Below are 1153433 nucleotides of genomic sequence, written 5' to 3' on the forward strand. Positions count from 1 at the left end.
TGTACCAAATTTTAAGTTATTGTGAATGCTTGCACTTTCATACAAATAGTAATTTAAAAGTGATGTCATTTTTAATAAAAATTGTGATTATATATTTATTACATAATTGTTCCATTTTTAACAAATATGGAATTCAGGAAACTAAAAAAGGATACTGCTATAGATGGAGTCACAAACTATGGCTGTCAAGTTTAGACTTGTTCTGTGCACCTACGTCAAGCACTCTCCGACAGTCAATGAACTTTCAGAAGAGTTCTTAGTCTCCAGCTGTGGATGTCATAGCCAGTGCGTGCATTAAATGTCATCATACAGAATTATTTAGTGGCTTATCATTCCATTTGTTGAGAGCTATTATGGCTGATGGTGGTGGGAAACGAAGAAGTGTAGACAAGCAAGTGAGAGACATAATTTGCAGGATACATGCTTTCATGAATCCCAAATAACGTTTATGAGCATACCGCAATTCTCGCTTGGAATTGGCAACAATGTACTCCCCACTTGCGTCTTGACCTGCACAAGCCACCATCGTTCATGGAATGGACTATAGTGAGAGTGACTTCAGAATCACAATCCATATAGGATAGGTGCTGAGCTACTGACGAATTTGTAACTAAACTGCACATATTTTTGTGTCTAAAAGTACACGGAAATCTTCTAATCTTCAAAGCCTTTTCCTTGAGTAATTTTTTTAATTGTGTTGTACTACTTTGGGAAACTGATGTCTACTTACTTTCATTTCCTAAAAGTGTGAAGAAAATTGGAGAGGGCAACTCTGTAAGATCTTCTTACAAATAAAGCTTTAATATGTAGCGCACAAGAGTCTGTGAGAAGAAAATAACATTTGAAAATAATCAAAAAAACGCAAGTTCGTTTTACTTTCCAAGAGGTAGTTAACACTGAAAATAGAGCAGGGAGATTCGCTTATATTAATAACAGTGTCTAAAAAAATAAGTCGAGGGGAAAGGCAATGGTGAGTCTCCATAAAATCTCAGCCACTCCTACTTCATGTACTGAGGTACAGATTTCAACAACCAATGAAGAAAGGTATAGACCGCAAAACTACTAAGTGGGTATGTTCGACACAGTAGGACACAAATTAATGAGTAAACAATATTGTCTACACAAAAAATCAACAACATCCCACATACTACATGCATTTGTATAAATTAGCAAAAAAGATTAAGTAATATTGAACAAAAAATATTAAAAAGGCATAGCTGAAAAAACTAATTACTCAAAAAATAATGAACCAGGCAGCGGCAAAGCACCAGTGACTAAGAGCTCTAATCTAAAAAGATTAATAATCTAAGGTAAATTTTGAATTTAAAAATTAAACTAGAAATTCTATATCATGAAATTCATTATTATTATTTTTAAGTTTCCATTAGAAGATATAGAACTCTTATTTTAATTTTTATTTTGTAAGTTTTCTTAAACAATAAATCAATTTAATTTCAATATCCATAAGGCACTGTAACATAAGTTTCTAGAACTAGTCTTTTATCACACTGAAACAAAATTTTTTCTTAACTTCCTTCTTGATTAAATTTCTAGTATCAGCATCTCTGGTTATCTGATTGTACTCTAATTGTAATTTTTCTTTCAATTCACTCTCAGTTAATCTCATCATAGATTCACCATTCAATTTTTGAATGTTCTTATAATTTAAACTGAATCCCTTTACCTTCATCACTGTGCTTTTATCATTTTTCTTGAAATAATAACATTTTGGTCGAGCCGAAGCCCAATTTGTAATCCATTAATTATCTCCTAATTCCTCTGTCCATTCACCTAACATGCAGTTAATGTCTACATTGATTTCACCAGCATCGATATATACTACACTATCTGTATCAAAATATAACATTTTTCCTAGCTTATGTAACCTATCATACAACAAAACATTTACAACTGATGTGGTGAATGCTGTTCTAAAAATATTTGTAGGTGTATTATTTTCCACATAATAGTCCATGAAACTGTACTTCATCTCAGCCATTTTCTCAGTAATAATAACTTTTGGGTCCAGGTACATCCATTTATTACCTCCTATTTCATCTATACATTCGCCCAACATACAGCCATTTTCTACAGTGACTTCACCATCACTGATGTATACAACCCTATCTGTATCAAAATATTTAACATTTTTCCTAGTATACATAACCTATCAGACAACAAACACCTTGTATTTGATTTGGTGAATGCTGCTATAAAAATATTTGTAACTGTATTACTTTCTAGATAACAATCCTCGAAACTGTAGCCCATGTGAACCATTCTCTAAGTAATAAAATTTATATCTGTATTATCAACTTAGTCATCCAGTAGTATCACATAAAATAGTTTTAAAACTGTAGCCTACTCAGTTTTACTCATATTTTGCCCATGCTCAAATTTTCCCGTAATGAATTCAAATAAATCTTAGGAACAGCTTAATTTCCTGGCCTTTTCTTTGTATTATTAGGATCTAAGTCAATATCCAATTTTTTCTTTAACTGTTTTAGTATACATCTCATCATTTTCAAAATTAGTTTACTGGTTTGAGATTTTATTTTCATAAAATCCTTCACATATTTTTAAGCACTGTGTTTCTTTTATTTCTACAGTCCCATACCTCATAGACACCTAAAATATTATATCCCATTTCTACTGTTAACTTTACTTCAGCAGTTACCCAAGTTCCAATAAAACTTCTTTCATCATCATTCCGTTTGCAATTATATATTTTTTCTTCTGGACATTGGACACAAAAAAGAAAAAAGCAGTTTTTAATTTTTATCGGATTTCATTCGTACTGCCAAAACTGAATGACACAATCCTCATTGTGCTAATATTTTACATTTTATCGGTCTATACTATTTTTAGTATAATGTAGTGGTCTACAAATTTTTGTTGGTTGTCGCTCAGGATAATAATCACAATAATGCACAGCTGGATAAAGACCACACACATCATCAAATCTTATTTTTGCTTAACACCACCTGCTTTAGCTCCTGATTTTGTCATATTTGTTTGACCACCATCGAAAGCACCTCTTGGACTTCATGGTCGACAGCTTTAGGTAACTGTTTCAATTTCCTAAGTTTTTTTTACACTCTGCTGAGTTAAGCCAATCACATTCTCACATGTCCACTAAATTATATCCATAATTTCGTATTTCTACACTTCTTGTTAATGTCCTTTGACATCCATTCAACCTATTTTTTTATTGTTAATCGTCTCACTTTTAAAACATTAAAAACGACCATGGCAATGACAAGCAGTGTTGGTTTCTTCATCAAATAATCTACTTGTATTCATGCTATATTTACTTCAACACCATTAAGTGTATGTTGAGTATTATTATTGTTTAAACTGTTTAAAGAAGCAATTGATCCTTTACTATAATTTTCCTTTTGTTATTTATCTGATACACATGTCTTCCTTCAGGCTTACATTTACACTGTTGAAGTGAATATTACACATTCCTTTCCTTTTATCTACTTTATGTACCCAAAAATATATAGTAAGCATATGATATATTTTTTATAATCATTACATTCATATTTTCTGACTTGAAATATTTTATCTTCTTTCGGTCTTCCACTATTATAACCAGATAATCTTCCTAAAGATGATGTTTAGACTATAAACCACCAAATTTAAAATAGTTTTTTTGGCACAGTGCTTCGATGTAGAAATTTAAATAATTTGTTTTTCCTTCATATGTACCACATGATCCACAACTTCTTTTAAATGTGACATTCCTTTCCCTTTTCTTGTAGTTGTTGTTGTAATGGTGATTTTCTTTATCTTTTAATTTTATAGTTTCTTGTAGTATTTTATTCACTATATTTTCTGATGGTTGGTAAATTCTATTTCGTTACCCATCTGTGAGAGGCATATTTGATTTAAAAATCAACTTGTACAGTCCAGATTCAATGAGAATAATATTTAAATGAGACAGTTGTGAATCAGGGCATTTGCTGGGATCATCGAAAAATGTTTTATCTTCATTAGCTACATGTATTTGTACATCATTTTGTGGTTTCTCATATTCTAAAATTTTGGCTCCATCTTTAGCTTTAAACCAGGATTATTCTCTTTATCAATTAACAGATACAATTTATCAATTAACAGAAAAGCTTGTTGTTGACAAGATCTACAATTTAAAACATTTATCTAGAATGATAATACATTTGATAAAATATTTCAGGCAAATTCTAGGGCAGGCTTAGTCAAAATTCCATCAAGGCAGCTTCATTGATAAATATGATTTTCACATCAGTTTTCTGGACATCTCTCCTAGATACCTCAGACAATAATCTAAATTTTAGCATGTCATTATCATCAACTTTTTTTATAATAGCTTGTTTTGTATTTTCATACTCTAAAAACTTAATCCAAGTTTATTGATAAATATAGTGTTTTTTCATTTTGTGTCACAAAAGTCTCTGAAATGCCCTATAAATATTATAATGTTTTAGTATCATCTACATCTAGACCATTAGTATCATCTACATCTATATTATTTCTAATTGCATCATCTATATATCTGTATAGTTTAAAAATGTAGTGAATAAATTTGTTTATGTAAAAGTACCCATAATTATAGATGCAAAATTATTACAAAAAGACGTGAAACTTTATAAAACTTAATGGTTTAAAAAGTAGCTAAAACTGGGTAGCTGAAAGAAAAGTGAAGTGACAGCAATAAAATTAAGAGTGCAAACAGTTTATATGAACACTTTTTCTAGGTCACAATAACAACAAATGACTTCATTTATTTATATAAATTTCTATTTATGAATTCGAATTTTGCCTGATTTATTTAAATCTAATTAAAATTGTCTCTGTAAATGGAAGCATGCAAAAAGTGTGAGAAATGTTGAGCACTAAAGTCGACCAATAACTTTCATTCACACAAATATACTAATGATAAATGTAAGAACTCATGTATGGACTGCGTTAGTGAATATCATAAAAACTGTATGAAGGTAAACAAATTATGTGTGTATGCGGAAAATATGTTTCAATACGTTATTAAAAGAACATTTGATAATAATTCCAAGTGATGAACATCCTAAACTACTGAAAAATGATGAAGAGAAAACAGGATGTAAAAATGTATTGGTTGTGAAGAAATTAAACATTTTAGTTGCTTTTACATAAATATTACATCTAGCAACAAGCTTTCAAGCATATGGAAGGTGTGTCTTCAGTATTACCATAAACAAAAATGGAAATTAAATAAAACTAATGGAAATTAATTAATCACAGCGTTTGAAATTTCATCAACATTAGTTTTACAAAAACTTCTTAAAATTTTATTGACATAAATAGAGGATAAAATGGCTCAGACTTTGAGGGATTTTACAGTTGCTCAGCATTGTGATTATTCTAGAAGGAGTAATTTAAGGGTATATAGCAGATTTTAAAAACATGATTTAATTAACCTAATTACTTCACATAATTTACCACCCTGTGAAAACTCTCAATAACATGAAAGCAATTGAACTCAAAAATTTAGTTAAAAGTAATAGCTTCAGAGGCTACTGCAAATTAAGGAAATCAGCGTTAATTAGTTCCCATTTCATCCTAAATTGTTCCAAAAGACTAGATCAAGCCCAAAACGTGTACCTAATATAAAGTATTTTTCCAATTTTGACGATGATGTGTTTGAAAACACAGAGCCACCAAGACGAGAAAAAAATACTGACATTAGATCAAACAGTAAACTATTTGAGCAAGAAAAAGAAGGCAATCCACCAAAAATTAAATTATTTGTTGTTTTAGCAACAAGAGCTAAACTTGGTGAAAAATTTAAATTAATTAGATTAAAACTGTGTGCCGGACCGAGACTCAAACTCGGGACCTTTGCCTTTCACGGGCAAGTGCTCTACCAACTGAGCTACCCAAGCACAACTCACACCCTGTTCACAGCTTTACTTCTGGCAGTATCTCGTCTCCTACCTTTCAAACTTTGCAGAAGCTCTCCTGCGAACCCTGCAGAACTAGCACTCCTGAAAGGAGTCTTCAACAATGCTAATACTAGTAAACAAACAGATTACACAGGGTAAAGAAAATTTTGCACACTAAGACTACGTAGTGCTATTCCTCACATACTAGCTACACAAAAATGACTGTCACAAAATTTCGTCCTGTGTATATTTTCAACAATAAATGGATATTAAAGATTGAAAATTTGGCAACATTGTAATCACATGTCCGGTAACTATCTCCACCAGCATATAGGAGTAGTGCTGTGTGTTAGGTGCAGGGGATACCGTTTTGGGTTAGTATGCAGTGCATGAGGGTGAGAGGTGGCATGAGCCCCCTCTCATATTTCTATCTTACGATTTTCGTCTCTAATTGCATGCGGTGAAAAGTTGCTATTCCTTCACACGCGGACTTCCCACGCAGCGTCTCTCGTCACCCGGGTGGTCCGGTGACAGGCGGGCACTCCTGATCTGGAAAGGGTTAAGCCAACGAGTGTGAGGAAGTCGAGTGAATGCTTTGCAGACGCCGACATTGTCAAAAGACACGCCCGGAGGGGTCTGAAGTAGCGGCTGGGCTAGAGGTTCCATTACTTCGCAGAATCTTAGCGAAAACACTTTCTGGCGGGCTACCAGCGAGGTGTGGGAATGACTTGTGTACCCAGGCAGTTGTGGCGGGAAAATTCCCGCGCTTTCTGCAAAATAGTAACTGTGATTGGCTGGCTCAGGGCAAAGCTCCGTGACGTAGCAAAATCAGCGCAGAAATTGGCGCCAAGAATCTCCATTGGTGGAATGGTAATGCTCCGGCAATGGAGTGGAATTTTCCGCCGGTTTTCGAGTTGCTGATTGGAACGTTTAACCACGGCCACTGTCGTGGGGGCGGGAATGTTGTGTGTTCGGCCTGTACGGGTGCTCTAGGTAGTCGGCTCTCGCCTTTCGGTCGAGGACGTCGAAGCAACCAGCCATCGCTTCCAGTACGCCAGATCGTGTTCTGGCAGTTAAGAAGACAGTTTGGTAATGTATGTCCGCAGCACCGGCAGATAGGGATTTTCCTAGGTGATAATCAGAGCTCAGCAGAGTGCGCCTGTTCATCTTTTTCTAACTTTGTTCTGTCTTGAGTAACAGCAATTAATGTTGGGTTAGCTGTGTGTCTCTCTTAAGATTTGAGTGGCAGGGAATTGGCTCCACATGCCACTTCGTCATAAACCTCACTATCTAGTTTAGGGACAACTTCACCTTCACAGCGTTTGTTTGTGTATCCAATTTGAGCCAGTTTGATGCATTATAAATGTTTCATGTGTTTTTGTTTATTATTTTGTGTTTAGTCTTAATAAATCATATTGTTATTTTGGACAGAACTTTCATTCTGTTAATCGGTAGAGCAACCCATCATTTCTCACTATGTTAATGAAACCTTCCTTTATTTAACTTATTTATCAAATTAAATTATTGCAGGTGCCAAACTCTTTTCTACTCCACTTGCAGGGTTGATTACAGTCAGTTCGCGTATATTTTTTAATCCTTGTGCAACAGCAAAAGTCGGAGTTAGAATGGGGGGGGGGGCTTAGAGCATCATTTACATGTGTAGATTCTAGAATTTAGTGTTAAATACACTGCTAGCCCCGGCACCTCGCAAGGGTTAAGTTCTGGGTCAAGACATATTTGTTTTTAGAATGAGATTTTCACTCTGCAGCGGAATGTGTGCTGATATGAAACTTCCTGGCAGATTAAAGCTGTGTGACGGACTGAGACTCGAACTCGGGACCTTTGCCTTTCGGAGGCAAGTGATCTACCAACTGAGCTGCCCAAGCACGACTCAAGCCCCGTCCTCACAACTTTACTTCTGCCAGTATCTCGTCTCCTACCTTCCAAACTTTACAGAAGCTCACCTGCGAACCCTGCAGAACTAGCACTCCTGAAAGAAAGGATATTGCGAAGACATGGCTTAGCCACAGCCTGGGGGATGTTTCCAGAATGAGATTTTTACTCTGCAGCGGAGTGTGCGCTGATATGAAACTTCCTGGCAGATTAAAACTGTGTGCCGGACCGAGACTTGCCCGCAAAAGGCAAAGGTCCCGAGTTCGAGTCTCGGTCCGGTACACAGTTTTAATCTGCCAGGAAGTTTAATATCAGTGCACACTCTGCCGTAGAGTGAAAATCTCATTCTGGAAACACCCCCCAGGCTGTGGCTAAGCCATATCTTCGCAATATCCTTCCTTTCAGGAGTGCTAGTTCTGCAGGGTTCGCAGGAGAGCTTCTGCAAAGTTTGGAAGGTAGGAGACGAGATACTGGCAGAAGTAAAGCTGTGAACAGGGCGTGAGTTGTGCTTGGGTAGCTCAGTTGGTAGAGCACTTGCCCGCGAAAGGCAAAGGTCCCGAGTTTGAGTCTCGGTCCGGCACACAGTTTTAATCTGCCAGGAAGTTTCAAATCAGCGCACACTCTGCTGTGGAGTAACAATTTCCTTCTGGAAACATCACCCAGGCTGTGGTTAAGCCATGTTTCCGCAGTATCCTTTCTTTCAGGAGTGCTAGTTCTGCAGGGTTCACAAGAGAGCTTCTGTAGAGTTTGGAAGGTAGGAGACGAGATACTGGCAGAAGTAAAGCTGTGAGGACGGGGTGTGAGTCGTGCTTGGGTGGCTCAGTTGGTTGAGCACTTGCCCGCGAAAGGCAAAGGTCCCAAGTTCGAATCTCGGTCCGGCACACAGTTTTAAACTGTCAGGAAGTTTCATACTTGTTTTTGTTTGATAATATACAGTATCTGGCTTCATAATCGTCATACATCGATTGCAGTGTATCTTCTGCAAATCATTCGCACTTACATATTACGAACTAAAACTGGATGTACAATCGTTATCATTGGTCAGCTTTTAAAGAAGACATTTGCATACCGTGGACAGGGAATTGTTTCACAGCACTGCAGCACTAGATTCCAAATCTGTTTTCTGCATACCCTCCCCGAGTAGTCGCATCAACCAGTGCCAAGTATTATTCTTGACACATTTTGTTAGCAGATTACATCACTGGTATGACTATCAATGTGCTTTGCAAATAATTACCAAACTTAGCTACCATTTGCATGTAGTATCACCCTGGAATCACTAATTAAGCCTCTCAACATTGAGTCTGATAATCACATACTGTTTAGTATCTCCATGCATTAATATTAAAATTAATATAATCGCTGGAAATGTGGAAACATCACATCCACTAGCGCTAGGCAAACAGTGTAATTATAAACGGAAGTTTCACAAGAAGCATATCGAGGGAAACGGCTTGGCAAGGGAGGTCCAGTTGTTTGGCCTCCATGTTCACCTGACCTAAATTCCCTGAATATCTTCCTGTAGGAATGCCTGAAGGAGCATGTGTATTATATTTCGCCAGCACGAGTGGATGAATTGACAGTGTGTGTTCATGCTGCTTTTGTATCTTTGGATGCAGCCATATTGTGAAGAGTCTGGTACTGTATGGTCCAGCATGTCACGCAGTGTTTGCACGTGCAGGGAAATGACTTCTCTGAACATGTTTTTGTTACGTTGAGAGATTGCAGGGCACGCTCACTTCTGATTCGGTGTAGGGAATACGATCTACGGCGATTTGACTTCATACATTATGATGAAGTGGTGGTCAGGAGTTTATGGTCTTGTTTGTGTGCTCTAGGGAAAGAAATACCGTAAGCTTTATCTGCGCTCAAAGGACCAGGGTGCTGACTTAAATGACTGCAATGAAAGCACGGCGTTGGTTGGGCGACAAAGCGCGTTTTTTCTGGAGAACGGTGAAGAGACATTTCCAGACGGCCACGTGCCACGGTCGTATTGTGAAGAAACACATTAGCTTTGGCGCCAGACGTCCAGGTATACGGCCTAGCGCCGAAAAGTCGCCGACAGCGCATTGTAGGCCTTGTCAGCGAGCGAGCCGCCAAAAGAAATGTTAACGTTCTGCAAATGTCCGTGGGACAGGAAAACTGGTGCCCAGATGTGCAGACTCTATTTCAAAACATCTTTTGTCAATACAAGTTTATGGCCATTCCCTGCAAACTTTGAAATGGACGCAACACTGGAGATAACAAACTGTTTATGGAGGTCTGTGCTTCCACCCTGCATTGTGTTAGCAAAAGACATGGCAAACGTGCGGGAAAAGAGGCCGCGAAGCTGAATTTTTTTCCATTTTCTGCCAATTAACTTTAAGTCTCTGATTGGTCAAATCGGTTTGCATTGCAAAGACCATTCACCGAGCTTAGAATGCCGGGCTCCAGCACGTGATTGGCTTGGGCGAAATTGGGGGAAGTCAAAAAAGAGAAATGTGCTTTTGGAACCGAGCTAAGGAGGCAACACAGGAGAAAGGGAGATGGTCACTCTTGTACAAGTCTCTTGTACTGGCGCTTCGCTAGTAAAGAACTGCAGGTCTCTACCTAAATGGTGAGACTTGTGTCCTTCGCTAGGGCGCGACTTAGAGCCTGTGCCAGTCACCTTCTGAACTGTCAGAGGTACTGCTTATATCATCACAATCACAACGAGTGACATGTGGGTGTACTTAATTGTCTTGAGTCGGCCGTCTAAACATTTGACGTATTCCAACACTCACAGTCGTGGCACGGAGTCAGATTGGTTTGACAGACCAGCAAACGGGTCCACACCGGAATTCGGCAGGGTTTCAGAGGCTCTTAGGGAAGTACCTGCGTTCTGAATTAACCGAACGCGAGACCGCGTACTTGCATTTTTCGAGAACGCGCGTTTAATAACAGATTGCTGCCGTACATGACTTCAGTTGCCAAACGCATCGTAGTGTGGCGCCTTGACCAGTAGGATGGTAAAGTATTCGCTGCTGCGAAGTAGGGCTATAATATCTATTTCTCAGCACCCTGTCCTTTCAAACCATATTTTTCCTTTTTTTGTGTGGTAGAATATAGATGCTTGATGGTGGCGTAGTTTGAAGCCATAACCTGGATTCACATGTATGTAGTGAGATAGAGCAAGTAGTGTTCTGGTTAGTGTTGTGTGTCGATCCCCAGCAGATCACTTTGTCCACCATAGATCCCATTTTAGTAAGGCTTTGGTTAAATAAATATTTTTGTATGATGTTTCTTTAATAATTTTGTTGTCTTGTCTTGTTTAAGAACAATAAATCGATTGTGAACTAGACTACAACTTCTCCATGAGTTCTGATTAACAGTTCCTTCGCATTTTTATGGCAGTCTAGATCAAAAACATAAGGATTAGCTTTTTCATTTGGTGTCCACTGTGTGGATCTTTACTTCATTAACCATAATCATCTTTCATTTGGCGAACCGCTGCCAGGTTCTCGGTCCTTGTCACTTCTGTGATGCTGTCGGTTTGCGTACTTTCCGATTAGGTACGCATTATTAAGAAAAATATGGTTCATTAGTATGCTGTAGCTATTTAATGCTTTGATTGCGTTGTTTATGTGTTTACTTGTTTTATTATAGTGCATTTGTGTCAGCGACTTCAATCTCATTTTTTTCGACCGACTTTCCGTCGTTGCTAACGGCGTTGTCGTATTATTTTTGTGGTGTTTACTATTGCATTTGCTTTGTATTTGGTTGTTTTCGTTTCTGAATCTCATGTACTACTGTCATGGTATATCTGCGTATATCTTGTGAGTTAGCTAATAGGTTGTCCACATGTTGCACAGATAAGTAAAGTTGTTGTTAAGGGAGAATCTGAATGATTAATAGAAGCAGTGCTAGACAAGTAGACTGGGAGCGGGAAAATTAAGCATACGTCATGGAGGAAGAGCGCAATGAAACGGTTGAGGCACAGTTTGAACGTAGGGAGGCGTTGCTGTTGAAAAGAATTAGCAACAACGAGGGCGCAAAACAAGGATATCAAGGAGACGAAAGCGATATGTTTTTTCTTGAGGGGACAGACAATATTAGATCGCGTGTGGTAAAAGATGTGAGCGTACCAAAACAGATCGAGGCAGATATTGATTGTCAGAAATCCGGACAGTGAAGACATGGAGTTATCAGAACGCAATGATGCGGACACAACACGAGAGAATTCCTGTATGAGTTCGAATGATCACGATACGGTGGGAAACGAAGAGGGCTTCAACCTAGTGGCATTTTTAATGGGACTGGAGAAGAAACTTGATAGTCTAAAAGGAATGGAGGAGAAAATTAACGAGACGAAGACGGACATAAAAAATATCGGTGCTCAGGAGAGGAACACAAGTCATGGGCAAATAAACTCCAGGAAGACCTACAGAAAGTAAACACCAAGGCAATTAAAGGTTTAAAGATTGCACATCATGCTAAGAAGACGACAGAGAGTGCGAAGATAGTTGCAAGTTTTGCAAGACGAGTAGCAACTGAAACATCGAAGGCGATTAAACAGATAGGATTGCAAGGACGAGAGGCAGTGATCAATTTGAACAAGAAGGTCGAATGCGTAGAGAAGCGACAAAATGACGCGGAGCAGCGAATCGACACAAAAATACGTGAAGCCACGGATTTTCGTGCGATAGCGGCCATGGACAAATTAGAATCTGAGCTGTGCAAATTAGGGACAGGCTCGGAGGTAACAACTGCAACTCCAGTGAGCGAGATTGATGAGGTCCGTACTCTCCTTTCGTTCAAAGCGCAAGAGGAAGCGATCAACACGCTCGTAGAGAAGAAATTGGGGGAGGCGCTAAGGGAACAAATCCAAATGCGGCCAAGAGCGAACGCAATAGCACCTGAAATAAATTCAGTCGGGACGGATAACTGTATACCGTTAGCGGCAAGCAGAGGATATGATGAGATGAACGTTGCATTTTCTCGAAGCCGAGGAGAGAGCACAAATGAGGGGACATCGAACGAGGACAACCAAAGGTCAGATATTTTCCGAAGGCCGGAAGTTGTCGATGAAACGCCATTTGATTTTCAACGCTTCCTACGAGTCCGAAAATTCGAAATTTTCCGAGATGAGGGGACGTCGAACGAGGACAACCAAAGGTCTGATATTTTCCGAAGGACGGAAGTTGCCGATGAAACGCCATTTGATTTTCAACGCTTCCTACAAGTCCGAAAATTCGAAATTTTCCGATACGAGGGTAATTTTACTCACCCACGGAGTTGGATATCACAATTTGACATTTCTTTACCACCAAATTGCCATTAAAATACAAGCTGGACTTTATTTGCGGACACTTGCAAGGGTCAGTTGCGGAGAAAATGCGCGGAATATCGGCAACGTGTAGAAGTTACCAGGAGTTCAAGGACAGCTTCCTAAATATCTAATGGTCCAAGGAGACGCAAGAGCGCATAAAATACGAGATGATTGTTGGGAAAGATTTCGAGAGTTCAAGCTACAAAAGCCCTGTCAAGTTCCTTGACGCAATGATTGACAAGAACCAATATCTTGAGGTACCATGCTCTACCGGTGAAATCATTCGTCATTGCTACACCAAACGTCCGTCAGCATATCAACAAGTACTAGCTGGCAGGTGTAATGTGGAGCTCAGTACTTTCCGTAACACACTTTACGAATTAGAGCACGCAATCCGAGCAGAGAGCATCAGAGAACACAGAAGAAAGTCTGACAGATACGTCGCAGGCCCTATGTCGCGTCCACAATATAACCATTTCAATTATAGGAACGGAAATGCGCGGAATGGAGGGCCTTACGGAAACCATTCACGGCCGGGAAATTTCGAAGTTGAACAACGAAGAGACTGGAATGGGAACCGCAACAACTATGTACTGCGCAACAGAGGCTGGAATGGAAGAAGGAATGAAGGCTACGGACCACAAAGCAATGGATGGCGAAGCCATGGCTCCAGTTTCAATTACAACAGAAGTTGGGCGCAATTGAACAACGGAGGAGACGGAAACGGAGATCAGATCGACGAAATTGAAATTCGGGGGCCGAACCCACCTCGAAGTGCGCAAGGAAATGATAACCAACGTCAATGACTAGTTAAGAATGCAGAAGAGGCACAAAACGCATCTGCAACTAAATTCGGACCCAGCCTCATCAATGTTATGAGATACGACGATATTGAAGAAACGTTGCTGGAAGAAAGAGCAGAGTTCACTCAAAATGACGTGCATCCAATTGTTATGGTAACCATAGGAGGGAAGGAAGTGGATTGTGGTAGTGAGATTTCGGCCATTGCGGAAGAGACTTATAGACAAAGTAACGGACTGCAAGACTGGGTGGAACTATCGGTAAGGAAACTAAAAATAAGAGGAGCAATAGTGGGGAAGGTAACTGAAGTAAACATGCAGACAAGGCTAGAGCTTCTTTGTCAAGGTCACCTGCTGGTGGGAAACTTCCTGATTGTCCCAAAACTGACAACTGAGTTGATTATTGGAACCGCATTTTCTACGCGAGTGTAATGCAATACTGGATCTAGGACGTGGTACAGCGACATTACGTAAGGATAAAAACATCATGCTTCGTTTCATTGATCGGGCAATACGAGCGCAAGTCCCGGTGAGGTGCCTTAAGATATGCACAGGTTCAGACGACTGGCATTTAGTGAAGGAGAAAACAGTGCTGAGAGATGACAGAAATTATCACTATGACTGAGACGACACCGAGGACGACGTCCGTCATGCGATACAAGAGAGGGTTTGTAGTATTGACAATATTACCAAAGACGAGAGGGCAGAATTACAAATCGTGCTACTGAACAACATGGAAGTGTTCTGATCTAAGACAGGAGCGATCAATAATTTCCAGTATGCATTCCGTGTCAAAGAACATCAGAAGTTCTTCCTCTCACTTTATCCCATTCCAGTTGCATACAGAGAGAGATTCCGAGCAGAAGTACGGAGGATGCTGCAAGAAGGGATCATTCAAACTGGTGTGTCCACATACAATAACCCATTGCGAGTAGTTGAAAAGAAAGATGGGTCGATGAGTCTGGTGCTTGATTCGAGGCGGATCAACACGATAATCTTGCCAGAAACAGATCGTCTGGAGAAGGTGGAAGATCTCTTGCAAAGATTTCATGGTGTCAAAGTGTTTTCGTCCATTGACCTCCGTTCAAGTTTCTGGCAAATTGAGTTACACTCTTCGTGTCGTCAGTACACGGCTTTCCTAGTTGAAGGACACTGCTACCAGTTCCGGCGGTTGCCCTTTAGCCTCAATATATCGTCCTCAGCATTTATCAGAGGGTTGAACGGGATTTTGTCGGAGAGTCTGAAGAGCGACATTACGTCCTACTTTGATGATATCCTCTTTGCAAAGCCCTTCTGGGATGAACACAACAAGGTCCTTGGCGAACTACTAGGAACACTAAGGCAACATGGTGTCACAATTAATTTAGAAAAATCATGTTTCGGAACTAGGAAGATGGATTTTCTTGGGCACGTAAGTTCAGCAGAAGGAATTGCACCTAATCCAGCAAAACTCGCAGCTATAGCGCAGTTCCAGAGACCATGGATCTGGAAGGACCTCGGAGTGTTCCTGGGCGTCATAAATTTTTATAAGAAATTCATTAGAACGGAAGAGATGGTGCACCAAGGTTTTGTGCCTTAACAGGAAAGAAGACACCGTGGCTATGGGACGAGGCAGCAGATCATGCATTCAATTTGCTAAAAAAGGCTCTTGTAGAGGCACCCATCCTATCTCACCCTGACCTAACAGCGGATTTTTGCATGTGGACTGATGCAGTGAAAACAGGTCTTGGCGTAGTAATATTCCAGCAAATCATGGAAGAGACCATACAAAATGCGAAAGGAATTATTCAGTAAATGAGTTGGAGGCACTGGCTATTGTGTGGGGTTTCAAAAAATTCAAATACTTCCTGCTTGGACACAAGACCCATGTCTTTACAGACCACAGAGCGTTGGAATTTTTGATGTTAGCAAAATTGGGACACGACAGGCTGACACTGTGGGTTTTATTCCTACAGCAATTTGACTTCAGGCTCACACATGTCCCGGGAGACACAAATGTGATTGATGACGCACTTTCACTTTCACCAATTGGGAGACCAGATGCAAAGGGAGAAGATGTGGAGGATAGTCACTTTAGTCTATTCTATCTGCGGGGAGTCGCTTTCGAGAACTTCATGGCTGCATCATTACGTGATATAAGAAGAGAGCAGGATAAAGATCCGGAACTGAAGCTACTGAAAGAACGTTGGAAGGACCGCCAGGAAGTCGAATTACGAATGTTCTACCTGGTGAGGAAGGGGATTTTATTCCACCGACGCAACGCAACCAGCATGATATGGAGCCTTTGTATACCGGACAAGCTATTCAATAAGTTAATCTGGTACACACACTTAAGTTATTGTCACTTTGGACCACGGAAATGCTTCCTTAAATTGAAGGACCTATGTCATTTTAAACATATGGAAAGACTCATAAGGCAGGTTCTATCAGTATGCAAGACCTGTCAGAAAGCAAAACCTGACAACCAGACAATGAAGGCACCCCTCCATTCAATTGTTCCAAACAAATTGCGACACATGGCGGCCGCAGACTTAATTAGACCGCTCCCGGTCACTCGGCGTGGTTTCCCATACATTTTTGTAGTCGTTCACTTAACATCGAAGTTTGCTACATTTACTCCTTTACGACGAGCCACGGCAGTCACTGTTTGCAAAGCATCAATGAAAGGCGTCCTAGCGCAGGTAGGCAGGGTGGACAAAATTATTATAAATAATTGACTTGATACATTGTGATGAAATGGTGGGCAGCAGTTTATGGTCTTGTTTGCGTGCTCTAGGGAAAGAAATACCGTAAGCTTTATCTGCGCTCAAAGGACCAGGGTGCTGACTTAAGCGACTGCAATGAAAGCACGGCGTTGGTTGGGCGACAAAGCGCGTTTTTTTCTGGAGAACGATGAAGAGACATTTCCATACGGCCACGTGCCGCGGTCGTATTGTGAAGAAACACATTAGCTTTGGCGCCAGACGTCCAGGTATACGGCCTAGCGCCGAAAAGTCGCCGACAGTGCATTGTAGGCTTTGTCAGCGAGCGAGCCGCCAAAAGAAATGTTAACGTTCTGCAAATGTCCGTGGGGCAGGAAAACTGGTGCCCAGATGTGCAAACTCTATTTCAAAACATCTTTTGTCAATACAAGTTTATGGCCATTCCCTGCAAACTTTGAAATGGACGCAACACTGGAGATAACAAACTGTTTATGGAGGTCTGTGCTTCCACCCTGCATTGTGTTAGCAAAAGACATGGCAAACGTGCGGGAAAAGAGGCCGCGAAGCTGAATTTTTTTCCATTTTCTGCCAATTAACTTTAAGTCTCTGATTGGTCAAATCGGTTTGCATTGCAAAGACCATTCACCGAGCTTAGAATGCCGGGCTCCAGCACGTGATTGGCTTGGGCGAAATTGGGGGAAGTCAAAAAAGAGAAATGTGCTTTTGGAACCGAGCTGAGGAGGCAACACAGGAGAAAGGGAGATGGTCACTCTTGTACAAGTCTCTTGTACTGGCGCTTCGCTAGTAAAGAACTGCAGGTCTCTACCTAAACGGTGAGACTTGTGTCCTTTGCTAGGGTGTGACTTAGAGCCTGTGCCAGTCACCTTTCGAACCGTCAAAGGTACTGCTTATATCATCACGATCACAACGAGTGACACGTGGGTGTACTTATTTGTCTTGAGTCGACCGTCTAAACATTTGGTATATTCCGACAATCACAGTCGTGGCACGGTGTCAGATTGGTTTGGCAGACCAGCAAACGGGTCCACCTGCACTGGAATTCGTCAGGTTTTCAGAGGCTCTTAGGGAAGTACCTGCGTTCTGAATTAACCGAACGCGAGACCGCGTACTTGCATTTTTCGGGAACGCGCATTTAATAACAGATTGCTGCTGTCCATGACTTCAGTCGTCAAACGCATCATAGTGTGGCGCCTTGACCAGTAGGATGGTAAAGTATTCGCTGCTGCGAAGTAGGGCTATAATATCTATTTCTCAGCACCCTGTCCTTTCGAACCATAAGGAGTAGCTTATTGATTTGGTTCCCACTACTTGGAACTTTACTTCATTAGCCGTAATCAGCTTTCAACGTTAGAACACACTGTACTCTGTAAATATCAGATAGGTGTGGCTTAAGAAACAGTATATATTACAGTATTATATAACAGAAAGAAATTGTCAAATAAAAGAAAATACATCTCTACGCAGACTTGAAAACCCCCGACCTCTTATATGCTAACCTAAAACGCTATCCACTGCACCAATTGCACAGCACTACTGCTACATGCTGACAGAGGGAACTACCATACATGTGATTACAGTGTTGCCAGATTGCCAATCTTTAACGTTCATTTTCTGCTAGAAATGTGGTCAGAACGAAATTTTGTGAGAGACATTTTTATAGTGGTAGTATGTGAGGAGTCGCTCTGTGAAGTCCGAGTACACGAATTTTTCTGCACGTTGTACCTCAAAGGCACTCAATTTTATGGTACAAGCAGCTAAAAAAGAACTAACTTCCAAAAAGGAAATAAGTTGAATATAACAACTGTAAAGCCAGATATGTAAATCCAAGGACAACACACACATCCATGCCTGAGGGAGGAGTCGAACCTCCGATAGGTGGGGGGGGGGGGGGGTGGGGGGAGCTGTGCAAGCCATGTCAAGTCGCCTCAGACCTCGCATCTGTCCCATTCCATGGCAATGTGGAAATTTCTTCCACTGATTTTTCTTCTACCACAGATGTCTGAAAGCGAAAAGGGATTACATTTTACAATAACTGGAAAGAGAAAAAGTCTGTAATGTGTATAAATCAGAATGTAAAGCGATGAAGCTATTTTCATTAAGCTATTTTCATTTAACAGTGGAAAAGTCAGGTCTATTAGAAGAGAAAACATAATTGCATTTGACATTGTTTGCAACTCAGAGAAGAAAATACTATTCTTGCAAACTAAGTTGACATTTGACATGTTGACAGATAGGAGTGATCATAAAGGCATTTCCCATTTACGTTCATTCCAGTAGTCACTCCACAAAATCTTAACTTGGTGTTGATGAATAGTGCAATGGTTAAGGTAAATATGCTCTGTGTATTGACCGAGCGAGGTGGCGCAGTGGTTAGCACACTGGACTCGCATTCGGGAGGACGACGGTTCAATCCCGTCTCCAGCCATCCTGATTTAGGTTTTCCATGATTTCCCTAAATCGTTTCAGGCAAATGCTGGGATGGTTCCTTTGAAAGGGCACGGCCGATTTCCTTCCCCATCCTTCTCTAACCCGAGCTTGCACTCCATCTCTAATGACCTCATTGTCGATGGGACGTTAAACACTAACATCCTCCTCCTCCTCCTCTGTGTATTACCATACAAAAAATGGTTTTTTGTATGTAACTATATATTTTCGGTATTTTACAGGAGATTGCAAAAGATGGCTGGGATAATATTTATAAGGAAAGCAACACTGACATAAAATTTAATTTATTCAACGATAAATTTATATCATTATTGAAAAAATAGCTCTCTTCATAAACATATCAGGTGTGATATTAAACAGCCATGTAAAAAGCCATTGATCACAAGAGTGATTAAAGTATCTTGTTGAAGTAAAAGGGCGATTAATCTGTTGGCAAGAACAAGTAGAGATCCTGGTAAGATAAATAACTAAGAAATAAAGAAACATGCACATTATGCCAAATGATTTCAGTTTATATTGAAGTGAAACGAGAGACAGTACAACAAGATACAGAACAAGATAATATCATTAATGATTTAGATAGATGGCCTATAAACGATAAATCATTGGTAGCAGATATGTTTAATAATAATTTTTGTAATTTAGATGATAATATAGGTCCAAAATTTCAAGAGAAATATCAGAGCAATATGCTGGAAAAACAACTAACATAAAGTCAGTCTTATGGATTTCTTGTCACTTCTTCTTCTTCTGAAAATGAAGAAAATTATGTATCCTCAAAATGGTTCAAATGGCTCTGAGCACTATGGGACTCAACATCTTAGGTCATAAGTCCCCTAGAACTTAGAACTACTTAAACCTAACTAACCTAAGGACATCACACACACCGATGCCCGAGGCAGGATTCGAACCTGCGACCGTAGCAGTCCCGCAGTTCTGGACTGCAGTGCCAGAACCGCACGGCCACCACGGCCGGCTATGTATCCTCTCAAAAATATAAGGTCATCTGGATTTGATGGTTTTTCATGAGAATACAAAAGACTTGTTCCCTTATAATAAGTGCAGTCTTTCCTAAAATATGTTATGCATATAACTCTGTGCATTTTTTAAAAGAAATTGAAATATGCCAGTGTTAAACCCTTCTTTACAAGAGATGATAGAAGTTACGTTGCATTCTACATTAATATCCGACCTGGTAACATTAATATAGTTAATAAATCACAGTTTAGACTTCAGAAGAGTGTCTCAATTGACAGTATCATTAAGTTAGTATTTTCTGTGACCTATTTAAGGCATTTAACTATGCAAATCACAATATTCTCCTAGATAAATTAGGGTTTTATAGAACTGATGGAATAGTCAACCAATGGATAATGTCATCTCAAACCAAAAGAATGTGGAAAGTTGTTTCTGACAATTCAGCCAATGTAAGCTGGGGAAATTCATCCAACTGCCATGAACTAACTAAGAACTAAGGTCCTGTGTTTTTTCTCATATATGTATATGAACTTTCATCTGATATCCAACAAGTACAGCAACAAAATAAATAATAAAACAATTTCCTTAACAGTATTACTGAGTGGTCTTCTGCAAATAATCTCAAATAAGCAAAGATACATATTTATATAGAGGTACTATACCAATAACAAATGTAACACATGGTGAGGAAATACAAACTAGGATGGAAATTTCAAAATTATTAAGTGTCCATGTTGATGAGAGTTTAAACGAAAAAACACATTTTGGAATTTCTAAAACAGTCGCATTTGCATTTCTAATCGTTGCAGACCTTGGGGAGGAACATATCAGTAACATAATATATTTTGCATACTTTCATTCCATCATATTATATAGGACAATATTCCATAGTAACTAACCTCTAAGAAAGAAAGCCTTCATTGCTCAAAAATCTGTTGTAAGAATAATATGCTGTGGTCATCCATGATCATCTTGTAGACATATGTTTAATGAGTTAGAGATCTTCACTACTGCTTCACAGTATATAATCAACTACAACTCAGTAATACATAATAACAATACCAAGGGAAAGAATGAGGTTCATTATTCCACCTTAAGATTGTCTTTGGCACAATAAAGGAGACACAATGCTGCCACCAAATTGTTAATCTTTTGCACAGTTATTTAAAATGTCTGAAACATAGCAAAATTATATTTGAAAACAAAGTGAAAAATATCTCTTTTTCAGCTTCCTCTATTCTGTAAAATGTAGTGGGTAGGAATTAGTAATTGACATCTGTACTAAGAAACGTAAGAAAAAAACTGCATGTAAATGGTCAGCATGTAGGCATATTTACACACCAATATGCAATGGGCATGTAAAGTGATCCGCAGGACATGAAACTAACTAATTAACTTCAAAAAAGCCTACAATATGTGCTAACAAACTTTATTGGTCATAATATTGAGCCATAACATCCATTTAACAGCGATGAAATTATCACACTTCTTAGTGGAAGCCAGGTATATGCTACCTGGCATTAGAAACGAATTTCCAAAAGAGCCTCAATTGGCACACATCAGCTTCTTGAAATCTACATGAACCTTTAGACAGAAATGAGTAGTTTTATGACAGTAAAAGCAGGCCGCAGCTAGTGCAAAGCTTATTCAGACTGAGGTTTACATTTACTTTGGCAGTGAATGGTTGATCATTAGCAATGGTCAGTAGGACATAGGAAGTCTCTGTTTTTCAGCCTAATAAATTTAACTGACAAGAATATTAGCCTACTCAATGCCTCACTTGGACAACATGACTTTATACATTACATAGCAGCCAACTGCCCTAAGTACACACAGTTCTCTACAGTTGAATCCGAAACAGTAGAAATAGTCAGTCAGGTATATTACTGTCCTATGTTTGCAGTTTACCAAACACTTTCCTTAGAAGAGCCGACTATAGTTGCAGTATTAGCAGTTAAAAATGCAGTTACCCTGAGTGCACACTATTGTAATAAAATATAACTGTCTCAAATCGGGAACATCATAAGTGGAATTTGTATACTATCAGGTACATTAATAAAAGTTAAACAGTTCACTTAATATTTATAAATGATCATTCTATAATAAGTCACCACGAAACAATGGATGAACTAGCAAAAGAGAACATTCTAAAAAGTAGAACACTGCTTATACAGCTTTAACACACAGGTTTCGAACATAAAGTAAGAGGAGGCACTAACTGTCACGGTCTAAAAAGCTAAGGCATTACACTTCCAATCAATATAGCAAACCTGGACAATTCTGATACATTCAGACTGATATCATGAGAAGATATTCACTACCATTATTAGAATGAATCTGTGTCGTTCATGGTCCCTAAGTCATCCATACAGAATCATAAATATGGACTTAATGATCTGATAACAGTGTATATGTAACCCAAATAATGTTGGAATTCACAAAATTCGCCGGAGAGCAATCAGAACTGTACATCACTTCGAGAAAACAGGGTATCTTTACATATGAGTACCGCCAGCTTGCTGGACACAGCCGATGCAGTAATGTATCACACAATAGCTGTACTCCCGCAACATGCATATATTCATGTGTGAAATTAAATAATTAAGATTGTATACATGGGTACAAATTTAAAATTTTAGTTTAATGTAAGGTGTTCTTGCTCAGGCACGGTTTCCAGTTGCAGAATTAATCATCCTTCCTTCCTTTTGATTTCATATTAATATATACAGAAATTTGTGTGTATGTGTTGTTTGTGTACATGAAGTTTGTGACTGCAAAGACAGACCATGCAAATGTCTCCTGCATGTGTTAATATATGGAGGTTCGCTTTTCGCTAAGTTTTTGTGGACAGAATGATGAGTTTTCATAAATAGACAAATGATTTATATCTTCTATAGGTACTGAATTATACTGACAGCCTTTCCTTTTAAATTAAACTACATTGTTTTTCTGTATCATTGGAAAGAGCTTCCAGAGAAGACTTCAGTCGCATAATATTTGTGGAATGTGATTAGGTAAAAAGTAACAAAACTAAAGCCCCATCAGGAGAAGACATCACACAAAAGTCAACCATATTACACCAAGTGTAACCAATATTTCAAGAAACTGGAAGTGTGAAGATAAAAATACGCTGTTACACAGCAGCTGAAGTAGGTAAGTTTGAACATATTACATTCTAACCCATTTCATCCATCCACCCTTTCCACGTCTCCAACAACTTCATAGTAATGAGTGACTATCACAATCAGTTACAGTTCTATGAATGGTGTCTATGAAAAGTGTGAAGTGAGATGGTGTTCCCATACAAGTTTTATCGTATAGATGAAGCATCGTTTACAAACGCCTGGTAAATCAGTTTTTGCAATATGCATCGCTGGTCAGTTGAGAACTGACACTGGCTGATAGAAGTGGATAAACAATTAACTTGGTCTATCAGTGTGTGGCATGGGCTTTTCAAGAATGGTGTCATTCGTCCCCATTTTATTAATGGGATTATAGAGAGCCAAAGGACCTACAGTTCTTAACGGAGGTGCAACAAAAGTCAACTGAAGACATTGTACCAGACAAAAGATAGTCCATTTAGTATCAATATGGTCGATACCCATTCCTATATTTAAAAGCTTTTATAGACCTTCTAGACAGAACATTAGGAGATTGTTAGACCAGTTGTTTGGGGAAGATAAAATGGCCTACATTCACCCCAGACATTACCAGTCTGAACTATTATCTGTGGCGAATATTAGAAAGTGACATGTACAAGAAAACACAAGCATCTTCTGAAGACATTAAATGTTGTGTAACACGGAACCATGCTGCAGGAAGTCCAGATGATATTCATTGTTCAGTTACAGCTGACCAGAATAATTTTATAACCTGTCTCAATGACCAAGGTCAATATTTTTAGCATTTAATATTACAGTCCTAATAATAAACAGACTAACTGTACCTGAGTTTGCTATTTGCTCACGTTTGGATCAGCAGGACAGGCGATTGAGGGACCTCTTCTTCTGACAGCATAGCAATGTTTCGCAGCGCTGTTACTTTTTTACTATTTGATCAAATTTGAATCTTGTTTTTAGGGTTATTCTAAAAGAAACAAGCTGGAGTCTGTCAAATGGAAATAGCTGAATGGATCATAATGACATTTCCTACAGAAGGAGATGGGTTCACTATAAGAGCACAGAGGCTGCAAACTTGCTGCTTGAGGGACATGGGCGCACACCCACATGACGACAGAGTGGGTACGATTAGGCGTCGAGGGTCGCACTCAGTGGTGCTGAAACCAGAGAACTTGAGGCTTCAAAAGAAGAATAAGGATGTAGAGACAGCTAAGTTGGCAAACCGGTACTCAAAGCTGTTACATTGAACTTATTCACCTTCAGTAATGAGGCAGAAGTCAATGAAAACAGTTCGTCGTTGTAACAGTTCATTATGTACTTTGTGAAATATTTTTACAAATGCATTCTGTGTTAGGCAGTGAAAGTAATCAAATGCCAGCACTAAAAAAAGCAAAAATTGAAGTTTAAAACCAAGTTCAGTAATGACAAAGGAAAAGATGGCATAGTGTTAACTGCATTGTGTGCTTCTTATATTATAGTGTGTCTTTTTAAAGCGAAAATGATATTGAAATACACTTGTTAAAGTATTCACCACTTCGTTTAGGTTCGAAGTATTATGTTCATTAAATTTTCTGTCTCTCATTAGAGAAAGCATGGTAACCAAAATAGCTAGGAAGAAAGCTCATTCACCTTTTTTCTGATCACTTGAAAGGCCTGTGCAGTCGTTATCAGTTGCAACACATACACATTTTACACCATTGTACTACTTTCTCTGAGATAAATTAAAACATGAAGCCTATATACAGGTTAAAATGATCCAAATATTGCATTGTTGAAACATGCGCAAACAATACATAAGGGGTGATCCTTGAGTTTCTCCCTGCGTATTTGTTGCACGAACAGTCCAAGGGTATACTGCCGGTTCATAGTGTCTACCAGCACAATACTACAACGATCAGACATGCCGCCATCGTCGGGTGCGCTGACGAACTGAGCTCCTCGCACTCGAGCATCTTCAACAGGGACTGCCCTCTTCCCCTGGATGTGCTGAGTTCTTGCAGGATCCCCCCTGCATCACCTCCAAGTCTTCATTTTTGATGTGATGGTTGATTATTCTTTTTTCTTTCGTGTCAGCTCGTTGCCCTTCTCAGGTATTTGAAGTCTTCTCTGTTGCCCGCGTGAGCGGGCAACTGTGCTGGCCCAGGGCGGGCCGACTGTACATCTCCCGGCGCGGATGGCGCAGGGAGCGCCTCACTGCGGCGGCTGTTTGGCGGCCGCTGGTGTGGCCGTCATCATTGGCTCTGCAACACGCTGCAGCGTGTCGGCAAGGTGTGCGACCTTGTCGATCGCCGCAGACAGTGAAGAGACGGCTGCCACCAGGGTTTCTTCTTGTGCTGCAGTTACAGCGCCTTGCCTTGGTGCAGTGGCATGTTGCCACTCCTGCCTCCTCCCGTTGTTGTGACGTCTTCTTTGCGCATTTTCCCCTTGAGAGGGTCCACGCGCTCGTCCTCGGGTGTGCCCTCACGAGCACGTTTGCCGGCGCGGATGCGCCTTCTTTTGTTCCCCACCGCGGTGGGGGCGTCGTTGGCGCCTGCAGCTGCCATCGTCGACCTGCCGCCTCGCCGGTTTTGCGCCTTGGCGCGGACGGCTGAGGGAGCGGCTGGCAGTCTTCTGCGCTTTCTGCCCGCGCTGGCGAGCAACCGCGGCTTTGAATACTTCACAGCCGCTATAGCTCGCCACATGCGGGCCGGGGCCGCCGCAGTTCGCACACTTCGGTGTGTGCGTCCTCGGAAGTGGGCAGAGCCTACTTGCGTGGGCGCCAGCGCCCTTCACACATGCTTCGGGAAAAGATCAGTGGCGAGCCACGTGTCCCATCTCCAGAGGCTGCAGATCCGCGCCCTCAGGAGGGCATTGCATTTGCCCCTTGGATTCCCCATAGATGATCTGCACGCCGCAGCTGAAATCCCACTCCGGAGAGAACGCTTCCAAGATCTGGCAAGGGCTTTCTATGAAGGTTCTTCCAGATCAGGAAACGCCCTCATCCACTCCCTAGGCCGGTATGACATGTCCTGCGATAAGCACAAGCGCCCTATGACGATCTTCGACGATTAAGTCGAAGAGAAAATCCCAACACCCAATCCCTAATCCTGTTCCTTCCTCAATAACACCAATCATTCGCCTACCTCAGGCAAGTACCAGACACACACAGAACAATCATCACATATCACAGACACCAAAAAACTATAGAAAAATCACATACACGCGTTCACAGGGGAGTATAAGCCGAAAGGCTACAAACTCCCCACTCACACTTCCCCAAAGAGGGGAAAGTAAGAGATGAGAGCAGCAACGTGTCCCATCCCCTGGCAGCTGAAGCACTGGACCAGTCCTCTCTTCTGCTTGAGGCTCTTCGCAGTGACCGGTGTGTTGGCAACCTTCTTCAGCTCGTAGAGCCGCCTGTACTCTGGTGTATCGGTGGAATTCACCAGCGGGGAAGGCGACTCTTTGTGACTGACGTGGGACTTGACCCACGTCACGTTTCTGACGTCAGTGAAGCAAAGTTTTCAGATTTGAGGAACCTGTTTCATTCTGAGAAAAATAAACTGTTGAAACTTGCCCCAAAGCTAGTGAGAAAGGCAGTATATCCAACTTCTATTGAGAGACAGAATGTTACCTTGCCCTCAGTGTTTTTGATTCTAAAAATGTGGCAACACTAGAAATTTTGAAAAGTCAGGGGATTGAGATTTCTGATGGCACTATTCAGTTTTTGAAATTAATCATTAAATGGTGGACAGTTTCTAATGTACAGCGTCCCATGAAAGGCAAATACACATCAGATGATATTTCTAACCCAATCACTGGACCTACTGACTCCAAACTTGTGTTTCTTGAAAATTTGAAAAAAATTCTTGATATCTGGCATGCATTGCCTACTCATGGAAAATTAACCGATGAAACATATACTGCTTTCTCTCACACACTTGCAGCAACAGTTCAGTTATGCAGATACATTTTTAACACTTACAACTGGTCCTATATTCTTACAGCAAAATTACAAACTGATGCTTTGGAAGCAAGATTTGGAGATTCTAGAAGGCTAAGTGGCTGCACATATAATGTTTCAGTTGAGCAAATCTTGGAATCTGAGAGGCAACTGAAAGTAATAAGTCTACTGAAGCTCAGATCTACTAAACGTGGTGAATTTACATTAAATGATTTTGCAGCAAAAGTAAATTACAGCATAAAAAACCAAAAGTATGAAAATTTAGATAAATTAGAACCTGCTCTCGAGGAACTAGCAAACATTCCCATGATGGATGAAGACTTGAAAGTCTTGGTTTGTATTGCTAGCTACACCAGCAAAACAGTGCTTGAGAAGCTGCAAGAAGGTGGAAAATGTTCAGGCTGTGAAGAAATGTTGCAGACACAGGATGAAATTTTGTTGCAGTGTGAAACCAAAGAACTCCTTTCCTATTTCAACCAAATGAATCGTGGAGGATTGAAGTGTCCTTCTTCTATAATGATTTCCTTGTGTTGTAATATATATACCTTTTTTCAAGTTCTGATTAGCAGCACATATGAACCAGAATTCCTAAAACTTGAAAATCAGAGAGATGCAGTACTTGCCTTAGGAACTGAATTGTGTGAAAATGCCGTTAGTAGCCACAGTGATGTGTGCAAATATGGCATTCCTTTAAAGACAATAATCAAGAAAAGTATTAAAGTGCTTTCAAATATTTTTATTAATAATTACACAAAACTGTTGAATGAATAGTGTGTTTCAAAGGAAATTGCTCGAACACTAGTCAAACAAAAAAGAGGAACTCATGAAGACATTGCAGCAAAAATAACAAAACGCAAAGTGGCCAAGCTGAGCAGCAAATTAATCCAACAGGTACTCAAAATGAAACACTTCTAATATATTATGTAATGACAGTGACTAGAATTAACTGCATATTGTTTAATACAATTTTGTGCTTTAGTTACACGCTTCATTTATTATTGCTATGTAGCTTCTATTGTGCAAATTATTATTAGTGTCCAAATATGCCATTTACATGTGTTTTGTAGTAATTTTTTGGATTTGATTTTGAGTTGCATCTCATAATTTTACTTCGTCATAGTTCTTATTATGTAATTTGTGGCTTTAGTGACAACTTTTTGTTTAAGTCTGAAGATAGAAATATACATAATAATACATTTGTTACACAATTTAGAATCTACTTTCCATTTATGAAGTTTGTAAATTATTCGTATTAGGGTAGCGCTGAAATACTTGGTCTAAGACGGCCGCCATCTTGGTTTCTGTGTTGTGGTCTGATGTATTGTAGCTGGTCTTGAGTCGGTGTGGAAGGGGCGGCCGATTTAAATCCCCTCCCGCCGCGGGCCGCTCTCTTCGCAGTCCGTGCCTGCGCGCCGGCGGTCGCGAAGATGTGGGCGTCGGAATCCGTCGTAGCGTCGATGCGCTTGCTACGTTTGCCCTGGTCGCCAGTTCGTACTTCTTCCTGAGAATGTTCTTAATTACAATCAATGCCGGGTCCCAAGCCTTGCTGAGATTGTAGCCACAACCTTGGTTTATAAGATCTTCCCCGGTGCGAATTTCGATAGCCTCCCTTATAACGCTGTCCCAATATTGAATGTAATTGGTGGATCCACATCCTACATTTTTTCCACAGAATATTTATTTCTACCATTCTTCATTCAAATATTCTGTAATTTTCAGTAATCAGATTCGTATGTATATTTTCTCTGATTACTCTTCTGGTTTGCTTAAAAATAACTAAAATAAAGTATGCCAAATCAGATTCCAACGATTTGTAACAATTTCTGGCATCTAATTCACATTTTATTCATTGAACCTATTGATACTTCTACTTGTACTCACAAAACGCTGCTGATATTCATAGTTTTTGAAATCTAAATTGAATTTGTTGTATTTTCCGTAATCAGGAATGGGTTTAATATTTGGACAATGCATTTTCATACATTTAACAACTACTTTGCTTTACTTTGGAAGAATGAATCCATCATTTTCTTCTTGCATTGTGCTTAATGTGTCACTAGATATTTCCTCCAAGTAAACGAAACTGTTAATTCACCTTCCCACGTTTAATACACTGGAGCCCCTGTCTAACATCATGTAGGGCACCCACAAGCACGCAGAAGTGCCACAACACGATGCAGCAGGGACTCGACTAATGTCTGAAGTAGTGCTGGAGGGAATGGACACTACGAACCCTGGAGGGCTGTCCATAAATCCGTAAGAGTACGAAGGGGTGGACATCTCTTCTGAACAGCACATTGCAAGGCATCCCAGATATGCTCACTAACGTTCACGTCTGGAGAGTTTGGTGGCCAGCGGAGGTGTTTAAACTAAGAAGAGCGTTTTTGGAGCCACTCTGTAGCAATTCTTGACGTTTGGGGTGTCGCATTGTCCCGCTGGAATTGCCCAAGTCTGTAGGGAAACACAATGGACATGAATGGATGAAGGTGATCAGACAGGATGCTTATATACATGTCACCTGTTCAGAGTCGTATCTGTAAGTATCAGAGGTCCATGTCACTCCAGCTGCACACGCCCTACATCACTACAGAGCGTCCACTACTTGAAGAGTCCCTTGCTGAAATGCAGGATCCATGTATTCATGAGGTTGTCTCCATACACCTACACATACAACCACTCGATACAATTTGAAACGAGACTCATCCAATCAGGCAACATGTTTCCAGTCACCAAAGTCCGATGTCAGTGTTGACAGCCATATCAAGCCTGTATTAATGATGTTTCGTTGAATGGTCAGCACTGACACTTGTTGATGGCCCAGCATTGAAATCTGCAGCAAGTTGAGGAAAGGCTGCACTTCTGGCACATTGAATGATTCTCTTCAGTTGTCCCCGGTCCCATTCTTCCAACATCTTTTCCAGCTGCAGGAATTTGGGAGATGTGATGTTTTACTGGATTCCATATATTCATGGTGCACTCGTGAAATGGTCATATGTAATATCTCCACTTCATTGCTACCTCTGAGATGCTGTGTCCCATCACTGATGCGCTGACTATAACAGCAGGTTCAAACTTGATAACCCGGCACTGTAGCAGCAGTAATCGATCTAACAACTGCCTCAGAAACTTGTTGTCTTATATAGGCGTTGCCGACCACAGCACCATATTCTGCCTGTATACATATCTCTGTACACATGCCTATACTAGTTCCTTTGGCGCTTCAGTGATAATCGTTAAATAATCACACAAAACGCGATAATGGATATGAATCTTCATTAGATTGTTTTGTATTATCCAGAATTTGTTATTTTAGTTTCTCTCTGTGTTTTGTGTACAATATGAGACGCCACATAAAGCAAAGGTGGAACAGAAATTGCTGGCTATTCGATCCCTTAAAAAATGTTATTGCTTTTCCTGATTCTTTCAGTGTCAGTGTTGGCGAACCTCCTTTTGTGCCTCGATTCCAGTCTGCCACCACTAACAGATGGTAAACCTTATACAATGCTAGTCACTAATGGTGGCGAAATGTCAAAATAAAACCTTAAACGAACATAGTCTGAAGACCCTATTATAACTGCTAACAGCATACCATCAAAAAGTGGCTGTGAAAGCTTCAACAATTTATATTAACTTCACTAATTCAACAAAATAATTAACAAAATAACTCACTCTACATTTTTATTTTTCAATTTTACTGTCACAATGAGAAAATATGAAGATTGTTACAGATTCATAACAAAGATGTAGGACTGCTAAGGCGATTCTGGCGTAGTCTACATTACTACCAGATTTCTGTTGATATCGTTAATGATACCAACTTACACTGTTGCCAGATTTCTACCCACACTCCTCGCCCTAACCCTCCGATATCACTGCAGATGTAAGCCAGTTGCCCTATCAATAAAATGGTGAGAAATTAAATAGTGATGGGAGATTCAAAATAGTGCAATTGCAGTGCAGCCCTCTGCCATCACTTGTTTGGAAAGTGGGAAATTTAAAAATTGAAGGTGGCATACTCGTCGTTACTGGCACGGCTTGTATAATCCAGGTCACTTAAATCCAATGGTGATCCAAGATGGTGGACCTAAAGATGCTGGAGCAGCCAGTATGGTTGCCAGATTTCCTGTATTTTCCTCAGCTCTATGAAGTCACAATCTAAGATGGTGGACATGAAGATACAGGCACAGCCTGCTGGACTTCTTATGATTTAATGCAAGATGGCGATAGAAGATAGTGCATACTGCCGAAGCCTGCATGGTTTCCAGATTTCCCACCTCACTGATGCAGTCCGCATGGTTTCCAGGTCGCTTGTCCTACACTTCAAATACTTTCCTAAGTTTAAAAGATCGGGAAATTCAAAAACCCTACAGGATGTGCCACAATCCAGGCTGCCCCAACTTTAAAACTATGTAGCTCAGTTGTGCTGTGTGTGTGTGTGTGTGTGTGTGTGTGTGTGTGTGTGTGGGTGTGTGTGTGTGTGTGTGTGATAGGATAGGATAGTGTAAGGAGCGTGAATCAAAGGTCACTATGTGTAAGAGGCGTGAAGACAACTTTGAATATATCCTGATGGCTAAAAGAGCCATGCACACTTTGAATAAGAAAATGCTATCTGACACTGAAATCAACGTAAAAGATTATGTCGCCACCAACTCTAGCCACACACAAATAAGAGGTTGCACTGAGTCAGAAAATTACTTAATTTATTCATAAGAAAACTCACAAAAGAACATTCATTGTAATGTCGCTGATAAAGAATGGGATGTAATTATTAATATGATCCAGGCATTGATCCTGTGAATCAAATATTGAATAAAGTAAGGAGTGCACGAACACTGTGCATAAGTTCAGTTTGCAGCAACGTTCCTATAAACAAGGTCTATTGCACAGTGTTTGTTTTAAATAAAAAAAGGACATTAATTATTGGACCTGTGCACATGGAAACGATATGGGTGGATTAACATGGAAAACTACAAGGTAAATGGTGTAGGTAACGGAGATGTAACATCGGTACACTGGATAGGATTGGAGGCAAAATTATTTATGCCTTAAAACATTGATGTAATGCATCTATAGAATGCTGTTGCCTGGTAACTAAGCACAATTGCTTGTGAAACGCTATATGTTTCACAACGGACTCTTGGTACATGGAGACACAATTTCTACATAGCATGGCCAAATTTTAGTAACATCAAACCACGAAGTTGTGAACAATTAACATCTTACAGAGCACACATTTGAATAGACGAAGGATAATGGGAGAGGGGCAACAAACTCTAATATTAACCCATGTGGGTGGTTTCCACAAGACATAAAGTAATGAGAGAAAGAAAATTCACAAAGAAGCAAAAATTACCAAGATTTGGGAAAGATTAGAATGCATACACACGCAGTTGCAGGCACACAAACATTCAAACTGAACCGAGGGCGCTTCAACATATGCAACACCTTTGTGCTATGTTCTTCTTACGGATCAAAGTCAAGTCTGCATTAGGAATCAAACTGAAAGTCTGCAAAAGCCTTGCATTCCTTGCTGCGACCCAGCAAATCAATCTATACAACATGAAAGCTAAAAGCTTCCCTCTTACTATGAAACAATGCGCCACGCAGTTACGTCAACTCACCCTTCTTCAAAGAGACTTCGGCTGCAGACCCTCGGCGAGCTGGAAGAAGATTGATCCTCTCACACACTCCAATGTCTCCCACGCGATCCTGTGACCAGGAACTGCACCAACCTAACACCAGTAACTTACACACAAGGGGAGCAAACCTGTTTGCCTGAAAACTACAAGGATTGGCCATTCTGTATGACTACCGCTGATTATCTGCAGCAGACTAAACCACCGTATAGCATAATGAGACACACCCACATTCATTCACTCATGCATGCCAGAGAGATCTGTATCACTGGAAAGCAAGTAAAATGATAATGAAAGGGGACCGCGGGACCCTTTCATCACGCCAAACGTCCCGGAGAAGATTGTGCCATGAATTTTCTAGCCATATTAGGAGGTTCGCCAACAGCCTTCGAAACAAACATAGCTTACAAACAATTATCCCAACAGGCAAACAGCAGCTCAAAAGAAACGACTAATCTACAATATTTAAATGAATTTTGGATGACTTTAGTCAGTAGTTGTGACCTCATGTGGTCCGCAAAGCAAACAGATTAAGATAAATGAAATGTATAACATTGGAAATTAACATCATATCACCCAACGTATTGCAATAACAGACATGAGACATCATCTTAAAAATTGCTTTAAACAGTTACTGAAAGTGATTATTATAAGGTGATCAGTACTTGTGTCCTGATCATCATGCTCAATACAAGAGCCAAATTACAAGTATGAAATGTATGTGACAAAACAGACCTCTGTTGGTCATCAAAGTAACATTGGAAATTAAATATTTTAACTATATTCAGTACAAAATCATAATTAACACAGAAACATTCATAAAAGGTACACAAAATATATAAGTTTTAGAAAAAATGCGATATTACAAGATTAAAGTCATGAGTGCACAGTTATAACGATATTCAACAAAAAATCATAATTAATACAGAAACATACATAATAAGTACACAAATATACAGCTTTACAAACAAAAAAGAAATAGAATACTACAACGTTAAACTCGTGAGTGCAAGGCTCGACAATAGAATACTACTTCGGTGGTTTGTAAGCATGATATCGCAACTTCCGTTTATACTTTGATTATCATCATAGCTAGTTTCACGCTGTAACACACCAAAGACATACGCGCCTCGATAGATTATCTCAAGACGATCACACAGCCATATTACAGGCGAACAATACAAAAAAAACACTGGCCCTCCATGATCGTGCAGTGACATAACCCCCGAATCCATTAGATCGCACACCGTCGCCCCACAGAGTGGAGGACCCTATTGGTAGAATGTCTCCTGCCTGCATAGCTGTCAGCACACATGACTGTCTATTCACCACTCCTAATCGGCAGTTCGAAACCTCGCGGAAGTACTTCGTCTTGGCCGGTGTCAATTCTTCCGTTAGGACATCTTAGCGCACTGTGGTCGTTTGACATTCCTGCCCAAGGGAAGCAAAAAATGGTTCTTCTGTTAGCACTGCCCTCGCCAAGCAAGGAACGTCAACCACGATTGCATTTCTTCTTAACGTCAGGGTACGTCGCTTCAGTCTTCATACCATCGTCATCATTGTGCGCAAGTTAGTTGGTAGAGTCATGCAATGTTTGTCAGGACATTCCCATGTGAGGAGGGCACTAATAAGCTCTTCTTCATGACTTCCCTCAGCAAGCAGGGAACGTCCACTTCAGGTGCTGTTAGGTAGTGGTCAGCTGCACAGATCTGTACTTGTCACGTGGCCATGCCCACGTACTCAGCAAAACCATCTTCCCGAGATGGTAACGTCTCAATAGACCAGGAGCCATGCTGTCTGGCTGTATTTTTGTTTCTTGGCTATACCTCGGGCACTGCCCACATCTTGCTTGTGTGTGCGCGAGCAATGCTCTTCTGCATCACGCTAACCCAACACCGTGCGCCGGTGCGTGGCCCTGATCAGCGACCAGGGGCATGGCCTACGACGCCATGCTCTCTGCACTGGGTGGCAGTCTGGGGTTGGGGGAAAACCAGAATCCGCCGCCCTCTGGCGTGGAAACAGCTGTGACCACTGGCTTGCTGTTGATAGCAAGGCTCCAGAACACCTGCCGTTGCAGCAGGTCCCATAGCTTCTGATGTGCAAGCTCACTAGGCGGCCTGGTGATGTTGGACCCACTTAATAGTTGCACTCACAGATAGTTACACATAATATGATCTATATATTACAAAAAAAATCTGCGGAAATTCCTACTACTGACTAATACATGAAAAATTGCCTGAAATTGGTTTTACAAAGAGGGTCTTCTTAATAATCTAAAAAGAGAAAACTTATATGACGAATTACTAAGCATTAGGATTAGCTTTAACGATAAAGAGAAATGAATTTAACTCTTAGGAAACTATCTGAGTTTCCTTCACAAGAGCGACATGAAACTCAAAATTTAAACAATGAAGATACTTCTTATATAACATAGACACAGCATTACATACATTGAGACAACGGTTCAGGACAGGTCTTTTACAAGACTTGGTAAGTAACGAGTAGATTTGGTAACACTCCTAACTACAAACACAAAACTTTATCTACTACTAGTTACATCACCACACACAATCTACAGAATTTCTGCCAGTCACCACAAACATATAGGACGACTACGATACCCACACATAAAAAATGTATTTTTTCGATACCCATATTGCTAGTTTTTTTGTTACTGCTTCTCCATAGTTTGCATTAACGTTTGCTGATCTGTGGAAAATTGCTGTAACATCTTTTCTATGTACATTTCACAGTAGAAGTTATGGTTAATGAGACACAGAAGGTTCATACAAGTCATACCTGGAATTATAACGTGTTAATATTTAGGCATCAGATTGATCTAAACGGAATTAGTGGGCATAAAACAGAAGTCAGAATCACTTTACCCATACATAAACACATAAAGGATTGTCAAACAATCAAATCATTTGCCCATGGTCATTATTTCTCATCTTACTAGTTGTCATACAATACCAACAGCCATTGCACCATTACCCAGCACGTGTCGCCAGGGATCCTCACATATCTTCACGTTATTTCACACTTATAGGTTGTTACCTTGATTACTTACCAAATACAAAATTGCATGATGTTAAAATGTGTTTCAGTATTCATCTTCCAGGGCTTCCATATTCTGATATCCTTAAACTACCTAGTAGTAGCTGGTGGCAAATTACGGTTTCCAATCATCTGACATCACTGAAAATCATACACCATTAGTCCTCACTTCATACACAAATCCATCAACTTACAAGTCATCAAATCGTCTCATAAACATCGCAGTACAGTTGCAAATCTCACAAAATCATCCTCACCTAGAGGGAATATTACACTACAATTGGAATCAATCATAAACAGCCACTTTGCGACCATTTACTCGCCGCACCACTGTACTCTATACCTTTTCACTCATGAGGAAAAAAATTATTTTACTGTGAGAGAAAGCACCTCATCTGGCCCTCATAACCATTCCTACTCTGATGTTATAAAATCACACAACACGACCCTTTTCTGCTGAAAAGAACATTCAACAGTAAACATATTGTGGAACCCTTCACAATTCAGAGGAAATAACACATTGTAATTTTACCCACATAAGAAATGAATCAAAAACACAGGGGAAACATGTCGTTCTGATCTCAGAGGTGCATGATCATCTGTTTCTTACCCATTCAAATGTACTCCAATATCGACAATAGCATTGGTCCTCAGTAAGTTGACGCCTTCTGCGTCAGTCAACTGTCATTGTTCCATTTGAGTAGGGGCATTAAGTGGATTGTGTCAGGGGTTTGCCAGGCGAATTTCTACACCCACTAGCAGACCACCCGCACTGTTTATAGCACCCCTGCCATTGCTTGGTCGGTAATCATTCTGGAGCGGTTAGGACTACCATTCCCTTGTCTGTCGTAGTTACGCCTAAATCGCTGCTCATTTCCATATCTCTGTACCTCTCTGGGGTGTGTCCGATTCCCTCTTGGCGATCGGTGACCATTGACATCATTCACTCTACCCGAGTTCCGCGAAGAGTCGCGACACTGCCAACGATCGCTCGCTCTGTGACGCCCAGGTGACCCGTTGCGCTGCGAGTGCCATCTGCCCTGATGGCTGCGGCTCCGCTCGCACAGCCGCTGCTCGTAGACGCTCCGGCGCTGCCGTTCGCATCGCACTCAAGTTTTAGGAGCAGATTACGAAAACCCTCTATGTCATCCTTACACCATCCTGCAAGGATAACATGCCGCAATTGCATGGGAAATTTCCCAGACAATTGCGAATAATTTCCGCAGGCCCATAGAGATCGTCTAAATACTCATTCACCTGCAGCATGTGCTGCTACTGACCAATAAATTGGAAGAAAATGCTGTCGAAATTCCCTGACTGAGTAGCAATTGCATGCAATTCCCCTCATACCCTCCGCTGGCTCATGTTCGAGGTAACCGCACATGTATTCAATTTTGTGTGTACTTGGCCACGTTGGAGTAAGGGAGAATTCGAATTGTTGCAACCAGGCCTGCTGGTGAATTCCCGCGGCCAAATTACGGAAAGCTTCAAATTTCCATACTGTCAGAAAGTGTTTGAAATCAAATTCATGATTTCGACTCCTTGATGAACGTTCCTGAGGGTATTCGCGCCATTCGCTTGTGGTACGAGAACCGTGATCATAATGACAATCAAACTCGCCATCATTCCTGGAATCACTGTTGGAGTAATTTCCGTTGCGCTCATTTATTGTAGTTTCATGGACTGTTACACCTTTCATGAGTAATTCTAAACAGGCCATGCGCTCACATAGCACTTTAGTAGCCCCTTCTTGTTGCCTATTTATCTCATACTGTCCGTGTTGAAATTTCATTAGTGACCGTATTTTGTCTGTGGTTACTAATGATGATGTGTTTGTTCAATAGGAACAATTACCTCTTTGCTTATAGAAACGCCATGCCGCTCTTATGCTGCTCCTATGCCCATCTGCACTGATCTCCATGACACTTGGCCTCTGCTGTGGCAGGGATAGCAGCTGACAGCCACCACACTTCAAGGGTGTTGTGTCATCAAGCAAGCAGGAAACACACACCGACTGGGCTGGGCAACATCCTCTGCCCCTGCAACCAACCACATGCCACCTCCAATGGGAATGTGTGCATCGAATACCACATCAAGTCTGACCACTCAATTGCTGCTGCTGCACCACGCAGTGCCAGGTTCAATGGACTGTGTCAGGAGAAGCAGAGAAAGTGCTTAGCAATCTCTTACATCATCACAGAGCCCACTCACTCTGAGGAAGACTTGCAGAAAATTCAAAAATACAAGATAGGAACACCGATTTCCACAACTAGTATGTTGTATGTGGTGGCACTGAAGGTGCCTCCACCACTCCTCTGACATCACAGCCCACACGTTCTACGCTAATATGTCTTAGAAATTTAAAACTGCAGATAACATACTAATGATTTACCATACATTTAAAATTAATGGGAACTTCAAAACTGTCCTAAATTTGAAAAGACCAGAGTTCCACACTTGCAACCACACCACACTGTTTGTTTTTATTATCCTGGAAGGTAATCCATAAATCAAGCACATGTGTCATCTGGGAGAATTTTTGTAATGGAGTGGTCACATATTATGTCACATATTATAAATATCACCACCAAAAAATTTGTGTGCAGAAAATGTGGCAGCTGTTAAACAAGGCAGCATTGTACATTGCCAAGCCCCAGTTTCGCGGAAAAAGCACTTATCTCATATCCACCTAACACGTATCACAATGTTTCAGAACAAAACACCTTTACGCTAATTTGCAAGTCGAATCATGACCGCCAATAAACGTGGCAAATACATGTGAGGAAATTAACTATTTGTTTCAAGTGCAGTTGTCTGTCGCCTACCTACTTGTATGTGGCATTTCACCATGAAAAACAGTTGACAACTCTATGCGCAAGAAGCTCATTGCCTCTTGCCAGGTGATATGCTGAACGCCGAAGGCAGGAGAACTACCAGTCTGGCAAAGGTCAATGTATGTGTTATCTGTGCAGTTCCATAGGTGTAGACCACACACCCAGTCAGGTGATTAAGAAGTGGTACCTCCACAGCCCAAACAGGTTGACAGAATATGGCGTGTCATGTAATTGCGTATGTTTTGTGTTGTACAATTTCAGTGTGATTACAAAAAGACTAGTTACTTATTATGAATGTAACACAAGGTTTTATTTAATCACTGCTTTTCCCACCTAATGATCATTATTTTAGAAATCTCCATCTCTGAATGTTCTGTCAAGCAGTGTAAATGTCACTAAGTTCATTCACAGAAGTAATCATTTGTAACCACCAAACAAGGTAAATGTATGATAAGTAATCTGAACTAAACAAGAGTAATGATTTTTTAGTAATTTCAGGGCTGTTGTTTAAAAGACTCTTTGCTAGTTGCAGATCGTTTATCAAATTTAACACTACTGTTATTCGAGGTGGCAACACTTTTCTTTAAGCAAAATGGGCAGTTTTGTCACACAATACCACATGTCCACAACACTAATGTATTTTCCTATCAAAATATATCACAAAAGTTGTTATGAAATAACCAGGCTTCATACATCACCAAATAAGAATTTATATGTAAGATGCTGTTTGCATTCATAGATGTTCAATGTATTCACAGTCTAACAGGAATTTATTATCACAAAGTGGGTCCTCAGCCACCAATAACAATTATTATCTCAATTATGACCAACAACATTTATGTCTGTATAGAAAATCAATTTAAAAGCTGCTACTTCAATATTTAAATATTTTCAACATTTTGTGCCCCTGTCACCAACTGTATACATATTAATTTTTATATTAACAATCAACAGCTTCAGTTGCACAGATTACCTATATTTACCTAGGTTTCAGTTGGGATAACCCAACCTTCTTCAGAATAAAAGTAACTACCGCTTGTCCATAGTGGACATCGTCAAGCTAAAACTACAAATCTATTAGTTATCGTCAGTCTGTAAAACTAATCTGAAACTTTACAGTCTGATGATAATTTATGGATTTGTAGTTTTAGCTTGACAATGTCCACTATAGACAAACAGTAGTTACTTTTATTCTGAAGAAGGTTGGTTTTTCTTGACTGAAACCTAGGTAAAGCTAGGTAATCTGTGCAACTGAGGCTGTTGATTTTTAAAATTAAAATTAACTTCAATATTTCACTAAGATGGCGCTTAATATAAGACAATCACTTATTGATTCTGGTTCAGACTGTTTCACTCCTAATGAATAATATATATATTTTTTCTTTTTGTATCTTCACTATATGCATTAACATTTGAAAATTTTTTCTCAATTTTACAAGATGTAATATTCATCATTTACTAATAAACTGCGCTGTAGATCGATAGCACTAATGGCTGCACTCTTTTGTAGCTGAGCTGAAAACTTAACACTTATACAGGACGAAAATTACAATGAAATAAAACTCCAAACATAGAAGATGCATGTCAATATCAGATAAACTCTATTTTCAAATATCGGTTAGCAACACAATACAATTTTTTACAGATCTCTGTGTTATGAGGCATCAATCACATCCTATGAGCACAACAGTTCGAACAAGAACAAGGAGTTTTCTACAAAAATCATAGGTAACAAAAGATTGAGATTTTCATTATCTTTTTACAAGGGTATTGCCATTGACAATAATCATTTATTATTTTATCATGATGAAGTCCTTTTTATTAATGTTACAAGGGCAGGATCAAATTTCAGTCACATTCCACGTACAACGCTGTCATGAGTTTTATTTTGAATAAAATAAAGGTGTGGGAATTACAAGCACCACGCCATGTGGTCGCTGTGCTGTGCCCCAGTTCACCACATTGAGGCATGTCACCCATCCTTGTCAGTTTAGGAAGACATTGAAGCAATTCAGAGGTTCGCAGAAATTATTTTCGTGAAACATTATCGAGGAAGTTTAGAGAATCGATATTTGCGACAGATTGCAGGACGATTTACTGCACTGAAAGTAAATCTCACATAAGGACCACAAAGACCAGAGAAATCGTGACCAGTACGAAAGAATACGGCCGTTTTCATCTGCTCGATTTGCGAGGGAAACAGTTCCAAAATTAAAATAATATTGAACCAAAAGCAATGAATTTTGTACCTAAATTAGTGATTTTTGGATCAAACCTGCTCCCCTACCGTTGAACGTATACATTGAAAGACCAAATGCAGCTATTCATTCATTTTTAAACTCAGCAGACGACACCTGACAACCTATAGTTGCGTGCATCAGCTCCATGACAGTTCTCGAAAATGGAAATGGCTTTTTAATACTGTGTGGATCCACCTACATCTCACAATACAGCATCGTTTCTTTGTGATATCGATTAGAAAGTTTTAAGGGGTCTGAAATGTATAATTGTTGAACTGGTGCGCCATTCTTCACTTTGCACACTTAGTTCAACATAAAGTGGAGAAAGACAGTGTCACTGTGACAAAACATTGTGCATTAAGAGTCGTGTTTTGAGGGAAAGGCTTCTCCTCATAGGCAGAAGAGAGGAAAACGAGGGGTAGAATAACTTAAGAACTTCGTAATGGAATACTTGGCATTGGTGGTGATTAAAGAAATCAACTGATTTCCACAATACCCTAACCTGGAAACCAATTTCTGCTAATCCAAAAGCAACGAATTTTCATACAGTCAATTTGTAATGATAACAAACCAAATTACAGCAAAATACATTTCATTCGGTCAAAATTATATTTGAAATTCCCTAAAAATTACTCATGATCATTCTCTTAAAAACAACAACAACCAACATTTATCACAAACTACTCAATAACTTCTTGCATTCTGGTATATGTCTTTCTTCTGCAGCTACTAGTTCATTTGGGAGATTGATGGAAATATATAAGAGGTTTGTTTACTTATAATAATCTGTTGGTCATGAACTGCCAAAATCGGTAATTATTAACTCCTTGTTATCAATATTGCAAAAACATTTATTTGTTTAAAAATAGATGTCTGAAAAAATTAAAACAATGTGATAAACTTTTACCATTATACCAAGTGACACTAGTATTGTTCAATGCTGATTATCACAGAAAAGGAAAAGTTGCCATAATGTCATTATCAACAATCATTTTCATTTGTGTACTTTTGTCAGTAGTTTTGAAGTCAGTATTCAATGTTCAAAAGTTAAATTTAGTTCCAGTGTACTTCCTGCATAAAACATAGCCACATCTGGACTCAAATCATGATGGAAAACGTAGCAGATTACACTCCATCACATGTCTTCCATACAAGTTTCATCCAACAACGTCCCACTTCTTCTTCACTCTTTTGGTAGTCCAATTTCCCTATCAACTTCTCAAATGTCACAAGCCAATCGTTTTTAGTTCATCATTTGGTGCTGCCTTCCAGTGAGAAAAACTGGACTCATCTGCATGAGACAAAAATCTCTTTTTTCACTCTAATATCTCCCAGTTAATTCTGAAAGTGTCTTTCTTTCCTTTTTTATCAGTTCCTGTGTCTCTTATGGGCTTGCACACTTGGCAGGAAGTAATCTCGCCACCCTCTTGGTATGGCTGAGTCTGTATTCAATTCGATAAATAAAGCAGTGCACTTATATCTACAGAGATATGAATAGGACTATTTTGCCGAGTTTCCTGCAGTACCAATTCTAATTTATATAAGAAAGTTGTGGTGCAAGCAGTGAGATGACTTTGATGGGTCATAGAATATACTACTAGCCTGTAATTTAATGAGTAGTAATGTGTAGTAGTACATTCTCACAGTTCGCCAAAATATTTGAAGCCATTACAAATATGAACTGTGACTTCATATTATATTTGCAATGTATGGCTCTCAGACCTGCTGCCAGATCACATTGTGTAAATCAACAGTATTTCTTTCAATCGCCTTCTCCTACATCTTCAGGTGGCTGCAGCTCTTAGTAGCAACTCTCAATGTTCACACTGCAACTATATTCTTATGGAGGCCTCATGTGAAAGTCGCAAATGCATGACGTAGTTGCTTCCAGATGGATGACATTAGCAAGTCCAGAGTCCCCTAGCAGGAAGTGAGCTGTGACCTCTTATGCATGAACTGGATTGGTGGCACTGCTGCAAATCATCACTGTGGCTGTAAGCCAAACTAAAACTGGTGCTCAGTGATTCCTATACTACCTTGTAGCAGAGCAAAAGTTGGAAATTCTTATTTTTCTCTCTATCAAATAGTTTGGAGTACAATCTGCTCTTAGGTGGAATTCTGAGGTTATCCCTATAAGGTTACCTGCCACGTGAACATCTATTTTCTTGTTTATCTCACAGTTCTAGAAGAAGAAAACAGGAGATAAAATATTAGTCTTTTTGTTGTCCTGTGCTAACACAATGCTCCACTAATGCAAATTTACCTGGGTGTATGACAACAGTGTTTATCATATCTAATTTGCATTGTACAACATTTCGACCAGTATGTGACATTTCGCAGTATCTCATATATGCCTTTTTTCCTAAAATCTAAATCTTCATTGAACAGGGCCCAACAAATTCTCCATTTTTGCAGGGCTCCAAGGACTCAGATAATGTTGTGTCTTACATTCACAGATGTGAATATGGTCAACCATCAGCTGTATAATGGAACGACGACAATGAAACTTTGAGTCAAATTGGGACTCGAGCCCAGATTTCCCACTTCACACAAGCGATTGCTTTAATCGTTTTGGCTGTCTATGCACGACTCAAGGCCAGAACCTAACTTCCATATGTCATCATTCCTGAGCCACAACGTGTACTTGTACACACATTGTGCAATTCCCTACAGGGGAGGACATTTTAATTGTAAGTCACTGCCTGAAATCAGTGGATAAATACAACATTGCAGTGCCTCTGTTACTGAGAAGAATGGTGCGCTGTTCATTCGGACATGCATGTCTAAAGGAACATTTCCTAACAAATGACACACACACTATAGTATGTATATATCGTAATGTTGTGTCTGCTGAGGACTCTTAACGATTCTTGGGGAAATACCCTCAAAGCATGTCAAGAATGCCTTAATAGTGGGTGCCTGTGTCTCTTCATTTTTTCACTTGGTACGCTCTTTTTCGCTGTCTGCAATGAATTTTTTTTTTAGGACAGCAAAGTGATCACTGGGACTCTACCAGGATCAGACACGATGCACGCTCTGTTAGCGTAATACACAATCACATTGTGTATTGTACTTGATGGTGACAACTTGTAGCTTGCATATACAAATCACTTTGAGATGGCTTGCAGTACACGCTGTGCCCCAGTGTACTCTCAGCTCCCTTTTATAATAAAACGTCTACAGTGTGTAATGTACCATCTGTTTTCAACTCCATCGTGAACTGAATGTTCAGGTCGTGTGAAAATCGCATGCAGTTTCTGTTCCATGATCCTATACCGCAAATGTATCAGTGACATGCTGTAAAAAGCAGGACACTTATAACATGGCCAGCTGTATTGCTTTCAGTTCATTATACATATGCACTGATTTACGAGGGGATGTCAACAAGTAAATGGACTTTTGAGAAAAGGAATATTTAATTTTAATGATAGCAAACTGAAACATGCATTATTTTTCTGCCTAACCTCTCTCCTCTTCAATTCAGTTTGTCCACCATTCCACAAGTTTTTTGATTCCATCGGAAAAAAGTTTTTTGGTTGTTGCAAATCGTCTTCCCCTGAGCGCTTCCTTTAATACATGGAAATCGCTTGGAGCCAGGTGTGGACTTTATGGCGGGTGTTCCAGCAATTCAAATCATAACTCCTTTACTGTTTCGGCCGTCCGTTTGGCAGAAATTGGCCGAGCGTCATCTTGCTCCAGGATTACACCTTCTCGCAGTTTTTTGCGACATTTGGTTCTGATTGCAGGTTTCAGATTATTTTACAACACATCACAATAGTTCTCACTGTTCACATTTTCGCCTCTTGTGGTGAAATGAAGGGTTACCACGCCTTTCACGTGTTCAGAATAGTGTTAGCATAATCTTACCAGCTGATGGTTGATGTTTCAATTTCTTCACTTCTGGTGATCATGGAGGTTTCCAGACTTTGCTCACAACCTTATTTTCTGATTCTTGATGATGCACCCACGTTTTGTTCACAGTAATGAATTGCTGTAAAAATTCATCTCCCTTGTGATGATAATGGGCCAAATGTTTACGACAGATGTCCATATTTTGCACCTTACGCTGCACTCATAATTCTTTCGGTATCCACCTTGCACACACCTGCCGAAAATTTATCCTCTTATGTAAGATGGAATACGCTGAACCATGACTGATATGTAAAGTATTGGCGATTTCGTCCAATTTGACCCATCTGTTTCCCATTGTCATATGCTCAACAAATTCCACTTGTTGACGTCGATCACTTTGCTGATCTTTCCTCAACACATAGAGAAGTTCTTCCCTGTTAGAAGCTCTCTATCCATTCGTAGATATTGCTTCACAATAAACAGCTGTCACCAAACAGCGCATGCGTGCGACGAATATTTTCCGCAGGTTCAACACCTTCTGCAAACAAAAAGCGAATCACTACCCTCATTTCCTCCTTGGTGTAGATCGACAATGTAGGTGACATGTCTCACAGTCTCCCACAATACAGCGACTAATGTGGGAATAAGAGTGACATGTTGAATAGAACTGTTGTAGATGACGATACTTCAGCCCTCAATACTAGCAGAGTCATCAAGTCGTATGACGAGAAATCGCAAAAGTCCCTTTGGTTTTCGACTTCTCCTCATACAAGAAATGTGGAAAAGAGTACAATTTGTCTGTGATATCACAACCATTCAAACAAAAGGTTTTGCTGTACCATACTTTTATTTGTAGTCCTTTTAATTAAGTTTTGTTCAGAAAATGTCTCTGGACCCTATCTTCAAATATTGGCGAAGAGATATTTCCTCCTAGTCAATTTAATTGAATATTAGTACAATTTTTGTCACACACTAGATACTGCTTACATGAGGACTCCTGTTCAAACCCAAATAAGAAACTACATTCACCCATGCAACTCAAACATAAGCAGAAAGGAAATCTTTTTGGAGCATTAGTACCATAATTTCAAGAAATAAGGTACATGTAACTTCTGTTCCTGATTGATGGCTAGATTATTCTCGTTATCTTATCTTCAGAAATGTAGTTGTGGCTGAGAACTTTGACATTCTAAATATTATAAGTTGTAGACCAGTATAGATATAAATTGGAAACCTGCTATCCGAATGTCATTTGGCAGAACAACTGGAGAAAAAGAGGAACTGCACTCTGACGATGTGCAGTACCCGAAGGGGAAGTGCAGATTTTAAGTGGATCGACACAGGAATGTAGCAGCGATCCACAGAACAGATAAAAACTCCCAGCTCCCTCCAAAATGCTTCCCCTCTTCCTCAGCACGTTATGTTTCAATGAAATGCAATTCGTCTTGTGTCCAGTTATTATTATCGATTAGTGTGGTTGGTTGATTTGTTATTTGTGCCACTGTCTCTCTTCGGAAACAATGAATTCGTAAGATTATAAAACGCTTGAGACAAGTGCCATTGCAGGATATGTGATTTCTCCGCAGTCAAGCAAGTCATTGTTACTCCACAGTGTTGCTGAGCTCATCTTATATTGTCACTTGAAGAGATTTTTTGTCTTGTGGTAATAACAGGGTGAGTGGTATAAACTGGGAATGATGTTATTGACTTTATTAACGCATTCTGTTTGCAAAAATCATTACAGATTGATTACCACTGGTCGTCAGCCCAATACGAAATGAAATGAGGATCATAACCTCTAAAGCTGAAATTTAGTTTTTACGTAACAAATAATGATTAAAAGTTGCCTGAAATATAGAGTCAAAATGATGCTAGCTTTATGGCCTCATTCGTTCCCTGTATACATATGAAACATTTTGATGCCTTCAATAATCAAAGAACTAGAAAGTACATTGACTCGATAGTCATACGGTAATAAGAGGATTAAGTTTTAAAAGTAGAAATTTTAAGTTCAATCTTGTAGGCAAATTAGGATTTATTTGATCTTGTAGAACAGCCAGTGATGATTAAATAATATTTCTTGTATATGTTCCCAAAACTTCCAATGTAATGGCCACAACAATATGCAGAGATTTCAATAATGTGAACAATATGTTAACTGTAAATTTGCCGATCAGCTCTAGTCTTGAATCGGAAGAAAGGTCGATTCACACAACATATCCACAGACTGGAACAGACTCTCGTCATGTCATCATCAATTGGTGGAGGATTCACACTAGATGGGCATCAAAATTATGTCAATTTACTTAGCCAAGTACTGAATGGTGAAAGTGCGGTTATGAGATATAACCTATAAAACAAAAAGTCGGAGTGTAGTATCAGAATTGAGGAACTAACAAGATAAAGTTTATTATGACCAAAGCAAATTTAATAGCAGATATTCTTCATCAGTTTTATGTGGTAAATTGCTGAGAAGTGAAAGATTTCAAAATCGACATTTAATTGCCAATAAAAATATGTAAGTACAATGTATATAAGGAAGTACACAGAGCCTGTTTACCCTGTTATAATGTTTTTTTCCTACATAGAAAATCCCTTTGGGATAGAGCTGATTTTTTTTCGTTTTATAAAAGGTTATGTAAAAAAATGCTTCATCAATTTATGTTCTCATTTATGCAAAATGTAGAAGCTCTGTTCTGGCCTCTCTTAAAGAAGAATGGGAAAAATATTCAAGTCATCACGGAACATTTCCAATTTTTCACGAAAACAAAGCAAATAATTAATAAATATTAATAAGAAAAAAAGCGCGAAACCCACTACTGTAAAGTGAGTGATCGCGACGATAAAAGGTTAACTCCCGCCGTTAGCAGAGGACAAAACGATTCCCCTCACCAACGTCAACGCCAAAACTTTCTTCCTGAGAACCTTATCGGATAATCTGTTTTTGCTTAGAGCCAACGTTGGTTATCCAACAGTACTGCGTGAGTTTGCTATTGTTACGAAAAACAATGATTTTTACCTCCGTGCGTAATGCAAGAGGTGCGGGTTAAGGTGCCTCCACAGCGAGAGGCAGGCATGGCTTGTTACCCCCTCCCACTGCAGCTCCTCAGCCCATGTCGATAGCTTTGTTGAGCTTGCTTACTCCGCTCTCTACAAACCCAAAGGTGATCGGGCAATTACAGTTAACATACTGTAACAGCTAGCCGTGCTAATTAAGCCCTCTTAAAATTTCCAGCGAGGAAAAAGTTTCCACTGTATATCAATGAGGCGTTTGATCTCAAACATAAAGTTTTACGCACTTTTTTCCATTATCTTGGCTCTTGTTATCGAACGGAGGTAGGCATAGGTTATTTCTTCAGTTTGCTTGCCATCAGCGATCGATACAGACGAATCTGTTGTAAGAGGTATTGACGGCGAATAGTTCTTAAGTTTTCTTTAATTCCGATACGGATCTGTGGTAACAATGCAAGTGAGGTGGAGTAGTTGTAGCAGTTTCGGTATTAAAATCTCTTTCTGACTACCATATGTACTTAAAAAAGTTCTCTGTGGCTTGTTTGAGTTCTTTCGGACGAAATCTGGAATGGATCCTTCAACAATTTCAAGGGAAATCTCAGTCTCTTTCGTTCCAATGACTGCGCTAATGACATCGATGTCAGCACACTCATTAACATTTAAATGCTAGTTTGGACTGAGACAAAAATTTTCAGGTTTATTAGCGTTTTTTATTAGCTTTAATACCTACGTACCGGTATTCAAAATGTTGTCACTGGTCTGAATTACTGTTTCGTCAATAGTTTTTCCAGAGACGTGTACCTTGAACTTCTGCGGATATTTGCTTGCCGGAGCATGTTTATGACTCCATCCTAATGTAAGCGGACTTGATCCGACTCACACCCCAAACTGCAATTACGTTTACAGCCGAAAAGAATTGAAATATTACAAGCGTTATCATTTCGCCGGTGATTTACACAGTCTTTCCTCGAGGGCTATAGTACGCTTTGAGTTAATGAATAAGAGATTATTAAAAGCCGTTTTTGGTATTTGATTTGATATATTCGTGTATGAGCTGCTGGACACATTCCTTAATTGTGAATACCTAGTAATTAGAGCGCCTGTATAGAGTCTACTACTAATCTACAATTAGCGGCATCTGTTGAGTAACACTGCTACTAAAACGGTGAACAGACGAAATACCTAGCGCGCATGTGTCAAGGGAAAGAAAGCAACGAAGGAAGGGTGTTGAGGTTTTGGTACGTGGTTTCTGCAAATTTTATGCTATTTCAGTATTTTCTGTGAGCATTTGGGATTGTTTTGAAACAAAAGTCAAAAATATTTCATAGAAACGCAGGCGAAATGCTGGAAAGTGTTAAAAATGTGTAGTTACGAGTTTTGCAGTTTACGTGTCAAGTGCATCGTTAATATGTTCCCCGATTGTTTTAATATAACAGTGCATTCTTGAATTCATGTTCATGTTGAATAAGTATTTGCACTTGGGGGTATTCTCTTCATTTGTCTGATAGTGCTCGCCATCTATGACACCTGTTTTCATTTCTGTATCAACATCATACCTCATGTGACGCACTGTTTATTAGGAATGGCAGTTACAAATTAGCACCGCAAAGCTCTCCAGCCGACTCCGATTTTGTGAAAATATGAATAGTCACAGCTTTACATTAGCTGAACGGCTAATTCCGGCGACTTACTTACAACAAGCGGCAGCAGCAAAGAAAACGAGAGAGAGCCTCGTCAGACAACTCATTGAACAGGTAGGCCCGAGAAAGTTTTACCTTCATATATTGAAATACGAATAGCCCATAAATATACCCGCTGCCATCCGCAGTATGTTGAAACTTGATAAGCATTATTAATATCTACGTGTATCAGGTGTGTGACTTTCTGTTTGTTTAACATGTTGATAAAATTTGGCGTTAATGTGAGAACTCTGTAGTTTTCATATCGCCATAGCATAATACTACTTACTACCTGTATTTTAAGAATCGTTTGTTGTAAATGTAAATTGTTGTTGTACATTTGTGTGCGGGATTTGCCAACATTCTTTACATCCCACTGACAACCAGTATGTACAATTTCTTGGGAACTGTCGATTCATTTTTTGCACATTTAGCAGAGTTCAAAACTGGAACATGCAGTTCTCTGCCTAACGTAAGCTTTGTAAGGCTTATGTAAGCCATCTCATTGTAAAACAAATAGAGTGCATTGATCACTAAGTAAGTGTACCCTCTGTAGGGATGGTGTTCCTCCTTGTTAGTGGGAAGTTTTTCCATTGAAGAAGTTCAACATAATCGGTTGCCAGAAGTGTCAGTAGCTTTACTTTATTAGGCCATGTGGGATGACACAAAGATCCAATGCCACTTAGCAAAACATTATCATCACACTTTTTGTTTTATTTGTTTTAGTTTTTGCACTTTTAAATTATCGTAGTTTTAATGTTTTGTAAATTTGTATGATTAAATTAGAGAGAAGCTAGAAGTACGTCCACATAATAGTAAGTTGACACTATTTTGTTCAATTACAATGTATTTCTCGTGGGTGGATCTTTCAGCTTAGCTGTGTTACAGGAAAGTGAATAATTAAAATAGCCACTAAGTATGGCTTTGTATGCTGTGTAGTACTTGTGAATGTGTAGCCTTAAGCCAATGGTTTAGTATTTTGCTTACAACGTGCTATCATTGTTAACATCTAGCCATAACATTAACAATATACCTCCTATTAGTAAATGCAAATTGCTACATAGAAATGAGTATATTCACAGAACATGATCATGTATTTGAAGAATTACATGTTCACCATTTGCTATACAGATTTATTAATTATTTTCTTCTAGTTTGTCATAGCAACTATTATCACTGAAAGACTATACATGGATTAGAATAACAAAATGATTGCCAGTTAAGCATGAAAGATGGGCATGTTGTCAGTTCACTTTTATGCGCAAGCACAACATGGCTCCGGTAGCACCAGCTGTGCAGTTCCGTACTGAGTATGTTCACATGTTCGCTATTAACATGCAGTCTTCAGTTCACTTTGCAGGATCCTACTTATCTTATCACTTTCGTAAGCAATCTCACAGCTTGCGTCACTCATTCTGTTAAAGAAACATACCACACAGAGAACCAAAACAAAGAACAGATCACAACAATTAAGTGATACAGCACAATTTTCTGCTGCTGAGGTAGTAGAGCGGTATGGCAGCAGTGCACCTAGCAGAGAGTGTAATCCAACTCATGCTATGATTGATTGTTGCTATAGTAGTGTAAATAACTAACTCTCAGTCACTTTGTTCACTTATTTTTGTTAGATAAGAATAAAAATTCACACACAGGATAAAAAGTATAAGTTGTCAACTTTATCAAGGAAAATATATAGAAGTACTAAAAAAATCTGTACATTTGATGGCTACGCAATTCAATTTTCTTCGTAATGCACAGCTTTTTGATAAGTATCTTAAGTACTTCCACATGATAACAGTGATCAGCCTGACAACTTACTTGCTTTATCTTGTGTGTACATTGTCCAGTTGCTTTTGTTGATGTACTGTTCCTGTGAAGATGGTTGCTGTGACTGATACTGGTAGAAAATAATAATAAATTTGTTCAGCTGATTGTAAACGTCCAATTCTTTAAATTCCTGACAGACATATTGAATCAGTCTGTTAACCTTTAATAAACATATACAAAACTATACAATAACACTACCAAATTATTATAGGGTGAAGTGGGGTAAGTGTAACCACGTTTTGGCATAGTTCAACTTTGACACCAAAATGTCAACTAATTATTGAAGTTATGATTTTGAAATTTCTCATGCTTAAAGTTTGACTTATTGACTTTTAAACAATATACATTTTGTTTCTGAAAGAAAAAATTATATGGTCAAATAATTGTTTTCAAAATTTTGTGTTGTGAGGTTACACTTGCCCCATGGTTCGGGGCAAGTGTAACCCCGCATTCTTGTACCCACACAGAGCATTGTAAGAGAGACTTGGGGTAAGTGACCTGATTACCCAATTTTTACTGAATTTGAGGATTTTCAAATTATTAAAATACCTTAAATTTTACTCAAGATATGAACTTTTTTGCACTCACCTCTTTGTATATTATGAAATACACAGAAACTGTTAGCTAAACTAAAAAAATAAGTGTTAGCCTAAACCATAAAACATTGAAGCAGAATGCATCATAGATGATTTATTTTTGTTTTAGGCCAGTTATTTATTAGTTTAAATTCTACAAAAGTAATATTTTTTTCTTTAGTAGGCAATTTGACAAAAATAATAAAATATCTAGTCTAGAGAGAAAAGAAAAAAAAATCACTTTGTAAGTTCACTTTCTATTATTTTTCATGGTAATTGAAGTAAAGCTGTTGGCAATTTGTGTTAATGCTAAACTGCCCTAATTCAACTTATTATATTCACACTTAGGTCCTAACTATTATTTAGTCACTGAATGCTGTATGAATCAAATGTAACACCAAATGTCAGGTCTCCCTTGTTACCCAAAGTAGGCTCAGGCAGCACTGAAATGACATCAGAGGAGGGAACTTGTGTCTCATCTCTTCTATCAGGCCAATATAATGTGGTGCCATGCTTTGTCTTATTTTTGGATCTGAGGAAAATCACTTCTGGATCTCCTAAATCAATAATTTTGGTAACTTGGCCAATAAAATGAACTTATTACATTTTGTTGCAAAAGCTACCAGAACATACTTTTCCAACTGTAATTTTATCTTTAGCTTCAAAAAAGTTTGCCTCTTTTTCTTCTTCTTCTTCACAGCTTATCATTTCTTTCCTGAGATCATCCAGTGTTATCATCTTCATCACTACTTGTTAAAGATGGGCCTCCTTCAGTTTCACTTTCTTCACTTGTTGATTCAACTTCCAGTCTTTTTTCTTGTTACCCACGTGAGCAATCTGTGATTTTTTTTTTTTTGCACAACATTCTGAGATGCCATTTTGGATAAAGTAACAGCACTTTGTTTGGAAGATTTACTTTTCATTACCAAGCCCTTTTTTATGCCGATAATGCTTTTTTGTTTTGCTTTCCACTTATTATTCTTGTTTCCTTTAAAATCTTTTTCTTTATAGATGGCACCTTGAAAAGTGATAACTTCAGCTCCTGGTGCAATCCTATTCTTCTTTGTTTTACCAGTGGGACTACACTGTTGGACTGTTTCCAATAATAACCTTTCAAATGACAAATCAGAAGTTCCAGAACATAATGAAACATTGGTTAGCTTAGGAATGCTTGAGAAAGAACTGTGATACTGAGAGAACTACAGGGCTCAGTAGATGTAGGCCTATAAAATTCTGGAGGTTGTTCAGCTGGAAGGTTCCCAAAAATCTGAGTACTTTCTGTTAGAGACATAGTTTCCACACAGTCTATGGCTGCATTATCGAGAGCTGGCAATGGATTAGTTTCTGCCAAAGATTTGGTATGAGCTACATATCTTTTATATGCCTCGGGATCATATTTAGTTTTATCAATTACTTCTCTACTGTAAGGGAATATTCCTGCTTTTTGAAAACCACTTTTCACAAATTCAGGTGGTGTTTCATTCCATACAGCAGTGAGGAGATTGGAACAGTCACGTTTGCTCATTTTCACCCCTTGATGATGTCTCTGGTGATGAGTTAACTTTTGGTCCCAATTAGATTTCACACACAGGAAGGTCAGTTTAGTTGATCTAGTCTGATGGCAAAAACAGGGTTATGGCTTAAATAAATCTGTTCCGGTAAGTTTGTTTGGGGCAAGTGTAACCCCCCCTGGTTACACTTGCCCCAGCCGATTTGTTACACTTGCCCCACATGGGAAAAAGTTGGGGTAAGTGTAACCATGCCTGGCATATCAAGAGCTTTATCAGTAGAGTAAAATGAACCTCATATTTGAAATTATCATGCAAAAGTTAGTTTGTAACCAAAAAATTGTGCAGTTGTCTTTAAAGCTGCGAAAATGACAGACCACCAAATTCAGAGCATGTCACTCTCTCGCAGAGTGAAAATGTAGACGTCAATTCAAGTCCAAAAATTAATTACCAATTTATGTCAGATTTGACAACTTATGGTTAAATATAACAAAGAAAGGAGTAAATTAACATGTGTGATAGGTCAGAGGTAAAAATACAGCTTCTTTAAGGCACCATAAGCCGTGGTTACACTAACCCCATGGTTACACTTACCCCACTTCACCCTAAATAAATTGGCAAAATAGAGAAAGGAGGATGAAAGGAAAGATAAATAAATTAAAAATAAGAGGAGCAGCAAATATTCATTGATTTACAATAATGAAATCACTTTATGGTATAAGGAAGTTCTTTAGTAGAATGATTTCCGTTCTGCAGTACGAACTGAAGGAGTGACAACTTTTGTGAATGCGTAAGTGAATGGTTTTTAGTCCCCAACATAATTTCAATAATCTCCTGTAGTTTATTATCAAATTAAAAATAAGATGAGATGACACAGCAATTATATGCTATCTTTATTTTCAAGAAAACTACATTTGTGATGACAAATATTTTCTTGCAGGTCATTAGCAATTCAGATAACATTTCTCCACAAAAACCAGTTGTCAACTTTCTCGCACCCTGCGTAGCATAAATATTTCGGTGATGTCGTCGCTGTTGCATCAAATAATAATAGAACTGTAGTATTCATTAAAACAAGTGTTCGTATGAAAATTTACTTGAATCTAACTCAGCATGTGACTAGCAGAGAATTCATCTTCCTTGATTAATGTCTAATCCGTATTTCTCTTTTACTGGCAGGACTATACTTTTGTAAGTTATATTCTGAAGTTCTGCCTGCACAGTCTCGTGCTATTTCCACAGTAAACTGATATGCTTACTATCTTTCAGTAAATATGAAAAATAATTTTGTAAACTAATGTTTTTTTCTTTGTATTAATGTACTGAGTATTTATATACTATATAAATAATATTTTTAATTAGCGGTATAATGCTGTGGACGCATTATCTCTAATTTTTTTAGTCCTGCTATTTAAATTCATAAAAATCTGCATGATTGGTAGATGCTGTGGTGGTGCTGAGAACAAATTCCACCATGTTTATGGCTTGAATAAAATAACTATTTGATTGACATATTACAGTGGTTGAGCTGGTGGAGGGGCGAGGGTGGGAAGGCAAAGTTTCGGACATGCTGCCAGCCATGCTTGATGAGGCTTCACTTGTGGCAACTAAACGAGCAACACATTGAGCATGTGGCTCTTTAAAAAAAAAACACACACACACACACTAAAGTTGGCTAGTGACTGGCCAAATGACAATCACAAAATAATTTTAATCTAAATTAGACATAGGTGGCTCTCACCGGGTGTTCGGAAGCAAGATGGTGTGTTGACATCTAGTTTTATATTGCCAGTGACAGAATAACAAAAGGCCTGTTTTGGGTTGATGAAATTAAGCTAAACTTGTAGGTCCTAACCTAACCGCAACCACAGGTTTTGCTTTATGTTCAGCATTGATAATATTGATTGATCTGTGACCTCCCATTGATACCTAAAATTGCCCTCCGATTGCTTATGTGAAATGCATTACCAACATACTAGCAGTAGTGGAAAAATGTTTTGGTCTTCTGTCTCTACTGCTGAAAATTGATTTTTGTGTTCTGCTTACAGAGAAAATGGCCAGAAGAGGGATGGGATGACACCACTATAGAGATGTTTCTCACTGATTTGTCACAGATGGACAGTAATAATTTCCCTGGTAACTGTGGCATTGGTGAGAGAGAAGCGAGAATTGCCTCAGGTGACTGCACAGATTTAGATATCAAATACACAGAATAAGATTTTTTCCTGTCTTTGGTACAGAGAGTGTTAACTTTTTTGCATTCACTTTGTATTTTAAAACAGCATTTAACTGATTTTTAATATACTGTTAAGGATACAGGCTACTTTTCCGGCTCAGTATTATGTAAATATCAACACCTATTTCTTTCAGGCAATGTTTATAATGTATAGGTTTTACAGATTTTTTGTTGATATCAGATAATACAGCACTCTTTCTAAACAAATTAGAAGTATTTTGAATATTTTCGAACCTGATTAGGGTTATTAAAAAAAATTACAAAGAAATTGATGCAATTTTTTTTTCCCTAAATGCTTCCTCAAATTTGAGGTACCATTTAATCCAATGTTAACACATTTGAAAGAGACCAAATTCTTACCAGATGTGCACGACATAATGGCTGAGGTACTAGACTTATTTAATTCCACTTATTACGTATATTACAAAGACAAAAAAAATCACATCTTACATTTTAATATTCATAATTTTTTTCTTAATAAAAATGTTATTTTTTCTATAATTTAGTTGATTTTGCAGTAAAGCTTAGGGCTACTACATGAGTATGGACTATTGCAAGTTACAGAAAAAAATTAGAGCAATGCTTTATAAACTTTAGGAAATATTTGTACCTGAATTCTGAAAAATACAACTTGTGGGAAATTGTGAATGAAGATATGAGTCCAATTAAACTGTGCCTCAGAACATTCCTGAAGAATAATCTTCATCCTGCAGCATTTTTTCATCTCCAAGCTTCCTCTTGGCATTCCTTTTAGCACTTCTTGCTTCTTTGCTAACTGGAAGAGCGAAGCAAGAGCGAAGCTTTCAGCTTCATGCACCCGTTGTCTGTCACACGCAAGCAATTGATCTTCCACATTAGAGTGACATTTTATGCCTAAATTTCTCAGGACTTCCAACCTTCCTATCACTCCATCATTGAAACATATCACTGCATCTAGTAAACCAACTTTAATTGTATTTAGTCCTACAAAAACATTTTTGGGTGATATTTTGCATATGCAATGGTTGAAACTTTCATTTGTATTCTGAGTGTCCCCATGAAGACATTTACTAAGCAAAACACTGTTACTCAGGTCTCTAAAATTTGGTTTTATTTCATTCGTAACACGCTCAGGAAGAGAATGCTTATGACAGCATCTTTGACCACTTTCCTGTGTTATTTGGTAACTGCATCAAGAATCTGCTCCTTTAGGGCAAAGTCTGTGAGCAGGGTGGTCATCTGTGGACAACTTACGAAAGTAGGTGGCCCATACAGCTTTTATCATTGCTGTAACATCATTCAGAGGTGCAGTTTGTCTAATGGCCAGTCCATAATAACTCAGAAGGGTGTCTATTTCGGTTTCTGTAAATCTGCCTCGGCCAGTCAGAGCTTTTCCATTAGATAGCAACTTTCCTTTTGTTTCTCTTTGTGGCTTCCTCAATCTAGCACCCATCCTCTTTTGCACATGTCCTCAACACTCCAATTCTGTTACCAAGGTATCACCATAAACATTGAACTTGTTAATTTTATTGAAAGATTTGGAGTCCCCATCACGTAGGTACTTCGTATATCTAACGTTATAAATGGGCACCGACCTCTGAAGTATATTTAGAGCTCCATCACACTCCATACCTCTTCTTAACCATCATAATTCTTAGAACACTGATGTTCAATATGTCCTTCAGTGCTACCATAGCAGGTGTGGCAGTACTTACATAAGCACTCAACAACAACAAATTTTCCATTCTCCAGAGAAGTAGCACTCACAACACCATTAAAGGAATGATCTCCTTGATGTTTCCATATCCCATCTCCATATCCCGCCAAGTGCAACAGCAGTGTCCCTGGTTTCACTAATATTTTTAGTTTCTTCTACTGCATGTTTCATAGATGCTTTAGACACAACTGTCAAGGCACCTAAAAGTATTTTTATGTACTTGCTGAAGCTACTAGGAGGAGATGGAGGAGGAGGGAAGTCCATCAAACCTCAAAACGTTTGAGCAGCCTTTTTTCCTTGTCCTATTGCAGATATTGCATACACTAACTTCAAATTCACATCATATGAATTATGCACAATGTTTGAAGTCATTTTCGAGGTAGATTTATTGCAGGATCTACACATAACAACTAATTGTGACGCTAAACCCCTCCTGATACTTTGTTGTTCAGTTATTTCCAGACAACCTACACAATCACACTGTGTACATTTGGCCACTTTTCTTTATCAAAGAAGATAAGATGTCCACATCAACAACAACAAATCCACTACAAACAGCATCGTTGTTAGCACAAAAATTTGAATTACCAGGAGATGTGCCATGTGGGAGTTTCTTCTTTGAAGAACTGATACATAGGTTACTTTCAACAGTGTGGCTTGCTTTGTGTGTGAGCTGGTTACCATGGAATTTTCTTTAATGAATTCCTTGATGCTTGGAATAATTTTTATTTTTTGCACACTAAAGGATCTGTACTTCCACAAATATTTGTAGCACTTGGGCAACATACATTCAGTAACACCTGAACAAACTGCTTCAACTAAACAAAAGTAAATACTGGCAAAGGTAATTATTTACAGGCACAAGAAACCTGCACTGTTACCAACATATACCATGTATCATATGTATAAATGCTGGAAACAGAAGGTTCACAGTTCTTTTCGAAATAATACTGGTTTCTGTAACAGAAATAAAGGGGGCGTGGCAGCATACATGACCATAACTTTAAAACTTGGTATATATAGGTCATTTTTCATTTGAAAGCCTATAATGCATGTATCAATGTAATCAGGAAAGACTGTAGAATTTAATAAAGCCATAAAAAATTTCTATTTTTCCACCATTTATAAGTACCCTGTATCCTTAAATGATAAGGCATTTTATTTAATTAGTCCTTTAAGAATTGGCCTGTGGAATGATCAGTGTAAAAGACTCTGTTAGGGTACATTAGTTTTGCAAAAACTAGTAAGTGAAATCACAGAGGTAAAGAAGAACAAAAGCACCAGTAAGTATCAACTTGGTTGTGATGTTTGATTGTATCTTGTGGAAGGATGCTACCGTCATTTGTAATCATCGAATTAAACAGCAGTATCAATTGTATCTTGATGTTGATGTCTGTTGAATATTCTGCTTTTAAAACAAAGCACTAATGCTATGTTCTGCCAAAATTGGTCACTCTGGGATGTTTTATTTTGTGAAGTGTGTGATCATTATATCCTGCAATTATTGGCTCTTTTGGAATCAGGTTGTGGTGTTAATTATGTTGTTAATTATTGACATGCCTTACTGGCTATGAAATAATAGCCCCAAGGACAATAAAGAAAAAAAAAGGCTTTCAGAGAAAAGGAGATAGGTCTTTCACAATACAGTATGATTGAATTTGGCAGTGGGGCAGAAGGTGAGACCTTAGAGAAGGACTTACACTTCTGTGGGTATAAGTGTTTTGGAGAAAAGGTTTATGACTTTTGTTCGGTCTGCTTAGGTTCTCGATTCTGTGGGGTGTTGGGAGGGAGTTTTTGAGGATAGGGTAAATGTAGTAGGTCTGCGAGGCGGGGTTTGTCAGCTGTGGAGGAAGTGGGGGAGGTTTGGAGGTTGTTGTAGAGATGGTTGATAATGTAGACCAAGACGGGAGTAGGAAGTGAACAGGTTGGAGAGTTTTTTTAGGGTGATGATGTACATGCTGCTCTCGTTCCTGGAGGGCAGTAGTTTCATTGTGTGATATGGAATCCAGGAATTTGGGATTGCATAGCAGGAGAATTTTATGGATGGAGAGGAGGTATTGCAAGATGGTTTGGGCCTGATTGACATGGTTTTGCAAGTCTATGTTGGTGAAGGTTGAGGGCTGGCAGAATATGAACAGGTGGCAATTATCATGAAGGGAGGAGTTGTAACTGATGATGGGTAATTAGGTGGTAAGGCCATTTGGGGGGCATTCCATGAGCCTAGCAACAACACAGGAAAAATATTTTGGAGTTCGTTCTGGCGAGAAATACGGAATCTTTTCTGTATTGATGCAGATGGAAGGGGCAAGGGTCCATGGTGGAGGATAAAAATTCATTAAAATATGTAAAAAAATGTAGAAATACCTGCAAAAAATACCAAAATACATTGGACAAATCACGGAGTCGGGGTGGGGGGAAGAAACAGATGAATGATGAGGAAACAAGATGAAACCACAGGGAGAAGGCCTATAGTAAAAGGTAAAAACAACTGAAATTAATGTGAAAACACAGTGAAATCAAAGAAAAAAACAAATAAAGAGGATGTAATGTGGATTGCAGGTCCTTGGTCAGATAAGTGCAAAGAAGAGGGTCAACAGATGTGGCTAGATTACATGAAGCTAATATGTGCAAACTGGAATAAGAGAGGAGCAGGCATGGGGGGTTGGGGAGGAGTTGGTGGGATGAAGTAGAAGTTCACGTGGCACAGGAAGGTATGAAGAATAACATGTGAAAATACGTTGAGAGTGAGGCAGGGAGTGTGACCAGTTTGAAGGTCTAGGATTACTGATATCAGCGGGAGTAATGTGGGACAAGAGATGCTACATCAACAGTCAGAGCAGTGTTGTAGCCATCTGTTGTGCACGGACAAGATTTGTTACAGTGTGGCTCATAGGTAGAGCATGCATTGCGATTTTGGAGGTGACAAGTGAAACACAGGCAAGAAGAGAATGGAAGATGGGCACAGAGTATAGTACTGCATTAGACAATAAAAACAAAGCAAAACAAAACAATGGAAAATTCAGGATGGGCTAATGACAATATTGTGAACCGTAGGATGGATTGTGACTCACCATATAGCAGAAACATTGAGTCACAGATAGGTACAGTAAAAAGACTGTCAAACACTATGCTTTTGGCCAAATAGGTCTTCATCAGAATTAAACAACACACACACACACACATACATATGAATGCAACTCTCACACAAATGGCCACAGTCTCTGGCTGCCAAGGTCAGACTGCGAGCAGCAACACATGATGGGAGTAGCAGTGTGGGTGGTGGGGGTAGTGGGGTGCTGGGGGGAAGGGTGGGGAGGGTAAGTATTAGCAGTGTAGGAGTGGGAGACAGTAAAGTGCTGGTTGTGTGAGCATACTGGTGCAAGGTGGAGAGAGGGTAGGGCAGCTAGGTGCAGTCGGGAGGTTAGACGGAGGGCAGGGTTGGGAATGGCGTGGGGGGGGGGGGGGGGGGTCAGCAGGAAAGGAGAGATGTAAAGTGTGTGTGGGTGTGTTGGTGGAACAGAGGGCTTTTTAGTGCAGGAGTGGGAAAAGGGAAGGGGACAGGTGGATACAGGACAATGACAAATGAAGGTTGAAGCCAGAAAGCTTACGGGAACGTAGGATATATTGCAAGGAGAATTACCACCTGTGCATTTCAGAAAAATCTGGTTTTGGTGGGAAGGATCCAGACGGTACAGGTTGTGAAGCAACCATTAAAATGATGAACATTGTGGAAGCATTCTTAGTAATCATTAAAATGAACATTGAGAGGTATTCTCAGCAACTGGGTAGTCCAGATGTTTCTTGGCTTCAATCTGTTGGTGGCCATTCATGCAGACAGACAGCTTGCTAGTTGTCATGCCCACATAGAATGCAGCACAGTGGTTGCAACTTATCTTGTGAATCACATGACTGGTTTCACAGACAGCCCTGCCTCTGATGGGATAGGTGATGCTTGTGACGGGACTGGTGTAGGTGGTGGTGGAAGGATGTATGGGATAAGTCTTGCATCTAGGTCTGTTACGGGGATATGAGCCATGAGGCAAGGGTTTGGGAGCATGGGTTGTGTAGGGATGGATGAGGATATTGTGTCGGTTTGGTGGGCGATGGAATACCACTGTGGGAAGGTTGGGAAGGATAGTCGGTTGGACTCTCCTCATTTCATTACAGAACAAGAGGTGGTTTTAACCGTGTTGGGAAATATGATTCAGTTGTTCCAGTTTGTGTGGTACTGAGTCACAAGTTCCCGCATGGCACTAACCTAAGCCACACTATTTGTGGGCTATCTAAAGGAATCCTTTCTAATCACCCAGACATCCAAATCCCTCACCTGGTTCAGATTCATTGATGATGTCTTTGTGATCTGGATCCAGGATAAGGACACTCTATTCACATTCCTTGAAAACCTGAACACCTCCTTTCCTATTCACTTCACCTGGTCCTCAAACCAACAAGCCACCTTCCTGAACGTTGTTCCCATCTTAGAGATGGGTACATCAGTACCTTTGTCCATACTAGCCTACCAACTTACAGCAATATCTTCACTTTGACAGCTGCCACCCATTCCATACCAAGAAGTCCCTTCCATAAAGCCTAAACACTTGTGGCTTTTGCATGTGTAGTGACAAGCAGTATGTCTCAAAATATAACAAGGGTCTCACTGAGGCCTTCACAGACTATAATTACCAACCCTGAACAGAAACAGTCTCCCATGCCTTCTTTCTCATCACCCTCACCTCCAAAAGTTCCACCATCCAGCTACAGAGGAGCATTCGCCCCATGACTCAGTACCACCCAGGACTGGAGCAACTGAATCATATTCGCCACTAGGGTTTCATATAACTCTCATTATGCACCGAAGTGAGAAATGTCCTACCCACTATTCTTCCCACACCTCCCACAGTGGTGTTCTACCACTCACCAAACCTACACAATAACCTCGTCCATCCCTACACAACCCCCGCCCCCAACCTATTGCCTCATGGCTCGTATTCATGCAATAGACCTAGATGCAAGGCTCGTCTCTCATATCCTACCATCACCACCTACTCCAGTCTGGTCACAAGTGTCATTTATCCTGTAAGGCAGGGCTACCTGTAAAACCAGTCATGTGAGCTACAAGCTAAACTGCAACCACTGTGCTTCATTCTATGTTGACATGACAACCACCAAGCTGTCCGTCTGCACGAATGGCCACTGACAAACTGATGCCAAGAAACAGCTGAACCACCCAGTTGCTGAGCACACTGCCCACCACAATGTTATTCATTTCAGTGACTGCTTCAAAACCTGTGTCATGTGGATCCCTCGCATCAACTCCAGCTTTTCTGAAATGCACAGGTGGGAATTCTTCCTGTATTATATGCTAAGTTACTGTAACCCTCCTGTCCTCAACCTTCGTTAGTTATTGTCCTACATCAACTTATCCTCTTCCCTGTTCCCACTCCAACACTACACACCCCTGTGTTCTACCAACACATCCACAATCTTTTTACCTCTCTCCTTTTCTGCTGCCGTCACCCCCAACCCTGCCCTCCATCTAACCTCCTGGCTGCACCTGGCTGCCCTATTCTCTCTGCGTCTTGTCCCTGTATGCAGCACTTTTCCATCTCCCATCCCTACACAGCTATTCCTCTTGCTTCCCACCCCAGCCCCCTTCTTAGTCCCACCATCTAGAGTGCTTCTCCCGTCACACGCTGCTGCTCACAATCTGACATAGGCAGCCAGACACTGTGGTGATGTGTGTATGACTTGTGTTACCTGCGTGTGTGTGTGTGTGTGTGTGTGTGTGTGTGTGTGTGTGTGTGTGTGTTTTGTCTAATTCTGATGAAGGCCTTTTTGGCTGTAAAACTTACATGTTTGACAGTCTGTTTGTTGTGCCTATCTAAAATTCAGCATCTCTGCCATGTGGTGAGTAGCAATTTATCCTTTTCACAATACTGTCATTTCTAAAACTGTACTGCACTTTATTCTGTTTTTATAATGAATGTAATAGGGGGCTTTCTGATCAATTTTTATACAAAGTAAGCAATCTCTGATGCTAGCAAAACACCTTTTTTACAGTTGACTACAAACTAAATATCTGATATGACTAACACTGTACAGATAATTTTCTGACACATTTACCTACACAACAAATTGGAAACCATAACACACTAAACTACAAAATTCTCATTATATTTTCGAATACACTTTGTTAGTATAAACCTCTTTTTATTACAGCTACTCAAAGTGAACTCGTATGGATATCACTATTTTACAGCAACACAATCTTTGTTGTCTCATTTAGATTTTGCACATCTTGTTGAAAGTTACAGGTGGCTAAATGGAAAGTTGGCCCAAATGCAGGGTGATTCAGCTAAACTGTTCATCTAAATATTTCATAATTTTGTGTTCACCCATAACAATTGTGAGACTGTCTCACGAAATGACTTATACTTCCTTTCCATAACTATATTAACTACAGGTTTATTAGTATCAACCTCACATTTTCAAATGAAATTACTATAATTTTTGCTGCTAGTATCGTAGCTCTAAAAGACATTTCACTGTTCAAAATCTGATTGGTAGTTTTGAAGAAATGATAATATTTAGAACTTAAGATTTATCTGTTTGGAACATGAAACTAATTGCTGTCTTATGTAGAAGTTCATTATTTCGTATCCAAATAATGAAACTTGTCACATGAGATAAGGAACAAACAGTGAGTTGGACCACTGCATTACTGATATAAAATGGGCACAGAGGAAATGTAGCATACATTCTGCATTGTTAAAGTGCTGATTAGTTTTAAAAATTAAATTTGTTTCAAGAACCAAGACAAACTAGATACTTTACTTGTTTGTGGAGAATGCAGAAGGCATGTGAAGAGAACAGCTGAGCTGTAAACACAAAGATATCCTGACAGATGATGTGCAGAAAGTGTGACAGGTCAGTGAATGTGCAAACATTATTATTGGAAAGGCCTGGAAAATAGGCAATCCTGCCAAGAGTAGAGCAGTTGAAATAATTTTTTCTGTGGCTGTTGCTCATAATTTGTTTGCCTTGTTGTAAAATAGAAAGGAATAGAATAACAATTGCACTGATGTACTGAAATGAAATGAGATCCTCTACTTCAGGCAGAAATATTGCACAATAGAGACAAATTAAATGGAATTAGGGAACCAACTACTTGTCATATTATGGGGCCATAAGAGGTATTTTCTGATTTGTTTTCAGAGTATGTAAGTTTCCAAATGTGATGAATTAAGGTGACAAACAGAATCCAATTGGCAGTAGTGTTTTTTTAATAGCATTAATTACTTACTAAGTTGTTTTTGAATTAACTTAAAAATGTATCTTTTTCTTTTTGTAAAGAAATACGTGAAATGCGGACTGTATTCCTCCTTTCAGATGACTGTGGAATCAGAACTTCCTCATTTGATGTTACTTACATATGTAGCTTCTATAACAGGCCATTGTTGCGAAGTTGTAATTAAAGGATATGTTCTTTCCCATGTGCCTCTTCGTTTAAACATATTAATACTTTTGGTAGAGATGCTGGAAAATTGGGTGGCCAGTGGATGCATAGATTAGATTAGATTAGATTGTGGATTCCATTTGCTCACAGAGATGTAAACTACATGATTGTGAAGATGAGGAATGGCTTAATAAAGATTCTCCTTCATAATAGTGCTCATTAGCTTTAACAAACAAGTGAATGGTGCTGTATGTGCATCATGGAAAGGTTGTTTGTCAGGACTGAGCACTTGGCACAGTGGTGATAAGGTTGACCCGCATTCAAATTCACACTTTGAAAAGTGTATAGCTGATGTCCTTTCCCATTCCTCTCTTATTTTGTGTAGGTTGATAAAATTATACTCCACTACACAGCATCAGAAGCTGTATTTCAGTATAAATGTCATTAAGAAATGTTTGTTGTAACTGTGAAAGAAATGAAAGTGGGATGTGAAGAAGACACATACATTAATGAATTGAAGAGCAAAACAGAAGTTGGGACTAACGAGATTATTCTACTGTTTCAAGTCAATGTCTTTCAGCAAATACAGTAAGAGTTACGTACAAACTATATGTAAATATATTAGACCAGTTAGTACTATTAGCTTTTTGTACGTGTTTATCTTGTATTTGTAAATTATATGTAACTTGTGGTGTATGGAAAATAGGAACAACTAAAAATGCACATAGTGGTTACAGGTGCTATCCTTCTGCACAATTTTCTAATTGTGTGAAATGTGTTTCTGTCTTCTATGCAATACATGTTATCTAATGTAATGTTGTGATGTAAGGAACCACAGAATTACTGCATCTGTATTCCTATGTTTTTTCTTCTGCTTGTGGCAATGTTATGTTCTTCACTAATTTTTGATACACTCATGGAATTTCTCACATTTTCATGTGTGTTAAATGTGTGTCAGTGCTGTTTCTCTCCGTACTCATCAAATTACATTCCACAGACTTTTAGGAAAGTACTTGCAATCATAGTGGAAATTAATTTCACTAGGGACAGAAAGTTGGCTGAAACTAGATGTAAACAGTAATGAAATCCTAAACTCAGATTGGAATGTATACCGCAGAGACAGGCTGGACAGTGAAGGGAGAGGAGTGTTTATAGCGATAAGAAGTACAATAGTATCGAAGGAAATTGACGGAGATCCGAAATGTGAAATAATTTGGGTGAAGGTCACGGTTAAAGCAGGCTCAGACATGGTAATTGGATGTCTCTATAGGCCCCCTGGCTGAGCAGCTGTTGTGGCTGAGCACCTGAAGGATAATTTGGAAAATATTTAGAGTAGATTTCCCCACCATGTTATAGTTCTGGGTGGAGATTTTAATTTGCCAGATGTTTTAATTTGCCAGATGTAGACTGGGAGACTCAAACGTTCACAACGGGCGGCAGGGACAAAGAATCCAGTGAAATATTTTTAATTGCTTTATCTGAAAACTACCTTGAGCAGTTAAACAGAGAACCAACTCGTGGCGATAACATATTAGACCTTCTGGTGACAAACAGACCCGAACTATTTGAAACAGTTAACGCAGAACAGGGAATCAGCGATCATAAAGTGGTTACGGCATCGATGATTTCAGCCGTAAATAGAAATATTAAAAAAGGTAGGAAGATTTTTCTGTTTAGCAAAAGTGACAAAAAGCAGATTACCGAGTACCTGATGGCTCAACACAAAAGTTTTGTCTCAAGTACAGATAGTGTTGAGGATCAGTGGACAAAGTTCAAAACCATCGTACAATATGCGTTAGATGAGTATGTGCCAAGCAAGATCGTAAGAGATGTAAAAGAGCCACCGTGGTACAACAACCGAGTTAGAAAACTGCTGCGGAAGCAAAGGGAACTTCACAGCAAACATAAATGTAGCCAAAGCCTTGCAGTCAAACAAAAATTACGCGAAGCGAAATGTAGTGTGAGGAGGGCTATGCGAGAGGCGTTCAATGAATTCGAAAGTAAAGTTCTATGTACTGACTTGGCAGAAAATCCTAAGAAATTTTGGTCTTATGTCAAAGCGGTAGGTGCATCAAAACAAAATGTCCAGACACTCTGTGACCAAAATGGTACTGAAACAGAGGATGACGGACTAAAGGCCGAAATACTAAATGTCTTTTTCCAAAGCTGTTCCACAGAGGAAGACTGCACTGTAGTTCCTTCTCTAGATTGTCGTACAGATGACAAAATGGTAGATATCGAAATAGATGACAGTGGGATAGAGAAACAATTAAAATCGCTCAAAAGAGGAAAGGCCACTGGACCTGATGGGATACCAGTTCGATTTTACACAGAGTACGCGAAGGAACTTGCGCCCCTTCTTGCAGCGGTGTATCGTAGGTCTCTAGAAGAGCGTAGTGTTCCAAAGGATTGGAAAAGGGCACAGGTCATCCCCGTTTTCAAGAAGGGACATCGAACAGATATGCATAACTATAGACCTATATCTCTAATGTCTATCAGTTATAGAATTTTGGATCACGTATTATGTTAGAGTATAATGGCTTTTCTGGAGACTATAAATCTACTCTGTAGGAATCAGCATGGGTTTCGAAAAAGACGGTCGTGTGAAACCCAGCTCGCGCTATTAGTCCACGAGACTCAGAGGGCTATAGACACGGGTTCACAGGTAGATGCCGTATTTCTCTACTTCCGCAAGGCATTCGATACAGTTCCCCACAGTCGTTTAATGAACAAAGTAAGAGCATATGGACTATCAGACCAATTGTATGATCGGATTGAAGAGTTCCTAGATAACAGAACGCAGCATGTCATTCTCAAAGGAGAGAAGTCTTCCGAAATAAGAGTGATTTCAGGTGTGCCGCAGGGGAGTGTCGTAGAACCGTTGCTATTCACAATATACATAAATGACCTTGTGGATGACATCGGAAGTTCACTGAGGCTTTTTGGGATGATGCTGTGGTATATCGAGAGGTTGTAACAATGGAAAATTGTACTGAAATGCAGGAGGATCTGCAGCGAATTGACGCATGGTGCAGGGAAAGGCAATTGAATCTCAATGTAGACAAGTGTAATGTGCTGCGAATACATAGAAAGAAAGATCCCTTATCATTTAGCTACAAAATAGCAGGTCAGCAACTGGAAGCAGTTAATTCCATAAATTATCTGGGAGTAGGCATTAGGAGTGATTTAAAATGGAATGATCATATAAAGTTGATCGTCGGTAAAGCAGATGCCAGACTGAGATTCATTGGAAGAATCCTAAGGAGATGCAATCCGATAACAAAGGAAGTAGGTTACAGTATGCTTGTTCGCCCACTGCTTGAATACTGCTCAGCAGTGTGGGATCCGTACCAGATAGGGTTGATAGAAGAGATAGAGAAGATCCAACGGAGAGCAGCGCGCTTCGTTACAGGATCATTTAGTAATCATGAAAGCGTTACGGAGATGATAGATAAACTCCAGTGGAAGACTCTGCAGGAGAGACGCTCAGTAGCTCGGTACGGGCTTTTGTTGAAGTTTCGAGAACATACCTTCACCGAGGGGTCAAGCAGTATATTGCTCCCTCCTACGTATATCTCGCGAAGAGACCATGAGGATAAAATCAGAGAGATTAGAGCTCACACAGAGGCATACCGACAATCCTTTCCACGAACAATAAGAGACTGGAATAGAAGGGAGAACCGGTAGAGGTACTCAAGGTACCCTCTGCCACACACCGTCAGGTGGCTTGCACAGTATGGATGTAGATGTAGAAGTCACTTAAATTTGACAGTAGGAAGAGAAGAACAAACTTCATAGGGTAAAGAAGTGTATTGGAACCTGATGTTTACAAACATGAAGTAGCTATTTGGATGAATTTTCTTCATCTAACATATTTCTTTAGATGAATGTTTTTTTTTTTTTGTTGGGTGTGGTACCATCATTTCCTGTTGTTTTTCGTGACTTTTGGATGGGAATATGCAGGTAATAATATAGATGATATGGACACTTATTGGTGAGAGTTTCAGATTTCAAGTATAATGAGCTTTTGATTTAGACAGTCTCAATTTCAAAACATTGTTCCCCTCTGCTCATTCATTTTCATCATTCATTTGTGTTACATCAAATTAGCAAACTGAATGAAACTGATGAATGAATGTATGTAACAGGGAAACCTCATTTATGGTTTATGCTGTTGCTATATGTCATATTATTGTTGAAGTGTAGTATGCTAAGTTTACACACTGCAGATGTTCATATTCAGTACTTGATTTCTTTCAGCACTTGTGGCAAGAAGACATTATCGACTGGGTCATGGCATTGGGCGTTCTGGGGACCTGGGGGAAGTACAGCCAAAAGCTGCTGGTTCCAGTCTCATGAACAAGCTCACAAATTCTCTTGTCCTGGATGTGATCCGTTATATGGGTAATATTATCTGCTGAAGAATGAAGTTTTCCTTTTAAACATCTGCATAATGTTTCTTTTAAGTGACAGCTCTTATTTTATTTTATTTGTTAAAGCTTAATTATTTGCTGTTACATGATTTTGTATTGTGATTGTCATAATGTACAAGAAGTAATCACTCGTGTTTGTTTTGAGTGTATGACAGATTTTTGAAAGTTCCCTTTTATGTTTAAACATGTTGGTCTCTAAGATTGCAATTTTTGTTTAATATAAGAAATACAAACTGAAAAATTTCAGTCTTAATCTTTTATCTGTGATAACGGTTTCTCTGCTTGTTAACGATGATGTTATGTCCAACCTCTTTTGCACAGTGCAAATAATTTTTTTGTACCTGTTATTTCAGATCAGTCTTGTGCAATATAAACTAAGAGAACCTTTAATAAATGGCTACTATTCTCCTTTATGTCAGTATAATGTCTGTCAACAGAACTGATTAAGGTGGAAATGGTTAAGGTACTGTACTCATATTAGGAAGTTGTCACCACCATCACCATCCATTTGATATTCACTGCTGGATAAAAACATTTCCTGGATTTTTGCATGCATTATATGCTTCAGTTATAAAAAAGCATATCAGGTGACTGCCAGGATTGGTTCTTTCTTTTTTAGAAAATGACCAATTTCCATTCTCATCCTTGTTGAATCTTAGCTTTATTTCTTTCTGTGATGATGTTGACAATCAGGATAAACTCAGTTATGCAGAACTCACGAGCTGTGAATAAACAGTATTCACAAACGTTTATATACATACTCTGTAAATCACTGTGAAGTGCAAGGTAAAGGGTACCACTTTGGGGTTTCTTGTACTCCATTCACACATGGAGTGTAGGAAGAATGACTGTTTAAATGTCTCTGTGCACATTGTAATTAGCTTAGTCTTGTATTGACAATTGCTACAGAGTGCTATGTTGAGGGCTGAAATATATTTCTACATTCTTCAGTTAGTATTCATTTTTGAAACTTTGTCAGAAGGTTTTTGGAGGATAATTTACTTCTGTTATAAATTGTCTGCCAGTTTAGATTTTTCGCCATTCTTATGATGCTCCCCATGAGCGAGACAAACCTGTTACTATTTGTGGTGCCCTTCTTTGTATATGTTAAATATCCCCTTTGTAGTCCTATTTCATATGGGTTCCACACACCTGAGCAGTATTGTAAGGTAGGATCCACAGGTGTTTTGCAAGAAGCATCCTTTGTACAGTGACCGTCTTTTCCCAGCAACATGTCACTGAACCAAATTCTGCCTCCAGCTTTACCTGCAACTGAGCCTGTCATATTCTTACAAATTTCTATACTCATGTATTTGTTTAGGCTGACTGGTCCCAGTTGTGACTCACTGATATTATAATCATTGGGTACTACTTTTCTGGATTTTGTGAAGTGTGCAATTTACGTTTCTGAAAATTTAAAGCAAATACCATCTCTACACCACATCGAACTTTTACCTGGGTTGTCAAGATAATTGTGGAGCTTTTTTTCAGACACTATTTAATTATAAATGACTACACCATCTGCAAAAAGTCTGAGATTAATGGTCATTAATGTACAACTTGAATAGCAAATGTTCCTATATACTTCTTTTCACCCAGGATAACTTGCTGCATCCTCCCCACCAATCCGGTCAAAAATTTTGTTTGATACCACATATGATTGTACTTTTGTTAATAAACATAGCATGGTACTGAGTCAAAGGATTATTGAAAGCCAAAAGTACTGCACCCATCTTATTACCCTGACCCATGGCCTGCCGTATGTTGTGTGACAAAAGTGCAAGTTGGGTTTTGCATAACTGATATTTTCAGAATCTGTGTTGGTTGGCATATAGGTCACTCTGTTTGAGGTATCTCATTGTCTTTGTACTCAGAATATGTTCTAAGATTCAACAGCCGATGGTTGTGAGTGAGATTGGACAGTAATTTTGTGGATCACTTCTGTTAGCCTTCTTGTAGCTTTGTGTGACCTGTGCTTTATTCTAACCCTTGGTCCCAAGTCTTTTGTTTGAGGGATCTGCATTATATTAAGAATAAAATAGGAGCTAACTCCACTGAAAAACTTTGTATAGAATCAGGGGAAGATTTCATCAGGCCCTAGAGCCTCATTTAATTTTGATGGGATCAGCTGTTTCTCCATGCAACTGACACTAATACCTGTCTCATTTATCACTACAGCAGTGCGAAAATTAAACTGCATCATTATTTCTGTATCTTCCTTTGCAAATGCATTTGGAAATTGAGTTAAACAAATAACACACCTATAGGAATGTGCTTATGGTGTCATTGTGTACAGCAAAACTGATGTACGTGTCATACACTATACATACATCACTACATTCTTAAAGGAAATAAGGAATGAAATACATAGATTTTGAGAACATAGTTACTTAAAAACACCATTACACAAAAAATTTAGACTAGAAAAATACAAAGAAACCATAAAATAAAACACCATTCAGCAAACAAATCAAACATCGAAAAAGTAGAAACAGTATAATAAAAAAATTACCATACACGTTTTCTTCCAAACAACCTGTCCACCACAACCACCAATAGCCATGTTCATACAATAAACTCTAAACAAATTAAATTTAAGTAAAACATATAGAAACATCTTTTTTGGAATAAACCAAAAGAAACAGACATAAAACTTCCCATCCAGGGTTTTGTATTCCTCCAATACCTGTCCCCTTTGTATCAGCAATACAAAGAATTTGTACCACCATATCAGCACCCAAATCTCAAGCTGAAATTACAGACCCAAACCAATCCTTCCCGTTCCCACACCCCTCCCATAATTCAGCCAACTTCCTTTAGTTCGTGCATCATTTCCATAAGTTAAAAAAGAAAAACACTGAAAAGCTCAATAATTATCAAGCAAACTCTTCTGCCAGCAGTACCCATCTAAGTGATCCTAAAAGGTAGATCACCTTCTTCCCCTCCTCTCGAAAATGGGTTTAATGGATGCTCGCTACCCTCACTCCAAACCCTCTCCCCATCACATCCCTCCCCCCACAGCAACCCCCCCCCCCCCAGCCACTCTGTTGTATTAGTATGCGATGCAGTCTCATTTCCAAATTCCAGTCTATCATTTAAAGTTGATTATAACCCTTTTCCCCAAATCCCTGTAAAAAGCAAAAAAATTCAACTCTGCTGTTAACCCCACAAAGCACAGTCTTCATTCTCTCCTCAAATACTCTGAAAATATCATTGGAACCATAATCCTCTGATGCAACAGTTCTACACATCCCAGTACTCACAACTTTCTTCCCTTTTCCATACTTCACTTTTTCCAAAGTAGACTCATAAGTTTGTGAAAAGGAAAATTGCTACTCACCATATAGCGGAGATGCTGAGTCGCAGATAGGCACAAGAAGAAGACTGTCACAAATATGCTTTCAGCCAGTAAGGCCTTCATCAACACACACACACACACACACACACACACACACACACACACACACACACACACACACACATACACGCACAGATGCTACAAAAACTAAGAAACCAAGAAAAATATGTTTCTGATTGCCAGTCTAAATTTTTCAAACCAGGTTTCGCACTGAATAAATCTTGACAAGTTGTCTTCCCACAGCACCATATAAAAGTGTAGCATTTTCAGGAAGGGACAACCGTTACCAGTTTCATTTCCTTGCTACAATGATGACTCTCCACCAATACAACATACTTCTGGAGTAACTTATGGTGCTCAGCATATCAACCATGGTTCGCACCAAGATACAACTCATATATTTGACAGTTAGATCCATTACACCTCAACTCAATAAATGGCCTTCTACAAATAGCAGCATTCCTCACATTTTTTTCTGAAATTGAAATTTTTCATCAGAGAATGCTGCCTCAAGCATCGCACCTGTTATAGAAGCCCTCTTCTTCTACACCAACCTTAAAATACTACACCAAAAATACACACCACAATGTCATTACGTAATGCATCAAAGTCAGCAAGTATCAAACATTGGTTGTCCTGAATATTTAAATGACCAATGTCATGAATAATCCATCAAAGGAATTTCTTTGCTATTCAAATTGCAGTATTGCTCAGATAATCTGAGTTACTTTCCAGAATAATGAGACAAAACTGAAGCGTCAACATTTGGTTCAATTCATTATGCAGTGCTAGTTTTATTAATTAATTAGTTCATCTATCCATCACATTCCAAAGATCCCATTATAAAAGATAACCATGTGGGACAAATTGAGATACACATTAACAGAAATAGATTCAGCAGTTAAAAATTATTTCTGTATACTATATTAACAGAAAAAATAGCACTATGCTACATTATGTTAAACTGGTATGCGAAACTTAAGGATGAGAGGAACTTTCGCATGGTGTGGTGTTGCCAGGTAATGTAGCTCGATGAAACTTGGATCTTACATAAAAAGAACTGCTGCAGTATTGTACAGAAGGTAACTGAAAGAAATACGCAATTAGATGAACAGAAACGACACTTATATATAAGCACAATAATTACACTGAAGTCACTGCTATTTGCAATGATCCCCTGGATATTACAAAAGGTGGGACATGGTGCTTAATAGGGCAGTGCTTGCTCTGCAATGTGCTCCCATGCAGGGCACAAGGTTGGTAAGGAGTTCTTGTGGTGAGGTGTACCATTCATCCTCCAGTGCAGTTCACCATTGCTGGATGGTCGTTGATGCATTCGGAAATGTTGCCATACATGACTCCAATGCATCCCACTCATGCCTGATGAGATTTAAATTGGGGGAACAGGCAAGTCAGTCCAGCCACTGAATATCCTCTTGTTTTAAAAACTCCTCCACCTGTGCAGTTTGATGTGGCCGTGCATTGCCATTGATAAAAACGAACTAGGTCGAATGCAGCCCTGAAAAGATGAGGAAGGAGCACAGCGTCGCAATAACATTATCCAGTGAGTGTACCATGTTCAAAGGTTTGTAGGTCAGGGTGCCCATGCAACATTATGCCTCCTCACAGCATAACAGCTAGACCACCAAAATGATCATGTTCAACAATGTTCCTGGATGCCTTACTTACTGTTCTTAGTTGAGAGGTGAGAAAACACTGCATATTTCTTTCAGTTACCTTTTGTGCTATATTGTAGCAGTTCTTTCCATGCATGGTCCAAGTTTACTTGCCAGTGACGCATCATGCAAAGTATTGCACACTAGCGTGTGTGTGTGTGTGTGTGTGTGTGTGTGTTTGCACAGTCTAAATTTAAATACTTAGTAAACAATGGGAAGACGACTTAGAGGGAAAAAATGCTGCTATTCCTTTACACTTAATAGCTGCTTTTTGGACAGAAATATAGAGTGCATCCACAAATCAGAAGTATGTTATGGTACTAACCTACACTTTAAAAAACGTTGCACCAGATCACTTATGTAAAATGCAAAAATGTGTCAGTGACAGTTAGCCACAACATGTTCAGAAATGGACCCACAAAATCAACATGAATGCATCCCTAGGGCTGAGCTGCTGTAGACCATGGAGAAACGATGACCTGCAAGCTGTCTTTTTGACTAGCACACGGAGGATGCGCAACAACAAAGTGTTCCAGTTCTCTGTCAATGCTGATCAAGTAAACCCATCTGCAAGCCAAGGTTTTTAATACGGGAACCACCCCGGTGCCTCATACATAAAAGCTGTAAAACTTTCCACTGCAAACTCCCGGGAATGACTACCCGGGGAACTATGTTGTTCGTGGAGATGAGGAAGACCCCATCTGAGACCGAGAGACGATGGTGCAAGACCGAATAGTTGTGAAGCGGGTCTGATAAGTGCCATGGATGATGAATACCAACCTTGCTGGATGAGAGGGATTACCTGCCTGAGGAATGGGTCAGCCACTGTTGCCTTGGTGACTCCAGCACCAGTGATTGGAAAATCTTTTACTGCTTGGTGAGAGGAGACATGCAAAAGAAAACACAAGAGCTCCTCGCTATTGTTGGGGTCTGAGCCAACTGTGCAAGGATACGGCATCCATGTTGGCATGGCACCATGTAGGGTGAAAATGAATGTCACACTTGTACTAGGAGAGGAACAAGGCCCACCTCTTCAACCTGTGAGCTGCCTTCTTGGGGATATGAGCAGACAGACTAAATAATGAGATTAAGGGCTTGTGGTGCATAGCAAGTTGGAATTTGGTGCCATACAAAAAAATTGATGATTGTATACACAATGGCCAGAGCCTCCTTGTTGATTTGAGAGTACTGGACCCGTGTTGGACTGAGAGCTTTGGATGCAAACACCGGTGGCTGCTCCGTGGTGTCTGCATTCTGATGGATGAGGACCATCTCAATGCCATGCTGTGAGGCATTCACAAACCAATGGTTTGTTGGGATCAAAGATAGGTAGACACGTTGCTGAGCAGAGCCATTCCTTTAGTGTGGTGAAGGCCTGGCTGCACACTGAAGACCAGACAAAGGGAGCACCGTTTCAGAGAAGGAGATGCAGTGGGTGCACTTTGGTGGACATCCTGAGAATGAACTGGTGGTAATAGGCAGTTTTACCTAAAAAAGAAAAAGCCTGCAGTTCACATAACGATAAGGGATGTAGCAGTCCATAATGCCACTGACAAGACTATCCTTGAGTTAGATGCCCTGCCTCGAACTGATGGCCAGATACTCAAGAAAGCGTTGGAAAAGATTGGACTTTTGTAAATTGCAACACAGACCTATGTCAGGAGTTTTTGAAAGTGGGCTCGGAGGTTGTCACTTGTAGTTCACCTTTGATGTTGTCATCCAGGTAGTTGAAGTAGTGGGGAAAATTGGACGTGACCTGGTCCAAATAGCACTGAAAAATTGCGGGGGCACATGCCACCCTAAAGAGCAACAGATGGTATTGATAAAGGCTGAATGGCACATTAATGACCATGATATGCTTCAATTCATCATCAAGGGGTAACTAGAGATACACTTTGAAAAGATCAAGTTTGGAGAATCTAAGCGTGTGAACAGTTCATCAAGACATGGCAATGGGTATGTGTTGACCATCGACTGTGAATTCACTGTGGCCTTAAAATCACTGCAAAGGTGCAATTTGTCAGAGGGTTTCCTAACAATGGTAAGGGGTGTGGCCCATTCATTAGAGGAAATGATCACGACTCCAAGAGAGGTGAGCCTGTCCAGCTTCCGGTTGACTTGGAAGTGGAGAGCCAGGGGATCTGCTTAGCATGAAAAAATCTAGGGTGAGCCAACTGTTTCTAGGTTATGTGGCCTATAAGTCTGTAGTGCAGCCCAGGCCTTCCGCAAAGATATGCTGAAATTCGGAGCACTGTATAGTGTCCATGACTGAAAAGCCAAAGGCCTGAAAGGCGTCAAACAGAAAAAGGTTTGCTGAACTAGCATCGTGAACAACAATAAAAGTAATGGGTCGAGTCACTGGATTTACAGGTGAATTCCACCATGAATTGGCCAAGCAAGGGGATTTGCTGTTTACTGTATTCCCTGAGGCGTCTGACGATTACCGAGAGCTGAGGTCTGAATGAGTTTGGGCATTAATCATGGAAACTGGTACACCGATGTCTACCTGCAGTAACAGCTGTCAAGAGAGAAGTAACATCTCAATGAAAACCTTGTTTCAATCATGATCTGGAACTGTCGCCGACGATGACAGTTCCTGAAGATCCATATCCATGGTCTCTAATGCTGCATTCTGTGCAGTTGCATGGCAGACTACCACAATGTGGCCTTTTTGCCAACATTTATGGCAGGTGGTCCAACATTGGGGACACTGTAAAGTGTCTTGTTTGGAGTAACATGATGGCAACAGAGAACAGTGGCAGGAACTCAGTATGTGTTTTTTGGGGGAGCCACTGGATCAACCAGTTTGCATTGCCACAATGTCGTCCTTCCCAGACACCTCTGGACAACTCTGTACCACTGTGACATCGGACTGGGCTTCCAGTTGCTGACCAGCGGCCTGTGAGACCTTGTATGAGGGAAGGATTTTGTAGCTGGAGACTCCATTGCTGGACTTCTTCATCTAGGGTGGAGCGGATGATAACATTGCAAACCGTGACATCTGTTTATGACTATTTTGACTTGTCCGTGACAAAATGGCACTTGAGACTAAGGTTGTGGAGGGAAATTGCCCGGGCATGCTGAGACTGATGGTGCTGTTTCTTTCTCTGGTAAAATTCAACCCTAGTGGCCATGACACATGTGCGGTGCGATAATAGGAAAACAACAGTGAAGGTGTCAAATGACGACAAGGAAGGTTGCCACAATGGGGTCCACTGCCGCAACATCCGACACAAGATGGGAAGAATCTATCACAAAAACGGTGGATCACATACGCGTGCATCCGTAATGTGGAAGATGTGAAAATGCTGCTGTGAGTGGTTTCGTATGCCTCTCAATCTTCTGCCCCCTTGTTGAACAGTGGGAACTGAGGAGGAAACGGAACTGCAGATGAATTTTTGGAGAGCTATACTGGCAAACCTGTTGTATGAATGTGATGAGGTCCTTCTGTTGCTGCATCAACATTTGAATCAGAGACTTCATGCCAAGACAAAATGCTAAATTCAAGTGCACTACTGAAAAACACATGAAATTATGACCCTATTCATTGCCATTGTGTTTAATCTGAAAGAGACCAACTCGTGATGTCTGACAAAACAAACTTTATTCAGTGTAAAAAACAAATTATAATAGATACGTAGCCCAGAGTGGCTCAAAATAAGTCTGATAACCTCTGTGCAGTGGTAGACATGTAACTGAGTCAAAGCTGGCTAGCTCCGTATCTTAAAGCCGTCGGCCCGCACCTTGTGAATATGCGGCATGTCACTACAGGTCTGGTTCTCAAAGTTTAGAGGTATCAGATAGATACATTTTGTGATGTCGACCAGAATGAGTAAAATTTAAGCAGCAGTGAGTTATGGTCATGTAACAGTCAAGAGGAGAGCACTTATTGCTGACCAGTATTACACATGGCAGTCAGCCTGTAAGGAGACTAAATCTTGTTGGCTGCAGACAGTTAGTGGTTGAGGAAATGTGCAGAACATTCAAAATTAAGGCCACATTTCAGTGTGATGTATGCTGTAATACAGACCCTCTCATGACCTATGATGATAACTACAGTTGACTTGGACATTATAAATATCTTGCCATGCCACAGTTCCTAAATAATTAATAACTGTAGTGTGCATGAATGTGGGCAATATCAAATGATGCTGGAATGCTGTTTCTTGTATGTACATTAATACTGGTTGCACACCGCAATTAGTCCTTTAGCGTGCTGTACTTTTCGCATTTCATTGTAGTGCCGAAGTTGTTTGAAGGTCATCTGTACTTTCAGTTGTGCACATGTTTCTTTCAGAAGTGTAAAATTACTGATCTTTTACCTTCAACCATATGATACTTGAAACTCTACAAGCATTTTGAAAATTGTAGTTCTGTCACTATTCAACACTTCTTTGGAGCCAGAAGCTAAAAAAATGCAATAAATAATAATTAATTTACTTTAGCAGTGTTTTATAGTCAACACAATTCAGGAATGCAGTATATGCCTCGCTTGGAATCAGTTATTACATTTTTATAATTGATGGTCAAAATAATGTCTACTGCAAAACATGAACAGATTATGGCATAAATACTATGAGTCCTTTTGATGATGGTGCAGTTATAACTGTTTTCATATTCAGGTAATTAAGGAAGCTAGATATATTTGTAAAAAATATTTGCTGTATGTTATATTTTTGTGGAAACATGGGTGAGTTGAACTGTTGCAGCAACGTGAATATCCTCTTCATGGCCATGTTGTACTGACTGATCTATCTGATCACTTATCATGAGCCATCTCAGTATCTAATTTTGTCATCACTTCTATCTCTTACATTACAGGATCCACAAAGGTTCCACAAGACTAGCGAAAGACCAAATAGATAGAATACACAGTTAGAACTGTAACGTGGTTTGTGTGTTGTGGTTGTTGCTTATCCAGGAACAAAGAGTATGTGTGAAGTTAGGGAAGAGAGGAGGGTTAATGACTGCTTGCAGCATCAAATTAAGTCATTGAGGAATGCTACTTCATGCAGATAGCAGAATATTCCTTGCAAAAAGCAAAATGGATTTAAGTCCCTTCCCTGAACATGAATTATCGTGGTGTTATCAAATTGTAGGACCATGTGTACAGACAAAGTATACAGTGATGGTATCTTTTTAGAATAGTAGAGGATATCACTTTTTAAAGTAAAATTTAATTATCTAATGTTATTGAAATGACGCTATAAGTGCCTGCAACTGTGAACCTTTGTGAAGGGGGGAAAATCGACTCTATTGTTAGCTTTCCCTCAGTTGCTGCAATCTCTAGTTCAGTGGTAGTACGCTTGGAAACTAAATTCTTTCTCTTAATATAGCATATTTGTTTGTCTCGCGCTCTACTCAATCACATTTTATAAGAGAAATTATTATTTGAGCTATATATTAAATTGAAATATTTCACTTCATGTTGTGATACTACATAATAATGCTACATAATATAAAGCTTAAACTTGGTCTGCAAATTCTAATGTTTCAGGTGTTAAGACTACTGCTGGTTGTTTTGTTGTTCCTATGGCCACTGGAATGAGCTTGGTATTGTGCATGCTTACTCTGAAACAGGAAAGGCCAGATGCCAAATATGTTCTTTGGTCCAGAATTGACCAAAAAGCTTGCTTTAAATGTATAATAACGGCAGGTGAGATTTATAATATATGTTTAGTTTGTATCTAATCTGTATTTGTGAAAAATGTTGAACTTCCAGTGCAATCTGAACATTTCAGTGGTAGATATGATTTGCTTCTGTTATAAATGGCTTTAAGGCAGTGTATTTGATTATATCATTAAGAGCCACTTTATATCTAGTGCTGAATAAATACCACGTGCAAACTTACATGACGAGCTTAATCCGAAATTAACTCTTGTTTTATCTTATACCTCTTTATTTTACAGTTTGTCATTATTTCTGACATGTTTTGTGTTTATCTTTTTTACAAGTTCCAGTTAGTCCAAGGTGCTCTACCCCTTGTTTTTTCACACATTGCCTTCTCTTTCACAACCACCACAACCACAAGTATGACGCTATACTATATGTGTGCTCATAATAATCATCTGCATGTGACAGCTTCAGTTGAGACACCTAACAAGTGAGCTGTCTAAGTTGCATCAGCAGACAAAACTTGAACCGAGCCATGAGTGAAATCTCTCTCCCTGTAATCCTTTTTCTGTGCTGGGTAAAGACTACAGTGTTTTTTCTCAACAGTTAATGACATTCCTTTTAAAAAATTCTCTAGGTTTAATGGATTACTTCCAGCTTTTCAGTCATTTGTATTGCCATTTTTGCACAGTATTGTGATGACTGACCAAGTCATTGAAATATTGTACGAAAATGGTAATACAAACTCAGCTGAACACCCGAAAGTACATCATTAATCAGGCATGCCTAGAAAATACAGTATTTGCTGTTTAATTTTATTGAAACAAGGTCTGATAAGAAGGCAAAAACAGCTCTGTTTGCATTAATAAGGAACTATTTGTCTTGGTGTATTAGTTTACAGTTGTTTTTCTGGCTTGATATATCATGCTTTACATTTTTCAACAAAATTGACGTACTCGTTGACAGTGAATGATCAGTTAAGTGCAAATGAGTTTTTGAACTTCACCAGAAGGTAAAAATGGTGGAAGGCAACCACCAGTAACTGAAAATAGTTGATAAATTGATTAGTTTGTTACACCAGTCTTTTAAATTGTACACATTACTTTCAGATTTTTTTAAAGCCCTTGTGTATTAGAAAACTGTTCTTTTAATGTTTTTAGATCAGCATACCTCATTTGTGATAAGTTCTTGAAAAAACTTGGCTTTCTGATTTTTATTAGCACTGTAAATAACATTTAAATTTATTTATATTTATATTTTTGTGTTAATAGGTTTGCAGCCCATTATAATTGAAACCATAACATCAGGTGATGAATTACGAACAGATCTAACAGCAATGGAGCATCAGATAGCAACCTTAGGAGCAGAAAATATTTCTTGCATCATGACGACAACGAGCTGCTTTGCTCCAAGAGCTAGTGATTCTGTAGAACAAGTTGCAGTTTTATGCAGTAGATACAATATACCACATGTTATAAATAACGCTTATGGTTTACAAAGCTCACGATGTATGCATATAATTCAAGAAGCAGCAAGGTAAGTAATGAAGTAATATCTAACCCTATTTGTTTCATTGTGAATTCTGTGCTCATTGCTTTCACATATTGCTTACTTGGAATACACTGTCAAACAATTTACAGGAAAGGAAGAGTGGATGTGTTTGTACAGAGCACTGACAAAAATTTCCTTGTCCCTGTGGGTGGTGCAATAATAGCAGGATTTGATAAAGGGCTAGTTGAGCGAATATCTCGAATGTATCCTGGTATGTACTTGTTATATTTAAATATGCTCATTTGTGTCATTTTATATTTTTAAATTGGTCTTTAACTCCAAAAATTTTTATGAATGTAGAATTTATTCCATTCCATTCTGGTCGGCTGGTAAAGCATCTCTTTCGAATTACTTCAGATTGACAAACAGCCTGGGTTGCAAAGGTTATTTATTTCAATTACCCATTTCATCATTTTGGGGCATCATCAGATTCTCTTTCAAATGGGAAAACAATCCATTAAGAACATACTAGATGGAAGGACGTGTTCGCATCTTCTACATCTACATAAGTACATGAACTGAAATATATACTAGAACTTATGAAAAAGAACTGCATACAAAACCCATTCATCGTAAAGTCATACACAATGAGAGGCAGTCCTGATTTTTTTTAAAAAAAAGAGAAAATAAGCCACCCCATATATGAAGAAGACAGAAACACTTTTCAAAAAGTGACCATTTGTCATTGTAATCACACTAACAAACGTCACCTCAGCAGCACAGCATCGGACCATGCTTACACAAGTATAAATGCAGTATCAACTGTGCGTGGAACAACAGATCTGTTTGCCAGTCACTATACTTGGCTCAGAAGGGAAAAAGCTGAATTTGCTTGAGGAATTGGATATTGTTACGCATCTGCATGTTGATAAGGATAATTTGGTGAATGATCAACTGATCAGTAAAAATCAAATCTATTACAACTCATTGTTGAAGGTGTTTAGAATGTTGGTGCAATGATACACATTGTTTTCTGTTTTAGGTGGTTTCACATGACAGATTGAATTTTAACATTACTGTTTTGGGCTACCGAGGAGATGAGAGGAGGATTGCTATAGGTCTTTATTTTGTTATAGGTGACTTTTTTTATATTTGTGTGTTTATATTTCTTCATTTGATGACATTTTAAGGTCTAAGTATAGGTCATTGTTTGTGATCTGCAATTTTTGTCATGAGCCCTGTTTCTAGTGCTTTGATGTTTGTTGATTATTGAATGATTGTGTTGTACATGTACTCTAAACTGTAGCCAGTTTACTGCACATTGCGGAGCCTGTATGGCATAAACATTTTTGGAAGGTGACTCTCAACAGCTGTCAAATAATGTGCTTGTATGTGATGGAGACACTTCACATTTATAATGTCATCTCTCTTGGACGCCTATGTGCTACATATGACAATTTTGTAAAGCCTGCGTGTTATAGGCAACTATTAATATCGCCATTCTCTGCCTTGATGATGTAATCTGCATGTGTCCTAAGATCCGATGATGGCGGCTTTAGTTTTGCCGAAACCGGTAATCATGGAATAAAATTAATTCCTGCGATCTTGGGTACCAGTTTATTGTTTCACAACCATCTAGATCGCTCCCACATGAGCACAATGTGCTCCCTAAAAAAATAATTTGTTCCAATGCGTGTCACAGTCTGCAGTTGGTTTCACACTGTTCCCTCAGGGGGTGCTGGAATAGCCTCTTCACCATGTTGATTGCCCCCAGGGGGCTTGCCACTCTTTGGCAGGTTTGTGCTTGGCTACCATGGGGCCCCAGTCTTTGCAGCATTTTTTCCCATCTGTGCTGCATGTCTTTCCTTTTTGTTATCCTTTTCCCCTCACTTGGGGAACATGTCTGGGATGTTATTGGGAATGTTCTGCATTGTCTGTCGCTGACGTAAGAACAGTCTCACCTTTGTTTTTCGGTACCTTTTTCTTTCTTTGTTTCCCTTCTCCTCTCTTTTCCTCCACTTCAGTGTTCAAGATTCCTCTTCTTTATTCTTCCTCTTTGTACCCTCCTAAATGCCGGCAGACACGTCTGATGCATAACAAGTGACTTGGCAACAAGTAATTCCCAGTCCTGGTTCCACAGGTAGGGTTCGCACGTACACCCTGGGACAGGCCAGGACCAGGGAGGGGTGATTGCCTGAGCTGCAACCTTCCCAAATTGCCAATTGGTCCCTCTGTCAGATATTCGTGAGGTGTGAAGAATCACCTAAGGCGGATGCGCCCCTTGCGAAGGGGGCTACCAATTGGAAGGAGTGCTGGCAGTCGTGGGGGATTTACTCGCAATGAGTCAATCATCTTCCCAATCAACAGCTACGAAATGTAAACGTAAAGAGGCTAATGATTCAAAGACCCTTCCTGCTGCACCACAGTTCCTCGTGGTCTCACGTACTGAAGACAGTCAGTTCTTCGCCGTGGTAAATCTGTTTATTTTTCAGAAATGTGTTGATGCCATTGCTGGCCCTGAGAAATCCTGCTCTCGGTTACGGAATGGCATTTTGCTTTTGCAGACTACTTCTGATTCTCAAGCACAACAACTACTTGGTGCCTCGCTTCTCCATGAGTACCATGTTCGTGTCGAGGCCCAAAAAACTTTGAATTCTTCGCGTGGTGTAATTTACACAAGACTGCTCGACAGTCTAACTGAGGTTGAAATCCAATCTTACCTCTCTGATCTGGGTGTCACTGCCATCCATTGTGTAATGAAGAAGGTAGATTCCTCCTTAGTGCCCACCTGCACTCTTTTTCTTACCTTTGATAGAGTGGTGCTTCTGTCCAAGATCAAAGCAGGCTATGAAATTACCACAGTCTGGCCATATATTCCAAACCCGATGCGCTGCTACCAGTGTCACCGTTTCAATCACACTAGAATGTCTTGTCGACTCCCAGCCAAATGTGTGTCACCTGTGGTAACGATGCACACAAGGGCAGTTGTTCGCTTCCTTCTACCCGATGTATCAACTGCAATGGCGGCCATGCCACCTTCTCTCGGGATTGCCCTGTGAATCTTGATGAGCAGGCTGTCCAAGAGACCCAGGTAGAGGAAAACGCCCTTACCTAATGGCTCGCAAGTTACTGGCTAGTCGCAAACCCTGCATTCTCCCGCCTGGCACCTATAGTTCTGTTCTTATTACCCCTCGCTCCAAGAGGGACATGGCCACACAGATGTGTCACCTCCAATTCAGCTCTGAGGTTGTGAAATCGCCCAGTGTCAAGGTAGCATCACAATCCCCCTGTCCAGCTGTGCAACAAGCCATCAAACTCTCGCCTCAAGTGGCGAAGCCACTAGCTACACAACCGGTAGGCTGGAAAGGACAGTAGTAGTACTCCCGTGAAGACTTTCTCCGTCCTTCCAGCCAAACAACACCCAAGTCTTCCTCTATCCAGAAAGGCTCGAAGAAGTCCACCAAAGGCAAATGGCCTTCTCCTTCACCAACTCAAAGATCCTCATTGACGGTGTCGCCACGTGATGCCTTAGCCTGGTCGATCTCTGTGTCACTGTTATGCACTACCAACCGTTTTTCAGCATTGGAGTCCACAGGCTGACCGCACAAGCAAGCCAATGCTTCTGTGGACCCCATGGAACAGGATTCTCCTGCTTCTGTACCCTGTAGTAGCGACTCTTCACCAGCTGTCACTTGGCAGCCGCCGAGGTGACAACCCTACGTCTCTTCCTCATCACGACTCTCCTCCATTGGAACATTCGCGGTCTTCGGTCCCACAAAGAGTATTTAAAGCTGCTTTTAGCATTGCAGCTTCCCCTTGTACTCAGCCTTCTGGAAACGAAATTGCGCCCTCGCGACCGCTTTGTGCTTTCACATTTCATACCGATTCGTTTTGACCTTCCCCCTGAGGTCAGCATACTATCTCATGGGGGCGTCATGCTGCTCATACGGGATGACATTCATAGCAACCCATCTCACTGACCACCCATTTTCAAGATGTTGCCGTTTGCCTTTTCCTTCCGCACCTGACTTTCTCCCCCTGTACCATTTATGTCCCTGCGTCATTCAGTATCACCAGGGCAGACTTCCTTCAGCTTATTGGGCAGCTGTCTCGCCCATTTTTGCTGCTCAGTGACTTTAATGTGCATCATCCCCTTTTGGGTTCTCCGAGGAACGGTCAGAGAGGTGCCCTCTTGGCTGATCTTCTTAATCAACTTAACATCTTCTGCCTTAACACTGGAGCACTCATATTTCTTTCTGACTCCTTGCACACCTCTTTCCATTTGGACCTATCCTTCTGCACTGCCCAGCTTGCCCATCGTCTTAAGTGGTCCGTTCTGTCTCACACCTACTATGCACACCTCTTTCCATTTGGACCTATCCTTCTGCACTGCCCAGCTTGCCCATCGTCTTAAGTGGTCCGTTCTGTCTCACACCTACTACACGAGTGACCTTTCCCGTGTGCTGTCCGTTTGCTGACTCCTGCCCCGTCCATATGCAGACCCAAATGGCAGCTTACTAAGTCTCACTGGCAGCTTTACTCCTCCCTGGCAACCTTCAAAGAACAAGATTTTCCCAGTTGTGAAGATCAGGTGGATTTCGAGCACGGCGTTCTGCAGTTGACCATCTCGTTACTTTGTCCACCCATGTCATGAATGGTTTTCTGCAGAAATCCCGGACTGTGGTTTTTCGATTTGGAGAAGGCCCATGACACCTGCTGGAGAACTAGTATCCTCTGTACTCTTCACACGTGGGGCGTCCATGGCTGCCTGTCCTGTTTCCATCAGGCATTTTTAAAAGACCGAGTTTTCAAGGTGTGCTTTGGTTCTGCCTTGTGTCCCTCAGGGTTCTGTCTTGAGCGTTGTCCTCTTTGCTATCGTCATTAACCCTATAATGGCCTGTCTCCCACCAAGCATCCCTGGCTCTATTTTTGTTGACGATTTTACCATCTATTGCAGTTCTCCACGGACCTGTCTCACTGAGCGGCATCTTCAGCGATGTCTTGATTGCTTTTACTCCTGGAGCATTGACAGTGGCTTTCGCTTTTCCACTGAAAAAACCATCTGTATGAATTTCTGGCGACGCAGTTGGTTTCTCCCACCATCTTTACATCTTGGGCCTGTTGCCCTTCCATTCGTTGAAACTATGAATTTCCTGGGGCTCATGGTTGATGGGAAACACTCTTGGTCCTCCCATGTGTCTTACCTGGCAGCCGCTGTAGGTGGTTCCTCAATGTCCTACGTGTCCTCAATGGTACTTCTTGGGGTGCCGATCGAACCACCCTCCTCCATTTGTACAGATCTCTTGTCCATTAGAAACTAGACTATGGGCACTTTGTTTATACATCTGCACATCCATCCATCTTAAGCCATCTCAACACTATCCACCATTGTGATATCCATTTAGTGATGGGCACCTTTTACACTAGCCTGGTTGAGGGTCTGTATGCTGAAGCTGCTGAACTATCATTGTCCTACGACCATGACTTTCTTCTCAGCAGGTATGCATGTCGTTTGTCTGCCATGCGTGGATACACATCCTATGCCTCCTTCATGATTTGATGATTCCTTTGATCACCAGTTTCTGGCATCTCTCTCTTCTCTGTTACCTCCTGGAGTCTGCTTTCGGCACTTGCTACGGTGACTTAACTTCACACTACCTGCATCATTCCCAGTGGGTGTGAACCCTTCACCACCTTGGCTTCGTGAAGCAACCCATGTTAACCTTGGCCTTCATACGCTTCCTAAGGACACTATTCCAGCTTTGGTCTCTCACCTTCAGTTTCACGACCTATGCATGGAACTTCACGATAGTACCTTTGTATACACTGATGTCTCTTGGACTGACCATGGGGTCGGGTGTGCCTTGGTCATTGGCACCCGTGTCGTTCGATATCGGCTCCTGGCACACTGCTCAGTATTTACAGCTGAGCTCTTCACCCTGTTTTAGTTTTGGTTCACCCTGTTTTAGTTTTGGACCACCATTTCTGTATGGTGTCTTTTTTAACCCTTTTTCCTCACGCCTGTTTTTAGCTGTCTTCTATTATGTCCATTGGGACTGTCATATAGTCGTTTTTTAACTCCTCTCTGTCTTCATGTTCTTAGTTTTGGCGTGGGTGCGTATGGCCCCAGTTGTTTTTTGCTTCCTTTACTGTCCTTCGCTGCCGTTTCCGTCGGGGTACCATCGTTTGCCATATTTTTGAACTTCCTATTATTAATAGACCCTACCCTTCTGCGTTTACCTCTTCTTGAGGCTGGTTTCCCCAAGACAGGTAAAGTGAGTCCCACTGACTCAGTATATTTGTTTCAGTTTCAGTGAAAGGTAGCACCTCATATGTCTTGGTCAGGGGGATCAGTATGGCACATAGAGTCGTCCTCCCTGGTCCCTGTCCACCCTGTACAGGATGCCTACTTCTACCATTGATAATGCCACTTGCATTCAAGTGGATGAGTAATGACAGATGCTGCATATCCTTCAGAGAAGACAAGAACCAAAGGAAAGGATAGTACTTGAGGTACCTTTGGTACCGGTACCATAAGTGGATGACTCTCTGGAACTTCTCCGACACCCCGATTTGCAGGAACTGCAATCGTTTGATAGTAGTCTGGGCAATTTCAGTCTACTTACGAATGTCAACCAACTCATACTGTGTTTGAGAACAGCATTCACAGTGAGGCTGCGTTTTGGCTTGTCCACTGTATTCCAGGGCAGTAAACAAATAACTTTAAATTAAGCCCACTGATTATCTTGTAATCTGTTCAGCTAAAAAGTTGTTAGTTCCCCATAAGAATTGAAAGAAATACACAAAATGAGATTTCTATTAAGGCAACACATAAACCTTCGATAAAAATTACTAATTTCTGCAAACTCACCCTCCATCCCTCTGGTCTTTTATGGGCAAAAACATTATGTGAGTGATGAGGTGTGTAACAACAGCAACACAAAAAATGACCAAAAAGTGTCATTGCAGATTTTGACAATATGTCTATCATCATTTGAGGCATAGTTGTTGATCAAAGCAGCAAGTACCTTTGCAGTTATGAGAACAGCTAGATTCTTGAAAGGAGTCACACTATGTGATCAAAAGTATCCAGACACGTGGGTGAAAATGACTTAAAAGTTCATGGCATCCTCCATCGGTAATGCTAGAATTCAATATGGTGTTGGCCCACCCTTAGCCTTGATGACAGCTTCCACTCTCACAGGCACACGTTCAATCAGGTGCTGGAAGTTTCTGTGGGGAATGGCAGCCCATTCTGCACAGAGTGCTGTACTGAGGAGAGGTATCAATGTCAGTCGTTCAGGCCTGGTATGAAGTTGGCATTCCAAAACATCCCAAAGCTGTTCTATAGGATTCAGATCAGGACTCCGTGCAGGCCAGCCCATTACAGGGATGTTATTGTTGTGTAACCATTCTACCACAGGCTGTGTATTATGAACAGGTGCTCAATCATGTTGAAAGATGCAGTCGCAATCCTCGAATTGCTCTTCAACAGTGGGAAGCAAGAAGGTGCTTAAAACATCAATGTAGGCCTGTGCTGTGATAGTGCCAAGCAAAACAACAAGGGGTGCAAGTCCCGTCCATGAAAAACACAACCACACCATAACACCACAGCCTCCGAATTTTACTGTTGGCACTACACATGCTGTCAGATGACGTTCACCGGGCATTCACCATACCCACACTCTGCCATAGGATTGCCACATTGTGCACCATGATTTGTCACTCCTCACAACATTTTTCCACTGTTCATTTGTCCAATGTTTACTCTCCTTACACCAAGCGAGGCGTCGTTTGGCTTTTACTGGCATGGTGTTTGACTTATGAGCAGCCGATCGAGCATGAAATCCAAGTTTTCTCACCTCCCGCCTAACTGTCATAGTACTTACTGTGGATCCTGATGCAGTTTGGAATTCCTGTATGATGGTGTGGATAGATTTCTGCCTATTACACGTTATGACCCTCTTCAACTGCCGGCGTTATATGTCAGTCAACAGACGAGGTCAGCCTGTACACTTTTGTGCTGTACGTGTCCCATCACGTTTTCACTTCACTATCACATCGGATACAGTGGACCTAGGGATGTTTAAAAATGTGGAAATCTCTTGTACAGACGTATGACAAATGTTACACCCAATCACCTAACCACGTTCAAAGTCCCTTGTGCTGTACGTGTCCCATCACGTTTCCGCTTCACTATCACATTGGATATGGTGGACCTAGGGATGTTTAAAAATGTGGAAATCTCTTGTTCAGATGTATGACACATGTTACACCCAGTCACCTAACTACGTTCAAAGTCCATGAATTCCGTGGAGTGCCCCATCCTGCTCTCTTACGATGTCTAATTACTACTGAGGTGGCTGATACGGAGTACCTGGCAGTAGGTGGCAGCACAATGCACCTAAAATGAAAAACATATGTTTTTGGGGTGTCCGGATACTTTTGATCACAAAATGTATGTCAGGGCTCAGCTGACCCTCCCCCTCCCCCACTGTTCAACATATACATCATGAAATTGCCATCTAATTTGTTACTGCTCAAGTAAAAGTTGGAAGGTGTCTTTTGACCCTGTTCGATGTTCTAGTGTTAAATGTTCCTTTGTCAGTGGACAGTGTGTATCAGTTTGCAGCCAGTGGTGTCCCAACAGGATAGCCTGTGGCTAAAATGCTAAGAACAAGAGCATTATTGCAGGTGATGATGTGACAGTATTATTCAGGCATTTTTAGTGTATAGGACAACATGCAAAAACATTTTGTCCCAAATATATTGAAAACATTGTTGTACCACCATCTGCCTATTCTTTAGTTGTTAAAGACAGTGGAAAATACAGTTTTAGATTATTTTCTGTTGGAAAAATTGGAAGCATGAGTGGGTGAGCAAAAGCACAATAACATGCAAGCTGTCGTATTAAATTATAGTTTACTGATAGGAATGACAAGATCATTGTACACTGAGGTGTCAAAAGTCGTGGAATAGTGATATGGACATACACAAATGGCAGTAGTATCACATTTTGTTGTTGTTGTTGTTGTTGTCGTCGTCACTGTTGTCGTTGTCATTGTTGTGGTCTTCAGTCCAGAGACTGGTTTGATGCAGCTCTCCATGCTACTCTATCCTGTGCAAGCCTCTTCATCTCCAAATAACTACTGCAGCTTACATCCTTCTGAATCTGCTCAGTGTATTCATCTCTTGGTCTCCCTGTACATTTTTACTCTCCACACTTCTCTCCAATACTAAATTGGTAATCCCTTGATGCCTCAGAACGTGTCCTACCAATCGATCCCTTCCTTCTTCTAGTCAAGTTGTGCCACAAATTCCTCTTCTCCCCAATTCTACTCAGTACCTCCTCATTAGTTACGTGATCTACCCATCTAATCTTCTGCATTCTTCTGTAGAACCACATTTTGAAAGCTTCTATTCTCTTCTTGTCTGAACTATTCATCATCCATGTTTCACTTCCATACGTGGCTACACTCCAAACAAATACTTTGTGAAAAGACTTCCTGACTCTTAAATCTATACTTGATGTTAACAAATTTCTCTTCAGAAATGCTTTCCTTGATATAGCCAGTCTACGTTTTATATTTTATCTACTTTGACCATCATCAGTTATTTTGCTCCCCAGATAGCAAAACTCATTTACTACTTTAAGTGTCTCATTTACTAATCTGATTCCCAGAGCATCATTTGATTTAATTAGACTACATTCCATCATCCTAATTTTGCTTGCTTTGATGCTCATCTTATATCCTCCTCTAAAGATTGTCCATTAACGTTCAACTGTTCTTCCAAGTCCTTTGTTGTTCCTTACAGAATTTCAATGTCATCGGCAAACCTCAAAGTTTTTATTTCTTCTCCATGTATTTTAATTCCTACTCCAAATTTTTCTTTTGTTTGCTTTACTGGTTGCTCAATATATAGATTGAATAACATCTGGGATAAGCTACAACCCTGTCTCATTTCCTTCTCAACCACTGCTTCCCTTTCATGCCCTTCGACTCTTATAACTACCAACTTGTTTCTGTACAAATTGTGAATAGCCTTTTGCTCCCTGTATTTTACACCTGCCACCTTCAGAATTTGAAAAAGAGTATTCCAGCCAACATCGTCAAAAGCTTTTTCTAAGTCTACAAATGCTAGAAACGTAGGTTTGCTTTTCCTTAACTTATCTTCTAAAAGTCGTAGGGTCAATACTGCCTTGTGTGTTCCAACATTTCTGTGGAATACGAACTGATCTTCCCCAAGGTCGGCTTCTGCCAATTTTCCCATTCGTTTGTAAAAAACTCGTTTTAGTAGTTTACAACCCTATATCATATACAGTATCACATACACAAGGTATAAAAAGGCAATGCATTGGCGGAGCTACTTTTGTGCTCAGGTGAAAAGGTTTCTAATGTGATTGTGGCCAAATGAAGGGAATTAACAGACTTTGAATGCGGAACGGTAGTTGGAGCTAGAGACATGGGGAAATTCAGTATTCTGAGATCCACAGTGTCAAGATTATGCCAAGAGTACCAAATTTCAGGCATTACCTCTCACCTTGAACAATGCAGTGGCTGACGGCCTTCATTTAATGACTGAGAGCAACAGCGTTTGTGTAGAGTTGTCAGTGCTAACACATAAGCAACACTGCATGAAATAACTGCAGAAATCAATGTGGCCATGCGACAAACATATCCATTAGATCAGTGCAGCAAAATTGGCATTAATGGGCTATGGCAACAGACAGCCAGTGTGTCTGCCTTTGCTGATAACACTAGATTGCCTGCAGCACCTCTCTTGAGCTTGTGACGATGTTGGTGGGACACTAAATGACTGAAAACTGTGGCCTTGTCAGATGAGTCCCGATTGCATTAGCCAAGAGCTGATGGTAGTGTTAGAGTATGGCACAGATGCCATGGAACCATGGATCCAGGTTGTCATCCAGGCACTGTGCAAGGTGGCGGCGGCTCCATAATGTTGTGGCCTGTGTTTATGTGGAATGGACTGGGACCTCTGGTTCAACTGAGCTGATCATTGACTGGAAGTGTTTATGTTCGGCTACCTGGAGACCATTTGCAGCCATTCCTGAACTTCATGTTCCCAAACAATGATGGAATTTTCATGGATGACACTGTGCCAGGTCATCGACCCCCAGTTGTTTGCGATTGGTTTGAAGAACGCTTGGGACAATCTGAGCAAATAATTTGGCCACCCAGATGCCCAACATGAATGCTATCAAACGTTTATGGGACATTATTGAGAGCTCAGTTCATGCACAAAACCTGGCCCTGGCAACAGCTTTGCAATTGTGGGTGGCTATATAGGCAACATGGCTCAATATTTCTGCAGGGGACTTTTCAGCAACTTGTCGAGCCCATGCCTCATCGAGTTGCTGCTTGGTATTAGGAGGTATCTTATGATTTTTGTCACCTCAGTGTATATCGTGTGTTTCTTTTCATGGTAATATAGCCATATTGCATACTTTGGTAATGATACTTTTTTCATTAACTTTGATTTCTGAAAATAGAAATACGTGTAGCAGCTACTACTTTATTCAAAGAACCATTATTACAAAACTAGTAAAAGTCTGGCACTAAGTGGAGAAGTAACATAAAATTGCTCGTCTAGTGCACAATTCTGGATTTTTCAGTATGTTAGAACTACTAAGTCAACTGCTACGTCTTTGGAGCAAGTTCCTCCTCGTGATGTTCTTGGTTATCGGACATTCATGATAACTATGTCTCAAGTACGTGGTGTTGGAGAAACATCTACTAATTTTTTTATTGATAAGCCATTGTGTGTTAAAACTAGGAAGTCCTGTAAGCTTTTACATCATGATAATATTTGTATTTTTATTTGTGGTAGAGGTATTGATGTGAAATGTAAAATTGTTGGTGATACGACCTTGTATAATAGTATGTAATGAAGATTTTCTTATTAAATAAATATTATTATATCAGAACAGCAAATTGTCCTTATTGGGTCAGCAAGGAGACATTGAATCACAGTTGCTTGTAGATGCCACTAGTAAAAGTATGTGACATATTCCGAGATGAAGAGTGTTCAATCAGTTGCTAATTAAGACTATATGAATTATTTGAGAGCAGAATAGAGTTGCTTGGTTGCTGTGATATTTGGTTGGCTGCTGAAATTTAGTCTTTTATCCGTAGGAACACTTAAATAAAGATAAGACCCCTGTTCATTTATATATCATGCTAATTAAGTAACTGTAAATCTTGTACACAATATATACTGGTCATCAAAATGCCATTTGTAGTTTAGTATAATTTTTGATGAAATTGCTATTTTTAGAAAAAGAAGTGCATTTTCTGTGTTTATGTTATAGGAAGAGAGTTTGTTTGGTTTTACATGTATTTTATTTTTCAGGCCGTGCATCTTCCAGCCCTGCAATGGATGTCTTCATCACACTTCTCTCACTTGGTGTGTCAGGGTACAAAAACCTTGTTACACAGAGGAAAGAAATGTATAACTACCTCAAAGAAGAGCTCACCAAAGTAGCATTGAAACATGGTGAACGCCTGCTTGATACGAAAAATAATCCAATATCTATAGGTAATACTGTCTCAAATATGATGCAGCCTGTTCTTAAACTAAAAAATACAAGGAGAGACAGAATGACTGGCCAGTACCTACTTTAGGAGACCTAATTCCATCACTGCTGATGGACAGATTTAAAATTACACAGCACTATCCTAGCTTTTGCAACTACTAGTGCCTTTCTCATGTCCCACTTGTTGTGAGGATGATGGGAGACATAATCAAAAGTGGAGAGTTGCAACTTGTATACTTAAATGAAATGTGACAGAACAGTCACAGTTTGTGATAGGCATATGAAGGAGCTAGCAAGTAAGATTTATGACTTTCTAAGGCTGTTCAGAGATGATTGTTAGGTACAAGAGGCACATGTTATAAAATGGTTATGAAGTGCAGTGAGATCATCAACGATAAAGTACATGGGAAAAAGACTGGCAGGTGTCCTAACAAAAATAATAAATAAATGTATTGTACTTTAATAAACAGAAAGACCCAATATACTGGTATGGTACCATATTATATTGTAATATAATTATTATGGGATAAAACCAACATTTCAGACATGGTTACAGAAGTCCCATAAGGTGATTGACCCACTGGTAGCACAAATAACAGATTTCTAGACAGTGACTGGAGAAACAGAATATAGAGTTTGTATATTATGTTTTTGCATTCACTGCTTTCTACCTGTCACAGTTTTTATGGGTGTTCATATCCAGCAGCGATACTTTGTTCTTGGCAATATCAAAAACTTAAAAGCATTTTTCTCCAAAATAAAGCACCTGTTTCATTAACTCTCCATTACACGTGTCTGCTAAACATTTCCATGAAAAATGCCCATCTTGTAGCTGATCATCATGGTAAGTCCTCAGCCATTTTACATCCACTGCTGAATAAAGGCTTCCTCAAGATTTTAATGTGCATTTATACAGTCTTTGGAAATATGCATGCACGCTGTTACTGCATGTTCTCCAATGGCATCTATCCATCTTCCATTTGGTCATATTTTTGGTCTTTCTTGGCATGTGGTAGTCAAGCCTGATAGTGCTTAACTTCAGTGATATGGTGGAAACTTTTGTTACCATTGTGGCAAGACCATTAGCTAGTACTTGGCTGGCTGTCTGTCTGTTTGGATCAGTCGGACACTGTTGGCAAGTGGAGTTCACTCAGTCCTTGTGAAACAAATTGAGGGGCTACTTGACTGAGAAGTCTCATGAACTGACAACAGCCGGGAGTGCGGTGTGCTGGCCAAATGCCTCTCTGTATCCACATCTGCTGATGCCTACGGGTTAAGGGTGACATGGCAATCAGTCAGTACCGTTGGGCCTTCAAAGCCTGTTCGGATGGAGTTTAGTTCTTGTCTTGTGGAATCCAGCACAAAACTTTCTTGGTCCATCTATCATCAATTTATTTGGCCCACATCTGTTCCATTTTTATTACAGTCATAATTGTCTTCTACTACTGTTTGTTCACTGACCATTTCTTTATTTTACTGTCACTAGCAGTTTCTAACACTCATCTCGTCACCCTGCTCTGTGAACAATCGTTAAGTTTTTAATGGATTTTGCATTGTAAGTTCATGTCTCACTGCTGTAAGTATTATGTAACGTAGGTAACCAGATGCTTTGCGCAGGCCTTTAACTTGCTTCCCAGTGTGTTTATTCCTTAATGGTATTAGCTGCTGATGAAATCAGTTTCAGGTGAACTGTGTTATGCTCAGTCACAATTTAGGTCTCAAAAAATTATGTAGTCTTTTCTCCATCTAGAGTGTTCAGAGTGGAGTTACATACACTAATGAAAGGTATGCAGCAAACTCCCATGTAACAAAAGCCTTGATTCATTCAATGGGATCTTTGGAACATGATTAATGAATGGCTGTACATTGTATGTTAAGAAGAGCTGGCTATTTGTTCCAGTTTGGTGACCTCTATAATGTCAGTTTGTCATATTTATTATGAACTTCTGTCACTAGATGATGATAATGAATTTAGGTTATTGATATTTTGTCTAACAAAACTATATACATAAAAAAAACACGGGTAAGTCTTATTTTGTAATTAATTCATTTTATAGCAGTCATGAACACAAATAAAATGTGAGTTGAATTGAGAATTTCAGTATCAGAAATTTCTTTGTATGGAAAGGAAGTCAAACATATTGAAGGAAGCGAGTGAACTCTGGAATGGTAGTGAAAACAATAAGGATTCAAGGATTACTCTGATTAGTAGTGAAAACAGTAAGGATTCTACAGCAGCACTATTTTGACCTTATTGGGACTATGCTTGTTAAATCTGCTGAGTGAACTTAGTTTCTACATTGTAGTAAGGCAAAGATCAACCATGATTATAGTTATAACCATTCGATTGTCACGAAAATGCTTTGATGAACACAGTGCTTTGCTGCCAGTCCTGAAATGTATCACTTATTAATATGGCTGTACCTTAAGACTTTATTCTGCTGATGTACTCCACATAGATATTAAATTCCTGTTAGAGATGGTAGTTCATATTGTGATTTACATTCTTTATAATACAGGTCACAAGATAAACAGTGAGCTGCATGTTGGTATCTTAAGGGTGGTGACATGCATGTTCCATAGTAAACATGTTTATGGATATGTACACACACTTATTCATAGTTATGTGCACATAAAATGTTTTTTCTGTTACAGGTATGACATTGACTTCTCTGGTTGGTACTGATACCAAAACCATAACAATGCTTGGGTCTATGCTTTTCCTCCGTTGTGTATCTGGTACAAGAGTTGTTACAGGAACTGATATAAAGGAGGTAGCAGGTCACAAGTTTGAAGGTAAAAAAATTGATAAACATACCATCAGACCCTTCACAATACACTGAGATGAAAAAAGTCATGGGGTATCTCCTAATATCATGTCGGACCTCCTTTCGCCCTGCATAGTTCAGCAACTCAATGTGGCATGGACTAAACAAGTTGTTGGAAGTCGGCTGCAGATTTTGAGACATGCTGCCCCTTTAGCTGTCCACAATTGCAAAAGTGTTGCTGGTGTCAGATTTAGTGCACAAACTGACCCCTCCATTATGTCCCATAAATGTTCAATGGAATTCATGTTGACCAATTTGGGTGGCCAAATTACTCACTGCAATTATCCAAAATGTTCTTCAAACCAATCATGAACAATTGTTGCCCAGTGTCACGGCACTTTGTCGTTTATAAAAGTTCCATTGTTGTTTGGGAACATGAAGTTCATGAGTGACTGCAAATGGTCTCCAAGTAGCTGAACACAACCACTTCCAGTCAGTGGTTGGTTCAGTTGGACTAGAGGACCCAGTCCATTCCATGTAAACACAGCCCACACTAATATGGAACCACGACCGTCTTGTGTAGTGCTTTGTTGACAATTTGGGTCCATGGCTCTGTGGGGTCCGTGCCACACTCAAACCGTACCATCAGCTCTTCCCACCTGAAATTGGGACTCATCTAAGGTCCAACCGATATAGTCACGAGGCCAAGAGAGATGCTGCCGGTGGTGTAGTGCTGTTAGCAAAGGCACTCGAATCGGTCATCTGCTGCCATTGCCCATTACACCAAATTTCACCGCAGTATCCCAACAGAGAATGCATTGCATGTCCCACATAGATTTCTATGGTTATTTCATTCGTTGTTGCTTGTCTATTAACACTGACAACTCTATGCAAACACCACTCCCCTTAGTCATTAAGTGAATGCCATCGGCCACTGCATTGTCCGATGATACGAGTTCATGCCTGATAATTTGTATTCTTGGTATGCTCTTTACACTGTGGATTTTGGAATTTTGAATTCCCAAACAATTTTCAAAATTGAATGTCCCAAGTGTCCAGCTTCAAGTATCATACCCCATTCTGTGGCCATAGTCATGTCAGAAATCTTTTCACTTGAATCACCTGAGTACAAATAACAGTTCTACCTGTGCACTGGCCTTTTGTACCATGTATATGCAATGCTACTTCCATCTTTGTATGTGCGTGTCATTATCCAATGGCTTTCATCACCTCAGTGTAAGTGGCAGTATTTCACCTTTATTATTTTATGTAGTATTGTGCACCATGATATTGGTAGAAACTTTTACAATTTCTTAATTGGATAGTACTTGATGCTTTTGTTCAACTCCATTTACTACTTGACAAAGCGAACTGTAGACTTGGTTGTGGCGGCAACTAACTTGGTCACTTTACTGGTCACAACCACATTACAGTGCAAAACGGGTCGCATTGTTACTCTGCAGGCAAGTATGGGAAATGATTGCAAGAAATGCTTTTGTGGGTGACAGTGATGGCTTGCCATTGACACCATTGAATTTATGGGCAATAAGGAGGGAGAAGAAGGTGTAGTGTAGAAGGAAAAGATGATGGAACGTATGTGGATTGTGTTAAAGTGTTACAAACTGGCTGGATGGATACAATGTTGAGTGGAGTGGGAGTAAAGTATCGACCCAACAGAAAAAGAACATAATGCACACAGAAATTTCCCATAGGTGATACGATTAAATGTGTAATGGGGCAGAAATTTGTACAAGATGAACTATACAAGGAACAACCAGTTTTGCGAAACTTTCACAATTTTTGTCCCACAGAACTGGACTTCAAGCTAAGTGGGGCATTGACATAAAGGCTTGTTGTGTATGATAGCATTCGACCTATAAGAATACTTCAGTGAATACTATTACTTCTGCCTCTCCCAGTTTATTGAGCATAAACACAATGGTGCTGCCACCCGCATCATGTCTTCAGCTTCTTTTGTTGGGAAATACAATACCGTCTAACCATTTTTGAATTGTTTTCATTAAAAATAAATTGTTTTGGAATGTTATTTATAGGAATAGGACTGACAGTCAGTCACACAGAAAATATCCCCCCAGGAGGCTCGCCACTCTTTGGGAGGTTTGTGCTTGGCTACCAGCCGGCCCCAGCCTATGCAGCACTTTTTCCCTTCCGTGCTGTCTGTGTATCCTCTTGCTATTCTTTTTCCCCTTCCTTGGGGAAACATATGGGGTGTTATTGTGAATGTTCTGCATTCTGTTGCTGACCTACGAACAGTCTCATCTTTCTTTTTGGCTCCCTTTTCCACGCTTTATTTCCCTTCTCCTCTCGTTTCTCCGCTTCGGCATTCGAGGATTCTCTTTTTTCTTCTTTCTCACTGTGTGCTCCCGAAGGCCAGACCACACGTCTGACATGTAAAAAGTGACTGGATAACACGTAATTCCCAGCCCCAGGTCGACAGGTAGGGTTCGCACCTGCCCTCTGGTACAGGCCGTTCCAAACTGCCAATTGGGCCCTCTGTCAGGTGTTCGGGAGGTGTGACCTGAGGGGTGAACAATCATCTAAGGCGGGTGCGCCCCCTTGTGGAGGGGGCCCCCAGTTGGAAGGAGCGCACCATCAGAGATGCTGGCAATCATGGGCGATTTCCTCACGATGAGTCAATCATCCTCTCCATCGACGTTGACGAAACGTAAACGTAATGAGGCTACTGATTCGAAGACTCTTCCCGCTGCACTGCGGTTTCTTGTGGTATCATGTACTGAAAACGGTCAGTCCTTCGCCACAGTCAATCCGTTTATTATTCAGAAAGGTGTTGGTGCCATTGCTGGCCCTGTGAAATCCTGCACTCTTTTACGGAATGGCACTTTGCTTTTGGATACGGCTTCTGATTCTCAAGCACAACTACTTGCTGCCTCGCTTCTCCACGGCTACCCTGTTCATGTCGAGGCACATAGAACTATGAATTCTTCCCGTGGTGTAATTTACACAAGGCTGCTTGAAATACTCTCTTACGTCTCTGATCAGGGTGTCATTGCCATTCATTATGTAATGTAAAAGGTTGATTCCTCCTTGGTGCCCACCCGCACTCTTTTCCTCACCTTTGATAGGGTAGTGCTACCATCCAAGGTTAAAGCAGGCTATGAAATCATCACAGTCTGGCCGTAGATTCCGAATCCGATGCACTGCTACCAGTATCATCGGTTCAATCACACTAGAATATCTTGTCGACATCCAGCCAAATGTGTAACCTGTGGCAGGGATGTGCCCCGAGTGCGATTGTCTGCCTCCTTCTCCCCGCTGTATCAACTGCAATGGTGGCCGTGCCACCTCCTTCCTGGATTGTCCCCTGTATCTAGATGGGCAGGCCATTCATGAGATTCGGGTAAAGGAAAAAGTGCCTTACCCAGTAGCTTGCAAGTTACTGGCTGGTCACAAACCCTGCGTTCTTCCATCTGGCACCTATAGTTCAGTTCTTGTTACCCCTTGCTCCATGAAGGACATGGCCACACAGACATGCAACCTCAAATTCAGCCCTGAGGTTGTTAAGTCAGCCAGTGTCAAAGCAGCATTGCTGTCCTCCCATCCCGCTGTGCAACAGACTGTCAAACTCTCGCCTAAGGGGTGAAGCTACCCACTACACAACCGGCAGGCAGGAAACGACAGAAAGAGTATTCTCGAAGACTCCCTCCAGCCCTCCAGCCAAACAACGTCCAAGTCTTCCTCTAACCAGAAGGGCTCGAAGAAGTCCGCTAAAGACAAACGGTCTTCCCTTCACCAACTCGAAGGTGCTGCTCGACGGTGTTGCCATGTGGTCTCTTAGCCTGGCCAGCCTCTGTCTTGCCGGTGCACACCACCAACCGTTTTTCAGTGTTGGGCTCCACAGACAGACTGCACAAGCCTGCCGATGCTTCTGTCGACCCCATGGAGCAGGCTTCTCCTCCTTCTGTGCCCTGTAGTAGCAAATCTCCACTGGCTGTCCCTCGGCGGCTACTGAGTTGACATCCCTATGTCTCTTCCTCCTCATGACTGCCCTCCAATGGAACGTTGACGGCCTTCAGTCCTGCAAAGAGGATTTATGGCTGCTTCTAGAATCACAGAATCCCCTTGTGCTCTGCCTTCGGGAAACGAAATTGCGCCCTCAAGACCGCTTTGGGCTTTCACATTACTTACTGATTCATTTTAACCTTCCCCCTGGGGTCAGCATCCCATCTCGTGGGGGTGTCGTGCTGCTCATACGGGATGACCTTCATAGTCAACCCATCTCCCTTACGACCCATCTTCAAGCTGTTGCCGTTCGCCTTTTCCTTCCCCAACTGACTTTCTCCCTCTGTACCATTTATGTACCTCTGTCCTTCGATGTCACCAGGGCAGACTTCCTTCAGCTTATTGGGCAGTTACCTCCCCCATTTTTGCTACTTGGTGACTTTAACATGCATCATCCCCTTTAGGGTTCTCCCAGGACCTGCCAGAGAGGTGCCCTCTTGACTGACCTTAACCAACTCAACCTCTTCTGCCTTAACGCTGGAACACCCACTTTCCTTTCTGCCTCCTCGCACACCTATTCCATTTGGACCTATCCTTTTGCACTGCCCAGCTTGCCCATCGTCTTGAGTGGTCCGTTCTTTCTGACGCCTACTCGAGTGACCATTTCCCATGCGCTCTACGTCTGCTGACTCCTACTCCATCCACATGCATGTCCAGACGGCAGCTTACTAAGGTTGACTGGCAGCTTTACTCCTCTCTGGCGACCTTCACAGTACAGGATTTCCTCAGTTGTGATGACCAGGTGGAGTATCTCACCAACGTTATCCTCACTGCAACAGAACATTCCATTCCTCACACTTAGTCTTTACCAGGTCGTGTCCTGGTCCCTTGGTGGACTGAGGCATGCCGCAACACAAATCGCGCATGGAGACTTGCTCTCTTCGTTTTTAACCGCCTCCCTACGCTGGAAAACTGCATTCATTATAAACAGTTGCGTGCAAAGTCTCGTCGAGTTCTTCGGGATAACAAAAGAGCTAGTTGGATCTCATTCACTTGTTCTTTTAACAGTTCCACACCTTCCTCTGTCGTATAAGCCAACCTCCGACGGCTCTCTGGAACCAAGATCCATTTCCCCATTTCTGGCCTGACAGTAGGTGCCGATGTCATCGTGGATCCTGTTTCTATCTCCAACACCTTGGGCCGCAGTTTTGCGGAAGTTTTGAGCTCTTCCTAATACCACCCTGCCTTCATCCATGGGAAACGAGTGGAGTAGGCTCTTGTGACACCCGTCTCTTCTCCGAATCGTGAGTGCTACAATGCTGCCTTCACTAGGAGGGAGCTAGATCATGCTCTCAGTTCATCCCAATCCTCCACCACAGTGCCAGATGCTATTCACATTCGGATGTTGCAGCACCTCTCTCTTGTGGGCAAGCACTTTCTGCTTAACAAATACAACTGCATCTAGTCTCAGGGCTCATTTCCTGGATGCTGGCATGAAGCCACCGCCATACCCATACCTAAACCCGGTAAGGGTAAAATCTTCCTTCTAGCTACCACCCCATCTCTCTTACCAGCTGCGTCTGCAAGGTGATGGAACGTATGATTCATGCCCGGCTAGTATGGTGGCTTGAATCTCACCATTTACTCACAAATGCATAGTGTGGATTTCGAGTGCGGCCTTCTGCAGTTGACTGTCTCGTTACTTTGTCCATCCATGTCATGAATGGTTTTCTGCGTAAATCCCGGACTGTAGCCATGTTTATCGATTTGGAGAAGGCCTAAGACACCTGCTGGAGAACTGGTATCCTCCGTACTCTTTACATGTGGGACTTCTGTGGGCGCCTGCCCTATTTTCTTTGGGCATTTTTACAAGATCGAGTTTTAAAGGTGTGTGTGTGTGTGTGTGTGTGTGTGTGTGTGTGTGTGTGTGTGTTCTGCCTTGTCGGACACCTTTATTCAGGAAAATGGTGTGCCCCAGGGTTCCGTCCTGAGCGTCATCCTCTTTGCTATTACCATTAACCCTATAATGGCTTGTCTCCCTTTTTGTCGATGATTTTACCATCTATTGCACTTCTCCATGGACCTGTCTCACTGAGCTGCGTCTTCAGCGATGTCTTGATCACCTTCACTCCTGGAGCATTGCCAATGGCTTTCACTTTTCCGCTGACAAAACCGTTTGTATGAATTTCTGGCGGCACAAATAGTTTCTGGCACCATCTCTACATCTTGGGCCTGTTGCTCTTCCGTTCGTTGACACTATGAAATTCCTCGGGCTCATGCTCAATAGGAAACTCTCTTGGCCCTCGCATGTCTCTTACCTGGCAGCCCACTGTTCACAGTCCCTCAATGTCCTACGTGTCCTCAATGGTACTTCTTGGGGTGCCGATCAAACCACCCTCCTCCGTTTGTACCAGTCCCTTGTCCGTTAGAAATTAGAGTACATCTGCACATCCATCTCTTTTATGCTGTCTCAACACTACCGTTATCATGGCATCCATTTGGCCACGGGACTGATGACCTCAGTTGTTAAGACCCATAGTGCTCAGAGCCATTTGAACTGTACTGCAGCGGGTCCAGGAAAATCGTCACTTGCTTACTCTTGGTGGAGCCGGTGTCATGTTTCTATGGGTCCGTGGTCATGTCAGTCTGCAGTTAACGAGGCTGCTGACACTGCTGCCAAGGATGCAGTCCTTATACCTCAGCCCGCGAGTACCTCTATTCCCTCCAATGATCTGCATTGTTGTCTGTCAGGAGGTGGCATCCCTTTGGCATTGTCAATGGTTCTCCCTTCGCGGGAATAAGTTCCAGCTTATTAAGCGTCTCCCGGCGCCTTGGATGACCACCTCTCGACCCTCCTGCCAGGAGGAGATTATTTTAGCTCGTCTGCATATTGGGCACTGCCTTTTTAGCCATCGTCATTTGCTTAGTGCCGTTGCCCCACCATTTTGTATGCATTGTGCCCAGATTTTAACTGTCCGCCACTTCCTGCTGGAATGCCCTTTTTTTTTTACAGCTTGGGTTTGCCACCTGATTTGTCAGGCGTTTTAGTGAATGATGCGCGGGCTGTCGACCGCGTTTTACGTTTTATCTGACAAAGCAATATGGTGAAGGCCATTTAATGTTTGGTTTTGGACCTCCATGGTGTTTTTTTAGCTCTTTTTCCATGTGCCTTTTTTAGCTGTTCCCTATTCTGTCCATTGGGACTGTCATATAGTCATTTTTCATAATGCGGGGTCACAGTCATATTTGTTTAAAGTCAGTACCGCCATTAGACTGTTGTTTATTTACAGTGTTACATTTACACTTATATAATCATGATTTCAGCTTCAAAGTGCCATTATCAAGTGTTTTCTAAAAGCATATTAGACAATAACAGTGAAATACACAACAAGTGATATAACCATATAAGAATCCATATTTATAATGCTTACTTACAAGTGTTATACAGTGCCTAAGATGGCATACTGCCGTATTTAAAATACACTATTAGACACATTGTCTAAGAGTCGATATTTCTGGGAGAGCCTACTGCTTTGTTTCATCACTGAGTATACCATCTTGACTGAATGACAGTTGATTAAGTGTCAAATTGTCTTGGTCAAAGAAATTCCTGTTACAAGCAGGTGACTTTTTCTTTTAATCTTTGGACTCAGTGTCAGGTAGGATAGGAAAGGTTAGGAGCAATTTATTTTCTTTGGTAGTTGATACATCTTCGTTACATCTGTTTATCTTAGTGTACAATGAAGTTGCCTGCTCATAAACATAAACAGTAACAGACCTCTGGATAATATTCGCTGCATCCATAAATATAACAGTCCAGCTAATCATTGACGTTGTTAAAAGTACATTTTAGTAGGTAAATATACAGCTTTGTATGTGAAATTAACACATGGCCAACTCTAAGTTGTGTAATTTTGCCTCAATTCAGAATTAATACAATACAGTGCAATTACTTATTCTATTCACACATTAATTAACCAGTGAGGTTTGAGGCAATATTTATGAGATGCCTTAGATGTGCTGTTCGTGCAGTACTAACTGTTTACAAGATTCTGTGGCACAATGTTGTAGTAATTGTAAAATTTTTCTTTGAGGCAGTTGGTCATTATCAGTTGCAGCTTCGCCTGTATAGGGATGTGACAAAGTAATCTGGATGGTTTGGAGAGCATAGATGTGTAGAGGAAGAGGGCGGGGGGGGGGGGGGGGCTGTAAGGCTATTACAGGAAACATGTGCAGCTAGAGCTCACAGCCATAGAAATGAACTACAGACCTTATGCCGACCAAATCAATAGATCATTGTGTTTACACTCGAACATATAGTTCATACCCAGTCCAGTTGTCCATTAAGCACCCATTGGCACTTTAAATTTATTGATCTGTGACCTGTGATGATTTATTTCCCCACGCATCATTGTGACATACTTTTGAACTGTTATGAAGTATCCTTGTTCCTTAATTTGTTTTCCAAACACATTTCAACTGATTCTTTAAAGAGGAAATGCTAAAAGGCCAAGTTGGCTAAGAGGATCGTGGTTTCTTCGTACTTCATTTCACGTCCTTTATTACACCCTAGCTGATAATGTCAGATATTTCTGTCCTATCTAATCTAGAGTGACATTGATGTTCATTGCATCTTATCTTTAAAGGCTTGTGGAAGACAGAGGACAAAAGCACTTCAGTCAGCAGTTAATGAAACCTATTTGTTTATCAAGATACAGTGATGATTCCATTATGATGATGTCACATGGAGACACAATGCTAGATTTATTCATAGAATATCGAAAATCCCTCCATCCTATAATTAGTTTCACAATGGAAATGAATGAGAATGGGGAAGTACCTTCTTGTGGATGTTACGTTTTATGATAAAATCACTTCCTGTTATAGTGTTGAAAGATGGTCTCACATCTCTCCATCAGCTACATGAAGTCACAGTTGATTGTTTAAATTATTCTTTTATTAATGTACTTTTTAGATAAAAATTTAAACATATATCAAGATCACTACTCCATTCCACAGCATTAAGATTTAATGTACAAATGATTAATGGTACATGAAGCTAATTAACTAACTATAATTCATTTTGTGACTGTGGTTCAGTTGAAGATTTTGTTATCTTTTGAATGACATTGTGTACAGACAAGTACACCTTCTGATCAAATTATCCAGGCACCTATTGCTATTGGTGGACATTAATAGAGGGTGTGTCCACCTTTTGCTGTTAGTACCGTTTGAACTCAGCTGGAGACACTTTCAATGAGGTATCTGATTGTCTGTGGAGGAATGGCAGCCTGTTCTTCCTTAAGAGCCGAAACCAGAGAAAGTAGTGATGATGGATGCTGGGGTCTGGACTGAAGTCATCGTTTTAACTCATCCCAAAGTGTTCCATCAGGTTCAAGTTGGGGCTCTGAGCAGGCCAGCACATTCCAGGAGTGTTGTTGTCCACAAATCATTGCCCCACAGATGCTGCCTTATGACAGGGTGCATTGTCATGCTGATACAGTCAGTCTGTCTCCAAATTGTTCCTCTACTGTATGCAGTAAACAACGGTGTAAAATGTGTTTGTATCTTTCCTCTTTTATCATTTTGTCAAGTGCAATTGGTGATTGATACCCCACCCATTAAAAACACACCCACACTGTAACACCACCTCCTCCATACTTAACTGTTGACACTACACATGATAGCAGGTAAAGGTCTCCTGGCATTTACTAAACCCAAACCTTTTCATCAGTGATGACCCCATAGTTTGATACCTTTAACTGTATCAATCCAAACCTGTCCAGAATCTTCGATCAGATTGTCACAGCGTTTAGCATGAGTCATCACTCCAAATCAGTCATTTCTGGTCATCCGCTGTCAAGTGACATTGCTCTTTGCACCACCTCAAGTGTCACTTATCATTGACTACAGAAATGTGTGACTTAACAAGCAGCCGCTAAACCATTTTATCCCATTCTTTTTAACTGCCTACACACAGACAGTGATTCCATCCAGTGATTTCATGTGTTTTTTACTATCTTCCAGAATACTCGAAAGTGCCCGTCTGTAGTACCTGAGGTCTGCCTGGTCTTTGTTTAGCTCTGGATTTTCTGTAGTTTTTCCATTGCACAATCATATCACAAACAGTTGACATGGGCAACTTTAGAAGGATTGCAATATCTCTGATGGATTTGTTACTCAGGTGACAACCAACCCATTCTGCTTTTAGTGCTTTCTCTACTGACAACACAATGTTCCCCACCTCTATTTATACTGCTGGGCCCACTTCTTGTAGCATCTGGTTGTCAGTTCTGCATTCTTTAGGCGTGTCTGGATGCATCTGATTGGAGAGTGTAGATGTTGATCCTATAAATAAAGTCAAGAGGATAAGGATGATGATGATGATGATGATGATGATGATGATGATGATGATGATGATGACGACGATGATATGCTGAGTCAGGCTTGACATGCAATGTCATTAAGGGTCTTAGAACATAACCAGCTGTGCCACCACGACGAGGGGTGTTCAAAAAATTTCTTCAGTGTGCCATATAATTGTTAGCCACGTGTGCCGTATGATTGTTCGCCTACCTGGATTTATTCCCTTCAAGGGGACTCTCCCAACATTCCACTGTTTCGTTTATCTCAGCCAGCAGTAGTATCGTTGGTGTGTCACATTACGTGTTGACGTGAACATTTAAGTTTAGTTCCTTTGTTCGTTTGTTTAGTTTTTGTCACTGTTAAAAAGCTAACCATTGAAGAATGTGTGTTTTTAGTCGAACAAGTGTTCAGTTCATCAAACATTTAATTCAGTTTTCCCAGAGACAACACTCCCATATTGGGATACTGTTCAAGATTTGATTAACAAATTTCGAAGTACCGGTGCAGTGACAGGTGCACCGAGAAGTGTTCATCCTAGTGTTTTGTCTGATGATAAACTACTCGATATTTCTGATAAAATGTCCACGAGTCTGAACAAGTCAGTAAGAAAACTCACCCAGTAAATCGATGTTAGTGTCGGAACGGCCCTCATAGCTGTAAGGAAAAAATTAGAACTTCTCTCCCTTACAGAGTGACAGATGTGCAAGAACTGAAAAATACTGATCATGGCAAGAGACTGCATTATTGTTAATGGTTCAAAAATTTCGTTCAACAAAATGGAAGGGATATTCTTAATGAAACATTTTTCACTCATGAGGCATTGTTTCATTTATCCGGGTTCATGAACTTGCAAAATTCTTGTATGTGGACTACTGCAAATCCATTGTGTAGTCATGAGGAACCACTTCCCTCTGTGAAAATAGGAGTTTGGAATGTAATTTCTAGACGTCAGATTTTGGGTCCCATATTTTTCAACGAAACAATAAACGTCACAATGATACTACAGTGATATTTTGTACCCATACATAGGAGAACTTGTGTTAAGTGAAATACTGAACGGTTATTTTCAACAAGATGGTGCAACTGCACATACAGCTTGCGTTTCAATGTCACTGCTTGCTGACGTTTTTAGTGATGGCATAATTTCACAGGGACTTTCGACTCCACCGTCGCCTGACCTAACCCCACCTGACTTTTTCTTTTGGGGTGCAGCGAAAGCAACTGTCTATAAAAACCATCCAAAATCCATTGATGAATTGAAAACTGCAATATCCACTTTCACTGCTTCTGTTACAGAAGAAATGTTACAGCTTGTGTTTTGAAACACGATTAGACGAACTGAAGTGTGTATTCAGCAACAGGGGGACACTTTCGACTTTTAATGTAAAAATTTGTATGTAAAAATGAATATTCAATAAGTTAATAACTTGTATTTCACTGAGTTTCATTTCAGTATATTAACTGTGGCATACAGCATGCGCGGCTAACAATCATACGGCACTGCGGAAAGACTTTTTGAACACCCTGTGTATGGCCTCTTTGTGTTACACAAAGCAAGCATTCCTCTAACGTCCATAATTAGTAATATTAGTGCACCTGCATACCAGCTAGCTAAATACCTTAAACCATTCTCAGCGAGAATATGGGGAAGTCCAATCATCACATTTGCAACTCCGTTCACTTTGCACACCACCTCAGTGAATTGGGGCACTGGAAAATGGATGTCATGGTCAGTTTTGATGTAATGGGAGTCCCATTTTGTGAATCCTTGAAACTGATCATGTAAAAGTTTGACAATTGTTTCACTAAACTTTTTAAGCATATTCTGACTTTAGCTTATTTCATGTTTGATAAAAGGGTAGTTTATCATTTGTTGTGACAAACCTATACGCGGAACACTTTGGAGGTAAGGCACTAGAATTTGCCAAATTCAAACTAGTGTGTTACTATTTGCATGCTTATGGTGTGGCTACAGGGAACGAGAAAAGTTACATGTTCATGGAACATTTAAACTTGATCAGTTGTAATATAAAATTCACAGTGGAACTTGAAAAAGAGGGACAGCTTACTTTTCTCAACATGTTAATTAAGACAAGACTGGGCAGATTCTTGAGTCATAGTTAATATAGGAAACCCACACACACTGACCTCTGTCTCTGTGCCTCGAGCCACACCCATCTGTCACAAAGAAGTTCATTGCTAAAGACTCTTGTCTAAAGAGCTTGAACACTGAAAGACAAGGAGAGCTTCACCGAAGAATTAAAACACCTACTATTAGTACTCCTTAGGAATGTGTAACCAGATTGTCGAATTGAGTGGGTGTTGCAGTCAAAATCAAGAAAGCCTGAGAAAGAGATTGAGACTTAGACACAGAAAAAGAAGCCAAGAATAACTTAGACAAGTTATTCTTAAGTTGACCCAGTATTCGGAAAAGTCGGTAGACTCGTGTGGAAAGTAGACATCCTGTGTATTTCACTCCTGCAAGCAAATATAGAAAGTCTCCTTTGTAGTGTTAGTTAGTCTAGGTCTCAAAAAGCTGGACTTGTACAGCAGTCCATACAAATATGGCTTGTCTTACATGATGCAGATTATTAGAACAGTCAAGGAGAGATACAAGGAACATCAGTGACATGCCTGACTAAAAGAGCCAAATGTATCCGCTGTCACTGAGCACTTCCTCTACTATGATCTTGAAATGAAATATGATGAGACTAGTATTGCAGTGCATACACTAAGTTTCTGGGGGAGAGTAATTAAGGAGCCTGTTGAAATAAAGATGTCAGAAAACATAATAAACAGGACAGGGAAATGCTTAGAGAATGTTTAATGCAATATCAGTGCAGGCTCTGAAAAACAAGTGTGTGTCAAAGGGTGTAGTGGGTGTTGGGAATCAGACTTAAAATCAACTATAATTAGTGGCACGAGACCAAGAATAGTTCTGTGCCTGGTTGGAGTCCGGATAGTGAGAACACACAATGGCACAACTCACAGCACCTGAGGAAGACAACTGAGTCGATCATCGAAGTATTGTGCATAAAATGGAAACAACAGCTTGGCAGAACACTCAGAAGTACATCATTATTGAAGAAATTTCTTGAAGGAAAATGAACCAGTTGTGTTTTACCTGAATGGGTGTTTATTTTGTTACTACATAGTTTCCTAATCCATTGGCTCATCATTAGATGCCAATAAAGACTGGAAGTGTGTCATATCAGAGACGGATGTACACATTGCTGATTACTAACAAAATTAAAAACTGTTTTAATGGCAGGAAAAAATTACATAATTGTGTCACAGCTTTAAGTTTGTCATGAACAGATGATTCACCACTGATTTCACACTTTTGATGCAAATATGTGGCCAACTGATATCTCAAAACTAGTCAGTGAGAAAATAAACTACCAAATGTGCTAGAATACATCTTAGTGAAACTTCTTACACACTCAGTTTCAACATCACATTTGACTTACAGTGTGAGTTGAAACAGTTAAAAATAGCACAAGAGAATAATGGTTCTCACATGTACAGAAAAAATTTAAAACAATGTATCCAACATCTTCCAGTTTTTACCTGTGTTCAAAATTACTGAGTGGAAAATGTTAAGTATTAGTTTAGTGTTTATACAAGGTGCAGATTTAGTCATTAATTAAAGTAAAGGTACATACAGTTCCGCATTCTGGCCCTAGATGACCAATCAGGCCAGACTAACGGCCATGTTGTCTTCTGCTAGTGGTGTCATCGGTTACAATATAGAGGTGCTTGTGGTTAACACACCGCTCTCCTGGACGTTGTCTGGTTCCGTGACCTTTGAATTAGTCTAGCCATTGTCTGGTTTCCTGACCTTGGAACTGCTACTAATCAGTCAGATAGCACTTCAGTTGACCTCAAGAGGCTGAATGTGCTCCTACCAGTCGTCTCACCAAGGAAAAATCCTTGACAGTACCATAAATCGAACACAAGTCCTCCACATGGCAGTGAGCCATACCAACTGCTCAGCTATGAAGGTGGACTAGTAATTAATTGCTTCTTATATTCTGTTAGTGTGTATCTTGATTTGTTTCACGTTAATGAAATGTTTCCTTCTTGATAGTATCTGTGGAATATTATGAATAAATGAATGAAGTATGTGAAATAAGTGACAGAATAGTTACTTTAAAATACTGCACTTTTCAATGTGTGTTGTCCTATCACAGAATCCCTTGCGCACTCTACAATCTATTCTCCAATCAGTGCCAGTTGTAAATTTTGGTTTACTGTTTTTTGTTGCAGGCTGGGGTGCACATAACAGTAGTTACCCTGTGCCATATCTGACAGCTGCAGCAGCACTCGGTATGCGCAAAACAGATGTAGATCTGTTTGTACATCGCCTAGACAAGGTCCTAGGAAAACTGAAGGGACGTAGTGCTCCGCCAACCCCAACCTCTGCAGAAGAGCTGGCAGCCATGCGTCGTGTGATGCGTGGCGGATCGAGTGCACTTAATGGAGAAGCGAGTGGTGGCAGTGAAATGCAGAGCCAGAGCAGCAACAGCACGTCGCTCGCCAGCAGCAAGGACTCTTTGCGCAAGTGATGGTTGGTGTCCGTCGATGCCCGCTGTGATTGTCACCGCGGTGCATCCGACGATAGTGATAATGCCTCCAATGGGAGCCTGCCTTAATGGTATAAGCTCCTTGCTACCGTCTTAAGAAATTTTAATTCCAGCCATGAAGTCTCCATGGGTGTATCAGTTATTCCATATTTGCTTGGGGTGAAGACTTGCTGTTACATCTCTCTGATCTGAAATTTTAGGTACTTTATGTTTCTACAAAATGATTTACCCATTTTGTACAAAAGGACAACTATTTTTATGTTTGCCCTATCCAAAAGTGGCATGTGGCAAGAGTATCTGCAATGTAATCATTACAATGCCCTGACATTTTGCTACGTGTAAAATATATTGCAGTGACATTATTTGCATTTGTTACAAATTTGACATGTTAGTGGCATCATAGTAGAAGAGTACCTAAGCCTTCCAGTAATATTTTTAAACTAGTGTGTTTTACAAATTGTCAAAGGATGTGGCTGGCATTCATTAAGCTGAAGAGAAAATACATTAATCACCTTTACACAAAAGCAATGTTTTCCAGAGATCTTGGGGAGCAACAAGAATAATTGAAATAAGTGTTGATATTGTATGTCAGTGTATGTCAGTATGGGTCTCATAATAGAGTTTACTTAGAGGTGTCACTATACAGACACAAGTATAAAGCCAGTAGTAGACACAGAGCTTAAATGCAAATGATGAGAAATGTACAGTACTGTGTTACATGCTTGAAGATAGTTTTAAAGATATAAATATTTATGCTGCCTGGTTTTTGTTCTGCAGTTTGTTGAATTGTCCATAAAAATAGTTTTTGATACTTGTGTAGTATACATGCATGTACAGAAGTTAATGTTAACCATGTTTCCCAGGTAAAAACTTTGGATGTTACTGATCTGTTTTGTTAGTAAATTATTAAATGTAATAGTTGGGTAAAATCTGATTTGTATCAGCATAGCCACAGCTTTTAATGTATATGTATTATTTTTCCAGCCAGATTAAGGTTTACTGTGAAGATCTGATAGGCACAAATTTATTGTGGATGTTATGATCTTTTATTGGTGTTGAACTGTGAGGATGTGGTATGTCCTTGCAGGACTATCGTGCCTGTGAGTTAATGTGAATGTTATAATAGGCTGTATGTCATCAAAGTCTTCCATCTCTTTGATTTAGTGAGAAGTTTATATTTAATCCATTTGTTAAAAATAATTCATAGTTTATGTGGTGCCTTGAAAGACTTTTAGATTATCATTTAACTTTTGATTGGCTGTAGCAAAACAGTAATAATTTGGTTTCATTTAATTTTGATAATTCTTCCTGGAAATTGTGGTCTGGCAGGTTTTGCAAGGTCAGCATTTGATGTGAATGGTGGGCTTCTTACATTGTACATGAGTTAACATTCACAGCTGACAGACGCTTCATTGCAGAACACAGGATGGGAAAAAATGAGACAAGGTTTTGTAGAGAAGTGAGAATTCTTTTAGCTGAATCTTTCTTGCAGATTATTTCTAACTGCCAGAAAATTTATTTTCTCTGTCTCTTGAAAGTTATATTTAACATTGTTGAATATCTATTCTTTAGAATTTGTTGGCCAGGAAACGAGAGACCAGTTACACTTCACAGTGTTATTGGGTACTTGGTAAATACTATCTTTGAAAATAATAAGAGCATTGAGAATCTGTAACAGTCAGGATGCACTTCTGTTTTCAGGGACTTATTTTTTTAATTATCTGCTATGAACTCAATGGAAGATGAAACTGTTGCTTTAGAAATTATGGTACCTTTTGCTATTGTGATAGTGAGAAGAAAATAACTAATTGCTATGTACCTGGTATGTATTTTAAAATTTCAGTGTAACAATGTTTGACAAATGGGTTTATGGTTTTGATGGAATTTCCTTGATCATTTGTATGGTGTTTGTTTTGTTGTATGAGATGCTAAAATTACTGTTACTGTAGGAATGAGAATATTACATCGAAGTCATTGAAAGTGATGGGTTGAGGCTCAGAAAATTTGTAATATATAGCAATACTTATTTCAATTCTGATTAAGCTGGTTGATGCATTTTTGATGTTGGCAACCAAGAAAATTGGTTATAAGATGCTGTTAAAAACATATAATATGATAAGGGAGTGATATGTACAGAATAACATTTTGTTAAATGTAAATTTGTTAAGTATGTGATAATGTATAACCTGTTTATTGAGACTCCATTACACCAAATTAGTGGAGGTCGTTTTTTAGTTTTTTTGTGAGTGATTTGTATGCCAGTACTAGGCTACATGGAATGGTGATACATTAACTGAAGTTAATGTCTGAATAAATATTTACAGAATGGCATGATTAGTACAAACACATTTTGTATCATGCATGTAAGGAAACATGCAGAGGACATTTAAAAGAAAACAAATGTTTCGCTGTTGGAAACTGGAATAGTGCAGTGCATGAGTGTTAAAAATACATTTTGATGCACTGTAAAAGCTTTTGTTAATGTTCCTAATTTTATTTGTGATAGGTTTTATGGAATTAAAATAAGAGTCACCTTGTTTTACTTTAGTAACCATTTTACAGGATTCCAAGATTCAGATATTTTCTTGTACAGAGTTACAATCTGAAGTAAATAGTAATATTTTCCAGCCAATTATTTAATTGTTGAAATGTTCTTATGAAACCGTAATATTTAAATCTGTCGAAATTACCTGCCGAATTTGTGATTGATTTTTGTAACTTAGAGTGTCATTTATTTATAAAGGCTGTTAGTCTTAGCTACATTTGAAGGGAAAATGGGTGTTCTAGCATTAAACTATTTGCCAAAGAAGATTATGAAAGTAAAAGAAGCTACAGAAGTGAATTTTAAGTGTTGCAGTCATACTCCTGTTGATCAACATCGATAGGCTCAGGAGAACACTTCTTTTGCTGTGTATAGCCTAATCTCTCGTAAGAAACAATGTGTGCTTGCAAAGCATTTTCTTACCTGTTATTACATAAACAAATAAACATTGTCATGTAGTGTTACAATATTCCGTTGAAATGGGGAACTTCTGTATAACATGTGCCTGTAGTCTGTATGCATACACCCAACAGGTGCATGAAAAACAATAGCTAAAATTTGATTGCCCAGTGGGAAATATTTGTTTAAAAGTATTGCCATTGTTTTTACAACAAAAGCCGCTTTGGCTGGAAAAGAGAAGAAAATTGAAATACACTGTGATTGGTATAAATGTTCTACAGTCTTGCATCATCATCTGTTTGTCAGCAGTTATCAAAGCAGTACTTTAATTTTGCCCTGTAACCTGAAGTTTGGCATGTGGTCTGATTTTATTTGTTTTATTTTATCATTTTTTTGTCTTTCTACTACTAATATTATTAGTAATTTTGATGAAATGTTAATCTTCTCTGTGCCCCATTTATAAGTTTTTCGCAGCGTACAATTGGTTCTTTCTCATACTACAAAGCTCTGTGAGAGGCAGGTCTGCATGCCTCAGATGTCTTTTATGTTATTCATTTATGTCTTTAAAAAGATTCCTGTTCTGAAAATGTTTTCTGAGAATGGTTTAAGGACTGGAGGACATCGGTTTGAGCTAAAGTGTAATTTTAATTCTGTATTTAGTGGTATAAGTCTGGAATTAAACTCTTTATTTATTGTGGTGCAAGACATGCATACTGGCATGAAAACAAAGCATGTCACTGATTTGTGTGAAAGGAGAAACATGTTTTAATGATGTCTCAGGTGCAGCTTGATAAATCGAACTAGGGTTAACACTGAAGTGCCAATTTCAACATTTGTTGTAGGAGAAATAACTGAAAAATGCTGTATGTTGGTGTTAATTTTTTTATCAGAATTTGTCTTCCATTCCTTGTAGACCACTAATAAGTGACAGAAACCAAAGGAAATAGTTCACATTGAAAAACAGGTGTGCTCCGTACACTGACAAAGGAAGACTTGAAAGTTGGTTGTTGTATCCATGTTATATTTTGGCACTTGTCAGTCTGCCAAAACACTTTGTATAATTTGCCTTTGTTCCTTTTTACATTTTTTAACTGTGTTGGTTTTATAAAGGCATTAATGTAGAAATTTCATTTTTGCATAATTTTCTAGTAAAAGAATAAACCTCAACAGTTTATAAAACTTGCGTCTTTTTTTCCAGATATTGTTTTCTTGTATTTTGACTGAGCCTTTTTCTTTCTTCAACAACAACAACAACAATAATAATAATAATAATAATGTATTTTAAATATTGACTGATTTCATCATAACAAATTACCTTTTCAGAAATGCTCTACATTATCTATTTCCCTTGAGCAATTCCATATTTCTTTCTGTGAGATAACTTTATTTGGTTTGTTCTGTTTCCATTTTTAGACACTATTGGTTGCTTTGTGCTAGTATGTCATGTAGTCTGTTTGAGAGGTTTCAGGATTATTTTCTTCTCTGTGTTGTAATATGACCATTCTTAATTTGCTACGTTTGTAATATATTTTGATGTGTGATGTTAGAAGTTAAGTTACCGGTGTACATCTTGTTCTGATGTCACTTAATAGGCTTCCATCTAAATTTTCATTGATGTCACAGTTTATGAATTTGTTGCCTTATCTGTTCATTGGTTCTCTTAACAATATTTTATTTACTGATAGTGAATCTAATTGTGGTAGTTTCTTGGGTCAATAATAAAATGAATATTTGTATTCTTGATGTTATTACATCAGTTTCAGAAGGAAATGCTGTTGAAAAATGCTTTGCAAACATACAACATTGATGTTAGTTGCCTCTGTTGTCATGCAACTAACATTAATATATTACCAAAAAAAGTATGTATTAAGGATAAATGGTAGTGTTTTTTTAGAATTGTTATTGGACAGATAGAGAAAAGAAAGGTGTGTGTGTGTGTGTGTGTGTGTGTGTGTGTGTGTGTTTTAGAGAGAGGGAGAGAAGGGGGGGATGATTTCTTTTTAAGGGAATGGAGAGTGATGATGAATAAGTACTGAGCTACAGCATGTTGGGGTAAAATTGTTTCACAAACTTCTTGCTTTTGTGCAGTGTCTGTTGTAATCTATAAGTGTGTAATACATGAGAAATGCTCTCCATCCTTGTTCTTCACTTTTTGCTGTAGCTAGGTGTGCTATGGAGGAAGTTAATATGGGGCCCATTCTCGTCGTTGCAAGTTTTTTTTTATTTTTATTTATTTTTATTTTTTTTTATTTTTTTTTACCCCCCTGTGGTGGTATATGGCGAAACTTCAACGACAAGATAAGGGAAGACTGTTGCAATGAGTTCATTTGACATATCGTCTCTCAGTGTTTCCCAGCCAGAAGCCAGTTACAGTTGTAGCACAGCAAGGCATAAGTAATGAAATGATTATTGATGATGTACAATGTGTAGCATTGCATAGAAGTGCTGTAAGTTTATGGACATTGTGTTTCCCGTTATAAAATGAAATGGCATAATGATATGTAAAATTTGTCATTATTTATTGTTTATGTAAAGCTAAACTGGCATGCTTTTAAAAAGATAAGACACTGTTTACACCATATTTTAAGAGTATTTTAATTTTCCATAGTGGTGAGAATTAAAAGTGGGAAGAGGTAGCTGAAACTGTTAATGTTTATAACTGTTACTGTACAAATGTTCTAGGCTGCTCAAAATCATAGTGGCTTTCACTGTTAAGCAGGAAGGTATAGTGTGTCTATGTTATGGTTATTCCATAAATTTAATAAATGGAAGCTGCCAAATTATGCTAAAATATTTTTAGGACCAGCAGCTTCACATGTGTGGATATTTGGATGTTATGCAGGTAGTTACAGCCAAGGCTTAATGTTGCAAATAAACTTCATGGACTTATTACTTCTGAGCAAATGTGCTAAGACATTATCATCATTTTTTGTGATACCCTAAGTTAATTTTTATTGTCAGGTGCTATGCAAGCACTAACACATGCATTCCTGTGATAGTGATTTTAGACTTCTTTTCAGTTACAATTTCAAATTTAGAAAATCTAAAATTTAGTTGAGGATTTGTAACTTAATGATATGCTGTTAGATTGCTAATGTAAAAGGCACCATTTTAGCTATCATGGTATCAGATATTAGCTGTATTGTAGTTAGAAGATTTTATTGAGCTTAAAATACAGTTTCACATACTGTAAGATTTTTCTAGGTTTTGGAAGGAAGTAATGATCACACATCTAACACATTTATTGTTTGGTATCTCTTGCATATATTACAATTTCTTCAAAATGTGCAGCAGTCACTGATAGTTTTCTTAAAAGCTTTCAGTGTATTACTTTCTTCCTGTTGGTATCCAACAAAAAGAAAGTCCTAAGTTAGACATATTTAATGCCAGTTATGACATTTCAGCGACTAGATGCATAATGGATGAATGAATGATGCTATTATAACATTCTGTTATCCATACTGACAGATTACACTAGTCTAAAATTTGAATTACTGACAAATCATGATATGTGTCATGAGGTCCCAATATATTTTATGGCTAGTAGATTTGGCTGGTGTACTGAAGCTAATATATGCCAGTGCATACCAAGAGATATACTACAGGTAATGAAGCATAGCTGAATCTTTTAAGTTTCGTGTAAAGAAACTTAAAGGCTTATGAGAAGCAACGGAACAGTTAAATTAAAAATTTTGCGATATCATATGTGACATGCATTGACACTGCCCATGAAATTTTTGGTATGTCAACACTTTTATTTAAAATCATAAAACAAGTTCCATAAGGCATAATGTGTGTTTTTCAGCTGTCCTAAATCTTTAATAAGTGTTTAAATGCTTTTGAAACTATTTACGAGATAAAAAGACTCACTAGTGTTACGTATTTATTGTACTAAATAAACAGTGCCAGCCATTGCGGGTAATTTTAAAGTCAACGGACTATCCTTAAATGATTCCACAAATTGTGAATATATGATTAGCAATAATTTTAATGCTCTTATTTATATATTTTTGTGTAGTCATCACCAAGAACTTTTGTGATTTCATAATGTCACAAAAATGTTTTATTTTTATTAAATACAAAAGTATTTATTTGACCCTGATGATTACCTGACTTTTATATTTTTCTAAGTGAACATCAGTTGTATCACATAAAAAATGGACAGAATTTAGAAGAGCACATGGTACATTCATTTAATACTACCTCACTGTCTGTTAAGTCTTATCACTCCCACACTTTTCTCATAATACCACCATATATGTTCACCACAAGACAGGAAACAGCTTTTATTGAGAAGTACAGGTTTCTTCCCAAAAATTACAAACTGCAGAAGTGTACAGTGTTATACCGCGTGAACATTAATAAAACTGACAAACTGTGATGACTGCAAAGTCCACCACCTCCCAGCACATTCGTCCATCTGAAAGGACCCTTGACCACACATATGAACAAAAAAGGGTTTGAAATGTTGTTTGATGTGATTAGTGTCTGTTATTGCACTTGTTTTGGTATATCCTTGCTGCTCTTAACTGTTTCCATCTGCTTGGCATACACAAACACTATGTGGGCTTGTTCCCCTACATGAATACCAGACCATTCTGCTGCTTACAGTACACTGTGTCAGTAAGACAGCCTACAACACATGAGGAACACATGGCTCCTGGTCGGAGGAACTATCATTCGTCAATGCCATGTACTGTGGCAGTGATGCATTTCTGGACACATCTTCATAGGACCTTTTTCTTCTATTTCCAGTCAGAACCCCATCCTGCAGTTTGTTGGTTTTATTAATGTGGTGAATATTTCTTATCATGACAGGGGCACATTGCCAATATCAATGGATTTTGTATTTGTTACATCAGTGAATGGATTTCATAACATCAGTCAAGTGTCACTTTGATATGAGGAACTGATTTATGTGGATTTTATAAGCAATGGATGGAAACTGAAGAACTTGAATCAGTTAAAAGAAGCCAATCTCACTTATGAGTTCACCTTCTGGAACAGCTGTGGATAGTGGTTTCTGGGATGCAGGAAAGAAACCCCTGATTTATAATTTTGCAGAAGGTAAAACAATAATTTTTAAATACCGAGCAAGTCTTGTGGACCAATTCTATAAAAAATGTATGTGATGAGATGACTGTAGTACAAGGACTGTAGGGAGGAGGAAGGGGGGGGGGAGGTTACAAATTGATGAAACATACACCTTGGTCACCAAATTCAGCACCCGATTTTGGCATCTACGTATTTCTAAAGAAATTTGTGGGTAGAAAATGTTGTGGACTGGCAAGATAGCCAATCCACTAGGACGGGAGGCCGAAGGGCACGCGTTTAAGCTCACGCAGGAGGGCGTGAGGTCTGGAACAGGACAAGGTCTTTATAGTAGCAAAAATAGTACGTAGCTTCTGGAATACTTAACTTTAATCCATAATTGGTGAACATCGGTCTGACGGTACATGCATCACAAGATAAATAGCAATTGATTATGGCGCCTTGCTAGGTCGTAGCAAATGACGTAGCTGAAGGCTATGCTAACTATCGTCTCGGCAAATGAGAGCGTAATTTGTCAGTGAACCATCGCTAGCAAAGTCGGCTGTACAACTGGGGCGAGTGCTAGGAAGTCTCTCTAGACCTGCTGTGTGGCGGCGCTCGGTCTGCAATCACTGATAGTGGCGACACGCGGGTCCGACGTATACTAACGGACCGCGGCCGATTTAAATTCTACCACCTAGCAAGTGTTGTGTCTGGCGGTGACACCACAGAAAATGTAATAAATTATTAAAGTGCCTGTCATTCATATAAACTGCTCCTCTGGTAGGTTCATTGGATGCCTTTGTTTCTGCAAACTTGTCCTTTCTACTATCACAGAGTCTCTGAAGAATCACAGTAACATAATTAACCTGGTATACTGGAGGTGTGAAAAGTTTCCTTACTGCTCCTTGAAACAGTTCCTGTTATTTCTGGTCTGATGTGCTGACTGTTACCTTCCTAGAGTGCTGAACAGTGAGCATCGTTTGGATGTTCAGCAGTAGCCATCATCTTATTGTCAAGAATATTATTGTAAGCAGACTGATTCAAGGGATTCAGCAATAATCTGTAGTTTCAATTCCCACACCATCACAAGCCTTGACCACTTCTCACATTAGATCTGTCACATGGTGTTTGTTGTAGGGTCTTACTTCATCCGGCTCCATTATTTAAGTGGCATGGTGAAGACTTGTTAAAACCCAAAACATTTCCTGCTAACTACTTTCCAGAATTTGTGAAGCCATCTCTGCACTGGCATGCATGTTGATGTGCAGGTGTAAACAGGTCTTTTGTAGAATCCTTCTCAATTTTTCTGGCCATAGTGCTTGTATTTGCGCACATCAGTTACACTGCCTCTAGATAGACAATTTCAAACTGCAATACTTGTCTTATTGTGTTAAACATTTAATATGAGATTATACCTCTTAATAAGGAGAACATGACAGCATCCTAAATTTGGTCAATAATTGCACTAAATATGCAAAATCAATTCTTTTCACGTGGAAGCCCTAAGATCGGCAACCTGCAATTGGAACTTGGTTCTGGGCTAGTGATTTAATAATATAGGTTATCCTGTCACTTGGTTTGAGTGATATGTGGAAAACTGAAATGAGGATAATTGGACTGGGTAGACAAGCAGGCTTAATCTTCACATGAAGAGCTTTTGTACATCATTAAGAATTTTAGTGATTTATAGTTGTAGTAAGCTGATATATTGACAGTAAGGCCATCATGCCACTTAACTTCAAAGGTTTAGATCCACGTAACACAACAAAGTAGAGCTGACTTGTCTTTGCAGGGAATAAGATTTTGTCACAGGAAAAATTTTCTAATTTGGGTTCGAAAACTTATGGGTTGCCACAAATGGGCTTCAATTAATATGGAAGCCTATAGAAAATAAATGTTACAAAGTGCTGCACACTTAATAATGCTCTTGGGATGTGGAGATGTTCATTTATCACGTGTTCACCAAACGTATGATGAACATTTTGTCATGAGAAAGAAATGTGTGGTGCCTTCATCATACATATAGGAGAAACTTGTAGCTAGGAAAAATGTGCACAGATGTGCTGTGGTATTGTAAAAATTGTGGTTGCAAATAAATGAAGATACTACTACAAATTTAAAGAAAAGGACCCAATAACCTTAACTGAATCTGAAAGGCTGGTTGTAGACATTGCATCTTAAACACTAAGGTGGTGAAGTGTTCCTTGCATCTGTCAGAACACCATGTACGTGAACTGATTATGAGCAGAGTGGTCTGAGACAGTACATGAGAACTGAATGACTGAAAGGAATAGAATGGTTTGCTGTAGAATAGAGGATTTTCCAAGTTTTTAGTAATTAAAAAGAACATTTGGAAATCAGAATTTTCAGGTTTGTGAAATTTTTATTCTAATGAAATTCCGTAATGGTTCTTAGGTATTAGGACAGCATTTTCACTTAAAAATATATCTTCTAGATATTGTGGCACATGCTTCATTGTTGGACTCTACCCCTTTCTTGCCACCGTACATATGTAAAAAGATTTTTTTTTTTTTTTTTAAGGAAATGGCTTTCATAAAAAAATACGCTGTAAAATTGTAATTATTTATTTAATGAAAAACTGGTAAGATACTTAATTAATTTTTGCTTCACAAATAGAATTATATTTTTCAATCTTTACATTCTCCCTTATAACATCTGGAGTACTGTCTGTGTGTAATCCATCATAAAACCACTTACAATTTTTGATGACATATTTGCTGATTAGTTCCATTATGTATATGTATATTTATCCATCTTAAGTGGGAAGGAGTGAAAGTTTAATTGGTGACAGTTATTTATGTTAAGGAGGTATTGTTTTGAATGTTAACCATTTTTATTGTTGTGTTTTATTCTTTTCAATGTTTCCAAAGGCACAATCACAGGTCACATAACTGTGATCAAGTTCTAAGTACTTTTAAATAAATTATGCAGACACCTACATTTAACCAGAGAAAACTGGCATTGGATTAAAAGGTGATTTTTATTTTCGAAGATGAGAAGAAATAAAGCACATTTACATCTTCAATCAGCACTGAGTGTGTATAATGCTGTGGGAACTGATCTTTTGCCAAAAATAATCATCATATAAATGATTATTCTTAGGTATCTACATCTACATCCATACTCCACAAGCCACCTGACGGTGTGTGGCGGAGGGTACCCTGAGTACCTCTATTGGTTCTCCCTTCTATTCCAGTCTCATATTGTTCGTGGAAAGAAGGATTGTCGGTATGCTTCTGTGTGGGCTCTAATCTCTCTGATTTTATCCTCACGGTCTCTTCGCGAGATATACGTAGGAGGGAGCTATATACTGCTTGATTCTTCGGTGAAGGTATGTTCTCGAAACTTCAACAAAAGCCCGTACCGAGCTACTGAGCGTCTCTCCTGCAGAGTCTTCCACTGGAGTTTATCTATCATCTCCGTAATGCTTTCACGATTACTAAATGATCCTGTAACAAAGCGCGCTGCTCTCCGTTGGATCTTCTCTATCTCTTCTATCAACCTTATCTGGTACGGATCCCACACTGCTGAGCAGTATTCAAGCAGTGGGCGAACAAGCATACTGTAACCTACTTCCTTTGTTATCGGATTGCATCTCCTTAGGATTCTTCCAATGAATCTCAGTCTGGCATCTGCTTTACCGACGATCAACTTTATATGATCATTCCATTTTAAATCACTCCTAATGCGTACTCCCAGATAATTTATGGAATTAACTGTTTCCAGTTGCTGACCTGCTATTTTGTAGCTAAATGATATGGGATCTTTCTTTCTATGTATTCGCAGCACATTACACTTGTCTACATTGAGATTCAATTGCCATTCCCTGCACCATGCGTCAATTCGCTGCAGATCCTCCTGCATTTCAGTACAATTTTCCATTGTTACAACCTCTCGATACACCACTGCATCATCTGCAAAAAGCCTCAGTGAACTTCCAATGTCATCCACATGGTCATTTATGTATATTGTGAATAGCAATGGTCCTATGACACTCCCCTGCGGCACACCTGAATTCACTCTAATTCGGAAGACTTCTCTCCATTGAGAATGACATACTGCGTTCTGTTATCTAGGAACTCTTCAATCCAATCACACAATTGGTCTGATATTCCATATGCTCTTACTTTGTTCATTAAACGACTGTGGGGAACTGTATCGAACCCCTTGCGGAAGTCAAGAAACACGGCATCTACCTGTGAACCCGTGTCTATGGCCCTCTGTCTCTCGTGCATGAATAGCGCGAGCTGGGTTTCACACGACCGTCTTTTTCGAAACCCATGCTGATTCCTACAGAGTAGATTCCTAGTCTCCAGAAAAGTCATTATACTCGAACATAATACGTGTTCCAAAATTCTACAACTGATCGACATTAGAGATATAGGTCTATAGTTGTGCACATCTGTTCGACATCCATTCTTGAAAACGGGGATGACCTGTGCCCTTTTCCAATCCTTTGGAACGCTATGCTCTTCTAGAGACCTACGGTACACCGCTGCAAGAAGGGGGGCAAGTTCTTTCGCGTACTCTGTGTAAAATCGAACTGGTATCCGATCAGGTCCTGCGGCCTTTCCTCTTTTGAGCGATTTTAATTGTGTCTCTATCCCACTGTCATCTATTTCGATATCTACCATTTTGTCATCTGTACGACAATCTAGAGAAGGAACTACAGTGCAGTCTTCCTCTGTGGAACAGCTTTGGAAAAAGACATTTGGTATTTCGTCCTTTAGTCTGTCATCCTCTGTTTCAGTACCATTTTGGTCACAGTGTGTCTGGACATTTTGTTTTGATCCACCTACCGCTTTGACATAAGACCAAAATTTCTTAGGATTTTCTGCCAAGTCAGTACATAGAACTTTACTTTCGAATTCATTGAACGCCTCTCACATAGCCCTCCTCACACTACATTTCGCTTCGCGTAATTTTTGTTTGACTGCAAGGCTTTGGCTATGTTTATGTTTGCTGTGAAGTTCCCTTTGCTTGGCACATACTCATCTAACGCATATTGTACGATGGTTTTGAACTTTGTCCACTGATCCTCAACACTATCTGTACTTGAGACAAAACTTTTGTGTTGAGCCGTCAGGTACTCTGTAATCTGCTTTTTGTCACTTTTGCTAAACAGAAAAATCTTCCTACCTTTTTTAATATTTCTATTTACGGCTGAAATCATCAATGCCGTAACCGCTTTATGATCGCTGATTCCCTGTTCTGCGTTAACTGTTTCAAATAGTTCGGGTCTGTTTGTCACCAGAAGGTCTAATATGTTATCGCCACGAGTCGGTCCTCTGTTTAACTGCTCGAGGTAGTTTTCAGATAAAGCGCTTCAAAAAATTTCACTGGATTCTTTGTCCCTGCCACCCGTTATGAACGTTTGAGTCTCCCAGTCTATATCCGGCAAATTAAAATCTCCACCCAGAACTATAACATGTTGGGGAAATCTACTCGAAATATTTTCCAAATTATCCTTCAGGTGCTCAGCCACAACAGCTGCTGAGCCAGGGGGCCTATAGAGACATCCAATTACCATGTCTGAGCCTGCTTTAACCGTGACCTTCACCCAAATTGTTTCGGATCTCCGTCAATTTCCTTCGATACTATTGCACTTCTTATCGCTATAAACACGCCTCCCCCTTCACTGTCCAGCCTGTCTCTGCGGTATACCTTCCAATCTGAGTTTTGGATTTCATTACTGTTTACTTCTGGTTTCAGCCAACTTTCTGTCCCTAGTACTATATGGGCGTTGTGACCGTTTATTAATGAGAGCAGTTCTGGGACCTTTCTATAGACGTTCCTGCAGTTTACTATTAGCACATTAATATTTTTATTCCCTGTTGCATTTTGCCTACTCCTACCTTGCCCGGTCTCAGGAGGTGTCTTGTCGGGCCTAGGGAGGGAATTCTCTAACCTAAAAAACCCCCATGTGCACTCCACACATACGCCGCTACCCTTGTAGCCACTTCTGGCGTATAGTGCACGCCTGACCTATTCAGGGGGACCCTACATTTCGCCACCCGATAGCAGAGGTCGAGAAATTTGCACCCCAGATCTCCGCAGAATCGTCTGCGCCTCTGGTTTAAGCCTTCCACTCGGCTTCAAACCAGAGGACCGCGATCGGTTCTGGGAACGATAGTACAAATAGTTAGCTCTGATTCCACCCCGCGAACGAGGCTTTTCGCCTTCACCAATTCCACCAACCGCCTGTACGAACTGAGGATGACCTCTGAACCCAGACGGCAGGAGTCGTTGGTGCCGACATGAGCAACAATTTGCAGTCGGGTGCACCCAGTGCTCTCTACCGCCGCCGGCAGGGTCTCCTCCACATCTCGGATGAGACCCCTGGCAAGCAGACAGAGTGATCACTGGCCTTCTTCCCTGACCTTTCCGCTATTTCCCTAAGGGGCTCCATCACTCGCCTAACGTTGGAGCTCCCAATAACTAATAAACCACTCCCCCCGTGTGCCTGCTCGGACCTTGCTGAAGGAGCAGCCACATGTCCACTCACAGGCAGAGCGGGCGATGCCACACGGCCAGCCTCCACATTTACCCTCCACCTCGTGCGCCGCAAACGCCGCTGAACCCGCCACTCCCCTTGGGAAGAGGGTGGCCCAACCGCGCCTGGTACCCGCGAAGCTGTCTCGACAGCAGGGACAGTGGGTGAAGCATGTAACACCTGGGGTGTACCGTGCGACGCACCAGACTCCCCACTGCCGCTACACTCTGAGGCAGCAGCCTGAAGATGGCTGACCGCGGCCATCAAGACGCTCAGCTGTTCGCGAACAGTGGCCAGCTCCTCCTGCGTCCGTACACAGCAGTCACACATCCTATCCATCCTAAGGAATCAATTTTCTGTAGAGATTTAATCAACTTTTAACTAAAACCCTGGCAGAAGTAAAGCTGTGAGTACTGGGCGTGAGTCTTGCTTCGGTAGCTCAGTTGGTAGAGCACTTGCCTGCGAAAGGCAAAGGTCCCGAGTTCGAGTCTCGGTCGGGCACACAGTTTTAATCTGACAGGAAGTTTCATATCAGCGCACACTCCGCTGCAAAGTGAAAATCTCATTCTGGTCAATATCATCGTTACAAAAAATTATAGAATACTTGACCCTACCGCCATTGAATATACTATTGCATTACACAGTATCAGTACAATTATACTTTTAATTAGTCTATTAGTTTCATGATACATAATGAGATACAACAGCTATGTGATGATAATCTCGTATATACCGCACTTATATTAACACTTGTTTCTGACGATTGTTTATTTTTTTTATTTTATTTTATTTTTTTTTTGTTTTTGTTTTAGTTTGCTTTTGGCAACTTGCCAACATACTAGAAAAACTATTCCATCAAATGTTTACAGTTTTTTAGAGAAAAAAGTTCTGAAGGTTATGTCAAATCATGCCAACCTTTGTACAGCTCCTCAACACTCCCTCCCCAAACCAATCCTTTTCAGGCACATACATCAGCCTTTTCTGTTACATACCAGAATTTCTAAATAGTAATATTATACATAAGTCATAAAATTGTGATGTAATTGCTGGTTAGTTCAGGAGGTGAAGTATCAAGTACTACCAATGGACACACATGAAATTTTACTAGCTTTTGGAACTATCAGTTCCCTGCTCGGGAAAGAGAGAGGAAGGTTAAAAAGGAAGGGCAAGGGCAGGTAACTTGGCCCCCAGGATGAGAGGGATCCCTCACCTGTTGTGAGAACATGGGGAGATGAAGATGAAGGGACAGGCATTATGCTTAACGTTCCCATCCTGTGTATGGATCACCATTAACACATAATACATAGTAGCTTGGATTTTAGTCCAGGACATTAGTGCAAAGACTGTGCTATCTAAATACCAGTAGCGAAAATTTCATACACTTCAGAGCACCAACATGTAGATGTATGTTAGCGAATTTGGATACAGAAGAGGGTATATTGGTAATGAAACGTATCAAATAATAGCCAAATAGAGGTAGTGGCCATGAAATAGTAGAGAAAGAACTAAGCTGAATCCCTTTTGTGGTGGATGGGCATAAGAAACCAGATTTTGCCCACTTCTAAGTAAAAGAAGAAATGTGCAGTGATTGGTAGACACCATATAATAGAATATTGCTAGAAGACTTGAGCAAGGAAGTGGGAAGTGGTTTCTTATGGAAGTCTTGGTAAAAAACAAGATAACGCATGTGGCACTCAAGCTGTGAATGGGTGTCAGGCCGACTGCAGGTCATTCAAGATGGGACTAGGAAGGGGAGGGTGGTGAGCCCATTGCCCTGGCCACATTTTAACCCTGGGACAGTCCTCAGTGCTCAGTTTTATAACAAGCAGTGGACCTGGGGCCATCCAGCAAGCTTCGACGAGCGCCCTTGAGAGTGTGACGCCTGAGGCCTTCCAGAAGGGCTATGAATAGTGGAAGATGTGCTAGCAGTCTGTTGATGCTGAAGGATCATATTTTGAAGAATTTTAGTCCGCTGTACTTAAATATCCAATAAATTTCTAGTTCTGAGTTGGGTCTTGAAACTTTTGAATCACATCCTGTATTTAAAGAAAACTTGATTTGCATCCTCATAGTGGTATTACTAGTGCCACTCTTATGCAACTGGCACAAAATTTAAATAGACATCATCTGTTAGATTTAGGAAAATGTCTACCAACTTTCGCTTATGTCGCACAACTCCTACTGGGTGTTGCGATTTTTTCTCCATCAGAGTATATATGAAACCCTAGAGTGTAAGAAACTCATTAGCATGAGCGACAATAAATTGGTTGGATACTTTTTTGTTAAATAAGTATTGTTTATCATGTTACATAATTATTGTTATAATTCACAAGATGGTAGGGATTACCATACACAAAAATAAAGTACTTGTTTAAGTCAAAAATGAAAATACTTTAAGTGGGGTCAAAATGACCCCTTTCTGCCAATTTCAGAATGTTAGAACCTCTAGTGTTAATGCTCTTCACAATGACAATAGAAAATCAGAACTGCCAAGTTGTGGAATGTTTTGTTTAACTTAAACTCTTCGACGAAATCGTATTATGAAGGGAAATTATCAAAATCTCGCCATTATGGATACTGGCTTCATCAACTGCCAACTCCTGAAAATGTTGTGTCCACTGAGTGACTTGGCAAGCCCATAATATACTTCTTTTAAGTCGAATTGCTTCCCTTTTAGGCCTGTCTTGATTTGGGGGAAGAGGAAAAAGTCACTTGGAGCCAAGTTGGGGCTGTAGGGTGGCTGTGGCAGTGCTGTCATGTTGAACTTGACCAAAACTTCAGCGACGGTGCACGACGTGTGAGCTGGCACATTGTCGTAGTGGAGAATCCAATCTCCCACTTTTCAACTCAGGTCAATGACGCGCTCTCATGCTGCAAGCGATGCGCACTCTCCAGGGTTCCATAGGCAACTGCCCCAGTGTCAGTTCGTTCCCTGAGTGTCACCACTACTTACCCCACCCGGCAGAACCAGTCCGCGCGCACTCCCCTACTGAGTAATGAATCAGTCTTAAAACTTTTGTATCACACCTTGTCTATGTTGTAACAGCTGTGACCTTTAGTTACCTTTGAGATTGGATGTGGTGAGGTAATGTTATTAAGCAGGCCTTTAAGGTCACAAATATGCCATTAACAACACCTCACTGAGTTTGAATGAGGTCATGTAATAGGGCTACGAGAAGCTGGATGTTCCTTCTGCAATACTGCAGAAAGGCTTGACTGAAATGTTGCCATTGTACATGACTGCTGGCAGTGGTGGTCACCTGAATATAGGGTTGCAGTAAGACCAGGCTGCAGATGCCATGGGGCACTACTGAGGGGAGGGACCGTTGTGTTTGGCATATGGCTCTGGTGCATCGAACTGCATCTGCAGCAGCAATTTGAGCAGCAGTTGGCATCACAGTGGCACAACGAACTGTTACTTCAAGGACAGCTCTGAGCCAGGTGCCCTGTAATGTGCACCCCACTGTGCCCGAACCAACGTCATTTATTGCTTCAGTGAGGTCAAGCAAAAGCTAATTGGAGGGCAGGGTGGAGACCTGTCGTCTTTTCTCATGAAAGGTGATTGTGCCTTGGAGCCAGTGATGGCCATGTGTTGGTTAGGAGGAGGCCAGTTAAGGGCCTGCAACCACCCTGTCTGCGAGCTAAACACATTGGACCTACATCTTGAGTTCATGGTCTGGAGCATGATATCGTATAACAGGAGGAGCTCTCTCATGGTGGTCCCATGCACCCCAACTGCAAATTTGTATGTCAGTCTGGTAATTCAACCTGTTGTGCTGCCATACATGAACAGTTTCCAGGAGGTGTTTTCCAACAGGATAATTCTCACCCACATATTGCTGACTGACATCCAGCACTTGTGCAACATAATGCATGCTTGTTTGAACTTATGTTCAACATTCTGGCAGTCACAACAGTTAGTAATGTACCAAAATTTCACATTTGCAATGGCTTATCTTGCTCTTACATTAACCTGTCATACTGCAATGTTAATCCCTTAAATATGTTACCTAGACAAATGTATAACCAAAATTTCATTACTCTACGTTAATTATTTTTAGGTGTTGAGATTTTTTCCTTCAGTGTATTAACTATCTGTAAAATCTTCTAGACACATTTAGCATATATGCTACATATTATAGCTGCATGTGTTTACAAACAGCTTTGTTGCACTTTCTACTCGCATCATTCAAATTTGCTAGATGCACTTACTACAAGCGATTTGTGTTTTATGCAATGGAGAAAATATAGCCATAGACAAGCAGAAGGGAGCACTTTCCATGTGGTTGCTTGTCTCTGTGTCTATTCTGTTTCCCGAGGTGTGGGAAAGTGTTAGATATATGCCTCATGCCCACATCGGCAGAAATCCAGAATTTGAGACACTGTTTTTCAGGTTTATTGGGAAAAAACTGTGTGAACTTACATTTAGTTTTCTTTGTAAAAGTTGCTCATCTATGGTTACATTTTCTCTGGAGCAGTAAGAATAATATTGATTTCCACGAACTTTGAGGTACAAGAACAAATATGTTGGCTGGCAGGCATTCAACTCGTGTTGATTTTTCATGAAAATGGAAAAGTGTGAGAAGCTCCTGAAATCTGTCTGTTGGCATAATGTCCTTGATGAATGTAGGCCCCCCCAAAAATGTGACCAAAGATTATCTGCAGACATACCTCTTGCACAAATGACACCCCTTCCACTTCCCCCCTGGCCCTATGTGACACTTCAATATTGCACTTTCTGAGCATTTGATTCTGTGTATTTCTTCATGCTGCTTCAAAAATATGATGGAAGGCACTGATGGCAGTCGTCTAGTCTTTGGAAAGCTTAAGCAGTGGGAGCTCCTCTGGAAAGTTCACAGCTGACCTCTTTCCAGAAGATGAAAAATCGGCACTCTCATACTCAATTCCCAATTAGCAACCATCTTTGTAGAGGCATTCAGTTGGGAGTGCTGTGACAGATTATTTGAGAATTGATATAGATCAATATTTGAATCCTCGACTAGTCCTTCCTCATTCACAATATATTCACTTATCTGTGGTACAAAATCCTCTCCTTCACCAGTGAATTCAGTTTTTCATTCAGTGTCAGAATTCTCTAAGGGAAATAACATCTCTCTATCAGAAAGTCCTCACTGACAAGACATATTGAAAACTGTCTTTCATATACAAATAATATCATATGAATGACACGTCAAACTGTGGCACATTGGAATGTGCATATTCCAAGACATAAAAAAGGGCCAATTCATGACACTTCACTGTTGCATTATTTACATACATTCAGAAGAGAGATTGCAGTAGTGTCAAATTAGTTACATCATTCTAGGTATACTGAATGAAATGTAAATGAAATACATGTAAATAAATTTAATTAAATTAAAATATTTTGTAAAATGTAATACACTGTTGTAAAGAGGAGGGAAAAATTAGGAAATTTCATATAATTTCATGAACTAAGTAAAAAAAAAACTGGATAGACATTGAAGAAAAAAGTATGACACTTCATTTTTACCCATTCCGCCATCCTAATGTTAATATGAGAGATGTTAGTCAATTCCTACATGGTGTGATACAGTGAAATACATTAGTCAGTCAATAAATATTGAAGGCTAGTGTCCCTGGAAAATGTTCTAGACAGTGATGATCCATCTTTCAGAGCTAACGATGAATACACGATGTCTGTTCAAAAAATTCCATAACTTTGTCCATAAAATTTCTGTACGCTTACCTTTTTCTTATTTTGCATGGTCTCCTTCAAAATACTCTCCTCCACAATGTTACACAAGTTCCAATGCTGTTTCCATTTCTAGAAGCAGTCCTTATACTCCTCTTGCTGGATTGCGTGAAGAACCATCTGCGAATTTCTTTTACTTCATTTATTGTTGCAATTCTTCAATCTTTCAATGGGGTTTTCAACCTTGGAAATGAAAAAAGAGTGTGCAGGGCCTAGCTCTGAAGAGTATGGAGGATGAGGCAGCGCAGCGATTTCGTTTTTTGTGCACTAGTCCTGCGCCAACAGCGATGAATGTGTGGGTGTGTTGCCATGATGCAAGAGTCATGAATTGTCTCACCACAATTCAGGCCATTTCCTTCTCACATTTTCTCACAGGCATCGCAACACAGTGGCACAAATTCATGATGAACTAGACCTCCAAGTTAAAGAAAACTATCAGCATGGCTTTGACATTTGAACTGACCCTGCAATCTCTCAAGTCAGTCTGTCTTTGATTAACTTGCACAATTACGTTGTGTTCCTGACTTTAGTGTCGTCAGTAGACGTTGGAGGGCATCCTGAACAAGGGCCATCTTTAACTCCTATCCGGCCATATTTAAACTATGTCAACCATGCATAACACCAAGTACGGCTTAAGCACACATCATTGTAGGTTGCAGACGCATTGCTCCTCTAACTCTGCCATCTCGAAATCTGCAAACTGTGTGACCCGCCATTCTACTCAATATAGCACTGAATAATAACTAACAGACTTACAACAATGAAACTTATGGCAGTTACACCCCATTAGCGCAAAATTACGAATGTTCCAGAATGTTTTGAACAGACCTCATATTGTGAGAGTATATGGATGTTTAATGATTCTCTGCCTTCAGAAGAATAATAATTTTTGGCATCATAATGAAATAGCAGCAATTGTACTTAGAAAAAAAAGGGCAGTCCAGGTGTTTTTCTTTTTAATTTTTAATGTTGGTTATCAATTTTGGTCTACAAGACCATCCTCAGACCAAGGCTCCAGATGATGTGAGGAGGCAGTGTGCAGGGCTGCGGTTTAGTATTGACTGGTGCCTTGCCGTGACAGATATGAGTCAGTACTACACAGCAGCTTCATGCTCTGGCCTTTGTCTTACAGGGCAAAACTGATAATCAAATTTAAAAAAATTATTTCAAGCTGCACTGCCTTTTATTAAAATACGTCAGGAGAATGCTGTAATTGGAGTAAGGTGGGAATCTGCTAGCCCGTGCCATGTCTCTTGTCACATTTTTAGAGTAGTCAGAGGTCAGTTCCAAGACTGTAGAAACAAGCATTGAATAAAAAAATTTGTAAATGGCTAGTATTCATCTATAGTAGCACTTGGGAGATTTAGGTGTCATATTGATTTGGTCTACATTTTGCTGTGCATCTGATTTAAAAGAAGCTATTTTTTGAGTTGGGTTTTTCAAAAACAGGCATTCTTGTCACTATGATGGTGTTTCTACTAGAGTATTAAAATCTTATTCTGAGTTGATATGTTTATTATTAGTCAGTGAGTACAGATACATTTCCTGTTAAGGGTAAATCTGTAACACCCTTCTATAAAGTTAAGCAACTAACTTCTAATGCTGAGTTTCCATATGCATAGATAATACATATGCACACCCTCACCATTAGCTTTCTTTACTCAAGACTGCCAGCCTACATTTGGAAACAACATAGTGGCACTCCATGTGGCTCTTATGACACTCAGGAAAATTGAAAGTCATGTAACTTTCTGGCACGACTTCACCTCTACCTCCCTCCCTTCCTTTTTCCACCATCACATCCAACTAAGAGCTTCCACTGTCAACAGTAGGTGACACTAGATGATGGACATTTATTAATTCTGCTTCCTTTGCTTCACTAGCATAGCACTTGATTTGTTTATTTATTGACTTAAATACAAGTGCCAACAATGGATATATTAGTCTAGGGGTAGCATCTTTGACCAGTAATCAAAACGCCCTGGGTGCCAGGTTCTGTTCTAGCAACCATTAAATTCTGATTAAAATCATTAGCATTGGTGGCTGAAGACTTCCAGTTTAAGGAGGCACCCATGTCTTACCAGTGGCCTAGTCAAAGAGGGATGAGAATGAAACAGAGGTTCAGGGTGCTCTCTTGTACTTGGGGTGGGTAACGGCCTCAAAAAGTTGGAAGAATCAGCAGTGAACAATGGCACAAGGATGCAGAATGCAATGGAAACAACTGTGTTAAAGACACCTAATGTATATCTACAGGACATAGACTTATAATTGGAAAAGTGTCATGATGATTATGATGATCTCTCCATTGGCAAAAGATTCCAGGTTAATCAGCTATTCATATATCTGTGAGAGGACTGCAAAGAATGAGGTGACCATGAGGAAAAGACGGAATAACCAACAAAAGGGTGACTCCTACTAATGGCTGCATGGAATGTCAGAAATCTGAATGTTGTAGGGAAGTTAGAAAATCTGAAAAGAGAAATGTAAAGTTGGAGGTCAGAAAAATGATATTTAAGAAGATAAGGATTTCTGGTCAGACAAATATAGGGTAGCATCAAAAACAGCAGAAAGTGGTATAAGGAAAGTAGGATTTGTCATGAATAGAAAAGTGGACCAGAGAATGAGCTACTGTGAACAGTTCTGTAATATGATTTTTGTAATCAGAATTGACTGCAAACTGACACCAACAACAATAGTTCAGGTATACAGACCAACATCACAAACAAAATATGAAGACAGAAGGCATGTGAGCAAATTAAATGTGTAAATTCAGTGTGAAAGGGAAATGATAATCTAATAATCATTGGGGCTATTGAACTCTGTAGTGTGGAAGGGAATAGAATACAGAGTTACGTGAAAATATGTGTTTGGAAGTAGGAATTAGAGAAGTGGAAGGATAATGAGCGCTTCAATAAATTTCAGCTAGTAACTACAAATAAACTGTTCAAAAATCACAATAGGAGGGGCATATTTGGAAATGGCCTAGAGGCAATGTAAGATTCTAGTTACATTATACCATGATGAGACAAGAGATTCTGAATCAGATAGTGGATTGTAAGGCATATCCAGTAGCAGATATATACTCATATAACAATTTGGTAATGAGAAGTGGAATACGGAAATACTGAGGAATGATAGCATGAGGTGTTTTTTTTTTTTTTTTTTTTCCATTCCATCTGCTTGCTGCGGATGTTGCAAGACACTTGTTTCAGTTCGTCGCTGATCCATTAACTCAGTTTTTTTTATTCCAGAGGGCAGCTAATCCTCTGACCGAACACGCTGAGTTACTGTGTCGGCATTCATTTTGTTCACTTTTCTTTGTTGCATCTGCTCAGGGCGAACGTTGTAAGACATCTGTTTAAGTTTGTTGTTGATCGATTAACTCAGTTTTTTTATTACAGAGGGCAGCTAACCCTCTGACTGAACACGCTGAGCTACCGTGCTGGTGAGTTTGAAGTTCTCTAAGGCTCTAGATACTGAGGAAATCTATATCACAGTATGCAGTTCAGTAAAAGAGGAATAGGCATCTCTAAAATGGTAGGTTGCTCAAACAAATGTAGGTATGATGAAGTTAATTGTGAGGCAACCTTGGGTAATGAAAGAAATACTTCAATTAATTGGGAAAAGAAGAAAGTACAAAAGTGTTCAGGGAAAGATAGGAATACAGCTGTATAAGTCACATAGGAATGAAATTGACATTGTAATTCGGTCAGAAACAGCAACGAACCTGGAAGAGCAGTTGAACGGAATGCACAGTGTCATGAAAGGAGGATATAAGATGAGCATCAAAAGAAGCAAAACAAGGATAATGGAATGTAGTTGAATTAAATCAGGTGGTGCTGAGGGAATTAGATTAGAAAATGAGACATTTAAGGTACTAGATGAGTTTTGCTATTTGGGAAGCAAAATAACTGATGATGGTCAAAGTAGAGAGGATGTAAAATGCAGACTGGCTATGGCAGGAAAGCATTTCTGAAGAAGAGAAATTTGTTAACATCAAGTATAGATTTAAGTGTCGAGAAGTCTTTTCTGAAAGTATTTGTATGGTTTGAAGCCATATATGGAAGTGAAACATGGATGATGAATAGTTCAGACAAGAAGAGAATAGAAGCTTTTGAAATGTGATGCTACAGAAGAATGCTGAAGATTAGATGGGTAGATCATGTAACTAATGAGGAGGTTCTGAATATAATTGAGGAGACGAGGACTCTGTGGCACAGCTTGACTAGAAAAAGGAAGGGATCGGTTGGTAGGACATGTTTTGAGGCATCAAGGGATTACCAATTTAGTACTGCAGGGAAGTGTGGAGGGTAAAAATCATAGAGAGAGGGAGACCAAGAGATGAACACACTTAGCAAATTCAGAAGGATGTAGGTTGCAGTAGTTACTCGGAGATGAAGAAGCTTGCCTAGGATAGAGTAGCTTGGAGAGCTGCATCAAACCAGTCTCTGGACTGAAGACCACAACAACAACAGGGATGAAATAACTAGTAACTTCAGGAAAGCTAAAACAAAATCGTTGCAGGAAAAATGTAAAGAAATCGAAAAAGAAATGGTTGTTGGAAGGACAGATTCAGAATATAGAAAAGTCATAACAACCTCCAGTGAAATTAAAAGCAAAGCTGTCAACATAAAGAGTGCAAGAGGAATCCCAGTGTTAAATGTAGAAGTTAGAGGTGATAAGTGGAAATAGGACAGTGAAGGAATATGTGAGGGGATTAACTGTCTGCTGATGTGATAGAAGAAGAAATGGGAGTCAATATGGAAGCCATAAGGGATCCAGAAATAGAGTCAAAATTCAATAGAACTTTGAAAGATTTGAAAGCAAGAAATGTGGGAGGTATAGATAACATTCATTCCATTGGCATTTCTAAAACTATTGTGTAAAGTGGCAACTAAGTGACAATTCAAGGTGGTTTGTAGAATCTATGGGCCAGGAGATGTAACATAGACTTCGAGAAAAATATCATCCTCACAATTCCAAAGACAGTGAGGGCAGGTAAATTCAAAAACCATGTTGCATCAAAATTGTTAACAAGAGTAATATAAAGAAGAATAGAAAAATATCTGAGGATCTGTTAGATGGCAGGCACTTTGGCTTTTGGAAAGATATGGATACCAAAGAGGCAGTTCTGATGTTATGCTTAGTAATGGAAGCAAGATTTAAAAAAAATCAACACACGTTCATAGTATTTGTCAATCTAGATAATGCATTCATCAATGTAAAATGATGCAAGTTGTTAAGAAGTCTCTGAAAAGTAGGTAGAAGCTGTAGGTAAGCATACAATATGTACAAAAACCAAAAGGGAAGAATAAGAATACAAGACCAAGAATGAAGTGCTTGGATTAAAAATGGTGTGAAACAGGGAGGCAGTCTGTCATCCCTACAGTTTGATCTTCGTATTGAAGAAGCAATGATGGAAATAAAACAAATGTTCAGGAGTGTGATTAAAATTCAAACTGAAATGATGTCAGTGATAAGATTCACTAATACTTTGTTATCCTGATTGAAAATGAAGAAAATTAGAAATAATGTTGAATAGGATGAAGTCTAATGAGAATCAGTATATGGATTAAGTGTAAACCAGAGAAAGATGGAAGTAATGAGAGCAGCAGAAATGACATTAGTGATAAACTTAACATTGAAATTGGTGACCATCAAGCAGATGAAGTGAAGGAATCCTGCTATCCTGGAAGCAAAATAATGCTTGGCAGACATGTCAAGAATGATATAAAAAGCACACTAACACAGGCAAAGAGGGCTTTCTTGCCCAAAAGAAGTCTCCTAGTATCAAATATGCACCTTAATTTAAGAAAGAAATTCCTAAGAATGTATGTTGGAGCACAGCTTTATATGCAAATGAATCACGGACTATTGGAAAACCAGAAAATGGTAGGCACTAAGGATATGAGATGTAGTACTGTTGAAGGATGCTTAAAACTGATAAGATATGTGAAGTGGTCCTCTTCAGCATCTGTGAGGAGAGGAACATGTGGAAAACACTGACAAGGAGAAGGATTAAGATGATAGGATACCAAGGAATAACTTCCATGGTCCTTGAGGGTACTGTAGAAGGTAAAAACTATAGGAGAAGACAGAGATTGGAAAATTGGATACAAGTGCTACTCTGAAATAAAAGGGTTGGCACAAGAGAGGGATGTCTAAACTACAATACAAAGACAAGTTGTATTTGTTACCAAATATCTCAAAAAATTCTTGACTGACATTCAAACAGACATAGGCTGCATATTTTTAATATACACATATATAGAATATAGATATTCATACTATGTGAAGGAGAAATGAAGTTAGCAAAAAACTTAAAATGTTCCTGAATTTTTACGTGATACACTTATAAAAATTAGACAGATGTAGGCTGTATATTTTTAAATACATATAATACACTGATCAGCCAGAGCATTATGACCACCAACCTACTATTGATATAAACCCATCCAGGGAGTAGCAGTGTCACGTGGCGAGGAATGACTGCTAGTCAGACACATGCATCATGCATGTAGTATCAGTGACCGTGGTTTCCATGTGTAGAATGGGGAACACATGTGATCTATCTGAGTTTGGCCAAGGGCAGATTGTAGCATTTCAGAAATTGCATGATTTGTTGGGTGCTCAAGGAGTCCTATGGTGTGTCTCTTCAACACATGGCAAAACCAAGGTGAAACCATGTCCAGATGTTGTGGGGCTGGACAGCCACCCCTTATTACAATTGTCAGATGTTTTAAGCTAAGCATACTGCTAAAACAGGACAGGCAGTGAACTGCGTTAGATCTAACATCAGACCTTAATGCTGGGTGGAATACAAATGTGTCTGAACATGCAGTGCAACAGACACTCTTAACAATAGGCCTCTGCAGCTGAAGACCCATGCATGTGCCAAAGTTATTCCGACGACTTGGCAACTACAACTGAGATTGGCATGTGACCATCAGTACTGGACATTGGCAGAGTGTTAGAGTGTTGCATGATCTGACGAATCCTGATACCTTCTTTGTCATGCTGATGCGGAGACACGATCTGTCATCTTTCAGGGGAACAACACCTTGACATCTGCACTGCAGGATGGAGACAAGCTGGCAGTGGCTCCATTATGTTGTGGGGAACATTCTCGTGGGGATCCATGCGTCCAGTAGAGCTTGTGCAAAGCACCATGATGGCCAAGGGGTATCATACACTGGTTGCAAACTACGTACACTCCTTCATGATGATCCTGTTTCCTGACACCAGTCACATTTTCCAACAAGATAATGCGCCATGTCACAAGGCAAGGCATTTGATGGAGTGGTTTTGAACACAGTTGTGAGCTCCAATTGATATGCTGGCCCCCCAACTCACCAGATTTGAACCTGACCGTACACATCTGGGATATGATTGCACATGGTGCCAGAGCTCATTGCCCCGCTTCCTGGAATTTATAAGAATTAGATGACTTGTGTAAGCAAACTCTCTCTCTCTCTCTCTCTCTCTCTCTCTCTGTGTGTGTGTGTGTGTGTGTGTGTGTGTGTGTGTGTGTGTATAGTTAACATCATTAGGCAAAGATTCTTGACCAATTTACTGTGTTGGTTGTTGACCTGGCTTGTTCTGTTTATCTGCAGTGATTGTTTTTGCTAGTGCTGTTTTGTTCTTATTCCGTTTTTTTATGATGGAAAGTTTAACTGAACAATGTGAAGCTGTGAAATTTTGACTTTTACTCAATAAAAATGTTGCTGAAACTGTTTTAATGTTGAAAATAACTTACCAAGATGACACTATGGGAAAAACTCAAGTGTTCGAGTGGTTTGCATGACTTAAAAATGGCAACATGTCGATTGATGACAAACCTCATTCTGCATGTCCATCAACTGCCCAAATCAACAAAAATATTGAAAAAATTTGAGAACTTGTGCTCACAGATCATCGGCAGGCAATAGATCAACTGTCAAGAGATTAGTTTGTTATCTTGGAGCTAGGTTCAGTGAATTTTAACACAAGATTTGGGATTGAAAAGGGTTGCTGCCAAATTTGTTGTTTGGGTTCTGACTAACAATCAAAAGGAAAATTGGGTTGAAACATGTCATGCTTTGAAACAACAGCTTGAAACTGATTCGGATTTCCTCTCAACAGCCATTACTGCTGATGACACATGGTTTTACAGTTACAACCCAGAAACAAAGCAACAGTCAAGCCAATGGAAGATGTCATTATCACCCCATCCAAAAAAATGTCATCAAATCAAATCAAACATGCAAATAAGACTATTTTCTTTTTTGATACCAAGGCCGTAGTTCGTTCATAGTTTATTCTCACAGGTTGGACCGCCAATCAAACCTTTTACTTGAAAGTTTTAAGACAAGTGTGCAATAGTGTTAATTTAAAAAGACTTTATTCATGGCAGACAAGAGACTGGTTCTTCCAACATAACAACACACCTCCACTCACAGCCGTCTCTGTTCAACAGTTTTTGGCTAAAAATGATGTGGTCCTGCTGCCCCATGCACTTTACTCACCTGACCTGGCTCTGTGTGACATTTTTTATTTCTACACATGAAAAGGGCCGTGGAAGGACACTGATTTGACAACATTGAAATAGTTAAGAAAAAAATGAGAGGGGAGCTATCAGCCATTTCTAAAGATAACTACAAAAATGTTCGAGTAGTTGAAGCACTGATGGGACAAATGTATTAGTTGTAATGGAGAGTATTTTGAAGGGGATAAGGTTGTTTTGTAAGCAATTTGAAAATATATATCTTTTAAAAAAGTATTCCAGTTTTTTTGTGTATCCCTTTGTATGGTACATAAATATGTATGTAGCACATAATGACAATATTATGAAAATGATACTTGGTATTCACCATATAGTCAAGATGCTGAGTCACAGATAGGCACAACAAAAAGAAGACTGTCAAACAAATCTTTCCACACACACACACACACACACACACACACACACACACACACAGAAAACTCTTATACACATGACAACAGTCTCTGCCTGCCAAGGCCAGACTCCTTCATGTTATGTGTAAAGGGGAAATGTTGTTAGTAAAAATCTCAAAAAGTTCTTGATCCATTTATTTATTTCTTCATGATACTTTAATAAACTGCTGGATTTATATAGCTTACATATTTTTAAATGTATAGGACAAATAAATTTGTTTATGGTTTGCTGTTAACAAAAATCTGAAAAAGTACTTGAGCATTTTACTTCAAATTGTTACATGACACACTACTAATATTCACATGGACATAACCTATATATTTTTTAAACAACAATGTACAGATTTTCTGTTAAAAACAACTACAAGAAAGAATGTACCATGCTCTTAAAATGTGTGGTTCAGTTTTCTTCCTTGCAGTCAGTTTTAACTTGGATGTCAGGGCATTTAAACCATTACACAAATGGTTTCTTTCACATATATTCTGACACCTTATATATAATTTTGAACAAAAACAGTGCGCTGTCTTGTTTTCTTCATCACAATCAGTTTTAAGAGGTAAGAGGAATGTTCTATTTAAAGCTTACCCACTTAAGGTTAGAATACTACTATGGAAGCTGAATCATCTGAAACTTTGCTGTCCAAATTGTTCACAGATTAAAGCTATAAGAAATACTGTCATTGGAGCTACTATCTGCACTGATCCAGTAGCTGAAGAGGCATTCAAGACAAATCTATTTGTTCAAATGCAAACTCTTTACAGCAGTACACCACCATTCTCAACTCAACCTCCTCTGGACATAATTACCCCACCAGCCTAGTTCAAAAGCTGGTTTCCTGGGCCATCACATCCAATCCTGTTACTGTTGATCCTTCTAAAAAAACAACTTTGGAGTACACCACTTGCCACACCATATTATCCTGCTCTCGAATGTATTAATCAGCTACCTAGACAAGACTATGACTTCCCAAAATCATGCCCTGAAATCTGTGCAAGATTTTGAACACCACAGCAAGAATAGCTTTTCGTTGCCCTCCCAGTCTCTGCAATATCCTTGTCAGACCCTGTACTCCTTCTACATCCATCTCTCTACTCTACGGCTCCTATCCCTATGACCATCTGTGCTGCAAGAATTGCCCTATACACCCTTGTATCAGCCCTGCAACTGGCTAAGCATATACTATCAATGGGCGAGCCTCCTGTGAATGACACATCATGAACCAGCTATTACGTTAACACTTTTTGGCCTTTTACACTGGCATGACTACAACCAAGTTATCAGTTAGGGTGAATGGCATAGGCAGAGGATGTATACTGGCAACACACAATGTCCAGTTGCAGAGCATGCACTACAGCATAACAGTCATGACCTTGGTGCCTGTTTTGTCACATTTGCCATCTGGATTATTCCCCCAGACAACAGTTTCTCAGAACCCCGCAGGTTGGAATTGGCAATACAACATGTCCTTGCCTCTTGCCATCCACCTGGCCTTAATTTATGTTAATTTCTTCAGTCTCAGTATTTCTTCACAGTAATTATTCCTTTCTTCACTACCTTTCAGTTTTCTACATCTTTCATTTCCTGACCTGCCCATGTTTTGTTGTCCCCCTCCTACCTCTGTCACATACAATGCACGTAGCTTTCTGCTCTTATTAACTCATGTGTGATGTTTTAGCAGTATCTCTGTCTTGCATATTACACTATCTTCCACCTTTAAGCACTCAGGTTTTCAAATCTCATCCGGTGCAGTCCACAACAGTCAGTCTTTCCTTTTTTTTTGGGAGGATGGGCAGGAGGTGGGGGGGGGGGGGGGGGCAGATCATCAGTCCTTAACAGATGCCCTATCATCCTGTCTTCTCCTGATCAGTGTTTTCCACATACTCCTTTCCTCTACGATTCTGCACAGAACCTCCTCAGTCCTTACATTGTCAGTCCATCTAATTTTCAACATTTGCTTGTATCACCACATCTCAAATGCTTCGATTCTTTTCTGTTCTGGTTTTCCCACAGTCCATGTTTCACTAGCATACAATGCTGAGCTCCAGACATACATTCTCAAAAGTTTCTTCCTCAAATTTAGGCCTATGTTTGATACTAGTAGACTTCTCCTGACCAGGAATACCCTTTTTGCCAGTGCTAGTCTGCTTTTGATGTCCTCCTTGCTCTGTCTGTCATTGGTTATTTTCCTGCCTAGGTAGCAGAATTCCTTAACTTCATCTACTTCATGTCCATCAATCCTGGTGTTAAGTTTCTCACTGTTTGTCTTTCTTTGATTCACTCTCAATCCATATTCTGTACTCTTTCGACTCTTACTGCATTCAGAATATCATGTAATTCTTCTTCACTATCACTTGGGATAGAAATGTCATCAGGGAATCATATCATTGATATCTTTCCACCCTGAATTTTAATTTCACTCCTGAACCTTCTTTTATTTCCATCATTGCTTCTTTGATGTGCACATTGAACAGTAGGGGGAAAAGACCACATCCCTGTTGTACACCCTTTTTAATCCGATTGCTTTGTTCTCATATTGTGTAGTAAGTCTCTCCTGGCCTCTCCCAAACTCCACCCCTTTTCCAAAATCTCACCAGCCCTTTTTCGTCACCCCTCTTCCTTCCCTTTCTGCAAGAAGAAGGACCCACTGGCTGAGCGAGCTTGCAAACTTTAATACCTTTTTATGTGTGCTCTTCTGCTGCAGCCTGATGAACAGACTGTTTATATATCCAATTACTCATATGCCTAAGATCTTGTTCGCTCTCACTCACAAACACTATATCATCTGCCAAGCAATATCTGAAACGTGCCACTTTCCATTTATAGCCCATTACACTTTTCAAATTTGCTTTCTCCAACAACTTTCTCCAAGGTGAGATTAAACTGTATGAATGACATTAAATCTCCCTGTGTGTAACAGTTCTTTTCAGGAAAGGTTGTGAGTATGCTCCTTCTATTCTTACTATATTACTTATACTACTTACACTATAATGTATAGCTTAAGCTACAATGTATAGCTTCTGCTTGTTTTTTTTTTTCTTAATGTATACCATGACTTGTATCACACCCCAGAAGGCTCTTGATGGAATATACAAAACATGCCTGATGAATGAAGTAGATTTATTGCCACACGAAATATAACATCAGATATTAGTTTTGCCAAACCACAAAAATCATTAATACTGTAGTATTCTTATGAAAACTTTCATTTCTTTCCCAACATTGCTGTTTTAATGCATTAGTGGATTACTAGTTTCAGCAATATAAACTGCCATCTTCAGATTTATGAAAAAAAGAAAATGCTTGATTAGAGTGTTAAAAATTATGTACCCATAAAACTGGGCAGTGGCAGTTATGTTATACAATGATTTAAACCATTCTGTCAGAAGAAGAACATACAGTGTCCTGTAAGATAATAAATCTCATAAAACTCTGTTCATATGGATGGATACAATCCAAAGTCAGTATACAGTAATAGATAAATCTGTTAAGTAAAAGTAAATAAAAACATAATAAGAAAGTAGAGACATTACAATAACATGCCAGATGTACAACCATAATGTGTGTACTACTTAGAATTTGTATGACATGAACAAAACATGTGGCATATAATGTTGTTTCATGATTGAATTCCATGTTGACTTTGACAGACTAACTGACAACTAGACACAGAGTACAACAGAAGTGCTAAATGCTGAGAGGTACCACCAGTGGCAGCCTGCACTGTGTGACATCAATTACAAAAAATGTAATACAGTTCCATGTTTGTATAACATTAGAATTAAAGAAGTCAATTTAAATAAAAAATAATGTACATCAAGTAATCATGATGACAAAATTACATGAATTGTATCTAAAGAGAAACAATGTGCTGTAAAGTGTTGTACTTGGTGGCCCAGAACATAGGAAAAATTCAATGAAAAAATTTTTGATGTAAAAATGACATAATATAGTATATGCAATATTAACAGATTATATCAAATAAAATATATAACAGAACTGCCTTCAGAGGAAAACTACACCATCAATATCTACAGAGAAACCAAATAGGACTTGACCTTATTGGTCAGTTTTGCTGCAAATGAAGGATTATAAAAATCAATAATGTTAGGAAACTGGAAAACAAGCCACTACACAATATAGGATAACAATATAAAATACAGTTAATGTACAAAAGTTTTTTAAAAGAAATTGTGCACCAGCCTCAAAATATATGTATAACATAAAATTACCTTTAATTCTAATGTTATACAAATGAGGGATCCCAGTACATTATTTCTAATTGATATCACACATTGCAGACTGCCATCTGGTGGTACCTCTCAGCACTTAGCATTTCTGTTGTACTCTGAGTCTAGTCGTCAGTTAGTCTGTCATAACCAACACGGAATTAAATCATGAAATGACATTAAATGGTGTGTGTTTTGTTCATGCCATAGAAATTCTAAGTAGTACATACATTATGGTTGCACATCTGGCATGTTATTGTATTGGCTTATTGTATTTTGACTTTGGAATGCATTTGTCCATATGAACAGAGTTTTATCATCTTACAGCAGGCTGTATGTTCTTCTTTTGATAGAATGGTTTAATTATTGTATAACATAACTACCATTGCCCAGTTTCATGTGCATGTAATTTTTTGTCATTGAGTTTTTGTGAATGCCCTGCTGTGTGTGTGTGTGTGTGTGTGTGTGTGTGTGTGTGTTTTTTTTTTTTTATTTTATTTTTTTTTTTTTAAGGAAAGTCTGCAACCTCAGCATATTTTTTTTCATAAATCTGAAAATGGCAGTTTATATTGCCAAAACTAGTAATCCACTACTGTATTAAAAAATAATGTTGACAAATAAATAAAAGTTTTCATAAGAGGTCTACAGTCAAATTTACAGAACACCTCCTGCAACAACTGATCATGTCAGGTAACTACAAAAACCATTAGGTCAATGAAAAGCAGTAAATCTTATGGCTATCATAGCATTTCAGTCAAATTATTAAGAAGAAATGAAGATGATTAACGGGTATTCATTGGACAAATATATTATACTAGAACTGACATGTGATTACATTTTCATGCAATTTGGGTGCATATATCCTGCAAAATCAGTACCCAGAACAACCACCTCTGGCCATAATAATGGCCTTAATACGACTGGGCATTGAGTCAAACAGAGCTTGGATGGCATGTATAGGTACAGCTGCCCATGCAGCTTCAACACGATACCACAGTTCATCAAGAGTAGGGACTGGCGTATTGTGACAAGCCAGTTGTTTGGCCACCATTGATCAGATGTTTTCAATTGGTGAGAGATCTGGAGAATGTTCTGGCCAGGGCAGCAGTCGAACATTTTCTGTATCCAGAAAGCCCATACAGGACCTGCAACATGTGGTCGTGCATTATCCTGCTGAAATGTAGGATTTTCCAGGGATCGAATTTAGGGTAGAGCCACAGGTTGTAACACATCTGAAATGTAACGTCCACTGTTCAAAGTGCCATCAATGCGAACAAGAGATGACCGAGACGTGTAACCAATGGCACCCCATACCATCACGCTGGGTGATATGCCAGTATGACGATGATGAATACATGCTTCCAATGTGCTTTCACCGCGATTTTGCCAAACACGGATGCGACCATCATGATGCTGTAAACAGAACCTGGATTCATCCGATAAAATGATGTTTTGCCATTCGTGCACCCAGGTTCGTTGTTGAGTACACCATCGCAGGCGCTCCTGTCTGTGATGCAGCATCAAGGGTAACCGCAGCCATGGTCTCTGAGCTAGTAGTCCATGCTGCTGCAAATGTTGTCGAACTGTTCGTGCAGATGGTTGTTGTCTTGCAAACGTCCCGATCTGTTGAGTCAGGGATCGAGACATGGCTGCACGATCTGTTACAGCCATGCGGATAAGATGCCTGTCATCTCAACTGCTAGTGATACTAGGCTGTTGGGATTCAGCAAAGTGATGGTACACATTTCTCCTCCTTACACGAGGCATCACAACAACATTTCACCGGTCAACTGCTGTTTGTGTATGAGAAATCAGTTGTAAACTTTCCTCATGTAAGCATGTTGTAGGTGTCGCCAACAGCGCCAACCTTGTGTGAATGCTCTGAAAAGCTAATCATTTGCATATCACAGCATCTTCTTCCTGTCAGTTAAATTTCACGTCTGTAACACATCATCTTCATGGTGTAGCAATTTTAATGGCCAGTAGTGTAACACTCCTCTTGAGTATCTCTGTCAAAATGTGCTTCCTGAAAGACTAAAGTACACTGTGGTAACAGCCATAAAAATGGAGATAAGCAATTGACCCAACTCTGTCCTTCCCATGTTCTTAGTAGCTTAAAATACTAAATACTACAGTTCTGACAGAACTAAACAAGAAACATAATCTTGTTGACATTTTCTGTAATTCTGCAAAGGCCAGGTTATAAAATTTTACTACAGATATTACATACAAACATATCTTAATAACAGTTTGTGCAGGGCCACATCAACATACTGTTGGGAGAAAATAAATTGAGACTGAAGAAACATAAAATATGATGACCCTCAAGATTCCACAAGTTAGCTGACCCTTGTTCTTATCCAGCTACAGCTGTTGTCTGTGACACATCTCCAGGGCGGCGAGTTATGTACTTAGCTTTTCCTGTGATTTCTTAGTAGTATATATTGCTTAAATTTCATGCGTTTTTTTGTATGTAAAAGATTTAATGTTGTGTTATGAAAGCATAAATTCAGACAATATGCAGCTAAGTTGGCATTTCTTCTGAACAGCCAGCTAAACAGTTCATTAAGGTATCAGTGTCCATCGGTTACCCGTCAGGAGGATAAGTTGCATATCTAGCATGCCTGGATCTACCAGGGGAGGGGTGAGGGGGGAGAGGCAGATCAGGGTATCTTCTCCAGACGGCAATTTCAGGGGGTGCCAAATTTATATACTTGAAGAAAAAAACCTTGTTTCACAAAGCGCCTGGCATCCACCACTGTCAAGTTTTTGCCTCAGTTCGAAAATTTCGCAGATCCAGGCCTGATGCCTGAGGTGTCCAACCATACAATGCACCAGATTCTTCACCCCAGCTACGCCCTGAGGCGTCAGACTGTAGGCAGTTGTCATAGCCTAAACCACATTGAACAGTTCACAAACTGTGGTCAGCTCCTCCCGTGTCGGCGCACAGCATGCACGCATCCTGCCCGTGCTAAGAAGACTAAAAGGAGAAGTAAACTATAAAAGCTGACAGATACCTCAGCCACAGATCTACAATATTTTCAAACCAGGGCAAAAACTTGATAGTTGCACCCCCCACCTCACGAGCATTTGGGATAGGATGTCAAAAATTTAAAAAAAAATCAATTTTTAAAAATATGTTCATTTTGTAGTGCACATCTTTCTGAAGAATTTGATGTATAAAACATATATGATTGAGGAAATGTAAGACATATTATTTTGTTGTAAGTGTGCCAAAGTGCATTGCCATGCCTCTTCCGACAGCATTATTCTATTGCGTGTCACTGTACTTTGCTCTGTGGAATTCAAACATGTATATTTTGTAATGGCAGCCATTAAACCAATATTCAGGACAGTGGAAATTAATGTTCTGTGGTACCTCTCCTGCTCCGATCGACCAGTTTGACATCCTATCCCCCCCCCCTTTTTTAAAAAAAAAAAAAAAAAAAAAAAAAAAAAAAAAAAAAAAAAAAAAAAAAAAAAAAAAAAAATAGTAGAGACAAGAGACAAGCAAGGCAGTAAACATTTCTTCAGTCCTCAGGTCCCAGAATTTTTTCCATCTAATTTTGCTACAGCTTTACATGGCATGCTTTCCTCTTTACAGAAGGATCTATTATCTCATCAAAGTCTGTCAAATGTTTTATCACCTAAAAAACCAAAATGTCATTGTCTAACACTGAAAAAGCTGTTAATATGAGTAGTACCCAAGACTGGTGTGGTTTCTTAATTTGATTACGTCTATTTTGTGACTGTCTGCTAGATAAAATGAAATAAGCCTGTCTAATATTGCAGCAGTTGTAATATATGCCAAATAAACAAGACTGTTTTGGCACAAAAGATCATTTTTATCTATCTCATATATACAAATAACAGGACAGAATATAATTAATGAACTACCAATATCAAATGCCTATTAGGCCTTCTACACGCAAAAAGTCTTATGTTAGGAAATAGCTTCACATTTCATTCATACAATCTAGTTTCTCAAGTATGAGATCGAAAAGTAATAACATGAAATTTTTATGTAAATTTGGAATCATCACATTCTTCCATATAATATGTGTGATGTCCCCGTTTCTTCTCCTTCCTCGTTCTAACAAACAATCTTGTCATCATTAATTCTGTAACTATTTCTGCCACTGTCAAAACTTATTCTCTGGTTAACTTCACTAACCCTGCCAGAATCACCAGTTCAGGTATCCCACCTTTATTCTCCAGTTAGGCATTATTATGTGTTCGCACAACGCATTTTCCACACTATTCCAAGAATAGAACTTAAGGTGGCTGCTAACTGAGGACTATACAATTGGTCCTTAGTGTGTAGTGATTTGGCAAAAATTTTCTGTATGAATTTCATTTTCTTGGGTATGCCGAGGAGATAATATGAAATATTTCTTACCTGTTATTCTTGTTAATCATTTATTTCCACTCTGGTAGTCTGAATCTATGGATTTTGCTAAAAATTACAACAATGCTGATCATTCACACATCCAGTCATCCACATAAACAAAGAGCAGTTGGGATTCTCCTGTTCAGGTTTATTTGGTTCAGCTCATACAGCCGCATCCCCTTTTGTCCACAGGAAAGTTTTTTTTATTTCTAGATGCAATGGGGATTCCTATGGCAAAGACACCAAGTACACTATGCACCAGCAAAAATTAATCTATGATATATTAAAAAATCATCTTAGAATGGTTCAAAAATATTCAAAAACCAAAAGGGATGCCTTTCAAAATCATATAAATACTCAATGGGCCAATGTGCACCGGATGCTATGTGTTTTGTGAAACAAGTTTTTTTTCCTTCAAGTATACCAATTTGGCACCCATAAAATTGCCACTCAGGGCAGATGCCATGGTACTTTGATGAACAAACACCAGTCAATACGCAGATAGGGACATCAGACCATGCTCAGAGTAAAGACACTTCTATTGCCAAAATTTCATCAGAAAATTATCAAAGTATTTGTAATGAAGTTCCCAAATTTTCTGCCTTCCAGGAAAGTTCTTCTGCTCAAATTATTCTTGGGCTCAAGACATGGCTAAAATCCAAAGCAGAAAGCCCTAAGATACTTAACTAATCCTGGAACATTTATTGGAAAGACAGAGGAGGGGGAGTGTTCATTTCAGATTCCATCCAATTCTGCTGTGTCAGTTCTAGAGTCTACAGTCAACTTCAACCTACTGCTTATAGATTGGGATATCTATGGATTCATTTGCAGGGGGTGCAGAAAGACAATTTTGCGAAGTATTTTTGAACACATTTTCCGAAAACTGTCTTGAGCAGCTAATTTTGGTAGCCCACGTGCAATGAAAATATCTTAGACTTTGTAGCTACAAATAGGCCAGACCTTACTGATGACATCAATATAGAGATGGGGATTAATAATTATGATGTCATAATAATGACTATGGTTACAGAAGTTAATAAATTAGTCAATAGGGCAAGAGAATGTTCCTGCTGTAAATGGCAGAAAAACAATTGACATCATTTAGTTCCAGTATGATGGGCATAGAAGGAGTATGGACAAAGTTTAAACTGATTGTAAATCATACTCTGGACAAGTATGTGCCTAGTAAGTAGATTAAGGATGGAAAAGACATGCCGTGGTTTAGCAATAATATTTGGAAAATGGTGAGGAAGCAAAGGCTGTTACACTATCAGTTCAAAATAGAATGTGCAAATGAAACAGGCAAAAGTTAGTAGAGATTTGTGCATCTGTGGAAAGATCTATGCATGAATCTTTCAACAACTACCACTATTCATATCACAGCAAAATATTTAGCTGAGATATGGTTCTATGTGAAATCACTAAGCAGGTCAAGGCCTCCATCCAGTAACTCATTGACCAATTCGGTATGGCATCTGAAGATAGCAAAATGAAAGCCGAACTTTTAAATTCTGTGTCTAAGAGATAATTCATGCAGGAGAGTCATACAAACATACCATAGTTTTACCATTACACAGAGTTCCATAGCAATAAGCATCCCCGGCCTAGAGAAACAACTGAAAGAGTTAAAAACAAACAAGGCGAAGGTACAGATAGAATCCTAGTTCGGTTTTACAATGAATACTCTATGGTATTGGCCCCTTACTTAGCTTGCATTTGTGATGAATCTCTCGCCCAGCGTAAAGTCCCAGGTGACTAGAAAATAGTGCAAGTGGCTCCTGTAAAGAAGAAAACTAAAAGAATGGATGCACAAAATTACAAATCAATATCCTTAACATCAGTTTGCTGCAGAATTCTAGAATGTATTGAGAGTTTGAATATAATAAATTTTCTAGATACTGTAAAGTTTATGTCCGTCAATCAGCACAGTTTTAGAAAGCATCAGCTGTGTGAAACTCAGCTTGCCCTTTTCTCACAAGATTTACTGCAAAGTATGGATGAAGGGTAGCAAGCAGATTCCATATTTCAAGATTTCTGAAAAGCATTTGGCTTGGTACCTCATTGCAGACTGTTAATAAAGGTACAAGCATACTTAATAGGTTCCCAGGTATTTGAGTAGCCCAAAGACTTCCTAAGTAATAGAACCAAGTGTGTTGTCCTCGGCATTGAGTGTTCATCAGAGACCGGGATATTGTCAGGAGTGCCCAAGGGATGTGTCATAGGACTGCTATTATTCTGCTAGGATGGTTCCTTTGAAACGGTCTTCCTCATCCTTCCCTAACCCATTGGGACCGATGACCTTGCTGTTTGGTCCTCTCCCCCACATCAACCAACCAACAACTGCTGTTATCCTCTATACAGGGTGTTACAAAAAGGTATGGCCAAACTTTCAGGAAACATTCCTCACACACAAATAAAGAAAAGATGTTATGTGCACATGTGACCAGAAACACTTAATTTCCATGTTAGAGCTTATTTTAGTTTCATCAGTATGTTCTTCCACCTACACTCAATGGAGCACGTTATCATGATTTCATACGGGATACTCTACCTGTGCTGCTAGAACATGTGCCTTTACAAGTACGACACAACATGTGGTTCATGCACGATGGAGCTCCTGCACATTTCAGTCGAAGTGTTCGTACGCTTCTCAACAACAGATTCAGTGACCGATGGATTGGTAGAGGCAGACCAATTCCATGGCCTCCATGCTCTCCTGACCCCAACCCTCTTGACTTTCATTTATGGGGGCGTTTGAAAGCTCTTGTCTACGCAACCGCGGTACCAAATGTAGAGACTCTTCGTGCTCGTATTGTGGATGGCTGTGATACAATACGCCATTCTCCAGGGCTGCATCAGCGCATCAGCGATTCCATGCGACGGAGGGTGGATGCATGTATCCTCGCTAACGGAGGACATTTTGAACATTTCCTGTAACAAAGTGTTTGAAGTCACGCTGGTACACTCTGTTGCTGTGTGTTTTCATTCCATGATTAATGTGATTTGAAGAGAAGCAATAAAATGAGCTTTAACATGGAAAGTAAGCGTTTCCGGACACATGTCCACATAACATATTTTCTTTCTTTGTGTGTGAGGAATGTTTCCTGAAAGTTTGGCCGTACCTTTTTGTAACACCCTGTATACAAAAATGATTTATGGACTGGGTGGGCGGCAATCTGTGGTTTTTCCTCACGATTCTGTGGTGTACGGTAAGGTGTCAAAGTTGATTGAATTCAGGAGGACAGAAGATGACTGACAAAATTTCTAGTTGGTGTGATGAATGGTAGCTAACTCTAAATTTTGAAAAATTTAAGTTAATGCAGGCGAGTAGGAAAAACAAACCCATAATGTTCGGATACAGCATTAATAGTGTCCTGTTTGACACCATCAAATTCTTTAGATACCTGTGTATAATGTCGCAAAGTGATATGAAATGGGACAGGCACGTTAGGATTGTGATAGGGAAGGCTATTGGTCGACTTCAGTTTATTGGGAGAATTTTAGGAATGTGTGGTTCTTCTGTAAAGGAGATTGTTTGCAAGACACTAGTGTGACCTGTTCTTGAGTACTGATCAAGCATTTGGGATCTGCACCATGTCATATTGAAGGAAGACATCAAAGAAATTCAGAGGCAAGCTGGTAGATTTGTTATCTGAAGGTTCGAACAATGTGCAAGTGTTACAGAGATGCTTCGGGAACTCAAATTGGAATCCATGGAGGGATGACGATGTTTTTTTCAAGGAACACTTTTAAGGAAATTTAGAGAATCATCATTTAAAGCTCACTGCAGAATGATCCTACTACCACCAACATACATTTTGCATAAGGACAATGAAGATAAGATACGATAAAAAGAGCTTATATGGAAGCATGTAGACTGTTGTTTTTCCCTTGTTCTGTCTGTGAGTGGAACAGGAAAATAGACAACTAGCCATGTTACAGGGTACTGTCTGCCATGCACCTTATGGTGACTTGTGAAGTATGCATTTATATGTAGATGTGAAATATGTGTCCAGGACATTGGAAGATTCTTCAAAACTGTGATGTCTACTAATGAGACAAATATACTGATAAAAGACCCAAACATATCCATACCAGACACAACCACAAGAATAAAGGAACAGGTTTACAACTGGCTCAAAGCAAACAGCTTAATCTTTAATATCATACAGAAATGTAATAGGCAGTTACAAACAGGTACCAGCGATGAAGATCAGTTGATACACACTGTAGATAAGGCTTCATGACAAAGTCATAGTGATCCAGATGAATAATAATAAACTGAGCAGGCACCAGCATATGTGTAAGGCTGAGTTCTGCCTACTTTACACTTGTATTGGCCCACAATCTGGATTCTTAGCTACTTTCATTCAGCACTACCCATGGCATAATTTTCTGGGCCAAAGCAGCTAAGATAAAAATATTTACTTTAAGAACATTGTTCAGATTTCATAATGGAAAATCTTGCAAAAACCTCATCAGGGATCTAAGCATTTTAATGATATTTGTGCTTGTTATAAATTTGAATTTAGAATGAAGAGCGAAATTTGACCACAATACTGGAAGCAAAAATAATTTTCACGTAGATTAAGCATCTCTTTTAAAGGTTTCAGCATAGAGTTTTATATTCTGATACAAAAGTTTATAAGAGATTGCTGGTAGACATCAGGAGGGAAGTTGAAAACCCCAGATACTGAAAAATTCAGTAAAAATTTTGAAGCTATTCCTTTCTTTAAGCTACTCCTATACTGTATCAGAATATTTGGTCTAAGGGATACAAATTTCCCATAACTCAAATGTTTATACACTGATGTGATGGAAAGAAAAAAATTAATATAGAGTAATGAAATTTCGTGATACATTTGTCTAGGGACATATTTAAGTGACTGGCATCGCAAGATCACAGGTTAATGTAAGCACGAGATAATCCATTGTAAATGAGAAATGCTGGTACATAAATATCTGGTGTAACTGCCAGAATGTTGAAATCAAGCACGCAGATGTGCTCACATTGTGTTGTACAGATGCTGGATGTCAGTTTGAGGGTTGGAGTTCCATGTCTATTGCACTTCCTCGGTCAATAAGGGATGGTTTATGTCAGTTCTGGACGATGCAGGAGTTGTTGCCTGATGATGTGCCATTTGTGCTAAACTAGAGATAGATCTGGTGATCCAGCAGGCCAAGGCAATATACCAACACACTGTAGAGCATGTTGGGTTACAATAATGGTATATGGTATGTGGGCAAGTGTTATCCTATTGGAAAACACCCCATGGAATGTTGTTCATGAATGGCAGCACAACGGATCGAATCACCAGATCGACACACAAATCTGCAGTCAAGGAGTGTGGAATAACCATGAGTGTGCTCCTGCTGTCATTTGAAATCACATCCCTGACCATAACTGAAGGTATAGGTCCAGTGTGTCTAGCACACAGAAAGCTTGACTGCAGGCCGTCAACTGGCTTTCCTCTAACCAAGACATGGCCATTACTGGCATGAAGGCAGAACTGACTTTCATCAGGAAACACAACAGACATCCAACCTACCCTCCAGTGACCTTTTGCTTGACACCATTGAAGTTGCAGAGGGCAATGGTTTGCGGTCAGTGGAATGCATGCTACAATGCATCTAGTTCGGAGCTGTCCTTGAATCATTGAAGTAATCAATTTGTACTAGTTTGTTGTGTCACTGTGGTGCCTGCTGCTGCTCGGATTGCTGCTGCAGATGCAATACAATGCACCAGAGTCATTCTCAGTAGTGGCACGTGCACAGTCTTCTTGCGATCAAACATTCTCGTAACCATTCCTGCCTGCAATCATGTACAGTGGCCACATTCCTGCCAAGTCTTTCCAGTATTGTAGAAGGAACATCCAGCTTCTCATAGCTCTATTACACAAACTCATTGAGACTTAGAGAGGTACTAATAATGGTGTCTTTGTCACCTTGGGCTGATTACTAGTTGCTAACAATCTAGCAGTCTTCAGATGTAAGATATAAAACAGTTTTTCCTCATGTTAGCAACATACAACAGCTTACAGAACTGCAGAAAATATCATAGCTTGTTCAAGAGTATACACAAAAATTAATTACAGAATACATACCATAAATCATTCTTGATTAGTGTTGGTAATAATATAATGAAGAGACATTGAAAATAAAAGAATATTTGTATAATTCTCCACTAAAGTAACTAAGTGTAAAAGATACCAAAGGCATTAAGTTGTTACAACTTAGTAACTGACACAATCAGTATTTAAATCACTTCGTAACAGAAGTAGTCATATATATGGTGATCTGATGTAGTGTATGCGAATAGAATGGCAGTTTCTGTCCCTACAGCATGCAAGAAATGCACACTATGGTGGACTGGGAACTGATGTCCACTAGATTTTTATGATACGTTTACATTTAGTCATTAGATAGTTCCCTACACAAATACTGTTCTATTTTTACTGCTTCTTCTCTATATTAATGCATATTTTCAGTTTTATCACTGTGCTTCAATTACATTGGCCACAAATAACGAAAGGCTGTTTTTAATTATGTCATGTATGGATGCTGTAACTAAAAAAAGCTTTTAATGATATGTGAAGCCATAATGGCAGCCACACTAATCAAGAATGTTTTATGGTATGTGTTCTATGATTAATTCATGTATATACTCTTGAACCCTGCTACAATATTATCTGCAGTTCTGTAAGTTGTTGTATCTTGTTAACATGAGATCTTCTTTATATCTTAGATCTGACGATGACTAGATTGTTAGCCAAAACTATTACTGAATCCAAATAAAAAAGATCTCATGCGCGATCTTGACGTCATGGGTTTTAAATCCGTAACATAAATAATAATAATAATAATATTGTGATTAAAAATTAAGTTTTAAAGTTTTTAATACTTTTTTCATAAAACATGTTATATAACTAAAATAGTTTCAGAAAGAGTCAGTTTATACTACATAGTTGCACATTTTTGAAGATTTTGAGAAGTTTTTTACTTCCACAATATCCTATGGAGAACATTAATGAAGTTGTAGCTTTTTACAGAAACAATACAAACATCTGGACATGCATGCACTCTATTGAAGAACAATAAGATATTAAGTTAAATAAACAAAGATGACAGAGTACAGGTAAAGGATACGCTGAGACTTAATACATGTTGCGTGCATCATCACATCTGTCTCTCTCTCTCTCTCACACTCATGCACACTCTCTCTCATTCACACACAAACTGATGAAGACAGGAGCAACTAATGCATTATACTCACTATTCCTGCAACAAAAAAGCAGTACATTTATTCACAAATGAGAGTCACAAGGAAACTACATGGTGAAAGAAAGACAACATACTATCATTACTTTTGATATTAAATAGATTTATTTACATTATTTTTATAGTATGTACATAGCAAAATATGCAGCAACCATTTACATTTTACTAACAATGACAGCAATACATTAAAAAACTTCCTGAATGTGCGTAGAAAATGCTGGAAAAGTGATGGTTGTTTTCACATCAAGAATATTATAAGGCACTTTTATGATAACTTGTTAGGAACTCTTTACATTTTTTACAGCCACAGATGATGTGATTGGAATTCCATCAATGAATACTCTATGGTCATGTAGAAAAACTTTATTTTTTACCTCATACTGACCTTTTGTTTTAGAATATTTGCACACATTTGCATCAAATGGATATAACTTTTTGTAATATTATCCTAATGAGATGTGCTTAATTTCTGTAGATTTGTTACATTAAGAAGTAGTAGTTTAATAGTTAATAGCAATGAAGGATTGCAAATGAAGCTCTTATGATGAAAGTCTGTGGAGAAATGCAGGTCTTACGGATTTTTTCAGCACACATGTTAGGAATGGATGATATACTAAAACCTAGGAATATAAAAGTGAAGTAATTTCATTAAAATACAAGTAATAAATATGCAGATTACACACCAACAGACATGTACTGTACAGTAATTAAATTTTAACAAGCTCCACTGCAACTATGTTACAAATTTCTTACAAAAATCATGATACTCACAAACAGACATACAACAGTCACACATCATATACAAATGTAATCATTCATACATGTGGCATAACGATATTAAGGGAAGACGTTACACACATTCAGCTATTAAAAGCATTATAATTTTGTACAAATATTAAGTAAACAAAACAGTTAACTATCACAAAGCTTGGGTTCCTACAGTTTACATACATTTTCATTGAAATGTAGTGAACTAACAATGGCCTTACAGATTTACTACACAGAATAATAGTTGAATCTTTGATACACAGCTTGTCTCTTAAATTTTTGTGTTAAAAAAAACAAACTAACTAACTAACTATGTTCAGTTGATACAAAACAGATGTGTACCTTGATCTCTACAAAATGTAAAGCCTCGAGTTACAGACTTTAGACAGGAGGTAGCTTCCAAAAAATTGAAATATGAAAACAATAATGCATTTTCTGTGTGCTGAAAACCTTGTAAAATAAGTTAACTGCATTGTAATGAACCTTTCTAAAACTTATGCAAACAGAGGAAACAGTTTGTGTGAGGCAGAACAAAGCCATTCATAAAAAGTTTGTGAAAAATAAGGGAAATAGTTCATCCAGACCTGTAACTCTATATAAAGTGCTTTTTTGTAAAATGCATAACACTTAAATAATTTCAAGATTCAGCTCTTTCATGTATGATAGTCATTTCACAATTTGCAGTCTCTCTTCTGTACATGGTACTTATATGGTTCCCCATTCCATTAAGTCTGCCAATTTAAATACTGCATCTTGACTATCTATCTATGATGCTTACTCAAACGGTAATATTTAATTTACAAAAGATTTATTGACAGTGTTGCATTATTCATAATTTGCCATGAATAGTAAATGTCAGTTTGTGTTTTGAATAATGATTCCAACTTGATTATTAAGTGTGAATCATATCATATAAACAGGATATTTTGTAGTTACTGCATTATGCTTTTACACAAATAATATGAAATAACAGACCTTTATTATACAGATCATTTTATAGGTGTACAGGAACATTTTTATAACAAAAAAAAGTTTTTTAATCTTTGCTATTCATGCAACAGTGTATTGACCAGCTGAATGATTTATTTGTTCTGTGTTGCTTAGACAGAGAATGTGTGATAGAAGTGAAGCCAATAAAAACAAAAAACTTGGGCACTAAAACTGGACTGTTAAGCAAACTAAACAACCAAACAAATAAATCAGTCAACCAACCATCTGTATGGTATAGTAATGCACAAGAATAACTATTGGCGTTTTGTATCCTTTATGAAGGATTTTTGCAGTCACCCCTTCTTTAGCTACAGTTAAACAGAAACACACAGAAACAACTTATACCAGTCTCACTGCTATACTAAAGCTGCCATATTAGACTCTCAAGTGTATGACACAACCATAGGTAATTCTTTCATCTATACTGTCATGTGTGTGTCAACATCCATATTCTTTTATGCCTTTTTAGGTTGGAAGTTACTGTTAATTATTCGAGTATCTACTTGATGATCAACAAAATAAAAGTTCCACTAGGGACCGAACTCCATATTCTGTACATGCATTAGGGAGTGCATGCATTACAACCTGGCATAGAAGAATATGAAAATAATTATCCTTCCTTTTGACTTAGTATTTACATTAAACATAATCAAAACTGATTAGTTTAGTTGTCTCAATAACTTAAATACTGGAATTGGTGTGGAGCTTCAGTTCCAATTCAGAACATTTATCAGTCTTCTCAAGAAATGTTCTACATTTCCAGAGCCACAACTGGTACAGAAAACAGGTTACTTGTCTTCTGTTTCTATCCTTCACAGCGCTTCATCACCATTAGAGTAATGACCATTACGATTCAATGGTTCTTTCTCTGGTGTGTCACTTGGTCTGTTCCTCTTGAAGAAGCCACACTGAAATGGTTTAAATTGTTATTTTACACTTCTTTTGAAGTAATAAGACATTTCACTCACTTTACATCAAGAAAACTGTTAATATTTGTATAACTGTTATGTATTGTGAAATTAAATGATTGTAAGTTGACTACAGCTGAAAATCAAAACAATGTGGACAGCGGAACGAAGAAAAATGTGCATAAAAATGATACATTATTCAGCTAGATATATTTTAAAAAAACTCTTAATTCAATACTGCATTGACAAAACAAGATGAAAATGTTTTAGTATGGGATATGATATTTCAGCATACTGTTCTCAAATGGTGACTCTGAAAACTTCATATCATGGATGGAATAGGCTACTGCCTGTTACCTATTACAAACAAAGTAAAAAAAAAAAAATAATAATGTGTGGTGCCTTCAGTGTACATATGGGCCAAAACCGTACTGGCTAGAGGGCTGGAATCTCTTATGTAAAATCATCTTCACAATTAATTTACAGACAACAGCATATCCCACGATGCACAACACAGATTTTAAAAGGTTAGGTCCACTAGTATGACTGTGTGTATTCTGGTAAGAAAGATAATGAAAATGTATGGAGAGTTAGAACCTACAGAATTAACGTTTTGTGATGTTAATGAATCATTTGACTGCATATCACACAACACCTTGCTGGGCAAGATGAACTATGGTGTTACTGGTGTTGTTCTGAAAACCTCAGTCCTATATAGAAAACAGTTGACAGTATACATCAGATGAACAACATCATGGAACAAAAGCTAGAATATACAATGCCTTAGATATCCATACTTTTGTCTCTTCTATTTTAATATTTATAAATAACTTGGACTCTAATGAACAGATTTTCTAATTTGCAGAATGGTACGAGCTTATACCTAATTCAAAAATCCTAATAAAGAAATTCATGAAGACGAGGTATTATTCACTATGGACAAAGAACAACTCCTGCTAAACAGAATGAAAAGAATGATGATAAAAACATGAGTAGCTATTATATAGTCTTGGTGGCACAATGTTCTTGGATAACGCAGGTGCTGTGAAACACCTTGGTGTCATAACTGACAAGAAAATGCTGCACATGTGCATGAAAAACTTCCATGTGTTGTATACCTCTGGAGAAACTGAAGACGTATAATAACAACACAGTATCTTTTAACAGTGCACCATGCACTCCTTCACAATATCAGTTATGGATTACAGTTGTGGGGCCACTTAACAGATGATAAAAAGTCTTACTACTCCAGAAGAAAGCAAAGTTGGAACACCAATGGACCACTGGAGACCTATGTTCATAAAGCTATGAGTAATGACAGTACTCAATCTATTTGCTTTCAACAGCCTGAATTATGTAAAAGAAAGCCAGGAAACCATCTCAAATTGTCAATTATCCAAAATGTGTGACAGCTTATCAGTATCACCACTGAAAATATTTAATATTTTACCTCTTGAAGTATAACAACTGGCACAGGAAAAGTTCAGAACCTAAATTCATAATAGTCTATAACTGTGACCACTGTATTCCAATGAAGTTTTTGAGTCTGATGTGGAATGCATGTGTGAAACCGCATGAGCATGTAGCTAAATGAGATAGTGTTGATATGTTATGAATAATTTTATATTATTAATTTGCAGTGAGTCCTGTATTCCTACAACTTTCACTATCAAAGTATTTTGATGCCCAATTTTGGCAGCGGCCAGCCTTTCCCTCAAAATTTGATATTTTCGGTTCTTGTATCAAACAACAGTACACAAAGTATATCTGTAGGCATGGCTGCCTTGATAACATCAGTGCAGATACACAACAGGGTCCATGTCTCTTGCAGGACTACAGGACTCACTGCGAGCAAGTAGGTGAACAGGAAATGGACGCTACTAGTGTATGACATGTTGATAATTTGGGTCAGATAGAAAGGATGTTTCATGGTTGAGGTGGTTACGTCAACCACTTGGGTTAAGTGGGAGATCTGTGCTCAAGTCCTGGTCTGGAAAAACTTTTTAACTTTCACCAGTAGATTATTTCGATGCCTGACTGTGGCTGGAGTCAGTTTCTCCTTCAAAATTTGATATATAAGGCTGCTATGTCAAACAACTGTGGTGTGAAATGTTCAACAGAACAGACAACACCCACACCCACACACACACACACACACACACACACACACACACACAGATATGATACACAAACAAACAGAAACACACACACAAAATTCAAGCTTTCACAACCAACGGTTGCTTCATCAGGAAAGAGGGAAGGAGAGGGAAAGACAAAAGTATGTGGGTTTTAAGGGAGAGGGTAAGGAGTCATTCCAATCCCGGGAGCGGAAAGACTTACCTTAGGGGGAAAAAAGGACAGGTATACACTCGCACGCACACACACACACACACACACACACACATATCCATCCCCACATACACAGACACCGGATATGTGTGTGTGCGTGCGAGTGTATACCTGTCCTTTTTTCCCCCTAAGGTAAGTCTTTCCGCTCCCGGGATTGGAATGACTCCTTACCCTCTCCCTTAAAACTCACATCCTTCCCTCTTTCCTGACGAAGCAACCGTTGGTTGCGAAAGCTTGAATTTTGTGTGTATGTTTGTGTGTCTATCGACATGCCAGCACTTTTGTTTGGTAAGTCACATAAATATATATAATAGAGGGAAACATTCCATGTAGGAAATATATATCTAAAAACAAAGATGATGTGACTTACCAAATGAAAGTGCTGGCAGGTCGACAGACACACAAGCAAACACAAACATACACACAAAATTCAAGCTTTCGCAACAAACTCTTGCCTCATCAGGAAAGAGGGAAGGAGAGGGAAAGACGAAAGGATGTGGGTTTTAAGGGAGAGGGTAAGGAGTCATTCCAATCCCGGGAGCGGAAAGACTTACATTAGGGGGAAAAAAGGACGGGTATACACTCGCACACACACACATATCCATCCACACATATACATTCTCAGTGAGAATCAAACCTCAGCTGACAAACTGCCAGTTGGCATGCGCTTGAGCACTTAGCCACAGCATCGTTACGTCAGAGGATGCCCAAAAATCCTTCATACTCTACACGAAAATCTTTAGAGAGCATTTTACCTTTTCCTATGGCCTACTCAAAATATGCTATGAATTTGAAAGGCATATCTTCCTGTTTCTACTCAAATAGTCTGAACCAAATAAATGAGTTTCATCTCAAGCCCACTGCTTCTTAGATTTAAATGCACTTTCAAAGAGAAATATTGACCTGGTGGTGCGAGCAATGTAGCACCAATCAGCACTCGACACTGGTTTCTACTTATCTTGGAGAGGGCACTACAAAACTTGTTTTTGTCCATTTTATTTGCAAACTAACATGGCGCACTCTTAATGCAATTTTTGGCTCGCATTCAAACAGAAATGGCATAATTTAAGTTCAGTATTTAGTGTGCTGCAGCACATGATCACCAGCTGCTGTTGTTATCAATCCACTACATGTTTGTTTCTTTTATAAGCTGTAAGCTGGTTACTGTGGATAAAGAGGTGGGGCTTGTCTCAGCAACCAGTGTCATCCCCAGCATCCTCTGCTCAGGATCCAAGTTAAAGTGTGCAGTCTGCATGTCTTTGTACTTTCATTTCCAAGCATTGGTGTGATAATGAGTGAAACACTTTTCAGAAGTTAAGGAATACTACAGCTAACCAATTGCCTTACATTTTTGTAATCCGTACTGACTGGCGTGGAGAGGGTAATTTTGTTTGAAATAGCTCATTATGTCTGAGCTCAAAATATTTTCTAAAATCCTACAGCACATGGATGTTGATGTAATGGAGAGTACTTTTGTGAATAGCTTCTGCTACCTTTCCTGCAAATGATTGTTTTCTGTGCTTCCTTTCAACTACTGGGAACAGTTTTTCATTCCAGAGGCCTACAGCATATTATGGTTCCAATAAGGGCTAATACACCCCAATTTCTACGTAGGACCTGACAGGGATTCATTATTCAATTTTAGTGATTTCAGTTGTTTCTCACAGACACTAATATCAAAAAAACTAGTTCCAACAGATATCACCAAAATAAACAGGTGTACTGGGCAAACTCCAGGTGGATGAGTCTCAATAAAACCTACAATTGTTGTGCCAGGTTAGTAAAATATTACATTAAAGCTTTACCTTGTCTGACACTAGATAGTTTTGAACTCTTAGTACTTCACTCACAATGACGTGGCTCTTGTGTGTACAGATAATTTCCCACATGAAATATCTGTGGGTTTTTACAGACTTTGAATGTTATCACTGCATCAGTGTTCAACCTTCACAACATATCATTCAATTTTTGTGGAATCTTGACTCGAGCATTGCTGTGTGGATCTCTCAGTTAATGTGAGTAACAAATGATGTGTGTTAGTTTCTTGCGAGAGACTACAGTAGTGATGAGACCCGAATTCTACGTGCATTATTCTTTGTCCCAGTGCAGATTTTTGTAATAAAGATCAAAATATGAAAAAATGGGAAGCTACTACTACATAATAATTTTTGTAACACTTGTACAGGACCCTTGATTCTTGTAACAGCTGGAGAAATGCAAAAAATTAAAATTGAGAATATGATCCACACATGGACAAGATGTAAGGCAAAGAGTATAATGTAAAAAAGAAAAAAAAAGGTAAATTTTTAGTATAATTGTATTGAGATCTAGATTAAAGTAAACTCTGTATATGTGTTACTAAGGAAAGAAATGTATTTTGAGTGTGTTTGTAATGCATACCTTCCAAAGCAACAGTATTAACAGCAGCAATATAAGAACACCGGCACATGCAGACAAAACTACAACCCACAAAGGCACAATCTCTGGCTTTGTGGGTACGTCTGTTGATATAGCATCAGTAAATACTTCTTCACTTCGAATGATAGGACGATATGGCTTGCCAATGTAGGGCAGTTGAGTAACTTGCATTGCTAACAGTGAAGATACACGAAGTCGTTTGTTTGAAGCCACCTATAGAAGAGGAAAATGTAAAAATGAGAATACAGATTACAGTTTGATAGGTGTAACTTCTATTAAAGGTTAATTAATTGGGGTTTTGCTTACATTTAATTCTCAATAGACATTATTAGAAAAATAGTTACAAAAGAGGATCATTTACCTTCTTAAGTGTTTGTACCCATGCTCGAGAGCGTATCTGTATGTTCACTTCCTGATCTTTCGTAAATTTCTTGATTACACACTTTAGTCGTACACAGTTTGTGGAATTACACTGAAGCAGCTGATCGAAGTCAGTATCTGCTTGCAGGTCCCTTTTATGCCTACCATAAGGCACTGCTCTATCTTGCTGATAAGGAGTTCGATTTGCAGTGATGGTTTTCTTCTGAGAGCTGTATGTTTCTGTATATTCAGATTCGTCATCATAATAATCATCCTCATCATCATCATCATCTTCTTCTTCTTCTTCTTCAGCTTTCTCTTCATCATAATCTTGCTCTCCATCAGCTGTACTCTTGTGTTGTTCTTCCCAGTGAATGGTAGCTCCTGGATGCTTATTACTCCACTGGCGAGAAATATACTGTTTCACACCACTCCCATTATCTCCATTGCTAGTTGCACTGTATTCTATGCTGCTTTGAGTCATACCTCCTCTCACTTCTGGAGATGGATAATAATATGAGCTGCCTCCTTGTATCTCACGTTGTGAGCCACTTAAATCATTCAAATTGGTACGTTTTCCCTGCTGAAGAACTGTGTTTGAGCCGCTGTTAGCCCAATAGTGCCTCAGCTGACCATCAGAGGCTGTGGAACCATGAAGCAAAGTTCCCTCAAAATTATCAGGTGATGGAGTGGGCTTTCCTCCTGCAAGTTGCCATGCAGGGATAAACCGGATTCCACTCTCAGATTCATGTGCTCCTTCATCAATATGACTGTCACTCGCAAGAGCAGATCCATTGTTAAGGGAATGATATGAAGAGGATGACGTGAATTTGTGAAATGTGCTAGAAGAGTTATTTGCTCCATCCGAAAAATCGTAAGTATCATCGCCATCATCATGATCATCACTTGACCACTGTGCAGAGGAGGACCCAGTATCATCAGAAGTAGTGAAACTATAATTTTTATAGTGATGTACTGGTTTGTCATTCTCTCTCCAAGTGACTGAGTAGTTGTGAGAAGTATGTATCTTCTTTTTATGTTTCCCTATTTTGTCACCCAGTCCATAATGAGATGTTTTATTGTAACTTTCATGGTGACCAGCACTACCTTCCTGCAGTGTTTCACTGTGTGGTACAAGACCACCCCAACTCTTCGAATAAACAGCTCCAGATTCACCAGTACTAACATTTTTAGTATCACTTGTGTGTTGATTATGTTTCTCACTGCCCATGAAATCACTTTTTCTGGGTTCTAAAATATCACCAGTCTTCTGTATATGCTTCTCTTCTAGGCTTCCACTACTTCCTTGTATATGAGTTCTGCTTTGATGTGAACCATTACTGAAAGTCTCATAATGAGTACTGGTGCTCGATGTTTTGTGATATTTCTCTGTGTTCTTTTTTCCTGAAGCTGAGCTGCCTTCCACTTCCACCATTCCATATTGTGAATGATGAGAAGCTGCTGCTATACCTCTTTTCTTCTGCTCAATCTGCAATCAGAAATGGAAACATAAAGCATACATTTAGAATTTCAGTACTTAAAATTAATTTGAAATTATTCCCAAAGTGAAATCTTCTGCAACAGCGAGTAAAACCCAAAGTGTAGCAGGAATTATACTGGATGGCATCTACATTGATAAAAGCCAATATGTAAGTGTATACATGTATATGTGTGCATGTTCTAGCATAGCTCTGGAATTCCTAGAATAAATTCAGCCAAACTTGGTACACACAACTTAGTGTCAGTCGCAAAAATATCACAAAGATAAAATTAGAGAGATCAGAGCCCACACAGAGGCTTATCAGATATTGTTCTTCCCACAAACCAGTCGCACCTGTAACAGGGAAAAGGGGAACAGACACTGGTACTCAAAACACACTCTGCCACACACCATGAGGTGGCTTGCAGAGTACAAATATTGATAAACTGGGAGAGAAGTACTGTGGATGTAAGATGTCCTGGTATAGTGTAGTTGGCAAAAGAAGACTGCTGATAACTGGCAGCACTCTTGCCAGTTTTCAACTGCGAAATGCAAGTGGCAGCAGTTGAAAACAATAACTGTCTACAACACTGAGGTGTTGCCATAGAGATGCACACAAAATTGCGTAACGTGATTTCTTGATGTAGCATTTGGCGCAGCCAAGCTAAGCTCACATCAACTGTCAGGGATCTTCTTTTGCCAATTCTACTACAGCACCCGTATTAGTGGGGACACAGTAGGGAAGTGATGAAACTGAAGCATAACTCTGGGATGCCTGGGGAAATTTCAACCAAACTTTACACATATATGACTTTCTTTTTGGAAAAATATATTGTTGAATAGAACACCACAAGCAGCTGAATACTCATTCCATCATCATCATATGTATTTGTACACAATAAAAACACCAGAAAATGTTACCATTCTTGTACTTAACAGAAAGTTGTAATGTAAAAAATGTAATACAAGAATGAAATGAGAACACATAACTACCATGTATGTTATAGTTTTCAAAAAGTAAAAGTGTGAATGTAAAACCAAAGTTATGGTACAAAATCAATCTAACAGAAGCAGATCAATAATGTGACAAACAGACAATTAGATAAATAAGCTACTGGCGTAGTCAGAAAGTTAATTTTTGTATTTTTAATATTCATATTCCTAGTGTACAATGAGCAAAACTTCAGAAAATAAAACACTTATTTCCTTGGTATCAGGACAGATCTGGAATTGTGTTGATAAATAATGTTCAAAAAATCATCCCCAACAGGAAAAATATATACACTATGTGATAAAAAGTATCTGGACACCCCCAAAAAATATGTTTTTCATATTACGTGCAATGTGCCACCTAGTGCCAGATACTCCATATCAGCGACCTCCGTAGTCATTAGACATTGTGAGAGAGCAGAATGGGGCACGCCACGGAACTCACGGACTTCAAACGTGGTCAGATGATTGATTGTCACTTGTGTCATAAATCTGTATGTCCACACTCCTAAACATCCCTACGTCCACTGTATCCAATGTGATAGTGAAGTGGAAACATGAAGGGACATGTACAGCACAAAAGTGTACAGACTGACCTTGTCTGTTCGCTGACAGAGAATGCCGACAGTTGAAAACGGTCGTAATGTGCAATAGGCGGACATCTATCCAGACCAACACAGGAATTCCAAACTTAAGATCCACTGCAAGTACTATGACAGTTAGGTGGGAGGTGAGAAAACTTGGATTTCATGGTCGAGCGGCTGCTCAAAAGCCACACATCACGCTGGTAAATGCCAAACAATGCCTCGCTTGATGTAAGGAGCGTCAACATTGGACGAATGAACAGTGGAAAAATGTTGTGTGGAGTGACGAATCACGGTACACAATGTGGCGATCCGATGGCAGGACGTGGGTATAGCAAATGCCCGGTGAACGTCATCTGCCAGTGTGTGTAGTGCCAACAGTAAAATTTGGAGGTGGTGGTGTTATGGTGTGGTCATGTTTTTCATGGAGGGGGCTTGCACCCCTTGTTGTTTTGCCTGGCAATATCACAGCACATGCCTACATTCTTATTTTAACCCCAGCACCACTGGGAGGGAGGGGGGGGGGGGGGGGGGGGGGAAGCCAAAAATTTCCCACAGTATTTGTTTTATTAGTGTAATATATCTGTTTGTTGGAGTGAAAAAGCAAGAATTTAGGTAGTTCTAGAAAAATATCTAGAGTATGTACTATCATGGTTTTATAAATTTTATGAATTATTTAAATCTGCCTATTATATTTAAGTTCAGGCAGTTTTTGCTTAAAACTATAGAAGAAATCTACACCTTCCTTGATATTCTGATACTGATGGGCACAAATAATGACACTAGACTGCCTCTTGAGGACTTATGAGGGAAAGTACTGGGAAAGAATATCTACATAGCTACAATGAGTTGTATTCGATGAGGAGAACTTCTGTCCCTGACTCGATTTGATGATAAAGAAACAAGAACTGAAAGATGAAAGCAGGATAAGTTTTGCCCCTTTTGTGAAGTTTTTGACAAAATTGATGAAATGTTTGTGAAATACTACATCCAAGTGCAGATCTAACGATCGATGAAATGCTCTCCCTATTTCGAGGAATATGTCCCTTTAAGGTCTTTATGAAAGACAAGCCTGGGAAGCATGGCATATTGATTAGGATGTTATCAGATGCACACACCCAGTACATTCTAAAAATGGAGGTATATGCAGGAAAGGATGAACGACCTGGAATGGAGTGCAAAGGCAGTTGTTAGATGCCTAATGAACCTGCTGGCAGAAAGTGGAAGAAATATAACAATAGATTGTTGTTATACATCCACAGACCTATCTGAGGAGCTTTACAATGATGACAAGTTAACTTTGGTGGAAACATTGAAGAGTAACAGAAAACACATACCAGAACAGCTAAAGAAGATGCAGGGATGAGAGCTATTTTCCTCTAAGTTGTTATTCACAGATCTGAAAACAGCAATGCACCAGTTACCTTGGTTTCATACATCTCCAAACTGAAGCTGGTTTCATACATCTCCAGACTGAAGCCTACTAAGAACCCAAACTGGAATAAGAAGAAGCATAATGTAAGAAAGCTGTATCTGCCATAATTAGGTCAACATCTTGTTAGGCCAGCTGTGGAAGAGAGAGCAAAGAATACCATGGGTTTAGAAAAGCCTATCATCTCTGCAAAGGAAAGTGTTCTAGGGAAAATGCCACCAAGCATCACTACAACTGCTCAGTCTGTTGAATTTTCTTCAAGAGGAAGATGTTACATCTGTTTGAAGAGTAAAAACTCTAAAAAGGAAAGACAATATGACAAAAGTGTCTATAGTTTGTTGCAGGCATTCCAAGTATCTGTGTTCCATTCGTTCTGCAAAAAGTATCATATGCAAGGGTTGTGAAATTGAAAGTGAAAGTGAGTAGGAAGGAAAAATTCAATTGTAATTTCTGACTTTGATTTTCTGTTTTCTTATTTGTGGTTTGCTATTGTACGTTCTTTTATGATTTCTTAATACAAGTCTGATGTAAATGAAAGTGTTAGTCTCATGATAAAAATATAATAATATTTCTCATATTCATTACTTTATTTATTCTGTTTGTATATATTTGTATATGTGTTGCAACCTAGTAAAGAAATTCCTAGTTCATTAAATAATAAAATCAAACCAACCAACCAAACAAACAAAATGTTAAAAAGTGAAAAGATTGTGAGACAAATTTTTGCCCCCACCCCCTAGACATCCATGAGACAGATCCAAGCTTTGTGGTGCTAGGGTTAAGCACCTTCTTGCTTCCTACTGTTGAAGAGCAATTCGGGGATGGTGATTGCATCTTTCAACAAGATCGAGCACCTGTTCATAATGCACGGCCTGTGACAGAGGGGTCACAAGACAATAACATTTGTACACTCCTGGAAATGGAAAAAAGAACACATTGACACCGGTGTGTCAGACCCACCATACTTGCTCCGGACACTGCGAGAGGGCTGTACAAGCAATGATCACACGCACGGCACAGCGGACACACCAGGAACCGCGGTGTTGGCCGTCGAATGGCGCTAGCTGCGCAGCATTTGTGCACCGCCGCCGTCAGTGTCAGCCAGTTTGCCGTGGCATACGGAGCTACATCGCAGTCTTTAGCACTGGTAGCATGCCGCGACAGCGTGGACGTGAACCGTATGTACAGTTGACGGACTTTGAGCGAGGGCATATAGTGGGCATGCGGGAGGCCGGGTGGACGTACCGCCGAATTGCTCAACACGTGGGGCATGAGGTCTCCACAGTACATCGATGTTGTCGCCAGTGGTCGGCGGAAGGTGCACGTGCCCGTCGACCTGGGACCGGACCGCAGCGATGCACGGATGCACTCCAAGACCGTAGGATCCTACGCAGTGCCGTAGGGGACCGCACCGCCACTTCCCAGCAAATTAGGGACACTGTTGCTTCTGGGGTATCAGCGAGGACCATTCGCAACCGTCTCCATGAAGCTGGGCTACGGTCCCGCACACCGTTAGGCCGTCTTCCGCTCACGCCCCAACATCGTGCAGCCCGCCTCCAGTGGTGTCGCGACAGGCGTGAATGGAGGGACGAATGGAGACGTGTCGTCTTCAGCGACGAGAGTCGCTTCTGCCTTGGTGCCAATGATGGTCGTATGCGTGTTTGGCGCCGTGCAGGTGAGCGCCACAATCAGGACTGCATACGACCGAGGCACACAGGGCCAACACCAGGCATCATGGTGTAGGGAGCGATCTCCTACACTGGCCTTACACCACTGGTGATCGTCGAGGGGACACTGAATAGTGCATGGTACATCCAAACCGTCATCGAACCCATCGTTCTACCATTCCTAGACCGGCAAGGGAACTTGCTGTTCCAACAGGACAATGCACGTCCGCATGTATCCCGTGCCACCCAACGTGCTCTAGAAGGTGTAAGTCAACTACCCTGGCCAGCAAGATCTCCGGATCTGTCCCCCATTGAGCATGTTTGGGACTGGATGAAGCGTCGTCTCACGCGGTCTGCACGTCCAGCACGAACGCTGGTCCAACTGAGGCGCCAGGTGGAAATGGCATGGCAAGCCGTTCCACAGGACTAGATCCAGCATCTCTACGATCGTCTCCATGGGAGAATAGCAGCCTGCATTGCTGCGAAAGGTGGATATACACTGTACTAGTGCCGACATTGTGCATGCTCTGTTGCCTGTGTCTATGTGCCTGTGGTTCTGTCAGTGTGATCATGTGATGTATCTGACCCCAGGAATGTGTCAATAAAGTTTCCCCTTCCTGGGACAATGAATTCACGGTGTTCTTATTTCAATTTCCAGGAGTGTATAATGGACTGGCCTGCACAGAGTCCTGACCTGAATCCTATAGAACACCTTTGGGATGTTCTGGAGTGCCAACTTCATGCCAGGCCTCACCGACTGACATCGATACCTCTCCTCAGTGCAGCACTCCATGAAGAATGGGCTGCCATTCCCCAAGAAACCTTCCAGCACCTGATTGAACGTGTGCCTGCTAGAGTGAAAGATGTCATCAGGGCTAAGGGTGGGTCAACAACACCTTATTGGATTCCAGCATTACTGATGGAGGGTGCCACGAACTTGTAAGTCATTTTCAGCCAGGTGTCTGGACACTTTTGATCACATGGTATCAATCCCTGTGAGGGCAAAAGGACACAAGAAACGTCCCAAAACTTGAAATGTGTGTGTCCAATGAAAAGCAAGCATGGTATGTGTGTCCATAAAACCACAGTCAAGGCCATGTGTAGGGAAAAAACCCTGGTTAATATAGGTGCAAGCCAGGATTAAAGAAATGTAAAGTAAATGACAGCCAAATAGATCATATAAGAGGTTTGTTCAAAAAATTCTGGAACTTTGTCCACAAAATTTTTCTACGCTTACCTTTTGCTTATTGTGCATGGTCTCCTTTGAAATACTCTTCTCCACAACTGATACACTGCTCCCAAAACAGTTTACACTTCCAGAAGCAGTCTTGGTAGTAAAGCACTTCTGCAAATTTTCTTTTATCTCATTTATCATTGCAAATCTTCATCCTTTCAACAGGGTTTCAACTTTCGAAATAGAAAAAATGTCCACAGGGACCAGGTCTGGAGAGTATGGAGGATGAGGCAGCACATTCATTTCGTTTTTTGTGCAACAGTCATCCACCAACATGGATGAATGTGTGGGTGTGTTATTGTGATGAAAGAGGCGTGTACTGTCTCACCACATTTCAGGCTGTTTCCTTCTCACATTTTCTTGCAGGCATTGGAACATATTGCGATAGTATCATCAATTAACAGATAAAACTATCAGCATGCCTCTGATATTTGACCTGACCTAATGAGCCTTTTGTGGTCATGGAAAGCTTTCCTGATCCATTGTGAAGATTGAACCTTGGTCTCAACATCATAACCATAGACCCATGTCTCATCACCAGTTATGATTCTCTTAAGGAATATCTCACTCTCATTTGTGTGATTCAAAAGCTCTTCACAGATTGTGAAGTGAGGGACTTTCTGATCTTGACTCATGAGCCATGGGATGAACTTGACAGCAACTTGATGCATTCCAAGATTCTGTGTCATGATTTCATGACATGATCCAACTGAAATGCTACATTATTCTGCATCTCTCATGCAGTCAGTCTTCGATTGGCATGCACAATTTCGTTGATGTTCCTGACTTGAGCATCGTCAGTAGGCGTCAAATGGCGTCCTGAATGAGGGCCATCTTTAACTCCCGTCTAGCACTTTTTAAACTGCATGAACCACTTGTAACACCAAGTTTGGCTTAAGCACTTATCACCATAGGCTTCCTGCATCATTTGGTTTGTCCCTGTTCTTGAGTTTCACACAAAATTTAATGTAATTCTGCCATCTTGAAATTCGCAAGCTGTGTGACACAATGTTCTACTCAATACAGCACTGAACAATAACTAACAGACATACAGCAATGAAACTTCTGGCACTTACACATTAAACGGAGTCGTGTGCAGGGATGCCAACCACATTTTGCTCCAACACATCATTTGTGTGAAATTATGAATTTTCTGGAATTTTTTTATCAGACCTCGTATATTGTATGAGAATAATTAGTATCAATAAAGTGCAGTCTGACAAAGTCTGCAACTCTTAACATAATAAAATATGTTGCAGCTGCTTACCTCCCAGATGTCATCAACAATGGTGGAGTGATTAAAAGCACAACTTTCAGACTTTCAAAGACATTTTGCCCCTAGGAGAAGGTCGAGAGTTTGAAATGGGTGACATGTAAAAACGATAAAAAATGGCCAATATTACCATAAGATTCACTGGTTTTAGCATTGTTAGGTTGAATGATTGATGACAGTTTTAGACATGCTTGTTTTTGTTCCTTATGTGTTTTTTTTTGGGGGGGGGGGGGGCAGGATTGGAGAAATGATGAAAGGGGTAACATAAAAATAATCGGATATGCAAGAAATTAGTGTCAAATCAACAGCATTCAGAGTGGCTAGGCTGAATGGTGAATCCTGATGACAACTGATCCATAAGGGTGAGTGTGGGCTTTGGAAGGATGTGACACAAAGTGTAAGTGTTGAAAGAATGGAGTAAAACCAACAAAAATAATGTACAGATACTGTTTACTACCTGGAAAAACAATGGGGTTGAGACGTGCCTAGCAACCCCAAACCTGAGATGGGAAGCTGATGACATGAGAAACAATAAAAAAAATGTCTGATATTATTGTCATATCGAAAGACTTTTGGGGTTGCTGACTAATGGGTTGCAATCAGGAAGATATTTCACGATCTATTGGTGGGGTAAGGGTGAGAATTAAGTGACATAAAAACATTAGGTTGGTGGATAAGTTCATAGAGTTTTTGTTTTCCATGTTGGTATCCTGGTTGATATGGATTTATTTATTGGCTGTCATTTTTTATTTGTAGTTCTTGAGTTTACATATTGTCATTTTGTCATTAATAGATAGTGATTGGAGCTCTGGGCACTAGAAAATGAAGTGTCAAGTGGAGAAATCAGAACATTTCTGACATATTCTTCAGTTTGAGTTCAGTAGAGGGGTGACAACAGTGGAGGCAGCCAGAAAACTTTTCACTATGTATGAGGATAATGCCATTGGACAGACTACTGAAAAAAAAAAAAAAATGGTTTTCTCGTTTTAAGGAGGAATGTTTTGACATTAGTGAGTCTCTGCATTCAGGAAACCCTTCAGGGTTTGAAGAAGATCATTTAAATTCATTACTCCCCAATGGTTCACATCATTGTTCTTGAGAACTGTCAAATGTTATGGAACTTTGACTATTCCACTATCATGTGACATTTGCATGCAAAGGGAAGGTTAAAACATCGGGTGTATGGGTACTGCATGCTCTAAGCCAAAATCATAAAACTTATGAGGTGGTCATATGTGCGAATTCTACTTGCTCATCATCAATTGACTAAGGAACAACACCAGCCATTCCTATCCTGTATCATTACTGGAGACAAGAAATGGTGTCTTTATGCTAATACAAGGAAAAGAAAAGAATGGTTGAACGCAAACAAAGCAGTGACTTCCTGTACAAAGACATGTTACATCCACAAAAGATAATGTTATGCACCTGGTGGAACAGTGGTTACTACAACTTGCTTCCCCGAGGTGTAACCATCACTGCTGACAGTTATTGTCAACAACTGAGCCATCTTGCAGACACAATCCAAGAACAACAACCAGGAAGAGTGATGCTACTCCACAATAACACCTGCCCTGTATTCTGCTAGAGTGATAAAAAACCACTAAACAGGAGTTGGGTTGGGAATTCATTCCACACCCACCTTATCCACCTCATCTCGTACCCTCAGATTTTCAGACTTTTCTGCTCTCTATCAAACAAACTTGAAGGAACTTCCTTTCTGGATGAAAATGCACTCCGAACATGGATCAATGAGCTGGTCACCTAAAAGCCACATGATTTCTACAATCCTGGGATGAAAAAGTTACCCCAGCTTTAGCAGATGATTGTACATAGGGGAAGAGAATATATTATTGATCACATAAGTCTCTGATATTTGTATCTGTTGTGTAAAGTAAACTTACAGAAAAACACTACGAACTTATGGACCAACCCAATAACTAAATAGGCAGCTTCTGGATAACCAGTGATGTACACAAGAATAGAGACCAGAAAATTCTTCACAATTATTATCATGAGCAACCATTTGATACCCATTGCTGGATAAGCCCTTCTCTAGCCTTCTCTATAACGTTGGCAACACTGTCCCCATGAAATTATTGCAAACTGTCATCTTAAATAAGTAAATAAAGAGTTAGAAACTCTCCCCTACGAGGTGTTTTTATGTTATATCTTTTAAGGTCTGGGACTCCCCTCTGGCGCTGTTTCAAATCTCTGCACTTTCCAGGCAGATCCTTTCATCCATAGGCTGCACTCTTTTCAGTGCCATACTCCCAAGTTTTCATATCTGCCCCCACTCCGGTTGAAGGCGACATTTCTGCATTGTCAACTGATAACCCTGGCAGCCTGCAGTTTCTGTGTTAAGTGTTGTCACTATCCTCATTCACATAGTGATACTCCAGTTCTGGTACTTTTTGCTGCACCCCGTCTGTCTGCTGTTGGGGTGGCAGATCCTTTGAGTGTCAAACCAGTCCTCCGACCACAGCAACAGCACAAGACTGCATACTTTCTCTTGCTTTTTCCACTTACCAACCAACAGAGGGGACATGGACATTTGGTCTCCAAATTAACATTGGGTGTGGTCCTCCTTTCTACAGACATCCCTCTGCAGGCTCCAGGTCTGGCTTCTGCTGATGACTCTCTGCATGAGTGAGCTCTCTGGGCCAGTTACTGAATGCTGTTGTATCTCATCACTCACAGACTCATGAGGGCGCCACTGAGACCTCTGATTGCAAAAGCCAGCTGCTGACCACCACTCTGTGGCATCACTGGCATTATTACCAGGTTTTGCTGTGGCTTGGCCTCTCCACCAGGGTGTTGTGTGACCTTTGGTGTAGAACATCATTGCGTTTTCTTGCCATACCTTTTCCTTCCCACGTCACAGTCACTTATGGCACACACATCTTCTGTTGGACACAAACGCCTTTCTCTGACTTTTACTAGTCTCTTGCAATTCCACTTCATTCAGAAAGAAGATTCAGCAAGCTGCAGCCTGTCGGCCTGTGGTCCACATGAATTTGCTCCATACAACAAGGGTCCTCCGCTGCATTACAACTTGGTCATCTTCAGGGTTGTCTCTCCTCCCTCAGGTCAGCCATGGCACAAAATACTTGGGTAATCAGTCAGACTCCCCGGTTCCATGATTACTCTCTCTTGGAAGTCTACACAGAAAAAGTCCTTCCTGTAGAACTGCCTTAGCATCACCAATGCGTGGTTCTCCACGGTGTAGTCACTACATTCCTTCTCTTTCCAGATTCGCCCAGGGCAGTCCCCATGCTAACTGCAGATTCTGCAGCCAAATTGGGCCATCCACACCAATATCTAGATGCTTCTTCATGCCCTCAGGTCAGGGTCCTAGGGACTGGGACTTAAACTACATGGACACCCACACCCACGGATAATCTCTGTATGACATCAAGATGGCTCCACCATCTTTTTCCCTGATGGGGGAGTGCGGTGGAGAAGAGACGATGTATCCCTCACCTGAGACCATGTCTACCCACATCACAGACATGGCTGACAAGTCAGCTGCACTTCAGCTTCACAGGGGAAACTCCTGTGGCAGACCCTGATGTCAACAGTGCTACAGGTACAACATATAAATGACAAAAAGCTGGGTTGTGTTCAGAACACATAAGGCTATTTTCAAGAATTACTTGAGAGGATTCTGTCTCATCAACAGTAAAGAGATAGGCCTCTTCAAAAGAAAGTTACTGACCTTTAGCTGCAGTGAATTTACCTCCTCCAACTTCTCACAGACGACAGGGCCTGTAACTTCAGGCTGTTCCAGGATGTAGAAAAAAGGGTCACCTGAGGGCAGTCATGATATTGCATGTTAATATAGTGATTGGAATTATATTTAGGTAATACTAAGGTAATTGTATCTGAAAAATAAATGAAAAATGAAAATAAAGAGCAACAAACAGATGTAGGAGAAGTATATCAATAGATTTTCTGTTTAACTCAACATGCAACTAACCTGCCAGTGTGTACATGGGCCACAGAATGTACAGGTCAGCCTCTACAATGTCAGCTGGTCCATTGTTGATTACAGTATAAGTGTGTGTTAGCTGAGGTCCAATTTCTGATTCTCGTGTTACATTAACAACATTGTATCCTGTAGTATTGTAATACAACTCTTGTGGACTAGACACCCTAAAAACAAAAACAAATTGGCAATAAAGACTACAATAAAAATGTTTGGTTTGAGTTCAGCCACAAAAATAAAGAGGTTTGATACAAGTGTTTAGGTGAATGTTAAAAAAAGAAATATCCTGAAATTTTATTCACAAACAAAGACTATATATTACTACCAAACTGTAAATGATAACAATGATAAAGCAAACTATTACTTACAGTAGCTTCTTAACTTTTTATCTCTTGAACCAGTTAACTGTTTCTGAAAACCATTAAGTAGGTGATGATTTCGATAATAAATGTCAAATAGTAGCAAAATATTAAGACCTAACTGATTTATCAGCTTGCCAATGCTTTCCTATCAGTCATAAAAAATGTATTCTCATTCATAACAGCCATAAGAAGTTGATGACATTCAATGTGGATTCATTTTTTCTTTTCTTTTCTTCTTTCAGAATTAGGAGCTCATGTGAATTTTTCTGACTATACTTTAAGGAATTAAATTGAGATGGGAGATTTACATGAATATCATGTCACATATGACATATGTTATTTCATCCCACCCACTTTTTAATTCACAAATATTTTGTATTCCACAGATACCAAGAATTCTTCTTCAGAGACATGCTGTAGCTTCATGTCAGGAATTTGCAGTATATTTTGCATTTTGAATTAATTGTAATTCATCAACCATACTCCAATGCATTTGGAAAGTCTATAAATGAATATAATAAAGTCAGCAGAAATTCTGGTACCTTGAGGGAGGGGTGGGGGAGGATGTGGGTTTTTGTGTTGCCCTGGAAGGGTCCTATTTATATGAGGAATGGTTACTAAGATCTGTGATTAATATTCTTCTAATTGTGCACAGATAGACAATGTGTTATCCATGTATCTGCAAGAATCTTACTAGAGACTTTAAAATCATAATCTTCACTCTGAATCCCAGAGAAGACACAGAGTCTTCAAGAAAATAATTCAGAAATTGATTTCTGTATTGTCAGAAAAAAAGGTTGGTACATCTGGAAAGATGATGTCGATTTTGATCTGATGAAGCATATACCATCTGGGGGACAGTAGATGTACTGATAATGCTATCAACAACGTCCGCCAACAGATAGGATAGTGGAATAGCTACTAGAGCACCATCTGTGTGTCTACCGATTAATAGGGAAAGATCACAACCAGAGGGCTCAGCCCGATGCAAACGTATGAAGTAAGCAGGCAACCATGTTATGGAGATCTACTCGTGCTTCTTACAGCCAATAGAGCTAGCCTGAAAGGGGTCAAACTGTGGCATTCCGAGTGGTGGTGGTGTAGTCATTTTGAAGAACAACACAAGCTGGAGCTGCTGCAGCAGTTTTGCAACAATACTGGTGTCAATGGTCACATGAAAATTCTCACATCCAAAGATAAGGTGCAGAATGTCCACGCAGTGCAGATGCCCAACAGGACTGTTATATTGTAAGGGCAGCAGTGGCAAATCATACAGCTACCACAGCACAGACAAGAGGGCTTGTGAGCCCAGATGTGTCAACATGAACTGTTGTGAACTGGTTATTAGCAGTGGAGCTACAGGCATGCACAGCTCTAGTCTGTCTTCCACTCACATCACAGCATTGACATCCACGGCATGATTGGTCCAAATAGCATGCCGTGGTCTACAGTGAAGAAAGCAGATTCTGCCTGCATGCAACTGATGGTCGTTCATGTGTGTGATGTAGACCTGGTGACTGCTGTCTCGTTAAGTGTATTTGTCCAAAATACACTGGCTCCACCATAGGCTTTATAGTCTCAGCTTCCAAGAAGGTACAACTCTCGTTCATCTTTGGTGTTTCTGGAGGGGACACTAACCAGTACTCGGTATGTGCAGAAAGATGTTAGCCCATTCTTTTGCCATTCTTGCAACAGGAAGGTGATGTATTGTTCCAACAGGATAAAGATCACTTAACACACTGCCTGTGAAATTCAACATGCCCTCAAGACATGCAACAATTTCTCTGGCCAACATGATCTCCAGACTTGTCTCCAATCAAGCAGAATTACATGAACAGGTTTAGCAAGCATGGCATAATGTATCCCACGACAGTATTCACCATCTGTATGATCAACTGGATGCCAAAGTCAGTGATGGCATTACCACCTGTGAGGATTACACGATGTACTAATATGGGTGTTTCAGTATTGGTGATACCTGGTACCTCTGACCGCTTAAGCTATTGATCTGTAAATATTGTCATTTCATGTACTCCACATCAACTTTTGCAACAATAAATTTTTAGTGATTCAAAAACCTTTAAAAGGGCATACTAATTTTTTTCCGACAGTGTATACATAATACTTTTAGGACATGAATGTCCTAGGAACTGTAACAATTCCATGATCTTTGAAATTGTCCATAAGATGTGTGTTGTGTAGTTTAAACATTGCTCCTATTATTTATTTTCATGAGCAAATACTTAACTGGCTGTATACACTATGTGATCAAAAGCATCCGAACATCTGGCTGAAAATGATTTGCAAGTTCGTGGCGCCCTCCATAGGTAATGCTGGATTCAACATGGTGTCAGCCCATCCTTAGTCTTGATGACAGCTTCCACTCTCCCAGGCATATGTTCAATCAGGTGCTGGAAGGTTTCTTGGGGAATGGCAGCCCATTCTTTATGGAGTGCTGCACTGACGAGAGGTATCGATGTCAGTCAGTGAGGCCTGGCATGAAGTCGGCATTTTGAAACATCCCTAAGGCATTCTATAGGATTCAGGTCAGGATTCTGTGCAGGCCAGTCCATTACAAGGATGTTATTGTCATGTAACCACTCTGCCACAGACCGTGCATTGTAAACAGATTCTTTTCACTTTTTAACATTTGTTTGTTGGGTTTGATTTGATTATTTAATGAACTAGGAATTTCTTTATTATGTTGCAACACAGTTTCCACAGTTATCAGGAACATTATAACATATACAAATACAATAAATAAAGGTGCAAGCCCCCTCCATGAAAAACACGACCACACCATAACACCACCACCTCCGAATTTTACTGTTGGCACTATACACACTAGCAGGTGACGTTCACCAGCATTTTCCATACCCACACCCTGCCAGTGGATCACCACATTGTGTATAGTGATTCGTCACTCCACACAACATGTTCCCAGTGTTCAGTGTTGTGTGTAGACAAGACAGCCTAGACACAATGAGAGGAAGCCGAAAGGCACACGCTAAGCTAAAGCAGGATGGCGTGAGGTCTGAAACAGGATACGTAATGAATGCTATAAAGAAAAGTACGTAGCTTCTGGAATACTTAACTTAAATCCATCCTTTTGGTACATCTGGAGATTGTGGCGATACAAGTGAGACTCTTTAGATACATGCAATGTTACTAATGGCGCCTTGCTAGGTCGTAGCCATTGACTTAGCTGAAGGCTATTCTAACTATCGGCTCGGCAAAGGAGTGAGGCTTCGTCAGTATAGTCGCTAGCTACGTCGTCCGTACAACTGGGGCGAGTGCTAGTCCGTATCTCGAGACCTGCCTTGTGGTGGCACTCGGTCTGCGATCACACAGTGGCGACACGCGGGTCCGACATGTACTAATGGACCGCGGCCGATTAAAAACACCTAGCAAGTGTGGTGTCTGGCGGTAACACCACATTCAGTTATCCAATGTTTACACTCCTTACATCGGGCAAGGCATTGTTTGGCATTTACTGGCGTGATGTGTGGCTTATGAGCAGCTGCTTGACCATGAAATCCAAGTTTTATCACCTCCCACCTAACTGTCATAGTACTTGCAGTCGATCCCAATCCAGTTTGGAATTCCTGTGTGATGGTCTTGATAGATGTCTGGCTATCACATATTACAACCATCTTCAACTGTCGGCAGTCTCTGGCAGTCAACAGATGATGTCGGCCTGTACGCTTTTGTACTGTACTTATCCCTTCACATATCCACTTCACTATCATATCAGAAACAGTGGATCTAGGGATGTGTAGAAGTGTGGAAATCTGAGTTACAGATGTATGACACAAGTGACAACCAACCACCTGACCACTTTCGAAGTCTGTGAGTCCCACAGAGCGCCCCATTCTGCTCTGTCGCGATGTCTAATGACTACTGAGGTTGCTGACATGGAGTACCTGGCAGTAGTTGGCAGCGCAGTGCACCTAATATGAAAAATGTATGTTTTTTGGGGTGTCCGGATACTTTTGATGACATAGTGTGTGTTTCCATAAGGAAACCGGATCTGAAAGTATGCAAAATATACAAATTTTGTTTGTAGATTCACAATATTACTAAGTGAAACACACCTCAAACTAAGTTTTTCCATTTGCCTCAATGTAATCAATTCCTGTCAAGAACTTACCTGATGTGCTCAGTACAATTTGGGTCATATGACTGCATGGTTTAGTTAAGTAACTTCATTTCTATACACCATTGATAAAAATAGTTCTGGAGGGATCAAATGGTGCACTGTCTTAATGGTTTTATTGATTATCTGTAGGTCATAGCAGATGAACAAATGGATGTATGATTTAATTGTCAATCCCTGTTTCACAAGTGTAAATGGATGTAGAGGATTATTGCTAATATACTGGGCACACATTTTGGAGGAATAGGGGTTAAACACTATTTTAGCATCCTGATTTTGTGTTCTACAGTTTTCCTAAATTAGTTGAGGCAAATGCAGCAATGGGTCCTTCAAGAGGGCCACAATTGTTTCCACCTCCCACTCACATATATCTGACCTTTAAGTCAACTGGACGTTGAAAACATATCTTTCTCATTTACCTTTTGTGTAAGTCACATGTGAAATATGAAGCATGAAAGTGGATGTAAGTGTTTGAAGGCTCCATTTCATTACAATTAACATTACCCATTGGTTTGTATTGTTGCCTGCCAAACTAACAAGAGAGTTCTTTTTCTTCTTGTGGCTGACCAAAACACTTAGACCAACATACGCCACAATTCATTTTTTCAGAAACTGAGGGCACGTAGAGTTCAATACAAGAATAAGTGAAACAATTGCCCACTGCCTTGCTGAAATCCTGTCCTGACATTTGCCTGAAAAGGCTGAGGGGAAGCCTTAGAAACCTAAATCAGGATGTTCTGGTTCAGGTTTGAATACAGCTTCTCTTAAATATGGACCAAATGTCTAAACCATGGTGTCACTCTGCTTGATATCAGTTCAGGTGACATTTTTTTCAAAGCTCTTAGAAACCGTTTAATTTCTGTGCTTAATTATATATGTCTAGCTGAGGCATAAAAAATATTTAAGTGTCAAATGGAATGGTACATTCTTCAGTCACACTCTCAATGCTGGTCCTGAGAGGAATTGCTGCTCATGTGCTGCAAGTATTAAGTATTGAGTTCACATGAAGCCTATGTGCTGGAATGGGAACAGGAAGGGGAATTGTGCAGGTAGGAACTCTCCCTGCAATATATCCTACATTCCCATGACTCTCCTGGCTCAATCTTCATTAGCACTTCACATCCCTGTATTCCACCAACGCACCCTCAGTCTTTTATTTCTCTCCTTTTCTGCTACCCCCACCCTTCCCCCCTGCTTTCCATCTGACTGCACCTAGCTGCCCTAATCTCTCTCGACCTTGTCCCTGTATGCTCCCACAAACAGCACTTCATTATCCCCCATTCCTGCTATAAGGCGAGTAGCAACTATCCGTTTCATAATATTGTTACAAAATGTTTCACGTGCACTTTATATATGATGTAACACAACAGAAAAAGGTGTCTGTGACCACTGGAGACACATACATACCATATCAATTCACATAAACACACCTCATGATGGAGATTTAAATCTTTGCACACATAGTGGAAATAAAATACATTGTGACTGGTAATAGTAAACTTGTTGTTTCAGTTGAATAAATGTGGGTACTGACATTACAATCTTGCATCAAAGTGTAGAGTATGGTAAAAGGTAAACAGAATACAGAAGTACCTACAATTGCAGAGCTATCTAACATATTCATTCTCAAAGAACTTGAGTAACAGAAAGTGAAATAACTGCGCACAACAAAAAGGGTTTCCAAAAATCCTATCAATTTAGTCAGGGCCACTTCAAGAACATCTTTCATACAAGTGACTTATCTGCCGCCCCTCCTTTCCCCTGCCCCACACACCACTCTCGCCCATCTTCCCCCATACCTGTATCAGTTGCTACTAGCTGTGATATTCACTGTATGCAGATCTTGCACTTGGGCACTCCTCTAAACTTGGTGTTCCAAGCAGCCGCTTGTAACTGTGATACATCCTGTGTGAAATCTTACAGTTGTGGCACCTCTGGCACCCTTCCCAGCTTGGCACTCCAAGTAATGGCTTGTGCTTAAAACTGGCTCAACTTTTAATAGAATAATTCACAAAGGGATTGTGGTCACAAATTTGTTATACATGAGATAAGGGAAAATATTCCATAATTTCTTTAAATGGTAATACAGGAAGGCTAGATGGGATACCTTCAAGGCTTACTAAATATTGTGTGCAAGCTATAGTAAGACCATTTACTTTTTTGACAAATCTAACATTGAAAGAAGGTAAATCCCCTTACTGCTTGAAAAAGAGTACAGAAACGCCATTATACAGGATGAATTACCCAAAATATGCACAGCAAATTTTGTGGAAATGGAAAGTATTATTGAGTATGGTCTTCATAGAATAGATTGTCAGTTAGTGGCTTGTACTGTTAGCCAATGAACAGACTGTAATAATGTACAGAAAGAATATTTTTTGTGCAAACATATATTTCTTTAAATGGAACAATGTCTACTGACATTAACACACTGACAGGAGGGTAAATTAGAATGACAGCATTGTTTATTGTGGGATTCTAGTGCAAGTTGTTTATGAGAAGTTCCCACACTAACACTTATACAATACCTGTAAGCACACACTAAAGAGCAACAGAAGTGCATACAATAGTTATGAGGATTCTGAACAGTAATGAGACAATTGACCCTCAGAAGTTGTGTTCAAAATGATCAGTGGCAGCAACAATACATGGTTCCAGTCTGGTATGGAATGATGGCAGCACATGTGCTAGCATTCCGGTGGATATATCCAAGCAGGCTGTGGTAATATGTCATTGCATATCATTGGGTGTAATTGGTACGTCCTTGTAGACAGCATTTTTCAGCTATCCTCAGAGGAAAGAGTCTACAGATAGTCAATTCACGGGATTGAGCTAGCCAAGCTACACATCTTCTGCGCCTAATGGAAACAATTCGTGAAGACATGATGTACTATTTCGTGTCCTATTGGCTGTACAGCTATCATGTTGGTGCCACAGATTCCTCCTATGCTGCAGAGGAACATCTTCTAGCATCCGTGGAAGATGGTCTGTTAGGTAGTATGTGTTCAGTGTTCTGTCTATGAAAAAGACCAATAGTGCATGTTTTGGTTGCTTCATCACTAAACAAGATGCATGATACTTCTGTGTATCAACCTGTTTTAATGCCCATAAACAGAAGTTAACATGACTCTCATAAACATTTCCAAGGAGCTCCTGATGGAGAGAGATGTGATAGGGATGGAACATATGTCAATGGAGAATGCGTAGGAGACTTGCCTGACCCATGCAACTTCCTCATGTGATTGCATGTGAGTGAATGTGCAGATCAACTGCAACAGCAGCAAGAACGGTAATTTCCTTCTCTTCCATGGACACTTGTTGCCTTCTGTTATGTTGTCTAGGTGTTACACATAACTGGTTGATAAATAATTGCTGAGATGGCTGATATGTATTGGGACATATTGCTGCATACACCATACAAGAAAGAACTGCATTCTTTCTACTCTCCATACACCAAGAGCATGTTGGTTTTTTCTGCACTGGTAAATCCCATTGACCACTCATGACCTACTGTTCGGCTGCTTGGACTGCCACACTAGCAAGTCGCATTGCTCTCAAAGAACACACAAGCACACTGTAAGCAAACATAATAACATGATACCTAGCAACTAAGCAGGATGAACGGCACAAGCAAGTGTTAGTCTGGAAACTTTTCAAAATATGATCTCTCATAAATGACTCATGCTAGAATCCTGCTATAAACACTACTGACATTCTAATTTGCCCTACTTTCAGTTTATTAATGTCAATACGCATTGTTTCATTTAAAAAGTGTGTTTGCACAAAAAATACACTTTCTAAGTATTATTACAATCTGTGTATTGGCTAACAATATCTGCCCCAGACTAGCCATTCATTCTGTGAAAATTGCACATCAATAGCACTTTCCATTTCCGCAATATTTGGGGTGCAAGTTTTAGGTGATTCATCTTGTATGAAGGACTAAACAGAACACATGCATTATCATTACTTCTGTTTTGACAACAATACTGTAAACTGCTATAAAATATAGTTTAATGAAGATCAACAATATTAGAGAAGGAAAGTTGCTACTCACCATGTGGCAGAGCTGCTGAGTCGCGATAGACACAACAAAAAGCTCGGCTACATGGTGAGTATCAACTTTCCTTCTCTAATATTGTTACATTCCATCTTGGATTTTTCATTGTTTGATTTAACGAAGATCATATATAGGTACAACACAGTATGTAATGTACAGCATGGTTTCAGGAAAAATAGGTAAGCTAAGACATCACTGAAATCTTTCTATCTTTCACTTCAAAGATGTTAGATAAAAAATGCTTGTGGATTGTTTCTTGATCTCTCTAAAGGTTTTGACTATGTCTGTCACAATATTTTAGTAAAGAAACAACATCATTATAGTACAAGGGAAAAGTCAGATCCTGTTATAGGCTTCTTCAAGAAACAGAGAGAAAAGTACATTGAGATAAAATATGAAATTAACAGTAGTATTGTTAATGTCTGTTCTGGATGCCTAAAAGTGAAGTAGAAAATGCAATAAGGTTCAGTGCTAGATCCATTACTTTTCATTCTCTACATAAATGACTTAAAAGTTGAAGAAGATGTCAAGGTCATTTTGAAGAACTTCAAGAACCACTATTGAGTATCAAAAATTCAAAGTAATATTTCAGCAGCAACAACATGTTTGGGTGTAAATGGAAGTAAAACACACACACATGCAGGTACATACCAGTAGAACCAGTCCATGCTGACAGTGTTAGACTTGATCTAAGAAACTTAGCCCAGCTGGAAACAAACCACTACAACTTCCTAAGTATGGACATTGACAGTTATTTGACTTCAAAACACTACATAGATAAGATCTGCTCAAAAATAAGCTGTAACATATTTGTAATGAGGAAAATGTCAAGTATAGTGAATGAAGATGCTTTATTAAAATTTTACTCTTGTGTATGTTCCTCATGTAGTTACTGTATATTGATCTGCATTGCACTGCAGATGTACAAATACTGAGGCTGCAGAAGTTTCAAAATTAAACTACTAGATGCACTGCCCAAATATCTCCATCAAATGTTGCATAGATAAATTTAAAGATCTGAAGATTTAACTGTCCTATTGAAGCCATTCTTTTCTAACAACTTCATTAACACTTGAGTGGGTGTTCGTATGTATAAAGTGTGCCAACCGCAAATAACACTGTCTTGAACTGTTGTTTCATGACTATGTGACTATACCTATTCCTTCATTATTGTTTCATCTAACACAGTGATAAGTTGTGATGTTGTACTCCAAGTGAGCAGTTGTAATATACAACAAACAGTAAGTTAGGTGACAAAAAATGTACGATCTGTGCCAAAAAATGCCCCACATTCTGAGCTAGCAGCACAGTCCCACAATGAGGTAGTTAGTAACTGAATAAGTGTTTGGCTGGAATCTGCTGCAACTGTGCTGTTTAATGGTTTAGGTGGGTCATTACTGTGTGGTAACACTTGTATGTGGCAACATAATGGAAGTTTATTTTATTATTGTTTAATTAAACAGTAATTTAGCTCATGTAAGTTTATTTTATCATTTTTTAATTAAACTAAGATTAAACTGTTATCTTCCTCATACATATTTACATTAGTACAGCTATTCTTCATGTGTGTACAAAGTACGCCATGCACCTGCTCTTGTTACGTGCTAAGGTAAATATGTATGAACAAGATAACAATTTAATCTTAGTTTAGTTAAAAATGATAAAATAAACTTACATGAGCTAAATGACAGTTTAATTAAACAATAATAAAATAAACTTTCATTATATCACTATGTTGCCACATACAAGTGTTACCACACAGTAATGACCCACCTGAACCATTAAACAGCGCAGTTGCAGCAGATTCCAGTGAAACATTTATTCAGTTACTAACTACCTCGTAGACAACCACCTCTTTATGGAACTGCATTGCTAGCTCAGAATATGGGGCATTTATTTGCATGGATCGTAAATTTTTTCTCACCTAGCTAGGTCGTGAAGAGTGTAATGAGGTCCAGAAGTCATGCAACAACATACAGTTCTGTAGTAGTAGCAGTGAGCAGTAGACATGCTGCTGCAGAGGCACTTTTTCTTTTCCTTTTTTTTAAACAAAGAAAAAAAGGTGTGGAGCCCCTCTTATCTTATAAAAATCTGTGTGTGTGCTCAAGGGTTAATCAGCCATTTTCAACTAACATATACATGATTATAACAACATAATAGGAATTACTACCAATTAAAAAATAATCACCTTAAACTCATGGATAAATATCAAGTAGGTACAGGTAATATTTTCTACAAGCACACAACAAAAAGAATATCAAAGCATTATCAGTTTTTACAAATAAAAAAATAAAAAACTATCTGAGTTTGACTTGCTCATACAATTCAAATTGCCCATAAAGTTCAACAGAATACCTGAATTCCAATTTCTTGTAACCCCACCAGACATATCAATGGAAGTTGTAAAACTACTGAAAATTGCCATTATGACTAGATCCACTAAGATTGCTGTCAGTAACTCTGGCTGACCAATCACACGAGACCAGCTAAGTAGCCAATTTAAGCATGAGCAACCATGAGCTCCCTCTCACTCTCTGGTAGTTAGCTGATGCCGAGGTCTGATCAAACTGATGTTTCTCAGATGATTACACTATATTTATGGACTCTGCTGGATAGCAAAGCTGACTCCTCTCACTGTTGTGCAAATTGATTGTGTCCATGTGCAAGATTGCTAGCTTCAGGAGCTAAAAACTGCTGTACTTACACAGCCAAGCAAACTAACTAACTATTGCAGTGGTTTCCACTTCTGTCTGGCAATATTGCTCCACCTGTGTTACTATGTGGTCTCTGGCTTGTAATCAGTGTAACCTGTGGGCACAGTATTATTAGTTTGCAGCCCCCCCTCCCCCCACTCCTGTCCTTGCACCAGTAACAGTATTTAACCCTTATGTGAAATTAATTTCAAAAATTATAGCTCAAATGTAATATCCAGTACTGTATGCTGCAACTTATGATGAAGAAGCCTGATTAAGGAAACAGATAAATATTAGTGGCTGTAGGAGTGCTTCATTATAGTGATACCTGTATGAATGGAAACAACAAAAGAACAATGTTACAGTGTACCAAGTGAGGGCAATGCAGCAATATTTAGCTAGACTTGCATTTGTGAAATGAGAGGTTCTTATTTCTGCCAGCCATCCTGATTATTTATTTTGTAGTTTCCCTAATCATGTAAGGAAAATTCCAGATAGTTCTCTTGAATTCTTCAATGTTTCTGCCCCATTTTAATTGCAGTATAAACATTTTCTTGGTCTTCTTATGTTCATTTGTAAATTGCTGTGTAATGTATCTTACAGAGTCCAATAATATTGTAAAAATTGTATAAGAACAAACAGAAAAATGAAATTAAATCACAGTATGATCATCATCAGCATAACTGTGATGAGAGTTCAGCATCTTGTGAATCTAGTAGATAATTGTCATTCAGGAATCTTAAACAAATTTAACACCCCAAATGTTGTGAGCCTTGCTGAGCTATTCCATTTGCTGAGCTCACAGCAATACTATGTTTTCAACAAGAGGCTACATGTAATTCATTTGTGCAGTAGTATATGTAGTTACAAAGTACTCTCATAGTAGACCGTTAGGGATCCATATGCTTTTGTCTAATGTAACTAATTACATTCACTGCCAAAGGAGTAATACTCTACCTATTTCATCCAGATTTTCTCCAAATACTCAGATTTTTTATGCAAAATATTTCTGCAAAACATATATAAGATTCATGTCTGCTTACCCTATAATAGAGACTCCAGTCCTTATAGATATGGGAACTTCAAAACGTATCACATTATCAAGTGTAGAGCTCGACTCTTCTGGATTTGTGCTGTTCACCTCCATTACAAATTCATATTGTGACTTCAGGTCCTCCTTATAGAATGGTTGTAGATGGACTTTGAAATGTAGCTGCAAAATCCACAAATACTCTACCTCAACACTTTCTCATAATATTTACATTTAGTTTGTGCTTGCAAACAATCAAGAGATTTGCCATAATAATAAAATATGCCCGTTCTCTTAAACAATATATTCTCTGTAATTAGCTTAAGCACAACGAACTATATTCTACCATTTTCAAGCATTGACATTTCCTGGAACTTGAAGTATATTAAAAATATAATAAAAAAGTGCATGAAAAAGAGGATATTAATCTATGTGATTATTTCAATTTTAACAAGAATTACTTTGTAATGTAGTTACTATAATAGGGTAGAGTTTGAAGAAAGCTGAGTTGTGACTTTGAGAAATATAAACAATTTTACTGACAAGGAAACATTCCCAAGCATCAGTCAGAATGATCTTGATGAAACTTGGTGGGTGTTTATAGGAGGCAAAATAATGCAGTACATATATTTTTTATTTGCACCCAACTTCAGTTAGGTATACTACTGGCCATTAAAATTGCTACACCATGAAGATGACATGCTACAGATGCGATATTTAACTGACAGGAAGAAGATGCTGTGATATGCAAATGCATTTCAGAGCATTCACACAAGGTTGGCACTAGTGGCGACACCTACAACGTGCCACATGAGGAAAGTTTCCAACCGATTTCTCATACACAAACAGCAGCTGACCGGTGTTGCCTGGTGAAAGGTTGTTGTGATGCCTCATGTAAGGAGAAATGCATACCATCACATTTCCAACTTTGATAAAGGTCAGATTGTAGCCTATCGTGATTGCGGTTTATCGTATTACGACATTGCTGCTCGCGTTGATCGAGACTGTTAGCAGAATATGGAATCGGTGGCTTCAGGAGGGTAATACGGAATGCCGTGCTGGATCCCAATGGCCTTGTATCACTAAGTGTCGAGATGACAGGGATCTTATCTGCATAGCTGTAATGGATCGTGCAGCCATGTCTCGATCCCTGAGTCAACAGATGGGGACGTTTCCAAGACGACACCTATCTGCACGAACAGTTCGACAACGTTTGCAGCAGCATGGACTATCAGCTCGGAGACCATGGCTGCGGTTACCATTGACACTGCATCACAGACAGGAACGCCTGCGATGGTGTACTCAACGATGAACCTGGGTGCACGAATGGCAAAAAGTCATTTTTTCGGATGAATTCAGGTTCTGTTTACAGCATCATGATGGTCGCATCCATGTTTGGCAACATTGCGGTGAAAGCACGTTGGAAGCGTGTATTCATCATCGTCATACTGGCATATCACCCAGCGTGATGGTATGGGGTGCCACTGGTTACATGTCTCAGTCACCTCTTGTTCGCATTGACAGCACTTTGAACAGTGGACGTTACGTTTCAGATGTGTTACGACCTGTGGCTCTACCCTTCATTCTATCCCTGTGAAACCCTACATTTCAGCAGGATAATGCACGACCGCAAGTTGTAGGTCCTGTACGGGACTTTCTGGATACAGAAAATGTTCAACTGCTGCCCTGGCCAGCACATTCTCCGGATCTCTCACCAATTGAAAATGTCTGGTCAATGGTGGCCGAGCAACTGGCTCGTCACAGTACGCCAGTCACTACTCTTGATGAACTGTGGTATTGTGCTGAAGCTGCATGGGCAGCTGTACCTGTACACGCCATCCAAGCTCTGTCTGACTCAATGCCCAGGTGTATCAAGGCCGTTATTATGGCCAGAGGTGGTTATTCTGGATACTGATTTCTCAGGATCTATGCACCCAAATTGTGTGAAAATGTAATCACATGTCAGTTCTAGTATAATATATTTATCCAATGAATACCTGTTTATCATCTGCATTTCTTCTTGGTGTAGCAATTTTAATGGCCAGTGGTGTAATTTGGCATATTAGGGTTAGAGCCAATAGCTTCAAAATGATGAGATATTAAAAAATGTGTTTTCTATAAAAATTGCAATGTAACTAACATTCGTAAAAACTTAATAATATTTTTTGAAAAAACTCTGAAAATTTGCTGACTACCCCACCACAATTATTGAATTTTGCAAAATGGAAACTTCTGTTACAACATAAATTGAAGATGTTTCCACGCCACAAACATCCATGTGTAGTAAATCTGGTTTCTGTAATACCATTTTTGGAAAAAAGTTGTACACAATGTGCTGTCGGAGTATGTACAACACTCCTGATTAAAATATATAAACACTCATTATTATTCTAATTATTTGTTTTACTTATTTTGGTTTATGTTTTAAATTGTTATATTCCATTGTAAATTATTTTATTTTGCTTCCTTTTTTTTAGTTTACTGTTTCACATACGTATTTTGTTAGCTGTAAATAAAAAGTAACCCATTATTATGATACTAAATTGTCAACATAATGAAAATCAATATAGAAATGATTACAATGTAATGTTTTTTACACTATGCACACACAACAAATGAATTTTCTCCTGCAGTGGGAAAGACATCTGTCAAATATCATTTGACTTGTTCAGATGTTAGCTTACCAGATTTTGATGCTGTCACAAGAACATTTGAGGCTTCAAAAAGAGATTCTCTAGGTCTCAGTCCAAACTCTCCATTCATTTCTTTTAAATGAAATGGGGCAGCAGAGGGAGGGGATGGAGGCATGGGTAAGCAGTTTGCTAGTTGCAGAGACTGTAGGCTGAATCGCGTAACTGATGGCAATGAATGCATCATGGATTAAACTTTCTTTGCACCCTTTTGTAACAAAGTATGTCCAGATTGCAACTCCAGGTTGAATTCACTCTGATCAGAGATGTACACATTTTCAGGTGCCAAAATTCTGATGTGCTGCTTAAATTGCGTGACAAATCGTAAAATGACCTTGTTGAGATCATTTTTATTGTTCATATATTGTCTAGCTATAAAGTTAGTTATTTTCTGAGATACAATTCCATGTGCCTTTTCAAAGTTCAATAGCCATTTGCAGCTTGCCTTGAAATTATATAACTATATTTCCCAGCTCATTTGCAAGGCCCACTTTTGAAGGTCAGTATCAGGGATAACCATTCAATGATCCATAGCCTCTAGTACTTTTTGTTGAGTCCAGCAGTGTATTGCTTTCATCTTATCACATTTTGAGTCATCAAGAAGAACGTACTGGGTCAATCCAAATGAAGTGGACCAATAAAAATTAAGTTGGTTGCTTGACCATTTTTACATATTTTAATTTTTTTATGTGATTACCATATAATTGAGAAGTTCAAAACAGTTTTTAAAAAATTTTACCTTTCACTTTTACTGAATGGCGGCCATTTTCATTTGTAAGCGCGCAACGACGTTTCAGTTTAGAGAGTCGGTTAAGTTACAACATTGCAATTGACATGACTGTTTTTAGAAAAGTGTCCTCTCAAACATTTTCTATTACACAAAATACCCAAAATTCAAAAATAACCAGTCAAAAATGACCTCCAAAATTTGGTATCCAAATTTTCAAAAATCCACATTTTAGGCCCAAAAATAACAAACAGGGAGTGATTTATGAGTGTCTATTTTTTTCCTATAGTTAGATATCATACACTACTAGCCTCATATAGAGCAAGAACACTTACAAATGTTTCCTTAATTTTCTATGAATTTTTGAAATTTGAAAATTTTCATTTCGAGATGCAACTGTTCCTAAACCTGATGGTGAATGTTGAGAACTTCAGACAGCTTCTGTAATATAGAATAAGACTTCCCAGTTGCTGTGATAAGTTCAAGCACTGAAAGTTTCCTTAAACCATTTTTCATTGGTGTCCAAACTTTGTCACTAGTAGATTTCTTGAATGATGTTCTTGGGCCATTAAGGTGGTAAAAATGCACAAAAACATCATTGTTTTCCAAACTTATTCTTTCAACCTCTGCACGCCACCACTGTCCACCATACACACACACCACTATGTCATTCAACATTAAAGACAGAGATGTAATTTTACTGACACAATGATCCTCATAAATTTCAGTTTCTGATGCTACATAGCATCAAACTAAGTTTTCTGCAATTCCAAGGAATTTGTGGAAATGCCATGTTCCTTTTATTGCTGTACAATTTTCAAATCTGGTTTGAAGTGTTGTTTTCATATGCAGAACTACTTCTTCTTTCTTGATCAGAAAATAGGTAATGCCTTTAATATTATCCTTGCAAAAGACATACATGTCCTATACTGTGAGAATTTGGTCTGTGGTTGGTCTTTTGTTCTACCTCCTACTCCATCACATGCATTTTTACCATGGCAAGATGAAAAAAGTGCCGTTCAGCCTCCAACCCAAAGCCTACTTTGTGGTTGCACAGATTTGAAAAATCTTTTTGTTCTTATACTGACTACCACTTCCATCTGAAAAGCTTATCAGCTTCTCAACCTTGGGAAAATGTTCTTTTATGTAATTTGTTACATACTTTTGAAACACATGCACAGCCAAAGTGTTGTGCTCCAAGTAGTCACTTAGAATGCATATTGAAGAACTGCTAACTTCATCTTTCTCATTTTTAAAGTAGAGAATAAATTGATGCACTGTTGCCTGATCATTGACCCAGTGGTACCCTTGTATTGCATCCTGAATCACAAATGTAAAATTTTCTGCAAAATCAGCTAGCACTATGCGTTCAGGTTCATGAAATTGTACTTTTTTGTCCTTCAAAAACTTACTTTGGATTTTAGAAACATAGTGGTGACTTTTGAGTTTTTGTAAGTTATCAATTAAAGATTCCAAGTATTCTTCCTGATATTTAACCGCTGTTATCATTTCTGCCCTGTCAGTTGTGACCCACTGTTTGAAGGTAATACTGTCTAGCAATTCCTCATCATATTCGTGAAACAATTCAGTAATGGTTTCCTTACCAGGGCATTTATTACACTAACTCATCATGCAGTCATAGCCGTTAGTGTCACAGACCATTAAATCTAGTAACTCTTTGTAGTTAAGATCACCGAGTTTCGCAGCCTCATTTTGATGACATAAACAAACACATATGGAGTGTGTCCCTGAGGATCCAGCCAAAATACACCACTTAGGGTGGAGGTCACAAAATTTGGCCATCCAATTTTGCATTTGGGATGAGAATTTTTGAAAGCTACATAAAGTTCATTTAAATTTGACAGCACTAGTTATTTCTGCTTTGTTACTCTAACTCCATTTATAACAACTCCTTTACTATCTTTGCAACCTGGGCACATTCTACTGTTTTCATCATCTTCAAAAAAACTGCTGGATCTTTTTAATTTTTTCTTCACTTATACTTACTCCTTTCTTCTTTCCTAAAACTGGACGCCTTGCTCTTTCACTAATTTTCAGGTTAGTTTAACCAAATGATGAGAAATGTTGAATTCTTGAACTATTTCTTCTCTTGACCATGATTCAGGGAGCAAACTTAAAATTTTAACTTTTTCCTCATTAGATGTCACTGAACATTTAATTTTTAATTTCTCTATTAAGCTCAAATATTCAGTGTCAGATGATACTGGTGGTAGGTTTTCTTCTTCTTTAGAAATAATGTTGGTATCTGTATTATTAAAGCATGATTCCAAGTCTTTTCTAATTTTGTCTGAAATTTGTCGTACTTTACTTTCAATAGCTCCTTTTATTTTTCTGCTACTTAATTTTATTATTTTCGAGGCATTAGATACATCTAATTTAGAACAAGCAAAATCCAATATGCTAACAGCTTCCTCATCAGGAATGTAAATGGAATTAACAAGGTTACATGATTCTGGTTCTGGATTCACAACAAATATTTTTGAGTAACAATTTGGGCACAGGGAATTTCCAGGAATCACATTATGTTTCACTTGGGGAGCTGTTTCACTCTCACATAACAAGGACAAATGTTCAACTTTTATTTACCTCAAACCTTTAGTAATAGGCCTTTTATGAACTTTAAGTGGATCACTGCACTTTCTTCCAAAAATGTGGTTGTACTTCAGAATATATTTCTTCTCATGATACTCACACACTGATGTTACGGAAGAACTTACTCGAAATTTAAATAAAGTGTGTGTAACTTCATCAAAGTCATTGACATTTTTCAAGTTTTTTGAAACTGAACTGTAAACTGTTTTGTGACACACTTCACTTGCTATCTGTCCAACAGAGCACTGTTCATCCATGTTATTGCATTCCAGTTAATCTCTCAAAATTAATTACATATTACACACAGAAAAAAGCACATAACATATTCTACACTCTCTATGAAGTATGTAAGTTTACATCGACTCTAACAGAGGTTTCAGAACAGACTGACTACAGCAATGCCACACCCAGCAATAATGTACTTCTACAATGCCACACCCAGCAATAATGTACTTTTTTATTGACAATAAACCTAAACATAAATGAGCATTTTTATTACCATGGAACAAAAGCGAAAAAAAAATTGCATAACTAAAAATAAATAAACTAAATGAATATTGGGTGATAGTGTTGACTAAATATATGTCACAATTAAATTTTATTACAATGAAACAATAAACCATTTAAATAGGCAACAGCCATAAGATCAGTTGTAGAGTAATGTGAATTATTTCCTCATTTTCAAAAATTCATTTCTTTGTTCACAGTCAGATATCAATGTTGAAATTTTTACAGTACATTGCTATCATATAGGTGTACAAACTGTACAAAAATCATATTTTTTAATCAGTCCCACCTGAGATAACTAGCCTCAAACTTTACAAAAAATGAAAATTTTCAAATTTCAAAAATTCATAGAAAATTAAGGAAACATTTGTAAGTGTTCTTGCTCTATATGAGGCTAGTAGTGTATGATATCTAACTACAGGAAAAAATAGACTCTCATAAATCTGGAGGTCATTTTGACTGGTTATTTTTGAATTTAAGGTATTTGTGTAATGGACAGTGTTGTAGAGGACACTTTCCTAAAAACAATCATGTCAATTGCAATGTTGTAACTTAACCCAGTGCAGAGAGATTCAAATTTTTGCTAATGTCTCCAGACTGAAAAATTTTCATGCACCTACAAATAAAAATGGCTGTCATCCAGTAAAGGTGCAAGATAAATTATTTTAAAAAACTGTTTTGAACTTCTCAAATATATGGCAATCACATATAAATTAAAATATTTAAAAATGGTCAAGCAACCATCACTGGACTACTTCATATGGATTGACCTTACTCTACCCAGCAATAGAGCTGTTTCACTGCTGTAATTTTGCAAAATATATGCTGCCTGGATGTAAGTGATCTTTTTCCCTTCTTTGCATTTTTTTCAAAATTCAACCACAGATTTCTTATATTCGAAATTTAATTCCCTTTCTCAAGAAAGGACTCCTCTTATGTTCCACAATCAGATACGACACCGTCGTCAATCATAGCTATGTCACGGAGCTCTGATGCATCAAACCATAGCCCAGTATCTTGTTCCATAATATTCAAATGTCCATCAGTGTTGTCACAAATCAATGATGCAATGGTGTCTTTCAGTTCCATTTCCTGCAAACTGATAAAACCCTCAGGGAATTCCATACTGCTAAATGATCATTTAGAATTCAGCAAATATTTACTGGGTTAATGGTTGGCATCTTCCCTATTTGTAAACAGATGTACTTTATACACAAGACAAAGTCTCATGTCAGGTCAGCAACAAGTTTGTTCAGCACCACAGGTTCGGTATAAGTACAAGCAGTGCGAAGAAGAAACATCCGTGTTGATGGCCATGTCCAGAAATCCATGCAATGCATAGTAATCCAAAGAGCGTTCCATGAGAGAGAGGTCCTGAAGAGTGTAATGAGGCCCAGAAGTCATGCGACAATGTACAGTTCTGTAGTAGTAGCAGTGAGCAGCAGACATGCTGCTGCAGAGGCATTTTTTCCTTAAACAAGGAAGCGAAGCCCCTCTGCAAGTTCACAGGATGTGGGTCTGTGATGTTGTCTGTACATCTAGGTAGGACTACTCACTACTATGGGCCACTCAGGAGATAGTAGTTGACAGATACGCATGAAGAAATAATGGATTTAGGGCAGAGGGAAAGAAACACCACAGGACAGTCTGGATGGGTAGTAAGGGCAGTATCAGACTTGCTTACTATCTATGACAGAGAATACAAGGGTAGGTTACATTAGTAGTGAGTATCACGCAGCTCAATACCATTGTCACTGCCATCTGTCTGTCATAAGAGCTCAGTCCAAATCTGTGCGGCAGCACCATGTGCTGCTGCGGAGAAGGTCAGTCAGCCCAGGTTGGTGTTATTACTGTTCTTTGGGTGCAGGGGTGGTTGGCAGGCAGCCGATGCTTGGTGCATCTGTTGGGTCTCTGCTACCAGTGCAATGAGTGCATTGACAGTTTTCTCACTTTGCTCAGCTTGGCTCCATGACATTCGCTGTGCCATTTAGAGCAGCTGTTCCTCTGGAGCACTTTCCAGTCGATTGTCACACTCTTCAAGTCATCCCAGTTCACTTGCAATTTCCCTCTGGTTGTCTGTAGTGTCACCAGTCTCTTCACTTGAGACAGTGGCAGATGCAGGTGTCTTCATATTGAGGGTTCTCCTAGCAGTCTCTCACATTTATGTGGGTACTGAGAGAGTGGCTCTCAGCTCAGAGGCTCCTACCTCCACTATCTGCTCAGTGGTTGGGGTGGTGGCAGGCGAAAGCTCCTCTTCTTCTGCTGGTGGTCTACTCATGAGAGCCGAATGCAGTTGCCACAGTTGGTGGCATGCTTCCTCGGTCTCTGCTGCCAGGACAGCTGTAAAAGCATCTTTCTCTGCCTCTATGGCAGCCATGAAGACTGCAGTTGCCACCTCAGTTGCAGCAGCCACCAAGGAATGAACATCTGTGGCATGTAACGTCTGTTGCTCTTCGGTTGGTGGTCAGTCCACTGCTCCTCTGTACTTGGTGGGGTGCTCCGGATGACAAAACCAGTTTTATTACACATGGATGTATGTGGTGTGAAAGCTTCTTTAATTTATGTTGTAACAAAAGTATCCATTTTACAAAATTCATTAATGGTGGTGGGGTAATTTGCATATTTCAGTTTTTTTAAAAAATTGATTATACACTTTTCAAGAACCTTAGTTACACTTCCACTTTTATATGAAAACACGTGTTTTATATTTCATGGTTTTGAAACTATTCCCTCTAAACCTAATACATCAAATTATCTTTTGAGGTGCGTTTGACCCCTATATATTGCATTTTTTTGTCCCCTTCTACATACCCACAAAGTTTCATCAAGGTCACACATTGACACCTGGGTGGGACTGATTGGTTGACAGGTGTCTGCTTACTGAAAACAGTTGCATATTATGGCTTCTGCTTACTGCAAACAGTTGCATATTCTTTAAATATTTTGGGAATACCCTTTTATCAAAGATGTCTCATGATCTGTAAGATAATCTACAAAATAGACTTAATGGCAGATTTTTTTTTTATTTGTGCACATTTTTGTTCACAATAGAGAATTTACATACCGGCTTGTTGCTGGGTAAAGGGTTGCCAATATCACATTTTAGAGTGTAATTGTTTTGTAAAGATGGAGCAGAACACAGGACTGGAATTTCACGCTCATTTTTATCAATGCGCTCTATTTTACTGTAATTAAGACCAGGTGGAATCTTCAAGTTATAAGTGGCTTCAAATGCATCTTCTCCAGTATTGAGAATCTTGACTTCCAACTCTAACCTTTCATTTGATCCAAGAAGGTATTTGGTAACAGTTCTGTAAGAAAAGTATTTCAATTATCTTTCCTCACTCAGCCATTCCATATTACAAAAATTAGACTTACATTTTAGTTCATGTTTATAGTACATTAATATTTTGACTTTGTGCACAGCTTTCTTTTAATGAAAGAAGTGTACAAATCCTTGTCACTTAAATCATATAAGAAAAGAGATAACATAATATGTGAAAGTCTATTTGAAAATGAAACATCACAATAGCTTAGAAACACAACAGGATCAGATACTTTTTTCTTTTCTTTATACTGTTTCCATGACTTTTACAAAAACGCAACATCTTCATAGGAAGATGTCAAATTTGCCTTCAATCATCATTATCATACTAACTGTGTAGATTCTCCTCTTGTACTCTATTAGAGCCTTTTCATTATTTTTGGGATATATTTATTCTCTTGTATGTGCACAACATGAAAATGTCTTTAATACTGTAATATTAAAATCTAAAACCTTATGAACAAGAGATTAATGAAATACTATTATTCTGAAAAATGTCTAGAGGCTAGCATAACATTTAGACAGTGCGATATGCAAATGTGCATAGCCTGTTATGGTTTGGTATTAAGTTCTTGGGAGATGCAAGTTTCGTAAAACAAACATTAAAAATTAAAAAACACGGCAACAAAGAAAATGGACTACTAATAGGGAACCAAGCAGGAATATTTTTTAAAAACTTAACATTTTGATATATTTTTTATATTCATTGCGCATTTGACTTTATTTGCCATTATTTTCTCACGTAAATTAAATCAAAAGTAATGCAGCATTAAACCAATAAGTTCACAGTTATGAAACTAAAAGTAGGAAAATGATTTTCACAGAGTACTACATAGACAGGTCTTATATTATAAACATAAAATAATCTTCAGTATTTAGTTTAGTGTTGTTAGTGTGTGTGTGTGTGTGTGTGTGTGTGTGTGTGTGTGTGTGTGTGTGAATGAGTGAGAGAGAGAGAGAGAGAGAGAGAGAGAGAGAGAGAGAGAGATAACTAAGCCAAAAATTTGTTTCCATACTATATTTTCTACATTATGCATGCTGTGCTGTAAGCCTCTTTAGATGTGACTTGTTCCTATATTATACAACATTACCTAAGTGTCAATAAATGTAATAATATAATAATAATAAGTATAAGTAAAAATAACTGTGATATAATCATTATTATTTTTAGATAAACATAAAGGCTCAAATTAGGTTATACTAAGCTGTATCAAAATGGTCTGAGCAGAAAATGATATTGTGATCCCTGAGCTTAAACAAATTTATTGTATTATGAATGAGTTAGCAGAAGGATAAGAGACAGTGGAGTACATTAATCCAAGGCCCAACAATTAGATGGACTAACAATAAGATGGAATTATGAACCGAAGAAATCATGAGTTGAAGAGGCAATTGACATAAGTTGTTCCTCTACATGTTACAGTTTCCTCTTCTTATGTGCAATGTTAACTTTTCCTTGGTCATCCCATTTTCCTCTCTCTTATTGGCTGATCTAGACATGGTCTTTTTGGAAACAGGTGTGTATGCTTCACTCCATATAAATAATTTATACTTTATTTAAAAAGTTCAGAGTTTGTAAGCTTTGACTTCCTCACAATTATGTGATAAATTTATGAATATACAACAGATTCTTACAAACGTATCATTCCTGTAGGGACCATGAATCACCAATTAAACTAATTAAAATGCACATACAGGCAACTGAGGAGTTATTCTTCCTGTGCTACATACATAAATGGAATGAAAAGGAACATGTGAAAGTGAAACAGAATATTCCTGCAGATGCTTCGTCCCAGATTGGCAACATCATGAAAGGACTGGATTTTGAGACATTTGCATCAGTGGGTGGGCTTCTCACAACCCCATCAAGTTACCAGCTTTGACATCTAACATACCAAACAAAAATGTAACTGTATTGTGACATTTCCATGTCTGCCATCTCTTCACTTCAGTGTTTTACATCCTGGAGTCAGAGCTACTATACATTTAGTCAACATTTATCTGGTCTGGTACTGAGAGAGACTACAATGTATTTATTTGGCACTGCTCGATAAAATTACATAATTACTTGTCACACTGCAGGTCTGCTGAATACCTTCACCTCACCATAAATGCTTTTCAGTCACATTCATATTGACATTGTTATGCTATGACTGCCATAAAAAGAACTTTAAGTGAGAATGATCTGCACATTCTGGATTGCCCTATCATGTTATAAATGACCTGGTATGTAATTAGACTACTGCTTATTCAAACCAATTTTGCTGGATGTGAAACATTTGGGCAATTGCATATCAATCGGTTACAAACAGCATTGTAGACAGTCTGCATCATGGCTCAAGACTTCAGTCAGATGGCATATCATTATTGTTGAGCATTCGAATCACAACCTTCCAGTAGTTCTACACGGTCTATGAGTGGCACTCAAGAAGGAACTCAGTGGGGCGGTTCCTAAAGTGATGTGCAGTAAAAGTGCAGCTGCTGCAGCAGAAGCAGCTACATCACTTATTACTAGACTACCTTCATTAGGCATCATTGTTAAACAGTTGCTACCACAGATGACAAGCCTGGCTACTGTGTAAAGCAACTGGCTCCTCCAAAACTAAACCAACAGCAGCTGCTAAGACACACACCATGCAGAGCATCTGCTGAGCATACATCAACTGCAAAATAGATCTCTAGACTATGTCTGCAGCAGTCCCGACACATGAGCAATCATCCAGCACAACACCAGGATGATGATGCCTGCAACCCCCACTACTGATGCCATTCCCAACAGCCTAGTGAGTACTCCACAGAGTTACACCATAAAATGTAAGACTATTGTTTAAGTAGAAGGAAGATGTATGCCTAAATTTATTAATTCATTTTTTGCTGAATACTTCTGGGCTTGAATTTTGTTAGTCTGTTGTTTATATGAGGTCCATAACTGGTTGAAAGAAGTTTTCTATGACAGAATAGTTTTGAATGTGCATATAGAAGAATCCGTTGGAGATTACTCCCAGGACATGTAGATCTGATTACACTGAACAGAAATACACAAAATCATATTTAAGAAATATAATTGGCACTTCAGGCATCTTCTACAGGCTCAGAAAAAAGGAAGGAGTTGGATGAGATATCTGAATGGGAAAGGTCACATTTAAAGCAAATGTAATGACAGGCCAAGAAGTTACCTGAAAATAGATAGGTAAGTATTTCATCTTCTGTGGAAAGCAAGAATACATTTATCACACTATATTAGTTTTAGTACGATAAATTGTGAAATATGCAGTTACTTACGGAAAACCATCAAGAATGAGATTTGGTATGCAAATATTATCAGGGCCACAATTCTTTTGGATACTGACAAAATCATGCTCTGAGAGTGGTTTATGCTGGTCAAGAACTGGTGTCAAAGAACGCTGGACTCTTTGTTTACTATACTTTGTATTATATTTTACTTCCACTTCCAATGGTGAAAGTTTGTCTCTTATACCAGGCTACAACATGAAACATAATTTTCATTGAGAGAAACACCTAAGTTGCCATTGTTAATAGGTATAAAAGTTTTAAAATAGAAATTATCTCACCTTGATATAAACTACATGACTTTTACAGTATTTAGAATTATTGTTCAGAGTTGCAGTGAAGTTCTTCATATGTTTTCCTTCATTCCGATGAAAAAATAATCGAGGACTTTTCATTTTCTTTGCATCCAGTATAAGCTGAATTTCAAATTCTGTTGATAAGTAGTTAAGAAATAAAATAGCAGATTATTATTTGGCAGAAAAACTAGTAAAAAAAAGTTGTTATCAAAACTGAAGTTCTGAGTTTATTAGAAAGAAAAGAAATGACATCATGTGCTACTTTTAAATTTACCAGGTTCAAGAATAGGGCATAAAAATAAATTTTTATTGCAAAAAATCTTTATTAAAAATAAAAAAGTAAAAAATAAAAAAAAAACTTTATTAAAAAATAAAAAATCTTTATTAAAAAAATAAATCTCTATTAAAAATAAAGTAGGAATGTACAACAAGCTTTGTTCTCATGAAAGAAGATTCCGTTCTGCACAAAAAAGAGAATGCAAAGTTCCTGTTCCTTTTTCCCCTCTTTTTCTTAACTTGTGCTTAAGACTATCATCATAATCAGAAGACCTCTTTACTAGACAACGTAATAAGGTCACAGTACGTTAACACTGAGTTGCAATTTTAGTGACTGAAAAGTCAACCACTCATAATTAATTAAATGTTCCATAATTAGTAATCATTATCAAGCACAGTGTTCTCACCATGTTCTGGATTGACACCAATTCCACTGTACTCGAAACAGGCTGTGACTGTGGTACATGTGGTTAGTGTACCATCTCGAAGAGTGCAGTTTTTCTCATCAAGGCTTATGAGTTTTGATTCTGGACCAATTGTAACTTCAGCATCCATGAGTATTACTGGCCTTGATCTGAAATTAAATTTCATATGATTTATTGTTGAGAAGGGAAACCTTCCAAATACATTTTGTAATTAGAGAACAATGTTACTGTAGTTTTCAGTACTGACAACATAAAAATAGGCTAATAGCTACCTCCAACTAACAGCTTGGGCATGCACTTCAAGCTCCTGAAGAAAGGAAAATTCACAATTTTTGCCCAGAATACTCCAAGAATGAAGACCTTTTGGATGACGTAGACAGCATTTCTTCAACATCAGAGAAAATATGTGGGACGAAGAGAGGTGGTGCAGTGATTAGCACATTGGACCTGCATTCAAGTTCAAATCCTTGTCTGGCCATCCAGCTTTAGATTTTCTGTGATTTCCCTAAATTGCTCTAGGTCAATGCTAGGATGGTTTCTTTTAAAAAAGAGCACAGTCAATTTGCTTCCCAATACTTTTGTAATCCAAGTGTGTGCTCTGTCTCTAATGACCTCACTGTTGATGGGACATTAAACTCTAATCTTCCTTCCTCCTATTTGTGAGGAACAGGAAATTTATATGCTGAGACAGAATTACCTGGCAAAGCATCACGAAACCAGCAGCCAGGAGTTTTCATAGCTTGTGAAGCTTTTTAATAATATTACTATCTATATGATTTTTGCAATTTATGTAAATAATTTTTAGTTTTTAACTGTTTGCTGAGACAAATGGTCTACAGAAAAAAATGTATAGTTTATTTATCAATCAATACATACTACTAAGTTGTATGCAGCATTCATACCACACAGCACATACAAAGGAATAAACAGTGGTGATTAGAGATTAATTTTATTAAAATGTTATCTATGCTGCAAGTATTTGATGCCATTACCAGTAAAATAAGCTGAACACCTCTACAATGAGACTGCATATGTATTTGCTTCTAGATTCAGCCTTCAAAGAAAAATTAACTACAAATCTGGAGTAGTCACCTACATAAATAGGAAACAAGTGAAAGGTTTGATGTCAGGAGAACACTGGTTAAATTAATGTCCTATAGTAACAAGGCCATAGATGTGAGAGACTTTGATGAGCTGTTATGTAGAAGCCACATTACAAGCAAGAAGGCCTGTGGCAATCAGAGAGGAACTGTGGAAGGATGGTGGAAGAAGTGATTAATGTTTTGGATGTCAGAAGGAAGACATCCTTTGTGAAGGCTTTGACTACTTCTCAACATTTCTGGAGATGAGGCATATCTACCCAAAATCCTATCCCTATCAAAAAAAGGAGTGTTCTATTGCCCCCCACCCCAACCTACAAAATGTCCTAGTTCTTCCCTCTACCACTCCTCCTCCCTATTCTGCATCTCATTCCACTGTTGATGATTTACATGTAAGAACTCTGTACAGACACCTACCACCTCATATATAGTCTTGTCACAAGCTTTTCCTATAAAATCAAAGGTACACTCAAAAAACAGCTAGTGTTGTTACAGCTTTGAGTGTCTGCTTGGTTATATCTGTGAGAATATGTACTTAGTTATAATAGAGGGAAACATTCCACGTAGGAAATATATATCTAAAAACAAAGATGATGTGACTTACCAAATGAAAGTGCTGGCAGGTCGACAGACACACAAACAAACACAAACATACACACAAAATTCAAGCTTTTGCAACAAACTGTTGCCTCATCAGGAAAGAGGGAAGGAGAGGGAAAGACGAAAGGATGTGGGTTTTAAGGGAGAGGGTAAAGAGTCATTCCAATCCCGGGAGCGGAAAGACTTACCTTAGGGGGAAAAAAGGACGGGTATACACTCGCACACACACACATATCCATCCACACATATACAGACACAAGCAGACATGCTTGTGTCTGTATATGTGTGGATGGATATGTGTGTGTGTGCGCGAGTGTATACCCGTCCTTTTTTCCCCCTAAGGTAAGTCTTTCCGCTCCCGGGATTGGAATGACTCTTTACCCTCTCCCTTAAAACCCACATCCTTTCGTCTTTCCCTCTCCTTCCCTCTTTCCTGATGAGGCAAGAGTTTGTTGCGAAAGCTTGAATTTTGTGTTTATGTTTGTGTTTGTTTGTTTGTCTGTCAACCTGCCAGCACTTTCACTTGGTAAGTCACATCATCTTTGTTTTTAGAATATGTACTTAAATAGAAAAGGAGCAGAAAATTAAAAACTAGTATGTGCTTTCACATGCATCTATATGCCATGCATCTATCAGCCAGAGGTAAGTTTTATTCCCTCTTTTCTGTTTATTTTTTCCATATTGGTATGTCAATATAATGGAGTACTTCATTTGCATTACCTAAATTCCTTGAGAAGATAATTCATTAAGGCAACAGGAAGCCAGAGTATGTAAAATAATAGATATCTTTATGTGCTAAATATGCCATATTGGATTTCTTGATTAGTTTATCTATGTCTACATCCAAAATCTATTAAAAAAACTGTGAAGTGCATGGCAGCAGGTACTTCCCATTGTACCACATTGTAGTGTTTCTTAACATTCCATTCACATATCACACATGAGAAGAATGACTGCTTAAGTGTTTCTGTGCTCACTGTAATTAACTTAGTCTTATCTACACAGCCCTATGACAGTGATATGTTGAGACTGTAGTATATTCCTTGATTTCACACTTAACACTGGTTCTTTAAACTTCATAAGTAGGGTCATGTGGAACAGCTGATGTCTGTCTTCAGGTGTCTAACAGTTCAGGTTTTTCAGTATTTCTATGAGACTCTCCCATAGGTCAAATGAACCAGTGCCATTTTTTGTATGTGTTCAATATCCCCTATTAGTCCTATCTGGTATAGCTCCCACTCCCATGCACTTCAGAAATATTGTAAATGGGACGCATGAGTGTTCTGTAAGCAAATTCCTTTGTAGGATGGCTACCTTTTCTCAGTATCTTTCCAATGAACTGAAGTCTGTCACACACTTTGCCTAGAAAGTCTTATCTGACACTTTGTGTATTTCAAACATCAAGTGAAAATATGGTACATGTAAGAAACTGAATCTAAGTTTCAGTATTTTCAATAATGACTCCATTTTAACTTTCTATTACTGCACTTGAAAATCATAATATTGATTCTATTTGCTCACTGAGTAAGAATTCTGTGTGTAATTTTCATTTGTGTTTTCCTACTTTGTAAAACGGTTGAATGTGTTTGTAATTTCTTGATGTGCTAGATACCCTTAGATGGAGACCAATAAATTGTTTTTCTGGCATTTGTTAACATGAGTGGTAAGTTGTTATTATCAAAGATTCACTTACTGTTATGGATGGGATGGAATTGAGCCCATAGCTGGAGGTTAGTACCAACAGTAACACTCTCTAAGAGTATTTTGCTGGCTCTTGGTGATGTGGTTTCTAGGTGGTTCTCTGTAGGACAACATTTCTGTACGGAGGTAACAAAGATTATGTTTACTCTGAAGAAAGAATGAAAAACTCTAAAAATAACTAGAGGCTGGATTCCTTCCTTGCAGTAAACTTCGACCATATGTAGCAAGTCAGAAAAGGTGTTAGTAATTGCCAGAGAAATGTTTATAGGTAATACTGGTGTGGGTGCTTATAACTGCTGCCTGTGGGTTTTATTCCAGTACAAAGTATATGAATTTTCCATTATGTCATCTGTTTGTGTTGCTGGAATGTCTGAAAACAGCCACCAGCTAGAAGAATGCCAACTGTTTTGTATTTTATTTTGATAATTCTGTATACACAATTTGTGTACTTTTTTGATGGTAACTGGTGTAGATATTGGAAATAACAAAGTAGGATCTTAATTTTCACATTATGTTGCAAGACATCATGAAGAACTGTTTTGAGATTTCATTTCTTGCATTTGCTTATAATGAGGTTACACAGACAGCTCTTCAGCATACGGTGATTAGTTAAATTGGAAAATACCTTACTTGAAGAAAATAGCTGTATCAGCATCATATGCACCAACCACTATGTCAGGATACTGATTGCCATCCAGGTCAATTCCGCCAGAAAGTGAAAATCCAAATGTTGTTATCTGACTATAGATACTTTCTCCAAATATAACTTGTGATGCTTCTTTCATAATGCCAGTAGCTGATCCATGGTATATGTACACAGCACCACCACCTTTCAGGCCATCGTAAGGTGCTCCAACAGCAATGTCTAGAATTAAAAATGAAAAAAGATGATTATACATACAGGTCTCAATCAAGGATTCAGTATAAACTTTTTTCCTGCACTCACACCATCTTATTGTCTTTTAAGATCAACCCAGGTGATGAGTTAATTACACTACAGATTGGACAAAAATTTTAATCTTACATTAGTTTGCATACACTTATGAGGTAGAAACAATATAGTGCTATAGTAATACTACAGTAAGCTTCAAAACACATAACAATTGTAGAAAACTGTTGATTAAAACAACATATTATTATGCTCTCATTGTCTTCTTCAGCGAGTTGAACTAATATAGAATTCTCAGGTTTCCAGCCACACGAGTCCAATGAGGTAGCACAATATTTTATGAACTCACTCAATTGGAAACCTGAGAGCTTTATATTGATATACTAATAATTTTGAAAATTAAAAGTGGCGAGATTGTTTCAGGTCTACTAATAAGTATACATACCTGTCAACGTGAAAGACTTGGCTTTCAAGGTACTTAATACTTTCAACTACATTACAAATAAGTCATACGGTGTACAGTGAACTTGTCTGTTTCATTTTAACACATATATGTAGTGTTCCAGATTTATTATTTTTGTATGCATGACTTTACCAAGCAGTCTTAGCACAAAATTTTAAGTGTACTGCATCATTAGAAATATCTGCTGGCAACAGGTGCATTTAGCACAAGACCTACACCCAGTCTCTGCAATGGGACTGGATGCTGGACACATAACATAAGGCAGTACTTGCTTATGTTGCAGCAAATGAGCAATGAGATGTAGTGGTTATAAGGTAAATGAAGTCACATTGGAGAGGAGAAGCTCACAAATGGCCTTATATTTGAGAGTATGTAACAGTCTTACCAACATGAGGAACCGTCCTGGCATTTGCCTGAAGCAATTTACGGAAATCACGGTAAACCTAAATCAGGATGGCAGAATGTGGGTTTGAACCATTGTCCTCCTGAATCTCAGTCCACTGTGCTAACCACCGCAGCACCCAACTCAGTACCAATGTTTTTTTATATTCCACAAATCTACATTAATAATAAATCTGCAAAACTGTAGTGTGTGTTTGTGGGTTTGAACACAATTCTCCCAAACTACCAGACAAATTTTCATGTGGTTTTTGCAGGAAACTTGAGCATAGCTTGCCGGCCGGGATGGCCGCGCGGTTCTAGGCGCTACAGTCTGGAACCGCGCGACTGCTACAGTCGCAGGTTCGAATCCTGCCTCGGGCTTGGATGTATGTGACGTCCTTAGGTTAGTTAGGTTTAAGTAGTTTTTAAGTTCTAGGGGACTGATGACCTCAGAAGTTAAGTCCCATAGTGCTCAGAGCCATTTCATCAAAATTGGTTCACAGAAAAAGATATTGTAATTGAAATTTTTATCCACACTAATATCATAAATGTGAAATTCACTCTATCTGTTATGTTTTCACAATGAACCTGCTGAACTGATTTCAATGAAATTTGGTATGGAAATAGCTTGAATCCCGAGAAAGAACATAGTCTGTTTTAGAAAGTGTGTAGTACAAGTTACTTATTGATTTGAAGAATGTTATATGGTTTAGAGAAAAATGTTTACTCTTTGAAAATGCTATTTACTCTTTGACATTGGTCTTTATCACATTTGTGTAAATGTTTTTATTGGTTGCTAAGTGCTGTGTGATATGATTCGAAGTAATGAATACAATGCTTATACAATCTTCAATGTGTGTAATCCAACTTCCACGCTACTTGTTGCATAATGTACTGTCAATGAGGAAAACTTTCTACCAGTCAGGTTATCATTGTACCACTTTGTATTTCTGTTTCAAAAATGTGGTGTTCCACATACTGGCATTACTATACACTAAAAGTAACAGTTTTATTACGTCTATGATTTCTGCTTAGTATTTCAGTTACCTCTCCACTTTCCTACAGACCCTTAGGCTTGTGATAGCTCTTTAACTGCATTGGCTACAAAGACAGTTTCTGATAACAGTGATTAAAGTTGAGCAGTGCCATGCTAATATTAATACGATATTTCAAAGTAAACCTGCAATACTGTATTAACGTTGGTTACTTTTACTTCTTATTGACAACTGATCTCCTTTTGGCATTATCTGAATTTGTTTTTTTAAGACTGGTCTAAAGTTAACCTGAATGACAGTGTAACTTTGTACCAGTATTAAAACGGATTTTTACTCTAGTAAGGCATAAGTAGTATACATTTTCACTTTCCCAAGCACTCAATAACTGTAGATGTAAAATGTTACAATGACTGTTGTGATGTGTAATTTATTTTGTGCCCAATATTTTAAAAAATGTTAAAAAAGTGGTACAAAATCACCCCAGTTGACTGTGCATGTTGTATAACGTGTAGCTACTTCAATGGCATGATGCACAGATGCACACTCCTACCCATGCCCCTCTGTATGCACTGCTCAGCAGTGATACTGTGCATGCCAATGCAATATGCATTGAGACAGCTTTGGAGGGGGAGAGCAGGGTGCACATCATGAGCTACTCTTACCCAAACAGGCAGGAATGTGAGGCACCTGATGTTACTGCATGTACCCACCATCTCTCCCCATAACAAAACTACTGATATGCAAGTGCTGCCACAGTTAACAGCTAGTCTATATATAGTACTGTTGTTCACTTACCCATGAAATGGTATTTTAATAGTGATTTTTCTCTATGTAGTTCATGCAGTAAGCTGTCTTTTAGAAATGTTTGTGATGAATATCAGACTATATTTCCCACTTTGCATGGGCCTGAATTAGATATGAGCCATTTTGAAAATGAATGCATTCTCCAATTGATGACATACAAGCAAAGGTATAAAGCAGTAGAGTTGCTGTAGGCATAATGTACAGAGGGGACTGTGTGCCACAGGATGCTTACTGAAATTGTAAAGCCCTACAAGAATGCTGAAAAAATGATAAGTGGGGCACTGGTGAAATCCTGTTAGGAATAGCTAGCCAGTGATGAATAAGACCAGGAAAAGGAATTCCTGTCCCAATGCAGTTCTTAATTTATAATATTTTATGTAAGCAATGTAATACATAGTAATTAACTGCATCTCCAAATACAGAGGTTTCTTTGGCTACTCAGTCATTTTTCCTGGCCATTCTTTCAAAATATGTTTCCAAAATGAATTCCATGTGTACAGTGCACAGTTGCATGTGACCTTTGTGAGACATGAGAAGATGAGGCACAATCAAAGAAAGAACTTTCTTCACTGTCCCAATTCCCTTAACAATCTACATAGAATCTAGGATACAATATCAGTCGCCCTCTTAGAAGAGCACATTGGTCACTTGGGAGTGCTGTAGATGGTGCAGATCAGGCAGTCACATGGCCCTCCATTGCTTGAAACAGTCATGGCAGTGAAGTGGTGTGTACGAGATGTGTTAAAAAAGTATTGGGAATTTCCATTTTTTGGAAATAACTTTATTTTATTTTTTGCCTAAATTAATGTTATCTCCTTCAAAGTAGTCCCCCTACACTTATGCCAGTGCTTCTTCCAATCCCCGAAACACTTATACACCAGGATCTTTGGAATAGCACTTTGTTCTTTTAGCAATACACCTTTAATCTCGTGTATGCTCATAAATTGATGGCCCTTTAAGGTTCTCTTTATTTTTGGAAACAAAAAAAAGTCACACAGGGCCATATCTGCTGAATATGAGGGCTGAGGCATCATTACACTGTTTTTTTTTTTTTGCCAAAAATGCACAAACAAGCAATAAAGTGTGAATAGGTGCATTATTGTGGTGCACAAGCCATTAACTGTTTTGTCACAAATCCGGGTGTTTTTTTCAGGATTCCTTCCTGCAACCAGCATTGAACTTGTAAGTAGTACTCCTTACGATCGTCTGGCTTTATAACAAGAACTCATGACACAATACGCCATTAAAATTGATGAAAACATTGAGCAGAACCTTCACATTCAACTGAACTCATCAAGTGTTTTCAGTATAGGTGATCCACAATGCCTCCACTAGCACGACTGAGCCCTAGCTTCAACATGGTAGCTGCATGAAATGTTTCAATAGTTCTGCATTGTTGTTGACTTCATTTAGTGACTCTTGAGCAACTTCTCTTCACCACTGCTTTTCCTCAAACTTTCTCATCTTTGGCATAAATTCTGCAATACACATTTCATTCCCAAAAATATGTGAAAATATTTCACGACATGAGGCAGTTTATATGCTAACATCATCAGCAACTTCTATGATCGTGCTTTGGCAATCTTTTTTTTTTTCACTTTTTCCACATTTTCATTGGTTGTTCATGTGCTGGGGTGTCCGGAATGCCATTCATCTTCAACATCTTCACGACAACCTTGCAAATGCTTATGCCACTAGTAAGTCCCTGTTTCACTCATAACAGACTCACCAGAAGCAATCCAACATTTCTGAAACTGTGTTACATTTTCTTCCATTTTTGTAGCAAAATTTAATGGAAAATATCTGATTGAGGCATTTTTAAAACAAATCAATAATGGCCACTCTTAAGCAAACATGTGTAATTTTCCTGACAACTGACGACAGAGTAACATATGATATGGCTACACATACGTGTACAGATACATTTCAGATGCAGTTACCAACACAACAATGAAAAATCACTTGGATTTGACTAATACAACCCACAAAATTACAAAATACCAGATACTCTTTAAAACACCCATACATGACAGTGGACTGTGTGGAAATAGTGCAGTAAGATGAGGAAAATGAGAGAGTGGCAGAACGGAGCTATCATGTTTGAACATATACATGACCACACTATGAATGAAATTACACAATTTGTTAAGGCATCAATGCAGACTATCCAACATGTTTACACAGAATGGTGTACTACTCAAAACCCTATAACACAGTGTAAGAACAGCTTTCCTAACATATTTCTAACCATTAGAGACTAGAGCTGAGTGATGTGCCGCAACAGTGACAGTTGTTTTTGAATCTTACATAAATTGCTGATATCAGTGCGTGGTGGTCCATCTCTGTCAGATTATGAGTGAACATTGTGAAAAGTACTGTATGTATTGAACATATGGAGTCAGGTGCCTCTCAAAACATCATGACTTTCAGCGCAGTACACAATGCTGCATGTCTTCCATGGGCCAAACAACATCAAAACTGGATAGTAACTAACTGGAAGCATGTAGTGTGGTCCAACAAGCTGCAGTTTGCCTCTTTTCAAATGTTACAAGGTGTCAAATATTGAATGAGGTATTTAATACACAGTGTGCAGAGCATGTCAGTCAGGTCGGAGGTGGTTCTTGACCTTTTGGGGTGTTTTTCACGCCCTGACTTAGGCTCACTCATGCATTTTACTTTCAGCAAAAACCACGATGTTTATTTCAACATCCTCACAGACAAAGTGTTGACCTCCTTCTGCATCTCCATTATGCTCTGGATATCCCATCTTCCAGGATGACAACAGTTATGTTTACAGAGGTAAATGCACATGCTGCTGGTTCCACAAACAGCAGGCACCCTATCACACCTGGAACTGCTTATTAAATTCTATAGAAAGTATCTGGGTCCACTTGTAAAAATATTGGCCAGGTGTGGGTAGGACTTGCACTCGGGGGTTCTGTACAAACTTAATTATGTATGCAGACATTTCATCCTGGAATCAAGAATCTCAACAATTTTTGCCTGTCATCAACAGTGATACTGTGATGGTATTGATCCCAAGAAATACAACGCTTTCAGGAATGTTTTAATTTAAGCTTAAAGACAGACAACAAATGAAAAAAAATCACATTAATAACAAACTGATACTTCCTGAATTTTTTTCCTTTGCTTGTACTGTTAAACCCTGTTTTTTTCCAAATTTCATGATTCTAAGTCAACGGTAAAATTACTTAATAGGATAGATAAAAAATCTACTCACCAAGCAGCCTCAGAACACACACATAAAAGGTGGTTGTAACTGGCAAACTTTTGGGGCCAGTGGCTCCTTCTTCAGGCAGAGGGGTTGAAGGGGAATGAAGAAGGGTGAAAGAAAATGACTTGAGAGGTCTGGAAAAGGAGTAGATTTTGGTTCCCAGAACCATGGATCAGGGGAGACTTACCATACAGGATGAGAAAGAAAGATTGATTGTTGGGGACTGCATTGGACAAGATTTGAAAATCTGAGAGCTTAAAGGTGGAAGACAGGTTAATATACAGACAGAGATTGCTCTTTAAACATCATGCATGAGTCAATAAGAGTAAAAAGCTAAGTGCATTGTATGTAACAGAGGTGGGAGGGGGACAGTGAAAAATAAATGGGAAAGACAATGAAATATGCAGAAAACTAAAAAGGGGTGAAGCAAAGAGTAGTTACAATGAACAAATGCTGAGACAGAAGAACGTAAAATATATTAAGGGTAGGTGGGTGGTGAGAACCAAGGACATTGTAGTGCTAGTTCTCACATGCTGAGTTCTGGGGGAAGAATCCAGATGGCACATGTGGTGAAACAGGCACCGAGGTCATGAATGTCACATTGTAGAGCATGCTCTGAAACAGGATATTGTGTGTTGCCAGTATACCCCCTCTGCCCATTCATCCTAATTGATAATTTGGTGGTACTCATGCCGATGTAGAAGGCTGAACAGTATTTACGTAATAGCTGGTACATGACGTGTCGTTTCACTGGTGGCTCTCCCTTTGATAGTATATGTTTTGCCAGTTGCAGGGCTCTTATAGGTGGTGGTAGAAGGGTACATAGGGCAAGTCTTGCAGCAGGAACAGTCACAGGGTTAGGAGCCATAGGGTAGGGAGATGAGTTCAGAAGGAGCATATCTGACAAGAATAATGCTGAGATTGGGAGGGCAATGGAAAGCTTATAGGAAGTCATGGCTCTGTCAAAGTAGCTGATTAACACATTCCAGACCAGGATAATACTGAGTCACCAATGGTGTGCTCTGAAGCTGTTTTGTGGAGGTATTAACAGTGCCAGGATAGGATGTGATGGCCCAGTAAATCTGCTTTTTAACTAGGCTGTTGGTGTAATTACATGCAGTGAAGGCTGAGTTGAGAATGGTGGTGTGTTCATGTAAAGAGTCTGCAGCCAAAGATATATGTTTATCTCAGACGCCAAGGCTGTGTGGGAGGGAACATTTGACATAGAAAGAATGGCAACTGTCAAAATGTAAGTACTCTTGTTTGTTGGAGGGTTTAATGTGGACAGAAGAGTGTAGCTGGCCTTCAGTAAGGACGAGATCAACATCAAGGAAAGTGGCATGGGATTCAGAATAGGACCATGTGAAATATAATTGGGAGAAGGTATTCAGAGATTCCAGGAACTTCAGCAGGTCAGCCTCACCATTCCATATGGTAAAGATATCATCAATGTAACTACACCAAACCAGGGGCTGGAGACTTATGGATCCTGGGAAAGCCCCCTCCAAGTGGCCCATGAAAAGGTTGGCATAGGATGGTGCCATCTTGGTTCCTGTGGCTGTACCCCTGATCCGTTTGTATGCCTGCCCCTCAAAGGTGAAGTAGTTGTTGGCAAGTATAAAGTTGATTAAGGTGAGTAGGAAGGACGTCACAGGCTTGGAATCAGGTGGGTGCTGACTGAGGAAATGTTCAACAGCAGACAGACCATGTACATGGGGGATGTTGGTATAGAGGGAGGTGGCATCAATGGTGACAAGCAAGGTGTGAGGTGCGGGTGGGACAGGCACGGATTTCAGATGATCTAGAAAATGGCTGGTGTCTTTGATATAGGAGGGGAGTCTTTGTACTACGGGTTGCAGGTGTTGACCAACTAAGGCAGATAAATGTTCAGTGGGTGCTTTGAAGCCAGCAACTATAGGGCGGCCAGGATGATTGGGTTTGTGGATCTTAGGAAGAAGATAAAAGATGGCGGTGCATGGTTTTTGGAGAGGGGGGGAGGGGGGGTGAGAAGTTCTATGGATTGAGGTGTTAGTCCTTGTGAGGGGCTTGAGGTTTTAAGGAGAGAATGCAAGTCAGTTTGAATCACAGGGATGCTGTAAGTAGAGCTTCCTTCGCCTTCAGCCCTTCTGCCTCACGAGGGTTCTGAAAGCCTGCCAATTACAAACGTCTTTTATGTGTGTGTTCTGCCGCCACTTGGTGAGTAGATGTTTTATCTATCCAGTTAAATAATTTTGTCAATAATCGATTGTTTTTGTTGTTATAAGTCAATGGTAAGTACCCCATACGTCTTGATGAGATAGTTCGTGAGTAACAAAATATGTGACTTAAATGGCTCCATCTTTTAACTGCTTCAACTTAGAAGCTTACATTTGCTACACTGCCTAGGAATGATAGACCTTAGTACATGACATATATTTCACACTGATAGGTCTACCTGTTCTTGAGAAAAAGGGGGTCTCAACAAACACAGAGAGACAGATTGACAACAGTTTACAAAAGAAATATTTTTTCATATGATATAATTACAAGTATGCATATTCCAGATAGTTTTCTTTGGTTGTACTGTGAAACCTCCTTGCTTCTTGCCAAATTTCATGATTTTAGGTTAAGGTAAGCACCCCATAGGTTTTATGAGTGAGTTTTCAGATATCAAAATATGTGACATAAATGGATGTATCTTTTGGTTGCACTGACTTGGAAGGTTCAATATTTTACACTGCCAAGAGACCATAGACATAAATTTCAACTTGATACATTTACCTGTTCCTGAGGAAAAGCATTTTTAGCAGTCGGACAGGGAGGCAGACAGACAGGCAGACAGCACAGTTATCCTATAAGAGTTCCATTTTTAGTGACTGATGTGTGGACCCCCAAAAACGCATGAAATATAGCCATCAACATCCCCACAATTTGATAGAGCTCTACAGGATCTAACCACCAACAAATGGCTTCATCTGGAAAATTGTAGACTCTGTTCATCACTGAATTGAGGCCCTTAACGTGACTAGAGGTGGTGCTATGCAGTATTGGCATGATGTCTCCTGGGGGTTACTAATTTTTTTGTTTGGTCTGCTTATCCTGCGTGGAAAATTATCCAAGTATCTATTATTCCCTTTCCATCTATCAACACAAGGAGAAGTTAACAGTATGACAGGACACTTTGGAATCCCTGAAACCAAGTGAGCTGAAAAGCAACTTGAGGCAGCTCTTCAGTGTTATATGGAATCATCACCCAAACACAGCTGGTTCAAGGAATCAAATGACATAGGGAGGCAGTACAACTGGGAGTATAGAACAATTCATTGTTGTCACAGATAAAAAATTTGTCCCTGTTCTGTCTACTCACAGCACTCTGAAATAGTAAGTGCCTGATTCTGTAGACAGCTCTGCCCTCTGACCCACAGTTCCCTATTTTGGTTAAAAGGTGCACCAGTTTTGTTTTTTTTTTTTTTTTTTTTTTTGTTATGAATTAAGTTTTCCAGTAGGAAATGTTTCAACAATGTTTAATGTAACAGAAACCCTACACACTGTTTTAATGACAGAACAAGTGTATTCTGTATTTTACAATGTGGTAAAATGGCTAAGAAGGGATGGCTAGAAGACAAATGTAAGGATGTAGAGGCTTATCTCACTAGGGGTAAGACAGATACTGTCTACGGGAAAATTAAAGAGACCTTTGGAGAAAGGAGAACCACTTGCCTGAATATCAAGAGCTTTGATGGAAACCCAGTTCCAAGCAAAGAAGGGAAAGCAGAAAGGTGGAAGGAATATATAGAGGGTCTATACAAGGGCAATGTACTTGAGGACAATATTATGGAAATGGAAGAGGATGTAGATGAAGATGAAATGGGAGATATGATATTGCATGAAAAGTTTGACAGAGCACTGAAATACCTGAGTCGAAACAAGGTCCCTGGAGTAGACAACATTCCATTAGAACTACTGACAGCCTTGGGAGAGCCAGTCCTGACAAAACTCTACCATCTGGTGAGCAAGATGTATGAGACAGGTAAAATACCCTCAGACTTCAAGAAGAATATAATAATCCCAATCCCAAAGAAAGCAGGTGTTGACAGGTGTGAAAATTACCGAACTGTCAGTTTAATAAGTCACAGCTGCAAAATACTAACGCGAATTCTTTACAGACGAATGGAAAAACTGGTAGAAGCCAACCTCGGAGAAGATCAGTTTGGATTCCATAGAAATGTTGGAACATGTAAGCCAATACTGACCTTACGACTTATCTTAGAAGAAAGATTAAGGAAAGGCAAACCTCCGGTTCTAGCATTTGTAGACTTAGAGAAAGCTTTTGACAATGTTGACTGGAATACTCTCTTTCAAATTCTGAAGGTGGCAGGGGTAAAATACAGGGAGCGAAAAGGTATTTACAATTTGTACAGAAAGCAGATGGCAGTTATAAGAGTCGAGGGGTATGAAAGGGAAGCAGTGGTTGGAAAGGGAGTGAGACAGGGTTGTAGCCTATCCCCGAGGCTATTCAATCTGTATATTGAGCAAGCAATAAAGGAAACAAAAGAAAAGTTCAGAGAAGGTATTAAAATCCATGGAGAAGAAATAAAAACTTTAAGGTTCGCCGATGACATTGTAATTCTGTCAGAGACCGCAAAGGACTTAGAAGAGCAGTTGAATGGAATGGACAGTGTCTTGAAAGGAGGACACAAGATGAACATCAACAAAAGCAAAACGAGGATAATGGAATGTAGTCGAGTTAACTTGAGTGATGCTGAGGGAATTAGATTAGGAAATGAGACACTTAAAGTAGTAAAGAAGTTTTGCTATTTGGGGAGCAAAGTAACTGATGATGGTCAAAGTAGAGAGGATATAAAATGTAGACTGTCAATGGCAAGGAAAGCGTTTCTGAAGAAGAAAAATTTGTTAACATTGAGTATAGATTTAAATGTCAGGAAGTCGTTTCTGAAAGTATTTGTATGGAGTGTAGCCATGTATGGAAGTGAAACATGGATGATAAATAGTTTGGACAAGAAGAAAATAGAAGCTTTTGAAATGTGGTGCTACAGAAGAATGCTGAAGATTAGATGGGTAGATCACATAACTAATGAGGAGGTATTGAATAGAATTGGGGAGAAGAGGAGCTTGTGGCACAACTTGACTAGAAGAAGGGATCTGTTGGTAGGACATGTTCTGAGACATCGAGGGATCACCAATTTAGTAATGGAGGGCAGCACGAAGGGTAAAAATCGTAGAGGGAGACCAAGAGATGAATACACTAAGCAGATTCACAAGGTAGCCATGTATGGAAGTGAAACATGGATGATAAATAGTTTGGACAAGAAGAGAATAGAAGCTTTTGAAATGTGGTGCTACAGAAGAATGCTGAAGATTAGATGGGTAGATCACATAACTAATGAGGAGGTATTGAATAGAATTGGGGAGAAGAGGAGCTTGTGGCACAACTTGACTAGAAGAAGGGATCTGTTGGTAGGACATGTTCTGAGACATCGAGGGATCACCAATTTAGTAATGGAGGGCAGCACGGAGGGTAAAAATTGTAGAGGGAGACCAAGAGATGAATACACTAAGCAGATTCACAAGGATTTAGGCTGCAGTAGGTACTGTGAGATGAAGAAGCTTGCACAGGATAGAGTAGTATGGTGAGCTGCATCAAACCAGTCTCAGGACTGAAGACCACAACAACAACAACAACAACAACAGACCAACGCTTTCATTTGGTAAGTTACAGCATCTTTGTTTTTTATATATATTTTATGAAAAAAGTAATACTTAATAGTGTACTCAATAAAAATGTAAATCTGCAGGGCGTCATATTTGAAGTTGAGCCATTTATCACAAACTACAATTAAACAGTTGACCACTTACTTAGTCACAGTGATCTTAATTCTAGAATCTTATTGTGGTATTCAGTGTCCAAATACATAATCATTTTATCCTTGTATCACTATCACAAGCAAAAACACAAAGGAGCAGTTCAAGAAAGGGATCTAGGATTGCTAATTACTGTCAATGAAGTCACGAGTTCCTTTACTTGTAGGCTCAGTTCTTTTCACTTTTCTCTAACTAAAGAGTCTCCCTTCAATTTTTAATTTTCTTATTTATTTTATGTACCAATGCCACATCTCCAATCACCCAGACTAACTAAAGTATTTTGGTTTACAGTATTATGATATATTACACTGACCTCCATATCCATCTTTATTGAGATCTCCAACTGATGCTAAAGAAAGGCCAAATCGTGATTTAGAATTTACACCATCACGCCAATGATGAGTGGCAAACCTGTTCTGAAATATGAAAAAGAAATGCAAGAATGAAGTTAGAGTAAATAGTTGGGCAGAAAAAAATTACAGAACATTTTTGTTTCTTAATTAGTACAAATGTTCTATTGAAAAAGTTTTTAATACATTTTGGTTTGCACTGGTAGTTATATTAATTTTTCACAATGTTTTTATCACCTTACCGTTCCCTTTTTTTGGTAGATTACGTAGATACGGCCAGTTTCATATTTTCCTTCATTATTTTGAAGGTGAGTGTAGAGGGGTGCACCAACAACGAGATCATCAGTTTTGTCACCATCCATATCTGATACACAAAGTGCATACCCAAAGTATGCACCCATCTGTTCACCAGTGAACTCCCCAACTTTTTGCAGGAATGATGAATACAAGATGACCTATGTACAAGACAAATATTCAGTATTTGTCAGTACCATTTCTTGAATACAAAACTTCATAAATAATTATAAAACAATATTTGCACTATTCACTTCATTTTAATATGATATAGATTCTTTACTGTTTTAATACATGAAGCTTTGAAATTGAAATACACTTACTCGATTAAATTTAAAGCTATTATATATTAAATAAGAATTATTTACTCACCTGAGAGGCAATATGAGAAACAAGATACATTTTTAGGTGTTGTGAAATAAGAAAGTTGTTCTTAGAGATAAAATCTTAAATATTTTGTTAGCACACTGTTGAATAGTTCAGCTTCCATCCTCATCATTCTTTGTTTTAAGGTTTACAGAATAACTACAATTAATTTGACATAACTCTTAAGCAACTGAATTGGACATAGCTGCTGTCACCACAACAAATGTATAGTTCAATGTGACATGTCAGTAGGATTTTATCAGGCCTAGTGGTGGCCATCATTGTGAGTCTCAAGTGCACTATGAGCAGGCTGTGCAACATCAATGCAAGTCATCATGGGTGTCTGATGCATGGGAAAATCCATTATTAAGATTGTGTAGGCAATGGGCTTCTCATGTGCCCCCTGTCAAGAGTGCATCTTGGTGCCCTATCTGGAGAAAACTGACACCAGAGCCAATAAAATGGGGATGTCACTGGTCATCAGTGGTGTAGAAGAGGGGGGGGGGGGGGGGGTTCTATCATGCCTTGGGCACCACTTGCAGTAGGGCACCAATAGTCTCCTAGACGACAAACACAATTTTCTGGAAAATGTGATGTATTATTATTAGAATAAATTCAACATATTATTACTATATGTGTTTGTGCTGAGGGTGGGTGCCAGAGGGGGAGGGGGGAAGGGAGAGTGCCAATAAAGTGTTGTGCCCCGGGCGTCGAAGGGGATGGGGGTGACAATAAATTGTCATGGTCTGGTCACCAGTTATCTTCACTACACCATTTCTGGTCACAACTGACTAAGAAAGATTATATCAGGGGATAGATAAGCCACAATGCAGTAAATCACTCATCAATTCTATGCCAGACTGCAACAGCCAATGAAAGTTACATCATCCAGAACCACCTTCTTGATAGGGGTGCAGAAGCCACAGCCCCACACTTGAACCTGTGTTTGACATGTTTCATAGCAGAAAAATTAGCTTGGGCACAGGAACACTGGACACTCAAAGTATGAAAATATTTCCTGGACTGATAAGTGATGAATTTGCGTATACCTGAGTTTGAATTGATGGAAAGTTATGAGCAAGTTTTATTGTAGATGACAATGGATACAAAAGTCTGTGGTCATGAAAAATATGAATACACTGAAACTCACCTTGAGATGATAAATCATGCTTGCCAACAGATCTCAGTTCAGGTGGAGGGTGAAGGTATTCACATGTGAATAACAACAACATGGGATAAAATGATGCTACTGATGTGTCTGTCATCATCTGTCACTGACAAATGATACAGAAGTCCACTGTCTGATCATGTATATACATTTGTTCACTTATGTCACCCTGCGAACATTCTGTCCTTTCAGTAAGGCAACGCACCATGCCATTGCTCCCAAATAGTGTCAAATGATTTGAGGAACTTTCTTTGAATATGAGGAACATTGGTTGCCCTCCTGCTCCCTTTCCTCCAGGTTCTACTGAGTACTTGTGGGATGCCACAGAATGGAATGTGCACATCTCTCTCTGACCAATCTCTATCTGTTATTGGCTGTGGTTCAGCAGCCACATGTCATGAGCTGCCCTGAATGTTTTCAGTCTTTTGCCACAAACTGTCACAGCCTTCAAGATGGTGAAAGAGAATGGTACATAGTACTAGGTAAGTGTCTCTAATCCAAGTGCACATGGGTGTGTTTCTTATGTCTTTTTATGTGATGAAAACAAAATCCTTAACAAGTACTTCCTTTGCACACTGTAAACAATAGCATGGATTGTGTTTCTGTTTTGTGTATTTATCTGAGTATGTTACTTGAGACACTAAGATATTATGGAATCAATTATGTCTAATGTGCAAGAATACTAAAACTTGAGCTGCCAATTCAATCATGTCAGATGCAAGCAAGACCATAGCTGAACATGGTTACAGCTGCCACACTGAAAAATCTTTGACACTTAATTTCGCAAAAAACCTATCTTATACAGTCATGAGCAAATAAGAATAATTTGCAGTTTCTAAAAATTACAGATATTGTTTACTTATCTCTGTCTTGTGAATTCTTGGCCCACCTGACACCTATTTGTCTGGCTACATTTTACAGTCAGCTCCACTTCATTTTCAATGGAGTCCTAATTATGTCAACTACCCAAGTCTCTTCCCAGAATCATTTGCTTGTATTCCTGTCTCTCCCAGTATTTTTCAACATGAATATTTCCTTTGCTCCGGTTTTTTATGGTATTTGCAAAAAAAGTCCCTGTCTCACAAGGATGCCTGTACGACAGTTAGTAGGGGGTGGGGGCCTAGACCTGGAGGATTTGGAGCGTTTTTATGTTTTGGATGATGAAAGTTGACTTTCAAAAAGTGATTACAAAGTTCCAGTTCCAATCAAGTTAAAAATCTGCTTCATACCAACCTTGAAATCATTTTATTGAAAGAAAAACACCTGAATATACTATACTTTTTTCCTTTTCCTGAGAGGTGGGGGTAGGGAGGGGGGTACCTTTCTTGCCCCACAGATATGGGTGCCCTTAATGTCTCACTGCTGAGCAACAAAACTGTTAATACACACTAATTCCATTTCAGACACATTGAAATCTTTGTTTTAAAAACCCTCTTTAGTTTACCGAAAGTACTCCAGGTTGTTATTGCTCTTCTATTTATTTTTTCTCCTTTTCTGTCCAATAACTACATTCAAATGCTTTAGTACAAAATTTATGAACTGGTTCTGTGACTTCATTGGCAATTTATATTATTCTCCTCTGGAGTATTTTATTACACATTATTTGAATCTTATTATAATTGCTCTGTTAAGTCTTCCATTGTTTTTGAAGTATATCTGTACTAGAGACAATCAGTGCAATGTTATGAAGATTGTTCAGGCGTGTGCCACTAACCAATATCCTGTCTTTGTTTTCCACTTTTAAGGATCTACAAACTTAGTCCATGGCTCCTGAGATTAGTTTTGATGATATGGAATCTTTTTGCCTGACTTTTTTCAGTTCTGAATTTCCCATTGCCTTGATCATATTTAACACAAGCTGTGTGTTTTCCTTAGTGTCCAAATATTGGTTGAATCAGTGGACAGTTAATACAGGTATTGTTAGAAGTGAAAGAAAAGTTTTCACAGAATTCATGAATCGCAGGTAAAGCTGTTATTTGTATTCAGTGTTTCATTCTACAACTTTCCTCCTGGCTTGTGAGGGGTCCATTGTGTTCTATCCACTTCTAAACCCAGGTTGCTCCTTTGCTTTAATTTCAAATGAACTGTGCAAGATGTAAAAGTGATTTGTTACTTGACAAATTAAACTGTGGCCCATCCACAGCAGACACTAACTTGATCACATGACTAAGAAAAGCCATGCCCTAGTTGAAAGTGGTGCACAGTCCACGTTGTTACCTTTCAGTTCAAGCCTGGAAAGTTGTCACAGAAAATGTCATTATGTGCAGACGTGAGGGTTTGCTGCTAATGTCATTTAATTTATTAACAGTGGGAACGCAAAAGAAGTGAAGGTGCCAATGGGGAAGCTGATGGAAAACTTACAGGCAAAGGTTGGGAAGCAAAGGCAAAATTTCAGTAAGATGATGGTACGAAAATTACAGAAGGAAAGACACTGTGCTGAGCAGAGTGGGATTCAAGATCTAATCCAAAGAAAAAGAAGCAAAGTGTACACAATAAATACCTCATTGAAGGTACAGTTAAATATATTAGACAGCAATTTTTGTGACATTATAAACAATGCAAGGAAATACCAGTGTTGTATAAAAACTTCATACCATATCTCACAGAATTGAACTGCATAATTATCATGGAAAATCGAACAAAAATGGCTCTGTCTGTGGTTTTAAAGATTGCAGAATGAACACCATGTGAGAATAGGAGAACATGGTTGCAAGTGGGGCATACAACATTAGATTTTAACACAAGTACCAATCAAAGTTTAATGGTTGTGCATACAGGAGATCACATGACTTTCATTCCTGATTTACTTCTCGTGTGTGAGTCTAACACCAAAAATTCAGGCTATCAAACAGATATGGGCAGCAAACATTTTGACAAATACACAGAGACCCAGCTTGAGCCAGGAGTATGTTCAAATGGTTCAAATGGCTCTGAGCACTATGGGACTCAACATCAGAGGTCATTAGTCACCTAGAACTTAGAACTACTTAAACCTAACTAACCTAAGGACATCACACACATCCATACTCAAGGCAGGATTCGAACCTGCGACCGTAGCAGTCACGCGGTTCTGGACTGAAGTGCCTAGAACCGCACGGCCACCGTGGCCGGCCAGGAGTATGTCCTAGAAGTATAGTCATTTTTGATAACATTTTGTATTACAACAAGCAGGAGAAAAAGGTCACCTCTAATTCACTAAAAGATGAAACAAAGTCTTGGCTGGTGATTAATCATACAGATTATGATCCAGATCTAAGGAAATAATTAATTGTGAAGCACCAAACTTCTGTTCACACCATTGACAAAATTTTGCAAGAAAATGGATTTGTTCCCTCCCTGACTTCTACCAAACCATCCACACCTAAATCCCACAGGACTGATCTTGCAAAGAATGAGTTCTGTAATCATATATTCAACATGGACCATTCAAAGCTGAAATAATAACAGCTAATGCTTTTACATTAGAAGACTTGACAAGTCATATGTTATATTACTAACTGTGTGATGAAATTAATGATATCAATATAATGGAAGGAAACATTCCACGTGGGAAAAATTATATATAAAAACAAAGATGAGGTGACTTACCGAACAAAAGCGCTGGCAGGTCGATAGACACACAAACAAACACAAACATACACACAAAATTCAAGCTTTCGCAACAAACTGTTGCCTCATCAGGAAAGAGGGAAGGAGAGGGGAAGACGAAAGGAAGTGGGTTTTAAGGGAGAGGGTAAGGAGTCATTCCAATCCCGGGAGCGGAAAGACTTACCTTAGGGGGAAAAAAGGACAGGTATACACTTGCACACACGCACATATCCATCCACACATACAGACACAAGCAGACAGAAATATGTCTGCTTGTGTCTGTATGTGTGGATGGATATGTGCGTGTGTGCGAGTGTATACCTGTCCTTTTTTCCCCCTAAGGTAAGTCTTTCCGCTCCCGGGATTGGAATGACTCCTTACCCTCTCCCTTAAAACCCACTTCCTTTCGTCTTCCCCTCTCCTTCCCTCTTTCCTGATGAGGCAACAGTTTGTTGCGAAAGCTTGAATTTTGTGTGTATGTTTGTGTTTGTTTGTGTGTCTATCGACCTGCCAGCGCTTTTGTTCGGTAAGTCACCTCATCTTTGTTTTTATATATAACTGTGTGATGACTATGAGATGCTTTGATGAACAAGTAAAATGAAGATAATCATAAAAGTTGACATAGATTTGAACAAAAAGTAATAATTATTGCCTATGATTGAATTCACAGTTGACCAGTTGACAGACTCAGCTGAATAAGACAGCAACATCAATAACCATGTTGGTAATTTCCTGACATTCAAAACTACAAGATGCTCTTGCTAAAAAGTATCTCAGTACTGTGTTCTGGTTTTACAGGCTATCATTAATAAAAATACTAAAGGAAATAATTATCATAGTAAGTATGGCTCCATTCACATAGTAAAATGATATAGTTTCACTCCTGCAACTGCAGTCTTGCCCCTCCCAAAGTATCTGCGTTTTGTTTAATTATCTCTCGTAAGCTGACAATATATGGACTATTTAAATGCGGAGCATGAAAAGTGCTCAACAGAATTATCAGTAATGACAACTAACATAGTTTACAGAGTATGTTTATGTAACTGCATGACCTTCCTTCCTTTCCAGTGGCCATTACTCCACTTATGCTGGTTCAAGATTAGTACAATTCTTCTTCAATTTGGCAGAGAACCGACCATACCCTATAACTTATGGGCTTTTATTAAGATGGGTTCATGGCTCCCAAAGGCACTTTAAAACTATATGGGGAGGAATCCATGTACCCATTCTGACTGTGTCTAGCATAATTAAACAGTCGATCCAAAATTGTTTTTCAAAGTATTTTTGAGTCTTGTACCCATTATGGGACATGGGCAGGAGCTCAGTATTTTCCTATGTTGATGCAGAAAACTGCCTAAAAACCACACCCAGGCTGGCTGGCACACTGGTCCGTGTCGTTAGTCTGAGAAGCGGATTTGATCCTGAGCCATGCACCTCCCTGTGTCCCGTATACTTTAACACACTAGGTTATATGGGTGGGTTAACTGCATCTGGATCACCATTATGTAAATATTAGAGGCTTCTACATTTCAGACTTTTTTTTTACAAAGGAGTCTTTAGAAATTATGCGTGTCTGTGAATAGATGACTATCTACTTAATCTCTCATACCCTTGAAAACTTTGTTTTTAAAAAGGAAGTACATGAATACAGATATTTGTTTCAAAATTAAAAAAAAGAGCTAAATTAGTCTTTTCATTACCTTTCCAACTAGTCTGTTCCCTCGTGGCATACCAACAGCAGCACCACTGGTTCCATCCCCGGTGAAATCACCAGTAGCCACCGAATATCCAAGGTAAGAATCATCTGACTGTTTTGGACCTTCAGGGGTACTAATAACATCAGGTCGATTATATAGACTCTGTGAGTAAACCTGCCCTGAAAGAAGTCACACCTTCTGCATACTTATTTCTTTCAAGCTGAGTGAGTGAGTGCTCACAAAACAAATACAGAGATTTCCTCCCACAACAATAATTACAAGATGTAACAACTACTTACAGCAATAGCACATACCAGTATTTACAATTATTCCTTCTGAATTTTGAAATTCTGATACATATTCTATTATGACTGCTGTAATGTTTGAACTAGAGAAATAAAACCTTTCACTTGGAATGTACTGAAATGTATTTATTTATAAAAGGTGTCAGATAAATAATAATGCAAACTTTGGCAGAGTCATCCTAGGAGCAACTGGGTCTTAATTTGGCCACCTTGGTCCCTTTGCCCACTGCCCTTTTTCTTGCAAAAGTAACCAAGTCTTGTTTATCAATTTATGTTACTGCTGCGATCAGCGTATATGATCTGTGAAAGAGACTCATCTCTGAGAAGATTTAAGATATTCGAAATATATCATTTATTTTTCCATTTCAGATGCATAGTTATTGTTTGTGAAAAACATATGACAAAATAATAAATTTTAAATACCAACAGCAATAACACATACCAGTTTTTACAATTATTCCTTCTGAATTTTGAAATTCTGATACATATTCTATTCATACAATGAATTTGTTGACAAAGTGATTCACCGTAAGGCTAGATGGCTAATAAGAGTAAGGAAGTTATGCAGCATTTTTGGGAAGCTTATTTTGAAATTGACAGAAAATGTTTCAAACAGATACTCTGGAAATATTAGCATTAAAGAAGTATGGAAATACTATGTATAAAATGTATAAAAACTATCAAGGTGGCACACTGGCAAAACACTGGGCGACAGTTCAATTCACTGTTCGCGCATCCATATTTAAGCTTTGATGATTTCCCTCATTACATAAGGTGAATGTTGATATGGTTCACTATAAAGAGCATGGCTAATTTCCTTCCCCATCCTGTGCTTCTGCATCATCTCTAATGACAGGATGTTAAACACTGATCCAACTTCCTTTATAACCTATCATGGGCTATTATTCAGAAATAGGAATTTTTTAAGCCATATGTTTACATAGATTTTTCTTGTGTTGGTCCCAGAAACATATTCTAGAAATTTGTACCATTATTTATCTGACGTTCTATGTTATTGAAGTTTGTATAGAATTAAGGACACTTGATGTAGTCATAATTTTTAATACATTTTACATATAATTCCATGTTACTAGTTATTTATGTTACTAAACATTAGCCATCACCTATGAAGCATTATAATGACTCTACACTGTTGTCTTTGAAACAAAGGAAAGTCAGCTGTTGACATAGCCAAGATATAGTCTCAGTGGACATAAAGATGTAACGGAAACAATGTAGTTACAACATACGAGAATCTGTAGATGGTCATGCAAAAGTTGACCATCTGCTTATTAAATTACTGTACTCTAAAGCATCGAACTATCTTGTCAAAATTAGAGCCACATTCATGAGAAGTTAATGAATGAATATGACTTTCATTGGCTATGAGTTGGCTTGTTTCTGATGTCCAGATACTGAAGAAGACAACAATGCAAAACTCGATTGCAAAAATACCTTGTTTGTATCATTAAAAGCATATAGTAGGCTATCATCAAGTAAATGAAGATAAGAAGCAGCTAGGCCTTTGTGGTACACTTTCTTATCAACACCTGTAACCCTGAAAAACTACGTACAACGTTTTATTTAATGTTAAGCATATTACTGTAATTTTTAAGAGACACTGTCAATTATAGTTAGATTTCTTCAGTATATATCAAAATTTCTGAAATTAAATGTTAGCTCAGATAATCAAGACTTCAGCAAACTTCCCTCACATAGTGAGAAGAACCACTGAAGCTTATATCTGTATTAGCATGTTTTATTTGAATATAAGATATTATTTATTGTATCAGATTTATTACTTGGCTATTTATTTTTAAATGTTACTTTTTACTTTATTTTAAGCAATATTAAGCTTACAGTTACAGCTGCTGTTAATTTGAAATTTACTTGAAAATAAATACAAAATTTAGAGTTGCGAGGAAACACAAAAATACAATAGTTATGTTCCCATGAACCACAACAGATGTAATGCAGATCTTACAGATTGGCTGGTAGATGATTATACCTTTCAGACCTTCAGAAGAAAGCTTGTTACAAGTATTATGCTTATACATTTCGCTGGGGTTTCACCAACTGTTCCATATAGAACGGATTTGTTACTAATTTTGCTGTCACCAAATTATGTTGATTTTTACAAAGAATGGGATTGTGGTAATTGCACCATTAGAATCCAGTATTTACAATGGTTGCTTTGTTTGTAGCAGTTGCAGGGTTGAAGACTGAGTACTGGTGTAAGCCATCGCCAACACCTCCAGAAAGTAAGTTTATAAATTTAAGTTACCTGGGGGATATGAGAAGTTGTAGACTGTATGAGACCATTTTAAAGATGCATATGCATTAACGGAGTACAGCCTTCCTATAAGGTGAAATGTGAAAAATAAATTAATTAATATACATTAATGAAGAGGCAAACTCTGCAATACATGCCACTGCTATTTCAATCTCAATAACTCACTTCCACATGAATTCTATGAACTATAAGAAAACAGGCAAAAGTAAAACAACAGAATATGACAAGAAATGGCAGTTTGTTTCTGAAATTTGAGAAGGCTTCATTTATGGTTTCAAGACAATATTAACATAAGCTGATGCATTCAATGCGTGCTTTTGGAGCCTTATCTATGATGAACCTCGATTATGTTATTTTAATGCATTTAAATGGCAGTCATATACTGTGCCAGAATAACAGTTATCTCACTTTGATACTTGTTGCAAGCATTATGACAGTAGCTGTAATTCACGATAACAGCACAGGAGGGGAAAAAATCTGTTGGCCTACTGCAGTGGTTACATATAAACATGACGTTTCACAGATATGGACTGATAAAATTAAGATGCTTCAATAAATGGCGACACCAGAAAGGGTCATATACAATATTATCCAGAGATAATGCTTTATTTCAGAAGGACAAGGAGCTACGATAGCTATCGGCAAGACTAAAAATCTTGTCAGTTTTATTGAATGTATGTTGTTTGTAACTGGGAAGATAAGAGACACAAAATAACTAATGTATTTTAAAACTTTTTCGTATAAGAATGTTTACAGACCAACCTCTGTAGTTCTATGGTTTACTATGTATTCTCCATAAGCTTGTTTTCCTGTTTTACAAAACTTTCCCTGACCATTCATCAGGGATGTTCTGTAATACACCATGCAATGAGTGTCCATCACAGTTCTTTCAAATATTCTTCTTTCCATTCTTCTCTTCACAGTGACTTTATAATCTAAGTGGAGCATAGTTAAAGTGCTGGAGTATATCAATGTATCCATCAATTCCGATCCACCTCCTTAAATTTTCTTTGAAAAAAGTCATTAATGAGATAATCAGAAGCTGTAATAATGATATATTGAAATTCTAGAGATTCATATGATGATCCACCTAAGGAATTTATCTGCTAAGTGGACCTACTGCAGAGAATAGACAAAGTTTTGCCCTTCTTCATATTGGAAACCACAAGCTGGGTATTCTATCTAACATCCCTCATTTCTACAGTGAGTATCACTGCCTGGCCTTCTGTGCTGTAAATGACTAGCCTATAATACACTCCTGGAAATTGAAATAAGAACACCGTGAATTCATTGTCCCAGGAAGGGGAAACTTTATTGACACATTCCTGGGGTCAGATACATCACATGATCACACTGACAGAACCACAGGCACATAGACACAGGCAACAGAGCATGCACAATGTCGGCACTAGTACAGTGTATATCCACCTTTCGCACCAATGCAGGCTGCTATTCTCCCATGGAGACGATCGTAGAGATGCTGGATGTAGTCCTGTTGAACGGCTTGCCATGCCATTTCCACCTGGCGCCTCAGTTGGACCAGCGTTCGTGCTGGACGTGCAGACCGCGTGAGACGACGCTTCATCCAGTCCCAAACATGCTCAATGGGGGACAGATCCAGAGATCTTGCTGGCCAGGGTAGTTGACTTACACCTTCTAGAGCACGTTGGGTGGCACGGGATACATGCGGACGTGCATTGTCCTGTTGGAACAGCAAGTTCCCTTGCCGGTCTAGGAATGGTAGAACGATGGGTTCGATGACGGTTTGGATGTACCGTGCACTATTCAGTGTCCCCTCGACGATCAACAGTGGTGTACGGCCAGTGTAGGAGATCGCTCCCCACACCATGATGCCGGGTGTTGGCCCTGTGTGCCTCGGTCGTATGCAGTCCTGATTGTGGCGCTCACCTGCACGGCGCCAAACACGCATACGACCATCATTGGCACCAAGGCAGAAGCGACTCTCATCGCTGAAGACGACACGTCTCCATTCGTCCCTCCATTCACGCCTGTCGCGACACCACTGGAGGCGGGCTGCACGATGTTTGGGCGTGAGCGGAAGACGGCCCAACGGTGTGCGGGACCGTAGCCCAGCTTCATGGAGACGGTTGCGAATGGTCCTTGCCGATACCCCAGGAGCAACAGTGTCCCTAATTTGCTGGGAAGTGGCGGTGCGGTCCCCTATGGCACTGCGTAGGATCCTACGGTCTTGGCGTGCATCCGTGCGTCGCTGCGGTCCGGTCCTAGGTCGACGGGCACGTGCACCTTCCGCCGGCCACTGGCGACAACATCGATGTACTGTGGAAACCTCATGCCCCACGTGTTGAGCAATTCGGCGGTACGTCCACCCGGCCTCCCGCATGCCCAAAGTCCGTCAACTGCACATACGGTTCACGTCCACGCTGTCGCGGCATGCTACCAGTGTTAAAGACTGCGATGGAGCTCCGTATGCCACGGCAAACTGGCTGAGACTGACGGCGGCGGTGCACAAATGCTGCGCAGCTAGCGCCATTCGACGGCCAACACCGCGGTTCCTGGTGTGTCCACTGTGCCGTGCATGTGATCATTGCTTGTACAGCCCTCTCGCAGTGTCCGGAGCAAGTACGGTGGGTCTGACATACCGGTGTCAATGTGTTCTTTTTTCCATTTCCAGGAGTGTATTTATAGGGACTGAGAAGACAGTAACCATTGGATCAACTCCATCAAATGATCTGGCTGTTGAATGATGCATTCACTGACAGAGCAGCATGGTAAACAAAATTTATGAAGAAAATTATCTTTTTGACTAAAAACTTTCGCTGTAACTTTGTACCACAAGTACAATAAAAGGTTGTTAAAAATAAAATCAGCTTTGCAAAATTCGCTGGACAGCTGCAGTGTGTTGTATTATCAGCAGATCTACACTGTTCATGTCCCCATTAACATAGAGGGATCTCAACTAATCATAACTTGAGTCAAGCTGTAGATTTTCTTTACTTGACAGATTATGTATTTCATTTTATGTGTAAACGGTGGCTGCTGATTTCCCTAACATTCGTGTTCCCACTATCACAGCAATACTCTTTCTTCAAAGCACACCAGTGGAAATTTTACTCTCTACTCATTCTTTATTTCATTTTTGTATATGCTAACTTCTAGATTGGGCAATGATTGAACATGTTCATATGCACTGATAAAATACATGAACTATAATGATTATTGACTGTAATGTAAGTGTGTCATCTTGAGGCAAGGTCAAATGTCTGATACTTCATACATGAATACCACAAATGCAGTTAATTGTGTGTTTGAATAAAGGATTCAGTTCTATAAATCACCTTGCAACTACTTCATAATTAGAAACAAGGTCCTCTGATCTCTGAAATCTCTAGAAAAAAGATACACAGAAAATTCTGAAAATTCCGAAAATGCTTCAATTCCTGGTGATAAAAACCAATTAGAGCTCCATTAGAAAGCCCAACCAATTAATTTCAGAGGGACAATATTTTTCAACTTGAAATTCCACAGTCCTAAACATTCTGAATTTTCATCTAATAAAGGACAACTTAAAACACAATCATCACATAAGCAGTGCACTTTGTTCAGGAAAACTCTGTGAATGCTGTCTCACAATCTATGTTTCGAAATGTAAACTTTTTCATTCAGCTGTATGCATTACACATATTTTTTCATTGCTGTATTCATGAGGCTTCCCATTTCTACAGAAACGCAAGACAAAGTACTCAATTCAAAATCTGCATTTCTCATTAAATGCTTTTGAGAAGAATCAAATTACCTATCCAGTCACTTTGGAGTTCAGATCAAGAATCTACAAGTACATCTTAACCATACTCTTCTGTCTAAATTCTGGCTATTCTTCACTGAGCTCCAAATGCCTCTCACAGATTACCCTCTATCGAAGTCTATCCAACTTATCACCCACATAATAACACATTCACTTCTGTATCAGTGAACCATATGTTCACTGGTTACCCTCCCTTCATCCATTTACTCTTTTCAGTGGCATCTCTTTGCTTAATGTTGTCATTTGGCAAGAACTTTGGCTGTCTGTCACCTCCATCCTACAGCACAAAAAATTTCCTTTAATGTCATGGAAAAAGCCATTTAGTGTTAGGTTAAGCAGTGACTTGAGCTGTATCTATTATCTCCTTTTGTGGACCTTCCCAGAAATAGAAGTTTTTACTCAAGGAACATCAAAAATTTTATAATCGTTACTGACAAGGACAGTTGTCCTTTATCTGAAACATTAGAATGCCCAAAACACACAGAATTTTTCATACCATTAACCAGTATGACAATCATTAGCCCTGGTTACAATAATCTTTGAGGTACAACTAATGTCTCCAAACTGCATCCCAATCACACTCAGATAACTACTCTACAGAACATTTTTTCTAACACACATAAATGATGTATTGCATCACTGCAGCTCCCTCAGGCTTCTCTTTAGTTGCGAATTTGCTGAAGGAACCAACCAGATTTTCAATAAGAATGAAGTAAGAAAAACCACGGTGGTAACTCCTCAACGTGTATCTGAATCAAATAATGGTACACAGTGTTTAAGGTGGTTGAATTATATTTAGGAGCAGCACAACTGTGCACAAGAAATATCAGTATGACTATTCATTTTGTGTTATTTGGTCAAATAATTTAATGTGAATGCTGAGACCAAATCTTAACTCAATCCATCCAACTGAGCTACTGTTCCGTCTGTAAACATGCTAGCAAAACTGTAATGATAATGTTGATAACAATAATAATAATAATAATAATAATAATAAAATCTGAGAAAGGAAACATAATAATAATAATAATAATAATAAACTATCTGAGGCTATTTGTGAGTTCATCAGTAATTTGACTTTATCAGTAATTTTACAATCCCCTGGCTGCATTATCAGTGCCGTGCACATTAAGTTGCATGATGGGGCTGCCATCTTTAGGTATTGCAACATGCCTAATTTTCTGTCGAGGTTGTGTCTCTTAGAGAAGCTTGTTTCTCTGTTCCTGTAGAGTCCTCTCTATCCTAAATTTTGGGGTTCACTTTGTCTGGCTCCCTATTTGAGACTGCTCTAGCTTGGGTGACTGCCAGTAGCAATGTTACTGCCAGCACAGCACTTAGCTTCATCGAAGTATGCAAACCCTCCCACATGGCACTTAAGGTGCATTGCAGATGAAGGGCTGCACAAGTAGAGACATGATTAGAAATGAAGATATTAGAGCAGTACTAAATATTTTCAACATGATTGAAAAAAATTAAAAATATCATGAAGATTGGAGACAACACCTCATGAGCAAACCAGGTCACAGAATTCCCCAGAAGGTTCTCAACTACAATCCAAATGAGAAAAGAGATGTTGGAAGACTTTGAAAAATATGAAAATAATTTTGTTTATGATTTCAGAACAGGCAACAGCCTATTCTTTGAAAGGAAGATGATGATGATGATGATGATTGTGATAGTGATAGTAATAGTAATAATAATAATAATAGCAGTAGTAAACTGCAATAATACACAATTTATCTATAGCAAGTGAAAAGATTAGGATATTACCAACATGTTTTACATAGCAGCTAAATTGAATAAGCCATAACAACAAAATTACTGACCCATTGTTTTTAATGCAGCACTCCTCAAAGTGTACTATGCTGAACATGCTACAAAAAGAACTGCTTAAAGAAAATTTAAAAAAAAGAGTCAGTTTGTAAGCCTATGGTGTAATTTGATAACTCATTACCAGTTATTGTTGGTGCCAGATTGATTGCTACACAAATGATTTTACATAACAATGTCAGAAAATCATTGCTTTTAGTGTTTGGCTAAACTTGTGTTGTGCCACTAATGTGTAAAAGCTTCTTTGCACTAATTTAGGTGTGTGTATGAAATGCATTTTGGTGCATAAATATGAGAGAAATACTGCCTTTCTTGCATAACCTTGAGGCTATTCATTATTGAGCAAGTGAAAAAAAGGTGTACCAACCACTAGTTGCTTGTGTTAAAATTTAAGTGTTTGAAGGACTATTAAAGTGCAAACAGTTCATAGTTGGAATTTTATTTTTGTCTGTATATCATACCAGTTTGTTAAGCATTAAGTCATGAACCAGCATAGTGCCAATTTGTAAGAGTTAAATAATTAATGGCTGGGTGATGGCCATAGTAATGAAAGGCTCACAATGTAAACAAGTCAGTCAACTGAAAGAGTGTCAGTGCATGAGTCAGCTGAGAGAAATGGTAGTGCTGGGTGGGCATGGTGATATGGCAACTAAAAACTAAAGACATGGAAAGAGGGCAGTTGTCTTAGAAGAGGTCTACAAGTCAAACAGAGCTACTGTTGATGGACAAAGGCAGTTTTGCCAGATCGATCTGATTCCCATTAGGAAGGTCTCTGTGAACCGGTTGTGTCAGATGATCACTGTGCAATGTGGTGGAAGATGGTTAATCCAATAAACTGATCAAAGTGTTTGGTATAGTCCTTCATATGTAACATCAATGTACAATTAATTACAGATAGTTATAATAATGAACTTAACAACACGTTTTGTCGAACCTCAAGTACCTTCATTTTGTTAAATCTGTTTTTTACTAAAGAGTAAACTTCCTCTTGTGTCATCTATAGCTTTAGTGCCAAGAGGTACCCCGGTTTAGAGTAACATGCAAATAGCTTGTTGTACATTACAACTTACTACACGAAACAGTTGAAGTAGCATCATTCAAAAGATGTCATTGCTGCATTGTATGGTATGTAAATGGACAAAATGCTCTAGGGACAAGGGTGGCAGTCTTATTGTTCTTTGACAGTACGATCTTTGCAAATATTGTTGCTGTGTCCTGCTACGAGTGCATGCAAGTTTGTGTGCACCGAGAGAGAGAGAGAGAGAGAGAGAGAGAGAGAGAGAGAGAGAGAGAGAGAGAGAGAGAGGGAGTGTGTGTGTGTGTGTGTGTGTGTGTGTGTGTGTGTGTGTGTGTGTGTGTGTACGCATGCTTGCATGCTCGAATCGGCTGCCAATTGTATCAGCACAGGCCGACCACTGGAGGTTGCCTGTGGGAGACAAGCACTCGACACTGTCTCTGCCGTACCATCTGCCAATCACTTCCACATATATATGCGTGGAGTAGCACTGACTGACTCTCTGTATGTTCATCCAGTTGTACCACTCAAATCAGTTGTTCTGTGTCTTGTTACAAGTGAATTCATGAGAGCCATATTCGTTATTGTTCAGAGGTTTATGAATAAAGCCATATTTGTTTTACTACATGACTGGCAACGAGTTTGGAATGATATCCACGTGTGCAGTCATTAATGTGGTTTCAACAAGTTAGTCACAATGGATGCCATGCTTACTTTGGCAGTAACTGATGCCATGCTTACTTTGGCAGTAACCACTTTGTCAGCTTCCATTAACAGCTTTCTGTTAACAGACAGATTATTGTTCCACCGGTCCATCCACTCATTTTTCCTCCATATGATAGCTCACCAAGGGTTGGGAACCCCACAAAAAAAGACTCAGACAGTCTTTTTTGACTTTTGGTGTGGCAGACTTGAATTTGTGCAAAGCCTTCTTCTCTTGTGGATTCCACCTAAAATGTATCAAATAGTGCATCAGCTTGCCTCTTCATAAGAACTGGTAGCTCTTGCTTTTGATGACATGTTCATATTTTTGTCCACCTACCATTGCAAATGAATGCATGTAATAGCTGTGCAAGTTGAATTCTACTGATGCTGCCAGAAACCAAACCTGCCATACACTGCCCGGGCACCTGAACTTCACAGCTTTAGGTGTAAGTGTTAAGTCATTACTGATATCCATAATGACTCTTATGCAGTCTCTATGGTGTGTGACGCAGTTATCTGTTTATCTCTGGGCAAGGAAATGCACCAGAAGACCTCGCTCTGTGAGAACCCCATTGGCAGAAGTTTTGCAAATAGCACAATCTTTTGAAGTTTCTTGGGCAGTGGGTGACCAGATTGAAGTGTGGGGCAATGTGGCAGCAGTGTCATAAGCTTGGTCCACTATGATGACTATGAGGAAGCGGGAGTAGCTGCAGTAATTATGTCAGCCCATCGCCGAGGAGACCAAGGTCGGCCCAAGCAGCCGCGACTGCCAGAGCACTATCGTTAGCGTTCCTGTTTCCATCTTGTCCTTTCTGTTTTGTCCAGCATGAATCTTCAGCATGCTGTAGGCACTGGGCTACTTGTAATGCTTTCCAGGAGAGAACCCACATTGCTTCTATGTGTCATTTACCGAAGTTTGATCAGGATATGGACATGGACATGGACATGGACATGGACATAAACTGTGGGACTCCAATGCTTGTGACTACTCCCAAACTGTTTATCGAGTAAAGTGTTCTTCGCCAAGTGCTCTGGCTACAGGTCAACACAAGTGCTGCAGTGATGTTACTGAATTCAAACCTATGGAGTTTAGGCTCACCGTCATTGACACCAGTCACCTGGAAGCTGGTCAGTTACAACAAACACAACATTGCACTGTTAGGACAATTTACGGCATCTACCTCTTACAAGCCAGTGGTTTGTTCCATTAGATTCTTGGTGGTTGCTGATATTGGTGTTGAGAACTTGTTCAGGATGGATGCACTCCAGGTGTTTGGATTTTCTGTCACTGAAGCCGTTCATTTTGTGTCCTATCAGGCATTGGGAACACTGTGTGAATTTCTTTGAAACCCACAGCTCGGCCTCATTTAAGTCTTGCATGTCCCATTCCTGTCACTCTGAAAGATCAAGTGAAAGCAAAATCAGAGAGACTTCAGCCTCTTAGGGTTAGTGCAACCTGCTATAACTAGTGAATGTCATCTCCACTGAATCTAGTTCGGAAGCCACAGGGGAAACTTCACCTCTGTGGCGATTTCAGTACTACTGTCAATGCGCAGTTGATCGTGGATATGTATACTCTCCCTTGCCAGAAGGAACTGTTGGCGAATATATTGGGTGGCCAATACTATTCTAAAATTGACTTTTTTGAAGCATATCTACAAGTTCCTGTGGACAAAGAGTCTAGGTGAGTGATGGTTTTGAATGCTTGTTTTGGTCTCTATCACTATTTGCACCTTTTTTTGGTGTGGCTAGCACCCCTGCTATTTTCCAATGATTTTTAGAGCTATTGATTACTGCTGTTCTCGTTTGCATTAATTATCTGGATGATATTGTTGTGTGGGCTCTTCCATGGCTGATCACTTGAAAAATTTGAGCACTTTGTTTTCTGTCTTACAGTCCACAGGCTTATGGTGTAACCTCGTCAAATCTCAGGTTTTTCAGCCTTCTATTGTTTATTTGGGGTTCAAGGTATCGCAGGATGGGCTTCAGCATCTGCCAGACCACATCTCTGCTGTTCTGTCTATGCCTCACCCCTCACCCACGAAGGAGCCTCAGGCTTTCCTAGGTAAAACGGCCTACGCCCATAAATTCCTGTTGAGGGCAACCACATTGGCCCACCCATTGCATGCCTTGTTATGCAAGAATGTATCTTTTTGCTAGAGCCCAGACTGCAAATGTGCTTTTCAAATGATGAAATCCATACTACTCTTGGCCCCTTGTTTAACTATGTTCTCTCCAGACCAGATAGCAGTTTTGGCAACTGATGCCCCACACTACAGCCTCACTGTGGTCCTATCCAACCAATAGGCTGATGGTTCTGAGCAGCCTGTTACTTTTGCCTCAAAATCTCTCACTCTGGCACCACAGTGTTACTCTTAGGTAGAAAAAGAGGCTTTTGCCATAGTCTATGCTATCTGGAAATTTCATGTTTTTTTGTATGGCTCCAAGTTCCACCTTATACTGACCGTAAACCCTTGGTTTGCTTGTTTAACACTCACACTTCTTTGCCTGACAAGGCAGCATACCACCTACAATGCTGGGCACAGTTCTTGTCTCTGTACAATTATGAAATCCATTTTTGACCTATGTCTAAGCATGCCAATGTGGATGCCTTGTCCCACCTTCCTGTGGGTCCTGATACCGATTTTGATTGTGAAGAATTGCTTTGCTTCCATCTTGATATCAAAATACAGGCTGCAGTCAATGGTTTCCCATTTACGAGCTCGCATGTAGCAGCTGTCATTGTTGCTGACATGGTTCTCTGTTAGATGGTTGTTTTTGCAACAGGGCTAGCCAGATGAACCACCAGATTGGGTTTTGGACCCCCTGTACAACTATTTTCCCTTACAGTATCGCCCCTGTTTTTGATGGTGTTTTGCTGTTGTCCACAGAAAACCTCTCTCCCAGAGTAGTCATTCCTTCTGTGTTACAGTGTGAGGTTCTATGCCCTCTCCACAAGAGCCATTGAGAGTTTCATGCACTAAACTGTTAGCTAGGAGACATATTTTTTTTGGCCAGGGTTTTATGGCGAAATTGTCCATTTTGTTTCAGCTTGTGAGCTGAGTGCCAAATAACAGGCAGCTCCCAGGGCATCCCTGTCCCCATAGCACGCTCCCCACTGGCCATGGGAATGCATTCATGTAGACTTTGCAGGTCCCTTCTTAAATTGTCATTGGCTCTTGGTTGTGAATACATTAACCCAGTTTCCTTACATTTCCTGGTAAGGGTTGACATTGGCTGAGGTCACAATTCACATGCTGTTGAGGCTTTTGCCTTGTACCTTAGTTTCCAACAGAGACCTCCAGTTCGTTTCTCACACCTTTCAACTGCTTTGTTCCTGTCACAGAATTTGTCATGTGCTCCACCCTCAATGAGGCCTAATGATTTATGCATATGTTCAAGTCCCAGATGAAGAAGTTTATTGTGGATTCTCACCTGACAACTCCCTTCTCCATTTTCTGAGCACCTATCACTTCACTCCTGTGGAGGAGTGGAGCCCGGCTGTGTTGCTTCTTGGCCAGGAGTCAGGCATGCTCCTCCACATTCTGCGGCCTGTGCCACACTTGCCACTGTCAGATTCATCTGGCCACTTTGTGCTGGGATTGCCGGTGTGGGCACAAGTGTTTGATTGCAGGCTCAAGTGGATACTGGCCACTGTTGTCTGCGTGCAGGGATGCCATCTTTGTGTTGTCTGTACAGCTGATGGGCTGGTGACTTGCCACTTTGATCAGTTGAATCTCCTCCTCCCTGCCAGAAGCTACTGGTTTGTGGGTGTGACCCCTGTCACCATAGCCTGTCCCACTGCCCTCCACCTCGAGTCTGCCATTGCCTGCTGTGGAGGTGTCCCCATTCAATTGGCTGCCTCCTCTACGTACAGTGACCTGGGGTTCCAGATTGCTGGCACTGGATGCTAGTCCATCTCTGGCCTCAGTTCCATTGCTACAGCTTGCTGTTCTGGTTGAGCCACCTCCACTGGCCCCCTTTCCATCATTACCTTCGCTATCTATCATCACCAGTGTGTCCAGCCCCATCTATGCAATGAGACCTGCCTGCTGATGATGTTGCAGAAATGGTAATTGCAATCTCCTCTGCAGTGATGTCGTTGGGTGCTGGCTGCATGGGCCCACTGTCCTCAAGCATGCCCGCATCCTCATGTGTTCTGGCCCTGTGCCTGGCACATTGTCCCATCCCTTCTGTCTCCATCAGCTGCCACAGCTCCGGATCCGATGTACATGTCCCTCATTGGGCTGACGGTGTCTCATCCATTGCATGGGCACCAACTTAGCTCAAGGGAGAGGAGTGCTGTATCCTGATACTAATGTGTGTGAGTGCGAGTGCACCAAGTGTGGTGTGACCGCTTGTCTCTGCTTGGTGCAGTCTCTGCCACGCCGTCGAGTCGCATTTGTATATGCATCAAGCAGTGCTGACTCACTCTCCCTATGTTCATCCAGTTACCCTGCTCGCATTAGTCATTCTGTATCTCGTTATATGTCGAGTTACGAGAGGCATGTTTCCATTATTGTTCAGAGATTTATGAATAAAGCCATATTTGTGTTACTTGGATCGGTTTCATGTGTTATCTGGTTACCACAATTGTCATCTTTCAACTGGTCAGTTTATTTTAAAATGAAATCAGTAACTTTTGAGTGGTATTGCAATTAATGCATTAACAGTGCAATGAATAATCAAAATATTAAAATCTAAACAAAGTCCAATTTGAGCTTTCTTTTACCAAATAAGTACTGACGTTTTGTTTAAAGGAGTGACATAACATGATTTTGTGGTTCTGGTTTGACTGAAAAGAACAAGCACAAATAATGCAAGTGGCAAACAGTTACAGCTGAGTGATAGTTTGTTTTATGTGTTTAGAAAAGTGTCAGGGTGCTAGTTATAGGAAAATTTGCCAGAATCCATAAGAGCACACACTGTGGACCCATTTAAAACAAAATTAAAATCTTTTTTTGTAAATAAATGTCTGTACTCACTGAAAGAACTCTAAGCTGTATGTATTATGTATTAATCTTTGTAGATAAATCTATTGTGTATTAAACCTTTATACACAAATATGATATGTACTATAACTTTATAAACACTAAGACATTTGCAGAAGTCATTATTTGATGACTACATGGCAAAACAAATGTAAATAAAAATAACAATAGAATTTGTGGTGCTGAAATTAAAAGGATTTAATCCCTGTATCATCAGATCATCAGCAGTTTACATCAGAATGAGATTTCATTTCACATTATGGAGGCTGGGCAGGTTTGTTCTACCAGCTGCGTGTGGTGTCACGTGGGATGAGCAGGAAAGGTTATATATACAGCAGAAGTATGACTAATTGTTTTCTATAGGGTAAATTGCCTCTTGCAACACCCATCAGCCACCCAAATACCATGTCATTACAGAACTATGGGGGCTCATGCAACAAGATGAGAAGCTGTCCATTTCATTCTTATGCCAAAATAAGAAATGTACCTGGCATTTACTAACTAGTCAAAACACTGTAAGCACCAATGATCAGACAATAATTAGCAAAAATAATAACTCACTTCCACTAACTGATTATGTATGCCATCTTAATTTGGAATCAAGCATAACATGATGCAATCCTTCTGTAATAAGATTACACCATGCCATGTACTTTTGCTTACAAGGCACACTGAAATTCAAATATTTCAATTTTTGTCAACAATTCTTTTGGGTGTGTCACTGTGGCAATGCTTAAAACAGTCAATTTTTTTTTTACAGGTAATAATCTTCGAACAATCTCTAGCACAGCGGTGTACTGGTGGAGTCTGAGTCTGGCCATGGCCAACTAAATGCAGTATTCAGGTACAGCATGTTGCACTTGACTCACTCATTTTTCAAATAACAAGCTAGTTCAGGCACTATCATCTGTATAACGACCATACAAATGAGTAACAACTGGGTGAATACAGATCCTGTGACCAGTATCATTGAATGACACGAAACAGCATTATGAAATATGAAATGTCTGGAGCTGGAGAGGGTACAATATATATCTCTAGATCAATGTGAACAAAAACTCACCTTGCCAATACCAACTGCCTGGTGCTCCTATGAACACACGATCTCCATCCTGAAAATAATAGTAATAAAAGATAATGAATGCAATAGAGACAAAGAAATGGCCACAGGAATTATGATGTGTGACAAATAACTTCTGAATTGAACATTCAAAAAGTGTGCTGGAGAAAATATCCCATACCGCATGGATCATTTTTGTTATGGAATATTGGCACCATTGTCAATACTAAGAGCCCTTCTCTGCAGTTCATAAGCTGCCTAGAGTAAAAGGGCTCAAAAAAGTAGGGAGAAATTTCTACACTGGCAGAAAAGAATTATGAAATATAAGGAAGGACATTTCCGTATTTGTTGCCAAATAAAGATTGCACTGTGGGGACTGTCATTATTTATGAAAGTATTTATGAAAGCGATCTCTGATTAACTTTCTTAAGGTGGAATCTTCCAGTGACACACATAGGAATACAGCAACTTTTTTTTCATATCGCACTTTGAAATAACCGAGGACATATGAGGGTATCGGAAGCAATGCGATATAAGTAACATATTCTTAATTTTAAGATAGATACATATGAAATTAAGGAAGACATTAGAAAATCATTTCTACTTTAGTGACAATCAAATTTCATAGTAGTGGTTCATGGTATCTCAGTGCTTACCAGATGAGAAAAAGGAAGTGAAGTTAAACTGTCTTTCGAGCTGCACATGGGCCTAAAATCACTTATATTTCTTTGCAGTGTAGAAGTTTTAGTGACAAAAAGTTACGTAAGTGTAATGTTGATTGTTCCAATAAAAAAATTAATTAAGTCATAGAATCTACTTTATTGTAATGATCTGAGTGTTCAGACTATCATGTTATGTCATGTATTACCATGTTATGTAGATCACTTGTTAATCAAACTAAGAAATATATTATGCACAGTTTGGCCTTGGTACTGTCCATTATATCACTAGCCTCTCCTGAGTCGTTCACTGTGTTCTGTGAACCCTACCAAGAACAAGAACCACAGGGACGTAGAATAAGTTAAGGTGTACATTAACAAAAGACAAGGAAATCACAGGAATATATTCTGTATCAAGAATAAGCTATCACTAAATTGCTTAATGTGACTCTTGCTTATGACAGCTAAATTCAATCAGGTAAATTAGGAAGAAAACTGCTAGTTTGCAAAACAGCTACTTCCCCTTCAGTTATACTAAATAGGTGCTTTTTTATGTTATTGATAGCTTAATATTTACTCAATTACAGTTTTCAAAGAAAATATTTATCAACACCTGTATAAACGAGTCCTACTTGCAGTTCATTACTACTTGTTATGCAGCTTTACAATGAACACTGCTATTGATAATATAGCTAACAGAACATTTCAATAACTGAATCTAGATCATTTGTAGAAATAGTGGCTAATGAGGCATATTTCAGTTTTCTTTTGAATTCATAGGAATTCCCTATTTATTGCTTTATCCTCAACGAATTTTCACTCTGCTGCAGAGTGTGTCCTGATTTTACACTTCTTGGCAGATTAAAACAGTGTGCTGGACCAGAACTCGAACCTGGGACCTTTGCCTTTCATGAGAAAGTGCTCTACTGACTGAGCTGTCCAAGCACAACTTATGATCTGATCCCACAGCTGTGTAAGTAAGTTTCTTGCTTTATGTTAGGTGGAAGCTTTTGAATATACACTCCTGGAAATTGAAATAAGAACACCGTGAATTCATTGTCCCAGGAAGGGGAAACTTTATTGACACATTCCTGGGGTCAGATACATCACATGATCACACTGACAGAACCACAGGCACATAGACACAGGCAACAGAGCATGCACAATGTCGGCACTAGTACAGTGTATATCCACCTTTCGCAGCAATGCAGGCTGCTATTCTCCCATGGAGACGATCGTAGAGATGCTGGATGTAGTCCTGTGGAACGGCTTGCCATGCCATTTCCACCTGGCGCCTCAGTTGGACCAGCGTTCGTGCTGGACGTGCAGACCGTGTGAGACGACGCTTCATCCAGTCCCAAACATGCTCAATGGGGGACAGATCCAGAGATCTTACTGGCCAGGGTAGTTGACTTACACCTTCTAGAGCACGTTGGGTGGCACGGGATACATGCGGACGTGCATTGTCCTGTTGGAACAGCAAGTTCCCTTGCCGGTCTAGGAATGGTAGAACGATGGGTTCGATGACGGTTTGGATGTACCGTGCACTATTCAGTGTCCCCTCGACGATCACCAGTGGTGTACGGCCAGTGTAGGAGATCGCTCCCCACACCATGATGCCGGGTGTTGGCCCTGTGTGCCTCGGTCGTATGCAGTCCTGATTGTGGCGCTCACCTGCATGGCGCCAAACACGCATACGACCATCATTGGCACCAAGGCAGAAGCGACTCTCATCGCTGAAGACGACACGTCTCCATTCGTCCCTCCATTCACGCCTGTCGCGACACCACTGGAGGCGGGCTGCACGATGTTTGGGCGTGAGCGGAAGACGGCCTAACGGTGTGCGGGACCGTAGCCCAGCTTCATGGAGACAGTTGCGAATGGTCCTCGCCGATACCCCAGGAGCAACAGTGTCCCTAATTTGCTGGGAAGTGGCGGTGCGGTCCCCTACGGCACTGCGTAGGATCCTACAGTCTTGGCGTGCATCCGTGCGTCGCTGCGGTCCGGTCCCAGGTCGACGGGCACGTGCACCTTCCGCCGACCACTGGCGACAACATCGATGTACTGTGGAGACCTCACGCCCCACGTGTTGAGCAATTCGGCGGTACGTCCACCCGGTCTCCCGCATGCCCACTATACGCCCTCGCTCAAAGTCCGTCAACTGCACATACGGTTCACGTCCACGCTGTCGCGGCATGCTACCAGTGTTAAAGACTGCGATGGAGCTCCGTATGCCACGGCAAACCGGCTGACACTGACGGCGGCGGTGCACAAATGCTGCGCAGCTAGCGCCATTCGACGGCCAACACCGCGGTTCCTGGTGTGTCCACTGTGCCGTGCATGTGATCATTGCTTGTACAGCCCTCTCGCAGTGTCCGGAGCAAGTATGGTGGGTCTGACATACCGGTGTCAATGTGTTCTTTTTTCCATTTCCAGGAGTGTATTTTCAACAGAGTACATAATTCCACTATGAGTCCTAGACAAGAAGGCAAAGTCTATGTGAAATTTATTTGTGTGTTTGTTTTGTAATTGAGCAAATCAATATCTCATCTGTAACTGATTGTTAACTGTTGGCAACAAAAACCGTCAAGGAGAGGTGGGAGGAAGTGAGTGCAAGATTACAAAGACTCTTAAAAGGCTTCTCCAAGATGTCCATGGAAAAAAAATGATTGTATGGTGTCAGTAGCCGGGAGTTCCCAGGTGGGAAATTCGGCCACCAAGTGCAAGTCTTATTGAGCGTGACTCCACATTGGGCGACTTGCGTGTCGACAAAGGGGATGAAATGATGATGAGGACCACACAACACCCAGCCCCTGAGTGGAGAAAATCTCCCATCCCAGTCGTGAATCGAACACGGGCCCCCATGTGTGGCATTCAAACGTGCTGACCGTTCAGCTTTTGGGGCAGACCGAGATGTCCATTTATCTACTTCAAGTAACATTCTTACTGTTCACTTCTGGTGCAAAAACACTACAGGGAGTGAAAATCTTCAAAATAAAGCAACATTCTTTTGTTTAGGTCAACACAATGGGAGTTACTTCACAGGGGGAAACATGTTGAATTGAACTTCTTGATTCATCAGTTTGCGCTGTTCCACTGGAAAGTTCAGTACCTATGCAATAAGTTAATAAAATTGTAAATAATACTTTCAAATGAGTTAATTCTATACTGTGTCTAAATGAGCATTGGTTAAGAGAGGATGGGTTACAAAGTGAACAAAACAAAATATGAACTGACACCCTACACATGTAGAAAGCAAATCCAGTGTGGTGGAAAACTGCATCTTTTCAAAAAAGGAATAGTTTCTGAACATCTACAACTAAAGCCACTAAATAATGAAAAGGATTTGGAAATATCAGCCATAGAATTATGATCATTAAAAAAAAATTGTTGTTTGTTTCTACAAATCTCCAGGTGGGGGCATAAAAAAAACTCTCATCACCATCATGAAACACACATTAATTGAAACTCTGGCAATTTTAGTATACACTTTAGCAAAACCCGTAAATTCAGAACAGGATTACTGAATCTCTTAGACTGTTATAACATGGAAATCACAATACATTCCCAAACATGAGAAACTTGTTGTACAAAATCCACAATAAATCAAATAACCATTAACTCTAATCAACAACATTAAAAAACAGAAACAGTAAAGTCTGGACTGGAGACCACTATGGGCATGCTAGAAGTTTCAGTGCTAAAAGTGACAAGACTAACAAACTGACAAGCACATATTTTAAGAAAGAGTAATGAGAGCACGGTAGTAAAATATGTTTGAGAAATTTAATATCTTCACTGATACAAGTAAATAACATTTTATGTAGCATTACCAGTTAAAACTAGGAGGTAAAAACTAAGTCACAAAAACAAATGCATCACTCCAGGTATAAGAAAACCATATGCGCAGAAAAGATTACTGTACAGAACTACTAAAATGTGTCAGGTATCACCTGAATTAAGCTACAAAACAATACTCAAGAAGGTAATAACAAGCACCAAAATGCTGGAAAATGACAAATACATCAGAAAAACATGCAGTAAAATGAAAGCTGTTTGGAATATTATAAAGGAAGAAACAAAAAGTAATAAAACTAAAATTAATAACTTATAATTGAATGGAAAGTCTATCAGCAAACCAAAGACTGTAGTTAATATGTTTAAGTTATTTTATAAATGTAGTACAAAATTTATTGAGCAAAATGTCACCCATAAATATCACACACATCTAACATCAAAAACAGAATAGGTATGAAACAAAATATTTCTCATGCTAAAAATATGCAGGATTACATTAAGAAATTAAGCTTCTAAAATCAAAACATTTGTCAGGAATAGATAATGCCAGATTTTATTGCAAAAAATAAATAAATAAATAAATAAAATAAAATACAAAAAAAAAAAAAAAAAAATGCTTACATGATCTCTGAAGCACTGACTTCTCTTATAAATGTATCCTTCTCAACTGGCAACTTTCTGGGTAAAGTGAAACCACTTCACAAAAAAGGAAACTAACATGAGAGTCAAACTTCACAACCGTTTTTTACTGACTGTATTTCCAAAAATTCTAGAAAACCTGGTTTTATAAATGAATTTTTAATTTCTTAAATAAGCATAAAATGTTATTAGACTTACAACATGGTTGAACAAAAAAAATCTCTCAACAAAACAGAGATTTTTTATAATATGACATGCTACAACCCCTAGACAGGTAGGAACATATTTTGTGCATATTCCTAGACTTATCAAAGGCCTTTGATACCATCAATCAAAATAAATAACTTAGTAATATTCAGAATTGGGGTATTTGTGGAGGAGCATTTAACTGGATGAAATCATACCCCCATGAACGAAAACACCTCATAGAGCTAACACACGAAGTAAATGGCACAGCAGTCAGTAGCATCACTCGGTTTCATTAATGGTCAGATAGAAAGCTCCCCAAGTTTCAATACTGTGTCAGATCCTTCTTTTACTATATCTATGCTCCAAGTCTTAGATATAAACAGAAGAAAGAGAAAACTAGAATTTGCAGATGACACAAGTATCTTAATTACAGTAAGTACCAAAGAAATCTTTGAAAGCAACATTAGTCTCATCACAAAGACTATAGTAGAGTGCTTTAATGCAAAGATTTTTATTACAAATCTGGGAAAAACTGCTGCAATGAACATATTCACCACCCAGAATAGAACACCAACTATTGTTCATACTGAAACAATTGGAAAACAGAGAACAAAATCTCTCAGTACATGGAACAACATAACATGAAATGAATATAATAGAGGGAAACATTCCACGTGGGAAAAATATATCTAAAAACACAGATGAATGTTTGTGTTTGTTTGTGTGTCTATCGACCTGCCAGCACTTTCGTTCGGTAAGTCACATCATCTGTTTTTAGATATATATAACATGAAATGAGATTCACATGTAGACTATGCAAACAGAAAACTCAGCAGAACAAACATGTTTCATAATACGAACACAAAGAAACTGTATATTGTATGACAATCTGTAGACAATGCATTCTGCTTATGCTTTCTCAGTATTGCAATATGGTGAGCTTTGGGGAAACTGTGGTGAAAGTTTGAAATGATTTACAGTACAGAAAAAGATTATTAGGCTAATGGGAGGGGTAGACCAAAAATCATCATGCAGGCAACTATTTAAGGAAAAATAAAATACAACAACATCCATGTATTTACATACTAGAAAAAGTAATTATTATAAAAAAATTAAACAGTCCGGTATACAGCAGCTACACAAACAAATAAATGATGTATATGTACACTATTACAGAAGGGTGTACTCCATCTCAGCATCAAATTGTATAACGTTTTACCCAAATCTGTAAAAATAATAAAAGGTAAAGTCTGCGGTGCAAGCTCGTAATCAAGCAACTGCCCTGCCTGCTCGCAGAGTACGGTCTTTTTTTGTCGCAGCACAAGGAGGGGGAGTGTGGTGGGCCCAGTACAAATTTGATAGCAGGCTGAGTGGACCTGAGACTATCTTACAGGGACTGGGATGAAGAAAAATCCCTGCTCCTATCCAGGATGGCCAGAGCCTAGTGCTCTACTCACTAGACCACTACAAAAAAAGTAATGAACTGAAACAGTTCCAAACCAACTGTGAAGGATTACTTGGTAAAGCACTACTTCTATATAGTGAAGGAGTCTCTACAAAAACAAAACTATAGCACCAGATACAATTGCATTTGTTAAGTGTGTGTGTAAAAAATTTCTAGATGTTGGCAGAATCTTCTGCAGAATGAAACACGTCATCACAACATGGCCATACAGTCATGTAATACCCACTGTGTGTTAGTCTTTTCCTCTCATCACACATGTTGGCTCAGTGGTGGTGAACCTTTTAGCAACATTACTGGCATGGTCACTATTACTAACAAATTGTTTGTTACACTTGTCACATTACGTCATAGTGTCTGAACGATGGCAATGAAACCTTAGATAAAACTGCTCATTTAAGGCATATCTATAGACCAATTCTTCTATTTTCTTTTCCTTCCCATAGTTATGAGTAAAGTTGGTGCATACTGATTTCGACAACTGGGCAGGTCGACCTCCTTCTTGCTCAGAGTTCGAAGCTGGTTGTAATGCGGGACAGATGTGGGAAATGGCCTCGTGTGCTTTTCAATAGTTTGCAGTTTACTTTTACGTACAAACATGGTGTCTTCAGATAGTAAGTTAAACATGTCTTCCCACGCTAGGGCCATTTCACAACAAGAGTGGTATATTATCAGAAGAGAGTACATGTTCTGGGTTTTCTGCAGACACAGTTCTGCTGCGGTATGGAAAACTGTTGCATCACAGTTTTTGTTTGGAATGGTGCAGTAACTGGAAACGTACTCCAAAGTAGAAGTACATGCGGCAGTGCAATTCATGTGGGCATAACATCTAAAATGCACACAAATTCACAATGAAATTCTGGAGGAACATGGGCCAAACGCAATATCACATCCAGCCATACTGAAATGGTGCCAACAATTTGATCAAGGCTGCACAGACGAGGGCGATGCTGAGTAGGATGTCCAGATGTTGCACCATAGGATTTTGTAAGCAGGAAGAACATCGAGAGAGAGAGAGAGAGAGAGAGAGAGAGAGAGAGAGAGCGGGAGGTGGGGGGGCAGAGGAGATTTTACAACAATGAGGACGTTCACCCACTGGTTCTTAAACAGCTCCAGGACCAAGGCTCGGATTTCTATTGTCGACGTATTGAGAGATTAGTAAAACATTACGACGGTAAGTCAGAAGTTTATGGAAATGTTGAAACATAGTGTCTTGTATCTATTCACTTTGAAGTGTAGTGTGGCATTCAATAAAAGTTACTTGGCCTGCAATAATAATGTGTAACTCACTTTATTAAGTACTCTTGTATTTTGCTTGATGGTACGTTTTCTCCACCTTGGTCTGCAAGTGATATTCCAGGGCAAGATTTATTGGTTATTAATATAGAGAAACGGACATAAAGAAACATCTAGCACCTGTAACAGAGTTCGCAAATTCTAATGCCGTACATTTTTATTATTGTGCTGTGTTTCCTTGCTGCTGTATTTCTTTTTCTGTGCTTTGGATGTTTGAGTTCAACACATCCAGTATAATAGCAAATTTCAGGAATCAAGTGCCCAAATATCTATAAATATCTCCTGTCGTTGTTTTTCGGGACAATTTCGTTACATTTATATCTATAGTTGTGGTTACTGCCGCAGACAATCATTGTTATAAAGTTGTGAGGCTTCGTAATGAATAAAACCCTGTGCCCAGATATCAGGAGAGAACAGATTGGACTGTCTTGTCCCCTACTGCGGAGACCTATGCACGAACTTTTTGCTAAATTGTATCTACATTTCTGTACATGAAGAGGAATGTTAAAACTTGATACAATGTCAGTTTAGTTTTCGTAGCTCTTCAAGTAGCCTATACTGATACCTAATACACTGCTGGCACCTAAAATACCAGTACTGAGTTATTAACAGCATTTTATGTTTCGCAGCTTACCTTTATCCTTTCTGACAATAGAATCAACAATGTTCAGGAAGCCGCCTGCATAACGACACAACAATGCAGGTTTAGTGCTTTAGCTCTCACCTCAATTGCAGATAATTAAAAAATTCAAATACTTTATTTATTTTTAATTCCAAAACGTAATATACTTTGTGGATAGCCCTCGTATATGTTCGCTGTTGCCACCTATTGACCTAACTCTTACTCAGTACTGCTTGAGCAGTACTGAATAAGAGTTAGGTCAATAGGTGGCAACAGCGAACATATACGAGGGCTATCCACAAAGTACATTACGTTTTGGAATTAAAAATAAATAAAGTATTGGAATTTTTTAATTATATACAGATGAAAGCCACACGTAAATACTACTTTTCTACGTAGTTGCCATTTAAATTAAGGCACTTATCGTAGCGATGGACGAGCTTGGAAATTCCTTCGTCGTAAAATTCGGCCGCCTGCGCCTTCAACCACGTGGTTACCTCTTCTTGAAGCTGTGCGTCGTCATCAAAACGCTGCATAGCCAACCACTTCTTCATTGCTGGGAATAAGTGGAAGTCGCTCGGTGCCAGGTCGGGACTGTACGGCGGATGAGGAAACAACTCCCACTTAAAAGATTCGAGAACTTCACGAGTGGCATTTGCCGTGTGGGCCCGGGCGTTGTCGTGAATCAGCAAGATCTTTGAGCCCAACTTTCCCCTGCGCTTGTTTTGTATTGCTCTTCTGAGGTTGTGCAGCGTTTGGCAATACCTTTGAGAGTTTACTGTAGTGCCTCTTTCCAGGAAATCCACAAAAATCACACCTTTTCTGTCCCAAAAGACAGTCACCACGTGGTTGAAGGCGCAGGCGGCCGAATTTTACGACGAAGGAATTTCCAAGCTCGTCCATCGCTACGATAAGTGCCTTAATTTAAATGGCAACTATGTAGAAAAGTAGTATTTAAGTGTGGCTTTCATCTGTATACAATAAAAAAATTTCCAATACTTTATTTATTTTTAATTCCAAAACGTAGTGTACTTTGTGGATAGCCCTCGTACCAATATATTCCAAGAAGCCGTGTGCGCGAAAATGGGATTTTTGAACGGGTCATATCTCGGGTGATATTGATCCAAAGATAAACGGTCAAGTGTTTTGGATAGACCTTGGTCTAGCGATCATTTATACACTTATCGGAAGAATGGGCTATTCTACAGTACTGGGTCAAAATTTAGACATTATACACTTCCTCCAACCTACGCAAATTGAGCAAATCGGTTGGTTCTTTCGCATTAGGTGTGGTCTAGGGTGGGCCTTAGACGGCTTATAAAAGCATCATTTGTTCATGGGCGGTTGCTGAGGAACTAAAAAAAAAACATAATTTTCGGTTATGAAAAGTACAAAGTGTGGGTACGGCCACTTTTGTAATTACTATTCATGGCAAATCGTCGAAATTTTTATCATATGTTCTCAACATGATGTTCTCATGGAAATTCTTTTTTGTATCATTATCCGTTACCGAGATACAGAGGTTCAAAGCTACGCAAAATCAGCAAAAATTGGTTTTTGCCGCTTTTTCATCATGGGCTGCAGTTATCTAAATAATAAATCGTAGAAAATGGATCAACACGCTTTAAACATTTATCGAGAAAACCCATTTTCCCGTTTTCGAAAATCTTTATCTGTTATCAAGATACGCAAAAAAAAAAAAAAAGCCATGAGTTCATGGGTACCAAAAGTACCTATTGTGGGGATGGTCACTTCTACTATTTCTACTCACGGCAAATCGTCAAAACTTTTACCATATGTTGTCAAGATGATGTTCTTGGGGAACTGAAATTTTGTTCGATATTATTACCGAGATCGAGAGGTGCAAAGGTGCCGTACTTACGCACTTAATAACCGGTGTGAGGCATAAATGTAGTTTTAAATGACGTAGTGAAACATGGCAAGGGCTCTGGGTCATCGAAGGGTTCTGGAATTACCGGACTATGTTTTTGATCGCCATTTTTTCACCAATAAAACTTTAGTGACGCCCTTTTTCTGTATAATGGGAACTTCACGGCTGAAATTTTTCGATGGTGTCACAGGCGGTACAAGCCCCTCATAAAAAAATATTTTGCCACACGAAATTCTTTGTTCTTTTAGGAGTAGCCTAAAAATATTTTTGTGTAAAGTAATGTAAAGTAGTTTAAAGCGAATTTGTATTGGGTGGGAGATGATTTTGTTTTAACCTTATATTATGCGTACTTATTTATTGTGTATGTGTTTCAAAGTATGTAAATGTTTCGAAGTACATAAATAAACTGTCAAAACTTTACTGACATACAGAATTAATATTTTATAATCAGCATATCCTGCTGTACAGGGAAAAGAAGAGAACCAGGTGAAAAATGCTCCTCTCGCAGTGGAAAAAAAAGGCGTAGGCCTATATGCTCGTCTTCAACCCTCCACTGATCGCACTGTTGAATTTTGTACGACACCTGACTTATTTTAACTGCCCGTCGCTTCCGGTCAGCTTCTCGGGATACTGGCGCCAGCTATTCCTCATGACAAGACTCTTCTTGCCGTCAGCCCCTCCCCACCCCTTCGTTGCGGCTACTTTTCAGCCCATAAACAAGTATTTTATAAAATGCATTGTAACCATATGCTGTTTTTTGTCCCATTAGTAATCTACCGGTTTCAGTTATTAACCATCATCCAGGATCTGTTCTACCCAACAGCTTGAATGATGGTTAATAACCTTATGGGAACATTACATAAACAAATAAGTACAATTATTATTATTTTTCTGAAGTCAGTGAGTAGAATATACACATTTGGAATGTTTTTATTAGGTGGAGCCCAGTAAAACTTGAAGATATTCCTAGACTTTTCAAGAAGAGAATGAAAAAAGAGCTCAACATGAATCAACTCGAAATTTTGAGGAAAACGATTCCGATTTGAGTGAGGAGGAAACAATAAATGCTGACCACGATTCTGAAACTGAAACTGAGTATATTGATGAAGAGGACGATGATAAAACAGGGACTGAAGATTTTTATATGGGGAAGGATGAAGTTGCGAAATGGTGCATATCAAGTCTATCTAAATCTTCAAAAATTAAGGCAAAAAGTAGTAAAAGCTTTGCCTGGCGCTAGAACAATGGTAAGGGATTCTGAATCTCCCTTTGCTGTACTTTCGAAACTTTTGAATATAAACATGACTGATGAAGTTCTACGACATACTAATTTAAAAATCGAAAACTTTTGCCTAATGTATGTGCGACTCTGAGATTGTACTGATCTATTGACCGCTATCGCTATCCTTATTTGAATCGGGTTGATAAAGGAACGAATGGTAATTGTGCAGGATGGCACAGGATGGGACGGGAATAACACATCTGACAGCGGCGTGTAGTCTCGGAGGTTTCCACTAATTTTGAGGAGCCTTCGGTTTGATTATAGCACAACATAGCAGGGAAGAAGGAAGTTTGATAAACTTGCTGACACAAGTATACATTTTTCTTTTCTTTTTGCATTTTATATCATAAAAATATAATACAATTATATACCCAAAACACATTCCATTTTGAACATAAAACGGTTAAAATAGGTAATTAACACATTTAGTACACAATAAGACCAATAATTGAAGCAAAACGACGCGTTGTTTTCTCTGCAACGCATGATCGCTCATTTAACAGATATTGGCGCGACCGGTGGAAGGTTAAGAGAGAGTGACAGAAAAGTGAGGAACCAGCTGCCTCAATCCTGATTCCACCTTCCTCACCAAAAATTTTGACCTGCGTACATATTCGCGCTTTTTTGTGCTAAAAGAGGATAACAGAGAGACAGTGACGGTGGAAGACAAGAAACTGCCAGTGGGAGAAAAAAAAAGAGAGGAGATAGTGATGGTGGGAGAGAGAAAGTGGCAGTGAAAGAGAAAGAGAGATGGATGAAGACAACAGCAGTGAGAGCCAAAGAGAGAAGAGACAGTGAAAGTCAATGAGAAACAGTCACAGTAAAAGAGAAAGAGAGACGGACTGAAACAGTAGCAGTAGGAGGAAAGTGAGAGGGGACAGTGGAAATGAAAAAGAGAGATGAGTGGAGACAATACATAGGCTTGGTGGGTCTGGAGCTTCCAGACCGGCGAACATAAACGCGAAAAAATTTGCCCAATTTCCCCCATCCCCTAAAACCACGCGTTAAAGTTTCCCAGCTGACCCATTGTGGCCGTGCGGTTCTGGGCGCTTCAGTCCGGAACCGCACTGCCGCTACGGTCGCAGTTTCGAATCCTGCCTCGGGCATGGACGTGTGTGCTGGCTTTAGGTTAGTTAGGTTTAAGTAGTTCTAAGTCTAGTGGACTGATGTCCTCAGCAGCTAAGTCCCAGAGTAACTTGAACCATTTTTGAAAGTTTTCCAGTGTAGGGGACAAACCCCCGAACAAATCATTGCCAAGGACATGTGTGGAAAGCAGACAATGATGATCGTCAGCGTGATGCAAATGATGGCAACTTGCTTTAAATATACAGATAACATATTGATTACAGTATCAATGAGTCACAATTGCAATCAGTCAACTCATGCAAATGTAACATTTTGTAGAGATATAAAGTGGAAAAATCAAATAGGTTCATTAGTAGGTGCATACTAGGATGAAGCACTCAGTCCACAAAAATATCAGTTACAAAACTCTCCTGTGACCCATCCTAGAATATTGTTCAAATGTAGGGTGACCAGATGCAATTGTTTAAAAAGGAAGACAAACAGCTTCAAAAACGAGGACAAAGGAAGAAAAAATGAGGACACATCAAACGGGTCAACTGCAGATGAGGATACCATCCGTCAGCTTTGGACAAGTCACATGACTGCCGGGAATTACCGGTAAAACTAGTAGTTAATTGTTAGTGGTGGTCAGGAGTTGATTACTTGAACAATATTTTTTAGGAAAATTTTAAATAACTGATATTTGCATTCGCTTATAGGTTGATCAACGATAACATCGACGATCCTGGTGCCACCTACGAACACCGCCTTTGTGCGTGTTTATCACGAAGGCTGCGCCAATAGTTAAAGTATTTAAGAGAAGAGCAATAGAACGGACGAATTGTGAATTTAACTGTATTACGCTCAACTTTGCGAAAAAGCCGGACACCGTAAAAATCCGCCCGGACCCCGGACAAGGAGCTAAAAAGGAGGACATGTCCCTGGACGTCTGGTCACCCCATTCAAATGGCACCCGTACCAAAAAGGACTAGCGGAGGATATTTAACAAACAAAAAGAAGGGCAGCACGAATGATCACAAGTTTATTTGGCCCACGGGAGGGCATCACGGAGACGATGAAACACGTGAACGCAAACTATAACGCGGAAGCTTCCTTACAGAGTTTCAAGATGTGGCTTTAAGTGAAGAATCCAGGATATACCAAGGAGCTTTCAATAAGCAACGCAACACATTATTTTCCCGGCCAGTCTCCGTTGAAAATTTGCAGAATTTATTGTAGAACATCGTGGTGTATTCCCGCTTCAGATCATATAGTTTCATAAGGTTCCGACACTGTCGCCTGATAAACAAAGTAAGAGCCTACGGAATATCAGACCAGCTGTGTGGCTGGATTGAAGAGTTTTTAGCAAACAGAACACAGCATGTTGTTATCAATGGAGAGACGTCTACAGACGTTAAAGTAACCTCTGCCGTGCCACAGGGGAGTGTTATGGGACCATTGCTTTTCACAATATATATAAATGACTTAGTAGATAGTGTCGGAAGTTCCATGCGGCTTTTCGCGGATGATGCTGTAGTATACAGAGAAGTTGCAGCATTAGAAAATTGTAGCGAAATGCAGGATGATCTGCAGCGGATAGGCACTTGGTGCAGGGAGTGGCAACTGACCCTTAACATAGACAAATGTAATGTATTGCGAATACATAGAAAGAAGGATCCTTTATTGTATGATTATATGATAGCGGAACAAACACTGGTAGCAGTTACTTCTGTAAAATATCTGGGAGTATGCGTGCGGAACGATTTGAAGTGGAATGATCATATAAAATTAATTGTTGGTAAGGCGGGTACCAGGTTGAGATTCATTGGGAGAGTGCTTAGAAAATGTAGTCCATCAACAAAGGAGGTGGCTTACAAAACACTCGTTCGACCTATACTTGAGTATTGCTATCCGTGTGGGATCCGTACCAGATCGGTCTGACGGAGGAGATAGAGAAGATCCAAAGAAGAGCGGCGCGTTTCGTCACAGGGTTATTTGGTAACCGTGATAGCGTTACGGAGATGTTTAATAAACTCAAGTGGCAGACTCTGCAAGAGAGGCGCTCTGCATCGCGGTGTAGCTTGCTCGCCAGGTTTCGAGAGGGTGCGTTTCTGGATGAGGTATCGAATATATTGCTTCCCCCTACTTATACGTCCCGAGGAGATCACGAATGTAAAATTAGAGAGATTAGAGCGCGCACGGAGGCTTTCAGACAGTCGTTCTTCCCGCGAACCATACGCGAAAGAAGGTAATGACAGTGGCACGTAAAGTGCCCTCCGCCACACACCGTTGGGTGGCTTGCGGAGTATCAATGTAGATGTAGATGTAGAGGCGACGTTATACGTAGCTTTCAAAATGGCGTTTGTTACAGTGATGCGTTCCAAGCCGAAATCTGTCACTGAGTTTCTTTTGGCGGAAGCACAGAAGATCGCAGATATTCACAGGCGCTTGCAGAATGTCTATGGGGACCTGGTACTGAATAAAAGCACGATGAGTCGTTGAGAGAGGCGTGCGTGTTCATCACCATAAGGTCGCGCAAACCTGTCCAATATCCCGCGTGCCGGCCGGCCGCATACAGTTGTGACTCCTGCAATACTGGAACATGCGGACATTCTCAATCGAGGAGACGGACGGATCACAATCAAACATCTCGCTGCGTAACTGGATGTCTCTGTTGGTAGGGCTGACACACTCGTCCCTGCTGGGTTTTATCACTGCCTAAGGCCGATATTACACTATCAAATTTCTCTGTCAAAGATCTGATCAAAGATGTGATCAAATATTCGTCATATATATATTTGACTAAGATCTTTGACGGGGCGCTAAAAAGGGGTATTACAGATCATATTTTTCGTCAAAGTTAAAGATGGCTGACAGCAAAAACTTGTTATTAACTGCAGCAGTTGCATGTACCACAATTGAACTGTGCGCACATGCGGAAGAGAAGCGGGGGAAAAAAGGAAACGTACCTGGGTGAAGCCATGGGTTTTACGATGACAGACAAAAACATTCAACAAAACTTGTTACGTGAGCTTATAGTGGGTCAAATGGATCAAATGGCTCTGAGCACCATGGGACTTAACTGCTGAGGTCATCAGTCCCCCATAACTTAGAACTACTTAAACCTAACTAACCTAAGGACATCACACTCATCCATACCCAAGGCAGGATTCGAACCTGTGACCGTAGCGGTCTTGCGGTTCCAGACTGTAGCGCCTAGAATCGCTCGGCCACCTCGGCCGGCAGTTGGCAGCTATAGTGGAGGACATCAAGTCGTACATCAGTTAGGCCTACTTAAGAATGGAAGAGCATATATTTCTGTATGTACTCAGTGAAGTGTATCCTCATATCACAAAGCACAATACTCACTTAAGAACTACTATATCTGCAGAAGACAGGCTCACAGTAACACTCCGAATCCTTGTTACAGGAGAGAGTTAGGTTAGGTTAGGTCAGGTCTCCAATCTTCTTAATCTATTTTTGTATTCAGGGTGCTTCACGTTGAAAAGCTTCATACATCTCTCTTAATTCTGTAGTTGTCGGTTGTTGTTGTTGTTGTTGTGGTCTTCAGTCCTGAGACTGGTTTGATGCAGCTCTCCATGCTACTCTATCCTGTGCAAGCTTTTTCATCTCCCAGTACCTACTGCAACCTACATCCTTCTGAATCTGCTTAGTGTATTCATCTCTTGGTCTCCCTCTACGATTTTTACCCTCCACGCTGCCCTCCAATACTAAATTGGTGATCCCTTGATGCCTCAGAACATGTCCTACCAACCGATCCCTTCTTCTGGTCAAGTTGTGCCACAAACTTCTCTTCTCCCTAATCCTATTCAATTCTTCCTCATTAGTTATGTGATCTACCCATCTAATCTTCAGCATTCTTCTGTAGCACCACATTTCGAAAGCTTCTATTCTCTTCTTGTCCAAACTATTTATCGTCCATGTTTCACTTCCATACATGGCTACACTCCATACGAATACTTTCAGAAATGACTTCCTGACACTTAAATCAATACTGGATGTTAACAAATTTCTCTTCTTCAGAAACGCTTTCCTTGCCATTGCCATCCTACATTTTATATCCTCTCTACTTCGACCATCATCAGTTATTTTGCTCCCCAAATAGCAAAACTCCTTTACTACTTTAAGTGCCTCATTTCCTAATCTAATTCCCTCAGCATCACCCGACTTAATTAGACTACATTCCATTATCCTTGTTTTGCTTTTGTTGATGTTCATCTTATATCCTCCTTTCAAGACACTGTCCATTCCATTCAACTGCTCTTCCAAGTCCTTTGCTGTCTCTGACAAAATTACAATGTCATCGGCGAACCTCAAAGTTTTTATTTCTTCTCCATGAATTTTAATACCTACTCCGAATTTTTCTTTTGTTTCCTTTACTGCTTGCTCAATATACAGATTGAACAACATCGGGGAGAGGCTACAACCCTGTCTTACTCCCTTCCCAACCACTGCTTCCCTTTCATGTCCCTCGACTCTTATAACTGCCATCTGGTTTCTGTACAAATTGTAAATAGCCTTTCGCTCCCTGTATTTTACCCCTGCCACCTTTAGAATTTGAAAGAGAGTATTCCAGTCAACATTGTCAAAAGCTTTCTCTAAGTCTACAAATGCTAGAAACGTAGGTTTGCCTTTCCTTAATCTTTCTTCTAAGATAAGTCGTAAGGTCAGTATTGCCTCACGTGTTCCAGTGTTTCTACGGAATCCAAACTGATCTTCCCCGAGGTTGGCTTCTACTAGTTTTTCCATTCGTCTGTAAAGAATTCGTGTTAGTATTTTGCAGCTGTGACTTATTAAGCTGATAGTTCGGTACACAACAATATTTACCGGCAATGTTTATAAAAACACTACAGATGACAGAACGCTACAGCGATGCTAGCGCTCCAAGTGGTAACATGTCACATTGCAGTGAATAGAAGACAAGCGACTTCTTTGATCAAATCTACAGCGAGGCCCTAGATTTGATCAAATATTTGACGACATTTGACAAAGTTCCCTATTACAACATCAAATTTCTTTGACAAAGATACTGAACAAAGAAATCTGATAGTGTAATACCGGCCTAACAGCAGATCAGAAAGTGTAACGAAGGACCATCTGTGCGAAATTGCTTGTGCGTTACGTGGATGATCTGGAGGTTATTGATGTAGCAAGACGTTGGCTCCGACGTCGACAAGTAGAATGGTACCGTCCGGACGTATAGGACCTCCCAGTTACGTGGGGCAAGGCTGTCTTATTGAAGGGAGATTATGTTGAAAAATACGGTTTTGTAGCCAAAAGAGAGGGGAATAATATGTCAAGATTTTAAACATGGCTGAAACAACAACTGTTGAAATTCTTCACGGTAAAGGACGACAGCCAAAGCAGTTGCAGGATAAAGATTTATTAAAATTCTTGACCAAGGTTTCGGTATATATACAAATATACCTTCATCCGAAGTAAAATATCTAAAACTACATCCTGCAATCGAGAATAATAAAACAATTGTGGCAAAGGCGTCTTCAGTAGTTAAGACATCATCTCCATTTATACAACATGATTATGGACACGCCTTTGGCTCAATTGTTTTATTATTCTCCGTTGCAGGATTTAATTTTAGATATTTTACTTCTGGTGATGGTATATTTATATATACCGAAACCTTGGTCAAGAATTTTAATAAATCTTTATCCTGCAACTGTTTTGGCTATCATCATTTACCGTGAAAAATAATATGGTATACTGGAGTCTTCAGTAAAATCAATGTGTTCTCAGACTTTACTTTGTCCGATGGTGGAAGGACTGACGGATGCCCTCACGGGCATCGTTTCCAGGGAGCGCCGGCCTTTCCTAGACTGCTTTCATAAAAAATGTGCCGCATTACTTATTGGACGCCACTCGCACTTAAGTTCTCTCCGTATCGCCCTGGTAGGGATCACGAAAACGAAGTTAGACTAATTATAGCACACATAGAGGCGGTTAAAGCAATCATTCATCTCGCGCTCCGGCCAGGACTGGAACATGGGGAAGCCGCAATAACTGGTGCAATGAGAAGCGCCCCCCTATCATGCACTTGACAGTGGTTCGCAGAGTACCGATGTAGATGTCGATATGTGCTGCGAGAAATGATGAAGCACGAAAGAGTGTTTTGAGCCGTGTGAAAGTATCGATCCTGTCAGATCAGGGTCGAGTCGTAGTATTTCGGCTATTTTTAAGAGGCATACGCCGAGCAGCTGGTCTAAATTATCGAAGTCTGTTGTAGAGAGGGAGCTGAGTTGGAGAGCAGAGCTGTGAACAGAGCGGGGAGCACGAGCGTAGCGAGGCTGTCTGCGAGTAGCTGTGGTGACTAAGCGAGGACGCACCGGGCCGAGCAGTAAGCTACCTCTACTCGCTGACAACACGCAGCAAGGGGTGCGGTGGACTCTGCAGCTGGTGGCTAGGCGGACCGCGCGGGGAATAAAGCTGTATCCGTCAGATGCTGCTCGACTACCCTGTATCACAGTGCGTGTTTTTACAAGGAATCAGCGATGACACGGGAACGTGTAGCTGATGTTCGGCAACGTGCTAAGACCGACGGTACGTGAATCTGGCGGATCGGCAGATTTAAAGGCCAGTGAAGCGACGCTTTCGCCATGTGATCGTGCTCGCTAACATAACTGAAGTGTACTACAGTTCTATTCAATACATGTAGAATCTGACTGTCAAGGAAATAGGTCTCTTGTCCTAAGGTAGCTGACGATTAGTAATTCGATAAACTATGTCCAGTTTTTTTTTAATTTTTTAATTTTTATTTTAATTTTTTATTTTTTCCGAGCGAGGTGACGTTGGGTTAACACACTGGATGATGGACTGGACTCGCATTCCGAAGGACGACGACTCTAGGTCAAGGGTCACACTTTATTAATAATTGTAGTACAAAGTAATATCTCCAGTAACAGTTACATTCTCACCAAGTACACCAAGTCCTTTCATCCATACATGAATTTTTTCATTATTACTAACTTTTCTACATGAACGTGTGTACAAAGTAAATGGCATATTACTATAGACATAACTAGGACTACTTTGCTTCTTGGTATCTATTCCACAATGCAACGTCTTGTAGGCGATGACATCTCGGTCGGCGAAAGATTTAGGGTAGTAATTATGAACTTACAACAAAAGTAATAGTACGATGTTAATCAGCACAAAAAGCAGATGAAGTTAGCAATATCAGTTATTCAATTTGTGGAATTTGATTTTCAACGAAAATAGTAGTTATCCCGTACGCGCGCTGTAGTACCGCCCCACCCCATAAACCCCCCACCGTGCCAGTATACAATACATCATGCAGTTGCTAAATCAGTGTCTCGGCACTCAGCATAGTAAATTTTTATCCATTTGTTGCATCCTTGAGCCCTCTCTATATAAGCGGGCAGTGCACGCCAGCGGAACCATTCCGCTGTGAGCTCTATCTGCAACAGCATTGAAGCACTAAGCCCCGTCGACGTGCGTATCGTCAACGCCGCCACCGCACGCCTGTCTACAAACATATTATTAGCCTCGAGAATAAACTTGGAGGAAATGGAACAGCCCAAGCAGTTATATTACATGGGCCGATATTCTTCCGTGGCTGCAGAGTTAATTTTACTGTGGACGTCGCTACTGGAAATTCTGGTAGTGGTTGGTTTACGCTAGCTATCGTTCATTGTGAAAACGCTTCACTTCCTGGACTTGAATCTTTCGCCGACCGAGATGTCATCGCCTTACCTAGATCACTTCAGCCAAATTCCTTTGAAAGGGCACGGCCGATTTCTTTCCCCATCCTTCCCTAATCCGAGCTTGTGCTCCGTCTCTGATGACCTAGTTGTCGACGGGACGTTAAACACTAATCTCCACCTCCTCCTGTCCAGTTTTCCTGACTTGTTCGTGTAAAGTCACAGAAAAAGAGTAATGTTGTCTGAAGTTTTGAGAAACAGGCCGGTCAAAGGCATGGGTAGTACTTAAGAAGTAAATTGCTTTTGCCCGTCCGGTTGGCCGTGCGGTCTAACGCACGGCTTTCCGGGCGGGAAGAAGCGCCTGCTCCCCGGCACGAATCAGCCCGGCGGATTTGTGTCGAGGTCCGGTGAACCGGCCAGTCTGTGGATGGTTTTTAGGCGGTTTTCCATCCGCTTCGGCGAATGCGGGCTGGTTCCCCTTATTCCGCCTCAGTTACACTATGTCGGCGATTGCTGCGCAAACAAGTTCTGCACGTACACGTACACCACCATTACTCTACCACGCAAACATAGGGGTTATACTCGGCTGGTGTGAGACGTTCCCTGGGGGTCCACCGGGGGCCGAACCGCAGAATAACCCTGGGTTCGGTGTGGGGCGGCGGAGCGGTGAAGTGGACTGCGGTAGTCGTCGTGGGGTTGCGGACCACTGCGGCTACGGCGGGGACTGAGCCTCTCCGTCGTTTCTAGGTCCCCGGTTAACATACAATACAATAGATACAATGTCCAGTTTACGATTTATTATTATTTTTTTAACCGAGCGAGGTGGCCCAATGATTAGCACACTGGACTCGCATTCCGGAGGACGACGGTTCAATCCCGCGTCCGGCCATCCCGATTTACGTTTTCCGTAATTTCCCTAGAGCACTTCAGGCAAATGCCGGGATGGTTCTTCCCTAATCCGAACTTGTGCTCCGTCTCTAATGACCTCGTTGTCGACGGGACGTTAAACACTAATCTCTTCTTCCCCCCGTCCAGTTTTGCTGCCTTGTTCGTGTAAAGTCACAGAAAAAGAGTAACGTTGTCTGAAGTTTTGAGAAACAGGCCGATCAAAGGCATGGATGGTGCTTAAGATGTAAATTGCTTTTAATGATTAGGTTTAAGGTAATAGTTGTGTGCATATTTTATATGGCTTTTAAATGAGTAATCGCAAGAAAAGCTTCATAAATTCCCTGCCTTATTGTGAAATTAGTGTGTTTAGACCACAGCAGGTCGAAGCTCAGTGTGATCTGTAAAAGCCTAGTAAGACAGTTAACAGCGTATGAAATTTTTTTATGAAGGGAAGTTTTTGTTAATTGATGTTCTATATAAAATTTAAAACAGAATTTATTTTTGTAGACAATTTTTCGAGAGTTAATCTTTTTCCTCAGAATTAAGTGATACGATAGATCACAGTACAGCCGTGCAGCAATGTCCGATTCTTGATTGCGTTACTGATGTGAAATAACTATTTTTAAAAGTTTCTCCTGGCATTCAGTAAACCTCTAGTGCCTTCCACTCCCCTAAATCCGTGTCATGTCATTGTTCGTATTTACTTCCCTTTTGTCTTCGGTCATATCGTTTTTTTTTTTTTTTTTTTTTTAGTTTGTAGATGAGCCCCTGTAAAACTCCGTTACGTTTTCATCAATGATGATGGAATTTTGTATACGAAACACTGGCCTTGCCATCGTCCTCGGAGTTCGACCTGGCGGTGAAGCTAATGGTACCCTCGCTCCCTTTGTTGACCCGCCACAATTAATGACTGTGTCTGCTTTATGACACGCCGGCTATCAGCCCGTTTGCCGCTTTTATTTACTCGGGTCCCGTCCTGAAAGACAACTAATGGAAGGAGGACTTTAAGCAGTCACCCGCCAAGTCGGGGAAAGCTTCGATAACGCAAATGCGGGGGCGGTAGTTTACATATCGCCATCCGTGCGTCGGCTTTTGGGTTATCTCCCTCTCTCTCTCGACCGTGGAGCGGGTAAGCATTAAAGGTTAGGCCCGGACGAGAAGTGGGGGCGCAGCCAGGCCCTCTTTCCTCCTTCCGTAAGAACACCGAACGGTGGAGCATATACCCTGAAGCGCCAAAGAAACTGGTATAGGCATGCGTACTCCAATACAGAGATACGCAAATAGGCATGCGTACTCCAATACAGAGATACGCAAACAGGCAGAATACGGCGCTGCGGTCGGGAACGCAAATATGTAGGACAACACGTGTCTGGCGCAGTTGTTAGATCGTTTACTGCTGCTACAATGACAACTTATCAAAATTTAAGTCAGTTTGAACGTGGTGTTATATTCGGCGCACGAGCAATGGGACACAGCATCTCCGAGGTAGCGATGAAGTGGGTATTTTCCCGCACGACCATTTCACGAGTGTACTGTGAATATCAAGAATAGGGTAAAACATCGCTGCGACTGGGAAAAGATCCTTCAAGAACGGGACCAAGGACGACTGAAGAGAATCGTTCAATGTGACAGAAGGTCAAGCCTTCTGCAAATTGCAGCAGAGTTCAATGCTGGGCCATTAACAAGCGTCAGCGCACGAACCATTCAACGAAACATCATCGATATGGGCTTTCGGAGACGAAGGTCCACTCGTGTACCCTTGATGACTGCACGATACAAAGCTTTACGCCTCGCCTGGGCTCTTCAACACTGTTGATGATTGGAAACATGTTGCCTGGTCAGACGAGTCTCGTTTCAAATTGTATCGAGCGGATGGACATGTACAGCTATGGAGATAACCTCATGAATTCATGGACCCTGCATATCAGAGCGGACTGTTCAGGCTGGTGGAGGCTCTGTAATGGTGTGGGGCGTGTACAGTTGGAGTGATAAGGGACCCCTGATTCATCTAGATACGACTCTGACACGTGACACGTACGCAAGCATTCTGTCTAATCACCTGCATCCATTCGTGTCCATTGTGCATTCCGACGGGCTTGGGCAATTCCAGCGACACCTCACAACGTCGCTCCAGGAACACTTTTCTGAGTTTAAACACTTACGCTGGCCACCACACTCTCCAGAAATGAACGTTATTGAGCATATCTGGGATGCCTAGCAACGTGCTGTTCAGAAGAGATCTCCACACCTTCGTTCTCTTACGGGTTTATGGGCAGCGGTGCAGGATTCATGATGTCAGTTCCCTCCAGCACTACTTCAGGCATTAGTCGAGTCCATGTCACGTCGTGTTGCGGCACTTCTGCGTGCTCGCGGGGGCCCTTTATAAACTGAGCAGATGTACCAGTTTCTTTGGCTCTTCAGCGTATTTCAGCATTACCCATTAGCGAATAAGTAGCGCTAAAACCTACACATTAAGGCATTCAGCCTCAGCTGTTCCATTTTATCGACAGTAAACCTTAATGACAGTAAGTTCAGACACTAAGGATGCCTGTATGCTGGCTAGTGTCCACAGTCAATGTCCTGTTTAATTCGCTTGCGGACCTCACAAAAAACATCAGCTCTCCACTTGTGGCAGTTAAGATTTCGATATTGGGGCGGTAAAATTGTGGAATTGACTGTTACATGCTTCGAGAGCGGGACGCACCAGTATACACGGTGGTCCATTGGTAGTGACCGGGCCAAATATCCCACGAAATAAGCATCAAACGAAAAAACTACAAAGAACGAAACTCGTCTAGCTTGAAAGGGGAAACCAGATGGCGCTATGGTTGGCCCGCTAGATGGCGGTGCCATAGGACAAACGGATATCAACTGCGTTTTCTTTAAATAGGAACCCCCATTTTTTATTACATATTCGTGTAGCACGTAAAGAAATATGAATGTTTCAGTTGTACCACTTTTTTCGCTTTGTGATAGATGGCGCTGTAATAGTCACAAACGTATAAGTACGTGGTATCACGTAACATTCCTTCAGTGCGGACGATATTTGCTTCGTGATACATTACCCTTGTTAAAATGGACCGTTTACCAATTGCGGAGAAGGTCGATATCGTGTTGATGTATGGCTATTGTGATTAAAATACCTAACTGGCGTGTGCTACGTATGCTGCTCTGTATCCTGGACGACACGTCGGTGTTGAGAATGCTACATCAACATCGATTGCACCCGTACCATATTTCTATGCACCAGGAATTGCATGGCGACGACTTTTAATGTCGTGTACAATTCTGCCGCTGGGCACAAGAGAAATTACGGGACGATGACAGACTTTTTGCACGCGTTCTATTTAGCGACGAAGCGTCATTCACCAACAGCGGTAAAGTAAACTGGCATATTATGCACTATTGGGCAACGGAAAATCCACGATGGCTGCGACAAGTGGAACATCAGCGACCTTGGGGGGGTTAATGTATGGTGCGGCATTATGGGAGGATGGATAATTGGCCCCCATTTTATCGATGGCAATCTAAATGGTACAATGTATGCTGATTTCCTATGTAATGTTCTACCGATGTTTCTACAAGATGTTTCACTGCATGACAGAATGGCTGTGTACTTCCAACATGATGAATGTCCAGTACACAGCTCGCGTGCGGTTGAAGCGGTATTGAATAACATATTTCATGACAGGTGAGTTGGTCGTCGAAGCATCATACCATGGCCGCACGTCACTGGATCTGACGTCCCCGGATTTCTTTCTGTGGGAAAAGTTGAAGGATATTTGCTATCGTGATCCACCGACAACACGTGACAACATGGGTCAGCGCACTGTCAATGCATGTGCGAACATTAGGGAAGGCGAACTACTAGCTGTTGAGAGGAATGTCGTTACACGTATTGCCAAATCCACTGAGGTTGACGGCCATCATTTTGAGTATTTATTGCGTTAATGTGGTATTTACAGGTTATCACGCTGTAATAGCACGCGTTCTCAGAAATCATAAGTTCACAAAGGTACATGTATCATATTGGAACAACCAAAATAAAATGTTCAAAAGCACCTACGTTCTGTACTTGAATTTAAAAAAAGTACCTGCTACCAACTGTTCGTCTAAAATTGTGAGCCATATGTTTGTGACTATTAGAGAGCCATCTGTCAAAAAGCGAAAAAAGTGGTCTAACTAAATTTTTCATATTTCTTTACGTACTACAGAATATGTAATAAAAAATGGGGGTTCCTACTTAAAAAACGCAGTTGGTATCCGTTTGACCTATGGAAGCGCCATCTAGCGGGCCAACCATAGTGCCATCCGGTTTCCCCCTTCAAGCTAGACGAGTTTCGTTCTTTGTATTTTTTTCGTTTGACGCTTATTTCGTGAGATATTTGCCCCAGTCACGATCAATGGACCACCCTGAATAGGTGGGGTGTGTTGGGTTGTGAGTGGAGGCGTAGAAACAACGGAATGGGTCACTCAGGAGAGCTCAGTGACTTCGAACATGGGCAAATCATTGGTTGTCACCTGAGTAACAAATCCTTGAGGGACATTTAAACCCTTCTAGCCGGCCGCGGTGGCCGAGCGGTTCTAGGCGCTTCAGTCCGAAACCGCGCGACTGCTACGGTCGCAGGTTCGAATCCTGCCTCGGGCATGGATGTGTGTGATGTCCTTAGGTTAGTTAGGTTTAAGTAGTTCGAAGTTCTAGGGGACTAATGACCTCAGATGTTAAGTCCCCGGCGGGGTCAGGGATTTCCTCTGCCTCGTGATGACTGGGTGTTGTGTGATGTCCTTAGGTTAGTTAGGTTTAAGTAGTTCTAAGTTCTAGGGGACTGATGACCATAGATGTTAAGTTCCATAGTGGTCAGAGCCATTTGAACCATTTTTGTTAAGTCCCATAGTGTTCAGATCCATTTGAACCATTTGAAACCCTTCTAAAGCTGCCCAAGTTGACTGCTGGAGATACGATCGTGAAGTGCGAACGCGAAGGAACAACCACAGCGGAAGGAAGAACATACAGACTTCATGTCTTGACGAACAAGGACCGTCCAGCATTGTGGAGGATAGTTGTAAATATCGCGTGAAATAAGCAGGAGGAATCACCCGTGAGTCCCAAAATGCTGCCAGCAGTTCAGTGACTGTGCGCAGGGACCTAAAAAAATGGGGTCCAGTGGTCGAGCAGCTCCTCATAAACCAAGCATAACTGCGGTCAGTGCGAAGCGACGCTTGATGTGGTGTAAACAGAGACGCCACTGGACAGTGTATGACTGGAAACGAGCGATTTGGAGTGATGAATCACACCATAACTTGTAGCAGTCCGGTGGAAGGATTTGGGTTTGGCGAATAGCTGGAGAACATTACCCGCCGTGTGCCAAAAATAAAGTACGTAGGAAGTGGTGGTGGTGGGGGTTCGTGGTTAGGGTGAGGACCCTTTATTGCGATTAAGAAAACGATAAATGCGGAAGGACAGAAACATATTTTACAGCATTGTGACTGCATAAAGTAGAGCAACAGATGGGAGATGATGACTGTTTATGTCAATATGGCAATACATCTTGTCATAAAGCAGCATCTGTGAGACTGTCGTTTGTGGACAATAACAGTCCTGAAATCGATTGGCCCGACATGAGTCTCGACGTGAACACAATGGAACAACTCTGAGTTGATTTATAACGTCTATTTCGCCCCAGTCTCCAGCTACCAACATCAGTATTTTCTCTTGTTTTGCTCCTTGTAGAATAATGGACTGCCATTCCTCCGCAGACACTGAGACATCTCACTGAAGGCGTCCCCAACAAAGTTCAAATACCCACAAAGGCGAAGGGTGGACACACTTCATATTAACGTCCGCTGATAGGTTCCTGTATACTTTAGATCAGATAGTTTACAAACAATTGTGTATAGTGGAATATTGTGACACAGTCTATTAATTGTCTCTTCATGGTCACTGACGATATTGGCCAGCGTAAATAAACGAAGCGTACTACTTTGAAAATAACAATGCAGATGCAGAAGGAAGCAGTGAAACAGATCAGGGGAAATCTGATGCTTATATTGAAATTGAAGAGAAAATGCACCAAGACAAACCAATTGGTTTAAAGAAACAGCGTCAAGAATAGGATAGTATACACCCAGAATGTGACAAACATTTTGATTTTCTAAGCACTAGACAAAGTACTTCTGACGACTAACTCATGGATATACATTTCGTTAGCCTGACTATTATTTCCATGTTCCATTCATCGAGCGAACGATAAATGATTGTGATACGAAACTGTTTTGGTTTACATAAGAAACATTTTACTGTCCTTATAGGGCTACATAAGGCTCTGTTTCAAAGTGTTATTTGTTATATACTTTAGGATTATAGAGTAAATGAAATACCTTCACTAATAGCATAAACGTTAGGACAGTCGTACCAAAGTAGATCTCAATGAAACAAGAATGAAAATCCTTGTAATAGTCCTTCTGGTAATTTTCGAAGCTCGTGTGTAGTTCGAGGCTTAAGACTCTGCAAGTGGTCGGCTTACAAATCAGAGCATTTATTTAACATTCCTGCGAACTGCACAAGTCCGAAACACATCTAAGATGAGTTAATGCAATGGCCTTCAGTCATAGCCAGTTTGTATTCCGTTGGTAGAACAAATTTTCATCACCAAGAAGCCGGTAGGGAGGGGAGGGGAGGGGGGAAGGGTAAGAGAGAGGTTATAGAGAAGCTTTAATGATTGCCAATTGAGCACAAGTGTCCTGGGTGAAACACCAAATCTCTCCAAAATATCGTACGTACTCAGGACATTTCCAAAATAATCAGTAGCGCTGCTTTTCGTTTATCCCACATTGATACAGATGACCCGAAAGACTGAGGTGACGATTGTACCTTAGTATTTCAGTATGGTCCAGGAAAGAGGACTAGGAAAAAAAACTGTTAGGCCGTTGGATTCTAGATTTTTTTGAGTAAAGTGTTTTGCATTAGTTTTTCGCTGCCTTGTAAGTGATATACAGGAAATCGCTCGAGATAATGAGAGAAGTACAGACGCGAGTAGCTTGTGTTGTTGAATCATGCAGCTGTAATGGATGTACATTGCAGTGCTCGAAGCGAATTATTTGAAGATTCATTTCGCCGCGAGTAAACTGAAAAATGTCAGCACTGGCCAACCGCTATGTTTCCTTGAGAAAATATTTTCTCGTCGCCAGACAAGCATTTCGTCTGGTCAAGGTTTCCAATACAAACTGCTGAAAAAAGGTTTGCACCAATCTCGTCAATTGCATAGTTTGTGAAACTTCCTGGCAGATTAAAACTGTGTGCCGGACCGAGACTCGAACTCGGGACCTTTGCCTTTCGCGGGCAAGTGCTCTACCACTGAGCTACCCAAGAACGACGCACGCCCCGTCCTCACAGCTTCAATTACGCCAGTACCTCCTCTCCAAGTTTGTATTTTTTTAATTGAATACCTCGTTCTGAAAATTCATTTGCCCACAGGAAATGCCTACGTAAGGACATCGGTGTAATGAAATAAAAATAAACCTGCTTTGTCAGTGCAGTTCAGTAAATTGTATCTTACGACATAATTAAACCAATTATACATTAGGAACCCTGCGATACCAGCGGGTATCGACATCTTCGTTTAAAGAAAAAACTTCATGTAAGAACTGTGTTCGTAAATATTAATTATTTCACGTTCAGAGGTATGTATATTCCGTGTATTTAAAACAAAGTTGAAACATTAACACAGAATTCTTCAAATTCTTGTTTATTAATTTCGCTGAACATGTACCAGCGGTTGCCTCTGATGAAGATGGACAGGTCCGAAAGAACAAACACCAGCATTGCTATGATACACACAGTGGTGGCAAATGTCATGGAATACCTCCTAATGTCATGTCGGGTCTCATTTTGTTGGCGCAGTGCAGTACTAGACGTGGCATGGACTCAACGAGTCGTTGGAAGTCCCCTGCAGAAATATTGAGCCATTCTGCCGCTACTACCGTCCATAATTTCGAAAGTGTTGCCAGTGCCGGATTTTGCGCACCAATTGACCTCTCAATTATGTCCCATGAATGTTCGGTGGGATTCTGTTGGGCGATATGGGTGGCTAAACCATTCGCTCGAGCTGTCTAGACTTTCTTTAAATCAGCCGTGAACAGCTGTGGCACGGTGACAAGGGGTATTATCATTCATAGAATTCCATCCTTGTTTGGACCCATGACTTCCAAGAATGGCTGAAAGTGGTCTCCAAGTAACCGAACATCCAGAGAACCCAGTCCATTCCATGCAAACACAGCCCACACCATTAAGGAACCACCAACAGCTTGCACAACGCCTGGTTGACAACTTGGGTCCATGGCTTCGTGGGGTCTGCGCCACACTCGAACTCTATCATCAGCTCTTACCAACTGAATAGGTACTCGTCTGATCAGGCGACGGTTTTACAGTGGTGTAGGGCTCAACCGATATGGCCACGAGCCCAGGGGAGGCATTACAGGCGATATCGTGCTGTTACCAAAGGCGCTAGCGTTGGTCGTCTGCTACTATAGCCCCTTGACGCCTGCCAGCCGGTGTGACCGAGCGGTTCTAGGCGCTTCAGTCCGGAACCGCGCTGCTGCTACGGTCGCAGGTTCGAATCCTGCCTCGGTCATTGATGTGTGTGATGTCCTTACTTAACAATCATATACAACCGTTCGTTCCACGATAGATCCGTACCCAAAGACTGGAAAGTTGCACAGGTCACACGAATATTCAAGAAAGGCAGTAGGAGTAATCCACTAAATTACAGGCCCATATCGTTAACGTCGATATGCAGCAGGATTTTGCAACATATATTGTGTTCGAACATTATGAATTATCCCGAAGGAAACGGTCTATTGACACACAGTCAACATGGGTTTAGAAAACATCGTTCCTGTGAAACACAACTAGCTCTTTATTCACATGAAGTGCTGAGTTCTACTGATAAGGGATTTCAGATCGACTCCGTATTCATGATTTCCAGAAGGCTTTTGACATTGTACCACAAAAGCGGCTCGTAGTGAAATTGTGTGCTTATTGAATATCGTCTCAGTTATGTGACTGGATCTGTGATTTCCTGTCAGAGAGGTCACAGTTCGTTGTAATTGACGGGAAGTCATCGAGTAAAACAGAAGTAATTTCTGGCGTTCCCCAAGGTAGTGTTATAGGCCCTTTGCTGTTCCTTATCTATATAAACGATTTGGGAGACAATCTGAGCAGTCGTCTTCGGTTGTTTGCAGATGACGCTGTCGTTTATCGACTAATAAAGTCATCAGAAGACCAAAATAAACTGCAAAACGATTTAAAAAAGATATCTGAAGGGTGCGAAAAGTGGCAGCTGACCCTAAATAACGAAAAGTGTGAGGTCATCCACATGAATACTAAAAGGAACTCGTTAAACTTCGGTTACACGATAAATCAGTCTAATCTAAAAGCGGTAAATTCAACTAAATACCTAGGTATTACAATTACGAACAACTTAAATTGGAAAGAACACATAGAAAATGTTGTGGGGAAGGCTAACCAAAGGCTGCGTTTTATTGGCAGGACACTTAGAAAATGTAACATACCTACTAAGGAGACTGCCTACACTACGCTTGTCCGTCCTCTTTATAGAATACTGCTGCGCGGTGTGGGATCCTTGCCAGGTAGGACTGACGGAGTACGTCGAAAAAGTTCAAAGAAAGGCAGCACGTTTTGTATTATCGCGAAATATGGGAGAGAGTGTCACAGAAATGATTGAGGATTTCGGCTGGAAATCATTAGAAGAAAGGCGTTTTTCGATGCGACGGAATCTTCTCACGAAATTCCAATCACCAACTTTCTCCTCCGAATGCGAAAATATTTTGTTGACACCGACCTACATAGGGCGGAACGATCACCACGATAAAATGAGGGAAATCAGAGCTCATACGGAAAGATATAGGTGTTCATTCTTTCCGCGCGCTATACGAGATTGGAATAATAGAGAATTGTGAAGGTGGTTCGATGAACCCTCTGCCAGACACTTAAACGTGATTTGCAGAGTATCCATGTAGATGTAGATGTAGATGTAGAAGTCTAGGGGACTGATGACCTCAAATATTAAGTCTCATAGTGCTTAGAGCCATTAGTCCTTGACGCCACATTTCGCCGCATTGTCCTAACGGATACGTTCTCCGTACGTCCTACATTCATTTCTTCGGTTATTTCACTCAGTGTTGCTTGTCTGTTAGCACTGACAACTCTACACAAACGCTACTACTCTCGATCGTTAAGTGAAAACCGTCGGCCACTGTGTTGTCCGTGGTGAGAGGCAATGCCTGAAATGTGACGTCTCTTGACACTGTGGATCACGGAATACTGAATTTCATAACGACTTCTGAAAAGGAATGTCCCATGCGTCTAGCTCCAACTACCATTCTGCGTTCAAAGTCTGTTAACTCCTGTGTGCGGCCATAAGCATGTCGGAAAATTTTCACATCAATCACTTGAGTACAAATGATAGCTCCGCCAATGCACTACGTATCTCTGTTCTTCTTCATTGTGTTGAAATTGGGTGGGAATCGCTGGTAAATAGAAGTCGAGACCTTTCGTGAGGCTGCAGGAAGCAGATGTTTTTCAGTTCAAATTGTGGCGTCATAACACGTGAGATGTTGCAGCTTACAACTCTTAAAAGTACAGATATACTACTGGCCATTAAAATTGCTACACCACTAAGATGACGTGTTACAGACGCGAAATTTAACCAACGGGAAGAAGATGCTCTGATATGAAAATGATTAGCTTTTCAGAGCATTCACACAAGGTTGCCGCCGGTGGCGACACCTACAAGATGTGACATGAGGAAAGTTTCCAACCGATTTCACATACACAAACAGCAGTTGACCGGCGTTGCCTGGTGAAACGTTGTTGTGATGCCTAGTGTAAGGAGCAGAAATGCGTACCATCACGTTTCCGACTTTGATAAAGGTCGGATTGTAGCCTATCGCGATTGCGGTTTATCGTATCGCGACATTGCTGCTGGCGTTGGTCGAGATCCAATGACTGTTAGCAGAATATGGAATCGGTGGGTTCAGGAGGGTAATACGGAACGCCGTGCTGGATTCCAACGGCCTAGTATCACTAGCAGTAGAGATGACAGGCATCTTATCCGCATGGCTGTAACGGATCGTGCAGCCACGTCTCGATCCCTCAGTCAACAGATGAGGACGTCTGCAAGACGACACCCATCTGCACGAACAGTTCGACGACGTTTGCAGCAGCATGGACTATCAGTTCGGAGACCATCGCTGCGGTTACCATTGACGAATCTGTGTTTGGTGACATCGCAGTGAAAGCACATTGGAAGCGTGTATTCATCATCGTCATACTGGCATATCACCCAGCGTGATGGTATGGGGTGCCATTGGTTACACGTTTCGGTCACCTCTTGTTCGCACTGACGGCACTTTGAACAGTGGACGTTACATTTAAGATGTGTTACGACCTGTTGCTGTACCCTTCATTCGATCCCTTCAAAACCCTACATTTCAGCACGATAATGCACGACCGCATGTTGCACGTCCTGTACGGGCCTTTCTGGATACAGAAAATGTTCGACTGCTGCCCTAGTCAGCACATTCTCCAGATTTCTCACTAATTGAAAACGTGTGGTCAATGGTGGCCGAGCAACTGGCTCGTCACAATACGCCAGTCACTACTCTTGATGAAGTGTGGTATCGTGTTGAAGCTGCGTGGGCAGCTGTGCCTGTACACGCCATCCAAGCTCTGTTTGCCTCAATGCCCAGTCGTATCAAGGCCGTTATTACGGCCAGAGGTGGTTGTTCTGGGTATTGATTTCTCAGAATCTGTGCACCCAAACTGCGTGCAAATGTAATCACATGTCAGTTCTAGTATAATATATTTGTCCAATGAATTCCCGTTTATCATCTGCATTTCTTCTTGGTGTAGCAATTTTAATGGCCAGTAGTATATTTTACTTTTTTAGTATTTCGATTTTTACCCGATTTTTACGATCCTTTGATTAGGTAACTTTCTTACGTACTAGAAGAAAATTTGCGGATGTTATTATGCCTCGAAAGAAGACAACGATACCAACATCAAGATAATCAGCTTAGTAAAACTTCATACTTAAACATGTGGATATGCCCTTCGATGTAATTCCCTTTAACACGACAAGTAACGTCTCTTCTGAGGACAGGTCATTGGATGTGCAGCACTGTAGAGGCGCTTAACAGTCCCAAATCGTGAACGGGACAACGCGGTTTGCGAACACAGTTCAGTCTGTCAGCATGTCCGGAGATTCATTTCAAGCTAGACGGTTCGCGGCTTTCTTTATGACAAGAAAGGTTGTCAGCACATGAAGTTGCCTGCCGAATTGTACACCATACACGCATTTCCAACAATCAGTCGCTATCGTGGACTACAAGAGTTTCCTTGTAGGTGATGACCGATACCCATAAATTAAAACTCAGTTCGCTACCCAAGCAAAACGCAAAAAAATTCTGCGCTGCTATTTTGGTGGCTACTCGGAGAGGAAGGGGGGAGGGGGATGAGAATTGACACAGACGGTATGTAACGGTCTCTACACGATCAACTTTGCCTCTCGGCCGTTAACCCCACTTTTAACCCGCCACAGAAGCATACGAATTTAATAATAATAGAAGATACTGCCTGACAACGAAACGAAACTTCACGGGTTGAGAGGATATATGATGTTATACCAGTGATTACAAAACCCAAATTTGCAAAGAACTTGGCAGTAAGCGTCGATTCATAATGACGTTGTACCCCCTCTGCCCGGCTTGTATGCGATTCGGTTGTGTAGGCTGCCTGGCCCTTGATATCCTGTTTACTAGCATTGGGACGGAATGACGTCCGAGCTAACCCTACTATGCTCTATCGTGGACAGATCTGGTGTTATTCATAGAGAGACGTGCCGTATGTAGATGAGCATTGTCCTGTTGAAAAATGGCGCCATGATACTGTCACGTGAGAGGTAACACATTACAAAGCAGGATATATATGGCATACGTTGTGCCATCAAGTTCCTCCCGACAGCTGAAATCATACCTGAGTGCTTCCCACACTATAAAACCAGGAGTAACACGGATGTGCAAATTCTGTTCAAAAAATTCCGCAACATTCGTAATTTCGCACCAATGGTTTTTTTGGAGCGAAATGCGGTTGGCATCCCTGCACATGCCTGTGTAACTGCCGGAAGTTTCATTGTTGTATGTACGAGGGCAGTTCAATAAGTAATGCAACACATTTTTTTTCAGAAACAGGGGTTGTTTTATTCAGCATTGAAATACACCAGGTTATTCCCCAATCTTTTAGCTACACAACACTATTTTTCAACATAATCTCCATTCAATGCTACGGCCTTACGCCACCTTGAAATGAGGGCCTGTATGCGTGCACGGTACCATTCCACTGGTCGATGTCGGAGCCAACGTCGTACTGCATCAATAACTTCTTCATCATCCGCGTAGTGCCTCCCACGGATTGCGTCCTTCATTGGGCCAAACATATGGAAATCCGACGGTGCGAGATCGGGGCTGTAGGGTGCATGAGGAAGAACAATCTCCTGAAGTTTTTTGAGCTCCTCTCGGGTGCGAAGACTTGTGTGAGGTCTTGCGTTGTCATGAAGAAGGAGAAGTTCGTTCAGATTTTTGTGCCTACGAACATGCTGAAGTCGTTTCTTCAATTTCTGAAGAGTAGCACAATACACTTCAGAGTTGATCGTTTGACCATGGGGAAGGACATCGAACAGAATAACCCCTTCAGCGTCCCAGAAGACTGTAACCATGACTTTACCGGCTGAGGGTATGGCTTTAAACTTTTTCTTGGTAGGGGAGTGGGTGTGGCGCCACTCCATTGATTGCCGTTTTGTTTCAGGTTCGAAGTGATGAACCCATGTTTCATCGCCTGTAACAATCTTTGACAAGAAATTGTCACCCTCAGCCACATGACGAGCAAGCAATTTCGCACAGATGGTTCTCCTTTGCCCTTTATAGTGTTCGGTTAGACAACGAGGGACCCAGCGGGAACACACCTTTGAATATCCCAACTGGTGAACAATTGTGACAACACTACCAACAGAGATGTCAAGTTCAGCACTGAGTTGTTTGATGGTGAACCGTCGATCATCTCGAACGAGAGTGTTCGCACGCTCCGCCATTGCAGGAGTCACAGCTGTGCACGGCCGGCCCGCACGCGGGAGATCAGACAGTCTTGCTTGACCTTGCGGCGATGATGACACACGCTTTGCCCAACGACTCACCGTGCTTTTGTCCACTGCCAGATCACCGTAGACATTCTGCAAGCGCCTATGAATATCTGAGATGCCCTGGTTTTCCGCCAAAAGAAACTCGATCACTGCCCGTTGTTTGCAACGCATATCCGTTACAGACGCCATTTTAACAGCTCCGTACAGCGCTGCCACCTGTCGGAAGTCAATGAAACTATACGAGACGAAGCGGGAATGTTCGAAAATATTCCACAAGAAATTTCCGGTTTTTTCAACCAAAATTGGCCGAGAAAAAAAGTGTGTTGCATTACTTATTGAACTGCCCTCGTATGTTCGTTATTGTTCAGTGCTGTATTGCGTAGGACGTTGTGTCGCACAGTTTGCGAATTTCGAGATGGCAGAGTTAGAGGAGCAACGCGTCTGCGTTAAGTTTTGCGTGAGACTCAAGAAAACCTTACAGGGACACGCCGAAAGGTGCAGGAAGCCTACGGTGATGAATGCTTAAGCCGTACTTGGTGTTACGAATGTTTCACGCAGTTTAAAAAGGGCTGGACGGAAGTTAAAGATGGCCCTCATTCAGGATGCCCTTCGATGCCTACTGACGAGGCTCAAGTCAGGAACATCAATGAAATTGTGCATGCCAATCGAAGACTGACTGCATGGGAGATTGTACAATAATGTAACGTTTCAGTTGGATCATGTCATGAAATCGTGACACAGCATCTTGGAATGCACCCTGTTGTCGCGAAGTTCATCCCACGGCTCATGAGTCAAGATCAGAAAGACCTTTACCTCGCAATCTGTGAAGAGCTTTTGAATCACGCAAATGAGAATGAGATGTTCCTTAAGAGAATCATAACTGGTGATGAGACATGGGTCTATGGTTAAGATAAAGATGAACCTTGTTGAGGACGCCCTTCGACGTCTCGCGATGACGTTCATGTCAGGAACGTCAACGAAACTGTGGGTCTGTGGTTATGATGTTGAGATCAGGATTCAATCTTCACAATGGATATGGAAAAGTTCTCCATTATCAATAAAAGATTGTCAGATTGGTGAAATGACAAAGCTATACTGATAGTTTTCTTCACCTTTGAAGGATTAGTTCATCATGAATTAGTGCCATAGGGACAAACTGTTGTTGTTGTTGTTGTGGTCTTCAGTCCTGAGACTGGTTTGATGCAGCTCTCCATGCTACTCTATCCTGTGCAAGCTTCTTCATCTCCCAGTACCTACTGCAACCTACATCCTTCTGAATCTGCTTAGTGTATTCATCTCTTGGTCTCCCTCTACGATTTTTACCCTCCACGCTGCCCTCCAATGCTGAATTTGTGATCCCTTGATGCCTCAGAACATGTCCTACCAACCGATCCCTTCTTCTGGTCAAGTTGTGCCACAAACTTCTCTTCTCCCCAATCCTATTCAATACCTCCTCATTAGTTACATGATCTACCCACCTTATCTTCAGCATTCTTCTGTAGCACCACATTTCGAAAGCTTCTATTCTCTTCTTGTCCAAACTGGTTATCGTCCATGTTTCACTTCCATACATGGCTACACTCCATACAAATACTTTCAGAAACGACTTCCTGACACTTAAATCTATACTCGATGTTAACAAATTTCTCTTCTTCAGAAACGATTTCCTTGCGATTGCCAGTCTACATTTTATATCCTCTCTACTTCGACCATCATCAGTTATTTTGCTCCCCAAATAGCAAAACTCCTTTACTACTTTAAGCGTCTCATTTCCTAATCTAATCCCCTCAGCACCACCCGATTTAATTTGACTACATTCCATTATCCTCGTTTTGCTTTTGTTGATGTTCATCTTATATCCTCCTTTCAAGACACTGTCCATTCCGTTCAACTGCTCTTCCAAGTCCTTTGCTGTCTCTGACAGAATTACAATGTCATCGGCGAACCTCAAAGTTTTTACTTCTTCTCCATGAATTTTGATACCTACTCCGAATTTTTCTTTTGTTTCCTTTACTGCTTGCTCAATATACAGATTGAATAACATCGGGGAGAGGCTACAACCCTGTCTCACTCCTTTCCTAACCACTGCTTCCCTTTCATGCCCCTCGACTCTTATAACTGCCATCTGGTTTCTGTACAAATTGTAAATAGCCTTTCGCTCCCTGTATTTCACCCCTGCCACCTTCAGAATTTGAAAGAGAGTATTCCAGTTAACGTTGTCAAAAGCTTTCTCTAAGTCTACAAATGCTAGAAACGTAGGTTTGCCTTTTCTTAATCTTTCTTCTAAGATAAGGCGTAAGGTTAGTATTGCCTCACGTGTTCCAACATTTCTACGGAATCCAAACTGATCTTCCCCGAGGTCCGCTTCTACCAGCTTTTCCATTCGTCTGTAAAGAATTCGCGTTAGTATTTTACAGCTGTGACTTATTAAACTGATAGTTCGGTAATTTTCACATCTGTCAACACCTGCTTTCTTTGGGATTGGAATTATTATATTCTTCTTGAAGTCTGTGGGTATTTCGCCTGTCTCATACATCTTGCTCACCAGATGGAAGAGTTTTGTCATGACTGGCTCTCCCAACGCCATCAGTAGTTCTAATGGAATGTTGTCTACTCCCGGCGCCTTGTTTCGACTCAGGTCTTTCAGTGCTCTGTCAAACTCTTCACGCAGTATCTTATCTCCCATTTCATCTTCATCTACATCCTCTTCCATTTCCATAATATTGTCCTCAAGTACATCGCCCTTGTATAAACCCTCTATATACTCCTTCCACCTTTCTGCCTTCCCTTCTTTGCTTAGAACTGGATTTCCATCTGAGCTCTTGATATTCATACAAGTGGTTCTCTTTTCTCCAAAGGTCTCTTTAATTTTCCTGTAGGCAGTATCTACCTTACCTCTAGTGAGATAAGCCTCTACATCCTTACATTTGTCCTCTAGCCATCCCTGCTTAGCCATTTTGCACTTCCTGTCGATCACATTTTTGAGACGTTTGTATTCCTTTTTGCCTGCTTCATTTACTGCATTTTTATATTTTCTCCTTTCATCAGTTAAATTCAGTATTTCTTCTGTTACCCAAGGATTTCTATTAGCCCTCGTCTTTTTACCTACTTGATCCTCTGCTGCCTTCACTACTTCATCCCTCAGAGCTACCCATTCTTCTTCTACTGTATTTCTTTCCCCCATTCCTGTCAATTGTTCCCTTATGCTCTCCCTGAAACTCTGTACAACCAACTGTTAACCGATGGTATTATCGGGACGTGTTGCGACGCCTGCGAGAAAATGTGCGAAGGAAATGAGGCGAGACAGTTCGTGGCTCTTGCATCACGATAACGCAGCCGCACATTCATCCCTGTTGGTGCGTGACTTTTGCACAAAAAAAACGAAATCAGTGCGCTTCCTCATCCTCCGTACTCTCCAGACCTGGTCGCTGCGGAGTTTTTTATTTCCAGAGTTGAAAAACCCGTTGAAAGGACGAGGAATTGCAACTATAGACGAGATGAAAGAAAAATGTCAGACGGAGATTCGCGCGACCCAGCAAGAGGCGTACCAAGACTGCTTCCGAATGTGGAAACGGCGTTCGGAGACGTGCATCAATTGTGGAGGCGAGTGTTTCTAAGGAGATCAAGCACAATAAGGAAAAGGCAAGCGTAGAAAAATTTTGTGGTCAAAGTTCTGGAATTTTTTGAACAGACCCCTTACGTCACCAAAACACTGGAAGAGTGGTACCTCTGACCAGGTCGCCGCCATCCTTGCTGAAGATGGTCGTCTGGAGTAGTACACAACCCAGATTCATCGCTGAACACCATGCGACGCGTTCATCAGCAGTCTGCGTTTCCCAGCCGGCCGCTGTGGCCGAGCGGTTCTAGGCGCTTCAGTCCGGAACTGCGCTGCTGCTACGGTCGCTGGTTCGAATCCTGCCTCGGGCTTGGATGTGTGTGACGTCCACAGGTTAGTTAGGTTTAAGTAGTTCTCAGTCTAGGGGACTGATGACCTTAGATGTTAAGTCCCATAGTGCTTAGAGCCATCTGAACCATCTGCATTTTCCAGTCATGACTGCAATCGAGACGCAGCCGTTTTTGCTATGGTGTTAACGGCAGCCTACTTATGGGACAGTAATTCTCTTATCTGGCAGCAGATAGTCTCCGGTCAGTGGAGCGGGATGAGGCTACTTGCTGTCGGATGGCAGATGCAGATGTAACGGCGTTACGATGTGCTTCGTGCTCAGTAAGGCAATCCTCCCTATTGGTGATCAGTCATGCTCGACCAGAACCACGATGACGAGTATGGCTGCCCTCACTTTCTCGTACAGTCCAACATTCGGCCACTGCCACATCATGAAAGCACTGAAAAGCTGGATACTTCACGATTTGACCAAATTGCCAAATGGAGACGCGTAGTGAGGTCCTTTTCAAACTCTTTCAGGTACTGATAACTCCGTCTTACAGGAGTACACGGAATCCAGGTGTCTTTCACAGTGATCACTCTACACCTGATGCTATTCACGCCCCTGCCTGGTAAACACGCTAAACACGAACAACACTAATGCACCTGGTGGGCGTTATAACTGCTCCAGATAATTGCAACTCCAATCATTTCATGCCCGCCGATGGCGTGTACGTGTACGAAGTTACTTTCGCATCCAGTCTTGTCTTTCGGGCGCTTTACATTTGCTCAGGCAACGGCCTTGCCGCAGTGGATACACCGGTTCCCGTAAGATCACCGAAGTTAAGCGCTGTCGGGCGTGGCCGGCACTTGGATGGGTGACCATCTGGGCCGCCATGAGCTGTTGCCATTTTTCGGGGTGCACTCAGCCTCGTGATGCCAACTGAGGAGCTACTCGACCAAATAGTAGCGGCTCCGGTCAAAGAAAACTATCATAACGACCGAGAGAGCGGTGTGCTGACCACACGCCTCTCCTATCCGCATCCTCAGCTGAGGATGACACGGCGATCGGATGGTCCCGATGGGCCACTTGTGGCCTGAAGACGGAGTGCTTACTTTTGCTCATATAGTGTATATAAATTTTTTTTAATGCAGTAAAGTCAACATCACTCACGGGTTAGGTCTTAGGCCTGTTCCGACTAGCCGACTGCTGTCTATAACGCAGTACGAGGAGCGATCTATGATCCGGGGCAAATGACTGACATGTCACCAGTCGCTCCTGCCGTAATTGCTAGCAGATGAATCCTGGTGACACCGCTGCCTCTTTATTCAATGAGCTCCTCATTTAACTCCACAAGGCTTGAGTGGACCCCGTACCAGACTTCTCTATCTCAGAAAAAATCCGAGGAGGTACGGGAATCGAACCGGGGTCTTCCTCCACCGCGAATCATATGGCTACAGAGGCAGTCTTGTTTTAATAAAATAATAATAATAAACTATTTAATTACAATAAAATATATAATATATTTTAACACAAACATTTGTTAACATCACCACTTACTACAACGGATTAGCATAACATCCAATAAATTGCAATTCAGAGAAATTCAGCGTCTGAGAAACGTAAGTCTGAAAATTTCAGAATAACTCACGTCATGCAATTAATTTAAGAACTACAGGGTGGCGAACGAATAGTTGACACATTTTAACATCGAATAAAAATTGCACCTCTAGTTATATTTCATTAAAATTTCCTTCCATGGTGTTTTGTTTCATGGAAATGTCGGTAGAGGTCGTGTTGCTGCAATATCACCAGTTCCTTGTTTCGCATTTAGCGTTTCTCCACGGCCGAGCATGGACGTTTCTCTGTTCCGCAGCGTGTTAAGACAGTTTTCTTTTATGCCGAATTGAAATGTGTCACAGCAACGTAAAGAAGATTTGGGCTCCGCCAAGGAACACAGTTCCTCGGTTCACGAGAAAATTTGAAGAAGAAGCCAGTTTGTTGGAAGGGTAAACGTCCTCAGGCACCAATTGTTCGTTCTCTGGGAAACAACGCAACGTTACGGGTCGCCATGTAACAAAGTCCAGTCAAGTCATCCCGGCGGCCGGTAAGGGAAATGGGGATATCTCGTCTTTCTGTGCAAAGAATTTTACAGAGTGATCTCAAGCTCTTCCCTTACAAAGTGAACGAGCAGAACAGACAGGGAAGACTTGAATTTTCATTATGGGCAGAAGGAAAAGATGAAATAATGTTCAAAACATGGTTCTCAGACGATTCTTATTTCCACCTCAGTGGAACAGAAAGACACAAAACGTTCGATTTTGCGGTAGAGAAAAACCGCTTAGTGATCATGTTCAAGAAAAAACATGCATGGGGAGAAAGTGACAGTGGGGTAACTATCCAGTAACGACCTAATTGGACCAGTGTTTTTTAATGAGACTGTCAATGTAGACCGATACAAGTCAATGTTGGAAAGCGACTTTGTGCCACTTTTCTTACCATCAATGTTCCAACACAATGCAGCGATTTATGCAAGATGGCGCAACGCCTCGATGGCTAATGCTGTACTGGATTTTCTGCAGGAAATGTTCAACAGTCGCGTGATGTCCCATCGTTACCCGCAGCGCCATCAGGAGGGATTCTTTTGGCCTCCTTCAAGTTCAGATTTAAACCCATGTGATTTCTTTGTGTACGGATATTTGAAAGAGAAACTGTTCCCTTTGAGACAAGAGAACAGTGTGAAAATGCGTGCCAGGGTAGTGTAGGTGTGCAATGAGATAAATGAAGACTTGTGCTGCAGAGTTGTAAAAAATATATGTGCTCGCCTTCGCAGAGTTGCCTATTGGGCACTTGATGATGTGATTGACCATACTAACTATGCGTAAAATTTGAAAATTCTTATTTCAGAAATAAAAGTGTTGCTACAATAATAAATGTGGCATCTGTTTGTACGCGACCCTGTATAATAGCAACAAATTATCACGACTCTGACGTCATATTTTGCGCGACATAAAATCAAAGTGTATACCCGCCGTCATTATTTTTTTACACAAACAGTACGGCTAAGAACACAGGTTTGCAGAATATGGCTGTTCAAGTGTGTAAATGAAGGGAATAGGGTTTAGTCCAGTCGTTTCCACCTCCATTCGAGAAGACAGTGTTTCTGTTAATCTTTTTTTCATAGTGAAGTGTCTTTCGCATTCTTAACTTCCTGTGTCTTGTCAGTTCTACTTGTAGACTTGGGACTGCTCTTCAAAGCAGATAGGCTAGACGGTGAATGGGGGCATTTTCTTGGTTGGAACGTCCATCTGGGCAGAGTTTCACGTTAGCTTCTGACAAGCATCGTCTGTTAAATGCACTACTTGCCATTCTCGCGGCTCTTTGTTTGCATATGCGCCGAATGTTAGTTGTGAAATTTGGAAATTTGTATACGCAAAAAATATAGACGCTTCTACTGAAGTGCTGCTTTTTTCGGTTGAACTCATGAATCCCACGACCCACTCCTCAGACCCTCGCCAATCCTGTAATGCCATCCTAACGATTACGACGAGATAACTCTTTAACTCTTTCTTTACATACCATCTTTGTGTAACAGGACTTAACCGAGTGCGTGACCGATTTTTAAATTTTTGTTGGCCCTTTATGACTGTAGGGAACAGCCACACACCTGTCGTATTACCACCGAGCGACGTGGCGTAGTAGTTAGCGCAATGAACTCGCATTCGGGAGGACTACGGCCCAAACATGCGTTCGGTCATTCAGATTTAGATATTTTCGTGATTTCCCTAAATCGCTCCAGCAAATAGCGGAATGGTCCCTTCGAAAGGGCACGGCCTATTTCCTCCCCATCCTTGACACAATCCGAGATTGTGCTCCGTGTATAATGACCTCGATGTCGACGGGACCTTAACCCAATCTTCCTTTTCTTTTCCTGTCGCATAGCCCTATTATTTTTCTATTAACTTCCTAGAACATGATTAAATTGCAGGCAAAATTGTTGATTGGCGAAATGAGTGAATTTCCTAAACACGATAAGAATACTGTCCAGTAGTTAAAACGTTTATTGAACGCATGCTAGATATTGTGAGTGCAATGACAGATTGATTTGCGAACTGGCGTCCTTGGTTTTTAGGTTATTTTCATCTTATTCACTGAAATGGTAAAAGTAGTATTACTTACCATTACACTTGTTAAACCCATGAAGAATCAAACCTCTACAGATAGTTAATGCAGCGTATTATCTAATACTGCCACTACAATTATTGATTTTTATCCCTCGGAATCAGTATTCCGCTCATCTGCATCTAAATTCCACAACCACCCCACGGTGTGTCGCTGACAGTACTTTGTGTACCACTGCCAATTCACCCTTTTTCCTGTTCCAGTCGCCAATGGCTCGCGGAAAGAACAATTGCTGTGTGGGCCCGAATCTCTCTGATCGTATCTTCATAGTCTTTTCACGACATATGCGTTGGAGGAACCAATATATTCGCTGACTCTTCCAGGAACGTACGCTCTCGGAACCTTAACACTAACCCACACTGTGCTGCAGAATGCCTCTCTTGCAGCGTCTGGCTGAGCATCTCCGTGACGTTTTCGCGATTACTAAATGAACATGTCACGAAACGTGCTGCAGTTCTTTGGATTTTCTCTATTTCCTCTTATCTGGTACGGATCCCTGACTGACGAGCAGTATTCAAGTATTGGCCGAACGAATGTTTTGTAAATTACGTTCTTCTTGATGGACTACATTTCTTAAGGATCCTTCCAGTGAATCTCAGTCTTACATCTGCCTTACCCGCGGTTAATTTTATATGGTCGTTCCACGTCAAATCATTCCATACGTATACCCCTAGATATTTTATGGAAGTAACTGCTTACAGTGAGCTTTCTTCAATTGTGTACCCTGCAATAAAGGATCTTTCTATGTATTAGCAATACGTTACATTTGCTTGTTTTGAAGGTCAGTTGCCGCTCCCTCCATCAAGTGTCGATCCTCCGCTCGTCTTCCTGCATTTCGCTAAAATTTTCTATCACTGCGACTTCTCTCTATGCTACAGCGTCATCCGCGAAAAATCTTATGGAACTTGCGACATTAAACTGCCGACGTTATCTACTAGGTCATTAATGAAAAGTAACGGTCTTTTAACATTTCCTTGGGCCGCGCCCGAAGTTACTTTTACGGCTGTTGAGAATGATGTGCTCTGTTCTGTTTTCTAGAAATTCTTAAGTCCCGCCACACAGCTGGTCAGATATTATGTACTCTCGATTTTTGTTCATTAGGCGGCAGTGAGGAACTGTAGAACGGTTTCCGGAAATTAAGGAACACGGTATCTACCTGTGCGCCTGTATCTACTGCTTTCTGGGTCTAGTGGACGAATTGGGTTTCATACGATCATTGTTTTCGGAGTCTATGTTGGTTCCTACAGACGAGATTATCGGCTTCCAGCATTAAAAATGTTCCAGAATTCTACAACAGATCGACATCAGCGATAAAGGGTGATTCTGCTGCCCCTAATGAAGTTTTATGCAACCCACACTACGTCTCTATCAGGAACGGTGTCCGTGACAGCCACGTAATAGACAAAAGTTCCCTCTCAGAGCTGTGGGCGACTGTCAGCAAATGGAATCATACTGTAAAAAAATACTAGTGACGATTGGCCGTGAGATACTGTTACACTGTGTAGCTTCGAGTTGTATCCCATCAGGTCCAGTGATCTTTCCTCTGTTATTATTCTGTCCATGGTAAATTGTTTCGATATCTGTAATTCTGTCGTTCGTGCGACGATTTACAGGAGGAACTACTGCGCGATTTTCGTCTGTGAAACAGTTTTTGAAAAAGACGTTCAATATTTCGGCCTTTTCTGTGTCATCCTCCGTTTCAGCGCCATTTTGGTCGCAGGCTGTCTGGACACATAGGTTTGATCTATTTACTGATAGAAGACCAAAACTTCCTCAGATTTTCTGTCAAGTTGATAGATAGACGTTTACTTTGGAATTGGTTGAGCGCTTAACGCATGGGCCTCCTTATGCTAATTTTGGCTTAGATTAGTTTTTGTTTGTCTGTGAGGCTTTGGCTGCATTTAACTGAAATTCGACTGCTTGAATAAACGCATAAAAAGTTAAGCATATAATTGGTCCTTGTTGTGATTACGTAGGTTTTCCCGGTGTAATAAGTCCTGAAAGTCTCTTCGGGTAGTGGAACACTGCTGGCAACGATATATCGCACTCAGGGCCGCACCGAAGAACGTTCAGTTTTGATGCGAGACGATGCAGGATTCCACGTCTTGCTAAGAGGAAACTCATTGTCTCTGTTGATTAAATTATCCGCCAACATAATTTCAGTCGCCTCTATATAGACACTGTTCCAAAAACCGGAAATGTTGGCAACAACCACAGTTTCATCAAATTTCATACTGTGTCCCTCATTTAAGCACTGTTCTGCTACTGCCGATTTTTCCGGCTGTTGTAGCCTCTTATGACGGCGATGTTTCACACACTTGTCATGCACTGTGCGAATCGAACGGCCAATGTAAGCCTTCCCACATTGACACGGAATTTTGTACACACCGGGTTTCCTAAGCCCCAAATCATCTTTCACAGAGCGGAGTAGTGCCCTAATCTTAGAAGGTGGACGGAACACACTCTTAATGTTAAAATTCCTTAAACCTAATTAGGAACGCCCATGGTGACTATTGTTGGATAATTTGGAATTGTTACAGCGTAAAGTCAAGCGCTGGAATGCCAGTCGGGAACGATAGAGCGGAGGGGGCTGCGAGGAAGACGTCAGCCATTTGCACGCTGACAGACTCCTCTCCAGGACAACCGCGCGACAGCAGCGGCCTCTAAGCGAAGAGAACATAAGCGGCGCGCCCGACTGGCCGCGGCTCAGTTCTACAGAAGCTTCACTGTTAGCGACCTGAATAGAAGAGTCAACTGTATTACTTCACTTGTATTTATTTTATTTAGCGTATGGCATTTAGACACAATTGTTATTACAATCAATATGCAAAATTGTAATAATTTGGCATTAGATATTCTTACTGTTATTACAATAGTTATACAGAATTATACAAAATTATACAAAATTACACATAATACACATGTTACAGTAGTTATACAAAGTTATAGTAGTTTGGAAGTAATTACAAACAAACATCTAATGAGTTAATATATGCAATTGATTCTGGAGTCGCCATCAGGAAATCTTCTGGAGTCCCATCATAGGCTGTCCTGGGGCAGTCTTCTATTATGTGCTGGATAGTTTGATTTTCTCCACATTGACATAGCGGCGATTCTGTCATGCCCCACTGGTAGAGGGAATAGGCGCATCTGCCATGTTTAGTTCTAATTCTGTTTAAAGTTGCCCAGGTTTTGCGTGATAAGTCAAAACCTGGAGGCTTCTGGGAGATACATGGAAGTTTGCTGATGTTCTTTAAGGACCATTCTTGGTGCCAGGCGCTAGTTATGTTGAATTCTTCCTCTGTTGCAGATGTGGCTATTGCGGTTCTGATGGGTGACCTTCTGGAGCGGAGGCGGCTTTGGGTGGCATCTTCAAAATTCTCATGGATGGGTAGATTCCGATTGCTCATTATCTTTTTGTACTCTCTTATAAGAGCGTTTGTGCGGCGTAGGTTAGGGGGTGGTATGTGGCTTAGTACTGGGAGCCATTCCACGGGTGTAGTCTTTATTACACCAGCGATCATTCTCATTGTGTTATTGAGCTGTGCATCGATTCTATGGGTGTGGGGGCTGTTTAGCCATACCGGCGCACAATATTCGGCAGCTGAGAAGACGAGACTTAAGGCTGATGCCCGTAACGTAGTAGCTGCCGCTCCCCATGTCGTTCCACAGAGCTTCTGTATAATGTTATTCCTTGTTTTTAGTTTCTCTGCTGTTTTCATTAGGTGACCTTTGAAAGAGAGTGTTCTATCGAGGGTCACACCTAGGTACTTTGGGGTTTTATTGTGGGTACGCCATGTGGTCTCGAATTTTATTCTGAGCTCCCTCTTAGCCGCTTTATTGTTTAGGTGAAAACATGATACTTCTGTTTTGTTGGCGTTAGGTTGCAGGTGCCATTTTCGGAAATATTCTCCCATCTTCTCCAAGTCAGCTGTTAGGGTCTCCTCTGCCCCTTCAAATGACTGACTTCTCGTTGCAAGGACCCAGTCATCGGCGTAGCCAAACTTCTTTGATCTTGTTTCCGGTATGTCTGCAATGTAGAGATTGAAGAGGGGTGGTGCAAGCACCGATCCTTGAGGTAGGCCATTTTTTAATTTCCTCGGTGAACTAATATCTGAACCCATGGTGACTTGGATCGTTCTGTCATTCAGCATGTTGTTTAGTAGGCGAGCTGTTAGTTTACATGGGATTATGCGGAGGAACTTATAAATCATGCCGTCTCTCCAGACTGTGTCGTAGGCAGCTGACAGGTCTATGAATGCTGCAGAGGTTTTAAGCTTTCTTTGGAACCCAGCTTCAATGTACGTCGTGAGTGAGAGAACTTGATCGACACAGCTGCGGTTTGGTCTGAAACCTGCTTGTTCGATTGGTATAGCATTGAGTATTTTCTGGCAGATTCTATTGTAGATGAGCCTTTCTAACAATTTATATCACTTGTATTAGTAATTGTCTATACTGAAGAGATTTCTTATTTGCATGACGTCCTTTGCTTGCGACACTTCTGTGTTATTGTCAAAGTTAAGTATTTTCATTCTTCATTTCGTAATAAAAATCGTTAATATGATTTGTTGTCCGCCCCCAGTAGCTGAGTGGTCAGCGCGACAGAGTGTCAATCCCAAGGGCCCAGGTTCGATGCCCGGCTGGGTAGGAGATATTTTCCGCTCAGAGACTGGGTTTTGTGTTGTCATCATCATCATTTCATCCCCATGGACGCGCATGTCGCCGAAGTGGCGTCAAATCGATGGATTTGCACCCAGCGAACTGTCTACCCGACGGGAGGCCCTAGCCACACGACCTTTTTCTATGATTTGTTTGCCTGTTGTCTAGCGATCTGAGAAGGCCGGCTTCCTAGACCCCACATATTTGACGTCAAGGCACGATTCAACAGGGATTATGCTTAACTTTTTTTGATAAGTGTAGGAATTCCAGAACTGTAGCTGAGCAATGCTGCTCAAACACTATCACTGGACGCTTAATTCGTTAACATCGGTCAAGGCGTTTAGAAATCATTGATTTTAAAGGTGCAAGGTAAGTTTGTGTGATTCGTTGTCGCCGGCCGGAGTGGCCGTGCGGTTCTAGGCGCTACAGTCTAGAACCGAGCGACCGCTACGGTCGCAGGTTCGAATCCTGCCTCGAGCATGGACGTGTGTGATGTCCTTAGGTTAGTTAGGTTTAATTAGTTCTAAGTTCTAGGCGACTGATGACCTCATAAGTTAAGTCGCATAGTGCTCAGAGCCATTTGATCCGTTATCAATATTCAGTATTAAGTTACATCGACAGAACGTATGTTTAGATGGACTTGCTCGCCTCGGTACTCTTTTTCGCGTGGTGCCATTGCCTGTTCTGTACCTTTATTAGAATCGATTTTACGTACGTGCGGCCGTGAAAGAATTTGAGCCTCTCGAGTCTTCATCATGGCGGCAACCCCATGCCATTAGAGTAACTGCAAGGGCCACTTGTCTGGGGAAATCCGGTTGCAGCAACCTTTTAGACCACTCGCTGCCTATCTGGCAATCGGTTTATTTCGTGCTATGTATACTTAGCCAGTAGCAGAGGCTTAGGTGTCGTCTGCTGGACAAACTGAGGGTTCTACTTGCTACCTCCTCGCCAGCTACGTTCACTTGTCTCGGGACCTCTGCCGCACTGCCTCTCAAATCAAGCGCACGTCTAGTCGCGCCTGATTGTCATCTGACATGATGTAGTCAAAGTGTACTACTTGTCTGTGGTCTCGTAAAGTGCGCAGCTTTACATCGCGCTACATTAGGAATCGTGCAGCATCCCTGAGTGCAGCGGAGCGGTGCATTGTGGGTGCGGGGGACGGTGGCGCCGCGCCGTGGGAAGCCATAAAGCTCAGCGCAGCGCGCTCGCTCTCTCGCCGGCTCCATTTGTCACGGAGCGGTCCGGCCGGGCGGACTCATTGTGCCTTGTATTCCGTATACTGCCGCCGTATTGTTCCGCGCCGTCTCCCTGGGTGGCTACCGCGCGTAATCTCATGTCGCATACATGAATCTTAAAGCCTCGCTCTTTCATTTACATTCGTCCGAGTCAGAACTGTGTACAGAATTAATAACACAATAGCTCCTCCATACCAACTGTTTTATAATGCGGCTGCGAAGAGTTTCAGTCGAGCGTGGAATATTGCCATCGATCTGGGCTGACTCAAGTACTAACACATATATTTTTATTTATTTATTGATTTACTTATACTTACTTCTCTTACAAATAACAAGGCATACTGGAAACATATTTTGCATTACATTCATCACGCTAAGCGTGTTACAGCTTGCTCCTAATGTACAATATTATACAACATTGGGTAATTACTGTAGTGCTGAAAGAGAAAAAAAACCACTGTTTATATTCGTTCATGAGCCGGCCGTTGTGGCCGAGCGGTTCTAGGCGCTTCAGTCCGGAACCGCGCTGCTCCTACGGTGGCAGGTTCGAATCCTGCCTCGGGCATGGATGTGTGTAATGTCCTTAGGTTAGTTAGGTTTAAGTAGTTCTAGGTCTAGGGGACTGATGACCTCAGATGTTAAGTCCCATAGTGCTCAGAGCCATCTGAACTATCATCTGTTCATGAGTACAATAATAAAGACAAGTTACAAGAAAACAGTTTTAAACTATGAGGTCTAACAGCAATGGACACGAGAGGAAGTTTGGTAGACGGAGTCGCGGCATTTGCTTTACTCTTTGAAAGAAGGAAAACATCACAAACGTATTTTTTTTTTGGGGGGGGGGGGGTGGTGTTAGAGATATGATAGTAGGAAGTGTTTCAGCTTCTTCTTAAAAGCAACAGGGCCTGTTTTGCACTGGGTGCAGGGTAGCTTGTTCAAGAGGCGGACAGCACTAACGGTGGAGTAGTCAGCGAAAGTTTTTGTTTCATGGATAGGCAACGCTGTGATACTGGATGAGCTCACGGAACAAAAAATTGATCACCCCAGTGTGCACTCGCAGATGAATCGTTAAGCTTTTAGAGATGGTGCAATGATCGAGTAAAGTCCTCAGCCGCTTGCTCACTGCCTCTGCGTGAGGATAACAAAGTACTGATATGTGAGACATTTTGCAGCCACTATGAATCAAGAGGCAAAGGAATTATAGACATTAGCTGCCAGTGGGACTGATTTACAGCAATGGGGCAAGTTGAAAATTTGTGCCGGACCAAGATTCGAACCCAGGTCTCCTGCTTACTAGGCGGATGCACTGACCACTACGCCATCCGGACACAGTGGTCTCCGCCTATGCATGGACTACCTTAGTACGCCTCCCATCACATACAAATTCTCAATTTGTACCATACACTACTGATGCAGTGCGCCTGATTGGTAGCCTGATTATACGCGGCATCACGCCATATCCCGTAAGAGTTCGAGATTGGTGTGTACCTGCGCTGAAGGGATCATTGGCCGCCATCGCCTTAATTACGTATGTGGTGTATATTCTTTCAGACATGAAGAACAGACCAACGCGAGTAATCGTTTCGTTGCCACGTCCCCCAGTGGTTTAGAAATTCGATGCAATGTTATCTGTCGCTTCTGCCTTGTTTGAATTTAAGTCTTCTAAATTCTGATTCTAATACCGGATCCCCTATCTCTTCCCTATGACTTCTGCTTCTTCTTCTATCACGTCATCAGATAAGTCCTTTCCCTCTCAGAGGCCCTCAACGTACTCTTTACACGTATCCGCTTTCTCATCTGCGCATAACAGTGAAAGTCCCATTGCATCCTTAATGTTACCGCCCTTATTATTTAACTTCACCGAAGATTCTTTTGACTTTTCTGTATCCTGAATCATTCCTTCCGACAGTCATTTCTTTATCGCTTTCTTCACATTTTTCGTGTTGCCATCTCGCCTTTGCTTCCTCGCTACTTCTATTTGTATATATTCCTGAATTTCCCTGAACATTTTGTACTTCCTTCTTTCGTTAATCAATTGAAGTATTTCTTCTGTTATCCATGATTTCTTCTCAGTTACCTACCTTGTACCTACATTTTTCTCTCCAACTTCTGTGGTTGCCCTTTTTGGAGATCTCCATTCCTCTTCCACTGAACTTCCTACTGAGCTATTCCTCATCACAGTATATACAGCCTCAGAAATCGTCAATTGTATCTCTTCATTCCTTAGTACTTCCGTATCCTACCTAGTTACTGATTTTAGAGGAATGTAGAAGAACAAGCACTAGTAACCGCTAAATGCGGTTTCCGGCATTTTCTACTGTTTCTGTTATTGTGAGAAATGAGGTTGTGTTTTGCGCGGCTTTTATAAATATTACGTATTCTACATATTTAAGTGTTCTATAATATATCACAACTATTTGGAGATATTTGTTAATTCTTCAGTTACAGAGGATTATTGTGTGCAAAAGTCGGTGTATTTTTAAAACTAATTACATAACATGTGGACGGTTAAGCTATACTTCGTTAGTCGCACAGCATCTTGCACCTTGAAATGGAAGATGATCTTCCACTTTGGAACACGTGATATTGCCAAATGAACTGAGTTTCTTTAAGATCTTAACAATTTTTCCTATCCTGAAAACGGAAATTGTGTTAGTTGTCAATAGCTTCTATTTAAAACTGTTTTTAACTTGTAGCAGGTTTTTGATACTGTTTCTTCTTACTTTGCTTTCAGTTATTGATTATTGACGTGCGTTGTAGTAATAGTGTTGCACTATTTCCTCGATTGTTTTAAATTTGAACAGAATATTTGTTTCTAGCTATACAACCATGTTGTACCTTTGAATATTTTTCCGCATTTGGAGAAACCTTGCTTTGAGCAGTAACTTTTGCAATACTGCAGCATGCATAAAGTGAAAGCTATCATTTGAGAAGGGAATAAGAAAATATGTTAAACTTCTGTTACAGCACTGACTAACGAAAGTTCCTCTGACCACGTGCGTGTGTTCCTTGTGTGTTGCAGCATGTGCGATTGATGCAGCGTACTGTAAGCGGCAGAATGGTCCGGCATTCATGTCGATACAAGCCGAGATGGTGTTTTGGTACGGCCAAGCAGGGGGAAACGGTCGAGAGGCAGCACGGCTATACCCAACCAAGTAGCCTCTGACACCAACCACATCACGTAACATTTCACGCCCTTTTTCGGCGTTTGTGTTACCATGGGTCCTTTCAGACAGACGAAAGTGCAGGGAGGCGGCGGACGTGAGTACACTGGATTTGGAGGACCGAGTTATACGGGATACTGAGACGAACCCTAGTACAAGATCTTGACAAGTGGCCCGCCAGCATGGTGCAATCCAAAGTACGATTATGTGTATCCCGCATGACAACCGCTACTATCTCTATCGCCTGCAATCTCATGGAGGTCACTTTGAACATCTTTTGTGTCGTGGATGCGATACAGCTCTTTACTGTGTTCTGGGACGATTTGTAGACATTTCGCACACACCGCCAATTTCCGGACACATGTTCATAGCCCCTTTTTTCCTCAATTTCCAGTCATGATTCCGTCCCTGCAGTTTGTCGGCTTTATTAATGTTCACCCTGTAGTCAATGTTCCCACAATGGCTGTTTATTACATTATCTGCAATGTTTTATTCGATGCATGTTCACGACTGGCCAATTTCAGTCTAATATGCAATTTTCAGGTATACAAAATCGTGTATATTTATAAAATAAAATAATTCGTGGAAGTGTTCCCGTGCGTAAAGCAGAGGATCGGTAAAAAATATATATAAACATCTCTGCCATTCCAGAACGCGCTTTTGCGCTGTAATGGCTGTTTTTTTTTTCTTTTTTGAGACCTCACTGGTATCTCATAGCTCTGAAATAAACAATATTAACGTCTTACTATCTTTTTGAGCTCAACGTGTCACTCATTATGGTAATTATTGGTGGTTGCTGTCTCCATTTTTCAAGGAAGCAAATGAGAAGTTGCTTTTACACGACAGGGTGCAGCCAACTGCAGGTTGTAGCTTATGTCGATAACAACGACGTGCGTTGCTTTGGATCGCCGGCCGCGGTGGACGAGCTTTGGATCGGAAGAAATTCTCTCTGGTTTTGGTCAGCTAGCTGAAGTGGTAGACTGCCAATCTTGCTTGCGGAGCTCACCATTTGCAACACCATCGACAGAACCGACTGTGGTCCTTTGGCACTGAGCCGAGTGGACGGTCTGATCAGAGGCTCGGGCGGTTTTATGGCCTTGTAGGTTGCAGATTCTTCGACTTGCGCCATTGTATGGTGCGGTTCCGGGTTCTGCGTAATAGGTCAGGGATCCACTACACACGTAGCGGGGGCTGTGTCGTGGACTGGGTGATTTTCTAGGTTATAGGGTCTCGGGAAACTACGGAAAGGGTGTCAGTCTAAAAGTCTGCAGGGCAAACATAGGAAGGTATACCAAGCAACGGTTGGTATTGTAGTTGTAAATTGTCGTAGATCTCTTGGGAAAGAACCAGAGCTCCAAGCGCTATCAGAAAGCACTGAAGCTCAAATCGTTACAGCCGAAAATACAGTCAACCGAAATTTTTTCAAAGGACCTAACCGTGTTCAGAAAGGATAGGTTACACACAGTTGGTGACGGAGTCATTATTGCTGTCAGAAGTAGTTTACCTTGTAGTAAAATTGAAGAGTATACGGTAGTTCCTGTGAGTTAGTAGAAGTTATGCTTGACAACCAGAATAAATTAATGTTTGTTTGGTTTTCCGACCGCCTGACTCAGATGATACAGCTGGTGAACAGATCAAAGAAAACTTTTGTGCCCCACTCATACAATTATAGCGTAGTTGGTGGTGACTTCAATATACCCTCGATATGTTGGCAAAAATAAATGTTTAAAGCCGGCGGTAGCTATAAAAAAATGCTCAAATGTGTGAGAAATCTTATGGGACTTAACTGCTAAGGTCATCAGTCCCTAAGCTTACACACTACCTAACCTAAATTATCCATAGACAAACACACACACCTATGCCCGAGGGAGGACTCGAACGTCCGCCGGGACCAGCCGCACAGTCCATGACTGCAGCGCCTTAGACCGCTCGGCTAATCCTACGCGGCTAGGTATAAAACATCGTCCGAAATTGAACTGAATGTTTCCTCGGTAAATTGTTTCGAATAATTAGTTCAGGAGAACACTCAACATGTAAATAATTGCGATAACATACCTGACCTCATAGCAACAAATAATCCTGAGCAAATAGTATCATGACGAATACAGGGATTAGTGATCACAGGGCAGTTGTAGCGAGACTGAGTACCGTAACATTCAAACGCACCAAAAATTAACGCGAAGTACATTTATTTAAAAAAAGCGGATAAAAATTCGCTTGATGCCTTTCTAAGAGGCAGCTTTCCGATCAAACTGCATAAGTGTAGACCAGCTGGGGTTTAAATTCAATGAACTAGTATCGACGGCAATTGAGAGGTATAAATACCACATGAATTAATAAGAGATGTTACTGATCCCCCACGGTACACAAAACGGGTCAGAACACTGTTGCAGAATCAACGAAAAGAGCCTGCCAACGAAAGCAAAATCCTCAAGTTTGGCGAAGTTTTACAGAATCTCGAAATTAAGCGCGAACTTCAGTGCGAGATGCTTTTAGTAGTCTCCACAACGGACCTCTGCTTCGAAATCTTGCGTAAAACGCAAAGAGATTCTGGTCATGTGTGAAGTACACCGGCGGTAAGACGCAATCAATACCTTCACTGCGCGATAGCAGTGATGATACCACTGATGACAGTGTCATTAAAGGCGGATTACTAAATATGGTTTTCCAAAACTCCTTCACCAAAGAAGACAAGTAAATATTCCAGAATTCGCATATAGAACAACTGCCAAAATGAGTAACTCAGAACTACATATCGTCTGTGTAGAGAAACAGGTGAAATCACTTTACATTGTAAATGCAAGGCCTCCGATCCAGATAGAATACTAGTCAGATTCCTTTCAGCGTATGCTGATACAATAGCTCCATAAAATCATGTACAACCACTCGCTCTTCGGAAGATCAGTTCCTAAAGACTGGTAAGTTACACAAATCACACCAATACCCAAGAACGGAAACAGGAGTAATCCGCCAAATTACAGAGCCATATCACTAAAGTAAATTTGCAGTAGGATTTTTTAACACATATTGTGTTCTAAAACTATGAATTACTTCGACGAAAACGATTTCTTGACAAATATTACGCACGGATTCAGAAAATATAGTGCTATAGATAGGGGATGCAATTTGATCTCATATTTTTAGACTTCCAGAAAGCTTTCGACACCGTTCCTTACAAAAGAGTTCTAATCAAATTACATGCCTTTGAAGTATAGTCTCAGTTGCGCGACCGGATTCGTGATTTCCTCTCAGGAAGATCACAGTCTGTAATAATTGACGGAAAGTCATCGAGTACAACAGAGGTTTCCAAAGGAAGTGTTACAGGCCCCTTGCTGTTGCTGATCTACATAAACAACACAGGAACCAATCTGAGCAGCTCTCGTAGATCATTTGCAGACGATGCAGTCTTTTACTGTCTCCTAAAGTCATCAGATGATCAAAACCAACTACAAAATGATGTAGACAAGACGTCTGTATGGTTGCAATTGACTCTGAATAATAAAAAGTGTGAAGTCATCCACTTGAGTACTAAAAGAAATCCGCTAAATTTCGGTTAAATGATAAATCAGACAAATATAAAGGCTGTAAATTCAGCTAAATGCTTAGGGATTACAATTACGAATAACTTAAATTGGAATGATCGCATAGTTAATGTTGTGGTAAAGTAAACCAAAGACTGCGATTTATTGGCGGAACACTTACAAAATGAAGCAAGTCTACAAAAGATACTGCTTACATTACGCTTGTCCAGCCTCTTCTATGCGGTGTGAGATCCGCCTCAGATGGATCAGATGGGACTGACGGAGGAACAGTGAAAAAGTTCAAAGAAGAGCAGCTCGTTTGTATTCATCTAGAAATAGGGGAGAGAGTGTTACGGACGTGGTACATGAATTGGGGTGGCAATCATTAAAACAAAGGTGCTTTTTGTTGCGGCAGGATCTTCTTTTGAAATTTCAGTCACCAACTTTCTCCTCCAACTGCGAAAATTTTCTGTTGATACCCCTACATATGGAGAAATGATCATCACAGCACTCCAGTGAATATCGAATATTCATTCCTAGAATTTGTAGCGCAATCTACAGAGATAACATTTAAGTTGAGAATCTCATAGTCTCTCTTCAGACTGAAATTAATTGCACATTTGTTCTCTGTATTCAATGAAAATCTGTTGATATTCACCAAGTGCAAATTTTTTCGCGGATTTCATTTTCTTATTCTGAGTTTTTTTCAGTGACTCTGAGACTTTTTAACATTGAGTGATTCGGAATGTCATTGATGTGTATCAGAAACAGTATTTGGCCTAATACACTACCCTGAGGAATTCCTGTATTACTATGTTTTGGGTTTGCTAAGTGTTTCGCTAAAAGTTTAGCTTGATTTTTGTTTTTGTTATCTCTACTCTTTGTACCACGTCTGCTATGTAGAATCGGAAACGGACATTGAGTACATCTCTTATACCTTATGATTGTAGCTTATTTAGCGGAATCTTCTGCTCAACAATAAAAATTCGTTGGACAGATATAACTATGAATGTGCCTATCAAGGTCAGTATGTACCACTTTTATAAATACTGTTAGGGCTGACACAGTATGTCTACCACTTCGAAACCCAAGCTGTGACGCACTTTTAAAGTTAAATTTACTCAAGTAATTCATTAATCTGTCTTTCGTAATTGATTCTATTACATTTGGAGAATTATGACAAAAACTGAAAATAAAAAGTCAGCAGGCTTAGATTAATTACTAATCGGTGTGCTGAAGCAATACATATTGGGCATACAAGCTGGCTTAAAAAACATTATTTATACTTTTTGTATACTTTTATTGACTTTTTGCTCTGTGGTTGTTAGTAACATCAGTGAATTTAGTGCATCATTATTTGCTCATGTTACACCTGTTTTTAGGGTATTTTGTTATAATTTCACTATAGTGCTCATACACAAAATTTCCTTAGACCTCATTCCTTATTTGTATGTTACTATACTTTTGTTTGTCTCTTCCCGCTTCTTGTTGTATGACGTTCCAGGCTGCTTTGCTTTTATTCTCTGCGTTATATGTTACGACGTTAAAATCTTTTGTAGCAGTCAGCATGCTACTGTAAAATCTTTTGAACTTAAGTTAAAAATTTAAGTACTCTGGCACACTATGTCTCATTATCATGATTTTTAAAAATGAGATTTTGTAACATGTAAAGCTGTTTTATAATTTATTTTTAATTGTACAACCGGTTTCAGTCAGAGACTATTTCCAGTACAAATTTCTGGGAGGGCTTTGTAATATTTGTCACAAAGTATGATGATTTACTACGAAAAGTGGTAAAATTAACTCACAAGTACAAGTAAATTTTACAGTATTTTTTTGTTACAAAATACTTTCATTTTTAAAATTGAAACTTCCTGGCAGATTATAACTGTGTGCCGGACCGAGACTCGAACTCGGGACCTTTGCCATTCACGGGTAAGTGCACTACCAACATTTTTTTTAAAAATCACATTTTGCTCTGTATTGGTCGATGAATTTGTTCGTGGCGGACGTCCGATGACAGCCGTTCAGGTTCTTTATTGATCCGTTCACTCAGTTTTCTATTACAGAGGGTAGCTAACCCTCTTATCAAGCATGATGAGCTACCGTGCCGGCTTTTTTTTTTTTTTTTTTTTTCGTTCGTCGCATTTTCTCTGGGCGGACGTCGGAAGACACCCATTTCAGTTCGTCGTTGATCCATTAACTCAATTTTTTTTATTACAGAGGGCAGCTAACCCTCTACCCGAACACGCTGAACTACCTTGCCGGATACCAACTGAGTTACCCAAGCACGACTCACGCCCCGTCCTCACAACTTTACTTCTGCCAGTACCTCGTTTTTAAAACTTCTTTACCTTCCCTCCTTCTTAGTGTTGTATGTGTTCAGACGTTCCTTTGGGAATACTAACAGTAACGCAGATGTTGACAGTATCACCTACTCTCCCGTTTTACCCGAGTAACAGACATATTTTAGGTGAATTAAGTGACGATGGACAAAAATCATCTCAAGGGACTGCAGCGTGCAAAATTAAACCAGTAACAGCTTGAAAGGTCTTAATCTGCGCTGAAGAGAAAAGCCTTCTGAGAAAAAATTTAATTTTACGCCTTACGAATTTAAACGCAGCACCACGCGACAGTTGCGCATCGCACGTACGCATATCTCACAGGGGCGAGGCACTCCGAGCGGACTTTTCACTTGGTACGGATGCAACTTCTTTCAATTGCTATTTCCAACTCTTCTGTGTATGTCTTTCAATAAATATCTGTCTCTTGCACTTACAAAAGAACCTGTGACGAAACGTGCCGATCTTCTTAAGAACCTCTCTATCTCCCTTATTAATAATGCCTGAGGTTTTTCTAAGCAACCACTTTAGTGAATGAATTACGTTTCATTAGGATTTTTCAATGAATTTCATCTTGGCATTTGATTTACTAAATTCTAATTTTATGTGCTAGTTCCGCTTTAAATGGCTTGCGACTCACACTCTTAGATTTTTAACGGTCATTACTGTCTCCAGCGATTGATAATCAATCCAACATAAAGCATTCTTTCCACTCATTTATGCTCGATGATTGCACTTGTTTCTGACACAGCGACTGTCTTACATGCAAAAATATCATTCGCGAATAGACTCTTGGAATTTTCGTCGTATCATATACCTTGAAGTATGCCCTTAGCCATTCTGACGTTACACAGTTTCTCCCCTACACAAATTACTGAGTTAGATTAGCTAGGCAATCTCGCAGTTAAACGTTAGATTACCTACGACAGACATGTCATGACTCTACTGTGACACTGATTGCTGTATTCTCATAGCTCTTGGATATCTCCAACCGAGTTTGTAGATGAAAATTATGTACCACTGAAAGTGATAGCTGTCCAGAGTACGTGAGGTACAGTCTGATGTCTAGTCTTAAACTAATTCCGTATTTAATTCTCAACGATTTCAGAAATAAAGTAGCAGTTCTGTGATAAATTAATTAAGTACTGGAACGAAATGAGGTTGCGTATTGTCCGTCGCACTTCCTTCAAATAAAGAGTTCTAAACAATGATTAGCATGTTTTAGACCTATCTAGGGAGTGTTCTGAGATTGTACTCTCCTTCAGATTAAGGTTATGGTTAAAATGTAAATGGACATCCGGTCTACTATACCTAGCAACGATGTGCTTCAGTATTTTTATTTATTTGTGTTTTCGACAAAAGCCATATTTTTCCTCCGTGATTTTATTATTTATTAATGTATAATTAAATAATACTGACACTATGATTAGGAGTAAAGAAATTATTTTTACTACTGCTATAGCTACCACCACCACTATCACTATTAATACTACCAACATTTAAGCAGGGACCGACACAGTAAAGTAAGAAGTGACAGAATTCTCACATCTAGGAATGAAGGTTACTCCATACAGTGGAAGCCAGGAAGAGATCGGAAGTAGATGGATACAGGACAGCAGAATAAGACAGATTTATTCATTAAGAGATATTGGTATTGCAATAAGGAAGAATGTATATGTGTGGAATAGAATATTGAACAGAAACAAAACGCAGATGCAGTCTGCACAGAATAACGTGAGTGGTAGATGCGCAATCGGCATGGCACACATGGGGAGAGCGGTAGTGGTGGGGGTTACAGGTACGGGAAATGCCAAACGTTGGAGAGCAAGTGCCATTCTAAACTGAAGCCTAAACTCACATTTTTTGTAAATATTAAATCGAGCTCCTCCATGCCCACGCTTGAATTGTGACAGTTCAAAAAGATCTACTGTCACCACTCCTTTGGTTATTATCTAAAAAGAATTCCGCCGAAAATGAAACACAAGCAGCGATTTATTTTCACCTGGCTTGTTAAGTATTTGCAACTTTAAGACAAGTGTCATGAGTGGTGAATTTTCAGTAAAACTTATACATTTCTCTTGCTACCATGTTCAAATTTGCTTCTTTTGTCAAAACAGAGCAGAGTCTACATCGTGTCACCTCACTAACATGTTGTGCAGACGCAGTTGCAAGAGCATTCTGAAACAGTGGTTTATTAAGTGAGGAAGTGAGGAAAAGTAACGTTAGCAGCTTATGAAAATGTAAGTCATCGGTACAAAAATAAACGTGTAATGTCTTCACTCATCTTGTTCCCAAACCTATAGCATTTCTCGTATCAGCAGCTATCGTTGGCCCTCATAAGTTACATTCTTTCATCGAAAGAGTCTGTAGTTAGTCGAATAACAAGGTAGATAATGGAGTTTTACATAATAATCATATGGCAAAATACTATCCTCTCTGGATGCTATCGTCTGCCAAAATCTCATTTCGGTATCTCAAACCATTTAAGAAATACGAGGAACGTTGTGGATATTTTACTCTGGCCTTATCGCTAGCGCTCACGATCGCAAATGAGTGTGCTACATCAAATTAATTTTCTCGGAATCTGTGACAGATACACTACTGGCCATTAAAATTGCTACACCACGAAGATGACGTGCTACAGACGCGAAATTTAACCGACAGGAAGAAGATGCTGTGATATCAAATGATTAGCTTTTCAGAGCATTCACACAAGGTTGGCGCCGGTAGCGACACCTACAACGTGCTGACATGAGGAAAGTTTCCAACCGATTTCTCATACACAAACAGCAGCTGACCGGCGTTGCCTGATGAAACGTTGTTGTGATGCCTAGTGTAAGGAGGAGAAATGCGTACCATCACGTTTCCGACTTTGATAAAGGTTGGATTGTAGCCTATAGCGATTGCGGTTTATCGTATCGCGACATTTCTGCTCGCGTTGGTCGAGATCCAATGACTGTTAGCAGAATATGAAATCAGTGGGTTCAGGAGGGTAATACGGAACGCCATGCTGGATTCCAACGGCCTCGTATCACTAGCAGTCGAGATGACAGGCATCTTATCCGCATGGCTGTACCGCATCGTGCAGCCACGTTTCGATCCCTGAGTCAACAGATGGGGACGTTTGCAAGACAACAACCATCTGCACGAACAGTTCGACGACGTTTGCAGCAGCATGGACTATCTGCTCGGAGACCATGGCTGTGGTTACCCTTGACGCTGCATCACAGACAGGAGCGCCTGCCATGGTGTACTCAACGACGAACCTGGTGCACGAATGGCAAAACGTTATTTTTTTCTTATGAGTCCACGTTCTGTTTACAGCATCGTGATGGTCGCATCCGTGTTTGGCGATATCGCGGTGAACGCACATTAGAAGCATGTATCCGTCATCGCCATACTGACGTATCACCCGGCGTGATGGTATGGGGTGCCATGGGTTACACGTTTCGGTCACCTCTTGTTCGCATTGACGGCACTTTGAACAGTGGACGTTACATTTCAGATATGTTACGACCTGTGGCTCTACCCTTCATTCGACCCCTGCGAAACCCTAAATTTCAGCAGGATAATGCACGACCGCATGTTGCAGGTCCTGTACGGGCCTTTCTGGATACAGAAAATGTTCGACTGCTGCCCTGGCCGACACATTCTCCAGATCTCTCACCAATTGAAAACGTCTGGTCAATGGTGGCCGAGCAACTGGCTCGTCACAATACGCCAGTCACTACTCTTGATGAACTGTCTTATCGTGTTGAAGCTGCTTGGGCAGCTGTACCTGTACACGCCATCCAAGGTCTGTTTGACTCAGTGCCCAGGCGTATCAAGGCCGTTACTACGGCCAGAGGTGGTTGTTCTGGGTACTGAATTCTCAGGATCTATGCATCCAAATTGCGTGAAAATGTAATCACACGTCAGTTGTAGTATAATATATTTGTCCAATGAATACCCGTTTATGATCTGCATTTCTTCTTGGTGTAGCAATTTAAATGGCCAGTAGTGTATGAACCTCCATTCAAGTCTAAAGTAAAATTCAGTATCTTAGCTAAATTTCATAAACAGCAACGTATTACGTAATATGCATGAAACGCAAAATCAAAACGACCTTTATTTTTCATTGCAAACTTTTGCGAATTCCGTAGTGTCTTACTTTCATTCAGGTATCACAATAACTGTGACTATTAACGAAATGAGGGGCACATTATCGTGAAGCTGACATACTAAGCTATAAGTAATGCAAAAATGACTTCTTTTCCCGAGTAGTTTCTGTAAAATCGTTTGAGAAAGATTTCAGGGTGTGCGTCTCGCTTCTATCGTCGTCGATAATCAGAAGGGGGGCATACACTGTTGCCCTCACATTCCGAACAAAAGAATGAACCCGCCCAGCGCTTTGGACGAAATTGGTCACTGGCCATCGGTCACTATATCTTGCGGGGTTTCTGCCATCGGAACTGCAGAGAAGAAAAAACTGAAAGCATTTGAATTGTGATGCTGTCGAAGAATATTAAAATTTTAGTGGTCAAATAAAGAGATACTGAAAAGTGTGGGTGACGGAACAAGTCTTTGGAGGAACCTTGCCACAAGAAGGGTCAGGTTAATTCTTGATCTGCTACGCTATCCGCGAATAGTTAAGATTGCGCTCAAAGGACCAGTAGAGCCAAAGATTAGATTGATGATCGTAGGAGTGAGATGAAAAAAAGATTAGCAACCACCTCATGTGTCGCTTAGTGTTGACACAGAAATGTGTGGCTTATGAGGAGCTGCTCGACAGTTGTACCCGATTCTTTTTGACACCATATGCACGGTAACGTTGCTAGCTGGTCTACTGATAGCACTTTGGAACTCACAAGCGATTCATGCTGCTGACTTCATGTGATTTTTTACAACCACCTTCTACAGTACTTGATGGTTCCTGTCTGTCAGTACACGAGATCTGTCTGATCTTGATTTAGCTGTCGATGTTCCTTCACGTTTCCACTACATAATCACATCGGCAACAAGCTTTAGAAGGTTTCAAATGTCCTTAATGGATTTGTTAATCTGGTGACGTCCGATGACTAGTCCACGTTCGAAGTCTCTAAGCTCGCCTGACCGAACCGTTCCGCCATTACTGCTTCTCTAACAGTGCTACTCGCTTCTTCTTATACTGGCGGGCCCACTTCTCATGACATCAAGTGGTCGATTACGCGTTACAAAGGGATGTCTGGGTACTTTTCATCTTCTACATCTACATACATACTCCACAATCCACCATACGGTGCGTGGCGGAGGGTACCTCGTACCACAACTAGCATCTTCTCTCCCTGTTCCACTCCAAAACAGAACGAGGGAAAAATGACTGCCTATATGCCTCTGTACGAGCCCTAATCTCTCTTATCTTATCTTTGTGGTCTTTCCGCGAAATATAAGTTGGCGGCAGTAAAATTGTACAGCAGTCAGCCTCAAATGTTGGTTCTCTAAATATTCCTCAGTAGCGAGTCACGAAAAGAACGCCTCCTTTCCTCCAGAGACTCCAACCCGAGTTCCTGAAGCATTTCCATAACACTCGCGTGATGATCAAACCTACCAGTAACAAATCTAGCAGCCCGCCACTGAATTGCTTCTATGTCCTCCCCCAATCCGACCTGATAGGGATCCCAAACGCTCGAGCAGTACTCAAGAATAGGTCGTATTAGTGTTTTGTAAGCGGTCTCCTTTACAGATGAACCACATCTACCCAAAATTCTACCAATGAACCGAAGACTACCATTACATGCTTGTCCCACTTCATATCGCTCTGCAATGTTACGCCCAAAACTTTAATCGACGTGAATGTGTCGAGCGCTACAGTACTAATGGAGTATTCAAACATTACGGGATTCTTTTTCCTATTCATCTGCATTAATTTACATTTATCTATATTTAGAGTTAGCTGCCATTCTTTACACCAATCACAAATCCTGTCCAAGTCATCTCGCATCCTCCCACAGTCACTCAACGACGACACCTTCTCGTACACCACAGCATCATCAGCAAACAGCCGCACATAGCTATCCAACCTATCCAAAAGATCATTTATGTAGGTAGAAAACAACAGCGGACCTACCACACTTCCCTGGGGCACTCCAGATGATACCCTCACCTCCGATGAACACTCACCATCGAGGACAACGTACGGGGTTCTATTACTTAAGATAGCGTACCTTAAAGAACAGCGGCAGCACACTGACAATGGGCATGGAATTCTCCCTTCTTGTTAACTCTCGGGTTGCAAAGGATGTACCCCAGGTCAGAGGACGCGTCACCATATTCTATTCACACTGTCGGCGTGAAAAAGTAGTGTTAGCCACACACGCATCAAGAAGGCAATTCTTCTTTCGCACACCAACGGGTCTGGTTCCTGCACGAAAGATCGAGCAATGCTATGATGCATATGTGACTGCAAATGGCCACTGCGCCACCCACTTGGCGCAAAACCGAAACAGGAAGGCGCAGCGCGTCCACCACTGCAGTTAGTGTGTACGATATCTTTGGAAATCGCCCACTGGAGGCTGCCGTTGGTGGCGCGCGTAGAGCTGCCCGCATTCGGTAGCCGAGATGTCAGCGACCGACAGCTCCAGATCGGCGCTTGCATCGCGCAACGCGCGCTGCGCCGGTGCAACATTTGAAAACAATGGCTGACCCGGGCGTGGGCGCGCTGCACTTTGCAAATGACGCCGCCGACAATGCTCAATTTGCAAGCGCTGCGCCGCCGCTTTTCCACTACAAAAGACCGCGAGCCGGGGCTGTGTGTCTGCCACACGCATCCCCAATAAAGTAAGCTTCGACCGCCTCTAAAAACAAAGAGTCGTCCATACGGCACGCGAAAATAGCTCAGATAAGCGGCGTGCCGCGCGCCCGCCGGTCGGTCCGGCACAAAGGCCGGCTGCCGGCCGGTGACGGCGCGTTTTATGTCGAAGGACGCCGGCTATATCCGAGCGGCTGCCCGACAAGCCACTGCTCGCTGTCCTCTGTCCACTCAGCGCCAGACGCTCCGCCGCCACCCGCCTACTTAACTGCCTTCCAACATCAGATTATACAGGGTGATTCAGCTGCCCCTACCTATGGGTTTTATGCAATCCGCAATGCCTTCAAAAACCTTACTCGAGATTTTCATATTCTGTTGCTCGCTATGCACAAACTGTTAGTCCTACAGAGACCTATTTGTAGAAAATTTAATGTAGTTAAATTTTGTACTGGGATACGTTTTCGCTGGAGGCCACAGTTCTTATGGCAAGGCGTTCCACTCCTCCACAAGCGCTGTTGACAAATGCTGGATGGTCGGTGCTGAATGGGAGTTGATGCATATGGATGTGCTGCGGTACGTCTCTACAACGCATCCCACAGGTAGCCGATGGGGTTTAACTGGGGGGAGTCGGCTGGCCAGTCCATTCGCCGAACATTCTCTCGTTTCAGGAACTTCTCCACCTGCGTTGTTTGATACGGTCGCGCTTTGTCATCCACAAAAGTGAAGTCAGGGCCGAATGCACCTCTGAGAATTTGCACATGTAGAAGTAGTTACCGGATAATTCGATTATTACTATCATTTTCTTCATACCGCTGCTGGAACACATGTGCTTGAAGATCATTTAAGGTCTTTTGGTCATTATAGAAGTAGTTACACAATAACAGGTTCATTCCCTGTCTACGGTATCTTTTTCATGTTAATATCAAACATCAGCAATTACTAGTAGATTACATTAAAACTAAAAGTAACTGATTATTTCACAATAACACTGGCCGGCGAGTGTGCCACGTTCTAAGATCGGGAAGTCGGTATGCTCAGGCAACATCGTAACTCCCCCATGATAACACCTGGAACATGAAAACGACCATGGTCGACAATACTGGACTACCCTCATATAGCGAAGAGGTGGGTAACGTAATGCGCACACTTGCTGGTCCTATTCGACCCATCAGTTTTCGAGTTATTAGAAAGAAAAGCTTTTTAAGGTCACTTATTTTTACTTTTTTCATGAATAATTCGAAAACTACAGCCTTCAGAAGAATCATGCCTGTGTATAAAATTTAACTACATTAAATTTTTTACGGAAAATCTGTTAATTTCTTCTGCAGGTCTAACAGTTTGAGTGTAGTGACTGAGATAAAATGAAAATCTTGCACAAGGTATTCGAAGGCATTGCGGGTTGCATGAAACCCATCAGTTCTTGTTGTGGTCTTCAGTCCAGAGACTGGTTTGATGCAGCTCTCCATGCTACTCTATTCTGTGCGAGCTCCTTCATCTCCCAGTACCTACTGCAACCTACATCCTTTTGAATCTGCTTAGTGTATTCATCTCTTGGTCTCCCTCTACGATTTCCACCCTCCAAGCCTCCCTCCAATACTACATTGGTGATCACTTGATGTCTCAGAATATGCCCTACCAACCGATCCCTTCTTCTAGTCAAGTTGTGCCACAAACTCCTCTTCTCTCCAATTCTATTCAATACCTCCTCATTAGTTATGTGATCTACCCATCTAATCTTCAGCATTCTTCTGTAGCACCACATTTCGAAAGCTTCTATTCTCTTCTTGTCCAAACTATTTATCGTCCATGTTTCACTTCCATACATGGCTACACTCCATACAAATACTTTCAGAAACGACTTCCTGACACTTAAATCTATACTCGATGTTAACAAATTTCTCTTCTTCAGAAACGCTTTCCTTGCCATTGCCAGTCTACATTTTATATCCTCTCTACTTCGACCATCATCAGTTATTTTGCTCCCCAAATAGCAAAACTAATTTACTACTTTAAGCGTCTCATTTCCTAATCTAATTCCCGCAGCATCACCCGATTTAATTCCACTACATTCCATTGTCCTCGTTTTGCTTCTGTTGATGTTCATCTTATATCCTCCTTTCAAGACAGTGTCCATTCCGTTCAACTGCTCTCCTAAGTCCTTTGCTGTCTCTGACAGAATTACAATGCCATCGGTGAACCTCAAACTTTTTATTTCTTCTCCATGGATTTTAATTCCTACTCCGAATTTTTCTTTTGTTTCCTTCACTGCTCGCTCAATATACAGATTTAATAACATCGGGGATAGGCTACAACCCTGTCTCACTCCCTTCCCAACCACTGCTTCCGTTTCATGCCCCTCGACTCTTATAACTGCCATCTGGTTTCTGTACAAATTGTAAATAGCCTTTTCCTGTATAAAATTTTCTACATTAAATTTCCTACAGCACATCTGTTAATTTCTTCTGTAGGTCTAACAGTTTGAGTGTAGTGAGTGCGAGAAAATGAAAACCTTGCACAAGGTATTTGAAGGCATTGCGGGTTGCATAAAACCCACCAGTATGAGCAGCTAAAAAAAAAATGGTTCAAATGGCTCTGAGCACTATGGGACTCAACTGCTGTGGTCATCAGTCCCCTAGAACTTAGAACTACTTAAACCTAACTAACCTAAGGACATCACACACATCCATGTCCGAGGCAGGATTCGAACCTGCGACCGTAGCAGTCGCACGGTTCCGGACTGTGCGCCTAGAACCGCGAGACCACCGCGGCCGGCCTATGAGCAGCTGAATCAGACTGCATACCCCTTCAGCCGAAAATGTTTTCAGATGGTGGTTTCAGTGCTTCACGTAACAATAACAATAATAATGTCAGTCTGCAGGCTTTCGTGGCCGATGTCACTGAACTTAAAATCTTCTGGGTTATTAGGCCGCGTCATGTTTCTTCTAAAATGATCGACGTTTCGACCCCTCTCGTGCGATCCTCCTCAGGATCTTCTGGTCTTCACTACTGCTACAGTGGTCTAGCAATAGTGGACAGCAGAAGATCCTGAGGAAGACCCCAGCAGAGAGGTCGCAACGTCGATCAGTTTAGAAGAAACTTGACGCGGCCTAATAACCCAGAAGATTTTAACTTCAATAATAATGTCGTATCGTTCCCCTACGCTCCATCACAGAGTATGGGACTTCATCACCATCATCATCATGGCATGATAGTGTGGTGCATTTCTTGTCAACTGGACACCATTTCAGTGACCTACGTGCCCCTATGCTAACAGTATTCAGTGTTCCCAGGGGTCACCCATCGAATTATAGTGGTGTGCAAATCTTAAAGACTTTTACATGATTTGTCACTGCCAAGTAATGTAATTCAATAAAACTTCTGCCATACGTAAAAAGAAATGCTACAGTATAGTACAGATGGTAACTACAAGAAATACGCACTGACACAAAACAGAATCGATACTTTCATTCCTAGACAATAATTACATGAAGTCACTGCGATTCACGGTGGTCCCCTGGACATGACAAAAGGCGGGACATGGTTCCTAACAACGTGTGTTATGACCACAGACGTCACTGCATGCTTTGCAACGTACTACCATTCTGGCAAGGTTGATAAGGAGTTCTTGCGGTAAGGACTTCCATTCCTCCAGCAGCGCGATTGAAAACTGCTGGATGGTCGATGGTTCATGCAGATACGTCTCCCCAACGTATTCCAGAGGTTCTGGATGAGATTTAAGTCAGGGAAATGGGAAGGCCTGTCTATTCGACCAATATCCAATCATTGCAAGAGTTTCTCCTCATGTACTGCTCACACTAAGCCTGTCCACATTGTAACACACTGTAACACTAGGACCACCAAGTTCTACAGTGTGTCTGCGTGCATTACGTGTTCCTACCTCTCCGCGATATGAGGGTAGTCCAGTATTGCCGACCATGGTCGTTTTATGGTTCAAATGGCTCTGAGCACTATGGGGCTTAACTTCTGAGGTCATCAGTCCCCTCCAACTTAGAACTACTTAAACCTAACTAACCTAAGGACATCACACACATCCATGCCCGAGGCAGGATTCGAACCTGCGACTGTAGCAGCAGTGCGGTTCCGGACCGAAGCGCCTAGAACCGCTCGACCACAGCGGCCGGCGATTTCCAGTTCGCCACCATACATGCCGCCGATGTTCATCTGCGATAGTGTAGAACCGCGATTCATCGCTGACCACAGTGCAACGCCATTCATCAACGGGCCAGTGCACCATTCTAAACGTACAATGAGGTCCCTTTCAGACTCCAAGGTGCCGATAACGCTGCCTCACACGTATACGTGACATCTCAGTGACCTTTACAGCGATCACTCAATATCTGATCCTGGTCATGATCAGAAAAAACAGAACACCTTGAACGACTAAAAACGAGACGTTCACATTCACAGGACATGTACATTAGTATGTTATGCAGAAATGATTAGCATCTGAACCACGCCGGCCCGCGGGTTAAAGGTCAACAACGATATCGCAGCGCAACACCACCTACCGGTAAAATGTGCCTGCGGCTCTCGTGGTCTCTATGAACATGGATCCGTACGGCTTGCGCAGACGTGCAGGATGCTTTTTTGATGTATGCGCGAACCGTACCGTCAAATGAGTGAGCTTGAAAGAGGGCGCATTATTGGCATGATGAATCCATCCGGGAAACTGTTGCTCGTGTGGGACGAAGTGTTTCGGCAGTGCAACGGGCGTGTGCAGAATGGTTCACGGAAGGCTGCCGAACACGACCAGATAGTCAAGTCACAACACCCAGACCACCCCACGAGAAGATCGACACCTCATCCGAATGGCATCGCAAGACAGATCTATGTCCTCCTCGGTTCTCGTACAACAGTGGAACAGTGGAACATATAGTATACATTCAGGTGTGACAGTCCGTCGCCTTTTATTACAACGTGGGTTACGTGCGCGTCGTCCACTTCACCGCCTACTATTTGACGAATATGCAGAAACATGCTAGACGGCAAAGATGTATGGAACAACGTCAATGGGTTCATGAATGGCACCGGGTAGTGTTTTCTGATTAATCCAGGTTCTGAGTATTTGAAAATGATGGTCACATTTTCGTTCGCCGCAGGTAGGGGAGGCAGCATCACCGTGACTGCATTCGCACAAGACATACAACGCCAACTCAAGGACTTATGGTCTTGGGTGCTACTGGGTACAAACACAAATAACATACGGTGCATATCCAGGGCACTATAACTTGTTTGACCTTTGTGAATGTCATTCTGCGAACCGCAGACATGCTCTTTCTGGACAACACCCCAGACGGCATTTTTCAGCAAGTCAATGCACGACCACATGTTGCTGTCATGTACACGTGCCTTCTAGGTGTCACACGATGTCAACCTGTTGTCCTGACTCGCCGTATCACCATACTTGTCGCCAATCGAAAATGTGTCGGATGGGGTAAAACGGGATGCACCCGTGGTCTACAGGTAGCGTCTTTGATTAGTAATTAAAACTTCCTCGGTCCCGGGTTCGAATCCCAGCCACTGCTGAAATTTTGATTAATAATCAGCATTGGCGGCCGAATACTTGCGGCATAAGAAGTCACCCCTCATTCTTCCAACGGCCTTGTCAAAGATGGCGGAGGAGCGGATAGAGGTTCAGGGCACTCTCTTGTCCTAGGGGTGGGAAATTGCCCCTAAAGGCGCAAGAATCAGCAGTGATCAACGGCATGAGGATGCAGAAGGCAATGGAAACCACTGCATTAAAGACACGAGTATCCACAGGACATTTGGCCTGTCACTGAAAGGTGTCAGGATGATCTATCTATTGGCAAAAGATTCCGGAATACTTCCCCATTCGCATCTCCGGGAGGGGACTGCCATGGGGGAGGTGACCATGAGAAGAAGACTGAGTAATCAACGAAACGATTGCGTTCTACTAATCGGGGCTTGGAATTTCAGAAGCTTTAACGTGGTAGGGAAACTAGGAAATCTGAAAGGGAAATGCAAAGGCTTAATCTAGATATATTAGGGGTCAGTGAACCGAAATGGAAAGAAGACAAGGATTTCTGGTCAGATGAGTCTAGGGTAATATCAGCAGCAGCAGAAAATGGTATAACAGCAGTAGAATTTGTTATGAATAGGAAGGTAGGGCAGAGAGTGTGTTACTGTAAACAGTTTAGTGATAGGGTTGTTCTTATCAGAATCGACAGCAAGCCAACACCAACAACGATAGTTCAGGTATAGATGCCGAAGATGCAAGCTAAAAGATGAAGAGATAGAGAAAGTATATGAGGATATTGAAAGGGTAATACAGTACATAAAGGGAGACGAAAATCTAATACTCATGGGACTGGAATGAAGTTGTAGGGGAAGGAGTAGCAGAGAAGGTTACAGGAGAATATGGGCTAGCGACTGGGAATGAGAGAGAGAAAGATTAATTGAGTTCTGTAACAAGTTTCAGCTAGTAATAGCGAATACTCTGTTCAAGAATCACAAGAAGAGGAACTATACTTGGAAAAGACCTGGTGATACGGGAAGATTTCAGTTGGATAACATCTTGGTCAGACAGAGGTTTCGAAATCAGATTCTGGATTGTAAGGCGTACCAAAGAGCAGATATGGACTCAGATCACAATATAGTAGTGATGAAGAGTAGGCTGAAGTTTAGGACATTGGTAAGGAAGAACCAATACGCAAAGAAGTGGGATACAGAAGTATTAAGGAATGACAAGACGCGCTTGAAGCTCTCTAAGGTTATAGATACAGCAATAAGGAATAGCTCAGTAGGCAATACAGTTGAAGAGGAATGGACATCTATAAAGAGGGCTATCACAGAAACTGAAAATAAAAACATAGTTACATACAAGGTAATTGCGAAGAAACCATGGATAAGAGAAGAAATACTTCATTTGATCGATGAAAGGAGCAAGTACGAAAATGTTCCGAGAAACTCAGGAAGAGAGAAATACAAGCCGCTGAGGAATGAAATAAATAGGAAGTGCAGGGAAACTAAGACGAAATAACTGCATAAAAAATGTGAGGAAATCGAGAAAGAAATGATTGTCGGGACAGACTCATCATATAGGAAAGTCAAAACAACCTTCGCTGACATTAAAAAAAATGGCTCTGAGCACTATGGGACTCAACTGCTGTGGTCATAAGTCCCCTAGAACTTAGAACTACTTAAACCTAACTAACCTAAGAACATCACACACATCCATGCCCGAGGCAGGATTCGAACCTGCGACCGTAGCGGTCTTGCGGTTCCAGACTGTAGCGCCTTTAACCGCTCGGCCACTCCGACCGGCTGACATTAAAAGCAAGGGTGGTAACATTAAGAGTGCAACGGGAGTTCCACTGGTAAATGCAGACGAGAGAGTGGATAGGTGGAAAGAATACATTGAAAGCCTCTATGAGGTTGAAGGTTTTTATGAGGTGATAGAAGAAAAAACAGGAGTCGATTTAGAAGAGATAGGGGATCCAGTATTAGAATTTAAAAGAGCTTTGGAGGACTTAAGATCAAATAAGATAGAAGGGATTGATAACATTCCTTCAGAATTTCTAAAAATCACTGGGGGAAGTGGCAACAAATCGATTATTCACGTTGGTGTATAGAATGTATGAGTCTAGCGACATACCATCTGACTTTCGGAAAAATATCATCCACACAATTCCAAAGACAGCAAGAGCTGATAAGTGCGAGAATTATCGCACAGTCAGCTAAACAGCTTATGCATCGAAGTTGTTGACAAGAATAATACACAGAAGAATGACAAAGAAAACTGAGGATGCGTTAGATGACGATCAGTTTGGTTTTACAAAAGGTAAAGGCACTAGAGAAGCAATTGTGACACTGCGGTTGATTGCGGTTGATAATGGAAGCAAGACTAAAATAAAATCAAGAGACGTTCGTTGGATTTGTTGACCTGGAAAAACCCTTCGACAATGTAAAGTGGTGCAAGATGTTCGAAATTCTGAGTAAAATAGGGGTGAGCTGTAGGGAAAGGCGGATAATACACAACATGTACAAGAGCCAAGAGGGAATAATAAGAGTGGACGACCAGGAACGAAGTGCTCGGATTAAAAAGGTGTAAGACAAGGACGTAGCCTTTCGCCCCTACTGTTCAATCTGTACATCGAAGAAGCAATGATAGAAATAAAAGAAAGGTTCGAAGTGGAATTAAAATTCAAGGTGAAGGGATATCAGTGGTACGACTCACTGATGACATTGCTACCCTGAGTGGAAGTGAAGAAGAATTAAATGTTCTGCTGAACGGAATGAACAATCTAATGAGTACGGAATATGGACTGAGAGTAAATCGAAAAGAGACGAAAGTAATGAGAAGTAGTAGGAATGGGAACAGCGAGAAACGTAACATCAGGATTGATGATCACGAAGTAGATGAAGTTAAGGAATTCTGCTACCTTGGCAGTAAAATAACCAATGACGGACGGAGCAAGGAGGACATTAAAAGCAGACTAACAATGGCTAAAAGGGCATTCCTGGCCAAGAGAAGTCTACTAGTATCAAGCATAAGCGTTAATTTGAGGAAGAAATTTCGGAGAACGTACGTCTGGAGTACAGCATTGTATGGTAGTGAAACATGGGCTGTGGGAAAACCGGAACATAAGAAAATTGAGGCATTTGAGATGTGGTACTACAGACGAATGTTGAAAATTAGGTGGACTGATTAAGTAAGGAATGAGGAGTTTCTGCGCAGAATCGGAGAGGAAATGAATATGTGGAAAACACTGATGGACAGAACGGTAGGACATCTGTTAAGACATGAGGAAATGTCATCCATGGTACTAGAGGGAACTGTAGAGGGCAAAAACTGTAGAGGAAGACAGAGATTGGAATACATCCAGCAAATAATTGAGGACATAGGTTGCAAGTGCTACTCTGAGATGAAGAGGCTGGCACAGGAGAGGAATTCGTGGTGCACCGCGTCAAACCAGTCAGAAGACTGGAGCCCCCCCCCCCCCCCCCCAAAAAAAAGAAAAAAAAGGTAGAACGATGGGTATAGCGCTGTGACCCAATGCCAACTACCACAGACGAACTTTGAAACCTGGCAACCTGGTGAATGCAGCATGAATGGCTACATCACAGGACGCCATTCGCGTCTTATACGCGTCGACGCCACTACGCGTGGACCAAGTTTACGGGGCCCATGGCAGTCTCTGTGCCTACTAAGCAACAGGGCACAGGCTGAACCGAGGTGACTGAAATGCTAATCATTTCTTCAGAACATACTAATGTACATGGCCTGTGAATATGAACGTCCTGCCTCTAGTCGTTCAAGGTGTTCCGTTTTTTTTTCTGAGCATGAGTGTATGTGTAACAGGCCTGGAAGGACACTACACACGAACAACACTAATGCAATTTGATCGTGTCATAGAGCATCAGAAATCTAATCATTTATATACCTGCCACTGGTGTGTATGTGAATGAAGTCACATTGACACCTGACCAAGTTTTCTGAGCATTTCACTGCGTTTTGTCAGGGAGTGTACTTTGCCGTCGGACTCCATGGTATTGGCGAGTCGAATTGGCGAATAGGTCTTCGTTCCGCGAGGATGATCACCTGACTTTCTGTGGTACTAAACTTACTGCACCAGTCTGTTGTCCATGTTACAATATCTATGCAGGCGTCGTGGATGTTCCTACAGACGAGTGCAGTGTCATCAGCGTGTGTGTATCTGCCGAAGCGAAGTGACGACGGAAGGTCTGCGGCATAGACACTGTACAACACAGAACCTAGCACCGAGCCCGAGGCACTCCTGCGACAACTTCTCCGCTTGTCACTCTAGCGTATCCGATAATGATGCAGACCAGGCGACCGTCCATATATGTACCGAGTAAAGGCACTGGGGAGCTAGGCATTCGCTGTGTGTCAAATTTGTGGATCACTCCATGATACAAAGCGCTGTGAGATGCGTGTGAAACATCTAGTAAGATCACTGCGTAGTGTTCTCTGGGACCTGTATTTTTCATTTGTTTATATGAATCACCTAAAATGCATCGCAAATGTTGCAGAAATGAAAAGTGCTATTGATGTGCGGTTTTCACAGAACGGCTTTGTAGTTCACATATGTGTGAATTCTTAGGGGACCAAACTGCTGAGGTCATCGGTCCCTAAGCCTACACAGTATTTAACCTAACTTACGCTAAGGACAACAACACACACACCCATGCCTCAGGGAGTACTCGAACCTTCGACGGGGACGACGGCGGGGTGGGCGGGGGATGGCGGGGAGGGGGGCGGGATTTGTAGTCAGGGGCTCGCATTGTTAGCCGCCGATACAGATCGTAATAATACTTATAAAGTGTAATTTTGTGCACACTTAACGGTTTTTTAAATGGAACGGTACCTGTTGACACTAACAGACTAAAAATAGGGTAAATTTAGAATGTCAGTGATGTTTGTTGCAAGATTCTATTCTGAGTCGTTTACGAGTTATTGTTTTGTGCAAAGTTTCCGCACCGACACTTGTTTAGGCATTTCAGCCTACGTAGTTGCTAGGTACGATACTATGTTTGGTTACAGTGTGCTTGTGTGTTCGCTGAGTGCATTGCGACTTGCTAATCAGTTATGTCCTGAGAGGACGATGGTACTTATTAAAGCAGAAAAAGCCGACATGCTCACGGGGTATGGAGAGTGTAGTAAGAATGCAGTTCATTCTTGCACGGTGTATGTCGCAAGATATTCCAATAGACGTCAACCATCTCGGCAATTATATATCAGCTTCTCTAATCAATAAAGTGAAAGTGGTAGTGTAACACCTAGACAATATAACAGAAGGAAACAAGTGACAACAGAAGATATTCTTGCTGCTGTTGCAGTTGATCCGCAAATTAGCTCCCGCATAATAGCACGAGAAATTGACATCAGTCAGGCTGATGCCCTACGCATTCTCCTTTGACATAGGTTCCATCCCTATCGCATCTTCCCCCATCAAGTGCTCCTTGGAAACGATTGTGAAAGTCGTGTCAACTTTTGCACATGGGTATTAAGAGAGAATGCTCCACAGCCAATATGTATCTTGTTTAATGTGAATCCACATTTACCAATCATGGCCAGGTAAACCACCGAAACGTGCACTGTTGGTCTGTTGACAATCCCCGTTGGCCTTGTCAGGTGAAGTATCAGCGTGTGTGGAGTGTAAACATGTGGTATGAGACAGTGAGCCATAGGCTGATTGTCCAGTTTTTCGTGACGGAACACTGAACGTGCACACGTATCGCAGCCTCCCAACAGAGAGCTTCCACGGTTGGTAGAAGACGCTCCTCCGCAGGCTACGAGGGACCTGAGGTACGAACATGGTGGCTGTCCAGGCCATAGTGCAAGAAGTGCTACAGTATGTCTTCGCGAATTATTTCCAAATCGTTTAATTAAACGCAGAAGGCCTGTACCTTGGCTGGCCCATTCCCTGGATTTGGCACTTATAGACTTGAATCTTACTGGCAGATTAAAACTGTGTGCCGAACCGAGACTTGAACTCGGGACCTTTGACTTTCGCGGGCAAGTGCTCTACCAACTGAGCAACCCAAGCACGACTCACGACCCGTCCTCACACATTTAACTCCGCCAGTACCTCGTCTTCTACCTAAAGCTGTGAGGACGGGTCGTGAGTCGTGCTCAGGTAGCTCAGTTGGTAGAGCACTTGCCCGTGAAAGCCAAACGTCCCGAGTTCGAGTCTCGGTCCGCCACAGTTTTAATCTGCCAGGAAGTTTCATATCAGCGCACACTCCGCCGCAGAGTGAGAATTTCATACTGAAAACTTGTAGACTTTTTTTCTGTGGGGAAAGCAGAAAGACGCTGTTTGTAAGGACGTACTAAGTACACTCGATAATATGCAACGACGTAATACTGCAGCCTGCTTGGAGGTCTCGGATGAAATGCTAGCACGTGTGTTCCCTCAGGGGAACATCTAATAACTCTACCAGTTGCTTGCATAAGGACCGGATGTGGATGAAATGTGTTATTGATTTGCTTGATTTGTGAAACTCTTTCAATTGATTAAATCGTCCGACTTTTCTGAAACTGTAATCATTTGTTTGCCTGTACCCGTGTATCACACCTGCCGATTTCCGATCCATTCGGTCAATTCTTTCGTGGTGTGTCATATTTTCGTTTTAGAATGTATCCAGGGTGGTCCATTGATCGCGACCGAGTCAAATATCTCCTGAAATAAGCGTCAAACGAAAAAACTACAAAGAACGAAACTTGTCTAGCTTGAAGGGGAAAAACCAGATGGCGCTATGGTTGGCCCGCTAGATGGCGCTGCCATAGGTCAAACGGATATCAACTGCGTTTTTAAAAATAGGAACCCCCATTTTTTATTACATATTTGTGTTGTAAGTAAAGAAATATGGATATTTTAGTTGGACCACTTTTTTCGGTTTGTAATAGATGGCGCTGTAATAATCACAAACATATAAGTACGTGGTATCACGTAACATTCCGCCAGTGCGGACGGTATTTGCTTCGTGATACATTACTCGTGTTAAAATGGACCGTTTACCAACTGCGGAAAAGGTCGATATCGTGTTGATGTATGGCTATTGTGATCAAAATGCCCAACGGGCGTGTGCTATGTATGCTGCTCGGTATCCTGGACGACATCATCCAAGTGTCCGGACCGTTCGCCGGATAATTACGTTATTTAACGAAACAGAAAGTGTTCAGCCACATGTGAAACGTCCACCACGACCTGCAACAAATGATGATGCCCAGGGAGTAGGTGTTTTAGCTGTTGTCGCGGCTAATCCGCACGTCAGTAGCAGAAAAATTGCGCGAGAATCGGGAATCTAAAAAACGTCGGTGTTGAGAATGCTACATCAACATTGATTGCACCCGTACCAAATTTCTATGCACCAGAAATTGCATGGCGACGATTTGGAACGTCGTGTACAGTTCTGCCACTAGGCATAAGAGAAATTACGGGACGATGACAGATTTTTTGCACGCGTTCTATTTAGCGACGAAGCGTCATTCACCAACAGCGGTACCGTAAACCGACATAATATGCACCATTGGGCTACGGAAAATTCACGATGGCTGCGACAAGTGGAACATCAGCGACCTTGGTGGAATAATGAATGGTGCGGCATTATGGGAGGAAGGATAATTGGCCCCCATTTTATCGATGGCAATCTAAATGGTGCAATTTATGCTGATTTCATACGTAATGTTCTACCGATGTTACAACAAGATGTTTCACTGCATGACAGAATGGCGATGTACTTCCAACATGATGGATGTCCGGCACATAGCTCGCTTGCGGTTGAAGTGGTATTGAATAGCATATTTCATGACAGGTGGATTGGTCGTCGAAGCATTTATTGCATTAATGTGGTATTTACAGATAATCACGCTGTAACAGCATGCGTTCTCAGAAGTGATAAGTTTACAAATGTACATGTATCACATTGGAACAAACGAAATAAAATGTTCAAACGTACCTACGTTCTGTATTTTAATTTTAAAAACCTACCTGTTACCAACTGTTCGTCTAAAATTGTGAGCCATATGTTTGTGACTATTACAGCGCCATCTATCACAAAGCGAAAAAAGTGGTCCAACTAAAACATTCATATTTCTTTACGTACTACACGAATATGTAACAAAAAATGGGGGTTCCTATTTTAATAAACGCAGTTGATATCCGTTTGACCTATGGCAGCGCCATCTAGCGAGCCCCCTTCAAGCTAGACAAGTTTCGTTCTTTGTAGTTTTTTCGTTTGACGCTTATTTCGTGAGATGTTTGGCTCGGTCACGATCAATGGACCACCATGTACATAGGATTCGCGTAAATTTTATTTGATTTATTACATTATTCTCTGCCGTAATTACACATACTGACTCGTTCCATGCCCAAGGAGCTTGGCTCCTCAATTTGCTCCTGCGTCGCTAGAAGTGGATATAAATAGAGAAGAAAAAATTAAATGCCAGGGTGACCAAGCAACGTGAATAGTTGGAGTGGTGTGGAATGGAATGTCCTTCGCGGAACCAAAATTGTTCTTACGGCTGTACAGCTCCGTCGGTCGGCCGTACGACCGCGACCTCAGACAGAGCACGGCTCTTAATACATTGGCGCCGCAAGACGGGTAAGGCTGCAGCGTGGCGCCGCTAAAAGCCGCCAAATATCCGCGCCGCGTTCGGCCCGGCGCCACGGCGGGTCGTCCATTGTGGCGTGTAACGCGCCGCCGTTTGCAAATGACAATGGTTTCGGCCTAATGTATACGACGTCGCCGGCGCGGCCGTCACGTATGGAAATGGCGGTAAATATTTATGAGCGGGGGACTTTATCTGGCGAGCATTGTCATCGGGCGCCCCGCCACAAATCGCGCTGTCTTGTCCGGTGGCGGCGGCGGCCGTGTACCCGCGGGTCACCGGTTCGTCCTCCGCCATCCATCGTCAGCCGCCCCCGGCTCCTCTGTTCTGTTTTAGGCGGCGCACCGCGGCCAAAGCATTCCGGCGGGACACGCTGGCCTTTTTTGCTCCGCCGGGCGCGAGACATTAACCTCCCATCGGCAACAACTCCCGCGCGGCGCCCCGTTCATTTCCTACTGTGACCGCGGCGAGGCACTCAGGCCCCTCGGTCCAGGGCGCTCCCCATTGTCATTAGCTTCTAGCGTTTCTTTTGACGTTTAAGTGGCGCGACGCGGCCTCCCTCTAAAAACTTTAGTTCTCCCGTTCTAAAATTTGTACAGTGGTCCATCACCACGGCTCCGTATCCAAACTACCTAACGCTCGCAAGCGAGGCGATGCTCGATCTGCGTCTACGTCTCTACCCCACAAGCTATCTTACAGTGTGTGGTGCAGGTTGCTTATGATACCATCTTTTCGTGCCTCTCCTGTTCCATTCACAAATAGCGAGCGGGAAGAACGACTATCGCCAAACTCCCGTGCGAGTTCTAATTTTTCGTCATATTCATTTCATAAGACATACAGGAGATAGGCAAAATAATGTTAAGACCTGTAGTTACCTGGGAATGGTTTATCAATAAGGGTTTGGACCCCCATTTACCCGTAATACAGGTGCGACTCTTCTTGGAATACTGGCATATAATCTACATCTACATCTACATTTATACTCCGCAAGCCACCCAACGATGTGTGGTGAAGGGCACTTTACGTCCCAGTGTCATTACTTCCCTTTCCTGTTCCACTCGCGTATGGTTCGCGGGAAGAACGACTGTCGCAAAGCCTCCGTGCGCGCTCGTATCTCACTAATTTTACATTCGTGATCTCCTCGGGAGGTATAAGTAGGGGGGAGCAATATATTCGATACCTCTTCTCGAAACCTGGACAACAAGCTACACCGCGATGCAGAGCGCCTCTATTGCAGAGTCTGCCACTAGAGTTTGCTAAACATCTCTGTAACGCTATCACGCTTACCAAATAACCCTCTGACGAAACGCGCCGCTCTTCTTTGGATCTTCTCTATCTCCTCTGTCAACCCGACCAGGTACGGGTCCCACACTGATCAGCAATATTCAAGTATAGGCCGAACGAGTGTTTTGTAAGCCACCTCCTTTGTTGATGGACTACATTTTCTAAGGACTCTCCCAATGAATCTCAACCTGGCACCCGCCTTACCAACAATTAATTTTATATGATCATTCCACTTCAAATCGTTCCGCACGCATACTCCCAGATATTTTACAGAAGTAACTGCTACCAGTGTTTGTTCCGCTATCATATAATCATACAATAAAGAATCCTTCTTTCTATGTATTCGCAATACACTACATTTGTCTGTATTAAGTGCCCATCCGCTGCAGATCTTCCTGCATTTCGCTGCAATTTTCTAATGCTTCAACTTCTCTGTGTACTACAGCATCACCCGCGAAAAGCCGCATGGAACTTCTGACACTATCTACTAGGTCATTTATATATATTGTGAAAAGAAATGGTCCCATAACACTCCCCTGTGGTACGCCAGAGGTTACTTTAACGCCTGTAGACGTCTCTCCATTGAGAAAAACATGCTGTGTTCTGTTTGCTAAAAACTCTTCAATCCAGCCACTCTATAGTCTCCAGAGGAATGTTACGTTACTCTTTGATCAGGACCTCTTCTAACTCCTGTAGTGACGAGGGAGGCAGAAATCTGCTCCGTAGTCTCCAATACCGCCCACAAGGGTTCGATAATGTTCAAGTGCTGGTCAGGGAAGACGCTGCAGTTCAGTTGCGTGCTCCTCGTACCACGCTTGTACTGTCCTAACCGTGTGAATGTGTGTGTTATGGTCTTGAAATACGGCATCATTGTTGGGGGACAACATTTGAAGCATAAGCTGCACCTGATCACCTAAAATGTTCACGTAATCGTTGACTGTAACACGTCCTTTGAGAGTAATGATGGGACCAACAGAATACCGTGTATGGCTGCCCACACAATAACACTTCCACCGCCACACTTAACCGTTGGAATCAAATTGTTCACATGGCTATAAGCACTATGGGACTTAACATCTGAGGTCATCAGTCCCCTAGACTTACAACTACTTAAACCTAACGAACCTAATGACTTCACACACATCCATGCCCGATGCAGGATTCGAACCTGCGACCATAGCAGCAGCGCGGTTCCGGACTGAAGCACCTAGAACCGCTCGGCCACAGCGGCTGGCCCGTTGGAATCAAGTAATGAGGATTGTAGGCTTCTTTTGGCGTTCTACACACGTCAGTCCGGCCCGATGTCGGTAATAACGAAAACGTTGACTCGTCGGACCATATGACGTGTTTCCTCTGATCAGCCCTCCAGGATTTATGCTCCTGACACCATGTTTTATGCTTCTTTGTTTTATTTGTCGTCACTAATGGTTTCGTTATAGCAGCTAGTCCATGAATATTTGCTTTATGGAGTGCTCGGCGGACAGTGTCGATAGATACGGGGTCTCGATGATGGCTACTGAGCTCTGCAGTCACTTTAACTGCGGTGATTTTGTGTTGTTTTGACACAATTCGTGTTAGCGTACGATGATGTCTGTCAATTAGTTTTAATTTGCGCCCACTATCACGTTTAGTAACAGAGAGCAACAAAACAGAGCAAGTCACCTTTCTTACAGACATCGCTGTACCCAGCACCTGTATTTCGTAAGCCACTTGCTACGAGTAGTTGGTCAAATTCAGTGAGCTGGTAGATGAAGTGAAAGCCAGGTGCGAACAGAAGTCTGCGCACGTTGGACACAGGCGTTTTGCGAACACATTGTGAAGAGCCTACGGGACATGAAGCTGCCTCTTCACTCTGCTGGCAACAGTAGAAAGGAAGTGTGCTTTGCACCTGCAGAATAGTTCGTCGATTTCCAGTACAACATATTAATTACACTAATAATTTGTTCTTTGGAACAGTACCATTATGAATACTCAAAAATGGTAAGTCAGCACTTCATAATTGCGTGCGGTATGTGAGACTTTTACGATCTTACCTTTGACAAACATGCACTGAAACCAGCCTGACAGTATCCTTGTCGATGGTAACCCCATTCACCTGCAACAAACAAGTACTGTTTAAACAGACGACAGACACTTTACATGATGTATAGCAAATTATTAGTGACCTGATGCTAAAGCTCAGTCACTGAGATTAAATTACAGGAGCTTCCAAGAACATTCATACTCAAAACTACAAAGCGTTGCTATCCAACGGAAGTTAGCTAAAGTGCCGTGGATTTTCTCCAGAATTTTTAGTAAGAAGTGCTCCAAGCGCTATTAATAAGAAAAATAAGTGTAAAAGAAATGATACAGACTCAACACTGATAATCTTGTTCCGAAGAGTGTCTAGTTTTGTCAGTTCTCGGTAACTTGAACGTCCTCGACCTTTTCATTAAGAAATTAACTGCCTCAAAAGGAAAATAATGAATATTTTGGAATCTATCTAGAAATGGAACCATCAAAGGAACCATCCCGGCATTTGCCTGGAGTGATTTAGGGAAATCACGGAGAACCGTCGTTCTCTCAAATGCGAGTCCTGTAGCTAAGCACTTGTAAGGGATCCGTGATTCCACGAACATAGATGCTAGTATCCGTCGCCCAGGTCGATAGCAGACAGGAGTCGATTGTCAAGCGCTGCAGGAGGCAGTGAGACGAGTGTCGAGTGCGGAGTACCACTGGAGGGTGTCGAGCGAGCAGTGGTGCGGGAGAGACGGGCAAGAATGGTGGTCGAGTAAAATTCACCGGAATATGACGAGTGAGCACGTCCCCCTGATCGTCGTGGGGTTGACCCTCACTAATACCGATTCGCGAGTGATACGGAACAGAAAGTGACAAGTGCCGAATTACGTGTTTCGCGTCGGCCAGCAACAACCATGGGTGCAGTGAGGATTGTTGTGAATGTTAACCATCAGCATTGCGTGTGACGAAGTACTGAAAATCAGCAACCAATAAAAAGATATAACTGTAATTAGACGTGTAAGGCGAAAGTAGCAACTGCCTCAGAATTTGTGTGTTAGTAGGAAATATATATCAGTTTGTACATCGCAACCTTTATGGTCCTTGATAATAGACAAACTCTCAATCATTCCACTATTCAGTCTCAGAACAGCCGCACTCGGTTGAAATACCCCTGAAACCTCAGCAGAAGAAACCGATAACCTTTCATCCTTTAAGCACACGGTCATATAATCATAATAATTAACTGTTTGGTGGCTTCGATAAATTACACAAAATCCAATGAAGGAATTAAACGGGGGTGTTTCACACTGCACCACCTCACTCGCTGAAAGCCTCACAAACGTAATTAACCGATACAGGCCGATAATTTTGTTTTCTTTAGATGAAATTTTCCTCCCATTTTTCGGAGCCTTGGTAACAATGCGACATTTTAACAGGCAAGATTTAGATTGGAATCTCTGTCACACCGTCTTATAACAATCAAGCCATCCGCTGTAATAAAAAACTAAGTGAAAGTTCAGTAGATGGAACTGCTGAAGAATAGCAACGACGAAACAGATAGAAAGAAAAAAAGAAAAACGGAAAAAAATCGGTAGCTCTCAATATTGATAAACGATGGATCGATGGTTCGGATCTCGCTTCGGTCATGATTAAAAAAAAAAAAAAAAAAAGTGATTACTGTCGATGACTCTGCATCGTGGGGTCGATTTCCAGCCGGATCGGCGATTTTCTTTGCTCGGTGACTGGGTATTTGTGTCGTTCTAATCATTTCATCTCATCTTCATCGACTCGCAAGTCGCCGAAGCGGCATCGAATAGAAGTACTTACAACCGCTGGCAATACGTTCATTTCATGTTTTCTTTTCCTAAGAATTCCACTAATGACTCTTCGCCGGCAACTGCTTTCCCTACGACTAGACTTACGTGGTAGTTCCACTTTAGGACGCGATGGACGGGTACCCTGGGTATTTTACGGTTATTACTGTTTCTGCTGGTTGATAAGCAACAGTGTCTGCCGCCTTAGCTGGTTACTTTAACAACGGTGTCGCTCTCGTATGGTTTGCAACAGGCTCACAGAACTTTGAGCCTCAATTTATCAAAAATTGGTGTAAAGCGCTTCGTACCTGAGCAGCATTCGTTACGGTTAAATATGTGCTACAGTCCTTTATTCTAAGTTATGGAATAATGGATGGGCAGCAGCTGCTAACGTTACAATGCCCAAAGAAATTTCGGGGTATCAACCAGTCGTCGTTTACTACTGTCCGCAATATTTCGACTGGGTATCTGCCAATCATCTTCGGGTGAGCCACTGAAGGCAGACGAGAACTTCCTCGCTCTGTAAGTTATTAGCGATTTGTGAGAATCCCACGCATGCAACAAGGGCGTGGTGGTAGACTGATCACATGACCTGGTGGGCAGCGTCGTCGCTGGTGGAGTTGGCGGAGCTCAATTGTCCTCAGGGCGGCGCTCGCCGCGACCGTCGTACTCTGGAAATGACGGGGTCCACGCATTATCCAAATGGTACCCGCCATCACGGTTCACTAGATTCGCTTCTACGCAAATTTCGGCCGATTTTTTTAGTTATAAAAACCCAAAAAGATGTTACTATGGCTAAAATAATTATTTTAATACACACCACTGAGAGTCCTTGGAGATGAATTTTCAGCAATAGCAGACTTGGCTGCAAAAGGAAATTGCAGCATAGATGCTCGGTGCAGCGTTCTTCCACTGTGCTCGTGGTCTGGTCTATGTTAGCCGTACCACACTGGCAAGCCATTTTGTAAATTCCACCGTTCTTAACAACAGACCGTACTTTACTGATCCCAGTAGGTCTGTAATCTTTTATGGTGGGCGGTAAACCACTCTGCTCTGATATTCTCGGATGATACTGTCTATGTTGAACGAAATACTGGAATAGAAAAGCTAGAAATTTTGCCAACGTGCACTTCTGGTTTTTGACTTTCACCGATAGCGCCTGTTAACCTGCTGCGTAGAACATCAGTTTTCTCTGAACTCTGTTCTTAGGTGTACGAGCACTTCAGCAAAGATGTCTGGATCCGAAATTATGGGAGCTCTACGTCTAAGCGATCTAAGCACAACCATAGTTTGTAATGTGTCATGAGCCACATCAAATAAGGAGGAAAGTCATGTGTTTGTAAAGAATGGCAAGAAAGCTGGAACAGAGAAGAGAAAGGGTGGAGAATCTACCACTTCCCAACATAAAAGATAAGTTGTAAGTAGGCTGTTTAGGTTTTTATGTTGATAACGCCTCGTAGCGCTCTGTATGAAAATCAGTGACTGCTCTGTGTACAGTCTTTGGCTGGTTAGACTCACTGTTGAAATATTCGCTTGTGTAGTGTTGGGCAGTTAGATGTGAACAGCGCGTAGCGTTGTGCCGCTGGAGGTGAGCCGCCAGGAGTGGTGGATGTGGAGAGAGGGATGCCAGAGTTTTTAGAGGTTGCTATAAGCGGACGATCTGGACATGTGTCCGCCAGAAAAAGGAAATTTGTAAAGATGGATATGACTTTTGAACACTATTAAGATAAATACATTGTTTGTTCTCTATCAAAATCTTTCATTTGCTAACTATACCTATCAGTCTTGAAAGTCTTTTCGGGTTTGCTGCCGGATCCTAAAATCAACTTGACTCGATATTTCGGCGATCCAACTGTTCGCCATCTTCAGGGAATGCTGCTTCTGCTGATGAGTCCCGCTGAGAACTGACGCAAGATTGCAATTCGACGTCCTATATAGGCCACCGTTCAGTACACGGCGCATGCGCCGCCCATCACGGTTTCTGACTTCCAAAACAGGGAGGTGGCGCCGCCCTTAGTTAACCCCTTCAGTAGTCAGAATCTTTTATTTAGATGGCAGTATTGGCGCGCGCTGTCTTTTTTAGAGCTTATTGAAAGTCAGATTGCGTTGCGAATAGTTTGAGTACGTTCAGTTTTACTCAGCTGTCTTTCTATCAAATAACGTAGGAGTTTACGAGCACAGTCATTCATAATTTTTCCAAGGGGACGTTACAAAGTCAACAATATCATATTTCATTGTGATGAAGAGGCCATGCACTACCGGTCGGAACATGGTCCACATCCCAACTGCTTATTGAAAATACGACAAGGTACCACAGATAATTGTGAATGTGGAGCATTTGGCACCCTGACGACATCGTCTGGGAGTGTGCCTTAGACAAGATGTTAAAGGCCAGCATAGGAAGGTTTTTGACAGTACACCTGTCTGTAATATAATGAGTTTTGCTACAAGCTGAACTTACTGACAGCTAAAATATCTGCTTACGTGCTGCAAGCCTACATGGCCGAGAGGCAACCAAGAAAAGGCAATATGTCATGACAACGAGACACACATGGTAGAGCATTTACCTACAACAACATTCCGGAGGCAACCAGGAGCAGAGCCTCAGGGACGATCAGGAAGGATTTCCTGAAACACAGACAGCCATCTCCCAATGTCTTCAACCTTGAGTAACACGGCAGTACAGCCCCTGTGAATCCTGAGTTGTGCCTCAGCGCGCCAGGGGCTAACTGTCCAGACAAATAAGGAAACAAGGTACGAAAGTGTAGAATTCTGTGGTGTGACGCTGTGTAGTGCAATGTTGTGTACTATAGTGTAGTCTAGAATTATAAACTACAAAATTTGTGTTTTAGCATCGTAGGTTAGAGTAGTAGATAAGTAGTATGTGCCTTCTGGATTCGGGATGAACACAAACCTGTGCGCCAGATGGAAATGGAAATGAGCGTTTGGCGTCATTGGCCGGGAGGCCCCTTACGGGGTAAGTCTGGCCGCTTTGGTGCAGGTCTTATAACATTCGACGCCACATTGGGCGAACTGCGCGCCGGATGGGGATGAAATGATAATGAAGACAACATAACACCCAGTCCCTGGGAGGAGAAAAATCTCCGATCCAGCCGGGAATCGAACCCTGCCCCTTAGGACGGCAGTCCGTCACGCAGACCATTCAGCTATTTTTTTTTTATCTCATTTTGTTCTATCTTGTTCGTTGAATTTGTTCGTGGCGGACGTCCGATGACATTCGTTCAGGCTGTTCGTTGATACGTTCACTCAGTTTTTTTTTTTTTATTACAGAGGGTAGCTAAACCCTCCGACCGAACACGCTGAGCTACCGTGGCGGCTATCGGGGCGGACGCTGTGCGCCAGATGACCAAAGAGCAGTACGTATATTTTTAAAAATTATGTACATTATTATTTTAAGTAGATATTTTATGTGTCTTTTTTAATCTTAAATACCATAATGCTTAGTTATATTTACTCATTTGAATTTATGTTAAAATATTCAATGTTATACATACAAACTCAGGTGCTACATATTGTCTGTTGCTGTATGTAGATAACAAAGTACAAGAAAATCGCAAATAAATAAATAAACGACGTGATCTCGACGATTCTATATACAAATCCGTATTGCTGTGTTTACGTTGAACCGAATGCACTAGAGAACCATCAATATTCCGCTTAACAAAAACATTCAGGAAAGGCAGACAACAATCTGTAGCACTGATGTATTGTGCTACCTAGTCACAAAGCATGTGGAAGCACGGTAGCAGCTGGTCCAGAGCTCTGGCAAAAGGAGAGTGCGCAAATAAAATTTAATTAATACGTTTGATTACAGATTTAGCTTTGTCTTCAAATTCCGAGTCAACTGATAGAAGTCACGGGGTAACAGGGCTATTAGTTTAAAAGTAGATTTAATTAAATGCTGATTAAACCGTATCACATAAGTTTTCTGCGGCAATTAGGGACTAGGAGCTTACTTAGTCACAGGACTCCCGGGTCGTGAAGAGTTTTAATTTTCTGACGTCTGGTTTAATTGATATAGAATTTGTACAACGTGACGTATTCTTGGAAGACCAAGGTAGCTGTTAATTTGAATTTCAGTCCTTCTTCAGCAGCAGCAAAGGGGCACACCCCACCAACAATTTTGGCGGAAGACCCATTATTTCAGGTATTTCAACCAGTGGGATGGGACACTGCCTTCACGGACCGGAATAAATTCGCAAGAGACACGCCTAGTAGGTTGGTCATGGGGTTCCTTTTCGTTAGTGGTGGACACACAGTGTGTCTTTGAGTCTTCATACCCAACAGTGACGAGAGACGCAATCGACGATCCCAATTGAAGTCATTTCTTAGCTGGAGCAGTCTAGAGTGTTCATCGTCGGCTAGAAAGATGCCGCCGTTATGCACGGATGTGCATGGTTCCTACACCCGTAGCGGCCACTGATCGCGCGACTCGCTACAGTACTGTCCGTAATCAGTTTCCGCGTGCTAATCGGTAACAGTTCCGACGTGTACCGAACCGTAGGCGTGGTGAACATATCATGTTTCCGGAATAGCAATCTAAACTTTCCCTGCATGGGCCGGTCTTCTCAATTGACACAACTATCAGCATTTCAATTATGTCTTGGACCACTCTCTCTTAATTTAGGTTTAAAACATTCATCAAAATGACAGTAATTTGTTTCCTGTTTAATTGTTCTTGTGAACTATCCTGCAGCAAGACTAGTTCACTCAAGATTCTTAGCTTAATTTGTGTACAGTAACTGTTATTCACTTGTAACAGGCTATCTCTCATTTGATATGTTCTTCTGGAACAATAAATGCAACACTTTACCAGATCTGTCTGTCTTTCCTCGGGCTGTACCTTCCCCCTGCTGTCTCCTTTCATTATCAATTCGAATACTGGAACCTCACCTAGATGGGATGGAGCCTTATGTCGGATGCGAGCCGGTCGCGGTGGCCGAGCGGTTCTAGGCGCTTCAGTCTGGAACCGCGCGACCGCTACGGTCGCAGGTTCGAATCCTGCCTCGGCCATGGATGTGTGTGATGTCCTTAGGTTAGTTAGATTTAAGTAGTTCTAAGTTCTAGGGGACTGGTGACCTCAGATATTGAGTCCCAGAGTGCTCAGAGCCATTTTGTCGGATGCGATCGGGACAACAGCAGAACCGCAGTTGAGATTTAACATCACCAGCTCATTAGTGGAACAAGGCAAGCAGAAAGCCTACTTAATCACTGCTATTATAGTTTCAATTAATCTCATCATCACGTCATCACAAGAAACAGCAGCCACACATCTTTCTCTGTTTCCTGAGTGAACTGAGTATGCTCATGAATCGAGTTAAGGTAATCTAAGAACTCCATTAATTTATCTTCTTTATGAGGTAAGATTCACGCATATACCACTGATTTCAGCGTCCTCTCATTACAACTCGCCGGGATAAATTTTAAAATAAAATGCGCATTACAGTGCTCTCTAACAAGAATTTGACGATGTCAGCACACACACACACATACACACACACACACACACACAGAGAGAGAGAGAGAAAGAGAGAGAGAGAGAGAGAGAGCGGGAAGACATATCTAGTCACTGTTCTTCCTCAACGGCGGGGGTGGGGTAGCGAGACCCCGCTACGTGTTTCCCGCTCTCTGCCTCTGCACTACGCAGCAAGAGGCGAGGGGCGGAGTCGCATAAATCAGAGAACGCCTCGTAACAGCGCGGGCCGGGACGGCGTCTCATTACCATCTGCAGTCCGCGGCCCGACATATCCCACTCGGCGCCCACACTTATCACGGCGGCACGGCGCCCTCGAGGCGCCTTTGTGTCAATACGGAACGGCGGGAGGGCAACCAAACCGTGCGTCGGTCTATGTACTGTACGTCCCCGCCGTTGTTACGATGAAGTCGTAGGTTAGGACGCACGCGCAGGAAAATGCGAGGGGCGCGCAGTAAGTAATGCAGCACATTCTTTTCTGGGCCAATTTCGGTTGAAAAAATGCGGGATTTGTTGTGCGACGTCATGGAATATTCCCGCTCCAGCGTCTCTAGTTTCACGAAGTTCTAACACGTGGCCGTACTGTACGTAGTCTTCGAAATAATGTCTGTAACGAAGGTGCATTGCAAGCAGAGACCTCTCGCTGAATTTTATTTTGACGGAAAACCAGAACATCTCAGACATTCTTAGATGCTTGCAGAATGTCTGCCGAGACCTGGAAGTTAACAAAAGCACCGTGAGCAGTTGGACGAGGTGTCTGGCATCATCGCAACAAACTCGCGCAAACTCGCCCGGTTTCCCGCATGCCGACCGGCTGCCCATAGCTGCGATCCCTACAATGTTCGAACGTGCGGACACTCTCATTCGACGTGATCGATGGATCACAATCAAACACCTCACTGCACAACAGGAAATCTCTGTTGGCAGCACTGACACACCCGTTGGGTTACTCAAATGTGTGTACCGGCTGGTTTCAAAAAAATGGTTCAAATGGCTCTAAGCACTATGGGACTTAACATCTGAGGTCATCAGACCCCTAGACTTAGCTGGCTGGTTTCCTCGCCGCCTAACAGAAGACCATAAAGACCGTCTATGTGGAACTACCTGCGATTTACGAGGCTTGTCTTGACAGTTTTTTGTCGAACATCGCCACAGGCACTGAAATATGGTTTCATCACGTCACAAAACGGCAATCCACGGAGTGGCACCACACCACATCTACCCCAAGAACAGAAGAAGTGGTCAGAAGAAGTGGTCAGTCAGCTGCAGCGAGTGGAACCAGCAGCAGGTTCTGCAGGCCAGCGCTGTCACTGCGATGGAAGCACTGGACAAGCCCACAGCGCGTCAGTGGTATGATAAGGAGAGTTCTGGAACATTTTTTGTCTGATTTACTACTCGATCCCTGACACTGATACACTGTACTCGCATTCGGGAGAATGACGGTTCAAACCCATATCCGGCCATCCAAATTTAAGTTTTCCGTGATTTCCTTACACCACTCCAGGCAAATGCTGGGATGGTTCCTTTTAAAGGGCACGGCCGATTTACTTCACCATCCCTGACACAATCCGAGCTTGTGCTCCGTCTCTAATGACTTCGATGTCGGCGGTAAGTTAAACCCAACCCTCCTCCCTCCCTTCCTTCCTTCCTTCTTATTGATTCAACATGGAAACGGTCCCAGACGCATAGACAATACTCAAGAATCGGTGGAACAAATATTTTGTATTTTGTCAAGATTTTCCCATTGACTCTCCGTCTAGCATCAGATGTTCCTCCCATTTGTTTTATGTGGTCATTCCTCCTTAGGTTCCTACGGATGGTTATTGCTGGGTACGTTATGGCAGTTACTGTTTCCAGTGATTTGTCACTAGGAGAGTAATGTTGCAATAGCGGATCTATTCGCGTACTTGCTCGCAGTACGTGACATTAATCTCGGTTCAGGGTCAACGGCCAGTCCCTGCACCAATTACCGATTATCCTGGTTTTCACTACAATTTTCTGGTGTTGCAGGTGTTTCTGATTGACGCCTGCTTGTCATATGTCTCATGTACGTGACTGTCATGAGTATATATGTACGGAGCGTCGTAGTTGCCAATGGCATTTCCGCATTAGTAACAACGGTTCTCGTCAGATCACTGAAGTTAAGCGCTGTCGGGCTTGGCTAGCACTTGGATGGGTCAGTGTCCGGGTCTTCCGAGGGCTGTTGGCAAGCGGGGTGCACTCAGCCCTTGTGAGGCCAGTTGAGGAGCTACTTGACTGAGAAGTAGCGGCTCCAGTCACGACAACTGATAATGACCGGGAGATCGATGTGCTGACCGCATGCCCATCCGTATCCGGTGGCGCCCAAAGGTGAGCATGACACGGCGGCCGGTCGGTACCGTTTGGCCTTCAAGGCCTGTTCAGACGGAGGTTTTATTCTATTTTATCTATTTACTTATTTTCTTGCAACGTCTTGATGAAGGAAACGAGAGAGTGAAACACGGTGTCCCCACATTGCTGAATAAGACGACGAGGACCACTGAGCTTAGAGTCCTTTATCGACGAATGGCTTAAGGGGTAACACCACTGCAGAATTTTCAAAAAATCTTTATTGGTTTAAAAGATGCTTTGAACATTCGAAAATATGAAGCAAGAAGTCTAACCCCCGGAATAAATAAATAAATAAAAGTCCTATGGAATTCCGAGATCGTCCTCTATCGCATCGGCTGACCCGAAATGGCCAACTCGATACCCTCTGTAGTGTCTGGGTATAGAAAGGCGTTTCAAAACAATAATACGATAGCTTGGCTTCGTCAAGTGTCAATAAGTGTACGAAAAAGACAATTGTTTCGCTTCGAATCTTAATTTTTGTGTGAAGTGTTGACTTTTGATTGTTTGTCATCTTATAGTACTCAGGTTTGTCTTTCAAAAAAGGATGAGTGCTAACAAAGTGTATTCTGGCATAAGAGGTACGAAAACATCGTATACAACACGATGTCGAAGCAGTATGCCATAAGTGGAGTCAAAAGAATAGATCTGAAGCTGAGAACAGTGCGGAATGAGTCTGTGCCTCTGCTAAGAAATTGAAAGACAATGACCAGGATTTCGATGTGAATTACGGATTGAGCTATAGGATTATTAACTTTCCTGCCGTTTTCTCTGTTATTTCTCAGTACGTGAAATGCAAAACGTGCAGTGCAGACATCAAGCTGCAAGAACGAAGTCCTCGAGGCTTAGACTTCACAACAATTATTATTTGTCCAGAATGCCCAGAAGTTATTATAGCAAGTAGTAAGTTAATACGGAACGCATATGAAATCAGCCGTCGAATCGTCCTAGCAATGCGCCTGTTTGGAAGGGGCCTAGATGAAATTGTTTTGTGGGTTCATGGAATTACTACGAGCGATATTTCAATCGATCTGTGATAAACTATTGGATATGATTTCGATCGCTACGGCAACAATATGACAGGCCAGTTCTGGGATAGCAGATTAATGGTAAGAGTTTTCTAGAAGTAGAATTTTTTTCATTTGTTCATGTTTATAACACATTTCAAAACTTCAAACGCGTTTTTCTCCAAACTTGATTTTTCAAATCGATACGCAGAGTAACTACAACAATTTTCAGTCTATTTATTTGAAAATTTAACCACAACTTTGAAATAACATTTCAAATTGAACTACGTAGGGAATTTTCGGTTAGATAATTTAAACAATATTTATTAACAAATGACTGTCCTTTTTTGTTGAAAATTGAACGACTTTATTCAAACACTTGTCAACTACAAAAAAATCAATATTTCTACAATCCCCTACGTGGTTCACTAGCTATATTCATGTGGATTACATAGATTTTTTTCTTTTTTCCAGATTCAAATTAACACCAGTTATAGTTAATGCCGCAGGTCGCTTCGGGAGAATTGCTGTATTGTCGCCATTTTGTATTACTTTTCGAAAAAAGTTTTTTGTAATAAACTTAAATATATGCTCAGAAACTAATCCAAATATTATTTATCTATTGTTTCTCCTTTTGTCCGAAAACATTGTCAAGAAACTCTTCTTTTTGGCTGTTACGGTGCTGTTATCCTTTATGACCAATTTTTCCCTCAATCTCTACATCTGTTCTCTGCAAGCCAGCGCATTTTGTGTTGTGGAAGTTTTATAGCGTACCAGCATCTTCCCTTCTTTTCATATTACATTCGTGGATGGGAAAGCGGGAAAAATGACGGCATTCCGTCGAGATAAGTCTGAATTTCTCCTGTTTTAATTTTATCGTCAATGGTCATTACACAAGATGACCTTCAGAGCGGTTTGCTTATTTCAAAATGGCTCTGAGCACTATGGGACTCAACTGCTGTGGTTATCAGTCCCCTAGAACTTAGAACTACTTAAACCTAACTAACCTAAGGACATCACACACATCCATGCCCGAGGCAGGATTCGAACCTGCGACCGTAGCAGTCGCACGGTTCCGAACTGCGCGCCTAGAACCGCGAGACAACCGCGGCCGGCAGGTTTGCTTATTTATTTGTGAGCATATTTCCACTGTCGTTTTCACGTGAGTTTGCGGTTTTACGATGTCTAACTTGACACAGCAGCGTGCGAGTATAAAGTTTTGCTTTAAGGTAGGGAAAACCGCTGCAGAAGCATAACAGACAACGCTTTATTTTACATCAGACCCCAGACTTACGACGGGAGGCAGAACTTTAGGATAGACTCTTAAAACTGGTATAAGCGTTTCAAAAACGGTCGAACATTGGCCTATGATGACGACTGTTCCAGACGGTCGTCAACTGGGTTCATACCAAATAATGTTCACAAGGTAAGGGATATGATTCTGAAAGATCGTTGGAAGACCATCCGAGACCTCTTCAACACCTTGGGATTAACGTATGAACGTATTCTGTCAGAAATATTGATTGCGAGAGCGATTGTGGCCCCTGCTTCGAGACAACCAAAATCAGTATAGGGGGAAGTCTACAAGAGTCTTAAACGTCTGTTTCAAGACAGTTCAAATTTTCTTTCAATTTCACAAGTGACGTAACTTGCGTTTTGGTTTTGACACTGAAAACTAACCAGTTATCGTCACAGTTGAAGAATGCTTCAGCTTGGCCATAAAAAGGTCAAAAATAATATTAAGTATTTGATGGTATATACTGTTCAGGAAGAGTTCGACCCTCCTGCTTTGAGGGCGTGACGTAAAGAGAAAACGGCCACAGGATTATGAACGAGTGGGTACTCCACCACGCAACGTACGACCGCCTATAGCCTACATTATTCTGCAGTTTTACACTAAAAGGATGACAACTCACCAAACTTAGCTCTGAGTAGCTTCTCCCTCCTTCCCAAGATAAAATCAAATTGAATGGGCGAAGATACATTGGAGAGGATTTGAGAAAAATCAATGAGTTCTACATTCCCTACCACAGAAAAACAAGATGTATCTCAAAACGTAGACGTAGGAATCTGTGTATTCGCTGCCAAGGCTGACGGTGTACAATAAGATATAAGTAAGACACAATAATTTAAAAAAATGTACTTCGATAATTTTTTGATACCATCTCGTATTTTACAATCGGTAGACTCCGTGTTACAAGATTTTCAAAACATCTTGGTTCCTATAAACTGTACGACATCTATATGGATACTCTGCAAATCACATTTAAGTGCCTGGCAGAGGGTTCATCGAATCACCTTCACAATTCTCTATTATTCCAATCTCGTACAGCGCGCGGAAAGAATGAACACCTATATCTTTCCGTACGAGCTCTGATTTCCCTCATTTTATCTTGGTGATCGTTCCTCCCTATGTAAGTTGGTGTCAACAAAATATTTTCGCATTCGGAGGAAAAAGTTGGTGATTGGAATTTCGTGAGAAGGTACCGTCGCAACGAAAAACGCTTTTCTTTTAATGATGTCCATCCCAAATCCTGTATCATTACTGTGACACTCTCTCCCATATTTCGCGATAATACAAAACGTGCTGCCTTTCTTTGAACTTTTTCGATGTACTCAGTCAGTCCTATATGGTAAGGATCCCACAATGTGCAACAGTATTCTAAAAGAGGATGGAAAAGCTTAGTGTAGGCAATCTCCTTAGTAGGTTTGTTACATTTTCTAAGTGTCCTGCCAATGAAACGCAGTCTTTGGTTAGCCTTCCCCAGAACATTTTCTATATGTTCCTTCCAATTTCAATTGTTCGTAATTGTAATACCTAGGTATTTAGTTGAATTTACGGCCTTTAGATTAGACGGATTTATCGTGTAATCGAAGTTTTACGTGTTCCATTTAGCACTCATGTGGATGACCTCACACTTTTCGTAATTTAAGGTCGACTGCCTCTTTTCGCACCATTCCGATACTTCTTCTAAATCGATTTGCAGTTTGTTTTGATCTTCTGATGACTTTATTAGTCGATAAACGACAGCGTCATATGCAAACAACCGAAGAGAGGTGCTCAAATTGTCTCCCAAATCGTTTAATAGATAAGGAACAGCGAAGGGCCTAGACACTACCTTGGCGAACGCCAGAAATCACTTTTGTTTTACTCGATGACTTCCCGTCAATTACAACGAACTGTGACCTCTCTGACAGGAAATCACAGATCCAGTCACATAACTGAGACGATATTCAATAAGCACACAATTTCACTACGAGCCGCTTTTGTGGTACAGTGTCAAAAGCCTTCTGGAAATCCAGAAATACGGAATCGATCTGAAATCCCTTGTCAATAGCGCTCAGCACTTCATGTGAATAAAGAGCTAGTTGTGCTTGACAGGAACGATGTTTTCTAAACCCATGTTGACTGTGTGTCCATAGACCGTTTTCTTCGAGGTAATTCATTACGTTCGAACACAATATATGTTCTAAAATCCTGCTGCATGTCGCCGTTAACGATATGGGCCTGTAATTTAGTGGATTACTCCTGCTACTTTTCTTGAATATTGGTATGACCTGTGCAACTTTCCAGTCTTTGGGTACGGATCTTTCGTCGAGCGAACGGTTGTGTATGACTGTTAAGTATGGAGCTAATGCATCAGCATACTCCGAAAGAAACCTAATTGGAATACACTCTGGACCAGAAGACTTGCTTTTATTAATGAAAATGTAGATACGATCATGCGTAGTAGCTTCACAAAAAAAAAAAAAAAAAACGGAAATCGAGTTAAGTAAAAAGTCAGCACCTCACACAGAGAAAGGTGTCTTATTTTTAAATGTTCTGACACATTTCATATAATAGCCATTTGTAGCACGTATGATCCATAGAACGTGCAAATAACTAACGTCTGCATCAGTGTAGGTGACATCTTCCAGTAAGAATAAAAGCGAGCAGTTGACGACGAGCAGACACATGAGCTGTTGATTGCTGTCCGTAGCACGAACATCTGCGTCCTGCATGTTCTGAGTGGCGCGGCGCGGTGCGTGAGTGCGAGGTGAGGTGGGGGGACTTCCGCGGACGAGCTCTTGCTGTTTCCAGCGTCCTTAGCGACCAGGACTGTCCACCCTTAAGAGCTCCACAGAGACGGCAGCCACAGTTATCTCGAGTGCAACAGCCGACGGCTGGTTCCTCAAGAGACCACTCCTGCTGCACGCCCCCTGTCTCCTGCTCTGCTGGAACACCTCTGCCACAGCGTCATAAGAAGCATGCCTTCATCTACATCTACATCTACATCTACATGGATACTCTGCAAATCACATTTAAGTACCTGGCAGAGGCGTCATCGAACCACCTTCACATTTCTCTATTATCCCAATCTCGTGTAGCGCGCGGAAAGACTGAACACCTGTATCTTTCCGTACGAGCTCTGATTTCCCTTATTTTATCGTGGTGATCATTCCGTCCTATGTAGGTCGGTATCAACAAAATATTTTCGCATCCGGAGGAGAAAGTTGGTAATTGGAATTTCGTGAGAAGATTCCGTAGCAACGAAAAACGCTTTCTTTTAATGATTTGAAGCGCAAATCCCGTATCATTTCTATGACACTCTCTCCCATATTTCGCGATAATACAAAACGTGCTGCCTTAATCTCTGTCAAACGGCGTGAATAAAACAATCAACTTTCCCTGGTGTCACTCGCTCGTACAGCAACACAGCTAATCATTAAATCTTAGTTTTATTTTTTGGTTACAAGTCTTCTGACTAGTTTGATGCTGCCCACCACCAATTCGTCTTCTGCGCTAATCTCTTCATATCCGAGCAGCACTTTTACCCAATTTCCTCAATCATTTCTTGAATAATATCTTGGAACTCTTACATTTGGTGCGTGTTTGCATAGAAAAACAACAATATCAGAAATTGAGTTCGCCTTGATGCAAAACACCTTGTTATTCGTTTATTTCTATATTTTTCCAAACTAGTTTCGGCAACAAATATCACTATCATCAGTGGGTTTATAATCTAAAACATGCAGAAAATAGCATGGTTATAGAAACACAGTGGCACATTATTACATTTTTACTACTCTTTTTTTTAAATATAGTTTCTATGGATACTTTTATACTACCTTATTTATTGTAGGTTACAGCGTGTTTTTGAGAATTATTGTAGCTGTTTTCGACATATTTTCTGTGCGTTTTTTTGCCGTTTTCACTCAGCGAACATCGTGCCATCTGCAACTGTGTGAGCGCCTGTTAGTAAGCAAAATTCTAAAAGGTGAAGGAATCCAGTTATTTGGTGTGTGCTGAGCTGTTGCTTAGCTATTCGTGTACTCACGTTCATTGGATGGTATGGTGTATAGAATCAGCTACATACCATCCAACAAATGTGAGTACACGAATAGCTAAGTAACAGCTCAGCACACACCAAATAACTGGATTCCGCAACACTAACGCAACCGCAAGTGTATATTGCTGACGTAGGAAGTTCACCTTTTAGTATTTTGTTTACTAACAGCCGCTTACACAGTTGCAGATGACATGATGTTCGCTGAGTAAAAACGGCAAAAAAAAAAGCGCACAGAAAATATTTCGCAAACAGCGACAATAATTCTCAAAAACATGCTGCAACATACAAGAAATAAGGTAGTATAAAAGTATCCATAGAAAACTATATTTCAAAAAAACGAGTAGTAAAAATGTCATAATGTGCCACTGTGTTTGTATGAAGAAGTCCCATACTCCTTGACAAAGCGTAGGGGAACGATGCGGGAGACCCGCACCGCCGTACTAGGCGAGGTCCTAGTGGAGGTGGTTTGCCATTGCCTTCCTCCGACCGTAATGGGGATGAATGATGATGATAAAGACGACACAACAATACCCAGTCATCACAGGCAGGTGAAAATCCCTGACACGGCCGGGAATCGAGCCCGGGACCCCGTGCTCGGGAAGCGAGAACGCTACCGCGAGACCACGAGCTGCGGACTGTGTTTGTATAGCCATGCTATTTTCTGCATGTTTTAGATTTAAAAAACCCACTGATGATGGTGATATTTGTCTCCGAAACTAGTCTGGGAAAATAAAGAAATAAACGAATCACAAGGTGTTTTGCATCAAGGCGGACTCAGTTTATGATATTGTTGCATTTCTTGAATATATTGTAGTCCCTGTCTCCCCTTACAGTTTTTATCCTCTACAGCGCCCGCAGGTGGCAAGGGAATTATTCCTTGAAGTCGCAACACATGTTATATCATCCTGTCCCTTTTCTTGCCCTCGTTTCCTCTTGGTCTTTTCCTCGCCGATTCTGCGGACAGCATCCTCATTTTTTATCTCATTATTGCATCCAATTTTCTGCTTCGTTCTCTAGAACAACTCAAACGCTTCTGTTCTGTTACTTTCCGGTTTTCCACACACCATTATTCATTTCCTTAAGATGCTGTGCTCCAAAACGTACATTCTCAAAAATTTCGCCATTATTCGGTTTATTCTCAATCAATAGTATTTCCTACTCAACAGTTCCTGTAATTCTTCCTCATTTTCCTTGAAAACAGCAATATAATCAGCAAATCTTACAGTTGATATACTTTCAAACTGAATTTTAGACCTCAATCTTTCTTTTAGTTTTTCTATACCCTTTTCAATCAGAGTATTTCGTTCTTGGTACTTTCATGTTAACATGTGCTATATTTTGCGTTTAGAAGAAACGGTGCATTTTATCTCTTGCGCTGATCCACTAAACGGTACTGGTGACCGGGCAGTTTGTTACCATCTCTTTCTCCTTCTTTCCCGTTCCAGTACTTTTAATGTACTTCAGATGCCTAGGATTTTAATCAAATGTTGCAAAAGCAAAATTTTAATGTCATAATAACGACAATAATTGGTTTGCATCAGTATTTAGTACGCCGCTTCAGCATAACTTCCAAGAACTGCGTTTCAGAGAAATACATCATTTTAAAAGCCTTCGTACGAAAATTTGAGAGGGACATGAGTCATGCTATTGATTTAAGAACAACAACAGCTTCCACAGCGTCATAGTTGACAACATATACTATTATCAGTATCTTACTAAGCATTAAAACTGAAAAGACAGGTCTGCACAATTTGACTAAGCGAGCGTCTAAGTGTGAGTGATACTTCTATCTTCAGTCTTTTACGCCGCTGTTCTGGAACGTCCGTCCTTTTTACTTTTTTTCTTACTGGAAGTCTCTTTCTTTCTATGTTACTTTATTCAATTGCCTTTGGTTTGCTGGCGCTACCTGTGGATAAAGTGTCGGGTTTGTTGCTGGCCACAGATCGGGGCAGCCTTATGGACAGCTATCGTTTCCTGTGTGGAATGTTTTCTGTTGCCTCTCAGACCGCAAGTCCAACCATTCTGGCAGGTCGTCATCCGAAAAGTACTCTGCGTTAAAAGTAGCTTGTAATTTTCCAGAATTCCTCGCAATTTTAGAGACTCTCAGTCTTCATGCTAGATTTTTTTCTGAAAGTTAACTGAAAAATTCCGAAGTTAATACGAGTAAAAAAGTAAACGAGTTGTCATATCTCCTCTTTTGATCCGCGGCTGTATCAACTAAAACACTATTCATTTCATATGAAATCACGGGCAAAAAATACGTTATCACCACAGCTGACACAGAATATAGAATTGGATGATGCTACTACGAGTGACGCTACATTTCTTTTTCTTTTCATTCACACGTCGATCTTCACCCGAGTGGACGCAGCAGAGCGTTGTACAGCTTACGTTTAGGGTACAGAGTCCGTCATCTTCATATTCTCTGGTTTTTATCGTTGTGTTCTTATTCCAGAGCGCCGGCCGCGGGGGCCGAGCGGTTCTAAGCGCTTCAGTTGGGAACTGCGCGACTGCTACGGTCGCAGGTTCGAATCCTGCCTCGGGCATGGATGTGTGTGATGTCCTTAGGTTAGTTAGGTTTAAGTAGTTCTAAGTTCTAGGGGGCTGATGACCTCAGATGTTTCCCATAGTGCTCAGAGCCATTCTTTCCAGAGTGGTGGGGTTAAATGCTGTGACGATCATCTGATCACATTCAGATATCATGAAATTGTTTATAACAGTCTGGCTGGCAACGTTCTTACTGTGGCGTCAAATAAAATAAAAGCTGTCTTGCATGACTGCCCTTAATAGTAAAGTGCAACATACATTGAACAGTAATGGGTCAGGACATTTTACTGTTGAAAGTATAATGAATTTTTTATTGGCGGCAGTGACGCAATATGGCTTTTATTTTATTTGACGCCACAGTATGAGTTTCTAAACCTGGTCCTATTGGAAACGTCTAGGAATTTACACTGACGTCCGACCATGTCTTCTGGGCGCTTAACTTTTTTTTATCAGGCGGTGTACTTCTCATATATTCCTTCCTTCGCCCACCCTATGTAACCCTGCCTTCTAAATAGGGGAATACCTTCACTTCTTCACTACTGTCATCACCAGTTTTGGTGTTGAGCATGTAGTTATTCTTTCTTCTACTCCCTTCATCACTTTCGCCATTACTCTAACTATCCTTAAGCCATAACCTGTGCTACGTGCTCTCCATTCCCTTCAACAAGTCTTTGAAGTCTATTTTAGATCCGACAAGAAGGTTATGTGGCCTGTGAACGTTAATACCAGTATCTGTTGCCTTTGTATTTGGGTCCTCTTCCGAAATTTTATTTCACTTTCCTCGTTGCTTCTTCGATGTACAAGGTGAGCACCAATATTGATAACATCCTTCTTTACTTGAACTTGTATTTCTGGAACTTCTATTTCTTGATCTTCCACATCGGTATTGTAGATAAAGTAGATTATTGGTCTGTCTCTGTGATTCAACCTTGTAACGATTGTGAACATCTTATTCCATTTTGCATCGTTTCTCTCTAAATCCACAGATACTGATTTTTATGAGCTCCACCTTCCATCGGTAAGAGTAACGTCAGAATTTCTTCTCTCGTATTTTCTACATCTACACTCCAAAAGCCACCTTCCGGTGTGTGGCGGAGGGTACTTTGTATACCATTACCACTTCCCCGTTGCCTGTTCCAGTCGCGAATGTTTCGTGGGAAAAACAATTGTTGGTGGCCCTACGAGTGAGCTTGAATCTCTCTAATTTTCCCTTCATGATCTTTTCGCGAGGTACACGTAGGAGAAAGCAATGGTTTGGTTGGCTCTTCTAGGTAGGTATGCTATAGGAACCTTAACTGTAAGCTACACCATGAGATGTAGCACGCCTCGTTTGCAGCGTCTCCCACTGGAACTGACTGAGCATCTGCGTGGCGCTTTCTTTCTTACTACACGAACTTGCAGCGAACCGTGCTGCTCTTCTTGGGATTTTCTCTGTTTCCTTTATGAAACCCATTTGATACGGGTCCCAATCTGACGTGCAATACTCAATTATTGGTCGAATTCATTTGATGCGTGTCCCAGTCTGACGGGCAATATTCGGTTATTGGTTGCGAGTGGATTTTGTAAGCTACCTCCTTTGTGGGTGAACTACCCTTACTGAGGATTCTTCTAGTGAATTCCAGTCCGACGTCTGCAGTACCTGCGATTATTTTTATGTGGTCGTTCCCTTTTAAACATCTCCATATGAATAAACCGAAATATTTAATCGATGTGACTGCTTCTAGCAATTGTTCTGCCACTGTGTAATCGTAGAGTAATGGGTTGTTCTGTCTACGTATGCCTAATACGTTACGTTAATGTTGAGGGTAAATTGCCACTCTCCACGCCTAGCGTCGATCCTTTGCGGCCTTCATGAACTCCGCTACAACTTTCTAGCTTCGGGATCTTCCGCTAAAAGCCTCATTCAACATACGTTATCCACTAGGAGAAGTAATGGTCTTGCTACACTCCCTTGACATAACACTGACGTTACTTTTACTTCTGAAGCATCATCTCCATTTGAAATTACATTTTATCTTCTGTTTGCTAGAAACTCTTCAATCCAATCAGACAGCTGGTCTGATAATACGCACGCTCGTACTTTGATCACTAGGCTGCATCGCGGAGCTGTATCAAGCGCCTCCCAGAATTAAAAGAAGACGGTATCAACCTGGGCGCCAATATCCACTGCTTGCTGGGTCTCGTGGACGGACAGAGCGAGTCTGGTTTCGCAAGATCTTTGTTTTCGAAACCCTTGTTGATGCCTACAGAGAAGATTTCCGGTCTCCCGAAATGTCATAATACGCAAGCATGAAACATTTTCCAAAATACTACAACAAAATGGCGTCAGAGAAATAGGTCTGCCTCATCCCTTGAAACCAAACGGATGTTGCTGCAGTAACGCTTAACCCTTTCCTTTCATTCTTTTGTATATCGCTGTGGCCATCAGTTTTCAGTCGTGACTTGTTGGTTCAAATGGCTCTGAGCACTTAAACGTAACTAACCCAAGGACATCACACACATCCATGTCCGAGGCAGGATTCGAACCTGCGACCGTAGGAGTCGCGCGGTTTCGGACTGAAGCGCCTAGAACCGCTCGGCGTGACTTATAAGACTAGTTGCCCGACAGCTTTCGTACTTAACCGTAAGTGTCTTGTCTAGCAATGTGATAGTATATTGGTTTCCTGATACTCTGATGGTAAGTCAACTGTGTACAGATTTTGACACCTACTCAGATAAGTTTGTTTGCTACAGATTTCAGTAGCACCGAACGTAATAGTACCACCGACTCCGGTTGATTCGAGATTCAACATGCTGAGTGAAAATCCATTCTGGAGACAGTTCCCACGGGTGTGGCTAATGCTTTTCACTGCAACATCATTTTTTCTACGATTGATAGTCTCGCCACGTATGTAGGAGAACTTTTGTCAAGTTTGAAAAGTAGGAGAAACTTCTGGCGTGCGAGCTGCTCGTGAGTTGAACTCGGATCAATCATTGGGCAGAGAATTAGCCAACGAAAGGTAAAGGTAAAGGGGTTCGGATCCCGTTCCAGCACACGGTATTTATGTGCAAGGAAGTTCCAGCAGACATGTTTCAGCTCAGTCATTCAGTGTCAGTCTGTTATAGACATCAGCGAAAGAGGCCATGTTGCAGTGAGACGGTAGACAACTGAACTCCATCCCGTTGACTTCAGTTAAGTACCAGTTCCTAAATCTACATTCCTTCCTCTACAAAGGGCATGTGGTGCACCCAGTTCGTAAGTATTTGAAAAAATGTTGGACTCGCCCTCTGAGGGTTCAGTACAAACTTAATTTGTATATCGACAGCTCCTGCATCCCTGGAGTGGAGATTGACGATTTAGTTTGCTGTCGACACTGATAATGGTACGACATCGGCCCAGGGAATGTATTAAGTTTCAAGTCGGATAGCAGATGACAAAAGAAACACTGTTTCGTGTGATATAAGTACAAATTCACAATTTTTGGATTTTTATCCTTTACTTGTACTGTGAAACCTTGCTTCCTTCCAAATTTCATAAGTCTAGATCAAAGGAAAGTACCTTATACGTTTTGATGAGTGAGTTTTCAAGTGTTAAAGTATGTGACATAAATTGTCGTATCTTTTGCTTGCGTTGACTTAGAAGCTTGTATTTGTTACAGCGCAAAGGGACTATATACCCTAGTATGTGACATAAATTTACACTTGATACGTCTACCTATTCATGAGGAAAAGGGATCTTAATAGTCGAACGAATAGACAGACAGTCGGAAAGTAAATGACAATTTTTTTTTCTTATGATATTATTATAGATTAACAATTTTCCTAGTTCTTCCCGTTAGTTTTACTGTGAAACGCTGCTTCATGTCAAATTTCATGGTTCTTTATTAATGGGAAGTATACTATAGATTTTGATGAATGAGTTTGTGAGTATCGAAGTATGTGACAAAAATGACCGTGTTTTTGATGACACTGTCTTAGAAGCTTCAGTATTTGACACCGCAAAGGGACGGAAGACCTTAGTATGTGACATATATTTAAACTAGATACGCCTATTTATTCCTGATAAAAAGCTTTTTTAATAGACGGAGAGGGAGATAGACAGACAAACATACAACAAAGTGATCCTATAAGAGGTCTGTTTTTACCGATTGAGGAACTGAAACCTAAAAAGCAATGTTTGCGTACTGACGAGAGCTGCCGATAGAATAAAAATTAATTAAATATCGGTTTCAGTCGCCTGAGCATCTTCAGGTTTAATATTTTGTCCACTTTTCGTTGGACGCAGAGTATCCGCAACTGTCACTAATATTTTTATTGAATGTAGCATTTGTTGCGCCAACATTACACCACGACCGTATTTGGTCCTTAGGCCATTTTCAAGCGTTCACAACTGGACAACACGACCCTCTCTGTTAGCTGGATTACACCAGACACCAACTTGCTGCACTGCAGCTGTTGTTCCGTTGTGAACGTTGAAAATGACATAAGGATCGAAACCGATCGTGGAGAAAGTTTGCTGCACGTGGTGCTGCGACTGAATAAAAATATTATAAAGTTATTTACGGTAGCTCGTATGTAACAAAACCGCTCGTTTTAAAAAAGTCAAAGCAGTCTAGACAGCAACCAAAATATGTTGTACAACAAGCGAATTGTTTCAAAAGACTGTTTTTGCAATAACAACCTATTTGAAACTTCGTGGCAGATTGAAATTGTGTGCAAGACCTGAACTTGAACACAGAACCTTAGCGTCCGTGGGTATATGTGTTATCCAGGCACAGGTACTGCTTTCCTCCCGCCTGTAGCTCCCTCTTACCTTCCAAATAAAACAACGCACACTCCGTTGCAGATAGAAATATTTATTCTGGAAAGATGAATTTATCAGTAGCTCTTGGAGGTTGTGAAATATCACATTCTTTAAAGGGAAAACGGATAAAAAAACAGAAATCGACAGAAAGTGGACCTGGCCCTTACATATTTTCAGTGGTCAATTTAATGCAAAGAATGGTAAAACGGAGTAGCCTAGCAGATCAGAATCAGCAACATAAATCATACCTGTAGAGTGATATATTTTACTGCGTGTTCCCGTCTGATGTGGAGGACAATGTGGAAGCACTACCGAAGGCCTTGTCTGTTGCGGGAGAGCAAAGCAAGATGTAGAGGAGGAGGGACACGCTGGTATTGTCTCGGCAGGGTATCCGGGAGGAATCTTCGAGTGGTCACGGTCGGTGGCCGGACCAGTATGCTAGCCAGCGAAACAAAAGAGTCGTCCGCGTGCACGTTTCCTTATTCGAGCGCGTTGATACGATCCGGCGCCGTCGATTCCAGATTTGTGGCCAGTGGATCATCGCGATAGCGGGCGGCGTCCCGCGGGAGGCGGCGGATGAAGCCGTACTGCCGCAGATCCTATCGCCGACCGTCAGCCGGGGCTGCCGGTCAGAGCCTGCAGGCCGGCAGGGCGATCTGCCGCGCGCCGACTGCCCGTCGCAGCCAATCGCGTCATCTCGTGCGTTTGTGCCGCCGCGAGGGAACCGAGCAGATACACCTAGAAGCACTCACTGCACTGCTTTCCATCAGCGGTTCTCTTCAAAGGTGGAGAACATACTAGTAACATCAATAGCTCGAAAAATATACCGAGATGATTAAAATGATGCGATAGCGATATGCACATATCGGGAGTTTCCATAAGAGCGTGCAAAAATTTAACAGGACATAGAGGAAGCTCCACTGAAGAATTTGAGGTAGGAAACCTGGGGTCGGAGGAGCTCGCTTCAGGAGATAACAGAAACAAAATCACATTACTGTCTACCTTTTTATTTACATTAGTTACAATAGATTTGTTTATATAAATAAATCTTCTGCTACCATTCACTATTTTTCTTTATTTTACTTTTCGCATGACGCGTTTCGGGAAATGATTCCCATTTTCAAGTGCGTTTTTTGTGTGTATTAAGCCATTTCTATTGATGTTGTCAATGTGTGAGAGTCTGCTTCATTTCGTTGACTTTAAAGTTTTCTGACGGTCCATATGTGCAGAGTCTCACAAATTGGCTGTAAGCACTATGGGACTTAACATCTGAGGTCATCAGTCCCCTAGACCTAGAAATACTTAAACCTAACTAACCTAAGTACATCACACACATTCATGCCCGAGGCAGAATTCGAACCTGCGACCGTAGCAGCAGCGCGGTTCCGGACTAAAGCGCCTATAACCGCTCGGCCACAGAGCCGGCGCAGAGCCTCACAGACACTAAACATCACACGCAACTTGTTGTATACTTTACACATCGAAAATATACAGGGTTTGCCAGTGAAACGGGCAGATTGGAGATGGCCTTGATAGCTGGAATGTGAGTGGTGGGGGTAATGGTGGTCGGCTCCATTCTACGTGCATGTCCCGCCATTTAGTTGCGATGGATCGTTGGACGGGTGAACATCGCGGCTATGAGGTTAAAGCGTGTAATACGAATGGTGAGAGTTTGGTGAAAACGCGACGTGCTTTTCGACGCCATTTCAACATACCGCGCAACAGGCCTGTTCCCTCGGATAACGGAATTCGTTCGTGGATAAACAACCTTGAACAAACTGGATCAACGTCTAAAAAACGAGGTGGGAGTTCAAACACCGTTCGAACCCCTCAAAACATCGATGCTGTTCAACAGGCAATGCTCAGAAGTACACGCCGATCTGCCAATAAACAGTGGAATAAGTAACACTTCGCCAAGATTTACATTTTCACCCATACAAAATACAGATTGTGCAATCTCTCAAACCAAGTGACTATCGGAAACGATCACAATTTTGTGAGGAAATGGCCAGAAGACTTGAAGGAAATGATGACCAAGTAAACCACTTGTGGAGGAGCGTTGAGGCGCATTTCCACCTCTGTGGTTTTGTTAATAAACAAAACTTCAGATACTGGTCGGAGGAAAACTCTGGCGCACTTCATGAAACGACTCTTCATGCTCAAAAAGTGACGGTTTGGTGCGGAATGTCGGCAAGAGGAATCTTAGGCCCATTTTTCTTCGAGGAAATCAATGGCTGTGATTGTTAACTCTGTGTGTTACGTTGCAATGATCCACAACTTTCTGACGCCAGAACTCTCCCGTTTTGCAGTGAATGAACACGCAATGTTCCAACAAGATGGGGCAACAAGCCACACTGCAACAGTTGCCATGAATGCTCTGAATGCTTTGTTTCCAGGCGGCGTCATTTCCCGAAACGGGGTTATGCCTTGGCCTCCTCGCTTTCCAGATTTGACAACCTGCGACTTTTTTCTATAGGGGTACTTAAAAACAAGAGTTTTTCAGAACGATCCACCCAGAACTATCAGAGCCCTAAAACAACGAATTCGGGACGAAATTGAAGGAATACCAGTCAATATGCTGCAAAATGTCATGAGAAACTTCCAGGCCCGGCTGCAGAAGTGCACAGATTCCAATGTAGGACATTTGGCAGATGTTATATTCAAAAAATAATTTTTTCCCTTATTGTACAGTAAATGGCTACCTTTGTACTATATATTTATAACCATTAAATCAAAAAAATAAATTTTCTTAAAGAATTAGTTACGTATTTAAATCTTCCCATTTCACTGGCTAACTCTGTATAAAGAAATTTGTTTTCCTTATATAAGATATTTTCTGTTTGTAAAGTATACAACAAGTTGTGTGTGATGTTTAGTGTGTGTGAGAATCTGCACAAATGGACCATTATAAAACTTAAAAGTCAACGAAATGAAGCAGACTCTCACACATTGACAACACCAATATAAATGGCTTAATAAACACAAAAAACGCACTTGAAAATGGGAATTATTTCCCGAAACGCGTCGTGCGAAAAGTAAAATAAAGAAAAATCGTGAATGGTAGCAGAAGATTTATTTGTAAACAAACCTCTTGTTTTCACAGTCGCAGGCTTTCAAAAACCATTTATAATGGATCAAATCATTCATTAGTTACAGTTAACTGCGAATATCCTCATCGACACAATCAACGTGCCATTTGTACTGTATCTTAAAAAATGTGCTGAAACTGACGGCCATCAAACTCAATGCAAGTATGACATCGGCGAACAAGATTCTGACACACACTGACAAATATGCCGGGTGTGTTTCGAGTCACATCACAGGCAGTTACAATACTGGCAATTAATTCCATCTCTGTATCCACTGGAGTCTCATACACAACTGACTTTAGATATGCCCACAGGAAATAATAAACGCGAGTCAGGTGAGGTGCTTGGGGGGGCCACGGAATAGTACCTCCCCTTCCAGTCCAGTGACCAGGAAATACGGCATTGAGATGGTTTTGGACTCCACACTGAAGTGAGGCGGTGCACCATCATGTTGTATCCACATCCTGTCACGAACAGCCAAGGGTACGTTCTCGAACAACTCAGGCAGAGCTCTTTACACGAACCTCAAGTACAGGTGGCCATTCAGACTTCCTAGTAATCAGGCTCGTCCTACTTGTTTCCTTGTAGGAAATGAAGAATGTACATGTAAATAAGCAGCGAACTACATGTAAACTTGAACGCATGTTAGTTCTAAGCCGGCCGTTGTGACCGAGCGGTTCTAGGCGCTTCAGTCTGGAACTGCGCGACCGCTACGGTCGAAGGTTCGAATTCTGCCTCGGGCTTGCATGTGTGTGATGTCCTTAGGTCAGTTAGGTTTAAGTAGTTCTAAGTTCTAGGGGGCTGATGACCTCAGATTTTGAGTCCCATAGTGCTCAGAGACATTTGAACTCTTTGTTAGTTCTAAACAAGCTGGAAAACAGTAATGGTAGACAAAGCGGCACGCAAGTTTACTTCCATGTCTCCTTAAGCTGGCTTCTTGATCCCATATTCCCTACCTTAAAGTTTCACGCATTACTTCTCACCAAGAACATTGCAGTGGCCTTCACTTAACGACAAAGAGCAGCGGCGTTCGCGTAGAATTGTCAGTGCTAAAAGGCAAGCAACACTGTGTGAAATAATAGGAGAAGTCAATGTTGGATGTACGACGAACGTATCCGTTAGTACCGTGCGGCGAAATGTGGTGTTAATGCATTATGGCAGCAGACGACAGGCGCGTGTATCTCTGCGTTTCTCCTGGGCTCGTGACCATTTCAATTGGACCATAGACGACTGAAAAACCGTGGTCTGGTCAGATGAGTCCCGATGTCAATTGGTAAGAGCTGATGGTAGGGTTCGAATGTGGCGCAGGCCCCACGAAACCATGGACTCAAGTTCTCAACAAGGGACTGTGCAAGCTGGTGGTTGATTGGTTAGCTGGTTGCTTTGGGAGGAGGGGACCAAACTGCGAGGTCACCGGTTCCATCGGATTACGGAAGGAGAGGAAGGAAGTCGGCCGTCCTCTTTCCATGGAACCATCCCACCGATTGCCTGAAGCAATTTAGGGAAATCACGGGAAACCAAAATCAGGACGGCCAGACGCGGGTTCCAACCGTCGACCTCTCGGATGCAAGTCCAGTGTGCTAATCACGGCGCCACCTCGCTCGGTCAAGCTCCATAATCGTGTGGCTTGTGTTTACAGGGAATGCACTGAGGCCTCTGGTCCATCTGAACCGAACTTTGACTCGAAATAGTTATGTTCGGCTGGTTGGCGACCATCCGCAGCCATTCATAGACTTCTTGTACCCAAATAACAATGGATGGCAGTACCCCATGACAACAGGCCACGATCGTTCGCGATTGGTTTGAAGAACATTGAGGACAATTCGAGTGAATGATTCGGCCGCCCAGATCGCCCTACTTGAATCCCATCGAAAATTTATAGAAAATAATCGAGAGGTCAGTTCGTGCACAAACTCCTGCATCGACAACGCTTTCGCAACTATGATCGGCTACGGAGGCAGCATGGTTCAATATTTCTTCAGGGGTTGCAATGACTTGTTACCACGTCGGGTTGCTGCACTACGACGGGCAAAAGGAGATCCGACACGTCATTAGGCGGTATCCCATCACTTTTATCACCTCGGTGTATTTCCGCATGGTGTAGCAGAACATGGGGTTGAACAAAAGTATGAAAACGCTGCGTGAAATGCACGCTTGAAGATAAATGCAGGTGCTAGACAGCCAGTAGGTTGCGCTGTTGTACACACATCAAAAAAAAGTTTTGCATCATCCCATTCCCAGAACTCCTGAAGACACACGTTGACTGTGGATATTGTATCACACAGTCCCTTTGACTGTTCAGAGATGCCACTAAACCCACCCAAAGACGTAAAAAACCATGCATGAGTACCTATTAGAAGGAGAGGGTTCCACAGCCGATCAGTTCCAGTCATTCCACCAGGATGGAGGTACGGCTCGTGTTGTCTGTACCTTGCCTATGCGGTCAATACTGCTATTCGATCGCGTAAGCATTGTTACTTTGTGCCAGGAAAGGCTCTCAACAAGGGAAGTGTCCAGGCATCTCGGAGTGAACGAAAGCAATGTTGTTCGGTCAAGGAGGAGATACAGAGAGACAGGAACTATCGATGACATGCCTCACTCAGCCCGCCCAAGGGCTACTATGCAGTGGACCACCGCTACCTACAGATTATGATTCGGAGGAACCCTGACAGCAACGCCACCATGTTGAATAATGCCTTTCGTGCATCCACAGGACGTCGCGTTATGACTCAAACTGTGCGCAGTAGACTGCATGATGCGCAGCTTCACTCTCGACGACCATGGCGATGTTCGTCTTTGCAACCACGACACCTTGCAGCGCGGTGCAGATGGTCCCAACAGTATGCTGAATGGACCGCTCAGGGTTGGCATCACGTTCTCCTCACCGATGAGTGTCGCATATGCCTTCAACCAGAAAATCGTCGGATACGTGTTTGGAGGCAACCCGGTCAGGCTGAGCGCCTTAGACACACTGTCCAGCGAGTGCAGCAAGGTGGAGGTTTCCTGCTGTTTTGGGGTGGCATTATGTGGGGCCGACGTACACTGCTGGTGGTCATGGAAGGCGCCGTAACGGTTCTACGATACGTGAATGCCGTCCTCCGACCGATAGTGGAACCATATCGGCAGCATATTGGCGTGGCATTCGTCTTCATGGTCGACAATTCGCGCCCCCATCGTGCACATCTTGTGAATGACCTCCTTCGTGATAACGCAAGTTCTCCAGACATGAACCCTACCGAAAATGCTTGGGAGAGGTTGAAAAGGGCTATATTTATGGACAATGTAACCTACTAACCACTCTGAGGGATCTACGCCGAATCGCCGTTGAGGAGTGGGACAATCTGGAACAACAGTGCCTTGATGAACTTGTGGATAATATGCCATGACGAATACAGGCATTCATCAATGCAAGAGGACGTGCTACTTCTCTCAGTGAAATGGTCGTACCGGAAAATCCCCTCTTCATCGCTACCTCGGAGATGCTGTGTCCCACCGCTCGTGCGCCGACTATAACACCACGTTCAAACTCACTTAAATCTTGATAGCCTGCTACTATAGTAGCAGTAACCGATCTTAAAACTGCGCCAGACGCGTGTTGTCTTATATAGGCGTTGCCGAGCACAGCGCCGTAATCTGCCAGTTTACATACCTCTGTATTTGAATACCCATGCCTATACCAGTTTCTTTCAGGCTTCAGTGTATAACCGTGTGTGAGCATTCGGATGGGCAGAACGAGAAATCTGTCCGCAACATCTCCTGCTTCTCAACTCACGTGGTATTGGGACGGCGCATGTTAGTCCGTATAGCGCTTAGCGTATTTTGAGTGATATTACTCCCCTAGATCAGAAGTGTCCTGAAACTTTGTTTATGCGTTTTATAGACATCTTAACAATTTTATACCTGGAACTGAAATAGTTTTAAAGCTGTGAAGAGCAAGGGTAATGCGTTTTTCCGCCACAGTATCGTAGCTAAAAAATGGTTCAAATGGCTCTAAGCACTACGCGACTTAACTTATGAGGTCATCAGTTGCCTAGAACTTAGAACTAATTAAACCTAACTAACCTAAGGACATCACACACATCCATGCCCGAGGCAGGATTCGAACCTGCGAGCGTAGCCGTCGCTCGGTTCCAGACTGTAGAGCCTAGAACCTCACGGCCACTCCGGCCGGCTATCGTAGCTCAGTTCCACTTTACTTACGTTTTTTCAGGTGCGGAAAAAGAAGTGACAGCCAACTTTATCTTTTCAGGTTTTCTGTTGCACATATTCATGGTGTCGAATCTCCGTTCTAATTAATTACGTCATAATGACACTGTATTGGGCGCCGATGCATCTCAGGAATGGGGGCGGGCAAACGCATTTGTAGCAGTGATATTGTTACTGTAACTAAGCAATTTACACCACCTATAAAAAGCAACTGGTCCTCCTTTCAAGTACTTCTCTTTACATTCGTAGCAACAACTATATTGCACCATGGCTGTCCTTACTGCTAAAACGCGTAGAAACGTATGTAAAAACAGGTGAATGTAAAATTGCCACCTTCTGAAGAAGACAAATTTACATTTGTCGAAACCTAGGTAAAGAATTCTTTATCCATTGCAACTGGTCGGCTGTTTATAATTTTATTACGTGGAACCGTTGCTGTCGTGCAGCTATGTTTAAAATACAGGTGAATAGGTTTGATATTAAAGTTTCGCTGTTACCACAAATTTCAGACAAGCAGCAACGTCCCATTACCACGCGACTAGCCCGGTTCGATGTTGAGAACATGCGCAGTAGGGTATGCTCATTCCATAGATACATATACTCTGTGGTTGTCACACCTTACAGAGGTTTGTATTTCTCGTCGTATCGATCGAGACCGCAGTGATCGAGATGCAGCAACGGTGACCTCACAGTTTCCAGCAAACGTATCTGGTTTATTCGTTGAGCGAATTTCGGTTTGTAAATAATAAAATTTATGATTCGGCACCATAAGTCAAAAGCAGCGCTTATCTATATCGCGCACATAAGTGAATAACAAGAACTACAATCTAATTTCTATGTTGTATTTTAACTGAAGCATATAATGTTAGCAAGCGATTGTTAGAGCTCGGTAATATTACGCAGCAAAGGGAAACAGAAGTACTGACGAGACGTTGATTATTAAGACTGTAAGTAGGCTGTTTAGGTTTTTATGTTGGTGACGCCATGTAGCGCTGTGTATGAAAATCGCTAACAGCGCTGTGTGCGGTCTGTGGCTGGTTGGACTCATTGTTGGAATATTCGCTTGTGTAGCGTTGGACTGTTGGATGTGAACGGCCCGTAGCGTTGGGCAGTTGGAGGTGAGCCGCCAGCAGTGGTGGATGTGGGGAGATCGCAGAGTTTTGAGATGTTAATATGAGCGGACGATCTGGACGTGTGTCCGTCATAAAAAGGAAATTTTTCAAACTGGATGTAGCGAATATATATGATAGAGAACAAACAATGTATTTACCTTAATAGTGTTCAAAAGCATATATATATATATATATATATATATATATATATATATATATATATATATATATATATATTCCTGGAAATGGAAAAAAGAACACATTGACACCGGTGTGTCAGACCCACCATACTTGCTCCGGACACTGCGAGAGGGCTGTACAAGCAATGATCACACGAACGGCACAGCGGACACACCAGGAACCGCGGTGTTGGCCGTCGAATGGCGCTAGCTGCGCAGCATTTGTACACCGCCGCCGTCAGTGTCAGCCAGTTTGCCGTGGCATACGGAGCTCCATCGCAGTCTTTAACACTGGTAGCATGCCGCGACAGCGTGGACGTGAACCGTATGTGCAGTTGACGGATTTTGAGCGAGGGCGTATAGTGGGCATGCGGGAGGCCGGGTGGACGTACCGCCGAATTGCTCAACACGTGGGGCGTGAGGTCTCCACAGTACATCGATGTTGTCGCCAGTGGTCGGCGGAAGGTGCACGTGCCCGTCGACCTGGGACCGGACCGCAGCGACGCACGGATGCACGCCAAGACCGTAGGATCCTACGCAGTGCCGTAGGGGACCGCACCGCCACTTCCCAGCAAATTAGGGACACTGTTGCTCCTGGGGTATCGGCGAGGACCATTCGCAACCGTCTCCATGAAGCTGGGCTACGGTCCCGCACACCGTTAGGCCGTCTTCCGCTCACGCCCCAACATCGTGCAGCCCGCCTCCAGTGGTGTCGCGACAGGCGTGAATGGATGGACGAATGGAGACGTGTCGTCTTCAGCGATGAGAGTCGCTTCTGCCTTGGTGCCAATGATGGTCGTATGCGTGTTTGGCGCCGTGCAGGTGAGCGCCACAGTCAGGACTGCATACGACCGAGGCACACAGGGCCAACACCCGGCATCATGGTGTGGGGAGCGATCTCCTACACTGGCTTATACACCACTGGTGATCGTCGAGGGGACACTGAATAGTGCACGGTACATCCAAACCGTCATCGAACCCATCGTTCTACCATTCCTAGACCGGCAAGGGAACTTGCTGTTCCAACAGGACAATGCACGTCCGCATGTATCCCGTGCCACCCAACGTGCTCTAGAAGGTGTAAGTCAACTACCCTGGCCAGCAAGATCTCCGGATCTGTCCCCCATTGAGCATGTTTGGGACTGGATGAAGCGTCGTCTCACGCGGTCTGCACGTCCAGCACGAACGCTGGTCCAACTGAGGCGCCAGGTGGAAATGGCATGGCAAGCCGTTCCACAGGACTACATCCAGCATCTCTACGATCGTCTCCATGGGAGAATAGCAGGCTGCATTGCTGCGAAAGGTGGATATACACTGTACTAGTGCCGACATTGTGCATGCTCTGTTGCCTGTGTCTATGTGCCTGTGGTTCTGTCAGTGTGATCATGTGACGTATCTGACCCCAGGAATGTGTCAATAAAGTTTCCCCTTCCTGGGACAATGAATTCACGGTGTTCGTATTTCAATTTCCAGGAGTGTATATATAATAACTTTTGAACTCTATTAAGGTAAATACATTGTTTGTTCTCTATCATACTCTTTCATTTGCTAACTATATGCCCATCAGTAGTTAGTGCTTTTAGTAGTCAGAATCTTTTCTTTAGCTGGCAGTATTGGCGCTCGCTGTATTGCAGTAGTGCGAGTAACGAAGATTTTGGTGAGGAAGTGATTCATGAAGAATAGGTTATTGTTAGTCAGGGCTATTCTTTTGTAGGGATTATTAAAAGTCAGATTGCGTTGCACTAAAATATTGTGTGTCAGTTTAGAAATGATGAGAATAAGTGAAGTGAAAACTGCTGAGTATGTTCAGCTTTACTAAGCTGTTTAAGTATCAAATAACTTAGAAGTTTACCAGCACAGTCATTCTTTCCATTCAAAGGGGAAGTTTCAAGACGACTGACAGAAAACAAAATTATGGTCTCTTATTTCGAGTTAGCGGATAGCAGCTATATACAGAATAAGAAGCAAACTGCAGTGGAGGAGTTGTTACGGAAATGAATTCGCGTTATTGCTGAGGACTGGGATTCGAAATCCTGTCCAGCCATTCCGAAATAGGGATGAATCACTATCGGTGAATTCTTTCTTTCCGTTTCCTTACCCAGCTGACCAAGGGCTCCCTATTTAACGATTTTGCTTCTTTAAAAAATAAACCGTTCCGCTTTTTTCTTCTTACCTACCTCAAAACGTTTATGAGTTACCATGTCTCCTGGGACGGTTACACGAACATATTACGGCGATTTCACCTTTTCCGGATTGTGAGTTGAGTTCTTTGGTGTTTTTTGTGCTGTCATTTGCCTGCTCAATAAGTCTGATAATGAAAGGCAGTGAAAATAGCCGCCACCCTCCCACCGTCCGTCCCTTTCCTTCTCCCTACTCTGTCCCCTTCTCTTCTCCAGACTGTCTTCCTCTCTTTCTCTGATTCCGCCGGTGCCGAGTGAGCCACGGGGAAGCAGAGGGCGGTGGCTGCAGGCTCTTGGCTGGCGGAGTGTTGCCTGTCTCGCCTCCGAGACGCGACATTTTTTCACTTATCTCAAGGGCCAGTCTCGAGATCCTTCTCCCTCGACAAGTTCTTTATGTCTGGGTGCCGGGCCTGGAGCGCAAGATAGCTGCCTATCTTATCGCACTAAGTGCACCGGGACCAGCCTCGGACCATGAAATATGGCGAATCAGTTTTTGTCGCCTCTTATGGAAATCTCTTGCCTAACAGGGCCCAAACGATAAATGGAGAACCACGATCGCCACACTCTGGTCTGCATCAATCACGTTTTCTCAGTCGGAGCTGTACAGCATTTAGCTAACGAATATATCTCTCCGATAGCCCCTTTATGGCAGTCGTTACACGTAAGGTACTTAAAGACTGCTGCTAGTAGTTAATCGTTCCTTCGACTCTTTCTCTGTGAGCCAGCGACGTGGATAGAAGGCGCCCGGAATACACACGCTTCTAACGGTGTGCGGAGCAGCTGATAAAGAAGCTATTAATTCCAAAATAGCACGAGTCAATCTTTTGGCACTATATGAATTACTGTTATCAGTGTATTCACTCCACCCTAGAAGTATTTTATAGAAGGAATGATATTTATACAGTATAGGCCCATGGAGTAGTTCTGCTCATACCGACCTAGTTGCTATTATTTTACCCTTATAAAGCTGAAAAAAAAGAAGGCAAGGTATTGTCTACATACAAAATGACTGGGTCAAGAAACTCCGGGAAGGTTCTAGTAACATGTTGTTGATGTTGAGCACTCCATGATCAGAGATTACAAAATTGTCTTCTCCAGTTTGAAAGAACCTGTTTCTCTATCATACAATCGAGGGAAGTAGAAGGTGACTACATATGAAATCAATGAGGACCATAAAAGCCATATAGCTGTTAGAAGTACAGCTAGTGGTTGGTCTAACTGGTGCATTTGAGCGCCAACAGAAATGGATTCTTAGTCATCGGTTGCTTAATTGTGCTTCTGAGGATGACATACCAATAAAAACTCCTAAGGTAAAGGAGACTGAGAAACATGTGGCATCCACTTATCGCTATCGTCACCGATACTTTGAAGGAGTGCTGCAGAAATACAGAACGCAAAAGCAGAAACTAGCTAATTCAGAAAGTGAAGTCTGGGACACAAATCAAAAGTGTGAATGTATTAGTCACACAACTGTAAACGCTTTTAAGTGAAATAAATACTATTTCTATTTTGATAATATGGACTCAAGCTGCAACACAATGACTTCCAAAACAATACAAAAACAACGTACTCCAAACAATTCTTGAAGCTGGTGCACTTGTAAATAAGGGTCACTAGCATCGGATTGACCCGCGAGAAAGGAGTAAAATAGTTATTGCTTCATTATTAGTGATAAATGATTTGCAGCACTCTAAAAAAATTCCAAGGTTCGAGAATGTAATACCATTTACTCTAAAAATATACCACTTCATTGCTTTAGGTAATTGACTATGCACTTTATTACTCGTATTTTTAACAAAATTGTGAATACTTTTAACAGAAATGTTATTTCCATGATGTGATGTATCTGTAGAGCAGGACTACTTCATATGAATGTCTTTGGAAATGGGAAGCCCATGTGAGTAGTATTTGTACATCAGTTTATTGTGACAATATGTGTGTCCTAAAAAAACTGAAACTGAGCAGAGAAAATTCATTACAGAAAAATATTAAGAAGATTTGAAAATAAAAGAATTAAATAGCCATGTAGTTTCTTCATTCATATTGTATGTCTTCTTCATTAATTTTATCACCATAATCCCCCCACCTCTTCAAGAGACGAATGCTTCATCAGACCCATGGATTAAATCTGTTAATCCTGGAGATGAAATTTTTGCTCTTAAATACTTTTAGAACAATGATATACCGACAGGCAGCCGAACGACTTTTGTTAATAAAAACATGTGGTGTGAACTTACTTCGTTTGTAAAGTTTTTATAAAAGTATACTTCTTTTAAAAATTTTTTGGAGGCTAGTGAATATCTGACAATGAAAATTACTCCTTGAAACAAATCACGTTATAAAACGACCTAACAGTTGTCTGCTGTCCTTTTTCTAACGATTAGTTATGTTCGTACAACAAAGACTTTCTTTGAAACTTCCAGGCAGATTAAGTTTCATATCAGCGCACACTCCGCTGCAGAGTGAAAATCTCATTCTGGGAACGATTTTCTTTGTTTTTGTCTGTGTCTGTTTTCGACATACTGACTTTTTATATATTTGACACTACGATTTTAAGTCGTGGTAAACGCCATTTATATTTCTACTTCAAAAACCAATTATATTTTAATGTAACATACAATGTGTACTGGTGCAGTGCCTAGGCCTACATATGATTTGCACGCTTTTCTTCTAGACAGAGAACCTGACACCCATAAATGCACGATAACACGTCATTCTTGTGGAATACATGACACGATATTTGTATTTTCTGTTGTTTAGTGCGAGTTGACAACACATAAATGTACGACAATACGCCTTTCTATTGGAATGAATGGTATGCTATTTGTATTTTCTGTTATTTAGTGCGAGTTAATAATTTTCAAGAGTGTGCTCCTATATGGCTGTGAGGGCTGAACACTTTTGAAGACAGACAAAAAGCGACTAGACTTTGGAGAAGGTTTAAGGAGGACTGGTTAGACAGAAATAACATCAGATGAAGATTCTTTGTGAGTAATGACGAGAGGAAACACAGAAACTACACAAAAACGAAAACAAAACTTTTTGGACGTTTATTTTGACACAATTAGTTTTTAACAAGCATAATGGAACTAAAAATTTTGGGAAAGAACCAAACGGAGACCATGAGAAAAAGTAGTCGAATATCATTTGGAATTAACAAAGAGAGAAAACTATCAAGAAGTGAAGAGAACAGCGCAAAATCTTTTTGAAGAAAACGGTAAAATGTTTTGTGAAATAATTTGTCTAAAAGTAAGAAATAAAGTAGAGTGACGAAATGTTCGGCACACTTTCGAATAATGCTCGTAATTATGAACAGCCAATGAGACTGCACGGTCTTCATGATCTCCCAGACAAATATCCTCTAGCAGTCTATAAAACTCTAAGATTCTAAGTTAAACATAGAACTTTAAATTCTCAATCGGCACCTCATTTGCTGTACATGATTTGGAGCATTATTCAGAGGCGCGTCAAATGTATCTCTAATCTATTTTATTTATTTCTGTTCGACAAATTGACCGTTTTTTTTCAAATCTTTATACAAAAAAATTTATATTTGACGATTAAAAATCACACCAATGTAATGTTCTATGTCCAAAATTGCTATGCATTGAAGAGATGAACTTCATGACACTTCATTTACATTGCTAGCAATAGCTATTTGTAAAGTGTTTCCGTTTTTCTTCAATTCACTAACTATGTTTTCATTAACTACTCTCCTACTTTCAACCACTGAAACTTTGTTATTTCTTTTTTTTTCAAACCTAGGCGTCACTTTGATTAATTTAATACCCTATTTGTCTATTTCCCACTCTTCGGTTGACTATGAAAATTCTGACAATAGTCTGTTGTGTAATTTTCCCCCAGATCACAAAGTTTTTCTTAGTTATCATGATTACTTTCAAGCTGTTTAATCTTTATTCGCAGAACTACTCCGGTCATTTTGATATCTCATCTGTCCATTTCCCACTCTTCGTTTGGCCATGAAAACACAGACAAAAATCCATTGTGAAATTTCGAGACAGTTTTATTTTCTCTCCGCTCGAACATTCGGCCAGAATATCGGACAGAGTGGCAGTAGCAGAAAGAAACTTTCTGGCAGACTGAAGCTGTGTGCCGCACTGAGACTGTAGTAGTAAAAAGGCTTGATCTTTCGAAGAAAACGAAGAAGAAGATGATCTTAATGGTGGTTGTGATGAGTGCCAATAACGTCAAGTATTACACACGGATTGTGCAGATATCTGCTACGCTTGTTATCAGGAACGCAGCGAAATGTCTGATCTGTTCCACACCGCTGGATGGATCATGACGAACTGTAGCCGATAGTATATTTTTGTGTATAGTAAGTACCTAAGACAAAGGTTTTGTTTTCTTGTTCGTCCAAAATATGCGTGAGAATACCCAAGGGATCGACATTAGCTACTCGCCAGTCAAATGGCGCGATCATTTCCAACAAAGAACAGCCTATGCACGATTTCGAACACGTATTAGAATTAAAAGTACGAGGGTAATCCCAAACGTAAGGTCTCCTATTTTTTTATAAGTAAAGAACTCTGTTGGTGTGGCAGTTGGTCACACTGTTATCATGAGTGCTTCACGCGCTGTGTGTAAACATGCGCACGCCGTGCTGAGGCGCTCAGTTTTGGCTTGGCAGCCGTTGAGGATGGAGCTCCCGTTGGATGTTACCGCAGTTATTCGGCTTTTGAACGCAAAGGGCACTGCGCCGATTGAGATCCATCGCCAATTGGCGGAAGTGTATAGTGAGTCGTGTATGGATGTCAAAAATGTTCGTAAGTGGTGTAGAGAGTTTGCAGCTGGTCGGGCCGAAATTCACGACGAACAAAGGAGCAGGAGACCGTCAATTTCTGAGGAGACAATGCTGAAGGTCGAGCAAAGCATGCGTGAAGATCGGCGGATCACCCTGGATGATCTCTGCATGTTGGTTCCTGAGGTTTCCCGAAGCACCGCTCACAGAATTTTAACGGAAACATTGAACTATCGAAAGGTGTGCGCAAGATAAGTGCCACGCATGCTGACTGAGGACCACATGCGGCAACGAGTTGATGCTTCCCGCGCATTTCGTCGCCGCCTTGCAGCCGAACAGGACAACTTTCTGGACTCAATTGCCACGGGTGACGAAACCTGGGCATACCACTTTACACCTGAGACCAAGCAACAATTACGCCAGTGGCGAGATCCTTCTTTGCCAAAGCCGCGGAAATTCAAACACAGTCTGCCGGTAATCCTGTTTTTGGGATCGTAAAGGGGTATTGTTGGTCGACTTTATGTCCACTGGGACCACAATTTACGCTGACAGGTACTGTGAGACTCTGAAAAAACTCAAACAGGCAATTCAGAACCGGAGAAGAGGAATGTTGAGCAAGGGCGTACCCATTCTCCTTCACAACGCTCGCCCACACATCGCTCGGCAAACCGATTCTCTCCTGCAACAGTTTCAGTGGAACATAATCACCCACCCACCCTATAGTCCTGACATGGCGCCCAGTGACAATCACCTGTTCCCTAAGTTAAAAGAACATTTGTCCGGAAAGCGATTCAGCTCCGACGACGAGGTGAAAGAATAGGTTCATAGCTTTCTGAAGAGCATGGCGGCGAACTGGTATGACATGGGCGTACAAAAACTGCCACAGTGTCTACAAAAATGCATCGACAGAAATGCTGATTACGTCGAAAAATAGCTAAATGTTCAAGCTGTAAACTGATGTAAACCATTGTACTTATAAAAAAATAGGAGACCTTACTTCTGGGATTACCCTCGTAGTTTAAAATTTTATTATTTCAAAATTAGATTAGCTGAAAACACAGCAAATTGTACAATTTAAGCTGTTCGCCATCGATAGAATCCTGGGTGTAGGAAGCTCTCCTTCATGAGAATCTCCTGGCTTGTCTGATACACGCCCCATACGGTAGATCGACAGTAAGGATGTAGCAAGGGACCGCAGGATTGTGACAAGCGCTAGTCACGCGTGCTAAAGGAGGCAAGAGGCGGCGTGCTTTCTGTTTCCTTTTTTTTTTTTATGGTACACACTCTTGCCGCCGTGTCACCTATCGTTCGTCGTCGGCGTAGACAAGCGAACTTTTACCACCAGCCGTGCCACTTTTAAGTCGAGAGGGTTCGTCTCAGGTTTCGGTGTTGTGAAAGTACCTGTAGGTGTCGTTGTCGCCTCTGTTATCGGTCTGGAAATTCTCGTCATTCAGCGTCGACGAACCGAGCGAAGACCGAAGCCGGCAGTGCCTTTGCCAGTGAGTGAGTGTGTGTACGTGTGGCTGTTACCGAACCGAGTGACGCGCGCCTACAAGTGGAAACGGAGAGGCACGCGCCCGAGTGGAGACTAGGGACCGGCAGACGCATGGAGACGGCCCGTGGCATCTGTCTACCAGCGTCTTCTGGAGCGGGCCGCGGCGGGAAGCGTACAGGGTCCGTTTGTGTCGACACGTTTGGCTGTCAAAACGACTCAATGCGCGTCTAATCGCCTATAGCTTGTACTGCCCAGCCACTTGCACTTGGTCTCCTGTAGCCGTTATCGGAAACACGTGATGATCTTACCATAAACAAATATAATGGTGACCAAGGAAAACGCATCGTACTGGTAATGCTTTCGGGTCAGTTGTGAAATCGTTGAACGTGTCCTCACTCGTGAAATATCGTCCGCAGTGCAGATATCGGTTATAACATATACCCACGAGAGTGGAAAACAGAGAAAGACGTAGCGAAAATGGACACATTCAGGCGATACAATTTTTCCAGGAAGAAAAAAAAAAGCAGTATCAAGTAATGATACCTCTTCATGATAAAGGATGACAGCCAAAACAGTTGCAGGATAAAGATTTATTAAAATTCTTGACCAAGGTTTCGGTATATATAAATATACTTTCATCAGAAGTAAAAAATCCTGAACAGAAAGACACTTTCATTAGCAAATCCTTAGCATCGGAAATGAGAAACACTAAAGCTTAAGTAACAGTGAAATTACCAGAGTAATACAGGCACAAAATCTTTTAGTTAGGCCGGCCGAAGTGGCCGTGCGGTTAAAGGCGCTGCAGTCTGGAACCGCAAGACCGCTACGGTCGCAGGTTCGAATCCTGCCTCGGGCATGGATGTTTGTGATGTCCTTAGGTTAGTTAAGTTTAACTAGTTCTAAGTTCTAGGCGACTAATGACCTCAGCAGTTGAGTCCCATAGTGCTCAGAGCCATTTTTTTCTTTTAGTTACTTACTAAAATTACATCATGCAATGGAGATTAATAAAACAATTGTACCAAAGGCGTCGTCAATAAGTAAGTCATCTTCTCCATTTGTACAACATGACTATGGGCACAGGGTCAATGCGAACAGTTTAGCACCAGTACTTCGCCTATGAACTGTCGAGACAAGAGTGTGAAAGCACTAGGGCAGATGGTTTCGCCGAGAGAGGGCAGTTTTATATATATATATATATATATATATATATATATATATATATATATATTTTTTTTTTTTTTTTTTTTTTTGTCATCAGTCTTCCGACTGGTTTGGTGCGGCCCACCACGAATTCCTCTCCTGTGCCAACCTCTTAATTTCAGAGTAGCTCTTGAAACCTACCTCCTCAGTTATCTGCTGGATGTATTCCAATCTCTGTATTCCTCTATTGTTTTGCCCTACGGTATAACCGAAAACCGATCGTTTCATCGATAACCGCCATTCCTAGTTGAGGTTGGTCAGTCCGCTCTCGTCTTTAGGCGCTGCAGTACGCCGGGAAGTGGCAAGTAGCGTGTCCGCTCAAGTCGTTTAATTTATATGAAAGTGATGATATTCATTTATCGATTTTTAATCATAACTCTACGCAGAGCTCCGTAAACAAAGCTATTGCTACGGCAGACAAATCGTACGGCCGTAAATACTTAGAGTTACCTATGCGAAGCTAGGGCGGATCGCCAATTATGTATAAATTACTTTTGAAGGAAGACGAGGAAAATAAATTACTTTTTCCGTTATACGTCTCGTGCTCTAAGCATTATGCTGAGATTAAAGAGAACGGTGCTTTTACGGAGACTATACGACGGTCTCGAACTTCACTCAAACCACATGCAAATGAGCAGAAAGGTGAAAAGGAAGAGTAAAATGATTTTACCTGATATTAACAACAACAACAATATTGGCGTCTCATTTCAAAACCAAAATCTCCTCTGCAGGTGGGTTCTACTGAAGCAAACACTAAAACCAGTATGCCCCCCTACTCATCCAACCTTCTACCATCCGGTGTGGGAAGTGACGTCAAACCGATGTGATATCGGTACGACATTCGCAATATTGGTTTCGAGGCGTTTTGTTTTTTTGTACTATAACTTGCAGTACGCTTCTTCAAGGGAATGGCGCAGTGAAGATTTGTCACAAATACGTCACCCTTCGACCCAATTCTTCTATTCAGTTATCAATTAATGTCACATTGACAGAAAAAGCCTTCAGGACGTCTTAAAATAATGTTAATTATTTCTTTTACTGTCTGTAGCTGTGTGGGTAAAGATTTCGAATTACGGTGCCAAAGAAATCAGGTTCGCGTTCAACTGTATCCTAACTTTTTTCATCTTAGAGTTTTGTAGCAGTTTCTAGGACCTACAATCACTTTTTATCCGCCCTTGTGCGTACTTAACATACCATATTTTCTGTTTTCCATAAAATAAACAGTTTTACTAATATGCTGCGTTAAAGGTGTCTCCAAAACGCATCATTTTTGGTACGGTTTGTTCTGCTAGATTGTTTGGGAATGTACGTAAACCTGAAGTGTGTGGAGGCAGTGCATTGAGCACTTAACTGAAGACCTTAGCATTGATCACATGTACTTGATACTTTTTGCTAGCTTCTCATTACAAGCGAACAGGAAATTTAAAAACAGAAGCCCGATTATTGACGACCAACGTAACCTGAAGAAAAACTAGTGTTAACATTCTGATTATTAGCAACCAGAGACATTTACGTTAGTGATTGTTTTGCATTTCAGTAGCTGCTCTACATGAGGTAGTTTCTGGTATCTGCAGTGACGCATGCGAAGCAATTCAAGGGTTTTATTAATGTAACTTATATATCAAGAGGATAATGTCAATATAATATCATTAATGAAATGTGAAACAGACATACAACCTTTCAGATAGGTTACTTGATAAAACCTGCAATATAGTTTGTCAGCGTTACTCACACGAAGTGTTGAGGGTTACCGACAAGGGGTTTCAGTTTGATTCCGTATTTCTAGATTTCCAGAAGGGTTCTGACACCATACCTCATAAGCGGATTGTAATCAAACTGCGTGCTTATGGAATATCGTCTTAGTTACGCTATGGATTCGTGACTTCCGGTCAGAGGGTTCCAAATGATTCAAATGACTCTGAGCACTATGGGACTTCTGAGGTCATCAGTCCCCTAGAACTTAGAACTACTTAAACCTAACTAACCTAAGGACATCACACACATCCAAGCCCGAGGCAGGATTCGAACCTGCGACAGTAGCGGTCGCGCGGTTCCAGACTGTAGCGCCTAGAACCGCTCGGCCACTCCGGCCGGCTACAGTTCGTAGTAACTGACGGAAAGTCATCGAGTAAAACATAAGTGATTTCTGGCGTTCTCAGGGTAATGTTATATGCCCTCTGCTGTTCCTTATCTCTATAAATGATTTAGGAGACAATCTGAGTAGCCGTCTTAGGATGTTTGCAAATGATGCTGTCGTTTATCGTCTAGTAAAGCCATCAGAAGGCCGGTTGCAAAATGATTTAGATAAGATATGCGGTGCGAAAATTGGCTATTGACGCTATATAATGAAAAGTGTGAGGTGATCCACGTGAGTGCTAAAAGGAATCAGTTAAACCTCGGTTACACGATAAATCAAACAAGTCTAAAGGCCGTAAGCTCAGCTAAATACCTAGGAATTACCGTTACGAACAACTGAAATTGGAAAGAACGCATAGAACATGTTATAGGGAAGGGGAAACAAAGACTGTGTTGTACTGGCAGCAAACCTACAAGATGCACCAGATCTACTAAAAGAGACTGCCTATACTAAGCTTGTCCGTCCTCTTTTTGAGTACCACTGCGAAGTGTGGGATCCCTAAGAGATAGGATTAACGGAGTACATAGCGACAGTTCGAAGAAGGGCAACACGTTTTATATTATCGAGAGGGGAGAGAGTGTCACCAACATGATACCGGATTTAGGGTGGAAATCATTAAAATAAAGATGTTTTTCGTTGTTGCGGGATCTTCTCACGAAATTTCAATCTCCAACTTCCTCCTGCGAATGTGAAAAAACTTTGTTGCCGCCGGCCTACACAGGGAGAAACGATCATCATAGTAAAATAATGGAAATCAGAACTCGCATGGAAAGATATAGGTGTTCTTTTTTCAGCGCGCTTTTAGAGAGTGGAATAATAGAGAATTAGTGTGAAGGTGTTCTATGAACGCACTGCCAGGCATTTAAGTGTGATTTGCAGAGTGGCCATGCCCTTGTAGATGTGCAGTCCGGATACTGTGGTCATGGGTAAACTATTTTTATTTATCACCAAAAATCTTTATCATAACAGAGACGCATCAGCCTTGTAATTACACATAGTATGATCGTATGCAACGAGATTTATTTGGTCTTTCATATATATTTAATGTGAGCCGGCTTAATACATACAATTCGCACGTGTTTACTTTCACCGAAATTTATTGTGGGTTTCCTTTTTAATAAAAGCCTGTGCTTATTTACTTCGTTTCTGCCAGATGCAATAATCCATCATGAAAATTATCGTCTTCCTTACATCCGCAGTTGTACCAAATTGCTGCGAGTGAAATGGTTAGCTGTAGCTTCTGCGATTTCCGAGGGACCACTCATGCACGGGACAAGGTGATGTCGGTGCCGCGCTTAACTTACTCGAAATGCGCTGCTGGCTGGACACGTGTACGTCATTTTGACGTGACTTCCGGGTATTCGGAGCCAAGCAGGCCTTACGCTCATGTGTCTACTGAACGCAGACCGCATGCATTTCGTTGGCTGCAGAGGGCGTAAGAAGTCTGTGAAGAAGTGTTTTGAAACACGAGCGCGGGTCGCTACAGAACAAGCGCACGTGCGCCACAACCTCCCTAATGGCCCTCTGGAACTAATTCCGTCACGTCAGATTCACAGCGGGCGCGGCCTCGTATGCTTCTCGCGTGACGAACGGTTCTTAGGGAAAGGTATATGTGTGTTTCCTAGCACTTAATTAGTCATATCACGCTGCGACTTTATATACTCAAAGGGAAACGTGTCACTGCTGTTCCAGCCGTGGAAACATCACTTCCTGTACGACAGTCCGCCGCGCGGGATTAGCCGAGCGGTCTTAGGCGCTGCAGTCATACACTGTGCGGCTGGTCCCGGCGGAGGTTCGAGTCCTCCCCCGGGCATGGGTGTGTGTGTGTGTTTGTCCTTAGGATAATTTAGGTTAAGTAGTGTGTAAGCTTAGGGACTGATGACCTTAGCAGTTACGTCCCATAAGATTTCACACACATTTGAACATTTTTATGACAGACCAATGATATCTCACACGAATAGTTTTTGCGTGGTCGGTGACTTGTAAGACTCATTTACGATACTCTGAATCGAATTTTCTCCTGCCCATGTGGTTCTAAATTTCATGAGTATTTTCCGAGTTACGAATTTTGTCCTTTATACCCCAGTAACTACGCAAGAAACAAAAAAATTACTGTATTCTTCAGTGCGAGTTGATGCTAAGTCTATCTTGGTAAAATCTTTGCATGTCTACTTAGCAGGTGGAAACTACATCCATTTGAGCCTGACTGCCTCATTCAAGCCTTGGTCTAAAAAAATGGCTCTGAGTAATATGGGACTTAACATCTGAGGTCATCAGTCCCCTAGAAATTAGAACTACTTAAACCGAACAAACCTAAGGACATCACACACATCCATGCCCGAGGCAGGATTCGAACCTGTGACCGTAGCGGTCGCGCGGTTCCAGACTAAAGCGCCTAGAACCGCTCGGCCACACTGGCCGGTAACCCTTCGTCTCCAGCCACCGTTTTAACTCCAGTTGTCCCTTCGTTATAAAATTAAATATTCTGTGATGCCTCAGGCTATGGCTGTACTACACTCATGGGATCGGAATGTTATGTACCATGAGCGCCTTGAACGAACGCATTCATAGGAAAAGGAAGTAATTACTGTAGAACTATAGTATTGATGACAAACAACTGGAAACAGTATCTACCGTAAAATTCCTAGGCGCAACTGTCTGGAATGACTACATAAAACAAATAGTAGGAAAAGAAAATTCCAGACTGAGATTCATAGGGAGAATCTTCAGGAAATGTAACTTATTCATGGAGGAAGTGGCTTATAAGGCGCTTGTTCGACCGATTCTCGAGTATTTTTCATCAGTACGGGATCCTTACCAGGTAGGAGTGACAGAGGAAATCCAGCGAAGAGCAACGTGTTACGTTTTATCGACATGAGAACGTTACCGAGACGATCAACAAACTCCACTGGCAGTCGTTACAAGAGAGGCGTTGTGCCTCACGGAGAGACTCACTATTGAAATTTGGAGACAGCACTTTCCGGGAAAAGTGGGACGACTTATTACTTCCTCCTATATACATCTCACGTAATGGCCACGAAAAGAAAATTCGAGAATTTAGAACCAATACAGAGGCTTAATGACAATCATTCATCCCACACGCTGTCCGTGAGTGGAACAGGGCAGGGGGAGATCAGTTAGCCGTACCAGAAGTAACCTCCACCTCTCCCTATTAGGTGGCTTGTGGAGGATAATGTAGATGTAGGTGGAGAGCGGCGCCAAGTTGATACTTCAGCACTTCCATGCCCGTCGGTTATATTGATTAAAATATCATTTTTATTCAAGCTTATATTCAAGATAGGAAAAAAGCCATTTCTACCTATTACGAATAGTGTGTTCACATGATGACTATTGGGTGTCTCTAACGTTACTGGAACTTTTAAGGTGGTCGCAACGTTGCATGCCCACGGGGGATGCACCTGCAGCTTATTGTAAGTTATCGACTTTTGAGAACGGTCGAATCATTGACATGACTGTCATAGGAGCATCTCACTGATGAATCCGAGATGACAGCAGAACGTATGGTGAAGAAATGAACTGACAACATGTCGCAAAAAAAGGACTGTGTCATGAGGAGATCGTGGGATTGTTCTACTGGCTCTGACGAATAAACAGATGACAACAGCTGACATCCGGACAGAGGATACAAGCAATGTGTCACCACAAACCGTCGGTAATAGATTTCCGGAAAATTGGTTTAATGTGGAGCTGCCATTGGCGATTTACCATTAAAACCGCACCACAGATAACGGAATTTAATGGTGCAGAGCTAGAGCCAACTTAAAAATTAAGTGACATTCTGTGTTCAGCGAAGTTTTCATTTCTAGTGGTCAGATCGACGCGAACGTATCCCTAGAAGACCAAATGTGAGGTCACAGGATCCCGCCATTCTGGCGACTCACCCCTCTCGAGCTCCTGGAATCACGATGTAGAGCTATTGGTTACGAGGAGGGGGGGGGGGGGGGCGCAAAATGCTGGGCAATATATGCCAAACATCGAAAACACTGTTGTCACACCCTTCACGACTAGGCGTGGCATGTTCCAATAAGATAACACGAGAATCTGCACTGTATTTCACAACACAATCGCGTTGAGGAATGTAAGGATCCTTAAATGACCTGTCCGGTTTCCTGATCAGGGAACATCTTTTCATACCAGACTTCAACCAGCAGTCCTAACGATCTGCCACAGCTTGTGTTTCAGTCATGGCAAGAAATTCTTCATGACGTGCTACCGTGTCACAATGAGTGGAGGTCACACCTCATGCTATGTTGATAATGGGCATCAATTTCGAATGGAATTAAAGTTTATTTATTTAATACCCGTTATGGGATAAATATCCACTCAGTGTTTGATAAATATCGGACTGTTGTTTCATGGTGTATTACTTTTAATTTCCGTCAGTGTAACTACTCGTTCCATCATACTTATGATTTTTGTCGGCGTCGGAATAGTCACTACTTCAATCATTACTCAAAGGTCAAAGCGAGGATGGTGACCGTCTCTTTTTTTATAAGTGTAGCAGTCAAGTCCACGTTGTAAGGTTGCTAGTTTATTTGTGGTATTCAATAAAAGGGATGTGAGCTCTCTGTTTATTTGATGTGTCATACTTCACATTTGCACACTCGATATATTTCAAACAGAAGTCATCAATAGTTGATATACAGGGTGTTACAAAAAGGTACGGCCAAACTTTCAGGAAACATTCCTCACACACAAATAAAGAAAAGATGTTATGTGGACATGGGTCCGGAAACGCGTCTTAGGGAGCACGGAACATTCCAGCCTATGACTCGCGACTGGGGAAGACCTAGAACGACGAGGACACCTGCAATGGACGAGGCAATTCTTCGTGCAGTTGACGATAACCCTAATGTCAGCGTCAGAGAAGTTGCTGCTGTACAAGGTAACGTTGACCAAGTCACTGTATGGAGAGTGCTACGGGAGAACCAGTTATTTCCGTACCATGTACAGCGTGTGCAGGCACTATCAGCAGTTGATTGGCCTCCACGGTTACACTTCTGCGAATGGTTCATCCAACAATGTGTCAATCCTCATTTCAGTGCAAATGTTCTCTTTACGGATGAGGCTTCATTCCAACGTGATCAAATTGTAAATTTTCACAATCAACATGTGTGGACTGACGAGAATCCGCACGCAATTGTGCAATCACGTCATCAACACTGGTTTTCTGTGAACGTTTGGGCAGGCATTGTTGGTGATGTCTTGATTGGGCCCCATGTTCTTCCACCTACGCTCAATGGAGCACGTCATCATGATTTCATATGGGATGTCTACCTGTGCTCCTAGAACATGTGCCTTTACAAGTACGACACAACATGTGGTTCATGCACGATGGAGCTCCTGCACATTTCAGTCGAAGTGTTCGTACGCTTCTCAACAACAGATTCGGTGACCGATGGCTTGGTAGAGGCGGACCCCTTAGATGGCCTCCACGCTCTCCTGAGCTCAACCCTCTTGACTTTCATTCTCAACAACAGATTCGGTGACCGATGGATTGGTAGAGGCTGACCCCTTCCATGGCCTCCACGCTCTCCTGAGCTCAACCCTCTTGACTTTCATTTATGGGGGCATTTGAAAGCTCTTGTCTACGCAACCCCGGTACCAAATGTAGAGACTCTTCGTGCTCGTATTGTGGACGGCTGTGATACAATACGCCATCCTCCAGGGCTGCATCAGCGCATCAGGGATTCCATGCGACGAAGGGTGGATGCATGTATCCTCGCTAACGGAGGACATTTTGAACATTTCCTGTAACAAAGTGTTTGAAGTCACGCTGGTACGTTCTGTTGCTGTGTGTTTCCATTCCATGATTAATGTGATTTGAATAGAAGTAATAAAATGAGCTCTAACATGGAAAGTAAGCGTTTCCGGACACATGTCCACAAAACATATTTTCTTTCTTTGTGTGTGAGGTATGTTTCCTGAAAGTTTGGCCGTACCTTTTTGTAACACCCTGTATAACGTCACTGAGGTTCTGAGTAGAAGCAATGTGATATTTTGTCAGTAGCATTGTTGTTGCCAGTAGAGCATTTTGTTTGAAATAGAGTGTCAGGTGCTGACCACACTACTGAGCGGTATGGAAAGGACTAGCAGAACACAGAGATACAGATGCAGAGGATGTTCCTTTTCGGAAATATGATTTGGTAAAGATTGATTTACGAAATGTTAAAAGTATTCATACAACGTTGTCACTGTGTTGCCTCCTCTCGCGTAATTTATGAGTTTGACAACGACACATTTTTAGCAATAATTTTCTTTATTGATTCGGGTTAGTCAGTTTGACTGTCGAGACGAGATTAAGCAAAATTATGTGCCTGCTTTCATAGTTACAGATTCACCACTCGTTTACCATTTTTAACTAATTTCGTGGCAGAGTTATATACTTCTAACAAGAAGTGAATTTTGTAAAGATTGTTGTAATGTTAAACAATCAGAGTTTCACAATACAATTTTTGGTCGTGCAATGGATTCAGTTACTTCCACCTTCTCGTCATAAAACTTTTCTGAATGTCCGCATTCCGCTTAGCGAAACACAGTCGCTCAAAGCTTCTGGCAAAGCACGATGTGCTTAGCATTGCTGCGTTTCCTTGCATTGCGCTTGGGCAAAATTTATTTTCTTTTGCTGGTTTGCTGCTGCGCTGCTTGTTGATATTAACCACTTTCGAACAGTACCAAGTTCCCGCTACTGCAAAGTAACTCACAAAACTTTGTTAGGGCCAGTTCAACATCACAGTGAGGACGCAGTAATCTCATTTACAGTTAAGCATTGCATTATACACTGAAGAGCCATAGAAACTGGTACATCTGCCTAATATCGTGCAGACCCCCGCGAGCACGTAGAAGTGCCGCAACACGACGTGTCATGGACTCTATTAATGTCTGAAGTAGTGCTGGAGGGAACTGACACTTTGAATCCTGTAGGGCTGTCCGAAAATCCGTAAGAGTACAAGGGGATGGAGATCTGTTCTGAACAGCACGTTGCAAGGCATCCCAGATATGCTCAATAATGTTCATGCATGGATAGTTTGGTGGGCAGCGGAAGTGTTTAAACTCAGAAGAGTGTTCCTGGAGCCACTCTGTATCAATTCTGGAAATGTTGGGTGTCGCATTGTCCTGCTGGAACTGCTCAAGTCCGTCGGAATGCACAATTGACATGAATGGATGCAGGTGATCAAACAGGCTGCATACGTACGTGTCACCTGTCAGAGTCGTATCTAGACGCATCAGGCGTCCTCCCGTCCCATACCACTCTAATTGCACACGCCCCACGCCATTACAGAGCCTCCACCAATTTGAACAGTCTCCTGCTGACATACAGGGTCCATGGATTCATGAGGTTGTCTCCATACCCGTACACTTCCAACCGCTCGATACGATTTGAACGAGACTCGTCCGACCAGGCAACATGTTTCCAGTCGTCGACAATCCAAAGTCGGTGTTGACGGGCCCAGGCGACGCGTAAAGCTTAGTGTCGTGCGGTCTTCAAGGGTACACGAGTGGGCCTTCGGCTCCGAAAGCCCATACCGAAGATGTTCCTTTGAATGGTTCACATGCTGACGGTAGTTGATGGCCCAGCATTGAAATCTGCAGCAATTCGCGGAAGGGTTGCACTTCTGTCACGTTGGACCATTCTCTTCAGTCGTCGTTGTTCCCGTTCTTGCTGGATGATTTTCCGGCGACAGCGATGTCGGGGATTTGATGTTTGCAATCAATAATTGTAGTGAAACTACAAAGTTGTGTTCATGTCGAACAATTCATCGACAAATACACATTCACAAACACCAATCTTCGTAATCTATCTTTACGGGCAGGGAATGAAAAGTAACAAATAATTTTTAAAACATTGTTGCGTTTCCCCGTATTGAATCGGATTTACTCATAAATACTGCATACATCTCCATTGCCGCATATCTCACCTAATATGTTGCATCCTGCGTACACCCCTAGGGTTCTTGGATTCTGGTCGTGTACATGAGAGAGACTTCGTACGGCGACACGCCGTTTTAGATGACAAGGCAACGACACCAGTTTTCCGCGGCGATGTCCTCCAGTAAAATAGTCTCTTCTGTGTTCATATTGCTTCAGAACGGAGTTAAAACTCAAGCTCCCGAAGATTGTCACAACCTTCTCCGTCAGGGGATGATCGTTTGCCTGGAGCGAAGTCTGCTTTCCTTATAGTACGTTAAAGCTTGTGATTAGTCGGGTTACTTCGCTTCGAATTCTACCGCCCGTGAGGTCACCTGGAGAGGGGGTTCACATGCAGAAATGCATGAAATCGGTAGTATGGATAACGGAACACCGTCTTACGAAAGGCACAAGCTGAACTTAACGAAGTCCTCTGCCATGCATCGACCTCCTGAGATTCCATAATAAAAGAAACGTGTTTAGTAACAACTTTAACAGAGGCAGAAGTTATAATCTGAGTGGTGTATACAGAGGAGTTATTGAGACGGAGCATCTTCAAAGAAATACAACCAAAAATCGTAACTCCCTGTGGGTTGGTGAGGGTAGGGGTGGTGTTCGTTCCCCTTCTATGCCTCCATCGCTGTCCGGCGGGGGAGAGGGGCATACCGTCACGTCACCGATTTCCAGCATTTGCGCATTTGAATTCATCCTCAAGGTGAAGTCACCGCCGATAGAAGTTAGAATTCCAAGCGAAGTCATCCGGTCAATTGCAAGCTTTAAGGCCACCATAGAGGAAGCAGATTTCGCTTCCAGCACTCAATCATTTTCTACCGAAGAGGATGGTGATAATCTTTGAAAGCTCGAGATGCTTGAGATTGAACTGCGATTTGACGCGGTCTGAACACCGATAAGATTTTACCAGCGGAAAAATGCTCCTATCGGAGTACAAAAAGTGTGAATATGTTCCTGTTTATTTAAAAGACTGACTGAAAAGTGTACCAGCTGCCTCATTCTACCTACCTCAGCACCTATAAAAATTTAGCCAAAAATTCTGGCATGCGAACATATTCGCGCTTTTTTAACATGCAACTCACTTCAAATGCCCACAAGCTCCCCTACCTGTGGTTCACTCACACCTACTGCTCCATCGCTGTACGTCACTCATACCCATCCACTCACAGCTGCCCTTTCTCAATCACTCATTCAGTTCAACTCATTGATATTATCTCTTTGCGTCTCTCTGTCATTGTCTCTTGTGTCACAGCCACAGCCCCCTTTGTTCTGTTTTATTGTGGCAGTCCCCTCTCACTGTCAGTGTCTCTCTCTTACTGCTAGTATCTCATTGCTTCCTTCCTACTGCTTCTATTTCTTCTCTCTGTCACTGTCTCTCCCCTCATCGTTGTCACTGGCATGTACTTTGTGTCTCATTATGGCTGACTCTCACCCACATCTACATTATCTTTCTCTTTATTTCTTCCTCTCTCCCCGGCAGTGTCCCCTTCACTTTTTTCCTAGCACTGTTCTCTCACTGTCAACTATCTACCACTACCGCTGTGTCCCTCTCTTTCTCTCACACTGACATTGTCTTCTTCGCTCTATCAGCGACTGTCTACTGTTGTCCAGTATTTGTTAGTTTTCCATCTTTCTGCCACTGCCACTGTCTTCTTTCTTAGCATAAAAAAACGCGAATATGTTCGCATGCCAAAATCTTTGGGAAAAATTTTAGAGGTTTTGAGGAAGGTAGAATGAGGGGCCTGTTACCAGAAATAAACAGGACATGTGCCTTTTTTGTGCTCCAGTAGAATAATTTTTCCGCTGGTTCCATTCTTTTCCCTGCTGCAACAGGAGATGTAACTCACACACAAAAAAATGTACTGGTCAGTAAAATTTAGACAGGTATGTGAAACTGAAATAATGCAAAACTAATTTTACACTTCAGCCTGGGTTTTTTAAGCAAAAAAAAAAAAAAAAAAAAAGGTGTGCTTCAATTCTACAACATGGGGTGCCCGAATGATAATGGAGACATTTCACATCATATTTTCCGTGGTACGCCACTTTGCAACGCGCGTTTTCGCTTCACGCCAAATTTTACGTGTACAGTTAGGGTAATTTTGATCTTCTGTAACTCGTAAATGGTTAAAGATATGAAGTAAATTTTCAAAGCTGTTCGAGATCAGGACCTTAGGAATATATAGGGAAAATTACAGCCATTTACTGTGCGTAACTGTCTCGGAAACAGCTCAGGGTTTTGGTACCGAAAAAATATGGTTGAGCTGTTCCTCGATAACAGATAAAGGTTTTTGAAAACGAGGAGGTGGCTCTTCTAGATAAATGCGCAGAGAATGTACCGTTAAAATTTGAGCAATATGCTGCGGTTATTTATTATTTAGATTTCGCCTCACACCGGATTTTATGTGTAGAAATAGGGTAACTTTGAATCTTAGTATCTTAGAGACGGATAAAGATATCAAGAACATTTTTCGGCAAATCAGCCGTCTTGGAATCAGCTGGGTATGGCCCGGTGATGATGGCAAAAATATAGTAAAAGAACGCTTTCTGTGGGGTTTTCCGAGCACTCGTCAATGAACTAATGGTGCATCCGTAAGTCCCATCAAGCTCACATCAAATGCAAAAAAAAACAAAAAAAAGAAACCAACCGATTTGCTCAATTTCTCTAAGCTGGAGGAAGTATGTGATATTTGTACTATGACTTAGTAGTGTAGCATAGTGATATTAGATAGTGTCCTTCTGTTGGGTATAAAAATGGTGTATCCAAAACATTTGACCATACCTCTTTGTCGCCAACAGAACCCGAGATACGAGCACCGGAAAATCCATTTTCTATGCGCGGCGTTTTGAAACATACATAGGCATGCCGTCGCATTTATACCGATTCGAGTGAGAGGAAAGTTTCAGTATTTGCTCGCGACCAGTATTACAAGACGCGTATACAGTGAAGCCGCTCTGTGTGATAGCGGGAAGAAAGCCGCCCTGTGTTGGAGCTGGTCCCGCGGCTGCAGCCCTCGCAGGAGAGTCATCCGCCAGGGGAGGGCATTTTTTTACGCGCGCCGCCCTGCCCCGTTACATTTTCCAGTCGAGGGCTCTCGCGTTTGCCTGACAGCAGCCGGGTCGTTGTTGGTACGAATATTGCCGCCGCGCTGCCTGAGGGAAGACAAGCGGCCGCCCTTGTCCTCCGTCCCTTAACGTTCGGCCGGCTGGCGGCTGCGGCCAACCAAAGACGCCGGCCACCGCTGCGCTGCGCCGCTCGGCGTTTTTTTTTATCGCTGCTTGCGCGTCCGTAGGGGTGTGTTACCCCACACCCCTACCACCGACCTTCCCTGACAACTCCCATTCACATTTGTTTTCCTTCGCGCTCTCTCCATTCAGTTCCCCCGCTGAAAAATGGGTGGCAGACTTGAGGGAAAGGCTTACACCTGCTATGCCGATCTACAGTTACGATGCAACCGTTGGTTTATTAATAAGATTGTGAGTAACCGCTGTTATCACTGGACACTTTCTTCCCTGCTGTTGAGTATCGTGTGTATCTTCTGCAGCTATGCAACTGCGTTCCAAAGGTAGACCAATATATAAAGGATGTTCAATAAGTAATGCAACACATTTTTTTAACGTCCAATTTCGGTTGAAAAAAATGCGGAACTGATTGTGAGGCGTAGTAGAATATTTCCGCATCAGCCCCTATAGTTCCGTGAAGTTCCAATAGGTAGCGACACTATACGTAGCCTTAAAATGGTTCAAATGGCTCTGAGCACCATGGGACTTAACATTTCAGGTCATCAATTCCCTAGAACTTAAGAACTACTTAAACCTAACTAACCTAACGACATCACACACATCCATGCCCGAGGCAGGATTCGAACCTGCGACCGTAACAGTCACGCGGTTCCGGACTGAAGCGCCTAGAACCGCTCGGCCACCGCGGCCGGCTACGTAGCCTTAAAAATGGCGTCTCTAATTGAGATGCGTTCCAAACACAGAGCCGTCAATGAGTTCCTTTTTGCTGAATACCAGAGCATCGCATATATTGATAGGCGCTTGCACACTGCCAACGGAGATCTGGCAGTGAACAAAAGCACGATGAGTCATTGGGCGGGGCATCTATCATCATCGCAACAATGTTGCGCAAACCTGTCCGATATTCAGCACAACGGCAAGTTTGTCAGTATTCTTACAATTATAAAAAAAAAAAACCAAATGTGGATAAAATGGCTAAAAATGTTATCACACAATGAGGAGTAAACGTATAAGGTGACACTCGCTCACTCACTCACTCACTTACTTCCTCCGACCCTCTTTCATACGGCTTAAGACAACGGAGAAAAACTGATTAAAACGTAAGTAAAAGGACAGAGTGTATCTTTCTCGTCTTGCTGACGGGGTATAGGTTATTTAAGCGAGAAATGGAATCATAGATTGAAGACCGTGGCCATATCATTTACGATTCTGGCCTTGCGTTCAAGTTTGCAAAACGCTTCTTGATGATAGGCAATTAATCTCAGTGACGCTGTAGCAAGTTGCAAATGAATAATTGGCAGAATATTAATTGTATTCGGCCATTGCGTCACCAGCCACGGTCCATTAAGCTTGTATTGGTTGTTGGCTGTAACAACAAAACATTACAACGTTTCATGTATCTTATATCTAATAGGAGAACTGTTAAAATGAAAACTCGTGATGCTTAAATAATTTACATTAATTTAATTACAAAAGATTCTAATAATAATGCATGACACTTACATCAGATTTGTCGACACAAAAGAAAGATTAGCTACTGATACGCAATGAACTTAACTATTGTGCGTCCTGTCAGAACAAAGGCTAACTGACAAGAGACAGAGATCCGAGCAGGAACGCTCTTCACTTACTTTCTCAAATAAAACAAGTATTACAATCGATCGCAATATCATTGAAATGTTATTTATGAAATTATAATTACATTTCACAAAATTAATGTACATTAGTTATTTAGATATGAAGTAATTTACAGTAAAAATAGACCAGTGCGCATTTTTGTGTTTTTCGTCGGTTTTGTGACGTTACACTTACATATATGTACGTCTGTCCACGTAGTGCTTGAACTGGAGCTAAAATAACTGCACCGGAAAACTTGACTGGCTGATTACTTAAAAAGAACATAGATGAGCCAGTCATCCTGCTAACACATTACGAAAAACTCCCTAAAATTTTTAGGAAACAAGTTGGGCATATCACCACACTCGTTTGAATATCACTTAAAATAGGCAGCAGATCTGTCGGGAAATATGCCGCCGCCCTATAGCCTATTACATATCGCTTGTCTCACCCCAGGAAACGAGTTGCGCTGTGGTTTGGACTCCACTTGAAACTGTAGGTTCGCTTTTCAACAAGTTTTTTTTCCTACTTTATTGGTTTTTCGGGGCATGCTCATTCAGCCACCCAATACTAATATCAGTTATGACGATACGAATGTAAGGACAACACAACAATAAGTTCCCGGGCGTGAATCGAACCCTTCCGCTTAGCAGGCTGTCGCGCTGACCGCGCGGCTACCGAGGCAGACTTTTTAACTAATTGGGTAACTCAAAATTAAGGTTAGGACAAACCATCTTCCAAAAGAACAATGGCTATAGTAAGAGACTGCGATGTTCAAATCAACGTTCGATGAAGTACAGCTTTATAAGATAAATCTGTCGTTAACCGAAAAGTTACTCGTGAGGTGGACGGACTCTGTGCTGTGAGCTGACTGAACAGAATTACTGTATCTGGCAGGAATGTTACGCACGCCGAGCAACGTAAGCGACTCTTCCTGTTGTAGTGACACGGCATGGCCGCGCGCTTCCAAACCCGCGTCGGGGAACATCTGCTAGCGACTGAATGCACAAACATAGCAGGGTTCGAGAGGCGGAAACAAAAGAAAGGCACGCGCGGGCGCATCTGCCAGCAAACTGCTTGCCGCTGCGATCACAAAACGTCGCCTAGCGGGGGGGTAGAAACACTTGTGCACTATAGACCGCCAGCTGTTGCAGTTATTTTCTTTGACCTGAGTATTGTCTTTGCAGGACGATTTGTGAGAGTTAGTAAAAAACTGTACAAGAAAATATATATTACGAAATAAGTAAATGCAAGCTATGCAACAAAAATATGCGCCTTTTTTGCGACCGTTGTTATTTTCTCTCCCATGCCAATTTGTTCATTATTGAACAGAATCTTCATCTAACGTCTGCAATTATTTTTCGTGTATATTCTAATATCTGTCTCTTCCTACAACCGTTACCTCTCGAAAGCTCCCGCCATTGTCATAGAGGCTATCCCCTGGTGTCATAACATATCTTTTATCATGCTTTCCCTTTTCCCTTCTGTACGTCAGTGTTTTCCACAAATTCCTTTCCACGCCGATTCTGCTGTGAACTTCCCCTCCATAGCACCACATACAAAAACGCCTCGATTTTCTTCATTTCCGGTTTTCTCACAGTCCACGAGTCACTTCCATACAGTACTGTACTATAAACGTACACTCTCAGAATTTTTTTCCGGAAAATAAATCCTATGACACTAGTAGATTTATTTTGGCCACGAATGCCTTCTTTGCCTATGCTAGTCTGCTTTTTACCTCTTAATTGCTTCGTCCATCATATTTTGCTTCCATGGTCGCAGAATTTCTTCACTTTGTCTACTTTGTGGTCCTCAATTTTGATGTTACGTTTACCACTAATGTCATTTCTGCTACTTCTAATTATTTTCGTCTTTCTTCGGGTTACTGTCCCTCTGTGTGTGATCATTTGACTATTCATTCCATTCAATACATTTTGCAATTCTTTCTCACTTTCACTGAGGATAGCAATGTCATTAGCGGATCTGATCATTTATATCCCTTCATACTGAATTTTAATCCCACTCCTCAAGCTTTTTTTACATTTATGTGCTGGTTCTTCGATGTACAGGTTCAACAGTAAGGAAGCGTTTCTGTATTTCTGCATTAAGCCATTTTAATTTATCTACTACGTTCGCTGAATTTTGATTGCAATTTAGTCTACAATTTCATTTCTGCTACTCCTTAATGCTTTCGCCCCGTAGCACGTGGTCCTCCTGCTAGTCGGCCGGTGTGGTCGAGCTGTTCTAGGCGCTTCAGTCTGGAACCGCGCGACCGCTACGGTTGCAGGTTCGAATCCTGCCTCGGGCATGGATGTGTGTGATGACCTTAGGTTAGTTAGGTTTAAGTAGTTCTAAGTTCTATGGGTCTGATGACCTCAGATGTTGAGTCCCATGGTGCTCAGAGCCATTTGAACCATTCCTCCTGCTCCAGGTTCTTACTTCACACGTTCTCCTGCTGCATAATAGATGTAGAACAAGGCATAGGGCTATAGATACAGAAGTGCTGAATGATGCACATTTGACTGTCAAGAGTGCAACGCTTCCCGCCGGAGGTTCGAGTCCTCTCTCGGGCATGTGTGTGTGTGTGTGTATGTGTGTGTGTGTGTGTGTGTGTGTGTATGTGTGTGTGTTGTTCTTAGCATAAGTTAGTTTAAGTTAGTTTAAGTAGTGTGTAAGTCTAAGGACCGATGCCCTTAGCAGTATGGTCCCTCACATTTTCACACACATTTGAACATTTTGAACATTTGAGTGCAACACTCCTTGCCTTCGGAGAGTGCCTTAGCAGAAAAGTGTCGTAAGATATTTCACAAAGCCAAAGAAATTCTAGTCATATGTAAAGGCTACTATTGGGACCAAATTTAGTGGCCAGCCCTCATGGATGATATAGGAGCTGAAACCGTGAATTTGCAAAGAATGAGCAGAAATGCTTAACTCAGTTTTCAAATATTCTTCTACAAAGCAAACCCAATTGAATCCTTGCACCATTGAGAAGGTGGGTGAAATAAATATTACTATCAGCTGCGTTGAGAAACAGGTAAGATCGTTAAAACTGAACAAAGGTGGATGGCCCGATGGAGCCCTTATCAGATTATATACTGAATTTTCTGGTAAGTTAGACCCTATTTTAGCTAAAATTTACCGTGCCCAGTATTTGGAAGAAAACTACACACCACAAGATCACAACCGCCTACAAGAAGTGTAACAAAGGTGATTTCCCAAAACTGCCGTCGCGCTTCTTTGACATCCATTTGTTGTAGAATCTTAGATTGTATTCTGAGCTCAAACGTGAAGAAGTATTTCTAACAGAATGACTTCCTTCATGGCAACTAAAATCGATTCCGAAAACATCGCTCACTTGAATCTCAACTTACATTTATCTCACATGTCACGTTGGAAGCCATGAATAAAGGCAGTCAAGTAGGTGCAGTATCTCTCGATTTCCGAAAAGCATTTGACTCAATCCCACATCTACGCTAATTATAAAAAGTAAAAACAAAATGTGACTGGATCGTGGGCTTTTTGGTAGGTAAGTCGCAGCAAGTTACCTCGGATAGACAGTCATCGACAGATCTGGCTGCTATTTCAGTTTTGACACAGGGAACTGTGTGGAACCCTTGCTGTTCACGTTGTATATTAATGACCTTGCGCAATATAAGGGTGATATTGTGGAATACACGACAGTTGCTCCAGAGACGTAATTTGCGGATATGCAAACAGCTGGTGCAGCGACGCCGTATGAATATGAATACATCAGAAAATACAGATGACGAGGATCATCTGTTTATGTGCATTCAGGGGATTAGTTTGATTACGTATTTAATTCTTATTTACTCGACAAAAGTGTTAAAGTGTACGGATATAACACTGAAACTGCTTATTTGTTCGTTTCAAAAGCTGCAGAAATACACAACAATACTACCTACTGATCCTCTGCAAAAGGACATCTTAATCTTTTCAAGTGTATAGATCGCTTCCAGAATCGTGAAAGTGAAATCCAACGGGCATATAAGAGTGCCCTTTCTGTGTAGTCGGCCTCTGTGACCGAGCGGTTCTAGGCGCTTCAGTCCGGAACCGCGCTGCTGCTACAGTCCCAGGTTCGAATCCTGCCTTGGGCATGGATGTGTGTGACGTCCTTGGGTTAGTTAGGTTTAAGTAGTTCTAAGTCTAGGGGACCGATGAGTTCAGATGTCAAGTCCCATAGTGCTTAGAGCCATTTGAACCTTCTGTGTACACAAGGTGTCACGAAGTTCATCAATCCATTGAGGATTCCTCGTTCTTCCTTAAAAAATTTCAATAATCATCTGGCTCTACTGCACGTTCTCTCAGTATGGCCGTATGTGGTACGTCATCCAAGCCACTTTTTCGCTCACCACCGCTCTCCTTTCTACATCATAGCGCCAACATGTTCCCTACGAAGCGAGAGTTTTAACTGACGCGTCGTGGGCATAAATATTACTCAGTAACATTGTGACATTCTTGGCCTCGCACTTTCGCTGAACATATTTGCACAACTGCGCAATAAATATTGCGTGTGTGGAGCCCCATTAGGAGTATAATCGTGTGAAGTGTAATTGCTAGACGTGCTGAGAAGTAATGCCTCCGATTTTTTTATTTTCTTCTCAATATCGGTTGCAGTATTACATGTCATACATATTACTCGGCCAGCTTTCCGCTTCGCTGACGCAAGTTGCAACACTCTGTCGCTACAGGGCTCCGAAATGTAGCGTGTAAATAGCGGTGTGTAACGGTACTATGTCGATGCGTGAGAAAAAGTATGTTTAAATCGAGTTTCTAAACGCAGAAAACGTGCCTCCGCTTGAAATCCATAGAAGACTATATATTTTCTAGTGGGCAGTGTTCACTTATGTAAATATATTCTCTCATTTTCACTGCCTCTTGCTTCTCTTGTACATTTTTCAGTTTTATGAAGTTTGTTCTGCTTGACTGATTATGAATGATGTCAGATTATTTTACCCATACGTTCTGTATGAACGTTGTTTTTTTAAAAAAGACTGTAGCGATGTGTTATACTATTATGGCAATTGCACTAATCAAGACTGTTTTGACGGTATGTATCCTCTAATTTTTTTTTCTTATAAACTTGACATTGATTGTAATTTTATGTGCAATTTTGTATCTCGAATCTGTGATTTTGGTTCCTACATCCTGTTGGATGCTGCTGTATTCTTGTGTGCAATTTTATATCGTAGATCTGAAGAGGGCTCGTGTTTAGCTGAAACAAGTAATCAAAATAAAAATTGTGGTCTCGACTCCGAGGATTTTTTAATCCTTATTAAAAAATTAAATAAAATTTGCTTTAATTAAAAAATTTAAGAGGTTTCATATTAAAATTTCGGAGGCATCACGTTTCAGCGCGCCCTTGTACACAGCCCACCAGTCGCATACCGACCGTTACTACAATATTCACTAGACCAACGAACGACAGCGAACCACTTCATTAGCCGAGATTTGCTTTGGATGTGTGGGTGGCAAATCGGAGCCAACGAAGCGGTTGGCCTTGGTTGCTGTTTGATCTGCTGACAGTAACATCAAAGCGTCGGCGGTTGGTTGACCTTGGGCTCCTAGTGTAGATGCAGGGTCAAATGTTCGTTGGTCTGATAACTATTTTTGTCTCTCTAGAACAGGAGTGTACTTAACTTTTTTTAACGACAGCCAGAAGTCGCACTTAGCACATTTTATTGACCAGTTTCCCTGTTTAATTGGAATTTGTTGTTGTTGTTGTTGTGGTCTTCAGTCCTGAGACTGGTTTGATGCAGCTCACCATGCTACCCTATCCTGTGCAAGCTTCTTCATCTCGCAGTACTTACTGCAACCTACATCCTTCTAAATCTGCATATTGTATTCATCTCTTGGACTCCCTCTACGATTTTTACCCTCCACGCTGCCCTCTAAAGCTAAATTTGTGATCCCTTGATGCCTCAGAACATGTTCTACCAACCGGTCCCTTCTTCTTGTCAAGTTGTGCCACAAAATCCTCTTCTCCCCAATTCTATTCAATACCTCCTCATTAGTTATGTGATCTACCCATCTAAGCTTTAGCATTCTTCTGTAGCACCACATTTCGAAAGCTTCTATTCTCTTCTTGTCCAAACTATTTATCGTCCATGTTTCACTTCCATACGTGGCTACACTCCGTAAAAATACTTTCAGAAACGACTTCCTGACATTTAAATCTATACTCGATGTTAACAAATTTCTCTTCTTCAGAAACGCTTTCCTTGTCATTGCCAGGCTACATTTTATATCCTCTCTACTTCGACCATGATTTGTTATTTTGCTCCCCAAATAGCAAAACTCCTTTACTACTTTAAGTGTCTCATTTCCTAATCTAATTCCCTGAGCATCGCCAGACTTAATTCGACTACATTCCATTATCCTCGTTTTGCTTTTGTTGATGTTCATCTTACATCCTCCTTTCAAGACACTGTCCATTCCGTTCAACTGCTCTTCCAAGTCCTTTGCTGTCTCTGACTGAATTACAATGTCATCGGCGAACCTCAAAGTTGTTACTTCTTCTCCATGAATTTTAATACCTACTCCGAATTTTTCTTTTGTTTCCTTTACTGCTTGCTCAATATACAGATTGAATAACATCGGGGAGAGGCTACAACCCTGTCTCACTCCTTTCCCAACCACTGCTTCCCTTTCATGCCCCTCGACTCTTATAACTGCTATCTGATTTCTGTACAAATTGTAAATAGCCTTTCGCTCCCTGTATTTTACCCCTGCCACCTTCAGAATTTGAAAGAGAGTATTCCAGTCAACTTTGTCAAAAGCTTTCTCTAAGTCTACAAATGCTAGGAACGTAGGTTTGCCTTTCCTTAATCTTTCTTCTAAGGTGAGGGAATACTGACCAGTATTGCCTCACGTGTTCCCATATTTCTACGGAATCCAAACTGATCTTCCCCGAGGTCGGCTTCTACCAGTTTTCCCATTCGCCTGTAAAGAATTCGCGTTAGTATTTTGCAGCTGATACTTATTAAACTGATAGTTCGGCAATTTTCACATCTGTCAACACCTGCTTTCTATGGGATTGGAATTATTATTTTCTTCTTGAAGTCTGACGGTATTTCGCCGGTCTCATACATCTTGCTCACCAGATGGTAGTTCTGTCAGGACTGGCTCTCCCAAGGCTGTCAGTAGCTCTAATGGAATGTTGTCTACTCCCGGGTCCTTGTTTCGACTCAGGTCTTTCAGTGCTCTGTCAAACTCTTCACGCAGTATTATATCTCCCATTTCATCTTCATCTACATCCTCTTCCATTTCCATAATACTAGCCTCAAGTACGTCGAACTTGTATAGACCCTCTATATACTTCGACTTTTCTGCTTTCCCTTCTTTGCTTAGGACTGGATTTCCATCTGAGCTCTTGATATTCATACAAGTGGTTCTCTTTTCTCCAAAGGTCGCTTTAATTTTCCTGTAGGCAGTATCTACCTTACCTCTAGTCAGATAAGCCTCTACATCCTTACATTTGTCCTCTAGCCATCCCTGCTTCGCCATTTTGCACTTCCTGTCGATCTCATTTTTGAGGCGTTTGTATTCCTTTTTGCCTGCTTCATTTATTGCATTTTTATATTTTCTTCTTTCATCAATTAAATTCAATATTTCTTCTGTTACCCAAGGATTTCTACTAGCCCTCGTCTTTTTACCTACTTGACCCTCTGCTGCCTTCACTACTTCATCCCTCAAAGCGACCCATTCATCTTCTACTGTATTTCTTTCCCCCCTCCTTGTCAATTGTTCCCTTATGATCTCCCTGAAACTCTGTACAACCTCTGGTTTAGTCAGTTTATCCAGGTCCCATCTCCTTAAATTATCCCCTTTTTGTAGTTTCTTCAGTTGTAATCTACAGTTCATAATCATTAGATTGTGGTCAGAGTCCACATCAGCCCCTGGAAATGTCTTACAATTTAGAACCGGGTTCCTAAATCTCTGTCTTACCATTATATAATCTGTCTGAAATCTGCCAGTATCTCCAGGCTTCTTCCATGTATACTTCTTCCATGTATACTTACTTTTTAAAATACAGTAGTTGCCTGTTTAATTAAAGAGCAAAACAGTCAATAAAACATACTGAGTGCGACTTGTGACTGTCCTGAAAAACTTAATTTCAACAGTAGCAGTTTCGCCTGCAGGCGGTGTCTGCTCCTGCTAAGAGCGTCGCCGGCCAGGGTGGCCGAGCGGCTCTAGGCGCTACAGCCTGGAACCGCGTGACCGCTACGGTCGCAGGTTCAAATCCTGCGCCGGGCATGGATGTGTGTGATGTCCTTAGGTTAGTTAGGTTTAAGTAGTTCTAAGTTCTAGGGGACTGATGACCTCAGAAGTTAAGTCCCTTAGTGCTCAGAGACATTTGCTAAGAGCGTACATTTATTGTGTTTAGAAGTACTGGAGTATGAAGTGGAATACGGAGAGAGAGCATTCAAGGTGATAGTCTTATTGTGAATGGGAATGTTTATGGGACCCTACGAACTGTCATTATAAAAACAAACTGGAAAGGCTTGACGCTTGGGGGGAAACAAGTCAGCTACTGCAAAGCGTTATGCACAATGTAAAAATGAAGTAGTGTCTTTATTCACATCTTTTAGTCGTGAACGACAAAGACAAGCAAACAAAACTGGGAGTGACTCTTAACTTTCTGCTGTAGTTACAAATCTCCTAAAACACTTGTTGTTCTCGCGTAACCACAAGCGCCGTAACGAAGGTGAAGAACACCAGAGAAGAGAAGGCGGTGAAACGACGTCGGCGAATGGTGTGCTGATTAGGACTGCACCACGACAGGAGCGGCCTCTACAAGAGGAGAACATAAGGCCGCTCGTGTCAGCCTCGGCCGCTGAGTATTTGCAGAGTATTAGGATAGTATACGGACAGGCCTAGCAGAGGTCGCTACGGTAACTGTTATTAGTGATCCAAAAACTGTGGGTCAAAGTTGCATAAACACTGTATATAGCATCGGAGTGATTTATGTTGCATGTCACCCATTGCTTGCGACACCGTTTTAAATTGGAAGTTAAGTATTGTCAGTCTTCTTATTTGTAATAAAAAACTATTAACGTGACTTTGCTTGAATTGTTGTATAGCATTCCGAGAACGCAGCATCCTTTAGGCGCCCTATACGAGATGAGTGGGCAAAACCCCACACTGGTTACCTTTGGAAATTTTAGGACCTACACAATTCAATAACAATTCGAAATCTGTAGCTTTCATCAGGTAAAAAATTATTAAATAGCACATATTCTAATTCAGCTGTAAAGTCAGACAATTTTGTCTCATCACACTGCTCCCTACTTTTTAAAAGAGATTCCACCAGTGTCCTTTCTCTTCTTCTTTTTCTGATGAGCAGCTTCTTGCAGTAAAATAAATGCAGCGTATGCCACGTCAGCTAAATCCTCTTCTTCTCTCATAATGCCGGCCAATGAAAATGTAATTAAATCGCCATTTTTAACAATAAGGAAACGGGAGGAACGTCAGCAAATTATCAGAGTCAACTGCGATTCCACATGGCGGAATTCCTTGGCCCCAAACCCTTCGTTTGGTGTGGATGAAAAGCCGGACGCCATTGCATTGGCGCTGCAGTCATGGACTGTGCGGCTGGTCCCGGCGGAGGTTCGAGTCCTCCCTCGGGCATGAGTGTGTGTGTGTGTGTGTGTGTGTGTGTGTGTGTGTGTTTGTCCTTAGGATAATTTAGGTTAAGTAGTGTGTAAGCTTAGGGAGTGATGACCTTAGCAGTTAAGTCCCATAAGATTTCACACACATTTGAACATTTTTTTAAACATTGCATTGGCGACCAACGTTCGGCCGAATCGTCTCTGTTGTTCGTTGGCCTAGTGTGTACGTGCTTTATCATCACTGTCATCTACCAACATTAGAGATATTCATTTTTGCTGCTATAACAACGAAAACGCTGCCGTTTCTTGGCTCGTGTAGGGAGCGCCGTGTGCGCAGAATCAGTGCAGGAACAGCGTCCGGGAGTATGGTAGGTCGGGTGGCGAGAGTGGCAGCTGCGGCCGAGGGTCGGCCTGGGCCGCGATGGGCCGCACTTCCGCACCCAGCCCAGCCCAGCCCAGGCACCTGCTGGCCATTAGCACAGCTGGCGAGGGCGGGCCGCAGCTCCCCGCAGCGCTACGGCTGCCCCCCACAGCTGGCCAGGCAAACACTTGTTACCCGCCTTCACAGCTCGCCCCATTCATAAAGCCCGGCCTCTACAGCCGACACTGGCCGCCTCTGTGGGTCACGTCGCTACATCGTGCTGGACTGCTAGTGCTGCTGCGTTCAGTTCAAAGGCAGATCAGATCCAGCAAACGGCAAAAAATGACCTATTCGCATACGCGCTGTCACAATCCATTCTTATCTTTAATTTCGTTGTAGTTTGTAAGGTGTCAGGCAAATACAGCACCTTCCTTGAAAACCCTGACATGATAGCAAATCCGGCAGTATGTCACATAGCTCCGAATAAATCCTGACATTAAAGTAACCAAAGTAATACGATCAACGAGTGAACAAATGGAATACCACAGACTAACACAAGAACGCCTAAATGCATGTCATACCTTCCTACCGTGAAACAGACGCAGTTCCGAGGGAAGAAACGAGAACAGAAGCCGAGAGCAGAACCGTGTTAAGCTAGAAGGCTCTACGATAAGGGACGAACACCCACATCGCTGGCTGACCGCCAGGTCCACCCCTCCAGCCCATGTTAAATGATAGAGCCCTCCAGAAGAACAGTATAGATCTTAATAACACTAAAAGGGCCACACCAGCTGCAAGTTTTAGCGTGAGACTTTTTCGCGTCTCTGTTGCGTTGCAAACGTTAAAAACATTGCCCCACCACGAAAAGTATAACGTTTCTCACTGGATAGACGGAATTTTTGTAGGCGGAGCTTAAGGTTAACATTGAGACCCTGATTGGTCAGTTGAAAACACAGCCAGATAGCTTTTTTTAAACCAACTTCGGTAAATTGTAGTGAGGAGAAGTTAGGAGAGAGTTGCTTCCGAGATGGCGAGGTGCGTGTAGCTGTGCCGCCCGCCGCCCCCTGACGCTGCCTAAACACCAACAAGGTAATGAATGCACGCGATGCCGCATTTTTGAGTGCATAAGGCTTCACTCAGAACTGCAGAAGTCTCATCTGTTACATCCCCTTTTTACGTAATACTAGTGTCGATCGTCAATTAAATCTCATGGTGTTCACATTTGCTACTTGAAGAAAAAATCTGAAACGCGATGATTTTTCTGTTATATAATTATTGAGAAGCCACATCAGCCACTGTAATTTACGACAAGTTAGATAAGTAATTAAAGAGAATTGAGGGTCACTTTAGACCATTTTGATAATTTTCTCTTTTATGAAACTTAACTTAAATCTAGATTATAAATGTGATATGGCACAGGCCATCCTTCGATCCATTGTAGAACTTGGAAACCCACTCAGGGAATATTCGTTCACATTTTTGTTGAACGCAGTTGGTTTTTATCATCCTGTATTAAAACATTTCCTTTTATCAATAGTGCAATTTATAAACAATGTTTTGCGAGTAGAATAAAATTTCCAATGGTAAACTTAACCGCTTTTTCGACGTTATTTTACCAGCTAACTAAAAATAGGAAAGCCTTGAACTCCTTCCACTAAATTTAGGTAGTATTAAGATTCTTTTACAGGGAGTGCAGTGGAGCTGACGCTGAAATCATTAAGTGTTTGGTTATATCATCGCTAGTCTCACTGAACTCTTCTGAACTCTACATGTCATGCGTGGTCTGGCGTCTCCTTACCAGCAACAGGTCCCAGGTTCAAACTAGTCAATTCCCTAAAAAACACGCTCAGAGCGTCGTTGCGCAAAAGTGGTAGGGAGACACGACTTACAGCAAACAGACACCACGCAGAATGTTAGAAGTTGCCTACATTACTTTTTATAGTATACACCATTTCGATTTGACTGTGTAACAGACACCTCGCACTCAGTAGATCTGCATGGGAATAGATGACTTATGAAGTAAGTTCAGCTACGCGTGGTTTTTGCTTACTCTAACCCTTTACGTGAGTGATACTTTGCGGGACTCCTCTAGGTCTGGACGGCTTAGCATTTGCTCTCGCGCTATTGCGGTTTTCTCTTTACGTCGTGTTGCTTCGTTAATTAAAGCTATAGATTATTTTTAAAATTTTTGATTATTGCTGTAATTTCCTCACTTTACAATAAGCAAACAGTATTTTATAGGATTTTATAAGGAGCATAACTCCACAATAGTTTTAAAAGAGCGGTCAGTTGGCATTCCTTATTGTTGTATCGGTCATTTTGAAAAATCCACCTTTATTTTTGGCGCACTTCTGTTCATTGCATGTAACCACAGCACGTGATCATTTAATTTGTAGCACTTACGCCATCCAATGGCGAGATAGGTATCCTCGTAGCGGATCTGCCGTGTCTACGTTAGCACGCCGCCTGTAGCGTAGTGCTGTGCGACAAGCTTGTCACAGACATGTCCGACGTCGATATGCTTGGGTGGTATGAGGATGTCATCAGCTGTGTGCATTTTATCAACTGTCTGCTTTTTATCAATTTATGTGGAGTGCTTCTAGTCCTTTGACTCTATCTAATGTAACAGGGCACCTTCACAACAAGGTACGTGGAATTTTGTATTTTATATAATCGGTGAAATTAATTGTAGTATCCCCCCCTCATTATTTTCATGTTCTCACCTTAGAGCACATGATGGCAACATAAGGCTGTTGGGACTGGTCATCTTGGAAGAATAAAAATTCCTGTACTGCGATCGCAACGTACGATGTACCGTACAGCACAACATGAGTAATTTGCAAAACATTTCTTCGTCGGAACAGTGTGTTCTGGGAGCGTATAGTGACCGATCACTAATCCTATCGCCGATCTTTTATCTCCTCTTGTCTCAAGTATACAACCGACTACTCAAAATTCTCCCTGCTGTGTACCTGCAACATCATGCTGACAAGGTCACCTTCACAATCCATCCCCACCATTTATCCCCCTGACACTTTGTAGCCTACATCAGGTTTCATTCACTCCTGTATGCAATGGTACCTCTCTAACGAAGTGGCAGAAATTGAGGGGAAAAAGGGGAAATGACTGCAGACATCCCATGTCACGAAGCGAAACACAACTTACTAGAAAGGATTCAATATGTCAGACTTCAATATGTCCTTCGTCAAAGAATTTTTTTTCTTAACAAATGAAGCAACTGCATCATTACCTTCCATCCATAAAATAGAACTGTGGCGGAACAAGACACTGGGAGAACGTACTCAAAACCTAAAGTAAGAATCTGCTGCTGGTTTCCAGCTATCTTACAAGCCCTGACAATCCCTGAATAGACAGCGAACTGGAGTGAAACGGTGGAAATAGAGTTTAAAGCGGCGCGGATACATTAATCGAAAAGTAACCTGTGAATGTGGCGAACTTAAAAGATGTACAACACCCCCTCATGTGCCTGAAGCTATCAGTAACCTGCATGCTGGATGACCTAGTTTCAGAAAATGCCCGAGGAATCAACCCTGCCGACTTCTGGGCTTCAAAAGCCGTATTATGTATATTTATGTACATCTCGTAAAAATGTTGTGGGTCCACTGAAATTTTGCAAATAAATGTATTGTACTGTTGTGGATTCGAAAGTAATAATAACTGCACAAGGGCGTATCTTACAATTTTATGTACAGGTGTAACCAGTGGAAAGTTCCCATCAATCCTCTGCGAGTCCAGCTTTACAACTCCATCTATTGATGTAACCAATGATGGCTTCCCAACAACTGCGGAAAATCTTGCACAATAATTACTGGAAAAATTCCGGCCCTGAGACCATTACCAAACAATCCACAATTTTCCAATTCGCCTGAGTAAAATACCAAAATACCTCTAATTAAGACTCAGTCAAAAACTTAGAATTCCCACCTACTAATCATCCAAAAAAATGACGTCAGTGGATAAATAAGGGCATCACCCTTATTCATCCAAGAACCTCATCACAGCAGACAGATGCTTGTTATTAATATTTCTAGGTTAGAAGCATGTCAGCTACATTGGCTTGTGTTGCAAATGTGGTGTTTCCATTTACGAAATAAACATACAAAAATGTGACTGCGTTTCATAACATTAGTGACATAATATGCAATAAATCAAGGTTTGAGCCCCTGGTCGGGCACAAATTTTCGTGTGTCACCAGGAGGTATTATTTCCATACTTAACACAGCTTATGTCAAAAACATTCTCAAAATTTGGTAATTTTACTACAGCTTCAGATCGACACCAATGTCTGTTCCTCCAGAAATGCATACATACCTGAGAGTTGTCGAAGTCCAGGTTCAAACATAAATTACTAGTGAATGCTAGTATGCTTATCTTTGTCACCAATACAGTCTTTTATTTATGATCTCATTAAGCGTATCGGGATAACCCCATTATCAGTCTGTCAAGAGCAATACAAAGTACCGTGTCGCCTTCCACTCAGTTCCGAAGCACCATCAGAGCCCAGTTTGTTGCTACGAAATAGAGTAGGAGGCTGTACGGTATTTCGTATTGACTTTGGCAGACCTCCCGCCCGTATCCTATAGCAGCTAATGAAGTTTCCTCCCCTCAACGAACACCTGTAACACCCTTGTCTGTCGTTGTCCACTACACCTTAGCCAAACGCACTGTTGTATGCTCAGTCCTTGAGAACCTGTTCCCATCTTCATTTCATCTCTAATGACCTTTTTTCTCAAGGGAATTTTAACCGCTCCCTGTCTCACACCATAATTCCTGAGACCAACCCATCATACCAAACGTAAGTTACCAAAAGTAGCCAATCTGAACAGACTCCTACCCACATTTTTCCTGCCTTACTGAAAACCTACCACCCCATAATTCATACATTCCATAATTCATAAATTTCTTACCCCATATAAATCCCACATTCTTTTTCAAACAAAACCCATCATACAATTACTAGGGGCTTCCACGTTCGCTATTATTGTCACTGCTTTATGGTTATATATTTTTTAATCTCTTATTTTTAAAGCAAAAGCTGAACAACGCCGTCAGTCCTCCGCCAGTAAGTGGCATGCCAATAACAAATAAATCAAAAACTCAAAGGCGAAATTTCTTTGGGTTTAAATACAAATTTCTATGTAGGACCAAAGTGACGGAAGAAAATACTGACAGTGATTGTCAATAATATGCTCGACGACTTTTTGTACAACTGTACACTATGTGCAAGCACATGGTACAAACTCCTGTTATTATTCCATTCCCAAATATAAAACCATAAATACGTTACGCATCATAATCACTCACTCCTCTGTAGTAGTCACCACGGATTTTCTAAGCACTGACAATGTGACACTCAGCTTATTCTGTATGTTCATCAAGTCTAGAAGGCTACAGATAGCTGCAAGCAGATGGAAGTCATGTTGAATTCCTGAACGTCCCCTAGTAACCAAAATATATGGGTGAGTAATTCCGAAACGGTTTTGCCATTAGACGGAAGATTTCGTAGAAAACAGAAGACAGTACGTCGTTCTTAATGGCACAGACTTCTTGAGAACCAGAGACAGCGTGTTACGTGTCCGCTATTTCTCGCTGTAACGACGCGGACTAGCCGATGGCAGTGGTAGCAACGATCGTGTGTTTTAGCGTCAACACTTAAGATGGGCTAAATCGACCTCAACAGTTCGTAACATTTAATAAAATGTGATCTAGACTGCTTTGTTCATTTAAGAAAACATTTTTTTAAAATTTAACAACGCTGATAAAAGTTAAATAACAGAAGTCATGAAAATAACGGAATAAATCCACTGTCACGGTCTAATGTGAACTTTTGCAAGCAAACAATGTGTTATAGAGGACATAAACGTTGAACAGTTGTCTTTTTAATCTCGTTTAATTAATTAATGAAGTAATATGGCATTTTTTGATTTTTTGCTATCCCACAGATTGTTATCTCTTTCGAATTTTTAATTGTGAGCGTAAACACTAACATTATTGGTATGGTATACGAACAAAATACTTTTTGTGAGAACCTTGGATTTAACCTTAAGAAGAATGAAATTCCAGATGATTGAATAATTTTCGTATCAATAATACAAAAAGGTGAAAATAACATGTAATAGTGAAATACGCTTCCCGTTTAGGAACTTAAAAAAATATTAATTGAATTCATATCAATCACGAAAAGAGGCCATTTGGTACTGATAAGGAAATCTCTGTTTGGGATTAGATTATATAGGTCCTTGTTTTGGTCTATGGATCTAAATATGACAAAAAATCTGTTTGCTCTATTGAAGTCTTCGGTTGCTCATTGAAGTAAGTTTGAGTCGAATAAGTATGGTACTTTATTAAAATTGATAACAGGTTTCAGCTTTTCAGCCATAATTAGATGTAAAAATTGGAGCAGTAATACGTAAGAGTTTAGTCTAAATCTACAAGATTACTCTGCAATTCACACTTAAGTGCTTCGCAGGGAGTTCATTGATTGACTTTTAGACTATCTGTCTAACATTCCAAATTGCGCATGGAAAAAAGGAACACTTAAATATCTCCGTGCGAGCCTTTGATTGCTCGTATTTTATTGCTATGATCATTTCTCCCTATGTTGGTGGGCGTCAATTTCGGGAGAAAATCTGGCTGCAAGAAAAACGCCTTTGTTTTAACGGTTGCCACCCCAACTCTCGCGCACGTAATAGTCTCTTCCCTTCTTTGAACTCCTCCGTCAATCCTATCCGGTAACGGTCCCATACAGCTTACCAACGTTGCAGAAGAGGACGGGCAAATGTGATGAAAAAAAAAAAGAATTTGTTTTAGTCTACAGCCACATTTTTTTTATTTTACCTACTGTTTAGTAAACAATAACATTCTCAGTCTGTCTCCTGGTACGCAGATGTCATGGTCACTTCCCAAGTAAGTGAGTCAGTCTGACTTTCCGACTTAGAAGCCAGCTTGAGGGCTGATTGTGAGGGCATGACTTGATGAAACTGGTAGACAGTAGGCAAAACAAAAAAATAAAAAATAAAAACAATGGGCCTACAGATTAAAACAAGTAATTTTTTTCTGTGTTGGTCGCTTTTCCGATAGACAGTATGTCAGGAAATATGTAAAACGTAGCGTAGGTAGTTAGTTTAATGGGTTTGTTGAATCTTGTTAGTGTTCTACCAATGAAACGCAGTCTTTGATTCAGTCATATACAAATTATGTGCCTACGTGTCGCTGCTGTAATTTTTAGATCTGCTTATACCTGCAAAGGCGTAATCGGCTAGGAATTGTAATAAATTAACATGTCAGCATGACACTGCATTTTGTAATCTAGTTCATATCATTTGTTTGAATTTCAATAACCTTTATGAGCTTCATGTAAAATTTCGTGGAGTACAGTACATTCTCAGACTCACCAAATAAGGAGCATAGAAAATGGCAGTTTTAGAATCTTCTCACCTCTTGGATACACAGGGTGATTCAGTTGCCCCCACGGATGTCGTTTTATGCAAACCGCACTATGGAATCTATAGTAACGGGAATCGGACACGACTAGGACACACTGGCCGATTGACGGAAAAACAACAACAGCAGTGGATGGCAGCACGGCAGAATGACAAGTCCGGAGAGTGAACCAAATCGACAGCCTAGACGTAGCAATATCAAGAGCTAAACAGCGATGGATACGACGAACAATACGAGAGCACAGTCGGAATACGACAGAGGTCAGGACCCTTTTGATGGTAGCTTCATAGCGCGGGAGTGAGCAGCGATAAGCTCGCACGGTAGAGCATAGCCCGTGCGAATGGCTGAGGCGGCGACAGTAGCGCTCGCAGATCTTAGCAGCGTCGCCTAGCGTCTGTCGTCCAAGTCCATGCGTTGTGGCGGGCTTTCAAGACCGTCTAGCCGGAAAACTGGAAATTTGTGGTAAGGTCTTATGGAACCAAATTACTGAGGTCATCGGTCCCTAAGCTTACGCACTACCTAATCTAACTTAAACTAACTTACGCTGAGGAGAACACACCCACCCACGACCGAGGGAGGACTCGAACCTCCGACGGGGGGAGGCGCGCGGACCGTCTAGTCGGGATACCAGAGCATCTAGCAGGCGACAGCTCTATAATCGATATAAGTTCCCCCTCAGAGCTTTGGGCGACTCTTAGCAAACGGAATCACATAGTAAAAAATACATCTGAAGACTGACCAAGAGCCGGCCGATGTGGCCGAACGGTTCTAGGCACTTCAGTCTGGAACCGCTCGACCGCTAGGGTCGCAGGTTCGAATCCTGCCTCGGGCATGGATGTGTGTGATGTCCTTAGGTTAGTTAGGTTTAAGTAGTTCTAAGTTCTAGAGGACTGATGACCTCAGATGTTAAGTCCCATAGTGCTCAGAGCCATTTGAACCATTTGAACTGACCACGAACTACACGGAGTTTTCACAACAAAATATGCTTGAAAAAAAAAAATGTGTGTGAAATCTTATGCAACTTAACTGCTAAGGTCACACACAACCTAATTATCCTAAAGACAAACACACTCACCCATGCCCGAGGGAGGGCTCGAACCTCTGCCGGGACCAGACGCACAGTCCATGATTGCAGCGCTCTAGACCGGTGGGCTAATCCCGCGCAAAATATGCCTGACTTCTGCCGTACTTTTCCAAGTGTCTCCATTCTTTCTTTGTGTAATTAGTGGTGTTATAATACAGGTTTTGGATGTCTCTGTAAGTTTATTCCTTTTACAGTATTTAATCATTGGTAAATGTTTCAGAAACATTGTCTTACAAAGTATGTTTCACCATCCGAGCAATGAAAATAACAGGATGTATCGAAATGGGAAGCATATAAATAACAACTTTTCCATATATAACCCAATGAAAAGATTAATATATGACTCACTGCAGTAAGTAGTTTCATAAATAAAATATGTACCATAGGTCTAAGAGGTCTTCGTGTACTTTACATACTTTACCAGTTATTCTGTGACATTTTGACAATGTGCTTCACGTCTGTAGAGCGAACTGGCCAACAACGCTATTAACTGTCGAGTGAGGTTGGAGTAAACGACGTCGGTAGCGGCAGCTGAATCATCCTGGTGTATTAACGTTTTCATTTGTTATATACCGGAAAGTTATTACTTCCACACTTCCCTTTTTTATATCTCCTGTTAATTTCACTGTTTCTGATGGTGAAACACACTGTATAAGGCAACGTTTCTGAAAAAATTACGGAAGATGAAAAAAAGATATGTTCGTATGCCATTTTTGGGTGGGATAGCCGTTCTGGGATATTCATTTTATTTGACGCCGCTTAAGCGACTTGTGCGTCGATGATTATGAAATGATGATGAGGGTGATAACAGGCCCCGAGCCGTTTAAATCTCTGACCCGGCTGGGAATCGAACCCGGCCCCATGCATGGCACTCAGCTGTACTGACGACTCAGTTATGGAGGCGCCCTACGAAAGATTAAGTACTATAAACGGAATAAAATTACAGATACTCCAAAACCTGTGTGATGATGCAAAGAAAGATTGGGGACACTTGGATAAGTATGGCAGAAGTTAAGTATATCTTGGTCCAAAAATACCATGTAACTCACGGCCAATCCTCACTCGTATTTTTTACACTATGTTTCCGTTTGCTAACAGTCACCCAAAGCTCTAAGAGGGAACTTATATCGATTACGTGTGTGTCTCTTGTCTGTATACAGATATCGTACGACTGCGTAAAACAGCATCGGTAGGGGCACCTAAATCACTGTGTATCTCTGCAGATGCCCATGTTGGTGACATTTAGAGACAGCAGAAGACGAATGCGTCACGAAAGACACAGATGCGCTGTGTCAGATTCCTTCTCATACGTCTAAATCAGCGTATTGTCCCACTAGCTCACTCAGGTGGAGTTCCGCATTTACCGCGCAGGCCTACAGAGCCTGAATGTCGCCGGGCCGGGCTCGGGCGGCATACACTGGCCGCTCTATTTCCGTTCGGTTTACGGCGGACGGAGTAAATCGGAGGCGACACGTGCGGCGCAGGTTGCGAGTCGTAGGCTGGTGGCGGCTTCTGAGGCGACGGCGGCTTCCTTCCGGCCGGCGGCGGCGGCAGCCAGCAGTAGCAGGCAAACAGGAAGTGCCGCGCCGCGCCGCACCGGGCACGCCTGCGACACCCACATCGTGCCGGCTGTCCGACAGATGGCGCGGCAAAACCACAGACCACAGCGTAGCGGAGTGCTGGCTGCCAAGGAGCCTCATTCCTGTTTACTGCAGGGGGAAAAAATATGGCAGGCCCTGCACGTCCGCACGTAAAGGAATGTAGTGTAACTGGACACGAAGTAATTGTTGTAAATACACGATAAGACGAAAGAAAAGGCGCACCACAAAAGAATTATCCGAACGAAACGGAAATCGGTAGACTGATGTACATGTACAGACAACTGATGACAATTTCAGAGAAATTAGATGATTTATTCAAGAAAAAGAGCTTCACGAATTGAGCAAGTTAATAACGCGTTGGGCCCTATGCGAGCGGTTATTTGTCTTGGCACTGATTGACAGAGTTATTGGATGTCATCCTGAGGGATACCATTCTAAATTCTGTCAAACTGGTGCGTTAGATCTCCAAAATCCCGAGATGATTTGAGGACCCTGCTCATAATGCTCCAAACGTTCTCTATTGGGGAGAGATCCGGTGACCGTGCTAACCGAGGCAGGGTTTGACAAGCAGTAGAAACTCTAGCCGTGTGCGGGCGGGCATTTTCCTACTGAAGTGTAAGTCCAGGATGGATTGTCACGAAGGACGAATGGTTCAAATGGCTCTGATCACTATGGGACTTAACATCTGAGATCATCAGTCCCCTAGAACTCAGAACTAGTTACACCTAACTTAAGCACATCACACACATCCATGCCTGAGGCAGGATTCGAACCTGCGACCGTAGCGGTCGCGCGGTTCCAGACTCAAGCGCCTAGAACCGTTCGGCCACACCGGCCGTCACGAAGGACATCAAGACGTAGCGTAGAATACAGTCGACATACGCCTGTGAAGATGACACCCAAAGGGTCCAGCTATGAAAAGCAAAAAGGTCACCCCAGAACATCACTCCTGGTTGTCGATCGTATGGCCGTTGACAATCCGGTTGGTATCCCACTGCCGTCCGGGATGTCTCAAGACCCTTCTGCGCTGGGCATCGGGATTCAGTTCGAAGCGGGACTCATCACTGAAGACATATTACGTCTTTAAGTTCTTTTCCCCTTCATAGATCGTCCGGCATTGGAATAGCACCTCAGCGTTGGACGTAATGGGAAAACCTGTACCTCAGGTTTAGGTGATCTATAAATCTGATAATTAAATTTTTCCTCGAGACATTCGAGAGTCATCTTTATCTACGATAATGATGGAGCTGAACAAGTGAGTTAAAATTTATGCCATACCTGGTCTTCTTGTCTGCTAGGCTTGCTACCTAATTCTATTACAATGAGATTGCAGGCCGACGACGTGTCTGGAGACACCCTGGACAGCGGCAGGGACAGAATTTGGAACGACATCCTTCAGGAGGACATCCAACAACTCTGTCAATCAATGCTAAGCCGAATAATTCCTCACATAAGGACCAGAGACGAAGTAATTGATGAAACTATTTCTCTTGAATAAATCATCCAACATTTCTAAAACTGTAATCATTTGTTTGTCTTTATAAGTGCATCACATCTACCGATTTCTGTCCCTTTAGGATAATTCCTTCGTAGTCCGTGGTTTTTTATGGTCTTAGAAAGTATTTTTTAAAAATGCTCTACAGGGGCGACATAAAGAACGATTCACACTGTACGTCAACGGACTGTAACGGGGCGTTTGTGGGAAATGGAGTGGATTTCATAGTATACCCCTTCAGACCAAAAAGTTTCGAGACGGAATTAATAAAAACTAGACAAATGTGAAAATGGAGATTTTAATGCTTCGTGTGTTGTAAGTAGTCCCCCAACTTTAGTACAACGCACAGAACGTTCATGCAACCATGTGAAAGTGTATATATACATAAAAAAAACCTCCTTCTGTGGGATGTTATTCAACAAGCGCGTCACTGACGTGTATGTGGATTATATCGCCAAAGCGTTTGCCCTCCTTGTTAATTTCTGCACTTTGTCGTTTTGTGACATGTTCTTACTGATAACAAGTCTCGTCACCTGTGATGATTTTTCCAGAAAAGAATTATCCTCCATTTGGCATCTGAATCAAGTCGCGGTCAGCGTCCACGAGTCGTCGTTTTTGTTCGTGAGTCAAGGTGTGGAGGACAAACTTTGTACTCACTTTTCTCTTCTTCCCAACATTCTGGTGAATTTTGTGAGCGGTTGGTTTGGAGGTGCTGCTCTATTGTGATTTGTGACACAACAACGCTGACATACTACGGCCGTACGTTCACCATTTAACGCTGCTTGCTCACTGGCTCGCAGAATGCATATCTGTTGTTAGTTCAAACTGCCTCCGCGGTTACTGCTCTGACGTCACCTGAACGCCAGGAGTAAAATTAGTCTCGCAGTTTTTGGACGGATGGTGCACGTAACGTCATCATAACCTCTCGTCCCTCCGTCCAGTAATGAGGTTATCAGAGACATCCGTCTTACAAACTTCGGATTGCAGTAACAATGTTGACGAAGCAGCAGTGATATGGGAGTTTATTAATGGTCGAAGCAAAATTCATAGCGCATGCGATGGTGGTGTTGATGGTACCCAATAACAGGAAAATTTTTTTCAATCATGTAAAAGCATAATATGATAGAGAGAATATGTACATACAAATAATAGACATACTGATATTTGGTTGGCTGTTTCTGTATCTGTTTGTGTAAAATATAAATGCATGATGTAATCAGTCACTATACGTTAAGCTTATAATTTACGACTCTTTAGTTTAGGTGCATTACTCGTGGGAAATCAAAGATGTCGAAATATTTGGTGTGTTTTAAGTTTACCGTTTTAATTGTAGAATTATTTTGTATAATAAGGATAAATATTATAAAGGTAGAGCAAGCTGTTGAGAAATTGCCCATTGACGAGTCAGGGACTTTTTAATCAAATAGCAGGCGAACTGGTAGCGGGTCAGAGGGAGTCACAACTGGGAACGTTTGGGGGGGGGGGGGGGGGAGGAACTCGTAGTTCCTGCATTTGCCTTTGAACCAAGAGAAACATCCCGAAAAACGTTGGTCAGAACGGTAGGTTGGCAACTACATTCAATTTAGTTCTCGGACGATGGTCCCAGACAAAAAGTATGGAGCCTATTATATGTGAATGTGTATTTGTTGACAGAGTAAAGTCGATGACTTTCCAGATGTGTAAAGCGCACGATGCTTTGAGTGCTCCGAGAGTAGACATCTACATAAACCCGCCCTTATAGCTTAATGATGAGCCCGCTAGTTGCGAGACCGCTAGGTGAGTCCGATTCGGATCAAATCCGCTCGCCGAGTCGACGGCCAGCCAGTATGTGGTTTTGAGGCGGTTCTCACTCTTAATTCGGTCAGTTGTGTCCATGTCTTCCATCTCCGCCTCAAAACTATACAGTAACAGTTTAAATACCACAACGCGAAGAACAAAGTTCACACGATTCGTAGACAGTGAGGCTATGAGACACCATTCGTAATACAAAAAGAATATGCTACCAGAATTAAGGAACTAGCAAAGACAGTAGCATTTATTGAACCATTAGTTATTTTTACTGCTTAATTATTTATTCTTAACCATTGTAATTGACAAAGGCTGTACGGTAAATTCTCCACATTGCTGCGGAGTCAAAGAATAGTTTTAGTGTGGTCCAAACAGTTTACAACAACGACCTGTTATTTGTTCGAGAAAACACACACACACACACACACACACACACACACACACACAACAGAACGTAGTTATTTAACTTATCCGCTTAAACGCAAAAAAACTGCATTTTCCCTCCTTCTACAGAGCCAACTATTTTAACTGTGAAAAAGATTTTTCCAGTAAATATACAGTTTCTCTCCTTCAACAGAGCTGACTTTTTTAACTGTAGAAGAAGTACTTTCAATGACTTTTTAAAGACATGTATTTTCTTATTTATGCCAGTGAAGGTTTTGTATTTGTCTAGGTATTATACAGGGTGGTCAGAAACAGTCCGAAAAGCTTGTAATGGCGTTGCAGAGAAATAACTGTCAATAAAAAAATTTCGATAGTCGCGCCCTTTCCGCATTATTTACCATTACAGTTATCCCAATCAGGTCATTGCGCGCGCAAATTCAATCACTTGCAGGTGCTAAAATGCGATAATGCACAGAAATATGTGGGACCGTGAATGGCTGTTTGTTGAAATTGTCATTATCAGTTAAAATGTGCCTTTTTAGGAAGTGATAAATTTCAGCTAGGTGAGCAAAAGCTACGTCATTCAATCTAAGGAAACCAAACGAAGAACAGTTTGGCGACACTGTCCGTGTCAGGCTGCTAGAATTTACGTGCGCGAAGACCTGATTGGCTAAGTTACATCCTAAATAACTCGGAAACTGTAAAACATATTGAATTTTTATCTTCAGAGCTATTTCTCAGCACAGCCTCCTCTGCACCACCCTTACAAGATTTTTCAGACTTTCTCTGACCATCCTGTATAACCTAAATCATTTTTGGCTTACTCATGTTTGTCCTCTTTTGCGGAAGAGCACTCATAGGAAAACTGTCCAAGTCCTCTTGCAACTTTCGCAGTGTGTCATGAAAACAAACCAGACAATAAAATAAAGAGTCGGAAGATGCAAAATCACGAACATCTGTATTTTAACATTTTTGAGCGTGGCGAAAATAGGTTACTTCCCCCCTCCTCCCCCCCCCCCTGGCCCCCCTCCGTCCCCCCCCCCCCCCCCCCCCCCCCCTGCCAACCAACGACAAAACTCTCGGAGAATGCTTGACGCTGACGTTCTGTTTCCGTTCCGTCCCATCTTTTTCCAATGGCAGTCTGTCTCAGTTCCGCCATTTGAAATGAACTGTTTAATGTTTTAGTCTTCTGTGGTGCTGCATGGCGTCGTACTTGAATCGACCTTAAACAAGGCCTGATGAGTCGTTACTTCCACAACATCAAGATCAGAATTTCTTACACTTCCTAAATGAGTTACTAAAGATAAACGTCTGTATCGTCTAGTTACAGAGGAATATTTTGGACGGTGTAATAATTTTTATCTGCTACATACGAAAAAGCACCGCGTTGTGCAAACATTGCTGCGTGGCTTGTTAACAAGATCACAAAAAGGGAAAAAACGGTGCAATTCGATTACCGAAGAATGCTGAACACACAACAGAAGTTCTCTTCAAAGGAAGCCGGCGCGTGTCGCGGCTTAGAACAACGCTACCTTTGCAGGAGAGGCGAAGCTGCTTACTGCTCCGAGGAAGCCGTAAATTAACGCGTTATTTCTGTCCCGGATCTTTATACATAGCTGCAAAACAGAAGATATATGTGGCCGGAGCGTCGTGTACCTGCTACCCGTTTGAGTATCGCCGAATAAAAGGCGCCACATTTGTAATAACTCTAATGAATGGCCTTGCGCGCCGCTCTTGGAATTTATTGTCCTGCGTTTGGTGTCAGCATGTTACCTCGTACGTATGCAACCCGTTCTGCAGCCGCGTTGAGGACAAGTATACTTATCAGGTGCGCACATTGAAGACGGCGGATATATTCGAGGATGTCATTCCGTTTAACAAATAATTTTAACCGTAAAAGTTCGGCCCAAGTTACGTTTAACGGTTACTGGTTCGTTATAGACATGCCTGTATCCTCAGTTAGAGTTTTGCTATTGTTTCGCAGGAGAACTGAGACAGCAGAAGATCCGTGTTTCTATGGTGCAATGCCAATGATCTCACTAAAAATCAAGAAAAATGAGTCAGCCATATGGAAATGAATGGAAGAACTTCATCGGTGGGTAACTATTTCTGACGTACCTCACGATACGTTGTTCACGACACGATACGAGGTGTGACTATAAAATAAGGGGAGTACTGCCGTAAAACATGTTGTTTCAAGAACATACACATTTAGTTATTGTCCCCCTCAGTCCGTACAACACTCCATGAGAATTTTGCATAGATGGAAACAGCGCTGGAAGTCGTTCTCTGCGAGCTCCTTGATGACGCTTGCCGCTTTTTCTTTCACTTCTTCTACGGAATCAAATCTTGTGATTTTTAACGGAGATTTGACCTTGGGGATGGATAAGTCACATAGAGCTAGGCCAAACGAATAAGGTGGTTGGTCTAACACTGGGATGCTGTACTTCGGTATAAACCTCTTAACAGACAATGCGGTACGAACCGGTGTGTTGTCTTGACGCAGAACCCATGACTTGTTCTTCCACAATTCGGGTCGTCTTTCTCTTATATTCTCACAGATTTAAGCAATAACGTCGAGGTAGTAAAGTTCGTAAACAGTTTGACTTTTAGCAAACCAGTGAAGACACAATTCCATGAATATCGAGAAAAAATCTACAGCGCTTTGAAAATGATTTGCTCATTCGAGCTTTTTTTTTTTGCTGTCGATGAAGTTGAGCTCTTACAGTGCATGGATAGACGCTTGGTTTCGGGATCATAAATGAAAAACCAAGATCCATCATATGTTATCACTATTTCCAAGAAATTAGAACCATTTTCATTAGTGTTCAAAGTGACAGTACAAACATTTTCACTAGCTTCTTTTTGTTCGCTCGTGAAAGTTTTCGGCAACAGTTTCGCACACACTTTTCTCGTGTTAAACTGGTAACGTAAAATTTGCCTTACGCATTCTTTGTCAATTCCTAAATTTTCAGCAATCGACCGAATACTCAATAGCGGGAGATCGAATCAGATCACCTACTTTTTCGATGTTTTATCGTTTCTGATGTTAAAGGGCGTCCCGGGCGTGAGCAATTTTCAACGTCTTCTCGACCTTCTTGGAAACGCTTGAACCACTCAAAAACAAGCATATGTGATAAGCAGTCTTCTCCATACACTTCTTTTAGTAAAAGATAAATTTTAGTGGGAGGATTTTGAAGCTTCATATGAAACTTCACGTCAATTCGTTACTCTATTATTACAGTTATCATTCTTCCGGCAAAACAAAATAACAGCTGTTACACAAACGAAGGCTACGGGCACACTGATTTGCGTACAGACACCAGAGATACCATATTCGGCTGAGAAGGCTTCACGCTTCACAGCTATTGGTCGTCCACCTTTGGTACATGCGTACTGACTCGGTTACAGAATCACTTCCGTTATTTTATAGCCACATTTCCTACACAGTGTTAAAATGGTTCGAATGTATTGAGAGATGATAGTATTCATCGAAACAAGAGAAACAAGCTGAATGAACATGGATCTGGAATGACAAAGGCTGAAAGAATAATTTTGATTGTAAATATGAGCACAGTTGTTGTACTGGCTATACGTCCATAGGGTCAACAACGTGCTTCGATGTCTTTCTCTGTCAGGGTACTCTAGGTACAGGTTAATCCGTGTATGAGATAGTCTGCAGTCAGCTGCTTGGTTATATTTAGACTGTATGTAATTTAATTTATATAAGGGGGTATTATTGTAGAATAAATTATTCGCAACTGTGTATATGTACCGTTGTGTCTTACCCACCTAAACAAATGACTTCACTTTTGTGTTTACTGTTATTCTGCTGTTTTTACTTACGAAAGGTTAAATACTTTTTCTTTTATATTTTCCAACAGTTATTAGAAATGGAGGCCAACTAACTAAGTGATATAGCGGATACGACTATCTGCTATGGTTCAGGAAATGGAAGTGAACTGCGAGGCGACGTCTTCTGTCCTAAAATATATCTACGTGACATAGTACTACCTGATAAGTTGTTTAGCTTTCTCAAGTACATTATGAATTGGTGTTCCCTAGCATCCAAAAAGTAGTGGCCTCACTAATTCCAAATGACTGAAAAGGAGGAACGTACGCTACATTTACTGAACGAAAGTACAGGAACCAGTACGCGATTAGCAGCACCGGAATGCATGAATCAATCTCATGTCTGAGGCGCACTTCAGGAGCAGTCGCTCTGCTTGAAAGAATGTACTACTCCTTACGCTGAAGGCAGACGGATGTACTGCCATGGATCAACGTCACGTTGAGCTGTTCTTAAGAACAAGTGTTCAGATCTCAGAAAGCAACGTTTCCGGACCCACATTTTCATTGGACTTGTTTTCCCTATTTCGTTAAAAACGCCGCCTGGCATAAAAACTAAAGCACCATGAAGAGGAGTGGGAAAGGAAATGAAAATTCACGGGCTGAGAGTGTATGCGATGTTATTGCAGCGATTACAAAATTGAATCAAATTGACAAAGAACTTGGCAGTACGAATCCTCTTATCAGTGTGACAATACAACACATTTGGTCGGACGGGCGCTCTGATTCTATTGGAAAGAGTGTCACATAGCCGTTGGATCCTCTCCTGAGGCGAGTTGGGCTACAACTAACTGGCTCTTGGTTTCCTGGATACAGACACTGCAACGAAGTTGATAATGTTCTTAAAACAGCGCATGCTGTTTTGCTCCAGATTGTCAGAATTGTAATGAAACTAGACACTCTATTTACTTGGCGCTAACACTTTTTACTTACGTTTCGTATTATTGTTATTATTAATTTTATCGTTATCATTGTCATTACTATTATTATTATCGTTATTTTTGATCCATGAACTATTAATAATTTCTTCCCAACGTACGAGGGTTATTCCAAAAGTAAAGTCCGATCAGTCGCGAAATGGAAACGACTATGAAAATCCGATAAAGCTTTGCACAGATGTGTTGGGTAGTGTCTCTAGTATAACCCCAGTTAGCATCACGTCGCTCTTCTCATTTCTGAGCTCGCAGTGAGTGCGTAAAGATGTCTAGAAATTAGTGTCTGCCGCCAAGTACGAGGGCCTGGTGAGAAATGTCGCCTGAAGCTATGCAGCCAACATTACATAACTGTCGTACTGTTTCGTCTTCACGACAATTCTCAGCCGCATTCTGCAGGGGCAATGAAGATGCTCCTGCATCGTTTTCAAATGGAAATGTTAGATTACCCACAATACAGTCTGCAATTGTCTCCCCCTGAGTTTCATCTCTGGTCACATGAACCGCTGTCTTTGAAGACAACATTTTGACACAGACAACGAGGTGTAGGCCAGCGTGGAGAATTGGCGGAAAGCACTGGCGGCTGCCTTCTATGATGAGGCTATTGAAAAGATGGTACAACGCTATGACAAAAGTCTAAGTCAGAACGGCGACTACGTAGAGAAGTAGCTGAAAGGTGTAGCTAATTGTTACAAGTAAAACATTTCTGATGTTCACTGTGGTTTCAATTTGGCAATCAATCGGACCTTACTTTTGGAATAACCCTCGTACATTGTGAATTTTTCTTGAACTTTTAAATTTGTATTAAATCGAAAAACTAACATCTGCTGCAAAGATGGACAAAATTTTAAGATTAGTATGTTAATAATTATACTCACCTGTAACCCGTACAGTACTATTCCAACATTGTCTCTCGTTTGTACATTTTACAAGAAGTTTAAAATACAAAGAAGTGCCAAAGAAACTGGTATAGGCATACGTATTCAAATACAGAGATATGTAAACAGGCAGAATACGGCGCTGCGGTCGCTAACGCCTGTATTACACAAGTGTCTGGTGCAGTTGTTAGATCGGTTACAACTGCTACAATGGCAGGTTATCAAGATTTAAGTGAGTTTGGACGTGGTGTTACAGTCGGTGCACGAGCGATGGGACATAGCATCTTTGAAGTAGTGATGAAGTGGGGATTTTCCAGTACGGCCATTCCACGAGTGTACCGTGAATATCAGGAAACCGGTAAAACATCGAATCTCCGACATCGCTGAGTTCAGAAAAAGATCCTGCAAGAATGGGACCAACGACGACTGAAGAGAATCGTTCAACGTGATGGAATTGCAGGGCCATCAACAAATGTCAGCGTGCGAACCATAGAACGAAACATCATCCATACGGGCTTTCGGAGCTGAAGGCCCACTCATGTACACTTGGTGACTGTACGACAGAAAGCTTTACGCCTCGCCCGGGCCTCTCAACACCGACACTGGACTGCTAATGACTGGAAACAAGTTGCCTGGTCGGACGAGTCTCGTTTCAAATTGTATCGAGCGGATGGACGTGGACGGGTATGGAGACAATGTCATGAATCCCTGGACCATGCCTGTCATCAGGGGACTGTTCAAGCTAGTGGAGGCTCTGTAACGGTGTGAGGCGTGTGCTGTTTGAGTGATAGTGAACCTCTGATACGTCTAAATACGACTATGACAAGTGACACGTACGTCAACATCCTGTCTGATCACCTGCATCCATTCATGCCCATTGTGCATTCCGACGGACTTGAACAATTCCAGCAGGACAATGCAACACTCCACACGCACAGAATTGCTACAAAGTGGCTCTAGGAACACTCCCCAGACGTGAACATTATTGAGCATATCTGGGATGCCTTGCAACGTGCTGTTCAGAAGAGATCTCTACCCCTCGTACTGTTACGGATGTATGGACAGCCCTGCAGGATTTATGGTGTCAGTTCCCTCCAGCATTACTTCGAACCTTAGTCGGGTCCATACTACGTCGTGTTGCGACATTTCTGCGTGCTCGCGGGAGCCCTACAAAATATTAGGCAGGCGTACCAGTTTCTTTGGCTCTTCAGGGTAGAATAATTCGGAATAATTATAAAGAATAGCCTTATGGATAAAAGTTTGATTGGTAACAGAAGTACTTATAAATTGTCACTGTAAGTAATACAAAGTAAGTAAAAATCAAATAATTTCATAAATTACTCGTAAGAATATAGTCAAAGGCGCGCAATAGTCAAAACTGTAATTAATGTAGTTCATATTCAAATTATTTGACTAAAAACTGGCCAGGTACGAGTAGGACTCGAGCATTAAGGGCTCCGTAAAATCCTAGTTATATATGTAGACAGTTCATCCATCCTGGAAATCGAGAGCGTCGACGATTTTTGGCTTTTCTCGATATCGATACTGACAAGATATCGGTCCCAGGGATTCCAATACTTTTGAGAATGTTCCAATTTTAAGATGGAAGTCGGATAACAAATCACTAAGTATTTTTTCCTGTAATTTAATTACAAATCAACAACTTTCTGCTTCTTTACCTTTACTTGTACTGTGAAACTTCTCTTCTCGCCAAATTTCATGCTTCTGCGTCAAGAGGAAGTGCCCTATAGATTGCATTGACTTAGAAGCTTCATATTCTTACATCGCCAAGGCACCTTACACCTTAGTGACATAAATTTCAACTTCATACGTCTACTCCTTCGTGAGAAAAATGGTTTTGAATAGTCGGACAGACAGAAAGATGGATAACAATGTGATCCCATAAGGGTTCCGTCTTTACAAACTGAGGTACGGAAAGCTAAATATGTATCAATATTTTCTTAAAAACAAGGACATGAAAGAGTAAATTTCTTCGTAACAAATGTATGTGAATAACTGTAATTTTTTGCGAAGTTTAGTTCCAGACTTTGTACAAGGAAGAAGTTTATCCGTGTATGTTGTGTACAGGATGAAATTTAGTGCAATAAATAATTTTAGCAATCGTTGAATCTAGTAGAAACTATTTCGTGAAGAAGAAAAATTAACGGTAATTTAATGAGAAAACTTGAAGCGTTGCATTTGTGACAACAAACTATCTCTTAAAATCCAGTGAACCTTTGCATCAAGAAGTTATTCCCTAGACAGCTGATGATGATGATCTACACAGTGGATCTAGCCATTGTCACGAATGATGATGATGATGATGAAATGATGAGGACAACACAGACACCCAGTCCCCGTGCAAAGAAAATCCCAAACCCGGCCAGGAATCGAACTCGAGACCCCATGATCCAGAGACAGCGACGCTAGTCACTAGATCACGAGCTGCGGACCTAGACAACTGAAAGCAATAAAGACAACGACTGAAGAAGTAGTTTTTTTACTTGTCTTGATCCAAATATCTTTTATCTGTTCTAACTGCCCGTCGTATTCAAGATATATCTCACCTGTATTCGTTCACAGTAAGACTGCGAGACAACGCAAATTGGTTTACTGATTAGCAACAAATAAAGAGAGTGAGGGAGGTTAAACAATGCAGAATCCACTGATGGCAGCATTTCTGTATCGCGCATTCGTCCCAGTGGTGGAGGGTGCGTCAAGATGAAAAGGAAGCACAGATTAGTAAGTACAGAACGAGAGTAAAAAAGCAATAGATACACTGATAGGCGTGTAATAACTTGCAGGTGGTACTCACTGGTGCGGCAGGGCGCGTACTCGGTGATGCGCCGGAACTCGTCCCTGGCCACGTAGCACGTGCCCACAGGGTCCTCGAAGGGCTCTGGCGCCGTCGGCGGGAAGAACACGTACCGCGGCGCGCACGCCTGCAACAAAACGAGGCATACCGTGACAGTTTACTGCACAAGTTGATACGTCAGACGCTCGCACACTTAGTCGGAAGATAGGGAAGGTAGATCAATTCTACGCCTACATATGCAGGCTGTTTCGAAGTCTTTGCATGTAACTTCTAGGGGCGACAGATTACAACATGGGGAACAGCTTCTGTTATAGGCAAAATGTTCGCTGACGCTTCCCGGCCACACCAGGCGTCGTTCTATCGAATTTACCGGTCCTGGAACGACAAGATTTGAACGAACCTGCAGGGTCTACCAACCAGGTGTGCTGCATCTGCATACTAGCTAAACCATTAAACTGATAAGGTGATTTTTCAACAAGAAAATCTTAAGAATGAGTGTCTCTCAGCGGAGAAAGATATTTTAGAAACTCGGCCTACCTCCTTCCACGCGGAACAGATGACTGGATGGTAGGCAACACACATTGCATACTAACAGTGCAGAATGCCTACGCCCTGCTGCCTTTCAGGTGCATAACCAATACATCACCCCTAGATATTTGATGCAAAGACTTTGAAACACCCGATATACTGTACAGTGCTTGGTGGAGAGTACATCATACCAACATTGTCGATTTTCTTTCCTGTTCCATTCTCGTATTGAGCGAGGGAAATATGACCGTCTACATGCCTCTGTACCTGCCCTAATCCTCTTATTCCTATGATCTAAACGCGAAATGTATGATAGTGGTAGGATAATGGGCACACAGTTCCCTTCGAACACAGCTTCTCTAAATTTAGCCAACGGGGTTTCTTCAGGACTAAGTCCTCCATTGACATTTACGTTCCCCGATCAACACTGTTAGAGTTTCACATGGGCTATGCCTGTATTTTGTTAGCCTACATGTTAAGAACTCCAAACAATGGAACAAAACTCTACAATTGATCGCTTCAGCATTTTGTATGAGTAAATGCAAGCACAGCTCTGGAACACCATGAGCCATTTGTAACGAACTCGCTACGTTATAGTTTACTATTTGGAAAAAAAAAACAAATAGTGTTGGTAAAACGCTCGTAACAATTTTAGCAACCTTAGCAACGAACAATATTACTGTCGAATCCATTGTTTTCGCGGCAACTAGGCTGCTAAGGATCTGAGCACTATGGGACTTAACTTCTGAGGTCATCAGTCCCCTAGAACTTAGAACCACTTAAACCTAACTAACCTAAGGACATCACACACATCCATGCCCGAGGCAAGATTCGAACCTGCAACCGTAGCGGTCACGCGGTTCCAGACTGAAGCGCCTAGGCTGCTAAGGATCAGTTGTGATGACATTTAGGCTCTTGGGTTGGGGGGCAGTAATAGGAACGTATGACATGTAAAGCATAATGCTGGAACGCAATCAACTTTGACAGACATACCACTTATCCTCTGAATAATCTGTAGGACCAGGACGTCACCGTCATTCCTAGGGATGGACGTTAGGTTGGAGACGGGGAGAGAATGAATTGCTGTTTAGCTTTATTTATCCTCAGACCGACTTCTAGCTGCTCCGCAGTATGAACCACATGTCCTCTTGGCTTGATATAGACCTTAAAACCCACGAGAGAGAGAGAGAGAGAGAAGGGCGGGTACTTTACTATTTCGTTCCTGCTCCACGGTCTCGACACAAAGCAATTCATCTAGGATCCCGGGGGCGGGTACTTTACTATTTCGTTCCTGCTCCACGGTCTCGACACAAAGCAATTCATCTAGGATCCCGTTAGTAATGTCCTGTTTGATTTCTGTACTGCCATATCACTTTAGAGACAATTAATTCGGAATAATTTAAAACACCTGACACAAGATTAACACTTCTGAGGTGACGGTAGCCATCGCTAAGAACAAGAAGTTAATGCTTTAAAAAGTATGCAATAAAATAACGGTATTAATTATGTGTGTCGATTTTTTCAGTTCAACCTACATTGTTACGACTGACCGACGAGGACGAAATATTCCACATTCCGTCCTCATAGAAAAGACTTGGCCTGCAGATGTGAAAACTGATGAAGGGGATGTGAAATTACGGAGTCTTATAGAGTGTCATCTTCCCTCACTCAAGACGTGTCTGCAGAGCGGTAGCGAAGTGATTCTGTGCCTCTGGAAGAACTGGAAAAACTCCGGCCCCCCTCCCCCTCCCGTTCTTTCTAAGGAGAATGAACACATTTCATAATCTTATAAAGAGCTTTAATAAAATTTATTGAAAAGTATTACTTAAACGAGATTTATTGGTATAAAATATTGCATACAACAAATTAAATATATTATTGTAGTGAATAAATTACAAATTACATACACTTCCTGAACAAGTTGAAAATAAAATCAAATCTATATCTTATTGTTTTTGGCAGCTACTGTGATATGATTTTAGTACTATATATAATAAATAACAGATATTTCTAGTTCCTCACGAACTATTCATAATACACAAATACTAATTAGAAAGAAAGAAAATGGGCTATATATTCGTATCTTATTAAACGACTATCCTGGAAGCCCGTAGCGACTGCAGGTTGTCTATCTCACAAAATTACGTCATTGTACGACGCATGGTTCAGGAGATATGATGTCTTAAATATTGATATGCCTGAAAAACCAGCTTTTTCTGAGAACTTAGTGCACATAGCTCTGACCATACACATCCAGTGTTTGGTAACAAGAGAACTTAGCGACTCTAAACTAGCTTAAAGAATAATTTCAAACTTTTCTAAACTTTTTCTCGCTTACGTCCTTAACATCAAATATTTAACACTTTAACTCGTTAACTAGGGCAATCAGAGATTTGAATCTGTTCTAGGTGAATTAAATTATTTAAGGAATCGGGGGTTTGCTTGTAATTAAGAATTGAGAAAATATCCCATCCCAGGAATTGTGTTTTTATTATAATTTTACACTGTCATTCCTTGCTTTGAGCGAAGCGAACTCATGTTGTCACTGAAGTTTAGTTTAGCAACTGGGTCGTATTCTATCGACAAGATAGCAAAATTTGACATTCTGCTTTCTACGATACTCGTCCTGAAGTAGTATTTTTATCAGCTTTAATTTGTTGAAAGTGCGTTCACAATATGCTGCAGTCACTGGCATATCCTCAAAACAATTTCGATATTTAGGTAAGGACTCTTAACCCATTATTTGAAAAAAGCTTCAAAATACAAAATAAGAAGCCGTGTCAGTACTCTTCATCATCTCTTTCCCTTTAACTTAGGAGCAGTTATTTCGTTGACTAGCTCCATCGTATAAATACGCTGACCGAAAGAAAATCCCAGCACAAAATGTAGAGCCAAGAAATTTCGGGAATACATTCGTACAGGCAACTTAAGTGATTAACATTGCAAAATCACAGGTTAATGTAAGCGCTAGATAAGCTATTGCAAATGTCAAATGCTAGCACATTAATAACCGGTGTAACCGGCAGAATGTTGCATGCAAGCATGCAAACGTGCATACATTGTGTTGCACAGGTGCCCGATGTCAATTTTTGGGATGGAGTTCCACGCCTGTTGCACTTAGGCGGTCAATACAGGAACGGTAATGCCGTTTCTGGAGTTGTCGTCCGAAGATGTCCCATATATGCTCGATTGGAGACAGGTCTGCCGATCGAGCAGCCCATGGCCACATGTCGACGTTCTGTAGGGATACTCGGTTTCAACAGCGGTATGTGGGCGAGAGTTATCCTGTTGGAAAAACGCTCCCTGGAATGATGTTCATGAATAGCAGCACAAAACGTCGAATCATCAGTTTTACGTACAAGTTTGCAGCCAGGGTGCGTGGATAACAACGAGAGCGCTCGTGCCGCCATACGAAAACGCCAGACCATAACTGCAGGTGAGGATCCAGTGTATCTGCACACAGACAGGACGGTTGCAGGCCCTCACCTGGCCTCGTCCTAAACAAAACAGGACCGTCCCTGACATCGAGGCAGAAACAGGTTTCATCCGCACTGCCGTCCAATGAGCTCTCACAAATGGTGATGGTAACTGTAACGGCCGGCCGCGGTGGTCTAGCGGTTCTAGGCGCTCAGTCCGGAACCGCGCGACCGCTACGGTCGCGGGTTCGAATCCTGCCTCGGGCATGGATGTGTGTGATGTCCTTAGGATAGTTAGGTTTAAGTAGTTCTAAGTTCTAGGGGACTGATGACCACAGATGTTTAGTCCCATGGTGCTCAGAGCCATTTGAACCATTTTTTTGTAACTGTAATGGTACGTGGTAATTGGACTGCACGAAACAGAGTTTCTGGCTGGGAGTAGTCCTTGAAGTAACCGGACTGTAACAGTTCGTTTTGTCACTGCCGCTCAAATTGCTGCTGCAGATGCGCTACGATGTGACAGAGCCACACGCCCAATGCGATGGTCTTCCGTCTTGGTAGAACCACGCGGCCGTCCAGAGCCCGGGTTTCTTGCGACCGTACATTCTCCTGAACGCCGCTGCCAGCAATCATGTATAGTCGCTACATTCCTACCGAGTATTTCTGCAATATCGCAGAAGAGACATCCAGCTTGTCTATCCCTATTACATGACCTCGTTCAAACTCAATGAGGTGCTGATAATGGCGTCTTTCTTACCTTGAAGGCATTCTTGAGTAACATCAACTCACCCCGTCCAACTTCAACCACACTCACGACCGTTTTCAGGTGTAGAAACATGCCTATCAACTTTCGTTTATGCCGCATAACTCCTCATTGGTGTCGCGATTTTTTTCCGTCATTGTACCTATGCCATATTTAGCACCAAAATCAGCTGTACATGTTTTTTTGCAGAGTTTTCATTTAAAGTGTTTGCTGATGGGTAGTTTTAGTGAAATGGGATAATATAATACACGTCAGATTTGTTTTCCATTAATTATTCTATGAAATTTTTTGAGCTATAGCTCAAGCAGATTCCTCAATCGGCAGAAATTTGATTCCACACACTAGCCGATCTTTGAGATCCTATGGTCTCTTAGCGAAGCAACTGAAAGAACAGAATCGTCGAACACAGCGGGAGCTGTGTAGGCGACAGCTTTGTTAACCAAGCGCTCTGTTGCCACATTGCCCATATTAGCGATAAACGTTTGTTCGGTTGTAGTCGTTTCTTCATGTTGGTGCTTGGACGAAACAATGCTACAAAAAAGAGTATTGTGGCAACACGAGGAGGAAGAAGAGGAGCAGGAGAAAGAGGAGGAAGAGATTAGTGTTTAACGTCCTGTCGACAATCATGTGATTAGAGACGGAGAACAATCTCTGATTAGGGAAGGATGAAGAAGGAAAGCGGCCATGCCCCTTCGGAGGAGCCATCCCGGCATTTGCCTGAAGCGATTTAGGAAAGGACCTAAATCAGGACGGCCGACCGCGGGTTTCAACCGTCGTCCTCCCGAATGCGAGTCCGTTGTGCTAACCACTGCGCCACCCCGCGTTTACAGTTGCGGGCCAAGTAGAAATGCTGCTTCTCATAGGCAGAATGCAGGAACACGTATGTCAGAAGAAATCAAAGTACTTTTCCGTCTCTGTTTCTGTTTGCTTTTTTCCCTTTAGTTTTTTCGGCGCCTCCGCGGCTTCGCCCCTGGCGGGGGCCTACCTTGCCACCCCTCCGTATTGTCCTTTGTGGACTGAATGGTACAGGGCGGAGCAAGTATCGAAACAGAGTTCCCTCCGACACGCACTGTAGAGTGGCTCGCGCGATGTGCACGCAGATGCAGCTGCTGCTGCCGACTTCCCCTGGAGGAAGGCCGGAACCGAGTATCCGCGGGCGCAGCCTTTGAGATTGCAGTCGTGGCTCAGCAGCCAGCAGCCGCTTGTGGTGGACCGGAGATGTCCGCGCGTGGGCAGTGTGGAGCGTCCGCCCTCTGCAGTGATTCACGGATTCTCGCCACGTGACGCAGGGTACGCGCCCTGTTACCCGCGGCTGAAGCAAGGCGGGTGCGATTCGAATTGCACGACACTCTTGTTCTGGAGGAGCGCAGAACCGAGGATGGATGTACTGCGAGGGGGGGGGGGGGGGGGTGGGGGGGGGGGGGAGGAGGAGGACGTGGTTGGGTCCATGACACCTACAATCCTCCAAGAAAGCAAAGCCACTGTTTCAAACACATATGTACAGAAAATTATTTTTATTTTCTTCCAAGGTCCGTCACAGCTGCGATAATAATTTTCTATTGATGATAATGATGTTGCTTGGTTTATGGGGAGCTCAACTGCGTGGTTATCAGGGCCCGTACAAATTCCCAATCTTTGCTAAAAAAAAAAAATTAAAAAAAAAATGGTTCAAATGGCTCTGAGCACTATGTGACTTAGCTTCTGAGGTCATCAGTCCCCTATAACTTAGAACTACTTAAACCTAACTAACCTAAGGACATCACACACATCCATGCCCGAGGCAGGATTCGAACCTGCGACCGTAGCAGCCGCGCGGTTCCAGACTGTAGCGCCTAGAACGGCTCGGCCACTACGGCCGGTAACCTTTGCTCAGTCCAATATCGCCACTTACATGAATGATGATGAAATGCTTAGAACAACACAAACACCCAGTCATCTCGAGGCAGGTGAAAAGGGGAAGCGAGAACGCGACCGCGAGACCACGAAGTCATTTTATATTGTAGAGGAATTACTTGAATATTTGTCGTTATATGTTCATTTTCTATGATGTGCTCACAAAGTGCAGAGTTTTCGCCTCCCCGCTTGTGGCCGAGCGGTTCTGGCGTTACAGTCTGGAACCGCGCGACCGCTACGGTCGCAGGTTCGAATCCTGCCTCGGGCATGGATGTGTATGTTGTCCTTAGGTTAGTTGGGTTTAAGTAGTTCTAAGTTCTAGGGGACTTATGACCTCAGCAGTTGAGTCCCATAGTGCTCAGAGCCATTTGAACCATTTTTTTCGCCTCCATTAGGTGTTATTGTAATGGTGGCGAGAACTCTGCGCTTGGTGAACAAATCGTAGAAAATGAACATATAACGACAAATGCTCAAGTCAAGAAATAAGTGTTACCACGACACAAACGAAGTAAAAACACCACAACATGAAAAACTATAACAAGATGAAAATTGTGTAGTGTAGAGATACATCCCATTCCTTGAATGAGGAGTATCACACCCATAAATACATATGTCAGAGAAAAGATGTTCGGGACTGAGAGTAGTCGATAACTAGTGAGCATCCCATCGTAGGTGCAGATACCAGAGCTAAGGATCCAGTAACTGTACGGTTGTGGATAGCAGTCATATGACCCACCTGTTGAGTCGGAGATAGGAGTTCCATGGAGCAGCCGTGCGGAGGAAAGAGCTCCATGGAATCTAAGAAGGCAAAATGTCAAAGATAATAAACATATTGTAATTTTTAATTATCAAGTTGAATATCAGATTTGTCATATACGTAGTAATGAGAGGAATTATACGAGTTGGTAGCTGTCCTCATTTATCATGCACTGAGTTGCAATTTTGATGATAATATGAGAAGGTGAATTGAATCTCACTTCTTATGTATGTGTCGGAATGAATGAGAACGAGACGTTGATTTTCGGCAGCTTTATCTGCAGCGTGTAAGGAGGCGAAGTCTGAGCCAAGTTGGAGGAAGAAGACGCGCAGATTCAGGGCGCTGATTACCTGGACCCTGATTAGTAATACTTAATGGCGACCGAACATTCAGTAAACAATATTCATCGTATACAAAAGGAGTGTCCAGGTGGCAACTTACTGTGTTTGGTGCAGGAGGTGAATTATAACAAATCACCAAGCATCTCAAGCCAACATGAAACATTTCAGTAGTAGGCCCAAAGCTACAAGCATAAAAATCAAATAGCTTCCTGTGGGAAGGAAAATAAACCCACTCAAGATAGCATAGAAAGTGCTGAAACATGTTTGGGTGAAAACAAAAACTACAAAGGTGTCTTACATGAGGCCGAATTTCTCTCGCATTTTCTTAGCAAGGGCGGAAATAAGAAGAACTGCATCATTCACAACATGATTAATAGTCATTTCTTTGTGACGACTGGTTTCGGGCATCGAGTCCAGTTTAAAACCATAGCCTAAAAGGTAAGTGTAATCGTACAGTACACCAAAGTACGCACGAGTAAATGTTCACATTCGTCGTTAGAACATTTGATTACTCATATGTACATTGGTGAACTGTATCATTAGGCATACGTTTCAGGCTACTGTTTGAAAATGCAGGTGATGGTCCGAAACTAGTCGCTACAAACAAATGACTATTGTCACAACTGTGACATAGTATCCGAGTTGCTGGTCGTATCCTCCATTATGTTGGAACTTCACAAATTATTTCTACAAGCTCCGACATAGCCACGGATAAAGACTTTGATCCAGGAAGTATAGAAACAAATGTTCAAATGTGTGTGAAATCTTATGGGACGTAACTGCTAAGGTCATCAGTCCCTAAGCTTACACACTACTTAACCTAAATTATCCTAAGGACAAACACACACATCCATGCCCGAGGGGGGACTCGAACCTCCGCCGGGACCAACCACACAGTCCATGACTGCAGCGCCTAAGACCGCTCGGCTAATCCCGCGCGGCAGGAAGTATAGAATTTGTTTGTTTCATACCAGTAGATGACCACAAAAATCGTCGTTAGAATATCCATTTCGGTCCATAGTGACAATCTTGAGATCTGATTAAAACGTAACAGATCTTATCTATCTCTCCTGCGAGGAGAGCTTCTGTAAAGTTTGGAAGGTAGGAGACGAGATACTGGCAGAAGTAAAGCTGTGGGGACCGGGCGTGAGTCGTGCTTCGGTAGCTCAGATGGTAGAGCACTTGCCCGCGAAAGGCAAAGGTCCCGAGTTCGAGTCTCGGTCGGGCACACAGTTTTAATCTGCCAGGGAGTTTCATATCAGCGCACACTCCGCTGCAGAGTGAAAATCTCATTCCAGAGATCTTATCTATATTACTAAATGGCTAACCCGGTTCATTGTTCATAGTTCAAGTCTCAGTTGCAGTGTGTCTGTCTAATGGCTTTCAGGGGTAACAAAAGGATGATGTTCAAACTTCCATGTACGCGTTGACCAAATTTAGATGTCTGTCATAAGCCACCCATTAAGAGGTATAATACAATAAGAGAAGTTTTACAAATAGAGACCATATTGATGTCTTGAGGCAGCGAAACTCATCGAGGGCAAACATACAGGCTACACACATTCAGTATTTGAGAATGAGAGCACTTAGCGACTTGCAACAAACTTTACAATAATTTCAAAACTTTATGAAACTTTTCCAAGCTGATGCTCTCCACAAAACGATAAGGAAAAAGATTTAGCGCCTACTACATTTTCGCTGTTCACGTTGCCGCACCACGCGTGACGCTTTAATTTACTACTCCTTTACTACTAACTGTCTTTGCAACTCATTTTGTACACTGTATCCACGGCTTGCAAAACTGGCGGTATATCATTGTACGACACGTAGTTCACGAGGTATGACATCATAAACATTTACAAGCGAGAAACACTAGCTTTTGCTTAAAATGGCACTCATGACATTTTAATTTATTACTTCTTCACTACTAATTCTATTAGCAACACACTTTGCAGACAGCATCTACTTACATCAACGAATGCGCCTGCAAGATTATGTTATTCTACGACTCTCAATTAAGAAGATATAACTTCACAAAGATCGAGATGCGCGAAAAAGTAAAAAAAAAAATAATAATAAAAGTGCGCAAATTACCCAGACTATACTCACACAACGTTTAATAAAGGGAGCACTAAGTTTCTTCCAACAAATTTTGAACATAATTTCAAACATTTTCTAAAGATTTTCTCGCGCACACGCGTAATGTCAAATATCTATCTCATTAACTCATTTGTAAAGTAATTAGAAGTTCGAAAATGTTCTTCACATGCGAGGTCCGCTTTTTAAATGATCAGTGGTTTCGACTGGTATTATTGGCATCGTCAGTATGTGCAGAATGTTTTACAATTGCTGTTTCAGGTTTCAAGGAGTTGTAGAGGGGAAAGGTTTGATAAGTATCCAGGACCAAAAATGTTCTGTCGAAAATAGTTTTGATCACTTCCAGATCTTTCGCTTCATGGTACGTGCTCAAACTGTGAAGAGTATAGTTATGATATCACATAGATTACGATTACGACGATCGCTGGTAGAAACTGTTTCATCTGCAACTAGGAGGGTTGACTGCGGTGCTCCACAGACACACTGCATTTCCAACTTCGAAAAGGACGTCCTTCGTCACACAGAGCAGAAGCTAACGACGACTACTCGAAACACTGCCTACGCGATGGTCGCCTTTAGAGCACGTACACTACGTGACCAAAAGTATCCGGAAACCCCCAAAAACAACATAAATTTTTCATATTAGGTGCACTGTGCTGCCATTTACTGTCAGGTACTCCATATCAGCGACCACAGTAGTCATTGGACATCGTGAGAGAGCAGAATGGGGCGCTCCGCGGAACTCACGGACTTCGAACGTGGTCAGGTGATCGTGTGTCACTTGTGTCATACGGCTGTAAGCGAGATTTCCACACCCCTAAACATCCCTAGGTCCACTGTTTCCGATGTGATACTGAAGTGAACACGTGCAGGGACACGTACTGCACAGAAGCGTACAGGCTAACGTCGTCTGTTGACTGACAGGGACCGCCGACAGTTGAAGATGGTCGTAATGTGTAATAGGCAGACATCACACAGGAATTCCAAACTGCATCATAGTCCACTGCAAGTACTATGACAGTTAGGCAGGAGGTGAGAAAACTTTGTTTTCATGGTCGAGCGGCTGCTCATAAGCCACACATCACGCCGGTAAATGCCTAACGATGCCTCGCATTGTGCAAAGAGCGTAAAAATTGGACGATTGAACTATGGAAAAAGTTGTGTGGAGTAACAAATCATGGTATACAATGTAGCGATCCGATGGCAGTGTGTGGGTATGGCGAATGCCCGGTGAACGTTATCTGCAATCGTGTGTAGTGCCAACAGTAAAATTCGGAGGCGGTGGTATTATGGTGTGGTCGCGTTTTTCGTGGAGGGGGCGTGTGGGAAACAATACCAAATCCTGTTAAAATAAAAATATAAACCTCTGGGTGTCCAAAGAATCAAAATAAATGTTGATATAGAATTGGGTCTCCCCGTCTCTTGCTGCTTTGCTTGGCACTATCACATCACAGGCCTATATTGACGTTTTAAGCACCTTCTTGCTTCCCACTGTTGAAGAGCAATTCGGGGATGGCGGTTGCATCTTTCAACACGATGGAGCCCTGTTCATAATGCACAGCCTGTGGCGGAGTGATTACACGACAATAACATCCCTGTAACGAACTGGCCTGCACGGGGTCCTGACCTGAATCCTATAGAACACCTTTGGATAATTTTGGAACGCTGACTTCGTGTCAGGCCTCACCGACCGACATCGATACCTCTCCTCAGTGCAGCACTGCGTGAAGATTGTGCTGCCATTCCCCAAGGAACCTTTCAGCACCTGACTGAATGTATGCCTGCGATAGTGGAATCTGTCATCAAGACTAACGGTGGGCCAACACCATATTGAATTCCAGCATTACCGATGGAGGGCTCCACGAACTTGTAAATAATTTTCAGCCAGGTGTCCGGATACTTTTGATAACAAAATGTAGGTCGGACCTGAACGGCTTCACTGTGGGCTTACTGTGATACAAGAGATTTGAAAGTGATTCAACCTTCAGCGATAGTTTGCATCCAAACCGTACATTTACCAACTAGAGTTCATTATCTGAAGCCGGCCGCTGGTGGCCGAGCAGTTCTGGCGCTACAGTCTGGAACCGCGCGACCGCTACGGTCGCAGGTTCGAATCCTGCCTCGGGCATGGATGTGTGTGTTGTCCTTAGGTTAGTTAGGTTTAAGTAGTTCTAAGTTCTAGGGGACTTATGACCTCAGCAATTGAGTCCCATAGTGCTCAGAGCCATTTTGAACCATTATCTCAACTTTGTTTACTATGTCCCACATATATATCGGTATTATTAAAATGTTTCGCGTATTTTACTGTCATCACTAGCCTCTTCCCCATGGCTTGACTTATGTATGCGTTCGACATAATGTCCTCTCTGTCCACCTTGTCCTCCCCCCCCCCCCCCCCCTGTCTTACTATTCAACTCCTCCCCTCCCTCTCTCTGCACAGCTGTACCCATATGCATGTGTAACCCCCGCAAGACATGCCGGTACTGCCCTCACAACATGTCTTCTCCCCTTTCTCTGGCCATCTCCTCCTTCCCTTCTTTCTGTCCATTCCTCCTGCTCCTCTTTGTCAATCTCCTTCTGGTGCCCACTGTCCTTATCCATCTCCTCCTCTCCCATCTCTTTGTCCTCTATCCATCTCATCCTACCCCCAGCTGTGACGATCCACATCAGTAGCCCTACGAAAGAGGTCGATAAAACACATTCGTTGTGTAGGGCAGCCTATGGGTCAGAGGGTGGAAAACAGTTCTTTGCCAATATCTCTGCTCCTATTGGAGCTATAAGGTTTTAACTTCCACAGTGCTATACTTGCAAAGTGTTTTGTTTGTGTGCCAACTTTTGCTGAAATCGTTCCACGTGTTTGGGAGGAGGGGCTGCACCTACAGACACTACTATGTTATTAAAATCCTAGAACTCTGTGATACATTAAATGTGAGAGTGGACAACAAATTGTTTCTTTGGCAAATAGTGAAAACCTGTACTTCCTACCCACAGAACTGAACTCTACATCCACATCTGAGTGCACTTCAAATCATCAATCGCCCAGCCAGATTTATTCGCATTATAAATTTTATGTGATTTCGTGTCTTGTCTAAGTAAACCACTAGCCGATTGAACTATGATGCTTCAGTTTTTAGGGAAGTGCTTAATGTTTAAAGCCTGGTTTGCACCAATTCAAGTGAAGCGGTATTTTATCTCTGTTGGAAATTGTAGGCAAATGCGAGGGGGCATTCAGTGGTGTTTGCTTTTCGTTCACATGTGTTCACTCGTGTTTTACGGTTGTCTACCTTTAAGCAAAACATCAAGAGAAGCTCACGCACTCTCCGTTTCGGCGACCAGTATGCAGAGAGAATTGGTGTGCACGAACTACTGCTGTTACTGAACATGAATTGCGCGAGCGATAGAGTGGTTCCAATGGCTCTGAGCACTATGGGACTTAACATCTGTGGTCATCAGTCCCCTAGAACTTAGAACTACTTAAACCTAACAAACCTAAGGACATCACACACATCCATGACCGAGGCAGGATTCGAACCTGCGACCGTAGCAGTCGCGCGGGATAGAGTGGTCAGATGAGAATGTAATGCTGTTGACCGAAGACTATACATGTCATAAGTGTCCGTGAAAACCTAGAGATCCACAGCACAAAATGCCCAATAAGCAAAAATATGATCAACAGAAGATTTCCAAAGAGCTCAGTGGCCCAACTGGATACGTGACAAAGACGATATTTCATTGCTTGCTGGCAGGCGAGAATAGAGTGAAGAGGCACAAGATTTCAAAACCTGAAAGATCTAATCAGTCTCATCGCTTACATTAAAAGTAGCTACAGTTCAAATGGTTCAAATGGCTCTGAGCACTATGGGACTCAACTGCTGAGGTCATAAGTCCCCTAGAACTTAGAACTACTTAAACCTAACTAACCTAAGGACATCACACACATCCATGCCCGAGGCAAGATTCGAACCTGCGACCGTAGCGGTCGCGCAGTTCCAGACTGTAGCGCCCAGAACCGCTCGGCCACTCCGGCCGGCAGCTACAGTTCAAATGGCTCTAAGCACTATGGGACTTAACATCTAAGGTCATCAGTCCCCTAGACTTAGAACTACTTAAACCTATCTAACCTAAAGACACCACACACATCCATGCCCGAGGCAGGACTCGAACCTGCGACCGTAGCAGCAGCGCGATTCCGGACTGAAGCGCCTAGAACCGCTAGGCCACAGCGGCTGGCGTAGCTACAGTCAGATATCTGTTATTTTGGGAGTTCTTGATCTAACAACTGAAGAGGTAAATCTCGTTTCACTCCAATCACACTATCTCCCCCCCAACAAACTAAACAGTGTAGCGTATTTTATGTGACACGTCTACGGATATTTTAGATTACTTTAATTGTGCTTTATTAACATTATCTTACTTGGATGTACTTTAATACAACCACTAAGTACTTCGCATATGTTACTAACGTAACTGCCTTCAGCTACTAAGAACCACAGTGTAAACGCTAATCGTCCTTAGTTTATGTTACTAGCCAGTAATTAGTGATCTGCTATTAAACTTCTACCACCGTTACAATGAGAAGTCAGCGGAAAGCGGCACTGGACAGATTTTGAAAAAAAAAAAGGTAAGAACGGCTGAAGCAGCAATTCAGTGTTAAGTGTACTGGCTCCACTTGTAGCCTCCTTGCGTAAAATTGCAGACATCTACATATTTTCTCTTGCTTGCTTCGTCAAAAAAAGCGCTTTCGTCATGCAAAATAATACGATGTGAATATCACAGTTTTATATCGCACATTGGCCCAACTGGAGATGCGAGAAAGACGATAAATTCCTTGCTTGCTGCCTCCAGGCGATAATAGAGTGAAGAGGCACAAGATCTCAAAACCTGAAAAGTCTAATAAGTCTCGTCGCTTACATTCAAGGTAGCTATCGAGTGAAAACTGTGTGCCGACTATCAGCGTCACAGTTGGCTCCGGTGTAAACGAGGCTTAAAGGTCGTTCAATTCATCATAGGCAAAGCGTGTAACGCAGTCAGTATTTAGCATACGGCCACGAGAGTGCAGCGTAGCCGAGCTGGCCGTGTAGCGTGACTCCGCATAACGTGTGAATTTTCATATACAACTGCACTTGGTGCGAAAACTGTTTGTAAAGGCAGAGGAGTGTGATGGATATGCCCAAGCAAGTTTTCAGTTTTTGTGCAGAGAAGGTTTGACGACAAGCGAAAATTTTTCATCGACTGCAAGCCATGTGTGCTTGAAACGTAACACTGTGTTCATGCGGTGTGCTCAGTCTCGGAGTTGGTTCACCGAACATCCCTCGTCTTGGACAGGAAACTCAAACCGATCTCCCAATAATTTTTTGTGTCTACACATTTAGGAGGGAAGTCTCTGTGAAACTGGCTAAATGATAATACTCTCAGCGTTTACCTGTTATTTCTTTCTAGACAATATCGCAATTGCGATTCTATAGGCAATTTTAAGTCATTCATTATCATCGTAGTGTAATTACCCACACTGCGCTCTGTAACACGTCAATAACAGCATACTAAACTTCCGACTTGACAGCAAACATCATGTCACCCTCACTTGCATGGTAAACAAGACAGATCAGCAAAACGGTCAAAAATTCTGATGGCTTCAGCGTTCCGTAAAATGATCAAAATCAGAAAAATAATACAAAAATCCTTGTAATAAATACCACATTTCTTTATAAATGCGTTTTACTTCACTCGAAAGTTTCCCGTCACAATAGTCTGGTTCGTTTTCATTACGGGATACTGAAATCCCTTCCTCAAAAAAGTCGTTCAAATGGCTCTGAGCACTATGGGACTTAATATCTGAGGTCATCAGTCCTCTAGAACTTAGAACTACTTAAACCTAACTAACCTAAGGACATCACACACATACATGCCCGAAGCAGGATTCGAACCTGCGACCGTAGCGCTCGCGCGGTTCCAGACTGAAGTGCCTAGAACCGCGCGACCACACCGGCCGGCAATCTCTTCCTCAGGCACCTTCTACAGGCCGACAACACTCGAACTCGTAAGCACAGTGTTAATCAAGACACAAGCCTGGGTGACCCGTGCGACCGCGACAACCAACGCCCAACAAACCTTGGCCTGAGGATAGAATTTAAGACTCCTGAATTTTATTGCATGGGAGTTAATAAATCGTCAAAGAATTAAGCTACATGTCAAGCGGACTGTCTAAAACAAAGTCAAATCTCTTTTCATCTTTCTGTGGGATCCGCAGCACAGTCCGAAAAAAAGTCTTTGGATACGTTTTGAGTGTTTTTGTCTGCAAACAGTTTGAAATACCCGCCCTGAATCAGTTCCAGGAATCACTCGTTCAACGCTCCTTTCGCTCTGTGAAGGAGCGTGACGCTTGGAAACAGTTACTCGAATAAAGATATTGCTTTGATTTCTGAAATACACTCTTTGAAGTTTTGAAGAAAGCAGAGATAAAATATACGTAGCGAAAGATTACAAAAACTCGTCTGCAGTTAGTAGACTCGAAGGACATCAAAGGGAACAGTAGTTGAGAAACGAGTAAGGATCGTAAGAGAGGATGAACGTTTACAAAAGTAAAAGAATGTAATCGAATTAAATCAGGCGACGCTGAGAGAATTATATTAGTAAATGAGACTGTGAAGAACGCAGATGAGTTTGGCTGTTTGGGCAGCAACACAACTGACAGTGGCCGAAATAGAGAGAATATAAAATTTAGAGTGGCAATAGCAATATAAATTGAAATGTTACAAGCCTTTTCTAGAGATTTCGGTAGTGTATCCTTGAGCAGAAGTGAAACGTGGACGATAAACAGTTCAGACAAGAAGAGAATAGAAGCTTTTGAAATGTGATTCTCATGAAGAATGCAATAATTACATGGTTAGCTTGAATAACTAATGAGGGAGTACTGAATTGAATTGGGGAAAAAAGAAATTTGTGACAAAACGGGCTAAAAGAAGAAGGCATCAAGGAATAGTTAACTTCGTAATCGAAGGGAGAATGGAGAGTAAGAATTGCAGAGGGAGACCAAAGGATGACTACTGTAAGCAGGTTCAAATGGATGTAGCGTGAAACAACTATATGCAGAGATGAGGCTTGCACATGGAGAGCTGCATTAAAGCAGTCTTCGTATTGAAGACCAGGACAACGACAAATAGTGACTGACTGCAGGCAGTCATCTCCGTGTCACATTAAGTAAGAGCGAGTGTAGGTGACAGAGTCGCATCAGTCACCTCCACGTCACTCGGAGCTCCCGAAATTACTTCACACGAGCGGCGGGCGGGGTGTTATCAGAAGGCGAGGGGGAGCAGCTCTGATGCGGCTAACAGCGCGCTTCCGGTTCCGGTCGCCGCACTTGCCGCCGTCACTCCGGAGGCCGAAACAAGCGGCGCGCCTCCCTCGTCTGGTAGAGCCCCGACTGTCACCCTGGCGCCTTACTTGATGTCTGCCACTCACAAGCAACACGAAAGAATCAACGGTATGCCTAGCGTTTCTTTTTCTTGCACCTTTCACTTCGTGCGTGCGTACAGACTGCAGTGCAAGATGTAGTTGTGGCCGTAATTAAACGAAATGGAGCTCTGCAGTACATGTAGCCACGCGAATATACGGTAGATGGCTCTTGGAAGTACTTCACTCTGATCCAAGAGATTATAGAATACCGAAGCGACTACTTAATAAAATATAGGCGGATGAGTTTAGAGAACATGTAGGAGCGATATGAACGTGCATTGCTATAGACCCGTGCAGTAAAGAAAAAATGTGGCTCTGAGCACTATGGGACTTAACTGCTGCGGTCATCAGTTCCCTAGAACTTAGAACTACTTTAACCTAACCTAAGGACATCACATACATCCATGCCCGAGGCAGGATTCGAACTTGCGACCGTAGCGGTCGCGCGGTTCCAGACTGAAGCGCCTAGAACCACGTGGCCACACCGGCCGGCTGCAGTGAAGAGTTTTTATGCAGTGAATGATGACGAATGACGAGCAAGCAGTAAAGTAAACAAAAGAAAAATTTAGAGTAGGAATTAAAATCCATGGAGGAGAAATAAAAACTTTGAGGTTCACCGATGACATTGTAATTCTGTCAGAGACAACAAAGGGCCTCGAAGAGCAGCTGAACGGAATGGACATGATCTTGAAAGGAGGATATAAGATGAACATCAACAAAAAGCAAACCGAGAGTAATGGAATGTAGTCGAATTAAATCGGGTGATGTTGCGGGAATTAGATTAGGAAATGAGACGCTTAAAGTAGTAAATGAATATTGCTATTTGGGGAGCAAAATAACTGACGATGGTCGAAGTAGAGAGGATATAAAATGTAACCTGGCAATAGCAAGGAAAGCATTTCTGAAGAAGAGAAATTTGTTAACATCGAGTATAGATTTTAATGTCGGAAAGTCGTTTCTGAAAGTATTTTTATGGAGTGTAGCCATGTATGGAAGTGAAACATGGGCGATAAATAGTTTGGACAAGAAGAGAATAGAAGCTTTCGAAATGTGGTGCTACAAAAGAATGCTGAAGATTAGATGGGTAGATCACATAACTAATGAGGAAGTATTGAATAGAATTGGAGTGAAGAAAAATTTGTGGCACAACTTGATTAGAAGAAGGGATCGGTTGGTAGGGCATATTCTGAGGCATCAAGGGATCACCAATTTAGTATTGGAGAGCAACGTGGATGGTAAAAATCGCAGAGGGAGACCAAGAGATGAATACACTAAACAGATTCAGAAGGATGTAGGTTGCAGTAGGTCCTGGGAGATGAAGAAGCTTGCACAGGATAGAGTAGCATGGAGAGCTGCATCAAACCAGTCTCCGGACTGAAGACCATAACAACAACATGACGACGATCATGATGATGCATGTACCTAATGTGCAGGTTTTGAAAAAATATATATACACAACTACATACACTAAAGTGAAAAAAGCCATGAGATACCTCTTAATACCGTATTGGACCTTTTTCCCGGCGTGGTGTAGCAACTCGACCTGGTAGGTCTCAAGCCATTGGAAGTGCCCTGCAGAAATATTGAGCCAGGCTGCCTCTATAGCCGACCATAACCGCGCAAGTGTTGCTGTTGCAGGATTTTGTGCACGAACTGACCTCTCGATTATGTCCCATAAATGTTCGATGGGATTCATGTCGGGCGATCTGGGTGGCCAAATAATTCGCTCGAATTGTCCAGACTGTTCCTCAAACCAGTCGCGAACAATTGTGGCCCAGTTACAGGACATTGCTTGGGAACATGAAGTCCATGAACTACTGCAAATGGTCTCCAGGTAGCCGAACATAAACATTTCCAGTCAATGATCTGTTCGGTTGGATCAGAGGACATAGTCCATTCCACGCAAACACAGTCCACACCATTATGGAGCCACCACCATCTTGCACAGTGTATTGTTAATTTGAGTCCTTGTCTTCGTGGGGTATGCGTCACAATCAAACGCTACCATCAGTTCTTACTAACCTTAATCGGGATTCATCTGCCCAGGCCACGGTTTTACAGTCGTCTAGGGTCCAACCGATATGGTCACGACCTCAAGAGAGGCGCCGCAGGCGATGTCATTCTGTTAGGAAAGGCACTGGCGCCAGTCTGCTGCCATAGCCAATTAATGTCAAATTTCGCCGCATTGTCCTAACGGACACATTCGTCGTGGGCCCCGCATTAATTTCTGCGGTTACTTCATGCAGTATTGCTTGTCTGTTAGCACCGACAACTCTACGCAAACACCGCTGCTCTCGGTCGTTGAGTGAAGGTCGTCGGCCACAGAAGTGGGGCATACCCGGAGAGACATTTTTTCTTTTTTTTTTTTGCAAGTGTGTTGCTGTGCTGACTAACAACCATCTAGTACAGTTTCTGCATCTCCGGCGACACGCAGCATGAGAGACTTGATGAGGCCGACATCTAATGCACTCGACGTGGCAAATTTCTGGTCAACCAAAGTATAAACTAACGTCGATGATCTGCTTACTTCTGTTTATTATATGCTTTGTACTTCTGGTACGATAATAAATAAATCTAAATGTATATTACCTGGCAAAGAGAACTGAAGATCTGGCCAGGGCTGCAGCACCTTAGTGTTTACGCAGAGAAACTGGAAGTTAGTTTCCTCATACACTCCTGTATTATTAAGGCCGTCACTCACGAACGATCCAGCAGGCTAAATGGCCTCGCACCTGTACAAGTCTCATTCAACGTTTCAGATGTTTAATCCCTACTGTGCCGAACTTTTCTTTAGTTTGTTATTTACTGTGACCTTCTTCTTTCATTGATATTATCTACGCTACACGACATTCGTAAGTTTGTATATAAGCTATCGTACCAAATGTTCCCGGTCACATCTATGTAATGCGAAATTGGCAACTAGATGTCATGAGAGAAGGCAAGCGGGGAGTATTGCGTAGAGTAGCAATAGCAGCCGAATGCGTAGGTCAGGAATCTCGGTGATTTCGAATGTAGACTAGTTACTAGATTTTATATGACTCAGAGATCCATCTGGTCCCGGCGGAGGTTCGAGTCCTCCCTCAGGTATGGGTTTTTGTGTTTGTCCTTAGGATAACTTAGATTAAGTAGTGTGTAAGCTTAGGGACTGATGACCTTAGCAGTTAAGTCCCATAAGATTTCAAACACACACACACAACACACACACATCAGAGATCCATCAGAGACACTTCAACGCTTCTAAGGTTGCCCCAAGTCGACTGTTGGTGATGTAATTATGAAGTGGAAATGCGAGTGGACAATCACATATAAACGACGACCACGCAGATCTCACGTATTGACGACAGAGACCATCGAGCGTTGCGGAGGGTGACTGTAGAAAGTCGCATCAAATCACTCATCATGAATCACTCATCACTCATCACTCATCACTCATCACTTATCATGAATTCCAAGGTGCTACCAGTAGTCCATTGTCATCTCCTATTCCAAACTCTTCATCCCAGTGCCCTGAATTATTTATTTTACGCAGTGCGAACCCGAAATCCAACTACAAAATTTCGCACGTCCTTTAGTCACATTTTGGGAGTATTTTGCTATAAGGTGTCCAGCATCTCCTATGGCTCGTCACTGAGCAGTTGTATTTCGTTTCTTACCCCATTTGTCTTTTTGTATTTTAACGAGGAAAAAAGAAAGAAACGACGCACCACGATGGAATTATCCGAAAAGGGATGGAAACCAGTAGATCTATGGACAAACAAATGATTACAATTTCGGAAAAAATGGATTATTTATTCAACAGAGGTTCACAAACCGAGCACGTCAATAACGCGCTGGCCCACATCTGGCCCTTACTTAAAAAGAATACAGTACTCGAGCGCGTCATAATCTACAGATTTCAGAGACACCATACTTGGTATCTCTACGCGCTCACTGTGGGCTCAGAACTGTGCAAAGCTTCACCGGATTTACACTGCGATTTCCATTTCAGATCGACCTTACTTTCCGAATAGCCCTCGTAGAATGGACTACAATAAAGCTATTACCTACAATGCACACTTTGCAGCTTCCGTAACCTTCATTTCATTAAAAAAAATACGGTAATTCTGCATTGGATTCATATGTGAGACAATTTCACAGTCGGCCTCCCTACAGCTGGCGGATGCAGGCAAGCGCACGCCGTCCGCGAACAGCAACTTTCTCGGAACGTAGCCTCCGCACCATTTGTGGATCGCCGGAAGCGTCGTCATGCGCGGCGCATACCTGACCTACCTCTGCAAGGACTCTTGTCGGGAGGGGGACTGTGCCATGTGGAAGGAAGGCCAGGCCTGCGGACGCACGAGTCTCTCAATATGCAGTGCTTGACACGGTTTAAAGCAATGCTGTACAGAAAGAGAGTTTGACATACACTCAGATCTGCGACGAGGCGATTTTGTAGCGCTCACATCAAATTTTTTGTTTTGTGATGTCGTAAATCTTCTGACAAGTTTGGCGCGGTCCCTCGCATTCTCCTCTCCTATTCCAAACTCTTTATCCCAGTGTTCTGAATTATTTATTTCACGCAGCGCGTATCCGAAGTCCAACTACAGAATTTCGCACGTTCTTCATTGACGTTTTGGGAGTATTTTGCTACAAGGTGTCCAGCGTCTCCTATGGCTCGTTACTGAGCAGTTGCATTTCGTTTGATTTCGTACCCCATTTGACTTTTTCTATTTTAAGGGGAGAAAAAGAAAGAAACGACGCACCACGATGGAATTATCCGAAAGGGGTGGAAATCATGCCTGTGGCAGGATTCGAACCTGCGGCAGTAGCGGTCGCGCGGTTCCAGACTGTAGGGCCTAGAACCGCACGGGCACCCCGGCCGGCCGCTGCTCCACATCTGGCCTTAATGAAAGCAGTTATCTCCTCTTGAGATATATCATGCCGAATTCTGTCCAACTGTCGCGTTAGATCGTCCAAATACCGATATGGTTAGTACGTCCTGTCCATAATGCTCCAATCGTTCTCAATTGGGGAGACATCCAACGACCTTGTTGGCCAACGTAGTGCTTGCAAGCACCGAGGCAAGGAGTCAAAGCTCTCACCTTGTCCGGCCGGACATTATTTTGCTGAAATATAAAAGGCCAGGACGGATTACCGTGAAGGGTAGCAAAGCGGGGCGTAGAATATCGTTGACGTACAACTGGACTGCAGGGGTGTCGCGAATGAAACCGAAGGGGTGCTGCTACGAAATGAAATGGCACCGCTGGCGTCACTCCAAGAGTTTTCGGGTCGTATGGCGAGCGACAGTCAGGCTGGTATCCAGACACGTCTTCGGCCTGGAATCTCATTGACTGGCCTGCATTTGTGTTTAGTGATGAGTCTTCCTTCGAACTGAGCCCCGATGACAGTTCGCAGCCGAGCATGTTGAGCGCTTGGTTTCAGGAGCGCGAGGTCCATGGATCGCATATCACTGCCTGCTTTTTTCCTTTTTTCGTCCCAACATACTTATTATGTCTGTGCAAACTGTCATTACCAAATGATTCATTGATTATTTTCAGAATCTTTATCACGAAAAAAGGACAAAAAAGTTTTCGTAATGAGACTGGAAAAAAATTGATACTAAAGAACTTTCAATGCAATCAACATAGTCATTTTATTTATATTATTTTGTCTACATGTGTGGCAAGTATAATGTGTAATCTATGGAGCACTGTACGAATCAGGATAATACTGGTCATAGAAATGCAGGAAACAATAATTATTGCGACATACAGTACTTGTAACATCTGCGGCCGTCAGTCCCCTAGACTTAGAACTGCCCAAACCTTCTCAACCAAAGGACATTACACACATCCATGCCCGAGGCAGGATTCGAACCCGCGACCGTAGCAGCCGCGTGGTTCCAGACTGAAGCGCCTAGAACCGCTCGGCCACAGCGGCCGGCTAACATACGTTAAAGTCCTCGTCGTGCCCTACAGAACCTATCAGTGTGAATCAAATCGGCGGGAGGGAGTTCGAACGGTCCTCTTGTGAGGACATGTCCTTAATTTATTACAGCAGCTTTTGTTGTCTTTGACGTGGGGATGTCTTGAAAAGGATGTACGAACTCGGGAAGGAACTGTGCGCTTACACTGTTCAAGAGAAATATTTGACTTCCGAGAACCACGTTGGAAGTGACTTTGTTGGTGTATTTTTGTGACCTATTTGAAATGCTCAGTTCACTGGATGTACCCCTTCAAGGTAATGAGTCCAACATTCTACAACTGTCAGCCAAAATTTCAGTCTTCAGAAGGAAACTACTGTCCCGGAAAAAAAAGTTGGATGATGGAGATTTACATTATGTTGTCCCTGCTCTTCTCACTGTTTTAAAAGACAATCGTTTCCAGCGGAGTGAAGAACTGAAGTCTACATCTGTGGACCATTAAACTGAGCTCCCCTGCCATTAACACTTACTACTGCGGAAGAAAAAGAAGAAGAAGAGCAATTTATTACTATTTCTTCAGATCTCACATTGAAATCGAAGCTTGTTTCCTCACCACTACTGGATGGAGGAGGAGTGTCTTACAAATTTTGATACCTTTTGAAACATCGTACTTGTGTGAGGTAGGTTTTTCGGCGAACGGCTATGGAGAAAGGGATGAGCGTCGCAATTTCCAATCTTGTGCCGAGATTTGAAGAACTGATGATGATTAACAAGACACAAGCTCATCCTTCCTATTGACTTCGTCCCAAGAATAGCATGTAGAACAATAAAAGTTGATTAAAGTGTGTCATTTCAGCAGCTAATAAAGAAATAATTACGTCCAGGTGAGGGAGCTATGGTCTCAAAAACACTGAATTAAGATGAATATTCCGAAATTTCTGTTGACAAGGCCACAGACGAAATATCCACGTCCAATTGGGGCGCGCACTCCACCTCGGGTGACCTAACCTTCCTACGTCGGCGGACGGTGACAATTGCCGTTCGCACGAAACGTCAGGCGACAGACTCCGACACTTCCCCAGCTGGAGCGCGAACTCTTAATGGTCAGCACTGAAGCGCTAGCGGCGCCAATTGCGAGGTCAATGAGGAGGAAGAGGTTTTAATTGGCGGAGCAGCGCGCTGGCCCATACTCGGGTCCGCCAGAGTCGCGTCTGCTAATTCAATCAGCGGCACACCCAACCACCCACCAGCTCCCTGAGGAGGAGAACCGTCGACTGGGAAACGCTCGCGGCTGCGGCTCCCAAATCCCCCGTCACCTCCGGCCCAAATGCTTCGGGCACTGGCGGAATGCTGTCGTTGTATTGAGTATAGAACACACAAACGGTCTCCTTAATTAAATTTCTTTGTTCAAGATGTGACGGAATTCCCTTTGATTAATTATTTATTGTTTTTTATCGATGCCGTCTGTGTTATCCAGGGTGTTGCGAAAACATTCGTTCAAATTAATGCACGAGGTAGTGAACATAAAAAAATATGGATCGATAACGAACATATGGTCTCTGAAGTCAGCTTGTAATGTCAGGGAACATTTTGTTAGTGGTGCTGATGTAACTGGTGTGTCGGTGTCGCTGACTGGGACTGTGTACTGACATTTAGATATCCACCAAGGGATTACAATAATTACAAACTAATTAAACAAGAACCATCGCGCAGAAAATGTTGTAGGGAAATCGAACCAGACATTGTGTTTTATTGGCGAAACACTTAGATGTAACTCATGTATTAAAGAGACTACCTACAATACCCTTGTCCATCTTATGGAGTGTAGCTGTGCACTGTGGGATCCTTACGATTAGGGCTGAAGAAGGACATCGAAAAAGTTAAAAGAAGAGTAGCTCATTTTGTATTATCCTGCAATAGGGGGAGAGTGCCACGGATATGACACGCGAGTTGGAGTGGCAGTTATTAAAACAATGTCGTTTTTCGATGTGGCGAAATATTTTCATGAAGTTTCAATCACCAACTTTCTCTTAAGAATACCAAAATATTTTGTGCATGAACTCTCTGCCAATTGTAGAAAGTCTGTTTCAAATTGTCACAAATTAGCAGGATATTACGAACGTTCGGCTTCGAAACGGTTTGCGTCTACGCTCAGTCGACAGTTATGCTGAAGTAGCTATACAAGAACTACCCGAAAGTATGCATATGTGCAATAGGGATAGATACGTAACGAAATTCAGGTAACAAATCATTCAATCTACAATTAAGTCAATACAATAGAAACAGGCAGTACAGAATCAAAGTAGCATCAGAACTTATAGTGGAGAAGTTGTCTTAAGATTTCTTTATTGATTGTCGATATGCCTGCTAGTGGCTCTTTCACAGAGGAGGTAAAAAAATTGTCTCAAGCGAGATTAGAACCGAAAACTAACTTAGCCCCCACTTCGAAGGGCGAACACTTTACCGTGAAGCAAGCACACAACTGCAGCAGACATTGCTCTCATGTTGTCCCAGTGATGTCTAAGACAGAGAACTCGCGACGTAAATGGTGAAGTAAGCTGCAATTTGTGTTGGAACGAGTAGTCAAAAACAAAAATTTGCTACCTCTATATCATCCTTGAAGTTAGAATCATTCACAATATTTCATCTAAATACCGAGAAAATATCGTGTGAATTTTCCAGGATGATTCTGAACCGTTCCTGGAAGTAAAAATGGTCACGTAGCTGCCAGTTCTCTGCTAGACTAACGACAAGCAGAAAACACTTGCTCAACCGATGTGTTCCTTGACTGGCTGGCACTGGGAAAGACGCGGCGGCGCCGGCTGCCACCGTTTTGACTTGAAGCCAAAATACCTAAAATATAGGCCAATGAGTTTTATTCGCATTTCTGAAACTATGATTTGGGTCTAGAGTATAGTTACAAACAATATCCAGATGCACCAACTGCAACTCAAACATCATAAATAAAGAGTAAGGGAAATTATTTCGGTTGCTCTCCTCTTCAGTAGCTGACGTAGTTATTTTTGTTTTTCTGCCTTAAACAAACTACATACAGGAAGAAAACATTGTGAGTTGTTGTCCGAAGGGCGAGCTGCCAAGGCTGGGATGGTATTTTATGGCGAAACCACAGGTAATCATAGTCGCTGCCAGACGCAGCAACGAATGAGCGGAAGAGCGTGGAAGAGTTTCCACACGCCACAGCATCAGCTCGCTTGCTTGTCTCAGCGAACTGCCGCTCAACCCAATCAGCAATCATCGCCGAAGACGAGCTTCTATACCGAGCGAGCATTGCAATAGCTATGTTAGACAGAACGCTGCATAAATACGAGTACTTATCGTCAGTTGAGCTCTGTGAATAGAGACTAGCATCTTGTTCTGTATCAAGTGATAGGTAAGTGTTCAGTGACAGTAACAAATATACTAGAGATTCCTATGACAATGAATTATTTTAAAGTTAAGTATTTTGTCTTATTCAAGTTGTCCGGAACCGAGGGACTGCTACGGTCGCAGGTTCGAATCCTGCCTCGAGCATGGATGTGTGTGATGTCCTTAGGTTAGTTAGGTTTGAGTAGTTCTAAGTTCTAGGGGACTGATGACCTAAGATGTTAAGTCCCTCAGAGCCATTTTTCAAGTTGTCTAATACGTACTTTATCTGTTGTAGTATCAACCCGGCCTTCTCTAGGAGTTAAGCTAAGAGCCAACAACAGTACCGTCAGGTACAACATATTCACTGGAAGCGATTCGCTATTTTAGAATCTCTTTTAACATTATCAGTAAATACCATTCATTTTAATATTACATATGTTAAAACAGTTTTCCCTGTGAATGCTTTCATTGCCACCACTTCTAACATATAATAACACAAATGAAAAGACAAAACAACACTGACTTCGAAACGCGAAAATGCACAAAGAAACTTCATAAGCTTTGAATAACATATAGTTCAAAATCAGAACAGCAAAACATGGAAGGAAATCTTTCACAATGACCGTAAAAACGTTTCATTCCATCTTCCGGTAACGTGAAATGAGAAGCAGTGAAGAACGTGAAATAAGGAATAAAATGTTCCAGCCGGCAACTGTAGCCGAGCGGTTCTAGGCGCTTCAGTCCGGAACCGCGCTGCTGCTACGGTCTCAGGTTCGAATCCTGCGTCGGGCATGGATGTGTCTGATGTCCTTAGGTTATTTAGGTTTAAGTTGTTCTAAATCTACGGGACTAATGACCTCAGATGTTAAGTCCCATAGTGCTTAGAGTCATTTGAACCATTTTAAAAAGTTCCACCAGTAATCTCCTGCATATGTCATTCTTAAGAAAAACTGTAATTCATTCTATAAGAACTAAAGGGACGCAAAGTATCATCTACTCGAAACAATTACGACATAATTGCTGGTGATCGAAAAGCGTCTGATGTATGCGGTTGCCGGCCGCGGTGGTCTCGCGGTTCTAGGCGCGCAGTCCGGAGCCGCGCGACTGCTACGGTCGCAGGTTCGAATCCTGCCTCGGGCATGGATGTGTGTGAGGTCCTTAGGTTAGTTAGGTTTAAGTAGTTCTAAGTTCTAGGGGACTGATGACCACAGCTGTTAAGTCCCATAGTGCTCAGAGCCATTTGAACCATTTTTTGTATGCGGTTCTAAATTTCCACGTAAGAGAGAGAGGAGACAAATTAATGAGATGTTACCCTAGGTGAGTGTGGGATGGCAATTCTATGCAGTAATGTGGAGTTGGCGCATTTTGTTTTAGTTTATTTCCTGGTTGTTTCACACTAACGATGGGTCTAGGCTGTCACAAAATTCTTATGAGAGTTATCGAACAGTAACTTTGAAACAGACTGCTGCGTTAAATATTATGCTACTTGCGGCTGAATCTGACTTAGTGGACAAAGCTAATAGCAATTTCACTTCCATCTTCGAGATACTGGAAAGGCTTAGTAATGCTTTCACGATCCCGCGCACATAAACTTGTCTCCGGATAGAAGTGCTCATAGGTGCTTGCTTAATTAATATGTTGAGCCTCACTTAAATAGGATAAATCAATAACGCAATGAGTTTAGATGAAATGAGGTTGATAAAATACATTAAAAGTTTCGATATAAAATCTAAATCATTTCTTCCGTAAGTATTTTCACTAAGAAATAGCCTTTACACAGCTAACAAGCTCCAAATAACTGTCATTGAATATCTCTCCAAGTCGTTTTAAACAATTTCGTAACACAGAGTTAGAATGGGGAGTGTCCACCGCCCGATACAGTCGTCATCCCAGTTCCGATGTGATGCAACCCACATCTAGCATCCTACAGTTTCATCGAAAAGCTCAGCAATGATTAGTTTCAGGAAGAGAGTCACAAAGAAAGAATAAAGAAGTCCACAAATCGCAGAGAATAAAAGGCCGCTTTCCACAGAAAAAATACAGTTTAATCTTACTTCAGCAACCTAATGTCGTCATGGCAGTCCTGAGGAACACAGGACGCTGTGATTAGTTTCGATAGTATGTTGTAGGTTTCGAAGACAGACATTTGGGTTCCATAGGATTGCCCGAGCAATGTGTCTGGTGCGCAAATACTGTAAGCACTTCATTTCCATGTACGGACATGGAGTTACATCAGTAGTCTACTGAAACTATACCTCACAAGGAGAACTTGCCATAGCTCGCTCTCTGACACAATCGAAACTTCGTTTGATGAAAAAAGGGTGAAAATAAAGGGGGGCACATTTTTGTCTTACCTGTCAACACTCAATCGTTTCCGAGAAAATGCTTCAAAGTTTTGACGATACTACACCAGCTCGTGCGCGTGGTGTTACACCAAATGAGTTGGTAGCGTTGTGGCTAAGAGAAGTTTCGAATTTTCTCGCTCCGTGTTCAAATCCAGTCTTATGTAGTTTTCTTTTTGTCGTTGTCACGTACTTCTTGTGGTGTCGAGTCCGCAGCTCGTGGTCATGCGGTAGCGTTCTCTCTTCTCGACTACGGGATCCCGGGTTCGATTCCCGGCGGGGTCAGGGATTTTCCCTGCCTCGAGATGAGTGGGTGTTGTGTCGTCTTCTTCATCATCATTCAGCCCCATTACGGTCGGAGGAAGGCAATGGCAAACCACCTCCGCTAGGACCTTGCCTAGTACGGCGGTGCGGTTTTCCCGCATCGTCCCCTATGTTCCTCGGAGTATGGTGTCTCATCATCATAGGGTATCGAGAAATACAATGGAATTATTTACGGTAGAAATAAGCATTTCAAATTTTATTAAAAAGCGAATCACTGCAGATCTTATATAATCTTCTATAATTAACACTAATAGAAAATGAAAAATATAAATTCTGTTATTTCAATTGTAGTTTTGATTTTGTACTTCCATACTTCAATAGTACCAACAAAAGTGCGATCTCTATCATAAAAACGTGCAAAGCATAGAAATTCGAAGCACCACCAGCAATGTGGAAGCCACATATGCCACAGTCACATTTTTAGTGTGAATATTATTAGCAAAAGCAACTTCGTTAACGTTGCTAAGTACCTCACGGTCTGGCGAAAACTTCGTGGCAAAGCAAACATATCAAAGCATTTTCTTGGAAGCTTGAGCTTGCAGTTGATTATTGTTCCAGGCGTGAATTTTATTAAATGTGTCGCTTTTACTGTGATCTGCTTACTTATGTGTTTGCTGTTCGATGGGCACTTGTGTAATGGGTGAACGTAATTTTTCACCCGTCAGCAAAAGTACACGTCGCAGGTTTGACAGAAAGGCACACATATTGGCGGAATTGCTTTAATGAACACGTCGACCTTCTGATTTCGTCCACAACTAGTCGATCATATAAGGAGGAATAGCTGTGTCCACCTCACGACTGATCATATAAGGAGGGGCAGCTTTCCCCACCTCACGAGTCAATACTGTACAGAAATGACTCAATTTTTACGTAAGGTCGCAAAACTTTATCCAGAAACGTATCATAAGTATTTTCTGTGAGCTTTCCAGATTTTTTGTCTGTCGCGCACACATTTTGATGTCATTCCAATAACTGATTTACGTCTTGTTGGAGTCTAGGTCTAATTTTGCCACTAAATTCTTACAGACCCCCCAAAACTGTTGGCAACTTTTTTCGGGAAAGTATTAATGGTTCAAATGGCTCTAAGCACTATGGGACTTAACATCTAAGATCAACAGTCCCGTAGACTAAGAACTAATTAATCCTAACTAACCTACGGACATCACACACATTCATGCCCGAGGCAGGATGCGAACCTGCGACCGTAGCAACAGCGCGGTTCCAGACAGCACCTATAACCGCTCGGTCACAGCGGCCGACGGGAAAGTTAGACAGTGTACGAGTGTGCAAGCTCAGAACTACAAAGCAAAGCTGCATAACAGACAGTAAAGCTGTGCAGTTCAGTGTAACGATATGACGAAGGGTCCCGCGAATTCTGTCGCCGACTGTACATCTCTTTTGTTTCATTATTTCTTTAAACCCAGTGTTTCAGAAGAGATGTTTCTCTCAGTAACTTAGAATGTAATAAGTGAAGGGCACATTCTTTTAGATAGGTAAACATAGAAACGCTACAATTATTATTAAAAATATTATTTTTCTGACTTGTAGCTGATGTTAACACTTCCAGATATGTTTTCCTTCCTACTGACACACTACATATTATACCCTCTCTACTTCTGCCAGCGTCACTTCTTCTGCTGCCCAAACAAAAAGGCTGAACTGGTGACCTACTGCTTTTACTATTTCTCTAATCTAATTCTCTCAGTATCGCCTGATTTAATTACAAGACTAAACTTGTTTGGTCTTTAACCTCTTTTCAAGGAGCCGGCCGGCGTGGCCGAGCGGTTCTAGGCGCTACAGTCTGGAACTGCGCGACCACTACGGTCGCAGGTTCGAATCCTGCCTCGGGCATGGATGTGTGTGATGTCCTTAGGTTAGTTAGGTTTAATTAGTTTTAAGTTCTAGGCGACTGATGACCTCAGATGTTAAGTCCCATAGTGCTCAGAGCCTTCTTTTCAAGGCACTATTCCGTTCAATCAATCTTCCAGATCCTCTCTGACAGAATCATATTGTCACTGGCAAACCTCAAAGTTTTTATTTGTGTTTCTGTTAAATACATACTGTAGAACATCCACAATTTTGACCTTTTCGTTTATAAATGTTAAATAATTTTTTACATAGATTTTAAGATACCAAATTAGGATAGCGAGAGTTGGGTTTCGCGTGATGGACGTTTCCAGGGCTCACGTTGATTAGTAGGGAGGCGGACGTAATGAAAAATATGCATCGATCATCAAATTTTTATTCTGATGAAGTGATGGATTTCTGGGAGAGACCTGGTGCTGAATCGCTTCTTTTCCTCGGATGCGGCTACCGCTAGTGGTTCCCCTGCACTTTGGCTGAGAGGTGACAGTGGGGACGCTTTTGAGTCCCTAGCAGCTGCAGTGGTGGTAACCCACGGGCTTCACTCTTGGATAAACAGAGCGGACCTCGGTGAGCGCAGCGCTGCCGACCGTTAGGGCAGGGGGATGCTTTACGGCTGCTGGGGCTTTGTAAAACTTCGTCCTAAATCTTCCCCGTCGTGCCTTCTGGTACAAAGACCAGGGCGGCCAATTGAATTACACGCACCACGACAGCTTTAATACTGTTGCAGCTGGAAAGACTGCATGTCCACATTGTGCTACGTAGGCCCTCCTTCACCACAATAATCTCCTCCCTCCCAGAGTTAAAACTGATCGAAACACACAGGCTATTTTCATTCGGAACTCCCGTACACGATTCGACAGCGTTATTCAAATGTGTGTGAATTCCCAAAGGACGAAACTGCTGAGGCCATCGGTCCCTAAACTTACACACTGCTTAAGCTAGCTTATGGTAAGAACAACTCACGCACACCCATGCCCCAGGGAGGACTCGAATCTCCGGCGGGAGCTGCCACGCAATCCGTGACATGACGCCTCTAACAGCGCGGTGGCGCGTTATTAACAGGTGGTTGGGGAGTGTAGTATTTGGCACTATGAGGTACCTTCAATTTATCTGCCTCTTCTTATATAGCTTAACGCCATAACTAGTGAGACAGAGGACGTCTTGTAAATTGCTTGCACAAGCGAAATATGTGCCCGGGAGGGGCCATCGAAAGGTCCACTAACCCCGCTGTCCGAACTCCGCGACTTTCCTGTTGATAGAAAAGCCAAAGACTCTTAACGTCACGTCCTGATGAAGAGGGCTGAAGATGCTCGAAGAAGAACTGTAATGCTAAAAATTTTTACAGCTAGAGGTCATACTTTAATTTTCTATAGAATGCAATCAAAAAGTATTACTGATGACCCAACCTTCACAGACTACAATGGAAAACAGAAGACAAATTACTAACTTGGAATTAAAAAATTTTTTCTCTTCTTCTCTACAAAGTGTACATAAGATAAATCCATATGTATTAAACTCTTGAAAATGGATGTACGTGTATGTGTGTATGTTCCACATTTCGTGCTAAATGTTCCACATTTCTGGAAGGAAAGAGGTCTGAAAAAGTAAGGGGTTGGACCCATGAAGAAAAGGAGCGACACTCTCGAAGGATGAAGGAGGTCCGGGAGCAACGAAATTAAACACGAAGAAGCAAAACCAAACTTGATTTATGGTACCCTCCAGAAGGGTTATTGGAATAAACAGCGATTACAAATACGTTACTACATTACAGTTTACTGTTATTCTCTTGTTAGATGAGAAACAATTTTAGTTGCCCAAGTTTCGAAATGGTAAGTTACTATTTTGTCCTACTTTGATTTTGTGATCTTATTAATCCATATCCATCGTCTTGGAATTTTACTTAGTTGGTCTCCATACAACAGGATATCCAGTGTTCTGCATTTTTTGAACACTTCATGTTCACTGTTCACTGTATATGGTTGTGTGTGTTTACTGTGTATACTATTGCTACGTGTTTTGTTCATGTTTTGTTTATGTTGTGATGTCTGTATGTAGTTCGATATTTGTTCGCTTGTTATGTGTCTGCTCCTCTCTCCCTCTCTCTCCGCGTGCTTGTGTGTGTGTGTGTGTGTGTGTGTGTGTGTGTGTGTGTGTGTGTGTGTGTGTGTGAGAGAGAGAGAGAGAGAGAGAGAGAGAGAGAGAGAGGGAGAGAGTCGGCTGGTTTCTTTTGTCTGTGAAGGGAGATTAAGTTAATATTTAGTCTGGTTATGTTTGTATTTCTGTTATTGTTTTAGTGACTAACATGATTAGTGAGTTGCTACTTACATTGATTTGATCATTTCTTTCTTTCTTTGCATTTCCTGTAATGTTGGAGTTTTCTGTTCTAATTGTTCATTCTAATAATTTTCATATTCTCTTCCATGTTGGATGGTTTATACCCAACCTTACTGAGGTTATTAGGAAAGGTAGAATGGCAAGTTTCCTACAACAATATAAGTTTTAAAAAGCGAGGATGTGTAATGGACACGACTAGTAGCAAGTATACTAAAATCTGTTTGTCGGCCGGCCGTTGTGACCGAGCGGTTGTAGGCGCTTCACTCCGGGACCGCGCTGCTGCTACGGTCGCAGGTTCGAATCCTGCCTCGGGCATGGATATGTGTGATGTCCTTAGGTTAATTAGGTTTAAGTAGTTCTAAGTCCAGGGGACTGATGACCTCAGATGTTAAGTCCCATAGTGCTCAGAGCCATTTGAACTATTTTCTGTTTGTCATGGCAGCTCAAAATTATTTCGTCATTCATAACTAAATGCTATCGAAAGTTCAAGCAGCACCATCTAGATTAAAAAGCTGATGTCAATTCTGATACCTCCCTTCTTCGACAGTTCGTCCTTTCCTTCATCTGCCTCCAGCGAGATGAGTGGTAAAATAAGCTGTTTCAACGGGGAGGAGAGAGTACTTCGCCACTCATTACGACTTCAAGTAGAGAGGGGCAGAAATAGTGACGAGATTGCAGCCTCGTCAGGAAATCCTCACTGCAGATGGACATGCGGTAGCTGAGGAAGACTGGTTTGAAGTCGATGAGACGCAGTCTAAAACGGTCGGCGGCGGCATGGAATGCTGGAATCCAGCTAGCGTGGACCGACAGGTGCCCCTTCTACGAAACGCGAAAGCGATTGAGCAGCTCCGAGCTCCGGATGCGGGCTGCCCACGCGGGGTGAGTCTTCCACGTGCGTCACGCGCAAGCGAGTGTCCAGTTCTCCGTGTAAGCCAATGTTAAAGGTAGTGAGTTCGCCCAGGAGAAAATGGAACACACACGTACGCTTACTCAACAACTTTTTTTTTTTCATTTCTCTTAGCTAGGTGCATGGAATTTTAAGAGGTTGACCATACCTGTTGGTTGGAAAATTTAGAGGTTATACTCAGTTGCGAAAACAAGTTTGTCGGCCTTTTCCATGCCTGTATGATTAAATGGCAAATAAAGAAACACAACGTAACCACTCACTAAACTATGTTTCGGAGACTTATCTTTGTCATCAGGTGACAGCTTTCTTCAGCTCAGCAGCAATATTATAGATTAAGTTTGATTTCTTTGAGAGATTTGGTTATAAAGGGAACTGCAATATTAGTCGTCGGCTTTGACCAGTGGTATAGTGACCATGCGGCTAACGACGTAAATAACGCGGTGACTACTATGTCATATCGTTGACGATATTTCGAAACATGAACAACACACATAGTTTTGATTACAAGACTAAATATTATAATTGCATCCTCCCCCTCCCTCCTCCTCCTCCCCCACTACCCCCGGAAACAGAGGGATCGGGCTTTTGTTTCTCACATATAGCAAAGGTCAATTTCTTTTACTTCGCTTAGACACCATTCAGTCATTGGCATTTAAAAACGACTTTGTTCATTCAGTAACCACTTCTTTTGGTGTGTCTCCGCTTTTACAGTCGCTTGTAGTTTACTATCAACCTTTAAATCTTTATCTGTCCATTACATATGAATTCGATTATCTCCTTGTAGGTACTCAAGTTGACTGGCAATGGTTGCGGAATTTTATACTTGATAACAAGTGCTAAAAACTTCTTCCTCGCCGTACTATGTTTTCTGCACTGAAATAATATACGGTTGGTGTTTCCCTGCTGTATTGTCATCAGAATCACAGGCGCCTGTTGGTTTATATGCAGTCGGTATAAATGCTCATAAAACGTCCCATGATTGAGCGTTATTCTACTTAATGTGGATGTCGCTTGTTGAGGTCCATAAGCGTTTTCGAACCAAGGTCGTTTCAGAATTGTACACTGCTGTCTATCCAAACTGCAAGGATTGGAGATATCAAAGCCAAATTGATTTGGGAGATAACACGCTGGACAAAAATCTCCTGACTGAATTTATTATTTCTCGTTCAGCTACAGGCAAAGCGTGATACACTTACAAACATCAACATAAAAATTTAAATTAACATTAACAATGATTTACAATAAAATTTTCAGGGTTTCCAGCCACAAAAGTGCTTGGTCACTTATCACATGGCCGGCCGAAGTGGCCGTGCGGTTAAAGGCGCTGCAGTCTGGAACCGCAAGACCGCTACGGTCGCAGGTTCGAATCCTGCCTCGGGCATGGATGTTTGTGATGTCCTTAGGTTAGTTAGGTTTAACTAGTTCTAAGTTCTAGGGGACTAATGACCTCAGCAGTTGAGTCCCATAGTGCTCAGAGCCATTTGAACCATTTGAACTTATCACATGTATGTCCATCAGATTTCCTCCCTTAAGTCCGTATACGTCGCACTCAACTATATGCTGCATGGTTTGACTCTCTCCGCACTCACAATTGGGGTCCTGGGAGAAACCCCACTTTTTCAACAAATATCCGCACCGACCAACACCTGTCCGCAGACGATTTATAGTTACCCACACTCTACGTTGGAGTTGGAAGCCTGGAACTCGTTGAGATGGGTCCTCAATAAGGAAACTGTTATTCACTTTGCTTTCCTGCCATTGCTGTTTCCACAGGTTATCGATATCAATTTGTTGTTTGAGTTCTTTCCAGAAGGGATTTCTTGACATCAGTCTGTCAGGGGGAGGAGGTAGGTCCCTGAACTTTTATTTGTACCTCTGGATTGCTCTTTCACGTCTAATCGAGGGTGGTTCGATATTGGCAAGGACGGGCAGCCAAGGTTTCGGGGTGGGTCTTACTGTTCCTGTTATGAGCCTCATTGTCTCGTTAAGTTGCACATCAATATATCTGACATGCCTACTGCGGGCCCAGACGGGTGCGCAATATTCCGTTACACTATACAGAAGTGCCAGTGCTGATGTGCGTAGAGTTTCAGTGGAACATCCCCAGGTTGTTCCTGCCAGTTTCATTATGATGTTGTTTCTTGTTTTCATTTTTTGGGCGACTTCGTACAGGTGGCTCTTATATGTGAGAGTGCGATCTAGCTTAACACCCAGATATTTTGGCGTTCTGTCGTTTTTCAACAATTTACCTTTTATTTGCACTTTTAGCTCACGATTTGCATCTTTGTTACACAAGTGCATTATTGATGCCACGGATTTAGTCGGATTTACTTTGAGGTGCCAGTTGTCATAATATTGTTGTAGTCGTTCCAGATCCCTGTTTAAAATTTCTTCCAGTTCTTCGAAAGTGTTGGCGTGAGCCGCGATAGCGATGTCATCTGCATACATAAAAGAACGAGATTCCAGGTTTGGGATGTCCGCTATGTATAAATTGAAAAGGCATGGAGCCAGCACAGACCCTTGGGGGAGACCATTTGTAGTGTCCTGTAGCTGCTTGTTTTCCCATTCAGAGATACCTTGAATCTCCTGTTTATCAACATATTTCTGACTAGATTTATGATCTTCTTGCATTTCACGACTTTTGACAGTTTATACAGTATCCCTTTTGTCCATACGGTGTCGTATGCTGAGGTGAGATCTAATAATACCATGCCCGTTTTCTTTTTGTTTTGGTAACCTCTTTCAATGAAAGTGGTTAGGGCGAGAACTTGGTCGCAACAATCTCTTCCTTTTCGAAAACCGCCTTGCTCTGGGGGAAGAGCAGCTTCTATTTTACTTTCTATTCTGCCTAGGATGACTCGTTCAAACAGCTTGTAAGTGGTGCACAGCCTCGACGTGGCCTACCCCCCCAGTATCGTGCCGCACAACGATCGCATTGCGAGAAGAAAATCGAAATGCTCAGAACGAGCTGCGACACGAGAAGCAAATGTCACCACCAAACGGCGGCCGGACGTAGTAATACCTCCCGGCCCTCACAGGCGAAGTTACGCAAGAGAGCGAGACAAATGCCTCAGTTTCCCCCCCGGAGCCAAGTGCGTGGACGAATACGTATATGTCCTGACTGAAAATACAGCCCGTAGAGAAGTGAGAAAGATGATGAAATCAGTATTAAGTGTTTCCGCTGCTACACACCTTGGCACAGAATCAAAAAGGCACTGGACGTTTTGTTGAGGTGTAACAGACCACGCTGCTTCCACATATTGCCAAAGCTGATCTGATGTAGCAGCAAGTGGTATCCTGAGCCAGTCAGTCCGCGATCATCAGATGGCTCTAAGCACTATGGGACTTAATATCTGAGGTCATTAGTCCCCTAGACTTAGAACTACTTAAACCTAACTAACCTAAGGACATCACACACATCCATGCCCGAGGCAGGATTCGAACCTGCGACCATAGCAGCAGCGCGGTTCCAGACCGAAGCGCCTAGAACCGCGATCATCAACCAGAAGTTTTTCGATAGGTAAGAGATCGGGAGAACAGAGAGGTCAAGACAGCAATGCAATCCGATGTGCGACGAAGTAGACTTGAACACTGCGGGCCACGAGTGGTCGCGCAATAGCCTGGTGCTGTGTGGCCGTCAGCAAGCTCTGAAGGTATGGCAGGACAACGGGATCCAATACTTCAGAGATGTAGCTCTGGCTGGTTAGTGTACTGGCAATGCTTAGTAGGGGTATGCGGGACAGGAACGCAGTACCACCCCACACATTAATATCAGGTGCAGGACCAGTGTGGCGATGGATAAGGCAACAATACAACACTCTTTCACCTCCGTGTCCCCAGACCCTAATTTGACCATCGTGGTGGTGCAGACAGAATCGGGATCCGTCGGTAAAAATAATGTCTTTCCATTCGGTTGCCATGTCTGTCGTTCGTCGCATCACCGCCGGCGCAAACGGCTATGGCGTTGACTCAAAAGGGGACCCTCCATACTTTAAATCACGGATTTTGATGCGCTTCAAATATGTTGTAGAGGCAATTACCCTGAGTACCTGGCTATCCGGTTTTTTAGCGACGGGCCTTGGTTTTTGAGAAAATCGATTTTTAAGTTCATTACGCAATGTGTATACCCGTATCATTACATATATTCCGAGCAAGTCAGCGTAGCGGTAAGGTTCACGGCTACCGCGCTGGAGGTACCGTGTTCGAATACTGCTCCCATATGTTTTTTTTGTGTATGCAAGAACCGTCCGGAAAATTTGGTCCTAACGTTCAAAACCGAGTAGACGAACTAACCGGGAAATACAGAAATGTAGTCGTGTCCTGCACGAAATCCGGGAAGTTCACGAAACTGGTGTACGAAGAATTTTTGCGTTCTGTAATTCTTCCGTACGTGGGACAGAAAAAATGTTTATACATTATCAATTCGTGGGGAGGGCAAACCGATTAAACTTTTACGATTATCTATTCACTGATGAAAGGAAAGCGAGCACCTGCACCATAAAAGTGATCCCACCAAAGCGCACTCCTTTTTGCCAGCCCTGCGATGTGTATTTTTACCGGCAGGTGAAAATCGTCACGAAAATTACTCAGAATGCTCCCGACTTGATGAAAGACAATAAAGAGATCGCTTCTAGGGAAGATTCGATAAAATTACATTCGCCAATCCTATATCTGTTCAGCGCACCTAATTTTGAAAGCATGATTAGGTACGCATGGTTCGCATCGAAATTAGCGGATGAAATAAATCTTTTTGAATGCCAAATAATTGTGTTTCCCGGTATCGCTCATGAAGAAACCGTGCGCCTGGTGCTGCGATAATTTGTGCTTCGGTTGTTTATATGATAAGTATCACCCACAATATTGTTCTGGCACTTCAAGCAATGTGGACGATGAAAAATAAGATTTTGTAATGTTGTATGACAGAAAAAAATTAAGAACTTTATAATTTCACACACCTTACACTGTCTGTTGATATTCTTTGAAATAAAATTGAAAAATTCGGTCGATTTTGAAAAAAAAATTAAAAAGTACACCAGCAGGATTCGACCACGGTACGGCACCTCCAGCACGGTAACCGTGAACCTTTACCGCTACTCTACGCCGAGTTGATCGGAATCTTAGTAATGTTATGGGTATACAAAATCGATTTTCTCAAAAACCAAGGCCCGTCGCTAAAAAACCGGATAGACAGGTACTCAGGGTAAGTGCCTCTACAACGTATTTGAAGTACATCAAAATCCGTGATTTACAGTATGGAGGGTCCCCTTGTCAGTGGTAAAGGCAGTCGACTCTGCTGGAAACGACGTCGAATGGCACGCGTGAACACTGCTTGTTGGCAAGGGACAGATTTTTTGGTGATATGGTTCGTGATGTGGCAGAGGAATCCATCACTGCCATGCGCACAATGTGCCTGTCATCACGTGCAGCGGGGCAACGAAGTGGGTGCAAGCTCGCCCTTCGGTCCGTCGTTCCCTCGTGCATCCAGCGATTACGCATCCGCACCACAATTGCTTGGTTCAATCCGACACGATCACAGATTTCTCTCAAGAATAATCTGCAATCCCTATAAGCAACTATTCTTCCTCGGTCGAACTCCGGAACGTGCTCGAAATACTCTCACTGTCTTCTACGACGTACTGAAGCTGCTTGCACAAAACAGCTGCACGAAAGAACAATTCCAGTACGTCCACACTGCTGTCTAATTCCCCCTTTATTTAGCGCTTCTAGGTGGCGCTTCTGGCGCCCGTGATGTACGCCTGCGCATGCTGCAAATTGTATCTAATTTGGATGCTTCTTTCATGGTGTTGCATTTCGGGTGGCCAGCAGTGTATTTGCGCACAGTCGCGTCCTTTGTGTCGTGAACTCTGCGACCATTCTTCCCGCCAGGATACAAATGCCCTTTTTCGAATAAGTCGATCATATTCCGTATAGTGAGGCTTTATGTATATTGGTGTCGCGTTGTTCATAGCCTTCTTTGCCAACTGATCGGCTTTTTTCATTGCCTGAGATTCCACAATGTGCTTTCATTCACATACAGGCAATTTGTTTCTGCCTTCTGAGGCATTCATAGCACGAATAATGAATGAACTTAGGTATTCATTCGTGGGTTTGGAGACCTTCATACCTGGTATTGTTTGAATCTTATGCTATAACATTGCATAGGACGTGTGCTTATGGTTCACACAACATTGTACGGGCATTGATACTGCGATTTTTTTCGGCCAGATAGGTAGAGCAAATCCAATGAGAATATGATAAAAAATAGCGCTTAGAGTAACGCAATTCAAAATGCGGAGCAAGATGTGACGTGGCAGAAGTTATTACTATGACTTCTCCTCAAGGCTGATGGTTAGTATAAAAAATTCCTCTTAGCATTATTTACTTTCTGTACGATGTACAATTTCGGACTAAGCCTATTTCCAAATACCTAGGCTTATCAGTTGATCACATCATCATCAGTTCGCCGTGGCAATTTTGCCATGCTGGTCCTTGCACGTGCGTTGTACGAATCATGCATATAGCCTCATACTTCACAGCACAGATGTCGAATGTACAAACCTTAGTATGGAAGCACATCACAATGTCAAAATCACTAAATCACACTCGCTATACAGGCTACGACTGGAGTCATAAGGCCAGCCGGAGTGGCCGAGCGGTTCTAGGCGCTACAGTCTGGAACCGCGCGACCGCTACGGTCGCAGGTTAGAACCCTGCCTCGGGCATGGAGGTGTGTGGTGAGCTTAGGTTAGTTAGGTTTAAGTAGTTCTAAGTTCTAGGGGACTGATGACCTCAGATGTTAAGTCCCATCCATAGTGCTCAGAGCCATTTGAACCATTTTTTGGAGTCATAAACCCAGCCATAGACCGTCCATCCTACTTGTTTCTTCCTCTTACACGAAGCATAACACGATCTTCTCATAAGCAACCAACATTCAAATGCGATTATTGATTCAGAAGCCATATTTAAAGAATGAAGATGGCGTTAACTCGTACCTGCTTTGTTCTGTTGCGCTGAAATTCTAATCATTTGCATATCCATGACGTACCACAATTCGTGCCAGTTTGACGTTTGTTGCTTGCCTTGTTCATGGCGTTACAATTGCAACCTTCGGTAGAGCAACTTCAGACAAAAGAGAAGAGTTTCTCTGTTGTTGTTGTTGTGGTCTTCAGTCCTGAGACTGGTTTGATGCAGCTCTCCATGCTACTCTATCCTGTGCAAGCTTCTTCATCTCCCAGTACCCAGTACCCAGAGTTTCTCTAAACGTTGTTAATGTTTTGGAGTTCTATTATCTTAGATCTCTCCACAGTTTAGAATGCATCGAGAGAGCTTACTCTACGAGTATTAAAGAGACCGTGCCTTCCTTTGAGCACATTAGGCAGAATACTGATGAAGCTATTGAGAATAATGACGCTGAATTGATGAAGAGTAAACGAGCGGAATATTTACGCTTACCTCCGCGTGGCTGCAGAGTATAAATCAGCGAGTCTTCCCTCTCCTAGCAGTTCCGCTGAAAAACGTGACTGGAAGCGATAAAGTTGCATGCGTGTGACATACGAGCCGCCTCTCAGTACTGGTTTGCCAAGAGCTGCGATATAGGAGGCAGTGTGCCAACACACCCACACACCGGCACCCTTCCGTGGAAAGCAGTTACTCTGCACGTCCTCATCTGATACGGTGTGTTTTGGGTTACGGCTGTGCTTAGCCTTGCGAGAAAGGCCGTATTTCCGTCAACACCGTGACTGGATAAGGCTCGAGTGAGGACAAAAGAACAATTACTAAGAGAATAACAATAAAATTTATTAACTTATAATTCCGCTATTCTGCTGTTTCAGTCGTCAATCCAAAGAAAGGTTTCTTGCAGTCTGTCCACTACAAATCTTTTCATAACCATCATCATCATCATCCTCACCACCATGGTCTTAGCTCCATCGTTTCCTGGGCTCACTTACGTGCTTTACGCTTGGGTATATATCGCAAGACTTTTTTTTAGATCTGTGTTATTGCATTCTGTTTACATTTTTATTCCATTTCTGCTGACATGGGTTGATTTTTTTCTGTTATTGCAAATTTTTTAAGGTCGTTTGTAATGCCTTGGTGTCTTAATTTATCTTGTAGTTTACATCCATTAACTGATCTGAGGAATTTCGTTTTCTAACGAAATTATTCGATTTATGTCTTCCTTCTTTGCTATCCAATTCTCATATTCATAAAGTAGCAGTGGTACACCGAGTGTCTTACAGAATTGCATTTGCGTTTTTTCAGTTGTCTTTTTGTTTGATGCTGTTTGTTTTCACCGTCAGCCTGAAACTTTGCTGCTTTATTCTTCATGTGTTTATCGTGATCCAAAGAAATGTCGGCGCCCAGGTAAAGGGAAGGCTCACTTCTTTTCTTTCACTATTTTTGATCGCATCTTTTTGTTTCATCGGAATTCCGTCACTTTCGTCTCTTATATAGATATTGTTAAATTATAACTTTCACCAGTTACATTTAATTTAATTTTTCTTTGAGTGTCTATTATAGTCTGGTCGTCAGCATACATTAATGTTTTTATATAATGGTCCTTACATAATTTTATTCCTTTGTAGTTTTCTCTTTGCTTATTCCACTTTTCAATCATTTCATTTACATAGAAGTTGAATAGAATTACTTAACTCCTTGGTTAGTTATAATGCCGTTCTTACATAGTTTGTTCTCTGTTTTCCTTAAACATTTAGTTTCGTTGTATAAGCTTTTTATGTCCCATATCACATGTCGCGGAATTCCATTTTCGTGTGATACTGACCGGAGTGTTATCCTGTTTAATATGTCCAACACCACGACATAGTCATTAAAAGCTATGTGTGACTCAATACTACATTCTCTTCTTTTGATGTCAGCATAAATACCAGATCCGGTGTCCATTTTAATTCGCTGCTGTAGTCAAGCTTTGATCTCTGTTTTATTTTTACACTCCCTCCTTCCCGCCATACTTCCTAGATTACCAAAATGGCGCTCAAAGTGTGTCCTATGAACTTGTCCCTTCTCTGTGTGTGTATATTGTGTATTGTACCGGGGACCAAGATACGACGGAGAGGATTCGCCCTGCCGTAGCCCTCAGTGGTTCACTACAGGCCACAGCAGTCCACCCATCCCACCGCCGCCTCACACCGAACCCAGGGTTATTGTGCGGTTCGGCCCCCAGTGGATTCTTCACCACCCTCCTCCCCTAGGAACGTCTCATACCAGACGAACGTAACCCCAAATATTTGCGTGGTAGAGTAATTATGGTGTACGCGTACATGGAGACAGTGTTTGCGCAGCAATCGCCGACATAATGTCACTGAGCCCGAATAACGGGAAACAGACCGCATGGCTGCCGGTACACCAGACTTCGACACTAATCTGCCGGGCGGATTCGTGCCGATCACCGGAACGCCTTCCCGCTCGGGAAGTAGCGCGTCATACCGCGTGGCTAGCCGGACGGGCTTTCCCTTCTCTTACTCACATTAAGTCGTATAGATATTTTCTCCTTAATTCCATTTAGTGCCTCTTCATTAGCTGTCAAAGTCATGAAGTAAAAACAGCGTACGCAGGAAAATGACTTCCTCAACAAAGGCAGCTAGCTGTTTTAATAAACTGTTCTTGAGATGTCCAGCAGAAAATAATACGATATCACAACGCTTGTGTCTGTCCCTCGAAGTAACTGTACCTCTGTGCAACTGACCCGCAGCCTCACCTCCGGGCTACGTTCCGGGAAGCCGCCGGCAACAAGTAGCAGTCGTTTCAACACGTGGGAGAGTGCCTGCCGAGGGGCCCGCTACCCGCCCGCTACTTGCTTTAATAACCTCTCTAAAGTGGCTCTTGAGCCGCGGCTCCAATCAGTGTTTATTTATACGGCAGCGGTTATCCCATCTTCCGCGCTCCACTCACTGTTCGTCTGTCTCCGCGCGTTTCCGTCTAGTGTCTGACTACTAGACTGACGTCGTTCAAAGTTATACAAGAAGTCGACCGTAGGACACATATCTTATTGAGTCTGCTTCCCTAGCGTCAATGACGTTTGTGTTAGTGTTCTGTGGTGGACACCAGTGTGTAGTAGTAGTGTAAGGAGGCTGTTTAGGTTCTTACATTGGTAATGCCACCGCCACCTAGCGCTCTGTATGAAAAATCACTGGCTGTGCTGTGTGCAGTCTGTGGCTGGGTGGCATTGTTGGAATTTGCTATTGTAGTGTTGGGCAGTTGGCTGTTAACAGCGCGTAGCGTTGCGCAGTTGGAGGTGAGCCGCCAGCAGTGGTGGATGTGGGGAGTGAGATGGCGGAGTTTTGAGAGCGCTTGATCTGGACAGAGACAGTAAATTTGTAATATTGGATATCATGGACTGATATAGATATTATGACTTTTGAGCACTATTAAGGTAAATACATTGTTTGTTCTCTATCAAAATCTTTCATTTGCTAACTATGCCTATCAGTAGTTAGTGGCTTCAGTAGTTTGAATCTTTTATTTAGCTGGCAGTATTGGCGCTCGCTGTATTGCAGTAGTTTGAGTAGCGAAGATTTTTGTGAGGTAAGTGATTTGTGAAAGGTATAGGTTAATGTTAGTCAGGGCCATTCTTTTGTAGGGATTATTAAAAGTCACATTGAGTTGCGCTAAAAATATTGTGTGTCAGTTTAGTGTCGATCAGAATAGGGAAAGAGCGAAATGTCTGAGTACGTTCAGCTCTGCTCAGCTGTTTGAAAATCAAATAATGTAAGAGGTTTACCAGCACAGTAATTCACTAATTTTTCTAAGGGGACGTTTCAGTAGTATTAGCAGCATTAGCAGTGGTTCATTCATCTGTGGACCACTTTTACGAGTCTCTTGCGCATGTCGTGCTGCTGCAAATTAAGAAAAAGAGAAAGTAATTCATATACACAGTCACCCATCTAATGGGTGATTGACAAGTAAGGGACAGGTAACCGAACTTGGCCTTATAGTAGGAATCTTCACGTCATTTGGGGCAACTTGGAATACATAAATCAGGTTGGTCGGGTGCTAATGTGTGGCACGTTGGTATTCCCCAATGTGTTTAGGAAGCTACATCAGGCACTTACCACCCTCTTCCCCACTCCCTGCCCCGCCCCATTTCGTTGCCACGTACATGAAAGCAAGGAGAGGAGAAACGAGCACAGTGAAAACCGACAGCGTGGTAAAATGTGGTAATGGTGAAAATACACAACAGTGATATCTGCACATGTTTGTATCCAAACAATGAATTAAGTCAGACAATTACTGAATCTCTTTATAAGACACACAGAGAGAATTGAATATATATATTGAGAGTTGGCAATACTCTCTTAGGATGTAAAGGTTGGCTACAGCGCTCATACAGAAGCTCTGGAATCTAAGATATTGTTGTCGCGCCTCGCAGCGCACAAATTAACTAGTGGCAGATTTGAAGCCAGTGTAGGAGCCCGCCTGCAGTGGTGCGCACGTGTGTTGGGCGAGGGGTCGTCGCCGAGCTGCCGTACTGCCGTGTCCGCCAGCAGCGACACAGGATTTGGTATTTAGTTGATATTTTTTTATAATTTGCAGCGCACTTATTAATTTAAAGAAAAGGGTTTGTGTATGTGCGTAGCAGCAGACGGTAATTTTGATAATGATAGGAGTTGAATTCTTAAGGGGAAACCATTGTTAGATTAAGTATTGATTTTTGTCATTGATTTCTTTTGTGATTGTCAGGGGATTGTTTCACTATGTATTCAATTGAGAAGTATTTCAGTATGTCTCAAGAGTTTGATTAATTCGTAATATTGCTTTAATGCCACTGGAGGCAGATTTACAAACGAAGTGATTGTTCAAAGAGCTTCTAGCGTTTTGTTAATTGAATGAGAAAGAATCGCTTTCAGAATATAGTTTTTTGTTTGGGTTATCACTTATCGAGTTTAGATTTGACCAAACCCTTTCTCTTGAATTATATGTAGTTGTAGTAAGCAGCAGCAGCCGCAGCAACAGCAGGAGCCGCCTTACACAACATGCATTGCACTCAGCATGAATAATAGGTTTTTCTTATGTTTTTGTTAAATAATGGAATGCAGCAGATCAAGCAGTGGCAGCAGAAAGACCAAGTAAGTTATTTGTTGCGCACAGGACCAATAAAAAAAAATAAAGTTTTGGCGTTCTCTGTAATAGTAAAGTTAAAAAGAGTACAAGCGCGAGACTTTCAGTAGAAAACACGAGATAAGAAGATAAAGAGAACGCATGCCCCGAACAGCCCGGTCGACGTGCTCCCACTTATTCTCGATTGGGTTCAAACCCGAGGAGTTTGGTGGTCAAGGGAGTATGGTAAAGTGATCCTGGTGCTCTTGGAACCAAGAACGTACGCTGCGAACTGTGTGACACGTTGCATTTTCCTACTGGTAGACGCCATCCTGCCGAGAAAAAACAGTCTGCATGTAGGGATGGATATGGTTCCCAAGGAGAGATGTCTACTTCCGTCGACCTATTGAGCCTTCCAGAATGTCGAGATCGCTCACAGAAAGCCACGAAAACATTTCCCAGATCATAACGCTCCCACCTCTGGCCTGGATCCTTCCGACGATTGTTACACGGTGTTCGCTTTCATTCCGTTCGATGGAGCATAAAAAGTGACTCATCTGAAAACGACAGTTGGCGCCCAGTTGCGATACTGGTGTGCAAATTCCAGCCTACGTCGCCGATGAACAGCAGTAATCATGGGTACACGAACCAGGCGCCTGCTACAGAGGCTCATAGGCAACAACGCTCGCTGAGCAGACGTTGAGGAGACACAGTTGCTAGGCCCTCCGCACATCTGGGCGGTCAGCTGCTCAGCATTTGCTCGTCTATTTGCTCGTACACATTTCTGCAGGCCATAGTTCACCCCTGTCATATAAGACTCGTGGTGCATTGCAGTTGGGTCGGCGCCGGTTTTGGATGGAGTCGCCGGCCGCGGTGGTCTAGCGGTTCTAGGCGCTCAGTCCGGAACCGCCCGACTGCTCCGGTCGCAGGTTCGAATCCTGCCTCGGGCATGGATATGTGTGATGTCCTTAGGTTAGTTAGGTTTAAGCAGTTCTAAGTTCTAGGGGACTGATGACCACAGATGTTAAGTCCTATAGTGCTCAGAGCCATTTGGATGGAGTCATTTTGCCTTACACGGTATAGTTTAGCGACGGTGGCACGAGAATAGTTTACAGTCTTAGCCCTTCTGGAAATAATATTGCTAACCGTGATTATGTTTGCTTTTATAAAATCCTTCTGTATCAGAATATAATACTTGTATTAAACCTGATCTCATAAAATCGTATCGGCCTGTGTAACATGTAAAATGGTTCAAATGGCTCTAAGCACTATGGGACTTAGCCTCATAGGTCATCAGTCCCTAGACTTAGAACTACTTAATCCTAACTAACCTAAGGACATTACACACATCCAAGCCCGAGGCAGGATTCGAACCTGCGACCTCAGCAGCAGCGCGGTTCCGGAAAGAAGCACCTAGAACCGCTCGGTCACAGCGGCCGGCTGTTACATGTAAAAGGAAAGCATACGTTGTGTACTTTGTATTGTAAAACTTTGAAATGTGACAGAGTAATCCATGAGAGTATTGCCTGCTGTTGGTGTCAAAAGCGCATAGTTGCGCACCTGATGATGGCGTAGTTTGCAACGCCAAAAAACTGTGGCCTGAGGACGCTAACAAACATCAGTACACCAGTGGAACATTTCGTAATCGGTACACCGAATAACCTTGCCTTGCTTAAAATCTGGCTTTTAGTAGCAACGCCCAATGTCCTTAATACATTAACAGAGCTTCCATGATTTTGTTTTCTAAGCATCCTAAGTAGTTCAACACTACGATTGTGTATTTTTCCTCCTGTGCAAAAAATTAAATTTTTATGTTAGAAAAACTGCATTGCATTTTTGTTTGAATACCAAAGATAACAAATCATTACGGAAAATGTCCACCCCCGGTAGCTGAATAGTCAGCGTGACGGATTGTCAATCCTCTGGGCCCGGGTTCGATTCCCGGCTGGGTCCGGGAATTTTCTCCGCCCAGGGACGGGGTGTTGTGTTGTCCTCATCATCATCCTATCATCCTCATCGACTGCAGGTCACCGAAGTGGCGTCAACCGGCAAACGGTCTGCCCGACGGGGGGCCCTGGCCATAAGAATAAATAAATTACGGAAAAGTTCACTCGGCGTGTAGTGATTTAAAAGTATTTCCTTGCTCTCTGAAGAACGGCCTTGTCTTCTGTTGGAACGTAGTCTTCGAATAGAAAGGTCAAACATGTTCTTAAAGCGAAATCATTATTAAAACTTCGTAGCTGAGAGGAATGCAACTGTGAAACACTCTCAGGATGACCGTATTAACAAAGCAGTTCAGAATAGAGTGTGTATTTGCGTCTACGGGTAATACTAGGAGGCGACACGAAATGACTCGATGACATAAAATATATATTAGGGAAGGCGAATGAAAGACTTTGATTTCCAGAATGGCCGGCTGGTGTAGCCTAGCGGTTCTAGGCTCTTCAGTCTGGAACCGCACGACCGCTCCGGTCGTAGGTTCGAATCCTGCCTCGCGCATGGATGTGTGTGATGTCATTAGGTTAGTTAGGTTTAAGTAGTTCTAAGTTCTAGGGGACTGATGACCTCAGATGTTAAGTCCCATAGTGCTCAGAGCCATTTCTAGAATGAATATTCACTCTGGCGGCGGAGTGTGCATTGATGTTAAACTTCGTGGTGCATTAAAACTGCGAGACGGACCAGAACCCCAACCTTGGACTTCTACCATTTGCGGGAATGAGCTGTACCAACTTAGCCATCCGATCACGACCGCCCTCACAAAAGTTATTCTGCATACATTGCGGGACTAGCACTCCTGGAAGAAAGGATGTTGCGGAGACATGGCAAGGCAACAGCCAGGGAGATTGTATCCAGAATGAATTTTCAATCTGCTGCTGAGTTTGCGCTGATTTGAAACTTCCTGGTAGATTTAACCAGTGTGCTGGACCGGGTCTCGAACCTGGGATCTTTGCCTTAGCACCAGGTAGAGGCGTACGTAAACCTGTGAGCAAGGGTCGTGAGTCTTGCTTGGCTAACTCAGTTGCTAGAGAACTTGCCTGCGAAAAGCAAAGAGATTCGAGTACCAGCCCGGTTTTGATCTGCCAGGGATTCTGGAAAAATGGAAATCCTCTGTTCAGAAACCGCATCAGGACATTAGGGTGAGCAGTTCTAGGGTATTTTTCTTTATCTGGAGTCCTTTTCATGTAGGGCTGAAAACAGATATCGAATGATTGAGAGACGTGCTCCTACCATCGTAACAGACTGGTGTAGGCCATATGAAATTGTAACAGAAATGCTTGGGGAAATTAAATAGAAGCCATTGGAAGACAGTGAACACAGTTCCTGCAAAACGCTATTGGGATAAAATTTAGAGAACCGGTCTTCGAAGAAGAACGTGACACCATTATACTGCCACTATCTCGCACAACGTTCATGAGAACAAAATACGAGATTAAGGCAAGTACAGACGTCTATACAGAGACATTTGTCCTTCGCTCTATACGCGTATGGCATAGAAAAGAGAAATGATTGTAAGGATAAGAGGTACCTTCCACCAAGCACTGTACAGTGGCTTGCGGAATATATAAAGAGGGTGGACAAAAATACCGAGAAAGCGCTAGAAATCGATGCTTGAACATAAATGCTGATGCTAGCCAAACCTGCAAGTTACGCCGTTGCATGTGATGACGTACGGTACCTGTGCAATGTCTTTCCTACGCTGCAAGTGTCAGTCGTGGCCAGGACAGTGTTCTTTATAGTTGTGAGTGCATGATGTCACCGCTAAGTGACTCCAAACGTGGGCATATTGTTGGTACTCATATGGTGCGTGCTTCCGTAGCCGATGTGGCTTAAGTACACTACTGCCCTTTAAAATTGCTACACCAAGAAGAAATGCAGGTGATAAACGGGTATTAATTGGAGAAATGTATTATACTAGAACTGACATTTGATTACATTTTCACGCAATTTGGCTGCAGGGATCCTGAGAAATCAGTACCCAGAATCATCACCTCTGGCCGTAATAACGGCCTTGATACGCCTGGGCATTGAGCCAAACAGCTTGGATGGCGTGTACAGATACAGCTGTCCATGCAGCTTCAACACGATACCACTGTTCATCAAGAGTAGTGACTGGCGTATTGTCACGAGCCAGTTGCTCAGCCACCATTGACCAGACATTTTCAATTGGTGAGAAATCTGGAGAATGTGCTGCCCAGGGCAGCAGTCGAACATTTTCTGTATCCAGAAAGACCCGTACAGGACCTGCAACATGCGGTCATGCATTATCCTGCTGAAATGTAGGGTTTCGCAGGGATCGAATGAAGGGTAGAGCCACGGGTCGTAACACATCTGAAATGGAACGTCCATTGTTCAAAGTGCCGTCAATGCGAACAAGAGGTGACCGAGACGTGTAACCAATGGCACCCCATACCATCGCGCCGGGTGATACGCCAGTGTGGCCCGGCCGGTGTGGCCGAGCGGTTCTAGGAGCTTCAGTCTAGAACCGCGCGACCGCTTCGGTCGCAGGATCGAATCCTGCCTCGGGCATGGATGTGTGTGGCGTCCTTAGGTTAGTTAGGTTTTATTATTATAAGTTCTAGGGGAGTGATGACCTCAGATGTTAAGCCCATAGTGCTCAGAGCCATTTGAACGCCATTGTGGCGATGACGAATACACGCTTCCAATGTGCGTTGACCGCGATGCTGCCAAACACAGATGCGACCATCATGATGCTGTAAACAGAACCTGGATTCATCCGAAAAAATGACGTTTTGCCATTCGTGCACCCAGGTTCGTCGTTGAGTACACCATCGCAGGCGCTCCTGTCCGTGATGCAGCGTCAAGGGTAACCGCAGCCATGGTCTCCGAGCTGATAGTCCATGTTGCTGCAAACGTAGTCGAACTGTTCGTGCAGATGGTTGTTGTCCGTTACAGCCATGTGGATAAGATGCCTGTCATCTCGACTGCTAGCGATACGAGGCCGTTGGGATTCAGCACGGCGTTCCGTATTACCCTCCTGAGCCCACCGATTCCATATTCTGCTAACAGTCATTGGATCTCGACCAACGCGAGCAGCAATGTCGCGATACGATAAACCGCAATCGTAATAGGTTTCAATCCGACCTTTATCAAAGTCGGAAACGTGATGGTACGCATTTCTCCGCCTTACACGAAGCATCACAACAACGTTTCACCAGGCAACGCCGGTCAACTGCTGTTTGTGCATGAGAAATCGGTTGCAAACTTTCCTCATGTCAGCACGTTGTAGGTGTCACCGCCGGCGTCAACTTTGTGTGAATGCTCTGAAAAGCTAATCATTTGCATATCACAACATCTTCTTCCTGTCGGCTAATTTTCACGTCTGTAGCACGTCATCTTTGTGGTGTAGCAATTTTAATGGCCACACTTGATGTTTGAAGAGGCAACGTATCGCATACAGGGAAGAAGGAGAGAGATCATCCACTAAGTCTCAATGTGGACGAAAGTGTGTGTTGTGTAATTGTGACTGACAGTCACAGAAGAGGATTGCGACGAAAAATAAGAGGACGACAGTTGCAAAAGTCACTGCAAAACTGAAGATTGCACTCGAGAACCCCGTCAGCACAAGAAGAAGCAGTGAACTGCTGGGCGAGCTAGAGATCCAAAATCACTCAACCAGTGATGCAAAATTGCAACTGGCCGTATCAGGAATAGGCGGTGCCGAAGATATAAAACCTTGACTATGGAGCAATGGAAGAAAGTCATGTAGTCCATGAGCTTTATTTCACACTGCTTCCAACTTTTGTCCGCGCTTACGTCCGTAGAGTGAAACATGGCCAGGGTTTGGTGATGATCTGGTTGCCCATATAGTAGTATTTCATGGGCCCCATGGTTACTCTGCAAGACTGCATTACTACCAAGTTTTATGCGACTATTTGTGCTGACCAGGTCCATCCCATGGAACAATGGTTGTCCCCAAATGGTGATGCTGTGTTCCAGACGACAAGGAGCCTGTTCACACAACTCATAACCTCCAGGACTGGTCTTGTGAGCACAAGGATGAATTGTTGCATCTCACCTGGCCACTACAGACACCGTATATCGATATTATTGAGCCTTTGCTATCCACATCGGTCATCGTTACCTGCACTTGCCACAATTTTCCAGGAAGAACGGTAAAGGAGTCCCTTGAAAACTATACAGGAGCTGCATTTATCCATTCCGAGATGACTGGAAGCTGTTTTGAATACCAACAGTCTACCTGCACCCGTATTAGGAGTGGTAATTTGTTGTCTTTCTGCTTGCGAAGCAGAAATTAGCAGGAAAGCAACGTAAGAAAAAGAATACCCCCTGCTAGTCAGTGATAACATTTTGAAGCAACTGCTTCCCACGAGGCATCAAGGCGGTTTGGAAGTGCTCTCCATCGAGTATGGTAGTTCTGGGGGTCGTGACGGGTGCACGCCCGTCTTTATCCGGTCTCTATTAATCTCGCAGGGACGATACTGTCCCAGTGGCCTGCTTAATGAAACACATTCTGAACGCAGCGATCAGGTAATTGGCTGTCTTGCCGCATGAATGGGCGCCTCATACTGGGCTCCACCCAGTGGCGCCACTGCTCGTCTGCTCATTAAGTCGGCGGCCGGTTGATGTGTGTGCGGTGGGGCTGTGTGTACACTGGGCGTTCGTATTTCAAGGGATCGCGGTTCAATACCCATCTGATCTTATAAGTTAAAATTCCTTGTGTTTTCCGTAAAGTGCTCCATATGTAACGCAGGGTTACTATTTTAACACAGTTACCAATTATTAGTAATAAGAGGCAGAAAAATCTGGAAACGAGGGCTAGTCATAAAGTTTTAATTATTACCTCGATAAAATCAACTTCTGAGCACGAGACTTGGCTGTAGCTCTCTACATATCCAAGCTTTCAGTGAGACAGATTTCGCCCAACGATAAACGGCAGTGACCTTTGTTTTCACAAGTATACATTTCGGTTGTTCGGCAAATATACAACTTGAAAATCACGTCGTTACCGTTCTCGAAACGTTTTCTTGGAACCAAGGGAAGTGGAAGAAGTCATTAGATGCCATGTCAGGGGAATATATGTGGTGGCGTAAAATGTGATGCAGATGAATTAAGGACATAAGCTGCCTCTGGGTACTAATTTATATCAATGGAGCAAGCTGAAAATTTTTGCCGAACCGGGATTCGAACCTGGGTCTCCTGCTTAACTCGGCAGATGCGTTGACCGCTACACCATCTGCAGATGGTGGTCACGACAACTGCACGAACTATCCCAGCACGCCTCCCGTCAGACCCAAATTCTCAAATTATACTGCAGGCTCATTAGCCTCATTGCTCGTGGGATGTAGTCGATTCCTGTAGCAGTTGCGTGCATCTGCACTTAAGGAATCACTGGCTTTCGTCGACTTAAGTAGAGAATTTCGGGCCGGCCGGAGTGGCCGAGCGGTTCTAGGCGCTACAGTCTGGAACCGCGCGACTGCTACGGTCGTATGTTCGAATCCTGCCTCGGGAATGGATGTGTGTGATGTCCTTAGGTTAGTTAGATTTTAGTAGTTCTAAGTTCTAGGGCACTGATGACCTCAGGAGTTAAGTCCCATAGTGCTCAGAGCCATTTGAACCATTTTTCAGCGATAACCGCCATTCCTACCCCATGGTGGACAGATGGGATTTGAACCGGCCTCCCTAACGCTGATGCGAATCTGGTGTCTTGCCAGTGTGGCACCTAGATCGTTCCTCTGACTGTAGATAACAAGGTAATCCAGTCTGGCAAACGTACAGCACTTCCAATGGTGACCGTGCGAAACGAAAGGCGTAGCGGAGGCTGCTGCAGCCGTCAGTCGGTATATTTACGGGCGCTGCTCGCTGAGACGTAAACAATCGATGCGAGCGGCCCGTGGTCCTAACTATATCCTTGGCGGTAGCCCGCAGAGGATACAGAGCGCTGGTCCGTTCGTTCGCACAACGCGGAGTGACTCACGCGCCGCAAAAAAGGCTGCGGGAACGCAGCAGAGCGCCGCCGGTTTTTCTGCGGCGACATGTGCTGCCCAAAGCGTTTCCCTCTCTCAAGAGGCCGCGCATTTCGCGGCCTCTGGAGATAGGCACAACTCATTGTCTGTTCAGCTTTTTTGTGCGGTGCGCCGTCATTCCTTGGTTATTGCTTTCCTACTCAGGAGCTCGGGGATCCTCGCCTACTGTCTCACTTCTCGGCCTAAGGCCGGGTTTCCACATGCAACGGAAGTTTCGCCACTTTGCTGCCAATCGACTGGCGTCGCCAGAGTTGCGTGTGGAAGAACCCGCTTTAACTTTGTGACGCCATTGTACTTTTTCCGCCACCGATTAGCGTCAGAAGCCAATAGAGTTGCTGCCATCTTGATTAACGCGCTTCCGAAGCTAATATGCCTATTTGCTGGTTTTCGTATTTACACTGGTGTGTTGTATATTGAAGTGCAACTTTGATATATAAAACCTTTGTGAGCACATAATGGTTAGTATACATGGAGAAAGAATGTAATGTTTCTGTTATATGATACAGCGATACTATTTGTATTTGAGTTAGCAACTACTGCAGATCGGTGTGGCCGTCGGTTCTAGGCGCTTCAGTTTGGAACCGCGTGACCGCTACGGTCGCAGGTTCGAATCCTGCCTCGGGCATGGATGTGTGTGATGTCCTTAGGTTAAATAGGCTTAAGTAGTTCTACGTTCTAGGGGACTGATGTCCTCAGAAGTTAAGTCCCATAGCGCTCAGAGCCATTTGAACCATATTTTTAGCAACTGCTATTGAACAATAATTGACAGAATTTTCTCATTTTGAGACTACTGTAGGCGCGATCTGTTTTATTTGCTAAAACACATTCAGCAGCCTAGACCGCATAAAATATTTAAGACAACCAGTTTGGATAGACTTTGCTTTCATCTTCAGATCTTAATAATATTTTTGTTGTAAACGTGTTCATTTTAAGTTGAACCTAAGACCAAATTGTTATGTGCATAATGCTCTGATTTTCATCCACTTGAAAACTTGCGTCAGATTCAACATAAAATAAAAACGTTTTACAACAAAAAGATTTTTAATATCTGATAATGACAGCAAAGTCTGTCGAAACTTTTTTTAAATAAAGTAATATTTTATACGGTCTAGGCTGATGAATGCTTTTTAGTAATAATTGACAAGCGATTTGTAGCTACACTGCAGCTCACTTGATTCTAGAAATGGTGAAAATTAATGCAATACTGGCAGTAATTTTAATATTTTGTGGTATCTAAGTGATGTGCGGTGCAAGAGTGAAAATAATACCTTTCAAATGAATCTTCAGGATAGTGTAAATGCCCACACCACATCGCAAAAAGAACATTGAGGGTGCAGTGTAAATATTGGCCGGCCTGTGTGGCCGAGCGGTTCTAGGCGCTTCAGTCTGGAACCGCGCGACCGCTACGGTCGCAGGTTCGAATCCTGCCTCGGGCATGGATGTGTGTGATGTCCTTAGGTTAGTTAGGTTTAAGTAGTTCTAAGTTCAAGGGGACTGATGACCTCAGATGTTAAGTCCCATAGTGCTCAGAGCCATTGGAACCATTTTTTTTGTAAATATTGGAGAGGTAACAAGTAATCACCAGATGTCAAACATCAAAGTGTGGCTTGCAGTTTCACTCGAGAAAGCGAGGTACTCAAAGTTTACTTATGTTACCAAATTATGGTTCAAAGAATGCATTTTCGTTTCCAAGTGCTACTTCGTTCACAAGTGTATTTGATACCTATGTGCTATTTCTGCATTTATGCACAGAACACATTTCAAAACCAACATTTATGCTTTCTCCTTATTGAATTCTTAGCTCATTTCTAACGCATTAACCTGAATGACAACACCAATGTTTGTCCGAATAATTTCAGTTGACGCCGTATTGAAAGCCATGCAAGTATAATTTTTACAGAAGCGTGTGGAAACTGCAATAGGCGGCTCCAATACCGTTATTAGCCGTCATGCCAGTTGCTGTGGCATCACTTCAGACGCACGTGGAAACCTCGCTTACGAGGCATCGTAATCCGGGCATTCCGCGATGTGTGGATGGCGAACCATCACTAAAAAAAAGGAATCACAATCATGGCTACTTCTGAATTGCGAGGAACCCAAAGAACCCTTACAAATCAACATAAATACCCCAATAAAAACCAAACCTAACAAACTAGACCCTCCAACTTTCCAAGAAGTAGAAGAAATTCTTAAAGAACAAAAAAATTATAAGGCATGTGGAGAAGATCAGGTTTTTGTTGAAATGTGGAAATACGCAAGTGACACAGTCACGACCTCCTTACACATGGCCCTAACAAAAATTTGGGTAACAGAACAATTTCCCGAACATTGGACCACCCACTACACAAAAATGGAGGCAAGAGCAACCCAGACAACTACAGAGGAATCTCTCTCCTAGATATAAAATTCTATCCAAGATCCTATATGAAAGAATCAAGGAGCAATTAGAACAGGAGTTAGGGGAATATCAGGGAGGTTTCAGACCATGGAAAAGCTGTGCAGAGCAGATAATGAGTTTAAAATTGATTATGGCATACTACAAGAAACGGAACAAACCTCTGGCAATAACATTTGTAGATTTTAAGAAGGCGTATTACTGTCTCCACAGACCTTCAGTATTCAAAATTTTAAGAAATCTAGGACTCCATCCAAAACTAACTAAAATAATACAACTCACTCTAACCAACACCAAATCAAAAGTGAAGTTTAGAGGAGAAATTTCGGAACCATTCCTCATAAAAACAGGCTTAAGACAAGGTGACTGCCTATCACCATTACTTTTCAACTGTGCACATAATGAGAGAATGGTACAAGGACAATCCAAAGAGGATAAGAATTGGAAGTGCAAAAGATGATACACTCCTGGAAATTGAAATAAGAACACCCTGAATTCATTGTCCCAGGAAGGGGAAACTTTATTGACACATTCCTGGGGTCAGATACATCACATGATCACACTGACAGAACCACAGGCACATAGACACAGGCAACAGAGCATGCACAATGTCGGCACTAGTACAGTGTATATCCACCTTTCGCAGCAATGCAGGCTGCTATTCTCCCGTGGAGACGATCGTAGAGATGCTGAATGTAGTCCTGTGGAACGGCTTGCCATGCCATTTCCACCTGGCGCCTCAGTTGGACCAGCGTTCGTGCTGGACGTGCAGACCGCGTGAGACGACGCTTCATCCAGTCCCAAACATGCTCAATGGGGGACAGATCCGGAGATCTTGCTGGCCAGGGTAGTTGACTTACACCTTCTAGAGCACGTTGGGTGGCACGGGATACATGCGGACGTGCATTGTCCTGTTGGAACAGCAAGTTCCCTTGCCGGTCTAGGAATGGTAGAACGATGAGTTCGATGACGGTTTGGATGTACCGTGCACTATTCAGTGTCCCCTCGACGATCACCAGTGGTGTACGGCCAGTGTAGGAGATCGCTCCCCACACCATGATGCCGGGTGTTGGCCCTGTGTGCCTCAGTCGTATGCAGTCCTGATTGTGGCGCTCACCTGCACGGCGCCAAACACGCATACGACCATCATTGGCACCAAGGCAGAAGCGACTCTCATCGCTGAAGACGACACGTCTCCATTCGTCCCTCCATTCACGCCTGTCGCGACACCACTGGAGGCGGGCTGCACGATGTTGGGGCGTGAGCGGAAGACGGCCTAACGGTGTGCGGGACCGTAGCCCAGCTTCATGGAGACGGTTGCGAATGGACCTCGCCGATACCCCAGGAGCAACAGTGTCCCTAATTTGCTGGGAAGTGGCGGTGCGGTCCCCTACGGCACTGCGTAGGATCCTACGGTCTTGGCGTGCATCCGTGCGTCGCTGCGGTCCGGTCCCAGGTCGACGGGCACGTGCACCTTCCGCCGACCACTGGCGACAACATCGATGTACTGTGGAGACCTCACGCCCCACGTTTTGAGCAATTCGGCGGTACGTCCACCCGGCCTCCCGCATGCCCACTATACGCCCTCGCTCAAAGTCCGTCAACTGCACATACGGTTCACGTCCACGCTGTCGCGGCATGCTACCAGTGTTAAAGACTGCGATGGAGCTCCGTATGCCACGGCAAACTGGCTGACACTGACGGCGGCGGTGCACAAATGCTGCGCAGCTAGCGCCATTCGACGGCCAACACCGCGGTTCCTGGTGTGTCCGCTGTGCCGTGCGTGTGATCATTGCTTGTACAGCCCTCTCGCAGTGTCCGGAGCAAGTATGGTGGGTCTGACACACCGGTGTCAATGTGTTCTTTTTTCCATTTCCAGGAGTGTATTAGCTTAAACTGCTTGGGATTCGCTGATGATCTTGCTCTCCTAGCCAACACCGTTCAAGAAGCCAGGCAACAAGTGAAATCATTACAAGAAATAGCAGAGAAAGTAGGCCTTAGAATATCATTTGAAAAAACGGAGATTATGCTAACTGATCCACCACTTGCAAACAAAATTACAATAGGAGAACAGGAAATCAAAATTGTTGATAAATTTAAATATTTAGACGAAATAATAACATACAATCTAAATGAGAAGCCATCATGGCAAAATAGGATAAAAAAACTGAACTATGCAAATTACATTACCAAAACTACATACAACAAAAAAAGCCTATCTATAGATGCAAAATTAAAACACTATAAAACAGTTACACAATCAGAAATAACGTATGCAGCTGAAACTATCTTCAAAACAACTAATACAGCAGAAATTGACAGAATACTAAAAATAGAAAGAAGAATAATTAGGACATGTATAAATAAACAGTATAAAATAAATGGACATTGGAGAATAGCATCAAATGAAACAGTATATAAGAAAATAGAACCAGTCATGAGCACAATCAGGAAGAAACGCAACTCATTCTTTGGACATCTGATGAGAACTCCAGAAAACAGAATTAGTAAAAAAATAATACAAAAATTGTGGAAGAGCAAGAGCGACATTAAATGGAACACAGAAATTAAGGAAGATATAAAAGAACTTCAAATTACAGTAGATGACCTAAAAAACAAGACAGAGAAAACCAGAATACTGCAAGACCCGGAAACCAGACTACAAATGAAAATCAATAAAAGGAGTACAGGAAGAGTTGTCTCAGATGAAGAAAGAAAGAAAATATCTGAAAGAATGAAGAAATATAGGGCAGACAGAAGAGCAAAACACCTTTCATATAAGAATAGCCTCTAATAATTATATTACCTAAATATATTAAGTTATTGTCGAACCAAATTGTATCCATGTGTAACAACTTGTTTAGAACTTTGTATTTTTGACTACAGTGGTCCAATGAAGGTCATAAAATAAATAATAATAACATGGCTCTAACGGTTCAGCAAGAGACGGCCGCTGATTTGCGCATTTATTCTTGTCGAAAATTGAGATAACGGTACTTGAATACAGAATGGAATGTATTTTTATTTAATCGGCACTCGTTTGTAGTGACTTCCTAACCGACTCCCTAACAGCGAGCGAGTACAAACAGCTTGTTAGGGCAGGGTGACTTGGCGCCTTCAGCTGCAGTACCGGAAAATACTGTGATGGCTCCCAATGGCCGGCTTTGATGCCACGGGTAGTATTTTCACGCTTAGCAGCTGCTGCTTGTGAAATTATATCCCGAAAGTGTACTTTGTGAATAGCATACGGGAGTTTTACGTCAGGATGCGACAAAATTACATGGGTGATGAAGGGGCACAAAAGTAGCAGTATTAGAAATATACGTCCTTAAATGCTCCAGATGTAAGATAACACCTAATGAAGTTGCATAGTCACCTGAAGGTGTTTACACTTTCGTACAGAGGTAAAATCGTGTGTCTGTTTGTTGCTTGGGCAGTGTGCTCTGGACCTGCCTTACGATACGACGTTCCTATAAAAATATTGTTGCTTATTAAGCGTCCGCAGTACATAAAGTTATACACTGTGTTCATATCGTTATATTTCAAGATCGTTAGCCAAATTAACTAGAAACAAAATACAGAAAACTTATAATTTCAGGGGAAACTGACTCAGCTCTCCACAGGCAACAAATAAATCTATAATAGCACAAGACAAAAGAGTGCAACGTTTGTTACGCTCCCTGAATAGTAACTGGTCGTTCAGTTTGGCCACTGCACAGATTAACACCGCCACAATGAGAACAGAAAACTCGGGTATACAAGAGGCTTTAGTCGTTACTAGTTGTAGAACAAGGTTCTTGAAAGTTAAATCGAGTCAGAGTATAATAGATTTCTATTTGCGCTGAATGTTGGACACAATTCACAAGAAATTGAATGACGGTAAAGTTATCTAAAATCCTGATTGGAATGACACAAAATGAAATTAACAGTGTGGGGAGGTACCAAATTATACGGAAAATTGCATGAAGAAAATGAAACAAGACGACCTTATCCGGGCAGCTCACAAATTCAAAGTTGATGAGACAAAATCACAAATTATAATAAAAGAAGCAGCTCAGGCTGCGTGCCGAAACAATTAAGTAGCGAGCTGTTCGGAATATGAATCGCGATACTGCAGAATATGAAGTAAAACAGCAAAGCGTAGAACAGGCATCAGGCAATCAGTCAAGTGGGGTGTGTGGGCCAGTTGGTTATCTGGAAACAGTGTAGTAACGTGAGTCGATGTGGAAACACAGTACAGTAACGGAAAGAAACTATCGTGCTTGGACATGTCCATGACTACACCTTGAAGTCCCAGCTAGTTAGATGAGAAGCAGAATAAAGGAAGTTCCAACCGCCATATTTTGCTAGTGTTAACAACACTCTTGCAGAAAGTGTTGCTTCATACCAGGTCTGACCGGGATGTCTACAAGGAATGGTGTACAACTCACAGCAATTGACTGGCGTAAGGGACCGGAGACGGGTGTCTCACCTTGTCGATGACAGGAATTGGTGTTGTCAGTGAAAGCACGTTCATCTCAATCATGCAGTTACTTTGTCAAAGTAACTGGACATTTGGATTCGGGTACTTCGCAAAAGGCCACTGTTCACAGCGTCCTCAGTAGGCCAAACAAGACAGAAACAGGCCAGCATCTGACAGGAGGATGTAGCGAGACCCAATGAATAGCTGTTTTCAGAACGAAATTTTCACTCTGCAGTTAATGCCGGGAGCAAAGCTGTGGAGGAGGGGTCGAGAGTCGTGCTTGGGTAGCTCATTCGATAGAGCACTTTCCCGCGAAAGGCAAAGGCCCCAAGTTCGAGTCTCGGTCCGGCACATAGTCTTAATCTCCCAGGAAGTTTCAGTGGTTATTGTGTCAAATTTCAAATGATACTAGGGGAAGAGTGCACCGACAGCCCAATCAGGCGCTTAACCCGCAGTGTTTGGAGGGTGGTTCTGTGATGTTCAGGAGTGTTTTCCTTATAATGGCTTGGATCCGCTCATTAAGATTATGGTGAAACTGAACCAGAACGTTTATTTCAACGTTGTCGGGGAGCAAGTATTGTCATTTCTTCTAAACCTCTGTGGCGAGTTTGTTGCGTGCGCTTCCAGCTCCCAAGACGACAACAGCCATGATTACAGAACTGCACGCATACGATCCTGTTTTGACAAACTCTGAGGCACCTGTCACACATCGACTTGCCCACTGTGTGACCTGATCTTAATCCCTTAGCAAATGGAACTATTTGGAATAACGCATGAAACCTAGCAATCAACATTACAACAATTTGGTGGCTATACGGGATCTAATCGCCAATGAGTGGCTTCGGATGGATTCGGCATATTGAAAGGTGGCTACGCTGAGTCACAGCACCAGAGATTGCGCCAAAGATTATTATTCCGCCGCCTCCACTGGTGCAGTAGTAGTTCAGAGGATATCGAGCGCAGTTGTTGTTTTGTTGGGCGAGAGAGTAGATGCTGTTCAGTTGGTGTAATGTATAGATGGAAGAAGTGGCAATTGTCAGAGTGTATTTGAGGAGATGGCCTTTTGATTTATGATGCTGGTGTAATGGAAAATTTTCGTCAATATATAATGAGGTAAAAAGGTATGACAGTTTTCTTTAATGACAATGCCTCTTGCTCACAGGTACAGTCAACAAGGCATTTGGCTCGTGTTCATTTATTAGACTTGTAATTCTGGTTTCTATGTGCAATTATAGTATTTCTGGCTTTTCAAGTAGTTCATTGTAAATGGTGTTTAAAATATTTTGTCGTGTTGAGAAAGAACCGAGCCAGATACATGTACGTTGAGTCACACTACCACACACAGAACAGTTACACTTGTGCTTTGTTGTTTCGTAGCTTTTATAGTTGCAGGGGACTTAATTAATCAATTGTGTTAATGGAAATTCCTTGTCATTCTTAATTTTTATTTTATGCAGTCAGATTGCGTGCTAATAATAGTCAGGTCCAGCCGATTACGAGACTTCGTAACCGGTCACACAGCAAGTAAAATTATTGCATTTATTCATTAATATTTTTAATTAAGCCCTCATGCAATATCTGCAGGAACTTCTGGACTCTCATCCTCTCCGGAATGAGGTCATTATCAAGGCTTGTGGTGGTGCACGGTATCGGCGTGATGTTCCCTGTAGTGACTAATACGAGGGGCGTTCAATAAGAAATGCAATACATTTTTCTCAGAAAGCCGGTTTTTTCTATTCGGGATTCCAATATACCAAGTTATTCCCCATTCTTTTGGCTACAAAACCCTATTTTTCAACATAAACTCTGTTCAATGCGACGACCTTTCGCCAGCTTACAGGAAGGACCTCTGTGGCCGCTTGATACCACTCGACTGGCCGACGTCGGGGCCAACTCTCGCTGCATCAGTAACCTTCCCATCATCCAAGGACTGTTTCCAGCAGAGCGCATCTTTCATTGGGCCAAACAGATCGTTCTTCGTTGCTGTTTATGGTCTTCTATATTCGGCAGCGACGAACCCAGAAGGCACACGCCTTTGAGTACCTCAACTATTGGGCGAGTGTGACAGCGCTGCCAATCAAGAAGTCCAATTGAGCCCCTAGTGTTTGATTGTGATCTCTCAACAGATTATCCGAGCGTTCCAACAATGCAGGAGTCACAGCTGTGTGCGGCCGGTCGGCACGTGGGAGGTCGGACAGATCTGCGCGATCTCGTTGCGATCATGAGAAACGCCTCGCCCAATGACTCACCGTGGTTTTGTTCACTGCCAGGTCTCCGCAGACATTCCGCGAACGCCTATGAATATATGCGATGCTCTGACCTCCTGCCAAAAGAAACTCAATGACAGCTCTCTGCTTGGAACGCACCTCAGTTACAGATGCCATTTTGAAGGCTGCGTATAGCGCCTCCGCCTATCGGAACTTCATGGACCTATAGGGACTGAAGCGGAAGTATTACACAATGTCCCATAACAAATTCAATGTCCCATAACACATTCCGCATTTTTTCAAAGTTTGGCCGAAGAAAAAAAATTTTGAATTACTTACTGATCGGCCTTCGTATTTTATTCCAGTGAGTTTATTAGTTTGACCATGTACACACAATCTCAGTGTCAAGTCGCACAGTTTTATGAAGCTGTTGAGCAAGGAGTATTCATTTCGAAGGCGATTTTTTTTTTTCGTCTAAAATGTAATTCCCTATAGGTACAAGGACATTGGAAATGAGGTTCATCACTCAAAGGGGATAGTGATCTCCAACGAGCACACATGGCTTACGACTTGAAAGTAAAAAAGAAATGGGAAAATGTTTCACAAAAATAAGTGCAGAGGCACGACTGATGCTCTTTTCTGGATCCCTTCTGCCCCACAAGTTATAACAATATCGTTCAAAAGGTGATAAACGACTTCCACCTGCGCGGTGAAAACTAAAAGTAGTTCCCAGTGTGAAAAATGGGCTCGCTTAGGTGACCTGTTGGTGCGAGCTGTCGCCGCGGGTGTACGACGTGACGGCGCGGAGAGACGCTTCGGGAGCGGGGGACAGGTGTCGGCGGCGGCTATTCCTGACCGCGCCGCGCCGCGCCGGACACGCCCCTCTCCGTCTCCACTCCAGCCCGCCATCTGCCAGGCCGACAAATCTGGGCTAATCACTTCCTGCCGCGCTCGGCAAACTGATGACGCGCCCCTGCGAAAGACGGGCAGCCCAGCTGGGCCTGAGGAGCCCAGCGGAAACGCTTACGGCCTTGCCACCAGCGAAATATTAAGGCGTGACTCATCCAGTACAGTTGCTGTATCAGCTGCAGCTAAAATTTAAAGTCTTTCAGGCTTGTGGATTTTGCAAATGTAACTAATGTTTTCTTCTGCTTTTTCAGTAGGGCCGGCCGCAGTGGCCGAGCAGTTCTAGGCGCTCAGTCCGGAATCGCGCGACTGCTGCGGTCGCAGGTTCGAATCCTGCTCCGGGAGTGGATGTGTGTGATGTCCTTAGGTTGGTTAGGTTTAAGTAGTTCTAAGTTCTAGGGGACTGATGACCTCAGATGTTAAGTCCCATAGTGCTCAGAGCCATTTGAACCTTTTTTCTTTTTCGGTAGGCCTCAAATCCTGACGCTGTTCAGTTCTGTTCCTGGAGGATCCATCTTGTATTTGCTCTATGTTGTCTTCTAAAATGTATTAAGTGCGTAGGTTCAAATGGCTCTGAGCACTATGTGACTAAACATCTGTGGTCATCAGTCCCCTAGAACTTAGAACTACTTAAACCTAACTAACCTAAGGACATCACACACATCCATGCCGAAGGCAGGATTCGAACCTGCGACCGTAGCGGTCTCGCGGTTCCAGACTGTAGCGCCTAGAACCGCTCGGCCACCCCGGCCGGCTTAAGTGCGTAGGCTTCCACAACCAGTGTTACACTCTCAGACAAAAAATTTAAAAAAGTAAATAAATACAACGTACCATGAAGGAATTATTCGTATGGGATGGAAATCGGCAGATGTGATGTACATTCACAAATAAAAGATTGCAAATGTAGGCTTACCCGGTGTATGCTGCTGATGAAATCTTCTCGGGCTTCCATTCGGGTAGCTGCGTCGAAAATCCGCGATGTTTCGATGAGTGTCATTCTCATCATCTTCTGGCGAAGAAGATGATGAGAATGAGAATGACACTCGTCGAAACGTTGCGAATTTTCGACGCAGCTACCCGGATGGAAACCCAAGAAGAATTCATCAAATGATTGCAATTTCAGAAATATTGGTTGATTTATTCAAGAGAAAGCGCTTCACAAGCTGAGCAAGTTAAAAACGCATTGGTCCTCCTGTGGCCCTTATGCAAGCTGGTATTCAGCTTGGCATTGATCGACAGAGGTGCTGGATGTCCTCCTGAGTTATATCATGGAAAACTCAGTTCAATTAGTGTGTCAGGTTCTCAAAAGGCCGAGCGGTTCGGTGGGCCCTTCCCAAAATTTCTCAACACGTTATCAATTTGGGAGATTTGGTGACCTAGCTGTCCAAGGTAGTGTTTGGCAGGAACGAAGGCAAGTAATAGAAATTCTCGCTGTGTGCAGTCCATATTATCGTGCTGAAATGTAAGTCCACACATTTTCACTCAGTTCGAAGCGGTACTCGTTCCTGAAGACAGTTCTACTCCGTTGAATGGCGTTCCAGGCCGATGACGTGCCTGGAGACACTACAGGCAGCTGTGGGATAGCAGCCTAACTGTCATCCGCCTTACGGTCCAACAACCAGGGGTGATGGTCATTTCATAGCGTTACCCTTACAGCACAGCGATACATGGACTATATCCTACGTCCGATATTCATGGCAAGCCATCGTGGGCTTACATTTCAGCGTCATAATGCCCTTTTTCAAACGGCGGTAGTTTCTACTGCTCGTCGTCGAGCTTGCCAAACCCTACACTGGCCAGCAATGTCGCCGGATCTCTCCCAAACTGAGATCGTTTGGAGCATTATGGGCAGGGACCTCCAACCATTCCGAGATTTTGACTATTTAACTCCCCAGTTGGACAGCATTTGGCTTGATAACCCTTAGGGGGACATCTAACAACTCTACCAATCAATGCCAAGGCGAATAAATGCTTGCATAAGGGCCAGAGGTGGACCAACGCGTTACCAACTTGAGAGGTGGACCAACGCGTTACCAACTTGCTCAGTTTGTAAAGCTCATTCTCTTGAATAAATCATCTAGTTTTCCTGAAATTTTGATCATTTGTTTGTCTGTAGATGTACATCTCACCTACCGATTTCCGCTCCATTTTTTGAGCATTAACCTGCGTCATTCGGAAACTAAAAACGGCTATAAAAGCGGTGCATCGACTACTTTTCCATCAGTACTCTCCTGGGTGGCTTGTAAGTCCACAAAGCCTCTTTGGCTGCTGAAGAAAATCGCTGCCGAGACGGCCGAAACGTCGGTTTTTATAACTGTTTTTAGTCCGAAAAGTCTGAATTAGCGAGCATTTAGTTAAAATGCTCTGGAAGTGTCGTTGTCACAATGGAGCTGTAGTCATAATGAATGGGATTCAAGTCTCAGACCACAAGTCTTCATCAAGTTTGCTATAGTTTACTTAAACCATTAGCACAGCCTTTCATTACAAGTTGGTGAGGGATGGAGTGACTTTTACTGTGTCATCTCATGTGACTGTCTGCATGAAGATGGCAATTGGTTGAATTGAGCATATCGTATACTATTTTAAAAACAGTTGTAGGTTGCACAATAGTCTTCATTATCTTAAGAACAAGCGTTTCGCCCAGATAGGGCATCATCAGACTATGTTAAAATTCAGAACCTTCTGCCAAAAAGCCCCTGAGGTCGTTGTCGTGTACGGCCGTGTTTACAGTTTGAGCGAGACGTCCTGTCCCGCTATACCTGAAGGACGTTGCCTTTTAGTATGTCTTATTCGGTATCTTGCCTTCTTGTCGCATACTTTTTGGCAGAAAATTTTTGATTTTTTAACGTAACCTGATGATGCCGCATCCCGGCGAAACGCCTTTTCTGAAGATAATAAAGAATACTGTGCAACCTACGACTGTTTTTTAAAGAGTCGCAATAGAAGGTTGCTATACCACCACGTCAAGATGAAATGGAATAACTTTTATAATCAAAACGTCTACTAGTACTGACTCTACCTTCGCTGGTAACACACAGATCCAGAGTAATGACTGACCCCACAACAGATCCTGGGGTGCCTTACATAAATCTTGACAACAAAATATGATGCAGTCAGATTACCCCTCCGACTCTTCATTGTCTGATGTTATACAAAATTCACAATGGGTATCGTCTAAAATTAGTTTAGCCAATTCAGATTCTCGGTCTCGCCAATCAAATTATTTGTCAGCGGCTTTTGTTGATGACGTGTAATGCACTTCTTTCATGCGCCAAAAGCAAACACATTAGGAAAATTCTCCTTTCTAAGACTACTCCTTTCCTGAGTAATGTTTAGTGCTATCTCTGTGAATCTGGAACCTACATTTCTGTTGGGTCGTGTGCAGCCCTGTTCTCAGAGGCAGAACAAGTGAATGCTCTCTACCTTACTTACAATGTGGCACATTATCTCGTGAACTGCTTTCTCCAGCGTCTCTAGGTGGCTTGATCCTCGTGTACAGACCCATCGTCAGGTTATGAGCTGAGAAATGTCCAAGAACGGTTATCTGGTCGCGGATTTAAAAAAAATTGTTGTTGCTGATAATAACTGCGGTACAGGACATGGGAGAGAGATCACAGCTCACTGTCCGAATGTATTTCAATCAAGCCACAAAATGATGGACCATGGTCGTTGCCTAGGTTGTGAGGAACTTGGGTACGATAAGAACGACAGAAACTGTAAGTAATTACAAAATACTGCCACGAGATATTTTTGCACAAAGAAATTGCAGTCAAAAGGTAAAGGAATTTTGCTGACTCTCACAAAAGCATCAGAATGTTGGAAATGTCAGTTTATCTGATAATTAAGTCCTAAGTTAGAGTTTAACATGAAAAATAAAACAATTTCTACGAGAGTGGTTATATAGTTTTAAAGTAACTCCAATAAATATACATAGTTCGTTCACATGTACGAGTGTTGGAACTTTAAGAGTGGCAACTTTTTGTTTACATCTCGTACCTTCAAAGTAGTCACCAGCATTGTGGAAGTCATAGTATATTCTGAAGAGAATGCCGTGAAGGGTTCCCTTCAGTTTAGAAATCGAGTAGAACTCACGAGGGCTTAAGTCAGGGAAGTGCAGTAGGTGATATAGCACTTAGCAGCCCAATCAGTCAAACAAATCAGCTTGCACTGTACGTGCTTGAGCATTGGCCTGCAAAATGATGGTCAGGTCCTGCAGAAAGTGTCATCACTTTTGTCTCTAAGCTGGGAGTAGGTTGTGTTCCAAAAATGAACAGCATAGAGAGAGAAGTGATGACACTTTCTGCAGGACCTGACCATCATTTTGCAGGCCAGTGCTCAAGCACGTACAGTGCAAGCTCTTACTGATTTGTTTGACTAATGGGGCTGCTAAATGCTATACCACCTACTGCACTCCCCTGACTTAAGCCTCGTGAGTTCAACTTGATTTCTGAACTGAAGGGAACACTTCACAGCATTCGCTTCAGAACTGCTACAAATTCGTCGGGCAATAGACCGCGCCGCTCGAACTGTCAACAAAACTGGCACTGCTAAGAGTATCCTACGACTTCCACATCACTGGCAACGGGTTGTACACAATGCTGTTGACTACTTTGAAGGTCAGTAAAACTTTGAAACACGTATCTATTTTGTACGAGCTGTAAATAAATAGTTGCCACTATTAAAGTTCCAAAGCTCGTACACATTTTGTGCCCTGGCACTTGTTTGAAATCCCCGTGCTGCTGCACTATGGTGTACTACTTATTCAGCCAAATTAAAATGATGCATCCCAGTTATATAGTGGAGCATTTCCAAGTACTTGATTTTATCATTTTGTTATGGGGCAGTATATGCCCAAACTGTCACGTGACCTATTTTCTAACTTAATATGTAAATCACTATAGACAGTAAGGTCAAATCTTTAACACTGCACGGAAACTGCAACAACATGCACTACTGCGAGTGATTGCACTGGTAATTATTACTGTATCTCATCTCCTCCTAATACAGAGAGTGTAACCTTTAATTTCTGTAACCTTGGGGATTTTTAGCTGACTGGCGGCAGTGTAGTTAACTTAGGAGAAAAGGAGCGTCGTAAAGTTGTTTGGCGCTGAAAGCCATCTCTGGGCAGGTACAGAACAGGGAATGACGATCTGCCTCACCCACACAGTAGGAGTAGCGATGAGGCTGGGCGCACAGTAATTAGTTTGGTAGAAGAGGTGATTTCTCACACACGTGTTGTGCAAAGCTTTTGGCTGGCCATAGATGGAAATCTGTCGTAGTGGGAGAGATTTTCTGCCTTCTCACACCGTACCTTATAGGTTAACTATGACAAAATTAGCAAGAGTAGGACATTGTTAAACTTGTTTATAAAATCATTACTGATCAGTACTCACAGGGTCTGCTGCCAATGACCACCGAGATTCAGACACTGGCAAAACCAAATAAATTCCATTCAGTAAAGTAGGAATATACTTGCAGCAGAGAGACTGAGAAGGGCTTTGCTACAGGTCGTTGCAGAGAGCCACAGACAGGGATGCCTCTGAGCTAGAACAGACTACAGTGGCTTACTGAGCTTAGAATTTTCAGCTGCTACTACACCCGTCTTCCATGCTCATACGACTTATCAGTGGTGAGCTAGCACTGTTGATGGAGCCACCGAGATGAAGGGGAGGCAAAGTTTCTGGGTACAAATTTAATATTTGGAGCCATCTAATTGCAACAATCATCTGCTCATTCTTACTTTATGGGAATCTTTCTTCAAATCATTAACCGTTTTCAAAATCATTGGCCATGTCACCGACATAGTGTCATATTGTGCTTTTATGTACCCACCAACATCACGCTGACAAGACTCCTGTTTACTTCGATATGCCATCCAGTGGCCGGTCGCTGTGACCGAGCGGTTCTAGGCGCTTCAGTCCGGGACCGCGCTGCTGCTGCGATCGCAGGTTCGAATCCTGCCTCGGGCATGGCTATGTGTGATGTCCTTAGCTTAGTCAGGTTTAAGTAGTTGTAAGTCTAGGGAACCTCAGATGTTAAGTCCCATAGTGCTTAGAGCCATTTGAACCATTTTTTTGAGCCATCCAGTGTGAAGAGAAGGGCGCCAAAAGTGTATTGGTCCACACTACAGGCAATGATGAGTCGCGAATCACTGTGTGTGCTTAACGATGGGACAAAGATGCGATACTATATCATCTTGAGTCGTGAGACTATCCCAATGGAAAAGCTGCAACCTGGTGATAAATTTCGTTGAAATAGAAAAGGATCGATTGCCAGTGAGCTGGTTACACATTGGCTCCATCTATACAATCTGAAGTAGGAGGCCGGGTGCTCTTTTAAAGAATCGTGGGATGTCGATCCTTGATGTTTTCAGCAGTGATCGCAAAAAATCCTGAAATTAAACACAGATCTTATCGTTATTCCAGAAGACATGACTTCTGAACTACAGGTGTTAGATATAGTGGTAATAAACTATTTAAAGACCATCTGAAGCAGCTGTACAACTGTTGGGTACTCTAAGGCTGTCAAGCCTTGAGCCCTACTGGGAGGTTGGTGAAACCTTCAGTTTCTCTAATTGCGGAATAGATTCAAACTGCTTGGACACGCATATCAAGTGCATCAGTTGTGAACGGCTCTAAGAAGTGCTGCGTAACAAATGCATTAGATTGGAGTGAAGACCATTTACTATTTGAAGAAATGCGAGATAACCAAGATAGTGGCAGTGACACTGCAGATTTTGTGGACCACTCCAATCAGGAGGACTAAGCAACATCTGTATTAGGAAGATTTTTATCCGATTTTATTTTCTGTATACTTCTATTGTTTCCTTGAGCAGTTACCTGTATATTCGTAAGTTTTCAAAATAAACCTATAATTAGTTTTGTGCATAAGTTCGCAGCGATTTTGTTTTGAATGTCGGTATTCTGGTTGCTATGGTTTTATTTATAGACTGTCATTTTTTATTTGAGTTTACGTATTGCCATTTTGTCATTTGGAGACAGTGAGTGGAGCTGTGGACGCTAGAAAATGGAGTTCCAAGTGGAGAAATCTGAACATTGCCGACAGATTCTTTAGAGATTCTTTTGTTTGAGTTCAGTAGAGGGATGACAGCAGCAGAGGCAGCCAGAAACATTTACACCGTATGGAGGGATAGTGCCATTGAACAGAGCACGACAAGAAACCTTTTTTTTTTCGTTTTAAGGGAGATCATTTTGACATTAGTGATACTCACATTCAAGAAGATTTATGGGCTTTGATGAAGCCCATTTCAATACATTAATCCACAATCACCCACGTCAGTGTACTTGAGAACTGGCAAATGTGATGAATCGCGATCACTTCATTATTGTGCGACGTTTGCATGCAATGGGCATGGTCCAAAAATCGGGTGTATGGGTACTGCGTGCTCTAAGCTAAAATAATAATAATATAATAATAATAAAAAATCTGCGGGTTGCCATATGCCCATCCTTGTTCGCTCGTCATCAATTGACTCGTGAATAGCACCGACCATTCGTATCCCGTATCGCTACTGGTTACGAGAAATGGGGTCTTTATGCTAAACAGGAAAAGAAAATAATGGCTGAGCCCAAACAGAGCAGCAACACCCCGTACAAAGACCTGTGTGCATCCACAAAAGATAATGTTATGCATGTGGCGGAAGAGCGACGGTGTGATTTACTACTAATTGCTTCCCCGATGTGTAACCATCACTGCTGACATTTATTGTCAACAACAGAGACGTCTTGCAGACGCAGTACAAGAAGAACGATCTGGACCGCTTGAAGTTATGTTACTCCACGATAACACCCGGTCGCATTCTGCTAGACTGACAAAAAAACACTATACAAAAGCTGGGCTGGGAAGTCACTCCGCACCCAGCTTATTCACCTGATCTTGCACCCTCAGATTTTCATCTTTTTCACGCTCTATCGAACAACCTTCATGGAACTTCCTTTCCGAATGAAAATGCGTTCCGAACGTGCCTCGATGAGTTCTTCGCCTCGGATTCACGTTATTTCTACAACCGAGGAGAAACAGTGAAGGAGAATATGTTTTTGATGACTAAAGTTCCTGTTATGTGTCTCTGTTGTGTATATTTTTAAACTTATGGAAAAACGTTAAGCGCCAACCTAGCAAGTGTATAGGTTACGTTGTGTTATGTTATGTTATGTATATATATATTTCTGTAATGCCTTATTGAAAAATTGGACGTCTCTTGCATTTGGAGGCGTCTTGGATTTGGAGATATACGGTATTTTCAAACCTCAGTGACCTTACAAATGTCCCGTAACATGTTTGCGTAAAACAAAAAATACTATATTCTACGGAAACCTTGTGGTTTGATTAAACAAGATGAAGCCCAGTTCGCGCTACTGATGCTTCACATAGCTCTGAAATCCGCCATTTTACAAGGGGCGTTCGTTAAGTAATGAATACATTTTTCTTGGCCAATATCGTACAACACCCTCATTGGCATTGTAGCGAGAAGGAAGTACTTCTCTGGTCGGTTTCACTAACCTGGTGTCTTGCTGCTTCGGTAAGTCTCTCGTCACACAGTAGTAGCGCTCAGTCGCCAGACCGAGCGAGGTGGCGCAGTGGTTAGCGCACTGGACTCGCATTCGGGAGGACGACGGTTCAATCCCGCGTTCGGCCATCCTGATTTAGGTTTTCCGTGATTTCCCTGAATTGCTCCAGGCAAATGCCGGTATGGTTCCTTTGACAGGGCATGGCCGCCTTCCTTCCCCAATCCGACGAGACCGATGACCTCGCTGTTTGGTCTCTTCCCCCAAACAGTCCAACCCAATCACTCGCCAGGTTCCAAGTAGGTGCTGATCCTGCTGAAGTGGAGTATTTAGGGATGCCAGTTGTTAATTGTCAACAACGTTTGTACCATACTTTCTTTTAATACAGAAATTGCTTTGTCACACACGTCACAGAATCAGCATTTGCAATATGGCGGCTCTGGACTACGCCGTTATATTCGACCCGTTCCACACATTAACACCGTTTTCCGACCGTACATAATTATATACACTGCCCACGACACGTGGCGTTCTTATAACTAATAACTTCACTTTATATCTTGTTTAACACCTGAAATATGCACTCGCGACCGTTGTTTTAAGCCGCCTCGGTTACTCGACCGTGCGTTTTGCGTGGCTCCTCGCGACTGCCTCGCCCTCTCTTCCCGAAGGACAAGAGAGACCACCGCACCTTTCTCCCCCAGCCAATAAGGACACTTCTCAAAATCAATGGGCGTTCAGATCGCTGTTGCTAGGCGGATGGCGGATCTGACGTCACGTTGTGACGGAAGTTTGTCTCGGAACACTGTCTCACATTGTAAGATCCTACTCCCGAATAGTCGGACCTTGTCCCTACTAAGGTTGCACAGCATTGCCTCCTATGATTTCAGCACTAATGCTCTTGCTGACGCTTAATTGTTAAATGTACATGTAGCCTGGCTGCTACTGAGCATTCTCGATCGCATAAATGTGCATAATACTTGGCTTAAACACGTGAAGGGAATGCATATATGCATTACAATTGGTTGAAAACATGCATAATTTGTTGTCAGACATCGTGGAATATTCATGAAGTTTCAATAGGTTGCGGCGCCATACGTAACTTTCAAAATGACGTCTGTAAAGGTGGTGCATTTCTAGCAGAGAGCTGCTACTGAGTTTCTTTTGGAGGGAAACCAGAGCATCGCAGATATTCAAAGGCGCTTGCAGAATGTCTGCAGACATCTGGCAATGGACGGTTAGTTGTTGGGCGAGGCATCTGTCATCGTCACAACGTCGTGCAAAACTCGACCTCCCGCGAGCTGGCCGGCCGCCCATGGCTGTGACTTCTGCAATATAGGGAACGAGCGGACACACTCATTCGAATCACAACCACATTCGAATTTACAACCAAACAACTCAACGGCTGCTGAACTGCACGTGTCTGCGTGCTGACCCACTCGTCGACCAGTTGGAGTACTCAAAGATGTCCGCTGGATTTCTCGCAGCCTAACAGAAGACCATGAAGAGCAACGAAGAACCGTTCGTGCGAAATTGCTTGCGCGTCACGAGCCTGATCATGAAAGTTATTAATACAGCAAGATGTTGGCTTCAGCGTCGACCAGTGGAGTGGTAACATGTGGACATAAGGCCCTATTAGTAAGCTGGTGTAAGTCAGGCCACATTGAACGCCGGCCGGAGTGGCCGAGCGGTTCTAGGCGCGGCCTCGGGCATGGATGTGTGTGATGTCCTTAGGTCAGTTAGGTTTAAGTAGTTCTAAGTTCTGGGGGACTGATGACCTCAGATGTTAAGTCCCATAGTGCTCAGAGCCAATTTTGAACCACATTGAACGGAAATTATGTTGCGGAATAGGGTTTTGTAGCCAAAAGGGTGGGAAATAATATACCGTATTGGAATCCTGTATAAAACCAACCTGCTTTCAGAAAAAGATGCTAGGTTACTTATTTAACGCCATTCATAGTATTGCTTGCGTGTCCAGCGGCTGTACCCTGGAGCGCTTGCAGCATTGTTGATTATGACAGCGGCGAACACGGCCCACGCTGACGTGGCGACCACGCCAGATGTGCGAGACACGGCGGCGGCTGGCTGCAGGCGCGGCAAGCACGCGGCTGGACCTCAGTCTGGTTCCACGGCGACCTCCGGGAAAGGTCTGCAGAGCGCGGTAGCGGCACGTGACGTGCCTACATGGCGTCCCCGCTGGCTGACTCACACCGTCTGCTCGCGCATGTCTGTCAGGCAGCAGTAACCAAAAACTACAATGCCTCTCGTTCCGTGCTGGATACCCTGATCGCTGTTACGTCTCCTGGAAAGCCCTAAACCTATAACAGACGTGTAAATGTGAAGTACAAAGAAAGCACAAAACTGAGTGTATTTCTGTCCATGAAACCGTAACTAATACGCCAGATAATTATAAAAACCCTGCGTCCGGCCGTCCTGATTTAGGTTTACCGTGATTTCCCTAAATCGCTCCACGCAAATGCCGGGATGGTTCCTTTGAAAGAGTACGGCCGACTTCCTTCCCCGTCCTTCCCTAATCCGATAAGACCGATGACATCGCTGTCTGGCCTCCTCCCCAAAACAACCGAATTATAAAAACCTACGACTCATTAATAAGATATTTTTTGTGTTAAAAATGTATTTATATATCAAATAATAAATATACATTGGAAAGGCATTCCTTGTAACCACAGAAATCCTATCTCATTAATATTAAAAAGACTTGGTTCTAAATTCTAATACTACAGGGTGTTTCATTGAAATTTGTGGTAAGGACTATGGGACCAAACTGGTGAGGTCATCGGTCCCTAGATTTACGTACTACTTAATCTAACTTACACTCTTACGCTAAGGACAACACACACACGCATGCCCGAGGGAGGATTCGTGCCTCCAACAGGGGGAGCCGCGCGAACAGTGACAAGACGCCCTAGACCGCACGGCTACCCGAGCGGCAGGTGTTTCAAAAAGGACTTTACAACTTTGAAATTTCATATCAATTAATTCGTAGTACCTACAGAGGTGATTGTAGTGTCATTTTGTACGGAAATACGTAAAGTTTTGTCTCGTGCAATTCACTAGTGCTGAATCGCACCGTAAGGAGTGCTAGCGGCAGTTGAGTTAAAGATGGCTGCCATCAAAGCGATAGTGTACCTGGATACGTTACAACAATTTTTGACACCACAGATCGATGAGAACGACAAACGACGAAATATTTACCTCATGCAAGATGGTGCAGCACCCCACTACCTGGCTGACGTCTGGGATTTTCTCAGTGACCGCTTTCCAGGTCAGTGAATCGGCTGCGATGTGCCAATTGCATGACTCCCCTCCCCCCCCCCCCCCCCTCCCCCCACGTTCCCCAGATCTGACACCATTCGATTTTTTTTTTTTGTGGAGATTTATCAAGGATATTGTGTTTGTACCTCCTGTGCCGGCTTTTTTACCGTAACTTAGAGAAAGAACACCGCCACTGAGCAAGTTACACCCGTAATGCTACAGCGAGTTTGGGAAGAAATTGACTTGCGATGGGATGCGTGCAGGATAACCAACAGAAGCCACATACAACATCTTTAGTTTAAGGTAAAAAGAAAACTTGATGCCTTTTCCTACAAAATAACACTAAACCCAACTGTACATCTTCTTTCAGTAAATTTATGAGTTTTTAAAGTTGTAAAGTCCTTTTTGAAACACCCTGTAGTTTTGTCTCTGCTATTGAAGGATTAAGTCGCTTACTGTTCTGACGCACAAAGTGTTTGATGTACTTATTTTCTGTTACAATATATGGTAAAAAGTGAATTTCTCCTGTTTTTATTCGAAACCTCTCCCTTCCTGCGGAAATATTTAAGTGAAAATAGTTATTTAGAGTGAATTTTGTGGAAGAATCCTCCGCTGGCTTTTTTTTGTCGCAATGGCGCACAGGCGGTCATTACGTGAAATTTAATTAAAGTATTAAATGTTGAGCTTCACCCTCAAGTTCACATAATAAATATGTTGAATACTGATAATAATTTCCAAGCATTAATATTTGCGAAGTTCATTTTATCAAATTTTTACGGAATTACATATGTAAATTTAACTGCTGTAGGTAGCAAATCTTAGGTTTGCTTCACGATATCCTTGAGTTTGCAACTAAAGTTATTTCTCTCAAGTAAATACTTAACCAAAATGAAGCCAGTGTGATGTGAATGAAATTATTTATGGTGAGTACAAATCCTAACGCTACGTGGGTGATTATGTCGCCTGTCTCTTCGCAACAATTAATTTATCGGGTAATAACAGTAACAGTTTCAAGCTACTTCTGATTACCTTTGAGGTAGTCGCGAGTTTGAATAACGTAATTAAACCATTACAACCAAAACTGCACCCATTTTTACTAATATTTTTGCCTGCGTAGCAATTTTGATTTTATCGTCGGTGTATATTTAAGCTGGATTTACGAGTCCTTTACCATTTTCCGAACAATCCTGACCACATCTTACATTAAAATCACAACACTCTAATACGAAACAAGTGAGAGAGAGAGAGAGAGAGAGAGAGAGAGAGAGAGCGAGAGAGAGACGATATACAAAGCAGTTGAATCCAAGCGACTGGAAAAATGCGTAGTTTATTCTCGTTCCCAAGAAGGGTCATTGAACCCATGCGCAGAATTATAGCCCCACATCACGCTGACATCAGTCTATTATGGAACTGTGATACACGTATTAAGTTATCGTTTAATGACATTTTTTGGGTTTCAGCTGTTGTACTGTAGAATGTTGAGTGGGATACTCCATTTGAAATTTTGAAGGTAGCAAGGATAAAATACAGGGAGCGAAAATTTGTCTGTAGCTTGCACAAAAACCATACTGCAGTTATAAGAGTCAGAGGAGATAAAAGGGAAGCAGTTGTTGCGAAGAGAGTGAAGCAGAGTTGTAGCCTATGCACTACGTTACTCAAACTGAAAATTGAGTAAGCTATATAGTAAACTAAGCCTACGGCGTCGTACCTCCCGAAGCGGACAAGCGATAGTGGATCAGGCATGCAGATAAAGATTCCGTAAGTCAATTTTTGTACGGGATGGTTGAGGGATTTCGGCTTTTTAATTCAAAATGTCAAATCAAAAACACATTCAGTCGCCTATATATCAAATTTTATTTTACGTATACCAGCAGTTTCGGCGTTTCACTACGCCATCTTCACGCCCCCTGCCCGACGAGTAGGAATAACCCAACCGCATGTACAATCGAAATAGGGACCAGCATTCAGTAACTTGTATCCGTAGACTTCTTTTTAACAACACGCTCGCTTTGTTCATCAATTGCAGACTGCTGGACAACGACTGAAGATGGTGTAGTGGAACGTCGCTACTGGTTGTGTAAGTAAAATATATTCGACTGAAGGTATTCTTGATTTGAAATTTTATGCAGATAAAGATGTTATTGACAGTCAGATGTTGCCATTAGTGTGCGCAAACAGTAGTGAAACTCTTTGCTTGTTTGTGGCCAACACTTTACATTTATTTACGTTCATGATAATCTCGTTCTGGATATAATTATTAGCAGTTAACAAGAAAACGACTTTTTGTGTGTTGCACATCCAGACGTGATTCACCTATTTTAACGAGATATCCTGTGCGAGTCTCCTAGAGTATTACATGATTTATCGTTTTCATAAATTCGTTTTTAAGTTTAAAACAATTCAAGTAAATATTTTGTAACAAAACGAAAAAGTACTTACAGTGAACGTCTAATTCATCACTTGAAGATCCTGCAGTTTTCCCTCGAGTGGAAAATAGGTCGAAGTTCGAAGTTTTTCGTGTAGAGTCCTTGATTTATAACACAGCATTAATATATCTGTTATTTCCAATGTCTAGAGCGTCATTCGTTTAAGTGATATTAACTTTCCCGATTTTTTGTTTTCACTTGTTTTTTGCCTTGTGCATTCAGAGTGGCAATAAAATATACAAAATCATCGAAAACAAGAAAAATCCCGAAACCGTCGAAAAATTTTGGAACAAGCTGGAAAAAACTTTGAGCAAAATTCAACAACACGACGTGAAAATCTTAATGGGAGACTTCAACGCTCAACTCTGAAAAGAAAAATAATCGGCAAAAATACTGCACATCAAAACACTATCACTAATGGCACACGTCTGATTGATATATTTCAACAACTGAACTTCGAAGTTACGTCCACCAAACTTAGAAAACCCCCACAAAAACAGAAAACACGGTGATCCATAATCCAACATCTTGGTGAATATCAGATCAACCACGTTGCCATCTCTTACGCCCACTGCCGAATCATCCACGACATTCGAGTCCGAAGAGTTGCGAACATCGACTCGGAGCACTACCTCACCCGAGTTAAAGTAAAATTATCTCCGAAGAGAATGAAACATAAAAAACCGCATATCCAAAAGTTCGACACATCCGGAATTCAAGAAACAAAGATAGCGGAAGAATGGGAAAAAGAACCGAAAAACTACTGGACTGACTCTGTAGCAAAAAATCAGAAAAGCCAAAGAATTAATCCCACTTAAGAAAAAGGCAAAACATCCATGGTGGGATTCCAACTGCGACCAAGCCATCATCAATCGCCGAATCGCCTTTCAAAAATACAGCGGCAACAAATCGCCGGAAACCCTCGATATCCGCAAAGACACAAACAGAACCATCAGGAAAACCAAACGCAACTACATCACCGAACAGCTCAAATCGTTTGAGGGCAACTGGAGAAATTACAACAGCATAAATTTCTATAGAGGTTTCGCTAAAAGAATTAAAGGCAACTGACCGCAAAATTTGACCTTAAAGAAACAAAAATGAGAGACTCGTACTCACCAACCAAGAAAACTGAAAAGAACTGACACACTACTTTTCCGACCTTCTTAACTGCCCTGAACCATCCGAACGATACCCACACACATCCCCAAGTCTCACGAAATCCGACACAGATCCACCGACGCAAGAAGAAGTCCGACGCCCCATCATCATTCAGGAGAAGATGTGATCACCGCAGAATTACTGAAAAATCTCGGAACACAATTATTACAGGAAACCACACAGATCATTCAGGGCGTCTGGCGAAGTGAAGAACTCCCAGACGACTGGAAACGCGCACTTATCCACCAACTTAACAAAAAGCAGACAAATCTGACGTGAATAACTACAGAGGAGTCTCCCTCCTTTCCGTTCCTTGCCAAGTCTTCTTCGCTGGCCTCTTAAAACACGCACAAGAGCAACTCGAACCTCTAACAAGTGAATAACAATCAGAGTTCAGACTACACAGAGCAAGCACCGAACAAATTTTCAACCTGCAGTCTACACTGAAAATTCGATCTATATGAAATCTCCCAGCCATCTGCATATTTGATGACTTCAAGGAAGCTTAAGACTCCATCGACCCACAATCCCTGTTTAATATATTCAAAGAAAACAAACTAGATCCAAAACCACAACGGATCATCCAACAAACGATAACAGACACAACTTCCAAAGTGAAATTCAACGGAGAAATCTCACAACCTTTTTCCATCAAGACTGGCATCCGGCAGGGTGATGGTCTCTTCCCACAACTTTTCAACGTCGTTTTAGACAAAATCATCAAAGAATAGGAGCAAGAACTGGAAAATCGAAACATCTGGAGACCAATTAGGCTAGAAAAAGAGAAGGATAATGTCATGCCTAGCCTTCGCTGATGACCTGCTATCCTTTCTGGTGATGAACAAACAGCAGTCCATCAGACTGAAATCCTCAAAGAATGTGTCGAGAAAGTTGGACTGCAAATTTCTTTTTATTAAACCGAATTCATGGCTACAAAACACGTCAAAACACAAAATTCAATTACAAAATATTGCACACTAAACAACGTTAACAACTTTAAGTACTTAGGAGAAATTATTGAGCCTACAGGTACAGAAAGATTAGCACAAAAAACGCGGGAACTCAAAGTGCGGAAAGCAGATGGGAAAGTTGCTAGCATCTACAATAAAAAATGCGTAAACATCAACACAAAAGTTCGATGCTACACGACTGTTATCAAAACTGAAACACTGTACGCCAGCTAGACTCTAAACCGTAATTACAAAGGAGACCTAGGAAATATAAAAAAAAGACTGAAAGAAAAATCGTTCAAAAACTCCTTAGCGCAAAGCTCACAGACGAAAGATACCGTCTACAATCACAGTCACAGAAAAATATTCCAACATCGAAAACGACTTTCGCAAACGACGACTGAAATTTTATGGACACATCATGAGACTAGATGACAACCGGCTAATGAAGAAAATTTTGACATACCTACAGAAACTGAAAATGACAACAGTCTGTATAAATCAGTTCCAAATTGATCTAAAAATGCCAAAATCTCACCGACAGACATCGAAGATCGAAACGTCTTCGGGCATAAGGCCTACAGCTGGGAAATTTCATCAGAGGACAAACCCAAGGAACCTAGAAGAAAGTGGTCAGATGAACGTCGAGCTAAGCATAGCGCGATTATGAAACAGTTCTGGAAGAATAAGAAAAAGAACAGCCATATGTCACAATTTGCCTTATGTGATCCTCTATGGGTGTAAACAACTTTGTTGACCAGGTTAGAGAAAAGAGCAGTATTTTTAACGTGGCTTGCATATAGGAGGTGAGTGTTAAGTAGCTTTCGAGTTAAGGCGCTTTTTTAGTACACAGGTTTGCTATCATATTTTAGGCGCACTTTCTGTACTGTGTGCGTTACTTTATGCGCAGTGGTTGAAATGCTTACAATCTCTACATTGATGTAGTTGGGTACAACATCATTGAATTGACAAGTACTGCTGAACTTGAAACATTCTTGTGTAGAAAAAAATGACACAAACACCGGAAATAACAGTTGAATGACTGTTAGGTTACGCAATTGCAGTGACAACTACACGAAAAAGTGCGACTTTTCATTGGTTTTCTACGTGAAAGAAAACTGTTTGATCTTCAAGAAATGAATTGAATTAGACATTTTACTGTAAGTAACCTTCCATTTTATTATAAAAGTAGCTGACAAACCCGGCATTTCTCGGTTATTCATTTTACCAATTTTCTATTAGAAACGGAAATAAAAAATATCAACTGTGTGTGTGTTACTCCCGCAAACAAAGTTGACACTCGGCGAGGTGGCTGATGGGAGCGACGTAAATGGGAAATGCCTTTACGGTCACTCGCAATAGCCACCGCGCCGAGTGTCAACTTTGCGTGTGTAATAGGGTAATATCGAAAAAATTTAATTTCCATTTGTTCATGAAAACACATCTGAAATCATGGAACAGTCGTAAACAGAAATATGCGTAATGTACGAATGTAGCCGCGTGGGATTAGCCGAGCGGTCTATGGTGCTGCAGTCATGGACTGTGCCGTTGGTCCCGGTGGAGGTTCGAGTCCTCCCTCGGGCATGGGTGTGTGTGTTTGTCCTTAGGATAATTTAGGTTAAGTAGTGTGTAAGGTTAGGGACTGATGACCTTATCAGTTAAGTACCATAAGATTTCACATGCGTTTGAACATTTTTTTTTTTGTACGAATGTATAAGAACAGTATCCAAATTAAGAAACACGATCTCGAACAGTTTCTGTGCGCTGGCGGTGACGCTTTGCGTGTCTGCAACGCGATTTTGTAAACGTCTCTGTGGCAACGCCTCTTCATAGCTCCATAGACGACTACTGTTCTCGCCGGCCGGAGTGGCCTTGCGGTTCTAGGCGCTACAGTCTGGGACCGCACGACCGCTACGGTCGCAGGTTCGAATCCTGCCTCGGGCATGAATGTGTGTGATGTCCTTAGGTTAGTTAGGTTTAAGTAGTTCTAAGTTCTAGGGGACTGATGACCTCAGAAGTTAAGTCCCATAGTGCTCAGAGCCATTTGAACCGTGTTTTTTTTTTTACTACTGTTTTCGCTTACTGCCGTTTGCGCTTCGCAACTGAAAGCTGTCAAAAGCGCTACCAGCTGTCAGGAAATACCTTAAGTTGACTCGACTGTAAGAGTACCTCAGTAGTAAAGAATTTTTTCACGCATCTCACTGTTTATGATGTCGTATCTCCTGAACTATAATAGGTAGGTGGTTCTTACTACGATAGCGACTGTTGTCTGATAATAAGGGATATGTGTACCAAGTTTGGTTGAAATCGGTCCAGTTGTTTAGGAGAAGATGTGGAACACAATCACACAGACACGCAAACACACATCCACTTCTATCATATGTACTGATATTTACTTGAACTGTTTTAAATATAAAAACTAATATCTGAAAAGGAAAAATCCTGTAGCAGTGCAGAAAACTTTGTTGAAAAGCCGAAACAAGTCTGGGTGTATAAATAAAATTCATGTGAAGTACGTATAGAGGCGTTTTCTTGCTGATTACTAAAATGCATGTACATGGTGAAATGCGGGTGAACAAGAGGAAACGATCCATGATAAGGAGCAAGAAAGGTCGTACCGACGTACGACCGGAAATGCGTACCAAGGTACACAAGAGTGCATATTACTCCTTCGTATCATCAGAAGCACGTCATCCAGCAACAGAGACAAGATTACCCACAGGAAGTGTACGTATGCTTCGGCTTTGAGACACTGTAGAAAGATGACTGAACCTACAAGACGGTCGTCAATAATCCCCCCCCCCCCCCCCCCCCCCCCCACACACACACACACAGTGAGGCCGAACCGGTGCTGATGTTTCGCTGTCACCATACCACGGGGATTCTCCCTAGCCCACGGGTGAGTGTTGTCAAGGTTGACGATACCACCCCTCGTAACGGTAGCCTCATCTGTGAATAGCATGGATGACAGACATCCCGGCATCGCGCTGGCTTGTGCGACAAACTTACGACAAAACTGTCTCCGCAGAGGTAAGTCCATAGGTAATACGGAAGGCACGCCTTGTAAGTTATACGGATAGTGGCAGAGAGAGTTCCACACGATCATCTGGGTTACCCCATACTGTTGGACCATCTGTCAAAGATCTCTTATCTTCACCTTCAAGTGATGTACTACCCAGCGAAAGCATTTTAGGCTGTAAGTCCATAACACCTCCATTGCTCATTCCCTCAGGGATCGTTTCCTCCAGTTCTTCCCCATTTACACTACTGGCCATTAAAATTGCTACACCGCGAAGATGACGTAGTACACACGCGAAATGTAGCTGACAGGAAGAAGATGCTGTGATATGCAAATGATTAGCTTTTCAGAGCATTCACACAAGGTTGGCGCCGGTGGCGACACCTACAACGTGCTGACACGAGGAAAGTTTCCAACCGATTTCTCATACACAAACAGCAGTTGACCGGCGTTGCCAGGTGAAACGTTGTTCTCATGCCTTGTGTAAGGAGTAGAAATGCGTACCATCACGTTTCCGACTTTGATAAAGGTCGGTTTGTAGCCTATCGCGATTGAGGTTTATCGTATCGCGACATTGCTGCTCGCGTTGGTCGAGATCTAATGACTGTTAGCAGAATATGGAACGGTGTTCAGGACGGTAATACGGAACGCCGTGCTAGATCCCAACGGCCTCGTATCACTAGCAGTCGAGATGACAGGCATCTTATCCGCATCGCTGTAACAGATCGTGCAGCCACATCTCGATCCCTGAGTCAACAGATGGGGACGTTTGCAAAACAACCATCTGCACGAACAGTTCGACAACGTTTGCAGCAGCATGGACTATCAGCTCGGAGACCATGGCTGCGGTTACCCTTGACGCTGCATCACAGACAGGAGCGCCTGTGATGGTGTACTCAACGACGAACCTGGGTGCAGGAGTGGCAAAACGTCTTTTTTCGGATGAATCCAGGTTCTGTTTACAGCACCATGATGGTCGCATTCGTGTTTGGTGACATCGCGGTGAACGCACATTGGAAGCGTGTATTCGTCATCGGCATACTGGCGTATCACCCGGCGTGATGGTATGGGGTGCCATTGGTTACACGTCTCGGTCACTTCTTGTTCGCATTGACGGCACTTTGAACAGTGGACGTTACATTTCAGATGTGTTACGACCCGTGGTTCTACCCTTCATTCGATCCCTGCGAAACCTTACATTTCAGCAGGATAATGCACGACCGCATGTTGCAGGTCCTGTACGGACGTTTCTGGATACAGAAAATGTTCGACTACTGCCCTGGCCTGCACATTCTCCAAATCTCTCACCAATGGTCAATGGTGGCCGAGCAACTGTCCAATGAAAACCCGTTTATTATCTGCATTTCTTCTTGGTGTAGCAATTTTTTCTTCTTGGTGTAGCAATTTTAATAGCCAATAGTGTAGAAAATCATTCTGTGTATCTGCTGTGAAAAATGGTCACTAGAAGAAAACTGTTCTGTGTATGTTTGGGTAACTTCCTCAGCCACCTTATATAATTCAGACCAAACACTAATTAAGTAGCGCCTACGTTCAGGAAGTAACTGAACTCAGTTACTTTTAATAAGACCGCTGGTCGCTCTTCTGCATTAATTTTATGAGAGTGTACGCTCCCGTAGTGTTGCTTTGGTAGAAAGCACGGAATTAAAACTCCGGTTTTCATTCAGAGTTTCTTAGCGGCATTGGACATTAATTACTGTCGCACACCGGAGACGCTGTCTTTCTCGGTAATCGGGAGAAGGACCAGAGAAGACGAGAGGAGAGGAGAGGAGAGGAGAGAGGTTAACAGGTGGCCGCAGGCGACGTCGTGGGCGGTCCTTCCACTCCGCGTGTTCCCATTTCCTCCCCGAGTGCTCAACACGGGGGACACGGCTCTCTCGCATTTTATGTGCCGTCCCAGTCAGAGCCCGCGGCTGGAAAACTGTTAACGTCTCGGCGACAGGAAACAGCGGCTCTGTTGATTACACTCGGCAATTGTGGCCACCCTCAGACCGCGCGCCGGAACCCACTGCTGTACCCCCCGCGTTCTCTGCACACTAAACTTCCTCTTGCTGCTGCCACCTTAACAGCCGTGCTAGCTCTGTAGCAGCTCAACGAAATTAACACCTTTTCCAAATAGTGTTGTGTAAAGAGATTTCGTCTCAATAATTCTGTAAGAGGTCTTGCGTACCTCCCTTTTTGCTGCACCACCAGTCACTACTCAAGTAGATATTCACTAATTTGAGCCGGCCAGGTGGCCGAGCGGCCGAGCGGTTCTAGGCGCTACAGTCTGGAACCGTGCCAACGCTACGGTCGCAGGTTCGAATGCTGCCTCTGGCATGGATGTGTATGATGTTCTTAGGTTAGTTAGGTTTAAGTAGTTCTAAGTTCTAGGGGACTTATGACCTCAGCAGTTGAGTCCCATAGTGCTCAGAGCCATTTGAACCATTTTTAAACCACTAACTTGAAATCTAGTTTCGCAGGACAGAGCGGATCAGGTTGTGGTTGTAGAGGGGGCCGTTATAAGTTACTGTTAGTTGCACAAAACACACAAACTTTTATTTTCCTCAGAACCACTTAATTACACATTGCCTTAAAAGGATCAAATTATAACAGTATGGATGAAGGTCTAGTTAAGAAAATTTTCAAAATTTAGTTTCTAAACAACTCAATCTTCAAATTTTAATTTAAGTCGGCTGAAGGCCTTGTTTTAAAATTAAAACAAACTAAATTATTAGACGACTGAAGGCCTCGCAAAGTACCTGAGACTAAAATGAAAATTACAATCTGAAACCAACAGAACAGTGGTGCTCAGAAGTGTTCCAAGGGTCGGCATGAGGAGGTAGCTCTAATGTAAGGTGAGGTGAGACAGGCAGCCAAGAGTAAGATTAAATAAGCCCGCTCTGTTGGCCGTGCGGTCTAACGCACGGCTTTCCGGGCGGGAAGGAGCGCCTGGTCACCGGCACGAATCCGCCCGGCGGATTTGTGTCAACGTCCGGTGAACCGGCCAGTCTGTGGATGGTTTTTAGGCGGTTTTCCATCTGCCTCGGCGAATGCGGGCTGGTTCCCTTTATTCCGCCTCAGTTACACATGTCGGCGATTGCTGCGCAAACTAGTTCTCCATGTACGCGTACACCACCATTACTCTACCACGCAAACATAGTGGTTGCATTCATCTGGTGTGAGACGTTCCCTGGGGGTCCACCGGGGGCCGAAGCGCACAATAACCTTGGGTTCGGTGTGGGGCGTCGGAGGGGTGAAGTGGAGTGCGGTAGTCATCGTGTGGTTGCGGACCACTGCGGCTGCGGTGGGGACGGAGCCTCTCCGTCGTTTCTAGATCCCCGGTTAACATACAATACAATACAATACAAGGTTAAATAATCGGATGGCAATCCGAACCAGGGACGGCTGAAGGACTGACCAACAACCTAATCAATTCCCTTCCGCCCCACCAATAGCACGACAACGGAAAGTATCAACCGAGGACGAAGATACCAGCAGTACTACGTCTTGAAAATTGGCGTCTAAAAGCAGCCAAGGCACAATAACCAATCTAAGAAAAAAAATATGAACAAACAAGTAAAAGGCTGTCGAACTACACGCCGTGCCGGACAGCATCAACATGGCGATGAGAAACACACTGCTGGAAAACTACGCTAACGACCATGGCAGGTAACTGGGGCATTAACGGCCCCAAGGCAGAAAATACCACTGGTGCACTTCACTGATAAGTAACAACCAATTTAATAGTTAAACACCATACAGGAAGACGGCTGCAAAATTTTGCAGACTCCAACACACTATACATTGCTGCTAGCCGGATCGGCCCAGGAAGCAACAACCGACAATAAACGAAGAGATGTCACAGCAGTTGAGGTTTCATAACAGGTTAATTGATTACTCAGCTTCAGTGTACAGGTTCGGTGGGCAACAAACTTTGTAGCTCTCACAGCAAGATAGCGCCTCACAATCCGACAGTGCGTACATGCCGCCAGCGGTCCCAGCCTGACTTCGAGCTGCGGAGACTTCCTCACTGTTCCGTCCCAACCGACCGACTGCCACACACACCACCACACGGAAACAATGCTGTCACACCGAAGATGGTACAGCAATACTAGTATCGATAAGCGCTGCTGCTGCTGCCACTGACGGAGCCAAGTCAGCAGCTCATTATGGCAGTAACTCAGGGAGAAATAAGACGCCACTGAATTGCAACAAACTGACAAAGAACAAACGGCATCAACACGAGCCGGCCACGGCTCATAACTATCTGATGTGGACACCTTTTAGTACCCATTAATGTGGGGTGTCTCCACCCTTCGCCTTTACTACAGATTAATTTCTACTGGAGACGCTTTCAATGAGGTGTTTGAATGTCTATGGAGGAGTAGTAGCCTATTCATCGTCAAGAGCAGAAACTGGAGAAGGTAGTGATGATGGGCTTTGGGATTTGGACCATAGTCGACATTCTAACTCATACTAAAGAGGTTCGATCGCGTTCAGGTTGAGAAGTACAATCATCGTCTCTAACTGTTCCTCTATTGCATGCCGTACACTATGCTGTAAGCGTTGAAATCCTTCTGCATTCAGCGTTTTATTATGTGCGACAATGGAACCACACCCAAAGCAGAAATTCCACACTCATATCGTAAGACCTCCTCTTCCGTACTTTGCGGTTGCACTTCACATGATGACGGTAGGTAACGTTCACCAGGCATTCCTCAAATTCAAACCTTTCCAACGGACTGTCACTGCGTATGACGTCATTCATCAATCCAAACCACGTGTTTCCACGCTGCCCAGTGATGTCTCCCATTACACCACTTCAAGCATCGTTTACCGTTGACTACAGAAATGTGTGACCCATGGAGTTGCTCGACAATTGTACTCCATCCTCTTTATCTCTGTACGCACAGTCATTGTGCTAACTGGTCTACTGGCGGCACTTTGTGACCCAGGACTGATTCCTTCCACTAATTTTATGCGCGTCAGTACATGTGGTCTGCTTGGTCTTGATTTAGCTGTGGGTGTTCCTTCTCGTTTACACTTCACCATCACAACACCAGTAGAGGGCCTGTACAGGTTTACAAAGGTTGAGGTGTCCCAGATCGATCGATTTGTTACTCAGGCGACATCCAGCGTTCATAAGTCATAGAACTCTCCTGATGGACACATTCTATTACTGCTGCTTCTCTGCTTACAACACTTCCCGCCTCCTTTTGTGCTGCCTGGTCTGCCTCTCCTGACATCCAGTGGTCAGTTTCGCAATACAGACAGGTGTACGGTTATGAAAGATCACATAATATTTGTATGCTGCAAATCTCTGTGAAGGTTTTGCCGGAGGATATTTAGCATAGCACCACATGTTAGGGTTTCTTGATTCCAGTCTCTTATGGAGCGGAAGAAGGAAGTCCACTTAAATGGCTCTCAGAGTGACGTACTTAGTCCAGTTTTGTCATCGCGAACCTTATGTAGGCGATAAGCAGGTGACTGTAGAATATCTGTAGATTATTCACTTACAACTGAATTTTGAAAACAGTTTTTGAGAAATAATTTGTGTCTATCTTCAAGAGTCTGCTAATTCAGGTATTTCAACATTTCCGTGACGACTTCCAGTGAATTAGACAATCTTGTGACCATTCTCTGTATACCATCAGTATTCCTTTTGCCCTGTTTGGTACGGGTTCTACACACTTGAGCAACGTTCTACGATGTTTCGTGAGTGTGTTTTATAAGCTGTCTCCTTTTTAGACTGATTGCATTTTCCTAGTATTATACAAGTGAACCTGCTTTACCTGCGACTGAGCCCATGTGCTTGTTCCATTTCATACCCCTACAAACTGTTACAACCAGGTATTTATATGAGTTGACCAACTGATACCGTACCTACACGATACTGTTAGATAACACGTTTATGAGTTTTGCGGAGTGCACAATTTTTCATTTTGGAACATCGAAAGCTAGTTACCATTCTTTGTACCACTTTGAAATCTTATCAATGTCTGAATGAACATTTGTGCAGCTTTTTCAGACACTTCTTCACTATGGGTAATTGCATCATCTGCGAAAAGTATGAGGTTACTCTTCATATTACATGCAAGGTCATTAACGTACAACATGAAAAATAAGGATCCCAAAATACTTCCATGTGGTATGCTTGAATTACTTCTACATCTGTCGACGACTCTCCATCCAAGATAACATGCTGTTAATGTCGTCATCTTGCTAACCGGAAAAAATATCCACCCGTAAAAAACTCTAGCGTGATTCTTTGCAATGCACATATTGCACGAGGGGACTTAAAAAATTAAGTTTCACGTTATTATGGCAGACCAAGTAACTTTCATCGAACGCTGCACTACACTTTAAAGTGACGCAGATATGTGACATTGTTGTTCAACATACTCACCAAGTGTCTCTAAACAACGATCGGCAAGTTCTACCAATTCTTCGACGATATAAATTCGCTCCTTGGTCACGGAGCCATTCGAGAAAAGCTGTGTGAACGTCATCAGTGGAAAATCTCTTTCCCTCAGACGTTCTTCCTCGACTCTCTGGACATTTTCGTCTGTGGTTGATGCCTAGAAGCGTCACCCGCGTCTGTGCGGCCTTGGTCAAAACGTTGGCAACATATCATTCTGGTTGGATACGATATTGCATTTGGTTCTTATACCACCAGAATTTCAAGGTGAATCTGAATGTAATTTAGACGTTTTCCCAACAAGAATCGCACTGTCTCTCGTATTCAACACTGAAGTAAGTGTCCAGTTCCCGCACCAATTCCCTCGCACAATGTAATGCATCTGTTATCCGTTTTTTATTTATTTTTTATTTTTTGAGACATCAGTCTTCTGACTGGTTTGATGCGGCCCGCCACTAATTCCTCTCCTGTGCCAACCTCTTCATCCCAGAGTAGCACTTGCAACCTACGTCCTCCAATCTATGTCTTCCTCTACGGTTTTTACCCTCTACAGCGCCCTTTAGTACCACGGAAGTTACTCCCTGATGTCTTAATAGAAGTCCTATCATCCTGAAACTTCCTGGCAGATTAAAACTGTGTGCCGGACCGAGACTCGAACTCGGGATCTTTGCCTTTCGCAGGCAAGTGCTCTACCATATGAGCTACCCAAGCACGACTCACGCTCCGTCCTCACAGCTTTACTTCTGCCAGTACCTCAACTTTCCAAACTTTGCCCGTCATGCTTGGGTAGGTCAGATGGTAGAGCACTTGCCCGCGAAAGGCAAAGGTCCCGCGTTTGAGTCTCGGTCCGGCAGACAGCTTTAATCTGCCAGGAAGTTTCATATCAGAGCACACTCCTCTGCAGAGTGAAAATCTCATTCTGGTCCTATCATCCTGTCCCTTCTCCTTGTCAGTGTTTTCCACATATTCCATTCCTCTCCGACTCTGCGCAGAGCCTCCTCATTCCTCACCTTTCGAGTCCACCTCATTTTCAACATTCGTCTGTAGCACCACATGTCAAATGCTTTGATTCTCTTCTGTTCCGGTTTACCCACAGTCCATGTTTCATTACCATACAATGCGATGCTCCAAACGTACATTCTCAGAAATTTCTTTCTACATTTAAGGCCTATGTTTGATACTAGTAATGCCATTTTTGCTAGTGCTAGTCTACATTTGATGTCCTCCTTCCTCCGTCCCTCACTGGTTATTTTGCTGCCTAGATAGTAGAAGTCCTTAACTTCATCTACTTCGTGACCATCTGTCCTGATGTTAAGTTTGTCAATGTTCTCATTTCTGCTACTTCTCATTACTCTCGTCTTTCTTCGATTTACTCTCAGTCCATATTCTGTACTCATTAGACTGTTCATTTCATTCAGTAAATCATGTAATTCTTCTTCAATTCACACAGGATAGCAATGTCATCCGCGAATCGTATCATTGATATACTTTCACTTTGAATTTTAACTCCACTCTTGAACCTTTCTTTTAACTCCATCATTGTTTCTTCGGTGTACAGATTGAACAGTAGGGGAGAAAGACTACATCTCTGTCTTACACCTTTTTTATCTGTACCGCAGTAGAACTGTCTCTGCAGTAAACCCAGAACATGTATTCCATTCTGGCAACGTCCCAATCTTGTCGCGCAGTGTTCTTTGTGTGAGACGACTCGTGTAACCTGTTTTGTGAAGTATCTGCGTATATTACGGAAACATGCGACATTTTTCATTCTTTAACCCTTTAGAGGCATACAGACATACACACGACTTTCGCAATTAATTTCGGAATGTGTATAACTTGTAACTGGTCTTTAAATGTACTTCTCGACATAAACAAACTCATTTGTGCTGCATCTGTGAAGGTAAAAGAGTGATCAGAAATGCGAAAAGAAAGAGCTAAAAGTTGCACAACAAAAATAAGTGCAGTTAACTACTAATTAAACTAAAATATATAAATTGGGAAACGAGGTGGGTAAAAGAGTTGTTATGTTACGAAGAGCGGCTGAAGCCTTCAAAATATCGACAGAAAACAACGTTGTGCTTTTGGTGAACAATCAAGGCGTGTTACCATTTTCGGCTCTTGGTAGTGTCTCATGAACTTCCTGAAATGGTGACGTCGTCAATGAGATTTAGCGATTGCAGTACGGTCAGCACTACAAAAGGTTCCTACCTCGAATGCAAAGTTTTTTTACTAACGTACGACCAGGTTCAATACATTACGCACCATCATCAGATGTAAACTTCTTGACTGGAGATAGCTCGTCATTGTGAACTTCCGTTTCATAAGCAACATGGCTCTGAGCACTATGGGACTTAACATCTATGGTCATCAGTCCCCTAGAACTTAGAACTACTTAAACCTAACTAACCTAAGGACGTCACACAACACCCAGTCATCACGAGGCAGAGAAAATCCCTGACCCGCCGGGAATCGAACCCGGGAACCCGGGCGTGGGAAGCGAGAACGCTACCGCACGACCACGAGCTGCGGACTCATAAGCAACAGACACAGATGACGCATAGGGCATTGAAATAGATTATGTGTTAGCAAAAGACAAAGTAAAGGTAAAGTCTGTGACGCAAGCATTTCAGTAGAACGCACAGGTTATTTACTGCGGATACTGGTTTAAGAAGAAGCAAGATTACGATTAGAAGAAACATGAATACAAACACTTGGATCAGGGGAGAGACTGGACCGGATGGCTTAATTACGGCTACGATGAAAGTTAAAAGAAAGAGAGGCTGTGCATATAGTCAGAAGATGAAAAATGGACTAAGGTAACTGTTTGCTGGAATGCAGGAGGGAATAAAAGATCGAGACAACAAGCTAATTGAAATTGTAAAGATGACGTTAAAAAAATAGGCACGTACAGCTGATGACCGTATTGTGTGAAAAAGATTAGAGGCCACTTTTATCCAGCAGTGGATGTTGAAATGGTTCAAATGGCTCTGAGCACTATGGGACTTAACATCTGAGGTCATCAGTCCCCTAGAACTTAGAACTACTTAAACCTGACTAACCTAAGGACATCACACACATCCATGCCCGAGGCAGGATTCGAGCCTGCGACCGTAGCGCTCGCGCGGTTCCAGATTGAGGCGCCTAGAAGCGCTCGGCCACGGCGGTCGGCAGTGGATGTCGAATTCACGACGGTAATGTGATGATGAAGATGATGGTGGTGGTGGTGTTGCATCATGAGGAACTGCGTCAGTTGCTTGTGTAAAACTAGAAACAGCATGGCTGTATGTTTTTACTACGGAAGTCAGCAACACGGTAGACGTCAGCCTGACTGTAACTTACGCACGCGATTCTGTACCATAAAATGTTCAGCAGCAGAGACTGCTGTGGCAGTGAAGCCCGGGCGACCGTCAGTTCAAATGCGTCACTGGCTTACGCTTTCGCTTTCTCATCTTGTAAAGAACGAATAAGCGATTGAAGCAGAATGCAGACGTGCTGCGGGGACTGGTGAGAGAGAAACTTTTTCCTCCTGAGAACTCTATTACCTGTGGCAATAAAGAAAATTAACGAAATGAATTTGTGCACAGTGGGGAGTTGGAGTACACAGCAGGAAACAGAAAAACCACCTTGTATCAAAGATACTGATGGGAGGTACTGACATCTGAATGCGTTAGTCAATGGCAATTACGACGGTACGTATGCCTGCCACTTAGTGCCACAATCCTCGGAGACCGACAGTAGTTACCAGGTGTTAATCATAGGGCCGCGGTAACGACCCCACGCTCGTCCATCACCTGCGTCGTCTGCTGCCTCCGGCGTCTGATGGACGTTACGAGAGGAACGGGGACCGGGAGAGCGAGAAGAACGGGAGGGAATGTGAGGGGCAGAGCCACCTGCTGCTTACCAGCGGTATGAATGAAAGCTCGCGCTTTCACTCTCCATGGTTTGTTACTTGCAAGAGTCACACGAAAACGACTACAGTTACATTCACACACTGTAAGCCACTGTGCAGTGCATGGTAGAATGCTTTCCTGGTGTCCGCAGCTCGTGGTCTCGCGTTCTCGCTTCCCGAGCACGGGGTCCCGGGTTCGATTCCCGGCGGGGTCAGGAATTTTCACCTGCCTCTGGATGACTGGGTGTTTCTGTTGTCCTCATCGTTTCATCGTCATTCACGTACGTGGTGAGATTGGACTAAGTAAAGGGTAGGGCCGACCGCCGTGGCCGATCGGTTCTAGGCGCTTCAGTCTGGAACCGCGCGAACGCTACGGTCGCAGGTTCGAATCCTGCCTCGGGCATGGATGCGTGTGATGTCCTTTGGTTCGTTAGGTTTAAGTAGTTCTAAGTTCTAGGGGACTGATGACCTCAGATGTTAAGTCCCGCTCAGCCCCATTTGAACCATTTTTAAAGGTTGGGAATCTATACGGGCGCTGATAACCCCGCAGTTGAGCGCCCCCCAATCCGAATCATCATCATCTTTCCTGGTCAATATTATGAATTTTGGGTCCTGTTTGAGTCATCTCCTGAGATAAGGAGCAATGACTGCCTACGTGCCGCACGACTCGTCGTAATCTGTTGTCTTATACTGGCACCATCGTACGTATTACTTAGTGTTCATGGGAATAACTGTCGAACCATTCTACCACAGGTGTGTCTTAATACTCGAAACGTCTATGTCGTGAGCAGCAGTTCAGTTCTGTACCTTTGCTGTCAAAGTAGCAATGATGTAGGTGAAAGGAGATCTAGCAAGGGTGCCAAGCACATTTTCTCTGGTATTTCAGTAGATACTTACAATTTAGTTTTTGCAGTCTACAGCTGCAATCAGCCCATACAAATACTGCTCATTACGTCTTTTCCACGGCTCCCAGTGCCGACAGAAAACGCCTGTTTGTTTCCCCTTACGAGCAAAATGATTTTTAAAGCGTTATTTTACGTGCCCATTCGACTAAGCAGTGCGAAATGGGTGTAGTGCGATATTCGTTTTATAGATCCCGTATTAACAGCGACAGTAAAACACGAAGAATAACCAATATTCTAGCAGCGACTGCACTCCCCTGGCCCACTCCGACCGCTGCCGCCACGCGGCAGCGCTATTCACTAACTGCTGTTGGAGTTCTGGCTTTTTTCGTGTTTTTCTGTCCCCGTTAGTACTCCCTGTTAATACACATTGTTGAAACAAATGTGACACTAGACTCATTTCGGACCACTCTATCGAACGGGCACGTAAAAGTCCGCTTTAAAAAAACATTTTGCTCGTAACGAGAAACAAACTGGCACTTTCTGTCGGGGCTTGGGGTCGCATGAGAGACTTGATGAGCTCTATTTGTTTGGTCTGACTCCAGCTACACACTGGAAAAAAGAAATCGCAAATATCTGCCAAAATACCAGAGAAAATGCTTCTGACGACCCTGTAAATTCGAAATACAAGGTTCAATGTGTTTTGCGGCTCCCCCAGTTGTAACTGAAGAAGATGTGGCCGAATTTTCAGTAGATATGCACGGCTATTTACTGCGGATATTGGTTTAAGAAGAAACAAGACGAGAGAAACGGAGAGCTGTGAGGAATAACAGCGAGTTCATCACACTTTTTTTATCTTTCATCCCTTCTGCTGAGGGTGGGCTGCAGTTAGAGCTTAGCTCTTTTCAGCCATAGGTACTTTTATTCCGTTTGTGACTCCATTTATTTGTTTCAATTATACTTCCTATTTTATTTGGTTGTCCACTCTGGTAGCTTCATTAAGTTCATTAATACATATCTTCTGTTCCTATTTCAAATTATGTTCTTCTTACTGATGCTGACGAAGAAGAAGAAGAAGAAGAAGATGCCGATGATCATCATGACTGAGTAATATACGAGATTACGCCAAGTAGCCAAATCATGGAAGACGGATGGAACGTATTGGCAATTGTGAAGGATGCTTTCTGGGTGAGAGGAAGTGTACAAATGGCAAAGCAGACTAGAAGCGGGACGGAAAGAAGGAAGATTAGAGTTTAAAGTTCCGTCGGCAACAGATCATCAGAGACCGAGCACAACCTCGGATTAGGGAAGGATGGCGTAGGAAATTGCAGTGTCCCTCTAGAGAAACCATTCTGGAATTTTCCTTAATTGATTTGGGGAAATAGCGGAAAACCCATTTCTTGATGGGCGGACGGTGATTTGAGCCGTCGTCCTCTCGAATGCGAGTCCAGTGTGTTAGCCAACGCGTCACCTCTGACGTTAAGTGAGATGGAGGGTTCTATTAAGCGCACATGAATTATTACCTATAGACCACAGTTTTGTTACTTCAATATAAGATTTTCGTTCAGCTAGTCATGACAAGAAACATCATTACCGACGGAGCGGATACGAAGTAACGAACAGGTGAGCTACAAGGCCGCCAGGTTTAGTGGTTCACATAAAAGACCGTTATCTGGTGGCCAGTTGTTGGTTAAATAACAGAAACAAAAATTTCTGCACAAAGGTACAAGCTTCATGATGTATAGGTAACTGTCTGAATTAACAGGCACGATTGTAGATGCAGAACGACTGACAGAATTTCCATTTATCGTAATGAATAATAGTTCATTTAAATGTGAATACGTGTAATGCCTACAGCAAAAGCAAAGAATCCTGTATCTTATACTATCTGATGACAGCCATGGGGGTTCGTTGCTTGTTGTTGTGGTCTTCAATCCGAAGGCTGACTTTAATGCAGCTCTCCATACTACTCTATCTTGGGCGAGCCTCTTTATTCCCGAATAACTACTGCAACCTGCGTCTTTCTGAATCTGCTTACGATTTTTACCACTCACAATACCCTCCGAAACTAAATTGGTAATCCTTTGATGTCTCAGAACGTGTCCTATCAACAGATTCCTTCTTTTGATCAAGTTTTCCAACAACTTTCTTGTCTCCCCAGTTCTATTCAGTGCCTCCTCATTGGTTGCTTGATCGACCCATCTAATCTTCAGCATTCTCCTGTAGCACCACATTTCGAAAGCTTCTACTCTCTTTTTTTCCAAACTGTATATCGTCCATGTTTCACTTTCGTACATGGTACACTCCAGACAAATATCTTCAGAAAAACTTAACACTTAAACCTATATCCTATGTTAACAAATTTCTCTTCTTCATAAATGCTTTTCCTGACGTTGCCAGTCTACATTTTATATCCTCTCTACTTACATACATTACAATGTTATCGACAAACTTCAAAGTTTTTTTGCTTGTCCCTGAACTTTATTTCCTGCTCCAAATTTTCCTTTGGTTTCCTTTACTGCTTGTTCAATGTACATATCGAATAACTTTGGGGATAGGCTACAACCCTGTCTTACTCCCTTCTCAACAACTGTTGCCCTTTCATGCCCTCGACTCTTCCAACTGCCGTCTGGTTTCTGTGAAAGTTGTAAATAGCGTTTCCTTTCCTGTATTTAACCCTTCCTACCTTCAGAGTCTCAAAGAGTGTCAATAGCTTCCTCTAAGTCCACAAATGCTATAAATGTAGGTTTGCCTTTCCTTAACCTATCTTTTATTATAAGTCGTAGGGTCAGTATTGCCTCGCGTGTTCCTACATTTCTCCGGAATCCAGACTGGTCTTCCTCAAGATCTGCTTGTACCAGTTTTTCCAATCTTCTGTAAAGATTTCGTGTTAGCATTATACAACAGTGACTTGTTAAACTGATTATTCGATAAATTTCACACCTCCAACTGCTTTCTTTGATATTGGAATTACTACATTCCTCTTGAAGTCTGAGGGTACTTCAAGTGTCTCATACATCTTGCTCTTCCAAGTCTGTCAGTAGTTCAGACGGGATATCGTCTACTGATTATTCGATAAATTTCACACCTCCAACTGCTTTCTTTGATATTGGAATTACTACATTCCTCTTGAAGTCTGAGGGTACTTCAAGTGTCTCATACATCTGGCTCTTCCAAGTCTGTCAGTAGTTCAGACGGGATATCGTCTACTCCCGGGTCCTTATTTCGACACAGGTCTTTCAGCGCTGTGTCAAATTCTCCTCGCAGTATCACATCTCCCGTCTCATTTTCATATACGTCCTCTTCCATTTTTATAAAACTGTTTTCAAGTTCGTCTATCTTGTATAGACCCTCTATACACTCCTCCCACCTTTCACCTTTTTCCTTCTTTCTATGGACTGGTTTACCATCTGAACTCTTGATGTTCACGCACCTGCTCCTCTTTTCCCCAAACGCCTCTTTAATTTTTCTGTTGGCGGTATATATCTTTCCACCAGTGAAATACGCTTCTAAATCCTTACATTTCTCCTCCAGCCATTCGTGCTTAGCAATATTGCTCTTCCTGTCAGTCTCATGTTTTAAAATTTGTATTCCCTTTCGCCTGCTTCTTTTGCTGCATTTTTAAATTTTTTCCTTTCATCAATTAAATTCAATATCTCCTTTGTTATCAAAGGGCTCCTATTAGGTCTTGTCTTCTTTTTACTATCTGATCCTCTGCTGCCTTCATTATTTCATCTCTTAAAGCCAACCATTCGTCTTCTACAGTACTTCTTTTCCCTCTTCTAGTCAACCGTTGTATAATGCTCCCTCTGAAGGTCCTATCTCTTTAATATCCAGCCATTTTCCAATTTCTTCAGTTTTAATCCACAGCTCGTAAACAATGAATTAAGATCAGAGTCCGCATCTGCCCCTGGAAATGTCTTAAAAATTAAAATCTGGTTCCTAAATCAGGAATTGGGATCAGTCTCTCTCTTTCTGTCCGACTTCCCATTTCTTGCCATTTCTATAAGTTGAATTATATCCCCAGTTGACAATTTGACAATTAAAATCTCCCAATACGATCACCGAGTGAGGTTGGCACACTAGGCTCGCGTTCGGGAGGACGACGATTCAAACACGTTTCCGGCCATCCTGATTTAGGTTGTCTGTTGTTTCCCTAAATCGCTTCAAGCAAATTTCGGGATGGTTCTTTGAAAGGGCATGGCCGACTTCCTTCCCCATACTTCCCTAATCAGATGAGACTGATGACCTCGCTGTTTGGTCCCCCCCCCCCCCCCCCCCCAACTCAACCAACTAATCAACACGATCTTAATGTTTAGGTTATGAAATTTATGTGGCTTATGGAAGATAAAAGCAATATTAGATGGTTTGTTCACTGACTTAATAACAGCTCAACTGATAAAATTTAAACTTTGTTTGTGTCCATGTATTAGCTGATTTCATCTCTATGTCTGATCTTACAAAGGCATCACTAACAAATTTTTCATGAAAACTTTCTTGCGTCGTCTTCAGGCCTTCAATTTGGTCTTCAGTCATTTACCCCTCTGCGCGTTTCTTGCAATGCTAAATGTCTCATGACTGTTGTTTGCACTTGTCTGATAGTAAGACATCTTCCTCTCTTGACAGTTATTCAGTAGTTAATGAAGTTCTCAAAATTTTTTATGTTAAAGAGGTCCAATTTTGTGCGTCTGTCGGTTTTCTCCTCCGGTGGTAGGATTAGTCGTTGACACTAGTTCAACGTTTCCAGGGTATGCCCGATTGTGTTCTCTCTACAGCAGTCATTCGCGGAGGCTCCTTCCATAGGTTAAATGGGACGAACGCCTAGAATCAGTGATTGGGAAGACGTATTGAACAGGGAGATTTGTTGGGAGGCCTCTGAGGAAGAATTGTGCAGAAAGTGGCACACGAAATGCAACCAATCCTAAAGCACTTCTTCAGCTTACGGAGACCAGTTGCAGGACGGCGGGCATCGAAAAGATTAAGAGAGTGGGTCACGAAAAACACGATATCGGCGCTTACGACGAGACAGACAGCGGACAGCAGAAATACAGTAGGTAGGAGTCACGTTAACCTGGTTATTTGATTAAGGAAACGAGACTGATAATGCAAAGTTAAGCAAGCACGACAGAGTAGGAACCGCTGACACCTTCGCCATAACCAGACCTATGCGCTCATGTCGAGTGACATCGGGTAACCATTGGCCACTACTTCGCTCCATAAATACCCTAGCATGTTAGCTCGTAAGGTAGTGGGTCAGATTGGATGATTAGGTGCAAAACGTTCACACTCGCTTCCATGATTACAGCAAAGTGACGTCTGGAACAAGTCTGTTGTAGATTTCTTGCACTCTACTCAGCAACGGCAGCCGCCATGGGGAGAGATGGCTACCTCCCCATAATGACCAGTCTCAGAGTTCAACATTAGTCTGCCGCTGTCGCAGGTAGGTGGAGTCGGCCGCTGTGGCCGAGCGGTTCTAGGAGCTTCAGCTGGAAACCGCGCTGCTGCTACGGTCGCAGGTTTGAATGAGTGTGATGTCCTTAGGTTAGTTAGCTTTAAGTAGTTCTAAGTCTAGGGGACCGATGGTTCAAAATGGCTCTGAGCACTATGGGACTTAACATCTATGGTCATCAGTCCCCTAGAACTTAGAACTACTTAAACCTAACTAACCTAAGGACAGCACACAACACCCAGTCATCACGAGGCAGAGAAAATCCTTGACCCCGCCGGGAATCGAACCCGGGAACCCGGGCGTGGGAAGCGAGAACGCTACCGCACGACCACGAGCTGCGGACAAGGGGACTGATGACTCAGATGTTAAGTGGTGGTGGTTCAAATGGCTCTGAGCACTATGCGACTTAACTACTGAAGTCATAAGTCGCCTAGAACTTAGAACTAATTAAACCTAACTAACCTAAGGACATCACACATCCATGCCCGAGGCAGGATTCGAACCTGCGACCGGAGCGGTCGCTCGGCTCCAGACTGTAGCGCCTAGAACCGCACGGCCACTCCAGGCGGCAGTGGTGGTGGTGGTGGTTAGTGTTTAACGTCCCGTCGACAACGAGGTCATTAGAGACGGAGCGCAAGCTCGGGTTAGGAAAGGATTGGGAAGGAAATCGGCCGTGCCCTTTCAAAGAAACCATCCCGGCATTTGCCTGAAACGATTTAGGGAAATCACGGAAAACCTAAATCTGGATGGCCGGAGACGGGATTGAACCGTCGTCCTCCCGAATGCGAGTCCAGTGTGCTAACCACTGTGCCACCTCGCTCGGTAGATGTTAAGTCCCATAGTGTTTCGAGCCATTTTGGCCATTTTGCAGATAGGTGGATACTGGAGTCTTCCTGATCAACCTTCCATACCGAGTCAGGACACCAGCGTTCCTGATAAATGAACAGGCCTGCATGAACGGCAGGAAAGCGTCGTCGCATTACACGGCAACCGTCATCGCGGGCCGCGCGGGTTTAGCCGAGCGGTCCAGGCGCGGCAGTCATGGACTGTGCGGCTGGTCCCGGTGGAGGTTCGAGTCCTCCCTCGGGCATGGGTGTGTGTGTGTTTGTCCTTAGGATAATTTAGATTAAGTAGAGTGTAAGCTTACGGACTGGTGACCTTAGCTGTTAAGTCCCATAAGATTTCACACACATTTTTTCGTCATCTCGGTTCAACAGATCAAGAATGGCGCTGAGCGGGAGGGCACACAGCACCTTCCAGACCAGTGCGTTGTAAGTCTAATGCACACTTCGCCTTCACTCACCGCCGCGGCGTCGCGATACGGTGAATGTCACAGCTGCCACGGACAACGACCGCCATAGCAGCAGCCGGCGGGGAACGTGCATACGGCAAGAGCTGCCATGAGCGGAATGAGGGCTGCTTACGTCGCGACTTTCAGTGCGCCTATCGGCGACAAAGGGTAATCCTTCCGAGTAAAACAGGCAAATCTTCCGGGAAAGTGCCTTAAAATGGTTCAAATGGCTGTAAGCACTATGGGACTTAATATCTGAGGTCATCAGCCCCCTAGACTTACAACTACTTAAACCTAACTAACCTAAGGACATCATACACATCCACGCCCGAGGCAGGATTCGAACCTGCGACCGCAGCAGCAGCGCGGTTTCGGATTGAAGCGCCTAGAATCGCTCGGCCACAGCGGCCGGCAAAGTGCCTTCTGACACAGAACTATCTACCTCCGCCCTCAAAACAATCGCCACTTTCAGAATCTATAATGTTTAATAACTCGGCACGCTCCTTAAAACTACAGGCTATTTACTGAACAAAATAAATACAACTTTTGTGGACACCCACCGACAGCATAGTGCTTAGACTTCTTTTCCTTGCTGCCCTGTACCTGTATCCCATGAAAATGCCGTGCTTTTACCACGTTTTGTAGGAGTTCATTTTTCATTCGCGTGGTATCTAATGTCCTCTCTGCGGTGTGTCCCAGGACGAATAAACAGGCTATTTACTGAATAAAATAAGTACAACTGCCGGCCGAAGTGGCCGTGCGGTTAAAGGCGCTGCAGTCTAGAACCGCAAGACCGCTACGGTCGCAGGTTCGAATCCTGCCTCGGGCATGGATGTTTGTGATGTCCTTAGGTTAGTTAGGTTTAACTAGTTCTAAGTTCTAGGGGACTAATGACCTCAGCAGTTGAGTCCCATAGTGCTCAGAGCCATTTGAACCATTTTTTTTTAAGTACAACTTTTGTGGACCTTCACCAACAGCATGATGCTTAGACTTTTTTTACTTACTGCCCTGTACGTGTATCTCATCAAAATTCCATTTTTCTAAGCCACGTTTTATAAATCATTATTCATTCACGTAGTAACTAACATCCTCTCTGTATGGCGTGTCCCAGTGCGAATGATCAGTACTCATTGACATGACAGTAATGATTACTCAAAGCACAAATGTGTAGTAAAGATGGCCTATAAACTGCATTCCTTAAGGGCTATGAGCATTTTTCATATTCACTAATGTGACACATATCTCTTCAACTGAACTATAATTCTCATGTCTCTTAAGGTATGGATTATAGAGTCCGAGTTTACTAGAGTTTTTTGTTTCGAACGATCGTTCACGTCGTATCCCTGAATATTAACCATTCCTCCTGGACACCCTTCATAAGCAGAATAGCTGCAAATGAAATACTCATTTCGTTTTGCGCTTTCCACTCACTATCAACCAAAAAACTGTAATGGAAACAATCGCTAAGCAATTGGTGGATTACTCCTAGGTATTCTCAGTAGATGAAGTATGGATCCAGGAACTGTTTGAAAGGAAGCGTACTGCAACTCTCTGAGTGGATACCCACATTATCGAGTTGGTGAGGTGGAGCCTCAACTTTTCACAAGTTCAGATCGGAATGAATCTTAAATGGTTTTCAAATACCACTACCAGTCAGTCAATTTGTTGACTAAGAAATTATTTATTTAGCTACTTGTTTCGAGGTGATACCTCATCATCAGACTATAGTGGCATTTCAAAAACATATCACATAAGTGTGGGCCGGCCGGAGTGGCCGAGCGGTTCTAGGCGCTACAGTCTGGAACCGCGCGACCGCTACGGTCGCAGGTTCGAATCCTGCCTCGGGCATGGATGCGTGTGATGTCCTTAGGTTAGTTAGGTTTAATTAGTTCTAAGTCCTAGGCGACTGATGACCTCAGAAGTTAAGTCGCATATTGCTCAGAGCCATTTGAACCACGTAAGTGTGTACAGATATTCAAGTTTCTTTATGTGACTATTGTTGTCATTCTATGGAGAGGGACAAGGATAACCTAGTACGAGGCGATGTCACTTTGTATATTGGTCTGCTATTCACATATTTTTTTACAAAACAATCACTCATTCTATTAATGTGGTGTGGCAGTCTTATTGTAATGTGCTGAGGTATCGGTACTTGCACAGCTCTCTTGGACTTACACACCTTTGTTCACAAACTTCACAAGGGTCACTTTGAAACCCGCTAACACAAAACAAATCAGCAGTGCAGAAAACAAGATCGCGGTCAAAACAAGGCTAGTTTCGAGTTGACTATCGATATGTCGATCCGGGTGTTGCCTGTTGCAATGTCTTCTCCATGCCTTGTTGTCGTACCACTGATGTTAGTTGACGTAATATATTACAAAAATATATTACTATTTTATAGCCTGATGATGAGATACCACCTCGAAAAATGTCGTTAAATAAATAATTTAGTAATCAATAAATTTTTTGACTGAGAGCTGTATTTGAAAACCTTTTCGTATTTTTGAAAAAGTCACGGTCGATTAATGAATCTGCCTAATTACGGAACGAATCTGCCTACTAATGTGCAGAGTAGCGAGAGTTCTGCGTAGAACGGGCTGCATCCCACAGACGGCCGTCATTACTAGGCAGTTACCGGGCGAGTGGGCTCCGCCATGTTCCTGGAAACTTGTTAATGTTTTTAATGACGGCGAGGGAGCGCGGAGAGCACCACGTTGCAGCTGCTGCGAGCGCGCGACTGCTCAAACGCATGACCGCCGAGTCATTCGCGCCAACAGCGTGGCAGACACGTACCGCGCACGTCGCATCACATCGTAGTTACCGCCCAGATACGTGGAGTCACACTCGTCTCCACAGCTCAGCGCATTCCCACAGCCAGCACCTCAGTGGGTCTCTCAGGTTCTACACACTCTCTCAAGCCAAAGCGTTGTTTACTAAAAAAGATTCGAAGACCTCTTCGGAGTGACACAATTGTGGAACATATAGTATCGAATAATGTTTCTGTGCGCTATGATATTTTTATGTAAAAGATGTCTAAGCAAACATTATCACTGAAAAAGTTATTTCACTTCTTTTCACACCCTTACACACACCACCAATGTTATTTCGTCATTCCCTTTTACTTTCTGACCACAAGTATCCTGAATGAGATTTTCACTCTGCGGCGGAGTGTGCGCTGATATGAAACTTCCTGGCAGATTAAAACTGTGTGCCGGGCCGAGACTCGAACTCGGAACCTTTTGCCTTTCGCCGGCAAGTGCTCTACCAACTGAGCTACCCAAGCACGACTCACGCCCCGTCCTCACAGCTTTACTTCTGCCAGTACCTCGTCTCCTACCTTCCAAACTTTACAGAAGCACTCCTGTGAAAGTTTGGAAGGTAGGAGATGAGGTACTGGCAGAAGTAAAGCTGTGAGGACGGGGCGTGAGTCGTGCTTGGTTAGCTCAGTTGGTAGAGCACTTGTCCGCGAAAGGCAAAAGGTCCCGAGTTCGAGTCTCGGCCCGGCACACAGTTTTAATCTGCCAGGAAGTTTCACAAGTATCCTGTCCTGACATCTTTCTTTTTTGACTCTTTATTCTTCTGACTGGCTGGTTTGACGCGGCCCCTCTCATATTCCTCTACTGTACCAGCCTTTTTATCTCAGAGTAGTACTCGTAACCTAAGTCCTCAATTATTTACTGAATATATTCCAATCTCTGTCTTCCTCTGCAGTTCTTACCTTGCACAGCTCTCTAGTAGCACCCAAGTTTATCTGTGATGTTTTAACAGATGTCCTACCATCCTGTCCCTTCTTCTAGTCATTGTTTTCCATACATTCCTTTCCTCTCCCATTCTGTGCAGAACCTTCTCATTCCTTACTTTATCAGTCTACCTAATTTTCAACATTCGTTGTAGCACAAAATCTCAAATGCTTCGATTCTCTTCTGTTCTTGTTTTCCCCACAGTCCATATGTCTCTACCATAAAATGCTGTGCTCCAAACGTACATTCCCAGAAATTCCTTCCTATGGCCTATGTTTCATACTAATAGACTTCTCTTCGCCAGTACTGCTCTTTTTGCCAGTGCTACACCTCGCTACGTTCTTCATTGGTTATTTTGGAGCCTAGCTAACAGAATTCCTTAACTGCATCTACTTCGTGACCTCAGTCCTGATGTGAAGATTCTCGCTGTACTTATTTATACTACTTCTCATTACTTTCGTCTTTCCTCGATTTACATTCAATCCATACTCATTAGACTGGTCATTCCATTCAGCAGATCCGAAATTAGTCTTCACTTTCATTGAGGATGGCAATGTCATCAGCGAATCTTATCGTTGATATCCTTTCACACTGGCACCGCAGAGGCAGTTTTGACATGGCAGTTGATAATGGAAGTAATACTGAAAAAAAGTCGAACACGGTCACAGGATTTTCCGATCTGGAAACAGCTGTCGACAATGTCAAATGGTGGGAGTCCATTCTTGAACCTTTCTTTATTTCCATCATTGTTTCTTCGATGTATAGATTGAACATTAGGGGCGAAAGACTACATCCCTGTCTTACACCCTTTTTAACCTGAGCACTTCGTACTTCTTATTATTCCCTCTTGTCTTTTGTACATGTTGTATATTACCCGTCTCTACCCCTGTTTTCCTCAGAATTTTGAACATCTTGCATAATTTGACATTGTCGAACGCTTTTTTCAGGTCGATAAATCCTATGAACGTGTCTTGATTTTTCTTTAATATTGCTTTCATTATCAACTGCAGTGTCAGAATTGCTTCTCTGGTGTCTATCTTTCCCAAAGCGAAACTAATCGTCATCTAACACATCCTCAGTTTTCTTTTCCATTCTTCTGTATATTATTTTTGTTAGTAACTTAGATGCATGAGCTGTTAAGCCGATTGTGCGATAATTCTGGCATTTGTCGGCTCTTGCTATCTTCGGAATTGCGTCGATGATGTTTTTCCGAAAGTCAGATGGTATATCGCCAGTCTAATACATTCTACACACCAACGTGAATAATCGTTTAGTGAATAATCGTTTAGTTGCCACTTCCCCCAATGATTTTAGAAATTCTGATGGAATGTTATCTGTCCCTTCTGCATTATTTGGTTTTAAGTCCTCCAAAGCTCTTTTAAACCCTGATTCTAATACTCGATCCCTTATCTCTTCTATATCAACTCCTGTTTCTTGTTCTATTACATCAGACAGACTTCCCCTCACAGAGGCCTTCATTGCACAGTTTGCAGACAGAGCATCATACGACTGGGTTCCCGCATTCCATCACGATGGTAAGTGTAAATACAACTGTTTTCTTTTCGATTTCTAAAATCTAAGCCTCTCTAGGCTGACAGGGGTTTAGTTGTTGTGATGTACACTTACTAATTTGTGGAGCTTGCCAGTTTTGAAACAAGTGAGAGGAGCGAGAGGGCGATGAGAAGAGTGAGTCTGCAGGGGACGAGGTGTGTAGTGCCGGACAGATACAGGGCCATTAGGGCCCCTTATAGTGGGGCGGACGCCACAGGCCGTGGCGGCGCGCACTGAGGAGCACGTGTAGCGCAGGTGGCGCCATTAGGCGGTGCATTTGCATGTAAACTGGCCGGCGGGCTCCCACGTCCATCAGGCGGGCGCCCAAAACCCACTGGCTGATTTAGCGGCCATTAGCCGCGTGCCGCGTGTCCGGCGGCGCCTCTGAACACGCCGGAGCGCCGTAAACTTCCGGCCCACGCGCGCCGCCGCGACAGGTTCGACGCCCCGACCATCAGCCGGCCGAGATTAACTGCTGGCCGACAGTCCGACGGCCGCAGCCCGCTAAACGCCGCCGAGGAGCACCTGTCACGACGCCCTATGCATTTTACGTGCTCGTTTCCGCGGGCAGTTCTCACCAGGTAGGAGTGGAAGCTAATAGGCGGACGCGATACGGAAGCCTAATAGCCCACGCCGGATTCCTGTCACGGTCGCCAGTCTGCTATGCCTTCCACTGCCTTTAGCCGTCATAAATTGCTGCTGACAGCGGCAGTTCTCCTCCACTAGTTCCAATTATAGTGTCTGTACAGCACATTCTCATGTTCCACAGTTTCTATGTCAACCCAAGTTGCTTCAATGAACTAAGCGCTACAAGTCGCCAGTTCACACACACTGATAAAAATGTCAGCTGCTCAATACGTCCACTCCATCAATTATACTCCATCTCCAGCTAGCTCCTGCATCTGTGATTTGATGTGGAGCCTCTGTTCCACCCAAGGAGGTGCACACTCACAAAACAGCAACGCTCAACCAGATGGCCACGAGATCGCAAACTAGAAGCCCACAGACATCTCAGTTTGGCTATGTGCCAAACCAGTGGGCAGAGGCAGTAGCTCACGCATTAGGGACCTACTGGATTTTAAAGTTTGGGACAACAGAGACCGCGATGACTGATTACAAATTTCTAGCTGGAGTTAATGAAACAGTCATTTAGACTTCTACAAATTCATAAGCTAAAAAAAGGTGCATTACATCCTTAAGCGAATGGAAGGACTTAATGGATGCACAGAACCACACTCAATGTGTCGTTATTACTTGAAAAGTCATCAATATGACGGGGATCTGCTACCATATGTGGTACCAGCATGTAATTCGAATATGCGCCCAAGTACTGGATTATCACTGTATGACGTTATTTATGATCAGAAGATGCCTTCTCCTCTTGAACTATGTAAGCCACTACCTGGGAGGTCGTACCAGAGGTGCATAATTGTGCAAAGCCGTTGTGGAGCTCCTGACGACAAGTTAGAAGACCATTTAAAAAGCTATGAGCAGCCGGGAGGTATGCTAATGGGGAGGGATAAGCTGCCCAACCACCGTGTTGGGCCAAGGACAAAGTTAAACCACCAGGCCAGAGCGGGCTCTAGTAGGTAGAGACGGATTCCTGTCACAGCTGCCAGTCTCTTCGAGAAGCCACTGACTTCAGACGTCACAAACCACTGTTGGCAGAAGGCACCTCTCATGTACCGTTTCCCATTACAAGACGTTCACTGGTTTATGAGTGAATCCAAGTTGCTTCAGAAATCCAGTTGCCAGTTCACACAATGACAAGAATGTCAGTTCCTCAGTTCGTCCATTCCATACGTTATACACCACCACCACCAGCTACCTCCTGGATATGGGATTTGACTTGAGGCCTCTGCCACCCGAGCAAATACACGCACACAAAACTGCAACACTCCCCCAGATGGTCACAAAGTCGCTGATTAGAATTCCGAGTCCACACATGTTTCACGTTATCTGCCTATGATTGTTATGCTAAACCAGCAGGCAGAGACAGTAGCTCAGGCAATGAGGAACAACTGAATGTCAGCTCCTGAGTTGGGATAAAAGAGACCGCGATAACTGAGCATGGTACCAATTTCATGCACGAGTTAATGAAGCAGCTATGCAGACTACTGCAAATACAAAAGCTACGAAAAGTACATTACACCCTCAAGGAATGGGAGTATGGAATGGATGCACGCAACCATAGGGAAAATGTTTTTATTACATGAATAGTCACCACAGTGATTGAGAACTTCTACCGTCATACATAACACCAGGCTATAACTCAAAGGTGCACTAGTCATTTATGGTAGGAAGATGCCATCTGGTTTTGAATTACGTAAACCGTCACTCGGGGAGTATATATCAATGGCGAATAATTTTGTGAAGAGGTTGTGGGGCACATGGTGCTAGATTAAAAGAGCAATTTCGAAACCATGGAGCAGCAAGAATGGGCGCTAAATGGGAGGGCTAAGGTGCTCAAGTACCATGTTGTACACTGAGTAATGTTGACCACCAGTCCACAGTGGGAACTAATAGGTAGACGCGATACGGAAATTTAATAGCTTGTGCCGGGTTTCTGTCATGGTCGCCAGTGTGCTCGAGCTGCCACTACCTTCAGCTGCCATAAACCACTGCCGACAGAAGCAGCAGCTCTCACGCAGCAGTTCCCATTATAGGATCTGTACTCCGTCCTTGAACGTTTCATGGTTTCTAAGCGAATCCTTGATGCTTCAACAATCCAGGCGCTAAGTGTTGCCAGTGCACATACTGACTAGAGTGTCAGCCCCACAGCTCAAGTTCATCCCGTGTATAACGCCTCCAGCTAGCTCCTCGATCCAATAAGGATGCCGATCACGTGCACGCCCACAAAACCGCAATACTCGCCCAGATGACCGGAAAACTAGTTAGGATTCTAAGTCTGCTCATGGGAATGCACTTCTCTTTCATGCTTTCCCTGCTGGCAGAACACCTTATTGACCATTTAAGCTCGCTCACGCCTCACATCATACACGCAACACGTAAAATACCACGGGCACTCTCCTGCTCCCTCCCTCCCCCCTCCCTCCACAACGCCTCTCAAGGGCTCACGGTTCGCTTCCAACAACCCTGAGAGATATAGGATCAGGCTCATCTTTTCAGATTTCGTGGGCTCCAAGTAGCCTCAAGAAACTGTTTTAAGCTCTTAGTCCTTTCAGACTGTCAGCCTCAGGAACATGATTCAAGCATTTCCATTAGCCATTTCCTGGTTGTACTAGGGCACTCTTGTCCAACGAGTGCTTCCAGTCATAGGTTTTCAAATTTTACTTCCCGCAGGGGTTGAAACACTGATGGGAAAAAATTCGCCCTTAATGTCCATATAGTAGGCATTAGACCATACCCCATTTGGACAATTACGGAAAAACCCTCTTCCTACTAGATACCAGACGCAGGACGCAATACCCGAGACGCAGTCCACAGTCCACTTATGCGGCAAGGAAGCATGTTACAAGTTTTCCGACGAGACTCACAAACTTTTCAAGTCTTAATTAAGGTGCACAACTTCTTTTGAGCAGTGTAGATGGACTGAACAGTGACTTAACAGAATAGCATTGTTACCCAAGTACAGCTCTCGGCTAGCTGTAGAAAATCAGTGCGATATCGTAGAACTGAAAGATTTTGTTTTTGTCTTTTTAGGTAGTGATCTACGCTCCGTGACGTATCTGCATGATTTTGCGATGTCCTCGACCAAAGGCCAGAGTCCACCTAGTTATTGTTTACGTTACTCTTCCGCCTTCACTACTTTTCCAATGGTCCAACGGTGACGATAGCAATGTGCCTGTTATTTTTAGTATATGTTTCGTTTAGTACTGCACTCGACTTCAGAATCTGTGTCTGAGGTACCGCAGAATGCGCTTGCAAATTTGCCGAGAAATTGTGGGCTAAACTAGGAGCAGTAGCATCAACAGCAGCAGCACTAACGCTTGCACACTTACCACGATTGCACCGTCGCCAGAGCTGTGTACGGTGGCGCCGAACCACTGGTGTGACTTCCTGTCGATGTCCATTCCCGATGAGTTCTTGTTGTTACCTGCAAGCATAAACACACAATTTATTAGACTTCACGTACTGATAGTAAATCTGCATGTATCATGCCGAAATTGGAATAACGGTCATGTGTGTGTGCATTGATTAAAGCTATAATTTTGTTAAGAGTGTGACCTAGAAATAGCACCACCTACATAAGCTACTCTTCAAGTTAATTAAGATAAATTTCCAGGCTTTCAGGCTCCGAGTTTGAAATTGTGTATATATTATGTGATTCGCCTGTGAAGGTAGTTCTTGCAGAAACATTGTTCGACCAGTTCTTGACAACTGTTCGTCAGATATTCTTACCACATTATTCTTTGCAGATTTGTTTGCGCAGCGCGAGGGAAATCCAGAAGTTCTCAAGAACCGGCGCATTATGGAGAACTTCCTTTCAAAACTATGGTCGTGCGTGTTCCAATACAACTCAAGAAGCGTGTTACTTCTTCCAACACACATTTTCTTTGCTCACGACGGTAAAATTAGAGATAGACAGTAGGTTTATATAGAGGTACACTGAGGCGACAAAAGTAGTGGAATATCTCTTGATATCGTGTCGGACCTCCTTTGGTCGCTGTAGTGCAGCAACTCGACGTGACGTGGACTCAACTAGTCGTTGGAAGTCCGCTGCAGAATTACTAAGCCAAGACGCCTCTATAGCTATCTATAATTCGGAGACCGTTGCCGGTGTAGGACGTTGTGCTCGAGCTTGTCCCTCGACTATGTCGTATAAATGTTCGATGGGATTGATGTTGGGCGAGCAGGGTGGCAAACTCGTTTGGTTGAATTATCCAGGATGATCTTCAAACCAATCCCGAACAATTGCGACCCAGCGACATGACGTAATTATTTGGGAACTTCAAGTCAATGAATGGCTGCAAATGGTATCCAAGTTGCCGAACATAAACATTTCCAGTCAATGATCGCTTCAGTTGAACCAGAGGACCCAGTCCGTGCCATGTAAACACAGGCCACCCCATTATGGAGCCACCACTAGCTTGCACAGTGCCTTGTTGACAACCTGGCCCCATCGCTCCGTGCGGTCTGCGCCAAACTCGAACCCTACCATTAGCTCTTGCCAACTGAAATGGGGCTTATCCGACCAGGCCACGGTTTCCCAGTTATCTAAGGTCCAACCGATATGGTCACAAGCGCAGGAGAGGCGCTTCAGGCGATGTCCTGCTATTAGCAATGGTACTCACATGGGTTGTCTGCTGCCATATCTCATCAACGCCAAACTTCGAGCACTGTCATAATGGATAAGTTCCTCGTGCGTCCCACATTGGTTTCTGCGGTTATTCCACGCAGTGTTGCTTGTTAGCACTAAAAACTCTGCGCAAACGCTGCTGCTTTGGCCGTTACGTGAAGGCCGTCGGCCATTGCGTTGTCCGTGGTGTGAGGTAATGCCCGAAACATGGTATTGTCGCCAAACTTCCGACACTGTGCATCTCGGGATATTTAACTCCTTCACGACTTCCGAAGTGGAATGTCCCATGTGTCTTGCTCCAACTACCATACCGTCCACGAATCTGTTAATTTCCGTTGTGCAGCAATAATAACGTCGGAAACATTTTCACATGAATCACCTGAGTACAAATGACAGTACTAACGCTATCTCTGTATGTGCATATCGCTATCCCATGACTTTTGTCATCTCAGTGTATACCGGGAGGGGGGGGGGGGGGGGAAGCAGGTGGTTGGGGGGCAAAACTATTCTGGTGGGCACAAGCCCCCATGTTGCCCACTTTGTGCAACACAGTACGTCGTCTCGAAGACTACAGGTGAAAAAGGTATGTTATTCCTGTAATGTGATATAGACATTTATCCTAACTTTTTCTAAAATCTCAAGATTATGACGGAAGACGCTCCACCAGTGCTCTCCAGAATGCAAGCTATGTTGCTACACAAGCAATGTCGATTAAACAGCGACACGACTGCTCTCTTTTCCTGTTGAAAAATTACACTTGGTGTGATGATGATAGTACTGAAGTGTAGTAACTATTTTCGATTTATCGCAGCATACACTGCTGAGAACTGCAGAATTCTTAAAAGTTGCAACAGAAATGTGTTTCAGAACGCGTAACGATATTTAAAACAAAGTGTTTTCTTTCATTGCAAACATGATATTTTTGCTAGTTGTTTTGTTAATAGAACAGAAAGTAGCTCATTTGTTGTCCACTGCCTTGTCTTGTGAACGATTAGTGTTTCATTAACGCGGAATGATGAAGTAGTAAGAGTAGCGTTTAATAAACCACAATATGACAAAAGAAAAAAGAAAAATAATAGCTTTCGTGTTGGTCACATGGATCCAGATGTGCCAGCCTCCGTTTTTGCGTTGAATATTTGCTGACTTACAATCACGTGTTCTTTACATTGGAAATGCAATAGTTCTGTCATGAGCAAACCTGGAAATGCTAATAATTCGATGAGTAGTAACAGGATACGTCAGTTCAAAGGCTTCAAAGTCGAACACGATATGCTTGCAGTCAAGCTGCGGCCGCTTGTATGCATAACTGGTGTAATAAGGCACCGGTACCATCAGTTCTTCAAACAACTGGGCATTAGGAGTTTCCAGTGGATTTTCCAGGTTCCGAATGATCAGTTGTGCCAGAAATTATTTATTGCGGTCACTCGTGGCCTTGTATTTTTGTTTGAGTGTGAAGCTTCCTCAAGTCGGCCCAATTATAATCAATGTTGTTACCCAAATACAAATATTACATTCTTCAGCTGGCCTTACGACGGGAAACGCTGAGTATTGTGCTCACGCTATTAGTGGGAATTAATCATACCTCCCTATGCGCTGAATGTCACTGTTATAGTTCCACTGTACAACTCTTTTAAATTCGTATTTACTTTATGTCTTCTTAATCATAAGCTATCAAAATATGAAATATGGTGTTAATACGATCTGCCTGTCTAAGGCTCAGCGTATTTAGCCGAAGGGTCAAAGAGTGTATCACACTGAAGAAATACAATCATTTTTTCCTTTGTTAGAGGGTTGAGCAGGGTGAATTCACGCCCAGTGGAATAACTGAGGAGCTACTAGGAGAATTTGCCACTTCAGTTTCGAAAGCCTTCCATGTTACCGCCCACTGGTGCTATAGGAAGAAATGAAAGTGCGATAGACCATCTCCATATAGTTGTTTACTGCCTAAAAGCTTGCTATTCCAGCATATTCGTCCTTTACATCATCAGGTCATCATATTCACTGTCGATTACCGGAAAACCGGTTAGCGCTGTTATTATAATAAAGCTACTGAGAAGAAATCGCTAAGAAATTAAGATTATTGCTTAACGTGGTGTCGATGGCGAGGTAAGCGGTGACGGATCTCAAGTTTAGTATGGTCGAGAGGGGGAATGAAGTCAGTCGTGTGATTTTTCCAAGAAACCATCCCCACATTTGGGTTAAACGGTTTAGGGAAACCAAGGAAAACTTAAAGTTTGGTTGGCAGGATACGAATGTAAATTTCATTCCTTCCTAAGTCTAATGTCCCAGTCATTGAGATAAAGAAGTGTGTTTCTCGTAAAGTACAGCAACGCTGTATTTGAAATCATTGGAATATATCCTACCAAAGTTCCTAAAGTCGAAATTGTAATATTGGGAAGAGCGTATACGTCTCTTCTCTTCATCCGATTTAGTATAATCAGATATGGCAAGACATCATCCTATTGTATTTGGGAAAAGAATGATACAGCAACTGGCTACGGTCTTTTTTAATGGAACACTCTAGCATTCACAAAAAGTGATGTAAGATACCAACTGAAAATGAGAATCAGAATGGTCAATTGGGGATTTGAACCGCACCCCTTCTAACTAAGGGTCAGTGATTTTACAACAGCCATCACGCCAGGCGTGACGAAGAGAACAACACTTCACTTTAGTGAATGACGACTGGTGTGTATTAAGGACTGAGTCTGTGTATTGCCCGGCGAAGTGAACTGGAAAACTGGCCAGAGTGGTAGCACTATCGTGTTTAAACCAGAGAAACATTGAGACATTAACAGTGTACTCTCGAGCAGTCTAATAAGTGGAACACTGCCATGTGCTACATGTGTGTGCGCCAGCCCTCGGCGCAGCGGAACAGTGCTTCATTGAGCGGCACTTTCGCTTGGCGGTACCACTCTCTCATTGCCACAGCGACACCATTTATTCACAGCGTAACATGCGTTAAACCACATTTCGTATAAAAAAACCACTGGCCGCTTTACTTCTGATGATTTATTTTCGTCTTGCCCGCACATTTTGATTCCTTTGCACGGGAACCTATTACAACGTGAAACTTCTTTATTAAAATTCTTACTTAAACTGCTGAGTGAAATTGAATGCATGTGAACCTACTGTCCCTTTACTTATTCTTATCTTGTCAACACTGACCTATAATATTCTAGCGCAACGCAATCTGAGTGCTCAAAAAGAGGATAACCTGACTTCAAATAATTAATTCATAAGAATGGCCCTGACGAAAAAGAAATCTTAACAATAACCTATACATTTCACTAAGCACTTACCTCACAAAAATCTTAATTACGCGAACTACTGCAATACAGCGAGCGTCAATACTACCAGCTAAATAAAAGATTCTAACTACGTTAGCAAAGGAAAGATTTTGTTGCAAACCAAATAATGTATTTTTTACCTTAATAATGTGACATCCTGTTCAGACAGAAACATAAATCTTGTCATCTAGTACAAAGGTATATAATCATGAATAATATTCGCCAGGTCGAACATGTACAGATCGTTAGCCTACGCTTACACTACAGACCTCTACCCTCCATCAATGCTAATTTCTCACATTTAACATCCATCACTGCTGGCTGTTCACCTCCAACTGCCCAATAGTACTTCAATCACTGTTGGCGACTAACTTCCAACTGCCCAACACTACTGGCGGTTAACTTCCCACAACGAGTTCGACCAGCCACAGAGTCTCTTACAAAGAAACCGCAGTCAGAGAAGCAATGCAAAGCGCTACACAGCACTGCCAACACAGAAGCAGCCCAGTTACAAATCCAACTCATTGACAAAATACACTCCTGGAAATGGAAAAAAGAACACATTGACACCGGTGTGTCACGCCCACCATACTTGCTCCGGACACTGCGAGAGGGCTGTACAAGCAATGGTCACATGCACGGCACAGCGGACACACCAGGAACCGCGGTGTTGGCCGTCGAATGGCGCTAGCTGCGCAGCATTTGTGCACCGCCACCGTCAGTGTCAGCCAGTTTGCCGTGGCATACGGAGCTCCATCGCAGTCTTTAACACTGGTAGCATGCCGCGACAGCGTGGACGTGAACCGTATGTGCAGTTGACGGACTTTGAGCGAGGGCGTATAGTGGGCATGCGGGAGGCCGGGTGGACGTACCGCCGAATTGCTCAACACGTGGGGCGTGAGGTCTCCACAGTACATCGATGTTGTCGCCAGTGGTCGGCGGAAGGTGCACGTGCCCGTCGACCTGGGACCGGACCGCAGCGACGCACGGATGCACGCCAAGACCGTAGGATCCTACGCAGTGCCGTAGGGGACCGCACCGCCACTTCCCAGCAAATTAGGGACACTGTTGCTCCTGGGGTATCGGCGAGGACCATTCGCAACCGTCTCCATGAAGCTGGGCTACGGTCCCGCACACCGTTAGGCCGTCTTCCGCTCACGCCCCAACATCGTGCAGCCCGCCTCCAGTGGTGTCGCGACAGGCGTGAATGGAGGGACGAATGGAGACGTGTCGTCTTCAGCGATGAGAGTCGCTTCTGCCTTGGTGCCAATGATGGTCGTATGCGTGTTTGGCGCCGTGCAGGTGAGCGCCACAATCAGGACTGCATACGACCGAGGTACACAGGGCCAACACCCGGCATCATGGTGTGGGGAGCGATCTCCTACACTGGCCGTACACCACTGGTGATCGTCGAGGGGACACTGAATAGTGCACGGTACATCCAAACCGTCATCGAACCCATCGTTCTACCATTCCTAGACCGGCAAGGGAACTTGCTGTTCCAACAGGACAATGCACGTCCGCATGTATCCCGTGCCACCCACCGTGCTCTAGAAGGTGTAAGTAAACTACCCTGGCCAGCAAGATCTCCGGATATGTCCCCCATTGAGCATGTTTGGGACTGGATGAAGCGTCGTCTCACGCGGTCTGCACGTCCAGCACGAACGCTGGTCCAACTGAGGCGCCAGGTGGAAATGGCATGGCAAGCCGTTCCACAGGACTACATCCAGCATCTCTACGATCGTCTCCATGGGAGAATAGCAGCCTGCATTGCTGCGAAAGGTGGACATACACTGTACTAATGCCGACATTGTGCATGCTCTGTTGCCTGTGTCTATGTGCCTGTGGTTCTGTCAGTGTGATCATGTGATGTATCTGACCCCAGGAATGTGTCAATAAAGTTTCCCCTTCCTGGGACAATGAATTCACGGCGTTCTTATTTCAATTTCCAGGAGTGTAATTTCTCAGATTTTCCGTGCTAACCTTTTTTTCGTGGTAAGTTCCTATGGGACTAAACTGCTGAGGTCGTCGGTTGCTAATATTTATCTATATTCACTCTGACTACCAACATAGCTCGATGAAACTATACTGTTACTATACAGTACAGTACAGTACAGAAGGTCAGAAGGTAACTGAAAGCCATACGCAGTCAGACGAAAGAAATGATATTCTTACTCAAATACAGAATTACACTGTAGTCATCGCCATTTTGATGGTACTCTGGACATGAGAAATGAGAAAAGCGAGAAACTTGACATCAGGATTGGTGATCAGGAAGTAGATGAAGTTAAGGAATTTAGCTACGTAGGCCCCAAAAGAACCTATGACCGACGGAGCAAAAAGGACATAAAATGCAGTCTAGTACTGGCAAAAAGATCACTCCTGTCCAAGAGAAGCTTACTAGTACCTAAAATAAGCCTGATATTTCTGAAAACTTACGTTTGGAGCATTGTTCGGTAATGAAACATGAACTGTAGGAAAACCCAAAGAGAAGAGAATCGAAGCATTTGAGTTGTGGTGCTACAGAAGAATGTTGAAAACTGGCTGAACTGATAAGGCAAGGAATGAGGTGGTCTTCCGGAGAATCGGCGAGGAAAGCAATATAAGGAAAACAATGACAAGAGGAAAGCACAGGATGGTAGGACATTTAAGGCCTCACGGAATAACTTCCATGCTAGTAGAGAGAGCTGTAGAGGGCAAAAGCTATAGTGGAAAAGAGACTGGAATACATGAAGCAAATAATTGAGGACTTCGGTTATACGTGCTGCTATGAGATGAAGAGGCGCGACAGAAGAGGAATCGGTGGCGGGCCGCAAAGCACGCTCTGCAATGTGCTGCCATGCTGGCCATACGGTTGCTAACGAGCTCTTGTTGTAGGGCGCTCCATTTCTCCACCAACGCGGCTGACAACTGGTCGTTGGTCCACGTGGACGTGCTGCGATACATCTCCCCAACGCATCCCACAAGTGCTCGATGAGTTTTAAGTCGGGGCATGGGGCAGGGCAGGTCGTCCGACAAGCTCCATCACCTGCGGTGTTCGATGTCGTCGCGCACTTTCATCCACAAAAGTTACCTCAGGGCCGAATGTACCCCTGGAAAGACGCACATGGGGAAGGAGGAGTGTCACAATAGCGTTGACCGGTGAGCGTACCATGTTCAAAGATTGGCGACAGTGCCAAAAGCTTTGTGACTGGACCAACGGATGAGGGCAGATTTAATCTGCGCAATGATTCACAAAGAAACCAGGTGTTGACAGATGTGAAAATTACCGAACTATCAGTTTAATAAGTCACAGCTGCTAAATACTAACGCGAATTCTTTACAGACGAATGGAAAAACTGGTAGAAGCCGACCTCGGAATTTGGATTCCGTAGAAATGTTGGAACACGTGAGGCAATACTGACCCTACGACCTATCTCAGAAGAAAGATTAAGGAAAGGCAAACCTACGTTTCTAGCACTTGTAGACTTAGAAAAAGCTTTTGACAATGTTGACTGGAATACTCTCTTTCAAATTCTGAAGGTGGCAGGGGTAAAATACAGGGAGCGAAGGATATTTACAATTTGTACAGAAACCAGATGGCAGTTATAAGAGTCGAGGGGCATGAAAGGGAAGCAGTGGTTGGGAAGGGAGTGAGACAGGATTGTAGCCTCTCCCCGATGTTATTAAATCTGTATATTGAGCAAGCAGTAAAGGAAACAAAAGAAAAATTCGGAGTAGGTGTTAAAATCCATGGAGAAGAAATAAAACTTTGAGGTTCACTGATGACATTGTAATTCTATCAGAGATAGTAAAGGACTTGGAAGAGCAGTTGAACGGAATGGACAGTGTCTTGAAACGAGGGTATAAGATGAACATCAACAAAAGCAAAACGAGGATAATGGAATGTAATCGAATTAATTCGGGTGATGCCGAGGGAATTAGATTAGGAAATGAGACTCTTAAAGTAGTAAAGGAGTTTTGCTATTTGGGAAGCAAAATAACTGATGATGGTCGAAGTAGAGAGGATATAAAATGTAGACTGGCAATGGAAAGGAAAGCGTTTCTGATGAAGATAAATTTGTTAACATCGAGTATTGATTTAAGAGTCAGGAAGTCGTTTCTGAAAGTATTTGTATGGAGTGTAGCCATGTATGGAAGTGAAACATGGACGATAAATAGTTTGGACAAGAAGAGAACAGAAGCTTTCTAAATGTGGTGCTACAGAAGAATGCTGAAGACTAAATGGGTAGATCACATAACTAATGAGGAGGTATTGAATAGAATTGGGGAGAAGAGGAGTCTGTGGCACAACCTGACTAGAAGAAGGGATCGGTTGGTAGGACATGTTCTGAGGCATCAAGGGATCACCAATTTAGTACTGGAGGGCAGCGTGGAGGGTAAAAATCATAAAGGGAAACCAAGAGATGAATACACTAAGCAGATTCAGAAGGATGTAGGCTGCAGTAGGTACTGGGAGATGAAGAAACTTGCACAGGATAGAGTAGTATGGAGAGCTGCATCAAACCAGTCTCAGGACTGAAGACCACAACAACGACTATGATTCTGGACGTACCCCTATATGATAAGTGGGAAGACTTATTGCACCACCGAGCGAGGTGGCGCAGTGGTTAGACACTGGACTCGCATTCGGCAGGACGACGGTTCAATCCCGCGTCCGGCCATCCTGATTTAGGTTTTCCGTGATTTCCCTAAATCGCTCCAGGCAAATGCCGGGATGGTTCCTTTGAAAGGGCACGGCCGACTTCCTTCCCCATTCTTCCCTAATCCGATGAGACCGATGACCTCGCCGTCTAGTCTCCCCAACTTATTGCACCCAGTGACATTGTCGAATATGATCATTTTGGTGGTCCAGGTGTTATGTAGTGGGGAGGCATAACGTTGCATGGGCGTACTGACCTCTAAATCCTTCAACACCCTTGAAACTTGATTGTGACACTGCACCACCTTCCTATTAGCGTCTTTTCATGGGTGAATTCGGTCCTGACTTCGTTTTTAGGACGACAATGTGCGACCGCATCGAAAAGAACAGGAGGAGAAGCTCTTGGAATGAGAGGGTAATCTGCGAATGGCCTGGTCTGCTCGTTTCCTCGACTTAAGTCCCATAGAGCAGAGCAGGACGCGTTTGGAAAATGTCTTTCAATACGTCCACAAGCACCAACACCCGTCTAGCAATTGCCAGGCACGCTGGTCGAGGAATGGAACGCCTTACCGCAAGGAGACCAAGCCATCACATGGTGGATGGTAGGGAGTAACCTCTACCACTACTAGTAAGATGGTTCAGATGGCTCTGAGCACTATGGGACATAACATCTGAGGTCATCAGTTCTCTAGAACTGAGAACTACTTAAACCTAACTAAACTAAGGACATCAGACCCATCCTTGCCCGAGGCAGGATTCGAACCTGCGACCGTAGCAGCCGCATCACTAGTAGTCATTCTCTTTCCCGTGCTACTCGCAAATGGAGCTAGGGAAAAAGGGCTGTATACATGCCTCTGTACGAGTCCTAATTTCTCTTCTCCTGTCTTCGCGGTCCTTTCGCGAAATGTACGTTGCCAGCAGCAGAATCGTTCTGCTGACTGTCGCAAATGTCGGTTCTTTTATTTTTCTCAATAGCGTTTCGAGCAAGAAGCTTCATCCAAGGATTGTCATTTGAGTTCGCAAACCATCTCCGTAACATTCACGAGCTGATCGAACCTACCTATAACAAACTTAGCAGCTCGTATTTGAATTGTTTCGATCTCTTTCTTTAATTCAATTTGGTGCGGGTACCAAACACAAGAACAGCACTCATGAATGGGTGCCAATAGTGTTCTATAAGCGGTCTCCCTTAAGGATGAGCTGCACTTTCCTAAAATCCTTGCAAGAAACCGAAGTCGACTATCCATCTTCCCTAATACCAATCTTACGTGGCTCGTTCCATTTCATATCGCTTTGCAACGATACGCCGACATATTTAATGGACATGACCATGTCAAGCAGATTGTTTTTCCTACTCTTCTTCAATAACTCATATGTTTCTACATTTAGAGCCATCTGTCATTCATAACACCAGAGTTTCTGTCTGATTCATCCTGTACCTCCCTACAATCACTCGACGACACTCCCCCGTACACTACAGCGTCATCAGCAAATAGTCGCAGATTTTTGCTCACCCTACCTGACAGACAATTTAGGTACATAGAGAATGGCAGCGGCCCTATCCTATGGTATTTCCCTTGTCTGTGATGAACACTTACTGTTCAGTAAGGTAGGTTCTGTTACTTAAGAAGTCTTCGATACATTCTTCTGAGAAACTGTTCTGTTTTCTCGTACATTCCTTAAAAGAGTACGCAGTGGGGCACTATGTCAAAAGCTTTCCGGAAATCTAAGAATATGGAATCTGCCTGTTGCCCTTCATCCACGGCAATCTGAGTTTCACATCAGCAATGCCTTGTAAATCCGTGCTGAATTTTTGGATAGGAGTTTTTCTGTCTCAAGGAAATTTATTATATTCGGATTTAAAGAATACGCTCCAGAATTCTGCAACTAAACGCTGTTACGGATATTGGACAGAAATTTTCCCGGTCCGTTCTTTTCCCCTTTTATAAGCAGAACTCATCTGCGCTTTTTTCCAGCCGCCTGGAACATTACGCTGCTTTTATGTCTCTGTACGACAAAAGCTGAACATTTTTGTTGATGTAAAATTCGTATTTCCTTGTGATCGCGGAATTTGTTCCCTAATAACACATTAAACCACATCTTCAAGGAGATTTATTGTATGCATTTACTGCATCTTCTTTGTGGTACCGCAGTCTGCTTAGCATTTCACGCCATAGACTTTCTCAAAATCAAAATTTTGCACGCACGCTCTGTCGTCCGGTCGGCATCGTCATTCCTCTCTCCTCCTCAGCCAAAAATGTCTAATGATGTTAACCGCAAACCGTCGCTCCTGCTCGGAACTGCTGTTTCGGCAATCGCTTTACATGCTCTCATTGCGAGGTAACACAGTGCACTATTTTAAATTGGAAGATGTATGTACTTAAGCACATGATCAAGTTATTTGCCACTAGGATCGGCTCTTAACAGTTTGCTGTGTCGAGTAATAATTGTTTGCTGTGACCGGGCACTATTGCGTTGCTGACTTTCCCTAAGTGTCTCTAGCACTGACGCATGGGAGACAGTAAAATGCATCACCTGGACGCGTCTCAGTAGGAGCTCCTAGGGAGGCAGGCACCCCGCCTGTTTTCCTGGCCGGGGTGGCCAGACTCCCTTAACGCGGCGGCTGATCTAAATATTTCCGACTCGTCGGCCAAACAAACACGGCTTTCAGCGACTGCCGTCTTGTCCCCTGGTGGTGTGCGGCAGCACCTGGAGAAACTCCACCCTGCTTCCCCCACCCTAACTCGGACGCCCTCCAGTGAATTACAGCTCGTTATCAGCTTCCGCTGTCTGCTTGCTTCTCGGAAAGTACGTACGCCTTTTTGTAGTTAACTCTGCTGGCCATTAAGACTGCAACAAGGGGGAAGGACAGCAGGGCCTTGATAACAGGAATAATACACGATTAAATTTGTTGGTTATTTCGGTGTATAACCGATGCGAAATTTTCCACACGGCTTGGACATGAGTCGACATGAGCTTGTATGACAGGTACAAGTACTTCATTCTACGCCGATTCAGCTCTACCGCAGTCAGTTGTAATGCCTGGCGTATGGTGGCGTACCTCTCCCGGAAACAAATGAACATATAATGTGATCAGTGGGTGAGATCTGTGGAGAGCTTGCTGGCCAGGGCCACGGTCGAACCTTTGTATCGAGGTATGTCAGGACAGCACGAGCAATATGCAATCTTGCGTTATCTTGTCGAAAATGACACGGAGACATCGAAGCTAGTGTACAGCCAACAGTCTTTATGCGCCTGATATCCAAATCAGAGGCTATGAGGAGCTGATGCTATCGTGTTGTGTACCCAGTAGCACGCAATACCAGCACGCCACTTGCTGGGCAATTATGACGACGAATGCATTCTGAGAACGTTCATTCCACTCGGAGCCCCCATACGCAGGAACGTCCATTATGTTGCTGTACGCAGAAAAGACGACGTATGAAGTTACGACGTGGTGCCACTCCTGTGTCCAGTATTGTTGCTGAGCCTATCCCCGCTGCCTCTTCAAGGGAAACCGGGACAATGCTCTCCGTACTAACAGTCTATAGTACTCCAGAAGTCGGCGTGTGGGCTACTTGTCTTATAGCAAAGAAACCCATTTACTGAGGTATGTGAGGTGGATGTGCAATTCTGCGCCCTCTCGGGCGCTAGTCGACTGGGGATCTATCAATTCCATATTCGCATGACTGTCGTGGGATCCGACCAACTCGAACACCAGTATTGCGGAACGATAAACCACAGTTTTCGAGAGGACACAAAACAGCCGCTACCAAATTCCATTACGTGCTGGTAAGCGTTTTTCCTTCTTATAGCGGACTAACATGATCTTCTCACAAACAACCAACATTCAAATGCGATTTCTGGATACAAAGCCCGTTGCTGATTTTTTTTCCTTGCATAAAGAATTAAGATGGCGTTAGTCCTACCTATTTTGCGCCGTTGGCATGAAAAGCTAATCAATACAGCATTGCACCTTCAAACATTTCTCAGACTTTCACATCGAGCCATCTACGCCTACATGGTGGCTGCCAATACTATCGAACATCTATCCAACTCTTCTTCGTCGAAAGGCGGATCTCTATTACTTTTGCCAGCACGACTCTTTAAAATGAGCCAGTTCCTCCATACAAAGATTTACCCTCGCTGCCTAGGAAACACCTCATCTCCAGAAGACCAGCGTATGGACGATGAGTCCAAATTCTCACCACTGGGCTCAATGGCGACATAGTGGAAACGTAAGTGGCAAGCCAGGGACACTTGGAACCACGAACTTATTGACAACCGACCTGTTAAATCTATGCGGTGTGTGACCTTTCGGACATGTCCGAAATAAAAGATATCACGTATAAATATAATTAAGGCGAGGAGGGCCAATGATCTCTTCATTGCAGATCCGCTCTGGGCTCGAGCACTTACAGGAATTGGCGAAATGCTGCGAGTAATGAGGATAGTGGACAGAGGCACAACATTCGTAGTGTGTGGATAATTTGAGAATTTGCGTCTGTCGGGAGTGCATTGCATTTTATTTGTTACAGACGCGTTTCGCCTTTTACTTTAAGGTTTGTTCAGTGGAATCTAGAAAGGAACAGTTTTGTTTTGATATACGCTACTTGTAGATTATAAAACAGTTCATGTCTTGTTCCTTGCGTAAATAAGAGATAATTTACAGTTATTGGAGTTTGGCTGGTATCTGTGTTTCCTCTCATCTGAACACGTGCTGGAGGTCGCACTATAACTTCACTTATGAAACGTAGCACATTTTTATATTACCGTAATGTTCGTAACATGAAAATGTGCTTACAGCGGTCTCCAGTGCACGTTCCTCCGAGCGATTCTAAAGTCGGTCACTAGTCTGAAACATCGAACAGAAAACAACGTATGTTTAGAGTCTCCAGCAGCCACAACTCCTCCCCTACACTTCACACCAGTTTGACGTTTTCGCACGCCGCCTTCACGGTGTTGCAATTTTAGTGGCCAGATGTATACAATTATACAATTACTCAATTGTATACTGTCCATTTATATGTTTTTTGCTGCTTTGTATACTGCACTTTGAATATATATATTCTTGAAGACAGTGACGAAGGACGAGATTCTACAATTTTGTTGATGTTGAAGCCACGTTAAAAGTGATGTTAAATAAGCTGATATAATTAGTTGTGTGGGCCGACGCTGATCGTTTCGACCTAAACTTCTAGCGAGTAAAGATTTGTTTTGTCAGCAGCTCCTGGTAGTACATAAATATGACTTTCTTTGATATTTCCTAACCTGCACTCGTAACTTTAAGCTTTGTGTTTATGGGGTGTTACAAGACCGAGACCTTAGCCGCGGCGGATGTTGATCTTGCTCTCGTCGCTAAGTCCATGTGCATCTACAAACACCAGCAGTAGGGGCCTGACTCAGCGAACGCCAGACGTGACACAAAAAAGGGAGCTTTGAGTCTGACGTCCCGTCGACGACGAGGCGATTAGCGACGGAGTCGTGACACGGCAAGCGGCTCGCAGCAGACGCCTCGTTGTAAGGAAAATGGACATGCCACTCGCTACAATTTGCAACACAGAGTCTTTACATGTCCTCTGACGCAGAAAATTGCTGAATCAATCTGCGCCGACTTATATCTGGCAGTAAAAATGCTGTGCACTTCTTCGACACAGAGCTTCCTGCCTATCTACTGAGGATGACATTTTTCCTAACTTTATTACCCGTTGGAGTGTTATGCGCAGTGTTTTATGCCGCTCTACAGATGTTTGTTTTTAGAAAAGCTCTGTTAATATCCAGTAACTCTCATTCGCATTTTTTCTTGATAATTATTTTTTTCTCCGTGAATCATACTTGCAACAACTTGCTAGATATGGAACGTGACAAATAAAAACACCTACAGCCGTCCTTATGATTTTATTTTATTTTGTCGTTCCAGAGACCTCCTGTTAAAAGGGTGGACATACAAAAGCAAAACGTGGAACGTGTTGCTCGTTAATAGGATATATTTTTTTCTCTGACTGAATTTCTACATGCTGGCCATTTGCCGACCTCAGTTTTTTTATACGATAGAGGTAAATAAGTGATACAGAACGAGATTTTCACTCTGCAGCGGAGTGTGCGCTAATATGAAACTTCCTGGGAGATTAAAACTGTGTACCGGACCGAGACTCGAGCTCGGGACCTTTCCCTTTCGCGGGAAAGTGCTCTAGCAAGCACTTGTCTCGATCCGGCACAGTTTTAATCCGCCAGGAAGTTTTGTATCAGCGCACATTCCGCTGCAGAGTGAAAATCTCATTCTGGAAACATCCCCCAGGCTGTGGCTAAGCCATGTCTCCGCAATATCCTTTCTTTCAGGAGTGCTAGTTCTGCAAGGCTCGCAGGAGAGCTTCTGAGAAGTTTGGAAAGTAGGAGACGAGGTACTGGCGGAAGTAAAGCTGTGGGGACGGGGCGTGAGTAGCTCAGTTGGTACAGCACTTGCCCGCGAAAGGCAAACGTCCCGAGTTCGAGTCTCGGTCCGGCACACTGTTTTAGTCTGCAAGGAATTTTCAAAAGTGATACAATATACAGAAATTAATATATCTATAAATGTTATCTGTATGCGATTCAGGGATGGAACCCGGAACAATGAGGAGCTTCGTTCCAAAACGCATTAAATACAACCGTGATTAACATACAGTCTCATGTGTTTTCACACCAGTTGGGTTATGCTCTTCAATGCTGTTGACTCAGATCGAGTCATTTCATGTTCTTTCTCATAGTAGTTTAGTGTTGGAAAACATGAATCGGATCAAATAGTATTATGTACACCGCAGCCGACGACTCAAAACGTATTATATTCAGGGCAAGTCTGCGTTATTAGCTCGCTCTTTTGCTTACTGTTTCCGATATTTTCATCATACATCTCACATGACTGTGCAATTTCCATCACCATGGAGGGGTACTCACCCGTGGGAGAGCAAGCGAATGAAGCAGAATGAGAAATAGAGCTGCGAAAACTAAAAAGCAGCGTGAAAAGGTAACTCAGTAATTTACAACACCTGATGTATTTTACGAGTGATCGTTTTCAGTGAAGATTCTGATGTTGCTGCATTGATGTGTTATTTGTGTAGGAATGATCTGATGTTTTTATACTTTGATTGAGCTTTATTATAGGTAGTTATGACGTGGCGAGACTTACTACGTTTTACGTACTTCAATCGAGATCCTTGTGTAATTCTGAGGCGCCTTGTTATCACAAGAAAGTAGATTCAAGTGTGGAAGCACACCAGTATTCCAACCGGTGAAAAAAAAAAAAAGGAACAGCGTACCGAGTAGAGTGGAACAATAACGCAGACTCAGTTGTATGATGGAAGCTGTATCTCCAGAAACACGAAGAACTTTAAAGCAACTTACACGAAAGCGTATTCGAAATTCCATTTACAAACCGAGAGAATTACCTAACGCTAAGAAACTGAATTTAATAATCTATTGAAAAAAAAATGTGGAGACAACTGAAAAGAGGTTGATAGTTTGTAGTTTTATGTTTCGACCCTAAACATCGATGCGACATCAGCTGAAACTGGTAGACAGGCTCCTGAGGATGATGACTGTCACTGTTTGCATGAGGAACAAGGACTAAGAGCAAGATTATAACACATTGATCTAAGGCCGGATTACACTATCAAATTTCTTCGTCAAATATCTTTGTCAAAAATCTTTGTCAAAGATATATGAGGTTTAATAGGGAACTTTGTCAAATGTCGTCCAATATTTGATGAAATCCAGGGCCTTGCTGTAGATTTGATCAAAAAAGTCGCTTGTCTTCTGTTCACTGCAATGTGACATGTTATCACATAGAGCGCTAGCATCGCTGTAGCGTTCTGTCGTCTGTAGTGTTTTCATACACATTGCCAGTAAATACAATTAGTGTGTGCCGACAACTACAAAATTAATAGAGATGTATGAAGCTGATGAGGCGCTTTACAACGCAAGGCACCCTGAATGCAAAAATTGATTAAGAAGATTGGAGACCTGACCTGACCTGACCTGACCTAACCTAACCTAACCTAACCTAACCCAACCCAACCCAACCCAACCCAACCCAACCCAACCCAACCCAACCCAACCCAACCCAACCCCTCCTGTAGCAAGGAATCGGAGTGTTACAGTCAGCCTGTATTCTGCAGATGTAGCAGTTCTTAAGTGAATAGTGTGTTTTGTGGTACATGCAACTGCTGTGGTTAATAACAAGTTGTTGTTGTCAGCCATCTTGAACTTTGACGAAAAATATGATGACAGTGTAATACCCCTTCTAGCGCTACGTCAAAGATCTTTGTCAAATATATTTGACGGAATATTTGATCACATCTTTGAACAAATCTTTGACAAAGAAATTTGCTAGTGTAATACCGGCCTAACGTCAACATGACAGTAACTTCATTTTCTTATATGATAGGCTTGTCCAAAATCAAAATCAATAAAAAGTTATGAAATGAACCTTTTAGATCATCCTACGTAAAACCATGACTGTATATAAACGTATTTTCTTGAGTAATTAGTTCAAAATGTATTAAATGTATTGAAAATTATAATGGCGCCTTTATGCAGTGGGAAATGATTTTAGTCATGACTGATTCTGGAACATAATCTAAAAATTCGTGATAATTCCTATGGGATAAAACTGGTGAGGTCATCGGTCCCTAGGCTTACACACCACTTAATCTAGCTTAAACTATCTCATGCTAAGGACAAAACACACACACACACACACACACACACACATGCCTGAGGGAGGACTCGAACCTCCGACGAAAGGGAGCCCACAATCTAAATAGCATGTCGCTGACAATTTTGCCTTATTTCATTTGGTTAGGAAGAGAACATGCTTTTAGCTTCCTACAAAATTATAATCTGTGCGCTTAATACGATTTACAACGACGGTCCTGAGCTATTACACTTGGAACATGTTTCTGTGCAATTAATACCTTGTGTGTATAATTGCCCCAGAAAAGTCATGACTTAATGACTGGGCTAGCTTTCTTAAGCTTTCGTCGCAAAAACAGCACTTCATGCGTATGGTAAACGTTGCTGAAATCAAGCGTTCGAGAGGATCTATACTACCTCATATCCAGTTCAAGTTCTCATCAATAACACTTACGGGAAATTTGAAGATTCTGCGTTAAATATGTATTTTCCTCTGTGCTCCATTATTATTGACGGAATTAAACGAACTGTAACAGTTGATCGAAATTTTTCCGACGGTGATCGCATTAATCGACGATGCGAGTTGAAAATTTGTGTCGCACCGGAACTCGAATCCAGATGCTTCCGGCTCTCTAGAACGATTGCTTTAACCACCTCGCCCATGAGGACACGATTATCGCCCGATCCAAATTCTCAACCAGTCATACACCAGTGCGGCGTCCTTGTCGATGCACCCCTCACTCGCAACGTGACTTGTATTCGCACGAGAGGAAACCAAACCTGGTGTGCACCCGCACTGACGGAATCCTGTTTGGCCGTCAAGCCTATAGAATTGTTGCGTATACGGGGTGGACCGTTTCAATCCGTAACGGGGAATAAATCGGGATAGATATGAGATACAGCAAAATGTTTTAGATGAAGTTGTAAGTGGCAGAGACGGTCACGCATTGCTTCTAATGGCTGTGACTTTGAACGTGATTTTTATAGGTGATTTGGACTTTAACCGACTTTTTTAATACGAACCATAATATTTAAAATTTGAGAAGAGCGGAAATTTTACGTATAAATGATACATTATTGAAAGTAACGGCAAGGTTCAATGAAGATCAAATAAGCGAATTTATTTTTAGTTCTAGTAAGGATTAACTCGGAATGGAGGTGGGACACAGCAAAATAAAACGTTAGATACAAACTGGAAGAGGAATAATCGATCAAGTTCCATTACCAATAACCGTGATCTTAAATGTAATTATCTAACGTCATTCGAAGGCTGAATTTTTGTTTCATGAGAACCAGTATTTGTGACGTCGGATTCGGAAAAAAGGAACAGAGATTTCAACGTTCAGTTTTGATTAACGTGGTTATTGCAAAAGCAAATACATCACAACGTATCAATGATATTGTGATATTTTTAAGACAGAACAAACATAAATTAAAATTAGATCATTGATTTACAAGTCGTTGAGTGCGTCCCATCACCTCTGTCCTCGGGATGCCCCTTCCAATTAAGTTAATCCCTGCTAGAACTAAAAACATATTTGCTTATTTGGCCGTCACTGAACCTAGCCACGACCTTGATTAATATATCATTTTATGCGTAATGTGTGCCACTGTTTATGATTCTTAAATATTCGGGTTCCTAGTTAAGGAAATAGCTTTAACCTCCAAATCACCTTGAAAATCATGTTCAAGGTCATGGCTATTAGTGGCAAAGCGTGACCCTCTTTGCAACCTACAACCTTTATCCAAAACATTTTGCTGTATCTCATTCCTATCCCAATTTATTCCCCAATATGGATTAAAATGGTCTGTCGGACATGATTTAGCGGCCGTGAATATCAACATCCACGGAAATTTTTCCGACGGTGGTCTCATTGGCGTATGACTGGATTTTGGGTCGGCCGAGAAGCATATCCTTTGTTGAACTTTATTATGATGCTTGAATCCTCGGCAAAGTGCATTATTTTTGCCGAGTCGGTGTAAGACTGGTGGTGATTTACATGCAAAAATCCCGTGACAAGTGTATGTAGACCATGACTAGAATATGAATGTCAAACAAACGACTGCATTCAGCCATCCCGTATTTTATCTGCATAATAATTGAGAATTAGTTGTTTACATCACCCGTCTCGACCTTTTTGATTCTGTCACGCACATTTTTTTCTTTCTTAAGCTGATCTTTTCATCTCTACGTATTATTACATCTAACATTCAGAACAATATGTTTTAACACATTCTAATCTTTACTCGTCCCTACTGTTGTTTGTCTTCTCCTCTCAGTGCTACGTCAACTGTTGCTGGAAGCGTAACAGATGAATCACCACCTGTCTCTTCTTTTGGTACTGGTATTCTTTTTTACATTCAGTGGTGGAAACACGTCACATAGCAGAATCGCGTGCATCGCAAAGCTTTGATGCACAGGCACCGATGATCGTGCGGTGCTGCAGCGATCTCGTATAGCGTAGGTGGAGGTAATTGGTAATTTCTGGAAGATTTCCCTGCTAGCGATAGCGACATTAGAATAGCAGAGAGCTATAAACTGTGGACACACCCGCTCTACCAGATTTGCCGGTAGGAGCGGCCAGCTCGCAGAGTCGCCAATTAACATATAATGGCAGGCGTGGAGGGGGGGGGGAGGAGAGGAGTGGAGGGGAGGGAGCAGGATGCCAGTCGGCGTGCGTCCCATGCGGAGAAGTCGCGAACGTCTGTGGAGCTGCTGTGCAGAGATGCCCGCGGCTGTCCATACAGTCTAACTTACAAGCCGACCAGCTGCGGTCGAGTAATCGCTAGAGGTGCCAACACCACCATGATCCGTGGGGTCAGATCTCTGCACACACCGTATTTTTTGCTGTGGCTCAAGGATGGCCAGTACCATTGGAAGGTTCCTGCTATTTAAATCACCAACCACGCCGTACCACTGCCGTCGGATGACATAGAGGCACAGGGGGAAACTGAGTTTCAGAAAGAACCGTCAGGAACATCCCCGTTCAATCGCTACGCAAACAGCACTGGCCTCTGTGATAATCCCACCTGCGATCCTCTCCCCCCCCTCCCTTTTCTTTATTAATGACTCGAAAAATATATAATGGTTTTATTGACAGATCTTTTTATTTTCGTACGAAATTTTACTATTTCATTGTTTTTGAAATACATGGGACCATTTCTTATTTCTACGTACTTTTTTTAAATTTATGAATTTGGCCAGCTATGGACCGCATACAACTTAAGACTTATAGTGTTTCTTTTTCTTCCGTTCTTCCCAGTACTTCTTCATTTTCTCGCCAACTGCTCATCTTTTCTCATCTGTCCACACTCTCTTGGGTCGAGGTTTTGGGTCATCTTCTTCATAGTTTGCGTTTTCTATCACCAGCCTGAAGTGATTCCTGTCACGTATTATTTCTTCTGTAACACCTATTTTGTTGGCATCTGTCTTTACTGCTTCTATCCATCCTACAGTTTTTTTTTCAGCTTATTAAAGTAATTAAAAATTTTCTTTGTAATCCGTGTTTCTTCCATTCTTTTTAAATGTCCATAAAATTTTACCCGTCTCTTCCTCACCGTATCTGTGATATTTTCTGTATTTTTGTATAAGTCTTCACTTCTCCTTTTAATCCACCTATTTTCCTTGTATTTCTCAGGACCTAGAATTTTTCTTAGTATTTTTCTCTCTTTTTTTTCTGGTTTTCTTAATTCGCCTTTCTTATTCAATGTAAAACACTCTGATCCATATGTTGCTTGTGTCCTAATAACTGAATTATAATGTCTAATCTTCGCTTGTATGGATATTGGTTTCTTATTGTAGTAGTTTTGTGTTAATTTACAAGCAAATTCTAACTTTTATTCTTTCTTCATTTGTTGTGTTATTCAGTCCATTGGCTTGGATCCACTCGTCCAGGTATTTGAATCTATCAACTCTTTTAATTTTTGCATACTTTCTTTTCATAAACTTTTTTGTATTATGTTTGTGTTCTATATATTCGGTTTTTTCATAGGATATTTTTAGTCCAGTCTTTTCAGCAATCTCGTGTAACAGATCAAGCATAACTGTTGCGTCTGTTCGGTTTTCAATTATCAATGCCATATCATTCGCAAAGGCTAAACATTTCACTCCAAATTTGTTCTTTCCTTGGCCCATGCTTATACTCTTTTTGCCTCTGTTTTTTAATGTGTTTTCCCATGTTTTTACAATTTTATCTAAAGCCAAGTTAAAGAGAATTGGGGACAGTCCATCTCCTTGTCGATCTCCTGTTTTGATTTTGAATAATTCTACGTACTTGTATATACAGGGTAGTCACGAACAGTAGGAAAAGCTTTTAATGGTGTTAGGCTAGGTAAGCTCAAAAATAATTTTAAGAGAAAAATTCGATACGATGCGCCGCTTCCGACTTAATTCGCATTGAAGTTGGCCAATCAGAGTATCGCGCGCAAATTCAATCGGCCCGCCAGGTAACTGTGCAATTAGTGTCATTTGTTCTCTTGGAGTAGATGACAGCGCCCGAGATACGGCGAAACTAACCGAAATTTTTTCTTAACAGATATTGTTCAGTACAACCAAAGGACCATCACATGTTTTTCAGACTGTTTCCGACCACTCTGTACATAACGCATTACACTAATTGTCAATTTGCTAACCAGGGATAAGATGACAAAAATTAATATATACTTGTATTTTAAAAACAAAATAACAAAATAATGTTACGCTTTTTTCTAGTTTTACGGGTTTATTTCAAGTAATAAGACAAATTGAAGCTGCCGTCAAGCTCATTGACAGTCGTGTGAATTTGTTATCCCCTGTTCATCACCATCCTAATTGGTTTCTTTACTTGTCCATTTATTTCTCCTGGTAAGAGTAGGGTCTTCAGGTCTTCTCTTACATCTAAGTAGACGATTATAGTGTGTTATCATTCAAATGAGCAATATATGACGTTAATAACACACACACACACACACACACACACACAAAAATGGTTCAAATGGCTCTGAGCACTATGGGACTTAACTTCTGAGGTCATCAGTCCCCTAGAACTTAGAACTACTTAAACCCAACTAACCTAAGGAAATCACACACATCCATGCCCGAGGCAGGATTTGAACCTGCGACGTAGCGGTCGCTCGGTTCCAGACTGAAGCGCCTAGAACCGCTCGGCCACTCCGGCCGGCCACACACACACACACACACACACACACACACACACACACATATATATATATATATATATATATATATATATATATATATATATATATATATATATATATATAAAAACTGCAAAGAACGAAACTTGTCTAGCTTGAAGGGGGAAACCAGATGGCGCTATGGTTGGCCCGCTAGATGGCGCTGCCATAGGTCAAACGGATATCAACTGCGTTTTTTAAATAACAACCCCCATTTTTTAATTACATATTCGTGTAGTAAGTAAAGAAATATGAATGTTTTAGTTGCACCACTTTTTTCGCTTTGTGATATTTGGCGCTGTAATAGTCACAAACATATGGCTCACAATTTTAGACGAACAGTTGGTAACAGGTAGGTTTTTTAAATTAAAATACAGAACGTAGGTATGTTTCAACATTTTATTTCAGTTGTTCCAATGTGATACATGTATCTTTGTGAACTTATCGTTTCTGAGAACGCATGCTGTTACAGCGTGATTATCTGTAAATACCACATTAATGCAATAAATGCTCAAAATGATGTCCGTCGACCTCAATTCATTTGGCAATACGTGTAACGACATTCCTCTCAACAGCGAGTAGTTCGCCTTCCGTAATGTTCGCACGTGCATTGACAATGCGCTGACGCATGTTGTCAGGTGTTGTCGGTGGATCACGATAGCAAATATCCTTCAACTTTCCCCACAGAAAGAAATCCGGGGACGTCAGATCCGGTGAACGTGCGGGCCATGGTATGCTGCTTCGACGACCAATCCACCTGTCATGAAATATGCTATTCAATATCGCTTCAACCGGACGAGAACTATGTGCCGGACATCCATCATGTTGGAAGTACATCGCCATTCTGTCATGCAGTGAAACATCTTGCAGTAACATCGGTATAACATTACGTAGGAAATCAGCATACACTGCACCATTTAGACTGCCATCGATAAAATGGGGGCCAATTATCCTTCCTCCCATAATGCCGCACCATACATTAAACCGCCGCGGTCGCTGATGTTCTACTTGTCGCAACCATTGTGGATTTTCCGTTGCCCAATAGTGCATGTTATGCCGGTTTACGTTACCGCTGTTGGTGAATAATGCTCCGTCGCTAAATAGAACGCATGCAAAACATTCGTCATCGTCCCGTAATTTCTCTTGTGCCCAATGGCAGAACTGTACACAACGTTCAAAGTCGTCGCCTTGCAATTCCTGGTGCACAGACATGTGGTACGGATGCAATCCGATGTTGATGTAGCATTCTCAACACCGACGTTTTTGAGATTCCCGATTCTCGCGCAATTTGTCTGCTACTGATGTCTGGATTAGCCGCCACAGAATCTAAAACACCTACTTGGGCATCATCACTTGCTGCAGGTCGTGGTTGACGTTTCACATATAGCCCAACACTTGCTGTTTCCTTAAATAACGTAACTATGCGGCGAACGATCCGGACACTTGGATGATGTCGTCCAAGATACCGAGCAGTATACATAGCACACGACCGTTGGGCATTTTGATCACAATAGCCATACATCAACACGATATCGAACGCAATTGGTAAACGGTCCATTTTAACGCGCGTAATGTATCACAATGCAAATACCGTCCGCACTGGCGGAATGTTACGTGATACCACGTACGTATACGCTTATGACTATTACAGCGCCACCTATCACAAAGCGAAAGAAGTGGCCCTACTAAAACATTCTTATTTATTTATGTACTACACGAATCTGCAATAAAAATGGGGGTTCCTATTTTAAAAAATGCGGTTGATATCCGTTTGACCTACGGCAGCGCCATCTAGCGGGCCAATCATAGCGCCATCTGGTTTCCCCCGTTCAAGCTAGACGAGTTTCGTTCTTTGTAGTTTTTTCGCTTGATGCTTATTTCGTGAGATATTTGGCCCGGTCACTATCAATGGACCACCCTGTATAGTACAGAATACATGAAATTCAAGAAATACATGCTTCATTAGCATTGTATTACGCAATTACTTCCTTGTCGATTGTATCAAATGTACGGCAACAATACAGAGGGAACCAATGTGGAGAAGTAGTTGACTAGTCAGAAGAAGATCTAGAAATAATGAAGAGTATGATTAAAATATGAGACGGAAGAAAGAAACGGATAGAGATGAGAAAAGCGTTGCTGATGTTTGGCGTGATGTGGGGCGCTCAACTACGAGGTCATCAGGGCCGGTACGAAGTTTTACACAGTCCAAGTTAACACAATCCGATCTAGCCACTGTCACGAATGATGATGATGAGATGAAATGATAAGGACAACACCAACACCCAGTTCCGTTGAGAGGAAATCCCCAACCCGGCTGGGGATCGAACCCGATACCTATCCTCAGTGCAGCACTCCGTGAAGAATTGGCTACAATTCCCCAGGAAACCTTGCAGCACTCCGTGAAGAATTGGCTACCATTCCCCAGGAAACCTTGCAGCACCTGATTGAACGTATGCCTGCGAGAGTGGAAGCTGTCATCAAGGCTAAGGGCGGGCCAACACCATATTGAATTCCAGCATTACCGATGGAGGTCGCCACAAACTTATAAGTCATTTTCAGCCAGGTGTCCGGATACTTTTGATCACATAGTGCAGGAGTAGCGCGCAAGAGGCTGCCAGTGTCTGTTGCGATGCTCCGGAGTGGGAAGTCGCTAAGTATTAAATATTCTGTGTAATAATGCCTGTGTGAGTATTAAGGACTTATGGAAAATTAAGATTTGAAGTAAAATTAATTACGAAAATACTACAGATATTATAATGAAATTCTGATAAAGAATCTTTCTAAATACTGTTACATTGATCTACAATGAGGTAGTCAGTAGTCATGTATTTATGTGCTTTTGCTGAAGAACGAGTTTGAATGAGACCAGTTTTGCATGTAACCCCAAGTTTTTTTTTTTTTTGAAAGATCGTTTGCTTGCGTAAATGTAATTTTTATCATACGGCTGAGCAACTGAAAGTCAGTTTCACAGTGTGGTAAGATTTTCAAGTAAGATATTACAGTCATTCTCCTCAGTCATATTCCGCCTCCCAATTCCAAGTCGGTTTTATTCACACAAATTCTAAATGTGTCTCAGTCAAATATCACGCATTTTGGATTTTGCAACTGTAGTTGGTTTAGTAGTACTGAGAGCAGAACAATGCGTTATCCGAGGAGACACCAGTACGAGGTAAGAAATTTATTTCACACTTTTTATGGATTTTCACACAGGGATCACTTTTGTACTTACAGGGCCGTAGTAAGATCGAGTAGATTTGAATGCAATTACCTCTAATTTGTCTTTAACACGCTCAGGTTTTCATTAGTTTGGGTTTATTGGTACTGCTTTCTTGCTAGTGAAATCTTATGGGACTTAACTGCTAAGATCATCAATCCCTAAGCTTACACACTACTTAACCTAAATTATCCTAAGGACAAACACACACACCCATGCCCGAGGGAGGACTCGAACCTCCGCCGGGACCAGCCTCACAGTCCATGACCGCTCGGCTAATCCCACGTGGCTCTTGCTAGTAGACAGAGTTTTTAAAACAGGGCCAGGTAAATATACAGATACACGTAATCAGATATGCAGTCAGTACACTACTTGGTATAACTGTTCCTTGTTAGACATAAACATCACACATTACTTAAGACATAAACGTTACCATGTCACGAATCGGACGGGCACTCCCGGCGGATGTTATTAGAGTCCTTCCTCGGGCATGGGTGCGTGTGTTGTCCTTAGGATAATTTAGGTTAAGTAGTGTGTAAGTCTAGGGACCGACGACCTCAGCAGTTTGGTCCCATAGGAATTCACACACATTTTTGAACATAAACGTTACAGTGCATTTACAATTACTTTTACATAGCAATTATTGTGGCGGCTTTTTCAAGACATAACCTTAAATGTACCTGATGATAACAGCATGCTTCCGGAATGCGTCTAGCTAATAAAATATTGGTAACAAGTGACTGTTACAGTATATACACTACTCGCCATTAAAATTGGTACACCAAGAAGAAATGCAGATGATAAACGGGTATTCATTGGACAAATATATTATACTAGAACTGACATGTGATTACATTTTCACGCAATTTGGTTGCATAGATCCTGAGAAATCAGTACCCAACAAAACCACCTCTGGCCGTAATAACGGCTTTGATACGCCTGGGGATAGAGTCAAACAGAGCTTGGATGGCGTGTACAGGTACAGCAGCCCATGCCCATGCAACACCATGCCACAGTTCATCAGGAGTAGTGACTAGCGTATTGTTTCGAGCCAATTGCTCGGCCACCATTAACCAGACGTTTTCAATTGGTGAGAGATCTAGAGAATGTGCTGGCCAGGGCAGCAGTCGAACGTTTTCTGTATCCAGAAAGGCCCGTAGAAGACCTGCAACTTGCGGTAGTGCATTATCCTGCTGAAATGTAGGGTTTCGCAGGGATCGAATGAAGGGTAGAGCCACGGATCGTAACACATCTGAAATGTAACGTCCACTATTCAGAGAGCTGTGAATGCGAACAAGAGGTGACCGAGACGTGTAACCAATGGCACCCTATACCATCACGCCGGGTGATACGCCAGTATGGCGATGACGAATACACGCTTCCAATGTGCGTTCACCGCGATGTCGCCAAACACGGATGCGACCATCATGATGCTGTAAACAGAACCTGGATTCATTCGAAAAAATGACGTTTTGCCATTCGTGCACCCAGGTTCGTCGTTGAGTACACCATCGCAGGCGCTCCTGTCTGTGGTGCAGCGTCAAGGGTAACTGCAGCCATGGTCTCCGAGCTGATAGTCCATTCTGATGCAAACGTCGTCGAACTGTTCGTGCAGATGGTTGTTGTCTTGCAAACGTCCCCATCTGTTGACTCAGAGATCGAGGCTCAGAGATCCGTTACAGCCATTCGGGTAAGATGCCTGTCATCTCGACTGCTAGCGATACGAGGCCGTTGGGATCCAGCACGGCGTTCCGTTTTACCCTCCTGAACCAACCGATTCCATATTGTGCTAACAGTCATTGGATCTCGACCCACGCGAGCAGCAATGTCCCGATAGGCTACAATCCGATCTTTATCAAAGTCGGAAACGTGATGGTACGCATATCTCCTCCTTACACGAGGCATCACAACAGCGTTTCACCAGGCAACGTCGGTCAACTGCTGTTTGTGTATGAGAAATCGGTTGGAAACTTTCCTCGTGTCAGCACGTTGTAGGTGTCGCCACCGGCGCCAACCTTGTCTGAATGCTCTGAAAAGCTAATCATTTGCGTATCACAGCATCTTCTTCCTGTCGGGTAAATTTCGCGTCTGTAGCACGTCATCTTCGTGTTGTAGCAATTTTAATGGCCAGTAGTGTACTATTTCATGAAAATTACACTGTTACGACGGTAGGAAGAGGAGCTGTTTGGGCAGGTACGGGGGCAGGACGTTGGACGGAGAGCGAGCAGCCGCCCAGTGGTCCCTGGCGCTCCTTATGTGGAGACAGACACCGCTGCCGCAGCAGCCGCCGCCCACCTCCGTCGCCCCCTCACTGGAGGTACCATCTTTGCCCACGGGGAGCTGCGACATCCCGCCGCTACGAGCTGTGGAAAGGTGGGAGGCACTTGTACAAGCCTGTTTTTTAGACAGTAATGGCACTGTTTAGGTTGAAATGTATGTCTGTTGTGAAGCAGAAATCATTTATCTCGTAGTCGTGCAGCAGACATCTGTTTGCCGTACTGCTGCATACATAAATATATCTTTGTTGTCTCTCTGGCTCAAAGACCTTGTAAAATAACCAGACTCCCCAAGGGCGCTACAGGTGTGGTGTATTTTGAACCTTCGGCAGGACGCCATTGTGGTGGTAAGTCTTGTAAATTGAAGGTACTCTGGCTTGTAAGGACACAAATCGAACATTATATATTGAGTGATGCACACATACAGCATTTCTTAGACGTAACTCTACTGCCTACACATACCAGTGTACGTGAAGAAAAATAGCGAGGAGCTGTACAGTGTTTAAAGCACTCCGTCTTCAGGCCACAAGTGGCCCATCGGGACCATCCGAACGCCGTGTCATCCTCAATGAGGATGCGGATAGGAGGTTTTCTGTGACTGGAGCCGCTACTATTTGGTCGAGTAGCTCCTCAATTAGCATCACGAGGCTGAGTGCACCCCGAGAAACGGCAACAGCGCATGGCAGCCCGGATGGTCACCCATCCAAGCGCCGGCCACACCCGACAGCGCTTAACGGGAACCGGTGTATCCACTGCGGCAAGGCCGTTGCTGCACGAATAAACCTGGAAAATGAACCAACATTGCCTCCCCCAGAGACGTGGGTGTGTTTAGATATTTTACATTAGGAACGTCCTGTCACAGAACTTACATTTTCAGAAAAGATACATCATTGTCTACATTTTTTACGATAACTTATTTTTGACAATAATTATGGACATGAGGCTCAAAACGTTTAATTTTGTGGTGCCGCAAAATAGCTTGGATATTTGTGAGAACATAAGACAGTCAGGTAGCAACATTCACCTATACATTGCATACAGCGCGAAACGTTAATAATGTAGCGTACCAAATACCGGAAAGATCATGAGATGCAAAATACATTTCACTTCAAAAATTTAGAGTACTGAACAACAGAATGTTACAGTTCGAACTCATTCTAACGTAATAAGCAGTATTTAATTGTGAACAAACAGATATGGCATATTTCTTGTACTGCGTGAAAAAGAAAGGTAGCCGGCCGTGGTGGCCGAGCGGTTCTAGGAGCTACAGCGTGGAACCGCGCGATCGCTACGGTCACAGGTTCGAATCCTGCCTCGGGCATCGATGTGTATGACGTTCTAAGTCCTAGGGGACTGATCACCTTAGAGGTTAAGTCCCATAATGCACAGAGCCATTTGAACCATTTGAATATTAATATTGACCACAACGTAGTTCAACCATAAATACAGAGTGTTACAAAAAGGTACGGCCAAACTTTCAGGAAACATTCCTCACACACAAATAAAGAAAAGATGTTATGTGGACATGTGTCCGAAAACGCTTACTTTCCATGTTAGAGCTCATTTTAGTTTCGTCAGTATGTACTGTACTTCCTTGATTCACCGCCAGTTGGCCCAATAGAAGGAAGGTAATGTTGACTTCGGTGCCTGTGTTGACATGCGACTCATTGCTCTACAGTATTAGCATCAAGCACATCAGTACGTAGCATCAACAGGTTAGTGTTCATCACGATCGTGGTTTTGCAGTCAGTGCAATGTTTACAAATGCGGAGTTGGCAGAAGCCCATATGATGTACTGTATGGATTAGCACGGGGCAATAGCCGTGGCGCGGTACGTTTGTATCGAGACAGATTTTCAGAACGAAGGTGTCCCGACAGGAAGACGTTCGAAGCAATTGATCGGCGTCTTAGGGAGCACGGAACATTCCAGCCTACGACTCGCGACTGGGGAAGACCTAGAACGACGAGGACACCTGCAACGGACGAGGCAATTCTTCGTGCAGTTGACGATAACCCTAATGTCAGCGTCAGAGAAGTTGCTGCTGTGCAAGGTAACGTTGACCACGTCACTGTATGGAGAGTGCTACGGGAGAACCAGTTGTTTCCGTACCATGTACAGCGTGTGCAGGCACTATCAGCAGCTGATTGGCCTCCACGGGTATACTTCTGCGAATGGTTCATCCAACAATGTGTCAATCCTCATTTCAGTGCAAATGTTCTCTTAACGGATGAGGCTTCATTCCAACGTGATCAAATTGTAAATTTGCACAATCAACATGTGTGGGCTGACGAGAATCCGCACGCAGTTGTGCAATCACATCAATGCAGATTTTCTGTGAACGTTTGGGCAGGCATTGTTGGTGATGTCTTGATTGGGCCCCATGTTCTTCCACCTACGCTCGATGGAGCACGTTATCATGATTTCATACGGGATACTCTACCTGTGCTGCTAGAACATGTGCCTTTACAAGTACGCCACAACATGTGCCTTAACAAGTACGACACAACATGTGGCTCATGCACGATGGAGCTCCTGCACATTTCAGTCGAAGTGTTCCTACGCTACTCAACAACAGATTCGGTGACCGATGGATTGGTAGAGGCAGACGAATTCCATGGCCTCCACGATCTCCTGACTCCAACCCTCTTGACTTTCATTTATGGGGGCATTTGAAAGCTCTTGTCTACGCAACCCCGGTACCAAATGTAGAGACTCTTCGTGCTCGTATTGTGGACGGCTGTGATACAATACGCCATTCTCCAGGGCTGCATCAGCGCATCAGGGATTCCATGCGACGGAGGGTGGATGCATGTATCTTCGCTAACGGAGGACATTTTGAACATTTCCTGTAACAAAGTGTTTGAAGTCACGCTGGTACGTTCTGTTGCTGTGTGTTTCCATTCCACGATTAATGTGATTTGAAGAGAAGTAATAAAATGAGCTCTAACATGGAAAGTAAGCGTTTCCGGTCATATGTCCACATAACATATTTTCTTTCTTTGTGTGTGAAGTATGTTTCCTGAAAGTTTGGCCGTACCTTTTTGTAACACCCTGTATATTACAGCATTTGCAGTGTTAGCGTAAATGTGCAACTTCTGTACCTATGCAGGAAAATGATATTTCTTGGCGAAATATTGAATAATATGGAGCAGCACGACGCCAAAAAACACCAATTTACTCCTTCAGAATGGAATCGTCGTTTCTAAACCCGTTTGAATAGAATGGAAAAATGTTATATAGTGACTTAGGATGGCTTTTTAAAGACGAAAACATTCCTAACGTAACAAGTAAATACCACTCCAGTAGAGCAATTTTTGAACTTCTGCAAAACACCCGTCTAAGGCTCCCACTACTACAGCTTCACGTTTTCCAACGAAGTGGGGTCAAAGTCAGATGGTGTGAAATTCTGACAATAGGATAGACTACTCTCAAATTGGAGATTATTACGCCAGCTTCCTCGAAGGCAATTAAGACGTACGGTCGTCTAAAGTTGATCCAAGGAATTATTTTGTTGCTGGGCAATACACCTTCATATGCGCCTCAAATTGTGCCTGCAAAATTGAAGACCTTTATCTCCAGTTGGTCGACAATCTCCCTTCTGCCGAAATCACTTGATTGGATCCCGTACAGACTATTGTCCCTTTCGTAACCTGACGAAACACCTGAAGATTCGTATTTTAATGACATAGATGGCGTAAAAAATGCAGCCGAGTGACTATTTGGATCACCTATTATATTTCTTTTTGAGTAGACTGAAATAATTGCAAGGGCATGAGGCTGGACGGAGGGAGGGAGGGTGCTTTGAATAAATTTATACCGATAAGACTCTTATTCTTTCGGTGCAAGGCCTGTAACTTTTCAGCCCCGTGCTATACTGTCTCCTTAAATAAAGAGACTTATTTCCGACTGTCACGGTCGCTACAATATAATAAAATAATGGAATAGATGGTAATAAAATGTTGAAATGCGTGGCTTTTTAAAATGTATTGAATTAATGAGATTAATTTTTTGGCATGAATGACTAGCACAATAAGCTGAGCTATGCCTGGAAATAAGTTGGTATTAGTTCATATTATTTTGCAGGGGGAAGTAGTTTCTTTCTCCGCTGTAGATTTGTGCTTACCCTTCTTTATAATGCTACGTTTGGTCGCCTAGTTCACCTTCGAAGTCTTGACCGTGTTCCCATTGAGCTTATCAGAGCTTCGTAATATTCCAAAGTACATAGGCGGGCTTCAGTCCTTGTAATTATCGTACTATTTGAAATAACAACTCACACGACCTTTAAGGTAATAAAACAATACTGTATTTTCCAAACGGTACAAATATGAAATACATACTCCTCACTTATTCATAGCGGCCCCAAGATGGCGGTCTCCAATTACTCGCTTAAAATGGTGTGCTTCTCACTCGTTCACTAGCTGAGCGCGAATCCTTCCTTCCTCCTACTGGTACAAGAAAATCTCCTCTCTTTTTTAACAACTGAAAATCAAAAATACCTGACGGTAGGCATAGGTTCTATGATGGGCTACCGCTTCATCTTTTCTCTTTGCATTTAAAGAAGACGAAAACATAAAAGAAATGCAAAAGGTTTATCACAATGCGCGTGGCATTGAGTTGCGCTACGTGTACCTTGTTTAAATGATTTGGTATGCGCAACGTGGTACGTGAGTATGTAAATTTATCATCATAATTTCTATCTGTTAAAATCAGTTGAATCTGCGTATATGCTACTTCGATGCCAAAACACTTCCCTGTTGCGAAATACTTGAACAGGAAGATCCAGTAACTGATCTACACCGGTAGACAGATTAAGTGTCTTCTACTGAGGCAAAGGGGGAGGACAGAGAGAGGTGATATGCCCGAGAACCTGACTACCTAACGTCGCAAAATGCCCGTGATGTAGTAGCCTCGGGCTCGGAGGGAGGTCAACATTGAAGCCGCAGGGGAGCTATTGTCGCTGCAGTAGTGGCCATTCCAGGAGAGCAGGATTCCATCGTCCGGCGCGGTGACGTCGCCGCTGCAGACAGCGGGGACCTGTTTCTTTTTGCCGTTGCCGACCGCCGCAGCACCAATACGGAGGCGTATCAGCCGGCGAGGCGACCTCGAGAGAAAACACACACACACACACACACACACACACACGCACACACACACACACACACGCTTTCGCAGACGACGTCAGGCCTGCAGGCCGCTTTGCATACAAAAAGGGCGCGACAGGGAAATAAGGGCGGTAAAAATGGATCCTTTGCCGTCGTTTCGTTACGCAGTCGGCAGGGCGGGGCGAACAAAAAGCAAGCGCAGCACTGCGTCAGAGATGCAGAGCACCGACATCCAGCATCTGAGATGGGCGCGGCCCCTATCAGCCAGCGCCTGATAGAGAGATCTGGACAGCGCGGCCGCCGCCGGCTCGTCGTTACGTTGATTGACGACGCGTCCCCGCTGTGAGAGGGCAGCGAGTCGCAGCGGGAACCCTCCACTCGCGGCCCCACGCCACTCTGAGCTCATCCCTCAGCCGGTGGCACACAAACTCTGCCGGCAGCAGCTGCGAACGGCTCCCGCCTGCGATGACGTGAGGGTCACGGCACGACTAATTGCAGTGGCACGTCCCGTCGAGCCGCTAGTCCTCGTTCAGACGGTGACACTATTCGTAGAGGCTTCCATAGCTATGGAAATCGGGAACATAAGCTGTGAAATGTTTTATTATTAACAAAGGCGGCTCTAGAATTTGTGATAAAATCTACTGTCGTTAGACCGCGTGACGACCCTTTTTTTATTTTTATTTTTTTAAAAAGATATCTTTCCCGTTGATTCGCTCCAGACCTCCCACCAATTTCTCTCTTACGACAATCTTTTCATCTAGAATTTGCACTTGCAAGTTTTGCCGTACGTCTTCAGTTATTTGCTGTCGCGTTTGTTGCCGCCTCATGATCATCTTCAAACTTTTTCACTCTTGCGTGTTCAGGCATCCAGGGACAATAATTAAATCCTGAAGATATTCCCCAGAAGAGGTATCGAAACGTCGAGTACTGAAGAAGTCTGAACAGGAGTGAGACAGTAGTAGTAGAGGTAGTAGAGGGGTTTTTTGGGCGCACGACAGCAAGGTCTTCAGCGCCCGTGCAGTAACATAGTGAGACGGGTGTCAAGAAAAATCCGGCATGACGACATCTATGATAACAGTAAAGAGGCACAGAAACTGCCACACCTGCCTAATATCGTGTAGGGCCCTGCGAGCACACAGAAGTGTCGCAACACTACGTGGCACGGACTCGACTAATATTCAAAATGGCTCTGAATACTATGGGACTTAGCATCTGAGGTCATCAGTCCCCTAGTACTTAGAACTTTTTTTTTTTTTTTGGTCATCAGTCTACTGACTGGTTTGATGCGGCCCGCCACGAATTCCTTTCCTGTGCTAACCTCTTCATCTCAGAGTAGCACTTGCAACCTACGTCCTCAATTATTTCCTTGACGTATTCCAATCTCTGTCTTCCTCTACAGTTTTTGCCCTCTACAGCTCCCTCTAGTACCACGGAAGTCATTCCCTCATGTATTAGCAGATGTCCTATCGTCATGTCCCTTCTCCTTATCAGTGTTTTCCACATATTCCTTTCCTCTCCGATTCTACGTAGAACCTCCTCATTCCTTACCTTATCAGTCCACCTAATTTTCAACATTCGTCTATAGCACCACATCTCAAATGCTTCGATTCTCTTCTATTCCGGTTTTCCCACAGTCCATGTTTCACTACCATACAATGCTGTACTCCAGACGTACATCCTCAGAAATGTCTTCCTCAGATTAAGGCCGGTATATTAGTAGACTTCTCTTGCCCAGAAATGCCTTTTTTGCCATAGCGAGTCTGCTTTTGATGTCCTCCTTGCTCCGTCCGTCATTGATTATTTTACTGCCTAGGTAGCAGAATTCCTTAACTTCATTGACTTCGTGACCATCAATCCCGATGTTAAGTTTCTCGCTGTTCTTATTTCTACTACTTCTCATTACCTTCGTCTTTCTCCGATTTACTCTCAAACCATACTGTGTACGCATTAGACTGTTCATTCCGTTCAGCAGGTCATTTAATTCTTCTTCACTTTCACTCAGGTTAGCAATGTCATCAGCGAATCCTATCATTGATATCCTTTCACCTTGTATTTTAATTCCACTCCCGAACTTTTCTTTTATTTCCATCATTGCTTCCTCGATGTACAGATTGAAGAGTAGGGGCGAAAGGCTACAGCCTTGTCTTACACCCTTCTTTATACGAGCACTTCGTTCTTGATCGTCTACTCTTGGTTGTTGTACATATTGTATATGACCCGTCTCTCCCTATAGCTTACCCCTACTTTTTTCAGAATCTCGAACAGCTTGCACCATTTTATATTGTCGAACGCTTTTTCCAGGTCGACAAATCCTATGAAAGTGTCTTGATTTTTCTTTAGCCTTGCTTCCATTATTAGCCATAACGTCAGAATTGCCTCTCTCGTCCTTTTACTTTTCCTAAAGCCAAACTGATCGTCACCTAGCGCATTCTCAATTTTCTTTTCCATTCTTCAGTATATTATTCTTGTAAGCAACTTCGATGGATGAGCTGTCAAGCTGATTGTGCGATAATTCTCGCACTTGTCAGCTCTTGCCGTCTTCGGAATTGTGTGGATGATGCTTTTCCGAAAGTCAGATGGTATATCGCCAGACTCATATATTCTACACACCAACGTGAATAGTCGTTTTGTTGCCACTTCCCCCAATGATTTTAGAAATTCTAATGGAATGTTATCTATCCCTTCTGCCTTATTTGTCCGTAAGTCCTCCAAAGCTCTTTTAAATTCCGATTCTAATACTGGATCCCCTATCTCTTCTAAATCGACTCCTGTTTCTTCTTCTATCACATCAGACAAATCTTCACCCTCATAGAGGCTTTCAATGTATTCTTTCCACCTATCTGCTCTCTCCTCTGCATTTAACAGTGGAATTTCCGTTGCACTCACCACCGTTGCTTTTAATGTCACCAAAGGTTTTTTGACTTTCCTGTATGCTGAGTCTGTCCTTCCGACAATCATGTCTTCTTCAATGTCTTCACATTTTTCCTGCAGCCGTTTCGTCTTAGCTTCCCTGCACTTCCTATTTATTTCATTCCTCAGCGACTTGTGTTTCTGTATTCCTGGTTTTCCCGGAACATGTTTGTACTTCCTCCTTTCATCAATCAACTGCAGTATTTCTTCTGTTACCCATGGTTTCTTCGCAGCTACCTGCTTTGTACCTATGTTTTCCTTCCCAACTTCTGTGATGGCCCTTTTTATAGATGTCCATTCCTCTTCAACTGTACTGCCTACTGCGCTATTCCTTATTGCTGTATCTATAGCGTTAGAGAACTTCAAACGTATCACGTCATTCCTTAGTACTGCCGTATCCCACTTCTTTGCGTATTGATTCTTCCTGACTAATGTCTTGAACTTCAGCCTACTCTTCATCACTACTATATTGTGATCTGAGTCTATATCTGGTCCTGGGTACACCTTACAATCCAGTATCTGATTTCGGAATCTCTGTCTGACCATGATGTAATCTAATTGAAATCTTCCCGTATCTCCCGGCCTTTTCCAAGTATACCTCCTCCTCTTGTGATTCTTGAACAGGGTATTCGCTATTACTAGCTGAGACTTGTTACAGAACTCAATTAGTCTTTCTCCTCTTTCATTCCTTGTCCCAAGCCCATATTCTCCTGTAACCTTTTCTTCTACTCCTTCCCCTACAACTGCATTCCAGTCGCCCATGACTATTAGATTTTCGTTCCCCTTTACATACTGCATTACCCTTTCAATATCCTCATACACTTTCTCTATCCGTTCATCTTCAGCTTACGACGTCGGCATGCATACCTGAACTATCGTTGTCGGTGTTGGTCTGCTGTCGATTGGAACTACTTAAACCTAACTAACCTAAGGACATCACACACATCCATGCCCGAGGCAGGATTCGAACCTACGACCGTAGAGGTCACGCGGTTCCAGACTGATGCGCCTAGAACCGCACTGCCACACCGGGCAGCGGCATGGACTCCACTAATGTCAGAAGCAGTGCTAGAGGCAATTGACAGCATGAATCCTGCAGGGCTATCCTTAAGTCCGTAAGAGTACAAGGGGGTGGAGATCTCTTCTGAACAGCACGTTCGAAGGCATTCCAGATATGCTGAATAATATGGTGGCGAGCGGACATGTTTAAATTCAGAAGAGTGTTTCTGGAGCCACTCTGCAGCAATTCTAGACGTGTGGGATGTCGCATTGTCCTGTTAGAATTGCCAAAGTCCGTCGTAATGCACACCGGATATCAATGGATGCAGGTGATCAGACAGGATGGTTACGTACGTGTCACTTGCCAGAGACCTATGTAGAGGTATCAGGGTCCCATACCTCTCCAACCGCACACGCGCAACACCATAACAGAGCCTCCCCCAGCTTGAACAGTCTCCTGCTGACATCCAGCGTCCATGGATTCACGTCCCTCGGCTCGATACAGTTTGAAGCAAAACTCGTCCGAACAGGCAACATGATTCCAGTCATCAACAATCCAATGCCGGTGTTGAATGGCCCTCGCGAGGCGTAAAGCTTTATGTCGTGCTGTCATCAATGGTACACGACTGGGTCTTCGTCTCCGAAAGCCCATATCAATGAAGTGTCTTTGAATGGTTCGCACGCTGACATTTTCTGATGGCCCAGCATTGAAATCTGGACCAGTTTGTGGAAGGGTTGCCCTTCTGTCACGTTCAACGATTCTCTTCAGTCGTTATTGGTCCCCGTTCTTGCAGTATGTTTTTCCGGTCGCAGCGATGTCGGAGATTCGATGTTTTACCGGATTCCTGATATTCACGATACACTCGTGAAATGATAGTACGGGAAAATCTCCACTTTATAGCTACCTCGGAGATTGTGTGTCCCATCGCTCGTGCACCGACTATAACACCACGTTCAAACTCATGTTCATAACCTGCCATTGTAGCAGCGTAACCGATCTAACAACTGTACTTGTCTTACATAGACGTTGCCAGTCGCAGCGCCTTATTCTGCCTGTTTACACATATCTGTATTTTAATATTCATGCCGCATGACTATAACATTTTTCTGGCGCTTCAGCCTATATTAGCTTATTATACTACGTCTACTCAGCTGAGTACATTGTTTTAATTCATTTCTAATCGTTTTCGGAGCAACAATGGCTGCTTCCTCAGGAACTTTAGCACTGTGTTCGATCTTATATGGCACGGAAAGGTCAATATATCTCGTCGTAACTCTATGTCACTTTATAGCTACCATACTAAAGGATGCTGGTACAACAACAAGATATAGTTGTGGTGGTATACCTCATCGATAAGAATGCGAAAATGCCTGAAGATGAGAACACAGCTGAGTAGAAGAAAAATAATCTTCTCCGTAACAAAGTCCCAGAGGCAGAATACGGCTCAGTTCCTCAAAATACCCATACATATCACTCTTATGCACAGATGAAAACTGTATACGGTAGTGAGCATAGAGCCCGTATCTTTGTGTTTCGTAGGTTTTCTGCAGAATTGGCGAAGAAAGGAGCTTATGGAAAAGACTGTCAAGAAGATGACACAGGATGACAGGAAATGTGTTAAGGCACCAATGAATAACTTCTGTGGGAGTCGCGCTGGGTCAGAACTGTGGAAGATTGGAATACATCCAACAAACAACTGAGTCCTACTCTGAGAAGGAGATGTTGAGATAGAAGCGTTGTGGCAGAGCGGTTCAGTCTGGAACCGCGCTAGCGCTACGGTCGCAGGTTCGAATCCTACCTCCGGCATGGATGTGTTTTAGTAGTTCTAAGTTCTAGGGGACTGATGACTTCAGACGTTAAGTCCCATAGTGCTCAGAGCCATTTGAACCAATTTGAGATACAAGAGGCATGGCGGGCCGCAAGACTGATGAGGAGAAAAAAAAGAAGGAGGAAACTCTCAGTCTTCACAGATCAACTTATAGAACTCAAGTATCACCACTCTTGCATTTCATCTGCACAGTGACTCTGTTGCGATACTAGATAAACTGGCATCTATATTTACACTCTTCAGGGCACCTTACGATGTTTGCAAGCAGAAGGGTTCGTGAAACAGCCGACTGTCGATAAGCCCCCGTATGACCTCGAATTTCTCCGATTTTCCCGTCATGGTCGTTTCGAGAGAAGGCAGTAGTTTACTGTTTCATGGCTGTGATTCAGTGTCATATAAAACTTTTTGAAAGATATCACTATTGCCTTTGACAATTTACATTGCTTACTTGTTAAATCTACGATTTCAATTTAGGACATTTGTCATTTTTAAGTGGAGTACAGAAAACTACAAAAACAGAGTGTGCATACAAAATCAAATAATTTTACTAGCTCATTGCTATATATACGGGGGACGTTTGAAAAGTGCGTGCCAAATCCGAGAGTCGGCACCACCGGCGCGTATCAAGGTCATGTTTAGTTAGTAGCATCTTTGGAAAGGACGCACACCGAGTTTCAGCCATATTGGTCTATTTCTTTGTGTTTGGCATTCATGTCACTCAAGAAAGTCGAGTGATTGTCAAAAAATGGACGAAAAAGAGTTTCGTGTGGTAATTAAACATTACTTTATGAAAGGCAAAACGCCTCATGAGACTAAAGAGAAACTTGAGAAACATTACGGTGACTCTGCACCTTCGACTGGAACAATTTATAAATGGTTTCAAACTTTTAGGAGTGGCCTTAAGGGCACAAGTGATGCTGAACGTTCTGGACGCCCTGTGGAGGTTACGACTCCATAAATCATTGATAAAATCCAACATATGGTGATGGATGACAGAAGAGTTAAGGTGCGTGAGATTGCTAGTGCTGTGGGCATCTTGAATGAATGGGTACATAATATTTTGCATAAACATTTGGGCATGAGAAAGCTATCCGCAAGATGGGTTCCGCGATTGCTCATGCTTGACCAAAAACGGAATCGTGCGGTTAGCAACTGTTCAGGAAGAATCCGCAGGACTTTAAGCGTCGTTTCGTCACTGTGGATGAAACACGGATACATTACTATACTCCTGAGATCAAACAGCAATCTAAACAATGGATTACCAAGAGAGAATCTGCACCAAAAAAGGCGAAGACCATTCCTTCGGCCGGAAAGCTTATGGCGACTGTCTTTTGGGATTCGCAAGGGATAATCCTCATCGACTATCTGGAAAAGGGTAAAACTATTACAGGCGCATATTATTCATCGTTATTGGACCGTTTGAAAACCGAGGTGCAAGACAAATGCGGGCGATTGGACCGCAAAAAAGTCCTTTGCCATCGTAATAGTGCACTAGCACACATCTCAGCAGTTGTAGTCGCAAAGTTATTCAAAGTTATTGGAAATAGGATTCCAACTCGTTTCACATCCCCCCCCCCCCCCCCCCCCCCCGCTATTCTCTTGGCTCCCTCGGACTACTGTTTGTTCCCCAATCTGAAGAAATGGATGTCGGGACAAAGATTTTATTCGAACGAGGAGGTCATTGCAGCAACTAATAGCTATTTTGCAGACTTGGACAATTCCTGTTATTCGGAAGGGATCAACAAACTAGAACAGCTTTGGATGAAGGGTATAAGGGTATAAGTCTAAAAGGAGACTATGTCGAAAAATAAAAAAAGGTTTGCCCCAAAGACGTAAGAAGTTTTTATTTTGGCACGGACTTTTCAAATGCCAAAAGGGCATATATTCCCTTGTTTCGCGCTGGAGGAAAGCCATAGAATGGGATGGAGATTAAGTGGAAAAATAGGGTATGTACATAAAACACCATTCTTTCGTGTATTTATTTCTCATTAGGTCCAGTAAGGAATTGTTTCTAGGCGCTACAGTCTGGAACCGAGCGACCGCTACGGTCGCAGGTTCGAATCCTGCCTCGGGCATGGGTGTGTGTGATATCCTTAGGTGTAAGCAGTTCTAAGTTCTAGGGGACTGATGACCTCAGATGTTAAGTCCCATAGTGCTCAGAGCCATTTGAACCATTTGAACACTTTCCTCCCGAGACCAGTTTGTTGGCGCCGTCAATGTAGAATGTTTGACTTAGTTGACGGAGCCACAACCTCACCTCCGCTTGCACCGCTTCATCAGTCTCAAAGTGAAGTCGTCGGAGGTATTCTTGAAGTTCTGGAAACAGATAAATATCGGACGGAGCCAAGCGCGGACTGTGTGGGGGATGACTGGTGACAGCGAACCCAAGACGTGGGATTGTGGCAGAGGTCGCTGCGCTCGTGTGTGGTCTGGCATTGTCGTGCTGAAGGAGAGAGTGCTCCATGCGTCCAAGATCTCTTGGAATTAAAATTCTATTACAGCACACTGTTTATGACACACCGACATAGTTAAGTCACTCATCGCCACGTTATACGCTACAATTCGGAGCCCCCTAGCGGCAGACGACTGCAAATGTGAAGGCATGAAGTATGAACACGCATAATGTTGTTGTTGTGGTCTTCAGTCCTGAGACTGGTTTGATGCAGCTCTCCATGCTACTCTATCCTGTGCAAGCTTTTTCATCTCCCAGTACCTATTGCAACCTACATCCTTCTGAATCTGCTTAGTGTATTCATCTCTTGGTCTCCCTCTACGATTTTTACCCTCCACGCTGCCCTCCAATACTAAATTGGTGATCCCTTGATGCCTCAGAACATGTCCTACCAACCGATCCCTTCTTCTGGTCAAGTTGTGCCACAAACTTCTCTTCTCCCCAATCCTATTCAATACTTCCTCATTAGTTATGTGATCTACCCATCTAATCTTCAGCATTCTTCTGTAGCACCACATTTCGAAAGCTTCTATTCTCTTCTTGTCCAAACTATTTATCGTCCATGTTTCACTTCCATACATGGCCACACTCCATATGAATACTTTCAGAAATGACTTCCTGACACTTAAATCAATACTGGATGTTAACAAATTTCTCTTCTTGAGAAACGCTTTCCTTGCCATTGCCAGCCTACATTTTATATCCTCTCTACTTCGACCATCATCAGTTATTTTGTTCCCTAAATAGCAAAACTCCTTTACTACTTTAAGTGCCTCATTTCCTAATCTAATTCCCTCAGCATCACCCGACTTAATTAGACTACATTCCATTATCCTTGTTTTGCTTTTGTTGATGTTCATCTTATATCCTCCTTTCAAGACACTGTCCATTCCATTCAACTGCTCTTCCAAGTCCTTTGCTGTCTCTGACAGAATTACAATGTCATCGGCGAACCTCAAAGTTTTTATTTCTTCTCCCTGAATTTTAATACTTACTCCGAATTTTTCTTTTGTTTCCTTTACTGCTTGCTCAATATACAGATTGAACAACATCGGGGAGAGGCTACAACCCTGTCTTACTCCTTTCCCAACCACTGCTTCCCTTTCATGTCCCTCGACTCTTATAACTGCCATCTGGTTTCTGTAGAAATTGTAAATAGTCTTTCGCTCCGTGTATTTTACCCCTGCCACCATTAGAATTTGAAAGAGAGTGTTCCAGTCAACATTGTCAAAAGCTTTCTCTAAGTCTACAAATGCTAGAAACGTAGGTTTGCCTTTCCTTAATCTTTCTTCTAAGATACGTCGTAAGGTCAGTATTGCCTGACGTGATCCAGTGTTTCTACGGAATCCAAAATGATCTTCCCCGAGGTTGGCTTCTACTAGTTTTTCCATTCGTCTGTAAAGAATTCGTGTTAGTATTTAGCAGCTGTGACTTATTAAACTGATAGTTCGGTAATTTTCACATCTGTGAACACCTGCTTTCTTTGGGATTGGAATTATTATATTCTTCTTGAAGTCTGAGGGTATTTCGCCTGTTTCATACATCTTGCTCACCAGATGGTAGAGTTTTGTCAGGATTTGCTCTCCCAAGGCCGTCAGTAGTTCTAATGGAATGTTGTCTACTCCGGGGGCCTTGTTTCGACTCAGGTCTTTCAGTGCTCTGTCAAACTCTTCACGCAGTATCATTTCTCCCATTTCATCTTCATCTACATCCTCTTCCATTTCCATAATATTGTCCTCAAGTACATCGCCCTTGTATAGACCCTCTATATACTCCTTCCACCTTTCTGCTTTCCCTTCTTTGCTTAGAACTGGGTTTTATTGTGTTTTGAAACGATCCCAAACTAACGAGAACTAGGAATAGGACGAACGAGTACTCGCACCTTTCTCATGGTTGAATATCATTTCGTTGGTGTTCTTTCAATGCCACATTCTTTTCCAACAGCCAGCATTGTTTGGTCGTTCCACTTTAGATCGTTGCGGAGGTATACTGCTGCATACTGTCCGGTTTTACGATTTTCAGTGATTCATCGCCAGTCATGTAATTCTACTTTTAGAAACGAAAATTATTTCCTGTTAAGAAGTGAGCTATTGATGCTGAAACTTTCTTCCCGTTGACATCACATGCTTCATCCGTTTAATTTTCCTGAGCGTGACACTGTCGCTTTGCAATAGCTTAGTAACTTCAAGCGACAGTAACATGACCGGAAAAAATTACCAAACATATGATTTGGCAAATTTCTACATCATGAAAATTAAATTTCCGTAGAGCTTAGAGGTTAAAGAGCTATACAAGACTGGAATCACGTCAAATCTTTCTGTTCAAAAAAATTCATGTCACAGCAGTTAGCAATTAGTCCTCCACGTTCCAAAACAGCACAATTCCCGTGTCTACAAAACTTGAAAAAGGCTGCACTGATTTTGGCAAAAGCATAGAAAAATCTTACTAAATAAAGTGAGGCAGTTGTGTGACAGAAAATCAACTTGTAAGAGCTAGTATCGACCAGGAGTTCGATTTCCTACTCTTAGGACAAGGTTATGGACAAAACAACATTAAAATCCATGACTTAACGCGAATCTAAGAAGCAATACTTCTTCATAATGGTCTCTCCATCTAATATTCATAAAAAATAAATGAACGCTCCGTGTACTGAAGGATGAACATACATTAACAACTAATGCGAGAGTCAGTTTGCAGCCAGCCTCTGTACATAATGAATATTTCCCTCAGCGTCTCTGAATAGGCTCGGTGACACTCTGATAAACATAATGTGTCCTTTGTTCTCTCCTCACAGACACAATCGCTGTCCTCCGCCGTGACAAAAGCCTGCCGTGGTAAGGGCACGCCAGACATTCTTCAGTGGGACCGCACGCTGGGCTCATTTATTTTCCTGATTCGGAGAAAAATTTGATGATAAATGAGTCGAAGTTCATTCGCGGCGACAAGGAGATTGTTCCATAAGTATCATGATAACGGTGTAGTACAAGTGTGCCAGTCTCGCTGATTGACATTCATAATATTAATCTTTAAACGTATGCACTGGATTTTAACAACCCTTCAGATTATGAATGTGTAATGCAAACTTGAATATGATACGAGTCACGCCAGACGGTTCATTTTCTATTTTTATGTGGACCAATATTGAAGGGAAGGCAAAACCTGAATTACGTGCGCACTTCAGACAATAACTTACGCACGTTGTCCCTCTCTAAGACCGTATACAACTAGGATGGCGCATTGTCATAAGAAATTACATGTTCCGATGCCCTGTAAACAGTTCTGTTGCGGTACGAATAACAGGTGCTTCAAAGTGTGCGAGTGAAATGGTGCTGGAAACGAACTCCGAAACTGAACTACGCGAGATAGTGCGATTCTTGTGGCCAAAACGCCAAAATTGCACTCATATTCACCGTAAAATTCCGGCGGCGTATGAACCTAATGTAATGTTACTCCCAGCCGCAGTGAAATTGTGCCAACAATATTTGACCATGATCGCACAGATGTGGATGATGCTCGTCCACCACACGGAGTGTATCATGCGATTTCCATATTTTCGGCAAGCTGAAAGAACTTACGGTGGGAAACATATTTTCCAAGGATTAGGTCGTTTACACAGCAGTTCTCAAATGCTTCCGTGACCAAGGGGCGAATTTTTACTGTCGAGGAACTGAACAATTGGTAGAACGTCCCGACCATTGTATACAGACTGTCATGTATCTGTGTGACTTTGAAGTGTAGTGCAGCGTTCAATAAGAGTACTTGTCATGAAGACCCTTGTACATTTCTTAATTTTGTTTGCGTTTAATTTGAGTGTCTCGGGTTGAGTCCGCATCGTAACAATTCAAGTCAATCACACCTGACAGAATATTCATCCTCATGAATCACAAAAAGGGCCTGCATTTCAGATGTCAGTAAATTTTTAATGTCTTCCGAGCATAACCGAAAAAAATCCGCTCGATCCACATGACACTAATACCCTGTGGTACCGCCCCAAGCCTTTATGATTGTCTAAACTCGACAACGACAAGAAGGTGCAATTTTCGTTGGGTAAGCTCGTGGTCTTGCGGTAGCGTTCTCGCTTCCCGCGGACGGGGTCCCGGGTTCGATTCCCGGTGGGGTCAGGGATTTTTTTTCCTGCCTCGAGATGAGTGGGAGCTGTTGTGTTGTCTTCATCATCATCATCATCATTCATCAACATTACGGTCGGAGGAAGGCAATGGCAAACCACCTCCGCTAGGACCTTGCCTAGTACAGCGGTGCGGGTCTCCCGCATCGTCCCCTACGCTCCTCGATGGGACCTCATCATCATCAAGCCGTATTTAGCTGAATCCACTAATTGGTGGTTGGATCCCGCGCAAGTGCCAAATATCTGGGATTTTGAGTGGTACTGAGATCAGGTGAGTGAGCGGGCCGGTCGATGTGCTACAGGGAGCCTGAGTATTCAGCAAACCACGACTGCAGGCACTCAGACCTATGAACATGGGTATTATTACCTTGGAAAACGGGAAAGTACACAGCGTGCTCATGAAGGTATAGAAGAAAGGGCAACTTCTGGTCACCGAAAGTATTGATATAAACATCCTGCTTCATGGCAACAGCAAAGTCAGTGAGTGGTCCAAATCATTGTACGAAAACATCACAAAACCACCCCAGTGCCAAATACATCTCACACACACACTGTGTGTTAAGCTCATCATTCGTCGCCTTCCATTATTTGAAAAGAGATAAAATCACGACTCTTCGTACCACACTACAAGTCTCCAGTCACCTTCCAGTTTTTGTGTTGTTCAGTCAATTTTATTATTTAAAAAGTACATTTCATTTCCTACCCCTGGAGGCAAAGCGGGCTGTTACAGTAATGATCCTTGGGAGACTCAGGGACTTCTCAACTAAATTCCGGCCCAGCTAATAGTAAGGCAGGATGCCCCAACTGATAAATTTTTTATAGCATTGCCAGTTTCTGAATTTGCCCTACAACCAAGAGAAACGCCGCCAAGAGTCTTGGTCAGAATTCCTGAATGACAACTGTTTTTAATTTAAACGTCAGACGTCCCAGATCAAAAATATGAAAGCCTGGTATAAGTGTATTTGTTTATGCGTGTACAGAGTAAAGTTGATTACCTGCCTACGTTCCTGACATGAATGTCTCGATTGTGTGTTTAGCTCAGTGAAGAGGTGGAGCTAAAAGGGCCGCTGCGCGTAATGGCCTTTTGTGAGTTACTCGACTCCAAATGTCATGTTGCACAGGTTGGATTTGTACACCACCAAACAAACTGGGCCACTCCATTCACGGTGAGGTCTTGGGCACGTTCAGGAGGGAAGCTCTAGTCTGTCATTTTGTCATGTCTTCACGCCGAGCCAGTTTGCTACGCAGATTCCGTACAACACACTGGCCCGAACACACCACTTCGCTACCATGTCTTGCGTCAGCTACGGAGCGTCACATGACGGCTTAGTAACAGTTCTGTACCACATAAGGCTCTCCAAAGCGACCAGAGTGCTGTTTTATGGTGTTGGCTAATATTTTGTCCGCTGAGCCTAGATACAGAACAAACACAAGCTTGGAGGAAGAAACCTGAAACAGTTCTCGTACGACGTGAATCAGGGGTGGTAGAAAGCCTGAATCAGTATGGCAACTCAAGGAAATGAAACCTGTTTCTCCCAAATGAGAGATCAAGGTGTATAAACACTGCGCCACGTCACAGCTCGTATGGTGAGCCAATGTTTTTCCTCTTTGAAAATAATATACACTCTAAGAAAAAAGACGCGCCACGAAGGAATTTTGCGAATGAGACGAAAATCGGTAGATGTGATGTGCTTGTACAAACAAACAAATTATTACAATTTCAGAAAAACTGGTTGATTTATTCAAGAGAGCGAGCTTCACAAACTGAGCAAGCCAACCACGCGTTGGTCCGCCTATGGTCCTTGGTGGTGGTGGTGGTGGTGGTGGTTAGTGTTTAACGTCCCGTCGACAACGAGGTCATTAGAGACGGAGCGCAAGCTCGGGTTAGGGAAGGATTGGGAAGGAAATCGGCCGTGCCCTTTCAAAGGAACCATCCCGGCATTTGCCTGAAAAGATTTAGGAAAATCACGGAAAACCTAAATCAGGATGGCCGGAGACGGGATTGAACCGTCGTCCTCCCGAATGCGAGTCCAGTGTGCTAACCACTGCGCCACCTCGCTCGGTATGGTCCTTGTGCAAGCTGTTATTCGGCTTGGCACTGACTGGTAGAGTTGTTGGGTGTTCTCCTGAGGGCTATCGTGCCAAATTCTGTCCAACTGCTCGTTACATGTCAAGATACAGAGATGGTTCGAGGGCCTTGCCCATAATGCTACAAACGTTCTCAATTGGGAAGAGATCCGACAACCTAGCTGGCCAAGGTAGGGTTTGACAAGCATGAAGACAAGCAATAGGAACTATTGTGTTGCACAGCGGTACATCGACGATATTCTACGCCCCGTTTTGTCGCCTTTCATGGTAAGCCGTTTCAGGCTTACATTTCAGCAAAATAATGCCCGCCTGCACACACAAGAGTTATTATTGATTGTCAAACCCTACCTTGGTCAGCTAGGTCGTCGAATCTCTTCCCAATTGAGAACGATTGAAGCATTAGGGGATGGGCCCGCTAACCAGCTCCTTATTTTGACGATCTAATCCACCAACTGTACAGAATCTGGTACGATATTCCTCAGGAGGACATCCAACAAGTTTATCGATCAGTGACAAGCTGAATAACTGCTCCGTAAGGACCAGAGGTGGACCAAAGCGTTATTGATTTGATCAATTTGTGAAGCTCTTTCTCTTGAATAAATCAGTCAATTTTTCTGAAATTGTAATAGTTTGTTTGTCTGTTTGTGTACATTACATCTACCGATTATCGTCCTATTCGGATAACTTTAGTGTGCAGTCTTGGAATGTACATTCAAAAAATGGGAAACAGAACGGATTTCTTGCAACATTTCGCAAGAGAAAACACACAGTCTCGTTTCAGTTAGCTTATGGTTAAAATACAAGAATAACCACACACGGAAGAGCCCAAAAGTTTTGCACTAACGCGTAAATTTTTTTGTATTATTATTAAAATGAAGGAGACTGATTTGGTTTATGACTGTTCTAGGGAAATTATTGTATATCTGTAAAATGTACCGGTTAATTCATGAGTAACATGTGAACGTATTAAACTGTCCCGGTTAATTTAAAGATGATCATACAATTCAATCCGAGATTAAGTAACTGTCGTTAGGGGAAGCAGCATGGTTATTTCAGTTAGCAGGCTAACGCTTGTGATCAGTCCTAGTGTGTGAAGTAAGACTCTGGTGCAAGCAGTCACACAGGTCGGACGCGAACCTCGTCAAACGTGTGAAAGGGTCTTCACGTTTTACAAGCATGCTCTACAGGCAGATGAAAGTTGCCGACATCACCGTCTGGCGGGATGCACTGCAGAGGAAAATATATGAAACAAAGGCTCCGATTCCCAGACTCGGGTTGGATAAGATTTCGAGTTTTCTCGAGTCGAGTGACGTGTGGCAGGCGAACGGCGGAGAATGCGATTGTGGTGCGGGCGTGACCCCTCGTTCTGTCGCCGCCGCCGCCGCCGCCCCCGTCTCGCCTCCAGCAAAAAGCGGTTTCAATGTCGGCCTATAAATAGCGGTGGCGGCTTCCCACACACACGAGACAACCATAGCAGGAACAACATCGTGACCAAAACATCGGCAAGGCCGCCTCACCAGTCAGCTTCCTGAGCTCTGCGCCGAAAAGTTTTCATGTTGCTAAAATCTTGAATCTAGTATTTGTTCACTGTCAATGTATAAGTATGTTTCTGTTATCCCATCCCGCACATCTTCTCGGCGTAGTTTACATCTCTGCGCAATAAGAAATGAATGATATCTTTATATCTTTACTTAACGGCTGATCTTTGCAGTGTAAACAGAAACATCGATCGAGTGTAAAGCACGTGTGTTACGCTCTAACTGTCATCAAGAATGTTATCAAGTGTGCCACAGTGATCTATCTACAATATGTGTGCTGTTTATAATGCAACAGTTCATACATTGCCTTTGATAACCTTCAGGACCACAACAAAACTAATAGCCTTCCACTGAAACACATGTAAGTGTACAAAACTATTTCACCATATATATAAGCAAATTAGGAAACATTAGCACTTTTCTATTAATGGCACAACATGTAAAGTGGCTCTAAATATTCAAATATTCTTGTTCAGTACAGCAGCGGACGACACGCTCCTGACCAAAAGCCGGCCGGGGTGGCCGAGCGGCTCTAGGCGTTACAGCCTGGAACCGAGCGACCGCTACGGTCGCAGGTTCGAATCCTGCCTCGGGAATGGATGTGTGTGATGTCCTTAGGTTAGTTAGGTTTAAGTAGTTCAAAGTTCAAGGGTCCCATAGTGCTCAGAGACATTTGAAACTGACCAAAACATCAATGTAATTGAAATGTTAGCCATCTGAAGATCGGAATGGAAGCCTGAACCGGTTATGGCATTGAAATAAAGCAATTTAAGAGCATTTGAGTCTGGTTGCGAAGTTCACCAACAACTATATCAGAACGACAACTAAGTATATAGGCACATGATTATCAGTCTCTGCCCCAAATGGAACCCAAAGAACTGGTACGAGTCTCAAGAAAATGATGGGCCCTGGCATGTTTTGAAGAACCATTGGCGAGTATTTATGAGCTTTTTAATAATAACGGGCCAGTCGAGACCAGTACAGCCGGCCTACATTGTGTGAGAGTAGGCTTAAACTTTATACACCGCCGGAAAAAAAGAAAAAAAAAAGAAAATAAAAGAGAAAGGAAGCGTCCATAGAAGCCATTGTTGGATCTCATTGTAACTTCGTACAAGTAGACGCCATCGGCAGGTGTGTAAAGCGTTAGAGATGCAATTCTCTCTGACAGGTAGAATGGCCTTCAGCGTACATTAGTGCTGTTGGTGTTTAGTGTTGTTACCAGTATTATAGGGTATATGAGCGGCGTGAACACTGTGAAACGCATGGAGATGGCTTGTATTGGCGGGAGGCAGTGTTATCAGCAGCTGACAAAGTTTGAAAGGGCATCGTTGTGCTTCTCCGTTTGGCTGCTTGGTTAAATGTTTCAATATCCAGAACTGTGGAGCATTCGGATGTGACAGTAGCCCCATGTTGGTCGACATGGAAGCTAGGGCAGGCATACTCGTCGTCACTGTTCTGCCGACTACTCTGACCACCGTACTGTGCACCAAGCACGCCGTAATACCTTCACAACTGCGCCAGCCACGTTCCCTGTCAACCTGCACCATTGGTCGGAAGCTTATCAAAGCCGGATTATGGATTTAGCGTCCCATGAACAGAGTGCCGTTAAAAGCACAATACGGACGATTGCATCTGAAGTGGTTATAATGACCAGAAAGCATGAAATGCCGGTCGGTGGCGTTGCACTGTCTTCGTGGATGGATAGTGGCTCTGTACCTCCATTGATGACCACCGTCAGCGAGCGTGGTGTCGACCTAGGGAGTGGTACCACTCTTCCAGTGGTTTGGGGACTTGGGGACGAATAGCCATGTTGATGCGTACGTGTGTGTGTGGGGAGGGGGGGGGGAAGCTAAGTTCACGGCTGGTACTGATTGACGTAACTGACCGTACAATGGTACATCGCGGATATCCTGCATCTTCGTGTGTCACCTCTCAAACGACAGTATTGTGGTGCCGTTTCTCATCTGGACAATCCTCATTCACACATCCCATGTGTCTCTATGAAGTGTGTGTAATGTTGAGGTACTCCAGTGGCCCGTAAGATTCCCAGATCTTCCCGACAGAATACGTGTGGGATGAGCTTGGACGTCAGAGCCAGTATCCAGGATAACAATGACCAGTTGTAACAATTGGGGCCAGGAGCCTCGAGAGTAGGTACAAAGACTTTTGATACCCTTCTCAATCGAATCCATACCTGCATCCGGGCCAGAGGGGTACAATGTCATACCGATAAATTGGCTCGTACTGACAAATTCTTTGCAAATTCTCTAATTCTAGTGAGGACAGTAGTCGAGCACTTCACATATCGAGATAGATCAGGACAGCATAGGCAACATGCAGTCTTGGGTTATTGAAAGATAATGTCAGAGACCTCGAACAGACACCAGCCTTAATACAGTGAAGAGCCAAATAAACAGGTACACACAATGGCTTGGTTCAAATGGCTCTGAGCACTATGGGACTTAACTTCTGAGGTCATCAGTCGTCTAGAATTTAGAACTAATTAAACCTAACTAACCTCAGGACATCACACACATCCATGCCCGAGGCAGAATTCGAACCTGCGATCGTAGCGGTCTCACGGTTCCAGACTGCCGCGCCTAGAACCGCACGGCCAGCCAGGCCGGTATCCTGCGAAGACATCACGTATTGAAAACTAATAACTATGTAAAGATCATAGTAGACCTATTGTGTTGGCCATCATGCCGATGTGGGAGCGGAGGGACACCACCCTTTTGGAAAAGAAATGACCTTGAAACGATCGAGTTGCAGGTTATAAGCGAAAATCATTCTGATACTTCTGACAATCGAATACCTGTGACGGTACCGTTGTTGCTATGACTGTAGGGTAGGTGACTTTCAGAGGTAGTAGTATGCAACAAAAGAAGAAACAAAAAGTTTAGTAAACATTGGCTCTAAAATGCATACCTTAAGAGCTATGAGCACTTCTTCAGTAGGAGAGATGTGTTTACAGTAGCGAAGATGAACAAGTGCCCATGCTCTTACGGTATACATATTAGAGAGCATGTTTAGCGGAGTTTTGTTGTTGTTTTGGCCAATTCTACCACCTCCGAAAGTTACCTACCCTACAATCCTAGCAACAACAATATCGGTACATGTATTCCACTGTATTGCAGCCGTCTTTCTCTGTTTGTTATTCATCATTGAATTTAGTATTATTCTTATTAGTGATATGCAAGCAGCGGTATTTTCTGCCTTGTGGCCACTAACGCCCCAGTTACCTGCCCTGGAGGTTAGCGTACTTTTCCTGCAGTGTACCTTTCCTCGTCGTGATGATGCTGTTCGACACTCACTATGTATTTTTTTTTTTTTTTTTTTTGAGGTCTACCTTGGATTAGTGTTTCCTTCGGCCCTGGGTGTTTTCTGAAGAAGTGGTGCTGTCTGTCTCTTCACCCTTGCCTAAAAAATTTCCATCGTTGTATTGGTGATCGGACGTTAGGCGGATTGGTTAGTCGGGCGGTCGGCGCTTAAGCTACCCCTAGTTTGAGTTGCCATCCTGTTACGTGAGTACAGCTCTTGGCTGCCTGTCTCATCTTACCTTATGTTTGAGTTACCTTCCCAGGCCGACCCTTGGAACACTTGCTGAGAACCGCTTGTCCTGGTTTCTTAGATTGTGATGTTTGTTTTAAGGATATTTGTAATTTTCTGATTATTGTTGGTTTGGCCTTCAGCCTAGGAATAATTTCACTTCTTTGGTGATAAGGCCTTCAGCCGTGTTAGAGTAAGTTTTTTTAAGCAAACTTGTTTTAAAAGCAAGGGATTTATTTTAAAAGTGCTATTTGGAATTTTTTTCCTGAGTTCTAATTCAGGCCTTCAGCCGTTTGTTATTTAAAATTGTTTGTGGCCTTCAGCCGAGTGATAATTTCACTTCTTTTATAATAAGGCCTTCAGCCGTATTACAGTTTGTTTTAAAACGAAGTATTTATCTTAATTTGTGCTATTTGGAATTGTTCTTCTGACTTCTAATTCAGGCCTTCAGCCGTTTGTTGTTTGAGGTTATTGTTGGTGGCCTTCAGCCCTAAAATTGTAGAATTTTTTGTGATAAGTCCTTCATACAGTCAACTGTGTTTTTTAAGAGATTATTTTAAAATTTTAAGTTCTTTAAATAAAGTTTACGGATTTGTTGTGCAACCGAGAGTAACTGATTACGGCCCCATCCACAATCGTAACCTTATCCTGCCCCATATTGAGAAACCAGCTCTCATACATTAGTTTAAAGAAAATAAACCCTTTCATTCCTGAAATTTTCCCGGCGTAAAGAATATTCCATGAAGTTCCGGGATTGCAGCGACGTGACATCGACTTCTTGTTACGATATTTCGGCTGACACTCTTCAAACATCTTCATGTGAGTGTTTAGCACTAAGAGAATACTAGATCACATCGCTAACTTTGTACCAAAAAATTGACCCGGAGACACATGTGCAAAGGCAGTCGCACATGAGCTACCTCTATCGAGTTTAGAGCTCTCTTCGAATATTGCTTCATCTATGGCGCGCAAGCGCCTGCGTAATGTGATAGTATAGGCACGCTCCCTGTTGGACTGCGGGCTTGCGGAGTTAAAATTCAGATGTCAAATTAATAAAATTAGCTGTCACTAGACTTGTCACAAATCATAAAATGTTTCCTTTCTGAAGGCATTAAAGAAATCACCGGACCCCAAGGCTTATCCAGTTCAAAAATGGTTCAAATGGCTCTGAGCACTATGGGACTTAACATCTGTGGTCATCAGTCCCCTAGAACTTAGAAATACTTAAACCTAACTAACCTAAGGACATCACACACATCCATGCCCGAGGCAGGATTCGAACCTGCGACCGTAGTAGTCGCGCGGTTCCGGACTGATCGCCTGAACCGCTAGACCACCGCGGCCGGCGCTTATCTAGTTGGTAGCCGCCATCATGGTCAATAAGATCTACGAAACGTCAACTACTGAGGTCATCGGTCCCTAGACTTACACACCACTTAATCTAACTTAAACAAACGTACGTTAAGGACAACACACATACCCATGTCCAATGGAGGACTCGAACCTCCGAAGGGGGGAGCAGCGTGATCCGTGGCAAGGCGCCTAGACCACGCGCTTACCCGGCGCGGCTTTGTTAATTTCGTTCTCTTTATTTGGTTACGTAAATTCGGACGAAGATTTCCCCTCAAATAACTAAATAATTTCTTCTATATTACCTTGATTTCTTTGAAGTAAATAAAACCTTTTTTCGTAAACTAGACCTCAGAAAAATGGTTCAAATGGCTCTGAGCACTAAGGGACTTAACTACTGAGGTCATCAGTCCCCTAGAACTTAGAACTACTTAAACCTAACTAACCTAAGGACATCACACACATCCATGCCCGAGGCAGGATGCGAACCTGCGACCGTAGTAGTCGCGCGGTTCCAGGCTGTAGCGCCTAGAACAGCTCGGCCACCCTGGCCGAGAAACTAGACCTCAGCGTGGCCAATTTGATACCTCATTTGTCCATTTCCTAATCCTCGTTTGGCTACGCAAATTCGGACAAAAATTCGTTGGAGATTTGGACATTGTTGTATTTCAGCAACCTTATGTAAGTCTCAAAGGAGAAATAACACAGCCAACCAGTTGCAAATAACTGTTTGGTGCAATGATACGTAACTTCTGATGAAGACATCCTTAGAGGTGTCGAAACATAGGTCTGTGTACTAAACAATCATTTGCAAGCGGTTGGTTATGTTTTTCCGTTGAGAAAAATACGTTAGGTAATTTTTACGGAGTCTTGTTTTCGCTCCGCTCAAACATTTGACCAAAAAGGATAATAGGCCGTTACTGCACGCCGCACGGTGACTAAGGGCTTGCGTTCCACCGTAGGCTCCCGGAGACGCGGCGGGTGGACGTGAAAGCCGTCCGCTGCCGACATATTTCGAGGAGGCGGCGTGTAATTCCCGCCGAGGCACGCGGGCCTGGTAGCCGGCGCGGTGCGGTATGTGCCTCCCCTGACCTGGGCCCTGCGTGATTTACGCGACTCCAGCGCGGGCCATCCTTCAGGGCCTACCGAACAATATCACGATTTGTTTGCGCCGCGCACCTTGTCTGGCGGCGGGCCTTCGTTGGCCGGCGCACATACATTAGTGTGGCTGTTCCATCCGGAACGGGAGCGCCCGTCCTTAGGACACGGTCGCTAGCAGCCGGGCGCCGGCGCAGCGAAAGCGGCGCGGACCTAAATCATCTGCAGCGACGGCGCGCCTGAAGTGGCGTTAACGATTTGTGGTCTCGCCAGTAGCCCCAGAAGCACACCGATATGCCGTTACTCTTGTTTAGCGTTAAACGCCGCCTGTAGTGTCTTCCTAAATTTATTGCTGTACGCTCGTACTCAGCGTAATGATCAACTTGGGGTCGAGTCATGCGGCTGATTAAAACTGACGGATTCTTATACACGGAGATGATAAAAGTCGTGGAATAGCGATATTCACATTTACAGATGGCGGTAGTATCAGATAAACAAGGTATGAAAGGGCATTGCCTCGACGGAGCTGTCACTTGTACTCAGGGGATTCGCGTGAAAGGGATTCCGAGGTGGTTCAAATGGCTCTGAGCACTATGGGACTTAACTTCTGAGGTCATCAGTCCACTAGAACTTAGAACAACTTAAACCTAACTAACCTAAGGACATCACACACATCCATGCCCGAGGCAGGATTGGAACCTGCGACCGTAGCGGTCGCACGGTTCCAGACTGTAGCGCTTAGAACCGCTCGGCGACCCCGGACGGCGATTCCGAGGTGGTTATGGAAGGAGGAGGAGGAGGAGGAGGAGGAGGTCAGTGTTTAACGTCTCACCGACAACGAGGGCATCAGAGAGAGAGCCTAAGTTACATTTAGAGGAGTACGGAGAAGCAAATCGGCCGTGCCCTTTCGAAGAAACAGTCGCGGCATTTGCCTTAAGCAGTCTAGGGAAATAACGGAAACCCTCAATCTGAATGGCCGGACGCGGGTTTGAGCCGTCGTCCTATCAAATGATGTGTCTGTGGTCGCACGACAGGAATTAACAGACTTTGAACGCGAAATGTAAGTTGGAGCTAGACGCATTGGACATTTGATTTCGGAAATCGTTAAAGATTTCAATATTCCGAGATGCACAGTGTCAAGGGTGTACCGAGAATATCAAGTTTCAGGCATTACCTCTCATCACGGGCAACAGAGTGGCTAACGGCATTCACTTAACGACCGAGAGCAGCGGCGTTTGCGTGGAGTTGTCGGTACTAACAGACAAGCAACACTGCGTGAGATAAGCGCAGAAATCAATGCGGGATGTGCGACGAACGTATCCGTTAGAACGGTGTGGTGAAATGTGGCATTAATGGACTATGGCAGCAAGCGACTGACGCGAGTGCCTTTGCCAGCACGACGAAACCGCCCGCAGCGCTTTTTCTGGGCTCACGAACATATCGGTTTGACATTAAACTACTGGAAAACCGTGGCCTGGCCAGATGAGTCCCGATTTAGGTTGGTAAGAGGTGATATTAGTGTTTGAATGTACGCATGTCTCATGAAGCCATGGAGCCATGTTGTCAACAAGGCACTATGCAAGCTGGTAGTGGCTCCTGATGGTGTGGACTGCATTTGCATGAAACGGATTGGGTCCTCTGGTTCAACGGAGGCGACCATAGACTGGAAACGGCTGCGTTCGGCTGCTTGGGTACCATTTGCAGCCATTCATGGACTTCTTTTTTTCCAAACAACGATGGTATTTTTATGCATGACAGCGCGCCATGTCACCGTACCAGAATTGTTCGTGATTCATTTGAAGAACGTTTTGGACAGTTTGAGCTAACGGACTGGCCATCCAGATCGCCAGACGTGAATCCCGTTGAACATTTATGGGACATAATGGAAAGGCCAGTTCATGCACAAAATCTTGCATCACCTACATTTCGCAATTATGGACAGCTATAGAGTCAGCACGGTTCAGTATTTCTACAGGTCACTTCCAATGACTTATTGAGTTCACGCCACGTTGATCTGCGGCATTACGCCGGTCAAAAGCAGGCCCGACACGATATTTGGAAATATCCCACGACTTTTTCACCTCAGTGTATAACGTCAGTAAAGAATCTTCACCGTTAGACGATTTACTTTTGAAGAAAGAATCAGCCCAAAAGATCTCAGCATTCAGAAGTGGAGAAGGAAACGAAATTAAATACGTGATTTTATTTCAGTGATTCCAAACTCAAGACGAATTTACACAGAACTTAGTATGAGCTATATTATCCCTGTGACAGACGTTGCACCCCTTCCGGCTTGGACGTGGTCACTGATCCGGTGGAGAGAGTGTCGTAAAGCCATTGCATCCACTCCTAGGGTAAGCTGGCCCACAGTTACAGTAACTGGTCTTTGATATTTTGGGTGGTGGCACTGAGAAGGAGTTAGCATTCGAGCTGGTCCCACAGATGTTCGATCGGTGACAGGTCTGAAGATCTTGCTAGTTACAGATCTCAACATCAAGCAAACAGTTCACAGATACACATGCCATGTGTGGACAGCATTGTGCGCTTGAAAAATTTCATCACTACACTGTCGTATGTGAGGCGACACGTAAGAAAGCACATTGTCCGTGACGAATCGTTTGCCATTAGTGTTCCCTCAGTCACTGCCAGCCGTGACTTGAAGTGATAACTGCTTGCTCCACAGGAGTAACACCGTTGTGGCTCTCCTAGACACCGAAACAATGGGACCTCTCCCCACATCTCTGCTATTATCGCCGGCAAACGTCGCCTGGGTAGTTCAGAACCACAACTCAATACTCAACACAGTGCGACACTGTTCATCATAGCCTATTTTCCAGTCACTGCAAAGCACCAAAGGCAGCTGTTTTTGTGGTGTCGTACAGCCTACGCACGGCACGGTTATTCCTTAGTCTGGATGCCGTTAGTCTGCGACCAGCGGTGCTGGACGGCACGGAACGTTGCAGGAAGTCAGTTACTTGTTGTCAGATAGCATGTGCAGTTGAGAAGGGGTTACAATGTGCTTGGTCTAGAATATGTCCTTGTGATGGTCAGATGTAGTCGACGGGAACGTTGACAGCGAGTGCGCCTGCGCTAACGTTTCCATGCAGTTCAACATCGGACCAGTATCAGATTCGAATAGCCTTCATACCTGGATAATGCACGATTCGACCAGCCGACCAAATGGAGACCCATGATGAGACTCCTTTCAAATTTTGTCAGGTCCTGATAACGCTGTCGCACACGGGTATACGGAATTTCCGTGTCCTGCACAATGATCACTCAGCATCAGATACTGTTCCTGCCACTTGTATACTCTAAGAGCCTATCACCAATACTAAACGCAAAAAAACCCTACTGCGGTCTTTTTGCCTTTCTACATTTAACAGAGAACGTTTGCTAGCATTCACTGAATTTCTGCTCTTGCCTGAAAGTCCTTGTCGGTCATGCTCTGCCTGACATTTACAACCTACAGCCACATCTCCACAGTTTTAGTCATTTATATACTCTCCGATGGTGACCAAATGTACAAAAAACACTGACTTCACATCAGGTCTGCTGGGTGCCTCACCTTTTTTTCTTGCTAGACACTGTTTCAGTAGTTTACATCTCATTCTCATTCGTTACGAAGACATTTTACTGCGAAGGCATAAAAAAATCATTCACCCATTGAGTCATAGAAGTAGAGCGTCCGCGTGGTACACCGTCTAAACATCAAAATACAAATGCTTATGAGTTGCCGTTCTGGTGTTTCCATGCTGCACGTTCTTCGTGAACACGAGCTCAGTATTTACTTAATTCATTTGAATAGTCAGGGTTCAGATGGAAAGGTCACACTGTAGGGAAAAGTCGTGGCAGTCTATGGCAAACAACCACGGCGAATTCAATAGTGATCAGAAATATTCTACCCCTTGTCTTCGAGTGGCATGAAATATTTAATTTAGCTCATCCTGAAAATACGAGCTTGAAATGATAAGGTTTGTGGATGAGAAAACGAGATTGATTTAAATTGTCGTTGGACAGGAAGTGGAGTGTGTGGAGTTCTAGAGAAAATTGTATAGTGGCCCAGGTTAGGAGCGGACACCATGAAAAATTTTGGTGAAGTCTGCAGTACGTGTAGGATTTATGGAGGTATTCTAAAAAATGGCTCTGAGCACTATGGGACTTAACAGCTGAGGTCATCAGTTCCCTAGTACTTAGAACTACTTAAACCTAACCAACCTAAGGACATCACACACATCCATGCCCGAGGTAGGATTCGAACCTGCGACCGTAGCGGTATCGCGGATCCAGACTGACGCGCCTAGAACCGCACGGCCACACCGGCCGGCTGGAGGTATTCTAGAAATTTGAAATGGTATGGGAAAGGATTTTAGGCGAGGATTCTTAGGGGAGGATAAAGAAGAGACAGAGACGACCCAACGAAGAGCGGCGCGTTTCGTCACGGGATCACTTATTTGATCACTTATTTGATCACTTATTCCCTGCCTCTCATTCAGGTTTATTTTCGACTTTCCGAGAACGTACGTTCCAAGAAAAATCAGGGAACATACTACTTCCATCCAAATACGTCTCGTGAAATAACTGTGTTGAGAAAATCAGAGAAAGGAGGGCTCATACGGAGGCTTACCGACAATCACACCTTTCCACGCATCATTCACGTACGGGTCGGAGAGGTAGGAATGAGGGGGGGGGGAGGGGGAGGGAAGACAGACAGTACTACCAAAAGTACATCCCTTCATACATCGTAAGGTGGCTTGTGCAGATGTAAATGTACCCTGTGAATGTGAGGCAGAGGACGAGAGACAATGACTTTTAGAGAAGAGCAAAAACTCAGTGAATGCTGGAAAAGATTAGGGTGGGTCGGTTAAAGTTTCTACAGTTCCGAATAACGACGAATGGATGTTTAAGCAGTTCGTGTTCTAACGGATCTTACTCTGTCCACTGCCATCGGCCCCCTTCTTGGTGCTTACGGCCTGAAGATTGTCTAAATTACAGTTAGAAACCGGTTGCCAATCAAAATGAACATCTGTTGCGATAAAAAATGTTTCACTGAATTTTAATATTTCACACCGGTCGCTGTTCACTCTCCATTGAAAGAAAGCTTTCTAAAATTTTACACGCTCTAGGACTGTTTCACGGACCACTGGTAGTTTAATTTCATATATCCTAAACATATGATCCGAATCCAATAAAACAGTATGTAATTATGCTGTAGTGTACCGGTAAACCAAGTACGACTCACGAAGCGTCCTCAGGGCTTCAGTTGTGCCTAAACCTCGTCTCCTACCTTCCAGATATTACAGAAGCTCTTCTGCGAACACTAGCGAACTACTACTCCTGCAAGAAAGGATATTGTGGAGACATGGCTTACCCACAGCCTGGGGGAGGGGGGGGGGTGATGTTTCTAGAATGAAATTTTCACTCCGGTAGAGCACTTACACCCTAAAGGGAAAGGTCCCGAGTTCGAGTTTCGGTCCGGCACACAGTTTTAATCTGCCAGGAAGTTTCAAATCAGTGCACATCCGCTGCAGAGTGAAAATTTCATTCTGATTACCTCACTTTATCGTACTACCTAAATCGGTTCATCAATATGCGCGATGCTGTTGCAGCAATTTACGAATGATGTGGGCAGTTAAATTCTAGCTCTTCTGTGAACACAACCTTGCGAAGAATTTACTCCTAAGTTTGTAGTTACTGCTACTCAAGCCTAGACGGTATTTTAATAAATGTTCAGTCATTATTAGCTACTGCTGATCTCCATACGCTTAGGATTCTTTGCAAACAGTTTGAATTTCAGTCTCATATTTTGTCACTGTCTATGAAATGCCCTTAAGCTCTTTCATATTAATCACGACTCGTCTGTAAGTACTGTTATCTTGTTATCGGACCACTTTTTATCTGTGCCCATTATTTTCATCGCAGATAATTTCCATAAGGAAAAAAAAAATCAGCCTGGGAGCATCGCATTCACATATATTTGCTTGACATTTTCTGGTGTCAGCAACAACTTCTTCATTACTTACTTCTTTTCATCTTATTTTTACGCAAAACTAAATCCGTTCTTTTGTGGTATCACTGTGTTGTAAACGGATGACTGCAGCTGAAATTGATTTGAGAAATTTTGCTACTCAAAGTTAATCAAAAGTCATGGTAGCATAATCTGCGATTAACGTTTGTACAACATGGATTTCCGAGTACTGCTTGATCCGAGTTCATTTTATGTGCTAACGTATCAGCTGGTTTATACAGTCGTACCTAGAAGAGTCATCGAGGCAGAAAGATTTAAAATACGTGTGTTTATGGAAGTCATGGTTTTCTCGATATGCTACAAGAATTTCATTGTTGGGGGCCCCTAAGTATTTGCTAGGTAGATCCCATTCTTTTGTTTTATTTATCGCGCTTTCCAGATCTGATCTGCCATCACTCTTCCATCCCAGCACATCGACCGCGTCTCTGGAGATGCCGGCAGAGGACAGTCTGTAAGCACCGAAGATTTACCCACGCTACTTCGCGGTCGTTTTGCTCCGGTTGTCGACTGCCATCGCGAGGTGAGCCTGCGTTTTTAGTGGACAATCCTGACCGTCCATTTGTTTCTTTTTCCCCATAGCCGCGGGCACACTTTGCGTTAGCTGCGTCGCGAGGTCGCCGTTTTTCTGGATAACAGCTATAAATCCAGCCGAGCAGTCCAGCGAGGGAATTCCTGGAAGGCCGAACTAATAGCGGCGATTCACGCTGTTTGTCGGTATCCGGGCGGCAGGAGATCCTGTTATTTCGATTCATAGACCAGTATAATGGCGGTACGCTGTGCCGGTTGTAATTCCGAGACCCAGCTAATTCTGAACGATAACGCGTACAGACATGTCCGTCAGCATTATAGTTGCCTTTTTTTTATAATTTATATTTGCCTGCATTGACTAGTGCCTTAAGCGTAAGTCGTGAGTCCAATAAAGTTTCACATTGAGGTCGTACGAGATGAAGAAGGCTCACAGTTTCACTAACTGTCTTTCGCCCTCCATAATCCCATCGCACCTACGCTAATTAAGGTTCGTAAGTCCTCGTAACAGACAGTTAATAGAAGGACGAAAATGAAACGAAATTCAGGAAATACAGGGTGATTTTATGGCTATGTTACAAACTTACAGGGACTATGGAGAAGGGTAAATGCATCAGTTTGATGTAAAGGGACCCTGGTATGGAAATTCCTGGACATCGAGTAAGCTTTCGACCGTCTCTGACACAACGGCCTCACGCAAACTAAGCGATGCTGGTTTTACCGACGGGCTCGTGCGTCTCATACAGTCATATCTCACGAACAGATGTTTCAATACATAGGTGCAGGGGAAACTGTTGTGGCGTAGCAAGACAGCCACGCCACGGAAGTAGCCGATAGGCACGCGTTAAGTTCACGCAGGCAAGAGATAGGTCTGTAACAGGATACGTAATGAATGCTATAAAGAAAAGTACGTAGCTTCTGTAATACTTAACTTTAATCCATCCTTGGTACATCGCTATTGACGATATAAGTGAGACTCCATAGATACATGCAATGTTACTAATGGCGCCTTGCTAGGTCGTAGCCATGGACTTAGCTGAAGGCTATTCTAACTATCTGCTCTGCAAATGAGCGAGGCTTCGTCAGTGTGCATCGCTAGCTACGTCGTCCGTACAACTGGGGCGAGTGCTAGTCCGTATCTCGAGACCTGCCTTGTGGTGGCGCTCGGTCTGCGATCACACAGTGGCGACACGCGGGTCCGACATGTACTAATGGACCGCGGCCGATTTAAAGCTACCACCTAGCAAGTGTGGTGTCTGGCGGTGACACCACAGAAACAATCGACTCAACACGTTATTTAAGCTGTAGTACCCCGGGGAAGCATACTGGGGCCCATCTTGTTCAACCTCTACATTACTGTATCCTGGCAATAAAAAACACGACACTGACCATCTACGCGGATGGTGCGGCCATCCTTGTGCTAAATTGGAAACGGTCTAACATAAATTCACGATTACAGACATCACTCAGAACTGCTGACCCTTGGTTGGAAAGATTACGCATAAAGAAAACGTCGCCAAGTGCGAAGTAATTCTTTTCCCACGCAGACCGAAATTACTGCGCTAACGTCGACATTGTAGACAAGTAGCCCAATATGTTTCCGAGGGAAAGTTAGGTATCTCGGTGTCTGACTGGACCGGAAACTTACATGGGGGGAGCACATAGAATACGTTGCCAACAGAGCGCACGCAAAGCTCAAACAACTCTATCCAATGCTCAACGGGGAAAGCACACTAAACAGGAGGGTATCGAGGTCCACATAAATGATACTAATCAGACATCTGATGAGGTATGCAGCTCCCGTCTGGAGATATGCAGCTCCTATACGCCTGCGCCGCCTGCAGATCATACAGAACAAAGTGCTACGCACTATCAGCAAAGCTCCACGCTACACTCTCACCGCGGACCTTCACAATGAATACCGCCTTGAAAACCTCAACAAAGAATTCAAAACACTCGCCATACGACTATACAGGAACTCGAGACACTCGAACAATCCTTTCAATCCTTTCTCTGGGCAACTATGATCACAACCACAGGTGGAAGCATAAGCGACCAAAGACACTGCTAGCTAGGGCATAACCACCTATGGCAAGCTAACATACACTCACAAGCGACAACATCGGCGAGCCCAAGCACATCAGCAATACTGACTCGAAATGCCAGCTGCTGTCCCAGCCGACCAACAGGCAACAGCAAGGAACCGCATAAACTCGTACACTAACGCACAAACAAACCGCCAGCACTACCCTACACTGTGAATCGGACACTAACCGACGATGAACCCAACTGTTACAGGTGTGCTGATGCTGGTCGAGAAGTCAATGCCGGTACCCAGCTGCAGCTGCCGCGTAACGAGGCCTCACAACCTCAAAGGTATCCGCCTGTATTATACCCACCACTAACCCATCTCTTGCATGGTCTGTCGCAGATAGCAAGCAATCCGCTATTGCTCTTACTACCCGACACGACTATCGCAGAGGTTTCTTTCCCTTCGCTCTTGTCTTGGCATTTTTCCTTCTGTCCTTCAAACAGCTACCTTTCATTCAACTTTCGACCCAATCTATCTCCAAATGAGTGCGTATTAATTGTTAATCATAACCAGACGTATGCTAACATCACAGTACCCACATCCTGCGAAAAATGGTTCAAATGGCTCTGAGCACTATGGGACTTAACTTCTGAGGTCATCAGTCCCCTAGAACTTAGAACTACTTAAACCTAACTAACCTAAGGACATCATACACATCCATGCCCGAGGCAGGATTCGAACCTGCGACCATAGCGGTCGCGCGATTCCAGACTATAGCGCCTAGAACCTCTCGGCCAGACAGGCCGGTATCCTGCGAAGACATCACGTATTGAAAACTAATAACTTTGTAAAGATCATAGTAGACCTATTGTGTTGGCCATCATGCCGATGTGGGCGTGGAGGGACACCACCCTTTTGGAAAAGAAATGACCTTGAAACGATCGAGTTGCAGGTTATAAGCGAAAATCATTCTGATACTTCTGACAATCGAATACTTGTGACGGTACCGTTGTTGCTATGACTGTAGGGTAGGTGACTTTCAGAGGTAGTAGTATGCAACAAAAGAAGAAACAAAAAGTTTAGTAAACATTGGCTCTAAAATGCATACCTTAAGAGCTATGAGCACTTCTTCAGTAGGAGAGATGTGTTTACAGTAGCGAAGATGAACAAGTGCCCATGCTCTTACGATATACATATTAGAGAGCATGTTTAGCGGAGTTTTGTTGTTGTTTTGGCCAATTCTACCACCTCCAAAAGTTACCTACCCTATAATCCTAGCAACAACAATACCGGTACATGTATTCCACTGTCGGAGGTAACAGAACGATTTTCGCTTATAACTTTCTACTGAGTCGTTTTCTGAGCAGGGTCCCTTAGCTCAAATTGATACATGTACCCTTCTCCGTCATCCCTGCAAGTTTGTAACATCAACACGCAATCACTCTGTATCCACATCTCAACTAGGACATTTGGATTGATGTACACCTTACATTAATCACCAGTGACGCACAACGGAGTCAGTGAGTTAACAAAGATAAAGAAGCTAAATAAAATACATTTGACACAGACTTGCAATATTGTAGGTAGCCTCGCACACCAATGCGTGTGTGGAGAAAACTAAGAACTTGTTGTAGACTCAGCCGGCTGCTGTGGACGAGCGGTTCTAGGCGCTTCAGTTCGGAACCGTGCTGCTGCTACTGTCGCAGGTTCGAATTCTGCCTCGGGCATGGGTGTGTATGATGTCCTTATGTTAGTTAGGTTTAAGTAGTTCTAAGTCTAGGGGACGGATGACCTCAGATGTTAAGTTCCATAGTGCTTAGAACCGTTTGAACCCGTTGTAGACTCAAATTACCGATACAACAAAGAACAAAGCCATTCAACTCTCAGATACAATCAGTGCTAAAAGCGCAAAAGTTTTTTATCCTGGCACCAAAAATAAATCAATAAATTGGCTAATAGCAAATGCGATAGATTGTAAAAGACAAAATCAAACACATCTCAGGTTTTCTGTCGTACATCAAACAGAAAATCAAAATATTACGACAGTAAAAAGGTATGAATTGCGTAGCAGTTGTGGTTCTTTCGACGACTAGTTGTTTAAAATAATTTTAGGGAAACCAAGGATACTGTAAACTTGTGTGTCAGCATGGAGATATAGACCGCACCTCTCCAGGATGTGCCCTGTGCCATTTAAATCACTCAATACAAATTCACAATCACCTGGAAAAAGTCCCTCCGAAACTTGTGGTTTAATACTGAAACTGGATCCACAAATGCGGTGAGGCCAGGTAAATACGACCGGATTGCGTCGTCCTCTGCCACTGTTCAGTTTCAGCGCTTGTATAGAATACGTGAGTAATGGAAAGGAAAGCAAGGGGGATTAGAGTCTAACATCCCGTTGACAACAAAGTCACCAGGGACGAAACACAAGCTGGGATAAAGGACGGATGGTGTAAGAAATCGGCTGTGCCTGTTCATAGGTATCATTACAGCACTTGCCTGAAGCGATTTAGGTAAATCGCAGAGCACGTACGTCAGAATGCCGGACGCGGATTTGAATAGCCGTCCTTCAGAATACGTGTCCATTGTGCCAAACACTGCGCTACCTCGCTCGGTGGCGAGAGTAGCAAAGACAGAAAGGTGATGCACAGATTAAGTTCAGTCAGGCGTGATTATAAGCTGTCAATGCAAAGAGTCACGAGGCAAAGCAAATTGCCATTGTGTTAGGGGCTGGGCTTGCCGGCTTCTAATGGTAAAGACAATAAACATACTACAGCGAGGAGTACTCCGGAAGCTGTCAGGAGCTCTTGGCACTGAATCTGAGGAGGCATTTCAAGTAATACTCAGAATATGTCTACTTCACTTTCAAACACTGAAGAAATCAGCTACGTATCGGCTTAAGAGGAATAACTACTACTACTACTACTACTACTACCACCACCAACAACAACAACAACAACAACAAGTTCCGAATCTCATAGGAATGTAGGTCACAGACCGAAAACTACACTGAGCAACTGAATTAAAGGATCATTCTTCCGAAGCGCCTTAATTGATACCCATTGCGACGCTTAAATTTGAAATTCAGTTCAAAGGTGAGTGCAATCTTCCTCTGTAATGGGCAAAACGTAACGCTCTGCGACATCACCTTTTGGCTCGACGACACTTCAAACAGTTAAGTGTCGATATATGCGAAAAAAAAACACAGCTCAGAGGTTCATGTGATGTGGAAGTTGGGTTCATGATGTCACATTGGCACCAAATTGCACCACAGTTCTTCACTTCTTCTTTTCGTGTGATGGAAGTGAGAACCACGATGTCCAATGTTGGAGTCACACGGTTTTCTTATGAGTGGACGAGGAAAATATGCCATACACACCGCTGTTGAGAGGGTGGCGTAAAGAGCGTCAATGAAACCATCCCTCCATGAGATGTTGATTCCCACACATTTCGCAGTCGAAAATGACAGTTCGCAGTGCGATGAGTAATTGGAAGAAGTTCTTCATAGCCTTTGACACAGCTCGCAACCTCGGGTGTTTCAGCCCTTCCCTAACGACGTTGTGGGATTGCATCCCCATCGAACATGATCGCACCCGTTTGGAGCGCTGTACGGCCGCAATATTTGCTTTCGTGTTCAGGTTGGTACCATAAGGGACCCTTGAACACCATTCGATGTAACTTGTACACGATCCGAAGCAGCTAAGGGTGCTTATGCTTTTTCAGCGCTCCTGTTTTGTGTCCATCTAGCGCTTGATCTAAGCGCGAATAAAACGGCAAAGGGTCCTAACACCCCCATTTCGGCAAAACTCTCGGTGCCACGCAACCGCCATTGTTGAGCAACTAAAAATCTTACTTGTACACACAGAACCCGTCACGAGAGTACGTGGCGCCTGCAGGCAGGCTACGCTGCTGCTCATCCGCCGCTAAACTGCTGCTCTTGGATCTGATAGCAGGCCGTCCGGAATCGGACAGTGTCGAAGACGTTACTGGTCTGCAAGCATCTAGGTCTTCGTCGCTGACTCTGTCTGTACAGATGCTTTTTTAAAAATTCTCAATAAAGTTGGGCGGATCCAAACAACCGGTTTTGCCGAACTGGTGGTCTTAGAGGGACCCTTCGCCGTTTTATTCACGCAGGTGTCAATGTCTCATGCCCGGCTCTCCAACCCCTCTCCCATTATCATGCTATAGGAAGACACAAAATAAGAGCACTGGAAAAGGCTAAGGATCCTTAGCTGCTTCATATCACGTTCAAATATCGTCGAATGGTGTTGAACGGTCCCTAGTGGTTCCAACATGAACACGAGAGCAAAAATGGCAATCACGCTACGATCCAAGCGACTGCTATCACGTTCGATGTCGTTAGGGAAGCGTTGAAACGCCCGAGGATGTCAGCGGTGTCAGAAGTTGTGAAGAACGTCTTACTGTGCTCATCGCACGGCGAAATATGTGGGAATCAACGCCCAAGGGAAAGGGGTGATTTCATTGGCGTCCTTTATGCTACCCCTTGCGGCCTTTTCGTGCCGATTATAAGTTGTGGAATGTTTTCCTTAGCCACTCATAGAAAAATCGTGTGTATCCACTGTTGTAAGTCGCAGGTAGTCTGTATCGCAGAGGCGTCAAAAGAAAGGGTGCAGTGCGGTTAAGATGGAATGTGACGACCCTCCGACCGTATGACAAGTCCGCGGTGGCATTGGAAGCAAGGTTGCGGTCACGAATGTCTTTTTTTTTTTCAGAGCTCCAAATATATAGGAACTGCATGGCGAGAGATCGGGACTGTATATACGATTTATAAGGGCTTCCCAGAGAAACTTCTGCAGCATATTCAGAACAATCTTGGCAACCTGTGGACAGGCATTATACTGCAACAGAATGATGCCCTCCGTCACTTCTCTGAAACAAGCCACTGGGCTCTGAACTGCAGCTTGTAACATGACGGTGTGCAACGCAACTACGCTTCCGAAAAATAAAATTTAGTGTACCTGGAAAGACTACGTCGATTTTGATCCGATGACGGCATATGCCACCTGGCGGACAGTAGATGTATTGATGATGGGTTCGACATCGTATGCCTACCTGAGCGCCATCTGTGTACCTTTTAATGGGGAATGCTCACAGCCAGAAGGCTCAGCCTGGGGCAAGCGTGTGAAGCAAGCAAGCAGGCAGACATCCCACGGACATGCACTCGCGCTTCCTGTAGTCAACTGAGCCGGTTAGAAAGAGGTCAAATTATGGCCTTCCGAGTCGTGGGATGGTCATTTCGGGGAATTTCCACACAAGATGGACGTGCTGCTTTAGTTGTGCACCGATGCTCACATCAGTGGTCTCGTGAACAATGTCACACCTGTAGACGATGTTCTGGAAGTTAAGCAGCACAGACGTCCGTCAAGATCGTCGTATTAGGTATAAGCCCAGACGTGTCAACGCGAACTGTTGCGAAGCGGTTTTAGCAGCCGGCCGTTGTGGCCGAGCGGCTCTAGCCGCTTCAGTCTGGAACCGCACGACTGCTACAGTCGCAGGTTCGAATCCTGCCTCGGGCATGGATGTGAGTGATGTCCTTAGGTTAGTTAGGTGTAAGTAGTTCTAAGTTCTAGGGGACTGATGACCTTAGCAGTTAAGTCCCATAGTGCTCAGAGCCATTCGAACCATTCGGTTATTAGAAGTGGCAGTACCGGCACGCACACCTCCATCCCATCTTCCATTCACGTAACAGCATCGACGGCACGGTTCCACTGGAGCCGTCAGAGAATCACTTGGAAGATGAACTGGAGCGCCGCAGTCTTCAACCATGAAAGCAGATTCTGCCAGTTGCGCGTACGACGTAGACCTGGTGAGCGCTGTCTATTAAGAGGCCTTCCGTCAAAGGGGATTGGCCCCATCCTAGTCCTTATGGTCTGGGATGCGATAAGCTACAACTCTGGTTCACCTCTTGTGTTTCTGGAAGGGACGCTAGCAGTGCTCGTCACGTGCAGAGTGTTGTTAGACCAGTTCTTTTGCCGTTCTTGCAACAAGGTAATGTGTTGCTCCAACAAGAGAATGCTCGCCCACACACCGCTTATGAAACTCTGCAAGACGTGCAGCAACTTCTCTGCCCAGCACGATTACGGAGAAGAACTGACACGTGCAACTCTTCAACCAACAACTCTAACGGAACTACGTGAACAGGTCGTGCAGACGTGACGAACTACCCCAGGACAGTATTCGCCATCTGTACGATCTACTGGATGCCGAAGTCAGCACCTGCACTACCGCCCTTGCAGACTTGACCATGTACTGGTTCAAATGGCTCTAAGCACTATGGGACTTAACATCTGAGGTCATCAGTACCCTAGAACTTAGAACTACTTAAACCTAACTAACCTAAGGACATCACACACATCCATGCCCGAGGCGGGATTCGAACCTGCGCCTAGAACCGCTGGGCCACAACGGACGGCTGATCATGTACTAACATGGATTTTTTCACATGGTTTGATACCTGGTACCTCAGAGCCGCTTATGTTATTGATCTGTAAATGTAATAGTTTCATGTGGTCCATATGCGCTGTCGCAACAATAAATCCTGAGTGAACTGGAAGCCTCTAAAAGGGCGTACTGATTTTTTCCGGCAGCGTACGTCTGTGCGTGAGAAACAGCGTGCTGTAATCGTCTTTCTTACCGCAGGAAACGTGCCTCCAATTGAAATCCGTAGAAGAATGAAAGCTGTGTACCAATGTCATTGTATCAACATCAGTAATGTGCGACGTGGGGTTGTGTGTCCTCATAGTGAAGAAATTGATGGTGCTAACCTCAACATGTGTGTCACAGTTCGGAGTAGACAACACAGTATGGCAACCGACGAGACTCATCCGAATCGAGTTCATGAATGATCAGAGAAACTTGTCGCATAACACAGACACAGCTCTCAAGAAAGCGTGGTACTCACGAGAGCGTGTACAGGCCATCATTGCAGAACTGCGGCACTGAAAACTGCGTGCAAGATTGCTGCCTCGAATGCTCATTCCTGGCATGGAAATAGAAGATTGGACATCTGTCAACGATTTCTTTTGCGTTGTGAACGTTAGAGTGATGGATTCCTTAACAACATTGTGACAGATGATGAAAGCTGGGTTTACAATTCTGACCCTGAAAAAGAAGAGATTATCAATGGAGTTCCGCCACAAAGGATTACTGACGCCAAAAAAATTTTAAACAACTAGCAGGGAAGATCATGCTCTCAGTTTTCCGGGATTTTCAAGGTGTGGTGCATATGGAGTTCATGCCTAAAGCACAACTATAAACTCTGCACGGTTCTGTGAAGCCCTCAGAAAACTGAAAGCACGAATTCGAAGAACCTTAGCCTTCAGTATGACAATGCCGGACCACACACGAGCACTGAGACTCCTGCAACAATCCGACACCTCGTCCATCCTGCAAACAGCCCCGACTTGCTCGATTTTCATCTGTTTCCAAAACTTAAAGAACATCTTCGAGACTTCACTTTGATAGTGATGAAACGATGCAAGCAGAGATGAGGTTGTGGCTCTGTCAACAAACATGCTACAGTGACGGTACCAACTAAGTGGTCTCTTGTTGGGAGAAATGTGTTCGTTGTCAGGGTGACAATGTTGAGCCATTAATATGTAGACATGAAGAATAAAAATGTAGAACGTTAACAAATTTTTTTTCGTTTTAAAAAGTTTTAAGCGTTTTCACATAAAAATTGAGAGGGATTTTTTTTTTTTAGCACGGCCTTGTAGAAGCGACAGAAAAAAACTCGTGCCTACTGGGCATTTAGCGCCAGTCATCCGCTAACACCCACTTAGCGGTCGCTTAATATGGCAGATACCGACATGTGCTGTAGTTTGGAGTCCACGTAAAAGTTCAAGTCCCTTTATAGACGACTGGGTAGTAACACAGTTCAAAGGTCGGAGCAAAGTTACAGCATAGAAACTGCAGTATCACCACACCTGGTAAAGCACAATGGCGTTCAAACCAACCTTCAGACTAAGGATAGAATTATAATTACAAAATCAAATAAGCTACGTCACTATCACTTTTATTATCGTCATAGTTGTACCACAAGCTCTAAATTAAAAGATGATGTGCATTATCAGTTATTGCAAGTGAGTAAACAATTGGTAAAAATATATGTATATTGTGACTGCTTAGGTTTTCTCGGAGTAGTAATCCATGCTATCTTATTTGGTTTGCAGCAGTATTCTAAAATTGATCTCACAATCCGGCTGCAAACCCGCTAAAAATAACACACATACTCATTTTTTACAATGAATGGATAAAGTAACTGCATGAGTAATATATCTATTGCTCGAAGTGCCTTTTTTCACTTCTACTTGATTTAGAAATTTTCTTGTTGCCTCTAAAGCGTTTTTCGCATTCGTCGGTATGTGTGAAACCAAATGAGGCTGCACTACGATTCTGTTTCCTCTCTGACCGTGAATCTTCCGTTATTGGTTGTATGAGTTTGTATAGTCAGCCCAAGGTGATATTTCACTCCAACAGGACCATACCTATGAAATTCAAACCAAATTTAAGGTTGATAGAATCTTCAGCTTTTATTGAAAATAAGCGCCTGTAATTCTTACAAAGAATAACGAAACCGTCGTGGCTTTCGGTTTTGGAGCCAGACTCGTCCGCAAGAACTCGGAGGCATCATAGCAACCTAAGCTTCATGCGCCTGATAACATCAATTCTGTATTATTTAAAGTCGCTGACGAAGGAGCGTCTCTGACAATGAACAGGAATTTGCAGAGGACTCGGCTATTTGGTGAAAATTAAATAATACCCGGTTAATTGTCTCATATAATTTATATTACCTTTGAAATGCCAGCTTGGAATATTAACCACATTGTTGGCTGTAAATCCTGCGCCACATTGCACTCAGTATTTCAAGGAATCGCTCTCAGTAGCATTGCTTAGGAACTTAACTAAAAACGGTGGTCGCAAAGGGAAAAAGTTTCAAACTATTCCGAGCATGTTCCGTGGCATTCGTCGTGCCCATCACCGTCTAGCAGCGTAGTAAATAGCCGTACGTATTCATACCCCATCTACATTCATGTGTGTCTAAGAAAACAGTGAAGCTTCGCATATCTGATTCTGTTAGGCAAACCTTACAGCAGACGGCAGAAAGACAGGACAATGTTCTCTGTACGTAACACACCTGGTGTAACCAGTTGTCCAAGGACAGGCAATGCGGTCTTCGTATCTCTACGTATATTCCATTTGCTGTAGCTGACGGTTTACGTGGAATTTGATTTATGCTAGAGCAAAGTTATTCAATGTATCATTTCCTACTACTTGGAATGCTACCGAGAATCCCTTGTATTGGTATTAGGTCAATTCGCATTTTATGCTCTCTCTGCCAGTAACCAGCATCTCTAAAAAAATTATGATGCTCCTGTTGTCCACAGTAAATTGTTAGCTGACATTATTCGCATGATCCCTGATAGTGGCAACGAAAGACAAGTTTCAGTGTTTCTCGCAGCGCTGCCACTAGGACCTCGTATGGCGATGGGGCCAGTGTACGCAACTGTTTGTGCTGAACTTTGACAGTTGACGGCGATAATTTCTTCATAGTCAGTGAATTATGTTCAACAAATTACTGTGTAGCTAAGTGGACGGTGCGGGAGATTTATCATTCAATATAACAACTAAAATTTTTTGTCCAATGCGCGCTACTAACTGCCAACCCGCAGTAAAATTGGTGCTCGAAACTCTATGGTCTTCTCGCGACAGAGGCGTGGAACTACTTCGACGGATTACGACTTCTGCAATAAAAGCTTCAAGCTGCAAATTTCTCTAATGGCTGTTAACTTCCTGCTCGGACCCTGAGTGAACAAAATCAACAGCAGGAAAAACTTGTCCCATCCCATACTTAAAAAAACCACACAGTCATTAATTTAGAGCTGTATAAAATTTTTATCGTTGCTCATTTATCAGCATCACTGCTAGTTATAGCAAAAAACAACACGCAAAACAGTGAAATCAAATGATTATATACTTGTCATGAAGTAAAGAAGCAATAGGAAACTCTAAACACTGTTCGACATAATTATTAGTTTTCTACTGACCCTCAAGGATTTCGTGGTTGTCTCATAAACACAGAGTTCTGTAGCTTTGTATTAACGCATCTTAACCAAAGTTCGTACTTTCACCCTAGGCAAAACCTCTCTCCCGGTTACATGGCTGCGGTAAAAAAAAAAAAAAAAAAAATGATGAGAAGTAAGAAGAAATAGAAAGAAAAACAACTGTTCATGATTACGTGCTTTTAGACACCAATAGTAATTGGAAAACCTACTGCGGGTTGTGCGCTTCTTAGATACCAACTCCCATCTTTGGTTAACTGATACAATGGCCTAAAGACTCTTTCTTGGTTTGGATGAAAATTTCGTTTATTTTACAGAACACCTTCGTCCAAATCTAGAAATGCACCGATTAACACATTTATCTCTTATAATCTATTTTCTCCACAACCGCAATATTACAACCAACATAACCGGAATACCTTAACTCGTGTCGGCTCTATCTCTAATGATCGCGCTGTCGACGGACGTTGAAACCTAAGCTTCCTTTTTTCGTGTTGGTCTGCATGCACCCGTTCCCACAACTTCTTCATTGTGATTTTTCTTTCAGCGACATCAAAACCTCTAATAAAACACTATAGAAGAATTAGCAGCATGAGTACCAGCAGCAAAATTAAACCGGCAATACATTCCGATGATATGTTTGATATACGAATCGCTAATGAGCGACTGCATTACAAACACCCTACGTGGTACTGTGCTGCACCTGAGAGGAAACGCATACTGGGTCAGGTAGTTAGCCCAATTAAACTGTTGAGGGAGCAGACATACATATTGTATTTATGTTTAGGGTCAACTTGCCAATTGCTGTACCAAAAAGCGAACTTCTGCAGGTCCTCCAGAATTTTGCCACCGCGAAAAGCCTCGTAGAACTTACGATGTTGCAGGTAGTTTATGTACACTGACAAAAACAGTGAAGCACCCAGAAGAGGATAAGGAATCGAAATGAAACTTGCGGATTGAGAGGGTATGTGATATTACACTGCAGCGCCAAAGAAATTGGTATAGGCACTCGTATTCAAATACAGAGATATGTAAATAGTCAGAATACCCCGCTGCGGTCGCAACGCCTATATAAGACAACAAAGGTCTGGCGCAGTTATTAAATCGGTTACTGCTGCTACAACGGCAGGTTGTCAACATTAAGTAAGTTTGAAAGTGGTGTTATAGTCGCCACACGAGCGATGGGACGTAGCATCTCCAAGGTAGCGAAGAAGTAGGGATTTTCCCGTACGACCATTTCACGAGTGTACCGTGAATATCTGGAATCCGGTAAAACATCGCTGCGGCCGGAAAAAGATCCTGTAAGAACGGAACCAACGACGACTGAAGAGAATCGTTCAGCGTGACAGATGTGCAACCCTTCCGCAGATTGCTGCAGATTTCAATGCTGAGCTATCAACAAGTGTCAGCGTGCGAACCATTCAACGAAATATCATCGATATGGAGTTTCGGAGCCGAAGGCCCACTATTGTACCCTCGATGACTGCACGACACAAAGCTTTACATCTCGCCTGGGCCCATCAACACCGACATTGGATTGCTGATGACTGGGAACATGTTGCCGGTCGGACGAGTCTCGTTTCAAATTATATCGAGCCCATGAAAGGGTATGGGGCAACTTCATGAATCCATGGACCCTGCATGTCAGCAGGGGATTGTTGAAGCTGGCGGAGACTCTGTCGCGATGTGGGGTGTCTGTAGTTGGAGTTATATGGGACTCCTGATACGTCTAGATACGCCATTGGCGGCTGACACATACGTAAGGATTCTGTCTGATCACCTGCGTCCATTCATGTCAATTGTGCGTTCCGACGGACTTGGACAATTCCAGCAGGACAATGCGACACTTGAACAGTGTAAGTGAACGTAACGACATCGCACCTAGAAACTACGCAGGTTTAATGGCACAAACATGTCTGTGTGGCAACATTTCAAAACAAGATATCTTGTAAACGGCTCGCACTAGAATCCTGAACTACCATCGCTGACATTCTAATTCACTCCCCTTTTAATTTGTTAATGGCAATAAGCATTGTTCCATTTAAACAAGTGTATGTTGACACAAAAAATACACTTTCTAAGTATTATTAGATCTGTTTATGGTCTAACAATACGAGACCGTGACCATAAATCCATTCTTTGAAAACCGCACATCAATAGCAGTCTCCATTTCATCAATATTTAGGTGATTCACTCTGTATATGCTGCAGGAAAAAGAATTAGTACACCCTTTTAGAAGTTTTCAATTTACTCAAGCTTTAGTGTCGCAACAGTGCATACGGAGTACATGAAACAATCACTTTTGCAGATCAATAGCACAAGCGGCTCTGAGGTACCAGATATCGACTCATACTGAAACACCCACATTAGTACGTGGTGAAGCGCCCACGGGTGGCAATGGATGTGCTGACTCTGGCATCCAGTCGATCGTAGAGAGAGCGAATACTGTCCTGTGATACTTTGTCACGTCTGTACGACCTGTTCACGTAGTTCAATCAAAGTTGTTGGTTGATGAGTAGCATAAGGCACTTCTCAGCATATCGCACAAGTGGTCGATTGGAGACTATTCCGGAGACCGTGTTGGCAAGGGAAGTCGCTGCACATCTTGCAACGCGTATTGAGTTTCGCGGGGCAGTGTCCGTGTGTGTGTGTGTGTGTGTGTGTGTGTGTGTGTGTGTGTGTGTGTGTATGTGTGTGGGAGCATTATCGTGTTGGAACAACACATCACCTTCCTGTTAGAGGAACGGCAAAAGAGTGGCTAGGGTTCTCTCCAGAAACGCCAATGGTGAAATAGAATTGTAGCGTATCGAACCCCAGACCATAAGGACAGGGTTCGGACGAATGCACTCTACGAGACGCACTCTATATCGTACGCGTAAACGACCATCGCTTGCATGCAAGCAGAAACTGCTTTCATCACTGAAGACCACGGCGTGCCATTCCATCTTCAAGAGATCCTCTGACGGCACCAGTCCTTCTGTGCACGTCGATGCTGTGGTGTGAATGGAACACGGCCTAAAGGTGTGCATGCCAGTAGTCCCAGCGCTAATATCAGGTTCACAACAGCTCGTGTTGACACGTCTGGGATCAGAAACCCTCTTATCTGTGCTTTGTTACCTGTACGATCTGCCACTACTGCCCATCAATACGACGCCTGTGGTGTGTGAACGTTCAGAACCTGGTCTGCAGTTGTAAAAATGTTCACGTGACCACTGATACCAGCATCGTCGTTCAACTGACGCAACACATCGAACTGGTGTGGTAGTTCTCCGAAAGGAATATCCTGCCACTCACGAGGCCACTATTTTGAGCCCTGTCGTCTTCTCGCAGTTGGGTGTGGGAAGCACGAGTGCATCTTGGTGACAAAGTTCGCTTCTTGCTTCGCACAATCCTACTACACTGAGCCTTCAGCTTTCTCTACTACAGGGTAGACTCAAATGGCGCTCTGGCAGCTATGCCACGACGTTATCTGTTGCGGACGGCGCTGAACGGTATATTTACTATCCCCAGGTGGCGTATACCGTCGAAGGGTCAAAATCGAAGTCGTCTTTCCAGTTGTACTAATTTTTTTCGTGCAGAGTATCAAATTTGGTTATGCTGCTTCGTCACCCCCACCCATGTGGTACGTAGCTGGTTATTATCCCCTCACAAACCTTCTCGCGCTTTGGGGGAACAACTCACAAACGTTTCATCACAGTTGGATGGATGACATAGGAATGCATAGAAGATGAAGAACCAACTGAACAAACGAATACTCTTTCTCATATGCTAGATCTACATCTACATCCATACTCCACAAGCGACCTGACGGTGTGTGGCGGGGGGTACCCTGAGTACCTCTATCGGTTCTCCCTTCTATTCCAGGTCACGTATTGTTCGTGGAAAGAAAGATTGTCGGTATGCCTCTGTGTGGGCTCTAATCTCTCTGATTTTACCCTCATGGTCTCTTCGCGAGATATACATAGGAGGGAGCAATATATTGCTTGACTCCTCGGTGAAGGTATGTTCTCGAAACTTCAACAAAAGCCCGTACCGAGCTACTGAGCGTCTCTCCTGCAGAGTCTTCCACTGGAGTTTATCTATCATCTCCGTAACGCTTTCGCGATTACTAAATGATCCAGTAACGGAGCGCGCTGCTCTATCAACCCCACCTGGTACGGATCCCACACTGGTGAGCAATATTCAAGCAGTAGGCGAGCAAGTGTACTGTAACCTACTTCCTTTGTTTTCGGATTGCATTTCCTTCGGATTCTTCCAATGAATCTCAGTCTGGCATCTGCTTCACCGACGATCATGATCATTCCATTTTAAATCACTCCTAATGCCTACTCCCAGATAATTTATGGAGTTAACAGCTTCCATTTGCTGACCTGCTATATTGTAGCTAAATGATATAGGATCTTTCTTTCTACGTATTCGCAGCGCATTACACTTGTCTTCATTGAGATTCAATTGCCCTTCCCTGCACCATGCGTCAATTCGTTGCAGATCCCCCTGCATTTCAGTACAATTTTCCACTGTTACAACCTCTCGATATACCACAGCATCATCCACAAAAAGCCTCAATGGACTTCCGATGTTATCCACAAGGACATTTATGTATATTGTGAATAGCAACGGTCCTACGAGACTTCCCTGCGGCACACCTGAAATCGCTCTCAATTCGGAAGACTTCTCTCCATTGAGAATGACATACTGCGTTCTGTTATCTAGGAACTCTTCAATCCAATCACACAATTGGTCTGATAGTCCATATGCTCTTGCTTCGTTCATTAAACGACTGTGGGGAACTGTATCTGTATTTGTTAATAACAGCGCTAAGATTAAGGAGTGATCGGGTAAAGATACGTACGTTTGCCCAAAATGTGTCGGTAGCCGAAGTAAGTGGTGTGAGCAGCTGGTTCGAGTCGTATCGCCTCGCGCGTGGGACGGTAATGGGAGGCGGGCAGCGGCCAGAGCTTATCTACGGCCGAGGAGCGCCGGCATCCCCCAGTACGACGACAATGAGAAACGCGCGCCAGACGGCAGCGGCGACGAGCCTCGGCGAGCGTCCTTCGCATATCTGAGCGTGCGGCGCGGCGGAGAGCGGCCCCATTGAAGTGCCGCCGCCATAGGCTGCAGCCACTCGGCCGGCCGCCTCCCACCCTCACGTGTTAACAGCCGCAACTTCTGCAGCCAGCCGACACGCCTCCGGTACCTGGCGAAGCTCGTACCGCCGCCTATCAATCGACGGGGTCCCCCGTTCCATAGGCTGCTTTCACTCCGGAGGGTCAGCAGCGTGGCCGACCCGCTAAACAGGCACGGCCGTCGCGCGGTTTAACCTTTCGGCACGCGTCACAACACGCGCGTCTGATTTCTGTAGCTAGTGAGCTGAGCTAATGGTTTCAGTCAGATCACCGAAGCTCTGTCGGACTTGGTGATGCCCGGGCCTACCGAGCGCTGTTGGTACGTGGGGTGCACTCAGCCCTTGTGAGGTCAATTGAGGAGCTACTTGACTGAGAAGCAGCGGATATGGTCACGAAAACTGACAACGGACGGGAGAGCAGTGTGCTGACCACTTAACCCCCCCCCCCCCCCACCACATCCACATCCAGTGACGCATATCATCTGAGGATGACACGGCGGTCGGTCGGTACCGTTGGCTCTTCCGAGGCTTGTTCGGACGGAGAGGATAAGATGAATATCAACAAAAGTAAAACGAGGTTATACTGTAGAATGTAATAGTGTAACACAGAGACTTTTCGAAAGAGAAACCACAACGCCGGCCGGTGTAGCCGTGCGGTTCTAAGCGCGTCAGTTTGGAACCGCGTGACCGCTACGGTCGCAGGTTCGAATCCTGCCTCGGGCATGGATGTGTGTGATGTCCTTAGGTTAGGTTTAAGTAGTTCTAAGTTCTAGGGGACTGATGACCTCAGTAGTTAAGTCCCATAGTGCTCAGAGCCATTTTTTTTTTTAACCACAACGTCTGTCCAGTCCAGTCTCCAGTCCCCGTTACAAAGGCAGAGGGTCCAATAAAATTAAATTCGTACTTTCAGTCACAGATTGGAGTTGTTTGCAAACTTCAGAGTTCATTGGTAACAATTCTGGACATGACTGCCAATTAATTAAGAAGTCATTAAACTAAATCAGCGATTTTATGCAATAAGATTAATTTTCTCCAGACAACAGACACCATCAATCACTTTCGTAAACGGAGGACCATCATTTTGCTACGGTTGAGTGATTTTCATCTTCACCGTCTAATCAAATTGTAAAGTACGCAATATGACAAAAATATGTAACTTACGCGGTTGCTGCGTTCGAATTGAAGTTGGTGCTACGCCGATACATAGGGGCATTAGTTCATCCTGTATTCTGAAATTTTGCGCCACGACAAGTCTCCCAATTTGTGCATTAAAAAGTTGTGCTGCCCCAAAAGTGCGAGGCAGCAGCAACTGTTCCACTTCCAGCCCCTGTTACGTAGGCTACGGGAACCTATTCGTATGTATCTGTGGACACAGTCTGTGGTGAGTTATCTGAGTTCACAAAAGTACGAAGATAACACTCTCCGAGCCATTCTGCTGCAGGGTCTGCTTGTCTTACCACAGCAGATAGTAGTAGTGCCATTTTGATACACAAGCGTTGTCTCCCATTACGTTGGGAGCAGTTTTATGTGAAGGCAGTCTGGTTTACTTAACGTGTCTCACGATAGGACGCTTGCGGCGGCTACGGTGGTTGCAGTCGTGCAATCCAGCCATTCGCACCGCGAGCTTGCGGTGTCGCGATTCCACCGACAGCAATGTAGTAAGCTCGCTCGGAATCATCTTTTGTAACTCATGGCTAACATCTTCACTTTTCTGAATTCATCCCTGAGCCGTGGTAAAATTTGCTGTTTTGAAGAGCGCGCCGCGGCGCGTAGTGTAAAGCAGTCGCCTTCAGTTTCTGACGGTGGCGCCGCTGTGGCAATCGCAGCTTTGGTGTTTCCCTCTGGCCGGAAAGAAAAAAAGTTGCCTGTTCACGTGCATTTAAGGGACGCTATGAGCTCGCTAGGGGCGAGTCTGGTCAGTTGGTCAGCAGGGTTAGTGTGGGGCAGTCAGAGTCTGTCTTTCATCCGGAGTGCTAGTATGTGTTAGGCCGCCAGTCTACTCGAGTTTGTTTAGGCAATGTCATTGGCGGTTGGATCGATCGGTTGGTCGGTCGCGCACTGGGACACGAGATGTCTTGTCCGTCTTGAGCGTCGGCGCGTATAAAGTCGCTACGTGAGTCCAGTGGGCCGCGCCGTATAGCGAGGGGTAGTGGCTTCGCGGCCGACGCAACAGCAACAGGAGTCAACCCACGACATCGGTCTGGCCGGCGCGAGCTGCGACGCCGTGAGACGGGAGATCGGCGCGCCTTCCTGCGTCCGTGGAAGCCGCTGGCAGCGGACGGTTCGGGAGAGCGTTTTGGGCGTGCTGCGCCAGGTCTTCGCCAGACATCAGTTTATTAAAAGTTAAGTGATTCGTGATATGTTGTTTCATTGACTTGTTAAATTCTACTTATGTTCTTGGTCAGTCTCTCGTCCGCGTTGGTTAGGCAGTTAGTGTCTGTCTGTCGGTCTGCCGTTCGTTAATAGCTGCCTCAGTCATGTTTGTCGGATTCGGTGTTAACGAATTTCTTCCTTTAAGTGTAACGGCCGAATCCCTGAAATATGTTTTTATCTTTCCTATCATCTTGAGAGGCGGTATAAGTGTAATGTAGAGCATGTTTGTGTATTTTATGTAAGACGGCATTTCATGGGTTTTTATTTAAATGGTCATTTTAGTGTATAAAGTTGCCACCCCTCCACCGTAAGATTTTTTTTTTTTTTAAATCAAGTTGCACTTTCGGTGGCAAGTAATTTTTTTTAATGTGAGTGTTTTGTACCATTTCCATCCCTCCTACGGGGTGCATAGTTTATGTGTTTGTGTGAGTTGTTAAAAATTTTTAGTTTAAAGTAATCTGGTGTGTTGCAGATTTGCACCAGTGTGTCTTTCAGAGGTTGTTGTGAGCAGTCGTGACTACGGCCGTGTCAAAAGGGAGCGGCAAGGTTCTCAGCCCGAAAGCTCAAACTCTCAACAAAAAAAAAGTTATTTCTGTCTCTGAATAAATCGTAACTTAATATTTAGAGGGTGCTTTCTGATTATAATTTTTAATTCTGTTTTTTAAAAAAGAAAGGATTTTTAGAAATAAAATTTCCATTTGTTGAAAGAAATTTGTTTTCATCAGTTACCCACTGGCAACTACTTACACGCTCACATAGTGTGATTAAATGTGTTAATGTTCTTGATGAATCGCTAGGTAAATTCTTTAAGAGACGAAATGATAATTAAATGGACACACTAGCTGCAAGCAGGCGTTGATATACTTCATTGGGGACATGTTGAAAATGTGTGCCCCGACCGGGACTCGAACCCGGGATCTCCTGCTTACATGGCAGACGCTCTATCCATCTGAGCTACCGCGGGCACAGAGGATAGTGCGTCTGCAGGGACTTATCCCTTGCACGCTCCCCGTGAGATCCACATTCCCAACATGTCCACACCACTGCATTCGTAGTGCGCCTAATAGATGTTTGCCCATCATGCTCATTACTCGTGGCAGATTAATCTACCAAGTCCCGTACGAGTTCGGGCATAGCGTGTGCGTTCGCACAAGAAGGTGAATGGCCGGGAAGCCATATTTTTAACTATATATGACGGTAGTATCTGTTCCCGAAAGAGTCCCGGTCGGGGCACACATTTTCAACCTGTCCCCAATGAAGTATATCAACGCCTGCTTGCAGCTAGGGTGTCCATTTAATTATCATTTCATTTCTAGCAAAGTTGCATGGTCATCCACGGTAACTGTTCTTTCGGGAACAGATACTACCGTCATATATACTTTAAGAGACGATTTTGAAAGTAAATCCACGATTCAATCCCGGTTTAGCAACTCTCGTTCGACAGGCCACCTTGTTACTTAATTTAAATAGTCTCTTGGTGTATTTTCTTCTTCACCGCTTGTCGTGCAGCCAGATGGTAGCTTACGAAGTCCCTCAGAATTGGGAGAGAACTCGGTAAAACTTTGTAACAGGACTGCCTCACATTTGTGCCTTATTTTTCAGTATCCTCTGAGATACTTTCAGTTACTGGCTATTACTGTTCTGTGGCTCTATCACTGTCCTCTTTTTTTTTTTATTAATTATTGGGTTGGTTTATAATTTTGAAGCGTTTTTCTGTGAGTTTAATAAACACAACAGATACACATAACAGAGACTATAGTCATCAATATTACATTCTCCTGCGCAATATACAACAGTCTGCCAACGCTGTGGTAACTTTTCTATTCCGCGACTGTAGAAATCACGTTGTTGCGAGACTCATCGAGCTATGTTTGATGCGCATTTTCATCCAGGGAGGAAGTTCCTTGAAGGCTGTTCGATAGAGAGCGCAAAAGGTGAAAATCTGAGGTCGCAAGATCTGTTGAATAAGGTGGGTGTGGTATGACTTCCCTGAACAACTCCTGTATAGTGTTTTTTGTCTGTATACCAAAATACAGGAGGAGGTTATCGTGGAATAGTATTACTTCACGCAGCCTTCCTGGTCGTTTTTCCCGGTTTGCATCTGCAAGACGTCACAGTTGTTGACAACAAATATCAGCAGTGATGGTTACACTATGGGGAAGCGAATCGCAGAACCTTCACTGTTCCAGCAGATGCATAACATTATCTTTTGCGGGTGCGCGAAGTTCTTCGTACGGGGAGTTGCTGCTGTCTTTGGGCTCAACAACTCCTTTATTTCCGTTATGTCAGCATAAAGACACCACTTCTCGTCACCAGTAACGATACAGGATAGGAATTATCGGTGTAGATGACGAGCAAACACAGATGGCCACCCACTGATTTTTGGTATTTTGACTTAAAGCACGTGGTACCCACACACCCGATTTTTAAACCTTCCCCATCGCATGAAAATGTCGCACTTTGGTGGAATGATCACAGTTCATCGCATTTGCCAGTCCTCGAGTATACCGACTTGGGTCATTATGGATTGATGCGTTTAAAGCCGGCACGGTAGCTCAGCGTGTTCGGTCAGAGGGTTTAGCTACCCTCTGTAGTAAAAAAAACTGAGTGAAGGGATCAACGAACAACCTGAAAGGGTGTCATCGGACGTCCACCACGAACAAATTCTACGAACAATACAGAACAAAATGATATCAATAAAAAAAAGCCTGTCAGCGCGACAGACTGTCAGTCTTCAGGGCCCGAGTTCGATTCCCGGCTGGGTCGGATATTTTCCCTGTTCAGGGACTGGGTGTTGTGTTGTCCTAATAATCATTTCATCCCCATCGACGCGCAAGTCGCCGAAAACTTGCACCCGGCGAACTGTCTCCCGGCGGGAGGCCCTAGTCTAACGACATTTACATTTATCAAACCCCGAAGTTTTTCCTGAACGTGGAGAGTCACTAATGTCAAAACGATCTTCCTTAAAACGAGAAATCAATTGTTTTGGAGTGCTCTGTCCAACGGCATTATCCACACACATGGCGCAAATGTTCCTGGCTGCGACCACTGCTGCCTCTATTAAACTCAAAAAGAAGATTATGCCGGAAATGTTCCGTTTTATATGGACACACGGGAGCGAAATTTAAAACAGTTTCGAAGCTTTTAACTTTAGTATTTATTCACATTCGTTTCTTTTATTCACGTTCGCTTCTTTTCCTTTATTTCTATTTCATTCCTTTTCATTCCTCTCCCCCCCGTGGGCGGGCGGGGGGGGGGGGGCTGTTGGTCTGTCAGCGATACAGTAATTCACAATTCAGCCAAATGATTTAAAAAGATTTATAACGACAATTAGGAAGATAGTAGGGAGCTTTTCCTATTTTTAGTTAACAATCAAAGATGGACATTTAAAAAAAGGAAAATACGTACATTTTTAGAATACATGGCAGGTAGGTGAAATTCTTCTGATAAAAAAGCACTGAAGCATTGCACTTCCATTTAAAATCGGAAGGACCTGCATAGGGTGAGAAGAATTGTCAGAGGAAAGAGTAATTCCATGGGTTGAGGGATAGGGATAGAAAGATGTAGGTCTGCTAGGTAGGAAAGCTACGGAGATGAGAGTTGGGAGTTGAGGTGGATAGTGGGAAGAACAATCGGTGAAGAAGATGGATGGTGAGAAGTCGTGTGCAGGGAAGTGATGGAGTATGAAAGGGACGACGATGGAAGGAGAGGGGGAAGGAGAGAGGATCCAACATGTGGAGTGGGATAGGTGGGGGAAGAGTTTAAGTTGATAGCAGGAATAAAAATCACGCCAGATCTAGTTGTCTGGGAGAGGGAGTTGGTTAAAGTTGCGTTGGGATAGGATATGGAGAATGTGTAGGTGTAGGAACGGAGGATGTGTTTGTGATGGCGCGTCAGCATACCAGGGTTGATGATCAGAGGGGAGACGATGGAGTTAATAGAATCTAGTCTGCAGATAGTATAGGACTGATGATGATTGGTTTGTGGGGCGCTCAACTGCGCAGTCATCAGTACCTGTACAAAGTCCCTATTTTTACAGCAATTTTCACATAGACGAAGCTAACCACTGTTACAAATGATGATGATGATCATGATACGAAATGATGAAGACAACACAAATACCCATTCCCCGGGCAGAGAAAATCCCCAACCCGGCCGGGAATCCAACCCGGGACACCGTGATCTAGAGGCAGCAACGCTAGCCACTAGACCGCGAGCCAAGGAGATGCGGAGGTGTTCGATGTGGATGAGAAGCGGTAGTAATTTGATGAGATGGTAGAGGATCCATGTGAGGAAAGGTAAATGGATGCAGAAAGCGAGGCGAAGTGCATGGTTTTCAAGGATTTGGAGGGATTGCGAAAACTTTCGTGGGGCGGAGATCCATGCATAGCAGAGGATGGATCGGATCAGGATTTTGTAGGTGTGGGGAACTGTGGAGGGGTGAATCCCCAAGTTCGGACAGTAAGTAGTTTTAGCAGTTCCACCGTCATGTGTACAAAATAACTACCATCTCGAAAAGTTTCACACTTGCTATGGGGACGGATGCTATAGACACGGGTACTATGGAGATGGTCGGTATGAACATTATTGATATTGACGTTGTTGCTAAGGGCATAGTAGCTGTGGATAAATGATTCTTTGTTTGCTTGTAAGTACGTGTTTGCAGTCCTGGAACACACTCAAGTCCGCGTGCGACAATACCTTATCACGCCGCTAGTGGAATCAGCCCAATGATAATGTGGAGTGTCATACGGTAACTCATTTTCTGCATATCGAGGGGAACAATCCTGGTTGGTGGGAGTGTGCGGCAGCTATCCACCACAATATGACACAGTGGTTAGATGGCGCAGATGCTTTGAGAGTGATTAAACTAACCTGAATCACGAAGAACGAAGTGGTAGATCCTGTCTTTGTGAAGAATAAGAATCCCAAGAAGAGAGGCTTGTGATCGAATAATGACCGATCACAATCGAGGCGGTAGTGAAGAAAGTGAAAGTATTGGATGAATTTTCAATACCCTGCGCGGAACATTACAGAAGTCTGCGAATACTAACACCCACTCGAAAAGCCCGTCTAACCAAGGCAAGAGCGGAAGTATTTCTGCTGTGTCAGGTCAGTCCACATGACCCCTTTAGCCACCTGATTATCATGGACATTGGAGCAAACAGTGAAACCATGTGGATTCACCACCACTGAAAGCGGCGCAAGTCAATGCTGAGTGGTTTGGGGACTGCCGCGGTGTGGTGCTAACAGATTTATCTCGCAGGGTTCATAGCACCGAAATCTCCTGACGATATTACTTGAGTTTGACAACATCAAGCCTCCCAGGAAGTTGGCGACGGGACTTTTTTTTCCATGGAAACACCCCAACTCCCTCTGCACAGGAAATCCAGTGGCTGCTTTCCCTTTCACGAATGAAGAAAGCATTGACGGGCAGGCAGTACGAGAATGACGAAGAAGTGATTTTGCACGGGGAACAAACATTTCCTGGGTGCTCAGAATGCCGACTTATACTACCAACATTCCGGTAAGTCATCCACAAGTGCAAAAACTGTCGCATTGATGGCTGGATATCTAGAGGAGCTAACAGCTTTACCAAGTCTCATGGTCGCAGCTTTAATTTTTTAATGTGGCGATCACAACTTTTGCCTAAATACGGAAGTAGTTTCACTTCTTACAGTGCGTCTTGTTTCCATCCAGATGCAACAACACGGCTCGCAACTCATTCCCAAACAACAGGCAGTCGCGTGGCGTTTTATCTGCCTGCTCCTCCATCTCCCTCGCCTGCGTCCCCCCAGAGCAGCAATAAGAGTAAATCCTAGCTGGCTATCCCGGCCTAGCTATCGGGACGCGGTCTCCTCCGCTAATGCAGCCACTTTGCCGGCGCAAGCACTTATCTCGACTCTCAGACCGCCCGCGTTCAGTTTTTCGACCGGCCGCGGCTGTACAGATGAATTACCCGCGGTCTTATTACACGTCTACTACTGTTTGGTGCCTAATGCAGCAATCACCGGTGGCCTTGTGGGTCACTCCGGAGACGGCGCTTCGAGGGCGGCCATCCTGGTCCGTCGGGAGCTTCTGGTCAAGACGTGAGCGCGCAGCTCTGCTCGCGCCGACGCGGCTACGGGAACGCCCAACTTCTCTGATGAGTTTCGGAAAATGAGTCTGACAAGGATGTGATTAACGGACTCTAGAAAAGGAAAAGGTTGATTAGGCCGTAACATACTGTCGACGATGAGATCATTACAGACGTAGCTGAATCACGGCTTATAGCGGTTAGGGAAGGAAATCGTCCATTGTAATATTTTTAAAGGCATGAAATTTCTTTTTGTTCGTTATCAGCCCCTTCATTTCTCGTCAAGACGTGGTTTCAGTTACTACATTTTGTTATTCTCTTGATGTGGCACTCGGTTTTCTTCTTGAAGTTGTTTCACTTGAAATAACAGTTGTATATGTTTCCAACACTTCTTGGCCAACTATATAACAATATTTATACTTTTTGTCACTTTACAAAAAGTGTAAAGTTCTACCAAAGATTTTTTCAGTTTCATAAAATTTGTGTCTTATAGTAGGTTAGGAGTATAAGTGCAGATATTGTGATCAGTGGCACCTTAATATATACCCAGTTCAATGTGTTAGTTGTTTTTTTTCCCTCTAACAGTCTTTCCGCAAACACGTCACATAATTTACTACCGGAAGTTATCTGCACGGTTGTAACCTCATCATTAAGTGGACTACGCCTGTCAGTACTGACTACCGTTTTGCGTTCACACACCCTGCTGCCCATGGAAAATAAACATTAAAGGCTTGCTCCTGCGACATGTACCTGGATGTACTGAACTAAATTAAAAATGTACTACTCCTAATTTTTAATTAAGGTGATGGATTGTTGTTTAGTACGCTGTCCTGAATCACCAATAAAAATATCTGCAATTATACCCCTAAGGTCCTGTTATGTCATTACCATATTTAAGACCACCTTTGTACCAAAATAATTAGCATAGCTGCCTTCGATGACTTTATACCAGGCTTCGACTCCCGCTAACTTCTGATATTTATTTTCTGAGACAGGTAGGTCTGGTATGGGGTTCACCGAGCCCTCAGGATTCCAAATGAGGAGCTGCTTGAATTAAGAAACAACGGCATCATCAGGACTCATCTACTGGCAATAATTGTTGAAAGGATTAGCGACATGCTGATCACATGTCCCACGATCATAGAGCTGTCCAACCTGACTGGTGATGATGCGATTGTGACGTGGAAACGCTAAACCAAGACCTGGTAGACCTCATATACTGACGGAGAGGGACGTTCGAGTGTTGCGGAGGGCGGTCGTAACGAACCACATAAAATCAGCGGAATTACTCCTGAGTTCCAAAGTGCTATCAGCACTCCAGCTAGCACAATGACTGTGCGGAGGTGGTTAACAGGCTCGTCAAAAGCCACACATTTCTGCAGTCGGTATTAAGCGACGCCTGAGGTGAACAATAGATAACTGGTAACGAATGATTTGCAGTGATGATCCACTCTGTTACCTGTGAGAAACCGACAGAAGGGTTTAGGTCTGGAGAACGCCTGGAGAACGTCACTTCCCATCATGTGTAGGGCTAACTGTGAAGTGAGGTATGGGCTGTCTTTCGCTGGTAGGATGTCCCCTTACTGCACTTGAGAAAACGCATTGTGTACTGTATACAGTTGAGGAACTGTTAGGAGACGGTAGCTGTTTTTATCAACATGACAAAGCACACCCTCATAAATCAGCAGTTGTGAGGCTATAGTTTGTTGACAATAACATTCCTGAAATGGACTGGCCTGCCTAGAATCCCTTCCTGAACCCAATGGAACACCTTTGGGATGAGTTATACGTCGACTTCACTGATTATCCCAGCATCTAACATGACTGCTTTCCCTGGTTTCGGCTCTTGAGGGAAGAATGGTCTTTCATTCCTCAACAGACTTTCAAATACCTCATTGGAAGTGTCTGCAGCAGAGCTGAAGCCGTCGTAAAGCCGAATGGTAAAAAATTCCCATATTAGTGCCCACAAGTAGGTGTCCAGATACTTTGGAAGAAATAGAGTATTTCTATTTTGTTGTAGCGGACATTATTGACGGAAATGGTCAAGTTGTGTACGAACCTTTTAGTGATGTACAGTTTTCCAGTCCAGTTGTTTGATATCGGAATATTTCCTGAGAGTATTTGAATATATACGGGACTTTAATTACTAATTTGGAACAGTGTTAAACGTAGCCGTGTCTCGTGCATCAAAGAGAGGCTGCTGACTCATAATTTGACCCTTATTTAGACTGAGTTAATATTACAGTGCAGAGGATAAACCCACCCTCGCGAATAACGTTTCCTAGGAAATCTGCAGAACAATGCGTGTGTAATTTGTCTGTCTGTTCGCACAAAGAGGAAGGTCCTGAGCAACCATGAGTTGGCTTTTGAGCGACGCCCCGATAGCACCGAAGAAGAGATGAAAGGAACGTTGCGAATGCTATGATAAAATAACAATACATAATATTACATTGTCTTTTCTTCTACAGTACGTATTTCACAAGATCCTCTAAACTGATTTACATTCTCTGGTGTTCTCCTGCAACAATGTAATGGAATGACTTGACTCTCAACAATCCAGTACTCTGCTTTTCCCTCTAACCACGACGGAATTTAGCCTCCCTGTTCTAACGAACGCATTCTAAGCGTTACGTTAGAAGTCACCCAAAGAAAATGATGTAAAATTACATACCTTGTTATGTCAGCGTCATCAAAATACAGAAAATTTAACAAATTTTTTAAAATAAATATCACTTAAAGTTACGAAAGACTGAAGAAGTTGTTATTTTAACTACTTTGTACAACGTTAAGTACGAGTATATTGCTACAAAGTGATTCTTACTTCCATAGATGTTTGTGCGAGACCGATGTAAACGATTTCGATATGTGCTTTTGACTGTGTACGTGTTAAACAAGTACATACGAAAGTCTGGTACATAACACGTGTATAGATGTTGTGAAGCTACACTACATCTCTCTCAGCAACTACGCCGAGCATCATAGCGGGAAAGGCATGGCGCACGGCGTGATGCGGTTGGGACGCTGATTAGTTTAGCAGGCCCGCGGAATGACATTCACAGAAGGTACGGAAGCCTCCATTTTCACTCGCTACCAGTAGCGACATATCGAGTACCTTCATGCTAAAATTTATCTTTCGTTTCGGGGTCTAAATCGTACATGTACTTTTATTTAGTTCCTATTAATATTCAATAATTTCCAGAGCCATGCAGCAGCGGAACCAAAGTGTAGTAACTATACAAAACTACACATCAGAATGCTGTATTCTGATGTGTTCTTCCGTGTGGATACGACGGGTTATTTAAGCCAGCTACATGGTCTGAAGATGAATAAATATTGATTGAAAGTAGTCATCGTAACAATAAATCTTCATCTGAGACGATGAAATAAAGGAAAGGTTTTAAATTTCAAGTCAGGTGCGGAATCTTTCATGGCGAATATGTCAGCAGTAGCGTCTTGGTGCTGTTGAGGAGCCGGCCGCGGCGGCCGAGTGGTTTTAGGCGCTTCAGCCCGGAACCGCGAGACTACTACGGTCGCAGGTTTGAATCCTGCCTCGGGCATGGATGTGTGTGATGTCCTTAGGTTAGTTATGTTTAAGCAGTTCTAAGTCTAGGGGACTGATGACCTCAGATGTTAAGTCCCATAGTGCTCAGAGCCATTTTTTGCTGTTGAGGACTGCATGGTCTCGTACACTTGGGCAACACAACAGACGCTTCCAGATGAGAAACTGGCATTGAAATAGAATGTTGTGTGCATAACAGTTTCAGCGGATACTGCATTACCCTCAGCCCTCAGTCGTCGTCACCATCATCATCATCATCATCATCATCATCATCATCATCATTAGCCCTTTGACAACTACTGCTTTATGAAAGCCTCCATCAGAGTTTCCAGTGCAGCTGTATACATACACGATATTAGTGTATGACTTCGAATATCATCTACTCATCTTTTTTAAGGTGTAAGAGTCTTTCTTTTCGTCTGACTACATACCTTCGCAAATCTCCATTTCATTTTCAATACAGATATAACTAGTCTCACGCTCCAGTCTGTCCCCTGAACTATCTTTATTTTTTTTCCACCCCAACTAATTTCCAACCTGCATTTCTCCGTTGTTCACTGAACATCCCTCAGATTTCGAATGGTTTTATCATTTTAAAAGTCCACATCTCACTTCCATGCGTCACAACTGACAATGTACATTGGCTAAAAACGGTTCTTTTCAAATAAATCTGCAGGTCAGGTTCGGACACCTTCCTTAATTTATCAAAAGCACTGCAGCACATTTCTCTTCTTCCGCGTATTTCTTTTGTTGACCATATAGCAACTGTCTTTATGGCCCTAAATACAACTGGTAGTCTCTTGATTAAGAAGCACTGTTTTCTTTGAGATGTTTTGTTTACATATCGTTTTAGTCATATTGTAGCTGATTTTCATGCCTTCCTTCAAATCTGACCTGTTAAGCTCCTCGGTTAGTGGATCTGCATTAGAGGCAAGCAGTGCAGTGTCATCAGCAAAAAGTTTTTCAGATATGTTCTGTTAATACAAAGTCATTCCTCGTTTATCCAGTTTAAGTTCCGAAAACTTGCTCTAAGACTAACGGCAATAGTTCTCGGCGTGTTGAATCACCTTCCTAATTCCTCTCTCTCTCTCTCTCTCTCTCTCTGCAACGTAGGTTGCATCAGTGCTGTCAGTTCAGTTCAGTTTTTGTTAAAACTGAGTAAAAGTTTACTGACTTCAGTAGACAATGATATATTTTCTGTACCAGAAACAGCTAACCAGCATTGTAAAAGGTAATCATAAAAGTATGAAGTACGTACTAGACTCTGATGGTGCGGGTCATGGAACCAAGAAGACAGTCGCACGTTATGGCATATGAGTTTGGGTATTGTATTGCTGAACAGATTTTGAAGTGAAGAACAGCATGATAAGTGGCTGCAAGGCCTCCTCAGCTCAATAGCATCCTGTTACTGTACTTACGAGGACGTGTTGAAAAGTAATGCTTCCGATTTTTTATGCGAAAATTCTTAAGCATTTTAAATAAACGTTATTAACATTATACGTATTTATACTTCATGCCTTCACATTTGCAGTCCTCTGCCGCTAGAGGGCACCGAATTGTAGCGTATAATGTGGCGATGAGTGACTTAACTATGTCGATGTGTCATAAACAGTGTGCTGTAATAGAATATTTAATTCCAAGAGTTCTTCGACGCATGGAGCACTCTCTCCTTCAGCACGACAATGCCAGACCACACACGAGCGCAGCGACCTCTGCCACAATCCCACGCCTTGGGTTCGCTGTCACCAGTCATCCCCCACACAGCCCGCACTTGGCTCCGTCCGATATTTATCTGTTTCCAGAACTTCAAGAATACCTCCGACGACTTCACTTTGAGACTGATGAAGCGGTGCAAGCGGAGGTGAGGTTGTGGCTCCGTCAACTAAGTCAAACATTCTACATTGACGGCGCCAACAAACTGGTCTCGTGAGGAAAGTATTCAAATGGCTCTGATCATATGGGACTTAACATCTGAGGTCATCAGTCCCCTAGAACTTAGATCTGCTTATACCTAAGGACATCACACACATCCATGCCCGAGGCAGGATTCGAACCTGCGACCGTAGCAGTCGCGCGGTTCCGGACTAAAGCGCCTACAACCGCACGGGCCCCGCGGCCGGCGAAAAGTGTTCGTTGCCGGGGTGACTATGTTGAGAAATAAATATGTAGCCACGAAGAATAACGTATGTTTCATTTAAAAAGCTGTTAAGAGTTTTCAAATAAAAAATTCGGAAGCATTAATTTTCATCACGCCCTCGTACAATGAATGCCAGGCGGGATGTGATACCGTAATCAGTTTCAGATCACGCAACTCTTCGAACAGTCCATTTATTTCTTGCAAACTGATAGCAGCCAGGTGGCATCGCCGAAGAAATTACATTTTTGCATAATTAAACAGCGTAAGTGCACTGTTTCTCGTAATACTTACCTTTTTAGTCAAACGTCCCGTTGAGTCTAAGATTGCGCCTTTTCTCTTCAGTCTTAATCAGCTATCGCTGACATGTGTATTACATTTAACTTCCGAGTACACAGGGTTATTCAGCTACCCCTTCCTATGGGTCCTATGCAACCCGCAATGACTTCAAATACCACGAGCAAGATTTCTCATAACCTCTTCCTCGCTGTGCGCGAACTATTGGCTCTGAGCACTATGGGACTTAACATCTGAGGTCATCAGTCCCCGAGAACTTAGAACTACTTAAACCTAACTAACCTAAGGACATCACACACATCCATGCCCAAGGCAGGATACGAACCTGCGACCGTAGAGGTCGCGAGGTTCCAGACTGTAGCGCAAACATTACCTTTTTGTAGGAAATTTGCTGCAGTTAAATTTTGTACTAGGATACGTTTCGCTGGAGGCCGTAGTGCTCGAATCATTCAAGAAAAACGTACAAAAGTAACCTATAAACTCTTTTTTCTTGAATAAATCGAAAACCGTGGTCTCCAGCGAAAACGCATCCCAGTCCACTTCTTCGGTAGGAATAATAGTTTGCATGTGGTGAGTGAGACAATACGAGAATCTGATGTGTGGTTTTCGATGACGTTGTGCGTTGCATAAAATCCGTGGGTAAGGGCTGCTCAATCACCTTGTACACCACCGGAACCTGGTTGCAGTTTTCGTGTCATTGAGATCTGTAAGACATGGCTGGTCCATGTCTAGCTGCAATGCTTCCTTTATTGGCATAGTCAGGTGATGCTTAGTTGGCAACTAGTAGGTCCCCACTTCTCAGCGCGTGATTTTCCAGGAGTCAATGGACCGTCTTGTTTGTTAGAGGGTTTTCCATTGTGTCAGGAAATGGTTTCAATGTAGTGCGATAGTAATTGTAGTATGAGAGGTGCCGTCAAGAGACAGAACCAAAAGTTCATTGCTGAAGCAAAAGGTGTACTGTTGTAGCGATGAAAGAAGTGATTGTTGAAACATGGCGATTACGCTGGAAAGTAATCAAGACCAGAGCCAGGGATCTGTGTGGCTGCAAGTGGAGTGAAGTCCGTCTATGAGAATTATTGATTATCTCCTTTGGCATCACTTACGCAGTGCTCCTTCTGTAGACATAATTTGGAGAAAAATAGAACAATAACAGCATCTCTACTTCAAAAATAGAGAAAAGTCAGTTGCTGATCGATCAATACCAATACGAAGCGTTACTATTCGGAAAATCAGAATTGTTTGTTGTAATGAATTTCTGAATAAAATAATCCCTGATCCTTAAGTCACACCATTCGTGGTTAATTAGAGTGTTTCACCCACTACAGAAAGCGTTGTGTACCGTGTAGCCACGGAATGACTGCGCCGGCCATGTACTCCGCTACTGCTATCTGCGTGTTTGATCACGAGTGTCCAGCCCTCACATATACCACCATAAAATTGCTACCAGACGGGAACAGAAGACACTGCTGTCCCAGGAATCAAATATACACCGTTCAGATCTGGCTGTTAAAAAGCTGTTCACGACCATAAAATAACATACGAGACAACTTCCGATCAAATCTTGATATGGATACGGAAGAGAAGGGGTATGACATCCGCTAATTAAAGATGCACGTGTTTCTAAATAGGCTGGAGTGACTCTTATGTATATGAGCAAGGCGCGAAATTAAGACCCATGGAAGCGATTTAAGACATGTCCGGCGTGAGTGAAGTATTGTTAATTCCATTCCCTTCAAAGAAATAAAATGAATTTAAAAACCGGCCAAATGTTTCGTGAAATAATGTGTAAAAGTAAGAACAGCATTTGACGCGGCTTTAAATGCTCTAAATCATGTGCAAAAAAAAAGGCTCTGAGCACTATGGGACTTAACTTCTTAGGTCATCAGTCCCCTAGAACTTAGAACTACTTAAACCTAACTAACCTAAGGACATCATACACATCCATGCGCGAGGCAGGATTCGAACCTGCGACCGTAGCGGTCTCGCGGTTCCAGACTGTAGCGCCTAGAACCGCTCGGCCACCCCGGCCCGCCAAATCATGTGCAAAAAATGAGATTACGCAGTCTGTGTAATTTACCAGACAAATATCATCTAACTGACCTGGAGTTAAACATTATACTTTAAATTCTGTCGGCACCTCACCTCCTATACATGAGTTCAAGGTGTGTTAAATGTTTCTCTGCTTTATTGCTTACTTTTAGACAAATCACTTATCAAAAATGGATCTGAGCACTATGGGACTTAACATCTGTGGTCATCAGTCCCCTAGAACGTAGAACTACTCAAACCTAACTAACCTAAGGAATCACCTGGCTTTGACGCATCGTACTTTGTCTGCAACAGAAATTTGAGCAACAGTTGGCACCATAGTGACACAACGAACTGTTACAAATCGGTTATTTCAAGAACAGCTCCCAGCCACACACCCTGTAAAGTGCATTCCATTGGCGCCAACCACCGCCATTTACGACTTTAGTGGTGCCAAGAGAGAATTCATTGGAGGGCAGGGTAAACAGAGGCGGACCTACCAGCTGACAGACAGGGGCCGCCTAGCACTGCTGAGAGTGGTTGTAATAAATCTCATGAAATAAGCAGAAGAACCACTAGCAGCAGTCCAGCTCGCACAATCACCGTGCGGAGAGAGTTAACGGCACTAGCAGTTTCACAAACGTCATACTTTCATGTAGTCAACGATAAGCGACGCTTCATGTGTAAAGTGGATGTATGAAAACGAATGACTTGGAGAAATGAATCATGTTGTAGTCTGTGGCAATCCAATAGAAGGTTTTTGGGTTTGGTGAATGCCCAGAAGACCTTACCTACTCCATGTGTAGTGCCAACAGTGAAGTACGGAGAACGTGGCGTTGTGAAATGGGAGTGATTTAGGTCGTTAGGGTGTGCGCTGGGAGTGATTTAGGTCGTTAGGGTGTGCGCTGAAGGAAACGCTAGTTGTAGAAGGTGTGAACGCATTTTACATCAATGTGCAGTGTATACAACAGAGAAACAGCTCGGAGACGATGACTGATTGTACCAGCGTGACAATGCACGCTTTCATAAACCAGTATTTGTGAGGCAATGGTTTGTTGACATTGTTGTTGTTGTTGTTGTTGTGGTCTTCAGTCCCGAGACTGGTTTGATGCAGCTCTCCATGGTACTCTATCCTGTGCAAGCTTCTTCATCTCCCAGTACCCACTGCAACCTACATCCTTCTGAATCTGCTTAGTGTATTGATCTCTTGGTCTCCCTCTACGATTTTTACCCTCCACGCTGCCCTCCAATGCTAAATTTGTGATCCCTTGATGCCTCAGAACATGTCCTACCAACCGATCCCTTCTTCTAGTCAAGTTGTGCCACAAACTTCTCTTCTCCCCAATCCTATTCAATACCTCCTCATTAGTTACGTGATCTACCCACCTTATCTTCAGCATTCTTCTGTAGCACCACATTTCGAAAGCTCCTATTCTCTTCTTGTCCAAACTATTTATCGTCCATGTCTCACTTCCATACATGGCTACACTCCATACAAATACTTTCAGAAACGACTTCCTGACACTTAAATCTATACTTGATGTTAACAAATTTCTCTTCTTCAGAAACGATTTCTTTGCCTTTGCCAGTCTACATTTTATATCCTCTCTACTTCGACCATCATCAGTTATTGTTGATATTAACATTCCTGAAATATACTGGCCTGCTCAGTGTCCCAGCCTGAACCCAAGGAAACATCTTTGGGACGTGTTAGAGCGTGGACTTCGCTTCAGGCCGGAGCGTCCAACGTCACTACCTTCTCTGGTTTCGGCTCTTGAGGAAGAGTGGGCTCTCATTCCTCCACAGACATTCAGACACTTCACTGAAAATACCCCTAGTAGAGTTCAGGACGTCCTGAAGACGAAGGGTGGACCACCTCATATTGACGTCCGCTAACAGGAGTCCAGACATTTCTCACTACATTAAAGACCCAAATAAACTGGTACATATACCTAATATCATCTAGGGGCCCCACGAGCACGCAGAAGTGCCACAACAGGAGGTGGCATGAACTCGGACTAATGTCTGAAGTAGTGCTGGAGGGAAATGACACCATGAATCATGCAGGGCTCAGGGTTGTCCATAAATCCGTAAAAGTGTAAAGGGGTGGAGATCTCTTCAGAAGGTCGCAAGCATCTCAGATATGCTCAATAATGTTCATGTCTAGGGAGTTTGGTGGCCAGCGGAAGTGTTTAAAATCAGAAGAGTGTTCCTGGAGCCACTCTGTAGCAATTCTGGACGTGTGGAATGTGGCATTGTCCTGCTGGAATTGCCCATCGGAATGCACAATGGACATGAATGGATGTAGGCGATCAGATAGAATGCTTATGTACGTGCCACCTATCAGAGTCGTATCTAGACGTATCAGGGGTTCCATATCCAACACGCCCCACACATTTACAGAGCCTCCAGCAGCTTCAGCAGTCCTCTGCTCATATGCAGGGTCCATGTATTCATGAGGTTCTCTCCATACCTGTACACGTCCATCCGCTCGATACTATTTCAAAGGAGACTCGTCCGACCAGGCAACATGTTCCCAGTCATCGGCAGTCCAATGTCGGTATTGAGGGCCCAGGCGAGGTGCAAAGCTTTGTGTCGTGCGGTCACCAAGTGTACATGAGTGGGCATTAGGCTCCGAAAGCCCGTATCGATTACATTTCGTTGAATGGTTCGCACGCTGACATTTGTTGATGGCGCAGCATTGATATCTGCAGCAGTTTGCGGAAAGGGTTGCACTTACGTCACGTTGAACGATTCTCCTCAGTCGTCGTTGGTACCGTTCTTGCAGGATCGTTTTCCGGCCGCATCAATGTTGGAGATTTGATGTTTTACCGGATTCCTGATATTCACGGTACACTCGTGAAATGATCGTACCGGAAAATCACCACTTCATCGCTACCTCGGAGATGCTGTGTCACATCGCTCGTGCGCCGACTATAACAAAACGTTCAAACTCACTTAAATCTTGATAACCTGTCACTATAGCAGCAGTAACCGATCTAACAAGTGCCCCAGACAGTTGTCTTACATAGGCGTTGCCGATCACAGCGTCGTATTCTGCCTGGTTACATGTCTCTGTATGTCAACACGCATGCCTACAACTGTTTCTTTGGCGCTTTAGTGTAAGTAAAACGCGTCTTCGCCGGCCGGAGTGGCCGAGCGGTTCTAGGCGCTTCAGTCTGGAACCTCGCGACCGCTACGGTCGCAGGTTCGAATCCTGCCTCGGGCATGGATGTGTGTGTGATGTCCTTAGGTTAGTAAGGTTTAAGTAGTTCTAAGTTCTAGGGGACTGATGACCTCAGAAGTTGAGTCCCATAGTGCTCAGAGCCATTTGAGCCAAAACGGGTCTTCCGTCTTATGAAACAGGGCATGTATATCTCTGCAAACAGGTAAAATTAGCACTGTCATTCGCCTTGAATTACTGTAACTTGTAAATATGTGTACAAGGAAATCTGAAAGCGAGATCTCCCTGAGGTCAAATACTAGAGATAACTACCATGTCACCACACTGGGCTTAAATTAGGGATAGCAGCCCCACTCTCTGTTATGCTTTCACGGTATCGCCAGACGTGTCAGTTTGACGTCTGATGGGAGCTTCCCGTTTGATTTGGGGGAGGCGTACCGTGACGACCTCGGACGTCACGGCGGGTTAGCGCGCCCGCCTGTGCGGCGCCCGCTGTCAGCCCGCTCGGTGTGAAGTGCCGGAGGAGCGGCCGATGGCTCGTGCCAGATACCGCGCCGCGGGTAACCCGACGCCGGACGTAATCAGGCCGAAGTTTAGCAGCGACGCGGCGCAGCAGGCGTCGCCGGCGCACATCGCGATGGCGCGCACTGGCCCGTCCGGCTAATCCCCGGCGGACAGTTACACGCGTCTCCGTCCTTACGGCGGCAGTAACACCGGCCACTCGATGGTCTCTGTGCTGGAGCGGCGGCGATGTACTATCAACACCCAGCGTCGAACAAGTCCCCAGAAACCCCCCACGTTTCGGAGTTCACCAGTCCGTATCAGTACCATGGCCTTACACCTTCACACGAGAGGAAGTCATGCAGTTTAATTACGCTGAGGTGACAAAGATTATGGGACAACGATATGCACGTATACAGATGGCGGTAGTATCGCGTACACAAGGTATAAACTGGCCGTGCATTAGTTGTGTTGTCGTTTGTACTCAGGTGGGTCACATGAAAAGGTTACCGACGTGATTGCGGCCGCACGATGTGAATTAACAGACTCTGGATGCGGAATGGTAGTTGAGCTAGGCGCATGGGACATTCCATTTCGAAAATTGTTAAGAAATTCAATATTCCGAGATGAACAGTGTCAAGAGTGTGGCGAGAATGCCAAATTTCAGGTACTACCTCTCACTACGGACAGAGCAGTGGCTGTCAGCCTTCATTTAACGACCGAGAGCAGCGGTGTTTGCGTAGAGTTGTCAGTGCCAACACACAAGCAACAGTTCGTGAATTAGCCGCAGAAATCAATATGGGACGCACAACTGATGTATCTGGTAGGGCAGTGTCGCGAAATTTCTCTTTAATGGGCTATGGCAGAAGACGACCAACCGAGTGCTGCTTAACAACAGGATATCGCCTGCAGAGCCTCTCCTGCGCTCTTAAAAGACGTCTAAATAAGAGTTTTGGTTAAGAATACGGCGAGAGTGTTTCCTCTTGTCATTTACTATCTGTTCATCCAGCATGTTAAGCAGTTTTCCTTTAAATGTAGAATGTAATATTTTCATATTTAGTACCATATCTGCAACTGAGAATTTTTGTGCAGCCACGTATTAGTCGATAGCCAACCTGTTCTGTGGAAGCATTTCTGTCCAATTATTTATGTAGAAGCTGATTTTTGCGTTGGATTTCCTTCGGCAGTTTTCAAATTTTTTCTATATATTACCAATGAACTTCATGGGAGCGACTTATTATTTTTCATTGATTACTTAGAGTGCTTCCTTTATGTTACTCGATTTTGCTACTTCTGGTCTGTACGTTTTAATGTAGGTGTTAATGATTTCCCTACTCTGTTACCAAATGACAATAGGCAGTCATTTTCTCCTTACTCGATACAGAAATGGAATAAGACAGAAAATCGAGAGCATTAGTATGGTGAACCCTCTGCTATGCACTGTACATGTGGACTATATAAAAGAGGTGTGTAAATAAAGTAATAGGACTGACTTATTTACACCTGCTATATTCAACATCTACATCTGTAATTCGCAAGTCATCTTAGGGTGTGTAGTGGAGGGTACTTCGTGTATCATTGTCATTTCCCCCTTTTCCTGTTCCAGTCGTGAATAGTCGGTGGGAAGAACAACTGACGATAATTCCTCCGTGAGCCTTCGAATGTCTCCAGTTTTATCTTTGTCGCCTTTCCGCGAGATGTAAGTAGGAGGAAGCAGAATGAGTTTTTCACTCTGCAGCGGAGTGTGCGCTGATATGAAACTTCCTGGCAGATTAAAACTGTGTGCCCGACCGAGACTCGAACTCGGGACCTCTGCCTTTCGCGGGCAAGTGCTCTACCATCTGAGCAACCAAGCACGACTCACGCCCGGTACTCACAGCTTTACTTCTGCCAGTATCTCGTCTCCTACCTTCCAAACATTACAGAAGCTCTCCTGCGAACCTTGCAGAACTAGCACTCCTGAAAGAAAGGATATAGCGGAGATATGGCTTAGCCACAGCCTGGGGTATGTTTCCAGAATGAGTTTTTCACTCTGCAGCGGAGTGTGCGCTGATATATTCGTTGACTCTTCTAGGAACGTACGCTCTCAGAACTTTAATAATAAATCACACCGTGATGCAGAACGCCTATCTTCCAGCATCTGCCACCCTTTGGTGCTTACTAAATGAATCTATAACGAAACGCGCTGCTCTTTTTTGGATCTTGTCTATTTCATCCGTCAGTCTTTTCTGGTACTGATCCCATACGAGCAATAATGAAGTATTTCTTGCCTGATTACATTTCCTGAGGGTTCTTCCAGTGGATCTCAGCCTGGGAATTGCCTTTTCTGCGATTAGTTTTACGTGGTCGCCCCACTTTAAATCGCTCCATACACATACTCCTAGATATTTTACAGAAGTAAATGCTTCCAATGGTTGCTCTGCAGCAGTGTAATCATGCCACAATGAGTGTTCCTGCCCATGTATGCGCAATACGCTACATTTGTTTATGATGAGGATCAATTGCCGCTCCCTGCACCAAGCGTTGGTCCCCTTCCGGTCTTCATTTTTCTACAATTTTCTAGCGTTGCGACTTCTCTGTATACAACAGTACCATTCGCAAAAAGCCTCCTGATGCTTCTGATGTTTACTACGATATATATGTTCGCTAGGCGGCAGTATGAAACTGTATCGAACACTTTTTTCGGAACCCTTGTTTATTCGAAAAGAGGAGATTTTACGTGAAAACGGGAATGACCTACGGTTTTTTCGGTTTTTAGGAATGCTTCGTTTCTCTAGAGAACTACGGTACACTGTCAATTACATTGCAATTGAACGTTATCTCCTTCGAAGTGCTTGCCCAGGGGAGCCAAGCAGCGATGGAGACAACTCTTCCCTTCCTCATAGGCATGCTGGAACTCGGATACTGGAATAACGTTGAGCTGGTCGATTAAACCCATCTGAATGTTGTCCAGGACCTCAAAGTGCGTTTTCTATATCGAAAAGATAAAAATGTTACAAGGACTCAAGTCGAACCGAAAAGGAGGCTAAGCAACCAAAATTGTCCAAGAAAATGGTAATGCAACAGCAAATTGATTTCGATGTTTGGTCTCACCTGCATAACCCTGTTGCATAGTCGTTCAAGCACCTCGCTGTAAAAGTGGTGATTAAGCCCTCGGCCTTGGGGCACAAACTCTTCACGAACTGTTCAACATCCATTAAAAAAGTAGGACTTGTTCTTTGTTACTTTTTTTTGGTCTTTGAGAGCTTGTAGTGAGCCATTCCACGCCCTGACGCTTGGTTTCCGTGTCGTATTAAAATACTTAAGCCTCATCACCGGTAATGACACATGCTAGGAAAAGGAGATCATTTTCAATTGATTCCAAAAATAAACGCACATGTCCTTCCTCACGTCCTGTTGGTTCAAATGGCCCCTAAATTTATAACTACTTAAACATAACTAACCTAAGGACGACACATCCATGCCCGAGGCAGGATTCGAACCTGCGACCGTAGCAGCAGCGCGGTTCCGGACTAAAGCGCCTAGAACCGCTCGGCCACAGCGGCCAGCTCCTGTTGGTCCTACGTCAGGTTTCCAGGAACTATATTCAAGCAGATTTTTCTCATACCCAATTCATTGGTTAGCATCTGATGACCGCTGATGTGACGCAAATTCATCTCTGCCCCAGTCATTCTGCCAACCGGTGAGCAGCACGCACAAGATCCCGGGCTCTGTCGTCATTTGCATCAGTTCGTGAAACCAATGGTGTTCCACTGCGACGCTCATCTTCAGTTGACTGTCTTCCTTCTGCAAATGGCTTAACCCACGGAGACACCTGGACCCGCGACAAAACGCTGCCTCCGTAGGCCTGCCGAACTTTTGCAAACGTTTCCGTAGTACTGTATACAAGTCCAAAGAAAAATCCGGTCGTGCACTGTTGCTTAACACTCATGTCACTCATTGCCATAACGCGCACGCAAAACATTCTTCGCTAAAAAAAGTGGTAGGGACAATCGACGTTGACACTAGCGCGGTCTACCCCGTGCTGTGTGGTATTGCGCCTTCCTTCAAGTCTGGCGTCACCAGCGTTGCCAGATCGAACACTACGCTATCACTTCGAAATTAATTCGCTAACTGCATACTCCTGGACATCAGCTGTATTAGGTATAGATTTACTATCTGATAGTGACATATGAAATTTTTGCCCGACCAGGACTCGAACACGGATAAACTGCTTGTCGCGAGCGGTCGCTTTTACCACTTCACCTATCCGTGTACTCTCCCTGGACGAACCCGAACTTCCATATGTCACACTGTCTACATCTTTATATCGTAGTCCACTAAATTGATCATCTAACGCTCGCAACATTACTTGGATTCTAGCGACAGGGAGAATGAGACAACGAGGAATCAAGACCAATGTTGTTATCCTCGTGTGCCCGCCTAGGCTTGTATGGAGAGCCGAAGTCCTTAGGGCGACCGCTCGCGATAAGCGGGAAATCCGGGTTCGTGCCCCGGTCCGGCACAAACTTTCATATGTCATCATTGGGTAATAAATCTATACGTAATACAGCTGAAGTCAAGAAATTCTCGGTCAGCGAATTAGTTTCGGAATATTTCGTAGAACTGTGGATCGTCAATAGTGTTCTTTCAGTCATGCATTTAAGTACTACATTATGTCATTACTTTATTTACACACGCTGTATGTGTAGATGTAGAACAAAACTTCTCTCTGAAATTTCAGTTTTCTAGAGAAATCACCTCCGTGTTTCGTTTTAAGAAACAATGGTGACTGGTACTTTAATTCCCATGTTATTCCTAGTGGCCTTCACGTTGTTTAACGACGCCAAAACAGTTGCCGCGTGAGTTACTGGAGGCGGGTGAGCGGTGTACGGTGGCACCCGTCGCTATTCCTGGCCGCAGGGGCAGCCCATCCAGAGACCTCGGCCACTGTTTCTTGTAAGACACCATCTGCTTTGGTTCTGTTACTCAGGGGACACTTCGGAAGCTTACATATTACATAAACCGTGCACGCTAAAGATATGGTACTTGGCTGCAGGTTGGATGCTCCCACCATAATCACTACCAGCAACCGCACAATTTCCTCAGATGGGGAGTCACATTACGAACTCCACATTTGTCAAATGAATTAGATTATTATTAAGTTCACGGATCTGTTTCCCGTTCCGTGTCATTATCATAAAAGACAAATTAAAATATTTGGTAAGTCTCTTTTATATTCTTCCACGACACGTTTCGAGGGCTTACATTCCTTCAGGTAAATCCGTGGTTTCCATGAGTATTTCCTTTCCTGAATTTAGCTGGTGTCTGCTTTCCAGTTCATATCGTGACATATTAGTTATTGTGTCACTTGTTATCATGGTACACAAATGCGTCTCCATAGCTGTGGTCGCTAACGCACGCCTGTGCGCTAGCGCTAGACTCGGAGGTAACGTAGATACATTCCCGCTGGTGAAAGAAACTTTGCCGTGCGGGATTAGCCGAGCGGTCTCGGGTGCTGCAGTCATGGACTGTGCGGCTGGCCCCGGCGGAGGTTCGAGTCCTCCTTCGGGCATGGGTGTGTGTGTTTGTCCTTAGGATAATTTAGGTTAAGTAGTGTGTAAGCTTAGGGACTGATGACCTTAGCAGTTAAGTCCCATCAGATTTCACACACATCTGAACATTTTGAAAGAAACTTTGACCACCTGTACTTGGCCGGCAGTGGGACGAGAGACGGTGGTGCATCATTCCTGATAAGCACACTTAGCGTCAGTATCCTGGATTAAATTGCAAACACCTACGCAATGGCTCACGGAGGCCAGCATGTGACCCTGTAGATGGCAATTCGCCCGTCGGAAAGGATCTTGCGCCCGACGACTCCGTCGGTGATATTCGGGAGGAGAAGGCAACATGTCAGCAACGGTTTCACTCGCTCCCTCTCTTCATCACTCGAGTAACACACACACACACACACACACACACACATACACAAACAAACAATAAACAACAAAAATTACAGTCACTTCCACTCAACATATACACTTAACACACAACTCTCACACTTCGAGAAGCACAAGTGGAATTTTCCCCGGTGAAAAAAAAAAAAAAAAAAACAAAAAAAAAAAAAAAAAACAATGAAGCGTCTGATCCTGTCCCGCGGAGTCTGTAGCCGACCATGCCTTACTACTTTTCAAGGTAGCACTGCAGTCGTACAGTATAAAACAATGCTAAGTAGGCAGACAATTAGCTACATCCAGAAAAAAATGTAGATCATTGATCCAAGTGTCGTGCCATGAAATAAAGCGACCCTATAGGTAATTGTTTTTCATAAGTTCAAATGGTTCAAATGGCTCTAAGCACTATGGGACTTAACATCTACCGAGCGAAGGCGCAGTGGTTAGCACACTGGATTCGCATTCGGGAGGACGACGGTTCAGTCCCACGTCCGGCCATCCTGATTTTGGTTTTCCGTGATTTCCCTACATCACTTCAGGCAAATGCCGGGATGGTTCCTTTGAAAGGGCACGTCCGATTTACTTCCCCATCCTTCCATAATCCGAGCTTGTGCTCCGTCTCTAATGACCTCGTTGTCGACGGGACGTTAAACACTAATTTCCTCCTCCTCCTCCACTTAACATCTGAGATCATCAGTCCCCTAGACTTAGAACTACTTAAAGCTAACTAACCTAAGGACATCACACACATTCATGCCCGAGTCAGGATTCGAACCTGCGACCGTAGTAGCAGCGCGGTTCCTGACTGAAGCGCCTAGAACCGCTCGGCCACAGCGGCCGCCTTTTCATAAGTAATGGTAGTTTCCAAATCACAGTCCAACGTGGACGACATGGAGTGTCACTGTTAACAAGAAAAAGACATTAAATGAAAACAACGTTTACTGTTACCGGTCACCGTTTTATTTTTTTCCACGACGCGTTTCAAAGGTTTAAACCTCCATCATCAGCTGAATTTACATTAGTTAGAATGACATTTCTGTGTGTGTTGTGTTACGATTTTTTGGAGGAACTTGTGGCACTGTCTCCAGTGGTCACAGGTTCCTTTCGCTGTCGTAACACATCACATGTATACTGTCATATTTGTAAACAAATACAAATAATATGTTTACAAATATGACAGTATACATGTGATGTGTTACGACAGCGAAAGGAACCTGTGACCACTGGAGACAGTGCCACAAGTTCCTCCAAAAGACGTAACACAACACACACAGAAATGTCATTCTACCTAATGTAAATCCAGCTGATGATGGAGGTTTAAACCTTTGAAACGCGTCGTGGGAAAAAAATAAAACGGTGACTGGTAACAGTAAACTTGTTTAAATTTAATGTCAATAACAGTCACGGTGAAGCCTAACCTAAAATGTTCGCATTTAAAGAAAAAGACACTTAGTTTTCTCTCAATATTTACAAAAAGTAATAAAACAGTAAGTACAAGAAACTGTCCAAACCACATACTCACAATGAGCGATTTCATTGAGGTAAGTCGGGCGATGCTGAGGGAATTAGATTAGGAAATGAGACACTTAAAGTAGTAAAGGAGTTTTGCTATTTGGGGAGCAAAATAACTGACGATGGTCGAAATAGAGAGGATATAAAATGTAGACTGGCAATGGCAAGGAAAGCGTTTCTGAAGAAGAGAAATTTGTTAACATCGGGTATAGGTTTAAGTGTCAGGAAGTCGTTTCTGAAAGTATTTGTATGGAGTGTAGCCATGTATGAAAGTGAAACATGGACGATAAATAGTTTGGACAAGAAGAGAATAGAAGCTTTCGAAATGTGGTGCTACCGAAGAATGCTGAAAATTAGACGGGTAGATCACATAACTAATGATGAAGTACTGAATAGAATTGGGGAGAAGAGGAGTATGTGGCACAACTTGACAAAAAGAAGGGACCGGTTAGTAGGACATGCTCTGAGGCATCAAGGGATCACAAATTTAGCATTGGAGGGCAGTGTGGAGGGTAAAAATTGTAGAGGGAGACCAAGAGATGAATACACTAAGCAGATTCAGAAGGATGTGGGTTGCAGTAAGTGCTGGGAGATGAAGAAGCTCGTACAGGATAGGGTAGCATGGAGAGCTGCATCAAACCAGTCTCAGGACTGAAGACCACAACAACAACAACAACAACAACAAGATGGGATAACCGTGTCAAGCAATTTTTAACACGGTATTCTTCGCCTGTGTACCTTAATTAGTTCACAAAAATATATGAATGTGAACTTCTCATGTAGGACCGAATCCGTGTTTGTATGGCGTGTTAATTTGGAAACACAGTAAGATACCAGTAAGGAACCTCTTTAATAACTGCACGTCGCGATGCGGATCTTTTGTATGCATAAACAGGTCCATTGTACTTTTATAGTATTCATGGTGCCTTCATTGTCAGAAAGCACTGTATGGTGGCTCGCGAAGTATGAGTGTTGATGTAGCTGCTAACTCTCGAAAGCCTAAGACGGCACTTCAAAAAATTAGAGATAACAATCAGAAACTTTGTATAGTACGATCCAGCAGACGACGACACCAGAAATTGATGCGAATATCGAAGGTTATGTAACCTGAAATTGGTATATAAAGAATTGTATAAACACGTGAATTTGTATGTTAATAAATTTTTTCCATCCGGATGCTGGGGTTAGTGTCTCTTACCATTATCACCGTAATTTGAGTCCACACCATTGAATGAAACTACGTAAAAACTCAGAGTGGCTAGACAAGAATTAGCAAGGTGCTGGTCGCGCATTTGATAGCAAATAATTAGTGTCCCATTGAAGAATTACGAGCTGTTTTAAAGTGAGTCATACTGATAACACAACAGTTGGTATGACGCATCACTTTCGCTTGCTTCCAGCTTCGATCATAAGCGGTCATCTTCAGACACTGAAAACGTTATCCTAACGTTCTTATACGTTAACAATTTAGACGGCGTAAACGACGTAGCAGTGTCGAGTTACTTAGCACGAATTATACATCAAATAATCTACATTTCTGTCAGATGGAAAACTGTATCATCGAGAATAAAAATGTTTGAAACGTATTTGACCTTGTAGTATCTACTTTGACACTGAATGATTTTTCGTGACCTTTTTCGACATTTTTTGCCTGTAGGGATGCTGAGATGATGTTTTGTGTGCCTGAGGATGATCATTTATCATCGAAACTGCTAGAAAACTGTATCGTCTTATTTATAGAATAAAAATCCGCCTCAGTTGCCAATGATGTTCTTGATTTTTTCCACAACCGGTTTAGAAGCTTAAAGCTTAATCCTCAGGGCGCCACTAACTGCGAACAAGAGAAGGGGCTACAAATGTGCAAGTACATGGGGCTGACATACTAAAATGAAAGCTACAATTGTGGAAAGTGGCGTATTCACATAATTATGGAAACATAAATGTATGACGTTGGACCAGTCACTCATGGGGGATAACATCCATGTCAGACAAAAGCATGGAACTGGAATAGTTTCCTACTACATCCCACCTCACGTTTTCTCATTGCTCACTTTTTAGATATATTTTTATGTATCATTTGTTTTAGATGTCTTATATCTTGTATCTCACTTTAATCTTATGTAGTCTGTCACGTTATGCATTTTTGCCTATTCTCCATGTTTGTGTGTTATTATATCCATTTATTCTTATATTTGTAGTGCTATTTTGTATTCCATCTTGTGAACCACACTTATGTAAGCTGGCGGACCAGTCAGCCCCAGTTTTCTGTTCTTTTGCTGTTCCCTACTTCATTGGCCCCTATGCCGGTCACTTCCTCCTCCATCTCTCAACTGGCTTCTGGCCTGTGGACAAATCGCTGTCATGTCGTGCTGTCCAAGCGGTCGCTGCGGTTGCTGGTCCTACGCCTGGGTTTCTGGTCCTACGCGTGATTTCAGTTACTTATTTATCTACATTATTACTAAGTTCATTTTCTTCCAGAGCCGTCCCGAAGGCTAGCGTTTTTGTTTCAGTCTCAAGCTTTTATCTGATAGCGGGTGTGATCCTCCATGATTGACTGGCTCCGCCTTCACACATTTATGTTCAGATAATTGAGCACAACACTTTCACAACTGTAGCTTTACGTCTGTCGACAGCTAATACATGTACAAAAGCAGCCCCTCCTCTTGTTCGTACTTGGTGGCACCCGAAGTTGAAACTTCGAAACCGGCCGTAGAATAAATTACTGACTAATGAAACGGATTTTCATTCTATAAATACACTCCTGGAATTCGAAAAAAGAACACATTGACACCGGTGTGTCAGACCCACCATACTTGCTCCGGACACTGCGAGAGGGCTGTACAAGCAATGATCACACGCATGGCACAGCGGACACACCAGGAACCGCGGTGTTGGCCGTCGAATGGCGCTAGCTGCGCAGCATTTGTGCACCGCCGCCGTCTGTGTCAGCCAGTTTGCCGTGGCATACGGAGCTCCATCGCAGTCTTTAACACTGGTAGCATGCCGCGACAGCGTGGACGTGAACCGTATGTGCAGTTGACGGACTTTGAGCGAGGGCGTATAGTGTGCATGCGGGAGGCCGGGTGGACGTACCGCCGAATTGCTCAACACGTGGGGCGTGAGGTCTCCACAGTACATCGATATTGTCGCCAGTGGTCGGCGGAAGGTGCACGTGCCCGTCGACCTGGGACCGGACCGCAGCGACGCACGGATGCACGCCAAGACCGTAGGATCCTACGCAGTGCCGTAGGGGACCGCACCGCCACTTCCCAGCAAATTAGGGACACTGTTGCTCCTGGGGGATCGGCGAGGGCCATTCGCAACCATCTCCATGAAGCTGGGCTACGGTCCTGCACACCGTTAGGCCGTCTTCCGCTCACGCCCCAACATCGTGCAGCCCGCCTCCAGTGGTGTCGCGACAGGCGTGAATGGAGGGACGAATGGAGACGTGTCGTCTTCAGCGATGAGAGTCGCTTCTGCCTTGGTGCCGATGATGGTCGTATGCGTGTTTGGCGCCGTGCAGGTGAGCGCCACAATCAGGACTGCATACGACCGAGGCACACAGGGCCAACACCCGGCATCATGGTGTGGGGAGCGATCTCCTACACTGGCCGTACACCACTGGTGATCGTCGAGGGGACACTGAATAGTGCACGGTACATCCAAACCATCATCGAACCCATCGTTCTACCATTCCTAGACCGGCAAGGGAACTTGCTGTTCCAACAGGACAATGCACGTCCGCATGTATCCCGTGCCACCAAACGTGCTCTAGAAGGTGTAAGTCAACTACCCTGGCCAGCAAGATCTCCGGATCTGTCCCCCATTGAGCATGTTTGGGACTGGATGAAGCGTCGTCTCACGCGGTCTGCACGTCCAGCACGAACGCTGGTCCAACTGAGGCGCCAGGTGGAAATGGCATGGCAAGCCGTTCCACAGGACTACATCCAGCATCTCTACGATCGTCTCCATGGGAGAATAGCAGCCTGCATTGCTGCGAAAGGTGGATATACACTGTACTAGTGCCGACATTGTGCATGCTCTGTTGCCTGTGTCTATGTGCCTGTGGTTCTGTCAGTGTGATCATGTGATGTATCTGACCCCAGGAATGTGTCAATAAAGTTTCCCCTTCCTGGGACAATGAATTCACGGTGTTCTTATTTCAATTTCCAGGAGTGTATGTTCCTCCGTTGCGGATGTCATCTGATCAAAAATTTTGTATCATTTTGGCAACTGCTGGCATTTTCAATAAGACCTTCTGTAGTTTCTCATTACCTACGGAATATCACCTATCAAAAAATACACTGAAGCGCCAAACAAACTGGTACAGGCATGGGTATTCAAATACTGAGATATGTAAACAGGCAGACTACGGCGCTGCGGCCGGCAACGCCTATATAAGACAACAAGTCCCTGGCGCAGTAGTTAGATCGGTTGCAGCTGCTAAAATATCTTGTTATAAAGATATAAGTAAGTTTGAACGTGGTGTTATAGTCGGCTTACGAGCGATGGGACACAGCATCTCCGAGATAGCGATGAAGTGGGGTTTTCCTGTACGACCATTTCACGAGTGTACCGTGAATATCTGGAAATCGGTAAAACATCAAATCCCCGAGATCGCTGCGCCCGGAAAAAGATTCTGCGAGAACTTACCAACTGCGACTGAAGAGAACCGTTCAACGAGACAGAAGTGTAACCCTTCCGCAAATTGCTGCAGTTTCCAATGCTGGGCCATCAATAAGTGTCACGGTGCGATCCAGTCAACGAAACATCATCGATATGGGCTTTCGGAGCCGAAGGGCCTCTCGTGTAACCTTGTTGACTGCACGACACAAAGCTTTACGCCTCGCCTGGACTCGTTAACACCGACATTGGACTGTTGATGACTGGAAACATGTTGCCTGGTCGGACGAGTCTCGTTTCAAATTGTATAGAGCGGATGGACTTTTATCGGTATGGAGACAACCTCATAAATCCACAGACCTTGCATGTCAGTAGGGGACTGTTCAAGTTGGTGGAGGCTCTGCAACGGGGTGGGGCGCATGCAGTTGGAGTGATATGGGACCCCTGACCCCTGATACGTCTAGATCTGAGTCTGACAGGTGACACGTACGTAAGCATTCTATCTGATCACCTGCATCCATTCATGTCCATTGTGCATTCCAAAGGACTTGGGCAACTCCAGCAGGACAATGCGACACCACACACGTCCTGAATTGCTCCGGAGTGGCTCCAGGAACTCTCTTCTGAATTTAAACACTTCCGCTAGCCACCAGAGTCCCCGGACATGACCATTCTTGAACATATCTGGGATGCCTTGCAATGTGCTGTTCAGAAGAGATCTCCACCCCTTCGTACTCTTACGGATTTATGAACAGCCCTGCAGGATTCATGGTGTCAATTCCCTCCAGAACTACTTCAGACGTTGGTAGAGTCCACGCCACGTCGTGTTGCGGCACTTCTGCGCGCTGGCGTGGGCCCTACACGATATTAGGTTCAAAATGGCTCTGAGCGCTATGGGACTTAACATCTGAGGTCATCAGTCACCTAGAACTTAGAACTACTTAGACCTAACTAACCTAAGGACTTCACACACATCCATGCCCGAGGCAGGATTCGAACCTGCAACCGTAGCGGTCGCGCGGTTCCAGACTGTAGCGCCTAGAACCGCTCGGCCACCCCGGCCGGCTATATTAGGCAGGTGTACCAGTTTCTTTGGCTCTTTTATATGTGACTATTAGTCATGGCGTACATTAAAATATCTGCTATTTTCTTATTACAGAGCGAGCAACCAGCATGATGCTACGAAGTTAAAGATCTGAAGGTGAGCCTGAAAACTAAGACTAGTTTACGGGAATAAAAAATGTATTCCCAAAGTGACTGGGAGCCGTTTCCTCTAATTATATTCGGTATATACCCATTCACGTGTTCTAGTATATCCGTAAAGATAACATTAATCCAAGAATTTTAAAAAATGGGGAGTGGTGTTTCGCGTTCACGAGATACCACGGAACCTCCGTGTCTGCCCCATGTCAACGCCGGCAGAGAGATCTGACTGAGATCGCGCCGCCAGCCTGGTGAGTGTCTGGCGCTTCTCTTCGCTCGTTCAGGGAGCGGTAGAGCGGGCCCAGCACCCGGCTCTGCTGGCTACCCCTACCCCTGCCGCCATAAAAAGCAGCCCCCGCCAGCCACCACATGTGCTGCTGCCTAGGGTGCGGCGAGAAGCCACGTATCCCCCACAAACCGGCACTTTTCTGCCGAGTTTATCGATGACAACTGTGCAGCCCCAGGACACGCGTAGTAGGATCACAGTAGTCTCGAATAGCTCCATGCCATGCGCACTCTGATACATCTACACCAATGATCCACAAGCAGAAAGTACTTTGCGTGCCGCTATAAGGTGTCCTCCTTCGCTGTTCTAATCCCAAACGGTGCTTGTAAGACTGGCTGCGGGTGAATTTCTGAATGAGTTTAAATTTCTTCGTTTTTCTACCCAAACTTATTTCGACAGATTTAGAGGGTGTAAGAAAAATGCATACAAAATGTTATTTGGCTCAGAGGAGGTAAACGAAACACTTTCTTATGTAGGAAAAATACCACAGGTGCGCCGTTTCTCCTCTAGAGGTGACGTTCTTTTAGAGGTGTTGTTGAAAAGTTGTTCTTTTGCGTTTACGCGTAACTAGCATCTGCACGATAAAAACAATCAGCGCTCCTCTCAGTCATTGAACCTCAGGTTTTTAGTCAACCAAATACGAAAATAAAAGTTTTAATGCTCTTTATAGTAATCTTCAGTCAGTTTGAGTATTCTTAACGTGCACGTTCAGTTAACAGATCATTCAGTTTTCATTTAGTTTTTTTTATCAGATCTTGTTATAGAAATATTTCTGCGAACTATTTTAAAACCAGAGGATTTCACAATCTTCTCACTACTTTTATTTTAAACACCTATTTCAATGTGAGTTCTGGTTTTATAACTCCAGAACACACAACTGAAAACAATTTCTTCGTAAATATTTCCAGAAACATGTAAAATTTTATTATTACACTTTATTTTGAAAATAACTTCCACCTGATATACTACACACCAAAGAATACAACCCATTGCCACGTTCTAAGACATTAAGTAATAACAAACATGTTACTTGGTGGTAGCCAGAACAAGAACTAATTACAAAATTCAGTCATTCATTTTATATTTTCCATACATTAATAATCATTGCAGGAGGTGGAGGATGAAAACTGTACCGAAAAGCAAAGATTGGAATATACAGGGTGTTACAAAAAGGTACGGCCAAACTTTCAGGAAACATTCCTCACACACAAAGAAAGAAATTATGTTATGTGGACATGTGTCCAGAAACGCTTACTTTCAATGTTAGAGCTCATTTTATTACTTCTCTTCAAATCACATTAATCGTGGAATGGAAACACACAGCAACAGAACGTACCAGCGGGACTTCAAACACTTTGTCACAGGAAATGTTCAAAATGTCCTCCGTTAGCGAAGATACATGCATCCACCCTCCGTCGCATGGAATCCCTGATGCGCTGATGCAGCCCTAGAGAATGGCGTATTGTATCACAGCCGTCCACAATACGAGCACGTAGAGTCTCTACATTTGGTACCGGGGTTGCGTAGACAAGAGCTTTCAAATGCCCCCATAAATGAAAGTCAAGAGGGTTGAGGTCAGGAGAGCGTGGAGGCCATGGAATTGGTCCGCCTCTACCAATCCATCGGTCACCGAATCTGTTGTTGAGAAGCGTACGAACACTTCGACTGAAATGTGCAGGAGCTCCATCGTGCATGAACCACATGTTGTGTCGTACTTGTAAAGGCACATGTTCTAGCAACACAGGTAGAGTATCCTGTATGAAATCATGATAACGTGCTCCACTGAGCGTAGGTGGAGGAACATGGGGCCCAATCAAGACATCTCCAACAACGCCTGCCCAAACGTTCACAGAAAATCTGTGTTGATGACGGGATTGCACAATTGCGTGCGGATTCTCGTCAGCCCACACATGTTGATTGTGAAAATTTACAAACTGATCACGTTGGAATGAAGCCTCATCCGTAAAGAGAACATTTGCACTGAAATGAGGATTGACACATTGTTGGATGAACCATTCGCAGAAGTGTACCCGTGGAGGCCAATCAGCTGCTGATAGTGCCTGCACACGCTGTACATGGTACGGAAGCAACTGGTTCTCCCGTAGCACTCTCCACACAGTGACGTGGTCAACGTTACCTTGTACAGCAACAACGTCTCTGACGCTGACATTAGGGTTATCGTCAACTGCACGAAGGATTGCCTCGTCCATTGCAGGTGTCCTCGTCGTTCTAGGTCTCCCCAGTCGCGAGTCATAGGCTGGAATGTCCCGTGCTCCCTAAGACCGCCGATCAATTGCTTCGAACGTCTTCCTGTCGGGACACCTTCGTTCTGGAAATCTGTCTCGATACCAACGTACCGCGCCACGGCTATCGCCCCGTGCTAATCCATACATCAAATGGTCATCTGCCAACTCTGCATTTGTAAACATTGCACTGACTGCAAAACCACGTTCGTGATGAACACTAACCTGTTGATGCTACGTACTGATGTGCTTGATGCTAGTAATGTAGAGCAATGAGTCGCATGTCAACACAAGCACCGAAATCAACATTACCTTCCTTCAATTGGGCCAACTGGCGGTGAATCGAGGAAGTACATTACATACTGACGAAACTAAAATGAGCTCTAACATGGAAATCAAGCGTTTCCGGACACATGTCCACATAACATCTTTTCTTTATTTGTGTGCGAGCAATGTTTCCTGAAAGTTTGGCCGTACCTTTTTGTAACACCCTGTATACAACAAGAATTTGATAACCTACGGTACAAGTGCTATACTGAGATGAAGAGGATGGCACAGGAGGGGAATTCATGGTAAAAAATGTGTGATAATTAATACTGTCTGAACATAACTACAACAACAAAAAATTCACTGTCAAATGTTTTGCGACATGATTTATCTCATATTAAGAGACAGATTAGAGAAACATTTGACACACCTTTCAAAGGCGATCGAAAAAAGTACAGGCACAGTCTCTCATGATAAAATATTTAATCGTTTGACGTCACATATCAATAGCATCCCACGGCTACTCATCAGCAGACTGCAAGGTCTGCATCACACAACAGACAAATATCCTGTGGTATTCCTTAAAACTCTTAAGTCTAACATCGACTTCAAATTCTCGTTCAGCGCCTCATTTGCTGTAATCGTACATGATTTCAAGCTTTATTCAGAGGAGCATCAAATGTTTCCCTAATATATTTTGATTATTAATCTTATACAAGTAATTTCACAAGACGTCTTTTTTATTTGTTTCTAATTTTTTTATTTTTTTTCTAATCGGCATCGTATACTGAGGTGACAAAAGTCATGGGATGCCTCCTAATATCATGTCGGACCTCCTTTTGCCCGGCGTAGTATAGCAACGCGATGTGGCATGGACCCAAAGAGTCATTCGGGTCGCCTGCAGAAATATTGAGCCATTCTACGTCTATAGCCGTCGATAATTGCAAAAGTGTTGCCAGTGGAGGATTTTGTGCACGAACCGACTTCTCAGTTGTGTCCCATAAATGTTCGATTGGATTCATGTCGGGCTATGTGGGTGGCCAAATCATCCGCTAGAAGTGTCGAGAATGTTCTTCAAAACAACCACGAGTAAATGTGGCCCGATGACATGGCCCATTGTCACCCACAAAATTCCTTCATGTTTTGGGGAACATGAAACCCATGAATGCCTGCAAATAGTGTCCAGGTAGCCGAACATAACCATTTTCAGTCAAGGATGGGTCGAGTTCGACATGATGACCAAGTCCATTCCATTTCAGCATAGTCCACACCATCATGGAACCACCAGCAGCTTGCACAGTGACTTGTTGACAAGTTGGGTCCATGGTTTCGTGCGATCTGCGCCAGACTCGAACCCAACCATTATCTCGCATCAATTGAAATAGGGACTCATCTGACCAGACCACGGTTTTTCAGTCGTCTAGGGTCCAACCGGTAGGGGAGGCTGGGGCCAACGTGTGTAATCCACGATACGCGGAAGAGACGTGTTGGCTTCTCCCCCCTGGTCTGTCGGTGCGATTTGGAGAACGCAGCAGGCGGCTTCCTCGAGGCCTGTGCGTGCTCTACTGTGGCAAGACACCGATTGCACTCGATAACAAGCGAACAACAACCCAGTAGGAAAACTGCGACGTCGTAAGCCATCAAGTCAACTTGTGACCTCCTGTGATTTTTTCCACATATTTTACATTTCAAGATCTGCTTTCAAGTGTATCCAATCATGATTTTCCCCTTTCATTCCTAGACTGCAATGTGGTTAGTAAATACGTCATTCTACGCCCTGTACTGATAAGTCTGTCTGGCTGTTATAAGGTGATGCAGAAGCACATGAGGTGGTTTGTATGATGTGAGTGTTACGGACGTTACACACGTACCAACCAATCGACCGACAAATTGGAAGTTCGTAGTCGTTTTGCAGAACCGACCGATGAGCATTCGTTGACGGGATGTCGGACGGCTACGGCTAGGACCACCAGGCTACACCCGATTACCCACCAGTCCACCCAACAAATTGTGGTATGTGTAGCGCTGTCGTGCCAATCTCGCGACAGAGGTTCATCTTTTAACATTGCGCGCTGGATTAAACGTTGTTCTAATATACATTACAGGGTGCGAGCCGGACGAAATATTAAGGACAAAGTTTGTGGAGAAATTCAAAGACTGCAAATGTTTGTGGGACACGTCATGTGATTAGTACAGCAATGTAGACGCAAGAAATTAAACTTTTTTTTCATTTTTTTCAACAAATCCACACTAGTTTTGTGTGTAAAGTAGAGAGACCTTCTGTATTTCTGTTTTTAGATTTTATTTCTGATACTTGTTGGAAATGAAGCATAAAAACCGAAATAATGACATACAATGGATGTTAATTCATTAAATATACTTGTTTCATTGTTTTAAGTGATAAAGAAGTTCAGCCTATATCCATGCCTTCTGCTATGAAGAGAAAAGTGTCTAAATTTGCTAAATGCTTCATTCCTTACGTATCTGTTGTTATAAAATTTTATTTAATAATTATAAGAATACAATATCACCGAATTTGAGGTCCTCTCTGACGACTATATTCTTCGGGTTTTCGTTAAGAATCGTTTGGGGACGTTCAGCAGCTCCGAAATACGTCAGTTCATCCAGTCTTAGACAATTACGGATCCCAGCTGCTTAAGTTACAGAAGGTGGGCTTGTATTAGCCATTTCTTTGCTCACAGCTTTGTCTCTGCTTTTTTCTTTGCCTTGTTACCTGTGAAACAGCCAAGGCAAAACCCCCTCTTTGTTTCTGCGCTTCGTAGAACATAAGCACGGTGAACTTAAACAAATCACTACAACAACCGAGCGAGGTGGCGCAGTCGTTAGCACACTGGGCTCGCATTCGGGAGGACGACGGTTCAATCCCGTCTCCAGCCATCCTGATTTAGGTTTTCCGTGATTTCCCTAAATCGTTTCAGGCAAATGCCGGGATGGTTCCTTTGAAAGGGCACGGCCGATTTCCTTCCCAATCCTCCCCTCAACCCGAGCTTGCGCTCCGTCTCTAATGACCTCGTTGTCGACGGGACGTTAAACACTAACCACCACCACTACAACAGGGCGGCGCTGTAAACGCTGAGTGCAATCGGTCGGTACGTATGTACCCTGCCACGAAATTGGTCGGTCGTTCGGCCGACAAATTGATGCTTGTGTAGGAGTTTTTACTGTCACACGTTACTCTGTAGCAAGCCCACCAGGTACGTTTCTTCCAACGTGAATAAAATTTTTATTTTTCATATTTTACAGTAGCTATTTTGTTCTTTAGCTCTGATGATCGCATCTTACTAGCTGTAAAGCTGTTATTGATTTCTGCGATCAAGACAGTTTCAGTAAAGCATTTGTCATATTTAACAAGTGATGGAATCAGTTACGCGAAATGCCTGCTTGCGATGTTGTCCCGAGTCACTGAACGCCGAGTCATTCAGACCGTCACTCGACACTCAGCATTATTGGCACGTTCGCGAATCGCCAGCTGTCCACAGCTCACGTGCCCACGCACCGGCAGTCACGCGAGCTGCTCAAGGTCGTTACTGCCCGGCGGCCAAGTAGCTGGGCAGATGCTACTGGCGTACACAAACCCTGCGCGATCAACGCGTGTCTCGAGATGTAATGCTGCGCTGCTAATGGGCTGGGCGTAAAGTAGTCTGTAGGAACTCTAGCCTGGCGTGGGACTCAATTAGACGCTCGGGAAAAGACAGACAGACGCGAGCAGCCTGGGGTGAGCATTCTGCGGACCATATTGCTCGCGAGTGTGTTTACTCTTTGAGTACCAACAGTGCCGTCCTCGGGGTGAGCGTGAACGCCCGTTTCTGCTCACCGAAAAAAGACTAGATGGCTCGCGCTGAGCGCCAGACAAACCGCTCGCGAGCGGCGTACTCACTTTAGAGCAACATGCTCGCTTGCCGCTTGTAAGTCGCTAGGCTCGCAAGTGTGAATGCTCTGTTAACGACTATCAGCAACAGTTTCATCATTAATCAGACATGTTTTAAATTTAAGTAGTACGCTGATAATCTGTGTGTTTTATTAACTGGAGTACAGTATTTATTGGGGTATCTTCCAAACATCGAGACCTACGTCTACACTCCGTAAGTCGCCGCCGGCCGGAGTGGCCGAGCGGTTCTAGGCGCTACACTCTGGAACCGCGCGACCGCTACGGTCGCAGGTTCGAATCCTGCCTCGGGCATGGATGTGTGTGATGTCCTTAGGTTAGTTACGTTTAAGTAGTTCTAAGTTTCAGGGGACCGATGACCTCAGAAGTTAAGTCCCATAGTGCTCAGAGCCAATTGAGCCAACCGTAAGTCACCTTACGATGTGTGGTAGAGGGTATTTTTGTGGCGGCGTTCGTAGCGACAAGCAATTCGCTGTAGAAACGGCTTACGAAGTCACCGCCACACTTTTAATAGCGGGCCGACCGGTCCGCTGGAACAGTGAACAGAAAGATGAAAACCCAAACACTCTGATTAAATAAAAGTCGGTACTTATCTTTATTAACGAAGATACAGCAACACAGTAGTGAACTCCGTGTCTACAGAAATCTGTTTAGTTCGAGTCGGAGCGGCTAGGTCAGCGTCGGCTGACGACCAACAACAACTCTGCTGCGATGAACACACGACTGGCTAGCAAGTACACAATTCGGTGGCGAGTATACAACTGAGCGGCGAATACAGAACTGTCCTAGTGCTCGCGACTCCAGCGCTTAAGAAACCAGAAGCTAGCGGTGGCGCGCGCAGACTTGTGGCGATTTGCTGTCTCGCTGGCGCTGCTTATGCGGACGGCGTCCGGACTTTGATGCTGCCAACCTTTTGGCAGCGGACTCGGGTGGCATTACTGGCTAGGATATAACAGGTATTTCGGGTATAGTTATCGTTTTCCATTCAGGAATGGCATGGGGGAAGACAGACTCTCTGTAAGTCTTCGTATTTGCACGAATATCTTTGATTTATTCGTCACAGTCAGGTACAGAACCAAGAAGGGGAGCAAGCCACTATCACCCCCTCCCCCCCTCCAAGCTTACAGTTTTATAATATAAACACCAACTCCCGATTTCTCACCAAACTTTCCGAAACTAAAGTGATGTGATAAATTAATACCTAGGTAATAGCAAGGGATCCTAGGAATCTGTTACGTTTAACTCAAGATATTTCTCAGTTGCTTGCCTGATGGCCTGCGGAGTGGAAGGGATTCTTGTCAAACAGACAGCAGACAACATTCAGTGCAGGAAAAGAAAACATTCACTGTCTCGCCAAACCTGTTGCCAACAAAATGTCAGATTTGATCGTGAGCCACAGGTCGAACCATCAAACCACGGCAACTAAGACAATACTGAAAGAGAGTTACTGTACCTCCCATTAAGGAGAAAACTCAGAAACGCTGACTTTCATGAACATAGGCGGACGGATGCAGCATTCGCACCGTTTACGCTCTGCATATACCTGTGCTCGTAATCGTAGTGGTAAGGAGAATAAAATAGTGAGAGTCAAAGTAGTCCCATACATATGGAAAAACCCTGGGGTGTGGGATGGGGCGGATGCAGAAATTTTACATCGCCGTTCGATGTAAGGTACTAGTGGAAGTGGTTTGCCTTTATCTTCCTCCGATCTGCGATAAAGAGTCAATTACTGTGTACTGTGTACTGTGTAATGTGTAGGGTGAAACCGGCGCCGGCAAATAGCCGACATCTCCTGAATAGAAACAAGGCCCCATCTGATACACGGATCACCGTCAATAGTGTCGCAAGACATCAGATAGCAACACTGTGGAGAAGTTTGGTCTTAATCCAGGACATGGCCTCCAAGACTTTCATATAACGTCGCCACGTCTGGTCCTCTTGCTGGTCAAATATTAGCACTGAAAATTTTCCATCACCGAGATTTGAACTGGTGTATCGCGTGGTCGAGAGTCATCGCACAAGCTTGCGTTATCGACGTCGGCTACGGAGGCAGGTTACATGCCGATTTGAGATCGTGTAAGTTAAGAGGCGGTCAGTCGAAGTTTGTTGATATTTTAGTTCTTAAGTAAATTGCATGACACGTTTTTTTCTCAGGTGATGTATTCCTTTAAACCGCAATTTCTGGAAATTATGCTGGAGTGATGTTAACAAGTTACCATAATAGTAAACAGTTTATATATTTTATTGTTATTATTTGTAATCTACTTAAATTCTGGGTATCAGTGGCATGTTAAATATGGGGGTGACGACAAGTTCTACTGAAGGGGCAAAGGGGACGACTAAAAAACTCTGAACCCGTCTCCTTCCCATATTCGAACCACGAATACGCGTCTGGTCACGGTATTTCCGCGATATGTCTGTGACAGGAAGTGACATTGTATCTAACTCTTTTTGCAATTCCCACTGGCGGAATTGCAACAGTAAATCTGTCAGTCAGAGTTTGTTGATATTTTAGTTACTAAGAAAACTGCATGATACGTTTACTTCTCGACTGATGCATTTCCTTGAATTGTAATTTCTGGGAAATTATACTGAAGCGATGTACTGAGCTTAGGCTACTTAAATCTACTCCCGCCAGCGTTGCCGGCCTTCACTCAACGACCGACAGCAGCGGCGTTTGCGTAGAGTTGTCAGTGGTAGCAGACAAGCAAAAATGCGTGAAATATCGCAGAAATCAATGTGGGACTTAACGACGATCGTATCCGTTAAGGCAATGGGACGAAATTTGACGTTAATGGGCTATAGCAGCAGACGATTGATGCGAGTGCCTTGCTAACAGCGTGACATCGCCTCCAGCGCCTCTCGTGGGCTCGTGTTCTTATCAGTTGGACCCTAGACTGCTGGAAAAATGTGTCCTGGTCAGATGAGTCCCGATTTCAGTTGGTAAGAGCTGATGGTAGGGTTCGAGTGGGCCGCAGACCCCATCAAGCCATCGATCTAAGTTGTCAACAAGCCACTGCGCAAGCTGCTGGTGACTTCAAAGTGGTGTGTGCTGTGTTTACATGGAATGGACTGGGTCTCTGATCCAATTGAACCGATCATTGACTGGAAACGGTTATGTTCGGCTACGGACACCATTTGCAGACATTCATGGACTTCAGTGCGCCATTTCACTGAGCCACAATTGTCCGCTATTGATTTGAACAACATTGTGGACAATACGAGCGAATGGCCGTCCAGATCGCCCGACGTGAATCCCACCGAACATCACTGGTGAGACATAATGGAGAGGTCAGTTAGTGCAGAAACTCCTGGTTGGTTGGTTGGTTGTTTCGGGGAAGGAGACCAGACGGCGAAGTCATCTGTCTCATCGGATTAGGGAAGGACGGGGAAGGAAGTCGGCCGTGCCCTTTCAAAGGAACCATCCCGGCATTTGCCTGGAGCGATTTAGGGAAATCACGGAAAACCTAAATCAGGATGGCCGGACGCGGGATTGAACCGTCGTCCTCCCGAATGCGAGTCCAGTGTCTAACTACTGCGCCACCTTGAGAAACTCCTGGTCCAGGAACATTTTCGCAATTATCGACGGCTATAAAGGCAGCACGGCTCATTATTTCTGCGGGAGAGCCTCAACGACTTGTTGAGTCCATGCCATGTCCAGTTGCTGCACTACGCCGGGCGACAGGAGGTCCGACGCGTTATGATGACGTGTCCCATGACCTTTCTCTCCTCAGAGCATATTGGAAACGAGTGATAAAGTTAGTGCTTCTTAAGAAAATTGGAACTGTGGTTCACAAGTTGAAAGTAAAAAACCTAGAAATGTCGCAATGTGGATGAGCGAGTTAAAAGTTATAAGGCTCAAGAAAATTATGTAAAATTTTTTGTAATCCTTGTAAATCATTTAAATACGCTGGAAAAGAATTTTAATAAGTATTTTCTTGCTGACAAGAACTTTGCAGCACGTTACGAGTGGGTTAGGTATCCATTTCAAAATACTTCCGAAAGTCTCACAACTCCCGAAAAAGAAATATTCACAGCCTTCACGGTAAGTGGCGAAATCAAAATACCATTTAGTAATAAATCGTTCTTTGAATTTTTTCTCGATGCCGGATTTTCTGTACTGGATGCTTTGAGGATAGAATATAGGTCTTAGCTAAACACAGAAAGAGAACTCAGCGTCTAATATTAAATCCTCCTTCGAAAAAGATCTGCTCTATAGGCCAAGCACAACGGAGTCACTAATAATTACTGAACTTGTTTAAAATTTAGTACTGAAAAGTTAATCATGAAGTGCATTGTGCTGCACTGATACAGCCCTATTTAAAGGTACAATGCATCTGTGTAAATATGAGTTTTAATTTTGTATTATATCAGAGTGTATTTTACTTTGCTTTCCTTTCAGTAAATTAATTTTTGTATTCTTATTTTTTCTGATCACTAAGCTCGCGCCCCTCTTTGAGCGTTATCACGCCCCCTAGTGGGGGGGGGGGGGGGGGTTCTTCACTGACAGGATCGCTGTTTATGGGGGGGGGGGGAGGTGGGGCTCATAGCATACTGTATGTTTATGTAGAACATCATTTAGTAATAAGATCTGCACGTACGCAACCCCATCTACCACAATGTCAGTATTGGCTGTAGTGCAAGAAAGTTTGGCGACCACTGCTGTAGACAAAAAGTTGCTGGAGATATGGTGATGAAGAGAGGCAAGGTACATGTAGCGATCTGGAAGTAACAGTCGATCTAACACATCCAACAAGGGTGAAATTACATGATGCCTCTTGGTAGAGTATCTGTACCTTCGACCCGATATCACCTTGCATCTCCAAGACTACTAGTATTTGCTTCGGTCCGTGTGGCTCGTAGCTGATTCAGCTGTTTCCACTGCTACATTTGGCCAATAAAACAGCACACTATCTGCAGAAGATTAGCACTACAGTCACGCGGACACGGCGGACAGCGATTAAAGTGTTCTGCGTAGCCATCAAAGTGCCGGCGCCAGAAACAGCAGGTGCAAAGGACACGCGTCGCGCTTCCGGTGTAAAAGGGCTCCCGACAACAGCGGCCAGTGTTCGGGACGGACCACCACTGGCGTTGACGGCGGAAGCTCGTGCGCCATTAATGGCAGCGTGCACCTCCTGCAGTCACGGACTCTTCACTTCCTCTCATGGGCTTAGCGATCAACGCGTGACATTCTCAAGCACGGATTTTCTCATAGTCAACACTGTGCAGCATTTTTAACAGGGATGTTCATTAGAAAGGATCTATAAATGATGTCGCTTACAATAAAGGCGATGTGAGTCGCATTGCGACAATGAAAGTATGGACTGAGCAGACTACGATGGAACGAGTACTAAATTATGGCTAATGCAAGTCGTCACTGTGTAAATTACTTAAGCGCCAGAGTGGCTGAACACTTTGCCAAGAACAGGTGCCGGTAACGGCTGTACGGAGGGCCAATAATGCCCTGACAGCTTCTAGATACTACACTACTGGCCATTAAAATTGCTACGCCACGAAGATGACGTGCTACGGACGCGAAATTTAACCGACAGGAAGAAGATTCTGTGATATGCAAATGATTAGCTTTTCAGAGCGTTCACACAAGGTTGGCGCCGGTGGCGACACCTACAACGTGCTGACATGAGGAAAGTTTCCAACCGATTTCTCATACACAAACAGCGGTTGACCGGCGTTGCCTGGTGAAACGTTGTTGTGATGCCTCGTGTAAGGAGGAGAAATGATTACCATCACGTTTCCGACTTTGATTGAGGTTTATCGTATCGGGACATTGCTGCTCGCGTTGGTCGAGATCCAATGACTGTTAGCAGAATATGGAATCGGTGGGTTCAGGAGGGTAATACGGAACGCCGTGCTCGATCCCAACGGCCTCGTATCACTAGCAGTCGAGACGACAGGTATCTTATTCGCATGGCTGTAACGGATCGTGCAGCTACGTCTCGATCTCTGAGTCAACAGATGGGGACGTTTGCAAGACAACAACCATCTGCACGAACAGTTCGACGACGTTTGCAGCAGCATGGACTATCAGCTCGGAGACCATGGGTGCGGTTACCCTTGACGCTGCATCACAGACAGGAGCGCCTGCGATGGTGTACTCACCGACGAACCTGGATGCACGAATGGCAAAACGTCGTTTTTTCTGATGAATCCAGGTTCTGTTTACAGTATCATGTGTGTGTGTGTGTGTGTGTGTGTGTGTGTGTGTGTGTGTGTGACTTGAAGACATACCAAATGCCTCCCCCCCTCCTCCCCTCACACACACACACACTATGAAGCCAGGAGAAACACAATTGTGACTATCCAGAAGTTTGGAAGAACAGAACGTCACCACAAGTCGACTTGCATAAGGAGTAGTTCAGTCAATTTGTGCTGCACACTCCTGGGACGGCAGTACCATAGTCCGGCTGCTACTAGTCTCAGACCAATGGTGCTGAATAACATGGAAAGGGGAGTCCACTGCCTGTTCTCGCATGGGCGGCACATAAGAGAAAGGGTTATGATGTCCCCATGTGCTCGGTGCGCTATACGGCGATTCTCCGTTTTTACTCCCTGGTCGACCAGAGGCTAGACGAGTATGTGCGCTCTCACGTTTCCACGCTGTCCAGCATCGAGACACTGTCACATCCGAGTACCCCATAAATCTGGGTATTGCATGACGGGGACCGCCGACAAAGTGGAGATCCACAACGAGTCCCGATTCAAACTCTGTTAGGTGCTGACAAAGGGTCTCACAATAGTGTACATCATCCTGTGTTCTTCACATTGATCACTTAACATCTGACGCTGGTCACGCCTCTTGTACACCCTACCAGGCCTGATAACAACGCTAAATACGGAATATTATTACTTCCTGGCGATTAGAACTATATACCGGACCGGGGATCGAGGCTGGGAGCTTTGCCTTTCGCGCGCAAGTGCTCTACCGGGTGAACTACACAAGCACGACTCATACCCAGTCCTTACGGATTTAGGTCATGTCCTACCTTCCTAACTTCGCAGAAGTTGTCCTGGTTGCCATACGGGCTAGCACTTCCGAGAGAAAGGAGACTTGGCTTTACCACAGCCTGGGGGATCGTTTCCAAAATGAATTTTTACTTTGCAGTGCAGTGTGTACTTACTTGAAACCTCCTGACAGACGGACCGGTACTCGAACCTAGGACCTTTGCGTTTCAAGGGAAAAGTTGTAAGCTACCGCTTCTGTTTTGCACTTTTCTGCTGATGGTTAAGCCTGAGAGCCGAACGTATAAGTGAAAAATTTTGCACAACGGATTTTATAACGCAAATTTATCGCCCTGACACTTATACGCTCTCCAGAAGGGTAAACTTATCCTTTGCTCTATATGTGATGTTAACTAGCCGTATGCAAATCTGATTAGTTTCTAACCATATCCTCAGAATACGCTAGAATGTTCAGATGGGCTGACCTACAAACACTGCCTCCACCAGGTGGTTGCAAACATGAAATACACAAATAAGGACATAACAAAATGACAAAGGAAAGTACTAGCTATGAAATGATACACTCAGTAGTGTTAAATTCTTTACTCTTTTGCAATTCACTCTATTCAAGACTACACAGTACGAGCAACATTATAGTTCTGCCTATTCACATTTGGTAATCGCTCAGTCTGGCACTGTCCTGTGATATATACTCGCGGTCGTTAATTCAAGCGCGGAATACTGACATCAGCTGTGGCAATTGCAATTATATTTAGAACTACACTCGCGACTAGCAACGTGAAGCCTCAGCATAGAACGAAAAAGACGCGTGATCAGCAATTTACTCTACTTCCCTCGCACGACCACTACGGTGATCTGACGCTTATCGCTGCAAAGGTTCTCGGCTCAGCGAGATAACATGAATTCTACTTCACCAAAAGCTTCCGTGGGCACCTCCACGGCTGCCTTGGAACACCAGACGATCCTCAGGCTCTCGCTACAAGTACTCTGTCCCAGTAACGAGGTCGCACACCTCGCCAGGACCAATCTCTCTCCTCGACGCTCCAGGAACAAGTGTTTCTCAGTCGCTACGCTTTTTCGTAGCTCCTGTTCTTTTTTCTTCCCCCTTTTAATGCGTGTTGCCAATCATGTTGCTGGAAGGCGTTCGTTTCCGAGCGCCGACCAATCTCATTTTTGCAACCGACCGAAGCTTCTAGAAGCTTCCAGACTGTTCCAGAAGCTTCCGCTCCGGCCGTTGGGAAAACCACCTACACGCCGCCACGCGTGTCCTCGGCCACGTGGCTCCCGCTAAGCCGCGGTCCACTCGCCTTGGGTTTCCAGAGTAGCTTACGGGCGCTGTTGTCTTCAGCTCTCAGGCCTGCCTGCCACGCTTGTGTCTTTCCCGTTCTCCTGCCAGCCTCCCGTCTCCGTCCGCTTCACTATCGCCCAACGTGCAGATATTCTGCTACAAAAGATCCCTAGCCGATGTCAGTATCGTTAATGGTTTCCTGTCTCGATGTTTATACTTCCGGAGTGGTAGTTGTAATGTCGCTCAGAATGATGCCACCTTACAAAGTTTCTAATAATCGGAACTCCCCATCGCACCCCCGTCAGATTTAGTGGTAAGAGGGCCAGTGGATAACCTGTCGAAAACTGAACACAGATCAAGCATGAAAAGAAGAAGATGTACTGAAAAAAGAAGCAAAATCGAAACAGTGTACGGTACATGCTCGAGAAGTACAACATTGAGCCACTTTAAATAGGTGCGACGCCGTGGTTACGTGGTCATGGTGTCAGACTGCTAAGGGGAAGATCCGTATCTAAATCTCCCTTACGTTCCCTTTTTTGTTCCAAAATTATGAAATGTCCGTTCGGTCATTGACGTGGCTGTGTCGTGGCATAAGGTCCATTTTCAACAGCTAAGTGTAAGGAAGGAATCTCCTATTTGTTCTACACAAGTACCACATGGTATGACCCTTGAGTTCCGTTTTGGGAGTTTTGGCTCTTGAATTCCTTTGTTGTAATATAGTTCACACCCCTTCATTTGTTGTTTTCATTTCTATGTGCCATCTCGCCTGCTCTCACCATTGATCACAGTCACTTGCGATGGTAATACCGGATGGTTATAATTAAACTTTCCCTATTTGACACGTTATAACACGGAAATTAACTACCGTACGAGTACCAAACTTGGCAGCATTAGTACGCAGAGTATGGGGAGCATGATTTCCATGCGTCACAGCGCCACCGTCTAGTTCCAACCATGGCCACCAGGTGCCGTGGTCAGTCATCGTGATTCATAGTCTCACATACCGGAACAGTTGCAGTACACTTGTTGACGCGACGACGGGAGCTTGTAAAAAAAAGAAGCTGGGCTTTATTGGTGATACTGCCACTGAACTTCCAGGATATCGCGGCCTGAAAGAATTACGGAAGGGTCCTCTTTCTCTACCTGCTGTGCGGAGCACGATGAAGAAGTTCGAATCAACTGGAGAACTGGGCGTCACTCCGGGAAGACCGGTTGAACCACAGATGGTTGATGAAATCACTGTTGCTGTGACAGACAACGCTGCGCTCAATTCCCGATCGTCAGACAGTGAGCGTGCTGTGTCACGACAGTTGAACATACCGTGGTCCACTGTATGGAAGGTGCTTCGAACCGTTCTCAAATGGTATCCCTACAAGATCCAGCACAGGACGCATTGGCTTCGCTCTCCACTTTCTCGCAATGGTTGAAGTTGACGATGGCTTTTCCTGGACCATCCTATGGACAGATGAAGCTCATTTTTCTCGGACGGATGAGGTGAACACAAAAAAATGGCTCTGAGCACTATGGGACTCAACTGCTGAGGTCATTAGTCCCCTAGAACTTCGAACTAGTTAAACCTAACTAACCTAAGGACATCACAAACATCCATGCCCGAGGCAGGATTCGAACCTGCCACCGTAGCGGTCTTGCGGTTCCAGACTGCAGCGCTTTTAACCGCACGGCCACTTCGGCCGGCAGGTGAACACACAGAATTACCGAGTGTGGAAATCTTCACCTCCAATCAGTGTGCATGAAGTTCCTCTGTGTGGTGAACGTGTCACCGGAAGGTGTGGCTTCAGGCTACGTTCATCATTGGCCCATTCATTTTTGAAGAGGTTGGCGCTCAAGGACCAAAGCCACACAGTGTGACTGGCCAGCGTTACTGGGATATGCTTCGCCAGAATGTCATTCCCGCCCTATAGGAGAAAGATGCATTGAATTCATGCAAGACTGGGCCCCACCGTATGTCGCTCTTGAAGTTCACCCATCAGCCGATCGTTTCCAAAAGCTTGGCCGGGACGATCACGTGATCTCACTCCCTATGATTTCTGGTTGTGGGGCTACCTGAAGGACAGCGTTTACCAGGGGAAGAGTCACACTTGTGCTGATCCGAAGCGCAGCATATCAAGAGAGGTAGCAAGCATACCTACGGACATGCTTCGTTCTGCTGTGCAGAATGCAATCCTGCGCTTTCAGATTCTTTTGGACACTGGTAGGCACCATACTATCTACATTATTCCGTGGTTTATTAAGTTTTCAAATTTATACTGACTTTTTGACCACCGGGTATTTCAACTGAAGTGATTCCGGATTATTTTTCTCCATCTCCTTAAAATTAATGCTACCAAGGTTGGTACTTATACGATAGTTAGTTTCCGTGTTATAACGTGTTAAATAGGGAAAGTTTAATTGTAATCACTTTGTATATTCTTACCTCATGACACATTTTCTATAACCAATGTACAGTATAACAATTGCCAAGACAAAAGAAGGAGAACAGGCACGTCAATGACCCGACGGAAAGATCATAATTTTGTAGAAAAAAAAATGGAGCATGTGGTGTCACCGCCAGACACCACACTTGCTAGGTGGTAGCTTAAATCGGCCGCGGTCCATTTAGTACATGTCGGACCCGCGTGTCGCCACTGTGTGATCGCAGACCGAGCGCCACCACAAGGCAGGTCTCGAGATACGGAATAGCACTCGGCCCAGTTGTACGACGACTTTGCTAGCGACTACACTCACGAAGCCTTTCTCTCATTTGCCGAGAGACAGTTAGAATAGCCTTCAGCTAAGTCCATGGTTACGACCTAGCAAGGCGCCATTAACCGTATCTGAAGATAGTCTTATTTGTATTATCAAGAGCGATGTACCGCAAGGATAGAATAAAGTTAAGTATTCGAGGAGCTGCATACTTTTCTTATTAGAATTCACTACTTATCCTGTTCCAGAATTCACGCCCGTCTGCGTTAGATAGCGTGCATTTAGGCCGCCTCTATCTACAAGGTGTTGGCACATTTACCAACACATCGGAGCACAAGGGATATTTGAACACGGATCTCAACCTTTGCAAGACAACACCGTGGCCACACAAACACGAGGCCTTGATTCTTGCAGTTCGCTAGAAGTTGCACCTGTTGATGTAAGATCGTTCACGGTTTCTAAACAAATGGTTCAAATGGCTCTGACACTATGGGACTTAACATGTGAGGTCATCAGTCTCCTAGACTTAGAACTACTTAAACCTAACTAACCTAATGACACGACACATATCCATGCCCGAGGTAGGATTCGAGCCTGCGACCGTAGCAGCAGCGCGGTTCCGGACGGAAGCGCCTAGAACCTCTCGGCCACAACGGCCGGCGTTCACGGTTTATATTTGCTTCTTTTTTTACAGATCAGTACATCTTCTTCCTGTTTTCGTGTTTGATATGTGTTCAGTTTTTGGCGGGCTGTCATCTTGGGCATTTTACCACTAAATATGAGGGCGGGAGGGAGGGCGCTGCGAGGTTTCTCTTGTAAGGCAGTAGTTACCGTACCGCTCCCGACACTAGGTGAAAATAAACAAAGTGACGGAAGTAGCTGAGATCCACGTAGCAGCTAATCTCCATAACGAACCGGCAGGGAGCGCGGCACATGGAATAACTCCACGGAAGCGGAGCACGGCTACGGCAGCGCCTGCGGCCGCGTGCTGCGGCTACAGCTGGTCCTGCGCGGCGCGGTGACCCGTGGTGTGGCGGGCTGGCAGATGCAGAGGGGCCGATACGCGCAGCCGCAGCCGTGGCTGGGCGGCGCCGGTCACGACCGCCGAGGCCATCTCCGTGCCGTGTCCGGGCCGCAACCACCGACTCAAAGGAAGGCCTCGGCGCTTGTTGGTGACGTCACGTCAGTTAGGCACGGCGAACGACAGGTCTGTTGCAGGCAGAAACGCCTGGGCGTGCTTATCACTATAAATCTACTATTTTTGGTCAGAATGTTTGGTATTGTTTTGGATTCTGCAGTTTTATTTAGATGAAAGATTTTCTTACTACCGTAAAGCTACAAATGAAGATCACAGTTCTGTTTTACTGAATCCTGTCGAAGATCAATATGAGAAGATGCTTTGCCCCATTGCAAGCTTCGGAAATTTTACATTCAAGTAAATATATTTACTTGATCCATTTTTTTATTGAAACTTACCCCAACCCCCTTACAATGAACTCGTTTCTTTTATTTATTTATTTATTTTCGTTTGACATCGTCACTGGAAATGTGAACTAATTTACATGGCCTTGCCAGTCATTAGATTACAGTCGTTTTCAACGAAGGGAATTCTAAACAGGAAACAAAATAGCTTCACACATTTAAAATACTGCTGAGCTTAATCTTTTTTAAACACGCACATTAGAAAAGATTAATATTCCCCTCTTGCAACTGTAAGGAGAAACTTTATAAGATAAAAAAAAATTATTTGATAAAACAAGTATCTTTTTCCTCTTCTGTCCCCCACCCCCTCCCCCAACGTCTACAATCGCAAGATAGTTCATTAACATTCAGTGCTCCTCACCCCATAGTCAACCAAGATACCTAAAGAAGAGCACCAATATGTTCACAGTTTCTTGTAAAAGCAGCCCAGTACAAACGTAACTTCCTCAGATTTACAAATAAGGTAGAGAAGCACGAATTATGTTGCTGCTGGGCCATGAAGTTGTTTTTGTACGTCAATCCTTAAGGGGCTCCGGAAAGGCTCAAAATCATGAAAAGTTCAATTTTTAGTTTTTTGCGTTTTCTGAATCTGCAGACTATTACCTTTTAATAGATATATAATTTATTCAATTCCGAAGACTACAACTATTTTTAAATTTTTTTTGAAATGTGTTCTACATGGGCGTGACCCACTGTGGCGCTGTTAAACTGCTGTCAAATGGTGTTATTATTAACGTCCGTGTTCATCAGGTACATTTTAGTCTGCCTTATGCAATAATGGAGGTGATAAAACCTATTTTCAGAGACTTAGCAGCACCTGAACTGTTGAAAAAGTGTATTCACGGAAAAACTCAAAACCCCAATGACAGTGTAAATAGTGTTATATGGCCGAGAATCCCCAAGACTGTATTTGTTGGAATAGAAACACTTCACTTTGGTGTGTATGATGCTGTTGCAACTTTCAATGATGGCAACATTGTAAGGTGCAAGGTATTTAGAAATATGGGAATGAAGATAGGTTCTAACATGGTACGAGCGATGCTTGCTTTAGACAAGGAACGCCTTCGGGCTGCAGACAGGGCTGTAAAGAGTCTAGATATACAAGCAAGAGTAAACAGGAGGAGGAACAAGAGGAAGCTGGAGGAGGAGTTTGCAGAGGATGAAGATAATCCATCCTATGGACCTGGAATGCACTAAAAAGTTAATCCAATCTTTGTCGCTCGATTCCCAAAACTTTTATTTTCTCATACTAATTACATGTTTTCTAAGGATCTTCCAAACATATTTGTTTCAAACTTGCAGTAAATGTTACACAGTACCTTCTGCATAATTTAACACAGCCTTTTTCCAAAAAACTGTATATTTTTGAATATATAAATATAAAATTGCAAAAAAATGTTGTGAATTTTCATTACAATTGAAAAAAACTCATCTTTAATAGCTGAACTAAAATTTTGTAAAATCCCTGTGTTAAGTTGTAGCCCATATTCCAATAAATAATCTGTAAAAAGTTCAACTTCCTACCTCAAATACTTTGTGAGGAAAGATGTAATTTATAAGCGATATTTTAACATTGCAAGTATAGGGCGTTCCGGAGCCCCTTAAAACAGGTGGAAATTTAAGTTCAGGAGTACACTATTTGTTAAGAAGTGTAATGAATTGCACAATTAATTGATTGCAGAAATCTCTCAGAACAATGTGTGTTGGTCAACTACCGCCTATAGTTTCACATTTTCCTGTGTCAGAGAGGGAGACACCACCATTATGAGTATGCCTGCAACAGACCTGGCGTTCGCCGTGCCTAGCTGACGTGACGTCACGAACAAGCGCCAAGGCCTTCCTTTGAGTCGGTGTTGGTCCGGGCCGCCTGTCAGTGTAACCACCGTGCGCCGGCAGCCCAGTCCGGAAATGCACACCCATCACCTTCGGCCATAAATATTGGCCGTTGTGAAACATTTCTCGGCATGGCTCTAAGATGTTCTATGTTCTACGTTGAAATGCGCTTATTTTTCGAACGACTCCTCTTTTAATACGAGGCGTCTTTAAGAAACAGAAACTTTTTTTTTGGAAAGAATATTATTTATTAATGTTTATTAATGTAAATCAAGGTTAGCCCCTTCAAAATAGTTCCCATTAGGTATTACGCACGCACACCAGCGTTGTTCCCAAGCCCCGGAATACTTCTGGTACTCTTCTGGAACAGCGTTCAGCTCTCTCAGCAACTGCCCTTAAAACTTTTACTTATTTCTGAGAATACGAAAAAGTCATATGGGCGAATATGGAGACTGGGGCATCATTACAATATTGGCCAAGAATTCACAAACAAATAACGAAGTCTGAGTATATTTGAGGGGGAAAAGCCATTAATCTTTATTGTGGCATAAACCCGTGCAATTTTTTTCGGATTGCTTCACGCAGTTAACTTGATCATAGTCACTGGAATTATGTCTTCTTCCACACGTTTAAGAGGTCACCTCGATTTCTCTTTACATTCTTCCACTTCGTCGTTTGAGTTGAATATCTCTAATTCTTCTTGCATATTCTCATTTCTTCTTCTACCAACCTTCGACAGATCTTAAAAATCTCACTTCAGCCGATTGTACGCTGTTTTTGTCTTCCTTTCTTTTCTATCCAAGATTCACTGCCATAGAATAAGACAAGCTCAGCCATTGTTTTTTAAATAATTTTATTTTTCTCGTCTTGTTCTTTAAGATTTTGTTTATAGTTCCACATTTGGCGAGTCCTGAACAATCTGCATTCGTCGCTGTTTTTGTTTGAAACTAAACAATTTTTGAATAAATTTTGTTGGCACGCGTTTCTTACCAAAGACACGTGAAAAAATTTCTTGATATGAACCACTCAACATGCCAACATCATCAGTGACTTTTCTGATTGTGATTCGGCGATCGTTTATAATCATTTCTCTATTTCTTTTTCCACGATTTCCGTCGATAATATCCTGGGCTGTCTAAGGTGCCCGCCAACTTAAAAAAAAAAAAAAAAAAAAAATCGTTCAAATGGATCTGAGCACTATGGGACGTATCTTCTGATGTCATCAATCCCCTAGAACTTAGAACTACACACACCCATGAGCGAAGCAGGATTCGAACCTGCGACCATAGCGGTCGCGCGGTCCCAGACTGAAGCGCCTAGAACCGCTCGGCCACACCGGCCGGCGCCAACTTCAACTTCTTCACTTCAGTCCTCCTTAGAGACTCTTGTACCACTCCTAATCCCTTGTTTTACTCATAGCAAACTCACCAAAAGCAATATTCAACATTTCTAAAACTTTGCTACACTTTATCCCATTCTTACAGCAAAATTAGATAGAAATTCTATAAAGTATTTTTATACAAAATAAATAATCGCTGATAATATCGAAACATACGTGACCTTCCTGGTAGCAGACATGGCTACCATAATATACATAATTTTTTAACGTGTTTACCAATACACCGACGAAAAAATCGCGAGAGTCTCACTAACACAACTCGCCAAATTACAAAATTCCCGTCACCATTTGAAGACATTTCCTACAACGTTTCCGACATTTATGCGACTAGTACATCCAACCCCCGAAGTGAGATTCTGAGTGATACGCAAAATCCCCTTTTACGACTAACATTGTTGTTGTCGATGTCTTCATTCCGAAGACTGACGCGATGCAGCTTTCCACGCTGGTGTATCCTATGACAGTCTCTTCATCTCTTCACGTCTATCGAAACCTATATCCTCTTGAACGTGTTTAGTAAAGCCAATTTCCTTTGTGATAAACGGTCCAAAAAAAAAAAAAGAATTTTTTGACGAGCCGATTTCCAGTGTATGCATTTGGCCCAATCACGCACTAGACGAACTACTTTAAAAGGCGATATACAAAGATCCTAACTCGAAATTAGATTGATCCTTGACTTAACGTTATTTTATTTCCGAGCCATCTATATGCTAGGCAGAAGAGGTTGATAGCATTAAAGTCTTAGAATTACAACGTGATAATAATTTCAGTTTGAAGGTGCATGTACCAGTACTGCTGAAGCGCTAAACAATGTGTATGCTGTCAGACATGGAGACATAAAAAGAAAAATGCTAGCATATTCCCTGAGTTGCATTCCATAGCATTATACGCGAATTTTTTTTGTGGTACTTCATCAAGCCAGTCTACGGTTTTGCGGATATAAATGAGTGTAATACGAATTATTTGCAGTGTAAACACGACAACGTCCTGGAAAGGACATTTCAAGGAAATGGAAAATAATTACTATCGCTTCCCAATACATCCATACCTTAATTTGTTGAGTATAATGTATCGATTTTTGAGAGCAACAGCTCACTTCATACAGTCAATTCCAGAAATAAGAGTAATCTACAAGGTGCCCACAAAAGAACTTGCAAGTGTTAACGTCTCTGTCACATCCGTTTCGTATTATTGAACTTCTATTTCCTGCTGTCCGCAACCAATCATTGTGATTTAGTTTTGTACTTCGTATTTGTTAGCATTCAATGATACAGAACAACGTTATCAGTGTTTCCCAGTGTACACTCTGTCCTTTGTATACCAGCTACAATTTGTGCTTCCAAATTTCCTTTCTCTATTTATTCTCTGTATAAACAAGTGAGTGTGTGTGTTGAATTTATCTTTTATGTGGTAGCAGTACAGCATCTGGCTGTCTGCCGTGGTAGTAATAGTGTAGCCAAAGTATCTTTCTCAGTCAAGACAACGGGATTTGTACCTTTTCGGTAGTCATTCGACACTAGATAAGTGAGTGGTCTCTTCCGGCTACCTGGGGGAAGTTCGTTACAGGGCAAGCGTGCCCTCGACACTCGGGACTGAACCTCTGTTGAGTGAAGACGGTAGTCTTTAAGAGCGACTTGACGCTGATGAGTGTTAATGTGTGATGGTGTGTAGTTATTCCAACTGACGTACGCATTTGATTCGCTAGGTCAAGTTCAAGTTCGGTAATCGAATTCTATTATTTTTCAGAGTGTGATCACAAGTACGTGTGTTTTTCTGTACGTAGTGTTCTTCCGGTCCTTGCTTTGTGTAACCAGAACACATGATGTAGGAAGTTCGTTACTCCAGGAAGTTCGTTGCTCCAGCATAGGTTTAAAATTCAATTGTTTGATTTCTCTTTTAATTTGACTATATGAGTGAACTTTCCCCGTGTGTGTGTTTTATTTCTTCTGCTTTTCATTTCGTTTCAGACTTAAGATTGTGTAACTTTTCTCATACCACACCGTAGTAAGTTCACGGTGCGTAACTTCAGTACCATCTTGTAGAAGTTTTACACTTAATTCCGCGTGATATTTAATTGCTCTTTGTGTCTATACATTCACATTTGTGTTCATGAAGTCTTCAAGAGTCTTAGTAATTTTGCCTTGTTGTAGAACATTCATGGCATTTCAGGGTGTTTCACGCCAGCGTACATTAGTTGCATGTGAAAGATGATTCAGATAACTTTCTTTGCCGAAAAATGTTCCATAGTATTCATATTCACAATAATTCAACTTAGCGATAGGGATGAAAATCTGAACCTTAGACTTACTGTGACGGGCAAAATTCTTTTTACCTCTGTTATGTGTGAATCGTGTATAATTGTGTGAACTTTTCCAACGCGCGTCTAAGAATTTCTTTTTATTTATCACCGCAGTGGACCTCAGCACGTAGTATAATAATAGCATAACGGGGTGGCCGAGCGGTTATACGCGCTACAGTCTGGAACCGCGCGACCGCTACGGTCGCAGGTTCGAATCCTGCCTCGGGCATGGGTGTGTGTGATGTCCTTAGGTTAGTTAGGTTTAAGTAGTTCTAAGTTCTAGGGGACTGATGACCACAGCAGTTAAGTCTCATAGTGCTTAGAGCCATTTGAACCATTAATAATAGCATAAGTGCTTTAAATAATTAAATAACAGGCAATGACAATTTCATAGTTTTGAATTTACTTTGTTAATTTTAATATGATTTTTCATTTCGGTACATTGTGTTAAACTGTGATGACTGTTTCTCAAACAGACACCTCCCCGTTTGTCAAATTATTTTAACACATCCGACGTAGCGTTTCTGAAGGCCAAAAAGGAGGGCTTATATTTTCTGATTTTTGTCTGATTATCTTTTTTTCTTGAAGATTAAGCTTCTGCTTCCTTTGAATTATTTCGTTTATCATGTGTACTTAAACTGCTCATACATGCTCATTCTGTCTGTTCATTTGGAACTTACCAATTCAGTGATTAATTCAGTTCTTATATTAAATTTTCCCAATTTTAATTAACGTGAATAGCAAGCCAGCAAAGTTTTGTGACACACGGAACATACAGTAGACTGTAGAGTTCCACATTGGCTGACCAAGTTTCTGTTTGCAGGTCGCTTTCTAGTTAACCATTCACCAAAGAAATGGTTCAAATGGCTCTGAGCACTATGGGACTTAACATCAGGTCATCAGTCCCCTAGAACTTAGAACTACTTAAACCTAACTATGTATTGAGTCGAACTGAAGTCACTTTCTGTTGATCATTCTTACATTTCGTGTTACGGAAGTTTTTCGAGATTCTGCCTCGCTTCACGCAGCTTGGCGTAACAGTACTTGCACCATTTCTAGGTTTTACGTGTGAATTCGCCTATGTACAAACTTAACGTTCGTGGTTCGGTGAGGTGGTCAGTTTTTGAGGCGTGGTGCAGCATCGGGTTTTCATTAATCCATCTAAATACTAGGGCCTCTGAAATAATCAGAACTTCGTCTAATAAGATGTTTTCAACCACTTACTAACGCATATGGAATTCTTCCTTTTCGTGTTGATGTATTACAACGTGTGTTTGAAGCACAATCGATTCAGCGGTTTATTGTAGCCTTAGATGAAATAGTAATCACTTGAATCGAAGTTTATGCGGTTTATTCGTAATCTCGTGCCACTGTTTATTGAATCTTTTATTTTCACGATAGTGATAGTAACGTTCATCGAGTTATCACAAGTAACATTACAGACTTTCTGCCTTCTGCAGGGACACACATCTTCGTGTAGCACTGCTATAGTCAGCACACAGGTATCCTAAAACTTCAGTCAGCTGTACGATTCGGCCATTTCTTTGATGCTTTTCAGGCTAGAAGATAAGTGAACATCTGGAGATGGAGAGGAAACGCGTGGTACATCACTTTATGTACGATGTGATTGCTACTTGTCTTTAGATTTCAGATTTATAAAGTGAAAAGATTAGATTAATAGATCGAGCCATGTATGCTAACTGCACCTAACTTGCCTCGAAGTTTGGTTACTTACACATTATTCAAACAAGATTATGGACTTATTACAAGTTAGTATTCAAATATTCATTTTATGTCGTTGCGTAAAGTAACTCGTACTTATCCTATGTAAAAGTGCAGTCAGATATTGTTGTAATATCGTTTCTTTGGTTTCAACTATATGTAGGTCATTTTTTCAAGGTATGTTTCAGGGTGCATATTAGCATGTACTTCAAATTTAAAAAGAAAGGTAGGTAACTTACAATATGTAATATGCATTCTTGTTTTATGACATGTCCTATATCCTTGAGATTCTCCTCACTGTAAACCTGCGGAAAAAGACACAACTAATCTGAACTTTTAGTCTTTATCCTTCAGCATCCGATCTGTGGTGCAATGACGATTCTGTGGGCGGTCTGATACCAGGCTTCACGCCCAGAACACTTTGTAACGTTAGGTGGCGATCACGAACACTGATGCCGGTCGATATAGGCTGACGCGAAGTAGAGGAGCTGGTAGGTGAAGAGTACGTACCGTGCCTGTCGAAGGGCAGTGGCTGGCAGTAGCCGTCGGAGCGAACGTCGCAGCGGAAGACGGCGCCGCCCTCCGTCACACCGAGCTGGAACTGCGACGTGTCCGCCTTGGGCGCGCCGACCAGCACCCTGCAACAAGGCGGGCGACCAGCTACAGTGTGCTGCACGCTGCGAGGCGCTGCTGCCAATTCTGCACATATACAGGGTGTGTCGTAATTAAAAGCCAAAACCGATGCGGGTGAAACGATAGGCTAATAGAAGCAAAAACGTTCCAGTATATTTCCAAGAGGTGAGGTCCCACGCCGGCCGAGGTGGCCGAAGTCTGGAACCGCGCGACCGCTACGGTCGCATGTTCGGATCCTGCCTCGGGCATGGATGTGTGTGATGTCCTTAGGTTAGTTAGGTTTAAGTAGTTCTAAGTTCTAGGGGAGTGATGACCTCAGAAGTTGAGTCCCATAGTGCTCAGAGCCATTTGAACTATTTGAGGTCCCACAGCTCGTAAGTTTTTGAAAAACGTCATGACTACCGCCTCCAGACACTGATAAAATTCTTTAACAACTGAACACTTTCTTAAAGGCAATCACAGCATCATATTGAGTGAATATAAGAAATTGACATCAGATAATAAAACCACGAATCTGTCGCTGTTGCCACATCGTAACATAAATTACATGGAAACTGTGCTGGAGAGTGCACTGAACTTTATTTAAAACTATTAGCCTTAATTTTAATTGTAAGTGTGGACGTATGGTTTTTATTTATTTTCTGAGTCATCGGCCTTCTGATAGGTTTGATGCAGCCCGCCACGAATTCCTCTCCTGTGCCAACCTCTTTATCTCACAGTAGCACTTGAAATCTACGTCCTCAATTATTTGCTGAATGTATTCCAATCTCTGTCTTCCTCTACGGTTTGTTCCCCTCTACAGCTCCCTCTAGTACTAAATGCATAATTAGAACTAAAAAATAAGTTCACTACTGTCACCACTAATCATGTATACACATCCTGCGAACCCAGTCATTCCACATCATTTCCAATGATATATGGAACATGTAACCAACTAACTAACTACAACACCCCTTCCTTAATGTCTTCTGTAAATAGGGACAAAACGTTGGATTTCTCCAAGAAATTCATCTGATAACGGCTTAATAGCTTGAGACATTTTAATAAGTGTGAGGCCATGGCATACACTGTTGCCGTAGGAATGGCACACAGGCGCGGCCAGGGCTGATATGTTATAAGCAGACGTTTCATCGTTCCGGTAGGGGTCGTCGGCTTGTTTTGTTGATCACGGCAGCTGCCCGGACCCTCAGAACAAGTGGTGCCGCTGAGAGGCCGTGTGGAGCCTAGGCTAGGGCCCCGAGAGGCGAGGAGCGGGTTATCTGGGCGCCCGGGCCGCGCTAATGGACACTGCCGGCGACGTGGCGCGATAGCCGCAGCTCCTACGGCCAGATAGAGACCCCAGCCGCTGCTGGCTTCCTGCTCCCTGACAGCTGCTGGAGAGCCACCAGGAGAACGGCCGCCGCTCCTGTGCCGTGTTATTACACGCCAGCACCATCGAGCTGGTACTTCGCCTTGGCCACCGTCCAATATCGTCTCCGAATCGGAGGTTCCTGAGGTTTGCAAGCGCAGAGCAGCGTTGTAGAGTGCGCACGCAATAACGTGGCCGGTAGATGTGGGGTCGGCACAGTAGACGTGGGTTAGCGGTAGCGGACAGGCCGTGAGCGCGCTGTAAGGCAAATGGCGAGCGTTGGAGGGGAAGCGCCGTTCTAAACTGAAGCATACGCTCATACTTTTCGCAAATGTTAAGTAGAGGCTCTCCACCCCCAAACTTGGATGGTGATCATTCTGCTTTGGTTACTGTCTGAAAGTGCAACAGAACTAGCACTTTATTTTCGCCTGACTTATAAATTTCAGGGAAGCGTCATGAGTCTCTCGAGTATCATACTATTTCTGCAAACCCAGAATCTACTCTGTAGGAATCAACATGGATTCCGGAAACAGCGATCGTGTGAGGCCCAACTCACTTTATTTATACATGAGACCCAGAAAATATTAGATGAAGGCTCCCAGGTAGATGCCATTTTCCTTCACTTCCGGAAGGCGTTCGATGCAGTTCCGCACTGTCGCCTGATAAACAAAGTAAGAGCCTACGGAATATCAGACCAGCTGTGTGGCTGGATTGAAGAGTTTTTAGCAAACAGAACACAAAATGTTGTTCACAATGGAGAGACGTCTACAGACGTTAAAGTAACCTCTGGCGTACCACAGGGGAGTGTTATGGGACCATTGCTTTTCACAATACATATAAATGACCTAGTAGATAGTACCGAAAGTTCCATGCGGCTTTTCGCGGATGATGCTGTAGTATACAAAAAAGTTGCAGCATTAGAAAATTGCAGCGAAATGCAGGAAGATCTGCAGCGGACAGGCACTCAGTGCAGGGACTGGCAACTGACCCTTAACGCAGACAATTGTAATGCACTGCGAATACATAGAAAGAAGGATCCTTTATTGTATGATTATATGATAGCGGAACAAACACTGGTAGCAGTTACTTCTGTAAAATATCTGGGAGTAAGCGTACGGAACGATTTGAAGTGGAATGATACGCTGATGATGTCATCATGTCTATATAAGCGAGAAACCGTAGCAGCCCTGGCAGTCAGTCAACTCCTGACGACGATGGCGGAGATGGCCAACGAAAGCTTGAGGATTTTATTCGAATTGACGCGCCTGGAAATCCGAGAACGTTTTATTCAATCGCGTTATTGTTGCAAGCAATACGCCTTTGTAGCGTGTGTCGTTCCGGTTTTCAATTTTGTCATTCAAAAGGGCGTTACTTAAATGTGTAGGTAACGTTCTTCGATTTGTAAAGGTGCGAGCCAACGGCGAAAGGGTTCGTAGCAGCAACACAGCCACTTTCCATAATACGCTAGTGTAGCATTGCGACACGGCGCCCGTCCAGATGCGGCAGCGCACCTGTTGATCCGCGACCAGTGAGTTATCCAATGGCCAATGGCTCTGAGAACTATGGGACTTAACATCTGAGGCCATCAGTCCTCTTGACTTAGAACTACTTAAACCTAACTAACGTAAGGACATCACACACATCCATGTCCGAGGCAGGATTCGAACCTGCGACCGTAGCAGCAGCGCGGTTCCGGACTGAAGCGCCTAGAGCCGCGCGGCCACAGCGGCCGGCCCAGTGAGTTATCGAAACTAGGAGTGCTCAGACACGTACCGTACGTGGCATTTGCGGCGTCCACACAAGACAAACGCACTTTGGCGCGTCTAAATACTGGTCGGCCGGACAGGCTGGCCATCGTATCGGCGAGTTATCAACATGGTGTCCGGTGTAGTGTGGGCTTCCGCTCATTCTTCATCCTAATAGGACCGCCTGCCGCGCTGTCCAGCCGCAGCATTGGTGGGACGAGTGTCGAACTGAGGTCCTGCGTGCCACCAAGGCAGTGGACGTTCGCCAGGGCCAGACACCGCTACCGAAAAGCAGGTTTCGTACCTGGATGCAAATGTAAACGACAGTCGGTTGAGAACTTTGTCAGTTTCGACTAATTACTCTGTTGCAGAAACGCGGAAATCTCTTGATTATTGCTGTTGTGTCGCTGAACAGGGGTGGACTTTCTGACGGAGCGAGACGCCAATTTACGTACGATATGTCACCGACACTTAAGCTCATTTTGCACAGTGCTGTTTATCGAAGCAAGACTGTGCCCTGTCTGAAACTTGAACCGAGCTAGCTAGCTGATCGTGTTCTGCGACGATGCATACTGTAACATTTCTCGCATCAGCCCAAATAATTAAACACGGTTGCAGCAGCGAAACTGGGTACCAACTTAAGAGCAAGTCAGCAAGTCACTTTGTGCAGGAGACTAGTACGAAAATCGCCTCTATCCTCTCACCAAGAAAACGCAACAGCTTACTAAATAAACATGTAATTTTGTATAAATAACTATTTCCATGAAAATATTCTTTACCATGGCCTGTCAGATGACTGGGTCATACCTACGCATGGGTTCAAACTTTACCTGACGGGAAACAGTGTAATCATAAGGTTACGTGGCAGTTTCATTTCACAACAACTTCTTTACAATTTTCCCTCGGTTTTATAAAATAGCCGGCCGGAGTGGCCGAGCGGTTCTAGGCGCTACAGTCTGGAACCGCGCGACCGCTACGGTCGTAGGTTCGAATCCTGCCTCGGGCATGAATGTGTGTGGTGTGCTTAGGTTAGTTTGGTTTAAGTAGTTCTAAGTTCTAGGGGACTGATGACCTCAGAAGTTAAGTCCCGTAGTGCTCTGAGCCATTTGAACCATTTTACAAAATAATTGTATTTATTGCTAGTTACTACAAATGTTGTAATGATTTGTTATCAGCTATTAAATGCTTTGTGTACCCTTACACTTCTTTTTTCATTATCGGATGCACCATGGCACTATGTGATATTGTTAAAAGCTTAACCTCTTTATTGATCATTGTACTACTATATATTAGTGTAATTGCAGTTGTCAGATGCAAATGAAAACAGTACGGAACAGATGGAGTAGTATAGCGTTGTTGACTGGAAGATCCCGAGCGCTTTTTTCACCGGCTAATCCGGAAGGATTTCCTTCCTCCCTTGCGGTGCATAAAACTAGTGTCTTAGATTTATCTGTTGTAAATGACATTTTTGTTTCCTTTAATTTACGTCTATAGTCAGAAACAAAAAGTTTGTGACCATAGACGTAAATTAAAGGAAAGTTAATTATATACGGGTCACTGTTTTATTTGCGACAATGTCGCAACTTGTGTGACATTATTGTGTTTAGTGACCGCCTCCAGAGCTGAGTGGTCAGCGTGAGAGAATGCCGTGCGAACGGCCCAGATTCGATTCCCGGCCGGATCGGAGGTTTTCTCCTATCGTGGACTGGGTGCTGTGTTGTCTTCATTATCATTTCATCCTCATAGCCGCGCAAGTCACCGAAGTGGCGTCAACTAAAAACACTTGCACCGGGCTGCCGATCTATCCGACGTGATGGTCTAACTACACGCAAAAAAGTATATTGTGCGGCAACCCTGTTCTGACACGTAACCTACTCCTCTCAAACGACACGAAGGGGAACAACAGACGGAATATCATCAACAGTAACGTGTCCTGTCTCCAAGATACGCTGCAGAGAGGTTTCGCATCTAATCCTGGGTACTAGCGCAAAGTCTGGTCAAAAATGTCAAATGTGTGTGAAATCTTATGGGACTTAAATGCTAAGGTCATCAGTCCCTAAGCTTACACACTACTTAACCTAAATTATCATAAGGACAAACACACACACCCATGCCCGAGGGGGGACTCGAACCTCCGCCGGGATCAGCAGCACAGTCCATGACTGCAGCGCCTCAGACCGCTCGGCTAATCCCGCGCGGCGCAAAGTCTGGTAGTCAGGAACTTTACGCCACCACCTTTCCTCACCTTAGCGGCCAAGTACTGGTGGCGAAAACTACTTCCACCATCAGGAATCGAACAGGCTACCTCTGAGTCATGCACCGTCGCACAGGTCCGTGTGTGTGACCTCAAATACGGAGGCTGGTTCGAAAACCAATTGTAAGGTGGTTCCAACAACAGACCAGCAGGACATCCCCATGAAGTACTGCCAGTTACAGACCCTCGTCGATCGACCCCCGTTATGGCAGACAGCAATGGTCAAAAGATTAGACATAAGGTCGTTACACGAGCAGTGAGCGAGAAGAATTGACACGCAGGTGACGATCAGCAGGCACGGTGGGTGGCGACGGAGCCCTCACCCCTTCCTAAGTATAGCGGCGCCGCTGCAAGACTATGAATAGAATAGGAGTGCCGCCGAGACGCCCGTTCTGGGCCGCTTTACCCGCGTCTGCCTCTCCGTAGAGGGACAACCCGCCGATTCCCTTATCACGCACATCACATCCATCCCTTCCTCCTCCCATCAACAGCCCATCGGCGACGAGTTCATTGGCGACGATTAATGTGATCATGAGCAGCGTACGTCCCATCATCAAGGAAATTAGGTAAGAAAAGATGTTCTTCTTTCTAGCTGAGCCGAAGTTAGTAGGCTTAGCCTCTCAGAGTATCGGAAGTAGACCCACAAGGACCGACATCTCAACGGGCACAGTTTCAACTACCCTGCTCAAAGGAGAGTTTTGCTGAACACTGATACACAGTGTAAGTAGGCTGTTTAGGTTTTTATGTTGGTAACGCCACGTAGCGCTCTGTATGAAAATCACTGGCTGTGCTGTGTGCAGTCTGTGACTGGTTGGCATTGTTGGAATATTCGTCATTGTAGTGTTGGGCATTTGGATGTTAACAGCGCTTATATTGGATATCATGAACTGATATATGTGACTTTTGAACACTTGTCTAAGTACGTTCAGTTCTGCTCAGCTGTTTGAAAATCAAATAACTTAAGGGGTTTATCAGCAAAATCATTAGTAAATTTTTCTAAGTGGAGGTTTCAACAGAGCTACAAACATATCGGACGAGAATCATGTTGGTACCCGCCGAAATAAACAGTATGTTTTCAAAGCGGCCATCGGACACATGAAATCGAGTCACCTCTCTCCACAAAGTGCAGTCATAAATCTAGAATATAAACGCAATAAGATCAAATGGCTCTGAGCACTATGGGACTTAACAGCTGAGGTCATCAGTTCCCTAGAACTTAGAACTACTTAAACCTAACTAACCTAAGGACATCACACACATCCATGCCCGAAGCAGGATTCGAACCTGCGACCGATGGTCTCGCGGTTGCAGACTGTAGCGCCTAGAACCACTCGGCCACTCCGGCATGCCAACCGTTCTGGTAACTAGTAAATTTCTGCAGTTCATGAAAGCGGGCACTCGATGCCGAGAGTACGTGTAGCGCTGTATCCCATATTAAAATACATATCGCGCGTGTGGTGTTTCATGGTCGACGCCACTGTAATGTCGGCACCACTGCATCATTTACATCTGTGTTACTATGCTACTTCTTTGAGAGTCAGATCCTTTCCTGACAAACCAGTGATAGATATTGTCGAAAGCTAGAATTTTCATAGAATAATAACGTGGCAAATGCACCGACAATATTGGACACAACAAATCTGTCACGAAAAACTCAATTTTAAGGTATATAACGTCAACAAACTGTACCAAGGTTTTATGATGACGACGTGCTCATTAAAAACGAAGCACAAGCTCGTGTTGGGGGAAGGATATGAACTATGTACGAGTATTTTCCCAAAGGAACAATCCCGGTATTTGCCTAGGGAAATCACGGGAAAAAAATATAGGTTGTCTTACGGGAAAGTGAATCCCAGACTTCCCGAATATGAGATCGGTGTCTTAACTGCTGCGCAACCTCGCTTGACGAACAAGCGGAAAAGATTCAGCAAACCCTGATAATTTCAAGGAGTGAAAGTGAAATGGAAGAACCAACAGATGAGTCGCATAGGTCGTTCTTCCGCTATTGGTTGTACTTTTGAAGTAATTTATCTGGACAGTCTGGTATGGCATCAGGAGACAAAAGGAAAGCTGAAGTTTAAACTTTGCCTTTCACAGATCGTTCACGCGGGAGGATCGTGCAGAAATGCTATCGTTTGACCGTCGCAAAGACTCCAGTAGAGGTGACGTATAAGTAGCCATCCCTGGCGTTGTGAAGCAACTGAAAGAGTTGAATAAGTCACCAGGCCCAGATGGAATCCAAGTTTGGTTTTAAAAAGAGTGCTCTTCGGCACTGAACCCTTGCAAAGGTTGCATTTATTACGAATCTCTAGCCCAGCTCAGAGCCCAAGCGACTGGAAAAAGCATTGGTGACTCATGTATGTATGAAAGGTAAACGAACAGACGCGCAGTTTCACACAGTCCACAGATCAACACCGACTTACAAAACATCCCCTTTTCTCACTTGATATCATGCGAACCACGGATGAATGGCAAAATGCGGATTCCATATTTCTAGACTTTCCGAAAGCGTTTGACACAATACCCCATTGCGGACTGTCAACAAAGGTCCGAGCATACGGAATAGGTTCGTAGATGTGTAAGTGGCTCGAAGACTTCTTAAGAGATAAACCCACTATGTTGTGCTGGACGGCGTCCATAAGAGACGTCAGGAGTGCGTCAGGGAAGTGTGATAGGACGTCTCTTCTTCCTTGTATACATAAACGATGTCACAGAGAGTGTGAGTAGTAATCATGCGACTGTTTGCTGATGACGCTGCAGTGGACGGGAAAGTGTTGTCGTTGAATGATTGTACGGAGACACATTATCTATTTGGTGTGAGAAATATCAGCTTGCTCTAAATGTAGGAAAATGTAAGTTAATGTGGGTGAATAGGAAAAGCAATCCGGTAATGTTCGGTTACAGTGTTATTGGCGTACTGCTTGCACAAACACTTCGATTAAATAAATAGGCGACATGAAAAGAAACGAAAAAAGCAAGTAGGAGGGCGAATGGCCGCCTTCCCTTTATTGGGAGAATTCTAGGAAAATTTAGCTCATCTAAAAAGGAGACCGCGTATGGAAATAGAACACTGGTACGATCCTTTCTTGAGTACTGCTCGAGTGTTTGGGTTCCCCACAAGATCAGATTAAAGGAAGACATCGAAGAAATTCAAAGGCGTGTTGCTAGATTTGTTGCTGGTAGATTCGATCAACACGCAAGTATTGCGGCGATGTGTCGTGAACATAAATGGGAATCTTTGCAGAGAAGACGACGTTCATTCGGGAAACACAACTGAGAAAATTTAGAGAACGGGTTTTTGCGGCTGATTGCAGAACGATTCTAATGCCACCAACGCACATTTCGCCCAAGGACAATGAAGACAAGAGAAATTAGGCCCTCTCTCCGTTTGCTGACTGCAGAAATGAATGACTAGTAGTGGTCCCTACCGAATGGTGGCTTGCTGATTATGTATGTAGATGGAGACTTTATGGCCTAAACATAGATACATTAAAATCTAATAATGGATTACATATTGTCGTGAGAGATGCCGAAACTGAGTAACTTTTAAAATTGTGTATTGTATCAATCACAGTTGCAAACTGTCACAAATAAGTCATAAAGTGATCTGAGCTATTTATCATTAGCTCTAATCTGCAGATGAGATAAGGACAATAAATAGTTTACTTCTGAATTAAAATCTATCATTTCTCTATTCTCCATAAATACTTGTACGACCTTCTCCTGCGTGATTATTTACTCTTACTCTGAAGGATATAACCGAGTATTCACTTTCACGAAGCAGTGACGCTATTTCGAGACCGTGGAAACGTTAATCTCTTAGATGGATGAGGAAACAACACTTTTTGTTTCCTCCATACACTCCAGAGAATTAGGTAGACCGATAAAATAACGGATGAGGAACTTCTCTGCAAAATCGGTGAAGAAAGGAATAAGGAACAGGATGATATGACATGTGTTACAACAGCAGGGAATAACCTACATGATACTCGAGAGAGCTGTGGAGGGTGAAAAGCAGAGGAAGACAGAGATTTGAATAAATCCAACAAATAGGTACGATGTAAGTGCTACTCTGGGATGAAGAGGTTAACGCAGTACACAGTTGTATAGTTACTTATCTGTGAAAATATTACACTAGCTAAGTCGCTAATGTGGTGTAAAGTGATTAGTGAATGTGGGACATCAGAAAAACATGTTGTACGATTTAATTGTGTGGTATTTTATTTGTGACATGCTGATGTTTGCTGCCACTTTTTATCACAATTTGACGCAACGTCACTATGTAACGTTCAGCGATGTAAAAAGCATATCATCTAATAATGCTGTAAGGTTCGTTCTAACATTGCGGTAGTGTACACTTTTGTGATATAAAATCGTAAATGTTTGAGCCACTATCACGGGATGATGACAGCGTAGTTCTGTCGAAACCGGTAATAATAATAAAACGGAATACTGGCGATCCTGGGAAAGTTGATTCAACAATATAATCTCATATCGCCGCCAACGACGACGAAATGTCAAAGGTATACTGTATAAATGTGTACATTAGCAGAAATTAAGATAGCCTATATGTCCTTTGTTTATTGATAGTTATGTATTTTACAGTATCACAAGTGGACTACCTTACTGCAGTGTTGTCTCTGCAGCACACCTTATTACCATAGCAAATTAAAGACAGTATAACTCGTTTAGAATAGTCCATTTAATAGTCATGCTAAAGCATCACAGAAAATTCTCATCTAAAGAAACCAGGCAAGGATATAATTTTATAGGGTGTCCAACTTACACTGCTCAGACACCACCTTTATTTTCAGCTAATGCAATTAGTAACTACGCTATTCAGCATAATAGATATTAGCTGTGGCAAGCCAGCCGCTGTGGTCGAGCGGTTCTAGGGGAACCGCACGACCGCGACGGTCGCAGGTTCGAATCCTGCCTCGGGCATAGATATGTGTGATGTCCTTAGGTTAGGTTTAAGTAGTTCTAAGTTCTAGGGGACTGATGACCTCAGTTTGTATGCATCAAATTCCAAAGGTTGATAGATCACGTCATGAGGAACAACTTTTGTTACAGACAAAACATTCTGTAGCACTCCTGGCGACGCCTTTTTATTATCATTATTGTTATTAGTATTAAGTATGCCCCTGAGAGGCGGCAGGCACTCTGGTGCGTGTGTATGCAATGTGTGTGCCTATAATTCAGTCGTCTGTCCCCTGTGAAACACGCTGGGTCGAGCAAAATTACACTGAGGTAACAAATGTCATGTGATACCTCCCAAAACTGTGACGGATCTCCTTTTGTCCGGTGTAACGCATCAACTCGATGTGACATGGACTCAACAAGTCGCTGGAAAACCCCGGCAGAAATATTGAGCCATGATGCCACAATAGCAGCCCACAACAGCGAAATTGTTGCCGCCCGGGGTTTTGTGCACGAACTGACCTTTCGATTACGTACCATTAAAGTTCGATGGGATTAGCGTCAGGCGACCTGAGTGGTCAAGTTATTAGCTCGAAGTGTCCAGGAAGTTCAAAACAATGGCGAAAAACTATTGCCCGGTGACATAGCTCATTGACATCTATAAATTCCATCGTTGTTTAGAAATAACAAGTACGTGAAAGGTTGCAAATGTTCTCCAAGTAGCCGAAGATAACCATTCCTAGCCAATGATCGGTTCAGTTGGACCACAGGACCCAATCCATTCACTGTAAACATAGCCCACACCATTATGGACCCACCACCAGCTTGCAAAGTGATTTGTTACAGTGCCTCGAAGAAAACTGTCTGTTGACACACAGTCAACATGGATTTAGAAATCATCGTTCCTGTGAAACAAAACTAGTTCTTTATTCACTTGAAGTGCTGACTGCTACTGACAAGGGATTTCAAATCGATTCCATACTTCTGGATTTCCGTAAGGCTTTTGACACTGTACCAAACAACCGGCTTGTAGTGAAATTGCGTGCTTATGGAATATCGTTTCAGTTATGTGACTGGATTTGTGATTTCCTGTCAGAGAGGTCACATGTGGCAGTAATTGAAGGACAGTCATCGAGTAAAACAGAAGTGATCTCTGGCGTTCCCCAAGGTAGTGTTATAGGCCCTTTGCTGTTCCTTATCTATATAAACGATTTGGGAGACAATCTGAGCAGCCGTCTTAGGTTGTTTGCAGATGATGCTGTCGTTTATCGACTAACAAAGTCATCAGAAGATCAAAACAAATAGAAAAACGATTTAGAAAAGATTACTGTATGGTGCGATAATTGGCAATTGACCTAAATAACGTAAAGTGTGAGGTCATTCACATGAGTGCTAAAAGAAATCTGTTAATCTTCGATTACACGATTAATCAGTCAAATCTAAATGCCTTAAATTCAACAAAAATGCCTAGGATTTACAATTACGAACATCTTAAATTGGAAGCAACATACAGAAAATGTTGTGAAATAGGCTAACCAAAGGCTTTATTGGCAGGACGCTTACAAAATGTAACACATCTACTAAGCTTGTGCGTCCTCTTTTATAATACTGCTGTGCAGTGTGCGATCCTTACCAGATAAGATTGACTAAGTATATCGAAAAAGTTCAAAGAAGGACAGCACGTTTTGTATTATCGCGAAATAGGGGAGAGAGTGTCACATAAATGATACAGGATTCGGGCTGGGCATCCTAAAAAGATAGGCGTTTTTCGTTGCGACGGAATCTTCTCACGAGATTCCAATCACCAACTTGCTCCTCCGAATGCGAAAATATTTTGTTGACACCAACCTAAATAGGGAGAAACGATCACCACGATAAAATAAGGGAAATCAGAGCTCGTACGGAAAGATATAGGTGTTGGTTCTTTCTGCGCGCTATACGACACTGGAATAATAGAGAATTGTGAAGGTGGTTCGATGAACCCTCTACCAGGCACTTAAATGTAATTTGCAGAGTATCCATGTAGATGTAGGTGTAGATGCTTCGTGCGGTCTGCGCCACACTCGAACCCCACAATCAGCTCTTACCAAATGAAATTGGGACTCATCCGACCAGAACACGGTTTCCAGTCGTCTAGGGTCCAATCGATATGGCCGCGAGTCCAGGAGAGGCTCTGCAGATGATGTCGTGCTGTTGGCAAAGGCAATCGCGTCGCTGCCATAGCCCATGAACGCCACATTTCGTCGCACTGTTCTAGCGGATACGTTTGTCGTACGTCCCACATTGATTTCTGCGGGTATTTCACGCAATGTTGCTTGTCTCTTAGCACTCACAACTATATGCCAAAGCCGCCGCTCTCGGTTGTCAAGTGAAGGCCGTTGGCCACTTGGTTGTCCGTAGAGAGAGGTAATGCCTGAAATTTGATATTCTCGGCACACTCTTGACACTGAATTCCCTAACGATTTCTGAAACTGAATGTCTCATACACTATGCGATCAAAAGTAACTACTCCGCCACAGGCCGTCAGATGCTCGATCGTGTTGAAAGATACAATCGCCATCCCCGAATTGCTCTTCAACAGTGGGAAGCAAGAAGGTGCTTAAGACATCAATGTAGGCCTGTGCTGTGATAGTTCCAGTTTGTTTTACGATGAAATCATTTGATTACCCATAGGATGTGCGACTTGTAACTTATACATCAACGTATACGATATAATCAGTCTACTCTAAGCTGAAATGAAGACCATCTCTTTGTTTGGAAACTGTATCAGAGAGGCTTGACAGATTTTGGGATACCGGCAGTTAACCTTCTTCGATATTGGCTTAAACACATAGTCCATCTATGCCAAAATGTGAGGAAAATTACACTATGTGATCAAAAGTATCCGTACATCTGGCTGAAAATGATTCACAAGTTCGTGGTGCCCTACAGCGGTAATGCTGGAATTCAATATGGTGCTGGCCCTCCCTTAGTCTTGATGACAGCTTCCACTCTCGCAGGCATGCGTTCAATCAGGTGCTGGAAGGTTACTTGGTGTATGGCAGCCCATTCTTCAAGGAGTACTGCACTGAAGAGAGGTATCGAAGTGGGCGTTCCAAAACAGTCCAAAGGTATTCTATAGGGTTCAGGTCAGGACTCTGTGGAGGCCAGGCCATTACAGGGATGTTATTGTCGTGTGGCCACTCCGCCAAAGGCCGTGCACTACGAACAGGTGCTAGATCGTGTTGAAAGATACAATCGCCATCCCCGAATTGCTCTTCAACAGTGGGAAGCAAGAAGGTGCTTAAGACATCAATGTAGGCCTGTGCTGTGATAGTGCCACGCAAAATAACAACGGCTGCAAGCCCCCTCCATGAGAAACACGACCACACCCTAACACCACCGCCTCCAAATTTTACTGTTGGCTCTACACACGCTGGCAGATGACGTTCACCGGGCATTCGCAATACCCACACCCCTTCCATCCGATCGCCACATTGCGTACCGTGATTCTTCACTCCACACGACGTTTTTCTACTGCTCAATCGTCCAATGTTTACGCTCCTTGTCATTTATCGGCGTGATGTGTGGCTTATGAGAAGCCGCTCGACCATGAAATCCAAGTTTTCGCATCTCCCGCCTAACTGTCACAGTACTTGCAGTGGATCCTGATGCAGTTTGGAATTCCTGTGTGATGGTCTGGATAGATGTCTGCGTATTACACGTTACGACCCTGTCAGTCAACAGACGAGGTCGGCCTGTACGCTTTTGTGTTGTACGTGTCCCTTCACGTTTCCACTTCACTTTCACTTCGGAAACAGTGGAACAACTGATGTTTAGGAGTGTAGAAATCACGCGCACAGACGTATGACGCAAGTGACATCCAATCACCTGACCACGTTCGAAGTCCGTGAGTTCCGCGTAACTCCCTATTCTGCTCTCTCACGATGTCTAACGACTACTGAGGTCGCTGATATATGGAGTACCTGGTAGAGTAGATGGCAGTACAATGCACCTAATATGAGAAACGTATGTTTTGGGGGGTGTCCGGATACTTTTTATCACATAGTGTATGTCAAGCTCCAGCTACCATTCCGCGTTCATAGTCTGGTAATTCCCGTCGTGCGGCCATGATCACGCCGTAATTCCTTCCACATGACTCACCTGACTACAAATGATAGCCTCGCCAATGCACTGTCCTTTTATATCTTGTGTACGAGATACTACCGCCATCTGTATTTGTCGCCTCATGTATAGTTCCTGAGTCGCTTCTCAAAAGCTTCTTAGAGAAAGTCTTGTGTTTTTGTTGTTGAAAAGGACTCTTATCAATTTACTGGAGTAACTAATATGCAGCGCACCTGTTTAGCAGAGCCAGGTAGTTTGTCAAATGGTTTAAATGGCTCTAAGCAATATGGGACTTAACACCTGAGGTCATGAGTCCCCTACACTTAGAACTACTTAAACCTACCTAACTAAGGACATCACACACATCCATGCCCGAGGCAGGATTCAAACCTGCCACCGTAGCAGCAGCGCGGTTCCGGACTGTAGCGCCTAGAACCGCTCGGCCACAGTGTCCGGCAGGTAGTTCGTCCCAGGGCTATCAAGTACTAATGGGCGTCTAGCATTTCCAGCAGCGGCAGTGAACATTTTTCTCTAACAAAATAACGAAATTTGTTCCTCATAACGTGATCTATCACTCCTAGCTGTTTGATGCAAAGAGTTTGAAACACCCTGTATATGAACTATCACCGTTCCACTCAGTCAATAGTTGCTGAAGAGGTGGCATCCTCGTCTTATGGTTAGCGTCTTTCACTGTTAATCATAAGAGAGAGGCAATATAAAAATAGACGACTTAGATTTATAAACACTGTAATTTAACTCTCTCACGCTCACTGTTAAAGTTACTACAAAATACGAATATCCATTTGGAGTTCACTATAAAGTTACTCATGTTTCATTTTCCATAAACAGGAAACAAACCTCAATTGTTTTGTGCATTGACCATGGCCTACAAAAGTAAACACTGCCAGTGGTAGCCTTCACCCTATTTCTTAATAATATACATTCAAAAGACGTTGTCGGGAACGCCGACAGCAACACCTACTGCTAAGCCTGCTGCAAAACGAGAACCGAGAAACTCTGATTGCTGAGGTCTTGGTTCTTCAGACGAGCAATTGCGGCCAGAAAGTTCGCAGAAAAGCAACTCGTTTTAGAAGCGTTAAGTCAGTTGCGAAGCGAAATTGCACTCACAACTGACGTTGCTGCAACTGGAACAAATATGCTGCGCATATCGGACGGACTCATTTATCAGGTCACTTCTTTCATCGAAGACCAAGGCCAGCTTTTATTCCAAGAAAACGTTAGTTGCCTCCAGTGTGTGTTCGGCCTCTTTCATCCTTTCTATTGACCCGAAACCACTTCGTTACCATCAACCAGACAAGTACTTCAGATTAACTCGTCTTTTCTCATACGTCAGAGGCACTGGCTCATCTGTGAGCTAGAACTCGCAGTGTAGCTACGTTCGTGCCCTGACATCGGTACTCGTGACCGTGTAGAAGAGGGCGGCTCCCTCCGCAGGGCTAGGTAGGCTAAATATCTGTACGGGAGCTGATGAACAACCGCACTTACAAACAAACAGAAGAGGGACGAGACCAAACACAGACGCACCGAGGTGCTTACACGTCACTCCCGACACTTGTTTAGACGCTGACTACGTCTACTGCGGTAGCGGCAAATACACACTAGGCGAAGGGGAGGCACATGTCTGGCGAGGGCAGCGGAAGAGCACTAAGAGCCCGCAGGGGACGCGAGTAGACGATACGCTTCGCCTTGAATCGTAGACAAAGCCCGTCTTGCAACACTGCTCACCGTACATTCTCAAAACAATGTGTGCATAATGATTGCCTATGAATTTAGGAATTACACACACAGGAGACTCATTGAGGTATGATAAATACTACGTTCTTTCTATAGAATAACATGGCGAGATGACGCAGCTATTAATAAAGTACGGAGCTCCAAATCTACTCCTGCCCATCTAGGTCTACTCATAGTTTTCCAGTGGCTTCCCTAAATCGCTTAAGATTAGAAGTGCAAATTCTCAACATATTCGAAACAACTTATTTTAAGAAATACAGCAACCAGTCACTTTTTATGCACTTTTACTTATGCCATATGCGTTTCGGATTTTCATTCAACTGGCGTAATACATTTTTCATTCTTCAGCTGTACGTCGTTAATACATCGACATCAATTTAGATACTGCAGCTGGCCCGTGCACATTGACAGTTTTATTTAGCTACTATACTTCGCAAGTTACATATTTACGCACATTACTGATTGTTGTACTTACTTTTTACTGCGGTTGTTATTGTAGAATCTAAGTACATCTAACCAGTAATATTCCGTAAATATGCAACTCGCGAAGTATAGTAGCTAAATAAAATTGTTCATTTGAATAGACTAATTAAACCATCCAAATTTCTGTTGATATTTTAAAGATGTACAACTAACTATTGAAATATTTGTTACGCCAACTAAAGATAGGTTAAAGCCCGAAACGCGCTTTGGCCTAAACAAAAATACACAAAAAAGTTGCTGATTGCTGTATTAAAATAATACAATCCATAGTCACGTAGCTCCAGAACCAATAAAATGGATAAGTTGCTGAAAACAGCTGTTGTTTCTCCCTGTTGCCCGTAGCGGTCGCTCGGCTCCAGACTGTAGCGCCTAGAACCGCACGGCCACTCCTGCCGGCTAACACGGAGTGTCAGAGTGTTTAACTTTCACAGAACCTGAACTAAAAGACTGAATCGACAGCACATCATGTTCGAATTTCGGTAACATTAGACAGTCGCTGAGTTACCAGCGTCATTACTTCAACCCGAGTGCCTCGTATCTACGTAACACTATGTTGTGTATTTTCTGTGTGCCTTTTTTAATAAATGATTGTTAATTGTTTAATTTTTGCGTTGACCACATTCCGCCGGTCGCAGTGGCCGAGCGGTCCTAGGCGCTACGGTCTGGAACAGCGTGACCGCTACGGTCGCAGGTTCGAATCCTGCCTCAGGCATGGATGTATGTGATGTCCTTAGGTTGGTTAGGTTTAAGTAGTTCGAAGTCCTAAGGGACTGATGACCTCAACACTTAAGTCCCATAGTGCTCAGAGCCATTTGAACTCCGTGTTAACTGTCCTACTATCACTTGTTGATATTCTATAACTGCAGCAGCGTAACTTGCGGCAGCTGTAGACATCAGATCGGCAACTGGTCGAGTGAAACTGTGCTGCCGCATTTATCCGCAAACGGTGGAAGAATGTCAATCTACGATCTATTTTGAGGATGCAGCAGGTAGTTCCTCATGTGGGTGCCCTGTGTGGCGACTGACGTAACTATTGGTGGACAGAGCGAACTATTTGTGTATCGTGTGGCTGAAGCATCAATAGGTGCCTGTTACGTGCACACTCTACATAGAAATAGAGTTATGTGGCACCATGCCGTAAACTGCATGGCCAGCCCACTGTGGTTACGGCTGTATGGCGTGTGTGACGGTAGAAACAACACTCCTGTTATACTTCTTCGCACGTAGACCCTCAGATTATATTAGGTTGATACAGTACACTGATAAGCCAAATCATTATGATCACTGTCCACCGGGACGTTAGACGCGGCTAGAGATAAGCGACTTTGACAAAGGGTGCTTTAATATTATGCAGAGACTGTGATCGAGTACCTCGAAAACGGCGAAGCTGGTCGAATGTTCACGTGCTACTCTCGTGAGCATCTACGGAAAGAGGTAGAAGGGCAGTGAAACTACCACTAGGCGCTAAATGGTTGGACGTCCGCGACTCTTCATAGAACGTCGGGTTGGGAGGCCTGTCTGATCTGTAAAGTAGGATATGTGACATCTCTGCCGAAAGAGCACAAAGCTGATGCACGGACAAGTGTTTCGGAGCACACCGATCATCGCACATTGTTGAGCATAGACCTCCGCAGCAACCACCGCTACGTGTTCACATGTTGGTCCAACGACATCGCCAATTACGACTGCAGTGAGCACGGGACCATCGGGATTCAACCGTCGATCAATGAAAACGTGTCGGCTCTTCTGTTGAATCACATTGGTGGCTCGAATAGTGCATTATGCCACGGATGCAGGCTGGTAGGAACAGATTATGCTATGGGAGACGTTCTCCTGCGCTGTGACAGTAATCGAAGACACACTGACAGTTGCGAACCACCTGCATCCCTTCGTGCTCGATGTTTTCCCTGACGGCGATGTCATCTTCCAGCAGTATAGTTGCACGTGTATCTGAACCAGAACCGTGGAGGAGTTTTATAGTAAACTCACGTTAATGTCTCGGCGACCAAATTCGCTGATGTAATTCCTATGAAACTCTTCTGGGTCGCTATCGGGGGTCATCACCGCGTACACAAATCAGCGGCCCGTTATTTATGCGGATCACATGACCTGTGCGTAGACATCCAATGCGCCATACCTCAACAAACCAACCAACAAACTGTCGGATGCCTGATACGCAGAATCAGTGACGTATTTCATTCCAAAGAGCGACAAACAAATTAATCAGATAGTCATAATATTTTGGCTCATCAGTGTACGTTTAAAATCTCGTCTCTGGCGTTTTCTTTCTCCTTGCGTCGACCACTTGTTCATTCGCGTGATGGTCGCACTAACAGGAAATCATTGATCTTGATGTGTGAGCATGTTCCCAACACTTTTAGTGCAATTGCCATTCCGTTGTATCAGACAGTATTATCATTAAACGTAGGAAAAGTATTCTGAGAATGAAAGAGGCATATACTTGATATTCCAAAGACTTGCCCTTTGTTTGGCAAGTGAGTATCACGTGCGGTCAGGGCGCGTTAGTTCGCGATCTTTCAGATTTCTATCAATGATAGTTAGTTGGCGGCTAGGAAATAATTATGTTCTGCGTTGCTCCACAAACAAAATCTATGCTCGATCTCGCATTTATACAAGAGTCTGTGGCACTGAGGTGAATTCTCTGAATTTTGTTGAGATTTGGTCATTGACAATCGGATACCATAGAGACAGGATCTGCGAAGGCAGAAATGTCTGGTGAATATTGCGCCTCAATACTGACCGGTCCGCATACTGCTCTCTTTCTGAAATCGGCGTTGCAGTAGTAACTCTGTCAGAATTTTGTATATCGTCATATTTCAAACCTATGAGGTGTTTGTCGTACTTTTGCGCACAATACGAAATTCCAAAACGTGTTTCCGGATAGGCTGTAATTTAAATGTAATCGCCGACAGGTGAACTGTTGGCTCCAGACTCGTTTTCACGCTGCTTAGGAGACTGCGAAGAACGCATAGGCTGGTGTACTTTCTTCATGCGTTTGATATGAGGAGCTTCGCACGTTGTTGGGGAACGGTGACTTGTCCAGGACTCCTCTGTCTTCAACACTCTTTAGTGGCATTCTCAGTTAGTTCCTCAAGACACACTCTATAATTCCTCGAAGTTTGTCAGTGTCCTTTGTTACTCAGCGTATGTTATAAACAGCACAGTCTCTACTACACTCACTTTACGTATGTCAGAGGCTATCTTCTCCTCTAATGATGTCTCCCCTTAAGAATGACTGACAGAGCTCGTTCCCGAAATGTTCTTTTGTGGTAGACAAGTGAACCATAGAATATTGATCTCTACCTCTGCAATTGCGTTGCCAAGCGCAGGACGTTTGAAAGCGGAAGAGAACTGCTCAATGGTTCCTCCACTGCCAAAGTTCACCGGAGACACTACGCCATAATGTTGGTTCTATTCATCAGCTCTCCTACAGACTTGCGCGTTTCCCTCGGAACATTATACCCAGAGAGACAATGGACGCTCATTGGTGGAAAATGGTTTCACATGTTTGTCCAGTCACCCTCATGTATGTTTTCTGTGGCTTCTCTAAAAAAAATACCGGGATGGTTCCTTTGAAAAGGACACTACTGATTTCCTTCCGGAATACAAGCTTGTGGCCTGTCTCCAACTTCCTCTTCGTTAACAGAAATTTACTCTTCCTTCTTGTATTACTTCCTTCTTCCCTTGTATCTTCAGAAGCAGTATCACAAAATCAATCATCAATTAGTCGAAATTTAATTGATAAATGTCAAAATATCTGCATTGATGTTCTTCCACACTCTTACAGCTGTTTTTGCTTTATTACAAATACTGATTTTAAAATAATTTAATTTCTGTAATTGTGCACAGGAGTCTTCGTTAGTCATATAGGGTACAGTATACGCGAGATATGTGTACATCTCTTTGCAGTGAAGTTACCAGAATGGGCTGCATTCCAAATGAGGGTCTGACAAAGTTTCAGATTCATTGTGACGTCCAAGAAAGTCCAGGAGAGGAAATTCCATTGTAACGGGCATGTAGTGAGATTTGACTGTCGGTGATGACAGTAGATGGCTTCGTATAAAGATGACGAAAGAAGAGGGGGATCGACTATTTTCGAAAGAGAAACAACTGATGGAGTAGGTCGCGTACAACTACAAGTGCCGACCCTGCATGAGACAGAGAAAAATTCTGCAGAATAAAAGTACGCAGAGTAACTGAGAATATGCAGACATCTCTTTCCCTGGAGTTTCGAATAGCAATCTGGCTACGATGAGCATGACAGTATCGACATTAAAACATATTCTGACTCTTTACCTAATAATCTTTCCACCTCGTAAATCTCCAAACATTTATCTGCATCTGTCTGTGCAGGCACTACATGCGATGCATGAATTTGGCATCATTTTAAACGCTGACGCGATACGTTGGCGAACGAGCTTTCGTCTGCCACGTAGCACATACAGTGACAGAAAGAAATATGCCTGCACTAGCTGTCAGTTCTCAGACTTGTCATGAGTGTCTGTCAACAGCTTGAAGATTATGAATGATTTACACACAGTTACTTCACCGATCTTCACGAAACCCAGAGCTGTAACACTGATTTTTCGAAATACCCCTGCTTTTTTCTAATCTCTGAACTGAATAACTCTGCCTGTTATGGAAGGACACAGTGTGACGTTGTCCCCCACCATGGTACAACTTGTCATTTTTCTACATACTCAGCTCAGTGCTAGAGGTGAGGTAAGCGATAAGTGAAAGACAAAATCCTACTACCTTCCGAGTATCGAACACAGAACTTCTGGACTTGTAGCCTGACACCCATGTAGCGGGTTTTTCATTTTCAGTTATTTCATTCATTTATCAAAGTAGCGTAACCCGTCTATTTGATTCATTTGTCTACCCGTTTTTAACACTTGCCGTTGACAAAGTTAAGGCTGTTAGTGTAGACATTACTCCTTGACGTACGTGTCCATCAATGCACGTGCGCTAACGGGATACAGAGTCCTTAGCACCCACCAGTCTAAGACAATGGGTCTCTTCAAAGCACAATGATCTCTTTTTGTTTTATGCTAAGCTGCCTATGAGTATGTTTACGTCGGAGCTGTGGTAATCGTTAAGAGCGTCTAAGAGAGCAGCAACGAAAGTAAAGCGTGCTCTTAGCTTTCATGAGGAGTTCATAACGGAGTTTTGACAGCAGTGTGGGAGAAAGTACTCAGTAATTTTTGATTTGGAATGCAAGCCACTGTAGTCCTAAATGTGTAACATAAACTTTTCCATTTGTTTCGTACTGCATTTACTGGAAAATAAAACGAAGTGCGATCTTGAAAAACACACTGCTTAACTATAAATACACAATAAATTGAAAAAGGAATTAATGAATTTTACTAAATTTGGGTTCCGTTTTACATAAATTTATACTGGACAGTCATTCAGGTGCCTAGCGTTTTGTTTTCTGTTAGGGTTATAATTGTTGCGAAACTCATAAACTTGCATGGTAAGATGGTGAATAACGCAATCAAATACAGATAGGTATACTTTCAAAACTGCTTTATTTTAATCCCATAAGCGGTTCCGGCTATTGTAAACGAAAACATGGTATTCAATGAACTGTGGATGAAAACCGACCAACAGGCATTGCATGCACTGATCAAAAATGATAGTGCATTGAGAATGGCTAGTTTCTAGCTGAAATCTAGATCTGCCAATAAAACTTAAAAAGGACGACTGATAGCTGAAATCTATTATTTACAAAAATATGGAATGTAAAGTGCATGTCTGAGCCCAAATATATGAAGAATATTATGAAGTGTTTGTGTTGCACAGTGATTTACTTGGAATGTGTGTGCTGTTTGCACTGCAACAGTTTATGTATTGTCCTGAAGAAGCGTAAGGACCATGGCAAGACAAAGTGGCGTCCACTGGAGCATTTTCCAGGAGCGTATTGTTGCTGATGGAGACATTAATGTAATCGGAAACGTTAGCTATCTGACGAGGGGCATAATAGACCGAAACCGGTTATGGCATCGAAATAAAGCATCTTTAAAAGCATTTGTGGCTGGTTGCGCTATTCACCAAATGGCCTTCACGATAGCAGATTACACGAGATTCAGCACGGATGAAATAAGATTACATTGGAAGATTTTCAACTGCTGCTCCTATCTAGAAAACTGGGTAGCGATGTATATAGATGGACTTTTTGTTCCCAGATACATAGTATGGATATCAGGTATATAATACGTCGTAGTGTAGTACATATATGGAAGCAAATATTCAGTATGTTTTCAAAACCAGTCTTTGTCGGAATTCAGTTAATGTTATTTGTTGCAATTATTATGGAGAAAAATGCAGAAGAATCAGTTTCTTCTCAGACGTTTCAGTAATGTTCTTCCATCCGATTGAGATCTTGTCAAGTATCCCAGAGAACCGCCATGAGCCAGTTAGGCAAACAGAATTGAAATTTTGTAAAGTCACTGGAGTTCTCAGTTTATTATATGAGGAGGAAAGTTGGACGCTGAGAAATAAAGAGTTACGGCAACTATAAGCATCAGATATGAAATTTCTAAAATATCTGAAAGAGTTACTACGGAATACAAAATTAGAAACTAGGCAATAAGAGAAAATTACGGATGCAAACAGTAGCCCAAAAGGCGATCTAATACAAAGAAAAATGGAGATAATATGTACTTCACATGCCGCCACAAAGACTCCCTAAACCTGCAGCGGGTTATTAACCAAGAAGCAAGAGTAGTGTAGGAAGAGATTCTGAGACCGCAACATGCCCTAGGATTAACCCTGGAGTGGGCAGAAAAATAACGATGCGCTTGTGGTTGTCTAAGAGTATTTAAAGTTAAATAAACAAAATAAATATTTACGTATACTTACGTGTATTTTTTATTTTATTAACATTTAATTCCACAATTTGTCGGAAACAGTCTACTGTGCCACACTGCAGGCCTGAAAAGAATTTCAAACTTAAGATGTGCGTAAACGATACTAGCGAAGTAAACTCAAACAGGGATTAAGGACTCTCGCATAGCTGCTGCTAAGAGTGGTTCAGAGTGGCGAAGCAATATAAACACTGGTTTGTGAATGCTGTAGTATTTACGCTCTCGTCGTTTATCGCAGTTGCTACATAAACGTACCCTAGCACTCCGGGAGACGTTCGTCTCATGTCACACAAAGAGTAAAATCTGAATTGATCTACAATCAGAATAAGCTGCAGTGTACTTTTCTGAAACACTTTAGGCTGGTTTAAAATAATTTTGGAATACCTAGTGTTAAGCTCCCCTCCACTCCCCGGGGAGACATAACAGTTACACCAGAAGTTTTCGAGTTTTCGCTTGAGCTGACAGCCCAATTTTGCGCATAATATTTCGATGGCAGGTCGAGACGTATTCTGTACATGGTCCGAGCACAGCTCTTAGGTGTGCTCAGCGGCTGGTCTCAACGCAGTGAAGTATTACAGCATCTTTGCGGGATATTTTTCTGCATGCTGCGATTCTGTTTAAGTTCACAACCTTCCAGTTTCTCCATACAGTTTGAGTAGTTTATGGTGTGTGCTTTACATATGACTTTCCGTTGTTATGATCCATTCATCTCTTCTATTCATTAGGTGCTGATTATCTAATCAGTAGGCCCGCCCATTTTATATACGTACGACTGAATTAGTGTGCAAGTGTCCGGATATTACGGGTTTGGGACTGGCATGCGTTCATGTAAAAATATCCAATAGTGCATCAAACGTTTCTGACTTGTTGTAGCTATGCTATTGCGAGTCCCTCGGCTTGTGGTGCATCAATTACAATGAACGCTAGTGGATATGGTGTATTAGTTGGACACGAAAGTCCGCTGCATCCACCTGCACTTCGGCTGCGTCTCCCAGGACTGATAGGAGGAATTTCTTGAACAAATTTTCAGGTTACATTGATCTACGGTTCAGTAGTGAGGTGAGGCGCTTGAGGTGACTGCTGTCCTCCTCCGCAGTTTCAGTGTGTACCAGTGACACGAACTGAGCGTTCAACGTTCTGCTCCGCCACACTGGATTTCAATGAACATGGACGGATTGTAGACTGGCCGGGATGTTCCGACGCTAGAAGGCTTGGCTTTTGCCAGGTCTTAACAGTCTTATAATTGGATCCATCAGATTCTCTGTCTAGCCTACGGACATAATCAGGCCGTTGTCAACATTTAAAGAGCTCCCATTTATTACACCAAGTAGAAATTTTGTCCCTCTTTCTACATTCTCTTACGATTGTACAATGACGATATTTTCGTTTAGACAACATCAGTGACACTGATCAATAAAGAATAGGCAATATTGGTTGCAGAATTGTTTTTTTATTTAATTTGTGACGCATTTCACTCGCACAGGAGCATCATTAGACATCTGGGGGAATAAACAAGTTTCCTCAGTACAAATTTAGTAACCAGGGAGTAGCTAAATAAAGCTGCTGGGAAACCACGACTCGAGTTCCGGAAAGAGCTAATCAAAAACAAATTCCCTGCGTAAAAACACTCCAGTACCACTGGAAAGTGTACAGAAAGTCCCCCAATCACCAAAAATGATACGTCGTCCAATAAAATTTACAGGACACATCCACCGGGTAAAAACACTTGAGGACTATTGGAAAGAATACTCCTGCCAGTGGTTCTCGAGTGTTTTTACCCGCTGAGTTGCCTTTGGTTACGCTCGTTTCACACCTAGTGTAGTGGTTTTCCAGTTGCTTTATTTACCAGGCAATCTAGCCTCATAGCTGATTTCTGGCTATTAAATTTGTACTCAGGAAACTTGTTTTTTCCTCCAGTTGTCTCATGATGCGCCTGAGCGAGTCAAACGAGTCACAAGTTAAATAAATAAAAAAAAAAACTACACTACTGGCCATTAAAATTGTTACACCAACAAGAAATGCAGATGATAAACATGTATTAATTGGACAAATATATTATACTAGCACTGACATGTGATTACATTTTCACGCAATTTGAGTGCATTGATCCTGAGAAATCAGTACCCAGAACAACCACTTTTGGCCGCAATAACTGCCTTGATACGCCTGGGCATTGAGTCAAACAGAGTTTGGATGGCGTGTACAGGTACAGCTGCCCATGCAGCCTCAACACGATACCACAGTTCATCAAGAGTAGTGACTGGCGTATTGGGACGAGCCAATTCCTCGGCCACCACTGACAAGACGTTTTCAATTGGTGATAGATTTGGAGAATGTGCTGGCCAGGGCAGTAGTCGAACATTTTCTGTATTCAGAAAGTCCCGCACAGGACCTGCAACATGCGGTCGTGCATTATCCTGCTGAAATGTAGGGTTTCACAGGGATCGAATGAAGGGTGGAGCCACGGGTCGTAACACATCTGAAATGTAACGTCCACTGTTCGAAGTGCCGTCAATGCGAACAAGATGTGACCGAGAAGTGTAACCAATGGCACCCCATACCATCACGCCGGATGATACTCCAGTATGGCAATGACGAATACACGTTTCCAATGTGCGTTCGCTGCGATGTCGCGAAACACGGATGCGACCATGATGATGCGGTAAACAGAACCTGGATTCATCCGAAAAAATGACGTTTTGCCATTCGAACACCCAGGTTTGTCGTTGAACACACCATCGGAGGCGCTCCTGTCTGTGATGCAGCCTCAAGGGTAACCGCAGCCACGGTCTCCGAGCTGATAGTCCATGCTGCTGCAAACGTCGTCGAACTGTTCGTGCAGATGGTTGTTGTCTTGCAAACGTCCCCCTCTGTTAACTCAGGGATCGAGACGTGGCTGCACGATCCGTTACAGCCATTCGGATAAGATGCCTGTCATCTCGACTGCTAGTGATACGAGGCCGTTGTGATCCAGCACGGCGTTCCGTATTACCCTCCTGAACCCATCGATTCCATATTCTGCTAACAGTCACTGGATCTCGACCAACATGAGCAGCAATGTCGCGATGCGATAAACCGCAATCGCGCTAGACTACAATCCGACATTTATCGAAGTGGGAAACGTGATGGTACGCATTCCTCCTCCTTACACGAAGCATCACTCAACGTTTCACCAGGCAACGACGTTCAACTGCTGTTTGTGTATGAGAAATTGGTTGGAAACTTTCCAGCACGTTGTAGGTGTCGCCACCGGTGCCAACCTTGTGTGAATGCTCTGTAAAGCTGATCATTTGCATATCACAGCATCTTCTTCCTGTCGGTTAAATTTCGGGTCTGTAGCACGTCATCTTCGTGGTGTAGCAATTTTAATAGCCAGTAGTGTATTTTGCAACTGAGAGTGCCTATTCTTTTTTTGAACAGCTGTACCATTAGCCGAAAGATGGAGTGGTGTGATTTTCACCGTGATCAATAGGATAGAGTCACTGGGGTGGGGAAAAGGCTCTTGTTTTACCTCGTAGAATACCCAATAGAGATACACCACCACTATTACTTCAAATTTAACTGGAATCTAGTCACTGAACACATCACTTGCAGTAAGAAATAAATGGAAACGTCAGCTCAACTGGAAATCTGGAAATGTGTAATCAGTCACATTGACGAGGCCTCATAAATTGCAGTAGTATCCTACAGAAGCGTGCGCCGTGTGCGGAGTGGGGAAGTAAGTCAAAGTGGTTCAGCACTGAGGCCGAGAGGAGGGAAGGGCGTGCCTGCGAGTCCAGATGCAGGAAACGGCGGAGACTGGGCAGAAACGAGCGTGAGAGAGAAGTGATGGATGGTATCCTGGGGACAAACGCTGTTGTAGATTGCGGCGTGAGCTCCGAATGTAAACGAAGCCATCGCGATTCTGCGCACGTCGAGCCAGCGCCATCCGTCTGGCCGCCGCCGGTTTCCGGCCGCAGCAGCGGCCACACGTTTCCCCCGGAACGCCATACGCAAAATCCACAATTTTCACCATTCACTGTTGTGCTGATCCTATTAGAAGCTACTCCTTAAATACAGCTGCAGTTATCCTGTCCCATTTCGGGTGTAAATGCGGGACATCATTATTTCTTACGTCGAAGACACATTCAACAGTGCGGCGTCATGTTGGAGGTCTTGGAGCATCTCAGTCAGCGTTCCCCTACATTTAGAATGTCCCTCTCAAAAACTCGTCCTTCTGCGAACCTACATCAGTCAAATGTTGGGAAGGGCAATACACAATCAATCGAGAACATCCCTTTTGGCAGGGTGAACCAGCATCCCATTGCCACCCACCCTGTGGAAAAACCTCTGGCAGTAGTGTTCGGAAGTCATAGATGGAAACATCAGTGAAAATGAGCGTTTTCGTCAGGCCTGTGTGATTGCTCCTTCAGCCAATTAATGAAGCGGACTGATGACAGTAAGTGGAATTCCAGATTCGAGTCCCAATCTGGCACAAATTTTCAGTTGTCACTGCGCATTTGTTGCTTGAGATTTTAGAGGCTTGATGGATAGGTACCACTGTTCACATCAGGAGACAGAGCTCGAGGGATCGTTGGGCTGAATAGAGGAAGTATAGGTGGTATGGATGGATCCTCGTTTACTTCAATTTATGGTTTAATATAGTAGCGATGGGAGACGTGTATGTGATGCATAACACAGAGAACACGTCTCATTGCAAAAAGAATTTGACTGTGTTGCCCAATACAAGAGCGTGTCTTTTTACTTTGTAAATATCATAGTTCCTCAAATTTAAGTGATCCTTGTAAGGGGTACTATTATCGATAATAGTATGACGTAGTAAATACTACCACTTACGCATCGTTGGTTCCTGGAACTTTCGAAACTGAGCGCATCTTTCGGCAGGAGCATTGCCTTACTGTTTTGTTCAACAACGGCCAAGCGCGAATTGGGGAATCGTTGTTTCGGTTCCTTGAGAAACGGTCCATTTAGACAACGCATCAAAATTATTGGAATAATTTGCTAAAGTAATGAATTATGAGTTTCGAAGTATTATGTCGATATGCATCGAATTTTCTCATTTTGGAAAGACCGAAGGAGCGATCTCTTTTACCTTCTAAAAACATTCAACAGGTAAGATCACATAACAACCGATTTCGACTGACTTTGCTGTCATCTTTGTAAATGCTTTGGTCTGAAACGTGTTCATTTTACGTTGGACCTCCCGCCAAGCTGTCCTGATTTTTATCCACATGACAGCTTGGCGTGTGGTCCATGGTTGGGCCTAGGTATTCCTAGAAACTGAAAAAGTCCGTAAACGAAATAAAGATGGTCACTTAAATTTGAGGAACAATGATATTTAATAAGTAAAGAGACATGTTCTTGTATTGGGCAACACAGTCAAATTGTTTTAGCAATGAGACGTATTATCTGTGTTATGTATCACATACACGTCTCCCATAGCTACTATACTAAACCATAAATTGAAGTAAACGAGGATCCATCCATACCACTTATACTTCCTCTATTCAGCCCAACGATCCCTACAGCTCTGTCTCCTATTGTGAACAGTGGTACTTATCCATCAACCCTCTAAAAACTCAAGCAACAAATACACAGTGACAACTGAAAATTTGTGCCAGATTGGAACTCGAATCTGGAATTCCACTTACTGTCATCAGTACCTTTCACTAACTGGCTGAAGGAACAATCACATAGGCCTCACACAAACGTTTATTTTCACTGATGTTTCCATCTATGATTTCCGAACACTACTGCCAGAGGTTTTTCCACAGGGAGTGAGCACAGGCGGTAATCAACTCGCGGCCGTGAACAGCGCCGGCAGGCAATGGGATGCTGGTTCACCCTGCAACAAGGGATGTTCTCGATTGATTGTGTATTGCCCTTCACAACATTTGAATGACATGCAGTGGCATCACGATCTACGAAGATCAGGCTGAATGGAACATACGCCCCAGTTCATTTAATTTATGCTGCTCGTTGTTGCGTTGTTAATATGTAAATTCTTTCTAGGTCCAAAATTAGTTTTATTAGCGGAGAACTGGCTAACCACACACTTCTAACTTACTGATAATGCTTTAAGACCAGAAACAATCTAGGACTACTCTGGAATCAAAAAACCACATTGTTTCATTTGCAAAAACCTAATTTCATTCTACATGTCGGCGGATACTAATCTTACAACAACACACTTCTCAGTAATTTATAATTGCACAGTGACTATTCGTCAAAGAGAACAGAGATCGTAAATAGACAGGAAACAAAAATAATGTATACTGTTTTTGAATCTGAATTTCCCCTTTTGTTGAAACAGATAGGACTTTTTTTTCGGGTAATAATTCAGAGTGCACTGAAAAACATAGAAACGCTTTCATTTGTTGCAGGCTTGTAAATAAACGTGGCGTTATCATTGGACGAATGGAAGTGGGTGCTATAGTGTTATTGCATAAGAGAATGTGAGTCAGGTGAGACAGTGTTGGAGAATAGAATTTGGAACACCACTTCCTTTCACGGTTAATAATTAGAAGAATCCGAGACAAGGCTGAAGTCGAAGAGACGGTGCATGCAGGGAAGAAGGGACGTAGTGAAAGAAAGAGACGTTCGCAGATAACGGAAGTGTTGCTGCGGTAATTCAGGCGAAGACACAATCCCCGAAAAAGTCAATGAGGCAATGCTCTCGTCAGACAGGAATGAACAAAATTAGAGTTCACAGAAGTATGAGAACTCAGAGTTGGAAGCCTTACATTTCGAAACTTCTCCATTCTCTGAATGAGGATGATTCCGATGGCCGGCCGCTGTGGCCGAGCGGTTCTAGGCGTTTTTGTCCGGAACCGCGCTGCTGCTACGGTCGCAGGTTCGAATCCTGACTCGGCATGGATGTGTGTGATGTCCTTCGGTTAGTTAGGTTTAAGTAGTTCTAAGTCTAGGGGACTGAAGACCTTAGATTTTAAGTCCCATAGTGCTTAGAGCCATTTGAACCATTTGATTCCGATGGACGAGTTAAATTTTGCGAGTGGTTCATCCAACTGTGTGAAGAAGGTTAACGTTCCCAAGATTTAATTCTTTTCTCAGATGAGGCGACATTTAAATTCAATAATTGTGTTTACTGTTCTAAGGAAAATCCATACCAACTCAAATTGAAAGGATTGTGACAGATGACTCTTACTTAGAAATGAGCATTATCAGTTCCAACAAGATGAGGCGCCACCTGACTTTCAACGATATGAGGAAATTTCTCAGTCACACATTCCCATCTATATGGATTGGATGAATGTCGATCGCCTGATTTACGCTTTTATACTTTTTGGAAACATTATGGACTCGTGACAGCGGCTGATCAAACAGTATGTAGAACAAAATCCAAACAACAGTTTCGGACAGTTCTTACCATTTTTCTTTACCTTAATAGTTTCGCCACTCCATTGGTATCATGCTCAGGCCCCTAGGCACACAGCGAATGGATGTACTACAAAGCTCGGTGCAATACAACAGGAGTCATCAAATCTGCTGTCTAGCCGTAGAGGTACTCACTTTAGAAAAAATATTCACGGACTTCAGATTTATTTGATGACTCCTGTTGTATTACACAGAGCTTTGTGATACATCCGTTCGCAGTCTGCATACGGTCTGAGGATGGCACCAGGGGAGTGCCGAAACAGGGAGCTTAAAGAAAAGTAAGAATTATTGAAATTGGGCTGTTGTTTGATTTGTTTTCTACTTATCTTTAGACTTCGGTCTCTGTTTTACTACCAGGAACACAGTGTAAGCCGCAAAACTGCAAACACTGGCTGAAGAAAGGGAGCAAATTGAGCAAGCTCGCGATAGTAACATATTAATACATTTGGTATGCCGCTCTGTTTTTAAGTCGTTGATGGTGCACTTGAGTGGATCTTAATGTGCATACCACTTCAAAACCTTTTTCATTTTTATTTTCTTTAATTAAAGAGGTATTCACTTCCAAAAAGAATACACATTACTTTGAGACCCCTTGTATTTAGATTATCAAAAGGTAATAAAGTGAAAAAGATGCGTCATTCCATTTTCGTGATTCGGGGAAGCGGCGCTACTGAGGGAACTCAGGGGCCAGCTGCTTAAAACTGCCTCGCTCTCAGTTCAGTCGGAGGATCTGACTGAAATGTCACGATATGTCAGCCTCGGGAAAAACCACTGCACGAGCAGCATTATTGCTACCAGGTGTAGTAAGACTGCCAGCCGGAGTGGCCGTGCGGTTCTAGGCGCTACAGTCTGGAGCCGAGCGACCGCTGCGGTCGCAGGTTCGAATCCTGCCTTGGGCATGGATGTGTGTGATGTCTTTAGGTTAGTTAGGTTTAACTAGTTCTAAGTTCTAGGCGACTGATGACCTCAGAAGTTAAGGCGCATAGTGCTCAGAGCTATTTGAACCATTTGTAGTAAGACTGTTACTGACATGGAAAACACACTCCTCCTTGAGTCGCCCTAATATGGGAAACAAACGAACTTCGACCACCGAATTTGGTACACTTCTCCACTATTGAGACCCGTAGTCTTCCTCCCCCCCCCCCCCCCCCCCCCCCCGAAGCTGTTGATCAACAAGTGCCTATGGTTAAATCTAAGCGTAAGATTCCGCGGCGTTGTCACTGGCAATAAAATTCTTCTGCCCGTTAACTGCCTTTTTTTTTGTCATCAGTCTACTGACTGGTTTGATGCGGCCCGCCACAAATTCCTTTCCTGTGCTAACCTCTTCATCTAAGAGTAGCACTTGCAACCTACGTCCTCAATTATTTGCTTGACGTATTAAATCTCTGTCTTCCTCTACAGTTTTTGCCCTCTGCAGCTCCCTCTAGTACCATGGAAGTCATTCCCTCATGTCTTAGCAGATGTCCTATCATCCTGTCCCTTCTCCTTATCAGTGTTTTCCACATATTCCTTTCCTCTCCGATTCTGCGTAGAACCTCCTCATTCCTTACCTTATCAGTCCACCTAATTTTCAACATTCGTCTATAGCACCACATCTCAAATGCTTCGATTCTCTTCTGTTCCGGTTTTCCCACAGTCCATGTTTCACTACCATACAATGCTGTACTCCAGACGTACATCCTTAGAAATTTCTTCCTCAAATTAAGGGCGGTATTTGATATTAGTAGACTTCTCTTGGCCAGAAATGCCTTCTTTGCCATAGCGAGTCTGCTTTTGATGTCCTCCTTGCTCCGTCCGTCGTTGGTTATTTTACTGCCTAGGTAGCAGAATTGCTTAACTTCATTGAATCCGTGACCATCAATCCTGATGTTAAGTTTCTCGCTGTTCTCATTTCTACTACTTCTCATTACCTTCGTCTTTCTCCGATTTACTCTCAAACCATACTGTGTACTCATTAGACTGTTCATTCCGTTCAGCAGATCATTTAATTCTTATTCACTTTCACTCAGGATAGCAATGTCATCAGCGAATCGTGTCATTGATATCCTTTCACCTTGTATTTTAATTCCATTCCTGAACCTTTCTCTTATTTCCATCATTGCTTCCTCGATGTACAGATTGAAGAGTAGGGGCGAAAGGCTACAGCCTTGTCTTACACCCTTCCTAATACGAGCACTTCGTTCTTGATCGTCCACTCTTATTATTCCCTCTTGGTTGTTGTACATATTGTATATGACCCGTCTCTCCCTATAGCTTACCCCTACTTTTTTCAGAATCTCGAACAGCTTGCACCATTTTATATTGTCGAACGCTTTTTCCAGATCGACAAATCCTATGAAAGTTTCTTGATTTTTCTTTAGCCTTGCTTCCATTATTAGCCGTAACGTCAGAATTGCCTCTCTCGTCCCTTTACTTTTCCTAAAACCAAACTGATCGTCACCTAGCGCATTCTCAATTTTCTTTTCCATTGTTCTGTATATTATTCTTGTAAGCAGCTTCGATGCATGAGCTGTTAAGCTGATTGTGCGATAATTCTCGCACTTGTCAGCTCTTGCCGTCTTCGGAATTGTGTGGATGATGCTTTTGCGAAAGTCAGATGGTATATCGCCAGACTCATATATTCTACACACCAACGTGAATAGTCGTTTTGTTGCCACTTCCCCCAATGATTTTAGAAATTCTGATGGAATGTTATCTATCCCTTCTGCCTTATTTGACCGTAAGTCCTCCAAAGCTCTTTTAAATTCCGATTCTAATACTGGATCCCCTATCTCTTCTAAATCGACTCCTGTTTCTTCTTCTATCACATCAGACAAATCTTCACCCTCATAGAGGCTTTCAATGTATTCTTTCCACCTATCTGCTCTCTCCTCTGCATTTAACAGTGGAATTCCCGTTGCACTCTTAATGTTACCACCGTTGCTTTTTTTTAATGTCACCAAAGGTTGTTTTGACTTTCCTGTATGCTGAGTCTGTCCTTCCGACAATCGTATCTTTTTCGATGTCTTCACATTTTTCCTGCAGCCATTTCGTCTTAGCTTCCCTGCACTTCCTATTTATTTCATTCCTCGGCGACTTGTATTTCTGTATTCCTGATTTTCCCGAAACGTGTTTGTACTTCCTCCTTTCATCAATCAACTGAAGTATTTCTTCTGTTACCCATGGTGTCCTCGCAGCTACCTTCTTTGTACCTATGTTTTCCTTCCCAACTTCTGTGATTGCCCTTTTTAGAGATGACCATTCCTCTTCAACTGTACTGCCTACTGCGCTATTCCTTATTGCTGTATCTATAGCGTTAGATAACTTCAAACGTATCTCGTCATTCCTTAGTACTTCCGTATCCCACTTCTTTGCGTATTGATTCTTCCTGACTAATGTCTTGAACTTCAGCCTACTCTTCATCACTACTATATTGTGATCTGAGTCTATATCTGCTCCTGGGTACGCCTTACAATCCAGTATCTGATTTCGGAATCTCTGTCTGACCATGATGTAATCTAATTGAAATCTTCCCGTATCTCCCGGCCTTTTCCAAGTATACCTCCTCCTCTTGTGATTCTTGAACAGGGTATTCGCTATTACTAGCTGAAACTTGTTATAGAACTCAATTAGTCTTTCTCCTCTTTCATTTCTTGTCCCAAGCCCATATTCTCCTGTAACCTTTTCTTCTACTCCTTCCCCTACAACTGCATTCCAGTCGCCCATGCCTATTAGATTTTCGTCCCCCTTTACATACTGCATTGTCAATATATAAAATTGTCCGACGTTTCGGCCACTAACGCAAGTGGCCTTCCTCAGGGCTGTTCTCAGCTCACTGCTGGATGAGAGAGACTTTAGAGGGGGAGGAAGCTGTTTACGTAATTTGATAGGGTACTTGCGGATAGTAGGAGGAGTGTTAGGCCTATGGTATCCTGCCGGGGGATTTCTTCCCTTAGCTACTTTTGGTCCACCCCAGATGATCGATTGTGGCAGAATTATTCTTCTCAGGAAGGCATTGCCTTGTCAGTCAGGAGGTGCCCGAAGGGTGGCGTGGGAGGTGGACTAACAACTTCACACAGCCTCTTTTTATTCTTACTATTTATTATTCCTTGTAGGCCGGCCGGAGTGGCCGTGAGGTTCTAGGCGCTACAGTCTGGAACCGAGCGACCGCTACGGTCGCAGGTTCGAATCCTGCCTCGGGCATGGATGTGTGTGATGTCCTTAGGTTAGTTAGGTTTAATTAGTTCTAAGTTCTAGGCGACTGATGACCTGAGAAGTTAAGTCGCATAGTGCTCAGAGCCATTTGAACCATTTATTCCTTGTAGACTTTCTGAAGAGACAAACTAAAAGGTACCAGTACCCCAATAATCCTGTAAAAATGATTGCTTTTTCACCACGTGTTGGCCATTTATTTATTTATTACCGTATTGATTAAACCAGTTGCCTTGGCTTCTAAAATGGATTGCAATCTACACAATGTCTTTGCAAAACGTACGTCGTACAAGTAGTTCCACAGATATCATTACTTACAAAAAAAAAGAGACAAAAAAACGGATAATGCGGATAAGACTCTCGTGGTGGGCGGGGGGCAGACGCGCTGACCATTGCGCCATACAGACACAGTGGTCATCGCAACTCCACGGACAACCGTAGCATGCCTCCCATCAGACCGTACTTCTCAGCCACACACTACTGATGTAGTGCCCCTTGCCCATTGTCCTCATTAGTCGCGGCGTTTCCGATTTCACGAGAAGTGGTGAAATGCCGAAAGTAATGACGATAATGGGCAAGGAGCACTACATCAATAGTGTGTAGATAACTTGAGACTTTAGATCTGACACGAGGCGTACTAGAGTAGTCAGTCCAGGTACGCTGATCACTGCGTCCGGATGGCGCAGTGGTCAGCGCTTCTGCCTAGTAACGCCGGCACGGTAGCTCAGCGTGTTTGGTCAGAGGGTTAGCTACCCTCTGTAATAGAAAGACTGAGTGAACGGATCAACGAACGACTTCATCGATTGTCATGAGACGTCCGCCCCGAGCATATACAACGAACAAAATAGAACAAAATGAGATCAACAAAGAATTTAAAAAAAAAGTAAGCAGGAGATCTGAGTTCGAATCCCGGTCCAGCAAAGATTTTCAAGTTTTTACACAGGTTTAAACCAATGCCCTTGGCAGCTAACGTCATTAATTTTTTTGTGTCCTGATTCATAGTGGCTGCAGGAACAAAATGGTGTTTGTTCTTTCGGATCTGTGTGACAGAACAGACACCACATTTACATACCTTGTTACCTGGTCAGGCAAAATAAGAAAGGCGCATGGGTGGGCAATATAGCTGACTGACACAAGGTCACGGTATACGGGCCTGTATCCTGGTAATTATGGAGCGGCAGGATTTAGCACTGGCTAATATCGCGAGTTGCCTAAAGCGCCCACGCGTCACGGGAAACCCTGTCGGCCAGGAATAGCCCTAAGTTTACATGCGGCCGTGCCGCCACAGCCGCCGCCGCCGCCGTCGCCGCCACCGCCGGAATCCGGACTACTAGTTCTTCCGACGGCGAGCATGCGACTCGCTAAATTTAGCGGTGATTTCGCGAGGCTCGCGAATACCGGGACGGGGCCAATCTACGTGAAAGCGGTTTTAAACGCGTCCGCGTTAATGGCGCCTGCTCGTATATCACGGGCACGCCCGACTGCAGAAACAAATGGAGGCCGCCGCCGAAGACGCATTAGCCGTGATAACCTCATCGATCTGCCTGCCGGCGCTGTTCACGGCCGCGAGTTGATTACCGCCTCTGCTCACTCCACTCTGCGTTGGGTCAGTACTGCTGCATCAACAAAGTAGCAAGTAAAGCATGCGGTGAATGCGTTAGAACCACTTTCCTCAGTCCTTCCCCCCCCCCTCCCCCCTTTCACACACACACACACACACACACACACACACACATAACTTCCTCAGCTTACCAGTGCCTCACGTTTTCTTTCGACCGCGAGCAATAATGTTTGCTGCTATATAGAACAAGTAAGTAAGTAACCTCCTATAAAAATGGTAGTCAAACTTTTTTCCTGAAGAATCAATACTGACATTGTGGCGTGGCACCTAAGGCCTCATATGTACCGATCTGATTATTAGTTGGTAACCTACATAAATTGCACTCGTCTTCAGAAAAAAGAAAAACCAGAACAATTTGAACGACGAGAGATAGGACGTTCATATTCGCAGGATGTTGGTTTTTTGAGGGAAAGAAACTAAACAGCGAGGTCATCGGTCTCATCGGATTAGGGAAGGATGGGGAAGGAAGTCGGCCGTGCCCTTTCGAAGCAACCATCCCGGCATTTGTCTGGAGCGATTTAGGAAAATCACGGAAAACCTAAATCAAGATGGCCGGACGCGGGATTGAACCGTCGTCCTCCCGAATGCGAGTCCAGTGCGCTAACCACTGCGCCACCTCGCTCGGTCGCAGGATGTGTACATTAGTATGTTGTACAGAAATGGTTAGCATTTGAGTCACATCGGTTCAGCATGTGTCCTGTGGCCTAGTAGGCACAGGTTCTGCCATGGGCCCTGATAACTTGTTCCATGCGTGACGGAATCTATGGGTATATGGAGCGAATCGTGTGTTGTGGTGTGGTCTTCCACGCTAGATTCACCTGGTTCCAAACTCTTCTGTGGTGGCTGGCATTGCGTCACAGCACTGCACCCCTCGTTTCACCATATCCCACACATTTTCGACTGGTGACAAGTCTTGTGAACTGGCGGGCCAGGGCAGTAGGCTCACATCCTGTGACACCAAGAAGGCACGTGTTCGTGTAGCAACTGATGGTGGCGCATTGTTTTACTGAAAAATGGCGTCTGGGGTGTTGTGCAGAAACGGTGTGCCTACGGGTCGCAGGATGTCATTGACGCAGATCACAACGGTCAGTGACCTGGACATGCACCAACTGTGATTTGTGGTTGTAACCAATAGCACCTCATACCATAAGACCTTGAGTTGGCACTGTATCTCTAGTGCGAATGAAGACACTGTGATGCCGCTCCCCCCGTCTGCAAAGAACCAAAATGCGGCCATCATTTTCAAACAAACATAACCTGGATTCGTCCAAAAATACTATCCGATATCATCCCCAGTGACGTCATTCCATACACCATATACGATTGGCGTGTAGCATGTTTCTATGTTTCTGTACATTCGCCAAATGTAGGCGGAGAAGTGTACGACGCGCACGTAACCCATGCCTTAATAAACGGCGCCGGACTGTCCCCCTTATAGTGTACAACTGATGTACTATTCCACTGCTGCGATAGAGCCGAGGAGGACGCAGATCTGCCCTTCAGTGCCATACGGATGAGGTGTTGGTCTTCCTGAGGGGGGTGGGGTCACCTGGGTGGTGCGACCTGACCCTTCCACTCGATTTCTACGGCCTTCTCTGAACCATTCTGCATACACCCGCTGCAATGGCGAAACACTTCGTCCCACACGAGCAGAAATTTCCATGATGGATGTATCACATTCTCTCATGCCAGTAATGCTCCCTCTTTCAAACTCAGTGATTTAACGGTACGGTTCGCGCTTACGTCTAACAGGCATCCTGAACGTCTGCTCAAGTCACACTGATCCATTACCTTCGGTTTATAGCGAGAGCCGGAGGCACAGTTTACCGTAGGTGTGATGTTGACCTTGTACACACGGGCTGACATGGTTCAAATGCTAATCATTTCTGCAGAACATACTAATGTACATGTCCTGTGAATATGAACGTCCTATCTCTAGTTGTTCAAGGTGTTCTGTATTTCTGAACGTGAGTGTATTATGGTATGAGCCACGAACAGAGTCTTTAACTCTATCAAGGGCGAGGTAATTTGGCAGCTAGCCCCCAAGTACTGATCGTTAGAAGTCGGCACCGTTCGGAATAATCAATCAAAAGTCAAGCTTATTATCCACAACATGGAATGGTCGAGTACAAGTTGTTACTGAAGCAGAAAAAAATCATAAAAACAGTCGAGGACTTTTATCGGAAGCTCTACAGTCAGTCAGTGACAAGTTAAAGCCTGCGTGATGAATCATACAGATCTGTTGTGGGCGAGCGAGCGAGATGCTGAAAACTGAAGGAGAGACTCTTGAATTAGTCCTCCTAATACTATTTCATAAGTGTCTCGAAGAATGGAACTCATTCTCCTCTTCAGAAAGGTGCCATCACGAACATCGAGAATTACAGGTCTATTAGTTTTTTATCTATCTATTACAAACCTCCTCTCGCTTGGTTTGATGCTCTTTGACTACGTATCTTAATTTTTTCATCTCTACTTACCTACTAAACCAATCATCATCTGTAATCTTATTTTGGATTAGCCGAGCGGTCTCAGGCGCTGCAGTCCTGGACGGTGCCGCTGATCCCGGCGAAGGTTCGAGTCCTCCCTCGGGCATGGGTGTGTGTGTTTGTCCTTAGGATAATTTAGGTTAAGTAGTGTATAAGCTTAGGGACTGATGACCTTAGCAGTTAAGTCCCATAAGATATCACACACATTTGAACATTTCTTTTTGTAATCTTATTTGCATATGGTCTTTGTCTACTTCTGTTAATTTTCCCTCTACAGCTCCATACTGAAGTAAGTGAATTACTCCTGGACAAGAGATTGTTTCAACTTGTTCCAATACTGTGTTGTTGCCAATTTTGACTGTTAAGCAAGTAGCTATTCTCCTTTCTACTACCGATCATCACTTCCGTTACTGTTGTGTTTATCGTTCACTCGTATCATGCGCTGTGCATGCGGTCCTGTCTTTTCAACAATTCTAAGTCATCCTTGTCTCGATTAGATTTCGTGAATAGTAAAGTGAGCCGGCCGGAGTGGACGAGCGGTTCTAGGCGCTACAGTCTGAAACTGCGCGACCGCTACGGTAGCAGGTTCGAATCCTGCCTCGGGCATGGATGTGTGTGACGTTCTTAGGTTAGTTAGGTTTAAGTAGTTCTAAGTTCTAGGGAACTGATGACCTAAGAAGTTAAGTCCCATAGTGCTCAGAGCCATTTGAACCATTTTAGTGAAGTGGATAACGACCGGTCGGTAACTGGAAACGTTTTCTGACACATATGTGTACTCCTCTTTCGCATATTCTTCTTTTCCATTCTCTCATGCCCATTCTGGACGTGATTTCAGTGTCTTTTTGTAGTAAACAATTATTGCTTTTAGTATTTGACAATGTGTATGTGACATTGTGATTGAAAGCCATACTGGTTTTGCTATTTTCCCCTTAACACAGATTAAATCGAAATAGTCGTTACTGACTTTACACACCCTCTGCTCAATCTTCCGCAATCCTTGGCGTATCTTTCCCATGGTCATAATTCGCACTTCCCCTGACTGACTGAGTTTTGTACATTGCACGCAGGTACATAAATGTTCTTTTTCAGCGTATGATGTAAGTTTGTGGCAATGTATGTTTACGAAATGCGAAACAGGTGCTTAGAGAGTTTCTGCTGCAATAAGTAGTTAACTATTTCGAATCATTTCAGTGAAAGCTGCTCCTATCGGAGCACAAAAAATGCGAGTATGTTCTGTTTATTTAAAAGACTAAATAAAAAGTAGGGTACCAGCTGCCTAATTCTGCCTTCATCAGCACCTCTAAAAATGTTCCCAAAATTTTTGGGATGCGGATATCCTCATACTGTCCTTAACGCTCAGCTCACCTCTCACTCCCACAATCTCCTCTTTCAACTGTAACTTGCTGACACCCACTAGTCTACCGCAGTAGGTCGCACATACCCATCAACTCCCACTTCCGCTTTCTCACTTACTCCTTCTGGCCAACTCACTGTCAATATCTCTTTATGTCTCTCTGTCATTGTCTCCTGCCTCACAGCCTCAGTCCCCTTCCTTCTGTCCTACTAGTACTGTCTCCCCTCATTATCACTGTCTCCCACTTGCTCTCCCTTACAGTTTTTATCTCATTCTTTTCTTCCTACAGCTGCTGTCTCTTCTCTCTGTCACCATCTCTCTATCCCTCATTGTCATTGACTCTGTCTCTCTTTGCTTTGTGCTTCCCTTTATTCCTCTCCCAGTGCACTGTCTCCTTCACTTTTTTCCTTGCTCTTACTCTCAGATAGGAAAGGAATAATAGAGAATTGTGAAGGTGGTTCGATGAACCCTCTGCCAGGCACTTAAATGTGATTTGCAGAGTATCCATGTAGATGTAGATGTAGATTACCATTGTCTCCTTCGCTCTTTCTATATCACAACCACTGTCTACTAACTTCGAATATCCATCACTTTTCTGTCTCTCCCTCTGCCACTGTCTCCATAACTCCCAGCATGCCGAAATTTTCGGTAAAAATTTTAAGGGTGCTGATAAAGATAGAGAGACAACTGGCTCTTTTCATTCAGAGTATTTAAATAAACTAACATATTCGCACACCATGTCCTCCGCTAGGAGCATTCTTCCACTGGGTCCCTTTCTTTCCCTGTTACAGCAGGGTACGTAACTCATATGAAAACAAATGAATTTGTCAGTAAAATTTAGATAGTTTACTTACGTGAAATTGAAATCGTGCAAAACTAATTTTACACCTGAGACAGGATTTTAAGTGCCACATAAATTTTGCATGTGCTTCAGAACTGCAACATAAGGCTCCCAGATGAGAAAGTGTTCGGCATATTTCTCCGTGCTACGTCAGTTTGTAAACTACGTTTTCGCCTCACACCGGATAATACGTGCGAATTTTTACGTGTACAATTAGTAACTTTGAACTTCTGTATCTCGGAAACAGATAAAGTTATGGAGGAAATTTTCAAGTGTGTTTGAGATCGGGATCGTAGGTACACACTGAAAAACTTACAGCCATTTACAGCCATCGTTTATATATTATCCTCGTCTGGGTTTTCGTCTGCTGGTAACGGCCAAAATATAGTAAAAAAAAACCTTGTTGTGGGATTTTGCGAGGAACCGACCATGAACTAACGGTGCCTCCATAAGACCGATCATCCTAGACCACATCAAATGCAAAAAGAACAAATTGATTTGCTCCATTTGCCTAAGCAGGAGGAAGTGTGTAATATTGATACTTTGGCCCTGTATTGTAGGATAGTGACACAAAGACGATGTTTCTATTGGGTATGCAAATGGTCCCTAGCCTAAGGTCTGTGCAGAACGTTTGACCCACCCCTATATCACCAACAGAACCCGAATTATGAGGAACAAAAAATCCCGTTTTTGTATGCGGCGTTTTGGAACATACAGGGTGATAATTACGGAACTATATGAAATAAAATCATCATAACTTCTGAACGCTTTGGGATAGGAAGTTCAAACTAGCGGTTGGCCATGGAGCATGATAGGAATTAGTATGCGCTGTATGGTTTGGTTTAGCGATGAAGTCCACTTTCATTTAGATGAGTTTGTCAATACGCAAAATTGGCCCATTTGGGGGACTGTGAATCCACATGTCGCGATCGAAAGTCTCTTCACCCTCAACTGGTGACTGCGTGATGTGCAATGTCCAGTCACGGAAAAACCTGTGCGGTATTCCTTGATGGCAGGGTGACTACCAAACGGTACGTGAAGGTTTCGAAAGACGATTTGATCCCCATTACCCAAAATGAAGCTTATTTCGACAAAAAGTGGTTCATGCAAGACGGAGCTCGACCCCATCGAAGTAGGAGAGTGTTTGATGTCCTGAAAGAGCACTTTGGGAACCGCATTCTGGCTCTGCGGTACCCAAAGGCCACTGGCGTGAGCCTCGATTGGCCGCCATATTCTCCAGATCTAACCAATGATGGCTGGCATATGGAACATGTCATAACCTAAATTCGCATATCTGTGGTTACGTTTACATGAATAAAATGTGTGCACGACGTAGTTTGTGATTATTTTACTTTTTTTCATATATTTCAATAATTGTCACCCTGTCAGCAAAATTCTTCTGGGTTTGAGGCCTCATTGTCATCTGTAAAATTCCGACGCTTCGGCGACTGTTGCAAGGCGCCTTCCTCAGCGTGTACTGTTAACTGCTACTGAATTAGCCCTGAGGAAGGCCTCTTGCAACAGTCGCCGAAACGTCGGAATTTTACAGATCTACATCTACATACATACTCCGCAATCCACCATACGACGCGTGGCAGAGGGTACCTTGTACCACAACTAGCATCTACTCTCCCTGTTCCACTCCCAAATTCTACTCCCAAACAGAACGAGGGAAAAACGACTGCCTATATCCCTCTGTACGAGCCCTAATCCCTTTTATCTTATCTTTGTGGTCTTTCCGCGAAATGTAAGTTGGCGGCAGTAAAATTGTACTGCAGTCAGCCTCAAATGCTGGTTCTCTAAATTTCCTCCGTAGCGATTGATGAAAAGAACACCTCCTTTCCTCTAGAGACTCCCACCAGAGTTCCTGAAGCATTTCCGTAACACTCGCGTGATGATCAAACCTACGAGTAACAAATCTAGCAAGCCGCCTCTGAATTGCTTCTATGTCCTCCCTCAATCCGACCTGATAGGGATCCCAAGCGCTCGAGCAGTACTCAAGAATAGGTCGTATTAGTGTTTTATAAGCGGTCTCCTTTACAGATGAACCATATCTTCCCAAAATTCTACCAATGAACCGAAGACGACTATCTGCCCTCCCCACAACTGCCATTACATGCTTGTCCCACTTCATATCTCTCTGCCCAAATATTTAATCGACGTGACTGTGTCAACCGCTACACTGCTAATGCAGTATTCAAACATTACGGGATTCTTTTTCCTATTCATATACATTAATTTACATTTATCTATATTTAGAGTTAGCTGCCATTCTTTACACCAGTCACAAACCCTGTCCAAGTCATTTTGCATCCTCCTATAGCCACTCAACGACTACACCTTCCCGTACACCACAGTATCATCAGCAAACAGCGGCACATTGCTATCCACCCTATCCAAAAGATCATTCATGTAGATAGGAAACAACAGCGGACCTACCACACTTCCCTGGGCCACTCCAGATGATGCCCTCACCTCCGATGAACACTCACCATGACAATGCGACCTCGAACCCAGAAGAATTTTATTGACTGTGACAACGGCCGCGGAAGCCTGTGTTTACAATTGTCACCCTGATTCGATACGCATGCTGTCGCATGCATGCAGATAACACTAATTGGTAATACCCTTAAGTAGCGTGCCTCGTTTCCTAATACAGTTAACGTCTGTATCAATAGGATGGGTTGCTAATCGTCGGTAAGAAACTTCACACGAGCACCACTGTTGACGACCTTCAGTGTATCTGGCAGCAGCGCTCGCTCGCCGCAGAGTATACTCCGCACAGCCATCCCGGCAGTTTCGCTGCGGTGCAGCTCGTGCGCGGGCGTGGCCGCGGCTGCATGGTGCTCGCCGCTGTTTACGAGCGCAATAACGGTGGACGCCGTCGGCCCGACCGTCCCTTTACTGTACTTTACTGCGGGGCACGCTACTGGCCGCCAAGTGTCGCGCCGGCTGTCTGCTTCCTTTTTGTTAGCTCTCAGCAGCCGCAGAATGCACCGGCAGCGTGGGGATGGGTACTAGGGCCTCGCACGCATCCAGCGTCGGCCTACGCAGTGTTCGTAGCGCCTCGTGCGTTGTTCCCACTTCGGCGCTCAGACACTGCACAGCATCGATTATAGTACTGCTGGGGTACCCCGGGTAATACGAGGGCTATTTTTTTCTCAAACTACGATCAGTCGCGAAATTAAAACCACAGTGAAAATCCGATTAAGCTTTGCGTAGACGTGTTACTCCATATCTCTAGTATGCCCGTATATAGCATCACGTCGCTCTTTTCAGTTGTGCGAGCACAATCAGATTGATGCTGAGCTGTTGGGCCTCACTTTCAAGCTGTCCACTTAACGTAACTGTCATGCGTGACACCGGAGTGCGACAGTGGTGCAGGAACTATGAAGTAGGTAGAGTTGCGCGCTACCAGAACTACGGTTCGGTAGTTTTGATGCGGTACATAAACCAAGTAGCAAACCGCAGGATTACCGGCAGTGTTGGTAGCACTGGCAGGGAAAAAAATGTTCAAATGCGAGTGAAATCTTATGGGACTTAACTGCTAAGGCCATCAGCCCCTAAGCTTACACACTACTTAACCTAAACTATCCTAAGGACAAACACACACACTCATGCCCGAGGGAGGACTCGAACCTCGGTCGGGACCAGCCGCACAGTCCATGACTGGCAGGGAAAGAAAGTCCGCCGCCAGTAACTGAGTGCCTGTACGGAATGAGGGGGAGACTCAAACAGCACTGGATTGGCTACAGACGTATGGGATGGCAGCTGGAAGTGTGGTCAACTACCGAAAATCACAATTCATGCATGTGGGGCGTGGACTAGAACCAGGAACGGAAGGACCCTTACCTGCGGCGTAAACCCTCCGCTGTTTGGGTATCACCTTTCATAAAGAGACAGCGGACAACTACCGATGGCTGTTACTCAGAGCCCGCACGGCAGTACGACTAAACGCCCTACGCTCGATGGATATGCTGCGAGTGTTACTCGTCAACCTTTATCTCGCGCCCATGATGTACCACCTGACACACCTTCTCCTCTTGACGCGCACGATGGCTATGAGGATTCAGGCGGTTTTGGGTACTATGTATGCCTGGGACAACTCTTTAAGGTCCAGTACAACACGCTTACCCTCCCAGCGCGAGAGGGGGGCGTTGATTTAGTGAACGTGCACGAGAAGGCGCGTGCCATGTATATTAATACTATGCTCAAACGGTGGCACAACAGGAATTACTCGCTTACGGGGACGATCATCGAAGAACTAGTACCAACATCGCATCTTCCTCCAGTCAGTGTCGGCCATATATCGCCCCCTTTGACGTATGTGCGCACGTTCATCGTGTTTCGTTCGAGAGCGTTTACCGACGACCCGACAGTCGACATCGAAGGACGTGTACCATCTGCTTCTTCGACAGTTCGCCCGGAATAGGGTGGAAAGGAAACATGCATCTGTTAATTGGCACGTGGTGTGGCGCACGGTCCACCACCCCCACCTGCCTACAATAGTCAGATCAACATGGTACATTGTCGTGAACCGAAAATACCCTACGACTGATAAAAAGTACGCAATACATTTGGCGGATTCGCCCTTGTGTCAGCCGGCTGGAGTGGCCGCGCGGTTCTGGGCACTACAGTCTGGAACCGAGCGATCGCTACGGTCGCAGGTTCGAATCCTGCCTCGGGCATGGACGTGTGTGATGTCCTTAGGTTAGTTAGGTTTAATTAGTTCTAAGTTCTAGGCGACTGATGACCTCAGAAGTTAAGTCGCATGGTGCTCAGAGCCATTTGAGCCCTTGTGTCAGCAATGCGGCGTGCTGGATACGGACGACCATCGGCTGGTCTGCGGAGAGGCATTGGCTGTCTGGACTATCGCAAGAAAGATAATAGCGTTCATGCGGTGCACTATCTATACAGCAGTCTCTTCTGACATAGTATTTTTTCCAGAGGAAACGTATTTTCCGCGTCATAAGACAAACGCAGTGGCGTGGATCACAGGTATGACGGTCCATTACCTCTATAGAGACACACGTACGAACGTACTGAACGTCCTGGATTACTGGCAATACTTGCTAGATGGACACACAAAACTATTACGGCTATAGAAGTAGAAGGATTGGTATGCCAATTTGCTAGTAACGCTTTTTGCGGACCCGCCATGTACTTGATGTGTGCCGGGTGCGCAAAGATGAGCTGCGGTGCTGTCGTTGTGAAACCTGTGGTGTCACCGCCAGACACCACACTTGCTAGGTGGTAGCCTTTAAATCGGCCGCGGTCCGGTAGTATACGTCGGACCCGCGTGTCGCCACTGTCAGTGAGACTTCCTAGCACTCGCCCCAGTTGTACAGCCGACTTTGCTAGCGATGGTTCACTGACAAAATACGCTCTCATTTGCCGAGACGACAGTTTAGCATAGTCTTCAGCTACGTCATTTGCTACGACCTAGCAAAGCGCCATATTCAGTTACCATTGATATTGTGAATCATGTACCGTCAAGAGCGACGTTCATCATTAATGGATTAAAGTTAAGTATTCCACCAGCTACGTCCGTTTTTCTAAATTCTAATTTCCTTGTCCTGTTCCAGACCTCACGCCAGCCTGCGTGAGCTAAAACGCGTGCATTTCGGCCTCCTCTAGTAACACGGTGTTGGCTCTCCTGCTAACCACAACAAAACCGACCAAGTGCCGGAGGTGGCCCCCCTTTGATTTTGTTGTTATTTCATGCTGCATGGTAGGATGGCAGGGAGGTTTCTTCCAGGACATGTGTCAGGACGTACTATGTTTATTTTGTGAATAATAAAGGTTTCTGTTTCTCCTACCTTCCTTAATAAAAAAAATTATAATAAAACACTCCCGACAAAAAAGTGGTTCCCTTGTAAAAAAAAATATTGTAGAGCACTTGCCAGCGAAAGGCAAAGGTCCCAAGTCCGAGAAAAAAAAAAAAAAAAAAAAAAGTGCTCAGTGCGACAGGATGTCAATCCTAAGGGCCCGGGTTCGATTCCCGGCTGGGTCGGAGATTTTCTCCGCTCAGGGACTGAGGGTTGTGTTGTCCTAATCATCATCATTTCGTCGCCATCGACGCGCAAGTCGCCGAAATGGCGTCATATCGAAAGACTTGCATCCGGCGAACGGTCTACCCAACGCGAGGCCCCAGTCACACGACAATTTTTTTAGGGAAAGAAACATAAATGAAAATGGGAGCCGACAACTTCTCTTAGTTTTTTGTTTGTTTATTTGCTTGTTTTGCGCATAATTAGAACCACACATCGTTCAGTATTAGTCCATTCTCTATTTTATATCCTTACAAAACGCATATTACGTTTTATAAGTAATAAAAACTAATTGATCGTGCAATATCTGTGTTTTTATGTTAACCAAAGAACTTATTTTTGATAAGTACAATTTACATGCACAAACATTAAAAATTCTATGTAATTCTTGCAGTTATTTTGTACTCAATAAAATGTTTATCATGATCAAACGCAGTAGTATCCTGTTATTCCTGATAAGTGTGAAAGTTGTTAATGAACAACAGAAACATGTTTGATGTTAGCTTGACGAGGTATTTTGATGACGTTTGATATATTTTTGTCTTGAGATTTCTTAATTTTGCCCTTTTTTTTACAAAACTGCATTTTCTAGTGCAATATGACAAACCTGTATTTTTTATTTTTACTACAACATCTCTTTATTTCACGTCGCAAATCAACAACTTTCGAATAAGATCTGAATCAAACATTTGACAGTTTCAGTTTTTCTATAAATGCTGTTTGTTTTTAAGTAACAGAATGAAGGATAACTATGTAGAACAAAAATGTTGCGTAGGTCACATAGCCCTTTATATATCTTCACTCAGTTTCTAGATTGTTCACCGCTTTCGGTTTCAAGGGGAATTTCGGAAGACACTGATCACATACGCAAGAAAGCTATCGAAGTGAGGTAACGTCCAAAAGGTATGCAACACGCCTAACGTAAAGGTAATGCGGATATTAATTTAACTGACCAAGGCTACTACGAATACTACCGTAGTCTACAGTTACTTATGCAGTCTACGGTAGCATATAGTAGTTTTACAACTCTAGAACCAGGGTGTGCAGACGTTAGTGATGTTTGTGGTGAGGGAAGGAAGCGAGCGACAGCTAATGATCTTGTTCAGCAAGTGGATCAGGCGAGTCTAGAAAATCGCGTATGAAAGGCAATTCAGAGCAAGCGAAGACGAATGTTTTCATTAGGCATTGTCCTTTTTCATGGCAATAGTCAGACGCACATTGCAACTCCAACAAAGACGCCCCGCCGCGTGGGATTAGCCGAGCGGTCTAGGGCGCTGCAGTCATGGACTGTGCAGCTGGTCCCGGCGGACGTTCGAGTCCTTCATCTGGCGTGTGTGTGTGTGTGTGTGTGTGTGTGTGTGTGTGTGTGTGTGTGTATGTTCGTCCTTATCATAATTTAGGTTCAGTAGTGTGTAAGCTTAGGGACTGATGACCTTAGCAGTTAAGCCCCATAAGATTTCACACGCATTTAAAAAAGACGCCCCAGAAGCGTTTTCTATGGAAGTGTTTGATCAGCCACAATATAGTCCGGTCTTGGTTCCATCTTACTTTTCTCTCTTTGCTCAGATGAGTAGCTGGCAGTGTGGGCAGCATTTTGGCAGAGACAACTAGCCGCAGAACAGTGTAGAAAGTTAGCAGAAAGCAGAGAACATTGAAAAGTTGTTACCAAGCTACAACAAATGTCTAAGTGGAAGAGGCGACTATATAGAGAAGTAGCTGGAAGGTATAGCTAAATGTCACAAATAAAACATTTTTGATTTTCACTGTGGTTTCCAATCTGCGACCGATCGGAGCTTAAAAAAATAGGTCTCTTAGTTAGGCATTGTCTAGATGTCCCTGAAGCACTCCGTCTTCAGGCCGCAAGTGGCCCATCAGGACCATCCGGCCGCCGTGTCATCGTCAGTTGAGGATACGGCTAGGAGGGGCATGTGGTCAGCACACCACTCTCCCGGTCGTTATGATGGTTTTCTTTGACCGGAGCCGCTACTATTCGGTCGAGTAGCTCCTCATTTGGCATCACGAGGCTGAGTGCTCCCCGAAAAATGGCCACAGCGCATAGTGGCTGGATGGTCACCCATCCAAGTGCCGGCCACGCCCGACAGCGCTTAACATGGGTGATCTCACGGGAACCGGTGTATCCACTGCGGCAAGGCCGTTGCCAGACGTCCCTGAAGGATGGGAGTTGGCTCTGAGCACTATGGGACTCAACTGCTGAGGTCATTAGTCCAGAACTTAGAACTAGTTAAACCTAACTAACCTAAGGACATCACAAACATCCATGCCCGAGGCAGGATTCGAACCTGCAACCGTAGCGGTCTTGCGGTTCCAGACTGCAGCGCCTTTAACCGCACGGCCACTGCGGCCGGCGGATGGGAGTTAAATGGAACGAAGTACTAAGGTCGAGCAGCTACTCACGAGACACAAAATGCTGTAGTCAGTGCTATGCAAGACTTGAAATGGTGTAAAGAGCATCAACAAATGACAGTGCACGACTGGAGACGAGCTATTTTAAGTGATGAACTACCCTATAGCATGTGGCAATCCGATGTGGTTTGTGTTTCACGAACGTCTGGAGAACGATCAAATGGTTCCAATGGTTCTAAGCACTATGTGATTTAACATCTGAGGTCATCAGTCCCCTAGACTTAGGTTAGTTAGGTTTAAGTAGTTCTAAGGACATTACACACATCCATGTCCGAGGCAGGATTCGAACCTGCGACCGTAGCAGGATCGCGGTTCCGGGCTGAAGCGCCTAGAACGGCTCGGCCACAGCGGCCGGCTTGGAGAACGTTACCCGTTGTTATGTATGGTGCCAACAGTAACCTATGGAGAACTTGGGGACGGGAATAGTGGTGCTTTCCGTGATTAGAGCATGGTTCACTTATCGCGCTTAAAAAGAGAACGAATGCGTTTTACAGCGTTGTGCACTACACCCTGTCACAAAGCAGCGTCTATGAGCCAATGATTTGTGGACAATAACATTCCTGCAATGGACTGACCTGCCCAGAGGCCGGGCCTGAGCCGAATGAAACACCTTTGGGATGATCTAGAACGTCCATTTCACTCCTCACTAATTCTCTTGTTCCGGCTCTTGAGGAAGAATGAGCTGTCATCCCCCCAAAACATTCAGGCACCTCACTGGAAATGTCCCCAGCAGAGTTTAAGCCGCGAGGATGGTGAAGAATGGATATCAACTAACGTCCAGATATCAGACGTGTGAACGATAATTGACAGAAAACATTCTAGGAAGGACCAAGGAACCGGTTGATAGTTAATGTGGCACTGACCCACTTTAGCCAGCTAACAAGTACAGTATTTAAAACATACCAAATAAAGCCGTTATTCGTGTACATCAGAGATCAACACATAGTCACGATTAGGTCACTCACCATAGAAACAGAAAAATTCTCAGGCGGAGAAAATGAGAACCGCGCAGAGGGCAGTGGCGCAGTGAGGAATCGCGGGGCGTGGCGAACGAAACAAGAGGCCGGAGACAACACAGCTATTACGGCGTCCCGGACGTCGTCCGCGTCATCTGGCCACAAAGAATGGGGTGGGCGGGGCAGGCATCGCGTGTAAGCAATCAAACCGAGGCGCTGGGAATAAATAACGGAAGCTTCACAGGGCAACGCCAGTCTCGCGTAGCGGTCTGTCCGTCTCTCACTCGCCCTGCCTGAGGCGTCATATTGCCGAGGTTGTATCAGATCTGTTCTGCAGCACACATCCTTCCACTTGTCAGCCGATTCACTGCTTTTTGTAGGGAGTTTACTTCAAATCCTTATATTTAGTTTCAGATGCGCAATACGGTTCCATTTTCATTTTAATGGATTCTTCGTTCATTTCTTGGTCGAATAATTCCATATTCAAGGATGAAAGGCAACGAACTTCGTTTTTTTTCGTCTAATATTTGTTCATTACTAAACCGTTATCGTATTATGAGGTTGCCACCAGATGACTGATTTGCGTCCATACGAGAATAGAAACCAAACGTTGGAAAATGAAGAAATTATAATCGCGCAGATATAGGAAATTTAAAGTACTCCCACAAGCCGTTAACTATTACAGCATGTCTTCTGGTAAACCTTCCGGGATGTAAGGTCGTGGTCCATGAAACTCTTCAGCTCCTAACGTTTCGTCCAGAGCTGCGCTGGACATCTTCAGAGGGGTGTTTCTCCTCCGGTGAGTCTTGCCGACTGACGGGTCGGACGTCTGAGAGCGACTTATGTATCGTAGAAAGTGGGCGTGACCAGAGTTACACGTGATATGCAGAGATAACCTTTGTCAGAGATAAAACTTAACTATTGATCGTAATCTCTTCACGGATAAAACTGTCTAGCAATTCTGTAGTACTACTGTCCAAATATCACTAAGTTTCATGGTCTCTTCTTTCCGATTAAAATTATCCCTATGTTTATATATTTCAACTGCTTCTCTACAAAGCCGTGGGTAATAGTTCGTCGTCGTAGATAAAATTTTTGTTTCGGAAAACTTCACTTGATGATTTCCTGGCTGAAAAGCGTGTTCTGCTACAGCCGATTTATCTGTTTTTCCTAATCGGCAAAGACTTCTGTGTTCTTTTAACCGTGTATTTACGCTTTTTTTTGTTGTTCCAACATAAACTTTACCACATGTACACGGAATTTTATATACGCCACTGGCTGATAGAGGAGCGCGTTTATCTTTTACAGACCGAAGAACATGACAAATTTTCTTCGTTGGTCTAAAAACAGGTCTAATATCATGTTTACTTAAAATCTTTCCAATCTGATCCGTTACCTTCTTTATTACAGCATGATTGATACATAACACGAATAGTGAGTGTTAGATTTGACATTTCATACCTAATGTATGATCAACGATTCAGTGTCATTATAAAACCAGAGGAAAAATACTCCTATCGGAAGACTATGAAGAGTGAGGACTAGCTGTCTCATTCTACCTTCGCCGGCCGGAGTGGCCGAACGGTTCTAGGTGCTGCAGTCTGGAATCGCGCGATCGCAACGGTCGCAGGTTCGAATCCTGCCTCGGGCATGGATGTGTGTGATGTCCTTAGGTTAGTTAGGTTTAAGTAGTTCTAAGTTCTATGGGACTGATGACCTCAGAAGTTAAGTCCCATAGTGCTCAGAGCCATTTGAACCATTCTACCTTCCTCAGAACATTTAAAAATGTTTCCAAAAATTTTCGCATGTGAACAAATTCGCGCTCTCTTTAACATGCAACTCACACTCTCACAAGCTCTTCTAACTGTAGCTCGCTCACAGCCACTAGTCGATCGCTGCAAGTAGTTCATATCCATCCACTTTCACTTCTCTCACTCACTCATTTTGTCCAAGTCATTGTCATTATCCCTTGTGTCTCTCTGTCACTGTCTCACACCCACAGTCCCCTTCGTTCTGTCCTACTGCGGTCTTTTCTCACTGTCACTGTCTCCCTCTCGCTCTCTCTTACTCTTGCTATCCCATTCATTCCTTACCACTGTTGCTGTCTCTTATTATGGCATTATCTCTCTCTTCCTCGCACTCATTGTCATGGGCTGTATCTCTCATTATCACTGGCTCTCACTTACTTCCACTTTCTCCTTCTTTTTATTCCTCCCCCACTGGCACTATCCCCTTCACTCTTTTCATAGCACTGTTCTGTCACTGTCAGCTATCTTCCATTGCCACTCTGTCCCTCTCTTTCTCTCACACTGCCAATGTCTCTTTCGTTCATTCTGTACCTCAACCACTGTCTGCTATCTTCCATTACTGATTACTCTTCCGTTTCAGCGGCTCCTTCCCTCACATATAAATGAGGGAATACGTTCGCATGCCAAAATCATCGGAAAAGTTTTTTAAAGCGCTCAAGAAGGTAGAATGAAGCACTTGGTAGCCCACTTTTAAATAAACAGGAACAAATTTGTATTTTTTGTGCTCCCACGAGAGCATTTTTCCGCTTTCTTTTCGCTGTTACAGTGTTACGGCAGAGCATGTCACTTATATGAAAAGAACTGGGGGCCTGTGGACGGAGCTTGCCGTAACGTATATTCTGTTAAAACGAAGATAAGTCGTAGTCTCAGAAAACGCATGGGCCTGCAAGTAAAATTTTCTGCTACACCCATTCTCTCAGATGTTTTTACTAACGGATATTTAGGTCATTAGCTCATCATCAGGTAACAGCCGACTAACGTCCACAGGAGACACTGGTATGCAAGAAACGAGGCCTTCGGAACTAAATATCGGCATCTGTCCTACAGTACAAGGTCGAAGTTTGAACATTACACACTTCTTCCTGCTTATGCAAATGCAGCAACTGCTTGGTTCTTTTTTCATTATATGTGGTCTATGGTGCATCTTAAGGGGCTTATCGAGTCACCATTTAGTTCACGGACGGTTCCCGAAAAAATAAACGAAAAATAGGTTTCTGGGTACCAAAACAGAGCCGCGGATTCCAAGACGACTATGCACAGCAAATGGCTGAAACGTTTACCATATATACTCGTAAGATCCCTGTCACGAACAAGTCTGAAAATCTTATTGATATATTTATGCGTTTCCGAGATACAGAGGTTCAAATTTACCCTACGTGTACATGTGTAATTCGGTGTTAGCCGCTTGCAAACAGCGCTCGATAGACTGGACGGTCACCCATCCAAGTGTTAACTGACCCCGACAGCGCTTAACTTCGGTGATATGACGGGAACCGGTGCTACCACTGCGGCAAAGTAGCTGGCATGAAATTTTAAATAAAGCGAAATTAATTTTACACCTTAGACCGGATTTTACGTGCACAAAAATTTTGCATGCGCCTTGATACCACAAAAGAGGGTTCCCAGAAGCCTTCTGATGGTAACGGTGTCACTTGACAGCATATTTATCCATGCCACGTCACTTTATAAATTTCGTTTTCGGCTGTCACCGGATTTCACGTGTACATGAAGGGTAACTTTGAACCTCTGTATATTGTTAGTAAAAACATTTGGGAAAATGGATGTAGCAGAAAGTTTTACTTGCAGCCCCATGCGTGTTCTGAGACTATAACTTTTCTTCGTTTTAACAGAATATACATTACGACAATCTCCGTCCACAGGCCCAGGATGCCCCATCGGTAACGTCCGGCCGTCGTGTCATCCTCTGCCAATGGCGTCATTGGAGAGGCGTAGGGGTGGCTCACCACTCTCCCGGCCGTTGACAGTTTTCGTGATATGGAGCCGCTCCTCGACTGACGTCACGAGGCTGAGTGCACCCCGTTCCACTCCTCCCATCGAGCAAATCTCACTGGCATTGGCGGGAATCGAACCCGGGTCCTCAGCAGGCGATTCAGCTGCGCTGACCAATCAGCTACGGAGGCGGACATAACATACGTCATTATGAACATTTGTATGTAAATAGATGAGAAGGAAACAAAATGATTAGTGATAGAAATTTATTCCATTGAAACTGATCCAAACCGAGATATTATTACTTACACAGCACAGTAACACAAAGCATATTTCTAAAGTCTCACACTTTCCTGTATAAGTCTATAGTGCAGAATTCGTAAATGTATGGTACTGAAGATTACCTGAGGAACTCCAAATCGCTGATGGTGTGCATAACAAAATGGTTTTCATAAAACACTGACTTAGGGCGCCTCAGTTCATCTCTAGCGTGATGATAAGAATCCAGACTTTGTCGAACTCTTAGCGAGCTCTTGCCGATCAATGTTCTTAATACCCGTAGGTAAAAAAAAGTGCAAGAAAGATTTTTTTCCAAAACATTTCATGGGAGGACCATATGAAAAAATTATATTTTTCCACGACGAAAATGAACGGATGTTATCTGTCATACACTGAGCATTCTAACTGATACAATAGAAGAGTACACATTGGGAATGGTGGTGGTAAATGCAGAAACATTTGATAACTTATGATGGATCGCTTTCTTTTCACGGTTGCGTGTAAAGTCCATCAAATTTATATGAAAGCTTAAAGGTCTATTTCAAGAGCTGCAAAATCATACTTACCTGTCTAGATTAAGGAAACCTAAAACCAATAAACAAATGGATATCTGCAGAATTCTATTTCGGGATCCATATTCTGGAATCTAGACTTAGAACCCGTAAGAGAAAAACTTACAGCGGTATCAGAAATAAAATGTTGTATGTCTTATGTGAGACAGTTACAGATTAACAATGTTCAAAGTTTTTCCTTTACTTTTGCTGTAAAAGCTTCTCCCTTGCCAAATTTCATGACTATAGGTCAACGAGAAGCACCCTACAGGTTTTGATGAGTGAGTTTGTGAGCATCAATATATGTGACATAAATGGGCGTATCTTTTCATTCCACTGACTTAGAAGCTTCAATTTTTTACACCACCAAGGGACAATACACCTTAGTATGTGTCGTAAATTTTAACTTCACACTTCTACCCGTTCCTGAGGAACAGGGTTTTTGACACTCGGGCAGACAAACAGATAAACAGACAGACGGTCAACAAAGTGTCCTATAAGGGTTCCTGTCTTTCCAACTAGGGTGCGGAAACCTAAATAGCTTTTCTTTTATAAAATAAAAATACCAATTCTGCCCTTTTCTTTGGTAGTTTACGTTGTCTGCCATAGCTAGTAGATCGTAAACCTTACAAAGGACGGCAAATAAATAAAAATGTCCATCGAAAATATGCCTCCGCGATGACAGGTTTGCCGGGCGGTGTGGCCGAGGGGTTCTAGGTGCTTCAGTCAAGAACCGCGCTGCTGCTACGGTAGCAGGTTAGAATCCTGCCTCGGGCATGGCTGTATGTGATGTCCTTAGGTTAGTTAGGTTTAAGTAGTTCAAAGTGTAGGGGACTGACGACCTCAGATGTTAAGTCCCATAGTGCTTAGAGCCATTTTTTTCATGACAGGTTTTTGTTAACAGCGGTACACGCGAATGAAGCCACTCTCTACTATGTATTATCAGGCAGTAATCTGAAGGAACAGCTGCAGTAAAGGAATAAAGGAACAGAGGAAGAAGCATAAAATGAAGAAGTGAAGCTATCTTCGCGGTGGATGCGTGATGAATGCAACAGAAGTATCGGCCACATTCTCCCTCTGGTCTGACATGAACTACCGGGCTCATCTTGCGGTGAGCACTTCAAGATGTTGAAACGGACAAGGATTTTGAATGGAGTCCACTCATCTTTCTGACATTAGCAGGAAAACTGCTCCAAGAGGCAGCGATATCGACACACATGTCGGTAGAGAGTCGCCTGCTCGAATCACGTGCACCACGTGATGAGCAATGCGACGCTACAGTCGAAAGAGCGTATTTTGAAGCAAAAGGAACAAAGACCATTGCGTGGCGGCATCGAAACAGACCGCAAGGTCGTCTCGGCGCCGGTGTCCGTGTATTCTTAGAGCGAGCGCGCGCTGCAGCTGTGGCACCGTTGTGCTGCTCGTGCAGTTCCGCGCTGACCTACATCCGTACGTACATAACGCCCCGAGCCAACTAAAGCGCACAAGCGGGTCTGTCTGGCGAGCACGGAGGCGCTTCCTCTGACGTAAGCCAATCTTCGTGAGACCAGTGCCCTCTGTGATACCGCAAACACCTCTGTGGTTGGGCGACACTGGATACGAACACTAGCCACAAGTCGATGCTGCATCCGTACAACTCGTCTGCCCTTAAAGAACCGGTGAGCCTAACGGCCGAACAGACACTGTGTCATCCCGAAGTTGTTTTTAATGCCACAGTCCTATCACTCTTCTGTCGTGCGTCTGGGGTCCAGGCCAATAACGCAGAATGCGTTTAGTATGTTTTATCTATGTTTTATGACATAAAACGATTCCTCAATCATTGTTACTACCAGAGAAAAAAATAGTTCCTAGCAGAACACAAAAAATGCAAATGTGTTCCTGTTTACTTAAAAGAGTGACTGAAAAGAGCAGCACCAGCTGCCTCATTCTACCTTCCTCAGCACCTTTAAAAATTCTCCCAAAAGTTTTAGCATGCGAAGATGTTTGCAGTTTTTTTATGCTGAGAGAGAAGAAGACAGTGGCAAAGAGACGGAAAAGTAATAAATTCTCTGTTGCAAACGCACGAACACATTGTCATAGCCGGCTGCTGTGGCCGAGCGGTTCTAGGCGCTTCAGTCCGGAGCCGCGCTGCTGCTACGGTCGCAGGCTCGAATCCTGCCTCGGGTATGGATGTGTGTGATGTCCTTAGGTTAGTTAGGTTTACGTAGTTCTAAGTCTAGGGGATTGATAAGCTTAGATGTTAAGTCCCATAGTGCTCAGAGCCATTTGAACCATTTTTGAAAACATTGGAGCAGTCACAGTCATTGCAACAAAAACAAGCGTCAGATGATGCTTTCACATTCTCTGGTCTCTCGAGAAAGATTTAATATCTGCTTTTCTGTGAGAACTTGTTATCTCAGAGTAGCTCTTAGTCTTAACGTCCGCAGTAAGTGTTGTTGCATACAGGCTGGCTCACCTGCCCTACCTATGATTTTTACGCCACCCTCAACACCTTCAAAAACCATGTGCGAGATTTTCTCATTCTCTCGTTCGCTACGTGCAAACCATTAGTCTCGCAGAAAGGATGAACAGGACCTTCTATAGGAAATTTAATGTACAGAAATTTTGTAGCGGAATAAGTTTCCGATATTGGCTACAGTTTTCGAGTTACTCAAGAAAACTGCATTTGAAGATCAATTTTGTTCGTTTTTCTCGAATAATTCAAAAACTATGGCCTCTAGCGAAAACGTATCCCGATATAAAATTTAACTACATTAAATTCTCTACAAAAACGTCCTGTTCATTTTTTTTCAGTAGGACTAACAGTTTGCGTGTAGCTAGCGAGAGATTATGAAAATCTCGTGTGTGGACTTTGAATGCATTGCAGTTTGCATAAAACCCTTAGCTAGGGGCAGCTGAATCACCTTGTCTGTTTCAATATCTGAAGTCTCTTACAATTTCTGCACTTCATGACTCTCTCTACGGCCAAGGAAGGTATTCCTTGAACACTTCACGTGTGCATTATCTTCCTGTCCTTCCTATTTATCATATTCATGTACTCCTTAACTCGCCATTTCTGTGGAGAACCATCTAATTCCTTTTCTGTTCACTTAATCTTGTTGCTGTTGTTGTCGAAGACTGTTTCGCTGCAGCTCTCCATCCTAGTTTATCTTGTGCGAATTTTTTCATAACTCTCCATTCACCTCCATCTATTTGAACCTGCTTACTGTATCCAAGTCCGCCCCCGTTAGCTGCGTTGTCCGTTGTCAGCGTGGCGGAATGCCACGGCAAGGGGCCCGGGTGTCGAATCCCGGCTGGGAAAGGAGATTTTCTCCGCTCAGGGACTGGGTGTTGTGTTGTCCTCATCATAATTTCATCCCCATCTCCGAAGCGCAAGTCGCCCAATGTGGCGTCGAATGCAATAAGTACCTGCCCTCGGCGGCCGAACTTCCTCGAATGGGGGACTCCCGGCCCGCAATGCCGTACTCTCATTTCCACTGCATTCAAGTCTTGGTCTTCGTAATGAAGCCCCCCCACACTCCTCTCCATTGCCAAACTTTTTACTTGACGTTTAAACCTACCTCTTCCTTTTAGCGAAGTACTGTAATAAACTTCGTTTTTCTCCTTATTCGAAAAAAATGAAAATTGCCGGTGATCGTTGTCGAATACTTCACCTCTACATGGGTGCTAGACTGATTGACCGCTCAGTTACAGATGGGAAAATGGCACAGCAGACCCTGTTATCTATTCTGTGATAGACCTCATTAATAGTAACATAATAAAACCTAATGTAGAATATCAGAAAACAGGTTATAATTTAGAGCAAATGAATAAATGAGTGCTATCAAGGAGACGCTGCCCTTCACACGGTAACACCTGGCCGTGGCACACGAGACACGCAAGCGCCCCCGCAGCCGCTGCGGCAATCTCGGCCAGACTTCCAATCCGTTTAATGGCCCACACTGTCTGGCCGGCGAATAAATTGAGCCGTTTAGATGCGGTCGCAGCTCTCCGCTTTAATGAAATTTGCCGGGACTGACCGGTACTTAGCGGTTGCTTTCGGACGCATATCAAAGTGGCTGTCAGGTCCCGTGCATGCGGACATGGAATGCACAATTCAAGGCGCAGCTAAAGGACCACTTGTGGTGAAGCACACTGGCATAACACCTGATAGGAATTGTAACGATCTTTTGGTACGAATTATGTTTACTTTTCTTAAAATTATTTTGTAAAATTGAGCCCGTCACAGTCTTCAACAAAAATTGTCACGTTTTCTTTTCATTGTAATCTGTACGTGAAATTTTGAAAGTAATGTCGCAACATGACAAGGTAAAACAAAAAGAAATTTACTGAATCGAAAAAGCGTGGTCACGCAGTGGTCAGCACACTAGATGCGTATCCGGAACGAAACTGGTTCAAGTCACTGTCTGGCCGCCCAATTTTAGATTTCCCGAAATTTGAAATTTGCCTGAGTTGCTTAAGGTAAATGCTGAAACAGTTCCTTTGAAAGCGACAGCCTATTTCTTTTGCCGTTCTTACCCGATCCGAGGTTGTGAATTTCCTATAGCCGCGCGGGATTAGCCGAGCGGTCTGGGGCGCTGCAGTCATGGACTGTGCGGCTGGTCCCGGCGGAAGTTCGAGTCCTCCTTCGGGCATGGGTGTGTGTGTTTGTCCTTAGGATAATTTAGGTTAAGTAGTGTGTAAGCTTAGGGACTGATGACCTCAACAGTGAAGTCCCATAAGAAAAAAGCTGTCTATAATGATCTCGTGGTCGACGAGACGTTAAATAGTAATCCTCCTCTCTTCCTTTTGTATTGATAGTCGGCAATCATGGTCTTAGTTTCGGAACGATTTGCTATGACACGGTGGAAACTCGAATAATGTTGAGAACTGTTTCGTTTGTAGGTAACGATATCGAATTTTGGCATATTCCTGTAGCTAAAACGCCGGCCCCGGTGGTCTAGCGGTTCTAGGCGCTCAGTCCGGAGCCGCGCGACTGCTACGGTCGCAGGTCCGAATTCTGCCTCGGGCATGGATGTGTGTGATGTCCTTAGGTTAGTTAGGTTTAAGTAGTTCTAAGTTCTAGGGGACTGATGACTACAGATGTTAAGTCCCATAGTGCTCACAGCCATTTGAACCATTTTTGTAGCTAAAATAGCATTTAGTACCTGAGATCGAGTCTCACATACGGCAGGCTAATGACTTTGCTGGCCGTTTTACCAGGCACAGAGACTTTAAACTCTAATCACTCACGTACCCGCCGATGGGACGTGCGTTGTACGAACTTACATTGACATGCTACCATGTTTTCTGGATGGTTAATTTTTTTTTTTTTTGTCATGCAGCTTATGTAAGGTATATATGCCTAAACACATAACTGTATTCCGATAGTCGGTAGTAGATTAGTGACGGTTAGAGGACGCTGCAGTTAGAGTATAGAGTGGAAAGGTGTTGTAAAAACCATTGGCATGCCTTTAAATACCAATATATCTAGGTAGAATATTTCCTCAAACAGTAGAAATTACCGGCTATAATAACATCAGTACTATGGAAAGGATTCATTGTTACTCACCATACAGAAGAGACGTTGAAAAGACTGCTATCCATTTAAACTTTCGGACAAAAGTCCTTCTTCCGAAATATACACTAATGAGCCAAAACATTATGATCAGCTACTTAATAGCTTCTTTGTCGCTCTTTGAAACGAAATACATCTCTGATTCTGCATATCGGGGATCCAACAGGTTGTTGGTAGGTTTGTGACGGTACGTCGCATTAGGCTTCTACGCACAAGTCATGAGATTCGCATTAATAACGGACCGCTGACTTGCGTAGGCGGTGTGGTCCCCGATAGCGACCCAGATGGGTTCCATAAAATTACATCAGGCGAATTTTGTCGCCGAGACTCCTACGTGAGTTCACTATAATGCTCCTCAAACCACTATAGCACGTTTCTGGCTCCGAGACACGTACAATTATACTGCTGAAAGATGACATCGCCGGCGGGGAAAACATCAGCCACGAAGGGATCCAAGTGGTTTGCAGCTGTCAGTGTGTCTTCGATTACTATCACAGGTCCCATGCAAGGGCGGGAGAACGACTCCCATAGCATAATACTGCTCCCAGCAGCCCGCATCCGTGGCACGCTATACTTTTCGAGCTACCGTTCATCTTGATGACGGCGTTTGCAGAGACGACGAGGAACCCAGTGTAGCAAAAATGTGATTCACTCGAAGAGCCGACACGTTTCCATTGATCAACGGTCGAATCCCTATGGTCTCGTGCCCACTGCAATCGTAAATGACTGTGTCGTTGGGTCAGCATGTGAACACGTGGGCGTGGTCTGCTGCGGAAGCTCATGTTCAACAATGTACGATGAACGGAATGCTCCGAAACGCTTGTATGTGCACCAGCATTGTGCTCTTTTGGCAGAGATACCACAGATCACTATCTCTCCTACTATACAGAGCAGACAAGCCTGCGAACCCCACGTTCTGTGAAGAGCCGTGGACGTCATACCATTTATCGCATAGTGTAATTTCAATGTCCTCCTACCTCTTTCCGTATATGCTCACGACAGCAGTACGTCAAAATTCGACTTTTGCGTATAATAATCTGCCCTTTGTCTACGGATTTCTCCATTTGCAGCCAATATCTTTGCTAGGGTGATCCGCCATCCTTGTCCGCAGGCCGGGGTGGCCGAGCGGTTCTAGGAGCTCCAGTCTTGAACCGTGCGGCCCTACGGTCGCAGGTTCGAATCCTGCCTCGGGCATGGATGTGTGTGATGTCCTTAGGTTAGTTAGGTTTAAGTAGTTGTAAGTTCTAGGGGACTGATGACCTCAGATGTTAAGTCCCATAGTGCTCAGAGCCATTTGAACCATCCTTGTCCGCTCTGCAATACATACTTTTGTTACCGCGTCACGTGCCCGCAAGCCACCAAGTGGCATCCAACGCCGCGGTAGGTAGTGGTCATAATGTTTTGGCTTATCAGTGTATAACGTACACACATTCACACAGGCAAACGCGCACGCACATGACAACTATCTCCGGCCACAGCGGCTTTAATGTACAGCAGTATTTCCGGCGTGCCTGTCTGTCTCCTTAACACATTTCTCTGTCAGTTCACGGATCGTCAGAAAAGCTCTTATAGTTTTGGTCTGGAGTACAGCTTAGTACGATGAAATTAGTGCCTTTTAAAATGTGCTCCTATAGAAGAATGCTGAAGATTAGATGGATAAGTGAGATAATTGTCAAAGACGTACTGAATCGGTTCGGGGATAAGAGAAATTTACATCAAAATTTGGCTAAAAGAAGGAGTCGATCAGCAATATAACTCCTGAGACATCGAGGATTGTTTGTAATGGGGAGTGTGTTATGTATGGGGGAAGGCGGGCGGTAAAATTCTTGTACAATGCTTGACTATAGCAAGCAGGTTTAAATGGATGGACGCTGCAGCAGCTATGCAGAGATGGAAACACTGACAAGGAGTACACTAGCGTGGAGAGAAATGACACAATTTCAGAGACTTTATTGGTCTTATATATACCGAAGCGGCGAGTGAAAATTTGTACCTAGACCGGGAATCTAACCCGGGTCTCTTTCTTGGTAGGCAGGAACGTTAGCCACTAACGCACCAGCGAATTAAGCAGGAAACCCGGGGTCGATTCCAGACATCGGTGCAAATTTTCACTCGTCTCTTCAGTCTATATACATAAAACAGCATTGAGAGATACATCAAATCCAGGAGCATTAAGTGTGTGAAATTTTTTTTCGGTTTCTTCGTACGTTCTAAAAAGACTGCCAATTTCAGTTGAAATTTCTCTAAGCATACCAGAGCTATGCTTGAATATGTTACGCTGTTTGGGATAAAGGAATGGGACCATTAGAAGCGTAACACTACATTGCACTGATGAAGGATGGAGGCTGAACTTGATTTCGCCCTTCTTTAAGGAAACTCCCCTCATTTGCTTCTATTTTCGTAGGCTTTATGTTTGTAATTTACCGGCTGATATTTTGCTGTCGGACCGAGACTCTCATTCAGAATGGCTAGGCTGGAATCTGAGCCGTGATTTTCGCGTATGCGAACCTAATTTGGTTTGAGGCGTTGAGTCCGTCCGCGGAGGGCTCAGTGGTGATAACGAAGGTAATTGTGTGAATCAAATTTTGACCCGTCAGTTTCATTGCAACTTACTCTACGTACATAACGAAAGCTTCATTCTTGATCCACCAGATCGCTGGCCCGTGGCAGCTGGCTTTCTCCGCTTTTCCGCGAACTGACGGGATCCTGACAGGAATGCTTTATTTATAGCCTTGAATAGGATTTCTTGACGCTCGCCCAGCGAACATTACTGCTTCAAAGAGTACGGTTATCATTCCTTTCAGACAGCTGTCAGCGCCCAGATTTCCGTTGTCAGTGAGAAGCTTGTCCAGAAGTTAGAGCACGCTAGCGCGCTGGCAGCTCCTATAATTGTCCCTGACTGACTCGACAAAATGCATCGTAGCGTCCATTTTTAGCCACTGGAACCACACTTTAAAGAGACTTCCGAACCGGAGAACGCTTGTACTATATGAAGAAAACGCAGCGAAATCAACACTGTGCTTTTTTCCATTATGTCAACAACGTACAATTCTTAAAATGAGTCTCGAACACAAACCGCAGGATGTTCGGAGCTAGATGAGAAACTCTCAGCTTGACATAAAAATGACACTGAGATCAGAGAAATTTTAGCTTTGTTCTGTTGGTGCATATTGAAGAAGAAGCTAAGGCAAAAGCCAACTTTAATTACCGAATCGTTTCGTTTTTAAACAAATGTTGCGAGTTATTACCTTCACATTGATGAACTGCAATACTGTGTTGTCAGAATACAGTGCCGTCATGAAATTCTTTGATTCTGGGCAGTTTCATCAGCAGTTAGAGAAAATTTATGTTTACTACTTCAATTGAAACGTTTACGAAATGGAAGCCCGAATCAAAATGGGGCTCTCACTCGAGAAATGTCCACGTGAAGAAAACCTCAAAGTGTCCAAACACAGATGAAAGCGAAAAGACAAGAGAGTGGACAATACCTCATTGGTCGGTCAGTTGATACGATAACCACATCAGAAGGAACGGTTGATATATTTTTGACGATTAACTATGAGGAAGCTTCGCTATTGAACTGCACGACTACCACTGTTTACGAGTTGGTACTTCGATGTGAGCACGCTCCGCTACGTGGATGGTGTCTATACCCCACAGACGGTTGTATATATATATATATATATATATATTTATTTATTTATTTAATGGCACCACAACATGTGACCTTTGTAACATACGACGGCAAAGAGAACCGCCTGTCGCAGCTGTGGAGCCTATTTTCAAGTACATTACAATTATGAGTTAGATCCTAGGTGCAACCTATTTTGGACGTAATATTGTAGAAGTATGTAAATGATCATTTCCGGATTTAGCACGAAATTTAATGCCGATATAGCACAACATTGGAATCACAGAACTATAGATCCTAATAAAAGGTTGATCACTGAAAATCTTCTGTTGTTAGACCATATTATTTATATTTATGGAGTTTAAGTCATTGGTGAGATGCAAACACACTAAGCACTGTTTACGTCTGCTGTGGAAGTCATAATCTTTGGCTGTATAGCGAAAGCACATCTGTACGCGATCTTTGGAAGCCATACCCTACTGACCAATCCGGTAAGAGAAGGTTGAGGTCTATGTTAGCGGGCATATGTTGTTGAAGAAACAAAGCATACTTGTGTTTCCGCCGACGGCTGGCGTAACCACGTCGCATGGACGCTGCCTGATTTTTTCGTGGACCTATGTAGTCAAATTCGTCGACTTTAGATAAAGTTTTACTTCAGTGGCCATTCCTATTCTGAAACGTAATGGAATTTGTGGTGAGAAAGTTGCCTTGTAAAGCGCGGTAGTGTAATGTTCTATTCGTGTAGTATTCTATTCGCATTATTTTTATCTTTAGAGATGCCTTTTCCTTTTGACCAAGTATAAATCTGTTGTTAAGAGTGAGAAACTTTGTTCGATGTTGAAGGATCAATATCGGTCTTTCATTTACTCATTCGTGAATATAGGTATGGTTCGCATTACTGGCTCAAATGGCTCTGAGCACTATGGGACTTAACATCTGAGGTCATCTCCCCTAGAACTTAGAACTACTTAAACCTAAGGACATCACACACATCCATGCCCGAGGCAGGATTCGAACTTGCGACCGGAGCGGTCGCGCGGTTCCAAACTGAAGCGCCTAGAACCGCTCAGCCACAACAGCCGGCGGTTCGCATTACTATCCTGCTTATTTAATATTACTTCTGGGATTACAGATTGTATGGAGCCCCTGTTTATTCTGTTTGTGATGGTTTGTGATCTTGTATTCTACATGGTCCCATGGAGGACACATGTACTTTTATCACTTAATTTTAGTGCTTCTTGTTGTAATAATGATACAACGTTATTTCAAATTCTCTTCAATTATTTTCGCTCTGAAGCCACTTATAATTTAACAAGTTTCCGTTGTCAGATCCCATGTGCTCACAAATCATTTGCCTTAAGTTATCGACTTAATTGTAAATGTTCTGTCTTATTTAGATAAGCTGACGTCGGCAGATATATTTATTTCTTGAATGAGATTTTCACTCTGCAGCGGAGTGTGCGCTGATATGAAACTTCCTGGCAGATTAAAACTGTGTGCCCGACCGAGACCCGAACTCGGGACCTTTGCCTTTCGCGGGCAAGTGCTCTACCAACTGAGCTACCGAAGCACGACTCACGGCTGGTACCCACAGCTTTACTTCTGCCAGTATCTCGTCTCCTACCTCGGCAAAGGTCCCGAGTTCGGGTCTCGGTCGGGCACACAGTTTTAATCTGCCAGGAAGTTTCATATTTATTTCTTTGCATGCCTATTATGGCAGGTGTAAGGTAGGTCTAAGCTGCTGAGACTTGGAAACGTGCTGCGTATGTTAAGAGAGACTATTGGAGTTAACGCTTCTTTATATGTAGATGTTAGGATTTACAACGTAGAGTCCACATCTCTATTGCACGCACTCTGTAAGTGAGGATGCAGTATATTTTCGGGTTGTTTTAACAGGTTTGAGTGTATTGGTCCCATACATTCATTACATAAACACATATTCAAGTTCGCCCATATTTATCTTTGTGCTATGAAAGTCATTTCTACTTCCGAATATCATACAAACAGAACTGAGATCGTGTTTGAAAGTCATTTCTACTTCCGAATGTCATACAAACGGAACTGAGATCGTGTTAATATTCATTGTTGGGTCAACATTTTGTGTATCAGGGAGAACGTTTTCAGTACATTATCACTGAGGTCATACCAGTTATGTACTCAGGATAGGTTCAAAAAGAAGTTGGAGAGTTTCAATGCGAGACGAAAATATTTCAAAGACGACTCACAGTTTAGTGAAAATGAACAGCTTTTTCAGTTTAAAGATAAGAAAGCGTTTAGCGCCAAGCAGTTACTAGTTAGCACCACTGGGCTTCATTAAGCATAACCCTGTTGGCGTAACCTTGCCTTTCTGCGACCTCAGAACTGGCTCGCACAACCAGATGCAAGAGTCTTCGAGCTTATCTTAGAATACGAACTACATGACACGCGCGACTTCAGTTTTTACTCTGGCAATGCTTTGTGGATATGAGAGTGCCAACTACCAGAAAAAAATAACCTAGGACCAATTAGTGATCGAAGACCAAACCACTGAGTTTATCGCTTGACACTTATTCACGTAGCTAGCATACTCAGGTCGAAGATGTAAACATTGTAAATTTTAACTCTACCGTAATTAACTTAGGAAACAAAAGACACTAAGCCAAAAGAAAGAAAGAAAACGACGCACACGAAGGAATTCTCCGAATGGAACGGAAATGGATAGATGTGATGTACATCTACATACAGACACATGAATACAATTTCAAAAAAATAGCATGATTCATTCGAGAGAAGGAACTTCACAAACTGAGCAAGTCAGTAACACGTTGGTCCACCTCTAGCGCTTATGCAAGCAGTAATTCGGCTTTGCACTGATTTAGAAGTTACTGGATGTCCAATTGGACATTCTGTCCAATTGGCACGATAGATCGTCAAAATCCCGACATGGTGGGAGGGCCCTGCCCATAATTCTCCAAATGCTCTCAACTGGGGAGAGATCTAACTACTTTGTTGGCCAAGGGAGGATGTGGCAAACAGGAAGACAAGCAGTAGAAACTGTCGCCTTGTGCAGGAGGGCATCATTTTGCTGAAATGTACGCCCAAAACGGCTTGCCATGGAGGGCAACAAAACGGGACGTAGACGATCGTCGAAGAACAGCTGTGCTGCAAGGGTGCAAAGGATGACAACCAGAGGCGCCCTGCTATGAAATGAAATAGCACCACAGGCTATCAGTCTAGGTTGTCGGGCCATATGGCGGGCAACAGTGAAGTTTGTATTCCACCGATGTCCGATGGGTCTCCAGACACGCCCTCGCTGATCATCAGAGCTCATTCATCACTTAAGACACTTCTACTCCAGTCAATGAGGTTACTGTCCGAAGACGTGTTTGGAGTCGCCCGGACAATGGTGGGGTACCAACCTCATCGTCGCCCGCCATACGTCGACAACAGTCTACGCCCCGTTTAGCTGTCCTACATGGCAAGCCGTGATGGGCTTACATTTCAGCAAGATAATGCCCCCCTGCACACGGTGGGAGTTTTTACTGCCTGCTTGTGCTTTCCAAACCCTGCCTTGGCTAGCAAGCTCGCCGGATTTCTCCCCAATTGAACGATTCGAGCATTATAGCCAAGGCCTCCTAACTATGTAATTATTTTGACGATCTAACGCGCCAATTGCATGGAATTTCGTACGATATCCCTCAAGAGGACATCCAATCAATCCCAAGGCGATTAGCTGTTTGCATATGGGCTAGAGGTGGACCAACGCGTTATTGACTTGCTCTGTTTGTAAAGCTTTTTCTCTTGAATAAATCATTCAATTTTTCTGAACCTGTAATTATTTGCTCCTCTGTACATCACCTATACCGATTTCCGTTCCTTTCGGATAATTCCTTCGTGATGTGTTGTGTTTCTCTCTCTCTCTCTCTCTCTCTCTCTCTCTCTCTCTCTCTCTCTCTCTCTCTCTCTCTCTTTGAGTCTGAATTTTCAAAATTTTCAGCTTTTATTCGGAGAGTGAAGTACCATGAAAACTAAGATTTAAGAAAGCCCTCCCGGTTGGCCGTGCGGCCTAACGCACGGCTTTCCGGGTGGGAAGGAGCGCCTGGCCTCAGCACGAATCCGTGTGGCGGATTTGTGTCGAGGTCCGGTGAACCGGCCAGTCTGCGGATGGTTTTTAGGCGGTTTTCCATCTGCTGCGGCGAATTCGGGCTGGTTCCCCTTATTCCGCCTCAGTTACACTATGTCGGCGATTGCTGCGCAAACAAGTTCTCCACGTACGCGTACACCACCATTACTCTACCACGCAAACATAGGAGCTACACTCGTCTGGTGTGGGACGTTCCCTGGGGGTCCACCGGAGGCCGAACCGCACAATAATCCTGTGTTCGGTGTGGGGCGGCGGAGGGGTGAAGTGGACTGCGGTAGTCGTCGTGGGGTTGTGGACTACTGCGGCTGCGGTGGGGACGGAGCCTCTCCGTCGTTTCTAGGTCCCCCGTTAACATACAATACAATACAAGATCTAAGAATCTCGAAAGTCACAAGAAATTCTAGTCGTTACAAGCTATAACTAAGACGCTTATGAGTTGCCAGCCCAAGTGAACGGGTTCACGGCCTGACCACCTGGCGATAACGTTCCAGCCAGCTGAAGGCGCAAGTTCACGTTTTCACCGTACCTGTTTTGAACTACAAATCCCACACGGTTCCTGAGTCCACAGGTAAATCCGGCAAACCACATGAAGTTGTGTAAGGCACTCCATTAAGAGGAAATTATCACGAAGACTGACTTCCCGGACGTATGTGGAAATTACAAAAATAAACATTCTTCCCCTCTCGCACAGTCATAAGCTGCAGTTTAGAAATATCTATCGGCGAATACATACTTCGATTTTATAATTGTTCTCATTATTCTTCTTAAATGAACTGCACTCTGTTGTGGACTGCTGGTGCTAAAAATGACAGGTAAATGTGTCCTGGTAGCGCGGACAGCACACAAACAATGAAAGGAAAACAGAAAAGTGTATAGCAAAACATATTACTCAATTTTGGTAACGCTGATTACAGCAATTGTAGAATGCAGGTTTAGCCTATCTGCTCTGCGTTGACTACGGTTCCATGAACACTAACTAAATAATTTTCTCTAAACTAAAATTAGAAGAAAACTAATCTTATGTCTTAATGTACTATTCGAAAGACAGTTCCAAACTAATCGTACTCAGTGAAATCCCTAGGCAGGTGGTCTCTGTCATTACTCGATCTTTCTATTCATTGTTCTGTTTCTACTGAAGACGAAACCGTGTCTATACATTGGACACTGTTTCTATCTCACTCGACGATCCGAAGACTCAAAGACACGACGAATGTTCTGTAGGAATTCCCTAGCAAAACTTGAGCCGACTTGCAGTTTGCAATTGCAACTTCTGCTGGTGCACGGTTACTGAAGCGTACGTCTCTCTTCCTGGTAGCACTGCCGCCCCAGGGGGCGTGATTCTCGCTGTGCGAGTACGTCCACGATACTTGTGGTGCCTACTGTCGCAAACTAGGCCGCGGTGGTCTAGCGGTTCTAGGCGCTCAGTCAGGAACCGCGCGACTGCTACGGTCGCAGGTTCGAATCCTGCCTCGGGCATGGATGTGTGTGATGTCCTTAGGTTAGTTAGGTTTAAGTAGTTCTAAGTTCTAGGGGACTTATGACCACAGATGTTGAGTCCCATAGTGCTCAGAGCCATTTGAACCATTTTTCGCAAACTCTTCTTGTGTGGTATCTCGGTACACCACACATTCCACATGTACTTCTCAAATTGTCGGATGAGCGCTTTTCAGAAGTTGTACTTTCCTGAATTGCAGTTCCTTGGAAGTTATGCTAAAGTCATGCACTAAAGACTGACGGGTATAAATCATCATCATCATCATCATCATCATCATCATCATCATCATCATCATGATTATCATTATCATTATTATTATTATTAAAACATTTTATATATTTGCAATAATAAACACTTATTTTGACTGTATTAAAATGTCTTATATACGGGGTGATTTTTTTTCACTGTGAACAAATTGATTGATGAGAGGTTACGGAACAAAAAAGGGGCGATAAACTTATGTCCGGAAAGGCATGGTTCCCATGCTAGAGACCATTTATTCAGTTATACATTGTTACAGAGACTGCGGTCTAATACGCGCTGTACCAGGCAGCTACAGTTACAGTATGTGTTGAACATGGTTTCCAAGTGCCGCAACGCATGTGTGTGCATGCCGTAGCATGTTCTGTCTCACACGTTCACTATGGCCAGGCTGCAACTAAATAGTGTGAAAGGCAGCATGAATACGCTTCTCTATTGTCTCCACATCTGGAGTGGGCTCTGCAACCACGATACTTTTGAGATGGCCCCATAAACAGAAATCGCACTGGTTGATATTCGGTGAACGAGTGGTCCATGCAACTCGACCCCCTCGGCAGATCCATCGACTAGGGAAGACACGATTGAGGTGCGTCCGGACGTTAACGGCGAAGTAGTCTGGAGCACCATCATGTAGCAGCCACATAACCCTTCGAATTATCAATGGCACTTCTTCCAGCAGGAGAAGGAAAAGTCACCCGCAAGAAACGCCGGAAGTTCCGGCCTTTTAGGCGACGTGGAAGGAAGACTGGTTCCAAAGCACAGTCGCCAATCATCCTGGCCAACGCATTCCTGCTGCACCGACGTTGATGATTCGTTGTCACCATGGGGATTCTGTATACTATCCCACCGATGACTGTTATGGAAGTTGAAGATACCACTCTGGTATAGGTGGCGTCATCTGTGGATAGGCTGTATTACACAAATCACGGATTCGTGGTTACCTGGTGAAAAAGCCATTGACAAAACTGCTCCCGATGTGGAAAGTCTGTGGCTAGTAAGCCCTGCGCACGCTGTAAGTAATAAAGGTAGCAACAATTGTCATGGAGAATGTTCGACACGGCTGTGTGCCTTACCCTGTACTGGTACTGAAACGGCGGTCGCCTTCCACAGTGTTAATTTTCCTCCATGTGTGGTATCCGAACATTTCGGGTACGTCCTTCATGATTTCCTGCTTCCCGAAACGACCCTGTCTCAGGCAAACGGCGAAACACTGTGGCAAACTTTGAACGCTATGGTTGTCAGTGGACTCAAATGGCTCTGAGCACTATGGGACTTAACTTCTGAGGTCATCAGTCCCCTAGAACTTAGAACTACTTAAACCTAACTAAGGACATCACACACATCCATGCCCAAGGCAGGATTCGAACCTGCGACCGATGCGGTCACGCGGTTCCAGACTGTAGCGCCTAGAACCTCTCGGCCACCCCGGCCGGCTTGTGGCTAGAGATAGGTGTCCTGGTACAACCTTGCTTCCCGTACGTAAACCCCGCGTCGGCATGCTCTCGATTCGAATACGGTAACATTGTGTACAACGCTGTATTACATCCGCTACAAGGGGAGTCAGTAAGAGAAGTGAATCGGACACAACATTACCAATTACTATGGTAGTATAGGGCGCTAGAGCATGACGTATGAGGAACAGTACCACCCTCTAGGAGGAAACTATGCATACTGCAACTGTGGCTGCATGGTGCAGCGCGTATTACACCGCAGTCTCTGTAACAAAGTATGATTGAATAAATGGTCTCTAGCATGGAAACCATCATTTACGGACATAAGCTCATTACACCTATCTTGTTTCGTATCCTCTCATCGAGCAATCACTAGAGTTTGTAAGCGATGGAAAAAAATCACCTCGTATTTTTCACTAAAATCGTAAGTATTTGATGGGACGGGCAAGAAGGAGGGCGGGTGATACAGCAATAGACTATTCCGTACTGAATCCTCCGCACCTGCTTGACTAAGCATAGAATCTGGAAACGAAGAAGATCTAAAAATCCTAGAGAAATAGCCACTGTTCATCGAATAAAGAAAATCTAAATCAATATCGATGTTTGCAGCAGCCAGGAAAAACGGCAGGGGATTCCTGCCGATATTACTGAGGGATGCCTTCGTGGCTATCGATTGCCCACGCCAGACTCCTTGGGCGCGCCCCGAGTTGACCTGCCGCACCATCTTTACGGGCGAGATAGCTGGCGGCCGAAGCGCGCCTCCAATTAGACCACCCCCGCCTCCCCCTTCTACCTCTAACCCGTTCAGCACTCTGCTCGGAGAGTTCTTCTTTCTCCGCGCTCTCCAAGTCTGGGATATCAGTCTACCAGCTCGAGGTTCATTCAGTAATGTAGTTGTGGACACTATGTACAGAAAGTACACTGATGGAAATGGGAAGCGTTACGTCAATGCAGCACCAGTCCTATAGTTACCCAACTTCGTTAAGACATTCATCACAAAACGGATATTACATCATTAGATTTCCATTCCATTTGTAACTGACATCTATCATCATCATCAGTATGAGACGCAGCCACCACGTGCACGAATACAGTCTTGTATTTGTTGTGGCATGGAAGGAAAAGGCCTCTGTAAATAATCTTAATTTTATGCCATGCCTGAAACGCACGCTGTGTCAGTCCATGTATATTTCTTGCTGGAGTCTCGTAAGAAAGTATTTTTTTCCCACTGCATTCCAGACATGCTCCATGGGTGGCAAATCAGTGAACTGCGTAGGCCAGTCAACAATCGACACGTTTCTCAAGGCAAAGGCATTTTTCGAAAAGTGTAGAGGGGCAGGAATATTTGCATTAATCTGTTGGAATGTGCCGTTTGGTACAACGGTCGTGAAGGGTATGGTATCAAGATTTACCACTCAAGTGTCATAATGCCGAGCACTCAGCTTTCATTCTACAGTTGCACAAGAAATGCTGTTTTAACGTTCAATAGCTCCACACACCATGGTTCTATGAGATGGGGAGGTACTGGTGTCGAGAATGGGTCCTTCCTGAGAGCTTTCAGTAGCCTACGGCGTCGACCTGACCACCACAAACAGAAACGAAACTCATCACCGAATCCCGCAGAACATCACTCAGTATCCCACTTAACGCTGTTGTATGGAGCTAGCCTTTAGAAGAGCAATTTATGTTGGCTATGTGATTTCAATTTCAAGAACTCAGTTTAAAGTACTTTGCCCACTATCTGGCACCCGTTGCGATGCGTAAGTTTGGAATTTTGGATTAAAGGTCCTCCGTAATGGTGCAAAACCAAGGCGCCCTATGACACCACCTTCAGGTTCTGCGACGCTCCAAACAGCAAGGTGACACATACGAAGAGAAGAGTAACAATTTCATGAGAGGTGGAAGGAGGTTAACGTCACATTGGTGCCAAATTTCACCACAATTCTGCTCAATGCTACCGTGGACGTGCCATACGATGTGTAGGTCGTCACACTCACTCTTACCCACTTTCATCCCTTCTCTCGACCCCTCTGCGATGGGTTGAAGAGCAACGTCTAGCGTTGAAATCACGCGGTTTTCTAATTTGTGGCCGAGGAAAATAATTTAGACACACAAACAGAAGCAGAACTGAGAGATAAAGTATGTACCTTTCTCCTCCTAAGATTAACTGGCGGAAAGAGCTAAAAGTTAAATTTCGTGGAGCGGTGTGGAGTTCGCAATATAGGGGATGTGGACGTCCAGCTACAGAATTCTCATTAATCATTTTCTGGTTATCTAGGTGAATTCTGCGGTTTGGTGACACTGAACGGCCTCGGCAAACAAGGGCCTCATGTCAGATCGTAGAGCCAGAAGCTAGCTTGAGGTGATGTTTTGTAAAAGTGGTAGATTCGAGGAAACTTAATTGAAGCCAATTTATCCCTGTAGTTTTCGCAGAAACTTGAAACGAAGTATTTTCGTAAGTCTTTTGACTAAATGACTTGCCGTTTCGTTTCTGTGGACATTATCGGCGTCAAGGATCCGGCTGATCAGGTCCATCCAATGATACAATGTTTTTCACCAATGGCGTTGTTGTCTTCCAAATCGAGAGGGTCCCTGTTCGCTCACCTCGCATCGGTGCAGAGCGAGGATGAAAAGTTGCAACTCTGCTGGCCACAGAAGTCACAGATATCAATGTTACTGAACCTTTGTGATTTAGTCTCGAGCTAATGGTGCGTGATTGCTGTCCATCTCATCACTGCTAAGTGAACTTGCCACTATTATGGAGGAAGAATGATATAAGATTCGAAACTTCCTGGCAGATTAAAAGTGTGTGCCGGACCGAGACTCGAACTCGGGACCTTTGCCTTTCGCGGGCAAGTGCTCTACCAACTGAGCTACCCGAGCACGAATCACGCCCCGTCCTCACAGCTTTACTTCTGCCAGTACCTCGCCTCCAACCTTCGAAATTTTGCAGAAGCTCTCCTGCGAACCTAGCAGAACTAGAACTCCTGAAAGAAAGGATATTGCTGAGACATGGCTTAGCCACAGCCTAAGGGATGTTTCCAGAATGAGATTTGCACTCTGCAGCGGAGTGTGCGCTGATATGAAACTTTCTGGCAGATTAATATCAACAAAAGTAAAACGATTTTCGAAATGTGTCAGGAGACGCTGAGGGAATTAGATTAGGAACTGAAACATTAAAAGAAGTGGATGAGTTCCGCTATTTGAGCAGGAAAATATCTGACGATTACTACAGTACAGAGAAACTAAAGATGACGTGACGCGGTTCTGGCCGTAACCCTCTTGTCGCTTGCATCTGAATTCTTTCGTTGACTTATGCTCGCCACCCTTTCCATTCCATCCAATGATTATTAAACTCCCGGTTGCTATCCTCAATGATATTATAATAATGACAGCAGGAGACGAGGTACTGACAGAATTGAAGCTGTGAGGACGGGTCGTGAGTCTAGCTCAGTTGGTAGAGCACTTGCCCGCGAAAGGCAAAGGTCTCCAGTTCGAGTAAGGTCCGGCACACAGTTTTAATCTGCCAGCAAGTTTCATATCAGCGCACACCCCGCTGCAGAGTGAAAATCTCATTCTGGATATAGGGGTTACACTCGTTTGGTGTGAGACGTTCCCTGGGGGGGGGGGGGGGGGCGAACTGCACAATAACCCTGGGTTCGGTGTGGGGCGGCGGAGGGGTGAAGTGGACTGCGGTAGTCGTCGTGGGGTTGTGGACCACGGCGGCTGCGGCGGGGACGCAGCCTCTCTGTCGTTTCTAAGTCCCCGGCTAATATACAATACAATATAATGGCAACGTCAGTAGCAGCACGTCGCGCAATTTCTTTCACATGCCTCTCTTCGCTAAGAGGTGGACTCTCCGCGGACGAGGCGGAAGGAACCTTCCAGACTGCGTAACAGTGGGAAAAAAAAAGGTTCAAATGGCTCTAAGCACTATGGGACTTAACATCTGAGGTCATCAGTCCCCGAGACTTAGAACTACTTCAACCTAACTAACCTAAGGACATCACACACGTCCATGCCCGACGCAGGATTCGAACCTGCGACCGTAGCGGCAGTGCGGTTCCAGACTGAAGCGCCTAGAACCGCTCGGCCACATCGTCCGACCGTAACAGTGAATTAATCCTTAAACCAACAGAAACTGGCAAAAATCCACATTGTCGCAACGCGTTTATAGCCGCAATACATTTCCGGGAACCCCGGTTCGGGAGTCGATACGATCTCGAACGCTTCAAGCCCGCAACATTCCTTCAAAGTACCGGTTAGCTTGATCCGCATCGCGTACTCGCGAGTTCGGCGAAACGGCGGAAGGCATCTGGAGACGGGCGGCGCAGTGTTCCCAGCGGGCAGGGAAGTGCCCGGTTTTGGCAGAGGCAGGCCCACGGCTTGCCAGCGCAGGGGACCAGATACCATTTGTATTCGAGGCGGCAGCGCCGGCGGACGGCAGCGGCTGCGGCTGCGACCACCGGACGGGAAAAACAGGCCCGCTGCGGCAGGAGCAGCAGAGCCAGCTGCTCACCGCTTACTGGTAACTCACCGGGCCGCGGGCTGTAGCCTCCACGGTAACGTACTAGCGGAATGCGTCTCGTCTGGTCATTGGAAGTTTCATCCACCTGCTGAACCACAAGACGGCACACCATATAGCGTGGGTGAATGAGCAAACAAGAGAAGAAAAATGCTGCTGTCAGAGCACAAAGAAGGCGAATATATTCCCGTTTAAAAGATTCTGACTGAGAAATGGGGTACCAGCTGCCTCATTCTAATTTCCTCAGCACCTTTAAGTACTTTTCTTTAACGCGGAAGTCACATCTCGCTCCCACTACCTTCCCTAACTGTAACTCGCTCACAGCCACTAGTCCATCGGTATAAAGTAGCCCATACCCATCCACTCCCACTTCTATCTACATCTTCATTTGCACTCCGCAAGCCACCCAACGGTGTGTGGCGGAGGGCACTTTACGTGCCACTGTCATTACCTCCCTTTCCTGTTCCAGTCGCGTATGGTTCGCGGGAAGAACGACTGCTGGAAAGCCTCTGTGCGCGCTCGAATCTCTCTTACATTCGTGACCTCCTCGGGAGGTATAAGTAGGGGGAAGCAATATATCCGATACCTCATCCAGAAACGCACCCTCTCGAAACCTGGACAGCAAGTTACGCCGCGATGCAGAGCGCCTCTCTTGCAGAGTCTGCCACTTTGCGAAACATTTCCGTAACGCTATGATGCTTACCAAATAACCCTGTGACGAAACGCGCAGCTCTTCTTTGTATCCTCTCTATCTACTCTGTCAACCCGACCTGGCACGGATCCCACACTGATGAGCAATACTCAAGTATAGGTCGATAGAGTGTTTTGTAAGCCACGTCTCTTGTTGATGGACTACATTTTCTAAGGACTCTCCCAATGAATCTCAACCTGGCACCCGCCTTACCAACAATTAATTTTCTATGATCATTCCACTTCAAATCGTTCCGTACGCATACTCCCAGATATTTTACAGAAGTAACTGCTACCAGTATTTGTTCCACTATCATATAATCATACAATAAAGGATCCTTCTTTCTATGTATTCGCAGTACGTTACATTTGTCTATGTTAAGGGTCAGTTGCCACTCCCTGCACCAAGTGCCTATCCGCTGCAGATCTTCCTGCATTTCGCTGCAATTTTCTAACGCTGCAACTTCTCTGTATACTACAGCATCATCCGCGAAAAGCCGTATGGAACTTCCGACACTATCTACTAGGTCATTTATATATATTGTGAAAAGCAATGGTCCCATAACACTCCCCTGTGGAACGCCAGAGGTTACTTTAACGTCTTTAGACGTCTCTCCATTGAGAACAACTTGCTATGACCACCGGACGGGAAATCTCATTCATTCAGCCCAATTCATTATTATCTCTGTGTGTTTCTGTCATTCTCTCCTGCGTCACAGCCACAGCCTCTTTCTGTCCTACTACTACCGTTTCCTCTCACTGTCGCTATCTCCCTCCAGCTCTCTCTCACTGGTACCTACTTTTCATTCCTTCCCGCTGTGCCGCGCGGTGCAGCCGCCCAGCCTCAGGCGCCTTGCCATAGTTCGCGTGCCCCCCCCCCCCCCCCCCTCCCCCAGTCGGAGGTCCGAGTCCTCCCTCGGCCATGGGTATCTGTCTTGTCCTTAGCGTAAGTTAGGTTAACTAGTGGCCTAGGGACCAATGACCTCAGCAGTTTGGTCCCATAAGAACTTACCACAAACTTACCTTCCCACTGCTGCTGTCTCTTTTCACTATCGCTATGCTTTTTCTAGCTGTCATTGTTCAAATCAAATGGTTCAAATGGCTCTGAGCACTATAGGACTTACCATCTGAGGTCATCAGTCCCCTAGAACTTAGAACTACGTAAACCTAACTAACCTAAGGACATCAGATACATCCATGCCCGAGGCAGGATTCGAACCTGCGACCGTAGCGGTCGCGCGGTTCCAGGCTGAATGGCCTAGAACCGCTCGGCCACACCGGCCAGATAGCTGTCATTGTCACAGACTCTGTCTCTTATTATCTCTTGTTCTCACCCCTTTCCGCTTTATTATTATCATCATCATCATCATCATCATGTTGTTGTTGTGGTCTTTAGTCCTGAGACTGGTTTGATGCAGCTCTCCATGCTACTCTATCCGGTGCAAGGTTCTTCATCTCCCAGTACCTACTGCAGCCTACATCCTTCTGAATCTGCTTAGTATATTCATCTCTTGGTCTCCCTCTACGCTGCCCTCCAGTACTAAACTGGTGATCCCTTGATGCCTCAGAACATATCCTACCAACCGATTCCTTCTTCTAGTCAAGTTGTCCCACAAACTCCTCTTCTCCCCAATTCTATTCAATACCTCCTCATTAGTAATGTGATCTACCCATCTAATCTTCAGCATTCTTCTGTAGCACCACATTTCGAAAGCTTCTATTCTCTTCTTGTCCAAACTAGTTATCGTCCATGTTTCACTTACATACATGGCTACACCCGATATAAATACTTTCAGAAACGACTTCCTGACACTTAAATCTATATTCGACGTTAACAAATTTCTCTTCTTCAGAAACGCTTTCCTTGCCATTGCCAGTCTGCATTTTATATCCTCTCTACTTCGACCATCATCAGTTATTTTGCTCCCCAAATATCAAAACACATTTACTACTTTAAGTGTCTCATTTTCTAATCTAATTCCCTCAGCATCACCCGACATCATATCCTTCCAAAAATTGGGTATTTTAGTCTCTGTCATCTATCTATCTATCTCTTAGGAGGTCTATCTAGTTCTCTCTTTCCAGACGCTGATAACTCATTACCTTGGTTGGCAGTCTGTTTTCTGTCATTCTACAAGCATAACATTCCTTATTTTTGTCCACTTTATTACTGCCTCTTTCATGTCTCATGAATTTCATCTCTGCCACCTGTATAAGAGAGTTTTCTTTTGTTGTTACTCTCCATGATTCAGAACCATATACAAGCGTAGGTATAGCGATAACTTGTAGAATTTCATTTGTGTTTCTTTTATTGTTTTTCTTCTCAAAGCTCTTCAAACTGTTTCGCATATAGCTTGATAACTCTTAACCTTGTTCACAATGTCTTTGTCATAGTTAAATCTGATATCACGTATTAGATAACTGAAGTGGGATACTTGTTCTAAAATTTTCTCATTTATTATTATTTTCGATCTGACCGGATTATTTCCTTTGAAATCCATTATCTTTTTCTTATTTGCAAATATAGTTGCAATACATAGCGTTTTTGCTCAATCTATATATTGCTCTTCAAAAATTAATTTCTGTTTCCTGTTAATTACCTGATCATCAGTATGTAAGAGAGTGTTTAATGGTACACTAGATCCTGTTTTAATTCCTAACTGAATTCCGTCTTTCCAATTCATAACATCGTAGTAACTTTTTCCTTCAGACCTACCTAATAACTTTCTTCTTTTCTTTATTCCTCTTCCACTAGCACTATCTCCTTGACTCTTTTCCTAACATTGTTCTCTCACTGTCAACTATCTTCCACTAGCACTGAGTACCTCTCTTTCTCCCACATTGCCATTGTCTCTTTCGCTCATTCTCGACCACAACCACTATCTTCAAGTATTAGTATTTATCTGTCTCTTTTCCACTGCCACTGTCTCCTCCTCTCACAGCGCAAATAAAGGAAAAAAGAGAAAAAAACGCGAATGTGTTCGCATACTAAACGTTTTGGGAAAATGTTTAAAGGTGCTGATGAAGATAGATAAGGCATCGGGTAACTCACTTTTAAGTCAGAATCTTTTAAACAGGAGCTCCGATAGGAGCATTTTGTCGCTGGTTCCCTTCATGACTATCATATAAAAAGAACTTGATGGATCAGCAACATTATGATAGTTTGCTTACTTGAGATTGTAATTACGTGGAACTATGTAGTTTTACACCTCAGGCCGTATTTTACGTGCACAAAAATTTTCATGTGTTTCAGTACAACAACAGCAACAACATGCAGTTCCCAGAACCATTCAGATGATAACAGAGACATATTACTACGTATTTCTCCGTGCTACGTCATTTTATAAACTACGTTTTCGCCTTACACTGGATTTTACGTGCGTATTTTACTTGTACAAGTACGAACAAAAATATCAAGAAAATTTTCAAGGATATTCCAGAACGGGATCTTAGCAATATATTGTAAACATTAGTCATCGCTGTGAATAGCCGCCTTAGTACCCAAAAACCTTTTTTTCGGTTTTTCTTAGGAACCACCCTTGGGCTAAATGGTGCTTCCATAAGCCCCTTAAGGCACACCGTAGACCACATCTAATGCAAGAAGAACCAACCGATTTGCTCCATTTGCTGGGGAGTGTGCAATATTCAATTTTTGACCCTGTACTGTAGGATAGTTACAGTAACACGATCCTTCTGCTGGGTATTCAAATGGTTCGCAGCCCAAGGGCTATCTAAAACAATTGACCCCACCTTTCTATACTAATAGAACCCGCAGTATGAGCCCGGAAAAATTCCGTTGGAACATATTAGGTAACGTATGCTTTGCATGCATGCCGATTAACAAGAGCTGTCACTATGGCGACACCGTGTGTTTAGAAGGGAGGGCAGGAAGAGTAGGGCTTTCGTCCCGTCGACAACAGCGTCATTAAACACGGAGCACAAGCAGATTGTTTGAAGGGTGAGCAAGGAAATCGGCCGTGCCCTTTCAAAGAAACCATTCGGGCATTTGCCTGCAGTGACACAAGGAAATCAAGGAAAACCGAAATCTGGATGGCCGGACGCGGATGTAAGCCATCGTCCTTCCAAGCGCGAGTCAATGCGTTAACCATCGCGCTATCTCGCTTGGATTACAATTGCGGTCTGGGAGAAAGGCAGGAAGGACGAAAATGGATGACATACCTCTCCCGATTGATTCTTGAAGCATTATGTTTTCTTATTTTTTCGCTTTATCGTCCCCTCTTTGCTTGCACCCTTGGCGGTGACCTGTCTCACCACAACCTCAGTGCGGCTCTGGCTGTCTACTACCTTACAAACGTCAAAGTTCTACTGCATACCTTGTGATATTACTAATCTACTCCCTACTCCGTCTGAACAGGCCTCGAAAGGCCCAACGGCGCCGACCGACCGCCGTACCATTCTCAGCCGACAGGGGGCACTGGATACGAATATGAATTGGCTTGTGGTTAGCAAAGCGCTCTCCCCGTCGTTGTCAGCTTTCGTCTTAATCAGGTAGCTCCTCATTTGGTCCCACAAGGGGTGAGTGCACCCTGCTTGCCAACAGCGCTCGGCAGACCCAGACGGCGACCCATCTTGGTGCTAGCCAACCCCAACAGCCCTTAAAGATGGGAACAGGTGTTACCATTGCAGCAAGGCTGTTGGCTCGATACTGTTACAAGCGTTCCATATTGATCTGCACTTTATTTTTTTCCAACATTCATGGTTCGCCATATGACTCATCATAACAGTTGCTAGTATATAGTACTTTGGCTCAACTTGAGTGAGTAGACAACATGGAGTGTCATCATCAAGGACGGCGATGGACGGCGTGGTTTCTGTGGAAGGCTCATATTGCTCACAAGGAAAATGAAGTTTATGATTGTGAAGTGACTTTCTCACCTTCCCATCTTTGGCCTCTTTGAGCTGTGGTAAAAAAAAATAAAAATAAAAAAAATGCTGTTTTGAAGGGCGCGCCGCAGCACGTTGTGTGAAGCAGTCGCCCTCCGTTTCTGGCGGTGGCGCCGCTGTGGCAATCGCAGCTTTGGTGTCTCCCTCTGGTGGGAAAGCGGAAAGGTGCCTGTTCACGTACATTTAAGTGGCGCTATCAGCTCGAATTTGAGGAAGAAATTTCTGAGGATGTACGTCTGGAGTACAGCATTATATGGTAGTGAAACATGGACTGTGGGAAAACCGGAACAGAAGAGAATCCATTTGAGATGTGGTGCTATAGACGAATGTTGAAAATTAGGTGGACTGATAAGGTAAGGAATGAGGAGGTTCTACGCAGAATCGGAGAGGAAAGGAATATGTGGAAAACACTGATAAGGAGAAGGGACAGGATGTTAGGACATCTGCTAAGACATGAGGGAATGACTTCCATGGTACTAGAGGGAGCTGTAGAGGGCAAAAACTGTAGAGGAAGACAGAGATTGCAATACGTCAAGCAAATAATTGAGAACGCAGGTTGCAAGTGCTACTCTGAGATGAAGAGGTTAGCACAGGAAAGGAATTCGTGGCGGGCCGCATCAAACCAGTCAGTAGACTGATGACCAAAAAAAAAAAAAAAATCTACTCGAAGTTGGTCTGTCTCCCGTCACCAGTTGCTGGTCTGTCTCTCGTTCGCATTTGTGCGGCAGTTATTGTCTGTCTGTCGTCGGAGTGCGAGTGTGTCTGTCGTTTGGATCAAACTTTAAGCCAGAAAATGAGAGTCTTGCCACTCTGCCAGTAACAGAACTCCGCTAGTGGTCTCCCGTCGGGGCTGAGTTCCTGCATCTGAGTCTGCGCGTTAGGCCGCCAGTCTGCTCGAGTTGCTCGGGCAACGGTCGTTGGCGGTTAGATCGGTCGGTTGGTCGGTCGCGCACTGAGACACGAGATGACTTGTCCGCCTTGAGCGTCAGCGCATGTGAGGTTCCCACGTGAGTCCAGCGGGCCGCGCCGCGTAGAAAGGGGTAGTGGCTTCGCGGTTGACACGAGAGCAACAGGAGTCAACCCACGACATCGGTCTGGCCGGTGCGAGCTGCGACGCCGTGAGACGGGAGATCGACGCGCCTTCCTGCGTCCGTTGAAGCTGCTGGCACCGGACGGTTCGGGAGAGCGTTGGGGGTGCTGCGCCAGGTCTTCGCCAGAAATCGCAGTTTATTAGAAGTTAAGTGATTGGAGATATGTTGTTTCATTTACTTGTTAAATTCTACTTGTTTTCTTGGTGAGGTCACCAACCGCTTTGTTTTGGGGTCGTCCCACCATTTTTCTCCGTTTGCCCACCCGCGGGAAGGTGGTTATTTGTGAATTGGGTGGTCCGTTTCCCCCTTGTGGAGTTGGGGAGGGTTAGAGCAATCTGCGGTTCGGGTTGTTCAGTAATCCCCTGTCAATCTGCCATACGTTAATAGCTGCCTCTGTTATGTTTGTCGGATTCGGTGCTAACGAATTTATAAAATTAAGGTGTAAAGGCCGAATTCCTGAACTATGTTTTTATCTTGCTTATCATCTAGCGAGGCGGTATATGTGTAATGTATGTAAGTCTAAATTTTATGTAAGTCTAAATTTCATGAGTTTTATTTAAATAGTCATTTTTATAAAGTTGTCACCCGTCCACCCTAAGAGTCCTTTTAAAAACAAATTGCACTTTCGGTGGCAAATAATTTCTTAGTGTGAGTGTTTGTACCATTTCCATCCCTCTTACGGGGTGCAGAGTTAATGTGTTTGTGTGAGTTGTTAAAATTTTTAGTTTAAAGTAATCTGGTGTGTTGCAGATTTGCACCAGTGTAGTCTTTCAGAGGTTGTTGTGTGCGGTCGTGACTACGGCCGTGTTGAAAGGGAGCGGCAAGTTTCTCAGCCCGAAGGCTCATACTGTGGATATCGTTCTTTCTGCCTCTAAATAAAATTGTAACTTGATATTTCGAGGGCGCTTTTCTGCTTATAAATTTTAAATCTGTTTCTAAAAAGGCTTTTATGAATAAAACTCCCATTTGTTAAAGGTAATTTCATTTTCATCAGTTACTCCCTGGCAACTACTTCCGCGCTTGATGAATCGCTATTAAATAAAGTAAATTATTTGAGAAAAGATTTTGAAAGTAAATTCACGTACCACTCTTAGCTTGATATTTTCTTTGCAAAGACTGCAGAGGACTTTGTAAAGAGCCAACTGGAAGTTGTACGGAGATACACTGACGGAAAAAAATGCAACACTCTTAAGGAACGCGTTCAGTGGCCCCTAGTCCAGCACATTAATCTGACCACCTGTCTAAGACATGAACAAGCATCTTCCTCAGTGCGGAGATACAGAAAAAGAGTCACTGAAGTTCTGGAAGGTGCCGACAGGGATGTGGAGCCATGCCGACTCCAGCGCCGTGGCCAACTGTGTTAGGTTTCCCGGTTGAGGATCCACTGCGCGAACAGTCCGATCGACATATCCTCACAAGTTCTCGATTGTGTTTAAATACGGAGGTTTGGTAGCCAGTGGAGTACGGTACGCTCATCCTAGTGCTCTTCGAGCCACGCAAGTACACAGCGAGCTGCGCGACACGTTGGATTATCCTGCTGGTAGATGCCATCGTGCAGAGGGAAAAAAATTGCATGTGGGCGTGGAAAAGATCCAGAAGCACAGATCCACTGTGCATTCCAGAATGTCGAGATCACCCGAGGAATGCCACGAAAATATTTCCCAGACCATAACGCTTTCTCCTTCTGTGTGGACCCTTACGACGATCGTTGCAGGATGTTTGCTTTGAGACGTTTCACGCCCTACACCTCAACAGCCATCTGTCATCTGAAAAGATCGCCTGTCGCTGCTGAGTGGAAGGTCAGTTGCGGTACCGGTGTACCAATTCCAGCCTTCTTCGCCGATGAACGGCAGTCAGTGCGGCTGCTTGGACCAGGCGCCTGCTGCGGACGCCCAGGAGCAGCATCGTTCATGGAACGGTTGTTGAGGAGTCGTCGTTGGCAGCCCCTTGGTACATCTGGGCGCTCAGTTGCTCAGCAGCTGCACGTCTATTGACTCGTACACAGCTCCACAGCCATTGTTCACCGCTGTCATCTAGCCCATGGTACACCGCAGCTGCCTCGCCGCCAGTTTTGTATAGCACCATTTTGCCATGCATGGTGTACTTTAACAAGGTCGGCAAGCGAACACTTTACAAACTTAGCCATTTCGGAAATCCTTTCCTCCCCTCGCACAAAAGCCAACGATCATGTCCTTTTGGACGTCAGATAAATTGGTCCGTTTCCACATTACGACAACGACTGCACTGTTTCACGCTGAAAGTGCGCATTACTTAACTTTGCTTGTTTGCCAGACGTATCACCAAATGGGCACGTATGTACAGCGATCACTGCATAATTTTTCCTACAATTTGGCATCGATGAAATGTGTGTTTAAGGCAATATCGAAGAAGGCTAACTAGCGGCATCCCAAAGTGAGTTAAGGCTCTCTGATACAGTTTCGAAACGAAGAGATGGTCTTCGTTTCAGCTTTGACTGACTATACCGTATACGTTGATGTATAAGTTACCAGTCACACCTCCTATGGGTAACCAAATGATTACATCGTAAAACAAAAATAGTACGAAATACAAGGAACAGAAAGGACAGATTAGACCACAGTCCACAAGAAATGAGGCATTTAACATTTACATCGATGGCAAAACTGTAAATCAGAGAATTATCCAGGAATTAGGTAAATACAGTTAAGTGCGCTGCTTTTTAAGAATAATAAAGTAATAAACGATGGTTGACATAATGTCGTAAGAGATGCCACAACTGTATAATTTATTAAAAATTTTTATATAACGGTCTCAATTGCAACTAGCCACATATGATACAAGATAACATAAAATATTAATAAATCACTATTTAAGTAAATGGCAGACTGATTGATGGGGCACAATTTTAAGAACTTTAAAAGGCTTCAGTTTATTTTGAAGTATGTCACAAGTGAACTGCCGGATGTCAGTGTCCAACGGGCACCTGACGGTGGCAACAGGATCGTTTGCCCAAATATTGTGCCCACTGGACACTCATATCCGGCGGTTCACCCGTGACCTATTTCAACATGAAGTACACAAGGTGAAGATGCAGAATCACATCTTCAGCCTATATTATTCACTTACATGGTTATTTATTCGTGTTTTATTTTCTTTTATTTTTAGACCAGAAGGTAGAAGACCCAAGGGTCGATCAAAGAATTTATAACAATACATAGTTGTGATGACCGAAAAAGCAGCCAACTAAGCCCTGCATCCGAGACAAATGGTTCAAATGGCTCTGAGCACTATGGGACTTAACATCTGTGATCATCGGTCCCTTAGAACTTGGAACTACTTAAACCTAACTAACCTAACGACATCACACACATCCATGCCCGAGGCAGGATTCGAACCTGCGACCGTAGCGGTCACGCGGTTCCAGACTGAAGCGCCTAGAAACGCACGGTCACAGCGGCCGGCCCATACGAGACAACGATGATCGATTGTGTGATGGAATTTTATCGGCACTTGTCTGATATATAAATTATTCTCTGTTACTAACAATGTGGAGGCATTTTCATAAACTCCTAATGATTACTTGGTAGTGCCCAAGTGTTTTAGTTTGGCTGTCCGTATTTGCACGGCTGCAGAGATTTCCAGGGTTTATTGTGCTGAAGCAGTACATCTCTGAACTTTCGTCACAGGCAGACCGGTCGTTAACTAATGGACTAGCACTGTCGACAGGAACACAGTAGAAAGACGAAGCAATCAGGGCGTCACGCGAAGCCACGTCCGCAGAACAAAGGGCGGCAGAGGGAATTATATCAACGGACTTCTCGGCAAATCGTCCGCCTCAAAGACAAGGATTGTGTTACGGAGACTCATTTTCATGAAGCTCCAAGCAAATTTCCCAGATATACCACCGCTGAGCTTCATTCTTTTTGTGTTTCACATTTAGCAACAGTTACGTCACTTCTGTGTTGCCTGAATTGGAAGCTACACTGGTGTGCAAAACTTAAAGACCAAAGTAACTTTTGTGTGACGAGTCATTTCCATGTAAAATAGCTGGATGAAATTATCATCATACATAGAAACAACTGCTACAACATACTACATAATGTAAATAAAAGAAATACACAACGAGACGAACAGAAATGACACTTTTACTTGAAGACAATAATGACACTGAACCCACCGCGATTTATTATGGTCCATTGCACATTACAAAAGATGGGATATGGTTCTTAATAGGGTGTGCGATCACCACGTACGGCAAAGCAAATTGTGTAACGTGTTCCCACGCTGGTCACAAGGCTGCTAAGGGGTTCTTGTGGTAGAGCGTTCCATTCCTCCACCAACCCGGTTGACAATTGCTGGACAGTGCGAAGAGAGCGTACAGAGTAGGAGACATGTGGGTGACTGTCGAGTTGGACCAAGTACATTGGTAGACAACCGTCGTTTTTATAATAATATTGAGCACAGCAACCGCGAATGTAATAATCATGGGATGGACGGAGAGGATAAGTCAACGAGAGAAGTCAGATGCGAGCGACAAGAGGGGTGCGGGCCAGAACTGCGTCACGTCATCGTTGGTATTCTCTGTACTTTAGCGATCGTCAGATATTTTGCTGTCCATATAGCAGTACTCATCTGCTTCTTTTAGTGTTTCAGTTCTTAACCTAATTCCCTCAGCGTCACCTGATTTAATTCCACTATTGTTTTACTTTTGTTAATAAAATAGCCTCTTTTCACAATACTATCCGTTCCGTTTAAATGCCTTTCCAAGTCCTTCACCATCTCTGATGGAATTACAGCGACATCCTCAAATCTTGAATGTTTTGATTTTGATTGAACTTTAATTCCCTTCCCAAATTTCTCCTTGGCTTCCTTTATTGCTTCCTCGGTGTATATATTGAGTAGCACAGAGAAAAGGCTACAGCCTTTTATTCCCTATTGAACTTCTGTTCCATTATTCTTACAAAGCGCCCCTTATTTTCTCCCTTATTACCTTCAGGATTTCAAAAAGTTGTCAGTGTCACTTCGATTATATGTTACTTTGCATATTTGTAGCCTTGCTTGTAAGTCTCAACTTTTATTACAAGATCCCTGTGCGAGCACTAAACGCTGGCACATTTCTGGCGTTATCGAAAGAACATTCTAAGACAAAAACGATGCACCACAAAGGAATCACGGACTCGTCCGAATGAGACGGGAATCGTTGGATGTCATGTACGTAAACAGACAAGGAAATTATTACAATTTCAGGAAAAAATTAATGATTTATTCAAGAGAAAGAGTTTCGCGAATTGAGGAAGACAATAACTCGTTTGTCCAACTCAGACCCTCGTACAAACAGTTATTCGACTTGGCATTGACAGAGTTGTTGGGTCTCCTCCTGAGGCATATCGTGTCAAGTTCTGGCCAACTGGCACTTGAGATCATCAAAATTCCCAGCTGGCTGGAGGACCCTGCCAATAATGCTCCAAACGTTCACAGTCGGGGAGATATCTGGTGACCTTGCTAGTCAAAGTACGGTTTGGCAAGAATAAAAATAAACAGTAGAAACTCTCGTCGTGGCTAGCGGGAACTATCTTGCTGAAATTTAAGCCCAGAATGGCTTGCCATGAAGGGTAATAAACGGAGCGTAGAATATCGTCGACGAATCGCTGTACTCTAAAGTAGCCGCGGATGACAACCAAAGGGGCCCTGATATGAAATGAAATGCCAGCCCAGACCGTTACTCCTGGTTGCCAAGCCGTATGGCGGACAATCAATGCCGAATAACTGCTTGCATAAGGGTCAAATGTGGCTCAAAGCGTTATTGACTTGCCCATTTTGTGAAGCTCTTTTTCTTAAATATTAAATAAATTATCCAAATTTTCTGAAATTGTAATCATTTGTTTTTCTTAGAACGTGCATAAGAATAGTCTGTTCCAACCGCCTCACCACGATATTTTAGTTTTCTGTGGACATCCAATCCCTTCGCGCAGTGTCGTCCTCCCCCCCCCCCCCCTGCCCTCTCCGTCCTTTATCTCTGACAGCAACAAACAAAAAACGTCCGAATAGTAGAGCTGGTGGCGGCATGCATGCACTGCCATGAATTTTGCCAAGATGGATGCGTCCACTCTGCTACACTCTTCCATCAAACGAGACGGGCAAAAAACGTCGAGGCGTGCCGTGCGTGTTTCAGTTCTGCATCGTGATTCACTGGGCATATCCACTCTCACAGACCATCGCCCGCCGCTTTAGAAGATCCTACGTATGTTGAAATACGAGAGCCATTACTAAGAATTTTCCTTCTTTTGCGCACAATGGAATTCGAGGCTAGACATCTCGTGAAAGGAGTTCGCGCAAATCTTAGCGTAAATGTTTTCTCTTGCATCCATAACATGTATGTGCGTCTTGTTCCTTCTCTCGTGTTACTCATCACTTAATCGAATGCCCTTAAACAATGTTCTAGATGTTATATATAGGTTAGCAATATGTTTCAGGAGAAATAAAGAGTAGAGTACGAATTGCAGCTCCTGAAGCATCCGAACTTCTACTTTGTCATGTTGTACCTGCTTCTACAAAATTGAACTACATTAAAGAACGTTTATCTCAGATAACGCGGAGAATGAAAATTGTATTGATCCTAATCAATCCAACCTACCTAGGGTAGTCCGTGCAGCTGTGCAAAGCCACTGTGTCAGGGTGGAGTAGCGTTTAGTGCATCTGTCTAAGAGTAGAAGACGCTGATTCGAATCCCTGCCTTGGTACAAATTTTTATTTGTCACTTCAGTCTGCATATAGGCCTATACATCATAGATGTTTGAGACTTGAAAAGAACAATTTAGTTTCATTAGATTATTTCGGACAAATTCGGAAGAAAGTCCAAAAAACGGACAACTTATCAGTAATCGCGCACTCCATAATTCAGATTAAGATAATGTTGCGAAAAGACAAGACGTACTGAAAATAAATGTATAAAGAATTTGTGCCACAGTGCTCTCGATCTGTGTATTATAACATTCCCTTCAGCTCTTGATTACTGTTTTACTAGCCGCCTATGTAGACGAGGTCACTTAACTACGCTTGTGGAGTGGTATTGACTCTGTTGTAGCCTGTTCGGATCCCGCTGGTGGAATAATCCACCTTCAAGAATTTTATGGCAAGGGAATTCTTGATCAAAGAGCAATATAGATACGATGATGTTATCACTTTTCTCAAAAGCGTCTGATAAGTTTGCTTAAATTGAGAGGCGAAGTGGGAGATCCGCTATTACGGTGTAAACACGCCAAGCGGGGCTCTCCTGCTATGCTGTGTAGTCTCTCAATACCCATCGATAAAGTTTCAACAGAAGTTCAAAATGTTCAAATGTGTGTGAAATCTTATGGGACATAACTGCGAAGGTCGTCAGTCCCTAAGCTTACCCACTACTTAACCTAAATTATCCTAAGGACAAACACACACACCCATGCTCGAGGGACGACTCGAACCTCCGCCGGGACCAGCCGCACAGTCCGCAACTGCAGCGCCTCAGACCGCTCGGATAATCCCGCGCGGCTCAACAGAAGTATACAAGCATTATATTCACTATAATTCTCTTATTAACAGCTTTGTAATGGTATTTGAAAATTATACTGATCGGTTTAAAAACGAGTACTTGTGAGATAGAAGAATTAATAGCATCGAATAAAACTGTATGTTGCTCATCTTACAACTATTTACCAAAAGTCCCGCCGGCCGCTGTGGCCGAGCGGTTCTAGACGCTTCATTCCGGAATTGCGCTGCTGCTACGGTCGCAGGTTTGACTCCTGCCTTGGGCATGAATGAGTGTGATGACCTTAGGTTAGTTAGGTTTAAGTAGTTCTAAGTCTAGGGGACTGATGAACTCATATGTTAAGTCCCATAGTGCTTAGAGCCATTTTGAACCAAAAATATTCAACAAAAGAGAGAGAGAAACACTGCGTGCGCACATATGGATGTATCTATCACATCTCGGATGGTCCTTTTTCTGGTTTTGTATCTTCTTTAGTAAGAGGGGCGTTCAATAAGTAGTGGAATTCATTTTTTTATGAATTCTGGTTGCTTTTATTCAGGATACAAATACGCCACATTGTTCCCCACTCTTTTGACTATAAAACCCTATTTTTCAACACAAGCTTCGTTCAGTGCGACGGCCTTACGCTGCCTTATTTTGAGTCTCTAGATCCCCGCATGGTATCACTCTACTGGACGACGTAGGAGCCAACGTTCAAATGGTTCAAATGGCTCTGAGCACTATGGGACTCAACATCTTAGGTCATAAGTCCCCTAGGACTTAGAACTACCTAAACCTAACTAACTTAAGGACACCACACACACCCATGCCCGAGGCAGGATTCGAACCTGCGACCGTAGCAGGGAGCCAACGTCTCACTGCATCGATAACCACTTCATCACCTCGGAGTGTATCCTTAACTAGGCCAAACAGATATATGTCGGAAGATGCAAGGTCCAGGCTATAGAAAGAACAATGAAGTTTTGTGACTTCCTCTCGGATGCGCAGAATTGTGTGAGCCCTTGCGTTGTCATGGAGAAGGAGAAGTTCATTTGCTTTTTTGTAATGGCGAACACTCTGAAGTCGTTTCTTCATTTTCTTGTGGGTAGCATAACGCACTTCAGGGATCATCATTGCACCATGGGGGAGGAGGCCATGAGTTAGGCGGCTGAGGGAGAGGCTTTGAACTACTTCTTCGGAAGAGATGTGCTGTGACGCCCCTCTTTTTGTTTCCGGTTCGACGTGATGAACACATGTTTCACCGCCTGTCATGGTGTTCGACAAAAAATTAGGACAGTCAGCCCCGTAACGCACGATCAATTCCGCACAGATGATTCTTCGTTGTTATTATGGCGCATCCCAACCGGTAGATGAGTGTGTCGGTACTACCAAGAGAAACGTCCAGTTGAACAGCGAGGCGTTCGGTTGTGATCCGTGATCACTGCGAATGAGACTGTCCGCACGTTTTAGCACCCAGCTGTGTGCGGCCAGCCGTCACGCGGGAGATCAGGACACGTTTGTGCGACCTTGCTGCGATGATGGCAGACGCCTCAGCCAACGACGCACCGTGCTTTTATTTACTACCTTGTCTCCGTAGATCTCTGATCGCGCCTACGAATATTTTGGGTGCTTTGGTTTTCCGCCAAAAGAAACTCAGTGATAGGCTCTCTGCTTGGAATGCACCATCGTCAAGGACGCCAGCTTTGAAGGCTAAGTATAGCGTCGCCACCAATCGGAACTTCGTGAAACTATAGGGGCTGAAGCACGAATATTTCACAATGTCCCACAGCAAATTCTGCATGTGTTGCATCACTTATTGAACGCCCTTGGTCTAAGAACGTGACGTGGTGCATTCCAGAAGAGCTTTCTAGGTGCAGCTTACACTCAACACTGATGATAAAACGGAGCTGAATGGTAATATACGCGAATGTAAATAAATAAGAAGCGAGGAAATATGGAGCAAGTAAAGTAGGACGCAGCATCGGCTCATGAATCAAGTCCTTGGAAAGTGTCCAACACAGAATAATGGCGGCGCTCTCTCGTAAACTGGACGTCGCTGGATTGAAGACGGCTACGTTCAACACATAATCGTTCCGGACACGATTTACTGCTCGTTATGTCACATTTTCCCCACTTTCAATTACCCAAAATAAAATTTTGTACACGTATTTTCTCGGCCCCAGTACAGCAAGAGTCAGCCTCCCGCCCGATGCCCACCACTGCAGTCCCCGCTTGCCGCAGTAATTTATGGAGACGTCCGAAACGACCATCTGCCGTATACTCACTAAATCTTCCACCACCAAAGCTCCTCTTAAGAGGCAAAACGTATAGCCTCAGACAAAGAACAAAATATTTAACGCTGCCCCAGCGTGCAGCTAACGGGAACTGTAATGCCCGCTGCTTGGGAGTCACAGACGGACACAGGGAGTCTTTTCCCGGCTCGAAACGGCTGTTACCGGTGGGGAAAGTGGACGATTTAAGGCGTGCCCGTGGCGACGCGGCGTCGAGTCCGGACTGGACCGAGCGCCCACGAATAACGGCCGCACACAAAAGCTTCCCCCCCGGCAGATGTCGGCGACGGGCCTGGAAACTGGACTGTGCCCCGGCGCGGCCTGGGCTTCCCGTGGACATCAATAGCCGTTGCTGTCGCCGGCGCAGCAAGCAGGCGGTGCGGACGGCGAGTTACGAGGCGCTTCAAAATTAAAGCGAGGCGCGCTCTGCCGAGACGGCGCCGCAGTTAAGGCCGACAATTGTTTCGCACAGGGGCTCAGCGATGGGTTCACTCGTCGTGAAAGACGTCCCCACAACGATGATGCCTGCGTTTCAGTGCTTCTCCGCACAAAGGCGCAATCTCCGACTCTTGGAACACTTAACATCTAGTACTCGAGAGGGAGAGGGGGGGGGGGGGGGGGGGAAGACCCTAGATTGCGTGCGAGTGTTCTCCATTCCATCATCGAGGAGCAACAGGAAATACAGCCGAGTCTCGAAACACTTCACGTTTCTTTCTCTCTCTCTCTCTCTCTCTCTCTCTCTCTCTCTCACACACACACACACACACACACACACACATACACACACAACAAGGGAGTTGTATTTTACCGTCCTCTGCCGTCATATGTAACCATCCCGTGGTGTCAAAAAAAACAATATTTGCGTCTTCACTTTCACTCTCTACCAACAGTAAGGACTGGTTCTTTTCGCACAGTATTTAAATGACGTTGCAGATGGTAAAATTACATGTAGCACTGGTAGGGAAAGAAACATAAATGAATGTGTGAGAGAAACTGGGAACCGACGACTTCTCTTTGTTTCAATTGCCCATAATTAGAGACGCACATCGTACAGTGTTGTTCCGTTATTATATATATATTTTTTTTTAGCCTTACAAAATATAAATTGCATTTTGTAAGTAATAAAAATTAGCTAATCACGCAACTAGAGCGCTTTCATGCAACCAAACGAAGTACTTTGATGCAAGTACAGTTTATATGCACAAACATAAAAAATAGTTATTGTTGTTATTTTGTACTCAATAGAACATTCTTCATCATGACCAAAGGCAAGAATATACGGTTATTATTCGTAAGTGCTAAAATCGTTTATGAATAACAGAAACGTGTTTTATATAAGCTTGATGAAGTATTGAAGCAATGTTTCATGTGTTTTTGTTACGTAGTTTTTCATTTTCATTTTTTCCGCTTTTTGCAGCTTCAAACGTGACTGTATTCAATACACTGGAAGTATAAATTAAAAACTTCAGTCATAACTTTTCGTGTTTTATTAAATTCACGATGCATTTCGGACCCTGTGGGTCAATCATCAGGCGTAATTTGTCTTAACATATGCTTTATTTTTTCTCTTGAATGAAGTGAAATGCATATTCCTATCATGAGAACGTTTGATGTTAGGTTATAAATTTCGTAAGTCAATCGCGGACAATATGTGCGAAATAGTGGAAAAAAGAACAGTGAAAACTTACCACATAATCCAAATAAAGTGTTTTTAGCTTTTTAGTATTATCATACAGTATTTTCTCCATCCTGTTCGTACATATCACTTCACTCGAGAGGCACATTTGCATACACATCTTTGCATACATTTCACAGATGTGTTTGTACTTGGTGTGATCAAAGATGAGATGAATTTATTCATACTGCCAGAGATCTATTATTAAACAATTGACATATGCAGGAAATAACTGTGGCTTGCAAAATCTGTTTGTCCATTTTGCGTAGATTCTGGTTATTTTGATTTTGTGAAGAGTTTTTTTTTGGGGGGGGGGGGGGAGGGGGGGGCGATTGGGGTGGAGATTGCGTTTGTTAGCGCCGCTGCATGATAAAACTGTATTTTTTTTATTTTTACTACAACATCCCTCTGTCATGCTTTAACTCAACAATTTTTAAATAAAACCTGAATTAAAGTTTGTCAACTTCAATTTCGTAATAAATATTGTTTATTTTGAAGTAACAGACAGAAGGATAACAATGAACAACAAAAGTCTTCCATAGGTTACGCGGCCCTTTATATACAGCGTGGTCCGTTGATCGTGACCAGGCCAAATATCTCACGAAATAAGCGTCAAACGAAAAAACTACGAAGAACGAAACTCGTCTAGCTTCAAGGGGGAAACCAGATGGGGCTATGGTTGGCCCGCTAGATGGCGCTGCCATAGGTCAAACGGATATCAACTACGTTTTTTTTTAAATAGGAACACCCATTTTTATTACATATTCGTGTAGTACGTAAAGAAATATGAACGTTTTAGTTGGACCACTTTTTGCGCTTTGTGATAGATAGCGCTGTAACAGTCACAAAGAATATGGCTCACAATTTTAGAGGAAAAGTTGGTTACAGGTAGGTTTTTTAAATTAAAATACAGAACGTAGGTACGTTTGAACATTTTATTTCGCTTGTTCCAATGTGATTCGTGTACATTTGTGGACTATCATTTCTGAGAACGAATGCTGTTACAGCGTAATTACCTGTAAATACCACATTAATGCAATAAATGCTCAAAATGATGTCCGTCAACCTCAATGCATTTGGGAATACGTGCAACGACATTCCTCTCTACAGCGAGTAGTTTGCCTTCCGTAATGTTCGCACATGCATTGACAATGCGCTGACGCATGTTGTCAGGCGTTGTCGGTGGATCACGATAGCACATATCCTTCAACTTTCCCCACAGAAAGAAAGCCGGCCGAAGTGGCCGTGCGGTTAAAGGCGCTGCAGTCTGGAACCGCAAGACCGCTACGGTCGCAGGTTCGAATCCTGCCTCGGGCATGGATGTTTGTGATGTCCTTAGGTTAGTTAGGTTTAAGTAGTTCTAAGTTCTAGGGGACTAATGACCTCAGCAGTTGAGTCCCATAGTGCTCAGAGCCATTTGAACCATTTGAACAGAAAGAAATCCGGGGACGTCACATCCGGTGAACGTGCGGGCCATGGTAATTTGCTTCGACGACCAATTCACCTGTCATGAAATATGCTATTCAATACCGCTTCAACTGCACGCGAGCTATGTGACGGGCATCCAACATGTTGGAAGTACATCGCCATTCTGTCATGCAGTGAAACATCTTGTAGTAACATCGGTAGAGCATTAAGTAGGAAATCAGTAGACATTCCACCATTTAGACTGCCATCGATAAAATTGGGTGACAATTATCCTTCCTCCCATAATGCCGCACCATACATTAACCCGCCAAGGCCGCTGATGTTCCACTTGTCGCAGCCATCGTGGATTTTCCGTTGCCCAATAGTGCATATTATGCCGGTTTACGTTACCGCTGTTGGTGAATGACGCTTCGTCGCTAAATAGAACGCGTGCAAAAAATCTGCCATCGTCCCGTAATTTCTCTTGTGCCCAGTGGCAGAACTGTACACGACGTTCAAAGTCGTCGCCATGCAATTCCTGGTGCATAGAAATATGGTACGGATGCAATCGATGTTGACGTAGCATTCTCAACACCGACGTTTTTGAGATTCCCGATTCTCGCGCAATTTGTCTGCTACTGATGTGCGGACTAGCCGCGACAGCAGCTAAAACACCTACTTGGGGATCATCATTTGTTGCAGGTTGTGGTTGACGTTTCACATGTGGTCCAACACTTCCTGTTTCCTTAAATAACGTAACTATCCTGCGAACGGTCCGGACACTTGGATGATGTCGTCCAGGATACCGAGCAGGATACATAGCACACGGCCGTTGGGCATTTTGATCACAATAGCCATACATCAACACGATATCGACCTTTTCCGCAATTGGTAAACGGTCCATTTTAACACGGGTAATGTATCACGAAGCAAATACCGTCCGCACTGGCGGAATGTTACGTGATACCACGTGCTTATTACAGCGCCATGTGTCACTAAGCGAAAAAAGTGGTCCAACTAAAACATTCATATTTCTTTACGTCCTACACGAATATGTAATAAAAAATGGAGTTTCCTATTTTAAAAAACGCAGTTGATATCCGTTTGACCTATGGCAGCGCCATCTAGCGGGCCAATCATAGCGCCATCTGGTTTCCCCCTTCAAGCTAGACGAGTTTCGTTCTTTGTAGTTTTTTCGTTTGATGCTTATTTCGTGAGATATTTGGCCTGGTCACTATCAATGGACCAACCTGTATATCCTTGCTCGTTCCTGTATTTTTTACCACTCCCAGTTTCTAGGGCAATCTAATAAGACGCTGATCGTATACACAAACAAAGTGATCGAAATGAGGTAATGCCTGATAGATATGCAACACACCTAACACACAGGTGATGCAGGTGTGATCTTAACTGACCAATGCTAATAGCAAAATTACTGTAGCCTATGCTAACTTGTGACAATCTACAGTAGCCTACGGTAGTTTTACAACTCAACCCTGGACACTTATGTGGACACGAAAACAAAGTGTGTCCAGTCTTCTCCTTTATGACGGTTTGAACTCTGTTGGAGATATTTTTAATGAGGTATCTGAATGTCTGTGGAGGAATAGCAGCCCATTCTTCCTCAAGAGCCGAACCCAGACAGGGTGGTGATGTTACACACTGGTGTCTGAAACGTAGTCGGCGTTTTAAGTCATCCTCCCCGCTGGGTTCAGGTCGTGACACTGGGCAGGCCAGTCCATTTAAGAAACGTTATTGTTCGCAGTCCACTACTTCATAGATGTTGCTTTACGACATGGTGCATTGACATACTTATACAAACAGTCATTGTCTCCGAATTGTTCCTCTACGGTACGCCGAACAAAATTCTGTAAAATGTCTTCCTGCCCTTCTACCTTCAGCGTTTTCTTAAGTGCAGGAAGGGAACCACATACTAACTACAAAAAGCTCTCTCACAAAATAACACCACCTTCCCAAACTACACTGTTGGCCCTACACTTGATGGCAGGTAACTTTTTCGAGGCATTCGCTAAACCCAAACTATTCCATCGGACTGCCACAAGATCGAACATGATTGATCACTCCAAATCACTTCTTTCCAGTCATCCACTATCCAATGTCGTCGCTCTTCGCACCACCCCTATCTTCGTTTAGCACTGAGAACCGATTTGTGTGACTTGTGAGAGACTGCTTGACCATTGTACCCTGTTCTATTTGACTCTTTACGCGCAATCATAGTGCTAGCTGAACTGCCGGTAGCTCTTCGGAACTAGCGAGTGATTCCTTCCGCTGATTTCATGCGTTGTTTACAACCACCCTCCGCAATGTTAGACGGTTGCTGCCCATCAGTACATGAGGTCTGCCTGGTTTTGGTTTGTTCTTTCGTGTTTCCACTTTACAGATACATAAACAGTCGACTCGTCCTACTGCAGAAGGACGGAAATGTCCCTAGTGGATTTTTTACTCAGGTGACATCCAATAACTTGACCACGTTCGAAGTCACTGACCTATCCATTCTGCTGTTACTGCTTCTGTACTGACAACGCAATAACCCCCCCCCCTCCCCCTTCTTTTACACTGGGCGGGGGTTCGCCTCTGGTGACATCGAAATAGGTCTCTCCGAATACTTTTTTTTGGGGGGGGGGGGGGGAGTAGCTTGTTTCACTTCCCTCTGAACCATCTGTAATCTGTGTAATCTGCTTCTTCGTCAGCACAGCAATACGTGCGTTTATATTCGTACGTCCGTCCGTATCGATATCGTGAAATAAGGCAAGCGTGCCACAGCGTTTATGACTTTGGATTCATAATATTCGTACTCTGTAGGAAAAGGTCTCTAATATAAGTGTGTGATCTTGTTCAAGCTATTTTCTTTTTTAGGCTGTTCCTGTATTTTGAAATATACACTTTACTTTAATATTTAGCGTTTAACTATTATTAGGCTACAACACAATCAAAACTATTATGCATGGTTTGTCGATGACATTGTCATTTTGTCAGAGACGGCAAAGGACTAGGATGTGCAGTTTAACGGAGTGAAAAGATTTTTTCCCCCCACATTTCTCATATATCTTCCGGAGAACAGTCTCTAAAGAGCCATGTAATTCCGGAAAAATAGAAGTTGTGTTTAACACGGATAGTTATCAGTTGCTTGCTTGAGAGACATCCATTCGTCAAAGACTTGTGGTCACCAATGCTGCGGTCTACGCGTGTGTTTGGTCTATCTTTTCATTATTCGCACTTGTAAGTAAACCATACACTAATTCCGATATGTTGTTACATCTTCCGTGAATTTGTGGTGCAACCTATTGAAGTACTCCAGCATTTATATTATTTTTTCTCCAAAAAAAAAAAAATGGCATTCGTCTGAAAGGAGTCTTGATTTGTTATTAGAGGTTGTGCATAACTCCTACACATTTTGCCTAAGAGGAATTATACTGAAAAAATTAACTTCGCAGGCCATGTGTCTAACAATTACACACACTTGAATAAGGCTCCTCCCTGGTATACAACCTTGACTGATTCAGGTGCGGCAGTCCAGCTCTCAAAGGGGTCGCTACAAATTGTTCAAATGGCTCTGAGCACTATGGGACTTAACATCTGAGATCATCCGTCCTCTAGAACTTAGAACAATTTAAACCTACCTAACCTAAGGACATCACACACATCCATGCCCGAGGCAGGATTCGAACCTGCGACCGTAGCGGTCGCGCGGTTCCAGACTGAAGCGCCTAGAACCGCTCGGTCACAAAGGCCGGCAGGCGTCGCTACAGTACAGCTCATTACGATACGTAGATACCCCCGCACGGATCGACCGTGTAGCCACAAATCCAATGTATGCGTAGTTCTTCGCCGAACATCTTCTCTGGCGGTTGTGTATCTGTGGAAGCACGGTCCACAGATTCAAAAGGGCGGAGCTAGGGCTGGAGCTTCAATGTGTCAGCTCACCCAGAAGATGGCCTTAAGGTATACGGTCATTATACCAGGAGAAGGACCCAAGGCTCTGCAGTTGACCGTCCGACATCCAGGGCATTCGGAAATTCCCCGTTAGAAGCTTATAAGACTTGTAGAGGAGAGTGAGAACATGATATTCTGAATAGGAATCCATAACCAGTAACGAATCGTGCGCGCTCGAATCTCTCTAATTTTACATTCGTGATCTCCTCGGGAGGTATAAGTAGGGGGAAGCAATATATTTCGATAGCTCATCCAGAAACGCACCCTCTCGAAACCTGGACAGCAAGCTACACCGCGATGCAGAGCGCCTCTCTTGCAGAGTCTGCCACTTGAGTTTGCTAAACATCTGCGTAACGCTATCACGCTTACCAAATAACCCTGTGACAAAACGCACCGCTCTTCTTTGGATCTTCTCTATCTCCTCTGTCAACCCGGCCTGGTACGGATCCCACACTGATGAGAAATACTCAAGTACAGGTCGAAAGAGTGTTTTGTAAGCCACCTCCTTTGCTGATGGACTACATTTTCTAAGGACTCTCCCAATGAATCTCACCAAGCACCCGCCTCACCAACAATTAATTTCATATGATCATTCCACTTCAAATCGTTCCGTACGCATACTCCCAGATATTTTACAGAAGTAACTGCTACCAGTATTTGTTCCGCTATCATATAATCATACAATAAAGGATCCTTCTTTCTATGTATTCGCAATACATTGCATTTGTCTGTGTTAAGGGTCAGTTGCTACTCCCTGCACCAAGTGCCTATCCGCTGCAAACCTTCCTGCATTTCGCTGCAATTTTCTAATGCTGCAACTTCTCTTTATTCTACAGCATCATCCGCGAAAAGCCACATGGAACTTCCGACATTATCTACTGCTGTTCGAATGCTGTTGGAATTCATCAGTACTGTTCTGTACATACAGTATACGGCGTTGTTTTTTGTTTTGGAATAATGTAATGTAATGAAATTTTTAAGTGAGACCTTAACTTTTCCCGGCAAATTGAATGTTCGAAGAACTTACGGGTTTGCTGCCGGGTGACGTCGTCAACCATCCAGCTCAGCGTGAAGGAGTAGTTCGTACCTTGGTTCACAGGGCCCACGTTATCTCAGACCCTGAAAGTTTGGCAGCTGAGCTATCACATCTTGAAGTCACCTTTCGTCAGAATGGTTATAGTGAGAGGCAGATCAAACGTGCGTTGCGCAATCAGCCTTCTGTGCACTGGGTGAGTGACGATAGCAACGAAGTGGCACCTAAGTCTACGGCCTTTGTGCCTTACGCAGGAAGCATTTCCAACAGGATTGGCCGTATTTTGCGGAAATATGATGTGAAATGTGTTTTTCGACCACTTTCTAAGATTAAGGCCCTGTTGGCGTCCGTAAAAGATGATCCCGTTTGCTTAAGGCTGGGGTCTAACGTATTCCTTGCAGTTGCGGCGTGTCATATATTGGTCAGACAATCATGACTGTGGAAGACCGGTGTACTGAACATAAGCGTCACACACGCTTACAACAGCCGAGCAAATCCGCTATTGCAGAACAAGGCCTTGACACCGGTCATCCTATGGAATACAACAACACGGAGATTCTGGCTTGCACGTCCAGCTATTGGGATAGTGTTATTAAGGAAGCCGTTGAAATCAAACTATCAAGCAACCTTATCAACAGAGATGGTGGATTTTGTTTAAATGCTGCTTGGAAACCGGCTCCGTCTCTCATCAAAAAAGAGAGGGACAGAATTAGTGCTACCTGACCCGTTGATTAGTCACTATCGATATTTCCGGTGTTGGTCATCTTTGTTTGTGTTAACACTTGTTCTGTAAGTGGTACCTTCCTTGTTTCTCCTCTGTGAACCGATTCGCAGTGGATTTCTTCCTCGTTGCATTTGTGCCTTGAGGAAGGCAGGGTGTGCTCCTGTCGAAATATCAGCAGTGGTCGACGACGTCACCCGGCAGCAAACCCGTTGTTCGAAATTTTTAAGTGTTTATGATTAAGTGATAAACGAAGTTTTCTGTCGAAATGTTATTAGATAACCGGACTGCGTCACGCCTAATTCAGTTCCTCAAGCAGAAGTGGATGAGTTAAGTATCTGAACTGAAGCCTACGTAGAACGGAATAGTTGCGTACTCGCTTCGTAATTCATCTGACGAACAGGTGAACGTGAACTCCGGTACACGGGACGTCCCGCGACAGCTGAGCGGACCACGCAGCGCAGGCGTCCGCCAGTTCCGCGTTGCCGGCGGCGGCATTCCGGCGAAGTTCGCCGGGCAGCAGTCCGCGGAAGGCCGAGGCCGGCTGCGGCGGTGTGCGCATGCGCGGCACGTCCCGCCGCTGCTATGTTTGGTAGCGGTCGCACAGCGCAGTGCTCGAGAAGCGAAGCGAGACTCCGCCGGCCAGGCCCCCACAGTCTGGTCACCAGCGGGCAGCAGTACAACCCACTCCCGTTCACTGCCCTCGCCTGTGGACTCTTCTCACGGGCCGTAGCCACACTAGAGCTGGTCGGTTGTCTTCTATGCTCTTGTGGCGTATTCACTGCCATTGCGCAGGAATGGCTTCTCGTGTTCGGCAATATACAAGATAATTACATCTACATCTGCATCCATACTCCACAAGCCACCTGACGGTGTGTGGCGGAGGTTACCTTCAGTACCTCTATCGGTTCTCCCTTCCATTCCAGTCTCGCATTGTTCGTGGAAAGAAGGATTGTCGGTATGCCTCTGTGTGGGCTCTAATGTCTCTGATTTTATCCTCATGGTCTCTTCGCGAGATATACGTAGGACGGAGCAATATACTGCTTGACTCCTCGGTGAAGGTATGTTCTCGAAACTTCAGTAAAAGCTCGTACCGAGCTACTGAGCGTCTCTCCTGCAGAGTCTTCCACTGGAGTTTATCCATCATCTCCGTAACGCTTTCGCGATTACTAAATTATCCTGTAACGAAGCGCGCTGCTCTCCATTGGATCTTCTCTATCTCTTCTATCAACCCTATCTGGTACGGATCCCACACTGCTGAGCAGTATTCAAGCAGTGGATTGCATTTCCTTAGGATTCTTCCGATGAATCTCAGTCTGGCATCTACTTTACCGACGATCAACTTTATATGATCATTCCATTTTAAATCACTCCTAATGCCTACTCCCAGATAATTTATGGAATTAACTGGTTCCAGTTGCTGACCTTCTATATTGTAGCTAAATGATATGGGATCTTTCTTTCTATGTATTCGCAGCACATTACACTTGTCTACATTGAGATTCAATTGCCATTCCCTGCACCATGCGTCAATTCGCTGCAGATCCTCCTGCATTTCAGTACAATTTTCCATTGTTACAACCTCTCGATATACCACAGCATCATCCGCAAAAAGCCTGAGTGAACTTCCGATGTCATCCACAAGGTCATTTATGTATACTGTGAATAGCAACTGTCCTACGACACTCCCCTGCGGCACACCTGAAATCACTCTTACTTCGGAAGACTTCTCTCCATTGAGAATGACATGCTGCGTTCTGTTATCTAGGAACTCTTCAATCCAATCACACAGTTGGTCTGATAGTCCATATGCTCTTACTTTGCTCATTAAACGACTGTGGGGAAATGTATCGAACGCCTTGCGGAAGTCAAGAAACACGGCATCTACCTGGGAAATGAAACTATATCTTCCAGAACCTTTTCAAGTCTCAGACATCTGCGTCGTATGTAAGGAGACTGAAACGACGAACGAAAATTTATACCAAGGTTGAGTTTTGAACCCAGGTCTTCTGCTCACCAGGCGGATGCGCTAACCACTACGCTACCATGGCAAAGTGACTTTGCGCAAATGCACTGACTGCCCTAGCACGGTGTCTTGAAAGGAGGATATAAGATAAACATCAACAAAAGCAAAACGAGGATTATGGAATGTAGTCGAATTAAGTCGGGTGGTACTGAGGGAATTAGATTAGGAAATGAGACACTTAAAGCAGTAAAGGAGTTTTGCTATTTTGGGAGCAAAATAACTGATGATGGTCAAAGTAGAGAGGATATAAAATGTAGACTGGCAATGGCAAGAAAGGCGTTCCTGAAGAAGAGAAATTTGTTAACATCGGGTGTAGGTTTAAGTGTCAGGAAGTCGTTTCTGAAAGTATTTGTATGGAGTGTAGCCATGTATGGAAGTGAAACGTGGACGATAAATAGTTTAGACAAGAAGAGAATAGAAGCTTTAGAAATGTGGTGCTGCAGAAGAAGATTATATCACGTAACTAATGAGGAGGTATTGAAAAGAATTGGGGAGAAGAGGAGTTTGTGGCCCAACTTGGCAAGAAGGAAGCATCGGATGGTAGGACATGTTCTGAGGCATCAAGGGATCACCAATTTAGTATTGGAGGGCAGCGTGGAGGGTAAAAATCGTAGAGGGAGGCCAAGAGATGAATACACTAAGCAGATTCAGAAGGATGTAAGCTGCAGTAGGTACTGGGAGATGAAGCAGCTTGCACAGGATAGAGTAGCATGGAGAGCTGCATCAAACCAGTCTCAGTACTGAAGACCACAACAACAACAACCCTAGCACGCCTCCCTCCCCAATCCAAATTACAGGGAGAGTATCAAATGGGCTCTGGCATGAATGGGAATTTGGGTTGGGAAGGGAGGCGTGCTAGGGTAGTCAGTGCATTTGTGCAAAGTCACTGTGCCAGGGGCGTAGTGGTTAGCGCATCTGCATGGTGAGCAGGAGACCTGGGTTCAAATCCCGACCTTGGTACAAATTTTCATTCGTCGCTTCAGACTGTATACATACATCAATAATCTTTTTTTTTTTTGTTTTAGCTATAAGTCTTTCGAGTTATTTTATGCTGCTGCCCATCTTTTCCCATGTTGTGCTAATCTTTTGATTTCCAAGTGCTTACTACACAGTAAATACTGTAAAACTGTTCTGGATGTCCTAGCTTTTGTCAGCCTCCTATCATTTCCTGTCCTACTGCAGTTCTTTCCAGAGGTACGTTAATGTCCCTGGTTGCCGTGGCAGCTGTCCCACTAACCTGTCCCTCATGGCGTTGAGCAAGTCATACACGTACTATTCACCTCAGCATTTCTTTTTCACACTTCCTCATTCTGTAACTTTCACATGGTATGTCACTGTCAGGAAATATAGCTCGAAGATTTTGGATCGTAAATAGAACCAATTGCTACAGTATAGTACAGAAGGTAACAAAGAAATACGGAAAGAGGCGAACAGAAATGACACTTTTATTCAAAGACAAGACGGAGCCCACTGCAGATTGTTCACGAATATCCGAGCATACGTTTTAGGTTCCCAGAGATGTGAGTGACTCGAAGACTTTTTAAGTTGTAGTATCCAGTATATGATCCTCGGTGGCGAGTGATCATCAGAGACGAGGGTTTCGGCAGAAGCGCCCCAAGGAAGTGTAGTAGGACCGCTTTTATTACCTGTAAACGTAAATTGATCTGGCGTAACTGCAAACACCGGAACGAAGGGGAAGAATGCAAGATCAGAGAAGACGGTGAGGCGACGTCAGCCAATAGCCGGCTGACGACCACGTACGCTAGGAGCGACCACTGCAAGTAGTGAATAAAGCGCCGCTCCTGCCAGCCTCGGCCGGACGTTGGTGCAAAGTATTCGCGGAGTACTAGCACGGCCTAGCAGAGAGTGCTACGAGAACAGGCAGTAATGATCCACGAACTGTGTGACACACTTGCCTGAATATTGCATACATCGCAGATCTCTGCTTTCGACACTTGTTCCAGATCCAAAATTAAGTATTGTCAATCTGCTTTATTGAAATAAAACTGCCCGAGAACGCAGCATCCCTTAGGAATCCTATTCGAGACGAGTGGGCAAGGCCCCACATAATTGACCTGACGGAGGGGGTGAGGAGCAACCTATGGCTGTTTGCTGATGACTCTGCGGAGTACGGAAAGCTGTCGTCGTTGAGGGACGGTAGGAATATAATATGACTTACAAGGGGAGACCGCCAATTGTGAAATTCGGATTCGATTCATACTGCGCATAATAAAAGACCATCGCCAGAGGTGTAATGTGGCAAAGCACCAAGATGCACTTCTCAACCGTTGTCGAGAAAATCGACAGTTAAAAGAAACCGTTGCGGTGAAATACTCTCTACGATTAACAATTTTCTACAGCGCCGTGGCGCAGCGGTAAGCGCTCGGGTTCGTAATCCGAAGGACGCCGGATCGAATCTCGCGCCATGTAACTTTTTTTTATTTTTTTTAAATTCAAATGTATATACACACACACACACACACACACACACACATATATATATATATATATATATATATATATATATATATATATTCCCGGCAATCAGTTGCAACAATTATGTATATAATAAGTTGTTGAAAGTCGTTTGTCGTGGAAAAACTGGCGACTTCGAACATCATTATGTTTTCCGCAAACAAAGTTGTATTTCACAAATGTTATTCATTGTCTTCATAATGTTTACCACGTATAAGTAACGGAAGACGTAGAAACGATATTCCGAAACGATACGTATAGTGTAAGTCAAACGTTCGAATTACAATAGAGACCCCATGAACACAAATTTGCTGTGGCAAGTATGAAATATAAACTCCGTTACTCGCTCGTTACACTTGAAGGACAGATGTTGAATGGGCCGAAACGAGCCGCCGCATAACAGCGTAGTTGCCTGCTAACTTCGAAAGAAGGTAGATGCGGTCCCTAGCGCAACTTATAACATCGTCGAAAATTAGTGCGTACGTGAGAGCTTTGGTACACACTGTTAAACAAACGGAAACATGGAGGCGGTACAATTGGAGAGCGATCCGGGCCCTTCGCATGAAAGTGCTGTGATCGAAGAAGATTCTATACACAGTGAAGTGGCGAAACAACAATTGAAAGATGCGTTGGTGTATTTTGAAAGCCTCCTTCGTAACAGTAATCGCAGCGGAACCGTCGTCATCAATCATATATATATATATATGTGTGTGTGTGTGTGTGTGTGTGTGTGTGTGTGTGTGTGTGTGTGTGTGTGTGTGTGTATACATTTGAATTACAAAAAACAAAAAATAATAAAAAAGTTACATGGCGCGAGATTCGATCCGGCGACCTTCGGATTACGAACGGGAGCGCTTACCGCTGCGCCACGGCGCTGTAGAAAATTATTGATCGTAGAGAGTATTTCACGGCAACGGTTTCTTTTAACTGTCGATTTTCTCGACAACGGCTGAGAAGTGCATCTTGGTGCTTTGCCACATTACACCTCTGGCCATGAGCTTCTATTATGCGCAGTATGAATCGAATCTGAATTTCACAATTGGCGGCCTCCCCTTGTTAGACAAAATTTCAAGTTGGTGCTATGAATGGCAGCTTGCTCTGAATGCAGAAAAAACGCAAGTTAATGCGGATGAGTAGGAAAGACAGTCCCACAACGTTCGAATACGGCGTCAGTAGGGTGCAGCTTGACGCACTCACATCGATTACATATATAGGCAAATGTTGCAAAGCGATATGAAATGGAATGAGCAATTCAGGTTGGTAGCAGGGAGAATCTTCGGAAAGTGAAGATCATCCATAAAGGAGAGGTGTACACAACGCTTGTGCGACCCATCCTTGCTTACTGCTCCAGGGTTAGGGAAACCTACCAGGTCGGATCAAAGGAAGACACTGAAGCAATTGAGAGGCGGGCTGCTAGATTTGTTACCGATAGGTTCGGTCAGTACGCTTCGTGAATTCAAATGGAATCCCTGGAGGGAAGACGACTGGTGCTGTTTCCGGAAGGCGCTACTGCAGAGGGATTCTAGTGTCGCCAGCGTACATTTCGTGTAAGGACCACGAAGATACGATGAGAAATTAGGGCTCGTTTTCCTCGCTCTATTTGTGAGTGGAACAGGAAATAACTAGCACTGGTACAAGGTCCCCTCCACCATGTACCGTACGGAGGTCGGCGCAGTATGTATATGGATGTCGATGTAGGCAACAACTACACTGAAGTCACCGCTGTTTATGATGGACTCCCGGACACCGCAAAAGACGGACACCAGTGCACACTCTGCAACGTGCTCCCCTGCTCGCCAGAAGGTTGTCAAAGAATTCCTGTGGTAGAGCGTTCCATTCGTCCACCAGCGCAGTTGACAGCTGCTGCACGGTCTGTGGCGCATGTGGACGTGCTGCAGTACGTATCCCCAAGGCGTCCCACAGGTGCTCGATGGGATTTAAGTCGAAGAACGGGCAGGCCAGTTCCAAAAGATCCTCCAGCCTCCTTTACTTTCCGACAATTTTCTGCGCTGGACGGCAGCTCGTTATCTGTGCCAAAATGTTGGCCAAGCAGAAGTCAAAGGCAGAGGGAGCCAAGGCGTTTGTGGCTGTACGGTTGGTGATAGAATACTCTCCGTCGAAAATGCTGCAGGAAAACCCTCAATGCTACAGCAGTGTGCGGCCGAGAACTGTCATGAAGAGGGAAATGCATGACAGTTACTTTATGTGGGGTTACATGAAATAAGGCGATATCTGTCGGGAGGCACTGCTTTCTACGCATCTTTACGCACTCACTGCGCGCTCAGAACTGAGAATTTGACGAACAGTTTTCTCAGGACGTATGTTTCGAGCACAGCATTGTACGGAACTGAGACGAGAACTGCCGACCGCTGTGACCGAGCGGCTCTAGACGCTTCAGTCCGGAATTGCGCCGCAGCTACGGTCGCAGGTTCGAATCCTGCCTCGGGCATGGGTCAAATGGCTCTGAGCACTATGGGACTTAACTTCTGAGGTCATCAGGCCCCTAGAACTTAGAACTACTTAAACCTAACTAACCTAAGGACATCACAAATATCCATGCCCGAGGCAGGATTCGAACCTGCCACCGTAGCAGTCGCGCGGTTCCAGACTGAAGCGCCTAGAACCGCTCGGCCACTCCGGCCGGCATCGGGCATGGATGTCTGTGTTGTCCTTAGGTTAGTTAGGTTTAATTAGTTCTAAGTCTAGGGGACTGATGACCTCAGATGTTAAGTCCCTTAGTGCTTAGAGCCATTTGAACTATTTGAAACGTGGACTGTGGGATAACCGTACAAGAAGAAACTCGAGGATCCTGTGAGATTATAAGCGTGTCCCAGAAGGAATGGTTAGTGTTCAGGGACATGACAGTAAAGATAATTTTAAGCAGAAATGTGAACAAATGCTGTTAGGTCTTAAGGTTTACCAAAATGGACTCTAAAATGCGTACCGTAAGAGGTATGAGCACTTCTTCATCTTCTATACTGTGAACCAAATCTCTTCTAGTGCATGCTCTTTGCTTTCCATATTTTGAGTGATGATATTATGGACCAAACCGAGGAAATAATGCCCAGCAGACGTTGGCTCTGAAATGCACACCTTAAGAGCTACGAGTACGTGTTCATCTTCGCTGCTGTGGAACACATTTCTTTTACTGAACAACCGCTCATCTCCTAAGGCATGCGGTTTAGAGCCCATGTGTATCAGACTTTGTTGCTTCGAGTGATCGTTCCTATTATATCTCTGAATAATGACCATTCCTCGTGCTGCACCCTGTAGAAGTACGTTGAAAAATAGGACATATAATAGCATTGAAGTGGTTTTCTGCAGAATAGATAAGAAGAGGAACATTCGGAAAACACTGACAAGAAAAAGGCATAAGATGACATTCTGTGATCTCCCTAAACCTTTTAAGGCAAATGCACGGATGGTTCCTTCGAAAGGGCACAGCTGCTTTCCTTCCCCACCCTGCCTTAATCCGAGCTTCTGCTCCTTCTCTAACGACCTCGCTGTCAATGGGACTTTAAACACAAATCTCCTCCCTCTTGCAAGATATCAGGAAATAACTACAATGGTTGTTGAGGGACATTAGGGGGTAAAAACTGCAGGGAAAGATAGAGATTGGAATATATCCAGGAAATAAATGAGGGCGTTGGGTGCAAATGGGAGAGATGAGGAGGACGGCACAGGAGGGCAGTTTGTAGCGGACCGCATCAAACTACGAGGGTCACTCCAAAACAAATGCACACTATTTTTGTAAAAATACAGTTTTCTTTCTGCATATGTGAAAGTTTTAAGGTGTGTAGATACATCCTTCCCGCTTGTTTCCAAACTCAGTTCAACCAGTTCCCGTGAGTGGCGCCGTCACAGCATGTCTTCAAGATGGCTGCTACACTTGACGTTCGTCAGAAGCAACGTGCTGTCATAGAATTCCTGTGCTGTGAAATCGAGACAGTGGGAAACATCCACAACAGGTTTGAAAAAGGTGTAAGGAGATGCTGCTGTCGATCGCAGTACAGTTAGTCGGTGGGCAAGCAGGTTACGTGATGAAAGCGGGCATGGCAATATTGAGGATTGTCCACGCAGCGTCAGGTCTCGTACAGCACACACTCCAGACAATGTGCAGAGAGTTAACGAATTGGTGACTGCTGACAGACGCATCACTGTGAACGAATTGTCACGCTACATTGGGATAGGGGAAGGAAGTGTTTGCAGAATACTGAAAGTGTTGGCGTTAAAAAAGATTTGTGCCACGTGGGTTCCCAGGATGTTTATAGTGGCTCACAAAGAAACAAGAAAACCGGTATGCAGCGAACTTTTGGAACAGTATGAGAATGGTGGAGATGAATTTCTTGGAAGAATTGTGACAGGTGATGAAACAGGGCTTCATCATTTTTCACCAGAGACGAAGAGGCAATCAATGGAGAAGCATCATGCAAATTCACCCATGAAAAAAAAAATTAAAACCACACCTTTTGCTGGAAAAGTTATGGCTACGGTGTCTTTCGATTCCGAAGGACTCTTGCTTGTGGACATCACACCAAGTGGAGCCACCATAAATTCTGATGCATATGTGACGACACTGAAGAAACTTCAAGCTCGACTGAATCATGTTTCACCACATCGGTAAAAGCAGGATGTTTTGCTGTTGCACGGCAATGCACGGCCACATGTCAGTCAAAAAACCACGGAAGCGATCACAAAACTCGGATGAACAACACTGAAACACCCGCCTTACAGCCTGACTTGGCTCCAGGTGATTATCATCTCTTTGGGAAACTGAAAGACACTCATCGTGGAACAAAGTTTGAAGATGATGACTCCCTTGTGCACGCTGCCAAACAGTGGCTCCAACAGGTTGGTCCAAAATTTTACCGTGCGGGGATACAGCCGCTGGTTCCAAGACGGCGTAAGGCAGTGGATAGGGATGGAAATTATGTGGAGAAATGAAAATATTGTTTCTAAATGATGTATCTACACACTGTAAAACTTTCAAACATGTAGAATAAAAGATGGATTTAAAAATATAGTGTGCATTTCTTTTGGAGTGACCCTCGTAGTTAGAAGACGCCTAACACAAAAAAAGTGGGATTTTGTTTGCTTATTTTAGTAAGAAATAGATTTCGTGTCGCTCGAGACAGTCTTACGTTGGCAAGGTACTAGGTCGGCTGCTGGAGTCGTGGAAACCGGCGTTGCGAAACACCAGAGGCGCCGGTTAGCGCGGAGACTGGGTCAGGCTCGCCTTTTACAGACTTTGTGGAGAAACATTCGTTCTGGACACCAGCCGCCGTGAAACGAGGCTTGTTTGGGATCCTTCCTAAAATAGCAGCACGCCTTTAGCCGTAAATAGCAAACTGTCCGCCGAGCCTGAGAAGAGGAAGAATACGCCGCGCTCGTGCCGGTAGAAACGACTTCACAGTACGAGAAATGTCACCGGTTATTTTTAGTTATTAATGGCCTTCCCGTGTGAACCACAGCAAGCATTCTGGGAAACCTGCTCGGCACCTATATGAATGTATGGTGTCTGTTCTTTTGGAGTTGTCCGAGAGAACACACACCGGCTTCCTGCGACAATCTCTGGGTAGCGAGCATGGAGAAAATGGACAGACACTGCAGGTAGGTAGCGTTCGGTGGGTATTTGGGTCGGACGTGGGACGTGCCGAGATAGTCCGCACAGTTGCGCTGAACACTGAGGCCTGGATGGTGCAGTGGTTAACACACCAGCCTAGTACGTGGAAGATCCTGGGCTCGAGTCCCAGTGCGGCACATATTTTCGCTCGACACCGCTGATTCCGCGTAATGTCCCAATGCAGCTGACGTCAGTAATACCTTCCCCTTCCTTTCAGTTGTTTTCTCCCCCCCCCCCCCCCTACATCTTAAAAAAAAGAGCACTATGGGACTTAACAGCTGTGGTCATCAGACCCTTAGAACTTAGAACTACTTAAACCTAACTAACCTAAGGACATCACACACATCCATGCCCGAGGCAGTATTCGAACCTGCGACCGTAGCAGTCGCGCGGTTCCGGACTGCGCGCCTAGAACCGCGAGACCACCGCGGCCGGCCCCTACATCTTCAATTTACATATCATTGCTCGATATTGCTGTACCATTCGTGGCAAATAAGTTGCCGCCACGTTGGAGTATCGCTTGTGTGCGAATGGCAAACAAATGACAGAGTGTCCAATAGTAGTAAACTGCAACAATTCTGGCATATTTTTCCTGCCACTGATTTATACTGTATTTAATAGTTAGAAATCAAAACGTGGAACAAAATTTCCTGAGGATTAAAAGTGTCCGCCTTGAAGTCGATTCCGGGCTTCACCATTCGTTGCCAGTGCTCTTACTGATTCAGCTATCTTGCCAAATCTCATGACCAGAGTAATCGTTTTCATGTGGCAACTTGTGAGTTGCCTTCCACCGCCGTTCACTAAAATATTTCAAAAAACACTTCAGGAGAATGAAGTGTCTCAGATAGGTGTTGGGGATGGCGCTACAGAGGATGTGGAGCTATAGACTTTTAGAAAATGCAAATTGCACATCGCGATTTGAAAACAACTCTACGCTATATGATTGATTAAAACATTCTCTGACTCCTCCTGGAACTGACTGCAGGCTCTGGTCGCACAATAAGCAAAGATGGACATTGTAAATTAGTAATAATATCACGCCAATGGCGGATCGGTGCCACATTTCTCCGCGAGGAAAGTTGAAAAATAGAACTAGAAACACAATATACATTGACATAAATATTTGATCTGGTGGATAAATGTAAATGTCGTGTGACAAGGGCCTCTCGTCGGGTAGACCGTTCGCCAGGTGCAAGTCTTTCGATTTGACGCCACTTCGGCGATTGGTCCTCTATGAGGATGAAATGATGATGATTAGGACAACACAACACCCAGTCCCTGAGCGGAGAAAATTTCCGACGCAGCCGGGAATCGAACCCGTGCCCTTAGTTTTGACATTCTGTCGCGCTGACCATTCAGCTACCGGGGGCGGACATCTGGTGAATGAACAAGGATAAAACACGTTTGTAACCCAAAAAATCAATAACTACAGCCCACGATGCTTACATTCTGACAGTTGGAACAGGAAAGACAAATGCGAACCGCCAGGCTTCTACTAGCTACTCTCTACAATATTTGATGGCCGCGCCCTCTTTTATTACACAAGCATTTCCGTATCAAACTTCTGACTCTTAATCGACACATAAAATTTTATGTAGATATAAAAACTACTTCATAGGACGGAGGCGTTATAAACTCCTCCAAAACACCTCAGAGGTTGACCTACGAGGATGACTCAAATGAAAACCTTAAATTTGTAATAACAAATCGAAATTTCGCGCCGTTATCCTGTAAGTTGCTAAGCGTGCTACAAACAGCGTGCAGAATGGCCTGCAGGTGTCAGCATAGTGCAGATGCACACATACCGTCGCAGTATCAGTATAAAGGTGGCCGCCCCACTTGCAACTTGCACCAGGGAAGAACAGCGTTCTGTTATTCGGTTTTTGCGTAGTGAAGGTGTGAAACCTATTGAAATTCATCGACGAATGAAGGTTCAGTACGGTTATACATGTTTGTCACAGCAGCAAGTCTACGAATGGAGTAGGAAGTTCGCAAATGTTGTGACTTCAGTGGAAGATGCTCCTCGTCCAGATAAGGCACAACGAGTTGTGACTCCACAGAACATTGCAGCAGTTGAAGCAATAGTCAAGGAAAGCCGCCGAGTGACACTGAATGACATTGCAGCATGTTTACAGAATAGTCATGGCTCAGCACAGCACATTGTGCATGATGTGCTCCAGTTTTACAAAGTGTCTGCAAGATGGGTGCCACTGAAGCTGACTTCCGAAATGAGAGAACGACTTGTTGATGCTTGCGAAGAACTTCTTCGGCATTTTGAATGAAAAGGTGATGGCTCCCTTGCAACTGGGCTACTGACTGCTGGGGACGAAACCTGGGTTCACTTCCACCAACCAGAAACGAAGAGAGCGAGCAAGGAAAGGCGCCATTCCTCATCACCAAAACCATAGAAGTTTCGAACAGAACCATCGGCAGGGAAGGTTATGCTGACTCTCTTTTGGGACGAAAAAGGCATCATTTTAAAGCATTACATGCCTAGAGGGACCACTGTCACCAGTGCATCATACACAGATCTCCTAAAAAATCATCTGCGGCCTGCAATCAAATCAAAGCGACATGGATTGCTGTCAGCTGGTGTCCTTTTGCAACATGACAATGCAAGGTCCCACACTGCCCGTACAACAGTTGCAACAATCACAGACCTGCATTTTGAGTGTCTTCCTCATCCGCCATACTCACCAGACCTTGTCCCAAGTGATTTGCATTTTATTGATTGGCGACTCCATGGAGTGTTCTGTGCACCACGACCAGATAATGGATATAATTGGAAGGAGAAACAGCCTTGGGCGTATTTTCTGTTTTATTATCCGCAAAATCGATTTTCGGTCACTTAGTGACCATCCTCAGTGCTGTAAGATACAGTTAAAATTGTTAGGCACTGGTATTAACAAGCTTAGAGCGATCACATAAACTCTAAGCTTGTTAATACCAGTGCCTAACAATTTTAATTGTATCTTACAGCACTGAGGATGGTCACTAAGTGACCGAAAATCGATTTTGCGGATAATAAAACAAAAATACGACCAAGGCTGTTTCTCCTTCCAATTATGATTTCCATATGTTTGAACCACTCAAAGACGCAGTGGGAGGAAAGAATGGTTCAAATGGCTCTGAGCACTATGCGACTTAACTTCTGAGGTCATCAGTCGCCTAGAACTTAGAACTAATTAAACCTAACTAACCTAAGGACATCACACACATCCATGCCCGAGGCAGGATTCGAACCTGCGACCGTAGCGGTCGTTCGGTTCCAGACTGTAGCGCCTAGAACCACACGGCCACTCCGGCCGCCGGTGGAAAGAAGTTCCGTTCTGATGAAGAGGTACGCCACGCGGTGCATGAGTGGTTGCGCGGACTACCAAAAGAATTTTTTTTTCTAAAGGAATTTATGCACTTTGTAAGCGCTGGAGGACTTGCATTGAGCGTGGGGGTGATTATGCTGAAAAGTGATACAGCTTTGTACCACTTCTGCACAATAAATATTAAAAAAAAAATTTAAGCTTTTCATTTGACTCACCCTCGTACATACCTCGTTGAACTAACACTTGAGTGGGGGGGGGGGGGGGGTAGGAAGGATTTGTGGAAATTAGGCGCTACCACACGTCCAATTGTGATGGCGAATCCACAGTCTCTACAGGATGCCGGTAATCCGTCAGTATTACAAAAAGAAATCCTAGAATCTTAACCAGTTCGAAGGTATGTGCCACTCCTGCTTCCTCGTGGCCGCAGTGTGACTCCGCCACCAGAACCCGCACACCTTGCGTGGCGTGCTTCCCACCTGAGTACTGCGCAGCCCGCGGGCAGCGCGTGCTGCGTACTTGTCGGCGGATACCGACACGCACGGCGGGCGGAGACCCCACCGCACCGCCCACCCGGGCACAAGTCTCGGATCGCTAATTATATCGCCCCTCTGGGTTAACGTATTCCTCCGCCAACAATAGAGGCTAATGGCGGCACGTAGCGACTGCTGCCAGAGCGGGCCAAAATGAGAAGCTCCGGTAATGAGCCGGCAGCCGCGCCGCCCACTGCAAAACCGTACGCCCTGCGGCGGGGCTCAACCTGTGTCTAACATTATGAACGACTATCGGGAGATTATCAAAGCGTGAACTTTAATCAAAAATACTGTGTAATCTCAGTACTGCTACAAATTCGATCTGTATTATCTCATCCTTAGTATCTGGACACCTATACGAATAGGATATTAATATTGGTTGTGTCCACCCTTCGCTTTTATGACAGTTTGAACTCTGCTGGGGATATTTTCAGTGACTTATCTGGATGTCTGTAGAGCTCATTCTTCCTCAAACGCAGAAACCAGATTAAATAGGGATGTTGGATTCGAGTCCTGGTCCAGCACAAAGTTGTAACTTGCCAGGAAGTTCCATAACATGAATTTTGGATAATGTCCGCCTACTTAGCTGGGTGGTAACGTGATCGCCTCCCATGCAAGAGGGCCCGGGTTCGATTCCCGGCCGGGTTGGAGATTTTCTCCGCTCATGGACTGGGTGTTGTGTTGTCCTCATCATCATCTCATCCTCATCACCTGCGCGCAAGTTGCCCAATCTGGCGTCGAATGAAGAAAGACTTGCACTTGGCGGCCGAACTTCCCCGAATAAGGGCCTCCCGGCCAACGATGCCATACCCTCATTTCTATTTTTTTGGATAATGGTTCAATGTTCTTACTAATTTATTGAAGTCTTCGGGTACTGCGATTATTATTTGGATAAGACTGTAGAGGAAGACAGATTGGAATACATCCAGCAAGTATTTGAGGACGTAGGTGCAAAGTGCTACTCTCTGACATGAAAAGGTTGGCACAGGAGAGGAATTAGTGGCGGGCCACATCAAATTAGTCAGAAAACTGATGGCTGAATAGAAAAAAAATTAATAAAATGGTAAGTGGTAGAGTCTGATAGTTTAATTTATGATGTGTCACAACTGTATGTCCAACATTAGAATTAAACTTAAAGGGTTCTTTTTAATTTCAGCTATTTTACACTATGTAATGTAAGTGTATCCACAGGATACTGACATAACTGCAATTGTCGTATTTTAAATCTATAAGAATGTAGTTACCCAGTGTGATAAAATACTTCAGTGCATGTATTATTTTGTAGTAGCGCGGAAGTCCATCTACAGTCTCTTTGTTTTAAACTGTTCTTGAAAAAGAAAGTTTTGATAAAGTGAGTTGATAAATACATTAATGTTTTTGGCAACAGTGGCCTGAACTACTTTGATGCATTTGTTAACCTGTAATGATATGGCGTTTCATTCAGTAAAATATACGTTCAGTCACTTTAACTCTGTAGAACTGGAGTTATACAGTATGATTAAATACTTTGATACATTTCTTATCTTGTGACTGTCTAGGGGTGCATAGATAATCTCCATTTTAAACTGTTTACAAAAAAAGAGATGACAAGTGGTTTGACGTTATTTCGCTTCAGACATAGGCTTACAGTGTTATTAAATATTTTGACTTACTTGTTAGCTAGTAATTGTGTGATATTGACTTCAGTACATTACAGTTGCACTCACTTTATTATAATTCCCTAGTAATGTAGATACTTACACGTTGTGTTTTTATATTTTAATGCTTTTGTTTCTCTGTAACTGCATGACATTGACTTCGGTACACCATTACAATGTTCGGCATGTGAAAGTATCATAGGTGCCTGATTTGTGACCGAACGGGACGGTACGTCGTACCGGTACCTCTGACGAAGAAAAGTCTTAAAGTAACATTAAGATGCCTACATTATAAAAAACGTCCCCCAGAAGGTCATACCATAGTAGTGGAACCTTTAAAAAATCAAGCACTGACTACAATGACAAATACCATGAGCTATAACAGCTTTCTCTGTTGCAGATTATTGTTCAATTTAATTGAAAACATCGTTATTTGACAATAAGCTCAAAGTGCGTTTGGTAGGAAGCCGTGTATCTTTACACACTGTTTTTTAATCGTTTTCACTAAATTTGTACTATTTTTAGTATCGGTATGCATTAACACTTGTACAGTTTAGACGTTTTATTGATGGTACTAAAATGATCTAGTTGCATAATTAATGCTAAATAATCAACAAATAAATAATGTAAAGCCTGACTGATGCAGTGAACTAATCGACTTACTGAGCATTATGTCATCTTTGACATGTTGGTGGGCTGAATACATCGACAAACACCTTTGGAATGTGTTATGCTGTTGAGCCTCTATCGTAAGTTCTTTTGGCAACTTAGTTCAAAGCGAGAGAATAGTGTAGGCACAATCGTGTTAGATATTTACAAGATATGACTGTTACATATAAGCAGAATTTAACATTTTAAGAGTTTCATTGGGTATTGCAACTGTGTAATTTTGTAAGAATTGTCTTCCAATAATATGTGACGCTTTCTATGTAACGTTTGTACACATGAAGAATAATGCTTCATCGAGCGTTTTCTGAAATAATTGTATACATCTGTTATTTACTTACACTCCTGTGGTGCGGGGGACCTGAAGATGGTGAAATTCATGATCGATAACGGTCGACTTTAGTAAAAAAAATTGTGTATAACACAATGCAGTTTTTGTACAGCTTCCCCTACATAAAAAAAAAAAAATCCTGGAGGAATCTGTCTGAAGTGTAGCCTTGAATGCAAATGAAACTTGGATCATAAACAGTACAGACAAGGAGAGAATCAGTTGCTACAGAATAATGATCAACATTAGACAGATTGGTCCGATAACTAACTAAGAAGTACTAAATCGAATAGGGAACAAAAGAAATTCATAACATAATTTGACTAAAAGAAGGAACTGGTCGATAGGACACATCCTGAGGCATTAAGTAATGATATTTATGGTTATGGAGGGAAGTGTATGGAGTAATTAATGTCGACGGAGAGTGGATATAGGCTTCAGTAGTTATGTAAAGGTCAATAGATCTGCACACAATTGGCTGTTGTCGACAGCTGCACCAAATAAGACAGACTCAAGACATGCAGCACTAGCTGTAAAATGTCTAGAGCACTACATTCTCTTGGTTTTTCTTGCTCCAGGCTGAGCGAAGCAAACGTGTCGTGGCGTATGACAGGAAGGCCTGTATTGGCGGGGCCCGGTAAGGCAGCCTGGTTCGTCGTCCTGGATGTGTTCCGCGGCTCACGTTACGTTGGCGTGACCGCAGGATCGAGCCTCCACCTATAACGTGGCACACACAGTTCACACGCGACGTGGCAGCAGCAGAGGTCAGGGCCGTACTTGACTCAAGCTGCGTACACAACAACCGCTGCAGCTTCACAAACAGAGGAACAAACTTGGTAGCAACCCTTTTCATTCCCCAATCTTCCGTAAAAATTCGCTAAACCGAGCTCTAAGATAACCCACTAACCTCTGACAGTTGATTAATTGTCTGTCAACGGTCAGTGATCATAAGCTCTCGAATTTTTTAAATATTTACGTCGATTCGGGCAGTTTATGGACTTACAGAATGAGGTTTGGCATTAATCGACAGGTCGCCAATTTTGTATCTAGCCATCCATTCGTACACTTGATTTTTTTTTCCCACAGCATCATCTTGGTAAGCTTTTTTCAACAGTGAAACAATTTCAGCATCATTTTTACCGAGTAGAAAACAAAATTTCGTAGCTGCACGTTGTTCACTTATGCTTGCCATCACAAAAAACGAAACAAGAACATTACAGCGCTAGCAAAAACGATCACTGCAGATGAACGGAACAAGCCAGGTCGACACCACAGGCGGCTCTGAACTGCCAATGAGTGGCGCTGTACATGCCTGGCGGAAGAAATGTGAACTACACAAGCTCCGCCCACGGCAATGTTATTCTGGATTATTTCTTTTTTTGAGGCGGCGGGGGCGGGGGGAGGGTACCCCTCGTATATCACAAGTGAGACATGCTGCTAAACAATTAGAGAAAGAAGAGAGAAAGATACTGAGAAAAATACTGGGCCCTAACGACATACAAGAACAGCACAAGAGCATAGGGACAATATCAGGAGAAATCTGAAACGGGCGGTGTTTATGGGACGTGTAATAAAGATGTATACGGTCTGACTGGCCAGAGTAAAGGGCTAATAGGACAAGAGGAAAGACGGGACCCAAGTGAGTTTTTGAACGCAGGAAAAAATTTTCGGAATTAAGGAATAAGATGGAAGGGAATGAAAACTGGAGGAGCAAGTACACACTGACCTGTACACCTGAGATAAACGACAAGAAATGATACAGGAAAAAGATAGTCACCAATGGTAACACGTAAGGGGATACTGAAGATATCAGAAGAAGAGCGGCAGAGAAGAAGAGATTGGATGAAGAATTGTGAGGAGAAGAAGTAAATGCAACCCATGACTGTAACAAAAGAAGTTGCGACTAACCGTTTCCTTATATTCTTTCATATCTTATGGTACTGTTTGCAGACAAACAATTACGGAAAACAGCGTGTGTCTTCAAAGGCCTACCTTTGTTAGCATTGTTCCCCTTCCTGTGGGTAGCTTTGTGCGGTTTCGGAGATGCCGTGACAAAGACCGCTGCAGCGGACTTACCCCTGTGCGTGCACAGTTCCTGAGAAACGGCAAGAGGCCACGCCTCTCCCGGCAGTGGTATATCTGGGACGGACGCAGGAGTGTGCGGGAAAAAGTGTGTCACTGGCTAAACATTTGCCGAGCTGCGGCTGCGGCTGCGGCGCTTCTGGGAAGCCTGCCTGCAGCATGCGGACAGCGCCGTTCTCCAGAGCGGACACAGTGCGTGCCAAGGCCGACCCCCGAGCTGCGTGTCTTAGCATGCCGTTTAATTAGACAGCCCTCTAATTCTTGATTACATGCTGTAGAGCTGCCAGACTGCGGATATGTTAATATAATTGCGTAGGCTTCCGCGGCCAGAGTCAGTCGACATAAAAGTTTTCTGGGTTTGGTAACGCGTCATTATGTAAAAACTACTGCTGCTATAGATAAAACCAACGTTTCGGCCACGTTGCAGCGGCCTTTTTCTGGGTCTAATGACGTTGGTTTTTCTATAGCAACAGTAGTTTTTACATTATGACGCGGTACCAAACCCAGAAAACTTTTATGTCGACTGCGGATATGTTACTCATTTCGTTTCAACTATTCCAAATGCCCCTGACATTTTCCACAGGACTAACATCGGATGACTTACAGGGTCAACCCACAACCGGTAGTGTGCCTGAGTGTTCGTCAAACTACGAGCGCTGTGGTTATCTTGGAAGACAAAGACGGGAAACTCCACAGCATTACACGTAGAAGAAAGGTTACCAAGAACGTTCATTCTACTGTCTACCTATAAGCAAAAACCTCAACAGCTTCTACGACACCATCGTTAATTTGGTTATTTTCAATCTCTTAGTCCTGCATTATCTAACAACAAATGATTTTTAGGCCAATCATCAAAGCTGTATTAAATTCTTTTATTCGGTGAAGTTTATCTGCATTAGAGGAAGACATTATGGTCATCAGTAAAACGAAGAAGGTGCAGATGTGTTCTATTAACGTAAGTATAGCCTTGTCCTTTTCCTAGCTTATGGATTTGAATATTTCCTCAAGGTTTGCTAAGAAAAATGTTGACAATTTAGAATCTCTTTACCCGACTCCTTCTTCAACTCGGAATTTCCCGCTCTCTTAGTGCAGTCGAATGAGAAGTATGGTAATTATATAAACTGTACAGCATACTAAATTCGATTTTTTCTGAAGGGATGCCAGCACAGTTTTTGTCTATAGCCCTTTCAGAAACTATGAATCCCAGACTAATTGGTAATTTATTCTTAAACATCGGTTCAGTATTTTCATTCAAGACATGCAAATGAACATTTGTGCTGTATTCACTTCCAAAACCAGAGTGTTCATTTCATTCATTAAATTCCAATGTATTTTGTGTACGGCTGGTTACAGTTTGAAAGAATTTGGTCTTCTTTATGGAGATGAGGTTTGTAGGTCCACAATTATTTTATGGGCTATCTGCCTCAAATAATTTCAGCCTTTTATCAGTTTTGGAGAATTTTATTTTCCGCAGACATTCTGTAGGTCCGTTTTGTACCTCTTAATGTAACTATGTATATTATCCCTAAGCACCTTCCCCATTTTCATACTTCGAACGACTTTATTCATACCGCCTGCCATTACTCCAAGAAAGTTTTTGTTTGTTCTATTAATCATCTGGGTTTATACGTAAAATTGGACAAGCATTTAAAAAAGCTTTCGCATCCTATTCTTACTGAGCGTGCCATGTGTCATCTTAACTGATAAAAATGTGGTGTCTAATCAACGTAAATTTCTCTGTTGCCTTCTTCATACTCCTACTTGTTCTCATCTGTTTCTCTTACGACCTTTTCGCACCACCTCACACCCTCTCGCAAACATTTCCGAGTATTTCAGTTTAAATTCATGTATTATCATTTTCTTGAAACGGACACCTTCTGTTCCATCGTTGCCTTATTGGGGTTGGGTTGGGTTGGGTTGGGTTGTTCGGGGAAGGAGACCAGACAGCGAGGTCATCGGTCTCATCGGATTAGGGAAGGACGAGGAAGGAAGTCGGCCGTTCCCTTTCAAAGGAACCATCCCGGCATTTGCCTGGAGCGATTTAGGGAAATCACGCAAAACCTAAACCAGGATGGCCGGACGCGGGTTTGAACCGTCGTCCTCCCGAAAGCGAGTCCAGTGCGCTAGCCTCTGCGCCACCTCGCTCGGTGTTACCTTATTCCATTTGGGTTTTCTATAATTTTTGTTTTCTGCACTATGTTTAGTTTGCATAAATATCTTTGTTAAATAATATTTATTTATGTCTGTAAGACGCTAACCTTGTTGCTAAATTTTATCGGATTAATCTTGCTGTTTTAAATGAAAGTAATTCCGTACGAAGAGGCCTCGGAAGGTCCAACAGTTCGACCGACCCTCATTTTATCTCTAGGCGAAGGTCAGCACACCGCTCACCCACCCGTTGTCAGTTTTCGTGACAGGAGTCGCTACTTTTCAGTCAAGTAGCTCCTCCTACAGCCTCACAACGGCTGAGTGCATCCCGCTTGCCAACAGCGTTAGGCAGACACACAAATCCAAGTACTAGCCAAGTCCGACAGCGGTTCACTAACACACAGGAACCGGTGCTACCACTGCGAATTAATTAGCTGTTTCTCATTTTGTACCTACGTTTCACTCTGGATTTTACTAGTCTTTGAGCACCCGAAGGAGTGATGTAGGACAGTAATATTCTCCAAAATTTGTTTTTTTTTTTTGGTGAAATGGAGGGAATTCATTTTTTATTTTCGTTTGGTACTCGTCCAGTATCAGTGGGTCAATGCTGCACAACATATTGACGTCATTATAAAAGTTTTAAGTTTTCATGTTCTTGTGGAACTCTCACACTGGGAAGGAATTCTCCAACTTACTCTAGTTTCAGAAATGTAACTGAAATTTTACTGCAGCTTTTTTTACAAGTAAAGCTATAGCTACAGCATTTTAATGACAAAGAGACAGAAAAACTCCTGCGTATATCGCGTCCTGTACGAACTGTAAAAGCTCTGACGCTAACACTGTTCTCCTTCTGTCACCGGAGGCGAGCAGCGGCGTTCCGTCAGTGTGAGCACAGGGTCCCTCCCTCCCGCCTGTCTGTCTGGCTGGCAATTCTGGCGCACGGCCAGCCAGCTGGCGTGGAACGCCCACCTTGTGTTGTGGCAACCGCCGGCAGCCTCAAAGCATACACACACCTCCCAGGGCGACGGATGGCCCTCCTGACACTTTGACAGCGTCTTACAAGTAGGCTGCAGAAAAATACAAAAATCTACAGTGCATTGTCGTCGATGACGTACCGCGCAATATTCATGTGTACAACACTATAGTACCCACCCGTGGGGTACGATACGTCATAAAATAGCTTACTGAATGTTACCTTGGTTCTGTTGTAGTTGGGAGCTCCGCTGAAGAGGCGTTCTTTTGCTCATCGTACACTACTGGCCATTAAAATTGCTACATCAAGAAGAAATGCAGATGATAAACGGGTATTCATTGGACAAATATATTATACTAGAACTGACATGTGATTCCATTTTCAAGCAATTTGGGTGCATAGATCTTGAGAAATCAGTACCCAGAACAACCACCTCTGGTCGTAATAACGGTCTCGATACGCCTGGGCATTGAGCCAAACAGAGCTTGGATGGCGTGTACACGTACAGCTGCTCATGCAGCTTTAACACGATACCACAGTTCATCAAGAGTAGTGACTGGCGTATTGGGACGAGCCAGTTGCTCGGCCACCATTGACAAGACGTTTTCAATTGGTGAGAGATTTGGAGAATGTGCTGGCCAGGGCAGTAGTCGAACATTTTCTGTATCCAGGAAGGCCCTACAGGACCTGCAACATGCGGTCGTGTATTATTTTGCTGAAATGTATGGTTTCGCAGGGATCGAATGAAGGGTAGAGCCATGGGTAATAACACATCGAAATCTAACGACCACTGTTCAAAGTGCCGTCACTGCGAACAAGAGGTGACCGAGACGTGTAACCAATGGAACCCCATACAATCACGCCGGGTGATACGCCAGTATGGCGATGACGAATGCACGCTTCCAATGTACGTTCACGGCGATGTCGCCAAACACGGATGCGACCATCATGATGCTGTAAACAGAACCTGGATTCATCCGAAAGAAATGACGTTTTGCTATTCGTGCAACCAGGTTCGTCACTGAGTACACCATCGCATCCGCTCCTGTCTGTGATGGAGCGTCAAGGGTAACCGCAGCCATGGTCTCCGAGCTGATAGTCCATGCTGCTGCAAACGTCGTCGAACTGTTCGTGCAGATGGCTGTTGTGTTGCATCTGTTGACTCAGGGATCGAGACGTGGCTGCAAGATCCGTTACAGCCATGCGGATACGATGCCTGTCATCTCGACTGCTAGTGATACGAGGCCGTTGGGTTTCCAGCACGGCGTTCCGTATTACCCTCCTGAACCCACAATTCCATATTCTGCTAACAGTCGTTGGATCTCGACCAGCGCGAGCATCAATGACAACCAGCATCGCACGCGGAGTGCAAGCTGAGCTTAATATCTGCAGCATAGTGCCCAGAGTCGATCGCGGTCCTCTGGTTTGGAGCCGTGTGGAGGGTCTAAACCAGAGGCTCAGACGACTCTGCGACTATAATGGTTGCAAATTCATCGACCTCCGTTATTGGGTGGAGAACTGTAGGGCCCCCCTAGACAGGTCAGGCGTGCACTACACACCGGAAGCAGCTACTAGGGTAGCAGAGTACGTGTGGCGTGCACACGGGGGTTTTTTAGGTTAGAGGGACCCCCCCTTGGGCGAAACGATAAAATACCTGACGGCTTACCAGAGAGGACATTATCATCGTTGATAAAAAACGTCCGTCCTCAGAGACCAAAAACAGGAAAAGTTAACGTAATATTGGTAAACTGCAGGAGTATCCAGGGCAAGGTTCCTGAATTAGTATCTCTTATTGAAGGAAATAGTGCGCATATAGTATTAGGAACGGAAAGTTGGTTAAAACCGGAAATGAACAGTAACGAAATCCTAGACACAGAATGGAATATATACCGCAAGGATAGGATAAACGCCAATGGTGGAGGAGTATTTATAGCAGTAAAGAATTCAATAATATCCAGTGAAGTTATTAGCGAATTCGAATGGGAAATAATCTGGGTTAAGTGAAGTATCAAAGGTGGGTCAGATATGATAGTCGGATGCTTCTATAGAACACCTGCATCAGCAACCGTAGTAGTTGAGCGCCTCAGAGAGAACCTGCAGAACGTCGTGAAGAAGTTTCGTGATCATACTATTGTAATAGGGGGAGACTTCAATCTACCAGGTATAGAATGGGATAGTCACACAATCAGAACTGGAGCCAGGGACAGAGACTCTTGTGACATTATCCTGACTGCCTTGTCCGAGAATTACTTCGAGCAGATAGTTAGAGAACCAACTCGTGAAGCTAACGTTTTAGACCTCATAGCAACAAATAGACCGGAACTTTTCGACTCCGTGAATGTAGAAGAGGGTATCAGTGATCATAAGTCAGTGGTTGCATCAATGACTACAAGTGTAATAAGAAATGCCAAGAAAGGAAGGAAAATATATTTGCTTAACAAGAGTGATAGGGCACAAATCGCAGAATATCTGAGTGACCACCATCAAACGTTCATTTCTGAGGAAGAGGATGTGGAACAAAAATGGAAAAAATTCAGAAACATCGTCCAGTACGCCTTAGATAAGTTCGTACCGACTAAGGTCCAAAGCGAGGGGAAAGATCCACCGTGGTATAACAATCATGTACGAAAGGTACTACGGAAACAAAGAAAGCTTCATCATAGGTTTAAGAGTAGTCAAATCATAGCTGATAAGGAAAAGCTGAACGAAGCGAAAAAGAGCGTAAAGAGAGCAATGAGAGAAGCATTCAACGAATTCGAACATAAAACATTGGCAAACAATCTAAACAAGAACCCTAAAAAGTTTTGGTCATATGTAAAATCGGTAAGCGGATCTAAATCCCCTATTCAGTCACTCGTTGACCACGATGGCACCGAAACAGAGGACGACCGAAGAAAGGCAGAAATACTGAATTCAGTGTTCCGAAACTGTTTCACTGCGGAAAATCGTAACACGGTCCCTGACTTCAGCCGTCGCACGGACGCCAAAATGGAAAATATTGAAATAAACGATATCGGAATTGAAAAACAACTGCTATCACTTAGTAGCGGAAAAGCATCCGGACCAGACGAGATACCCTTAAGATTCTACAGTGATTATGCTAAAGAACTTGCCCCCTTTCTATCAGCAATTTATCGTAGATCGCTGGAAGAACGTAAAGTACCTAGCGACTGGAAGAAAGCGCAGGTCGTTCCCATTTTCAAGAAGGGTCACAAATCAGATGCGAATAATTATAGGCCTATTTCGCTTACGTCAATCTGTTGTAGAATAATGGAACATGTTTTGTGTTCTCGTATTATGACGTTCTTAGATAATACAAATCTCCTTCATCATAACCAACATGGATTCCGCAAACAGAGATCATGTGAAACTCAGCTCGCCCTATTTGCCCAAGAAATTCACAGTGCCGTAGACACTGGCGAGCAGATTGATGCCGTATTCCTGGACTTCAGGAAGGCATTTGATACGGTTCCGCACTTACGTTTAGTGAAAAAAATACGAGCTTACGGAATATCGGACCAGGTTTGTGATTGGATTCAGGATTTCCTAGAAGAAAGAACACAACATGTCATTCTTAACGGTTCAAAATCTGCAGATGTAGAGGTAATTTCGGGAGTACCGCAGGGAAGCGTGATAGGACCTTTATTGTTTACAATATACATAAATGACTTAGTTGACAACATCGGTAGCTCCGTGAGGCTATTTGCAGATGACACGGTTGTCTACAAGAAAGTAGCAACATCAGAAGACTCGTACGTACTCCAGGAGGACCTGCAGAGGATTAATGCATGGTGCGACAGCTGGCAGCTTTCCCTAAACGTAGATAAATGTAATCTAATGCGCATACATAGGGGCAGAAATCCATTCCAGTACGATTATGCCATAGGTGGTAAATCATTGGAAGCGGTAACGACCGTAAAATGCTTAGGAGTTACTATCCGGAGCGATCTGAAGTGGAATGATCACAAAAAACAAATAGTGGGAAAAGCAGGCGCCAGGTTGAGATTCATAGGAAGAATTCTAAGAAAATGTGACTCATCGACGAAAGAAGTAGCTTACAAAACGCTTGTTCGTCCGATTCTTGAGTATTGCTCATCAGTATGGGACCCTTACCAGGTTGGATTAATAGAAGAGATAGACATGATCCAGCGAAAAGCAGCGCGATTCGTCATGGGGACATTTAGTCAGCGCGAGAGCGTTACGGAGATGCTGAACAAGCTCCAGTGGCGGACACTTCAAGAAAGGCGTTACGCAATACGGAGAGGTTTATTATCGAAATTACGAGAGAGCACATTCCGGGAAGAGATGGGCAACATATTACTACCGCCCACATATATCTCGCGTAATGATCACAACGAAAAGATCCGAGAAATTAGAGCAAATACGGAGACTTACAAGCAGTCGTTCTTCCCACGCACAATTCGTGAATGGAACAGGGAAGGGGGGATCAGATAGTGGTACAATAAGTACCCTCCGCCACACACCGTAAGGTGGCTCGCGGAGTATAGATGTAGATGTAGATGTAGATACGATAAACCGCAATCGCGATAGGCTACAATCTGACGTTTATCAAAGTCGGAATCGTGATGGTACGCAGTTCTCCTCCTTACACGAGGCATCACAACAAAGTGTCACCAGGCAACGCCGGTCAACTGCTGTTTGTGTATGAGAAATCGGTTGGAAACTTTCCTCATGTCAGCACATTGTAGGTGTCGCCACCGGCGTCCACATTGTGCGAATGCTCTCAAAAGCTAATCATTTGCATATCACAGCATCTTCTTGCTGTCGGTTAAATTTCGCGTCTGTAGCACGTCATCTATGTGGTGTAGCAACCTTGTGTGAATGCCCTAAAAAGCTAATCATTTGCATATCACAGCATCTTCTTGCTGTCGGTTAAATTTCGCGTCTTTAGCACGTCATCTTCGTGGTGTAGCAATTTCAATGGCCAGTAGTGTATATTTACTAATGCTCCTCTGACAACGGAGCTTCCAAAGGGGAGAAGTGGCGAGAAACATCTCGTTGAGCATGGTACTGGTGAACGGAAATCAGAAATGAAGGGCGTTGTCCGTAGCGTAGCACGAGTCCCCGATGCAACCGTCCGCGAGCGGGCTACAGCGCGGCGGCTCGAGTGCTGGGCGTAGCGCGGCGTCGTCCGCGGCTGTAGTCTGGTTCACCCACACGGCCGCTCAACCCACGGACTGCGAGACGCCGGCTCAGTCGCCGACCTTATAAGCTCTCAGGACCGCCAGTGTACTGCCAGACGACAGCCATTGTCTTTACACTGCATGTCTTACATTACAATTGGAACACCATGAAGATGGCAAATAGAGCAATAAGTAATGACATTAAAAAAAATTCTGTAACAAAAGTAAGCGTGTTGACATTATACGTACACCACACTGCGGCAAACCAATCGCGAAAACAAATGACGAGAGAGGTTGACGTGACTCAGAAGGAGTCGAGACTGAGCAAGAGTGTCATGTGACCACCAATGGACCCTGACGACAATGCTAGGTGTGCTTGCCGCTCTGTTCATTAGAAAGTGGTTGTGAATACTGGTATTTAAGCTGCGAGGGATGGTAAGCGACAATGACGTTGCGCTACATACAGATTCCATCGGACACGTGGCAGCATTCAAATGGTTCAAATGGCTCTGAGCACTGTGGGACTTAACATCTAAGGTCAACAGTCCACTAGAACTTAGAACTACTTAAACCTAACTAACCTCAGGACATCACACACATCCATGCCCGAGGCAGGATTCGAACCTGCGACCGTAGCGGTCGAGCGGCTCCAGACTGAAGCGCCTAGAACCGCTCGGTCAAAACGGCAGGCGCCAGCCTTCGATCTCATTAGCTAACAAAAAAACGTTCAAATGTGTGTGAAATCTTATGGGACTTTTAACTGCTAAGGTCATCTGTCCCTAAGCTTACACAGTAATTAACCTAAATCATCCTAAGGACAAACACACACCCATGCCCGAAGGAGGACTCGAACCTCCGCCGCGACCAGCAGCACAGTCCATGACTGCAGTGCCTTGGACCGCTCGGCTAATCCCGCGTGGCATTACCTAACACATCACAACTGGCGTACATCGTCACATTGATTTTGAAGTATTTGAGTTTGTTTTATGCTGTCCATCGGTTGCTATCTTCTCCTAATCTTTTCATCTCTAGGTTACTATTACGCTCCATATGTTGTAAAATCTTTAAACTTTCCATCGTTGACGAAACCGATGAAACGCAGTTGTACGATAAGTTGAGAATAAGAATGAATTTGCTTCCGCCTGCAATTAAATTTTATTTGCAGCGTGGTCGTTTTCGAGCCTAGTGGCCTCGTCACCAGATATACCTGTTCTCAATAACAGATTACAAATAAGCCAATGCATAATGCTTACTGATCATGTGTTAAAACTTCTTTGACTTCTTCCGGTCGTGAAGCTAAGTAATGACCTTCAAGTCAAAATTTACAAAAAGTTATTTTCACACAGTCATAGAAACGCAATAAGGATGACTGGAAATGTCAAACTTTATAAGCGCCAAATCTCACAACTGTCAGGAGAAACAAATAACTGTGTATCTCTTTTTTTTACATCACGTATTTATATCCAAAAACTTGAGAAGATATTCTGATAACACACAATTGTGTTGCAGAAAATGAGACAAATCAGATTACAAATAATTTATTAAATGCGTTCTTTGTGCCATACCAAGTGACTGGTTCTGAGCGCCAGTAAGAAATATTTCGTTTCAAGTGGCATTAATGGAGAAGCACTATGTCTTTTTTTCTGATGATACAGGTACAGAAAAACAGTATAAATATTTTAACCAGTAAAACTGAAGTGACAGAAACCACTTCTCTCTTTTTTTTTACGAGAGGATACTATATTCTTGGAATCTCTCAGTCCGCTTCCGGATCGAATCCGCCCTGCGGGTTAACAACGAGGGCTCGGTGTACTGGCCAACCCGGATGTGGTTTTTAGGCGGTATCCCACATCCCAGTAGGTGAATACCCGGCTGCTTCCCATCTTCCCGCGCGGGGTAGCCGCGCCGTCTGGGGCGCCTTGCCACGGTCCGCGCGGCTCTTCCCGTCGGAGGTTCCAGTCCTCCCTCGGGCATGGGTGTGTGTGTGTGTGTGTGTGTTTGTGTGTGTGTGTGTGTGTTGTGTTGTCTTTAGCGTAAGTTAGTTTAAGTTACATTAAGTAGTGTGTAAGCTTAGGGATCAATGACCTCAGCAGTTTGGTCCCATAAGATCTTACCACAAATTTTTCCCATCTTCCGCTTAAGAAACACGCTACGCAAACATTTACAACACTTTCTCACACTTACCACAGAATTGCTCTATAGGCAGACACATTGGGTACACTGCTTCTGTCCGGTGGGTGAATAGGTGACTGATGACCTTAGCTGCTCGATCTCCTTAAGCACTCAGCCAAGCGAGAAATGGCAACATAGTCAACAGATCTTTCTGTTTTGGAACTGATAAATTTGGTTGGTATTTCAGACGAATAGGGCGTGGTATATATATGTCATGGTGTTTCCTCTTGTTTATACAAAGACATTTTCAGTTCCTCCGTTTGGGAGTAAGAACAGGTATTTAAGATGGATGAGTACAAGTCGCTTTGATCATTTTGGACATCTGACACGTCTGCACTGACAAGAATGTTTAAGCAGCATCTTTAAAATCCGATGTCAGTCGTATGTACTGGAATGGCACTTGGAACTCTTAAGGGAAACACTGCTTGGTACAAACATCATGCGCCATCTATAATAGTAAGTAATATTTGAAACACTTTTCCGTGATTTGACTAGTGGCATGCAACATAGTACCAAGTACACAACTGAACTGAAATAAATAATATATGAATAAAATAAAAATGGCACTTACAATGTTTTCTATTACAACTCTTCATTTGTATCACACTGAAAACATCTGCTCAGTGGTGCAAATGTCGATGGTACGAGCTGTACATTTATTTCGAAACAAACGACACTTGCATTGGCAACAGTACTGCCCACTCTACTACTTTTCCTCAAGATTGCATTCAGTATGTTCGTTTCTGTTGCGACTGTTTTTCCAGTAATATTGATTGTACGATAACAGTGAAACGCAGCGTTATGGATAGGTTACCGATGAGGAGTTGGTCGATGTGCACCTGGGGATCATTGAATGCAATGGAAGAACCTCACAATTACACTATGCTGAACTGTTCCCTCAGAGCGGCAAACCCACATCACATGCTGCGAGTTTCGTCTGGTTATCGTTGCATTACTTTATATTTTGTGGTGCACGTTGTGGTGGTGGCATATTACAGGGCTTTTCATCATTTGAAGGTATCTTCAGAAAAACACATTTGGTTGGGGAAGTGATGCGTACGGAGCTACTTAATTTGAAACGGCCACATAAAACTAATCGCAGGTAACGCAAATGACAAACTGAGATTCATTGGAAGAAACTTCATGGCCGGCCGGAGTGGCCGAGCGGTTCTAGGCGCTTCAGTCTGAACCGCGTGACCGCTACGCTCGCAGGTTCGAATCCCGCCTCGGGTATGGATGTGTGTGATGTACTTAGGCTAACTAGATTTAAGTAGTTCTAAGTTCTAGGGGACTGATGGCCTCAGGTGTTAAGTCCCATAGTGCTCAGAGCCATTTGGACCATTTGAACCTTCAGTAAGTGTAGACCATCCACAAAAGAGGTAGCTTGCTAAAACTTCGACCGACCAATGCCTCAATATTGCTTGTCAGTCTGGGATGCTTACCAGATAGGATTGGCAGAGGAAACAGAGAAGATTCAAAGAAGAGCAAGGGCTTTGATAGAGGTTTATTCAGTAAGCGTAACAGAGATGATCAGCCAACTCCAGTGGAAGTCGCTGCAAGAGACGCGTTCAGCCTCACAGTGTGGTTTGCTGTTAAATTTCGAAGAGCGCAAGTTCCTAAAATAACGAACTAATATATTGGCTACTCCCATGTATATATCACGAAAAGGTCATAAAGGGAACAGCAGAGAGATTCGCACTCGCACGGAAGCTTAGCAACAACCCTCCTTCCCGCGAGCCATTCGCGACTGGTTCAAATGGCTCTAAGCACCATGGAACATCTGAGGTCATCAGTCCCCTAGACTTAGAACTACTTAAACCTAACTAACCTAAGGACACCACACACATCCATGCCGAGGCATGTCCAGATCATCTGCTCCCAAAACTCCGCCATTTCTCTCCCCACATCCACCACTGCTGGCGGCTCACCTCCAACTGCGCAACGCTACGCGCTGTTCACATCCAGCTGCCCAACACTACAATAGCAGCGCGGTTCCGGACTGAAGCGCCTAGAACCTCTCTGTCACAACGGCCGGCTTCGCGACTGGAACAGGCAAGAGGGGCACGTGACAGTGGTACATAAGTACCCTCCGTCACCCACTGTGAAGTAGCTTGCGGAGTATAGATGTAGATGCAGGTATCAATCATCTTTATATATGATATTCGGAAATTCCCGTTACAAAGTTCTAGGACTTGTAGAGGGAAGTGAGTGCATAATATTTTGAATAGGGACTCATGCCCGGAAACAAACCGTTTACGTTCTACGACGGACTCGTGGAGATGTTTGGTTTGTGGGGCGCTCAACTGCGCAATCATCAGCGCCCGTACAAAGTCCCAATTTTGACACTGGCCAATTTGTTTACTCAATCCAATCTAGCTGCTGTCAGGAATGATGATGATGATGATGATGACGATGAAATGAGGAGGACAGCACAAACACCCAGTCCCCAGGCAGAGGAGAATCCCTCAACCCGGCCGGGAATCGAACCCAGGGCCCCGTGATCCAGAGGCAGCAAAGCTCGTCACTAGACCACGAGCTGCGGACACGACGGTTTCAATTCAGGTGTGTCATTGATCCACTTCTGTTTGAGGAACTGAATTAAGCATGTCGCAATACAGACATTTGGTAACAATTCGAAAGAAAGAATAATGAAATACCCATTCATCACTTAAGCACAGTTGTTTGTATTAACACTTAATGTTTAAGTGTTTACATTATTCCAAAACAATAAAGGATCCAGCATGCTGTACGTACAGAACAGTAGCTATGCATTACAACAGCGGGTCGATGAGGTGACCACCGAAGTTATTACATACATTGCGCTGTGTCGTCCGACCAAGACACAGCCAGGGCAAAAGCACGACAGGCCCAAAGATGCGAGCTGGTGCCAGTGTCATAGATGCTCGACAGTTGTGCGAGTTCCACCAGCGCCACAGGCGGCGCTGAGGATGAAGGTATCGACTCCGCCTCGGCCAGCTGCCGCCCGAATACAATCCGCCAACGACCGGACGACAACAGACAGAAGCCTAATCGGAAGATAGAAAAGCAACTCTTGCCCACTTGGTTAAAGATCATCGTCCAGGGCTGACTTAGACAGGTAATGTCGTTTAGTGAACTCTGAGAAGTGAACAGACAGTTGTTGTAAATTGGATTTGCTATGTACTGTGACGTTTACCTACGATTAGCTGCGCTTAGCCATTGAGGGCCTTTTTTGTGTTATGTCACACGCAGGGTTGCAGACTTAATCATTCGACTAGTCATAAAGATAAGTCAACCTTTTAACTCATTTGTGTGACTTTGTTACTAATTCGTTGGAGTGTCGTTGTACATTCATTCTCGTATCCTGTTACTTGACCCTGTGGCATAGCTGTGTAATAGTGGCAGGAAGAAATTGTCTTAACGGTGTACTGCACCAGAAGCTGTTTCACAAACTCAACCTACCGTAACAACAGGGGCAACTCGGCCTCCACAGCAGTAACGACGAGACCTCTGTACAACTGGCGACGAGGGTTTACTGAACATTCTGCCTACGAAGCATGTTCTTGTACGCACTCTTCATCTCACCTGGTGTCTCTTCAATTTCTAGTGCAGCAGACGTGGAAGCGTTACACAACTGAACTGAAATCTCGTAGAGCGACGAATGTACGTTTCCGGACATAAGTTCCCATTCAATTAACTAATCTCTTTCGGCATGTGTTGACATCCACTTACTTTTTATTTAATGGCCAGTATTACGAGCAGACAGATGGAGTTGCGATGGGTAGTCCGTTGTCTCCTGTGATCGCAAATTTGTTTATGGAAGACTTCGAGGAACGTGCATTGGAGTCGGCGCCTTTGAAACCCGCCTGTTTTTTTTTTTTTTTTTTAGATACGTTGACGATACCTTCGTTGTTTGGCCTCATGGTAGGGAGAATTTGAATGTCTTTCTAGAACACCTGAACTCGATCCACCCGCACATTCGTTTTACGATGGAGGTGGAAGAGGATGGTTGCCTTCCCTTTCTTGACGTGTTGGTTAGTAGGAAGGATGATGGATCATTGGTACAGGAAACGTACTCACACCGACTTGTACTTACAGGCTAATAGTTGTCACCATCCGGCTCAGCGTGAAGGGGTACTTCGTATCTTGGTACACAGGGCACAAGTCGTTTCTGACGCTGAGACTTTGCCAGCTGAGCTGTCCCATCTTGAAGTTACATTTCGTCAAAATGGTTATAGCGATAGACAGACTGAACGTGCGTTGCGCAATCGACCAACTGTACATCGTGTGATTAATGATAATTCTGAGTCAACACCTAAGTCTATTGCCTTTTTGCCTTACGTAGGAAACACGTCCAACAAGATCGGTCGTATTTTACGGAAATACAATGTGAAATGTGTTTTCAGACCTCCATGTAAAATTAGAGCACTTTTGAGTTCCGTTAAGGATGATCTTGGACTGCGTAAGGCGGGTGTATATCGTATTTCTTGTAGCTGCGGCATGGCATATGTTGGTCAAACTATCAGGACCGTGGAGGACCGATGTACTGAGCATAAACGGCACACACGATTACAGCAGCCAAATAGATCTGCTATTGCCGAACATTGCTTGGATACTGGTCACCCCATATTATATAATACCACCGAGATATTGGCATGCACGTCCAGCTATTGGGACAGTGTGATTCGGGAGGCAGTTGAGATTAAATTAGCGAGCAACCTCGTTAACAGGGATGGAGGGTTCTGTTTAAACTCTGTTTGGAATCCGGCTCTCTCCCTTGTCAAAAGACAGGGGGACAGAGTCAATGCTACCTCACCTGCGAATTCATAGTCTCACTATCGATAGCTCTGACTTTGGTCATCTTTGGTGGCACTAGTGTTCAGTGTGTGTGTGTGTGTGTTATCTTTCCTGCTTCAGTCCGAGAACCGAGTTTTTAAATTTGCATGTACGCCGTCTGTCCGTTGCAGTTTGCCTTGAAAATGGCGGGGTGTTCTCCCACCGAAATATCGGCGGTCGCTGAAAGTGTTACCTGGCTGAATTCCCGGAAGTTATTTGAAAGTTGTATACGCCAGGAGAAACTCAGGTCTCACTTCAAACTTTTGTCGATGGGTTTCGCTTTCAATGGTATTATACCAACACTCGTCTACCGCCGCGCCCACTATAAAGACTTTCTACTGAAAAATCAGAAAAATCCTATGTTTAGCAATATTTCGTTGGTCGTGCTTCTTTTAAAAGCAGTTTTCGTGTCCCCGCTGTTGATCGAAAGTCTTGACGCACGCTGGTTCGGCACCGTACAAGCGTCGCCACGTGTGCGGCTGGACCAGCGCCCGGCGCCGTATTTGGCGCGCCTGCCGGCAAGTGTGTGTGACGTCAGAAGCGCGGTGGGCGTCTCTGCGCCCGCGACCCACTTGGCGCCACTTTCCCCGCTGGCCGTGAATGGCTGTGCGGAGGCCGCCCCTGCCTCTGCCTCTGCTCTGGAACCTGCAGCTGTTACGTGGCCGCCCGCCGCCTTTCGGCAGCCAGGTCCGCGGGCTCCACAAGGCACTGACATTGCCCCAGGATCGTTCCGTATGAAGGCTGTGGCCGCCACTGCCAGAGCATACCGTTAAGAAATGCGTCATGCGAGACGCAGTGGCTGAGCTGCACGTAGTTACAATGACACTGTCGCGGCCTGTCCTCTAATCTTGTTTTGAGTGAGAAGGAAGTAAGCTAGAGTATAACGTCTTATTGGTGACTACGCCATTATAAACTGAACTCTACTTCAGTTGGTCAAAAACGTCTCGGGCCCTGTCACCTGATGTGGAAAATAGCAGAAAAGCAAAATCGTGAAGGCCGGAAGGCCATTTAAATGCGAGGGCACTGTCTTAACGGCCGGCCTTAGTGGCCGAGCGGTTCTAGGCGCTACAGTCTGGAACCGCGCGACCGCTACGGTCGCAGGTTCGAATCCTGCCTCGGGCATGGATGTGTGTGATGTCCTTAGGTTAGTTAGGTTTAAGTAGTTCTAAGTTTAGGGGACTGATGACCTCAGAAGTTAAGTCCCATTGTGCTCAGAGCCATTTGAACCACTGTCTTAACCTTCGTGTCATCTCGCACGGTTATAGGTACTGACAATCAGTCACTCTGGACTTGAGATAGTCCTCGCTGTCTCGTAATGCTTCGAGCGGTGACGTTTATTCTAACTGTATAGTCGCTTTCTGCAGGCAACGAACTAGGGTTCGGTTCTGTGGACAGTCACAGTATGTTACTGTCTGTACCCCACACCCATCCACCACCACTGGCCCTAGAAATATATTGCGTCCGTGCGTTAACTCATGCCTTTTTTTTACAGTTTATTAGAGTACATTACATTACGTTACTATACAATACACAATAACAATACCTATAATATTTAGTAACGTAATCATTTTTGCCAATAACAGCCTGCCAGATGCCTTTCCTGTAGAACTACTGTGGCTTTGAGTTGAAGAAATCTTTCAGCCAGTTCCTAGGGAAAGTCTCATCAGGAATCACTGGTTCCTGAATCTTTTTAGGAAGAAACCGGAGAAGATGATAACCGGAAAGTGTTAAGACTAGTCAATACGGAGCGTGAAAAAGTAGTTCACAACGAAATTCAGCAATCGGTCTTTAGTCATTCTGGCCTTATGTTCACGTTAATCATCGTGGAGTAAGAGCACCGGTTTATCCTGTGTCTTGTTTTCAATAAAAGCAGCGAGTCGTCTCCACCGCGGATGGGTCTTAGCGGTTAAAGATGGTTCAAATGGCTCTGAGCACTATGGGACTTAACTACTGTGGTCATCAGTCCCCTAGAACTTAGAACTACTTAAACCTAACTAACCTAAGGACATGACACACATCCATGCCCGAGGCAGGATTCGAACCTGCAACCGTAGCAGTCGCGCGGTTCCGGACTGCGCGCCTAGAACCGCTAGACCACGGCGGCCGGCCAAGGCAGCGATTAAAGCATTATATTTTTACATGTATCACATCCGAGGAATGAGGTAACACGAAATTCTACAAAACCTGGTGGTGTGTGGTTAAGAAATCGTACCGGAATGATGGAACTGCGGAGATTTCATCATACATCCCTAAGTCCCAATGTTTAATTGTAATTCCCCAACAGAATCGCTATATTACAAATGATCCTAATATAGAATCCTAACGTGGGAATTGCTATAAAATCCTTCTGAATGACTATTTTTACTCTCTCAACAAATAATAATAATGAATTAAAGGAAACTACAAGGAAATACAAATAAAGTTAAATTGATGTTTTGTTGTACAAGTAAGTGACCCGGACAAGTAGATACGATAGGACGTGAGTGTATGCATATAACCACACCGCGACAGGATGGAGCAGTTGTCCATACAGCCGTCCCAACCTTGGGACACAGTGACACAATCTTCATGCCTGTCAGAGTTGATACCAGACGTCAGTCTGGTCGCAGCCCTAGCTGTCCATCCACACCACCTGCCAGTGTGCGACTACTTTGTGTAGGGAGCCGTCAAGAGTAAGATGTATCGGAACAATCCTCATAGACTCCAGGAACTGCAGCAGAACACTTCTTATGAGATTGCAGCAATTCCAGAACACAAGCTTCGATCTGCCTTCAGCAACTTGCTGACCAGGGCCCACAAGTGCCAAGAGATAAATGGTGGTCACTTTCAACATCTCCTATAGTCAGATTAGTACCGTATTTATTTTCTTCTGCTGTGTTTCTTTGGGCACTGGAATTCTGTCCTCTAGACCACTTTCATTTGCCCCAGTCTATATTAAATGCAATGACACAGCATAAGACTCTCTAAGATGGCTATTAGAAAAGTGATTGTAATGAAGTTATGAAGCAATTGGAAGAAGCATACCGTATCCTGTCTGCATATTCAATCACTAACACGAACGCAACCCACCAAATGTTTTAGTTACTCCAGTAGTTGACTGAATAATAAGTGAAAACGATACTATCACTAGAGCCGGGATTAACGGTACTGTGGCAACGGTACGTTCCCTTTGCAAACATCACCGCCCACCTATCGCTGGTGCTAATGCAAATTCTCACCAATCTGTTGTGGCGGTAAGTCGGTCGTGCTTGGTCGCATATGAAGAACCACGGTGTCACTCGTCAGGATTCGGGCACTGTGAGCTCTCATCCACTGTCTGTACTCAGAGTCCTCGGTGTCTAAAACCAGTGACCTTCCGCCTTCCGCATCCAAACCGAGAGTGTTTGTTTTCACGTATTCCAGCTCCCGACTCTGCTGTTTGCGCTTTTCCGGCCACAACCGCCAACCAGGAAGAACGTTAGTGTTTCCACCAATAGCGTGAAAACTGCCACGTTTAATAAATTCCCTCGGCAGAGTGTCTCCAGACACGGGCCAATCAAAGCACACTTTTCTCGGCAGCTTGATCTAAAAATTCCCGTCTGACATCAGTAGGTGTTGGGCGAATCAGAGAGTTGTTTATGAACTTCTGAATTTCCAGAAACCTAACCAACGTAACGGGAGCTCCACGAGCCGCCTTCTCCCACCGCGTATGCTCAGACATTTCAAGACTTGTGACTTCTCATCGTAAATTATTAGGTGGCAGCCGTCACTCCAGACAGCCGCCCTCAACCTCCTACAGAGCCAACCGTGCCGAATACAGCGAACCCCGTCTTAGCTTGATTGACAGCGGAGTTCCGTGAGCCCCGTCAGATGGCTGCTTGCCACGCGCAAGCCGGAACAAAGCCTCTGAACGCCGTGTGGTCTCCCTGTCACTCTCACGCTTTCTTAGAATGCAGCTACATGCCTTGACCAACAATCACTGCAGTTTTATAAAACACGTTCCCAAGCATTAAATAACGTCATTAGACGTTTAGCATGATGAAATTAAAGTGTCCTGCCTATCGCCAGTCGTGACAAGAGGCAGGTGAATCTAGCATATAAATGAAAGGAGGCGAGTCAGACGGCTTTTAACCTTTCTAAGACTCTCAAAACAGCTATGGAATTCCAAAAAATTGCAAGATGTGCTTTACTTACTGCAATTTTCAGTTGCTTCCTTGCTGGCCGCCCCTACGACAAACACTTGTCACCCAATGCAACGGTTTGTCCCTGCGATATTGAAGATCCAGTCTACACACTGTTGTCCTCGAAAACCCAAATCTTGTGTGATCTGCGATGTGCTGTGAGGTGGAGAAACTGCTTGTCTACTTGGCTTAAAACTGCTGCAGCGAACGTAACAAGTGTTTGAAACAAGTCTTTTTTTTCCTTTTTATTGGCTTTCGTAAAGTGTCCATTCAGTTATCTCAATATTAGAATGTCAATTATGGCGATGCGAACGTAAGGACAACACAACACCCAGCCCTAGACCGGAGAAAATCTCCGAACAGGGCGCAAATCGAACACGGGCCCTTGGATCAACAATACGCCGCGCTGACCGCGCAACTACTGAGGTACGTAGAAGATATCTCCCTGTACAACATGAGCTGTATGTAAAATAATTAACTGCCGGACGTGTAAACGGGCATAGAGCCCACCGTCAGTGGTATCTGCTGCGGAGGAAAAACAAATGTATACGTATTGATACCTATTACATAATATTTTGAATACAAAGTAGCAGAAACATACGATCATCAAACGACATGTGTGCCAATAAACAACGATGTACAGGTTTTCGGCTGAAGCCTACTGCAAGAAAAAATGCCGTGTGTGCTGTGAAAATGTGCGGTTTAATTTTCTTCCTCGCCGACTGTTCTGACTGCGATGATAGGGCATTTAAACTACCAGAAAAACTGTTTCTCATGCATTCTTTCTCCTTATATATCTCTATAATTTTAAACAAAATTGTATACACAACAATAAGCTGTTAAGTTTTCTCCTCCCTTGGTATCGGTTTTCAAAGGAAACTGGAATGTTGTACTTATGGCTTATTGTCTTTTGATAAGAATGCTATTACACAATTTGAATCGTTCGAAACTCTAATCCTATCCGTACGCAGGTTGGCACTATTTGAAATATTGTCATTGAAGCTATTCCTAACAGAGTCAGAAACCAAAGGTCTCCCTCACGCCCCGTATACCCACGATCAAAAATTGTTCAAATGGCTCTATGGGACTTAACATCTGTGGTCATCAGTCCCATAGACCTAGAACTTCTTAAACCTAACTAGCCTAAGGACATCAACACAGCCATGCCCGAGGCAGGATTCGAACCTGCGACAGTAGCAGCAGCACGGTTCCGGACTGAAGTGCCTAGAACCGCTCGGTCACAGCGGCCGGCTATCCACGATCCCAACCGGTTTACCAATTCAGCGCTTTCTGTCCCAATTAGAGTTTCGTTTGAAATAACAATAAGCAAGGCTCAAAGTCAGAGAAAGAGAGGGAGTGAAGGGGAGGGGGAGAGGAGATAGAGAGGTGGGACAGGAAATGTACAGGAAGGAAGAGATGGACAGAGGTAGATAAGGAGGAGGAGGAGGAGGAGGAGGAGAGCCGCGTGGGATTAGCCGAGCGGTCTCAGGCGCTGCAGTCATGGACTGTGCGGCTGGTCCCGGCGGAGGTTCGAGTCCTCCCTCGGGCATGGGTGTGTGTGTTTGTCCTTAGGATAATTTAGGTTAAGTAGTGTGTAAGCTTAGGGACTGATGACTTTAGCAGTTAAGTCCCATAAGATTTAACACATATTTGAACATTTTTTTGAGGAGGAGGAGGAAGAGAGAGAAGGGTAGAGGAGTAGTAGATGGACAAAGAGGGCGGGGGGAGGACGAGGTGGACAGAGAGAGGGACGCAGAGAAGGAGATTAGGACATATATCCAAAACATATATATATACTATATTTAGCAACGGTGTAGCACTGTAGGATTCGCTAGTATATGATTTATTTGTTCAAAGCAGACCAGTTCATAATTATTTGTGATCAGAGAAATTTCGAGTAAAATCGATCATCGGAGTGATATTATTTTTTTTTTTTAGCTTCGCCATGAGAAATTGTGACATATAAAAGAGGATGTTCTGGACTCATTTCGTGGATCATCGAAAGATACGCGGCCTTTGTATCAGCGAATAATGTGAAATTTGCGCCGATGCATGCTGGAAACTTAATGGATAGTCTCCAGTGCCGGCACACAGCAAGACTCAGTTCTGAATCCAGCACGCAGGGCATCCTACCGAAAGTGTGGAGCTGCTGTCCGTTGTCCACGTGGGCTCTGCCGCCATAAGAAGAGAAACGCGCAGGAATCGTGACGCACCGGGCACGCAGTCCTTATTGGCCTGTCAGTCATCCGGAGGCGCAGCAAGCTAACTCTCCATTCTCTCCGCTGCAGAGAGTCGAGGAGCAACTCTTTGTCCACTCGGCGTAAACTCCTGCAGCGAACGTAACAAGAATTTGAACTGCAGGCCGTAATCCTTTTTTTTATAACTCTGTAGGTAGTGGGCAGCGGGTGTGGCAATTACGACGATTAAAAAAATCCCTCGAACTCCCGTCACTTATTATGAGCACTTTTATTCTCGCAGCGTATACACAATGCGCGTAGCATAGAGCGCGTAGTACAGAGAACTGATCTGGCAAAGATAATTGGATGGACATTCCTATTTCACTGCAGATGGTTATAATCCGCCTTGTTCTAACACTTTTATACTTGGGAAATGTATGGCACGACTGCTAATGCTTGGTTGAATCAGTTTTCTTTTACTATGCCCATTATAAATCGTTGTGCTCGTAAACTATTTACTGCTTAGGTAATTTTCGATAAACTCTTTCAGTCGCATCCTTGGGTTAAACCTTTGTATATGAGAGAACAATGTTTCCAGCTCAGGGCGTATACGGATTTATAATCACTGGTAATTTTCAAACGTAGGAGTAGCCTTACAAGATAGCATGCTACCTTTTTAGAGAACTGTGGTTAAAATTTCTAGTCACAGATACAATAAAATGTAATGTAATGTAAAGGTAGGATGCAATAGACACAAAAACAATGGAAACAGCAGCAGTAATCTAAACTAAATATTTCACAGTCACAGAATTTTCTACCGTTGTATTTGGAGAGGCTATAAGCAAACGTCAACTAAGGATGCTACGGCTGTTGTGAAACTTTTCTGGGTGGAAAGAACCATAGAACTTAGTTTGGGTAGAAGGTGGACACTGATAATCATTTGTCGTAGAAATTTGAAACTTGTGATCAAATATATTAAATGCGACGGAACGGCCCTTCATTGAATAAACCTCTCAATCCCAAAGAAACTCTGGTGTGAAATGCTATTTATTCCTTTCGTTTACAAGACGGAGAGGACTTACACAGTGAACACATCTTCGTGGTAACGAATGAGTGTCCTGAGTGTATGATCCATTGAGAAACAGTTCGCTCACTTCTGGTATCGAAAGTAGTGGTCTGCAACCCATCAGGTAGGAAAGCACTCGACCACCGCCCATCCCAGGAATAGGATACACAGCTGCCTTCTGTTGATGCTCTACTAACCATGCAAATACAGTGTACATTATTCGAAGTATGCAGACAATATGACAGGACCATGAATATATCGACAAATATCATATTGGTAAAGGAATTGAACCATCTAAATAACATCTCTAAACAATGTGATGTTGAGATTTCTAAAACAAAGATTAAAGTGATGGACTTCTCGAGCAAAGATCCGGTCCGACTCTAAATTACTGCGGCTAATGTGATTTTAGAACAAGTATCATCGTTCACATATTTGGGATTCCAGACTGTGGCAACATGAGAATGGACAAGAAACGAGACAAAAATTTTACAAAACTATGGCTCTAACAGCACTTCTTCATAGACAGTAAACGACTAGCCGGCCGTTGTGGCCGAGCGGTTCTACGCTCTTCAGTCTGGAACCGCGTGACCGCTACGGTCGCAGGTTCGAATCCTGCCTCGGGCATGGATGTGTGTGATGTCCTTAGGTTAGTTAGGTTTAAGTAGTTCTAAGTTCTAGGGGACTGATGACCAGAGATGGTAAGTCCCATAGTGCTCAGAGCCATTTGAACCTCTTTTCTTTTTTTTTTTGAGGTGGAGTGAAGAGCCACACCATTGGTCAGTGGATGGCAGGAAACGAGTGATTTGGAGTGACGAATCCCGCCATACCGTTTGCAGTCCAATGGAAGGGTGTGGGTTTCGCAAATGTCTGGAGAACATTAACTTCCAGAATGTATAGTGCCAACAATGATGTACAGAGGAGGTGGTGTTATAGTATGGCATTGTTTTCCTTGGTTTGGGCGTTGTTCCCTCATTGTGCTTAAGAAAATGTGAATGCTGAAGGATACGTGCACATTTTACAGGGCTCTCAACCGCATACAGTAGAGGAACAGTTACTAGAATACGATAGATTAAATGTTCAAATGTGTGTGAAATCTTATGGGACAACTGCTAAGGTCATCAGTCCCTAAGCTTACACACTACTTAACCTAAATTATCCTAAGGACAAATACACACACCCATGCCCAAGGGAGGACTCGAACCTCCGCCGGGACCAGCCGCACAGTCCGTGACTGCAGCGCCTTAAACCGCTCGGCTAATCCCGCGCGGCAGACGATCGATTATTTGTATGAGAACGACCAGCAGCATCTGTGAGGCAAAGGTTCATGGTCAATAAAATGGCCTGCCTAGAATCCCGACCTGAACCCAACCGAGTACCTCCGAGATGAGTTAGAACGTCGGCTTCGCTTCATACCCTGGGAAGAATTTACTGCCACTCCTCCACAGATATTAAAATACACCAAATGCACTGAGGCGTGAATGGAAATTCGCGTTCAGGAGAAAGGCGTGCTAGGGTAGTCCATAAAGTTGTGCAAAACCAGTGTGCCAGGATGGCACCGTGGTTAGCGCATTTGCCTAGTGAGCAAGAGATCCCGGCTCGAACCCTGGCCTGGGTGCAAATTTTTATTCGTCGCTTCGCTTCAGTCTGCATACATTCGTCACACAATGTACATATTTTCATTCGTTGCTTCAGTCTCCAAATATTCATCTCCACAAATGCGCCCCTGCAGAGTTCAAGGCGTCATAAAGGCCTTCGCCACAGGATGTCACTAATGCACCTGGATGCTTTTGATCAAGTACTTCATGTGTTACAATCGTTGGAAAGATGTGCAGTGAGGGAGGCGTTATGATCCGAGAATAAAACAAAAGAAAATATGAGTGCATTACAAATATCGAAAAGAAAGTCTCCGACAAGACCTTCTGTCCAGCTTCCGTAATTGATGCTTGTAATATGGGGAAAATTACCGAATCATCAGTTTAATAAGTCACAGCTGCAAAATACTAACGCGAATTCTTTACAGACGAATGGAAAAACTGGTAGAAGCCGACCTCGGGGAAGATCAGTTTGGATTCCGTAGAAATGTTGGAACACGTGAGGCAATACTGACCTTACGACTTATCTTAGAAGAAAGATTAAGAAAAGGCAAACCTACGTTTCTAGCATTTGTAGACTTAGAGAAAGCTTTTGACAATGTTAACTTGAATACTCTCTTTCAAATTCTGAAGGTGGCAGAGGTAAAATACAGGGAGCGAAAGGCTATTTACAATTTGTACAGAAACCAGATGGCAGTTATAAGAGTCGAGGGGCATGAAAGGGAAGCAGTGGTTGGGAAAGGAGTGAGACAGGATTGTAGCCTCTCCCCGATGTTATTCAATCTGTATATTGAGCAAGCAGTAAAGGAAACAAAAGAAAAATTCGGAGTAGGTATTAAAATTCATGGACAAGATGTAAAAACTTTGAGGTTCGCCGATGACATTGTAATTCTGTCAGAGACAGCAAAGGACTTGGAAGAGCAGTTGAACGGAATGGACAGTATCTTGAAAGGAGGATATAAGACGAACATCAACAAAAGCAAAACGAGGATAATGTAATGTAGTCGATTTAAGTCGGGTGATGCTGAGGGAATTAGATTGGGAAATGAGACACTTAAAGTAGTAAAGGAGTTTTGCTATTTAGGGAGTAAAATAACTGATGATGGTGGAAGTAGAGAGGATATAAAATGTAGACTGGCAGTGGCAAGGAAAGCGTTTCTCAAGAAGAGAAATTTGTTAACATCGAGTATAGATTTAAGTGTCAGGAAGTCGTTTCTGAAAGTATTTGTATCGAGTGTAGCCATGTATGGAAGTGAAACATGGACGATAACTAGTTTGGACAAGAAGAGAATAGAAGCTTTCGAAATGTGGTGCTACAGAAGAATGCTGAAGATAAGGTGGGTAGATCACGTAACTAATGAGGAGGTACTGAATAGGATTGGGGAGAAGAGAAGTTTGTGGCACAACTTGACTAGAAGAAGGGATCGGTTGGTAGGACATGTTCTGAGGCATCAAGGGATCACAAATTTAGCATTGGAGGGCACCGTGGAGGGTTAAAATCGTAGAGGGAGACCAAGAGATGAATACACTAAGCAGATTCAGAAGGATGTAGGTTGCAGTAGGTACTGGGAGATGAAGAAGCTCGCACAGGATAGAGTAGCATGGAGAGCTGCATCAAACCAGTCTCAGGACTGAAGACCACAACAACAACAACAACAATGTGGGGAAGGCTTTCCGCCAGCCTGTATGCCCGAGAGTTGTACGTCGCTTCCACACGAACAGATGCAGCGTGATGCGCTGAGACAGGAGTTAACAGGGAGGGGAAATGCAGGCACACTGGCTGCTACGCCGTGGAGCGCGACCGTCGCCAGGCGGCGTGCAGGTGATGCGCCCCGCTCTGCTGGCGCCCACTTCCGGCCTCTGGAGGCAATCCCAGCCTGTCAGCACCACCCACCCGCCCGCCTGCTGCTTACACGCACGCCTGAACAACACTCTGTGCGCTGTAACCGAGTCTTCTGAACGGACGCTCTCAGCACGTTCATACAAAGGGCGTTCAATAACTAATGCAACACATGTACTTTGTTGGCCAATTTCCGTTGAAAAATTGCAGAATTTTTTCTGGGATATCGTAGAATATTCCCGCTTCAACCCCCATTGTTTCGTGAAGTTCCGGTTGGTGGCGACGCTATACGTCGCCTTCAAAGTGGTTTCTGTAACGTGGTTTCATTTCGTCGCAGAGCTGTCATTAAAGAAACCACAGCATTTCAGATATTCACAGGCACTTGCAGAATGTCTGCGGAGACATGGCAGTGAACAAAAGCACGGTGAGTCGTTGGGCGAGGCGTCTGTCATCATCGCAACAGCGTCGCGCAAACCTGTCCGATCTCCCGCATGTCGGACGGCCGCACACAGCTGTGACTCCTGCAATGTTGGGACGTGCGGACACTCTCATTCAAAGTGATCGATGGATCACAATTCAACACCTCGGTGCACAACTGGACGTCTCTGATGGTAGTGCTGACACACTCGTCCACCAGTTGGGATACTCAAAGGTGTGTGCCCGTTGATTTCCTCGCCGCCGAACAGAAAACGATAGAGAGTAAGTCCATCTATACGGAATTGCTTGCGCGTTCGAGACTGATCGCGAAACATTTTGTCAAACATCGTCACATACGATCAAACACGGGTTCATGACATGGAACCGGAAACGACACGGCACCCATGGGGTGGCGCCATACCACCTCTCCTTCGAAGAAGTAGTTCAAAGCCGCACCCTCGACTGGTGAAGCCATGGCGACTGTCTTCTGGGACTCTGAAGGGGTCATTCTGTTTGATGTCCTCCCTCGTGCTGCAACGATAAACTCTGAAGTGTACTGAGCTATCGTCAGGTAACTGAAGAAATGACTTCACCATGTACGTCGCCTCAAAAATGCAAACGAACTTCACCTTCTCCTTGATAACGCAAGGCCTGACGCAGGAATAGCTCACAATAGTCCACTGGATCGTAACCAGCATTAGCTATCGCAATACTGATCGACCAAATGCAAAAGACACGGCACTCCATCCCACGAACGGACATCCGGGACCTGTACAACACAATGAAAACACGTTTGCATTTTTGCTTTCACCATTCTGGTGGTTACACCGGTTATTAATGTCCCAGCATTTCATATTTGGAATGGCTTATCTCGCGCTTGCATTCAGCTGTGATCTTGCAATGTTACTCACTCACATATATTATCTAGACGAATGTATTCCCGAAATATCATTACTCTACAGTAATTATTATTTGGTTCAAAATGGTTCAAATGGCTCTGAGCACTATGGGACTTAACTTCTGAGGTCATCAGTCCCCTAGAACTTAGAACTACTTAAACCTAACTAACCTAAGAACATCACACACATCCATGCCCGACGCAGGATTCGAACCTGTGACCGTAGCGGTCGCACAGTTCCAGACTGTAGCGCCTAGAACCGCTCGGCCACTCCTGCCGGCTTGTGTGTTTCAAGAAGAAAAAAAACTTGCAATTTTGTAAAACGAATTTTTATGTACGCGCTGCGGAAAATGGCCGTACTAAAAGACTTGCCAGCTTTTTCTGTCACTTTTACTCTGGTAAGAAACTTTAAGACACTGCATAAACCACAAGACCTGACTGACACTTTGTGTCGGAAGATTACTGTCGTAAGTCCTACGGCTGCAGGCAGCTGTTTCTAAAATTCCATTAAGGTAAAAGGGGTTTAGTGGCCTAGCCGAAGTGACAGGAGGCCGCCAAATTGCGAAGTATAAATTTCCGCGGATAGCGCGCCGCAGCCGGCCACAAAGGGCGCTGCCACCATCAGCGCCGGCGCTCAGGCAATTATAATTAACGGCGGGGGCGGAGCGAGGCGGGAACGGCGCCTCCTCCACCAAAGGCCCGCCTCGCATTCCTGCCTGTCCAGGGCCGCGGGGTCGCGCGGCTTCCGGCGCAACAGCGGACTGCCGGCCACCGTCCGCGAGGGTCCGCAGCTGCAGGCAGCGGGCAGCACGCTGGCTGGCCCGGCACTGTGCAGTGGGGCGGAATTGCCAAAACCACGGCCACGGCCATAGTGCACTTCAATCGCTATAACGAAGTGCCTGACCTTGCTAACAAAAACCCAAAATGCGAGACTCCAAAGGCGGACAAAAGCCGAAAGAAATATCGTAGATTAGTCGCTTTACACCGTAAATAAAAATGTGCCCACAGCCACAGTGAACTATCGCTGTTTGGTGCATCTCCTCCATTGTTTTAAAGCAGTTCTTAAGACAATGCTTCAGTTAATGTTGAAAAATATATCGGCTCAACCACTTGTTTATAGTGTAAAACACTAAGATTGACGCGTTTCGGAAGTCAAGCTTCCATCATCAGAATAATAAAAAGTAAAAGAACCTGTTAAAACTCGCTAAAATGGAACATGCACCAGGCACAATAAAATTGATAATGGAATTAAAACATCGTGGCTACTTCCCTTGTTGCAGCCGTGTCTTCCAAGGTGCATCTCCACATAGTCGTCAAAATACAAAAAAACTCTAAAATGGTGTCGCCTACGGTGTTCAACATATAACCACATGGCTCTCTCCTCTATCGTCGTAAACCGCCCGTGCGTCTTCGTTGATACCACACACCACGTAGCCAAACACGACACTGAAACGCGAGTGAGCTCACGCGCAAGTAAACAAGGAAGTCACAGTGATGTCTATACAAACAGATAACGTATACATGTTCCAAGGACCTCATGAAGTGATGGTATCCTGCCAAGTGATGGTATCCTGTAGTTACTAAAAGAAACCAGTGAAATGTTTGAAAAAGTTATTTGTATCACCAGTTAGCTGTTCATTCAGTGTGTTCTGATTATCCACGCTATGTATCGTCATTTCCAGCTGTTCTAGTAGATCCAGCTTTTTGCCTTTGTCCTGTCTATGTAAAATAACGAGATCCTTATCTATTCCCAACATGGGGTGTCCCGTTTCCCAAATATGCTACAGCTGACTTTTCGAAATTTTTAAGCCGGAAAGCATCGCTATGTTCTTTGTTACGTACTTTAAAGGACCTACCAGTTTGGCCTACCTAGCTTGCCTTGCACGTGTTACACTGTATTTTATAGACCCCAGTTCTCTCACATTTATCGCTTTCCTGCTGTAAATTATTTCTTAGTTTAAGCTGCAGCGTATTATCGGTCTGAAAAGCGGTATCAACTTTAAAAGGTTTGAAAATGTTAGCCATTTTTTGCGAAATATGACAGAGGTATGGTATTGTGACTCTCGTAATATTATTTGCGGAATTCTTCCTTGCATTCGCGCGCTGCTTCTGTCGTATTAATTTACTGACAACATTTTGGTGATATCCGTTAGCTCTGGCTAGTTGTTTCACGATGTTCAGCTGAGTCATTCTGTCTTCTTCATTCATAGGGACTCTAAAGGCTCTGTCTATCTAAGATCTAAAAGCAGTTTCTCGCTATTAGGATGGCAGGAATTATTTTGTATCAACACATGAGTTGTGGTAAGTTTCCTAAATATTTTAAAAACATGCTGAACATCGTGAAACAACTACACAGAGCTAATGGATATCACCAAAATGTTGCCAATAAATTAATACGACAGAAACAGCGCGTGATGTTACACATCTTAAGTTCTGTACACCTTCTTCTTGTTTTCAAGCTTGTTCCGTGTTCAGTTTTTGACGGGCTATGCACTGGACCTCCTTACCACTAAATCTGAAGGGGGTGTGATGGAGAGTTTGCCTTGTGAGAAGGACTGCTGGAGGGTGGGTGATGGAGTGGGACAGAAAGGAATTTGCACTGATGGGTGTTTCTGCCGCGTTTTTCAGACAAGAGCGCTAGGGTCGAGGAGAGATGTGAAGGACAGTGTTGACTCGTAAGACGGCAGAGAAGAGAAAGGGTGTAGAAACCTCTGCGCTTGACTGCACGCAGCCAGAATAGCTGTGCATAAGATGACGAAATGTTATCAAAGAGTCGAACATCACAGATATAACAAACACTGGCTTTACGTGCTGGACACTGCATTTTCAAGTTTCATTCAGTTGTACGTAGATGGGCATATCCTAAAAATTATCATTATTCCCTGCAGTTGAGGGTGACAAAACAGTAAAAGTTAAATATGTTAGGAAAGGCAATATTTGAGAATAACGAGGCAGATGTCAGCGCTTGCATCACAACACAGTAGCCGAGTCTCTGCGGTGAGTGTGACGCAATGCGAGTGACCGCGCCGCGCTTCTGTGGAGACTCAGAAGTGTGTTGCGGCAATACGGGGAGCGGTTTACGGCAGCGCCTTGTAAGGGCACCGACTGAAAGTGCGACGCAGCTGCACTGCACAAAGCCTGACTTCGCTGCACCAGCTGTGACCCCACCAGAATACTAGTTCACGTCGTTGTGAGTCCCCCTTTCAGCGAACTCATTCTGTACATGCAGGTAAGCTCGGTTCGCCTTTTGCTGCCCTGTGCCAGATTTTATTGTGAGCACTATTTAACGCTGTAATTTTTTAGCGTTCCTACTCTGGTCAGTAAAATATGCATACCGTCGAACTCGTTCTGCATTTCTCTACTATCGTCCAGCTACCAGCAGTAACTAAAACAGCGTACTGAGAAAAAGTTCTCAGGTGTTGCTTGCTTGTCAGACGAAATACATCAGAGCTATAACAGAGGACTAGTAGTAGTACTTTTTCTGAACTTCTGACGGTAGCAGGGATAAAAGACAGAGAAGTGAAGGTTCTTTAACAACGTACAGAAACCTGGCGCAGTTACAAGAATCGAAGGACGTGACAGGGAAGCAATAGTTCAAGAGTGACTGACACAGGCTATGTTATAAAAGCAGTAAAGTGAAGCAAGGACAAATATGGAAAAAGAATTAAGGTTCACGCAGAATAAATTAAAACTTTGCAGTTTACTGATCACTTTGTAAGTCTCTCGGTGACAGCAAAGGACTAGGAAGATCAGTTGAATGGAACGAATGATCTTCGAAAAAGAGATTATAAGTAGACATTGACAAAAGTGATCAAGGTTAATGGACTGCAGTCGATAATTAGGTGACGCCGAAGGGATTAGGTTAACAAGTAAGATACAAAAAGTAGTAGACGAGTTTTGCTATTTGGGCAGCATGCTGACGATAGCGACGTTGGATATACACTGGCAATAACAAGAAATGTGTGTCCGAAAACAGAACTTTCTTAGCATAGAATATATAGCTTCAGTTGTTAAGTCTTTTCTGAAGATATCTGGAAGTGAAACATTGGCGATTGACCGCTTAGACAAGAAGAGGATTGGAGATACGAAATGTGGTGTTACAGTAGAGTACTTAAGATTAGATGGGTAGATCGTCAACTAGTGTTGAAGCGAACTCTGCGACGCAAGCCCGTGGCCGGCCGAAGTGGCCGTGCGGTTAAAGGCGCTGCAGTCTGGAACCGCAAGACCGCTACGGTCGCAGGTTCGAATCCTGCCTCGGGCATGGATGTGTGTGATGTCCTTAGGTTAGTTAGGTTTAACTAGTTCTAAGTTCTAGGGGACTAATGACCTCAGCAGTTGAGTCCCATAGTGCTCAGAGCCATTTGAACCATTTGAGCAAGCCCGTGACCGGACTAGTGGCCGACTCAATGTGGAGTGTAGCATTTCTTTTCTGCGACTCTAGAAGGAGGAGGGTGGCGAATCGTCGCCCTGGCCGCCTTTCACCCGGAGGAAATATCACTGATACACTTTTGATCGTCCTGGAGGGACTGAAACGAGGGAAAATCCCCGCCCCTATAGAGGATTGAAACCGGGACTTGTAGGGCCGGAGTCTGGTTGTCTACTTGTTTTTCTTTTAGTCTCATTTTGTTCGTAATTGTTGGTTGCATTTGTTCGGGGTGGACGTCCCATGACAACTTTTCGAGTTCATCGCTGATCCATTCACTCAGTGTCTTTATTACAGAGGGCAGCTAACCCTCTGACCGAAGACGCTGAGCTACCGTGCCGGCGCCCGTTAGGCTACCATGGCTACGAATGCCGTACTGAATAAAATTGGGGAGAGAAGAGATTTATGGGACAACTTGACTAAAAGAAAGGATCGTCTGACAGGACACTCCTGAGGCGTCAAAGATTAGTCAATTTGATAATGGAGAGAAATGTGTGGTGACGGGGAGTACAAAATTATAGAGGCCAAGACTTGACTTGACAAGGCAGGTACGAAAGGATGTAAATGCAGCGAGATATGAGACGGCTTGCACAGCATAGTGTGGAGAGCTGCAGCGAATCACTCTTCGGACTACGAACCACAACAGCAGCAGCAACAACGGTCGTCAATGGATATTTCAAGCGGAAAGTTATCTTAAATAAGCAATGTGTGTAAGGCATGTCTATGTTGGGTAACAAACAACTTTCTGGAGCTTCGATGTCTGTAGGGCGATGACGCTGGTGATTACGACAATTTAAACCTCATGACCGGTTGTCGAACATGGACCACACAGGATTTGCCGACATGTACTCAATGTAGTCCACGATTGAGCGTCCCAAAGTCAAACGAATGCACATTAAAATATTCGAGACAGGCAACGTCCTAATTGAAGACATTTATCGTCGTGGGTAGTAACTGTGCAGTTCAAGCCACAATAAGCAAGACATGGTCCTCGACAAAGACCTGATTGCAAAGCAGAATTTGAGGAGAATTTTTTTCGATCGAGTGGGAGAAGATTCGGTGTGTAACGGCACTCCTAAACGTATTTATTTACCCATTTGTTTATATATAAATTCCTATTAGTTACTATGAAATTCCAGTCCAAAATTGTCGCTGAAATGCACATTTCGAACAAAGCAGTGCGGAGAGCCAAGAACACTTCCACCACAAAAGATGCTGTGCATGTGGATTTTGGCCAAATGATTTTCAATATAGAGCTCAATTCTGAACACTGCTGTAGCGTCGCACAAACTTTATATTGTTCACGTGTGAGGGCTATTTCAACCGTAATACTAATTAAAATCATACTAGAATATCACATTAACTTGTAGGAACTATTCCGTCCCATTCTGAAAGATGTACGTGAAAGGTGTTGCCTTAGCTTTTACCCATGACAGTGCGCCGTACTGCTTTGTATTAATCTCTGTGAGTGCATGAACAGCGCATACTTACTTTAACTGGTTTGTTTGTTTGGCTGTTTTCCGCAGCTAGCACACAGGGTGGAACAGCTCCCGCTACCAGTGTCGTTTTATGGATACAGAACAATGTTGGCCAGTTCGCTCTGGAGTGGTGAAACACACGTTAAAATGTCGCAGAATAACTGATTCAAATGGTTCAAATGGCTCTGAGCACTATGGGACTTAACATCTGAGGTCATCAGTTCCCTAGAACTTAGAACTACTTAAACCTAACTAACCTAAGGACAGCACACACATCCATGCCCGAGGCAGGATTCGAACCTGCGACCGTAGCAGTCTCGCGGTTCCAGACTGAAGCGCCTATAACCTCTGAGCCACATCGGCCCGCCCATAGCTAGTAAAGTGTACGAAGACATCTTAGACATACTGTACAAATTTTGTGTACGAAACTACTTCAGCATATTAACGCTGCGAGCCATATATTAACCGTCATTTTCTCTGTTTTCCGTCTTTCCCTTAGTTGCTTTAAACTTGTGGAGGTGTGTACCGTGTATGCAACTAATTCAAGGCAGTTTGTTTATTGCCATACGCCCTTCACCTTTTTTAATTGGGAAGCATCATCAGTGGCTATTTACAGAGTTGTTAACTCATATTGTTAACTCCTGCACACCTTTCCATACACCAGCTTGTCGATTTCTGGCGTTCTTTCACCCAAATTTGCCACATCGCATATCTCAATTGCACTTTCCATTTTGTGATCGCATATATCACTTGCACTTTCCATTTTTTGGTCACAAGATGGAAAGTGCAAGAGATATATGCGATGTGACAAATGCGGGTGAAATAACGCCAGAAATCGGCCAGCTGGAGTATGGAAACTAACGGATACTTATCCAGGAAGAGTTAACAGCGCTGGAAATCGCCACTGATTATGCTTCCCAAATAGAAGAAGCGAAACGCGTATGACAATAAACAAACTGCCTTCAATTAGTTGCATAGACGGTACATTACCTCCTCGAGGTTATATTAATCGTTTCATTGGGTTATATACTAGAAAGTTGTTACTTCCTCACTCCCCATTTTGACATCTCTAATTCCGGTGGTGAAACTCGTTGTATATGGTAACATTTCTGAACTGTTTACCAAAGATGAAGTACCACAAATGGAATAAACTTAGAAATATCCAAAACCTATATGACTATATCGCTAATTACACAACTTTGGAGGCAATTGGAGAATTATGGCAGAAGTAAGATATGTCTTGGTCCAAAAATGCCGTGTAACTCATGGTCGATGCTCACTTTAATTTTTTACGGTGTGATTCCGTTCGCTAACAGTTGCCCAAAGCTCTGACTGTCGTCTGTATGAATACCGTTCCTGACACAGACGTAGGGTGGATTGCACTAAACTACATAGATAGTGGCCGCTAAATCACCGTGTGTAAATATTCGTTTTATCACTTGAAACACCGTTTCTTGCTGCTTCTATATTTATTTATGTTCCAGAAATGTTAACCCTTTAAATTAATGCATCTTCAGTGAATTTCCAATCTGTATTTCAATGGATTTACTAACAATCTGGCAAGAACAGCAAAGATTGCGTACGAGAATTGACTAGTTTCTGTCGGCAACACTTATGTATCGTACACAACGGAACAAAGAGACATGAGGTGAACGAAGTGTTACGATTGAAGTCCTTCATAGCTGGCAGGTGAAACTTCATAACTACCGCTGTGCAGGGTGGTCAAAATAAAACCGACCCGAAAAATATTTCATGCACCTTAAAACAGGCGACCCAACTTACGTCACCTGCAACTGGGGCAGATTTGTGTAAGCTGGGCTGTCTAGCTTAAGCTGCACGAAATATTTTTCGCGACAGTTTTATGTTGTTCACCCTGAATATCCTTGTCTTCTGCACAGATAGGTAGCTAGGAAAAAAATTATGCATAAATACTAAATAATGTGCGTTAACTGGGACACGTCCACGCACGAGTAATACCACAGCGGCTGAGAGGGCTACTTTACTTTCACTCGGAGCTGCTCCAGATATTGTTACTTTATCTGCTGACAAGGGCAATGCTACTGTTGTTTTGGACTGGCAGGATTACGTTCAAAAGATGGCTTTTATACTGTCTGATTCAACGTATCACAGGATCAGTGCTGAGCCCACAAAAAGTGTTGAAAGACTAACAGCCTCCTGAAGAAAAGTTTCTTATCGCAGCAGACCATAGAGTCTCAATTCTTATTGTGCTGGTCCCCTCCGTTATAAGGCCTCTCTAAGGTCCTCAAGGGAGGGGTTCCTTACATTGCTTTTCCGATATATGGTGTAGCAAAACATCTTGCTATCTTGTTGAGCCCTATAGTACGTCAGTACGAGCACTACATTAAGAACTCGGCGGTTTTCTTACATCGATTAGGGGGAATGCGATTGAATTACTTTGATATTCTACTAAGTTTTGATGTGGTCTCTCTCTTCACTTGTGTTCGTTTGACTGATTCGTTACGTTTGACTAAGGATATGTTTGGTACTGATTTAATGAGCGTATTCCGACATGTGTTGACTTCCACTTATTTTTTATTCAATGACCAGTTCTACAAGCAGACAGATGGAGTTGTGACGGGAAGCTTATTGTCACCTATTATTGCCAGTTTAGTTATGGAAGACTTCTAGGCACGTGCCTTTGAAACCCGCGTGTTTTTTCAGATATGTAGATTGTACTTTTGCTGTTTGGCCTCATGGCAGTGAGAATTTGAACGACTATTTAGAACAGCTGAATTCAATCCACTCGAATATTCGTTTCACGACGGAGGTGGAAAAGGATGATTGTCTTCCCTTCCTTGATGTGTTGACCGGGAGAAAGGTGGATGGTACGTTGGGGCATTCTGTCTATAAGAAATCTTACATTCATTTGTATCTGCAGGCTGATAGTTGTCACCATCCGGCTCAGCGTACCTTGGTTCAGAGGGCCTATGTCATCTCGGACCCTGAGAGTTTGTCAGCCCATTTCGAGGTCACCTTTCGAGAGAATGGTTATGGTGAAAGACAGATTAGACGTGCGTTGCGCTGTCGACCAACTGTGCACCGGGTGAGTGATGATAATACCCAGATGGCAGCAAAGTCTACGGCCTTGTCGCCTTACGCAGTGAGCATTTCGAACGTGAGTGGTCGTATTTTGCTGAAATGTGATACGAAGAGTGTTTCTCGACCATGTAAGATCAGGGTCCTTTCCGGTTGTGTAACGTATGGTCCCGGTTTGCGTAGGGCGGGAGTCTACCGAATTCCTTGCAGTTGTGGCATGTCATATAATGGTCAGATATCAGGACTGTGGAGAACCGGTGTACTGAGCATAAGCGGCACACACGCTTATAACACTCGAGCAAAATCTGCCATTGCAGAACATTGTCTTGACAGCGGTCATGCTATGGAATACAACAAGACAGAGATTCTGGCATGCACTTCCAGCTGCTGGGATAGGGTTATTAAGGAAGCTGTTGTAACCTTATAAGCAGAGATGGTGGGTTTTGTCCGAATTCTGCATGGAATCCTGCTCTCTCACTTGTATAAAACGGACAGAATTTATGTTACCTCATCCGTTGATTATTATGCAGTGAACACACAGTGTGTTGTGGGGCGATCACTCTGTTGTAGAAATAATTCAAAAGCCAAGATCGCTTAAACACTGCTTACTAGATGACTTCGGTTTTATATATCTGATGGAATAGAATGACCATGAGAGCAGTTGTTTTTTAATTTTTATTTCTGTGACAATGATTTTATATCATCTGGCCTGCCTCATGTATCGTTATATCCAAATGATTTATACATGTTAAGCTACACTCAGGTCCGATGATGGCACCTTTAGTGTGTTGAAACCGGTCATGTAGTAAACAGTGTTTAAGCGATCTTGGCTTTTGAATTATTTGTACGTTGATTATTAATACCACTATCGATAATTTCTGACGTCGGTCATCTTTCGTTTGGCATGGCGCTAATCTTTACGAAGTTTCTGTGAAAACAGGGGTTTTAAATTCGCTTCCGCAAAGCTTACTTACTGTACTTTTGCCTTGAAAATGGAAGGATGTGTTCCTTTCGAAATATTGGTGGTAATCGATGACGTCACCCGGCTGCATTACCGTAAGCTATGTGAACACTGAATACGCCGGGAAAAACTCAGGTCTCACAATGTTTTATTTGTTTGCGCTTACATGTCTGCAGTACTGGACATAGTCCCCATGCCTCAGTGTCTTAGCACGCCGTTGGAGGAGCCAAAACAAAAAAGCCGCAGCCCAGTGATGAGGTGGAGGTGATAATAGCGCTATAATGCGCCCTTGTAAGTCATGTGGACGTCACAGTTGCTATCATCTTGAGCAGGTGCTCTAAGGTGCAAGTTCGTAAAAAAATCTTTTCCAACTATGAGTTTCGAAGTACTCAATTTATCATCCTCTACCGTCCTAAATACTTGGAACATCCTGTACTGTACTGTACTGTACAGTACGAGCCTCTCAGAGAAATTCCTGCTCCATTCGGCCACGTGGCTAGCCGTCAAACATGGAGCACGGCGGCGAGCTCGCCTTGCAACCCGAGAAGCCGCTCGCTGCTGAAACGGGAGAAGTGCACAGTCCGAGAGACGCGAATCCGGGCTGCCCAAAACAGGGGACAGCCCCGCTCGACGTCCACACTCGCTGCATTCCTGCCGTGCTTCCCCGTAGACAACACGAACGCACAGTGGCCTGTCACTCTAGGGGGCTCGCTTCTTTGCCACTCAACACTAGTGACCAACACAATAAAACATTCTCTTACTGTGCTGTGAAAGAGAGTCGTGACTGTAGCGTCCCATCGACGATGGGGCGGTAGAGTTTGGGCACAGGGTCGCTATGGTCCAAAGCGACTCACAGTGGAACGACCACATTAAACTATGCGAGGCAAATGCCGCCAGATTCAGTGGACTACTACTAATAAAATGTCATTCAATTACGAAAGAGTTTGCTTCCAAAACCCTTGTACGGCCGGTTGTATTGCTCGACTGTCGGCGCCTTTCCCCCTTCCAAATAAAATCAAATGGTTCAAATGGCTCTGAGAACTATGGTACTTAACTTTTAAGGTCATCATGAAACGCTATAAGAGAGGTGTTGTGCATTGATGAGCTGCTTACGACGAGGTGTGTTCAGTAAGAACGCAAATATTGTGTGTCAGTTTAAGCACAGTCTTGTACAATTTTTCTAAGGGGACGTTTCATATGCCGACCCTTAGCCGAGGATACCTCACTGGAATCTTCTAATTTTTTTCTTGTAGTTTGTGTAATTAGTGTAGCTATTGTTTATTGCTAGCGCGTAATTGTAGAGAGAATCTCCTTTGTAGTTGCAGTCTTTCATTGTTGTTGTGGCATGCATGTAGATTTGCACCAAGTATTTCGCAGCTGAGCTTGCAATTAACTAGATATTATTTTCAGTGCTATGTTAATGTGTTTTCTTATTTTGCTCTTCAAACTGTGCTTTTCTGTGTTGTCGTGTGAAATATTGTGACAATAATGGCGTGTGAAAAACGTAATACTAGGCTCCAAAGTAAACTGAGAAATGACGGTGAAGACGAAAGCAGTGTGTTAGCGCCGTCGTGTAATGAATTAACTAATGTTCAAACTAGTGATTTGGTAATTGTGCATAGGGGAATGGAGCGGGCGGCAAATAATGGCGTAGACAGTGAAACAATTAGTGAACAGGGAAGCATTATCGATCGATCGGTCGGCAGCAGCTCGCCTCAGGAATCCGAAATGACAGGACACAATCTCGCAAATACTGTAGATTCAGGTTTTGGGTCCTCACCGCTTTCTCAAATAAGTCAAGACACATTTTCTGCTTGTCAAAATGTGAATGTTGCCGGTGCAAATTCACTGCCGAAAAGCACTGAGGAACATGTTTCAGACACCAGTGCATTGTTATTACAATTAACACAACAAATGGGACAAACACAGCAAAAGCTTCAAAAGTTAGACACAATGGAACAAAATCTTCGAAAGTTAGACACAGTGGAACAAAATCAGAGACAAACACAGCAAAAGCTTCAAAAGTTAGACAACAATGCAAACTAGCCACAGACTGCACACAGCACAGTCAGTGATTTTCATACAGAGCGCTACGTAACGTTGCCAATAAGAAAACATAAACAGCCTACCTACAATCAGTCCCCTAGAACCTAACTAACCTAAGGACATCACACACATCCATGCCCGAGGCAGGATTCAAACCTGCGACCGCAGCGGTCGCGCGGCTCCAGAATGTAGTGCCTAGAACCGCTCGGCCACCCCGGCTGGCTCGATATAAAAGCCAAAACGAAGAAGAGCTCCTCCTCACGGCTTCTGTTCGTTTAGTCAACGGACCACAAGCAGCCGCTATAAGAGAGGTGGTGTGCATTGATGAGATGCTTACGACGAGGTGTGTTCAGTAAGAACGCAATCCTTTTTTCTTAAAGCAGGTTGGATTTATTCAGGATTCACATACACCATACTATTCCCCACTCTTTTGGCTACAATGCCAAATTTACGCCACCTTACTGAGAGGGGCTGTATGCCCGCATGGTACCGCTCTACTGATCGACGTCGGAGCCAACGTCTTGCTGCCTGAATAACCTCTCCATCATCCACGTACTGCTTCTCGAGAGATGCATCCTTCATCAGGCCAGACAGATGGAAGGTGCTAGATCCCGCTGTAGGATGGCTGAGGAAGAACCGTCCAATGGAGTTGTGTGAAGTTTGTGAACATGTGATGGCAGACAGCAGCACCTTACAACAGTACTATGAGCCTTAACAGGAACTGATCAAACGAGTTCCTACATTCTGCCCTGGAGTCTGTTAGGCCCAAAAGCCTGCATGGTAATTTCGTGGAGCAGTGAGGTGGTGACCCATCCGAGAAGTCACCCGGCAGATCTCGGGGAGTGCGGGACGCTAGTTCTAAGCCCTCAGGGGCGGAGGCGGTGCGACGGTGTGCATTTCGCAAGTCGGTAGTCAGCCATCAGTTAAGTTGTTCGCTACGTATGGAAAAATTACTAAGTGTTCGGAAGTGCAATCCCGTATCCGGGCGTGCGGACTGGTTTCATCAATTGCCCGTTTTCAAAGTGTGTGATGCATTTTAGCGAGCGTACACGGACTGTTTAGGATGAGGCCGCATAACAGAACATGGTGCAAATAACTGGCTGGAGGCGTTGTCTAGCGAACGAAGTGGCTTTGGCGAAGGTTATTAGAATCTAATAAATTATGTTTGGTTCCAATGGAAGTTTTAAGTGCGGAGTTCCTGTGTGTTGTTTAGTTTTTAGACTGTGATCCTGTGTTGCTTACAGAGGAGGTGCCAGAAGCTGGTTGGTGACGAGTGAAGTGACTGACTCGGGATTTTGACGATCTAACGCGCGAGTTGGGTAAAATTTGGCACGGCATCTCTCAAGACATCCCCCAACTCTGTCGATCAATGCCAAGCTGAATGACTGCGTGCATAAGGGCCAGAGATGGACCAACGTGTTATTGACTGGCACAATTTTGTTATTTCTCTTGAATAAGTCATTCAATTTTTCTGAAATTGTAGTCATCTGCTTGTACATGTACGTCACATCTACCGATTTCCGTCCTATTCGCATAATGCCTTCGTGGTACGTCACTTTTTTTTCTTAAACAGCAACTTAGGATCCTGTTTTGTGTCTATAATTTTAATGCTACACGCCCACATCTCGTGATCGTGCGGTAGCGTTCTCGCTTCCCACGCCCGGGTTCCCGGGTTCGATTCCCGGCGGGGTCAGGGATTTTCTCTGCTTCGTGATGGCTGGGTGTTGTGTGCTGTCCTTAGGTTAGTTAGGTTTAAGTAGTTCTAAGGTCTAGGGGATTGATGACCATAGATGTTAAGTCCCATAGTGCTCAGAGCCATTCGAACCATTTTAATGCTACAGATTTGAAACACACTGTATGCCGGACAAATAATCATGACAGTAAAATAGGAGAAAACTGAGCTTAGACTTACTGACAATTGTTCTTCCGCAGAATGTCACAAGGGGGGAGTGGGAGAAGGAAGGGGTACGACCTCGCGATTTACCACACGACGTTCGCTGCAGGGCGTAGACGTTATGTAGACAGGATAATAAATCGTCAGTGGGATTTTTAAAGGCATCAACCAGATCTGGAGAGCCGAACGGGGATTTGAACCCCGCATCTTCAGAATGCTAGTCCGGTGCATTAACCACTGTGTCAACTGGCTCATGTTTACATCACACTGTGCAATTCGTAGTTACTGCAACGTTTTCAGATTCCAGGCAATATGGATCATTCGTTGAGTGTGCACTCTCGCAAACCGTGCAAGTTAGATAAATCTTTGTGTCGGCCTGGGATACTTAATCCCGGACTAACTCATTTCAAAAGCAGCAAGCGCTCTTGTCAACGGAGCTCTTTAGCCATGTCTCACGGTGCCCCCAAGCCATTATCCACTTTTGCAGTTTAAATAGTGTTTCGCAACATCAGATAAGGAAGGTTTCTTATCGGAAGCTCTCGGAATTTAGCTAGTAACTTAACGATAGACTGTTTATTGTTGTGAAATATGTCTTCATTCCTCTACATGTGCGGGTTTATTATGGACACGGAATGTGTGGGCGTCCCTTGTGGAGTATTACCTACGGGGCACGCGCGGAATGTCCAAGCGATAGCCTTGCAGGCTTTTGAAATCCTCGCGCTGCATCTAACGACGGGCAGCGGTGAAATCCTTCCAAATAAGGCTCCACGAAGGCGTTTCCGCATTAATTTCCAGAGAGCAAAGCGCATGTCAGTGCCACGCGTCCTCCATGCCAAAGGCACCGCAGCGCGGTGTTGCGGCACTCCAGCCGATCCAGCATAGAAATGAGTGTGTTTGTGTGTGTGTGTGTGTGTGTGTGTGTGTGTAGGAAAGAGAGAGAGCAGAAAAGACAACACTCGATCTCACCTCTGCATGCACATGGGGCCATTTGCAGCATGTACGTCCAGCCAGAGCGCAGACAATTGCTACACTCAGCAAGCCGGAGAAACGTCAGCAATAAAGAGTAGACAGTTGGATTTAAGCAAACCTCTCTCGGCTGCGGAAAAACCTGAATACTTTGTTGCTCATACAGAGAATAAATTCTTTAGCGTCGAAGTAAAAGACGTCCCCTGCCTGGTCTCGGATGTAAGCCCGACGTACTGCGCTGTTGTGCCATGAAATGCGCAACGACATCGGAAAACAAAACAAACTCGAGCGCCGCAGCCTAGAGAGCCTGTATAGGGAGAGAGTGGCCAACCGGACGATACGGCGGCCATTTTTCTGCCAAACTGCGGGCGGGACTTTTGAATGGCCAGTAGTGTAGTACACAATCACCGAATCAAAAGCACGAGACAATATGGCGAAATCATTCGTTAAATGCCTTTCTTTACAGCTATAATATACTCATAGTACCCTTCTACGTACAGCACAGGAAAATTTGATACAGTGACTGTAAAAATTATTCGTTACTTGCATTTATCTCCTTTAAAGCTCGTTTACTAGACATATTGCTGTGAAAGTAACGTAAGTTAAAAAGATTTAGTGTATAGCATTTGTTTTGTATCGGAAGTGCATAACGCTAAAGATTTAACGTACCTGTATTACGTCAGATGAATGAAAGTCGTAAGTAGTTGTTTACTTGTGACAGGCAAAAAGTGTGAGACGTATTAGTACTTCTTGTCACGTCTTCAAACTTTTTGCACGTCACAAGTAAACAAATGCTTACGACTTTCTTTGATATATATATATATATATATATATATATATATATATATATATATATATATATATATATATATACTGAATACCTATCGTAGATAACAAACGTAAAAGAATACAAAAATCAGGTAATGTTAAAAATAGGCTACTGTAAAAACGACCAAATATAACAAGAAAACAACCGTATCCCTTCTACCCCACAGTAAGTAGGCGTATTAAAAACTGTCTTCAAGAGTACCTACAATTATTTACTACGAATAATGTTTCAGCAACCACGACAACTGCGGAAAACGTGCTTACAACTTGACTGCGTCAACAGTCAGGCAATAATACTGAAACCAAAATAATGCCTAGTGTTCTGATTCCGAACGAAATAAAGTTTGACACCATAAAGTCGAATGAGCATGGCACAACAATTACAGGAACTTTCCGTTTCCAGCAAGGAGTGTCAGATATTGGCTTCAGAAAAGCTTGTGATGCTACCAGTATGCACGCAAACGCTAATTATGTACTAAAAATAATATACAACTAAATCGAACATGCATGCACAACGCATAACTAGTCTCCCAAAAGTCCTCTGAACTTCAATTCACCTCAGAAGCACCGCGAACATAGGAAGCGCTAGGGACGTTTGGCAGAAAAATTGCGGCAAAGCTGATCAACCAATCGCGGGCAGCTTCACCTATGGCCACTCTCTCTGTATACACGCTCTCTACCGCAGCCCTGTGGCAGCGACAGAATGCCGAAGCGACAGCAGTCCTGAAAAACTCCCACTGTACGGTCGTGTGTGTGTAGAGCCCAACACCAGATGAAGTAGGTTGGGCGTGTGGTCCACATGTTGGTTCGTCGTACCCAGAAGCGTGCGCGATATCCTGTACAAACCAGGATAATCGCTAGTCCGATGTCAAAAGAGTTTCAAAAAATGGTTCAAATGGCTCTGAGCACTATGGGACTTAACATCTGAGGTCATCAGCCCCCTAGAACTTAGAACTACTTAAACCTAACTAACCTAAGGACATCACACACATCCATGCCCGAGGCAGGATTCGAACCTGCGACCGTAGTGGTCGCGCGGTTCCAGACTGAAGCGCCAAAAGAGTTTAAGTGACTGTCCGAGGTGTAACTTCACTTGACAAGTGAGAAACATGCTCCGCTGAGCATCCTACCTTAATCACGTAGTAGAACTCTTCGAACAACAGGGACCTCTTGCTAAGTGGCTTTTCTCACATTTATTACTGACGAAAAATGTGTCACAAATCTGTTTGATGGTGGTGGTGGTGTGTTGGCGCTTATGGGCGCTCAACATCGAGGTCATCAGCGCCCTGACACACATTAAAAGGAACGAATGTGGACAGACCTAAGAAAACCAAAGCACACACTCAAACAAAGCAGGAAAAGAAGGAAAATGCTACCTAAGAAAGAGAAACCTAAGGAAAGGGAAAACATAGCAACAAGAATGTCACAGGAAATTGTTATTGGCTGGCCACTTACGTAAAATATGGGCGAGCTTGTCACACATTGAGCAAATTAAAATCCTCTCCCTAAAATCTTTGTAAAAACATTTGACAGGGCACAGAACTTTAAAACTTTAACCACATTCGTCCGAGTGTTGCCTAGAAGAGACGGCAGGTCCGCTGGCAAGTCAGCCGCGACCCGCTGGTCAGAAAATAAAACGCAATCCAATAAAACGTGGCGCACAGTGACCTGGACGCCGCAAGCACCACAAATTGGAGGGTCCTGTCGCCGGAGCAGGAAGCCGTGCGTCATAGGGCTGTGGCCTATTCGAAGCCGAGTGAGGAGAACCTCGTCCCGTCGATGGGGCTGAAAGGAAGTACACCACACACGCGTTGTGGGTTTGACTATACGGAGCTTATTGTCAGTGACTTCCAGCCACTCATCTCCCCACCGACGCATAACCCGTGAGCTCAACAGCGAGGTGAGTGTGTGCGAGGGGATAGCACACTGAGATACTTGTGGGGCGAGACACGCCTCCTTGGCTGCGAGATCTGCCCTTTCATTCCCAGCAATGCCAACATGCCCCGGAACCCAGCAGAAAGCTACAACCTTCCCCAGTCGCTGTAGTCGGAGGAGGGCATCCTGGATGGTCTGGACAATTTTGTCTGCCGGATACAAACGTTGCAATGAGTGATCGGCCGCCTAATTTTTCATTCGTAAGAAGGCATACTGTCAGCAAGTGGGTGTTGCACATGCAAAATCGAACTATATCATGTTTAAAGGGAGGATACAGCGCGATCATAGCATCAAGACAAACGGAGAACCGATCAGACGTCAAAACGTGGCTAGGTATTTGGGATTTCATCTCGACCAGACGATAAACTTCGAGCCACATGTCGAGCAAATACGCAATAAAACTCTTGCGTTGTACGATAAAATTATCACAACTGGACAAAAACGGTTTCACTTACCGTCTAATGTAATAATGACAGATAACAACAGTCTGATTGCTTCGATTCTTGGCTACGGAGCAAGTGGCAGGGCAGTGAGGCCAACCGCTGTCCTTCGCAGCGTGCAGCGCAATATTATAACAAGATCGGTGGGTGACTTTGGAATAACACCGTCAGCTGGGCTAGGAATAATAATGGGTCTTTGCCTCAATGATTTAATGATAAGGCGGCGCGCTGCCATGTATTGGAGTAAAAGAAATGAATGTACGACTGTAGAAAGAATTATGGGCAGGGCATGTCAAAAGATCAGAGAGATAAAGACCACGTTATCAATATATGCCAAAGACAGAAGATCCATTACAGCCCGAACGGTGTTTGATTTTATACCATCAGTTATAGAAAGAGTTTAAATAAAGTACATGGAGCCCAATAAAGAGATAATACACTTCTTAAAGGGGTATGGCCCATTTACTGCGCATCTGCATAGGATATTGGAAAGGCTGTCACCGGCCTGCGAATGTGAGAGGAGGTGGGCTCTCTAAACAAGACATTTGTGTTCAAATGGCTCTAAGCACTATGGGACTTAACATCAGAGGTCATCAGTCTCCAAGACTTAGAACTACCTAAACCTAAGGACATCACACACATCCATGCCCGAGGCAGGATTCGAATCTGCGACCGTAGCAGCAGCGCAGTTCCGGGCTGAAGCGTCTAGAACCGATCGGTCACAGCCGCCGGCTGACATTTGGGAGTGTCCAAGGTTTGCACCGGTTGTTTCAGCTGGCAGGCAAGCCACTAGAGACAGAAATGTAAACAACATATTGCGTGATCCTGATTTATACAGAGATTTTGCGGCTTTGTGTGAAACGCGCGGCACATATATAAGAATGAGATACAGCAGCGCGAAAATTAGGAGAGAAAAGCCATGTGTGTTGAATAGCACACATTGGCAGCAATCTCAGTAGCGACAAAACACTAAATATGACAAATTTCACGAAACAGCCAGGCCGACTGAAGGGTCAGGCCGGATTGCGCAATCAAGGATTGGGCGAGGTCTGTGGAGTATGCAAAAAAGTGCAAGGTTTCGCCTCTTCCTAACCTTCCATTATGTAGTAATTTTGTTGTAAAAGGGCGCCTAGCAGTAGAAATAGCTGTCAGTAGTGTGCAGTTAGTAGAATTGTAGTTAACTTGTGTAAAGAGAAAATCAATTATAATTAAAAAGATATAGCAATGGTTTGGCTGATAGTGAACACACAAATTGAGAAATGTAAAGTCATCGATATATGGCTAATTCAATGTAAAGAAAGATTAAAATGTAGAATTGTAGAATTGCATAGTGAGTGGTCGGTCTATTCTTAGTTTCTAGATAACAGACCAAATTATAATTGTAGATGTAAAAAGTATTATGTCCGCAAGTAGCTGCTAAGTAATAATACTGAGTCTAACGTACAATGGTGTTCTTGTAACCTCCAAGACCGACTACCCTGTGGAAGCAGAGTAGCTTCAAAGGCTCCTGTAGGAAATTTAAAATGGATTAATAATTACATAAATTTTCGTAAAATATGTCTTTGTCTGTCTTTTTTTACTGCAGTTAATACAAGATTACAAGTGTTTCTCGTATCTTGGTTTCCAAAGTGTTCTATCTCGCTAATCTTCCATCTTCAAATTCCTCTCCGACATAGCTCTTCTGACTCACTTCCCACGTATTGTTTTTGGGCTTCTTCTTCTTCTTCTTCTTCTTCTTCTACTACTACTGCTACTACTATTAGTTGCAATCCATTCCGTCATCTTCTTAGCCCATATGTTGGCACCAATACGCATACATTCTCATACCGACTCAGTCGTTTTGCTTTGATTGTATCCATTACAGTGATGACCAGGGTCATTCTCCTACATATGTTTTCATTTTTACTTTATGCCGCAGGGTCAACCTACACCAACACTTCCAAAATCCCATCCCCATTGACAATAATTCTCTCTTAATTCTTTAATTTATTTTCCATGTTTCTGCTCCATACTTTGCTGTACTTTCTATAACAGTTTGGAACATCTTAGTCTCTTTTTATGACCTAATATGCGAACTCAACAAATCTCCACTTAATTGTTTGGTTGGCCAATGCGATTCTTAACACCATTTTCACTGGATCCATCTTTGTTAATAATGATACCCAAATACTTATAAAAGTCCTCAGAGTTTACTACATCAAAATCTAATGTCAGGTCTTAACTCACTCATCCTGCAACTAAATATTTCTTTTTCCCAAAATTACTGGTTAAACCCCATTTCTGATATTATCTGTAGAACTTTCGAACCATATAGTTCATGTTATCTTCATCCTCTGTAGAAACGACTTGGTCATCTAATGCAAAGTGAAGAACTTTTCCCCATTTATAGTCATACACATACCATGACAGGTACGTTTCCATAGCCTTAAGGCACCGTTTAAGTATAATTTAAATAATGTAGATGCTATTGTGGATCCTTGTCGTAATCCTTTTGTCACCGAAATCTCGTCAGTTAGTTTTGTACCCACTTTAATTCCACAAATTGTATCAATACATAAAACTCTAGCAGCTTAAACGTATAAACGGTTCACAGCTTTCTGTAATATTGCAGTCCTCAATTTACAAGGGGAATGCTATCATAGGCTTTCTTAAGATCAATGAAAACCATATGGGTCTCTAAATTCCTGGCCAGTCTTCTTTACCACGAGCTGTTTTAGTCTGAACGTTGATTCTCTGCGTTACTTATATTTATCAATACAAAATGCGCCAGATGCTTGCTTCATCAGCCCATGGCGCAGAGCATCGGTAAATCAAAATCTGAAGAAGAATAAAGTACGTGTATAAGTAATAGAAATTTCGTTTTTGCAGCGTCAGTTCAATCAACTATTGTTCATCGAATGTTTCGCGCGACGCCCACCGTCGATGGAAGGTCTACATGTGTTCATGCGATAGAGAAATCCCAGGTTATAGTGCAATATTCTGTTTAATAATATGTCTTGTAGCATTTAACATATCTGTGTACTTTTCAAGTGCCGGCCAGCGCCGTGATGCCTGTCTGCTACCATCAGGCAGCAGTGCTACCCAGTCGCTGCTGGACTTAATGGTTATTGTTTCTTTTTCCCCTGTTATTAGACTCTAAGACAAAAAGAAACTACGCACCACGAAGAAATGATACAAATCGAACGGATAAAGGTAGAGACGATGTACCTGTACACACAAAAAGATGATTACAATTTCAGGAAAATTGGATGATTTATTCAAAAGAAAGAGCTTCCCCAACTGATCAACTCAATAACGAGTTTGTCCAACTCTTGCGCTTCGGCTTGACATTGACTGATATAGTTGTTGGATTGTCCTCCTGAGAGATCCAGTGACAAATTCTGTCCTACTGACGCGTTAGATTGTCAACATCCCCAGATGGTTGGAGGGCACTGTCCATTATGCTCCAAACGTTATCAATTGGGGAAGGATCCGGTGATCTTGCTGGCCAAGGTAGGATTTTGCGAGTACGAAAATAAGCAGTAGAAAGTCTCGTCTTGTGTGGGAGGGCTTTGTCTCGCTGAAATGTAAGCCCAGGATGGCTTGTTATGAAAGGCAACAAAACGGGGCGTAGAATATCGTCGATGTACGGCTGTGCTGTAAAGGTGCCGCGAATGACAACCAAAGGGATCCTGCTATGAAAACAAATGGTGCCCCAGATCATTATGCCTGGTTGTCGGGCCGTAAGGAGGGCGACAGTCCAGTTGGTATCCCACAGCTGTATCTTCGCTGGTCATCGAGGTTCATTTTGAAGCGGGAGTCATAATCAAGGACAGTTCTACTCCAGTCAACGAGATTCCAGGTGAGGCATCTCTTCCGCATCACGAATTCAATGAGTCACTACCTTTATCCTAGGAAGTGCGGCCGCTAACGACAAGCTGAAACGCGGCAACGTTCCCAGTCTTTGTGAAATCAGAGAACGCCGAACACCGCTGTCGATGCCATCGCTATCGACGTGACCTCAAACAGCGACATTGCGCAAACACAAAAGCAGCAGTGTTTGGCGGATGGGCTGGGTGACGGCCGTTTAAAGTTGCTCTGCTTTGACAGCCCGTGTTCGGGTCGGCGCGTGCTGGGCGCGGCGGCGTGCGACGCTGGAGAACGGCGGGTAGAGTTACCGGGCAGAGGAGGTAGCGGGTTACCAGCCGGAGGAGGTGACGCCAAGACGGGGTGCTCAGAGCGGCTGCGCTCTGTGGAACGCTCAGCTTCTCCGGCAAAGAGGTGACTCATTCCTGCAACGGAGCCTTTGATTCTGGCGGAACGAGTACTGACAACTAAGAAGTTCTTGATTCCAACACGTTTTCGGTTGCTGAACTCGAATACTAGAGAAACGTATTCGAAAACAAGACCTGTCGTTTTGTAGCATATCATTCTCGATCACATCGTCGCGACGCCGTCTTTGCTTTTAAGCACGCAAGAGGACTGGGTTCGAAACCTGGTCTGGCACACAGTTGTAATCTTTTAAGAACTTTCAGTGTCATACCTGATCATGAACATCATAGTGAACAACAGCATCAGCATCGTCTGGTTTTGACAACTTTCTGTGCTGTCGACAGTCACCTCTGGCTTTGATAGTCGTCTCTGGCTTTGACAGTGGTAATCGTCACTGGTCTTGACAATCGTCGGTGGTTTCGACAGTCGTCGGTGGTTTCGACAGTCGTCGGTGGTTTCGACAGTTGTCGGTGGTTTCGACAGTCGTCGGTGGTTTCGACAGTCGTCGGTGGTTTCGACAGTCGTCGGTGGTTTCGACGGTCGTCGGTGGGTTCGACGGTCGTCGGTGGGTTCGACGGTCGTCGGTGGGTTCGACGGTCGTAGGTGGTTCCGACGGTCGCAGGTGGTTTCGACGGTCGTAGGTGGTTTCGACAGCCGTAGGTGGTTTCGACAGTCGTAAGTCGTTTCCACAGTCGTAGGTCGTTTCCACAGTCGTAGGCGGTTTCGACAGTCGTAGGCGGTTTCGACAGTCGTAGGCGGTTTCGACAGTCGTAGGCGGTTTCGACAGTCGTAGGCGGTTTCGACAGTCGTAGGCGGCTTCGACAGTCGTCGGCGGCTTCGACAGTAGTCGGCGGTTTCGACAGTAGTCGGCGGTTTCGACAGTCGTCGGCGGTTACGACAGTCGTAGGCGGTTTCGACAGTCGTAAGCAGTTTCGACAGTCGTAGGCGGTTTCGACAGTCGTAGGCGGTTTCGACAGTCGTAGGCGGGTTCGACAGTCGTAGGCGGCTTCGACAGTCGTAGGCGGCTTCGACAGTAGTCGGCGGTTTCGACAGTCGTCGGCGGTTACGACAGTCGTAGGCGGTTTCGACAGTCGTAAGCAGTTTCGACAGTCGTAGGCGGTTTCGACAGTCGTAGGCGGTTTCGACAGTCGTAGGCGGTTTCGACAGTCGTAGGCGGGTTCGACAGTCGTAGGCGGTTTCGACAGTCATAGGCGGTTTCGACAGTCGTAGGTGGTTTTCGACAGTCGTAGGCGGTTTCGACAGTCGTAGGTGGTTTCAACAGTCGTAAAGTGGTTTCGACAGTCTTAGGTGGTTTCGACAGTCGTAGGTGGTTTCGACAGTCGTAGGTGGTTTCAACAGTCGTCTAGTTGGACTATTGTTTAGCTCTTTCTTGTGGGGATCGAATTACAGAAAAAATTCTACGATGTGGTGTACAATTCCTCAAAAATCTCTACAACGTGTTTTTAATAACATGCAATATCGTTTGCAGTTATGCAAATCATATAATGGAAGTCAATTTCAATAGTTTTTTGTAATTTAGCTATTTTCTCATAACGGTGCATTGCCTTTGAACGCCCAACATCAACTAATCTATTTTCATCTGTGGCGTGTTTTTACGCTTTGTGATGATCTTTCAAAATGTGAGTACTGTGATCACGAGCTTCCTTGATGTACTTAAAGGCAAAACAGATGTTCGTATACTCGTTTAAGTGAAGATATATTCAAGCGAAGCGAGGAATTGCGGCCGAGTAGGAGAGAGATGAGCCGCGCTCTAGGATTCCCTAAGGAAGGAACCCCTGTGGCGCCAGCCGGAGGGTGTCTACGCACCGTGACGCCTCCTCCCTTCCTGCTGTCATTTAAAACTGGTCAGAGTGCGTTACTGGCAGACACTCCTCGTCTTGCGACTTGCCGCAGCTGCTGCCAGATGTGTGACGATCGCTGGGCCGCAATTTGCCGCTGGCGTACACACTCGCCCTTGCTGTTAGGCGACACACAGTTGTTCAGCACAGCTGCGGACTGTGTGTTGACATTTTGCGTCAACGATGGATTTAATCCCGTTTTAAAACGAGGAACCTCTCTTGCCTCATGACCACATACACTTTTTCTTTTAAACAGTGTAATTTATGGTTTTTATCATGACGAGTTTGTTTCAAGGAGACTAATGAAACCCCCGAGATCATTTTTTCTTTTCTTTTCTTTAATTTTTCGACTGATTTGCTGCTGTCCATCTACTCCTATCTTGAACTAAGCTATATATCTCTAAGGAACTTCTGTATCCAACACTCTTTATGGTCTGTTTGGTACATTCTAATCTTTGTCTCTCGTTCTTCCCCCCTCGACTGCGCCTTTCAAGGCCACGTTAACTATTCATGGAAGCTGCAGCGCATGTCCCATTGAACTTTTCACCTGGTAAATGTATTTCACGCACTTATTTCTTCATATACGCTTTACGCACTTTTTCATTTCATACTTCATCTGCCAATTTATTACTTAAATGGCGCTATATTTGATTAGTTTCCAGTTCCATCTTATCCAGACTTCCAAAGACCCACGTTTTAATTCCACAGAATACTGTGCTCCGCATGTACACTTTCAACAACTTCGCTGCATGCACTTGTTTGATGGCAGCGGCGCTCTCTTATTGAAGAAAGTTTTTTTGCTTATGCCAATCTAATTGTGATATCTTCCTTGCTTTGACCATCCTGTGTAACCTAACTTCAAAGAGAGGAGAATTATTTCATTTTTCTTTGTTTACCGTGAAGCCATATTCTGGGAACAATCAAGATCGAAAGTTCGATGTACCATGTTGACATCGGATACGACGGTACACTGATAAACGGTGATCCATCAGGAGTATCACATTCCGTTTCATTACACACTGTGGTGACTTTTGGCATCGGTATTGCCGGCTATTCTATTCACTTCAGCTGCATAAACGTAAAGCTTGATCTGCCTCTTTCCTTTCGCAATACCTCCATCTACAGCTTTCAGCTACGACTAACGTAATAAATCTGCCCAGTTAGTCCCACTCTTCTATTTGTTACCTTCTTTGTTAGCAATGTTTATCGTTGACTCGTTGCGGTCGTCTTTATTCCTTATTCGACTAGTCTATCTGATTTTGAGTTCTTTTAACCACACACATTAAAGGTTTCTAATAGTTCCGCTTCTGTCACTCTTACTGTCGACATTTTACGCCTACACAGTAATGTCCTTAGCTTTTCTTGAATCCTTTTCTTTTCTCAAGGTCTCTAATTTTATAGAAATCCAGTTTTCCTTCTGCGTCCTTGGTACTATGTCTCCCTTCCATCCTTCTTCTTTTTTAGGTAATAGTAACCCGTCTACCACAAATTTTTTACAGAATCTAACTGCCATGTACAAACATGTATACAATAGCCTCAAACATCTGAATACTACATCAATGATTAAATGTGTTAAATATTTCACGTTCAAGATGTAAAGCCTTTATTACTCAAGAAACAAAACTCTAATTATGTTAGTTTTGTTTGTGTCGGATTATTCACCCGTAGAGCAATGAAAAAGGTTAGAAATTATGTTTAAAGCCGCCAAGTGGTCTCATTTTCAAACGCTGGATGAGTCAACTCTGGGTAATTTGTGTTCCGTTGTTCATGCAGCTCAGTGTCCATCGATTTATCTCTTGAATGATATGTCTTATAATAATATAATTTTGCAGGTATTTTCGGTGGTGTATATGACTATTACCCGCAAAATTTGTTGCGAAAGGAGTTGGTAGTAAAGAAGTAATCAACTAACGTCGTGCCAGACACTGAAGTTTTACTCCATGAACAGCGAAAATGTGGAATGCGATAAACTTCTTTCTTCTCATTATTTTGTGGGAATGTCAGCGGGAAAAAGTTTCGACAAGGTTTGACATTATGGATAACGTTTTCTGAAACTCGTCAACTGCTCTCATTCTCAAATACTGGGTAATTTGAAGAGCATTACACAGCGTCAATATATACACACAATTTCTGACTTTAATTCTTATTTTTACCATGTTGAACTTTCAACGTAAGATTATATACCTCTTAATGAGTACATTCTAAATTTTTAAATTCAGTAAATAATTATATGTAATACTGGAAGTCAATTCTTTTCATTGCCCCTGGAAGCTGAAGACAGGCAACGTGCACCAGAGACTGTGCACCATGCTCCATTTTAGCTGTTTAGTACACTGCCTGATAACTGCTAAAGAACAGATATGTTGGTGGTTAGTAATAATCACAGGCAATAACGGGCGACATAGAACAGAGTACATGTGTAATAGAGGTTGAGTAGTCTATTTATAACGAAAAATGGTACAGATTTCACCAAATGGGAAAACAGGGTAACAGAGATAAATAACGTTTATGTTTGGCACACGTCAGCGTCCCAACTCAACGGTCGATATCTGACCCTCTTTAAGAAATGTCGCTTCCATGGTCACTAATACACATTTTAGCGCATGCTAGCTACCAAACTGTTGAGCCCTTGGGAGATATTGTTTCACTCCTCTCCGAAGGCGATTTTCATTTCTTGCGCGGTTCTGGAATGGGATGTTCTTTGAGAAATACATCTACAAGAGCAATCCAGGCTCTATAGAATTTAGAGTCGGGGAGTAAGCAGGACAGTCCACTTGCCACAGAGAAGAGAGATTCGTCGGAGAACTTCACTCTGGAGCATTCACTGTTGCTGACCCCAACCAACATGCTACCTACACCATCGAACTTTTTCTCGACTATAGCTTGGTTGAAGTGGGATGCCTTTGACAGGCTTCTGAGCGTACAAACCAGCCTGATTAAAAAAAAAAAATGTTCAAACGTGTATGAAATCTTATGGGACTTAACTGCTAAGGTCACCAGTCCCTAAGCTTACACACTACATAACCTAAATTATCCTAAGGGCAAACACACACACACCCATGCCCGAGGGTGGACTCGAACCTCCCCCGGGGCCAGCCGCACAGTCCATGACTGCAGCGCCTGAGACCGCTCGGTTAATCCCGCGTGCCTGATTAAACCGCTGCGAAGTGGGTCTGGCAGAGACACGTGTATCGCTAGTAATTTCAACGTCTGCAGCGATCTGCCTAGGCGTAAGACGTTCCTTTTCGCCACTACGGCTATGTAACAACCGGTATCCTTTCGGACAGCATTTCCACCTTCAGCGGTCTTTTTTATGACACTTTTGGACACAACACTTCCTGTGTCCACAGTGATAACATTTTGACCGACTTCCAGCTGTCCAGCTGCTCGTCTACGATCTGAAGCACTCAAATGATGTCTCAGACATGTTTCCGTACAACACTGAATGTCTCGCTAATCAAATCAACAACTTTCATCAAAAACCGTACTGCCTGAAATGTCCAACGCATACGGTATGTTCGTGCACAGGCTGAGCTACAGTTAACACGTCACGCCCGCTGCACCTCCTTTTACTATCAGTGGTCTGGTGTTCCGTAGCAATTGTCAGTTGTTTCGGAGCAGTTGGCAATTGTTCCTTAGCAACCGTCAGGCAGTGTCCAGGCGGGTATAAAATGAATGTGCGCAACGGAAAATAATAAGCGCTAAAATGAAGATCTGGCCCTGTCTGGCTACCCCCTGAAACAGATCTTAGGATCTCTTAATTCTATAAATTACAATCTAAACATAAATGAATGACGAAAGCAATTAATCATACTAAATGATAAACGTTTTTCCTGCTTATATATTTATTGTAAATTAAAAAAAACTTTATATTACATAGTTTACGTTTCCTAAGTTATTACTAATCAATTGCCCAAGTCTGCCCCTTATTTTGACTGCGCGGTCTAATATCAATAACTCGGAATGACTGACATCATCTACGTACCAAACACTAGAAGACACTACTTTCAAGGATGATCTACGGCGATGTGGAACCTCAGTGGAAATAAACTAACGTGATCACGGCTGTTTATGTTTTTATAGCCATAATAAGCAGAAGCAATTTGCGATATCACCGTATGTACTGCGTCCGGTGCGTCGAAGTGATGGTTCTCGTACTCGTCTGCGACGATGGAAGAACTCCAGCCACAAATAAACTCTTTCAAACACTAGGTCGGCAGAAGGCGGTCCTCTGACTAATATACTCTAATACTGTATTCTCCTCTCTGTGTTCTACAGACGAGAAACGCGAACACCCAACCACAAGGACGGAGTTCAGATAATGTCTCAATGTAAGTATAGGCAAGGGAAGTGCTCTCAATTACTAAACGCTGCGTGCTCAACGACGACTTCAAACCCGGAGGTGAAGTCCAGAATCGTATAGGTTCGCAACAGCACAGTTCCTAACTGTTCTAACTACAAACTCTACTGAGAGCAAAGACAGAAAGTCTGTCTGTATCAACAAAAGCTGATATAGAGCGACCGTCACACACGGGCGATCACAACGGAAGACCACGTCTCTCCACCGCTGGCCTCCCAGCAAGGCTCAGCTTCCCACCACCGTAATTCCGAAAACGAATCATATTCCCGAAACCACGGAATATTTTCCCTCTTTACAGATCCTTCCGAACTCCGACCAACCTCATTTTAGTCTTTCGTCGTCCAGCGCGGAAAGTTTACGAAAAAATACTACACTCTTACAATGGTACGCTTCTGAGTAAAAATCTTTGGAAATAACCCGGGCTGCGTGGTTTCCGAGGTGCCGCTTCTTCGTTCCTCTCACTTACGTCCAAGATTTGCGAAGTTCGGAAGTGTTATCCGGCTATCCTTCCGGCCCTACTACAACGGCGGTCGGCCGCCACCCTATTGTGCTCCAGAGGCCACGACGTCCGTCTAGGTACTTCCTGCGTATAAGCAGGACCAACACCGCTGCGGGCCTTCCACCCAGAGCTTGTATTCTGCCTGCTGTTTCATTTCCACTGGCGTTCCAATCTCTACTAGTATAGGCAATCATTCATACGCCGTTCTGATAATAAAGACACTCCATCACCTTTCATGCAATAAGCGTTAACAATTATTCACAAGGCGTACGTGACATCGTCAGTCTCCTTTATGTATTCGTATATACGATGTACAACCTATCACATGATACCTAATTGTGTTTCTAGATCACGGCAAATTATGTGGATGAGTTCTTGTAAGGTGCGAAATTATAGCCACCTTACAAGTGTAATATACACTACTGGCCATTAAAATTGCTACACCAAGAAGAAATGCAGATAATAAACGGGTATTCATTGGACAAATATATTATACTAGAACTGACATGTGATTACATTTTCACGCAATTTGGGAGCATAGATCCTGAGAAATCAGTACCCAGAACAACCACCTCTAGACGTAATAACGGCCTTGATACGCCATGCATTGAGTCAAACAGAGCTTGGATGGCGTGTACAGATACAGGTGCCCATGCAGCTTCAACACGGTACCACAGTTCATCAAGAGTAGTGACTGGCGTATTGTGACGAGACAGTTGCTCGGCCACCATTGACCAGACGTTTTCAATTGGTGAGAGATCTGGGGAATGTGCTGGCCAGGGCAGCAGTCGAACATTTTCTGTATCCACAAAGGCCCGTACAGGACCTGCAACATGCGGTCGTGCATTATCCTGCTGAAATGTAGGGTTTCGCAGGGATCGAATGTAGGGTAGAGCCACGGGTCGTAACAAATCTTAAATGTAACGTCCATTGTTCAAAGTGCTGTCAATGCGAACAAGAGGTGACCGAGACGTGTAACCAATGGCACCCCATACCATCACGCCGGATGATACACGCTTCCAATGTGCGTTCACCGCAATTTCGCCAAACACGGATGCGACCATCATGATGCTGTAAACAGAACCTGGATCATCCGAAAAAATGACGTTTTGCCATTCGTGCACCCAGGTTCGTCGTTGAGTACACCATCGCAGGCGCTCCTGTCTGTGATGCAGCGTCAAGGGGAACCGCAGCCATGGTCTCCGAGCTGATAGTCCATGCTGCTGCAAACGTCGTCGAACTGTTCGTGCAGATGGTTGTTGTCTTGCAAACGTCCCCATCTGTTGGCTCAGCGATCGAGACGTGGCTGCACGATCCGTTACAGCCATGTGGATAAGATGCCTGTCATCTCGACTGCTAGTGATACGAGGCCGTTGGATCCAGCACGGTGTTCCGTATTACCTTCCCGAACCCACCGATTCCATATTTTGCTAACAGTCATTCGATCTCGACCAAAGCGAGCAGCAATGTCACGATAAGATAAACCGCAATCGTGATAGGCTTCAATCTGACCTTTATCAAAGTCGGAAAAGTGATGGTACGCATTTCTCCTCCTTACACGAGGCTTCACAACAACGTTTCACTAGGCAACGCCGGTCAACTGCTGTTTGTGTATGAGAAATCAGTTGGAAACTTTCCTTACGTCAGCACGTTGCAGGTGTCGCCACCGGCGCCAACCTTGTGTGAATGCTTTGAAAAGCTAATCATTTGCATATCACAGCATCTTCTTCCTGTCGGTTAAATTTCGCGTCTGTAGCACATCATCTTCGTGGTGTAGCAATTTTAATGGCCAGTTGTGTAGATTCATTCATCTCTTCAAGATTTCTTGTGCAAGTATAGCATTCAGCTATCCAGCGTGTCCATGTGGACGTGAACAAAAACAGGACGAGGTCGACAATTATATCCATGTAGCATCTTCGCTACCACACCATCTTATTCTTATTTACTGGCTTCGTGGTAGCCCAAGTGAAGAGCGGAAACGTCGGTTCTCTCTGGTTCGGTCATCGTGATATTAAGTTACTACGAGGTACTGATGTGCGAATAAAAATTCCTCGCTGTGCTTTTGTAAGAATGCTGCTGAGCACAAATGCGGAAGAAGAAACTCGTGAAGAGGACGGTGGGGCGTGGCTGGCAACACAGCGGTACCGAAAGAGCCGGTGTTTGCCTACGAGGCAAGGTCGTGCGTGGTGGGCGAACGGCGAGGTGGGCGCGCCGACGCCCGCTGTCGGCTGTTGTCGCGTAGGACGCACCGCTACCCACGGACGTCCTCCACCTGAGCCGCTCTCCAGCCTCGCGAGGTGCGGACAATGACGCCCGCAGCAGCGGCGCTCACAGCGAGAGCCGTGCGGTCGCTGCCCGGGAAACACCTGCCTCTCGGAAAGCGGGGACTGAGCTATCCAGGCGGAATTCACGACGCGTCCTCAGAGCGGCAGCTGCATCACAACCTTTCTTACCTTCTAGACTCCTCAGATATTTTCCTGCATATACGACGGTCACTCCAAAAGAAATGCGCACTATTCTTGTAAAAATACAGTTTTCATTCTGCATGTGTGAAAGTTTTACAGTGTGTAGCCACATCCTTCTCGCTTGTTTTCGAACTCAGTTCAACCTGTTCCCGTGAGTGGCGCCGTCACAGCATGTCTTCAAGATGCCCGCTACACTTGACGCTCGTCAGAAGCAACGTGCTGTCATACAATACCTGTGCTGTGAAAACGAGACAGTGGGAAACATCCACAACAGGTTTGAAAAAGGTGTAAGGAGATGCTGCTGTCGATCGCAGTACAGTTAGTCGGTGGGTAAGCAGTTTACGCAATGAAAGCGGGCACGGCAATATTGAGGATTGTCCACGCAGCGTCAGGCCTCGTTCTCCACACACTCCAGACAATGTGCAGAGAGTTAACGAATTGTTGACTGCTGACAGACGCATCACTGTGAACGAATTGTCACGCTACATTGGGATAGGGGAAGGAAGTGTTTGCAGAATACTGAAAGTGTTGGCGTTAAAAAAGATTTGTGCCACGTGGGTTCCCAGGATGTTTATAGTGGCTCACAAAGAAACAAGAAAACCGGTATGCAGCGAACTTTTGGAACAGTATGAGAATGGTGGAGATGAATTTCTTGGAAGAATTGTGACAGGTGATGAAACATGGCTTCATCATTTTTCACCAGAGACGAAGAGGCAATCAATGGAGAAGCATCATGCAAATTCACCCATGAAAAAAAAATTCAAAACCACACCTTTTGCTGGAAAAGTTATGGCTACGGTGTTTTTCGATTCCGAAGGACTCTTGCTTGTGGACATCACACCAAGTGGAACCACCATAAATTCTAATGCATATGTGACGACACTGAAGAAACTTCAAGCTCGACTGAATCGTGTTTGACCACATCGGTAAAAGCAGGATGTTTTGCTGTTGCACGACAATGCACGGCCACATTTCAGTCAAAAAACCATGGAAGCGATCACAAAACTCGGATGAACAACACTGAAACACCCGCCTTACAGTCCTGACCTGGCTCCATGTGACTATCATCTCTTTGGAAAATTGAAAGACTCTCTTCGGGGAACAAGGTTTGAAGATGATGACTCCCTTGTGCACGCAGCCAAACAGTGGCTCCAAAAGGTTGGTCCTGAATTTTACCGTGCGGGTATACAGAGATGCAAATTATGTGGAGATATGAAAATATTGTTCCTGAAGGATGTATCTACACAGTGTAAAACTTTCAAACATGTAGAATAAAAGATGGATTTTTAAAAAATAGTGTGCATTTCTTTTGGAGTGACCCCCGTATTATCAGACAATCGCTCTATAAGAAAGAATGTTAATGAGGAATGTTCGATAACCTAAAAAGTGCCCACAGAAGACAAAAGTTTGATCGTAATGAGAAATCAGAAGGAGCAATACGCATGCCCTTTAAAAAAATTATAACCAGGATCGCTTCAAAATTATTTTTATTGGCCAGTTTCGACAGGTAAGACTTTCATCTTCAGATCTTCAAAACCTTTTTTGGTTGAACGTCACGTTCCATCGTGCGATAACCTGTGGAATTGTCAATATGCTCTGCACTTAAATGTTAACACGGCATGACTAATAATCACACAATAGAACGTGACGAAAGGCCAAAAATTTTTTGAAGATCTGAAGGTGACATTCTCACCTGTCGAAACCGGCCAATAAAAAATAGTTTTGAACTCAATTTTAGCTATAAAAACTTTCTTTAAAAAATCTGATATTTTTAGTTTGCTCAGTTTGAGCCGCAAGGGGCGATCTGTAATAACAGATTGGAAAAGCTAAACGTCTTTTCCGAGACCGCTAATAATAACCTTTATTCGCGATAACCCGTTTCGGTAATCATCTGAAGCTGGTGACATTGACTATCGAAACCGGTTATCGAGAATAAAGATTATTATTAGCGATCTTGGCAAAGAATTTTAGCTTTTCAAACAAAAATCTGAATCCGAATCGAGCTTTACAGTTTTAACCTGTCAGGAGTTTTCAATTTCGTGCCTGCAACGTAAACAACATAATCATCATTTGTCTCACGGTGACCAATAATCTTGTTCGACCATCTCTCCAGCTCAGCCACCGTTTGACTTTTGACGCTCAATGCAATTCCAAACTCTAACAGAAGATCGAAAGACAAACGACCGTATGTATTTATTGCGGATAAATAGGAGGAGAAAAACATTATTTTCGACTATATGATTGACAATAAATCACTGAATAAGGTATAAAATACTTACAGTACCCTTACATATAATGAATGCAATATCGCTGAAGCCAACGAAGGGGGCCAAAGGCTGGTTGGTTCAAATGACTCTGAGCGCTATGGGACTAAACATCTGAGGTCATCAGTCCCCTAGACTTAGAACTACTTAAATCTAACTAACCTAAGGACATCACACACATCCATACCTGGGGGCAGGATTCGAATCTGCGACCGTAGCAGCAGCGCGGTTCCGGACTGAAGCACTTAGAACCGCTCGGCCACAGCGGCCGGCAAAGGCTGGTTGTTAATGTTGCCACCTTACCGGATTTTCCGTCAGATCTAACGGTTCAGGATCGTGGGAAACGAGAAACGTTGTTTTAGCGGCTGACGGATTTTGTAACGGAAATTGTCACTTTCCTTCTTATTAAATAAATCCACCTTCAGTTGCACGTTCATTGTAACATACTACTAAATTTTAAGATTTTTCGTGACTGTGCAGTGTTCAGTTTTGTATTAAATAAAAAGATTTAGTTAGTTTGATTATGTAATAGTAATACCGAGTGCGAACAGCCTTTCGCCAAATTCATTATGGAGCAGCCTAGTCCCCCACTCCTCTTACCGAGCAACAATCGTTCAGAGCTTTAGTTGTCGCGTTTCTCTAAACGGAACGTAGGGAAGTTACAGTTAGTTTTTAGATTTCCGAGTGTTCGTTGCGTTATCTGTTAAAAGCCAAAAAAATACAATACAAGCAGAAGGCGACTGGCTCCAAGATAAACTACTTAAGGAATGAGCTTTTAAGGAAGAAGATAGTTCTGGCGAATCATTTTCAGAGTGTAAATTTTTGTCGGTGTATTGTGAGTAGCAATAACAAATATTCAGATCTGAAACCTCACAGAAATTCAGTGTAGCACATTAAAAACTTTACTTTGTTAGCGCCAACATGCAAAAGTTACTTATTTACCAAACACAAGCCAAGTGAACTAGAAATCGTTTGAAACATATAAATCACTCTCTATTTCAGTCTGTTAACTGTAGATCATTTAGGAGAGTTCTTGAAAAAAAGGGTGGTCGCAATTCTAAAGGGACTGAAGATATGGAACTGCATCACAGAAAATGTTCCTTGATGATAAAAAATTTGATCAAGTGCGACTAGGACTCGCGTCCTGAGGGTTGCGTAAAAGCTTAATTATGAATACATATAGTTCACCTATGCTGGGAATTGATAATCTCAACAATTTTGTCTGTTATAGATATTGAAATTGGAAAGATACTGGTCTCGAGAATTCCAAGACCGTATCAAAATCTCTACAGTAGTTCCTCAGACTAGCCCGGACATACAAAAATAAGCGAACAGGAGACTTGAGTTTATATATGTAGAGAAAGAGAATATTTAATAACACATTTTATTGACTTACTAAAACATGACTATAACTTACATTGTGTGTACGTGCAGTAATGTTCGACTATTATCTCTTTGACGGACGACGAACGCAATGTATGTTCACGTGGCAAGAGATGTGTTTTTGTGACATAATAAAAATGTAACAAGCTTGAGACTTTTTGCTTGTACTGTGAAAACTTGCATCTTCCCGAATTTCATGAATTTAGGTCAACGGGAAGCACTCTATAGGTTCTGACGAGTGAGTTATCGATAAGTGAAATACATAGGCGTATCTTTTATCTGAAGTGACTTAGAAGCTTAAAATGTTTACACCTCCTAGGGGTCATAGAAATTAATATGTGATATAATTTGAATCTGGTACGTATACCCGTTCCTGAGAAAGAAGGTTCTTATATGATATGATTTGAGTCTGATACGTATACCCGTTCCTGAGAAAGAAGGTTCTTAACAGACTGACATACAGAAAGACAGATAGGCAGACAAGACGGACAACAAAGTTGTCCTATAAGGGTTCCGTTTTTGGAGGTTGAGGCACGGAATCCTAAAAGTAGTCTCAGTTCTCATTTTAAGGAAAATCTAAAGCTTGATGTCGGAGACGGAAAATTCAGCTTACTTTTGGACGAGTCTACCGTTATTAGTGTTTCAAAATATCTAGACAATGAGGCTATATATTGTAGCTAGTTTTAAAGAAAATAAACACTTCATTTCAACGCTTGCACGATTAACAGAATATACTGCAGATGGTATTGTCTGTGCAGTTCAAGACACCGTAGAGGAATTTGGTTTGTACTATAAAATTTTTATTGGCCTCGCATACTGAAGTCTGAAGGATTGTTATTGCCATGAATATAGTAGAATCTAAGGTAAGAAATAAAATGAAGGCAAAGATGATAAACGCAAATGTAAGATTGGGGCTTGAACGAAGCGGCAAAACTTGTTAATCATACGAATTGCCAAATACAGTAATAAATATTGTTGTTGTATTAAAAAGTAATGATAATCTTTCGATTTCTACAACTCCTACCGTAATTAAAAGCTCAGTATTGAAACTGGCGATGATTTAGATTTAGTTTTGTAATATATTTGAGTATTAGACGTCACCGAAAATAAATAAAATCATTATAAAAATTTGTACCTACTGCATTTTTACTCTGGCGAATTTTGTCGACGGAAAAAACTATTCCAAAGAATTTTTGACGGAAATTTCCAGTTTTGTTAACGGAATATTAAACTTATCTTTGGCAGTCACTGGTGTGTGTCACGAAACAATTACGGTGCAAGGACTGCTTTGCGTTTATAGAGTTAATTTGGGGCACACAGTCTTAGCAAAAACTTTGAAACGCTTGTACTTTGGAATGTTAAGTTAGCAAATAGTGTTCAGATTTAATTAAAGTTTGATTAACGTAATTTATCAGAGGAAGAAACACCATACTCCGCGGAAAGAAGTGTAAGTGTTGGAAACAGTGGAGATTACCGAACTACAAAACGAGAAAATCGCCTATATCCGTCGATGTTTACACCTCTCAATTTAACGGATGCACAATATTGTCTTTGAGTATATGTCAGAAAATACGTTACGTGGAAATACCACACGAAACCAGTTGAAGGAAAAGTAGCTGCCAGACAGAGTTTCACTGACAGCATGTTAAGGAAATGTGACTCATCCACGAAAGAAGTATCTCACAAAACAGTCATTCGACCGATTATTTAGCACCGTTTGTCAGTCTCAGGGCGTTATCAGGGGGGATTAGTATAAAATATACAGAAAATCCAAAGAAGAGCTGCACATTTCGTCACCGCTTAGTTTAATGAGAGGGAGAAAACCACGAGGAGACACTAGTGGCAGAAACAACAGAGGCGATGTGCATACTGGTGAGGTTTATTGTTAACTTTCCGATATCCCATAGAAGAATCAAGCAATATGTTGCTTTTGCCGGCCGGAGTGGCCGTGCGGTTCTAGACGCTACAGTCTGGAACCGAGCGACCGCTACGGTCGCAGGTTCGAATCTTGCCTCGGGCATGAATGTGTGTGATATCCTTAGTTAGGTTTAATTAGTTCTAAGTTCTAGGCGACTGATGACCTCAGAAGTTAAGTCGCATAGTGCTCACAGCCATTTGAAACATTTTTTGCTACTTTTACATGAAACTCGCGAAATGAGTAAGTTAGGAAAATCAAAGAAATTCGAGTTCTTACGGCGACCGATCGACAGACTTCCATACCGCGCCCCACACACGAATGGAACAGGAATTAGAGGAATAATTGCAGTATCGAACTGAATTCTTTAAAGCGACGAGCATCTACAGTCTATGGCTAAGTGCAATGTTAGATCACAAACGCTGTTATGAGTAGCTGTAATCACGGGATCAAAATACGTTGTCTTATGAAGAACTCAGCGCTATCAGGAAACGAACATGATATACTCTGAAAACTTTAATGAAGTTGCGGTACAAGGTTGCCAGGCCAAAGTATATATTTTCTATTATATTCTACACTCGTTTTCGTTTCGCAGACGCCATATACGTTGTTATGGAGCTTACAACAGTTGTATGAGATGCTGTGTCTCCTCTGCATTATGCTGTAGAGAAAAACGGGTAAATACACGAAACCGAAACAGTAACATGAGCGTTCTCATACGAATAAATGGCACAACATAGAAATATTTATTACAGATATTATGTACATTTGGCTTTAGATTCATTGATCGTATCGAGTTTAAACTGATTCTCGTGGAAAATTTTGATCTCATTCGACATGTGGCAATGTTGCTTTTATATCACACTTTAGATTAAGTTTCACATTAACTAAAAAGAGGAAACTAGTAAAACACATTCATATGTAATAGTGTACGAAGCCTTTTTCCATCAACTACAAGTTAATATCTGTAGGCGCTGCCATGAAAGCTGAGATTGGCAGTCAATCAACTGAGAGAAGATTAACTTCGGCAACCTGCACCCAACGTAGCGTTAAACTGCGGGATGCAAATGAGATAGCAGGATAACAGTCTTAATCACCACGAAAGGTGCTAAACCTGCACCTTTCTGCTTTGTCTTCGTTTTGTTAAAAAATACAGGAAGTGACCATTATTTTCTCATCCGACTGAATTTATAGAGAAATTTGTGATTCCATAAAGTAATCCTTATATCCATAACATAATCACGAAGCGTATTAACGATCTGTTTTACAATTGGAGTATGACTGGACACTCCTTTAACTAATACTGACCAATTACTAATACTTTCTAGCCACTGCTGATATTATTGTAGCATTTGTGATGGGACAGATGCATGTTAAAACTATAAAATTGTTGTTTTTGAGAAAAATGAGTTGGTCAGTTTTGAGACGAATCATGCCACAAAAACGAAATTTTATAGATGACACAAAAATTATGCCCATGCTTATCCACTCACTATTTGTTATATGGACATTACTTCGATACTTAAACCAACAAAGAAACGGTTATAGAGCAGTTGCTAAAGCCATAGCATTGTCTCCCTGCGGTCAGTCACGTAGTGCTACGAGTACATTTGGCTAAACGACAGGTTTAGCAGACTCTGTAATGAATAAAAGCACCGCACTCCAGATTCTAAGGGCGAGAGGGAGTCGGGATGAGGATGTTAGAGCCTCGGTGGGTGGGATAAAATATCTTATCTCTGTGGACGCTAATGTATGTTGGCAACCATTACCAGTAATGAATCAGTTCTCGGATTAGCAACATACAAAAAGTGAAAAGTCATGATAATCTTTTTCTTTTTTCGTTCAGCCACAATTCTCTCAACAACGTTTAGTGTGTGAACTTTTTTTCTGGTTGCAACAATGATATTGTGCAATGCTGGCAACTCTCCAAAGGGAAATAAACTAAATTTGTCTACAAATAAAAGCCAGAAAAAAGCTGAAATAAAACAAGGTGTATTATTGTCCAACGAAAATGCAGAAAAGTGAATGTTACTAGATAATTGCAATTGTATCAATAACAGTTTGATCAAATTTTATACACAAACAAGCCAAAACGTAATCAACACTTATATAATTCTGACGGATTTTTTTAATGAATTGTTTTACTTTGTTACCAAGTTCTTGAAAAATAAGTTACTCGGATTTGCTTATATCAAGTACGCAATTTAGTTCGAAAGAACTTCAGGAAATAACGGTTCAACAAGAGTCTGGATCATATCTTAAATGCGTGTATCACGTTTCACTTCAATGGCTTTCACATCTGGAGTGAAAATGTGTAGACATTCAAAACTGTCAAGCTTACAGAAGGTAAAAAAAGACTAAAAATGTATAGTCGTTTCTCGTTAGAGAAATGGTTTCAGGGTTCACTTGTACTTGCAGATATAACAGTTTAAGATCATATTTCTACGACATGCACACGAAATGTCAGCCCATATTTAAAACCTCGATATTTCGATGCAAACATGTATTTCAATAAATATCTTCATGTCAGTTTGTTTCGCATATCTTTGTTTAGATTTTTATTGTGGGAAAAATGTTTCTGGTAGGTACTTGCGGGGCAAACTTCAAACTATCTGCGCTGTAATACATTATTTCTTACACCAAAAAAGCTACTGCATTGAATAAAAGTTCGCTGTTCCTCTTCTTAGTTCAATCGCTGGCACATTGTTGATTGCAACTGTGAAGCGAAGACCTTTGATTCATCCTGTGTAAATGTCTGCTTTCCTTATAACAGTTTCCTTCATGATTGTGAAGTTGCGATACTTTGTTGATGTCAGCTGTGCTGCAACAGCATTTCCAGTAACGCCCTCAACTGTTCATATTTCATGGTTTTTTGGTCTTGTGTATTTGTGTGCTTAGTTGCCTGGAACACACCAACAAAACTTTAGTTTGCTTTGTAGTGTTCTTTCATTCAGTCCAATACTACATTTTCATTGAATATTGAAATGTGTTTTGAAATCTTTGCTCAATGCAAATGATTTTCCTTTAATCAAAATGATGTTTAATGCCTTCTATCTAGAAAATAAGCCAAATCATTTTGAAAAAAACCATACTTCCGAATCCCACCTAACTCACTCATTTCTTAGCTAAATGGCATTAAAAAGCAGCCAGAGTTAGCATTGCTCCTGTGTCCAATGCTGTCGGACTCACTACTGTGACCACAACTCTCTCTGTTGCCACGTCAGGGAAAGCCGCAACATCTGTCGCCGTGGTCACAGTGCAGTGTCGCAATGTCCCTATGGTCACTTGCCTTGTTGCACACGACTCAAGGTACATGGCGTGGTTGTACGATCCTGCACAGCCAAATGAACAGAGTTTGTCCTCTCGAGCGCTAGTCACGTGGAAGCAGTGACATCCTACATGGCGTCGAATACGGCCCCCCTGAACCCACAACTTCACATCCTCATGATAGCTGTGAGATCCCGACTAACATGAGCAGCAAATACGTGGGACAATAAACCGCAGTCTCGATCGACCACGATCCTACGGCTTCCGACAGACATGTACTGGCAGGCGTTTCTCCCTTTAACACAAAGCCTTATGCGATCTCCTCACAACAAACATTCAAAATATATTTCTCAATGAGAAACCCGCTACATAATTTTTCCTAGTATAGAGAATGAACACGGTAGCAATTCCACCTATCTTGTCTGGTTGTACTGTATTGTAAATCATTTGCATATCCAAGCATGTAGAACATTTCATGCCAGTTTGATGCTTGTTGCTTGCCGTCTTCATGGTGTTGCAACTTTAATGACAACCAATGTAAATACTACTCTGCAAGAAGATGAATTAAAAGCTATCACTGTTTTATGATGCAGTTAAGTGCTTGTTCTTTGACCTGCTTGCAACTATTCGACCTCTAGCCTGTGAGATAGATCTAGAGCTGATGGATGGTGGTGGTTAGTGTTTAACGTCCCGTCGACAACGAGGTCATTAGAGACGGAGCGCAAGCTCGGATTAGGGAAGGATTGGGAAGGATATCGGCCGTGCCCTTTCAAAGGAACCATCCCGGCATTTGCCTGAAACGATTTAGGGAAAACACGGAAAACCTAAATCAGGATGGCCGGAGACGGGATTGAGCCGTCGTCCTCCCGAATGCGAGTCCAGTGTGCTAACCACTGCGCCACTTCGCTCGGTAGAGCTGATGGACATTATCAAAATATTCATTTCAAGCTTTCAGAATCTTCGTAAATCTGCAAGCTTGTTTCCTTTTCTTAATCACAGTTGAGCTTTCCAGAATCTATGTCACTGTAACATTCATTTCTTCAGAATACAAAATAATATTTTCGAATAGTATTGGATTCTTAGATTTCTCGGCTAGTTGAAATCTAAATAATAACACTGATCTCATAGTTGCTTTCTGAAATAACAACCCAAATCCTCTCAAAACTGGTATCAGGTATTTTAGCCTAACAAAATCATTCTTACAATTCTCCTTTTTTGTCTATATTATAATTATTGTTATATGGAACATACGTAACAGCTGTTACAGTTATTCTGTTCAACAAGATCCAACATTGGGAACTGTTCTGAGCGCAAATAAGTTGGCACTCGGTGCGACGGCTGATGGGAGCGACCGTAAATGGGAAATGTCGCTTCTGTCAGTTGCCACATCGAATACCAACTTGGTTAGCGCAAGACAGTACGTCTATAATCTACAACTCATCTTACTGTGTGTAGCGGATGTTACCACTGACGTTTCTTTATTTCCTGTTCCATTGGTGCACTCTATTTTACTTGTTTTCCCCGATTTTGGAAGCGATATTGTTACCGTGTATTGCATGTTCAGTTTTGTACGTTGCTTTATTCTACATACTCGGTATGTCAGTTCCCGTGAGACACATCCTGACATAGTTTTTCCCAGATTAGCTCATAGTCCGTCCCTGGCTTGATAAACCCTTCGGTATCGATATTTTTCTGGGACGCTTTGTACTGTTCGCTTTTGTAGTTAATCTTACAGTGCCTGTATGTGTTTGTAATAACAAGCTGCTACTTGATAATGGGCACAGCGTGGATGACGGTCGTGGCGTAAAATAAGATGAAATAAAATTTTAAAATTCACCCGCCTCGGTCGCCACTTACCCTGGAGCTTGCTGCACTTGTACCAGGGAACCTTTTTCCGTCCGAAGTGACGTAGGGAAACAACAGGAAATTTACGTTTGCGTGACAGTACGGGAATCTGAACCTACTTAGCCAGCACAGAGAAAACCTATTGAGTCAGCACAGAGAAATTCATAAATAGATAAAGTACGTAACATAGCTACAAACAAATCAGTAACAGAGAATTTAAACCAGAAGGCAAAATGATGTGTGCGACCGACCGGGCTCTTGCTCTCCGTGGGCAGTCCGTATATGGAGTGGTTGCTCCGTGTTTACTTTTGTGAAGCGACACCCAACGTCCGGAGCGCGCAGCTGCTCGACGACTCGAATATAGCGTTACTACAAACGGAGCCATTGTCTCCTGCTTGGCTGTTGCAGTATTGTCTACCGTTTATTGTTCTGTTTCTGTTCGTTATTTATGAATGCCATGGCTAGAATGCTCCATAAAACATGTGAAGCGACAGCGGGAAGCTTCCTGCAAACATATTGTTTAAAAGAACCACAGAGATGACCAAGCATAATTACACCCACAGCGCTCTTAACCTCCCCTACCTTTCTCTGTTCCAGTAGACCTCCGGATCTGTTGGTGTTAATCTAATAATAATAATAATAATAATAATAGTCAAAAGGGAAGGTATATGATTTGAGAGGTGATGGTAACGGTAAACAACAACTTCATATGGACGTATGCCCTATTCCGAATGGTGTCCGAGATAGAATGCATTTAATGTACATTGTAAGTTATTTCCTGTCTTATTCAAATACTGTCATTGTTTACAATGTACCACAGTAGTGTAGAGAAAACCGAGATGAACAGTTTCATACAGGACACTAGTGGTGTATCAAGTCGAGAAACTGCCTAAACTGCAGCGCATGCGCTGTATATTCGAGAATGTTTTCAATGTTCTCGCGCTGTCTTGGCGCAAAATATTATTCCTGCAGAAAAACGAATAAGCCCTTTTTTGCAGGGAATTTAATGTAGTTTACTTTTGTATTGCGACATGTTTTCGCAGGAGGGTGCGGTTTTCGAGTTATTCTAGAAAAACTTACGAGGGTGATATTAAATGTATTCTGTCTCGGAAACCATTCGGAATGGGACACATGTACGTATGTAGTTTTCTGTTCAGAATACTTAATACTATCAGCCCTCAAAGCACGTACCTTTCCTCCTGACTCACCCTATATAGAGAATAAAAATACAAACATGGCGTCCAGATAAAATATGGAACCTAGCTCATGATGGATTCTCCCGATAATTAATCATTTCACATAAAGCTGCTATGTATGCGATCGCGGAAAGCCTGAGCATTTACTTCCAGAAATGTTCAACTGATTGGCCTTGACTTCGAAAACTTCGCAGCCTGCTGCCTTCTTCGTTTTAAGTAATGTTAATTTTTTTTTCGTTACTGGCGATGGTACCATTTGTCAGTGTGCGTGGTGGTCAAACATTAGTACGTTAGTATCCTGATGAGCAACTAGAGCTTTAAATGCAATATTTAATGTTTCTGCATGTTTTGTGCTGCTTTCAGACGGATGTACCACACATGACCAGGTATCGTGAGTTTATGACAGATACTTCACCAGGATATGTCCGTGAAAACTGTAAGCTTCACCATAACACGGATGAAGGAGGTTACTATTAAGTCGTTTAAGTTTCCTTGCACTCTCTCTTGTAACGAAGGTATAATAGTTAGTGTTTTCACAACAGTTTCCGAAAGGTACCATTAAACTAAAGTGGGTTTTGCTGTATTTTAAATGGTGTTCGCCGCATTTTAATAACTGGTACGTATTCACCCAGTCAGCCGTTTGTAGCGTCTTTCAGCATTAAACGCAATTGTTCTCCGTTTGCTGGATCTGTAATAAGTATTCTCAGTTCATTCTCTAAATAAGTTGCTTGTTGGTGCCTACCACTTCGAGCAAACACCATTACTCTACTAGCTTTCTTGGCAGCCTCTGTCTTTGGTGACCATCGTTCAGGTAATAGCATCATGGTTTACTAATCCCTCTCTCATTAATTATTCGGAGCAATCAGGTCTGTTCGTAGCGAAGAGGTCAAATATTTATTTCATATGTTTCGTCGGACTAATAGTTCTACGCAATTCTGAGACAAATGTATTCAATATGATTTCCTGATACTTTATCTTCTTATATAGTTTTCCGTGTCGATATTTGGCAGATACCGTATGCTTGCGGTAATACCGCTTTATCAAGTTTAGACTACCTATGAGGTTAGGACACTGGACTCGCATTCGGGAGGACGACGGTTCAACCCGGGTCTGGCAATTCTGCTTTAGGTTTTCCGTGATTTCCCTGAATCGCTCCAGGCTAATGCCGGGATGGTTCCTTGCTTCCTCATCCTTCCCTAATCCGATGGAACCGATGAACTCGCTGTTTTGTCCCCTCCTCCATATCAACCAACCAACCACCTATGAATGAATCTACAACCAGTGTGTATGAATATGGTGGACGATAGAAGTATTACACTACTGGCCATTAAAATTGCTACACCAAGAAGAAATGCAGATGATAAACAGGTATTCATTGGACAAATATATTATACTAGAACTGACATGTGATTACATTTTCACGCAATTTGGGTGAGAAATCAGGACCCAGAATAACCACCTCTAGACGTAATAACGGCCTTGATACGCCTGGGCATTGAGTCAAACAGAACTTGGATGGCTTGTACAGGTACAGTTGCCCATGCAGCTTCAATACGATACCACAGTTCATCAAGAGTAGTGACTGGCGTATTGTGACGAGCCAGTTGCTCGGCCACCATTGACCAGACGTTTTCAATTGGTGAGAGATCTGGAGAATGTGCTGGCCAGGGCAGCAGTCGAACATTTTCTGTATCCACAAAGGCCCGTACAGGACCTGCAACATGCAGCCGTGCATTATCCTGCTGAAATGTAGGGTTTCGCAGGGATCGAATGAAGGGTAGAGCCATGAGTCGTAACACATCTGAAATGTAACGTCCACTGTTCAAAGTGCCGTCAATGCCAACAAGCGCTGACCAAGACGTGTAACCAATGGCACCCCACACCATCACGCCGGGTGATACGCCAGTATGGCGATGACGAATGCACGCTTCCAGTGTGCGTTCACCGCGATGTCGCCAAACATGGATGCGACCATCATGATGCTGTAAACAGAACCTGGATTCATCCGAAAAAATGACGTTTTGCCATTCGTGCACCCAGGTTCGTCGTTGAGTACACCATCGCAGGCGCTCCTATCTGTGATGCAGCATCAAGGGTAACCGCAGCCATGCTCTCCGAGCTGATAGTCCATGGTGCTGCAATCGTCGTCGAACTGTTCGTGCAGATGGTTGTTGTCTTGCAAACGTCCCCATCTGTTGACTCAGGAATCGAGACGTGACTGCACGATCCGTTACAGCCATGAGGATAAGATGCCTGTCATCTCGACTGCTAGTGATACGAGGCCGTTGGGATCCAGCACGGTGTTCCGTATTATCCTCTTGAACCCACCGATTCCATATTCTGCTAACAGTCATTGGATCTCGACCAACGCGAGCAGCCATGTCGCGACACGATAAACCGCAATCGCGATAGGCTACAATCCGACCTTTATCAAAGTCGGAAACGTGATGGTACGCATTTCTGCTCGTTACACGAGGCATCACAGCAACGTTTCACCAGGCAACGCCGGTCAACTGGTGTTTGTGTATGAGAAATCGGTTGGAAACTTTCCTCATGTCAGCACGTTGTAGGTGTCGCCACCGGCGCCAACCTTGTGTGAATGCTCTGTAAAGCTAATCATTTGCATATCACAGCATCTTCTTGCTGTCGGTTAAATTTCGCGTCTGTAGCACGTTATCTTCGTGGTGTAACAATTTTAATGGCCAGTAATGTATATTGTTTATCCCTCCACCGATCGCGGGTATTCTTGTCCGTATTAGTTCGCAGTTGGATTCATTTTCAACCTCACCAGATATAATGTTTCTATCCATGACTTTGATACCACATTGCCTAAGATTGGAGAACTTCCCATCTTTTAGCATGCGCGAGATGGTCGTCGCAGCGTATTTTTAAGTAAAGAGTTCACCACGCTATGAAACCGACGCTTGTGTCGCAGACTGTGGAGTGTCGGCGCCCTGCTCAGAGCTGCGGCCACCGGCCATCAGACAGCTGGTTAGGTCAGACGTCCGCAGCCAAATGTCGGCCAAATGTCACCCGCCGGTCGCGCGCTGCGTCGTACGCTGCAGTAGCCATGCTGTAATAGGTGTGCGCCTTGGTTGGCTCACCCAAAAGAGCATTGTCCTCATCAGTAATTCACCGAACAGATGCACACTGTTGCAGGCTTACATCGCTGATTTTAATAAGTTATAGTATCACTAATCACATTATAAATTCACGTATTACGTGATTTAAAGCGGGAGTCATCCTGAACTCCACGGAAAGCTATCTTGTGAAGCTCGGCTGCCTGCTTTCACCCATTACATCCAGACATCGGCAGTCAGCTTGAAGCCACGTTTCTTCACTTCCAGCAGGCGCTCGATACAGTCTTCATCTACGTGATTACTCTGCTATTCACAATAAAGTGCCTGGCAGAGGGTTCAATGAACCACCTTCATGCTGTCTCTCCACCGTTCCACTCTCGAATGACACGCGGGAAAAACGAGCACTTAAATTTTTCTGTGCGAGCCCTGATTTCTCTTATTTTATCGTTATGATCATTTCTCCTTATGTAGGTGTGTGCCAACAGAATATTTTCGCAATCGGAGGAGAAAACTGGTGACTGATATTTCATGAGAAGATCCCGTCGCAACGAAAAACGCCTTTGTTTTAATGATTGCCACTCCAGTTCACGTATCATGTCTGTGACACTATCTCCCCTATCTCGCGATAATACAAAACGAGCTGCCCTTCTTTGTACTTTTTCAATGTCATCCGTCAGTCCCACCTGATGCAGATCCCAAATCGCACAGCAATACTCCAGAATAGGGCGGACAAGCGTAGTGTAAGTAGTCTCTTTAGTAGACCTCTTGCATCTTCTAAGTGTTCTGCCAATGAATCGTAGTCTTTAGTTTGCTCTACCCACAATGTTATCTATGCCATCGTTCCAATTTAGGTTATTCGTAATTGTAATCCCTAAGTATTTAGTTGAATTTACAGCCTTCAGATTTGCGTGACTTATCGCGTAATCAAAATTTAGCTGAGTTCTTTTAGTACTCATGTGAATGACTTCACACTTTTCTTTATTCAGGGTCAATTGCGACTTTTCGCACCATACAGATATCTTATATAAATCATTTTACAAGTCGTTTTGATCATCTGATGACTTTACAAGATGGTAAATGACAGCATCATCTGCAAACAATCTAAGACAGCTACTCAGATTGTCTCCTACGTCGTTAATATAGATCAGGAACAATAGAGGGCCTATAACACGTCCTTGGGGAACGCCGGATATTATTTCTGTTTTTCTCGATGACTTTCCGTCTGCTACTACGAACTGTGACCTTTCTGACAGCAAACGACGAATCCAGTCGCACAATTTAGGCGATACTCCGTAGGCACGCAGTTTGGTTAGAAGACCCTTGTGAGGAATGGTGTCGAAACCTTCTGGAAATCTAAAAATATGGAATCAATTTGACAACCCCTGTCGATAGCACTTATTACTTCATGAGTATAAAGAGATAGTTGTGTTTCACAAGAACGATATTTTCTGAAACCGTGCTGACTACGTGTCAATAAATTGTTTTCCTCGAGGTACTTCATAATGTTGGAATATAGTACATGTTCTAAAACCCAATTCAAATCGACGTTAGTGATATAGGCCTGTAATTCAGCGGATTGCTCCTACTTCCCTTTTTGGGTATTCGTGTGACTTGAGCAATTTTCCAGTCTTTAGGTACGGATCTTTCTGTGAGCGAGTGGTTGTATATAATTGCTAAATATGGAGCTATTTTATCAGCATACTCTGAGAGGAATCTGACTGGTATACAATTGTCCGCATTGTCGCCTAATGAGAAAATACGAGCTTACAGACTATCAAACCAGCTTTGTATTTGGATCCAAGACCTGCTGGCAAATGGAAGTCAACATCTCATACGTATGAGCTGTTGTAGGGAAGGCGGATGATCGGCTACAGTTTATTGGGAGAGTTCTTGAAAAGTGTAGCTCACCGGTACCGAAGACTGCGTGCAGAACAATTTTGCGACCGATTCTTGAGTACTGCTCGAGTGTTTGTGATTCTCACCAGGCGAGATTAAACGGCAACATCGAAGTAATCCGGAGGCCAGTTGCTAGATTTGTTACAGTTAGGATTGACCAAAACGTGAAGGTTATGAAAATACCTGGAGGGCATTTGCGAAAGACTGAAGAACGATCCTATTGCCACAAACACGCGTTTCGCGGAAGGACCGCGAAAACAAGATAGAAGTCAGGGCTCTTACGGAGTTCAGGGAGAAGAAATAAAACTTTAAGGTTTGTTAGTGACATCGTCATTCTGCAAGAGATGGTAAACGATTTGGAAGAGCAGATAAACGGAATGGACAGTCTCTTTCAAAACTGTTGCAAGATGAACAACAACAAAAGTGAAACGATGGTAATGGAATGCACTCAAATTAAACAAGGAGACATTGAGGGAATTAGACTAGGAAATGAGACACTAAAAGTAATAGATGGGTTTTCGTACTTGGGCATTAAAATACCTGATGATGGTCGAAGCACAGTCGACATAAAACGCAGATTGGCTATAGCAAGAAAAGCAATTTCGAAAAAGAGGAATCTGTTAACATTGAACATAAATTTAAGTGTTAGGAGATCGTTTCTGAACGTATTTGTCTGGCGTGTAGCATTTTGCGAAGTGAATTATCGACGATAAGCAGTTTAGACAAGAAGAGGTTTGAAATGTGGTGCTACACAACAATACTGAAGATTGTGTGGGTAGATGGAATGGTTAGTCGAAATGGGGAAAAAAGAAGTTTATGGCGCAACTTGACTAAAATAAGGGATCGATTGATAGGGCACATCCCGAGCCACCAAGGAATCGTCAGATTTGCAATGGAAGGAAGTGTGTGTGTGGGAGGGGGGGGGGGGGGAGGGGGGTTAAAATTGTAGATGGAGGCATAGGCATAGGCTGTGAGCAGGCTGAAGTGGATTTAGGTTGCAGTAATCATTCAGAGATCGGGAGACTTCCACGCGATAGACCAACCTGGGAAGGTGCATGAAACCAGTCGTCGGACTGAAGACGACGACAACAACAGATAGAAAATGGGTGTTAAAAGTATTTGTATCTAATGTACAGTGTTCTGAAAAATGAGTGAATTTGTCATATATCCCAGTGTTGCTGAGGACTCTGAATAATTTGTAGTTAAGAGGGCACAGTCACGTGGGTATCGCATAAGGAAGATCGAAAAGAAATCATTTTGTGAAACGCTGATCCATTTAGGAATGGTAGGAATAGTAATTACAGTGGCTGAAAATTTTTCAAAGATTTTCGCACTGAAACCAGCTTTGCAACCGGCTTGAGGCCAGGTGTATTTTTCTTTCAGGGAAAGTGCAGGGTGTATCGATTGGTAGAATTAATCACTTGCCTCAATCTACCGTTACAAAGTACATTACAGCTCGAAACTGATAGTAACACATACTCTTTTACTTGGACAAATTCGTCTGTTTTCAATGTGGGTATCAATTAAAGACAAGACCCGCCAGGACAGCCACGCGCGTAAGGACGTCGCTTCCTGAATTTTGGGAGGCGCGCCAAATCCCAGTCGAATCTGCCCGGCAGATTAACGACGAGGGCCAGTGTGCCGTGTAACGCCCGAAGGACAGAAAACACCAATTAACAAACTTTATGAAAACTTAAAGTAGGGAAGTGAGTCATCTTGACAGTGCCAACAAGTATTGGTGATAAAAAACTAATTACACTGATAATGTTTTGACTAACAACTATTGCACTTAAATACTGAGAGTAACATACAAAAGAGGAGATAAATGTATAGGGTTGTCATGCATTATCTTTTAAATATCTGTAGAATAAATTTCAATTCATATGAATGAAGGTTAAATCCAAGGAGGTAATTCGGTCAAAGATAACATTTACCATGGAAGAGAGTTGAAGCCGCATCGAAAAGGCAATTCAATGGGCCTACAATGCAACTCGGACATGGAAATGTTTAGTTAGTTGCTCTTGAGTCGCCCTAGAGTACTATTGTGATAGTCTTCTGGAAACAAACACTTTGAGATTGTTTCAGTTGTGAAAGTTCGATAGTTCGTGAGATACTCAGCTATACTCAGTCACTCGAAATAAAATAATCTTTACCGTTATCAAAGCGACGGTGATTCTAATTGAGTGATACTGACTTACTGGACTTAACCTTCGGACTGAAGAACAGTTGCGAACTTGATAGTAATGGATCAGTGACAAGAAAACTATTCGTAGTCTTTAGTAGGACACAATAACACAAAGTCATGAAGAAAAACCAATACGCCGTTCAATAAAAAGTTGTTGTCAACGTCACGATTACTGGACTGATCAGAAGTTAATCTTGAATTACATATCGGTGTGTGTGTGCGTGATAGGGACAAACAATTAATTACAAAAAGATTAATAAAGTATTAGTCAAGAGATAAATCAGATGTGTCATCTACATGATTCAAGGAACAATATTACGTATGTTCATACTAGTGATTGAGTCTTTTAAACATTTTAAGTGACTGTGTGAAGACAGGAATAACAGACAGTGAAAGGTGAATAATATAAAAATCAGCATTACGGCGTGTTACAAGGACGTTACTTCAACATAAGTCATCTCTGGAGTTACGATGGACCGTTGTTAATAATTTGAAGTAGAAATGGCATAGCAACGGAATTATGAACAATAATTATTAATCCTCTCTAAGGATGATGTGAAAAACGACCGTAATGTTAGGATTAAGAACCAAGATTTCACTGCTCATAAGGATGATGTGAAAAACGGCCGTAATGATAGGATTAAGAACCAAGATTTCACTTCTCAATGAAACTAACCGGGCATAAGATAAACGATAAACAACTGATCAGTTAACACAAACTGATAAGACTGTTACGGACGAACAATAGAATATTTACCTACGCGAGGAGCTGTGTTTTACGAGAGTTACAGGTGCTGGTCCACGTCATACTGACGGGGACGAACATCATTACGAGTCTCGTCTCCTCCCGACGAGTGCAGAAGGAGGGAAGGCACATCACAGCCGGTAAGCCTGAATGTGGTTTTTGGGCGGTTTTCCTCATCCGACTGGGTGAATACCGGGCTGGTACTTATGTCCCGCTTCATTCACACGATTCACGAATATTTTGAAAAGTGTCAATCTTTCACATGGGATAACACTAGACGCACACAAACGGGGTACACAAATTTGTCCCCGCGGCAGGTGTGGGTGTTGATGGAATGAAGTGCCGATCTCATACATGTATGCGTTAAGGACAGTTAAACGGAGAGGACTGATTAAAGATGAGGTAGTGTTTAGGGTTGAAACAGCCTAAATACGAAGCAGAAATGGTGTGAGGAAGTAACATCCAACTGATTTCGAGGGCGATCAGCTCTGGCATCGACAGGTCGCTATATGAGACGCGAGCACGAACCGATCCTAAAGAGCACGTCCGCCGGAGCGCTTCCGAACGATAAGCGGGTCATTAGATCCGGTGGCGTAAGAACTAAATTGGTAACACGAGCCTGGTGCGCGAAACAGCGCGCGCCTTTCATGTGGCCTTCCGCCGGTCGTGCTGCCCCCGAGGGTCACCAGCGATCGCCGTCGTCGGCTGTGGACGTCAGACGTGCGCACAGCCGTTACCCGTGAGCAGGGCAGGCCAGCCTGCGGCGCCGCGCTAAGCTGACACTGCGTGATCACTCATTGCTTCTTCTTCTTCTTCTTCTTTTTCTTTTTCCTCCTGAAACGTTTCTGCTTACACAGGGCGTTCACAGAGCCTCTCTCAAGACTTGCGCTATTTTCTATATTCTCTGTCTCTGTAAGATTTGCGGCAAACTGGCCAAACAAGTGATCTGATATCCTGTAATAGCCACGTCACTTCTCGGCATATTCCGTCACTAATCCTCATAATTCATTCAGAGATCCACAGGGTGTCCCAGGATGAATGAACGATATTCAGGAATATGACAGAAACGATCATTTGAAGCAAAGTAGTCTAGTAAGTAGAGGCTCAAAATGCATACCTTAAGAATTAAGACGACTTGTTCATTTTCGCTACTGTTGACAACTTTTCTTCTATTGAACAAGTGCTCATAACTCATAAGGTATGCATTTTAGAGCCAATGTTTACTAGACTTTTTACTTCGAATAATGATTCCCGTCATATACCTGAATCTGGAGCATTTCACCTGGGTTGGATGTTATTGTTGTGGTCTTCACTGCGAAGACTGGCTTGATGCAACTCTTCACTCTACTCCGTCCTGTACAGGCCTATTCATCTAAGCATGTCTACTGCTACATCCATTTGAGTCTGCTGTATTTAAGCCTTGACCTCCCTCTACCATTTTTATCTTCCGTGCTTTCCTTTATAACCAAACTGACGATTCCTTGATGTCTTATTAAGTGTCCTATCAACCTATCCCTCATTTCGATCAAGTTGTGCTACACGTACATTTCCTCGCCAGTTCATTTCAGCACTTGCCCGTTGGTTATTCAATCAACCTATCTAATTTTCAAAAAATGGCTCTGAGCACTATGGGACTTAACTGCTGTGGTCATTAGTCCCCTAGAACTTAAAACTACTTAAACCTAACTAACCTAAGGACGCCAGACACATCCATGCCCGAGGCAGGATTCGAACCTGCGACCATAGCAGCAGCGCGGTTCCGGACTGAAGCGCCTAGAACCGCTCGGCCACAAAGGCCGGCCGAGAGGTAGCCTTAACCATTTGGCTATCCGTGCAAGACTTACGGCCAGACCCAAAGTTCCATATGTCGTCGTTCCTGCGTCACAACCTGTACTCGTACACACATTACGGCCGATCGGAGTGGCCGTGCGGTTCTAGGCGCTACAGTCTGGAACCGAGGTTCGAATCCTGCCTCGGGCATGGATGTGTATGATGTCCTTAGGTTAGTTAGGTGTAATTAGTTCTAAGTTCTAGGCGACTGATGACCTCAGAAGTTAAGTCGCATAGTGCTCAGAGCCATTTGAACCATTTTGAACCACACATTACGTAATTCCCGTACAGGGGAAGACATTTTAATTGATAGTCGCTGCCTCCTTTCGGCGGATAAATAAGATATTGCATTGCCTGTGTTGTTAAGAAGAACGATGCAGTGATCCTTCGGACATGCATGCATAACTATACGAATACAAGTTGCGACGCAATAATGACGACTTGTGAAAGTTTGTGTCTGACCGTGTATCGCACACGGATATTCAGAACGGTTAAGGCGACCGCGCGCGTAAAGCGGCAAATCTGGATTCGAGTTCCTGTCCGCCACAAATTTTCATTCTCGTCATTTCCTTATGCGGCTGATGGCTGACGGTATTCGCAGCTGCGAATACATTTCATATACTTCATAACGGCTGTAGTCGCCGCAGTGCCTGTTCCTTCGGACATGCATGCATTTCCGAAGAAATATTGCATCGTTCTTCTTAACAACACAGGCATTACAGTGTCGCACTTCTAAGAGTGTACGAGACTTCTGTAATCAATAAGAACTCCAGAACCTGGGATGGGGGGACGGGGGTAAGGAAATGTCCCCTCTTCGCCTCCTTGCGGACGCCTGTACGGTTAACAAACATTTCTCTGAACGGGTTTTAAATTCTGACCTAGCCTACAAACATGATGATCCTGAGAGAAAAAATATATTGACTGGAAACAAGGCGTAACGTAGAGTTCGGAACATTTTACTGTGTGAGGAGAGAAAGAGAGAAAGAGAGAGAGAGAGAGAGCAGAGGCGCGATGTAGAATCCCAGCGCGGCGAAATTATCAGCAGCTGTTAAATGCATGGAATTTTGGAGGCTCTTTCGAAAGACTGCTGCACCATTTTGATAAGTGAGAGAGCAAATCGGTTCCAAACGATCCACAAATGATGGAGAAATTAAAATTTCTAGCAAAGAATTGCCAATTTCCAATATTTTCTCCTAGGTTAACAACATTAGGCGAAGTTTACTGTCCTTGGCCCGAAGAAAGCATGTTCTTTCAGAATTTTTTTCTCCGAATGAGTTATAGATATCAGTGTCAAATTTGGTCAAAATGCTTATTGATGTTTCTGAAAGAACATTATATCTATCTTATTAACGACACAGGCACTATAATACCGCATTTATTCGCCGACACCAGGCAGCGACTTTCAATTGAAATGTCCTCCCCTGTACGGGAATTACATAATTTAGTCAGCAGTAGCATTACTTGGCTGATTGTGGGAAGACGGTACAACAGCTTTACCAAGAACTATATGACTTCACATGCCAATTGTAGCGTCCTTCCCCCCCTCCCCCCCCCCCCTTTCATCCCACCAACCCCAGGATGGATTTATGCGGACGCACTTCGTTAACGAGTTCGTTCACATTCAGAGAAGTTCACCAATTCGCTACGAACGAAAAGTTGCACACTTCTCTAACACAAAAAAATGTGAAACATAATTCAGTGTGCTCTCTCTCTCTCTCTCTCTCTCTCCCCCTCTCTCTCTCTCTCTCTCTCTCTCTCTCTCTCTCTCTCTCTCCCCCCTTTCTCCACCTTCCCCCGTCTCCCACCGACCATTACTCCCACCTACCCTCGGGGCGGTACGGCAACATCTATATGTAGCAGTCTGCAGTGCACAGCTCTACACAACGACCTAACGATAGGCAATTGCTATTCTCATGTCGCGCGCAGCCGCATCACCCAGGAGCTAGAGCCGATGGCTGGTCGCGTTCTATTGTATGGTAAGAGGAGGGCCGCTCCCGTCCTGTTTATGCCGCTGGCTACCGTCCACTATTCGTCCTCCTATGTGCGCTTGGCAGAATACGATGTAGCGCGTCCGCAGAGAATTTACTGCGCCTCGAAAGTTCCAATGTGTCGTTCCTGTGAGAGCATAAGAAAAGTGGGAAGTGGAGAAGACAAGACCGCGCTATGAAGTGCGTAAAATAGGACTGACCTTTATCACCACTGCTGTGCATCTAGTAGAGACAATATAAGAAATGAAAGAAAAGTTGAGAAGAGGGACTGGTCGGATATACAGGGTGTTACAAAAAGGTACGGCCAAACTTTCAGGAAACATTCCTCACACACAAAGATAGAAAATATGTTATGTGGACATGTGTCCGGAAACGCTTACTTTTCATGTTACAGCTCATTTTATTACTTCTCTTCAAATCACATCAATCATGGAATGGAAACACACAGCAACAGAACGTACCAGCGTGACTTCAAACACTTTGTTACAGGAAATGTTCAAAATGTCCTCCGTTAGCGAGGGTACATGCATCCACTCTCCGTCGCATGGAATCCCTGATGTGCTGATGCAGCCCTGGAGAATGGCGTATTGCATCACAGCCGTCCACAATACGAGCACAAAGAGTCTCTACATTTGGTACCGGGGTTGCGTAGACAAGAGTTTTCAAATGCCCCCATAAATGAAAGTCAACAGGGTTGAGGTCAGGAGAGCGTGGAGGCCATGGAATTGGTCCGCCTCTACCAATCCATCGGTCACCGAACCTGTTGTAGAGTAGCGTACGAACACTTCGACTGAAATGTGCAGCAGCTCCATCGTGCATGAACCACATGTTGTGTCGTACTTGTAAAGGCACATATTCTAGCAGCACAGGTAGAGTATCCCGTATGAAATCATGATAACGTGCTCCATTGAGCGTAGGTGGAAGAACATGGGGCCCAATCAAGACATCACCAACAATGTCTGCCAAACATTCACAGTAAATCTGTGTTGATGACGTGATTGCACAATTGCGTGCGGATTCTCGTCAGCCCACACATGTTGATTGTGAAAATTTACAATCTGATTAGGTTGGAATGAAGCCTCAACCGTAAAGAGAATATTTGCACTGAAATGAGGATTGACACATTGTTGGATGACCCATTCGCAGAAGTGTACCCGTGGAGGCCAATCAGCTGCCGATAGTGCCTGCACACAACTGGTTCTCCCGTGGCACTCTCCATACAGTGACGTGGTCAACATTACCTTGTACAGCAGCAACTTCTCTGACGCTGACATTAGGGTTATCGTCAACTGCACGAAGAATTGGCTCGTCCATTGCAGGTGTCCTCGTCGTTCTAGGTCTTCCCCAGTCGCGAGTAATAGGCTGGAATGTTCCATGCTCCCTAAGACGCCGATCAATTGCTTCGAACGTCTTCCTGTCGGGACACCTTCGTTCTGGAAATCTGTCTCGATACAATAGTACCGCGCCACGGCTATTGCCCCGTGCTAATCCATACATCAAATGGGCATCTGCCAACTCCGCATTTGTAAACATTGCACTGACTGCAAAACCACGTTCGTGATGAACACTAACCTGTTGATGCTACGTACTGATGTGTTTGATGCTATTGCTGTAGAGCAATGAGTCGCATGTCAACACAAGCACCGAAGTCAACATTACCTTCCTTCAATTGGGTCAACTGGCTGTGAATCGAGGAAGTACAGTACATACTGACGAAACTAAAATGAGCTCTAACATGGAAATTAAGCGTTTCCGGACACATGTCCACATAACATCTTTTCTTTATTTGTGTGTGAGGAATGTTTCCTGAAAGTTTGGCCGTACCTTTTTCTAACACCCTGTATAACCAAATGAAGGATTATGGTTCCAGAGACCTTTTCATGCCTCAAACATCTATGGCGTATATACGCAGACTGAAGCAACAAATGAAAATTTGCACCAGGGCCATAATTCGAACCCAGGTCTCCTTCTCACTAGCCAGATGCACTATGTGGTGTTTCAAAAGTCTAATCAGGGAACATTGCGTTTCTTTACCGCTTCAGCGACGCCAGGTAAGAAATGTTAATATATATATTTACTTATTTGTAGTATGTTAAGTGGAGACTTGTTATTTTAAAAGATTTCGTTTCCTTTTTTTTGTTCATGTCGAACGTGGCAGCAAGATGATCCAGTGGGGACTCCAGACGCGGCGGTCGACGAGAGCTGACCACTGCTGCATCTTAGTCGACGGCCGGCGGCTGGAATCACCGTTGAAACATCGTGCTGACCATAATTAAAGGATGTTTTATGTTTTTTTTATAAAAGGAAAAGGGGTTCAATGTTGAATGTGGAATGATAAAGTTTGTAATTGGATGTCAATTGGTTATCAACTGTTAAATAAACTTCAAGTTGGAAGTTAAAACACTCAGTTAACTCTGTTGTTACGACATACATCGTAAATATTACTTATGTGTGAAATTTGCAAATTTTATTAAAATTCAGACTTATTGAAGAGATTCTGGCAGAATTTTATCAGGAGAGTTGACGATCTTCAATAATTAACTAGTTTTAAGTTTTATTAATGAGAAGTCGACACGTATTGACATTTTGAAAATAATCGATACTGTGAAGTGCATTAAAATTCTGTTTTAAAATTTTCTCGGCGATTGTGGTCAAGAAGATGGGTTTTAAAGTGGAATATTTCGTTAAATGAGAACAATATTGATTCTTTAGTGACATTAATTAATTATTTAAGGAAAAATTAGGAGAATTTCAATTTATTCTGGCAAAGATATGAAGGAGTGTCAGATCGCACAACGAACATATAGAAACTCGGTGACTTTGTGGAAATGTCAAAAAAAAATTGTTTACGATAAAACTTTTCTACGACAGGGACTGGTGAATTTTGCTGCGTCTGTCCTTATCTTCTAGGTTGAATCTGCTACAGCTTAATCTTTTTCTTTATGGATTTTTCAAGTAACTGGGAAAAGAACTTATAATTTTATCTGCGGCGGACCGTCGATATTGGGTACACGGTTAGGCTGTGGTGAAGCCTGTTTGTTTGCAGATTGCCTTTCTTTCCCCTGCTGCAGACATCGTTGCTGAGTCGCTGCGACAGGATCGGCGGTTCAGCGCAACTAACCACTACCCACCATGGCGCAGTGACTTTGCACAGTCACGTGGCCTACCCTAGTGCGCCTCCCTCCTTAATCTAAATTCCCATTCACGCCTCAGCCCATTTCGTATAAGCTGAGCAGCGACGACAGGGGAATCTTTCTAGCAACAATACCGGCAGCTCATTTCATGTAAATCCAGTGAAACAGAAGGCTTCGTTTTTATACAGACTGTATTTTAAAAAGACAACAATATTTTACTTAAGCCCTTCAGTGTGTAGCCTCCGATTCCAACAATTTTAAAAACTTTTACGTATTCTTAAGCATATTGGGAATATCAGCGATCGGAACGAACTAGTATTAAAATATTACGCAGAACAGTCTTGTTCGCATAAAAGCATAAGTGGTGACCGCATTCGAGCCGATGTGTATAAGTTTCGGACCGTACTCTAGTGATGACGTGTGCAGACGATCGCAGTCGGCTGCTCAAAAAAATGGCACTGAGCACTATCGGACTTAGCTTCTAAGGTCATCAGTCCCCTAGAACTTAGAACTACTTAAACCTAACTAACCGAAGGACATCACACACATCCATGCCTGAGACTGGATTCGAACCTGCGACCGTAGCGGTCGCGCGGTTCCACTGGTGTAACACAGTGTCAACGTGTTGCCTTGGCCTACTCGATCAGAAATCTGTCTCCCATTGACCACATTTGGGACATCATCAGATGACAACTACAGCGTCATCCACAACCAACATTAACCGTCCTTGTACTGACAGCCCAGGTGCGGCAGACACTGAACACCATCCACAACCTGACATCCGGCACCTGCACAACACAATCATGTACGTTTGCACGCTCGCACTCAACATTCACTTATTAATGTACCGAATTTCACATTTGCAGTGCCTGTGATCTTGGATGTCAGTTACTTAAATACACTACTGGCCATTAAAATTGCTACACCACGAATATGACGTTCTACAGAAGCGAAATTTAACCGACAGGAAGAAGATGCTGCGATATGCAAATGATTAGCTTTTCATAGCATTGACACAAGGTTGGCGCCAGTGGCGACACCTACAACGTGCTGATATGAGCAAAGGTTCCAACCGATTTCTCATTCACAAACAGCAGTTGACAGGCATTGCCTGGTGAAACGTTGTTGTAATACCTCGTGTAAGGAGGAGAAATGCGTACCATCACGTTTCCGACTTTGATAAAAGTCAGATTGTAGTCTATCGCGATTGCGATTTATCGTATCGCGACATTGCTGCTCGCGTTGGTCGAGATCCAATGACTGTTAGCAGAATATGGAATCGGTGGGTTCAGGAGGGTAATACGAAACGCCGTGCTGGATCCCAACGGCCTCGTATCACTAGGAGTCTAGATGATAGGCATCTTATCCGCATGGCTCTAACGGATCGTGCAGCCACGTCTCGATCCCTGAGTCAACAGATGGGGACGTTTGCAAGACAACAACCATCTGCACGAACAGTTCGACGACGTTTGCAGCAGCATGGACTATCAGCTCGGAGACCATGGGTGCGGTTACCCTTGACGCTGCATCACAGACAGGAATGCCTGCGATGGTGTACTCAACGACGAACCTGGGTGCATGAATGGCAAAATGCCATTTATTCGGATGAATCCAGGTTCTGTTTACAGCATCATGATGGTCGCATCCGTGTTTGGCGACATCGCGGTGAACACACATTGGAAGCGTGTATTCGTCATCGCCTTACTGGCGTATCACACAGCGTGATGGTATGGGGTGCCATTGGTTACAGGTCTCGGTCACCTCTTGTTCGCATTGACGGCACTTTGAAGAGTGGACGTTACATTTCAGATATGTTACGACCCGTAGCTCTACCTACATTCGATCTCTACGAAACCCTACATTTCAGGAGGATAATGCACGACCACATTTTGCAGGTCCTGGACAGGCCTTTCTGGATACAGAAAATGTTCGATTGCTGCCCTGGCTATTCTCCAGATCTCTCACCAACTGAAAACGTCTGGTCAATGGTGGCCGAGGAACTGGCTCGTCACAATACGCCAGTCACTACTCTTGATGAACTGTGGTATCGTGTTGAAGCTGCATTGGCAGCTGTACCTGTACACGCCATCCAAGCTCTGTTTGACTCAATGTCCAGGCGTATCAAGGCCGTTATTACGGCCAGAGGTGGTTGTTCTGGGTACTGATTTCTCAGGATCTATGTACCCAAATTGCGTGAAAATGTAATCATATATCAGTTCTAGTACAATATATTTGTCCAATGAATACCCGTTTATCATCTGCATTTCTTCTTGGTGTATTTTAATGGCCAGTAGCGTTATTACGTAGACAAATGCGTTCCCAAAATTTCATTACTCTACGTTAATTATTTTTTGGTGTCACGATTTTTTTCCGATAGTGTACGTTAAATCCGTTGGAACTAAGATAACGGAAAGACTGTGGTCAGCCCACACAGCCTACGCCAGTGCAGCAAACGCTGCGCTGGTTTTTGAAGCGATTCCTAGGCTAGAGGGGATCAGACGGGAGCCGCGTCGTGATTACAGCGGTCGGTATGCGCGGGATGCGAGGCAAGGGGTCCCGGCGAGTGCTGTTTACAGAGCGGCCCGCATGTCACTGACCCGGCGGTGTCTGCAAGCCGTTACCGGGGCGAACCGCAGCCGCCGGCAGCCAGTGTTGTGCTGTGCTGTGCGCCCAGTGGGAGCCGCCGCCCATTATCCGCCTCTTTGTTTGCCAGCAGCACCCCTCATTACGGGCCGACTCCAATTATGGCAGCCGGTGCGATCACGAGCTGAGCCAGGCTGTCCGCGGCTACCAGGGCTCCATTCCCCCGCCTCGTGAAGCGCTTCCGGACGGCGCGGCCCCTGCCATTACCTGCCGACTCTCCGCGGCCCGGGCGTCCGGCGACATCAACGCTTCCAGCGAAGCCTCATAACAGGAGTCGTGGTCAGGCGGGAAACTTGACACCGACTCAAACCTCGTTCACAGCGGGCCGAGCAAAGGTTGTAACGGTACCGGGCCGAGATTAATATTATTGGTGGTTGCAGCTCGGTGCGCTAACAAGCAGCATTCCCGCTGTCCGGACAGGGTACTCCATATGTATGAAGCAGTTACAAGAAGCGCACCGGGCAAGGGGCGATGTACGTCTCCGTGGGCTACGAGCTGGAGTATCTACGTCTACATTCACAAGGAAACTCTAAAAACTTGAGTTACCAACGAAACTTGCTGGCAGATTATAACCGTGTACCGGACCGGGACTCGAAAATGGGACCTCTGCTATTCGCGCATAAGATCTATAGTATTCTGTAGAGCATTTGTCCACGAAATTCAAAGGAACTTTATTATACGGTTCTTTCATCGAGCCAGCCACATATCTGCGAAGGTACTCCGTAAGATCGTATTGAAACTTCCCCTTAGAAAAATTTATGAATGATTGTGCCGATAAACCCCTTAAGTTATTTGATTTTCAAACAGCTGAGCAGAACTGAACGTACTCAGACATTTCTCTCTTTACTTATTCTGATCAACACTAAACTGACACACAATATTTTTAGCGCAACGCAGTCTGACTTTCAATAATCCCTACAAAAGAATGGCCCTGACTAACAATAACCTATACCTTTCATGAATCACTTACCTCACAAAAATCTTCGTTACTCAAACTACCGCAATACAGCGAGCGCCAATACTGCCAGCTAAATAAAAGATTCAAACTACGGAAAGCACTAACTGCTGGTAGGCATAGTTAGCAAATGAAAGATTTTGATGGAGAACAAACAATGCATTTACCTTAATTGTGTTCAAAAGTCATTATATATACATCAGTTCATGACATCCAGTCTTACAAATTTACTCTCTCTGATGGACACACGTCCAGATCATCCGCTCTCAGAACTCCGCCATCTCACTCCCCACATCCACCACTGCTGGCGGCTCACCTCCAACTGCGCTGTTCACATCCAACTGCCCAACACTACAATGGCGAATATTCCAACAATGCCAACCAGCCACGGAGTGCACACAGCACAGCCAGTGATTTTCATACAGAGCGCTACGTGGCGTTACCAATATAAAAACCTAAACAGCCTACTTACAGTATCTTGGTCAGTAGCCGACGACTTGATTTCGTGCTGAACGCCTTTCGGAAGTCAAGAAAGACGGAATCCACCCCTTCTATTGCATCTGTTACTTGCAAGATGTCGTGTGTGAATAAAGTAACCTGCGTTTCACACTAGTGGTTTTTCCTGAATCCGTGTTAACACTTGGAAAGGAACGGCACCTGCTGTCCCATTCCATAACCAAGAACTTTTCTTCGTTTTTTTTTCCTTTCACACGAAGCATGTTACCTAATTCCTAAAAAGGGCAGCGCCGGAGCTACAGTTCTACAGTGCTAAATTGCTCATAATGCTGTCTTTGATGCGTTCGAACGGTTATCATTGTTACATCTATTTATTCACTTCTAGGTTTACATTTCTCCAACGTAGGCAGATTTCGGGCCCTACGATGGAGATCCTACACTGTTACCTGTCCTACCCTAGATCCAATTCTACTATAGTACCTCGCACAATACCCATCACCAATTTGAATATACTGCAAACAAAAACTGTTAAATCAATATCTTGCATTATCAGCCAGTGGTGTCATCACTACACTATCAGCGAAATCGACATGCTTGATGCTTGATGCCTGAAGTCAGATGGGAATCAATCAACATTTGGCACCACCAGACTAAATTTATACCTTTGTTGGATGATAGGTAGCCACCATAAACCTTCCTGCGGTTGCCTTTCGTAGTACAGCAGTTAGTATTATTGCCTTGTAAAACCTTGAGTTTTCTTAGACACTGTCTGCTATACTGTAATTTCAGTTTGTCTTTGTAGATGTCCGCAGCTCGTGGTCGTGCGGTAGCGTTCTCGCTTCCCACGCCCGGGTTCGATTCCCGGCGGGGTCAGGGATTTTCTCTGCCTCGTGATGACTGCATGTTGTGTGATGTCCTTGGGTTAGTTAGGTTTAAGTAGTTCTAAGTTCTAGGGGACTGATGACCATAGCTGTTAAGTCCCATAGTGCTCAGAGCCATTTTTTTCTTTGTAGATGTCTGTTTCACTTAAGTTCCTATTTATCAATTCCTTTGTACCACGCAGGCCACCTGCGAACATACACGACATTTAAATATTGTGTGCTCTGTCGTTTCTTCAAGAAACCGTGTAGGCCCTTTCTTTGTCCTACGTAAATAGGACGGACAGAAGTCATGGGCGGTAAGGTATTACACAACACAACATGTTAATTCGATAAATTATAACTTAAATCGCTAATGTACAGAAAAACTTTCGTAAGTTCTGTGACATCTATGTTATGACATTCTTAATTTCCTGCTCCCTGAGTATTGGTTGAATAATTTTCTGATTTTGTCGGAATGCCCTTTTTCGCCAACAATACACAGCTTGTTACTGGTTTACCAAGTTAACTATGCATTGGCATCGTATTAATGTATTCGTTGCTATCAGCCGAAATGTACGAATACTCTTGGCGTCAGAACAATATTTCCTTGTGTTCTTCGTACAGCGGTGGAATGTAACTAGTACGCCACACTGTGTAACGAAGAACGTCTTTTTCTACGGCGCCAGTCCCGCTCCTGGGAGGAACCTACAGCTATGAAATACCGCCGGAAGTGGCGAAGTAGTTAGCACAGTGGACTCGCATTCCTAAGGAAGTGTGTTCAGTTCCCCGTTCAGTCATCTAGACTTACGTTTTCCTTGATTTTCCTTTATCGTTCACGGCAAATGCCGGGATCATTCCTTTGCAACGGGCAACAGCGTTTTCCTTTCCCATATTTCCGTAATCGGAGCTTGTGCTCCGTCTCTACTCACCTCGTTGTCGATGGAGCGTTAAACCGTTATCTTCCTTCTAACGATGAGTAGTCGTTCATCGAAACAAGTTATTAATTTCAATAATGGATAACATATTGCCGTAAGAGGTGGAGAAATTGTATGATTTTTTTAAGCTTTATTGTGACAGCCTTAGTTGCAAGTACTCACATTTCATGACTAGTTTCGGTCACCTTTAATGCTGGCTGCCACTGATATATCACAAGTGTACTGTAGCCTTGTTCGTTCCTGACTTTTCACAACTCGTGAATAATCAGATCTGAAGATGATGACAAAATGTGACCGAATAAATAGATATCAAATGTGACCAAATAAATATTAAAAAAAAAATAATAATCCCACGTTTACTGTATTAATTTCTTATATACTTTTCTATGCTTCAATAATTTCGACAACTCTTTCATTTTCAAGCACACTTCCAGATCACAAAAGAAGATATAACAGAAAGGTCAATAACGGTTCTCGTAGCTACTGGTAACTGTGCGTGTCCTCCGACACTTACCAATGCTTCAGGCCGTCGAGCCGTCGTCTCCGTTCACTGTCTTATGAGACAGTCTGAAAATGATTCTTGATAAAAATCGAAACAGGTTACCACTTTGAAACATGATTACTAATTTTTAAAAAGCCTTGCGATCAAGACTGATTAATATTTTAATTAAGTAATTAATTTGTTTGCTTGTTGCCGGAAATGCAGCCGAGCGGCTCTAGGCGCTTCAGCCTGAAACCGCGCGACCGCTACGGTCGCAGGTTCGAATCCTGCCTCGGGCATGAATGTGTGCATGTGTGCGATGTCCTTAGGTTAGTTAGGTTTAAGTAGTTCTAAGTTCTAGGGGACAGATGACCTCAGTCCCATACTGCTCAGAGCCATCTGAACCATTAGGATACATATTTTTAATGCACATAAGAAATGTTGTTACCAAACATCTCGAAAAGTACGTTATGTATTACAGATATATTAAATTAATTTGTAATTTAAACAAGAATGAAAGCATAATCTCTGACGTAATTCTTATTACTAAACTTTTGGTTTGAATTTGGTGTATATTTCCAAAAGGCAGAACCTGATTTTTATGACTGCCGCAGGTGAAGACGTATTCCTTTGTCGCATTCCGTCGACACCCAGTGATTCAAGTATGCCCCTCGATTTAAAGCAACTGCAATTTCCCTTGCGGCTTGAATTCGCTGTCAGTGTCGCCAATGCACAGGGGCCATTCGCTTTGTGTGCCAACGCCGAGGGCACTTCAAAAACAGCAAAACTGCTTATATTACGAGCTGGCTGCTAGTATTACGTCTTCTGAGCAAACAGCGGTGCCGGGAATTACGCGAGTCGTTGGCTGGGACAGCGCGGTTTGTCGTTGCGTCGGGTCGGAGTATTTTGGCGATCGCCCACAGGGCTGCCAATCACCCGCGGCCCCCGCAAGTCAGCGGAGGTCTGCCGCTTCCTCCTCGGGGTCGGGCTTTATCTGGCGACCTTCCTCAGCGCGGCCTCGCTCGCGGAGCGGCTATTACCACCGACACAAAGCGACGCCGAGATAAGTGAGCCGGTAGCTGCCGTACTTCAGGAGCGCAGAAAGGCGCCGAGCCTAGGGCACCGAGTACCGCTGCACGCTCCGGTCAGATTTTCCTCCTGCCACTACTGTACTGCTAACGTCTCGTTACACTCTCTTAAATACTGGCTCGTGCTTGTTCGTCCCCACAGCTGAAAGGTCAGCAGTTAGCGTGTCCGCCTGACATGTAGCGTACTCGGGATCAATCAGCGATCGAGGTGGAGTAGTGCTTTTTTATTTCTCGATTTATTTAATCTAATAGTATTACTACTATCCAGAAATTTTACAAATGTAGCATTACATGCATTACGACAAATGTGTTATAAGTTGTGACTATGTAGACTTTCCCGGCGTATTACTATATCAAATTCTAGTAGGGTTTCCAGCCGGATCAAACTGTCATCTGAGCACAATATTTCAGCGGTCCACCTGATGATGGCGGTCAGGTAGACCGCTGAAATATTGTGCTCAGATGACAGTAGACCCGGCTGGAAACCCGACAAGAATTTGATATATTATAAGTTGGCTCTTAATATATGCTGAGGCCATAAAAAGACATGGGAGAGCCATTTGCATACGTATACATATAGCGATAGCATCGTGTACACAAGGTATACAAGGCCAGTGCATTGGCTGAGCTGCCATTTGTTCTCTGGTGAATCAGGACAAAGGTTTTCGAAGCGATTATTGGCACACGACGGGAATCGACAGACTCTGAACGCGGAACGGCAGTTGGAGCTAGATGCATGGGAAATTCCATTTCGGAAATCGTTGGGTAATTCAGTATTCCGAGATTCACAGCGTCAAGAGTGTGCCGAGAAGAGCAAGTTTCAGGCTTTACTTCTCACCACGGACAACGCAGTAGCCGACGGCCTTCACTTAACGACCGAGAGCAGCGGCGTTTGCGTAGAGCTGTCAGAGCTAACAGACAAGTAACACTGCGTCAAAGCCGGCCGGTGTGGCCGAGCGGTTCTAGGCGAAACAGTTTGGAACCGCGCGACCGCTGCGGTCACAGGTTCGAATCCTGCCTCGGGCATGGACGTGTGTGATGTCCTTAGGTTAGTTAGGTTTAAGTAGTTCTAAGCTCTAGGGGACTGATGACCTCAGCAGTTAAGGCCCATAGTGCTCAGAGCCATTTTAACCATTTGAACTGCGTCAAATAGCACAGAAATCAATGTGCGACGTGCGACGAACGTATCCGTTAGGAGAGTTCGCCGAAATGTTGCGTTAATAGGCTGTGGCAGCAGGTGACCTAGGCGTGTGCCCTTGCTAACGGCACGATAACGTCTGCAACGCCTCTCTGCGGGGGAGTGGTGGCACCCCGCCACAAGCTGTCACTAACATCGCCAAAACTCATAGAACAACGCCGACTCCGCAGACAAACGGGAAGAGGCAAGGAAGAAGAAGAGATGTGGCAATTAGAAAGAAACGAACATACAAGACAAGTAAAAAAATGCGCTATGTAATACCCTACAAATACTGTCTGATTCTTCATTTGTGTGGTCAGTGTGTCTGTACTTCATTCACAATTATTAAAAGAACGTGAAATCTGTTTTGTACTAAAAATGTGTCTTTTACTACCAGTAAACACCCGATACTTTAAAGAATCGAACTCCCGTGTTCAAACTAGTTTGAAAAGTCCGATTACTTTACAAAAGAGTTAATATATTAAACGTTTGCCTTTATGCGTGTAAGTGAGAAAAAATTTAGGAAAGATTTGAAATTATGCTTAAAGTTTGTTGGAAATGGCTAAGGTCTCACATTATGAAACACTGTATGAATGTCAGGGCTGTCAGTCAGAAAGCTTTGAAATTATGTGGAAAGTTCGTTGGAAGTCGCTAAGTATCCACATTCTCAAATATTGTATGACAAAAATTCGGGTATTAGCCAGCTATCAGTTACGTTGTCTCGAGACAAACACACAGTTTCTAACTCCAATACTTGCCTTATTGTGTCAAACTTTTAATGTGAAATTAAACTTCTTAATGAATAGATTATGACAACATTTTAATTTTTTAAATTCTATCAGTAATTACGCGAAACATTGAAAATCAAATTTTTGATGCCCTTGGAAGCCGTTACACTGGCAAATTGAAAATTGTTTTGGTGCCATGTCGTGGATTCCGAGATGGCCGTTTAGTGATATAGATACGTGTCTGGTTTCATTAATTTAGATTCTTAGAACTTCGTCTTTGTCTGTAATACGTGTAGCGCTGCAGGCCAGCATGGCATTGGGCTAGAACGTCAATGACAAAACTGAAAAATGTGCAAGCACATGAATTTAACCAGATGTAAACGGAAATAAGAAAAAATGCAGTAAGTTAAAATCACACTGTCATGTTTTGCTTTTTTTTGTAATAAACCGTTTTAGACCAACAAGCAAACCAAAATTGTAAATATGTTTCATTCCGGACTGCGGAAGATATTTAAAATTAAAATAATACCATTAATAAAACGGAACGGTCATTGTGAAATAAATACACATTTTTTTAGTTTTTGCAAAGATTGATTTCAAACACCTTTCACAACTATTTCATGTGTTTGTATGTACCGATTTTGTCGATAGAATAAATGTTGATGTTTCCTTTGGTGCAGGGCCGTGCTGACGGTCTGAATCAGAGGCTCATGTGGTTCTGTGACCGTGTAGGCTGCGTCAAAACAAAGGCAATCATTAAACCAAAGGCGTTTTTTGTTCCTACGGGATCTTCTCACGAAATTTCAGTTACCAGTTCTCTCCTCCGATTGCGAAAACATTCTGTTGGCACCCACCTACATTGGGAGAAATGATCATCACAATATAATAAGAGAAATCATTGTTCGCAAAGAAAGATTTAACTGCTCGTTTTTCCCGCGCGCCGTTCGAGAGTGGAACGGTAGAGAGACAGCTTGAAGGTGGTTCATTGCGCCCTCTGCCAGGCACTTTATTGTGAATAGCAAGTTATCACGTAGATGTATATGTAGATGTAGAAATGTTTGGGTGACACATTCTCTACTGTTTCAGTTCACAGTGGTGTGGAAAACGTACCTTATCAATTTTGCCAAGAACATTCGTTGTGAATTCTGCTTCAGTCATCAATAAACTCTGCTCTCATTACCAGTCCCTTAAAGCTGGTACTGCAGTCCGACTTTTTGTAAGAAGGGCAGTGACTCTTTACTTTCACCGGTCTCTACAGGGCTTTGTTGAAGTTCTGACCACTGTGAACGCGCCACTATTTGAGGGTAACAGTGACATTCTGTTCCGTCCGGTGATGATCCGTTAACGTACAGTATGAATCGACCTTTAAAAGTCAAGTAACAACTTCGTATTGATGCGACACTTAGATGAGTTTCCCACTCGTCATCTTCTGTGGTCCCGTGATTACGCAGTTAAAGTCTTTTCTGTATTTATTGCTTCACAAACGTGCGTCACGCGGAGGTGTCGGTGTAAGAGTAGCAACTGCGTACAACTGACTGGAGAGGCTTCATGAAACGACACCCAGGTAGCTCCACAAGCGGCTGATCTTGATCGTTTTAGGGGCAGCCGCACGCTGGGGAAATACTTGACCATCGCAGCGGGTCGCGAGGAATGCGGCTACCAGCTGCAGCACACCAGAACCTTGTCCGCGCTGCCCGCTTCCTCAGTAGGGGCACAGCAGGCGCCGTCTCATGCATGACCAGATGCAGTTTGCCTAACATCCCCACGGGTAAATCATGACCCACGTAGTTAAGCGCCATGCGTTACCATCGTAAATCATCGACAGCGCACAGTAGTTCTTACCTTGGATAGTATCTCAAAGGCAAACAGGATACGACTTAATACTCGTAGCAAGTTTTCTGAATTGTCAGAATTGTTATTTCACACTGAACACGACACAGGAAACTAACATAGTGTCCCGTACCGAGTGGTATTAAGGTCTATGTGTTAGTAACGATTTTGGACCGATTCGACCTATGGCAAATACTGTACGACTCTTCAGTATTGAATTTGTTATCGGCCTTGCTGCAATAACTTTGTTATCCCCATACTTGCTTCAGATATAATTCGCCATCGTCAGTATTTATTCTTTCCTATTTATTACATGCCACACCGTTAAGTCATAGAAACAGAAATTCAACTTTATGCGATGGTCGGTATAAGGATATACAAGGCCCGCAGCACTGAGGTCCCTACTCAGTAGTATATACTCAAATTTTAACTGCAGATAACTGTAGATAACTACTAACAACATATTATATTACTAATTTAAGCGCTAGCTTGCCTTTTGCGAATAGTAAGTCTCTCAACAATCAAACTGAGAAAAAGTAGCCGGTAGCCGCGTGGTCTGAGGCGTCTTTCCACTGTTCGCGCGGCTCCCCAGGTCGGAGGTTCGAGTCCTCCCTCGGGCATGGGTGTGTGTGCTGCCCTCAGCGTAAGTTACTTTACGGTAGATTAACTAGTGTGTAAGCCTAGATACCAACGACTTCAGCAGTTTGGTCCCATAGGAACTTACCACCATAGAGTTTATACCAACTTCGGACGTGTTCTTTCTCTTATTTCCAATACATGGGAAGAGTAAGGCCTTTACTGTCGCTCCATTTTCCGGTAAGCAGGACTGACATTTGGCCGCGGCTGTGATATTCAGATTATGTTTCAAGAAAGTTGTGCCACACAGCTCGTGAATGTTTGAAAACCGTCATAATACAACGCCAGGAGCCGCTGATAAAAATTTATTCGTTATGTAACGAGTCCCAGTACACAGACCATCATCAGACATAAAATATATAGAACAGCAAAAAAGGTAATGTGAAGCCAGTGGTGTCAAATACGGGGTGGCACGAAATACGTATTGGAAAGTTTTTGTCTACTGTGGTTTAATCCTCTATCGTAAATGATTCTCCTTGTGATATTGTTGTATTGTAGCTCTGAAAATTCTATAGCTCTCTCATTGATGTCTCAGTTCACATTTAGGAATGGATACAATAACACTGGAACAGCTGTACTGTGAATCCAGATGTTCAAGCTGCTGCTTCATGTAATCCAGAAAAAGCCACTGGTTGGTGAGCAATCGGTGCTTAATGCATTATTGTGCCCATTTTTATTGACCAACCTGTCACAGAAGGCAAACACAGGCAAGTAGTGGAAGCCAAGTTTGTACCGAAGTGCACGACGCCAGATTCTCTGAAACTACTGTCTCATGGAGGATGGAGCACGTTCACAGAGTACCGCGGATGTCTTCCATTTGCTGCAGGCGACTTTCAGACGTCAGATTGTCGTCCTGGACACATAAGCATTCATTAGACACGGGGTGTAATGGCGGCCATATACTCACGATCTCATCGCTTATGATTATTTCTTAATCGGATATGTAAAGGACAGAGTCTTCAACTATGTTCCCGTAACACTCCAGGACCTTCGTACTGCAATCTCCAGAGAGATTTGTCCAGCCGATAATGATGTTCTTCAAGAAGTCATCACGAAATTCAGTTTAAGGCTCTACACAGTCATCACTGCAGAAGGAAACCACTTTAAAAACGTTTTATTGTAAATTTCAGGTCGTCTACTGTAGCGTAAATGTGATACGTTTCAAAAAGCTCATAGCTCTGAACTGCGTCAAGTACCCGATGATGCCTTACGGCCAAAACTGGCAGTACTAATGAAATCCAGTTAATGCAGTTCAGTGTCATGCGTTTTTTGAAACATATGTCGACTGCTGAAAATTGCCTGGAACAACCTATGTAAATATGATAACAAGAATATAACATCTATTTTACGCCGCCCTGTAATATAAAATCAACTATTCGTCGTTGTCGAATAGCAAATTGGGCCAGTATGTACAGATGCTCCTCTCGTAGCGTTGTAACCTGCCTGTTAGTAAAATATCCAGGAGAACAGTGTATGATACGTTTTTATTATTCACAGTGTAATTTATATTTCAATTTGACAACAGTAACGAATCATGGATTTTAAATTATTTTACGCCATTGATTTTGCATAGCCTCGTATGCTGTTGTAAATATTTCATGATACGGTGCTTGATGCTGGTCTGTGGACAGAAACTGGTTGTGTAATAAAGACATTTTTACTAGTAACTCTTGGTGCTGTGAAGGAACTTTCAGATACTCCGGCTGATACGCAAAATCTGATTCGGGGAATATCAAATGTTCAAATATGTGTGAAATCTTATGGGACTTAACTGCTAAGGCCATCAGTCCCTAAGCTTACACACTACTTAACCTAAATTATCCTAAGGATAAACACACACACTCACGCCCGAGGGAGGACTCGAACCTCTGCCGGGACCAGCCGCACAGTCCAGGACAGCAGTGCCCCAGACCGCTCGGCTAAGCCGGCCGAAGTGGCCGTGCGGTTAAAGGCGCTGCAGTCTGGAACCGCAAGACCGCTACGGTCGCATGTTCGAATCCTGCCTCGGGCATGGATGTTTGTGATGTCCTTAGTTTAGTTCGGTTTAACTAGTTCTAAGTTCTAGGAGACTAATGACCTCAGCAGTTGAGTCCCATAGTGCTCAGAGTCATTTGAACCTTTTTTTTTCGCTCGGCTAATCCAGCGCGGCGAGGGAATATCCGTAACGGAGGGTCATGATAGTTGAACTAAGAATCCGCTTCACTTATGGCTAATGAATCTTTTTATTGCACGACTAGTTTCGGGGGCTTTATAGCTTCATCATCAGATGCCACCCAATGAATGTTAAGTCATGGGTATATGGTGATAGGGTTAATTAATCGCGGGGGATCAAACTCACGCCTATGTGACACATGGGAGCGCCGGTACAGCGCTTATGGCACCCGCCTCGCCGCCAGACACAGAACTAAATGAGCCCTTGTGATTAACTGACCCGCCCAAGATACACCCATGACTTAACAATCAAATGGTTCAAATGGTTCTGAGCACTATGGGACTTAACATCTATGGTCATCAGTCCCCTAGAACTTAGAACTACTTAAACCTAACTAACCTAAGGACATCACACAACACCCAGTCATCACGAGGCAGAGAAAATCCCTGACCCCGCCGGGAATCGAACCCGGGAACCCACGGGAAGCGAGAACGTTACGGCACGACCACGAGCTGCGGACACTTAACAATCCATGTGAGTAGGCCTTTAATCATCGCTTTACATTTGTTTGTTAGAATGTTTATGCAATTTTGTACTATTCCCTAATCTCTCGCTAACAGTGGGCGCCACCTGAGGAGGGAGCTATAAAGCCTCCGAAACTAGTCGTGCAATAAAAAAACACATTAGCTACAACTGAACCGTATTCTTAATTCTGTGGTATCGTCTCGCGGCGCCACAGCAGAGTCAGCAACGCACATCGATACCTCAGACATTAGGGATGTCTCGTTGAAATCCGCAACGACGAAGTGGAGAGACTGAGCAAAACATGCCCTTTCTCTCAGCACAGCAGCGACCTCGTATGGGCGTCAAGATAAAGCTACTTGTAAGCGCTCTATTCAATTCGTAATCTCAGTTGAAGCATCACCATCATTGAGTGGGACTAAGGAGTTATTCAGGTCTCAGATGAAAACGTACTTTAGTAAATGTTGAACATTGTGCTTCAAGAGAAGAAATTGTTAATTAGTACATCGAGTGATACAGCAATAGCCAATGACATTGTAAATATTCAAGCACTCCTATGACAGTGGATGGCATCAAGGTAAGTAAATCTTTCTGTCATTCATGTAATAAAGTGACCTAATATTTCTTGGGTTATAGTTCTAATATGCCATCTCCCAGAGCAGGCAAAGAACCCATAGTTATGGTCGGATGATTGTACTTTCGTCTGGTCATAAGATATTCAATTGCTATTCCGGTTGGGCTTTAGAAGGGCTTATGTACTCACTCAGTATGGCAAGATTAAAAAGTGATCAGTTGTGTGTGAATGGATTCTCTCTTCAAGGCGCAAAATATCATCAGATTTTATCATCAAAGGGCTCAAGACGTGTTGTGGGTCAAGTGCCCTGGATGGCAGCAAAAAAATGTACTTTGGGAGGAGAGCGACAAATATACCGACAGTGATGAAGCAAATACTAGGTGGTCGAATAGTGAAGCTAACAGTGATTGTGAGGATGGTATTTCTGTGTAATTTATCTAAATTACGGTATTACAAAAATTGATTAAGAATGGCTGTACTGAGAACAGTTTTCGTAACTAAGTATTATGGCATAAATTTTCCTCCACTGCGTTTCTCTCTTTCTTACCCTTTACGAAATAAAGGATGTGGCTTATATCCTGGCAAGTACGGTATTTATATTTACGTTTACATGAACTGTTAACATTCACCGAATCAGATTCTCCGCTGCAGAGTAGTACACAACAGAACTATGTTGCCCCATTAGGGCTTAACATCTGGGAAATCTCCCTCGCCAGAGGCGTCTACTTGTGATTCAAATGAGGCCGCGTTTGAATGTGCGGTAGAGCTGGTACAAATAGGCGCTGTGTGTCCCCTCCCCTCCCCCTCGTATTGCCGCTGAGGCGCACAGACCGCCGCGGAAGCGCACGTGGCCTACAAGTGGCCAGCAACGAGCCGAGCCCTGGTCGGCCGCCATTGTCTCTCCTCGGCGGACGGACCATTTACGTGGACGTGACCCGAGTCGACATCGATACCACAAGTCGGTAATGCTGTAATGTAAAGCCTACCCCTGCCTTCAGTGTCTTGTAAGAGGGTGCTGCGATTTCTTTGTAGACTGCTGCGTTCCAGGCGTAGCAGGTGGTCATGCTGGATAACTAAATGTTTAACTTAGGCAAAAGACTCTTGAAGAAGTGGGTGTATGCTGTTACAGTGCAGTAGATAAAGAAGGAACTTCCATGAAAGACACAGCTCACACGACGACATTCACTCTGAGACAAAAAAAGGGCTTTCCACGAAGGAATTATCCGAATGGGATGGAAATCGGTAGATGCGATGTGCATGTACAGACTAACAATTGATCACGATTTCAGAAGAATTGGATGATTCATTCAAGAGAATTGGTCCACTTGTGGCCTCTGCGCAAGCAGTTATACAGCTATGTAATGACTGATACAGTTGGCGCGTTATATTGTCATAACCCCGAGTTTTTTGGAGGGTCCCATCCTTAATGATTCAAATGTTCTGGATTCGGGAGAGATCTGGCGACTTTGCCGGCCAAGGGAGAATTTGGCAAGCATGACAACATGTAGTAGAAACTCTCACCGCGTGCGAGCGGACATTATCTTCCTAAAAATGTAAGCCCAGGATGGCTTGCATTGAATGGCAACAAAACGGGATGTGGTGATGATAATGATGTTTGGTTTGTGGGACGCTCAACGGTGCGGGTCATCAGCGCCCGTACAAAGTCCCAGTTTTTTCACAGTCCAATTTTTTACACAGTGCAATCGAGCCACTGTCACCAATGATGATGATGATGAAGATGAAATGATGAGGACAACACAACCACTCAGTCCCTGGGTAGAGAAAATCCCCAATCTGGCCGGGAATCGAACCCAGGACCACATGATCCAGAGGCAGCAAAGCTAGCCACTAGACCACGAGCTGCGGACAAAACGGGATGTAGAGTATCGTTAACGTATCGCTGTTCTGTAAGAGTGCCACGGATGATACCAAAGGGTTTCTACTATGGAGAAGAAAAAAAAAAGGCACCTCAGACCATCACTCCCAGTTGTCGGGCCATATAACAGTCAGACGGGTATCCCACCGCTGTATAGGACGTCTCCAAACACTTGGAATCTCACTGACTGGAGTAGAATTATCTTCATTGGTGGGTCCCGCTTCGAACTGAGCTCCGATGACCAGACTATACTACAGACTATACTTCACTGCGATCATTAATATAAACAATGTGAACAAAACGGACCCAACGCATCTCCATGGTGTGCGCCGAAAGTGTACTCGCTTCTCCTTTCTGAGCGAGTGGAGTCCGCTTGTAGCCGACAGCAGACTCAACTGACGAGTGGGCAGCGGCAGAAACTCACGAGTAGAGTCTGCCAGCACACGGAGGCAGCTAGTCCGAAGAGGACGTGATAGGATTCGCTGGTGAGCTTAAAGTGAATATACGGAGCTCATTTCTGATCTCTACTAGCCATGCCATTAGGCGTAAAATTGTTTCTTTCCGAAGATATTAACGAAATCACCACGTGCAACGCCTCATATATTTGAAAGCCGCCATCACGATTAATAACGTCTTCCTGCAAATGTATTCCCACAGATTTCTTAATAATTTAATTCCTAAACGATTTCGTCAGGTCAACATTTATGTGGCAGAATAATCCATGGGGTATACAATGCTCAGCGATGCATGTCTTACTGGGAAAGAGCGGCGACAACGTTCAACGCATCTTTCACGCGGGTGGCCTGACCAATGTGGACTTTGCCACACTGGTATGGTATTTTGTACACTTCAGCCTTCCGTAAAGGCTAATCTGGGTTTCCGGAATGCAGTCTGCTAGGCTGTGGAAGATAGTAATTACTATCTTTTTCACAGTCGGTCCCACCGGATTAGGGAAGAATGGGGAAGGAAGTCGGCTGTGTCCTTTGAAAGGAACCATCCCGGCATTTGCCTGAAGCGATTTAGGGAAATCACAGAAAATCTAAATCAGGATGGCCGGACGCTGGTTTGAAACGTCGTCCTCCCGAATTCGAGTCCAGTGTGCTAACCACTGTACCACCTCGCTCGGTCATTATTTTCATATTCTATAATAAAAATACAGGGTGATTCAAAAAGAATACCACAACTTTAAAAATGTGTATTTAATGAAAGAAACATAATATAACCTTCTGTTATACATCATTACAAAGAGTATTTAAAAAGGTTTTTTTTTTCACTCAAAAACAAGTTCAGAGATGTTCAATATGGCCCCCTCCAAACACTCGAGCAATATCAACCCGATACTCCAACTCGTTCCACACTCTCTGTAGCATATCAGGCGTAACAGTTTGGATAGCTGCTGTTATTTCTCGTTTCAAATCATCAATGGTGGCTGGGAGAGGTGGCCGAAACACCATATCCTTAACATACCCCCATAAGAAAAAATCGCAGGGGGTAATATCAGGGCTTCTTGGAGGCCAGTGATGAAGTGCTCTGTCACAGGCTGCCTGGCGGCCGATCCATCGCCTTGGGTAGTTGACGTTCAGGTTTCATAACTAACCTTTTTCGTAGGACTCTCCATACAGTTGATTGTGGAATTTGCAGCTCTCTGCTAGCTCTGCGAGTCGATTTTCCTGGGCTGCGAACAAATGCTTGCTGGATGCGTGCTACATTTTCATCACTCGTTCTCGGCCGTCCAGAACTTTTCCCTTTGCACAAACACCCATTCTCTGTAAACTGTTTATACCAACGTTTAATACACCACCTATCAGGAGGTTTAAAACCATACTTCGTTCGAAATGCACGCTGAACAACTGTCGTCGATTCATTTCTGCCGTACTCAATAACACAAAAAGCTTTCTGTTGAGCGGTCGCCATCTTAGCATCAACTGACGCTGACGCCTAGTCAACAGCGCCTCAAGCGAACAAATGTACAACTAAATTAAACTTTATAGCTCCCTTAATTCGCCGACAGATAGTGCTTAGCTCTGCCTTTTGTCGTTGCAGAGTTTTAAATTCCTAAATTTGTGGTATTCTTTTTGAATCACCCTGTACAATAGTACTCTTTAGCTGAAAATTCCCGCACTGCTACAGCATGATTGACGTGTTGCGGGGAGTTGCCAAGAGCATATCATAAGTGTGCAGCTTATTGCGGAGATCGGTTAATGGCGGTATTGTGCAGTTACGAGCGAGTTACGTACTTAGGGGGCCGAGCAGACTTGTCTGAAGAGTGAAAGTAATGTTATGAGAAGGGTATTCTCCTTACAAAAGGTCGAAACACGATAACGGAATTTAGGAGCCTGCAGAATTTAAAAATGATCCACGCAAAATTCTACCCTGCTGAGAACGCAAATACTAGAAAAAGAAAAATTTGAAAACGCTATTATTTATTATCTCGAGAAAGTAAATACACATACAGATACATGAAACAATATTTAAAAGACACTAGATAGCGCAATTACGGAAATCAAAGGAATGTTCAAGGATGGGATTAAAATTCAGGGTCAAAGTATATCAGTCATTTGCTGATGACATTGCTGACCTCCGCGAATGTGAAGAATTACAGGATCTGTTGTATGAAACGAACAGTCTGATGAGTACAGAATATGAACTGAGAGTAACGTGGAAAAAGACAGAAATGAGAATATCGAGAAACTGAACATCAAATTACAGAGCAGAGCAGACGAAGTTAAGAAGTTCCACTTCCTTGGATGCAAAATTACCGATGACAAACGAAGTAAGGAGGACATAAAAAGCAGACTAGTCCATGCAAAGAGTCCGTTCCTCACCACGAGAAGTCTACTGGCATCAAAAAAGGCCTTAATTTAAGAAATTTATGAGAATGTATGCTTGGATCACAGCACTGTATGGTAATGAATCATGAACAGTCGGGAAACCGGAGCAGATGAGGATACAAGCATTTGAGGTAAGGATTTACAGAAGAGTGTTGAAAACCTGTGGACTGAATGAGGAGGTTCTCGGCAGAATCGGCGAGGAAAGGACTATACGGAAAACACTGAGAAGAAGAAGAAGAAGAAGAAGAAGAAGGATGATAAGGGTGGTAGGACATCAGGGAATAACTTCCACGGTACTAGAGGGAACTGTAAAGGGTACAAGCTGTAGGGGAAGACGGGGATTTGAATACTTCTAACAAACATAACAAACAATTGAGGACGCAGGGTTCAAGTGCTACTCTGAGATGAAGAGATTAGCGCAGGAGAGGAATTTGTGGTGGGCCGCGTGAAACCAGGCAGAAGACTGATAACTCAAAAAACAAAGCGCCTTTTTACTATATCATTTGCGTTTTTTATAAGTTTCGTATAACAATCAAAACTATTTGTCTCCTCCAATAGAACAGACGAAATTGGTGTAATTTGCATTTGCATTTTTGAACTATTTACATTCTTATTTGTGCAAATTGTAGGCTTCTTCCCTGTCCAGGTGTAGTAAAACTAAAATAAGTTTTTGTTTTCTGATATCTGGAATCATTTCTGTGGAAAGACTAGTGGGAAAAATATCATTATTCATGCAACTGTTGCAAAGTATCACAATAACAAGTGGTCTAGTGGCTAGCGTTGCTGCCTCTGGATCGCGGGGTCCCGGGTTCGATTCCCGGCCAGGTTGGAGATTTCCTCTGGCCGGGGACTGGGTGTTTGTGTTGTCCTCATCCTTTCATCATCATCATTTATGACAATGGCTAGACTGGATTGTGAAACAATTGGACAGTGTAAAAATTGGGACCTTGTACGGGCGCTGATTACCGCGCAGTTGAGCGCTCCACAACCCAATCATCATCATCATCATCATCATCGCAATAACAAGACAGACAATAAAAAAAGGTTTTACAAAGACGCCAAAGCACAAACTACATTACAATAACGAGTGAGCGAGACGAGAATAGGTTAACTTCTTATGTTAGCAGACACCACCACCGTTTCCTGTTTCTACACATGCGCTGCCAACTACACTACTGACCATTAAAATTACTACACCACGAAGATGACGTGCTACAGGCGCGAAATTTAACCGACAGGAAGAAGATGCTGTGATATGCAAATGATCAGCTTTTCAGAGCATTCACACAAGGCTGGCGCCGGTGGCGACACCTACAACGTGCTGACATGAGGAAAGTTTCCAACCGATTTCTCATGCACAAACAGCAGTTGACCGGCGATGCCCGGTGAAACGTTGTTGTGATGCCTCGTGCAAGGAGGAGAAATGCATACCATCACGTTTCCGTCTTTGATAAATGTCGGATTGTAGCCTATCGCGATTGCGGTTTGTCGTATCGCGATTGCGGTTTGTCGTATCGCGACATTGCCGCTCGCGTTGGTCCAGAGAAGCATGGACTATCAGCTCGGAGACCATGGCTGCGGTTACCCTTGACGCTGCATCACAGACAGGAGCGCCTACGATGGTGTACTCAACGACGAACCTGGGTGCACGAATGGCAAAACGTCATTTTTTCGGATGAATCCAGGTTCTGTTTACAGCATCATAATGATCGCATCCATGTTTGGCGACATCGCGGTGAACGCACATTGGAAGCGTGTATTCGTCATCGCCATACTGGCGTATCACCCAGCGCGATGGTATGGGGTGCCATGGTTACACGTCTCGGTCACCTCTTGTTCGCACTGACGGCACTTTGAACAGTGGACGTTACATTTCAGATGTGTTACGACCCGTGGCTCTACCCTTCATTCGATCCCTGCGAAACCCTACATTTCAGCGGGATAATGCACGACCGCATGTTGCAGGTCCTGTACGGGCCTTTCTGGATACAGAAAATGTTCGGCTGCTGCCCTGGCCAGCACATTTTCCAGATCTCTCACCAATTGAAAACGTCTGGTCAATGGTGGCCGAGCAACTGGCTCGTCACAATACGCCAGTCACTACTCTTGATGAACTGTGGTATCGTGTTGAAGCTGCATGGGCAGCTGTACCTGTACACGCCATCCAAGCTCTGTTTGACTCAATGCCCAGGAGTATCAAGGCGTTTTTACGGCCAGAGGTGGTTGTTCTGGGTACTGACTTCTCTTAATCTATGCACTCAAAACGCGTGAAAATGTATTCACATGTCAGTTCTAGTATAATATCTTTGTCCAATGAATACCCGTTTATCATCTGCATTTCTTCTTGGTGTAGTAATTTTAATGGCCAGTAGTGTACATTACCATAACATGAGTGAGTGTGACGAGAGTAGGTTAACTTCGTATGTTAACAGACACCACCATCATTTCCTGTTTCTACACATGCGCTGCCTTCAGCACACTCGTGATTTTAGAAGTCCAATTACAGCACAATCAACTGATGACTGCCGTCACCGATCCACTCGTGACGTGTTTGATTCAGTCACTTGCTCGCGACGTACACTCAACACGAGCAATCTGTTTTGACCAAAAAGTCGCCCTTGTAACCCCAGCCTCACGGTCCAGAAGTCGCTCGCTGCGCCATGTTTTGCCCCTGTGACGGGGTTTCCTAGAGGCGGTAGAGCGCACGCACCTAAACGCGTAGGGGAGGCAGCAGGCAGGGCTCCCGCATCCGGTGTCTGGGCCTCTGCAGCCAACAAAAACAAAGCCAGAGCGCGGCTTCCAGAAGGGACGAAGGGCCCAGCGCGACGCGGGACGGTGCCTAGGCGGCGGCCGGTGCCATCAAGGCGCCTGTCTTTAGCGACGTATAGGGACGCCGCACCAGACCTAAATATTGATTGTGTACCCTTATCCTTCCGGAAGCGAATTCACTATCTTAACCATGGAGCTGTCTCGGTCGGGCCGTGCTGAAAGTTTGTTTGTCCTGTCAAGATCGAACGAAGTGGCGCCACTGTAAGACACTGCATCACATGTGAAGGAATCTGAGTCAAACCCTCATCTGATCATCCACATTAAGATTTTCTGTGATTTTCCGAAATCACCTAAGGCCAATGTCGGGATGGTTCCTTCGAAATGAACGAGTTCTTTCCCCATCTTCTCACAGTCTGCTCCGTCCCCAGTGACTCCGTCGTCGACGGAACGTCAAACATTCCCTCCTTCCTCCCTTCCAGTGCCAGGTTGTCGGTTACCAACGTGAAGCACAGTATGCCAACAAAACAGCCATACTTCAGACAAAATGCTTTACGGAAAACTTTCTGATAGAGCGACGCTAAATTGTGAGGAAGATTCGCGACAAAAACAGAGCGGAAGATGGCTGCAAACTAAAATTGCGGAAAAGACAGAAGAATTACAGAAGCTGGCGGTAGATATTAGAAAAAGGAGGTTAATGTTTTATCCAGTCACCCACAGGCTCCTAGCAACCCGACTTACCTACCCACAAAATTTTAATACACATGGAATGACTGAAAACTATACCATTGATTAAAAAAAAAAGACCTACCTAGGGCCTACTTACATTATCCGATTAAAAGTATCCAGACACCCCTATGTAATGTGAAATCGACAGCTACATCTCAGCAGAGGTGGATCCTCCAGGATGAAAGAAGGCGGGGAGTACTGTGTTGTCATTAGAGAAGCACTAACAGCACAATGTGTCGGACGGAAATCTCGGTGTCTTCGAACGAGTACTAACCATTCGATGTCACCTGTGTAACAAATCCATAAAAGCGATAAATAAGACTTTTTGCAGGCTAGATCACGTGTTGAAATATTTTCATTTTCGCAATGACCGGCTGAGAAAATAAAAATACCTGAACAAGTGACCTTGGCTGCTAAAATTCTTATTTATCACCAACTATCAGATCGCGCCGAGCAACATGTGGAACTTATATAAAACGGCCAACGACATTTCAACCCCTCCAAGGCTGTCCAAGTCAACTGTTGGTGATGTCATTGTCAAGCAGAAACGCGAAGGAAAGACCACAGTGAAACCAAGACCATGAAAACCTGATGAACTGACGGACAAGACCGTCCAACATTGCGGAGATCAAATGCTTCAAAAATGGCTCTGAGCACTATGGGACTTAACATCTGAGGTCATCAGTCCCCTAGAACTTAGAACTACTGAAACCTAACTAACCTAAAGACATCACACACATGCATGCCCGAGGCAGGATTCGAACCTGCGATCGTAGCAGTCTCGCGGTTCCGACTGAAGTGCCTAGAACCGCTCGGCCACCGCGGCCGGCAATTGCGGAGAGTGGTTGTAAAAAATCAGTGAAAGGAATCAATTGCGAGCTCCAAAGAGCTGCCAGCAGTCTAAATAGCTCAGTGACTGTACGGAGGGGCTTAAGAAGAATGGCGTACAGTGGTGCAGCAGAACCTCATAAGCTACATATTTCTGTAGTCAAACAGCGAGGCTTCAGATGGTGGAAAGGGCGACGCCACTGTACAGTTGACGATTGGGAAGGAGTAATTTGGAGTAATGACTCACGCTATACCCTATGGCAATACGAGGGAGGTGTTGGGTTTGGCGAGTACCTGGAGAACATTACCTGCCATCATCTGTAGTGCCAACAGTGAAGTACGGAGGAAGTGGTACTACCGTGTGAGGTTATTTTCCGTGCTTAGGGTGCGGCCCCCTTACTGCGCTTGGGTAACGCTTAATTTGCAAAGACATTAGTGCACTGGATACCATTCTGTACCGCATATAGTAGAGAAACACTTCAGAAACAATGATCGTATCAACAGTTCAATGCACCCTGTCTCAAAGCAGCATGTCTGAGGCATTGGTTTATGGACAATAACATCCCTGTGGAGGACAGGCCTGCCAAAGAGTCTCGTCCCGACCTGGACCGAGTGGGAACACCTTTGGGACGCCGCTGACCGAAATCGGTTGTGTAAGGACCAAGAAACTTTGTAGCTATAGATAGAAATAAAAGAAACGTTCTAAAAAAATTTAAAAAAGACATGAGCTGCGTGGAAACTCAGAAGACTGTTCCTAGGGCTTTGCGAGAACCAATGATGTCCAGCTGAGGGCGTTTCGGTGGTTGAGTAGTAAAATGCAAACACTGAGGGACGCTGTGTGGACTATGACTGTTACATTTACTTAATACTGGCTAAGTCTCTGATGTTTGAAAAACCGCCGAAGCAATTTCTGTGTTTTGAAAAGGCCAAAGAAATGTCTGTGACAGTTACAGGGGTATAAGTCTCAAGGATGGTCCCTTTAATCCCACAAACCAACCAACCAAACTATAAGTCTCACGGAGACAGTTTATAAAGCTTACTAAAAAATAATAAATAATCTCTTGAAAATAGTGACGCATGTTTAAGAGAAGAGCAAAGTGGGTTTAAGAAACGACGCTCGTGGAGCAGTAATATTTTCAGTATTAAGAGAATTTTAAAACAGCAACGAGAAGTCAGTTTAGAAACACACGTTGCTTTCATTGACTTCGAAGAAGCCTCTGAGTCGGTTATTAGGAACAGGCTATGGGCAATAATGGACAAGCGGAGAATACCCCTGCATCTCATGCAAGTGATGAGAAGCATACGTAAAGATTCTAAAATAATCATAATACAGACATTTTAAAAATAAATAACATAGTGATAATCAAGGTGTCGGACAGGGATATAGGATGTCACCGACTCTTTGGCATCCGTACTGAAGACCTCATAAGAAACTGGAAGAAGGAAATTCATAAAGATGTAAAGCTGAAAAGGAGCTACGATCTAAAAGCTATGCCTTTTTGCAAATGACGTAATTGTATTACACAACACTGAGGTAGACTTACAACACTCTCTGTATGAGTTATATGAGTTCGCAAGAAACATTACACTATAAAAATATCTGTTACTGAACCTACAGTTATGGCCCACTATGTAAAATTTCCAGTTCGATCAAAGATTGTTATTAAAGTCAAGATACTTGAGCAAGTCCCCAGTTTCAGTTATTCAGGCAGTGACTAAGTATGGAACAGACACAGACATAGAAAATAAAACTAACTAATTTATATATATATATATATATATATATATATATATATATATATATATATGTGTGTGTGTGTGTGTGTGTGTGTGTGTGTGTGTGTGTGTAATTATATTTTTAAGACTTTAAAAATAGAGTTAACAAAGACACGAAACTGGAACTATATAAAATAGTGGCAGCCCGTGCTACTGATCCTGGATTAAGAGAAAAAGAGAGAAAAATAACACACAGCGTCAGCAGTAATGACATTTTTAAAAAAACTGTCAAAGTTTGCTCAAGAAACGTCCACTTAAAAAATGGTGACATTCGGGCAGAGTTTTAAATGAGAAGATAGAAGAATACAGGGAAGAATGGTGCAAACGCCTCAAGCGGATGAATGAAGGCAAAATTCCAGTCTTTGTAAACAAGCAAAAGCCCTCGGAAGACGAGACATGGAACGGCCGCAAAAAGAGATGGACTTAATTGTGCGAAGTCGAAACATCCATTTTTTCCAAAGGATCGATGTACAGAAGGATAAGACTAATCACTTGCTTGACTTCCTGGGTAAGTCAGTTAAGAGGTCGGAGGAAGATAACGGTATACTGTCTCCAACAGGACCGTGCTTAGTAAAGCATAATACTTTCCCTTTGAAAAATTATAAATGACTGTGCTGGTAAAGTACGTTATTTGATTTTCAAACATCTGAGCAAAACTCAATACTCAAACAGTTTTCTCTTTACTTATTCTAATCATCACTAAACTAACACACAATATTTTTAGCGCAACGCAGTCTGACTTTCAATAATCCCTACAAAAGGATGGCCCTGACTAACAATAACCAGTACCTTTCATGAATCACTTACGTCACAAAAGTCTTCGTTACTACTGCAATATAGCGAGCGCTAATATGCCAGCTAAATAAAAGATTCCAACTACTGAAGGCTTAATTACTGATAGGCATAGTTAGCAAATGAAAGATTTTGATACAGAACAAACAATGGATTTACCTTAATAGCGTTCAAAAGTCATAATAAATATATAATTTAGTGACATCCAACTAAACAAATTTCCTTGTTCTGACAGACACACGTCCAGATGGTCCGCTCAAAACTTTGGCATCTCTCTCCCCACATCAACCACTGCTGGCGGCTCTCCTCCAACTGCCCAACGCTACGCGCTGTTCACATCCAACTACCCAACACTACACTAGCGAATATTCCAACAATGAGCCCAACCAGCCACAGACTGCACACAGCGCAGTCAGCAATTTTCATACAGAGCACTGCGTGGTGTTACGAACATAAAAACCTAAAAGGCCTACTTACAAGCACTGTGGTGTTCGAACCAACTTTCGATTTGATGACAGCTTTGAATAACAATGACAGCTTTTGGTGATCTTGAGACGCCTTCTGTGAATCATTTAAGAGCTGTGGGGTAGTCCGTTCAGAAATTATTGGGGAAGCGAAATCGTATTCGGTTCCGAAGCAGAATATTTTCGCCGAGCTAAAACTACAGCAGTGACTCGCGTTTTCAGAAACCGGCGGTGTGAGGTGGCAGCTGAGGCGGTTCCAGAACGTGAGACGGGTCTGGGTGAGTCACTGAACTCCAGAGTACGCCAAAACGACGGAGCGGGAGCGCTGGAAATAGATGCGGAACCGGCGACCGCGCGACTACGCAAGTGCTTTACGGGCGGAAGTGTCGGCGGCTAAACATACCGGGCCAGAGCGGCCGGCGCGCCGCACCGCTTCTCGCGGGCAGCTTCTGCACCAGCGTGACGTCATCGCTCCCAATACACACTGACTCTGGCGATAAACCGGATCCACGGAAACTGCAGTCTGGAGGCCACTAACCTACTGTCACACGGTGGCACCCTTTCATTGACTCCTCTTACGTCTGGTAGCGTGCGTCTGCACCACCTTCCACAACCAAGGTCGCGCTGAAGCACAGAACTACACTGACAAGGGGACCCTCCATACTGTAAACCACGGATTTTCATGCGCTTGAAATATGTTGTAGAGGCACTTAGCTTGAGTGCCTGGCTATCCGTTTTTTTAGCGACGGGCCGTGGTTTTTGAGAAAAACGATTTTGTAGTTTATTACGTGCTTTGTATACCCGTAACATTGCATATATTCCGAGCAAGTCAGCGTAGCGCAGCGGTAAAGGTTCACGGTTACCGGGATGAGGTACCGTGTTCGAATCCTGCTCCCATATGTTTTTTATGTACCCAAGAACCGTCCGCAAAGTTTGGTCCTAACGTTCGAAAACGATTAGACGAATTAACTGGGAAATACAGAAATGTAGTCATGTCCTGCACGAAATCCGGGAAGTTCACAAAACATGTGTACGTAGAATTACTGCCTTCTGCAATTCTTCCGTACGTGAGACAGAAAATTTTTTGTACATTATCGATTCGTGGGGAGGGCAAATATGCGATATTCACTGATGAAAGGAAAGCGAGCACCTGCACCGTAAAAGTGGTCCCACCAAGGTGCACTCCTTATTGCCAGCCCTGCGATGTTTATTTTAACCGGCAGGTGAAAATCTTCACGAAAATTATTGAGAATGATGTCGATGAAAGACAACAGAGAAATCGCTTCTAGGGAAGATTCGATAAAATTACATTCGTTAATCCCACATCAATTCAGCGCTCCAAATTTTGATAGCATGATTAGATATGCATGGTTCACATCTAAATTAGCGGATGAAAGAGAAATCTTTCTGAATGCAAAATAATTGTGTTTCCCAGTCTCGCTCATGAAGAAACAGTGCACCTGCAAGACGGTTACCTTCATCAAATGCGCGTGGTGGTGCGAAAATTTGTGCTTCGGTTGTTTCTATGATAAGGATCACCCACAATATTGTTCTGGCACATCAACCAATGTGGACGATGAAAAGCAAGATTTTGTAATATTGTATGACAGAAAATATCTTTATAATTTAGCACGCATTACACAGTTTGTTGATATTCTTTGAAATAAAATTGAAACATTCTGTCGATTATGAAAAAAAACGAAAGTATAAGAACAGGATTCGAACACGGCTACTCCAACGCCGTAGCCGTCAACCTTCACGACTGCGCTACGCTGACTTGCTCGGAATATTTGTAATGTTACGCGTATACATAGCGCGCAATGAACTTCAAAATCGATTTTCTCAAAAACCAAGGCCCGTCGCTAAAAAACCGGATAGCCAGGTACTCAGGGTAACTGTCTCTACAACATATTTCAAGCGCATCAAAATCCGTAATTTACAGTATGGAGGGTCCCCTTGTGAGGTGGAAAGAGTCACGGGATAGCTATGTGCACATATACAGATGGCGGTAGATAACGTAAATAAGGAAAAAAAGGGCAGAGCATGGGCGGACCTGTCATTTTTACTCAAGCTGATTCATGTGAAAAGGTTTCGGACGTGGTTACGGCCACAATCACTTTGAATGTGAAATGGTAGCTGGAGCTAGACGTATACGCCATTCCATTTCGGAAATCGTCATGCCGTGAACACCAAATTTCAAGCATTACCTCTCACCATGGACAGCACAGCGCCCTACAGCCTTCACTTAGCGCCCGAGAGCAGTTGCGTTTGCGTAGAGGTTCAAATCGCTCTGAGCACTATGGGACTTAACTTCTGAGGTCATCAGTCCCCTAGAACTTAGAACTACTTAAACCTAACTAAGCTATGGACATCACACACCCGCGTGGTTCCAGCCTGTAGAGCCTAGACCCGGTTTGCGTAGAGCTCTCTGTGCTAAAAGACAAGCAACACTGCATGAAATACCCACAGAAATCAATGTGGTTCGTACGACGAACGTATCTGTTAGTACAGTGTTTTGGCAGCAGATGATCGACGCAAGTGCTTTTGCTAACACCAAGACATCACCTGCGGCGCCTCTCCTGGGCTCGTGACCGTATCACTTGGACCCTTCACGACTGGAAAAGCGTGGCCTGGTCAGACGAGTCCCAGTTTCTTTTGGTAAGAGCGGATGGCTGGGTTAGAGTGTGCCACACATCCCACGAAGCCATGGACCAAGGTTGTCAATAAAGCACTTTGCAAGGTCGTGATGGCTCCATATTGGTGTGGGCTACGTTTACACGGAATGGACTGGGTCCTCTGGTCCAATTGAACCGATCACTGACTACAAATGGTTACGTTTGGCTACTTGGAGACCACCTGCAGCCATTCATGGACTTCGTGTCACCAAACAACGATGGAATCTTTATGGATAACAATGTGTTATATCACCGGGCCACAAATGTTCATGAATTCGAGCGAATGATTTGCCCCCATACCTCCCCCCCCCCTCTCCCTCCCCCCACCACGACATGAATCCCATCGAACATTTATAGGACTAATCGAGAAGTCAGTTCGTGAACAAAATCTTGGACCGGCAATAGTTTCACATTTATGGACGCCCTTAGAGGCAGCAAGGCTCAGTATATCTGCACGGGACTTCCAGTGATTTCTTGAGCCCATGCCACGTCGAGTTGCTGCCCCGAAAAACTACGTCCGACACGATATTAGTAGTTACTCCATGACTGTCACCTCAGTGTATTGCAGGGCAATGTGTCTGAAATTCGCCGATGCAAGACCTTAGAGCATAATTTTAAACTCGCACATTACGACGTTCCCGAAAGAAGAGTAGCTACGCTTAAAGAATCAATATGGGACCAGAAAAGCCAATCGTCTAAAACACAGCTCGTTTTATTGAAACGCGATATTTTGGAAATATTCGCTACTCAAGTAATATGTCTGGACCGATATTTTTCTTATAGATAAAAAAATTGTTCAAATGGCTCTCAGCACTATGGGACTTAACATCTATGGTCATCAGTCCCCTAGAACTTAGAACTACTTAAACCTAAGTAACCTAAGGACATCACACAACACCCAGTCATCACGAGGCAGAGAATGTTATAGATAAATTGTTGCTTTGCTAAAGGGGAAAATAATCTGTAGGCAGATAACTACTGGTCAAAGGGGCTGCAACAGCCGTTTGTCCATAGGTTTCAGACTTCCATTAAGCACGTTTCCAAACTATTTTCTTTTTTTTCAGAACTTTTCAGTCTAGACATTGACAAGCGTTATATCACAGTACTGTTCTTTCCAAGTGCAATCAAACGACAATAAAATGTTAAATATCATTTATTTAAATAAAAACGCAGTTGCTTCAATATTTTTTTTTTCCTTAGAAAAATTTCACTTACCCAAGACAATATATTCAATCATTTGTTCAAAAAAATGTTCAAATGTGTGTAAAATCTTATGGGACTTAACTGCTAAGGTCATCAGTCCCTAAGCTTACACACTACTTAACCTAAATTATCCTAAGGATAAACAAACACACCCATGCCCGAGGGAGGACTCGAATCTCCGCCGGGACCAGCCGCACAGTCCATGACTGCAGCGCCCCAAACCGCTCGGCTAATCCCGCGCGGCCAATCGTTTGTCAAATATTGCACATTGTGGTGTTATACAGGGCATCCCAAACATTAAAACCTCATTCGTGGATATGATTCGTGGAAACGATTGGGCATATGGGGTTTGATAGTAATTTTCTTCATAAGTTTAGAGTGTTGCTAATTGCTACAGTGATCTTAAGCTGTCGTAGATTTTTTTAAGTGTGGCATTTATCGTTCTGAAAGTTGATCTGTCTTTGTTTCCCCTTGCAATGGAAGTTATGTACCAACTTTCAATTCTTGCTCCTCACTATCTGATCAAAAGTATTTGAGCATCTGTGTATGGACATTAATATGGAGTGCTTTATGACGGCTTGATCTCTGCTGGGGACATTTTCAACGAGGTGTCAATGTCTGTTAAGCAACGGCAGCCCACTCTTCCTCAGGAGCCGAAACCGGAGAACTCTCTGCATGTCCATCTTTTTAGAGATGGTTGCGGGACTCGGCTGTTCTACACAGGATGTCAAATTAAACACCTTTCAGCCGTCCAGTTTCCAATCTTATTTTATTTGCCAACCAGTTGCGGTGATTTACTACACCATCTTCAGGCCACTCACCGACTTGCAGGAAGATTCCACCTCGGTTCTGATGGAAATGGAAATGCCGTGTGACGAGGGCCTCCCGTCGGTGAGACCGTTCGTCTGATGCAAGTCTTTCGAGTCGCCACTTCGGCGACTTGCGTGTCGATGGGGATGAAATGATGATGATTAGGACAACACAAAACCCAGTCTCTGAGCGGAGAAAATCTCCTACCCAGCAGGTAATCGAACCCAGGCCTTTAGGTATGACATTCCGTCACCCTGACCGCTCAGCTACCAGGGGCAGATTCGGTTCTGATGATGGTTGAAGGTATCGCTATAGCAAGCAGAAATCTACTAATACCAGTATTGCTGGCCCCCGTTTTGACCAGGACTGACGTGGAATCTTCCTACACGTCGGGCAGGAGCCTGAAGATTGTGTATTAAATCACCGGAACTGGTAGCCAAATTAAATAAGTTTGGCAACCGGACGGCTGAAAGGTGTTTGATTTGACATCTTGAAACCAGAGAAGGTAGTGTTGTTGGACGCTGGAGTCTGGAACGAAGTCTACGTTTCCATCTCATCCCAAACGTGTTCTATGCAGTTCAGGTAGGGACTCTGGACAGGTCAGTCCTCCTCAAGAATGTTATTGTCCACACACCAGTGCCTCAAAGATGCTGCTTTTTGACAGGCTGCACTGCCATGCCGGTACAATAATTGTCTCCGAAATCTATACAATGCTGTAAAATGAGTTCATGTCCTTCCACAATTAGCGATTTCTTAAACGCAGTAAGAGGACCACACCTTAACCACTAAAAAGACCTCATACCGTAGCACTACTTCACGCATAGTTGACGGTCGATTACACCTGAATGTAGGTAACGTACAGAAAGTATATGCCGAATCCAAACACTTCCATCGGATTACCACAATGTTATAGCGCGACTCACCGCTCCAAATCACTTGCTTCCAGTCATCCACTGTCCAGTTGCGTTACTCTTTACATCACCTCAGGTTCGCTTAGCAATGAGCACAGAAATGAGAGGTTTTTGAAGAGCTGCTCGACCATTGTACGACATTATTTTTGACTTGCTACGCACAGTCCTTGTGCTGCTGCACTGCCGGTAGCACTTTGGAACTCGCAATCGATTCCTTTCGCTGATTTATTGCGATTTTTTAGAACCACCCTCCACAATGCTTCACGATCCCTATCCGTCGGTACATGACGCCTTCCTAATCTTGCTTTAGCTTCGGTTGCTCCTTCGCGTATCTGCCCCATTGTCACAGTAGCAGCAGTCGACTTGGACGGCTTTAGAAAACTTCAAATGTCCCAGACTGGTATGTTACGTGATATCCATTGATAGCCCACGTTCGAGGTCACTGAGCTCTCCTAACCAACCTGTTATGTTGTTGCTGTTTCTTTACTAACAATAATATTCCCTGGTTCCTTTCCCACTGGGGGACGCTCTCCTCATGACATCTGGTGGTCAATTCGGCATTACATAGGACCGTCCGTATACTATTAATCAGAAAGTATACCGATAAATGTGATATGTTTTCTTTCATTGTGGCTTCTTTAGAGATTTGTTTTATAGTTTTTTAATATTATTATGTGCACTATCAAAGGTGATTATTACTTATGTCATTATCTAGAACATTGGCACTTGAGCATATGTCAATAACTGTCTCTTAACTCTTCCTCTTTTTAAAAATCTGACTTTTGTAGTGTTCTATTTCATCGCTTTTTATTACTGCAATGCCTTTTATACGTTATAAGCTCATTACAGCTTCAACTATTGTATCCCTCTTTATTTTACGCTGTTCAATTAATCATTGAAAACTAGTGTATGCCTACATTAGCGACACCTGGTGAACTTACAACACAAACATCTTGTGGCTACTGTACGGCAGCTTGTTTTGAACAGTAGTGCTACTGACAACATGACTCGTGCATATAATGTTATTTATATATATTTGACGATGCTGGTGTTGATTTTGCATTTAACATTTGATGATGCCACTACGGCTGCAGTACATTAGGACTTTGTTTTTATAAAACAGGTATGCCTCTTCATACTTAAAGCGCACAAGCAAGCCGCGGTGGTCTAGCGGTTCTAGGCGCGCACTGCGGAACCGCGCGACTGCTACGGTCGCAGGTTCGAATCCTGCCTCGGGCATGGATGTGTGTGATGTCCTTAGGTTAGTTAGGTTTAAGTAGTTCTAAGTTCTAGGGGACTGATGACCACAGATGTTAAGTCCTATAGTGCTCAGAGCCATTTGAGCCAAAGCGCACAAATGCATGTTATTACTTATGTCATTATCTAGAATATTGGCACTTGAGCATATGTCAACTACTGTCTCTTAACTCTTCCTCTTTTCATTATCGTCTATTTATTGTTTTTATGCTGTAGACAATCTGCTAGTGTATTTATGTTTTTCCAATTTTTTGCTGCAGATCTGATGATGGTCATTATAGACGGAAACCGGTAATCTGGTAACAAAAAGTTTGTAACCATAGAAGTAAATTAAAGGAAATGTATTGTATTTACGGGTCACTGTTTTATTCGCGACAATGTCGCAGCTTGTGAATGCGATATTTATTTCTCCCGCAATCGAGCAATTCAGACAGAACCGATGCTCATTGACAATATTTAACGAAGATAAATCTCATGAAAGTGTAAACTGAGAAGCTTTTTACTGAAATCCGGGCACATTGCCTCAATTCGCGGAAGTCTGCAACGAGTATCCGCTGTTGTTGATAATATACCATCGAATATTAACCGCTACTGTAGGTAGAATCTTTCTGTAAATCAAATAAATAGCTCTGTTTTATTCACGGAAATACTGACACAACCGTTATGTTATGTTGTATACTGAATTCGTAAAGGCACGAAAGCCAGGTGTGAGATCAATGGCCTTCGCGATATCTGAATGACAATGTCCTAAGGTCGAGAACCACGCAACGGGCTATCTGGCTGTCCGATCGCACGCTCTTCCTCCCCTCGCGCTTCACAGGCATATCAAATTGTGTGTGGGAAATACGTAAGAGATACGTGGAACAGTCGAATAGAATGCCTGTTGACTCAAACGTAATTGCATAGGATGAGAATATAAAGGGGAGAGAAATGATGGAAACTGACGTCCAGTCAGCGCCATGCTTGCGATATTCATGGAACAAAAGCTATGAGACGACATTGACCTGCACTTAGAATACTTACGGCTAAAGGAATGACAGCTGTGGCACTACTGAGAGAACCTGCTTCCAGGAATTTCCACAGACAATACATTACTCTCCATTCTCATTAGCCAGAACATTATGAACACCGACCTGCTATCAATACAAACCCGTTCAGGCGGTAGTAGCGTCTCCTGGCGAGTAATGACTGCTACACGCACGGTGTATTAAGTATCAACGAGCGCGCTGTACGTGTGTAGAATGGGGAAGGCGCGATCTGTCTGAGTTTGACCAAGGACAGATTGTGATGACCCGGAAGCTCGGCACGAGCATTTCGGAAGCTGCACGACTAGTCGGTTATTCGAGGAGTGCTGTAATTAGTGTCTTCAACACATGGCGAAACCATGATGAACCCACGTCCAGACGTCGAGGGGGTTGTACGGCCACTCCTCATTACAGATGACTGACGTCGTAGGCAGGGCAGACTGGTAAAGCATGACAGGCGATAAACTGTGGCGGAAGTAACATGAGACTTTAATGCTGGGCAGAGTGCAAGTATGTCTTAAACACGCAGTGCACAGATCATTCCTAACGATGGGCCTCTGCAGCCGACGACCCCTGCATGTACCAATGTTAACACCACGACGTCGGCAACTACGAAACTACGACTGAAATGAGCACGTGACCATCGGCACTGGACGTGGTCTGATGAATCCCGATACCTACTTTATCATGCCGATGGGAGTGCGCGAATCCGTCATCTTCAAGAGGATCAGCTCCTTGACACCTTTACTGTGGGACGGAGATAAGCTGGCAGCGGCTCCATTATGCTCTGGGGAACATTCACGTGAGCATCCATGGATCCAGTGGAGCTTGTGCAAAGCACCATGAGGACCAATGTGTATTGTACACTACTTGCAGACCACGTACACCCCTTTATGATAATCACGTTTACAGACTGAGTGGTATTTTTCAACAGGATAATGCGCCATGCCACAAGACCATGAATGTGATGGAGTGTTTCGAGGAACACAGTGGCGAGTTCCAGTTGATGTTCTGACCCCCTCCCCCCCTCCCCCCTCCCAAGTCGCCAGATCTGAACTCCAGCGAACGTATCTGAGATGTGATTGAACCTGGCGTCAGAGCTCATCGCCCCTCTACCCGGAATCTACAGAAATTAGGTGAGCTGTGTGTGTGGAGATGTGGTGCCCGCTACACTTTTGCAAGCAGCATATGGAAGGTGACGATATCAGACTTCCTGGCAGATAAGAGCTTCCATATCAACGCACACCACTTTGCAGAATGTTAATTCATTATGGAAATGGTACCCCAGGCTGTGGCTAATCCTTTCTTCCACGAGTACTGGTGTGACAAGTTACGCAGGGTAATTTCAGTGAAGCGTCGAAGGCAAAGATGAAGGATTGGCGGAAGTAAAGCTGTGAGAACGGGTTGTGGGTCGTGTTCGAGTAGCTCAGTTGCTAGAACACTTGTTCGCCAAAGGCAACGGTTCCGAGTTGGAGCCCCGGTGTGCCATGAAGTTTTACCTCAGCGCACATTGGTGACAATATCAGAACTAAACTCTGTCGAAACAGGCCAAGAAGACCCAACGGAACCGACCGACCGCCGTGTCATCCTCAGGGCAGAGGTGTCACTGGATGTGGTCAGCACATCACTCTCCTGGCCGCTGTCAGTTTTCGTGGCCGGAGCCCCTACTTCCCAGTCAAGTAGCTCCTCAACTGACCTCACAGGGTTGCGTGACGATATCAGATTCAAATGGCTCTGAGCACTAAGGTCATCAGTCCCCTAGACTTAGAAACTACTTAAACCTAACTAACCTAAGGACATCACACACATCCATGCCCGAGGCAGGATTCGAACCTGCGACCGTAGCGGTCACGCGGTTCCAGACTGTAGCGCCTAGAACCGCAAGGCCACCCGATATCAGATTCATTAAATACGAGGGGTAAATACGAGCTGGTCGTAGGTTGTGTTCCAAAAATGAACAGTACAGAGAGAGAAGAGTGCTGGCAATTTCTGCAGGACCTGACCATCATTTTGTAGGACAATGCTCAAGCACGTAAAGTGCAAGCTGTTAATGATTTGTTTGACTGATGGGGCTCTTAAGTGCTATACCACCTACTACACTCCCCTAACTTAAGCCCTCGTGAGTTCAACTCCAATTCTAAACTGAAGCAAGCACTTCGCGGCATTCGCTTCAGAACTGCTACAAATTCGTCGGGCAATAGACTGCGTAGATCCAACTGCCAACACAACTGGCAGTGCTAAGAGTATCCTACGACTTCCACATCGCTGGCAACGGGTTGTACACAACGCTGGTGACTACTTTGAAGGTTATTAAAACTTTGAAACACGTATCTATTTTGTACGAGTTGTAAATAAATAGTTGCCACTATTAAAGTTCCAATCCTCGTAAATCACTTGCCGTGCTGTTAGCAACCTTTATTATACTTCATCTCCATAATGCGTTTCATAATATCTACATCATGAGCTCTGTCGCACAAGAGTGAAAACATTCACACATTCGCAAAAGACACTGGAAACAAACCCATACGGAACTTCAAATACACGCCACTAATACTCATCAGACCACAAGAAAAGAGCATCGGAAAGAGACTTGGCTTCATAGACAAATGATGAGAACTAACAAGAGAAGTACGTGACTTCGAAAGCTCTGAACGTCACGAAAATGCTCACAGAATATAAATTTCTCATCTCAGAAACAGTTACATGAACCACTCGCAGGCAAACTCCGTGTCTTACCACGAAAGACTCAAGGTCCAAGAGAGGAACTTTGGTAACGCGAATAAACAAAATATCGATATAATAAGAGCAAAAAGACGCCGAAGACAACTAAATACTGCAAACTTCTTGACGTGTACTTCTTCATGCAATATAATCTTTACATGGTTTTTTAGGACTACAATATGAAAAACCAGAAGTAAAATTACAAATCAGACTTCATCTGTGCTCTACAATCAACTTGCTGCACCGAAGTACAACTCTATGTAACGGTATGTTTGGCAAGTTATGACCCTGACATGCTAATATCATCGTTTGAAGACGTAGTTAGTGTGGCGTTTGATACTGGACTGCTTCGACACAGAAGAGATGTTTAATGCTAGAAGTCAGATGCGCTTGCTTCCTTCAATGAAATCCCACCCATGTACTTTGAAGACTGAATAGCTATGCAATGCTAACAGAGCGGTAGAATAAGTTGTTCGGGTAGCGTAATTATTGTAAGCAGAGGGAAACTGATATCACAACATTCAATTGTGTGTGTTTTTGAGCCTAATATATCGATTTTTGTTTCGTCGGGTAAGCAAAGTTCCTATCTTAGACCCTGAATAAGTGATCATTGAAATGTCTCTTGTGCCAAGACGGGCAGTTTTGCCAGCGAATGGTTCATACCGCTGTTTTTGGGATGAGTGATTTGACCCTAAGCACATTATCGTGCGGTTCTGAGCGTTCTCCGTAGCATCTCCGAGAAAAGGAATATATGTAAAACAGAGTAGAAGAAGGGGTGGAATAATAGGGCATGTGTTAAGAAATCAAGGAATAATGTCCATGCTGCATGAGAGACCTGCAGAGGGCAAAAAACTGTGGGACAATACAGAGATTCGAATACAACCAACATATAATTGAGGACGTTAAGTATTACTTTGAGATGAAGGGTGTATCATAGCAAACGAAGTCGTACGAAGTCATGGCGGACCACATCAAAAAAGTCAGAAAACTAATGAGACAAAAAATAGGGTTCTCTGTGTACGAGGCCGACCGGGGTGTCCGAGCGGTTCTAGGCGCTACAATCTGGAACCGCGCGACCGCTACGGTCGCAGGTTCGGATCCTGCCTCGGGCATGGATGTGTGTGATGTCCTTAGATTAATTAGGTTTAAGTAGTTCTAAGTTCTAGGAGACTGATGATCTCAGGTGCTGTCCTATCAGCGGTTTACTTGGGAAAGCTAACGGCACCACTTGCATCATCACCCGCAAAAACTCCATCTTATTCTTGTAGCTTTCACATGTCACAGGCATAACTTTCCTGTTCTTGTTATTTTAGTGTTGAGTGACCATTTGAATATTTTCAGTACTACCAAATCTATTTCTCTTTAAAGAATCAAACCTTTACTTAACTTACGAATTCAGAATGGTCTTATCTATGCGCCTTGATTATTGGACTTCAGCTTCACCGTCACTTTTCCAGCACAACTCTGTCTTATTTGTCTTACAGCCGATACGGTTGTGTACCTAGGCGTATATCTTCACGGAGAATACAATATGTATAGATGAAACTTCCTGGCAGATTAAGACTGTGTGCCGGACCGAGGCTCGAACTCGGGACCTTTGCCTTTCTCGGGCAAGCGCTCTACCAAGTGGTAGAGCACTTGCCCGCGAAAGGCAAAGGTCCCGAGTTCGAGTCTCGGTCCGGCACACAGTTTTAATCTGCAAGGAAGTTTCATATCAGCTCACACTCGGCTGCAGAGTGAAAATCTCATTCTGGAAGATGTATAGAGGTTTAACTCCAGTATCTGGCAAATTTCACCATCAGTTAGATTAGCATCTTTTCTTTGTACAGTTTTTAGGTAGCCCAGATCACAACTTCGACGAATAGAAAATCACTTCCTGTTGCTTTCACATGAGGAGCATATATTTCGGGCAAAAAGAGGGAAACCCATGACAGGCTTAAGCTGGGTGGGACAAAAGTAGTGGCGAGCACAAAACTGCGTGCCCGCTGTGATGCGGGACATTGTCTGGTTCTTGGTACGAAATTCCGTCTCCTAACAACAATGAGGAGGTAGTGAATAGAATTGGGGAAACAACAAATTTGTGGCGCAACATCACTAAAAGGAGGGATCTGTTTGTAGGATGCATTTTGACACATCAATGGATCATCAATTTTATATTGGCAGGAAGTGTTAGGGGTAATAATTGTAGAGGGAATGAAGAGGAGGAGGGAGAGGAGGAGGAGGAGGGGAGTCGCGTTTAACGTTCCGTCGACAACGAGGTCATCAGGGAGGGAGCGCAAGCTCGGATTAGGGAAGGAACCATCCTGGAATTTCCCTAAAGCGATTTACGAAAATCACGGAAAACCTAAATCTGGACGATCGGACGCGGGTTTGGAGTGTCGTCCTTCAGAATGTGACCCCAGTGTGCTAACCACTTTGCACCTCACTCTGTTGTTTGGGGCCGCGCGGGATTAACCGAGCGGTCTGAGGCGCTGCAGTCATGGACTGTGCGGCTGGTCCCGGCGGAGGTTCGAGTCCTCCCTCGGGGCCGGCCGGAGTGGCCAAGCGGTTCTAGGCGCTACAGTCTGGAACCGCGCGACCGCTACGTCCGCAGGTTGGAATCCTGCCTCGGGCATGGATGTGTGTGATGTCCTTAGGTTAGTTAGGTTTAAGTAGTTCTAAGTTCTAGGGGACTTATGGCCTTAGAAGTTGAGTCCCATAGTGCTCAGAGCCATTTGAACCATCCTCCCTCGGGCATGGGTGTGTGTTTGTCCATAGAATAATTTAGGTTACGTAGTGTGTAAGCTTAGGGACTGATGACCTTTGCAGTTAAGTCCCATAAGATTTCACACACATTGGAACATTGGATTGTTATTGGGGAAGAGCAAGAGATGAACAGAGTAAGCAGATCCAGAAGGATGTAGGTTGGAGTAGTTATTGGGAGATGAAGAAGCTTTCACAGCATAGAGTAGCACGGAGAGCTGCATCAAACCAGTCTTTGGACTGAAGACCACAACAACAAAAACAACATAGATCGAAATGCCGCAACTATTTAACGGTGTGGACGTGTTATGATAGGTTCACAGCGCAGTTAAGTTACAAACGAAGGAAAAGTTTGCTTCAAATCCCGCAGGCTAAGTGGTGAGCCAGTTACTGCACTTGTTGATCCACTATCTGCAGCTCGGCCTGCGAGTCTCAGACGCTGACGTTCGAGTCCGCGAGGGCGACCTTTCAATACTGACGCATGGCCGCCTGTTTTGTGGCGACTATAATTGGCCATTGTGCGAGCCGGGAATCGTATAGCCGCGTGTCTTTGTACTCCGCCGCGCTCCTGCCAACAGATCGCATTCCTGCCGCGGCCGGGCTATTAATTTGGCGAACGGCACGCTGGACCAACTGAATTTCTTTTCGGAACCACTGTACATTATGCCCTTCTGTCCGCAGTGGCGTACGGAACGAGTACAAAACTGGTTCAGTTTCTGAGGAGAAGCGGCTGCCTTTATAGTTACTGTAGCTTGGCGAAAGGCCGGTAACGTGTCTTTGACCGACGGGGCACAGGAAAGCAACAGGTGTTTACTGTTTGTGACGGACAAGAGATGTAGTTCAAAGTCGATAGCCTATGTATTCGCACTTTCCCTCTTTGCTTATGAGACCACTTCAGCTCATTAGCATTAAGAACAGGTTCTCATTCAAATGAGCAAAAAATAGGCCAAGTTTGGAATTTTTTTTAAGACAATGAAACGACATACAAAGGATCTGTTTGGGAGTTATGACTGATCATAATTTTCGATACAAAAAAACAAAATGGCGCCCGCAATTATGTTTTGATCAACGGCCTACGAGTGTAAAGTATGCATACTGCGTGCAGTGTAGCCCCTCAGGGGTTATCTGAAATCAAAAATGGATAACATCAGTCGATACAATATTAAATTTATGGGAGCTTATACTTAATCGCAATGGAATAACTTCAAATTTAGCTATATGGTAATGGCTCGAACTTTGAGTTCTATTTTTGTTTTTGTTTCACTCTTTATGGCTTTACAAAAAATAGTTAATATTAAAAAATTTCATGTATTAATGGTATAAGCTTCCACGAAAAGTTTTTACTTTTCGGGCATCAAATATAGAAGGTAATAAGTTGATCCGCTCTTATTTTATGCTGCACGCAGTTTTGAAAAATCGTTTCTCGAGAAAAAACTGTTTAAAGATTAGGGGAAACTTTTATATGTATTATTAGTAAAATTTGCATAAAGACTACATGTTGTTATAAATTTTTGGTGTCGCTGAACACAAATCTGAAGTTACATTTTCAAAATTCAAAATGGCTAATCCAATATGTTGGGCTAAAAATAACATTTTGACCACTTTTACCCAAAATTTGACCAAAAAAAAGTATTTTCGTTACTTGCGTTTAGTCTGCAATTCCAGGACAGTGTACGAACTCTTCCCCTAACTTGAATTGTTCCTGGAGAGCAATTCCGTTGTTCTTCTATGCGCGAAAAGCCGATGTGGCTGAGCTGGATCTATTGCGTTCGGCAGCCTGCACACGTTGTTCGTCAGTATTTTCGGTGAATATGTTTGTATGCATACTGCAACAGAAATCATTTTGTGAACGCGCATCACGGCACAAGTTTTCTGCCTGAGCCGGGCGTCTCCGGCTGAGAGCGTCTCACGGCGCCCGTGGCACTGCTTCGAACAGTGGGCTGTAGAAAGTTTTGTAGCGCACGGATTAAAAAACCTTTTCGTTCCAACATTCTGGACACATATACGTTTCAAAAAATGCAAAAAATCGAATTTTCGACCATTTTGAGTGAGGACCTGGCCTTAACCCTATCATCAGCAAATGTTCCGCGAGAGCACGTTATTTTAAAAATCATCGTATTTCTAGTAGTCGTGGCCCTAGAAAATGTAGGCGTATAAATTATGATAGTCACAATTATTTCTCTTGTAAATATAATACTGTAGTAGTATAAATAATTTTGTGGTAATTGTTATCGAAACAGTTACAGGTGAGATTTTTTTGGAAAAAAATCTAATCTACAAAAGAAGTGTGTGTATAGCTCTCAAACATTTCTATCCGTCAGAATAACACGTCGCATACTTAAAAGTTAATTTCAGTAACTTAAAAGTTGTCCGCCCGGTTAGCCGTGCGGCTTAACACACGGCTTTCCGTATTGGGAAGGAGCACCTGGTCCCCGGCACGAATCCGCCCAGCGGACTTGTGTCGACGTCCGGTGAGCCGGCCAGTTTGTGGATGGTTTTTAGGCGGTTTTCCATCTGCCTCGGCGAATGCGGGCTGGTTCCCCTTATTCCGCCTCAGCTACACTATGTCGGCGATTACTGCGCAAACAAATTCTCCACATACGCGTACACCACCACGTAAACATAGGGGTTACACTCGTCTGGTGTGAGACGTTCCCTGGGGGTCCACCAGGGGCCGAACCGCACAATAACCCTGCAAGAGTGGTACGGTGTGGAGCGGCGGAGGGGTGAAGTGGACTGCGGTAGTCGTCGTGGGGTTGTGGACAGCTGCGGCTGCGGTGGGGACGGAGTTTCTCCGTCGTTTCTAGGCCCCCGGCTAACGTACAATACAATACAAATTAAAAGTTAATAATTAATAAAGATTAATATCAATATTATTCTTATGGAAGGGTAAGGAACATAAAGAAAGCTACTGAGAGGAGCTACTGTGGTATGGCCATTAAGAACGAATGAATGACAGCAGATGGGCAGGGAAGCAGTGGAGGTGGATGACAGACGGAAAAGGGAAACGAGGTCTGCCACCTAGAAGATGGGTGACGGAAGTCAAAGAAGCTATGGACTCCAGAGATCTTCAAGAGAGACTGTAAACTGTGGAGGTTGAGAAGCAACAAACGACAGTAGCTTTGAACAACTCTCATATACAGGGTGACTCAAAGGCTTGGCGATAAACGTTTTGGGGTGATACGTCACGTCATGGAAAACAACTTTTGTGTCAGACAATGTTCGCAGACGCTTCCCAGTGACGCTAGGCATCGTTTAGTATTAGCCGGCCCTGCGATGATGAGTCTTTGCCGAACTAGCAGGATATACTAACCAGGTCTGCAGCAAACTACCTAACCCGGCAAGTTGACAGATTTTCAGTAAAAAACACAAGAATGAGTGTCTCTAAGCAGAGAAGTATATTTTAGAAGCGAATCAGACACTTCAGTTTTGCTATCCCTGTTGCCTTTCACGCAGAGCAGATGACAGGATGATAGGCGACACACGATGCTTACGAACATCAAAGAGTGAATACATCCTGCCGCCTCTCAGGGGCATAACCAGTCTTAAAATTCACCTACCTTCGTCGGGAAACGTCAGCAACAACAGTACTTCCCATGACGTTATCTGTCGCCCCTAGGTCTGCCGTAAAGACTTAGAAACACGCAGTACATACCTACCAAAAACCATCAGGCTCATTTTCCCAGGTATTTCGTCAAATATACACTACTGCCCATTAAAATTGCTACACCAAGAAGAAATGCAGATGATAAACGAGTATTCATTGGACAAATATATTATACTAGAACTGACATGTGATTACATTTTCATGCAATTTGGGTGCATAGATCCTGAGAAATCAGCACCCTGAACAACCACCTCTGGCCGTAATAACGGCCTTGATACGCCTGGGCATTGAGTCAAACAGAGCTTGGATGGCGTGTGCAGGTACAGCTGCCCATGGAGATTCAACACGATACCACAGTTCATCAAGAGTAGTGACTGGCGTATTGTGACGAGCCAGTTAATCGGCCACCATTGACCAGACGTTTTCAATTGGTGAGAGATCTGGAGAATGTGCTGGCCAGGGCAGCAGTCGAACATTTTCTGTATCCAGAAAGGCCCGTACAGGACCTGCAACGTGCAGTCGTGCATTATACTGCTGAAATGTAGGGTTTCGCAGGGATCTAATGAAGGGTAGAGCCACAGGTCGTAACACATCTTAAAAGTAACGTCCACTGTTCAAAGTGCTGTCAATGCGAACAAGAGGTGACCGAGACGTCTAACCAATGGCACCCCATACCATCACGCCGGGTGATACGCCAGTATGGCGATGACGAATGCACGCTTCCAGTGTGCGTTCACCGCGATGTCGCCAAACATGGATGCCACCATCATGATGCTGTAAACAGAACCTGGATTCATCCGAAAAAATGACGTTTTGCCATTCGTGCACCCAGGTTCGTCGTTGAGTACACCATCTTAGGCGCTCATGTCTGTGATGCAGAGTCAAGGGTAACCGCAGCCATGGTCTCCGAGCTGATAGTCCATGCTGCTGCAAACGTCGTCAAACTATTCGTGCAGATAGTTGTTGCCTTGCAAACGTTCCCACCTGTTAACTCAGGGGTCGAGACGTGGCTGCACGATCCGTTACAGCCATGCGGATAAGATGCCTGTCATCTCGACTGCTAGTGATACGAGGCCGTTGGGATCCAGCACGGCGTTCCGTATTACCCTCCTGAACCCACCGATTCCATATTCTGCTAACAGTCATTGTATCTGGACCAACGCGAGCAGCAATGTCGTGATACGATAAACCGCAATCGAGATAGGCTACAATCCGACCTTTATTAAAGTCGGAAACGTGACGGTACGCATTTCTCCTCCTTATACGAGGCATCACAACAACGTTTCACCAGGCGACGCCGGTCAACTGTTGTTTTTGTGTATGAGAAATCGGTAGGAAACTTTCCTCATGTCAGCACGTTGTAGGTGTCGCCACCGGCGCCAACTTTGTGTGAATGCTCTGAAAAGCTAATCATTTCCATATGACAGCATCTTCTTCCTGTCGTTCTTCCTGTCGGCTACATTTCGCGTCTGTAGCACATCATCTTCGTGGTGTAGCAATTTTAATGGCCAGTAGTGCAGTTTTTGCAAAACGTAGGTAGACTCATCCCACACAAATACTGCTCGTCACATGCTTCATGCAACATCCAGTGTCGACGAAAACGGTTTGTATTCCGTTACAAACAAAATTATTTTTAAAACGAAATTGTACGTGCGCACTCGATAGGGAGGTGTCCCAAATAAGTCTAGTGCAACGTTCGTTTTATCGGTTCCTATTCACAGGAAAAATAAAATAGGCAGAATAACCAGTACTCCAGTAACGACTAGCGTGTCGCGGTGGTCATTGCTGTCTTCTACCTCCATGAAACAGCGCTTATCACTCGCTGTTGGAGTACTGATTACTCTTCCTGTCTTAATGTCCTTGTTAATATATATATAGACAAAACGAATATTACACTGGACCAATTTGGGACCATTTATCGAATTGACATGTAATATTCCACTTTAAAATTATTTTATTTGCAGCAGGAAGCAGACCGACGTCTTCCATTGTCAGTGAGCGTATTATAAATAAGTAATGAGGAGCATCTGTTTGCATGTATCTCCCGTAACACCAGAGAAAATGCGCTTGATGATTCTTAGGAGAGACGCCAGGTTTTGTGTGTGTGTGTGTGTGTGTGTGTGTGTGTGTAAGCGCGAGCGCAAGTGTAATTGCTTTTCTGATGTCTGTTATTATTATTATCTTCACTTTCTCAGACGTTAAGTCCGGTTAAAAATGGAGTGACGCGGACCTTGATCAAGCGTCACTTCCTTTTAACTGTACGGTATGCGTTATATTGCATTTAGGAACTTTCGGGTAATTGAACATGTATCAATAATCACGGATTTCTGTAGCTGTATATATATGTTTGGATGTAGCTGTATTGCATTGATGTACTGGTGGATATTGTGTGGTATGACTCCTGTAGTTGATAGTATAATTGGTATGATGTCAACTTTATCCTGATGCCACATGTCTTTGACTTCCTCAGCCAGTTGGATGTATTTTTCAATTTTTTCTCCTGTTTTCTTTTGTATATTTGTTGTATTGGGTATAGATATTTCGATTAGTTGTGTTAATTTCTTCTTTTTATTGGTGAGTATGATGTCAGGTTTGTTATGTGGCGTTGTTTTATCTGTTATAATGGTTCTGTTCCAGTATAATTTGTATTCATCATTCTCCAGTACATTTTGTGGTGTATACTTGTATGTAGGAACGTGTTGTTTTAAAAGTTTATGTTGTAAGGCAAGCTGTTGATGTATTATTTTTGCGACATTGTCATGTCTTCTGGGGTATTCTGTATTTGCTAGTATTGTACATCCGCTTGTGATGTGATCTACTGTTTCTATTTGTTGTTTACAAAGTCTGCATTTATCCGTTGTGGTATTGGGATCTTTAATAATATGCTTGCTGTAATACCTGGTGTTTATTGTTTGATCCTGTATTGCAATCATGAATCCTTCTGTCTCACTGTATATATTGCCTTTTCTTAGCCATGTGTTGGATGCGTCTTGATCGATGTGTGGCTGTGTTAGATGATACGGGTGCTTGCCATGTAGTGTTTTCTTTTTCCAATTTACTTTCTTCATGTCTGTTGATGTTATGTGATCTAAAGGGTTGTAGAAGTGATTATGAAATTGCAGTGGTGTAGCCGATGTATTTATATGAGTGATTGCCTTGTGTATTTTGCTAGTTTCTGCTCGTTCTAGAAAGAATTTTCTTAAATTGTCTACCTGTCCATAATGTAGGTTTTTTTATGTCGATAAATCCCCTTCCTCCTTCCTTTCTGCTTAATGTGAATTATTATTATTATTATCAATATTATTATTATTATTATTATTGTCGTAATGATTCATATTAATCACTATCATTATTCGCGTCGGTGATTATAATTATCCTCACAATGGTACAGACAACTGAGCTACAAGTACGCATACAAACTGAGAAGCTTGGTAAACAATGTTTTAAACATGTTTTGAAGATGTATCGTTCTTGGTCAGAACTAAGAGGGAGTCTGAAGAGCCACAATGAATAAAATATTAGGTATACATTGCACTCCTGACTACACTAAGCTCGGTTTCCTACTTAAATGACTACTTCTGAGTATACATACTAGGTGCCAAAAGTCATGGGATGCCTCCTAATATCGTGTCGGGCCTCCTTTTACCCGGCGTTGTGCACCAACTCGAGGTGGCATGGACTCAACAAGTCGTTGGAAGTCCCTTGCAGAAATACTGAGCCATGCTGCCCCTACAGCCGACCGTAACTGCGAATGCCTTGTCGGTGCAGCATTTTGCACACGAACCAACCTCTCGATTATGCCCCTCAAAAATTCAATGGGATTCATGTCAAGCGATCTGGTTGGCCAAATCATTCACCCGAATTGTCCAGAAAGTTCTTCAAACCAGTCGCGAACTACTGTGGCCCGATCGCAAGGCGCATTGTCGTCCATACAAATTCCATCGTTGTTTGGGAACGTAAAGTCCATGTAAGTGGTCTCCAAGTAGCCGAACATAACCATTTCCTGTCAATGCTCGGTTCAGTTGGACCAGACGACCCAATCCATACCATGCAAACACTGTCCACACCATTATGGAGCCACCACGAGCATGCACAGTCCATTGTTGACAACTTGGATCCATGGCTTCGTGGGGTCTGCGCCTGAGTCGTACCCTACCAAACGAAATCTGGGCTCGTATGAACGGGCCACGTTTCCGCAATAGCCTAGCGTCTAAACGATGTGGTCAGCGTCCAGAAGAGGCGCTGCAGGTAGCGTTGTGCTATTCGCGTCGGTCGTCTGCCGCCATAGCCCATTGACGCCAAATTTCGCCGCACGGTCCTAATGGATAGGTTCGCCGTCCATCCCAAATTCATTTCTGTGGTTATTTCCTCCATTTCTGCTTATCTATTAGCACTGAGAACTCTACGCAAACGCTGCTGCTCTCGTCTTTAAGGAAAGGAGGTCGGCCATTGCGTTGTTCGTGGTGAGAGGTAATGCTTGAAATCTGGTATTCTCGGGACTCTCTTGGCACTGTGGATCTGTGAATACTGAATTCCCTAACGGTTTCCAAAATGGAATGCCCATGCTTCTAACTCGAAGTACTACTCCGCGTTCAAAATCTGTTAATTACCCCACAATCACGTAAAAAATATTTTCGCCCGAGTCAGCAGAGTACAAATGACAGCTTCGCCAATGTACTGTCCTCCCATACCTTGTACATGCGATATTACCGCCATTTATGTATGTGCATATCGCTATCCCATCATTTTTGTCACCTCAGTGTATATCGTATATCTGTTTCTAGCTAACAAAATAACCTCCTTCCCTCCAGTATAATCTACAATTTTTCACATTTAAACGTATTGAATAATTTCGCCTAATTTGTAGTGGAAGATATCGCTCCAGTGTTTTCCGTGTTTGAAGACGTTTTGGCTATCGGTAAATGTTAATGATTACTGTCATCAAAGAAAACAAAAAGTACAATGATTAGTCCTACTCTTCCTGCATGTTGAGTCAAAAACTTATTAATCAAACGTAATAATACCTTGTTTTTCAGTTGAGGATTTTTGTTGAGTTATGGATTTAGTCCGTATCAGTAAAGGTGAATACATGTTCTTCTACAACGACACGTCATGAGAAGTAAAAGATATATGTCGTAACAATGTGAACTGCTAATGAGGTGTCGTTGTACAAAATATACGAGGGTTATTCCAAAAGTAAGGTCCGATTCGCCGTAACTATTGAAATTTGGCGCCAATGACAAAACACGCATGCGCGCCGACTCCCGGCAAGCCTTGCGCGTCAAACGCCGCCATTCGCTTTGTTACTGTTGCTGAGTGTAGTTCACAGTGTCACTTTACAATGTTTAAGACAATTGATCAGCCCGCCGATTGTGAAGTAAGGGCAGTGATACGGTTTTTGTCTGCAAGAAACAATTCAGCGGCGGAAATCCATCGGCAGATTACTGAAGTGTACGGTCCTAACATAATGAGCGACAGTAAAGTGCGCAAGTGGGTGCGAGCTTTTAATGAAGGACGGGATAATGTGCACGATGAACCAAGGTGTGGCCGACCATCAGTGATTTCAGACGATTTGGTCAATGCGGTTGACAAAAAAATTCGTGAAGATCGCCGATTCACTATTACAGACGTAGACATGCATTTTCCGAATGTGAGTAGAACAACTTTGTACAGAATTGTGTCTGAACATTTGAAGTTTCACAAATTGTGTGCCCGTTGGGTTCCCAGGCTGCTTACTGAGCCCCAACGAATGAAAAGAATGGCTTTTGCTCTTGATTTTTTGGAGCGATATCATAAGGAAGGTGACAGTCTTTTAGACAATGTTGTCACAGGGGATGAGACATGGGTTTCTCACATCACTCCAGAGTCTAAACGTCAGTCAATGCAAAGGCGTCACACGTCATCGCCAGTCAAGGTCAAGGCAAAGCAGACAATCTCAACACGTAAGGTTATGGCGACTGTGTTCTGGGATAGACGTGGAGTATTGTTAGTCGACTTTATGGAGAGAGGAACAACGATTAATAAAGCCGCCTACTGCGCTACCCTGACTACACTTCGACGTGCAATCCAGAATAAGCGACGTGGTCTTTTGTCGTCTGGAATCTTGTTGTTGCATGACAATGCCAGACCCCACACTGCAAATGAAACGCAAGCTCTGATCAAGAAATTTGGATGGGAACAGATGGACCATCCTCCTTACAGCCCGGACCTGGCGCCAAGTGATTTCCACCTGTTCCGTTACTTAAAGGAGTTTCTCGGCGGCAAGCGCTTCGACACAGATGATGAAGTGAAAGAAGCGGTTAAGGACTGGTTATCGTCACAGGCGGCCGATTTCTATAACATGGGCATTCAAAAGCTTGTTGAACGATGTGTCAAATGTTTAAATAAGTATGGAAGTTATGTAGAAAAATAGATAAAGATGTAAGGAATGTAAATAAAACAATTGTTTTGAAAAAACATTTTAGTTTTGATTTTTTTTTATAACCGGACCTTACTTTTGGAATAACCCTCGTACGTTCTACTTTATTGATCCTATAATTTAGTATCTACAAATGCTTGTCTGCAACTATCGTAACATTACAAAAATGTTTTATTTAAATATTTATTTCACCTATTGATATAACGACTATTGTAAAAGCAGTAGCTGCACTTCTGATGCGTATGTCCACAATTTATCTGTGCAATGCCAGGCTACTCTCCATGGCTCGTTATTCAGTTTGAATAGCGACGGCACCTAGCAGCACAAATGTGCTTTTGCATTGTTCAGCATGAAATAACCATCGATGTTTTGTTAGTTGATGTGTTGGTTCTCCTGTTTTCACTTCATGCATAGGCTCTTAATATAGCTGATGAGAATTTTCACAACTCCAAAGTTGATTGTTCTACGAATTCAAGTGGCCTGATAAATGCAGCCACGCTTCATCAGAGAAAAAAGAGCATTTCAGGATCACCCCCAACATCATACACAGACTGCAGTAGCCATTTACAGTATTGACTTCTAACTTCAGTTTATGAATTGGTAAGTCTGTGCACTACCGTTAATTTGTAAGGTTTCAGTCTGAGATTGTGCGCTGAAGACTAGCTAGATGGCGGCTTGACATTTCACCACCGAAACAACAGAAGATGAAAAGGATCGAGAACTACATCGGCCGGGCCCTTTGAGTGGAACCATCCCAATATTTGCATTATGCGATTGAGGGAAAACACAGAAAACGTACATCTGGATTACAGCCACTGTCCTCCCAAATGCCATTCGAGAGTTTTTGTACCGCATCACTCTGTGGGTCTTGAGGTTAGACTCTCCCACCAAGGTCTAGGGCTGATAGATCGTGTCGCGGGGAACAACTGTTGTCAGGACATACCTTCTCGGCGACGTTAGATGTCTTTTTACTATTAATTATGCTCCTGAGAGACGGAATGATCTAGGCACTCTGCAGCATGTCTGCGCCATTGTGTTGCCTATAACCTAATTATCTGCCCCCTGTAAAAAACAGCGCCGAGCAAATGATTCGTTCTAAGATATCTTTCTCCCTTTACAGACTATTACACTTCAGATTTTCTTGTTGAAAATCAGTTCATCAATTTAGTGGGGTATGTAATACGCAGATTCACCACAGCTGATTATTGGATCCTGTAAAATTCGTGAACTCCCATCTTCCCAGGGCCGTAAAATTCAATAAAAAGACGCTTATCGTCACCAAGAAGTGCCTATGAATATCGTGTCTCTAACAAAAGTTGTTCCTCATGATATAATTTATCAGCTCTAGATGTATGACGCAAACACCTTGTATCATCCATTTTCAGATCCTGTGGCAGATATCATGCAGCAACAGTGTCACACTCCATTCATTTTCAGGTCCATTTGAAAATGGCTTATCTATTCCCCTGGGCCGATCCCAACTAAATTTGGTGCAGAAATAGCAGGCCTCAAGAGTATCAGCACTGTGCAGTGTTGGGTCATAACACGCTAGCTCTAATGGGAGCGCATATGTGGTTAAAAACAAGTTTTTTTTTCAGCCCCTGACGTATTGCCTTCCCTGTTCAAAAATGGTTCAAATGGCTCTGAGCACTATGGGATTTAACATCTACGGTCATCAGTCACCTAGAACTTAGAATTACTTAAACCTAACTAACCTAAGGACATCACACAACACCCAGTCATCACGAGGCAGAGAAAATGCCTGACCCCGCCGGGAATCGAACCCGGGAACCCGGGCAGGGAAGCGAGAACGCTACCGCACGACCACGAGCTGCGGACTTGCCTTCCCTGTACGACAGGTATGCACATCAGAAGCATGTGTGAACGGTAGTGGCCGGCAAAATCAACCTGCATTGCAGGGCAGCATACATTTCAGGGCATAGAAACCTTTTTCAAGTCCCTGGATTCTGTACAGGAGACATGGCGTAGAAATAGTATCAGCCAAATATTCTTTGCAGGAGCTATACATGTGGATGGGAATTCCTGATTCCTGGAAGAGGGTTGAGGTGGATAGAAGAGAGGAGGATGAGATGGACAGAGTCTTGGGAAGGAGGATATGGACAGGGAGAAAGGTCAAGGAGGAGATGGACAGGGAGAGAGGGGGAGGAGCAGATGGACAGGAAGAAAGGTGAAGAAGATGGGAAGAGAGATGGGGAGGAGGAGATGTAAAGAAAGAGGGAGTAGGAGGAGATAGAGAGATGGGGGAGGATGTGGACAGAGGGAGGGAGGAGTACAAGATGGACAGACAGAGGTGGGAGGATGAGGTGAACAGAGAGACAGGGACATGGACACAGCGAGGAGGGTGCAGAAGATGTGTGCAATACATGTGTCTAGCAAGAACTCGTATGTGAGCAAAGCTGCAGGGAAAAGCCTAGTTCATTAATAAATGTCTTGTTAACTGCCATGTAATAGACTCCAGGAATATAACAAAGTGTCATAGGTAACCTTTACTGTATGTACATAAGTAGCCTTGTGTAGGGTCTGTTGGAGGACTGCTTATGACAGTGCAGTTTCACAGGCTGCGACGTGGTAGCGAATAAAATTCTTTTACTTCAAGTCTATTGTCACTTTTCTTTTGTCATCCGACTACCAGTTTTGGTCTATAATGATCATCTTCAGATCTGTTTTATAAAAACATGTCATAATACACTATGGCTCCGATATATTAGGACATGTTTTTATAAAACAGATCTGAAGATGGTTCTCTTATGGACCGAAACCAGTAGTCTGATGACTATTTTGCGACAATAGACATGAAGTAAAGGAAATTTATCGTGCAGTTTCTGTCTGATGACGGTGTATATGGCATAGAAACCGATCATATGTTAATAAAAATTCGTATCTTAAGGGGAAGACCACTTTAATTTAAAATGCAATAACTTAAGACTTAGACCGAAAGCAGAATTTCTAAAAGGCTAAAGGCGTTATCTTAAAGCAGTCCTTTAATTAGGCTGAAGGCCGAATCAATCTTACGCCTTAAGGGCAAAACAACCTTAATTTAAAAATCGGCTAGAACCATACAAATATAAACAACAAGAACCAATAAGAAAAGGCAGTACACCCAACGGCGATCAGAAGTTTCCGAGGGTCGGCCTGTAATTCAAACACCAACGTTCGCTTAGGTGGGACAGGTAGTCGTCCCAACCATTTTCGATCCGACGAAAACCCAACTGACAGACAGTCAGCGGACCCACCGACAAAATACTTCGCTCCACCCGACCAGCACACAAAAGGGAGTTCAATAGAACAACGTAGAAAGTATTGGCGCCCACAACCAGTTATACACTGAGCTGTCAAACTACACACCGTGCTGGAGAGCGACAACACGTTGAGGAAAATACACTGCCTGAATTTACGTCAACCGCCAGGGCGGGTAACCGGAACAATAACGGCCACAAGGCAGAAGATTCCGCTGGTGCACTTCAATTCAAAATAACCAAGCACAGTTAAACTTCACCGGAGTGTGGCTAAAATTTCCCAACTTGAAAACACACGTTGTCGCTCGCGGGGATGTCCCAAAGGCCGACAACGATGTGAACAGTCGTGACTTGCTGGTAGATTAAGTCAAAACTCAACTTTCGTGTCCAGGATTGGATAGTCACAGACGTCGTAGTAATGGGAACAGCACCACACACTCCGACCGCGCGTAGACGCCCCAGCTGCCCCTGCCAAACTACGCGCCGCGGAGATTTCCTCGCTGCTCCACGCCAACCGACCAACTCACTGCACACAGCACAGCCGGAAACTTTAAGCGCCAGGCCAAAGATAGTACCAGGTGCGAATATCGATACACACCGCTGCTGCGACTCGCGGAGAGAGAGGATAATAGCATAATCGCGGTAACCGCGGGAGACTAAACACAGAATAGCAACCAGGGTTAACTCCAACGCATATCACGAGCCAGCCACGGCTCAAAAATACTTTGTGACAGAGATAAAAAGCTTTACATTGCCGCTGGCCGGAGTGGCCGAGCGGTTCTAGGCGCTTCAGTCTGGAACCGCGCGACTGCTACGGTCGCAGGTTCGAATCCTGCCTCGGGCATGGATGTGTGTGATGTCCTTAGGTTAAGTTAGGTTTAAGTAGTTCCAAGTTCTAGGGGACTGATGGCCTCATACTAAGTTAAGTCCCATAGCGCTCAGAGCCATTTGAACCATTTTACATTGCCCTTACTGACTTTTACAGGTAAGGATTTCGATCCACGTCTACTTACTCAAATGTTCAAATGTGTGTGAAATCTTATGGGACTTAACTGCTAAGGTCGTCAGTCCCTAAGCTTACACACTACTTAACCTAAATTATCCTAACACACACACCCATGCCCGAGGGAGGACTCGAACCTCCAACGTGACCAGCCGCACAGTCTATGACTGCAGCGCCCTAGACCGCTCGGCTAATACCGCGCGGAGTCTACGTGCTAGGAGTTCTGGATCCAGTCACAAAGGTGGACCGATATACTGCAATTTTCCTTAACAAAAGGGAGTGTGGGACTGTACTGAATGCCTTTCCGACTGTCGAGGAACACAGCATCACTGTAGAAGAGATAGGTACTTCAGCAAGTACAACTTCGCTCTTGTTAGCTGCCATGCGACCGAAGCTACAGCAGTGTGACAAACTGTCATATGTAACCTCTACCGTCTGTCAGCGCGTGTGTAGCCGTGAGTAGGGTCTGTTGGCGGGCTGTACACTCTGGTGGTGTCACAACGACGGACGGATCCCGGCGGCTATTATTCAATTGCGCAGGCCCGCCTCAACGCCGCGAAGAGAGAATTAGAGGCGGAGACGGGCGGGACGGAGTGTGTTTTTAGAGTTGCGTGGCGCCAGCGGCGGTCACACGCACAAACAAAACACGAGCGTGACAACGCTCTAAAGGGCGGCGTGTCCGGACGCCGGCGCGGATGTGTATACGACCCGTGGGCCGAGGCAGCACGTGCGCTGCGGGATTTGTGTGGAAGACGCGGGGAATACCGAACGGCATTCCCACTGTCCGCAGCATAGGCTGCGGTGGTTTTAGGCGCTTTTGACTGGAAAGGTGGAGGGGTGGGGAGGGGAGGGGAGGGGGAGGCGGGGGAGGGCTGTGTGACGGCAGGCGCCGCGCGCGGAAGCCAGGATGCCAGCACGCGTCGACGCCTCCGCACGTGTTCTCTCGCGGCAGCGCGCCACGCTTGCTAGGCGACGAGCGGCCTGAAGGCGTGTCACACGAACAATGCGTACAGCGCAGCGGCAGACACCTGTAGCCTGAGCGTCGCGCTCCACTCACTTGCCAAAAAGGCACTCGCCGGAAAGATCAGCTGCTATTTATTCTCTCCCGCACACGGGCTGGCGCAAACTGCTTTGAGCGACAGCGGGTGAGGCGCCGCGAATAAACATGCAGGGCTATTCTTGTACTTTGAATCATGCGCTGGGTAAAAGATCAGTAGCGGACGAGAAGTCCCCGTGACCCAGTAACTCACGTTTAAAACAAATAACATACAGGTTGGTAGCTATGTTACTTCTTATCACTTCTTCAAATCAATGGTTGGAATACACGTTTACGTGTTTTCGCAGTCGCAGTTGCGGTCGAATTTTAATTTTTAGTCATGATAGATGTAATACTTAGGGATTACAATTACAAATGACCTAAATTGGAACGATCACAAAGATAATATTGTGGGTAGAGCAAACCAAAGACTGCGATTCATTGGCAGAACACTTAGAAGGTGGAACAGGTCTATCAAAGATACTGCTTACACTACGATTGTCCGCCCTATTCTGGAGTATTGCTGTGCGATGTGGGATCCGCATCGGGTGGGACTGACGGATGACATCGAAAAAGTACAACGAAGAGCAGCTCGTTTTGTATTATCGCGAAATAGGGGTGATAGTGTCACACGACATGATACATGGATTGGAGTGGCAATCGTTAAAACAAAGGCTCTTTTCGTTGCTACAGGATCTTCTCACGAAATTTTAATCACCAGTTTTCTCCTTCGATTGCGAAAACATTCTGTTGGCACCCACCTACCTAGGGAGAAATGATCATCACGATAAAATAAGAGAAATCAGGGCTCGCAAATAAAAATTTAAGTGCTCGTTTTTGCCGTGTGTCGTTCGAGAGTGGAACGGTAGAGAGACAGCATGAAGGTGGCCAGGCACTTTATTGTGAATAGCAGAGTAATCACGTAGATGTAGATGTAGAAGCGGTCATAATTACTTTTCTGAGGAGCGTTCAGTGACAAGTGTGTGGATGCACGAATGACAACGCACAAGGCAGAAAGTGAGACAGATTATGGGAGCATTCCACGAAAGATTTAATAAGGCTCCACCGCGAAAGGCAACACTTCTGGATTGGGGAAGAAGTGCTTTTGCTTTTGGCAGTCTTAAAGGTAGGCCGCGGAGTGGGAGGAAGAAGACACGAGAAGTAACATGCGTCGGAATCTCCTATAAAATCGACACGTAAACATGCTTCGGCACTCGGTTTACAGAGGACAACAATGCAAGATAACTTGGAAAAAGACCTTAAAGTCTGAACTTTTTCGACGACGTTCGCAAACGAGTTACACTATATCGGCCGGAATGAGCACATTTTAGCATGTCGTGCTTTGTTAAGTCAGTTTCCAAATGCGGTAAACCTTACCAAGGTTATGTTTTCAGACGTATGTGCCATTTATCGCAGCTAACGTACTAGATATACTGTCGCTGGGGCTACAGGGAATCATCATTACACAGTAGAGTCAGAAAGGAACCCACATCACATCATCACATGAGTAAAGATGACATCTACATCTACATCTACATGGATACTCTGCAAATCACATTTAAGTGCCTGACAGAGGGTTCATCGAACCACCTTCACAATTCTCTATTATTCCAATCTCGTATAGCGTGCGGAAAGAACGAACACCTATATCTTTCCGTACGAGCTCTTATTTCCCTTACTTTAAAGTGGTTAAGGTTTCTCCCTGTGTAGGTCGGTGTCAACAAAATATTTTCGCATTCGGAGGAGAAAGTTGGTGATTGGGATTTCGTGAGAAGATTCCGTCGCAACGAAAAACGCCTTTCTTTTAATGATGTCCAGCCGAAATCATGTATCATTTCAATGACACTCTCTCCCATATTTCGCGATGATACAAAACGTGCTGTCCTTTTTTGAACTGTTTCGACGACTGAAGAGAATCGTCCAACGTGACAGAAGTGCAACCCTTCCGCAAATTCCTGCATATTTCAATTCTGGGCCAACAGCAAGTGTCAGCGTGCAAATGATTCAACGAAACACCATCGGTATGAGCTTTCGGAGCCGAAGGCCTACTCGTGTGGCCTTGATGACTGTACGACACAAAGCTTTACGCCTCGCCTGCGCCCGTCAACACAGACAATGGACTGTTGATGACTGGAAACATGTTGCCCGGTCGGACGAGTCTCGTTTCAAATTTTATCGAACGGATGAACGTGTACAGATATGGAGACAACCTCATGAATCCGTGGTCGCTACATGTCAACAGGTGACTGTTAAAGCTGGTGGAGGCGTGTGTATTGGGAGTGATATGGGACGAGTGATAAGTCTAGATATGACTCTGACAGGTGACACGTGCGCAAGCATCCTGTCTGATGAACTGCAGCCATTCATGACTATTGTGCATTCCGACGGCCTTGGGTAATTCCAGCAGGACAATGCGACACCCCATACGTCCAGAAATACTCTTCTGAGTTTAAACACTTCCGCTGGCCACCAAACTTCCCAAACATGAACATTACTGAGCATATCTGGAATGCCTTGCAACGTGCTGTTCACAAGAGATCTCCACCCCCTCGTACTCTTACGGATTTATGGACAGCCCTGTAGGATTCATGGCGTCAATTCCCTCCAGCACTACTTCAGAGATTAGTCGAGCCCATACCACGTCGTGCTGCAGCCCTTTTGCCTGCTCGGGGGGGCCGTATACGTTATTAAACAAGTGTGATAGTTTCTTTGGCTCTTCAGCGTAAATGGGAAAGTGTGTCTGTCTGTCATCTTTTCACAGTTAAAGCGCTGAACCGATTTTGATGACATTTGGTATGGAGATAGCTTGAACGCTGAGGAAAAATTCAGGCTACTTTGGAAAGAAAAAACGTCGACCCCTGAAGAAGTTAAACTAGGGAATGGAACATCGCTTCTTTACAATAGTGATCATAAACCACGATAAAAATTACAAGCTACAGGTTGTACAATGATAGCTACTTGAAGAGCACAGTATACAGTTGCACGCTCCTACTATGTTCTTTTACACGCACTGCTCGGAAGCGACGCTGTGTGTGCCGCGCAATCATACGTTAGGGTGCACTTAACGAACTATGCTTACTCCAACAGGCACTCATACGAGAGCAATTGATGGTATCGCAGCTCGCTCACTCACTCAACATCACTCACCATAACACAACTACTGATATGCAAGCGCAGCCACAGATTGCAGCTGGTCTTGAATAAAATCCTCGAGCTTTCGAAAGTTGTCTCCAATATCGCCATCAAGAATAAAAATACTGATTATCGAGGTTGGCACTGTGCTCTCTATCATTCCCGCGTCTCTGGAAGGTTCTGGACAATGAGCTGCTTCCTCAGCTATTTACACAAACACGTCGCCAGCCCTAGCAATCAGTCCTGATGAAGATGGCGGATACAGCTGACAAAGCTCGTGGATTTTATTGGAAAATACGCGACTTGAAAACTAAAAATATTTTATTTGGGCATACCGCCACGAAAGACTCCGGAACCACTTCACAAGGCCATTTTTTTTTATCATTCTGGCTGTAGGTGTTATTGTTCCTTACGGATAGGCAGAAATTGCCAAGTGGTCGATAAGTAGGAGTGTGCAAGCCACGCCTGTCATGACGCACGCTGCACTGACTTAGTGGCGCAGGAGAAATGGGTGTTGCGAAATGCCCAACAAAGACCCGTCTGTGCCAAGGTCGTACTGCCGACATTCCGGCTGAAAGCTGCAGCCTATATGCAGACCGTTCCAAAGGCGTGCGTTGAGATTATCAGCAAATATCTCTCATCAGAGAATCTCGTCCGAAAGAAACAAGGTATGAGGTGCACGCAGTTGTGATAACTGTCCTCGGAACGTACGCCAAATACCCTTTGGAAAATTTAGAATTGGAGAAAGGTTTACCGTGGTTTCTCTAAATCACTCTAACGAATGGACAAACGTCATCTGGTGACATGGGATGTGAAGTCGTTCGTCGGTCGCTAAAGCATCTACGGTGCATTTATGTCGGTCATGGCCTGGTATCAACGGGTTCCTAAAGTCCCGCAGTCAAATGGGCGGCGGGCTGAACCACAGCAAGCCCTGTATGGCTCTTTGGAGCCGTTCGTCAAATACCTGTGGTCGTCCAACGTGGCGATTTACACGTATGAACGCATTGTCTATGCGATACTGAAGATTCAACCTAGATAATGTTGACCTCGAAAATCCCAAAATATTGTATAATCGCTGGTGTGCTGTGACGCATGCATCTTGCCCCGATTGTCGTGCGGTGTTCAAAGTCCATCAACTAGTGACGCCCTGCCATGTTGACTACACACCCTACTGTAACAGACAGCTCAGACATAGTGTCTAGACTCACGCCATATGCCGCATGTAGCCATAACGTTCGGGTCTCATATATCACCGTATCTTCAAATGTGACAATCCATTCCGCCATGTGCCGACACACCATTTAGTTTCTTTTATTTATTTGTTTATTTATTTATTGTTCATAATTACAGATTGGTGGAAAACTACAACTACTTCTACTACAACAAAACTGCATTAAAATCCAGAACTAATTACCCAGGAACTAATCTACTATAAACACTACAGAATTTGTTTTTCCTTCATTTTGGTGCATTTAACATGTAGATGGCTATTTATTTCTAATTTCTCCTACCAGTCCCTTTTTTGTTTTATGTTTAATCAAACATAATACAACGCGTTTCGAACATGTTCTGTTCATTTTCAGGCGTTTATACATACATACATACATACATAGAAAAGTTACTTAAAAATAAACAGTCTTAAACTTGATTAATCTAGACCTCTTTGTCCATTGTTTGTTACTGTAGCGGCTGGTGTGGCATTTGAGGGGGAATAGTGAGGCAGTGGATGGGTAGAAATCGAAATCAGTGATGTCTTCTGCTGGTTTTCTTCTTTCTGGTTGATTATGTATGATATCACAGCCTGTATAGGATGTAGATAGATTTGCATCAGTTATGTTTACGAAAATAGTGTGAAAGGCTTTTATATGACAGCTGATCACTTAGATATCATCATCTTGCTGCTTCACTTGCATCACTGCTGTAATGGCAAGTGAAGCAGCAAGATGATGAAATCGTAAGTGATCAACTTCATATAAAAGCCTCTCACATTATTTTCGTAACACATAACTGATGCAAATTTATCTACATCCCATACAGGCTGTGATATCATAATCAACCACAAGGAAGAAAACCTGCAGAAGACATCACTGATTTCGATTTCCAGCCATCCACTGCCCCCCCCCCCCTCCTCCTCCCCAAATGCCACACCAGCCGCTACAGTAACAAACAATGGACAAAGAGGTCTAGATTAATCTAGTTTAAGAATGTTTATTTTTAAGTAGCATTTCTCTGTATGTATGTATGTATTTAAGAACCTTCAGCATCGCAGCGCGTCAGCAATCGTTGGTTAATATATTAAAAAACTAAAAACCCCCGATCGAGGCGGGTTTTTATTTTTTAGTATGTCTGAATGTATAAACGCCTGAAGATGAACAGAACGAGTTCGAAACGCGTTGTATTACGTTAGATTAAACATAAAAAAGTGACAGGTAGCAGAAATTAGAAATAAATAACTATCCCACACATTCACGGTTCACAAACATAGCCATTATGGCCGAGAATAATGTAGATGGTTGTTTCCGCTACTGCATCCGCCCTCATACCTCCGAGCAAATTTTGTAAATTTGTGGTAATGTCTTATAGGACCAAACTGCTGAGGTCATCGGTCCATAAGCTTGCACACTACTTAATCTAACTTAAACTAACTTACTCTAACGACAACACACACCCATGCCCGAGGGAGGAGCCGCACTAACCGTGACAAGGCTCCCCAGACCGCGCGGCTACCCCACGCGGCTCACACCACCGAATATGAGTTTCTTAACTAACGTTACAGTATTGCTCCTAGACTTTGTCCGAGCAAAAGTCACGCGGAACGGACAAATAAATGTCACGAGTGGCGGGCCCGCTAGTATAAAAGGAGACGGGGAGTGCTGTGCTGTTGGTAAAGAAGCACACCAGCAGAAAGGGTCAGTGAGGAGAGCTCCGTTACGTCGAACGTGGACTGGTCGTTAGACGCCCATACAAAGTGTGACACATAGTATCGTAAGAGGTATACTCCCATTTTATGAATTAAAATGGAGAAACAGCGCTGATATCGAGGGTGAATAAAAATTTTTGTTTTTGTAAGGGACTGGATGGAGGCGACTGGTTCATTGACGTGTTTCAATTACAATCATCACAAGAAAATCAACGCATGGAGAAGAACTACATATCTACAGTATGAGAAGTATGAGATTAAGTGAATGTGACATTCCAAAACGATGAGTAACGTTTGGAATGTGTCACATTTACATGATCTCATACCGTAGATATGAGGTTGTTCTCGCTGCACTTATTTTCTGATGATGACTGCAATTGAAACGCGTCGATAATCAGTCGCCTCACTTATATTCACTAACCAAAAGAAAAAATTTTATTCAGGTCGAAATCAGCACTGTTTCTTTTTCATTTTAATTCATTGGACGTTACCTAATAAATCCATCGGGGAAATGTCAATTCATAGAAAGCTGTCCAAATCGGCTGTTGGTGATGTGACTGTAAAGCTGAAAAGCGAAGGAACAACCAGAGTTAAACGAAGGCCAGGCCGACATCGTGTGCTGGCGGAAAGGGAGCTTCAGCATTACGGAGAGCGGTCGTTGAAAATCTCATCAAATCAGCTGATGAATACACTCATGCGTTCCAGAGTGGTACCAGCAGTCCAACTAGCCACTGACTGGGCGTGGGAAGTTAGAAAAGAATGGGTACGTTGATCGAGAAGTTCCTCATGATCCAAAAGTTTCTGTAGTCGGTGCTAAGCGACGCTCAGGTGATGTAAAAAGAGGTGCCAATGGACGCTGGAGATGAGTAATTTGGAGTGAGCAATCAAGCTGTCCTTGGTGGCAATCCGATACAAGCGTTTGGATCTGGGGAATATCTGAAGAGTTACCTGTCATCGTGTGTAGTACCAACAGTGAATTAAGAGCCGGTGAACACTGGAAAAGTGATTTGGAGTAAGTAATCACGCTGTACTTGGAAACAATCCGATACAAGGGTCTGGATTTGGGGAATACCTGGAGAACGTTACCTCTCTTGATGTGTAGTATCAAGAGTGAAGTAAGAAGGAGGTGGTATTGGGTTAGGTGAGTGTTCTTCGTAGTTATGCTGTGGTTCCCTTTTTGTGCTGAAGAAAACGCTAAATGCGGCATGATGCGATGACTACTCGTATCACGTATCAGCTTTTCAGTGCACACTGCCATAAAGCAGCATCTGTGAGGAAATACTCTGAGAACAGAGACATTCCAGAAATGTACTGGCCTGAAGAGAGTCCCGGCCTGAAACTTTCGGATGCCTTGAAGCGTCGACTTCGCTCCAAAACCCAGCGTTCAAAATTTCTACTTTCTCTGCCTTCAGCTCTTGACAAAGAGTGGGCTGCCATTCCTCCACAGACATTCAGACATCTCACTGAATGTGTATGCAGCAGAGTTCGTCTTGAAAGCGAAAGGTGGATACACCCCACATTAATAGGTGTCCCAATACTTCTGATTACATAGTGTATATCCTTGCCCATCTGCACTACTGCTCCGACTCTGATGGTGATGTCTACGGGATTGAACGATGCTTTTACTCTGCAGCGAAGTGTGCGCTGTTCTGAAACATACTGACAGATTAAAAGTTTTCTGGGCCAGACCCTTGCATCTCGCCGGCAGTCGTACCGATGAGACAGCAAAACACGACGTACGACACGCCTTAATAGCTTCAATTGAACTAAAACGGTACCTCTACTTTCCAAACTTCACAGAAGCTTTCCTGCGTACTCTGCTGTAACTAACTTCTCAGAGAAAGGATATCGCTGGCAAATGGCTTAGCCCCTCCAAGAGCGCTAGCCCAACAGGCTACACAGAAGAGCTACAGTGATGTTTGGAAAGTGGGAGAGAGGTACCTGCAGATTTGTATCAGAGGGCTGGTCGTGACTCGTGCCTGAATAGCGCAGTGGGTAAGAGCACTGCCAGCAAAGGCAAGGTTCTGAGCTCGCGTCTCAGTAGGGCGAACAGTTTTACTGTCAGAAAGGTACATGTCTACGGGGCGTTTGACTTCAACGTCTTCCCCTCGTTTCGCGTCTAGAAAAAACGAAAAGATGTTTCAAAAAATGTAAGATCTTAAAATTATTTGCGCTATGCGGACGAGCAGTTGGTCATGAATTCTTATTCTTTGACATAGTCAATGGGGAGATGCGCGATCTGTTGATTTAAAGCGTGTGGATAAAAATCCTACGTCAAGATCGCAAATTTTCTTTATTGATTACCGGTTTGGGCTCATCACTGATCCACCTTCGTATCAGTCTAAAATGTTGTTCAGTTTGTGACATTCATTACGCATCGTAGTATTTTTAGAGCTAAGTCACCCCAGTCAAATAAAAGATTCTAAAGCGAAAATCGTAGTTGGTTATGTAAATTGACAACGTTAATCACTCATCACTGTAACAATATTTGATTAGTGATTAACGTTTCCATTCACATAACCAACAACGATTTTCACTTTAGGATTTTTTATTTAACTAATGGACGTAGCTCTAAAACTACTACGATGCTTAATGAATGGCACACAAAAAAAATGGTTCAAATGGCTCTGAGCACTATGGGACTCAACATCGGAGGTCATTATGAAACGTCCCCTTTTTGAAAAATTATACAAGACTGTGCTTTAACTGACACACAATATTTTTTAGCGCAACGCAATCTGACTTTCAATAATCCCTACAAAATAATGGCCCTGTCTAATATTAACCTATACGTTTCACAAATCACTTACCTCACAAAAATCTTCGTTACTCGAACTACTGCAATACAGCGAGCGCCACTACTGCCAGCTAAATAAAAGATTCAAACTAAGGAAGGCACTAACTACTGATAGGCATAGTTAGCAAATGAAAGATTTTAATAGAGAACAAACACTGTATTTACCTTAATAGTCATATTATACATAGCAGTTCATGACAGTCTTACAAATTTCAAAACTCCGCCATCTCTCTCCCCACATCCATCACTGCCGGCGGCTCACCTCCAACTGCGCAACGCTACGCGCTGTGAACATCCAGCTACCGCTGCCCAACACTACAATGGCAGACAACAATGCAAACTAGCCACAGACTGCACACAGCACAGCCAGTGATTTTCATACAGAGCGCTATGTAACGTTGCCAATAAGAAAACAAACAGCCTACTTACAATTAGTCCCCAAGAACTTAGAACTACTTAAACCTAACTAACCTAAGGACATCACACACATCCATGCCCGAGGCAGGATTCGAACCTGCGACGTAGCAGTCGCGCGGTTCCTAACTGCGCGCCTAGAACCGTTAGACCACCGCGGCCGGCGAATGGCACACACTGAACAACATTTTACACTGATACTAAGATGGCTCAGTAATGAGCCGAAACCGGTAATCAACAAAGAAAATTTGCGATCTTGACGTAGGATTTTTATCCACACATGTTTAAAAACTGAACTGCTCTTTTTGAATACATGCAGCTGTCAATGTTTAAGGAACTGTGTGTGTACCCAAGTTTGCGCTGCGACAGTCTATCCATTGCTTGTTCTGCAGCCAATTTTTATCATAATAGGCGCTGCTTTGTAAGTGCCGTCTCCTGGAAAGAGATATCTTGGAATTGTTTCGAAAAGTCCTATGGAGGACGTGTAAGGTACGAGAACATAGGAAAAGAATTACATATAAACAGTGCTATGGATCAAATGAGAAATAGCGCTGGACCTACGATCTAACAAGTATTCGTTAAGCCAGCTCCCCATAAAACATTGGAACTGTAAATTTACCGGCAGGAAAGATCTGAAAACCGCGGAATACGATATTTATCATAACAAGGCCATTTAGTCTAATATTTGAATGAAAATGAAGAAAAGGGTTTGCAAGCTGTGGTCTTGGAGAAGTGTCCATAAACTGAAACATGAACAGAAGAAGAAATCAGTGCGCATACACTACATGGCGCCTTCTGATATCCATATTAATTATTTCTCACATTAATCAATTACAATTTTTTTCCAAGCATCTGCCAAGTCTAGGTAAAGCAGAGACCGGACGCATAGTCTGTCGTGGCATACAGACTGATAGATTCAGGGGCGTAAGTTTCTCTTCGGGAAGTTTGAGCCTTGTATCTTATGTTTAGTGTACGTATCTGTGATGTCTGTGTGTAAGAGAAGAGTGAGTGTTTTGTTGATGTTCATGAAATAGCAGAAATTGGGTGAAACGTAGCCTACTAGTCTAATAGCATCATAGAGGCTACCGAACGTAAAGCCCTCAACCGATTGAAGGATCACCGTTAACAGCGCCACATCAGTCACACCCCATGTGAGAGGTTTCGCGGTCACCGCATGGCTGTTGATGAGACTCAGCACCTTTCCCCGGTTAGCAGCCAAATACAGGTACTGAAGGGTCTTAATCTACCGGGATTTTTGAACCACCTACCTTCGACTCGAATATTACCGAACTAGTGTGTGTTACGACCTTGGGAAAAGAAGGTAGAGTATAAGGTTTGGTGTAAGCACAATGTACGTACTTCCTTTAAAACACTGACAATAACTTTTTTTGAAAAAAAGCTTGTCACTTCCAAATTATTTTTTAAGCAAGACCCTTAGAATGAGACTGTTTACGCATACGGTATACGAATAGTTACTTTCGTTATGCATTTTGTAAGGTTTCCACTTTCAGTAAATAACGAGACCATTATAAAAAAGGAAAGTTTGAATTAGTAAGAAACTGGCAGCAGTTTAGCTGGAGGAAGTGTCCTAGCATTCATCTGATGAGATTGAATGAACTTTTAGAAAACTTTTAACTTGGCAGCAAATGTAGGATTTGAACCACGCTCTTCCCAAATGGGAATTCAGTGTCTTAAACCCCTGCGCTGTCTGGCTTTGTCGTGGTCATTAGCGATAGAAAACCAGTTCTACAAAACAGCAGCGAATGACAAATTTTCCGCCATAAAGGATATCACCATCTCGTTCTATTGAAATGGAAAATTTGGAACGATTAGGCTGTTTCAGAACTGGAATCGGGCTTATCAAAATGTCCGTTGTCTTCAAGGCCCGACCTATAGGCAGAGTATCTAAGATTCTCATCAGCCACGTACGCAGATGGAACGCAATGTACGGGGGTACACTGGTGACTGACAGCTTCATCACCAAGCAACTCCATAGAGGAAGGGAATAAAAACTCTTGCCTTTAATAAGCACTCAGCAGAGCAACAACATTTTTTTATATTTCAAGCAAAACCAAGACAGTAGCAGTTTGGGGGTATTTAGAGTGGCGGCGGTAATTTCGTTTCATCCTGCCTCGCACGAGACTGAAAAAAAAAATCTCTTAGAAATTTTTGCTATAATGCTAATATCTCCCTGCGAAGCAGTTCCAGATGGTCCATTTGCATTCGTGGTGATTACCGCTGGGCGACACGATGATTAAAGTAAATTGCAGGCAAAGGGAAGTGACTGCTATTATGGAGGTAACCGGTTTCGCGAAGAGCTGATAGCAGAGCCAGCGGATGAAGACTCTCCGTGGTCGCTCGCTTTGTCACATCAAAGCAGTAAACACGTAGCCCGTACGACGCCTGAACATCGCATTCTTCCTTTCGCTGACAGCATTTCTTCAGTACGTTCTCTCTCGCTGTGTTTTAGATGGAACGGTAACACTCGATACATATCCGTGGACAATTAGTCGAAACGTGACATTAGGTCGAGCACAGTCAAGGAAAATCGTTATTTCAGAAGCCAAGACGTCCAGCTAAAAGATGTTCAAAAATGGTTCAAATTGCTCTGAGCACTATGGGACTTAACATCTGTGGTCATCTGTCCCCTAGAACTTAGAACTACTTAAACCTAACTAACCTAAGGACATCACACAACACCCAGCCATCACGAGGCAGAGAAAATCCCTGACCCCGCCGGGAATCGAACCCGGGAACCCGGGCGTGGGAAGCGAGAACGCTACCGCACGACCACGAGATGCGGGCGCTAAAAGATGTATGAGAATTTAAGATCATTTCTGACTTCTTCCGTCTACACGGAACATCTGATGGATGAATTACGCGTATACAAGATGTATCAAAAATGTACGGTACAAATTGCAGAACACATTCCTCGCACGTAGACGGAGAACGTTGCATGAACATGGGTCTGGAAACGCAACTCATTAATCGTGGGAAACACACAAGAATAGAAAGTTAGAATTATGGAAAACACGCACTCTTGGTCAGTCTGCTTACGTTGTGCACCGCCAGTGTTTTGTTTTGCCTGGACTTCTCGTCAAGCAACGTACGTCATTGCTTGTTTGCAGGTAACATCATCTGTTTCAGCGACCAGTATGACCGCTGCAAGCACTCGTATTACTACGTAGAGCTAATCACAGAGTTTGCTCGTCCAATGATAGTGTACACAAATGCAGAGAAGGCAGATGGGTTGGAGTGTTTTGGGGGAAGAGACCAAACAGCAAGGTCATCGGTCTCATCGGATTAGGGAAGGAAGTCGGCCGTGCCCTGTCAAAGGAACCATCCCGGCATTTGCCTGAAGCGATTTAGGGAAATCACTGAAAACCTAAATCAGGATGGGCGGACGCGGGATTGAACCGTCGTCCTCCCGAATGCGAGTCCAGTGTGAAGGCAGATGCTCATTTGATGTATGGATTAGCTGGCGGCAACGGGGCTCGCGCACAACGTTTGTACCGGGAGAGATTTCCGGAACGAAGGTGCCCCGACAGGAAACGTTTGATGCCACTGATCGTCGACTTAGGGAACATGAGACATTTAAGCCTGATACTAGCGATCGAGAAAGGCCTAGAATGACAAGGCCACTGCAACGGGAGGCGGCGATTCTCCATGCAGTTGACGACGACCCTAGTGTCAATACAAGACATGTAGATGCAACACTGTATGAGACCACACGACTGTTTTGTGAGTGCTACACGAGGACCAGCTGTATACATACCATTTACAGCGTGAGTGTACAGGCACTATCAGAAGCCGATTTTCCTGCACGGGTACTCCTCTGCAAATGGTTTATTCAACAAAGTGTCAACCCTAATGTTGTGCAACGGTGCTGTTCACAGATAAGGCATCGTTTCGGGAAGATCAGATTGTAAATTTTTACTATCGGCATGCATGGGCGGACATCAATTCTCACGCAAGTGTTGAATCAAGTCATCATCAAAGATTTGGGCCGGCATTGTTGGTGGCTGTTTGGAAGGGCTTCACTTTCTGCCACCCAGACTCAACGGACAAAGTTATCAAAATTTCGTAGAGAATGTTCTGCCTGTGCTGTTAGAAGATGGCTGGCGGTGTGTCCGAGCGGTTCTAGGTGCTTCAGCCTGAAACCGCGCGACCGCTACGGTCGCAGGTTCGAATCCTGCCTCGGGCATGGATGTGTGTGATGTCCTTAGGTTAGTTAGGTTTAAGTAGTTCTAAGTTCTAGGGGACTGATGACCTCAGATGTTAAGTCCCATAGTGCTCAGAGCCATTTGAACCATTTGTTAGAAGATGTGCCTTTTGCTATGCGACAAAACATATACTTCACGCACGATGGAGCACCTCCTCGTTTTAGAGTTAATGTCCGTCGACTTCTAAATAACAGATTCAGTGACAAATGGATTTTGAGATGGACGAATTGCCTGGCCTCCACGCTCTCCAGACCTAAACCCACTCGACTTTTATTTTTGTGGGGGCATTTGGAAGCTCTTGTGTATGGAATACAGTACACGATGCTCAGAGTCTCCGTACCCGTATTATGGAAGGCTGCGAAAACATACCCAATATTACAAGGATACATTAGTGCATCCTCGATTCTTTACGACGGCGGGTTGTACAAATGCCCACGGAAGGCATATTGAACATCTGTGAGAGAGCGTTGCATGTGGTTTGCTGATGCGTTCTGTTTGTGTGTGTTTCCCGTGATTAATGAGTTGGAAAAATGTGTAGTAACATAAAAACGAAGAGTTTTCAGAGCCATGTTCATATAACATAATTTCTTCGTCTGCGTGTGAGGAATGTGTCCTCCAATTTGTGCCGTACATTTTTTGTTACACTCTTTATTTACTGGTAACATGTAGTCCTGCTGCCAAAACAGAGCGTGGTGTTGCAATAGTTAAGACACTGGATTTGCATTGGAGAGGAGCAAGGTTTGACTCGTCGTACGTTTGTGTAGATATAGTCATTCAGTATTTGCCTCGAATCGTTTAAGGTAAACGCCGAGATGATGTCTTTGAAAAAGGACTTGGACACTTTCCTTCACCATCTGAGCTTGTGCTCCGCCTCAAGGATCTCGCTGTCGACGGGACGTATAAATCTCTTCTTTCTGGTATATTCATCATTCTGATGCAACGTATAGAAGAGTTTCATTTAGTCATATTCTGTCGAAGTCTAACAATAGCAGAAGGTGACGAGCCGAACAGTCACCTAAGAATTGGGTCGATACGATGACGTTATTCCACAGATTATCAAAGAAAACTTGGGCGTTCACATACATTCATATCTTATTCGAAATAAAACGGAAAACTGGTGCTAATTATTTCGAATCCTGGATCAGCCTGAAACTTCAATAAATGCAAGATACTTTATTCAGATTTTAATGTTTTTATTTACCTGTCTAATATGCACTGTTTCAGCTTCTGCTACGTTTCCCTAGCATGGTAAATGATTTTATAAAATAGTGTTTAAATACGGGAAAAGATATGCCACAACCATGTGGATGGTCGTTATGAAATAATAGCGAAAGTCGTCCATTACGTACGGGAAAAGGAAAAAAAATTGCGGAAAGGTGTAAGGTACATATAATTTGACTGTTTAGGATAAAAATTAAGAAATGTTGCAGAAGGAACAAGAACATGACCGTTGCAGGTACAGCTATGTCTTTTCTTGTCGGATCTCTAAAGCGCAAGGATATTCAAAACTTCATTACGTATTGTAACGAGTGGCAGAGCGAAGTGAACAACATTTTACAGTAACGTCAAATTGTCGATTGTATAAATCAGATGAAACATTGGTTAACAAGCAAATATGCGTGAAATAACGCAAGAACTACGGTCATCATCTTGCTTCCCTCCTGTTAAGCTCAAATTTTGTAATATGAAGACTAGAATCCACGAATTGTGGCGTAGATTTGTTGCTAGATGACCTGCTCAAGGTCTGTCATGGCTAACAATAAGTAGGCGACGTTCCACTTAGCTTCTAATTGCCTCACGCAGGAATCGAGTTCGATATCCCGCACTGCCAAGGATCATTAGTTGGTAGAAGTACTGGAAAATCTCCTCTCAAATACCGAACATCGGCGGCTATGCTTGAAGCCGAAGTAGAGGCTCCGGTTTCACAAACTGGCACTGGCCGAACACAAGCTCCTCAATTCCGCAACTTGCCCTCCAGGTAAAAGAGCGCGTGCATGACAGGCAAGTCCTCTGCACTCAGGAGAACAATAAATGCGAGCGACAGTTTTCATTCTCATTCTAATTCACACTCGACTAAAAAATCGGCTCTCGTTCCTTGCCGAAAACTGACAAGAAAACCCAAAGACAAAAAGCATTCATCTAGAACGAAATTGTTCAATGGCAAAATAGTGAAATGAACAAACTGCTCATTTAGAAGTGTGCTTCGCACAAAGCTTAAATGTTACCGTTAGCTTAAAAATATCTTCTGTTTTGTAAACCCTCGTCGCCAGTTCTGTGAAGGCCTCCCCGCTACTGCGGTGGAGGCAGAGTTGCCACTGATGTTACAGGAGGCCGAGTTTGTGAGTTCGTGAAACGGCTTCTGGTGCCGTACACCGCTAAGACAATTCCTCTCTGCCACCTTTACACAGCTATGCCCCAGGGTCAGGTAACAGGGAAGGAGAACAAAGGTTCTACAACACTCCAACAATTTAGTAACGAAGTCACTCAAATGAATATTTTCAACATTTCGCGGCCCTGTCAGCAACTGTATAAATATTAATTTTAATAACCAACAGCCTCAGTTGCGCCGTTTACCTAGAATCTACCTAGGTTTCAGGCGGGATAACCTGAAGAAGGTTGGGTCACTCAAATGAGTTTAAAACGTTTACTTATCTTTGTGATTAGTTGAATAATGAAGTCTGCAACACTGCTTGTAATATAATAAAATGGCTAAGTGGAAATAATCGTAGTTTAACTTCACAGTACATAGCAAAAGTAACTTATAACAACTGTCTCTTCGCTTCAAAAAGTTCACTAAACGACGTTCCCTGTCTGACTCAGTCCTGGAAGATGATCTATAACCAAGTGGGCGAGAGCTGCTCTATCTTCCGAGTAGGCTTCTGTCCGTCGTTGTCCGGTCATTGGCGGATTGTACTAGGCCGGCAATTGGCCGAGGCGAAGTCGATATCTTCATCCTCAGCGACGCCCGTGGCTCTGGGGGAACTCGCGCAATTGGCGAGTCTCTATGGCACTGGCCCCAGATCGCATTTTTGCGCCTGTGGTGCCTTTGCCCTGGCTGCGTCTTGTTCGGACAACTGATGCTTGCTATTATATCCTGTCTTTCCTTTAAACAATTCTTCGTCATCCCTCTTTCTGGGTACTTGGGTTACTAATTCACCTTCTTTTAAGTTTTGTTATTAAAATGTAATATTACTCTTTAATTTAACATTGCGACACACCTGCCATGTGAGTCATTGACGTATTGCAGCGAGTGGCCTAGAGAAAATCACACGTTGCAGAGTTGAAATACTGGCGTGACAGCAGTTTTGGGCGCGTTGCAGAGCTCGGATTTTAAGGAAATAAATGGTGCGGAGTTCGTGTTAGCTACAGATATTAACGGACGGGAGAGTGGTGTTCTGATAATAAGAGACCCTTTCCAATAGAACCGTTCTTTGCCATTTTAGGCAGTCGGTGAAACAGAGATGGGGTTTTGGGTATAAGAACAGAGACAGTTGTCGTAACAGCTGCCTTCGCTTTTTTTATTTATACGTGAAAAACAGTTTTGTCACGCTGTAGAGATGAGGTGAAGACAAACTGCGTATTTACATTGATTACTGCTTGCATGTAGGTTGCTTGAAGATTGAGCATTTGGCTCTGCAAGCGACATGTCATCCTGACCCGCAAGGCATGCAGGACAGCTTCTGTGTAAGTTTGGAAGGTAGGAGATGAGGCATTGGCATCGTAAACCTTTCTTGGAGAGCTCATCTGTACAGTACTTGTCCGCGAAAGGCATAGACCCCAGGTTCGAGTTCCGATACGGCACACAGCTTTAATTTGCCAGGACTTTATACCTAGTGTATATCGGAATCTCCATGAGGCTGTTCGCCAACGAAGAAGAGACAAAGCTAGAAAACTGTAGCAAAAAGCAGAAATATCTTCAAGGGGTCGATGCTTGATACAGGGATAGATAGCTGACCCTCAAGATTTAAAAAAAATGTAAAATACAGGCGGAAATACCCATTATTGTGTTATTACACGATTGCCGAACAATCATTAGAACCAGGCACATTCGTGAAATAGCTGGGAGGGCGCTTACGGAGCGTCTTAAAGTGGAACGACAGAGTAATAGCAGGAGAAGATCGTGCCACACTGAAAGTCATTGGAAGAAACCTTAGGAAATGTAGTCCATTCACGGAGGAGGCACCTTACAAAATCCTTGTTCGACCGGTACTTGGATATTGCTCGTCATCAGGGACCTGTATGTACCAGATTGGTAGATGAAATAGAGAAAATCCAAATGTCGAGCAGCGCATTTCGTCACGGGTCCGTTTAGAAAGTGCGAAAGTATCACGGAGGTGCTCATCCGTCTCTAGTGGCAGACGTTGCGATCTGCAGCACCGTATGTATTACTGTTAAAATTATGAAAGTGTACGTCCCTAGAAGAGTCAACCAGTATATTGCGTACTCCTACGTATATCTCCAGAAAAGATCATCGAGACAAAATTATCGAGAGCTGACACGGAGGCTTTTACAGCAATCGCTCTTCCTGTGGACCATTCGTGACTGGAACATGAGAGGGGGCAAGTGACACTGCTACACGGGCTAACGTCCGCCACACACAATAAGATGGCTTGCGGAGTATACAGGGTGGTCCATTGATCGTGACCGGGCCAAATATCTCACGAAATAAGCGTCAAACGAAAAAACTACAAAGAACGAAACTTGTCTAGCTTGAAGGGGGAAACCAGATGGCGCTATGGTTGGCCCGCTAGCTGGAGCTGCCATAGGTCAAACGGATATCAACTGCGATTTTTAAATAGGAACCCCCATGTTTTATTACATATTCATGTAGTACGTAAAGAAATATGAATGTTTTTGTTGGACCTCTTTTTTCGCTTTGTGATAGATGGCGTTGTAATAGTTACAAACATATGGCTCACAATTTTAGACGAACAGTTGATAACAGGTAGGTTTTTAAAATTAAAATACAGAACGTAGGTACGTTCGAACATTTTATTTCGGTTGTTCCAATGTGATACATGTATCTTTGTGAACTTATCATTTCTGAGAACGCATGCTGTTACAGCATGATTACCTGTAAATACCACATTAATGCAATAAATGCTCAAAATGATGTCCGTCAACCCCAATGCATTTGGCAATACGTGTAACGACATTCCTCTCAACAGCGAGTAGTTCAAACGTACCTACGTTCTGTATTTTAGTTTAAAAAACCTACCTGTTATCAACTGTTTGTCTAAAATTGTGAGCCGTGAGCCATATGCTTGTGACTATTACAGCGCCATCTATCACAAAGCGAAAAAAGTGGTCCAACTAAAACATTCATATTTCTTTACGTATTACACGAATATGTAATAAAAAATGGGGGTTCCTATTTAAAAAAAACGCAGTTGATATCCGTTTGACCTATGGCAGCGCCTTCTAGCGGGCCAACCATAGCGCCATCTGGTTTCCCCCTTCAAGCTAGACGAGTTTTGTTCTTTGTAGTTTTTCGTTTGATGCTTATTTCGTGAGATATTTGGCCCGGTCACTATCAATGGGCCACCCTGGTAGATATAGAAACACTGGTGAGCGAATAAGGACCTTTATTTCGGAAACAACATACCCCATAAACTGACGACTCTTTTGCGATGTTTGCTAATACATGTTTAGCCATTAGTTATACCTTCTTTAAATGACTCAAAGCCTAAAAATGCAAGCTGTAAGCTCCTAGAAAGAAACATGATGATAATTTAAAAAGAGATCATGAATCTACTTATGTTAACCCTTTCATAGTTAAAATTTATTTAGCATATATTTGAAAAATAAAACTGTAAAAACTATCTTCCTTTGTGATAAATAATACGCTTCTAATACGACACACGTGTCTCACTACGAACCTATGTAGATCTATGTTTTCAAGTGAACCTAGAATTTTGAAAGCTAAATTTTTAATCTTAGACTGATTTTATCACGATAGAAATTATGGAAAAAAGTATAAAAATCAGTAGGGAAAAAAGTACAACAAATCAGTACAAAGACATATTTACTGTTCGGACACCGAAAAACGTGAAATACCACACACAAACTTTCTACGTGAAGATGGCTTTGACAAACGTCACAACCTATCTTTTCTACATTCCACGAAGTTTTCTGGGACATATACGTCATACTACACATAAATTATGTGCAAATCAGCAAAATTACTGAGGTGTGTAGAAATGTTTCAAAACTATGTCTATGATTACACTGTAGGAAATACTGCAACCAGCCACAAGTTTTCTTGAAATTATTTTATTATACCAGTACTAGCTTCGGGCCTGAGCCCATGGTCAGATGGTAGCGTTGACTTCTTGCAAGTTTTACATTTGTGTCTTCCTGAAAAGCCCTCCTTTATATATTTTTCTTTTACAATCAGTACCGGTCCATGAACTACTTCAGTTCATGGATCAGATTCTTTTACAATCAATACTGATCCACGAACTTGTTCAGGATGCTTTTCAGGAATACAAATGTAAAACTTGCAAGAAGTCTACGCTACCATCTGACGGTGGGCGCATACCCCGAAACTAGTAGTGGTATAATAAAATCATTTCAAGAAAACTTGCAGTGTCTTCTATAGTATAATTTACGAAAACAACTGCAGTGTTCTCCAAACATAATGGATAAAATAGTATCTATGACGTATACGAAAACACAATTAGTTACTTTAGACATTCTTGGAACGGAGAGGATGGTGATTTGATCTAGTTTTCGGGAAACAGACTCAATGTGCCACCTATAAACACATGTAGTCCCATTTGATCACTCACAGCGTTCTGTGGTCAGCAGTATTTTTCTCCAAGTTCCGAAAGCATTAGACAGATGAGAGATAGAGACGCACCAACGCTCAGAACTGCGACATATATGTACCTCGTCAACGTCGAAAGAGTTAATTGCTCTTCCATAATCAACACAATCGTTATCATCAAGCCCAGACACAAATGAGCTCAGACCGAGCATATATGGTGAACTTGAACTCCACAGACAACGTTTCGGAGTTGTTGGGGCACATTTTCTGATTATTTTGGTGCAAAAGACCCGTGGTTTCCGATGACTCCGTGGTTTCGGATGACTCGTTACAAAAAAACTGTATTTCATTTGATTTCTTACTCCCCATTTATCTTTGTATCTGTATGGCATTAAAAATACCTGCAGGACTGTGTGAAAGTCGACGGTGTACGGTGTGTGCCTTGGTCGGAAACAAACTTCTTCCTTTCGCTCTCGATACTTGCTGTTGAAAACAGCGATGCGTATTCTACTCTTCACCTTTTTTTATTTTATTTGACCTTCAGCAGTATAATATTAATTACCCACTGACAGGTGCAATAACTATAATACAAGTCTATCTTCTACATAGAATTTTTAGTAAACACAAAATTTTAGAAAATACACATATTATAGGAAAAATTGTAATTACACTGTTTGTATACATCGTTGGTCAAAGCTCTTCGCCTTGAAGTCTGTTCCGTCTCGGGGTGTATTTCCGGCAGTGTTAGTTGTACACAGCGATACACAGCTGTGTCGATAGGTCTATTGACGAAGCTCTGGCCGATATGCACCTCGTCTACTGGTTCGCTGAACGCAATTGGGGAGCGGTAGAACGATGTTATCCGACGGCAACCACCTCACAGTACATTTCTATTTGGGTTTGCGGTGTACGTTATATTGAGTACATATTACAGGCAATTTCTCTATTTTGGGCGTATTTTCAGAGAAATAAAGGTAACTGGAATAACAAACCAAATAAATCTCAACTACATTAATTCTCCAACGAGCCACCGGAGAGAACGGGTTTGTTATACAAAAATGCTCAGGAAATATCCCTCAACAACCTCCGAATTTTTATTGTGGCTTTCGGGTTCATGCTGTACAACAATCCAATGCAATGCTCCTTAGCTAAGCAGACACACCACAGAGGCTATGCGAAGCTGGTTACGCGGAGGAGAGGCGCAATGCCAGGTATTACAACATTGCCCGATGCCGCAGCTAAATATTACGATGACGGCGGCGAGCGGTACTCGGCTCCTACGGTGCTGTACCAAGGACGTTCGTCGACTGCTTGCGATCCGGCGTCCCGCTGCTATCTCGTGCAGCAGCGTGTAAACACGGGCTTACTACACGTGCAGCGGCGCAAGTCATGTTGCCAACAACTCGTCAGTGTTGCCTCCGTACACTGTTTGTTATTTGCCGGACTGCCCCATTAACGATCAAGCGTGGCTTGTCATCCTGACACTAACAAGATACAAGCTCTTTAAGTACATCTAAATAACGATGCCATATCACAAGTTGCAGCCACGCGGAAACTAGCCTAACACTACACTTCATCTGCTCTGTTCGGCTCACTACAATCAGGATAAAAGATAAATCAACAGCCGAGAGGTAATATTCGCATCTCATTAATTATATGAAGCAAACACAAATATCATGTAACAAACTTCTCCAGGAAATCTGCAAGTCATACTCATGAACTCGTAGGTTCCTCAAGCCTTGCACCAAAATCACGCAGCCAACACAAAAATCACATGCAACTTTCCACAAAATGTCACAGACTTATTGCTTCATTTAACATTTATTGGCGAAATAGTGTTACAGTTACGTTTCGGCAGCATGCCGGCATCCTCAAGTGCCTGCACACACCAGGACAAACATGCGTCCAGTGAAAGACGATAAAACTACGCTGTATATAAGCCGAAGAGGTAGTTTGAGTATTATAAAATACGTGCCCTGGCTAAATGCAATAAATGCCATTTTGTATTGCTGAAGATTTCGGCTGCTGTAGAAACGCATCGCTCCGAACAACTTATCAAACAATAGCAGAGAATGTGTCATGGATTTCACGAACGAACTGGGATAGCGATAGTCTAAACAAGGGCGTAATCGTCTCCCAAAAATTGACAATAATATTCTTGTCACATTGTCAAAATATTTTGTTGTAGTCCACTGACAGAGATGATTGAGCATTGCTATAAAGCAGGAGAAACAGAAACGCTCATGGAAAGATTTAATTGTGTTTATTTCCAGAGCGTTATTTCGAAGTGGCACTGTAAAAATATAGTTTTAAAGTGTCTTGCATCATCTGCCAAGTGAATAAAAAGTGACTATATCACAATCGAAATTGCAGAGTATATGTCACTAACGTCAGAAAAACAATAAACTTGATCAATACATTGCAGGATACGTTAGCGCACTTCTTTATAACGCAAATAATTTCACGACTTTGGAAACTTCCTTGATGCCGGCAGGCAAGGATATATGTTGCCCGACCATAATTCGCATCCAACGATGAGGTTTACAGAAGTAAACACTCTTTCTAGCGCATCTGCTTCGAAGATTCTTTCGACGAGACCATTCGGCATGCTACTCCCCCAAATATAGGACTGTTTCCGTTCCATTACTCTTTTCATTGTGCACCCCTCACGGAATGGATAACTCGTCATTCCACGCGTTCGACAAAATAACATGCAATTTCACAGTCTATGCAGAGTTGCGTGCTAGAGATGGGTTCCTGAAGCAGGAGGTACTCACCAGTTTCCCTGGCGGTCTCGGTGCTCGGCGACGCTGAAGCCGAACATGGAGCCCCTGGTACCTCGGAAGCGCACCATGTGCTCCGTATCCACGTTGAAGCCGGCGACGCCGGTCGCCGCTGTCAGCAGCCACGCGACGGCCGTCAGCCAGCGTCCGCGTCCAGCGCACTCTGTCATTGTCGTACGCAATAAACGTAACGGTGTCAGGAAAAAAAAGAACGCGGCTATATCCGTTCGATTAAAAAGACGAAAAGGCTAAGATGGTGCCTGAGGTTCTGTGTGACGAGATGAGCGACGCCGTCTAGGATGCGGGTGGTCGTCAAGTCCAGCGAGCGAGAGACGCGTGTCTGTGACAGGCGGTGTACACTGCAGACCGCGCCGCCGCCTCCAGAAGCGGCTGAGGACGCAGTCAAACTGAGCGCCTTCGCCGCCGCCGCGTCGCGCCAGCGCCGCCGCGCGCGCCTCCTTGCGGCCGACTCCGTAACCAGCACAGCCAGCGGCCACAGGTCCATAACGTCTCCGGTCGCTTCGCGGTAGAAGGCTAGGTGACCGTGGTTAGAGGTCTGCTCGCGTGAGGATGTCTACAGTAGTACACTGACGCGCCAAAGACACTGGTATACGCATGCGTATTCGAAGAGATATGTAAACAGGTAAAACACAGCGCTGAGCTCGGCAACGCCTCTATGAGACAAGTGTCTGGCACAGTTGTTAGATCATTTACTGCTGCTACAGTGGCAGGCTATCAAGATTTAAGTGAATTTGAACGTGGTGTTATAGTCGGCGCACGAGCGATGGGACAAAGCATCTCCGAGGCAGCGATGAAGTGGGGATTTTGCTGTACGACCACTTCGCGAATGTACCGTGAATATCAGGAATCCGGTAAAACATCAAATTTCTCACATCGATGCGGGCAGAAAGAGGTCCTGCAAGAACGGGACCAACGACGACTGAAGAGAACCGTTCAGCATGACAGAAGTGCAACCCTTCCGTAAATTGCTACAGATTTTAATGCTGGGTCATCAACAAGTGAGCGAACCATTCAAGGAAACATCATAGATATGGGTTTTCGGACCCGAAGGCCCACTCGTTTACCCTTGATGACTGCACGACACAAAGCCTCACGACTGACCTGGGCCCGTCAACACCGATATTGGACTGTTGATGACTGGAAACATGTTGGCTGGTTGGAAGAGTGTCGTTTCAAATTCTATCGAGCGGATGGACGTGTACGAGTATGGAGACAACCTCATGAATCCGTGGACCGTGCGTGTCAGCAGGGGACTGTTGAAACTGGTGGAGGCTCTGTAATGGTGGGGGGCGCATGCGGTTGGAATGATATTGGACTCCTGGTACGTCTAGATATGACTCAGACAGGTGACACGTTTGGTCTGATCACCTGCATCCATTCATGTTCATTGTGCATTCCGACGGACTAGGGCAATTCCAGCAGGACAATCAGACACCCCACACTTTCAGAATTGCTACAGAGTCGCTCCAGGAATACTCTTCTGAACTTAAACGCCTCCGCTGGCCACCAAACTCCTCAGACATGAACATTATTGAACACATCTGGGATGCCTTGCAATGTGCTGTTCAGAAGACATCTCCTCCCCTTCGTTCTCTTACGGATTTCTGGACAGTCCTGCAGGATTCACGGTATCAATTCCCTCCAGTACTACTGAGACATTGGTCGAGTCCATGCTAAGTCGTGTTGCGGCCCTTCTGCGTACTCACAGGGGCCCTACACGATATTAGGCAGGTGTACCAGTTTCTTTGACTCTTCAGTGTAATTGCGTTTCGCATAAACGCCGATGCCGATGTGGATATCTGCAAAGGTCTACATCTACGTACGGGGGTAAGTCAAAAACTATCGGCAATGTTCACGTAACACTCCTTACATTGTTCATACTGACCTTTATTGTCGTTTATTTTTTGTTATACTGCTGTGGTTCTGCTATAAAAATTTGATCCTATGTCCTACATTTCTCTTCCTTTTACTGTAGGTAGACTATGGCATGTCCATTGGACGTTAGCACCAAACAGGAACAACGAGCGGTGATCCGGTTTTTGTGGTCAGGAGGTGTCTCGAGGGCCGCAATCCATCAAAGACTTCCGGTACAATACGGGAACAGCGTCTTACCGTTCTGCCTACGAAATCATCCACAAAGTCTCTGCAAGATAGGTCCAGAAACAATTCAGTGGTGAATAAACAAACTCACTTGAACATCTGCTAAAAACATTTGGATCGCTAACGTGGCTTCTTAGACAGAATCGTCACTCGTGACGAAACATGGTTCCACCATTAAGAGCCGGAGAGCAAACAGCGGAGTATGGAATGGAAACAGCCACAATCGCCCAGCAGGAAAAAGTTGAAAAACCCGCCATCATCAAGAAAACTGAGTCTTGCCGCTTTGTAGGACGCACAAGTCCCAGAACCTGAACATTATGAGGAGAGTGGTTCAAATGGCTCTGAACAGTATGGGACTTAACATCGGAGGTCATCAGTCCCCTAGAACTTAGAACTACTTAAACATAACTAACCTAAGGACATCACACACATCCGTGCCCGAGGCAGGATTCGAACCTGCGACCGTAGCGGTCGCGCGGTTCCAGACTGAAGCGCCTAGAACCGCTCGGCCACACTCGAAACGCTTCGGAAACTTAAGTTTAATGTAACTGCTGATCCTCCGTATAGTCCTGATCTTGCCCCTTCCGACTATCACTTTTTTGGTCCATTCAGAGTGGTATTAAAGATCCGTCGATTCACCTCGGACCAAGAGGTGAACGACCCGGTGCATGCGTGGCTCGCTACTCAGCCAAAAACCTTCTTTTCTGAGGGCTTCAGAAAACTTGTGCAACGCTGGATGAAGTGCGTTGAAAAGGAAGGAGACTATATTCTAAAATTATGTTAACGTACATGTCCTATTTGTATTGCAAATAATTTTTGACTTAACTCCGTATCCACTCCAAAAGCCAATGTGGTGGAGGGTACGTCGTATGAATTTTATCAAGTTTCTTTCCTACTCCATTCGCGTACCGACCACGCGAAATGTGACTGTCTAAATGCCTCTGTTACCATCACCATCATCATTTACATTCCTGGATTAGGTCCGAGGAATCTAGGTCCAGCTGCAGCTCCTTAGCTTCATCGTTTCCTGGGCCGATCTACGTCCCTTTTCCATTTGGATATACGAGGGTTGGAACTTTAATAGTGGCAACTATTTATTTACAGCTCGTACAAAATAGATACGTGTTTCAAAGTTTTACTGACCTTCGAAGTAGTAACCATCATTGTGTGTAACCAGTTGCCAGCGATGTGGAAGTCGTAGGTCGCAGTCGTAGGTTGTGTTCCAAAAATGAACAGCATAGAGGTAGAAGTGTTGACACTTTCTGCAGGACCTGACCATCATTTTGCAGGACAATGCAATCGGAAAGAAGAGACCATGAAACTTAGTGATATTTGGACAGTAGCACTACAGAATTGCTAGACAGTTTTATCCGTGACGAGATTACGATCGATAATTAAGTTTTATCTCTGACAAAGATTATCTCTGCATATCACGTGTAACTCTGGTCACGCCCACTTTCTACGATATATAAGTCGCTCTCAGACGTCCGACTCGTCAGTCGGCAAGACTCACCGGAGGAGAAACACCCCTCTGAAGATGTCCAGCGCAGCTCTGGATGAAACGTTGAAAGGTGGCTACACCGCGCCAGAGATTGCGCCAAAGAGTATTATTAAGCCGCCTCCACAGTGCTTGGGGAGAGCTCGTAGTAGTCAGTGCCTGTCGAGGACTCTTAGTAGTCAGTGCTTGTTAAGAACTCGTAGCAGAGAGTGTTTGTTGAGATGTGCTAGTAGGCAGTGCTTGCTGAGATGTGATATTGGAGTGTTCTGGTTGAGATGTGGTAGTAGCGAGTCGGTGTGGAGAGATTGTAATGTCTAGAGTGCTTTTCATCAATATAAATTAAGGTAACAAACAACTTTTCTTTTTTTTTTCTCATTATTTCAATGTCCTGAATAATGCGTCATTACAGGTTCAGTCAACAAAGCATCTGGCGTGTGTTCTTGTATTAGAGTGTAATTCTGCTTTCCTTACGCAATTATCGTATTTCTAATTTTCTTTTATCACGTCAGTATAAATGGTATTTGAAATTTCTTGTCTTATTGAAGAAGAACCGTGCCAGATGTGTACGTTGAGTCATACTTCCACACACAGAACAGTTATGCTTGTGCCTTGGTTTTGTAGGTTTTATGGTTGCTGGGGACTTAATTAATTAATTAATTGTGTTAACGAAAATTTTCTTTCATTCTTTGTTGTTGCCCTATGCAGTAAGATTGCGTAATAATACTAGTCAGGGCCAACCGTTTACGAGACTTACGTAATCGGACCTTCAGCCACCAAAATTAAAAATTATTTTCAAACTATTTAATTAAGCCCCCATGCACGTGGCGACCACTGCTTCGGATCCTCCCTTGGAATCTTCTGATTGTAAAAATAGTAGACAGTAGTATTGTTGTAGTAATTTGTAGTTTAGTAATTGTAGTCTATTTTGCATGTGTAGATTTGGTAATTGGCATTCTTCTAATGGTATTTTTTCTCAAAATTTAATTTTTATTGTCTTGTCTATGGGTTTGACAATTTAGTGCAATTATTTCAATTGTTCGATTAATCGTGTTTGAGGGAAACATTTCATGTAAATGGTATTGTTGGAGATAAAGAGTCATTGTGTGTAATTTTCGTGCACTGACGAATTTTTTATGTTTTGTAAATGATTACGCGGTCGATGAAAAAGGCGAAAATGATGAATAGTGAGAATGACGAAATTGTTGACATGGCGAACTCGCCAACACAGGACAACAGTATGATGAATAATGGAGTTGAAAACAATTTAATAAGTCGGGAAGACAGTCCGGAACCATTTCAAAATTTTTCTCAATCAGAAAATTCACAGAATACGAGATTAACGATAGAAGATTCTGAAATAGTATCGAACACAGATAGCCTTACAGCTATGACGAAGGAAGCTGGTTTTGTGGGAAATGTTAGGGGTGAAAAGAATTTTGAAGCAGTTACTATGGAGCAGTAGATGAGTGCTATATTAAATATGGGAACAATGGAAACACGGTTTAGATCCGAATTAAAAACACAGATGGGAACAATGGAAACACGGTTAGACTCACTGGGATCACAAATAGGAACAATTAAAACAGAGATAGGAACAATTAAAACCGAGATGGGAACTTTGGGATCTGAATTAAAAAATGATATGGGAACAATGGAAACACAGTTTAGATCTGAATTAAAAACACAGATGGGAACAATGGAAACACGGTTAGACTCACGAATAGGGACATGTTTCAAAAACATGAAAGATGAGTTAAAGAAAGAAATCAGAGAAGAAGTACAACCGATTTTGAATTCTCACAATAATAGATTAATTGCAGTAGAGATTAGACAAAGGGAACAAGATGGAGAACAGGAAGAAAGAGATCGCGTGATAGTACAAAAATTTTCAGAGTTAAATTTACAACGTGCACACGATAAGGAAGAAATAATTGAAAGAATCGAGGAACCCGTACCAAATGACAGAATAAATAATCTAACAGAACAATATGAACAGTGCATGGGGGCTTAATTATTTATAAAATGCAAATTTTTTTGGTAGCTATTATGTCCGATTACGCTGTGTCTCGTAATCGGTTGGCCCTGACTAGTATTATTACGCTATCTGACTACAAAGAACAACAACGAGAATGAAATGAAATTTTTCGTTAACACAATTAATTAATTAAGTCCCCAGCAACTATGAAACCTACGAAACCAAAGCACAAGTATAACTGTTCTGTGTGTGGGAGTGTGACTCAACGTACACATCTGGCACGGTTCTTCTTCAACAAGACAAGAATTTTTAAATACCAATTATACTGACGTGATAAAAGAAAATTAGAAATACGATAATTGCGTAAGGAAAGCAGAATTACACTCTAATACAAGAACACACGCCAGATGCTTCGTTGACTGAACCTGTAATGACGCATTATTTAGGATACTGAAATTAAAAACAAACGGAGTTAGTTACCTCATTTATATTGATGAAAATCACTCTAATCCTTACATTATATCTCAACCAGAACTCTCCAATATCACATCTCAGCAAGCACTGCCTAATAGCACATCTCAACAAACACTCTCTGCTACAACATCTCAGCACAGACTACCACGAGACCTCGACAGGCACTGACTACTACGAGCTCTCTCCAAGCACTGACTTCTACGAGCTCTCGACAAGCACTGTCTTCTACGAGTTCTCTCCAAGCACTGTGGATGCGGCTTAATAATACTCTTTGGAGCAATCTCTGGCGCAGTGGCTCAGTGTAGCCACCTTTCATATGCCCTTCCTCCACAGGCCACAATTTGATGGTATTTTTGCCAGCATTGGTGGTGAAAATACCACCAAATTCGTCCACAAAAATACAGATAAAAATAAAAGATAATATTAATACCTAAATATCACATAATTAGTTAAAATTTTGGCTTTGCACTGACCTTTCAATAACCTAATATATAAAATACAGTAGGCAACACAAATTCTTTTCATACATGTGGCTTTACATAATAGTTTACACAATACATAAAAAATCAGTTTATACAAATGTTCACATAAAATACTTTTAATTATTCAAAAAAAAAAAAAACGAATAGTTGATAATTCCAGCCCAGCAATGGTCAACAGGTGCAAACACCAACAAGTGACATCATTTCAGCAGAAACAGTCCATCAGTTGCACCCAGCAATGTTGAGCAGGTGCAGACACCAACAAGTGACATCATTTCAGTAGAAGCAGTCCATCAGTTGCACCCAGCAATGTCGAGCAGGTGCAGACACCAACAAGTGACATCATTTCAGTAGAAGCAGTCCATCAGTTGCACCCAGCAATGTTGAGCAGGTGCAGACACCAACAAGTGACATCATTTCAGTAGAAGCAGTTCATCAGTTGCACCCAGCAATGTTGAGCAGGTGCAGACACCGGCAAGTGACATCATTTCCATAGAAGTAGCTTCATCTGTGCACCCAGTAATGTTGAGCAGGTGCAGACACCAACAAGTGACATTATTTCAGTAGAAGCAGTCCATCAGTTGCACCCAGAATGTTGAGCAGGTGCAGACACCAACAAGTGACATCATTTCAGTAGAAGCAGTCCATCAGTTGCACCCAGCAATGTTGAGTAGGTGCAGACAGCAACAAGTGACTTCATTTCCATACAAGGAGTACACCTAGCAATGATGAGCAGGTCCAGAGAGCAGTCCATGATATTCACTATCACCGATCACACTGTTCATCAGAGTATATAAGCACAAATTAAACATGTCCTAGTGACTCCAATCATGTAGAAAAAGTACAAGTAACAGTCCATAACATTCACTATCCCTGATCACACTGTTCATCAGCAGAAATTAAGCATGTCCTAGTGGCACCAATCATGTAGAAAAAGTACAAGTAACAGTCCATAATATTCACTATCACTGATCACACAGTTCATCAGCAGAAATTAATCATTCCTAAGTGTCACACATTATGTTGAAAAAGTGCTGGTAACAGTCATAATATTTGCCCTCACTAATCAGACAGTTCAGGCATGAACAATAGTTTGAATGCACATACAAATGCTTTTACACTAAACATACAAATCATAACAAACACACAAATGATGTCAGATAATTTTCATATTAACTATTACAACTACTCAAATATCAGTAAACCTATAATATTTATGGGTGTCAGTGCAAGCCACAACAAACAAATAAAATAATATTTAGGAGATAGGTGGGTAGGATTAGGAAAGGAAAACACACAAAACACACTCATTCATCTTTCATCCACATTAAGTACTACTGTGTAATTGAATAGTGTTAACTGTGTAAATGTAATTCTGTCAAAATCTGATGTTCATTATGTGTATCAAGTAGTAGTGGCAGCAATGTATAACAGTCAATAATAGTTAGGTCAACGTCATAGTCATCATGTCAAGACCAATGTTTGCCAAGCCAGATCAAATGTACTGTTGTTGAACAACTGTCAGTGAGACAAGATATGCAAATACTTCCTCTCTTCAAAAAAAAGTATATACTGCTTAGTGATTTAACAAAGTGTGTGTATAGACTATCTTCCTTCTACTTTAGTGTTCTAGTCTGCTATCTTCATCCTCCTTGTTCCATAAGACCAACAAAAAAAATATGCATCTCACTTACTTTACCTCTTATCCACCAAAACTCCAATAATCATCAACTTCACACAATCTCAATACTTCAATAATACCTCTTACGTCGATACATATAAACCTTATCATTAATAGCATTTACCTTACCTCTTATCCACCAAAACTCCAATAATCATCAACTTCACATAATCTCAATAATACCTCAATAATACTTCTTCAATACGTCGATACATATGAACCTTATTGCCAATATCATCTCACTTCCATAACAACTCTTTCCTCTAGTCAGTCTCCTCGAACAAGTACAGATAAAATCCTAATCCAAACCTCATCATCCCATACAATCCGAAGACACATTGTCAACACACAACCTCTGTGTAATCCATCTGAGCCAAATCTTCTACTCACTATGAATTATAAACAAAGAAATGCATACATGACCTCTAACAGACTTAGTTCGAATAATTCTCAGTAATTAAGTACGATTACGGAGTCTGAATGATCATAATATTTCACAGTGTGTACATCACGTCAAGAATTATGGCAAACAGAAGCAAACATGTGGAGTATTTCTTGTGTCAAGTGTCACTTCCTATTTCAATTGCTCACGAGGAATGCAATGTAATAATTGTTAATGGTCTAAACCTAGTAATGGTATGTCATGTCGTTAGCTTCCTTCCTATTAGCATAAAGTTATACAGCTTCCATAAAACCTCAGCTCATGTGACTTCTATGAAGTTTCTTGTACTAATGTTGTTCGTCGAATTATAGCAGTTCATTTTCTTATCTTAAAAATATAAGGCACTGAGCGTAAGCAAAACAAGCAATAGCGAGTAAATATACCAGTAGTGAACAGAATGTCAAAAAGTGGATGCAGCACAATCCTTACAACGAGGCTCTGCCAAGCGAACAATCTATAATTAATCCATAATGTGACCTAAACTCTCTGTCGTACACAGTACATCAGCATTTCTATATACCAAATTAAAGGGTAGTTGTGACGACAAACAGAAATGTATAAATATGCAATCCATACGCATAGCAGTAAACATGTCATTAGCATCATATCAGCATAAGCAAATAAATGTTTATATGTCATCTTAATAAGTAAACATGAAGGCGCAAGCAGATAAATCACAAAGTATAACTTACATACCTAACCACATCAGCACAATTAATCAGGTGACAATGGTAATTTAAATAAATAAGCACAGCAGGCACATAATTAAAAAAAAATATGACATCAGTGAAAAAGCATAACAGCCAAGCGATGCATAATATATACAAATAACAATCCTGTTCATTAATAATCATTGTCAAAATCAGTTAACGTACACAAGCACGTCGCTTCACAAGTAATTTCATAGAACATGAAATTAGCACAAAGTATGAATCACGTAATCGCGAGCAGCAAATTACGTCTAAAGTACGTACCTAAGTGGAAATATGTTACCTGAAAAATAAACTCAATTAATAGTTACCCTTTTTAGTTTATTAGTTTCTTCTTCGAAATTACATTCTTTCTGAAAATTTCTCGATAGCAAGTCCTCTTAACGTCGGAGACACACAGAATTTACCTGAAGTTCTTAAATATTTTATAGAACCGTATCCTGAAAAATACTGAATGTTAATAACATAATTCATCAAGTCACTATAGCTTTATACTGAATTTAGTCGGAGAAATCAAACTGTGTATTTGTTTACGGCTGTCAGTGCATTCGCACTGAGCGCTCGATCAGCTGTAGGCGCGTGACGTAGGAAGCAATTGTTTGCGGTCAACGACTGCCTTGTGCGGCGCGCAGACTTGATTGTTGCTTTGAGTATGTGCCGCCGCCAAAACACAGCGCGGTACCCTTGTACTCTCCGCATGTTTACATGTAGCTGTGAGTTTCTCTAAAGTATGTCATTCCACAAAAATTTTTACGTTAGATATATGATGTATTCCTTTAGAGCGTCGAGATTTAAGAGTTTCTACTTCGACAGTGTTATCATGAATAATTTTGCGAATTCTATATGGACCGTTATAAAGCAGAAAAAATTTGCGACACAAGCCTTTTCCTTTGCGCGACAAACGATGAGATTTAATTAACACCTTCTGACCAACTGACAAGATTTTTGAACGACCAGGACGCTTAGCTGATTTCTTTCTTCTAGCAGCCGCAGATGCAATATTTTGCAGAGCCAGGTTGACAACTTCAGAATGCCGCAGTTTCCGTGAAGGCGGAAAAGGAACGATTTCAGGTATGCGATTTGTCGGTGCTTTATTTTTTAATACCAGTATAGGCGGTAAAGAAGTTGAATCATTAGAGAGTTCATTCAGAATGTTTTGAAAAATATGAAGATACTGATCCCACGTTCTGTGATTCTGATGACAATAAAGTCGACACAATTTATTGATTTCCTTCATCCCTTACTAGTATTATTACGCTATCTGACTGCAAAGAACAACAACAAGAATGAAATGAAATTTTTCGTTAACACAATTAATTAATTAAGTCCCCAGCAACTATGAAACCTACGAAACCAAAGCACAAGTATAACTGTTCTGTGTGTGGGAGTGTGACTCAACGTACACATCTGGCACGGTTCTTCTTCAACAAGACAAGAATTTTTAAATACCAATTATACTGACGTGATAAAAGAAAATTAGAAATACGATAATTGCGTAAGGAGAGCAGAATTACACTCTAATACAAGAACACACGCCAGATGCTTTGTTGACTGAACCTGTAATGACGCATTATTTAGGATACTGAAATTAAAAACAAACGGAGTTAGTTACCTCATTTATATTGATGAAAATCACTCTAATCCTTACATTATATCTCAACCAGAACTCTCCAATATCACATCTCAGCAAGCACTGCCTAATAGCACATCTCAACAAACACTCTCTGCTACAACATCTCAGCACAGACTACCACGAGACCTCGACAGGCACTGACTACTACGAGCTCTCTCCAAGCACTGACTTCTACGAGCTCTCGACAAGCACTGTCTTCTACGAGTTCTCTCCAAGCACTGTGGAGGCGGCTTAATAATACTCTTTGGCGCAATCTCTGGCGCAGTGGCTCAATGTAGCCACCTTTCAACAGTTAATTACCAAATGTGTCAATACTGAAACCCGAGTCGCGACACTTACGGAAGACGTAAATAAACAGAAAGGACAATTAAGTGACTCATCGGAAAGAGTTGAGATCTCAGATAAATTGACAAGTCTTAGTTTAGCAGAGGGGTTTGAAGAAAGTAATTTATTTCATTTACGGGATGCAATAAGAGAGCGCTAGGCGCGTGAATTTAACAATAATCAACATTGGGACTGGGACAGACGCGGTAGGTCTTTGTCGCCACGAGGCGCAAACATTGACTATAAACACTTCTTAACTGTTCGGAAATTTAAGATCTTCCGCAATTCTAAGAATGACATACATCCATGTGCATGGTTGGATCAATTTATGTACGCACTTCCACTAAATTGGCCATTAAGTCACAAACTAGAAATTAGGTGCGGCTATTAAAGTCCTCAGGGGATTCACTACTCTAAGTGAATATGCGCCGTAGCGTGCATAGGGCCCCGAGCTGTAGTGGTGCTATTTCCCTTTTAGTTTTCTGTACCGCTGCCTACTCTTTTACTATTCTTTGCATCTGTCAAAACAACTCTTCGACTATCAATCTATCTAGACAGTAGATAAACAATAACCTGATATGACTATTTACCTAAATGTGATTTCGAAAATTACTGTTTGGACTTACTGTATCTTCTGCAGCATTCATTCGTAGCTTAAATGAAATTTTACCTGTTTATCTTCGTGATAATATTACTTCATATGTTGACGACATTCTTATTGCTAAACATTCTTGGAGTGAGCACAACAAAATTTTGGATTCATTATTACGTATTTTTGCAAGAGTTTGCATTACAGTGAACTTAGAAAAATCTGAATTTGGTCGTTCTCAGGTGAAATTTCTCGGTCACATTATTTCTACAGAAGGTATTCTTCCTGATCCAGAAAAACTTGACGCTATTCGTAATTATGCTGTTCCTACCACAAAACGTGAGGTTCGTAGTTTCAAAAATTTTTGTGGAATGATATACTTTTGAGAAACTAACAGCTAGATGTAAACATGCGGAGAATACAAGGATACCGCGCTGTGTTTTGGCGGCGGCATATATTCAAAGCAACAGTCAAGTCTGCGCGCCGCACAAGGCAGTCGTTGACCGCAAACAATTGCTTCCTACGTCACGCGCCTACAGCTGATCGAGCGCTCAGTGCGAATGCACTGACAGCCGTAAACAAATACACAATCTAAGTTCTCCGATTAAATTCAGTATAAAGCTATAGTGACTTGATGAATTATGTTATTAACATTCAGTATTTTTCAGGATACGGTTCTATAAAATATTTAAGAACTTCAGGTAAATTCTGTGCGTGTCCGACGTTAAGACGACTTGCTATCGAGAAATTTTCAGGAAGAATGTAATTTCGAAGAAGAAACTAATAAACTAAAAAAAGGTAACTGTTAATTGAGTTCATTTTTCAGGTAACATATTTCCACTTAAGTACGTACTTTAGACGTAATTTGCTGCTCGCGATTACGTGATTCATACTTTGTGCTAATTTCATGTTCTATGAAATTACTTGTGAGGCGACGTGCTTGCGTACGTTAACTGATTTTGACAATGATTATTAATGAACTGGGTTGTAACTTGTGCATATTATTCATCGCTTGGCTGCACTGCTTTTTCACTGATGTCATATTTTTTAATTATGTGCCTGCTGTGCTTATTTATTTAAATTATAATTGTCACCTGATTAATTGTGCTGATGTGGTTAGGTATGTAAGTTATACTTTGTGATTTATCTGCTTGCGCCTTCATGTTTACTTATTAAGATGACATATGAACATTTATTTGCTTATGCTGATATGATGCTAATGACCTGTTTATTACGTAAGATATATGTTTACTACTATGCGTATGGATTGCATATTTATACATTTCTGTTTTGTTGTCATAACTACTCTTTAATTTGGTGTATAGAAATGCTGATATACTGTGTACAAACATAGAGTTTAGGTCACACTATTGTATTAATTATAGATTGTTTGCTTGGTAGAGCGTCGTTGTAAGAATTGTGCTGCATCCACTTGTTGACATTCTGTTCTCTACTGGTATATTTACTCGCTATTGCTTGTTTTGCTTACGCTCAGTGTCTGATATTTTTAAGATAAGAAAATGAACTGCTATAATTCGATGAACGACATTAGTACAAGAAACTTCATAGAAGTCACATGAGCTGAGGTTTTATGAAAGCTGTATAAATTTATGCTAATAGGAAGGAAGCTAACGACATGACATACCAAAACTAGGTTTAGACCACTGACAGTTATTACACTGCATTTTTCGTGAGCAATTGAAATAGGAAGTGACACTTGACACAAGAAATACTCCACATGTTTGCTTCTGTTTGCCATAATTCTTGAAGTGGTGTACACACTGTGAAATATTATGATCATTCACACTCCGTAATCGTACTTAATTACTGAGAGTTATTCGAACTAAGTCTGTTAGAGGTCATGTATGCATTTCTTTGTTTATAATTCATAGTGAGTAGAAGATTTGGCTCAGATGGATTACACAGAGGTTGTGTGTTGACAATGTGTCTTCGGATTGTATGGGATGATGAGGTTTGGATTAGGATTTTATCTGTACTTGTTCGAGGAGACTGACTAGAGGAAAGAGTTGTTATGGAAGTAAAATGATATTGGCGATAAGGTTTTTATGTATCGACGTATTGAAGAGGTATTATTGAGGTATTGAGATTATGTGAAGCTGATGATTATTGGAGTTTTGGTGGACAAGAGGAAGGTAAATGATATTGATGATAAGATTTATATGTATCGACGTAAGAGGTATTATTGAAGTATTGAGATTATGTGATGCTGATGATTATTGGAGTTTTGGTGTATAAGAGGTAAAGTAAGTGAGGTGCATATTTTTTTTGTTGGTCTATATGGAACAAGGAGGATGAAGATAGCAGACTAGAACACTAAAGTGGAAGGAGGATTGTCTACACACACTTTGTTAAATCACTAAGCAGTATATACTTTTTTTTGAAGAGAGGAAGTATTTGCATATCTTGGCTCACTGACAGTTGTTCAGCAACAGTACATTTGATCTGGCTTGGCAAACATTGGTCTTGACATGATGACTATGACGTTGACTTAACTATTATTGACTGTTATACATTGCTGCCACTACTACTTGATACACAAGATGAACATCAATTTTGACAGAATTGCATTTACACAGTTAACACTATTCAATTACACAGTAGTACTTAATGTGGATGAAAGATGAGTGAGTGTGTTTTGTGTGTTTTCCTTTCCTAATCCTACCCACCTATCTCCTAAATATTATTTTATTTGTTTGTTGTGGCTTGCACTGACACCCATAAATATTATAGGTTTACTGATATTTGAGTATTTGTGATAGTTAATATGACAATTATCTTATATCAGTTGTGTGTTTATTAGAATTTGTATGTTTAGTGTAAGAGCATTGTAAAAGCATTTGTATGTGTATTCAAACTATTGTTCATGCTTGAACTGTCTGATTAGTAATGGTGAATATTATGAACTGTTACCTGCACTTTTCAACATAATGGGTGCCACTTAGAAATGTTTAATTTCTGCTGATGAACTGTGTGATTAGTGATAGTGAATATTATGGACTGTTACTTGTACTTTTTCTACATGATTGGTGCCACTAGGACATGTTTAATTTCTGCTTATAAACTCTGAAGAACAGTGTGATTAGTGATAGTGAATATTATGGACTGCTCTCTGGACCTGCTCATCATTGCTAGGTGCAACTGATGGACTGCTTCTGCTGAAATGATGTCACTTGCTGGTGTCTGCACCTGCTCAACATTACTGGGTGCACAGATGGAGCTACTTCTATGGAAATGATGTCACTTGTCGGCGTCTGCACCTACTCAACATTGCTGGGTGCCACTAATGGAACTGCTTCTACTGAAATAATGTCACTTGTTGGTGTCTGCACCTATTCAACATTGCTGGGTGCCACTGATGGACTGCTTCTACTGAAAAGATGTCATCTGTTGGTGTCTGCACCTGCTCAACATTACTGGGTGCACAGATGGAGCTACTTCTATGGAAATGATGTCACTTGTCGGCGTCTGCACCTACTCAACATTGCTGGGTGCCACTAATGAACTGCTTTTACTGAAATAATGTCACTTGTTGCTGTCTGCACCTGCTCATCATTGCTAGGTGCAACTGATGGACTGCTTCTACTGAAATAATGTCACTTGTTGCTGTCTGCACCTGTTCAACATTGCTGGGTGCCACTGATGGACTGCTTCTACTGAAAAGATGTCATCTGTTGGTGTCTGCACCTGTTCAACATTGCTGGGTGCCACAGATGGAACTGTTTCTACTGAGATAATGTCACTTGTTGGTGTCTGCACCTGTTCAACATTACTGGGTGCCACTGATGAACTGCTTCTACTGAAATAATGTCACTTGTTGCTGTGTGTACCTGCTCAACACTACTGGGTGCCACTGATGAACTGCTTCTACTGAAATAATGTCACTTGTTGCTGTGTGTACCTGCTCAACATTACTGGGTGCCACTGATGAACTGCTTCTACTGAAATAATGTCACTTGTTGCTGTGTGTACCTGCTCAACATTACTGGGTGCCACTGATGAACTGCTTCTACTGAAATAATGTCACTTGTTGCTGTGTGTACCTGCTCAACATTACTGGGTGCCACTGATGGACTGTTTTTTACTGAAATAATGTGACTTGTTGCTGTGTGTACCTGCTCAACACTACTGGGTGCCACAGATGGAACTGCTTTTACTAAAATGATGTCACTTGTTGGTGTTTGCACCTGTTGACCATTGCTGGGCTGGAATTATCAACTATTTTTTTTAATAATTAAAAGTATTTTATGTGAACATTTGTATAAACTGATATTTTGTGTATTGTGTAAACTATTATGTAAAGCCACATGTATGAAAGAATTTGTATTGCCTACTGTATTTTATATATTAGGTTATTGAAAGGTCAGTGCAAAGCCAAAATTTTAACTAATTATGTGGTATTTAGGTATTAATATTATCTTTTATTTTTGTCTGTATTTTTGTGGACGAATTTGGTGGTATTTTCACCACCAATGCTGGCAAAAATACCATCAAATTCTGGCCTGTGGAGGAGGGGCATATGAAAGGTGGCTACACTGAGCCACTGCGCCAGAGATTGCGCCAAAGAGTATTATTAAGCCGCCTCCACAGTGCTTGGGGAGAGCTCGTAGTAGTCAGTGCCTGTCGAGGACTCGTAGTAGTCAGTACTTGTTAAGAACTCGTAGCAGAGAGTGTTTGTTGAGATGTGCTAGTAGGCAGTGCTTGCTGAGATGTGATATTGGAGTGTTCTGGTTGAGATGTGGTAGTAGCGAGTCGGTGTGGAGAGATTGTAATGTCTAGAGTGCTTTTCATCAATATAAATTAAGGTAACAAACAACTTTTCTTTTTTTTTCTCATTATTTCAATGTCCTGAATAATGCGTCATTACAGGTTCAGTCAACAAAGCATCTGGCGTGTGTTCTTGTATTAGAGTGTAATTCTGGGTTTCTTGCGCAATTATAGTGTTTCTAACTTTTTCTTATCACGTCAGTATAAATGGTATTTGAAATTTCTTGTCTTATTGAAGAAGAACCGTGCCAGATGTGTACGTTGAGTCATACTTCCACACACAGAACAGTTATACTTGTGCCTTGGTTTTGTAGGTTTTATAGTTGCTGGGGACTTAATTAATTAATTAATTAATTGTGTTAACGAAAATTTTCTTTCATTCTTTGTTGTTGCTCTATGCAGTCAGATTGCGTAATAATACTAGTCAGGGCCAACCGTTTACGAGACTTACGTAATCGGACCTTCAGCCACCAAAATTAAAAATTATTTTCATTATATTTAATTAAGCCCCCATGCAACGTTAGGAGCTGAAGAGTTTCATGGACCATGACCTTACATCCCGGAAGGTTTACCAGAAGATATGACTGTAAATAGACAGAGGTGTGAACTCATCCACATGAATGCAAAAAGGAATTCATTAAATGTCGGTCACACGACAAATCACATAAATCTAAAGGCTGTCAGTTCAACTAAATATCTAGGTATTACAATTATGAACAGCTTAAATTGCAACGATCACATAGAGAATCTTGTGCGGAAGGCGAACCAAAGACTGGGTTTTATTGGCAGACTCCGTAGAAGATGCAACGGGCCTACTAAAGAGATTGCCTACACTACGCTTGTCCATCCTCTTTGGAATACTGCTGCGCAGTGTGGGATCCGCATAAGATAGGACTGACGGAGAACATCGACAAAGTTCAAAGAAGGGCAGCTCGTTTTGTGTCATCACGAAGTAGGGGAGAGAATGTTACAGATATGACATGCATGCTGGGATGATTATCTTTAAGAGAATGATCTTTTCACGAAATTTGAATCACCAACTTTCTCATCTGAAAGTATTTTTCTAATGCCAAGCTATATAGGGAGAAATGATCACTGTAATAAAAAAAGAGAGCTCGTATGCAAAAGATTTAAGTGTTCGTTTTTCCCATGCGTTGTTAGAGAATGGAACGGTAGAGAAATAGTGTGAAATTGGTTCGATAAACACTTTGGCGGAGGCTTACGTGTGAATTTCTGAGTGGATGTAGAATGGCAGGATCAAGTGAAGAGAATGCAACAAGGCTGATATCGTAAAAATGTTTTGCAATATACAAGGGTTGTAACTTTAATAGGCGCAACTATTTAGTTACAGCTCGTACAAAATAGATACGTGTTTCAAAGTTTTACTGACATTCAAAGTAGTCACCAGCATTGCGTATAACCCGTTGCCAGCGATGTGGAAGTAGCAGGATACTCTTACAATTCCAATTGTGTTGACAGTTCGAGCGGTGCGGTCTACTGCCCGACGAATTTGTAGCAGTTCTGAAGCGAATGCCATGAAGTGTTTCCTTCAGTTTAGAAATCGAGTTGAACTAGTGAGGGCTTAAGCTAGCGGAGTGCAGTAGGTGGTATAGCACTTAGCAGCCACATCAGTCAAACAAATCAGTAACAGCTTGCACTGTACGTGATTAATCGGAAAGAAGAGACCATGAAACTTAGTGATATTTGGACAGTAGTACTACAGAATTGCTAGACAGTTTTATCCGTGACGAGATTACGATCGATAGTTAAGTTTTATCTCTGACAAAGATTATGTCTGCATACCACGTGTAACTCTGGTCACGCCCACTTTCTACGATATATAAGTCGCTCTCAGACGCCCGACCCGTCAGTCGGCAAGACTCACCGGAGGAGAAACACCCCTCTGAAGATGTCCAGCGCAGCTCTGGATGAAACGTTAGGAGCTGAAGAGTTTCATGGACCACGACCTTACATCCCGGAAGGTTTACCAGAAGATATGTCATCCGGTCGTGAAAGCTTTCATACTATTTACAGTCAATTGCCATTTTTCGCACCGTACGGATACCTTGTCTAAATCATTTTGCAATTGCTTTTGAGCATTGATGACGTTATGAGATGATATGTGGCAGATCATCAGCGAACAATCTAAGAGGGCGGCTCAGATTGTCTCGTTTATACGAATCAGGAACACTAGATATCACTTCTGTTTTATCAGATGCCTCTCCGTAGTGCTAAATTCAGCCTAGACATCAAATATGGGCTGTCTAGGAAACCTGCTTCATCGGATCGCTACGCAACATTCAAACAAATCGTATTAATGAGTTTTATTAGAAAAGGAAAAGATTACAATGCTTAACTTTGTCAGTTACACAGATGTGTCGCAAGCAAAGGGCAACATGCAAAATAAGCAACTTTCTTCAGTATAAACAGCTCTCAAGTCCGTGTTACATAGGCTGTACAAACAAAGTAACTAGTGTCGATGCTGCTATAGAACTCGCTGATCTTCAAGCTACTCTTCAACTGTTCCGCGACCAGTCGGCCGCGGCACGTATGTCCTCTTCGCATAGGGGCCGCTGCTGTCGCGTTGTTGTCTTGGAGAGGGGTCTGCCGGTGCGTTCGGCTGACGTCTTCTCACAGCCATCTCTTCTCTATCGTTCCCGACTGGCGTGCCGGCACTTGACTTAATGCCCTAAAAATGTTGATTACAATGAACTGTAACCTTTCCACGGGAAATCACGGATCCAGTTGCATCACGTAGACGACACTCCATAGACAAGCAATCTGACTAGTAACGGGTTGTGAAAATGAGCCTTCTGGAAATCTAGAAAGACATGGAATTAGTTTGAGAACCCCTGTCGATAGCACTCATTACTTCGTGTGAATAAAGAGCTGCCGGCCAGGGTGGCCGAGCGGTTCTAGGCGCTACAGTCTGGAACCGCGCGACCGCTACGGTCGCAGGTTCGAATCCTGCCTCGGGCATGGATGTGTGTGATGTCCTTAGGTTCGTTAGGTTTAAGTAATTCCAAGTTCTGAGGGACTGATGACCTCAGATGTTAAGTCCCATAGTGCTCAGAGCCATTTTAGCCAATAAAGAGCTAGTTGTTTCCTGACTGTGCTACGTGTCAGTAATATTCCTGCTTACATGTGTCGAATTTTTCGGTTACTGCAAATGTTTTGAGTACATTTCTAATATCTTCTTTCCTTAATCAGTCTACTAGTTCAAACCGTTTAATTGATCTCAGGTATTCCGTTCCTGATGACACTATTCGATTTATGTCTTTCTTGCCCCAAGCGTCAGATCCGTAAAGTAGCAATGGAATGGCTAGTGTTTTATAGAATTTCTGTTTCGTCTCGTTAGCCATCTTTTCATTTAATGTTCTTTTTATGATCCCACGAACATCCTGAAATTTTTCTGTCTTATTCTTTATTTCTTTACCATAATCAAAGGAAATGTTGCAGTCCAGCTAGTTAGATCAGCTTAAAATGAGTTACTTGCTCGTTTACGTTGTTTTCTATTATCTGTTTTTGATCTCACCTATTGTTTTCCTCGGAATGACACTACTTTTGTCTTTTCTATAGATATTTTGAGCAATTTCTTTGTAATTCTTCTGAATTGGGTATTATAGTCTGGTCGTCAGGACACATTAATATTTTTATACAATAGTTCTAATCTAGTTTTATTCCATTGTTGTTTTTCTTTTCCTCATTCTATTTTTTAATCATATTATTTACGTATATACTGAATACAATTGGGGAAAAGCTGCAACCTTTTGTACTTCTTGGTTATAATGCCATTCTTTCATATTTTGTGCCTGTTTGTATTACAAACTAGCGAACCTGCCAACTCTTTGCAATTTCTAAATATGCACTGGAATTGTACATCCTTCTTAATCTCCTCCCACCCCCCTTTCCCTGTCCCTCTCCTCCTCTTTCCCCCTCTCTTCGTCCATCTCCCCCTCCCCCTCTCTCTCTCCTACCCCTCTCAGTTTCTCTTCTCCTTATACCGCTCTCTGTCCATCTTCTCCCTCCCCCCCCCCCCCCCATCTTTGTCCATTTCCTCCTTCCCCCTCTGTCCATTTCTCCCCCCTCCCCCTTCTAGCTCTCTGTCCATCTCCTCCTCTGCTCGATTGAGAAATAAAGTCATTTGTAATGGATGGGTAAAGCGGTTAGGATAGTTAATATAAGGGGAACAGGGGAGACCTATCCAGGTGCTAGATCTATAAGGAGAGAAGCTTTGATGACAGAACTTCTCGTAGTTTTAATTTGCGAACGGGTAGGATCACAAACTTTCAAATAATTCAGATTCCAAAGTAGTATTCTAATCATAAGTCTATAAGACACAAATACAACATTCTTCTGTCCTCTTAAAACTAACTGCCACGAAGAAAATAAAAAACACACTCTTGTGTATACAATTTTTGTCTAAAATGACGTACAAGTAGAAAGAATATTTGTGGAAGAAACAATTTGTCACATGGTTTAAATGCCCTGTTTCTACATTAAAACCGACTGCAACGAAGAAAATGAAATCATACATTTTCACAGCACAGTATTTTATTTCTTGCAGTTGTACACCGTTGCTTAAAAAATATATAGCTCATGTCCGTCTTATTGTGTGACATTTTAGAGCAAATACGTCATAAACTTTTCGAGTTTTTTCTAACAAAGTTTCCCCTTTATATTTTAAATACATATTCATATATTAAATATGCTTAAAGAGCAATCAGCGAATATCTGTCCGAATGTTTATTAGATTGTCGTGTAAAAATTTGAAATAAAGTGGTTAAAGAACTTCTCGAAATTTTTGCTAACAACGTTTCCCCTTCACATATTAAATACATATTTATTTACCATATATATTTTAAAATATTTAACTTATGTCCGTTTGAAACTTCATGAGAACATCATGTAAAAATAAATCGGTCAAAAACTTCTTGAGTTTTTTTCTAACAACGCTTCCCCTCACATACTATGTGCATTTATATATCACTTACATTACAAATTTGTGGCCTATGTTCATCCGAACGTATATTAGAGCATCATGTTAAAATCTGAACTAAATCAGTAAATAACATTTCGAGACTTTTCCTAACAATCTTTCCTCTTTATGTTTCACGTACATGTATTTATATACCTAACACATTGAAAAATATGTAGACTATGTCCGTCAGAGCAGTTATTACAGTGTTGTTTAATAATCTGAAGTAAATCGTCCAGACTTTTCGAGATTTTTGGTAACAATATTAACTAACGACTTGTTTTTATACAGTAAGTATAGATAGATAAGTTATATGTTACATATACTTAAAGATATATAGCCTGTGTCCGTCCAAATATGTATTAGAGCATTGTGTGGAAATGTGGAGCAAATAGATCAACAAGTTTTCAGACTTTTTGTGACAACGTTACCCCCTAATATACAGTATTTAGTGTCATTTCATAAGCTTTTTAGGGCCATATCGGGTATTGCTGAGCTCTATTTTCTTGTAATACTGACCAGAGTTTTGTCACGTTTAATATGTCTAACACCTTGACATAGCCGATAAAAGCTATGTGTGTCTCATTATTAAATGCTCATCTTTTATCTGTTACTATCTTCAAAGTGAATATATTTTCAATTATTGTCATTCTGATGTAAATCCAGTCTGGTGTTCAGTTCGACTTGCTCTGTATTGTTTTATCCTCATTGTCCGTAAGCGAGACGCGGTGGCATCATAGTGGTACTACAGCATTCCTCGAATATAAGTTTCCTAATTTTATTGAGCAGGGTTCCGCGAGACTATATCGCCTGTCTTCCAAAGCTAGAGCGAGGTGGCGCAGTGGCTAGCACATGGGACTTCCATTAGAGAGAACGACGGTTCACATCCGCATCTGGCCATCCAGAATTAGGTTTTTCGTGATTCCCGTAAATCGCTGCCGGTGTAGTTCCATTGAAAAATCACGACCGATTTCCTTCTCCATCCTTGCAACATTCCCAGAGCGTGGTCCGTCTCTTATGACCTCGTTGTCTTCTCCCCTTCCCCCTATCGAAGATTCCCATGGCAGTTACCGAACGTTTCCGTTACACGTTACTATGGCCTACGCCGATCTGTTACGATTCTAGCAGCAGATCTCTGAGTTCCTTCAATGTACGTCGTCATGCGCAACGGTACTTAATAAAGACTGCAAATACTGGAACAGTATCCTAGAATTGGTCGCACTGACCTCTTGTATGCGATTTCCTATAAGGAGGCATCGCACTTCTCCAGAACCCTTCCAACAATCCAACCGGCCTCCGTAAAATTGATTTCGTGGGATCATTTCTTTTCATATAGCTTTCTACCATTGCCACTAAACACTTATACAACAGGATGTGCTCAATTGGTTCCTCCCTAATCACATATTTTCGGATTATTCCTCTTTGCTGTAGGTATTATATTACATTTATCCAAATTTAAAGAGAATTTCTATTCATCACACCAAGTGGAAATAAAGTCAAACTCTTTCTGCAATTCCTCACGCTCTACATCTATACTCTGCAAGCCACCGTGAGGTGCGTGGCAGAGAGTACGTCCCATTGTAGCAATTATTAGTATTTCTTCGCGTTCCATTCATGTATCGAGCTCGGGAACAACGACTGTTGGAATGCCTCTGTGAGTGCAGTAATTATTCTAATCTTATCCTCACTATTCATATGTGTGCTATAGGTAGGGGTTGCAGTATATCTCTAGAGCAACCATTTAAAGCCAATTCTTGGAACTTTGTTAATAGAGTTTCTCGGTGTAGTTTACGTCTCTTTCAAGAGCCAGTCGGTTCAGTTCCTTCAGAATCTCTGCGACACTCTACCACGGATTAAACAAACCTCAAACCTGTGGCTTCGTGCTTTCTCTTCTCTGTATACGTTCAATATCCCCTATTAGTCCTAGCTGGTACGGGTCCCACAAACTTGAGCAGTATTCTAGGATGGGTCGCACTAGTGATTTTTAAGCAATCTCCTTTGTAGACTGATTGCACTTCCCCAGTACTCTACCAATAAACCGAAGTCTGTCCCCTGCTTTACCCACGACTGAACCTATGTAATCATTCCATTTCATATCCCTACCAAGAGTTACATCCGGCTACTTGTATGAGTTGGCCGATTACAACGATAACTCATTGATATTACAGTCATAGGATTCTACGTTTTTAGATTTTGTGAAGCGCAAAGTTTTACATTTCTGAAAATCTAGAGCAGGTTGGAAATCTCTGGACCACGTTGAAATCTTATCACGATCTGACTGAATATTATTGAGCTTCTCTCAGATAGTACTTCATTGTAGATAACTGTATCTGCAGTATCGTCCAGTGTCGATACTTTCCCGTACACTACAGCATCGTCAGCGAACAATGTGATAGCGCTGCTGATCCTGTTCCGCGTTCTAATCCTAGACGGACCACTCGCGCTCGACTGACCGCCGCGTCATCTTCTGCTAATGGCATCACTGGATGCATTATGGATGGCGAGTGGTCAGACACCGTTTTCCCAGTCGCTATCGGGTTTCTTGACCTTGTAACTGCTACTGCCGTCCGGTGTGGCCGAGCGGTTCTAGACGCTACAGTCCGAAACTTGGCGCCTGCTACGGTCGCAGGTTCGAATCCTGCTTCGGGCATGGATGTTTGTGATGTCCTTAGGTTAGTTAGGTTTAAGTAGTTCTAAGTTCTAGGGAACTGATGACCTCAGATGTTAAGTCTCATAGTGCTCAGAGCCATTTGAACCATTTTTAACTGCTACTAATCTGTCGAGTAGCTGCTCAGTTGGCCTCACGAGGTTGGCTGTACCCCGTACCAGTCCTCCCACGAAGGAAAAATCCGTGGCGGTACCGGGAATCGAACCCGGCACCACCCCCCACGGCAGTCAGCTTCGGTGACCAATCAGATACGGAAGCGAACTGATCAAGCGTCTGTATACTGAACACATTCCGTGGAGCACAACCGTAGTTACTTTCGTTTCTCTGGAGGCTTAACCGCTAGTATAACGTGCTGGGTTATATTAGTCAAATATTCATCGAGACAATCTCATAATCACTTTGCTGTTAAAAGTTAAAGGATAGCGTCAGTATCACGATTTTCGTCGGCTTCTTTTTTACGCACAATCGATAGTAGTAGTAATTATCATTTTTAGTCTCTCTTTTTACCCGTTCGACATGTATTACCACTATGCTGGCTGGAATGCATTGTTCTGAAAAAGTATAGACGTCTTCTTGCCTCTTGTAAGGGCTAAAGATCACAACACGCCTTCCTCCTGGCTTTCCGCACTATTGCGCGTACATCCTGTTTCCGTCGTACCAGCAGCCGTGTTACTTCTTAGTCATTCCCGTTTCGTTTCCATTAGCAGCTGTCACCTATGCAATTACCACGACGTGACATGAAGATCAATCTAGCACACTCCATCGTTTCAAACTTTCACTCACAAACAACATAAATAAACAACGGTGAAAAGTCAGTCAATCTCTGAACGTTTCTAGATAACTATACTTTGAAACGCTTTGTCCACGAGAAATGTAGCACGTTATCATCATTTAATATTGGAGTCCTCGCCAGACAGACTTGACAGAAGAGATCGAAAAAGCCCAAAGAAGGACAGCTGATTTTATGTTGTCACTATATAGCAGAGGACGTGTCAAGAATATGTTAAGCGCGTGCGGATGGAAATAATTATTAAAACAAGGCGTTTTCACTGCGGGGAAGCAAATACTCCCACATCTTTCTCCTCCAAACTCTTAAATATTTCGTCGCTTTCTACTTACGTAGGGAGAATGAAACATCGCTATAAAATGACAGAAATCAGAGCTCGCACGGAAATACGTGCGCTGCTCCAGAGAGGAGCGCATAAGATATGATTTGAAAGTTGTGTCTTGCACCCTCTGCCATTTACGTAAGTATCATTTTCAATCATATAGATGCAGGTGCAGGTAAATGAGGGGCTATTATCATTCTATTTTATTTATTTGTTGCACGTTACAGTGTTTGCCAACAGAAAGTCTTTTCTCTAACAATTCTATTTCTACACTCACATTAGTTTAAATGACAACAATATCGTGATTAAACCAAAAGCAAAATATTACTCTCACAAGTATTCTTGCCGTTATTATTACCAATATCGCTATTACTACCACAACGCATGTGGATGTCCACCATTAGTATAGTAGACGACTATCAGTAGCTTCATTACCCGTCAGTTCAGTAATTATTTTTCATCACTGCATTGCCACTGCAAGCATTGCTTGTAGTAGCACAGAATAGATACAGTTTTTCTTTTCTCTTCCCAGCACTTTATTTTTTTAAATTTTATTAGACTTTGGTACCATTAACCAACCTGAAATACTAACAAAAAAGGACAGATTGTTATGACCCAGTACCTGCCAATGGACATATCAGAAAAGGCAAAGCTTGCCTGCTGTCCACGTCCTACTGTTGTGAACGTTTGTAGAAAGTGGCTGCAGGACGGTGAAATAAAGAGAAGGCGGCAAGGTGTTGGACATCCACATTTCGTCAAAGAATGTGCTGGTCGGTGGTGCAGAAGAGGTGTGTAATGTACTCTTTGGATCAAATTTGACCTTTGACCATAGGGTTGCCAACAAGCAGGGCCAAATGCACGATGTCACCATGCTCCATCCCTCTCCTAAGTCACCCCCCCCCCCTTTCCTAAGCCATAGCCCTTCCACTACTTCCTCTTCCTCCTCCTCCTCCTCCTCCTCCTCCTCCTCCACCACCACCTGCCTTGCCCCCGACTCCCCTCCCCCTCTAACTACAACACCCCCTCCCTCCCCCTTCTTCCCACTCTCCCTTCATCCTCCTCTCATCATCTCCCAAATCCATACACCTTGCGTGTAGATAGTTCCTTACCCGATAGTGTTACACATATTTAGCTCTCTCAATAACTGCCGTATCAACCACTACAATCACGTTAACCCCTTCTTAAGCCACGACCCTTCCTCCCTTTTCTACTTTACTTCTTAGAAACAGGTCAGTCAGATGGTTCGAATGGCTCTAAGCACTATGGGACAACATCTGAGGTCACCAGTCCCCTAGAATTTAGAACTACTTAAACATAACTAACCTAAGGACACCACACACATCCATGCCCGAGGCAGGATTCGAACCTGTGTCCGTAGCAGCAGCGTGATTCCGGACTGAAGCAGGTCAGTCAGAGGGCTTCCTACGTCAAGAATGGGCGGGACATAACATCATTCTCATTCAGTTGTGATGGCCGTTGCGTAATATATGCATGGTGTCACCAATGTTAGTTTCCTTCCCGTAACCCAGGGGCCTAAAACGTTGAAACATTATACTATGAGTAGTTTGTAAGGATATTATTGGCTTATTTTGATAGATTTTCTGCTTTCGATACAGCTATTGTGGGCAGTACGTGCCTAAACGGTTGCCATGTGTGTTGCCCTCGTGGGGGTCATAAACGGATGCTACTACACACTGAGGCGACAAAAGTCTTGGCATACGTCGTAATATTATGTCTGACCTCCTTTTGCCCGGCGTAGTGCAACCACTCGACGTGGCATGTACTCAAGAAGTCGTTGGAAGACCCATGTAGAAATACTGAACCATGCAGCCTCCGTAGCCGTCCATAATTACGAAAGTGTTGCCGGTGCAGGATTTTGTGCACGAACTGACTTCTCGATTATATTCCATAAATATTCGATGGGATTCATATTGGGCTATCTGAGTGGCCAAATCATTTGTTCCAAATGTCCACAATGTACTTCAAACCAGTCGCAAACAATTGTGGCCTGGTGACATGGCGCATTGTCACTCACAAAAAGTCCATCGTTTGGGAAAATGAAGTCCAGGAATGGTCTCCAGGTAGCTGAACATAGCCATTTGCAGTCAATGACCAACTGGACCACAGGACCCAGCCCCAATCCATGTAAACACAGCGAACACTGTTATGATGCCAACTTCAGCTTGCACACTGCTTTGTTGACAACTTGGGTCCATGCCGTTATGGGATCTGCACCACACTCGAACCCTACCATCAGCTCTTATAAACTTAAATCAGGAGTCATCTGACCAGGCCACGGTTTTCCAATTGTCTAGGATTCAACCGACACGTTCACGAGCTCAGGAGAAGCTCTGGAGGCGACGTCGTGCTGTTCGCAAAGACATTCGCTTCGTCGTCTGGTGCCATAGCCCATTAACGTCAAATTTCGCCGTACTGTCGTGAAGGATCCGTTCGTCGTTCGTCAAATTGATTTCTGCGGTTATTTCACGCAGTGTTTCTTGTTGTTAGAACTAACAACTCTACACAAACGCCGCTGCTCTTGGTCGTTAAGTGAAGGCCGTCGGTCACTGCACTGTCCGTGGTGAGAGGTAATGTTCGAATTTTGGTATTCGAAGCACAATCTAGAAACTTTGGATCTCGGAATACTGAATTCCCTAACGATATGTGAAATGGAATGTCCCAAGCGTCTAGCTCCGCGTTCAAAGTCTGATAATTCCAATCTTGCTTTGCGGCTATAATCACGTCGCACAACTTTCACATGGATCACCCCAGTACAAATGACAGCTTCACCAAAGCACTGACCTTAATAGCTTGTGTACGTCTTAATACTGCCATCTGTATCTGTGGGTATCCCTATCCCACGACTTTTGTCACCTCACTATAAAGCTGTAGTTGACTTTATTCCGCATTTTGAGATTTTTGAGAATAAAAGATTTGAAGTTATTGTCGTCTCCACAGCTACCTAAATTACGTATTTCTTGTTTGTTGATAGGTTGCCACATTTGAAAATAAGTTTTAAATATTTGTAAGCAACATGTAAAACAAATTGTTTAGTTACTATACGCTACAGTTTTGCGCTATTAAACCACTATTATCCAAGTAAACTGCGCTGCATTTCGATAATAGTGGCCGCGCGGAGTGGCCGAGCGGTTTGAGGCTCCACGTCACGTACTGCGCGGCTCCTCCCGCCGGAGGTTCGAGTCCTCCCTCGGACATGGGTGTGTGTGTTGTTCTTAACATAAGTTAGCTTAATTAGTGTGTAAGTCTAGGGACCGGTTAACTCAGCAGTCTGGTCCCTTAGGAATTCACTCACATTTGATCATTTGATAATAGTGTTGCTACAGTGTAGGAGCAGCATCTGTTATTGCAAATAATGTTCAAGATGATGATGATGTTTGGTTTGTGGGGCGGTCAAAATAATGTTCAAGGAAAGGTAGGTACGAAAATCGAAAGTTTTTAGAATTTTTTCAGTCGTGGTTTCCTTCGCCAACCACCGTTTCAGATGAGATATCAATGCATCGAATCATGTTTTACACTCCTATTAGTATTGTTGTCTGACTAATATAACTTTTTATTCTACTTTCATTAGTTTCAGTTTAAGTCCTAGTTCCACTGACCATTCGAAAATCGAGCTGTAATTACTTGTCACTGTTAGAAGTTTTTCAGCAATGTTTCACTTCGTCAACCGCCATTTCAGGGGAGAAGATGATAATGCAATGCGCTCTATAATAGAAAACTGTAATTGTTGTTCTCTGGCAAATATCGGTTGTTACTCCCCTTTTGTTGGTTTAGATTATAGCAGGAGGGCTGAAAAGAGGAAACATTATACTATGAGCAGTTTGAGAGGATATTATTATTCTATTTCGCTAGATTTGCTGTTTTTATTGTAACTATAGTGAACGGTACATGCTCCAACATGAATAACAAGTTACCTGTATTGGCGATTTTCGTAGTAGCTGTATATAAATTACAATACTTGGAAAGAGAAGCGCCATTTGCATGCCACACATGAAGTTTCTTAAACTATCTTTTGCGCCCAGATGCGTTTCACTTTAGTTACAAGGCATCATCAATGGGTGTTAGAGCAGCGTCTAATTCATTATATGTAAGCCAAACAGCTTTCTCTCAGATGGCAAATTGGTTGAAAGTTTCCAGGTCCTTTTTGGTCACTGTTTTTAACATACAGCACTTTAACTGACATTGTACGTATAGTGAATGTCAGTTAAAGTGCTGTACGTTGAAAATTAAGATCAAAAACAAACTGCAAACTTTCAATCAATTTGCCACCTGAAGAAAGCTGTATGGCTAATAAATAATGAATTAAACGCTGATATGACACCCACTGAAGAGGTTTCGTAACTAAGGCAAAGCGCGTCTGGATGCACAAGGTAAACAAAAGAACATGCAAAAGGCGTTTTTCTTTTGAAATACTGTAATTTACTCAACATAAATGTTGACTTTGTAGGCGTTACGCGTTACAAACAGATGGTAGCTTTATTTCGTATTTTGACTTTTGGCAGAAGAAATATCTGAAGTTACAGTCATTTCCACATCTAAATCAATAATCTAATTTTGTTTGATGAATGCGATGCTGTATTTGAAAGTCTGTATTACGCGTTGTTGTTGCGGTATTCAGTTCGAAGGCCGGTTTGCTGCAGCTCTCCATGATACTCTATCCTGTGCAAGCCTCTTCATCTTCGAAAAACTAAGCAACCCTCCTCCATCTGCTTACTGTATTCACTTCTTGGTCTCCTTCAATGATTTTTACCCCCATATTTCCCTCCAACGGTAAATTGGTGATCCTTTGATTTCTCAGAATATGTCTAATCAACTGATCCCCTATTCTACTCAGGTTATGCCACAGATTCCTTTTCTCCCAAATTCTGTTCAGTGCCTCCTCATTAGTTACGTGACGTACTCATCTAATCTTCATAGCGCCATGTCACGTTTTGCGCGACCCCCTCCCGCCGGAGGTTCGAATCCTCCCTCGCTCATGGGTTTGTGTATTGTTCTTAGCGTAAGTTAGTTTAAGTAACGTGTAAGTGTAGGGACCGATAACCTTAGCAGTTTGGTCTCTTAGGAATTCAAAAACATTTGAACATTTTGAACATTCTGCACTCCCCACAAACACACATCAAAAAAATTTTTGCTTCACCTCGGTAGCGAGAGTTCCGGAACCTGTACAGAAAATTGGAATAGAGATCAACACAAAAATCATTTCCGCCCTTTCTATTGCTCATGAAAACCACACATTGCATGTTGTACCATCATACAGCGAGACCTTCAGAGGTGGTGGTCCAGAATGCTGTACACTCCGGTACCTTTAATACCCAGCAGCACGTCCTCTTGCATTGATGCATGCCCGTATTCGTCGTGGCATACTATCCATACGTTCTTCAAGGTACTGTTGGTCCATATTGTCCAACTCCTCAACGGCGATTCGGCATAGATCCCTCAGAGTGGTAAGGTGGACCACATTTTCCATAAACAGCCCTTTTCGATCTACCTCAGGCATATTCGATATGGTTAATGTCTGGAGAACATTCTGGCCACTCTAGTCGAGCGACGCCGTTATCCTGAAGGAAGTCATTCACAAGATGTGCACGATTGGGGCGCGAATTGTCGTCCATGAACACGAATGCCTCGCCAATACACTGCCGATATGGTTGCACTATCGGTCGGAGGATGCCATTCATGTATCGTACAGCCGATACGGCGCCTTCCATGACCACCAGCGGCGTACGTCGGCCCCACATAATGCCACCCCAAAACAACAGGGAACCTCCACCTTGCTGCACTCGCTGGACAGTGTGTGTAAGGCGTTCAGCCTGACCGGGTTGCTTCCAAACACGTTTCCGACGATTGTCTGGTTGAAGGCATATGCGACACTAATCGGTGAAAAGAACGTGATGCCAATGCTGAGCGGTCCATTCGGCATATTGTTGGCCTATCTGTACCGCGCTGCATGGTGTCGTGATTGCAAAGATGGACCTCGTCATGGACGTCGAGAGTGAAGTTGCGCATCATGCAGCCTATTGCGCACAGTTTGAGTCGTAACACTACGTCCTGTGGGTGCACGAAAAGCATTATTCAACATGGTGGCGTTGCTGTCAGGGTTCCTCCGAGCCATAATCCATAGGTAGCGGTCACCCACTGCAGAAGTAAGTAGCCCTTGGGGGGCCTGAGCGAGACATGTCATCGATGACAGTTCCTGACTCTCTGTATCTCCTCCATGTCCGAACTACATCGCTTTGGTTAACTGCGAGACGCTCTGACACATCCTTTGTTGAGAGCCCTTCCTGGCACAAAGTAACAATGCGGAAGCTATCGAACCGCGGTATTGACCGTCTAGGCATGGTTGAACTACAGACAACAAGAGCCGTTTACCTCCTTCCTGGTGAGTGACTGGAACTGATCGATTGTCGGACCCCCCGCCGTCTAATAGGCGCTGCTCATGCGTGGTTCTTTACATCTTTGGGCGGGTTTAGTGACATATCTGGACAGTCAAAGGGACTATGTCTCTAGTACAATATTCACAGTCAACGTCTATCTTCAGGCGTTCTGGGAACCGGGGCGATGCAAAACTTTTTTTGATGTGTGTACTTTCAGAAAAGACTTCCTAACACTTAAATCTGTATTCGATGTTAAAAATTTCTTTTCTTCAGAAACTCTTTTCTTGCCATTGCCAGCCTGCATTTTATGCCCTCTCTACTTCGCCGATAATCAGTTCTCTTGCTGCCCAAACAGCAAAACTCATCTAGTACTTTAAATGTCTTCCGTCACATAATCCTGTCACCATCATCTGATTTAGTACGACTACAATTCATTATCCTCGTTTTGCTTTTGTCGATATTCATCTTATTTCCATCTTTCAAGAAACTGTCCATTCCGTTCAACTGCTCTTCCAAGTTCTTTGTTGTTTCTGATAGAATTACAATGTTCCCGGTAAACCTCAAAGTTTTTATTTCTTCTCCCTGGACTTTAATTCCTACTCCAAATTTTTCTTGTTTCCTTTACGGCTTGCTCATTGTTCAGATTGAATAACATTGGCGAAGGGCCAGAACCCTCACTCCCTTCTTTACCACTGCTCTTCCCTTTCATGCATCTCGAGCTTTATAACTGCCGTCTGGTTACTGTACAAGCTATAAATAGCTTTTCACTCACTGTATTTTACCCCTGCTGTCTTCAGAACTTCAAAGAGAGTATTGCAGTCAACATTGTCAGATGCTTTCTCTCATTCTAAAAACGCTATAAACTACGTTTGCCTTTCTTGAATCTGTTTTCTACGATAATCCATAGGGTAGTTATTGCCTTGCGTGTTCCAGTATTTCTCCGGAACCTAAACTGATCTATGAAGTCGGCTTCTACTAGTTTCTCCATTCTTCTGTAAATAATTAGTGTCCGTGGATTTATTAAACTGATAGCGCGATAATATTCACTCATATCTGCACTGCTTTCTTCTGGTTATTACATTCTTCTTGAAGTATGGGAGTAAATTGCCGTGTCTTGTATATCTTGCGCACAAGGTGGAGTAGATTTGTAATGGCTGGCTCTCCCAAAGCTATCAACGGAATGTCGCCTACTCCAGGGGTCTTGTTTCGGCTTAGGTCTTTCATTGATTTGTCAAATTCTTCTTACAGTATCGTATCTTCTATCTCATCTTCATCTGCTTCCTCTTCCCTTTCTGTGGTGTCACCGCCAGACACCACACTTGCTAGGTGGTAGCTTTAAATCGGCCGCGGTCCATTAGTACATGTCGGACCCGCGTGTCGCCACTGTCAGGGATCGCAGACCGAGCGCCACCACAAGGCAGGTCTCGAGATACGGAATAGCACTCGCCCCAGTTGTACGGACGACGTAGCTAGCGACTACACTGACGAAGCCTCGCTCCTTTGCCGAGCCGATAGTTAGAATAGCCTTCAGCTAAGTCAATGGCTACGACCTAGCAAGGCGCCATTAGTAACATTGCATGTATCTAAAGAGTCTCACCTGTATCGCCACAATCTCCAGATGTACCAAAAGGATGGATTAAAGTTAAGTATTCCAGAAGCTACGTACTTTTCTTTATAGCATTCATTACGTATCCTGTTTCAGACCTCACGCCATCCTGCTTTAGCTTAGCGCGGGCCTTTCGGCTTCCTCTCATTGTGTCTAGGCTGTCTTGTCTAGACACAACACTTTCTATTAATATACATTGTACATATACATTGTACATTTCAAATTCATATACATTGTACAGCCTATCTACACCGACCGAAAAAAATCGCGACACTAGGAAGGAGTTGTGCGACATAAAGTCGGTAGGTGTACTCGTATTTCTATATCTGAAAGATCACGTCTATTAAAATTTCGCGCCAGTCGCCTAAGAGCGCCACTAGTAACGCCACTATGAGCATGCACATCAAGTTTGCTTTAAATACACGCTGTAACGGTCTTGAGCATCAGCTACTTTTGAGATTCGACGTAGTGGGTTGACGTTAGTCAAGAATACCTTTAAGACGACGAAGACGCCATTACCAACAGCTCGCTGAGTTTGAGAGTGGTCGTGTAATAGGGCTACGAGAAGCTGGACGTTCCTTCTGTGATACTGCAGACAGGCTTGGCAGGAATGTAGCCACTGTACAAGATTGGTGGCAGCGGTGGAGACGAGAATGTACGGTCGCAAGAAGACTGGGCTCCAAACCGCCACGTGGTACTACAGGGAGAAAAGACAATCATGTTTTGTGTATAGCCCTGGCGCATTGTACTGCCATCTGCAGCAGCAATCTGAGCAACAGGTAGCACAGCAGTGACACAACGAGGTGTTACAAATTGATTAATTCTAGGACAGCTCCGACACAGACGCCCCGTAGCGTGCATTCCAAACCACCGGTGTTTCCGACGTCAGTGGTGCCAAGCCAGAGCTCGTTAGAGGGCAGAGTGGCGATCTGATGAAAGCTGGTTCAGCCTCGGCACCAGTGATGGCCTTGTGCAACTAAGAATGAGGTTAGTTGAGGACCTGCAACTAACCTGTCTGCGTGCTAGATTCAAAAATGGTCCAATTGGCTCTAAGCACTATCGGACTTAACATCTGAGGTCATCAGCCCCCTAGACTTCGAACTACTTAAACCTAACTAACCTAGAGACATCACACACACCCAAGCCCGAGACAGGATTCGAACCTGCGACCGTAGCAGCCGCGTGATTCCGGTCTGAAGCGCTTAGAACCGCTCGACCACAGCGGCCGGCTACGTGCTAAACACGCTGGATCTATACCTGGAGGTCTGCTCTGGGCACGATTTCGTATGACAACAGGAACACTCTCATGGTCATTGACTGCAAATTTGTACATCAGTCTGGTGCTTCGATATGTTGTGCTGCCGTTCATTAACAGCTTTCCAGAGGGTGTTTTCCAACAGGATAACGTTCGCACACATATCGCTGTTTTAAGCCAACATACTCTGAACAGTGTTAATATGTTGCCGTGGCCTGCTCGATCATCACATCTGTCTCCAATGGAGCACATGTGGGACATCATCGGATGACAAGTCCAATGTTATCCACAGCCAGCATTAACCGTTCCTGTATTGACCGACGAAGTTCAACAGGTATGGAACTGCATCCCATAAACTCACAGCCGGCACCTGTATAACACAATACATGCACATTTGCATGCTTGCATTCAACATTCTGGCGGTTACACAGGTTACTAATGTACCACCAGTTCACATTATGCCGTTATCTTGAAATGTTAATCACTTAATTATTTTACCTAGTCAGATGTATTCCTGAAATTTCATTACTCTACATTAATTATTTTTTTGTGTTGCTGTTTTGTTCGTCATATATTCCTTCCACGTTTCAGCTTTCTTTTCTTTGCTTAGTATCGGTTTTCCATCTGAGATTCTGATATTGATACAGCTACTCCTCTTTTCTCCAAAAAAAAAAAAAAAAAAAAAAGCACTCCGTCTTAAGGCCACGAGTGGCCTACCGGGACCATCCGACCGCCGTGTCATCCTCCGAGGAGGATGCGGATAGGAGGGGCGTGGGGTCAGCACACCGCTCTCCTAGTCGGTATGATGGTATTCTTGACCGGAGCCGCTACTATTCGGTCGAGTAGCTCCTCAATTGTCATCACGAGGCTGAGTGCATCCCGAAAAATGGCAACAGCGCATGGCGGCTGGATGGTCACCCATCCAAGTGCCGGCCTCGCCCAACAGCGCTTAACTTTGGTGACCTCACGGGAACCGGTATATCCACTGCGGCAAGGCCGTTGCCCTCTTTTCTCCAAAGGCCTCTTTCATTTTCCTGTATGCGGTACCTATCTTCCCCTTTGTTATGCAAGCTTCTGTAGACTTACATTTCTCCTCCAACCATCTTGTTTAGCCATTTTGTACTTGCTGTCCGTCTCACGTTTTAAGCATTTGTATCCCTTTCATCTACTTCTTGTGGTTATCTATGAGGCATAAGATATCGTTCACATACACAAGTATAAGGCTTCGCTTTGGTTTCTATTATTTCCAAAAATGATCTGTTTTCAATGTGATTCATTAAAATACTCGTCAGTATTTATGACACTGGGCTTGCCATTGGAATGTCTTCTTTTGTAGTATCAGTTCCTCTGTGATGGCATTTCGTAATTCTGTGTTTCCTGCCAGATTTTCTTTTATGATGTTCATTTTGCCACGAACTTGGTTTAAATTGTAAATGTTTTGGACGTCAAAAGAAATCAGTTTTGGAGTTAGTGGGTTACATAAATGTACAAAGTTTCCGTGCAACAATATTCTCCGCAAGGCCAACCCAACTTCAATGGTTCGCTGCAAACTTTCGTGAACACGCAACAGCATAGCAATAATACTACGCCACAAATCAATAATTCCGTGTATCGAAACCACACATCGCATTTCAGCCGGAATATTCCTTATCACACGACTTGTTGAATTGACGTATCTGCAGTTAGTCAGACACGAGTTACTTCATTTACTTGATGATCTCTAGAAGTCATCCAGCGAACGTGGTCTATGCACGATACTTCTTCAATTCAACTCCCGTTTCCAATGTCATTGTTCTGAGGTAGAACATCCTAAATGGATTTAACCAAACGCCGAAATTTTCCACAACGTACTGCAAAGTATGAAACGCAGGCTCAGGGTGTGTTGAACCAGGAGGTGGTCACTACTAGCGACTTCTGTAAATGAAAATGTTCTTGGTAAGTGCATCATTATTGTGCCATGAATAATAAATGCTTTCATACATTTTCAACGATTTTCGAACCTGTGCCTATGTCAACTTTTTGTAATGTTTTGATGTAAGAATAAATCCCTGAGATGTCCGACTCATGTTTCTTTACATCCTGTATAATATAAATTGGTAAATATAATATGATTAGATACAATATATACAATATTAATCACTTGAGGTGAATTCCAGGATGGTATGTTCAACAAGTCGACGAGAGGAAGTCCTTGAATTTTCTATCTTCAACTGAGCTATCGGTCTGTCCTCCATTGACCTGAAAGTCGACGAGAAGTTTACTGTAACACTCCTTCCTTTGAGGCCGTCATTCTATGCAGGTAGCTGTTTATAAACAGGCGACGGTTTACTTGGGGGGGAGGGGTCGTGCAGCATACGGTTCATACAGAAGGCAGTTTAAGATCCCACAGTTTCTTATCCAAGAGAGTTCTCGGAATCGCTACGTATTTGCATCATTGCTCGAGTTCCACTGCCAATAGCTGACAGCTGCGTGTGGAACTCGTCATACACTTTCCTAAGAATGAGTTTCGCACGTTAGTCGGACGCTAATTAATTTGACATTGCTCACAATACGCATATAGATGTTCACAAAATAAATGTGAGCAGGAATAGGCTGACCATCATACTGGCAGAACTCGTCAAACATTTGGGAGAGAGCGGACTTTTACTGATTTAACACTTCATTTCATTTGAAAAGTGCAGTGATTTAATGTGTCAGAGCGAGACGGTAAATGGAATCACAAATAAATATAGTAATTTAATTTTTTGTGATTAGGGCTCACAGTTACGTAAAAATTCTTGAAAGACATCATGGACGCTTTCTCTGTTAAAGCAGCTGATTCATAAAATCTGTTATTACACTCTCCGACTGTTAACTATTTTGATGTGGATCTCTGGTAAAATTAAGAAGCAAAGCAATTTGCCTGGACTTCCGAAAATAGCTAAATAGCCTAAATTGCAACTGTAGATTTTATGGATCAATTGCTTTAACAGTTGAGGGGGGTTTGATGTCTTCCAAAATGGTGGTAAGTAAGTACCCTATTTACGAACGAATTCCCAAATCAACTGCAGCGATGACTCTTCTGGTGAAATAAATCAAATATTTCTCCCTTGTTCTTGATGTGAATATCATAAGAAAGGACTGTTCCGTTACCCGAAGAATCAAAAATTCAATTTCCTTGTGATATGTCCTGCTTACTATTCTAAAACTATTTAGTCAGCACGATAGCGTTAAGGAAATGCTCAACAAACTCCGCTGGCAGATGTTACAAGAGAGGCGTTGTGCATCAAGAAGAGGTTTACTATTGAAATTTCGAGAGAGTACTTTCCGGGAAGAGTCGAACAACATATTACTTCCCACACACACGTCTTCCGTAATGACCATGAGGAGAAAATTCGAGAAATTGGAGCCAATGTACAGGCTTGTCGACAATCATTCTTCTCACGCTATCCGCGAGTGGAACAGGGTTCGAGGACTCAGTTAATGGCACAAAAAGTTCCCTCCGCCACACACCATTAGGTGGCTTGCGGAGTATGATGTACATGTCGAAGGCATTATATGTTATGGTAACATGTCAGTCTGTATCTGTTTTTGTTCTCTCAATATGGCACTCATTTTGGCGTATGATGTAACAAATAATAGAAAATATTGAAAAGAATTCATATTTTATGGTTTCAAGGTCTCACGTCTCAATGTATTTTTCGAAAAAATAAAGAGGGAACAGGAAGACGATAAACCTGTACAAAGTTGATACAAACCGCCCAAACAAAATAGAAATTTTCTGGGGAGCCGTTATAAAGCTGAAGACCTGAACGACAAAAGTTGTACAGTCTTATATCATCGAGTAATGCACTTAGAGGAAGTTTTTTAATCACAGTATTTACGTAGATATATACAGAGGTTTAGCATTAATGTACATTGTTATAAACATTTACGATGTCAATTGAAATTGTTCCTACTCAGCAGAGAGACAGCTGGTAAATAAGAAAACGTCAATGAATAACTTCAAAATGGTAATAAACATATTTATGAATGTAATTAATTTGGAAGGGTCGAGAAGGAATGAACCTTTAAATACTCGGTCACATAAGAGCAAGACTTGAGCAAGCTTTCATAAACGCGCGTAGTGCGTGGTACGATACGGCTTGTTTCTTAAATCCGCTCACCTGTTATTGCTCCCTTCCTGCAACGCGGAATACAACGTCATAGTTGATAGCAGGGAAACTAACACGCCGTTCGAACGGCAACAACTACTCATCTTTCACCGTCAAACTGGGAGAGGCACAGACAAACATTTTTGCACCAATTATGTCGTCTGAAAGTAGAGTTACCCACGAGTGCTGGCGTTCTACTTTCTCTGAGTAATCTCAAATACAATAAAGTCTTTTTAAAAGCCGCCAAGGTATCTCAGCAGTAATAATGCAGTACTGAGAACAATATTAAGATTCGTTTCATGTTAAAACACAGGGTGTTTCCGTAAGATCGTGCAATAATTTAACAGGGTTTAGAGGGTGCTCCACTGAACAATTTGAGGTAGGGAACCTGGGGTCGGAAAAGTCAGCTTGAGGAGATAATAAGAATAAAATCACCTTAATGTGTACTTTTTTATCTACGTTAGTTACAGTTAACTACCAATACCATCATTGACACAATGTATGTACCATTTGTACCTTACAAAGTGTGCTGAATCTAGCGGCCAACAACATCAATGCAAGCATGACATAGGCGAACAAGATTCTGACGCTGCCTCACAAATATCCCTTGCGTTTTTCGAATCACATCACAGGAGGCTACAATTCTGGCAACTACTTCCATCTCCATATCCAACGGGGTCCCATACACAAGTGACTTAAGATATCCCCATAGAAAATAATCAAGGTGATTCGCAGGCCATGAAGTAGGACCCCCCCCCCCCCCCCCCCTTCGAATCCAGCGACCAGGAAATACAGCACAGAGATGGTTGCAAACATCCACACTGAAGTGAGGCAGTGCGATGTCATGTTGTACCCACATCCTCTCACGAACAGCCAAGGGCAGAACTCTTTGCATCAAACTCAAATGCAGGTGGCCAGGTAGAAGTTATGACCCAAAGAGATTGTTGCCTACAATGCAGGCCCAGATATTCACAGCAAAATAAATTTGGAGGTGTGACACTATTACAGCGTGAGGTTTTCCTCATCCCCTCATCCCACAAATGGCTACACATTACGACCCTTGGTGCAAAGTCAATCACAAGTAGTGCATGGACTCGTTGTGGGCGATATGGGTGTAATTGTTGTTCGTGAAGTACTCGCCGCACGCTAGTATGTGCAGTGCCCATTTCGAGTGCAATACAACGAGTACTGCCACTCGTTCCAGCACCTCATCTTCAAAATCGGGTGTGCGAGTGGTCACCATGTTGCCTCTTACCTCGTTTCTTCTTTCTAGTCAACCGATCTCCCGCATTCCTCTATTGAGAGAATAAACACTCGCGACGGACGATTCCTGTTACGAAATCGTTCCGTGTACAGCCTTTCAGCTGCGAGAGCATTGCAACATACTTCCCCATATACAAAGCGCATGTCAGTGAGTGCTGCGAAACTATACCGGTATTGTTCGGTCATATTGTACTGTACATCCCTGGATAGTACTGAGTAATGAATGGGTCTGTCGTTGATTCAGAGCGCATTTAGTCATGGGACCATGTAAATACGATACAACGGAGTTACCTTATGGACGCATAAAGTAAAGAAAACTTGCATCATGACTTCCTAGTAATCAGGCTCGTCTTTCTTGTTTGCTTGCAGGAAATAAAGGATGTACATGTAAATAAACAGTACATTATGTGTAAACCTGAACGCATGTTAGTTGTAAATAAGCTGGAAAACAGTAATACTAGACAAAGCGGTAGACAAGTTTACTTCCATATCTCCTTAAACTGCCTTCTCCGACCCCAGGTTCCCTACCTCAAATTGTTCAGTGGAGCACTATGTTCCGTTATATTTTTGCACGCTGGTACGGAAACACCGTGTATCTGTGCAGTCATTTCAGTTAAGATACTGAAAATTTGCGTCTGTTATTCTTATTCTTTCACATCTGCATCTACGTATATACCCAGCGAGCCACTTTGCCATTTGTGATGGAGGGTACTTTGTGTACCACTGTCAATTTTTCTCCTTTCCTGTTAAAGTCGCGAACAGTTCGCAGGAAGAACTGTTGGACGTAAGCCATCATGTGGGCTTGAATCTCTCGAATTTTATCTTCATACATAGGACCTCCCCCCATGAACCATGGACCTTGCCATTGGTGTGGAGGCTTGCGTGCCTCAACGATACAGATAGCCGTACCGTAGGTGCAACCACAACGGAGGGGTATCTGTTGAGAGGCCAGACAAAAGTGTGGTTCCTGAAGAGGGGCAGCGGCCTCTTCAGTACTAGCAGGGGCAACAGTCTGGATGATTGGCTGATCTGGACTTGTAACACTAACCAAAACGGCCTTGCTGTTGTGGTACTGCGAACGGCTGAAAGCAAGGGGAAACTACAGCCGTCATTTTTCCCGAGGGCATGCAGCTTTACTGTATGGATAAATGTTGATGGCGTCTTCTTGGGTAAAATATTCCGGAGGTAAAATAGTCCCCCATTCGGATCTCCGGGTGGGGACTACTCAAGAGGACGTCATTATCAGGAGAAAGAAAACTGGCGTTCTACGGATCGGAGCGTGGAATGTCAGATCCCTTAATCGGGCAAATAGGTTAGAAAATTTAAAAAGGGAAATGGATAGGTTAAAGTTAGATGTAATGGGAATTAGTGAAGATCGGTGGCAGGAGGAACAAGACTTCTGGTCAGGTGAACACAGGGTTATAAATACAAAATCAAATAGGGGTAATGCAGGAGTAGGTTTAATAATGAATAAAAAATAGGAGTGCGAGTAAGCTACTACAAACAGCATAGTGAACGTATTATAGTGGCCAAGATAGACACGAAGCCCATGCCTACTACAGTAGTACAAGTTTATATGCCAACTAGCTCTGCAGATGGCGAAGAAAGTGAAGAAATGTATGATGAGATAAAAGAAATTATTCAGGTAGTGAAGGGAGATGAAAATTTAATAGTCAAGGGTGCCTGGAATTCGGTAGTAGGAAAAGGGAGAGAAGGAAACATAGTAGGTGAATATGGATTGGGGCTACAAAAGAAAGAGGAAGCCGTCTGGTAGAATTTTGCACAGAGCATAACTTAAACATAGCTAACACTTGGTTCAAGAATCACAAAAGAAGGTTGTATACATGGAAGAATCCTGGAGATACTAAAAGGTATCAGATAGATTATACACTCCTGGAAATGGAAAAAAGAACACATTGACACCGGTGTGTCAGACCCACCATACTTGCTCCGGACACTGCGAGAGGGCTGTACAAGCAATGATCACACGCAGGGCACAGCGGACACACCAGGAACCGCGGTGTTGGCCGTCGAATGGCGCTAGCTGCGCAGCATTTGTGCACCGCCGCCGTCAGTGTCAGCCAGTTTGCCGTGGCATACGGAGCTCCATCGCAGTCTTTAACACTGGTAGCATGCCGCGACAGCGTGGACGTGAACCGTATGCGCAGTTGACGGACTTTGAGCGAGGGCGTATAGTGGGCATGCGGGAGGCCGGGTGGACGTACCGCCGAATTGCTCAACACGTGGGGCGTGAGGTCTCCACAGTACATCGATGTTGTCGCCAGTGGTCGGCGGAAGGTGCACGTGCCCGTCGACTTGGGACCGGACCGCAGCGACGCACGGATGCACGCCAAGACCGTAGGATCCTACGCAGTGCCGTAGGGGACCGCACCGCCACTTCCCAGCAAATTAGGGACACTGTTGCTCCTGGGGTATCGGCGAGGACCATTCGCAACCGTCTCCATGAAGCGGGGCTACGGTCCCGCACACCGTTAGGCCGTCTTCCGCTCACGCCCCAACATCGTGCAGCCCGCCTCCAGTGGTGTCGCGACAGGCGTGAATGGAGGGACGAATGGAGACGTGTCGTCTTCAGGGATGAGAGTCGCTTCTGCCTTGGTGCCAATGGTGGTCGTATGCGTGTTTGGCGTCGTGCAGGTGAGCGCCACAATCAGGACTGCATACGACCGAGGCACACAGGGCCAACACCCGGCATCATGGTGTGGGGAGCGATCTCCTACACTGGCCGTACACCACTGGTGATCGTCGAGGGGACACTGAATAGTGCACGGTACATCCAAACCGTCATCGAACCCATCGTTCTACCATTCCTAGACCGGCAAGGGAACTTGCTGTTCCAACAGGACAATGCACGTCCGCATGTATCCCGTGCCACCCAACGTGCTCTAGAAGGTGTAAGTCAACTACCCTGGCCAGCAAGATCTCCGGATCTGTCCCCCATTGAGCATGTTTGGGACTGGATGAAGCGTCGTCTCACGCGGTCTGCACGTTCAGCACGAACGCTGGTCCAACTGAGGCGCCAGGTGGAAATGGCATGGCAAGCCGTTCCACAGGACTACATCCAGCATCTCTCCGATCGTCTCCATGGGAGAATAGCAGCCTGCATTGCTGCGAAAGGTGGATATACACTGTACTAGTGCCGACATTGTGCATGCTCTGTTGCCTGTGTCTATGTGCCTGTGGTTCTGTCAGTGTGATCATGTGATGTATCTGACCCCAGGAATGTGTCAATAAAGTTTCCCCTTCCTGGGACAATGAATTCACGGTGTTCTTATTTCAATTTCCAGGAGTGTATAATGGTAAGACAGAGATTTAGGAACCAGGTTTTAAATTGTAGGACATTTCCAGGGGCAGATGTGGACTCTGACCACAATCTATTGGTTATGAACTGTAGATTAAAAGTGAAGAAATTGCAAAAAGATGGGAATTTAAGGAGATGGGACCTGGATAAACTGACTAAACCAGAGGTTGTACAGAGTTTCAGGGAGAGGATAAGGGAACAATTGACAGGAATGGGGGAAAGAAATACAGTAGAAGACGAATGGGTAGCTCTGAGGGATGAAGTAGTGAAGGCAGCAGAGGATCAAGTATGTAAAAAGACGAGGGCTAGTAGAAATCCTTGGGTAACAGAAGAAATACAGAATTTAATTGATGAAAGGAGAAAATATAAAAATGCAGTAAATGAAGCAGGCAAAAAGGAATACAAACGTCTCAAAAATGAAATCGACAGGAAGTGCAAAATGGCTAAGCAGGGCTAGCTAGAGGACAAATGTAAGGATGTAGAGGCTTATCTCACTAGGGGTAACATAGATACAGCCTACAGGAAAATTAAAGAGACCTTTGGAGAAAAGAGAGCCACTTGTATGAATATCAAGAGCTCAGATGGAAACCCAGTTCTAAGCAAAGAGGGGAAAGCAGAAAGGTGGAAGGAGTATATAGAGGGTCTATGCAAGGGCGATGTACTTGAGGACATTATTATGGAAATGGAAGAGGATTTAGATGAAGATGAAATGGGAGATACGATACTGCGTGAAGAGTTTGACAGAGCACTGAAAGACCTGAGTCGAAACAAGGCCCCGGGAATAGACAACATTCCATTAGAACTACTGACGGTCTTGGGAGAGCCAGTCCTGTCAAAACTCTACCATCTGGTGAGCAAGATGTACGAGACAGGCGAAATACCCTCAGATTTCAAGAAGAATATAATAATTCCAATCCCAAAGAAAGCAGGTGTTGACAGATGTGAAAATTACCGAACTATCAGTTTAATAAGTCACAGCGGCAAAATACTAACGCGAATTATTTACAGACGAATGGAAAAACTGGTAGAAGCCGACCTCGGGGAAGATCAGTTTGGATTCCGTAGAAATGTTGGAACACGTGAGGCAATACTGACCTTACGACTTATCTTAGAAGAAAGATTAAGGAAAGGCAAACCTACGTTTCTAGCATTTGTAGACTTAGAGAACGCTTTCGACAATGTTGACTGGAATACTCTCTTTCAAATTCTAAAGGTGGCAGGGGTAAAATAGGGAGCGAAAGGCTATTTACAATTTGTACAGAAACCAAATGGCAGTTATAAGAATCGAGGGGCATGAAAGGGAAGCATTGGTTGGGAAGGGAGTGAGACAGGGTTGAAGCCTCTCCCCGATGTTATTCAATCTGTATATTGAGCAAGCAGTAAAGGAAACAAAAGAAAGATTCGGAGTAGGTATTAAAGTCCAGGGAGAAGAAATAAAAACTTTGACACTGTAATCCTGTAATCCTGTCAGAGACAGGAAAGGACTTGGGAGAGCAGTTAAACGGAATGGGCAGTGTCTTTAAAGGAGGATATAAGATGAACATCAACAAAAGCAAAACGAGGATAATGGAATGTAGTCGAATTAAGTCGGGTGATGCTGAGGGAATTAGATTAGGAAATGAGACACTTAAAGTAGTAAAGGAGTTTTGCTATTTGGGGAGCAAAATAACTGATGATGGTCGAAGTAGAGAGGATATAAAATGTAGACTGGCAATGGCAAGGAAAGCGTTTCTGAAGAAGAGAAATTTGTTAACATCGAGTATAGATTTAAGCGTCAGGAAGTCGTTTCTGAAAGTGTTTGTATGGAGTGTAGCCACGTATGGAAGTGAAACATGGACAATAAATAGTTTGGACAAGAAGAGAATTGAAGCTTTCGAAATGTGGTGCTACAGAAGAATGTTGAAGATTAGGTGGGTAGATCACGTAACTAATGAGGAGGTATTGAATAGGATTGGGGAGAAGAGGAGCTTGTGGCACAACTTGACTAGAAGAAGGGATCGGTTGGACATGTTCTGAGACATCGAGGGATCACCAATTTAGTATTGGAGGGCAGCGTGAAGGGTAAAAATCGTAGAGGGAGACCAAGAGATGAATACACTAAGCAGATTCAGAAGGATGTAGGTTGGAGTAGGTACTGGGAGATGAAGGAGCTTGCACAGGATAGATTAGCATGGAGAGCTGCATCAAACCAGTCTCAGGACTGAAAACAACAACAACAACAACATAGGAGGAAACTTTAGACTTGTTGGCTCTTCTAGGAACTTACGCTCTCGGAACGTTTGTTTATGTTGAGGGTCAATTGCCACTCCCTGCACCAAGAGTCGATCCTCTGAAGGTCTTCCTGAATTTCGCCACAGTTTTCTAGCTTTGTGACTTAACGGCCATGGAATTTCCGATGTTGCCTACTATCTCATTTATATATACAGTGAAAAGTAATAGACCTATAACACTCCTTTGGTGTGCGCCCGAAGTCACTTTTACGTCTGAGCATGAGAGTTGAGCTGATATTCGTCTGTTTTTCCTTGTGGTGTAAGTTTTCCCCGTTATTTGTTCGTTCCTTTAGTTTTCTCTTTAAGTGTGGTAGCCCATTCCCTCTTTTCCACCTTTTACTTTCCCAAACTTACTTTGGGTGTTGTTTTATCTTGAGCATAGTTTGCGTTAGGAAAAAGGGACTGATGACCTTGTGGTCTGGTCCCATTATACGCCAAACCAACCAACCGTACACTCGTATTTTGTTCATTAGTCAGTAGTGAGGAACTATATCGAAGGCCTTGAAAGGAAGTCAAGGATCACACCATCTATCTGGACACCGGTATCTACCACCTTCTGGGTCTCGTGGACTAGCAGAGCGAACTTGAGTTTCACATGATCATTGTTTTCGGAACCCATGTTGATTCCTACAGGGCATATTTTTGTTCTCCATAATACATTTTCTAATATTCTACTACTCCGCTGTCACAGACGTAGGTCTATAGTTTTGTGCGCCTGTTTGACGTCCCTTCTTGAGGACGGCAATGTCCTGTGCTTCTTTCAAATCATCAAGTACACTTCGCTCCTCCAGAGACCTTCGGTACACTAATGCTAAAGGAGGGGCTAGTTCTTTCGCATACTCTGTGTAAAATCGCATTGGTATTCCGTCAGGTCCAGTGCTCTGTTCACCTATTTTAGTTGATTTTCCTTCGCATGGTCACTAATTTCGACATCAGTCATTTTGTCGTTCGTGCGACGATTTAAAAAAGGCACTATAGTGAGATCTTCTGTGAAACAATTTTGGAAGAAAAGGTTAGCATTTCAGCCTTTTGTGTAGCGTCCTCCCTGTCAATGCCATTATGGTCAAAAGAGGGCCTGGACAAACGGATTCGATCCTTTTACTGATTTAACGAAAGACCAAAACTTCTTAGGATTTTATGTCAAGTCGCTAGATAGAATTTTACTTTAGAATTTGTTGAAGGCTTAACGCATGGCTCTCCTTGGGTAATTCTTTTAGCTTCATTCCTTAAAACTGTTGTGTCAGAACAATTAACTACGTTAATCTAGCCCTTAAAATTTTACGCAACATGCCAACCAAGTTTGTTAAACCGGTACTAATATATTTATTTATATTTGTTTATCTTTAATATTTCTTCCATCTTTTCCTTTAAATTACCAAAACCTGCTGTTCACTATTTTATGTGCATGTCAAAAATCAACAGCAGACTTCCAAAACCCTTTATTAAACTTGTACCTGTATACTCTCGTATTATGTCATCAATTTATTTCTAGTGTTTGTCAGTTATGTATCTTTTGCCTGGCTAAATTATCGTTAGCTGCCGCAGACCAACTGAAAAACTCTTTCATTGTGCCACGGTGTGCAATCCCAGAGACAGTGAATATGAATAGAAGTATAGTTCGAGATATTATAAGACGATCTGAGGAGGACTGTTGCATAGAATGACCAAAAAGGGCAGAGGAGGACGCTAAATGAAAGTGAAAGTCACTCAGTATAAGACAGATAAAGTACAATCCTCGATTAAGTGTACCTAAAATTGCAGTCCAGCCGCCGGAAGTGCGGTAAGTAAGTGAATCAACTGTCTGGAAGATTACCGGAGAGCGAGGGTACAACGGAAGAATGACAAGGAAAAACTGCAGGAAAAGATAGAATGCTGCTTACCGTAAAGATGACAAGTTAAGTTGCAGACAGGCACAGTAAAAATATATTCCTGTACGGAGTTTGCCGAGGCAGATAGCTTTTCTTCACATGGGACCACGTTAACAAATTTTCAAATTGATGGAATAATGTTATATTTCTTCATGACAGCGAATTCTACGTGTTTCCAACAGAGGAAAGAGGAAGACCTATGGAGTGGCGGAAGCCAAATGATGAACTTCAGGCAAAACATTTGCAACGTGCTATAAAACGTGGCGGTGAAAGAGGGGGGGGGGGGGGGATTGGGCGGGTAGGTTATGGGACTAATTTCATCATCTGGTGTGGCAGAGATTACTTTCATTGACAGCACATTAAACAAGAAGGAATGTCTCAAAATAGCCTGTAGCAAAGTTGGCGTAAGAATGCAGAAAAGTCGGGAATTAGGTCTATATTCAAATTTATTCGCCATAATGAACCACAATACACGTAATAAATGTTAAGATAATGGATTCTTTATAATTCTCATAAGTTATTCAGACCCATCCTCAGTCGCCAGCCGTTAAGGCCATTGAGAATTTATGAGACGAACTCGATAGAAACTTCAGGAGGATTACAATCAACTCGAAACAAGATGTGGGAAAGTAGATGAAGGTACAATGGGAACGAATCGGGTCTCAGTGCTGCAAGAAACTATTTGTAACATGCAAGAGCTTTTGAAAGCGGTTATAAACCGGAAGGGAATTTCCACGAAATGTTGAGATTCGATATCATTCCTGCATAGGACGTCTGAACCATGAGTGGAAGCACATGAACAGTTTTAGTTGCTCATAATAAGTCAAAGGCGCTACATCACAGTGTCGAAGTAAGTACAGCGACACAAGGTGCCCACACGTCCTTGTGCAATAACATTGTTCCTTCCGACTTATGAACGTATTTTTTCTCATGTGTTACAGATCGACAGCAAAAAGTCCGTCAGACGAAAAGCCACTACAACTTAATCACAGCCCAGAAGAACTGGAGCCAAGGATCCCCTCCAAAAAATTTCACAGCGAGCCCATACGTCATCTGAAGATGACCAGCAGCACACTCATTGAAACGTTTGTTACTAGACTACACTGTCATTCGGTTAATAATGCGAGAAGACTTCATCAGCGAAATTCGTTGAAAGAGTCAGCAGCCTTATACATCAACTCCATCATTGCCTCAGTCATTCATCGCCACGTAAAGATTAGTTTGAGAGAATGTAAGTGATATTATTTCTATTTTTTCAGTTTTTCATTTCCAAGTATCTTATATGTAAAATATACGTGGCTGAAGAGCAATGATTAGCTGTCCCACGCCGACTGGGGAGTTATAAACAATAAACAAAAGGACTTTCCCCTCACAAAACTAAGTAAAATGAAAACCATGAAACTTCCCCTTTTGAACAATTATACACGACTGTCCTTAAACTGACACACAATATTTTTTTAGCGCAACGCAATCTGACTTTCAAAATTCCCTACAAAAGAATGGCCCTGACTAACATTAACCTATACCTTTCACAAATCACTTACCTCACAAAAATCTTCGCTACTCAAGCTACTGCAATACAGCGAGCGCCACTACTGCCAGCTAAATAAAAGATTCAAACTACTGAAGGCACTAACTACTGATAGGGATAGTTAGTAAATGAAAGATATTAATAGAGAACAAACAATGTATTTACCTTAATATCATCACAAGTCATAATATATATATCAGTTCATGACAAATTACAAACCTCCGCCATCTCTCTCCCCACATCCACCACTGCTGGCGGCTCACCTCCAACTGCGCAACGCTACGCGCTGTTAACATCCAGCTGCCCCTCTACAATGGCAAACAACAATGCAAACTAGCCACAGACTGCACACAGCACAGCCAGTGATTTCATTTTCATACAGAGAGCGCTACGTGGCGGCGGCGTTACCAATATAAGAACCTAAACAGGCTACTTACATAAAGAGAACATACACAGCCTACTTACATAGCCCCCACGCTCCCCACAAAAATTTTTTTACAAATGGTGTTGGGCACTGGCCAATACAGATTTGACAAAAATTTTTCACAATTACAGTAACAAAGATATAAAATGCACACACTTATTGATACAATGTTGGTCAAAAGCTAAAATTTTCTCACAGTCCATAAAGATAGTCCTGATCATTCATCATAATAGTAACTACAGTTTCTCATTAGTAATAGAAATTGCACATAGAAGTAGTGGATTTCCATACAGTCTTGAAGAAGTAGTGTTGTCCTTCCAATGGAAAGACAGTGCTGACTCTTGACATGCTGACAGGTAATGGGCCACAATGGAGCAAACCCACAGCAGAGTCATTCAAAGTTTTGAAGAATATTGGTAGGTAGGTCATCACAGAGCAGACCCACTGGCGTCCTGGTAGAGATTGTGGTATTGGTGGGCCACCAGAGGTGCAGACCCACTGCAGTCCTTGTAGAAATAATGGTATTGATGGATCATCAAAGATGTAGACCCACTGTAGTCCTTGAAGAGACAGCCAGCAGCCATCTGTTGCGACTGTGCAGGTGCACAATCACCATAGAAGAGTCTTGCGGAGAATATAGCAAGTCCATAAACCACCACTTGTGCACTCACAAAGTTTTTGAAATTGTCCTTAGAACCAGCAATGCTGTTATCCAGTCCCTTGCTGAATCATTAACACACGTGCAAACACTATCAGTCCCTACTTCTCACATATTGTCCATATACTATGACCAACAGAAACATGTGCCGTGAAATGTAACTAACAAGTTAATAATATCATGAACTGGTGACAATTACAATTTAATAACATAAGAATACAATTACAAAGGTACAAATACATCATTAAAGAACATAATAGTACAGATAACATTTGTAGTACAGGCTTTACAAAAGAATCGAACTAACATATACATCAGTGGAATTATGACATGAGTACATACATAAAAGATCACAATAACTTTTGAAACATCAACTTCACACATGAGCATTAAACAGAACGGAATTAATAATGTCTAACATCTTTACAAAGTAAATAACATATTATTAATGCCAATTATATTCGAGGATAACAGTATTCCTCATCATAGTGAATGTAGCTTAATATTAAAAGAAGAAAAAATTCTATGAAACTACACAGAGACAGGAAGAAAACAAATACACAAGGGTACACAAACACATAGTGGGATAACACAAAAGGAAAGGACAGGGTTTGTTTTCAGTGTAACATTTGGTACTGCAGTCCAACCCAAAACTTCATTCCATAGGTCTTTCATCTTATTTCAACCTTTGCTTCCACCAAAAAAATCCTATCCAAGCATGCTTTCTGTATTTATTTCACATATTTCTTACCTCATTATTTATTTCCAAGAAAATCCTACCTATACCTGCTTTCTGTACGTTTTTCGTATAGATTCTCAATGCATTTCTTCCAATTCATCGCAACTCATTCTCTTCTATAGTCTACCCCCTCTTAAGCTAACTTAAATCTACTGAGCTCAGATGCTAAACTAAGGGACGAGGCAATGCAGCAGCACAAAACAATTAACACAAACATCAATGACAAAAATACAAATGCCAAAGCAATTGCAATATTACAACTAATATAGGGCACTGTGCAGCAAACAAAAAAATAAATCTGGCTTAGCAGAGTAACACAAAGTCAAATTCAGTATCACTACGCCTGGCAAACAGCAGTAACTTATACCTAAACATGACATAGCTCAAGCAGAAAAAATATTACAGTAAAAACAACAATGCAGATAAGGGAAATGTATATTCACATTTTAATATCTATGTAATTAAAGTGGTGCACCACAACAACTGATTGTAAAAAGAAATATTACCATGTACTTGAAAAGAAAATTACGTGTTACTGTTACTAGTTCCTTCTTATTGTTCTTTCCTTTCCAAGTGCTCCTTTTTTAAAGAATGTGGATCATAAAATAATTATTTAATAGATCTGTTGACAGAAAGTGTTCACATTAGCAAATGCATTTCATTTTATTTTATGAAACCAATGCTGCAACTTAGCTGAAAAACAGATGTCAAATGAAACAAGCAATTACGCAAACCAAAGCATAAAAACATCATTCAATAGTCATGTGGCATTTCGTAAGTCAGTAGCTCTCAACTCTCATAGAAAGACACTTGTCATAATCAGGTGTGCAGATGTACGAATATTTCCCATCAATTCATAAGCATTGCAGTAATTAGCACAAAGTACGAGTAATCATATGTTTTCAGGTAATGAGCGTGTAATATTTGCGATGCTTTCTACAAAGGAATGTCAATAGCAAGGTTAATGGAAGTAATGAGGGTGTCGCATTTGCAATATTTTCTCTAAAGGAATGTCAATGGCGAGGATAAAGGCCTGCCTTTTTTCTTTTTTTTTTCTACCTGTGCTTCCGGAAAGGCACACCCTAATGGCTTGTTCTCCAGGTGTTTGACACAGCTGCGTGCCCACGACGCATTACGTGCAGGTGGTCACTTAACTTTCTTACGGAAATATTTACGACACCAGTTTCCGCTACAGTGACAGTCTCACATAAAAATATTTCACAGGTCAAGAATTAGCGTTGCAAATCTGTAGAAAGAAAATCCTATAAATATAAGTGTCCAAATAAATTTTCGCCGGCATTGTGATACATTCACGCATTTACACACATTTCATAACTCTTAAAGTACGAATCTTGGTTTCCAATAACCTTTTTCACAAACCAGAGTCCCTAAACACTACTCATTATTCCTTACCATATTCGTCGACACTTCTTCAATATTTCATCATAACAGCTACGTGGCTTAATCAAATAACTCATATAGTATCAGCCTATTAATCATAAACATACCTCAGCAGCATAATACACATCGTCGTCGTAATAATAACATCATAACACCTCAGTCAAATCTCAGAAACGTCGTAGCTTTCTGCAATAATTTCAAAACCTAAAAAAATTCTCTGCTCATGTCAAAAGTGTCATCTGCCTCAAACGTACTTTAAAAATCATGATCTCATACCAAATATATCATTCAAAGCTCTCATAGTATCACAATGGTTCCGAAAAAAAAATGAACAGTTTACAAAGTACAGACAAAATACAGTTTCATAAGTGTGACGTTATCCAACTGTGTAATTGCGTAAACATATGTCACTGATGTAATAAAAAAATTTTATCTCTCAGTTACATGATCAGATAGCTGTGTAATTTGTGTGTTAGAGAAATATGGTACCGATGTGTAAAGTTGTATAAGCAAATACCATATTAGCTAGGGCTCCTTGTGCTTGCCACACACACGGTACACAAAGTAAGCGTGTACCCCCCTGAGGATAAATGTAATTATACTCCCAGGTGTTACAAATTACAGCAATGGAATGAAATGTATCACGGAAAACTTTCTTTGTAATTAAAAAAAAATCTTTAAAAATAAGTGTTTTAAGTATAAGATTAATCACTCAAATGCGTGTACTGTAGTGCTAAACTGTGCATCTTGTCGCAACATAATCTCTGTGGAAGTGTCGTAGTTATCGTCCTCCGAAAGCTAAGTTCTGCAGAAGTCAATGTACTTACCACATGATAAACAAAAGTGAAATGCTTTGCGTATAGATATCGTAGTTATTATGCTTATTGGCGTGATGAAGAAAGTACTGTACAGTAACGTATTGTTATGCCACGAAAAAGGCTGTCTCATTGTTGCTATACCACAAAAGTTACTACTAAAACATGTTTTTCTTCCTAGAAGAATTCAGAAAACTGTGCAGATATAAAACAGATACACTGCAAAAGCAACATTGTGAATTGTCACTCATTAATAGTGTCGTGATAACATCGTGTAGCTGTCACATAAAGTAACCACTGTGTCATCTGGTATCTCACAGAAAGTACTTTAAATCCAGAATATATTTTCAAGTAAACCAAAATGTTGCATTAGAATCTCATTAGCAGTACCAGTATGTGTCCTAAGTATGTAAGCCTGATAGTCGTTACGTAATCGTGCACCTTAACAAGCAAGAATGTACAAATACAACACTGTGTCGTCTGTTCACTATAACAATGTATTCGTAATTTCTGTTTAAAAATGTTCCCTAGGTTCTAGACTGGATATTTAACTTCAAACATTGTTGTATGTTAACAGATTCTAAGTCTGACAAAGCATACTAGTAGCGTCAATTGAAAAGTTTTATGGCAAAGAAAAAGTTAAAAAGCAGATTATCTTTCAATAATCGGTTTTACATGTGAAATGTGGTACAATCTTTTACTCTTCAAGGTACTCAGAATTTCAGCTTGAGCGCAATTATCATGCAGTATACGTCGGTAAAGAATACTGGAATTTTTCACAAGGTTAGCGTCTATGTTATTTTACTCTGAGCCAGCCGGCGCACGTGGGTGCCTGCGGCGCGAGTCATTGTCTGTCTCTTTGTTGGCGCGCGTTGTTATTGGGATTAGGAGACCTAACTTCTACAAATTCGCCTTGCCGAGAGGGCCCAGCTCTGTTAGAATCCCGCCAGTTCTGATGAAATTCACGTCTGTCGTTTTGTCGGTAGTTTACATAGTTTCTTGTTTGTCGGTCATGTGGTGGAGAATTTCGCCCTGAGTCGTAACTGCGCGCTGGACCGTTGCGTCTAAAGTTATTCTGTCTTCCTTGATAATAATTGTTTTGGTTCCCATATTGTCTGTTTCTAAGGTAATCTCTGTCATATTCTTTACTACGGAAATGCGATCTTTCTCTGTAACTATTATTACTCTGCCAGTGGTTGTCATATGGGTGGTGTCTGTTTTGGTCACGATTTGCGTTGTAAGAATAGGCTTGTCGTGTCCAGTTATTGCTTCTGTCGTCACGAAATTGTGACGGATGTGACCTGTAGTGATTGTTTTCCTGTTTTTGCATCCCGCGACTGTCTGTGTCGATTTCTAATTCTTGTAACAGTCCCTGAAAAACTTCAATGTCGTCTTTGCAACGTCCTGCTAAAATAATATGTCGTAAATATTCAGGCAATTTGAGTAAGCAAATGCGGATGAGTTCTGAGGGGCTGTATGGGTTTGAAAGATACTGATTCTTATGCAACATGTCTTCAAAATATTTCACAAGACTGGAAAATTCAGATTGTTCGAAATGTTTCATCATTGTGATGCCATGTTTTATTCGGTCTTGTGTGGCTTGAGACCAATATGCTGAGAGGAAGGCATGGTAAAATTCTCCTTCACTGTGGCAATCGTGAATGACCGATCGCATTCTTACAGCTGGTTCATTCTCTAAGTAGCCACACATAAATTCTAATCTGTGTTCTAACGACCAGTTGGGAGGAAAACAATGAGAGAATTGATGGAGCCATGCTTGTGGATGAATGTCGTTGCCAGAATTCTTAAATGTTTTGAATTTACGTGTAGTAATGAACAGCTTATAGTCAAAATCATCATGTCGGCGAGTCGCATGTCGGTCATTGTTACGTCGTTTCGGCGGTTCCATCCCAAAATTCGGTGTGACTTGCCAATTTCTTTCATAATTTCTGCATTGTCCTGTGTTATTATTTTGTGTCTGTTCCGTATTTCTAAGTCCCTCTTCCCGTATTGGAGCGCGAGTGGCCTCTGAAATACGTAATTCTTGTATTATCTGAGTCAGCTGATCTTGTACTTCCCGGATTTCTCTTTTGTAATGTGTATTGATTTGATTTTGATTTTGTTTGAATTTTCTAATTTGTTCATACTCTTCTGTGTCAGTGAAGGCTACGGGTCTTGTGTCATTCAGATCATCATCTACCTTTGTAGATAAGTTAGTGACCTGATCCGAAAGTTCGGCTACTTTCTCCGATAGTGTACTTATTTCCTCCATGTGTCTTTCTGAACCAATTTTCAGGGTATCTACTGTGTCCTTTAAGTTTTCCAGAGTTATTGCAAGTTGCGTAACCGAATCGGTAGATGCAACTGAGTCAATTTTAGCCCACAAGGTCTCATGATTTTCATGAACAATGGCTTGCAGTTCTTTTATGGCTGCTTCGTGATTCTGTAATGCATTTTCATGCCGCGAAAAAATAGGTTGGAAATGCTCACAAATTTGTGTTTTTACGTCATTACAGACTTTTTGACATTTCGATTCAATGTGATGTAACTCAGTAGTTAAATCCTCACGTGTTTGTTCAATAGTTTGCTCCAATGAGTCTAACTTTTGAAGATTTTGTTCCACTGTGTCTAACTTTTTAAGATTTTGTTCCATTGTGTCTAACTTTTGCAGCTTTTCCTGTGTTTGTCTCTGATTTTGTTCCATTTGTTGCATTAGTTGTAATAACAATGCATTAGTGTCTGGAATCTGTTCCTCTACTCTTTTCGGCAGTGCATTTGCACCGGCAACATTCACATTTTGACAAGCTGAAAATGTGTCTTGACTGATTTGAGAAAATGGTGAGGACGCAAATCCTGAATCTACAGTATTTGTAAAATTGTGTCCTGTCATTTCGGATTCGTGAGGCGAGCTGTTGCCGACCGATCGATCGATAATGCTTCCCTGTTCACTACCTGTTTCACTGTCTACACCATTATTTACCGCCCCCTCCATTTCCCTATGCACAGTTACCAAATTACTACTTGGAACGTCTGTTAATTCACTACACAGTGGTGCTCATAAGCCACGCTCGTCGTCACTATTATTTCTCAGTTTACTTTGGAGCCTAGTGTTACGTTTTTCACACGCCATTATTGTCACAGTATTTCACACGACAACACAGAAGAACACAATTTGAAGAGCAAAAATAGGGGAACACATTAACATAGCACTGAAAATAATATCTAGTTAATTGCAGCTGCGAAATACTTGGTGCAAATCTACATGCATGCCACACCTGTTTTACTGTACAACAATGAAAGACTGCAACTACAAAGGAGATTCTCTCTACAGTTACATGCTAGCAATAAACAAAATCTACACTAATTACACAAACTACAAGAAAAATCAGAAGATTCCAGTGAGGTATCCTGGCAGGGTCGCCATATGAAACTTCCCCTTTTGAACAATTATACACGACTGTCCTTAAACTGACACACAATATTTTTTTAGCGCAACGCAATCTGACTTTCAAAATTCCCTACAAAAGAATGGCCCTGACTAACATTAACCTATACCTTTCACAAATCACTTACCTCACAAAAATCTTCGCTACTCAAGCTACTGCAATACAGCGAGCGCCACTACTGCCAGCTAAATAAAAGATTCAAACTACTGAAGGCACTAACTACTGATAGGGATAGTTAGCAAATGAAAGATATTAATAGAGAACAAACAATGTATTTACCTTAATATCATCACAAGTCATAATATATATATCAGTTCATGACAAATTACAAACCTCTGCCATCTCTCTCCCCACATCCACCACTGCTGGCGGCTCACCTCCAACTGTGCAACGCTACGCGCTGTTAACATCCAGCTGCCCCTCTACAATGGCAAACAACAATGCAAACTAGCCACAGACTGCACACAGCACAGCCAGTGATTTCATTTTCATACAGAGAGCGCTACGTGGCGGCGGCGTTACCAATATAAGAACCTAAACAGGCTACTTACATAAAGAAAACATACACAGCCTACTTACAACCATATGGATTAAAGACAACTCTCTTCGAGCTTCAACGAAATAACTTCTGCGTGCTCGGCGATCGTGGTGTCTTCTCACAGGGTATTGGCGTCTCATTGCTACTATTACCATGATGAGCAAGCAAAGGAACCACAGCGCTTCTCATCACTGCCACGTCATCGGGAAGCCAATCGCGTAGCGCACTTTATATCCGTCAAGCAGTCATCGGGCTTCTCAGGCGCCACAGTGTCACTGATCTACAAGTTCTTTAAAACAATCTCTGCGTGCATTAATAAGCAACTTCTCGAAAGTCATGTTGCTCTCTCGTGGTTCAAACGTCTAACGGCGATGTTATTCGACCAATTTACAAGTCCCCGGATGTTGGATGCAGTGTACTAGCATACCGTCATATTAAAACGTCTGAATAGTACTCAGATGTCAATACAATGTGTTCTATTGAAACAGCTGCTGTTTTTAGCGTTATACAGAGAGAAAGAGAGAGAGAGAGAGAGAGAGAGAGAGAGAGGACGTCATTTATACATTCACTCAGATGCTGTAATGTGTAATCAAAAAATTCTTGTGCCTGATGACGATTACTAAAAATCGAAACTGGTAGCAAAATAATAAATATTTTCATAGCAGCTGGGGGGGGGGGGGAAATTGATTTTCAACAATTATGTGTAAGCGGTGGGACACTAACTACTGAAAATATTTCAGTAACTAACCATTTGCCATAGCACAACAGTGTACGCTGTTTTTCGACACTCAGTTGCGTCATAGGTCAGTAAAACTTTTCACCGAAAGCGATAATGTAGGATATTAACAACGTGAAATACTCACATCAAAAAAAGTTTTTCATCACCTCGGTTCCGAGAGTTCCGGAACCTGTACAGAAAATAGGAATAGAGATCAACATAAACATTATTTCCGCTCTTTCTATTGCTCATGAAAACCACACATTGGCCGTTGTACCATCATAGAGCGAGACCTTCAGAGATGGTGGTCCAGACTGCTGTACACACCGGTACCTCTAATACCCAGTAGTACGTCCTCTTGCATGGATGCATGCCTGTATTCGTCAAGGCATACTATCCACAAGTTCATCAAGGCACTGTTGGTCCAGATTGTCCGAATTCTCAACGGCCATTCGGCGAAGATCCCTCAGAGTGGTTGGTGGATCATGTCGTCCATAAAGAGCCCTTTTCAATCTATGCCAAGCATATTCGATAGGGTTCATGTCTGGAGAACATTCTGGCCACTCTAGTCGAGCGAAGTCGTTATCCTGAAGGAAGTCATTCACAAGATGTGCACGATGGGGGCGCGAATTGTCGTCCATGAGGACGAATGTCTCGCCAATATGCTGCCGATATGGTTGCACTATCGGTCGGAGGATGGCATTCACGTATCGTACACCCGCTACGGCGCCTTCCATGACCACCAACGGCGTACGTCGGCCCCACATAATGCCAACCCAAAACAGCAGGGAACCTCCACCTTGCTGCACTTGCTGGACAATGTGTCTAAGGCTTTCAGTCTGACCGGGTTGCCTCCAAACAAGTCTCCGACGATTGTCTGGTTGAAAGCATATGCGATACTCATCGGTGAAGTGAATGAGCGGTCCGTTCGGCATGTTGGCGGGCCCATCTGTAACGCGCTGCAAGGTGTCGTGGTTGCAAAGACGAACATCGCCATGGTCGTCGAGAGTGAAACTGCGCATCATGCAGTCTACTGTGCACAGTTTGAGTCGTAAGACGTCGTCCTGTGGCAGCACGAATAGCGTTACTCAACATGGTGGCGCTGCTGTCAGGGTTCCTCCGAGCCATAATCCGTAGGTAGCGGTCATGCAATGCAGTAGTAAGTAGCCCTTGGGCGGCCTGAGCGAGGCATGTCATCGACAGTTCCTGTCTCTCTGTATCTCCTCCGTGTCCGAACAACATCGGTTTGGTTCACTCCGAGACACCTGGACACTTCCCTTGTTGAGAGCCCTTCCTGGCACAAAGTAACAATGCGGACGCGTTCGAACCGCGGTAATGACCGACTAGGCTCGGTTGAGCTAAACAGACAACACAAGCCGTGTACCTCTTTCCTGGTGGAATGATTGGAACTGATCGACTGTCGGACCCCATCCGTCAAATAGGCTCTGCTCATGCATGGTTGTTTACATCTTTGGGCGGGTTTAGTGACATCCCTGAATAGTCAAAGGACTGTGTTCGTGATACAATATCCACATCAGCGTCTGTGTTCAGGAGTTCTGGGAACTGGGGTGATGCAAAACATTTTTTTGATGTTTGTGTACCAAGTAGAACGACCTCGTGGTCTCAGCTGCAGGTAAAGCAAGTGACAGGCTACGATTTACTGGTAAGGTACTAGGAAACTGCAGTCTGAGTACAAAAGAGAGTGCACACAGACCAGTTGTACGGACCACATTTCATTACTGCCCAAGTGTATGAAACACATATCGGGTCGGAGTATCAAAAATATCAGGACACCCCTACGTAATCCGGAATTGATCACTGAATGTCGTGCAAGGTGGGGAGCGCTGTGTTGTTATTAGAGATGCAGTAACAGCAGATTCGGTAGATCAGTAACATCGAACGTCGGTTAGTCATTGCATGTCACCTGAGTAACAAATCCATCAGGGATTTCATTTACCACCCACAAATGTTCAGTGTGCCCTTCACTGGACGCAAGACAAACATCCCATAATTTCAAGAGCATGTCCGTAATTACTGCATTCACTGGTGTTGCTATGCACCGTCGCAGTTCACCCAAAGTTTTTGGAACGGACCGCACACAGACGAGTCTTCCACAAAGCCTCATATGAAAGGAGTCCAATGGTGCAACGGGAAATCTGTAGGCCCCTTACATTCATTGACGCAGTTCATTGTTGAGAAATCTTGGAGCCACTGGGATAATGCTCAATACTGTCGAAAAATGCAATTTTCGTCATGTTCTCGCAGTTGTGGGAAAATTCAGATACCCACTACAGCGGGATGGATGATTCTGTAAAAATTGAGCGAGTGCGCTACTGGACCACGATGACGTCTACAAGTAACCATATGAAATGAAATGAAATGTCGTGTGGCTAGGGCCTCCTGTCGGGTAAACCGGTCGTCTGGTGCAAGTCTTTTTAGCTGACGCCACTTCGGCGACTTGCGCGTCGATGAGGATGAGATGATGATGATAATCGTCAACTTACAACTGGCGACAAGGTAAAATTTTTAGTCTGAATGAGTAAGTTAAAGTCCACCGCATTTATCTATCTTCATTCATGTGGAAGACATACACTGAAAAAAAAAACAGCAACAAATAAATAATGTAGTGTAATGACATTTTGGGAATAAATTCGTCTAGGTAATATATTTAAGTGGTTAACTTTCAAGATCACAGTTAGATGTAAGCAAGAGAAAAGTCAACGCAAATGCGAAATGCTGGTGTAACCGCCAGAATGTTGACTGAAAACATACAAAAGTTCATGCGTTGTGTCGCACAAGTTCCGGATATCAGTTTTTGGGATGGCGTTCCATGCCTGTTGCATTTGGTCGGTCAATATAGGAACGGTTACTGCTAGTTGTGGATCACGCTGGAATTGTCGTCCGTTTATGTCCCACACGGGATCAATTGGAGACATATCTGGTGAGCGAGAAGGCCAAGGCAACATGTTGACACTCTGCACAGGAAGTTGACTTTTAGCAGCGGTATGTGGGCGAGGGTTATCCTATTGAAAACACGCACTGAAATACTGTTCGTGAATGGCAACACAACAGGCTGAATCACCAGACTGACGTACAAATTTGCAGTCAGGGCGATGGGATAACCACGAGAGTGCTACTGCTGTCATACGAAATCGCACCCCAGACCGTAACTCCAGATGTACACTACGAGATCAAAAGTATCCGGACACCCCAAAAACATGCGTTTTTCATATTAGGTGCATTGTGCTGCGACCTACTGCCGGGTACTCCATATCAGCGACCTCAGTAGTCATTAGACATCGTGAGAGAGAGGAGAATGGGGCGCTCCACGGAACTCAACGGACTTCGAATGTGGTCAGGTGATTGGGTGTCACTTGTGTCATACGTCTGTACACGAGATTTCCAGACTCCTAAACATCCCTAGGTCCACTGTTTCCTATGTGATAGTGAAATGGAAACGTGAAGGGACACGTACAGCACAAAATCGTACAGGCCGACCTCGTGTATTGACTGGCAGAGACTGCAGACAGTCGAAGAGGGTCGTAATGACGCAGGAATTCCAAACTGCATCAGGATCCATTGCAAGTACTATGACAGCTAGGCGGGAGGTCACATAACTTGGATTTCATGGCCGAAAGGCTGCGCATAAGCCACACATCACGCTGGTAAATCCCGAACGACGCCTCACTTGGTATAAGGAGCGTAAACATTGGACGATTGAACAGTGGAAAAACGTTGCACGGAGTGACGAATCACGGTACACAATGTGTTACTAATACTCAAACGTGCAGAAACCTATATAAAGCAAGGTGAACACGTGCATCATTCAAGTTCCTTTATTATCGCAAACTGTAGTCAAGCAGCGTCGTTCACAAAGTTACGTGACTAGTCGGGTTTGATCTTGAGAATATGCTCAGTAGACTATGCTCACTCCGTAGATATACATACTCCATGCTCCAGTGACATCGGGTGGCGCGAGAGGCCGGCGCCACGTTTGAAACTGCCCTCCCGCTTCCACACAAGCGCCAAGCACGCATATTTGCTTTTGTTCGCCCACCCCAAGAGTAATTAGTGACGCACAATGCAGAATCAAGCGTCAGTTACGAGGGCAGGGTCGTGAACAATAAATAGCACTTCACACTTAAAGCATGATTATCGAGCACACATTCACTACTGGCCATTAAAATTGCTACACCAAGAAGAAATGCAGATGATAAACGGGTATTCATTGGACGAATATATTATACTAGAACTGACATGTGAGTACATTTTCAAGCAATTTGGGTGCATAGCTCCTGAGAAATCAGTACCCAAAACAACCACCTCTGGCCGTAATAACGGCCTTGATACGCCTGGGCATTGAGTCAAACAGAGCTTGGATGGCGTATACAGGTACAGCTGTCCATGCAGCTTCAACACGATACCACAGTTCATCAAGAGTAGTGACTGGCGTATTGTGACGAGCCAGTTGCTCGGCCACCATTGACCAGACGTTTTCAGTTGGTGAGAGATCTGGAGAATGTGCTGGCCAGGGCAGCAGTCGAACACTTTCTGTATCCACAAAGGCCCGTACAGGACCTGTAACATGCGGTCGAGCATTATCCTGCTGAAATGTAGGGTTTCTCAGGGATCGAATGAAGGGTAGAGCCACGGGTCGTAGCAAATCTGAAATGTAGCGTCCACTGTTCAAAGTGCAGTCATTGTGAACAAGAGGTGACCGATACGTGTAACCGATGGCACCCCATACCATCACGCCGGGTGATACTCCAGTATGGCGATGACGAATACACGCTTCCAATGTGCGTTCACCGCGATGTCGCCAACCACGGATGCGATCATCATGATGCTGTAAACAGAACCTGGTTCAAATGTCTCTGAGCACTTTGGGACTTAACATCTGAGGTCATCAGTCTCCTAGAACTTAGAACTACTTAAACCTAACTAACCTAAAGACATCACACATATCCATGCCCGAGGCAGGATTCGAACCTGTGACTATAGCAGTCGCGCGGTTCCGGACTGAGGCGCCTAGAACCGCTTGGCCACTGCGGCCGGCAAACAGAACTTAGATTCATCCGAAAAAAATGACGTTTTGCCATTCGTGCACCCAGGTTCGTCGTTGAGTACACCATCGCAGGTGCTGCTGTCTGTGAAGCAGCGTCAAGGGTAACCGCAGCCATGGTCTCCGAGCTGGTAGTCCATGCTGCTGCAAACGTCGTCGAACTGTTCGTGCAGATGGTTGTTGTCTTGCAAACGTCCCGATCTGTTGACTCAGGGTTCGAGACGTGGCTGCACGATCCGTTACTGCCATGCGGATAAGATGCCTGTCATCTCGACTGTTAGTGATACGAGGCCGTTGGGGTCCAGCACGGCGTTCCGTATTACCCTCCTGAACCCACCGATTCCATATTCTGCTAACAGTGATTGGATCTCGACTAACGCAAGCAGCAATGTCGCGATACGATAAACCGCAATCGCGATAGGCTACAATCCGACCTTTATCAAAGTCGGAAACGTGATGGTACGCATTTCTCCTCCTTACACGAGGCATCACAACAACGTTTCACCAGGCAACGCCGGTCAACTGCTGTTTGTGTATGAGAAATCGGTTGGAAACTTTCCTCATTTCAGCACGTTGTAGGTGTCGCTACAGGCGCCAACCTTGTGTGAATGCTCTGAAGAGCTAATCATTTGCATATCACAGTATCTTCCTCCTGTCGGTTAAATTTCGCGTCTGTAGGACGTCGTCTTCGTGGTGTAGCAATTTTAATGGTCACTAGTGTAAAAGGACACGAGGAACAGAACTGCCTGCTTCGACTGACAATCCTCCTATTTATAAGTACGTGTAATGTGTTATACACAGGGTGTCCATACTTAAAGCTGCAGTTTCAAACCACTGTAGAAAGAAAACCACTAATCAGAATCCCGTCAAATTTGAAAAGCATATCATTGACCCAGGGGGAAACGCCATGGAATTACAAAAAATTAATAAAAATTTTACCAGTAGACGGCGCTGTAAGCAATTTAATGTAAACAGGGTCGGCTACAAATGACATATGAATCGCAATACGACGGCTGTGGTATGAATTGCACATTACACCATACATACTGCAGAATGAAGTAGTACATTCTGAAGTGCGTGCTGATTTGACGTTGCCCATATTCTGCAATTCTGTGTATTGGAAACGAAAATGGACATCGTCTGTGCAGAGAATGTTCCGCGGTCATTCATTGTCCACCTCTACATGAACAAGAAATTTCAGAGCGAAAGTTTGCCTCTCTGGCTTGTCAGCAGGAGGCAACTCCTGAACATGAGTGATTTTGTATGGATAGTAATGCAGGATGTTTTGTAGGATTTTATGCATTTGCTCTCAAGCACGTCCAAAATTCGGGCAATTCTTTGTACACTGCATGTTTACATACCACCGTTCGACTCCTCCAGCCGTCGAGCTTGGACAGACGTCGGATCAACTGCTTTCCTCCCTCAGCTACAATGCGCTTCAAAAGGCCCTGTCTTTTTGAATTTTGTAATCATTTTCCCCATACCTTAGCAGACATCGGACAAATGCCTTTTTTCATACCCTTGGGGGTCCGGAAATTATGCATGGCTACTGGCGCTCAATCACCGTTCTTGTAAAAGAGCTTTACCACGTCTGTTGGTGAGGCGAGAGTTCGTTTATATTTTAAGTTACCTCGTTGTGATCTTCAGCTCGAAGCCCGCATCACGTGGTCGTGCGGCAGCGTTCTCGCTTCCCACGCCCGGGTTCCCGGGTTCGATTCCAGGCGGGGTCAGGGATTTTCTCTGCCTCGTGATGACTGGGTATTGTGTGATGTCCTTAGGTTAGTTAGGTTTAAGTAGTTCTAAGTTCTAGGGGACTGATGACCATAGATGTTAAGTCCCATAGTGCTCAGAGCCATTTTTTTTCTTCAGCTAGGAGTAGGCTGCAAACCCCCGACTTGTTAAATATTCCAGAATGAGTATTTCACTCTGCAGCGGAGTGTGCGCTGATATGAAACTTCCTGGCAGGTTAAAACTGTGTGCCGGACCGAGACTCGAACTCGGGACCTTTGCCTTTCGCGGGCAAGTGCTCTACCATCTGAGCTACCCAAGCACGACTCACGACCCGCCCCCACAGCTTCAATTCTGCCAGTACCTCGTCTCCTACCTTCGAAACTTCACAGAAGCTCTCCTGCGAACCTTGCAGAACTAGCACTCCTGGAGGAAAGGATATTGAGGAGAATGGCTTAGCCACAGCCTGGGGGATGTTTAAAGAATGAGATTTTCACTCTGCAGCTGAGTGTACGGTGATATGAAACTTCCTGGCAGATTGCCCCCGAAAGGCAAAGGTCCCGAGTTCGAATCTCGGTCCGGCACACAGTTTTAATCTGCCAGGAAGTTTGTTAAATATTCTTCTTATCCGTGGAATAACTTTTTTTTTACTAAAAAGCAGGACTTGGCAATTCCGATCTTCTAAGGCTTTTATCGCGCCTTTAAATACAACACATATTACGTGGTAAGTATCTTGTTACAGGAGACCTTCTGTGTAACGATTAAAAATTTTTCAATACATTAATATATACGTTCTTGGTATAAACTTATGGTCATTGGTATTCCTTGACAGTGTCGCTGGCGCAGAAGACTCATTGCCGTCTTTGACTACTTTTGCCGTCAAGACTCCAAATACGTCTTCACCTTTCTTGTAACGACACAGAGACCAGGCAGAACATCTTATACAAAAATAGTAAAATACACAAAATAGCACTTGTCACCTAATAAATCTGTTTACATAATAATTAATACTTGTTATTCTGAACGATTATCTTGGATGACAAAAATCACATAATTCTACTAATAAAGCTTTTTGTTTTATATTAAAAATTAGTACGAAATTTTACTCCAACTCAATGAAATTATTTATTTCCAGACTTTGGCTACAAAATCTGGAAAAACTCGTGCCCTTACAGTTTGCATTTTCTGACACTTAAGCGCCATTTATTGGCCAAATTTTCTTTGACCTTCCCCCTCCGTCAGTAATACGCTGTTCAAATTTGATGTCATTCTGAGCAGTGGTTCTTTTTGTATTGCGTTTTTGAAACTGGAACTTTAAGTATGGACAAAAAAAGTGAAGCGCCCAGAAGACATGTTTGGATGTCAACGTAACTTCGTACAAGTACACGTCACCCATGGGTATGTAAATGATTGGAGTTATAACACTGTGTGACAAATAGACAGTGCATTAGTGTTTTTTGTGTTTAGTATTGTTACCGCGCTTGGTATGGTAAGTAAGGGGTGTGAACAGCGTCAGATATTGAGTGATTACTACAAAAGTGTTCTCGGTCTGAGTTGAAGAGTCTGAAAGGGGCCTCATTGTTTGTCTCCATTTGACGGCTCTCCGTTTGACGGCTGGTCGAATCGGGCATATGCAGATATGTGGAGCATTCGGATGTGGACCGCATGGGAACGTGAGCGCGACCGTACTCTCTTCGAGGTTTCAGTAGACCACGTCTAGCCACAACGAGTGAGGATCGCCGCATTGTGCATCAGACACATCGTAAATCCTTCGCCCCTGCTGCTGCCATCCGAGAACAATTAATGAACTACCTACAACTTTTTGTGTAATTACTCTCCATTGGTCGGAGATTAACAGCAGTCGGGCTAGGCTGCTAGGCTCCTGTTAACACCACAACATAAATGGCTGCGTGTAGACATAGTGCTGTTCCTCCTGGCACCATGGTGTGAGGAGCCATCGCATATGATTTAACGTCACTGCTGGTAATGACTGAGGGAACTCTGACGGCACAACGAGGTGTCACAGACATCCTGAGACCTCATGGGTTACCTCTCAGACGACATTATGATAATGGCATTTTTCAGTACACCAATGCTCGTCCACAGAGGTCATGTGTCTGTGAGCTGTCCACGTGATGTAGGCCAGCAAGATCCACACTAAATTCTTTGACTGTGCCTAATCCGAAAATAGTAACATTTGCAATCACAATATTTACGTATTTAAGGTTAATACTACTTTATCTTTAACTACATAAATTTGCGTGTCCGAATTGCAGTCAAAGGCAGCTTTTGCAGTTTTTGTAATTGTATTGAAAAGTTCTGTAACTTTAAAAGCTGTAAATTTTCAATAGAGTGACAAAGTATTGCCAAAACGAAATGCTTGTTGTCGTTTAAGGTGGAGTGCAGAGAGCATTGCTTGTAAAGAGGGTCTCTCGCCAGCAGCTAAGCGGCATGGGCATACGAGAGACATTCTGCGCTGAGAAGAGACGTTAGCTACCAGCCGTTGAGCCGAACTCTATCAAAACATCCAGTATGACGAGACGAGGCCGTCATTAAAGCACGGATAACGACGAATTTTCAAGACATCAGCCGGTGCTACACGAACGCTACGAATCTGGAATGTTATGAACATCCTTTGTAGGACAAGCTGGGGCATCAATGGCTGCTATAAAGTTACAGAAAATATTGATTTAATCGACTTAAAATGCATAACTATGTCCTGATTTGCGATGTTGCCCCGTATTTATATTCCTTTTCCTCCGTGCTGTGTGTTGCTAACAGATGCGGCAATAAGACTAATTCATCTTAAAGCTTGTGAACTGAAGAACGCAATTCTTAGTTATTCATACGAAGATTAAATGTATGCTGAAATAAAGGTGCTTGTTTAACTTCTTGCCGGCCGGTGTGGCCGTGCGGTTAAAGGCGCTTCAGTCTGGAACCGCGTGACCGCCACGGTCGCAGGTTCGAATCCTGCCTCGGGCATGGATGTGTGTGATGTCCTTAGGTTAGTTAGGTTTAAGTAGTTCTAAGTTCTAGGGGACTTATGACCACAGATGTTGAGTCCCATAGTGCTCAGAGCCATTTGAACCATTTTTTTAACTTCTTAACCGATTTTAACGTTAAGCAGTAATATCAACGTACCTAAATCGCATATCTCGCACCTACTTAGTTCTCAGAAGTTTTACAATAATTCCTAGAAACGACTGCGGAAACGCCCTCGAATGCTCATTTTATCTCAAAAGAAACGGCTTGAAAACAATGAACCTTTTGTACAATTATACCGCCGTGACATTCTCAGAGAACGCTTACCATTTTGTGATAATTTTAATGAATGATTACGTGTACAAATGAAGTGTGCAACTGTTGACATTAACGCGGCTATGAATGGGATTTTTTTTAGTCAAAGCAAAGTGTTGAATTCCTGTTCCGAACACACGTTGAGTTCGGTTGCCAGAAAACTTGGTTGTTCTTTTTTAGTGTTGTGGTTAACTGTGTAGCAATGTATTTCGTCTGTATTTAGAAGTGTTACTACGAAATTATCAAGAGAAATTGTCTTTCCCCTAATTTAGATAGTTAATCTAGCCCATTGCATAGTCCGATAGCCTACTCTGTTGTATTTGGTCTACATCAGAGCGCGGTTGATTAAGTGAATATCCTTGTACTGCAGAAGTTAGCAAATTATTGCATTAATTGACTTTTCCGTCGGTTCTCGGTGGAATATTTTTTGTTACAATTGAAAAAATGCACGACAGTTGTGTAATATTCTAAGTTAGTTGGCTCTGAGCACTATGGGACTCAACTGCCGTGGTCATTAGTCTCCTAGAACTTAGAACTAGTTAAACCTAACTAACCTAAGGACATCACAAACATCCATGCCCGAGGCAGGATTCGAACCTGCGACCGTAGCGGTCTTGCGGTTCCAGACTGCAGCGCCTTTAACCGCACGGCCACTTCGGCCGGCGCTCTAAGCTAATTCAAATGGCTCTGAGCACTATGGGACTTAACATCCAGGTCATCAGTCCCCTAGAACTTAGAACTAGTTAAACCTAACTAACCTAAGGACATCACACACATCCATGCCCGAGGCGGGATTCGAACCTGCGACCGTAGCGGTCGCGCGGTTCCTGACTGAAGCGCCTAGAACCGGTCGGCTACCCCGGCCGGCTATTCTACATTATTTATTATTTTATAAAAGGGTGTTCGGCTGTTACACCATTGTTAGGTACCAAGATAAATATGTGTGATTGTGAAATGTATATCCATATTTATCTTTGTACCCGACGATGGCGTAATAGACGAAAACCGTTTTGTAAAATAATATATTACACCAGCGTCGTACTTTTTGTCATTAATAATTATCAAATAATGATATTCTAACAGTGGTTTGGTCCATTGTAGGCCGGTTTGCATACAGCGCCACGGAAATAGTTTATTACAACTTAGTGCAGTGATTTCCTTAATTTTCGCAAATCTTCGCGAACAGATTAATTAAAAAGAGTCGACTCGTTGCAGCCATACAAAAAAAGATACGACATTCTTTTCAAATCCGAGGATGAGGGTGTCTGTTGTTTAGATGCTCACGATCATTAATATCGGAGTGGGGTGGTGCGTCGTTTCGAAACCACATCCCCTAGCAGGCAATAAGAGCCAAAGCGTCCAAAAATTGTGGCAGTGTATCTCGAATGAACACAAGGTAACGTGTACCATTCGAACAGTAAGGCAATAAGTAAGAGCTTACTAATCTATATGACCCGTTTCAAGCTCAAAAGTTAATGGAGGACCGTTGTTGGTGATATAATACGTGTATGGCGTATGGGTTTTCATCACTCCAGATATTCTCTATTTTAAGAGACTTCATCCGTCTATAAAACAAATCCTATGATGTTCAGCACCGAAATACTGGGCTGCATAATCTGCTAAGAGGACTAAATTCAGGATTAAAAAGTCATCATTAGTCCCCTAGAACTTAGATTTAGTTAAACCTAACTAACCTAAAGACATCACAAACATCCATGCCCGAGGCAGGATTCGAACCTGCGACCGTAGCGGTCTTGCGGTTCCAGACTGCAGCGCCTTTAACCGCACGGCCACTTCGGCCGGCTCCTTATTGTTCAATCTATCCCATAACATCCTCAGATCCTACTGTTCGAACAGTTCGTTTTCGAGAACTATGGCCAACTCTTTTGTGGCTTCAATGATCCAGTTTCTCATAAGCTTGTATCCATGGTGATAAATGCTTTACAATTGCAAAACGTTTATCTGTACATTCGTTCGGCTCTCCGGACACTGCATAACTGACTGTTGCCTGTAAACAACGGTAAACTCCATCGTAGACTGGTGACGAACAACTGTGTGCTGCTTTTCAAGGTTGCGCCACCGACGTCCGTGTGGCTGGTAATTGTTTAATGTGAAACATAAACAGTTTAGGAACACGTCCCTCACACGTCAGACGCCATAGCGACTGGCAATATTCATTTCCAACCATTTGTTCCTTAGCTTCAAGCATGTAGCCTCCTCAGCCGTCGGAACAATTGAGCCCCTGAAGGTTTGGCTGGCCCTGTGTTTTGCTGCGCGGTTAAACAGGTTTGACAGAAAGTGCTGGTAGCTCTGAAGTGCATCTGTGATCCGGCGTGGGAGTCAGTGCACCCGCTGACTCAACTGGGGCGGCGCGTGCAAGTCGTCCTCGTTCTGCGCTGTTTGCTCACACGTTTTGCGTGGCTTTGTTTGTGCTGGCGCATAAACCCTGGCCACATACAAACCGCCGCTCATGCTGCACTCGTCTGACCATCTGCCATCTGATGGCGGAGTGTTGTACCTCACTTTCTTAACCTCGCGGCAACTGTGGCAGCCATAGTATAAAATAAACCACGATAAGTACTGGCACATCTTCTCTCTGTGAGGCAACAAGGCAGCGAACTCGAATCGTTAAACTGTAGTGGCCCTCGTCGTGACGTTAAAGGTCACTTTTTGTGTCCGCCTTTGCTTTCAAACTAACACGTTCCGAGAGGAGTCTGCCTTGAGGAGATGCAGTTTTCTTTTTCTTTACACCCAAAAATGTTTCAGTGAAGTTACATCATCATCATCCCTTTATTTTCTCTCGGATCAATTAATACACTACTGGCCATTAAAATTGCTACACCAAGAAGAAATGCAGATGATAAACGGGTATTCATTTGACAAATATATTATACTAGAACTGACATGTGATTACATTTTCACGCAATTTGAGTGCATAGATCCTGAGAAATCCGTACCCAGAACATCCACCTCTGGCCGTAATAACGGCCTTGATACGCCTGGACATTGAGTCAAACAGAGCTTGGATGGCGGTACAGGTACAGCTGCCCATGCACCTTCAACACGATACCACAGTTCATCAAGAATAGTGTCTGGCGTATTGTGACGAGCCAGTTGCTCGGCCACCATTGACCAGACGTTTTCAGTTGGTGAGAGATCTGGAGAATGTGCTGGACAGGGCAGCAGTCGAACATTTTCTGTATCCAGAATGGCCCGCACAGGACCTGCAACATGCGGTCGTGCATTATCCTGCTGAAATGTAGGGTTTCGCAGGGATCGATTGAAGGGTAGAGCCACGGCTCGTAACACATCTGAAATGTAACGTCCACTGTTCAAAGTGCCAACAATGCGAACAAGAGGTGACCGAGACGTGTAACCAATGGCACCCCATACCATCACGCCGGGTGATACACCAGTAAGGCGATGACGAATACACGCTTCCAATGTGCATTCACCGCGATGTCGTCAAACACGGATGCGACCATCATGATGCTGTAAACAGAACCTGGATTCATCCGAAAAAATGACGTTTTGCCATTTGTGCACCCAGGTTCGTCGTTGAGTACACCATCGCAGGCACTCCTGTCTGTGATGCATCGTCAAGCGTAACCGCAGCCATGGTCTCCGAGCTGATAGTCCATGCTGATGCAAACGTCGTCGAACTCTTCGTGCAGATGCTTGTTGTCTTGCAAATGTCCCCATCTGTTGACTTAGGGATCGAAACGTGGCTGCACGATCCGTTACAGCCATGCGGTTAAGATACCTGTCATCTCGACTGCTAGTGATACGAGGCCGTTGGGATACAGCACGGCGTTCCGTATTACCCTCCTGAACCCACCGATTCCATATTCTGCTAACTTTCATTGGATCTCAACCAACGCGAGCGCCAATGTCGCGATACGATAAACCGCAATCGCGATAGGCTACAATCCGACCTTTATCAAAGTCGGAAATGTGATGGTACGCATTTCTCCTCCTTACACGAGGCAACACAACAACGTTTCACCAGGCAACGCCGGTCAACTGCTGTTTGTGTATGAGAAATCGGTTGGAAACTTTCCTCATGTCAGCACGTTGTAGGTGTCGCTACAGGCGCCAACCTTGTGTGAATGCTCTGAAAAGCTAATGATTTGCATATCACAGCATCTTCTTCCTGTCGGTTAAATTTCTCGTCTGTAGCACGTCATCTTCGTGGTGTAGCAATTTTAATGGCCAGTAGTGTATGATATACATATAGGGTGAGCCAGGAGGAAAGGTACATGCTTCGAGGGGTGATAGTATTAGTGATTCTGAACAAAAAAACTTCATATGGACATATGCATGTCCGCAGCTCGTGGTCGTGCGGTAGCGTTCTCGCTTCGCGCGCCCGGGTTCCCGGGTTCGATTCCCGGCGGGGTCAGGGATTTTCTCTGCCTCGTGATGACTGGGTGTTGTGTGATGTCCTTAGGTTGGTTAGGTTTAAGTAGTTCTAAGTTCTAGGGGACTGATGACCATAGATGTTAAGTCCCATAGTGCTCAGAGCCATTTGATTTGACATATGCCCTATTCCGAATGGTTTCCAAGATAGAACATATTTAATATCGCTGTTGTACCTTTTTCGTGAATAACTCGAAAACCGCACCCTCCAGCGAAAACGTGTCGCAGCAAAAACTTAAACTAGTAAATTTCCTATAAAAAAGGTCCTATTCATTTTTTCTCTAGAACTAATGGTTTGTGCGAAGAGAGCGCGAGAATGTTGAAAAACTCGCTCGACGCCCATATCGTAGTTTTTGTAGGCCAATTTGAGGTAGTTTCCCGATTTGATAGACCACAAGTGTCCCGCATCAGACTGTTCGTCTCACTGCTGCTCTCATCTGTTGCTTTCCCCTCTTTGGGGAAGTGTGAGGGGGAGTCTGTAGCCTTTCGGCTTTTACTCCCCTGTGAACGTGTGTGTGTGATCTTTCTATAGTTTTTGGTGTCTGTGATTTGTGATGATTGTTGTGAGTGTGTCTGGTACTTGCCTGAGGTAGGGGAGAAGTTTGGTGTTATATGGGAAGGAACAGGATGATGGATTGGGTGTTGGGATTTTCTCTTCGACTTAGTCGTCGAAGATCGTCATAGGGCGCTTGTGCTTATCTCGGGACATGTCATACCGACCTAGGGAGTTGTTCGTCTCAACTTGCTGCCTTAATATACTACCTCAAATTGGCCTACAAAAACTACGTAAGCTACAGCGCATGCGCGTCGAGCGAGTTTTTCAGCATTCTCGCACTCTCTTCGCACAAACCACTAGTTCGAGAGAAAAAAATGAATAGCTCCTATTTTGTGGGAAACTTAATATAGCTTAATTTTGTGCTGTCACACGTTTTCGCTGGAGGGTACGGTTTTCGAGTTATTCAAGAAAAATGTTCAAAAGTGGTATTAAATGTGTTTTATCTCGGAAACCATTCAGAATAGGGTACACATCCACATGAAGCCTTTTTGTTCAGTATCACTAAGACTGTCACCCCTCAAAGCATTTACCTTTCTGCCTGACTCACCCGGTATTTTTTTTTTCTTTTGTTTCATAACATTCGTAACATTTTAACATAATTCACTGAAGTGACAAAAGTCATGGACTAGTGATGTGCACTTATACAGATGGTGGTAGTATGGGGTACACAAGACACAAAAGGACAGTGCATTGGAGGGGTTGCCAAATATACAAAGTTGCTTCATGTGAAAAGGTTGAAACGGCCTCTTAGGAAAATTAATGAATTACTGTGTTGGGAAACCCCTTACGTTATTTGATTTTCAAACAGCTGAGCAAAACTGACGTACTCAGACATTTCTCTCTTTACTTATTCTGATCATCACTAAACTGACACACAATATTTTAGCGCAACGCAATCTGACTTTCAATAATCCCTACAAAAGAATGGCCCTGACTAACAATAACCTATACCTTTCATGAATCACTTACCTCACAAAATCTTCGTTACTACAACTACTGCAATACAGCGAGCGCCAATATTGCCAGCTAAATAAAAGATTCTAACTACTGAAGGCACTAGCTATTGTATATCAGTTCATGACATCCAGTCTTACAAATGTACTCTCTCTAATGGACACACGTCCAGATCATCCGCTCTCAAAACTCCGCCATCTCGCTCCCCACATCCACCACTGCTGGCGGCTCACCTCCAACTGCGCAACGCTACGCGCTGTTCACATCCAACTGCCCAACACTACAATAGCGAATATTCCAACAATGCAAACCAGCCACAGACTGCACACAGCACAGCCAGTGATTTTCAGATAGAGCGCTACTTGGCGTTACCAACATAAAAAGCTAAACAGCCTACTTACAAGGTTTCCGACGTGGGCATGGCCGCACGACGAGAATTAACACACTTTGAACGCGGAATGGTAGTTGGAGCAAGACGCGTGGGACATTCCATTTCGTAAACCGTTAGGGAATTCAATACTCAGAGATCAACAGTGTCAGGAGTGTGTTGAGAACACCAAATTTCAGACTCTACCTCTCACCGCGGACAACGTGGCCAACTGCCTGCACTTAACAATCGAGAGCAGTCGCGTTTGCGTAGAATTGTCAGTGCTAACAGGCAAGCCTCACTGCGTGAAATAACTGCAGAAGTCAACGTGGGAAGTATGACGAACATATCCGTTAGGACAGTCGGCGAAATTTGGCGTTAATGGGCTATGGCAGCAGGCGACCGACGTGAGTGCTTTGGTAACAGCACTACATCACCTGCAGTGCCTCTGCTGGACTCGTGACCATGTCGGCTGGACCCTAGACAGCTGGTAATCCCGCCGGAGATTCGAATCCTCCCTCTGGCATGGGTGTGTGTGTGTGTTGTTCTTAGTATAAGTTAGTTTAAGTAGTGTGTAAGTCTAGGGACCGATGACCTCAGCAGTTTGATCCCTTAGGAATTCACACACCATTTGATTGGTAAACCCTGCCCTGGTCGGATGAGTCCCGATCTCAGTTGGTAGGAGCTGATGGTAGGGTTCCAGTGTGGCGCAGAACTCACTGATCCATGAACCCAGGTTGTCAACAAGGCACTGTGCAAGCTGGTGGTGGTACCATAATAGTGAGGGCTGTGTTTTTGCATGATATGGACTGGATCCTTTGGTCCAACTGAACCGATCATTGACTGGGAGTGGTTATGTTCGGCTATTTGGAGATCATTTGCAGCCATTTGCGATGAATTTTTATGGATGACAGTGCGTGATGTAACCGGACCACAATTGTTCGCGATTTATTTGAAGAACATGCTGCAAATTTTGGTCACCCAGATCTCCCAAAATAAATCCTATCCAGCATTTGTGGGACATAATGAAGAGGTCACTTCGTGCCTGGAATCCTGCACTGGCAACACTTTCGCAATTATGGACGGCTACATAGGCAGCATGGCTCAATGTTTCTGCAGGGGACTTCCAACGACTTGTTGAGTCCATGTGACGTCGAGAAACTGCACTACGCCGGTTAATAGGAGGTCCTACACGATACTAGAAGGTATCCCATGACTTATGTCACCTCAGCGTATATTCTTTTATACCAAATTCTATTGTTCAAAGACCGCTGTGAAATCGAAGTTCATAACTCCCATGCACATCACATGAGACAAGATAGAACAACAGTTCAATGTTTCGTAAACAGTGAGAAAGTTTGTCGTTCCAGTACAGTTTTGTAGAGTCCTGACGACGTGAAAATAACAAAAAAAAAATTACAAGGTCCCCCACCCCCTATAAACACACTCACCGATTACAAAGCCCATCGCTACTACCGGTAACACGCCCCCACAAACAACAAGCATAAACTCTTTCGAAAACAATTAATAGAACCTAGTAAACAAACTCTGATAAGCAAGTTATACAGCAGATAGTAACCTAACAATAATAAAAGAAATATAATACAGACATCAAAAAAAAATTTGCATCACCTCGGTTCAGAGAGTTCCGGAACCTGTACAGAAAATTCGAAGAGAGATCAACATAAACATCATTTCCACCCTTTTCATTACTCATGAAAACCACACATTGCGTGTTGTACCACCATGTAGAGGTGGTGGTCCACATTTCTGTACACACCAGTACCTCTAATACCCAGTGGTACGTCCACTTGCACTGATACTTGCCTGTATTCGTCGTGGCATACTATCCACAAGTTCATCAAGACACTGTCGGTCCAGATTGTCCCACTCCTCAACGGCCATTCGGCGTAGCTCCCTCAGAGTGATTGGTGAGTCACGTCGTCCATAAACAGCCTTTTTCAATCTATCCCAGACATGTTCGACAGGGTTCATGTCTGGAGAACATACTGGCCACTCTAATCGAGCGATGTCGTTATCCTGAAGGAAGTCATTCACAAGATGTGCACGATGGGGGCGCGAATTGTCGTCCACGAAGACGAATGACTCGCCATTATGCTGCCGACATGGTTGCACTATCGGTCGGAGGATAGCATTCACGCATCGTACAGCCGTTAAGGCGCCTTCCATGACCACCAGCGTCGTACGTCGGCCCCACATAATGCCAATCCAAAACAGCAATGAGCCTGCACCTTGCTGCACTTGCTGGACAGTGTGTCTAAGTCGTTCAGCCTGATCGGGTTGCCTCCAAACACGTCTCCGACGATTGTCTGGTTGAAGGCATATGCGACACTCATCGGTGAAGAGAACGTGTTGCCAATCCTAAGCGCACCATTCGGCATGTTTGTGGGCCAATCTGTAACGCGCTGCATGGTGCCGTGGTTGCAACGACGAACATCGCCATGGACGTCGAGTGTGGAGTTGCGCATACAGCCTATTGCGCACAGTTTGAGTCGTAACACGTCCTGTGGCTGCACGAAAAGCATTATTCAACATGGTGACGTTGCTGTCAGGGTTCCTCCAGGCCACAATCCGTAGCTAGCGGTCATCCACTGCAGTATTGGCTCTTGGGCGGCCTGAGCCAGGCATGTGATCGACGGTTCCTGTGTCTCAGTATCTCTTCCATGTCCGAACAACATCGCTTTTGTTCAGTCCGAGACGCCCCGACTCTTCCCTTGTTGAGAGCTCTTCCTGGCACAAAGTAACAATGCGATAGCGATCTAACCGCGGTATTGGCATGGTTAAACTACAGACAACACGAGCCATGTACCTCCATCCTGGTGGAATCATTGGATCTGATCGGCTGTGGGCCTCCCTCCGTCTAATAAGCGCTGGTCGTGCATGGCATCTTTTGGCGGGTTTAGTGACAGCTCTGAACAGTCAAAGGGACTGCGTCTGTGATACTAATCCTCAGTCGACGTCTATCTTCAGGAGTTCTGGGAACTAGGGTGACGCAAAACTATTTTTGATGTGTGTATAATACAAACACCAATAGTTTCATTTTAGGACTAATGTTTTCGTTCAGTACAAGCAATGTACTATAAGGAAATTTTTATTAGTTGCAGATGATCGCTGCAAGAACAACTCTGTTTGTTATTAAAGTATATATTTTTTGTTAAAATGTTATGTTACCACAATCTCTAAACTGTCTGCATTATCATGCAACTTTTCATTTACTATTCGACGAGGCTAATGGAATGTAGTCGAATTAAGTCGGGTGATGCTGGGGGAATTAGATTAGGAAATGACACTTAAAGTAGTAAAGGAGTTTTGCTATTTTGGGAGCAAAATAACTGATGATGGTCGAAGAAGAGAGGATATAAAATGTAGTCTGGCAATGGCAAGGAAAGCGTTTCTGAAGAAGAGAAATTTGTTTTACATCGAGTATAGATTTAAGTGTCAGGAAGTCGTTTCTGAAAGTATTTGTATGGAGTGTAGCCATGTATGGAAGTGAAACATGGACGATAAATAGTTTAGACAAGAAGAGAATAGAAGCTTTCGAAATGCGGTGCTACAGAAGAATGCTGAAGATTAGATGGGTAGATCACATAACTAATGAGGAGGTATTGAATAGGATTGGGGAGAAGAGGAGTTTGTGGCACAACTTGACTAGAAGAAGGGACCGGTTGGTAGGACACGTTCTGAGGCATCAGGGGATCACAAATTTAGCATTGGAGGGCAGCGTGGAGAGTAAAAATCGTAGAGGGAGACCAAGAGATGAATATACTAAGCAGATTCAGAAGGATGTAGGCTGCAGTAAGTACTGGGAGATGAAGAAGGTTGCACAGGATAGAGTAGCATGGAAAGCTGCATCAAACCAGTCTCAGGACTGAAGACCACAACAACAACAACATTCGACAGAAAATAGATGGAACCCACTTGAGATATTGAAAACATCCTACTCACAAGCACCTCTGGGGTTTCAGAAGACATACAAAAAAATGACATAGATCAGTGGATAGAGCAGCTTTTGGTACAGTTTTCGATGCTTAATACGCCTGCTGTTGCGCTCTCCTGCCCAGCAGCAGCAGCGGCAGGCAGGTACTTAAGTGTACTGCGCACAATTATTGATGTTTGTCACGTTCTATTGCGCACTTATGATCTTAGAGGGAAGTTCTATCCAATGATATGTGTGTTTTCTGCGTTTCGTGTAGTTTTTTGCAATAGCTTTCTGAAATCTAAGAGTTACTTACAAATAACTCTGTATGTACAGATAACTGTTATATACAGATAATTGTTAACAATATACAACAGGGGTGTAGGGGGACTCGAAGCAAACAACTTATTATAAGATACGTGCGGTCTCTCAACCCTGGAAACAACTTCAGATTGGCCTATAAATTCCCGTAAGCGACAACTCATGAACGCCACGAGATATCATTAATATCATCTCGCCCTTTTCTGAGACCAGCTTTTGTTAACATTATTAACCTTTCCTGCGAGGATAGTGAAAGAAAAAGACTTTTGAACATGTTACGAAAAAACTAATCACGTTCCCAATTCGATCTAATTTTGACCCTTCGAAGCACAGTCGTCTCGTAATTAAGAAGGGCAAAGAAACAAAACAACCTAATTGTTAATTTTATGCAGTTATAATTCACAAAGTTGCAAGATAATATATCCATGAATGTCAGTTTTACAATTTGTAAGTGCACAACTAAGCTGGTGGTATAAGAGAGCGAGCGAATATTATACAGTCTCATGAGGCGAACATGCGCGGCCGCTCAGGTGGCCTTTGTAGACCAGTTTTAGGCTGTTTCCTGACGTGGTAGACAGTAATTGTTTCATATCAGACTGTTAGTCTCGACTCTTCCTACACCACTTTGATACATGGTGAACAGCTATCGTTTACATCCAGTATATGATGGCGTCCGGAAAAGTAATGCCTCCTACTTTTTATGTGATAATTCATAAAGCTTTTTAAATAAAACAAACTTTATTAACTTATGACATCTTTGATCTTCATGTCTACATATTTGCAGCCCTCAGCCACTAGAGGAGTCCGAATTGCAGCGTGTAATACGGCGGTGTCTAACGTACGCATGTCGGTGCGCGAGAAACAGCGCACTGTAATCGAGTTTCGAATTCGAAGAACTCGTCCACACATGGAGCACGCTCTTCTTTAACATGGCAATGCCAGACCACACACGATCGCTGCAAATCTGCAACAATGCGACGCCTGGGAGTGACGTCATCGATTTTCCTTCATGCAGTCCCGACTGGGCCCCATCCGATTTTTATTTCTTTACAAACCTAATTCCTTCAGCATCACCTGATTTAATTTGCCTGTATTCCATTATCCTAGTTTTGCTTCTGTTGATGTTCATCTTATATCCTCCTTTAAAGACACTGCCCATTCCGTTTAACTGCTCTCCCGAGTCCTTTCCTGTCTCTGACAGGATTAGAGGATTACAGTGTCAAAGTTTTTATTTCTTCTCCCTGGACTTTAATTCCTACACCAATTTTTTTCTTTTGTTTCCTTTACACTTGCTCAATATACAAATTGAATAACATCGCGGTTCGGCTACAACTCTGTCTCACACCCTTCCCAACCACTACTTCCCTTTCATGCCCCTCGACTCTTATAACTGCCATCTGGTTTCTGTACAAATTGTAAATAGCCTTTCGCTCCCTGTATTTTACCCCTGCCACTTTTATAATTTGAAAGAGAGTGGTACAGTCAGCATTGCCATAAGCTTTCTCCAACTCCACAAATGCTATAAACGTAGGTTTATCTTTCCTCAACCTTCTATGAGAAGTCGTAGGGTCAGTATTGCCTCACGTGTTCCTACATTTCTCCGGAATACACACTGACCATCCACGAGGTGAGCAAGATGTACTAGACACGTGAAATACCCGCACACTTCAAAAAGAATATAGTGATTCCAATTCCAAAGAAATCAGGTGCTGACAGGTGTGAAATTTACGAACTATCAGTTTAATAAGTCACGGTTGCAAATTACTAACACGAATCGTTTACAGAAGAACGGAAAAACGTAGAAGCCGGGTTATAAGCCCATTTTCAAGTACATTACTGATTCCCAAGGATGATAACGCACAGATAAACATGATGATAAGGCAAAAATAGTCGTTCCATAGCTTAATGTAAAATTACTTCAGTGACCATATTTTAACAAATTACCTGTGGAATTACACAATTCAGCAATTAAACTAACATGACGGGAGTAAAGTTATGTATCGGCCAAGAACTTTTTGTCTACTGGTTGACTGAGGCCCAAAGTTTTGCTTCTCTCCTGGAGTTGGGATCTCATCTAAAAGAGGTGAGTAACTGAATTGGGTTTGCTCGTTTAATAATAGGTGTGGGGATGTACACTTCTGTCTTTTAATTTCTAAAATTTCTGTTTGGTTGAGTTTAGCCCCGTTTTCCTCTGTGTGTAAGGCTTGTACATCTATTAAGTATTTGTGGTTATTGTTCAGGTAATGTTCCGCAAAGGCTGAATCAGGCTTTACAATCTCCATCTTCTACGATGTTCTTTAAGTTTGGTGCAGATTGACCTCCATGTCTGTCCAATGTAGTAAGACTGACATTCACGGCATGTGATTTCACGAACCCCACTTTTTGTGATGGCTGGTAGTTTGTCTTTCGAACTGACCAAGCAACTACCTACTGTCTGAGGAACATAGAAAAACACAGAGAAACACTTTGCCTTCAAAATGTTACTTACACTATTTGATGTTTTCCCTATAAAAGGTAATCTGCACCATTTCTTTTCCAGTTTATCTGTGTTTTTCATTGGGGACAGTAGGGACCTGGCTTGCTTCTTTATCTTTTTTATCTAGAATTTCATCAATGATGTTGGGGATAAATTCATTATTTGTGGGCATTATTTTTATTGTATTAAGTTACTGGTCAAAGTCTTCTTCGGACATAGGGATAGAAAGGAGACGGTGGATCATGTTGTGGAATGATGCATGTTTATATGTTTATAGACTGCAGGATGTTGGGAGGAAGCCGGGAGGAACTTGTCGGTGAAGGAGTATTTTTGATAAATTTTAAATTAACGTTACTATCTTCTACCTTTAAGCTGATGGCCAGAAAATTTATGCTGGATCCCCGTTCCTCCCGACACCAATGCTGACCTTTACGTTAGTGCTCCCCTGGTTCATATTTTCCACAAATTTGTGGAGTTGTCTATTGGAACCTTTCCAAATACAAAGAATATCATCTACATATCTGTACCAATACACAACATGTTTTGCCAATGGTTCCCTCTTAAGAATATCGCTCTCCCACTTGTCCATGAACATTTCTGCTAGTAAGGGGGATAAAGGTGAGCCCATTGCCAGGCCATCTGCTCGCTGATAATAGCTCCCTTGAAAACAGAAATAATGTTGATTTAAACAACATTTCACTGTACTAACAATGGTCAGCTGTTCTTCTGGATTAATGTTGTATGAATGCAATGATTGTGACACGATATCTACATAGTCTTTCACTGGAATACATGTGAAAAAGCTATGCACGTCAAAAGAGACTAATTTTATATTTCTTGGAATCTTAAAATCTGTTAATTTGCTAACTAAATCTAAACTGTTCTTAATGGTATATTTCCCTTTGAAGTTCAATTTCTTCTTAAAGATGATATGGATCCTCCTGGCAATCTTGTGTGCTGGAGCTTGTATTGCGGATACCACAGGACGGATTGGCACTTCTGGTTTGTGGAGCTCCGGTAAATCATACAGCTGTAGTGCCTAGGGTTCATTTGCAGTATGCTCTTACAAGCATATTCAGAAAAGATGTTGGAACACTTCTTTACGTCCTGCTTGGACTGAGCATTGATATTTCGACTTAGTACTCTTTTAGATTAGTGAAATTGATCCAATGTTTCCTCACTGAAGAGGTTCCATCCGAGAACTTTGATTCCTAAAGAACTGCAAAATAGCCACCTGTAGCTGCTACAGGCTCTTCATTAGGCCCGACACCTCTTAAGGCACTAACTTCTTTCGGTATGCACGTAGGTTGGCGTCAATCGGAATATAGACTGAAAAACTCATACCTGAAACGTTGTAGTTTTCTTGTTGCCAAAGCACGTAAAGAAGACGTGCAATTTCCTTATGAATGATTGCTTTGTTGGTTTTACAAACTGCCCGTTCGTACCTGTATTTAGCAATATTACGTTGCAGCAAATGTAAAGCAGGGGTGACCAAGAAATTGGCTGACGAGCCATAACATAGTTAGTGTGCCTTAGTGCTCAATCTGACTCCACATTTTTCCCACAGCCACAGCACGCTGTCTGAATGGGAGAAGAGGGCTGAGGGTGAAACTGTGAACGCGCCATATTTAGATGGCAATGCTGTCGGCTTGCACATGACTTGGCTTCATTTTCGTATTTCTCAGCAACATAGATCACAAACGAAAAAATGTTCAGTCATTTAATAATTTTTTGCAAGACATAAAATTATTTTATTTACTACGAACTGTCGACATACAGAGATATGCAGGCAGTTTCATAGACTTCCGTACTCAGGCTGCCATCATGACACATTTAGTTTCATTACCGAAGAAAGATCTATCGTACACAAGTTGTTGTTGTTGTGGTCCTCAGTCCAGAGACTGGTTTGATGCAGCTCTCTATGCTACTCTATCTGATGCAAGGATCTTCATCTCAGAGTAACTACTGCAACCTACATCCATGTGAATCTGCTTAGTGTATTCATCTCTTGGTCTCTCTCTACGATTTTTACCCTCCACGCTTCCCTCACTACTAAAATGGTGATCCCTTGATCCCTCAGAACGTGTCCTATCAACCGATACCTTCTTCTAGACAAGTTCTGCCACAAATTCCTCTTCTCCGCAATTCTATTCTGTACCTCCTCATTAGTTGCTGATTGACCATTCCAATCTTCAGCATTCCTCTGTAGCACCACATTTCCAAAGCCTCTATTCTCTTCTTGTCTAAACTATTTATCGTTCATGTTTCACATCTATACATGGCCCCACCCCATACAAATACTTCCTGACACCTAAATCTATATGCGATGTTAACAAATTTCTCTTCTTCATAAATGCTTTCCTTGCCATAGCCAGTCTACATTTTATATCCTCTACATCTACATCTACATGGATACTCTGCAAATTACATTTAAGTGCCTGGCAGAGGATTCATCGAACCACCTTCACAATACTCTATTATTCCAATCTCGTATAGCGTGCGGGAAGAACTAACACCTATATCTTTTCGTACGAGCTTTGATTTCCCTTATTTTATCGTGGTGATGGTTTCTCCCTATGTAGGTTGGTGTCAACAAAATATTTTCGCATTCGAAGGAGAAAGTTGGTGATTGGAATGTAGTGAGAAGATTCCGTCGCAACGAAAAACGCCTTTCTTTTAATGATGTCCAGCCCAAATTCTGTATCATTTCTGTGACACTCTCTCCCATATTTCGCGATAATACAAAACGTGCTGCCCTTCTTTGAACGTTTTCGAAGTACTCCGTCAGTCCTATCCAGATTGTATCACAAATCGTTTATATAGATAATGAACAGCAAAGGGCCTATAACACTACCTTGGGGAACACCAGAAGTCACTTCTGTTTTACTCGATGACTTTCCGTCAGTGACTACGAACTGTAACCTCTCTGACAGGAAATCACAAAAAATTGGTTCAAATGGCTCTGAGCACTATGGGACGTAACAGCTGTGGTCATCAGCCCTAGAACTTAGAACTACTTAAACCTAACTAACCTAAGGACATCACACACATCCATGCCCGAGGCAGGCAGGAAATCACAAATCCAGTCACATATCTAGGACGATATTCCATAAGCACGCAATTTCACTACGAGCCGCTTGTGTGGTACAGTGTCAAAAGCCTTCCGGGAATCCAAAAATACCGAATCGATCTGAAATCCCTTGTCAATAGTGCTCAGCACTTCATGTGTATAAAGAGCTAGTTGTGTTTTACAGGATCGATGTTTTCTAAACCCATGTTGACTCTGTGTCAAAAGACAGTTTTCTTCGACCATCATCAGTTATTTTGCTCACCAAATAGCAAAATTCATTTACTGCTTTAAGTGTCTCATTTCCTAATCCAATTCCCTCACCATCACTTGATTTAATTCGACTACATTCCATTATCCTCGGTTTGCTTTTGTATATGTTCATCTTACATCCTCCTTTCAAGACACAGCTCTTCCAGATCCTTTGCTGTCTCTGACAGAATTACAATGTAATCGGCAAAACCTCAAAGTTTTTATGTCTTCACCATGGATTTTAATTCCTACTCCAACTTTTTCTTTTGTTTCAATACACAGATCGAATAACATCGGAGATAGGCTACAACCCTGTCTCACTCCCTTCCCAAACACTGCTTCCCTTTCATACCCCTCGACTCTTATAACTGCCATCTGGTTTCTGTACAAGTTGTAAATAGCTTTTCGCTCCCTGCATTTTACCCCTGCCACCTTCAAAATTTGAAAGATAGTATTCCAGTCAACGTTGTCAAAAGCTTTCTCTAAGTCTAAAAATGCTCTAAACGTAAGTTTGCCTTTCCTTAATCTATCTTCTAAGATAAGTCGTGCAGTGAGTATAGCCTCGCGTGCTCCAACATTTCTACGGAATCCAAACTGATCTTCGAGGTCTGCTTCCACCAGATTTCCATACGTCTGCAAAGAGTTCGCGTTAGTATTTCGCAGCCGTGACTTATTAAACTGATAGTTCGGTAATTTTAACACCTGTCAACACCTACTTTCTTTGAGTTCGGAATTATTATATTATTCTTGAAGTCTGAGGGTATTTCGCCTGTCTCATACATTTTCCTCACCAGATGGTAAAGTTTTGTCGGAACTGGCTCTCCCAAGGAATGTTGTCAAATCCCGGGGCCTTGTTTCGACTTAGGTCTTTCAGTGCTCTGTCAAACTCTTTACGCAGTATCATATCTCCCATTTCATCTTCATCTACATCCTCTTCCATTTCCATAATATTGCCCTCAAGTACATTGCCCTTGTATAGACCGTCTATATGCTCCTTCCACCCTTCTGCTTTTCCTTCTTTGCTTAGAACTGGTTTTCCATCTGAGCTCTTGATATTCATAGAAGTGGTTCTCTTTTCACCAAAGGCGTCTTTAATTTTCCTGTACGCGGCATCTGTCTTATCCCTAGTGATATATGCTTCTACATCCTTACATTTATCCTCTAGCCTTCCCTGCTTAGCCGTTTTCCACTCCTGTCGATCTCATTTTTGAGACGTTTGTATTCCTTTTTGCCTGCTTCATTTACTGCGTTTTTATATTTTCTCTTTTCATCAATTAATATATCTTCTGTTAGCCAAGGATTTCTACTATCCCTCGTCTTTTTACCTACTTGATCCTCTTCTGCCTTCACTGTTTCATCTCTCAGAGCTACTCATTCTTCTTCTGCTTGATTTCTTTCCCCCGTTATTGTCAATCGTTTCCTAATGCTCTCTCTGGAACTCTGTACAACCTCTGGTTCTTTCAGTTTATCCAGGTCCCATCTCCTTAAATTCGCACCTTTTTGCAGTTTCTTCAGTTTTAATCTACAGTTCATAACCAGTAGATTGTGGTCAGAGTCCACATCTGCCCCTGGAAATGTCTTACAGTTCAAAACCTGGTTCCTAAATCTCTGTCTTACCATTAGTATAATCTATCTGAAACCTTCCAGTCTCTCCAGGCCTCTTCCACGTATACAACCTTCTTTCATGATTCTTAGTCAAGTGTTAGCTATGATTAAGTTATGCTTTGTGCAAAATTCTACCAGGCGGCTTCCTCTTTCACTCCTTACCCCCATTCCATATTCACCTACTACTTTTCCTTCTCTTTCTTTTCCTACTATTGAATTCCAGTTCCCCGTGACTATAAAATTTTCGTCTGCCCTCACTATCTGAATAATTTCTTTTATCGCATCATACATTTATTCAGTCTTTTCATCATCTGAGGAGCTAGTTGGCATATAAACTTGTGCTACTGTGGTAGGTGTGGCCTTCGTGTCTATCGCTACAACAATGCGTTCACTACTCTGTTCGTAATAGCTTACTCGCGCTCCTATTTTTTTTTTTATTCGTTGTTAAACCTACTCCTGTATTACCCCTATTTGATTTTGTATTTATAACTCTGTATTCACCTGGCCAGAAGTCTTATTCCTCGTGCCACAGATCTTCACTAATTGCCACTATATCTAACTTTAACCTATCCATTTCCCTTTTTAAATTTTCTAACCTACCTGCCCGATTAAGGGATCTGACATTCCACGCTCCGATCCGTAGTACGCGAATTTTCTTTCTCCTGATAACGACGTCCTCCTGAGTAGTCCCCGCCCGGAGTTCCCAATGGGGGACTATTTTACCTCCGGAATATTTTACCCAAGAGGACGCCATCACCATTTAAGCATACAGTAACGCTGCATGCCCTCGGGAAAAATTACGGCCGTAGTGTCCCCTTGCTTTCAGCCGTTCGCAGTACCAGCACAGCAAGGCCGTTTTGGTTAATGTTATAAGGCCAGATCAGTCAATCATCCAGACCGTTGCCCTTGCAACTACTCAAAAAGGCTGCTGCCCCTCTTCAGGAACTACACGTTTGTCTGGCCTCCCAACAGATACCCCTGTGTCGTGGTTGCACCTACGGTAAGACTATCTGTATCGCTGAGGCACGCAAGCCTCCGCACCAACGGTGAGGTCCATGGTTCATATGTTCGTATGTTGATCGAAATACTGTAGCACTTTTGGAATCTCATTATGGAGACATGGAAACTCTAACTGAGGAAAACCATGTAGACTTCCTGGACAGTTTGTAAGTAGGCTGTTGAGGTTTTTTTATTGGTAACGCCACGTAGCGCTCTGTATGAAAATCACTGGCTGCGCTGTGTGCAGTCTGTGGCTGCTTTGCATTGTTGTTGGCTATTGTAGTGTTGGGCAGCTGCATGTTAACAGCGCGTAGCGTTGCGCAGTTGGTGGTGAGCCGCCAGCAGTGGTTGATGAGGGGGGGAGAGAGAGATGGCGGAATTTTGAGAGAGGACGATCTGGACGTGTGTCCATCAGAAAGAGTAAATTTGTAATATTGGATATCATGGACTGGTATATATGTTATGACTTTTGAACACTATTAAGGTAAATACATTGTTACTTCTCTATCAAAATCTTTCATTTGCTAACTATGCCTATCAGTAGTTAGTGCCTTCAGTAGTCTTTATTTAGCTGGCAGTATTGGCGCTCGCTGTATTGCAGTAGTTCAAGTAACGAAGATTTTTGTGAGGTAAGAATTCATGAAAGGTATAGGTTATTGTTAGACAGGGCCATTCTTTTGTAGGGATTACTGAAAGTCAGATTGCGTTGCGCTAAAAAATATTGTGTGTCAGTTTAAGCACAGTCATGTATAATTTTTCTAAGGGGACGTTTCAAGTTCTAAGGTGAAACGATTTGTCTTTCAAACAGTAATTACACAGCAGATGCATGAGCTACATCTGCACGTGCACAGTAGCGCTTTCCACTGAAACGGTAGCCAGTCTCGAGAGCACATGTAAAAACGGCAGTGTCCCCAAAACTTTGAGTTAACTATACTTGTTACAGCGTAAAGTCAGCGTCGGCACGCCAGTCGGGAACGATAAGGAAGAGAAGATTGTGAGAAGAACTCAGCCAATCGCACGCTGACCGACCTCCCTTCCAGGACAACAACGCAACAGCAACGACCCCTGTGTGAAGAGGACATAATTTCCGCGCCCGACTGGTGGGAGACCACTTCGACAACAGCTTCAATGTTAGCCACTTCGTTAGCTCTACGTAGCACAGACTTGTTGGTCTGTTCTGAAGAAGACGGACTATTTCATATGTAGCCCCTTGCTTGCGACACGTCTACCAAAGTTAAGTACTGCAATTGTCTTTTGTAAGAAAACTCATTAATATGAGTCGTTTGATTGCTTGTCTACCGAACGGAGTACGCAGGATACCTAGACGTAACAATCCTTGTACGTCTTTCAAGGTCACAATGAATTCTTCAAATCTCGCGTGCTTTAACGCCAGTGAGCTTAGAGAATTGGACTGTATTTGTCAGATGTGTCCATCCTACAATAAGATTTTCTTTTTAAAAGCCTCTCCATCAAATCAGAAACAAATTACTTCTCACCTTACAGCGTCTTACTGCGGGCAGTGTGCAGTCAAGTCCATTTAAAATATGAGGTCTGCAGTCCATTCCGGATGTTCTAATTTTCGTTCTTGCACTCATTTTTCCTTCATAAATTCAACAACAGCGCGTTTTAAATCGAAAACTCGTTCCACGCATGCCCGTTGACGCATCCAACGCAATTTTCAGTAAAATATAAAGTCTCCATACTTGTAAGTAGGCTGTTTAGGGTTTTTTATTGGTAACACCACATAGAGCTCTGTATGAAAATCACTGGCTGTGCTGTGTGCAGTCTGTGGCTGGTTTGCATTGTTGTTGGCTATTGTAGTGTTGGGCATTTGGCTGTTAACAGCGCGTAGTGTTGCGCAGTTGGAGGTGAGCCTCCAGCAGTGGTGGATGTGGGGAGAGAGATGGCAGAGTTTTGAGAGCGGATGATCTGGACGTGTGTCCATCAGAGACAGTAAATTTGTAAGACTGGATGTAATGAAGTGATATATATATTATGACTTTTGAACACTGTTAAGGTAAATACATTGTTTGTTCTTTATCAAAATCTTTCATTTGCTAACTATGCCTATCAGTTCAAAAATGGTTCAAATGGCTCTGAGCACTATGGGACTTAACATCTGAGGTCATCAGTCCACTAGAACTTAGAACTACTTAAACCTAACTAACCTAAGGACGTCACACACATCCATGCCCGAGGCAGGATTCGAACCTGCGACCGTGGCAGCAGGGCGGTTCCGGACTGAAGCGCTTAGAACCGCTCGGCCACAGCGGCCGGCGCCTATCAGTAGTTAGTGACTTCAGTAGTTAGAATCTTTTATTTAGCTGGCAGTATTGGCGCTCGCTGTATTGCAGTAGTTTGAGTAACGAAGATTTTTGTGAGGTAAGTGATTCATGAAAGGTATAGGTTATTATTAGTCGAGGCCATTCTTTTGTAGGGATTTTTCAAAGTCAGATTGCGTTGCGCTAAAAATATTGTGTGTCAGTTTAGTGTTGATCAGAATAGGCAAAGAGCGAAATGTCTGAGTACGTTCAGTTTTGCTCAGCTGTTTGAAAAGCAAGATGTTTATCAGCATAATCAGACATTAACTTTTCAAAGGAGACGTTTCATACTCTTAGTTCAGTTCGATCGGAAACTGTTGCAACTGACAGTGGAATAGCGCGTATGACTTGAAATTTTACTACTCGTACCATCAATTCCTTTGCGTACTTCATACCTGGAAAATTTAGGAGAAAGCGCTTCTTGATGTACAAAACAAAGAATCCTATCTGCCAATTACTGTAATTTTCCCTCTTTGAGTATCATTTAAATCTTCAAATTATTTCTGTGCAGTATCGTATCGTCGTTTCGCAGCATATATGCAGTACCCAAAGATAATGTGATTGCATAATAGATATTGAGAGTTCTCATCCTCACTTCTGTCATTCACATTCATTTTAAAGGCTTGTGACGATAGACGACTAGACTGCCTCTTTTTGTGCAAACAGCCACTGTGAACTTACTTCATACTACGAACAAATAGCGAAGGATAAACAGCGCTGATACACGATACTGCCGAAAAATGCTACACCACAATCCTAAATGATATATCGCGCTGTACGGGGTGTTTCCGAGAAGGATCGAACAAATTCGAGGCAGACACATCTGCCTCGCACACAGTTTGGCACCCCATGGCTGGCACTGGTGTAAAGCCATCTGAAACAGCAAAGGAACGAAAACGATAGAGCATTTCGGTGAAGGTAAGTAGTAACAGTCAGACCAAAATGACTACTGACATACAGGGCACAACACAATAGTGCAAATCTGCACTTCATAGGAAATTAACAGTTGGTATGGTTACTTATTTCGCCTAGTCACTTACTAAGAAGCAACAGAAAAGGTTCCTATAAATGTCCTCCTGTGTTACGATGGTTTTCTATGAATTTCGTCCGCCCGCTTAGCTGAGCGGTAATGTATTTGCCTAGCATGCAGTGGGCCCAGGGTCGGTTCCCAGTTGGGTTGAAGATTTTCTCGGCTCGTGGACTGGGTGTTGTGTTGTCGTCCTCATCCTTTCCATCATCATCACGGACACGCAAGTCGCCCAACGGGGTGACTTGCAACCAGGCGGCAGAATTTCCCCTGATGCGGCCTCCTGGTCAACAATGCCACACGATCACTTCATTTCTATAAATTTTAATAATCGTGTCGCACATGGTCACTGTCAGAAACTGGTAAGGGAAGTGGAGAAGGAAGCAGGTGCTTCCTGCTTCCTGTTGTAACAAATTTATAATCAAAGCAGACGATCTGAGGCTCAAAACAGATTTTTTTTTCCTTTATTGGATTTCGATTTCCCCCGAAGGGAGCGGGCTGGTAGCAGCTCAGTACACTGCTCTTCAGCCTACAGAATTTTTAAAACATAATAAGATAAGAAACAATAAAAGCAGGCGATAAAACGGTGAGGTAAATTGTAAAACGGTGGAAAATTGTGGAAAGTTAAAACATAAAACAAATGGTGGGCGATGATAATAAAATACACAGGAAGCGGACAGGGAAAAATAGTAGACAGACAATTAAAAAAAAAAAAAACACGGCGACGGTCTGGTTTCTGTTCGGAAGATATATAAAAATCACACCCAGCGACAGTATGATGTCCGTTCGCAACACTTCAGAAAAGACGTACAACACTTAACAATCACTGGAAACACTGCACTAAAAGGTCGGCACGAAGATGACACACCACAGGCAAGGCCAGATGTGTGTGTGTGTGTGGGGGGGGGGGGGGACATGGACGGATGAGAGGGGAAAAAAAGGGGGAGGAGAGGAAAAACGAAAGGGGGGGGGGGGGGACCGACGGAGGGAGAGGACTCAGAAGGGGGGAGCAGGGCAGACGCGAGAGGGAATGGGGAAAGGCGGTGGAAGGAAACGCAAAAGCACTCAGGGGAGAGAAGGGAGGCAGAGAGAGGGTAGGTGGGGAAAAACAGGATGGAAGGGGGGGGGGGGGAGAAGAGGGATCCCAGGAAAAGGACAGGGGAAAGGAGGGGGAGGTGAGGATCAGAGTTGATAGGAGGGATAAATGGAGGGAGAGAGGGCATCATCTTGGAGGGGGAGTTGACGGAAGCCACCTTGGGGAAGGAGATGAAGGGTGTAGAGATGGAGGGTAGGGGAGACACAACAGTGAAGACGTGGCAGAGGGTGAGGGTTGGAGAGGAGAGGAGAAACCAGGGGATGAGGAGGAATCAGAATTTTTAAGAGTTCACCGCCCAGGCGTCCTAATCCAATTTCAGTACTGTAGTCGCCGTAGTAACTTACTGGCGGCAAGGCTGAATTTTTCCAAATATCTGGTAGTTGTAACTGAAGCGCAGCTGTTCACAGACGTCCAGTGTGGGCTGTAATTAACGTACTGCAGCGAAATTTCGTAGATATTCAAATGCGGAACCGATTTACGCTGGGAAAAAATTAGTTCCAATTTTGGCCACCAGGTGCCTATTTTTCACTGTCAATGCAAGATAAACATACTGAAATGTTTCCATATGTAATATATTAGGAATGGGACGTGGGCAGAAAAGATCAGACAAGTGAGAAAGGCATAACATTCATACTATTAATCGTCGCTTACACAGTTTGTTCATCAGCAACAGACCATCGTCAAGATGCTGTACAGCGATAGATTTGCAGCCGGTGGTCAGAATTGGAACTCAATTTTCTCGCAGCGTAAATCAGTTCCGCACTAACGCATTAGAATATCTATCAAGTTTCGCCGGCATTCCACAGTTACAGCCTACACTGGACCTCTGATTAGCTCCAGTTTAATTATAACCAAACCTGTAGTTCTAACTGGGAGCGAAATGTGCGTCAGCGCAGTAACATCGTTCTGCACTCAGTTTCAAATGCCGGTTCTTTAAATTTTCTCAGTAGTGGTCCTCGAAAAGAGCGTCACCTTCCCTTTAGGGATTTCCATTTGAGCTCCCGAAGCATCTCCCTAATATATGCGTATTACTCGTACCTACTGAAAACAAATCTAGCAGCTCGCCTCTGAATTGCTTCGGTGGCTTCGTTTCATCCGACCTGGTGTGGGTCCCAAACATTAAAGCAGTACTGAAGAATAGGTAGCACTAGCGTCCTATATGCGTTCTCCTTTACAGATGGTCTACACTGTCCTAAAGTCCTCCACATGAATCGAAATCGAACATTCGCTTTCCCTACCATAATCCACACATGCTCGTTCCATTTCATATCGCTTTGCAACGTTATGTCCAGATATTTAAAAGACATGACTGTGCCAAGCAGGACATTACCAATGCTGTATCCGTACACTTCTAGTTCGTTTTTCATACTTGTCTGCATTAACTTACATTTCTCATTTAGAGACGTTCATCACAACTAACTACAAATTTTGTCTAATCATCTTGTATCCTACAGTCACTCAACTTTGACACCTTCCCGTACACCATAGCATCATCAGCAAACAGTCACCGACTGCTGCCCATCCTGCCCGCCAGGCCATTTATGTATACAGAAAATAACAGCGGTCCTATCACACTTCCCAGGGAACTCCTGCCGAGACCCCTGTCTCTGATGAACACTCACCATCGTGGACGACATACTGGATTCTGTTACTTAAAAAGTCTTCGAACCACTCACATATCTGGGAACCTACCCTCTAAATGAATCACCTTGAAGAAAATGACTTATTGATACATAACCAACACGGATTCAGCAAATATCGTCCTTGTGCAACACAGCTAGCTCTTTATTCCCATGAAGTAATGAGTGCTGTCGACAAGGGATCTCAGATCGATTCCATATTCCTAGATTTCCAGAAGGCTTTTGATACCGTTCCTCACAAGCGACTATTAATCAGATTGAATGCATATGGAGTATCATCTCAGTTGTGTGACTGGATTCGTGATTTCCTCTCAGAGAGGTCACAGTTCTTAGTGATAGACGGTAAATCATCGAGTAGAACAGAAGTGATATCTGGCGTTCCGCGAGGTAGTGTCATAGGCCCTCTGCTATTCCTGATTTACATAAACGATCTAGGTAATAGATTGTTTGCAGATGACGCTGTAATTTACCGTCTAGTAAAATCATCAGACGATCAATTCCAATTACAAAATGACCTAGAGAGAATTTCTGTATGGTGCGAAACGTGGCAATTGGCACTAAACAAAGAAAAGTGCGAGGTCATCCACATGGGTACTAAAAGAAATCCGATAAATTTTGGGTATACGATAAATCGCACAAATCTAATGGCTGTCAATTCGACTAAATACCTAGGAATTACAATTACGAGCAACTTAAACTGGAAAGACCACATAGATTGTGGGGAAGGTGAAACAAAGACTGCGCTTAGTTGGCAGAACACTTAGAAGATACGACAAACCCACTAAAGAGTCAGCCTACATTACACTTGTCCGTCCTCTACTGGAATATTGCTGCGCGGTGTGGGATACTTACCAGGTAGGATTTACGGAGGACATCGAAAAATTGCAAAGAAGGGCAGCTCGTTTCGTGTTATCGCGCAATAGGGGTGAGTGTGTCACTGATATGATACGCGAGTTGGGGTGGCAGTCACTGCAACAAAGGCGGTTTTCTTCGCGGCGAGATCTATTTACGAAATTTCAATCGCCAACTTTCTCTTCCGAATGAGAAAATATTTTGTTGACACCCACCTAAGTAGGAAGAAATGATCATCATAATAAAATAAGAGAAATCAGAGCTCGAACGGAAAGATTATTTAGGTGTTTCCCTTTCCCACGCGCCATTAGAGAGTGGAATGGTAGAGAAGTAGTATGAAAATGGTTCGATGAACCCTCTGCCAGGCACTTAAGTGTGAATTGCAGAGTAACCATGTAGATGTAGATGCTCGTACCTTCGTTAACAGTCTGCAATCGGGCTCCGTGTCAAGAATCTGATCTGCCCGCCATCCATAGTACGCAGTATATCGTGTGAGAAAAGGGTAGGTTGAGTTTCACACGAGCGATACTTCCTAAATCTGTGGTTATTCGTGGGTATAAGCTCTTCAGTTTGTAGGACATTTATTATATTTGAATTCAAAATATGTTCAAGAATTCTGCAGCATGTCTCAATAACAATAAAAGAAACACACAGATCTTTATGGCAGGACATGATAAGTTCTCATCATTCAGAAGACACAGAGAGCAGAAACTGCAGAGCAAGGGCGTAACTATAAATACAGGTGCTCCGCGCCAGCTACCAGAGTTATGGCCCCGTCGTCTTCTCTCAGCCATTTCCCCACTCATTGAAGCGCCGCCTGCGTCTCATTCTCACAGCCAGTCCCACCTGGCCCCTGGCCACACATTTCGCACTTTGATCAAAAGCTAAAATAAGTAAGGACAGAGCTTACTGAAATGTATATTTTATTTTTATACTTCGTGAAAACATAATATAATCTTCTTTTGCTAAGTTATTCGACCCTACAACATTGGACATAACAAATACTGGACACTACCCAATATAAATTTTAATGAAATACAAAACTACAAATTCTGTAATCAACTACTACCACAACCTACTTAAAATCGGAATAGAAGCAGAGAGTTAATCTGAAAGCTTTACTTAAAGATGAATATTCGTGATAAAATATAAATGTATGCGCTTAGTGACGTAAACGTTTGATTTACTTATGTATTCTCATCCTTTTTGTACCACTAAAGTTTTTGAAAAATTATTGGAGGAGGAATAGTAGATTAGTGTTTGACATCCCGCCGACGAAGAGGTCATTATGGAGGGAGCACAAGCTCGGATTAGTGAAGGAAATCGGCCGTGTCCTTTCAAAAGAACAATCCCGGCATTTATCTGAAGCGATTTAAGGAAAACACGGAAAACCTGTATCAGGATAGCCGGACGCAGTTTTGAACCGTGGTCCTCCGAATACGAGTCCAGTGTGCTAACCACTGCGCCACCTCGATCCATCTGAAAGATTACTATTTCGCGCTGTTTCGTTTTCTGTTGACAGTATTGCCAATCTTAACCTATTGTAAGACGCAATTTTTCTCTTTTTTTCCAGCTTGGTAAACATGCATAGGTACAGTGAGAGATAAAACACGTGGGTAACTTAACAGCAGTGAAATATTTTACTCATAACGGCTCTGCTAATTCTTGTAAACCAAACAGTTTTGATATTCCTCCTTGAAGTTCTCATCAACTTCAACTGGGCTGGAAGCAGTGAAGAAACGTCATCAGGTGATATTGTGAGCTTAAGTGCTTCGTTAAGAACTTCGTCACACGCGATAAGCATGAACAAATGCTGTGTTGCTCTGTACACGTTTATAAATTCCTTCTTTCTTTGAAACTTTGTATTTAGTGGAGAATAAAAAAGAGACAACCATTTAGTCACTCTAAATCCAGTTACTGGCTCTGTCATCCTCTCGTCATCGCAGTGCTCGTTGAAGTACTTTAATGTTTTTATTTCTCTGTTAGAGATCTTCATAGATTTTGAAAGCATCTTCAGCAATTCGAATGATCCTGTTTCTCATAGTGCCGCACGTAAGAGGTCATAACAAACTGCAACGTCCATACTGTCACACTGCCAATCCTCAGCTATTCAAATTCTTTGTTCTGAATTGCTAACAGGGTAACTAAGCAACAATATTCAGTTTTACTTTTAAGACCAATTGCTACATTTCGTTCATTACACTTCTGGCTATTAAGAATTATGTTTCCCAGAGCTTTAAGGAAATAGTTTGGCAGAACTGTGAGGAAAGGGAAAACACTAAGAGTGCACAGCTTGGTGGCTAGCCTGCTCTTATACACTGAAGAGCCAAAGAAACCGGTACATCTGTCTCATATCGTGTACGGCCCCCGCGAGCACGCAGAAGTGCCGCAACAGGACATGGCAAGGACTCGACTAATGTCTGAAGTAGCGCTGGAGGGAACTGACACCGTGAATCCTGCAGGTCTGTCGATAAATCCGTAAGAGTACGAGGTGGTGGAGATCTCTTCTCAACAGTACGTTGCAAGCCTTCCCAGACACGCTCAATAATGTTCATGTCTGGAGAGTTTGGTGGCTATCGAAAGTGTTTAAACTCAGAAGAGTGTTCCTCGAGCCACTCTGTGGCAATTCTGGACGTGTGGAGTGTCGCATTCTCCTGCTGGAATTGCCCAACTCCTTCGGAATGCACAATACACATGAATGGATGCAAGTGACCAGACACGATGCTCACATACGCGTCATCTGGCAGAGCCAGAGACGTATCAGGAGTCCCATATCACTCCAATTGCACACGCCTCATACCACTGCAGAGCCCCACCATCTTGAACAGTACTCTGCTGACATGCAGGGTCCATGGATTTATGAGGTTGTCTCCATACCTGTACACGTCCATCCGCTCGATACAATTTGAAACGAGACTTGTCCGACCAGGCAATATGTTTCCATTCATCAACAGTCCAATGTCGGTTTTGACGGGCCCAGATGAGGCGTAAAGCTTTGCGTCGTGCAGTCATCAAGGATACACGAGTGGGCCTTCGCCTCCGAAAGCCCATATCGATGATGTTTCGTTGAATGGTTCGCGCGCTGACACTTGTTGATGGCCCAGCATTGAAATCTGCAGCAATTTGCGGAAGGGTTGCACTTCTGTCTCGTTGAACGCTTCTCTTCAGTTGTCGTTGGTCCTGTTCTTGCAGGATCTTTTTCCGGCCGCAGTCATGTCGGAGATCTGATATTTTACCGAATTCCTGATATTCACGGTACACTCGTGAAATGGTCGTACGGGAAAATCCGCACTTCATCACTACCTCGGGGATGCTGTGTCCCAGTCTCGTGCACCGACTATACAACCACATTCAAACTCACTTAAATCTTGATAACCTGCCATTCAAGCAGCAGTAACCGATCAAATAACTGCGCGAGACACATGTTGTCTTATAGGTGTTGTATAGGTGTTGCCGACCGCAGCGCCGTGTTCTGCCTGTTTACATATCTCTGTATTTGAATACGCATGCCTATACCAGTTTCTTTGGCGCTTCAGTGTACTTCCTAGTGAAAACTGGAGTCTAAGAAAAGCAGAACAACAAGGAGTCGAAGCAGCTGAATTGAGGTCACTTCTTGGATGAACATTAAGAGACAGACTGCGAAGTGAAGATATAGCGATTAGACAAGAGAACACCAATGACAGAAAAGATTAGGCACTGCAAAAGAATGTATGACATCAAAAGGATGTCACCTGTGCGCCTGCCATGGCAAGCATAACATTTAATCAAACTGGAAGCTGGGGTATAGGACGGTCACTGAAAAGATGGAGACAACAGATCTGTTAAGCTCCTTTAGTAGAACGGGCTAGCACTCACTTCATGAAGTGGAAGAAGAAGTAGAAGAAGAAGAAGAAGAAGAAGAAGAAGAAGAAGAAGAAAAGTCTTAAGTGGATAAGTTTCATTAAAACGCTTTGTGCTTCAAGGACTTCGACGTTACCTGGAAGAACTCACGGAATAAGCTTTTAAACCTTGCCACCGTAGCATGATGTGGTCAAAACTTCGGCATAAGCCAATTCAAAAGAAATTCCTTGTAGCACTGGGTCTAGCTTTCTCCTGGGGCAGACAACCATAATCTATTGTTTCTTTCCTCAAGTGGAGTACTTGTTCTTACCTGGGAGATGTGCTGAGACATACTTCAGCGCCCATCGTCTGACTGTCATTTGTCTGCGAGCCAAGGCACTGGCAAAGTCCAAACGGACCGAAATCCATTTACCTCGCATTCACGCTTCTTGTTCCAGTATACAGCTATTGAACACCAGTACAGTACGGACATTTTCGGACATGCGTCGATACACATCATGTTCTAAGTTTTTCACTTTTCCTTAGTGTTTAAATTTTTCATTATTACCCGCCGTTCTTATCTCTTAGATTCCCTTGGAGCCCCTTACGCTAGGAGCTCCCGGAGCATTTCCCCGGTTACCCCAGCCTGGTTACGCTCTTCCAGCAGTCATCTGAGCTGGTAGTATGTCCAGAACCCTAATTCCGTATCCCGATATTTCTATGATTCATATGTCCCACGGCTACTGCACCGCTACTGTCGCCTGCAAGCACTGCAACCCGCGCAACGTAGGTGAGCGAAGTGTTGCATCGCTGCAATACCTCGAAATCTACTGTATATTTTGTCCAAGTTGAAATTTTTAACAGCAAAACTGCGATAACAGCTGCCAGAAAAATCAAAGAAACTGTAAATAAGAATACTTCTCTTCGATTTTTTTTGGGTAGGTTGTGCTCGAAGTATTAGAAAAATGACGATCGCCGGCAGGCTGCAAAATGACTTTATTAGTCATTGATAGAGGTACGCACATTTAAAAAGATTAGTCTGCTTTACATTTCCTCCATACTCTTTCATTTATTCACTTCTTGTTTTCCTCTCTACTGATTTCTTCCAGTGTTCTTGGATCTCGCTTCAGTTCTGTGGTGTCACCGCCAGACACCACACTTGCTAGGTGGTAGCCTTCAAATAGGCCGCGGTCCGTTAGTATACGCCGGACCCGCGTGTCGCCACTATCAGTGATTGCAGACCAAGCGCCGCCACACGGCATGTCTAGAGAGACTTCCTAGCACTCGCCCAAGTTGTTCAACCGACTTTGCTAGCGATGGTTCACTGACAAAATACGCTCTCATTGGCCGAGACGATAGTTAGCATAGCCTTCAGCTACGTCATTTGCTACGACCTAGCAAGGCGCCATTACCAGTTACTATTGATGCTGTAAAACATGTACCGTCAAGAGCGACGTTCACCATTTACGGATTAAAGTTAAGTATTCCACCAGCTACGTCAGTTTTTTCTAAGTCTAATTTCCTTGTCCTGTTCCAGACCTCACGCCAGCCTGCGTGAGCTAAAACGCGTGCCTTTCGGCTTCCTCTAATAGTACCGGGTTGGCTCTCTTGCCAACCCACAACAAGTTCTATTTTGTTTTGTTTTCCATCTCTTGTTCGCTTAAACCACCTTCCTACAGATGTCGACGTACACTTCTAAACAGATTAGATGTACCTTTCAGTTTTTCAAAGTGACTCCACAAAGTGTCTTATAGACATGGTAAGACCTTTTCTTTTCCTAAAATAATATTGTATTTTGCTTTTCTAATTATTGTTTTCGCCATGTTTTTATTCTCGCGTTTGAATTGTTTTTTAATGATTTTTCCATTTCTTCTTGCAGATTCTAAACTAGTGTTTGGGGCGTATATCTGTTTAATGGCCATTATGTTTTGACGTTGAATTTTTGCGTTTCTACGGAGTTATTTTGCTGCTGTCAACATCTTCTGTTAAGTGGTGTGTAAAGTCCTCCTTTCGTAATTTTACTCTGCTAGTTTTTCCCGCCTCACCCATGTGGTTAAATTCGTTTGTTCATCTGACTTTTTTTTGTTTTGTGCTTAAGTTGGGTAGTGTAATTTCATTGTGAGTTACAGCTCTGTTTTTTTTCCCAAACAACTTAAAAACCCGTTTCCCTACGTTGTCCAAACGTACGCTTTACGCACTTTCGAATGTGTTATATTTTGAACTTTCTTTCAATTTTCCAAGTGCATTACAGGTAAAACTATCGCCGGCCGCGGTGGCCGATCGGTTCTAGGCGCTTCAGTCCGGAACCGCGCGACTGCTACAGTCGCAGGTTTGAATCCTGCCTCGGGCATGGATGTGTGTGACGTCCTTAGGTTAGTTAGGTTTAAGCAGTTCTAAGTTCTGGGGTACTGCTGACGTCAGATGTTAAGTCCCATAGTGATCAGAGCCATTTGAACCATTTTTGTAAAACTGTTCCACTTAAGGTTCTCGCTCATAATGCACAGAAATAACCTTGCCTCGGTCTGCTAATACATTTCTTTTACGTATGGTCAGGTACCGTTATGTTTCGAGGAGTGCGCTTGCTCTTTCTTTGTTGGCCCTTCATTGATTGGGTCCCCCTGATGAACGGTTGTACAGTGCATACCATCTTTATTGTTACCCCTATTACATGGTAAAATAAAGTACGCCTAAGTAACAATAAAGTACACATTTGACAACATTAACTGACCACTGTTGTATATACTGTAGGTGGTTGTGTATTAACATCTGTACTGTAGTGATCCCAAAAGTGTCAAGTTCATTTTAAAGTGTTGTACGTATGTGCAGTATATTGTACAAATGTAACTGTGTGTTTCTTAATGTTTTAATTCATACATTACAATGAGTGGTAAGAGTAAGAGAAAATTTGTGCCGCTGAGTGTGCTTTGGAAAGAATAGTCAAAGTAGAAACATTAAAAAAACTTGCTGCTCAGTATGGAGTCGGTGAAGTGACGTTTGCAAATTGGCGTAGAAACAGAGACAAAACTGAGAAGTTTTCATCAAACAAGTGTTCTATTTCGTCGTTTGAATGAGAGTGAATGAAGAAATCTGAGTATAAAAAGACGAGTGAAGCTTTGTCCGTTTGGTTTATTCAACAAAGACGTAAAGGAAATCCAATTTCAGAGCCTATTCTGCCAGAAAGAGCTGTATTTTTTTAAATAAGTTAAAGGAAGGTGAGGATGATTTTTCTACTCATTGAGGATGGCTGGATAAGTGGAAGAAGCAATACGGCGTAAGGCAGCTTGAAATTTGCTGTGAAAACCTTTCTGCAGATTCTCAAACTGTTCCACAATTTTGTGAGAAATCAAGAAAAATTATACAAGAAGAAAATATTACTCCTGATCAACTGTATAACTGTGATGAAACAGGGCTAAATTATAAAATGCTTCCATCTAAACTCAAGCCTCAAAAGAAGAAAAGACTGTCCCGAGCTACAAAAAACTAGAGAGTAGTTAACAGTGCCTGCTGGAATCAGTGTTCATGGAATGAAACAGATACCTACAGTACAGGCGGAGATGACTTATCGTTGGCAAAACTGATGAAAAAGCTTGCTGGACGTGAAAATGCGGACGCAAGCATTTTCATAATGGATGAACAGTGACGAACAGTTGGTGAAGTGACCCATCTTGCAATTGTTGGAATGGTTAGTGAACCCGCTGAAGACAGTGGCGAGAAGAACTGGCTGAAAAAACTGTACCAGCGATCACACACACCGAGGGTTTAGTAGCGCTAGATGTGGCATTGCGTTATATACAGCAGCAAGCGGAAGCTCTCCATCTGACCCTACGTTTCTTAGATGATGGCGCGACATTGCTGCTAAAAAACGAGGTTCTATTTTAAAACAAAGGACTTTGGAAATTCTTTTTAAAGTGTAATTTATATTTTTGCAACTTGGAAATGTGTACTCATTTCCAAGTTCCAAAAATATAAGTTACACTTTAAAAAGAATTTCCAAAGTCCTTTGTTTTAAAATAGAACCTCGTTTTGTACTTTTCTGTTTTTTATTTATTTTTAATCATTATTGTGCTCATTAAACATTTATTCATGATTTACCCATTGATTTAGTGATATTATCCGTATTATCAAAGTTTTTTTATAATTTGAAATAACTCTCAGCCCCAATTAGCTCGAATTACCGGGGCTTTACTGTAGTACAAAGCTAAACCAGACTGTTGCCCGTTTGTTGTCCTTAGCTCTAATTGCTTCCATGAATTCTACTTAAAGTTTTGAATTTGGTAGAGTCTCTTGTAACAGTTCTTATGTTTCCTTAACTATTCCGAGTTCTTGCAGAGTGTTTAGCGACTACCGCCTGTGTACAGAATCATAAGTATGTTTAAAGCATAGAAACGCGCTCTTTAACTCATTCTTCAAACATCATAAGGGGTGATCAAAAAGTTTGTTCGAAGGCCATGCGTGCAAAATCGGCATGCCAATCAGGAAAAATCGCCGTGTGCATTCAGGCAATCATCCCACAGACGCACTAGGTTGAAGATATCCGCTTGGTAAAACACCGTGCCCTGCTGTGTAAAGAAGTTCGTAGCTGCCTACTGCGAATCCCCGTCCAACACGAATCGTCGACTGTCCAAGGCCTTTTATGAGGTACCGAAGGCGTTACCATGACATGGGGAGAGACCAGGACTATAGGGCAGATGCTCGAATGAAACTTCATGGCAGATTAAAACTGTTTGCAGGACCAAGACTCGAACTCGGGACCTATGCCTTTTGCGGGCAAGTGCTCTACCATCTGAGCTACCCAAGCACGACTCACGACCCGTCCTCGCAGCTTCAATTCTGCCATTACCTCGTCTTCTACCTTCCAAACTTCACAGGAGTCCAGCACACTGTTTTAATCTGCCAGGAAGTTTCATATCAGCGCACACTTCGCTGCAGAGTGAAAATCTCATTCTGGAAACATCCCCCAGGCTGTGGCTAAGCGCCGTCCGCGGTGGTCTCGCGGTTCTAGGCGCTCAGTCCGGAACCGCACGACTGCTACGGTCGCAGGTTCGAATCCTGCCTCGGGCATGGATGTGTGTGATGTCCTTAGGTTAGTTAGGTTTAAGTAGTTCTAAGTTCTAGGTGACTGATGACCACAGATGTTAAGTCCCATAGTGCTCAGAGCCATTTTGTGGCTAAGCCATGTCTCCGCAATATCCTTTCTTCCAGGAGTGCTAGTTCTGCAAGGTTCGCAGAAGAGCTTCTGTGAAGTTTGGAAGGTAGGAGACAAGGTACTGGAAGAATTGAAGCAGTGAGGATGGATCGTGAGTCGTGCTTGGGTAGCTCAGATGGTAGAGCACTTGCCCGCGAAAGGCAAAGGTCCCGAGTTCGAGTCTCGGTCCTTCACACAGTTTTAATGCCAGGAAGTTTCATATCAGTGCACACTCCACTGCAGAGTGAAAATCTCATTCTGGAGAGATGCTCGAATGTCTACCACTTGAGTTGGCGTAACTTCTGCGTTACGACATTTGCTAAATGAGGTCGTGCGTTATCTGAATCAGCAGCAACCTTTGACGCACTATTCCACAGCAGTGGTTTTCGACACACATGCTGTCCCATAGACATCCTTCATTCTCCGATGGAAGTCTCCTGGTTTTCGTTCTTCGGCAGCCTAGAAAAGAATATCAGTAGGTTGCCCCTGTTTGAACACGTTTGGTAACAACGTCACTTGCTTACATGTCGGTGCTTATATACCCGCATGGGAGAAGTGCTACTTCGCATATACGCTGCAGCAATGTCTTAGAACAGAAGCTTTTTGATCAGTTATGCACAAGATCTAGCTCTCCATCAAAAAAACAAACAAAATACCGTCCGAACAGGCCTTGAACATTACTGACCGGCCGCCGTGTCATCCTCAGTCCTTAGGCATCATCGGATGCGGATACGGAAAGTCATGTGGTTAGCACAACGCTCTCCCAGCCGTTGTCAATTTTCGTGACAGGTACCTCTGCAACATCGTACTTGATATTTTGATTCTGTCTGCACACAGTCTTGGTTCTGGTGAGCTCTGTCAAAAAAAGAATTTTGCATCATTGGAGGTAGTAGGTCTACACCTATAATACTGATTGCTTTATATTGAGCAGAACAGTACTATTTTTTAGTCTTTTGGATCCTTTCCTTGTTATCAGACGTTGGTAAGACAACCTATTCGCGATAAGCAGAAATTCCAGCTTAGAATCCTGATCTGACACAAACTTTCGTCTGTCGCGACATAATTATTATACTGCAGGTTTGATATTTCATTGATATCATTTCATGTGAATGCTTTGCACTGATCTTCACTGATTTCGTGAATTTGATTTAAGTTGGTCTGCTAATAGTAAAGTATTCACAATTTGAAGAAATAAGTGTTGGAATGTTTCTTCATATTTTTAGATGTCTTCCGCAGCAGGCGGCGTCAGATTAAGCACGTCACAGAGGTCAACATCGGTAATGAAACTATAAATTACGCGGTGAATCTTTTGGTTATTTTTCGAACTGATGTATCTGTCCAATCATTTGTGCTCAGCAAAGATTCCAGGCAGGCAATGCTCGAGGACTCATAGCACGATTGGCACCTGAAGAAAACTTTGAAGTGGGCTACAAGTTCTCAGGATTCTCTCACATAAATTGAACGTGTTCGTTATTAGACTATTCATTTTATCTTACACTGCTGTGAAAGGCTGCAACCGAAACACTATGGTTACCATCACCTAAGAATTCCTGACTAGTGGGCTAACAGAATAACACCCCGGAAGTTTCAAGTGGTGATAGTACTGGCTGTGTGGTTACCGTAAAGCAGAGGGGGAGGGGGGGGGGGAGGGGGAGGTGGCACGAGGAATCAAAGTAATGACAAATCGCGAAAAGTTATGTCAAATATGATTCAGCTTACCCAAATATGAATAGATGTCACAGTATATATTAAGCAAGAATGTTATAAACGATGTATCCTAGCTTAAAATGTAGCTGAAAAATGCAGAGTCGATACGACAATATAGTGTAGGGCAAGTAACGCTGTGATTCCCACAGGATACACACCGGTGTTTGATGTTAGGGAACAATCCCAGCATTTGCCTGAAGTGATTTAGGGAAATCACAGAAAACCTTAATCAAGATGACCAGATGTGGGATTGAACTGTCATCCTCCCAAATGCAAGTCCAGTGTGCTAACCAATGGGCCACCTCCAAGTCCTGTGATGAGGTGTGGATGTCCAACACACTGTCACATAATCATGGTCTCACATCCTTCAACCAGTTTCCATAAATGCTCAAGCCAACATGGAAACAGTCAACCAGCTTTGACATTTGTGAGTTCCTCATTCCCAGGTGCTGTGTCACAGTTCATCAAAATCGCTTATATTGCGTCCGGTCTCATGGTGGGTGGTGGTCATAATGTTTTGCTTCATCAGTGTATTCTGTAGGTGCACAGACTTGCAGAAAATATTGATACCATAGAACAAAGAATATAATGGAAAGAGAGTATACTAAGTGAATAAGCGTCCCTGTTGTAGTGTCTAAGGTAGTGGAGACTGGGAGACTTATATGAAGAATGTATAACTTATATACAACATATATGAAGAATAGCGACATTAATTTCTGCACACGATCCTGAATGTGATGCTTCATAGACAGAATTCCATCACCCTTCAGCCCCAATCATTTAAAATGTGTTTCTTCACTAACTGTCTGGTTACTTTGTAATAACAAAACTTTGAGTCTACTAAAAGAGTTGCATGTCATGAACAGGATACACTGCGCAGGAATTCATACAGATGGCAGGGGAGGAGGGCCATGAGAAATGAAGATCTCAGACAAAGGCAACCATCAAGTAGAAGGCAGAAGTTTTAAGCAAGCAATAATAAGATCATGAAAGACTGGTGACTGCTCACTCCAATTTCATACTGTGTAATTTTATACTGTGTAAATTACTACCCTACCAAAGTTTGAGAGTATTTTTTACTGTTTCAGTTCTTAAATCAATTGCATGACAAATTTACTTCTCAAACTTTTGAATGAATGCTTTCCAAATTGTGGATTTCTCTTAATTGCAGTTTCTTGGCAGGATGCAGTAGCTGTATACCAAATATTGATGTAAATAAATTATTATATTCAAATATTTTATTATTGTTAATAAATTGTTTTGTTATATTAACATTTTATTGTTATTAAAATCCTAGGCATATGTGAAGCTGGGTTGACGGCTCGTTTCATATGGGGGAGGGGCAGTAAAAAACTGTGAGTGCCTGCCCCCCTCCCTCCTGCACCCACACCTGAGTGTGTCAAAATTTGTTGAAGACATATCTCTCTCTCTCTCTCTCTCTCTCTCTCTCTCTCTCTCTCTCTCTGCGCCTCGTCTTTAGTCATTCCTTCATGTACCCCAACACTACTGATCCAATTCTTGTCAAATCAAAATACATCTACTGCCACTTCAAAAGTTAAATCAACATTTATTAGTGAAGAGAGAGGATCTGCATATGTGAGCAGCTCTTGGTGTTTGCACTGCAAATATTCCTTCCTGTAAAGAGCTATAGTAATACAGTGACAGGTGCCTCACATGGTAACACCTTCATGATGACTCAATGATGTCGCCCTTCCACCAACTGCAACAAGGCAGACTGTAATTGGCATGGAGCTATGTTTACGTACCTATAAATTTACAACAGGAAATATTACTCATCAATGCCCATCATAGCCGCTGACCCTTCTTGGTCGAGCGTTATTAGACATCCAACTCTTAGGAGCAGTTTCCAAAGTAAAAGGTTATTATAAATGATTAAAGTGATTTCATAAATTAAAAGTAGCTACATTAAGAGATGTAACATTGTTACAAAAGTCAACACTCATATGGAAAAATTCAAGAAGTTTTGTATTGTTGCAGTCACACTTCAGATTTCTGCCATGAGAGTGCAGCAGTGAGCAGTTAGGAAAGACAGCAAGAGGTGCTGAGTAAGCTTATGCTGTGCTTGAAATGCATTACATCTGCCTACTGTAATGGTGCAATGATATTTCAGAATGAAGTTCAACAAACATCCACTAATTACCCACTCCATTCAGTGATGGTACGTACAGTTCAAAGTTTGAAAATGAAGCTTCAAGATGTCACTGCAAGGATAAATTAATGGGTCAGCCTGCAGTGAGTGAAAAAAAGGTCAGTGGCATGTGGGCTGGTTTTTCATCGGGACACAGAAAATTGGCTCAGGCTACAATTGGAGATAAAGTGTGAACTTCATCTACCAACAAGATGGTGTTCCACCCAACTTCCCATCATGACGTTCACAAATTCTTCAACAAGAAATTGAGAACACAATGGATCAGCCGTCGTGAGGATGATGATTAACAGTTCATGTCATGGCCTCCATGCTCTCCTGATCTAGCCCCAGGCAGTTTTTTGTGTGGGGTTATGCGAAAGATTCAGTGTTGATGCCTCATCTGTCTACAAGCCTATCAGAACTGCAAGCTCACATCAACAGCGCTTTTGAGCAAATTGACAGAAACCCGACTTGCATTTTTCTCACATGACATACTGAAAGCTTTGGATCAAGGCAGCAAGGTAGATTTCTTGATTTCTGAAAAGCATTTGACTCAGTACCACATCTATGCTTATTGTCAAAAGAACAATCATATGAGGTATCAAGCAAAATTTGTGACTGGCCTGAGGACTTTTTGGTAGGGAGGACACAGTGTCTTATCTTGGATGGAGAGTCATTGTCAGATGCAGAAGTAACTTCAGGTGTACCCCTGTGTGTTGGGACCCTTGAAGGTTGTGTTGTGTATTAATGACCTTGCAGAAAATATTAATAGTAAAATCAGGCTTTTTGCAGATGATGCAGTTATCTATAACAAAGTACTGTCTGTCATGAGGAGTTTAAATATTCAACATGGTGCAGAGGTTGACAGTTTGCTCTAAATATTCAGAAAAGTAAAATCTTGCACATCACAAAATGAAGAAACGTAGTATCCTATGAATATAATATCAATGAGTCACTGCTGGAATTGGCCAACCTGCATGTAACACTTTGTAGGAATATGAAATGGAATGATCACACAGGTTCAGTCGTGGGTAAAGCAGGTAGCAGAGTTCGGTTTATTGGTAGAATATTGGGGAAGTGTAATCAGTCTACTAAATAGATTGCTTACAAATCACTTGTGTGACCCATCCTAGAATATTACTGAAGTGTGTGGGACCCATACCAGATAGGAGTAACAGGGGATACTGAACATATACAGACAAAGGCAGCACAAATGGTCACAGATTTGTTTAATCCGTGGGAGGGTGTTACAGAGATGCTGAAGGAACTGAAATGGCAGACTGTTGAAGACAGTCTATTAACAAACTTCCAAGAACCAGCTTTAAATGATTACTCTAGGGATAGACTACAACTCCCCATGTATCACTCACAGAGGGATGGTGATAATAAAGATTAGAATAATTACTGCACACACAAGGGCATTCAAACAGTCCTCCTTCCCATGCTCCATATGTTAATGGAACAGGAAGAAACCATAATAACTGGCACAATAGGACACACCCTCTGCCATGCACCTCACAGTGGTTTGCAGAGTGTAGATGTAGGCTGCGTCATATTCCTCTCCAAACTTCTTCAGCATTCACCGTTTCGATCCCTCTGCTGGAATCTTCTTCAGGATTCCACTGTTGTCCCTGGATGGCTCAACACTTTGTCTGTAAGCTACGACCTGCACTTGCTTTTAATAATCTATGTAAAGCGAGTGGCAGGGGGAGACAGTACTTGCTGAAGGTCTGCAAGGATTGCTTAAGTGTTAGAGACTTTCTGGTGACATCAGGTGTTCTGCCAATACCATTCTGCAGTGCCACAACCCAGTCTTTGATCAGAAAATTTTTAGACTTTAACAGAAGTACACAAAAGTAGGATGGCACCACCAGATATCATTGAATTACAGCTGCAGGTCAGCAGCCGTAAGCGTGGTGATGTGCATTACAATAACAGAAAGAATATGCAAGGACAAATGAGGCACCTTGTGGTAATACTTCAAACACGAACTTCCATTTGTAAGAAACAAGTATTCTTTAATAATGTGTGTAATGCTACTGTATTATGTTAAAACTGTTCTTTACTCAGTATATGTCTGTAATATGATTAGTTAATAGTATTTATCATCACTTTGCTACATAAACCAGACTGACACTAAAATTATCATGGAGCATACTCTTTTTATGGTACATGCATGCTAGGACAAAGTCTCACCCATAATTCTTATGTTTGATACCTTGAGGGTATCCACAGTAAAGAAATGCCTAAACAAACAGCAACTACTGCGCCATAGATGTAAAACAAGGTGCAGGAGCATTGAGAGAGAGGCTAAATGAATCTAATTTGGCTGTCAAAACAGCAATGTATGAAACCTTCAGTAACTACCACACTAATCTTATCGAAAGACATCTCAAAAAATCCAAGTTGAGGCAACCAGTGGCACTTAAGGTTAGTCCACACACATTCATGGACGACACAGGGATATAGATTGAAGACAGCAAAGCAAAATCAGAAATGTTGAACTTGATTTACAAACAGGATCTTGAACTACTGCACTAATTTAAATCCAGCATCACTGCAAAGATGAGCGACATTAGTGTCAGTGGTATTGGGAAACAGCTGAAATCACCAACATTGAACAAATCTCCAAGGTCCAATGAAATATCTGTACAAAATTTGTGGATGACTTAGGCCCTCTTTTAACCATAATATATCACAGATCCTTTGAACAAAAAACTGTCTATAGTAGATGGAAGAACGAAGGCTGTTGACCTGAGCCAGCAAAGTGCTGTCCAGTATTGCCACGAGCCGTGATGCATGCAGTATGACATAGCAATTAGTGTCACTGGTTGTTGTGCTGCACACCACCAGCATTATTTGTTATTCAGCATTTATCATTTCTGGAAAAATCTTTCAGTATCCTAATATCTTACACTTGCATATTCTGAAGTATTCAATTTCAGTATAAATACCAACATTCTGGAATATTTGATACTTGTATAAACAGCTGCACTCTCCATCCAGAGGTGAATGCTATTCTGACTGTACATTTGTGTCAGTAATAAAAGTACTTTCAGATCTAAGTGTTGTACTTCACTGAGAACCCTGCATTCAGATTTGGACTTGATTATGGTTACAAAGTGACACTGTTGGTTGGAGATGCCAAGTACTTTGAAACATCTACACTCATGCTCATGCTCATAAATTAAGGATAATTGCAGAATGTGGTGCCACACAACGTGGCACTACACAAGACTGGCGTTAATAGCATACGCATGTAGGGAACACACATGACACAGATATGTAAGTCCACGGTATTGGTGATAAGTTGAAAAAACCGTACCTAAACATATATGCTACAAAACACCACTGTTTCCTGCACACGTACCCCGACATCAATATGGGATATGATCACCATGCACATGTACACAGGCCGCTCAAAGAGTTGGCATACTCTGGATCAGTTGGTCGAGCAGCTGCTGGGGTATGGCATCCCATTCTTGCATCATTGCCTGTCGGAGCTCCTGAAGTGTCGTAGGGGTTTGAAGACATGCAGCGATACGTCGACTGAGAGCATCCCAGACATGCTCGATGGGGTTTAGGTTTGGAGAACAGGCACGCCACTCCATTCCATTCACCCGATATCTTCTGTTTCAAGATACTCCTCCACAATGGCAGCTCGGTGGGGCCGTGCGTTACCATCCATCAGGAGGAAGGTAGGACCCACTGCACACCTGAAAAGGCGGACATACTGGTGCAAAATAATGTCCCGATACACCTGACCTGTTACAGTTCTCTGTCAAAGACATGCAGGGGTGTACGTGCACCAATCATAATCCCATCCCACACTATCAAACTACAACCTCCATACAGGTCCCTTTCAAGGACATTAAGGGGTTGGTATCTAGTTCCTGGTTCATTCCAGATGAAAACCCGGCAAGAATCACTGTTCAGACTATACCTGGACTCATCTGTAAAGATAACCTGGGACCACTGTTCCAATGACCATGTACTGTGTCCTTGATACCAGGCTTTATGGGCTCTCCTGTGACCAGGGATCAGTGAAATGCACCTTGCAGGTCCCCGGGCAAATAAACCATGTCTGTTCAGTTGTGTGTAGACTGTGTGTCTGCAGACAACTGTTCCAGTGGCTGCGGTAAGGTCCCGAGCAAGGCTATCTGTAGTACTCCGTGGCCGTCTGTGGGCACTGATGGTGAGATATCGGCCTTCTTGTGGTGTTGTACACTGTGGACCTCCCGTACTGTAGCACCTGGACATGTTTCCTGTCTGCTGGAATCGTTGCCATAATTGTGAGATCACAGTCTGTGGCACACGGAGGGCCCGTGCTACGACCTGCTGTTTTTGACCAGCCTCCAGTCGCCCTAGTATTGTACCCCTCACTTGAAAACGTCTGCACACGTACTCGCTGCACCATACTCTGACATGCACCAACACAACTCTGCATATGTGGACTTGTGCCAGCGGCACTGTGCGACAACCGCAGGTCAAATGCACTGCATGGTCATACCCCAAGGTGATTTAAACCCGCAAATCACCCACCAGAGCATTGTTTCACAATGTATCAGCATTATCCTTAATTTATGAGCATGATTGTACATCACTGTGGTTCCAATTAGGCAGTGTAAAAGCCACAATTAATAAAATGTTCTGGGCTGTTATGCTGTGGTCGAATGGATTTCACATTTAAACCCAATGTTTCGTCCCCACCTACAGAGGAGATTTTCAAGGGGTATTGTAGCTTCTTCAGTGTCCATTTCACATCTGGCTCACTACTGACTGCAGCAAAATTCCATTTACACATGCTTCAGTGAAGTGATGTGAAGTAACATGTTTTGTAAACCTGTTGTCAATCACCATCGTCTGCTGTTACTATCACCCTGTGGTGGAAGACTGTTATACTTCTTCAGCACCGGAACCCAGATGTCATTCAGTTTCACATCCCCCTCCTTTCTATTGAAATTCCTGGGCGTTTTACAATCTCTATGGCCTCTCTACATAGCCTTTCATGGTATTCTCTTGCAGCTGCCAGTACTTGAGTCCTATCAAAATGAATGTGGTGGTCTCTTGCCTTGCCTTGCCTTGCCTGCAAAGCATGTTCCGCAACAGCTGATCTGTCAATTTCCCATCCCCCCCCCCCCCCCCTCCTTTATGCAATTGCCCTTGCACTTTTCTAGTCACCTTTTGACTGTTCTTTTTGTAGTACCCATGTGTCCCTCCCTACAACTACACAGAATTCTGAAAATTTCTGTTTTCTCCAGCAGTTGGCAAGCATCCTTAGCCAAGTTTAGGGGCTCTCGCATTTTCTGGGGGGGGGGGGGGGGGGGGGGGGGGGGTCTGTAAGTTATCGCGATGTGGGAGATTTCTCTCTCTCTCTCTCTCTCTCTCTCTCTCTCTCTCTCTCTCTCTCTCTCTCTCTCTCCCCCCCCCCCCCCCCCCCCCAAGATTTTTCCCTATGCACTCAGTAACATCCTTAATGAAAGGACACTCTAAGAAGCTACAATCCCCCTTAATAAAGTCCTCTGCAGATGGGGACAAAACAGTGGGTTTAAATGTGACATCCTCTTGACCATAGCACATCATCTCAGTACATTTTATTAACTGCGACACTGCCAGCTATAAAAGTTTATATTTCGAAATGTAAAAGCCAGCACCTACATGGACAGGAAATGGAACAAGAGCAGTATACCGTCCATGAGATCCATATATTCAAAGGATGGATGGATTCCAAAACAGCATCAGTCAGCTGCACATCATGCATCCGTCACTGTTTTCTGGAGCACTGACTAGGACCCAGCGAAATGGCTGAAAAGACTTACCCAAGTTGCCATGTGCAACACATGAGATGACATGATGGCAAATAGTACTTTTACATGGATGACTCAGAACAATGAAGAGAAAATCAATATGTGGGACAATTTTCAGGCCAAACTGAAGTAAAGGTTTGGCGATGATCAGCAGCATGACTGCTTAGCAGCAGAACAATTGAAGAACAGGATCCAATGTCATCGGGAAACAACATAGTCATATGTAAAGAATGTTTTGCCCTGTGCTATATAATGAACCTGAATGACAGAAGCCAATGAAATCTCACACTAGATTAAAGGAGTTGCAGAAGACATGTACCGAGCTCATCTGGTAAAGGATGTCTTGATGATAGAGAAATTCATACAGTGGAGCCAGTGAAATGTAACAGAAGAGAGTCTGATGAATGAAGAATGACCAATTCCTGAATGTGGTCCCTACGGCAACTGTGACAGATCACCACCAGCTCACTCTCAGGCAACAGCTACTAAGGGTAAAGATGCAGCAGTGAATAACAGCCAAAAATGCCAGACTAAGTGCAAAAGAGATGCCAGCCACAAATGTTGATCTGATAAGACAGGAGGTACAGTCCACACAGAATACCATGGCTGGTAGATGCGCAGTAGGCAGGGCACACTTGGGAGAGCAGTAGCAGTGGAGGTTGTGGGCAGGCACTGTAGGGGAAATGCCAAGTGCTGGAAGGGAAGTGTCTTTCTAAACTGAAGCCTGTACTCCCATTTTTGTAAATACTGAGCACAACCCCTAGATGCCCTCACTTGGATGGTGACTATTCAAAACTATCTGCTGCCACCACTGCTTTGGTTACTATCTAAAAGGAGTTCCACTGAAAATGCAGCAATTTATTTTCGCCTGGCTTATTAACCATTTCTAACTTTCAGAGAAGCATCATTAGAGGCGAATTTTGAGTAAAACTTACATATTTCTCTTGTTGACATCTTAAAATTTCCTTATTTTGCCAAAACTGAACAGAGTTTATACCGTCTCACCTCACTAACATGTTGTGCCGATGCAGTTGCAAGATAATTCTGAAACTTTGGTTTATGAAGATTATTAAGTGAGGATCTGAGGAAAACTAAGGTCAATATCTTGTGAAATAGTGCACCTTTGGTATAAAATAAACATGTAATGTCTTTACTTATGTTGCACCAAAACCCATAGCATTTCCCATTTGACCAGCTATCAATGACACCTAAAAATTACATTACTTCATCAAAGAAGTCTGTACTTAGTGGGCTAACACAGCAGATAATGAAGTTTTGCGTAATAACCATACGCCAAAATACTCTCCTCTCTGCATACTATCGTTTACCAAAAATCTCATTTCCGTGTCTGAAGCCATTTATGACATATGAGGAATTTTGTGGACGTTTCACTCTGGCATAACAATGAAGCAGCGCAACTGCAAATGAGTGTGCTACATCAGATCAATTTTCTTGAGATTGTTGAGTCAGAGACCTCCAAGAAAGAGTAAAGAAAAATTCGATATGTTAGTTAAGTTTCATACAGAGCAACATATTATGTAATATACACCAAATGCAAAATCATAGCAATACCAATTTCTATTTCAAAGTTTTTTTGAATTTCACGCATTGTCTTACTTCCATGTAAATATCACAATAACCATTAATGAAATGATGGGCTCATCAACATGAGCCAAACATATAGATATAAGTAACACAACAGTGAAATTTTTGACCAAACAGTTTCTATCAAATCATTGAGACAGATAGCAGGGCGTGCACCTTGATTCTGTCATCACCAACTGGCCAAAAGGTGAAAATATTGTTGGCCTCACCTTCTGAACAAATGAGCGAATTCGCTGAGTGCTTTGGACCAAAAATTGGTCACTGTGCATCAGCTATCGTATCCTGCATGGACAGAGAATGTTGAAGAAAGGGTGTATCAGTCTTAGCACGACCTCTCTGGGGGACACCACCTTAACTAAGCACTGTCCATGCGGGTGGAGAGGCTTGCATATCCACATGAAGCTGAGGGCTATGCCAAAAGTAGAGGACCTACTGCCAGAAAGGCCTCAGCCGATGGATCAGGCTAAGTGTGTCCCACAATGTCCCATCTTCCCTATCCACTCCTAGTCCTACCCAATTCCCTTTCCCAACCCAAAGTGTGATGCGATCTGTGCCATGGGGTGCGTGGCACATGGGAAGATGTGTCGCAAATGGAGCCACAGGGATACCGGGTGACCTTCCTGAGTAAGTAGCCTTACACCATGCAGGGAATTCATGGTGTGGACCGTGTAGATTCCCAAATCTCATGGGACCAAAATGGACACGATTAAAGAAAATAAAGAACAACAAACTGAGTGGCAAACTGAGACCTGACACCCAAACATCAGGGTCAGGACTGATGGAAGGCATTCCCACTACTGAATCAGGGTCTAGACCTGAGCCAGGAATGGGAAATGTAACCAAACCAGATAAAGATTAAAGCCTTGTCTGGGGCCTAAAGGAGGAAGCTACTCAGGGGACAAAGGAAAAAGGAAGGGAAAGAATGGCTTCCTAAAGACAAATGGAGGGAGTTAAAGGGACTTGAAGCTAAGACCCCAAGAAAAAATTGTCTCAGGTTGAAGAGGATATGCAGACCCCCACAACATCGAAGACAGGCAGCAAGAGGATAAGGGAGGAATCTAAGACTCCCTCCTCCCTGGATAAGCGAGCCCAGAAGAAACCGAGGCAAGAAATAGTGAAACAGACCTATAGTACAGCAGTCTCAGTTTTTAAGATGGCAGTTATCCAGAAATGCTATCCACTGGTGGCCATCATCTCACAGCAGGAGGAATCTGTACAGATGGCCCTCTTTGAAAAGCTTGGAGGGGGGGGGGGGGAGATGCAGGTCCAGGACCCAACTTCAAGAGGGTCTATCTAGATCGTGGTGCTCTCATTTTTGTCTCTTGTGAGGGGGTGCACACGGTGGAATGGCTTAAGGACAAGGTGCCCATGATATCCCCGAGGGAAGATGCGAAGCTGCTGGTCAAGACGGCAGCGGAACTTCTAAACACCGCAAAGGTGTCACTATGGGTAGCAAAGATTCTTAAGGATGTCTCTACTAAGACTTTGAGAAAACAGGGGCTCAGAACCCAAAAGTCTCAACAGAAGACTGGAGAGTGATCAACCAGAAGGTTGTACCAGAAGGACGAATCCTGTTGGTGGAGGTCAGAGGGAAGTCCCTGAAGGTGATGCGAGAGCAGAACCTGGAATTGTTTTTAGGGTTCATGTAGGTCACCATCAGGGTTCTCAAAGACCTCAAAGGCAATAATGGCAGCAAGGCAGAGACTGGAGATTAATCTGCAGCACAGTAAAGGGGCCTCTGCTGCCCTGAGACGCTGCCTGGGGAGGCAGGAAGTCAACATGGCCCTGATACACGAACCCTACTTATATAAAGGGGGTGTATCGGGCCTCAGTGGCACTGGAGATAAGCTGATTTATGCCAGAAATGGAATTTCTTTCACACCAATGATGGATTTCTGCTCCAGGGACCTAGTGGCCATTGAAATGCAGCAATGTGCGGAAGGTATCACGAGGGAAATTATTTTGGCCTCAGCATACCTTCCTTACGAAGACAGCTCTCCTCCTCCTTTGCAGGCGAGGAGACTGGTAGAGGCTTGCCATCGGCAAGGTGACCAACTGCTGGTGGGATGCGATGCCAGTGGCCACAACCTGGTGTGGGGCAGCTAGGACACCAACAGTAGAGGTGAGTATCTTCTTGAATTTCTTTTAGCCAACAACTTGGAGGTCATGAATAGGGGAAATGAACCTATATTCAGGAATAGGAGAAGGGAAGAAGTAATTGATATAACTTTTGGTTCCATGATGATGGGTAAATATGTCAAACAATGGCATGTAGTGTTAGAGCCATCCTCATCAACCACATGTACATTAAATTCAAGGTTGGAATGGGAATCACAGACCATGACCTATAGGAATCCCAGGAAAACAGACTGGGAGACATTTAGGAGGGACCTTGACTTAGACTTATCAGAAATTAAAACCTCAGTAAGGAATACAGTAGAGTTTGAGGAAGTAGCAGAGGCTGTTTCCTCTGCCATAGTGACCTCACATCAGGACAATTGCACAATCACCAAGAAATGCACAAACAGGAGTGTGCCTTGGTGGAATAATAACTTATAAATTCAAAGAAAACAGGTACAATGACTGTTTAACATTGTGAGACATAAAGGACAATGGGCTAAGTATCGTGAGACCCCTGTCAACTACAACCTTGCAATCAGACAAGCAACGAAGACATCCTGGAAGGCATTCTGTGAGGAAGTGGAGTGCACGGCTGCTCAAGCCAGACTTCACAGAATCCTCACTAGAGTACAAATCAATCCAGGAAGTACGTTGAGGAAGGAGGGTGGAGAATATACAAAGACAGTACTTGAGATGTTGGAACTGCCCCTCAAATATCACTTTCAGTATGCTCTGCCGGACAACACAGACCAGAATGTGATCCCGGAGAGACAATGGTTCCCAGGAACTCTAAGAGAGGACAGGGAATCGGCCAAGGAGTGTGTGGACTTTAATAAAATCCAGTGGGTGGTGGGAATATTCCAACCATTCAAGTCCCCTGGCCCAGACGGAATTTTTTCCAGCTCTCCTGCAACAGGCAGGAGAGAAACTCATAAGAGTCCTATGCAGGTTATTCAGGGTTAGCCTAGCAGTAGGAATCATTACCAATGTTTGGAGGGCAGTGAAGGCTGTCTTCATTCCAAAGCCAGGGAGAATTGATCATACCAAGGCCAAGAATACGAGACCAATCAGTCTGTTCTCCTTTATTCTCAAAACATTTGAAAAACTGGTTAATGTATACTTTGGGGAGAGGAGGCTAATTAGGGCACCCCTACATTCAAACAAACACGCAAATCAACCAAGTAAATTATGTGAGACAGCTCTCCACCAACTCATTGGGAAGGTGGAGAAAGCACTTCACTTCAAAGAAATAGCTCTCTGCAACTTCCTGGATATCGACGGGGCCTTCAATAACATGACCTTCGATTCCATGGTAAGGGCAGCAGGTGTGCGTGATCTAGGGACCGCTATAAGTAGGTGGATCAGGGCGATCCTTAAGGGAAGGAAGGTGGAATCTAGTGGTGAACGAACTCATCAAGGAACTAAATTTTATACAATGCTTCTGCCAAGGATACACAGATGACCTTGTCATAGTAATACTTGGCAAATTTACTGACAGTCAGAAATATGGCACAATGAGGATTGGACATTGTGCAAAATTAGTGCATTAAACAGGATCTGAGGGTTAATCCTAAGAAGACTGTTGTGGTGACATTTGTGAAGAGGCATATAGCCAACATTCAAATTGGAATCTAAAGCTCTTCAATGAAACTCTACCTGTGAAGGGGATAGTGAAATATCTAGGGGTAACCTTAGATGAGAAACTAACGTAGACCCCCCACATTAAGAGCATCTGCACCAAGGCAAAAAATACTCTAGTGGGAACCAGAAGGGCTTGTGGTAAAAACTCGGGCCGAAGCCCCAGAGGTATGTACCGGATATACACCACAGTGGTTAGACCTAGGATTCCCTACGGGGCCGTAGTGTGGTGGAAGAAGGTAGAACAGCGGGTTGCAGCTAAGGAGCTTGCTAAGGTGCAGAGATTGGCCTGCTTAGTCATAACAGGCAGAATTAGCAGCACACCAACTGCTGGGATGGAAACCATGCTAGACATGCCTCCACTACACATTTCGGTCACGATGGAGGCAGCAGCTGGGGCATACAGACTTAAAACTGGCAAGAACTAGATCTCATTGGGATATCCAGAATCATACACTATATTAGTGAGTGAGGTAAACATAGGAATGGCTGGGGAAATGCCTGTAGGCTATATAATAACTCCCAACTGCTTCAACAAGCCTTACAATATAATAATTGGAAGGAGGGAGCAGTGGGAAAAAACTGTTCGACACTGTACGGAGGACATTGTTTGGTTCACCAATGGGTCGAAATCAGCCAAGGCGTTGGGGCAGGCATGTGCGGGGTTCAGCAAAGACTGGAGGGCATCACCTCTCCAGGAGAACTGGCCTCTGTATTCCAAGCTGAAATTAATGCAATCAGGGCATGTGTGGAGGAGAATAAGTGTAGGTGCTACAATCACCATGGCATCAACATCTATTCAGACAGCCAGGCAGCCCTCAAATCACTGGCAGCTCCTGCAACAAGGTCTAAGATTGTTGTAGAATGGCACAGGAATCTGGTGGAAATAGGGGGAAGCAATAGGGTAAACCTAGTGTCGGTCCCTGGCCACTCAGGGATCTGTGGCAATGAACAAACCGACAGATTGGCCAGGACGGGGGCAACCACTCCATTTATTGGAAAGGAACCTGTCCTGACAATCACTAAGGCTATGATCTAACTACAACTACAGAACTGGCTCAGGAAACAGCATGTAGAATGTTGGAACAAGGTCCATAAACAAAAACATGGTAAGGTAATGATGCCCAAGCCATGTTTTAAAAGAAGCTCTGTAATCCTGGGGTTGAACAGGAAAGAGATCATACTCATGACTGGACTGATGACTGGCCACGGGAATTTCAAAAAACACCTACACACAATGGGTATAACGGAAGAAGACCCTAAATGTAGGATCTGTGATGAGGGTGAAGAAACTGCATCACACCTAATCTTCGAATGCATGGCATTGGAGAGCAAAAGATACAGAATCTTTGGGACAACTAGACCTGAAGAAACTGCGTCTAACAAAAAACTGGTAAAGCGGCTCCTTGCGCTATTTAAGGGCATTGGTTGGCTTTACTAGATACACAAGGAGCAATACCGCACAATGAACTCTGTTTTGGTGCAGGCAGTGGCGGTTTAGACCTAAGCTGTTTTAGCTTTCCTGTCAAAATCAAATCAAATCAAATCTTAGCACCAAATTCCACCACTACTCAAAGATATCACAAAGCTCGGACTTATGCTACAACCAACAAATGACAGCCCATCATCTGACCAATGCAAGTACAACCTACTTCTCCAATAAGTACATCATCCCACAAAAAATCTAATATTTGGAGGATGGACTACAAGCTGGTATGTCTTCACTTTGGATGTCCTGGACATATTGCACAATACCGTAAACAGAGAAGACAAGTGTTTGATGATTATCATGCTGCAAGATGCCATCTATCACAACAGTCCATGCCAGTCACTTGCAGATGATTATAGTGGGTCGAAGTAAATCACTGTAACACAGGCGAGATTGCTTTCCAACACATCGCAGCCATTCTCTGTCACTGAACAAAGGTACCAGGCATTCACCTAACCCTCAAATTTAGGAAAACCAAACGAGACGCCCATCATTGTTTCCAGGGCTCTTGGGTGTCCAGCCGGATGCGATCATTGAAGACCCATGAAATTTCGGCAAATAACCTTTCCGCCATCATCAGGTGGTTCAGATGGAACGGTCTGTGTGCTCATTGTCATTGTTATTTATGTCCGTCAGTCAGGCTTCAATTCCCTGTGCCGACGGTCCGACTGACGGACCTTAGGACTTCAACGATCGCATCCGGCTGGACACCAGAGAACCCTGGGAACAACACATATGCCAGGAAAGCCTCCGATCACATATGAGATGACCATCAATGGAAATGATTCCAAATTCCTAGATTTCAGGAAGATGTTTGACTCAGTGTGCCACTACAGACTGTTAACAAAAGCCCAAGCATATGGAATAAGTTTCCAGGTATGTGAGTGGTTCAAAGACTTCGTGAGTAATGGAACCCAGAACACTGTCACCAGCAATGAGTGTTCGAGACGAAGGTATCATCAGGAGTACCCCCAGAAGTGTGGTAGAACCACTCTTATTCTCTATACAGGGTGAGTCACATAGGACATAACACCCCTTTTATTTCATGAATGGTTCCAGATTTCGAAATGATATTTTTGGCACATGGTAACACACAATGGGGCACATACTTTGGAATGTGATAGCCTTAACTCTTGTATTGATTTAAATATTAAAGCAAGCGTGATTTTTTCAAATTGAATGATATACTTTGTTTTAACAGCATCTGAAAGCAGTTGGAAAGATGAGTACAATGATATAATGCTTTTTAACGTTGAGGTTGAAATTCTTTGTAAAAGAACCCAAGAAATATTCTAAAACTGAAAGGCAAGTTGGCCAGACTCAACTATTGCACTGCAAAACACCAGGCTACTTCACTGTATCAAGCTTTCTGATCATTTATTTTTCTGCCTAGCAGAAACTATATCATCTACTGCCAGGTCATTTCTGCTTCAACATTCATTGCATGCAGGCATGTACACCAATGAAGAGAAGTTAGTGCAATAGTTGAGTCTGGCCGACTTGCCTTTCAGTTTTAGAATATTTCTTGGGTTCTTTTACAAAGAATTTCAACCTCAATGTTAACAAGTATTATATCACTGTACTCATCTTTTCAAGTACTTTCAGATGCCATTAAACAAGCATATCATTCTATTTTTTAAAAAATCTTATTTGCTTCAGTATCTCAATCATCATAAAAGTTCAGGCGCTTTATCACATATCTAAGTACATGCCCCTTAGTGTATTATGGTTTGTCGAAAACCTCATTTTGATACCTGGAACCATTCACAAAATAACAGGGGCATCACATCTTACGTGACTCATCCCATATAAAGAAATGATCTGACGGATAGGGTGGACACCAATCTGCACCTCTTTGCCAATGATACTGTAAGAGCCTACACTGAACAGTGTCATCATTCTCTGACTGTAAAAGGATACAGGACAGAATTTCTATTCAGTGTGATGAATGGTACCTTTTTCTAAACATAGAAAAATGTAAGTTAATGTAGATGAGTAGGAAAAACAATCATGTAATGTTGAAATACACTATTAGTGTCATGCAGCTTAACGAAGTCACACTGACTAAACATCTAGGTGTAACACTGCAATGTGATATGAAATGGAAGAAGTAAATTAGGATGGTAGCAGGGAAGGCAAATGGTCGTCTTCTTTTTATTGGGAGAGTTTTAGGAAAGTGTAGCTTATGCACAAAGGACACTGTGTGTGGAACACTTGGGTGACCCATTCTTAAGTATTACCTGAGTGTTTGGGATGCCCACCATGTCAGATGAAAGGATGACAACGAAGCAGTTCAGAAGCATGTTTCTAGATTTGTTACCAGTAGATTCTACCAATATGCAGGTGTTGTGGAGATGCTTTGTGACCTAAAATGGGAATTTATGCAGGAAGATGATGTTCTTTTCATGAAACACTATTGAGAAAATTTTGAGAACAAGCATTTGCAGCTGACTGCAAAATGATTTTACAGTCACCAACATATATTTTGCTTAAGGACCATGAAGACAAAGAGAAAATAGGACTTGTTTGAAGGCTTATAGAAAGTCGTTTTTCCCCCCACTCCATTTGCAACTGGAATAAGAAAGGGAATGACCAACAGTGGTACATAGTACCCTCCACCATACAGCGTATGGCAGCTTGCACAAAATGTATGTAGATGTAAACCTCCTCCATGGACAACAGTCACCAAGTCGTCAGGAAATCTCACTGACATCATCTTTGATGGCCAACCTGTCCAGGCGCTAATTGACTCAGGGTCTTCATTTTCTGTAATGACAAATGTTTATTGTCATCAGCTAAAGAATAATATGTTCCGTAATACAAAAGCAATTGCACTGAAAGTTGCAAACAGGAACTTCCAGCTGACAGGAAAAAGTACTGAAAAATATCTATCAATCACAGAATGCAGCAATCCCTCGAATTTGTCATTTTGACAGGGTGTAGTCATAAAGTTATTCTCAGTTGGGACCTCTTGCAGGCATCAAAGTAGTCATACACCATAGAAGGTCAGAACTCCAGACTGAAAAAGCTGTTCCAACAAGCACACATAACAATGATTGCTCTGGGTGGTTGTTTGCTGTTGGGGACGACATCATCCTATTGTCATCAATGAGACGAGTTCCAGTCATCAATTGAGATACTCAGTTAAACTGTGAAGCTTCTCTCAACTGCAAAAACCTACTCAGGATCACAATAGAAATCTACATGGTAGCAAAAATCATAAGCATTGTAGGTGATCAATGAGAACTTCTGACCACTAACAGTCACAAGCAACCATAACTCATCCTTAACAGTATGTGCAGAGGGGCCAGGAACCAGTCCTGGATGGGCAGAACACTGCCATCAATAAAGGAATCATGCTCCACTACCCCTACAAATAATACTGGGAAGGAAGATACTACTGAGCTGTCTATAGGATCTGGCCTCACTAAGGAACAATGTCGGCAACTATTAGCTGTCCTACACCTATTTTCAGATACTTTCAAATCCAGAGTGGAGAAAAAAAAAACAGACCAAGCGGCCCATGGTAAAATACTGTATGGACACTGGGAATTGTCTACCAGTTAACCAGCCCTTGTATAGGGTATTGCTCGCTGAATGAGCCCTTGGTCTTTCCCTGTGGTCCCTGAGAAGAAGTGGGTGACACATGGTGTTTTTGTGTCAACTACCAGTGACTGCTTGAAAAGAGAAAAGCACTTATCAACTATGGATATGCTGACAAGCTACTGGCAAATCTAGGTTAATGAGACTGATGTAGAAAATACTGCACTCATAAACCTGATGGTCTGTAGGAGTTCAAAGTTATGCTGTTTGGATTGTGTAAAAGGTCCAGCCATCTTCGAACACACAATGAACAACCTACTTTGACACCTTAAATGTATGATGGATCTTTGCTATTGGGATGATACTGTCGCTATTTTCTAAGACATTTGAAGAACATCTAAGCCACTTGACACCTGTCTTTAAGTGTGCTCAGACTGCAGACCTCTGCCTGAATCCAAAAAAAGTATTTCTCCATTGGCAGCATAGAGCGCTTGCCTGTAAAAGGAAAAGGTCCCGAGTTCGAGTCTCAGTCCAGCACACAGTTTTAATCTGCCAGGAAGTTTCATATCAGTGCACATTCTGCTGCAGAGTGAAAATCTCATTCTGTTTCTTCATCGCTTAAGAAATAAAAATCTTGAGGCACCTAATGGATGGTGATGGAGCCCACCCCGATCCAGAGAAAATAAAATGTCGCAGATTTCTCAACTCCTTGCAGAATAGTGATGTCAGACGTTTCTTGGAATGCACTTGTACTATCGGCAACTCATAAAGGACTTCTGTACCAAGGTACATCCATCGCAAGAAGTACTTTAAGGAGACACCAAATATTCCTGGAATGAGCTTCACGAAAGACCTTTCCTTCTGCTTAAGGAAGCACTAAAATCTTCAGTCGTAGCTTTGTATGATGACAATTTTGAGTCAGAACTCCAAGCTGATGCTAGGGGTTACTGTACAGATGCAGTTCTAGAGAAAATTGAGAGGCAATAGCCTATGCTTTCAGAGTACCGCCAAGGCAGAGATGAATTCTACAACTGAGGCCTAAAGAGTACAATGTCACAGTGGTATACAAATGCAGAACCTAACACAAGGACACTTATTGCCTTTCAAGGAATCTTCAGGTGGAACACAGCTGCTTGGATGATCTCAGTCCCTGCTGCACTAAATGACACTGCTGCTGAACAGAGAAGGTCCTGAAAACCATAGAAACCTTGAAGGAGGATGAATTGAGTAAAGGAGAATACTAATTAACAAACAGAACATTTTATACGAAGAACTATGAACCAGTGGGATGGAAATGGTAGTTCGTCATACCACATCTACATCCAACTACCTTTATTTCGACAACAGTCCTACATCTGGTCACCTGGGTTTCATGAAGACTCTACATAGAATTACACAGGTATCCCTGGTGGGGTCTCTTCTGATCCAATAGACACTATGTGAGCTATTGTAAAGAATGTCAGTGTCAGAAGGCTCCCAAAGTTGACAAATGGTTATCGACCTGCACTGACTACCTCATCTGGAACATGCAACACTGTTCTGTGCTGACTGCCAAAGCTCCAGAAATTGCAAATCTCATTGTAGAAGAAATCATTTTGAAGCATGGTACACCTCTTGTGATGATCTCTCATCATCATTAAGTTTTCCAGATGAGACTAGTATAAGAAGTAATTGTATGTTATGAGATCACCTACAGGGTGAAAACTGTCTACTGTCTTCAGATGAATGGTCTCACAGAATGCTTTAATAAGACTCTGGTAGATACAGTACTACTCATCGTGAAATTCGCTTACAACACAGTGAAGCAAGAGACTACATACTTCACACTATCATTCTTTTTGCTCCATGGTCATAAGATCAAAATAACAATTGATGCACTGTCCCATATTAATCAGACAATACTAAGGGAGACTAAAATTAAACACCTCATCACCATGAGTGAAGAAGCTAGGTAGCTGGCTTGCATGTGGACCCTGGATGCCCAAGAAAAGACCAAGTGTGCTATAATGCCAAGCACTGACCAGTGAAATACAGCTCAGGAGACTTGGTATCGATTTTTACACCTGAGTGGAAAATGGAACTTTAGGAAAAGTTAATACTTTGGACCATACTATGTCCTTCATTGCTTGTGGGATGTCATATAGGAAGTCAAGGATTATGACTCTTCATCAAGAAAACAAAAGCACCCTCCATATGAAGCCATACTACAGTCCTGAGATGAAGATTGACAATGGGATGTTCAATGAAACTGAAGACCCACTCAAAGATTGTGAAGATTGTGAAGCTTCTGAAACATCAGGCTGCTGGTACTCCAGGAGAGGGAGCAATGCTAAGAGCTGTTGCACATGTAGTTTGGTGTAGTGGTTAGCTGGCATCACCAGCTCTAACACGATCACCAGTAATCATTTGCTATACAGTATTATCATTTCTGGAAGGTTATTAAAATATCTTATGTTTTGTCATGTTTGTGTACTCTGGAATATTCACTGTTTGCATAAATACCAACATTTTGGAATATCTGATTTTTGTACAAATAGCTGCACTCTGTACTGGAAGTCAGTTCTGTTCTAGCTCCACACTGATGTAAGAATAAACGTGCCTTCAGTTCCAAGTATTGTACCTCACTGATGACCCTGCCTTCGGATTTGGATTTGATTGTGGTTTTAATGTGACAATATCATTGACATCCGTCTGTCGCAAGTCTTAGAACATATTGTGAACTCAAAAATAATGAGGTGTTTTCAAAAGAATGACACACACACCACGCCAACCAGCATGTATTAAGGAAACATTGGTCACGCAAAACACAATTTGCCTTTCTCTCACATCACATATTGAATGCCGTAGAGCAAGACAATTAGGTAGATACAATATTTGTTGACATCCATTGGCTCAGTAATGTGCAAACAATTATTAATACAAGAACAATAACATTTTGTCACACAAAATCTGTGGCTAAAATGAAGCTTTCTCAGTGTGGAGAATGAAGCATGTTATCTTAGATAGGTGTGCCCCACTGAAGTTTCTTGGGAAACTTGTAGTTCATGTTGCATATAAATGACCAGGCAGGCAACATTAACAGTAACTTCAGATGTTTTGCACATGATGCAAGTATGTATAATGAGGTATTATCTGAAAAAAGCTGCACAAATATCCATTTACATCTTGGTTATATTTGAAAGTTGTGCAAATATTGGCCACTTGCTTGAAACATTCAAAGATATATACTCTGCACTTTACAATTCACGAAAATGTGATAATCAAACAATGGAGAATCCAGGATGGGATAACAATATATGTACACAATCCCTACTTGCAACCCATTGCCTCATGGTTCATATCCCTGTAATAACCCTACAGTGAAACCCCACTTTTATACTTTTCAAGGGACTTAAAAAAAATGGTGTAAAATGAGCGAAAATATAAAATGTGGGAAGTAACGTTTTAAGATGTAAAAGTTATGTACAGGATACCCCCTTGCATTTTCAAACTTAATGTATGTGTGCATAATAGGCATCAAAAACTTCTTAGGGACTTGTTTATTATCTAATAAAAACTGCTGATATAATGGGAACTGATAATTGGGATGCAGAAACGTTTGACTGACTTTCAGAAATCATAATTGATGTTTTTAAACACCTGTAGCTGTCACTCATAATTTAAATAATGAAACACTGCATCAGTTACATATTTTCCCATGTTTAGCACAGTGAGTTTCGAGAATTTGTTCTCGATATCAAGTGCAAATATTTACATAATTATTTTGTGTGGTGTTTGCATATGTGTTGTTCTGTGTCTCTTGAACTGTAGTCATCTTTTTGAGGTTATCTGGTACTGTGCTTAGTTATGTAGAAAACCACACACACACACACACACACACACACACACACACACACACACACACACACAAACTATTACTCACATTGTTTTCGTGTAACGTCACAAACAATACTTTTGTAAATATTGCATCTAACAATGAGAATAAACCCTTAAAACATGTTTCGGTCAGCATGAGAATATATGTAATTCGCACTGTGTTCAAACGAAAAACATTTGAGCAATGCAAACTGAATGAAGGTGTCAACTAGTGCTACAAGAGGCCAAAAGATGAAACACACTAAATATGGTTTGACAGAGATGTGCTGATGATTACAACAATCACAAAACTGTGCATGCACTGTATAGACAGTTTGGAAATGGTTGTGATTGGTCCTGATTTCTTTAATCTTTATTGGTACAAATCTAGTTACTCCTATCAGCCACCATGCAGAGTAGAATTTGGCAGCAGCATGAACTGTTCCAATTTTTACAGGTTTACCAGTTTAAATCCGCTAAGTAGAGCTCCCTGGTGTCAAGAAACTTAGCCACATAATGTTTTTAAACACTACTTGACAGCCAACATCATGCCAGCATCATTTTGCGTCAGTATTTTTTCCAGGAACATTTTTTCATAAAGCATAAATCATGGGAAAATTATAAATATGTTGACGCAAAATCGGGTGTGAATTACCATTGTGGACATAGGAAATTTGATGGGAGCAATAAAAACATGTATTAAACAATGGGAAAAAATTAATTCCGGGAACGTAAAAGTGGGTTTATACTGTAGACGAAAGGCTTGTCCCATACATACTCTACCACCATCTACTCCAGTCCAGTCATAAACATCACCTTTCCCATCAAAGGCAGGGCTACCTGTAAAATCATTCGTGATTTACAAGCTAAGCTGCAAACACTGTGCAGCATTCTGTGTGGGCATGACAACCAACAAGCTGTCTGTCCGCATGAATGGCTACCGACAAACTGTGGCTAAGAACAACTGGACCACCCTGTTGCTGAGCACGCTGCCCACCAAGACATTCTTCATTTCAATGACCGCTTCACAGCCTGTGCTATCTCAATCCTTCCACTCAACAAGAGCTTTTCTGAAACGTGCAGGTGGGAACTCTCCCTGCAATATATCCTACATTCACGTAACCCTCCTTGCCTCAACTTGTGATAGTCATTGTCCTCACCCATCTAGCCCCTTCCCTTTTCCTATTGCAGCACTACACAGCCTTCTGTTCCATCAACGCACCCAGTCTTTTTTCTTCTCTCCTTTCCACTACTCTCCACTCTTCCCTGCCCTCTGTATAACCCCACAAGTAAATTTAGCTGCCCTACCCTCTCTACCTCTTCCCTGCATGCTCCCACTAGAAGTTCTGTACCATACCCCACCCCTACACTGCTATCCCTCCCACTCCCCGCCTCAGCCTCCTCCTTACCCCCACTCATTTGCCTCTCCCATCATGTGCTGCTGCTCGCTCGTAATCTGGCTTCAGCTGCCAGTAACTATGGTTGTGTGTGTGTGTGTGTGTGTGTGTGTGTGTGTGTGTTTTATCCTATTTTGACAAAGACCTTGTTGGCCGAAGGCTCATTTTGTGACAATCTTTCTGTTGTGCCTACCTGCGACTCAGCATCTTCGCAAAAATTTATAATCCGTGACTCCACTATCAACGAGTCAATTGCAAGCAGTTAGGTCACAGAAATACCTGTGTGTAATAAATTTTAGACAAAGAGAAGATTTAAGTAACACAAGCATGCACAGAGGTGCTTATGCAGACATTCATTCCATGCTCCCCAAGTGAATCGAATGGGAAAAGACCATGCACTTCACAATGGTTTGCAAAGTATAAATGTAGCCTGTCTAAAAGATCACACATAGACATCTCGTCACTTAAAAGCAGTTGCAAATAGTTAAGCTCTAATTTAATTTGTCACTTTCAATAAGCAAATTAGTATGGAAACTTCTTTGAGTTTACTGAAAACTGTAATCCAGAAAGGATATGATAAATGTGAAATGTTTATCAGAATTTTGCAATGATAAAAATAAAGTCAGTAAACCAGTCATTATACTTTCATTTATTACTTGCTAAATATGCTTAGTTGCAACTAAAAATTTGGATACACAAGCTTTGTAATCTTTCACCTCATAAAAAAATTCTGTCACAATACATAAGCTTTGTAATCTTTCACCTCATAAAAAATTTCTGCCACAATACAATGCTTTTAATATTTCATGTATGTACACAATGTGCAGATGTAATATATCATACCATCCACAGTCATATATAATAAAACTGAGACATAGTTACAGGCTGACATTATTGATTGCAGCTGGATATTTTAAAACTGCTTGTCCGTTAAGTGTCACAGTCATTGCAGTACATGATTGTAACCTAGAAAATGGTACAGAGTAGCAAGGACTCCAACAGTACCGGTAACAGAAAAAAAATTGTATAACCCAGAACAAAGCAAGATGAATGGGTAATATTACACATCCAATCCTTCTGAAGCCCTCAAAAAATAACACCTTCTCATTCTGTTTATGAGAATAGATCACTGCTTAGCAAACAAAAGAGGTCAATGTGCAACATATGGGTACTTGTATGAGAATAGATCAATACTCATTACATAGTAGATGGGTACATGTATGAGAATAGATCAATACTCATTACATAGTAGAGTAGAACTGACTAAGCAGAAATTACTTTAGAATGCTAAACATTTGGAAAATGTCACTTTTCAGATCCCCACCACAGATATATATATATATATATATATATATATATATATATATATATATATATCTGTGTGTGTGTGTGTGTGTGTGTGTGTGTGTGTGTGTGTGTGTGTGTGTGTGGTTTTAGCTTTGAGGAAGGACTGTGTCTGTCCTAATTGGTTAGCATTGATCCATCTCTATTACAACAGTCATATTGCAGTCTAGATTTTTCCACACACTTATAAAGCATCACATTTCTTATTTTTCTTAGTTTCTTTGCTCACTGTGAACAAGTGGTTCATCCATTACATTCTGATACATTGTAGTAGTTCATCCATTATGATCCAACACTTTTGTTTGCAACACTAAATCATAAGAGATTATGATTGTTTCAAAATTCCACAGCCAATATGCTCAAATTAGGTGAAAATTTCTAATAACATAATGTAAACAAAGTAGTACATAAATTCTTCTGCAGTTCACATTTTAGTTACTTCTCCAATAAAGGAAATGGATGCACCGATTTTTATCTGATCATACATTTTATTCTACAGTAACACTGTCAGACTTTGCTTTTGCTTGCTTTTCTCCATCTGTTTCAAGATTTTTGTCAGTTTTTTTCCCCATCTGTTTATCTTCTCCATACATTTCAACATTTTCACAAGGTCTTTTCAAATCTGTTTGTTTTTCTCCATCTATTTCAAAATTTGTGTCAGTTTTTCTCACATCTTCTTGGTCTTCTCCATGAGTTTCAATTTTAAGAGGTATTTTCACATCAGTGTGGTTTTCTCCTTCAGTTTTAACATTCTTGTCAGCTTCTGTGACCACAGTTTCAGTTTTATGTGGTATTTTCACATCAGTTTCGTTTTCTCCTTCAGTTTTAATATTTTTGTCAGGTTCTGTGGCCATAGGTATTTTCACATCAGTTTGTTTTTCTTCTTCAGTTTTAACATTTTTGTCAGGTTCTGTGAGAATATCGTTAATCTCATTAATATCTTTCTCTTTAGCACCTTTTCTTGGAGGTAATACTTTCAAAAATGCTTCTTTCCAACTCATGCCACTACTAACACCTAGCAGAATCTCAAAAACTGAAAAATAAGAATTGCTGTTGTTACATTCATTCACACAGTAACACATTTCTTATTTCACAGGATAATTCACACATTCTTACCGTGATCGACTGTCAGTACTTTCCTTGTCTTCATTTCCAAGAACTCTTCAATAGGAAGTTGTCCATGGCTAATATTTTGGTCCACAGCCACTCTGTAACACACGCCCTGAAACAGGAAGTTCCTGAATAGCTGAGAAGGAAAATGGGAATGGTTATGTATCAAACAGAAAGAAATATATCATCAGAAATGGCAGAAAAGGTGAAACCACTAAGAACAGGGAGGACAGGCCTTCTTTATAACTTAGTGAAGACTAAAAGGAGCCACCTAGTCCAGATGTTCACACAGTAGCTGTTAGAACCTGTAAGATAGCAACCCTGTTGGAAAGCCGTATGGTGAACAAACATGGATGACTACTCACCAATCCAAACTGCAGGTAGCATGGTGAGCCAAACTTGGCTATCATACTGATTAAATGTACTGCAGATCAGACTGAGTTGAGATCACCATGGGCATGTGATCAGCAAACAAACTGCTCAAGTTGATCCCATGCACTGAGACCTGCTCTGAGAATGTTGTGAGTATAGCTTTGCTATGTTTTAGAATTGTTCACATATCTCATAGAACTCTTCAGGCCCTGAAAGATAATTGTTAGAGGCTCTAATGCCAAATCTGAGCTCCAGGGACTGCAATAATTCATACCAGGAGAATTAATATCGAGTGTAGTGGAGAGATAGAACTATGACAATGGCTTCAGTTACTGGGGACAGCCAAATACACCAAAAACTTCATCTTACTGCATAAAGTTTGACTAAATAGACAATAACAGGGAGATTATGCTTTAAACTGATTCTACTACTATTTGGTTAGGATCAATAAAATGTGGAACGTTAGGATATGAAGACAGCATAGTGGAGTTGGAAGAGGAGAGAAATAATATCAAATGAGGTACAGCAGCACTAGCAGAAGTGGAGTGGAAAAACAAAGACCACATAGAATTAAAATTGGGGCACATGTTTTGCAACACACTTAGGAGGAAATTTAGATTTAATCTTTACTGTAAACAAGAAAAGCAAAACCTATATTACAGATACGGAAGGAGCCTCAGACAGTATATTATTGCTTGATTCAAAACCAAAGGAACCATACTTAGTGGAAATAATTTACGCCTATGTTCCAATCTAGGCAGCAATGTCCTCACATTCTAATGAGAAGGTATTCATGTAGAGTTACAGAAAGTACTAAATAGTAGCAAAACACTTTACAAGAGGATAACGGCAGATTCTGTAGCAAAAGTAAGTCAAAATCAAAGAACGGTTCTTCAGCAAGACACCAAAAATTACAAAAAGGTCATATGTAAATATAATTTGCCAAAAGAAACAACTTATGTTCCTAACACATGTTCCAGCAGAAAACGAACAAATGGACTTGGCCGATCCAAAAATGAGAGTATACAGGATAGGAGTTGTAAAACAGACTAAACATAAGATATAGACAGTAATAAACAAATCCTAATCAACAAGTTCTGCATCTTACAAAATTAAAATTTTACAGACACAGGCAAAAGGAGACATATTTAACAAAATTACTTATGCATACAAAAAAGACATTGCTTGTTTGACAATAACGAATCAAAAGAAAACCACACATGGAACAAGCCAACCTTTAAAGAGAAACCAAAAAATAATGGGAACAGGATATAAAATGTTAAGTTAAACAAAACGTTTTGAAATGTCTTCTAGAGGATGTGAAAGATACAATGAAAATTACGTAAGAGAATAACTGAACAAGGGTATAAAGGAAACAAAGTAATGTTAGTAGACATAACATTTCAGCTGTTACAAGGATCAACTTTTAAGTTTTTTACAAATGGCAATTAGATGGCACTACTGAGATGTGACTTTAGCGTGTTAAAACAATGACGGCAGTTCAGTAACTGGCAGAGTAGTTTCTCTACAGTGAATGTTTAAAGACAGTATTGCGTAAAACTGGAAATTTACATGAAGGTTTTCATAAATAAATATCTATACATAAGCCCAGTTGTGTTGAAATTACTTCAGGCAGAGCAGAGGTGGGCTGACATGTCTCTTTGTACCCCCTTCCCAGTTCTCCCCCCACCCCCTTCCTCTCTCCCTCTCTCTCTCTCTCTCTCTCTCTCTCTCTCACACACACACACACACACACACACACACACACACACACACACACCAAGGAGTGAGGAGTGAAATATCGTCAACACTGTCACCAAAGAGCCTCCATCAAACCCAAAAGCCATGGATTCCACACTAATGTTGGTCATTGTCAAATATTTTTACATGTCATATCTCCTCATCCATCTACATATGCTAAGTAGGAGTCATTACTTACAAAGTATTTTTATGCATATAGTGAATCATCTATGTACAAAATTTGGCTGAAGTTGTTCCACATTCCTGATTCATACTTGTACGCTATCCCATTTTCATACCCACCCTTACTCCATGGAAGGTAGGTATTCTTACTCACACGCTATTTCTTTGCAGGTAGTAAATAATACATGAACCAAGTATGCTTGAAATCAATCCAGTATGTGTATCTCATACATATTGGACATACTGTCTCCTCCCCGCATCTCTGTCCATCTCCTATGCCCCTCTTCCTTTTCCAGCTGCCCACTACCCCTCTCCATCTCCCATCTGCCTCCTACACTACCCCCTCCCTTCCTCTATTCACTTCCTCTTCCCCTCCCCCTGAGCATCTCCTCCCCCTTCCTCTCTCTGTCCATCACTTTCTCCCCCTCTGCCTACCTCTGTCCATCACTTTCTCCCCTCCCCTCCCCTCCCCTCCCCTCCCGTCTCGTCTCTCCGTCCATCTTCTCCTTCCCCTCTTTCTGTCCATACCCTCCTCACCCTCTCAGTCCATATCTTCCTACTCTCTCTTTCTCTGTTCATCTCCTACTCCCCTATCTGACTTTCAATTCCTCTTTCCCCTCTCTCTACTCAGCCGTGCCATTCCAATACTACCTGCACAATATGCCAGTCGTGCAATGTAACCTAGATGAAATAGGTTGAAATCTATCCAGTGATTTAGGAGGAAATGTAAAAAAAAAAAAAAAAAAAAAAAAAAATACATGACTACATTTATCAAAAATTATAAGAAAATCATCATGAATATTGTCAAAAGTGTGATATGAATAAAATGATTTAAGTACTGAATTCTGTTTGTAATGAAAACAATATTATCAAAACATTATTTCAAACATAATGTTCAAATAGAATATTAAATAAAGCCAAAAACACATTTTCGAAAGTTATTAATTTTCAGTAGCCAACAACCTATGTCAAAAAGAAAGAAAAAGTGCATCTCTAGAAGAAAATGACAATCTACATATTTCTTATAAAATTCTAAAAGTTATTGTATTTTTTATTAGTAAAATAGAAACTTAAATACCTTGTGAGCATTGTGGTCCACCAATCCACCAATTATGTACACTTTATCATCCTCCAATTCAGTAATTATGTTATCAGATTCACTTGTAAGGTATACTAGTTCACTCTTATTAAAGATTTCAGTGTAACTGTCACTGTGAAAATAGATCTGTTCAGAGATATCAATTTAGTCATGATATTATCAACAGCTACACAACAAACCTATGATAATAATGATCACATACAAATCTATTAATACATAATAATACACGTAATGAGTAACAAACTACTCCACACTGTTAACTGCTTCCTCAGGGAGGAAAGAGGGATAGGTTTAGGATTGCTGGGAAAGAAAGGCAGTTTACTTAGACCTGTAGTTTATATGGCAGTAGTCACCAGACTTATGTAGCTTGTGAGTTGCTGCACCGGTCTGAAGTCTTACTGTGAGCCACCAAATGAAACTAGGACAGAAATAATAACTTGTTTGGGAAAATCTGACAATTGCCTATAATGTTTCATTTCCAGAAAACATGAAATTAATTTTAACTAAACTACAAGAAAAAGAATGTCTTTTTATCATCAAGCTTATTAAATGTAATGAGAAGTTTTTTTATGTTTGGAGAGTAAATAGTGACTGCCATTTGAATACAGTTCTCCAAGTGTTCATCAGTCAGCCTGTTTCCATAGCTGTTTTTTATAACTTTCATAATGGAAAAAGAAACTTCAGACAGATATGTAAACATGAAAATTTCCTTCACTTTGAGACCAAGCTGGATCAAAATTGGGTATTTTTCTTTAAAAACAAGAGGCCAAATATTTTCAGAGCTTGCATATTGGGTATTTTTCTTTAAAAACAAGAGGCCAAATATTTTCAGAGCTTGCATAAAGTAATTTTAAAGATAAATCATTTTGAAAATCAATCAGTCCCAACTCAACCGCAGCAATGTCTCCTTGAAAATCAAAATGCTCCATGACCCAAGTAAAGAACTCTTCTACAATTTGACAGACTGTGCTACAATCGAAATGCTTTTGAAATCTTAGAAGTGTTTGTTGAATTGACTTTTCATAGTTTGCTGCAGGATGGAGGCATTGAAGAACCTTGCTTGTCAAACATTTGTTTCAAACAGGTAAAGTGTTTGTATTCACTTTGGATAAGATTTTTTCCCAAAGTTCCAGCTTTTTTGAGAATGAAGCGACATCTGAAACTTTTCTGCTAATATCTTTATCCTTAGCTCGAAGCTGGAAGTTAAGGATATAAACTTTTCCGTGATGTCTGTGAGAAAACCAAAATCTTTTTATTTTTTTATTTATTTATTTATTCATATTCCATTGATCCAGTATGCAAGAGAAATGCATGGGTATGGAACAAGTCATAATTATACACAAGAGAAGTACTTATAGATGCTAATAGATATAAATTTTAGTACTGTATGGGAATAAAATACACTAATAATTACAAGCTAAGCTGTTGTGCAGTGAAAAAAGGTATAAAACAATCAAATAATAAATCACAATTCTTACACATTACACGCTTCAAATTTGATAGAATTGAAATGCTTTGTTATGAAATGAGTAATAAATAATTGAAACCAGATTTTCTAGTTCACAGAAGAATTGGCCTCAGTCTTTCAAAAATTTACCTAAGGCAGAAAGCAACTCTTTAAGTGCTGTAAAATTCTACCTCCACTATGCCAACAAACTTTCACATGAAGCAGTTGATCACAACAGTGGAAATCTAGTTCATCAGTCAGTCCGATGATGAAACATCTCTGAATTGCCTGAGCTCTAACTTTGTTCACAGCTTTTATGATTGTTTTCATTACACTGTTCATTCTTAAACACTTTCCACACAGCGACTGCTGGTGTATTACACAGAGTGAAATAATTTTTGAAATTCAGAATGATGCCTCAGTTGCTTTTTTATTCTTGTCTAATGGTTTTACAGAAGTTGATTGTTTAGTATAAAGTTTGCATTTTAGATGCCTTGCATTTTCTTTCCTTGGAGCACAATCCAGCAGAAAACCCTTTTCAGTCCTTGAGTGAATGGTTTTGAAGCGACATTTGATGTTCCCTTTCTTCCCAACTGATACACTTGCATAGCATAGTAAACACACACATTTGTCCTTCACTTGGTAAAAAAAATAAAGTTTCCCATTCCAAATGAAAGTTAAAAGGTTTATGGTTTTTTCCTTGAACATACCATCTTTAGAACAAATCTAGCTTAATATCTATGCCAAATCAAGCTATCCACATTAGCGACTGTCTGATACACACACGAAAAACATAAGGTGCAAGACCTCACACATATACAATCAACTATGAGGCCGACAATGTAGTACTCTTCACTGACAATGGCTGTAGTGGGGGAGCAATAAGCACCTGCTGTCCTGAGCATGGTCTGAGCTCAGTGAAGCAATTCATGTTATCCAACCTGGGCATTACCACAGGCTACTGAAAATGTCCTTGGAGCTGCTAGTAGCTCACAATCAATGGTTAGGCAGTCATTGGTTTAGAGGGACTCATCTGTAGTGAATTCTCCACTCAATCAAGGGTCTCAGTAAACTGCCCTGACCTCCATCTCCCCCCCCCCCCCCCCCCCGCCCCTTTCCCAGAAATCTCTTTTTCCTCTAAGAGGGAAAAACTAACAATTTTAAAAGCTGAGAATAGGATTTTCATTTTTCAATGGTATCTATTGTCTACTGTCTACTGACAGTAGACCCGCCTCCCACTTGCCCATTCTCACTCACTCATTCAGCCCAACTCATTGTCACTCTAACTGTCACTGTCTCCTGTCTTACTGCCACAGTCTCTTTCATTCCGTTCCATTACTACAGTTTCCTCTCATTGTCACTGTCTCCCTCTTTCTCTGTCTGACTGAACTTCCTCATTCATTTTTTCCCACTGTTGCTGTCTCTCCTCATTGTCACTTATCTCTCTCTTCCTTGTTGCCACTGTCGTAGACTCTGTCTCTGATTACCATTGGCTCTCATTCACTTCCAATTTTTTTCTTCTCTTTATTCTTCTCTCTCTGGCAGTGTGTGTGTGTGTGTGTGTGTGTGTGTGTGTGTGTGTGTGTGTGTGTTTTAGCTGACAGATGCTTAGCATCGTGGTTATCAGCATCCTTACACATATTAAAATAAAAGAATGTGGAGAAAATAACTAAAATTGTTGTCACACAGTAAGGAGTAAGCTTATAAAATGACAAGCATTCACTCACTCCCACATCACTCATGTTCACTGACACTGTCTCCTTCATAGCATTGTTCTGTCACTGTCAACTACTATCTTCCACTGCCACTGTCTTCTTCTCCTTCTCTCATACTGCCATTGTCTCCTTCGCTCTTTCTATACCACAACCACTGTCAACTCTCTTCCAATGTTTATTACTTTTCTGTCTCTTTCCCACTGCCACTGTCTCCTCCTTTCTCAGCATAAAAATGCATGAATATGTCCACATCCCAAAATATTTGGGACAATTTTAAAAAGTGCAGAGTAAGGTAAAATGATGCAGCTGGTACCCCACTTTTCAGTCAGGGTCTTTTAAACAGGAGCATATTCGTCTGTTTTGCTTTCGACAGGAATACTTTTCCGCTGATTCCATTCTTTCCGTGCCACAAGCAGGGCATCTCATTCGTATGAAAAAACAATTATTGGTCAATAAAATTTTGATAGTTTACTTATGTGAAACTGAAATAGTAAAAAACTGTATAATTTTGCACCTCGGACCAGATTTTACACGCACAAAAATTTTACATGTGCTTCAGTACTACAACATGGGATTTCCTGAACCCTTCTTATGATAACGGAGCCACTTTACAGCATATTTCTCCATGCTAGGTCACTATATGAACTATGTTTTTGCCTCACACTGGATTTAACATGCGTATTTTACATGTACAAGCAGGGAAACTTTGAACCTCCGTATCTCGAAAATGGCTAAGAATACCAAGAAAATTTACCAGATTGTTCGCGATTGGGATGTATCACAAAATTTTCAGGTATTTACTGTCATAGACATCTTGGGCTCTGTGGCTCATTTTTTGTATCAAAAGAAAAAAAAAGTTTTTTTTTGCTCCCTTTGCCTAAGCAGGAGGAAGTGTGTAATATTCAAACTTTGACCCTGTAATGTAATACTGATATTAAGAAAAACCTTCTGTTGGGTATATAAATGTTCCCAGACCCTAGAGCTATACAAAACACTTGATCTTACCTTTCCATTACCAACTGAACCTGAAGTATGAACCCCAGAAGAATCCCGTTTTTATGCGCACCAATTAGGAACATATCAGATAGTGCATGCTGTCACGTGTGTACCGATAGGTGAGAGGTAGCACTATTTTAAACCTCCTGTCTTGTTACTATTTATTCACTTCAGCATACTTGCTTCCTCTAATAAACTATGCACTTCATACATTATACTCTAGACATTTTTATAACCACATTAGTGAGTACTGTATATCTTTCAATTTAAGCTATAATCTGCTTCCAAAAATACAGAGGGTTTTTTTAATGATTCATTTCATCATCTATTCAAAATATATCTTCTCCAACCACTAATTTATCAAGTAATTTCTGTAACTTCCTTTTTTATTTCAATTTCCCTGGCTTACTGGTATTGACCAGTTTTACTCCCAATACAGCACAGTTGTATGTACAAACCCCACACAACTGAAATACTTCACTAGAATAAGCTTCTGATTAATTCACTTTAATTTTATCAACACAATTATTAATAAGTTGTTAAATTACTCCTCTAAACACTATATTTAGCTTTTATAGCTTTCAGTTGACATCCTGAACTACTAATTAAAACATGTTATTCAACAGCTTTTCTGCCTGTTTTACTTTTTTCCTAAATAGGCTGCAACATAACAAATTCTAATGCTATGAAACTCAACTGAACTATGTTACTGATGTCCAAGATTATAACTCGTTTCCATCATTACTTCCTCGACACATACCTCTCCAGAGTGTCATTTACAGTCAGTTTAAACTTTGCCCACAATTCCTCTACATCCATCATACTGGAACTAAGGGGGGAATATGGGCAAAGTTTAAACTGATTGAAAATGGTGCTCTGGAGAAGTATGTGTTGAGTAAATGGACTAAGGACAGAAAAGACCTATCATTGTTTAATAACAAATTTCAGAAAATGCTGAGGAAGTAAAACAGTAAGGGTTAGGCTTGAATCATTCTGATCTCTTCATATTTTCATCGTGGTGTCAATTAAATGGGTAAGAATATTCACCCAGCCAACAAAAATGTTGTTATCAAATCTTTAAAGGCCCAAAAATATAATTACACTTTTCCTCTCTGTTTCAAGCATGAACTGTACATTTTTAAGCAGGCTGATGATAGGTTGGTGAAGCCTCTGCAGATGTGTTCCATCAAGTTAGTGAACATACCATCAATGAATCTTCCAATAGCACAGACGTGGTGGCAAAGAACTTAATACTGATGTGAATCTTCAGGTTTTCGCGGCGCAAAGACTGCTCCATTAAATTTCGGGAATGCAGCCGCATAAATTCTGCTTCTTCTTCTAATATTTCGGCTGTATATCTTTCAGCCATCTTCAGAGAGAGCCGTACGACTGACGCTCCAGCGCTCGCTCCATCCTTTTAAATTCGCGGACCGCGCCACTGCGCATGCGGCCACAGATGAACAAGGTGCCAGTGATGTTGATCAGCGGCAAAGACGTAACATATGCATGAGTTACGTCTGTGGCTGCGCATTCGATCCATGCTGGGAGATCGATGTATTACTGGGAGCTGAACTGTAGCGACGTCTTTGTAAGTTCAATATTGAAAGTGCCGGATTCCATGATCTATCTAATGTGAAACCGCTGTCTCTATTAATTAAATTCTTCGCCAAGCAGATTTCAATGGCCTCTTTTACTACGGAGTCCCAGAAAGATGAAACAGAAGTCAGAATTTCGACATTTTCATATACCATAGAGTGACCTGAATCAATACAATGCTCTGCCACGGCCGATTTACTGGGTTGTAAGAGCCGAGTGTACCTGCGATGTTCCGTACACCTCTCTTGGACTGTACGATTCCGTATGCTCCGCCAAGATACCTAAACGGTGGTTCTCCCTGCTGATAAAGGTAATGCCACTGTTTTAATGTCCCATGACGACTACCATGATAAGATATACAGCTTACTGAATGATAGTATGTACCGGAAGATCAGTAAGGACCCCACCAACAAGGTGGTAAGGAAAACGGCGTCGCTTTTGAATGCCTCCCCATTTCCATCGGAAGTCATACGAAGACTGAAACCAAGTGGTGCAGTGCCTCCAAGGCTTTATGGTCTCCCAAAGATCCATAAGAAAGACGTTCCTCTACGTCCTATCGTGAGCAATATTGGTTCTCCCAACTATGATTGTGCCCAGCACCTGGCGTCACTATTGAGGCCGCTTGTGGTAAAATGTGATCATCATATAAGGAACTCTGCAGATTTCATTGGCAAATTAAAATCTTTGAAACTGAACACCTCTGATCTATTAGTCAGCTTTGATGTAGTGTCGCTATTTACTAAGGTACCTCTCTCTGAATCTTTAGATCTCATTGGAAAAAGTTTTGATAAGGAGATTTTAGCTTTGTTTCACCATGTGATGACCTCCACATACTTTTTATTTAATAACGACTTTTTTGAACAGACTGACGGTGTTGCCATGGGTAGTCCTTTGTCACCCTTGGTGGCCAATTTATTTATGGAGGATTTCGAGGAGAAGGCCCTGGAGTCTGCTAGTTTGAAGCCTACAGTTTTTTGGAGGTACGTTGACGACACGTTTGTAGTGTGGCCCCATGGCGAGGACAAATTGCAGGACTTCTTAAACCATCTGAATTCCATCCATGGACAAATTCAGTTTACAATGGAAGTGGAAAACGAGGGATGTCTTCCATTTTTGGATGTCTTGGTTCGGCGTAAAGAAGATGGCACTCTGGGTCATGCAGTATATCGGAAACCGACCCATACGGACTTATATTTACATGCAAATAGCTGTCACCATCCTTCGCAGACGAGTAGTGTTCTAAGAACTTTGGTACACCGAGCACACGTCATATCTGATGAAAGTAGTTTAAAAGACGAACTTTTACATTTGAAGAGAGTTTTTGAGGACAACGGGTATTCTCCACAACAGATACGTAAGGCACTACAAAGAAAACCTAAGGTGTCCGTAAGGAATGCAGAAGATGACGAGGAAACATTTAAATCCATGGCTGTCCTGCCGTATGTGGGAAGCCTTTCATCCAAAATAGGACGGATCCTCACTAAACATAAAGTAAAAGTGATTTTTCGTCCACCGGCGAAGACGGCTGCACTCCTGGGTTCCGTTAAAGATGACTTACTACTCCGCAAACCTGGAGTTTACAAAATACCATGTGAATGTGGCCTTTCATATATCGGACAAACGAATCGTACAGTCCAAGAGAGGTGTACGGAACATCGCAGGTACACTCGGCTCTTACAACCCAGTAAATCGGCCGTGGCAGAGCATTGTATTGATTCAGGTCACTCTATGGTATATGAAAATGTCGAAATTCTGACTTCTGTTTCATCTTTCTGGGACTCCATAGTAAAAGAGGCCATTGAAATCCGCTTGGCGAAGAATTTAATTAATAGAGACAGCGGTTTCACATTAGATAGATCATGGAATCCGGCACTTTCAATATTGAACTTACAAAGACATCGCTACAGTTCAGCTCCCAGTAATACATCGATCTCCCAGCATGGATCGAATGCGCAGCCACAGACGTAACTCATGCATATGTTACGTCTTTGCCGCCGATCAACGTCACTGGCGCCTTGTTCATCTGTGGCCGCATGCGCAGTGGCGCGGTCCGCGAGTTTAAAAGGATGGAGCGAGCGCTGGAGCGTCAGTCGTACGGCTCTCTCTGAAGATGGCTGAAAGATATACAGCCGCAATATTAGAAGAAGAAGCAGAATTTATGCGGCTGCATTCCCGAAATTTAATGGAGCAACTTAATACTGTTTGCTCCAAGCTCTCCACAAGTGTATCAGCTACTACTGATGCAAAAAAATCCATTATCCTAATACATATTAAAATACGTCAACAACAGATTTAACTAAGCTATATCACATTTATTTAATGGGAAATGTCCTTGAGACACTCTTAGTCTCTTATTAGTACTCTGGTTAGTAAGAATGTAACATAAAGCTGAATCTCAGACCTGAATATAAAATACGTTGTCCCTATATACAATGAACATAGTGCACTAAATGTTGAGTATGTGACTTTAGGTGTAACCAAATACGCAATGTAATTTTGATGCCTGTCTCCTCAGACTGTAAGTACGTAGTTTGGAACTTAAATAGTGGCAACACTGCTGTGGAGACACTATGCAATGGAATCTACTATTGTCGCTGATAGCACACATTGTTGACTTACCTACCTTACCTCAGAGCAAATGGAGTCGCCCGTCCCACATCACTGACGTGCGCACAATTGAGGGAAAAGCAGTCACTTGTGAGCGAGCAATCTAACGTAACGGTGTCACTATGTTTTTGAAACAGAAACAACAGAGTTGGATCAAGATTCAACGTGCCAGAGGTTGTACAGCACAACAGAGTAATCAAGGTCTTCATGAGGCATGCGGAGAATCGGCATTGCCATACAGAACAGTGGCACATTGGGTAAAAGCCTTCAACGAAGGTCGGAAAACTGTGGCAGACATGCATCAGGCTGCTTGTCCTAGCATGCTGTTGCCGTGATAGTGGACAGTGACTGACACCACACGACTCATGGGCTTGCCCACGAAACCGGATCAACGCATACAACTGTGCTTCACATCCTGAAGGGACCCCTGGGCATGCCCACGATGGGTTCCACATGACTTGACGGAAATGGAGAAATGGATGCATTGCGACACTGCTCAGATGCAGTTGGAGGGCTATGAGCGCAAAGGAGAAGCTTTCTTACACCGTATCGTAACATTGGATGAGACATGTGGCACATTGTACGAGCCAAAACTGAAACTCCAATCCAACAAACGGCATCATTATGGGTCGCCGCGAAAGTCGAAAGTGCGTCAGAGCCCCAGTATGATGAAAGTTATGGTGATTCTCGTGTACGACTGTGATGGTGTTATCCTAATGCATTACGTTCCTCCACAGCACACTGTCAATGCACAGTACTACTGTTCGTTTTTGGAGCATCACCTGCTTTGCGAAAGAAGTGGCTGTACTTTCTGTGCAACCCACCCATCATATTGCATGACAATGCACGGGTTCATACAGCACAAGCCGCAGCTGCTCTGATCGGTCGATGGGAAGTACTGTATCATCCACCATACACCCCGGACTTAAGTCCTTGCGACTTTGATTTGATTCCGAAGATGAAGGAACCATTTAATGGCATTCGCTTCAGAACTGTTACAGAGATTCTACAGGTGGTAGACCGCGCCATTCGCACCATCAACAGAACAGGCTCTGCTAACAGTATACTACACCTTCCACATCACTGGTAACGGGTTCTACACAACGATGGTGACTACTTTGAAGGACAGTAACAGGTGCAAACAAATAACTCTTTTGTACCGGTCATGAATAAATAGTTGCCACTATTTAAGTTCCAACCCTCATAGTTGATCTGACCACACCAGCTATGGGGTTAGCCTTATATATGCGTCTCTGGTATCCCATTAATGTTTGGTGCCTCTGTAAATCCTGACAGTAGCACTTCAGTTGTGATAACATTGATTCTTTAACCTTTCGTTGGGGAAAATCTCTTTTGTATCACTTTAAACCACAGTCATTCTTCAGCTCCATGAAGACCTTTTAATTACTTAGCCACTTGCGAGCAAATGTTTCCTCACATTTTGACACAAGCAACTGGAATTTAATATGGTCTAAAGGTGACCTACATCTCATATTCACAGAGCAGAACACACTGGCAGTTGTTATTTGAGTGCTCTTCAGACAGTTAAGACTGCGCATGGAAACATTCCACATGGGAAAAATTATACATAAAAACAAAGATGAGGTGACTTACCGAACAAAAGCGCTGGCAGGTCGATAGACACACAAACAAACACAAACATACACACAAAATTCAAGCTTTTGCAACAGACTGTTGCCTCATCAGGAAAGAGGGATGAGAGGGGAAGACGAAAGGAAGTGGGTTTTAAGGGAGAGGGTAAGGAGTCATTCCAATCCCGGGAGCGGAAAGACTTACCTTAGGGGGAAAAAAGGACAGGTATACACTCGCACACACACACATATCCAGCCACACATACAGACACAAGCAGACATATTTAAAGACCTTTTGTTCGGTAAGTCACCTCATCTTTGTTTTATATATATATATATATGGAATAACATGACCAAACACAGTCAATGATGAAGAAATGCACTGAAAGAAAAATAAACTCCCAAACTGTGTCATTCAGAAGTGCTCAAGATCTGGGTTATGAGCATAATCCATCATTAACAACAGAGTTACATTTTTATTTATTTAAAGGAACAATGCAGTCACAATCAAGCCCACATCAAGCACTATATGCCTAACAATGAAAGTGATAGCAAATACAACGACGAAACTTGAAAAGCCAATAAGGTCAACCTGGATGTTTCAGTAGAAGTATTACTGTACTGTACTGTACGACACAAACAACAACATGGCCACAGTGAACCAAAATTTATTCTTCTTCCACAAGCGTACAACAGCTGAGAACACACACACACACACACACACACACACACACACACACACACACACACACACACAAACAATCCAGGTACTGATACAAGCAGTTGCTAACAATAAGTATGAACACAATGTGAGAGCAACTGCCTGCTGCATTGCACTTATAAAGAGGAGGGCTCCAGTAGACAGTGCGGCAGATGGCATGCCACGTGTACAAGTCATGTGGCCCACTGCAGGCGGCCTCTGATGGCCGGCCCGCACAGTTGTCATTGGCAGAATATTCAAAATGTTGTGCGCCATGGCCTGATGGCAAGTATTACATACAGTGTTCTAGCAATTACATAACCAAAGATAGGGACAGTATGCTGCACAATTACCTATCGAACATCATTGTAGCACTAGGAACCTCACGTTTCATATGAGGAAATGGACTGAAAATATATTTGGCTCTGTGATTTCCTCCAGCAGACTCTACCAGCTACAAGGATTAGGGTTAGTAACAGATTCAATTTGCCACAAATAGCAGGTAATTTACTTTATCATTTACTACAATAATGCATCTTTTTTCTCCTTTTTCCTCCAGGTCCAAGAGAGCTCAAAACCACAAATTTAATTTTAAGTAGTCATGTGATATACACTTTGCTTTTTCACTTTCTACTTTAACTTTGTTGTTAAAAGGTAATACATACATCCCAGTTTCTATAGCCATCGTGTTTTTCCATTTCCTGCGCCACTTTTCCATTAAAATTTGTGAAGTACAGTTGCATAGGATTTTCTGCTCTCCTGTTTAAACTGTAGCAATGCAGCATTTGTTTAACACATTTGCTCATATCCTGTAAAATAAACATAAACAACTGATTTGTTTTAATCACTGAAATGTTAGTTATGTTTGCTGTAGTCACACGAATGAAAATTGTATTTAAACCTTAGCAACAATGATCTGTATAAACCCAACACAAATACAGGACATATTCATTTGAAATAACACAGTCTTTACCATTCCATGCGCAACAAGTAATACCAACTAAATCTGTGTTGCTTCTCTCTTCCATCCATTTAAAATACTGTGACAGACTTATAACAGAGACTTAAAAAAGTAGCTGCAAAATTTACCTGAGCTATCTATGGATTTTAATCATAAATCACCTAGATCCAAAAGCAGGCAGTACAAGGTGTTTCAGATAGGGGAGCGCAAACGGACCGGTTCTGTCGGGTGGAGGAAGTGGTGGGGGGTCTCAGGGAACGAACTGATGCTGTGGCAGTTGCCTCCAGAGACCTGGAGAGTCCGCATTGGTTGAAGCGTGAGTGCATGTCACTGACCTCGGTCGAAAATTGGGAGAGGTGAAAATGTAGCAGCACTTGGAGCAGCGTTATGCGATTAGGTTTTGCATGCGACTGAACGAAACCATCACGGAGGCTCTCGGTATGATTCAAGAGGCCTTTAGGAAAGAAGCCCTGTCCCGTGCAATGGTTTTCACATGGCACAAACGTTTCAAAGATGGCTGTGGGAATGTTGAAGACAAAGACTGCTGATTGTTTTCTTTTTTTGGTAAAGGAGTGATTCACAAGGAGTTTGTTGCTCGTGGATGGACTGTCACAGGTGACTTTTACACTGGAGTGCTCTGCTGCTTGAGGGATCGAGTTCACCGCATCTGCCCGGCGATCAAGGGCGATTGGATTCTCCACTACAACAATGCGCCCGCTCACATGTTGCGCGCTGCCGCCGAAGTTTTGGTCAAGTTCAACGTGACAACACTGCCGCAGCCACCCTACAGCCCCATCTTGGCTCCAAGTGACTTTTTCCTCTCCCCCGAATCAAGACAGGCCTAAAAGGGAAGTGATTCGGCTCCATCGATGCCATCCAACAGGCTTCGATGACAGCCCTTGACAGCATGACGCAAGAGGCCTTCCAGAAGGGCTACGAACAGGGGAAGATGCACTGGCAGTGCTATGTTGATGCTGAAGGATCATATTTTGAAGAATTTTAGTCCACAGTGCTTAAACATCCAACAAATTTCTAGTTCTGAATTAAGTCCTGAAACTTTTGAATCACACCCTGTATAATTAAATATTACATTTCTCTGAACCACATCAGGTTCATTTTCTGTCAATAAAATTTTTTGTGATATGTGAGTGCACTGTCAATACGTAAAATTCTCCAACATTTTGACCATTGTTGTAAATAGCCTTCCTCAACATGTTTTTGTTAACTGCGGAGTGAGAAAAGTTTTACATCTTATATATTCGTGGATTCTCATTCAGTAGTTGGCAAAAATACTCTGAGGAATGTCATTTGCAACAATGGCCGAAATATTGGAGAATTTTACATATTGACAGTGTAGTCAGAAGAATTTTATTGACTGTGACAACAGCCACAGAAGTAAGCAATTACAGGTACAGTTTGATTAAAATGTCTGTAACTGGGAGTGTAGGTGTGCGGCACTGGTTTCCTTCCTGTCCACAATACACTTGAACGGGGTGCAACACTGGACTGTGAAAACCATCCTACATAAAGACCGTAACTAATATGAGTCACTCAAGGGTAACATACAGGAAACAAATTACTGTACCTTTGATAAATCTTCAGGGGAGAGACGGCAGGTAACAAATAAAAAAATGTAAGTGACAAACCATAAAATAGGTATGTAGAGCTACACTGCTGAACTGCAGAGGATTTACAGCAAAACAAGTTTTGTTTATGTTCATTCAACCTTGCAGAAAACACTGCACACCCCTTGCGAATGCAGAGGTTACAGCAGTGTTTGTTTGAAGTGCAGGCCCTCAGTTGCAGGAAAGCTTAGAGGCAGCATCCCAGGTCACCAACATTTTCAAATTCAATGCAGGGCTAAGTGAAGTGATAGAGGACTTAGGGGCTTTATGTATGGATTTTTCAAAAGAGGACCCTGTAGTGATAGAGAGTTGTGTGGCAAACGGTTTGGACAGGGATGAGGCTTGTGACACAGATGTGCAGCTGAACAAAATAGCTTCCCCGACCATGGCACCAATTTACACTTTGTTGAGCTGTTCCAACGTCATGGTTGGCCATGCGTTAATGGAGCTGTGAGGTGGATTAATGTGGGTTTATGACTTTGTGCATGTTGCTCTGATACCAGTCTGGGCTCTCAATAGATGGAGTTTCACTAGGTGTGGTCTACACCTAAACAGGACTGTGAAACAAAGACTGGTATAACTGATTCATGAAAGCAAAGGGGTGGATCTAAGGTCACGCATGGTCAAATACCTGTTGTAATGAGTAGGAGATGTAGGTCTTTTTTTAGAAAAAAAAAAAAAAAAAAACAGACATTATGTTACCCTGCCCAAGAGTATCTCCAGCAGTCTCAAAAATCCTGAAATAATCCCTCACAAGATACATTTTAAAACAATAAGTCACAAACATACTATATATCATAAAGAGAACTAAACTATACGATAAATACAATGGGACATTTCACAGACAATAATACTTCATCAAAACAAGCAATCAATAAAAAGAATAAAATGCAGCAATTTGAAATTGAGACACAGCTGTCCAACACATATTACCTTTGTATGCAATGGCAGACTCTTCTCCTATATGACTAGTTCAAAGAATGGAGGACCATGCATTTCTAGCAGAAAAGGAACAAAATTTAAATCATGACATGTCACTGGTACAGAATGTGATGACAAATACTTTGAAATATCAGCTATCAAATTAGCGGAGCTTGACCTCGCCAAGAAATTAATCGTTCTGTGTGTTTCAGTCACCCAGTGATAATGTGGACACTTTTATCAATAAATTAACAAAGTTCCAGATTAACCCTTAGTTACAAAAGTCAACATAATTTTGTATGGAAACACAAACATTAAACACAAATATCATAAATGATACTACTAGCACCCTTATAAAAAGCCTTTAAGTTATGACATGCCCCTGTTGGCTCACAGTGCAACATGGGTTACTGCTACATTTACATAATTAATTGACCATCGGACCACAAACATGGACAGGTAAAAAAGTGGTGTAGCTGTAATAAAATCTGGGATTATCAGACCATTTCTGCCATATAATAACAGTGAAACCAGGTATGGAAAAATTCCTTGAACTGCAAGTCTACTAAAGACTTTATTATAAATCAAAACACAAAATTTTTCAGGAAAACTAGCAATCATTAGTTGAGATGACTTGTATAGAGAGACAAATGTCAATGTGAAATTCTCTAAGTTCTGAACTTTATTTAAACTGAACTTCAAAAAGACATTTTCAAAAGTATTCATCCACATTAGCATTAATGTCTCACAAAAACAAATGGATAACAGCAGGTATTAAGAAGTCCAACCAAACCCTTAACTGGGCCTACCTTAGTTCCATGAAAAGAGTCGTGATGAGCCATCATTCTTAAATTTATGTCACAGTCACAAAAAGATAGTGCTGACTGCTGCAAAAAAAAAGTCAACTAATGGCATAATTATACAATGCAGGGTAGAATGGGAATGCAGTGTGGGAACTCATTAAAAAGGAAACAAAGAGAGGTGTAATAACATACTGACAAGAAAAAGGGATAAATTACCCACATCACTTAGCAAATTACGACAAAGAAATTACAACAAAAGTCCGCAAAAACCAATGTGTCAACTCTATGTATTTATGCACCAAGTACAATGACATTACTATCAACCACAGAGAATGAAGTCAGTAAAATTGCACAAAACCTAATAAATAAAAAGTCAGTAGTTTTGAATGTAGTACCAGTGTGAGCACTGAAACAATGCATACATTGTATACATGCTCCCTTAACAGACATAATAACTGTAACAAGAACATCAGGAAAATGTTCATAGTATTTAAAACAGGCATGAGTTGCACCTCCACTAAGGAAAGAAGACACTGAAACTACCTGCGCATTTCCCTGTTGCCTCATTCTCAACAATAACAGGATCAATTATGAAAGACAGATTAATGAATTACTTGAATAAATACAACCTTTCAAGTGAATCACAGTTTGGTTTCTGAAGTGGCAGCAGTACAGAATCAGCTAAAAAAGAATTCAAAAAAGTAGTACTTCATGCTCTTGACAAAGATAATTGTGTCACGGGCATATTTTATGATGTTTCCACACCTTTTGCTGCTGCTGACCATAAGATTATTCTAAATACGCTAGAAACATTAGGAATAAGAAGTGTAGCTGATCATACCTAGCAGACAGGGTAGAGCCTAAACTTTTAGTAAAACACTTACCAGAACCAAGACTTCCTCAGGGTATCATATTAGGGCCAATACTGTTCCTTGTATACTCCAATGACATTCCCAATAGTGTTAGACATGGAGAAAAAAATTATCTTTGTTGATAACTGCAATATAACAGTCCATGAGACAAGTGATTGGTTTTGGCATTTCAGGCAGGTATTGGCAATGCTGCCAAACATGGCTTGCGGCACTCTGCACATGGTCGCTACTATGCACATTATCTAGCAGCACAAACATAAGCATCAACAACATGCAGGAATCTGCACCACCCAGCAACTACATCTTACTATTAATATTTTTCGACCGTTGAATAATGAATAGCAGATGAAACCTATGTCTTTCAGCACTGTATGCAATGAAAGATCATCTTTTGAAGTGACACAAGTAATTTAGAAAGAGTAGGATGTTCCACTCTCTTATGAGCTATATACATGGTAGTCAGAAACAGTGTGAAAAGTTTGTAGGGTGTTGCAGGGTAGGCTGTGCTGAGAAATAATTGTTAAGAAAATAATTCAATGCATTGCGCCATGCCCGAGTTAATTAGCACTGAAATTAGCCAATCAGGCTGTTGCACACGTGAATTCAAGCAACCTGCCAGAGACAGTGTCACCGAATGTGTTCTCCATTTGGATTCCTAAAGTCAAATGAGAGAGCGATACAAAAATTGGATTTGAAACGATGGTAAAGGTTGAACCCAAGCTAATGGTTCAGCAGTCTCGTACACTATGGCCTATGCTATGAGAACAATAGACAGAGTTGCAACATGACTTGAGCTTCCTGCTCAAGTGCAGGCCCTCGTTGGCTGGTTATTTGCTGTCAATAGGCAACGGTACAATGCTAGTGAGCTGTCAGTAAGAAAGATTCACTTCTAGACTATACACTCACTGAGAAAACAAGAGAAAACCCTGCAGAGAAAGCAAATGAAACCCTCAAGGAAATTTACAATTGGTTAACATGTGGTAAAGTGACACTGAACATAAAGCAAACAAATGCCATGAATTTCAGTTTGCAGAGGAAAAATAACACTCTCAAATTGAATGGAAATAGCACCACTACAGAATATGTAACAGAAAATTTCTAGGAATGGAGACTGATTCTCATGGGAGGTGCTGTGAACATGCAAATACACTTGCAAACAGAATGTCATCAGTGTGTAACAGCCAGTGTCTTTTAGTTGCATGCTATTCGTATGTACACTCAATTGCTTTCTGGGGAACAAATACACAACTACAGAAAAGAGCCATAAGAATAATAACCAAAAATAGTAGCTGAGCTGACTGTAAACAGCTGATCCAAACAATGAGGATTTTAACTACACCATGTGAGTATATTTACAGTCAGTTGTACACATCAAAAATAACACTGATAATTAATGCACAAACAACTCTGTCCATGACATGGAGCAAGAGCTAGACTAAACTTACTTTACCAAGAAAAATCTGCTGCTGCCCTCTGGTCTGAAAATAAAACACAGGCCAGTAAAATGTGTTGCATGGTGGTCTGCATGCCACAAGCATCACACACTGTAAGATCCTACCACTGAAACAAGAAGCCATGTGTCAGAGGACTGTGGCCAATGCGAAGACGAATAAGGAGGATCTCATCCCATCTTCACAGCCACTTTGTGGGCTTTACCAGATGCTGCTGATTATCTGTGACTTTCAGCCACTCGTCTTCCCACCAACACATGACTCTGTACCTCAACAGCAAGGTGATAGGATGCAGGGGGAGGGCACGCTGAAATAACTGAGGATCAGGACATGCCTCCTTAGCTGCTACATCCGCCCTTTCATTCCCAACAATACTCATGTGCCATGGTACCTAACAGAAAGGCATCTCCTTTCCCAGCTGTTATAGTTGGACAAGGGCATCCTGGATATTCTGGACTTTATCTGCTGGGTACAAGCATTGTAGAGAGTGAGGGACACTCAAGAGAATCGTAACACAAGGAATTTAGCACTCTAAACACATCTCATCTATTCCAGTGCCCACAAGATCACACAATTCTGTGTCAAAGACAGAAAAGCCTCAAGGCAATCGGACCTTAAGGACATGACAAGGGAAACAACGGAGAAACCAATGAAGTACCCCTGTTTGGACCCATCCATAAAGACAACTGAAGAGTTGTGACGCTCAGTTGAAATGTCATAAAATAATGTATTGAAAACATATGCAGGTGTGAAACCTCCCCTGTGCTGCCCTAAATCTAAAATTAGTCGGGGCATCTGCAGTAACCAGAGTGGCATGCAATTAAAAGCCTGGATTTTGGGTTGTACTTGCTCCACACAAAGTGACTCCAGCACATGCTGCATGCAGATCCAAAAGAGCATTGTTGCTCATGGATGACTGGAGGAAAGATGTTCCAGAGCTGCAAGGAACTTACATGGCTGACGCAACATGAGCAGCTGTTGCCAGATCGTGAGTGGTGGTTCCCCACAGCCTCAGCACAAAGGCTGGCGATGGGACTGGGTCTATAAGCACCCACGGCCAGCCCATTCCCCTCGTGGTGGATAGTGTCAATGATCTGCAGGTAAAAAAGCCTCGCTGACCCACACACAGTGCACTCATAGTCTAGATGTGAATGCATGAAACACCTACACAACTGGAGTAGACACACCCTGTCAGAGCCCTCTGGGTTCTGGCTTTCAGGTCTCTGAGGTGTGGCAACAACGACTGCTTGGAATCAAAACTGAGGCCCAGAAAACTCACTGAGTCTTTAAAATGTAGAGCTGTGTCCCTCATATACAAGTCAGTAAATTAAAAATATAACAAGAATGATTAAAATGAACACACACACACACACACACACACACACACACACACACACCACCACCACCACCACCACCACCACCACTTACCTGACTTACCTGCAGAAAACTGAAAACCTGTCTTTGCAGCCCACTCCTCTAATCTCTGCACTGCAAGTTGCATAAAAAAACATGGCTCCGAGTAAGGATAGTGACAAAGATCATCTCTCAGTTTTGTTATTATGTAGTCATTCCATATGTAATATGAGCTCCAAAAGGTAGTAAGAGGTATTTTATGCACAAAATGCAAGTGTTGGTATCATGTTATTGGGTGAAAATAAATCTCAAATTCAAAGGAAATAAACACAGTAAAAGAAGATCTCGCAGTAATACACTCTGAACACGAACTCTTAAAGAAACACAAAATAGTAACAGAAAAACTATCTACATAGTGCTTAGCTGTAAGCAATATCAAAGTTCTTTTGGCATCATACAAGAAGGAGAAATTAACACACTAAAAGGAGAAATGGCTACAGCACATTCCAAATATGAAGACCACACAAAGAAATTCGAAGAAGTAAAGAAAAAACTAACAACACAGAGTGATCAACACACAAGTGGTGTACCGTGTTCAAGTGACTCACATGTGACAAAAAAGCCAATAATAACAAGCTTGTTATTCTGAACAAGAATTCTAGTGCTTCAAATAAGACCTAGAAGAATAATGTGTGTACGGGAATAATGTGTGTATCACCAGTGACATATTTAAATATGTCTGCTTGTGTCTGTATGTGTGGATGGATATGTGCGTGTATACCTGTCCTTTTTTCCCCCTAAGGTAAGTCTTTCCGCTCCCGGGATTGGAATGACTCCTTACCCTCTCCCTTAAAACCCACTTCCTTTCGTCTTCCCCTCTCCTTCCCTCTTTCCTGATGAGGCAACAGTTTGTTGCGAAAGCTTGAATTTTGTGTGTATGTTTGTGTTTGTTTGTGTGTCTATCGACCTGCCAGCGCTTTTGTTCGGTAAGTCACCTCATCTTTGTTTTTATATACTACTAATATAAAATTTAGACACAAAAAGCATGGACTGCTACTATCTAACTACACAATAAAAAGAACAATACACCTTATTTCCAAACCACTTGCTTTTATTGTGAGTAAGTGCCTTGAATTTGGAGTTTTCTCAGAACAGCTCAAAATTTCAAATGCTGTACCTATATACAAAAAGGAGGACAAGCATCTCTCTGAGAACTACAGGCCAGTGTCTATTGTTACAATATTTTCCAAAATATTTTAAGCAATTTTTCACATACAGCTTAGAAACTATTTTGAAGATCATAACCTTCTTTGTCGTAGACTGCATGGGTTTCACCATGTTTTTTTGCAGTCGCTGAAACTGTTAATCAGATATTTATTGCATTTGAAAATAAGAATATGATCTCTCTGCAATTAACATCTACCGCTTTATGTTGGGCTTCAGTCAGTTTTCTGCTATGAGGGTGACATTAATCACCACAGATTGAGTTAGGCTAAGGTTACGACAGAAATAACAGGACTCACTCTTCTTAACACTAAACTGGTTCACATCTAAGAAATGACTGTGCAATCCAGAGGCAACTCAAAGCCTGCTGCTAAAGACATGGAAGCAAAATCCATAAAACTGGCTGAAATATATACTGATTCCAAATAAAACTGGCAACTCCATACTAATCATGTCTGCGGAAAGATATCAAGGGTGTCCTATTTCATGTGGAAATTTTCTGATATAGTCAGAAATGAATATCTTAGGATAGCTCACTTCAGATTTTTTCCAACTTTCATACCCTACGGGCTGTTGTATGGGGTCACTCATGTTAGTTATACATTACTGATTCACAAAAACGTACTAAGAATAGTGTCTAAGGTTGGTCCAAGGGAACACTAACACCATTTATTCACTAAGACCAAAATAATGAGAGTGGTAAATCCTTACAGCTATGCATCACTAATATAAACAAAAAACAACATAACACATCAAAAATAAAACAAGTATTGACATTCCTAGACCTAGGCTGACAAAACCGGTAACTCTCACAAAGTGAGCTGTTTGAATTTTTTTAATAAATTGCCACATTCTGCAATGAATACACCTTTCAATAATTTTAAAAGTAAGATGGTAAACAATCCATTCTACAGTTTAAGAGGATTCTTGGATACTTGTATTGTAGAAATTGAGCTTAGAATTACAATTCTGTAACACTGATTAATATAGGATAAATTATTTGTACATCCAATGTGAACAATAATTAACCCTTTTAGTGCCAAATACGATGTGATCATGATCCAGATTTTCGGCGAAAAATGCCAGTAACGATCTGATCGTGATGCCTTTCTCATTCGCTAGGAAATACTAACAACTTTGCCTTCAAGCGCGGAAAAAATGAATGAGAAAGGCATCACGATCAGATCGTTACTGGCATTTTTCGCCGAAAATCTGGATCACGATCAGATCGTATTTGGCACTAAAAGGGTTAATATAACATATGCTACTGTACATCAATGTAAAGCCCATTCCACTACATGTGGCCAATGACTAATAAAGAATCTGAATGTGCAACTGACGAGTCACTGTTGCAACACTAGAGGAGGAACAGAAAATTACAAAATGTTCACAAATAAGGAACATTGTGCAGGACTCCTTAAAGTACACATGATACTGTTTATGGCTATGGCAGAGAGGGTAACACTTAAAATACTGCCCTGAGAGACACCATTCTCATGCTCAAAACGATCCAATAGTGTGTCAGAAACTAATGACCAAAACAACCATTTAGACAGCAAATACCATATGAACATGTGGAGGTGGTCGCAAAAGCCCCATTGATGGAGTTGCACAAGTATACTGCGTCTAAAAGTAGTGTCGTATGCAGTACTGATTCAAATAATATACCAAGACAGTGATGTTTATGTAGAAATGCCTGCTGAATAGCTGCCTCTAGCAGGGTCACGTTGTCAACAGTGGACCAAAATCTCCGGAATCCACACTAAGAGTGGCTAAGGAGTTGCCTGATATCTGACAACCACACCAGACCAGACCAGACCAGACCAGACAACATTTAACTGTTCACTGCTGGGTCTTTCGTACACAGCTCGTTAAGGCGACATGTGCGGTCCTTTCCTGGTTTGAAGAGAGAGATCGAACTGCCTCTCTCCCTGAATTGGGGGACTAGCCCGTCTGCCTATCAAATTAAATCAGCTGAAGAGGATTTCCTATTATGCTGTTAGCAAATGTAGAAGCATGCAGTACCAGATTTGGTCATGACCAGGTGCAGCATCACGAGTCTCAGACAGTGCCAAATACAGCTCCAGTATAGAGAGAGGGAGGTTGTAAGATTCAAAATAGTTGAATCTGAAGTCCAACTTGCCCCTCTCAAAAGTCATATGTTAGTGGTGGAATGCCAGATCCTGGCTGGCTTTGGCAGGAGTCATTGCAAAATGCTCTGCCATCATCTGAGTGATGTCTCTGGGTATTGCCTGAAGAAACCTTTGCTTCAGCACTGCTGCTGCTGGTAAACAACTGTATTTACTGGAAATCATCCTGGTGGTTTCCCATACTTTTGTAGAGCAAGTGGAATGGTTGAGGGAGTCCAAGAACACCTGCCATGACCTTTTCCTACTCACCTTAATTATGCGTCGAGCCTTGGCTCTCATGACTCTTAAGTTCTCTGCTGTTGTGTGGTTTTTAAACATTCTAAGAGCCAAATGCCTGACCCAAATTGCTGAGTGGCACTCATCAGTCCACCAAGGTACAAGTTGCCTCCTAAGGTGACCGAATGATTTTGGGATGAGTAAGTCAGCAACATGATGGATTGTTTGTGTGAAGTGGTCCACCCGTTCTTGGATGGTGTCACGGTGTTCAAACGTGTTCAAACACAGCCAGCTACCTGGCTGAACAGCATCCAGTTAGCCCTGCTGACCATCCATTTCAGTGCTTGTGTTCAAGTAATGCTCCATCCAGTAGGTGGATCCACAGTGGGAAATGGTCACTGGAATGAAGGTCATCAGTTGCTTCCCACTGAGCAGAGTCTGCAAGGGCTGAAGAGACGTTGATGGCAAGGATGACCCAGTAGCAGCCGAGAAATGAGTGGAACTACCTGTGGTGAGGATGCACAGCTCCTGAGACATCAAGATGTTCTCAAAGACTCAATCCCTAGGGCAAGTATAATTCGAGCCCCATAATACATTATGGGGAATGAAATCCCCTAGTAGGAGAAATGGGCAGGGGAGTTGTTCTATAAGGTCTGTGACAGCCCCAGTGTCCATCACATCCTGTGGAGGTAAGCACAATGAGCAGATAGTGATTTACTGACCCACATGACCTGCAACAGCTTTCGCTTTGTAGGGCAATAACCAACGACAGAGCAGAGGAGTGGTGTGTTATTCACAAACACAGCAACCAGTCCCTTAGCCCTTTCCCCAGTCAGAACATCCTTGTGATGAAGGGCGTAGCCTCATAGTACAGGGCCACCAGAAGTTTTTAAATATGTTTCCTGCAAGCACAAGCACAGCAGGCATTTTCTGTGCTAGGAGTTTCAGTTCCTCTGCATGTGTTCTGAACCCATTAATGTTCTACTGTAATATGGGAGACATTTATCATTTGGATTGCACTTTTGCCCTGTTTTTTCCGCCAGGGAGGGGAACCCATAGTGGCTTGAGGCTCAGTTTTGGGGTGAAATGAGTTCCCCAGGCTGACATTAAAGTCCATCGGCTCTGAACATTAAACATGAGAGACATCATAGAGAGATAAGTCGACACTGTTGGCCTGCTTACTACCTGTCTCCATCAGTAACTGATTCTTTGCCTTTGACTGACCTTTTTTTTTTTTGAGGAGGTTTTGTAGCCACAATCATGGAGGTGTTGGTGGTAGCACTGGACAATGAGCCAGACTGCACCTTTAGAGGAGCAGGGAGCTCCACGACATTGGCAACCACGGCCTTTAACCAGACTGCACCTTTAGAGGAGCAGAGAGCTCCACGACATTGGCAACCATGGCCTTTTCTGATGTTCCAGGCAGGACATATGAGCTTTGAAGAAACTGCAGCAGCACAAGTGCACTGACAAACATAGATACTACTGCTGACACTAGCAACCTCCATTTGTGTCGCACCATTGGTCTTCTGAACTGGCTGTTTGAGAACAAAAGCAAAGGAGGTAGCAAATGTGGCGACAAGGAGCTTCTCCCTTACAACCAAGAGTACTGTGCCCAAAGTGCTGCCATTTAAAACAGCACAATGGGTTGGGGACAAAAGGCATCAACTGAGATGAAGTAAACCTCCTTTGATGTGCTCTGGAAGATACAAGCTGCTGAAAGTCAGTATAAATGAGCCAATTTTTTGAGACCACCATCCATGGTCCACTCAACTTTCAGTTCTTCTTTGGTTTGGGTTGTGTTGATTTGGGGGAGGAGACCAACTGTGAGGTCATCAGTCTCATCAGATTCGGGAAGGACGGGGAAGGAAGTCGGCTGTGCCCTTTCAAAGAAACCATCCTGGCATTTGCCGGAAGTGATTTAGGGAAATAATGGAAAACCTAAATCAGGTTGGGCGGACACAGGGTTGAACCGTTGTCCTCCCGAATGCGAGTCCAGTGTGCTATCTTCTTTGGGAATGTCCACCAGATTTTTGCATGTCATAGTGCCTTTGCTGTAATCAATCGCTGTGTGGAGCTCAGTTTCAATGGCATATTCCCAAAAGGCTTTTCGCTTTCTGCAGGTTCATTGACTGTTGGGAACTGGAGGTTTCAACCAACTGTATCCCATTGTGCAACCACTTGACTAATGTTAACGTCTCCATGATGCCCTCTAAACCCTTTTGAATGTAAAAAGGGAAACTTTCTCAAAGGTTCCCTCTCTTCTATCAAAAATGCATTATAACCTGCAGCATGCATTCTGTTGTTAATTATTGAACTACTCTTGACAACTCCAGAATCTGGAATACTTGTCAAATGAGGACTCTTGAATGATTGGTTGTTGGTACATACCAGGGGCCCAACCATTCCACTGGGAGGAGGAGGAGGAGAAAATTTTGCAGGATCCATCTCGGTCCCACGAGCAGCTAGCGAAATAAGGGTATACCTAGAAAGAGCCCCGTAGGCCTAGGTAAGCCTTATAACACTAAGGTGCAGCACTTTCCCCACAGAATGCTTGCTAACAACTGTTCCACATCAACAGCCATGCATCCCATTGACGCACAGCACACTTTAAGATCAAGGACAATACTTACCAGTATCCAGTTCAGAACCCAGGGGTCACCAAGCCCATACGCAGCAAATGAAGGCTGAGCCCCTGAGGGCCACACATCTATAAACTGCATAGAGATGATGCTGTCATTACCAAACTTTCTTGAAGTAAATCTTTCACCTCACAAGTGACATGTGGTGTCACCCCTTCCTACCTTGAAAATAGTGGCGTGGTCACAATTTATTTCTTGCAAAGCTGGAATCACATGTTATACAAGTAGGTCTTTATAATGGGCAGATGTCACTGTACACCCAACAGGCTCGAGAGGTATCATCTCCTTGAAGAAAAACAGACTGAATATGGAGGAGCTTGTGAAACCTCACTACACATAAGCTGCATGCAGTGGGTGTTCTTGCACATCATGTGGCAGCATAGAATCCCATATGCTACAGTTCTGTGCAGTCACGGCACCATGCAGAGTAAAATGTGCCTCGTCCATATGAAGAATATTCCCCAACCATGTCACCCATTTCCATGGGTGTCAAAAAACAAAGGGTAAAGTGACAGTGTTGTAGCCTATCTTGGGGCTTCATTTAGTGCACATTCCGATGGTTGAGTCGTTTGGGGGAAGAGACCAAACAGTGAGGTCATTAGTCTCATCAGATCAGGGAAAGATGGGGAAGGAAGTCGGCCACGCCCTTTCAAAGGAACCATCATGGCATTTGCCTGGAGCGATTTACGGAAATCACAGAAAACCTAAATCAGAATGGCCGGACATGGGATTGAACCATTGCCCTCCTGAATGCAAGTCCAGCGTGCTAACCACTGCGCCACCTCACTCAGTGGTGCAAATACTGAGTCCTGTACAGAAATACCAGAGTAAAATGCATCACAAAATCTTTCAAACTGTTGACCAGGTGAGAGGCAATTCCCATGACACGGCTCAAGCACTGGCTGCAGAATTTGAGGCATCTGTTATATAGTCTATTATAGGTACAGCCACTTCATCAACAACTGCCATGGGAATGGGCCACCTCCCTCTCCCTGCTGAACCATCTAATTGACCAGTTTTTCAGCTTTCTTTATCATATTCTTTAGCCCATTTATTGACACGTGGGTCTCTTCACAGTTGTTTCTGTCGGCGATATTCCCGCAATGCAGTACTACTGTTGCTGCCATTCTGATAGAACAATTTTAGCAACAGTGCATAATCTTTCTTCTCAATAGGCAATGCATTTTTCATGGAAAATTTCAACATTCTTAAACCTGTACACCAAAAGTCACCTCACAAAGGAAATCAACACATGTTGCCAAGCAACAAAACAGTATACTGACATCAAAACAGGAAACATTTCACATTCTGATGGCTTCCAGCACCATATTTTCACCTGCTAGCAGAAAATGGAACTATTACTTTCTTCAACATACTCTGTGAGCACACTTATTAATGAACCTGACAACACGTGAAGGACCATTCTGTACCTGCCACCACCATTTATCTCACATAGGGATCATGAAATTAACATAACAAAGGATAGGGCACATACAGAGCCATAGAGTTAATCATTTGCTCTTGCTCTTTGTAATACTAACAAAGTATGTCAATGACACACAAATGCCTTTTCTAAGGTAGTCCACTACTCAATCAACAGATCAAAACTGGACGGAAAAGTCTTATTTTCTCATATTCTGTTCCACATTTGCATTCCTCACTTGACAGTCATACTTTAAAAAATCTACACAGTAAGCCTTCAAACATATCACAGAACACAATACAACTCTGCTCACATGAATATGCGGAGATTTTTCATTTTTTAAATAGTACTATTTTGCACATACGAAAGTTCTCCAACAGTTCCATTTGCAATAAAATCTACAATATTGGACTTTATAGTTTGGTCTCCCACTGAAGACTTCAGATATAACAAAAATTTAAGCCTGTAACGGATGCAATACACCACATAAAATATACATGAAGGTAAATTATCTTAGAATAACACTGCAGAGCATTGAAATATCTGTTTTAAACTCTACAGCACTTACCCATCACGGATCCACATACATATGTTCAATCCACTTTACAAACTTTACAATATGGCACAGAATAAACATTAGAATTTTGGTGTGGGGAGAGGGGAGGGATGCCACACTTGAACCCAATTACCAAAAAAATATTCACCAATCGATTCAATGTCATGAGACTACAGAAGTAATCACTGCCGAACTTCCTCTGAACTGCAACAACAAATTTTGTAACAGATTTTTTCTTAGTTACTAAATCTAATATACGCCACAGTACATACCGAATCGGACATCAGATCATCAAACGACAGGTCTATGACAACACGGACTTTGCATTTACTATTTGCCATTGTACATTTCTTCAGAAAGCTCCGTGATGGTCCTAGACTTATATTATTTAATCTTGCCAGCATTCTTCTCCTTTTCGCACGTTCTTTCTCTTGTGCCCTGCGAACAACAAGAAAATAGTCCTCACTACATCAAATAGCCTATCATTGACACAAAATAGAAAATGTCTCTAGGCCTGCTGTATTTGTATCATTATTCACGAAACTAGATTGTTTCACGTCTTGCAGTGCGGTAAATCAAGTTTCAGCAGTAGATACTTTATGTATCGCTTGTTTCTAAACACCATTCGACAGGGAACACACCAAAAACAAATTTTCATGAAGGCCTTGAGATCCGCAGCGATTTTCATTGTGCCGCAGGTAATGTTAAGAAAATGGAGCAAATCTGCAAAAATTTATAGATAAATAAGTTTCTATTCTTTAATTTTCGTTACCTCCTCTCCTTTTTTACTTCCTCCCACTTCTGTATCTTGAGAAGTTTCCGCATTTTCTTTTTGGATACGGCGTCCGACCAAATAATTTTTTTCTCATCCACTGAAAAATCATTACCACACGCTGTAGATTGAGCATAGGCTTTTAAATCTCCTATTTTTATGTCTTGCTCGATTTTGAATCTCTTAATGTCATGGTTATCTATTTCATTGGCTTCACGTTTTACTTGGTTATTCTCCACTTCTGAGAATTTTTGCTCAGAGAATTCGCAATCCTGAATGTCGGCGCATTTTTTATTGTCTTCCATATTTTGCTATTACTATTTTTTTTCACCACCTACCACAAATTATTTACTAACATCACAACATGTTTTCGTTGATGCGAATTTGTTCAGGCTAATCGAAAACGTAAGATCGATTCCATTGGCCACAGATAGCAAAGAGACTCAAATCCATGCTAAAATCGAAGGAGATCAACATTTAAGCCACAGTCTAAAGGCAGGTGTCCACAAGCATTTCTTACACGTGCTCAACCTCCCCCATTACTAAGCTTACATGCGCGTTAGCGTTTCCACACGTCAAAATGCTGCTTAGTGCTTACTCTTCGTCCATGCATTGGTGCCGACTCTAGCACCAACTTTGGCCAATATTTACAGGACAGCAAACACACATCGGACCCAACAATCAAGTGAATTTGTATAGGGCCATTGTCAACATAGAGTAGTATGAATAAAAAAGGAAGCATCCTCCGGAGAAGATTCTCAGAGCGAAAGAACATTCTCTGAAGAAGTTCTCAGTTTCGTATGAATAAAAAATTTGAAGCATATTCTCTGACGAGGGAGTTTCTTCTCGCTACCTCCTCTCCTTCTTTAAGAAGATTCTCAGTGTGTGTCATCTGCCGTGTCCGGCACAAGAACGCACGCACAATGTTACATTTCATTCAACTCGGTCAAGCAGGCAAACTATTCAGTGTACAAACATGGAACTGGCCTCAGTATGTTTTGCAAGAGTTGCACTGTGTTTCGATTTTACTTTTATGTGCAGCAAGATATTAAGACGATTTCAGACAGTTTGCGGATGGATTTTCTCGCGATATTACAGAGTTTTCGTCATGTGGGGAAACGTTTTTGTTAATGAAGTTAGGTAAACACATCATGTGAACTAAATTTGAAGATTACATTGAAGTTACTAATATACATTGCTGAAATAACGCAGAAATTCTTGGAGTGTTACTTGGCTTTTATTGTTTCACTACATCCACAAAACACAATCAAATTATCAATCACACAAAAACTAACAAAATAATTTCAGAAAAGAACACGAAGTAGTTAAATAAAAAAACCAAGAATAATCAGGAAACCAAAGGGGTTCTGTGCGCAGTCATACTCTGCTGCGTTGGAACGTCTCTGCTTTTAGCGCGACCACTCGAAATCACTGTTGTTCGTCACACAGCCACCCTGCTGAAAGTGCGGAGCACCCGGGACGTATGGGTACTTGAAGCGTACCCGCCGACCTGCTCCTGTGTGTCTATGCGGCACTTGCTCTGGCGATGTCTGCTGACTGGACGGTGGAGGCACAAGAGAAACTGTTTCCTCCGATATCCTCGGTGAAGGTCACGGTTAAAGCAGTCTCAAACATGATTATTGGATGTCTCTATAGGCCCCCTGGCTCTGCAGCTGTTGTGGCGGAGCACCTGAAGGAAAGTTTGGAAAATATTTCGAGTAGATTTCCCCAACATGTTATAGTTCTGGGCGGAGATTTTAATTTGCCGGATATAGACTGGGAGACTCAGACGTTTGTAACGGGTGGCAGGGACAAAGAATCCAGTGAATTTTTTTAAAGTGCATTATCTGAAAACTACCTTGAGCAGTTAAACAGAGAACCGACTCGTGGCTATAACATATTAGACCTTCTGGTGACAAACAGATCTGAAGTATTTGAAACAGTTAACGCAGAACAGGGAATCAGCGATCATAAAGCGGTTACTGCATCGATGATTTCAGCCGTAAATAGAAATATTAATAAAAGGTAGGAAGATTTTTCTGTTTAGCAAAAGTGACAAAAAGCAGATTTCAGAGTACTTGACGGCTCAACACAAAAGTTTTGTCTTAAGTACAGATAGCGTTGAGGATCAGTGGACAAAGTTCAAAACCATCGTACAGTATGCATTAGATGAGTATGTTCCAAGCAAGATCATAAGAGATGGAAAAGAGCAACCGTGGTACAACAACGGAGTTAGAAAACTGCTGCGGAAGCAAAGGGAACTTCACAGCAAACATAAACATAGCTAAAGCCTTGCAGACAAACAAACATTACGCGAAGCGAAATGCAGTGTGTGAAGGGCTATGTGAGAGGCGTTCAATGAATTCGAAAGTAAAGTTCTATGTACTGACTTGGCAGAAAATCCTAAGAAATTTTGGTCTTATGTCAAAGCGGTAGGTGGATCAAAACAAAATGTCCAGACACTCTGTGACCAAAATGGTACTGAAACAGAGGATGACAACTAAAGGCTGAAATACTAAATGTCTCTTTCCAAAGCTGTTTCACAGAGGAAGACTGCACTGTAGTTCCTTCTCTAGACTGTTGCACAGATGACAAAATGGTAGATATCGAAATAGATGACAGAGGGATAGAAAAACAGTTAAAATCGCTCAAAAGAGGGAAGGCCACTGGACCTGATGGGATACCAGTTCGATTTTACACAGAGTACGCGAAGGAACTTGCCCCCCTTCTTGCAGCGGTATACTGTAGCTCTCAAAGAGCGTAGCGTTCCAAAGGATTGGAAAAGGGCACAGGTCATCCCCGTTTTCAAGAAGGGACGTCGAACAGATGTGCAGAACTATAGACCTATATCTCTAACATCGATCAGTTGTAGAATTTTGGAACACGTATTATGTTAGAGTATAATGACTTTTCTGGAGACTAGAAATCTACTCTGTAGGAATCAGCATGGGTTTCGAAAAAGATGGTTGTGTGAAACCCAGCTCGCGCTATTCGTCCACGAGACTCAGAGGGCCACAGACATGGTTTCCCAGGTAGATGCCGTGTTTCTTGACTTCCACAAGGCGTTCGATACAGTTCCCCACAGTTGTTTAATGAACAAAGTAAGAGCATGTGGACTATCAGACAATTCTTTGATTGCATAGAGGAGTTCCTAGATAACAGAATGCAGCATGTCATTCTCAATGGAGAGAAGTCTGCCGAAGTAAGAGTGATTTCAGGTGTGCCGCAGGGGAGTGTCGTAGGACTGTTACTATTCACAATATACACAAATGGCCTTGTTCACTCAGGCTTTTTGCGGATGATGCTGTAGTATATCGAGAGGTTGTAACAATGGAAAATTGTACTGAAATGCAGGAGGATCTGCAACGAATTGAAGCATGGTGCAGGGAGTGGCAATTGAATCTCAATGTAGACAAGTGTAATGTGCTGCGAATACATAGAAAGAAAGATCCATTATCATTTAGCTACAATACAGCAGGTCAGCAACTGGAAGAAGTTAATTCCATAAATTATATGGGAGTAGGCATTAGGAGTGATTTAAAATTGGATGGATCATATAAAGTTGATCGTCGGTAAAGCAGATGCCAGACTGAGATTCTTTGGAAGATTCCTAAGGAAATGCAATCCGAAAACAAAGGAAGTAGGTTACAGTACACTTTTTCGCCCACTGCTTGAATATTTCTCACTAGTGCGGGATCCTTACCAGATAGGGTTGATAGAAGAGATAGAGAAGATCCAATGGAGAGCAGTGTGCTTCATTACAGGATCATTTAGTAATCGCGAAATCGTTACGGAGATGATAGATAAACTCCAGTGGAAGACTCTGCAGGAGAGACACTCAGTAGCTCGGTATGGGCTTTTGTTGAAGTTTCGAGAACATACCTTCACCGAGGTCGATAAACCTCGTCGATAAACCTTTGCCATATCTGGGCTGCATTTTTAAGTACAAAAGGCATATAAATGTGTTCAAAAAGGCCAAACGGGGTAGTTATAGCTGTCTTTTGGACGTCTTTGCCGCCACTGGAATTTGCATATGAGCTCTCGCACAATCCACTACACTGAATACATGTGATCCCGCTAGCAAATTGTTAAACTCCTGTAAATTCGGAACCGGGTACTTATCTGGTATTGTCCTTGCGTTTAGTGGCCGGAAATCGCTACAAGGTCTCCATGTTTTATCTTTCTAGGGAACTAAATGCAACGGCGAAGCCCACGGGCTGTCAGACGGACAGATCATGTTTTCCTTCAACAATTTCTCAAATTCTTGTCTTGCTATTTTTAGGCGGTCAGGTGGTAATTTCCGTGGCCATGCAGACACTGGTGGACCTGGTGTGGTTTTGATGGAATGTTGCGTATTATGTTTCACGTCTTTCGTCTCGTATTGTGGAGTAGCGATCTCGAGAAAGTGCTGAAACAGTTGCGTAAACTCATTTGTGACGAATGCTACTCGCACCTGCTTCATGGGATAAGGTGCTTTGGTGCCTCTTGTACTGCAACCGGAAGTATTGTCGATTAGACAGCCATTTCTGACATCAGGCAGAAAGCTGAAATTCGCGAGGAACTCTGCTCCTATTATTGGTGCTGCTCCATCAGCTACAATAAACTGCCACTGATATCTCTTCCTCAGTCCGAAATCTAACGTCAGAGTTATTTCACCAAATGTCTTAATCTCCGAGATGTTTGCTGCAGAAAACTGTAAGGGCATGGGCTTCACACAAACGCGTAACATCTTGTGCGGGTATAATGAAGCATTCGACCCTGTGTCTTTGAGGAGCTTGCACCACGAAAGTTTGTCTGCCACAGAGAGTCTGTACGAGAATGAATTGTTTCATTGGCACTATAAATACGAGGGTGAGTCAAATGAAAACCTTGAATATTTTTAACATATTATTTATTGTGCAGAAGTGGTACAAAGCTGTATCACTTTTCAACATAATCTCCCCCACACTCAATGCAAGTCCTCCAGTGCTTACAAAAAGCATAAATTTCTATAGAAAAAAAATTCTTTTGGTAGTCTGCACAACCATTCCCGCACTGCTCTTCATCAGAACGGAACTTCTTTCCTTCCATTGCGTCTTCGAGTGGTCCAAACATATGGAAATCACCTGGGGCAAGGTCTGGTGAGTATGGTGGATGAGGAAGACACTCAAAATGCATATCTGTGATTGTTGCAACTGTTGTACGGGCACTGTGGGGCCGCACATTGTCATGTTGCAAAAGGACACCTGCATCTCGCTTTGATTTGATTGCAGGCCGCAGATGGTCTTTTAGGAGATCTGTGTATGATGCACCCCAACAGTGGTCCCTCTAGGCATATAATGCTCCAAAATGGCGCCTTTTTCATCCCAAAAGAGAGCGACCATAACATTCCCTGCTGATGCTTCTGTTCGAAACTTCTTTGGTTTTGGTGATGAGGAATGGCGCCATTCCTTGATCGCTCTCTTCGTTTCCGGTTGGGGAAAGTGAACCTAGATTGCGTCCCCAGTAACGATTCTTGCAAGGAAGCCCTCACCTTCTCGTTCAAAGCGCCAAAGAAGTTCTTCACAAGCATCAACACGTCGTTCTCTCATTTCAGGAGTCAGCTACCATGGCACCCATCTTGCAGACACTGGAGCGCATCATGCACAATGTGGTGTGCTGCCCCATGACTAATCCGTAAACATGCTGCAGTGTCACTCGGCGATTTTCCTTCACTATGGCTTTAAATGCTGCAATGTTCTGTGGAGTCACAACTCGTTATCCCTGACCTGGACGAGGAACATCTTCCACTGAAGTTGAGAGGTGGCATGAGCCCCCTCTCATATTTCTATCTTACGATTCTCCTCTCTAATTGCATGCGGTGGAAAGTTGCTATTCCTTCACACGCGGACTTCCCACGCAGCGTCTCTCGTCACCCAGGTGGTCCAGTGACAGGCGGGATCTGCTGATCTCTAGAGGGTTAAGCCGACGGGTGGGAGGCAGTCGAGTGAATGCTTTCCAGACGCCGACATTGTCAAGAGACACGCCCGCCGGGGCCTGAAGTAGCGGCTGGGCTAGAGGTTCCGTTACTTCGCAGAAACTTAGCGAAAACACTTTCTGGCGGGCTACCAGCGAGGTGTGGGAATGACTTGTGTACCCAGGCAGTTGTGGCGGGAAAATTCCCGCGCTTTCTGCAAAATAGTAACTGTGATTGGCTTGCTCAGGGCATAGCTCCGTGACGTAGCAAAATCAGCGCAGAAATTGGCGCCAAGAGTCTCCACTGGTGGAAGGGTAGTGCTCCGGCAATGGGGTGGAATTTTCCGCCGGTTTTCGAGTTGCTGATTGGAACGTTTAACCACGGCCACTGTCGTGGGGGCGGGAATGTTCTGTGTTCGGCCTGTACGGGTGCTCTTGTGGGCAGTGGGCTCTCGCCTTTCGGTCGAGGACGTCGAAGCAACCAGCCATCGCCTACGGTACGCCAGATCGTGTTCTGGCAGTTAAGAAGACAGTTTGGTAATGTATGTCCGCAGCACCGGCAGATAGGGATTTTCCTAGGTGATAATCAGAGCTCAGCAGAGCGCGCCTGTTCGTCTTTTTCTAACTTTGTTCTGTCTTGAGTACCAGCAATTAATGTTGTGTTAGTTGTGTGTCTCTCTTGTGATTTGAGTAGCAAGGAATCGGCTCCACATACCACTTCGTCTTAAACCTCACAATCTAGTTTAGGGACAACTTCACCTTTACATTGTTTGTATGAGTATCCAATTTGAGCCAATTTTATGTACTGTAAATGTTTCATGTGTTTTGGTTTAGTATTTTGTGTTTAGTCTTAATAAATCATATTGTTATTTTGGACAGAACTTTCATTCTGTTAATCGGTAGAGCAAACCTATCATTCCTCACTATGTTAATGAAACCTTCGTTTATTTAACTTATTTATCAAATTAAATTATTGCAGGTGCCAAACTCTTTTCTACTCCACTTGCAGGGTTGATTACAGTCAGTTCGCGTATATTTTTTAGTCCTTGTGCAACAGCAAAAGTCGGAGTTAGAATAGGGGGGAGGGGGGGTTTAGAGCATCATTTACATATGTAGATTCTAGAATTTAGTGCTAGCCCCGGCAGCTCGCATAATATGGCGACCCTTAGCCTCGGATCTTTCCTGTGAATCGTTGATAAGCAAGTATTATTAGTAGTAGGGACATTCAGAATTTTTTTTGCTTAATTTTTTTATTGATTAATGCCCAAGTTTTTTTTTCTGGTAGTTCCGCGTTTAGTTTTAAGTAGCGGCGCATGATTACAGTTTTTGTTTTCAGTGTATATATTTTTGGTTTGTTCATTGTTTTTGTGTTTCGTTGATGTGGTGTCCATACCACATCGCACTTTGTCGGATTTGTGTGCGGTTTCTGTACCACATCAAATTGCGTTTGTGATTACAGCGTTGGAACAGCGTTGTTGAAATTTTATGTTTATGTGTAAAAATACAGGGAGTAGATTATTTTTACTGTGTATTTGAGATAAATTTTGTTTCTCATGAATGATCACGAGAAGTAAGGCACGACTATTAGTGAGCGAAGCTAAAACAAAAGTGGATACTATAATGGATAAGGGGCACATTACTGATGGGGATAGGTTCGGAGGTGAGATGGGCACATTTTTAGCAGGACAGGACGACAGGGTCATTGATGAGGAAGGTGATTTGGACGCGATCTCAGAGCAGCGTTGCGGCCGTGATTATGATAGTGAAGTAGAGGATGAAACAGAGACAGGCACACAGGTCGAGACGGTAGCAGAAGTTTATAATCAAACGAACGAGAGCAGACAGGGGCTAGCTCGGCCACGTCAGAGCTCTAGCGCCCAGGTGTCCAGAGTTACATCTCCCACGTTTGAAGAGGATCAAAAAGATGACGTAAACCCAATACTGAGCTTCCTACGATCAATGAAAGAAGAAGCTGACGAACAACGTAAGAAGGAGAAGGAAGAAGATGAGAAACAACGTAAGAAGGAGAAGGAAGAAGATGAGAAACAACGTAAGAAGGAGAAGGAAGAAGCTGACGAACAACGTAAGAAGGAGAAGGAAGAAGATGAGAAACAACGTAAGAAGGAGAAGGAAGAAGCGGACGAACAGCGTAAGAAGGACACTGAGGCAATAATTTCGCATATAGGAGAAATTCTTGGGGAATTACTAACAATAAAGAAAGAATGTGGAGAAGCAAAACAAATGTCAATGGTAGCACAAAAAGTAGCAGGCCTAGCCAGAACGGCAGCAACAGGGCAATGAAAATCGCAAAAGTAACTTCTCAACTCGCAGGTCGCTTGCGACGTGCGACACAAGCCCACTCAAAATCCCTAGCGTTCTTAAAAACCCAGGGTAATATTGCGGTTACGAACATCACGAAACGAATGAAAGAAGTAGAGAGTCGGATAGCAAAACTAGAGCGAAACGGGCACACGAGCACTGCGCGTTCGGATACCAATAATGGAGTACACAGAATTGTGTCTCCGAGGAAAAGCCTGCCGTGCTCTAGCCCAGTGACAGAGTGCGGAACTAACAATGCACACGCAGAAACACCTAGTCATAGCTCCAATAATTGTAGCCCACTTAGGAGAGTGAATTCTGAGTACCACTGCCACTGTGATACAGAGGTAGCACATCACAGTTATTAGCAAGATAGATCAGGACACTCAGCAAACGTGCAAGTATCGGAAACGAGTGACAACACCAGTGCGAGGATCGGACAGGATTTTGATCACAATCACTTCCTGTCGATACTAAAATTCCAAAAGTTCAGAGATAATGGAGGGTCGATGCATCCCAAGAGCTGGGTGATGCAGTTTTCAAATTCATTACCGTCATCATGGCCAACCCTGGCAAAATTAGAATTCATGTGTGGACACATCCAAGGCCAAGCCGCGGAAAAGATGCGGGGTGTGGCAGCGACGTGTCAGACTTATCAGGAATTTGTTGATGCGTTCCTGGGGATCTACTGGTCAAAGGAAACGCAAGACAGGATTAAAGACGAAATAATATTTTGTCCTGAACTGGAAGTGTCCGGGCATAAGAGCGCAACCAAATTTTTTGATGATTTACTCAAGAAGAATCAGTTTTTAGATAGTCCATATAGCAAGGGAGAAATCATCAAATTTTGTTTTTCCAAATTGCCTGTTAGGTATCAACAGACACTTGTCGGCAAGTGTGGATCTGACATCGAAGCATTCAAGAGTCTATTGCGTGAACTCGAAGTAGTCTTCGATAAACAAGACGCAAAGGACAGGAAGAAGGCGCAAAATAACAAATACCACGGGCCAGCAAGGGCAGACGACAACAGATCGCATAATCGCGCTCATCAGTTAGGAAACCAGGGTTACGGAAATCAAGGTTACGCTATTCAAGATTATGGAAACCAGAGACACGGAAACCAGAACGTCAGGGAACAGGGTCAATCTAGACAAGGAATCTGGGACAGGAGGAATAACGAACGGCGAAGCGACCGTAACTGGAGAGAGCGAAATCAAGGACCACAGGAGAACCAGGAGATTGAAATTAGACCTGCAAATCCTAAGGCACGTCAGAGGAGGGGGGGTCTGACAAGGGATTGGCACTAGTCCATAGGACTCCACCACATCTCTCACACAAAGAAGTTCGTGGAATAATAGTAGTTTAAGTGGTGTACATAGTAGAATAGGCAAATATATGAACCTTTCTTCGGGGAACAATTATCGTTGCATTAATAGATTAAGATTGTTAAAGTATTAACACGCTGCGTTTTCTCGCATAAGAATTTTCTGCTGTTAACTTCTTTTTGTCTATGTTCGGGATCTCCTCTGTCGTTGCGATAAGAGGCTCTACCTTTCCATGAGCAATGTTTTTGTCCTTTCCTATCTGGTGTCCATGTTAAGGGATAAAGATGAGTGACGACATGTCGCACAAACGGGCGCATACAAGAACGTGCTCTTAGAAGCGTTCTGAGAAGTCGTGATACGCTCCATAGCGGCCACAACCAGTTCGTGAGACGTTCATACCAATGCTTAGAGGCACGCGTCAGTGCACTGCAAGATTGTGGCATATTGCGTGATTTCGAGGATGAATATAGGCAGTATAGTTTTTGCAGAGCTGCGCCAGCATCGTTGTCTTGCAAGTCGGGCTGAACCTGTGAGCGTTTGACGCCAATGGTGCCCTAGACGATAGAAATGCGGGCATAAAGCCTACCATGCCAATGTGCAGGTTGGGGATTTAGCGTGCTGCTCGTGACTGTCACAGATGAATAACCAAGGAATCATACTTGGAGATTCGTGACATACTCTGTAGCTGGCGTGTGTTGGGCGACTCAATCCGCAACAGGAACCAGTCCTGGCTTGGTCATATTACATTGCCTCTGGAAAGGTGTGCCTTGATCGCGAATACTGCATAACATAGAAAAAGAAGTTGCAACTATAAATTTATTGTCCTGTATAGCCATGGCTAACCCAGTCTCTGGAGTTTCAGTGAGGCGTAGTGAGAACTCGGAGACCATGTCGTATGGCGCGCACATCACTGTCGTCAATAGCGGCGAGCAGCGAGACATCTCAACGTAACAGGAATTATGTAAGAGTATTGTATAAGGTAAACAAAAAAAAAAATAAATAAATAAATAAAAAACGGTACGATATACTAGGATAAGTTAAACTGTAGGATTTAACAATAACTAGATTAATATTGTGGGGGTTTTTCTACCACAAGTGTTTGGCGCGCGCCTGTTGGGATGTTATTTTTCAGGTCATCAAATCACAGACCCGAGATGGAGGGACGACCGGCGAGCGAACGTAGAATAGTTGCATGTTCTTTATAGCTCAGTAAAACTTCAGCCTGCATAATAACATAATTTATTCCGAAGACATAGAATGTAGATCATTGGCATATGGTAGTTAATTCTTGAGCATGTCTACTGTCGATCTATATAAGTAATAGTAATATTGGTGCGGGCCCGCACATTTAGTTGTTCATCCATTACATAGCATCAGTTATCACACACCATGTACGATACTGAGATCGGTCTCTACACATATATCAAAATAAATTATTTCCATGTCTAGATTAGGTGTTATAATGATAGCTACAGATAAATAACTATAAAAGTAAAATAAGAATGTCTGAAATGACAGACCATCAATGTGTCATTATGTAAATTTATTATAACATAGAAGGTCATGGGAAAAAGTTAGGCATAAGATTTTTGTCAGAACTGTGCAGATGACGGGTATCGTGGCAATGCAGAGGCCAGCCAGCGCTAAAACAAGAGGTCTTCGGCTACCTGCAGGAGGGCGAGCGTCCGGTCCTGCAAGCTGACAGTCACCGGGCCGTATACCTGAGGGATTAGGCGGGATCCTCGCCGGGCCACAAGCGAAAGTGAGGCTGGCCGTTGACCCTGACACGCGACCCACACGCGACAGCCTGCTAGCTCTCCGGACGCGGCAGCCGTTTGGAGGGATTCCCTGCGGCAGACCACGTTGTCGTGAGTACACGAAGAAGATCACATATCGTGTCAGAACCTGCGCCTCATGTGCCTCAGGACAGAAAGGGACGCTCTATACTCACCTGTTTGGGTTTTTACAACTCACTAGCATTGGCCGATCTGCATACACAAAGCAGTATCGTGCCACACTAACAAATGTATGGTCTCATTTCTAACTTCTCCTCTCTATTAGAGAGCAGTTTTAGCAATCGTCGCTCCTAGTTCGATCCTGTATGGATGACCTCACACACTTGTGGAGTCACTCCACGTGCCATCATCCCTCGTCGAACTGCAATATTGGGAAACGTAAAGTACTGTCCAGCGAGAGAAGAGATCTAGACTAGTGATGTATCCCAACAAATAGACCTCAGAGACAATTAATCGACGTGAGGAGAGCCTATCACTGTGTCTTCCTACTGTACTCCCGTGATCATATGCGTAGGTCTTGGTGCAATCTCAACAGAGTACTGTAGATGCTCCAGAACACCCTATTGCCGTTGCAACAACATAGTAACAACACCCGACGTTTAGCCCTATGAGATGTCAGTACTGTCGAATTTGTGAAGTGCTTCGAATATTTCTAACAATGTGATTTAGTGCCTCATTCTCAGCACAGTCGTGAACTTTGTGCAATGTGCATGCACAACTTGATGCCCCATGAACCTTGTTTATTTTCTTAAATTTCTTTCTCTAGTGTTGTTTTTGTAATGTATGTTATACCTTGCATGTGTTTGTGTTTTACACTGTAATTCTTATTACAAATTACTGTATTGTTCTCCACACCATGTTTTTTTGTATTTTGTATTTATTGTTGTGTGTATGCAAACAGTGTGCCTGAAGTCCCCATAAACTGAAGCAGATACCACCACTGTCATTGGGAATGGACCATCAGTTCAGGGAACATTTTGTAAAGGTTATTCTTGCTGCAGGGAGACAGAATGAATCGGAGGTTGTAACTAGATTCTGAAAGCTCACAAAGAGATTGTTAACTTAAATAGTATCATGTGTGAGTGAGTTCAGGTTAGTTTCATGATTCAAATTGTTGTAAAATCTTGGGCATTTAATTGCGGAGCACTCCAACTCTGATTGTAAAGAATAAACTGCTCCATATTTGGCTCACATGCCCGGGCCATATTTAGAGCGTGAATGTCTGTGTGAATCAGTGTTTGGAAGGGGCTCCCTGGGTATGGATGTGTGATGTGAGTGTTAGTGTTTCATATTAAGAAGGTGAAGTTGGCTGCATCATAAACAATCCTCCCTCTATGAGCTGCATTTTTCGGTTGCAGTGATTCTTTTATAGAGTGCGGCATGTGGAGTCAGTTTGTAAGATTGTTCTTGAGCGATTGACTCACTACCTTGCTCCTAAGTGAGCCAACCGCTCACCAATTACAATCTAAAATGGTGTAGGGGCAATGAGAGGTGGCATGAGCCCCCTCTAATATTTCTATCTTACGATTCTCCTCTCTAATTGCATGCGGTGGAAAGTTGCTATTCCTTCACACGCGGACTTCCCACGCAGCGTCTCTCGTCACCCAGGTGGTCCGGTGACAGGCAGGATCTGCTGATCTCTAGAGGGTTAAGCCGACGGGTGGGAGGCAGTCGAGTGAATGATTTCCAGACGCCGACATTGTCAAGAGACACGCCCGCCGGGGCCTGAAGTAGCGGCTGGGCTAGAGGTTCCGTTACTTCGCAGAAACTTAGCGAAAACACTTTCTGGCGGGCTACCAGCGAGGCGTGGGAATGACTTGTGTACCCAGGCAGTTGTGGCGGGAAAATTCCCGCGCTTTCTGCAAAATAGTAACTGTGATTGGCTTGCTCAGGGCGTAGCTCCGTGACGTAGCAAAATCAGCGCAGAAATTGGCGCCAAGAATCTCCACTGGTGGAAGGGTAGTGCTCCGGCAATGGGGTGGAATTTTCCGCCGGTTTTCGAGTTGCTGATTGGAACGTTTAACCACGGCCACTGTCGTGGGGGCGGGAATGTTCTGTGTTCGGCCTGTACGGGTGCTCTTGTGGGCAGTGGGCTCTCGCCTTTCGGTCGAGGACGTCGAAGCAACCAGCCATCGCCTACGGTATGCCAGATCGTGTTCTGGCAGTTAAGAAGACAGTTTGGTAATGTATGTCCGCAGCACCGGCAGATAGGGATTTTCCTAGGTGATAATCAGAGCTCAGCAGAGCGCGCCTGTTCGTCTTTTTCTAACTTTGTTCTGTCTTGAGTACCAGCAATTAATGTTGTGTTAGTTGTGTGTCTCTCTTATGATTTGTGTAGCAAAGAATTGGCTCCACATACCACTTCGTCTTAAACCTCACAATCTAGTTTAGGGACAACTTCACCTTTACAGTGTTTGTATGAGTATCCAATTTGAGCCAATTTGATGTACTGTAAATGTTTCATGTGTTTTGGCTTAGTATATTGTGTTTAGTCTTAATAAATCATATTGTTATTTTGGACAGAACTTTCATTCTGTTAATCGGTAGAGCAAACCTGTCATTCCTCACTATGTTAATGAAACCTTCGTTTATTTAACTTATTTATCAAATTAAATTATTGCAGGTGCCAAACTCTTTTCTACTCCACTTGCAGGGTTGATTACAGTCAGGTCGCGTATATTTTTTAATCCTTGTGCAACAGCAAAAGTCGGAGTTAGAATAAGGGGGGGGGGGGGGTTAGAGCATCATTTACATATGTAGATTCTAGAATTTAGTGTTAAATACACTGATAGCCCCGGCACCTCGCAAAGTCACACCATTTGCGAACTTCCTACTCCATTTGTAGACTTGCTGCTGCGACAAAAATGCATCACCGTACTGAACCTTCATTCGTCGATGAATTTCAATAGGTTTTACACCTTCACCGCGCAAAAACAGAATAACAGAACGCTGTTCTTCCCTGGTGCAAATCGCAAGTGGGGTGGCCATCTTTATACTGATACTGTGACGGTATGTGTGCATCTGCACTATGCTGCCACCTACAGGCCATTCTGCACGTTGTTTGTAGCACGCTTACCAACTTACAGGGTAACAGCGCGAAATTTCGATTTGTTATTACAAGTTTAAGGTTTTCATTTGACTCACCCTCATAACTCCTGCAGCCAGTCTCGCCTATTGCCGGCTGCTCGAGAAGATTGGGTAATTGCACGTTGGTGAGCATCGTGTTGCAAGTTCACCAAAGCGCTCGTGATACAAACAAAATGTGGGCTCGGGCTGTTGCTCCTAGCTGGTGACTGAGAAAATGTTTTCCGTCGTCTCTGATTATTTTTTTCTTTATCGTCAACTTCCGTTTGCTCATGCTGCACTGTTATCGTCTCTACTTGGCATGACAGTTGCTGTACTGCCTTTGACAACTGTTGCAACTCGTCCTGTGTGTCTGTATGGTACGTACGCTGTGTTGCTGCCATAGATTAAAGATCTCTGGAGTGAGCATTGCGTTCTGCACATGTTGTCAACATTAAACCAGGATTGTCACGTATTTTCGGGGCTTTCCGCAGAGTTTGAAGTTTATAATATCAAGAGTTTTTGTTGTGTTTTCACCTTTTGTTGATAGTGTAATAGCGATGGTGAATTACTGTTGTTGCTACGGATGCAAAGAAAAATATGTGAAAGGAGGGATAGCAACTTTTCATGGGTAGTATGTTTAAAAATTTCGAGACACATTATAATTAAGGCTTGATTCTGTAGAGAATGATTATGTGTGATTTACATTTTAGTCTCCCGGAGGATGAGCAACGAGTAAAGATGTGGCTCAACAAAATAAAGAGAAGTAATTTTTTCCCCACGAAATATTCCAAAGTATGTTCAAAACACTTTGAAGAGAAATGTTTATACAGAGAAAAATTTGGACGAGTGTGGCTGAAGGTAGATGCTATACCAACTATTTTTAATTTTCCACAGCACCTACTACCATTTTCTGCCTTCAGCTTAAATACATTTTCTGCACAAATCAAATAAAAAACACAATAATGTAGCTAATCAAAATACACATTCACCTTCTTTGATGTATTTTGCCTTCAATTTATTTTCTTCGCCATTTGATTAAGAAGCGTAAAATATTAGTAATCATGCCCCTAAACTCTTTCATTTTGTCACTTTCCACTTTCCTTAATGGTGTTATATGGGTTGACTGTTACATAACCAACTGTATTTGCTTTACAGTACATTTATTCTCCGATCGCCTTTTTTCCCCCCTTCTTACTCAGTCTACTATTTATTTAATAAACTGGGAGTGAGTACGTAAAATGCGTTAAATAAACACTGCAGTAAGAAAAATTGTGCTTTAGGTCGCAAAAACGAGAAAATAAATACTCAGAAGTAGCAGAAAAAAGGACGAATTGGCAGGTGTATAATCGCTAATGTGTGGTAAATTCGGTGTTTTTCGGACACTTGCAAAAGTACTAGTGTACTGTCAAGTCGTTTTGCAAGACTATCACTGCAAAAGTGTACATCAGGCTCTGTAATACTATAAAGGGCCGTATCATACCGAAAACTACCAAAAATCGAGTGCATCTGAACTGTGACACCTATCGCAAAGAAGCAGAATGAAATATCACTTGCCCTTAAAAGTTACGTAGCTGGTTTATTCCCGGTATCAAATGTATACTATTAAAATGTCTGTACAACATATGTAAATAATCCACGAAACATTACGAAAAGAATCCGTCTGTACTAGGGATGTAGTGACATTCGAAATATACAGGGCGCTATACGGACAAACACACGACGTCCCGAGAACACGTGACCAGGCCGGCAATGTGTGTTGACAACACAAAATCTGTTCTGTGCATGTGAATGCTCACTCCAGAGATATTTACTGTGCGGTTGCTGCGGGCATATCTGTCGACGTACGGACAAACACACGACGTCCCGAGAACACGTGACCAGGCCGGCAATGTGTGTTGACAACACAAAATCTGTTCTGCGCATGTGAATGCTCACTCCAGAGATATTTACTGTATGGTTGCTGCGGCCATATCTGTTGACGTTGCTGTATAATGTCGTGGAAGCTCTGTGATTAGAGGTACCGGAAGTGAAATTGTTTCCTGTTCTCGGCCAGCCATCTCTGCAAGCTTATCTAAATTCGATTCCATGCGTGAATGTACGATGGTACAGGTAGGCGACTTGTCCACAGCACTCGCAGCATTGAGTCTGTCTGCTGCGAGGCTTCTCAGGTGTCGAAGAAACTGCGAAAGCATCTCGTCTCCCATCTCTTCATGATGCAATAAATGTAGTATTTGTTGCTCAACCGACTTGGAAACCCGTTATATTAACGCTGACTTCAGGTGTTGGTTACAGTTTTCAGATGGTGGGCTGACAATTATATCTTCCACCATATATGCGTAGTTTTGGTCCAACTGGCTTACCACATAGGCGAACTATGTTTTCTCGTTTGTTATTCCACTATGCAGGAAATTTGCTTCTACCTGTGCAAACCAAATTTTCGGGTTCTGTGGCCAAAACGGCGGTAAACGTAGAGCGACCCGCGAGATTAAACCAGTTTCTGATTCGCCGCTATTACGAAACGGCACGAATGAGTTGCTTGAACTCCCTGCTTTCGTCTTCCTGCTGTCCAGTTTCTGTGCGTGATAGTCCCTTCCATTCTTGTGGTCACTTTTTCTTGTGAGCTGATTTACGAGTTCGTAATATCGGAGTCACCACTGAAGTGACTAAATAATGAAGAACGTCTTGAGAGTGTTACTTGACTTTTATTGTTTGGCTGCATCCACAAAACACATTCAAATTAGCAATCACACAAAAACTCACAAAATAATTTCAGAAAACAACACGAAGTAATCAAATACAAAAATTAAGAACAATCAAGGAACCAAAGTAATTCCATGTGCAGTCATACTTCGCTGTGTTGGAAAGTCTCTGTTTTTAGTGCGACCACTCGAAATCACTGTCGTTCGCCACAATATGACATCCTCATCCATTCAAACCCGGAACGTTCTAAAATGAGACAATTTTGGTTAAATACGATGCATAAAGGGCTTCTCGCGTGTGCAGTAGGTAAGCGGTCGCCTGTACCATTCGTTAAGATAAACAGATCGCTATGTTTGTACCAGTTATTAATTTTTCTGATCCGCCTACTTATTTCTAACATAACAAAATATAAAATTTATGCTGTAACAAGACATGATGACGAACATCTGGAACAGTCAGTGACTCACTTGTTTGGTCTTCTCGTACATCACACGAATACTTGGGTCTTCTAAATAGCAACAAAAATGTTTTGCTTTTCACTTCATTTGAAAAATAGAACCTCTTGTCTTATCTAGGAAGCTATTCAGACAAATGATGTTTTTATTAATATACCCCTATAAACTTCCTCAGTTTCTCTCTTCAGAGTTTCTTCAGTCTATGTATTTTTTTTTTTTTTTTTTTTTTTTTTGCCTTCCAAGCAAGATAAATCCTGCAGCTACTACCAAAAGTTGGTAAGCGTAGTCTCAACACAACATGCTCAGCTCGGAGCATGCTACAGAGCCCACTTCAATAAAAAAAGAATGTTTTCCACTTGTGGGAAGCTCCTCTTGTTTTATTCATACAAAATCGGAAAATGTTCTTTGTTTTGAGCAATTTTCCCCATCCTCTTATTCAAGCTAACAAAGCTCCTTGGTGACGCATAATCTCTGACTCACTTTACTCATGTGAACCTGAGAATGCTCTCCGAAATTTCTAGTGTAAAAGTGTATTGCCGATTTTAATCATACCATCTATGCTGAAACACAGATCACAGCCAGAGTATTTGCAGTTTTGAGCACGAATAATTACATTTTGTCACTTCAAAATAAAAAAAGGAGACCATGTGAAAGAAGATAATGGGCTTATATCAGTCCACACATACAAAAATCAGTAATTGTTAAATGAGATACAAGCTATCAGTTACCATAATACAAATTCTAACACTTAGTTTTATTTATAATTATTGTTGCAGTATGACAGACATCAATTGTTAGACAATTTGCTGCATGAACTTTCAGGGCAATTTGATAGATTTGTTGTATGTCAACGACAGATTTAAAGCTGCTTCTTCAAACGATTGAACTCAAAAAAACTAGAAAGATACGTTTTGGAGGGAAGTTACATCTGCTAAAGTTCGTTTTGCAGTGACTCTTCGATGTCTTGCTACACGAGACAGTTCCAAAATCCTACATTTCCTGCTTAAAATATCCACTCAAGTGATATCACTGATGGTGCTTTTGCAGAGCAATATGTGAGGCCTTGAAACACAATGTTAAGATAATGACTACTTTTGAAATTGCGTTCAGTATCAATGTATGTCAAAGGGACTATTAAGTTTGAAAGGTCTACCTATCACTTTCAGATACCCATGCCAGTGATTTCATTGATAATGCCTTAAGTTTGCAAAATCTGTGTTTCAAACACCATAAAATTCCACCACACAATCTAAGGAAAACGTAAAGTACAGACTGCAGGTACGTGGAAAAATGTTTGTTAATTGAAAAAGGACACTTTATTAGAAATATAATTAAAAAGAAAAAGAAAAATCATTCGCTAGCATTGCATATTAACAAAGCTCTTTCTGTTACGTCTTTGGGCTCAATCACCTACTGTTTCTTCACCAGGCCAGAGCTCTATGGCTGTTGCACATACTGCATATATTGGTTGTAGCTCGAACTTTGGTGCACTGTTATGTATTGATTTTTTACTGCTTGCTTTTCCGTACAAGAAGTTGTCTATTGCATGCATAGTTTCCTCCCTTTCTCGTTCATCAATTTTTAAAATTTTCTTTGCCAGAAGTTGGCAGTATAAGTCTGTCTCATCAGGTTCTTGTTCTTTTCTTTCTGATGTTGTTGTTGTGGTCTTCAGTCTGAAGACTCGTCTGATGCAGCTCTCCCTGCTCCTTTATCCTATGTGAGCCCCTTTATCTCTGAGTAACTGCTGCAATTTAAAACCTTCTCAGTCTGGTTACTGTATTCATCTCTTGCTCTCCCTCTACGATTTTTACTCTCCACACTTCCTTCCAACACTAAACTAGTGATCCATTTGTGTCCTAGAATATGCCCTATCAATTGATCTCTTCTATTGGTCACGTTGTGCCGCAAATTTCTTGCCTCCCCAATTCTATTCAGTACCTCCTCATTAGTTATATGATCGGCCCATCTAATCTTCAACATTCTTCTACAGCACAACATTTCGAAAGCTTCGATTCTCTTTTTGTCTAAAGTGTTTATTATCCATGTTTCACTTCCAGATATGGCTACACTCCAGACAAATATCTTCAGAAAAGATTTCCTAACATTTAAATCTACATTCTGTGTTAACAAATGTCTCTTCTTCAGAAATGCCTTTCTTCCCTTTTCCAGTCTTCATTTTATATCTCCACTTCACCCATCATTATAGCCACACTCATCTATTACTTTATGTGTCTCAGTTCCTAATTTAATTCCCTTAGCATAGCTGATTTAATTCGACTGCATTCCATTGTCCTTGTTTTATATTTGTTGATAATGATTTAGAAATTGAGGCAGACTGGTCCATTTGTTTTTTGGCAAGTTCTGTTACTGGCTGTCTATGGCGTTTGGTATCGGCCTGTGTTTCTGTTATTCTTTTGCCACTGAATCCGTATTTTGCCACTGAATCCGTATTACCAGTCTGCTTTACAGGAAAAAGTCTGAAAGAAGCACAAAATATTAGTAATTGGGAACGTTTCCTATAATTAATAATGCAAACGACAATCATTTTATACTATTATAGAGAAAGTCCTAAATTGTTTTTGTTTATTTCTGTTTCAGTTGTCCTGCAAGTTGTGAAGAATAGCTTCTTGTAGTACAAAGATTTGAAAGCACTTGGCGATTCCCACATTGGGGCCTTTGGATGACAAACATGTCAAAATAAAAGCTCGTATCAATAGTGGATCAAAGTTTTTTTATTATAAAAGTAGTTTCAGTGCAATATTATTAGGTATAGCTGACAACTTTTTGTTTGTGGATATTGGTACCTATGGCCAGATGAGTGATGGTGAAGTTTTCTATGATGGCTTGCCATTCTGCCCTCTCAGGGGACACCACCTTACAATAGGTACCTCCAGTGCCAGGCAGGAGGATTTGTGTGCTTTGTCGTCGAATTCGAAAGCTGTGCCAGTGGTAGCGTAGCTATTGGCAGGGTTACCAAAGCCAGAATGGTCTCAGCTGAGGAACCTAATACAACTCCTGACCCTCCTGGTTGGGGGCTGGTCGTGGGGCTAATAACTCCAAACTGTAAAAAAAGAATATTACAGAAATTCAACAGAAGCCTCACAAAGTGGGCGGAAAACATGTATCATGACACCAGTAAAGAAAATGGATAAAGGATCTGACAATAGCATCATAGAATGTGAAGACAATGCTTCAGCGTGGAAAAATGAGAGAAATAACTAATTAAATTTTAAAATTTAAGTATGATGCAGCAGAGCTACAAAAAATAAGATAGAAAGAAAATGGGGAGGTAGCTAAACATGAGTACTAATTGGTATATAATGGACCAGAAGAAAGAACAGGCCAATTTGGAACAGGGTTTATAATAACTAGGGAATTTAGGAAACGCCTATTAGAATTTCAACCCACAAATGAAAGGCTCTGCAGAGTCAGACTAAGAGCGAAATTTAGGAATATGTCAATAGTAAATGTACATGCACCAACAAAGGAAAGAGGATACAATAAAAGAAAAGTTCTATGAAGACTTGGAAAAAGTATGCTGCGCAGTATCTATATACAGTCTGATGCTAGTAATAAGGGATCTCAATGCAAAAATAGGGAAGATTGAACATCAATATGAAGTTTCTGGAAAATATTCACTAGATGAAGAAAACGACGAGAATGGAGATTTACCATGGCAATTCCAAGTAAGGAATAATATGATTATTAAAAGTACCTGGTTCCCAAAAAAAAGTATCCATCTGAGTACTTGGAAGTCTGCAGTCAATGGAGTAGTCAATCCGATTGACCATATTTTAGTGATTGCACGCCATTCCACATCAATTACAGATGTACAGAGCTGCAGAGCCCCAGACTATTTGTGATAAAATCATCATTGAGACAGAACTGTCATTAACGAATGGCAACAGAACAGAAAAGAAGATGAACTGGGATACTGAAAAACTGAAAATCTGCGATGAAGTAAAAAAATACCAAGTAACAAAAATGGTTCAATTGGCTCTGAGCACTATGGGACTTAACATTTGAGGTTATCAGTCCCCTAGAACTTAGAATGCTTAAACCTAACTAACCTAAGGACATCAAACACATCCCTGCCTGAGGTAGGATTCGAACCTGCGATCGTAGCGGTCGCGCGGTTCCAGACTGAAGCAAAAAAGACAATCGTGTGAAACCCAGCTCGCGCTATTCGTCCACGAGACTCAGAGGGCCATAGACAGGGGTTCCAAGGTAGATGCCGTGTTTCTTGACTTCTGCAAGGCGTTCGACACAGTTCGCCGCAGTCGTTTAATGAATAAAATAAGAGCATATGGACTATTAGACCAATTGTGTGATTGCATTAAGGAGTTCCTAGATAACAGAATGTAGCACATCATTCTCAATGGAGAGAAGTCTGCCGAAGTAAGAGTGATTTCAGGTGTGCCACAGGGGAGTGTCGTGGGACCGTTGCTGTTCACAATATACATAAATGACCTTGTGGATAACATCGGAAGTTCACTGAGGCTTTATGCGGATGATACTGCGGTATATCGAGAGGTTGTAACAATGGAAAATTGTACTGAAATGCAGGAGGATCTGCAATGAATTGAAGCATGATGCAGGGAATGGCAATTGAATCTCAATGTAGACAAGTGTAATGTGCTGCAAATACATAGAAAGAAAGATCCATTATCATTTAGCTACAATATAGCAGGTCAGCAACTGGAAGAAGTTAATTCCATAAATTATCTGGGAGTAGGCATTAGGAGTGATTTAAAATGGAATGATCATATAAAGTTAATTGTCGGTAAAGCAGATGTCAGACGGAGATTCTTTGGAAGAATCCTAAGGCAATGCAATCCGAAAACAAAGGAAGTAGGTTACAGTACACTTGTTCGCCCATTGCTTGAATATTGATCACCAGTGTGGGATTCGTACCAGATAGTGTTGATAGAAGAGATAGAGAAGATCCGACAGAGAGCAGCGCGCTTCGTTACCGTTACAGGATCATTTGGTAATCGCGAAAGCGTTACGGAGATGATAGATAAACTCCAGTGGAAGACTCTGCAGGAGAGACGCTCAGTAGCTCGGTACGGGCTTTCGTTGAAGTTTCGAGAACATACCTTCACCGAGGAGTCAAGCAGTATATTGCTCCCTCCTACGTATATCTCGCGAAGAGACCATGAGGATAAAATCAGAGAGATTAGAGCCCACACAGAGGCATACCGACAATCTTTCTTTCCATGAACAATACGAGACTGGAATAGAAGGGAGAACCGATAGAGGTAATCAAAGTACCCTCCGCCACACACCGTCTGATGGCTTGCGGAGTATGGATGTAGATGTAGATGTAGAAGAGCCTAGAACAGCTCAACCACACCGGCTGGCCCAATACCAAGTAACACCAAGCAGGAAGTTGAGCAATGAAGAGACTGCAACAGTAGTAGACGAAAGGTGGAGCAAGATTCAAAAAGCCATTAAAGACGCTACAGAAGAAATAATGGGCATAAGAAGGAGCAGAAGAACCCAGGAATGGTTTGCTGAAGATTGTTGGTCAGCAACAGAGGAAAACAATAGGGCAAGAATAAAAGTGCTACAGAGAGAAACCAGAAATAATGCCGAACAATACAGAAAATTAAGAAGAAGAGCTAACAGACTGTGCAAGAGAAAGAAAAGAGAGTGAACTAAACAGAAATTTCAAGAAGTAGAAGAGTTAAAGGAACAGAGTGAAATAAGAAAGTTCCATCATGCTGTGGGGAAAATAAAGAGCAGATTCCAGCCGAAAATAATGGCATGCTCCAGTAAAGATGGAAAAATAATAAGGGAGGAAGAACAGATAGTGGAAATATGGGCAGAGTATTTGAAAGATAGTCTAAATACCAGCCTATAAGATGAAGCGACAGCTGCATAGGTGGAAAGAGTGGAGCTGAAACTAGACAATGGTGCCAGTGAGGCAAAAAAGCAAACACTACAAGAGGTCTCCCAAGCTGTGCACAAGACGAAAAACAGTCGAGCCCCTAGGGAAGATGGCATAATCACTGAATTAATGAAAACTGGTGGAAAGGCTGTGATAAAAGGACTACACGCATTAATATCAGATACATGGAAAACGGAAACTGTGCCAGATAGTTGGAAAACTGGAATAATAATTCCCATTTATAAGACAGGGGATAGAACAGCATGTGAAAACTATAGCGGTATAATACTCCTAAACACAGCTTATAGATCTTACCAAGTATATTAAACGAAAGGATACGGAAAAACACAGAAGACAAACAAGGGGAATATCAGTGTGGCTTTCCAACACACAGAGGAACAACTGATCAAATACTTGTGATAAGACAAATGATGGAAAAAGTTCTAAGACTATGATATAGATCTGCAATTCTTATTCATCGACTTCAAGCAAGCCTTTGACAGCGTAAACCAGCAAGAACTATACAGAGTACTGAAAGAAGTTGGCATACATGCTAAACTAATAAGACTAATCGGAATGACAATAACAGAGACAAGAGTAAAAGTAAACGTCTTTAGCAGAACACGTTGGAGCTTTGACTTTAATATAGGTGTGAAGCGAGGTGATAGTCTTTCCACTGTCCTATTCAAAATAGCCCTGCATAGTGTAGTAAATAAAATCAACATATTCATGAAAACTATCCAGATATGTGTACACACTAATGAAATTGCTATAGTAGGAAGAATTATCATTACACTCTGAGAAACATACTGTGTAGTGGGAACAGGAACATTAAAAATTGGCTTCATAATAAATGAAAACTTAATAAAATGTATTGCAAAGCCACAATCCTAGGCCAGATAACCCCTAAAGACCTAAACATCAATGGGAAATACTTCAAAGGAGTGCCCTCTTTTAACAAATGATAACAGTATTCAAAAGACTAAGAGGGAGAGAATACGGAGCTTACTTTGCAAATATGCAACTTCTCAGAAAGAACCTTGTTACAAGAAAAACAAAATTACTAATGTATAACTCCCAAGTCTGCACAGTCATCACGTACAGGTCAGAGGTATGGACGTTGACAAAACATGACAAAAATACGATAAGAACCTTTGAGTTGAAAATACTATGCAAAAACAATGGTCCAATAAACGAAAAAAAAGACTGGAGAATATGCTACAATGCTGAATTACAAGGAGTAATACAAGGTAGATATATAATAAAATTTGTGAAATAACAGCGAATACAATAGCTAGGACATGTGGAGGGAATGGCAGAGTACAGAATTTCAAAGAATTTGATGTAAGTTTGATCCGTTTAGCTAGGCGAAAAGGGAGACCTAGAAGATGTATTGATGAAGTAATAGTGGATCTCAGCGTAATGGGAATCAGGAGTTGGAAAAGAGCAGCAAGCAACTGGGATGTGGAGGAAAATCATTGAAGAAGCCAAGGCTCATCAAGGGCTGTAGCATTACCAAAGAAGAAGAAGAAGAAGCTTGCTTTACTGTGAACTTCAGGACACTGATATATTTCTCCAACCAGCTTCTCTTCCTGGTCGAAATCCGCCAGTTCCTACGTTTTTGCAGCAGGTTGTGCCTTTGGATTAAGAGACAGAATTATGAAGCCTTATCCTGGAGTCAACAGAGAATATTCAGTTGTCAAATTTGTAACTGAATGTACATTTGGTATAATGACGTCTGTTTTCAGACTTTTTCAGAAACCAAAATTTTTGGCACCAAAAAAACACTTGCAGTCCTCACATGTGTAATATTGCACAACGTTTTGATTAAAGTAGAAGTTCACATAGTGTGTAAATGCTTGAAGGTACAAAACAACGCATCTGAGAGGAAAACCAACCTTCACCATTGCCACTAATTAATGCACCAAGGCAGAAAACACAAAGTGCGAGAGAAATACTTGAAGAATTCTCAGATGACTTTTATTCAGCTAGATCTTAAATATGAAAATATATACAATAGCTTACATGATAATGAAAACGGTGTCATACAAAAACAGCTTTGTTTCAGTTCACTTACATCTATTTTTATTGAATTCTCTGTAAACTGGACATGAAAACCATACAGTAAGTTGTAAGCAAACCCTGTGCATCTGTATATTTCATCAGTTAATGTCTCTGAAGTGAGCGATTCTTTAGTTTTCTTTTGATACAATCGATATGTGAAGATTAAAGATTCTTTTTCCTTCTTAAGTTCGTTAACAGTACAGTTCAGAATCAGACTAAATTTCCGTTTTATCCTATGCTAAGCACCTGCATTTTCATTGCAGTTTTGTGACTACTTGTTGCTGGATTACACAGAGTACTTGCTTGCTGTTATAGCTCCAAACCTCTCGCACTTGGTTATTTATCCACTGTTCCTGTGTCATTTCGAAATTGCCACGTGGAAATAAATAATGCGGAAACGAACGAGCGATCAAAGAACTTCTATTCCGAAGCTACAATGGGAGGAAGTAACCACAGTTCGCGCCAATGTGTGGATGGTGTATCGATATTGGCCTGATGTTCTTTAATGTTTGGTCTAAATATCGACAAGCAATGGGCTCGTATCACATTGGGGCCAAAACTGGTTCCAATGCTGTTTCACAGACACACAGATTCAGTCAACATTGTTGGTGCTAACATTAGCTACAATGCATGCATCTGGCATTATGTGATTTTAAAGAGGGCTGTAAATGAAACTATTCATACAGGAGTTTAGCAGTTTTTAGCCAAGGAACTTATGGGCACATTAATGAACAAAAATTGTATATGCAAATGTTGAGTATGAAAACCGTCATCTCGTAGGAATCATTTGGGAACATCCAAAATGCTAATAAGAGAGCTATCTGCCAGAAATAACATTTCGTTCGAAAATCATTTTCGAATGATGAAAATCAATTTTGAAATCTTTTTTAGCCATACTTCTGGTTCCATACAAAGGTCTAATACAGGTATGTAAGATGTCATTCCAGCTCGCATTAAATTACAAGTAACATTAAAATGTCTGGCTACTGTAGTCACTGCAATATAAGCATTGCACTCTGAAGACATTGTTTTTAAATATTTATGTTGTCTATGATACACTGAAGGATCATAGGAATGTAAGGTTTTTGTCTCAACAGTTCAGCTTTGTTCTTATTTTCAGGGTTAGTAAAGGTTCTGATAGGTCACTGGTGTTGTAAACATACTTTTCTTTACTGGTGCAGTACTTAATTTTGTAACTAAACTTTGTATTACTGTGCAGAACAGCCATTACTCAATAATAGCGCCAATACGAGACCTGTTATATTTGTATAGAGTTTTAAACCAGCAGTAGTAACATCAAGTTTCGTATTATTAGTAATCCCCACAGACTGTCAGTCCACATGGCGATAAATACAGATTGATAAATAAAAATCAACAAACTAATAGAGAATATGCAGTTTACTATGTTTAATTTTAATGTGCTAAGTACATACCTTTTATAAAATTACAAATTTTGTCCAGTTCCACTGAAATTGAAAGTTTCCGAATATGTCACAATATTTATTTGTGGATATGAAGCAGATGTATAATAATATCGTAAATAGGACAAAAGGTACACACTGGTTACGAAAGCTCTTCAGTTTATACAATTCAGTCACAGTCTTCCAGTTTTTAACATTCTGAACAAATAACACTTGCATGTTTTGAACAGAGAAATTTTCTACATTCGCAACAGCTGTACCTGATAGGTCTGTTCTTTCTCCTGTCACGTGAGGTAATACTGACCCTACGACTTATCTTAGAGGCTAGATTAAGGAAAGGCAAAACTACGTTTGTAGCATTTGTAGACTTGGAGAAAGCTTTTGACAATGTTGACTGGAATACTCTCTTTGAAATTCTGAAGGTGGCTGGGGTAAAATACAAGGAGCGAAAGGCTATTTACAATTTGTACAGAAAGCAGATGGCAGTTATAAGAGACGAGGGACATGAAAGGGAAACAATGGTTGGGAAGGGAGTCAGACAGAGTTGTAGCCTCTCCCCGATGTTATTCAATCTGTATATTGAGCAAGCCGTGAAGGAAACAAAAGAAAAATTCAGAGTAGGTATTAAAATCCAAGGAGAAGAAATAAAAACTTTGAGGTTTGGCGATGACATTGTAATTCTGTCAGAGACAGCAAAAGACTTGGAAGAGCAGTTGAACGGAATGGATAGTGTCTTGAAAGGAGGATATAAGATGAACATCAACAAAAGCAAAACGAGGATAATGGAATGTAGTCGAATTAAGTCGGATGATGCTGAGGGAATTAGATTAGGAAATGAGACACTCAAAGTAGTAAAGGAGTTTTGCTATTTGGGGAGCAAAATAACTGATGATGGTCGAAGTAGAGAGGATATAATATGTAGCCTGGCAATGGCAAGGAGAGCGTTTCTGAAGCAGAGAAATTTGTTAACATCGAGTATAGATTTAAGTGTCAAAAAAATGGTTCAAATGGCTCTGAGCACTATGGGACTCAACTGCTGAGGTCATTAGTCCCCTTGAACTTAGAACTAGTTAAACCTAACTAACCGAAGGACATCACAAACATCCATGCCCGAGGCAGGATTCGAACCTGCGACCGTAGTGGTCTTGCGGTTCCAGACTGCAGCGCCTTTAACCGCACGGCCACTTCGGCCGGCATTTAAGTGTCAGGAAGTCGTTTCTGAAAGTATTTGTATGGAGTGTAGACATGTACGGAAGTGAGACATGGACGATAAGTAGTTCAGACAAGAAGAGAATAGAAGCTTTCGAAATGTGGTGCTACAGAAGATTGCTGAAGATTAGATGGGTAGATCACATAACTAATGAGGAGGTACTGAGTAGGACTGGGGAGAAGAGAAGTTTGTGGCACAACTTGACTAGAAGAAGGGATCGGTTGGAAGGACATGTTCTGAGGCATCAAGGGATCACCTATTTAGTATTGGAGGGCAGTGTGGAGGGTAAAAATCGTAGAAGGAGACCAAGAGATGAATACACTAAGCAGATTCAGAAGGATGTAGGTTGCAATAGTTACTGGGAGATGAAGAAGCTTGCACAGGATAGGGTAGCATGGAGAGCTGCATGAAACCAGTCTCTGGACTGAAGACCACAGCAACAACAACCACAAGATGAGGCTCAGTTGAATGTGTATTAATTTTGGATCATTGGAGGCCAAATGATTGATTTTATTTGTGCTTTCTTCCTTTTCGGCGTATATCGGGCTGATTTGTTTATTTCTATACCAACAATTTTTCCTCTCACTTCACCCTCTTTCGACTAGTACTGTCTATTATTCTCCATTCGAACCGTTATAAGGTCACCTCCGATACATGTTTTCTGTAGAAATTAGAACCATTTCTGAAAGTCGAGATCCTATTACACTCCAACTCCAACTGCAGTAAGGTTTTGGATGTCTATTATTTGTAACTTTAATGTGTTCCATCAAAATATCACCCTAGTTACAAATTATCCTCCTGTATGAATAATACGCAACAGAAACGCACTTCTGACTATCAGTAATTTACAGAACTCTGACTGTTCACTACGCACTGGCAACACCACATTTTCTTTTTGTCTTTTATTTAACGGCTTTTATCAACACGTGGCCACCGCACTGAATATGAATGGCGCACACATTATAAATTCGGGGCATCATGACAACATACAATTCGAAGGAGAAGTCCACCAATCTTTTTCTTTTCACTATCTTATTTATTCCGATAAATTCAATAACCTAAACACAGAAATTCTATAACCTACAACAATAACACATGAGAAATTCCGCCCAGTGGGCATGGCTTTACATTGGTGAATCTCTATATAATGGTCTCGTAATTATTTAACGCTACAGTGCACTTTCTGGATAGAATGGTGGATCTTTTGCTATATCTCACACTTCGACTGTCACAACCATCATCACGAAACTTTCCTCCAGACCGAGCAGTACGAAAGGAACATGCATAACCACTAATCTTTTGAAACTACCTTGCTACTCTCCCATGCAAAACCACACCTACCCAAATTACATGACATACGCCACACTACAACATGGAATACAATACAATTAATAGTCACAACACTATCACTTTCAGCTTTCCCACTTCAATTAGTATTTATCCCAGTTTCACACGACACTGCCCCACTTTGTAATTCTACTTTCCTACTATGAACTCTGGAGATATATGCACGTCTTCCTGTGCAATGCAAGCCAAGTGGCGTTGCTGGACAGACGGCCGACTCACCTTGCTTCTCTCTCAGAGTTTGAATGTAGCATCACACGGAATCATATCACGCAAAGTAATATTAAGAACATATTCATCACACACGCGAGTCCTCAACTGATACCATGGACGAGTACTTCTCTTTATCCTTTGTCTCATACACAGATTGAGACTCACACAGTACTCACCACGTGGAAGTACTCGTCTCTAATTTCAAGTCCTGCACACGCCATTTCTTAAATATTTCAACTTATGGTACACACGCTATTTCTTAAATATTTCAACTTATTGTACACATGCTAGTAATTCAGCTAAACTTAAGCGCACGGAAGTATTTCACCTTATTGCTACACGTGGTTTCATTGTGACCGTTGGTCACTTCCGAAGATTACTACGATCCCATTAATATTACCTGCCTGACATTTAATTCTCCCCACAAAAGTTCCTGAAATGGAGAAATTATTATTTCAAACTACTCTTAAATATTCCACATGCATACCATGTCTCCACTCTTTTGTCTTTACGGAGCACAACTAAGACAGGTCTTAACAGCACAAGATCCAGCGGCAGAGTGCTGAAACATGGCCGTTCTTCAGGTCCTCTCGCACCTCTGCCGAAGTGGGGGAGCACCTTGCTACCATATTGGTCAGCTGCATTTCAGGCGCTCAAAGCTCAGGTAAATTTCATCTCTTTGGTCCCACCAAAGGTGGCCAAAGGATCGTCTCAAAGATGATCATATATTCACATTCACTATCTGCGGTTAGCAGACGACCATACATTCATTCAATTCACAGATCTCACCAAACTGGATGTAGGGATTTATTTTGTGGGAGTGCACATGTGATCAATTAAATAAATAAATTGTCATTCTTTCCCGCACTGGTATCCGGCTTCGCTGTATTAATTGAAATTGAGTTATTTTACAAAAAATGTGTTGTTCTGACAAAAATAATGAAGTATGTTGTACCTATTTTCAATGTCGGGCGGTACTGTACCCTTTCACCACCGGCTACCCATGCAGAAAAAAATGGCACGGTACTATCCTTGCAATGCGAGGGTAGTTCCGAACATTTTTTTAAGAAAGCTGTATTAGAACAAACGTAGCAAGTCATCAAGATAACCAGGAGGAGACCATAGCCCCTGGTGACCTCAAATAGACGACCAAATGCTGTTACTTTACCAAATTATTGACACCGTTGTTGCATTATTGTACTCTCCACAATCTGGAGTAATGTACACATAGAAATATACAATAATCCAAATGACAAATAAAATATTACATCATACAAATAAAATATAATGGTGAGATAAAACTTTGTTTAGTTACCGGGATCTCTGTTATTTTTAGGAGTAATCCAAACTTCAATAATTGTAAAACAAATAAAAAAATACTAATTGTACTCATAAAATTTTAAATAGCTCACCGTCCAAACACAGAACAAGTAATCTGACATTCATAAATTGCGTTGTAATAATCTTTACGCGGCAATGTCTAAATACAAAACAAAATCAACAAAAGAAAAACATTGCATACACTAGTTACATGTAGAATGTCAGGCTCCATACCATTACTCTAAACTATACATCAAACCTACAGAGAAATAAAACTGAGAAGAAAAACAATGAAATATACCACAAGTTACATACTGGTTACGTAATATAGTTCATCTAAGACATCATGTCATACCTAATTAACTATCATCACTTAAGCAATTGCCACCACTACTCTAGTGTGAGTTTAACCTTATCCTTGTCCACCAGTACAAATGCCTGCTGCTGAGCTAGTCAGTCCATCAGCTTTGATCAATACACGCAGTAAATAGTTAGCAGTAAGTGCTTGAATCCACCAGTAGCACTCGTATCTTACTCTACTGCTCATTTCTCTGTTGTTACACATTTAGACGACGAGAACTTGCATTTCGACTAGCCTTCGTCACACTTGAATGTGAAACATCACCACTGTGATAATGAAAATAAGTGGCTTCAGTCAACACACCAACAAGATCATTACTGTCCACGACATCAAAATGCATCAGCTAATTCCGATATTTGTTGTGCAATGCAAACTCTTGTCCCCTGTGACAACCTTACTGACCAATGCAACAAGAGCCGCTACGTTAGTATTACGCCACTGGCTAATAATTAAAGCATCATTGTACCAAATATTCTAATAAACATGCTACGTGAACTTGATAACCCAGAAAAAACAAAAAAACACACTAACTATTCTAAACACATACGTTAATGAAATACAATTACACTTGCTGTCCCTTCAGGAATGAAACATATAAAAAATTTACACATTTACAAGTACAAATACATTATTCCCTATCTTGCGAGTCACACGGAATCATTTCATTCTGTGGTTTTCTTGGGGTCAAAAAAGTTGCTGACAGGTTCCCTAGAAACACTGTCTCGGTGTCAAAGCTCTCCCATGGTTACCCAGACGAAAGTCTTTAGGTCACTCAAATCGGCATTTTGAACACGCACTGAACAGTAATCTGTATCTCACATTAAACACAAATGTCATAGTCACTCTCAGAGTACCATCCACACGAATCTTGTCGTCCAGAAATGGCCCTACAACTACTATTACCCACGGTTCTGTCCTTTCAGTTCATGGTGTAATTAAAAGTCGTAAGTTCCAACCACCACAACTTATTCCCGCACCAATTAAAGAAATGTCTCCTACTACAAATGCAAATGTCAATGTCCCACTTTAGTTTATTGCGTTCATACAATAATTAGTCACCAAACGACAACTGTCCTCCTTAAGTATACCAAGCGTCCCACATGCAATTCACAAAGCACACTTATCAAGTCACTGCCAAAGTTTATGGATCCCACCGTTCAATGGTCAAGACAAAACAAAACAATCGTCCTGTCTGCTAAAGACAAAATCTTTTCCACCACTCACAACGTGGAACCACCAGTCCTTCACTTTCCACCTTATGGAGACGTAACGAGCAGTCATCTTGTTTCACAGCTCCACAGTCCAGTATTAGTTAATAGTTGCTGGTAAAAAATGCCCACCGGACTCTGCGGCGTGTCGTTCATTCTGCCGTCGCGCCGCCGCGCGAGCCGTTGAGCAGAAGAAACCACCCACTGTTGCCTCCGCGGGATACTTTCCCCCGTCGTAAGGGTGGCGGAACTTATGAATGGCCAGTGGTACGTGCGTGTCGCCCCAGGCCGTTGACCTGATGTAGCGGGCGCGTGGAGTGTACCTCGACCGGCAGTGGAGTGGGGAGTGCCGCGGCTCTGTCGCCCGTCGCCATGGCGACGTCAGCTCGGCCCCGCTAGTGGTATGGGCGCGTTCTGCGTAGCACCTCAGCGCTACGACACCCAATCAGTCAGACCCTTCCATGCATCTCGCAACATTACAGACAAAAGGATATTCTTACATTATTTAAATACTCATTGATTACATGTATGATCTATTAGATACATTGGTAATAAAAGAATCTTTGTTCTAAAAAACATAAAATTATACATCCTAGTTTTCTACACATACAACATCAACATTTTACCCTTTTCTATATACAGCCCACACTTGTGCTACTGATTGTACCTGTCGTCCCTCATACAAAACATGAAAGTGTTAAAAAAAGGAATAAGAAACAATCTATACAGCTCATAATTACAATATCAAATAGTAGACTACTTTAACATCCTAACACAATAAAATATTAGAAACTGTTGATTCTAAAACTACAATATACAGTGAACCTTTGTGCTTGTGACAGACTGAAATTAATACCCCTTGAAAGTGTTCTAACAAAAAAATAAGAAATAATCTACACAGCTCACAGTTACCTACCACATGTTATTAAATAGTAAACTACTTTAACATCCAAACACAATAAACATTTTAGAAACTGATGACTCTAAATCTACAACATAATGCACCTTTGTGCTTGCGACAGACTGAAATTAGTATCTCTTTATATATTTTACCTTTTTATTATATATAACAACATTTCTAGGACATGTATGAACCATCCACATGATGTCAGATCCTGACCTGCCATCGAGGTTCATCCAAATCAAACAATAAAGCCCAATAATGTTTTAGTTATGGATCGGTAGCATCCCCTTTACAGGAGTGTGCGCATTGATCACACTACTCTGTGACTCTCACTCACCAGACATCACATTTTCCTTCTCATTCAGTCCATTAATACACTAACAGAATAGGTCTAGAAGTCAGCTAACCTTAACACCACCACACTCACGACAACATACCATACCTTTGCTATCTTATACTCAACCACATAACACATGAAGCTGTTTCGGAGATAGCATTCCAGTCTCCGAATTCGTCCTTTCATTCTGGCACCTCTCTCCATCGGCTTACCTCTGCATTCACTTTACCGACTATTCATCCTGCTAAATATCACTTTAGAATTGCGACATTTCATCTAAGAACAAAAAATACACAAATTATTCATCCTGCAAAATAACTGTACACATTCTTGGTACCGTTGTGAATAGTTCTACTGGCACCAGGCTTCAACAACAACAACAAAAATTACTTTTTTTATGTTGCAAATGTTATGGTAAGAATTAGATTTACACTTATATTACATCTTACGTCAGTATTCCACAACATTCACCACCTGGATCTCATACTCCCTTTATGTCCCTTCACGTTGTGCAGTTGTCCTCATCTCTTCATTCGTATTTCGGACCTCCGTCTGTCCATTACTCCATCATTTCCTGGTCTTCCTTCGCCATTCGCATCAATCTCGATTGCAGCATACACAGGCCTCTCTGTAACATACATCTAAGACATCTCCACATTAATAATTCTACTCACCTTTATTTACCACTGTTTCATCACGTCGAATCTCTCTTTATTAACACACTGCTTCACGTCGCTTCTCTCGTTAAATATCACCTTTATCAACTACCATTTATCACGTCGCTTCTCTCACTATCTACCATCTTTATCCTCTCATTACTCATCACGTCGTTTCTGCTTGATCCTTATTCATATGACAAAAAAATACGTACATACACCACTCTGTCGACTCCTGTTCATGACTCACTCGACCAGTATATTCCGTCATACTTCCTGACATCCCGCCTGAAAATTCTTATGTTCGATTTGACCCTGCACAACGTTACACACCACAAATAAATACACTGACTATCTACCATAAATTGCCTACTTTCGATCTATCCTTAACTTTTCCATAATTTGATGTTAGAAATGTGATGAAGCCCACGCAATTGTTTTCCCTTGATCGCCTCTATCACTACAGCATTTTCATGGACAGTACACCTCACTCTGAATGGTCCACTGTACACAGTAAAGAATTTGCTAGTTATGAATCTGTGCTTACATGAAAATTAAATGTGAGCAGAGAATATACAAGCTGGGAGAAATGGGACAGCCCAAGTGTTAGAAACTTTGGTGCTAGTGGCCTCTTTCCCTAACACCAGATTCCGAACAACCATACGCAGCACCTCATAACTGTCACTATGAGAATGACATACTACCGATCAGATGGTAGCTAATCTAAAAACTTCGGTCACAATGTTGACTTTTTACATTACGTGTTAAGTACCTGCAATAGTCAAATTGCACTAATTAAACTGGGCTCATTGGCATTATTACATAACATTTTAGCAACTGGTTTCTTTGAGGAAACAGTCCTTTTACTTTACTGTTCGAAATAAAAATTTGCAAATTTTGCTCTGAGAGACCAGCCTAACAGATTCCATTACTGGTGTTTCATTCTGTGATCAGAAGTATGGTATTTGCATTCCTACATATCAGTAGGGTATGTCTGCTACATAGATAATTTTCAGTGCCAGTGGCAAGTGTTTTAAGGCAACATGCTAAGGGCTGATATGTTGGATCCATCAATCTATTACGAAAAGAAAGAAACGCCAGGATTCCATGCTCTCCTGTCATTCTGATAATTTCTGCCATTCCTATCCTCGACTCTGTCTGACCTATGAGTCGTGTCTCCGTTCACGATATTGCTCTCATTACCCAGTTCCTGTAACAAGTGCTGAAATGACGCCGAATCTTCTAAGCCTCTGCCTGCTATCACTATATCTCTGCGCAATCTCACTGGCAACTTCGTTATACAGACCCTAATGAGCTCCCCAGGTTCGTATGGCACATCCAAATACCTATTTCGTCTCAGCATTTCCTGATAGCACGCCACTGGTTCTCTTCTACCACCTTCGTTATAATTTGGCATCAGCAATATGCTTTGTTTAAGCTGGTCCTGCTTACTTTTCGACCAGAATTCATTCAAAAACTTGTCACAAAATTTCTTGTAGCTACTACAGACTTTAATAACTTCCTGCATTTTCACTCTAGCCTCGTCCCTCAAATGATTACACACAAACTTCATTTTGAGGAGCGGTCCCCACGATGAAGGTAATGAATCTTGAAATTGAGACAGCCTTGAACTATACCCAGTTGGGTTTGCCACCTGTTTTATCCGACACAACCGTTCTTCTGACTCTCTGAATTCGTCTTCCTCTTTCTGCCTATTTTTGCTTTTTGAATTTATCTCACTCTCCCTCTGCAATCTACCTGGTGGTGTGTCACCTTCGCTACTGCATGCTAATTGCAACTGTGCTAGTTTTTCACTATGTTTCCTACTTATTTCTAATTGCGCCTCTTTAAGCTGTAATAGCGATTGTATCTCCCCCTGGTTGGCATAAACCTCTCGCTGCGTACTGTCAGAGCCTGTCTCGCCTCTTATACTGATCTTTTCTACATCTGCACTAATCGTATTCATTATGACCACTACTTCTTTGATTCGCTCATCCGGCAACACGTCCCTACGCTCAGTAGTATCACTCTCTATTGCAAATATTTGTACCTCCAAATTATTGTCTGTTTCTTTCACGGTGTCACATACCTGCTTCAACACACCCAGATTCTTCTCCCCCTCATCTAACCGATTATTAACTGCGGGCAGACGCTCATCAATAACTGAGTGTAGCTTCCTCATTGCCTCTTTATTTCCCTTATCCATTGCCTCCAATCTTTCCTCATTATCTCTATCCATTGCTTCCAATCTTTCCTTATTTGCCTCCAATATTTCCTTAGTCTCCCTATCCATCGCTTCCAATCTTTCCTTATTCTCCCTATCTCTCTCCTTATTATCTCTATCCATCCTCTGTAAAAACTGCAGTAGCACATTGTCATTTGCTACTTTCGGTGCGCTCACCTCGTTCGCCTGAGAAACCTTAGCTTCGCCAAGGGTAGCTTCACTTTCACCGCATACCTGACCTAGTCCCAGCTCGCCCGCGTCGTCGGGAAAAGCCCCCGTTTGTGGACAAAGCCCGCCGCATAAAGGATTACCTAGGTGCTGTCTGCTGAACAATTCAGCCCCTTCCGAGTGTTTGCCGTTATCGCTCATTAACCCATGGTCAACAGCTACTTCCTGCTGCACTGCTACATTCATGCCAGAATCACTATTCTCCATGGTGACTACACTTTTCGACTGCGACCTAGTTACTATGGACATTACGCAAAAAAAATTATGCAACATTCTTCCAGCCTTGGACGATATAGCAATTAATTACATAAAAAAAAAATGAAAGATCCTCACCAATCCAGAAAGAAATTGCAAACAAAAAATTTTACTTCTTAGCGCTATCACAATATATTCCATCAAATAAAAAAAACTTAACAGCAAACCCTAACAGCAAAATATCCTGGCAAAATATCCTGGCAGGGTCGAAATTATGAGAGGCACCCACATGCCTTGCTCATACTGTGGCATCAAGCAGTCAGGCCTGCAAGATGAGTGGTCTGCCAAACGAGTGGATTCATTCTTATTTATCGAGTAATATGAACTCTTGTACTCTCAATTAAGTTACAAATTATCCTCCTGTATGAATAATACGCAACGGAAACGCACTTCTGCCTATCAGTAATTTACAGAACTCTGACTGTTCACTACGCACTGGCAACACCACATTTTCTTTTTGTCTTTTATTTAACAGCTTTTATCAACACGTGGCCACCGCACTGAATATGAATGGCGCACACATTATAAATTCGGGGCATCATGACAACATACAATTCGAAGGAAAAGTCCACCAATCTTTTTCTTTTCACTATCTTATTTATCCCGATAAATTCTATAACCTAAACACACAAATTCTGTAACCTACAACAATAACACATGAGAAATTCCGCCCAGTGGGCATGGCTTTACATTGGTGAATCTCTATATTATGGTCTCGTAATTATTTAACGCTACAGTGCACTTTCTGGATAGAATGGTGGATCTTTTGCTATATCTCACACTTCGACTGTCACAACCATCATCACGAAACTTTCCTCCAGACCGAGCGGTACAAAAGGAACATGCATAACCACTAATCTTTTGAAACTACCTTGCTACTCTCCCATGCAAAACCACACCTACCCAAATTACATGACATACACCACACTACAACATGGAATACAATACAATTAATAGTCACAACACTATCACTTTCAGCTTTCCCACTTCAATTAGTATTTATCCCAGTTTCACACGACACTGCCCCACTTTGTAATTCTACTTTCCTACTATGAACTCTGGAGATATATGCACGTCTTCCTGTGCAATGCAAGCCAAGTGGCGTTGCTGGACAGACGGCCGACTCACCTTGCTTCTCTCTCAGAGTTTGAATGTAGCATCACACGGAATCATATCACGCAAAGTAATATTAAGAACATATTCATCACACACGCGAGTCCTCAACTGATACCATGGACGAGTACTTCTCTTTATCCTTTGTCTCATACACGGATTGAGACTCACACAGTACTCACCACGTGGAAGTACTCGTCTCTAATTTCGAGTCCTGCACACGCCATTTCTTAAATATTTCAACTTATGGTACACATGCTATTTCTTAAATATTTAAACTTATTGTACACACGCTAGTAATTCAGCTTAACTTAAGCGCACGGAAGTATTTCAACTTATTGCTACACGTGGTTTCATTGTGACCGTTGGTCACTTCCGAAGATTACTACGATCCCATTAATATTACCTGCCTGACATTTAATTCTCCCCACAAAAGTTCCTGAAATGGAGAAATTATTATTTCAAACTACTCTTAAATATTCCACATGCATACCATGTCTCCACTCTTTTGTCTTTATGGACCACAACTAAGACAGGTCTTAACAGCACAAGATCCAGTGGCAGAGTGCTGAAACATGGCCGTTCTTCAGGTCCTCTCGCACCTCTGCCGAAGTGGGGGAGCACCTTGCTACCGTATTGGTCAGCCACATTTCAGGCGCTCAAAGCACAGGTAAATTTCATCTCTTTGGTCCCACGAAAGGTGGCCAAAGGATCGTCTCAAAGATGATCATATATTCACATTCACTATCTGCAGTTAGCAGACGACCATACATTCAGTCATTTCACAGATCTCACCAAACTGGATGTAGGGATTTATTTTGTGGGAGTGCACATGTGATCAATTAAATAAATAAATTGTCATTCTTTCCCGCACTGGTATCCGGCTTCGCTGTATTAATTGAAATTGAGTTATTTAAAAAAAAATTGTTGTTCTGACAAAAATAATGAAGTATGTTGTACCTATTTTCAATGTCGGGCGGTCCTGTACCCTTTCACATTATTTACAACAATTCTTTCATGAAGAACTGCAGCTGATAAAGATACACATCAAGGATTTATGTACAAGATTTGCTTCACCTGAATTATGATGAGTAATAATTCTGTTTATTGCATCTGAAATTTAATTCTTTGTATCAGACTTTTGATCTTTCTTCAGAAGTATATTAGCACCAACTACTGAATTAGAAATACTATGACCACCAACAGAAATCCAAAATCACAATAATTACATAATAAAGCTATCCTTCTTGCATCAAGAGCAACTGTAAGAGAAGCACATCTTATAATTATCGAATCTAAAAATACACAAGCTTTGCAAGGTCTATTCTTCAAAGTATTACCAGGACGATCTTTCACTATACTTCAGGCATATAACTACTGAGAAGCGTTCACCATTGCTGGTGCAGCTGATGGAATGACATCGTTTTTCAGTGGGGTTTCAGGGTCTTCACCTTATTGTTGGAACAATCTTCCTATGAACATATTTATTTCAGCATTCAGTAAATCAATTCTTACAAAGATACAACTTTAGATTTGAATCTTTGTATGACACTAACACTTTGTAAATGTGTATTTATTATTACTACGTACTTCAATTTACCAAGGAAGTAGATACGAAGGTTGGAACTTTAATAGTGGCCACTATTTATTTACAGCTTGTACAAAATAGATAGGTTTTTCAAAGTTTTACTGATCTTCATAGTAGCATTGTGTATAACCCGTTGCCAGCAATGTGGAAGTCGTAGGATACTCTTAGCAGTGCCACTTGTGTTGACAGTTCGAGTAGCGCGGTCCATTGCCTGAAGAATTTGTAGCAGTTCTGAAGTGAATGCTTGGAAACTTTACGACATGAACAGGTATACAACGTAAGAGGCATATTACTATAAACAAAATTAGGTCTACTTTGCGTCTTCAGGTCGATTCCACAGTGCCAAGTCTTGTAGGTGATGACATCTTGATCGGCAAAAGATTCTAGACCAGGTAGCGAGACGTTCTCACAGTGGACAATTGCGAGTGTAAACCACCCACTGCCAACTGCTCCAGTTGCGACATGGAGTAAAAATTAACTCGACATCTACGGAAAAATATAGGTCCATTAAGAATACCAGATTGTGCAGTGCCATTTGCTCCAAGTTTATTTTCCAGGCAGATTATGTGTTTATAAACTGGCATGCGGTGGCGACGATGACGATACACACGTCGACGAGGCATAGTGCTTCAATGCTGTTGCAGATAGAGCTCACAGTTTAGATATCGAATTGAACTCACGAAGGCTTAAGTCAGGAGTGTGCAGTAGGTAGTATAGCACTTAGGAGCCCCATCAGAGAAACAAATCAGTAACAGCTTGCACTGTACGTGCTTGAGTATTGTCCTGCAAAATGATGGTCAGGTCATGCAGAAAGTGTCTCTATGCTGTTTATTTTTGGAACACAATCTACGACCAGCTCCTCAATGAACAGAACAATGTGTTCTAGTTAACTTGGAAAAGGCCAGGAGATTGGGGAATATTTCAGTTAGATTACATCATGGTCAGGCAGAGATTACAAAATTAGATATTGGATTCTAAGGCATACCCAGAAGCAGATACAGACTCAGATCACAATTTAGTAATGATGAAGAGTAGGCTCAAGCTTAAGAGACTAGTCAGAAAGAATCAAAACCCAAAGCAGTGGGATACGAAAATACTAAGGAATGAAGAGATGTGCTTGAAGTTTTCTGATGCTGTAGATACTGCTATACTGAACTTGCTAGTAGGCAGTTCAGTTAAAGTGGAATGGACGTCTATAAAAAGGGCATTCATAAAAGTTGGGAAGAAAAACCTAGGTACAAGGTAGGTAACTGTGAAGAAGACATAGGTAACAGAAGGAATACTTTCTTGATGATGAAAGAAGTAAGTTAATAAATGCTCTGGTAAATTCAGGAATGCAGAAATCCAGTTCATTTAGGAATGAAATAATTAGGAAGGGCAAGGAAGCTAAGGTGAAATGTCAGCATGAAAAATATGAGGAAATCGAAAAAGAAATGAGTGTCAAAACGAGTGACTCAGCATACAGGAAAGTCAAAACAACTTTCAGTGAAACTAAAATTAAGAACGGTAGCTTTAAGAATCAATGGAAATTCAACTTCAAATGTAGAAAAGAGAGCTGATAGGTGGAAGGAGTACATTGAGGGCCTGTATGAATGGGCTTGTCTGATGATGTGACAAAAAGAAGCAACAGGAGTCGACAAGAAGGGGTAGGGGATCCAGTATTAGAATCATGACATGAAAGAGCTGTTGATGGCGTACTACAAAATAAGGTAGAAGGGATAGGTAAAATTCCATTGGAATTTCTAAAATCATTGGGGGAAGTGGCAGCCATATAACTATTTATGTTGGTGTGTAGAATGAATGAGACTGGTGATATACCATTAGATTTTCAGGATAATATCACTAACACAAT

General features: G+C 42.7%; 3 protein-coding genes, 1 non-coding gene and 1 pseudogene across 6 annotated transcripts; 2 read left to right on the forward strand and 3 right to left on the reverse strand.

Annotated features, from left to right (window-relative positions):
• Positions 1 to 48815: 48815 nt before the first annotated feature.
• Positions 48816 to 116976, forward strand: LOC124605526 (O-phosphoseryl-tRNA(Sec) selenium transferase). Its single transcript, XM_047137270.1, has 10 exons — positions 48816 to 48960; positions 49303 to 49476; positions 55360 to 55489; positions 68960 to 69103; positions 79664 to 79822; positions 81052 to 81316; positions 81421 to 81542; positions 93644 to 93829; positions 96483 to 96623; positions 111212 to 116976. The coding sequence occupies exons 2-10, from the start codon at positions 49363 to 49365 to the stop codon at positions 111508 to 111510; spliced, it is 1560 nt and encodes a 519-aa protein (XP_046993226.1). The 5' UTR covers positions 48816 to 48960; positions 49303 to 49362; the 3' UTR covers positions 111511 to 116976.
• Positions 116977 to 156662: 39686 nt separating this feature from the next.
• On the reverse strand, positions 156663 to 950403 carry LOC124605801 (integrin alpha-PS2-like). 2 transcript variants are annotated; one of them, XM_047137698.1, is made up of 21 exons: positions 950039 to 950403; positions 665140 to 665267; positions 525398 to 525492; positions 414581 to 414707; positions 325836 to 325897; positions 242952 to 243000; positions 229555 to 229629; positions 226969 to 227144; positions 220095 to 220307; positions 219816 to 219918; positions 207504 to 207738; positions 203455 to 203621; positions 202757 to 202905; positions 202467 to 202666; positions 198924 to 199170; positions 189336 to 189505; positions 177013 to 177188; positions 176752 to 176843; positions 164375 to 165862; positions 163996 to 164226; positions 156663 to 159246 (listed from the first exon to the last, which is right to left on the reverse strand). In XM_047137698.1, the coding sequence occupies exons 1-21, from the start codon at positions 950212 to 950214 to the stop codon at positions 159151 to 159153; spliced, it is 4455 nt and encodes a 1484-aa protein (XP_046993654.1). In that variant the 5' UTR covers positions 950215 to 950403; the 3' UTR covers positions 156663 to 159150. The 2 variants fall into 2 exon arrangements, with proteins under 2 accessions (XP_046993654.1, XP_046993655.1); XM_047137699.1 differs by lacking the exon at positions 229555 to 229629.
• On the forward strand, positions 283325 to 283442 carry LOC124607830 (annotated as a pseudogene).
• On the reverse strand, positions 608060 to 608134 carry Trnat-ugu. The gene has a single exon. It is a non-coding gene; the product is annotated as a tRNA-Thr (tRNA).
• A 129151-nt stretch (positions 950404 to 1079554) lies between the features above and the next one.
• On the reverse strand, positions 1079555 to 1112172 carry LOC124606792 (tRNA methyltransferase 10 homolog A). 2 transcript variants are annotated; one of them, XM_047138860.1, is made up of 7 exons: positions 1111648 to 1112172; positions 1111148 to 1111313; positions 1102265 to 1102405; positions 1095344 to 1095487; positions 1084005 to 1084151; positions 1080638 to 1080743; positions 1079555 to 1080554 (listed from the first exon to the last, which is right to left on the reverse strand). In XM_047138860.1, exons 1-7 carry the CDS (start codon positions 1111950 to 1111952, stop codon positions 1080010 to 1080012), a joined length of 1554 nt encoding a protein of 517 aa, XP_046994816.1. In that variant the 5' UTR covers positions 1111953 to 1112172; the 3' UTR covers positions 1079555 to 1080009. The 2 variants fall into 2 exon arrangements, with proteins under 2 accessions (XP_046994816.1, XP_046994817.1); XM_047138861.1 differs by lacking the exon at positions 1102265 to 1102405 and having other exon boundaries at positions 1111648 to 1112165.
• Between the last annotated feature and the right edge of the window lie 41261 nt (positions 1112173 to 1153433).

This window comes from Schistocerca americana, chromosome 3 (assembly GCF_021461395.2).
Source record: "Schistocerca americana isolate TAMUIC-IGC-003095 chromosome 3, iqSchAmer2.1, whole genome shotgun sequence".
Lineage (NCBI taxonomy): Eukaryota > Metazoa > Arthropoda > Insecta > Orthoptera > Acrididae > Schistocerca > Schistocerca americana.

Bases quoted from the DNA above. Each gene is read 5' to 3' on its own strand.
- LOC124605526 (XM_047137270.1), top strand. From the start codon at position 49,363: ATGAATAGTCACAGCTTTACATTAGCTGAACGGCTAATTCCGGCGACT. The intron at 55,490-68,959 runs GTGACTGCACAG...GATTTCTTTCAG, and splicing joins AGAAGCGAGAATTGCCTCAG to CACTTGTGGCAAGAAGACAT. The intron at 69,104-79,663 runs GTAATATTATCT...CTAATGTTTCAG, and splicing joins GGATGTGATCCGTTATATGG to GTGTTAAGACTACTGCTGGT.
- LOC124606792 (XM_047138860.1), bottom strand. From the start codon at position 1,111,952: ATGGAAGACAATAAAAAATGCGCCGACATTCAGGATTGCGAATTCTCT. The intron at 1,095,488-1,102,264 runs GTAAGTTCCTTG...TTTATTTTACAG, and splicing joins GCTCATGTTGCGTCAGCCAT to GATATGAGCAAATGTGTTAA. The intron at 1,080,555-1,080,637 runs GTAAGAATGTGT...CTTATTTTTCAG, and splicing joins AGTACTGACAGTCGATCACG to TTTTTGAGATTCTGCTAGGT.
- LOC124605801 (XM_047137698.1), bottom strand. From the start codon at position 950,214: ATGACAGAGTGCGCTGGACGCGGACGCTGGCTGACGGCCGTCGCGTGG. The intron at 219,919-220,094 runs GTAAGGTGATAA...TTCATATTTCAG, and splicing joins TCTACCAAAAAAAGGGAACG to AACAGGTTTGCCACTCATCA. The intron at 176,844-177,012 runs GTTAGTTGCATG...GACTGCCCTCAG, and splicing joins GCCCATGTACACACTGGCAG to GTGACCCTTTTTTCTACATC.